Consider the following 1,153,433-nt stretch of genomic DNA (forward strand, 5'->3'; position numbering starts at 1 on the left):
CTGGGGGTGGTGAATATGGGGCCCTCAAAATCTGCCATTCAGGGATGACTTTTGGGAGGAGGTATGAGGTAAGTGGGGCTTGATGGCATATTTGGAAGGCAAGAGGGTGTAACGGGGTGGAGCAGAGGCCTGGAGACACTTAAAATTTCAGCTCTAGATTTTAGGATTCTAGTTACAAGCCCCATTTCCCTCCAAAAGAACCTCTGCAAGTTGAAAAGAATACCAACTTTCTCATTGTCAGTGTTTGCTTCTTGCCTGTGAGTAATCTTTCATCCACTGCCTAACATGCTCTTTTTTTCTATGAGGGAGTTAATAAAAGTTACTCTCTTGATTTTTGCCCACAAGGAAAGACAACCACTGTACTTTTTAATCATACTGGTGGGCTCACTGTCTCCTGAACAGCCTTCTGCTTTTTCACCTTCATACTACTTTGCCTGTCTAGAATGCCTTCTCTCCTATTTTCTACCTATTCAGCCTATGCATTTTCTAAGTCCAGCTCAGATCCTTCCTTTTCTTCCATGATATCTGCTCTAACCACTCCATTCCTCGCTGATCAATACCTCCTTGGAAATCTGTTTTATTTCACAAGGATTATTTGTACCATTCATTTGACCCTTAGCACATATTGGCAGCTTTTTCATAGTTGTCTTATTAAATTATTAATTAACTTTTCATGCCTATGTATTCCTAACCTGCCTATAAGCTCCTTGAAGGCGGGAACTATTTTATTCATCTGTTTCATTCATTTTTGGCTTTCCGACATCATTTAGCATGAGAGTAATGCATAGTGTGTTGAATTTGGAGTGAGGAGCACCTGGATTCATATCTTGCCTCTGATGCTAGCAGTGTGACCATAGGCAGGTCATTTAACCTGTCAATGACCCAAACAGCTCCCTAGGACTAAGTGATAGATAAGTTGCTAATACGCACTGGTGAAGGGACTTTCCACACCAAGAATTCCCCACAGGATAAAATCATATATCCCCATATTACTATCCCTTTCCCTCCCAAAAACCTGTCTCATAGGATTGTCCTAAGGCCCAAATGAATAATGTATGTAAAGTGCTTTGCAAACTTTAAAGAGATATATAAAATATCAATGACTATTGTTAATAGTGGTTACTCAATAAAGATCTGAGTGGTTCACAGTGGCATACAATATCCCATTCTTTTATTCTATCCCTAATCTTCCCTTTTTCATTATATTCCTTTCTAATTCAATTAATTCAGCAAACACTGTTAGGCATCTACTATGTGCAGACCATATAGAGAGAACCATACTTAATGCTAGGAAAAATATAAAGCTTATGGAAGACACAACCTTTGCTGTCATGGAGTTGATGCTTAGCTTGTGCTGTCAAGCATTCTTTGTTTTATGTGTTTGTGGAATGAATGATTTTATATATATTTTTGTGAATATGCTTGTACCTATATACATATAAGTTTATGTGTGTACATATACATACACACATATATCTACTCTGTTAAGTTCTATCGAATGGGCAGGGCTGGCATCATCTCGTTTGTACTGTATTGCATGGAGACATCTCAGTCTGGTGACTGGGCAGCCCTAGCATCTGGTGTTCAGGCCTGGGCATCTGGCCAAAGCTGCCCATAAGAAGTGGCATTTCTGTCTTTTGTTCCCCTTATTGAGTTAATATAACCTTAAATAATAATGGGGTGGGGGAAGGAGAACGGAATCGGAAGCAACCAAGCTGAGAGTCGGTGCAACAATCTTATCCAACTTGGCGTTTCCCCCTTGCTATTTGAGAAGCAATCTTTCCTCTGATGTAAACATTTTTTTTTATTATTATTCCTGCCTGAGCTGTGTGAACTGTTCTTGCTTTGTGCCTTCCTCAATTTCCCTCTGGTCCTTGAATGAAGGCAGAATCAGGCCTGTAACCATGGTAATTCTCTAATGCTCTTCTCTAAACCATAAACATAGAGGGAGTCTCCATTACATTTTCTTCAATGAGAAAATAAAGCTTCTTCTGGCTAGGGTCAGGTTGGGAGGGAAGGAAAGGAATTTTTTTCCCTCTAAAAGTGGTCGAGGACAATCTCGGGTAACAGTAATCATTCAACCAAATTTATGGAATCTTTATTAAGCACCTGCTATGTGCCCAGCTTTGTCCTGGGGAATGTATAAAAGATAAGGGTTAGTAAAGAGTGGTCCCTCACCATTCTGGGGCAGGAAAGGAACCAGCCTGAATATGATCTTGCACATGCCTTGTGTGGAATAGGTACTCAATGAATCTTCAATGAATGAGTCAATGTGTCCTCCACTAAGGTCCTAACTGGAGGCCTCTCTGTAGCACAGAGGTGATCTTAGATTCTTAAAAGTTATGCCAGTAGACCCCAAGTTCTGACTGGTCATGTTGTTGTTCAGTTGTGCCCACATCTTTGTGACCCCATTTAGGGTTTTCTCATTGATGATACTGGAGCAATTTTGCCATTTCCTACTTCAGTTCATTTTACAGATGAGGAAACTGAAGCAAACAGGGTTAAGTGACTTGTTTAGGGTCACACAGCTAGTAAGTGTCTGAGGCTGGGTTTGAACTCATGAAGAGGAATCTTCCTGACTCCAGGCTCTGCTCTCTTTCCACTGTGTCACCGCTGATAAGATGAAAACTTTTGGACCCAGACACAGAAGTGAATTGTATCAGTCAATCAGCAAACATTTATTAAGAAACTACAAGGTGCCAGGCACTGTGTTAGGAGCCAGGAGTACAAAGATCAAACAGGCCTTATTGTCAAGAAACTTATATTCTAACAGGAGAGTCAAAAAGCACACAAAAAAGAATGTTCAGAATTAATATGAATAAGGGAAGGGGAAGCAATTAGCACTTATTAAACATTTACTATGTGCCAGACACTGTTTGGCAAATTACAAATATCTCATTTTATCTCCACATCAAGGTGCTATTATCCCCATTTCACAGGGGAGGAAACTGAGGCAGAGGTTAAAATGACTTGCCCAGGGTGACACAGCTAGTAAGTGTCTGATTTTAATCTGGGTCTTCCTGACTCCAGGTACAGCACTCCATTGTACCACAAGCTAGCTGCCTTATATTTAAGAAATAAATACAAATAGTTCAGTGCAAGGTAGTTTTGAGGACACCAGCAGTTTCAGGATCAAGAAATGCTTCATGCGGAAGGTGGTGCTTGATCCCCTTCTAGAAGGAAGAGAGGGATGCTCAGAGATAGTGCTATGTCTTTTATCTAGGGATGAGCCTGAGTTCACAGATGCCCCTTGCCAGAAGGCTGGCCACCAGCTGGTGGGTTTAATTTTGGCCACAGCAACACATGAAGATCATTTTCAAAAGATGTGGCAGGATTTTCATATTATATGTATGCGCACATATATATATACAATATGTACACAACCATACATATACATACATGTATACATGTTGCATACCAACACAAGTATGTGTGCATATATGTGCATATACATATAATACATGTATGTGTAAATACATACATATGCATACACACACAAAAAGGGCAGTGAGGTAGCTCGGTGGATAGAGCACCAGCCTTGGAGTCAGGTGTACCTGAGTTCAAATTTGTCCTCAGCCTCTTAAATAACTGCGATGAGTCTCCATCACATTAAGCACTTATCCTTGTTTGCCTCAGTTCCTCATCTGTAAAATGAAGTAGAGAAGGAAATGGCAAACTACTTTGTCATTCTCTGCCAAGAAAACCCTAAATGGGGTTTTCATATATCAACAGTAAAAGCATCTTACTATGTGCCAGGCATTGTGCAATTAATATGCACCAATAGATGATGTCACCATGCTAATGAATTCATGGATCCTCTTTGTTTTGGAGTAAGCATAAGAGTAGATGAATGAGTGAAATTAATTGAATAGAGGGTATATATTGGGTGAGCAAGGGGAACTAAAATAAATGGTGTAGGGCCATATTTGGCAAAACCTTGAAGCAAGAATTTTTTTTAATGGACTCTTTATATACCTAGTTTTTCATTGGAAACCAGGAATGGTGAAGAGACAGGATGGAAAGCAGTACCTTTTATGGACTACAGTGATAATTTACAGTAATATGGTATATGTTGCTTGTAAAGCACTTTCTCATGTATTACTTGGCTGACCTTACCTTGTGAAGCAAGGAATATGTGTGTCATTATAGCTATACCCCCCAAAAGTGGCCTTGCACCGTCATTTAAATGCTTATCCCCAGTTATCCTCACTGGCTTATATTAGAGTACTTAGGGGAAATTGTCAAGCTCTCTGTGACTCTCTAAAACCTAGTTACCTCTTTCCCCTTAGCTCCAGGAGGTACAGTGGATAGAGCACCAGATCTGGAGTCAGGAACACCTGAGTGGAAATCTGACCTCAGATACTTACTAGTTTGTGTGATGCTGGGCAAGTCACTCAACTTCTTTGCCTCCGCTTCCTCATCTGCAAAATGGGGATAGAAATAGTGCCAATCTTTCAGGGCTGTTGTGAGGATCAAATGAGAGAAAAATTGTAAAGCACTTAGTATGGTACCTGGCATATAGTAAATGTTATATTGGCTATTACTATTATCTTATAATGCCTGTCTCTATCCCTCTGCCTATATATATATATATATATATATGTATATATTTACATACATACATACTCATATACATACACACACATATATATATACATATATACATATACACATATTCACTGATGGAGTGGGGTTTTGTATGGAAGGGACATTATCTCTTAGCATCAAGAACTGAGATGGAAAGATCAAAATCTAGTAAGGCAAAAGGTCATGCATTCCCTCAAGGAAAGGACCATTATTACTCTGGGATGAAGATGTAGAATAGGACTGAACTGATGCCAGTTTTTTAAGGGTTTGGATATACATCTTGAAAAAAATGAGGAAGGATCTGAAGTGGATGCTTCAGATTATATCAGAGGAGGAATACCATAGGGAGGTTGAGCTGTTGTAAGTCATCCGAAAGACCTTCTCTGAATCCCTTCTAACTCTGCTGAGTTGTTAGTTCATCCAAAAACTGAATGATCTCATATTTCATAAGAAAAGAGAATCAGATGGCCCTCCAAATTAGTGCATTCCACCCCAGGTACTGTCGACTGTCACCATCACCCCGTGAATAACACTGCAGCCTGCAGTTCTGTTTACGTGTGTGAGAATGCAGGGAGTTTGACTTTGATGCCATTTGGAAAATTGGAGTTTTCCATCATTCTGTCATGCAGTTCCTGGGTTTGCTATGTCTATTGAATTACCAGAGGCAGGAGGAATGGAACAGAGGCAGAGTCTGGATTGGGTTTTCTTGCCCATCTGTGGCTTGGGAGCTCTTAGGAGACGTTGTTTTCCTCCATACTCTGACAGGCTTCAGACAACAAGTTGGCCAGAAATGGAGGTTTCTTCCCAGCATGCTTTTTTTTCTAAACCCAAATAATTCTGCTGAGACCTTGTTCTATGAGCCAGTGGAGAAAGCTGAGGGGGAAAAGGTTCAACATACAGTAGAAATCTCAAGAGGAGTAGTCCTCAATGCCTTCACTTACATAGCATATGAGCTAGACTTCACTAGGTGATCTTTAAGGTTCTTCCAATCATAACATTTTAAGATTTGAGAAATTATGGGAATTCTAGGTTGGTACATGAATTTTCACGGAGTTGCAGAATATCATCAATGGAAGAAATGTTAACATTATATCCTGGTAACATCCAACTTGAAAATCAGCTGTCTGTGGAAAGTGAAAGGGACTCAAAGCTACTCATAATTCTTAACTCTTCCTGCAGTCAAAAAAGTACAGTAAAATTTGCCTTAGATCGTGATAATGATCCTGAACTTGGTAGTTCGTTAGGTCAGAGAGGAGAGAGAGTACCTGAACCTGTGCTGAGGGAGAGGTATGGAACAGGTCTTCCAGAGTCATGCTCACCCAGGCAAGATGACTTTTCTGCTTTTATACCCTTCAGTAAATGACCTCCATATAAGATCCTAGAGTTGCAACACATTTTACATCGAAGGTCATTATGGAATAACCAGCCATATTCTAACATATGTGACTAATACACTTCATTCTATATTAAGAATGACTATATTCCCCACAAGATAACAAATACAAAATGACAATAATATGAAACAAAACATGACAATAATGGTAAATCCATTTTATATGTTGCTTTAGGATTTTTAAAAGGTTTTCCTCTCTTCAACTTTGTGAAGTAGGAAGTCTATAAAAAAGATGCAAGCAAAGTTCTATGTGACAGTCTAGGAGTGGGGAAGTTCATTATCCCTTCAGCATAGTCTTCTCCACCTTCCATAGGTCTACCTGTAGCCCTGCACAGGGAGAATCAGTGCCATCATCTCCACCAGACAGCTCAGAAAAAGGGCTCCAGACATTTTAGGAAGATTTTCCAGCACTCCTGACTCCCAGATTGATTTTCTTTTCACTGCACCAAGCCACAAAGGAACAGAGCAATAAGAAACTGATGATATACTTCAATATAAATGGAATATGATCATAAGGTCATGGATCTGGAGTTGGAAAGGACCAGAGGGGATCCTTCTATGAGAAAATTGGGGTCTGGGGACATTGACTCAGCTTTCTGATCCCAGAACTAGTGTTTATTCCCTTATTCATGAAACAGTCTTTTGTGGGGATGATCCTCTGAGCATTGTATGTGTAACTCACAGTTGTGTAGTGACCACACACACTGGGGATAGTGGTCAGGAGATTTATTCTTTTCCCACATGTCACTGACTGTGTGACTGTGAGGAAGTTTTTAACTTCTCTGACTGACATCTTTCTCATCTGTAAAATGATATGATCATTAAGGTCCCTTCCAGCTAAAGAGTTACAAATCTAGTCTTTAAGGATCAATCAATCAACAAGTGTTTGTTAGGTGCTTATATGTGCTGGGCACTGTATCAGATGCTGGTGATACAAATACAACGAATAAAACAATCCCCCCTCCCCACCTCTCTCTCTCTCTCTCTCTCTCAGATAAGTGACTTGCCCAGGGTCACAAAACCACTAAGTGTTTGAGGCTGGATTTGAGCTCAGGTTCATCTGGCTCTAGGGCGAATGCTCTATCCACCGAACCACCTTTCTGCCCCTAATACCTACTGGCAAGGAGTTTACATTCTAATGGGAAAGGAGGACGATAAGCACATATAAGTATAGGCAGAATAAATAAAAAAGGGAATGAAAACAAATACAAAGCAGATAAATGCAGGCAATTGAGGGGATCAGGGGAAGTTTCATGTAAAAGAGGTGCCTGAGGTGCATTTTGAAGGAAGAGAGGGATTTTATGAGGTAGTAAGGAGGAAGTACATTCCAGAAATGGAGGTTAACCAGTGTAGAAGCACAGAGATAGAAGATGGAGTGTTACTGTCTGGGGTACAGAGAGGTCAGTTTGGGTAGACTAAAGAATGTGGCAGAAAGTACAATGAAACTGGAAAAAACACTGGGGTTTGGGAAGCACTTGAAACGTTAAACAGAATTATGCTTGATCTCTGAGGCAACAAGGAGCCACTGGAGTGTTTTTTTTTTTAGGTGGAATAATGACTTGGTCCTTCTAATAATGATAACGACAGCTAACATATAGCACCTACTATGTGTCAGGCACCATGTTAGGTGCTTTATATCTCATTTGATTTTCACAACAACCTTGGGAGGTAAGTACTATTTTTCCCCCCATTTTACAGTTGAAGAAACTGAGACAAACAGATTAAGTGACTTGCCTAAAGTCACGAAGTGTCTGCCAAGGGATTTGTACTTGGGTCTTCCTGACTCCAGGTCCAGAACTTTATCTGTTCCTAGCTGCCTTTGCCAGTATTTTATGAATTCTCAGCCTTATTGGTAGTCTGGAGTGGTGGTAGTGGTGGTGGTGAGTCAGAAAGCAAAGCGGGGGAAAGGCAGGGAAACCCATCATATTGGAAGACTAGTGTTACCTCTGAGTGAGCCAGGATATAAAGCATCTCTTAAGTATGATCATCATCACACTGGGGGATTGAAGTAGGGATATTGCTGCATTCAGGGTGGTTGCTTACATGGTAGTCATATTCATTTGAGGATTTCCATGGAATTCTGTCTTAGGCACCATGGCTCCAGTTCCCTGACACTTCACTTCCAGAGCATCTGGGCAGGAATAGCTTTTTGCGTGCCATCTGTGGGGAGAGCAAGGAGGAGGAGGACCTGTTTAGCATTGTCAAAATGCTTGCTTCTTGTCACCAACTTGTTGAAGAGACAGTGTGGCACAATGGAAAGTGTTCTTGATTGTTGTCTGTACCCCAACTCCTTTACTATTTATGTGACTTTTATAAATCATTTCTCCTCTCTATGGATGTAGAGAGGCTGAGACCTTCTCTGGGTCTCAGTTCTTTTGTTTGTAAAAAAACTAGATGACCCCTAAGGTCTCTGTGAGCTTAAAGTTATGTAAGACTAGTACAATTGTAAAGAGCACAATGGGAAATGGGGGCTTGTTCCAGGGTTGGGGGGTATTCTTTCTCCCTGCAGTGACTGACGTCCCTGAGCCTCAACTCATGCTCTTCTTGCTCACCCGTACCCCATGTTTTCCTTTAAATTTGTCTTTTTAAATGTTATTATTTATTTATTTTAAAATATTATTTTCTTTTTAAATTCTGAGTTTCAAATTCTCTTCTTCCCTCTCCCCCTCTCCCCCACCCACTAAGAAGTCAAGCAATATGATATCAATTTTATGTGTGAAATCATGCAAAACATATTTCTATATTAGCCACATTTTTTTTAAAAGCAAGAATAATAAAGTGAGAAAATTCTACTTTAATTTGCACTTAGAGTTCATCAAGTCTATCTCTCGTGGTGGATAGCATTTCTTTCATCTTGAGACCTTTGGAAATATCTTGGACCATTGTATAGATCAGAGTAGCCAAGCCTTTCAGTTGATCATCATTACAACATTGCTGCTACTGTACATAATGATCTCCTGGTTCTTCTCATTTCACTTTCCCTTAGTTCATACAGGCCTTGCCATGTTTTCTTGAAACCACCCCCCTTGTCATTTCTTATAGTACGATCGTACTCCATTGTGGTCACTGAAAGATGAAATGACTGAGGAAACAAAAGTTTGATCTTCTGAGCACATTGATTCATTAAACAATGCATTGCCAATTGCCTAACAAAACAGGACCAGACTTCCTCAGCTTAGACCTGGACCCCAAATGCAGGGGAAGACAGACTTTTATACATTAAAAACAATGAATCAAATAAGACCAATTAATAAAAAAGAAGCAATACAACATTAGGCAATCTGACTTCTAATTGGATGAAAGATTAGGCACTTTCCAAGTTGCAAGGATTGGAGTGAATAGTGCAATTTCCTGAATTCAGAAAAAGAGGTGTGCCACTCTCCCCAAATGTCTATAAACAATCAAAGGAACATGGAAACAATAATTGATTAATCCGTATGGAACCAGTTTTCATATTACACATATAGGTTGCTTGAGATGTGCAATTGTGAGAAAACTCCTTTGGATTTGACTGGGTTTCTGATCAGCATAACCTAGGTCCTTTGTTAAGGATCTTTAAGCTGCAGGTGGAGGTGGTCCAGCTTCCCAGACATACAGGGCTAATTTCAAACAATGCAACAAAGTTTTCTCTCAGTTTTCATAATTGAATAAAGTTTTCTCATAGTTCCAAAGTTGGAGTAGAGCCATAGATGAATAGAAATGGAGCTGTGCTAGCTTCAGAACTGAGTTACAAAATGGAGTCAGTGCTGTTCAATCTCCACTATAACTACTTGCTATCCTAATCCCCTCAATTCTTTCTATTTCCTCATCACCACCATTCAGAACTTGTTCAGCCATTTCTGATGACCATCCTTTCAATTTCCAATTCTTTGCCATCACAAAGAGCCGATATAAATATTTTTGTACATATAGGTCCTTTTCCTTTGATGTCTTTGGAATACAAACCTTAAAGCTCTATTGCTGGGTCAAAGGGTGTGCATAGTTTTATAGTCCTTTGGGCATAATTCTAAATTGTTTTCCAGAATGGTTGGACCAATTCACTACTCCACCAACCATTCATTGGTGTATTTATTTGCCCTCATCCCCTCTAGCATTTGTCATTTCTGATAGGTATGAGGTGGTACCTCAGAGTTGTTTTCATTTGTATTTATCTAATTAATAGCAATTTCGGGGATTTGTTTCCATATGACTATAGATAGCTTTGATTGTTCTTCTAGAAACTGCCTTCTCATATCCTTTGACCATTTATCAATTGAGGAATGGCTCCTTTTTAGGGATTTGACTCTGTATATTTGAGAAATGAGGTCTTTATCAGAGAAACTTGCTGTAATTTTTTTTTATATTGCTTCATTGTCTATTGTACCTTTTAGCAAAATGTAATTCCCCAGATAATTCCTTTTAATTAGATTTATTTTTGCTTTTGTTTTGTTTGATATCATGATTGCTATCCTTGCCTTTTCCACTTTAGCTGAAGCATAGATTCTGCTCCAGCCCTTTATTTAGAACTCTCTTTCTCTCTGTGTCTTTCCTTTTTAAATCTGTCTCTTGAAAACAATATATTTTTGGATTCTGATTTCTAATCCATTCTGCTTTCTGTTTTTGTTTTATAGGTGAGCTCATTCCATTTACATTTACACTTATGATTGCTTCCTTCCATCTCATTTTCTTCTATTTATTCTTCTATTTTTCTCCTGTTCCTCTTCAAAAATCTATTTTGGTTCAAACTATTGCCTCCCTTAATCTTCCCTCTCTTTTATCACCCCCCCCCCCCATTCACTCTCCTATTTCCCTGTTGGATAAGGTAGGTTTCTATATACAACTGAGTATTAGTGTGTGTATGTGTATACACATATGCATATATATGTATATACATACACACACATATATAATTTATATATTTATATATATATGTATATATATATATATACATATATATATATATACACACATATATATATGAAGTTCAAACATTGCGTTCCACCCCATCATTTTCCTCTTTACTGTAAAAGTTCTTCCTTATATCCTTCTTTTATGGTAAAAAAAAAATGTCTCCCTTTTACCTCTTCTTTTCTATTCTCCCAGTATATCCTTCTTTCTTACCCCTTCATTTCATTGGAGATCACTCCAACATAATTGACTCATACCTATTCCTCTCTGTAAACTCTTTTTAACTGCCCTAATAATGATCATCTTTCCATATAAGAACTTAAACAGTTTAACCTTATTGAGTCCCTTATGATTTCCACGTTTACCTTTTTATATTTCTCTTGAGTCTTGTGTTTGAATGTCAATTTTTTTCTATTCATCTCTGGTCTTTTAATCAGGAATGCTTAAAAGTCCTCTATGTCATTAAATATCCATTCCCCTCCCCCAAAGGCTAAAACTCAGTTTTGCTTGGTAGATTATTCTCAGTTGTAAACCTAGTTCCTTTACCTTCTGGAATATCATATTCCAAGCACTCCATTCTTGTATCTTGGAAGTTGCTAAATGTTGTATGATTTTGATGTTGGCTCCATGATAGTTGAATTATTTCTTTCCGGCTGCTTGCAATATTTTCTCCTTTGCCTAGGAGTCCTGAAATTTGGTTATAATATTCCTGGGAGTTTTCATTTTGGGTTCTCTTTCAGGAGGTTATTGGTAGATTCTTTCAACTTCCATTTTACCCTTTGAATTCAGTATTTCCGGACAGTTTTCCTTGATAATTTCTTGAAAGATGATTTCTTGACTTTTTTATAGTAGCTTTCTCTTAGTCTAATAACTCTTAAATTTTCTCTTCTCAATGTATATTCCAGGACAGTTGTTTTTATGATAAGGTATCTACGTTTTCTTCTATTTTTTCATTTTTTACTTTGTTTTATTGTTTCTTGATGTCTCATGTAGTCTTTAATTTCCACTCATCTAGTTCTAATTATTAAAGAACTATTTTCTTCAGTGAAGTTTTGTATTTTTTTCCCATTCAGCCTCTTCTGCTTTTGAAGAAACTTTATTCAGTGAATTTTTGTGCTTGTTTTTTTGACTATTTGGTCAATTCTGGTTTTTATGCTTTATTTTCTTCAGTATCTTTTGGTCCTCTTTTACCAAGCTTAATTAATTCTCTTTTCACAATTTCCTTGAATCATTGTAATTTCTTTTCCCATTTTTTTTGCTCTACTACTCATTTCTTTCTCTCACTCTTCCAGAAATTTTTGTTGGGCTTGGGTCCAATTAGCATTTTTTTTTTGAGACATTGCTTGTAGCTATTTTCACATCATTTTCTTCTTTGGAGTTTGTATCATAGTGTTCCCTGCCACTGTAGTGGCTTTTTATAGTAAAGTTCTTCTTTTATGTTATTGTTGTTTGTTCATTTCCCCAACCTTTTCCTTGACTGTGAACTTTATATTTAAGTTGGGCTCTGCTCACGTAGGGATGGGGACACACTGTCCAAAGCTTCAGGTTTTTTTGTGCTGTTGTTTTCAGAGCTGATTCTAGGAGTCTGCAAGTTTTTGGTGCTTCAAAGCTGGTATTATCTTGGGTCACTGGTCTCCTTGTCTGTGCTCTGGCTTTTACCCAGAAAGGGCCCTTGCTCACTTATAGCTGGAGGCACTAGCTCTTTTCTTGATCTTGGAACTGTTCTTAGGGCCCCTGCTCCCTTGTGACCAACCACAAGCACTCCTCTCTTTGGAACTGTGATCCACATTCTTATATGGGCAAGAGTTGTCATTAGTGCCAGCTGCACCCAGTGTCAGCAAAGGAGCCACTGTAATCTCTTTCTGGTTAGTTGTGCATTCCACTTACCATCTCTGGGCTGATATCGCTTGAAAATGCTGCTGCCACCCTGTGCATATGCTCCAGATAGGCCTCCACCCTCATGTCACAGATCCTTCTTGCTGACCCTTAAGTTTTCTTAGGGAAAACAAGTCTCATTGTGACCTTTTGTTGGCTCTGCCACACCAAAATTTGATTTGAGGTGTTATTTTAAATTTGTTTAGAGGAGAATTTTGAGAGAGTTCAGCTGGATTGTTGCCTCTGCTCCACCATCTTGTCTCTGCCCACACTTCATGGTCTTCTGCCAGCCCATTCCTGGGCTGCTATGTTTTCTTTCTCATTTCCTCTCCTGTGATTATGCCTGTGTTCACTCAGATTGTCCTCTTTGCCTGAAGTTAAAAGCTACTTAGTTATGCCTCTGCTGGTCAGTGTAGATTAGCTAACCAGTTAACCTGTAACTTTATGAATTATAAGTCATTCCAGATCAGTATATATCCTTTCAACCTTGAATTGAATTCCATGATTATTTCCAGGTATCCATTAGCATACAGGTACAGCCTATCACCCCTTGTCTAAGTCATGCTGTGGCTGGGCCTTGGCTCTCAGGCAATGTCTTGTTTCCCCTACCCCTTTTTTGGGAGCTGGTCAGTCACGGTAAGATAGAGGAACAGAAAGGGAAAGATTTGACAAAAAGGTAAGAATGACTGGTTTTTCCTGAATAATTCATGAGAAGCAGCCACTGAGTAATAAGAGTTCATCCTTCATTATCATCACTTCCCCAAACTCAGAGTCAGGGAAATATACTCTATTCAGATTAGATTGTATTCTTTAAAAAAACCAAACAAACAAATAAAAAAATCTGCTTAGAATTGTCAGAAAATTGAGATGTGTGAACCCAAGGAGAATTTGATATTACCTCCCTAATTCTTATATTGGAAAGAGAGAGAGGCCAAACAGAGCAAGGGGAGAGTGAAGGAAGACGGAAAGACTATGGGACATGGAAGGAAACTGGAAGACATATAGGTAGGAGGGTGAGCAGGGGATTGAGAAGAATGAGAGTTCTCGTTCTTCCCCTTGATCCCTACTCTAATATGGCTGAAATCCCTTCATCAGATAAACTCTTGTGTAAAAGAGATCCAATCATTTGCCTTCAGGTATGAACAAGCTCCAGAGCTCTCAGACTCAGTGTGCAACCTTGGACAAATAAATTCCTTTTTCTGGGACTTGTTTTTCTCTGAAAACTGAGGACGGGTTGAACTAGATGATATTAAAGGAAGCTTCCATCTCCAACATTCTGAGACTCTGTGGATGATTCAGGAACCAACTGAGGAGGAAGACTATCTCCTTTGTCCTTTCTGCATTCAACACTTTTGGCTCTTTTCTTCTTAAATCCTCTCTTCTTCCTTGGTTTTCCTGATTCTGTCTCCTGCTGGTTCTCCCCGTACTTGTCTTTCCTGCTCCATCATGATCTCCTTTACTGGTTCATGTTCTTCTTCCCATTCCGCCATAGTAGTAGCTGATATTTGTACGATGCTTTGAGGTTTGCAAAAACACTTTGTATACGTTATCTAATTGGATCATCACACAATTCTGCAAGATTGGTAGTAGAGAGATAATCATCCCCATTTTACAGATGAGGAACCAGGTTTCAGAAAGTGACTTGTCCAGGATCAGACAGCTTATATGTGTGTGTATGTGTGTGCGTGTGAGTGTGTGTGTAAACAAACAAACAAATAAATAAATATATATTAGAGTCACAATACCTCCCTGTGTCTGTTTCGATTCTCGATCAGAGGTGGGAGAAAGAATGAACTACTGGGAGATCCAAGTAACACCTCTCATAGTGGGATTGAGGGCAGGGAGGAACAAAGCTTGTCTTCCCCTCCTTCTTCCCTCCCAGCCAGAGCAGCTTCTTCCTCTGCAGATACAGAACATGGGTCTCAGTTCCCTGGGATGGGGAGGGTAGTTCAAGACTTCTTCATAGCAGGGTCCCACACAGGGGAATGTCTTTGCCCTTTGTTTCTCCAGCTTGAGGTCTGAGGATTATAGAGATGATGAGTTGGATATGAGAGGAGAGGTTGGGCTGAGGAGTAGGATCTTTAGACTACATGGTCAGCACCCACCGCCCACCTCACTTTTTACTTCTTTGAAGATTATCACTGCTGAGACAGTGGGCTTTTCAAGGAATGAAAAGGCCAGTGGGTAGAGAGAGGACATGGCCAAATAACAAGGCAGAATGAACCTTGAATAGTGGTAGAAGAGGACTTCTCATAGGCAATATGGGGGGAAATGAGAAGCAGGAATTGGGAGGCCTCAGTTCAAATTGGAGATTTGCCACCAAGTACATGTATGATCTTGGTCAAATTGTCTCATGTGTCTGAGTTTTAGTTTTCCTGTGTGTGAAATGAAAGGTCTGATCTAGATGACCTCTAATGGCCTTTATTTTAATTGTCAGAGTAGAATGTTTAGTGACATCCTGGAGTCTGTCTTGCTCCAGGACTGAATTAATTCCTCCACCCCACTCTCTCACTCCATCTACCTTCATTATTCCACATTAAGTGTCTGTCTACCTGATTGCATTATGAACTCTTCAAAAACTTGGACTATGTCTCATTTCCTCTACCCCTCCCTTATCCTCACAAAAATCAATGCCTGGTACCAGGCTCTGTTTATACAATAAATAAATGGCAAATGAATGGTCAGACCTGTTCGCTTTCTCCTTTCCTCCCTTCCTGAGATATGGCTAGCATAGTGCCTGGCATATACTAGAAGCTTAATAAATGTTTATTGTTTGATTAGTAAATAAAAAGAATGAAATGCTCAGGGGTCTTTGTAAGATTGGGGCTTTATAAGCAATGAGAGATTGACCTTATAGCTTTGATACCCCTTTTCCCTTCATTGTAAATGCCCTCCACTCTGTTCTCTGCCTATTCAAATCATGTCAGTCCTTTAGCCTAGTTCAAGATCCATTTCTATGAAGACTTCCTACAACTCAGTTTTCTGTTTTTCCTCTGCATTCTTTATTGTCTATGCCCTCCTTATTGGTGAGCTCTTAAGGGTATGTTCATTTAGTATTACAGTCAAACTCATGGACTTCCCTACCTTAGAGTTTGGGCAGATATTCTCTGCCTACCCTTGTGGTTCTCTTGTAGAAATCTGAGCATTCATAGATATCATCTTCCTGTTTGTATGTATGATGCATTGCTGGGTTTTGTGTGTTCCTCTGTCCCTCATTGGTTGTTGATCTGGAAAATCTGATGACATTGGGTGTCACACTTAGTAGCAGAAGAGGTGGCTTCCAGGTGGTTGTTCAATCTTGGAAATGGCTTTTGAGAAGACAAGATGTGATTACAGTTTGGGGAGCCGAGGTCCTTGCCTACCCGAGACTATTGGAAGGCCCAAGACCCTTCAGGTCCTCACTCCTCATGTTAAGACTGGACTCAACTAGTTGGGCTTGTACCAGGGTCCCTTGGTTGTCTTCACTCTCCTTTTGTATTTCATTTCCTCTAGTCTTGATTTTATGAACAAGGAAAGTTCTGGAAGGCCCACAAATGTTGGTGACAAAGGCAAAATCCACTTGAGTGGCTGTGGTGACAGTAACAATAGTAATGTTAGGTTTGGGGATAATGAGGGAATTGACATCGGCAAGGGGGAACCTCCAGAAAAGAAAATACCAATTGGATCCCACTTGGCTATTTGACAGGACAATGCCACTGTGGGAGCGCTGTGTTCCAACAAGGCTTCCATATTAGATTCTCAAAGGATTATACTACTAGTAATAGGTTACAAGATTATATTCTAGTGATTCTGTGATTTTTTATTGCCTAGTACTCCATTTTGTATATGGGAATAAACTGCCTATTCTCTATTTGATTCATGTTTGTAACTTTTTAACTTTCTCCCTTTGCTGGGGACCTAGACACAGAGCTCATAGTCATTTCTATATGTAATCAGAGGTTCCAAGTCCATTGACATAAGACTCTATTCATTGGTACAGATTACTTCATACTCAGTACCCCACACCTACATGAAGGACAGAGGTGGATATATATATATCCATGTAAACCACATCTAGATAGACACTTGTGGTCGTAATTAATCTACATGAGCAGCACACAAATTTTTTGTGTGAGGATTCATAAAACTTTTCCCTGAGTAGCAAGAGTAGGTTGATGAGTCAATGAGTATGAGAACTGGGAAGCCTACTTCTCTTATTGGGAATTCAGGCAATGCCAGTGCATTTATCTTGCTACATAACCACATGACTGGGTACAGAGTTGAGGTGTAGTTATCCTGAGACCTTCTGAATTCCAGAAGTTATTGCCTCTAGCGTCTAAGGTAGATATGTATCACTTATTTGGTGCTTACACATTGGTAGCTATCTCTTCGTGTTCACATTAACCTGTTTCTGGAGCGAGGCTGAAGTCTAGCTTCTTATGGGTAGGGAAAGGCAAGGTGATAGGGAGGAGTTTTGTGCTAACAGGACCCCAGAGACATTTATTATGTGTAAATAACTTCTAGCTGGGACCCACATGTTCCCAAATGGAATAATGCTCCCAATGTCCTTGTAGTCAGAAGCTATGTGTGATAATTGTGTGTCAAGAAAAACACTGGGCACACTGTGGGGACACAGTGAATAATGGATTGAATGGTCTCACATCTCCCTCTGTCTGTGAATACTTTATTCCAGGGATCTTGGCAGATTGACCTTTCATGGGATACCTTCTTCCTTTTATAGAATTTGTTTTCAATTGTATTAATTTTTCACTCAAGAATTTTCCTAATAGTAAAAAATGGAATCCCTGGGACTCAAACAGGACTTTCACAAATTCTCATACCTTGACAGGTATTTTCTTTCTTTTTTAAAAATACTTTTTTATTTATAAATTTGTTTTACATTCCTTATTTTCCCAAGGAAGGCTTCCTTCTTTCCCTTCCTACAAAGTGAGCTCTTGTAGAGGGAAAAATAGTTGAGCGAAACTAACTCACATATGGAATAAGTCCAACAATGTATGAAATGTTCTATATCTATAGTCACCATCTCTGCAAGGACAAATGTTTTTGATAGACGTTCAAAATAGCCCTCCTCTGCTAGTCTGTCCCCTATCCTGGATGAATCCTGATGCCTTCTGACTCCCTCAGTTTCACTAGACTGAGAATGTCTATTTCTAGGAAAATATGGGATGCTGCTCATCAACATAGTTGTCCAAGAAGCAGAATGGGTTTGGAAAGGTGAAGCTGGATTTCATTAATTTCTTCCCTGCCATTGTTTATAGCTCTGCCTGAAGTTTGGAATGGGGGGGGGGGTGCTTTTGTAGTGTTGTCCTAAAGGCAGAAAGTTAGAGGAAAAGAGTAGCTTAGGGAGAGAGAGTGGTTAGATGGACTTAAGAAGAATGGAGGAGAAGACAAGGAAAGAAGAAAGCACTGGGCGGCTCAAAGCCTTTTTCCAGTCTCTCTATTGCAAAAGTACAAAGATAACCTGCTTCAGCTCAGGCCCGATGATGTTGTAAAGGCCATGGGTTTTAATCTGAATTAGGAAAGAGGAGGTAAAAAATAGTTAGAAATACAATTACTGTTCCTTAAACACTGGTCTTTTGGAGCTCCTCTTTCCCCTATATGTGACCTTCCCTGTAGGCTCTGAATCTTTCTCTCAGAATGCCTCCTTCTCAAGTGGTCAGGGCTCAATCCTGGCCCAGAACGTGATAAAGAGTATGAGACACAAAGAAAATTCTAAGAGGACTCAAAAGAAGGAGACATTCCCTGGGAGGACCAGAAAAGGCTTTGTAGACATCAGCCAGGTTTGATAGAAGTTTTCTCCTAATAATTCCTGATGAGTTCCTTGATTACTCAAAAGGAATCAGCTAATAATTGATGTCAAAAAAACAAATGGATAAAAAAACCTCATGTTTTATAGATTATGCTATGCAGTTTAATGGCTATACCATTGAGTTAGTGTATCAGTATGTATACTTTGAGACAGGCACAGCAACATTCCCCTGATCTACTTAGTGAGGGCAGTAACTGTCAAAAAGGAAATTAGATTCCTTTGGCAAGCTGGCATTAGTGATCACACTTCTATTTTCTAAATATTGTCTGATCACTCCTGAAATAATACATTCTAGAATATTTGCAGGAATTGAAATCAAGCTAAATAGCCTATAGCTTGCAGATTCCACTTTCTTCCCTTTTTTTGAAAATTGGGACATTTGCCCATTTCCAGTGCATGGGAGGACATGTGGAGAGGGCTCCCCAGGCCTGTTTACTGCATTATACTATGCTTCTGTAATAGTCCTTGCAACTAATAACAACCATTAAGCACCTGTGGAGTGCCGACTACGGTGCACAAGTCATGAGGGAGGTATAAAATTTAGCTTAAGTTGCCATCCTCTTGGAGCTTCTACTCCGATGGGGGATACAACAGCAATACAAATAGTTATAAGATGAAAATTGTGCCTCAGTTGCTGTTGGTGGTGGTACTTCATTCTCGAGGAGGACCAGTGACATCATGGGTGATGTCTTGGCTTGTGAGTGAAGTGGATTTATCAGGTAGAAACAAAATAAATTATGTGAGGCCTGATAGGCAGGATTGTTACTGACCCAAAACATCAGAGAAAATTCCCTGGAAGAAAAAGAAGTCTTTCAAAAGAGAGGTAGTAAAAAGGGTGAATAATAAGTGAAGTAGGTGAATTCATTGTTCAGTCATTTCAGTTACATCTGACTCTTTGTGGTTTGGGGGTTTTCTTGGCAAAGATTCCAGGATGGTTTGTCATTTCCTCTCCAATTCATTTTACAGATGAGAAAACTGAGGCTAACAGAGTTAAGTGACTTACCCAGAGATACATGGCTAGTAAGTGTCCGAAGTCAAATTTGAACTCAGGTCTTCCTGACTCCAGGTCTGGTACTCTATCCACTGCATCATCTTGATGTCCTAAATAGGTGAATAAATGACCATATTCAAATGTTTTAGAATATTATTGTGCTGTAAGAAATGAGAAAAGAAATTTCAGAGAAGGCTGGGAGGACTTGGGTGAACTTATACAGACTGAGGCAGGCAGACCCAGAATAACTGATACAATAATGAAAACATTGTAAAGACAAACTCCTTTGGAAGACTTAACTCTGATCAATGTAACAAAGATGGTGGTTGAATGACAATGAACAATCGTCATTTCTGGAGGACTGATGAGAAAGCACGATACCAAGAGAGGTGATAAACTCAAGACGCAGAAGGAGCTGTACAGTTTTGAACAAATTATTTTGCTTGATTATGCATATTTTTTACAGGGCTTTGGATTTTCCTTTTTTTCTATGTGTGTGTTTGTGTTTGCGTATGTATGTGTGGATTGGGAGGGAGAGAAAAAAGGAAGGGAGGGAAGAAACTTATATTAAGTGCCTACTATGTGCCAGGCATAGGGTAATTGCTTTGTACAAATATTATCTTATTTGATCCTCACAACAACCTTTTGAGGTCGTTATTATTATTATTCCTGTTTTATAGTTAAGGAAACTGAGGCAGAAAGAGGCTGAGTGGCTTGCCTAGGGTCACACAGCTAGTAAGTGTCAGACCAAATTTGAGATTAGAGTTTCCTGGCACCAGTCCCAGCGCTCTATCCATTGTACCATCTACATGCCTCGAAAATACTTCTAAATTAAAACAAATTAGAATTAAATATATATTATATATAATAAATATAAACATAAAGATATACATACATGTATATATGTGTATATACATACATATACATGTCCACACACATATATGTGTAGAAGTCAAGAGAAGAAAAGGGAGAGAGATGTCCTTCCAGGCACAGAGGAATGTGAACCAGGGGTTAAGGCATGCAAATGCAGTGTAGAAGAAGTGTGCTCGGAGTGGAAGGGAGCAAAGAGGAGTCTAGATTAACTGGAGTTAAACACTGGGCATGGAGTTTGTATGAAGAGCAGTAGGTCAAATCTTATACCCAAAGTGCTTTCTGGGTAAGAAGTGCTTCCTCCACAGCTGAAATCTCATAGGTAGTGAGTGCCTGTGGTGGTCTAAAGCAGAAGACCTCTTTGAGACAGTGTTGTACAATAGAAAGAACACCAGATTTGAGGTCAAAAGCCCAGGGTTTGTACGCCAGCTATGTTACTTATCAGCTTGTGTGACCTTAGGCAAAGTCTTTCAACTCTTCTGAGACTTCCCAGCTACACAAACCACACACAAGGTTGGTGTAAGGGTATTGACTCAAAAACTATAAATCGTGTATGAATGTAAGCTGTTCTTGTCATATTAGGCAACAGAAAGCCTTCAGTCAAAGGAGTGACCCCTCTCCCCCGTCACCACCAAGGGATCTTACAGAAAAAATATATTCTTTGTTTTGCTTTTTGTTGTTGTTGTCGTCCTATCCAGAGTCAAGGATGACTTTTTCCTACCTGCTTTGGAGTGGGGTTTCAGACAGGCTGTTCCTGAGAAGACCCTAACAGGATGGCACTTCCAGAACTACATAAACCTGGGTCTGTATGTGGGTGAGCAAGACCTTGGGAGGCTTGGCAGAAGGGGAGCCGTGGGTGCAGCCCACAAGACACATGGATACCGATATTGGAAGTGAGGATTCAGCGGGGGAAAGAATGGGCCTTTGGCATGCAGAAATCCCATTGTCAGTCTATGTATCTCAATAATCACTTTAAAGTTGAGTTTATCACAGATTTGGCAGTGTGAATTGGTTTCCAATGTGAGCAGTGCAGCTGTGACTGGTAATGGCAAAAGCTGGGGAAGACAATGAAGGCTCAACAAAACTGAATTGTTGCCGTGACTGCAGATTCTCACAGCCCTGTCAACAATGAACTGGGGAGGTAGCAATGGGAAGGAGCTGTGGATTCTTGGAGAGTACAAATTGGAGTTGAGAGGTCCAGAGAAGGGGAAGCTATTATTCCCACGACCCCAAATGCATCCACATCTGGACCCCAACAGAGCACATAAAGGACAGGGCTACTGGGATGGTGCCTCAGCTAGAGGTTAGAGCAGTCAGCCTCCGAGGGCCGTTTTAGCTCTGAGATGTTTTGACTCTGGGTTCAGGTTGGTCACTTCTCTGACCGATTGGCCACAGAGACAAAATAACTCCCTGCTACCAGTTACACGAGAATGAACAGATGATAAGTTCAAGTACTAGCTCTGCCACTTTCTAGTTCTTTGATGATGGACATGCCATTTAATGGCTCTTATAATTTAGTTTTCTTATCTGTAAAATGGGGTCATTAGGCTTAATGATATGTATAGCCATTTTCTGGATCAGATCCCATGATTCTATGCTCCTTTTCCCCTTATATCTCTATATAACCCCTAGGTCAGGTCTCCATTTGCAGTGTGTAATCCAGCATTGTTATTATTCCAGCTACTAATGGTGTTTATTCATTGAGCCAATGAATGTTGATCAAGCACTTACCACAGGCAATGTCCCAAGCCCTATGCTGAAGAGGATACAAAGATGGAAATATAATACCTGCCCTTATAAGGCTTATCTTTATTTCCTTGGTACATCAGTGTAGAATCTAGAAAGGGTGTTTATTTGTAAGAACTTTGATGATGAGGTCTATGGGCCTCATCAGGGGAAAAGTTCTCTGCTGTGGCCATAATGGTAGATGGGGAGAAATTATTTTTTCCTCCTCAAAGTCGAGATCATTTTCCTTGTCACAGGTCATTTTTATTCTTGGACTTGCCTCTGCCCTTGTGATCCCAGAGGTTTGTCATTGCTTTGAGACCCTGGAGGTACAGTTAGGAAGAATGAATTTGATCTTATTTGCTTCTGTTGCCAATTGTTAGGGTACTGTGGTTAAATATTTCCTAGGTCATAGTGATGCCCATACTTTCACCCAGTCTCTGCCTCAGTCAGTGTAACCTGATGATGGACCTCAGTTGGTTCAGGGGATTGTTTCACTAGAGGTCCTCACACATTCATTCTTCCAAATGTATTGCAAGCAGGTGAGAGGGAGTTCCTTTTATAACCCTCCCATCTTGACAGGTAGTAGGGGTGGTGAGAGAAAGAATAAAGGTCAATGTTTGGATAAAAGCATTTGGGGTTGGTGGGCTAGGGTATCTGCCAGGAGCGCAGATCCTGGTGAGTCTTCTGGACAGTGCAGCCAAAGGCCTCCTATTTGACAAGACCTTTTCCCAGCAAGAGCTCTGTCCCAACAGAGCCCTGTGTTGATGCTGCTGTGCTGGGAGGCTGCGGTGGGGGTGAGGTGGGTACTTTCCTGATCTTCTCTGCTCCCAGTGCAACCCACACACTGACACACTTCTGTTCTGCAAGGGCTGAACAAACAAGATGGGAGTGGGGTGCGGAGGACAGACTTGAATAGCACCTGATCAGCTTGGAAGCTGAGTAAGGACTGTGTTTATTCATTGCATTTACCACTCTGCTAGTTTCCTGAGGGCCCTAATAAATATCCTTTAGCCTCACTAATTGGACTTAAGTGTGGGAGGCTTTTCTAATGTTTGCAAAGCTTTTCAAGAAATATGCTTTATACTTTACTTAAAAATGAAATTCTATTGATGTCTTTTGCTTTTATATTGCTCAAATTTCCCCATTATTTCTCTTCCTCCCCTCCTAGAAAATCATCCCCTATATAAAGAGAATGTTCCTTTAAAATGAAACAGAATTTTAAACATTTAATCAACCAACATACATTACTTAAGTATCTGCTATAGCCTTGTTCTGGGCCCTAGAGGGGAAACTGTATCCCTGTCCTCAAGGAGCCTCTGCTCTACTTAGGGAAATAAGACATTTGCAAATAGTAATAGCTCACATTTATATAGGGTGGTAAGTTTTTTAAAAATCTATTTCATTGTCTCAGTTGATCCTTACAATAACCTTTTGAGACAGGTGTTATTTGTTGTTTTTGTGTCATTTTCAGTTATGTCCAACTCTTTGTGACCCCATTTGGAATTTTCTTGGCAAAGATATCAGAGAGGTTTGCCATTTCCTTCTCCAACTCATTTTACAGATGAGGAAACTGAGGCAAACAGGGTTAAGCAACTTGCCCAGCATCACACAGCAAGTAAGTGTCTGAGGCCAGATTTGAACTCAAGAAGAGTGGCCTTGAACTTTATCTACTGTACCACCCAGGAGCTATTACTGTTGCCATTTTACAAATGAAGAAACTGAGACTCAGAGAAACCAACTGGCTTGCCCTAGGTTCACAAAGGTAGTAAGTGTTGGAGGTGGGATTTGAATCCAAGGGTTCCTGACTCCAAGCCTAGTATTCTGTTCATGATACCATGCTGACTTTCAAAGAAATGACGACATAAATGCATAATCCAAGGCATCAAGTCTACATCAAGGGTCCAATGAAGACTCCAACTTAGGGTGCCATAGGAGTACAGAAGAGGGAAAAATCATTAAGCCTGGGGAAGGCAAAGATTTTGTGGAGTGGCAAGTAGAACCTGAACTAGGCTTTGAAGAATGGGAAAGATTTAGACAGAGGAGAGGGGAGGGCATTTCTCATGCATCCAATTACACAAACTAATGGCAAAGAAAGCGTTGCCAAGGAGAGGTCCTGTTGGACTTGCTTTCATGAATAGGTAGGGATCATTAGTAACTGTCGCAGCCTTGAGCAAACGATAGTGCTGTTAAAGTGATTTTAAAGTACTTGAAAACAGTTGGTTTTCTGAAGTAGGTTCAACTTTCCCCCTATAGTCTGGTTAGTCTCCGTAGCAAGCTTACTGGGCATAGATTGTTGGAATATAAACTTCAGACTCATTTGTGCTCAGGTTCTGAACTAGACCCATCCAGAGCAACGGGTCTTTATCTGATCAAGATGTTTTGTGCCCCTTGGGCTACTAGATCCCCCAGGCACCCACAGATTTACAGCAGGTCACACTGATGGCTCAGCCTGGATGAAAATCAGCCACTGTTTAGGAGGGAAATTATTCATAGCTCATTCCACTTTGCCAGGGCACAAACATGTTTGTGAAAGTAAAATCTGATCTTATTCTTGACTCCATAATGGTCATCTGCTTGGTCCCCTGTAAAGGGTGAGGGTTATGGGAGGTTGTGTGGGAGTCTGGAAGCAAGGCGTCCTGAAGAAGGGTAGAACTTAATAGCATACATATGTAACTGGGGATTCAATAGGGTGTTGCAGAACTGTCTTGCCTGCTTCTGGCTGACCATGTGAGTTACAGCAGCACTTTGGGATGTCAAGCTCCTTGGATGCGCTTGGAGGACCATTCCCTTACTAGTCACTGAGTAGGAATGATGCCTCAGTGGACCTTTAAAGAGGGAGTGACCCCACCCCAGGCTCTCTCTTCTCTTATCTCTTGGGCTATACAGCATGCAATACCTTTCATGCTTCTTACTGGAGGGATGTGAGTCCGTCTGGTGCTCTGTCCCCACTACAGTATCATGGCACCTGCTTCCACATGGCAACTCAAAGTAAAAGGTCTTAAAAAGGCTAACTTAGATCTGGGCTCCCTTTAGACTTTCCCTTTCCCTTCCTGAGAAGGTGACTCAGCATCAGTTTCAAGATGGATATTTCTGAGCTGAGATGCTCCCTTGTAAATTCAAGATGTCCAGAGGTTTTTGGTTCATCAGGTGTAGTTTACTGACAATAGTGGAAGTTTCTACACTAGAGAAAATAATCATTGATAAGAAGAGGAGCCCAAGCTTGCCAAATTCATGGAATTTGAGGAGACTGCAGGGCCAAGATGAAATGTAACAATGCCATCCTTCAAACAAAGTAGTCTTTCAAGAGGCCTTATTTACTAATGAGATTTAAATATCCATCTGACAAGAGAGTTTAACTGCACTTACTAGTTGTTACTGTTTATTTTGCCTTTCTATCAGTGCACACTTGTGAGTGCTTTATGTTTAGCATTTCTTTTGTGTGTAGGAAAGAAACACCTGTCCCATGTCTGATTTACATTGTACACAGTGTTTTTCTGGTTCCTTCCTTTGGGGAGACCCTTTACATGAACCAAAACCTAAGCTTTTAAGTAAATTATCTTCAAGATGCAAATATGGGGAGTGTAATGAGCTGAAGGGTGTATGAAAAGGCACCTAACTTTCTCAATTAGAGGCTAGACTCCAGGATTAAATCCAGTCACCAGTGTGAGAAGGCTCCCTTAATGAAGAGGCACAATAGGGTTCAGTGCTTCAGCCCCTTGGGCCCAGAAGAGGTTACTAATGCTAGACATGTTTGGGTGACAGCATGTTGTCAGCCACCTTTGGCCCTGTCATCTCCCAAGGCTTGATAATAGTTGGCTTTTTCTGCTTGTCTATCTCAGATGTGTTTCAAAGATTTCAAATGTAAGAAATACTGACTGATGCTGGTTAAGTTCTTCTAGGAGAATGCAAGTTTGTATGCACTGATCATATTCTGATTTAAAGTTGTGTACCTGTCTCATTCCTTGCTACTAGATTAGCACTTTTGAACATCGCCCCCCCCACTTCTCAGACCTCACTTTTCTCTTTTATTTTGTTTCATTAGGTCTGTTATTCTTTATGTATTGTATAAATTTACCCTAGGAAGGAGCAGTTTCCAATTTGCATTTTTTAAAAAACATAAGGGAAAACTTTCCCTGGGTAATTGACTAGCTTCTCCCATCCCTCTGCATTACAAGAACTCATCTGCAAGAACATTATTCTGAGAGTATCAAAGGTTCAGGTCTGTACATTAGGGAAATGCTGAGTCAATTTAGGAGCATGGAAAGGGACAAACTGATAGACCCACTCCAGGAATTTAGGAGGTAAATTGGGGGAAAACCCAGTATAGCAGAGTCAGTTTTTCTGATCTGATTTTTTAAGGAAACTGAAACCTGTTCTGGTCAGCTTGGCTAGGTCATTGGACCCTAAATACAAGTTTAATATTTTTGCCTCATTACTTTTGCTTTCCTGTTTGTTTCCCTTGTAGAAGGAATGATTTTTCCTTTCCTCTTGGTGTCTTTGACTATGTAAATGTCCAGCTGAAGCAGTGGCCTAATCATCAATTCTGGTATCTGGGACAAGCAGCCTGAGAGGTCCACTCAAGTCAACTTTTTTGTTTTTTGGCAAGGCAATCAGTTAAGAGATTTGCCCAGGGTCACACAGCTAGTAATTGTCAAGTGTCTGAGGCTCAATTTGAACTCAGATTCTCTTGACTCCAGGGTGAATGTTCTATCCCCTGCTCCACCTAGTTGCCCCTCAAATCAACTTTTTAAGAGAAATTCAATTGCTTGTAGTAGAGAACTTGAACATTAGGGGAAAGGTCCCTGTGTGGGGAGAGACTCTGGGATACCATGAGCTCACTCCTTTGGAGGGAAAAGGGCAGGGTAGAAGGTGGTTCATAGAGGAGAATATCTGGCATATGGCTGCCAGAGAGGGGAACCTTGCTGTCTAAGCAATGCTGTCTTTCCACTTTAACCAACTATTCTTGCTAACTTCTCATTGTTCTAAGCTATTTTTTTTCTTCTACTTGCTGAAGGAGTACATGTGTTATCAGCATCCTTTAAATTTCAATGTCTTCACTCACCATTCCAATTGTCTTCCTCTCCTTTCAGTTCTGATCTCAAGTTCCCCTTGCCCCAGTGAAGACTTCTAGACCACCTTTGGCATGATAATTTCTTCTTCCTTTACTGATCTCCAATAATATTCAGTTCTCATGCTGCTCACTTAGCACTGAACCTCCTCTTCGTGATCATCCTGCTATCAATTTATCTATATACATCTTATCTTTCCCATCAAGAATGCAAGCTTGAGTTCAGTATAATAGAAGGTTAAATGCTAAGATCTTAAATGCCTTTTTAATATTAATGTGTAATGGATAAAATCATACAAGACCATAAGCAATGAGAGGCCACCTCTGCTTTTCATAGACACCCGCAACACAGTAGTTGCTTAGCAAATTGCATTTATCGATAGCAACTTCATTGGATCCACAGGGGGAAAAATGTAGCCTTGTGGGATTAAGAAGTTGTTCTCTCTCTCCTGAGTAACAGTTCTTTTTTTGATAATCCACTACCCAGGACCACACCATTATTAAAGTGCTTACCCTACAGTATCTTTTGAAGATGGTCATGTCTTATGTCTCTCTTGCCCAAGTTCTTGTCACTCAACAATATTGGTTGGCAGAGCATTTGTGTGCCTCAGGCAAGGTTGGAAAATCCCAGAATCGAAGAGTAGGAAAGGACCTCAGAAGCCATCTGGTCTTCTACAATATAACTGGTAATTGGTCACTCAGCCTCTACTTAAAGACTTTTGAAGAGGTAACTCATTACTTCCTTAGGCAACCCAAGAAGCTTTTCTTTCCATTAAGCCTAACTCTGCCTCTCCTTAACTTCCCCCTGCTGGTCCACGTTCTCCCCTCTATGGACAAGTAGAACACATTTAATTCTTCATTTATACAACAGCCTTTCAAATACTTGAAAACAGCTATCCAGTATCCTCTAAATCTTCTAGACTCTGGGCTAAACATGCCTAGTTTCTTTAATTCATCTTCATAAGGTAGGTTACAAGGTGCCTCTTCATTCTGTTGTCCTTGAAACACCATCCGTTTTATTAATATCCTTCCTAAAACATGATGCCCCAAAATGTATACTCCAGATGTGGTTTGACAAAGGCAATTATACTCCCACCCCTGCTCTCTGGGTTACTTTCCTCTAGAGTATTGGAGCATTCACTGTAATGGATACAACTTGAAAAATGACAAAATACAATATACACATACCATGACTTAAGTGGTCTCCAAAGTCTCTTCCAGTTTTTAATCCTATGGTGTGTGTGTGTGTGTGTGTGTGTGTGTGTGCGTGTGTATATGTATATGTGTGTGTGTGTCTTTCCCTGAGTTAGAGGTTTAGACATTGATCCAAAAGAAACAGACCTTACCTTCTATGTTCCTGATGGGACACCACAAGTTTCTATGGTTCTGTGGGTGGTAGGAGGGCATTGTAAGGGTGATCCAAAATAGTGAAGTTTCTGAAGGCGATTGATGAGCACTGGCCTTACACTGGTAGGACTAGACTTATATCTAAGAATGTAGTGCTGAGGCTCCCCTGTCTTTAATGATGAATGAGGAATACCAAGGAAGAGAAGCAGTATCTTTCTTAATCAAGGCCATGAGGTGAGAGAATTAGTTGGAGATAATGACCAAGTGCCAAAGGAACAGGATGAAGAAACGATTCTGACTGGTAGACTTGAGGCAGAGGCAAGAAGTTGAGGACAAATCGGACAAAGACAAGCAGAGGATGACCACTCTAGGAGAGGCTAAAGAAGAAGAAAAGATGGGCCAGGATCATTTACAGAGCCTGAGATGGGCCAAAGAAAGGGGATTGGCTGAGTGTATGAGAGAAATAAATCAGCAACAAAAGTAAGGATTATGGAGGAGAAAAGAGATGAGGAAAAGACTCTGTCCTGAAACCATGGACAGCAACCATGGAAAGCAAGAATGAAATCAGAAAAATGTTGTGAGTAAAGTTAAAGGGAGTTATTTAAAATACTGAAGGCTAAGATTCTAAAAGGTACTTTAGATGTCAGATAAAGGGAGAAAGGAGGTCCACTCCAGCCACTAGAGGCAGGACAGCAGTGCCAGGTAAGGTAAGCAGCTGCTTAGAGTGCAACATTGGAGACAGGCAGGAAGAGAACCGAGGGGGCACACTCAGAACCTCTTTTGGCAAAAGTATGTATTTTATAGATGAGGAAATTGAGTCCCAAAAGGTTAAGTGACTTCCTTAAGTCTACACAGGCAACAACTGGAGCCTACAACCAAGGGTAGGGTTAAGCTGAGCACTGTAGGGATGATGTTCCTTTGGGACACAAGGTCCTGTAAGAGGTTCCCTGATACACACACACACACACACACACACACACACACACACACACACACACACACACACACACACACCCCATTCTGCAACAACTCCCACAAGACTAAGAAAGGGCCTATGAGAATCAATAGCAACAGATCACAATTCATGCTGGTATATATAGTATCAGTCTTATGGCTTCTGGAGGTGAAAATCCATGGGTGTGGGTACAGCTGACTTGAGTAAGAGGTTGTTTACAGCCTGCAGTGTGGAGCTGTCACTGGCTGTCAGCTGAAACTAGCTATCACCTAGCAAGGTCTGGAGCTGCTGACACCTCCTCCCTTGTCGGTCCGCTGTAACACAAGTCTCATCTCTACCACAGTCCTGTTTGACCCAAAGTCTGCCACCCACCTAGCTGATAGTTACATTTTATAAACCATTTTGCTCTGGATAGCCCTAGGGGTAGTTAAAATCATCAGAAAGGAATGAGAGAGAACTGTAACTTGATGATGGCCCCTTTAAGTGGAATTCCCCCCTCCTTCCAACTTATGAGCCATGTAAGTGAAGGCAGAACTTGGTACCTTGAGGAAGTAGTGGCAGAAATTGCTTTTCCTCTCACGGTGTTGTCTGAGCTGCTGAAATCTCTCCCCTCGTTATTGGGAACCCATATAAAAGCTGGTAAAGTTTTATTGCAGGCATATTACAGCTTTACTTTAAAACACTTTTCGCCCCCCTCGACACTTGGCAGCAGCTAGGGATGGATTTAATATGCAGTTTGCAGCTGCCATTCAGGCCGAGGAGGGTGGCCCAGGGGGTAATAACTCTGGAAATCTTCGAATTGTCAGACACTCTCATTTGTACCAGATACTCCCCCATCCTTGAAGCACTTTCCCTTCTCCAGCTGCTTCCCAGCCTTCAGCTTTGCCAGAGCAGGCCTGGCCCTCCCTGGCACTTCCTTTCTGTCCTATATGACATACAGAGATTAGGGGCTATAGGTCAGATACCCAAGACAGGAAGGAGTTTTCCAAAGATCCCATGGTTCTTTTCCAATTAGAGGCAATGGATTCCTTTAGGAGATTTGGTTGAGTGAATGAGAGGGCTAAATGGAAGCCAGATGGAATCACAGACAAGCAAGACAGCTTTGAAAGTTACATGTTGAATGTATGATACACTTAAAAAGAAAAGCAACCTCTACATAAAAGAGATTCACAGTTTCATGTGTATCAAGGCTTTTCCTGGGCTTGCTCCAAAGCCCCATTACATTTGTATAATCTTCTCCTTCTGTTCTCCAATACATGTGGAAATGCTAATTTTATTTGGTGTTTGTTACGTTCAAAATAAAAATAAAATAAAATGAAATTATGTTAAGGAAACCTTCTCTTGCCTCACTTTCCCCCCAATTCAGCTAAGTAGTTGATCTGTAAATTACGGTTTTATAGATTTGCCAGGGGTACCAAGAGGTTACGTGACTTGCTGATGGTACCTGTAGCAGGCAGGATTTAAAACCACATCTTCCTGTCCTCATGGCTGGCCCTCTTGACTGTTATCATGTTGCCTTGTAATTCATAATGGCTGACATTAAAGCAGCCCCTTTCTATGGTTGCTTGCTTTCTATTTGACATCTCATGAGGTCCTCACGATGATTCTTCAAGGTATGTAAAGCCAGTATCATTATTCCATTTCATGGTATTATAAGATTTAGAAATGGAAAGGACCTTCAAGATCATTTAACCCAAATCCCTCATTTATGCATGAGGAAAATGAAGGGAAGTGATTTGCCCAGAGTCACTCACTTAATTGAAGTCGAGCTGGGCTTGGCACCAAGCCTTCTGATTTCAAGGCTATTGCTTTTCCCATAGTTCATGGCCCATGGTGGATGCTTAATAAATACTTGTTAATTGATACCATGCTGCCCCTGTTGATAGTTACTGAAGTGAAGATCAAATATCATCTCCTTGAGAGTTGGGATTATTTCATGCTTTATTTGTATACTTTGTACTTAACAGTACCTGCCACATAGTGTCAGGTACATAGTAGGTGCTTAATAAATGCTTGTTTATTGGTTGAATGAGAAAGATGAGGAGTCTAAGGGCAGAGCATCCTGTCCTTACAGGTCTGCATGGAAGGGATTCGCACAATGGTTTTCCATTTCTTAGAAACTGGGAAGAGCCATCTCATGACTAACCCAAGTTGCTTCTGCTGCCATCTTGTCCAGGACTCCATGGAGACTGAGGACAGGTGACCCCTTAATCATTATGGTGACAATACCTATATGAAGTTACTATTCTGTTGAATGTCCCTTTGTTAGGGATGCTATGGAGAGGAATTCCTCCCCTGTGTAGGAAATTGGACTAAATGAATAAGATTCCTTCTTAATACTGTGTTCTCTGATCTTAGGGATGCAATTCCAATTCTTTAACCTTTCATCACACTTTTAAAAATCCAAATTCTTCCAAATTGCTCCCCCTCCACTCCACCCACATCCCTCACAAGATCTCCACAAATTGCTTGAGCTGCGGGAACACCAGATGAAAACAATCCTCTCATAAAAGCATGACAAGGAAGATCATGAGTGTGGAGTGAGCAATCTTTTCTCAGAATTCTCAGGCTACTCTGTTAAATGTCTTTTATGCACTTGCATTCTAACATGCTTACCTATATATGTGCTTAATCTAATGTAAGCTCTGTGAGGGTGGAGGTAATTGATTTTTTTGCCTTTGAATCCACAAGTGCTTAGTACAATAACTTGTACACAGTAGGCATTTAACAAGTGTTGGCTCTACAGTTGGGAGACCTGAGGTAAAATCTCACTTCTGAAGTTTACTACCTGTGTGACCTTGAATAAGTCATGTAACTTCACTGATGAATGAGCCTTAGTTTCCTCACCTAGGAAAAGAAGGTTGGACTAGATAACCTCTGAGTTCCCTGATTCTATGAAATATTTGCTTAATTGATTAATTAGTTAATTGTGGGATGGAGTATGTCTCCAATGTTTTGTCTGTGCATTCATCCATAGGGTCACAGATTTGAAAGGGATTTCAGAATCCATCTAGTCCAACAAGTTTTCCTTTTCTTTTCCCTCTGTCCATGTAGGGAATCATACCTTTATACTTGGGTGTTCTGTCCAAAGGAATATAAATTTTGATCTCTTATATTTTGCAAAGTATCTTAGAGTTTGAGGATGTTTTTTTCTTTCCTACTTATTTATTCTATCTTTCTTTTTAAACTGGGACAATCTTTTGTCTATGTAATTTCATTTGTGATTTCTTGAAATACAAGAGGCTTTGGTTTACCCCACTGGGATTCAAATGGAGCTCCTTGACCATGCCTTAGACCCAAACCACTCTGGCTCTCATTGATTAGCCAACATTAGGTCCCAGTCCCAGCCTCACTGGATCATTGTTTGGGCTCTGATGGCTCAGAGTGACTGTAAATATCGACAGTTTCTGAAACTCTAAAGGTCTTCCTCTCTCAGACTTATTCTTTTGTGAAGGCAAACTAAGTCATCTTTTGCCTCAATTCTTACTTAGCCTTTAATCACTGAATGGTTGTTGTCTCAGACACACTGAGACCTGGGAAAGACCTTAGCATAAAAAGGCCAAGGTCTTTCAGCATATCCTGGACATCCACAGTTTTTCTGACCTATGTCTTGCCACTGGACTCCAATGACTCTGCAGAATAGAGTGAGGCTGATTACTTTGCACAGCTCTGTCTCTCTTAAATTCAGTTGACTTGTACATCAAGACATCACCCTCCTGATGTCATTGGTCCTCTTCAAGAACAAAGGATGAACAATAGCTGCAGTTCAGTCAGTAAATGGCAAATATCTCCTGAATTCCATCCTGACCAGTGGTTGCCCAGCCTTCACTCAAGATACAAGTGTATCTGGTATAGATGACCACCACTTTGCTGATTTCTAGCTACAATGACCCACAAAGATCCTCTGACCATTTTCAGGACATAGTCAGTTGTTCTCAAGCTTTGCACTCTCTGTGGACAACCCCTTGGTTGCCCACTATTTAAAAAAAAATTAACATCTTTTGATTTTATATCATCTTTATTCTCAAATATGTCCCCTCCCCTGAGAACCATTCCTTATAACAAATAATAAAAAGAGAGTAAAAAGCATTTTAGCAAAATTAATCAACATATCAACTGAATCTCACTGTATATATGATGTTCATAGGCACCCCCTCCTTGTATCAGCAAGGATCCTGGCATACACAGGAGGACCTGCTGCACAGGTTCTTAGATCTTCTTTTCTAAAAGGAAAGCAACTTTGGAGGGCTTAACAATCTACTTTAATCAAGCACATATATCATTCACTTAGTTCAGGAGAAAAAGTCAGCACCTTAAATTCAAGGAAAATACAAACAGAGAAATAAAGACCGATAGACAGGGCATCCAACTGTCTGAAAATAAGCAGTACATACATCACAGATCAACAGACAGATCCAACTATCTGACCATACATACATAGTTACCAGAGAGAGAAACACCAACATCTGGGTTTTCAAAGTTGAGGGGCTCTTTAGCAGCTATCCAGAGTCATATCTGGTCAAACAAGCACTTTCAATGAGTAAGCCTCAAAACAAAACCTCACCTCAGAGTATATATACAATTTTCAGAGTCAGAGGGCATTACAGTGCTTGAGAACCAGTGCTTCATTAGAAATTAACAAAAGGTGTGGGCCTTCCTGCAAAACAAATCAAACTTCTCTTAAGGAGCAGGCTCATTAATGTGTGGGGAAGATCTTTAACTCTCATAATTAACATTAGACCCCTGTAAAGGACCTTCCTAGGATTGTTAAATTTTGATCTTACGAGATGAGATTGGCTCTAAGACCAAAATTCTTTCTTTGGAAAGGAATTCTGAGGTGTTTGGCTCCAGAGTTCCCCTCTAAAGCTGCTTCACTGTCCTTTGCTCAGTCAGCTGTGACATCGGTCTTTCATTTTTTCACCCTCCTGCACATCAAAACTGTATCTTTCTTCCTACGGATGACCTTTAGTCAGTTAACATGGCATGTTCCAATGTGTCTATTTGTGTGGAAAGGATGGGGTAGACATTGGTGTAAATTTGATAATTATTTTGCACTCAATAAAAGCAATTCTACTTTATAAAAGATGGTGGCCAACTCATAAAGTTTTAGTCAATATTTATTCAACACCAGAAATTTAGGGTGTGGGGAATGAAAAGGAAACAGGTAAACAGAAGAGATTTGAAATCAGTAGCAAGAATTTTATCTTAAATCATCACGTTTGAACTGGAACGACCTGTAGAGGTCATCTTGCTATTTTACAGATGAGTAAACTGAAGCTTAGAAGGGATGAGAGAAATAGGCCACACAGCAAACTGAAGGCAGAGTTAGCTCTAGAGTTCTGATATCCTGGAGGTGAGGGAGATCAAACTGATGGTGAACATGTGGAGAACTAAAGCCTTGGACACTGGACTCTGGGAACAGATGGCCATGGAGAAACATGTCATTCAAGGAACTCTGCTCACTCTCCATCTCCCAATTACTCCCTCTCTAAGGACAGAAATGCATTATTGGAGAACTTCCCCTAAATATCATGAGAGTACCCTGGAGTCAGGGTACTTGAATTCAAACCCAGCCTCAGACACTTACTAGCTGTGTGACTTTGGGCAAGTCCCTTAACCCTGATTGTTTAAAATTATATACACATACATATATGTATATGTAGACATACATACATATACGCACATAGATAGATACACCTACACATACATATATGAGTGCATATATATATATATATATATATATATATATATACATGTATCATGTATACCCTGGCCTGGCTAGAAGGTCTTAGTATTGCCACTTAGAGACTACTTTTAACCTGTGGATAGCAGATATTTTGGGCTGGTGTATCCTAGAGCATTTGGATTTCAGAAACCACATGGCATAATGAAAAGACTACTAGAACATGAGTCAAAAGACTCATGGGCTCCACCAGTTACTAGCTGTATAATCCTGAGTAAATTATTTAGCCTCTCTGAGTCTCTGTTTCTTCATCTGGAAAATGGGCATGATAATAATACTGGCACTACAATTTCTTCAGGTTAAGCCATTGCCCTCTTCAAATATTCCCTTTAAAATGTAAACTTACCTGAAAAAGGTAATAAATTCAACATTTTTCAAAGGGAAGAGGATAGTCTGCAAACTATAGACTTGTGGGATTGACTCATATTCCTGGCAAAATTCTAGACAAGTTCTTAGGAAGGCAAACAGGGGCTACAGAAAGCCAGCATGGCTTTATTAACAGGTCATGCCAGACTAATATTTTCTTTGTTCAAAGGATAACTGGGTTGGTAGATCAGGGTGAAGCAAAAGACTTAAGATACATAGGTTTCTTCAAAGTATTTGACAATATCTCTCATGCTATGCTTGTAAACAAGATGGAGAAATATGGGCCACATAACAGTACAAAGAGGTGGATTTGAGAATGGTTAAATGACTGGATCCAAAGTATAGTCATTAATGAGTTGATGTTAACATGGACTGTTCATTTGTTTATTGTTTGTCCTTCATTCTTGAAGAAGACCATGACATCAGGGAGATGATGTCATGACTTGCAAATGAATTGGATTTAAGTGACGGAGGGCTGTGCAAAGTCATCAGTCTCACTCTTTCCTCTGGAATCATCCTAGTCCAATGGCAAGATATAGATCAGGACGACTGGAGATGGCCCCAAATTCAGTGTTTGACCTTGACCTTTTTAAGCTAAGGTCTTTCCCAGGTGTCAGTTTGACTGAAGCAATGCCCATTCAGTAATTAAGGCTAGGTAAGAAATGAGGCAAAGAATGACCTCTTTTACCTAGTTAAAACAAACAAATAAGAAACCAAATTCAATCTGTTAGCATGGAAGATCTGTACTGCAGTACCTTAGGGATCTGTCCTTGTCTCTGTGCTACTTAACCCCTTTATCAATAAATTTGGGTGAAGACACATATTATACTTGTCAAAATTCCTGATATCATGAAACTTGAAGGAATAGCTAACATATTAGATTATAAAGTTCAGATTAGAAAAAAATCTCAAAAGCCTGAAACTATGGGCTAAATCACATAAGATGAGGCGTAAAAAGAACAAGCAAGTTCTACACCTGGGCTTCAAATCTTTACAGATATAGGATGGTGGAGATACAGTTAGATGACAGTTTACTATGGGAAAGATTGGAATATTTTGTAGGACAGCAAGCTCAGTATGAGGTAAGTGTGACATGGAAGTAAAAAAGCTAATGTGATCCTAGGTTACATTAAGATAGGTAATAGTACCCAGGATTAGGGATGTGAAAATTTTGCTATTCTCTACCCTGGTTTAATGTTAATGGGATATAAGATCTTTTCTACCCATTTAATAGGCCTCATATGGAACCCTAGTGCAGAACCAATAAGGTTCTGGGCCACAGGGATTCTCAAACCTTCCAAATTAAGTTCTGGTTTCAAAGTTTCTTGGAACTAAGCCAATAAAGTGCTGAATCTTTGATTAGAAACAGTATATATTGCATTGCTTGGAGGGAAAGGTGTTGGTGGAGATCGAAGCAGGCAGAGAGAGAAAGCTGAGGAGTGAAGAGAGAGGCTGAGGGAAGAACTTGCCTAGGGGAACTGGCTCATGGGGAGGCTTGAAGGAGAGAAATGTGGGCTTTCCCTGGATTGATGATGAGTATTTTACTAAATCTTGCCTTCTGGTATCCTAATAGGGATGTTTCAAATAAATATTTTGATTTTGTATTAGAGGAGGAGAGTTTGCTATATTTTGAGAACCAACCGTGGAGATACACATGGATATTCATAGCAGGTGCTATGGGTATAACATTGGTGTTACATTTGCTGACAGGGATGAGGTCACAAAATATAAAATCTCCATCAGGAAACAGGAAGGCTTTAGGGAAGAAAATTAGTATCCTGGGATGGGAAGATTTACCTTATTCCTCTCTGGTGAGAGAATGGGCTAAAATCACAGGACTCTGTGAAAACTGGGAAACAAGGTTACAGAAGGGAGAACCCAGATACTTAAAATGATGTTTACATGGAATACCAATAGAACCAGGGGCAGAAACGGTAGGGTGCAATGTTAATGCCAATTGAAGATCTCTTCCCATTAATAGGCCTCACATGGAGTCTATTAAGGGAAGCTTGCTTAGGGTAGGTTTGCTTGCTTGAAGGCTTTCATACCTTTTGGTAATTAGACCCTGAAGCACATGAATTGTGATGCCTTCTGGCTCTCTATATATTCTGAGGTTAGCATTTTGCTTTGGGGCTCACTCTTTGGAAGAAGGCTCATGTGATTTGGCCAGATGAGACTCTGGGTAGCCTTTGAGGAGTCTCTTGGCTTTGAAAACCCAGATGTTGGTGCTTCTCTCTGGTAGGTAGGTATGTATTGCTCAGACATTTGGATCCATCCAGTGATCTGTGATGTATGTATTGTTTATGGTCAGGTAGTTGGAAGACCTGTCTGTTGGTCTTTATACTATTTTTTCTGTTTGTATTTTCTTTGAAGTTCAGGGTATTGATTCTTCCCCCTGAACTAAGTGAATGATATATGGGCTTGAGTAAAGTAAGATGGTTGATCCCTTAAAAGTTGCTTTCCTTTAGGAAAAGCAGATCCAAGAACCTGTGCTAGCAGGTCATCCTTGGTATGCTAGGGTACTTGTTGTTATACCTAGTCAAGCCAGAGCTGAATAATTGTATTAATTTCTGGGTGATACATTTTAGGAGATGCAAAATTAAACTAGAGAGGATCCAGAGAAGGGTAAAAGACATTGAGAGAGGTCATTACTTAAATGAACATGTATTAAGCACTTACTATGCCAAGATAGGTGTTGTTAGAGCCCTAGAAAAACACTCTGTTAAAGAGATCTAAGACACAGGAGATGAAATGAATGGAGATGACTTTGGGTGATCAGATTTCAGTTCTGTATAAAGAAGAATTCTAGAAAAATTAGAGATTTATTTAATGAGAAAGAGCTGCCTTTTCTACAAGGTCAAAGGATTTAGATCTAGGATACTCACATTTTATAGCTGAGGAAACAGAAGCCAGAAGAAGGGACAGATGACTTGCTCAGGGTCACACAGATATTAAGTAGCATAACAGAATTCAAATTCAAAAGCTTGGGTTGCTATCCAAGATCCCAGACTAGAACCCTGTAGATCATGTGTCTAGTTCAAACAGCCTGTGGGAGGAACCAAGGTAGCCTTTGGGTGACTTTGTTTGGCTTGCAGGTGAATGCTACAAGTAGAATATAAGCTGTGGACCAAGACTGTCTCCTTTTCTATCCCCAGAACTCAGTGCAGTGCCTGACACATAGTAGTAGGTAATACATTCTTATTGATTGGTTTCAAAGTAGTGAGTTCTCTGTCACTTGAAAGATTCAAGCAGAAGATGGGTAATCATATAGCATGAATATTGTAGGTGCTCAAGTAAAGGTAGGACTAAATTATCTCAGAATTCCCTTCCAAATTTGAGATTCTATATGCCACCCATATGTTAATGAAATACTGGCACTTGACACTGCAGACCCAGCCACAATCTTGGAGTTTTGCTTACAAAATCTCTTTGTCCCTTCATTTATGAAGACCTCCCTATGACTTTTGGTTTCATCTCCCTCTGGAGGAATATGTCTGGAGTTTTTCCTCTTTAATAGCCTACCTGGTCTGCCAGTGCCTTCTCACAGTGGTGGATCATGCTGTCTCTAAACATCCCTCTACCTCATATTCTGTGGATGTGATAAAGTTCAGTGATTAGACATACCTGCTCAGGAAGCAGTTCTGGGGGAAAAGGAAAAGGGGGGGTAATAGAGAAGAATTCTATCCCCACCATAATACAATTCAACAGAGAGGAGAGAGGGACGGAAAGGTATGTGTGTGTGAGAGACAGAGAGAGAGACAAGGAAGGAGACTGAGAGATATAGGAGATAGGGATGGAAGAAGAGAAGAGAAAAAGATAGGGAGAGAGAAGGAGATGGAAAAGGAAAGAGAGAGGTAAGGGGGAGAAAGTGAGAATGATAAAAGAAAATAGGGAGGGGAAAGGAAGAGAGAATGAGAGTCAAAGAAGGAGGAAGGTGGGGAGGGAGAGATAGAGGGAGAGAGGAAAGAGAAGGAAAGAAGGGAGAAGAGAGGGAGAGCCCTGACTCCTCACTTCTCCCTACTGGCCAATATGTTTCTCAGAGCTGCTGTTGGAGAGCTCGAGGCCCTTATGAATGTGGTTAATGTGACCTGTGATTAACTCCAGATTTTCATAGTAACTTTAGCCTTGGAGCTCATCTGGTCTTCTGGTTGGAGCTTCTCTCCAAGGCCCAAACAGTAGGAGTCCCTGGCTGTCAGAGCCTGAAGAGATGGCTAGAAGCCAGTTCAACACTACCCTTTCTGTTATCTTCTTAGAAACAAAATCTTCTACTGGCAAATCAGGTGGCACATCCTGGTTTGTCTCCCAGATCCTTGACTATCTCACTGATTCCAGTCTTCGGCTACTTTAGCTCACCTTCCCTTTTGCAGTACTTCATGCCCCACCCCTTCTTCTGGCTCCTCTCCATCTATCTCTTTGAGCACCCTCCCCCCATTTCCTAACACTTTATTCTGCTCAATATTCAACTGGCTATAAGAAGGAAAGCAAGCTAATTAAATGTAATTCACACTAAAGTGTGAATGGATGATGGCCCCTGCTTAACCTAACTTTCTTGGGGTATTTGCCTTTTGAAAAAGGAGATTTATAATCCAAATGAATGTTTTTTAATTTTATTTGTTTTCAGTGTTCTACAGTCACTTCAATCCAAATGAATCTCAAATTGGAGAGAAAGTAAAGGGAAGAATTTCAGGTGGGTTGAATTAACTATGTAGATCTGTTTGCCGCTTTATGCACTTCCAGCTTCTGAAAGAAGCAAAAGTCATTGTTATGTGAGCCATGAGAGTCAGTGGTCAGAACCTCTCATCTCTGGGGGCAGAGGGGAAGTGACAAAGACAATCCTTTTTGGGTAGCTTCAGCAAGTTTCTAATTATAGTACCCATTTTTAACCGGGGATTTTGGTCTTCCAAGAAGGCTTGATTATGGCATTCATAATTCATGGGCAGTCAGTCCGTGACCGATTCAGTGATTTCTCTGGCCAAGGAGAGAATCTTGATCCTTTAAAAACTGATTTTTCACATTAGAATAGCAAGAGCAATTAGTTTTATTTTTAGCTCTGTTAACCAAGAGCATTAATGAAGCTGAAAGGACTCTCTTCCTTCCTTTCTTTATGGCCCCAAGATGCTTCAAGAAAATTTAGGCTGGATGCTACCACCTCTCAAAGCACTTCTTTTGGGGGCAGACAGACAATATTATCCAACAGCCAAAACACCCTTCTTCTGATAGTGGTGGGTAAATGAAGTTTATAACGTGTCCCCACAAATTCCTCTCTTCTGAGGCCTCCGCTCAATTCTTTATCCTCTCCCTTAGGTGTGGTAATGGTTAATAGTGTCACTGGAGGGGTGGGGGGGGTGCATTTAGGGGAAGGGGTGTATTTGGAGGTATCCGAGTCAGGCACAAAATTCTGTATTTTCATAATTATTGAGTTGAGTCCTGAATGATTTTTAGTGATTCCCATTTCGGATTTTCTTGGCAAAGATACTGAAGTAGTTTGCCATTTCCTTCTCTAATTCATTTTGTAGATGAGGAAACTGATGCAAACAGGGTTAAGTGACTTGCCCAGAATCACACAGCTAGTAAGTGTCTGAGGCCAGATGTTTTTTATAAACTAATTTGTTTACAGTTTTCAATAATCACTTCCATAAGTCTCAAATTTTCCCCCCTCTTTTCCCCCTCCCTTCCCCCTCCCTCCCTGATACAGCGTGCAATCTTATATGGGTTCTACACATGCATTCTTATTAGACACATTTTCACATTAGTCATGTTACATAGAAGAATTAAAAAGAATGGGAGAAACCATGAGAGAAACCAAACCAAACCAAAATATAATTCAAGAGAAAATAGTCTGCTTCATTCTGTGTTCTGATTCCATAGTTCTCTGGATGTGGATGACATTTTGCCTCGAGTCCATTGGGAATATTTTAGGTCCTTGCATTGCTGTGAAGGGTTAAATCTTTCAGAAACAGTTCTCTCACACACACACACTGTGTACAATCTGAGGCCAGATTTGAACTCAGGAAGATGAGTCTTCCTGATTCCAGGCCTGGCACTCTATGCCCTGAACCACCTAGATGCCAGAATTTTCAGAGTCCTAGATAATTGATCGATTATAGTCCTTCATTTTCAAAGAGATCCAAAATGACTTCACCCTGTTAGAGTCAAGTTACAGTGTGTCTGGCTGATCAGACCAATACAAGCTTGGTATGCTCTACTGCAGGTTGGGTACAAATAGTCCATATGAACATTTGTGGTGGAGATGTCTCTAAATTTGCACATCTCATATTTCTTTTGAGTTACTGCAGTTCTGCTTTACTCATAGGACACATATAGGTAATTAAATAATTGGAGAGTTATTCCAGTCCTCTCATTTTATAGTAGAGGAAACGGATGCTCAGACAGAGGAAGTGACTAGTACAAAGTCACACAGCTGCTATGTGTCTATGTTTAAAAGTACTAGCATGAGATTTATCTAGCATTTATGATATGTTTCAAATCTGCATTTGGCTTCTTCTGTTTTCCCTCTGTTCCAGCCAGGTCTTGATTCTTTTAATCATGGGAAATCAGGTGTTAAAGATGACAGGTACCTGAAAGGTCATCTACCTTAACACATATTTGGACAGTAACCTCATCTACAGCATGTTTACCACGTGGTTATCCAACCTCCATCTTACCATGATGATGAACCCATAGTTCCTAAGGAAGTTGAGCTTGTTCCTCTTTCGAATAGTTTAATTTAATTCACTAAGCATTTATCAGGCTCCTACTATGTGCTAGGTACTATACTAAGTGCTAGGGATACAAATAATTCCCTCAAGGAGCTTATAATCTAATGGAGGGTGCCATCAGGGGGTAGGATGTTCAATGGAGTTCAAACCAAGCAAGACTGCTGATGAAAAATGGAAAGTTACCTAGAAAATTCTGATCTTAGCCCTTTAAAAAGGAAGGCTTTGGATAGCAGAGAGGGTAGAGTTGGGGGAGAGAGAGAGAGTTTATTACTCCACCCTCCATCTCTCCAGTCAGAGGAGAGAAGCAACTGAGGGGGCTGAGAAGATATCAAGCATCAAAACTGAGTCAATTAGCATGGTATTGAGGTTTGAGGTGATCAGTTTGCCCTGGGAGAAGGTATGATGTTCCATAGAGCTGAAACCAAGCAAAGCTGATGGAAAATGGAGAATTACCTAGAAAGTTCTGAAATAAACGGTTCTTTTGTTAGGAAAATTTCCTTTAGATTCAGTTGAAATCTGTCACTGCAATTTCTATCTGTGGCTCCTCAGTTCTTCTCTCTAAGGTCAAGTAGAGGAAATCTCATTCCTTATTTTTATAGTATTCCTTCTAGTCATTAAAGATAGCTGTGACATTCACCCCAAGTCTTCTCATTAAACACCCCCAGTTCTTTCAATTAATCTTTATACACTATAATTTCTAATTCTTTCACCTGGTCCTAGTCACCTCTGGAAATACTGCAGCTAGGTACTTGCTAAAATGAGACTCTCAGAACTAGACAATAATCCATATGTCATCCAATGGGGGAATGGGGTGGGCAGAGGAGGGGTCAACTGAGGTAAACAGAAGTTAAGTGACTTGCCCAGGATCATTTAGGTAGGAAGTGTCTGAAATGGGATTTGGTATAGTGTTAACAGTTAACAGTATGACATTGAGTCATAAGACTTGAGATCAAATCTTGGATCTTATATTTAATATCTTTGTGACCTTGGGTCACAACTTCTCTGGGCTTCAGTGTTCTCATTTCTAAAGTGAGGGGCATGGACTAGGTGGTTCCTAAGGCTCCTTCTAACAGTTAGGTGGCCTAGGGGATAGAGTACCAGCCCTAGAGTCTAGAAGATTCATCTTCCTGAGTTCAAATCTGGTCTCAGACACTTACTAGCTGTGTGACCCTGGGCAAGTCACTAAACCCTGTTTGCTTCAGTTTCTTCATCTGTAAAGTAAGTTGGAGAAGTAAATGGCAAACCACTCCAGTGTCTTTGCCAAGAAAACCCCAAATGGGACCACAAAGAGTCAGATACATCTGAACTAACTCAATGATAAAGATTCCTTCCAACGCTAGATGTTTGATTCCATAAAATAAGTACAAGCTGATGATATTCTTCTAGGATTTGGAGTTATGACATTTTTACATGTTCAACATCCACAATAAATGAAAGGGAAACAGATAACTTTAGTCCTCTTTGTGCCATTTGGTGCAAGCTTTGGGATGAGTCACTTAGTCATTGTTTTACCTACATGCAAGGCACTATTCTGGTCACTGGGGACACAAAGACAAAATGGCAAACAGTCCAAGTAGTTTATTGTCTGTTTAGTTTCTTTCTCTGGGTCTCTGTGATCTCATCTGTCAAATAACAGATGTCAAATGAGTAGGAGGAGACAGAAATATAGACATGCAGGCATAGATTGTTAGAGCTGAAAGGAACTTTAGTGATCTAGTTAAACCCCATCTCATCTTATGGAAGAAGAAATTGAGACCCCGCAAGGGGAAGCAACTTGGTCAAGGTCATTCCATCTAGTTGGTGGAAGACTTGAAATTAGAACTCTGGTCTCTTGACCCGCAGCCCAGTGCCCTTTCTATTACTCCCAATATTAGCTGTAAGTTCCCTTCCAACCCTAACATTCAAAGATCCTTTGAAAGGTAGTGCTTCAGGTAGGAAGGACTGTCAGAGACATCTCTGTCTCACTGGCCTTGGGGAATTTGGGGCTGGTGCCTCAGAAATTCAGCATCAGCAGTAGCACTATGTATTTATTCCCTTGGCTTGAGGCACATAATATGATGTACCCTGCCCCCTTATGAACTTCTGATTTAGTTTTATTCAACACAAGAGAAGCAAAAATGAAAAAATAGAGTTAGTGTATAATGGTCAATTTTTAAAAAAGTACAGTGTTTGCTTTTATTTTTTAGATTATCTGGTCATAACCCAGGGACATCAGTCAAATTGGATCCTAGGATTGAGAGCTGGGAGGGACTTTATAGAATACCTTGTCTAATCCTCCAATATTTGGAAGAAGAAAAAATTTGAGGTTTGGGGAGAGGATTTGCTCAAGTGTACCCAGGTCCTAAGTAGCAGAGCCAGGTTCATGGGATCATGGGAATCAGAGCTCTAGAGCTGGGAAGGACCTCAGAGGCTTGGCTTCTTCAATTGACTCATTTTACAGATGATCACACAGGTTCAGGGATGCTAAGTGTCTTGCTCAAAGTCACATGAGTGGTAAGTGTTAGAAGCAGGTTTAAAAGCCAGGACCTCTGACTCAAAATCTAGTCCTTTTCCTATTACCTCACAGTGAATGGTCATCCCACGTTATGGAGGTCAAGTTCCCTGGTTCTAGGGTACTGAGTCCCACATTGCTACCCTCTAAAGCATTCTTTGAATAAGTAATTTGTGTTGCTTTTACCTATTCAGCCTGCTAAGGCAGAACAGACTGTCTGAGAAAAGTATAGCCCTTGGGTTCCATGAAGAGAGATCTTTCTTTCTTACCCTTCCCCCTTCTCTTCTGCTCCTAGTTCCTTTCCCACTCGAATCCCAGTTCACCCCTTGAAATGAGGGATCACTTGCGAGGCTTCCAGGCAGTCCAGGGCCCAAATGATTTCCTGTCATTCCATACGAGGGTGTTTTAAAAATGAGGCCCCCATGGAAAGTGGCTCTCGGATGTTAGATGGGCCTCAGACAAGGGATATGAATCTTGGCAGAGGGTCCTTCGTGAGGAATGAGGGGCTGGCATGGGTTCATCAAACACTCCTCTGCTCTCAGGTAACACATCAATCTCCTTCCTCTAGCCTCTGGGGAGATGCTAATGAGGCATGTGTCTCATACAGCATCCAGTGCTAGTCATAGAAAAGGCCTGGGGGGCACAGAGAAGGTGGGTTAACTGAATTTGAGACAAGTCTTAAAGGAGAAAGGGAGAAGAGTAGAGGGCTCAGACCATGACTCAAGTTCAGTCAGTCATAGATTGTAGCTTACATTATGGTTTCAATCATCTCTAAGATTCCCACTGCAGGAAAAGCCCTGTGAAAGTGCTGACCATTATCTATAAAGGTGTTACTAGAGGCAGCTCAGTGGCCTCATGGATAGAGTTCTGGGCCTGGAGGCAGGAGAACTTTTACTCTTAGACAAATCAATTCACATCTGCCTACCTCAGTTTCCTCTATTGTAAAGTGAAAATAATAATAGCACCTACCTCTTGGGGTCACTGTGGGGATCAAACGAGATAATATTTCTGAAATGCTTAGCAGCATATAATAGGTACTTAATCCTTCCTTCCTTCCTTCCTTCCTTCCTTCCTTCCTTCCTTCCTTCCTTCCTTCCTTCCTTCCTTTTTTTCTTTCTTCCTTCCTTCCTCCTTTCTTTCCTCCTTTCCCTCTCTCTTTCCTTCCATCCCTTCCTTTCTTCTTTCCTTTGGCCACTGCCAATGGGTTTTTCTTTCTCTAGTGAGAATGCGTTATACTGACCTATTCCCACTCTTAAATAATGATAATAATGATGACTTGCATTTATATATCTCTGCAATTTATAATGCCTGTTTCTCACCACAGCCCCATGAGGAAAAGGAGCCAAGTGTTAAAATCCCCTCTTTAAGGATGAGGAAACAGTCTCAGAGTTTTAGGTTAGAATGAGGTACAGTTGGGCCTGGCACCCAGACCTTCTGACTCTTAAGACCAATACTTAGTCTCCTGTGGCCAAGAGCATACACTTACAATTCAATTCACTTCAATCCAATTAAACATTTAACAAGCACCTGCCATGTTCTAGGTGTTGAGACAAAGACAAGAACAAAACAACCCCTATTTTCAAAGACCTTACATTCTAATGGGGCAGAGAGGGGATAAGAGACGAGCTGTACACAGGTTAATACAAAGTAATTAAGATCAACCTGTTGTTGTTTTCAAAGAAGACTGAGATATCATGTGGTGATGTCATGACTTGATCGTGAATTGGATGTAAATGAGGCAGAGTCATCAGCCTCCCTATCTCTTCCAGAGTCATCGAAATTCAGTAGCAAGACAAAAGATGACTGGTGATGGTCTGGGATGCAGTGGATGACCTTGGCATCTTTGATGTCTGACCAAGTTCCAAGTGTTCTTCAGAGCCTGTTTCAGCCACCTTTATGGCCATTGAAACAAATTGTTCTCATCCACCCATTGCACCAGGGGAAGCCTTCACATGTTTGGAGTAGACATCCCTTAATTCACTGATAGGAGACCTATTAATTACCCTCATCCTGGTTTAGCCCATCCGCCAAGATGGTTTACCAGATGACCTCTGTGCAAGCTACAGCTTCTTAGAGCCACAGGTGAGAACTGGGTGAAGGTAGGCACCAAAGGTGGATAAGCAGCCCTGAAAAGGGCTTGGCAGACCCTGATAGCAGAAGTACTAGTCCTCCCTGAATACCCCAAATACCGCAAGATGAACCTAGGGGAATCAAGAAAGAGTACATCTCAAACTGAGCTTTGGAGGGAGCTAGGGATTTCAGGAGGCACATGTGAGGAAGGAAAGCAATTCAAGCATGAGGCACAGCCTATGCAAAAATGTGAGGAAAAGAAATGGAATGCCATGTACAGAGAACAGTGAGTGCATAGTTTGGCTGGAATCTAGAGTGTATAAATGGGAGTAATATATAATGAGCTTGGAAAGATATGTTGGAATCAGGTTTTGGAAGAATTTAAATGCCAAACAGAGGAATTTACACTTTATCTAAGTGGCAAGAGAGACCCACAGAAGGTTCTTGAGTGAAGGAGTGGTGTGATCATTGTGTTTGATGACTATTAATTTGACAGATGTGTAAAACGCATCTGGAGAGGGGAGAGTTTGGATGCAAGGTGATCAGTTAGGAGGCTGGTGAAAGAGCAAAGTTACTGTAATTTGTAAGGTTTTCCTAGTCTAGGTTAGAGATGCTGTCTGGAGGGGGAACATGTTTACCTTCTACAAAATTAACTGTTCCCAAAAGTGATCAAATTCCTGGAACTGGCCTTGTTGACACCAATTTTTAACTTGGGATGAAGCAAGGGGATTTTGGTGAGATGAATTTTATTTGCCTATGACATTGCAGGCATAGGATTTGCGACTTTGGATGTATCCTGTCAAAGAGGGACTAGGTAAAGTTTTATTTGGGGGTTGGACTTTTCTTTAAAAGCAGATAGTCATAGATGGCAGGATGAGACTAGTGTATTTGGGTGCCACAGATAAATACTGAGACAACTATGACATGTTTCTTAGAGCAAGGTATGAGGGACATGATTTATTAGGTTTTTCTCAGGGTTCTGGTGTTGACTAACTGCCATATTGTGCAATAGCAAAGGCACTGTATTAGGAGTTGGAAAACCTGAGTTCTAGTCCTACTCTGCTGATTATATTTTCTTATGTGACTCTGCACAAATTACTTAACCCAGAGGTGTCAAAAACTTAGCCTAAGCAGCCCACAACACACTAGAGTGTACCTGAACCAAATTAAAATTCAATTGGAAAATATTTACAAAATAAATATAAGATAAAACATAAACGGTATTACATTTTAAAATCAAGTCATTTTGTGACCTACAGGGATCCTTAGATATGGATTAGTGCCCCCTCCCATTTCTCTTTGAGTCTGACACCATTGACAAATCTTCCTAACCTCAATTCTCTTATCTACAAAATGAAGAATAAGATGGATAAAAAGGTTGTTTAAGGTTGCTTTCAGATTCTATGAAAAATAATTTTCAGATGTCATGGGGAAAGGTTGTTGGGTGAAAGTGAGAGGTAACTTCTTGCTGACCCCTCAGAACTCATTAATTTATCAGCTAAGGACTGCTGGCCCCATCTACACTTTTGACTGGCTCTCAGAATTTGTGGTATTTGATGGGGTGAGAGTGGAGTACAGTGGTCCAGGGAAACTTCAGCATTGTTCCTCACGCTCTCAGAAGATATTTAAGGAGTCACTGACTAAGAAAAGCACAGGCCCATGTGGGCTGAGAGAGCCATAGAATCTTAGAGCTTGAAAGGACATTACAAAGTTAAGCTAGTTCAAGCTTTTCGTATTATGGACAATAAAAGTGATGTCCATAGTAGCTAAATGAATTGTTTAAGTTCACATGGAGATTTAAGGCCAGAGCTAGGACTAGAACCCAGGGTTCCCAACTCCCAGTCCAAGGCTCACCCAGAAAGGAGGGTTGTTTCATCCAGCTACTCTGAGTCATTAGGAAACAAGCAGGTGGCTGACATTTCCCCAGCCTCATCTGTGTCTCCTGCCTACATGCCAGGCCCTAAATGTCAAAGTGGGCAGTGATGTACAAGCAGAGATAGAGTGGGCAGGGAAAGCCTACTTTTTTTTATTAACTTGATTAAATAAATAAGCTGAGCAGATGTAAGGAGATGGGACATGAGTGACATATTGTATAACAAGACAATTGATTTTATCTACATGGATTGAGGACTTTGTAGTCTAATTGAAAAATATCTCCTTGCTCCATCCCCTCCATGACTCTTGGCACTGATGTTGGTGGCTCTGGTCTCTCCCAAGACTTGGTCCTTGTTGACGGTAAAGGGGCTCAGTGAAATGAGAGATATGGAGAAGCTGTTTGAGGTTCTGCCCCAGTTGTGGATATTGAAATGAAATTTTAATTCCCCCATCCACTTCCCACTCTCCTGTAAGAGACCAGAAACATAGCTCGGTAGGATTATACTACTGTAGGGACCACAATGATGCTGTGTTTAGTTATTATTTCTGCTGACAAGTTAGAAAATCAGGGTTTGAATTAGAATAGGAAGAATGCAGGTTCCTTATTAATTCTGTCTCCCGTATCAGATGGAAGGGCAATGGAAAAATCTAAGCCCTTAGGCATCTTTTAAAGGGGTGGAAGAGGAATATTTTCTTGGACTCTCTCAAATTTCTTCATTCCCTCTTCTCTTCACCTTATTCAAGAAGTCATCAAATGTGATTATATGCTTTGCCATTTATCTTACAATTGGTTTAACTGGTCCAGAAAACAATTCAGAGATGCACTAGAAACGTCACTAAATTATACATACATTTTGACCCAGCAATACCAAATGAATGCCAAAGAAAGAAAGCATGTATACAAAAATATTTATCACAGTATTTTTTTGGCATAGCAAAGAACTAGAAATTAAATATATTCCCATCAACCTGGGAGTAGCTGGACACGTTGTGGTATGTGAATATAATGGAATATCATTGTGCCTTCAGGTTTGAATACTTCAGAGAATCTTGGGAAGATTTGTATGAACTGATAAATAAGCCAAACCAAGGGACTGCAACAATATAAAGAAAAAGATGGAAAGGTATCAGAACATCAGTTTATCAATACAATGACTGACCAGTTGACTTCAGAGGACAGGCAATGAAATATGCCTCCCTTTTCTCAGCAGTGAAGTGGTAAGCTATATGTGTGGTATAGGGTAGATGTTGTCAGATAGAACCAAGAGCTTTTGTTACAAAGGAGTCTTATGCAGGGTGGGGAAATTGTTTTTTCATTAAAAAAGAGAAATATTTTACATGGACTCGAAGAACTTTAGAACTGGAAAGGACCTTAGGTATTGTTCTGCCCCATCTCCCTCTCATTTTTTCTTTCCAATCTTATTTTTAGTAAATTTTAAAATCAACTGCATTTTCAAATATATACTCTTACTCAGTGAGCTATGCCTTGTAACAAAGATTAAAAAGAAAGAGAAAAAAAGTTATTCAGTAAAATCAAGCAACACATCAGCTTGTCTGACAGTCCATAGTCCCCCACCTCTGTAAAATGGAGAGGGACATGCATTTTCTCAATTATTTCCTTGGCCAAGCTTAGTCACTGTAACTACATAGCACAACCTCCCACTATTTTAAAGAACGGGGAATGGAGGTCCAGAAAGGGGGAAACTCAACTAGTGACTGAGCTAGGACTAGAACTCAGGTCTCTTGATTTTCAATGTAATGCTCCTTCTACCTTACTAGTATAAGGGTGTTATTTTTTATATTATTATATATTATATTGAGTAAACCAGTCAGTTACCCCATCCTGCTTAAAATAATTGATAAAATGTTAAGTAACCTTTAACCAGGTGGGAACATATCTAAATTAAATCAAATCAATTAAAGACATTTCACCTTTGTGAAAGGGTCTTAATCAATTTATTTGTCTCTGATGAGCCACTGGAGGATGTAGAATGATGTTGAACAGAATTTACATTAATTGAAAAAAATTTGGTCATGCCCTAGAAGTTGTCTATAAAATACCAAATCAGTATTGTTTGGGAGATTTTGATTCCAGTGAGTAACACCCCTGAGAAGGGCTTGCTTGGGGGAAGAGCAGGAGGGAGATCCTAATAGCCTCAGCTTTGTTAATTTCCCTTTGCTTCTTCCCTTGGCCAGAATATTGTCTTGTGAGCTTCAGAAGTATGGAGAATTTCTCATTGTAGTCCTTAGAACAGGTAAGGGAAGTGGCTGTATTGGGAGCCAAAAACATATTAGATAAAGATTCACAGCTCTATAAAACTTCCTACCACACCTAATTGGAATATCTTCAGGATTCCAGTAAAGGGACTTTCAGGGTCTACATGACCCCTTTACCACACATACTTTCTAGACTTGAGCAGACTTTTCCTTGGATGCTGTGTATACTTGAGGGAGAGCATGCCACAAACTGTTGGGGATATGTTTTGTACCAACTTTGTTTTATTGTATGCATCTAAAACACATTAATGAAAGCCACTTAAGTCTGCCTGATTAAATGATTTGCCAACTAATAATCATGGTGGCAATCACACACAGAGGGGGCTCATGAGCTATAGAACTAGAAAAGGCACCCCCTATCTCCTCAAGGATAACCTTAGAGCTTGGAGAAGATGTACTGGCTCAGCTCTGGGGACCAAGTCTGCCCAGTGGGAGTGGGAGTTGAAATAGTCATCTCAGAGCATTCATAGTACTAGGTCTCTCATCTTGACACATTACAAAAACATACTTGAAACTTAAATCACAACGTTTTGGTTTCTAGACTGTCAATCCTGTGTTACTTCCCTTGCTATCTTTCTCCTTACTCCCTTCACTATAGCCTGGGTGTATGTACATTTCCTTTAGAACTATGAAGACTTTGGAGGCAGCTAGATAGCTCAGTGGATAGAGTGCTTGGCCTGGAGCCTGGAAGACCTGCGTTAAAATTCAGCCAAAGACACGCACTAGCTGTGTGATCCTGGGCAAGTCACTTAGCCTCTGTTTGCCTTAATCCACTGGAGAAGAAAATGGCAAACCACCCTAGTATTCTTGACAAGAAAACCTCATATGGGTCATGAAGAATCTGACACAACTAAAACTACTGAACAACATACAAATCAAGCCTTAAGTATATAGATCAAAATCCAGTGTCCCAGGGGATGACTGGCGTGAAAAAGGAGGCTATAACGAAGGGCTCCCTGAGCTGGTGGATCATTGAGTTTCAGAGAGTTAGAATACCTCATGGGCTTGGGAACCATTAACCTATTTCTTGAAGAGAAAGGGAGACACTACTTATCCTATTAGGTCATAGATAATGCTGACCAAGAGAGAAGGAATCTCTGATTCATGGAGTAAAAAGATCTTTTCTAAGGGAAGGAACACAGGCTTTCAAGAAGCCAGAACTCAACAAATGGGAAGTACATTCACCTCCTCCACATTTAGGAACTACAAATTCTTTAGGAGACAACTGAGTTCTGGAAGGAGGTGGGGGGAGAGGGATAGTTAACTGATACAGTCAAATTATTGAATTACTAATGACATTTATTAGGCTTGGGAGAACTTACTTTTCAGAGCCTTGTAACTGTTGTTTGCAGTTGTGATCTCTATGCCAGTGATAAAATGTTGTATCTCCCCCCATCTTCCCTTGGGCAAACTTGATGCCTAACATCTCTGCAGGACTCAGTTCATTCCTAACCAGCAGCATGTAAGGAGCTGGAGAGGATACTGACGTGAAATACACATATTTCAGAATAGTTATAATGACCTTCTAGCTAAACTGTTGTAGGTATTCTAATTGGCATGTAAATAAACTATCAACAAAATCCCCAAGCAAACAAATCCTAAAACAACTCTCAAACCTTAATGAGTTTATATTTAATCTAGGAAAATAATGTACATATATAGGTATATGCACACTGAATACAAGGTAACAAGGAATGGATAGCAGCTGAGGGTGTCAAGAAAGATCTCATGTTGGAGGTGGCTCTTGAATGGGCTATAAGGAGAATTAGGGGTTATTAGAGTCAGAGGTGAGACAATGGGAAGAACATTCCAGGCATTTTGTATACCTTGCGCAAAGTCAATGATTTGAGATGGAGCATTATGTGTGGAGTCACAGCAAGAAGGTCATGAGTGGGACACAAAGTGTGTGAAGGGGAGTAGTGTATAACAGGTCTGGATAGATTGACTGGAGCTAGGTTGCCAAGAGCTTTAAAGGCCAAACAGAGCAGTATGTAGCTGATGGGAGAGGCATTAGGGTTTTCTGAGCAGGTGACTGACATGGTCATACTAATCTATGGGAACATCATGGGCAGTTACAAGGAGGATGGATTGCCTGCCATGTTATAGATGTATAGATGAATGCGTTTTGATTGATTAGAGACTAATTAGCCTTGATGGAGAGAGTATTTACATAGATGAAATCATAGATCTTTGAAAGTGGATAATAGTAATAGCTTATATGGACATGCTTTACAGTTTTCAATCTGCTTTACATATGTAATAGGAATAATCGGGGGAGCCCTCTTTGGTCTCCTCTGTCTGGAGTACTTCCCACGGAGATTTGCATATTCCCTGACTCTTTCCAGAGATCCCATGATTGAGTCACTTCTGATGATGCATTTGCCCTGGCTTCTGGCTCAAGGGCTTCTACAAATAGAAGTACCTTGTTGTTCCACTGGTCCCAGAGTGGAGGGCAGGTGGGAAGATGCCAAAAAAATAGATTTTCCTTTCTCAGTAGACTTTAAAAGCAAAGCAAATTTCTGCTAGGGCTTTTTCTTTCCATCTGTTGAGTGTGTCAGAACTCTTTGGGCTTCCCTTGGACTTCTATTGAGGGAGAGGAGAGACCCACTCTCCTTCTTCCTCCTTTTCCCAGCAGCTGTACTGACTAGTCACACATAGCAATAAGACCATGTACTTGTCTGGGTGAACCCAAAGCCCTAGGTGCCTCCTCCATTTTGTGTTTTCCTAAGCACAGGTGACCAAACAGTGAACCTGAGTTGGATATCTATAGCCTTGGCTGTTACCTCAGGAGATGGAAAGTTTGGAAGTTCCAGAATCACATGCTGGTTGCCCACTTGGATTTGCTTCCTTAGAGGCATTCTTTCTCAGAAGACATGACCACTACTAAATTACTACAGATGAAAGGCCTAAGAAAGTCCAAGCCATGTCCTGGCTTGCCAGACAATATAAACCTTCAGTGAATTATTCATACGGTGCACGTCTGAGGAGAAAGTGAGGTGCTTACTCTGCAGTTCTACAAAATGTTTCGTATCAATCTCCTGAGAAACTGTAATATATGATGGATATCACACTATATTATGTTTTAAGTATTTGTCACTTCACACTTAGGAGTCTTTTGTGTTTCAAGCATTTCTTTGTAGTGGAAGAAATAAATAGCTGTACTATACCTGAGCTACTTTGTATGCTGAGTATTTTTCTAGACACTTTTCATCCATTTTAGGAAAATCCTAAATATGAGCTATTTGTAAGTTTTGTTTTAGAGACTTTTCCTGGAGCTCTACTCTGGGATAAGGGTACAATGAACACAATAAGCCTCAGTCCCTGGGAATGAACCTGGTCCACTTGAGCCCAGACGTACGTGATGGGAGAGAAGACATTTCTTGCCCCTTGGGCTTTTCATGTGCATGATTATATTTGATCCTCACAGCAACTCTGTCAGATAGGGCAAAAAATATTATCTCCACTTTAAAGAATGGAAAATAGATCTTAGAAATGAAATGATTTGCTCATCGATAAAGCAAGGTCTAGAGCAGTGGTTCTCAAACTTTGTTCTCAGTATCCTTTTATACTATTAAAAATTATTGAGGACCTGTCCAAAGAGTTCTGCCTTATGTGGGTATATTTACAGATATTTACCATATTAGAAATGAAAAATAATTTTGAATTTGTAGACCCTCTGAAAGGGTTTCAGAGACTCCCAGTATTGTCTGGACCACACATTGAGAACCACTGGTCTAGAGGACTAAGCTTCAGGCTAAATTCCCACCAATTATGAAAGTTCTCTTTCTTGCTCTCCCTCCTCCATTGAAATGACTTTGTTTTTACTTTATATACTTTGTGTTTACTTGTGGGTGTGTATTTTGTGTCATGTCCCACGCTTGCCCATACTCCAGCCCCAGGAGAATGTAAGTTCCTTGATGGTAGGGGCCATTCTGGTTTTGCTTTTGTATCCTGAGTGTCTTATTGAGTATGTTTAGTGCTTAATAAATTCTTATTGAATTGAATTCTGAGTACAGGGCACTTTTCATGGTACCACACTAGGCTTTACTTTAGTGAAGTCCACTCTGTTGAGTAACAGACATTTAGGATCAGAACTTTAAGTGTATTATTCTTTACTGAAGCAAAATATTGGCTAAGGGTGGATTTTAATCAGATAATGTGGTGGGTAGTTTTGTCAGCCTGGGATGGAATTCCCTATCCAGGATCTCATTGGCTGGATGGTGAGTACTTTCATGTGGCATCGTTGGAATTTCAGAGTTGGTGGGTACTTGTGAGTCTTTAGCAGGAAAGACATCCAGGCATAATGAGATCCATGCATTTGCCAGTGTCTACAAATGAAGCTTTTCTTTATAGCTGGTCATGAGGTTTAATATATTACCCTTAAATCATTGAACGCTGGACTCCACTGAACAGTGAAAAATGTGTTGAGACTGTCGGGAGCAATTGTGCACACTGATCCAGGGGGAGGGAAGGATGATCTCATAGGTCTTGTTTCATCTCCACAAGTCTATTACTCAGTTTCTCTCCTCCTTCTGAAACCAAAGCTCCCCCCTCCAAGAAATAAAGCTGCTAACTGTTTTTTATATATCTTCTGAGAGCTGTGTGATTTGGAAACCAGCAAGAATGGTTTAAAGTTATTTATTAAGAAAGAGACTGTTCTTGCATGAAATCATCTTATTGGAAAAGTTACCTTATTTTTTTTCAACTGCACTTGGCACCTTCAGTTGTTGTTTAAAGCTAAGGACACAGTAGATATAGATCATGGTCGGCTGGGTGCTGGTGCATCAAGTCATCGTTTCTGTGTATGGGAAGATTTTGTGGAAAAGGCATAATGGCTTCCCTGGACTCTAGCATCTTTCCTTTTTAGAAAATGAATGCCTTTTGTTTTACTACTGAATATATTGTGTGTGTGTGTATGTGTGTATGTGTGTGTGTGTGTGTGTGTGTGTGTGTGTGTGTGTGTGTAATCCTTCCATACTCCCTTATTCAGTGGGTCATAAAGATAAAGATTTTTTTTTTTTAAAACAAGCAGAAATTTCTGTGAAATGAGCACAAACAAGAGAATGCTGTATATACAGTAGCAGGGATGTTGTTTTAAGAACAACTTTGAGTGAATAAGTCATCTGGATTATTATAAATGCCCAAATTAACTACAAAGGACATGAAGGAAGACCCCATCTCCATTCAGAGGAAGAACTGATAAATAGACATGTGTATAGGATGATTTTACATATATATGTATATTTGTGTCTAATGTTAGCCATCTCTAGGGTGGGGGTGGGGTAGGAAGGGAAGAAAAGGGGAAAAAGAAATTTACGTGATAACTTCATTGTATATTTAAAAGAAATAGTAAGTTGTACATAAGAGATTTGCAGTTTCATGTGTAATCACCTTTTTATTATGCTTTGTTATGGAAATGCTTGTTTTATTCCATAAATTAAAAATGAAATAAATGATTTTAAAAAGCCAATCAGCAAACCAACTAACACATGAACTATCCCCAAGAGCTCATTGTAATATTCAATACCTATAGTCCTTCACCTTCTCAATGAAGGGGTGGTGCGTTTTCTTAATTCTTCTTTGGAGCCCAAATTTGGGAATTATAATTAGTGTTCAGTTTCATTTTATTTCTTCTGTTTGTATTGTAGTCATTTTATATATTGTTTTTTCAGGTTCTACTTACTTAACTTTGTATTAGGTCTGAGCAAAATAGATTTAGAACTGGAAAGTACCTCAGAGCTCCCTGAGACCAATCTCCCCTTTGCCCTTATCATTTTACAGCTGACAAACTTGAGGCTTACGTGAAGTGACATGTCCCAGGCTAGTAAGGGTTTCCCTTTATCCCTTACCCCTAGGATTTGAACCCAGATCCTCTGGACTTCTAATTGAAGACTTTTCCCTGTACCATTGGTACCATGCTAGAACATTGGTCTCTAAAGTAAGAGCCAGGACCTCATGGGACCCTAGCTTGATTTCAGAGTTAGCTGCTGGTGAAGTGGAGTCAGAATAACCTGAGTTCAAATCCAGCCTTAGACACTTACTAGTTGTATGACCCTGAGAGAGTAATTTAACTTCTGTTTTCCTCAGTTTCCTCAATAATAATAACACTTTCCTTTCAGGGTTTATTGTGAAGATCAAATGAGATACTAATCATAAAGTGTTTACTTAGCACAGTGCTTGGCACACAGTAGGCACTGTATACATTTTTTCCGCTTCTCTTTCCCTTCTCTTTTCTTGTCTTCCCTTTTCTACTCTTCTCTTCTCTTTTCTTTCCTTTTCCTCCCTCAGATTACCTTTATTTTTCAAAGAACATGACCAAGATGAGAGGTCTAAGTTTTCTCAAATGAAATTATCTTTTACAGAGATCAAGCTTGAGGAAACTGAAATGTTATCAAATACTGTGGATCCTGCCACAAGTATCTTCTCTGAGTGTTCTAGATGTGTTTCCACAGAGTGCAAGCCTATAGTAATGGGGGATGTTTTCACAGAGAGTGTCTCCTGCTATGAGTATCTTTTCTGAGTGTTCTGAGGCTAGATGTGTTTCCACTTCCCTTCCTTTTCAAGGAGTGGAGGCTGGGAAAATTAGTTCTGTCCTGCCTTTCCTAAGATAGACAGTCATGAAGCTTGTTTCTAAAATAATCCTACCTTCCTTTCCCCATTACAGCCTGACATCCCTTTATTCGCTTCCTTCTACCCATGTAGAAACTACCAATATTCTTCCCTCTTTCTTCCCCATTTACAGCAGGAAAGGAAAAACAAAACAAAACAAACATGCTCATGCTGTGCAGGCATGATTTTAAAAAGTGTTTGGAGAACACTGCTCTAGACTAGGATTTTCGTTCTGCCAGAAAATAAAGTGGAAAGTGTTTATACAGTAACCGGTGGAACTAAATGGTGCTTTGGTGAGCAGATGAACTCCACTAGGAGTAATCATGCTACAACTGTGGTGTGTGGAGGCAGCATTGAAGAATTTAAGGAGGAGGCCAGTGACAATTGCCAGCAGAGCTAAGATTGGCTGCAGTCATTGGGTGGAATACAACTTAGCAGTAGATTGATTGAAGGGCCTCCTTAAGGAAACTTTTGGTGTCTAGGGAGAGGTGCTACTTCGTCTTCCCATGGGCACTTTTAGGTGTCATGTTGAACTACATTCACTGGGAAAAGATCCAAAGGACATAGGAGGAGATATGAGATGTGGTGGGCTTGATTATGGAATTTATTCACTTGAAGAGCTATTCAAGAATGAGATGGAAATCTAGATATCATGCAGATTTTATTCTGTAAAGATGATTGAACTAAGACTCTACTCCACAAGTTCTTAGCCTTTTTTTACTTGTGTCAGGGACCCCTTTGGCAGTCTGGTGAAACCTGTGGATCCCTTCTCAGAATACTGGCTTGAAATGCATAAAATAAGATACTTACAAAGGAAAACAAAGTCTAATAAAAAAAGATATACTTTTTTCCCCATCTAGGTTTACAGACTCCTTGATGGCCTACAGATCCCCAACTTAAGCCCTGCCCTACAAATTCTACTAGGGGTATGAGAGTTTTAGAGGTTCTCAAAGAGTAGAAGAATTATTGAATGAATGAATTTTGGGATCATTTTCAGTTTTATTGGAATAAATGTTTAGCTTTCTAAGATGAATACTTTGAACTGTACAATAGTCTTGGATGTCTAGGGTCTTGTGTGTTTTTTTAAAATTAGCCTCAGGATGGTATAGACCTACATGTTTAATTGTGTACCTATTTGGAAGCAGGCATGTATATATACTTTGTGTCTCTCCTGCCTTCAGTCCATTATACTACCCTTTTTATCCCGAGCCTCTCTGGTTTGGATAGCCAGTCATGGTGCTATGTATTTCCAGAGTATGCTGGATACTTCTGAGGTGAGTTATGCTGTTAAGCTGGACATGATAGTTTTCTTTTTATTTTTTTAAAAATATGTGTGTGTATTTCCTTCTGGTAGAAGTAAGAAACCAGGAATGTCTTTGACTAAATAAAGAGCCACAAGCAGCCTTTCTTTATCCTCCCTGCTTCCTTGGCAAATACCAGTGTCTGCCAGTGTCATCTCTGTTTACCTCCTGATGGCTAGGGTTGTATTCTGAAATAACATGACTTCTGTTTGGTGGGACACTGTGAAAGAAACGTGACTGAAAATGTGGTTCTGGCTCTGGGTTCAGCTCTAGTACCAGTCTGGATTTCTGGTGGTGCCACTAGTTCTCTAGTAACTTTGAGTAAACAACTTTACTGTTCTGGGTCTTAGTTTCCCTTGCATATAAAATAGGGATGGGTAATAAGACCTTTTTTACCTGATGATTCACAAGAAGTATTGGGAGGATCAAATGTGATAATGTCTGTGAAACAATTTTCAAAATGTGCCAAGTTCTGAATGACTACAAGGCGTTGTTCACTATTCTTATTCAATTATGGGATGTAGTGAAAAATTAACTTTAGGAGTATTTGATACCATTTATTGGACAGCTAACACTTATGCCAACCACCAGGGGCTTGGAGAGATTTTGTATTACCAGACTCCATCACGTCTGTTTACTGTGGACATTCTCCCGATTTCTACCTTGGAACACTTTGGTCATCTATAAACTGACAAAAAGAGCTGTCCTCTCCTGATTTAGGCAAGGCGAGGCACCTACATCCCTGGTTATTTCAAGGATACGTTGAGATCACATGCTTTGTAAAGCTTAAAGCTCTACATAAACGTTTGTTACTGTTGGTGTTATGGTTATTGAATCATCAGCTTAGTTATAACTTCTTCCATTAGTTTGCGATCCCCCTTAAGGGCAGGGACTGTCTTTTACTTTTTTTGTATTCCTGGCACTTAGCAGGCTGCCTAGCACATAGTAAATGCTTAACAAATATGTATTGACTGACTGACAGTTTCAGGGACTGGATCTCTGAAGTCCTTTTCAGTCCTAGATCTCTAATCCTAATATTCTTCTCTTCATGTAGATCTAACCTATTAGCTGGGAATTACTTTAAATTGATTGGATGATCCCCAAACTCCTTGATTTCAATCAATCAACGGATTTTTAAACATTTATAATATGTGCCAGTCATTGTAATAAGTGCTGGGATACAATAAAAGGCAAAACACAATCCCTGCACTCAAGGAGCTCACAGTCTATTGGGAGAGATGACAACACCCACACCCACACCCCAGCCTTCCCACCCCCCACCCCCCACCCCCCACCCCAGGATGAATAGGAAATAGTTAACAGAGGTAAGACACCAGAGTCAAGAGGGTTGGGAAATTCTTCTTGTAGAAGATGTTGGGACTTAAAGGAAGCCAGGAAAACCAGTAGATGGAAATGAGGAGGGAAAGCATTCCAGGTAGTCACAGAAAATATATGAAGCAAAGAGATGATGTTTTGCTCATGAAATAGCAAGGACATCAATGTCATTGGATAAAAGGGGATGAGGTAGGGAGTAAGGCTTAAGAAGACTGTAAAAATATCCCTTATGAAGGTCTTTGAATATCAAGCAGAGGATTTTGTATTTGATGTTAGAAGCAATAAGAAACCACTGAAGTTGGTGGTGGCATGGACAGACCTGCACTTCAGGAAAATGATTTTAGGGCTGAATGGAGGATGGATTGGAGTGGGGAGAGACTTGAGGCAGGCAGATGCTCTAGCAGTGGTCTAGGGGTAAAGATCTGTAGTCAAAGATAAAGTTGTTTCTTTATGTACTAGAGATTCTCCACACCCCAGTTGGGAGATTGGACAGCTCAATAGATTTCCTCAGGGGAAAGCTTGTGCCCAGCAGGGGATGAAAAGCACAAGGTCAGAGGAAGATTTGGCTCCTCCACTCACCTGAGGAGGCTGAAGATCAGTTCTTGAGGAAAGACCCCTCTCCCTGTGCTTTTCTCCTCAGTTTCTCTCTAGCTTCCCCCCATCTACTTTTTACTGCCTACCTCAAGTATCACCCTCCATTCTACTTATATGAAACTGCACTATTTTCATATCTGCAGGATGCTTGAATTGACTTTAGAAGGACAAAATCCTAAGAGATAGTGGTGGCAAAATAATTATCATTTTTTTTTCTTTCATGGAGAGCATGGGATCATAGGAACAAGACAGTGCAAGAGCTGCAAGCAACTGCAGAATTGATCTATCCCAACACCCTAATTTTTGCAGATGAGTAAATGAGAGCCAGAGAAGTTAGTGATTTGTCTAAAGTAACAAGGTGGCATCTATGGTGGCGTGTTGTAGAAAGAAGAGTGAACTGGAAGTTTCAGAGACTTGGGTTCTAAATCTGACTCTGCCACCAACTTGCTATGTACAACTTGTTTAGTCATTTTCAGTTGTGTCTGCCTCTTCATGATCCCACTTGGGGTTTTCTTGGCAAAGATACTGGAATGGTTTGCCATTTCTTTCTCCAGTTTATTTTACAGATGAGCAAACTGAGGCAGACAGGGTTAAGTGACTTGCCCAGGATCACACAACTAGTAAGGAAAGCTGAATTTGAACTCAGGTCTTCCTGACTCCATGCCTGAGGCTCTATCCACTGCACCATCTAGCTGTCCATACATAGGTTAGGCAAATTTGTATCAGGTAGTGGAAAGATGAGTGACTTAGAAGTCAAAGGACCTGGGTTCAGATCCTGACTTATATTTATTGTTTGTGTAAATTTGGTCAAAATTTTCCCATCTCTGGACCTTGGTTTCCCTAACTGTAGGAGAAGAAACTGGATTAGATGATCTCAAAGGTCCCTTCAATTCCAAATCCTATACTCTGATCACTTCTGAATGTCACTGAATGTAAATCTAGGCAATTTATGAATGATCTCTCAAGTCTCACTGAGCCTTAATATGAGTTAATCATGTCACAATTAAAGACTCTTTTCTAGGACTTGTATCTTGAGTATCTGTTTAACTTTCTAGTTTTTTAAAATATTTTTCTTCCCAATCACATTAAAATGATTTTTAACATTAAAAAAAATTGATTTCTAAATTCTATCCCTCCCTCCCTTCCTCTCCCCCTCCTGCCCAGGAGGTAAGCAATCTGATATAGTAACTTTCTGATTCTAATGCTAAATGCCAAAGGCCTTCTGCCTAGATTAGGTGATCAATTAATCCGACAAAAATGAAACAGCCCTTGGCTTCAAGGAGTTTGTATTCTCCTGGTGGAGAAGACACAGATAAAAAATAATTTATAGGAAACAAGTAGAAGGTCACTGGGATGGGGGAAACACTGGCATCTTGGGGATCATGGTGGGCCTCATGCACAAGGTTCTTCTCATGTTGCTGTCTGAAGGAAGCAAGTGTTTCTAAGAGGCAGAAATGAGGAGAAAGTACATTCCGGGCTGGCTGGGGAGATGGAATGTTGTGTGTGAGGAATGCTAAGAAGGCCAATCTTGCTGGACCACACAGTGCATGCAGGGCGTGAAAGGATGCTTGGATTTCTCAGAAAAGAACTCGTTTCAAAGCATATACTTTAACTGAGCTAAGAGTCCTAATGAAAGTAGAGCCCCTTCCACTTAGGAAGAAAAAGCAAAGAGAAAGTTATGCTTTCTGTTCTGTCTCCATTGAGAAAAGCAGGCCTTCAACTCAGTAAACATTTATTAAATGCCTACTGTATGAAAGCCACTGTAGTAGATCAGGGGAAACAAAAACAACAAAAAAAGAATAGTTTTCAAGGAGTTTCTATTTGGGGGTGGGGTGGGGGCTTTATCAATAGTTGAAATGGATAGTGGTTAAAATCTTCCTGCATTTGTTTGCAGAAGTCAAATGAAAAGGAAGGTGAGCTCTTTGCTGATGAGTCAGCATATTATAGAGGGAGGACCTCTGCATTTGGAGTTTTTTTTTTGTATGTATTCTTTGTAGATAAGTCATTTTTTTCTTCCAAGAGCCTCAGTTTCCTTATTTGTAAAATGAAAAAAAATTATTACCTCCAAGTGTTGTTACATAGGTACAAACCATAAAGCATCCACCAAACCTCTTAAAGACAGAACTGATAGAGACAGAATTAGCTCTTCTAACTGCATTGATAATTTAGCCAAATTACTTCCCTATTCTGGTGTGCAGAATCCACACCTGTAAAATGGCTGAGGTAAACTAAGTAAAAGATCTCTAAGGCTCCTTCCACCTCTAACAGTCTGTCATAGAGTGACGTGTTCTATGTGCATGAGACACAAACCATTTCCAGACTGGCCTTCTTTATTCCTGATCAACTACCATGGCCACAAGGACTGAAGTTCCCAGACAAGCAATTCTCCTTTAGCCACCTGGGCGGCTCAAACTTTGCTGTCTATCTGGAGGGATATTGATTGACATCTGTGCTCCTACCTCAAAGAGTTTTGAGGAAAGTGGCTTGGGGTTTCTTTCAGTTAATGACAACTGTTCATCCAGAGTCCTATTCTCTCCTTCCTTCTCTCCTCTTAATTATTTTTCTTTGGCATTTATTTAATTTTTTAGTTATTATTTAGTCATTTCAGTTGTGTTTGACTCTTTGTGACCCCATTTGGGGTTTTCATGGCAAAGATACTGGAGTAGTTTGCTGTTTCTTTCTCCAGCTTGTTTTGCAGATGAAGAAACTGAGGCAAAGCTATGACTTGCCCAGGGTCACACACAGCTAGTAAATATCTGAGGCTGGATTTGTACTTAGATCTTTCTGACTCTAGGTTTGGCGTTCTAACCACTGGGCTAACCAAGTTGCCCTTTACCTGATTTCCTTATTTCTAACCTCATTTTACACAGAACAGACTCTCAGACTTGAAGGGATCTCAGAGTTCATCTAGTCCAACTGTCTCATTTCATAGATGAAGAAACCAGTCAAGTGACTTGCCCAAGGTCACATAAGATGTGGATGATAGAGACAGGATTTGAACCCAGGGCTTCTCATTTCAAATCCAATGTTCTTTCCAAAGTACCATATTTTTCTTGTGCAATTTTGGAATACAGATGGAGGAAATTCATATGTACAATACACATAATATGTACAACATGAATAACATGTACATATCATAATATGTACTCCCTCAAGTTCTTTATTCCATTCAAATAAGTTCCTACATTTCTCTTAGCCTGTTTCCTCATCTGTAAGATAAAGAGGTTGGATTGGATTATCTGTAAGATACCTTTGACCCTCTATCCTATGAGCTAGACCAGGGATGGGGAACCTGTAACCTGGAGGCCACATGTGGCCCCCTAGGTCCTCAAGTGTGGTCCTTTGCCTGAATCCAAACTTCACAGAACAAAATCTAAATCTATCCTATGATCTCTATGTATCTCTTTATCTCTATCTGTCTATATCTATACTTAGACAGAGATATTCCATAAAGTCAGATAATCCTATATTGTGGTTTCTTAGAGTGGCATTCACTTATACTTTGCCTTTTTCTACTTCCTTTACTTTACCTTTTGCTCTTCTGGCTGTCATTGTTAAGTACTCACTCAGTCTCTTTAAACCTTCCTGGTTAGTCCACAGGAGGCTCTTCATTCCCTCTCTTGCTATTTGGCCAAATGAAAAGGGTAACAGATCCCTTTCCCTGGTGCCTCACTCAGGACCAGCTGTCAGCATGTATTGATTCCAGCATCTATCTGGGAATCAGACCACTGCTCTGCCCCCTTTGCTCCTTTTAGATTACACAGGGTGCCTCTGTTACCCAGCATCCAGAAGGGAGCTAACAGATGGTCTAGCTGCTCTTTTACAACTGAAACCTGAATGAAGTTAAGGTCCTGAATTTGGTTCTGAGCCTCACGTCAAGATGTTGGTCAGCAGAATTGAAGTAGATGTGAGTGACTATAAAAACTTTCGAGCCAAATGATCCTGAAACTTTCCTAAGCAGGTAGGTGAATTAGGACATGGATGGATTGGCTTCCAGGAGAAGTAGGATATAGAAAGATCACTGGATGGGGAATCAGGTACTGTTCCCAGCTTGGTCACTGGCTCAGTGTGAGTTTTGGTTGGATTAGTTGCTTCCTCTCGCTGGGCCTCTGTTTCTCCATCCATTAAATGAGGAGTTAGATTAGATGATCTCTAAGGTGCTTTCCAGCTTTGACATTCTATTACTGTAGTCTTTTGGGAAGTAGTAAGTGCCCCATTGCTTCCATGGGGCCAAATGTCAAAAACAGACTTAAAAGCTGGTGAAAGACCCTGAAAGGGGAGGCTGAATAAGGGAGTAAAAGGTGCTTATACCTTGGGGTTCTCTATTTAAATGCACTCTGACTCTTGGGGACTTTTGACTGAGGGGAGGTAAGAGGAAGGCATAGGAGGATTTTTAAAAGCCAAATTTCTTTTTGGATCCAGTTCTGGGAGGATAGAAGTGAGGAAATCAATTTCAGCGGTTGTAGATTATTTCTACCCCGGGCAAAGCTTCCTGTGTAGGCTAGAATGCCTGGCATTACTTGGTGGCAGCTCAGAGGACCAGCCGGGCTTTATCAGATGCAATCATGATAAGGACCTAGGAAGACTGATTTGCCTCAAAAGCTCTTGGCCTTCTGAGACTACATGGGCTCCCTTCCCAATGTGGGCCTTTTAAATTCCTCATGTATTCTGGCCAGAGTCCTTCTGCAGCTGGGAACAGATTGGTGGTGCTGGCCATGGTGGTGATGGTAGTGGGAGGGGAGAAAAAGATAAGGACAAGGGTTCAGTTTAGGGGCAGAGGCCTCAGGGGAAGGGTGTTCCTTCCTTTTGCTCAGAACCCTGTTTCTAGGAGATTCTGATGACCAGCCTAGGTCTACCTGCCTTCACCTCCATCTCACCATCATAAGGCAGTCACTAGGCATCAGCAGACTCTAGTTATAGTCTCATCAGTGTACTCATCTAATGGCTACTGTTCTAATTGGGGGCTTCCAAAATGTCTGAACGGGGTTTTAAGCCTGTCAAGGTAAAGCAATCATTTTTATGTTTATTCCTTTGTTTCTAAGGCAGATTAGGGATCCCCCTCCAATTTCTCCCAATGCTTGGATGCCCTTAGAGCAGCTATCAGTTAAATAAAAAACAAAAAAACATTTGGTTGATTACAATACAAATATAATTTGACCATTTCCCCGGATTTGTAGGTTGAAGGATTTTTGTCCAATGTTTGTTGTGTTTGTCCTTCATTCTTGAAGAGGACGGTGACATCAGGGAGATGAGGACATGACTTGCAGTTGACTTGGATTTGAGTGAGGGAGGGGTGTGCAAGGTCGCCAACCTCACTTGCTCCTCTGGAGCCATCTGGATCTAGTGGTCTGATATTCATCAGGATGATTGAAGATGGCCCAGGATTGCATGGAGACACCAGCCCTTTTAGGCTAAGGTCTTTTCAGATTCTTATTTTGAGTAAGGCGGTGCCCATTCAGTGAGTCAGAGGCTTTTTAAGAAGTGAGTCATAAAATAAAATAAAAACTCAGTCTGGGAAAGGAAGACCCTTAGGGTTGCTGACCAAAGAGAAACCCTTACTATTTACTATTTACATTTACTCTGTGCTAGGAGGTCAGTGTCCTATTGCTGTCCAATCTCTGAGCTCCAGAGTGAATTGGGTTTAAATAGTAAAATGATGTTTGTACTGATGGGCAAATATATCGATCAACAATCATTTATTAAATGACTCCTACTATGCCTCAGAAATACAAAGACAAAACTGAACACAGTTCCTGCCCTCAATGACCTTAAATTTGAAAGGGAGAGAGAACATGTACACATATAGGTTGGGTATATATTAATATACACTATGCCAGAAGATTTATACAAGACACATACAAAGGTACCCATATATGGCAAGGCACTAGCAGCTGGGAGGACTAGGGAAGTCCTCTGAAGAAAGTGAAGCTTGAATTAATATAATACCTATTATGAATGTGATCTTTTTCCTCCAGATGTATAATGGATACATATGTTCATCAATTTTCTTGTCTAAACTCTGTTGGGACAAAGACTATATTTCTCTCAGTGAGTCCATAATTCCCAGTAAACTGAAGACTTCACAATGGTTTTTGTTTCTTTTAAGAAAGGGAATGTCTTATTTCTTTGTCTTCTCTCAACAGTTCTAAGACCCTTTCAGTGCTTACATTTTACCCATTTCTCCTCAACTCTATTTAAGATAAAAGGTTATACAGTCCACCTGAATAAAACACACGAAAAACATACCCTGACTTATAGCTTAGATTTTTAGTTTCCACAATTTAACTAATACCTTCAGTACTCTCAAAGCCACCATTTTGAGAAACTTAAAATGTGTGGTATAGCCTTGGAATTAGGACCCAAATTTTAATTGTCTCTGACATGTGTGACTCTTGGCAAGTCCTCCACTATTAATATTCATGTTCATAATACTGTCTTGTAAATATCATTGTAATGTTGAAAATGAATAGCAAACATTGTCCATTTTTCAGATGAAGAAACCAAGGTCTAGAGAGGTTAAAAAAATTTGCCCAAGAACACAATTAACTGGGAAAAAAATCTTTGCAGCAACTTTTTTTTCTGTGAAAAGTGTTACTCATGAGATTCAAAAAGAATTGATTCAAGTTTTTAAGAATAAGAACTTTGCCCTATTTGACCAATGGTCAAAGAATATGAAGTGGAATTTCTCAAAAGAAGACATCCACCCTATCAACAGTCAAAAGAAAAATGCCCTGAATCACTTGATAATTAGAGAAATGCAAATTAAAACAACTTTGGGATTCCACATTTGCTAGTCATCAGATTAGAAAGATGACAGAAAAGGGAAGTGACAGATGTTGGAGGGCTACATGAAAAACGGCATCCCACCACAACGGAGGCCTTCATCACTTCCTGTCTGGATTATTACAATAGGCTGATGGTTAGTCTGCCTGCTTCAAATCTCTCCTCACTCCAGTCCATCCTCCATTCAGCTGCCAAAGTGCTGACTTGGCCATGTCACCCTCCTCTCACAGTAAACTTCAGTGGCTCCCTGTCACCTCCAGGATCAATACAAATCAATCGATACAAAATCCTTTATTTCATTCAAAGCTCTCAATAACCTAACCAGGGGTGGGGATTTGTTCTGTGAAGTTTGGATTCAGTCAAAGGGCCGTGCTTGAGGACCTAGAGGGTCACATGTGGCCTCAAGGCCAAATGTTCCCTTCCCCTCACCTTTCCTTTCTTTGACACGGGTTTCCTTGTTGCTTCATGAGTAACACACTCCATCTCTTGGCTTTTTCTCCTCCCTCCTCATCTCTATCTCCTACCTTCCCTAGTTTTTTTTCCCTAAGTCTTAGTTAAAATTCCACCTTCTACCAAAAACCTTTGACAATCTCTCTTAATCCTGGTGTCTTCTTTGTTAATTATTTCCTATTTATTCTGTATGGAGCTTGATTGTACATATTTCTTTGCCAAATTTTTCCCTCATTAGACTGTGAGCAACTTGAGGGCAGGGGTTTTCTGTGCCTTTCTTTGTATCCCCAGCGCTTATCACAGTACCTGGCACATTGTAGGTGCTTATTAAATGTTTATTGACCAACATTAATTTACTGCTGCTAGAACTATTAATTGGACCAATGATTCTGAAAACAATTTGGAACTATAACCCCAAAGTCACTAAAGTGGGCGTACCTTCTGACCTAGTAAAACGTCTCCTAGGTCTGTATCCCAGGGAGATCAAAGAAAGAGGAAAGGGACCTATAGGTACAAAAATACTGTAGCAATTGTTTTTGTAGTGACAAAAAACCTTAAAACTGAGAGGGGGCTCATCAACTGAAGGAATGGTTGAACAAACTGTAATATGTGAATATAAAAGAGTACTATTATGTTCCAGCAAAAGGGATACATTCAGAGCAACTTGGGAAGGACTTGTGTGAACTGATATATAATGCATGAACTGAGAGAACAATTTATGTAATAATAAAATTGTGAAGACAAATAACTTTGAAAGCTTTAATGACTCTGATCAATACAATCACCAGTCATGATTCCAGAGGATTGATGATGAACTTCCTACACACTTACTGGCAGAGAAGTGATGGACTCAAGATGCATAATGAGGACGGTGTGGGAATTTTTTCTGCTTCTGTGATATTTGTTATAAGGGTCTTGTTTTGCCTTTTAAATTGGAGTGGGGCTGGAGGGAGAGAAAATAAATATTTATTAATTGAAAAATGAAGTAAAATTGGAAAAAGAAATTTGCCTAAGGTTACACACTAAGCCAGAACAGATAAAAAGACAATGGAATATAGAGAAAAGACTGTTCTTTAAGTTAGAAAAACGTGGGTTGGAGTCCTGGTTCTGACAAGTACTATATGTCTGACCAGCTTTCAATAAATTGACTTCCTGGTGGCTCAGTTTTCTTATCTGTGTTATGGGTGTAATAATGTTTGTGGTGGGTGTTTCCCAAGATAATTGACTTTCTGTTCCTTCCTCCTTTCTGGCATGGACCCAGCGTTGAATTTTTTTTAGGCTGTAACTATCTTTTAGGGGGAAAGGGTGATTCAGACGGTGATCTTTAGAATGTCAAAGACCTCTCTACTCTATGTCTGTCTTCTCTGTAGCTGTACTTCATAACAAAAATTATCTGACTTTTAATCTAGAAGCAATATAATTACCCTCAGTTCTCTTTTTCCTCTATTATTTTACATTTATGTAAGCTTACATAAGACAAAAGAAATAAATTATCGAAATGGTTATAGCCCCCAGTTAGGAAAATTCTTAACGTTCTTCTCTAATTAAAATTTTATCTATGTCCAGTCAACCCTCACCTCCTATATACTTGAAGCAAAATCAAGATTCCAGAGATGCTTTAATAAGAGAAATCAGTGTGCAGTGAATAGAGCACGAGCCCTGGATTCTGAGTTCAGATCTGGTCTCAGACACCTGACACTAGATGTGTGACCTTGAGCAAGTCACTTAACCCCAATTGCCTCACTTCACCCCTCAAAAAAAAAAAAAAAGTCAGTGAAGTATATTACAATCCCTTTTACTGGACTGGAATGAGGAAGAGAAATTGGGGAACAGGAAGACCTTTTGGAGATTCCCTCAGTCCTTGTAGAGGTGAGTCCTGCTGGTAAATCCAAGTCTGAAATGGCAACAAGGACCTGATGGCTCCATCCAGGGTTGTATGGGAGCCAGCTATACCCTGCTCTCAAGGGTTGATTGTTAAATCTTCAATGTGAGCATTTATAACTCTGACACTGGCATATACTACAAATCAAGGTCTGATTTATTGTTCTGTTGATTGTTTAGACTTAAGAAAGTGATGGAGAAAGTTCAATAAACGTCAAAGTTTCAAATGATTAAAAGTGTATTTTCTTCTGTAGGTTCTGTTAAATATTTACCAGCACGCTCTTGCCTCCATTTCCCCTTTTTTCTGTTGTAGCTTATCTTTCCCTTCAGTTTTTCCTTTTACCTGGTGCTCTTATACTGTGTGTCTGTGTCAGCTCGGCTTGGTAAATCCTAGGTGATCTCCCTTCCTGCTGCTGCTGCTACAAAGCCCATGTGGCTCCCATTTCTTTTCATCTCTTAGTCGACTGTCTAAATCTCTTTCAAAGCTTCAGGGCATAATTCAAGCCTACCGTTTGGCTCAAAAATCACAATAGTCCAAATCCCTCTCAGGTTTGGAAGGAAATGATTTTCCCTCTGAACTACAAATCCCAGGATGCCAGGGAATTCTCAAAGCCCTGTCACTCTTTCAATAGCTACACCGTATTTTTTGAAGAAAGCACAAGAAAACTGTAATGATAGCCAACATTTATAGAATGCTTTAAGGTTTGCAAAGTGCCATCTATATGCGACCTCATTTCATCTTCTCAACTGTCGTTGGGGAAAGTGCTACTATTTTTCCCATTTTATAGATGAAAATAGTGAGGTTGAGGTGTTAAGTGAGAACATCTGAGAAAGATGTCCTATCCACAGGGCACTGGACTTGGAATCAGGAAGTCCTAGGTTCAATTTTCATCTCACACTCTACTAGCTGTGAGAGCCTCTCAGTCTCAATTTCCTCATTTGTGTGGGGATAATCATAGCAGCCACCTCACAGGATTGTTGTGAGGATCAAATGAGATAATCTGTGTAAAGTACTTGGTAAACATTAAAGCCCTGTATGAATGTTAGCTATTATTAGCTCTTATGCAAATTAGCACTATTATTATTAACCATGAGACACAACACAATCTAGGCATTTAGAGAGAGGGAGAGAGAGGTTAAAAGCCTCGTAAATATTTAATTCAATGAAGCTCTTGAATGAAATGGTCCTCAATTAAACTCAACTGAAGTGCCTGCTGTGTGCAGAGCTTCCTGCTAGGCACCAGTGGGATATGTGGTGTAGATAAGGCGTTGGTAAGTTCTGCCCTCATGAAGTTTCTAGTCTGACAGGATTAATTATGATGCACAATAAAGTCCAAGTCTCATAGAAAGGTACAAAAGAAAGTGCTGACATGAAATCCGAGAAAGAAAAAGCTTTACTGGTGGGAAAATCAAGGAAGGAAAGTATTCTTGCAGATGGTCTCCCCTCAGATTTTAAAGGATGAGTCATAATTCAAACAGTCAAAGACAGGGAGGAAGAACATTCTAGGCATAAGGAACAATATAAGTAGGGGTGGGTTGGGAAAGTTTTTGGGGTGCAGAGTCTAACCCAGTTTAGATGAAGTAGTTCTCATCCTTTTTGTCTTCTCAGCATTCTTTTTCTGCAGTATTGGTAATGTGCATATTTTGTCTTTACATATCTGTGTGTCTTCTCCTCACCCGGTAGAATAAAGTTGCTTCTTGAGGGCAGGGATTATTTAACTTTTTGGTTTTTCTATTTCCAACACCCAACACAATTCTTGGAACATAGTAGATGCTTAAATGCTTGTTGAATCCAACTGAATGTACAACATGAGTGGGGAGTGACATGAAATAAGGATGGGAAAAACAAAATGGTAGCGGACAGTGGTAACTGGGTAACTAGGTGGTGCAATATATTAAGTGTTGGGCCTGGGGTCAGGAAGACTCATCTTCCTCAATTCAAATCTGGCCTCAGACACTCAATAGCTGTGTGACCTAGATAAGTCACTTAGCCCTGTTTGCCTCAGTTTTCTCATTTGTAAAATGAGCTAGCGAAGGAAATAGCAAACTACTCCAGAATTTCTGCCAAGAAAAACCCCAAATGGGGTCATGAGGCAAACATGACTGAAAAATTGCTGAGCAATGGACAGTGGAGGTTTTGGATGCCTGGCAAAGGAGCTTGAAATTTACCGAATAGGGAGTCACTGTAGGTTGTTGAGAAGAGCAGTAACGGGACTAGATCTCTATGTAAAAAAAGAAAAAAGATTAGTCTAGCAGCTGTGTGACAGACATTGCAAGGGGGACAGAAAGAAATAAAAAAAGATTAAGTGAATTATCACAACTATAAAAGCAACCATAACTAATTTAGATTGTGCTTTAAGGCTTCCAGTGAGGAATGAAGTGGCACCAGGAAGAGACAAGGATAAAGATGGGAGATTTTTGGGTAGAGGTGTGACATGTCTAGAACACTACGTAAGGCAAATGAACCTAGCAGCAGGAGAGGATTCAATTAGGGAGTTCCCTTGGGAAGACTTGTCCAATAGTCCAGGCTGATAATAATGAGAATAATCCTAGGCTGGCAGTAAGAATGAAGATTGCAGGATGGATTTAAGAAACGAGAAGGAGGTGCAAGTCTTGCTAACAGTGGCAACATAGCTTTTGAATACAGGAGATTGAGGGCTATAGAGAGAAGTAGAAGGAAAGGATCATGAATGCAATCTGATACAAAGGATCACAGACTTAAAATTGGAGGGGACCTTAGAGGTCATTTAGCCCAACCTCTTGATTTTATAGAAAACTGCGGCTCAGAGAGATTAAATAACTTGCTCAAACAGGTAGAAAGAAGCAGAGCCAGAATTTGAACTGGGGTCTTACAACAAGTCCTATGTTCTTTTCACCATGTCAAACTTGAGATGCTTGTGGAACATCCAGGGGATCTGTGAGTAGGTAAAAGTGTGGATCTGAGGCTCAGAGGAGAGGCCAGGATGTCAGAGATGTATTTGGTAGCCATCTGCCTAGAAGGAACAGCTGAAACCCTGGATTAAAGGTGACAGCTGAGGGAGAAGAGGAGAGAGCCAAGGGAAAAACCTTGGGGGATGCCCAACTTGAAGGATCAGAAGGAGGGGGAGAAGCCAGCGAAGGAGACAAATGAGTAGTTAGAGATGTAGGAGAACTAGAAGAGCATGATGCCTCTGAAGCTGAGAGGAGAGAATATCCATTGGGAAGGAAAGATTGATGTTTGGAAGAATGAATTGATGAATGAACGAAGAAATGAATAGAAAAAGTCATCATAAAAGGTAATTAGGAGGCACTGGATGACTTCTGAAAGATCAATCTCAGTAGCATTGTATCAGTGAAAGCCAGATGGAAATAATACATGTAAAGCATTTTGTAAATGCTTTATATTACATACACTATACAAATGTTGTTGTTGTTAGTAGCAGTATTAATAGGGGTTGAAGAGAAATAAGAAGGAAGTGGAGACACTAACTGTAAATAGGGGGTCATTTAAAAATGTTGACAGTGAAAGGGAGGACAGGGATGGGATGGTGAATTAGGACTGGGGTGGGGGGTTGGGTAACAGGGCTTTGCCCCAGCTGCTGAGCTGGTAGGCCCCAAATTTAGAGAGCACTGAAAGCACTGAGATTCCTTTAACTGTAGAAGCAACAAAGCTTTAGTTAGCGAAGATTGTTCTAAATAGACAATCACCAACTAGGATGAGCTCCTCCACCCTCCCAATGCTATGTGATGGACACCCCACCCCCCAACTCCTCAGGGAGAGGTTGAGTTATCCAACACATCCCCAGAGTGCAATCAGACATGCATGCCCCAGGCATGACAATTCCTAGTTACAAATTTGCCGAATAGACAGAAAGCTTTTAAGGGTTAGAGAGACATTACTATGTCTGCAAGGCAGGTGGAGGGAGCCAGGAGAAAGGGAGAGATTGAAAATGTATGAGATGGAAGATGGGATTTCTGGAGTAAGAAGATGAAGGAATAGGATCAAGGGCTTCTTAATAGAGGAATTGGTCTCAGCTCTGGGCAAAGAACTTGTCAAAGATCAGAGGGAAGGACAGAGTATGTCATAATGCTAAAAGTTTTTGATAAATGGAGGAGTGGAGCTGAGAAGATTCTTTCCACATGGCTTTCATTTTTTTCAGTGATGCAGGGAGCTGGGTTATCTGCTTTGTGTGGAGTCAGGGTAGACAGTTAGGGGCTTCATGAAGGGTGAAAAAGTTTATAAGAACAGTTATCATGAGGGATATCAATAAATGTAAAGAATGTAGAAAAATCAAAATGTTGGTGAAATGGGGTTGGAGGTTCATTGTTTCAAGTACCTAGTTTAAGATTGTTTTTCATACAAATTATCCATTCCTGAACCTAGAATTGGCATTGGAAATGGGAGAGAGAACTGAAGGAAGGGAGAGAAGAGGTCTGAGCTGGTCAGACCTCAGACATCCACACCCCGGAAGGGCTTCCTTCTTTGATCCATTTCAGTATCACCCCTGCAGATGGTCCAGGAACAAATGTCCATGTGCCTCCAACAGTTTTGCCTTTTCTACTACTGTTCTACTGCATGGAACAATTCATTTGTCAGGACTTCTCATTCTCAGCCAGCTCTACTTGACCACAAGGGAGCACCAAAGAGTTTTCTGTTACTTTGGTGTTCATTGAACAAACGTGGTCCATGGCTCTAGGGGTGTGTGTGTGTGTGTGTGTGTGTGTGTGTGTGTGTGTGTGTGTGTGTGTGTGTGTGTGTGTGTGTGTGTGTGTAATGAGTACAAGACCACAGCTATGTAGGGACACAGAGTAGAAACAGAGATAGGGATTGTACACCTGAAACCAGACCCTGATTCCCAACCAGAAAACTCCCATAACCTGGGAGAAACTCCATAGTAGCAGAAATGCCTCCTGTATTTGACACACTCTGAGATGGATGGGAGAAATGTTTGGGAAGCCATCTACATGAACATGGAATCATCCACCTAGAACTGGAAGGGACATCAGAGGATATGTAATCTACACACACACCCTTAATTTATATCTGAGTAAAATGAGGCCCAACGAACATAAGTATGGCTTGTCCAAGGTTATGCAGGTGAGATTTGAACTCATGTCCTCTGATTCCATAGTACACTGTCATAAGTCAATCTTAGGTTTCTTTTAAAGAGCTCAAGGTGCTTCATATTCATCTATCTCTGTTCTTCTGATCTTTTAAAGCATTTATTGTTTGTCTTGCTCAGTTTTCTAACTTTAATTATCTATATTATTCAGGCTTGTTCACTAGAAGGAGGGCTGAGTTCAGTCAGGGTCTCAGTCTTAGTCCTTTGAATAAGCTATTTTTCTCCTTCAAGCCTCAGTTTATCTATAAAAAGGCTCAAGGAAGGATTATAGGCTATCAAGCTAGAAGAGACCTTAGAGACCATTTAGTCTGACCCTCTATTTTTGAATAAGAAGACCCTGAGGTTAAAAAGGATTAAGTGACTTGTCCAATGGCATCCAAGCAGTAAATGGCAGACTTGAGATTCACACCCAGGTCCTCTGACACCAGAGCCAGGGTGCTCCCTGGGCAGCCTGTCCACTTTGATGACCTCCATTGCCATTGGAAGCTCTGACCTTCTAGAAGCTTGTGATTTGAAGGTCTCTTCTGAGTCTGTGGCTAAGGTTTTACCACCTTCAAAAGTAAATATAAAACACCTCCTTCTTGCTCTGTGCTACATGTGGGATGCTCTATCAAGGGAACTGAACAGACATGATTTTTTTTTAAAATTAATTAATTTATTTAACTTTTAACATTCATTTTCACAAAATTTTGGGTTCCAAATTTTCTCCCCATTTGTCCCCTCCCCCCACCCCAAAACACCGAGCAGTCTAATTGCCCCTATCACCAATTTGCCCTCTCTTCCATCATCTCTCCCTTCCCTTGCCCCCATTTTCTCTTTTGTCCTGTAGGGCCAGATAACTTTCTATACTCCATTGCCTGTATTTCTTATTTCCTAGTTGTATGCAAGAACAATACTCAACACTTGTTCCTAAAACTTTGAGTTCCAACTTCTCTTCATCCCTCCCTCCCCACCCATTCCCTTTGGAAGGCAAGCAGTTCAATATAGGCCATATCTGTGTAGTTTTGCAAATGACTTCTATAATGGTCATGTTGTGTAAGACTAACTATATTTCCTTCCATCCTATCCTGCCCCGCATTGCTTCTATTCTCTCTTTTGATCCTGTCTCTCCCCAAGGGTGTTGACTTCAAATTGCTCCCTCCTCCCATTGCCCTCCCTTCCATCATCCCCCCCACCCTGCTTATCCCCTTATCCCCCACTTTCCTGTATTGTAAGATAGGTTTTCATACCAAAATGAGTGTGCATTTTACTCCTTCCTTTAGTAGAATGTGATGAGAGTAATCTTCATGTTTTTCTCTCACCTCCCCTCTTTTTCCCTCCACTAAAAAGCCTTTCCTTGCCTCTTTTATGAGAGATAATTTGCCCCATTCCATTTCTCCCTTTCTCCTCCCAATATATTTCTCTCTCACTGCTTGATTTCATTTTTTTAAGATATGATCCCATCCTCTTCAATTCACTCTGTGCACTGTCTCTACGTGTGTGTGCATGTGCATGTGAGTGTGTGTGTGTGTAATCCCACCCAGTACCCAGATACTGAAAAGTTTCAAGAGTTACAAATATTGCCTTTCCATGTAGGAATGTAAACAGTTCAACTTTAGTAAGTCCCTTATGACTTCTCTTTGCTGTTTACCTTTTCATGCTTCTCTTCATTCTTGTGTTTGAATGTCAAATTTTCTTTTCAGCTCTGGTCTTTTCATCAAGAATACTTGAAAGTCTTCTATTTCATTGAAAGACCAATTTTTCCCCTGAAGTATTATACTCAGTTTTGCTGGGTAGGTGATTCTTGGTTTTAATCCTAGCTCCTCTGACTTCTGGAATATCCTATTCCACGCCCTTCGATCCCTTAATGTAGAAGCTGCTGGATCTTGTGTTATCCTGATTGTATTTCCAAAATACTTGAATTGTTTCTTTCTAGCTGCTTTGCAATATTTTCTCCTTGACCTGGGAACTCTGGAATTTGGCCACAATGTTCCTAGGAGTTTCTCTTTTTGGATCTCTTTCAGGCGGTGATCGGTGGATTCCTTGAATACTTATTGTGCCCTCTGGTTCTAGAATCTCAGGGCAGTTTTCCTTGATAATTTCATGAAAGATGATGTCTAGGCTCTTTTTTTGATCATAGCTTTCAGGTAGTCCCATAATTTTTAAATTGTCTCTCCTGTATCTATTTTCCAGGTCAGTTGTTTTTCCAATGAGATATTTCACATATCTTCCATTTTTTCATTCTTTTGGCTTTGTTTTGTGATTTCTTGGTTTCTCATAAAGTCATTAGCCTCCATCTGTTCCATTCTAATTTTGAAAGAACTATTTTCTTCAGTGAGCTTTTGAACCTCCTTTTCCATTTGGCTAATTCTGCTTTTGAAAGCATTCTTCTCCTCATTGGCTTTTTGAACCTCTTTTGTCATTTGAGTTAGCCTATTTTTTAAGGTGTTATTTTCTTCAACATTTTTTTGGGTCTCCTTTAGCAAACTGTTGACCTGCTTTTCATGCTTTTCTTGCATCTCTCTCATTTCTCTTCCCAGTTTTTCCTCCACCTCTCTAACTTGATTTTCAAAATCCTTTTTGAGCTCTTCCATGGCCTGAGCCCACTGAATATTTATTTTGGGTGTTTGGGATACAGAAGCCTTGACTTCTATGTCTTTCCCTGATGGTAAGCCTTGTTCTTTCTCATCAGAAAGTTCACCAAGAAAGTAATCTTCTATGGTCTTATTTTTTTTCCCTTTTCTGGGCCAGTGACTTGACTTCTGAGCTTCCTCTTCACACCCACCTGGCCTCCAGATCCACCCAGTCAGTGCTTGGGGTCTGAGATTCAAATACTGCTTCCCAGCCTCAGGGCTTTGGGCGGGGGCAGGGCTGCTATTCTGTGTGAGATTAAGTTCAGGTGCTCAGGTGGGGGCAGGGCTGCCACAAGGGGCTCAGTTCCCTCAGGAGGTTTATGCAGAGACCTTCAACAATGGATCCTGGCTCCTGCCTGCCTGGGGAGCCCTGGTCCACTCCCACCTCCACTGCTGCCTCCCGAGGGGACCTGAATTATGGGGATACCCCACTCCCCTCTCGGCCACCCAAAAAGACTGTCTCACTGACCTTTGGTGTCTGGGGGTGGAGGGACCTGTGTGGCCACTGGAGATTCTGTCCCTGAAGCCTGCTTGGATCTGCTCCTCCTGGTGCCATGTGGCCAAGGCAGGGCTGGGCTCTGCTCTGGATCTGGTCCGTTGCTCGACGGACCTTTCGTGTCAGTTTTTCGGGTCTCTCTGGAACACAAATCTCCTCTACTCCATTGTTCTATGGCTTCTGCTGCTCCAGAATTTGTTGGGAGTTCTTCTTTAGAGGTAATTTATAGGCTGTGGATTTGGAGCTTGTGTATGTATATCTTTCTACTCCGCCATCTTGGCTCTTCCTCCACAGACATGATTCTTGCATGAATAACTCATCATTCAGCAAATATTTAAGCCCTGGTTGTATGAAAGGCATCATTCTAGGAGCAGTTGGATGTGGAGGGAGTCCAGAGATTTAGAACGTCTTTGCCCATACACTCTAGTTAGGGAAACAAAATGAGACACACAAAATAGTACATAATGATACCTAATAGTGTGTCATAGGGCATGAGGTGAAGGGTCTAGACAATAAGAGAGGGAGAGGAGGAAGAGGTTTTCAGGGACAAGGTTGATCAGGGAAAAGTTTACGGAGAAGGAAGTAATATGATGGGTGACAAAGTCAAGACTCCAAAAGACCTCAGCAGCTGAAATCATGGACCAGATGGAGGACTGAAATGTAATGGGAAAAAATGGAGGATTCTATACTTGGGTTAGTTAAAAAATGTGTAGAATGAGAAAAATATGGTTAACGAGAAGTTTGTTTAAAGATAACTGGGAAGTTTGGGGAAGTGTAAGCTGAAAACGGGTCAAAAGTGTTCTTTTGCAGTCAAAAAAGTGAATATGATCTAAGCCTGAAGGATGGCAATGTAGTATCCAGACAAGAGTGGTAATAGCCTCCACTGTACTATGCCCCAGTCAGATGGCCATCGGGATACTATGTGCCCTTCTCAGCATTACCTTCAAAGAAGAACATGAGAAAGCTGGAAAATCCTCAGAGGAGGAGGAGGAAGAAGAAGGTGAGGGGACTTGAAACCATGCCCCAAGAGAGTGTGGTGTTGTGGGTAGGTGCCTGGTCTTGGAATCAGTGGACCTGGTTTTTATTTTTGGCTTGGTAATTTATTACCCAAGTGACCTTGGGCAAGTCACTTAACAGGTCCTAAGTCACTAAAACTCTTTGAGACTCAGTCTTCTCAACTCTAATATGAAGATAATAATACTTATGCTAACCTCTCAGGGTTGGGAGGGAAAGGTTTTGTAAACTAGAAAACCTGTTTAAAAGTGCTTTTATTATGAGGATTGGTTCAAAGGGCTGCATTGGCTCTGTTTGGCCTGGAGAAGAAAAGATTTAGGCAGGGCCATACTAGCTGCCTGCAAATATTTGAAGGGTTGTCTTTCAGAAGATGGATTAGACTTATTCAACTTGACCCCAAGGGGAGGACAAAAATCAGGTGATAGTTGCTACAGAGAGGGAGATTTCAGCTCAGTAGGAGAATTCCTAATAATTTGAGCTGTCAAAGAGTGGAATGGACAGCCTTAGGAGGTATTGTGTTCCCTAATGTTGGAGGTCTTCAAGTAGAGACAAGATAAAAATAACTCACATTGATACAGCACTTTAAAGTTTACAAAGTGGATGTCCACTTGTATAGAATGCTGGAGAGGGCATTTCTACTTCAGTGAAGGGTTAGATGACCTTTGAGATTCCTTCCAACTCTAGGTTTCCATGAGTCTATGATTCTAGGTGTGCCTTATGCTGGGCTTTGAAGGCTGAATAGGATTTAGAGAAGATATCAAGGGTGAATGGTGGTCAATAAATGTTTGTTGATTGATTGATCTATAATAGGGGAAAACTTTCTACCTAGCACAAAGGAGAACAAGGCATCTAAACTACTGATCTAAGTTGGGGTCATGTAGTGGCTAAAGCCCCTCTGATCTGAGCTTCTAATTTTCCTCTTCAGTGAAAGTTAAAATGTACTAACCATTTGAACTGTCAGCTGTGGCCACCTGAGTGTCACTCCTCAGGAGAAATGGCCTATCACTGCCATCCTGGAGTTGAACTTTTGATTTCTCTGAACAATGAGGCTGTGACTAGACAGCATTGCATGTGACTTGGGGGTTTTAGTGGATTGACTGCAAATTTAATATGAAGCAATGGTGTAACCTGACTGCCAGAGAGTCAGTGTCATCTGCAAGGTACATTCGTAGTAGCATGGTGTCTGGAGTGGGTGAAGGGCTGGGCTGATAGCTCCATGATACTGCCCTACAAGAATTGAAAGCCTTTATTAGCATAGGCTCTGTGTGTGTGTGTGTGTGTGTGTGTGTGTGTGTGTGTGTGTGTGTGAATACAAGTAAAGCCTCCCTCACTTCATCAGAGCATTCTACCTCTCCTTGAGTTCACACCAGTATGAAGTCCCCTGGGCTACTGTTCTCCATCTCTACAGTAACTTCCATGTTATTTCTTCTTTGCTCCTATGGGGAGCACCTATAGCTCCCCTGCTACTGTAAAACTGTCCTCCTGCAGCTTAGAATCCTTTGAACCCTTCCCAACCCATCTCTTAAAGGCCAGGTACAGACTTTGTACAGAGTGAGGAGAGTATATAATGGGAGTAGGGTTCCACTTCTATTCCCCCTTATTGGGAAAACACAAGACTTGAGGGCAAAGATGTTCCCTTTTTTACTTTACAAGAAAAGATCCTGGTAACCTGTATTATCTCATAGGATCGTAAATTTGGAGCTGGAAGGGACCTTAGAGGTCATCCAGTCCAACACTCTATTTTACAGATGAAGAACTGAGATGTAGAGAGGTTGTGGCTTGCTTAAGGTTATTGAGGTAGGAAGTAGGAGAGTCAGAATTAAAGCTGCTTCAATCTGAAGAGTCCTGGGGGAAGGTTTTAGGGTAGGGAGACTGTTACTGTCTTCAAGTAATTGAAAAACTCTAATAGGGAAATAAATTTAGACTTATTCTTGTCTTTGTGAAACTATGGGCAGAGGGATGGAATAGATGCTTCCCAAGGGATCTTCCTGCTCTGACATCCTGGAATTCTATGATTCATTAAGGTGCTAGTGGCAAAGTTGGAAAGTATGTGAAATTCCAGCCATATTCTCATATTCTCCCCAATTCTGAAATCTCTTTTCACTCTGGTTCTCTGCTGCCTGATTCTTGTAGTCTTGATCTTAGTTAGGAGCCAACCAGTTCTTGCTAAACTATTGGTTGATAATGGTAAGAGTCAGGAGAAACATTAGCCTGTGAACCAACAGATCTCTACAGAAGGATTGTGAAATAGCAGTGAGCACAGGACACACATTTGAATTTGGGGCCCCACTCTGTCCTTAATGCAGCTTGGCTTTCTCATTAGGCTCTTCTTAGCGAACTGGGGGCTATGGGAGTATAATTTGGTTGCTTTTGCTGATGAAAATCATAATAAAATTGACTTCAAAAAATTGTACATATCTACCTTTCCAACTCAGTCTCCTATAGCTCCCCTATACGTATCCTGCATTCTGTCTAAACTGTATAATTTCTTATCCCCCAAGTATAGTCCGTGCTTTTCTGCCTGTGCTTTTTTTTCTTATTCATTCTACTCAGAAAGCCCTTCTCCATCTCTGTCTGTCAAAATTATCTCCATCCTTCAAAGCCCAAATTCTGCCTTCTCCATGAAACATCCCTTGATCTCCCCAAACAGAAACAGCCTCTCTCTCTTCTTAACTCCAAGATTATTTTGTTAGTATTTTTCTAATGCCTCTTGTCTCATGGTTTTTATCCTTCCTAATCCCCCACCCCATATTTTAAGCTCTGTGAGGTCAGAGATTGTGACATTCATCTTTCTGTCCTTCATGGGTCCTTGTCCACAGCATGAGCTCAAGAATTATTGAACTGAATTAAACAAAATAACTCTGAAGAACAGGAAAGAAAGATGTCTGAGTTCTTCAAGCAGGCAGTGGGAGGTATTTTCTGACTAAACCCTGGGGATGTGCAAATAACATCTGGGAAAACATCTCTAGGGATGTATTTCCATTTGGGCCTCTTGAAAAAATAAATTACAAAAGAAAAATGCATATGTGGGTGGGGACAAGGACTGTTTCATTTCTAACTTTCTCTAGTGACATATGCCTGATCCATATGTAGGTACTTAATACACATTGATTGATTGATTGGGGGTGGGGAGATGAGAAGGGTCCACTGGTGGTGGTAGTGGTGAGCACAAGCCTATGTTTTTCTGTTTGGAGATAATCTGTCCAGAAGAGGAATGGGACTACATTCCTTGGGTTTTTTTTTTCTTGTGTCTACTGTTATGTGTGCCCTGAGCTCTCTGCCACCTCCCAGTCCTTCTGCCAAGACCTGTTGGTTCATAGGCTAAAGTTGCTTAATGTCTTTGAGATGAAACATAAAACCCAGGTCCCCACTACAGCACATGCCAAGAATGGCCCCTGCAGCCCTCGGTTGCTGTAATAATCAGACTCAATGCTAGCGGCTCTGGTTCTGGCCTGGGTCCAGGTCTGGTAATTGCAATCTGCCTGTCCGAACTCTCCTCCTGGGGACACAGTTGGATGAAGCTGGACTCAGCCTCGTGTTAATACTGTCTTTCAGCCTTATGTTAAATTGGCTGTAGGAGCATTGCTATTGGGAAAAACAGCAGCCAGGCCCTGGGGGTGGGTGGTGAGGAAAGGAGGATTGAGTTTATTCCACAATGTCCAGGAAAGGTGGGCAGCTTCTCTAATACCCTGGGGGACACAAAATGTGATTTCATTGAACAGGTGTTTCTCAGTAGGAAAGCACTAAGAACTTCCCAAGAGAATGGAAAGCTCAGCTTGTCCTCTACAGAAACTCAACCCCCTCCCTCCTTGTTGGTCACCTTGATACATGCCAAATAAAGTATGTCAGCCTCTATCAGGCAGAGCCAGGGAATGCGTGGAAGCAGAGGCATTATGTATCTAAAAGACAGTAGACTGATCTTGAGAGATGATGCCCCAGGGACTGCAAATAGCCACCTTGTAGCCCCTTCCAGCTGTTTCCTGCTACTAGAATAATGCAGGGCCTGGCAGACTGGCATACAATATTTTCTAGAAGAATGTCATCTCTGTTCTTGCTCTAGCAGGCCCATTGTGTCCTCAGAAAAGTAGATAAATATTTAGGGAGGCAGTGAGAAGGAGAGATGAATTGTAGGGAAATCTAAGTATTAGGTAAAAAAGAATGGTATTTTCCTGTGAGCTGTCCTCTGGCTATGTAGCAAGAGCATGATTGGGTCCGGCTTTCCTCATATGCCTCCACCGAAGTGGCATTAGCTTTAAATGAGTTCCTTCTGATAATTCTCATTGGGGGAATGGAACAGGCTTGAAGGAAAATGATCTTTTCACTTTGATTGGGATCCGAGTGGAGGAGGTGAGATCTTGACTGTTACAGGTTCTCTTCTGTCTGAGTTAAAGGGTGACTCTCATTTGCCCATCAAGGAACATGATTCAAAGGGATGTTGGAGGTAAGCAGGTCACAGGTTCTGCTGTGACTTCACTTGTAAGATCCCTGCCCCTGAAAATTGTTTAAACAGTCAAGCAATTAAGATTACTGACAGGTTTTCCTAATTGAATCCAGGCCCTGCATTTCCCATCACTCAGAAATGGAGCCTGGTGGAGTTTTACTTGACTTTGAGCCTAGGGTTTCATGTTCAGATTTCTGGGTTCTAGATGGTGTCTGTCTGCCATGTTTTGTGTGTTTCTCTGCCTTCGTTTCCCCTCCCCAACCCTTGAATCCCCCACAAAGGTGAACATTAAAAATCTCAAAATGTGTTTCCAGTGGGAAGAAAGGCTACTTATCCATGAAAATGATTTTGTTAATGATGACATTGTAAAGTTGTTGAGGATTTTTTAAGTCAATATTTAAATGGTCAGCATGGAAACTAATACCTCTCCCTACCCTACTCCCTTGTCTCTCTCTCTCTCTCTCTCTCTCTCTCTCTCTCTCTCTCTCTCTCTCTCTCTCTGTATGTCAGAGGTTAGGACCAGAGTGTTGCATACTACTTAACATGTGAAATATGATTTGTCTGTCTGGGCGTGTATAAAAAAGTCCCAGTCCTGCTGTTGAGGAGTTTTGAAATGTAAATGTTTGCTAATGCTTTTCAGAAGACTGCTTCAGCTGGGCTCAGGGCTATGTGTAAAGAAATGTTGAAATGCATCATTTGTACAGGGCCAGAAGTCATCGGCTTGCTGATATTAATGCCCTTTAAAAATAATTTGACAGCATGAAATCAGAGCATGACTTGTACAGGGGAATGACTCTCATCAGTTTCCTTAAGGCCCACCAGTTTTTAATTGCTTTTAGATCTTGCAAAAAATGAAAACAAGATGATAGCACTTTAGTCCACCCTCTACTCAGCTATCAAACCAATCTTCTAAAAGCACATGTCTGACCATGTTAACCCCCACCCTGCACTCAATCAATTTACAGGCTCCCTATTACCTCCAGAATCAAATATAAAACTGTTTGGTGTTCAAAGTCCTTCATAATCTAGCACCAACCTATACTTTCACAGTCTACTTATACCTTACTTGCCCCACATACTCTGCAATCCAGAAACACTGATCTCCTTACCCTTCCTCAAGCAAGACCCTCCTTCTCCAGATCCAGTGCATTTTTAATGGTTGTCCCCTATGCCTGGAATTCTCTCCCTCCTCATCTCTGCCTTCTGACTTCCACCTTCTACAAGAAACCTTTCTGGATACTGTACTGTTTAATGCTACTGTCTTCCCTCTCTTGATTATTTCCAATTAATCCAGTATATATCATGTTTCTACAAAGTTGTTTGCATGCTGTCTCTCTCTCCCTCCTCTCCCCATCTCCCACCGTAGACCATTAGCTTCCTGAGAGCAGGGACTGTGTCTTGTATTTCTTTGTGCTCCCAGAACTTAGCACAGTGCCTGACATACAGTAGGAACTTAAAATGCTCCCTGACGATAACAGGAGGCCATACACAAACACGTATACATATGTAACACTTGTATCATCCATATAAGTATTGCACATACATATCTTCTTGTTATAACTGGTTCTATGATCCAGGCAGAGGTAAAAGTGGAGACTTTAGACGTCCTCTAGTGATGGGGTTCCTGTCTTGCAATTTAACTGGTCACACTGGTCGGCTGATAGGTCCCTATTGCAAACAGTCAGCAAGACCACCACTGGGTAAAGGCTGAGTAACAAATAGGTACATGGAGCACCTGGAGTCCAAATGAAAGCTGGAAAGGACTTCGAAAGATCAGTGGGTTGGCTAACCATCCCACTTTGCTTCTAGAACTTAGCTCCCAGAATCTGATTTTAAATATCTCCGTTGGAATTCCATCACCTCCACTAACCTTATCTTTAGCAGTGCTTCCTTTCTAAAGCCGGCTTGACTTGATAATTCAGGATGTTCCGCTCCAGACCAGTAACCACATCATTGAGGATACTGGTGATCTTAAGATCTTTGTTGTATAGTTTTTTGCATATTTTTGCCACCTCTTCTCAATTTCTTTTGCTTCTGTTAAGTTCCTACAATTTTTATCTCATGCCCATTTTTGCTTGAAATGTTCCTTTGACAGCTCTAATTTCTCTTTTTTCAGGGTTGACAACTTTTTATTTTTTATGATTAATTTGTTTTCAGTCTTTAACAATAGCTCTAATCTCTTTTTGAAGAGAGCTCTTGCCTTTCCTATTCTATTATTTTCTTCTATTTCTTTGCATTGCTCATTTAAGAAGACCTTATCTGTCTTTTCTGTTCTCTGGAATTCTGCATTCACTTGGGCATGTCTTCCCCTTTCTCTTTTATCTTTTGCTATCCTTCTTTCCTTGGCTCTTTGTAAAACCTCATTAGGTAGTCATTTTGTTTTCTTGATCTTTTTTTGTTGGATTTTTTTTGTTGTTGCTGCCTCTTGTAAAATATTGTAAACATCTGTCCATAGTTCTTTAGGCACTCTGTCTACCAGATGAAATCCTTGAAATCTATTCATCACTTCTACTTCATATTTATAAAAGATGTTATTTAGGTCATGTCTATATGGTCTGATGATTTTCCCTACTTTCTTTAATTTAAGTCTGAATTTTGTAATAAGAAACTCATGATCTGAGCCATAGTCAGCTCCAGGTCTTTTTTTAACTGCCTATATAGAACTTCTCCACCTTTGGCTGCAAAGTATATAATCAATCTGATTTCAATATTGACCATCTGGTGATGTCCATGTGTAGAGTCACCTTTTGGGTTGTTGAAAAAGAGTGTTCAATATACTAGTGAGTTATTTTGACAAAAATCTATTAGTCTTTGTCCTGCTTCATTTTGTACTCCAAAACTAACCTATTTCCCAATTATCTTTTGATTTCCTACTTTAGTATTACAAACACTTGGTGGTGAATATGTCATCTTTTGGGGGGTACTATTTCTAGAAGATGTTGTGGGTCTTCATAGAACTGATCACCTTTGGTCTCTTTGGCATCATTGTTGGAACATAGATTACTCTGATGTTGAATGGTTTTCCTTGGATTCAAACAGATATCATTCTGTCATTTTTGAGATTACAGCCCAGTACTGCTTCAGCTTTACAATGTTGCTATTATTGTGAATATTTATATACTTAATATTTTATTTTTTCCAATTACATGGAAAAACCATTTTTAACATTAGTTTTTCTAAATTTTTGGTTCCAGATTAATTTCCTCCCTCCCCTGTCCCTTTACTAAGAAGGCAAGTAATTTCATATAGGTCATATGTGTGTAGTCACATAAAACATATTTCCCTATTAGTCATGTTGTGAAACACAGGATCCCCTTTCTCCCCCAAACTCCCCACGCAATAAAGTTTTAGAAAAGTATGCTGTGATCTGCATTCAGACTCCATCACTTCTTTCTTTGGATGTGGATTGTATTTTTCATCATAAGTCCTTTGCAATTGTCTTGGTTCATTGTATTGCTGAGTTATAATAACCATATCTTTCGCAGCTGATCATCCTACGGTATTGCTGTTACTGTGTACAATGTTCTCCCGACCCTGCTCATTTCATTTTGTGTCAGTTCATGTAAGTCTTTCCAGGTTTTTCTGAGAGCATCCTGCTTGTCATTTCTTACAGCACAACAATATTCCATCACAATCACTGTATATATTGTTTTAAAAAGACCCGGTTTTTTGTAGATTACAAGGTGAACATGAGTTAACAGTGTGTTATGGTAGCCAAAAAAGCTTATCTGATTAAGAGAAATGTAGTGTCTAGGCCTAGAGAAGTGCTAATTCTATTGTACTCCAATAATAAGAACTCTGATGGTTGCTAGCATTTATATGTAGCGCTTTAAGGTTTGCAAAATACTTTACATTTTATCTCATTTGATTATCACAACAACCCTGAGAGATGGACGCTGTTATGATCTCCATTTTACAGATGAGAAAACTGAGGCAGACAGCCTTCAGTGACTCGCCCAGGATCACAAGCTAGAAAATCTCAGGCCGGATTTCAGTTCCAGTCTTCCTGCTTCCAGTGCAGTGCTGCCTAACTGCATGCTGTGTTTTAGAAAGGATTTTGAAGGGTTGGAGAGGATGATGAGAAAGATGAAAGGACTTACAGAAATCATGTAATTTGAAGGTCAGTTGAGGGGACCATGAGAACAGAGCTAGGAGTAAGGAATACAAATTGAAAGAAAAATGAAGATTTAGGCTTGAAGTAAGGAAAAATTTAATAATTAGAGGTACTCAAAAGTGGAATGTTGTTACCTCAGGAGGTAGCACATTCCCATTAAGAGACCTCTTCAAGCAAAGCCTGGATGACCCCTTGTTTCTTATATTGAGGCACATTTTGGCCTTTTTGGGTTGAATTGGGGGTCTATCTTCATTTTCTAAATGAGAAAACTGAGGCTCAGTTAAATGCCTTACTCATGACCATACAAGTTATTAAGTGTTAGAAACAAGATTTGAACCCAAAGCCTAGTAGCCCAAAGATTCCTGTTTCCTTCCCAGCTCATGTAATCTTCAACATTAGTGCTATGGCAAACTTCTCACTAAGACTGTTTCTCTAGCCCAGAATACTTTCTTCCCCCCTTCCCTGCCATATCTCATATTTCTATCATACTTGCAACAACCCTGGGGATTGTGTAGCATCAGTTTTATTCCTACTTCCATTATGAAAATGAAGAAACTGTGGCCCAGAGAGTGTAAGTGACTTTCTGAGGGTCACTTAGCTAGTCATGACAGAGTTGGTTCTTGAATCCATGTCTTCTGACACCAATGGTCGAACAACTTGCAATTCAAAACCCTACTCAAGATTCACCTCATCTCTGAATTCTTGCTGACTTTTCTGGCCTTCATGGTCTCTGCCGGTCCTCTGAATTTGGAAAGCACTGTGGTCCAGAGCGCTCCATTTCCCACAATCATTGCTCTTGCACTATTCTCTGATTGTTTCATATGCGACTGGACTTGGTGTCATAACAGGACTGGGCACTTAGTAGGTGCTCACTCAATGTACCTTAGCTGCCCAACTGACATTAAGTGATTGCTTCACAGAAAGAACATTGGACTTTGAGTCAGGCAGCTTGACTTTTAAGTTGTGACTGCTGTTTCTCATACAAGACACTATGTCTCCTGTCTTAATAAATGCCTGAAGATGGGTGGAGCCAAGGCCTTTCCTGATTACAAGGTGTCTGGCCCTGGGCTGGAGAGTACAAGGAAGGTATATAATTGATAGGAAGCTAGGTAGCACAATGGATAGAGCACGGATATAGAACATTTTATAAAATTTTGAGTGCTAAACTTGGCAAATTTCATTGATTATCATGAACAACATTATTTTCATGACAGTAAGAATTCTAAGGAGGAGCTAGGTGACATTGTGGATAGAGTATTAGACCTGGAATCAAGAAGACTCCTCTTTCTGAATTCAAATTCAACTTACTGTGTGGTTCTGGAAAAGTCACTTAACCATGATTTCCTCAGTTCCTCATCTGTAAAATGAGCTGGAGAAGCAAATGGCAAACCAATCCAGTATCTTTGCCAAGAAAACCCCAAATGGGGTCACGAAGAGTCAGACATGCTTGAAATGACTCAACAACAACATAATTGATGGTCTATAGACTATCAATCATTAAATCATGGTAAGCATTATGGCCAGAGACTGACTAAAAAGACCCTGGATGTTTCTTAGAAATAGAATATTTATTTATCAGTCAGTTGTTTGATTTATTCTCATTTCTAAGGCAATAAGGCATAGGAGACAGGAGTCAGGAAGACACGGGTTAAAATCTTGCTTCTAACACTTAGTACCTGGAGTGGTCATGAGCAAGGCATTTAACTGAGCCTCAGTTTCCTCATTTAGAAAATAAGGATAAAAATAATTGTGGAACCTACCTGGGAGGGTTGTTGATGAGGCTTATATGAGAGAATATATGTAAAGTGTTCTATAAATATCAGGTATGGCTTTTGCTTTTTCTCTCCATGTTTGTGAATTTATAAGTTTATTTTATGTTATTTATATATTATATAAATATATATTATTTATACATTATGAATATATAAGTTATTCAGGGATTGTGACACCATATGGCTAGAAAGGACAGAGAGTTACAGATTTTTTATCTAAGTATGAGAACTCCTATCCCATCACTCACCATTGTGAGTGGCTGAGGAAAGCAGTTCAGTTCAATAAGCACCTATGAAGTACATGGGCCAAGTACTATGTCGAGTGCTGGAGTTGTAGAAACAGCCAATCCCTAAGGAACTTCAACTCTTTTGGGAGAAAAATATATACATGTAAGTAAATAGAAAATAATTTGAGGAGAGAGAAAGAATTAACCACTTGATGGGGGAAGGGGTGGAAATTAAGAAAGGTTTCATGTTGGAGGTACCACCTGAGCTGAATCATGGAGGAAGTTAGGGATTCTTTTGAAAAAAAAAGTATTGATATCTTCTTTAATTTCCAAATACATGTCTTTTTTTTCCTACTAAAAAGTCACCCCTTGTAAAATGAATAAAAAAAAGCAATGATTTTATGAGGCAGAGATGAGAACAGAGTCCATTCTGTGCATGGGGTGTGGGGAGGTAGGGCAAGTCTCTGCAAAGGCACACAAGTGGGACATAAGATATCAAGTTTGGAGACTAGTAGTAGTAGACCAATTGGACTAGCATGTAAAGTTCATAAACAGGATTATTACAAAGTGAATCAAGAAAGATGGGAAGGAGTCAAATTGTGCAGTGCTTTTAAATGCCAGGCTGAGGAATCTCTATTTTATCCTACAAGAAATAGGAAGCCACTGAAGTCTTTTGAGCAGAACAATGTCACCTCCCTCCCCCATACACATTAGGCAAATGGGAAGACATATTAGAGAGAGGAGAGACTAGAAGCTCAGGAGACCAATCAGGAAGCCACTGCAAGAGTCCACACTCAAGGTGCTGAAGGACTGAATTAAAGCATCGGCTATGTGAGGAGAAAAAGGAAGTAGATGTACAGATATTGGGGAGGTAGAATCAGCAGGACTTGATAACTATTTGGGTATGGAGTGAGGGAGAGGAAACAATTAAGGATAATTCTGATTCCAAAAACCTAACTGGCTGGAAGCGTTCCCTCAATAAAACCTGGGAAGTTTGGAAAAGGGTGTAGACCCTCACAGGAAGAGTCCTAGCTCATCAAAAGTCAAACCTTTTTTAGCAGAAAGGACCATGAGTTCCATGTTAGGCATGCTTTTGGGATGTCTGGGTAGAGGATGTGGAGCAGGCAGCTGGCAATCCAGGACAGGGACTCAAGAGAGATCTTGCGAGTTGAAGCATGTCTTGGAGGAAGGGGATGATTGACATTGTCCAAAGCTGCAGAGTGACCAAGGAAAATGAGGACTGAGAAGAGACTTTTGGTTTTAAGAGTTAAGAGATTCTTGGCAACATTAAAAAAGAGCAGTTTCAGTTGAGTGGTGGGGCCAGGAGCCAGACTGCAAGGTGGTGAGAGATGAGTGGGTGGTGAGGAAATAGAAGCAACAAATGTCAATGAATCTTTCCAGGAATCTGGCTGTGAAAGGGAAAAGAGACAGAGGACAGTGTCTTGAAGAGATGACAGGGTTAAGTGAAATACTATTTTTTAAAAGTATGTGGGGAAAACCTTGACATATTTTGTAGATGTTGGGGAAAGTGAAGTGTTAGTGCAGGGATGGAGAACCTGCTGCCTTGAGACCACATGTGGCCTTCTAGGTCCTCAGGTGTGGCCTTTTGACTAAATCCAAGTTTTACAGAACAAATCCTTTTATTAAGGGGATTTTTTTCTGTGAAGTCTGGATTCAGTTAAAGGGCTACATTTGAGGACCAAGAGGGCCACATGTAACCTGAATATGAAAGAGAGGGAGAATAAGATCATAGACCTAGAGATGAGGAGAGATTTCATAGGCCATAAGTCCAACCTCTTAATTTTATAAATGAGGTATAGAGAGGTTAACTGACTTCTCTAAGGTCTCATAGGTAGGAGAGAATGTGAGATAATGTAGAGAGGTTTTGAGGTATGGAATGGAGGAGCTGGGGAGAGAGAACTCAAAATTAATTGTAATGCTATGAGGTGTATTTAGGGACATCAGAAAATAAGCAATAGTAGAATTCCTTCCCCTGGGGTGTTGAATTTGTTTTTTTAAAAACAATATTTTGATAACTATATTCCAAAATAATTGGATTCCTTTACAATACTTTGCATTCTCTTTATGCATTTTAAAACCATTGCTTAGAGAAGGAGATAATAGGCTTTACTGGATTGACTTATTAGTGGCCCAACACAAGTTACAACACCTGCAGTAGGTGGGCATGTCAGAAAGGGTTTTCATTGGAAGTGAAACTGGCCTAGGTGCAGAGAGTACTTGAGCCTGCTAGGAGAGCCCGAATTTATGGTGAGCTGTGTATCTCACGATGAATGTGTATCACATTTCATGTCTCAGCATGAGAGCATGGAGTGGGAACAGAGGGGCAGGGGCATGGTGAGGGGGGGATGAAGTTGTGGTATAAGACACTTGCAGTGGATCCTCTGACCTCTCTATGGTCACCAGAATGTGCTTATCTTGCTCAGGGTCTGGACTTCGGTTGGTGTTCCCCTTCTCATGATGAACGTGGTGTATCTGAAGCAGAGATGAGAACAGTAATACCACAAGCTGTAACAGAATGGCTGCCTTGAGATACGTGGCTCAGCTTGACTCTGACTAGTGTGTTGTTGAGTCACTTCAGTTGTGTCCTACTCTTCTTGACCCCATTTGGCATTTTCTTGGCAAAGATACTGGAGTGATTTGCTGTTTCCTTCTCTAGTTCATTTGACAGATGAGGAGACTGAGGCAAGAGCAAAAACAAACATTTATTGAGAACTTATTCAGAGGGGGCAGCTTGGTGGCAGTGGGTGGAATGCCAGGCTTGGAGTCAGGAAGACTCATCTTTCTGAGTTCAAATCTGGCCTCAGACATTTACTCACCCTCAGAAAGTAACTTAACCCTGTTTGCCTCAGTTGTTCATCTGTAACATGAGACGAACACTACAGCCTCATGAAGAACTCTATGCCAGATATTAGGAAAATACAAAATATAGGAGGCATATACTTGCTTTCAAATATATTATAGTATAGTAGGGGAATAAAACATCAGCACAGATTAGATACATTATTATAAAATGAGTACTTTAGAGAATCAGTCTAAGGAGGAAGGCCAAAAGAAATTGAGGACATAAGGAAAGATTTTATGGAGGTAGCATTAATTGATTTAGATTTGAAAGGATATGTAAAAATTTGGCAGGTAGGGAAAGTAAGGCAGGAGATTTCAACCAAGGATAACTGAGTTAGCAAAGACAAAGAGGTATAATATCATATCATGTGTTTTGAGGGCAGAGAGTAGTAGAGTTTGGCTGTCATTTAGAATATGCCACAGGGGTTAACGTAACAACTGGATGGTAGATTGTCTTGAAAACCAAGTAGTAAGGTTCACTTTATAGGTGATAGGGAGCCACTGATGATCTTTGAGCTTAGGAAGAAAGTGGTAAAAAGGGAAGATGGGTAAAAAGGATGAACCTAGTAGAGATATAGAGATGAATTGGAGATGGACTGGAGATGGAAGACCTATACTTAGAAGGAGGTTTCTGCAATAGTGATGGTACAGTAACATTTTACATGCTACTTTGTTTGACAGAGTACCTGTCCATGTGGGTTAAAATTATGGCCAATACTAGGGTGAAAATGAAAATAAAGAGGAGTACAGATCTGAGAAATGTCATTAAGGCAGAATTGCCAGTACTTGGTAACTGACTGGAGTAGTGATGAGTCAAAGATGACACTGAGGTTGTTAGCTTGGGTGACTGGGAAGATGGCAGTGCTCTCGATAGTAATAGAGAAGTTTGCAAGAAATGTGGGTTGAGGAGAAAGATAATAAACTCTGTTTTGGACACATTGATTTTGAAATGCCTATGGGATATCAAGTTCAAAATGGCTGGTAGGCTGTTGGCAAGATGGGATCGGAATTCAGGAGAGAGATGGATATGTAGAGATGGGAGCTGTTTGAATAGAGATCACAACTGACCCCATGGGAGCTGATGAAATCACTGAGAGTGGAATTCACAGCCCAGAGCTTTCGGGTTTCAAACATGGGGGATTGAAAAAGTGAGGGAGGAGCAGGTTTATGGGGAAGGATATTGAGCTAAGTTTTGGACATATGGAGTTTAAAGTGCTGGGGGTATGCCCTTGTAGATATATCCTGTAGGCAGTTGGATATGTGGATCTGGAGTTCAGAAGAGAAGCCTAGTCAGTCAACAAGAATAGATTAGACATCTCCCCTGTACCCAGGACTGAAGATATGAATTTGTGAGTCATATGCATGGAAGGGGTTATTGAAGCTTAGCTTTCTGGAAAAGGGAAAGAGCATAGAGAGAGGAGAATCAAGAACAGATCCTTGTTGAATACGCACATTAAAGGATTAAGAAAAGACAATAAAGGAGGCACAGAAAGAGCAATTAGAGTTGACAATCAGGAGCACTAAATTCCAGAAAAAAGGCAGCAGAAAGTAACCACTGTTAATGAGCCAGAAGCTAAAAGAATCAAGGAGGTTGACAAGACAAACAAAATAGCCCACCAAAAAACCCTAAACAAACAGACAAAACCCTCTAAAACCATTTGCTTGGGGTATTAGGTCACTGGTAAACTTTGTGATAGCTGCTACAGAGGAGTTATGGGCCAGAATTCTGATTTTGAGGAGTTCAGGAGAAAGTGGGTAGTGAGGAAGGGCATTGAATATATACAATTTTTTTCAAGACATTTAGCAGTGAAGAAAAGGAAAAAGGAGAGAAATGGGTAAAATCAGTGGAAGGCGCTATTAGGATTGGTGAGGTGAACAAATTTATAGAAAAAATGGGAATGAGCCAGTCTCAAAGAAGAGGTTGAAGATGAATAAGGGGATGATTATTGGAATAAGGTCCTGAAAAGAGGGCTGGGGAAGGAAAGAGATCAAAAGTAGAGGTGCAGGGAGTGATATAGATGTGTTTTATGAGCAGAGAGAAAGGAGAGGGAGGCTGAGGATAATGAAAAGGAATAGAAGAAGAGAACTAAGGAAGTTCTTCTCAGAAGCAAGTTCCTCTCAGAAGCCTTCTATTCATCAAATGAAGTAGGAGGTCAGATCCTACGCTATGAGCATGGGGAGTATATAGATAAGAGGTGATAAGGTTTGGAAGAGAAATAGAGAAGGAAAAGGAGCTAAAAGGGTAGAGCAGAAAGATTATTGAACTGTCTGAGGTTCAGTTCAGGTTATGTATCATCAATTTGTAATGAATGAAATCAGTAGGATTTTGTGTCTTTTCCCCAGTCTTTCCCTCAGCATCCCTGGAGCAGAAATAGAGAAATCAATTGGTGGGGGTCAGCCCAGGATAAGGATTCACAGATCAGTAAGAGCAGATGGTTAGAGAAAACAAGGCAGTTTATGGCAGTAGCTGATGAAGTATTGAAATGAATTCACTATCAATGCTTGGATTTCAGCTGAGTATGGAGACAATTGAAATTGGAGTGGGGAAAGGGGATTGAGAGAATAGGGATGGGTCAAGGAGCTAAAGTTCCCTGGGGATAAGTAGTGGTTTCTTTTGAGTGAGAGAATGGGAAAGATGGAAGGAAAGGAAGTTATAGTTAAAGAGTAGAGTTTCAAAATTCTCTGCCCTGAAATTAGTACAATTTTAACAATAGTGAATTCAAAATAGCAACTATGTCTGTGTGACTGAAATGGGGTGTGGAGAAGGAGGTCATAGTCATTAAGAAATTGGGTTCAGGTTGCCATTTTGGTTGCTGGTGCTCCTGAGGATGATAAGATCTTGAACTGGGTTGCAAAGTCATTGTGAAAGTTGAGAGACTGAAGTTAATAGATAGCAGAAATAAGTACGTTAAAAGCAAGGACGTTTTCTAACACGGTCATCTCTTTATGACCCATAAAGCTTAACACAGAGCATTGGAAACAACAGGTGAAAAATGTGATCAACAGATGGTTGTTGAATTGAAACTTAAGAGTGAAGCTTTAATGGTGAAATAGGCCATGGGGCAAATCAGTAGGGGAAATATTCTTGAACTGTGAGAGGACGTTCTCAGTGTTCCTCATATTTGCGAAGGTGTTGTATATTCTTCCTTTGTGCAAGGATGGCCTGTTCCTGTGTATTTACATATTGAAAGCTGTTTTGTGTTGCCAAGGAGATCAGGACACTGGAGATAAATGCCCACACTGGTCCCAAGGGACGTTCCTTTCCTCAGTCCCCAGTAGTAGGTGACTCCAAAGTCCCAAACTCCTTAGCAACACCAAGATCACACCACCCATAGATTTTGTATCTACTTAAATGGATGCTTGTTATTTCCCCTGATAGAATATACACTTTTTGAGGGCATCAGTTGTTTCATTTTGCTTTTGCATCCTCAGCATCTGATACAGTTCCTGGAACACACTATTTACTGAAGCAATGCTTGCTGACTGATTGAAGTTCAGTTCTCACCAAATAAATGCGAGCACTTTGGGTTGAACAAGTCTGGGCTCTATTGGGAATAGACCCAGAAGCTGCTCTAGAGAAGATGCTCCCTCTCCTGGCATTACCCACTTTCCCATTCTTGACCATGGGGCCTGCTAGAAGGGATTCATCTGTCTTTGCAATGGTGGGAAGGCACAGACTGGACATCTCCAGGGAATTCCTCTTCCTTTTCTTAGTCCAGAGTGGTGAGGCTTTAGGGAGCCTCTTTAAATACCTGTCATGAATTGAATCATTTACATCAGCAGATGGTGGGGGAGAGAGGCTAATTGGAAACTCCTGTAGGATATAAAACAACAACAAAAAAGAAAACTAAATGATGTCATTATCAGGGGTGTAAAGGAAAGCACCGTCTGTCTCTGGGCAGACCTGGGAACTGTAATGGCTCAGAGAACAGGGCTGCTTCCTGCAACTTCAACAGATGATGAATTCTTCCCATAAAGCAAAAGGAGTAGTTCGTTAGCAACTGCTGCTTGCTTAGATCACCTGCAGAGCAGGGCAGTGTAGGAGGAGAGGAAAGGGCTGGGTACTCATTTTGGATTTTAAATATTTAACAAATGTCTCAGGCATCCTTCTGTCTGTTCTTGGATCTTGGCAGAAGATTCTGTGGAGATTCAAGATTTCTGAGTAGAGAAGTTTTAAATAAGCAACGCCATCATACCTATGTGATAAGGTCCTGGGTGATAGCTATACAGTGCCTTATTGCCAGAATGTCCTACAGCATTCTGATATAGGGTTGAACCACTCTTTTATACAACTGAAACAGGAATCCCCAAAACTTCTTTTCCACTTGCTCTACCCAATCGTGGACCTCTTTGGCAGTCTGGTGAAACCTGTGGACTCCTCAGAATGATGTTTTAAGTATATGAAATAAAGTAAATAGGATTACAAAAGAAGACAGTTAAATTGAAATATAATTATAAAAAATGTAATATAAAACCAAATTCCTGGATCCTGGATTAAGAACCTCTGAGAGTTGGACTAAGGGTCATGAGGATTTCAGTCTAATCTCACCTCAGATATTTAGCCAGGTAAATGTAGGCAATGAATTTCACCTGTTGATGCTGTATATTCTATAAAATGAAGAGTATGGACTCTAGGGTCTGAGGTTCCTTGTAGAACTAAATAAAGAATCCTATAAGAGGGGGGCAGAGCCAAGATGGTAGAGTAGAAAGATGCATATACTCTAGCTCTTCCATCACAATCCATAAAATACCTGTAAAGAAAGACTCTCAACAAATTCTAGAGCAGCAGAAGCCATAGAACAATGGAGTGGAAGAGATTTCCAGCCCAGTGTGACCTGGAAAGCTGATGGGAAAAGCCTGTTGCACAGGATACAGAGTGGAGTCCAGCCCAGCCTTGGCCACACAGCGCTGGGAGGAGGACCAGAGCAGGCTTCAGGGATGGAATCCCTGGCAGCAGCAGCTATGGTTCACAGATCCCTCAACAAACAGGTGCCAAAGGCACCTTCAAAGGTCAGTGAAAGGACTTTTTCACCTCTGTGACAAGGGAGCAGGATCCTCCCCTAGGTCTGCCCCAGGCTGTGGTGGTGGGGGCAGCAGCAGCTGAGCAGGCAGCAGTCGGCATCCATTGTTGGATAAAGCCCCTGGGGGAATTGAGCAGCTGACCTGAATCTCAGCCTCTAGCCTGGTCAGGGGGTACACGCCTCTCCCTTCATTGTGCCACCTTGGAGGAACTGAGATCTTACAGGTCCCCAGAGTATACCCGACTCTTGACAAGGGACCCAAAAGTCAATGCCCAAAAAAGGTAAAAAAATAAGACTATAAAAGGTTACTTTCTCTCCCATACTTTCAGATGGGGAAGAACAATGTTTACTATCAGGGGAAGACATAAAAGTCAAGGCTTCTGCATCCAAGAACTCAAAAATAAATATTCAATGGTCCCAGGCAATGGAAGAGCTCAAAAAGAATTTTGAAAATCAAATAAGTGAGGTGGAAGAAAAATTGGGAAAAGAAATGAGAACAATGCAAGAAAATCATGAGAAGTGAGTCAAAAGCTTGCTAAAGGAGACCCCCAAAAATGGTGAAGAAAATAACACCTTTAAAAATAAGGTAACTCAATTGGCAAATGAGGTCCAAAAAGCCAATGAGGAGAAGAATGCTTTAAAAAGCAGAATTAACCGAATGGAAAAGGAAGTTCAAAAGCTCACTGAAGAAAATAATTCTTTAGAAATTAGAATGGAACAAATGGAAGCTAATGACTGTATGAGAAACCAAGAAATTACCAAACAAAAACCAAAAAAATGAAAAAATGGAAGATAATGTGAAATATCTCATTGGAAAAACAACTGACCTGGAAAATAGATTCAGGAGAGACAATTTAAAAATTATGGGATTACCTGAAAGTCATGATCAAAAAAGGAGTCTAGATATCATCTTGCAGGAAATTATCAAGGAAAACTGCCCTGATATTCTGGAACCAGAGGGCAAAATAAATATTTTTTTTTCAATTTTAAATAGTTTTTATTCCCTAGGACAAGAATTGCATTTCCACTTGTTTACAATACTGATAAAGTACAATGTTGTTCACTTTTCTCCCTTTGCACACATTCAAGTATTCAGAATGCCCAGATTTACACAGTACCTTAAATGTTACTTTTGAACTGCTACTGGCTAGGCTACAAATTTTGGGTCCTTCAATTTTTGGAAAGCTGTGTGCAATGCGCTTTCTTCTGTTGTTTAGTCTACCTCTGCAATAGTGGGTCCAGAAGAAGCACCTCCAGATGGGGCTGCTCCACCCCCTGGGAATCCACCAGGCATGCCTCCTGACATGCTCCCTGCACTCTGGTACAGCTTGGTAATGATGGGGTTGCAGACCTTCTCTAACTCTTTCTGCTGATGCTCAAATTCTTCCTTCTCAGCAGTCTGGTTCTTATCCAACCAGTTGATTATTTCATTACATTTGTCAAGGATTTTCTGTTTGTCTTCATCACCAATTTTGCCTTGCAGTTTTTCATCCTCCGCTGTAGCCTTCATGTTGAAAGCATAAGATTCAAGAGGATTCTTGGAAGACACCTTGTCTCTCTGCTTCTCATCCTCAGCCTTGTATTTCTCAGCCTCCTGGACCATACACTCCATGTCTTCCTTGCTCAGACATCCTTTATCATTGGTGAGGGTGCTCTTGTTCTCCTTGCCTGTGCTCTTATCCACAGCAGAAACACTTAGAATGTTATTTGCATCAATGTCAAATGTTACTTCAGTCTGAGGAACACCTCTGTGTGCTGGGGGGATTCCTGTGAGCTCAAATTTGCCAAGCAGGTTGTTATCCTTTGTCATTGCCTTCTCACCTTCATAAATCTGAGTAAACATACCAAGCTGGTTGTCTAAATAGGTGGTAAATGTTTGTGTCTGCTTGGTGGGGATGGTGGTATTATGTTTGATCAGGACAGTCATAACTCCACCAGCAGTTTCAATTCCAAGGGAAAGAGGAGTGACATCCAACAATAACAAGTCCTGTACATTCTCAGATTTATCTCCAGACAAAATGGCAGCCTGGACAGCTGCACCATAAGCAACAGCCTCATCAGGATTGATACTCTTTTTGAGCTCCTTGCCACTGAAGAAGTCTTGCAGAAGCTTCTGGATTTTGGGAATTTGAGTGGAACCATCTACCAGGATGATGTCATGAATCTGTGATTTACCTAGTTCGGCATCTCTTAAGGCCTTTTACACAGGGTCCAGTGTGCCACAGAAGAGATTAGCATTCAGCTCTTTGAAACGGGCTTGAGTGATTGATGTATAGAAGTCAATACCTTCATGGAGGGAGTCAATCTCAATACTGGCCTGGGTACTGGAAGAGAGGGTGAGTTTTGCATGTTCACAAGTAGGGTGAAGACGGCTAACAGCCCTGTGTTCTCACTGATGTCCTTCTTGGGCTTTTGCTTGAATTTGGCAATGAAATGGTTGAGCGTTTGGTTGTCAAAGTCCTCTCCACCCAAGTGGGTGTCCCCAACTGTGGACTTGACCTCAAAGATACCATCTTTAATGGTAAGAATGTGCAAAATAAATATTGAAAGAATCCATTGATCACCTCCTGAAAGAGATCCAAAAAGAGAAACTCCTAGGAATAATGTAGCCAAATTCCAGAGTTCCCAAGTCAAGGAGAAAATATTACAAGCAGTCAGAAGGAAACAATTTGAGTATTGTGGAAATACAATCAGGATAACACAAGATCTAGCAGCTTCTACATTAAGAGAATGAAGGACTTGGAATATGATATTCCAGAACTAGGATTAAAACCAAGAATCACCTACCCAGCAAAATTGAGTATAATACTTCAGGGGCAAAAATGGTCATTCAGTGAAATAGAGGATTTTCAACCATTCTTGAAAAGACCAGAGCTGAAAAGAAAATTTGACTTTCAAATACAAAAATCAAGAGAAGAATGAAAAGGTAAACAGGAAAGAGAAATCACAAGGGACTTACTAAAGTTGAACTGTTTATATTCCTACATAGAAAGACAATATTTGTAACTCCCGAAACTTTTCTCAGTATCTGTGAACTTCAATCACACATTTCCTCATTTGTATAAGTTTTACTACTTATAAGTTTTACTACTTCTTAAAGGTTGTCATCATTCAAAGTATGTTGTAGTCTGTTTATCCCCTTTATCACGAATGCTTCCATTCCCCTTTGGGTCACTGGTAACACTGATTCCTCAAATGTGGTGTTCCCATATTTACACACACACACACAGAGCACAGGGTGAGTTGAGTAGGAAGGGATGATATCTAAAAAAATAAAATTAAGGGGTAAGAGAGGAATATACTGGGAGGAGAAAGGGAGAAATGGAATGGGGCAAATTATCTCTCATAGAAGATGCAAGAAAAAGCTTTTCCTATGGAGGGGAAAAGGGGGGAGGTGAGAGGTAAAAAGTGAAGCTTACTCTCATCACATTTGGCTCAAGGAAGGAATAACATGAACATTCAATTTGGTATGAAAATCTATCTTAAACTACAGGAAAGTAGGGGAGAAGGGGTATAGCAGGGTCGGGGGGATGATGGAAGGGAAGGCAAATGGGAAGAGGGAGCAATTAGAAGTAAACACTCTTGGGGAAGGACAAGGTCAAAGGAGAGAATAGCAGAAGTGGGGGGGCAGGATTGGATGGAGGGAAATATAGTGAGTCTTATACAACATGATTTATGGAAGTCATTTGCAAAACTACACATATATAGCCTATATTGAATTGTTTGCCTCTCAGTGGGGATGGGCGGGGAGGGGGAAGGAAGAGAAGTTGGAACTCAAAGTTTTAGGAACAAATGTTCAGAATTGTTTTTGCATACAACTGGGAAATAAGAAACACAGGTAATGGGGTGTAGAAATTATCTTGCTTTACAGGACAAGAGAGAAGATGGGGATAAGGAAAGGGAGGGGTGTTAGAAGGGAGGGCTCGTTGTTAGAAGGGTCAGTCAGAATGCACTGCATTTTTGGGGGGAGAGGAGAGATGGGGAGAAAATTTGGACTCAGAATTTTGTGGAAATGAATGTTGAAAACTTAAAGTAAATAAATAAATTTTAAAAAATCCTATGAGAGCTGGGGAACTCCTGGAATGGAGTAGCCCAAGAAATGGGAGGGTAAAGATGAACAGAATCATGCCCTGAAAACAATCATAGATGCATGGAATTGGAAAGAATCTTTCAAGTAATCCAGTTAAATCTAAATCTGAAGCACAAATCGCCTAACAAGTAGACATGTAGTCTTCTCTTGAAGCTCTCTGGTGATGGGGATTCTTGTGGGAGAGTCCATTTCACTTTGAGACAATTTTAATTTTTACAAATCTTTCCTTTACATGGAACTGAAATCTGTCTCTGAAATTCAACTTCATTGCTTCTAGGCCTGGTCTCTGAGGTGAGACAAAATGAGTCTTAATTTTTCTACCACATAACAATCCTTCAAATAAGTGAGGGCAGTTATTCCCTCTCAAGTATTCTATTTTCAAGTGGAACACACCTAGTTCCTCCAACTCTTCCTTATATGACAGAGCTTCCAGTTTGCTTACCAACCTGGTCATTTCCCCCAACCTTGCTTCCGTTGGTCAATATCCTTCTAGAAAGGTGATAGAACTGAACACAATACTCCAAATGTGGTCTGACCAGAGCAGAGAACAATGGGATTATCTCCTATCTCATTCTGCAAATGCAGTCTAAGGTTACAGCATAAACTAATGATAAAGAACTGGCCTGTGGGTCAGGAAGAGGGGGATTCTTGTTCCACCTCTGACATTAATGACTTTCATTTTATCTTCTTTGTTTTGTCATTGTTTAGACCTGCTCTTGCTCTCTTTATATGTGTTCACTTCTCTTGACTTTTATTTTCCTAATACCCATTTTTATGTGCTTTTTGTACTTCCTAATCTGAGGTTCATTATACTTGGCCTAATTATACTGCCCTGTTTCTGTTTTTCGTGTGCACAGCATCTAGCGTAATGTCTGGAATTTTTTGTTGTTGTCTAGTTAGGTCTGACTCTTCGTGACCCAATTTGGAGTTTTCTTGGCAAAGATATTGGGACAGTTTGCCATTTCCTTCTCTGGTTCATTTTATAGATGAGAAAACCAAGGCAAACAGGGCTAAGTGACTTGCCCAGGGTCACACAGCTGGTAAGCATCTGAGGCTAGATTTGAACTCAGAAAGATGAGTTTTCCTGACTCCAGGCCTGGCACTCTATCCACTGTACCTCCTATCTTCCCAGTATACAGTAGGTATTTAGTAAACGTTTATTGAATTGAATTGCTATTCTTGTCCATATTTTTCTATACATCCTCCAGAGAAAATCCACCAAACATTTATTTTAGCTCTTTTTACATCTTATGAGATCCAGTAAAGTATGAGACTTCAGCTGTTTACTGGTTATCCTTCACCAACAGCACATAATCTGTCTATCTCCATTTTCCATCACACATTTCCTCATTTGTATAAGTTTAACTACTTCTTAAGGGTTGTCATCATTCAAAGTATGTTGTAGTCTGTTTTTCCCCCTTATCATGAATGCTTCCATTTCCCTTTGGGTCACTGGTAACACCGATTCCTCAAATGTGGTGTTCCCATATTTATTACTATTCAGTACTGGCAAAATAACTGCCTTTAAAAGATAGGTTTTTGTGTAGAGGAGTAGCTTGAAACAGTTAAAAGTATGGCATAATTTACAATACAATATAGTTCATTCTTTCTCTAATTCAGCCCTGGTCACAATTCATTATTGATCTGTAGTACTTGTCCCAAATGTTTATGGATACGGTGGACTGAGTGTCTAGTGATATTTCAATAGAATTTATAAATTAGTAACTGTTGGAATTCTACTAAATATTAACACCAGGAAGGCCAAAGCTATAGGTTTAAAAATGATCATCTTAGTACTAGATGGTATTCATATATAGGTGTTTGGTTTACAAAGTGCTTAACAAAGCATTATTTCATTTTATCCTCACCACAACCATGAGAGATAGGTGCTAATGTTATCCCAATTTTTCAGATGAGAAAACCGAGGCAGCCAATGGTTAAGACTTGTTCACACAGCTAGTAAAGTAAGTTCACCCTCCTTGTTTTTTTCAGATGAAGAAACTGAGACCCAGAGAGATAGAGTAAGTGACTTGAACAACTGCAGAGGTTGCAGATTTCTTCTCAATCCATTCATAGACACTTTCTTTTAATGAGAAAATAGTAGGTATTTGTTTCAGATGAAATGACCACAGATAACTCTACCCATGTCTCTACTGAAAGATCAAAGGCATGAAATAGACAAAGTTTGTCTTTGATGCCTCTTGGTAAACCTCTTGCCCATCTGACTGTTTCCTTTAAACTCCCAAGTATTTCTCTTGTTTTCTATTCATATGGGGCCTAGATGTCAAGTTTGGAAAAATCTAATAACTCCTCAAACTAATCTCCCTCTTATTTGTTAGCTGATAAGAGGGGAAGAAATTCTCTTTTTCCCAAGAGCCTATAGACCCAAAGGAATGAATCCCTAAAAGTGGGATTCCAGGCAGTATACATGTGACTTCTGATAGGAATGAGTTTTTTTGGAAGGAGGGGAAAGGAGGAGGTATGTTGTTCATTCTACCCCCCAGGCTCTCCTGCTGGAGAAAAGCATTCAGGTTTGCAGCAAAAAGAACTGTGTTAACTGATACTTGTTTTCCCATGCGCTCCAGTCCCTGCTTATGCAAAAACTGGGGGATATTGCTTCTCAGCGGCACATTTTAATTTTTGCAGAAATCAAGGAATTCTTGCTGCATACAGATTACAAAAGTAGCTTAATGGCCCAAACAGCATTACCCATGTCCATAAAAATAACAACGAAAGAGGATTTTGCTGCATTTTTCCTCCTCTCTTTTAGTAAGCAGCAAAGTATCTGGTGATTTAAAATGGAACAGTGACAGGCTTGGTGGTGACAGGCAGTACTAAAAAGGAGACAACTGTGGAGATGAAGGGCTTTTAGGGAAATCAGAGAGAAGACTGGCAGATATGAGAAATAGTCTTTGGAACAGAAATGCCACGTATGAAGATGATCAGAGCATTTGTAAGGGGAGAGCATTGATTCTCTCTCTCCAGCATTGGCTTTCCCCAAATCAGGCAATTTTAGAACAGAATGTTCCCCATTCAATAGATGAGGTCACTATAACTCAGAAAAGGGAAGCCACTTGCCCAAGGTCACACAGTAAATTGTTGACATTTTGATGACTTCATGAGAGACCTAGGATAAGAATTCAGGAAGGGTCTAGAGTGGAGGGCCATTGAATTTGGAGTCAGAGGTTCTATGTTTTTTACTTCAAGTGCATCCTAAGAGCTTAGGCAAATCATTTACCTTCATTATATCTTTTTTTTTTCAAGATGAGAAGTTAAATTAGATCAGAGGTTTTTCTTTTTAAAAAAACATATACTTAAACATATTTCCCAACTACATTGACATTTTTAACATTAATTTTTTTTAAAACAATTAATGTCCAAATTCTCCCCCTCCCTTTTGTTTCCCACTCCTGGAGAAGGAAAGCAACATGATATAGATTATATACATTAAGTCATGTAAAACATATGTCCACATTAGGCATATTACAAAAGATAACACAGAAAAAACAAACAAACAACAACCAAGAAAAATAAAGTGAAAAAAGTACACTTCAATCTGCACAACAATCTCCATGCTCTTTCTGGAGACGGATAGCATTTTTCATCATGAGTTCTTTGGAATTGTCTTGGATCAGAGTTGCGAAGTCTTTCACAGTTTTAGATCAGAAGTTCTTGTGTGTGTGTGTGTGTGTGTGTGTGTGTGTGTGTGTGTGTGTGTGTGTGTGTGTGTGTGTGTGTGTGTGTGTGTCAAAGACCCCTTTGGCAGACTGGTAAAAACTAAATATCTTGAGATGGTGCGGTGGACAGAGTGTTGGACCTAAAGTTGGTAAGATCTGTGTTTCAATTTTACCTCAGACACTTTTAAGTTTTGTGACCCTGGACAGGTCACTCATCCTCTCAACTAAATTTTCTTTAGCTGCAAAAAGAGGATGATAATATATGAGATAACATATGAAGAGTGCTTTGCAAAACTTAAAGTCCTACATAAATTATATTTTTATTTTAAAAATGAATAATTGAAGGAAATGTTAAATGGTAGTTAGCGTTTAGTGAACAAAAAGATGTAATTTTCTCCCATCCAGGTTTAATAGATTCCCTGAAATTTATCCATAGACCATAAGTAAAGAAACCCTGAATTAGATGATCTTCAAGGCCCCTCCTAGCTCTAAATCTTTGACCCTGTATGTCCTGATTCCTAGTCCTATTCTTTATACTATGCCAGTCTTGCTTTCCTTATGCAGTGAGTGCTTCTTTATAGCACATATCTCTTAGTTCATGATACATTAAGCCATGACCTGGAAAGTTTGACTTTGAGTTTATTCTAGCTTAGTTTTTTTACATGCTTTATACAATTCAGACTCTTTGCTTGTCTCCTGGTCTTCTCTTCCCCAACCCCATTACCCTGAAGATGTAAGTTTCTACTAGATGGTAGCCATGGCCATTGGTTTCCACATAATGGCCATACAACCTCCTGGGAATCGACCTCTCAGTACTTCCTCCTGGTGTTGGTCCATGAGCAGCAGTGCCACTTGGTTTGTAGGATATCTGACGTCTTTGTAGCTTGGTATAACCTGTTAGAACTTCTGCTCTCCTACTAGAGTCTTCAGAAACAGAATTGCTGCCAGTCCATGATGAGATATTAGAGTGGTACAGAACTAGATTTCAGAGAAAAGCCAATGTTTCATTGACAGTATGCTCCACTCAGAATGCAACATGGTGGCTGATAACAAATTCACCCCAAACTCCAGATCCACAGTATGAAAGAAAAGTGGTGACTTTCCTTGAGAGAAATGGTTGTATTCAAATCTGATGCTACTTGCTCCTTCCCAGCAACTGAGTTTTAGTTAGCTTGTGTACATGTGTGTTCACATGCATGTATGTGCGTATACATGCAAAATTATCTGGCATTGTTAGAGCAGCAGAGCTATTCTACATTGTGAATTTTCCAAATATTTAAATTCATGCCCATAAGCACCCAAACCGTTAACATAATTCTTTTGGTAGACCTTTTTCTAAAGTGCATTGTATACTCCTTTGCCCTGTGTGTGCGTGCACGTGGCGGGGGGGGGGGGGGGGGGGTGAAGAGAGAGAGAGAGAGAGAGAGAGAGAGAGAGAGAGAGAGAGAGTGAGAGAGAGAGAGAGCTTATCAGGCAGCTGGGTTAAGTTGTATATGCATTTGATGTATCTTTCTACCTAAATCTATGCAGTAGGTTTTATGGGGCCTGTAAATATGAACTGATTTTCTTTTACATATGTGAGTCAGCCTCATTTTCGTCTAAAGTGGACTTTATGAACCTGCACGAATTAGAATAAACACTGAACCCAGCAATCAGTGCTATATTTAGGCAGTAAATAGCTATGCTTTTTGGTATGTGTGCAGAATATTAAAAATATATATTAAATTTGAGCCCTGCTGTTATTTCTGAAGCTGGTTGATCTAGGGATAAGGCTCATGTCATCATCTTGAGCCAGTGGGTACCCCAGGTATCATCCATCTGAAGTAGGGCTTGGTCTGAGAGATTAAGAAGTTCTTTCAGGGAATTATCTAAAACCCTGAAGCCATTATCTTTTAAATCCTTTAAGACCTATCAATATTTTTCTACCTCCAGGAAGTCTTCCCTGCTAACTCCAGCTAACATTAATCTCTCCGTTTCCAAAGGTCCATAATGCTCATTTCTAAGACCACGCAGCTGGTCACTTAATTACATACAGTTTGGCCCTTGGTAATATTCTAACTGCCTTGTCTTGATCTGTTTAATGTATGTGATTCCTATCTTCAACTAGACTTTAAGGTCCTACTAGGATTTCCATTGTAGCTTAAGATCATAGCATTTGAAGGGAATTTAAAGGTCAGTTTGTCTAATCCCATAATTTTTAGGATGAAGAAACTAAGGTCTTGTTTATCATCCACTAAGAGGCAGGACTGACACTCAAATTCAGGTCATTGTTCTCTCTCCTGTAACTCTAAGTAGTTAGAGCCATATATGTGTAAGAACACCCACCAGGATCCTGCTGCAGGAGACTGTGATTGGCCCAATATCACACAGCTAGTTCCAGAGTCAGACCTAGAACTCAAGTCTTCTGACTGCCAGATCAGTGACACTGTCACTCCCTCATATTTCTTTTCTCATCTTAACCTTCTTTATTCATCACAGTGCTAATCAATAGTTGTTGAACTGAACTGGTATGTAATTGCAATAGTAGCCTCTGATTGTGGTTTAGTTATATTTCAGTTGTGTCTGAATTTAGGGTCTTTTTAGCAGAGAGAAGTGGTGTGCCATTGCCTTCTCCAGCTCAATTGACATATAAGGAAGCTGAGGCAAACAGGGTGAAGTGACTTGCCCGAGGTCACACAGCTAGAAAGTGTTTGAGGCCAGATTTGGAATCAGGAAGAGGAGTCTTCCTGATTCCAAGCCCAGGACTCTATCCACTGCACCACCTAGTGCCTACCTAGCTGGAGTTTCTGATGTTTTTCTTCATTTTCCTTTCTCCTCCTATTTTTGCGAAATCTTTCTTCCAATTTTTGATTTGGGTAATTTGATTTTCACCTCTTTAGGAGGCTCATTTTAGTGAGCACAACATCATCCACAGACAGAAGCCCTTGGAGGGCCTCACCCTCTTTTAAAAGAACCTATTATGTTCTAAACTATTTATAGCAGTTCTCTTTGTGATGGTAAAGAACCAAAAATTGTGGCGATGCCTATCAACTGGGGAAAGGCTGAACAAGCTGTGGTATATGATCATGATGGAACACTACTGCGCTATAAGAAGTGATGAGCTCAACGATCTTAGAAAAACATGGCTAGATGTGCATGAAATAACGAAGAGCGAAATGAGGAGAAGGTGGTATACCATAACAGCAATATTGTTTTAAGAATGTCTTTGAGCGACTAAGCTATTTTGACTATTATAAATACCTAAATCGACTACAAAGAACCTATGAAGACAACATCTGCATCCAGAGAAAGAACTGATAAACAGAAATTTGTACATGATGATTTAACATATATGTGTCTATTGGTAGCCATCTTTAGGGTGGGGTGGGGGGGGAGAGGGAAGAAAAAAAGGGAAAAAAGAAAGTTACATGATAACTTTAATACATGTTTAAAAGGAATGGGAAGTTGTACCAATATAGTTGTAGTTTCATGTGCAATCATCCTTTCCTACCTACTCTCCCACCCCTACCCAATCTACTATGTTATGGAAATGCTTATTTTATTTCTTAAGTTTAGAATAAAATATACAATTTTTAAAAAGACCTCATTCCTTTCTGATTTAAACTTTGTATTCTTTGGTAAGTATGTTTCCCAAATGAGGTACCCTATGTACAGTATCTGCAAACCTTAAAGTGATATATAATTACTGATTGCTATTGTCCTTATAATTATGCCTTACTGGCTATTAATCATTAGAAGGTTGCTGAACAAAGCTAGCTCTGGCATTATATTTTTCAAGGAATTTCATGTAATTTTGAGATATACTTGGGAAACACTTTATTGGAGAACAACCCTTATGATGATGTATGTGTGTGTGTGTTCGTCCCAGAGAAATAACGACATGACTTGCACTTGACTTTGTTCTAAGTGAGGGAGGGCTGTGCAGGTCACCAGCCTCACTTCTCTTCCAGAGCCATCTGAATCCAGTGACCAGGTATTCATCAGGATGACTGGAGATGACCCAGGATGAGGCAATTGGGGTTAAGTGACTTGCCCAAAGTCACACAGCTAGTGAGTGTCAAGTGTCTGAGGTGAGATTTGAACTCAGGTCCTCCTGACTCCTGCACTGGTGCTTTAACCACTGCACCACCTCGCTGCCCCTTATGATGAAAAACTTCCTTGGAAGATAATATTTCTTGACCAAATCGAATGTTCTTTAAGAGTTAACAAACAGCAGCGGACTCTGGTGTTCTCTAAATTAAATTCAAATGATGTTAAACTCAAATGGAAATGGATCCCTTTGTGGTATAGATTTACTTAGAAATTGCAAACGTATATTGTCTATGTCGTATTGTATTTTTATTTATTTTGTTAATTCCCAAAACATTATAATCTGATTCAAGCCATACTTGGGAGATTTGCAGGCTGTGTGTTTGTTACCTCTGCTCCATATCACTCAGTGAATCATGTGTTGGTGAGGTATGGTCCACAATCAGCCATAAGTGCTTGTCCTAACTAACCACCCAGGAATAACTAAATGGATAAGGAAGACTTATTGTTCAGACTATCATATGTGTAGTTATGTGGTCAACCTGGAGACTTTATCCACCAGTATATTTAAGGAAGCATTTTGATACTGTGGAATAATCACTGTGTCTGGAATCAGAGAACCTGGCTTAAAATTATGCCCCTGATGCTAGTAATCTATGTAACCCTAAGAAAGTCACATGACTTCTCAACGCCTCAAATTCTTCATATGTAAAGTGAGGAGACTGGTCCAGTTGGCCTCTGAAGTCCTTCCTGTCTCTAAATTTACGATCCTACTTGCTCTGTGTTTCAAATGGTTGTTGAAAATACAAACTGGGTCCACAATAGAACAAGAGGAGAGTAGCTGATATGACCTTCTGGAAATTGCAAAGTTATTGTAATGACCAGTTCTACTCGCTAAGATAAAGGCATATTTTTTGGTAAATAAGTATTTATTGATATCTTTTTTTCATATATCACCAATGTATCTCTGCTCCCTCCTCCTCTCCTTCTCAGAGACCCATTCCATATAATAAGAATAATGAGAGGGGAAAGTAATTTCAGGAAAACTACCCAAGAAATTGAAACAGTCTGGCACATGCAGTATTCCACATCCTTAGGCTCCTCTTCCACTTCTCTTTTTTAAAAAAACTAATTAATTTATTTTTAGTTTTCAACATTCATTTCCATAAATTTTAAATTTTCTGCCCCTACATCCCTCCCACCCCAAGACAGTGTGCAATTTGATGTAAGCTCTACATATACATTTCTATTAAATATGTTTTCACATTAGTTATGTTGCATAGGAGAATTAGAACAAATGGGAGGAACCATGAGAAAAAAAAAACTAAACAAAAAGGAAAATAATCCGCTTTGCTCTCCATTCAGACTTCATAGTTCTTTCTCTAGATGTGGATGACATTTTTCATCATGAGTCCTTTGGAATTGTTTTAGGTCTTTACATTGCTTAGAAGGGCTAAGTCTATCAAAGTCAGTTATCCCATACTAAGGCTGTTACTGTGTACAATGTTCTCCTGGTTCTGCTCACTTCACTCAGAATCAGTTCATATACATCTTTCCAGGTTTTTCTGAAGTTTGCCTGCTCATCATTTCTTACAGCACAATAGTGTTCCATTACATTCATATACCACAACTTGTTCAGCTATTCCTTAATTGATGGATCTCCCCTCAATTTCCAGTTCTTGGCCACCACAGAAAGAGCTGCTGCAAATATTTTTGTACAAGTGGGTCCTTTTCCATTCTTTCTGATCTCTTTGGGATACAGTCCTAGGAGTGGTATTGCTGGGTCTCAAAGGCTGTGAACATTTTTGTAGCCCTTTGGGCATTCCAAATTGCTCTCCAGAATGGTTGGATCAGCTTACAACTCCACCAGCAATGAATTAGTGTTCCAACTTTCCCACATCTTCTCCAACATTTATCATTTTCCTTTTTTGTCATGTTAGCCAATCTGATGTGTGACTTGGTACCTCAAAGTTATTTTGATTTGTATCTCTCTAATTGTAATTTAGAGCATATTTTCATATGACTATAGATAGCTTTTATTTCTTCCTCTGAAAACTGCCTATTCATACATTTCTTTTGACCATTTATCAATTGGGGTCCTCTTCCACTTCTGCAAAGAAGGAGGCTGAGGTATCTTCTCACATCTCTTCTTCAGAGTCAGGCTTGGTTATCATAATTTCATGGCATTGGCTTTGATTATTTTGTATTTTTCTTTTCATTTATGTTATCATTATCATGTCTATCATTTTCTTGTTTCGAGTTACTTCATTTTGTATCGGGTCATATAAGTCTTCCAATGCTGCTCTGTGTTTATCATATTTATTATTCATTATACATAATAAATTTGTTTTTGCCTCTTTGTGACCCCATTTGGGGTTTTTTTGGCAGAGATACTGGAGTGGTTTGCCGTTTCCTGCTCTAGCTCATTTTACAGATGACGAAATTGAGGCAAACTGAGTTAAGTGACTTGCCCAGGATCACACAGCTAGGAAGTATCCAAAGCTGGATTTGAACTCAGGAAGATGAATCTTCCTCACTCAAGATGTGGTACTCTATCCACTGTACCACCTAGCCCCCTACAAAATAACATTTCATTATATTAATGTATCATAACTTTTTTTTATCCATTGATAGGCATCTGATTTGTTTCCATTTCTTTGCTACCAGAGAAAAGCACTGCTATAAATACATAGTATATACGGAACCTTTGTTTTTGTCATTGACCTCCTTGGGATATATTCCTAATAGTGGAAGTTAGTGTAGGTCAAAGGATTTGATCATTTAATTTACTTTGCACAATTCCAAATTGTTTTACCTTTACAATTTAATATGAAGTTGAACATCATTGAGCTGAAGGACCACCACTTTGTAACAGTAAGTACCCAGTATACACAGGAGGGTCAGCTGTACAGGTTCTTAGATCTGCTTTTCTAAAAGGAAAGCAACTTTTGAGGAATCAACAATCTGCTTTAATCACATATGCCAATAGAGAAAATGTAAGCAGAGAAATAAAGACCAACAGACGGGGCTTCTAACTGTCTGACCATAAGCATTACATACATCATAGATCAATAGATAGATCCAACTGTCTGACCATTACCAGAGAGAGAAGCACCAACATCTGGGTTTTCAAAGGCAGGGGGTCACTGCTACCCAGAGTCTCACCTGGCACAGGAACCTGCTTCCAAGCCCCCAAAGCAAAAGCTCACCTCACAGTATATATAAACTTTTCAGAGCCGGAGCGCATGACCTTCATGACCCAGTGCCTCATTAATTAGCAAAATGTGTAGGTGTGCCTACAGAACAAGCTTCCCCTAATCAATCTCCGCTTAATGAGCTCCAGGTGAGGCCTATTAATGGGCAGGGAAGCTTTTTAACTCTAATTAACATTATACACTTGTGATATTATTCTTCTGAGACCCAGCTCTTAACCTTTTTGGGTGTCATGGATCCCTTTGGCAGTTAATTTTTTAAAAAAAAAATTATACATAGAATAAAATACATAGGATTACAAAAGAAACCAATTATATTGAGTTATAATTACATAATTATTTCTTAAAGCTCATGGACCCCAGATTAAGAACCCATGTCCTAAAGTCATTTACCTAGTTTTATATTTCGTAGAAATAATGAATGATTTTATGACTGGAATGGACATTGCCAAAGGAAATGTCAGCAAATATAAGGGAGATTGTTGGTGATTTGAGGAGGGAAAGCAGGCAAACAAACTCTTGTACTTTCTATGGCCGCTGTTGTAAGTCATCTTGTCTGATCAGGCAAGGGCCTTTCTCTCACTGCCTGAAATATTGTAGGAAAGAAAGAAGAACCAGGGGATGGTGTTAATTTGTACACTATTGGAAATGTTCTTTTTTGGTCTGATTTTCAGATCAGAGAACATTATGGAAAGCTTGTTATCTCCCAGGATTTTGAAAGCACCTAGCTCATTGCCAGGGGTGGAGCAACCAAGACCAGCTACTTATAAACACATAGCTCACCAAACTTCTGCGTCTGATTTTCAAAATTGTAGAGATGTTTTCTTTTCATTGTCTTGGGGGGAGCAGGGACTCTCATGTGAATTGGCACTGAAATTTTTTTAAAGGACAGCATAGATGTCCTTTAGACATTTGTCCATAGAGTACAACAGTACTCTAGTAAAAATATAGCAACGTTCAGAGAGAGACATAACCCAGATCAAAAAATTTAGAAGTGGAAGGGATCTTAGGTATGATGTCACTCAAAACCTTCATTTCACAATAAAGGAATTGAGGTAAAAAAAAAGAAGATCATAAAAGATCATCAAAAAGATCATCAAAAGATCATCCAAGATCATACAGGTTGCAAGTAGCTAGAGCTCAAACCCAAGTTCTCCAAACTAGTGTTTTTTCACTATAGCAGAGGTACACAAAAAGCTTTGTGATTTCAGCAATGCAGGGTATTCCAGATAGACTCCCCATCCATCTGGCTTGACATAGTAGTCCATTCATAAGGAGTTACTTGAGATACATAGAGGTTAAATGATTTATCTAGGGTCACACAGTTTGAAATAGTTTCCAAAGCTTATCTCCCTAGAACCTAATGGATTTTTAATGCATTGTGCATCGTAAGAATCACTGAGGAAGTAGGGATGAAACTTGTCTTATTTTCAAGGTCATGGTGCTGGTGGTGGTGATAGTGCAGAATGCCTTTGTGAGATTTAGGAAGGCTTCAGGTAGAGGCTACTGAGAATACCCTCATACCTGCAGTGAGGAGAAAGAGCTTTAGAGCAGAGGGTAAAGCCAGAGAAAGGACTGAGAAAGAGTCAAACCAAGTGGGATTTTCCAATAGGAGTGAAAGATCAATTTAGCTTTTATGGATTACATTTTTGTGGCAGTGGAAGGCAGAGATGAGACTGGTTCTTCACTCCTTAGGGATGAATTTGTGAAACTGGGGTCAAGTACTGAGATGTTTTTAACCCTGCAAATGGTATCCTTCCTGAAAACCATGGCTTCCTAGTGGTGGCAGGGGGCAATGTCTCTGACTTAACCTATGATTCATAGGATTATAGGATCACAAATCAGGAGGGACCTTAGACATTATCCAATCTAACCCTCTTTTCTTATACATGAGAACTCTGAAGGCTTTTAACTCTAACAATAAGTATTTTAAGCTGAAAGGAGGGGGGAGAGGAAAATTACCCACTAAGCTGGACACTATTAAGAAGCTACAATGTAAGGGAAAAAATATGAACAAATCCAAGAATACAACTTCCAGTTATCACTGAGATTTCTTAGGATGGAACCTATATGTGGAAAAATGATTGTGGAAGGGCAAATCTATAAGAAAAAAAAAAGAGAATAGATACAAGGGGGATATATAAGAAGGTATATTTATGTTAGGAAATCTAGGAACTAGAGGAGCAGAGGAGAGCATTTGGGTGAAGATCAATAAAGGATAGAAAGAAGGTATATTGTTATTGGTGTATACTCTAGACTGTCTGGACAGAAGGAAGAATCAAATGAATTCAGGAAAAAAATCATAAGTCTGGAATTATGGGAGACCTCAGTTATTAATCTGCTGGAAGTCTTCCTTACCAAAAAGCTGAGCACCTAGTAATTGTCTTCAAAAGCTAGAAGAATCAAAGCAGATCAAAAGGATCTGGTCCGCTGAACTAATCCTCCCAAGAAAGGAGGAACTGATTGCTGAAGTAGAAATAATAGAAACACTCACTTAAAATGACAGTTCTATCTTAGAATTATTATAGAAAAGAAAGGACCGCTGGAAAGAGTCTGATAGGAAGGAACAGATTTTCAAATGGTAGGTAGGATCCCATGTATTGCAATTTTATAGGGGAATTTAGTCTAACAATGATATGGAAATTCTTAAGAATGAAATTCTGAAGATACAGAGAAACAATTCTAACAAGAAGGGAAAAGTTTGTGCATTGTTGTTTTGTAGACTAATACAGTTACATAGAGAAGTAATTGACCAGCTTAGTTTCTTAAAAGATGAAAATGGGAGTTAAGTGCTATTATTACACTCATTTTACTTTACTGAAGAAACTGAGACTGACAGAGGTTAAGTGATTTGCCCAAAGCTGGAGGACATCACACAGTTAGTAAGAATCTGAGACAGAATGTGAATTTAGACTCAAAATCCCACACTGTATGCACTGAACCATGTAAAGAATACGGTAAGAGTAGATAATGGAAGATCAGTAGAAAAGCATGGTGTGGTTCTATAGGAAAAGCATTATGAGTGCTAAAGCTCAGAATGAGCTGGCACTTGCTAGGAATGCCAAGAATGCCCCAAAAAAAAGAAATGGCTTAGTTATATTGGGGAAGGGAAGAAAGAAAGGGTAGTTTGATGGGGGCAATGACAGCTAATGATGAAGAGGACCCAGAGTTGCTCAACTCTTATTTTGTTTCAGCTTTCCCTGTCAAAGGGAAAAGTCTTCAGGCTGGAAAGAAGAGAGAGAGAAAAAAAATCTAATGGGAATTTGAAACCACAGATAAGTAAGGAGTTAATATGAAAACACTTAATTGATTTTGCTGAATTTATTACCAGGTTCCAATGACCTGGATAACGAAAAAAGAAACAAATGTTATTATTAAGTTACATCACCAATAATAAGCTGAATGATCGTGATGAATGGGTGGGAAAACACATTTGGAATACTGTGTTTTATTCTTCGCACATTTTAGGACATTATTAATGGGGATCTTAGGAGAACAAATTTCAAAGGGTCCAAAGGAAGGACAGTTAAGAGAGAATGATAATATTGTCTACATGTTCAAAAAAGGGAATACAGTAGAAGCCCAGTGAACTTGACTTCAACTCCTGGCAAAATTCATGAATGTGTTATTAAAGGGATGGTTAATGGATGTTTAGAATAGGAAACAGTGATTAAAAAAAACCAGCCTGGCTTCATTGAGAATGGCGTTTATGAGACTAATTTCATTTCCTTCCGTAAGAAATTCTATTTCTTTATAGATCAGAGCAATGTTATGGTTATAGTTCACCTACATTTTAGTTGAAAACTACAGTTGAAAATGATTCTTGGAATGTGGGCTTAAATGATTAATATATACAGACAAGTGGATTTGGAATTGCTTGGATGATCTAGTCCAAAGAATAATTATCAATGCCTTGGGGGTCATCTTGGAAAGTCATCTTTAGTTGTGTGGCCCAAGGGTCAGTGTTTGACCCTGTGCTATTTAAAATAGTTTCAGTGACTCAGACAAAGGGAGAAATGGCATGCTCATCAGATTTACAAATGAGAAAAGCTGCTAGTGACAGATAAGATGCAGTCAAGTCTTTAAAAAATCTCAACACACCAGAGTGTTGACTGAATCTGATAATAGGAAATTTCATAGAAATAAATGTAAATTCTTACAAATTAACAAGCAAAAACTGAATTTCAAAAGTATACAATGGGGAGGCATGGCTAGATAGTAGTTTATCTGAAAAGACGTGGGGGTTTTAGTGGGTTGCAAATTCCATATGTATCCAAAGTATTAAGTACAGCTCAAGAAAGTGAGTGGGATTTCAGACTACATTAGAAAGACATAGTGTTCAGGACAAATGAGCTATTAGTTCTGTTGTACTGGTTATTTTCTAGTTATTCCTCTAGGATCTGAAGCATTAGGTTGGATGTTGACAAAACTGGAGGACATCCATAGGTTCAAATCATATAAAGGTCAGAAGAAGGAAGTGGGAATATTCAGCCTAGAACAAAGAAGACTTGAGGGGCCACGGTGGCTGTCTTCAAGTATCTGAAGGGCTCTCATTTAGAAGAGTTATTAACCTTGCTCTGCTTGGCCTCAGAGGTCAGGGTCAGAAGTAATCAGCAGATGTTAGAGAGGTTTAAGTTTAATATAAGACAGGACTTCCTCCTAATTACAGCTAACTGATAGGCTGCCTGGAGAGGGAAGGTTTCCCCTCACTAATGGGCTTCAAGCAAAGCTGGATGACCACTCACCCAGGACATTATCGAATAAATTCCTGATCAAATTTGGGTTTGGATAGATGAACTTTGGGGCTCCTCCCCATTTGGAGAATCTGTGATCCTGCGAAATTGAGATGGAGAGGGGATAAGTACACATACATCACACATTTCAGCAGAAAAAGTCATTTTAAGGCCAATGTTTGATGCTAAGCATACCTTTCTAAAAAGTCTCAGCTGAGCAGTGACAGACTTACAGATGTTGTCCATACTATTTGATTTTCCTTCCTTTAGGCTCAATTTCTTTCTCAGGGATTATATTTTTCCTTGCTATGTATTCATATTGTCAGCATAAGGCACTCTCAGTATGAGAGAGAAATCACTGTATCAACCTCCCTAAGCAACCACTGACTTAACAGATAAGTCATAGGGAGACGCCTGAAGTGCACAGAGGTTAAGTGACTTCCCCAGGGTCATACAACTAGCAAGTTTCTAGGCAGAATTTAAAACACCAGCTCTTTATGGCTCCAAGTTCAGTCATCTCACTAGTAGGCCAGGCTGCTTCTCAGTCATAACAATCTGCATTGCTATAAGGAAATAAAACTCATCATCAGCTCTGTGGCAGGGATCCGAGCTTTAATACAGTGGCAGGATTGTATTTAACATTGTTCCAAGCTGGTGTAAAGATGAACATAATTCATTTGCTTCTACTTTGATGAGCCCTCCCCCAATTATTGGCAGCTGCCGAAGTCCCTGATGATTTCTGTGTGGGTGATAACGTCTGTCTCCCTCCACTTGCTGACTTATTGTACATTCCTTTCATCCACTCGAAATCTGATTTAAATATGAATCAATGGAACACAAAGCCGCCAGACACTCTAAAGAATTGTAACTTTGTCATATTTTGTCCAATCACAACACTTGTCATATCATTCTCTTCAGCCTAGAGAAGGCCTGTCAGATGAGACCGAGTGACAATGTTTGGGAATATGGCAACATTAATCACATGAAAGTGATTTATTTTTAATCTGGCACATTGCGGCTATCCCCCAGATATTTGTGAATATATATTGAGACCAAACCTTGAAATTCTGATAATTGGTTTCTTGAAAAATGACACATTCCTTTTCCCTTCCCCGCCTCCGACCCTCCTCAGCTATTTGGATAAACATGCAAAGTTTTTTAACACTCTTGGCCCATAAAACTGATAAAATCAAGGAACTGGAAGGAACTTTAGGGATTACCCAGTCAAATACCTTCATTTTACAGGTGAGATGATAGAGGCTTAGAAGGGAGAAATGACTACCCAGGTAGTCAGTGGTAGGAGTGGGCACAGAACTCAGGTGTCTTGTATGCAGACATAGTTTAGGACTCTTTCCACTCCTGCCTCTTCATGGAGAGGAATCACCACCTTGATCTTATTGTAGCCTATGTCACAGAAGTCCAGTTATTCCTACACAGTCAGGAAAGGACTTTTGTTTTTGTCTTTAAATTGTGCAACTTCTCCATATTAAAACTTTTCCTTCATCTACTCATATTTCTGTTCTCTCCTCCTCATTTTCCCTCCTTCAGCGTAAAGGGATCTTCCAGGTTTCTGCTCATGCCTCTTTTTCTTCCAACCAGGTGAACCTATTTTTGGCTCCCTAAGGCCAAACTTGTGTTTTCTGTCTACTGAGAGCATAAGCTCTTCTTTTTCTAGTTTTTTTTTTTTATCCCACCTGTTCCATGAAGACTTACTTCATCTCAGAGGTTCACGTATATTTTGTAAGACCATAAGCACCTGCAATGCTGATATAAACATGCATTATATATGTTGGTCTTGTTTCCTTGAGGTCTGCTCTCATTTCTCTGAGTTTTGCATTGTGTTGCTTCATAGGCACACTCCTTCCTTCTTCCCCCCACTACTGTAGATCTGCAGAGGCAGCTAGGTGGTGCAGTAGATAGAGCACAAGTGCACGAGTCAGGAGGACCTGAGTTCAAATCTCACCTCAGACACTTGACCCTCACTAGCTGTGTGACCTTGGGCAAGTCACTTAATCCCAATTGCCTCATCCTGGGTCATCTCCAGTCATCCTGATGGACTCAGATGGCTCTGGAGGAGAAGTGAGGCTGGTGGCCTGCACAGCCGTCCCTCACTCCAAACAAACTCAAGTGCAAGTCATGTCATTATTTCTCTGATGGCATGGTCTTCTTCGGCAACGAAGGATGAACACACACACGCTGTAGATCTGCATTACTCTTGGTTAGCACTTTGCACATAGTAGGAATACAATAAATATTTGCTGAATAGTTTGTTGCCTCTGTAAGAACCAAAGGTATCATTTTTCTTTATGTGGGTACATATATAGTTGATATTGGTCAGTGATTGTTTCTTACAAAGCCCCATGCGCACAAGTCAAGTCTGTTTTATAAAAGACCCAATGTTCTATATAGTTAGTGAGAAACATAAACAGATTACCTGGGCTCATGCTTCTGTGGATCATTTGTTAAGCACTTATCCCATTCCAATCACTGTACTAGGTGCTTGGGCATACAAAGATAAGCATGAAGTAGCCCTGCCCTTCAGGAGCTTACCAGGGGAGATAACACATACATTAAAAAGTATATCCAAAAACAAATAAAAGGTAAATTGGGGAGGGAGGCACTAATGGCTATGGAGATCAGGAAAGACTTTAGTTAGAAAGTATCCCTGGAATGGTTTTGAAATAAGGGAGTTTAAGAGTCAGAAGTGGGGTTAGGGTGCATTCCAAGGATAGGGACGGATGATGCAGAGGGTGTAGAGTGTCCATGTGAGAAGCATCAATGAGATCAGTTTGGCTGGACTGGGCTGTAGAGTGTAGTGATAACGCATATATGTATATCACAGGACAGAAGTAATAGGGAATATCCCCAGAGACTCCTGGAAGACTTAATTTTGAGTTCTAGCTCTTATCACCATGTGGCTTTGGGTGAGTCATTTCCCTTTTCTGTGTCACACTTTCTGTTTAAAATGAAGATGTGCCCTATGTTATTTGCAAGGTCCCTTTCAGATCTGGTTTGCAATGATTTTATATGTAATCATGAAGTCCCCTCATGGTGCTGAGAAATAAGGATCAATTAAAAGCTCCTAAATATCTAAATTCTGGTTTTGGCTATGCCACTAAGTAACGGTGTGACCTTGGACAAATCACTTTACTTCTATAAAGAAGAAAACTTTTTCTATAAAAAAGCTGATGATGAGTTTTATTTCCCTATATTATAGGGAAATATATATAGATATATATAGATATAGATAGATATATTTCCCTATATTATAGGGAAATATATATAGATATTATATAGATATAGATATAGATAATAATATTCTATATTATATTTTCTATAAAAAAGAAAACTTCTCAGTTTCCCCATCTGTAAAAACTTCTACCCAATGGGTTTGACTTTCTTGTACATTCTAATTGATCGAGTTCCTGAGGATCTTTTTACCTCTTAAAGTTATAAGATTTATATGACATCTTCCATGCCCTACAAAAAACCCTGCAAACTTTTTCTGGGGGGTGGTAGTGGAGAAGACCTTTATTCACATGAATAATTAGAAAGCTGTGCAAGAACAGCAAGCTGTTCAAGACTGAACATAATAAAGTGCTAGATTTTATATATTCATATACACAATACGTACATACACATACACATATATATATATATATAAATACACACACACACACACACACACACACACACACACACACACACACACACATATATATAAAATCAAGTGCCAAAATCAAGTAGTGAAAAAATTAATCATTCTCAGTGGTCATGCAGGGAAGAAATAATTGGTGACTGCAGCTGTCAAAGAAGGCTTCCTGGAGGAGGTGAGGGTTAAAAGGGGTCTTGAAGAATGGGTAGGATTTGGAGAGGCCATAGCAAGGGGAAGAAACAAGGAGGGGGGAGTGAGCAGCACAGTCAGAGGCTGTTGTAAGTCTATGGTTGTCACATGGCTATGAAATCAGGGCAGAGACAAGGAGAGCAAAGAATAAATTCTGCCGCTGTCATTTAATTGCTATAGGACCTTTTGCTGAATAGATCTCTTCATACACACCATTAGTTAAATATGCTGGTTATTGATAGTGCTATTTTTTAAAATTCACCCAAGCTTATCACACGTCACTGGAAATCTGACATTTAGAATTGGCTTTCCTGACCCCCTAAATTTTAATTAAAATAATTATGTTACTAGCAGGAGCTACACTTTTTATTCTCTGCATGCTCATAGAGAGGAGGATAGAGAGGAGTTCAACTCTGGCTTGGCCTCATGCATGTTTTGAGTGTTATCAGCATGGCTCTTTTTCCTAGGTTGGAGACTGCAGCTTAACTCTCTCTGTTCCACACACCCCACTTCATTGATGAATACCCCTGTCCTTGCTGTATTCCTTAGTGATGAGAATGGAGGTACTACCCAAGACTATGGTAAGATACTTAAAAGGGCTTGGGTTTTGTCATTTCAAAGTGTTGTATTCTTCCTGAGCTGATCAGATGCAGGTTCATTTCAAATTGATGCCTTTTCAGAGCAAGACTGAACCAAGTTTTCTCCTGTACTTTCAGACTTAGACTAGATTTTTTTTTAGTTAATTAGCTTCCCTTGTCTTAAACTTGGCTACAGAGGATAATCAGGCTGGACTTCTTTTCTACGGATTAAATACCTAGTCTCAGACTTAGTGAAATTAAGCATAAAATATTAAATTGGGGACCATTTATCAGAATTCAAACTTGCCACCTCTTTTATCAAGTTATTAAGAAGCTTTTATGTTTATGTGTGAGATTTGCCCAGTACCTTAACTACTATGAAAAGACTATTTGTTCTTTGGTTTGCATCTACTGCTAGATGCAAGTAGGATCCTCAGAACACAATTTCAGATACCCATCTATAGACTGTACTGAGTTCAGCTCTCATTAGTGGTTACCAGACTAGTGCAGAAAGATGATGAAAGATGAAAATGGTTCATGCAGGGGGAAAATGGGCATACAGATGCACCAGTGGTGGAGCTGTGAATTTTTCTAACTATTTTGGAAAATAATTTGGAGTGTCATTAAAGTATATATATACCATTTATTCCAGGGATATTTCTACTTAGCATGTATCCCAGAGAGGTCAAAGACAGAGGGGAAAGCCTTCACATATACAAAAATAATTATAGAGGTACATTTTCATAGTTTTAAGGAATTGGAAAGTAGGTAGTCACTTACTGGGGAGTGACGGATTAGCTGTAGTGCAGGGAAATAATAGAATACTATTGAGTCATAAAAATGATGTGTATGACGAATTCAGAGTTGGAAAGGAATGAACACAACAAGGTAAGCAGAATTGAAGGAACAATTTTCATAATGACCAAAGAAAAGTAAAGGAAAACAACACTGAAAGACTTCAGAAGCAGGATCACATTGATAACCAATCAAATCATGACATCGGAAATGTAATGGTGAATCATGTCTCTACTTCTTGGTAGAATGGTGATAGATTGGATGTGTAAAATCAAAGAGCCAGTTTTTCAAAAAAGATCAAAAGATTTGTTTTGCTTATGTAAGATAGCAATCCTTTGTGGCTTTTAAAAGTCAGCCTTGCTGGGAGTAAGATTGCCCAGGCTATCCACATAAGGAAAGATACTCTGGCTGAAATCCAAATCCCTCTCCCACTAATCTTCTCCTCCCATGATGTAGCCTAAGGAGATGATCTTGTATCTTTTCTAACCTTGATTTCCTTTAGGGCAGTGGTATCAAACAGGTCCGGGTGGGCTGCATATTGACTTAGAAAACCACAAATGAAAGTTTTCTATGTTCTACTATCTTTTTGTATGTTTTATTTCCCAATTACTTTTTAATTTTGTTCGGGTTCCACCATGGAGTTTTGCAAACTGCATGTACTCTGAAGTCTTTCCCTCTGGGAGGTAACATTTTGTCTACCTTTTTTTGTTTTAAATATCTGCTATTATAAATAATGTTTATCACGTAAATATTATAAATAAACCAGCCTTTACTGGTTTGTGTTTACTTGTTGAGAAGGCAGCCTGAAGAAGGTAATTAAGAGGGAAAGCAAGCCCAGAGAAGAGACTGACATATCTAGCACTGGTGTTCTGCCAGAAGATAGATGCTAGTGAGGTTGACTTCAATCCCTGTCAAGGTTCTAGAAGGTATTCTTAGAAAGGTGGTTTTTCATTTTTAGAAAAGAAAGAAGCTACCACTTAGAGACAGCAGAGATTCATCAAAAACAGATAATAAACTGGGTATCGTAGCTTGTGCCGATAATCTCTTCTGCTAGGGAAGCAGAGGCTGATCAGCTTGAGTTCTGGAGTTCTGAAATATAGTAGGGACCAAACTGATTAGGTACCCTATACTAAGTCTGGCATCAATATTGTGAGCGCTTGGTACCATGTTAGCTAAGGAGAGATGAAGTGGCCCAGGTCAGAAATGGGAATAGGCAATTGTGGATAGTGGGATCAGGCCAATGTACTTCCAACTTATAGGGAGATCCAGTCTGAAACACACACATACATACACACACACACACACACACACACACACACACACAAAAAAAATAACACTACCACCACCAATAACAATCAGGTAATAAAGAATACTTTATCAATAACTATTTCCTTTTTTTAAAAAAGCAATATTCCTAGGCTGGTGGGGTCAGGGGAATGCCACAGATATAGTTCACCTAGATTTCATTAAATCATTTAACAAAAAATACCATTCTATGATTGTAGACCATTAGACTCTGGGGACATCTGATATGAAAGGCAAAAAGTACCATGGGAGGTGAAGGAGACTGAGAACTGCCTATACTCTTTAATTACTTTTCTATGAGAAAGTACAAACACATTTTGGTTTAATCCAAATCCTACATGCATGTTTTAAGTGTCTACTCTGTGTGAAGGGCAACTAGGTGGCACAAACAATAGAGTACCTGGCCTGGAGTCAGAAAGACTCATCTTCCATAGTTCAAATCCAGCCTTGGATACTTCCTAGCTGTGTGACCCTGGGCAAGTCCCTTAACCCTCTTTGCTTCAGTTTACTCATCTGTAAAATACGCTGGAGAAAGAAATGGCAAACCAATCCAGTATCTTTGCCAAGAAAACCCCAAATGGGGTCACAAAGAGTTGGATATGACTGAACAACAGCACTTCCTTTAACACTAGGGATCATTGTTTGGCATGGTGGTACTAGAACTAGCCTATCAATATTTCTGGAGTAATGTGTTATGAATGGAGTATGAGAAAAATGGAATGAATGTGGATAGATAGTGTTATGGTCAGAGTATGGACAGAGTGCTACCATTGTGGAAAATGTGATGGCAGTGATGTAGAAAGTGAGTGCCATAGCATGACTGAGTCAGTACCAATGGTTTGTAGGCATCTGAAGATAGGGTACCCAGCAGGACTGAGTTTACCCTTAGTTTGTGGGACTTCAGAGAATGTCTAGGTAGGTAATTAGGTAGACAACAGTTATATTCTGTTGTTAACTCGGCTCATGAGTTGTGGCTGTGGGTCCTGCTGTCCTCCCAAACAACATTTGGGGAGCAATGAAGAAAAGACGTGTAACCAGTTCTATATCTGAATGGTACAGTCTGACTCCCTAAATAGTCTCTTTAAAGGAAAAGAGGATATGTGGAGGTATGGGGAGGGATCATGGATCTGAAACTTAGTAACTGACAACGATGAATTTGTGTGAATGGATCTATCTATTTGTGTGAATGGGATAAGACAATGAGTTGTGGCCCAGATGACATTAATGTTATGTGCATCAGAACTGATTTTATTTCAGAGATTTGAGGACAGTTCATTGGAAATGCTCTAGCCAGGAAAGAATAAAATTCTACTAGGGTAGTTATGGATCTTTATCACTCATTTCTGCTTTATTTATGTTCTGCAGAACCATAAGAACTCTCTCATCAAGCTGGTCCAAGTCCTGGGGTAGGACCAAACTTAGTTGTTCTGAGTAGCCTATTGGATTCCCCCAACCAATGCTTTTCTAACAAATAAGGCAACCTCAGCCTTCCTGCTTTAGGCACTTATTCCAGTAACCATTTATCCAGTTTCTCCAGCTGTTTTGAGATATGGAGAAGATATGACCTCAGGTGGTAATTTTTGAAAGCAGGGGAGAAAACTGAAAGTAACACTCTAGAGCTTTGAGCTGTCTTCTGGCCAAGCCCATTACCCATGCCAAGGGTTTCTGTAGGATGCTTTCATTTCCAGTGAAAATATTTTCTCTGAGAAATAAGAATCCACCTGATAGAACCCTAATCAGAAAAAAAAGGAAAAGACAAAAACATCTGTCCTTCACCTTAACCTCATCTCTCTTCATCCTTTTTTTATCTCTTTTCCATTTCATCCTTTCTGTCATGCTGACTCTCCAAAGCTAAAATGAGTCAGTAACTGAGAATTCTAGACAATAGGTAGGCAATGCTCCCCATTTATATTCATTCACTCAATAAACATTGCGTGGCCAGTAGAACAGTCTTTTGCATGTGTATGGGATTTTACAGTTTATACTTTTTCAGTCACTATTTCATTTGTTCCTGAAAACAGCTTAGTATGGGAGGCTAGATAAATATTACTATCCCCACTTTTCAGAGGAAGAAACTGAAGTGAAGTGACTTGCCCAAAGTGATTCCTAGTTGGTTCCAGAATCAGGACTCTGAGCCAGTCTTCTGACTCCAAGGATAGTTAATTTTTTAATTTTTTACTGTACTACCCCATTTCACAGCAAATCATTACTTTGGTCACTAGAAAAAAAAACAAAAACCAAAAATGAGTAAAACATGGTCTTTGCCCTCATAGAGCTTATAATGTAGTAACAGAGATAGAGGACCCCCCTAATATGAAATAAAACACAAGTTTGTAAGAGATATACCAACAAAATACTATGGGAATTCATAGAAAAAAAGATCATATTTGGTTGGTGGTCATGAAAGGTTCCAAAGTGGTGGTATCATTTGATCGGAACCTTGAAGAATATGTAGGATGTCAATAGCAAGAGATGATAAGTAGAGGAAAGCATCCCAGGCAGCTTGGTAAGAGCAGAGGGCAGCTAGGTGGTGTAGAGGATAGAATGTTGGGCCTGGAAGACCTGAGTTAAAATGTGGCCTCAGACACTTCCTAGCTGTGTGACCCTGGGCAAGTCACTTATCCTCTGTTTGCCTCAATTTCTTCATCTGTTGGCAGGGAGGATGTAACAGTAAGGACCCCTGACATACACTGGGAAGGGGGTCGGGAAGGGGGCTGCTATCACAGGTTCTTTGATCTGCTTTTCTAAAAGGAAAGCAACTTTTAAGGGGTCAACAATCACTTCAGTTGAGCCCATGTATCATTCACTTAATTCAGCAGAAAACGTCAGCAGCCTGAACTTCAGAGAAAATACAGAGAAATCAAGATCAACAGACATGGCTTCCAACTGTCTGACATAAGCAATACATACATCATGGATCGACAGACAGAGAAGCACCAACATTTAAGTATTCAAAGCCAGGGGGCTCCTTAGTGGCTGCCCAGAGTCTTCTCTGGCCAAACAAACACTTCCAAAGAGTAAGCCCCAAAGTAAAACCTCACCTCAGAGTATTTATGCACTTTTCAGAGCAAGAGGGCTTCACAACGCTTGAGAACCAGTGCCTCATTAACAAAAGGTGTGGGCCTTCCTACAAATCTCCCCTAATCAAACTCCCCTTAATGGACTGACCCATTAATGAATAGGGAAGATCTTCCCATTAAGAAGCAAAATTATATTAACAATAAGCAAAAAAGCATTATCAATACAGAAGAACAAGAACCTATGATGTTTTGGAGGTGGGATAGCACTGCAGCAAACAGCTTGATTGAATAATAGACCATGTGCATGGAATAGTGTGAGAAATGGCTGGAAAGATAAGCTAAAGTTAAATTATGGAACTGAATGACAGACTGAGTTATTTGAATTATATTCCAAGCAGACTACATGAAAACTCCCAACTTTGTTGATTTTTTCAGAGTACTCTGCCCACTAACAGAGTACCCATAATTGTCTCCATGGGGCTTTGGATGAGCTTCCTAATGATATGCTTCTGCAGGAAGTTAAGAGCTACTGAACATTATTTTGTCCTATGGTCTACCAAGGCTGTGTGTACACTGGGCATGGTGACAGGAGAGGAAGAAACACTACTTCCTGAAGTGATATTATTTGAGGCATGCTGTCATGCCCCAAACCACACTGGGTTATCAGCTGGATGAACTTTAGGGAAATCTCAAGGTTAACAATAGAGCATATCCTGTATGACTTCCCCTACTGATAAAACAGGAATCATATTAATTTGAAAGCTTAGCCTTCTAAGTCACACAGTTACACTCTTTGGAAGTACAATATAGGTATTGCCTACAGACCTAAATCTCCTGACCACTCTGATTCATTCTTCCCATGTAAGTAGTGGAGGCTAGATAGAAGAATTAGCTGTAATCACTATCCTGCCCTTTCACTCATGAGGCAGAAATCTCAGGTCCCTTCCAATTTTCCCATTCTGTGGTTCTGTGATTCATGATAATAGGAACATTTACAATGCCCATTAGGTCCTGCAATAAGAACGGATCCCATTTTTAAAGCTGGAGAGTCAAGGAATCATAGTACTGCTGACCTGAAAGTGACCTCAGAGGTAATCTAGTCCAACCATTTCCCTGAGAAGAAATCATTCTCTACAAGATCCCTAACAAATGACCATCCAGCATTCACTTGAAAACCTCTGGAACTTCCAGTGTCAGGTCATTCTACTCCAGATGACACTAGTAGAATATATCTCTCTCCAATTTCTCTGGTGCTAAGTAAAACCAGTCTAATCTTTCTTTTACAGAATAGCCCAGCAAGAACTTTCGTAAGTTCAGCTAGTATGTCTAGTCTAAGTTTTCTCTTCTGCAGGCTGAGAAAATCCCAATTCCTTTCATTGATCTTTGTGTAACCTGGCTTCAAGTCCCTTCCTAGTTGTCCTATGAAATATAAAGTGTGGAGACCAGTCATAAACCCAGTATTTCAAATGCAATCTGACCAGGGGAGACTATAGTGACACTCTAACATTTCTCATTGTACGCTCTATTCTATCAAAGGCTGCATTAGCCTTGTTGGCTGCCATGTTGTACTGATGGCTGGTATTGAGTTTGCAGTATTCTCAGGCCCTTATATGAAGCATTGTCTAGTCAGCCTATTGTGAGTTGTGAGGGAGGCATTTTGTAAACCTTAAAGCGCCACACAAACGTGAGCTACTGCTTGTTGTGTTTCCTTTGTTTTGAACTTGCATAACTAAGACTTGGAACCATCTTTATTTAACTTCATTTTGTAAGACTTGGTTCATAATTTTAATTTGCTGAGATTTTGGGGGGTCTTGAGTCTACAATGAATGTTGGCTATCCTTCTTAGCTTCCTCTCAACTGAAAATTTGATAAGCATGTAATCTCTGCCTTCATCCAAGTCATTGTTCAACAAATGTTGAACAGAAAAGGGCCAACCATGGTATTCTACTACATACTTCCTTTTCCCTCCCTCTAAATTGGTATCAATCCCAAAATAATCACTTTTGTCCTCATTTGTTTAACAAGTTCTGAATCTTTGTTCATTCGTTCAGTTGTGTACCACTTTGTGACCACTTGGATCATGTTGTCCATGGAGTTTTCTAGACAAAGACACTAGAGGGGTTTGCCATTTCCTTCTACAGTAGAGGACAACAGAAGTTAAGTGACTTGTGTAGGGTCACACAATTAGTAAGTGTCCAAGGTTGGATTTGAGTTCGGATCTTTCTGACTCCAGATCTGGTGCTCTATCCATGGTGCCATTTGGTTGTCTTCTGTTCTGAATCTACCTATTATAATCCAATCCATACCTACCCAGCTTTCCAAAAGATAAGATTAAATACTATGAAATAAAATAATAAAATAATTTAGCAAAATAGCTAAAATCCAGGCATGCTATATATAAGGTGTTTCTCTGAACTGACAACCTAGAAATTTGTCAAAAAAAAATGAGGTTAACCCAAATTGCCCTATCTTTAAGGAAGTCAAGTGCAGGCCTTGCATTAGTCTCCCCTTAATCTCCTGCCCAGGAGCCTAGAAGCCCCACAGTACTGTCACTGAGAGCAGAAAGTATATTTGAGGGCAAGATTTAATGTAGATATCCTCCAAAACAACAGAACTCCTTATTTCATTTCTAATGTTGGATAAAGCATGATGCATTAGGCTACTCTCATATGTTGATAGCCCAGTTCCAGCCATCCACTCTCATTGTTTTATGATATAAACTGCATGCCCATTCTATGTCCTCTTTCTCCCACATCTCTGTTCTAATCAGTCCTACTAATCCTCATTCTTACTTCATCCTAGATCACTCATCTCATAACCAAAGGGTTCCCAGTCTTTGTTGGTCTTTTTACTCCTTGATTTTCAATAAATTTCCTATAATCCCTATTCAATATGAAAAAAAATAAATTTTAACATTTCCCATGAATATACATATAAGAAATAAAATTGATTAATTTTACACTAAGTAAAACTTTATTTGGTGTATCTTTTTACTTTACCCTACTACTTTTGAAATATTTTAATAGGATAATAGGGGTACTTGTCAAATAATCCCTGTACCCCACTGACAAGGTTCTTATTACATACATACATAATATATATGTATATATACATGTGTAACATGTAGCTAGGTGCTGCACTGGGTTTGGAATCAGAAAGACTCATCTTCATGAGTGCAGATACATCCTCAGACACTTACTAGTGGCCCTGGGCAAGTCATTTAACCCTACTTGTCTCAGTTCCTCATCTGTAAAATGAACTGGAGAAGGAAATGGCAAACCACTTTAGTATCTTTGCCAGGAAAACTCAAAATGGGGTCATGAAGACTTGGACACAACTGAGGCGACTGAACAATAACAAATATATGAATATATGTATGTGTATGTATATACATATATACATACATACACATATACATACATACACATATCACACACAAACACACACACCATAGAGGCACATATACCTCATTTTGGGAACTTCTTTTCTAATCCATCCCCAAGATGCATTTTGGATTCTCCACTCTGTTATCAAGAAATTCCCCTACATTCATGATTTTTCACCAACACCCCTTCCACCTTCTTCCTTTAATTGAAACATGACTATTATCTGAGGACATCACAGTCCTGGACTTCCTCTCATTTGGAAGGTATTTCTCCCACCATGATAACTCATAGGATCAGAGATAGAGTCAGATAATATTCCTTTCTCTACCTGCACAACTCCTTGCCTCCTTAACTTTCCTTTTTTGAAATCTATTTACTCTCTACTACCCTCTTCCCATTCTCATTGCTGCCATCTACAGAAGTTCAATTCACCCTTCCAACTTTCCTAATTTAGCATCTTGCTTACAGTTTTTCATTCCCATCCCATTCACTGTCACTGTCATTATCACAGACTAATATTCATTTGGACAATTCCTTTAATAGCCTAACTTCTCAATTGCTCATTTTCTTCAGTTCCCCCCCTCCCTTTATTGGCAGAGCCATATCTTAAACCTTGCTGCCTCTTAGAAATCCTGAACTTGGAAATTCTACTGTCTGATCACAACCTCCTGTTCTTCTACCTTTGACTTAAACTCACACTTAACCTCCTTGTCTCTGACTCATTTTTACTCTTTCATTCAACCTTCTCTGGGCAGCTTTGGTTTGTATCCTTTCACAGCCTTAATCCTGTGCTCTACCATTTTAATTTTTCAATGGTTGTCACTTGCTCCTTGACTTTCTGCTGATCTCAAATTTATAATCCCATCCCTAGATACACCCATTTGGTTTCTTTACTCCAATCTTGGATTGCTAAATATCATCAAAGAAAGTGAAAAATGGACATGGTTTGAGCCACTTCAAGTTTATGTATAACCTGATACGGGCTTGCACTACTGTTTGACAACCCTTCTTCTCTTCTCTGCATCTCATTCTTCAGTGACTTTCCCAGACATTTTCTTCTTCCTCCCTAAAGGTACGTCACCCTTCAGTTTTAGCAGATTGAACTAACCTATTTCCTTGGAAAGACGGAGGCCATTCAAAGAAAGTTCCCTCAATTTCCTTCTGTTCCAGAAAGGTGCTCAATCACATCGTCCACTCTTTCTGCTTTTCCTTTGGTATCCCTTCCCTTAAGGTATCCTTAATCTCTCATTAAGGCTAATCCATCTTCCTGTGTCCTGTAACCTCTTCACTTCAGCCTCCTTCAGGAGTAATCATCCTTTACCTCTCATTCATCTTCAACCTTTCCCTTGTCACTGGCTCCTTTGATTACCAACATACTCTGGTCTCTCCAGATTTTTTCTTAAAGCTATCTTTTGATTGTTGTACTGAAATAAAAAAAGTTGCCTATTTATTGATGTCCCAGTTTTTGCTTATTCTCTCTTTATTGCCCTGTCATCTGATTTCACCTTAACTATTCCACTGAAAATGCCCCCATCAAAGGTTGCCAGTGACATCCAAATCACCAAATCCCTTTGCCTTTGGTCAATTCTAATTCTAGTTGAATTTTCTTCTGCCTATGGCACTGCTGACCATCCCTTCCTGCTGGATTCTCTCTCTTCCTGTGGCTTAACACCCATCACATTCTCCTCCATTTCATCCTAAAAACATTAGCTGTTCCTTCTCTATCAGTTTTGTTCCCTATTCTTGATAACTTAAGGTGTATCTCAGGTCTCTAAATCCCTTGAGATTTCCCCTTTTCTACTTGCAGCCGCAGCCCCACCCCCACCTTTGGATCGTGCAGAATTTGGCTTGCTCAGTCCTTGTCACAGACCTTGAGGTGAGAGGCCTCAGGGGTGGAAGCTGGAGAGTGGGCTCACTAGGACATAGTGGACAAGTCTGGTGCATCTACAAGGGCTTTAGTCCATGAGATTAGAACCTCTCTCCTCCCACCTAACCATGTGAAAATACGTTCTTTTGCACAGAAAGCTCTGGTCTGATCTACTACCCGGCAGTCCCAGATACTTCCAACTCATACCCAAAGAAAGGAGTTCTCTTTTGCAACGGTTTCTCTGCGACCTCCAGAGTCCAAGAATCCTGGTCTCCAGCCAGCCAGGCCCCTTGCCCTGCCTCCAGCTTGCGTTGCAGAGCTGTCGGTACCCAGCAGGGGCGCTAGGGACCTGTGTATGGCAAGTCAGCATTGCTCAGGCGGATCTAGTCTGTCTACACGGGCCGCAAATCTTTTTATAAACTTTTCTTTCTACTTACAGGGAACTCTCAGATTTAAACACAACACACCAGGACATCTTCTAGACTTTCAGTATTCCTCTCCTGTGTTTTTTTCAGACGTCCCTGTCCGCTTACATAACAGTATTTCCTCCCCTCCCCCCTACACCCCTCCAGGGCACCGAAGGCAAGTTTTTATCATAGACGCTGGCAGACTCTGGGATTGTAAACTCCTTCACTCCTTTACTGCCATAGTTCAGTCCAAGAAAGAAGCAACCTCCCCCCTCCCCCCCCCAATTCCAGACAAAATCCTAGAAGGTCATCATGTTGTGATACTATCTCTGGACCTCTTAGAGTTTTGAGCCAAGCAAGGAAGTCAATTTTCTCATTTGTAAAAAAATGGAAATCATAATCTCTGAAGTATCTATCTCATGGAATTGTTGAGGATCAAATGAGAAATATGAAGTTTTTTTTAAAACAAACTTTAAACTCTTATTAAGAGAAATCATGGCCTAGTGGATAGACAACTAGCCTCTGAAGGTACTTGCATTCAAAACCTGGGATGTATACTGGCTGTGTAATCTTGGGCAAGTTACTTAAAACATCCCAGGGCTCCAGACAACTGTCTTAGACTACAAATTACAAAAGAGGGGCGGACCTGCATTAATAGAGGGAGTTTCTTTGTCTGGGAGATCCCTACACCGATGAAATCACAAATTTATGTAAATGCCAGATATTAATATTTTACAGAGTGGAGAACTGAGTCCCAGAAAGGGAGAAGAGCCTAAGGCAATGTAGTGTTAGTGAACAGAACCTAAGATACCTCTCAGCTCAGAATTTTTTCCAACTACGTTCATCAGTTACCCTGTCTTTCCTCCCTTCTAGTTTTGAATTCTATGATTCTAATTCCAGGTTGGAAGTGAATTTAGAGATGGTTTAGGCCAACTTATTTTAATCATGAAACCACACAGGTAAAGGGAATTCTGGGTTAGTATACTTAATCAGAACCTGACTCTTTTGAGTTTCTTTAATACCTCCCTCGCTGTCCAAATCCCCTTCTCACCCAACCCTTCTGTAATCCCAAATATAGTAATTCCCATTTGTCTATCCTTCCCAAAGCTGTTCTCATCTCAGTGGATTGTAGAAATTAACCCAGTTTCAACAGTAAAGGAAACATCTTCTGTCGAAGATGAGTCGGAATGCCTTGTCATTGCTGCTTTTTAGGTGAAGTATCTTACCTAGAATCTCTCACCTTCTCTCCTACATCTCCACTAACCCTAACTCTAGCCAAAGTCCCCAGTCTTCAGGCTCTTCTAGTGCTGAAGAATCCAGTGAAGGGCTACGGCAGCGCTATTACCTTCAAACTCTTTACATGCATTGTAAAAGAACAACGTTAAATGAAGGAAACTCTCCTTTGGAAAGGCAGAGAAAAAGAGGATTACAGACCAGCGCTTTACATTTTCTGGGGAAGAACGGATGGGCCCGGAAAAGGGGAGGCGACTGTGGAGACAGAATGGGGACTTCTCAGAGATCCAAGGGAAGAGTCCAGGATTCCTTGCCAGGCCTTGTGTTGGTCCTTCATTGCCCACGAAGACCATGCCATCAGAGAAAAGATGACATGACTTGCACTTGACTTTGTTTTGAGTGAGGGAGGGCTGTGCAGGTCACCAGCCTCACTTCTCCTCCAGTTTCTGAGGAGGACCAAGAAAAAGTGGAGGGAGGATCCTACTCTTCCCCTTCCTCCTCCTCCCCATAGGTCTCTCTGTCACTCTATCTCTGTCTGAGATTTTTCCGCTCCCTCCCACACACTTTTTTCCCTCCATTTTTCCCAGTGTGGTTAAGAAAAAGGAACCGTGTAAAAATCCTCCGAGAGAGGTTTGTGTCGGCTTGTACAATCTGTCTAGTTGGGGCTCCTGAGGCCGGTGGGGTCTAGGGGGAAGAGTGTGGAGGTACGGAAAGGTCTTCCAGCTCGGACATTCCCCCGCCCCCCCCCACCCCCCAAACTGATTTGTTTAGACTGAGCAGGAACCAAGCTTGTACCGGTTGGGGCCTCTTGCACACAGCCACTGTTCTGCCTTTCCTCTCTCGTTCACCTGTTCCTTCTCCCCACTTCGGTTCACACCACGTGCACACTCATGTACAACCTTCATACACCTTCTCAGATACACACATCCTATACTCACTCGCATACACGAGCATCCATACACCTAAATTTCGTCCTCATCCGCGCTCTCGCGCTCGCGCACACACACCTGCACGCACTCACTCTCACACACACACACACACACACACACGCACACACACACGCATCCTCAGCTTCACTCCCATCCCACCCCTTTACGCCTGAAATCCCCGGGGATGCCTGGGGATGGAGGGCGGCGGACTGGCCGCAAGGCGCCCCTGGGTGAGTGGAATTTCCTGGGTCGATTTCAGCGCTCGGCTCGCGAGCAGCTCCACCCCCTCTAGGCTGCTTCAGTCACTCGTTCAGCTCCTCAAACGGGAATAGTTTCGCTCAAAAACACTTTCCTCCTCCCCTATCAGCATTCCCCCACCCCGCTCACTTCCCACCGCCTGCACCATCCCTCCCCCTCCAGCGCCAAGGGGGGAAATCCCACGGAATAGCACAGGAAGCAACCTGGAACTCTGTCGGGGAGGGAGAGGAGTTGTGTAGCCTGGATTAGGGGAAGGGGAGAGCTGCTGTAGGTGTTCCCCGAGCTCCCTCTACTCCAGACTCCGCTGGGGTGGGCCCTTATTATTCTCCCTGCCCCTCCAGCTGGCCAGGGAGATTTCTGTTCTTTTTTGTCCTTTAAACACCAAGTAGTATTTATTTATTTCTCTCCTTTTTGGAAGAGAGAGAGGAGAGAGAGAGAGAGAGAGAGAGAGAGAGAGAGAGAGAGAGAGAGAGAGAGAGAGAGAGAGAGAGAGAGAGAGAGAGAGAGAGAAGAGAGGGAGAGAGAGAGGAGAGAGGAGAGAGGGAGAGAGAGAGGGAGAGAGAGAGGGAGAGAGAGAGGGAGGGAGAGAGAGAGAGAGAGAGAGAGAGAGAGAGAGAGAGAGAGAGAGAGAGAGAGAGAGAGAGAGAGAGAGAGAGAGAAAGGAAGAGTAGAGAGGAGCGCTGAGGATCTCCAGGCGGCGGGAGACACCCTCCTTCCCCCCGCCTGCCCCCTCCCCCTCCCCTTCCCACTCCCCACACGCGCGCGCACATTTCTCTCCCCCCCTACCCCCCACGCCGGACCCCGCACCTCGGCGCCAACCGACCAGCCAGCCCAGCAGCGGGAGCCGCAGCGGGATGGAGGCGGCAGCCACGGAGCGCCCCGCAGGCTGGCCGGGGGCGCCCATTGCCCGGACTGGGCTCCTGCTCCTCTCTACTTGGGTCCTAGCTGGGGCCGAGATCACTTGGGGCGGCGGCGGCAGCGGCGGCGGTGCCCCCGCCTCACAGCCCCAGCTGCCGCTGTTCTCGCAGCGGGGAGTCTCGGGCCAGTGGCCGGAGCCGGAGGCGGGGAGAGGAGAGGGTCTGGGGCGCTGGCCCCGGGAGGAGATGTCTTATCCCGGTGGTGGCGGTGGCAGCCAGGCGGAGGAAGAAGAGGAAGAGGAGGAGGCGGCTGGGGGTCAGGAGGAGAGAGCGCCCTGGGGCCTCGGTTTTGTGGAGCTCGGGGGGTCTTCTCCAGCTGCGCAAGGAAAGCTTGGGGCTAGGAGGAGTCGCCGGGCGCAGCCCCCAGGCTCCCTGGCCCACTGGGGCAGCCGGGGAAATTCCCCGGCGGACGGATCGCGAGGAAGCCGGCCGCCGGCCAAGGGCTCCCAGGAAGAAGGGAGGGGGCCGAGAGCTCGGGGGGCGGCGGCAGAAGAGCTCAAACTGACCAGCACCTCGTTCGCCCTGACCGGGGACTCGGCGCACAACCAAGCCATGGTGCACTGGTCCGGATACAACAGCAGCGTGAGTACCGTGCCTCCCTGTTCGCCTGTGTACATGGAGTCTGTCCGTCTGCCTGTGTGTTAGTCTGTCCGCTTGTGTGCATGCCTCTCTCTCCACCTGCCCATCTATCCCCCTTTCAGTCTGTCCTTAAGCTTGCTCCGCCGGCGCTTGGGGCCGGCTCCCTCAGTTACGCCGGGACGCTGGCAGAGGGAGAGCAGAGACTTGCTCGCCCCACTTTGGGAGAGGCTAGATTGTCCGGCTCTTTGATCAGTCTCTCCCTTCCCCTTCTCTGCACGCCTAACAGGTTAGCTGAGTTGGAGAGAGGAAGGCGTGTGCGTTTGTTTACCAACGACCCCCAGGATTGAGGGATTGACTGGGTGCGGGGTGGGGGTCTCTGTGAGTGTTTTTGAGCAGGCGGGGCGGTGGCAAGCAAGGTGTGTGCGTGTGTGTGTGTGTGTATGTGTGTGTGCGCGCGCGCGTGCAATTGTGAGATGTGTGTGTTTCCCCGAGTGTGCGGTGTGGATCTGGAGTAGGCATGATTGGACGGACTGACAACGATCGCAGACTTGGCTTTTCCTCATTCCGGAGGGGCAGGGGCGATGGACCTCGTCCCCAGCCTGCCCTTTCTGGGGCTGGCCAGCCCCACTCCGCTCTGGCCTCCAGTGTCAGTTTCAAGAGATCAAGAAGATACATCCTCTGCCCTAGACAAACCCTGGTTAAGGGACAGCCTAGGTGAGATTAGGCAGGAGGCGAGACAGAATAAAAGTTTGAAACACAAAAGGAAAAATGCCTCCATCTCTCCTTCCTCCCTGGAGGGAAAAAAGAAAGGAAGAAAAAAAAAGAGCTGCAAGGAATACCCTTCACCTTTGCTAGTCTTCTCCCCCTTCCCCCTCCACCTCCCCGAATCAGCCGCTGGTACTGAGGCTAGAGAGGAGGATGTCGGGGCCCCTGACCCGCTGGCCCCCTTTCCTTTCCTCGGATAGCTGCGTTTGGCCGGACCCTGTAGCATCAGGAGGTGGCGCCATTGATGTCGCTTCTGAGCCCCCTAGCTCTGGCTCCCCCTCCCCCGCTCACTCCACCTCCAGCCCATCTACACTTCCCTCCCTCCGCGACAGCTGCAGCGTCCAGGCTATGCTAAGACGCTTCTAGTTCAGAGGGCTGGTCCTCCCAGCATTCCTGATTCTTAAAGTCTTGGAGAATCGGGGTTCTCAAATTCTACCAGTGGCCCGTTTCTCCCTTCCTAAGACCACTGGGAACACCACAGACTAAAGTACACCCCTTATCCCAGCCTGACACAACTGTTTCCCCTTCTTTCTGGTTTCGGGTTCGTGTTTGAAAAAAAGATTTTTTGCGAATGATTTGAGATATAAGCTTCTGGCGCTATCGGCTCATTTGTTGGAAACGTATTTTAGGGGGTTGAGAGTGGGGGTGTGAGAGGAGATGTTCTCTCCCTCTCCTTAAAATATTGACTATTCCTTTGTGCCTTCCCTTTAGGAATTTTCTCCTTTTTTTAACCATCATTTATAATTGGGAGTGGATGGGGTTGTATGGGTGACATGAAAGTGAGAGGTTCTGCAGAGTGGTGTTTACCGGAGGGCTGATTTCCTTGTGAGCTGGGTGCTGTTTTTAATGATACGTAAATGACCTGGATCCGGATTTGTGAAATAAGTACAGATTTAAAAGGATGGTGATGAGGCACAAGGTGATCTCAGTCTGGGTTTCCAGTGCAATAGTTTGGTATTTCTTTTTCTAACCAGCCCTGTCAGTCTGCTTTCTCGTGACTATGGCGTTCTCTTGAAGTTCCATGGGGGCTAAATATGTTTCTCCAGTGTTGGAGAGGGGCTGCTGGCTACTTGGTGTCTGCCTGCTAATGAGTGTTACATTGACAGTCAAAGCCAGGCATGGTTCAACAGGAGGGACTACAAATCCAAACTTTCCCCCAGTTTTTATTAGAAGACAATGAAGTGAGTGTGTGTGTGTGTGTGTGTGTATGTGTATGTAATGAAGTGTCCCACTTGTGTAAAAGTCTAACACTTTATCACAATATGAGTGTGGTGTCTTAGGCTATGCAGGGAGTATTCTTTCTAGGGGTCTGTTTCTCTTAATATCTCCATTGGACAAGCAAAGCTACTATACTGTTTTTCATTCCCACCCACCTACCCATTTTTAAAAGCATATATGATTGGTGAGTTGACAAAACCTGGAAGACTGCCATTTGTAGGAAATATTTTCAGAGAAGACTGATTAAATGCCATGCTGCATTCTCTCTCTGCAGACCTGTCTATCCAGCTGTGTAGCTGGTTAGAAACAAGGCAGTCAAGCAGCTCACCTGCATTACCCTGGGAAACCACCCTGGGAAATAGTCCCTTGGGTCCAGTTGTAGACCAAGGGGACTATTCAGTTTTTCATATCAGTGAACAGTTCTGAAGAGCTTTATTCATTAAGTTCTTCTTCAACATATTGGGTCAGGAAAAAAGATAGTAAAGTCATAAGCACATATTGGGGCCCAGGCTTGCCCACCTTTGGGGTCTAGGAGTACTATTTGTGAAGCTTTCAAGTAGGAATGTGGTTCTTTTGGTTCTGATTTTCAGATAGCACAAGTGCATACTTGTAAGAGTCTATGAGAGACTAAGTGGATCTGAGAATAGGAAAACTATTCCCTTGCCTGTGGTAGTTTTCAGGGAAAGAAAGCTGCAAAGGATGATTTGGATTGTTTAACTGGCTCCCAGTCAGGGAAAAAATAGATACTGTAAATAAAAATCATTGTGAGGCTTATGGATTATTATGAGCCCACATGAAACTGTCTTCTTCATCGATATAAAGGGAAAAAGGAAATAGCATAGCTGGAAGATATCTAGCATGAGCTATTTTCAAAAGGATATGGAGAATTCCAGCTCCCATTTCAGTTTTCAAAGAGTTAAACATTTCCTTCTCCAGGAAGGCCACTAGTCCTCTTTTAACCAAATATAGAGATCTTCCTGTTCTTGATGCAAATACCTTCAGCCTCACTGACTTGACTCCTCATCTGTAAGGTGGGAATGTTGGGTTCCATTGTAGAAATATCAGTGTGTCAGTTCTGAGTGGGATTGAAAGAAGGAGAGAGAAAGAGAGAAGTAAAAAAGAATGGAGAGGAGGATCACTGCTGAGGGTCACTGGAGCTAGTTATACTAGAGGGAACCTCAAAGCCCCAGGAGAGGGAGCCTCTGCTTCTACTATCTCAGGTTGGCCTCCTTTTGAGGGGGGGCAGGAGAAAGGAGTCTTTAGCAGAGGAGGAAAGGGGAAGGGTGGCATATAAAGGGGAACGGGCTCCAGCCCTTGATCTTTTTTTTATCCATTATTAATTTACTCTTGTAGAGGGAAGTGGGAGAGAGGGAAGAAGGAGAGATATAGTGGGGAAGGAGGCAAAAGGAGAGGGAGAGAAGAAAGAAGGGGAGGGTAGAAATGAGGAAGGGAAGATAGGGGAAGGGGAGAGAGAGAGAGAGAGAGAGAGAGAGAGAGAGAGAGAGAGAGAGAGAGAGAGAGAGAGAGAGAGAGAGAGAGAGTATGAGATTGAGAATATGTTAATGGGGGACTCAGTTCTGAAGAAGGGATCTGAGGTCCTTTCCACATGCCCCTAGTCTCCTGGACCTGGGATCCCTTTGATGAATTTAGGAGTGTTACACATTTGCCTTGTGGAACATGGACCCTGTCTGTAAAGCTTATATGGAAACAAAATCACATAGCTTTTCTCATTTCTTCCAACTGGCATCTCCTTGCTTAGTGGGTAGGCAAATGATTCTTGAGAATGAGAGGTTATGAAGGCAAGCTTGGCCTTCCTCTTTATTTCTTTTCTTCCTAAAAACATCCCTAGCACCTTGTTCTTCCCTGTCCCTCCCCCATCCCCCCAGCAAACTGGTGAGAATGCCATATTTTCCCATAACCATTGACTCTTTGATGTTCACCTCAGTGTTGGTGAATTTCACATTGCACAGTACTATGCACAGATTTCAATTAAGACACTGACAAATACACCTTGGTAGGAAAAATGAAGAGGATATTGATAATTACACGTGGCTGTCAGGCCTCAGTTCCTCCTGGGAGCAGTCTCTTAGGAGATAGAGGAAATACAGTTTCTCTTAGATAGTCTCCCACACTCAACTAATTCAGCTGGACTGTGCGCTAAAATATTTACTCCTGATGTGCAAAAATAGTGACAAGTTTGATCAGATTAATTGTATTCACTGGGTGAATATTCTAATTGCAACTCCCAAACAGATTTTTCAAATAGCTTTTGGCTGGATTATCCAGCCCTCCTCGCCCCTGTGCACAGTACTGATGTCACAATATCTTAATGCATTTTCCTTCTTGGAGACTTAATAATGAAGCCTGCCTGCCACAGAAACCATTCTTCAGGAGTATGCCAAAAAAATCTGTTTTTAATTAATATTACAAGGGGAACCATTTCAGCTAAGATATCTCTGGGAAATAAAGTGGAATATTGAAACACTAATTGCTTCTGATAGCTGTGTTCCCTCTGGTCAGGCGGGAAGCGAGGGGCACCCCTGGGGTAGGGGAGCTGGCCTAAGACAGTTTGTCCCCAGGGCTGTCAATTTCATCCAATGCATTGGCTTAACTGGAAAACAAGAATAATATTTCCTCCTTGGTTTCTACAGCAATTTTAATGCAAATAGAAGTTGCAAACTACTTTAAGTGGGAGTCCCTGCTAATGGTTGCAGAAATGGAATAGCTGGAATCAGCTTTATTGTTGGCAAAGGAAGGCAATTGGAAAGTGGTCTTTCCAACAATGTTGGGTTAAGTGAAAGCTCAAAGTAGGAAGGAGGGAGAGAAGAAGTTGGAGGGGCTATTTTCTTTGGACTTCAAACATCAGTTAAAATGACCAGAGTTACTCCAGTGCTCATTAATCTGTGAGACCAGTCTTATCCCTTAAAGAACAAGAAAATAAACTAAATAACCTGTGATGGGAAAACCTGAGGTAAGCAGTTTATCCAAGAACCGACAAGGACCAGAAAAGTAAACTGAGTTCCTATCTTACCTGATGATTTTCCACTCATTTGAACTTCTCTTAAATGGTGGATGGACAAGAGACCCCTCAAATAATTTTGATTAGTTCTGGCAAAAGTCTGGTTGGAGGAACATTTGAAATGTATGGCCAATGAGAAATTTTTAGATTATCTCAATTAACATTATTTGTGCTATCCCATTTTATTATGGAAATTGAGAAGTGGCAGCAAATGGGGTTATGTCTTGTGCTTATGGGTTTGAGGGAAGCCTTGTGTATCCTGAGCACTCAATCACAATCTAAGAGTTGAAGGGGATCTTAGAGGTCATGAATGGTAGATTAATATCTTCTCCAGCATTCCTGTGGTTATCTAGTGGCTGACTGAAGATTACCAGTAACAGGGAATTTGCTGCCACTCAAAGCTACTCATTCTGTTGCTGGTCTTTCTCTTTTTGTTGGACAACTCTACTTATTAAAAAGCTCTTCCTTATACTGAGCCAGAACCTGCTTCTTTGAAACTATTATGCAATAGTTCCTATTTCTGATTTCTGGGGCCAAACAATAAATTTAATCCAGGCCATACATGATAGTCCTTTGAGTATATGAAGACTGTGATGATGATAAAAATAGTAATAATAACTTTTACATTTACAGTGTCTCCTGTATGCCTAGTGCTTTACAAATATTACCTCATTTTATCTTCACAATAACCCTGAGGGGTAGGTGCTATGAATATTTCCCTTTTACAGATGAAGAAATTGAGGCAAATGAAAGATAAGTAAGTTGCCCAGAGTCACACAGCCAGTACGGGTGTGAGGCTGGATTTGAACTCAGGTCTTCCTCATTCCAGGGCCAGTGTTCTATCCCCTATGCCACCTAGCTAAATCCAGTGATAATGTTTCCCATAAATCTTCTCTTTTCTAAGATGTACTCTCTCAGTTCCTTCAAACTGCAGAAATCAATCAATCAATAAATCAGTGAACATTGATTAGGCATTTAGTATGTGCCAAGGTCTAAGTTTCAAGGTGCCTCACAACACTGGTCACATGTTGGAGATGATCTAGCTGATTAGTGCCTTTACTAAAATGTTTGTTGAATGCTACATCCTTTATGAAGTCTTAGCACATGACTGAACATAATAGGTCCAGTTAATAAGCATTCTAGGCATGGTGATAAATGCTGGGAAGGTACTTATTAAGTATTTTTTTGATTAAATGAATGAATTCCTTCTTCAATCAGAGCAGAGGTAAACCTATTAGAAAAACTTAATCTTCTGAAATCTAGCCCCTGACATCATCATTAATCTGAAACTGCTTCCTCTAAAGGTACCAGTAATCTCTTAATTGACAAATTTGATGTCCTATTCTCAAATCACATCCTTCTTGAACTTTCTGCCATCTTTGATATTGTTGGCCACCTCCTCTTTCTGGATACACTCGTCTCTAGGTTTTCATGACAGGATTCTCTCTGGCTCTTCCATTTTTATGACTGTTCCTTCTTGGTCTCCCTTTGCTGGCTCTGTATTCATTTCATGCCCACTAACTGTAGGTCTCCCCCAAGGCTCTGTCCTGGCTCCTCTTCTCTTCTTTGTTTTTACTATTTCACTTGGTGATCTCATTAGCTTTCATGGGTTCAGTTAAATTATGTGTATGATTCACATACTGTATCCAGTCCTAGTCTCCCTCCTGAGCTATAGTTCCAAATCAACAACACTTTTTTGGACCTTTTGCACTGTATGTCCTATATACATCTCAAACTCAACCTGTTCCATACAACTCATGTTTCCCCCCACATGCTGCACTCTTTCAAACATCCTTATTACTCTTGAGGGCAGTATTGATTCAATCTCACAACCTTGGAATTATCCTGGATGCCTCTTCACTCTTACTTCCCCTACATCAGAAATATTAAACATGAGGCCCACAACACTCTCTCCCAGAAAAAGTCTGAACCAGATTAAAATACAATTGAGAAGTAATTAACCAAATAAATAAAAATATAATAAATTAGTTAATATTAATATGGAGTTTTCCAAGTCAATATGCAGCCCCCAGGGATCATTACCTGCAGTTTAGTGGGCCCCATTTCTATTAGAATTTGACAGCACTGCCCTACATAGTTAGTTAGTTGCCAAATCTTATATTTCTACTTCATAAGATTACATATCTGTCTTTATATCTATATCAATCTGCTCTCTACTCACACAGCTACCACCCTGATTTAGAATACTTTTACCTCAGCTACTGCAGTAGCCTTCAAACTGGTCTCCTTGCTTCAACTGTCTCCACTTCAGTCCATCCTGTACTTAGCTACCAGAGTGATTTTTTTTCTCACATGCAGGTCTGAATGCATGTAATAAGTAGTATATGTCCCTATCATCCCTAGCATCGTAAATGTCATTAATTTTTTTAATTGCTGTGGTCTCAAATGTTGAGTTCTAGATCTCTCCTACTTTGGGGATCAAATCAATTTGAGGACATTTCATTTGCTTCAGGAGGTCTGTCTTTAGGTGAGATTCTCCCTTTCCTTGGGTTAGAGTTTTGACTAATTCCTTTCCCTTCATCACAGACACCAAAGTTCTCCTGTCCTATGATTGGCATTAATTGAAATTGTAAGAACTGTGATCTCTATAATGACTATCCATAATTCCAAAGGACTGATGATGAAACATACTACCTACCTCCTGACAAAGAGGTGATAGACTTAGGATGCAGAATGAGACATAAATATTTTTGAACGCAGCAAATAAGGGAATTTGTTTTGCTTGACTATGTATGTTATAAGAAATTTGTTTGGATTTTGTCTTTTTTCAGTAGGGTGAAGGTGTAGGAGGGAGAAAAACAGATTTCATTTAATTGAAAACAATTAAAAAATAGGAGTGGACAGTGCTACAGATGTGGTCTCTGTAGTTTTATGTTTCACTTTCTTACAACAGAACTTTTACAGAGTCAAGGCAATCTAGACATGTTTAAAATGTAAAAACAAAATACATCAATAAAAATTTTTAAAAGAGAGAAAAAACAGGTAGTCTATAGCATGATTGGATTATATTCTGCTTAATTCTAGGCATCAATCAACAGGCAGTATGTTTCGAAGAACAGTCCTGGATAAAGACTGGAGAATCTATTTATAGCCCCAGTATGTTGGAGTATGACCAACATGTTCTGTTTAGTGCTTGATTATATATTGTCATATGCTACTTAAAACTGTGAGCAAATTGAGGGTAGGAACTATATAGTATTGGATGCCTCTTTTTTATTTCCCACACTGCTTAACACAAATACGTGGCACATAGCAGTCCCTCAATAATAACTTGTTGAATTGAATTGAATTGAATTGAGTTGTAGGCTTTTAACCATCATAGGTGATTACAGTGGAAGGAGAACGAGTCACGATCCTCAAGGAGATCATAGACAGACTTTTTCTTTCAATAGCAATTTGCGTTTATAACTTTGCATGGCTTCTTTCTCTCCTATAACCCTTTGAGGTGGGTAGTGGAAGTATTTCATACACATATCTTTATTTTACAGATAAAACAACTAAAACCCAGGGTGGCTGAGAGATTTGTTCAGCACCATGTCCACACATATCAATAATCAAAGCAAGGCCCTGACCCCAGGACATGACTCAAAGTGCAGAGCTCTCTCCACTATATTCATTATTGCCACTCCAGGAAAATTGAGACTATACGCCAGGTTTATTATTTTATTTGTCATTTTTCACTGAGACAAGCAGTAGTCCCGCATGGTCTTAAGACAGAGGGAAGGAATGGTAAATCATTGCCATATCATTATCTTTCTCAGTGGTTGGATCTTCAAACAAAATAGAACAGACAGACCTTTACTGAGTTCTTATTGTAAATAAAATCCTGTGGTAGACACTGTGGGGGTATGTAGGAATTTTATAAACCTCAACTCCTGCCCTCTGGGAGCTCAAAACATAGAAAGCTGAACAATAACACAAGGGATGCCATGATGTAGTAGAGGATCAATTGCCAGATTCACTATACATACTGTGTAAATTCTGAGTTCAGTGGAGGAGAGGTTACTGTGTATTGGAATAGCCTGGGAAAGCTTTATAGATGAGTCTGAAGCTGAGCCTTGTAGCCAGAGAGGTTTGTGGGCAGTTGAAAAGACCAGTTTGGCTTGTCAAATCAGAAAACAAATGACCAAAAAGTCACAAGGGTTATGTAACCACTGTTAACTCTACAAATACTGAAGAGCTCACACAGGTTAGTATAGCCACAGTTAACTGAACATTATCAGAGCTCACAGAGGTCATCAAAACCACAGTTCACTCTAGGAAATAAAATAAAATGAAAGCAAACTAAAAAAGATAGGGCCAATAACAGTCATCAGCAAGAAGATTTCTTTATTCCATTGGAGGAGAGAAGCTAGACACATGTATCAGTGCTTCCTCTAGGAGACCGGCTTCAGGGTGGCCAGACCTTAATCATACAGCAATAGCTCTGCCCTGAGCTGTAGCCCTGACCATGATGGCAATAGCCACCATGTGACAAGTTTGACTCATAGCAGGGCTGCTTGACTGGAACGTGGGTCCTTGGACATGTTTGTCCAAGCTAGGAGACCAGCTGGAGCTGGAAATAATTCTGGGATTTTGCAGCAGCAGAGTTCATCTGCTGGGTCAGTGCAAAGGATTGTTGTTATGTCAGGCTCAGGGCACAGCTTACTTGCTGGGCCTTAGCTCTGGAAAACAGGGTGTCTCTTAATAGTAAAAAGAGAGGGGTGATCTTGGCATGGGGATCCTGAAAGGCTGGAGTAGAGAATTCTTTAAGGGATGTATATTGGGAGCTAAAGTTGGTTACTGGTGGCCCTGTTTCCTAAGCTAAAGAGTCTGGTCCTTATCCTTTAAGCAGTAAGGTGAAGACTTTTGAGCAGGGGAGTGATATGATCAGAGAGGTGGTACAGGAAGATTAAGCATTGATTGTGTGTAGAATGGACCAGAACAGATAAAAGTCTAGGGACAGAGAGATCTGTCATAGAGTTACTCAGTGTCAGAGTTGAAAGAAATCTTAGTGATCATCTAGCTCAGCTCCATTTGCAAGTGAGGCAGCCAAAGTCTGGAGAGGTTCTTATGGCCTCCTGCAGGAACAGGATATGTTCATACTTTCTTGAGACTATTTGTCTCTTCTGTTCTTTCTTTCTCTCCCTTTCTTCTTTTGACCTCAGCCAATCTCTACTCTTCTGCATGTCTGCTTCTTCCTCAGAGGGTTGCTCTTCCCAAGGGCATCAACTGCTTTCAAAAAGATGCTACTGAATGCTCCTCAAAGTGCTGGCAAAATGTGAGGTGTAGAAAGGGTATTTCCAAGGTCTTCAAGGGAGGCTGTACTAAGTTCTTAACTCAAATTTCCATATTTTATTCTTTGGACTACCCTGCCTTTCCACTCCTGGGCTTAAATATTGATTTAATAAATAAAAATCTTTTTAACATTGAATCGTGCTCCTTGGTGTTAATGGGGGCCTCATGTGAGTCACCTTGCTTCTTGAAGTAGTGAGTGACTCAAGCCTGGTTGCATCATGAGAGAGTGTTTTGTTCCTTTATTTTGATAAGTGTAGTTTGGGTTTAATTATTTATGGTAATGTCGTTCCTCACATACATAACTAAATGTGCAATATTAAGTTTGGAAAAAAGTAACGAAGTCTGAGTAAAAGTACTCCTTACTAAACTGTTTAGCTGTGATATCTTATTGAGGACTAGGATTGTTCACTCAGGGATGAGATGAAAATTATAGTGCATAGAGTCAGATTAATTGCACCTACTTTGGTAAACCTTGGTCTTCTGCTTCATAAAAATTATCCCAAGGGAAGAACTGAAAAGAAAAGAGAAATGGGAAGATAGGAGACCAAGACCTTAGTGGTGCCAGTTTCTGTAGCTTAGAATAGTTGGCTGATCTCATGGAGTTATAATTTGTGAAGTGAGAGGAACCTTCACATACAAGTCACTGTAAAGAACTGATTAAGAACAGAAACAGGTTAAATGAATATTGGAGATGAAAGGGATTTCAGAAATACTCTCCTTTGATGGAAGAGGAAACTGATGTCCAGAGAATGAAGATGACTTACCCAGGTTTCATGTGTTTTGTCAACGATACAGCTGGGCCTCCTGACTCCCTCCCACTCAAGTGTTAATTTACCATATCCTGTCATCTAGGAGCTTATTTTCATTTGAGCTGGCTTCTCATTCTATCAATCAGGCACCAATTATGTGCTGGGCATTCGTCTGGCCCCTATGGGGAGATGCAGAAGTAGGATAAGACACATTTCTACTGGGTGCATGTAAGTTCACTTCCCTGACTGAGTACTCCTACTTTGCTTTCTAAATTTTTTTTATACCAGGAAGGAAATCAGAGTTGTCCATCTTGCTTTGGATATTCCTCATTGTAACTCATGAGAGAAAGCTTTCTGATGTAGGTGAGAGATTGTTTTTTTTTTTAAACAAAACAAACAGAAATTGGTTTTTAGGCTCCTTTGGCAAGCATAGTATACAGTTGTCAGCAGAAGGCTCTGTAGAGATAATGGGATAGGCCCCGAAGTTCCTATTTTTGGCTTTATTCGTTTTCTCTGAGTTCTCTCTTAATGCTTAAATGTGAAGTAGGGCTGGCATCCAGGACAATCTGCTGAATATATTTAGCTTCCTACTGAAAGGGAGGGTACCTGCCATACTGGCTAATTAGCTTTGCAGTAAGACACAACCCCCTTTCAGCCCAAAGCTCAGGCTTCTCTCCAGTAAGAGGAGAATATGCATGAAGTGGGAAGCCTCAGATCCTTGACACAAACACTAGAGGGAGTGTTGCCCTGGGAAAGGAAGAAAAATAAACAGAAGAAAATAATAATGATAAAAGGAGGATGACACCTGAATTGTTTTCAAAGAGCAGAAGGGGAAACGTTGTGGAAGTTGTGTGTTTTATTATATGTATAAATCTCTACTCATCAAATCCAGAATAAGAGATGATATAATATAGTCTGGACAAACTCTGCCCTGGTCAGACAATTGGAGCATCATTCTGGGTGCCATATTTTTAGGAAGTATAGTGCCAGACTGGAGTGTTTCCATAAGAGAATGATCAGGCTTGTTAAGGGACTATAATTATTACTAGATAAAACTGAGGTGGGGTGGTGGTGTTAGTCTTTAGCCCAGAGAAGAAATTTAGAGGGGACATGAAAACTGTCTTTCAGCTATTTGAATATTATGTGCTGTAGGGCTCTGTTTGGCCCCAGAGGATAAAACTGTGAGCAATGACTAGAAATTGAAAAGTAGCAGACTTAGGCTTCTTTTCATAGAAATCTTTGACTTGCTATCTCAAAATAGAATGGGCCATGCTTTAAAGTGATAGCGGTTCCCCTCCCTCAGTGGAGATTTTTAAGATGGGGACCTGAATAACCATTCCTTGTGAATGTTGCAAGAGGGATTTTTGTCTGCTCTAGGTCAGACTCAATAACCTTTGAGGTCCTTTCCAACTCTGAGATTGTATGATTCTGACTGCATGCCCAGAGTGCTTTTCTCTTCTTCTAAAGCCTCCAAGATAATATCTTCCCAGTGATGCTCAAGTAAGATAATGGAAATAAATGTGCCTTGTAAACTGCAAAGTGAATGTGAGAGAAAGTGAGTGTGTGTGTGTGTGTGTGTGTGTGTATGTAACACACAGTACAAATATATATGTACACATACACACACATACATATATATGTATATATATATATATATACATATATATATATATATATATATATATATATATATATATATATATATATATAAATTGCTGGATTAAGATGAGTATTTTTTATTCCTGCGACAGATACAAATAGATTTCAGAACCTTGGACAGCTTCCTAGCCTTTGCCCTTGATGGTTGGACTGCTCTTTTCCTTTCCTCCCAGAACTGGTCAAAGTCCATTTGGGATAAATAATATTGAGATACTAATCACATAGGGCTGTTTAAACCAGTGGCCCACTTCATTCCATATTAGATAATTCAAATTCCCAAATATTAACATGATCTGGATGGTGTTTTTTTTTTGATTTCCATTGTAGTGTTGGATTTCAATGTCCTTATCTCATCTCATTAAGCTCAGTTCAATGAGGATCTATTTACTGGCAACCTACTAGGTGCCCAGACCTGTGCAACGTTCTTGGATTGGGGGAGGTATGAGATATATTCCCCACTCTCAAGAACCCTATATCCTTTTGGAAAACTTAGAAAGTATGAAACAATGACATCAGTACACAATTATATTTGTTCATCCTTTCCTTTTTAAGGAAAAGGTACTAAGCTAGGCTCTGAAGGAAAAAGCAAAATAAAATTATAGTCTTTGCCCTTAAGAAGCTTATGATCTGATAAAGTGTAATACACATAATAATAGCTAACCTTTATGTAGTGCCTTAAGATTTGCAAAATGCTTTACATGTATTATCTCATTTGATCTTCACAATAGACCCGTGAGATCGGCACTCATCTCCATTTTATAGATAAGAAAACTGAGGCTAAAAGAGGTTAAGTGTTTGCCTAGGCCAGGGATGGGAGTTTTTTCTGTGAAGTTTGGATTCAGTCAAAGGGCCATGCTTGAGGGTCTAGAGGGCCACATGTGGCCTTGAGGCCACAGATTCTTCACCCCTGGCCAGGGGGTCTCAACTAATAAGTGTCCGAGACAGAATTTGAATGTAAGCCTCCTTGACCCCTAATTCAAACCTCTATCCATTAGGTCACCTAGCTGCCAAGGAATATTACATTATTATATATTGTAATAGAGTGTTAAGGTTAATATTTCTAGGTGATAAAAGTGAGTATAATCAGATATGAAATATATGACATGGCCATTAAAATCTTAACAACAATTAAGAAAAGATGTGATAATGATTACTGCAATTATTAGGGAAGGCTTCTTGGAAGAGATGGCTTCCTTTAGGTTCTAGGCAGATAGCTGGAAGTGAATTGTATTTTTCTCTCCTTCCCTAATTCCTTATCTGTATTTGTGCATGTGCTTGGACACACACACACACACACACACACGCATACGCACACACACACACAAGAGCCTTACTCTACCTGAGTCATGGCTGGGATGCTGGCACACCTGATCTTCTGGAAAGAGGGAATGACAAGTTAACTCTTGGCATTACATTCAAAGCAAGGGACCGTATTGATGTGCCAGTTCCACCCCTTCCTCCCTAGCCCCATTCAGGAATGTAGCGACTAGTAGCCTGAGAGCTTGGGCTTGAAAGCAACCACAATCTCTATCTAGAATAAACACTAACATATATGAAATGCTAGCCTGAGGCACATGCAAGGGTGAGAGCACCAGGCCAGGATTCAGAAAACCTCAATCCATCTGGCTTCTACTCTTGACATGCTGCGTAACCTTGGTCAGTTCACTTTGTTCCTCTGGATCTCTTTGTAACATGACACATTTGGACTAGATGATGTCACTCTGTGGTACCTTCTACCTTCAAGATTCAATGATTCTCATCATTTCTGAAGTTCTCTTGCCATCCGCTACTCTTAAAATCCATAGGGTCTTTCCTTGAAGCTAGAAAAGCTAGCCAATCACCTGGGCCCAGTATAGCTAATCTTTCTTTCCAACTCACTCCTACCATCTCTCTGTAGCAGCCTAATCAGGCACTGACTGTGCCCCACTGCTGAGTATATTCCAGGTCCATCCAAAGGGGAACTTTTGAGTCTTAATAGTCAGGATATAAATGTTACAGTTGAACTCAATTTCTGATTGAATGCTTACGATGTAATTTCATTTGAAGGGGGAGAAATACAGGGCTGGGGATTTCAGTGGTCCTGGCTGATTATTTAAAATATATTAGCTCCGATGAAATATTTAGCTTTTAAACAACAAATTTAATATGGTGAATTGCATTTTACTTATTAATGGCAGTTGCAAGGAGATTTGTAGGAGTTGTGCTAAAGTGCACTGTTGTGATATTGCAAAGTATAGTAATTACTGTAATATTTTGTTGAATTATTAATATCTACTATGCCTGCAGGAATAGCAGCCTCTGCAGCAGAATACGTTTTAAAATTGCCTTTTCCCCTCCTGGCTTTGTTTTGTTTTTTAGGCACTTATGAATTTTTTACGGATGGGTGGGAGAAACTGGAGTCAATTACATCAGGCAAAACACCCCACATGACCTGACAGAAAGACCTGGTACCAAAGATGTTCACAAGCCAATCCACCCCCACCCTCAGCCAAGCCTGTTTGCAAAACTGAGAAGATCATGATTTGGGGAAAAGGCCAAAATTGATCTTTTTGAAGCAGCTGGGGCTAGTAGAAAAATATGTCAGTAAGGTGGTGTATGGGTGGTGTATAGGGTTCTGTGGATTTGTATGCAGAGTTGACTTAGTACATAAGAAGAGAAAAGAGTTACCCGCATCCTATGATTTTTGGAACATCAGAAATTGACCCCATAATATTCCACTGATGTCTGAAAACCCATGATAGTCATGTTGGATCCAATCAAATGAAAATTCAACAAACTGTGCAGAGTATCAATGCTAAAGGAAATACATTATACTAGAAAGGGCTCGCCTTACCATTAGAAAACCTGTTTTTTTGGACCCTGATCTATCTGCTTATTAGTTGTATGCCCCCGAGCAGGTCGCAGGAGCACAGAATCTGAGTAGGAAGGGACCTTGGAGGTCATCTAGCTTAACCTGCAACCCTACTATTAACATCCTGAGGGCAGGAAACCAGATTAATTAGCCTCATTTATCCCAATGAATTTAACCAACAAATATTTTATTGTGTATGTTAGGGTATGTGCAAGCTCTGTGGGGGATATAAAGATAAAGAAAATATGGTCTTTATATCAAAGGAACTTTTTGGTTTAGAGTAGATGAGAAAAGGCATGTATACAAATGAGTATAATGAAAAGCAGTATGTTACAGATCAGTGTTATATAAGAGAAATGAAAATAATTGTGAGGGGCATTGCTAGGAAGATGGAGAAGATTCTGTATAGATGAGGTGGACATGATTTGAGAGTACACACGTTGCCCTTTCCAACCTCTTTTTTAAAAGTCTAACAGGCAGTGAATGAATCTTCTTAGTGGTAATGAATTTTTCAGATCTGGGCCAGGTAGGGGGTGATAGTAGGCAGAGAGGAGGAGAAGTCTGTGAAAAGGGGTGCCACTGGGGAAGGATCCAGAAATATTTGACCAATGATTATGCATTAAAAGGCAGAGGTTATTTACTCCTTTTTAAATGATACAGAGAAAATAGAAGTGAGTTGGTTAAGGTCACCTAGCAAACTGCTCTTGGGCAAGACTAGAAGCCATATCTTGGTACCTTTCCCCCAAGACTTGGTCTTCATAAATTTCTGGACGTGACTGTTGTCTGAAAGAATGAGAACACTGGGGTGACCTCATGAAACAATTTGCCAGCTCCCTGCAGCATTTCATTGTTAGCTTACCCATCCTTCTTACCTTTATTGGGGTTTTTCTGTAATTAAAGGAGCCCACCAGAGGAGGCAAAGGGAGAGGCAGTAACATTTCCCAAGAAAGCCAAGAATCCAATTTCTCATATGTTCTTACCACCAAATATCTTTGACAGACACAGGGACATCATTTTCCAAATTGCCTTGATTATGTCACTAGGCAAACTCATAGGAAAGTATAGGAAAGTGGATTCAGTTACTTCCAGACAGTGGGGTTTACTTTTTGCAGTAATAATGACAACCTTCTCTATACTTGTGCAGCTTTGAAAACCTCCAAGCACTTAGAATTATAGAATCCTGGAACTGGTAGGGAACTGAGTTCACTTAGTCCAGCCTTTTTGCAAGCATAGGAGTCCCCTTTAGAGCCTTCCTGACAGAGAATTACTGGTCACTTAGATACTCACATGATAGAAGGGGAAGAAAAGATGATATGGTCTAGGATAAAGTGGTCACCTTACTGGGAAGTGTCCAATTAATTCATTAATCCAATTAGCCCTTTGCTCTCTGAAATGCTTTCTGTTGGTTGCCCAGCAACCAAGATAGACTTTCAATGCATGTGTGCTGCTGGTGAATGGAGCAGTAGCTTTTTCTTCCTATCAGCACTCCCACTCCTTCCCTCCTTTTAAAATGCTTTTTTTTGTTTATTTTCAGATTCACAGTAATGAAGAACGTCATCATTCCCCAGCTTCTCTTCTTACTCATTAAAAAATTTAATTTTCAGATGCTTAGTAATGAACATCCTAATTCCCTCCTTTCCCTTTCTTTAGGTAGGTTTTCTCTAGACCTTCAAGTCTGATCATCTAGCATTCTGTATTACTCTTCTGAATTTATTTTATTAAATTGTTTGCTAGACTACAAGATACCTGAGGGCGGGGACCATAACTTCCCTCCTTTGTATCCTTATCTGTTCTTTTATCTTCTGGACTCTGTGCCTAGCACAGTGCATTATACATTATAGATGATTAAAAAAAATATTTGTTGCATGAAGACAGGATGTACTGGAGGCCTTAGGATGTTTTCAAAGATGGTTTGTACACCAAGTAAAGGATGAGCAGAATACCAGAATGTTTAGGCACAAAGAGATGCATTTAAACATAATAATAAAATTAACCACTTTCTATTGGATGTGGGAAAGATAAGGAAAGAGTATATGGTTTTATACAAAGAAAGAATCTAAGTTGTTTTGGACAAGTTGGGGCTGGCTGCTTTTGGGTGGTGTAGCTTTTAATACTGGTCAATAAGACAGAATCCAATCTCTGTTTACAAAATATCCTTTTTACAAAATAACACCAAACTCCAGTGTGAAGTGAATTTTGTATTTAAAGTGGGATAAGATGCTTTTAAAAAAGCAAGATAGAAAAAATAAATTAACCTGTTTAGGAGAATAGCATAACAACAGTATACCTTCAGAATATAGTGTTCCTCACAAAGGGGAGTTAAAAATACAAGTGAGACAGACTCACTGAGTCATACAATATCAGTGATGAAAAGGACCTGAGAGATTATTTCTCAAGTCAGTAAGCATTTGTTAAGTGCCTACTGTGTGCCAAGTACTAAGTGGTGGGGATACAAAGAGAAGCAAAAAATAGTCTTTACCTTCAAAGAGCTCCCAGTTTAATGGGGAAGACAATGCAAAGCCATGCAAGGAAATATGTATAAACAAAATATATGTATGTATGTCTGCATATAATAAGTTAATATGATATTATAAATTAAATGGAGATAATTAACAAAGGAAAGGCAGTAGCATTAAGGAGGAGAGGGAAAAGGTTCTTGAGGAAGGTGGGATTTTAACTGGGATTTGAAGGAAACCAGGAAAGGCAGGAGATGAAGGGGAGGGGGAATAGAATTCCAAATATGGAGAGCAGTTCAACTCCCTGACAAAATTAAGCCCTGAGAGAACTGACTTGCCTGAAGTCACATAGTGAGTTTTAGGACTAGAACTCAGAGTTTTGGTGACTCCCAAGTCTACTTGTCCTACTAGACCACTTAGATTATTCTAGATATGATGTGAACAGTGTCAATAAATATGAAATTACAAAAAATATATAGTATATGTATTTATGGCTCTATACATGTATTATTGTTATGACAACAAGAGTCATGGGGTTTATCCCAGTTCGCTCAGTTTTACTGTCATAACTCTGGTCCTACGTGATCCATAATTCTGGTCCATAATTGGTCCCTAATCTTGATCCCAGAATGACCTCGGAAGAGAATATGCCTAATCCTGGCCATATATGAACATGTAAACATGACCACAGACACCTCTAATCTTGGCTACACATTATTCCTAACATTGGCTTTAGACTTCCACCTAAACCAAAAATAGAACTTTAACTCTAATCACAGACTATTCTGAATCCAGATGCAGAAAAATCATCAATCCTGCCCTCCTACTTATATTTCCAGCCAACGCTAATTGGGCTAGTTATCTAAAAAATCCAGGTAGTTATCTTAAAAAAGGTGAATACTTGGTCCCAAGAGGAATGTCTGGAAATCTCTACCCTCCCCACAACTCATACCTTTTGTGTAACTGATGGCAGATTACTGGAATTTTATTTGTATATCAAAGAAACATTTTCCATCTCTGCATAGACAAGGAAAGACACATGTCCAATCTGCTCAGTGGAAACTATTTTCCTGTGAAGTTAATTCATACCTAATAGAGATGTTTCAGAGGTGCCTTAGGACTAGTCACTTGTCTGTATTTGGGGAGGGTAGCTTACAGTTTGGTAACTGTGCTTCAAGAAGCTACAGAAGGAGGAGGAAGATGATGGGGACTGTGAGCAGGATGGATCTCTCAGAGCCTCCTGTGGGACACTGGGAATTAATCAGCTTGCTTTGGCTGAAAAGTGCCAGCTCCTTTGGCACAATTCTTTCCGGCTACAAATCACTCCACTGTCTCCAGCCACCTTCAGAAGAGGGAGCATCTCAATTGAGCTGCTGGCGACTGTGCCTCCCTCTCAAGGGAGGCTCTTTCTGATGGCAATGCATCTGTTCCTGCATTTCCAAGGACTTCGGACCAAGGTAGTATTTAATTCTCCAGCTACTGAGCCATCAGGCTATTTGACAGCCTCTACCCCAGTCTCAGAAGGCCTTTCTTTTTCCCTAGGCCTGCTTGTTTCAGAGTAGGCCACCTCCCAAAAAGCCAGCCCCATGGAAGATGAACCCTTCTGGGAAGGGCTTGCAGGTCCATTTCTGTTTCCTCTAAAAAGAAAGCCTTGGGGTGGGGTTTCTTTCCAGGCAGGAAAGTTCTGGTGATGGAAATAGTGCTCCAACTCATGATCTGTTTCTTTGGAGTTATTGGGATGTATTATAAACTTACGAGAGCTCTGGTTATGGTCCTTAAACAATGCATATCTCTTGGGATGTACACACTATCTCACACTATCTATTTGGATCCTCTCAGACTCCAGGGTAGAATTACTATTCCCCTTGCTCCCTGCCCCTTCCTAATGCCCTCTTTTAGGACTAAGCTAACTAGTGTTATTTGGATCCTTTGAGCCTCCTCCTTTCCAAGTACAATCAAATAACCATGAAACTGCCTGGAATTCTTTTTTCCTTCACTTTTTACCCTCAGAATGCTGGTTTTCCATTCCCTAGGACAGGCCTATAGGGAAACTCTCTCCTCACTTTAATCTCTGTTCAGGATGCATCTGGCACCAGATTTCATTCAACCATATCACAATCCCTCCTTTATGACATCACTGCTCATCACCATGGAAACATTTCCAGAGTCACAGAGACTGGATTGTGGCATCATTGAAAGCATCAGGCAGGAGGAGGAGAGAAGAGGAAATGCAGGGTGGGGGAGATGGGGAGCCCAACCCAACAATAAACATGACATGGCAGGGAAAATATTATTTTTCTCTTTGTTATTTATATATTGGAGCTTCTTGCTACAATAAGGCCCTCTAGGGTGTGAGGAAAAGGATGTCTTCAGAGTGGGAACTCCAGCCCTTGGTCAGTTTTGACTACAAGAGTTTGAGATGGATTGGATCAATATCTTTGCTAGTAAAATAAAACTCAAAGGGAGATAGATGTAGGTCATAGAGTAACATTGGCACTGGAAGAGACCGTCAAGACTATTCAGTTCAATTATTTTACAAATGAGGAAACCAAGGCCTAGGGAGTTCAGATGGGTCCTTTAAGATCATACAGTGAGTTAGTAGCAGATCTGGGTCTCCTGGTTCTTTGGTCTCTTCTGCTTCTATGATTCCTGGATTTTCTAATTGTAGCAGATACTAGTGCTAAGGAAATAGGATTCCTGCGGTAGGTATTTGCCTCTGGTGTATAAGAATGTGGGAGGTGAAAGTGCCTAAAGAGAAGAGGTTGGACTTGGCACGTTCCCTCTTCCAAGGCAAGGTGAATTGGGGAGTGGAAAACTTGGAACTTTTTTCTCTAGTATAACTTTTGGGGATCCTCCTAGTCTGGGCCTCACCCCACCAGATACAGTGAATGCTTATGTGTTAATGAATTGGTAGTACTGCTTTCCTTATATAAACTGGTGGATAGCACACTTATAATATTATATTAAAATCTGAATATTTTAATTTTTATTAAAGTTAACAATTTACATGCCTTGTCTCCCTTGTTAGACTCTTAAGCCCTAAAAGCAGGAACTGTGCTTTCTTCATCTATGTTTCACATATCACCCTATATAATAACTCTCTGTAAATGCTTATTGAATTAATTAAATTAATTAATTAAACTTGTTCCTACTCTGTTGGTGGAAAGAGGTCAGAAAGATTGCTGAACTCTTGTCTCCATCACTTACAATCTTTGTGGCCATGGACCAGTTTCTTAAATTTTCTGAGTCTCAATTTCTTTTGTAAAATAATGATTATTGTTGAAAGGGAAAAATTAGATAATTATATAAAAATGGCTTGCAAACTGTGTAAGTTCCACAGAAATATCAGCCATTGTTAAGAACTAATGCTGGATATCTGATTTCCAGGGGTTTGTAATCTATAGATTTAAAGGATCGCCTCCAGATTCCTTTGGAACCCCCCTTCCTGAAACCTCTCTGTTTATAAAACCAAAGAGACTCTTTCCCTTGTAGTTAACGAGAACTTTGCTGACTGGCTTTGAGGAAGATGGCTCGAATGTTTTCTCTGCAGTGTTGGCTATTATCTGTACCTCTTTTGTTTTGCACAGCTATTGCTCAGTTTGGTATTCTCTGCCATGGGGCTAGTATTCGGATTTTTAACACTAATCATAAAGAAAAAAGGCAAGAAAGCAAGAGTCCCTTGTCTGAGAATGTTGGCAGGGAGATTACTTTTCTCCCTGCTACAACTGAAGCAAGTTCAGACTCTTATTCCTGGGGAGGGAGCATCCTCGTATTAGGACAGGGGCAGAGACTGTATAGAGTGGGGGTTGACCCCTCTTTCCCCAGGTGCTAGGATTTACAACTCAGTATAGAGGAAAGAAGATTGAAATAAAAGAAGGAAAGTTAATTTTTTTTGGAAATATGAATGATAATCTATCTTCCAGTATTTTAAAATATTCAGGATGCCTCAACAACATTAACCAGCCTGTCAGAGCTGCTTGTAGAGCTGTTGAGTGTCACTGTTGCATAAGAATATTATATGTGTGTGTGTGTGTGTGTGTGTGTGTGTAGGGGAGGGGTGAGGTGGAAACAGGCAGAGGCCTGGGCGTTTACCTGAGTATGAAGTCAACATTCAAGCTGAGTAAGCATTTTTTTTTTTTTACCACGTGTATTTATTAAGCTAGCCCATGTAGAGGGGACCAAGGTCTATATTTGACTGGCTCAGTGGTTGGAGCAGGTACTTACCCAGGTCCTCAGTCTGATTTCTCCTCCTTCAAAGTTAAGCACAAAAATGATTCTTCCTGGATACTACTGAGATCTTCATTAGAATGTATTATTGTCTATTAGAATATAAGGTCCATGTGGTCAAGCACTGTTTTGATTTTCTATTTGTATCCACGGTACATGGAACATGTGTGTGTTGTTGTTTTTCAGTAGTGTCTGACTCTTTGTGACTCTATCTGGAGTTTTCTTGACAAAGGTACTGGAGTGTTTGGCATTTCCTTCTCTGGCTCATTTTACAGATGAGGAAACTGAGACAAGCAGGGTTAAGTGACTTGTCCAGGGTCACACAGCTAGTAAGTGCCTGAGGCTGGATTTGAACTCAGAAAGACGAGTCTTCCCGACTCCAGACCTGGCATTCTATCTACTACACCACCTTGCTGTCCCTCCATGACACATAGTAAAGTTTACAAATGTTTTTCATTCACTGCTGGTCACTCCAACTGTAAGTGGTCTTTTCTTCTTCTGAATTCGAGAATATTCTCATAAATTGATCTTGTTCTAATTTTTATTAAAGGTATCTGTAGACATTTCTTATCTACCTTATTAGATTATAAGTTCTTAGAAGGCAGGCACTATGCCATATTCATCTTTATATACCACCCAATACCCAACAAGCACAAAGCCTTGCATAGAGAGAGTATTCAGAAAATTCCAGTTCAATTGAACTGAAGTTGTTGAGTCCATTTATTTAGAGGCCTTGTGGTTTAGTGATACGAACATTGTTGTGGTTGTGTGTGTTCATCCGTCGTTTTTGAAGAGGTCCATGACATCAGAAAAATGATGACATGACTTGCACTTGGTTTTGTTTTGAGTGAGGGAGGACTATGCAAGGCCACCAGTCTCACTTTTTCCTCTGGAGTCATCTGGATCCAGTGACCAGATATTCATCAGGATGACTGGAGATGACCCAGGATGCACTGAGAGACCTTGGTTAGGACTCAGAGGATTTGAGTTTAAATCCTGGCTCTGCTTCTGGGATTATGAGCAAATCAGTGAAACTTTATGGGCCTTTGTTTCTGGTATGCAAAATGAGAGAGATAGACTGGATGATCTCTCACAGTTCTGTCATCACTTTATCCTATAGTTATTTTAAAGGCAACTTCAAAATGGTGAGAGGGTGGACTAGATAGTTTCAGAAACCTCTTCCAATTCGAGAATTATGCCTATCCTTGATGTGTAACTGCTGTCTTTGTGTATGAAAGATGTTGCTCAGCACTTTCTAAAACAAGTTAAACAGACTTGACCTTTACTCTTTAGTGGTTTCCAATATAGTATTTCATATACTGATGCAGATAAACGATGGGAATAATTATAAAAATCCTATACACTGAAATAGTATATTCTAGTTACTAAGTACTTTGTATAGGCTTATCATAATTTACCCTTGCCAGAGTTCTTTATAAAAGGCATCTTTATCCTCATGTTGCAAATGAGCAAACTGAGGCCTGGATAGGTTGAGTGACTTGCCCAAAGTCAGTGGTAGAGAAGGGAGTAGAACCCAAGTCTATTGATGGCTAGTGCCTAATGCTCATGGGGACTGAAGCAGGAGGGAACCATGTGAAACATGCTTGGATCAGTTTGAGTCTGTGGCAATTCATATTTTCCTGGTGGCACAGTTGCTAAGCCAGTCTTGTCCTGCTTATCTTATAGTTCTTTCTTGTGTCAACCCGTTTTTTCACTAAACTTATTTTCCTGGCCTAAATTGCATGCCTATAAAGGGACACTGCCAGCGTTCTCATCTTTTGTCCTTCATTTGGGGACACTGTCCTCTCAACACCAGTTTGTGCCCAGTCAGCCAGGACCTGCTTCCCTCTTTTTGCAAAATACTTGCCAAAGAGGCTCCAAGGGAGTGGATCTCTGAGTACCCAGCCTTCTCTTAAGTCACTGAAGCCAGAGAGCCTTCTGCTGACCTTCTTTTAATTGCTAATAATTATTCAGTTTTATGTAGCCTGGAGTGATAAATATTCATAAATGGTATAGTGCATTAATATTAGGTCCTTTAGACCATTGTGTTTTTAATTAAACTGAAATATGGAATTAAAAGCAATAAAAGGAAATGGTAAGGTAAGACCATATACGTGTGTGTATATATGTTAATATTGTTAGTCCTGATACAGTCTGTCCTTGAATATGATACATATTTCTGAAAAGGAAAATAATGTAGGTATACACTACCTATAATCAAAATAACATGGATTATATGGGTTGTGCTCAGATTTTACCCAAGTCAGATATGGGGAAATGAGTATGGCCAGATTTGTTTCAATGTGGCATTCACACACAAATGTATACACACACACATCTTTTTCACTGAAGTCCTACTTCAGAGTCTCATTGTGACTTGGAGGTGAACCTGGGTTCTGAAAGGCTCTGCTAGGAAAGTAGGAACCATAGCATCAAGTCTTAATTGGAGAAGCTTCCAGTAGCAGCCTGATGCCAGACTCTCTTATGTAGAAGTTCAGCCTAGGTTGGAGAAGATCATCATTGGATTGGCTTTGGGGAAATTAACTTTTAAGCCACGGAAGCTCTCCCAGACCATTAACTTTAGTAGAAGGACAGCTTATGCCTCAAATCTCCGAATTTTTTACTTTATATCTGGGTTTCTAAAGGAGAGATCAAATGAGTATATTCAGTTCAATTTAACTTATTTATTGAGTTCTTATTTTTGAGGTTTGCTCTGCCCCAAGGAGATCACAGTCTAGTAGAGGAGGAGATGACATATATGAGTGAATAGACTATAAGCAAGATGTGATGAGAGCCAGAAGAGAGGTTCAATGCAGTGGATATCAGTGGAGGGAGAGATCACGAATCAAGAGACTTCTTTTTGTGTCTCCTAGATAACCTTGAGCAGATGGTGAAACCCATGGACCCCTCCTCGGAATCATGTTTTAAATGCGGAAAATAAGATAGCTCGGCAAGCCATTTATATTGAAATGTAGTTATCAGAATATGTATACATACATATATACATATATACAGACATACAACTAGTTTACAGACCCTAGGTTAAAAACTTATAGATTAGAGGGAGAATCAAATAAGGCTTCACAAAAACAGGGGGCATTTGTGCTGAAAGGGATCTTAGAGATAAGTGAATCTAACTCCTTCATTTTACAGATGAGAAAATAGGCTCAAAGACTTGAAGTAACATGGCCAAAGTTATGTAGTGTAGTATAGCTAGGATTAGAATGAAGGTCTGCTGGTTTCAAGTCTGGTGCTCTTTCCACTACTCTTTGGGGCCTCTCAGTCTGGAAGGATAGCTCAGATAGTTGGATGCAAGGATAAAACAAAGTTTTTAAAAAATTAGAACTATCCAGAAGTGTTATTGGAGGCAGTGGGCTTCCTCTTCTAATTGGTCTTTAGGCAAAGCTTGGATGACCACTTGCTAAGTACGTTGAGGAGAGATTACAAATCCTTTTTACAACACAGATATATGTTGGATTAAATGACCCCTGGGATCCCTTCCAATTCAGATTTGACAGGGGGAGATATAGTTGGGACAGAATTTTCAGTGGAGTAAACAGTCTGAACAAGGGCTCTGAGATGGAAAATGTCCATTGTGGTTGGAGGGTGGCATGCACATGGGAGCAGGGCAAGATGAGAGTGGGAAGGTAGGTAGGGGAAAAGTTGTAATGGGCCTTGTATATCAGGCTAAAGAGTCTGGATGTTACTCTTTAGGCAACAGGGAACCATTGATATGATATAATCAGAGCCATGCTTTAGGAAGATGAATCTGTCAGGAAAGGGGAAGAGATTAGATAGGAAGAAACATTGCAGCCATTCAATTGAGAAGGAATTAGGACTTCGATTACAGTCAGGTAGTTGAAATGCAGTGGAGAGTAGATAAGTTGAAGATAGAGTCTACCATCGTACCTTCACAGTCCCTCCTCTTGGTCCAGTGATGCCAGAAGCATATGTAGTTGAGGCAGCAAAGTCTTTTGTCCTCCCCACCAAAGACCTCATGTCACCAGGTATTTTCTGGGGGCCTGTTACTTCAATGTCTTTCTGGCATTTCTAAAGGGCACTTCTGAACCTCTGTATGTAATGAGCATTGCAAACTGCAGGTGAGCGACTGTTTAGGTTTCTGAAAGGCTCCTGAGAGTGCTCAAGAAGTAGCATCAAGAGGGAGAGAGAGGTGGAGCCTTAAGAAATCCCCGCAGGGCAGCAGTCCCCGGATCAAAGGGGCACAGCTTGGAATCTGTGGTACATTTTGGGGAGGGAGGCTGGGAGAGGGGAGAAAAGGAAAAAACCCAACAAAAACAGTTTTAAAGTCCCCCTGGTGCCTCTGACTGAATCTAAAGCCATGAGCTGTTCTCTCTCTAGAGAAACAGCATTTCCCATGTGGGTGTCGCACCTGCTGTGATTGGTGACTTGTGTTTCTGGTTTTAAAATGAGAGATGTAAGTAATTTATTTGTGGTTCATACTTGGTGAAATACTCCTGGACTGGAGGGACTGGGAGCAGGATTGGTGGTGTCTCTCTCGAAGTAAACAACCCAGTTTCCCTGAGGTGCATAGCCCTTGGTTGGGAAACCACCCAACCAGGATTGAGAACTAAGGTTCTCAGCACCACTTCTGCCCTGTGGAGAACATGAGATTTCTGTTGTTTCTGGTCGTGTCTCAACAACCTCTTCACCCCATCCCGCACTGATTAAAGAATTGGATCCTGAAGCATGCAAAGTTACCTGTAATCATCGATTGGCATTTTAGCTCTAAATCCTTAACCCTATGATTCTAAGCCTACCACAGGAACTGGTCTTTCTGAGACAAGCTCTACCCTGGCCCACATTATCAACCACCCAGTAAGACCAGGGATTGGTAGAGTGTGGGCCAATGGTTTCTACAGCTTCCTGGAAAATCTTGTCTCTGAGATGGCCAAATGATGGATAGTCAAGTTGTGGATGTGCAGAAGGGGAAGGCTATAATACGGTGTGATGGAAAGACCATTGACTTTGGAGCCAGGATATCTAGATTCGAAACTCAGCTCCATTGTTTGTAGCCTTTCTGACCTTGTCCATCTCTGGGCATTGGTCATATTACACATAATAGGAGGTAGTTGGATTCAGTGATCTCTCAGGGCCCTTCTAGCACCAAATCCTTAGCTATAATGACAGAAAGTCTGTAGTGCAATGGGGCGGTTGGATGATCAAGTCTGACGCTGAAATCACAGAGGAGAGAGTCTGTATTATGCCAGTTAGCTGATTTAACGGGCATCATGCCACTTTAGGATTGCAGAATGTCAGTTCTGGAAGAGGGAGGGAGTCCAGCTCAAACCTGTCTTCTAGGTAGGGAAACTGGGACTGAGAGAAGTGAAGTGACTTGACTAAAATCATTCAGCAAGTATTTTTAAAGCACCTACTATGTGTCAGGCATAGACAAAAATAAAATCACCCCAGGCTCCAGGGAGCTTACATTCTGAGACAGTCAGCATTTACATAGTTTGTGACATAGATTGTGTGACTCTGGTCAAGTCACTTAGCTTCTGTTTGCTTCAGTTTCCTTTTTGCTTACAGTTTCCTGTAAAATGGGGATATTAATAGCACCTGACTCCAGGGTTGTTGTGAAGATGAAATGAGATAATATTTGTAAAGTGCTTGGCACTGTGCTTGGCACCTAGTTAGTGCTATATATAAATGGTAGCTATTACTATGTTTTTGATAATTAGTATGTATGTTATATAGGTATGTGTATACATTTGTTGTTGAGTCATTTTTGGTCATATCCAACTCTTTGTGACACCTTTTAGGGTTTTCTTGGCAAAGATGTTGGAGTGGTTTGCCATTTCCTTCTCTAACTCCTTTGGCAGATGAGGAAACTGAGGCAAACAGGGTTAGGTGATTTTCCCAGGGTCACACAGCTAGTAAGTGTCTGAGGTCATATTTGAACTCAGGCAGAGGAGTCTTCCAGACTCTAGGCCCAGCTCTCTATCCACTGTGCCACCTAGCTGCCCTAGGTGTATGTTTATATATTATTTATAACACCATATATTATAAATTACATAAATATGCAACATATACATTTATAACAAATGATGTATATAAAATAGATTGTAGGAGCCAGGACTTGAACCCAAGTTCTTTATCTTCTGACTCTCCTCCCTATACCATGGAGCCATGAGAATGGAGTCTGGTCTGGTGTAGCATATCTACTGGAACTTACAGAAAGACCAGCCACCTCAAGACCTGAAGAAAACTCTGCCTCCTGGTAGCATTCTTCTAGTGTGTGAGATTCCGAACCCTGCCCTCACCATGAGGAGAGAGAGGCAGTAGGGAACATGGCACACCATAGGCCTTTATTTTGATGCTGGCACTGAGTGGTACCATTCAACAGCTCTTCCTGCTCACATCATTGTTTCATTTCCCTTTATTTTCAACACAGATAAGACCCATCTCCTTCTGGAAGCCTTCCTGATTAATAGTCTGCCAGTAATCTCTTTACTTCACTTCCCTTGTTCCCTGCCTAAGTCTCAGAGATGAGACTTGTCATGGATTGGATTGAGAGTCTCCTGAGCTAGAAAGTGGGCCAAGACGGGACTAGTATATTCCTATTCAGAGAGGGGTCAGAGTGTGAAATTGGTCATGCAGAGCTGGAGTTGATTGGATGTTATACAAGAAGACTGGCCACATCAAAAGCAAAAATAAGTGTCAGAATTCTTTTTAAAATACAAATTCACATCTTTTATTTTTATTATTTTATTTTGTTTTTTAATTGATTTACTTTTAGTTTTCAATATTCACTTCCATAACATTTTGAGATGTCATCTTCTTCCTATCTTGTCCAGCAGATTGCCTCTACAACAATCGATCCCTCCCTCTTCTCATTCCTCCCTTTTCTCTTCCTTTTCTCCCTCTTAGAATCTATAGCTTCCTTTGAATCTCATCTGAAATACCACCTCCTAACTGCAATTGATACTGCAATTCTAAAGAGAGTCAATTAGGAAAGAATAAAAAGAATGCCTTTCTTCAGTGAGGACCCAATTGAGATAGCATAAATTTATGTTGGACACAGTTAACACAATTGTATGGCTTTATCTAGCATTTCTAGCAACATTATATTCTAAGGGAATGGCCACCTCCAAATAGTAGGAAACATGACAATACCATATTTCTCTTAATGCACTTGAAAAGTTCATATTTAACTGGATTCCACTGGCCTCTGCCTTGCCAACCCCAAGAGATTATAAATATATATGTACATTTATATGTCAATATATACATATATATTTATACACATATACATACATATATACACACACATGTGTGTATATCCCAAATACTTTTCTGGGAATATTCACCTAGTAAACAATTGAGGTAGTGGTGGTAGGGACAAGTTCCTGAGCTTTCTGGGGAAAGCTAATGAGATTGTAGCCAGAGTGGCAGTGGAGGTACAAAGAAAGAGTCAAATTAAGAGACTTGAATTCAAGCTCTACCATTTTTACTGTTTGAGTTAATATGGACAAGTCAGGAAGTGGGACAGAAAGATCTCCAAAGGTTTTCCAGGTTCAACATTCCATACCTTAATAAAGTTCCATGTATTCTGTCCCTATCCTTAGTGGTTTGGGCCTTTCTATGGTTAGATCATTCACCTTGCCAGAAAGGCAGAAATGACCTATTTGAAAGATAGCATGGGACAGAGGAATTATACTGGGTATATTTGGCCCCAGACAACTGATTCATGAACAACAGGTGGAAATTGCAAAGAGGAAAATGTAGACTTGAGGTCAGGAAATTTTCCTAACAGTTGGAGCCGTTCCAAAGGAGAATAGCCTGCCTCAGGAGATGATGGGTTCCTGCTTCTTGGAAATCTTCAAGGAAAGGCTAGCTAGAACAACTTGTTATATACATTAAAGGGAGGAGATTCCTTTCAGGCATGGTTGGATCAGATAGCCTCTGAGGTGCCTTCTAACTCCACAATTCTTTGATTCTGTGATGTAGCTGAAACAGATTTCTTTTCTTGCCTCCTTACAGTTTTATTCATCCCCTCCACCTCTTCCCCACCAACTTGGTCCTCAGGGAACCAATTCTCAAAATTGAATTGTCTCTTTTCTCCTGGCCTGGCTTTTGCCTCTCATCCATCGTGCCTGGTCTCAGAGAGAAAAATGGGGAACAGTTAGAGAGAGGAGGAAAGGAAAACACAAAGGCAAGAGAGGAAGAGTTAGAGAGAAGGGAGGGAAGGAAAACTTGATAGAATGAAATGAGAACAGCTCGGTCTGTGATACCAAAGAAAATCTATTGAATGGAATTCAGTCTTTTACTTAACCTCCAGGTCTTGGCTTCATAGCTGCTTCTATTGTGAAGGGAACACAAAGGGAGATGGCTCTGTCTCTCTCTGATGAGGCTCAGAGAGCAATTTGAATTTCTCAGAAAAGGTATTTGTGGCTCTTAAGTTCAGGCTTTCTCTGTGTCTCTGTGACTGTGTGTCTCAGTCCAGGGGCACAGACAGGCTGATTTCCCAGCTACAGTCATAAGCAGTGACAATCCAGGAAAAGCAAGTGAGGTGGGAAACCATGGAGGCAAGGTGCTAGCTCCAGCAGACTACAGAGGATCAGATGGTCTTAGCCATTCCCCCCCCCCCTCTGTCCCTTTCCCCTCCTACTCCCCTCTCTATTTCTCTCTCTCTCTGTCTCTCTCTCCTCTTTTTCCTTTCCTCTCCTCTCTGTAAATAGAAGAACCAAATAGCCTGATCATCACGAGTTCTAAGAACGCCCACAGTAGGTAAAATTGGAGAGATGAGAAGCAGAGCACCCCACCCCCCAGCATCCCTGCTTTTAGTGAAGTGTCTGTCAGAGAGTTGTGGGGGCCTTCTGACCAAGACCAAATGGCTGCGTGGTGCTGACCATGTCAAACTGCTCTTTTCTTCTTACAGAGTTAGCTAATTTAGGGCTTGGGTGCCTTAGCCACTATCTTGGCAACTGAGGTGATCAACTGTTTGGGAGGGAATAATAATAAGTTCATGTCAATAACACTTAAAAATGTACAGAACATTTTTCTCAGCCCTGGGAGATGGTATAGTGTTTCTTCTTCCCATTTCACAGATGAGCGAAACAGATCACAGAGAAACTAAGTGACTTGGAGACAGTCATGTAGATAGTAAGTGTCTGGGCTAGAGTTCAGATCCAGGTCTTGTGACTCTAATTCTGCAATTCTCTCCAGTATGCCATTCCGGAAGAATCCCCCCCTTTTTTTCTCCATACTCCTACTCCTTTCTCAGGGTTAACTTGGGCTCTCTGCCTAAGGAAGAAATAATTAACACGGAGATCTTGTCATTTTGTCTTCTGAAGCTCTGGGGGAGGGACATATTTAAAGCACTTAGGTCTTCAGAGCAGCTGGCATCATCAGAGTCCTTTTAAATAAGGAACAAAGGGACCAGTAGGTGATCTCTCCTCCCTCTGGTCCTTTATTTGATACCTCAGAGGGTTTTCTCCCTGCTTCTGCTTTTGCTGCTGGTGTAGCTGATTTGGCTTGAGTTGTTTCTCTATTTTACTCCCACCATTGGCATAGTTTTCTCCTGCAGGAGCTGGGGGATGGCTTGGGAAAGCCATTGCAGGAGGAGAGGAAATCCCTACCTCTGTTATAAAGTGAGCTTCCCAAGAGGGAAGCCAAGGAAAGAAGCTATGTTGGCTTCATAACCTTCCTTGCTCAGAGATAGTGACAACAGAGCTAAGATGAAGAGGGAGAGCCTAGTTTAGGGAAAGTGATCCCATGTAGTAGAGGGTGGTGGTAGTGGTGTCATAAATCACTTTCCTCCTATTATGCCCAATCCTGCCTAACCTACAAAGCTTATAATCTGTGGTATCTCCATCCTTGGCAGTCTAGTATCAGTCATGCTCAATGCCACTCACCTGGCTCTTTGCATAGACTGTCTATTATTATCAGTTATTTAAAAGGGACAGTAGTTTTTGTTTGCCAGTTATTTTTTCATGAGGAAGTTAGTTGGCTAAGTGAATAGAATGCTGGACCTGGAACGAGGGAGACCTGAGTTTGAATCTTGCCTCGAATACTTTCTAGCTATGTGACCTCTGGTTAAATTGTTTAACCACTGTTTGCTTCTTCCTCATCTGTAGTGAGGATTATAATAGCATGTATATCCTAGGTTATTGTGAGGATAAAATTAAATACTATTTATAAAGTTGCAAACCTTCAGGCTCTCTGTAGATGCTAGCAGTTCATCCTCCTCATCATCATATCAACACCTAAACACTTTAAGATTTATAAAGCACTTCACGTATATTATATTCTGTTGCTCTTACAACAACCAACCTTGGGAAATAAATAGGTAGTAGAGATATTTTTCCATAATATAGTTAAGTCAGAAGCTAGGAGAAGTTGGCTTTGCCATGATCACATATCTCTTGCTGGAGGGTTTTAGACGTGTTGATTTTGAGGTGTCTATGGGACTTCCATTTTTAAATGGTATTGTGGGATTGGAGCTCAGGAGAGAGACAAGGGACGGATATTTTGGAGTGGGAGCCATCTATGTAGAGATGATAATTCAACCCATGGAAGGTCATGTGATCATCAAATGAGAGTGTAGAGGAAAAGCGAGGGCCCAGGCCAGAGCTTTGGCTCAGATTAAGAGGTGACAATCCACAGTTAGGGGGTATGATATAGATGGTGAATACAGCAAAGGAGACTGAAATGGAGCATTCAGATATATAGAAGGAGAGCAAAGAGCACTGGAATAAAAACCCATAGAAGAAGGAGAATCTATAAAGAGAGAATGGTCAACAGGGTCTTGAACAGGTTTGAGGAAGAAGAGGGAAGACAAAACAGGTCATTGAGTGCCTGAAGAGAAAGAGGAAAAGCACCATTGAAGGGACAATGGGCACCAAAAGGAGAGACTATGGACATCAACCCTGGCCCTCTCCTGTATGAGGTCCTTGAGAAACTCTTTTGTTAAGTAGCTAGCGAGGTTTTGCAGAGTTCAGCCAATATCAGATTTGTTTGGAACCTTAGCACTGGGAAGGGAGACAGTTGTTTTCTAGGGAAGAGAATGTTGGTTGAAAGAATGGAATGAGTGGAACAGGAGGAGCATAGATTGCCAGGAAGAAGTAGCACTTGATTCCTAGGGCTGGATGTTGTTCACTGAAGCTTTTAGGAATGAACTCTGGACTGAGGGGTCCACAGAATTATAGACAGCTGTCAGGAATTGGCCTGGATGCACGGTGTGGGAGGCAGATTGGAAGTGACTTTATTGGGAGAGGTTATTTTGGTCAACTTCAGGAGGATGCCACCTATTGTCATGGAACCATAGAATTTCAGAGATGGAAGGGTCCTTTATGATCATCTGGTCTGACTCTTTTATTTTATAGAGGTGAAAAATGAAGCCTAGAGAGGCCAGATGCTTTGTCCATGGTCTCTATCATCAGTTAGTAGAATAATGAGCATTAGAAGCAAGTTCTCCTGTTAGTCCAGGGTGTTCCACTTCCATTGCACTTCACTGGTGTGTATGTGTGTGTGTATGTTTGTGTGTGTGTGTGTGCTGGTAGGGCAATGTTCAGTCCTGATATGGAGAGAGTGTGGTTTGGCAAATACAGAAAGTGGTTGGAAATCAGTGCATTCTGTAGCTCCTGCCAGCTGGCCGTGGGTAGAGGGAGGGAAGCAGCATGTATGTGGATACATAGCAGGGCCTAGTTTACACTGGTAAGAAAAATACAGCGGAACGAGCAGTGGAGAGACCCTCTCCCCCTTTATTTCAATTCAGTTCGACAAACTTTTAATAAAAAGAGTATTGACTGTAGATGATGTCACTTCCTCACTACTAAGGCATTTTCTAGTCTGACTTCAACTTTAATTCACTCTCTTTTTCTCCTTTCTCTTTTCTCTTCTTCATATTAACCTTTTTTGGAGAGTTGGAAGGGTTCTTTGGTGTGGGAGGGCTTCTGACACATTGTTCGTTACCTGCTGTATTCACTATATGACTAACAGGTGGTGCCCACAATGTACTGCCTCTGTCTGTCTCTGCATTCTCACACTTGGGAGCCAAGGTAGGTGGTGAGGAGGATGTGGAAATGCCTTTTGGGAGGTGGATCCCCAGAGGGTTCAACCCATGTGCTATGACAAATTACCGAGGTCCTAGAGAGTATGCATTGCCTCTCCTGCTGGTTCTATGTGACAGGAAACTCCTGTCCCCTTAAGAAGAGTCAATAGCAAGAAAAATATGAATGCCTTACTTCCATATAGATGGGGATGAATTTGGAGTAGAGGTATATGAAATAGAAGGAGCAGGAAAACCTCAAGATGTGTTTGGGAATTAGTGAGAAATTCAACGTATGTGGAGCTTAGCTTTCTCAAAAGAAGTAGTAAATAATAGGAGAACAAGGAAGGAAAAGTAGGTTGGAATTTGTTTTCTGCATGGGGTTTGTCATAGTGCCTTGTACACACACTTGAATACTTCAAGGATCCATGGTTCCATCTATTATGTATTCTCTCCATGGATATTGACCAGACACTCCTCCCTTCCCCCACCTCCAATCCCTGATCAACCAGATGGTCTTTATTATTTGCTGTGGCCAGTCATTCAGTAAGCATTTATTAAGTAACTACTAGGTGTCAGGCACTTTGCATGAGTTTGGGGATACAAAATGCAAATGAAATAATCCCTTCTCTCAAGGGGCATATATTCTGTTGGGGGAGACAACATGTAAACTTACAAGTAAATGACAAAAAATACAATGCTGTTTGGGAAGGAGTGAGGGAAAAAACTAGCAGTTTGGCGAGTGAGGTGAAGCCTCATGTAAGATCCTATGATCATAGATGTAGAGTTGAAAGGGACCCTAGAGGTAGTACTTGAAGGAAGCAAGGGACTCTACTGGTTTGGAGATGAGGAGGTTGAACATTACAGGTGTATGGGATACTGTCAGTGTGAAGGCATACAGGTGGGAGATGGGAAATGAGGTGCTGTGTGCGAGGAGCAGCAACAACCTGGCCAGTTTGGCAAGACTTTAGAGTTGAAGAAGAGGCCTGCTGTGTGAGGAGGCAGGAAAGGCAAGTCATGATTAGACCACGAAGGGCTTTGAAATCCAAACAGAAGAGTTTATATTTAATTGTAGGGGAAGGAGGAAGCCATTGGAGTACGTTGAATAGGGGGGTGCACTTAAGGAAAGCCACTTTGGTAGCTGAAGGGGAAATGTAGCCAACCTTCTGGGAATGAACTTCCTTGTACTTAGTCTGGTCCTTAGATGACAAACATACATACTGTCATCATGTCCAGGACCCGTTTTTCCCACTTGATAGGATCTGTTGAAGCCTGTGCTCTCTTGGTATTACCTTAGAAAATCTAGGATCTCCTTTGTGCTAGGATGAGATGAAGATTGCACATAGCAGGAACTTAATAATTACTTGTGATGGAATAAATCAGAATTTACTGAATATTAAACACAATAAAAAACTCAATTTAACCTGTGTCTTTCTCAAGGGTAGGGATTGTGTCCTATCCATTTTGATGTTCACATTTTTCTAGTGCAGGATCTTGGACATAAAAAATGCTGAATGAATAATCCATTAATAAAAATGAAAGGAGCAGTAGTGATGGGGAATGAAAAGAGGACCTTGAGAACATAAGGAGCAATATTATTCTAGGCTTAATTCAGGTAGCTCTTCGTATGAGGACATTTGGTTGTGTAGATCTTAAGATCATAGCCCAGGTACCACCATTCCACCAACATTTTGACAAAGGTAGTTATCTGACAACCAGATATTGATGAGGATAGAACATGTAGGCATTGACATTACCATGCACCAGGTGGTAGCTGAATTGAATTTTAGGCAAAGAAGACTTTTGCAAGCCAAAACTTAGAAGGGATAAAAGCCCTCATAGAATTGCATATGCAGAGGAGATGAATAGCTTACAGATAATAACTCGCTTATTTTGCTTAGAGGTAAATTGTAACAATTTATGCCATCTGTGACTGATTAGCTCAGTGGATTGAAGCGCAGGACTAATGAAGCCAAGGTCATGGGTTTGGTCCATTGTGGTGGGTGGCCAGTCAGCTTATTTTTGTTTCATGACCATTGCCAGCATTTCATTACAAGGGGAACCAAGTGAGAAAGTGCATTACTCAGAGTAGCTCATCCCCATTGCTCGCAATAAAATTGAAAGTCTGTAGAGTAGTTGGTCATCTTTCTTACATATGAGAGATGATGTGTTCAATAGAGTCCTTCAAACAACATCCCCTCTCCCCAACCCCCTGGGTTGTAATTGTTGTGGGAGATTTTCCTCATTGAGAGCTTGTATGCTTCATGACCATGTTTCTGATATTTATTTGTAGAGATGGATTAGATAAGCGATAGATTAAATGACTGTCTTCTTTTTCTAGGTTGGTGACTAGGTGGAGGGGTTTGGCTGACATCCTGTGGGCAGCTACCCAACAACGCTGCTGTCATTCTGACTTGGTAGCAGGAAAAGAAGGGATTCCATGGGAACAAGGCTAGTGAGCATTCATGCCAAGGTGTTATGGCAACCAAGCTAAGGACTTTCACCAGAATTGTGGTCCCCATGGCTAGTTAGATGAAAATACATTGGCATAAACCTATTCAGTAAGAAGAGGTCCCTTTTTCCTATGTTGTAAGGCCCCTTAAGGGCAAGGACTGTGCCTTATATTTGTTTGGATTCCTTGAAGCATGTAGCTCAGCACAGAGCTTAGCATCCATTAGGAGTTCAATAAAATTACTGATAATTGTTAACGAGGTACTCATAGGACCTAGGTTCTGGCTCTAGCATTTATTGTCAGTGTTGGGCCTCAGTTTACATATCTATTGGTTACCCTCAACCACACTTCAAACGAATTGGTAAGTTAGAAGGATGTCTACCCCAAGTACGGGAAGACTTCCCCTGGTGGAATGGGTGGATAAGAATAGCTTGTTCTACCTTCCATGGAGATGACTGAAGCAGGCACTGAGGAGCACTTAGAACTTGACCAGACATTAAAGACACCAAGGTTATGCACTGCATCCCAGCCGTCACCATTTGTCTTGACTTATGTCCTGCCACTGGACTTCAATGACTTGGGAAGAGAGAATGAGACTGACAGCTATCTGGAATTCTGCCTCACTTAAATCCAGTTCACACACAAGTCAAGACATCATCCTTGTGATATCATTTGTCCTCTTCAAAAACAGAATATGAACAACAACTCATCTGTAAAATGAATGTATTGGATTCCATGGCTTCTAAGGTTCCTTCTAGTTCTAAATCTATGATGCTAACAAAGGAGATAAAACATGAACGTATAAGATTGTGTGGACCTTCACAGGAAGCACATAACTCAAAACAATTTAATCAACTAGTTAGAAAGAATTTATAAAGCTCCTACTGTATACCAGAATCTATGCTAGGGATTGGAATAGACAAAAATGAAACAGTTCCTTCCATCAGTGAACTTACATTATCTCAGGAGAGATTATAGCTGTATATCCATATCCATTATCTATACCATCTCTATCTACAGATATATGAAACTGAGACCAAGAATTCTGGGTTCTAGACATGCTTTGGTCAAAACCTTTCAGTTATTTGGATTTCAGTGTTCCCTCAGTAAAATGAGGGATGTTGGTTGGATTGGATAATTTTCAACTAAGATCCCTTCCACCTCTAATATTATATAGTTCTCAGATTCTGTGATCTCCATTTTGAGGATGAGAGTTTTGACTTGGGCCAGAACTGGAGAAATCATTTCAAATGGATAGTGTAGACCAATAAGGGAGTAAAACTACTGTCTGTGCATTGCTTTATGTCTTTCAGAGTTCTTTCACATATATTATATCATGTGATCCTTGAAATAACAGTGTGAGGTAGGGAGGATGGCTCTCATGATCCCCGCTTTGTAGAGGCAGACACTAAAACACACAGTATTTAAGTGACTTGTCCAAGGTCAGTGTCACAGTGGGTCACTGGCAGAATTGGGATCTGGACAGCTACAAAAAAGTAACAAGTAACTAAGTACTATTCGCTTTTGCACACATGGAGGGTGGTGTTGGTGTGCTGCACATGCTCAATTGATTCTTGTTGAATGAGCATGAGGAGAAAGACACAGACTCTAAGAGAGAACAAAAAGTCCAGAATAATTGAATTTTGGGTCTTGAAGAGATCTGGGGAGGTCAGAAAAAGCCATCCCTCTGCCTCTAGGCAGAAGCACCATGCCAGGGAGTTGATAGAGTCTTAGACTCATAGAACTTTGACCAAGAGAGAACATTAGAGATTATTTGCCAATTCCTTCATTTTATAAATTAATACACTTGGGCCCATAGGAATGAAATGACTTACCTTAACCCCTATCAAATCTGTGACAGACATATTCTCAATGATTTTCTTATTAATTGAATCCCTTCTTAGGTACAAATTCTATAATTAGCTTCTTAGCATCCTTGAATCTAATTGCTGGGAAGCAATCTAGAGAGTCTAAGTCGTATCTCAAGCTTCAATCTTCCTTCTCCCCCTACCATGGACGTAGCCTTTTTTGGATGGTCTAAGCTAGGATTTGTGGTCTAGAGAACCTGTCCTCTGCAGACAGCAAAGTGGCCACTCAGGACTTTTAGACTTTTAAGCTTTAAGGTCATTGTGACCAATCAACTAACTTCCTGCTGCTTTTCTGAAAATGTGGCACAGGAAGTATGGTTGCTTTTTCCAAGAGTGCCCAGGTTCAACATAGGTAGTGAGCATCAACCACAGTCGTTCCACCAGTCTCCCTAGACCTCCAGCTTGTGCTGGAGAGAGAGGAAGAACCCTACTGTGGAGATATTGTACTTGTGGGGTGTGGTGAAGATAGGAAAAAGAGGCTATTTCAAAGGTAGTACTCATCCACCCACCTGCAAGAAAGACTCAGAACAACCCATCCTCAAATGCCACCATCCCATTCCTTCTGATTCTTTCCACTAAAGTTAGCTCTGGGAAGGAGAGAATTTTTTCCTCTTCTTCCCCTCCCCTTCTAATCCTCAAACATTCATTCTTCTCTAAACCAATTTATCCTGCATGGTTTCTATCCTTGGTTACTTATTATAGGACATGAAGAAAGCAAATGGACTAGCATAAATAATTATTTTCCAAGCATGCATTTGAAACTGAATACTTGTTTAGTGAGAAATACAGGCTAATCAGAAGAACAGACTCTGTCTGACTAGTGACATCAGATAGATACCTTAGGTATGAGGTAGCTAGGTGGTGGACTGGATTTGGAGTCAGGAAGACCCAGGTTTGAATCCTGCCTCAGATCCTTCTTAGTTCTGTCATTCTGGGAAAGTCATTTAACATTTTTATACCCAAGTTTTCTCATCTGTAAAATGAGTATAATAATTTCGCCTCCATCTCAAGATTATTATGAGGATCAAATGAGATAACATGTATAAAATACTTTGTAAACCTTAAAGCTCTATATAAATTCTAGCTATTATTATTATTAATTATTAGCTAAAGTGATAGTGAAGACTCACCCTCCTCTAGATCTCTTGATTATCAAGTTGGCTATTGGAAACATCTCTTTTTAAAACAAATTGTGGTTACTTTTTTGGGGGTAGTTGTATTTTGGCACCATGTACAAGAAGACCCTTCTTCCTTTCCTGTTTCCTGGATGTTAGTTATATGTAAACGTGTAGAGAGTCTAACTTCTACTCTCCCAGGGGCCGTGATCACCTTCTGGAGAGTGAGGTTGTTTGGTTTCAGTTGGATTCTCCTCATCTAGGGCAAATATCCCATTGTTTGTAATGCTACTACTGCTGGGCTTAATATAAACATTAATGAAAATGACTCTCCAGGGTCCTGTAGGATGCTTGGCGGCTAATAGGAGTAGAGCTATTTGCAGCTAGAATAGGTAGACTCAGCAGGCAATGAACTCCCTGTCATTTGAATTCTTTCAGCTGAGGTTAGATAACCACTTGTTGGGTATTCTGTAGAGAAGATTTCATGCTTCAGATGGGGGTTGGACCAGATGATCTCTTAGGGCCTTTCCACCTCTGAAGACTTGATAATTTTGTGCTTCTAATAGAATAAAGGCCCACTTCTGTGGTCTGTTCTCCTGTACCCTTTATCTATAATTGGATTTTGCCTACATGCTGGTGATTGGATAGCGTGAGAGTCTCCCACTTCATATTCTCAGAGCATGGGCTTTGATCTGTTAATACTTATTGATGATCACAGTTCCATCATCTAGGATTTTAGAAATTTTCAATGGATGTTTTAGCTTTTGCAACATAGGGAGTCTGTTCGGATGGAACAGGTAGCATCTGTCAGTTAGGCACTATATGTCCTGAGCCTCCAACATGTAAATAAGCCTTGAGGAGCGTTATCTATGAATAGTTAATATGAGGATGGAACTACAGCACAATCTTAGACACAGCAGCTGATCTAAAGCCTCATTAATGCATCTAAATGAGGGATTCTGTATAATGATGCCACCCTGCTTACTGCTTTGTGATTTAATGCCATTACAAAGATATCTTAAGAAACACAGCTTCTTCCACCCCACTTTCCTGCTCTCTGTGGCCGAGCACATGGCATTGGCAAGATTCCAGGATGACTTGGTGAGTTTATTTGAGGGTGAGAAGGACTATCCATATGTGGTAGGAAGAAGCCTGCTCTGAATATTAGGAGACCTAGGTTCTAGAATTGTTTCTGGCTGGGGCTATTGTTCTTCATACTGAAAGAGGACCAAAATTACATCATTATGTCAGGATCAAAGCACAAGGTATCCAATTGTGACTGATCAGACCAATACGAGTTTGGAAGGCTCTGCCGCAGGTTAGGTACAAATCGTCCATATGCACATTTGGAGTGGAGATGTCTCTAAATTTGTGCCTCTCATATTTCTTTTGAGCTACTGTAATTCTGCTTTGCACATAGAGCATAGGGCCTTCTTTGATGTGGGCACACCATACTGGGCACTCCTATGCCAGTTTCTCCTATATCTCACAATTGATTCCAAACATCTTCGGAGAAACATTGTGATTGTTCTGACCTCTATGTGAGCATTTGCCTTGTATGGGTTCTTCATAAAAGTCATCTTTTAGGCAAATGTACTTTTGGTATTAGAACAATATGACCAACCCATCAGAGTTGCTTTCACTGCAGGAGAGTTTGAATGCTTGGCAGTTTAGCTCAAGAAAGGTCCTCAGTGTCTGGTACCTTATCTTGTCAATTGATCTTCAGAATTTTCCTAAGACAGTTCAAATGGAGATGATTCATTTTCCTGGCATGGCACTGGTATACTGTCCAACTTTCACAGGCATACAGCAATGAAGTCAGCATAGCAGCTGTGTAGGCCTTGTGTTTATTAGATACCTCTCTTCTCCCACACTTTCCTGTTGGAGCTTCCCGAACACTGAACTAGCTGTGGCAATGCATGCATTGATCTCATCATCTATGCGTACATCCCTGGAAATTACAGTGCTGAGGTAAGTGAATTTGTTCACAGCATTCAGAATTTCTCCATTTGCTATAACTGATGGCTCCACATATGACCGTAGATGATGTCACTTCCTCACCACTAAGGCATTTTTTAGTCTGGCTTCAACTTGAGTTCACTCTCTTTTTTTTTCTTGGCTGGTGGAGAACCTCTGTTTTCTTGGCATTAATTGTCAAGCCAAAATTAGCACAAGTGGCATAGAATTGATCCATACTTGGTTGCATCTCAGCCTCAGAGACTGCATTGAGTACGCAATCATCTTGAAGCAAAAAGTTGCACACCGACTCTCTTTTTCAACTCACTTTAATGTTGACTTGTAGCCTTTTCAAGTTAAATAACTTACCATCAGTGTGGTAACTAACCTTGATGCCATTTTTTGTCCTTGTTGAAGACATCAAACAACATCACTGAAAATATCATACTAAAAAGCATGGGAGCAGGCACATAGTGCTGTTTCAGTCCACTGGTACCTGGGAAAGCATGAGAGCATTGTCCCTTATCTAGAATCCATGTAAATATGCTGTCATGGAAGTGTTATACAATACTGATAAACTTCTCTGTGCAACCGAATTTTGCCATAATGTTCTCCAAACCCTCATTACTGAGAGGGTATCAAAGGCCTTAGTCAGATCAATGAATGTTGTATATAGACCTCTATTCTGCTCCTGGAATTTCTTCTAGAATTGTTGGGCAGCAAACACTATGTTGATCATTCTTTGACCCTTTCTGAAACCACATTGGCTCTCAGGTAGATGACTGTCTTCCAGGTGAAAGATCACCTTGTTAAGCAGGACTCTAGCAAGAATTTTGCTGGCAGTGACTAAGAAAGAGACCCCACCTTGTGGTTGTCATGGGACACCCTATTTCCTTTTCCTTTATAGCAATGGAAAATGGAGGCATTCTTGAACTCCTGGGGGAATAGCTTCTTGCCATATAACCTGGAAGATTTCATTTAACTTTTGTATGAGCAGTGGACCCCCTGCCTTGTAAATCTCAGATGAAATAGAATTAGCACCGGGTACTTTGTCAAGTGAGAGGAGCCTAATGGCATTCAAAACCTTTTCTTAAGTTGGAAGTTTGACTAGGGAGGGATTGATTTCAACCTCAGGTATGCGGTCAGTGGCTTCAACATTGGTTGATAATGATCTGTTGAGAATACTATGGAAGTGTTCAGCCCATCTTTCCAGGATCATGTCCTTATCCCTAATTAGTGTGGCTCCATTATAGCTGAGTAGTTGAGATATACTGTAGGTATTTGGCACATAAATAGCCTTCAGAGCATTACTATCAGCGTAAAATAATTTGATCTGCCTTCTTACTGAGCCAAAAATCCTGCATCTCTTTAAGTTTCACTTATACTTTACTTTTGTTGGAGTTAGATGTAGCCTTCTTAGAGATGAATGAATTATCCTGTTGGTAAACTTTGTGACATTCTCATTTTTCATTTAGTAGCTTTTGAATTTCCCGTAATTTTTGTCAAACCAATCTTGTGTTTGCTAGTGTTCATGTTCAGATGTGGTGCTGTACACCAAATCTCTGAAAGATGCCCACTCTCTTTTTCTCTACTGTTGCCAGCCATGTGTTGGCTCAGCTTTCCCTCCAAATTAGCAACAAACTGTTCACCCAGAAAGAAACACGGTAATCTGTTGATATTCCATCTTCTGGTAGTCACCTTGCCTGGGGGCTGCTGCTTTTGATGAGTGCAAATATTTAGCTTGGAGAGGATAAGTCTGTGATTGGTCTAGCACTCTGTGCCACACATCACCTTTATCATTCTAATATCCTGTCTCTGTCTTCTCTTTATAATGACATAGTCTATTAAATGCCAACGTTTGCTGTGAGAGTACATCCATGAAGTTTTATTGTGTTTAGGTAAGTGGAAGACGGTGCTGGTGATAATGTCATGAGCCACACAAGTTTTTAGAAGTAAGTGATTGTTGCTATTGCTGTGTGTGACTCCTTTCCTCCCAAGAACTCCCTGCTATGTCAGATAATCTGTGCCTACTCTGGCAGTAAAGTCACACAGAATTGTAAGCTTGTCCTCTTTTGGCACATTGATGTTAAAGGTCTCCAGGTCTTCATAACATTTTTCTCTGACTTCACCTGGGTTCATTATGGAGGAAGCATATTTCCTGATGGTGGTGACTTGGCACTTTCCTGCAAGTGGCAGTAGTGTTGTCACAATTCTTTCACTCACTCCTTTGGGGAAGCATACAAGCTTGTTGAGTAGATTAGTTTTGATTCGAAACCTACACCAGCTGTGTGGTACTCCCTCTCACTGTGGCCTCTCTAGAAAAACATGTGTCTAGCTCTGACTTCATTATCAGTTTTATTTCACTCAGATCTGCTATTTGAACATGATACTTGCTGAGTTCTCTTGTATCAAGAGCTGTTTGTCTTTCAGGTCTATTGAATTTATTGTGGTTCATAAGTGTGCACACATTCCTTTTACTAATGGTGAATGGGATGATCTTTGCAAAAATTTTTGTGCTTGGTGTGCAGTGTGTAGTAAGTAGTCCAGGTTTTAGGTTAAGTGATGCAGACAATTTTAGGGCACCATTTTTTAGCTTCTTACTCATACCAAGAGGTGAGCAATGTGGCCCTTAAAAAAGACTGCTCAGACACCCAGGGGCTCCTGAATCCCACTGATGCTTCAGTACAGTGAGAAGATGATCCTACAGCCTAGGCTGCCTCTATGTAGAGTTGTGACTACAAGTCCCTATGTATCTGTGTCTTCTGCTTTTTTGCTTGCTCATCACCACAGGACTTTGATGTAGGTAAAAATGCTAAAATGGTGGGTGATGTCTTTGGACTCATGCATAAATTGGATTTAAGTGAGGCAGGGTTACATGAAGTCATCAGTCTCACTCTCTTTTCCTGAGTCTTCAGAGTTCAGTGGCAAGAGAAAAATCAAGACAACTGGTGATGGCTTGGGATACAGTTCATGATTCTGGTGTCTTTGATGTTTAACCAAGCTCTTAGTGCTTCATAGTATATACTTCTGCTGTATTCATTATATTATTATAAATTATTCATATCCATTTATTCTGCCAGAGAATTCTTGACATGCTTGGGTTAGACACCCCCTGCCCTGATAGGTTTGAGATCCATCAGTTACACTCAACCTGATTTATTCCATCTGCTGTAATGGCTTATTGGGGTTTGGCCACTTTGCATTCTACAGCTTTTTGGAGTCATAGATGAGAGTTGGGTGGCAGATGGACACTAAAGGTGGAAAGGCCTGACCATCCCTCACACCAGAACTACTAGTATTCTGTGAACACTCATATATACCCTTCATTGTGCCACTAACTAGTTATGACGCTGCACTAATCGTTTTTCTTTTACGAACTTCAGTTTCTTCTGTAAAGCAAGAGGGATGAACTAGGTGATCACCAAAGGCCTCTTTGGATGTAATAGTCTGTGACTCTGGGATTTAGTGATGGGAGGTTTGAAGAGGAGTCTCAATTGCCTACCATTTTCATGGATAGATGAATAAAGAGAAGGTAGTGATAGGGAGGGCATTCTAAATTGAATGAAGAGATTGACCATACATACATGAATAGGCCATGTGTATGAAACAGTGAAGAGATTAGACTGAGCGAGAATTCAGATTTATCCACTGTGGTAGATAAGGCAGGGGTGGGAGGTTGGGGCCAGATTGTGGAGGTTTATGAATACCACATTGAGGGGCTTGGACTTTAGGTCCATGTCTGCACTTACCATCGTGAGGAACAGGTGGTCTTTTAGTACCATAAAATAACAGCGAATTTACAAAAATTCTTTCCCCTCCAAACTAACATGGTTTTAAAATGGGGGAGATACATTGAACAGAAAAATACCTGTCAGAGTGATTGCTGGGGGATGTCATAAGGGTTTCATTCTAGATAACACATTCAGAGATACCTACAAATTATCTTTTTTTTCCTCCTAAAAATGTGAGTAGCATTTATCTCAGTGTCTGGTGACAATAAGTACAAACAACACACCTCATTTATCTGTATGCGGCTTGGAATGAATAATTAGTTATTGTAACGTCAATTCAACTTTTTCATAATTTAAAGCACTTAACTATGCGCTCTATGACAGGTAGTCTGTCTTAATGAATGAAGGGATGGTTTTGGGGTGTAGAAGACCTCAGTTTAAAGTCAGCCTCTGGTGGTTATTAACTTTGCTGCCAAGGGCAGGCATATCACCTAGCCTTTTAGATGGCTCTCTAAGATGGTAAAGCAGGCTGCTAAACAGCCTGCAATCAGTGGAGGATGTTTCCATTCACAGATCTGGACCAAAAAAATCCCCAATACATGCAGTGCAGTGTGTTAGGAGCTAGTTCAAAGATAAAAAGTGCACAGTCCCTGCTTTTAGGGCATGGATAGTTTTGTAAGATGGATAAGACAAAAAACATAAGTAGTTACAATACAAGTTATAATATGATAAGTACATAGAAAAGGTTTGGAGTGCCCTGAGAGCTTTGAGGAGGGAAAGATCACTGGGAGACTAGCTGCAGGGACCAGGAAGTATCATTCAAGTTGTATCTTGAAAGAAGAAAATTTTCAATAGGCAGAGATTCTGAGGAGTCTTTTCTAGGAATAGACAGTAGCTTGTGTAAAAGCTTGGAGGAAATCAGGATGATTGGGAAATGGAGAGAAGTAGTTCAGTTTGGCTAGGGTGCAGAGGCCTCAAGGGAAGTGTAAGGACATCAACTTGGAAGGGTGGCTTTCAGTTGATTTGTGGAGGGCCTTGAACGCAGGGCATTTAGGAACCACTGAAGGCTTTTGAACCTATGACTGTGAGTGGTGTGAAGGACTGAAGAGAGGAGAGAGGCTGGGAGAGCCGTTAGAAAGTTATTTCAATAGTCCAGGCAGGAAGTAATGAAGGTTTCAGTTAGAGTGGTTGGAATAGGAGTAGAAAGGAAGAGAACTAGAGAAAGAGCCAGAGCAGAAAGGATAAAATTTTGTAAGTAACACACCTTTGTTTAATTCCTCAAGGATTATGAAGTGCTTAAAATTTTTTTTTTTAAACAAAAGTCCTGTGCAGTAGGCAGGGCAAGTTTTACTATCCTTGATTTATATAGGTATGGAAACTGAGGCACAGCTAAGTTAAGGTTCAAGCCGCTAGTAAATAATAATAATAATGATAATTGACATTTATATTGTGCTTACAATGTGCCAGGCACAGTGCTTTACAATGATTATCTCAGTTGATCCTCACCATTACCCTGGAAGATGTAGGTGCTGTTATTACCTCCATTTTACAGATGAGGAAATTGGGTAAGACAGGGAATATATAACTTGCTAAGCATTATATGCTTAGTAAGTGTTGAAGTGCTCTATCCATTGTGCAACCTAGTTGTAAGTGTCAGAGCTGGGATTAGAATTTAGGTTATAACTGTGTTTAGCATCCTTTCTTCTATACCATGTTGCCCCTTTGAATAATGGGGAAGGGTAAAAAAGATATAATAGCCGAAGAAAACTTAGGTTTAGAGCCTGAGTGGTTAGAAGGATATCATCAACAGAAATTAGGAAGGTTTGGGTTGTTACTTTGGGTGGGGTAGAGTGTGGTATGGAGACAGTTCAGTTTTAGGCGTATGGAGTTCATTGTAAATAAAGGTAACTCTCCTGATTGGTCATGATTAGGGAATGCTATTTCTAATAGAGAGGATGGACATGCATGAAGCTATCTACATTCCTTGTTTGACTCTTCTTGGGACCTGCGGCAGATACATGCATACTCATACAAACGTGTTCACAGTTCACAACCCAGAGCAGAATGTGTTCTGCTTGGACTTTAATATATTTTCTTGTTATTTGCATGGAGATGTAGTGGGTAGTGTTTTTTTTTTTAAATCAGATTTGTAAATGACACAAATTAAAGAGAAGTAACTAACATTTTGGATAATATAATCAGAACAGAAAACATCTTATTAGATTTGTATTATTGAGTTTAATCTAATAAAGCTTAATTTACTAGGGATAATTTGTAAGTTGTACAGTTATTACATTTGTCTTGAAATATTATCTTCACAAATAAAAGACAGGAGAGGAATGGCTAGCCAGCAGTTCTTCTGAAAAAGATCTGGGGGTGGAATGGATTTTAGTGGACTTCAAGGTCAATATCTCGTCATTATAATATGGCAGTGATCTTTTGCTGTATGGAGATATATAGGGTCCAGGATGAGAGAAGTGAAAATCCCACTATACTCTGCACTGATCGGACCAGTTTTTGGAGTATTATAGTTGGTTCTGTCTACCAAGGGCATTTAGAAACTGGAAAGAATTCTTAGGAGGGCAACCAGAATGAGGGCAACCAGAGCCTTGAGCTGATATCCTATTGGGACTAGTTGAAGCCATCAGTGTTTTTTAGCCTGGAGAAGATAAAACTTAATGATGTGATAACAGTTTTCAAGCATTTTTGAAGGGCTGTCTCATGAAGAAGGAGTAAACTTGTTTTGTTGGTCCCTAAGTACATAATTAGCAATAATGGATAAAGGTTGCAGACAGGTAGATTTCTACTCAATATCATGAAAAACTTCTTCATGATTAGAGCCATCCAAAGAGCTGTTATGAATTCTTTCTCATTAGAAGTCATTGGGCAAAGGCTGAATGTCATCTTGTCTACTATATTGTAGAGGACATTATTAAGGTAGATGATCTAATTCAGAATTAGAGGTTCTCTGAAGCTCCCTTATCACACCAAGATGCTGAAGTCATGGGTGGAATCCTTTGTCCTTAATATTGGGCTTTAGCTGGCTAGTCTTCCACCGGAAATTAAAGTCCAGCACTAAGACTATTTCCATAAGGCATAAAATGTCTTAGACTTTACAATGCTTAAAGCTAGAAAGGCCTATACATGTATTATTTCATTTGAAACAACAGTCCTTTTACATAGGCAGGGTTAGTATTGCTTCCAAGATCTCACAATTAGCAAGTGGTAATACTTGGACTTGAACCTGCCTCTACTCTTGCCATTGAGGGACAAAACTTGAGTTAATAACCAATGTTATTATCACATATGTGAATGTGGGCAAGTCACTCTACTTCTATGAACCTCACTTTCCTTATCTGTAAGAGGAAGGAGTTGGATTAGATTTCCTTTAAGGTCCCTTTCCACCCTAAATCTATGATCTCATTCTGTGTCCCACAGTCCTGGTTTGTCTCTTTGAAAATCATGATTCAGTGGAGCCAGAATATTCGTTATCACCACCATTATTCAGCTTTTCACTAGAAATGTTAGCTATAGCACGAAGACAAGAAAAATAAATTGAAGGAATAAAATGATAGGCAGAGAGGAAAGAAAACTAGCGCTCTTTGCAGGTATATGATGAACCCATAGGGAACCCTAGAAGTAACTAGAAAACTAGTTGAAACAATGAACAACTTTAGCAAAGTTGTAGAATATAAAATAAAGCCACACAAATCACCAGCATTTCTATATATTACTAACAAAACCAAGCAGGAAGAGATAGAAAGATAAGTTTCATGTAAAATGCAGACTATACAAAATACTTGTGAATCTACCTGCCAAGACACATCCAGGAATTATATTGAACCCAATTACAAAACACTTTTCACACAAATAAGGACATATCTAAACAAATAGAGAAATATTAGTTACTCATGAGTAGACTGAGCCAAATGTAATAAAAATAACAATTCTACCTAAATTTACTTATTCATTGCCATAGCAATCAGACTACCGAAGAATTATTTTTATAGTGCTAGAAAAAATAATGACAGAATTTATCTAGACCAACAAAAGGTCAAGAATATCAAGGGAATCAATGAAAAAATGTTAAAGAAGGCATCCTAGCAGTACCAGATTTCAAACTATCAAATTATCAAAGCAATGCTCTCTATCTAATTTAGTCATAAATTCTTGGATGAGGGAAGATTTTATGACCAAACAAAAGGTAGAGAGGATCATGGGAGATAAAATGGATAATCTTGACTACAGGAAATTAAAAAGTTTTCACACAAATAAAACCAGTGCAGTCACAATTGGAAGGAAAGTAGGAAACTGGAAAAAATAAGCCTTTTATAGGAAGTTTCTCTGTTGAAGGCTTCATTTCTCTAATATATAAGGAACTGAGCCAAATTTATAGGAATAAGAACCATTCCCCAATTGATAAATGGTCAAAGGATATGAATAGGCAATTTTTCAGAAGAAGAAATCGAAGTTATCAATAGTCTTTTGATAGAATGCTATAAATAATTAATAGAGAAATGCATATTAAAAGTACCACCTTATACCTATCAGATTGGCTAACATTGAAAGGAAAATAACAAATGTCAAAGGGGACACCATTGTCGATGGGGTTGTGGACTGTTTCACCCATTCTAAGGAACAATTTGGAACTATCCCCAAAGGGTTATAAAACTCGTATACCCTTTAACCTAGGAATACCACTATTAAGTCTGTATCCCAAAGAGATAAAATAAAAAAAGAAAAGATCGTGTGTACAAAAATATTTAAATCAACTCTTTTTTTAGGTGGCCAAGAATTGGAAATCGAGAGGGGTGCCCATCTATTAAGGGATGGACAGATTGTGGTATATGATTGTGATGGAGCACTACTGTGATATAGGAAATGATGAGCAGGAAAAACCTGGGGAGACTTATATGAACTGATGCAAAGTGAACTGAGCAGAACCAGGAGAAAATGTCTCCAGTAACAGCAGTAGTGTAAGGAAAATTAATAGATACTCTAATCAACACAATGATCTACAACGATTCCAAAGGATTCGTTATAAAAAAAAAAGTGCTATACACTTCCAGAGGGAGAACTGATGGACTTTTAATATATTGAAGTATTCTTTTAAGACTTTCCTTTCTTTCTTTCTCTCCTTCCCTCCCTTCCTTCTTTCCTTTCTTTCTTCCTTTTTTCTTTCCTTTCCTTCTTTATTCCTTTATCTCTCTCTTCCTTCCTTCCTTCTTTCTTTTCATTTCTTGCAACATGGCTAATATGGAAGTAGGGTTTGCATGACTTCACATGTTTAATGGGTATCATATTGCCTGCCTTCTCAGTGAATGAAGGAGAGGCTGTAGGAAGATGGAGAATTTGAGACTCGAAATAAGAAATTAACATTAAAAAATTAATAAACATCATTTAAAAAAGAGAAAATCGGAACCCAAACTCTTAGCTGGCAAAATAAGCTACCATTTTCAGGACTCAAGAAGATAAAAAACTCACATTCTCTTTGACAGTCTTATTCTCTCTGAAGTGACTAAACACCTAATTTGCAGAGCTTTTATTATCAGGTACAGGTGCTAGATATCCTCAGAAAAAGTCTTTCCAAGATGGTAAGCTAGTGACAACGCATGCTACTGAGGCTAAGAGGTGCAGTGGATATGAAGACCTGAGTTCTAATTTGACCTTAGGTGCTTATGAGTTGTGCAGCCTTGGACAAGTCACTTAATCTTTGCCTCAGTTTTCTCAACTGCAGAATAGGGATAATACTAACACCTACCTCCCAGGATTGTGGCAGATGAGCCAATATTTGTGCTTGGCACAAAACAGGCATTATATAAATGCTTTTTCCCTTCTTTTCCTCTCCCTCTCCCCACTTTTGGTCTCCATTATCTTTTTGTACCAAACCAGTGGGCCATTCTTTTTCATCATATACATATTTACTGTTAAGTTCCATTTCCTTGGTGTCTGGCATGACCTTGGAGGAAAACAGTTTCATCCACATAATAACATTTAGAGTTTTCATATGAATCCCTCTCTAAAACTCTTGGTAAATGTTATTGCATGGTGGTTTGTGACCCCACTGGAATAGGAGAAAAGGGAAGAGGTAGGGTGCAGGCAGCTGGATTTTATTTTCCCCATTTTGCAGCTAAAGAGAGTAAGACTCAGAATTGAGAGAGGGCATGAGCAGAATTAGGGCAGAAACTGAAAAATGACATGGCACCTGGAACCTTCCAATGATTCCCAAGTAATTTTTCTTAACAGTGAGTTTGTAAGCCTTTTCAGATTCCCATGTACAATTGCCATTCACAACCAGCACCTAAAACATACTTGTCTATTGGAGAGTCTATTCAGACTTCGGTGGGCCTTCAGGATAATAGCTGAAAAATCATTTAATGAGATCTTGGCCATTTGACCAGACAGATTGCTTTTTCCATTTATTTGTTGCTCTGCATTCAGCTTACATGTCTCTGATTTTTCTTTAAAAAGCAAGAAAGAGAAAAGGAAGTTTGTTTGCTATAGATTTTCAACCAATTGCTAATCCTAAATGTAGTCATTAAGGCAATGTCTGTCTGGTTTAAGGGTTTGGACAAGAGTGGGTATTACTGACAAGAGACCTCTATGCAGACATCAAGCATTGAAGCAATTAGTTTTGTGAGTTTGTTAGATTATAGAAAAAAATACCACTCCAGCTGTTTCAACATCTTCAGGTTTGTTCGTGCTTCCTTTCTTTGTTCCTGTTGTGGCTCCACACACACTCTCTTGCTTGAGTGCAACTGAAATCTAGAAGGGCTGGGGGTGTTTTGGGCTTTTTTTCCCTCCCCTTCTTTTTGCATCACAGTCTAAGCAGGGGTGGGGAACTGTGGCCTCTAGGCTTCTAGGTCCTCGAGTGCAGCCTTTTGACTGAGTCTAAGGTTTACAGAAAAAATCCTTTTATCAAAATGCTGCACTTGAGGAGCTAGAGGGCCACATGTGGCCTCGAAGCTGCAGGTTCCCCACCCCTGGAAGGGAATATAGCTTTCAGGGGGAAGGCATATGTTTAATAAATATCAAATAACGTGCAGTCCTTTGCAAATCTTGAAGCACTGGAATTATGCTGGCTATTATTACTAATTATCTGAGGAAATGAACTTCTTGTTTGTCCTTTGTTTTAGAAGCGGACCAATGACCTCAGGAAGGTGGTGTCTTGATTTGCAAGTGAGTTGTGAGACAATGCTGTGTAGAGTCAATAGCCTCATCCTCTCCTCTGGAGTCATGGGGTCCAGTGACAGGACATAGGTCAGGATTCCTGGTAATGACCCGGGATGCAATGGGTGACCATGGTCTTTTTAAGCTAAGGTCTTTCCCAGGTCTCAGTTTGTCTGAGGCAACACCCATTTAGTAATTAAAGGCCAGGTAAGAATTGAGGCAAAAAATGTTATAGGTTGCCTTCATAAAAGAATCCATGTAGGAAGGGAAGATTCTCAAAGTTTCTGACCAGAACAGAAACAATTGCTATTTACACTCACTCTGGGCCATCAAAGCCCAAACAATGAACAAGTGAGACTTGGGCTGGGACCTATTATTGGCCATCTAAGGTTCACATGATGGGTCTTCACTGCTCTTTGATAATAGGGCTGTTATGTCGGGATGTTTGCCTGACGGTTATGAAGTCTTGAGGAAGGGGCATGAAGGTGACTGTGTGTGAGCAGGGATATAATGATAATAGCTAGCATTTATAGAATGTGTTAAGTAAGGCTTGCCAAGTACTTTATAGATAACAGTCTCACTTTAATTTTATTCAAAATCCTGGTAAGGGCTATTACTATTCTCACTTTATAGATGAGAAAACTGAGACAGGTTTAGTAACTTTATTTAAACTTTAGTAACTTTAGTTTAGTAACTTGCCCAGGGTCACACAACTGATAAATGTCTGAGGTGGGATTTGAACTCAGGTCTTTCTAATTCCAGGTCCAACTCTATCTGCCCGCTAGGGGTACAGCATTTACCAAGGATTTTTGTGAGAGACACATGCCTTATATATTTTTGTTGTCTGCCAATTAATTGATAGGCATTTATTAAATATGTACTAGGTACTGTACTGGTTACTGGGGATACAAAGACAAAATAATAGTGCTGGCCCTCAAGAAGCTTATATTCCATCCGGGGAATAGCATGCATACATTTAAATATATGTAAAATACATGGAAAGTAAATGTAAGGGGGTAGCCAGGTGGTGCAGTGGATAGAGCACCAGCTCTGGAGTCAGATGGACCTGAATTCAAATCCAGCCTTGGACACTTGATATTTACTAGCGGTGTGACCCTGAGCAAGTCACTTAACCCAGATTGCCTGCCCCTCCCCCCAAAAAAGTAAATGCAAGTTAATTTTAGAATGTAGAGGGAAACACTAGCAACTGGGGCAATCAGGAAACATCTCATGTAAGGAGTTGGTGGTTGAAATGAGCTTTTAAAATATATATATATATATTTAAAATATATAAATAAAAATATGTATTTATTATGTGTTAAAACAATTTTTTAACATTTTTTTTTTTAAGTTTTGAGTTCCAAATTCTTCCCTTCCTCCTTCCTTCCCCTCCCCACTCCCTGAAATGATAAGCAATCAGATATAGGTTATACATATTCAATCATGTAAAACACTGAAATGAGCTTTGAGGGAAACTCAGAATTCTAAGGACTGAGTGCATTCATAGGATGGGATGGGACAGCCTGCATAAAGTCATAATAAAAGGGGATGGAAAGTTCATTTGTGAGGAACAAAAAGAAAGCCTATTTGGTTTGACCCAGAGTTTATGAAGAAGAATAATGTGTAAAGGGACCCAGAGCCTGCGTGTAAAAGGCTTTAAATATTAATTAATTAATTGTAGGAGTTTCTATTTGATTCTATACTCAGTAGGGAGCCATGGGAGTTTATTGAGCAGAGGAGTGACGTGGTCAAACCTCTGCTTTGGGAATATGATTTTGGCAGCAGTGTGGGGGCTAGAATGGACTGGAGGCCGAGAGACCAGTGAGGAGTATATACAGTATTGCAATAATCTAGGTGAGAGGTGATGAGGCCTTGAATGAGGGAAGTGAAAGGGCGTGGATGGAAGAGATGCTGTGGAGGTAGGATCAATATTAGCAAGTGATTGAGTAAGTGGGGTGGAGAGCAGGGGAAGAGGAGAGGATGAATTCCTGATATTTCCAACCTGGGTGATTGGACCCTTAATACAAACAGGGATGTTGAAGGAAAGATGAGTTAAGGAGGAAAATTCATGACTTCTGCTTACTTGAGAGGCATGTTCAAAATGTCTTGTTCAAAAATGTCCACTAGAGAGTTGGTGATGTGGGACTAGCACTCAGGGAAAAAACACCCCAAAACTAGGCTAGGTATTTAGATCTGAGAGGTATCTGTATAGAAATGATGGTAGCCAATAAAGTCACTAGGAGTGGAGAGAGAAAAGAGGGACTGGCACAGAACGTTGGTGCCCCCTCCGGTAGGAGGCAAGGTGTACGGAAGGTGGATTTTAGTGTATGAAAGGTAGATTTGTATTATTCTTTTTTGAGATAGTAGTTCCTGGGTTTATGGCTTGTAAACATCACCATGCTTGCATATTATAATCTTAAGATAATGCAAACATTTGAGTTGAACTTGTAAACATCCACTACACTTGCACTGTACTAAGTCATCATGATATTGCCAGAGTTAATGAAAACTTGTGAGGCTGTTGCTGGCCAATTGCCTTATTTGTCTGTTATCCTATAAATCAAGTGGGCACTTGTCAGTAAGAGAGGAATAGGAATGCACAAGGGAAATGTGCCTAGATGCTTGCCTCATACTGCCCCCATTGAGGTTTAGAGGGGGATGCACAAGCTGGAGTGCTGTGCGTGTCTTGATTGGCCTCCATTGAGGCTTGGGAGGATTTGTTAACGTGTATTAGTCTCAACTGACCCCCATGGAGACTTAGGGGACCTTTAGCAGTTGTAGCTCCTACTATATTCTTGACACCCCTTGTGAGAAGAATGGTTAGGTCATGCTGTAGGAGTTGGTGCTCCCATCAAGAACAATTCCCTTTGAGAAGGATAGAAGAAAGTAAGCTAATTATTTAACCCCTTATTATGACTCCGTTCCTGGCTTCCTGTCTGCCTGAATCAGGAGTGAATCTGCTAGAACACCTGCTAGTGCTAGAAGTCCTCCTGTGCTGTCTCCCACCTGACGGTTGGCGTAGTTGGTGTTATCTGTCTAACACAAGGCATGGATGATGATCTTGTATATGTATCCTTCACTTTCAGTACAGGACCTTGTGCACAGATTAGGTGATCAATGAATCAGCAAATAAGCTAGCATTTGGCTCAAAGCACTGCGCTAGATTCTGGGGGATACAAAAACAAAAATGTTACGGTCCCTGCCCTCAGAAAGCTTAAATACTATGAGGGGAAACTATCTATCTATCTATCTATCTATCTATCTATCTATCTATCTATCTATCTATCTATCTATCTATCTAATCTATCTATCTAATCTATCTATCTATCTATCTGTCTATCTATCTTATTTATCTATCTATCTATCTAATCTATCTCTCTATCTCTCTATCTCTCTCTATCTATCTAATCTATCTATCTAATCTATCTATCTGTCTATCTGTCTATCTCTCTCTCTCTATCTCTCTATCTCTCTATCTATCTAATCTATCTATCTATCTATCTATCTATCTATCTATCTATCTATCTATCTATCTATCTATCTGTCTGTCTATCTGTTTGTCTGTCCGTCCATCCATCCATCCATCCATCCATCCTATCTGTCTGTCTGTCTATCATAAATACATACGCATATATAAATACATATCAAGTATACATAGGATATATGTATATATATAGTGGTTTCGGGGGGCAGAGGGAATAAGCACCTTCATAAATATTACCTCAGGTATCAGTCACCAGATGTATTCTGAATAGGAAAAGCTTTAGTGTCTGCGGGATGGGACGGCGATCAGGGAAGGCTTCACATAGAAAGTGGTGCTTGAGCTGAGTCTTCGGGAACACAAGAGCTCCCAGGAGGCAGCAGTAAGGAGGGAATACGTAACAAATGCTTGGGTGAATGAGTGAGGCCATGTGGCATATTCCAGAGTCCAAAGACTTACTTAGTTTGGATCTTATCTCTTATTTATCCAGTACTTGTGTGACTGCGTCACGTTGGTCCTCAGGGTCTCAGTTCCCTATTCCGTAAAGTGAGCGGGCTGGAGGAGGTGATCTCTAAGGTTCCTTCCAAATCTGGATCCTCAGAAATCGGCAGCCTGTTGAGTGAGCACTCAGTCATTTTTTTCTTTTGTGTTCTTCAAGTTCAGGATTATGCCTGGGTGCCCTGCTCCTTGTAGGGATGAGGAAGAGTGGAACTGAGGCAGCTGAGAGACTGAAAGGTCAGGGCTGGGACCAGTATGCATTAGGAGATACTCACACTTCCCATTTCATCTTTTTCTGTGGTTTGAAGGAATTTTCTTTAAGGATAATGGAAGAATCCTAGTGATGTAAGTGACAATCTCAGTCCCACCCCACTCTTCCTTCTGTCTTTTGGAAACCCATAACTGGCCACACCTAAGAACCTGCTCTTTACGTAGTTGAAGACAGGACTATGCCAGAGCTAACTAGCTAATCTGTTTGGGAGAGCTGATCGTTAAATTTTCAGTTCGACCAATTACTTAAAATCCGGGCTTGATTTATTGTTCGTTGATTGTCTGGAGACTTGAGGAAATGTTGATAACACCGTTTAAACTTAAGAGTGTGCATCCATCCCTTTACCCCCTTGCGGGCTGGTTGTTAAACATTTACCAGCACATTCTTGGATTGCTCTATAAACACTGACTGAGCTCAGTAGGAGTGCAGAAGGCTGAAGAAGTGAAGCTATCACCAAACTGGAGGACTGATGACTATGTTCTTTAGTCATTTTTCAGTTGTGTCTGTCTCTTTGTGACCCTATTTGGGGTTTTTGTAGCAAAGATACTGGAGTGGTTTGCCATTTCCTTCTCCAGCTCATTTTACAGATGAGGAAACTGAGACAAACAGGGTTAAGTGACTTGCCCAGGGTCACATAGCTAGTAAGGGTCTGAGACCAGATTTGTGCTCAAGAAAAGATGAGTCTTCCTGGCTTCAGGCCTGGCACTTTATAAATGCACCACCTAACTGTACTGTGACTATATGCTAATTAATAGTAATAATGATAATGATAAATAACAGTGACGAGCTGACATCTCTCTATATGGTGCTTTACAGGTTTGCAAAATGTCTTCCGTATACTGTTTCTTTTAAGCCTCACGACAACCCTGGTGGGGTTTCCCCACTACACTGATAGAAGTCAAAGGTGATGAAACACCCATGACCCAGGTTTTCTGGGTGCTTTCAAACAAGGAGAACCCCTAACTCTGTGCTGTCTTGAGTATGATGGCGAAGATTACTTGTGGTTTAGCCTATACGTTGGATAGGTTGAACAATTACACTGAGTTTATCTGATTAGGGTTGGGGTTTGTGGGGTTAGAAGGATAGAAAATGAAAACCTATTGTCACAAAGGTATAAAATAGAGGTGCTTCTTCTCAAGTGATCCACTTGTGGAATGAGGGTGATTTTCAGCTAGATCACTCCTCTAGCTTTGGGTCTGGAGAGATTTACCCATAAGGCAGCTAGTGGAGGGTAAAAAATAAGTGTGGGAGGACTCATTCTGAAAATGTTGTCAGCAGCCAGCTGGAGGGGAAAATATATAGGAATTCCACTGATTACGAGGAAATTCTTGGAGGGTGCAATGATGTATCAGGGAATCTAATCTATTACCTATGTCTCTGGGACTTGGGTGGTTTGACAAGCATACTACTTTATTTTTAGCATGCTACTTTAGGATAAAATAATACAAAAGAAGAGAAGAAATCTCCTTTATGTGTGACTTTGGAGTCTGATTGACTTGAACTTGTAGTAGTTGAGACTTTCAGGCATATTGAGAGCAAAACCAAACATCCACCTCCCCAAGTTCATCCAAGCATTTAAAATAATAGGATGATAGGCCCTAGTTATACAGGGTGTCCCAAAAGTCTTAGTAAAGGTTTACGCTTCAATACCTGAAAAGAACTTAAAACTGCCCCTAAGACTTGAGAAATCCTGTATAGCCCTTTGAGGTGTATAGATCACTGTGCCCATGCTATTTCATTTGGTCCTCAGAATAATCTTATAAGGGAAGTGGTGCTGTTATCCCCATTTTCTAGATGAGGAAACTGAAGCTCAGAGAGATTATAGGATAAAGCACATGGCTACTCAACTGGTTAGTATTAGTGGCAGAATTTGAACTTGAGTCTTTCTGACTTCAGATTCAGCACCTTTTCCACATTCTACATTGTTCATATTGAATGGGATATAAAAGAAGTATAAGGCACAGAAAGAGATGATGATTGACCTCATGGAAGCTGATGAAGTCACTCAGAATGTAGAGAGAAGAGAGAGACCAGGACAGAACCTTGGGTGCTCCCACAGAAGGCAGTGCCTCCTGCCTTCTAGGAACTCACAAAGTTAAGTCATAACAATTCATTTTCTCCTTGATGATACTTTGTGGTTCTAGCATTATTGTCCCTATTTGGGGCTCAAGTATTATTGTTTCTATTGTACAGATGATGTTGAGGTTCAGGGAGATGTGACTGGCCCAAGGTCATGTGGCTAGTTAATAGCAGAACCCGGTTTCAGAGTCAGGTTTCCTGACTCCAAATCCAGATCCTTTCTAATTCACCATGATGCTACTTTCCATTTGTGGCAAGTGCCAAAAAAAGTGGTATAGGCAGTGAGTGCTTTTAGGGCTCTGAGAATGGAAGGATTCCTAAGGGATATGGTTGGGGGAGACCCTATTTGAAGAGTTGGGAATGGACTTGGGCATGGAAGAATGTATAGGTTCTGGATCAGTGGAAGGGGAGGAGATGAGAGGAACAGTGTGGGCAAAACTATGAAAACATGAGTACATTCAAGGGCCAGGGAAGACCAGCTACATGAGTTTGATTGACTTCTTGCCATGGAGAAGTGGGAGGTGAAAGAAGGCAACCTGTGTGATAGAGTGTCAGACTAGGAGTCAGGAGACCTGAGTTCTGGTCCTAGTTCATACAATAACTGTTTGAATTTGGGCAAGTAATTTCCCCCTTGGGATTTTTTCTTATCTTGCAAATGTAAGGGGAAGCTAGGTGGTGCAGTGGACAGAGTGCTGGACCTGGAGTCAGGAAGACTCATCTTTCTGAGTTCAAATCTGGCCTCAGACACTCACTAGCTGTGTTACCTTGGGCAAGTCACTTAACCCTGTTTGCCTCAATTTCTCATCTGTAAAATGATCTGGGGAAGGCAATGGCAAACCATTCCAGTGTCTTTCCAAGAAAACTCCACATGAGGTCATGAAGAGCTGGACACAACTAAAAATAACACTGAACAGCAATTACCTGCAAAATGAGCGAATACTGATTGTGAGCATTGTAAGTTTGCAAAGCACTTTACATATTATGTTATATCATTTGATACAGCAATCCTAGAATGTAGGTACTATTATGATTTCTATTTGACAAATGAGGAAACTGAGACTAAGTGTAAAATGACTTGCCGAGGGTCACACAGCTAGTATCTGAGGCAGGAGTCAAACTCATTCTTTCTGACTTCAAGTCCTATTTCTTTATTCACTGTGCCACCTAGCTAAGAGGACCATAGGGCCAGATTATATAGGAAATTGTAGTGAGTCCTTCCCAGTGAGAGGGAAGATAGATCTGAAATCAATGTTTTGTTTTGATTTCCTACCACATATGTCTTTTTGTGTTCTTGATTCTATACCTTGTGCATTGGAATGGAGGAAAGCTCAGGGTCAGAATTGGTCCTGGTAGAATTTTGGAGCTTCTGAGGCTACTAGGAGCTCGTTTATACAATTCCATGTAATTTACAACACAACCTGCTTAGGTATAGTGTCATAGGTTGCTTGGTTTATACCTGTAACCTCAGAGGTCAACTAGTGCAACCCTCAACCCTTTACAAATGAAGAAATTGAGGTTTCCAAGGGAAGTGACTTTTGACTAATGTCAGTAACAAAGCAGTGGAGTCCAAGTCATCTGATTCTAAATTGACTGGTGTTTCCATTGAATGATGTCAGGTTTTTCTTATTCTCTACAATAGTTTACAAGCCTTCCTATTCTCTGAATATATTCTTCAACAATTTTTTCACCATCTTCCTCTCTGAAAGGCTGGTGAAAGACATCCAGTAATAGAAGTAAGATTCCAGCTCTTTGTTCCTGCTCTTTCCCAAACTGTTTCAGCCACTAACTGGAGAGGGACCCTGTGCATGGTCAGGTAGGGTCCCTGACTCATCATATCTCATCAATCTTCAATGATCAGGGGTAGCACCTTTGGCTTGGACAGTAAATCTCTAAAATAACACAAAGGATTGTCTATTTTCTTTAGTTGGCCTGGAATCTGGTCATTGGTTGAGTCATTAGTAGGGACTTGGAAATAGAATCACTTATTGTGTGACTTAGAAGTCATACAATTCAACTTTCTTCTTAGTTCGGGAATATTGTTCACTATACAGTAGCCCTGAGATCCTTGGATTAAATTATTCCCGTGTTCTAGATATGAAGATACTTTTGTTGTAATCTGTTCTCCTCACAGCCTTCTGGGACAAATGATCTTCCTCTACTTCCTGGGATTAGAACCGCTTTTAGGAACGGATCTAATAAACTCATGTCAGTGAGTGATAACAGTTTAAAGTGTTACCTCCTCCAAGGTATTTGTATTTTAACAGGGATTAGACTTAAGTTATAGGATTGAAACTCTTTAACAGTTAAATTTTGAGTGGTGGGGCAGGTGTCTTATGTGGATTAAGAGGGAAGGAATCACATCATGTAGACGGATCCTACTCCGTCTACAAATAAAGCATGTCATCTATCACGGATGGACAGTTAGGTGGGGCAGTGGATAGAGTGCAGGGCCTGAAGTCAGTAAGACTTACTGAGTTCAAATCTAGTGTCAGATGCTTACAACTTATGTGACTGTGGGCAAATTATTTGACCTTGTTTGCCTCAGTTTCCTCATCAATAAAGTGAGCTGGAGAGGAAACAGCAAGCAACTATAATATCTTTGCCAAGAAAACCCTAGATGAGGTCATGAAGAGGTGGACACGACTGAAAAGACTGAACAATAGCAGCCTTTAAGGAGATGAAATCACACCTATCCTATGTAAAATGAGACTTCTGGGAAAAGTAGACTCTCTGCAGTGAACATGGTCCACAATTTTCTGAAGGCCACATGGTCCCAGAAGCTGCAGGTCTACCTTCTAACACAGATGTTGTTTGGCTGATGAATATGGATTTCTCCTTACTCACTCCCGAGACCTTAATCCTCTTATTAATTACCATTTTCTTTCCCTTGGCATTGAATTGTGTAGAATTCTAGGGCCCAGAGCAGATAGAGAGAGGCGTTCTAACAGAGACCTTATTTTTTTAAAATTCTGTGTGTAAAACTACTTAATTAATCTGATTTTTCAGAAGCATATGGAGCTGCAGCTGGAATGGGACATTACATTAAGCACCTTCTTCCTTATGTATACTCTTGTTTTTGCAGATGATTTAACCTTGTCCTAGAAGTTCAGGGAAAAGAATGTGAGGTTATGACTTAAAGGTTAGGGTGCCATTAGTGAGATTACTTAAGGAGAGTGGTGCCACAGAGAGTACTTTTGGCCAGTACTTTGGAGAGAGAATGCGTGGAGGACAATGTTTTTCTTTCGTTATTGAGGATGTAATTTTTATTCATTATTTAGGGCTGCATTTTTAAAATTAGGGTTTACTTTGTTAATCGTAATATATTTTGAGCTGTAAAATTATTTAAGATTTTTGCCTTTCTGCATTTGTTTATTGATTCTTTTTTAAAAAATTATTTATTTTTAGTTTTCAACATTCACTGCCACAAGGTTTTGAGTTCCAAATTTTCTCTTCTCCTCTTCTGACACCCCAAGATGGTGGGCATTCTGATTGCCCCTTCCTCCAATCTGCCCTTCCTTTTATCACCCCCCACTTTCTCTTGATTCCCTTCCCCTTCTATTTTCCTGTAGGGCAAGAGAGATTTCTGTACCCCATTGCCTGTATATATTATTTCCCAGTTGCCTGTAAAAACAATGTTTTTTAAACATTCAAAGAGCTATGCTTTTAAAGTGAGAATATTGAGGTACATATGTCAATATATGGATAGAACTCTAATTTCATCCCCTTAGGGAACTCTAAGTATGGAAACTTTTTTCATCTATATGGATTGTGTATGGTTTGAATTCATCTGTGGATGTGAATGGAGCAAAATGAAGTCTATCTGTTTCTTTAGGCAATAGAAAAGGCACTAAGAAAACTAGTTAAGTGTGTGATCTCAGCTTTCTGTTCCTGCTTTTTCCCAACCTGCATTAGCCACTGCTTCAAATGGAACCCTGTACCTGGTTGGGGAGTGGAACTCAAACATGGAGTCAGACGTTTGTTGTTGTCCTTCAGTTGTTTTAGTCATGTCTGACTCTTTGTGACCCAATTTGGAGTTTTCTTGGCAAAGATAGTGGGGTGGTTTGCCCTTTCCTTCTCCAGCTTGACAGATGAGGAAGCGGCGGCAAACAGAGTTAAGTGACTTGCCCAGGGTCACATAACTAGTAAGTGTCTGAGGCCAGATTTGAATTCAGGTCTTCCTGCCTTCAAGGTCAGCGTTCTATCCACTGTGCCACCTAGCTGCCCTTGGAGACAAAGGAACTGGGTTCACATTTTACCTTTGATACTACCTGTGTGATGTTGTGTGAGTCAAAACCTCTTTGGGTCCCAGTTTCTGTATTTGTAGAATGAGAGTTTAAACTAGTTGGCCTCAGAGATCCTGACCATCTCTAAATCTCTGATCCTATAAATTGGATTTAAGTCCTACTTCACTGCTTACTATATTCATGATTTTACATATATCCCTTACGCTCTCTGGACTTAAGCTTTCTCTCTTGCAAAATGGGAATAATTCTACTCAAATTCACATCAGTTAATCACTTAGTAAACATTTATTAAGGGCATGCTACATGCTAGTTTGTTACCTGCAGCTTAAACAAAATAATGTGTGTGAAATATTTTCTGGCTGTAAAAAATGTCATATAATCATGACTTACTGTTATTAGAAATTAAGCCAAGTTGTATAAGATTCAATCTGGGGTTAAAGAACATAGAATATATAGAGAGAAGCACCTCTCAAGAATTTCCTGTGAAAAATATTCCCCTCTTTAAAAGGAAGATGCTGGCAGACTTAGCTCCAATCTATGTTGCTATTTAGATAATCTTAGAAAATAGAGTAGAGCTGTTAATTGCTTTCTATTCCCCTTCTGTCTGTATCCTGTCTCATCTCTCCTGGTGACCGGAAGTCACTGTTGGTAGTCTGGGTTTGGCTGGTTTTGACTGTCTCCATGCTGCTCGTCAGCTCTTGAACATGATGGAACTTGGTGCACATGAATTGGGTTGCAATGAATGAGTTTCTATTGTATTTATAGCAATGTTGTGCAACTGCTCCTAAGGTATAAATAGAACAATGGGGTGTTGATAAAAGGACTAGCTTTTCTGTAGCCGTGGAAACTCTACAATTATTCCTGGAACTCCACTCATTGTTTATGTGCATGTGCATTTTAATAAACAGGGCTCTTGCTGCTTATTCATGAATTTTCACATGGAAATATATTCCCATTATTATCCTCTTCTCCACAGTCAGGCCTCATCTAGCAAGTTCAGAGCTGAGTAAGTCCATAGAACATTAGTGACAATTAGGTAATAGGTGCCCTGGATAAACCCCCGCAGCAGCTGTGAATGAATACGGACTATTCTAGTGTCACCTGGAACCTGCTGAGAGAACCACATGGTTCCAAGAAGTGACGACAGCTTTGTGAAGAAACTCTGAAACTGACCACTTCACAGATCTCTAGCCAGTTGACTCATACTTCTCTCCAGGCAGAAAACCAGACAGCAAGATAAGCAGTTGTGGCTTCTTGGTCCACGTTAAGTTGTGCCCTGACAAATCAGAGTATGGCCAAAAACCGACTTGAAGAAGTCAGAGAAACACAGAAACGTATGACGTTAGAGTAAGAGGGGGCTTAGTGATCATCTAGCCCAATCCCCTAATTTTTTTAACCATTCTTTTTTTTTTTAAATTGATCATTTATTTTTTACTTTCATTTAAATTTTTTTGAGTCCCACATTCTCTCCCTTTAAGAAGGCAAGACATGTTATATCAATTATATATGTGAAATCATGCAAAATCCACTTCTATATTAGCCAAATTGCAAAAAATAAGAAGAATAAAGTGAAAAATTATATTTTAATCTATACTGAGACTCCATCAGTTCACTCTCTGCAGGTGGATAGTATTTTTCATCATAAGTCTTTTAGAATTGTCATCAATCATTGCTTTGATCAGAATAGTCATATCACCCATGGTTAATCATTGTACAAAACTGCTGTTACTGTATGATGTTCTCTTGGTTTTTCTTACCTCACTCTGCATCAGATCATATAAGTCTTCCCAGGTTTTTCTGAAACCATCCTGCTTGTCATTTCTTATAGCACAGTGGTATTCCATCACAATCACATACCACAACTTGGTCAGCCATTCCGCAGTTGAGGGGCTTCCCCTCTGTTTCTAATTCTTTTCTATCACAAAAAGAGTTGCTGTATATATTTTGTACACATAAATTCTTTTCTGTTTTCTTTGATTTTTGACTTTATCAAACACTTGATTATTTTAATCATTTACCATTGTGTATTACGTACCTATCTATTCCATTGATCCACCATTCTTATTTCTTAGCCGGTACTAGATTGTTTTCATGACCATCATTTTGTAATATACCATTTGAAATCTGGTACTGCTAGACCACCTTCTCATTTTTTTCATTTACTCTCTTGATATTCTTAACCATTAGTTGTTCCAGCTGAATTTTATTAGTATTTTTCTAGCTCTGAAAAGTACATTTTTGGTAGTTTGATTGATAGGGCACTGATATTGGCTTGGCTTACCTATGAGTAATTAATATCTCTCCAATTACTTAGACCCATCTTTATCTGAGTGAAAAGTGTTTTGTAATTGTGTTTATATAGTTCCTGGGTTTGTCGTAGTAAGTTGTATTGTCTATAGCTATTTTAAGTGGAATTTCTCTATGTCTTCTTGCTGGGCTTTGTTGGTAATATACAGAAATACTAACGATTTATGTGGTTTTATTTTATATTCCACAACTTTGCTAAAGTTAATTGCTTCAACTAGTTTTTTTATTTGATTCTCTTTAAGTATGCCACCATGTTACTTGCAAAGCATGATAGTTTTGTCATTGCCTATTTTTATTCCTTCAATTTCTTTTCCTTTTCTTACTGCTATAGCTAACATTTCTAGTATACTATGTAATGATAGTTGTGGTCATGGAAATCCTTGTTTCATCCTGATCTTTTTGGGAAGTCTAGCTTACCTCCATTGCAGATAATGCATGTTGCTGGCTTTAAATAGATATAACTTATGATTTTAAGGAAAACTCCATTTATTCTTATGCTTTGTAGTGTTTTTTTAGTAGGAATAACTTGTATTTTGTCAAAAGATTTTTCTGCATCTATTGAGATAATATAATTTTTGTTGGTTTTGTGATTGATATAGTCAGTTAGGCTGAAGGATATCCTATTATTGAACCACTCCTGTGTTCCTGGTATAAATCCTACCTGGTCATAGAGAATCATCTTTCTGATATGTTGCTATAATCTCCTTGCTAGCATTTTATTTAAAATTTTTACAACAATATTCATTAGGGGAATTGGTTTATAGTTTTCTTTCTCTGTTTCTGATTTTTCTGATTTAATATCAGAGCTATATTTGTGTCACAAAAGAAATTTTGTAGGACTCTTTCTTTGCCTATTTTCCCAAGTAGTTTATATAGTAACGGAATTAATTTTTCTTTAAATGTTTGGTAGAATTCACTTGAAGCTATCTGGTTCTGGGGATTTTTTTCTTAGGGAGCTCATTAATGGCTTGTTTAATTTCTTTTTTCAAGACAGGTTTATTTAAATATTCTATTTAGTCTTCTGCTAATCTGGGTAATTTATAATATTTTTGTAAATATTCTAATATTTTACTTAGATTGCCAGATTTATTGGGATTTTGGGCAAAATAACTCCTAATAATTGCTTTAATTTCATCTTCATTGCTAGTACATGTAACCTTTTCATTTTTGATGCATGTATTTTGGTTTTCTTTCATTTTAAAAATCAAATTAACTAATTGTTTATATATTTAACAAATGGTTTATCTGTTTTATTTTTTAATAAAAACAACTTCAGCTTTTGTTTATTAGTTCAATGATCTTTTTACTTTCAATTTTATTAATCTCTCCTTTGATTTACAGGGTTTCCATTTTGGTGTTTAATTGAGGATTTTTAATTTGTTCTTTTTCTAGTTATTTAAATTACATGCCCTATTCATTGGCCTGCTATTTTTCTGTTTTATTGATGTAAGCATTTAGAGATATAAATTTCATCCTAAGTTCGGCTTTGGCTGTATTCCACAAATTTTGATATGTTATCTCATTCTTGTCATTCTCTACCATGAAATTGCTGATTGTTTCTATGATTTGTTCTTTGACCTACTCATTTTTGTTGTTGTTGTTCAGTTATTTCATTCATGTCTAACTCTTCAGGACCCTATTTGGGGTTTTCTTACAAAGATACTGGAGTGGTGTGTGATTTTCTTTTCCAGCTCATTTTAAAGATGAGAAAGCTGAGGCAAACAGAGTTAAGTGACTTGCTCAGTCACACAGCTAGGAAGTGTCTGAGGCTGGATTTGAACTCAAAAAGAGGAGTCTTCTTGACTCCAGGCCTGATACTCTATCCATCATACCACCTAGCTTCCTACTCCTTCTTTAGGATTACATTATTTAGTTTCCAATTAATTTTTAATCTGTGTTTCAATGGCTGTTTGTTGAATGTAATTTTTATTGCATTATAGTCTGAAAAGGGTGCATTTAATATTTTTCTTTCTGACCAATTATTTGATCCCCTTACTATCTCTGGGTTGAGAGCTTCTGAAAGCTACTGTTAATAGTGTTGCAGCCACCTTCAAGACCTGCTGCTGGTTTTGCCACTTCATGTTCTGTGCCACAGCATTGCCCTCATCTTGGGGTCACAGACCTTTCCTGCCAACTGTCAAAGTTGTCTTGGTCTGGTAACCCTTTTTTTTTTTTTTTTTTGACTGCTGCTCCAGAATTTTATTTGAGGCATTATTTAAAGTTGTTTGGAGGGGAATGTTGGGAGAATTCATCAGAGTTCCTGCTTCTAGTCTGCCATTTTGGTCTCACATTCCAATTCCCTCCCTTTTCATATGAGAAAACTGAGGCCCAGGCCCTAGGACACATTGTGAATTATTGACAAAACTGGCACTGCTTGTATCTTTTTATTACTGCTTGATTTGTCATCAGTTAGGAGTTCCCACCACCAGTCTGATAGCATGTGGAAGCTTGGAAAAAAATCATAATCTTTCTGGGCCTGAGTTACTTCATCTTTAAAATGGGATAGGTAGGATGATGATCTGTGGTCTGATTTTGACTCAGCTAATGAACTCAGCATATGTTCAACCTGCACTGATTCAGCCCTAATCTCTGGGCTCTGTGAGGGAGGGTCTCAGAGCACCGTACTTGTATTATTCAATAGAATGTTGAGCTATCTTTTCAACATTTCCTGGCTATCTGTAGGACTCCTCTCAGTGTTATTTTATGTTGTTTCTTTGCAATTCTTTTGTCTCTTGTCTGCAGTGCAGATCAAAGCTCTGCGTGCAGCAGGTACTTTCACCTTAGAGACTGAATCACTGACAGAGCCAGATGCATCCTACCACTGGGGAGAAGAATGGCTTGGCCACATTTAAAGAGCTAAAGAGATACAGTGTGGGCTTCTCTCTGAGATGTTGATGGGGAAGAGAATAATGGTATTGGAAGATGCATAGTGAGCCCAGGGACCTGCCTGAATTGGTGAGAGAAAGAAGGAAAGACTAGAAAGGCCAGGGCTTGGGACCTCCTTGGGGATTATTTTTGTGGCCATTTTTATTGCCTTACAAGTAGTCTGCTGAGTATTTGGAGCATAGTTTAGAGGCAGAGGTGGCCTGAGAAGTCACAAATTACCCAGTTTTATAGAGGAATAAACTAAGGTTCATTGACTTGTTCAAGATCACAGAAACAATAAGGGACAAAGTCAGGAATCAAACCCAGGTCCTCTGATTCAAAATCCATCACTCTTTCCTCATCCCACTCTTCCCAAGTCTCTTACAACTTTTCTAAGTGAAGAGTGAAAACTCTAAGAGCTGCTTGTTCCCTTCCTTAGATGATATTGATCAATCAACAGGTAGTAAGTCCCAGTCATAAGTGAAACACTGTTTTGCACAGTAGAGGAGCTAAAGAATTATGATCAGATCCATATACTCAGGGAGCTCATAGTCTTCCTGGGGAAAAATTGCAGAGAAAAAATATAATACTACAAGAAAGTAACACAAGATATCATCATCATTCTTTATTGTGAGAAGGGAGTCAGAGATCATCTTGACCTATATATATATATATGCCCATTTTACAGATGGAGTAACTGAGGCTCAGAAAGATTATGATTTTTCCAGACTTCCAGAAGTGATGAGACTGGTGATGGGACTCAGTGCATAGTTCTTTAAACTGCACCATGCTGACTTTGTCACAAGGTGCTGACTAATTATTGTTAGATGAATGGTACAGACAATAAGTACTATAAATTGATGTGATGAAGAGATCAAAGTTGCCTGGAGTAGTCATAGAAGTAGAACTTAAGTTGGACCTTGAAGGGTGGGTAGGAGATGGATAGGCAGAAGTAAGAAACTTACCAATGAAGGAGAAACTGCAGACCACTGATGGACTTATGCCATCAGCTGTGGCATTGCTGTTCCAGGAAACTGAATACAGTCACCATCTCTAACAGTAATCTAGAAATGGAGTCCATAAGTCTTCTATAGTCATTGGTCCTGGAAACAATAGAGTTATAGACCTTGGAGAGTTTTCCTTCCAGGGGAGTGTGTGCATATAGAGGTCTGAACAGTTTGATAGGTAGCCTCAGTATGTCTGATCACATCCACCATATGTATATGGTGAATGTGTATGAATATGTATATATATATGTACATATATATATATTCATCCATTCTGTTTATTTATTTATTTGTTTGCTTATTTTCCAGGCTGAGTCTACCCCAAAGGGAAGAAACATCCTTATAGACAGTAAAATGCAGGGAATTGATGCAAATCTACTCACTGGCTTTTGTCTATAAAGATGAGTTTGAGATTTCCTCATCAAGAGCTGCATCCTTTTTGGATGCATTAGGGGATGAATTCTGTCTGCTGAGAGTGAGACATCAGCTAGATTGTCCTCATTTTGGAGACCTGGGAATCTGGCTATTTAGGCCAGTGCATTAGGTAATGATGGAGGTAGAAGCAGCACTCACACCTTTTTATCATTCTCCCTTGTTTTTTTTTTTTTCATTTAACTAGAAACAGATCTTCGCAGTCACTCCTCCCTCCTTGGTTCTAACTGCTGCTGGCTTTAGATATATCAAACACCTGAAACTGGGCTGTGGGTTGAATTGATTTGCAGACATCTTAATTTCCCTGGTGATAAGCAAATTAATTTTCTTGCAACTCTTTAACATTCTAATTGAAAGTCACTGAGTTTGTTTTACAGATAAAAGGCAGTTGAAGTCTCATCACTCATCAGTCTACAAGCTGGGCTTTGGTATATAAGGAGAAAGACAACTGAACTAGGCTAGATCTGGGTTCAAAACCAGAGGTTCTTAATCTTTTTCTTTTTTGCGTGTCAAGGGCCTCTTTCAAAGTCTGGTGAAGCCCATGGACCAATTCTCACAGTCATGTTTTAAAGTGAGTAAAATAAAAGGCAGAGGATTATAAAGGAAGCCAATTACACTGAAGTACAATTATCAAAATAGTATTTTAAAAAGTTCAAGGACTGAAGGTTAAGAACTTCTGTTTTACTCTGTGTTTTGCTCTAGATTTGTGACTCTGGGTAAAGTACTTTCCCTCTATGAACCACCTATAAAAGGAAGGGTTGGACAGTGCTATCTGTAAGGTTTCATCCAGCTGCCAACATTGTAGTCCTTGACCCTCATTCTGGGCTAGAGGAGGTGTCCACTTTGGGAATATGTGCTCACCCACCTTGCTTAATAACTTGCTTGAGAATAGACTGACTTCTTGATGAATATACCAGCTATAGAAGACTTTTGATTTAGGGGATAATGTTGGGAATGAGGAGGTGGCCTCTGACTTGATCGTTGTTAGTACCCTCACTCCTTGGACACTGAGGTTTTATTTTTGCTTTTCTCCCGTTTTGGCTACACTTGCATGTTTGGCACAGAGTAAGTGAAAGAAACCCAAGCAAAAGGCATGGTGTTAAGTCCTGAGTCAGTAGCAAGGTAAGAAGGAGAATGGACTTCTCTGTAACAAAGTACAGTTGATTATTAAGTAGATTTTTGAAGTCTTCCCTAAACCTTTTGATGGCATTTTCCTGCTTAGAATTCCTGGCTGTTATAACCATGGGGCTGATCTGAGTGAATGAGTGAATGTGTGTATATGTCGAGGGGAGGGGCACAATGCTGATATTTTGCAGTTCTAGGGAAGACAGAAAATTCAAAACCAGCCTGGACATGTGGTATAGTAGAATGAGGACTACACTTTGGGTATGTGTGAGGAAATGGATTTGAATCCTAACTGGGATTTTTGTTTGTTTTCTGTTTTTAACAGCCCAGAGGAGTCTCCACTCCTTTGCTTTTCTTCCTCTTTTTCTTGCGTGGCCAGTCACCCTCCTCCCTTGGGGAGCAGCTAGAAGGATCATAGAATCTCTCTCCATTTACTTGGTTTTTCTTGTGTTTGGGGAATAATACGCGCTTCATTTATTGGTCTATTTCCCCTCCCTTTAGCATTACATTTGGTGATGATGTTTTAGGTCTGAGTTCTTCCCCTACTGTCTTTACTGTAGAGTTTAATTCCAAGAGATGTTGGTTTTCTCTGTTCCCTTCTCTTTGGATTCTTTGAAATAGTCTTTAATTAGTCTATTTAAAGAGTTTCTACCAAGTTGGCCTTAGCTGCCTTCACAAGGCAAATCCTGAGTGAAACTGGATAATTTAGTGGCTAAATGAAAACATTTGCAATGTGTTTCTTTCTATTCCATCCTACCTCCTTCTATCAACACACACACACACACACATACGCACGTGTGTCCCCCCAATACACATGAATGTGTGCCCCCCACATACACACACACATCCACGTGCACACATGTATGCACACACATACTTACACCCTGCCACCCCTACATATAGATGTGCTGGACCTGGAAGCTTCCTTCTGCTTGTGGAGGATTCAGGTGTGTTAGATTGTAGCAGAATTCTTCACTTTTAGAATCAGAGTATTAAAACTAGAAAGGACTTTCGATCATGAAATCCATCCTCTCTTGGGAAATTGAGGCCCAGAGAGAGAAAATAACTCCCTAAAGTCACTGTTGGAGAAAGAACACAACATTTCAAAGGCATAGGAAGTTAATGCTGTTGGGAAATAGGATGTAATTTCCCAGAGACATTTAGTTCAGTTTTTAATGAGTCTTGCTGTGTGCCTAGACTTCTGAGAAATGTAATAGGGATCTATAAGTCTCTAAACCTTTCATTTCAGTGACTGAGTGGCAGAACTGAGATTAAAACCCAGATCTCTTAACTGCTAGTTTGGTGCTCAGTAGTAAATTTTTCTGTGCCTTCTCTGATCTGAACCATCTGATGAGAGTAATGTAATCACTTCCCAGCTTTGGAGATGTGCCCATCATTAAAAGCTAATTACTACTAAGCATGATATCTTGTATTTGGCATTCAAAGAATGAGTCTTCATCCACCCAGCAAAGAACCACAAAAAATTCTAGCATCAATCTGATGGTGCTTTAACCTTGAACTAGAGTCACAGGTCCTGAAAGATCCTCAAGTGGTAATCTTCAGGGAAGAGAGTGCCTTTCTTGTAGGACAGTTCACTGGATTGGACCAAGGGTTTTTTTTTTTTTTAATTGTTATTGTTTTCTCCACTTCTTTCAGGCTTTAGGGTAGCAGAGTTTTCCAGTCAGCTAAAGATGTAAGGTGGTATTTCTGGTGGAAGTGGAAGGGGAAATCAGATAGATATCTTTCTGTTTATATAAGCTTTCTTTCTCCTTATTCCTTTTCCTGACCCAAAACATTGTTTGCTTCATAGTCTTGCCCTAAAAGCTTTTCTCTGTTCAGTGTTTATGAGCTCAGGCCCTTCCATGCTTGGTGTACTCTGGTTGGTTTATTCTTTCTTGTGTGAGACCCTAGATTTCTTATATACCCCATTCATATACAAAGCTCAGGAGCTGCACCATGGTCATGGAACCATTAGCAGGCTCTTAAGAGAAGCCACATGGAATATTGTGTTTTCTGGACTGGCTAGGAGATCAAAAGAAACTAATTTCAACAGTGGATAAAGAGGGCAGGGCAGGAAGTCTGAAGGAACCTAAATTGCAGAGAAGCTCCAGGTTATTGGAATTTGTTACTGAAGAAGAGCTTTGGAGGTGACTCTAAAGAAATTTTTGGAAGGATAATCATAGGCTGACAAATCTGATACCTGAAAAATGCTTCCGTCTCGACAGGTAGAATAGATAGCGTGATCAGGGAGTAAGAAACTTCAGAGTCATAAACTCCTGGAAGAAGACATTGGGCATGGGGATGGCAGCAAAGGCTATAAATTAAATCTGAGATGCCCAGATTTATTACTCAAGGGGGAGGGTTAACTTGATGGGTATGATAGGCTAAAAGGGACTGGTGCAAGCCCAGGAAATGACATAAATCAATAGGCAGGTAGACAGTGAGGTGTTTTTTTTCCTCTTGGCAAAATGTTATCTAGATTTTTGAGGACTCAGGGAATTCTGAATTCCTTGTAAGGAAAAGGCATTTTGCCTGTGATTTTTTCCCTCTTTTCTCATCAATTCAAACCCCCCAATTTCCTTCAAAGTCTGAGATTCACCTTTTCAAAAAAGCCTTTCCTAATCAACCATCTCTGATAATTAATCAATAAACATTTATTAATTGCTTACTGTGGGCCAAGTACTGTGCTAAGTTCTAATACAAATCTTTCCCTTGATTTACTGTTACCTGGCACGTATAGAGATGACACTGTATATGTATCCATATCCTACATCCAGAGCCATAACTATGTAGGGAAACAACTTGACTCTAGAGTACCTACATCCAGAAGGTGTTCCATGTAGAGCCTGAGGTCAGTCCCTGTTGGGTTGGGAGTCTTTTTTTTCTCTCCCAAGCCCAATTACTTTAGGCATTATTAGGCATCCCTCCCCTACTCTGATCAGCCGTCAGCATCCCAACACTTCTCCAGGTGCAACTCCATTTTACTAGGGAGGGCTATCTATCTTCATTGTCTTTCCTTCTCCATAGAATCACAGAATCCCCTGAAGGGACTTTAGAGATCACCTTTCATTTAGAGATAAAGCTTTTCCTTTTACAAATGAAGAAACTGAGGCCCATTCAGCTGAAGGGATTTTCCAAAGAACCAGCTAGCTTATGGCAGAACCAAGCATTGAAACCTAGGTCTTCTGACTTCGGGTCTAGTAATCTTCCCACCTTGCCACATGCCAACTTGAAACCTAGGTTCAAGCTCTGGCTCTGACATTTACTAATTGCACCATCATAGGCAAGTAATTTAATGTCTCTGGGTCTCAGTATACCATCTACAATGATAGGGATGATAATACCTGCAGTGCCCACCTCACAGGGATGTTGGGAGGATCGGATGAAAGAAAGTGCTTAGTCAACAATAAAGTGTTATAAAAACATCAAATGTCAATGACCCAATGAAATATTACCTATAAAGTGTTATCTAAGTGTCGGTGTTTATTTTTATTGTTGTTAACTGGGTGATGATGGACAAGTTTCCTTATCTGGAAAATGGGTACAATCATACTTGTCTACTTCATCAGGGATCTCCGAAGAAAGCACTTCATAAACTTGTGTTACACATGATAATGGATGCTCGTTAAGATTTGCAGGCATGAAGATGGTGGGGGGTGGAGGTGGGGAAGATGAACAGATCTCTACTGGCTTCTGATCATGAGTTGCCCAGGAGGGGAAAAGTCAACTTCTGAAGAATGACTGATTTCTCTTTGTTTAGGAGCATGTTGGAAAGTTAATCAGCCAGATGAGAATTGTGCTTGAAGAGGTCATTAAAATAAACAAGTCTGGCAATTAATGCTGTCAGAAAGCAAATTTACTTTACCCTGTGCATGATTCGTGGTTCAGAATTCTAAGAACCAGCTTTATTATGTCATCAACCTGATCTGAGACAATCACCCCCTTTAGGAAAGCAGAGATGCTGCTTTTGCCAATACTTTAAAATGTACCCTTGTCTACTGATGCTTCTTGACTCCTAATGCCCTTACTCTCCAAAGAGTCTCAGCCTCAACCGAGTGAACCATATCCTGGGCTATAAGAGACAGAATCAACTGAACAGTCTGTGTTCATGGTTATAGAACAGAAAGACATATTGGTCAGTTAGATGAAGGTGATGAGAGAGGAGTTAACAAGAGTTTGATGGAGAAACCAAAGATTAAAGGTCCTGGCATTCTAATGTATAGATTACACCCTCATTGTCATGTTAGTCTTGCAACAGGTAGAATTCACCCTAGGCTAGAGCTCAAGTACCACCTTCTACATGGAATCTTTTCTAATCTACCACCCCTTTCCCCCAAAAAACAGTGTCCCTTCCCTAAACTGCCTTATATTTATATTCTCTCTCTGTTTTTCTGTCTCTCTCCATCTCTCCCTCTGTCTCCCTTTCTTCCTCTCTCTCTTTCTCTCTCCCTTCCCCCACCTCAGTTTACTAACAGAATGTGAACTCATTGAGGATTGGGACTATTTCATTTTTGTCTCTTGATCCTCAGCACTTAGTATAGTGCTTGACACACAGTAGGCACTTAATAAATTCTTATTTAATGATTAATTGAAATCTAATCTGCCTCAGATGAGTTTCTTAGAGGTGCTATCTCTTCTACTTGGAGCTGATCCAGGAGGAACTTGTACATGTAGCCTCAGGGCTTTGATGTTTCATTAGTTTCGAAGCCAGCCAGATCACTGAACCCTAGCTAAAGGTGTCTCACAGCCTGAGCCTGAGACAGCTTAGTGACATGGATTCTGAGATCCCCCGCTCTAACATTCTGTTCCTTCTGTCGTTGCTCCCCTAAGTGTCTGGATCTGACATGTCCTCCCTTCTTTGTCTTTTCTTTTTTTTTGTCTACACATTCCATACAACAAGAATGCATTTCCTGGGCTTAATGACAAAGTGACTTTCCTAAAAAAACAAGTCTGGACCAAGCCATTCCTTGCTATATGAATCCCAGTGATTCCCTATTAATTCTAAGATCTAAATCAGTCAAGTCAATGTGTATTTTTAAGTGATTACTATGTGCCAGATGCTTTGATAAATGCTAGATAAAATAAAAGCTCCTATTTTTGGCACTTTAAAGCTCATCACAACCTGGCTCCAGCCCGTTATTCTGGGTTTATTTTTGGTTTTTACTCTTCACACATTGGCCTTATACAGGAGCCTATTCCTCACATAAGACTTCATATCTTTCATCTCTGTGACTTTGCACAAGCTGTTTACCATGCCTGGAATGCACTCACTCCTCATTTCTACCTAGCTCAACTGTGAGTGACTCTCTTTATTACTTTGTATATACTTCTTATATACTTAGAAGTGTAGGTGTTGTCTCATCAGGAAGAATATAAGCTCTTTGAGGGCTTTGTTTTATATTTCAAATATATCCCCAATATCCATTTGTGCCTAACATATCTAGTAGGTGCTTAATAAGTGCTTGTATATTTGTCAATTAATTAGTATAGAACCTTAAGCTTAGAAATTTGCTCCACTGATTTGCTCCATCAATTGGTCTGCCATCACAATCTTAGGGAGTTGTCTGGGGCACTGAGAAGTTCAGTGATTGCCTCTGATGGTATATGCCAAAGGTAACCAAGCCTCCTAGACTCCAAAGCCAACCCTCTATCTGCCATGCCACAGAGATTTTTAAAGACTTGGACCTAATTTGCAAGGGCAAAGGAAAAAATACAGCCAGATGAAGTAAAGAAAAAGATTCTGTGTCTACTAGCTGTACCTAAACATTTCAGCCTAATTCTTAGCTAAAAATTGCTTTACACTTAATATGTCCCATCTCAATGACATACTTCTAAGTCAGACTATCTAGTCACTATTTGTGATTAGACCCCAGAGGAGAATAGTATCTTCTACCTCAGAACACCCCAGGTTGATTGCAGAATTCTTCCACTTGGATAAGAGATCAAGCCTATTGCCCTATTTATGTTTTAGTCCTAAAACATGATTTCCCTAATATAGAGAATGCTGGGTGAGGAAACGCTCTCTTACTAAAGTAGATCTGGCAATGGTTGGGCAATTTCTTGTCTGAGAGAGCTGCCTGGAACATTCCTAGGTTAAGTAACTGGCCCAGGGTCACATGGCCAGTGAGTGTCAAAGGAGGGACATTAACTCAAGTCCTTCTGACTTCAATGTTGATCTGTCATCCTCTGTCCTATGGTGCTTCATAATTCTGTGCAAATCACTTAGATAGCTAAATTCCACCTGGCCTGCTCAAGAGATGAAGAAGGAAACACAAACACAACTCTCACACTTTTTGATTATCTCAGAAATTAAACCTGTTCAATCCAACACACAGATTATTCCTCAAGTCAATGTAATGCCCCCTTCCTTATATCTTCCAGATGGTTCTTATCATATCTTAGTCTCAAATTTATCCTCTAGAGGCTCCCAGAATTATCTCTGTGAACAGCTCTAATTATGTTGTTTTTCTGAAGAACTTTCAGTGAATCCCCATTGTCTGTTCTCCTTCTGCATTCCCAAAATGGTCAAATCCGGATCAACATTCAAAGCCTTCCATCAGTTGTTGTAATCTATATTTCCAACCTCATATTCCCTTACACAAACCCCCCACTCCCGACAAATCAGGACCAGTTGCTATTTGCCTGAATGCATCTTGTGCCTTTCCATCATTCCTTCTTAGTTCATTCTGTTCCCCTTACTGCAGTGCCATCCCTAATATCACCATTACTGTAATCTTGGCTATATTTTAAGACCCAGATAAAAACACATTCTTTTGTGAAACCTTCCCATATACTCCAGCAGGAGGCAACGCCTTCCACTTCTGACCTCTTGGAGCAGAGGGCACAGATATATTGAACACTGAGTTGATGATAAAACCAAGACTACACCTTAGCTCCACAGTGTTCATTCAGTTTGAGACACTAGCTCTCCCTCTGAGCTGTCTCCCAAATTGCTGCGCATTGAATCCATCAAGGGAGGGGAAAAAACGCTTATTGAATTGCCTTTTGTATTAATATACCATTCAGAGAGGAGGCAGTCATTGTTAAATTTGTGGGCTCATCCAAAAGCATGGACAGTGCACGTGCCCAGCATGGTATTGGGGAAGCATGGTGGACTAGGAGTTGAGACCTCAGTACTAATCCTTTATTTGTTAATCTTTGTCATCTAGGGTGAATTATCTTATTGGCCACCATATGCAAAATATGGGTGATTGAAGTAGATCCTCATTTTCCCATTACCAGTTGGGCAATTAAAAAAATCCTCCTCAAATTTTTTTGGGTCCAGAAATCTTTTATTACCAAAAGTCCAGTTTCTTAAAACTTTTAAGTTAAAAGACAAAAAACGAAACAACAACAAAATCCAAGAACAAGTGACTTTTGCTATTTCAGGCTCCCTTTTTACAGATTCTAGAACTTGAAGGTCCTTAAAGATGATCTAGTCTCCGCCATTTTTGTTTTCATGACGTCTTCCCTGCTTAACATGATGGCTTGTATCAAAGTGAATTAAAAGAGGAAGCTTGCGCCAAGACATAACTAACCTAAAGAACAGCTCCAAGCCCATATTCTCTGACTCCTGACCCAGTGCTTTGCCAGTAAACCATCTGCCACTAACACTTTGTGACTTTGGGCTATTCATAGCCACTTTTAGCCTCAGTTTCCCCATATGTAGAATTGGGTTAGTAATACTTGCACTTATCTACAAGACCAAATCATGAATGAAGAAACTTGTAATCTTAAGACTCAACATTAGTGTGAATTTTTGTTGTTTTATTATAGGCCAGTCAGCTACGACTTGACTATATTTGCAGGGATATCCTTTCAGAAATGGCATTATGTTTTCCAGGGCTGTGTCTGCCTGTTGGCTGTTTTTCCCTTGTGATCGTGCTTAATAAATGGTTCTTGGGAACACCATGGCGACCTTTTCAAAGAGTTTTGTGGGACATGTGCCAGAGGCAGTGACTAAAATTGATGAGTTCTCAGTCCTTTGGATCTTCATTTACTTCTCTGAGTCATGTTCTTTATGGGGAGAGGTACAGGGCCCAAGGACTAAATCATCTCAAGTCCTAGGAGTTATGGCAGAGCTAGAGTTCTTAGTAAGATGCTCCCCATCCCCCTCCTCCCTCTTGCTGCTCAGGATTTCTTCTTGTGGCTGCTAGGTCTCTCCTTCTTCGTTCTCTGCATGGACCCTCTGTTTTTGACATGCTAGTCTCCCATATTGTTACTGTACTCAGACTATGCCAATTAACTCTCTGTGGAGTGGCCACAGGGTCTTGCTCAGTGTGGTTGTCCCCTCCTGGAATGCCGTCCCTCCTTCCCTTCCTGTCCCTTATCCATAGTTTATTGCTTGTTTAAGGCCCAGAAAAGGTTCTGCTTTATCCAGGAAGTCTTCCTTGGCTACTTTAGGTCATTACTGATCATTCCATTCTCTGACCACCTTTAATGCTTCTAGTCAGGACCAAGTGATCTCACCCTTAATTATCCTTTAATTAGATTCAGAGCTTAGGTCAAATGAGATATTATGTTAGGCACTTTGTAATCATAAAACCCTGTATAAATGTGACTTTTTATTGTTAAAGTAGGAGGTTACATTAGAGAACATCTAGCCCTATCCATTTGTGAAGAAATTGAGGTCCAGAAAAGGAAAGTGACTTCTTCAGGTAGCACCATATATGCTAGTCTTGTTTTCCTGACTGAAAATGCACTGTATTTAGCATAAAGTGTGCAGTCATAAACGATCAGTGATTGTTGAATTAATGAATTCTTGCTTCTGATGGACTGGTACCATGTGTTATCCTTTTGATATGGAGATGGGCACAAAGAAGGTACTCAGTACATAATATTACAGAAGTTTTTTTCTTGAATGATCACAAAATATTTAGAGCTTGAAGGGACATTAGAGCTCATCTAATCAAAATCATAATTTTATAGAAAAAGAGAGAGATCCAGCAAGTCCAAGAGACTTGTCCATAGTCATGTAGACAGTAAGTAACCTCGTTAGGATCAAAACCCAGGTATCTGACTCACCAGGCTCCCCCTTTCATCCTTATTCACTAAGATATTTCAACAGGGTCAAAGAAGATAAGAAATGAAAAGGATTTGCTATGGAGGACAATTTAGACCAGGCACATTTACAATGACAGCAAGGTGCAGTCATCTGTGGGAGTTTGATCCTGACAGAACTGTTTGAGAATTTAAGACTCGGCCTGAATCCTAATTTGGAGGCATTCTGGACACACAGAGAGACACACAGGCAAGGCCAAGGCACAGAATGATGGTATTAAGACCCCTTAATGATCCTGGACATGATGTGCTCTAAGGCCAACATTTGTTTTTATAGCCTAACCAAGCCTGGACCCCACTGAACTAGGGGGTTTATAAAGGGAGAAGAGGAACACTTGATAACTACCAGCTATTTCTATTGGCAGTTATGCATTGACATGACCCAGGGTAGTGGAGATCTCTTAGAAAGATGACCTCTAGTTTTCTCAGGTTCTTTGTTTAGCTTTTGTAAACCTCTGAGGCCATTGAGGTTGTCTGGTACAGCCCTTTATCCTGCTCCTGAATGTGTATATTGTAGGGGACAAAGCCCCTCCCCAGTCCTTGGAAAAACCCAACCTTACCATCCAGCTGGGGTGGGAAGTGGTTGTCATAATAATGCTTTGGCATCTGGACAGGGCCTTTCAGCTGTGTCTCTCTGAGTGTGGCTCTCAGCCAGACCCTCCTTGTTTGGTCAGAATACGAGGAGCTGGACACAATAGCTGCTTTCCAGACGGCTTTGGGAAGTGGGAGGTTGTGGGAGGGGGAGCAGGCACAGGGGAGGAGTCCCCCCTACAGGCAAGATTCCTGTCCCTCTTGTCTGCCTAAGCCCACTTCTATGGAAGCAGAGGGGCCCAAGACTCCAAGCACAGACAGTAGAGCCTTACTGTAGCCTGCCTACTGATTACAGAATTCACCATTGATGAGTTTTGTCCCCCTAAGTTGATAGGGCTTTGTTCTCACAAACCAACAGTAAAAGAATCATTCATTCATTCATTCAACAAATGTTTCTTAAGTTGTTACCATAAACCCTTGCACAGTCCTTTATGGCTCAAAATGCTTTCATGTTCCCACATGCCTGTGAAGTGGGAAAGTTATAGGCATTCTTATTCTCATTTTTGCGGATAAAGAAGCTGAGAATCATTCAGATTAGTGGTATCAAACTAAAAAATATGGATGGAAAGGGGCAGCATATTAGAATTTCACAAATTAACATTATGTTGTATTGTATTTCTGTTTTATGAAACATTTTCCAATAACACTTTAATCTAGTTGGGCAACCGCAGTGAGTCTTGTGGGAGGCTCATATTGCTCCTCCGAGGACATTAGACATTTCTGGCTTATGTGTTTTTTTCTGCTTCACACTATCCCAACAGAGCAGGCCTTTTGATTTCTAGGTCTTTTGATTTCCAGATTGGTGCTTAAATGCATCCTAGGGAGTAGATTAATAAAATGTAAACTCCTTGGGACAGCTAGATTAGACAGTGGTTAGAGCTCCAGGGATGAAATCAGGAAGACCTGAATCTGAGTTCAGTCTTAGACGTTTATTAGCTGTGTGAGCCCGGGCAACTCACTTAATCCTGTTTGCCTCAGTTTCCTCATCTGTAAAATGAGCTGGAGGGAGAAATGGCAAACTACTCCAGTATGTTTGCCAAGAAAACCCCTCAATGGGGTCACAAGAGTAGAACAGGAATGAAAATAACTGTACAACAATAAATGACAACAAAAGCTCCATGAGGGCAGGAACTATTTCACGCTTTTCTTTGTATCTCTAGTGCCAGGCATGAAGTTGGTATTTCCTGAACACTTGTTGAATTGAATTGATTATGTTGATGTAAAGATGAGCTATCTCAGGGTTAAAATAGTCCACTGAGCAGGTACCTCAGCTAAGAGATGGGTACCTTATTTCTCATTTGCACTCCATTGTTGAATCTTTGATACTTGAACAAAACCCTCTGGATCTTATGGTAAATTAGAGGGTGAAGTTTACAGACTGGCAATTGCATAAAGACCCTGAGTGTCTGAGCCCACAGCTTCACTGTCTTTAGACAAGTGGAAAGGGCTGTGGGGGAAAGAAAAGATAGATAGTAGTATACTTCCATAACATGTCACCGTCTTGAGCTTACCCTTTATGGGATGGCAGTCCTCATTAACCAAAGCACTGGGCACCACTCTTTCTGTATATATCTTGCTTGTATTTTGACCTCTTGCTTCTCATATCAAACCATGGTTTCCTTTTGAACCTTTGTGCCTGGACTCTCACTTATTGTTGTGTTTCTGGGGTGGCTCTTTGAACTGTTTCTCACTTCTAGATGTTTGGAATCTGCAAGTGTTCTGAGCACCTTTCTTATCTCTTCTGAGCTTTAATGAGTCTCTTCTACCTCAGGCTGAGGCTGAAATCTATAAATCATCTTTGAATTGGTACATACTAGTTCCTTCCCCACCCTACAGAGGTCAGGGTACTGCACAGAGCAGTGTTTGGGTAGGTGGATGTAAATTGGTATAATTTCCCCCTCAGGACTCCCTTTTACATCTCATGCCCCAGTCTTCTCCAGTGTCTGGGCTCCATGCTGAGGAGAGAGTGATAAAGAGTCTTCGAATCAAAGAAATAAAGAGCTGAAAGGCACTCTAGACATGATCTAGTCCAGAGGTGTCAAACTCATGACCTTGGGCCAGCAGGCTTCTCGCAAAACTCCTGAGTGCTGGAACCAGATTAATATGTAATTGGGAGATGTTTAACAAAATCAATAAAATCACAACAAAATAATCTTAACTCTTGGTTTTCTCAGTCAGCATGGAGCCCACAATTATCTGTTTCTATTTTAGTTTGACACCACCAGACCAATTCTGATATTTTTGTAGTTAAGGAAAAAGACCCAGAGAAGGGAAGTAATTTGCCCAAGGTCATGGAATCATAGGATTGTAGAGCTGAAAGGGACTAAAGAGCATCCAGTCCAAAGCCCTCATTTTTTTTGTTTTGGTCAGGAAGGATTAGATGCAGTGTAAGGAGAGATGGGAGAGAGTTGTGATTCAGACCTGAGTTTGAATCTCAACTTCTTTGAGCCTCAGTTTTCTTATCTGAAAAATGGGTATAATACTTGTTTTACCTTTGCCTTAATGGGGTTATTGTGAGGAAAGCATTTTGTAAGCCTTAATGCACTAGAATAGATAAAAATTAGTAACATTTTATAGTTGAGGGAACTTAGAACCCAAGATGGAAGTGAATTTCTCAAGATGATGCAGAGCTAAAATTCAAACTCACATCTAGATTCTTAATTCAGGGCTCTTTGTTCCTTGAGGGTAGGGACTATAATTCATTTTATTTTCCATTCTTATTGCTTAGCCCAGTGCCTGGCACAAAGGACATGATAAAGCCTGAAGGAGACCAGGTTCCCTGACTCCCAGTCCTGGGCAATTTCCATCCACCTCACCATGGTACCACTCTTGCTTAAAGAATTGTAACCTGCTTGTAAGTCTGTATTTCCCCTTTTTTTCATACCTTGTCATCATAGACCAGACTCAGACCTAACTAAAGCAGCAAAGGCTAGGATAAAAATCCCAGTAATTTAAGCTCTGCCCTTGTTCCTCACCCCCGATTATTTTTTTCCTTTTAAAAACAAAACCCATCAACCCATCAAGTCTTTTATTAAAACATTCTTTCTACTAAGTCAAGGAAAGACAAATTTGAAAGCTGGCAAAGAATGCCAGGAAAGTGAAGGGTTCTCAAAAGGGGACTGCCCCCCACAGCTTGTAATTCATGTGAGGGTCCTGGCTGCTCAATGCGGCTGGCAGGGGACTGGGCCTCTCTGGTGGAAGCATTGTAGAACCTTCGAATACCAGTCACTCAGCTTTTTCTGAAAATAGTTTGAAATTTATTTTTTAGGACCCGAGAAGCTCCAGGTGGCTGTTGAGAGCTGACCCCCAGGGGCAATGGGGGTGGAGGGGCTCATCATGAATTGGGCCCTTTTAGTTCTTTGACTCTGTGTGTTTGTTTCAGATCCAGCCCAAGTTTGAGGAATCCCAAGGTCATCATTTTTTTGACAGGAGCCATTCTTTGCCTGGCTCTGGTACAAGGAAACCAGCCCCGGTCATTGTAAATCGCCAGTGGAAAAGACAAGCCCTCACCTCCCTTCCCAGGCAGAGCTTAAAGATTACAGCCATAGGGTCCATAAAAGAAGCCTGTTGCTCCTGTCATTGTCTCCGCTGCTGGAATCCTGACCTCCTTGTAGCTGCTAGAGTAGCATGCCAGCAGCTGAAGTGCAGGAGCGAGGGGGCACAGTGCCTAGGACACTGAGTCCTAGTTCTGTCCCTGATATGACCTCAGGTAGATCATTCAACCCAATCAAAACCTCAATTTCCTTATTCATATTTTGAGTTGATTTAGATTAATGTCTAAAGCCCTTTCCAGCTCCCCAAAGTCTGATCCTGTGGTCCAAAGATCTCTAAAGTCCCCTCCAGCCCCATAGCCTGTGATTCCCTGATGGCAGTCTTTCTAAAGTTCCTTTCAGAGGGATCAAAGGGACCTTAAAGACATCTTGGTGGCACAGGGGCTAGATCTGGGCAAAATCTGAAGTCTAGCTTCAGATTCTTAATAGCTATTTGACCCTGGGCAAGTTACTTACTGCCACAGTTTCCTCTTCTATAAAATGGGGATAACATTAACATCTATTTCTCAGGATTATTGGGAGGATAAAATGATATATTTGTAAATTTCTATGTAAACATTACTATTATTTAGTCATTTTCAGTTGTGTCTGACTCTTCGTGACCCCATTTGGGGTTTTCTTGGCAGATATACTGGCGTGGTTGGCCATTTTCTTCTCCAGCTCATTTTACAGATGAGAAAACTGAGGCAAAGAGGGTTAAGCCCAGAGTAACACAGCTAGGAAGTATCTGAAGCTGCATTGGAACTCAGATCTTTCTGAATTCAGTCCTGGCACTCTGTGTATTATGCCACCTAGTTGTCCCCAAGTTTAAGAGTTCCCAGATTTGAGAGTTCTAGAGAGAGAAGGAGATTTCTTGAGGCAGAAAAGAGATGGAATAGGGAAATAATAGGATAGTCCTCCTTATGTGCTCTAACACTCTTTTCAGCTTCAAATCCTATGTTGCTATGAGTCTAGATTCTCCAAGATTACATCTCACTCTGATAGTCTGTGAAGATTAAAGATTTTTTGAGGGAGGAAGATTAGTACTTCAACGGGGACTTTTGTTTGGAAAAATTGTTGTGCATAACATAGGCTTGGTACAGGCCTGAGGTCCCTTTGATCTCATTTCCTGTTTTCTGCTAAAACAAACAAATAATCCCATCCAGTTCAGTCCCCTCACTTTTATAGATGGTAAAATGCATGGGGCAGATGGTGGAGAGAGAGACAGACAGAGAGAGAGAGAGAGACACAGACAGAGAGACAGAGACTCAGACAGAGACACAGACAGAGACAGAGAGACACACACAAAGAGAGAGAGAGAAACAGACAGATAGACACAGAAACACAGACAGAGATACACAGAAAGAGACAGAGAGACAGACACAGATGTGTGCATGCACACACACACACACACATACACACACAGCCAGCCAGCCAGAAACAGAGACAGAGAGAGACAGACACAGAGACACACACAAAGAGAGAGACAGACAGACACAGAGAGACACACACAAAGAGAGAGACAGAGACAGAGGGACACAGAGAGACACAAAGAGAGACAAGAATGACAGAGAGAGATGCATGCACAACAAAGAGGAGAGTCAGACAGAGACACACACAAGAGGAGACAGAGAGACACACATAAAGAGACAGAGAGACACACAGACACACACACACACAAGGAGAGACAGACACACACACATGCAGACAGACAGAGACATAGAGAGAGGAAGAGGAGCCAAGTTATCCAAGGTCACACAAGGAGTTAATAATAGTTGTACTAGAATCCAAATCCTGATTCCTTTCTCAGAGCTATTTTCAGTACACTGTGCTTCCTCATTTGTTGAAAGAATGGGTATAACCCTCTGTTTAGGTGACTGACTGATTAATGATTCAGGCCTGGCCACGCTGCCCTAACTCATGCCCCACTCATTACCTCTGATCCCGTGGACCAATGGAATTTCCTTTCAGAATGCAGTTCCTTCCCCTCTGAACCTCCCCATCTATCCCTCCCTGCAGGACTTAACAGCCTAGGGTAAACCTAATCTATGTATTTCTATTTCTCCTTTCCCCCTTTGTTTTTGAAGGTGAGTTTTGTTTGTAGTTGGCTCTAACCATTTCTCATTTCATGTGGACTTAACTTTTTTGGACCAGTATCACCAAATAACTTCTGACTTTTGACTGGCCCTTGAAACAGAGACTCAGCCTCAGAGCTGTATGTACACCCTACTTGGCTAAGTCTCTCTGTATCGTTTATTGACTTGTACTGCTACTCACCACAACTGTGTTTAGTTGTTCACGAGCTGTTGTCTGTTCTCAAGAGTCAGCAAAGTGGCAGAGTGAGCAGAATGCTGGACTGGAAGTCAAGAAATCCTACTGTAGACAGTAACTAGCTATGTGACAAGTCAATGAACCTCTCCCTGCCTCGTATTCCTCAAATATAAAATGGGGATAATAATAGCGCCAATTCCACAGGGTTATCATGAAGATCAAATGACGTAATACACATAGAACTCTTTGCAATCTTAAATTGCTTTATCAATATTAGCTAGCAATATAATTTTTGAGCCTCAGTTTCCTCTTTTGCAAAATGGGTGGGGGAGAGTTGAATTAGATGTGTTCTAATGTTCTTTCCTTCTTTGGCATGTACTTTCCATATTGTAATAACACATGCTCTTGTTAGTATTTAGACATATACATTTTTTCCCATTTTGGTGGGAGAGATGAATCAAGGAAACGTCCTGCTTCTCTAGAGGAGGGTCCAAAACGTTCTATAGGTCACCTAGAGAAATGCTTGTTTCTGCAGTGTAAATGATATACGCATCATCCTACTTTCTTTCCATTTTAAGTGGTAAATATGTCTTAGGGCTATATAATGAAACTGTCTTTCATATATCAAGATAATGTTGCTGACCTGTTATTAGGACATGTGCTTTAAGTCCATTTTCCAGTACTAGGAATGGATTTGCACTGAGTCCCTGAATCAATCACTGCTCCCCTCTGTGATCAGTGACACAATTTTGAGATAAGTAGCAAGACTGAGTTCGATTCTTTAAATGTGGGTCAGAGACTACAGGCCCATATGCAAATGTTAGGAAATTTGGACAACTATTTTGGCTTAAGAAACCAGAAAGGCACCATTTTATCCAATGAGTGGGGTGAGGTTAAAGTCTGGGTATCTGAACCAAATGTCAGGGAGGGCTCCTTTGCTCCGCATCAGTTGCTAAATTGGCTGATTTCCATGGCAGCTAGGTGGTGCAGTGGGTAGAGCACCAGTGCAGGAGTCAGGAGGATCTGAGTTCATATCTCACCTCAGACACTTGACACTCACTAGCTGTGTGACCTTGAGCAAGTCACTTAACCCCAGTTGCCTCATCCTGGGTCATCTCCAGTCATCCTGATAAATATCTGGTCACTGGATTCAGATGGCACTGGAGGAGAGGTGAGGCTGCTGACCTGCACAGCCCTCCCTCCCTCAAAACAAAGTCAAGTGCAAGTCACGTCATTATTTCTCTGATGGCATGGTCTTCTGCAATGAAGAACAAACACACACACCCAAGCTGATTTCCATCAGGCAGTGTCACCAATACTCCTTTACGGAAAAGCCTGTTGTTTTGGGGTTGCTTAGGTAATATTATGTCACTGTATTTAAAGATAAAATGGGATCATATGTTCTTCCCAATCATTTTTAATGTCAGGGATGCAGAATTTGGCTGCTGTTGTACACCATATCCTTGAATATGAGGCAAAGACTGGACATTGATCAAAAAGGCTTTGGTTTTCCTGCTATCCTCAATGTGCTTTTCCTCCCTCCACAGGAGGCTGGTTTCTTGGTACATGTTTGAGCCACTCTTCAGGGCTGTGTGTTAACATCAGAAACACGTTCCTTTCATGGGCATTAATCAATGGTAAATTAGAATGGAATTGATATATGCATAAGACATGCACATTAATTCCAAATGTGTTTATTGTAATTAGTGCTATTACAACGATTCCAAAGGAATCAGGGAATGATTAGCTACACTTAGTATTTGTTATGGTTTGTTTAAAAAAGTTAAATGTGAAATTAGATGATGGTTGAGTGATGATATTCTAGTTGTGTGGCGAACATGCCTTCTCACACTCCCTAGACCTTTGCAAGTTAGTGGTTCTAATAACTCAAATCTTTCTTTCTTTCTCTTTCTTATTTTCTTTCTCTCTTTCTTTCTTTCTCTCTTTCTTCCTTTCTCCCTCCCTCCTTCCCTCTCTTCCTCCCTCCCTCCCTCCCTCCTTTCCTCCCTCCCTCCCTTCCTTCCTTCCTTCCTTCCTTCCTTCCTTCCTTCCTTCCTTCCTTCCTTCCTTCCTTCCGTCCGTCTCTCTCCATCCCTCTCCCTATGCTACCTCCTAATGCCCATCTTCAAGGCTGTCAGAGAAAAAAACAAGAAAAAAGAAAGTAGAGAGGAAGAAAAACTAAACTCTTAGATCATAAAAAGGAATTCCTTTAGTGCCTTTAAACATTTATTTGGTCCCTTCTCTATGCAATTCATTGTGCTAGACCCCAGTGCAGAGGAGAGTGTATAATAATAAATATGACAACTTCTAGTCTTAAAAGCACATGTGTTTGTGTGTATGTATATATACAATATTATATATAATAATCTCCAGACCTGTGATTTCACTCACAATGAGGAAGCCTTCATTTGAAGATGGGCAGCTCCTCTATAAATTACAGATTTAGAGAGTTATACAATGAAAAATATAAGTGAATAAGACGAATCAAGGTGATTACAAAATGAGATTGAATGATCTCATCTGACCACTTTGCCCTATCAGAAACATCTTTGTGGCGGAGATCAAGGATGGTAAGGGTGAGAACAGGCAGAGATGGAGCAGGGATACTGATGGATCTGCACTGGAAAATGCCATTGGAATACAAGGAATTATTATTCTATTTCTAGTCTAACTGAAGTTTGTCATGTTACAGATACGTGATGTCACTTGTGATGGGTTCTGGGCGGAAGAGTGTGCTAGCATAAATAAATAATAGCTTGCCTTTTATTTAGTACTTTAAGGTTCACACGATGCTTTATAAATATATCATCTCATTTTATTTTATTTGATAGTCACTTCGAGAGGTAGGTGCTTTCATTATTCCCATTTTGCAGATATGGAAGCTGAGGCAAACAGTGATCAACTGATTTACTCAGTCACAGAGCTAGTAAGTATCTGAGGCTGTATTTGAACTCAGGTCTTCTTGGATTAGCTGCCTTGGAAGGGGTCAAATCCTTAAGCTGTCCTTGAGGTTTCAAAGGAAGGGAGTGGCAGAGTCAGGAATGGAACCCACATCTCCTGATTTCCTTTCCAGTATCTTTGTCTGTACTATACTGCCTCTAGCCTTTTCCCCAATACTCCTCCCCGCACCAGCGCTTCAAAGAGCCTTTGTATTTCCTCTGTCTGGGTGTCACTTCAGATAGATTGTCCCTGAAGACTAGAGAATATAGAAACTGCCCGACATGTAGTCCTCAGTTATCTTTTGTCCTAGAGAAAGCTCTATCTTCTGAAAGATTTGCTTCTTTCTGATTTGTGTGCTGTGGCTCTGAATCTTAGATGAGAAAACTCAATGACAGGTGTCAATGATATGTTTCCCAAGGAGCCCCGGAGAGCTTCATGTGTGGGTTACAGCTACTTGTGACTATTTTCCTAGTCACCTCAATAATCAGCTTTGTAGTTCTGGGTGGCTGTTCATAAGAGCAAAAGACCTTACCACTAGGGTTCAAGGTCAAGTTAGCAATGGGAAACCTGGCCTTGACTTTTAAAAAGACACTGTCACATACTTATTTAATTAGTTCAGCTTGATCTGTTGTTTGTAATCACTTCTTTGGGCCCTTAGGGTCTCATTACTCTTTCTACTAAGGTTTGGCTGTGATTAATTCACACTTTCCCCCTTTTCCTTATTGAGTTTTGGTGCACCCAACTGAATCATCTTCTATGTCTTCCTGGTCTGAGGGGACCATTCTCAGTTCATCTCAGTGAATATTTGAATGTGTGCACACTCTGCTCTTTGCTAGGCACTTTGGGCTGACAAAGCAGCTTACAGTTTATTTGGGTGGACAAGGTGTTCTAAGTTAACAGAGCAAAGTGGTACATGTTAAGTGCCACAGAGGAGGAAAGGTTTTGAGTTTTGTTATTGCTGGGTGTTTGTGTTTTAAAAGCTTTTTAAATTCAGATAGTTTTGAGGTTTATTAACCTTGATTATATGAATTATTATGAATTATCATTGTTGTTGAGTCATTATCCTCTTCAATTTTCCCTTTAAAAAATTTCAGGGGCAGCTGGGTGGCTCAGTGGGTAGAGCATCAGCCCTGGAGTCAGGAGGACCTGAGTTTAAATATGGCCTTACTCTCTAGGTGGACAAATCACTGGTTTGCCTTCCCTTTCCTCTCACCCCCCTAAAATTCAGATATGTCTGTGAATTATTATTCATCATGGAACATTGTGATGTGAATAAGTTCGTTGGGTTGTTTTCTTTATTAGCTGAGAACAAAAACCTGAATGAATATAAGTTTTGATGGAGGGAAAAAAGAAGGATAATTTTGGTGCCTTGGTCATTTCTTGGGGAAATCAGACTGGGGTGGGAATGAATGGTTCCCTGAAGTCGGTTTGTTGGCAAGTAAAAGCCAATTGTTAAATTTTCAAGGGTAAGCATTTGCATCTTGGAAATCAGCAAATGTGACAAATAAGAGCTTGTTTTATTATTTTGCTGACTGTCTAGGCTTAAGGAAGTGATGAAGAAAATGTTAGTAATGAAGATTAAACTTAAAAGTGTGTCTGATGTGCATCCTTCTCCCCTCCCCACACAACTTGGTTTTTAAACATTTACCAGCATGTCACTGGGTGAGGAAATTGCAACCCACTCTGTGAGGGTGGACCTGAAGAGAAGCAATAGACTATATTAGGGGAAACAAGAATAGAAAAGGAATCAGTCTTAGGTCAATTAGCACCATTTTACAGAGGGTGAACTTTACTTTTTTTTTTCTACTATGCTAGATTTTCTGGTAGGTTGGATTAAAGATTCACTTGATTCTCCCTTCTCAGAACACTAGCACTTTGGGATAAGGAGTAGCATCCACTGCTGAGATGAGTTATATTCAGCTACCCTGTGTTCCTAAAAGCAGATTTAATTAATCCCACTGCAATATTTCTGTTTTAAAAATAAAGTACCATAGGAATGATCTGAAGCATCCCACCATGGCCTTCTTACCACTGGGGTTCTAACCATTACTACAAAGTTAAATAGGGAATTTAAATTAATCTTAAGTATATCCATAATGCCAATAGCCCAGTGTCTGTCTCCAGGTATCTGAATAGCCTTGTAAATAATTTGCCTAATGGAATGCTGAGTGTGTGAGAACAGACCATGCTCCTAATTAGTAGAATCTAGGGTTTGGGCTTTTAAAACTTCATTTAACTCCTTCTAGCAATTAGCCACTCAAGTAGAAGCATACCCACTATCTTATTGACTGGTCAACCTCTAATTAGAGATAGCACCTGGACAGAGTGTGCTTGACATGGATTTAGAACAGCCATGGGAAATTGATTGAAATAAGATTTCATTGACTTTTCCCTGAAGAAAAAAGTCTGGGCCATCTTTTAATTTTTAAAATTAGGAGTGAGGAATCTATTTGATGGTTTCAGTCAGTTCTCTCTTTGTAGACAGAGGAAGGTTAAAGGGTGGCTCTTACCAAAGTTTTATACTTAGATGCATAAAAAGGAAAGGGATATGTGCATAATTGCAGGAGGATTTGACTAGTTCATGTCCAATTAAGAAAGACCTTACACCTTGGTTACTATACCACAGAATAGTTTTGGCACAAACTGGGTCCCTAATGAGAAATTCAAGATGTTTGAAATTCAAACATACTTGTGAAGTTCAAATGCATTTTCATTTATTGATGACTGGAATGACTATAAATGAATGATTATGTTAGATTAAGGAATGATTAGCATTAATAAGTAAGATCAACATTCATTCATAAATTTGCTGATTATTCTTTCCTGAGTTCTACCATTTGCTATGGCTTTAACAATAATAATAGTAATAATCCTTTACTTGTATACACAGTGCTTTATGGAAATCTCTGGGCTTTTATTGTATATTATCTTTAATTCTTATTGATTATAGGATTTAGAGTTGACAGGAACTCAGAAGAGTATCCATACCTCTTTTTATAAATAAGGAAACTGAGGTGCAGAGATTTCCCCAAGACCACACAGCAGAGCTGAGATTATCAGCCCCAGTTCCCTGATGCCAATTCTGCTGTACCATGCTGCCATCCCATTTGATTCCCCCACCCACTCCTATGCTCCAACGCAAAAGAAAAATAGTGGTGTATAGGGAAGGGACTATTATATTCATTTTATAGATGAAGAAATGGAAGTTCAGATAAGTGAAGTGATTTGCCTGAGGTCACATGATTACTTGCATCTTTTAAAAGTACAAGAGAAGAGCTCACCAGGCCAAACTTCTGTGAACTTTCATCTATGGGGTATTCAGCCCTCTGGTGTGAGGGCTTCCTGAGGCCTTTTCAGATTTGCTCATCTACCTTTGGTGTCCATCTGTCATCCAGCTCTCTCCTGTAGCTCCAAGAAGCTGTAGCATGTACAGTAGCCATACCCTGGAAAAACTGTCTGTTAAATCAGGTTGAGGGTAACTGTCAGACTTCAAAACTGTTGGTGAGTTAGGGGATTTCTAGCATGTGAAGACTTCCCCTGGTGGAATCAAGTGGATGTCAACAATTTGTTCAGCAGTTATGAAGGTGGCTGAAGCAGGTGCTGAAGCTGGAGCATTTAGAGCTTGATCAGACAGTGAAGATGCCAAGGTCATCCACTGTATCCAGACCATTACCGGTCACCTTGACTTATGTCTTGCTACTGGGCTTTGATGATTAAAAGACAGAGTGATGTTGAGGATTTTGTGCAACTCTGCCTCACTTAAAACCAATTCATGAACAAGTCAAGACATCACCTTCAAGATGTCTTTGGTCCTCTTTGAAAATGAAGGACTGACAACAACCTTAACTCATTCCTCAATGATTAACAAAATCTCCTCAAGGTCATATCTCCCTCCCCACATATCAGTGATTTTGAATCCCTGGCTATTATATTTCAAATCCTGTTATCTTCCCCTGCACCCATTGCTTAGCCCTTTATTCCCATTCCCCTCAACTGTCTAGTTCCCTAATACCCCACTCTAAAGTTGTCTACCCCCTCCACTGTGCTGTCTGGAATGCCAACTCCATAAGCAACAAATTTATTTTTATCTTAAATTGCTTCCTTTCTTATGCTTTTATCTACTTGTTCTCATTGAGATTTGGAAGTTTCTGTGATCACCGTTTTCAATACTGGCAGAACCTTTATTCATTCTCCCACACATTGGTGGGGGATTCAGAATACTCTTTGCTCCACATCACCACTTCCAGGTTTTTCTTCTACCACTTAGTAATCTTTCCTCCTTTGAGGTTCACTCAGTCCATATCTACTACCCCAGTTGAAATCATGATAGGTATTGTCTCCAGACCTCCAGGACATTCCCCTTCTTTCCTCTTTGAGTTCAGCGTTTAGCTCAGTTTCTTCTTCTTTCCTCTTGCTCTCATAATAGGGGATTTCAGCATACAAAATCGATTTTCCCTCATACACCTTAACCTTACAGTTCTTCGGCTTACTTCACTTGACCTATTCTTGCAATGTACTTCAGCCACACACAAGGATGGTCGTACACTTGATCTTACCATCACTCACAAATATACCACTTCCATGTTCATGAACTCTGAAGTTCTGATTACAGTCTGTTGTTTCACTTCTGTTTTGCAAACTGAAACCCTGTTCTTTGTCTACATTGTGACGTCTAGTCTGTCGATCCCTTGATTCTTTTTCAGGCCATGACCTTTCCACTGGTTATTTTCTCTTCTCTTTTCAGTCTTGATCCCTTGGTGAACCAGCTGAACTCTACTCTGTCTACTTCTCTTGAGTCCTTGCCTCCTTAATGTATTGTTGAATTAGCCCTGCAAAACTTTGGCCTTGAATCACTTCTTCCATCCGCTGTCCCTGCTCTTACTCGTGTGCTGCTGAATGAAATGAGAAAATCACAAAACTGTGCTGATTGGGTCTTAAGCTGGGAATGCACAAGTGATCCCATTCTGTCTTGTCTTCAGCAGATTGCCTCTTCTATTATCCCCACTCTCTCATTCATCTTCACTCTATCCTGTCTATTGCCTACTGTGCTGCCTGCAAACATGCTCATGCCAAAATCCCTCACTTGATCCATCCGTCCTCTCTAGCAAGCATGCCACGTTTCTCTCGTCTTTTGTGACTAAACCTTTGAGAAGGCAGACTACAACAGGTGCCTCCACTTCCTTTCCTCTTATTCCTTACAGTCTGGCTTCTGACTTCATCATTCAACCAAAACTTCTCCCTTTCCAAAGATACAATTTTTAAGTTGCCAGGCCTGATGACCTTTTCTCAGTCCTCATTCTCTCTGAAGCCTTTGACCCTGTGAATCACCTTCTTGACATTCTCTTTTCTCTAGGTTTTTGTCACACTTCTCTGTCCTGAGTCTCCTCCTATTTAACTGAACTCCTCATATCCCTATACTGATTTTCATCCTAGTCATGCCCACTCACTATTGGTCCCTCAGGCTCTGTCTTGGTCTTCTGTCCTTCTGTCTCTATTGTATTTCATTTGGTGATCTCATCAGTTCCTGTGGATTCTATGATTATCTTTATGCTGATGATTTTCAAATCTACTTATCCAGTTTTAACCTTTCTCATGATCTCCCTATCTTTAACTGCCTGTTGGATATCTTAAACTCAACATGTCCAAACTGAACTCATTATCCTCTTGCCTTCAGTGTCCTTTCTTCCTCACTTCCTGTTATTACAGAGGAGCAACCTTCTCCCCAGCTTGCAACATAGGTGTCATTTCCAACTCCTCACTCTCACTCCCCCTATCCAATCAGTTGCAAAGGCCTGTTGATTTTACCCTCCTAGCATCTCTAGAATATAGCTCCTTTTCGCCCCTGGCACTGCCACCATCTTGGTGAAGGTGCTCATCACCTCCCACTAGGACTATTAAAATGTCCTGATGGTTGATTATCCTACCACAAGTGTCTCCTTACTCCAGTCATCTTCTACTCAGCTGTCATAGTGATCTTTTTAAACCACAGGTCTCATCATGTTTCTCAGAAACAAACAAACAAACAAAAATCAAAGAAACAAAATCTCCAGTGGTTCTGTATCACCTCCAGGATCAAACATACAATCTCCATTTGGTATTCAAAGCCCTTCATAGCCTGGATCCCCTCCTTTTCCAGTCTTCTTACACCCCACCTTGGACTCTTTGATTCATTGACACTGGCCTCCTTGCTGTTCCATCTTCAGACTCCAGGGATTTTCCCTCTCAGGCCTGAAATGCTCTCCCTCCTCATTTCCACTTTAGGGCTTCCCTGATTTTCCTCCAGTCCCAGCTAAAATTCCACCTTCTACAGGAAGTCTTTCCCATCCCCCTTAATTCTAATGCCTTCCCTCTATTGACGAGTTCCAGTTTATCCTGTTTAGAACTTAGTTATGTGTTGTCGCCCCCATTTAGACTATGTGCTTCTCTGGAGCAGAGACTGTCTTTTGTCTTTCTTTGTATCTCCAGGACAGTGCCTGGCACATAGAAGGAGCTTAATACATGTTTATTGACCGACTGACTAAAAGTATTTTCCCATCCACGGTTTTGTTTTGCAGTTACACTGGTTCCTCGATGTCATGTTATCATTGAAATCCAAATAGTAGATCATAGTCTAGATAATGGTGCTGTAACAAGGTCCTTCCTTCTGATGGTAAGATTCCTTATACGGAGGTCCCAATCTGATCTGCTTACCCCATTGGTTTCTCTAGCCTTGCAATTTCTTTATGTTCTCCTTTCAAACTCTGGTGCTTAGCTAGCATTTAATATAGCAATTAAAAGTTTTCAACGCACTTTACAAATATTATCTCATTTGATCCTCATGATAACCCTGAGTGATAGGTGCTATTATTATCTCAACCTTGTAGATGAGGAAACTGAATCTGACAAAAGTTAATTGACTTACCCAGAGTCACCCAGCTAGGAAATGTCTGAGGTTGGACTAAAACTCAAATCTTCCTGACTCCAGGCCCAATTCTCTATCCAATGTTACCACCTACCTGCCTGCTCTGTATTTCTGTCCTTGCATCATTCCTAAATGGACTTTCCATGATGAAATCCCCAGGATAACCTCTGTTCAGCTTTCTTCCAGATTTCTTTGTCTATAAGGCTCCACCTTTTGCACCAGTGTGTGACACTATATTATCCTATGTTGGGGTCTAAGTGATTTCAGATTAAAAGGTAAGAGAAGAGAACTGGAAAGAAGGTGACTTCTTTCACCTACTGTTTGTTTCTTCTTTGTATACTAGGAATAAATTCTCCTTGAAATTCTCCTCCCAAAACCAAATGCTTCCTATAGGGACAGGAGAAGGGAGATATGAAACTTCACTTTATTGATTCACTGACTGACTGTTCTCATCCAGAGAGTTACAGAAAAAAGAGAAACCTGGTGATAAGCCATGGTTAGTGGCAGTGGGAAGGGATGCAGAAGAATAGTCCCTGGAGCTTGCAGAAAGAGAAAGGAGGTAACTAGAGATGAATCAGAATACTCAGGGAGGAAGGCTCTCCTCCCATCAAGTTTTCCTGATCCTCCTTCCCTATCTGTCCTTCCACCCCAACTACTTTCCCACGTTTCACCCTAGAGTTTTCATCCCTGCCACTCATTCCAAACCTTTGTTATCTATCCCGTGCCTCACAGAGGCATCCAGTGGGTCAGTGAGGAGAGCACTGGGTCTAGAGTCAGGAAGACCTGAATCTAAGTCCAATCTCAGACACTTGTTAGGTATGTGATCCTGGGCAAGTCACTTAACTCTTGACCTGCCCTAGTTTCCTTAACTGTAAAGTTATCACAGCATTGTTGTGAGGATCTATTTGCTAAAGCCCTTAGCACCTTGCCTAACTCATAGTGGAGGCTGAATGAATACTTTCATCCATGCTTCCATTCTGTTCATTCTACATTAAACTCCTAGTGTGTTAAGCACTGGGGAGAGATGCAAATTTTAACCAACATACCTTCTCCAGGTCACAGGAGCCATCAGCTGTGACTTAGAACTAGGGGTATCTCCAACTCCATTATTGAACATTTTGATCCTCCCTTACAAATAGGGGAGGTGTATTTCTGGTATCTCAAGTTGGAGGGGTGAATAAATTTCCCATAGAAATGCTGTGACTCATGAAGGCTGGAGTCTGCTCTACTTTTACTTAATTTTAAACTTTATGGGCATTGTGGATTAAAAAGGTTTTTAAGGACCAATTTGGGAAGCTAACCATCTTGTATAATAGAGTTTCTGTTGGGTTAAAAAAATGTCCAGAGATCCAAACGGCTAACTTATGAACAAACTTTTGGAACATAGAGGGAGTCTGCTCATACTTAAACCTTTTCCTCTTTTTGTTTGGAACTTTCCCTCTCTTGATGTGTAGAGTGGCTGTCTTTGTGATCCCTACAGACAGGGACCGAATCACCCTCCTGTTACAGGCTTCATGATAAGGGCTTCTGAGGTATCCTTTCTTTTTCTATCAAAGTGGAAAAATTGTGTGCCCATCACTATTTATGGCCTATAGTGCCCCAGAGAGAATTGGTCTCATGAAAGAGATGTCACAGCCTGTCCTGAGGCTTAATGGCAGAAGCTGTATTGTGTTTCCTGGCCACTGACCCCTTCCTGATCTCTCTCTCTCTCCCTCTCCCTCTCTCTCTCTCTCTCTCTCTCTCTCTGTCTCTCTATCTCTCTCTCTGTGTCTCTGTCTCTGTCTGTCTGTCTCTCTCTCTCTCTCCCCTCCTCTCCCTCTCTCCCTTCCTTTTTCCCTCCCAGTTTGTCTCCACATCAAATTTTTTTCCTGCTTGCTCTGGGTCTTCCTAGGGAAATGAAAGTTGATTGTAGAAATAATTCCACCATAGGACCCTGCTGGAAGGGCAAGGACCTCAGACCTTGGTTACCATGTCTTGCTACTTTGTTTATTATCTTTGAGAAAAATTTATTTTCTTCATTAGATGAAACATAGAATCAAACCCCTGTCTGGCCAGCTCATTGGCTCTTTTTCTCATTTCTCCCAAGCATTAAAATAACCCACATGGAGGAGGAGGAAAGTGCTGAAGAAGAATCATATTAGATTAGCTGCTGCACAGAAGCATCCAGGCTGACCTCAGCTGACATTTTTGGTGAATGCTTTCCAGGCTAACTACATTTTCATTTAGCTGTGAAGAACAATGAGGTGTATGTGTGGTTGGGAGGAAAGGCAGGGAAAGTAAAGGCTCACTTGGAATTTTTACCAGTGAATAGGGACCTTCTGGCTATAATCACTAGGCTTTTTGTCTACCGGTTTATTCAGACAACAAATATCTCCAAGGTACTCCTATCCATAGGAGGCCTTTCGCCATTCCTTGGTTTATGGTCCCTTTTCTGAAATTATCTCCCATATACTTCATATGTATCTTGCATATGCCTAGTTATTTACATTTTGCTTCCCCCATTAGAATCTAAGTTCCTTGAGGGTAGGAGCTGTTTTTTTTTCCTTTTCCTGTATCCCTGGTGCTTGGCATAGTCAGTTAACCATCAATTTTTGAGCAATTACTATGCATCAGACATTGAGAATACACAGAAAGGCAACAAGATGGTCCCTGCCCTCAAGAAGTTCACATCCTCCTAGGTCCTGGCACATAGTAAGCACTTGGTAGACGTTTTTTGACTTATTAAATTAGTAAGGATTGCTTTAATACTGTGCTAGGTGCTGTGGAACAGTGGGAATAAATGTCCAGAGGATATAATGCTTATGACATATTCAAGGCACAGTGAGATTGGACTAGCTTGAAATAGGGAGTCTATACTGGGTTGAATGGGGAGAAAATGTGGAGGTTCATCTGCCAACCAGGGAGTTAGGTGCCAACTCTGGCTTCCTCTCCTGACTATGTGACTGAAGACCAAATGTGCTGATTTGCCCTTCTCCAGAGTGGGTAGAATGATGGTCTTATGCATCATTCCCAATGTGTCACAGAGACCAGTTGGTGGCTATGACTAGGCCAAGATGCCCTAGAAAAGAAATCCTTTTTGATTTGCAAAGCAATGTCTTTGGGATGGGAGAATCAAAATATCCCAGAGAAAGGAGATATAGACGAAGAGATTATTCTATTACCCCCCTCAAAGGACCTCTGTGATCCTTTGGCTCATAGAATCACAGGTCTAGACCTGTAAAGGAATTTAAAGGGTAGGATTTAGTCCTGTGCCAGTTAACCAACTAGGCTCTCTTCTGAGCTCTTAGCCTCACATCACCTGCTGTCCTTTGGACATCTTAAATTGAATGTCTTGTAGGCATCTCAAACTGAAAATGTCCAAAACAGAACCCCTTGATGAATGAGGAAGCTTTGTCTAGAGTAGAAGAGGGACTCCCAGGTAGGTGGAAGATCATTTTTTTTTGCCAAACTTAACTCTTTTCTAAACTTCTCCATGACTTTAAAAGGTACCACCACCTTTCCAGTCACTGGTTTGCAATCTCAGTGTCATCCTCAACTATTCTCTCTTGATTATTGCATATGTCCAATCAGTTGTTAAATCTTGTTATTCTTTCTCTACAACATCTTTTGTATCAATCTTTATACAGCCACTACTTTAGTTCAGATTCTTGTCACCTCTTGCCCAGACTACTATGAAAATCTAGTAATTTGTCATCCTGCCTCAATACCCTCCCCACCCCAGTCCATCCTCCACAGGCTGCCAAAAAGCCTAGCTCTAAACATGTCACCCTACCCCCCAGTAAATTCCATTGCCCCCTATTGCCTCTAGGATCAAATGCAGTTCCTTGGTTTAGCTTCTAAAGCTCCTCATCACTTGAATACTTATCTTCTCAGTCTTTTAACACATGTCTCCCTTCCACATACTCTTTGGTTCAGCCATGCTGGTCTGTTTGCTGTTCCACATGGTGCTTCATCTCCCAATTCCTTGCTTTTGCAATGGCTTGTTGTCCTCTATGCCTAGAATACTCTCCCTCTTCATAGACATCCTGGCTTCCTTTAAGATTTGGCTCAAGCCCCACCTCCTCCAGGAGACCTTTCCTTTCTGGTCACCCAATCTGTTAATGCCTTCTTCATTCTAAAACTCCCTTTCCTAGGTAGCGTCTTCCTTCATGTTTGATTTATGTGTCTGTTGTCTCCTCTGTTAGAACGGAAACCCCTAAAACTAGGAATTGCTTTTGCTCCTTCTTTGCGTCTCCACTGTTTTGAACAGTGACTGCCCCATAATAATTTCTCGTTGATTAATGTAAACCATTAAACAGCAATAGAGGACAATGTGCAATGAAGAGCTAAATTGTGTTCTAACTGGAAGAGTCCATGGGAGGGAGATTAATGAGGGCAGGACTAATCATGAAAAACTACATGGTCAAGATTGGAATTTGGGGAATTTTTAAAGGGAGGGAGTTTTTAAAAGATAGATAGGAGGAGAACAAACAGAGGGGAGAAAGGTGAACTTTTCAGGCAAGGGGATTGTCAGTGGGGAAGTAAGAGGAGACATAATGCATCGGTGGAAAGAAGAGTAGCCTGGCTGGAATAGAGGGTGCATATGGAGGACCGGTGGGAGATGAGATTTTACAAATAGGGTGGATGCCAGTTCTAAAAGGTCTTGAAAGCCAAGTAGAAGAACTCATATTTGATGGGGTTGGCAACTGGTTGGCATGGAAGGCATGCTGGTAGTCTCAGTGAGGGTGTCAAGTAAAAATGGAAGGAGGTTGACTCACCTAAAATTCTAAGTCTTCTTTCAGGAGGAAATTTGTAACACTGGGCATTTTACCAGACTGTGTGACCGTTCTTTTCATTATGACAGACGTTGACCCTGTTTGCTAGCTCATAGGGTGGTATCCTGGTTGTGGAATTATCAGACACCTGGACAAAATCACTAGGGATCTGACCTTCTAACATCTCCACCTGCTTTCAGGATCTATGGAGATGGCCACTGGCTTCTACAGAAGCCAGGAGTCTCTATCCATGCATACAATTGGCTCCTGTCCTCGGGAGCAGAACCCACTGCTGCCCTGAACATCTGTTGTGGTTAACATAGAATTGAAAGCCCAATCACAGCCCACAAAAGTTTATGTCTTGTTTCTTCAGATAAGCCCAGCAGAGACCACATTTTGCCAAGGGATCTCCTGACCCAAATGGTCTTACCTCCCCTCATAACTCTGTATGTCCCCATCAGAGATGCCTGGGGCAGCAACCCACTTAATTTTATGCAATTAATATCTGACCCTTGGTTTTCTTGGCAAAGAAAAGACATTGGCCTGTTGGCCCTGGTTGGACCTGGGTAGCAATTACCCAGTTATTAAGACTGAGTAATTAGCTCTCATTCCCTGTGCACCTTGAATATCCAAGGCAATCAGATTGTCATTTTGTTTGCAAGGCTCCCAACAGTAACTAAAACTGTTGCCTGTGGCATTTCAGGTGGGTTCAAGAGTGGGTCTGGTCCTCAGTAGGACCAATCTTCATGTTTCATCCCTGAATGAGATACAGACACATTCTTTGTGTGGTGTTTACATGCATGTGTATATGTGTGCACGTGTGTGTGCATGTGTGTGTGTGTGTGTGTGTGTGTGTTGAGATACCTTCATGTTGAACTCTGGAGTTTTATTGTTAGGGGGATAGATTTCTTTCCTGCATTTTCTCAGCTGGATATAATCCTTATACTGGTGCTTTGAAATGCAATTTGGGGTCACAAACTTTCTCTCCCTCTTCCCCCCATTTTCATTCTTTCTCTCTTTTGAGTTCTCATCTCTGAAGAGATTTTTCTTTCTTAACTCTGGCATTAAAGGGGTGGAGTTTTCATTTTCTCTTGGAGAAGTCTCCCTGCACAGGTGAGCATTTGATTCCTTCACTTAGAGTTTTCTCCCAGCCTTGATGCTGATAGTAGTGTGTGAAGTACAAAGGGACACTTAAGATGACAGGTTGTCCTTCTCTTTGACTGTATTTTTGGCTGTGGTTTCTCAGCCCATTTCAGGAAAGCTGGGGCTGAGAGGCGGGAGGATTCTCGGCCCCAGAAATAATTGCTTCTCTGAGCAGATTGTTTGGAAGACTGAATGAGAAGGGATGGATTTGGAATAAGTCCCCAGTAACTTGCAGGCTTCAGTTTGGGCACAAAAGGTCTGAGATCTCTGTTCTGAGGCGAAAATGATTCTGTGGACAACTGTGTGTGTATCTATTTGGAAATCTAATTAGGCGGGCAGTGCATTTGGACCACTCTGAGGTAGTGGTTAGAATATCATTTGATGATAAACCCTTCCAGGAGGCATCAGTCTTTGCCCCAGGCTTGTCCTTGGTTTTCTCTGAACTTCAGTGACGTCACCTGTCAGCTTCTGGTTGCTGTGGCATCAAATGACTTAGAATTGTAGGATTTTAGGACTGTTACAACTGGGAGGCACCTTAGAAATCAAATCTTTCATGTGACATATGAGCAAACTGAGACTCAGAATAAAATATTGACTAAAGCCACATGTTTACTTATTTACCTATCCCAAGGTTTAAGAAACAATATGGCGGAGTGGATAGAGGCAGTAAAGATGTGGTTAGTAAGACCTGGTTTCGAATCTTGTCATTGTTCGATTGTTAAGATGAACAAAGCACTTAATCTCTGAGATTCAGTTCCTTATCTGTAAAATGGGGCTAATAATGCCTGTGACATCTAATTTAAAGGATGGGGCTGGGTATTATTAGGCTCTAGTCAGATAGTATGTGCAAAGCCTCTGGCAGATTTGATAAATACATTAGTTATTATGTTCTGAGGCTTAATTGGTGGGAGCACTCCTTACTCACCCAGACCGAAACACTTTTATGCCTCTGTAGATGGTCTTTGAGAGTTGTTATCTGGGCTACTCCGCAACCATCCTGCCAATGAGCCCCTCCTCAAAGGCTAATACCCACATCTGAAGTCTTTCCAGCTTGGAAAAGCCTGCTAGTTTCCTATCTGCTTATATAGATAATATTGGAAAAAAAGAAGCCTGCTTCCACCTCACCCTGAGGCAACTGTTCTACCTCTTTAGTGGGAAGGGAGGTCACATAGATAAGGGGGAACAAAGATTTATACTATCACTTATTTGTCACATATTACATGAGACCTAATATTATTGACAAACTGACCTGGTGCCAACATTTTAACTCTTTTGAAAAAATAAATTATTACTGGCATCTTTTGTGTTTATATCACCTTGATTTCCTCCCGTATCTCTTCTCCCTCCTAGAGAGCTGTGCCTTATAACAAAGAATATTTTTTTAAAAAGAAAAAAAGAAGAGAAAAAGAAAATCAGCTAAATCAATTTTTAAAAACTCTTTATACTTACTTATCTCAATGAGATTGTGATGCCCTTGAGAGCAGGTCTGATACTTCCGTGTCTCTTACAGTGACTTTCACAGTACCGAGCAAACAGTAGGTACCCAACAAATACATCTTGTCTGGTTTAAGATAAGTTACAATACAAATTCGCAATGCCAAAGGATGTTTTGCTTTACAAAACAATTTACTGCAAGTGCCTTTAAACTGGGAGTTCCTAATGTCAGACTGTTTGCAATGTATTGGATAGTTTTTCTTTACTGGTTTTTTTTCATCTTTTTTTAATCTTTGTTGTGAGGCATGCTGTATGGAGAGGATGGATGATTCACTGGGAAACTTAGGTGATGTAAAAAAAGAGACCAACAAAATTTTATTTTAAAAATTTAAAAAGAACAAAATAAAAAAAATAGATTTGAGGATCTTCTGTGCAGTTAATGCTGGATTAAATTTACAAAGATTTGATTCATCAACAACCATTCAGGAATGCCACTATTGTGTCAAGTATAGGGCACACCTGTAATGCATCACTAGCTTCTGTTCCCCCATTAGTGTAAGTGCAAAGCGTGGTGAATTAATTCAGGTTTTATTCTCCCACCCCTGGAGAAACTGTAACTTCTCCATGCATGGTTGGTGATAGCACATTGTTGTCATCTGTGGGGCTGAGGGAGGGTTGGCATGCTCCTTCCATCATCTTCCAGCCCACTTAGAGTGATGGCATCTGGCAGAGTTAAGCATAGCTCAGGAAGGCACTGACGATGCTCTGTGTCATCTCCGCTGGTGCCCCCTCAGTGAATTTGTGCTTGATTCATACTTCAGGATTTGGCCCCTTTTCAGAAAGCCCATAGCTCCCCCACTATGCTCTCTCTGTTTGTTTGTTTGTTTGTTTTGGGTAAGTTGTGCTCTGTTTCCTCATCTTAACTATAGACATTTTGAAGACAGGGACCCTGTCATGTTCTTAGAATCAGGGAATTTTAAATGTTAGACCTAGAAGGTATGTTAGGGATCATCTAATCCACCAGTTTCTTTATTTTGCAGATAAGGAAACCAAGGCCCAGAAAAAGTCTTACATAAGGCCACACCGCTTATTAGTGGTAGAGGTCAACCTGGAATCCAGGGCTCTTGACTCCTAACTCTTTCTACTATACAAAATCAACTCTCTTTGGTCCTCTGGACAATGATTCTTTCATCTCCATCCCCTCCTTCCTCCCCATGCCTTTTGACTCTGAGTATAGTTTTTGCTACACAGTGGGTGATCGATCAATGATGTTGACTGATGGACTAGAGGGCAGGGATGGACTCTTTTCCCCTTGCTTGGCATGGAGCCCATATAATGATAGCACTTAGGCAGCTTTAATAAATGTGACTGAATGAGGATGAGCAAGGGAGTTTGAGTCAGGGAGTGTGTGTGCGCGTGTGTGTGCGTGTGTGTGTGTGCGTGCAAATGCAGCAACGTCCCCTTTGTGACAGGGGTGTTAGCTCCATGGCCTACCAGGTGTGATTCCTCCTTCTGTCCTCCTGTCATCTGTGAGCAGCAGTTTACGTTGGTTCTGATGTGTGCTCCCTGCGCTCAGCAGTCACCCTTAGAAGTGCTAGCAGAAGTCCTGGGATAGGAGAGAGATGGCAGAGCTGAGCAAAAATGGTGGTTTTACTAAATCCAGAACAAATCAAGTGAGGTTGTTTAATCAAACCAGAGAGAGTGAGATTGAGGTCTGACTGTTGCAGTATTCATGAGTGGAGGCAGGGAGAGAGTGGGGCAGTGTGGAGAGGAGGCACGCATTGTTAATGCATTAGGCCTGTCTTCTAAACATTTACGTCTTAGGCTTGAGCTGCCTTCAGACTGGGTTGGGTGGTAAGAGGAAGGGGTATGTGTGTGTGTGTGTGTGTGTGTGTGTGTGTGTGTCTCTGTGTGTGTGTGTGTGTGTGTGTGTGATATCAGTGGCCCTGGACTCAGATCTTGGTAAGGGTTATTTGGAAGAGGGGCCAGAGCCATCCCTAGGGTACTGAGGACTGGGGCTTTGGCCCTGGGCTGCTGAGGAAACCAGGCAGTCAGAATTCATCTATAACTCAGGGACTTGGTGGGTGAGAGGAGGTTGTGTTGCCAGCTGGCGCTAAGTAAGGATAGGTGTACCCATTTATAATCAGTGAAACCACTTGGTTATCTTCAAGGAAACTGAGGCAAGAGAAAAGTCTGTTAACTGGTACTAGCTGCCCCTCCCTCCTCCCACCTTGTACTTATAGCCCTCCAGCTGCGTGTTGGCTTTTGGTGACCTCCTTTTCTCTTTAAGGCTGCTATTTCTGTTGCTGTTAACTGGGTTTCACCTGCATGGAGATGATAAGAGTGCAGGAATGATGAGGTGGAGGAGGGAGAATGTCCACATGGTGTGTCCTGCCATGGGTGCCAAACTCTGAGAGGATCTCACTTCCAGCAACTTCCAGGGAAGGAGGGGATAGCTGCATTCTCAGCATTTTCAGCATTTGCTGTTTCTTGCCTCATCTTTGTTCCTATGATGAGTGAGAGGCCTTGCCTATGGGCAGTGCCTCTTGTTCTCTGGGTGTTCCATATGTATGTGTTCCTTCTCCTGAGCTAAGTAAATTGTGCTCTTTCTGAGGGCAGAGACCCTGACTTAAGAGCCTCTGTACCAACCATGATACTCAGCATAATGTTGCCAAAGGCACCATAAATTCTTGTGGATCATGTCATTGTTTTTAACCCTGTGAGCGGGTCTGTACTGAGGCAACCATGAAGGTAACACTCCTTGGGAGAGTTCATGGGGTCTGTGTTCTTCATATTGAACAAAGCACTTTGCACACTTTAAAGTGCTATAGAATTATGTATTATTATTATTATTAATCACAATACTAGAAAAGCTATGGAGGGGCTGGAGTCAGATAAGACCTGTTTGATTGAAATCATTACAGCCCATGCATTTTATTCCTCAGGTCTCTATATGTCTGTTAATCTTTGTAGTCACGCTGGTCCTGGACACCTGTGGCTCTCATGATTTTCTTCACTCTTTGGCCTTTCAGAATGCACATAGAAGATAAGATAGATGGAAGGGACCTCAGAAGCGTCTAGATCAACATCCATATTTTACAGATTAGGAAACAGAGACCAAACAGGTGCTGTCAGAGGCAAGATTTGAACTCCCTGTCCCTGAGTCCAGAATGAATGGTTTTTCCATTATTCCTTACAATTGCTGTGGGTGGTTGGGTTTTCAGTTCAGTTTCCTTCAGTATGCTCATCTTTAAAATGAGGGGGTTGCTCTTTAAGGCTCCTTCAAACTCTCCTTTTCTCCCCAGTCTATGAATTGTTCTCCCTTTTTTCAAGATATTTTCCAGGTCTAATAGAACTTGGTTGCTATATCATAATTTGCAAGAAGGTGCTGCCATCTGATATGATTTGTACTCCAGTGGCAAATGAATCTCTTTAAATGTTACCAGTGGAAGGGACCTTAGAAAGCAAATTCAGTACCCGCATTTTACAGAAAATAAAGTTGAGATAAAGAGACCAAATTTATTTGCCTAGATTATACAGTGAGTTATAAGTTCTTTGGTATTGGGTTTTGGGGGAGAGTAGGACAGGGTAGACCAGGTGCCTACTACAATTAGATGTTTAACTAGACCTGAGTGTGGCTGTTACCCTGGGACTGAACCATATTCTGAAGCAGGGCTTCCATATGTATATTCCCTGCCCAAAGCCAGAAGTGATGAGGTCATGTTTAGGAGTCTGAGTTTCTGCTGAATAATCTGAAAGTGGGAAATCAGGAGGTTTCTATAGTTGGTAGAGGTAGAATCAGGAAGATCCCAGCTCCAATACTGCCTAGGTCACTTACTAGCTGTATGACCTTGGACAAGTCACTTAACCTCTGTCTGTCTCAGTTACCTCATTTGTAAATGAGAATGATAATAGCACCTATCTCCCAAGGGTACTGTAAGGATAAATTGAGCTAATATTTATAAAGCTCTTTGCAAAACTTCAAATGCTGTATTAATGCTATTATTATTATTACAGTTATGGAGTTTAGGTTGTATAAAGCAGGTTAATGCCTTTCTCCCATTCTCTGCATCTGAATTTTTGTAAAGTGAATTAATCTTCCTATGTTCAAGATCTTCATTGCTCTCTCTATCTCCTTTGTAAACTCCTTAGCCTGGAATCTCTCAGTTTTTATTACTATCGTGGTGCTCTATGTTCCAGCCATATGGGAGTGCTCATTATCTGTCCTCTGTCCCCACCCTGACACTTACTAGTGTCTGTACATGTATTCATACTTTTCCCTTTCAGACATGGCCTTCTCTTTCTCTCCATCTTCCTGCTTGTTGAATCCCTACGCACCCTGTAAAGCCTAGCTTAAATGTCACCTCTTCTAGGAAGATGGATTACCTGAGATGGTAATGATTTCCCTATTTTAATTCTCACATAACTCTTTGCTTGTACTTTTCTTAGGTATTTATTAATATTTGGGGTAATAATTATTTCCACATGCATCATCAGAGACCATACCTTTTCTGAACCTTCTGTCTCTCTCTTAACTTAGAGGTATGTAGGGTGTGACGCCAATGCAATATTCACAGCTCCTATGGAGGAGGCTATGGATATGCCAGTGCAATTCTGAATCGAAAAATGCAACAGACTCTCCACATGGAAGACAGAACTAAAACATTTATTCAAACACCAGAAAGCCAAATCCATCATAGTAACAAAGAAAGCTATACACAATAAGAACGCAGAGGGCAACACCAGCCCTAAGCCTTCCATCTATTAGGCTTCCCACAAACCAGCTCCCTTAAACAAAATCACAAACAAGATCTCCCACTCATGCTAGTTGCTGCCTGCACCCCCTTTTTCAGCTCTGCCCACTCTGACTCATTTCCTGCTCCACCTTTTCCTGCTTCACCTGTTCAGCAAGCTCCTTCTATCACAAGTTCATGTGACTCAGACTCATGTGACTTAGATTTTCATGTGACTTAAGCAGGTCATATAGGCCTATTATTGAATGGGAAAGATTTTCCCATAATGCAAAAAAAAAATTAAATCGCATTAACAGTACATAGGCCCTTAATAAATGTTTGTCAAATTTAATTGAATCATTTCATACCCATAGTCCATGTTCCAGTCAAACAGGACTATATGTCCGTCCCCCATTCATTTCCTTCACTGTCTTGCCTCTGTACTTTTCATATCACCTATGCCAGACCGTATTCCCTGACCCTGTATTGAATTCCTGTGTATTCTTTTAAGGTCCATCTCGAAAGTCATTCTTTCTATAAAGTTGTCCTATTATTCTCAGTTTGGTAGTGATCTTTCTACTCCTTCTCAGACTTTGTAGAATGCCTCTGTAATATGCTTAGCAAATATTATTTTGTATCATAGTTACTTGAGTGAGTGTTGTAACCTCCCCTAGGCTGTAAACTACTTAAGCTGCGTGATGATTTCAGTTCAAGTGCTGCCTCCAAGACTACTAACTGTGTCCCCCCAACTTTTAGTGTTCTAGGAAAAGCTACCAACCTATATTATTAGAGGGTGTTTCCTCCCCTGAGACTTCCCAACACTGATGAACTCTCAGACCCAGTCCCAATCCCTGTGTACCATAGATGGCATTTATGCAAAGTAGGTGCTTAATATTTGCTGAAGTTGAAGGGAGTAATTGGTCTCTAAAATATCCCAGGGGCCACTAGGCAGTGCAATGTATAAAACTCCTGGAGTCAGAAAGACTTATCTTCTTGAGTATAAATCTGGCCTCAGATACTTCCTAGCTGTGTGACCCTGGGAAAGTCTCTGTCACTTAACCTTATTTGCCTCAGTTTTCTCATCTGTAAAATGAGTTGGTGAAGGAAATGGCAAACTGCTCCAGTATCTTTGCCAAGAAAACCCCAAATGGGGTTATGGAGAGTAGGACACACCTGAAAAGTGACTGAACAATTAACAACAAAATACACAAGAGGAAATTGTTGTTCAGTAAGAAAAAAACATATTCTGGTTTACCAGAATCATCTCTTTTCATCTGCTTCCCAGCTACTAGCTTCAAACCATGCTACTTCTGCTTGGACTATCATCCCCTCCTCTTCCCCACAGGAACTTTGAACTCCACCCCCAGAACCACCCTGGGGTCTGATGGGTCTGAGAAGGTGAAGACTCATCCCTCTCTTCTAGGTCAGTAATTACTGATACATGAGATTTTGTTTTACCTTGGCTCACAACCAGGCCTCCACCTCACTTCTGGGCCACTAGTTTAGCTTTTCCCCTTTCCAACTTCCTTCATGTGCTTATGTTGTCTTCCCATGTTAGAAAGTAAGCTCCTTGAGGGCAAGGACTGTCTTTCCTACTTGTATTTTTATCTCTAGCTTAATATAGTGCTTGGCACGTAGTAAATGCTTGATAAATGCTCTCCTTCTATCCTTCTGTCTGTGTGTCTATCTCAGTCTATCTATCATCTATCTATCTACCATCTACTATCTATCTCTCTATCATCTATCAATCTATCTATCCATCTGTCATCTCTATCGTCTATCAGTTTATCTATCTATCCACTATCTATCATCTCTATCTTACTGTCTATGACCATCAAACAGGATCCACCTATAAGAAAACATCAGACTTACTTCTAGAACTCTTGATGTTGTGTACCCCAGAAAAGCTGACCTAATACTTGAGTATTTATACTGTATTTGATGCCTATTGAGATGCTGCTGCTGAGATATCTGTTATAGAAGAGTCAGAAAAGTCAAGGGAAGATGGCCTTTGCTCCTTTAGTAAGAATTTCCATGTAAGAAATGTCTGCCTAATTGGAGGCACGCTATCCTCATTAATGATCCTGGCTGACATGATGTGGAGGCACCCGTGTGATTCCATGTGAATGTGTACAAGTGTGTAAAAGCTGGGGAGCAGGAGGAGGTGGAGAAAGAGGACAGATGGTGTGGGGGTTTCTTCCCAGAAACACAAATGGAATCCTGAGTAACTTAATAAGGTAGCTTCATCTTTTGACACTGTCTGTGTAGGAGGCTGGTGGCAAGGTTAACTTTTGCCATTTTGTGGCCTGTTGTTCCAATAGCCTGTGCCTCCCCCAGTTTTTGATTTTCTGTGCTATGTTATTCTTCATCCGGGAACCAACTGACCTAAAAATAGGGAGAGGGTAGTCCACTTATGATTAGATTAGTAGTGAACAGCTATTCTTGGTGGGGAAATGTGCTGTGGGTTTGAATCTCTCAGAAGGCAGGCATCAGATAGCAAGGAGGGATTAGTTACAAATCCCTTAGCACAGGGCCGAGCCTATGGTAACGAATGCTTTTTCATTCATTTCATTTCATTCATTTATTGCATTTAAGTGACTGCTACTGGCATGTTATGTAACTTTGGGTGCGTCAATACCAGCTCTCTTGTGTACAACTTCTTCCACTGTAAAAAGAAGGGATTGGATTAAATTTGGGTGAGCATTTATACCTTGGAAATCAGCAAATGCTGTAAATAAAGGCTTGATTTATTTTTTTGTTGATTGTCTAAACTTAAAAAAAGTGATAGAGAAAATTTCAAGGATGTAAATTAAGCTTAAAAGTACATTTTGCACTAATTCTTTTTCAGAGAGTCGCTTTTTGAACATTTACCATATTACCACTGGCACCTTGTCCATGTAAGCTCAGAACTTAGGGTTCCTTGTAATGCCAAGTCTTCTAATTTGGAGAACTCTTGGGATGAGGAATTTGGAGATATAAAGCCTTTGCAAAGCTGAGCCCTTCATTTTCCTCACTGGTAAAATGTCAAGGTTAGGTTAGATGATCTCTAAGCTCTCTTCCAGCTCTATCATTCTGTCTGTGATTTTAAGGCTAGATTTGGTCTAGCTAAGAAGTCGTGTTTCTTTGTTAAATGGGCATATTTCCCAGAAAGACTTCACGGTGTAAGTCACCCTCCTACATGAACTTCTTACTGTTGCTGTCAACCTTGCTATGATACTGCTCTATTACTTTTTGGAATGTTTAATTACAACCCAGAACTATGACTGTTTACATCCCTGTTAACTTCTGATCTGTGCTTACCCATCCCAGAGGACTCTTTGAGCCTAGATTCACTCTATCCTGAGCTGAAGCTTCTCTTTCCCTTCCTTGTGGCTTAGATTTCCAGAGCTTGATTACCCAACCAGTTTCCCCTGCAAGCCCTATGATCACCACTGCCATTACTGTGGCCTCCTTGCCTTTAGCTTTCCACACTGAATTGTAGGAATGTCTTACCCTCCCTGACCTACTTCAGGGAATTATCTTCATGTTATCATCTGCATAAGCATGAACAGCTCTGCTCATTCTGGACAGAGGAAGATCCTAGCTTTCTATTAGGGAGAACTTACAAGTAGAAACTGATCCAATCTGAGCAGTGAAAATGAAATAGTGATCATGGGGGATGGATGTCTAGGCATGAGGTTCTTCATGTGAAACCACCTCATTATTCTTCATAAGGAGATTTTCAGGGCAGATGCATATGGAGAATGCAAGTTTCTTAAGCCCAGTCTAGCTCACTGATTCAAAAAATAATTCATCCAGTTGTTGTTCCTTAGGTACTTATGTGTGTCCTAGTTACTGTGGGAAGTGGGGGGGGGGGATAGTGGCAGTAGAAATATAAAGGGGAAACAGGCCTGGCCTTGGCCCTCAGCAACCTTGTAGTCTAGTTCCAGAGACAAGACATGAAAGATGAAACAGCTAAGGAATATTTAACCAGGTGCATGAGGATAGTAAGAATTATGGACCTGGGTTCTAGTTGTGGTTGTGCTGCGAATGAGCTGGCTGAAATTTCCTTATGAGGAGATGATTGGATTAGATTACATAGGATCAAGGATTTGGAGCTGGAAGGGACCTAACTTCAATTTGTCCCATTTAATAGATGAGGAAAATTTGTCCAAGGTCACACACGTAGTAAATGTCAGAGGCAGGATTCTCCCCCAAGTCCACTGTTCTTTGAGACAGCTCTGGGTTCCTTCCTGCTCTGAAATTCTGTGACTCTGTCTGTGCAACTAGGAAATGCACAATGAAAGAACCAGTAGAGTGGGGCCAGGCGATTCAGTGAAGGTTCATTTGAGTGGTTGAATCTTGAGCAGGGTCTTAAAATAACTGATGGATGTGGATTGGTGGAGAGGAGGGGGAGGTCATTTCTGGGGCCTTTCTAATTGTCATTGTGTGGCAGTTTAGGATGACTGACTCCCTGAGGGGTCATTGGGTACTAACTTAGAGATTCTCGTGTATGGGCCTCTGGGGAGTAGTGGTTTTTTTTTTTTTTTTTTTTTTTTGCTGCTGGACAGCACATTTGGAAAAGCTGTATTGTAGATCTTGGAGAGGCAGGAGGATCCTGTGAGCACGTTCTCTGGCTAGAGGCCATCTGCCCAGCCAAGGTGCTCAGCCTTCAGAAGGCTGTCTGCTCAAAATGGACATAGTCCAGGCTGAGATACCCATATTCCTCCTCCCACCCTGGAAGACATTCCACTGCAATCTGCTTTTTGGAAATCTTTGGCAGATGTTTCTCTTCTCTTCTAGTCCTACCCTGTCTCCCTATCTTTGGCTCACTCTACTACCCAGACTCAACTGCAGTTAAGACTGACCTGCCTGGCCCCACTTCTCACATTACCACAACTTACTCCTAAGCAGGACCACAATTTCTGCCTTCATTGTTTTCTTAATACACCAATTATCCTCATATCCCTTCCCATGACCCTGTTCTACCTGCATTTAAATTCTACCTATCCTTCAAGGCCCAGTTTAGACTCACCTCTTCTAGAAAGCTCCCCTCCACATACAGTGAAAATAGTGATGAATTTGGGTTTCAGGACCTGGGTTAGAATATCAGCTTTGTTACTTGACTACCTGTGGGACCTCAGTCAAATCACTTAAGCTCTCCAAACCTCCTTGTCCCATTTTGAAGACTTGTTCAGTCATTTTCCATCCATGTCCAACTTTTATGATCCCATTTGGGGTTTTCTTGGCAAACATACTGGAGTAGTTTGCCATTTCCTTCTCCAGCTCATTTTACAGGTGAGGGAACTGAAGCAAACAGGGTTAAATGACTTGCCTAGTCATTTACTAGCTAGTAAGTGTCTGAATTCAGATTTGAACTCAGGTCTTTCTGACTCTAGGATGGGCACTCTCTCCATTGTGCTACCTAGCTGCCCAATAAGGTTGGACTGTATGACTTCTAAGATACCTTCTAGTTCCAAAACCTATGATCCTACCCAATTTATAGGGATGAATTTCCCTCATCTGATCTCCTAATGTAATTCAAGGCACTAGCGCCATGATTAGCACTTAATTGCTCTCTAATTGCTTCCTTTATTATAGCTCTGTGCAAGCTTCTTGAACATATAGACCATGCCATTATACTTCTCTATATCAAAACACTGACTAATTTTGCTGGGCACGCAGTTGGCTCTCAGGGAATACTTACTGATGGCAGTTCTCTTGTATCTCTTGGCACATAGTATAAAGTTATATGTACTTACAGCAAGACTCAGATACTACATGATGAGATAAAAAGAGCATTGGGCTGGGAATTAGGACACAGGTTTAAATTCTAATGCTGACTTTTCCTTGCTGTGTGACCTTCAACCAGTCGGTTTCCCTCTTGGCCTCAGTTTCCTCATCTGTAAAACAAAGAGGATAGACTAAATAGATAAAGCATTAGAAGTACTCTGTGTTAGATACTGTACAAGGGGTGAGGAACCTGAGGCCTCAAGGGCACATGTGGCCCTCTAGGTCCTCAAGTGCAGCCCTTTAACCAAATGATTCACTCAAGGGACCTCACTTGAAGATCTCGAGGGCCACATGTGGCCTTGAGGCCTCAGGTGCCTACCCCTGTGCTATACTAAGTACTGGGGATTCAGATACAAGCAAGCACGACAGTACCTGACTTCAAGGAGTTTACTTTCTGATGAGGGGAGATCACACATAAATGGAAGCTAGAAAGCTGGATGTTTATGTAAGTAGGGACAGCTGGGAAATACAATGGAGACTCTGGCCCTGACATGATAAGGCAGAAAACTCTCCTGTCAAAGCTGGAGATCCATGGGGTCCAAGCAGAAGATAGAGAGATGATGAACAGAATGGTTTGGAGTTAGCATGGTTTGGAGTTGGCTAGGAAGATCATCTCTAATGACACTTCCTGATCAAAAGTTATATAATTTGAAGAATGTATTTACTCTGTGAGTGATGGCAGAGGAGCTGGTCCCCTCAGTCATGTTGTTGGAATTTATACCATAATATCCCGTCCAATCTCACAGCTATTTAGGTGTCTAGTATGTGCAAGGCATTAGGGCTACAAAAGCAAAATAAACAGTCCTTACACTAAAGAAAAGTATGCGATGTGTTAATGTTATTCTTCATAGTTTCATTGAGGAAGTAGAGCTGGATGGTGCTGGGCAGCAGCTCTTTCTTTGAGGTCTGGTTCTAGGGCTGCTATGGCCATACTGTGGGGAAGAGGAAAGACTGTACCATCCTTTACAAGACACCTGCTGTATGTTTGTTATTTAAGGCTGATACTTCTGGTGGTGGAGCAAACGAGGCGGCAAATGGCTTTTGCGGGTGATTAAATGTCAAAATGAAGCAACAGCTCCAGTGCCGTGGCCATGATTCCTATTACCTGACGAGAAAGACAGATTTGCCCAAACCTGGTGGAAAAGTGGATGAGTTTTCCTTGCTTTAAACCTGAGAGTCTGAGGTCTTTGAGCAGGATGGCATTTAGATTCCTGAAGTTTGGAACTACAATAGACGAATGTTCTGGTCTTGGTTCGATTAATCTGTAAACATTTTATTATTAACATCTATGTGCCAGGCATAATTAAAGTGTATTTATTAAGTGCCTACTGTATGTCACGCATAAAACAGTGTGATTTAGTGTAAGATCTCCAGATTTGGAATTAGAGAAAAACCATGCTTGCATTTCAGCCCTGTTACTTTTTAAGCTGCAGGACTATGGGTAAGTCATTTCCTTTAACCATAATGTCCTCACCTATGAAGTGGAGATAATATTTGGCCACCTACCCCAGAGATTTATCATGAGAATCAAATGAGATAATGTTTGTAGAATATTTCATAAATTTTAGAGTGCTAAATTTCACAAATTTCATTGATTAGGATGAACATCCTTATTATTTTAATGACAGTAAGAATTCTAAGGAGCAGCTAGGGGGCACAGTGCATAGAAGACTCCTCTTCCAGAGTTCAGACATGGCCCCAGATACTTCCTAGCCATGTGACCCTGGGCAAGTCACTTAACTCTGTTTGCCTCAGTTTCCTCATCTGTAAAATGACCTAGAGAATGGTGAACCACTCTGGTCTCTTAGCCAAGAAAACCTCAAATGGAGTGGCAAAGAGGCAGGCATGCCTGAAATGACTGAACAACAAAGAATTCTAATAATAAAGATAATAATATACCCAGGCTAGTGAAGCTTGGAGACAATAGAATCATAGACCCCATGAGGCCAGAAGGGATATAGAGAGGGCATTTGGATCATTACCTGGTCTCTAGTCAGCGCCATACTTAAAATGTCTCAGATAGCTTCTTATTATTTTTCCTCATTTACTGTATTTCCACTGTGCAATCAGTATCATGCCAGTCACTTTGGAGAGTACCAAAAAAGTTAGACCCACACCCTCTACTAAAAGAATTTGCAGCCTATTTAAGAAGACAGAACATACATGTGTATGAGACTGAAACAGCGATGTAGAAGTGCCTGCATGGGAACATGGCTTATTAAAGTGCTGACAGGATATAAAAGAGTTGTCCGGAGGTTTGGGGGTGTCAGTAGTCAGGGAAAACTTCTAGGAGGATGTGCAATATTTTTCTTCTGTTTCCTTCCAGAAAAAATGTCTACAGGACATTTTCCATTTGTTAATTTTGTTACTTAAGACACCTTAAATTCAATAATTCTTATGTCACCCCCCCACCAATATCCCAGATGGAGCGATATCAGATACTCATCAATGGGAGCAGGCATAAAGATGGCTTTAATGGGTTCCCTGGACTTTCCTCCTGGAAGGAAAGTAGCTCCCCAGTGCTAAATGATTGTTTTAGCTTTTCTTTATCCAGCCTCCAGTTAGCTGGTGGAATGAGATTGCATTTCAAATGGAATTAAGATCCTGTTCTGTGTTTGAACCATTGGCCAAATAATTACATCCAATATGGTTTCCGAAGGTTTCCCCACCTCCTCTCTTGTTTGTTTGTTTTCTTTCTTTAAGGACACAACCTAGTATAAACATTCTGCTGGGTATGTACAGTGGGATGCTGATTCACATATCAACCGGTCCTCCACAGCAGCAAAATAATGATAACCCTTTGTGACTCAGGGATCTGAGAAACTTTTCTGATGAGCCTTCACTAGAAGGTATTAGCTTCCTTTCTCTTTCTTCTTTTTTATTTTTAAGTTTTTGGCTTATTCAGCAGTAGGAAAAAAAAACCCTACAAAGCCTTCCCCTCTGTCTTCATCTCAGATCACATGAAAGAGAGCTGTTTTATAAGATGTCCTTCCGTGCACATGCCCCATTGATGGCCAGCTGAGATGGAGTCAGTAACATTGCTAATGCCCTTGGTTAGGACAACCTCTAGAGGGACCTAAAGAGACATGAGCTTCCTCTAGGTTCTGTTACACCTGGGCAGAAAGGGTAGGAATGACCCAAATTTAAAAAATCTTACATCTAGGAGGAACCCTAAAGGTTCACTAGTACCACTTTCTCATTTTGTGGAGGAGGAAACTAGAGCTGAGGGAGGGCAAGCAACTTCTTTAACGTCACAAAATAAATCCATACTGATGCCAGGATTAGAATCTATGACTCTTGGAGAGACAATATGGTAAAGTAGATGAAGCATTGGACTTGGAGTTAAAGAGACCTGGGTTTGATTCTTGCCTTTGACACTTAACCAGCTGTGTAGTTCAGGGCCATGTGATCTCCCTGGGCTTCACTTTGCCCATCTGTAAGACAAAGAGGCCAGACTCAATGACATCTAGGTCACTTCTAGCTTTAAAAATATAAGCCTATAAGTGATTATCATTATTATTGGCAACTGGGTGGCATAGTAGATAGAGTATCAGGCCTGGCGTCAGGAAGACTCCTCTTTCTGAGTTCAGAGATAGTTCCAGATACCTACTAACTGCATGACCCTGGGCAAGTCACTTAACCCTGTTCAACCCCCTCCACTATGTTTTTCAAGAAAATCCCTAGTAGGGTCATAAAAAGTTGGACAAGACTGAAACCACAGAACAAGAACAACCACAGTTCATGGCCCTTGCTACTTCATCCTAGCGACTTCGTTTAAAACAATGTGGAATATGAGATAGAACAACAGTAGAGATCATATAGAGCAAACAGGCACCTTGTTCAGGCTTTGTCATTTCCTCCATCATGTGTTCGTTGAGAATAAATGACTATTTTCCTCTGCTTTTCCATTTGTAAAATGGGGATAATGACTTAATTTCTCCTTTCCTCTCTTAATTAGAATGATGTGATTGGATGAGATAATGAACCTGTGCCTTCAGTGTAGGGAGAAAGTCACTTGCTGATTAATTCAACAAACAATCGCTTGTTATCATTATCAATGTGTGAGCAACATTTCAGTTGTGGTAAAGGAAGCGATAAACATTTATTAAGCACCCACTGGATGCTGGGCACTGTGCTAAATATGGGACAAACCAGATAGTTCCCCCACCCTTTGAGTGATCCTAATTTAGTATATGGGGAGGGGAAGAGTTGTGATGAGAACAAAATGTAAAAGGAACTGGGCCAACACTGTGTGGATAATCAAAAGAATTTTGGTCCCTGCCCTCAGATAGGAATGATGTATGAAATACCCCGGAAGAATGCATGCAGGGAAGATGTACGGGCAAGCGCAAATTAGTACACATATGATGAATAATCTCGTTTAGAGGGTATTTGAAGGGGTGAGTGCTCAGAGTTAGTTACCTTGGGAAACTATTATTGGAGTCAGTCTGCTAGCCCACTAAACTACCCTACCAGTAGCACCTAAGTATCCCCAAACCAAGAAACACCTTGTTTGCTTTTACATCTATCTGTCTGTCTGTCTGTCTGTCTGTCTATCTATCTATCTATCTATCTATCTATCTATCTATCTATCTATCTATCTATCTATCTATCTGTCTGTCTGTCTGTCTGTCTGTCTGTCTGTCTGTCTGTCTGTCTGCTTATGTATTTATTTACTTAACCATTCATTCATTCATCCATTTATTTGTTTATTTAGAGCTCTTAGACTCCGAAGTGTGTTAATACTGGAAAGGTTATAGAGATCATTCAATCCTGGACTTTTCTATTTACTAGATGTTTGACCTTAGGCAAGTCACTTATCCTTGTAGTGTCTCAGTTTCCTCATTTGTAAAATGATGATATTCCAGGGTGATTTTGAATTACCAACGAGATTATATATGAACATTTCAAAATACATAAATCATCATGATAGTTAACATTTATACAGAGCTTTAAAGTGTACAAACCACTCTAGATATGTTATTATCTAGTTGAATTTCCACATGAGCAAACTGAGATTGAGAGACGTTTAAGTGACTTGCCTAAAGTCTTTCAGTTAGTAAAGAGGAAAGTTAGAAATGAGGTCTCCGTTCTTGACTTTCTGGCAGGGACTCTTGTTAACGCATTGGGCTCCTTTTAAAGCTGTGATCATTCAGTCTGGACTGAGGACCTGGCTTTCTTGGAATCCTTGGCCTCTGCTCCCATCTGGCCCCTAGGAGGACACAGTGGGGGTCTCTACTGGGGAACAAGTGTTGGTTGCTGTACTTGTCCTGGATTGGTCTCTGAAAGATTAAAATCAGAATCAGAGGTTCCTGTCCATCCTCTTTGCCTCTGTTTAGAGAGAATGTTAATGACCCTGCTAGACCTGTCTCAGTGCTGGAAATCTCCCTCTCCTCGCCTCTCCCTCCTTCCCCCCTTCCCTGGTAGAGAGAAGTGTAATTGCTGAGTCACGTTGTTATTAGAAGTATGAATTATTTAAGGAGACATGTGCATCATTAAGGTGTCATTCATCAGAGGGAGGTTTGACGGGTATATTAACCTTATTCACATTGCTATTTTGCTTGTGGGAAGGAGGGAGGGAAAAGAGAAGGGGGAATTGGCTGGGTTGGTAAGAGGAGTGGAAAGGCATCCTGAGAAGGGAGGCAGATAAAAAAAGCAGAGCGTAATTTGCTAGCAGCATATTTTTAGGTTCAGAGACGCTGACTGTGAATTGGAAATGCAGGCGGAGGAGCGCGTCAGAATTTCAGAGGCGTCTGTGAGCATATGTACCAATATTTTCATTATAATAATAAATGTTCTTGAGTGGTGTGACTTCTGGCGGTCACCCTGAAATGAGAAAAGAAAGGAGAAAGGGGTAGAAAGGGAAGAGAATAGTGACTCTTAAGCTTTCTCCCTTCCCTGATTTCTCTGCCCCACCCCCTCAACCCCTTCCTCAGGGAGGAAACTGACATGATTCTTAATGGGAATATTTACAAGTGTTGTCCATCTAGAATCTTTGCTTCTTTCCATTCTCTCCCCACCCCCAGTTGCCTTCAACTCTTCCTAGTTTCTGAATGGATCATTTGGATGGCTTAGGAGACTATACCACTCCATCTATGGAGCTCCAGAGTTGGAGACAAATCAAAGGTGAATCAGTTTGAAACCTTACGACTTGGAAAATGGGGGTGAGATGGGGAAAATGATTTTATGGGACTTTTTATTGGAATGTGATAAAAAACCTTGTACCTATAAGGGAGACTGAGACTAGTCATGGAGGCACCTGTTTCTCAATCAACCAGTTATGTGTCTAGCACTGTGCTAGGTGCATATGGGGTAATTGTCCTAAATGAACTCTTGGTCTAGTTGGGGAAGGGAGCTAACACATACATACTATTGAGAAAAGAATGCAAAGCAAAAAGAGCACTGGCTTGGAATTCAAGGTACCTGAGTTCTACTCCTGACTTTCTCCCACCTCCCCCCACCTCAGTTTCCTCCTCTCAGATTAGCAAGAAAGGCTAAAGAAGTTTAGAATCCCTTCTTGTTCTGGTGTGTTGTAATTCTGTGGATATAAAGATGTGCTCAAATGTACGGTACAGACCAAAAGTACTAAAGTGGATCAGGGAAGGGGAGAAGCTGTTATATAATACATAGGAATATATCTATTATGTATCATAGTTATATAAGATAAATTATAATAATAACAATTATAACTCATATTTCTGGAGCTATTCATACCTCCTGAAGTACTTTCTCATCTGTTGTAGTTTTGGCATTTCCCGTCAATCTTATAAAGATGGCATTTCAGATATTATCATCCACATATTACAGAAGAAGTTGAGGAACATACTTCCTGGGGGACAGGACTTGCATCATCAGTTGCTTCTATGTTGTGTTGCCATATTGGCTCCTGGAGGGGGAAAATCAACAACACCAAAATCAAAACCATGGCAACCAGAAATATAAAATGACTTTATGGATGTGAGAGGTCCCATTTAGAACTGGGTGAAGAGTAGTCATTAATGGCTTGACATCCTGGTGGAAAGACCTTTAGGAGTGTACTTACCCCACGGAAGATTTATCTTTAGTCCTGTGAAGTTATATGTATTTATACATGGGATATCCTAAAAGTTTTAGTGCAGTTTTGAGCTTTAGTAACACATTTTTATGTATATGTATACACATGTGTATATGTATATAATTAATGTGTATAGTTAATATAATTATGATTAATAATTAATGGATGAAAGCATTAGAGGGCGTACCTTTCAAATATGTATATGATACAACATTCTTAATGATGTTGGATGATTCCCAAAATGTAAGATGTTTCATCAAATAAGATGAAATTTGATAGGGACAAAAATGTCAATTTCACAGCATGAGGTGGGGAAGATCCTGTAAAATATAATCTGGAAGTTCTAACAGACTATGAACTTAATCTGGGTCAGTAGTGTACAGTAACTTGGCAGTCAAAAAGCAAATGCTACTTTTGTCTGCATCATCTCCAGAGTGTGGCTGTCAAAGTGTCTAGCATGAGAGAGGTCATATAGACTTTCCGTATTTTTCTCTAGTCACACTCCATCTGGAATGCTGTGATCAGTTCTGGGTACCATATTTTTAGATGAACTTTTACAAACTGGAGAACATTTAGGGGGGACCATGTTTGGTCCCAAAATAGATCATTCCCAAGAGATGTTTGGTACAGAAAAGAGAAAACTTTTCTGGGGGGAATCATGATGGTTATCATTAAGTATTTAAGGGGTTATTACACAGATAGGCATTAGACTTGTAATGAGATTAGAAAGAGCTTGAAGCAATGAATATAAGTCATAGAAAGGTAAGTTCAGGTCTAAAATAAGGAAAAATAACAAATGTTCTAATGATTAGACATATCCAAAAGTGTGATGTATCTGTCTCAGGAGGTAGTGGGCTCCAGACGCTGTTGGGAATTCTTTAAGATAAAGGGTCAAATGAAGGGTCTACAGCTTTCCCTACTGAATCTTGGACCAGACTAAATTGTAATTGGAAATTATTTAACAAAATAAATAAAAATATACTTAAACATAGGTGATACTAATATGTAGTTTTCTAAGTCAATATGCCACCCATGGAGTTATTTACCTAAGGATACTGACCCCCATTTCTATTTGAGTTCGACAACTCTGCTTTAAGAAAAGACTGAATAATCATTTGTTCAGCATGTAGTAGAGAGCATTTATGTTCAATCATAGGTTGGACTAGATGGTTCTTAGGGTCCTTCCTAAGATGCTGAGATGCTGTGATTCTGGAACTGTAGTAACAAATAAAAGCCAAGAAGAGAGTGCCACTTGTTAATCTAAAGTTTTGTTGTTCAGTCATTTTTCAGTCATGTCCCACTCTTTGTGACCCCTTTTGGGGTTTTCTTGGCAAGGAAACTGGAGTGATTTGCCATTTTCCTTCATCAGCTCATTTTGTAGATGAGGAAACTGAGGCAAGCAGGATTAAGTGACTTGCCCAGGGTCACACAGCTAGGAAGTGTCTGAGACTAGATTTAAACTCAGGAAGATGAAATGTTAAAACTGGAAAAAAAAAAACCTTACAAATCATCTCATCCTACCTTTTCATTTGATGGACAATGAGACTGACTCTCTGACATGGCAAGTGACTTACACACAGCTCGTTTAATTCTGAGCTGGAATTAGAAATCATGGCACCAAACTCCAAGTCCAGTGCTTTTCCTATAACTTGACTGTCTCTGGAAACCAGCCTTCAGGAGAGAGCTGGTGGACAGCTCCTAGCCTGGGTCTGACTGAAGGTCCTTGATTGATATTTTACCTTTTCATAGTACTTTCACCACTTAGCTTCACTGCTTGTTCCTCTGCCTGTGCTGAAAAGGATCCATGGCCAAATTAAGTGGAAGATCTTAGGATCTGCTGACCAGTGGCTGCTGCTTTTGCTTTTTATTTTTCTTGCAGAAATGTCCTTTCTCTCTCTCTCTGTCTCTCTCTCTGTCTCTGTCTCTGTCTCTCTCTGTCTGTCTGTCTGTCTGTCTCTCTCTCTCTCTCTCTCTCTCTGTGAGTGTGTGAGAAAGAGACTTCCTTTCAACTCTCTTTAATCTGCTACTGGGTTTGCTTTCTGTTTTTGCATGGATCATTGTATTACCAGCACGAAGGCAGCTTTATTATTTTTAAAACCTAACTTATGATATTTCCTCTGACTGACAGTCACTGTCATATTTCTTTCTGATACTCTGCTGAGCCTAGAGATGTTGACTTGGCTTAAGGACATGCTGCCTTGTCACTGACTGAAGCTCACTCACAGTGTAGCTCTTGCAGCACCTTTTCCATTGGTCTGGCTCCATCCATTGGCCCCAAGGTGCTTTGGAAATTGGATAGAGAGAGACTGGTACCCAGGGCTAGTGGCAGAGGGGGGTCTGATCATCATCCTGAGGGCAACTTCTTAAGTTGATAAAATTATCTAGTCTAACTGTCTCAGAGGAAATTGAGACCCAGAGGGATAGAGGCGAAAAGTTACATAGGAAGTAAGTAGCAAAGCAGGGATTTGAATGTAAATTCTCTGACCTCAAGGCCAATGCTGTTCTGCCAGCTTCTCTCCTCAGAGGTGGGCTAGCATCTGGAAAGCTAGAAAGCTGTGGTTGCTCTTTTTATGAGGTGACTAATTCTTCTAATAGAAACATAGAAGCATGATATTACAGTGTTTGAAGAAGTGCAAGAGATCATGTGATTTAGTTCCTCATTCCCTGTAAGAATCTCTTCCACCTCATCCTTGGCAGGTGACCATCCAGCCTGTATTTGAACACTTTCATTATTGGAGAGCTCATACTGCCTGCCAAGGGAGTCTATCTTATTGCTTGGCAGCTTTTATTGTTGGAAAAATCTCTTTACTGTTCATTTCTATGGTGATGACTTCCGGATCCACCTGTCTGATCCTAGATTCTCCTGACCTCCTATCTTGTGTTAAGATTATCAGCTCCTTGAGATCAGACGCTGTCTTTTGCCTTTTTTTGTATCCCTAGCACTTCACACGGTTCCTGGCACATAGTAGGCAATTAATAAATGCTTACTGACTGATAGACTGCATCACAAATCACCTATTGGGCATTTCCACTTAGATGTTCTATAAATGTTGCAAGCTCAACATATCCAAAACAAAGCTCATTATCTTCATCCATCAGTTACCCATTCCCTTAACTTTCCTTTTTCTGTTGAGAGCACCACCATCCATGCATATTTATAACCCCTTTGCTATCCTTGATTTCTTACTGTTGGTCATCCCACATTTCCAATCTTTTGTCAAACTTGTTTCTACTTCTACAACATCTCTTAATATGTCTCTTTAATTTTTTCACTTACAGGGCTTCCATCCCAGTTCAGGCCTTTATAAACTCACCTACAATGTTGTTATAGTCTGCTATCAAGTCTACCTAAAGTCTTTCTTCTCCAATTCATCCTCTATGCAACTGCCCAAAGGATTTTCCCAAAGCATGAGTCTTACCATATCACTCTTTTTCCTTAGTAGATTTCTGTGGGCTCCCTCATTGTTTCTAGGATCAAATACAAACTTCTCTACTTGACATTTAAAGTTGTGATGACAAGCAAAGTAAGATTTTTTTTTACTATAATCAAGTGCCTCTGATTGAATAATGTGATTAAAGATGATCTTCCCCACTCATTAATAGATCTGGGAAGATTTGTAGGAAGACTCACATTTTTGTTAATGAGACACTGGTTGTCTAGGGTTGTAATGCCTTCTGGCTCTAAAAAATGTTTAAGAACTCTGAGATGAGGTTACTTTGGGGCTTACTGACTGAAAGTGTTTTGTTTGACCAGATGAGACTGTGGGAAGCTGCTAAGCCCCCCCCCCCCCGCCATGTTCCCTCTCCCTTTGAAAACTCAGATGTTGGTATTTCCCTCTCTGGTAGCTATGGTCAGACAGTTGGATCTGTCTGTTGATCTATGATGTAAGTATTGCTTATGTCAGACATTTGGAAACATGTCTGTTGATTTTGATTTCTCTGTATTTTCTCTGAGGTTCAGGGTGCTGACTTTCCCCCCTGAACTAAGTGAATGATATGTGTGCTTGATTAAAGTGAGTATTGACCCCTCAAAAGTTGCCTTTTCTTTTATAAATGAAGATTCAAGAACCTGTGATAGCAGGGTTCCCAGTGTATGTCGGGGTGCTTTGTGTTACAAAAGACCATTCCAACCTGATCCTATCTTATCTTTCCAGTCTTATAGCATGTTATTCCCTTTCATATATACTCCTATCCAACTATACTGACTGTTCTTTCTTTTTCTCCTTGCCTTTAACACTGGATGTGTGTCCTATACTTAGGATGCATTCACTCCTCTCTTCTGTCTCTTAGAATCCCGAGATTCTATCAAGGCTCAGCTCAATTACCTTCTATATGAAGGCTTTCCTGATCTCTCTGGCTGCTAGTTCCTCCTCCTCAAAATTAGCTTATATCTCTTTTGTATCTTTGTACACAATATCTTCCCCAACTAGATCATAAGGACCTTGAGGACAGGGACTATTTCATTTTTGTATCATTGGGGCCTAGCACATAGTAGTCCCTTTATAAATCCTTGTTGATTAGTTGTTGTGGGGGAAAGCATTGTAGGGAGTGGGAGTTAGGAAACCTGAGTTTTAGTTCTTGATGTGTCTGTGCAACTCACTGTATGATCCTAGGGAAATAATTTCACCTTTCTAGGTCTTAGTTTCCTCTGGTGTTAAAATAAAGGAATTAGAACTAGAAAATCTATAACATCTCTTTCAGGTCTTCTAGTCTTTTTCAGTTGTTTTTCAGTTCATGTCAGACTTTTCATGGCCACATTTGAGGTTTTCTTGGCAAAGATCCTGGTGTGGTTTGCCATTTCCTGTTCCAGCCTATTTTTACAGATGAGGAAACTGAGGCAAACAGGGTTAAGTGACTTGTCCAGGGTCACATAGCTAGTAAATGTCTGAGACCAGATTTGAACTCCGGAAGATGAGTCTTCCTGACTCCAGGCCCAGAATTCTATCCACTGTGCTGTCTATGATTCTGTAAAATATGCCTTTCTGTTACTTCTACTAATGAGGACTAATTTCATCTTCTAGAGTCACATAGAATGAGTCTACCCCATTGTCTACTTGATAAGCTTTCATAAAGCCCTGCATCAATTGGGGGGAACTCAGATAAATGCCTCAAATACATCCTTGGGGGTGTTGTCTCTGGGCCAATCTGAGACAAAGCTATCAAGCAGAGGCAGTTTATCTTGGTGGCCTTTGTTTTCCTTGTTCTGTAATCTAGTTTTTAGCTTGAGGTTCATCTTCTGCCATCCTTATCTATAGTTTGCCATCTCCTTCAGATGGCTCTGGAGGAGAAAGTGAGGCAGATGACCTTACACAGCCCTCCCTCACTTAAATCTAATTCATTTGCATGTCATGGCATGCATGACATGCCTGATGTCATGGTCCTCTTCTACAATGAAGGACAAACTACACCCGTGAGTAGCAGTAGGTGCTGCTCCATTGGGGACCCAACTGGAATTAGCCAGTTGGGCAACTTATTGCTCTTTATCTTTCTGTCTCTCTATCTCTCTGTCTTTCTTCCCCTTCCCTCTGTCCATATAGGGTATCATACCCTTATCTGTGGATGCTCTGCTCAAAGAAATGCACATTTTGATCACTGAAACCTCCCTAAAATATCTTGGGGTCATAGGCTAGATTTTTTTCCTTAAGAACCTTGCCTTAAACTTAAATGTCTCTTGGTCAATAATAGGTCCCAGGCCAAATCATGGTCATTGTTTGGGCCCTGATTGGCTCAGAGTGAATGTAAATAGCAATTGTTTCTGTTTTGGCCAGAAACCCTGAGGAGTTTTGGTTATTGTTTTTTGAGTAGGTAATAGGGTCCATTCTCTGCCTAATTTCTTACCTGTCCTAGATCACTAAATGGGTGTTGCCTCAGTCAGATTGAGACCTGTTAAAGACCTTAGCCTAAAAAGACCATCTTCAGTCATCCTTATCTATATCTTACCACTGGACCCAGATGGCTCCAGAGGAGGAAGTGAGACTGGTGACTTTGCACAGCTCTCCCTGACTTAAATCTCATTCACTTTCAGGTCATCGTATCACCTTCCTGATGTCATGGTCCCCTTTGAGAATGAAGGACAAACAACAAAGAGTAACTTTGAGCTTAGTATTTCCCCTCTACACCAGCACCCAAATCTGAGTATCTTTCCTATATTTTCTGTGTAAGTAGCATTGCATAGAATCATCCATTATTGGTTGTGTGCAGCAGAGGTCATTGATATAATAGGGCCTCGACAGAAATTATTTTGGAGTGATTGAATGAAGTGAATTTGCCCCCAAGCACAATGACTGTTCTACCTAAGTTTCTTGGGAATCTCGATTTTAAAGGCAGTGATGGAAGACTCTATTCTCCTTTCCCCCAAGACCCAATCAGAGTACACATAACCAGTGAGTGGCCTTGCTTTCTCCTCTCCCTTCTCCCTTATAGAACTTTACAGTTTCTCACTGATATAGGCAGCTCATTTCCTGAATTTGTAGATTGGATTTTATTTATCTTGAACCTAGGACTTATTTTGCATGCCTATGTGCATATATGTGACTGACAGATCTTGTTATATTTTTGCCTGTTCTGCTGCTAGCCCCAGAGATATTGACTTGGGTGAAGAAATGTATTCAAGAATAAGAGTGCTCCCAGTACTGGGATTCTTAGTCCCCAAGATTTATCTATTTTTATAAAACCAAGCAATGAAGGCCATACACATACCTGCAACCCGCTGCCTCCTCATTGTGTTTCATTTCAATACGAACAGCCATGGATTGGTCCAAATCAACACTTTGATTTTAGGGAGAAACTGAAGAAGGAGTGATAAAATTTCTTCAGTTCCCTTAAACAAGTACTCTATTCCTTTTCATCCATGCCCCCGATGCCATGGGGAGATAAGAGAAGAAAACCCTGTTCTGTGCCCTCAGGAGCTCATGCTCTAGTTGGTAAAGTGAGGCTCACATGAAGCAATGACGATTACTTTATTACTAATATTGGGGACAGATTATAAAGCTACAAGAAGTAAGAGAAGGGAGAAATCATTGTGGGATGAGGCAACACAGACCCATTGACTTGGAGTGACTTATCCCATGTCATATAATAGTAATGATGATGGTGATGATAGCTGTAAGATTTGCAAAGTGCTTGACATTTATTATCTTATTAGATCCTCAGCACAAGTCCGCAAGATGAGTACTATTCTTAACCCTATTTTATTGTGTTTATTTCTTGTTTATTTTTCAGTTCTCTTTTTGCAGTCTATTTAATTTTTTGCATTTATTATTTATGCCTCCCAATGTGCCCCCAATCGGAAACTTTTAAAAATGAAAAAAGTCATAACAAATATTCATAGTCCAACAAAACAAATTCCCACCACGGTCGTGTTCAAAACCCATGTGTAACACTATTTTATAGATGAGGAAACTGAGGCTCTGGAAGATAAAATAGTTTGCTTAGGATGATGCAGGTAGTAAAGGAGGCGGAATTGGAAATCCAGATTTTCCTGACTCCAAGTCTGTCCATTTCCCCAAAGTTAGTGCCAGAGTCAGGAATAGAACCCAGGTCTCTTGATTCTTAATCTAATGTTCTTTTCCAATTATTCCATGGTTATTATGACCTCCTGTAACAGGGGACAGAATTCTATGGTGAAAGCATTCAAAAGAAATAAAAAAATTTGTTTTTCCCTCCCATCACTGGTTTCTTTTCATTCCTGCCCTGCCCCTTTTAAAAACTGGTACTATTAGCTCAGCCCCAAATGCCCTAGAAACTAGGTAAAAAAGGAGCATGTAAAAGTTATGATTTTAAGCAGGTAATGAGATCAGGCTACGAGGATACCATTTCTGGATTTGTTCTAGCCTTGCTCACAATTACAGATTTATATGGTTCCATTTTCTACTTTCATTGCAGCTTTGGTCAGTATCTCTAGCAGAGTGTCTGTCTTATTCCTATAGCCTGACCTGCTTCCTTTCTGGGACTCTTCCTTCCTGCCTGTGCTCCTCCTTCAGAAGGAGAGGGAAATTGCTTTATTTATTTATTTTTTGGGGGTGTGTGTGTATTTGTCCTTTCCACTCACACTGAAACTGTTGTATTTAGACACATCTCCTCTGGTTGGGGTTATTGCAATAAGCTCCTAACTCAGACAATACACTATCTGCTGCCTGTTTTTATAGGGCCCCCTGCGAAGCATGGTTTTTTACATTTTAAAATAAAGTTTTAAAACAATTTTATGTAAATGTAAGCACAATTATTAGCTCATGGTCTGGATGGCTAGAGTTGGCCTTTAACTCTAGGTTGCTGACTCCTTGTCCCAATTCTCTCCCCTCTCTGATCCATCCATCTAATCCAGAGATACGCTGCCTTTGCCCCAGTCCTTGTCTTACAGCTAGAATGGAGAAATGGAGGGGAACCATGGTCAGGGGTCAGAAATGGAGATAATGAAGAAAAAGGAAACTTTTTTGGGGGGGAAATATGGAGAAACGGAGAAACCATTTCTGGAAGGCTTTCATATTTGACAAGCTGAGCAAATTGTGGTTTGAATGTGACTAACCTTAGCTATGTAGAAATGAGAAGTTATCTACAGGAACTGGTGCCCCAGTGTGGAATTTATCATTACTAATGATAAGGAAGAACCAGCACCTGTCAGGCGAGGTGTAGTTTTACCTTCATTTATGCGGATAAATTGAGAACATTATAGTCCACATAAATTGCATTTATACTGTAGCAGTTTGTTATGTGCTCTCTCTTAACGGTACTAACTTTCCCCATAATGACATCATTGTCTTCAACCAACCACGTCTCTATCCTTTCCCCTTGATTTCCTATAATTCTTCAGCTGGGGCTTGCTGGCTTAATGATGGATTGGTATCTTCAAAAACATTTTTTTCTGTGCCCCTTCCTCCAATTTTGAAGCTTTGGTGTACTCCCAGAGATCCAGTACCCAGAATGAGGGAAGATAATCTCACCGTACTCTTCCTTCTTCAGACCATAGGCTGGGTCTTCTGCTGTTCAGTTCTGTATACCGCATTTTACTAGGACATTGATGTGTTCAGTATGGTGACCATATTGGTGAGAGAACATGAAAGCATATCATGGACAGCATGACTTGGAGCACTAAAACTTGTTTAGTCTGACCAAAGGAAGGTATTTACTGAGCATGAAGAGGAAATAGACTTACTCTGTTTTATCCCAGAAAGCAGAAGCAAGGACAGTGGAAGTTACAGAGAGAAATATTTCTGCTAAATTTAAGTTCCTAACAATTAAGCTGTCTGAAAATGGAATGAGCTACATCTGTAGGTAATAAGGTTACCATAGTAAGAGGGGAAGAGACTCAGTGGCCATTTACTGAGGCATAAAGGGAATTTATGTTTCAGATAAGTGTTGGATTAGATAGTTTCTGAATCCTTTTCGAATGTGGGCTTCTAAGATCCTATGAAATTTTTCATGGGATTGGAGCATGTTTGAAGGCTCTACTATGTATGTGTGTTAGTCTTCTTAAGGTCTGAGAAAGGATGATAGGAGTCATTATAATACCTTTAAAGCCCTTCATGAGCCTTTCCAGGCTTCTTACACCTTGCTCTGTACTCTATGATCTGTTGATTGCGAGCCTCCTTCATAGTCCTTATACTTCCTCCTCTCCTCTTGTCTTCCCTCAGGTCTTAGCTCAAGGCCAACTTTCTGCAAGAAATATTTTTTTGGTCCTTCTTGATGTTAATACCTTCTCTCAGAGATTATCTTCACTCTATCCTTCACTCTATCTTGTATATAATTGCATGTTGTCGACTCTCATTATATGGCAAGCCTCTTGAAGGCAGAGGCTGTTTTTATTTTCCTTTGTATCCCCAGAATTTGGTATAGCACCGTCATATATAGCAGGAACTTAATAAATGGTTGATGACTTGGTATGTCCTGTGTTTTTCTTCTTCTAAAATATTTTAACATTCTTGTGGTACAGTTTTTATGAATTCAGTTCAGTTATGCAAACATTAATGTACAATGTGGTAGAACAGTGATTCCACTGCTTTTAGTTTCAAATGCCCTGTCTTCAAATCTGGGTTCTGCCACATACTACCTGTGTGACCATGGTCAAGTTACTTAACATCTCTAAGCCTCAGTTTCCTCATCTGCAAATTGAAAAAGTTGGATTAGATTACTTCTGAGGTCCCTTCCAACTTCCAATCTATGATCTTATGAAAGAAAAAATCAAATAACCTTCACTCTTGAGGAGTTTACAGGCAGGGAAAGAAATGACATGCACACAGATTACATAAATTCAAAATATCTTCAAAGTAACTCCAAGAGTTTGTAATTTATTCTTGAAGCAGTAGGGAGCCACTGCTTGTTGTCCTTCATTCTCGAAGAGGACCAAAATGACATCACTATGCTAGAGCCAAGTTTCAGTGTGTCCAACTATGGCTGATCAGATCAATATGAGCTTGGAATGTTCGTCCACAGGTCAGGCACAAATAGCCCATGTGAACTTTTGGGGTTGATTCTCTGCACTTGCACATCTTGCATTTTTTTGGATCTATTTCAGTTCTGCTTTGCTCATAGAGCACAGACTTCTTGAGCAGAGGTGTGGCATGGTTAAACCTGTGCTTTAGGAATTTCAATTTGGTAGCTATGTGGAGAGTGGATTGGAGAGGAGAAAGACTAGAGGCAAGGATACCAATCAGAAGGATATTATCACAATAGTCTGGGCATGAGGTGCTATACTATTTTCCCTCTATGGTTTTGCTTGGTTTCCACCCCATGGAACATCATGCTTCCTCCAGGATAAAGTGATCACCTGAAATTTTATCATCATGCAGCTTGATTCAGTTTTTGATACTCAGTACCTTCTCTACTCCCTCAGTTACCTCTCCCCTTTGATTGGAGGGTAGAGCAATAGACTCCTCCCAATGGCTTTCTTTTATAGAAGGCTCAGAAATTTGCAGGTAGCTCTCCATTTTTCAGTAGTGGCTCTGCTTGGTTTCTACTCCATAGAACATTATACCCTCCACAAGGTTCTTGCTAGTCCCTACTCTCCTCCTTACTTTCCAGCTTCATTTTAGGTGTCATCTTCTCCCATGTAAGCTCTTTGAGCGCAGGGAATATCTTTCTTATTTGTATCCTCATTGCTTAGCATAATGCCTTGCACATGGTAGGGACTTTGGAAAATTTATTGAATTGAATGAAATTACCTGAGAAGAGGTAACAGATAAAAGACAGATAGATCAGGACAACTGGAGATGGCCCTGGATCCAGTGGCAGCATTATAGGATGAGATAGAGCCAAATCCAGGGAAAGGAAGGTTAAGGAAGGGAAGGGAATGAATGAAGGAAAGAAGGAAGAAAGGAGGCAGAAGCTGCTTTGTTCAATTGAAGCTGGTCAATTGGGTCCCCAGTGTAGTAGCATACTATTCAAATCAGGAAGGTGATGACATGGCTTGCAAATGAATTAGATTTGAGTGAGGGAGGGCTATGCAAATTCACCTGCCTTACTCCTTCCTCCAGTGGAAGTAGAATTGATAAGACTTGGTCACTGATGGGATACAGAGTGTATGTGTTCATCCTTTGTTGCCAAAGAAGACCATGCCATCAGAGAAATAATGACATGACTTACACTTGACTTTGTTTTGAGTGAGCGAAGGCTGTGCAGGTCACTAGCCTCACTTCTCCTCCAGAGCCATCTGAATCCAGTGACCAGATATTCATCAGGATGACTGGCGATGACCCAGGATGAGGTAATTGGGGTTCAGTGACTTGCCCAAGGTCACACAGCTAGTGAGTGGGATACAGGGTAGAGGGGAGGAATAGCACAGAGGACTGGTTTTTGGGTGAAGGATAATGAATTCTATTTATGGCATGTTGAGTTTGGCCTATGGGTCATTCAGATAACCATGTCCAGCAGCAATTTGGTGATATAGAATTGGAACAGTAGAGAGATGGAGACATATAGGGATTTGAAACTCATCTGCATGATACCTATGGGTATCATGAAACTCATCTGCATGATAGTTGAACCTATGGGAAATGATAAGATAAAAAAGGAGACTGGGGAGAGAGAAGTTTCAGAACAAAACCTTAGGCTACCCATTGATAGAAGATAAGACCAAGATGATGATTTAGCAAAGGAGACCAAGAAGACATGGTCAGAGACAGTAAGGGACCCAGGAAGGAACAAGTGTGAGCTGTAGCAGCTGTATGGGAGAGTCAGAACTCTTCAAGCAATAGCAAATGTATAAAATATCATTCTAGTTCTGTGGCTGTGCTCAGCCTTTTAAGAGGGCCTGGGTCAGGATAGTAACCTTTTTTCATGCTTTGGTTAATCCTACCAATAAAAATGGAAACAGTGATCTTAGCATCATTCCTTCTCCAAGAATATCTTTGGTTATAAAGTGCTTTGCCAATTTGTCCTGAAATATAGACATATTAGTATATAGCAGGAGCATTTGGTGAGTTCCTCAATCTGTGTTTATCCAGACCCTCTGCCACACACCTTATCCTTGACTTCATCCTCATTTTTCCTTTCTTCCCATTTCTCTGCTTTTTCTTCTATCACTCCATTTCCCTCCCTCCCTATTTCTTTTCCTTCCCAAGCTAGTAAAGGTAGCAGCAGATAAACACATCAGCTCCCTACATCACATAGGCTCTTTCTTGTCTAGTGCTTTCCTCTTAGTAGGGAAGATCTAACAGTTCCTATCTCTGCTTACTGCTTAAGGACTTTCTCTCCCCCCGAACACCCTCCCCCTGCTGTTTCTTCCTAATTGTTTGGAAAGTCTTTGCTGATCTGATCATAGTCAGCTCCTCCATAATTCTCTTCCATGACTCAGCCTTCTAGGGGTTTCTCTCTCACAACAAGGAAGATAGATACCATACAGGTATAATATAATACATTTTCCTCCCTCATTCTCTTCCCACAAAGCATCAGCATCCAGACTATAGCTGAGCACTTCACAGCACTAAATAATCCAATGTGGCAACTGACAGTATTCCCTATAAATTACAGAAAACAGTGCTGAAGAGACAACGTAAGGAGCATAAATTAGAGCATTTAGTTATTGTTCCAGAACCTTCCGCTGGAGAGGGAGGGAGAAGAACAAGGAGACATAGAGAGGAGAGACTGAGAGAGGAAGAAAAAGGAAAAGAAGGGAGGGAGGGAAGGAGGAAGAGAAGAAATAATGAAGAGAGGGAGGATGAAAGGAATGACAAGAAGGAAGAAATTAGGGAAAAGGGGAAGGGAAAGAAAGGAGAGGGGAAGGGAATGGGAAACAAAAGAAAAATGGAAGAAACTATTTAGTCTTCCAATGAGAATTAAAGGTTTTAAACATAAGGAATCCATCTCTCTGTCTCCATCTGTCTGCCTGCCTGTCTGTCTGTCTCTCTTTTTAACTCTCAGAGATAGAGATGGAGACAGGAAAGCTTCTGAGAGAAGGGGAGATCTAGCCTAAACCTGGAGAGGAAAAAAATTCCTGGTTTATGAGTTCAAATCTCAATGTGAACACAGAATCTTAGAGCTGAAAGACAATAGCAATAATCTAATCTAATTCCTACCCAAGGCATGAATCTCCTCTACAACATTTTCAAGGAGTGGTTCAAGGAGTGATTTTATATTGAACTGAAGAGGATCATGGCATCAGGAAGGTGATGCCGTGACTTGCAAATGAATTAGATTTGTCTGAGGGAGGGCTATGCAGAGTCACTAGCCTCACTCTCCTCTCTGGAGCCATATGGGTCCAGTGGCAAGATATAAATCAGGATGACTGGACGTGGCCCTGGATGCAGTGGGAGCTTTTATAAGCAAAAGTCTTTCCCAGGTCTCAGTTTGACCGAGGCAATGCCATTCAGCGATTAAGGCTAGATAAGAAATAAGACAAAAAATTTCCTCTTTTACCCAGTTAAAAAAAAAATCAATCTGGGAAAGACCTTCAGGATTCTGGCCAAAACAGAAACAATTGCTATTTACTCTGAGTCAACCAGGGTTCAAACAATGACCACTGAGAGGGACTTGGGCTGGTATCTATTGTTGGTCAATCAATGAGAACCAGAGCGAATTGGGTTTAATACATGGTCCTTAAGAAAGAAATCTAGCCCTTAACCCCCAAAATATCATGGGAAGATTCAGTAATCAAAATTTGTATTCCTTTGGGTAGAATAGGTGGAGGTAAGGGTATGATATCCTATGTGGACAGAGGGAGAGGAGGGGAGGAAAGGGCAAAAGGAAGGAAGGAAGGAAAGAAGGAAGAAGGGAGGGAAGGAGGAGTTGTGTTGCCCAACTGGAACTGGCCAGTTGGGACCCCAATAAGGCAGCTACTACCACTCATAGCTTATTGTTTGTCCCTCATTCTCAAAGAGCGCCATGACATCAGGAAGGAGAGGTCATGACTTGCAAATAAATAGAGTTTAAGTGAGGAAGTGCTGTGCAAAGTTTCCAGCCTCACTCTTCTCCCTCAGAACCTTCTGAGTCCAGTGGAAAGATATAGATCAGGACAACTGGATATGGCCCGGGATGCAGTGGCAGCATCACAGGATGAGATGGAGAAAAATCCAGGGAATGGTAGGGAAGGGAAGGAAGGAAGGAAGAAGGGGTGGAGGGGGGAGGAACTGCTTTGCCCAACTGGAACTGGCCACTTGGGTCCTTAGTGGGGCAGAACATGCTACTCACATCAGAAAGGTGATCCCGTGACTTGCAAATGAATTGGATTTAAGTGAGGGAGGGCTGTGCAAAGTCACCAGCCTCGATCTCTCCTCTGGAGCGCTTTGGTCCAGTGGTAAGATATACATCAGGATGACTAGAGATGGCCTCCCCATGCCACATGAGGAGTTGCTGAAGAAAATGGCAACGTTCAGCTGGGAGAAGAGACAATGTAGGACAATATGTTAGCTACCTACAAATATTTCAAGGGCTGTCACATGGAAAAGGGATTATACTTGTTTTTTGTTGTTGATAAGTCATTTTTCAGTTGTGTTTGACTATGACCCGGCATTTGGGGTTTTCCTGGTAGAGAAACTGGAGTGGTTTGCCATTTCCTTCTCCGGTTCGTTTTTACAAATCATGAACTGTGGCAAACTGGGTTGAGTGACTTGCCCAGGATCACACAGCTTGTACACTTGTTCTGTCTCAGTCATAGTCAGGTGCAGTTATAAAGGCCAATTTAAGTCTGTGGATAGGGTCCCACAGAAGATTCTTGAACTGAGAAGTGACATAATCATACTTGTGCTTGAGAGAATTTATTTTGCCTGCTGGATAGGGGATGTTCATGTTGACTACTAAGGTCTGATGACATCAATGGAATCTTGAATGCCTTCAGTGAAGGGAAGCTCACTGCCTTGGGAGACAGTCTGCTACATTCTAAGGCAGTTCTACTAGTGAATATGTTCTTTTTAGATTGAATTGAAATCTGCTTCCTTATATCTTTCACCCATTGTTCCACATTCTGTCCTCTGGGTCCAAGTAGAACAAGTCTAATTTCTCTTCGGTATGAAAACTGTCAAAACTTTAAAGATAAGGATCAGTTCAAAGCTTCCTTCACTTCTAAATCCCATGATTTTTATGATTCTGTGTCCCTACCAAGTCTTTTCTTAGGCTGAAAATCCCCAGATCCTTCAACCAGTCTTCATATGACATGGTTTTTTTGAGTTCCTTATTCTAATCGAAATGACAGAATTGTAGAGCTGGGTAGGAACTTTTGCGATTATTTAGACCATACTTTTTGCTTTTATAGGTGGAAAAACTGAGGTTTACTGAGGAACAAGACTTGACCAGGGTCAAGTTAGTAGTTAATCCTCAAAACCACATCTTATCACTTTTTCTTTGTTCCAGTTTTCATCTAGAAAAGATGAAACCTTCTACGTCTTGATAACTGTCTGGTAAATGAACTATTTTGAGTCCCAGGAGGATTAGGAAAGATAGGAAAAAGACGGGCAGTGTAATCCAATTCTACAATTAGAGATACAACTCAGAGCACACCTTTTATTCATGACAGATTTGGAGGATTTTGTGAAGGGATGGAGATAGAGTAGTCAGAGTTAGTTAAAGGGAGATTTAGGGAATAATCTTGACCAAGACATACATGAAAAGGGGAGGATGTTTGTGGTCAAGTGGAGTTGGGCTGTTCCTAAAGGCAAACTCCTGAGAGCTAAGCTACTAAAGCCAAGGAGTAACATCAGGTGCTTTTCTATTGACCTCCTTTCATTTTATCTCGCCATTGTTTTGCGACTGTCAGATGCACCTGTAGCCAGGTTGGAACCAGTGCCATAGAAATAAGAACTAAAGTCGGATGTTTGAGAAGTCATGAAAAAGTGAATTTCCCTTTCCTTTTTTGTTTTAGTGGTTTTTTATTTTAATTTTTAAATTAAATTAATTTTAGTTAATTTTATTTTTGTTATTGTTGACATTAATAGAGTTATAAAACTTGGAGCCAGAAAGGACTATAACAGATTGCCTCATCTAGCTCCCCTTCTTAAGAATGGGAAGAAATTATTATATTAAAAACATTAAGCAAAATATTTAGTAACACAAGTAAAATTCAACACCCTTTCTTTAACACAGCACAAAAATATTAATCTTTAAGAGATCAGAATTTTATGGAAAGTAATCAAACATATTCATGTTACATATGATGGATTTGTCAAGACTAAATCATACCCCTCCCCCTGCTGCACATAATCAGTAGCTGTCCTTTCGATTCTATATCTACAGTGTCTTTTGTGTCCTTTCCCTTCTGTGTGCTCCCCCTGCCACTACCTTAGTTCAGAACCTTGTTAGCTCTTGTCTGGATTCTTACCCTGCTAATTAATCTTTCTTTTCCTATCTATCCTACATAAAGCTCCCAAGATGATATTCCCAAAGCACGTCTGACTATTTCAAACCCTGCTTAGGAGGCTTCATTGGTCCCCTCTTGCTTCTAGGATCAAATATAAATTCTCTGTTTGATATTTAAGCCCCTTCACAGTCTGACTCCAACCTCTCTTTCCTGACTATTCACACAGTATTCTGTCTAACTCATTCTAAATTCCAGCCAGACTGGCCTATTTCTTGTTTCCCATTTATAACTTTCAATCTCTCGCCTGTGCCTTGCATATATAGGCTGTCCTTCATACCTACAATGCATTTCCTCATCACTTGTGTCTCCTAGAGTCCCTGGCTTCCTGTGAAGCACATTTGCTATAGAAGGTCTCTTCTTCATGTTGTTGATGTTCTCCCTGCTGAAATTCCTGGTATAGTGCTGAATGTTTATGGTGGGTATTTGACAAGTATCTGTGGAACTGAATAGATAGATGGCAGCCCTCTAAACGATTCAGCTGCTATTTAGGAATGTACTGGGGATCCAAGTGCAGCACATCAAAGTCTCTGAATTAGAATCATAGGACTATTCACCTTTTGATCTAAAGAGAACCTTAGGGTCCTTCAAGTACACATTACATCATTTTACCCTATATTGTGGATGAGCAAACTGAATTATAGAGAGGTTAAATATTAAATGATGAGAGGTTAAGTAGTGGATAAAGAATTAAAATCTAAAATGTTCTATTGCCAACTCTTATGTTCTTGTGGTAACCCTGGTATAGGCCTTCATCAACACATGCCTAGGCTATTGTAATACGCTGCTGGTTGGTTTCCTGGACATGTTTCTCCCCACTTGAGGCCATTCTCCATTCAACTGTCAAAAATGATCTTCCCAAAGCACAGATCCGACCATGACACTCTCCTTCTCAATAAACTTTAGTGACTCTCTATCACTTCTAGGATAAAACACAAAAATTTGTGTTTGGCATTGAAAGTCCTTAATAATCTTCACTCAACTTCCAGTTTTCTTACATCTTGTACACTTCCACCTTCAATGCAGTGACCCTGGTCTCCTTGCTATGAAGCAATCACTTTCACAACATAGAAGAACAAATAAAAAGTTTGATGAAACTGGAAATCCACCATGCAAAACAAACTATTCTTTCCAAGTATACAACAGAATTATCATGTAAATTTTTTTGCCTTCCATTTTTTTCTTCCCTCTTCACCCTGCCCTAGAGATTAGTACCATTAGATACCAATATGTAAATATCTGAAAAATCATTCTATGAAAACTTCTATTCATCAATTCTTTAAAAAATGGAACTATGACTTAGTTCTTATAAAATTTCCAATGATTTTAATGATGTCTTTGTAGGATTTGTATGCTAATCATCTTGCTCATATAAAAACCAATGTGTAACCCCTCAATTTTTTTTCTATACAGGTAAGTTGAGGGGTTGCACATTGATTTTTATATGAACAAATCACTCCATCTATCTGCTTTAGGTATTTTCACTAGCTGTCCCCTATGCCTGGAATGTTCTCCTTCCTCATCTCTGCCTCCTGGCTTCTTTCAAGTCCCATTCAAAATCTCATCCTCTACAGGAAACCTTTCTTGATCGAGTCACATGTGACTGAAATGACCGAACAGCAACATAATTCTAGTGCCTTGCCTCTGTTGATTATTTCCAACTTATCCTCTATATAGTTTGTTTGTACATAGTTTTTTTTTTTTTTTACATGTTGTCTCCCCCATTAGATTGTGGGCTTCTTGAAGGCAGGGACGTGCCTTTGTATCCCTAGTACTTAGCAGAAGATCTAGTATATAATAGTTTCTTAATAAATGTTGATTATCTGACTGTGTTGTGTGACTGATGTGTCTGTCTGTAACCAATATTGTGATTTTGGATCAACATTCAAATCATATGCATTATTTAAATCAAGCTCAGCTTTTGAGGTTTACCACAGCATCTTGAGTATGTGATACTTGACAAGACAAATGGTCTGGGCACACCTCTTTGGTGATATCCTTTTCCCCATTGACTGGAGAGGAATGTTCAGGGCCAGCCTTCTAAGTGCTGAGGTTGAATCTTCATTTTCCTCTTCTTTCTCTTCTCATCCATGAGCAGGCAAATACATTTGTTGCCACATCCCTGTTATTCATCCTAAGCTCTCAGGATTCTGCCTTGGGAAAATTGAAGTTCATTCCAAATCAGGTATCCATAAGCTGCCGTGGCCAGAGCAAATAATCATATTTTTCACACCTTTTTCCATAACAGAATCAGTGTTTGAAGTCCTTTGCTGAAACCACAGGGATTACATTTCTGCCTTGGAATGGAATCAGGCTGAAAACACAGAGAGATGCACAAGAGATGGTGAGCCTGGAGGGAGATAAAAATAGGAGTTCCTCTTTGATACCTAGTTGAGTGGAGCAGACTCAAGTTTATTTTAGAAAAAAGCTAAGTTTGGATTTAAAACAAAAAGCCACAGAGAAGCTAACCATCCCTCAGAAGCATTGTAGGGTAGGTAGGGCCTGAAGGAAAGGTGAATGGTAGGCTAGTAGGTCTTGGGGAAATGTGGAGAGAGATATGACTTGGGGTCTTAACACTAACTCTTCTCAGCACAACCTGATCCTTCTTTTCAGCAATATTTGACCTTCTCTTTATGTCATTACTTGCTGCTACTCTGGAAAAGATACTGAGTAACAGTATTTAATTTTATGTTTTATTGCAAATAATATTATTCACAATTCATTTCAATTTGACCTCCTCAAACTATCCTTACCTACACTGATCTAGAAAAGATTTTTAAAAGAATGGTTTTGTGAGAGTTCAGGAAAGGAAATAAGGATTACTAAAAGTAGATCTGACTTTATTTATAATAAATAGCTCATATTTATTACTTCTTCTTTAGATAGGGTAACCAGACTGTTCATTTAGGGGGATGCTGCTGATACATACTTAGATTTTCATATAGCTCTTATCTCATAGGAAACGTGAAGAAATATAGTCTAGATTATGGTATGGTTAGATAGAACCAGAATAGTTGAATCATTAGGCCTAAGAGCAGTGAGATCTATAGTGGAGTGGCCCCTGTTTGTCAAGTGCACATAAGGTGAACCTGGGGAGAGTGATTTAAAGTTTTAGATGCTAGTTTGGATCCAAGAAGATATTGAAAGTCTGTGATGTTAAAATCATTAAAATGTGATGACATTTAACAGGGATTAGTGTTAAAGTTCTACACTAAGGTTCAAAAATTAACTTCAAAAGTGTAAGATAAAGGAATCATTAACAGAACTTGTGACAATGGTCTGGAGATTTTGGTGGACTTCAAGCTCCATGTGAGTTAGTGGCGTGACCTATTATCCAAAGCTGAGTTATAAAAAGGAAAGCATGTATAATGAGGCAGGTAATCAATTGTTATTTTGATCAGACCATATCAAGTATACCGTATTCAGTGATGGGCACCAAATTCACCAGAATGATGTAGAACATGCGGTCTTAAACTTGACTGTAGAAACTGGGAATGTTTTGTCTGAGGGATGGCTTAGAATAGGACATGATGATTGTCTTCAAATATTTGAAAGGCTATAAAACAGAAAAGGGATTAGATTTGTGCTTGGATCCAGAAGACAGATATGGATGAAATGGATGGAAGTTGCAGAAAAGTATATTTAGATTTTATGTTAAAAAAACCCAACAAAACCCAAACATCATCTCCTAACAATTAGAGCTATCCAAATAATCAGAACCAGAAAACTATACTCAATTATGACAACAGTGTAAATGGAAAGAACAACAGTAATTTAAAACTGAATGCTGTGTAATTAGAATGATATCAAACTTGACCCTGAAGAAGAAATATGAGAAAACACCTTATTTGTCAGTTGCAGAGATGGGGAGGGGTCTATGGATGTGCAGCGCTACATATAGGATCAATATTTATTGATGTGATGGTTAATTTTGCTTGTGCCTTCTTCCCTAATTTTTTATTCTTTGTTATTAAGGACTGGGGGTGGTGGCAGTAAGGTATTTGTTGGGAAATGACAGTGACGTGTAGAAACAAACAATATCCAAAAAAGATAATAAACCTGAACTATCTAAAATGTGGAGTAGGGTAGCTCAGGAGGTGATTTAATTCATCTTAGGTCTTCTGGAAGAAGCTCAGTAAGCACTCCCTAGGAGTATCTATTGTAGAAGGGATACTTAGTCATGCATGGTTTAAATTAGATGGATTCTGAAATTTCTTTCTCTTCTGAGATTCTACGATTTTCTCACCTTAGTTTGCTTTGCACTTGATTAGCACCACTTAATCTAGTATAAATGATGATTAGTTCCTTTTTCCTATGTCTTGTCTTCCCACCTAGATTGTGGGCTCTTTGAGAAAAAAGAAAAGCATTTTCTCATTCTTTTGTTTTTAACCATGGCCCTACAATGTGGCTGGACACACAGTAGTCATTCAATAAGTCCTGGTTGGCCATATGATTGCTCTTATTATTCCTTGGAATCATGCTACTCACGAGGCCCATCAATGGCCTGTGGGCCCTTGGTAGTTTGTTATTTCAGGACTCAAAAACAAAATAAAATCAACAGCAGTAGTAAATGCTCTTTTCTCCCTTGTCACATTTCTGGCCAGCCTTCCCTAGAGGAGAAACATGATTTGAAACCCTACTGCTGCCCTCAGTGTGGTAGTGGCCTCAGAATAGGTCAGCACATCCCACCTAGCACATTCTATTATAGCTCTCTGAAGTGGAACATGAATCATTTCCCAGGAAACTTGTTGACCTTCCAGGGGTGATGGACTCAGACATTTTTTGTCACAAAACCAGAATGATCAGGATTGAAGCATCTGCCATCAGTATGAGAAGCCAAGTCTCAGTGAGAGCCAGGGCCTGAAGTGTGATCTCTGTTAGAATGGAGCAATCCTCCTGCAGGCACTCATATGAGGAAAGCTGAAAAGCTCTAGGAGACCTTGTCATTGTTAAAACAGATCCATTCATCATGGTTTTAATGAGAGGGATGGATGGGGAATCAAAGGAGACAATTGGGGAAATCATACAAATCTGCATTTGTTTTTTTTTTTAAATCCCTTCCCCTCAACTAGAATCACCTTCTTATCCAACAAGGGTACTCACCCTGCTCCAGCTGTACATATTGCCTCTGTTCCCAGAAGGGTCTGGATCAGAGAGTAGGATAATTCTGATAAAGAGGAATGGGCTCCACCTTCAAAAAACTGGATAATCCCAAACTCAGAGTGGACCTAAACCTCTAGACTGAAGCCTCATGCTTTCCCAGAGGTCCTAGTAGACAAAAATAACACCTAGACTTCGTGTGTAGGTGAAGCTGCTTCCACTTCCACCAGGAAATGGAGCATCCTCTAATCTTTGATGTAGCAGGAAGAACAGTGGAATCTAATGACATAGATTTTGATATAAGTTGTGCTACTCATTGTCTGTGTAATCTTGGTGAACTCGTGGAGGATGAGGAGGTTGTTGGACTCATGATCTCTAAGTTTATATCTAGCTCTGGATCTGATTATCACAGGAATGACTGAGTTTTTTTAAAATCTAGAGATGCTCACTTGAGAAATGGAGGCATGGGTGATGTAGTGTAAAGGGCACTAGATTTGGAATCAAAGAACCTGAATTCAAATGTTTGTTCTGCTACTTACTACCTGAGTGACCTTTTGGATGTTCTTTTTTCCTTTATCAACCCCAGTGTCCTCTGTAAAATGGAAGGGAGCATCTAAATAGATGATTTCTAAGTTGCCTCCTACCTCTAGAGTTCTCTGTATCATTGAAGATAGAAGCTTCAATGGTAAAATGAACAGACCTTTTCCAAATGATAAACCCCTGTAGTAGTTCTCCTTGGTGCTGCCTGGAACCTGGAGCGAGACTATTTTGCATGACAGATGTGTTTTCCTTCCTGCATGTTCATCAAATCTGTAGCAAACACTCTCTCTTTTCTTTTAGCAGGCTCTACTATACTCTCAGCCACTGGGCCCAGTTTTCTATTATGTGCTATGAGTTTTCCAATTGTTAATCAAACTCACTGTGTCCTTCCTCATGACAGACCATGTGAATTGGAATCAGGCAGCCTGGTTTTGAATTCAGCTCTTCCACTTACTTCCTTGGTAATCTTGCGATAGTTTTATTCCATCTCCCAGCTTTAGTTTCTTCATTTGAAACATGAGGGTTTTGGATCATTTGATCTCTAAAATCTTTTATGATTTTAAAATCCTGTGCCAATTCTCTAACCTTTCCTTGAGTCTTGGTTCTGCAGCTACCTATGTGATCTTGGGCAAATCATGTAACTTCTTTGGACCTCATTTTTTTCATCTATAAAGTGAAAGTGATTGGAGTAGATTGTTTTTAGGTCCTTTTCATCTTTAAATATATGCTCCTATGACCCTTTCTCTTAAGAAAATACTTGGATCTTTGAATGGATTATTGTTTCTTCATGGATCTGTGTGGTAGAATAAATTGTGACTTCTGAAATTTGTTTTCTTGAAAACTTCCAGAAGATATAGTAGACTGGTTTGAGTTGGTCACAGAACTTGGTAGTGGCTCTTCATATCTCAGTTTTAGGATCCACATTAATAAAAAGTCCACTAGCATTTGATTATGGTCTACAATGAAAGCCTTCAATCAATGTGCCTTAGCAAAAGGGGCTGGTAATCATATAGTTAAACCATTACAAAGATAGAGCAGGATTGAACCTTTTAAGCTTAAAGGTGAAAAGGGGGTTATTTTTTTTTTTTTACCGTTTCTCAGTTTTAATAAATTTTTGTGTCCCACTCTGATCCATTCCAGGCTATTTGCTATTCCTGTTGCCACCTTTGTCAATGGGAAGGGAGAGCAGTGTGTTATTAATGCTTTGTGTAATCAGTGACTGATAGCCCTATGCTGTCAGGGGTTGACATTCTGAGTGTTGGATAATTTCATTACCAGCCCATTTCTCCTGTCATTGAAGCCTGGCACTTATGTCTAATGACTCAGGATGATCTGGGATTCCTAGGAATCATCCTGTCATTACAAAGGGCTAAGTATTTATTGGAGGAATCCCAAGCTGCTATTCCTTGAGAATGAAATCGCTTCTTTCTTACCTGCCTCCTTTCCTTCCTGACCCTTCCCCAAACCTAATCTTTCCTGAGGCACAAAGTCAAACAAAAACAGAAAAGGAGTCATCAATAGTAAAGGTAGCACTTCTTTAAAATGAAAGTTTTCGTTACTAATGATAGCAACAGAGTTAAATTTTTGCTAAATAAGAATGAAGAGACTTTTCAAATAAAATTTTATATTGATGGGGCCCTGATGTTCTCAGATGCAAAGTTCAAGATCATAATCCAACCATGCACTTTGATGCTTAAAACAATATGGTACGGTTGAAAGAGCCCTAAGGTTGGAGTTACAGGATCTGAATTCAAATCCTGTTCTCTGTTACTTATTCTCTGATTCCAAGAAAATCATTTACTTTCTCTAGGTTTCAGTTTTCTTATATGGCAAATAAGAAATTTGGCCTAGATGACCTTTCCAACTCTAGATCTATGAACCTAAGTTCTATGCTCCTCTGTTCTTTTAGCCCAGTACTGACCGGGTTGTTTGTTTGGAGAAAGTTGCCTTGAAGACTTGAGACTCTACGTGAAGATGAATATGGGGTTAACTCTTAAAGATGTTGGATTAGATGACCTCTAAAGTCTTTTCCAGTCCTGAGTTTATAAAGGGAGATATTATCCATGTGTGTACTGAGTCACTGGGGAAATGAATTTATTAATTAGCCTACTTTATGGAGAGCCCTGAACCAGAGTGCAAAATCATGTAAGCTTTGGGAGATATACAGAGCTTAAAGGATGCATAGTTCTTTAAGTTCTCAGAAGTCTAGGTGGTGCAGTAGATAAAGAAGTGAAATAGGAGTCAGGAAGACCTAAGTTCAAATGGAGGCATTTACTATCTGTGTGACCCTGGGGAAATCATGTAAGCACTGCCTGCCTCAGTTTCTTCATCTGTAAAATAAGGGTCATAATAATACCTACCTGCTAAGGTTGTTGTGAGGAGTAAATGAGATAATATTTGTAAAATGCTTTGCAGATGTTACAACTTTAAGCTTTAAACCTTGACTTGTCTGGGATCATCCAGTAGTAAGTTGCAGACAAAAGGTCCAATATACATGTTAACTGTTATTATCCCTGCCTTTATGAGCTTCTAATCTATTAACCAGCTTAGGTTTCAGCATTTTGCCTGGATAATTAACATGTGGAAAATTGAGAATTGCTGGTTTTTACTTGTTCGACTAACTGTTCTCTCCATTTCTGCCTGTCAAAATGCTGCCCATCTTTCAAGATGAAATTGAAACGCCAATTTTGCTATGAAACCTTCCTCCTTCACTTTAGAGTGTAATAGTGGATCTCTCACTGGTAGTCCCATAACAACATACCTCTCTCAGAATGTTCTTCACACATTGGTTAATATTGTCACTGTTTGTGTAGTTGGGCAGCTAGGTAGCACAGTAGATCGAGTGCTGGGTCTGGAGTCAGGAAGATTCTTCTTCCTGAGTTCAACTATCTGTGTGATCCTAGGCAGGTCACTTAACCCTGTTTGCCTCAGTTTTCTCATCTGTAAAGTGACATAGAGAAGGAAAGAGCAAACCACTGCAGGATCTTTGCCAAGAAAACCCCAAATGGGGTCATGAAGTGTCCAACGTGACTGAAAAAATGACTGAACAACAACAAAAATTTGTGTACATGCTTCACAGAAGGAGGGTAGGGTATTCACCTCTTCATTTCTCCAACTGCCTTACTGCATCTTGTACCTGGGAGAATGAATGAATTATGAAGCTCAGCCAAAATGAACTATTTTCTACTAAAAGTGTCCAATCAGTGATAATGGGCATGAGACCACAATCTGCTGTTAACATTGTCTGATAGCTGAGAAAAATTTCATCTATAATCTTGGGTTTTGTAGCTGGATTGCAGAAAGAAATGAGGAAAAAAAAACTGGGGTAAGAGTAGGGGGGGCTTGATTGTATTTGAAGAAGGCAGCTTCAGTGTACATTTAGGTTATGTAATGATTTTCACTGCTACCGCAATGGAAGGCAAGGGAAAAGTAGGGATTTTATTTTTTTTTATTTGGAAATGTAACTGCTTTTAAATCAGCTAAGTTTAAGTACTGATGATAATAGAACTTGCCTTGTGTTTTTGAAAGGTCTTTGTTTCTCAGGTATTAATATGGGAACTGTATCTTCTCAGAGCTACTCCCCATTGTCAGTTCATGGGCTTATTCTTCATTTATTCTCTTTCCATTTTATTATATTCTAAGGCATTTACAATATTTTGGTGACTCACTCTTCTTGGTAATTTGATGTAGTGATTAGAATATCTTTTATCTCTCTGTGCTTTGTAGTTGGCTTTAAGCATTGCTGTACTGCCACTGAGTGATGAGCAATTTTGTTCTTACCTATGGTGAATTAGAAAAGTGGAAGGGCTGAATGGTCTTCCTAATGCTGAGGGATGTAGGTGTTGCAGAAAGAGGTTATTATTATTAGGTGATAGGCACAGAAGGTCTATAAATTCTCAAGTTCAGGGCATGTGGTATATTGTAAGAAATGCTGAATTGAGAGTCAGGTAGTTTATCTGAAAAAGGACTGAGGAGTTTAGTGAGCTTGGAATTCAGTATGAGTCAGTAGTATGAGATGGGATCCAAGAAAATCAACATGATTCTGGGTTATTTTGGGAGGCATAACTCTAGAAGAAGTGATAGTGTCACTGTAGAAGAAGTGATAGTGTCACTGTCCCTTTCTCAGATCTTCATGACTCTTAAGTCCTGAGCTCTATTCCCTGTCAGTCTGAAGTACTGTGTTCAGTTTCCCACATGCCACATTTTATGCAGGGACATTTATATAAGTTGGAGAATCTCCAGAGGAAGAAGTCAATCAAGATGGTGAAGGTTCTTAAGCTCATACCACATGAGCCTCTGATAAAGGAACTACAGATAGTTGTTCTAGGGAAGAGAAGACTTGGAGGAGGGAGAATGGGGAGACAACTTTCTAGGTGTGATAATTGTCTCGAATGTTCATAATATATTGAAAAGGGATTCAACTTGTTCTTGAAAGACAGAACTTGGAACAAATTGAGAGACAAATTTTGATTTTATGTAAAGGAAGGCTCCTGACAATGAGAAATATCTTATCAATCAATCACCCAACTAGTATTTATTAAACATCAATTATGTGCTAGTCCTTTGGGATGTAAATGTACTCACAAGGAACTTACATTCTAATGGGGGGTGGCAATAAGTACATATGTAAATATATACAGAATAAATGTGAATTTAGTGGACTGATTGTATCTTGCCCATTATTGGCATTCTTTGAATAAAAGATAGATGATCATTTGTCATACTTCTTGTAAAAGAGACTCTTGATTAGGTATGGACTAGACTTAGACAGACTAGAGAGGAAGGCTAGGTGGTTCAGGGTATAGAGCTCAAGACTTAGAGTCACAAAGATCTGAATTTGAAGCCTATCCCAGATACTTGCTAACACTGTGATCTTTGGGCAAGTTATTTAACCTCTATATTTCCTTATCTGTAAAATGGGGATAATAATAACACCTACATTATCAGGTTATGGTGAGGATCAATGGAATTAGCATATGTAAAGCACAACTTAAATCTTAAATCATATAAATGCTATCTATTATTACCAGAATAGGGCAACTAGGTGGGTGGTACAGTGGATAGAATGCTGGACCTGGAGTAAGGAAGACTCATCTTCCTGAGTTCATATCTAACCTCAGGAATTTATTAGCTGTATGATCCTGGGTAAGTTGCTCAACTCTATTTGCCTCAGTTCCCTCATCTCTAAAATGATTTGGAGAAGGAAAAATGGGAAATCACTCTAGTATCTTTGCCAAGAAAACCCCAAATGGGATCACAAAGAGTTGGACATGACTAAAAATGACTGAACAACCATAACATTATTACCAGAAGATGGTTACCAAGGTCCCATCTGACTCTGACATCCTGTGATTCTGTTTCAAATTCTGCTTCTGTCACTAGGTCTGTGGCATTAGATACCTATCTAACCCTCAGTTTCCTCAATTGTAAAATAAATATACTAATTATTGTGCTGTTTCCCTCATGGTGTTGCTGGGATCATGTGAGGTAATGTGTATGGGACACTTCGGGAAGCTCCACAAGGAAATGAGCTGTTATTACCAACCTACATAAAAATAGAAGGCGACGACAAAGAAGGTAATGAAAACAAAATCTGTGGTTCTTGTGTTGTTGCAGTGTTGTTTTTTGAGGGGTGGGTGGGTGGGTGCCAAGGCAGTACCATTTATTTACTGATATTCTGCAATGCTGTTTCCAGTCCCATTCTTTTCATTTTAATCTCTCGTAGTCTCTAACATCCAATTTCTTTGTTACTTCTAAGACTCTTAGTGATCACTGGAGAAAAGAGAGTTAAGTGGTGCAATGGTTAGAGAACCCACTTGAAATCAGGAAGACCTGAGTTTAAATCCATCCTCTGACACTTATCAGCTTTGTGTCCCTGGGGAAGTCACTTAACTTCTCTTTTCCTCAGTTTCATCTGTAAAATGGAGGTAATAAAAGCACCTACCTCCCAAGGGGGTGATGAGGATCAGGTGGGGTAATAATTTTAAGGCTTAGTACAGTTCCTGGCACATTATCAGTGTTATATAAATTTTAGCTCTCATCATCATCACCCCCCCCCCACTGTCATCATCATCACTATTATTATTTCACTCCAGATTGACCAGCTACAATTTTGATTGAACCCTCAATATTTTTTATTTTCTGCTTTTGTTGCCTCCGTATCACATTCCCCACAGTGACTATTTTAGAATTTTTCTTCTTCTCAGCATCCAATCACTCCTCAAATCCATATTTGCTGCGGATGACTAAGCTTCCTATTTTACATAGAAGATTGAGTCCCTTCTGCCTGAACTCCCTTAATTCTTCTCCTCCATTCTTCATATCTTCTCAGCATCTCCACTCACTCTCTTTTCTTGTCCTCTGGTAACACAGATGACTTTGAATTTCTTTTTGATATGGCTGACGTCTTTTTCCTATGTCACTCTCCAGTTTTCCTTAAGACCTTGCCTCAGCAATGATCTCCCCAACCCGTATACATATATATGTATATATACATGTGTATATGTATATATGTGTGTATATGTGTATATATATATATATATATATGTGTATATACACATAAATAAAATCTCTCCCTTCCCTTTGGCTCCTTTCCACCTGCCTTCCTCTTAGGTCTCCCCAATGCTAAAAAAAAAAATAAAGCATTCTCTTGATCCCTGTAGCCTATTTAACTAACATCAAATCACTTTTTTCCAATTCTTTTAGCAAAAGCCTTTCTTGAAAAAAGATGTTTATATCCCATGGTTTCACTTCCACAGTAATCACTCTCCTCAATCATTTGAAATCTGGCTTCTGCCTCCAACACTCTAGCAAAGTTTTCTAAGATCATTGGCCTTCTAATCTCCAAGTTGATTGGCCTTTAATCAGTTCTCTCCTTGACTTAGTGGACAGTTTCTCTCTTAGCTTCAGAGATAACACATTCTCTTGGTTCTCCCCTTTATCCTCTTCCATTTTATCCTACTTTATCCTCTTTTTCTCTAGACTTTCTCTTGGCAATCTCATTCATTTTTATGGTTTCAACTGTTGCCACTGTGAAGGCAGCTTCCAAATTTATAATCCTAGTCTTGACTTCTTTTCTAACGCCCACATTGCCACCTTTCTATAAGAAATCAATATTTTTTGATATATCTTTATTTGGATTTTTCAATAATACTCAGTACTTATCTCCAACTGACCTGATTTTCTCCCTTAAATCCTATATTTCCTATTGACCTCACATTTAGCATTTAGGGCATCACAATTCCATTGCTTAAAACTTGAATTATCTTTGAGTTTTTTCCTTTACTTTCTATACCATTTTCTTTTTTAAATATTATTTCTTGTTGATTCCATTTCCACATCTCGAGAGGTTCATACCCTACAATAAAACAATTTGAGGTAGCAGTATGGACTGAGGCAACAAGGGAGGATTACAACCAGGCTACTTTGTGCACTGGTCTTTTGGCCGTGGCAAGAGAGGCAAAGGAGGCCCGTGATTGTCTTTCAGAGAAGCTTGGCATAACTTATACCATGAAGCTCTCCATTATTTTTCTAGAGATTTCAGGATGCCTGGGACACAATAACTTTGATACCAGTGTGGATTACTGAGGCAACTGAAGGTCAGAGGTTTTATATGAAGGCAAACCTGATAGACTACTAATGTCACAGACAGGGAAGTGATAGCTATGGTCCTAGAGGATAGAGGTAGAAAACATAAGCATGGATAATGAAGTTTCCAGAAAAGATCAGGAATAGTGGGGGTGGGGAGAAGCTTCTAAAGCAGAGGTAGCCTGCTGCAAGTGAATCTTAGGAGTCCTAAGAGAGACATTTAGGATGCTTCTCTCAAGCATGAATCTCATAAACTACACCTGGATTCAAGTGCTATTTTATGTCAACAGTGAATCAATATCATAGCTCCCTAATAAGTTTTCTCTTTTACTAGACCAAACTAGAGAGCACATTGGGAAAGACTTTAGCAAAAGGCAGTTAAGAGACTTAGAGAATCACGCACTTGTTGATTCTCTAGAGAACTGCTGATGCCATCTGCTGGTCTAGGAGGTAATGTCAAACACTGAGATCAGAAATGCTGCTACTGAGTTGTAGGCTGCTAGAGGCATTTGCTGTGCTGCCTTCTCCACTGTATTGAATCTTATTCCTCCTTCTGCCTTCGTCCTTACTATTGGTGGCACCATCATTCTTTATGGAATGATAATTCCTATGTGGTCTCTTCTCGATGTTCTTTAGCTTAGAGACCAGGGTTATTTCGCCTCTTTTGTGAAACAGACATAAAGATGGACCTATCCATCCTTATTCTCGTCTATCATTTTAACTGCTTCCTGCCTCAGTAAATAATCTCCCACACCTGCCTATTGTTTGCATTGGTTGGGGAGGGCGGATTCCTTAAAACTTTCATCATGTCCCTGGCAACTGTAACATCAGGTTACCTTGTAGCTTCATTACTATTTCAAGGTAAGACCAGAAGATTGATGGAGGTGGCAACCTTTTTCTTGCATTCCTGTGGTTGTACCCAAATCATCGTATTGTCTGTAGGACTAGCATGTAGGAAATGAAAACAAAAAGAACATATTAGTTCTCACTTCAGATCAAGGTTGATTACCAAGGACAGTAGGGGTCACCACAGCTGCATCACAAAGCAGAATTCAGGAATCAGGTTTCAGGACCAATAGATTGGGCCTATAACTAAACTGCCTGCCTTTTGATCTCACTTTTCCTTGGTCATTCCTTGACACTAAGAATTAAGGTCCAGGCAAGAGATATTCATTATTATAGCAGGTATCCAAGTAACTAGACTTGGCATAGGAAAAAGAGGAAAGGGCAGCAAGTGCATTGGGTTTTGGTACAGAATGTTGGGGTATGAATTATCTGTGACCGAGGCTATGCAGACTGATGTTTTAGGATAAAAATCTAGGATTTGGCTGTGGAAAGCTCAGCCCAAGTTTCTCCCTACTGGTCTTTTTAGTTTGAATAGAATGAAAGAGCTTGGATGAGAGCTTCAAAGCCCTAGGGGTAAATTTGATTGTCTTTGTAAAGCATAGTTCTGACTAGTCCTTAACTTAGTGGATATCTTGGGGTTTATGGGCTAGGTTTTTTTCTTAAGGACTTTGCCTAAAGCCCAAATCACTCAGACTTTCATCGATTGGTCAACCATCAATCCTAGGCCAAAACCCAGCTGGTTATTGTTGGGCCTTAATTGGCTTAGATTGAATGGAAATAGCAATTGTTTCTGTTTTGGCCAGAAACCCCAAGGGTTTCCTCCCAGATTGAAAGAGAGAGAGAGAGAGAGAGAGAGAGACAAACAGACACACACACGCAGAGTGTATGTGTGTGTGTGTGTATGTGACTAGATCATGGAGGCCATTCTCTGTCTCATTTCTTAGCTAGGCTTAAATGACTGAATAGGCATTGCCTCAATCAGCTTGAGACCTGGGAAGGACCTTAGCCTAAAAATGCCAAGGTCAACCAATGCTTTCTGGGCCATCTCCAGTCATCCTGATACATATCTTTCCACTGGACCCAGAGGGCTCCTGAGGAGAAAGCGAAACTGGTGACTTTGCACAGCCCTCCCTCACTTTTCATTGCATCACCTTCCTGATGTCCCAGTCCTCTGAGAATGCAGGGCAAACAATAATAACACAGCAACAAAACAACTGCATCTGCTCCCCTACCTCAAGTGGTTCCTAATGACCTCTAGGGAAAAAACAAACAAACAGCCTCCATTTTGGCAATTAAACTCTTCACAATCTATTTTTCCATGTTTATTATATGTTCTTCTCTGTCTCCTTTGCTGGATCTTCTTCCAGATCACACCTTCTAACTATAGATATCCCTCAGGGTTTCTGCACTCTTTTGTCTTCTCCCTCTATGGTATTTCACTTGGAGGGGCAGCTATGTGGTACAATGGATAGAGCACCAGTGCAGGAGTCAGGAGGACCTGAGTTCAAATCTCACCTCAGACACTTGACACTCACTAGCCGTGTGACCTTGGGCAAGTCACTTAACCCCGATTGCCTCATCTTGGGTCATCTCCAGTCATCCTGATGAATATCTGGTCACTGGATTCAGATGGCTCTGGAGGAGAAGTGAGGCTGATGACCTGCACAGCCCTCCCTCACTCAAAACAAAGTCAAGTGCAAGTCATGTCATTATTTCTCTGATGGCATGGTCTTCTTCAGCAACAAAGGATGAACACACATTTCACTTGGAGATCTCATCACTGCCTATGAATTTAATTATGATCTCTATGCTGATGTTATTCAGATCTACCCATCCTGTCCCAGCCTTTCTGCTAACTTCCAAACTCACATTTCCAACTGCTTTTCAGACATCTTGAATTGGAAGTCCAGTAGACATCTTAAACTCAATATGTCCCAAATGGAACTCTTTATCTTTATCCCTAAAATCTCCTCTCCTCCTATCTTTCTCTATTACTATGGAGGGCAGCACCATTCTCCCAGTCCTTAAGGCTTGCAAACTAGGAGCTATCCTGGATTCCTCATTACTTCTCACTCCCATATCAAATCTGTTGCTTAGGCCTGTTGATTTCACCTTTGTAATGTCTCTCCTATACTCCAACTTTTCTCCTCTGACTCTGCCACCATTCTAGTGCAGATCCTTATCACCTCACACCTGGACTATTCCAGTAGCCTGCTGGTGGGTCTACCTGCCTCAAGTCTTTTCCCACTCCAGTTCATCTTCTGTTTAGCTTCTAAAGTGATTTTCCTAAAGCACAAGCCTGACCATGTCACTTCCTCCCCCCACACTCAATATACTCCAGTAGCTCCCTCTTGCCTCCAGGACCAAATACAAAATGCTCTGTTTGGCATTCAAAGCCTTTCATAACTCAGGAACCCCTCCCTTTTACAGTCTCCTTACATGTTATTTTCTGAAACAAAGTCTTTGGTCTAGTGACGCTGGCCTCCAGCACTCCATTTCTCTGTTCCAGGTATTTTCTATGGTTGTCCCCAGTGATTGGAATGCTCTTCCTCTTCTGCTTGGACTACTGACCTCCCTGGCTTTCTCTAAATCCAGCTAAAATCATATCTTCCCAACTTCTCTCAATTCCAGTGTCTTCCCTCTGTTAATTATCTCCTATTTGTCATATACATATATCTATATATCTTGCTTTGTATATTTTTATTTGCATGCTGTCATAGTAAGCTCTTTGAGGGCAGGGACTGTCTTTTGCCTCTTTTTTTTGTATAATCAGCACCTACCACCATACCTAACACATAGTAGGTGCTTAATAAATGTTTATTTATTGATTTCTATATTGCTCTACTGCGTACTTTATCCTCTGTATTACAACCAAAATGGTCTACTTGGCGTTCCCCATACATGACCTCCCATCTCACTCTTTGCCTCTGAATAGGCTTTTCTCTGATGCTGGAATGCACTCCTTCCTCACCTTTGCCTCATTAAAAACCTTCAAGAAATAAATCAAGTTCCAGGTCCTACATGAAACCCTTCTCCCTTCTCCCAGTCACTAGTACTCTGCTCTCTGAAAATTTGTATTTGTTTATTTGCATTTCTGTTATTTTCCCCCAAAAGAATGTCAATCCCTTGAGGGCAGGAATCTTTTTTTATCTTTGTACCCTCAGCACCCCGTACAATATCTGATACATAATGGGTATTTAGTAAATGCTTATTGAATGAATAAATGAATATGTATGGTAGATGTGAGGTATCTGGGATCTGGTATGATTGTGTTGGATCAGAAAGGAGGGAGAGATTTGGAAACATAGGTTGTACCTTCCAGTCTTTGTCCATGCCAGTGTCCTTGACTGCCCTCAGCATACAGACTGTTCTGTGTTTATCTGCAGGAAGAGTACACGAATTGATTCTGACAGAGTAAATTACCTTGCTCTGTGGGCTTTTTCCCTTGACTTTCTGTATTTTCTGTTGTTTGTAGAGGATCAGTCCTCTTAGGGTCAAGAGGGAGGCATTTCACACTCTGGTGCTGGAGAAAGTGTATCGGCATTCCTCCTTTAGGAATTAGTCAGGTCTGGTTTGTATGAGCATTATAGAAGGATGAGTAAGTTTTGGTGATCTCTATAGATATTCTCAGGACAGTGCTTTGCATTATAAATACTTATTAAGCATTTAGCTTGTGCAAGACTCTATACTAGACACCATCAAAAGAAAGAAAAAAACAACTGAACAAGTCCCTGCCTTCAAGGACCTTATTAGGAGGAGATACAATCATATACAGATCAGTACAATTTAAGAGAGCAAACAAGTGTGTAAGAGATTCAGGTACCAAATAGAATAGGAGGGTTGGAGAGTTGGAATTGGCCCACTGCTGAAAAGTTGTGGAGGAAGAGCCTGGATCAAATCTTCAAAGGCTCCCTATTGCCTCCAGGATAAAGTAGAAAATTCTGTAGTTTGATGCTTAAGGATTCCACAATCTGACTCTAAATTCCCTCTCCTACCTTTTTTTCCTCCATACTCCCCTTTACACATTCCACATTCCAGCTAAATCAGATGGTGCCCCAGACTGCCTGACTTTCCAGCAGGTCAATCCTGCCCCGCTTCATTTTGTGACCTATTTACACTGAGTCTGACATCATCTGGCCCTGTCTGGGCCTTGATGTTTTAATTAAATTGTCAAGTGAGGATCCTGGTAAAACTGGAAAACAGATAAATTCTGTTTTTAATATGTTCCTGCCACCCATTCTGGCCTGAATTCGATTTGGCCAATCCTGGAAGCCATGGAGAACTTCAGTGATTGAGAGGGAGTGTGGTGGTATGGACAGCGCATGAGATTTGAAGTCAGGAAGACTTGGATCAAATCTCTCCCTAGACGTTTGCAAGTTGTGTGATTCTGGGGAAGTCACTTAACCTCATTGGACTTTAGTTTCCTCATCTGGAAAAAGAAGAAGTTGGACTCAGTGGCTAAGAAACCCCCCTCTAGTTCTGAATCTGTTCTTGTGATCTCAGGAAAGACACTTAGTCTCTTTGAAGTCCAGTTTCTTTAACTGTAAAATGAGAATTAACCCTGTCTCGCAGGGTTGTTAATATACATGAAACACTATACAAACTTTACAACTCGATACGAATGCAAGCTGCTGTCATGGATCCCAACAACAGGAGAGCCGAGAAGCACTGGTTATTGAGATTGTGAAATGACTCTGTCTCCTGACTTGGGGTATTTTTGTTGATTATTTCTCATTCCCCGAATGCTTTCCCTCTTCTCCTTCTCTATCTCTTGGCTCTCTGCAAGTCTTAGCCAAATTTTCAGGATCTGAAAGAATTTTTCTGGTTCTCTTTAATCTTAGTGCCTTTCCCCTGTGATTATCTCCAATTTATTCTGTATGTATCTTATTTGTACATAATTGTTTCCATGTTATCTCTCCTTTTAGACTGAATTTCATGAGTTCAGGGACTGGTTTATTGGATTATTTTTTGCCTTTCTTGGTATCCTCAGTGCCTGGTACATAGTAGGCTCTTTATAAATGCTTCTTGACTACTTGATTTTGCATTTCTGGTGCCTGGATTATGGATTATATTACCCATTATAATTATGGATATAATATATGTAACATGTATTACATATAATAATATATAATTATGGATTATATTACCCATTTGGAATTATCACCAGACTTCAAGGAAGCATTGCATGTAGAAACCTGAAGAGACCTTAGAAATCATGGTCCAGCCCCCATATTTTCAGATGAGGAATCTGGGACTGGAATGGGAGAATGACTTACCCTAGATCACACGGGAGAGAACAGACTAGAGCTCAGTCCTTCTCCGTCCAAGGCCAGTGCATAGCATTACATGATGCTTCATCTTAAGGATACTTACGAATTCTAGGCATCTTCTCATCTAGTACCCTGGGTCCCATTGGTTTACTTCAATTTTGGCCAAGGCTTTTATTTAATTCTCTCTAGTTTAGAATGCATCCTTAAACATCTCCTTGTAAGCTCTCCTGGGCCTCCTTACTCTTCATCTACTCAATAGAAAGAAGCCTGTACCATTCCTACTTTCTGCCTTGATTGAATTCAAGCAGTAGAATATAGTATAGATTAAAAGGAAAAAAAGAAAAATCAGTCATGGTTTAAATCAGTCTCCACTGGACTAGCGTTTAAGGTTCCTTGAGGAATGGGGGGGGGCAATTCTTCACCAAGAGGGGGGCCTCCATTCCTATCTCTCCCTGATTTTATTGGACATCAGGTCAGCTTTTATAGCTGGACTGTTTGAGTTTGAGGGGCACAGCACAGAAGTTAAAATAATTCTATGACTTGCAATGCTTGCCACTTTCCTGGTTTGTAAGAGACAGATTTATAGCCAATATTCTGTAGAATGTGAGGCATGATGGGGCTGGTCTGATGTGAATGGAGGCTCTATAATTCAACATTGAAAGCTGAGATGAGTGAGGACTATAAGCCTTGTCTTTCTGGCCATAGGGAATGGATTTCTGTGCTACATTCTGTGACCTTTACAGTGTATTTAAATATATGTCATGGTGTTCAAGGCAGCAGACTATATAGCTTAGACTTTCTGTGAAAGAAAGGCAAGGGAAATAAGTTCAATAAAGCCACAGACTGCCTTTATGGAAGACAGGCTTGTCTTTGAACCAGAGTGGAAGAACTTGAGTAAATATTTTCTAAACAGATGCCAATTGTTCTAGCATTCTTGGAGCTAACACTCTGAAAGTATAAGAGTATGTTTCTGTAGATACAGGGTTGGGCCAAATTTTGAGGTTTCTTGGAGAGCATGGGTAGAGTTCTGGAAAAGAGCAGCAGCTTGGGCTGGGAAGGTGTGAACTCTTTTGGATTCTACACAGGGCTTGCTTTGAGACTTTAGGAGAGAGACTTTACCCTGGCTTTCCTCATCCCTACAATAGGGAGGATGCTGACCATCATGACCTTAGTTAATAACTTAACCTCCATGCCCTGACTCCTGTGGGGAGAAGAAGTAGACTTCAGAGCAATTAGACTGAAAAAGAGGTACTAAGTTCTGAGGAATCAGCCCTTGTCTTCCACAGACGTAGAAGACACTAGCTGAGCCCAATATCTTCTCAGAAAATGGAGTGTTCTTGTCATTCAGAAAGGGATAGTAGGTGGTACAGAGGATAGAGTATTGAACTTAGAGTTAGGACGATCTAAGTTCAAATCCAGCCTCCGATGCTTACTGTATGATTCTAGATAAGTCACTTAACCTATATTTGCCTCAGTTTCTCATCTGTAAAATGGGAACATATAGGAGAAGGAAATGGCAAACCACTCCAGTACCTTTGTCAAGAATTCCCCATGGACAAAAAGCCCATGTAGTCACATAGAGTTGGACAAGACTGATAATAACAGTGTGCAAGGCGCTGTGGTAAGCACTTGAGATGCAAAGAAAGGGAAAAAGTACCCACTCCCTACTGTCAAGGAATGCACAGTCTAATGAAGGATAACTTTTCATAGGGGATCAGGATTCACCTTACTGGTCGCTCAGTCTTAATAGTTAGAAAGACTGTCTTAGGGACTGCACTGTTGGGGAAGACCTGTCTTGCCTTAGCATGGGATCATGAGTTTAAAGCATTTAGTTTGACCCCTTCATTTCATAGGTCAGGTCACTGAGGCCAAAAGGGGTTAAATGACATGTCCATGGTCAAACAGTAAGTGGTTAAACTAGGATTTAAACCAGGCTCTCTTCCTCCAAATTCAGCTCTCTTTCCATTCTATCATGATAGCTCTCTCCAAAACTGTGAAAATGGAGAAGTACCTCCTGTCTGAACCGTAAGAATTCCTTGTCATTTTCTCCCCTCCATTCTCTGAACTCAATCTTGGACTCACCTATGACAAACTAGTAGCAATTAGCCAATTCTAAGACTCCCATGAACAGGTAGAATGGGAAGAAGCCCAGACTTTCTATAGCCATGTGAAAATATGCTCCAAGTCACTAATGATTAGAGAAATGGAAATTGAAGCAATTCTGAGGTTCCATCAAATACCTCTCAGATTGGCAGAAATAAGAACAAAAAGAAAATGACAAATGTTGGAAGAGCTGTGAGAAAACAGTCACATTGATGATGCAGTGTCAATAGACTCAGGTATTCTGTAGTGTTAGTAGACTCAACCATTCTGGAAAGCAGAGCACCAAAAGTTACTAAATAATGCATATAGCATTACGTTGCCGGGTCTATACCTCAGAGAAATCAAAGAAAAAGGGAAAGGTCCTAGAGGTACAAAAATATTTATAGTGGCTCTTTTTATAGTGGCAGAAAACTGGTTGTGGGGGGATGACTAAACAAACTGTGATGTATAATAAGTACAATGGAATAGTATTGTACTATAAGTACTGTAAGAAGTAAAAGAAAAGAGATGATTTCAAAGAAAAGTGTAAAGACTTGTTTGAACTGATGCAAAGCAAAGTGATCACTGCCAGAAAACCAATTTATAGGGCAACATCAGTCATATAAAAGTGAACAATTCTGAAAGATTTAAGAACTCTAATCAACTAATGATTTCAGAGTACTAATATAGAAGAATATTGAACATCTCATGACAGAAAGACTAATAAGCAGAATAAAAATATATTTTTGGATGTCACAAATGTGGGAATGTGTTTTGCCTGACTGTACTTGTGTGACAGAGGTTGGATGTTTCTTTTTCTAAGTTAATGAAGGGAGGTGAGAGGGGAAAAAAGTACACTTAATAATTTAAAAATAATAAAAAATTTAAAGTATAGAATAAGACATAATAAAAAAGACACAGAATGAAGAATTATAACAATAAGATTTCAGAGAGGCAAGGGCCATTAAAGATCATTTAGTCAGACTGCCTTATTGAGGCCCTGAGAGGTAGCTAGGCTCTAGAGTGGTTAGAATGCTGAGCCTAGAGTTAAGAAGACCCAAATACAAATCTAGACATAGACACTTACTAGTTGTATGATACCGGGCAAGTCACTTAGCGTTTGTTTGCCTCAGTTTCCTCAATTGTAAAATGGAGGCTAATAATAGCACTTACCCTGCAGGGTTGTTATGAAGATCAAATGAGATAATATTTATAAGATGCTTAACACAGTGCCTATTTATATAGTAGGTGCATTTTCCTTTCCCTCCCCTAAATGGAAGCATAATGTGTCCAACATCATGCAAGGGGTTAGTGGCAAAGTCTGGGTGAGATTCCAGGTCTCCTGAATCTTCATCTAGGTCCCTCTCCACTAGACCATGATGGTATGCCAACTATGAAAGTCACAGCCCCATACTTCTTGGTGTTCAGGAAATGTGACAACATTTCCTGGTATGATGGAAAGAAAATCTGATGGCTTTTTTTGTGTTGGGTTATTTCTGAACATACTAACGACAGAGAAACGAAGCTTCATTTAAGAGGAACCATATGCCACATCTCTGATGTTAAAATTTAGCCACCACTGAATCATCTGGAGATGAAATAAAGGTTACAGAATTTTAAAAAAATAAATAGTGACAAACTCATTTCCCCCCTCATTTCCTTAATTTGGAAACAACTTCCTGGCTCCTGCTAAAAGTTTTTAGTAAGTTCAATCATTCATTCATTCAATAAATAGTTGATCACAAATTCTCCATCCAGGATTGTTATGCATGGTGGACAATTCAAAGAACAAGAATTGTCTCTAACCTCAAGGAGCTCAAAAATTTATTCTGTTTAATTCAAAAGATATGCGTAGGTTGTGTTCTGTGTGTAGGCTGTGTTCTATGTCGAAGATGAATGAAAAGAAAAACAAAAATAGCCATTGATAGAACATTTTAAAGGTATTATCTCATTTCACCTTCACAACTGTGGGAAGTAGGTGTTACCAGGCTCTCTTCATTCAGATTCAACTCTCTTTCCACTCTACCCTGGTAACTCTCTTCAAAACTGCGAAAGTCTTTGTCATAATCTCCCATCTGGCCTCAGACATCAACGCTTGACTTGCCCATACCAAACTAGCATCTTACCAAACAATCAAATGCAATCATCTCTGTAAAGCATTTTGCCAATCTTAAAGCACTATGTAAATGCTAGATTTTCTATTATCATGGCTGTTGTTCCCATTTTACAGATGAGGATAGTGAGATTGAGAGAGTTTAATTGATTTGTTCAGGAATGTACAGTCATTAAATGTCTAAGGTGGGATTTGAATCCAGGTCTTCCTGACCACAAGCCCAATGTTTTATTAGAAATCACCTACCTGCCTAAACATGGCTCCTATGCCTATTGAATTTATAATCTACTATAAGGTTTTTTCACTTTTTTTATATCATAGACCCCTTTTGTATCCTGGTGAAGCCTGCTGAATCCTTCTCAGAATAGTTTTAAATGAACAAAATCAAATACATAGGATGACAAAGGCACATCTTAAGGGGGATAAGGAATGCCAGATAGAGGGTAAAGCTAGTAGAAGAATTGGACTGAAGAGAGTGTGAAGGGAGTAACATAAGCTAAAACTGGAAATGTAAGTGGGAACCAGATTGGAAGCTTTAAATGCTGTGTCAGGAATTTGTAATTTTTTTTTCTAGAGGCAATAGGGAGCCATTGGAGATTTTTGAGTAAGGGAGTGATATGGTCATATCTGTGTGTTGGGAAGATCAGTTTTGCAACTGTGTGGACTGCTTTGAGAGAGGGAGAGGCTGGAAGCAGAGAGGTGATGAGAGCTTGAACTAGACCCAAGGCTACAATGGAGAGGAGGAAGCAGGTATGAGAGATGTGTTGGAGATAAACTTGACAAGATTTGTAGTTTGGTTGATTATATGAACTAAGGGTGTTTGAGGTGCAGGGAACAGGCTGGTGGCCAGTGTAATTTCAGCCATAAAGTTGGTTGTGGATGAAGGCAGTTTCTGGGAGAGGTTGTTATATTTGCCCTTCCTTAACGAAGAAGACCATGCCATCAGAAAAATGATGATATGACTTGCACTTGACTTTGTTTTGAGTAAGGGAGGGCTGTGCAGGTCACCAGCCTCACTTCTCCTCCAGAGCCATCTGAATCCAGTGACTTGTACCATGATGATGGCAGCCTATAAGTGTTAACTTGGGCCTGGGTGAGGTATGGAGGAAGGGTCATTGGCATAGGCTGGTGAAAAATAGCAAGGCACATGTTGGGGGATGATGGGAGTGTCCTCCTTAATGTGGGCACCCTATGACAAAGTCCTGGCTGCCCCATCTTAGTTATGGCTCTGCTTTTGAAGTAGGAATAGGGAAGGGTAGTTGGTAGAAAAGAAACATGAGAGGAGATATAGAGATTCAAAAATTCAAAGTATAATTCAAAATAGGAAGTTGACTATTTTGACTGAAGGCAGTGGGATTGCTATCAGAAAATAGCAAGAGATAAAGGTAGAGAAGTAGGTTGAGTCCGTATTAGGCTAAAGAACTAGGAATTTGTTGAAGGTTAGTAGGAAGCCACTAAGGATTTTTGACCAGGGCCATGGCATGGCTAACATTTTACATTAGAATGTATTTATCAGTGAATTATAGAATGGATTTTTGGGGTATACAGATTGGTTTAGCTAGGTTTATGCATAGCTTTTTCAAGATCTATCTTTTCTGGGTGAGTGTAGAGATGGCTTTTCCTAGAGTAGACCTATCTGGCCTAACTTCTTGAACCTTAGCCCAAAAATTAGGTCATGACTCTCCAAACATCTTTCTGGATGCTTCCCTGACTTTGTGGAATCAGATAAATTGCTTCAGCAAGAGTGCTGGGAGAATGCTGACAGTTTTTATTTTATTTTATTCTTTTGGTGAAAAAATAACTCTCTAAAAACCCTTTTCACTGAAATATCATTCTTCTATCAATTCTATCTATTCTCTCTCGCTTTCTCTCTCTTTGTCTCTCTGTGTATATATCTCTCTCTCATTCTAAAAGTAAAGTAATATTTTCTTTGGAAAGAGGACTCAGAATAGGCCAACAATTTGTGTCTTGTTGTATTTGGCTTTATGTGAGTCCTGTGCTTTGTGCACAGTGGTCTCTCAGCTCCTAATAGTCATGTAGGACACCAATCTATCATTTAACTCTGGACTGAAGAATAGGAGTCATAGTCTGAAGTCCTTTTCTCATGACATAACCTTCCTTGCAACAATGTGGCTTCCAGAGGAGGAGCCAGGATTAATCCCCTCTTCCCTCTTCCACATTTGTAGCCTGATGAGATCTAGTTCCTCCATCAAAGTCTTGAATCAGTGCCTCATTCTGGCATGGGGTTGATGCTGAGTTTTTGAAGGCTTTGTGTAGGGACTTGGCAGTTGACTGTGTATGTCTTTTGATAAAGGATCTAGCCAGTTAAGTTCAGGGAGACTCATCACTAGAAGGTTGACCACCAGGTGGTGATTTTTTTGTGGGGGGCTACAGCAAAGAGTAAAGACCATCCAGTGAGGGGTTGTCTCATTGTGACTCTGCACACATGGAAGGAATACCCCCATTAATAAAATCATAGAAGTTTCAAAGTGTATATGAGACAGCTGGTCAATATTAATATCTAGGGAAATCTTGGAAGGGAATGGGACCAAAGATCCATCTGAAAAGCAGGTATTTGGAAGAGAAGTAGTCTTAAGTACTTTGCTTTGTTCCTTGTTGGAGATTTATGGGCTGATTTTGCACTTTGTCAACTTTCTTAGGACCAGCTGAAAAGTTTTAGCATTGATATTTGCATAGAGAGTTGGAATCCTCTCTGAAACTTATTAGTGTGACTTTTGGTGAGTCACTTTTACCTCTCAAAGTTTCATTTGCCCTGTCTATGAAAGAGGTATCCTAATACTTGTACTAACAGGCTCATGTTGTTGCTGGGAATAAAGAACTTTGTAAGATTTAAAGCAGTAAGTTAATGAGAGTTAACGTTTTTGTTGTTTTTATATTCACATATCTTTCTTTCTTTTTTTAAAAATTTATTTATTTAACTTTTAACATTCATTTTCACAAAATTTTGGGTTCCAAATTTTCTCCCCATTTGTCCCCTCCCCAACCCCAAAACACCGAGCATTCTAATTGCCCCTATCACCAATCTGCCCTCTCTTCTATAATCCCTCCCTTCCCTTGTCCCCATCTTTTCTTTTGTCCTGTAGGGCCAGATAACTTTCTATACTCCATTACCTGTATTTCTTATTTCCTAGTAGCAAGAACAGTACTTGACAGTTGTTCCTAAAACTTTGAGTTCCAACTTCTCTTCATCCCTCCCTCCCTACCCATTCCCTTTGGAAACGCAAGCAATTCAATATAGGCCATATCTGTGTAGTTTTGCAAACGACTTCCATAGTAGTCGTGTTGTGTAAGACTAACTATATTTCCCTCCATCCTATCCTGCCCCCCTTGCTTCTATTCTCTCTTTTGATGCTGTCCCTCCCCAAGAGTGTGGGCTTCAAATTGCTCCCTCCTCCCATTGCCCTCCCTTCCATCATCCCCCCCTGCTTATCCCCTTCTCCCCCACTTTCCTGTTGTAAGATAGGTTTTCATACCAAAGTGAGTGTGCATTTTATTCCTTCCTTTAGTTGAATGTGATGAGTAAACTTCATTTTTCTCTTACCTCCCCTTTTTTCCCCTCCACTAAAAAGTCTTTTGTTTGCCTCTTTTATGAGAGATAATTTGCCCCATTCCATTTCTCCCTTTCTTCTCCCAATATATTTCTCTCTCACCACTTAATTTCATTTTTTAAGATATGATCCCATCTTATTCAATTCACTCTGTGGTGTGTGTGTGTGTGTGTGTGTGTGTGTGTGTGTGTGTGTGTGTGTGTGTGTGTGTAATCCCACCCAGTACCCAGATACTGAAAAGTTTCAAGAGTTACAAATATTTTCTTTCCATGTAGGAATGTTAACAGTTCAACTTTAGTAAGTCCCTTATGATTTCTCTTTGCTGTTTACCTTTTCATGCTTCTCTTCATTCTTCTGTTTGAAAGTCAGATTTTCTTTTCAGCTCTGGTCTTTTCATCAAGAATGCTTGAAAGCCCTCTATTTCACTGAAAGACCATTTTTTGTCCTGAAGTATTATACTCAGTTTTGCTGGGTAGGTGATTCTTGGTTTTAGTCCTAGTTCCTTTGACTTCTGGAATATGATACTCCACGCCCTTCGATCCCTTAATGTAGAAGCTGCTAGATCTTGTGTTATCCTGATTGTATTTCCACAATACTTGAATTGTTTCTTTCTAGCTGCTTTGCAATACTTTCTCCTTGACCAGGAAACTCTGGAATTTGGCCACAATGTTCCTAGGAGTTTCTCTTTTTGGATCTCTTTCAGGTGGTGATCTGTGGATTCCTTGAATATTTATTTTGCCCTCTGGTTCTAGAATGTCAGGGCAGTTTTCCTTGATAATTTCATGAAAGATGATGTCTAGGCTCTTTTTTTGATCATGGCTTTCAGGTAGTCCCATAATTTTTAAATTGTCTCTCCTGTATCTATTTTCCAGGTCAGTTGTTTTTCCAATGAAATATTTCACATTTTCTTCCATTTTTTTCATTCTTTTGGTTTTGTTTTGTGATTTCTTGGTTTCTCATAAAGTCATTAGCCTCCAAATGTTCCATTCTAATTTTGAAAGAACTATTTTCTTCAGTGAGCTTTTGGACCTCCTTTTCCATTTGGCTAATTCTGCTTTTGAAAGCATTCTTCTCCTCATTGGCTTTTTGAACCTCTTTTGCCAATTGAGTTAGCCTATTTTTCAAGGTGTTATTTTCTTCAGCATGTTTTTGGGTCTCCTTTAGCAAGGTGTGGACCTGCTTTTCATGCTTTTCTTGCATCTCTCTTATTTCTCTTCCCAGTTTTTCCTCCACCTCTCTAACTTGATTTTCAAAATCCTTTTTGAGCTCTTCCATGACCTGAGCCTACTGAATATTTATTTTGGATGTTTGGGATACAGAAGCCTTGATTTCTATGTCTTTCCCTGATGGTAAGCATTGTTCTTCCTCCTCTGAAAGGATGGGAGGAGATATCTGTTCACCAAGAAAGTAACCTTGTATGGTCTCATTTTTTTCCCTTTTCTGGGCATTTTCCCAGCCAGTACTTGACTTCTGAGTGTCCTCTCCACACCCACCTCACCTGGCCAGCTGGCGCTTAGAGGCTGAGATTCAAATGCTGCTTCCCAGCCTCAGGGCTTTCAGCTGCTATTCAGTGTGAGATTAAGTTCAAGTGCTCAGGTGGGGGCAGGGCTGTCACATGGGGGCTCGGTTCCCTCAGAGGCTTTATGTGGAGACCTTCAACAATGGATCCGAGCTCCTGCCTGCTTTGGGAGCCCTTGTCTGCTGCCGCCTCCACTGCTGCCTCCCGAGGGTGACTGCATTATGGGGATACCCCGCTCCCCTCTTGGAGAGCCAAAAAGATTCTCTCACTGACCTTTGGTGCCTGTGGGTGGAGGGACCTGTGCTGCCACTGGAGATTCTGTCCCTGAAGCCTGCTCGGATCTGGTCCTCTCGGTGCTGTGCGGCCGAAGCAGGGCTGGGCTCTGCTTCAGGTCCGGTGCGCGATGGACCTTTCGTGTCAGTTTTTCAGGTCTCTCTGGAACAGAAATCTCCTCCACTCCGTTGTTCTGTGGCTTCTGATGCTCCCAAATTTGTTGGGAGTTCTTCTTTAGAGATATTTTATGGGCTGTGGGTTCGGAGCTAGCATATGTGTATCTTTCTACTCTGCCATCTTGGCTCCTCCCCTCACATATCTTTCAATGGGGTTGAGATAGAAGCCATCCTGGGACAAATTACTATTCTGTTTTCCTTTGATATTTAGAGTTCTACAGACAGTTGTGCGGATGAATAATGCAATTGCTCTCTGTAGTTGGATTAAAGTATTAGGATATAGGTCTATCTTCAACATCTGTGGCATAAGGCTCAAAGTAGATAGGAAAACATGGCTAATAGGCTTCTAATTCTGCTCTTGCATTAGTTTATTTTTACTGTGCTATCTCTCCATATTTTGAAAGCTTTTCATTCCAGGTGATGAAGGCTATGAATATTTGACGTTATCTCTATTAAAAAATAAGGATCAGTAACTTTATGACACAGCTTTTTTGCTTTTCAGTAAATGTATTGTTTTCTTTTGTCTATATTAGTGATTTTTTGTTTGTTTTACATGCTTTGTATAAAGTACATAAATAAACATATAAAGAATATAAATATTTAAATATATAATTGGCCTACATTTGGAGGGGATCACTATTGTTCTCATCTTTTGGTAACAGTGACATGACACCTGTGTTAAGAAAGGAGGAATCACGTTTTTGTCTGAAAGTTGATAAAGTACCCTTGCTTTAATCATTCAGCCCTGGCACTTTCCAGGTTTGCTGAGAAACTAGAGTTACTACCCTTGACATAACTGTTCTGTTGTCCATGATACTAATGTTGCTTGTACATGTTTTCTGTTTCTCTAGAAACAGATCCAACTTCTTTTGTCCCGTTGGACTAGCCTAGACTACAAAATTTTCACATCTTCTCTTTCTTTCCTTCTTAAGTCTCTATAGTTAAGATGATGGTGATGATGATGATAATAATGATGATTATTTTCCCTTTGACTACTTCACTGGATCACTCTCCTAATACCTGCATGAGGCAGCCCTCAAACAACTGGATATGGGAAAAACGCCTCTGATTCACTACACCATGGAATGGTTTTGGCCATGAAAAGTAAAAGAGCAAAAGTTACTGTCACACTCCTGTGGCCTGCTGGAACTCATCCTTTGCATGGCAGGGATGTGCCAATGCAACTTGGTCTTGTGTCTTTGGGTCATATCCCTATGAAAGGAAGTTTGTTTTTCTTCAGTCTAGGAACTGTGATCTTCAGTCTTTCTTCGTGAACTCAGTTGAACTCATGATCCATAAGTAAAGTTCCCACTGAGAAGATTCTGACACTGATTGTAGAATGGGGGGTGGGGAATCACTGCTCTTCAGCAAAAATAGTAACTGGGACAACCATATTTTCATGGGCTCATTGAGAGAGAAAGTCTTTATTCTTCATCATTCCTGGGTGGGAATGGTTCTGAAAATCTGAAAGATGTTTCTTCAGGCAGAGAAGTACCCCTCATTGGAAAAGTCTGTTTGGAAGATGGGGGAAAAGGCCTTTTTTATTCTGTGTATAACTTTACAAAAATTCGTGATTCCCCCATCAATCCTTGCTACTCCATAGCAACTTTGGAAATTGTTACCAAGATATCATTTTACTTTCCCAGTGAAAATTGGTATGTCCTCGATCCTCTCTTAATCACGCATACTTTTTTGCCAGAATATCTCCCGTCTGAATAGTCTCCAATAAGCTGGGCACTGCTGTGGGAAGAATAGTATTTTCAGTCTCAAGACATGTAAGGAAAATGAAATCTGCTTTCCTTTTATGTTAGAGATCATGTTCTGAGAGCTTGGACTCTTCCCAGAGTTTAACTCTTTCTTGACTGCTACCTTACCTCAGGTTTCACTTCTCCCCATCATTTAGCACTCTTATGAGAATGCCTCCTAATAGGCAGGAGTGAAGCATCTCAAATCGAAAGCCCCCAGCAATATAAAAGCCTGCAAATTAAGTTGTATTTTTTCACTTGATTCCCCTCCTTACTAACCCACTAACCCAAATATTTCCTTATCCAATTCGTTTGGAACAGAGACTTGGAAATCTTTTGATTTTTTGTCATTCATTGATTCTAAAAATATTTGTTAAGTGCCTACTGCATGTAGGAGCATTGTGCTGAGTACTATGGGAAATCCAAATAAGACAGGTCCCCTGACTTCATGCAGTTGGCAATCCAGTTTAACAGAGGAATTAGATATAAATAGTGCTTATTTCTGGCACGTCTCTTTTTACTATACCAAAGGAGCTGCTGCTACTGTGTGAGTGTGTGTGTGTGTGTGTATGTGTGTAAGTGTGTATGCATGTGTGTGTGTGAGAAAGCAATTAGAGTTAATAGCTCTATACATGTATGCACATAAAGATTCATCATAAAACTAGTCAGTTATTTTGAGTTAGATTGTTTTGTCTTGATTAAGTAATCAACAGCCAGAAGTAAGTGAAATTGTGTTTTAATTGCCATAGGTAAGAGTGCATTCTATATATATTGCATTTTAAAACCAGACTCCAGGCTTAAATATCACTTTTAGTCCTGGAATCTAAAACTGAGAGTTAATGTCTTAAATCAACACACACATACACACACAGTCACACACATGCATATTAAAATTGTGTTCTGAGCCAATCTTGTCATTGGTGGAGTTCATTCTTGGTTTTTCAGACCAGATCAGCAAATGCTCTGTTATTTATTGGCTTAGATATACGGGTGGAGCTGTGGAGGGGTGCACAGTAGTAGACAAGACCAAGAGGGTTCAGTGACTTGTATAGCCAGTATGTGTCAGATACGGGACTTCAATTCTGGGCTTCCTAACTCAGAGGCTAGCTCTCTCTTTCCTGTGGTAGGCTGCCTGTTAATAACAGATGATTACCCATCATTATAGAAGTGCAAACAGAACCTCAATTCATGAATTTACTAATTTTTGAATCTATATGTAGTCTTTAGCCCCTAACCTATCTATTGATATAAACATATAATACATATATAGCACTTAAAAGCAATATCTGTAGATTACAGCAGGGAACATTCGTGAGCCCAGTAGTGATTAATAGCAGCTATGGGGATGAATTTTGTTAGAGGCTGTCTGCTTAGTTCCTCATCTTCCAGAACCATTTATCAGCTTTTGAGGAATATAGTAACATTCAGAGGCTATTTGGCTTCTATTCCCAATTAAGACCATGTGGATGATGGTATAGACCCTTTCTTGATTTGACTTGATGGTCATTTAGCCAATAAGCATTGATTAAGGTACTGAACTGAGCGCTAGAGGCACAAGGAAAGGCAAAGCCAGCCTCTTCCTCCAGGGAGCTTGCCTTTGAACAGGGCAGACAACATGCAGACAAATGGGTATAAGTGACATTTGTACGGAGAGTGCTAGTGCTTGTAGGGCCCTAGAAAGACTTCACTCTGAGTTTCCTTCTCCTCCTTCATGGAAGTAATGAGAATAAACTAGTGAACTATGAACCGTATAAACCCCTGAACATCAGTAGCAGAGGCATGAATGAGCCAGAGTTCCTCATTGCTATTCCAGTCTGTTAGGCTACTAACATTTTGAGGGAATATGTTATTTTGTTAGAGTAAAAATGGTAAACCCCCCAAAATGGAGAAGGAATTAAGCTCATATAAATAACTTCAGGTGGTGCAATGGATAGAGTGCCAGGCCTGGAGTCAGGAAAACTCGTTTTTTGTTTTTTTTTTTTTTTTTTTTTTTAGTGTGGAAATATGTTTAATGTGATCGTGCATATATAGCCTATATCAGATTGCATACCATCTTGGGGAAAGAGGAGGAGGAAGAAAAAAACTTTGGAACTCAAAATCTTATAAAAGTGAATGTTGAAAACTATCTTTACATGTAGTTGGAAAAAAAATACTATTAAGTGGGAAGTGGGAGGTGAAAAGAGAGTGATAACAATGAAACAACATACCAAAATTTGTGGGATGCAGCCAAAGCAGCACTTAGGGGAAAATTTATATCTCTAAATGAAAACTCATTGTCATCCTGAGTTCAAATCTGACCTCAGGAGCTTACTAGCTGTGTGACCCTGGGCAAGTCACTTAATGTTGTTTGCCTTAGTTTCCTTGTTTGTAAAATGAGCTGGAGAAGGAAATGGCAAACCACTTCAGTATCTTTACCAAGAAAATTGCAAATAGGGTCACAAAGAGTCAGACAAGACTGAAGAATGACTGAATGACAAAAAAATAACACCAGCAAGCAATTTATCAAGCACTTTATATGTTCCAGACCCTATGCCAATCTTGGAAGATACAAGGAAATGGACAAAAATTAGTCCCTGCTCTGAAGGAGGCCCTAGTCTAATAGACAGGACAACCGGTAAACAACTCTATCCAAAAAAGCTATAGGCAGAAATATGTACAAGATATATGCATTTATTCAACTAATATTTACTAAACACCTAGTCTTTTCAGGAAAGTGGTTTAGTTCATTCATGCAGGAACTGTGTACTGACCTATTTTTAGGTTTCTGGGCTACACGATGTGGGGGAGTTAAAGAAAAGTTAGGACATCATTCTTGCTCTCATGGAATGTACAGACTAACATGGGAGATATACAACGAAGAAATATGCATATACATGTAAATGTAATATGCAAAGAAAAAATACGAAGAAGACGATGACAGGTGCCACAAAGTTGGCTAGGCTACATCCCCTCTGGTATCTAAGCCCATCTAGGAGTCTACAATTCATAATGGGCCTTGGGGAAAAACATCTAGATCTAGGCTCCAATCACTAGTGTCTGTGAGTAAACATTTATTAAATTCCTCCTATGTGCCAAGCACTGTACTAAGGCTGGGATATAAATACAGAAAAGACAATCCTTGCCCTCAAGAAAATTACAATTTACTGAAGACAACATACTGCAGCTGAAAAAGGTGGGGGAGAAGACCAAGGCTGTGCCCAGACCCATAGTGGGTAGTAAAACCTTATTTAGGCCATGGTAACAGGTGCCATTTGGCAGCTCCGTGGCTCTGTGGCAGCTCTGTTCCCTGTCCCAGATCCTGAGAACAGAACCTGCACCCAGCAGCGGTTCTAGGGGAACAGGGAGGGGAGAGCTCTCATTGGCAGTCTTTGCTCAGAGAATCCATAAGGACACTTGACACTGCTCCTGTGAGGATATTCTCTGACTTCTCATTTCAGTGCCTTTTACATTCACCCACCATTCCAGCAGCTAGGGTGGTCTATTACTCACTTGCTTTTTTCCACGATGCTCATTTGCTTTTCCTTTCCTCCTCACCAGTCCTCCCAAAAGTAGTAACTTCAGCAGGGAGCTAAAACTATGGCCCCTTGGAACTCTCTCTACCTGTGATGGTGGCAGCCTTACTTTCATTCACTCATCCCCACCCCAGGCCCAGCCTTGGAGGAACCAAAGTCCACCTGGTCATTGCAATTAGGTAAAAGACATTGAGTGTCAAAGGAATACAGATTCCAAAAGAAAAATGGCTTGACTTTATTTACACATACCTTTGCAGAGAAAAAGTTTTAATTTAAACCTCTTCCTGTTTATATAAAATATGGTATTCCAGTAGTCCCCCAAACTAGAATTTGGCTGTCTTCTAGAGAAGAAGAGATGCCATGTTGAGAGCTGGGGCTCTTGCCTGCTGGCTGCCTACCCACTGTCAGCCAACAGTGATGTGCTGCTGTCTCTGTGCTATCCTGGCATGTGGCACTGAGTATATGATGCCATCCACCAAACAATACAAGGGGATGGGGATGTTGGGGAATGTTTGTACATGCTGCCCTGCCTGCCACTCATTCTGTGTTAATTAGAGACCCCACTGAAAAATTACAGTGAGTTTTGAATCTTCATTTATGTTGAACAATAACTCCAGCATGAGCAAAGGCCCCAACCTAGGAGCAGCAGGGCTCATTCTCCTGCTTTCAGGTAGATGATGCCCGCTTCCACCTTGGCTCTATGCATGTGTCCACACTAACCTGTTAGAAGGGGCCCTTACCCCCACAGGCAATGTTTTCCAATCCCCTCCATCTCCACCCCCTCACTCTTCCAGTGAAATTTTGTTTCTGGAGGTTGTGACATCCTTGAGTCACCAGAGTTACTGAAATAAGTCCAATTTTCTGAGGCAAAAGCGTCAGCATGGTACAATCTGGCCTCTTGCAAAGGCTGTTAGAGATGATTCAGGTTTGAGTAGGAACATGACTCTTTTAGCTAAATGATAGCGTAAATTGTAACTGGTGAGGGTGGTGGACATATCCATCATCACAGAGTCAGCCTTGACAGATTCGGAGGTTGTTAGAGAGTTTTGAGATCATATAACTCCCCATCCCCCTTCCATTTCACAGAGAAAGAATCTGGGGCCAGGGGGAGGAAGGATTGCACAAGTTATGAGTGACATGGCCAGGACTGAGACCCAGGTTCTTTGACTCCACATTCAATTCTCTTTCCGCTCCACCATTTTACCTCTCCATGTTCAGATATGTCTTGAGGGAGTTCAGTCTTCTGTACAATTAAAAGGTTAAACCAATCCCTAAAGACCTTTCCTGTGTCCTATAGATATTAGCTGTATTGCACGTTGCTTAGACCAGTGGATTTGGAATCAGGAAGACCAGAAGTTATGTGACTCTCGTCAAGTCATTTAACTTCTGTCAGACTCAGTTTCCTCATCTGTAAAATTGGGATATTACCAGAAACTGCATCACAGAATTGTTGTGAGGATCAAATGAGATAACAAATGTAAAAGTGCTTTGAAATCCTTCAAGTGTTATCGATTATGTTATTTTATCATCATCGTCGTCATCATCATCATCATCATCATCGTCATCATCATCATCATCATCATCATCATCATCATCATCATCATCATTTTCAGTTCTGTTCTTGAAAAGCCTTGGTTCCTAGGAAATTGAATTCTAAGAATAGCCGCACTTCAAAGTGTCATAGTTGTTTTTATTCTTGTAATTTCTTATTACTGTCATCATTGTTATTCTCAGTTCAGATCTTGAAAAGTTTAACAGTTCTTAGCTCCTACGAAATGCACCAGCAACGTCTTGAAGTGACGCTATTGTTCTGTTATTACTATCATTATTTTAATTCTCTGTTCTGATTTTGAAAAAGTCTAATGGTCCTTGGCTTCTAGGAAACAACCTGGATTCTCACACCAGATTTCTGTCCTGCAATTGTCGTTTGACTAGATCAGTCAATCAGCAAGTGCCCATTGGGTGCAAAGGAACCGCTGGGAGCTAAATTTTGAGGCGAGATACTAAAGAAACAGAATGAGCAGGCTTTCTTCACCTCTGGGCACTTCTCCTTGTTTTTGCAGCCCACGGTGGGCTCCCTCCACCATCAAAAAGCTATTGGAGACTGCTTTCATTTGAAGGACGCTCCCAGGGTTAGCTCACAATTTCCACTTGAAACTGCTGGGAAGTACTGGTGTCTTAAAAAAAAAGATTACTCCAGTATCCTCCACAATCTAGTGATTAAAGTCCAAATTTTACCTGACATTCAAAGCCCTCCACAGTTTGGACCCAACCTTTCTAGTTCTCTTTCTCTCCTGTTTTCAAACTTCTTGAGTTTGAATTTGCTTCATTGAGTAGGAAGAATGCTTAGCTTGAGGAATAGAACCCTTAAAGAGAGCACAGAAGTTAATTTCAAGTATTTGAAAAGCTGTCACTTAGAAGAGAGATTATTTAGCTCTCAGAATAACTGGAGGGGTCCTGAGAGTTGATAATTGGTATTTGAAAGAGCTGTGTATAGAAGGAGATTATATTTTTCTCTTGGTTGGGATGGTGGTGGTGGTGGCGGCAGAACTAGGGGCACTCAAATTTCAAAGAAGTAAGTTTAGGCTTGAAATAAAGAAAATGAAAATTTTTTTCCCTAACAATCAAAGTTATCTAAAAGTGGAATGAACTGTCTCAAGAAGTAGCAGGTTTTCCCTTACTGGAAATCTTTAAGCAATAATTGAATGACCACCTGGGCAGGTGGTAACAGCTACTAGGTAGTGCATTGAAAAGAATATCCCAAGTTCAAATCTTTACTAGCTGTGTGGTCCTGGATAAGTCACTTAGTTTCTCTCAGTCTTAGTTTTCCTTATCTGTAAAATAGTGATAATAGGTTTTTCAGTCTTTAAAGCACTATAAATACCAGTGATTACTTCTTGTTGTTGATGTTATTATTATTATTGAAGATTCTTCAGATGTGGATTGGAGTAGGTGGTCTCTGAGGTGCTGTCCAACTCTCAATCAATCAGTAAACATTTATTAAGTGTCTCCTGTGTGCCATGTCCTATGCTAAGCATTGGGGATACAAAAAAATGGCAGAAGATAGTCCCTATCCTCAAGAAGCTTACAAGCAAACTCTGAGAGTTTCGTGGTTCTGAAAAACATCTAGGCTTATAGATTTAGCTTTAGATAGGTCTTTAGAGACCAAATGGTCCAACCTCCTCATTTTACAGATGAAGAAACTGAGACCACGAAATGGAAATGGACTTGCCCAGTAGCACATAATGAGCAGCAAAGCCAGGATTTAGACCCAAGTCTTTTGACTCCAAATTCAAAAGTCTTTCCATTCTATGATTCAGTTTTTTTTACTTATAGCCTCTATTAAAAACAGCCTATCCACTTGTTCTCACCCATGCTTTTTTGCTCATGATTTGAACCTCATTTTTCTTCCTCTTATTGGAATCCTACCTATTCTTTGAAGTCTGCTTCAAGCACAACCTCTTCTATGAAACTTTCCCTAAATACCTCAGCCTGAATTGATCTTTCCCTCTTCTGGAGTCCTGTGACACTTCCTGTCCTTACTCTTCATCTGTTACATCATCCACTGCCTTTTCTAGGTATGTTTTATAGGTTCATGTATTGTATTTCCACCTAGTTTATTGGTTTCCCAAGGGCAGAAGAGTGTATTTTCCTTCTCTTATTGCTGTCCCCTATAGTACCTAGCACAGCAGCTGAGCACATCCTTTTTAGGGACTCAGAAGAGATGATTGATGATCTGCCTCTGTCCCTGGTTTGGCTTCTCCTCTGAGCAGAATTTCACCCTATGATTCTAGACTGAGTGGGTCTCCCTGGAGCCTTAGGTGGTGGGAGGTAGTCCTGGATCCTCTTTTCACATACTACCTGCTGCTTTGAGTCACAGCTTCTATTTTGGAAAGAGAAACTGAGCCTGAGTCAGGCTAAATGCTCTGTGTGGTGGGTGGCATGGAGGAGGAGGGTGTGAAGGTTGGAGTGTGACTCAATACCTGGAAAGAACAACTTTTGGTTGAGTAGGGAAGGTGCAGAGAGATTCAGGGTCTGTAGCTCTCATACCCAAAGAGCCAAGTGGTATAAACAGTGAGAAACCTTGGCATGGGGCCTAGGAGACCTGCTTTCTAGTGTATTCTTTGCCTCCTTCCCACTTTGACTTTGGACAAGACTTTTATCCTTCCTCAGTCTTTGTTTTCTCATCTATAAAATGTAAGAGTTAGATCATATGGCCTTGAGAAGTTCTTTCTTAGACATTTTATAATTCTGCAGTAAGAAAAAAGGACTCCTATTTCTTGTGCCCTCTTTGTTCAGTTTTCTGAGTACAGAATTTGACATCCATAATCTAGGGCTGAATTTGTTGCACTGGAATTAGATGCTTTAAACTTAGCATTCCAATGCTGACCAAATGATTAATGCAACTAAGTGGTGCAGGGAATAGAGTGCTGGGCCTGGAGTCAGGAAAATCTGAGTTCAAATCCTACCTCAGATATTTTAACCTCTATCTGCCTCAGTTTCCTCAACTGTAAAATTGGGATAATAATAGCACCTACCTCCCAGGGCTGTTGTAAGGATCAAATGAGATAATATTTGTAAAACACTTAGCACAGTGTCTACCACACAGTAGGTACTATATGAATGCTTGTTATTATTTTTATTCTTACATGAATTAAATGTTTCTTTACCCTTTTCCCTCAGTTTCTTCATCTGTAAAAGTGAGCTCAACAAGGAAATGGCAGACCTCTCTGGTATCTTTGCCAAGAAAACTTCAAATGGGATCATGGAGAGTTTGATATGACTGAAACAACTGAACAACACAGCCACCCTTTCAGTCAGGAAGTAGCTTAAGGCCTCTTGAAGAGGCTGGCAGTTTTGAGCCTCCCAATGGTTTTAGAGTAGATTATGCCTTAGTAGAGACTTAAGTAAAATAGGATGGCTCGGGCTTAACTTAGAGGTAGGAAGTTTAAAAGGTCACTGATGGTGCTTCTCCTCCTCCAAGGAAGAGATCAGGAGCAGAGCCTTGCTGTGGGACAGGGGTGGAGTGTGACTCGGTAGGTAGAGCCACATTGTGGCTGATAGCCATATGGGAGGATGATAGGAATTAGGGAGAGAAAGGGCCAGGAACAGTTAATGAGACCTCAGCTTTGGTTTAGCCTAAGGGTGGAGAGGGAGTTTGCCAGCCCACTTGCCCTTCCCCCGTCAACCGGTCTTGATGCAAGCAGTGGTGACTTTTCAGGGGCTGCCTGGAAGTCACCCCACCCTACCGGTACCCAAAAAGAAGCAGCAACATGTTATTTTCCCTTTGGGTAAGGGACGAGAGAGAGTAAAATGTATCTTAGATCCTGACAGAAGATTGTACTTCCTTGCAAGATGGATTCCATCAAACTTTTCTTTCCTCAAAGTTTTGCTTCCTCTAAAATTTCAAATTTTCCCGAGTTGGATGGGGATTGTGGTATGGGGGTGAGTAAACAGGAGGACTAGGTTGAAAGTATAGAAGTATGGCCTTCTGATAGCTTTTAGCATTTATAAAGTATTAGAAAGTTTACAAAGTACTTTACAATTTTCCTCTCATTTTATTCTTTTTTATTTTTATATTTTATGTTTATTCTTATAACATAATATATTCTTATAACAACTCTTATAGGAATCCTTATAGCAACCCTAGCAAGTAGGTACTATTGTGCCTATGTTATAGATGAAGAAACTGAGGCAGACAGACTTGACTAGGGTCATAAAGGCAGTAAGTATCTGAGACCAGATTGAAACTCAGGTCCAGAACTCTATCCCTTCCTCACTTGGCTGTCACATGAAAGAGGTTTTAGGGCCCCTGAATGCAACAGGAGACAAAGGCTGCTTTGCCTTAGGGAAGGGAAAATGCTTTTCCAGGGCTGAAAGTTCATTAATACAACTCACTGTCAGCCTAGTTTTCTTGGTAAGAAATATCATTAGAGAGGCAGGCTGGGAATGTGGTCTTAGGTAAGGCAAAGCAAGGGAGGGAGATAGTCTGTCAACCTCTTTTGAAGGACAGTTATCTTCCTGGTAGAGCTTTCTTTTAAAGCTTTGCCCTACTAAGCTACCCAAACTTTACCAAGAATCAGAAACTTATTGGTGGCAGTGGGAGCTGAACTTGACACCAGGGCACACGAGGAAGGAACAAGGTCTCCACTTCTCCTTTCAGTTATTTGGCTATGAGACCAAGGACCACTTCTTTGAAAGAGATAATGTTCTCATACCCTAGAGGAAGACTACATTTCAACAATCTGAGTGGGAAAGTATTGAACTAGGCATCAGGAAACTTGGGTTCTTGACCTTGTTCTGACATGACCATAACTCTGACTGTTTCCAACTCTAGAAAATAAGGGGGTTGGACATAGTGATCCCTGAAGTCCCTCCCATTTCCAAGGGTTTGTAAGCCTGAGCTCCATTTGTTTCCATCTCACAACAGCCTCAATTTCACTGAGGTGAATGAGACTTCTTCTGTGACCTTGACAAGTTACTTTCCCTCTGTGGGATCTCAGTTTCCCTGTGTATAAAATAAAGGTATTTGGAAAGATGATCTCTAAGCTGTCTTTCAGATGTAACATGATATTTGAAGATTTTGGGGCACTGTATAGGAGATGGAATGAAAAAGCATTTATGAAATCTTTATAGTGAGCTAAGTCCTAGGTATACACAATATTAAAGCTTGCCCTCAAAGAGCTTACCTTCAATCCAATCCAGGGAGACTGTAATGAGAAAAGGGTGGCAAGGGAGGGATAGAGGGATACACTGCTCTAGAAAATTACCTAGATAGTGAACTGGGCCATTAGAGAATTTATTGACATGCCCCATCCAGGAACAATGGTGGTATTGATTTGATTAGGGTCCACAAGTTGGAGAGTTGGACAACGGGTCAGGAGTGGGAAGGGTATGAACTGACTGAATAGGTTTTAGGAGGGAAGACCAGGGAGTGAAGTAAATCATGGACAAGACTTTCCTGAAACTTTGCTCTCCTTCAGGTAGTCATCTCTGGGTTTTAGTCCTCAAAGAGTTTACAGTATGAATAGGGATAGAAGCATGCATATGAAAGAATTAGAAAGAGTTTTGTCATGGAGGAAAAATAATTTTTAAAAACCTTTTCTTTGCATCCCCACTGCCTCAGTGTCTTGCATATAATATATGCTTGATAAATACTTATAGATTGGATTGGGTGTATTAAAAAGGTTGGGCCAGGTATCTCATTTCCTTTGCATTCTCTGATGATCAGCAGAGAGGGAAGGTGTTGCATTTCAGTTAGGGCGATTATTATTGCTTGTTCTTTGTTCCCTAAGACGACCAAGACCATCAAGAAGGGGATGCCGTGACTTGCAAGTGAATTGGATTTAAGTGAGGAAAGGCTATGCAAAGTCACGAGCCTCATTCTCCTCTGGAGTCATCTGGGCCCAGTGGCAAGACATAGATCAGGATGACTGGAGATGGTCTGGGATGCAGTGGGAGATCTTGGCCTTTTTAAGCTAGGGTCTTTCCCAGGTCTCACTAAGGCAATGCCCATTCAGTGATGAAGGCTAGGTAAGAAATGAGGCAAAGAATGGCCCCTTTTACCTCGTCAAAAAGAAGTCAACCTCAGAGGGGAAGACCATCAAGGTTTCTGGCCAAAACACAATTTCTACTTCCACACACTCTGAGCCATCAAGGCCCAAACAATGACCAAGTGATACTTGGTCTGGGACCTATTGTTGGCCAATCAATGAGGGACAGAGTGATTTCTGTATAAGGCATGGTCCTTAAGAAAGAAATCTAACCCATAAACCTCATGATATCTTGGGAGGTTTCAGGTATTAAAACTTATATTCCTTTGGGCAGAGCACTTGCAAGTATAGGTCAGGGGAAGAATGTTCACAAAGGAGTGAAGGTGGATTGGAAGATTCTTGTTCATGTTTGGGTTACCTTAGCCCTCCCTCTCAGTAAAACAACCATACTGCCCACTTTTTTGGCAGAGGCTTCTCCCGCAGCAGCCAAGTCCCCCTGGGGCATTGAGGTAAACAATAAGTTCAAAGTAAAGTGATTCCTACCAGCTGTTCTCTCTGATGCCAAACTTTAGGCCTCAAGCCCCATAGGCTTGGTCTGGCCTGACCATCTAATTAGAATAGAAAGTCTTTTTTCTGAACTTTTATGAACAGCTCACTCACTCTCTCTGCTGGCTGATTCATGTGCAGAATCCCAGTGAAGAGGAGACTGGACCAAAAGTCACTAAATCTGTAAATCCAAAAATCTCCCCTCTCCATTTGAGGAGAGGTTGTCCTATGGCAGTCTTCCCCTCACCCAATTAATTCTGCTCTGTGTCCAAGACAGGGTCAGACTCAGTGCTCTCTCTTGTTCTCTCTCTCTGTCTCTGGCTCTGTCTCTGTCTCTCTGTCTCTCTTTCTCTCTCTCCTCTTCTCCTCTTCTTCATTTTGTTCCTCCTCTGCACAATGTTCTGAACTGGCTGGGCTTGGGGCCCATTTCTCTATCTACTAGCCTGTCTATTTCATGTCGCGGTGGGAAATAATTCAGTCTAAAGTGGAGACAGATAGCAGGAAGGGTTACCTTTTCCTCTCTTCTCCTGGCAAGCTTACCTCTGCTCAGAGGGAGACCTTTGCTGCAGCCAAGATACGTGCAGCACCTGTTTCGACAGAGATATTTTGCAAGAGATAAATTTCTGGGCACTGCAGCTGTAGAATCTTAACAAAAGAAAGGATGGGGGAGATATGATCAAGTGTAGGCTGGCGAATCAATACAAATAAATTATGTCTTCTTTGTTATTACGTCCTGGGCTACATGATAGAAGGCACTTAAATCACATCACCACCAGCCACTAGGGGTTATATTCATTTGCAATGAGTTATATAGAGACAAAGTTCAGATTCGTTTTATTTTAGGCAACCCAGATAGCTTTCTGGGGAGAATATTCGCTTGGCTGCCAGAGGAATGCTGGGCTCTCGAAAAAGACTGGAAGAGAGTTATTCTTCCTGATATCTGGTGTGGTCTTGATGGCGCACTAAGTCTGCCACCAGCCACGTTAGGGATCTGAGTCATCCGTGGTTTTCTTTTTCTCCTTGAATGTATGAGGATACAGCATAGTTGAGAGAAGTCTTGTCTGGTAGTCAGGACACTTGGGTTTCAGTCCCTTGCTCTGCCACTTACTTGCTGTGTGAATTTTTCTCTGGGCCTCCGTATCACCATCTGTTGGATAAGATGGCCTCTACCATCCCTTGCAGCTTGAAAATGCCATGCTTCTTTGGTTCTGTATTCTGGAGGCATTTCACCCCAGTACTCTGTACATGACAAGAATTAGGAGAGCCTATCAGAAGACGACTTCTCTTCCCTGGATTAAGGCATCTTTTGGGGAGGAAATGTTCTGCTGAGGATTACTAAAAATGTTTCAGTTTATCACTTAAATAGTTGGAAAATACCTATTGATTGCATAAGGAGACAGTCAGTGTGACCTAGGCACATTGTGGTTCGACAGGAGAAAGGATGTCTTAACATTCACAGTTGTCCAGAAAATGGATTGTCTCACAAGGTAGTGAGCTTCCAGGCACTTCAGGCTCAATGAATAAGCTCTGGTTTTGAGTCAGAGGACTTGAATTCAAATCTCTGACTCTGCCACTTATCAATCCAATTCAGGACATACTTATTAAATCTTCTATGCCAAGTCCTATATTAAAGTCTAAGTATACAAAAGCAAAAAAGAAGTAAGCCCTCTCTTCAAGTAGCTAAGAATCTATTGTGGGAAGAGGGGAATACAGAATGTACATGGAGAGCTAAATATAAAATATATACAAATTAATGTCTAGAGGAGGGGCATAATAATATAATATAACATCTACATGGTTGGTTGACAATAAAAAAGGAGTCCTGTAAGGCACAATGGAAGGAGGACAAATAGAGTAGAATAAAGACGTGACAGTAGGGCTATTGTGGAAGGTTATATAAAAGTGGAGAGTGGTGGCCCAGGAAGCGACCTTCAGAGTGTGTAGTCTTAAGACTCAAGAGTCCTGGAATTTTTTTTTTTTTTAGTGAATGCACAGGGCATCGGATTGTCATCCATTTTACCACAGAAATGTTAATGTTAATTTGATTATTAATCCCTGAGCAAGTGATAGAAACAGGAGGAGAGGGGTAGGAGGAGGGAAGAGAGAGTGGTACATTTGCAGTAACATGGCTGATGATAAATCACTGATATTGCCAAAGGGTCAAGAGAGGGGTCAGTAGAGTCCTGGGACTTGGCTTAGTTATAGAAGGCAGAGACATAGTTGAAGTACTCACCCTCTAATGCTTAGGTCTGGTCCCAAAGCTGACTGCAGTGTTGGATAAATGATCTCCCCCAAGGGCGTGCATGAGAGTTTTGTTTTTTTAAGCATTGTTAGAACTTTAATGTTTGCGAAGTTCTTCATAAATATTATCCCATTTTAACCTGAAAATAATCTTGCAAGACAAGTGCTATTATTATTTCCATCTACAGACAAGGAAAATGAGCAGGCAGTTTTGAAGTGACTTGCCCAGGGTCACACAGCTAGTAAGTGTCTGAGGCCAGATTTTACCTGAGGTCTTCCTGACCCCCAGGTCCACTGCTCTGTGCTCTATGGTGCCACCTAGCTGTACCTAGTTTTTGGTATTGTTTTTGAAGACATCAAGGCATATCTTGACTGTGTGTGAACTGGATTTTAGTGTGGCAGAGTTGCACAAAGTGGTTAGCCTTACTATCTCTTCCAAAATCATCAAAGTCAAGTCATCAAGAGACAAAAGTCAAGATGACTGGCATCTTCAATGTCTGACCAAGCCCTAAGGGCTCCATAGTGTCAGCTTTGGCTGCCTTCATGGTTGTGGAACAAATTGTTCCTGTTCACCCATTCTGAGAGGAAGTAAAGGAGTCTTCACGTGCTTGAGGTAGACACCCCCCCACCTCACTGATGAATTGGAGGACTGTCACTTACCCTCAATGTGGTTTAGCCTCTCTGCCAAGATGGTTTACTGGAATGTGTCCTCTGTGCATGTTACAGCTTCTTAGAGCCACAGGTGAGAGCTGGGGAACAGGTAGACATCAAGGGTAGCTGAGGAGCCCTGAAAAGGCTGAAAATACACCCCTTTTAGGACTGTAGTAGTAATGGAATGGAAGAGGTGGTAAGGCAGAGGATGAGCCCTTGGTCTTTAATGGGCAAGGCAGTGCTCAGGGTGTGCCAGAGGCTGGCTGGTTCCAGATGGGTGTCCTTGGGCAAATTGTTTCACTTGTCTGTACTGCTTTCAGTTACCTTATCTGTAAAATAAGAACTTGGACTTAATTTGGACCTACCTCAAAAGCCTCTTCCAACTCCAGGTCTGTGATCTGTGACTTCATGGCAAAGTGGCTGCCAAAAGGAATTCCTGCAGGATTACAGTAGATGGACTCTCAAGAATTTAACTCCTTGTGGGCAGGAATAATTTTTATTTTTATCTTGTTATTCCCAATCATAGTTCCTTGCTCATAGTTTGTACTTGATACATTGAAATGTATCCGATCCCTTCAGTCTGATCATCAGTTTCTTCATCTGTAAAATGAGAAATTTTGGACTGTGATTTAATAGAAATCACTGTGTTGTGTTCTGTGGAATACAAATATAATAGAACTTTTACATGTGCCCAGATAACCTAAGAAGAAGGGTTCCTAGTTGGGGGACTCCCCTGTGCCCAGAGCTGAAAAGGACAAAACCCCCACAAATTCCAAGGCTGATTCTTGGGGCAACAGGAACTAAAAGGGGAAGGAGGTAACCTTTCCTCCTACACAGCTCAGTCTGTGGTGTTCATGTGACCCCTAGAAAGATGAGGTGATAGTCTTAAAGATGTAATCTGTTCTGGCTGCATAACCAATGGGTGGGAAAGCTCCTCTTCCCCCAGATCCATGTGAAAGGAAAATGCAGAATGTTGGTCTCTAATGTCTCTCACATCAGCACCTACATTTTAGGTATGCATGTTTCAAATTCCCATTACATAAGAATGAAAAGATACAGTTGAACTTAAAATCTATTTGAGGAGGCAACTTAGACAGATGAAAAGATAAAGAAGAGTACATGAAAGGTACTTGATTTTGCCAGTAGAGGAGAATTGTCATATGGGAGTTCTCCTCCAGCCCCCATTTTAACCTGGGTATGACATAGTCTCTAAGTTCCAGGGAGTTGTTGGAGGCAAGCAACTATGTGCCCACTATTACACAGTTAGTGTCAGAGGTGGGTTTTGAACTCAAGCCTTTCTGATTCTGAGTCCAGCCCTCTTTTCATCATGCCATATGCTACATGTTAAGTGCCAAATGAATGGCACTTAAGTATTCTGGGAATTGAGAAGAAGAAGAGATAAGTTAAGGTTGAGGGGTGGCTCGGAAGGGTCTTGGAGGGAGTGGGACTTGGGCTAGGCCTTGAAGGATGAGTAGAACTCAGACAGGCAGAGAGGAGAGTAGAAGCCCAGGGCTTCCTCCATATGATGGACACCCAATATTTCAGAGAAATTTTTGCTAGACTCTTATGGAGTGCCAAATCTACTCTATGACTGAAGTAGAAATCAGTGATTTCCTGGATATAGGAGATTTCCATTTTACAAAATGGACTCATCATAACCAACTCTGTCCCTGAAGACTTTGGTTAACCCTAGAACTATAAACTCTTTTGCTGAGAGAGAAAATGGTACCTCTTTGTCTGGAGGCCAGGATGGTAGGGGCAGGGCATTACTCATTTTGACATGACACATTGGAAAACAAATTGGAGCACCTTTCTTGTTATATGGCATGGCTTTGAGAGCCCAGTATTTCTCTCTAGTTCTGGTACTTGATTTGTCCTAGTTGGGGAGAGATCACAGGCTGTCTCAAATATATTTTTGCCTTACAGTGTGTTCTTCTCTGCTCGTCTCTTCCATTCCAGGGTAGCCACTCAATACCTGTTCCCTCCTGTGGCTCCTGTCAGGACCACTTTATTTTGCTGTTTAGGCCTTCAGTAGCTCAGCCAATGGATTAATATCACAGGAGTTTCTCTGGCTGCCAACATAGACCTTGAAGTATGAGTTACATGTAGAGCACTAGCACTGGAAGGAAACTTAGATGTTATCTAGGCCTCTCGTTTTACAGGTGAAGAAACTGAGGCTTTGTTTGATATCATGCAACAGTAGAGTCAAGATATCTTAACTCTGGCTCCGTTGATTGATGTTTCTTCTTTCGTCCCAATCAATATTGTCTGTCTCTTCTTCCCTTTCCCTCCTGTCCTTTCCTTGGAAATTTCTTAAAATTGGAGAGTCTCAAGATGGTCATGCAGTAGGAGCACTATTTGTGTAGTGCTTTAAGGTTTGCCCAGAACTTTACACATATTTCATTTTATCCTCACAACAACCCTGGTAGATCGGCGCTATTACTGTCCCCATCTTAGAGAAATGAGGAAAATGAGGCAGAAGTAAAATATCTTGCCTGATGTAATTTGGCTAGTAAATGCCTGAGGTTGAGTTTGATCTCATATCTTCCTCACTCCAGGCTCAGTGCCCTTCCCACTGTGCTACCTAGAGAGATTTGGTGGTGAGCTTAGAGACCATTCAGTCTAACCCCTACTTGAAACAGAAATCCTATCTGCAAACATCCTAGACAAGTAGTCTTCTAATTTAAAGACTGCCAGTGCCAGGGAACACCCCTATTCTATGTCAGGACACCTCCAGTTGCCATGATTTTTGTCTCACAAATAAACCTCCCTGTAACTTTGCCTGTTTGGTCCCAGTCCTTCTCTTTGAGGCAAAGCAAGATATCTGACTTGAAGACAATGATCATATCTCCACCCTCTAGGTCTTCTAATATTTTTGCTAAACATCCCTAGTTACTTTGGTTGACTCTATCAAGAAATGCCTTCAACTCCTAGCACCATCCTGATATCGCTTCTTTGGCCTTTGGATGTATTTGTGGTTGGTTAGTCATATCAGTTGTGATGCCTTTTGGGAGTTTTCTTGACAAAGATACTGGAGTGGTTTTCATTTCCTTCTCCAGTTCCTTTTGCAGCTGAGGAGAATGAGACAAATTGGGTTAATTGACTTGCTCAGGTTCACACATCTCTAAGTGTCTGAGGCTAAATTTGAACTCGTGTCCTCTTGACTCCAAGGCCAGCTCTCTCAGCTTGACAATGTCCATCCTAAAATGTACCATTCTTTGATCTTACTCACAATGCCAACATACCTTTAAAAATCCCTTTTGCCATCACTGGTGTTTATCACAGGCCCCAGTGCATACTGGGCTTTCGATTTCTTGACATATAAGATCATAGGTTCAGAGTTTGAAGGGATTCAACCCTTTATAGAAGAGGAAGCCAAGGCACAGAGGTGGAGCAACTTTCATGGGGTCCAAAATTAATTGTCTGAGGCAGTATTTGAACTCAAGTCTTCCTGGTTCCAAGTCCAGCACCTCATCCATTGATCCTACCGTGCTGCCTCTCACTATTTTTACAAGGTCATGCCATTTTATTTATACTCAGTTACTTATACTGGTATTCATCCTTAGCTACTTGCCCTTACTCCCATCTCTTCCGTGTGTCCATTTGAAATCTCTGCTCATTGATGAGTTCCCTGTACAGCCACAATCGCTTTACTTACTTTCTTCTTTTTTCAACATTGGAATCATTTGGGTTTGCATCACTGGAACATCGGTCTCGAAACTCCCCAGCATTCCTGTTTGGGGTTGTCAGTTCATGGCATTCTCCCTCTGTTTCCTATCCTATTTCTATTCCAGGAATCTGAAAATAAATACTATTGACTGCGTGTATGTGTGGGTAGTTGGCAGGGTGAGGAGATGGTTGCTTGAAGAAGAGGGAAATCTACCATTTGAAAACCTTAAATATATTCAGGCAAGCTTAATGAACTAAAGTAATTTTCCTTCATAGTAAAATTTTATGGGTACAAAAGGTCATGCTGCTGCTAATGTGCTTGAAGGTTCCTATGTCCTCCTGCAATGGACAGATTTGCAGACTTTTATCATCCTCTCATAGGACAATAGTTTCTTTAGGCTTTCATGTCATCCTCCTGGAGATAAGCAAAGGAGACAGGTTTATATAATGGCCTCAGTATCCCTGGTCTTAATGGATATTATTATTTTGGAAGGATCCCTAGTAACTCAGATACCAGAGGTTTCCTTTTTAAAGGGGTAGAGACCAGGTCTTCTGAATCTTTGGGGTGTAGGTGATCTTGCAAGGAACTCAAACCTTTTGCATTTGGTTGAATGATTTCTATTAAAGGGAGGGGCAAGGATCAATAAGCTTGTATTTCTGTTTGCAGGGATTGTTTTAGACATAGACAAAGGAGACAGAAGCCTTACTCATATGGTTTAAGATAGGGATTCTTAACCTTTTTTTTTTTTTAAATCCCTATACCCTTTGAGTTTCAGTAAACTTTCCTATAAGTTCTGTATTATATGAAAGGAAGTAATGCACATGCTAAATAAAATGGTTACATAATATAGTATAATATAATATGTAAATAGAATATATCATATAATATGTAAATATAAATAAATAAAATGGTTTACCAAACAGTTGCTGTACCTCCTTGATAAGTTTCTTATACCCCCTGAAGATATGTACATTCCAGATTGGGAACTCCTCGTTTAAGGAGTTCAGTAGAACCTTCTTCCCTTCCAAAAAGACTCTGCCAGGTAACTGAAATTCTGTAATTTATGTCAATTTCATTTTGAAATACTGATGTCCCCGGGAAGGGGGATACATTAATTAAGTTATTTGAATGTTAGCATTTAATTCATACAACAAGCATTTATGATATACTTAGTAGTACAAGTCCCCATACTGGGCCTTTTAGCAGACACTAGGTTGTATACAATATTTTTCTCCATTGCAAGGAGTTTATAGTCTAGGAGAGGAGCTAGGACAAGTGCACAAATAGTTATAATACAAAGAAAATGGTGATGAGGGGCACAAAAATGCAATGGGAATTCAGAGGAGGGAGAATTCACTTCTGGATGGGGGTGGGCTAGGAAGGCATCAAGGAAACCTTCATAGAAGAAATGACATTTGGTCCAGGCTTTGAAGGACTGATAAAATTTCAAAAGGCATGGATGGAAGGAAAGAGGGTAGTAGAGAGATGGTAGAGAAGGCATTCAAGGAATAAGGAGCAGGTGAGCAAAGGTACAGAGGGAGAGAGGGAGGGGTAGGGATGGATAGTTAGGGCTTGTCATATGACTGACCTCATCTGATGGGGATGAGAAGATGTTTGAGGAAGAACACAAATGGGAGGGCTTTGGAGTATTACGTCTAGACTTGGAGCAGTGCATCATTCAGAGACAGAATTTTAAACAAACAGTCCTTTTGCTGGGAACTGGTGCTGCCAGGCGGGGAATGACAGCAGGAGTTGGGGGGAGTCAGGGATAGACTTGTGTGACTTTACAATTCTGGGGGGTAGAGGCTGGCCCTGCTTTGCCATTTCTACCATTCCCTGCCACCCTTTCCTAGTCCTTCCTTCCCTCTCTGCAGTCACCATCCTTGGACGGTGGGATAGTAGTGTAGGCGTGAAGTAAGAGACGAAAGGGTAGCTTTGCTGTATTCCTAGTCATACTAAGCCCAGGATTCCCGGTATCTGTCAGGTGCATCTATGGGAGTTTTCTGAGAGAGGCTCACCCTGATTCTAGATCCCTAATACATTGTCAATAAGAGCCTTGCAGTCAGGGGACTCATCTGGCTGGTTTACTCATTTCAGGCTAGACTGGGACTGTTCTTTCTCCCTCCTTCTGTCAGAAATCCCCAGCTCCCAGTGGCCTTTCACAGGTTCAGCCTCTCTGCTCAATAAATGAAGGCCTCCCTGGCAAGGTCTGCCCCTTCTCTGCTTCTGTTTGTTTGCCACACATAGCATGTCTTATGCCTAAAGGTTACATTATCATCTCTTCACAGCTATATTCATTTCCTCGTTCTCTTAGACTCCAGGAGAAGAGACGGCTGCACGATGAATGCTAAGCCCCTTGAGCTTGCTTGCCTGGGCCTTTTCTCTGGGGAACAGAGGGATTTTTTTCTCCCATATTTGCTTTTCCCCTTTACCCTCTTTTCCCTGTCGCAACCCTGTTTCTAAAGGTGAGGGCACTTTTAAGTATGGCCCACCTTTGAAGAATCCAAATTGCATGTAGATGGAAAGATTTGGTATTGACGTAGGGGCACAGAAACCGTTCTTAGCATTGAAGCAGCCTGGTGAATGACAAGGAGCATAGAACTGGGAATCAGGAGATCCCCTCTCCTTGTTTCGGCTTTTCTTGTTTATAGTGTGCCTGACTAGGTGAGTTCTCTTCTCTGGACCTCAGTTTCCTCATCAGAAAAAATGAGACGATTCAATTAGATAATATACAAGATAGGTTTTCCAGCCGATGTTCTGGGAGTCTGTATTCTGTCTTCCACTGTCTCTGGATGGCAGTCGCTCTGGAAAATGATGGCTGATGTTTATCCCAAAATGATATCATTCGATTCTCACAACAATTCTCTTGGTTCTGAGTATTTTCTCTGGCAGTCCCTCTTGCCTGGAATATTCTCCGTCCTTCTCTCTGACTACTGAACTGCTGGACTTCCTGTAAGTCCTATCAAAAACCTCATCTCCTGCAGGAAGCTTTCCCTAATGCCTCTTAATTTCAGTGTTTTCCCTAATTATTAATTAATAATTATTAATAATCCCTCTTAATTATCCCATAGATAGCTTGCTCTGCATATATTTGCTTGTATGTAGTCTCCCCCATTAGATCACAAGATCCTTGAGGGCAGGCTGTATCTTTTGTCTTTTGTTTTTTTTTTGTATCTTCAGCTCTTAGCATAGTGACTGGGACATAGTAGGTGCTTAATAAATGTTTATTGAATTGAAGCAGGGACTTGGGGTTTTATTATCACCCCCATTTTGTTGGTGAAGAAAGTAAGGGTCAAAGAGCCAATGTGGCTTGTGGATGGTTACCTAGTACCTGTTGGAGACAGGATCAAGAAGCCAGGTCTCCTGATGACGGGTCCAGCACATTCCATTACACCACAACGCCTCTTGCACTTCAGGGCATGGGCTTGGTCTCCCTAGGGTGTGTTAGAAAGAGGTCCATATATGTCAGCCTTGACTTCCATCTCACTGAAAGTAAGAGTGAATCTTTGGGTCCTGGCTTGGGACCTAGGACATAGCTCTCTTTTGCAGTGCCCAGCTCAGTGTTGTATACTTAGGAGATACATGGTAATTCCATGGACCAGGTCCCATGTGGTAGACAAGAAAGGTCTGTTGGAAAGGAGATTGGGATCTCAGAGGCTGATTGTGTTATGCAGTACTTATGTTGTGCTCACTGTCTTCCTAGGTGTTCATTGTCTTCCTGGCCCATTCTCTCCTGGTTCCTGGTTGAAGACAGAGTGGGAGAAATGTGATAAGCTATTCATGGGTGACCATGCAGAAGCTTGGCACATCATGCCCCCCTTTCTTTGACCTTGGACAACTCAGGACAACTCCCTCGAAGCTTTTGCTTCATCTATATAAAGGGAACGGTGCTGATGCAAACTGACCCCCTGGGGTACTGGACAGGGAAAGTGGAGAATAAATCTCCTCGCAGAATGTTTTGTTGTCATTTAACTGCCATAAAAATGTTCAATAGAGTGTCTGATTATCTTTCTTTAATCTTAAATGGATACCTAGAATGCAATGTCCCATATCTAGAGCTGAAAATTCATTATTTCAAAAAGAGTTTAATGGGTGAGGTTTAAACGAACTGGAGGAAGTTAAATTGTGTCAGGGGAAGGAGCTGAGAAAAGTGCAATGAGTTGTGCATTAAATTTAGATAAACACAATTATGTGTAACTGGATTATCACACGTGCAGACAGGCGAAGTATATTAGGCACCTGCGTTTTGATTAAAATCGATTCAGGTGCATGGGCTTGGAGACTGGTGTATTCAGATGCACCCAAGCTGCTGCCTAGACACTTAGATAGCGAGGACTGACTCCCAACAAGCAGATGGGTTTGGGAACCCATGAGGGTAAGACAGAGAACTTCCCGTGGAGCTATTGTGCCAAACCTCTCCACCATATTATTTAAGATGATTTACATCTATACCCTAGGCATGTCTTGAGACAGCAGTATGATGCTGAATGGTGGTAAACAGGCAATCAGTCAGCATCTATTAATTACTGTGCTAAGTTCTGGGGATGCAAAAAGAGGCAAAAAACAGTCCCCGCCCTCAAGAAGCCGCACACTCTAATAGGGGAAATAATACTCAAACAAATACACAAAAACATACGTATACACATACATACGCACATATACAAGCTATATACAGGATAAATAGGAAATAATGAACATTATGTAGGAAAGGGTTGGGAAAAGCTCCCTGCAGAAAAGAAGATTTTAGTTGGGACTTAGAGGAAGCGAGGGAAAGCCAGTAGGCACAGCTGAGGAGGGAGAGCATTCCAGGAATGGGTTACAGCCAGAGAAAATGTCTAGAGCTGAGGGATGAAGTGTCTTGTTTGTGGATCAGCCAGCCAGGTGATCTGTGTCACTAGATGGAAGTATACGTGATGAGCGGTTAGGTGTAAGAAAACTGGAAAGGTAGGAGGAGACTAGATTATGAAGGGCTTTGAATACCAAACAGAAGATTCTGTGTTTGATCCTGGAGGCATTAGGGAGCCATTAGTTTATTGAATAGGGAAGTGACATGGTCAAATGTGTACTTTGAGAAAATCACTTAATTGGTTGAATGGAGGATGAATTGAAGTAAAAAGAGACTTGAGGTGGGCAGATCCACCACAGGCTATTGCCAAAGTCTGGAGGACCTGCATCAAGAGCCATGTCAGAGAAGGGGGTTTTTTATGAGAGATGTTGCAGAGATGAAATTAACAGGCATTAGTAACAGGTTGGATATTGGGGGGGGAGGCAGAGAGGAAGAGTGAGAGATGGTAAGGAGTTGAAGATGATTTCTAGATTGCAAGCCTGAAGGACTGGGAGGGTAGTGTTGCCCTCTACAGTAACAGGGAAGGTAGGGGTGGGGGAAGTTTTAAGGAGGAAGATGTTGAGTTCTGTTTCAGACATACTTAGTTTAAATTTGTAGAGAAAATCTGAAAGGTAGTTGGAGATACGATATTGGAAGTCAGCAGAGAGTTTGGGACAGGATAAGTAGATTTGAAAATTATCAGCAAAGAGATGATAATTAAATCTATGGGAGCTGATGAAATCACCAAGTGAAGTAGTACATAGAGGGAAGAGGAGAGCTTCCAGGAGAAGACCCCCGAGGGACCCTTATGGTGGAATGATAAGGTTGGAAGTCTGATTGTAACGATATTAAGAAGAAAGTAAAGGAGAGAAAATGGAGGAACCTACTGTAGACAGAATTTTCAAGAAGTTTAGCTATAAAGAGTAGGCTTAAATATAGAGTGATATTGGGGATGTGAGGATCCGGTGAGGGTTTTTTCAGAATGGGTAGAGATGGGCATGCTTGGTAGGCAGCAGGAAATGAGCCAGCAGACAAGGAAAGATTGAAAATAAGTGATGGAGTGGGGATGATGGAGGGAGAAATCTGTTGGAGGAGATGGGATGGAAAAGGATTGCTTGAGTTGGTACAGGAGTGAAGATGAGTTAGTGATATGATATAGGGAAGAAGGGAGAAGAGAGAGCTTGAAGCAAATGGTATCATTTATTTCTGTAAAATATGAGGCAGGGTTCTCAGTTGAGAAGGTGGGGAGAGGAGAAGCTATGGGAAGCTTGAAGAAGGAGGAAAAGATTTGGAACAGTTGCTGTGGAGAGTGAGATAGTGGGTTAACAGGGCAGATATAGAAGGATGGACTGATAGCAGTAAGGGCCCAGCTGAAGTTGTGTAACATGAATTTGTAGTGGATCCAATCAGAATAGTTGTCTGATTCCTCCCCATACCCCCAGTTTTGTTCAGCAGCATGTGTGTAGGAGCAAAGATGACAATGGGTGGGAGTGATCTAAAGCTGAGGTTTGGCAGGGCACACTGAATGAAATGATAAAGAGGGTAGGAAGAGCCAATAGGTCATGATTGGATAAGGGGATTCTGGGATTTTCTAATGTGGAAGTGGGTGATGGTAATCATGGTATGACCACCTTTGTATGTGCCTGAGGTGTAGTAGAGGAGTAGTGTATGGGAAATGAGTTAGTTGAGGAACAATATCTATCTGTACATACATATATATTTATATGAATATATATATATATAAAATTGAATGTATATAATGACAACAACCTGATTAACCTGGGGATAAAAGTGGACTCTACACCAATGGAATTAGGGAATGCTGGATTAGTGTCTTACTAGTCATTCTGCCACCTGATTAAGGTGGAGAAGGAATTACAGACCTTTGTTATACTCAGCTCGTCACTACTAACATCAAACCCTGTTTGATTAGGGGGGGATTAGGGATGGGTACCCACACATCTCTTTTAGTTAATCAGAGGCATCTAGACTAGAAAGAAAACATTATCTCCAGGTGTCCAGCTTGGAGAAGGGAGGTAGCCCACCTTTATCCCTGACCTTGAAAAAGTACGGATGTAGAGAAATAGGCTGACAATGCCCAGTTAATTCCTGTTGGCATGTATGATTTCAGATGCAAAGCATCACTAGGATTAAAATAAATGCAAGCAGTTACAGGGATGCATTAAATTAATGATTTCTTTTATTTTCCTGCTTGATCCTCTAATACCCCCAACTTTAATGGATAAATGCTAAACCCTTCTCTAGGGAGATCAGAGATGCATTATATATTGTTACACAACCTAAAGGAAGCCTTTCTCTTCTCCTGTATCTTTCCCCTTCCCATTCCCCTCCCCCTGCAGGTGATACTGATTCTGACCAAGCTCTATGACTTCAACCTGGGCAGCGTGACGGAGAGCTCACTTTGGAGGTAAGCCCTTAATGGTTATGAACTTTCTCTGACTTAGCTCTTGTAAATCCCCCTGCTTACCACTTGGACAGTGATCCAGAAACCCTGAATTGGGGGATGGAGTGGGGGGTGGGGGAATGGCAGGACCTGCAACTAGCAGAATGTCAAGAATCTGTGAGTCATATGGTTTTTCCAGGCCTTCCATCTTGAGATGAGACCCAGGCCTTTTCTAGAAGAGAATACAGATGCTGGCAGTGGGTGTAGTCAGGCAACATCACTGAGTGAGCCCACTATGGGTAGAACTCTTGGAGGAGGAGGATGCCATGCAGGAGAACTGGGACTTACATAATCTGTTCTCAAGAAGCTTTAGTTCTGATTGGGAGACACTGTCTTAATCTCAGTATGATTGGAAAAGGAGAAACTCAGGCTCTGCCCTTGGGGAGACCATGATTTGAGAATGGACATGATCAACATTGTCAAGGTTACTCAGATCTGATGGGGACAGACACTGCCCCACCCTTAGGGGGAAGTAAAGGCAAAGCAGCCTTTACTGAAAACGTGTCTTAACTCTGAGGATAAATGGGAGATTAGCTTTCCGTGGGTTGGCTAATAACCCAGGGTAGGTGGATTTTCCACCCCCCACTGGATTCTGAAAGGAGTACTGAGCTCTCTCACCTTGTGCTTTCGTAGACTTTCATTATTTCGGGTAAACAAGGCTGATTTTTCCTCTATTCTAATGTATCGCTAAACCCTATTGTAAATGGATAGGCATTTTCCCAATCTTGCTGCATACTTTCAGTACTTTCATTTATTCATGCATGGGATCACTTTATAAGCATTTATTAATGCTTACTTTTGTGCTTAGGCTTATGGCTCATGTTCAGAAAGGGACAAAGCAAAAAGATAGGCTCCCTGTCCTCGTAGGAGCAGAGAGGTCAGCGAGATGAATGAATGAAAAGAAATGGAGCAAAATTATTTGTAAAGCCCTATGTTAAGTGCTTGGGATACTAATAAAAGAGTAAGACAGTCCCTGCTGTCAGAGTTCACATTCTAATAAGGGAGACAACACCGATGGAAGGTTTTGTTGGCAAATTGGATGGTCTTTCATGGCCCTCAGAGTGCAGTGGCAAAGCAGATATCCATTTGACAGAGCCAGGGACACTAGTGGCAAGAACTTTCCTTTCTGCTCTGGTAGCTGTGGCTATAGCCCTTACAGGAGCAATTACCAGGTTACATCTCCACAGGGATTGCTTCTCAAGATGATGGCTGAGGGCCGTGGGCCAAAAGCATTGTCATTCCCAACAATCCTGGGTCCAAGGTGGGTTGTCTCCATCAGGGTCTAAAAGGGGAGATGCTGGTCAAAGTTTCAGTGTGTGATACATTTCATATTTCTGAAGTAATCATGGAATAGTTTCATCAAACTAGGCTGTAGAAGGATTTCTTATACTGAGTGGGAAATTGGACTAAATATTCTTTTGTAAGATGCCTTCCAACTTCTAGGTCCTTTGGTTTTAAAGAAGCAAGAGCCTGTTGATACAGTGCAGACTAACTATAGGCATAAGTCATTAGTGAGATAAATTATGGAGCACATCTGTGAAAGGGAGCTTTGGAAGGCTTCAGAGAAGAGTCATGACATTCATTCATTTGTTTGTTCATTCAACACAAAGCTGCAAATGTTCAATAATAGACAACACTGTTGACACCTTACCCTTCTTGCATATTCTCCTCTATTTTCTTGGCACTCATCCTACCTATATATAATTGCTTCTTTTATGTTGTTTGCTGACTTCTTGTCTTCTTTCCAACAACTTAAGGTAGATGTATCTGAAATTCTGTCCTTAGCTCCCTTCTCTTCTTTTTCTATATTCTTTTCTTAGACATTCTCATTCATTCCTATAGGTTCAACTGCCAACTCTAGACAAATGCCTCTAACATGTATATCTCTAGACCTGACCTCTCCCAAGCTCCACACTCATATCTTCAACTGCCTGCTGGGCATCTCTACCTGGATGTCCTACTACAGTTCTGAACTCAATAAATCTAAACCTGAACTTATCTTTTCCCCGGCTCAGGTTGTTTCTGCTTTCACTGTTTCTGTTAGTGTCTGTACCTTTCAATTAATCTCCCATGTTTGAAACCTTGGTGATGTATTTGATTTTTCTTTCTCCTTCACTTCTCATATCCAATCAGTTTCCAAAACTTCCAGATTCTAAATCTAGTGTGCAGATGCTATCGAACATATGGATGGGCAAGTAGGTGGTGAAGAGGGCCTGGCTCGAAGTCAGGACCTGAGTTCAGATCTGGCTTCAGATACTTAATAGCTGTGGTAAATTACTTAACCCTGCTTGCCTCAGTTTCCTCTTCTATAAAGTGAAGTGGAAAAGAAAATGCAAAACCCAGTATATTGGTCAAGAAGACCCCAGATGAAGTAACAAAGAGTCAGGTACAATTAAAATGAGCAAACAACAACAAAAAACTTATAGACTCAAAACTTAGAGATTTTAACTTGCATCATTTTCTTTTTACTATTCCTTTATAAAGGCATCCCCTTTGACTTGAATGGATCATTATAATAGCTTCTAATAGACCTTCCCAACTTCATTTTTCTTGATGGATTATAGATGGAATCTTCACATTGCTATCAGACTAACCTGTCTCTTGCATAGATTTGGCCACGTCATTCCTCTGATTAATACCTCCATTGAAAGGTTCCCTATTAGCTACTGAGTAAATGTCAAACTTGGCATTCAGAACTCTTTACAGTCTGATACCACTCTATCTTTCCAATCTTTTTGCATATTGCTCATTTCAATACATACTGATTTGGCCAGACTGGACTATTCTTACAAATATGTATGGACATGCTCCATTCCTTTACTTTTGGGATTCCCTTTACTTGGGATACTCTCCCTGTTCTCCCATCTCTTTGACTTGTTATATTCCTACCCAGAATTCTTTTTAAATCCATTTGTCTGTCTGACTCTCTATCTATCTATTTATAGGTTTTAAAACCTAAGTCCAACTGCTTTAAGATGCCTTCCTTGCTTTCCCTCAGTCATCAGTGACATTGTGTACCTCTGATCACATACTATTTTGTACTTCTCTTATGCTCTGATAATGGATTACTTTATTTTATTGTTACTCATGGATTATAGTATCTCTCCCTTAACTATAAGGTCCATGATAGCAGTGACTGTCTGATCTAAATTTTATCTTCCCTCGAGTCAAGAATACTGCTTGAAGTTGGTGTTAATAAATATACATTGAACTGAAATGAGAAGGTTGGATTAAATGATTTCTAAGGGTTTTTTCCAGGTTCCAAATCATTCTATTTTACAATAAGTGTTTATTGAGCAGTTAGTCTGTGTTTTGTGTTAGATGATCTGGGAAATGAAAAGATAAAGACATAATCTATGCCCTCTAGGCATTTACAATTCAGTTCAATTTAGCTTGGCATAGTCATAGATTTAGAAGCCTCAGATTTATAAGTCACATGTAGTACTGCCCCATCTTATAATAGTAACATTAATAATTTTATAGTGTTTACAGTATGACATATTGGATAGAAAATAGCCTTGGAGCCAGGAAGACTTGGGTTCAAGTCCTCTCTGTAATACAACCTGGCTGTGTGATCCTGGCCAAGTCTTAACCTTTCTATGTCGAGGCACTCACTAAGACTGAGTTGTAGGTAAGATATTGACTCACACTGATAAAAAGGATTTTCTTACCTGGGAGTTCCCTAGACTTTAAAAATCACAGTCCAGTCCCATATTTTTATTCCTTACATTTTCAAAGCATTTTACATCCATTAGCTAAGTGAGATGTAGTAGAAAGAGCATTAGTTTTAGATTTGACTGCCTGGGTTAAAATCCTGGCTTCTCCTAGCTCTGTGACCTTGAAGATGCTACTCCTTAAGGGCTCAGATTCCTTATGTGTAAAATGGAGGTGGGAGAATTGGACAAAATGATCTTCTTGGGTCCATTTTACCTCTAAATCCATGATCTCATGTAATCCTCAGAACAATGCTGTGGGAGTAGATAAGGCAGATGTTCTTCTGTCTATTCTACACATGAAGGAACTAAGATCCTTGGTAGTGAAGTGACTTAATATCCCAGTCTGCAGTGGTTCAGGGACTCAAAAATTCTTATAGAAGAATTAGACCGGGCCACTTACAAAGTAGAATGGAGAAAGGGAGGGATGCATCCAAGGATAGTACTAGGTTTGATGATCTTTAGACCATGGCAGGAAGAGGGAGTGTTTAATAGTGCTTCCCCGTCCTGGTCTCAACATGTCATTATACATGTTCTGGCTAATCCCCCCAGGATTAATCAATGGAACTCCTCATTCCATTGTCACTAGGAATGTGTCTAGAACAGAGATAACCTGTTACAAGAATCATTGGACGCTCCCTCTCCCAAACCAGAGGTTACTTCTTACTTTCACAATGGTCTGAGGTTGCAGGAGGAGTCAATGGCAGAACTGAAACCCAAGCTCAGATTTCCCAAGCCAAGTCTATCATTCTTTCTATTGGCTTTGCATTACATACAGTGCATCTAGTGGTATGCTGGAAATGTTTTAATAACTGACTCTCTGAAAAAGAATACTTGAATGGCATACCTTTAAGTTTAATCTCCATTATTAACATATTCTCCATCACTGTCTTATTTCTAGGCAATGAACAAAATATTAAATCAAGCCCTGATATTCACCGATTTCTGAGGGGTAAATGCTCACACCACAAATATAACAATTGTGTCTCTAAAGCCCCTAAATTTTTGAGATGTGGATATACAGAGTGTGTGCTTATATGCAGCCTTTTTATTATTTAACAGAAAGTCCTTGGTTATTTCATAAGTAATCTTCTTGTAACCTTAAAACCATGGTTATCCAAGAGGTTTGGATGATTCTAGTTGCTCTGTTTCATGCTTGTTTGTGTACAGAGTTGTGGGTGGCCAGGATCTCCTTTCCTAAGTAGAAACAATCACAAAGTGCTATCCATTGCCTATGGTTAATTGTTCATAACCACACTGATGTTCTATTTCTTTGGGAATATCTCAAATCCCATTGGGTTGTACCATGACGGTGTGCCAAGGCATCAGTATCCTTGTTGTTGGTTAACAGGTGAGAGCTTATTTCTTTTTTACTGTTTATTTCCCAGGATATTTAAGTTTCTAAAAATTTTTGCCTTGGACCTTATAAATGGTGCCAGGATAATAAGGCTGTACAGTCTTTTCTGCATAAATAAAATAATGAAAAACCCAGGGATTCCAGAATCTTAGCCACCCCTGGGACCCTAGGAAAGGCTGTTTGTGGTTCTCAGAGGATCTTCCAGGAAATCATGGAAACATGGGAAAACAGTGCCCAGGTTATGTGACATAGGATCAGGGATTACTTAGAGAAGATATCTTCATCATTAGAGAGGAATCTTTTATGAGCCACCTGAAAACCCGAGGTAGTATTCGTCATTAGCCTAGGAAATAATGATCAAGTTTCTGAAATGAAGGTGGATTAGTGGGTAAGAGTACTACGAAGTGTGTTCATCTCGTTGGGAAAAATGTGAATCCACATCCCAGTCTACCTAGTCAAAAATGCCTTCTTAGAGGAAGCAACCCTTCAAAATGATGCAAAGGTCATAGTAATGAAGAGGCATAGCAAACGGAGAGTAGGAAGTTGTTCTAAGTGCGTGAAAATGGCAGGACCAAGGTTTGGAAATAGGGGAGGCCAGGGGATCATATGACAACTGAGTGACAGCTGAGAGCAGTCCAGTTTGAGCAATGCCAATAGTATGGGCACAGGACTTGGAGGATAAGCCAAGGAAAAGAGTCTATATCTACATCCATATCTACATCTATATCTATATCTACATCTACATCTAGATCTATATATGCATACATACAGAGAAACACACGTATATATGTCTATATATACACACATGCATATACGTGTCTGTATATAAGCATAACATATACATACACATAAACATATAAACACATACATCATACATATATGGGGAGGGAGGGAGGGAGGGAGAGAGAGAGAGAGAGAGAGAGAGAGAGAGAGAAGAGAAGAGAAGAGAGAATGAGAGGAGCAGCTCTTCTGCAGAAAGATCTTGGGGTTTTTTTGTGAATTATAAACTCCTTGTGAGTCAACAATACAATCTGGAAGCCCAAAAAAACTTATTTAATCTTAGCTTGCAGTAAGAGAGATAGTGTCTAGGACTAAAGATGTAAAGGTACTATGATACTCGGCTCTAGCTAGATAATATCCAGACCTCTATGTTCAGTCCTGGGTGTAACATTTTAGGAAGGGAATTAAAAAAAAATAAAAACATTGAGAGGTGGGAAGTCTTGATGAAAAGCCTTGAGAATATACCATAAGAGAATCATTTGAAGGGATCTCAGGATGTTTTTCCTGGAAAGAGACTTCAGAGAATACGATAGCTATCATCAAGTGTGTGAAAGTCTAAGATACGGGGGAAAGAGTAGACTTATTCTTAGCCCCAGAAGACAGATTCATGAACAGTAGATAGCAGTTGCAGAGGAAGAGATTTAGTCTGACAATAAGGAAAAGTTTTCTAGTAATTGGAGCTGTTTTTAAGTGGAATGTGTTGTCTTGGCAGTGAGTGAATTCCCTTCCTCTCTAGAAGACTTTTTACTGAAAGATGTTTGGCCAATTGTTGGGCAACGTTTTGGGTTGTAGAAAGGATTATGGTTCAGGTACAGGCGGATTAACTGGCCTCCTTTCTAACTCCTAGGTTCTTGGGAGATCAGTAAGGGCTAGAGTAGTCTAAAAGGTTTCATGGAGGTGGGGCCTCAATTGGTTGCAGTTGCCTGCTGAGTGCTATGGAGACTTTTACAGACCTAGGGACTTACAGTATAAGACCAAAATGTTATATATTTATAGGGCAAATAGACCACAAATAGAAAGGTGAAACCAAGATGCAAATATTTGGCAATCCCACCCTTTCAACAAGCATTTATGATGTGCAAAAAACTGTGCCAGGAACAAGGCTGAGTTAATTATATGGAGAAAAGGCGAGTTTAAAGACAGGATTGTCTTTATGGGTGGGGGGGGCAGGGAATAGGATTCTGTGTCCAAATTGGGACAGAGCAGTTCTGAGGGGGAGTTAATTTGGTGGCCATATTTTTTATTTATTTTTATTATTTTATTTTCAGTGTTCTACAATCACTTCCATGTATCTTTGAATTTTTTTCCCCTCCCTCCCCCTCCTTCCTCCTTACCTCCCACTCCCTCCCTGAGATGACATACAGTCTTATATAAGTTCTACACATACATTCCTATTAAATACATTTTCGCCTTAGTCATGTTGCATAAAAGAATTAAAATGAATGGGAGAAATCATAAAAAAAACCAAAACATAATACAAAAGAAAATGATCTGCTTCATTCTGCGATCAAATTCCATAGTTCTTAGTTCATGCATTTTGCCTTAAGAAACTACTGGGAATTTTTTTAAGTCCTTGAATTGCAATGAAGTACTCAATCTACCAGAGTAATTCCTTGGACACTGTTGTGGTTGCTGTGTACAAAGTTCTCCTGGTTCTGCTTCTTTCACTCAGCATTAGTTCTTATAAGTCTTTCCACACCTCTCTGAGGTCTTCCTATTCATCATTTCTTATAATACAGTAGTGTTCCATTACATTCATGTACCATAATTTATTCAGCCATTCCCCAATTGATGGGCATCCCCTTGATTTCCAGTTTTTTGCTGACCATATGTTGATCCCACAGAAGAAATGAGGTTAGAACAGACCTGAGGAATCAGTGCTTTTGAAATTATCCCTTTCATTAACTAGGAACCTATTAATCAACAGGAAATTTTGGCTGCTTTTGGTGTATAAGGAGCTGTACTTGGCCCTATGGAGAGCACAGAGGTGAAAAGGTGACCTGATCCCTTCCCCTAAGGAGCTTATAGTGTAATTAGGGAGAGGGAACATATGCCCCTGCTCCCCCCAGACAGACTAACATATATGTTAATATAACATACATGTTAGATAACCAGTAGTGCTATGCTCTGTGAGTTAAGTGCCAAGAGAGTGACATGGAGCATAAAGGAGCTCAGAGGCTAAAGAGATCCCTCTGGGCTGAGATGGTGAGGAGAAGCTACTGCTTATTCTTATTATATAGAATTAGGTCAGGGCTTTGATCTTGGTGCACTTTCTCCTTATGTTGGATCATGCCCCCTTCACCATGTAAGTCTTGTTGGTCTTTTGAAGCAAGGTGATATGTTACAGTCTTTAGATGATACTTGGCTTCTCCCTAGAAGTTTCTTAAGTTCTCATCATCTCTCCCAAAATATCTAGGCCTCCACTGTGATCTTATCTTTTCCCTGGATCTCTTGAAGCAAGGAGATATGTTAGGGTTTTCAAATCCTGCTTGGTTTCTTGAGTCCCCATCAATTCCCCCGATTGATTACTTGTCTCCAGATATCCCTGCCTCACACACCTCATCCCCCAGTTTTTGGTGAGGGTGATTTCGATTCACAATTCTTCCCAGAAACAATTCTCTTGTCTTCTCTAAGCCAGCATGTAGAGAGGAGTAGGCAAAATTGCACTCTCCCCTTTCAGGGTCCACAATTTAGGATATTATGCTTAACCAAGGGGAAATTGAGCTTGGTGCTTTTTCTTCAATTTATAATATTACAGGAATGCCTGAGGCAGCAGCTGCCAAGACCAGGTGACATCCTCTAGCCCAGTTAGAATATGATATAATTATTTTCCTCACAGGATTAATAATTCAGAGTACTGTCACTTCCAAATAGACATTCTTCTCTAAAGACTGTTTTAAGCCATAAAATTACACAGGGATGTCCACACTGCTAATATTGTTTTTCCTGACACCTCACAAAGTAACTCTCATAGTAATAGAACATGGAGATTTTTCTCTCTCAGTACAGGAAGAGGACTGACTTGATTATTTATTCATTTATTCACCCCAATCCCAAGTCAAGATGAAGTTTAAGGTCACTCTGCCACAGAAGAATTGGTGCACCCGATTTTGTTACAGAGTCCCTCTCTGTCAGTAATTCTAGAACTGCAAAGCCCCTCTTCTCAAGGTGCTGGAGACTTCCATTCAGAAGTTGGCTTCCATCTGAATATATCTTGTATTTGCCTATTTATATACTTATTGTCTCCCCCAATAGAAGACAAGCTCTGCTTTTCTTTGCATCTCTAATGCCCAGTACATGGTAAACGTTTAATAAATGCTTATTAATTGATTCACTGATTGATTGATAAAAGATCATCAGCCCTTGAACATCCACTTAGATCATCTGGGGTCCACAATAGGTAGCTACTCTGCAAGAGAAAGAACTGACTAAACAGGCATGTGTTGAGATACCATCCCAGGAAAGGACACATGGAACTCACACAATGAAAAAAAGGGGGGGCAGATTACTGAGAACATTCTGATGCGAGTCCTTCAGATCCTATGGTTCTGATAGAGAACCGGAGGGAAAATCAGTCTAAGTTCATTGCCAATACAACATATAATTTGAGTAAGCTGAGGTGATTGGCAGTGTACAGATGATAGGCAACAATGGATAGGGCCAGTTTTTTTTTATTTGTATGGCGCTTGCTCTGAGGAAAATGAGCAGATTCTGCTATACTAAGTTCAGGTGAGAAGTAGAGCTATCAAGTCCCTTCTCTGTGACACTTAGCTTTAACACCTGTGGTAGGATGAATATGATAGCATGCCACTCCTTTGGTGGCTAGATGGTTAGTTAGACGCATGAATAGTCTTGGATCCATTGAGGTATGAGTGTACCTGAGGAATTGGTATACGTATCTACAACACTGTTATGAGACCTTAGATCTCACTTTGTGGATAGGATGGATAAGGGAGTAAGCAAATTAGTCGTTCCTTTTCGTATTTAGAATTTGGTGTCAATGGATTCAAATCCAAGTTCTGCTACTGGGATACTTGTGTGACCTTGAACACCTTAGATTTTAGTTTGTTCATCTATAAAATCCAAGGGTAGATTAAACCAATTGTCTGAGGTCCCTTTCAGCTCTAAATTTGTGATCCTGTGATCCTGATTCTACATAAACTTCACATGTAGACTTTTGTACTTAAAAAGCTGATGGAGTAAGTGACAAGTTCATTTCAGAACATATGGCAACAACCTCAAGGGATTTCTATCCAGGAATTAGTTGCAAATCCAAATCCATATAAAATGGCCCCTCAGACTAAGAAGGTATGATATGACATCATTTTCTCATTCTACCTCCTAGTTATTCAAGTTTTAGCTAAAATCCCACCTCCTACAGAAAAATTCCAATTTGTCTTCTTCTTTTTGTGTGTGTGAGGCAGTCGGGGTTAAGTGACTTGCCCAGTAAGTATCCAGTGTCTGAGACTGGATTTGAACTCAGGTCCTCCTGATTATAAGGCTGTTGCTCTATCCACTGTACCACCTACCAGCCCCTTACCCCATTCTTCTTAATCCCAGTGCCTTCACTCTGTGGATTACTTCCTATTTGTCCTGTATATAGCTGGTCTGTATGTATTTGTTTATTGTCCTTTCTATTAAATTATGAGCTCTTTGAGGGCAAGGATTGCCTTTTGCCTTTCTTTGTATATCCAACAATTACCACAATACCAGGCACATAGTAGGTGCTTAATAAATGCTTATTAACTATTAGCTATTGTAGATACACTATCAGAAAGAAAAGTTAGGTTCAGGAAATGAGTGTGAAGTCAGAAGTTTCAACAGACGTAACAAAAATACTTCCTTGGGTTTAAGGGTCTGGCAAAATGGCAAAGTATGGAGATAAGATGCCAAACTTTAGAAGGTACTACAAAATTCAACATAGGCTATAAATTTACCAGTCCCTTATACTACCCATTATGTAATGAGATTAGCCACTGTTTTAGGTCCTTTTCTAAGTAGATCTTTGAGTACTGAATTTCTGCCTTTAATTTTATGAAGGAAAAATGTTGACAATAGGATTTACTTTGCATAAACTCATTTCCTGCTAAACTAGCCATATTGCACTTGTTTTATAACAACCAATTGTTGATTAACAAACATTGATTTAGGGTCTACTATAAACCAGGCACTGAGAATACACTGAAAAAGATGGAACCATTTCTGCCTTCAAGAAGCTTATATACTATTGAGGCAAACATACATACACATAAGTACATACATTGTATCAGTAAGCACCTCAACATACACAGGGGATCCTGTTTAGATCTTCATTCATAAAAAGAAAAGCAACTTTTGAGGGATTAACAATCACTTTAATCAAGCACAATCCTTTAACCAAACACATGTATCATTCACCTATTTCAGGGGAGTCAGCACCCTGAACTTGAAAGAAAATACAGAAAAAATAAAGATCAGCAGACATGGCTTCCTCTGCCTGAATTCAACAATTGGACCCCAACTGTCTGATCAGAGTTACCAGAGAGGGAAGCACGACGTCTTGGTTCTCAAAGCTGAGGGACTCCTTAGTGACTTTCCAGAGCCCTCATCTGGCCAAACAAATACTTCCGATCAGTAAACCCCAAAGTAATCAACAGTGATGGCTTCCTCTGCCTGACTGTAATTCAACAGATAGGTACAGTTGTCTGACCATAGTTACCAGAGAGGAAAGCACAACATCTGGGTTCTCAAAGCTGGGAGGCTCCTTAACAGCTTCCCAGAGACCTCATCTGGCCAAACAAACACTCATAAAAACTAAGCCCCAAAGTAACATCTCAACTCAAGGGTATTTAGACCTTTTTTTAGAACCAGAATGGTTTTAGAACCATTAATGGGTGGGGAAGATCTTTAATCACATTAACATATACTGTTTCTAGCTAAAGAAACTCTTTGTTTCTGTGCTGTACTCCTAGTAAAGACTCTTGATTAATACAGGCAAGATTCAGTCAGGTACTCCATTATACTAAAACAAAAACAGCAAAAGATCCTAATTTTACTTGCCATTACATACATACAAAATAAACACAGGGTAAAGAGTGGGGAAGCGTTAGCAGTTGGGAATGACAGTAAAGATTCTTCATACTATAGGAGATGATATCTAATTGGAGGAAATTAGGGATCCCAAAAGGTGAAAAGGGAGTGAGTGCATTCTTGACATTTTGGTCAGCTCTGGCAAATGAATGGAGACTGCAAGATGGTGTGTCGTTTGAGCAGAATGGCCAGAAGGCTCGTTTGAGTTGATTGTGAAGTGTGTAAAGGTGAGTATGCATTTTAAGCCTGGAAAAGTAGGTTGGAGCTAGATTCTTGAAAGGCTTTCAACAGCAAAATGGAGGTTACATTTGATCCTAGAGCTTTTGGAACAGGGAAGTGAAATGGTTTGACCTATTCTCTTGGAAGGGATGCGTAGGATACATGTAGTTTTCAGTAATAGATATATCCAGAGTGAACTTAAAACCTGAGCAGATGTCCCCTTCTTTAGTTCTTCTTTTTCTTCTTTGACCTCTCTCTCTTCACCTTTACCAGTTACACCTATTATAGTTGAAGTGTTCTCTCAGAAAGCAAACAGGTCCCAATCCCTAGCCTATTCCAGATCCTCTCCTCACTACCAGCTTTGAAGAGTGCAGGAGTTACTGAAGTCCCCACCACTGTTGGTAAACTTGCAGTTTTTTCTCTAGTTCCTGCCCACTTAACAGTTAACTCCCTTTCTCCTGAGTTGTGTTGGCCTCTACTCTCTCTAAGGTGTGTATATCTCTTGCCTCTGAACCTGTTGTTGGGGACCAGGATGGTTTGTTTGCCTCTCATAATTGTTCTGTCAACGACCTTTTTGGGAGATGCTGGATTTTAGAAAATGGAGACCTTTCTGATTTATTAATTTTTTGTTTGCCAAGCAAGCCCTGATAATAATTGCCAAGACTTCCCAGAAGATATTAGTTTACAGATTCTAATGACACTCATGATTTATGTATGTGTTCCCCTCTACATCTGTCTGCCCCTATTCCTTAGTGGAGTTCTGACTCAATGAAAGCAAATTCACACAAATAAAGCCATAGATTAGAATGTTTTTTTTTTTTTTTGGTTAAAGCGGGGCAGCTAGGCTCCTAATTAAAAGCTTTCCATCCCGTTCTTTAATTTATTCATACGTTGGACCCTGAAAACTGGTATGATACAGTAATATAGACAATGAACAAATCCTGCCTCCAGAACTGTAAAAGTTTGCTGCTGGGTTTTAATCCTAAGGAATGTTTCTCATTTATAAATAGGTCCTGAAGATGTCATTTCAACAAATGCTTATTGAACAGCTCCTGTGTACCCAGCCCCAAGTTCGGCTTTATGGGGGACAAAAAGGGGTACAAGACACATTTGCTGTTCTCAGGTAGCTTACAGATTATTAGGGGACATCAGAGTTCTGCTGTCTGTTATCCCTGATTATAATAGAGAAGAAAATGTGGTTTGTGTCCTTTTGGGGCTTATAGTATAGATGGAGAAGATAAGACTGCAATAAATAAGAAAAGAAAATTAGAAGATCTTCTAGGGTTATCTATAATTAAATACCCAGAGGAAGGGGTCAAACTATAATAATTTAGATAAAAGTGAAATCAGTGCCAGACTTATGCTGTTCTTTTCCCATTTTTAAAATAAATCTTGTCTCAGTTCAGTCTATGTATTCCTTTTAGAGTGGCGTTGTGTCTTATATTTATGCAATCCAAAAACTATTTATTAACTTCCCACTAAATGGAAAGTACTATTCCATACACTAGGGGCATAGAGAAAAAAAAAAAAACTGATTCTTGCCCTTAAAGGGTTTACCTTGGAGTAGGATGGGGTGAGAAACCACTTGTAAATAGAAAAGTTATACATGATAATTTGGGAAATGAAAGAACACTAAAAAGTAGGAGAATATGGAAAGACTTCTTGTAGGGGATAGCTTCCAAAGTGAGGCTAGGTATTTTAAGGTAAAGAAGGTGAGGAAACTAGGTATTTTAAGAGGGAGAGTTTGGGAGGGAAGATAATCTAGGAACAGAGAATGACAACTTGTCCATCTCCTGGATTCAGGAGATAGAATGCTGAAGTTAGGCAATAGCAAGGAGGTTAATGGAGTATCTGGAAAGTGAAGCAAGAGTCAAATTGTGAAGGGTTTCCAGTGCCCTGTTAGAGTATGCATTTTATCCTAGAAGCAGCTGGAGGCTATTTAAAATCCTCAGACAGAGGAGTGAAATGGCCATATATACTTTAAGAAGGTTATTTTGGCAGTTATTTCATGGGTGACCAGGAGAAATGAGATACTGGACATTTGGAGGCCATTTCAATCAATAGTCAGGGTTAGTGGCTGTATGAATGGAAAGAAGGGGACAGGCACAAAGTCAGTCATGAGAACACAATAAACAAGACTTGGCAAGTGATTGGAGATGAGTGGAGGTGGGTGAGAGTAAAGAGAAGAATATGACTTGAAGGTTAATGTAATAGAAATTCAAGATATACTTGCTGATGGACCTCTACGTCCTCCTTCCTCCAATTAATCATATCTAAAGAGACTCTACTTTCTAACTCTTTTAATGCCTTCATGAAGAAATGTTACAGGCCCTATTTAGAATCTTGCTTGTAGGTAGACCAGGAATGCAAATTATTGGATGATGATGATTTCTCAGTCACCTACAGAGGTTGGGCAAGACTAAGAGGTACAGACAATATGAGATTCTCATTAGTCTCTTATTCATTGATTTTTACAAAGTCATTTGACTCAGTGGAACAAAGTGTAATCTTAAAAGCCCTTCCTAGACACTGTTTTTGCATGCTTATGTTAAAATTAGATAAGACCATGACAGATATGACAATGGAGAGGACGTTACTCAATTACATATGGAGCAAACCAGCTTCCCTCTCTGAGCCTCAGTTTCCTTATCTGTATAATGAAGGGATGGGATTAAAAACCTCTAAGGTTTATTCTGGCTTTAAATCTATGATAATGGTCCGTTTGACATCAAATGAGGTCTAAAGCAGGGAAGTATTTGTCTCACCTAAGGTATTTACTGGTGTCATGGAAGACATCCAAACTAGAGAAGATGACATTGTGCTAATTGGATTGAGCCCTAGAATAATACAAAGCCATCACAGGGATATCCACAGCAATGCAAAAGTGATTAGTCTAACCGTTCACAGTGGAAAAATGAAGCTGGATGAAAAATTCAGATTGCCAAACCTTTGACATTCAGCAGGATGGACAGCCTGCTAAGTTACTCCATCGGTATGCACATCTAAAACAGAGGCTGCAGATGGACGGTCAAACTCAGTCCAGAACTGGAGTAAGAATTACATTTAGAAAACTGTACTGAACGTTCGATGATTCCAAACTTCTTGCTGTAAAATCCATTTCCGTAGCATCATGGGTCTTCTGGTTATGTTAAATGACTATAAATCACTTGATACTGTTATCTTGTAAAATATTAAATGACAAATAATCCAAAAAATAATGGAAGCATGGATAGTAGACAGAGGTAAGCCACAGTATATCAACAATGATTACTTGTGTGCCATAAGACATTATCAAGGACTGATACACCCATCACCTAGTGATAATTAGAACTAACAGCTGGGCAACTTGGATGGTATATTGGTTACCCCTAAGGGAACAAGAGGAAGGCAAATCGTGCCTGTCTCCACATCTGTATTTCTTTACACTCGCATGCACCCTGACCTAGTACATGCTTTTGTCAGCTCTCTCTGGGATTCCTATAATAGCCTTTAACTGGGTTCCCTGTCTTAAGCTTCTTCCCTCTCCAATCCATCCTCCATACTGCCTCCAAAGTGATATTCCCAAAGCACATGTATGACTGTGGATGTCACCCACCCCTGCTCAAGAAATTCTAGCTGTTCCTATTACCTGTAGGATCAAATACAAAATCTTCTGTTTGGGATTTAAAGACCTTTATAACTTGGCTCCAACTTACCCTTATAGGCTCATTACATTTTACTTCTTTTCATTTGTTTTATGGTTTAGCCAAAAATGTCCTTTTTACTGTTTCTCACACATGACGTTTCATTTTGTCTCCGTGTCTTTGCCCAAACTGCCCTCCATACTTGGAATACACGTTTTAACCTCCATCTTTTAGAATACCTCACTTCTTTTCTTCAAAGCTCAGCCCAAATCACCTCCTACATGAAACTCTGATTTCTTGTTCCATATAAACTACTTTTTATTTATTTGCTACATCCTCATCAATCTATTAACAGGAACCTACTAAGTATTTACTATGTACTAAGCCTGGGGGATCCAAAGAAAGGCAAAAAATAGTTCCTGGTCTTAGGAACTTACCTTCTAATGGGAGAAACAAACGTAAATGACTGAGTATGTACACGAAAAGTACAGAGTAGATTGAAGGTAACCTGGGTGGTGTATAGGTACTTGAGGGTGTGGGGGGAACTGGGAAAGGAGGCTTCCTACCTTTCCTGCACCAGGCAGCATTTGAGTTGAGACTTGAAAGAAGCTAGGGATTCTAATATGGGTACATGTTGTCTTCCCAATAAAATGTAAATTCCTTGAGGGTAGAGATTATTTCTTTTTTGACTTTTTGTCTCCAGTGTCTAGTATAATTCCTGGTACATATTAGGCCCTTAATAAATACTTGTGATTGATTGTTAATCCACCATATTAAAGGAATCTTCTATAGAGGATTCATGGACAGAGGCAGATGAGATTTGTATAGGACAGTACTTCTCAAAGTTTGGTCTCAGGAATCCTGACACCCTTCCAGGGGGTCAATGAGGTAAAAAAAGCATCATCAGAACAAGTTATTTTAATTTTGAATACAGTAAATATTGATAGATATAAGCCATATAAGCAAAAGCTCTTTTTGTGGGGAGGGATCTTCAGTAATTTTTAAGAGTATAAAGAGATCCTCCGAAACCATGAAATTTGAGAATCAGTGGCCATAGGGTGACAAGGTACGGAATAATTACAATTTGCTTGGCTAATATCATTGGGCCTGGCCAAGTGTCTAGGTTAGGGGACTTTTTTCTCCTGAATCTTATCCTGTGTAGTATATGATCTGGTTATTCAAGGATGTTGAAGGAGGAAGGTTATTTTCCAGTTTTTGCAAATTAATTTGTTATGGATAAAACATCACTATTAATAATAGCAATGTCATAAGTCCAGTTTTTCTCAATGAACACTTGACTTGACCCTTCAGTCATCAATTATGTATTTAATTTAACTGCTCAATGAAGAGGATTCAGAATATCAAAGGGACATTTCAAAAATGCTGGATGATAATCTTGTACAAAATCTCCGGAAAGTAAGGCAAGAAACCTCCTGTCTTGATAACTACCACAGTGCAATTCAATGAATATGGATAAAGTTCTTGGTTTTCTGAGTATACACAGATTAAAAACAAATTAGTCCCTTCCCTCAAAGAACTTACACTCTGCTAGAAAATATAATTCCAGATAAGTTAATTGAAGATAATTTGAGATGAGAGAGAGAGCACTAGCAGGGGGATGATTGGGGCAGCTAGGTGGCACAGTGGCTAGAGTAGTGGGCCTGGAGTCAAGGAGAACTGAGTTCAAATCTGGTTTCACACACTTACTAACTCTGATACCTAGGCAATTCACTTAAACTCTATTTGCCTTACTTTCTTTAACTGTAAAATGGGGATAGTAATATTTACCTCCCAATGCTGTTGTGAGGATCAAATGAAATAGTGATTGTAAAATGTTTAGTGCAGTGCCAGGCACATAGTAACCACTATATAAATGTTAGCTATTATTATTATTAACTGATAATTCAGAGTGGGGCTGTTGGCTAAGCTAACAGCTGAAGGAAGGTAAGATTCTTTGAGGCATGTATGAAAAGGAATACATTCCTGGTATGAGGAATAGCTATGTATGATGTCGCAGGTGTAATTATGACCTAGCAAATTTTGGCAGCCAGTTTGGGAATCATCAAGTTTGGCTAGAATGTCTATTTCATGAAGGGGTGCTATGGGAAAAAGGCTGTGCAGGCAATTTGGAGGCAGAGAGCTTTTAGTGCCAGACTGATGAATTGATATTTACTCCTGGAATGAGCCACTGGTTTTTGAGCAGAGCAGAACCATGGTCAGACCTATATCTTTGAAGGATTATTTTTGAGGATGTTTGAGGATGGAAGTAGGAAAATCAGTGATAAGTATATAGTTCAGGAGAGATGTGAAGAGATTAGTTACCAGGATGGCAGCCGTGAGAGTATAGAAAAAAGATAAAGAAATGTTGTGGAGGTAGAATCAACAAGGTGTGGGAGGAGAGATTAGTCAAGATGTGGCTTTCATTCTCACTTAACTTTTCTAGGTCTTAGTTTTGTTCTCATTTTATTTATATAAGTTTTATTCATTTTGTTTATTTTTTACATCACAAAAATGTTCCTTTTTATCTTCTAGTCTCACAATTTTCTCTCTGGGAATATCCTGTTGTGGTTTTATGCTTCTTTGGGAATCCACAGGATCTTCTATCTTATCAAGCATTGGTTCGGTTTTCTGTGCATTGCAGTATGTATTCTTTAAATATTTGTACTCATTTAGTTGTCTTGATTGCCATTTTTTCTTCTTTACTAATATCCTCCCCTGTTGATTTATCTAGGTTGTGATGGCATTTTAAGTGCATTTTCCCCCTCTTAATATCTTTGGTAATTTTAGTATTTTCCATATATTCCCTTGTCATTCACTTTATGTATCCTTCCCCTTTGATGGTAGATATCCAAAGGCTGTACCTTAAAATTGTCTCTGCCTCCTCCAACTTTAGGGCATTTGATTTTCACCAGCTTCAGTCACCTGTCCTGTAACTTCTGGGGGATAAACTAGCTCCAGTTCAAAATGAGTCCCCTTTACTTCATGTCTGGTGTAACCCTATGTATGTTCTGGTGCCCTACCCTAGTTCCCTCTGTTCTCAGGTTTTCTGACTGAGTGCATGTTTCTGTTTTCCTATACTTCTACCTCATCATATAAGAATGGAGAACTGGGGCTGAGATCTGCTGCTTGATAATGGAGCAAGGGCAGGGGCAGGGTGTGCTGGCAGAGACTACCTCAGCAGCAAAGAAATTGCTGAGTGGATCCCAGAGTACAATTTTTTTTTTTTGTGGGTGGGAGTTGCTGCCGTTTCAGAGCATGGGGGCAATGGGGGAGTGGGTGCTGAGTGAGTACATATCTTTTTCTCTTTTAGCTCCTCAGGTTGTTAACTCATTAAACTTCCTGGTGGGTTTTTTTTTTCTGCAGAGGTAAATGTAATTACTTTTTTCTTGATCATAATTCTCATGTTTGGGAGTTTTAAACATTCATGATATTTGGAGAAAATGCCTAGTTCTTTAACTTATATACACATCAATTTCTTCTCTTTAAAATGTGCTAGATAATCTCAAAATCTATGAATTCAGTGAACAAAGAGGACTTAAGAGTATGTACACAATTAGTCAGCTTTCCAGACTCAACAAATACCATTTTAATGAATATGTTGACTCTTGGTTTAAAAAGCAAGTCATTAAGTTTTGAAATATATTATCCACTTAGGAACAATCTCTAATTTGTAGATGAATGTTAGTTTATGGATATTAGCTGTGGCATGTACCCCCATACACATGTAGTTTAACTGAAATAGAATAAAATGATTAGATTGGGAATGCCATTCTATTTATGGAGGTCTCACTTAAAAAAATAAATGGGAGTGTGTGCATAGAGGACTAAATGCTAGACACAAAGGCAACTTAAGTTACTGAAAAACTGAGCACTAATTTCTTTGGGAAACTGGATCTAGATCACAGACCCAGTGCTCTCCTATGTTTATTGTTAAGAGAAGGACTCTCTTTATGACCTCTTCCTTTCCTTACCATTAGGCAAGGCACCAAGGTGCATAAATCCTGGGTTTTGTCCAGTGGTTGGTAGAATTTAACGCTTTAGCGTGGATTGTGTCTTTTTATATTGGTGTTTTATGTTGTTTGTTCTTCCCTCCAAGTGCAGTGCCATTTTATAACGATCGTAAATAACCCCAACATTTGGAGAAATGGTGTGAAAACCCTCCCCTCCTTTTCCACACTCTGAGCTTGCTCTCATTATCTCTGCAGTAGATTCATTAGCCTTCTAATGAAGTTAATAAGAGAACAGCATCAGACAGTCCCTTCTAAAAATAATATTTACAAATGACTGCATTTCCCCATCCTCTAAGGGAGACCTTAATTTATTTCCTTGCCAGATGTCCCACATGTGTAAAACTATGATAGGTAGTCCTTTGGAATATGGTGTGAAGGCAAAAGACACAAAAAGAAAAGAAAAAGAAAAAAATCAACATATCCTAGAACCCATATATTTCCAGGTTTGTAGAAGAAGGGATTTTTACAGACTCCATTCCTGCTTGTATATAACAACTATAAAGAGTAGGTAGTCAAGCTTTCATAGTTACTTTCTCATCATTTGGTGGCCAATTACTTTATTGGACATCAACTATAAATGTTGTTAGCAAGCTCTCTACTGTGGATTCTCAAGGTTCACTGCCCTAGAAATTATTGGGGGAGCCATAAATTGGTTATCTAAGTCATTCTCTCCTTCATGAGTCTGGGAGGATGCTTTCTAGGGAGCTCACAGAGGCAGTGGATATCTTCTAGTTGCTTTTGGTTAAGACCTGCAGCTTATGTCCACAGCAGATCTAATATTACACTACCTATCTAATAATAGCACAACTTCTGTATCACTCTTAAGTCTGCAAAACATCTTATGTACTTTATCTCATTTGTCCTCCACAATAACTCAATGAGGAAGGGGCTATCATTATTAGCCATTTTACAGGTGAGGAAGCTGGGGTTTAGGGTGTTGTCAGACTTGTCCAGGAGTGATTATTGGACAAATATCTGAGATTGGATTTGTAACTAGGGCTTCCTGACTGCCGGGTTACAACTCTTATCTATTAGTGATATAGTAGAAAATGATGTGGGTTTGGTTAGAAGACGTTCCTCTTTTTTTTAAAAAAAAAATTAATTAATTTTTAGTTTTCGACATTTGCTTTTATAAGATTTTGTGCTCTAAATTTTCCCTCCTCCCTCCACTCCCCTGTTCCCAAGATGGGCATGTAACCTGATTTAGGCTCTACAAGTGTGATGATATTAAACTTATTTCCACATTAGTCATATTGTGAAAGAAGAATCACAACAAAAGGGAAAAGTCATGCGAAAGGAAAAAAAACCCACAAAACAAAGGGAAAATTGTATCCTTCAATCTGCATTTAGACTCCATAGTTCTTTCTCTGGATGTGGATAGCTTTTTTCATCACGAATCTTTTGAAATTATATTAGATCATTGCATTGCTCAGAAGAGCTAAGTCTAAGAAAGCTGGTCGTCATATAATGTTTTTGTTGATATGAACAGTGTTCTGGTTCTGCTCACTTCACTCAGCATCAGTTAATGCAAGTCTTCTTAGGTTTTTCTGAAGTCTGCCTGCTCACCATTTCTTAAGGAATAATAGTATTCCCTTACATAGGAGACTTGCCTCTTTAGCAAATACGATTTTTATGGTTTCCCCTCTTTATTATTAAAAATAACACATTACATTTATAAAGAACTTTATACTTTATAAAATTTCATTCCATGCAGTTTTTCTTTTAATTTTCACAATTCTGAAAGGTAGGTGCAAGATCATGGGATCATAGATTCAGAGTTGGCGGGGACCTTATACATTCAATCCTCTCATTCTACAGGTGAGTTAACAGGCTCAGGTCTCTTGCTCAAGGTCACACAGCTTATAAGTGTTTGAGCCAAGTTTTGAATCTGGTTCTTCCTGACTTCAGGTCTCTTATATTTAGTCTGTAGAGGTGTCTGCTGAAACCAGATTAAAATTTAATTGGAAAATATTTAGCAAAATTAAATATTAAAAATAATTAAATATATAATTTGTATATATACATATAATTCCAACATATATATATATATAATCCTGATATATATATATATGTATATATATATATAATTCCAAAGCAGTATTAATGAAATAAATAAAATAAAATATAGTAGAACATAGATAATGTTAATATGTGTTTTAATAAGTCAATATATAGTGAGAAGGCTTAGTGACCTTTGAGAATCAACCATAATACTCTGCCACATTGTCTCTGAATGACCTCAGTCCTTCAGAGGTCTTTGAATTTTTTTGGTATAGGAATTTTCCTCTACCAACACTTCACAATTTGTCAAAATTTGAGTAGATGGTATTTGAGAGATTCCATGGCAGAAAATGTCATTGATCTACAGTCAACCTAGGGTTGAACTACTCTACACTACTATTCTAAAGTAGGTAGCCTGTTTCTTGAACAACAGACACATTCTTGTCAATTGACTTGTAATTTAGAGCAAGTTTTGTTGTCTTAATTTTCCTGTTTATTCCTCCTACACTCAGTCCCCCCCTCCCTTTTTTTAAAGGGAGACCTGTGATTCATCAGTGTCTAGGGAGTACTTGGTGAGGAATGACTTCTGCCATACAGATCAGCATTGGTTCTGCAACTTTTACTTTTAGAGAATTACTTGGGGAACATTGAGAGGTTAAGTTCCTTGCACAGAATCCTATAGCTGGTAGGGATCAGAGCCAGGTTTTCCTGACTCCTAGACCAAACTCTGTCCACGGAGGTGTTAAACATGGCCCACCACACTCTCTAATGTGGCTGAACTAGATCGAAATGTAATTTGGAAATCTTTAATGAAATAAATAAAAATACAGTAGAACATAGATAATATTACAGTTTAAAATGAAGTCAATGTACTGCCCACAGAGATCCTTCTGAATGTTTCAGTGGCCCCCATTTCCATTAGACTTTAACACCACTGTTCTGCCCCACATTGCCACTCATAGTGGGTGCTCAGTAAGTGATTACTGAATGAATGGAAGTATGAATCTCAGTTTTATGTAAACGGAAACTGTGGTCCACAGAGATCATTATTTCAGTTTATTTTAAGGCATTTAGGCAGAAGTGGATCCAGGACTCACAGTCTAGGGTTCTTCCCACTGCTTCAACAACCTCTTTTTTATCCTTACTGTATACCAACAGTGATAAGTATACCTGCTGTTTTCTTTGAATGAATGAATGAAAAACATTTATTAAGCACTTAGCATGTGCACAGCTCTGTGTTAAGTGCTGGGCATACAGATAGAAAACAGCACACAGTTTGAACTCTCAAGGAATTCATAATTTAACAAGGAAGACAACACATATAAGAAGTTTTAGCAGCAAATCAGATGGAAAGGTCATGTGCACATATGTCATAGGACACAGTGGCAAAGTGGATGATCGCATCTTCAAAGTCACTTTCACTGGTAGACCTATGTCCATTTCTGATGCTGAATCAACTTTTTAGTGTCAAAAACTTTGGTGGTAAAACTTTTTTTGGAGGGGGTCTTTAGCTGCTGATGAGATGGGGTGGGCCTAAAGCCTTTATAGGAAGCATTTGGTAGGTTATTTCCCCACAGGGTGCTTTCTTTTATGGTGTCTGTGGAGGCTGGGCTGGAAGCAAGGTCAATGTTTCATGGGCGTTGCTATTTCCCAGGATCAGGATCCTATCAGAGCATCCTTTAACAACTGATGTAAATAACCAATTCGAGGATTTTTTTTAAGGGAATACTCCCAGGCCCCTGAATAGAGGGATGGAGGAAACTTGGATGTTGGCAACTATACCTCTATATCTTCCCCTTTACTGCTTTCAAACCATCTGGTCGTGGAACTGTCCCTTCTGGGCTGCTGGGCCTGGGTAAACTGCAGGAGCTATTACTCATGCAGCACTCCATAGCTTGACCCTTATCTTTGTAAATGACATTCATAAAGGTTAATAATTGGAATGAGCCCTGGCACTTACTAATTACACGATTACACAATCAGCTCACATCCCAGCAGCACCAGGCTTCCTTACATAAGTCAATTATCGTTATCTTAGGAAGTGCTCTGGCTAGAGAGTCAGGTTAAGTAGGAAGGTGTAAGTTGGGGACAGGCCTCAGTATTGGCCATCTTGGTTTTCTGGGTCCTGAGACTAGGACTGTAGGACCAAGGAACTGGTGTTTACTCAGCTGTTAACTCAATGGACATTAGAGGGATTCTGAGGGCATCTGATGTAGCCTATCAATAACCATAATCTTATTATCTTACATTTGTATTGAACTTCCTGATTTTTTTTGTAGTACCTTTGTACATATCCTTTTGCACCTTTACAAATGGAATGTTGTCCCTATGGAATCTTTGTATATGACAAGGTTAACAGCTCACATTTATTTAGTATTTTAAGATTTACAGGATACTTTCCTCACAACAATGCTGTTTAAAGGGACCATCCCTTGGGAAACTACTTCAAGAAGCCTATTCATTGAATGGGTGTATCTCACTCAAAGTGAGAATGTGATAAGACCTTAACCTAAAAGAACCAGGGTCTCCCATTGCTTCCTGGGCCATCTCCAGTCATCCTGATGAATATCAGGCCACTGGACCCACATGGCTCAGGAGAAGAAAGTGAGGCTGGTGACCTTGCACAGCCCTTCCTCATTCAAATCAAAGTCAACTGCAAGTCATGTCCTTATCTTGATGTCATAGTCCTTTTTGAGAACGAAGGACAAACACAATAACAACAACAGATGAGGAACCTGAGACTTGGAGGTTAAGTGAGGGTTAAGTGAGTTGCCTGTGGTCACACAGCTAGCAAGTATCACAGGCGAGATCCAAACCCAAGTCTCCAGACTCCCAAGTCCGTCACTTTCTACTGAACCAAGTTGCTGCTCTTTCAGTTATTGGTGGGGTATTTTATACATATACACATGTAGCAATATGCATAAAATATACATAGCATATGCATACATATGCACATGATACGTAGATATGTGTATGATAGATCGCATGGCACACTGGCCTTGGAAACAGAAAGACCTGGTTCATGTCTCATCTCTGACACCTCCTAGCTCTATAACCCTGGACAAGTCACTTTATCTTGTTTGCTTCAATTTCCTCATCTGTAAAATGAGCTAGAGAAAAAAATGGCAAACCACTCTGGTGTCTTTGCCAAGAATACCCCGAAATAGAGTCATGAAGATTCAGAAATGATGGAAAACAGCTTCACAACAAACAACAAAATAATACTTCCTTTTTTCAGAAAGTTACTTGTTTCAAGCTTAGGTTAGGACCAACAGATGGGAATTTATTAAAAGCACCTGCCTTTACCTGATATTCACGTAAACTCCGTTTTCATAAACTTTAGTGAATTTCTTTCAAAACCTCACTCTTTTTATTGTGAAGAATCTTAGCTTCATTCTCTCCGTGCTTGGGAGTAAATCTATTTCTTAGGAGGATTGTCAAAGGCTTGATGCATTTACCTTGATATCTGGGAAGACATGCTGCCACTGCTATGGGTCAGGTTTTTTTGCTATGACCCACAACAGGTCATGTGACAGAAGCCCTGGATTTAGAATCAAGAGATCAGATAGAAACCCCCATTTCCTTCATCCAGCTTTTCTTCTCCAGGGTAGATGATCCTCAGTTCCTTCGTCCTAGTTCCATGTTTTCAGTTACTAGCTACATGATTGAATGAAGTTACAGAATCCCCAATTCTCAAAGTTTAAATGGATTATCTAGAGCAGGGTTTTTTAGCCTGGGGTTCATGAACTTAGAGAATTTTTTTTTGATAACTGTGTTTGAATGTGTTTCCTTTTTTATATTAGTTTTCAACATTCACTTTTATAAGATTTTGAATTCCATTTTCTTCCTCCCTCTTTTCCTTCCCCCTCCCCAAGTGTGTTTCCTTTTTAATCCTATATATTTTATTTTGTGCACACTTCTCAAAATGTTTTGAGAAAGCTTCCATCCATTCCATCAGCTTCACTAGGTTGCCAAAGGTATCCATGACACAAAAACACACTGAGAATACCTGATCTAGACTCATCTGTACTTGAATAAGACTCCCCTGTGTAGCGTGCCTGGCAAGTGGTCAGTCTTTAAGATCTTGAGTGAAGGGAATTCTCCTAATAACCTTTCCATTTGTGTAGAGTTCTTCTTGTCAGGAAGCTTCCCTCTACATTTAGCTTAAATCTGAGCCAGAAGATTTGGGTTCAAGCCTTGGTTCTGCCTCTTAGCCACCTTGTGACCTCAGATAAGTCATTTCATTTCTCTGGACCTTATTATCTCACATGTAAAATGAAATCATTACAGTAGGTGATCTTTAGGAGGGTACCTTTGAACTCCAAAAGAGGATCTTCTATCCTCTCTGTAGTCTCTTCTCTTTGATCATGATTCTTCTGCCTTTTTGAGCCAGACAGAATAAATCTAATTCCTTTCTCATAAAATATAACTTAAATTCTCAAAGAACACTGACACATATCCCCTTCAAGGCTTTTCTTTCCATCCATGTTCCTATTCTTTCTCTCATAACATCCAGTTCCTACTTGTGGGTAAGAATTAGGTGTAGAATAAGAAATTCCTCTCATTCATTTCTTTAGTTTTTAAAGTGTAAAATCATCCCTAAAGTGAATCAAGAACATATGAGAGAGAGAAATAGAAAGAGAGAGAGAGAGAGAGAGAGAGAGAGAGAGAGAGAGAGAGAGAGAGAGAGAGAGAAAATCAGTCAATGTGTGGATAACAGAATTTTCCCTTTTCCTGTTCCTATTGTCATATCTCTGTCATGCTTGCAACATAGTGTTGTTAAAATTCCTCAATGACTTACATGTTCATATTAATTCTGTCACTGCTAATCTTCACCAAAATGTTCTCTACCATATTTCCCATCTGGTTCTTAGATTTCCTCACATATTTTCATTCTGTACAATTCAATTTAATAAATCATTTTAAGATACCTACTACCCATGTAATTAACTGGAATGTGCTGGCTACTTTTAGGTGTTTTGAGAATAAGTAGTCCAGTTTAATGGAATTACAGTTGAATAAAACTTCTGAGATGTCCTGGTGAAAGCAACCTGACATAATGAAGAGAACTCTAGATTTGGAGTCAGAAGACTCGAATTCAAAGATTAGCTCTCATACATAATTGTTGGGTGGCCATGGGAAAATAACTTCATTTCTCTGAGTCTTAGTTTCTTCATCTTCAAAACAAGGTAGTTGAGGTCCTCTCCAGCTCTAAATAGTGTGGAGTGTTCCTCAGGTTCAACATAAATTTATTCAGCAGTGTCTGTTTGCAAGGTGCTAGACTGGCAGCTGGGGAGACAAAATTTAATAAGACTTTTTCTTTTTTTTTGCCCCAAGGGTTTACAATCTAGTAGAAAAACCTTGAAAAGGATAGAAATAACCACAATAAAAAAGTAGCACATGAAAATGCAAAGATGAACTTGTATAAAGAAGAAAAATGAGGAGAGACAGAGACATTAGGAAAGGCTTTAAAGGAGAAATTGGCATCACAAGATATCTATTCCAGATGGTGTGACCAGTGGCCCATAGGTAGAGATAAAAAGAAACCTAGACCAAATGCTCATCCATCGTTGTTAAAATCATAGCATTTAAGAAAACATCCTCTTTTTTAACACTTAGCAGTACATTGTTATAAGATTGGTATCAGAGGTCAAGGATATCATCTAATATTCTAGCTTTTCTTGTATCATAGTGGGAAATTCATTATACATTGTTTTTTATGAGCTTAAGCCTTACCTCCTGCAAGTAGCCTTCCCATCCTAGTTGAAATCTCAATGAACTCCCTCCTTTCAATTCCCATGATACTTGTAGTCTCTGCCAAGAAGAGTTAAATCCAATAATCTTGATGAACAGTTGTTTCATATCTATGCATCTTTCATCATCAATCAACCTGTATTCCTTTTAAAGGCAAAAGTCTGTGTTTCTCTTACATTTTTGTTGCCCCCATTGCACTTAGTGCTATTAAGACTGGGCATGTGGAATGTGACTTATACTTGAGACTGACTTTTACAAGGAGGACAGGATTCGACCTCCAGCATAAGTGCGTTCATAATAGCATAAGGCAGTTTGTAATGGGGTCCTGCTCTATTACAGATGCTCCAGATATGTTCAGGCTGTTGTATCTCATCCAGCATTAAATGCCTGGGTGTAGCATGCAATTAACGAAGGTTATGTCAGTTCTGAGGTCTTAGGGTTTCAGGTCTAAATCTCTGGGCAGTGATAGATGATGGAATGTTTGCAGCATTGCTCAGAAGATTATTTGAACAAGATGTTGCTTTTCTCTACAAATCTTGCATAGATTAATCAGGTTATAGGCTTTGGTTTCTAGCATAGGACTGTCAGGACATTTTAAAGGCTTATTATATCCCAAAGATTCTTATATTCTTGGAAACTTCTTTTGGGAAATCATCAGAAATGAGCAGGAGACTGGTGAGCTACCAGCAAACTGCTTCCTAGAGCAGCTTTATTAGGGGAGGGGGGAATGGTAATGTGATGACCAGAAGAAAACTCTGTTGAGTTTTCAGGCAGTGTTAAGGTTTTTTTTTTTTTTTAATATTATCATCTACCTGGAAAACAGAAATTATTGAATCCTGCACTTTGGGGATTTTTACTTAGATTTGGATTAATAGTTGAAGGAGAAAGTAGAAAAAAAAAGAAATCTTCTCCTACGAAGCCCAATTAATGCTGAGTGCTCTCCACAGAAGAAATCCTTTTGGGTGAAAAGACACTTCAGAGAGGCCATTCAGGAACATTACTGTTTCTTCTTTCCCCTTCCTCTCCAACGGAGGCCATTCTGGGTGGACACTGATCCATACCAGATCCTGGTAGTTTAAGTTCAATAGGTGAACAAAATGAGACACTTATTATAATAAAGGAGATTTATTTGGCTACAGCAGAAGGATATTCTGTAAGAATAGGAACTGAGAACACCTCAAGTTGATTCTGCTAAATAAAGCTCCTTTGCTTACATTATCCACCATGATCAGACTAGTCATATCTCTGAAATATCACCTTCCCATACCCTTTTGCACTCAAGTGATGAGAAAATAATGTTAATAACCAGAGCCCCTAATCCCTTAAGCCACCTGAGTCTTGAGGAATGTCTCCAAAGCATTTAAGGGAAAACTAGTCTAACCTGCATTGAGATGTGAGTGTAATTCAGCTTAACATGCATTCAGCCTGGTTCAGTGAAGTGTCCATTGACTCTGAGATGAGAGGACTTGGGTTCGAATCCTGTCTCTTCTGCTTTCTACCTATATGACTTTGGCCAAGGCAGTCAACCTCCCAGGGTCTTAGTTTCCCCCTTTGTAAAATTAAGAGCTTAGATTAGATGTTCTCTGAGGTCACTATCAACTTTATGCCTACAATTCTATGAGAGTCAGAAAGGTACTGACTTATACCTCATAGTTGCCTATATCCCAGTGTAGGTGGGATTGGGATGCTGGGATGGACTGGATTGAGGCATAGCTGTTGGGTCGTGAAGGCAGATTCTCTGCCACCAGTTGAATTCATGTCTTTGAACTTGATTTCCTCTGTATTAATAAGAGAGTAGCAAGCACCAGATCTTTGTTGGCACATTGTATCCCATGTAGGCATTTAAAAAAGGACAAGAAGAAAGTAGAATACAGAAACCAAAACAGACAAGCAGAAAAAAAATCAAATAGATAGAAATCAGAACCAGCTGAGAAAGGCTGATGGCATTAAAAGTTTTGCCACTAGAGGAAGAGCAAGCCTAGTGGGTAGTCATATTCTCCTTAGATGACCCAGGCATTTTCGCACACATCACCTCATTTGATCCTCAAAGCAACTCTATGAAGTAGACAAATGAAGTTATTATTAGTTCCATTTTATAATAACTGCCTTTTATATAGCACATTTAAGTTTTAAAAGTGCTTTAAATAACTTCTCTAATTTGAGTTTCCCAACAACACTGTGTGAGCTAGGAATTATCATTATCATTATCCTTTTACAGAGGAAGAAACAGAAGCTCAGAGGAGTGGATTGGCTCTCCAAAGATCCAACTGTGAGCACAGTTTAAAGGCATGATTCAAAACTAGTTGTTTTTTCAGGTTCAGAATCTCAATATTCTTATCCGCTGCACTGAAGTAAAAGGACTTGTCCAAAATCTTGTGAGTAGTAGCAGAACTCTAACTCAGACTCAGGTTATCTTGCTATGTCTGGTGTCCTTTCCATGGCACTGGAATAGCCTTTCTTCTGACTTAATTACTGGTGTGAAAGATTTTAAAGTGGGTGCTCATGGGCAGATTTTTTTTTAATTTATGGAAGAACAAACAGTAAAATGGGCAATTTAAGTTTAGAGAGAGTTTTTGGTTAGGCATAAGAGCTTTGTGACTAAGAAGAACATACAGGAATGGGTGATATCATCTCTGAATTAAAGCATATCAAAGTCACAACACCTCTTGGGGATGAGAATAATTTGGAATTTTATTTAAGAATTCTGTACATTTACTTGGGGAGGACATAGGAAACCAGAACACCAAACTGATGTAGTGATTCCACTTTTACTTTAGCAAGGGGAAAATCTGACCCATGAAAGAGACTAATAGATTCATTCTTGATCAGTTCCAATGTGTCTATATGTTCTTTGCCAAATCCATTGGGAGCCTTTTAATGTGGGTGCAGAAAGACAGAGGGGTTCATGAGTTTCTCTTGGATTGCATAGAAAAGAAATTAACATCTTTTCTCTAAGGAATCTATCCCATCCTTATTACTGTCTCCTGATCCTCAGTTAAGACTGCATTTGCTGATTCAAAGGTCCGTTTTAGCATGGTGCAATGAGTTACATGAGTAAATCCTGTAATTGCTAAAATTGACCCATCAACGTTAAAGACCTTTTTAAAGTGGATCATTTTCTCTCTCTTACTCTGCCATCAAATGCAGCACTAATGAGAGGTGGTATTCATCTCTTTTTACAATCCTTAGCTTATATTCACTCATTAACACCTAGGCACTTAACTCCATATGCTTCTTAAAAACATATGCCCCCAAACCTTTCCTTACATTTTTTATGTAGATTCTTTTTTTTAATTGTGGAAAGAAATTGGTGGCACCATCCCAAAGCACTCTAGTTCCTCTTTTTCCTGTGGATTCCATTTAGATTTCTAGCCTCCATCAAAAAGGCAGATACAACTGGGGCCCTTGACTGGGAATTGGATCCCATTTGCTGAGTAAATGGACCCAGATGGTAGAGTTATTCCCTACATCATTTAAGTGAGAAAAATGAAACACTCAATTATAGTCAGGCTACCTTTGCAGTATGCTGCCGGCAAAATGGGGCTGGCATAGAAGTGATGTTAAAATTTCATTGTGAAATAATGTGGGCAGTAATAATAATAATAAAATTGATAGGTAAGATTCATATGACCCTCTCCATCAGTTCACAACAGTCTGTGAGGGAGGCCAAGAAACTGAGATTCAGAAATTTAGAGTGAATTGCCAACATAGCTAGTTACTCTAAGGGTCAGGGCTTGAATCTATATCTCCTGACTCTTCTACCTATGAGAATCCTCTGGTGGCTTACTTTCAAGGTTTTCTGACAGTTGAGGTAGGTGCACCTAAAAGAAAAGGGAATAGCCCAGATGATTTTGTTAAGGTTGCATTGTTATTGGCCTTGTGACCCAGAATTATCATGTGCTCACCTTTTAGAATATTCTTGAAGCCCAAGGCTTTTAGAAACAGCACTGCCCAATGAAGAAGCTTTTCTCCAGGATTACAAATGGAACAAGGAAATACCTGAGCCTTTAAACAGGGAAAAATGCACAGGTAGCAAGAGTCCCTAGAACTGCGCTGCTCTGCCATGTTGAATTTTCACCTATCTTTTCCTTATTTTCCCTCCAAAACAAACCAGCCAACCCTCATTGGCCAGCTTAATACCAGCTTGGAAGATGGGGCTTTGTGTGTTGTTATCTATTGTCTATTTGCAGTCTTCTAGTAGTAGGGAGGGTGATGTGCCCATTAGAGGTATGGCAGTGGCAGTAGCCCTCTTAAACTGTAGATTAACTTGCTCTGCCCCCTAGAAGATGATAAGAATGCCAGGACTCTCTACTGCTATGATACATTGCTACGCTTGAAACTTCACTGAGGATGAAGGCATATAACCATCCCTTCTTATGTGCAATAGGAGTATTTTACTGAAAAACATCACATAAATCAGATTTTTATAAAGCAAATTGTACTTTAAGGACAGTAGGGGCATTTGAAATCTAAAGGAAGTCTTAATTTTTTTTCTGATGAGCATAAAATTTTGAGAAGCTTAAGTTTTGTATGTATTATGCAGCATTTACTTAGGGCAAGACCTGTCTGTTTGAAAGGAAACTATTACCATGGTGGTATGTTAATTGCCCGGTTCCATGCATAGATAGGGACCTCTGGCTGTCAGTAAAGAAGAAGGCAATTTGCATGAATAATCATTTTTTTCCTGCATGGAGCAGTTTTCCTTGTATAATCTAAAAAGCCACATTTATTGATATAAAATGGAAAAAAGTAGAAATGCCCAGAAATTTATAGGATAAAACAACTTAGAAAGTGGGGCAGAAGTTATACTTAAGACCTGCATACCAATGTTCTGAGTATAGGTTATAGAAAAATCAGTCTTAATGCCTTATCATAGAAAGCTGAAAATGACTCCATAGGTATCACAAAACTTTGGTCAAATATGCCTCATGACTAGAATGTTTCAGGGGAGGTATATTCTTTATTTAAAACACACAGATGTATAGAAGGGGTAGTGGAATAGCATAATATGTAAAACTGACTTACATTTAAGTAGAAATTGATGAATATTAGGAAGGAAGCGTAATGGAGATGATTTAAGATAAAAAGTAGCATTTTCCAAAAGTCTTAGTATAGTTTTAAGACATTAAAGCTTAAGACTTTTGGGACACTATGCATAACAAGGGGAAATAAGTAATATTGTAGTGGAAAAAGTGTGCTATAACTGATCTCTGGTCAAAGGAAGAGCATAGATAAGATTATAACATGGATCACAAAACTGGCATAGAGATGGATTATCTCTGTGATGGGAGGATTAAAGCTGGCTAGATCACTTTGGTCATCTAAAATACATTTCTACAGTGTTTTGAGTTTTTGTAGGATGACATCTCATTTGATGTTCATCACAATGTTCTGAGATAGATTTTTATTAGCCCCATTTTGAAGATGATGAAACTGAGGTTTAGAAAAACTAAATGACTTTATTGTCACAAAACAAGTTCCTGAAGGGAGAAAGGAATAAGCATGGTATGTTCGTAGGGTATACATGGTAGGGAAAAGTGAAAAGGGGTGGGGTGAGGGGTGTCTGAAGGAAAGTAGAAGGAACAAATTGACTTTCAAAGGTTATTGCTTATCAGGTGATGATGTCTTCACACAAGTACAGGATAATTTTCTACTTTTGAAACTTTATGCCCTGAACACCAAATCCCCTTGTGGGATCTGCACCAGACCTGTGTCTTTTTAGGCCAGGCAGGTGGACCCTTGAAAGCAAACTGCTGGAAAGATAAATGAGGATGAGATGCTACATTTAATTATGCAGGCTTCTGTAATGTGTCTAGAACAGACATTCTTCTTGTGGAGAGTAATTATTCTTAGAGTGCCCATCTGAGGAAGATTATACTTTGGTAATTGGTTTGGAATCCTCTATCCACTTTTATTTTAGTCACCTTGCTCTAATCCTTTCTATCAATGTTTGTGAATTGAATCAGAGGTGCCCACATCTCTAGGGCACAGCTTAAAGTCACTCTCATTTCTATCCTGTCAATGACCCTGTTGAGCTGGGGCCTGGGCTTACCCAGAGATTGTATCACGTTCTTTAGCCTCTCTTTGTCATTTTAGGTTTTATCAGTTTGCATTGAGATCTAAGGGGTGGTTAGTTGGTTTAATGGTTAGATCATGGAGCTAAGGAAGCCAAGATCATAGATTCAAACCCAGTTCAATCCTGTAAGTTTCATTTTGTTCCACAACTAAGGTGGCATCCCGATTATTTAACAGTCAGGAAAGGCTTACTATATATTAGTCTCTGGGCTAGTTCCAGTGGGGGAAAAGCCCCAATCTCTGTCCTCAAGGAGTTTATAACATACATTGTTAGCTTTGAAGTGTGCCAAGTGGAAGAGCATGGCTGGTAAAGTAATTTAAAGTAAATTTTAAATTCTTGTCCTATGGTTGGTGAACTATCGAGGAGGCAGCATGGTCTTATCTACTTTTTAAGGGGTATCAACTACATTCCAATGAGTTTTAGAATGAAACTTTTTGAAGAGCATGTATGTCCTATATGATATATATACAATAAATATATATAAATATTTTATATCTAAATAATGTTGCAAAAGATAATATATACATTATATTATGCATAATTCTATAAATCGATTATATATCTAGTCAATGCCAGGGAGATTTTATACCATTTTCATCTGTACTTGCTTAAAATATATTTATTATTTTATTCAATACAGTGCACATTACCAAATAATTATTTTCTCTAAGAGCCTTTGCTATAAGAAACTATAAGAATTGGGAGGAGGGCCTGCAGAAGCTCCTACAGCCTTTCCCCATAAGCACAACAATCTGGAACTGTGACTTTATCGATGTGGAAAGTTTTCTAGTTTGGAATCTCCACTCGTGGGGTTGTCAGTTGTCTATGGCAGTGGTGTCAAACTCAGTTTGAAATGGGGTTGACTAAAATGATAAGGATACCTGTAGGCTGCATGATGACTTAGAAAATCACACACTAATATTATCTGTGTTTTATTGTACCTATGATTATTTTATTAACTATTTCCCAATTATATTTTAATCTGGTTCAGTCCAGACTCAGGAGTGTTGGGGCTGTGTTTGACACCTCTGGTCTATAGAGTATAGTCACAGAGATTTTCTTGGAGATGGTAATAATTTAAATGTCTTGTCTATGACCAATCAATCAATCAATCTTTGTTTAATTTTCACTACTTACTAGGTCCTATGCTAAATGCAGGCCATACAAAAAGAGGAAAAAGACAGACTCTGCACTCAAGGCATTTACAGCCTAATGAAGGAGATAGCATGCCAACAAATATATACAAAGCAGACTACATACAGGAAATTGAAGGAAAGCCCTAAAATTAAGAGAGGTTGGAAAAGGCTAGTATGTATTGAAGTCAGGACTTGAACCCAGATCTGTCTAACTCCAAGGCTGGCCATCTTTTCACTACTCTTACCAACTTCTCACAAGCACATTAGTACAAAAAGTTTATCATCTTGGAAAGCTTTGAAGAGCTTGGCCCTGAGGAAATGATATATGAGACAAGAGAAAGCAGATGGGATGTGGGATAGGAGAGGATGACAGCTGGGTGCTTTGTAGTGTTGGGACAGGGCAGGGCAAGACCCAGGAGAGGACAGCCTAGTGGGGACTCCTTGTGTTGGAAAGTATGTGGGGAGCATGAGAGCTCTAGGCATGAACTCTTCTTGCCTCAAGGAACTGTCCATAGTACTAACCAGATACTAACCAGAACCAGATGAGCTAATATATAGATGGCTCATTTATTTGGTCAAAAAGGTCAGCTCATATTTACTTCCAGTCCCACATGGCTCATGAACTGCTGGTTGCCCATTCTGACTCTAGTAGAGTGAATATTTGATTTACAATCCTTGTTATGTTGCTAGCTAGCTATGAAGCAATGGGTAAGCTACTTAAAATATCTTCACCCCATTTTTCTCATGGGACTGTTGAAAACTGCTTTCCCAAGCTCTCAGGGACATTGTGTATATTACATTTCATTAAAAGAGTTTGAGAGGAGGAGTAAGACCAAAGACACCTGACCTCAAGGATAAAGACTCAGCAAGACAGCAGAAATAGAGAAATCTCTAAACATGAAAAGAAGAGAGAGAGAATTGAGAGAACTGACCAGGAGGATTATGTATATCATGAAAAAGAGGTTAGAAAAAGAGAAGGAAAAACCATGAAAATGTGAGTTTTGTGTGTGTTTAAGAAATTGCTACACACTTAATTTTGTGTTCATCAAAGTATGGCTATATTGTAAATATTGTGAATATTTAAGAATATAAGATATGCAAGTTTAAGATAAAAGATCTGAGATGTGAAGGTAAATGAGATGTGAGCACTCAAAGTAGAAACACTGCTTCTGCAGTATAGCATGTCTCTTGTTAGTGCCGATATTGTTCCTTTTGCGTAAATTCAGCACAATTTTTCATTATGGTAACTAAGATTCTCAAGCAGCACCGTTATCTAAATCAGCAGGAGTTCACTGATGTCCCCATTGTTTTGCACTTGCTGATCTTTCAACATTCAGTGTTCCTATCAGGTTCTTTCTAAGGCATCCTCTGGACCTTTCCTTCTTCCTCAAATTTTACTGGCAACCAGTTTCTATGCCATCCCCTTAAGGAGCATCATGGAGAAGAGCACTGAAATGGGAATGACTGGGCTCTAGTCTCAGCTCTATTTTTAATTAGCTGTGTGACTTTGAGCAAGTCATTTTCCCTCCCTGTCAGTTTCCCAGTCTATAACATGAGTGTTTTGGATGAGATGGACTTTACAGTGTTTTCCAATTGTAAAAATGCTGTGATTCTACTTCCATACTAGGATCCTTTATTGTTGTTACTATTGTTTAGTCAATGAATCATCATTGACTCTTGTTGATCCCATTTGGGCTTTTCTTGGCAAAGACACTGGAGTGATTTGCTATTTTCTTCTCCAGATAATTTTACAGATGAGGAAACTGGGGAAAACAGGGTTAATTGACTTGCCCAGGGTCACACAATGAGTATCTGAGGCCAGATTCGAACTCAGAAAGATGAGTTCCTGAAACTAGGCCTGGCTTTCTATCCACTGCATCAACTAGCTGCCCACTACAGCACACTGCATATAGAGCTATCAATGAAACAGAGTGAGTGAGCAGCCTGAGGCAGAAGAGTGCCAATTTTTAAAGAATCTGTGGTTGTTTTCAGCTTCTTTTCACAAGTCCTGCCCTCCCATTCCCACCCTCCCCACCCCTTGTCTCTGAGTAACACATGTGTGTGAGCAAATGCTCTCACTCACACCCACTCCCACACACCATTCAAAGCAATATGGATAGAAAAGTTGTTTCATGTAAGGCTCATAGGCCTGACTCCTGGCAGAAAGAAAATTGTATTATGTGATGAAAGCATTGTTATTTGCCATGCGTGAAAGGTTATGGCTGAAAGAGCTGATATTCCATTTGCAAAATGTGATTTATAATCACATCCACTTGTGTATACACACACAACACACACACTTGCGTACACATGCACACACACACACACTCTACTACCACCAACAAATATGTTAAGAAAAGAGCAAAGAGTCGCATTAAAAATTCATGCCCTCTGTGCTGGAGAGAAAGGAAGGCAAATGTGCCAGTCATTTCACTATGAGGGTTCTTGTTTTCATGCTTGCAAGCCTCCAGAAGGATAATAGAATGGTAAATGCCTCAGATGCTTCAGATTGAAGCACAAGGGGACAGCAGGGCTACCTCATATCTCCGACTCTCTAGGTCTTAGACATGGAGTGAAAAGAAAACTCACAAGCCCTAAATCTGTGGCTTCTTACCCTCCCCTTTGTGACTGGTCCTGGGTCCTTCCTACTAATGATCTGCTGTAGGTCATTTTTTTCACTACAAAAAGAAAAAAAAATAAACCAACCCATTGGTTCTTTCTTCTTTCAAAAGGATGCCCTACTTTGAAGTTGAGTTGTGCCCAAACAGCTGGAATGTGTTCTGAGGGCATCAGTCACCACATCTACCATTTTAGCTGAGTAGCTTCCAGAGCAAGCAGTATCCCACCTGTTCTGAGGGAGAGCATGAAAGGTAATTTCCTCCTCCTAGCTCTCAGCGAAGCTATTGTGTTCCTGGATAGGGCCTCAGCCATTCTATTTTGGAGGCAGTTGTCATGTAATCAGCATCCGAAGAAGACCAATCTCTCATTTTTATTATAATTGTGGCATATCTTTAATTTGCTTGGCATAATACACTTAATCCATAATTATAAAATACGCAAGTAGCCCTTGGCTTCATTATGGTCTCTCGGTGCACAGGCAGCTCGGTGTTTTTTATTAATTTAACTTTATACAAGCTAACAGATTGCCATAAAGGAAAACAGAATTTCTCAACCAGTTCAGCTAATAGCTGTGTTTCGGCAAAGGACCCTGTGGTACCCGCTGAACAATAACTACCTCTCCAGCGCTGCTTGCAGTTTTTAATTGAATTTCTATCCCATGGATATCATGTTGGAACTATTCATCTGCTCCACTAAGTCTTCTGATATTAAACAAGTTCTTCCAAGTTATTATTGTAATACAAATACTGCTCGACAGTTGATTTGCATTAAAAATTCAGAGCCATGGTAAGGATAGCGCAGTACAGGGAGCTTCCTCAGAATATGTGCAAGCAAAACCGTGACATTAATACGGATGGAACTCTGGTGGGCTTATCTAGTTTCTTCTTTTCCATGTTTGAATGGGTGTTATTTGTTTATTAATAACAATAATTGGCATTTATATAGCACTTTAAGGCTTGCAAAGTGCTTTACATGTGTTGTTTATTTGATCCTTACAACCACTCTACGAGGTGGGTGTCTCATTTTTACCAACAAGGAAGAAAGTCTGAGAGCACTTAAGTGACTTGTCCAGGGTCACACAGTAAAGTTCTGACTTGGGATCCAAACTCAGGCCCTAAAATCTCCAGGTTCAGCACTCTATCCATTGCACCTAAAGCAAAATGTTGGGATTTTTGCATAGTCCTTGATTTAGTTTGGATAACTGGGTTTACGTACCATTCATAACCCTAGGTGAGATGTAGGCTGTCTGAAGTATTCAAGTTTTCGTTCATATTCTTGTCAGGTTTTTTTTCATTTCTTTTTCTTCTTTTTTAAAGAAATATTTGGCTTTATGAAATACTTACAATTGAAGAACTATTCCTAAAGCTGCAAGATTGTATTTATGTTCCCCATTGCTCCCACAGATCTCACACACTCGTATTTCATCCATACGATCTGGAAAAATTTGTTTAGGGTGAATGTGGCTTTGCTTATCTTCCTAGAATATTAGAACAGGAAGGGAATTTTAAAGATAATAGATATACAGAAGTCTTTTACATAGTGTGAAGAAGGGCTATTCCTTGAGCTTCTGTAATCTGTTGAGGGCAGCATCATAGCAGACAGTAACTAAGCTACTACTGGCCAAATTAGAGGCAGACTATTGAAATGGACCATTTGTCTTACTCACTGGGCCAATGCTTATGTTCTCATGGCTAAGTGGTTATTTATACAATTAAATTAGTTTTCCTAGGTTAGCATAATGGGACAGTCTAAAAAAGAGGACTCGAGAGAAGAATTCATCCTAATCTTTTTCACAAGGACACAATTTATTCAGGGTCAAGTAAGTCAGGGAGGGTTGGAAATATTCTTTAGAAAGGAAATCATCCAGAGACATTAATTTGTTTTTGGCTGCATTTTTATAATATTGAGGTCCTTGCAACTTGCTGAGTAGGAGGGACCAATGTCCTGCTACAGTGTCAGAGCTAGGATTTGCTTGCCCCTCCTCCCTGGACATATTCAGATTCAGATCTGACAAATATGGATGAAAATTACTAGCTCTGGTCTGGTCACCAGCAGGCATTTTTGCTCATCTTTCCAATTTCTGTGGGAAAGTGGTAAAGCTATTCTATATGGCTCAAAGTGTTTATCGGAAATGTTTTAAAGTTGTAAAACTTGCATGCCTGTCTGAGTGACTAAGTGCCATGGTGATGGTCAGCACAGAGCCTTAAAACTAATATAATTATTCATGTTCTTGAAGCTCTGAAAACTGCAGAACTGATCTAGGAAGGTACTTGACTGCCTCAACAGATAAACAGAAAAAGTAAAGTAATTACTGCTGAGTCAACACTTGTGCCCACAAACATAAACTTATAGCCGTTTGAGGATGCTTTGGGAATTTCAAAATTCTTTCTATCTCTTGTTAGTCTCCTTCCACAAGAATGAGGCAAAGTGCCAGTGACCAACAACCCACCATGCAGATAGGATTTTTCTTGTTTTGGCATAGCTATTGTTGCCTCAGCGCATTGTAGACTTTAGTCTGGTCTGGATCTCTAAGAGCAGCCAACAGTCCTAAAGGGATTAGAAATTGTGGGTTATGACACTATCCCTTGGTATCACATTGAGTTTGACGAATCTTTTCAAAAAATTCCTTTTGGTGGGGTTCTTGTTTAATCCTCGAGGTGATACAGTGGATAGAATGCTGAGTTTAGAGTCAGAAAGGGCCAAATTCAAATCCTGCATCAGACACTAGCTGTGTGATGTTGGGCAAGTCACTTAGTCTCTTTCTGCCTCAGTGCCCTCATCTATAAAATGAAAATGTTGAACTTGATGACCTCTAAGGTTTCTTCTAGTTCTCAATCTATGATACTATGATCCTATCCCCTTCACTCCTACTGGTGATTATGATAATCACCAAGGTTGAGAGAATCATTCTCTTCTGGGGAAAAGGGAATAGGGTTATCAGTAGCCATGTGAGTGTAAGTGAAAGGATGGAATGAGGTGGGAAGAAGAAAATTTTGGGGCCAAAGAAGTGCTTTCAGTTCTGGGAAGTCTGCTGCAAATGACAAGGAATTCTGTAGGGTGCCTCCATGAAATTCTAGTTTGTCTGATGCAGCCTGCCTCTTTGAAGAGAGCTTCAGCCCATTATGGAGGCAGCATCTACCTCGCCTTTGCTCTTACCTGATCTGCCCCACTGCTCCCAATCTTGAATCTACAGCTCAGGGGTCTAGAGAAGTAGCATTATTTTTCAGGAGCCAGAGATCTGCTACTTTGTTCTATCATTTGAAGGATATTGTTGAAAGTACTTTTATTTGGCTCTCTCTTTATCCTATCTAGATGTTTGGAACTATGCTTTATAGCTTGTAAAACCCAAAGAAATTGAGTAATTCTGTAGACTTCTTGTCACTTTGTAGAGCCTCATTGCAGCAAGGCAATCCTTTTATATCTCCTTAATTGACTCACTGTCCCACTCACCAGAGCTGCTATTCGAAATCTTTTCATCCCTCCCTTAGCCTCCCATGACATTCCCTTCTACCACCCTTTCAGTTGAGGACCTCACCTCATACTTCACCAAAAAACCTGACCATTTGCCAAGATCTCTCTCTTCTCCCTTCCTCTTCATCTCATTTTATCTCATGCAGATATCTTCCCTTCCTAGATCTTCCTTTACCCTGTCTTAGAAAGAAAAATAACTCTTCTCCTTGCTGAGACAAATCCCTCTACATGCAGCTTTGATCTCCTTCCATCCTGCCTTCTCTAGCAGATTTCCCAATCTGTTATCCCCACTGCCTCACCAATCCCCAATCCCAACCTTTCTGCTAGTGCTTCCTTGCTTCCTACAGACGTGTTGATGCCCATCTTTAAAGAAAACCTTTCCTTGATCCTGTCTTCCTGGCTGGTTACCTAAATTCTCCTTCCCTTTCACATGGCTAAAAGCTATCGATAATTTGCGCCTTTCGTTTAATTCTAAACCCTTTGCAGTCTGACTTCCAAACTCATCATGCAACTGAAACTTCTCTCTCCAAAGTTACCAGTGATCTATTAGTTGCCAAATCTAATGACCTTTTTCAGTCCTCATGCTTCTTGACCTCTCTGCAACCTTTGACAATGTAGCTCACTATCTTCTGGATATTCTCTCCTCTCTTAAGTTTTCACAGCATTATTCTTTCCTGATTTTCCTACTACTTGTCTGACTGCTCCTTCTTATATTCCTTGGCTGATTCTTCTTCTGGGTCATGCTCATTAACTCTGACTTTTCCCCAGAAGTCTGTCCTGTGCTCTCTTCTCTTCTCCCTCTATACTACATCATTTTGTGATCCCATCAACTTATAGATTCAATGATCATCTCTATGGAGATGATTCTCATCTCTTTTTATCCAGCCCCAGTGTTTATCTGTCTTCCCTACTCCTCATCCTTTTGCTCTTCCAGACTTCCCTATTGCTATTGAGGGCACCATCATCTTTTCAGTCACTAGTTTCAGAAACTCGTTGTCATCTTTTGCTTCTCACTTGCACTTATGTGACACAATCAATTTGTTACCAAACCTTGTAATTTTTACCTTGAGGACATCTCTCATGCAGGTCCCCCTTCTCTCCATCACATAACTGCTACCATGAAGCAAACTCATATCGTCTTATACCCAAATCGTTGCACTGGCCCTTTGGTTGATATTTGGTATGCTCTACTCCAGTCTGTCTTTGACTTCTCTGCCAAGGTGATTTTCCTAAAGTGTAAGTCTCACCATGTCAGTTTTCCTGCTCAATAAACTCCAATACCTCAAGGATCATATGGAAAATTCTCTATTTGACTTTTAAAGCCCTTCCAACCTGGCCCCTTCCTATGTTTAATTTTCTCACTCTCTACTGCGTTCCATGAACTCTATAATCTGACTCCACTAGGCTTAATACTTTTCCTTGCACATGACACCATATTTCCTATGTGTTGTTCAGTCATTTGTTTTGTCACTCATGTCCAACTCTTTGTGACCTTATTTGGGGTTTTCTTGGCAAAGATACTGGAGTGGTTTGCCATTTCCTTCTCCAGCTCATTTGATGAGGAGACTGAGGCAAACAGGATTAAGTGACTTGCATGGGGTTCACACAGCTAGTAAATGTCTGAAGTCAGATTTAAACCCAGGAAGTTGAGTCTTCCTGACTCAAAGGCTGGTGTTCTATTCACTGTGCCACCTAGCTGCTGCATCTCCCAACTCTGAATTTTCACTGACTTGCCTCCATACCTGGAATGCTCTCCCTCCTCACCTCCTCTTTCTAACTTCCTTGTGTTCCTTCGCGTCCCACCCGCTCAATGCTAGTACCTTCCACTTCTACTGTGTATATCCTATATCTTGTAATTGTGTACACGTTGTCTTCCCCGATAGAATTTGAGCTCCTTGAAAGCAGGAACTGTATTTTTTTGCCTTTCTTCGTATCTCCAGCTCTTACCACGGTGTCTGGCACATAATAACCACTCAATAAGTGCTTGCTGGAGTCTAGATTGTGGAAGATAAGCTGCTTGAAGCCAGGGACCATTTCATTTTTGTCTTCATGTTCCCAGCATGATGCTTGGAACATAGACTGTTAGGAATATATTTCTAGGAGCATAATGCCAGATGGTGAGCTTAGTTGAGACAATGAGCAATATGTTTTTGGGGATATGATGGGAAAGAAAATGATGATGGACCAGAGGACCAAGCTTCAAATTCTGCCTCTGAAGCTAACTTTGTAACCTTGGACAAGGCTCAAGGGCCTCATTTTCTTTATCTAGTAAATGAGATCATTGGATTAGATAACCCTTGGCCTAGAGATTCCTTCAAGCTCTGGATCTATAATCTTTTCTTGTCCTTCTCAGAAACAATAACATGCCAATGTGCTCTAATGGAAACAGATCTGTCTTCCAGTCTTTGGTCTGCTGTGAACTCACTGTTCTTGCTCAAATCCATTTCCTTCAATCACTCTGTTTCCCCATTTGTAAAATTGGAAATAATGCCCAATAGTCTTCTCCATTTCCCTTCCCTCCAGCAAAGCTGTGAAAGTGAAAAATTAGCACTTTAAGGACCTCCATAATTTGCCCTAGCCAGCCTTTTCAGTTCTTGGAGACGTTACCTGGATCTTTTTTCCTTTGCTCCCCAACTTACTGTGCACATCCTTGTGTATCAAAAGTTTTCACTCCTGCCATTGCCTCTATACCCTGAGATGCCTTCTTCTATTTTTCTGCCTTCCTAAGTCCTCTATATCTCTTCAGGTCAGTATTTTGCTGGAAATAAGAAAGTGGTAAAGGAATATATTAGAATAATGCCTAGAGTAATACTTTGTAATTGGAATATTAACATTTTGATTGAGTTGACAGCACATTTAAATGGAAATATTTAACTGAAAAATGTTACCATCAAAACACACATATGGGATCTGCAAGACTTTCTTAATGAAAGATAATGTTTGTCATAGACTAAAGAACTTCATGATCAGAATTGAGAGCTTAGCAGTACTTATCCTTCAGCTGTGAATTTTTATCTGATGACTCCAGCCCAGAGAGTTATCTTGTTATTTTAAACTTGTGATGATACTAAATTTTTTTTAATTAAAAATCATTGTTTATGGAGGGGAGAAGTAGCTTCCTTCTCTTTTCTGAGGACCTCCTTCCTTTTCAGGAAACTTCTATGATGGAAATCACCATTCAAAAACTGTTTTCCCTATTTCCATGTAGCCTCTCTAATTGGCACCTCCCTTCTCTGTAACATGAGAGGTGAGAGATTAAGCAGATACAGTTGAGCGAGACTTTCATTCCTTTGTACAAAAGCCAACTCTTCTCCATATCTCTGAGCTGCCCTGATGAAAGCAGTAACAATGGACCCAGGAGTCCAGTTGATCAACTGTGAAGGAATGGCAAGAACTTGGTATAATGAAGCAACCAGTTCAGGGATCAACCTTTCACAGGACAGTCATAGTTGCCTTGCTCCTGCTATGACCCGAAGACCATATGTATGCCTTGGGTTCTGGTAACATCTCTGTTTGTTACCCTTCTTTATTCTTTTAGGGAGATGGCAGCTGCTGCCTTGATTTGGGGGTTAGTGCCACCAACTATCTTCAGCTTCTTTTATTGCTTCTTACAGTGTGGTTCTGGTTGTCATCTTTCTACACAAAATTGATATATGTCATTATATCTCCCCTCCACGATATCTATGTTTCTGCCAAAATAGTGTCCTCATTATTTCCTATAGTTGGCACTCTATTTTCTCTCTCCTTGTCTTTGGATGGCCTTACCATGTCTGAAATATTCTCTCTTTCCACGGCTACCTCTTGGAAGCTTCCTTCAAGGTTTAACAGTTCCTGCCTTAGGAATTTCCTGTTCTTCCCCAGGTCTTCACTTGCTTTTCAGAATCATACTGTTTTTACATTGTATACTAATTGTATTTACTTTTAGAATGATATATTTAGGGCTGGAAATTACTTTCGAGACCCTCTATTCCATCCCTGTCAGAATACAGAGGCAAATAAGACCCAAAGATTAAAGTGACTTTCTAAAACCCTACACATAATAAGTAACAGAGATGACTAGATTTGAATCTAGGTTGTCCTCTGTGAGCGCATAGACTTAATGATTTTTTTTATCTCTATTCATGTTTTATCTTCATAATATAATATAAGCTTTCTGAGGATAGAGACTGTTTTGTCTTTATATTGCTATTGTCCATCATAGAGGACATGATAAATGTGTGTTGGATTTTATTCAGTTGGCTATGTTTTCCACTCCATGTACCCATCTTGGGTGTTTTAAGTTAAGCCACATAACCTTATTGTGAACATAAAAAAGTCTATTTCTTTGTATTGAAGGGATTGTCTAATTCTTCTGTGAAGTTCACTTCATATCCCCAATAGTCCTGCATAAAACTCAGTACTTAGTGGTTTTTTGCTACTTACTTAGATTTTATTGATTCAATAAATATTTACTGAGTACTTATTTTGTGCTAAGTCTTATGTTGTGTATGTCTAGTAGGGGAGATTTTATACACACATACATACATAGATATCTCTCTCTCTATATATATATATATACTATATATAGGCAAATACCTGTAATACATATATATACATATTATATGTACATATACAATACAAATATATATATACATATACATATGTATGCAAATAACTGCAGTACAAAATGTTCTAAGTCCATAAGAGTCAGGATTTGAATAATAGGTAAGATTTCAACAGATCAAGAAGAGAGAGTTAATGTAGGCAATCGGAATGATTTAAGTGGCAGCCTTTGGAAAGTACAGGATAAATTTGGCAAATATTTTGTTTGGCTGGAGCATAGGACAGGTGAAGTGGAGTAGAGGAAGATAACACTGGAAGGGCAGATTGAGCCAGGCAGAGAATGGTCCTTTATTCCAGGGTAAGGAATTTAGAATTTATCATGTAAGCACTGGGGACTTATCCAAGGTTCTTTTGTACGATTTGAACAGATTAGTAGAATTGGGAACAGTTCTTTAAGGAACTTGGCAGGTTGGATTAGTCTTAAGGAAGGGAGACCACTTAGAAGAAGCAGTAATGATGTGATTTCAGGTAGATGGGGTGTTTTCTAAGGAATCAAAATAATTCCTATTTATTAAAGCTGTTTGGGTGGAAACTGTGGGCCCTATTGGCCATTCTTCAGAACCAGCCTTAAGCAAAACTGCAAATTTAGAAAAAAAAAATTTCTCCTATTATCAGTCACTTCTTTTTCCTTCATGATAATCCCTTAGGGAGTGGCAAATATCCAAGATAACTAAAGCATAGGGTAGATAAAGCAGACTAAATGAGACTAAGAAAATTACCTGTATACATGCCCAGGTTCCCTCTTTCTGTTGTCTTTCTACTGTATTAACTTTCTCTCTGTAAAATATGTGATTATCCTTTACAACTGATTGGAAGAGAGTTCCGTCTCTTAGTGATATTTGTATTTTAGGGCTTATCTCTCACCAAGAGAAGAATTGATTCTATTAGAAAAATTCCAGGTGTTATCAAGCAGGTGGGAGAGGATTTGGTGACAGGAGCCTTTCTTGGTGTCTCATGAGATTGTACTATGCATAGAGGTACCGCCTGCTTTCTTGTGTTTATAAAATCAGTCCTCCTCCTGGAAAAAGAGATTTAAATGATTGCTGGTGTACATGGCTGGGATATCCCTGAGTTGGAAGTCATCTTGTCCACCAGGCTATTTTCTCTGATTTCATCTCTAAGGTTAGATGAAGATAAACATTAGCATCAACAGTTATTGATGGGGATGCTACTGGATAGAGGTTAGAGGGTAGTTTCTCATTTCAACAGGTGATCCGTTTTGGAGTGGAGATGACAAGGCACAAGCCACAACTGCATTTTGAAGGAGCATGTTTGCCATTTTATGTCCAGGGAAAAAAGAGATTAATATTTTAAAAATTCTTGCAACTCTTCTATGTATCTGACTTGTTAAAATGGATAATCTCTACTGTCTGAGAGATAATGCCTTGGAGTGGAAACCATGATTATTTATTTTCTCTGCTTTCAGCATCATTTATATGGCAAAGTATGAAAAAAGAGTAACGCTTTTCGATAACATCTCCAAACACGTATTTAATGCAGATTTAAAAAGACAGCTGTTATTTTACCAGTCTCCCTTGATCATTGCAAATACATAGAGGTTCAGCGACTGTGTAATAGCTATGCACACATCACAATAGGAAATACAAATGTGGGTGGATGCATATAGATTGTAGTTTAATCTTTAGAAATATTTCTGCTGATCAATTACTGTAGCACCAGGGCATGCAGTTGTCCCTTTTAAATCAAAACGCCCTATTTGTGAACTCCAATTCAGTGCTTTGCTGGGGATAGAGAGAGGTGGTAAAGGAATATATTAGGAATGCAAAAAAGTAATAGTTTGTAATAAGAATATTAACATTTTGATTGAGCTGATGGAGCATTTAAATGGAAATATTCAATTGCAAAGATGGAGGCTCAGAGAGAAGCTAGAATACAAGCATGCAATCTGTGTGATTTTCCTTAATGAAAGATAATGCTTGTAATAGACTAGAACAACTTCATGGTAAGCATTGAAGGACTGGTCATGCTCATTTTTCAGATGTATGCTATAAAGAATAGGAAAGAGAGCACTGACAAATGCAGGTGGAACACTGTCCTATTAAAAATTATGAAGACAGTAGACACATTTATATATATATATATATATATATATATATATATATATATATATATATATATATATATATATATATATATATATATATATATATATATGGTCATTTGAAGGAGGGCAAACAGATCTGGGTCCAAGAATTAGAATTTTATCTGACAACATGTGGTGGTGAAAAGGCAATGGAATAGGGGTCAGGAAAGCTGGGTCCTAATTACAATGATAAAATAACCCTTCTTGTGGTGGGTACGAATTGTCAATATGACTATATTTAAATGTTAGTTATATTGTAAAATAGTAAAAACAGTCTTATGAGATAAGCTGGTAGTTTTTTTTAAATTAATTTTTAAAGCATTTCACAGCTCTGAAAGAGTTCAAGTTCTGGATGTGCTAGTGACTACTTCATTAGGAAGCATTTATTAAACAATACTGTTTGCCAGAGATAAGCTGGTATTTTTTAAAATTAATTTTTAAAGCATTTCTTGGCTCTGTAAGAGTTCAAGTTCTGGATCTGCTAGTGACTAGTTCATTAGGATGCATTTATTAAAACAATGCTGTTTGCCAGGCGTTGCACTAAACATTTAGACTAGAAAGGAAAAATAAACATACGTTTTCTACTTCTTTTTTTAAAATTAATTTATTTGTCTATTTTTAGTTTTCAGTAGACACTTCCACGAGATTTTGAGTTCTAAATTTTCTCCCCCTCTCTCCCGTCCACTCACCCCAACACAGTGTGCATTCTGATGACCACTTCCTCCAATCTGCCCTCCCATCTATCACACCCCTCCCTTCTCTTCTTCCCATCCCCTCTATTTTCTTGTAGGGCAAGATAGATTTCTATACCTCATTGCCTGTATATCTTATTTCCCAGCTGCATGTAAAAACAATTTTTAACATTTGTTTTTTAAAACTTGGAGTTCTAATTACTTTCCCTTCCTCCCTCCCCATCCATCCCCACTGAGAAGACAAGCAATTCAATATAGGTTATACATGGGTAGTAATGCAAAACACTTCCATAACAGTCATATTATGAAAGAGTAATTATATTTCTCTCCATCTTATCCTGCCCCCTCATTTATTCTATTTTCTCTTTTGACCCTATCGCTCCTCAAAAGTGTTTACTTCTACTTACTCCCTCCTCCCATTTTCCCCTCACCCACCCCCACTTTTCCCCTTCCCCCATACTTGCTAGTGTAAGATAGATTTTCATACCAAATTGAGTGTGCATGTTATTCCCTTCTTAAGCCAGATGTGATGAGGGTAAGGTTTACTCTTTCCCTCTCACCTTCCCTCTCTTCCCCTACATTGAAAAAGCTTTCTCTTGTCTATTTTATATGAGATAATCTATTTCTTTCTTTTTCCTCCTGATACATTCCTCTCTACCCTCTTAATTTTATTTTTTTAGATTTCATCTCTACCTATTCAACTCAACCCATATCCTCTGTCTAAACGTATATAATCCCTCCAACTACTCTAATACTGAGAAAAGTCTCAAGAGTTGCAAATATGATCTTTCCGTGTAGGAATGTAAACAGTTCAACTTTAGTAAGTCCATTATGATTTCTCTTTCCTGTTTACCTTTTCATACTTCTCTTGCTTTTTGTGTTTGAAAGTAAAATTTTCTGTTCAACTCTGGTCTTTTCATCAAGAATGCTTGAAAGTCCTCTGTTTCATTTAATGACCATTTTTTCCTGAAGTATTATATTGTTTTGCTAGGTATGTGATTCTTGGTTTTAATCCTAGCTCCTTTGACCTCTGGAATATTATATTCTGAGCCCTTCAATCCCTTAATGCAGAAGCTGCTAGATCTTGTGTTATCCTGATTGCATTTCCACAATACTCGAATTGTTTCTTTCTGACTACTTGCAATATTTTCTCCTTGACCTGGGAACTTTGGAATTTGGCTACAATATTCCTAGGAGTTTTTCTTTTTGGATCTCTTTCAGGAGGTGATTGGTGGATTCTTTCAATATCTATTTTACCCTCTGGTTCTAGAATATCAGGGTAGTTTTCCTAGACAAATTTTTTTTGTTCCTTTAAATTTTATTTCACTTAATCCAATTTAGTAGACAATTAATGTTTTCCATCAAGTTGTGGTGCAGAAACTTTCACAGACCTCACAGTTTTTCATTTAAGTTCTGCCTTTGTAGGAGCCTCAGCAGCAGATGCAGCTGTCTTCTTCATTGCTTGCTTTGCTTTTTTTTTGCTTCCTTGGCAGCCCTGATGGCCTGTTCTCTTTGAGCCTTCCGAACTTCAGATTTCTGGTTCCTCTTGGCCATTATATCAGCAAGAGAAGCCCCAGTGATGGCCCTCTGGAATTTAACAGCCTGGCCTGTTCTTTTCTTTTGAATCTCTTCTGACTGTCCCTTCTTGTGTTTTCTTCTATACAGAACAGTCCAATTGATTTGCCAGGGGTTACTCTTTGAAAGGAATGCAGACTCGCATTTTGCATTCAAAAATTGGAAAACCTTCCCATTCATGTGGGCATAGAGCCTCCCATGACCTGGGTAAATCTTGTACCCATTGAAACTGCACAGCTCAACCTTCGTGGCAGCAAGTGGAAGGAAGATGGTGAAGAGAAAGAGCAATAATTTTCTTGAAAAATGATATCTAGGCTCTTTTTTGATCATGGCTTTCAGGTAGTCCCATAATTTAAAAATTGTCTCTCCTGGATTTATTTTCCAGGTCAGTTGTTTTTCCAGTGAAATATTACACATTGTCTGCTATGTTTTCATTCTTTTGACTTTGTCTTATAATTTTTTGATTTTTTATAAAGTCATTAGTTTCCATCTGCTCCATTCTAATTTTTAAGGAATTATTTTCTTCAGCGAACTTTTCTACCTCCTTTTCCATCTGGGTTATTCTGCTTTTTAGGGCATTCTTCTCCACATTGGCTTTTTGGATCTCTTTTGCCATTTGGGTTAGTCTATTTTATTAAGGTGTTATTTTCTTCAGCATTTTTTTGGGTCTTCTTTAGCAAGCAGTTGACTCGATTTTCATGATTTTCTTGCTTTGCTCTCAATTCTCTTCCCAATTTTAGTTCTACTTCTCTGACTTGATTTTCAAAATCCTTTTTGAGCTCTTCCATGGTCTGAGACCATTTCATATTTTTCTTGGAGGCTTTGGATGTAGGAGCTTTGACTTTGTTGTCTTTCGTTTGCATGTTTTGGTTTTCCTTGTCACCAAAGTAAGATTCTATAGTCTGCTTCCTTTTCTGGTTTTTGCTCAATCCTCCAGCGATTTACTTGACTTTTGAGCTCTTTGACACGGTAGTTCTCTGCTTCCAGTGGAAGTGGGAGGTGTACTGTCGTCTGCTTCAGCTGTCCACAATCTGTGGGCCTAGAGCTCCAGAAACAGTCACTGCTGCTGCGAGTTCCTCTGCACCCTCCCCATTCTGCTGGACCACTCTACTCTCTTATACAGGTCCCACTGGATTTTTCCACTGACCTTTCAATTTGTCCTCAGTGTTTTGGGGTTGTGAAGTCTGGAAATGGCCACTGGTGCCTGATATTCAGTCCCCCCCAAGGTCTATTCAGGTCTCATCTGTGCTTGCATGGCCCACACTGCACTCTGCTCCCAGCATGGCATGATAACACTTCCCAGTGACCTTCTTGTCTTGGGCTGGAAATATAGGTTGTGCAGCTCCAGAATTTGTTTAGAGTCATCTTTTTACAGGTATTTGCCTGGGTTTGCGGGGAGAGGGCTAGCACATCCATGTTGTTACTCTGCCATCTTAGCTCTGTCCATTTTCTCTTTCTTATAGGAACTTACATTGTAATAGGGCAGAAAACATATGCATGATAGTTGCGTATCCTGTGTGGACCTCTGTAGACTTCTCTTGCCATTAGAAAATTTCTAGTCCAGAATTAGGAATATGACCTCAATAATTACATTCTGACCTGGAAATTGAGTGGATCTGGGGACTTGGTTTGATTAAGCCATGGATATTCCTATTTCTCATGGTATGTCCATCATCTTAGCTTGGCCAATGACTAGGGAGTTTGATAAGATATCCCCCCAAATGGGCATATGCTTTGAGACAGAAAGAGAAAGACAGTCTGTACCTGAGTCTGATCAGTAGTAGTTATGCTTAAGGTAGGGTCTAGTGGATCATAATAGTGGCCATAAGTGACCATGTCATCATGATTTAGACTAGATTTAATTGCTAGTCAGCTGCAAGAAGCTGAATTTTACCTAACTGATCAATAAGCATGTACCTACTGTATACTGGCACTGGCCTAAGTGCTGGGGACAAAATTTAAAAAAATTAAATAACCCCTACTTTGAAGAAGTTTACATTTAATGGAGGCATGATGGGTACATAGATAAGTATGTAGAAAATAAATACAAAATAAATTTTAAAAGTAATTAAATAAACGGTAATTTAGGAGGAAGGGCACTAGCTGTCGGAGGGGATCAGAAAAAACTGTGTAGGAGGTGGTGTTTGAGCTGATACTGAAGGAAAGAAATGATTTTGTGAGACAATAGGCACTGAGATGGGATGAAGTATCATGTGTGAGGAAAAGAGATAAAGCCATTTTGACTGACTTTTATCATGTGAGAGGCAGAGTAATATATAGGATGCTAAAAAGATAGATTGGGGCTAGTCTGTAAAATGCTTTAAAAACTTAAAACAAAAAGGAGTTTACATTTTATCTTAGAGGCAATAGGGAACCATTGATCCTTATAGGATGGGTGAGTGACATAAACAGACCTGTGCTTAAGGAAAATAATTTTAGCAGCAGGATTTAAGATTCCCTGACATGAAGAGGAACTTGAGTCTAGGAGAACAATTAGGGAGACCATTGAAGCAATCTCGATGTGAGAGATAAGGAGGGCTTGAACTGAGTAATGGATGTGTGAAACAGATAGGAGTTGGATGTGAAAGATATTGTAGAAGTGGAAATGGCAGCATTTGCAATTGATTGGAAGGATATGTGGTGTGAGGGAGAATGAAGAGTTTAGTGTATTGTTGAGATTGTGAACTTGAGAGACAGAAAGAATGGTGTTGTTTTTGACAGAAACAGGAATGTTTAGAAGAAAGGTGGCGTTGAAGGTCAAATTAAAGAGTTCTGTTTTGTACATTGAATTTGAGATGTATCTGAGATCTCTAGATTGAAATGTCTTGGCTTCATAGAACTGCTCAGGGGAAGAGACAGACTGGACATAAGATCTGTGGATAATCTACGTAGAGAAGTAATTAACTCCATAGGAGCTTATGAGGAGAGGGAAGGAGGGAAAAAGGCAAGAGAAACAGGAACACACAGAGAGACACTGGGAAATACAGAGACAGAGTGGGAGATAGATAGTCACAGAAAGAGACATAGAAAAACACAGAGAACAGAAAAGATGGCTTTGGGACAGTCTTGGGGAACATCCAAAATTTAGGGGCATGATGCTATGGATACAATCAACCTTAACAGGCTAGTGATTTTGTCACAGATTACTGACTTAGAGATTTCTGTTCATAGAACACTTTCCATGACAACACCTATAGAAATTAACTGGGGGAAAGGAAGAAAAAATCTGAAAGGATTCCCTGAGTCTAGGGAAAGAATATTTAGGGCCAGATATAGAAAGATCATCCTTAGCCATGGCTAAGTCAAACAGTGGGAAGGGAGAAAAAGGACTTCTAAATTGTACCAGCTCAACCAAACTATTCAGAGTGAAATTGTATTAGGATGTGTATACCCATGAAATTGATCAACTCTGTCTTTTCACTGGGTTTATTTACTTTCCTACCTAGTAAAGTCTTTCTTGAATAAGTTAACTTTGTTTCAATTGAACCAAGATAAGGAAAAGTTTTTTTGAACCTTTGTCAAGATCAAAAAGGAGATCGAAGTACTCTGTAATGGTTGTAGAATTTGTGACCTGCATTCCTAAGATATATCTTGAATGGACTATCTAAGATCCCTCCCAAATTTATCCGTTGTTGCCCTATGATCTGTCATGCTGAGTATCTTTTAAGGGAGGGGGTGTTAGTAGATTTAACTGTAAATGCTATTCCTTGCCTGTTTGGAGTATTTTGTCACAGTCCCCTCTTTTCACCAACCAGTTTTTCAGCTTTGGAAAAGTCAGTCATTCTTGGCTTTGGATCATGTGCAAAATGGGCACAATAATATATTCTCTGCCTACCTTCCTGGATTATTGTGAGGACTAAATGAGATAGTGTGTAAATACTTTGAAACTGCTTTGGCAAAAGTATTTTAATCCTGTTACTGAAGACCATTAACATAGAAATGAAATCAGCTGTGAGTATGTGCTTACTGAATTGGCATTATGATTTAAAAGATGGCTTATCCATAGGAGGGCTTCATTTCTATCTTGGTTGAAAGGTAGAAGCAGAATTTCAGAATAAGTGGATAAGACCTTAAGACCATTTCATACCTACTCCCCACTCTACTGGCTCATTTTGGCCTAGAATATCTGATTTTTCTAAGATGTTTAGATCTACAGTGAAATGTTCATGTGCCTGATATTTTGAAACTTGACTAATAGTTATGGATTGTTTGTGTAGTTCAGACATACAGTGTTAAAAGAATAGCCATGTTCCTGGTCAGGGTAGCTATAGTCTTTCATGTTGGAGAGGTATCAGGGTCACTTCATGACGCTGGGAATTCTTGCTGGAGTCATCATGGCTTTGTCGTTGCCTGCAGTTTTGCTTCGAAGTGTGAATACCATCCACTATTCACCAAATCATGTTGCCTTTCACTATTACAGCTAAATGGAGCAGTGGATAAAGCATTAGACTTCGGGAAGATCTGAGTTCAAATCTTGCCTCAGACACTTCCTAGCATCTTGGGCAAGTCACTCAACCTCCCTCAGCTTCAGTTTCCTCTTTAGTAAAATGGGGATAATAATAGCATTGAATTCATAGGATCATCGTGGGTATCAAAAAAGGTAACATGAAAAGCACTTTGCTACCCTTAAAGTTCTGTATAAATGATAGCTATTATCATTATAATTACTGCTCTTATTGTTATTGCTGCTGCTTTTAGAGGTGAAGTCTTCTTTCAAGACCAAAGCTAAGGCTGCTGGGTTAATAGCAAAACTCCTTTATCGATACACGGGACAGAAAATTCAGTGACCTTTAGGTAGAAGGGAGTAGAAGATGTGAGAAAGGAGTCCTGAATCTGTACTTCCAACTGATGTGGCATGATTTGGTGAACAAGTGGCACTTTAGGACATAGAATGAACTCAGCAAAGAAGCAAAAGAGGGAAGTCAGTTTGATGTTGAATAAGCTGTTGCTTCTTTCCAATTAATCACACTCTATCTTATCCTACTGGCAGTTGAGAGGCTCCTAGATCCTAATGAGTCCCTTAGTAATGTTAAAAACTAGCATTGTAAGACTTCACTTTCTTGGAGACACATGATTGATCTGGCTATTGGTGAGTATAGACATTGTGACTTCTTACCATATAATGTTGTCATTAGATGAGAAGATTAAGTGCCATGTTGGTATAGCAGACTGTGAAAAGGCTGTGACTAATTCACTCAGAATGTAGGAAAGATTAAAAAAACAACAACCCTCAAATGAAAAAAAGAACAAAACTAAAGGGTTTACCTCATTTATTAGCATCATAAAAGACATAAAAGGCATTCTTGGCCAAGAAAAAGTCTTCTTGTTTTAGGAATATTTATCCCCTATGCCAAATAATATAGCAATATAGCCCAAGCAGCCAGCTGGGGCTTATGACTATGGAATGTGTCACATTTCTTAGTTGAGACATCATGGAATATCTCTTAGGACTCCAAAGGACACCATGAGTTTCTGTTCCAATATTCTTTGAAATGCAGGAGATTCCATGAGAGGGATCTGCATGCCTGGTGCCAGTTAACCTATTTCCCTTAAACTGAGGTAACAGGAGTTCAAATGTTTTAGTAGACATCTTTCCCCATGTTTATACCCCAGATAAGCATATAACCTTAGAATCTTATAACTCAAGATATTAAAGAAAGATTTTCTTGAGACCCAGTTTTTGCCATAGACCACAAATTTTCTAGTGATTGAATCAGCTGAGGACATAGCCCAGTTCCTCCTAGTTCTCCAGAAACATATACCAAATGAGAGAACTCAAAAAGATATACTATTAAACAATATGGAAGGAATATGGAGGAAGAAGACAGTTTTCTTGGGGTAGCCCTAGAAGCCATAGCCAGGAATAGGATACACAATATACAACATTGGGGATGTAAAGGTTTCCATCAGAAACTATACCCATAGAGTTATCCAGTTGGTTGGTTGGTTGTCCTTCGTTAATGACATCACCATGATAAACTCAGGTTTCAGTGTGTCCAACTGTGCCTGATCAGCATTTCAGCTCGAAATGCTCTACCATAGATTAGGCACAGAAAATCTGTGTGAACATTTGGAGTGGATACTCCAAATTTGCACATCCTACATTTACTTTGTGCTGTCTTAATTCTGCTTTGCTCATAGAGCATAGCACCCTTTTCTGATGTGGGCATGCCATGCTGAGCAGTCCTGTGCCAGTGTCTCCCATGTTGCATAGTCAAATCCAAAATTCGTGAGAAAGACGTTGAGAGTGTCCTTGTATCACTTCTTCTGACCACAGTGTGATTTCCTGCCCCATGCAAGTTCTCCATAAAATAGTCTTTTTGGTAAGCGTACATTTTGCATTCGAACAACGTGGCCAGCCCATCAAAGTTGCGCTCTCTGAAGCATAGTCTGAATGCTTGGCAATTCAGCTCAAGCAAAGACTTCAGTGTCTGGTACCTTATCCTGCCAGGTGATCCTCAGAATCTTCCTAAGACAGTTCAAATGGAAGTGATTCAGTTTCCTGGCATGGCACTGGTAGACTGTTCATGTTTCACAGACATATAGCAATGAGGTGAGCACAATGGCTCTGTAGACCTTCAGTTTGGTAGTGAGTCTAATACCTCTTCTCTCCCAAACTTTTCTTCAGTAGTCCAACCCTGGAACATTACGCATATGTATAAGTCTCTCAGTGCTACCACTCTAAAGAAATCTTTCAGCATACTGGAGTAGATGGAGGAACAAATGTAATGAAGGCAACTTTCAAGGGGTAGACAATAAATTTTGGATCTTAAAATGTGTTTGTGTTTCTCCTGAGATAGGTGGAGGTATTGCCATACAGGAACTGTGATTGTGTGTGTGTGTGTATGTATGTATGTATGGGTGTGTATGTGTGTGTGTGTGTGTACAATGCTAAAGTTATAAAGCCTACATGGCTAGGCTTATTTCATGTAGTAGTCTCTAGTAGTACTCCACTACCATTAGTTCAGAACCATGGCCAGCAACCTGGCCAAGCTTGCTTAGACAGACAGTTGGTGTGAGCTACTGAAGTTCCAAGTTTCTTGGACTCATAAGAAGATTGTTATTCCTCCTCAATCATCCAGTCATGTGAAAGTTCATATAGTGAGTATGAAAGTGCATGTTCTCTAGACATTGTTGTAAGGATACAAACCTCAGTGAACACAGGTTTGTCCATAGAAGGTGAATTTAAATCCTGGCTCTGCTATTTATTCCTGAAGTGACATTGGGCAAGTTGCATAAATTCTTTGGACCTTAGTTTCCTCATTTGAAAAAAATCAGATGCTTGACTAGATGATTTCTAAGATCCATGTAAGGGTTAAGTTCTTTGATTCATGAGATAAGTGTAAGATACAGCCTTCCAACTCCATTGTAGTAGAGTGATGAGACAAGATTAACACAGAAAACAATTAGAAGGAAAGATAAGATGTTATATACTTGTGTAAAACTCTGGTTCAAAGAAAGGGCAGATCATAAAGAGACTGTTGGGCAAAGTTCAGTCTGTCGAAACTGGAAACTTTCTTGATTTCCCTTAGCTTACTGCTCTATTAATTCACTAGGTTATAGACTTATGCATCATATCAGTATTGAGTTTCCTGTATTATCTGTTTATTATCCATATCAGCCTTATTCAAATTCAAATTCAGAAAACATTTATTAAACACTTATAGGATGAAAAGAACAATGTGCTAGTGATACAAAGATGAATTGAGAAACAAAGAGCTTACTACATTCTACTGGGGGATATGACATATACATAAATTAATACAGCCTAATATGAAGAAGGAAAACCACAGATATTCAGAGTGTTTTTGTCTAGAATGGCTTCTGGTAGGAAGTGGCACTTGAATCAAGCTAGGGATTCTAAGAAGTGTAGGAAGTAAGGAGAGGGTGCATTTTAAGTAGGAGAGAAACCTATGCAAATAAGGCAATGAAAGATGGCATGTCATATTTAGGCACCAGGCCACAGGCCAATTTAGTGCAATGTGCATAAACGTCAGTGCTAGGAGTTGAGCCCAGAATGGTAGGTTGGATCCATATTGTGGAAGACTTAAATACTAGGTTGAAGATTATGTTTTATCCCAGAGGCAGTAGGGAGATACTAAAGATCTTTGAGCAGGGAAGTGACATTTTCAGCCCTGGGTATTGATTAGGCATTTTTGGAGGACAGATTACAGAGGGAATGGAATGGATTACAAGAGATCATTTAGGCAGCTATTCAGATGGTCTAGGTGAGAAGTGATGAGGATTTGAAAATTAAGGTAGTAGATGACTGAGTGGAGAGAGGAGGATGGATGTAAGACATTTGTAAGCTGGCATAGCAAGGTCTTGGCAACTAATAGGGCAGTGACAAAGAGGAAAGAATCAGAGATGTCTTTGAGATTGTAAATCTGGGTGACTAAAAGGATGATGGTCTCCTCAATAGTACTAGAGACTTTTGGAGGAGAAATGATTTGGGGAAGAAATTTGTGGAATTCTGTTTTGTACATGTTGATTTTGGAATTCAAGTAAGACATCCAGTTGGATATCTGAAAGGCAGTTGGATATTCAGGTTGGAATTCAGAAAGGAGATTAAAGCATAATATATATTTTGATGTAGTTTGCCTAGAGTTGATAATTGAACTCAAGATAGAGTATAAGATCACTGAAAGAGAGAAAACAAAAGCTGTCCCAGGATAGAGCTTTGGGATTGCAGTGTGGGGCAGTCCTAACTGATGAAAGATACATAATGATTTTGCAAAGGAGACTGAAAAAGAATGGCTAGACTGATAATTGAACATGCAACTCAACTGTGTCACAGAATCCATGAGAGTAGATATTAATAAGATATTATATATGTACATATATGCATACATAAGTTTCTTTATAAATTACATGCATGTTCTACTATATTAATAATTTTACATACTAAAGCACAAAACAGAACTTTATATGATGAGATAAAGATGAAATATTTGATTGTAAAGTTAATAACAAGCTCTTAAACTCTTTTGAATAAGGGGGTCATTGGTTTGACGTGCACTTTAGGAGAATCACATTGGAAGCTGTGAGAAGAGTAGATTGAAGAGAGAAGATTTTTGAGGCAGAGCCGGTTAGGAGGCTATTACAATAGTTCAGGAATGATTCTGAGTTAGGTGGTGGCTATATAAGTAAAGACAAAGGAACATCTTCAAGAGATTTTGTGGAAGAAGATAAATTTGGAAGAAGGCTAAAATTTAAATTTAAATCAAAAGTATCAAACTCATAGGCCTGGGATCTCAAGCAGAATGCTGCCTGAATCAGATTAAAATGTAATTGAGAAATATTTGACAAAATAATTAAAGATACAATATTACATAGATAATGTTAATTTGTGGTTTTCTAATTCAGTCATATGAATTCCTCTATGCCTACTTCTCCTGTATGACTTATTCTGTCCTACCCCAAATGAAAAAAACAGTGTTAGAGCCCCCTGAGAGATGCCTACCACAACTAAGATGTGATGAAGAGAGTACGTATGATGGGAGAGGATATTCTCAATGGTACTTGTGCAGCTGCTGTAATTGGTCCTTAACTGATGGTTATGTTACAACTATCCTGAGGGCTTAACTACTATCTCAGAAGGGAGGAGGCTGAGAAATGGCACAACAGAAGGAGGGGACAGGAAGGAGAATCGTTGGGATGAAAGGAGGATGGCTGTGGTTGGAGACGAGCCCCATGATTGTCTCTGATAGATAGGTTGTCATTGGTCTTTTTTGTAACATAGATGGCAGCATAATTTAGAGATTCCCGAATATGTGGAAGAAATGAGTTTTGCATATATATGACCTAAGGTCATAAAGTAATAGAGCTAGAGTTGGAAGTAACTTCATAAGTTATGTAATGCAACTGCTCATTATAAATGTGTAGTGTAAAAATTCAGGCCCATGGAGGTGAGTCAATTTGCCCAAGGTCACGCAGTAGGCTTCTGAGCTACTGTTTTACCATTATACTACATTGAGGAGGATGTGTGTGTGTGTGTGTGTGTGTGTGTGTGTGTGTGTTTCATATGAGTTGGAAGGGGAGAAATACTTAAGACTTGTACAATATTCATTTTCCTTTCAGAAGACCCCAGACTGTGTACTTGTGTGGGTGGATGCTGTAGTCTTAAGTACTCAGCAGGACTTTTAAAGTACATCCTTTTCAAGTGTTTTTCATGTTGCTTTGGAGTAGAAAAAATTGTTAATGCACATTGTCTTTAATAATTTTTTTCTGAGATTTCCTACCTCTTTTCCTCTTTATATAGGGTTCATATATCCATGTGTAGTACCTAAGGCATTCTCTTTTGTATGTGAGCCCCCTGAAGGGGAACTACTCTGGGTTCTAGGTACTCCCTGAAAATCCTAGCATACTAGCCCTTCCTGAGTTGTTTGCATTTACTAGTTAGTTAAAAGGTAACAATGATTCAAAGCAAAGGCATTTAAGGAAATAATATAACAAGAAAAATAGAAGTACAACCTTTTGCCCACGAACCTGGGATATTTGCTCCTCCCCCACACACATAAATATCATCAGCAAGGAAAAGTGGATATGTTTACGAGCACATGCAGAGCTCACATGTAGTGAACATATATTGGTGGCAGTTGTTCTGAAAAGGAGCTGGGGATTTTAGTGGACTACAGGCTTAATATGAGATAATATTGTGAAGTGGCCAAAAAATTCCCCAATAAATTCTAAGGGCATTTTGGGCCACATTGAGGGAGGATAGATGCCAGGAGTAGGGAAGTGATAGCCATCCTGTTCTCTGTCCTTATCAGATCTCAACTTAATTATTATATTCAGTTGGGTGCTACACTATAACCAGGCCCTTTAATCAGCTGGATGGTGTTCAGAGAAGGGCAAACAGCATGGTGAAGAGTGTGAGTCCATGCTATATGAGATTTATCTGAAAGAACTAGGCAGGTTTGTCATGGAGTAGAGAAGACTTGTGTCTTTGAAGGGCTGTCATATAGAAGATTAGAATTGTTCTGTTGGGTCCCAAAAGATAGAAGTAGTAGTAGTAATGGGTCCAAGTTTAAAAGAGGCTAATTTAATTTGGCTTGATGTTAAGAGAAATGTGTTAAGTGTCAGGGGCTGAATTTTAACTCCTATCTTCCTGACTCCAGGCCGAGTACTTTACACACTGTGCCAACTAACTGTACCCAAACCAACCTGTCCAAAATTGTGAGAAATGGTGGGTTTCCTCACTTTAAAAGTCTTCAAGCAGAGACTCAATGACCACTTGTTGAGAATTTGTGATGGGAATTCTTCTTACATGTGGGTTTGATTTATTTCACCATTGAGACACCTGCAAACTCTAAAAGTCTATCATCTGTCATTCTATAAAATACTTTTTTTTGCAGGTAGCAATTTCTCAATATGAAAATAGAACATTTACCTTTAGCTTATCATCATTTCTGCAACTTCTCTTTTATTCTAGAGGTGTTCCATATGTTTAGGCTCCACAGAACAACATTATCAGTTCTGCTAATCTTCTAAGCCCCCGAAGTATTCTGTAGCCAAATTATCAAGACTGATATTATCATGTCTTCACTCTCACTCAAAACTCTTGGAAAGAGGATCAGTGTGTGTGTGTGTGGGGGGGGGGGGCATGGTTCATGATTGTCTAGTGGGAAAAGTTAATAAAGAACAAAGAGTGAAGTTTTTATTCTTTTCTATGACTGATGACTTCATGATATTCAGTGGTAGCTAAGAACAGAGATAAGAAATTAATTTCTTCAATATAAGGAGATCAGCCTTACAGTTTTGAAATCAAGTGATCTTTCCTTTTTCAGGTGTTGATGAGAATTATCTAGGTAGTCTTGTTTTTGAGAGAAAAGAGACTATTTGGGTCACTCTGTCCCCAAGGACAAGCTATAAAAGTTTCTCTATCAGTATTCTCTCTCCAGAGGATACTCTGAACCATAAGCTCCAGGATTGGGACTCAGTATGCTATATTGTGGGTCATATGATCACAGATTTGAAGGAGGAAGAGGGACCTCAAAGGACGCTTAATCCATCTAGCCCCCTTCTTTTTACAGTTGGAGAAACTGAAGCCCAGCGAGGTTAAAAGTGACTTGCCTACGTAAAGTCTTACAGGTCAGAAAGCATCAGGGTTGGAATAGGTGAGACTGTGAGCCAGATACTGAACTTAAAAGGGCAGGCAGGAGCATGATTTGGATGGTAATAGCAAAGATCTAGACAGGATGGCAAAAAACAATTCTAGGGAAGAAAAAATGGTTTCTGAGTGATAATGGTAGAGGGAACATTTGAACCTGGGAACATAGAAGCTGGGAGTGAAAAGTAAGACAACTCTTGTTCTTGGATGTGAGCATCAGGAACTGTGAGAGAAAACCTAGCCAACCTTAGAGAAGATTCCAACAGGTGTGACTTCTTTAGAGAAAGACAGGTTTTGATGAGCACCAGAAATTTGAAAGAATGTGAGGAAAATAAATCTAGAATTCATAGAATTAGCATTGGAAAGTATCTGAGGTCATCTGATTCAAAGAACTCACTTTAGAGATGAAGAAACTGCGATGCAGAGATATGAAGTCACTAAATTAAAATCACGTAAATAGGAAGTATCTTGAAATCAGTTTCTCTGAACTCAAAATCCAGTGATCTTTCCACTAAAGTACAGTAGAGGAAAACCCAGATGTCAAAGGAAACACAAAGAGCAAAGACGGAAAAGATAGGATTGATTTTACTTTGGGAGAAGGAGGGAAAATGAAAGCCTCTGCTTCTGACCTTGGTCACTAATTAGCAGTCAGTGATAGCCTGGGGACTATGCTACCTAGGGCTAGCTCTCCTAGATGTTTCCTTTTGGATCCAGGGCATATGATGTGGTGTGGACTCCCAGCAACGAGGTTTGTGTGTCTGCTGGGAGGGGCACAGTCCATTTCCTTCTGGTTAGGTTGCTGATGAGAGGATCCCAAGGGCTATAAAACTTCCTAATATGTATCCTAATACTAAAAACCTATTGGGCATCAGATTTCCCAATCATAATATTTTACTACTTGGTAAATGTGTCCATATTCATTCTATCCCTTATTATTGGTGGTCATCTGAATCCTGTGACCAGTTGTTCATCAGGATGGCTCTGGAGGAGAAGTGAGGCTGGTGACCTGCACAGCCCTCCCTCACTCAAAACAAAGTCATGTGCAAGTCATATCATCATTTCTCTGATGGCATGGTCTTCTTCAGCAAGGAAGGACAAACACAACAACAACGATATTATCTGTGGTGCGTTTAATGGCTTAGTACAGAAGAAAGAACGGTGACTTTGGGATCCAAGAATCTAGGTTTAAAATGGTGATTTTACTGCTTATTAGTGATGCGATTTGTTGTCACTTTCCAACTCTGATCCATAATTTCCTCCTCTATAAAATAAGTAGGTTGGAGTAGATGTATTCTTTTGCTTTTCTTTGTATCCCCAGAGTTTAGCACAATATTTATCATGTAGTAGATACTCAGTAAATGCTTATTGATTGACGAACTCTTTAGAAAATATCTAAAGTCTCTTCCAACTCTAAATTTTATGATTCTATCATAAGCCATATTTCTCCTGCCATTCTTTGTCTTTCCAGACCAAGGCATTTTGTGTAAAGGTGAAGTTATTGTGGTTTTGTTTCTTGGTCAGAGGGTCTTTTAAAGGTGGACCTGGGCAGAAAAGCACTGTAGAGGTGGGTGTTTCTCCAACAACTAAATTTCCATGAGTGTTGGTTTTCATCTGGTCAGTCAGCTGGGATGTTGCATCAGCTTCCTGGCCCCATTTCCCCAGGTGTGCAGCATTGAGACATCATAGATTTCTTTTACTGAGCATTGTAAAAGCTGCCCTGTTCATACCCACTTTTAAGAGACTCACAAGATTGTAACAGTTAACCTCTTCTAAATGTTTTTACACTGTCTTTTATTCCCCTGACACAGAGAATAAAAACTGAAAACTGCAGGTGGAAATCAAATCCATAAATCCCTAGCTACCACCTGGCACAAAGTGACTTGGCCAAGATTGGAACAAGAAGCTCAGGTAGCCAAATCCTAGACCTATTGAAATTTGCAACAGGAAGTGCAAATTAGATACCTTTTTTCCCCATATGCTACCAATGGTTGAGTTGAATATATGCTAGGTGCCAGTTGAGGAAGTCTTGGTCCTTGCCTCTTTCTAAAATGGCTTTCTTTAATCAGACAAAAGTACCCAGGAATGACATTTAGATACCACTGCCTCTTGTAGCGGTAAACCTGGTGTCTCCTCTTTGCCCTTCCCCACTTTTGGATAAGTTTTGGTTCAGTGTCATTCAGAGAATGCTACAATGTGCAGGGACTTTGGAGATAATTTAGTTCATCTGCTGAGTGGCCTACCCAAGACCGCTCAGATTTGAAAGAAATAATTTGACATAGCAGTAATCTCAAGATTCACACTAGACTTTCTGATCTCAAGTTTAATATTCTTCCCCAATTCACCAAGGAGTCTCTTGTTTATGTGGCTTTTCTGAGGCTCCTTTTTGGATCACTCGCATCAGGTATTTGCCTGGCCATGTGGTTTGTAAGGATCCCAGAGCAGGCCATACTCTGTCACAATTTACAAATTGGTGCTCAGGTCTTCAGGGATGTGAGTTAGTGGCATCTGAAGGCTTTTCTTGGTACTTGTGTCTGATTTGGAACCAAGATGCTTTAAACAATCAGCCTGTCTTGACTTATTGCTTGTTTCTAGTCTGAGCAGCATGTCCAATGCTCTGGCAAGTGTCCTTTAGTTAATTTTTCCTTAGTGAACAGACACATGTATACACACACGTGTGTGTGTGTGTGTGTGTGTGTGTGTGTGTAAAATTATTGTGTCATTCCTCTGAAATACAAATGATATCTTTCATATCAGCATATTAATTGATCAGCATATTATGAAACAGAGACCAGGGACTAAATAGTGGAAGACATTGACCTTTTCACTTATTCTCTGCTCAGACAAACCTCAAATGTATTCTATTCTTTGGTCAATCTTTCATTCTTCTAAGGTTCTCCTTCTTCCACTGTGATAATAGTCTTAGATTTTCTCCTGGGGTGGTGCTGGTGGGGTATGTGACTCTTCTCTGCACCTGTTCCTGCTTCTATTACAGAAATGTATTATAATGATGAAATAATTTCATTTCCCACAATATTTGCTGTCCTCTTGATAAATCATTCTTTTTCATTATCTCATGTCTCATGATCTGCTTCATGGACTCCCTGTCCTCACCATCACCCTCCCTGCTTGACACACTTAAAGTAATTCTTGCTGTTTTTTTAGTTAGATTCCTGAGTATAATCTCTTTTTTCTACTGAAAACCATTGATCTTCTTATTGTTATTTCACATGCAGGCAGCAGGAAAAATAGTTCAGTATTATAGACCCCATGTTTTTTGTTTTGTTTTTTGATATCCCTCAGGAAGCAAAAGAAAAAGGGATATAGCCATGATTTTCTTAGCACTTCTCATTCATATTCAAGCTTCAAACATTTCCTGTTTGCCTACTATGCACTAGGGTTAGTTGGAGTTTCAAAGATGAATAAAGATCTCTTCGTCTAAATGGGGAGATAAGATGGATTAGAAAAAGTCGATGGACAGTGTAAGGCTGTGTGTACATGTATGTAAGAGACAATTCAAGGCATTTGGTCAAATGAGGATTATGAACAGAATATTTGTCCGGGGTGGGTAGACAGGAATAGATATTTCAAGCAGGCAGATACCCTCCCCTGTGCCCCCTCCTCATCTCCTTCTTCCATTCCAGGACTGCTCAGACTCCATGGAGTGGGAAGACAGAGCCACAACCATTGACGTTACTCTTCCTCAATCCCCCTTCCACCAGACTTGGGGATTGTTGTCTCCATGGGGACAACTAAAGGAGAGGAAGCTTCTAGCAGAGTCTCCTTTCTCTTCCCCCTTTCCTCTTTTATTTCCTGATTTCTGCTGTCTGGTACAAAGAGCAACATGGTTGCTCAAATCACTTGGATTAGCAGAGAACCATCAGCTGTAATCCTTCAGGTGAGATGGAGGCTTATTAGGCCTTACCACTGCCTCCATTCCTGAAACATACCATGATGATGAAATAATTTCATTACTTAGCAATGTCCTCTCTCCTTTTGATAAATCACCCCTATTCATTATGTCATATTTCTTTGGACACTAAGTGTTTAAGAAAAGCTTGTTATCTAATGGATTGACTACCATTGCATCCCTAGGTCCTCTATGTGTTGCCATCTTCTCTATAATTATACTATCCAGATGCCTAGACACTGATGTCTGTTTGGCCAATGTGCCCTAAGGATCCCTGGATCTTGTCATTTATCTCTATACTGACTTTTGAGATTTTAGGGACTATTAATTCATCTTTTAGCAGAACCCTCTTATTTGTGTTGTCTCAGTTAAAATGTGAGTTCTTTGAGAAAGAGGACTCATTTATTCTCCTTATATTCCCTAGTATTTAGCTCAATGCTTGTCACATAGTAAATTTTTAATTTATTCATTCGAATTGTTTCCAGAATCAAGATTTGAGAGAGATCATTGGAAGCTGAGGTGGTCAGGTGTCATGAATAAGGTGGGATTTGAGCTTTACTTCTTTCATCCTCAATGTCTTTCCTCTTTACTAACAGCTGGCTTTTTCTTCTTCTCAGTTCTCTTCTTTCTACTGTGCTTTCATCATTCATCTCTTATCTGGATTTTGATAATTCTTTCTCAAAATATTTTCTTTTCTTTCTTTTTGTAGAAAATGATGAAGACTTGGATTTTAAGTCTTCTCAGGCTTGGGAGGAAGAAGATACAGGATCATACCTTTAGAGTTGGAAGGGACTTCATTTTACAGATGAGCAAACTGGGGTTCAGAAAAATTAATAACTTGCTCAGGGTCATACAGGTAGTAAGTATCAGAGGTAGGATTTGAATTTAGTTCTTTGCCTGACTCTGAAATCAGTGCTCTTTTTCTTTTACATATCACTTGAAAAGCAAGGTTACATCCACATACATATACACACATATTCACTGCAGCTTCAATGAACCTGGATCTCATTTGCTGGAAGTTCCAGGCAAAATGTTTACTGAATGAATGAATAATCTACTTCTTGAATGAATAGATGATTGAATGAATGAATGAATGGACTAGTACAGCCAAATGTACGCTACACAAGGAATCACAGAACCTGGCTTTGAATTTAGAACAGGCTACTTGCTAGCTGTATGATTGTGAGCAAATCAACTCAGCCTTTCCAAGACTCAGTTTCCTCATTTGTGCAGTAGGAATAAGAAAACCTTCACTACATATTTCATAAGATGATAAGGAAAACATTTTGTAGAGTACTATATAAACATTGGTTATAATTTAATTTTCTATCCTTCCTTGAAGACTGCAATCTTTCCTTTAACAAAGAACAAAGAGAAAAGCAAGTCCCAAATCAGAAACCTGCCTAATTTACCACCAGAAATCAAGAAGAAAAGAAGAATCAAAGTGACTGGTACAGTGGTTGAGACTACGAAGATGGAGCCTCTGGGGAATCCATGTAATTTTGCAGTTTCTTTCTTGTCTTAGAGTTTTGGTGGTGCTAATGTCCTTCACCCACTCCTTCCCTAGTTTAGTTTTGCTCCAAATACTCTTGAACATGACTTGGGAGAAAAATATGGAAGGTATTTCTATTTGGCCATTTTGTGAGGGCAATTGAATTAAGCAGGCAATTTTCTCTCTCTTTGTCTTTCTGTAAACTTCCCAACCATATGGTATGAGGCCAGTTCCTGGATTATAAATAAGTAATGGAGCTCATAAATCCTATGTGTATATGTTTACCCTGTGGGAAAAATAGTATTCATAGTTCTGTAACTCCAAGGAAAGTTGTTTGAGGAAGAAGAGTATATGTGCATGTGTGTATTTATGTAGGTGCTTTAGATAGTGTGTGTGTGTGTGTGTGTGTGTATACATACTTTTTCCTTCTCTTTAAACAGAGGCTGTCCACTACCTTAGCTTAACGAGTTCTTTGTGTCTGTTATTACTTTTTGAAATGAGCCTGATTCTTTTGCAGGGTTAATTTGCTCTATATGCATTAGTGGCATTAGACAATGTGTTTGTATGTGATGTATCTGAGGCTAGATTGCATGGACCGAATGGGTCCAGGGGCATCTTCTGAAGATAGCAGTTTCCCTCCCTGCTGCAATATACCTCATATCTAAACAATGAAATTGACAGTGTCACCAACTTACTTCCCATTTGCCTGTGGTAGAAGGACAAATAGAATTGTAGAGTAATTCTATTGGCACATCGAGGTTAGGTCCCCTCGAAATAAAACAAAACCCAATACCCTATTAGCCCTTATGGCAATTGCTTTTGCCTAAGGAACTCTAAGCAGTCGCCAAAGAATATTACTGTAGGGGAGGAAGTTACTTGATAGGAGTTGTTGAATTTCTTGGTAGGTATGAATCTTCTCTTGTGGGCAATAATGGTTCTCAGCAAAACTAAGGCAGTGAAGTTTGTTTGTGGGACCTCCCCAATGTCTTCTTCTCCCTCTCACCTTTCTGTTGGATAGGGATTCAAACCTAGGTCTTCTTACTCCCAGAAAAAAAAATCCACTTTCCATTTTATTATACTCGTCACATGCTAGAGGCTTGCCAGATGTGTGTTGTATTAGGACTGTGATGAAAGCCAGGATAATATCTCTAAAACTTCTCTCCCTTTCGGCAAATTGACATTTTAGCGTAGTTTATAGATTCATAGGATTCAGAATTGAAGGGCACCTTATCAGTCATTTTTTGCCAGCACTTTCATACCAATGAGAAAACTGAGACTCAGAGTTTGAGTGACTTGCCAAAGTCTTGGCTATTCTGAACAAGCATTAGGTGGCTCATGGAATGAAATCCATTAAGAAACTTAGCTGTTTCCACTCTGCCACCAGTGAGATGAAGTCTGCTCTTGACTAGCCATTGATTCTGGTTTGGCTAATTTATGTCTCTTCTGTTTCTCCCCAGTGCTTAATGATCACTCTTACTTAGACTAGCATTCCTAGAATGGGAGCTGAGGGATGGTTGGTGGTATTTGTTTTATGATGCATTTCTTACTGAAGGTTGCTGTAATGGTGTAGCAACAGGCTCTTTGTTAAGGGTGGGCCAGGCTCTGTCTTTGCTAGTTTCTAACTCTGTAATGAAGAGGGTAGGGAATGAAGATATGTATTCCTCAGTGTCTCAATTTAATTCACTTCTTAAATAGGAGTGAGAAGTCATGGTCAAACTGGTAAAATAAAGTCTGAATTCCTTAGCCTGCAATTCATATCTCTCCATAGTGCTGTGCAAAACTTATCTTCCTGCTATTTCCAAGAACATTTCACTGTACCCAATCTGATCTATTATCTCACAAACATATCATGACCATTCCCAACCCCATGTCTTTGTTCAAGATCTTTTCCTTTTTATCTATTCCAATATTATTTATCTTTCAAGACCCAGCACAAGAACCAATTCGTTCCCTGAATATACCAGTCTACAAATCCCTTCTTTGACTCCTTGCAATAGTTATACACCACATAATTTGGCACTTAATTATATCTCATTTTCTTTAACACTCTGTTTCATCTATACCACTGATTTACCAACTAGGCTATGACCTCCTTGTAGGAATCTTCTTAAGAGTCTAGCACTGTGTCTTCTAAAAATTAGCCTTTCAGTAAATAATTGCTAAATGATTCATTTCTTTTCCCCTTCTCATTCCACTCAATTCCTGACTACTAGAATTTCTGAACCTTCTTAGGGAGGACCTGTTTCTAGTGGCATATCAGTGTAGAGAGAGCTTATGAATTTCTGGCATTGACACTTCTGGTGTGGAAACTTGAGGTATCATGATACAATGGAATGACCCCCAATTTTAGAGTTAGAAAACATTGGCTTAAATCCCAGCTTCGCCCCTTGTTACCTGTGTGATCTTAGGCAAATCACTTAACTGCCCTAGGCCTCAGTTTCTTCACCTGTAAAATAAAAGAATTGGACTAGACAGTCTCTGAGATACTTTCCAGTTCCATGTCTAGTTCCTGTGATCTCTCTCCACTGGCGTAGCAGTCTAAGTTTGAGAGTCTTCTGAGGGGTGGAGAGTTCTAATGACTTGCTGAAGATTGCACAGCTAGTCACTTTTAGAGGTGGGATTTGAAGCTGTCTTTCTGGCTAGTGTAATGTTCTATTCATGGCGTTTCTTTAATCCTTTGTGATGAACAGAGCACTTTTATCACAGCATCCCTGTGAAATAGGCAGTACAGGTGTTGCTATTTTCATTTTACAGATGAGAAAACTGAGACTCAGTGAGTTTTAAGTATATTGCATATCTTCTCACATGTTAGAATTTATAATACTTAATCAGGAGAATGCAAGTTTCATGAGGATAGGAATTATTTTATTTTTGTCATTGAATCTTTGGTACCTAATAAAGTACTTTGTACATATTGACTCTATGCACACCTGTGCTGGGATATATGAAATTAGAAGTCAGGAACCTTATTTCCTCTTCCCTAAGCACCTAGCACAATTATGTATGCAGCAGGTGATCAATAAGCACAAGGGGGTAACTGTAAGTCATGTAGAATAATAAATTTAGGGTTGGATTATGAACTTGAGTTCAGATCTTCCTCTGACTCCAGCTATGTGACCCTGGGCAAGACACTTGACCTTAATTTCAGTTTCCTTTTCTGTAAAAATGGAGATTTTATAGATTACTTCTGTAAAACTGGTAACAGTACTTACCTCCTAGGTTTGTTGTGGGGATCAAATGAGATTAACATCAGTAAAGCACTTTGCAAACTTGAGAGCACTGTACTTTTCCTGTCTCCTTTGAGTTTCAGTTAAAAATCTCATCTTCTGTAAGAAGCATTTCCTGAATATATTTTGCCTAAGTTCATATGTGTAATGGGAATCATATTTCCTGCCTTCTCAATGGGTGGAGGAGGGGTAGAAGGAGGGAGAAAATTTAGAATTGAAAATAAAAAAAAGAACCTTGCCTAGTCTTCCTCAATATGAGTGCCTTCTCTCTAAGATTGCTGCAGTTTACTCCACATAGTTCTTATTTGAAAATATTTGTTTGTATATTCTCTCCCTAATTAGATTATAAACTCCTTGAAGGCAGAGACAGTTTTTGTTTGTCCATTTATTTGATTTTGCCCTTCTTTGTCTCCTCAGCACTTAGCATAGTGCCTAGAAAATGTTATTGAGTAACTCTAATCTTATGAATATCATCATCATCATCATCAAATCTAATAGCTGAATTATATCTGAGAGACCTAGGGAATATCCCATGTCATATGGAAATGCGCATTATAACACCCCTATTAGATTACTTATCTTTTACTTAAATAACTAGTGTTGGAGATCCTACTCTCTTTCAGGGCCACCTATTGTGTTGTCAAACAATTGGAACTTCTAAGATGTTTTTCTTTATGTTTAGCCAGTTGTTCTTTGTGCAAATTCTAACCACTGGGACCCAACAGAACAAGTCTCCAATTCCGCTTCCAAATGATTGATTTCTTAACAAAGAAATCCAAAATTAAGCATGACAAATATGTAATTTCCCTTTCAAAGATGTCATCTTAATAGATGGACTCATGTCAGTGAGGCTGTGCTTGCCTGGATATACTTTGGCAGGACCCTCTTTGGAAATGACCTTCATTGTTATGAATCTCCCAAGTGCTAGCACATCTTCATCCTTTGAGGGTAGCTAAGTTGGGAATATAGCCAGAAGGAAACTCAGAGACAAATTTGGCCAAACTAGAGGATGTTTTTTTTTCTTTAAAGGAGCTAAAACTGTAACTAAATGAAACTAACGTACTTGAGGAATCTCTCCTCATGGCTCTAAAACCATTCCCTTAAGTTTACAATCCATATCTGTCTTTTAGCCCCACATAGTTCGTGTTGATAGCGTCACTGGCTGTGATTTGGTGCAATTGAAAACCTTATCTTGTTAGTCTAACCCAGCTAATTGAACAGTTCTATATGTGGGCAGGAAATCATCCATCCTGCTTGTAGGCACTAATCAGCTTGGTGCCCTGAAGCCTGTTGATTTGACTTGGAAGTCTGAGATTTGATTACTTTTATTTTTCCAGTTATAAGAAAGATTGGGTGGATAAAGAAAGGGAAACGGTTTTCTGGTGCCAAGTCACCTAGGGTAGACCACATGCACCTCATAGCACACATGTAGGGAATCTCAGTAAATGCTGTCTGATAACTAAACTATCTAAAACAGCAGCTTCCCCAGCAGGACACCTAGGCTCAGCGCTCTGCCTGCTGTTCTGGTATCCCAAAGCTTGTTGGAACTCTAGTTCAGAATGAAACACATTCTTTTCTTCTCTCTCCTCATCCCCCACATCTCCACCAGTTGAAAATCCTCCTTGTCTTTCAGGGTCCAGCTCAAATGTTTCTGCCTCCAGGAAGCTTTAACTCTTGTTTTCTCCCCCCTCAAGTGTAAGTGACCTTTCTCTCCTTCTGTGCTGTCATAGCATTTGCCTCTGATTACCTCTTTTAAAAAAAATTTTTATTTTGAATATTAATTTCAAAAAATTTGATTTTCAATTTCTCTTCCTCCTTTCTTCCCCTTTCCTACTTATGGAGAAGGTAAGCAATATATTAATTATACACGCGAACTCAAGAAACCATATTTCCATATTAGCTATGTTGGGGAAAAAAAGAAAGCAAGAAACAAAAGAAAGTAGAAAAAACTGCTTCTGTCTATACTCAGAGTTCATCATATCTTTCTCTGGAAGCAGATAGAATTTTTCATCATGAGTCCGTTGGAATTGTTTTGGATCATTGTTTTGATCAGAGTCAAATCATTCACAGTTGATCGTCTTTACAATATTGCTGTTACTGTGTCCAGTGTTCTGGTTTTACTCTACTTTGCATTAGTTAATGTCCGTCTTTCCAGGTTTTTCTGAACCCATTCTGCTTGTCATTTCTTATAGCACAGTAGTATTCCATCACAATCATATACCCCAATTTGTTCAGCCATTCCCCAATTGATGGGCATCCATTCAATTTCCAATTCCTTGCTATCACAAAAAGAGCTGTTATAAATATTTTATACAAATAGGTCCCTCCCTTTCCTTTGTTCTCTTTGGGATACAGATCTGGCAGTGCTGATGACTCATCGTTTACTCGTTTCAATCATGTCTGACTCTTTTTGACCCCATTTGGGGTTTTCTTGGTAAGGATACTGGAGTAGTTTGCCATTTCCTTCTCTAACTCATTTTATGAGTGCGGAAACTGAGGCAAACAGGGTTAAGTGCAGGCCTGTGCGACATATGGCCTGTGGGCAGTATGTTGTGCAGGTCTGTATTTACATCCTATACATTTTTTGAAGGTCACAGGTTGTGCAGGCCTGGTTAAGTGACTTGCCTAGAGTCACACAGCTAGCAAATGCCTGAAGTCGTATTTGAACTCAGGAAGATGATTTTTCCTGACCCTAGGCCTGACACTTGATCCACTGTGCCAAGTAGCTGTCCCTTTGTATTGTTTAGTCAAAGGGTACATGCAGTTTTATAGCCCTGTAGGCATAGCTCCAGAATGGTTGGACCACTTCACAACTTCACAAATAGTGCATTAGTATACCTATTTTTCTGCTTCCCCTCCAGTATTTATCATTTTCCTTTTCCGTCATATATGCCAATCTGATAGGTGTGAAGTGGTACCTTAGAACTGTTTTAATTTGCATTTCTTCAGGCAATAATGATTTACAACATTTTTCATATGACTACTGATAGCTGTGAATTTGTCTTCTGAAAATCACCTACTCATATCCTTTGACCATTTATCAACTGGGGATTGACTTTTAACTTTATAAATTTGGCTTAGTTTCATATATATTTCATAATTGATGCCTTTATCAGAGAAACTTGCTGAAAAATTTCCCCCCAATTTTCTGCTTTCCTTCTAATTTTGGCTACACTGGTTTTATTTGTGCAAACCATTTTTGATTTCACATAATCAAAATGATCTGTTTTATTTCCCATCATCCTCATCTCATCGATCATAAATTCTTCTCATATTCCTACATCTGATAGGTAAAATATTCCATACTCCCCTAATTTGTGACATCACTTTTCACATCTAAATCTTGTACCTATTTTGACCTTATCTTGGTATATGTTGTGAAATGTTGATCTATACTTAGTCTTTTCCAAATTCTCTCCAGTTTTCCAAGCATTTTTTGTGAAATGATGAGTTCTTGTTCCAAAAACTAGAATCTTTGGTTTTATCAAAGAATGGATTATTCTGGTCTCTTATTAGTAGCATACCTCTCTTGCCTATTTAGTTATAACTAAATAGTAATTGTTTCTCTTTTACACAGGAACCCTGAGAGTCTTCCTTCCAGTTTGATGTATATATATGTATGTATATATGTATGTATGTATGTATGTATATATACATATATACACACACATATATATATAATTTTTTGATTAAAGGGGCCATCCTTCGAGTATCTTAAAGAAGCCTCTTCTTTGAATGGGTGTATCTCACTCAAAGTGAGAATGTGATAAGACCTTAGCCTGAAAGGGCCAGCATCTCCCATTGCATCCTGGGCAGTCTCCAGTGGTTCTGATGAATATCAGGCCACTGCACCCAGATGGCTCAGGAGAAGAAAGTGAGTTTGGTGACCTTGCACAGCCCTCTCTCACTCAAGTCAAAGGCAACTGCAAGTCATGTCGTCATCTTGATATCATGACCCTCTTTGAGAAAGAAGGACAAATGCAACAACAACAACCTCTCTTGACACTAATCATATTCTTTCTTGTATTGTACCCATTCATATAAGTATCTTATTCTCTTTTCTAGACCATCATAGGTATAGCAGGTCCAATGTCTTAGTTCTCATTGTATTTCCCTTCAGGGCTTGATCCAGGGTCCTACTGATAGTAGGCATTCAATTTCGTGAGTTGAATTGAATTTGTCTGAGTTAGGCAGGAAGACTAGAATGGGAAGGAATCTTTTTACTCATGAATAGAATCCATCTGTTATTTTTTCTTGCATCATTTAGCTCCTTGAGTACAGAGACTGATGTATTTCCCTTCTAGCATGGCGCCTTGCTACAGACTAGTCGCTTAATAAACAATTATTAATTAAAGCCATAGAAGATGGGATATGGTAGGTGTGGGGAGAGGGAAGATAGTTGTACTGAAAAATTCTTTATAAGAAGTGTACCTATTCAGATAACACTCTAAAGGAGTGATAGATTTCAGAGAGAAATGAATCTCTGTGAGCTCATATTGACTTAGAAAACCACAAATTCACCTTAGCTATGTTGCATTGTATTTTTATTTTGTTAACTGTTTCCCAATGACATTTCAAGTTGGTTCCCACTTAGGGGTTTTGGGAACCACTTGACGCTTCTGCAGTAGGGTGTCTTATCTTTGTGGATAGATTTCTATTGTTCAAAATTCATATGATAAAATAGAGTTCTGGACTTGGAGTCAGGAGAAACAAATTCATATCCTGCCTCTGACACTTACTAAATTCTATGACCATAGACAAGTCTCTTAGCCTCTCTGAACTTCTGGGAAATTCTTTAATACTATATGCTTTAGATAAAGAGTATGATCTGATTGTTGTTTAGCTTTTTCATAAATGCTAGTCTTAAGTACTCCACTAGAGGAAAAACTCCAGCAGGGAAAGGATGGGATCAATCTAGCTCTATCTGCCTTGTTGTTTGTAGCAACATAATCAAATTCTGCTTAAAGAGCCTTAAATAATCTAGGGTAGTGATTTTCATTTAAATCAATTAAACCATCATTAAGTATTAATTGAGTACCACCATATCACCCAACCTGTGTTCGGAGAGACTCAGAAAAAAAAAATCAAAAGGCATGGTCACTGGTGTCAATTAACTCAGTCTAGTTGGGAAGATATAAAATGAGCATGTGTCACAATCAGAGAACAATTGTATTATGACTGAGGGAGGGAGTTTCAATACTACAGGTGTCTAGAGAAGACTGAGATCATCAGAAACAAGCCCAGGCAGAGAAGGGAGAGGACAAGGTAGATCATGAGATAGACCTGGAAGGATGAATAGAGAAGTGGGGTAGTGAATTTGAAACAGAAGAAGTAGCATTCGAACTATATTAATCATGAAGGCCTCCCAGGAAACCAATGAGTTGAAAAAATGTCATCCTTAGTAACCAGGAGGCCTCTTGAATGGGAGATGTGATCTTCTAACATAAGAATATTAAAATAGTGCACAAACCTCCTGGGATTAATCTATTGCAGTCATCTTAAAGCTTCCCAGAATTTTTGCAATCCCAGAAACAAGTCATTATCTCTTCTTGGAGAAATTGCATTTGGCATTTGAGACAGCCATAAGAGGTAGTGTGGTGTAGTAAGTAGTAGGATCGCTCAGCGGACAACAGCTCAGAAGATCTGGGTGCGTGGTCTGACTCTGTCACTAACTAGCTGTTTGCTTTTTTTTTGGCCAAGTCATTTCACTTTGTTGGATGCCCGTTGGACCTCTATTAGTTCATATATAGAAGGATGATGCCAATCTTTTCTTGGATTGTTAATGGAAGTGAGGTCATGTCTATGAAAGTTCTCTGTAAGTAGTGGTATAGTAGAGAGTGTTGAACACATGTAATATTAAAGGTGTTCACCATTATTATTCTAAAAGATCTGTGCCCAAAGCTCTGCAATTGAATGATCTTTCTGCTGTAAAATGAGTCTGACTATAGCTGGAGGTGGGGAAGGTACACCTCTCCTGTGTTAAGATCGTTACAAAATGCCTGGAAACTCCTTTTACTGCAATGGAAATAATAATAATAGATTCCATTTCTATAAGGTTTTCTAAGCCAAGAAAAATAACTTTTCAGATCTGGACGTTCGATTTCAATAATGTAGGGAACCTCCAGTTTGGGGATTGCCTGCAGTAGTCTAGATCAGTAACTTGTGTGACACTTTATAATCTTAGAGATTTAACCCAAGTGACTCACCCATGGCCATATAAGCTATGGTCTGTCAGGTGCAGGTCTTCTTGACTCTAAGTGCAGTCTGTTATATTGTATTGCCTCTAATTTTGCTTCTACAGATAAAGAGACTGAGGATCAGAGAGGCAGAGAGACTTCCACATGGTGATGTAACTATTCAGTATTGGAACTGTGATTCAAATTTAGATCTCTCCTGAATTTAATGCTCTTACACTATATCATACTTCCTCTAACTTGCTGAAATCCTGTGCTGGTGGTCTGAAAGAATGAATTCGGCTCCTAATTAATTGGATTCACCTTGCTCATCCTTATAAAGGAAATAGAATTTTTAAAAAATGTCCCTGGGGCTCCTGCTACTGTAATGAAAATCATCACCAGAATTCCAATTGTAGAAGGTTGTTCAAGGGACATGGAAATTACTCATCCATTTGTGAAAATAGCAGATTTCTAGACAAAGTAAGGGAAGGCGAATGGTTTGCAGGATGTTATTTCCCTACTCAAGAAGACTTGGTGGTTCCTTGTTTACTCTTGGATAAAGTACACAGTGCTCCGGCAGGTCCCGAAAATATAGACACTGTGAAAAACTGCCTCAATACCTAAGAAACTTGTTCTAATTGGGATGTGGGTAGTGGGAATAAAATATGTGAATAAAACAGTATATCCATAATAATTTGAAGAGGGAAAAAGAACCAAAGCCAGGTGAGCAGCTAAGAGGCATGGGGGATAGAGTTCTAGGCCTGGAGTCAGGAAGACTCATCTTCCTGAGTTCAAATCTGGTCTCAGACACTTATTGGTTATGCGACCCTGGGCAGTTCACTTAACCATGTTTGCCTCAGTTTCCTCATATGTAAAATGATCTAGAGAAAGAAATGGCAAACCAGTTCAATATTTTTTGCCAAGAAAACCTCAAATGGAGTCATGAAGCATCAGACACAACTAAAACAAATGAACAACAAAAAAATACAAATGTCTCTTTTTTGACATTGAAAACCCTTTAGAATTTGACTCTGGTTTATCTTTCTCGGATGGTGACATATTTCTCACCATTGCTCACCCCATGTTCCAGATAAACTGGCTTACTCCTAGTTTCATGCATACAAAATTCCATCTCCTGTTTTTATAATAACCTCTCCCCTCAGCTCTGCCTCTTAGAATCCACATCTTCATTAGTGGCTCAGGTCAAGTGTCTTTACCTCCAGGAACTCTCCTGACTCCTCTAATTGTTATTCCATCTACTATGTCTACTCCTCCCTACCTCTCTTCAAAAAATTATCCTGCATTTATTTTACATATATTTGGCACCTACCTTATTTACAAACATGGTGTATAGTTGCCCAATAGAAGCAAACTCCCTAAGGACAAAAATTATCTTGTTTTTGGCTCATTGTCCCAGATAAACCTAACATAGTGCCTGGCATGTAGCAGGTACAAGAAATGTTTGTTAAATTGAATTTAGTTAGGTGGAATAGGTTAGCTTTATTTGGGTTTCTTTATGTCTCTTATGTATTAATTTCAGGAGTTACGACTTCTTGGAATTCACAGATGACCAAGGGGTCCACAGATTTCAGGGGGAAGGGGGGCCCATGAACTTGGGTGGGAAAAATTGTCTCTTTATTTTCACTAACCTTTAAATGAAAGTTAACATTTTCTTCACTTACTAAAGTAAGACATAAGACATTATTTTGAGGAGTCTGGGTTTCACTAAACAGTTATTGTTATAGGTAGCACGTTTAAGGAAGGCCATTGGCAAATTGGCATATAGAGAGGATCACGTGGATTGTGAGAGAACCAGAGAGTGATACTTCAAGCAACAGGTAGAAGAGGCAGAAGGTAGATTTAGGCACAATAAGTGGAATGGACAGTCCAAGGGGATCTTCAGACAGGAGACTGGATGACCTCTTGTTGTGTGTGTTATAAAAGACACTTTTCATCAGATATGGGCTTGATGAGATGCATTTTGATGTCCCATCCAACTCAGAAATTCTATGATTCTAAGAAATAACTACCCTCTGTAATGCAACTTTACTGAATATTGTGATTTTGAGAATTAGTTAGCAGCATTAAGTATGATATGCCTGTACACCTTCTTCTTTTATTTTTCTTTCTTCTTGGGAGATTCTATTAAGGTGACCATTCCTCTGGGAGTACCTGCATCTGGCCCATCAGCAGTATTGAGGATATGGCACTGCATATATTTGTTGGACTAAATGTAGTGATGTATGTGTGTGTGTGCGCATGTGCACACACACACACCTTGAACAGAGTAGGTGCTTAACATTCATCAAATAAAATTGAAGCTGTGAAGCATAGAAAATGTTGGACTACATTTGGGGCTAGAATGTATTGACAGCAAATACAGAATCCATCTGTAAATGACTACTATGGTCTCCTGGAAAGAGTTACTTACTCAATTCAGCAAATATTTAAATGCCTACTATGCGCCAAGCACATTACTAGGTACTGTGGGGCATGTAAAGAAGGCTAAGGGGTTCCCATCAAGGGGTCTATAGTTTAGTTAGGGAAACAGACCAACAAATGACATAAAACAGCAGGATGGGAGATGTCACAGGCCTGTGCATGAAAATTTCCAAATGAGAAGCACAAATACTAAGTAAATTCAGAATCTGGAGAGATCACAGTGGGACAGAATAGGCAGGGAAGGCTTCATGGAAGTGGCTGAAGCTAGAAGGGCTGCAGGGTTTCTCTAACATGCCCTGAAAGGATGCTGATTCATTTGGGAGAATCTGGTCCTCCCTGGGAAGTGAGGGTCCAGCTTGGTCACCCACAAAATGACCTGTGTTTATTTCTCTGGAACAATAAACTGACTTGTGCCCTCCCTCCCCCCATCAGAGACCTAATAGACAGTGTGAATCTTTAAAATGATATTGTAAACTTTAACTCCCTTGATACAGCTAACTGCTAAAACTGTCTAAAGCTGCCTAGTTTGGGCCTCATTATTTTTCCCCAGGAAAACTTAGTGAAAAGAGAAAGTGAGCCCGTTTTCCCTAGACTTTAATTTGCAAGTGCTTCCCCCCTGCTGGAAGCTGTCTTTGATTCCAGTCTGCTGCCCCTCTGCCTTCCCGCTAGCACCCAACGGGTGATAGTGACAGGATGGGATTGGTCTGTATGGTTGGTGGTTATACAATCTGAATTTGGTCTGCTGTCTACCAGCAAAATACTGAGGAGATTTCTCATCTGAACTCCCATCCTACTTATTAGCTGTACTCTTTTTGGGGTACTTATTTCACATTGCTTTGGAAAGCTATTCATGCTTCCTATGTCTAGGTCCTGTCTTCCTGATTAAACAGGCCTATGAGGGTAGGGGCCTGGTATTCTTCTTCTTGGATACCTTACAGTGCCCAGAATAGGACAACCTAGAATGGGTTACATATAACGACTTGCCTGATGGTTTTTGCTTCTGTCTTGGTGACCCATTTTATTGGGACTCTTCCTGTAACTGATTGTAGATGCTTTTATTTTCTTATAGGATGATATTTTTTGTTTTGCTTTGAAGTATAGACTAGGAATCAGGAGATGTGGTTTCTAGTCCTTCAGTTGCAAATTGTCCCTTGACTCCATGGGCCAAACCACTTAACATCTCTGCTTTTCCTTTTGCTCCTTTATAAAGTGAAGAAACTGCCCTAGGTCCTAGAGGGTATCCAAAGTCTCTTCTGTTTCTCAAATTAGATTCTCCCCCCTCCTTCCCATAAACCTACTCTGATTCCTCATGTGTCCAATAAACAATGTAACAAACTGGGCTTTCCTAACTATTTGGGGATAAGGTCCTTTTGGAAAATTGTGATTAAATTTGGGAACTTATTCATGTTGTTGTCCTTCCAGTTCCCTGCCCAGGCATTTCTACCAGGTGGGAGCTTTACCCTGCTAGCCTCATGGGCTAACAGAGTAGCTTAGATTATATCCAACTGTATTGCATTCTGCATCTTTGACTAGAAGTTTGGAGCTCCAGAGGTGGCCAGCTAATAACCATATACTCTCCACAACTTTAAACATTCGAAACTTCAGTGATGGTTTTCATTATAGAAGCAGGAGCCTGAGGACATTGAGGAAAATTAATTATCCCATTTCCCCTGTACCTGTTCTTTGTGATGGCAAGTAATGTGACTGATAAATCAGATAATGAGAAAAGGTCATTGACAACATTATACTTCTCTACCTTTGGCGTCATGATGCATTTTGGGAAATCTGCATGTATATGTGTTTTTTTTTCCTTTAGTGCCCAGGGAGGAAGATTGAAGGTAGATCACAAATACGCTGACCTATGGAGATATTTAAATGATGTGCATTTTGTCTGAGATCTGAAAATGGGTACCTGAATGATCATGAGAGATTTGTGCCACTGAAAAATATCACATTCATTTGCTTTTTTTTTTGTCTTTCAAGGTCAAAGAGGGACAAAAATCAAAGGTCATAAAACCTCTTAGGTGTTCTTGTAGTTTAAATGATCAAGACCTTTTTTGTGCTTTGACTGCAAACTCCAGATCCCTTCACTCTCTACTTATTGCAGTTTGCTGTCACATACTGGGCACCATATTGTCTTTGTAACATTATGTTTAAAGAGCTGTGTCTGGTCGCTGGTGCCATCCATTACTCTCTATGCAATTAAATTGTACTCTGCCTTTCATTGGAAGCAATGTGATGCATTGTACCTGAGTCCGTGAATAGAAGACCAGGTTTCTAGCCCATGGAATTGTAAGCTTTGTGACCTTGGACTTCTTAGTTGTCCACTTTAAATTTTAGGTTCCCCATGCAGAAACTAAAACTAGCAACACTTACCCTCCCTACTGCACAAGGTTGTCATGAGTGTCAAATGAGATATTAAATGAGGATCAAGTAAGATGTTGTGAGGTTCAAATGTGAAAAAAAGAGTTTAAAAACTATACAGATGGAGGATTAGTTGTTAAAATATGGTAGTGGACAAAAGGTAAAATTTGACAAATCAGCAGTTGTTTATCCATTTACTTCAGTATATGTCCAGCTCTGTATTGTGTTCTATGATTGGAGAGAAAGAAAGAAAAATGATTTGTACTCCGATAGAACTTATAGTCAGATTGTATCAGGTCTTTATTGAGGGTGTCAAGTTATAGAATAAAAAACTTGCTTGCCTTCAAGGGTCCAGCAGTCTATCTGTGAGGACAAAATCCAACATAGATAGCATAAAAGAGAAGCTACAAGTGAAATAAGAGATGTAAGTAAAGCAGGTAAAAACCGCGAAGTATGGGAAAGCTTCATGGAGGATGCAAGGCATGAGTAGATTCTGAAGAATGGCTAAACCTTGTGAGAAGAGAGAAGATGAAATATAGCGTTGGCAGTGACAGAAGAGAGAATGAATGGAGAATGCGTGGGAGACAATTAAACTTGCTTGGACTGGAAAGTTCATATTAGAGATGAGGAGGAAATAAAGTTGGATAGGTGAAGAGGAAGTAGGTTTTAATAGTTTAATAGTTGGGACTTAATACTCTATTTTATTTAGTCTAGGTTCCATTCAAATTGGACCATCCTTTGTTCTTTGTCATAAAACTTTACCTCTCCCATCTCTCTGCTTTTTTTGCTCATGTCATCTCTCATTCTGAGATTGGACTTCTCTCCCTATACTTCCTCCAGCTACATCTCCCTTCTGCCATCAAGCTCTGTCTTTTGAAACCTTCCTTCTTTCAAGGTGTCCAACTTGACTGAGAGGCAGTGTAACACCACAGATCATGCTAGCCTCGGAGACAGAAGACATGGATTCAGATCCCATCCCAGAAACTCATTATCTGTATGACAGAGACAAATTGTAACTTCTCTGAACTTCAGTTTCCTCATCTGTAAAACTGAGATTACAGCAGTAATACCTGCTTCACAGAATTATGAAAATTATCTTTTCCTGCTCAAGTTTTTAAGAATTATTTAATTTTTAATAATTCGACGAATTATTAATCTGTTTTTTCTTTCACCCAAGTTTCTGCCCCAAATTGAGAACAAAAGAAAACCAACCCCCCCTTTTTTACAAACTTGAATAATCAAGCAGAACAAATTTCTATGTTGGCCATGTCTAAAAACTTAAGTGTTCCATTCTTCACTCTGAGTCCTTCATATCTCTATCAGGATGTGGGTAGCATATTTCAACATTGGTCCTCTGGAATTGTGCTTGGTGATTATGCTGATCAGAGTTCCTTATTCTTTCAAAATTCTTTGTCTTTACCATATTATCGTTATTGTACAAATTACTATCCTGATTCTGTTTACTTCATTCTGCATCAATTAATACAATGAGGTTTCTCTGGGAATTATGGGCACTGCAGTGTCTTTGTATTACGTTTCCATATTTCTCTGAAATAATCCCCTTTATAATTTTTTGCAGCACAATCATATTCATTCATAGTTATATACCACAACTTGTTCAGATATTCCCCAACTGACTGATACCCCTGCAGATTCCCATTCTTTGCTACATCAGGAAAGTTATACTCTTTTTTGTTTTGGTGTATCATTACTCAGTGTTTGTTTTGCATAGGATTCCTTCCTAATCTACTTTGTCTTTAATTTTCCTTCTTAACCTTTCCTATTTCTTTGTTGAATGAAATGTATTTTTGTACTCAACTCTGTGTCTTATTCTCCTTTCCTTTGGCCAATTCAGATGAGAGGGAGCTCCAGTGCAAGCTCTCCCCCATTCCCTCCTCCTTGTTTATATAAATATCTGTTTTGGCATCCTGATTATGTTATATCATTTCCCCTAATTTTTCTTTCTTTTACCTCCTTAGTTAATTGCTCTTCTCCTTTCTTTCTATTCTTTTCTTTAGATCATTAATACACCAAAGAACATCTTCCAAGTTTTGCACAATAAGACTCCCTCTAAAATCCCTGATGCTGATAGGATTCAGATTGGACATGTATCATTTGCCCATATTTAAAAGTTTAGATCATTATGATTGCCTTTTTATATTTGTCAACTTCAGTGAACTTCAAAGTTTCTATCCATCTCTGACATTTTTATCAGAAATGCTTAAAAGTCCTCTATTTCGTTAAAGATTCATTTCATTTCCAGTCTATTGCATTATACTCAGATTTGCTGAGTAAGTTATTCTTGGCTCTAAATTTTTATCCTTCGCTTTCTGGGATATCATCTTCCAATCTCTCTTCTCCCTTAGTGTGGTGGTTGCTAAATCATGTATTGTCCTGACTGTGGCTCCTCAGTAGTTGATTACTTTCTTGCTGGAGACTTTAAGTATTTTTCCTTTGAACTAGAAACTTTGGCTTTTAACTATAATGGTCCTGGGAACGTCATTTTGAGGTTTCTTTTTTAAGGTGATTGATGGATTCTTTCTATTTTAACTTTGCCTTCTAGTTATAAAAAACTGGGCAGTTTTCTTTTAAGATTTTCTTGAAATTATGCCATCTCTTTTATTTTTGGTCATGAAATTCAGGTTGTCCAATAATTCTTAAATATTTTTCTCAATATTTTTTCTAGGTCAGTTGTTTTTCCTCTGAGAAATCTGATATTGTCTATTATTTTTAGCTTTTAACTTTGTTTTAATATTTCTTTTTGTCTCATGCAGTCATTGACTTCTAGGTCCATTCTAACTTTCAGAGAGTTTAATTTTTGGACAAGGTTTTGTACCCTTTGTGCTAAGCTGTTGCTTTTGTTTCCAATTCCTTCATCCATAACTCTCGTTTCTTTTCCAATTTTTTCCTCTATTGTTCTCATTTCATTTATTAAAAAATGTTTTTAGCTCTATTAAAAATTCTTGCTTCATCTCTTCCAGGAATTTGATTTGAACTTGTGCCCAAGCTATGTTTCTATTTGTGGTTTTGCTTGCAAATATTTTGGAGTTCTTTTTTTTCTTTTGGGTTTGTTTCTCAAGCATCCCTATCACCACAAGAGTTTTTTATGTGATTCTTTTTAGCTTGTTCATTCTCCAAGTCTATTTCTTGACTTCAGTTTGATGTTTGAGCTTGGTTCTGTGAACTTCATGTGGGAAGGATTTACTGTTCAAGGAGAATATACTTCAAACAGCCAAAGAGATTCAGTTTAAATATGGTGGTGCCACAGTCAGGATCACACAAAATTTAGTGCCTTCCATGTTAAAGGAGCATGAAGTTTGGAGTATGATATTCTGGAAGACCAAGAAGCTAGGATTACAAACAAAGATAACCTACCCAGAAAAACTGAGTAATCCTTTGGGGGAAAAAAATGGATATTTAATGAAATTGAGGATTTTCAGATAAATATAAAAACATAAACATGAAAGAGTAATCATAAGGGTCTCAATAAAGTTAAATGGTTTAAATTCCCATATAGGAATTCCCGTATATGCATCCCATGATGCATGTAATTCCTAAGAACTTTATCATTTTTGGGGCAGTTAAAAGGAATTTACATATACAGAGGGCATGGATGTGAGTAGTTTCTGTTGGAATGCTCTCCAAGAAAAATCTAGGAATGAGAAAGGGAGAGAAGGGGAGAGTTAAAATGAAAATTTTCTCAAAAGAGTTGTGGAGAGAAGAGCTTTTACAGTGGAAGGCAAAATGGGAGTGCACAATACTTGAACCTCATTTTCATCAGCATTGGTTCAAAGATATATATATATATATATATTATTGAGCATGTATATATACATATATATATATATACATATGTATGTATGTATAGGTATATATACATGCTCAATGGTGTGTAGAAATGTAACTTATCCAGTAGGCAAATAGGAAGGGAAGGAGATAAGAGGAAGGAGAAGGGATGATAAAAAGGAGGGCAGATTAAGGGAGGCAGTGGTTAGAAGCAAAAATGACCTTTTGAGGAGGGACGGAATAAAAAGAAAACAAGAGGAAGAAACAGAAGAAAATGGGATGGAGGAAAATACATAGGATTCATAATTCTAAATGGGAATGGGATGAGCTCACCCGTAAAATGGAAGTAGATAGAAGAATGGATTAGAAACCAGAACCCAGCAATATGTTGCTTATAAGAGACACATTTGAAATAGAAAGATGCACACAGAGTTAAAATAAAGAAGTGGAGCAGAATGTACTATACATCAGAAGATGTACAAAAGGCAAGGGTAGCAATCATGATCTCAGACAAAGCAAAAGCAAAAAAATTGTTGTCAGTTATATCCAACTCTTTGTAACTCCATTTGGGGTTTTCTTGGCAAAGATCCTGGAGTGACTGACTATTTCCTACTCCAGCTCATTTTAAAGATGAAGAAACTGAGGCAAACCAGGTTAAGTGACTTGCCTAGGGTCACACAGCTAGAAAGTGTCTGAGGCCAGATTGAACTCAGGTCTTCCCAACTCCAGACCCAGTTTTCTATTTCCCATACTACCTAGATGCCTCAAAGCAAAAATAGATCTAATTAAAAAAATAATTAGGGAAACCATATTATGCTAAAAGGTACCATAGACAATGAAGTAAAAAATTTCTTGAGCAAATTTCTCTGATAAATGCCTTAGTTCTCAAATATACACTGAGCATAGAACTGAATCAAATTTATAAAAATAAGAGCCCTTACCCAATTGATAAATGGCCAAATGATAGAAACACAAAGTTTTCAAAAGAAAAAAAATAATGCTATCTGTAGTCATATGGGAAAAAATGCTCTAAATCACTATTGATTAGGGAAATGTAAATCAAAACAACTATGAGGTACCACCTCAAATCTATCAGAAATGATAGATGTTAGAGGGGATGAAGGAAAATAAGGACACAGATGAACCACTGGTGAAGTAATGAAGTATTCCAACCATTCTGGAGAACGATTTGGAAGCAGGCCGAAAGGACTATAAAACTCTACATGCTGTTTGATCTAACTAATACCACTACTATGTCTGTACCCTAAAGAAATCAAAGAAAAAGGAAAGCACTTATATGTATAAAAGTTTTTATAGCAGCTCATTTTATGGTGGCGAAGAATTGGAAATTGGGGAATAGCTGAACATGTTGTGGCATGTGATTATGATGGAATATTATTGTATGTATGTGTATTCACATGTATGTAAATGTACATATGTGTGTATACATGCATGTGTGTGCATGCATATATCTGGGGTGGGGAAGAAAAGGGAAAAAGAAAGATGTAATTAGTGTGCAGCAGAGGACAAAAGAAAACTCACAAGGAAACAAAAACAAAGATGAACAGCTCTCAACATAAAGTGCAGTATTTATTATATAGGCTTTCTTGAAATAGAAATTTATTGTTGTATATTTTGAATTCTCTATCTTCTGCCATACACATGGTAATGCTTTTTCTTTCTCTTCTATTATTTTAGTTTTAGGATTTAAGTCTCTTTCTTTTTTTCTTTTCTTATTTTGTATTTAAATTTAAAATAAAATATGAATTAAAAAAAACAACAACAAAAAGAAATGTTGAGGAGGGTAGTTTCAGAAAAACATGGCAAGGCCTGTATGAAATGATGCAAGTGAAGTGAGAAAAACCAGGGCATCAGTGTGCTTGATAACTGGAATGTTGTAATGATGATCGACTGTGACATAGCATGTTTCTATACACATACATGTAATATATATATATATATATATATATATATATATACATGAGTGTATACATATACGTACAATGATTTTTACAGCACAATAGTACTCCATCATAATCACATGCCAGAATTTGTTCGGCCATTTCCAAATTTCTAATTCTTTGCCACCACAAAATCAACTGTGACAACTGTGACATGGCATGATCCAAGACAATTCCAAAGGATTCATGAAAAGGCCGTCCACCTTCACAGAGACAACTGATGAACTCGGAGGGCAGACTGAAGCATAATTGTCTCATTTTATTTCTCTTGATTTTTTTGGAAATATGACTAATACTGAAGTATGTTTTACATGATTTCACGTGTGTAGTTGATAAATTGCTTGCCTTCTCAGCGAGTGGAAAAGGGTTGAGAGGGAGGGAGACAATTTGTAACTCAAAATTTTGAAAATTAAAATACATAAATAGTGAAATAAATATTACAAAATAAAAAAGAAAGAGATACCCTGGCAGATGACAGCAATACGTCAAATTGGAGTAAGCAACATGATTTGAGATTGCACAGTAGGCACTAAATAAATGCTTGATGACAATAAAAAAAGAAGTATCCATGTCACATCTGTCTTTGTATTCTCACCATTAAGCACAGAGCATTAATGTATGGTAGGCATTTACTGAAGAGATTTTGAACTAAGCAGAAAAGCCACTAGGTATTTTCTGGAGGTGAGTGAAGCTGAGGCATTAAGTAGAAAATAGAAACAGGTGAATGTTAATGCAGTGAAAACTGTGCGGAGAAGGTGAAGGGGAAATTGTGACGTTTGAGGCTTCCTAAGGCTTCCTTCCTTGGACAGGAAGGTTAGAGAGAGCCTGAAGGATGGTTGGGGTTGGGGCTACTGCCTGGAGAAGGAGGGCAAAACAGAATTTATGACTGGAAACATCAAAGAGCATTATGACGTTGGCTTTATGCCAGCCATGGACAAAGACCTATACAGAAGGGATTCCACTTAGAGCACAGAGGAGAGGAATTTAGGCTTCAGGGGGAAAGAGAGTGGGTAGTCAGCAGGTTGGCAGAAGTTTTCAACTGTGTTTTGGTCTCTGGGATAAGTTCCAACTGCGTCTAACTCTGAAAACTCTTAACAATGGATGAAAAAAGCAGCATTAACTGTATTGTGGAAGGAAGAGAGAATTGAGATGATATGGTTGTTCTTTTACAGTTTTTCACTTCTTGAGAACACAGCCTGGGAGGAGGGCAACCTACAGGAGGAAGGGAGATAAAAGTGAGACTAGAATTGACTGAGTGAGCAAAACAGTGTATCTGCCCACCTCCAGCTCAGAGGTCTGCCTCCAAAACATCTGGTGGACAGTGGGAAAACTGGCAGGGTGTCCTCCAAAATCCTCTCATCCCTGGCAGGAAAGTCAGATTGGGAACAGGACAGTGGGGGTGGCTGGCAGTAACTGCTCTATGTAGATGTTGCTTTGGTTCAGTGGGTTTGAAGTTTTCCTTTTTTTTTTCTTTTCCTTTTAACATTATTATTCCATATGCTTTCCTGTCACCCATCTCTCCCCTAAGAGCAAACTGTGATCCTCAAGAATGCTTGAGTTGGGGGGCGGAGCCAAGATGGCGTAGTAGAAAGATCCACATACACATAGCTCCGAACCCACAACCCATAGAACAACTACAAAGAAGTAACTCACGGCGAATTCTGCACCCAGAGGCCACAGAACATTGGAGCGAGGGAGATTTCTGTTCCGGAGAGACCTGCAAACCTCTCGTAAAAGGTCCTTCGTGCTGCGGACTGGGCGCCGGGACTGGGAGCTGAGTACAGCCCTGCCGTGGCCGCGGCACCGAGAGGAACAGATCCGAGCGGGCTTCAGGGACGGGATCTCCAGCGGCCGCACAAGTACCTCCACCCACAGGTGACGGGGGTCGGTGAGAGAGTCCCTTTGGTGGGTCGAGGAGGGAGTGGGGTGCCCCCATGGCTCGGGCCCCCTCGGGAGACAGAAGCTGAGGGGCAGCGGCAGACCAGGGCTCCCCAAGCAGGCAGGAGCCTGGATCCATTGTTGAAGGTCTGTGCATAAACTCCCTGAGGGAACTGAGCCTGAGAGGCAGCCCTGCCCTCACCTGAGCATCTGAATTTAATCTCACACTGAATAGCAGCCCTGCCCCCGCCCAAAGCCCTGAGGCTGGAAGCAGCATTTGAATCTCAGACCCCAAACACTGGCTGGGAGGATCAGGAGGTGAGGTGGGTGTGAGGAAAATATTCAGAGGTCAAGTCACTGGCTGGGAAAATGCCCAGAAAAGGGAAAAGAAATAAGACTATAGAAGGTTACTTTCTTGGTGAACAGGCATTTCCTCCCTTTCTTTCTGATGAGGAAGAACAATGCTTACCATCAGGCAAAGACACAGAAATCAAGGCTTCTGTGTCTCAGCCCACTCAATGGGCTCAGGCCATGGAAGAGCTCAAAAAGAATTTTGAAAATCAAGTTAGAGAGGTGGAGGAAAAGCTGAGAAGAGAAATGAAAGACATGAAGTCAAAGCATGAACAGCAAATCAGCTCCCTGCTAAAGGAGACCCAAAAAAATGTTGAAGAAAATAACACCTTGAAAACTAGCCTAACTCAATTGGCAAAAGAGGTTCAAAAAGCCAATGAGGAGAAGAATGCTTTCAAAAGCAGAATTAGCCAAATGGAAAAGGAGATTCAAAAGCTCACTGAAGAAAATAGTTCTTTCAAAATTAGAATGGCACAGATGGAGGCTAAGGACTTTATGAGAAAGCAAGAAATCACAGAACAAAGCCAGAGGAATGGAAAAATGGAAGATAATGTGAAATATCTCATTGGAAAAACAACTGACCTGGAAAATAGATCCAGGAGAGACAATTTAAAAATTATGGGACTACCTGAAAGCCATGATCAAAAGAAGAGCCTAGACATCATCTTTCATGAAATTATCAATGAAAACTGCCCTGAGATTCTAGAGCCAGAGGGCAAAATAAATATTCAAGGAATCCACAGAACACCGCACGAAAGAGATCCAAAAAGAGAACCTCCTAGGAACATTGTGGCCAAATTCCAGAACTCCCAGGTGAAAGGGAAAATATTGCAAGCAGCTAGAAAGAAACAATTCAAGTATTGTGGAAATACAATCAGGATAACACAAGATCTAGCAGCTTCTACATTAAGGGATCGAAGGGCATGGAATAGGATATTCCAGAAGTCAAAGGAACTAGGACTAAAACCAAGAATCACCTACCCAGCAAAACTGAGTATAATACTTCAGGGGAAAAATTGGTCTTTCAATGAAATAGAGGATTTTCAAGCATTCTTGATGAAAAGACCAGAGCTGAAAAGAAAATTTGACTTCCAAACACAAGAATGAAGAGAACCATGAAAAGGTGAACAGCAAAGAGAAGTCATAAGGGACTTACTAAAGTTGAACTGTTTACATTCCTACATGGAAAGACAATATTTGTAACTCTTGAAACATTTCAGTATCTGGGTACTGGGTGGGATTACACACACACACATGCACACACGCACACACACATAGAGACAGAGTGCACAGAGTGAATTGAAGAGGATGGGATCATATCTTAAAAAAAATGAAATCAAGCAGTGAGAGAGAAAGATATTGGGAGGAGAAAGGGAGAATTGAATGGGGCAAATTATCTCTCATAAAAGAGGCAAGCAAAAGACTCATTAGTGGAGGGATAAAGAGGGGAGGTGAGAGAAAAACATGAAGTCTACTCTCATCACATTCCACTAAAGGAAAGAATAAAATGCACACTCATTTTGATAGGAAAACCTATCTCATAATACAGGAGAGTGGGGGACAGGGGCACAAGCAGGGTGGGGGGGAGGATGGAGGGGAGGGCATGGGGAGGAGAATGCAATCCGAGGCCGACACTCATGGGGAGGGAAAGGATCAAAAGAGAATAGAAGTAATGGGGGACAGGATAGGATGGAGGGAAATATAGTTAGTCCTATACAACACAACTATTATGGAAGTCATTTGCAAAACTACACAGATTTGGCCTATATTGAATTGCTTGCCTTCCAAAGGGAAGGGGTGGAGAGGGAGGGAGCTAAAGAAGTTGGAACTCAAAGTGTTAGGATCAACTGTAATGTTCTTACCACTAGGAAATAAGAAATACAGGTAAAGGGGTATAGAAAGCTATCTGGCCCTACAGGACAAAAGAGAAGACAGAGACAAGGGCAGAGAGGGATGATAGAAGAGAGAGCAGATTGGTCAGAGGGGCAATTAGAATGCTTGGCGTTTGGGGGGGGAGGGGAGAAAAGGGGAGAAAATTTGTAACCCAAAATTTTGTGAAAATGAATGTCAAAAGCTAAATAAAAAAAAAATGTCAAGAATGCTTGAGTTGGCTTTAAAATGATAAAAACACAAAGTTTTCAAAAGAAAAAATTAATGCTGTCTGTAGTCATATGAAAAAAATGCTCTAAATCACTATTGATTAGGGAAAGGTAAATCAAAACAACTAAGAGGGACCACCTCAAACCTAGCATCCCGGTAATCATTATTTACTGGTTTTGAGAAAAGGTCTGAGCTTCTAATGGCAGAGAGGTTGGTCATTATAAGTCTTGCAGAGGTCTTCCTACTTTCACTGTTCTTTTGACTTGTGTGACTACAGTCACTATAGTGACCAGTTGAGCTTTCAGAATAGTAGATTTGATTTGATTTATGGGATCACCATTGCTGCTAATTATGTGTGTAATCATGAGCAAGTTATTCATCCTTTTTATTCCTTATTTTTCTTTTCTGTAAAATGAAAGAATTGGATCACGTAGATTTCTCAAGGTTCCCTTCAGATCTAAAGTTCTCACTTCTCCCACACTGTACTTCTTGCCAGACCATTATAATATACTTCTTAGTGTTTTTAATTATCTTTTATACTTATTTGCCTTAACTACCATTCTAATTTATGTCGTTTTTTGGAGGTTAATAGTAATAACTTCCACTGCTATGTTGATTCATAGTGCCCAGCACGGGGTCATACTTTTCCTGAAAAAGTCACCATAGCTTTAACATTGGGCAAGTAATTTTACCACCTCAGTTTTCTTATCCGTAAAACTCTGGGGAGTTGGACTAAGGTTTCCAGGATCAGATACAAAGTGCCCTGTTTGGCCTTCAGAGCCTTTCCTAAACCAGCAATCGTCGCTCCCTCCTTTGCAGTCTTCATGTACTTTACTCCTTGTTCTGTGCTCTTCAGACCACTGACACCGGCTTCCCTGCAATTCCTCAACAAGACACTTCATCGTTTGGCTCTGGACATTTTATCTTGTCCCTATGCTTAGAATTCTTCCTCCGCATCTCTGCCTATTAACTTCTCTGGTTTCCTGTCTTCTACAAGAAGCCTCTGCAACTCTCCCCCCTTCATACGAATGCTTTCTGTCTTTTAGTTATTTCCTATTTTTCCTGTATATAACTTATTTGTATGTATTTATTGCCTTGTTTCCCTTATTAGATTTTAGGCTCTATTTTGCTTCTTTTTTTGTATCCCCAGTATTTTTAGCACAGTGCCTGGCACATAGTAGGTGCTTAATAAATGTTAATTGATTGACTCTCTTGGTTTCAGATTCCTCATCTGTAAAATGGGGATTATAATAGCCACGCAGTATCTGCCCTGTATGACTATTGGGAGGATTAAATGGGATAATGTTTGTAAAGTCTGACATAGATGTCAGGTCTTATTATTATATGTGGAAAATTAGTTCCTAATGCATGACAGCACAATATTAATTATCTGCTGAGTTAATGGCCATCACTGCTTTGCTAATTGCACAATCATGCACCCAAGCATGGAGCAGCAAGTGCTGTTTAGCAGTGGTAACTAAATGACTCTGTTTTCTGAGCCCACTTCTGGGGTAGTTACACTTTCCTGAATGCTCACAACTTGTACCCTAATTAGAGCTTGGAAAAATTACACTTGGAAAACCAAATAAGGAATTCATGTACCTTGGTTTTCTCCTATGGCATTGGGATCACAAACAAGCAAATATCATTCTTATGCCGCCAGTCACTGCCCTAGCTCTGGCAATCTAGCTCCATTATCTCTCACTCCTATCCCTCACCCTGGACAAGTCCCTGGCTAAGGAGCTGGCTGAAGAAAAATGACACCCCCCACCCTTGCCTTTCACAGGGGACTCAGATGACCCACAGTAAGAAGAAGCAAAACAAAGAGAATGTCCAGAGGGATGTGGGCCTTGTTGTCGAGAAAGTAGCTGACTCTCAGCAGACACTTCCAGCACAGGCCCAGGCTGTCCCTGTGACCTTGCTAGTTTCCGGAGGACAGATTAATGCTCAACTTTAAAATTTCCATGTTTAATGAAGCCTGTTTGGAAGTTTGATGGGGGTCACTTCCAATAAGGGGCATATGGGAAGTGTTGGACAACAATTTAGTTAAGTAAAACCTTTTAACTGTTGACGTTAATATGCAGCAGAAGTAATGGCTTAGCGGGATCTCAGAGCCAGAAGGAACCACAGAGGCCTCCCAGCACCATGCAACATGGCTTCCCTCTACACCCTACTAAACAAGTAGCCATCTGGTTTTGAATAAAAGAGGTAGAGTGGTGGGAGAGTGGATAGAGATCAAGACCTGCATTCAGGAAGATCTGAATTCAATTTTACCTCAGACACTTACTAACCCGTGTGACTCTTGGCAAGTTCCTTGGCTTCTGTCTGCCTGGTTTCCTCACTTGTAACATAACAGTACTTAACAAAGTGAGGGTAAAATGAAACATTGGTAAAGCAAATACCGCTAGGTGATGCAGAAGATAGAGTGCTGGGTTTGGAGTCAAGAAGACTCTTCTTTGTGATTTCAAATCTGACCGTAGACACATACTAGCTGTGTAACCCTAGGCAAGTCATGTAAGCCTGTTTGCTTCAGTTTTCCCATCCATAAAATGAACTGGAAAAGGGAATAGCAGACATTCCACACCAAGAAAACCCCAAATGGGGTGATGAAGTCAGACATGACTAAAAACGACTGAACAACAACTGCTTTTCTGCCACTTTTACCCATCATTACTGGTTCTACCTTTTGGGATCAAACAGAGCAAGTCAAATCTCTCTTCTGTGTGTTAGTCTTGAAATATTTGAGGGCAGGTATCATGTATGGTCTCAGTGAGCATGTTGCTATCTGAGGACTAGTCTAGGTAAGTATGGGCAGGATCATTACCAGTCGGTTAGCTCCTACATGTGAAACCTAAAAGAGACCTTTGAGACCATTAGATTCACCCTCTTCATTTTGCAGAAGAGAAACCTAAGGTTCAGAGAGACCAAGTTACATGCCCAAGGTTATATAGCTAGTTCTTGAAAGAGTTGGGATAGAAGGGCACTAAAATAATTACCAGAGGGGAAAAAAACCTCGCTCTAGGATGGGGCCAGAAAGAAGACTATATTTAGTGTCAACATCCTTGTTCCCAATCTGACCCATTCTGCTTATTTTATGTACCATTTTGCTTTTTCACTCTCATTCACAATTAGTGATTGATTATAATTGTTCACTATATAGGATAGCAACTCATGCAAACAGTATCAGAGAACATAGTAACTCCCCCCCCCCCCCACACACACGGCTGAGTAGGGCTATAGCCTGAGAATGAGGTCTTTGACTGATCTCTAGTGGCTTATCATTTGCCCTTTTTTCTGCTCAAAGACTTACTTATCCTGTGCTGATGGGCAATGGCCAGCTGAATGATTTGGGTCCCACATCTAAAGCCCTCATATGTTCTATGTTGGCAGCCCCTGAGCTATCCATTTCCCATTTTTGGAAGTTCTATAGTTATGGAACTTTTCCCCATTAAAGGCATTACTCAATTAAGTGCAACTCTCCCCAGTTTTTCCATCAAGAAGACTACTTGCACATGATGGTTGAAAAATTACAAGGCTGCATCATAAAAGACAAGTTGTCCCTACCCCAAGAATGGCAAAGTTTACAATTCCGCCCTCCAAATGTGTAGGGCTACAACTCTGTTGTGCAGCAGAATAACCGGTATGGGACATTTATGTGTGTCAATTATTTAATTGACTCACTGTCCTTGAGGTCTGTGTCTGTAGTTACTGTAACTCTCCCCGCCGCCCCCAACCCTGGCTTCTTTACTATGCCTATCAATTTACTCATTGTGAAATGGGAAAGGAAAAAATGGCTGACTCTGGCTTTTCTGGTATTATAAGTTGTAAGGAAATCATGGCCCAGTGACAGCTAGCCTTGATGTGTCAGAAAGACCAAGATTCAAGTCCCAATTCTGATGCGTGTTGGCTGTAAGAGGTACCATATTTAAAGTATCCTGGGCAAGTCACTTAACCTTTCACTACCCCAGAGAACCTATAAGCTGTAGACAAGGTGCCTATATGCATTTGTAGAGAAAGATTTTTCATTAAGGGTTCTCTGAACCCATGAAGCTCATATCCAAACTGCACTGTTACCATCTGCCAACAAAGGGAGTTGGAGGGAACTGTCAAGTTGCTCAGCAATTTTGATATGGCATGGAGATATCTTTCTGCATGAATAGGAGCTCATAAGTTTCCTATTAAACAGTACCAGACTCTTTCTGACATTACAGTATCATCATTGTTTATCCCCTACATGGGTCCACATGAGAAAAGACCCAGGCATTCACCATCACTCTGAACAGCCAACATATCACTATTATTATGCAGAGGAGACTCAAGTCCACTCCCACTCTTACACATTACTTGATATTCTCATGATCAGTGCCATATAACTCTATGTCTGATCATCTACTATTCACTCAGAAAAATGAATGAAAATCATTTAGTCTTTCTCTCTGTTATATGAAATACTACTATATAACCACTCTATAATAATACTCAAAAGTAGCTTGCATTAATTTTGCAAATATTCTCTATATATTTATGTAATGGGACACTAGCCAATGTGAGCCCTCGACTCAGGGCATGCACTGTGTACTCTGCTTGTTGCCAACCCATTTGAAGGCAGCTGGGGAGCCTGCTTCCAGAAAGACATGACTAGATTGGCAAAGAATTCTAAACACAATAACTTGAAGCCATGTACGAGCCTAAGACACTTGCTGATTTGGTTCCACAGAATCTGCAGAAGAGACACACAGAGAAAGAAGCAATAGATACATAACTCCTAAGCACAACCCTGATTTCCATTTTGCCTCCCTGGAGACTACTAGAATGGACCTGCTGAGGGGAATTGGGGTTTCTCTTAGTTTGAGCCAAGAGGTTATCTTGCTTCCGGTTGAAGAGCTAATTCATCTGTGTATATTTCCTAGTATATCTTTACCTGTAAACATCTCTAATTTCTGTTTGCTGCTTTGTTTGAATTAATGGATTTGCTTACTATTCACCAATTGTTATGGTCTTTTATTTAACCTGAAGGTGGGAAATACTCTATCATAGATGAAATTGTTTCCTTTTTCTTGGATTTGTGCTGATGACTTGACTGCAAACAGACTCTGGTTTGGACTCCTATTTCTGGACTTTTGGAAGTTCACTTTTCTACCCTTTCAAGGCTCACAAAATCATAACTCTTCTCTAATTCTCTTTGCTTAAGAGTAGACAAAATGGAGCTGAAAGCAACAGCGTGGCCATATACTCATGGGCACAAATAGTAGTGGCTCTGTTTAGAAGAGAAAGGCCAGAGACCTCTTTCCCTACCAGAAGCTTACCACAGTCCTTCCTTTTTCACTCTACCACACCCAGAATAGGAAGAGAAGGTACCTTGTCCAGTTAATGCCTTTGTTTTGACTCAGAAACCAGTTGGGATTTTCTATGTTCTTCAAGTATTAAAGGGGCTAGAAACAATGAGAATAGCTGTACATTCTTTGAAATGGAGATCTATGACAGGTCATCATGGCGTTCAAGAAGTTGACTCTCCTGCCTCTTCTGCATGGGGCAGCAGCAGCCAGAGCTCACTCCACATGTTGTGAGGATGGGGCTGCCATGTACATGCTGCTTCCTGAATTAAGCTGTAGTGTCTGGGAGGGTGAGGACTTTTGCTTTTGTTTTTCTATTCCTGGCACTCAGCATGGTTCCTGGCACATTATAGCTACCTTAAAAATGCAAGTGCTTTACATATATTATTTTTGAACTGTCTGGTTTTTGTTGTTATATCACAAGAACCCACCACAGTGTTTGGCATGTAATATGTGCTTAATAAATGCTTGTTCAATTATTAATTTTGTTGTTTATGACAACACTTTAACTTAGGTAGTATAGTTATACACATTTTAGTCATGGGGAAACTGGTACTCAGGGCAGAGAAGTGACTTTACCATAGATACTTAGTCAGTTGCTATTGGAAGAACTATCTCCCCTGACTCCCTTTCCATGATATTCGTAATACTATCACCCTAAGCTTCTCACTGAAATTTTCATATAAACTGTTAAAAGTAGTTTCTATACAGTACTTCGTCTCCAAAGCTAAAGCATCCCAATGTGATTATATTGTTTTTCAATTATGTCTGACTCTTCATGACACCATTTTGAATTTTCTTAGTAAAGATTCTGGAGTGGTTTGCCATTGTAACCGCCTGATAATTTTTTACAGATGAAGAACTGAGGCAAACAAGGTTAAATGACTTGCCCAAGGTCACAAAGCTAGTTAGTGTCTGAGTTCAGATTTGAACTCAGGAGGATGAGTCTTCCTGAATCCAGATCCAACATTCTATGTATTGTGACACCCAGCTGCCCAGGGTATCTTAGTATCCTAACATTATTATAGGTCCTTTGTGGAAGATTACATACAATGGCAGGAAGATATCTCTGAATATCCTTGGGGTAGGGGAAAAGAGGACAAAATGGGGTGGGGGGAAAGCCAAGATGGTGGAGAGAAGCCTGAAAGCTGCCTTAGCTTTCTCCATTTTCCCTCAGAACCAATATTAAATCAAGACTCTGAAAGAATTCTGGAGTAACAGAATCCATGAAAAGACAGAGGGAAACAATTTTCCAGTCCAAGATAACTTAAAAGGCCTTCAGGAAAGGTCTGGTTCACTTGGATAAAAGGGGAGCATATCTCCGCACAGGTGATGTTTGGGAAAGCCAGCAGGAGGCTCTTAGCCACAGCACAGGTCAGCAACTGAGGCCCCATGGTTCTGGTTCAGCGGACCAGTGGCACAGTAGAACAGCTTTGAGGCTTCTAGCCCCAGAACAGCAGAGAAATTGCCAGGCCCAGAACCCAGGGTACAACAGACCAGTAGGCCAGGCCACTCTAGCATAATGAGCAAGCTGGCAGCCCCAGAGGTCCTGGCACTGAAAGCCAGTGACCCAACTCCTGCTCCCAGTGCAAGAAACTTAGAACAGTGCCCCCATACCCCAGCCAAGTTCAACTTTTAAAAATGATAAAAACAAAAAAAGCTCCCCGGCAACAGAGAAGATAAAAACACAAATTCAGAAGTGGACAACAATGTTAAAATGCCTACATGGAAAGCCTCAAAGGAGAATGTGAATTGGTCTCAAGCCCAAAAAGTGTTCTTGGAAGAGCTCAAAAAGGATTTAATAATAAAGTAAGAGAGTTAGAAGAAAAAATAGAAAAAGAAATGAGGGTTATGCATGAGAAGTGTGAAAAAAATCAACAACTGGGAAAAGGAAGCACAAAAACTGACTAAAGAAAACAACTCCTTAAAAAGTAGAAATGGCTGAGTGGTAAGAAAATCCACTGAAGAAAACAACTCCTTTAAAAGTAGAATTGGCAAAATGGAAAAGGAAGTACAAAATCTAACTGAAGAAAATATGTGTTAAAAAGTTAGAATTGGTCATATGGAAGCTAATGATTATATAAGACATCAAGGATCAGTAAAACAAAATTAAAAAAATGAAAAAATAGAAGAAAATGTAAAATACCTCATTGGAAAAGCAACTGCTCTGAAAGATAGATGTGGGAAAGATAATTTAAGAATTATTGGAGTACTTGAAAGCCATATTAAAAAAAGAGGCTGGACAGCATCTTTCAAGAAATTTTCAAGGAAAATTGCCCTAATATCCTAGAAGAAGAGGGTAAAATCATAATTGAAAGAATCCATTAATCACCTTCTGAAAGAGATCCCCAAATTAAAAATCCAAGGAATAGTGTAGCCAAATTCCAGAACTATCCAGTCAGGGAAAAAATACTGCAAGCACAAGAAAGAAACAATTCAGATGTCAAGGAGTCATAGGATTACACAGTACTTGGCAGCTTCTACATTAAAGGATTAGAAGGCTTAGGATATGGTATTCTGGAAGGCAAAGGAGTTTACAACCAAGAATCAACTACTCAGCAAAACTGAGTACAAACCTTCAGGGAGACAAGATGGATATTCAATAAAATAGGGCACTTTTTTTTAAAAAAATTAATTTATTTTTAGTTTTCAGCATTCATTTCCACAAGATTTTGAGTTCCAAATTTTCTTCCCATCTCTTCCCTCCCTCCACCCCAAGATACTGTGCATTCTGATTACCTCTTCCCCCAATCTGCCCTCCCTTCTGTCACACCCCTCCCTTCCCTTGTTCCAGCCTCTCTCCTTTCTTGTAGGGCAAGACAGATTTCCATATCCCATTACCTGTATTTCTTATTTCCCAGTTGCATGTAAAAACAATTTTTAACATTTGTTTTTAAAACTTTGAGTTCCAACTTCTCTCCCTTCTTCCCTCCCCAGCCATCTGCACTGAGAAGGCAAGCAATTCAGTATAGGTTATACATGTGTAGTTATGCAAAAGACTTCCATAAAAGTCATGTTGTAAAAGACTATGTATATTTCCCTCCATGCTATCCTACCCTCATTTATTCTATACTCTCTTTTGATCTTGTCCCTCCCCCAAAATGTTTACTTCTAATTACTTCCTCCTTCCATTTGCCCTCCCTTCTATCATCCCCCTGCACACCTTACTTATCCCCTTCTCCCCTACTTTTCTGTAGTGTAAGACAGATTTTTATACCAAATTGGGTGTGCATGTTGTTCCCTCCTTAAGTGAAATGTGATGAGAGGAAGCTTCATATTTCCCTCTCATCTTTCTCCTCCCAATATATTCCTCTTTAACCCCTTAATTTTATTTTGTAGATATCATACTTTTTCCTATTCAACTCACCCTGTGCCTTCTGTCTATATGTATATAATCCCTCCAGCTACTCAAATACTGAGAAAAATCTCCAGTTACAAATATCTTTCCATGTAGGAATGTATGCACTTCAACTTTAGTAAGTGCCTCATGATTTCTCTTTCCTGCTTACCTTTTCATGCTTCTCTTGATTCTTGTGTCTGAATGTCAAATTTTCTATTCAGCTTTGGTATTTTCATCAAGAATGCTTGAAAGTCCTCTATTTCATTGAATAAGCATTTTTACCCTGGAGTATTATACTCAGTTTTGCTGGGTAGGTGACTCTTGGTTTTAATCCTAGTTCCTTTGACTCCTGGAATATCATGTTCCAAGCCCTTCATTCCCTTTACGTAGAAGCTGTTATCCTGATTGTATTTCCACAATAATTGAATTGTTTGTTTGTAACTGCTTGCAATGTTTTCTCCTTGACCTGGGAACTCTGGAATTTGGCTACAATATTCCTAGGAGTTTGTCTTTTCAGATCTCTTTCAGGAGGTAATCTGTAGATTCTTTCAATATTTATTTTACCCTCTGGTTCCAGAATATCAGGGCAGTTTTCCTTGATAATTTCGTGAAAGATGATGTCTAGACTCTTTTATTCATCATAACTTTCAGTTAGCTCCATTATTTTTAAATTGTCTCTCCTGGATCTATTTTCCAGGTCACTTGTTTTTCCAGTGAGATATTTCACAGTGCCTGCTATTTTTTCATTCTTCTGGTTTTGTTTTATAATTTCTTGATTTTTCATAAAGTCATTAGCTTCCACCTGCTCCATTCTAATCTTTAAGGAATTATTTTCTTCAGTGAGCTTTTGGATCTCCTTTTCCATCCGGCCAATTCTACCTTTTAGGGCATTCTTCTCCTCATTGGCTTTTTGGATCTCTTTTGCCATTTGCGTTAGTCTATTTTTTAAAGTGTTATTTTCTTTAGCGTTTTTTTTTTTGGTTCTCCTTTAGCAAACAGTTGACTCATTTTTCACAATTTTCTTGCATCACTCTCCTTTCTCTTCCCAATTTTTGTTGTATTTCTTACTTGGTTTTCAGAATCCTTTTTGAGCTCTTCCATGGCCTGAGACCAATTCATATTTTTCCTGGAGGCTTTGGATGGAGGAGCTTTGACTTTGTTTTCTTCTGTTTGCATGCTTTGTTCTTTCTTGTCACCAAAGTAAGATTCTATAGTCTGACTCTTTTCCCCATTTTTGCTCATTTCCCCAACCATTTACTTGACTTTTGAACTCTTTGTCAAGGTAGATCTGTGCTTCCAGTGGGGTGGGGTTATACTGTCAGTCACTCGATCCCCCAACAATCTGTGGGCCTAGAACTCCAGAAACAGTGACCACAGCTGCTCCTGTTGCTGCTCTGGCTGCCTCAGGTTCCTCCACCTCTCCCCCCTCTCACCCTGGGGCTGGGACCGGACCACTCTGCTCTCCTACACTGGTCCCACAGGCTTTTTCCACTGACCTTCCAATTTATTCTCACCGTTTTGGAGTCATGAAGACTGGTAACTATCACAGGTGTGAGAGATTCTTTCCCACTAAGGTCTGTTCAGGTCCCTTTTGTGCACTCATGGCCCACACTGGACTGAGCTCTGCTCCCAGCTTGGTGTGACAGACACTTCCCAGTGACATTTCACTCCTTCATTCTGTGGGTTCTGCTCCAGAATTTGTTTAGAGCCATATTTTACAGGTATTTGACTGGTCTTGGTGGGAGTGCTGTAGAAAATCCATACTGTTACTCTGCCATCTTGACTCTGCCCCCTCACAATAGGGCACTTTCAAGCTTTCTTGATGGAAACCAGAGCTATAAACAAAATTCAGTCTTCAGATATAAGACTCAAGAGAAGCATAAAAAGATAAACAGGAAAGAAACAAAAAAACACATTATGGTAATCAATAAAGTTAAACTTTTTACATCCCCACATCAGAAGATAATGCTTATAACTCTTAAGAACTGTATCTCTATTAGGACAGTTAGAAGGAGTATACTTAGAGGGTGTGGTATAAGTTGACTTTGATGTGATGATAAAAAAATTAAGGGGTAAAAAAGGATTATATTGGAAGAAGAGGAAAGTGGGAGGTAGAATGGGGTAAAATATATGAAGAGACATAAAACACTTATTACAGTAGAGGGAAAGGAAGGGGTGAGCATTGTTTGAATCTTACTCTCGTTGGTTTGGGCTCAGACGGAATAACAAACATGCTCAGCTGGGTAAAGAAATTGATCTTATGCTACAAGAAAGTAAGAGGGGAAGGGGTAAAGAAAATGGGAGAACTGATAGAAGGGAATCCAGATTGAGGGAGGTTGTGTTCAGAAACAAAATACTGGTGAGGAAGGACAAGGTGAAAGAAAAGAGAAAAATATAAATAGGGAAAATACAATGGAGGGAAATACATAGTTATCATAACTGTGAATGTGAATGGGATGAACTCTCCTATAAAGTAGAAATGAATAGCCAAATAGATTAAAAAACAGAGCATTACAATATGTTGTTTACAAGAAGCATGTTTAAAATAAGACAGAAACAGAGTTAAGGTAAAAGGCTGGAGCAGAATATATTATGCTTCAGCTGAAGTAAAAAAAAAAAATAAAGTCGGGGTAGTAATCCTGATCTCAGGCAAAGTAGAAGCAAAAATAGATTTAATTAGAAGAGTCAAGGAAGCTACATCTTACCAAAAGGTACTATAGACAGTGAAATTATATTAGTACTAAATATATATACCAAGAGCTATAGGGTCCAAATTCTTAGAGGAGAAGTTATATGAGTTAAGGAAGAAATAGACAACAAAACTGGACTAATTGGGGACCTCCCTCTGCCCCTTTCAGAACTAAATAAATTTAACCACAAAATAAGCAAGAAAAAAGTTAAGGAGGTAAATAGAATTTTAGAAAAGTTAGCTATGATAGACCTCTAGAGAAAAATAAATGGAGATAGAAGGAAATGTACCTTTTTCTCAGCAGTATGTGGCACCTACACAAAACTGACCCTGTATTAGGGCATAAAAACCTCACAATCAAATACACAAAGACAGAAATATTAAATGCATCCTTTTCAGATCATGATGGAATAAAAATGAGATATAATAAAGAATTCTAAAGATTGAGTGGGTCAACCAATAAATCATAAAAGCAATAATTTCATCTAAGAGAATGACAATAATGAGACAACATACCAAAATTTATGGGATGCAGCCAAAGCTTACATGAATAAAATAGAGTAAGAGCAGATCAATGAGTGAATTGGGTATGCAATTAAAAAACCTAGAAAAAGAACAAATTAAAAATACACAATTAAATACTAGATCAGAAATTCTGAAAATCAAAGGAGAAATTAATAAAATTGAAAGTAAAAAAAATCCTCTTGAACTAATAAACATAAGAGCAAGTTTCATGAAGAAAAACAATAAAATAAATCAACTTTTGGTTAATTTGATTTTAAAAAAAATAAAACCAAGTTAACAGTATCAAAAATAAAAGGGTGAATTCACCACCATTGAAGAAGAAGTTGAAACAAAAATTAGGAGTTAATTTGCCCAATTCTATGCCAGTAAATCCTCCCAGGTTAATAGAAGAGGAAGTAAAGTACCTAAATAACCTGGCAAAACAAAATTTTAAAGATCCCAAGAAATGTCTCTTCCTTCACCTTAGAAATCCAGAAATCTTCCATTTCCTCCCTATCTCAAAAAAGGATCTGAAATTGATTCAGACTGTTTTGTTTTAACTATTTCTGGCTTTATTATACATGACTATATGTACTCTACATTCTAACCAAATGGCTTGTCACTCCTCATGTTCTATATTTCCTCTCCTTTTACAATACCTTTGCATAGGCTGTCCTCTGCACCCCTTTAATCCAGCAATAAGAAATTAGATAGCTTAAGTATTCTTTTTTTGAGAAATCAGTTTGCTAAGCAAGTGGCTCAACTGAGCAGTTCACTAGGCATTGGGGATGATGAGGGCCTGTCAGCGTCCCACTGTCTGTTCTTGGAATCAGCCTAAGAATCGTTGCTGGCAAACATTTTGCTCTGGAAGATCTGGTCATTAGGGGCTTTGGAGTTAGGTTCATTTTGGGTGGTCCAAGGGTGTGTTGGAGACAGCTTAAATCAAAGAACTGATTATTAAATTTTCAGTCTGAGCATTCACACCTTGAGATTCACCAAATCAGGGCTTGATTTATTGTGTTATAGACTGTCTAGACTTAAGAAGTGCTAATTATACACATTACATTTAAAAGTGTGTTCATATGTGTAAAAATAAATTCTGGAGAACTGGTTGCTAAACATTTATCAGCATACCCCTGGGGTTCCTGCCCTGCCAAAGTTTTACTTTTTCATGTAGGGATAGCATTAACCTTAGGAAGAATAAGGCCTAACTTTGTGTATAATTTCAGGGAGCCCTGTGGAAGGCACTACCACCCTGGAAGATGTCCTCTGCTTCAGTTACCTGAAATGTCACTCATCCCTTTAATTGAAGACTTTTATCCCTGTTTAAATATAAACCTACTTAGCAAAGTTAAGATTGTAAGATTTTAAGGTATTTATTATCAGTCATTTGTTTCCTTCACTAGCACAAATTTATTAAAAAATGAATTAAAAAAGAAAACAACTCGGTCCTGTAGTGAAGGAGTTCAGATCCTAGGGGTGAGAGGATTATGTGTATAGAGATATAGAAATGTAAAATATACAAAAAAATTTCCAGGAGGAGGGGCACTAGCATATGAGCGAATCCAGACTGGCTTTTTGCAGGACATGGCACTTGCCCAGAGCCTTTAAAGAAGTGAGCGGTTCTAAAAGTGAGTGGTTGTGAGAGGTAAGCATTCTAGGTACAGAGGACAGCTTATGGAAAAGTATGTTAAAGGAGAGGAAATGTAGAATGCGAGGAGTGACAAATAAGCCATTTGGTTAGAATGTAGAGTACATATAGTCATGTGTAATAAAGCCAGAAATAATTAAAAGAAAACAATTTGAATGACCTTCAGATCCTTTTTTGAGATAGGGAGGAAACAAAAGATTTCTGGATTTCTAAGGTGAAGGAAGAGATATTTCTTGGGGTCTTTAAAATTTTGTTTTGCAGAGGCAATCCCTTTCCCTTGATCAGGGTCTTATTACTGACAACCTCAGCACAGCAGAATTTTTAACACTATCCCTGTATCTTAAAGGTGGTATCCTCCATTGTAGAAGTGAAGATCTGCTGGGGGAATTTATATCTCCCCTATTGGGTTGTAGAAGCAAAGAACTTTCAGTGTGTAGGTGGTAAAGTGTCTGACTGTTCTTTTTACCGACACAGATTCAGAAAGGGCAGAAAAGTAGGTCTCCGAGAAAAGGTAGGGAGCAAAGGGTGGTGAGCTCAGGTAGTGAGCGGATACATTAATATAATTGCACTTCTAAAATTAATGGGGCTTTTAATCTCAGAAGAAAACTTTTAAGCACTCATGTGATTTGGAAACAAAAGTAGAGGTTCAGGAACCTGTTTCCCACTTATGCACAAACCCCATTTTGTAAAACAATCTCCTTTTATCTCTGTTTTTCTCTTTTTCCTCCCGATAGGTCAACAGACTATGGCACCACCTATGAGAAACTGAATGACAAAGTGGGGCTTAAGACTGTCCTGAGTTACCTTTACGTCAATCCTACCAACAAACGGAAGGTAAGCCAAGGCCTCCCCGTGTTAGGCCAGCTGGAAACCAGAGAGCTACCTGGTATCCTCCTTTCTAGCTCAGCTTTCATTCCATCTCTTTTCAGAATGAAAACAGTCTTCAGTTTGGATTAGCAGACTGTAACTACATTTGCCAACCGGGAGAAAATAAACAGTGCCCTGTTTCCCTGTGCTGTAGTTTTTCTTCTGAATCATGGAGGACAAACAGAACCATAGCTATTCCTCTTTATTTCTTTGTCTTTCTTCCTAATGCAACGATCAAGAAACTGGTTATGTTTGTATACAGTCAAGTCTCACTGATTTGGGACAACTGGGAGGAGGTCAGCTTGGACTCGTGAAAAAAATAGATGATGTAATATTTTGGTTAAAAATGCGGTTTAATTATTCCAAATATACACAGTCAAGTCTATTAAGTGCCTGCAATGTGCCAGGTAGCATGTGTAGTTCTAGGAACACAAGACGAGGCAAAAGACGGTCTTTGCACTCAATGAGTGCAAATCTAGACTCAAGGGCTCATAGAAACATTGCTAAGTAGAGATTTTTCATGAATCTACATTAATATTTGGAAAAATAGTGATTTACAGTCTCAGTGATTGAGCCTGTGCTTTTCCTTCTATGAAATATGGCCCTTTGTGTTCTTTAATTGTTTCAGTTGCGTCCAGCTTTCTGCCACCCCATTTGGGGTTTTCTTGGCAAAGATACTAGAGTAGTTTGCCATTTCCATCTCCAGCTGATTTTACAGATGAGGAAACTGAGGCAAACAGGGTTAAGTAACTTGTCCTGGGTCAGACAGCTAGTAAGCTAGATTTGATCTCAGGTCTTCTTGACTCCAAGCTTGGTGCCCTATCTACTGAACCACTGTCCCTTGAAATGTAGTGCACAAGGAACAGCAAACTCTTTCTTTAAAGACTCAGATACCTACAATTTAGACCCTATCTAAATTGACATTACTTCTGAAAAAGAATAATAATGATAAAAATAATAATAACTCATCTTTAATGTAGTATTTTGTGGTTTAATGTCTTACAACAAACCTGTAAAGTAGAAATTTCAAGTGGTAGTATTTTTCTCATTCTGAAGATATGAAAACTGAAGTTCAAGGAGATTACCATTTGCCCACAATCATATACCTAGGAAATTTAGAACTAGGACTTGTACCCAGGTCTTTTAACTCTAAGTGTAATCTTTTTCCCACTATACCATGTATGAGTATTAATCATAGTGTAACTTGGACAATCCCATGGAGCATTCTTTGAGTTGTCTTTCCTGAACTCAACTGACCTCATGTACTGGGTCGGCACTTAGGTACATTGAAAATACTGAATTCTCACCATATCGTGGTTCAGCAGCCAATTTAGGGATCAATTCATCATTTCAAAGTGCTTGCATCTTTCACTGCACAGCCTCCACTTGATCATAAGCAGCCAGAGTTTGCCATCTTCCAAAGGCAGAAATGCTAAACTAGCAAATGAGGTTGGTTGAAATCAGGAAGTACAACTCACATAAGAATAGTTTATGTTGTCCCTAAAACGCTCAAGTTCAAATATGTATCTGTATCAGTCACTTATGGCAAATAGTATTGTAAATCTGATAAGGAAATCTTGCCAGTGCATTTAAGGCTGTTTAGTAACTGGAGTTCTAGTCTCCATCTTTTCTCCTTGTCTCTGTTGCTGGCTTTCTACAGCCAAAGCTTGTATAATTTTGAGGTCCAGGTGTAATGCTATTTCCGGGCTGATGAGGTCCTATTATCTTCAGGTGCCTTGATAGCTATCAACATTATTTTGTCCAGATGGTATCCATTTTATCAGCTGAATACTGGTATCTCCATGGCCAGGGTCATGGTTCAGGATAATAGAAAATCAAACAAAATGAAGTTGAAAACCTTCTCCTCTACTGCAGTGGGTTATTTTTTTTATCTTTCTGATTTTATTTTTGCCACATTAATTTCTAGGATGTTTTAATCATCAGTTATGAAATCCTAGCATTTTATACCTGGAAGGTGGCTTAGATATCATATAGTCCAACTCTGTCATTTTTGCAGAGGAAACTAAGATTTTTTGAGGGAAAGTGACTTGCTTCAGCCCTGCTGTGAATAGTGGTAGAGCTGGTAGTCCCATCAAAGCCTCCTGCCTCTTAGTGCAGTGTTCTTTCCATCATGCCAAGCAAACACAATAAAAGTGTTCTCATATACTTTGGAAGTATGTGAGAACTGTGTACTTTGAGAAGTGCAAAGCTTTGGAGGTTGGAAACATTATGGAAACCTTTAAGTGTGCATTTGTATCAGCCACTGTTTAATTATTTTAAGCAGGTTATGTGCTAAATAATAGACAGAAAAAATGACACACCCAAATATTATTTGTAGGCTTATAAACATTTTCACTATGATTAGAATCATTGGAAGGATAGAACATAAACTCAGATAAGTAGATATAAAGTTCCTTGAGGAAGAGGACATTGACAACAGGGATGTCAGGAAAAGATTTTCACTGGAAGAGCCACCTGATAGTTGGATGTGAGGAGGGGGTGTATTTCAGAATCTTAGGGCATCCTATGTGAACATGCAGACATAGAAGGTAGAAAGCCTAGGATGGGGTACTACCTAGTAGACCACTGGCTAGAATCTAAAGTTCATGAAAGAGGAGAAAGATGTAATATTCATAATTATGAAGATTTTGATAACCTTTGAGAGACCATCTTGTTTTGAGTGATGGGATCAGAAGGCAGATTTTAGAAGCCTGAAAAACTGATGGGAAATGAGGAAGTTACAGCAGCAAGTGTACAAAACTCTTTCTAGGGATTTGACTATTAAAGAGAGAACCATTACAGGATGATATCTCAAGGGGATGATAAGTGTTAAACAATGATCTCTTAAAGGACGTGCAGGGGTGGGAGATGCATGTGACCTTTTATTAAGGGGATCTGTTCTGTGAAGTTTGGATTTAGTCAGAGAGTCACACTTAAGGGCTTACAGGGTCACAGGTTCCCCACCCCTGAAATAGAGAGATGTAGGCATATTTGTTGGCAGAAAGAAAGGAGCCAATAGATAAAATTGATATTGAAGATGAGAGAGAATAGGAGTCATCTAAGGGACAAGTTCCCCATGGCAATAGTGCAAAATGCTTTCCTCAGGACAATTCCCTGGGATTGGTCATCCAAATATTAGGTTTTTGAGTTAAGTGATTCAGCTAAGGTCACACAACAAACAAGTTTTATGACTCCAGTGAGTGAAGAGCATTGTAAGGCACTGAAGAAAATATACAATTTAAACAAATCATGGTCACTGCCCTTGGTGGGACTTATTAGGGAAATATGGCATGTACGCAGATAAGCGTACAATGAAAATTATACATAATAAGTGTATTAGCATGGTTCCAGAGGCAGACTGTGTGTCTTCTGTCCCTGGATCAGCCTTCTAGCATAGAAAGCTTTATTGCCAGTTTGACTGCAGTATGATGAACTTTTAAATAACAGTATCTTTTAAAAGCCATTTATAAATTGTAACTAGGGCAGCTAGGTGGCACTGTGAATAGAGCTCTACACTTGTCATCAGGAAGACCTGTATTCAAATCCAGTCTAGCTATGTGACCCTGGGCAAGTTATTTAACCCTGTTTGCCTCAATTTCCCTATTTGTCAAATAAGTAGGAAAAGAAAATGGCAAACCACTCCAGTATCTTTGCCAAGAAAACCCCAACCAGGGTCACTAAAAGAAGGACATGACTGAAATAACTGAACAACAACAATAAATTATAAAGGGACTTTGTGATCCGAGTCTATGTAAGAAATGTCCACATTGACAGAATCACAGATCCTTGAAGCCTTGAAGTAAGTACATTAAAAATATGTAAAAAAAAAATCTAGAACAAAGTAAAAAGTGTACATCAGAGAACAAAAGAAAACCTGCAAGAAAGCAAAGAAAGGATGGACAGCTCTCAGCACAAGATGTAGTGTTTAATATATAGCTTTCTTGAAATGGAAATTTATTGTTATATATTTTGAGTCCTCTCTAGTGTTCTGCTGTACACATGACATGTTTTTTCTTTTCTTCTTTTATATTTGTTTTAAATTTAAGTTTACAGTGTGTTCCTTTTCTTATTATGTATTTAAGTTTTAATTTAAAAAATACCATGTGAGTTTCAGGGGAGCAAAGTAGAAGGCTAGAATCTAGGTCCCCAGAGTCTGCTTTCATTGTTTTCTGCTATGTCATGAGCGTCTGTAAATATTTCGTCCACTTCCATAATCAGAGATATGGATTCATTAGGTAATTCTGTCTATGTTTGTGGGTAAATTGCATATTTATAGAGTTTGGGTTTTTTTTTTTTGCATGTATGTGTGTATGTGTGTGTCTTCATGAGAGCATATTCTGGAGCAATTTTCAAGTTTATTACATTTATTCTTTAAGTTGTAACTTCTTGATCTTCCTCTTTTCCTTCTCCCTAAACTATTGCAATTGTCTTCTTTATGATGTTAGATCCTTTAACCCAGAAGCTTATGAGGGGAAATGAGGCATGACACGGATCAGAAAAAGGGATAGACTGATGAATGAAAAATTCCATGTAGATGTTAATGCTGTATAACTTGAAGGATACTCACCTAGCCTAGGGGATATCAGCAACTCCCACTTCTCAGAAAGAGCATCTAGCGTATGGTTTTTTGAATGCTCATTTTTTTTTCAGGCATCATGTGCCAACAAACAAAGACTAGTTCTTGTCTCCATCATTCTCCAAGACAATCACGCAAGAAGTAAACTCCCGTTGATGCAGAATATGGGTAGCACAGAATTGTGACAAGCTGATATCAGGGATTTATTTTAAAGAGCAGTGTGTATGGATGTTCATAATGGACCTGTAAGAACCTAAGGTGCCTTTTGAATCATCAAACCAATTCAGAAATATGTTCTGTGAGATTTTAGTGCTAAAGAGTGTTTTATTATATAGTAAACTGGTAATCCAAATATGCCATATGTGGCAACTTGCACTTAATCGGGATATTCACACAATTATCAATTTCAGAGTCGAAAGCACCTTCTTTCAGGCATGAATTTCTTCTATAAATCCCTGACTGCTGGTCATTTAGCCCAAATGGAATGCCATTTTTGACAGGGAGCTCTATGAGGTCTGCCATTCAATTGTTAAAACTCTGCGATTATTCTGTTTGACAAAATTACCCTTTCCTCAACTATTCTGGATAATTGGGATTTTACTTGACATGGAATTTTATCTATCCCCTATTCTCTTCAACTAAAAACTTTGTGGGAGTTATGAAGACAATGATAGGAAAATTTTTCCTTGAATAAATTACAGAATTTCAAATTATTTTCAGAGTAATGATTGAAGATTCTTTTTTGTTCTTTATTTTATCTTTGGAATATCTGTAGTCTTCCCTTTCTGTTATCCAGCTGATATCATTTTAATGTCAGCAAATTATTAGATTTATGGTTGTGTTAACATTTGTTTTTAGACTAATGATTTGTGTGTTGAACAGAAGGCTACTGTATCTTCATAAGGGCTGTAAGACCAACAAATGTGATCCAGGCAAAACAAAAATTGGGCACACATACACATATATATGCAATATGTATTCATATAACACCGTAATATATATACATGTATGTATATATACACACATATGTATGCATATATATGTAAATATACTTAGTCTCAAAATTAAAATTAACGTTAGTTTGGTGCCTTTTCAATGTTCAAAGAACTTCTAATGTGGATTTCTAGTAAACATTTAATTTCAGAAGAGAAAAATCAATATATGTACTTTTTATCTCATTTTCCATTTGTTATTCTAGTCGATGAAATGTGTCCAGTGGGGTTTTTAAGCTCCAGGGCTGAGATTTTACTTCCAGTCCTCCAAATGAAATAATTTCTGGGAAAATAATTTTAACTCCTCCAAAGAAAGTTCCAATTAGGAGGTAGCTGGGCCCCTGCTTTAATGACTCCATTTTTCCCTGGCTGTGTTTGAATGAATCTTGAATTCCTACTTTTTTCCTTTTGTGAGCCACCTTCTACTTATCTTCTTTGTCTAGGTGTTAGCTGGGTTTGAGGCTTTGAAGATGAAAAGTGAGATGACATGCGACTGCCAGATTAGCTGCTGGGTTAACTTTGTGGTGGTGGCTCACCTCCTCTCCACTGAAGAGCTAAATGTTCATATGGATCTTGGAGCTCATTAGTGTGGATTGATCCATCTGCTTGAAGTGGCACATAATGGCCCATCCTTAGCTCTTGCCAGTATTTACTGTCTCTCTACTAGTCTGCATTCTTTCCTTTGTTAGATGACAGATTAGACAAAGAGTCTGATAGGCTTGTGAATTAGCATGGAGAGTTTTTGGCTCAGCTGATAGGGCTGTTTGTTAACCTCCCTTCGATATTTCAGGACAGTTCAGAAATGTTCTGTCCTAATTGCCTGGGCTCGCAAATGACAGCCACCTGCAGGTTTGGAGACAGCTTCATGAACAAGCTGTCTGTGAGTGTAGAAAAGACAGCTGAAGTCTTCATAGGTATAATATGGTGTGTGTGTGTGTGTGTGTGTGTGTGCGCGCGCGCATGTGTGTGCACGCGCTCATGCACGTGCATGCATGAGCGTCATGTGTGCATGTGTGTGCTTGAAGAGGAATGAAAGGATGAGAGGCAATAAGTCACAAATAGTCTTCCTCAGCAAGACCGGTGTATGGACCAGTTGAGATTCTGTCATGATTATATTAGCCTTAACACAGTTACCTGAGGCTTCTTGCTCATTAGTATTTAAAGGATTAGCTGTTTCTTGGAGGAAGAGAAATGAGTTAGATCTATCCATTCCTAATTGATTTACTAGTGAGAAGGATAATTACTTCTAGGCTACCCTGCAGAAGTACAATAGGAATTATCTGTCAGAGTTCTTTGAAGCACAGAAGGGTTCTGTTTGGTTGTTAAATATACATTATACATTTCATTGAATGCTATTTATACCAACAACATTTTTGTGATTCAACAACATAACCATTGGTCACAGTTAAGGTTTGTGACAATGATACTCCCCTCCCAACTTCACTTAAAATAATCTTTTTAAGATATGTTTTTACTGCAGTGGTTAACCCTGAGATGGGAGATAGAAGAGGGCGTTCTTTTGGGGTGAGATGGCAAGTTACATAAGAAAGTTCCAATATTTTGTCTTTAGAAAGAAGTACTAATGTGGGAAGTCTATTTCATAGTTATGTAGAACAGAAAGGGGCCTTGGAAGTAATCTAGATCAGAGCTGTCAGACACATAGATTGCATTAGTGGTGCAACACTCTTGTGTAGCCAAACCAGATTAAAATATAATTCACAAATATTTAACATAATAAATAAAAATAAAATAAAACATAGATCTTGTTAATATATGTTTTTAAGTCAGCATGTTGACTTCATCCTACAGTTGAAGTGATCCTACAGTTTAGAGACCCCTGTTTCTATTTGAGTTTGACAACAACGATCTAGCCCAACCTTCTTGTTTTAATGATAAGTAAGTGTCTCTGATGCAGTGACACATATGTAGTACTAAGTGAGAGACTTGAGATTTGAATTCACATTTTCTGATTCTAAATCCAGACTTCTTCCTCTTATGTATCACATTGTCTCATCTCCTCAGGTTAATAGAACTTACTTATGTAAGACAGTGAAGTTTTTTTTTTTTAAATAGTATCATAAGTTTTTTATTGTTCTTCCTTTTGAAGAGGACCCTTGACATCCTGGGTGATGCCTTGATCTGCACTTGATTTGAATTTAAGTGAGGCATAGTTGTGCAAAGTCACTGGCCTCACTCTCTCTTCTTGAGTCATTGAAGTACAGTGGGGGGACAAAAATCAAGACAACTCATGATAACCCAGGTGACATTGATGCCTCATCAAGCTCTAAGCATTCCATAGTCTCTGCTTCAGTCATCTTCATGGCCATTGGACCCAGTTGTTCTCATTTGCCCATTCTGCCAGGGAAAGTCTTCATGTCCTTGCAGTAGAGATCCCCCTGACTTACTGACAAATTTGAGGTCTGTCAGTTACCTTCAACCTGGTTGAGCTTGTCTGCTGAGATGGTTGGGTTGCTGTGCATACTACAACTTCTTAGAGACATAGGCAAGAGTTGGGTGAAGGTAGACACCAAAGATGAGTGAATAGCCCTAAAAAGGACTCAGTAAGCTCTCATATCAGAAGTGTGAGTCGTTCCTGAATATTCCATATCCTCATACCATAAATAGGTGTAAGGAATTAGCTAAATACCTTGGTAAGAGTAAAAATAGCCTGATAACATTATAAGTACTGGCCATTGAATGAAGGCAAATGTATGAGGATCAGCTACATTTATGGTCTTTATAAGAGAGGCTGACTCAACTCTCAGTCAGTGGAGAAGAGAGCTAGCTATGCAAGAAGAAGCCAGTTTTTGAGGACTCCCTTTTACCTTTCCAAGAGTATAACTAAGGGGAAGATGTAGAGGTAGGGTTTCTTTCCCCTCCCCCACTGACATCTTACATCAGAAAGACATGGCAGTCTAGTGGAGCAGAGTTTAGGTTTGTCCAGTAAAACAGCAGACTGTTAACTTTACAGGTATTGGGAATACCTTCAGCCACAACGATAAAATATGTTATATGTTAACAATAGTAGGGGAGAGCCAAGATGGTAGAGTAGGGTAGGAACTCACTGAGCTCTCCCAAATTCTCTTCCAAACAACTTTAAAGTAATGTCTCAAAATCAATTCTGGAGTAACAAAACCAATAAAAAGATGAGGTGAAACAAATGAGAAGGCTGACAGAAGAGGTCTCTCTCACTGAGGTGAGTGGAGTACTATCCAGTGCAGGTATCCCAGGAAAACCAGAAGCAGGCCATGCCCCAGCAAGCCAGTGCAGGTGTTGGGGGCAACTGAATCATCATCAACTTCTAGAGCTCTCAGCCCACAAATGGTAAGGGGGCCAGATCACTGGTCAGAAATATACAGAGGACACTTTGTTGGGACTAGGTGCTGGACTCTGTGGCATTGCCCAAGGTAGAATTGGCCAAATAGAAAAAGAAGCACAAATTTCATGGAAGAAAACAACTTCTTAAAAAGTAGAATTGCAAACAAAATCAAAAGAATGAAAAAATTAGAAAAAAATATGGAATATCTCAACTGTCTAGAAAATAGATCAAAGAGACATAATTTAAGAATTATTGGGTTACCTGAAAGCCATGATAAAAAAGAGAGAGCATAGAAATCATATTTCAATAAATTTTCAAAGAAAATCCCTTTGATATCCTAGAAGCAGAGGATAAAATGAAAATTTAAACAATCTACTGATGACCTCCTGAAAGAGATCCCAGAATAAAAACTCCCAGGAATATTATAGGAAAATTCCAGAGCTCCCAGTTGACAAGGAGAAAATACTTCAAGCAGCCAGAAAGAAACAATTCAAATATTGTGGAGTTACAGTCAGACTTACATCAGATTTAGCAACTTCTACATTAAAGGATTGGAGGACATATTGATATTACAGAAGGCAACTAAGCTAAGATTACAACCAAGAATCACGTAACCATTGAAACTGAGTATGATCCTTTGGGAGATGGGATGGATATTTGATGAAACAGAAAACTGTTAAGCATTCCTGATTAAAAGACTATAACTGAATAGAAAGTTTGATTTTCAAATACAAGACTCAAAAGAAACATAAGAATATAGACAAGAAAGAGAAAACATAAAGGATTCAGTAAGGTTAAACTGTTTATATTCCTAGATGAGAAAATGATGCTTTTACTCTTAAGACTTTGATAACTATTAGGGCAGTTAGAAGGAATACACATAGACATAGGGTCTCAATTATGAGTTGACTATGGTGTGATGATATGTGAAAAAAACAAAACTAAGGGTTGAGATGCACTAGGAGAAGAGGAAAGAGAGAGGTAGAATGGGGTAAATTATCTCACATAAAAGAAGCGTCTGAAAGAGCAATCATACTGAAGATGGAGAGGTAATAGTGGCAGGCAATGGTTGAATCTTATTCTGGTTGGAATTAGCTCAAAGACGGAATAATATACACACTCAGTTGGGAATAGAAACCTATCATACTCTATAAGGAAGGAGAAATAAGAGAAAGGACTTAATGGGAAGGATGCAGATTGGCTGAGGTGGTAGTCAGATATAAAACACTTGTGAGGAGAGGCAGGGTGAACAATGACAGACAGAAAAGAATAAATGGGAAAAACAGGTTTGAGGGAAATGCATAGGGATCATAACTGTGAATGTGAATGGGATTAACTTGCCAATAAAATGGAAGTGGATAGCAGATTGGATAATAAAACCCAGTCCTATGATATGTTATTTACAAGAAACATATTTGAAGCAGCAGATACACCTAGAGTAAAGGTAAGGTTAAGGGTAAGAATCCATTATGTTTCATCTGCAGCAAAAAAAAAGTAGGGGTAGCAATCATGATCTTAGAGCAAAAGTAGATCTAATTAAAAAGAGATAGGGAAGGAAACTATATCCTGCTAAAAGGTGCCATAGACAATGAAGTAATATCAATACTAAACATATATACATCAAGTGGTATAGCATCCAAATTTTTAAAGGCTTTATTGTTTGTGTGTGTGTGTGTGTGTGTGTGTGTGTGTTTGATTTGTGTTTTCTTTCACAACATGTACTAATATGGAAAAAAATCAGCAATAGACCCTGCTTCTTGTATGACCAAACAACTAGTAACAAAAGAGTTACTTATCAGTTGTGGAATGGTCTTATCAAACCATGGTGCACAAGTATAAACAAATGAATATGAAGAATAAAAAAAACAGGAAATGACATATATGAATTGATGTAATGAATTGATGTAAAGCGAAGTAAATAAATAGGTCCAGGAGAACTGTACGGACAATGACTACAAGAATATAAACTGAAAGAATAAACAATAAAAATTGAAACAGTATTGATAATTAGGACCAAAGATCCTGAAGAAGAAATGAGAGCATTACACTAGATGATCTAGACATTTTCTTCTAGCTCTAAATCTATGATCCTATTATCTCTAGGGTCCCTTTTAAGCCCAGTGTTTTATGATTTAGAAACTGGGTATATAGTCTAGAGCAGTAGTCAACAAATGATGAATTTGGTTCACTTGTTTTTGTCTGAACTAACAATGATTTTTACATCTGTAAATAAAGTTTTATTGCATGTAAAAATGGTAAAAAACATTGTTAGCTCACAGACTGTGGGGAAACCATAGTTTGCTGAAAGTTTGTCAACCTCTGTTCTAGAGGAGTATAAGAGATGGGTCCAGGAGCACCACTACTGAACTGAAAAACTTAGATCAGGGTGAGCCTTTGTTTGAGACTTTCTAAGGTACCTCTCCATAAAGAATATAGATTTGCCTGATCATACCTTTTAAAGACAAACAATACCAAAAAAACCCAACCCATGATGAAGGCTTAGTGCTTGGAGTGACTTGAAGCAAACTAACCAATTAATCTTAGGGCTGTTCTCATTTTGCCTCTTTTTTTATGCCTTCCTCATAGAGAAAGTGTAGCAGGTGGAGGTGAAGATATCTCTCTCTGTTGTATGTCTCCCATTCATTGCAGGGGATGAGATGTGTTCAACCATGAAGATAGAAAGAAGAGTTCCTGATTGCCATTCATTTTCTCTTTTTTCTTATCTTATGTCAAAAAACAAGAGATCTGAGATTCCCAAGCTTTCCTAGCCTGAGAATCTGAGCCAAATGATTTATCTTGGGGACAGCCATGCCCTAGGAAGAAACCAAGAGAGAGCTCCAAACCAGCTAATTCATTTAAGAAGGAGCATATTAACCATGGGCATGTTTGTTTACCTCTCTGAACCTCAGTTTTTTCATCTGGAAATTAGAGTAAAAATACACCTACTGCCTCAAAGTTGTAAGGAAAGTGCTTTGTTAACCTTAAGGCACTTCATATAGGTGCAGTTTAAAAATATTATTATTTAACATTTTAGGAGAATGCCCAAATAAACAGGGCATGGAGCTTGTCATCAAAGCATTTTCAAACTACGGAAGAGATAATATTATTACACATAGTGATAATAAAAGACAAAGCTTGTATCCAATGAGTGGGTACTTGAGGACCAAGCACAAGAGAGGTATGGGGAGGAAGGAGGCAGGATTCTTGATTACAGCATCTAGTTCAGCAAAAAGCAATCCTCTTAGAATGTTGGCAGCTCTCCAAGGAGGCTCAGGGAGAAGGCAAATTGAACTTGTTTGCACTGATATTTTCTTTAAGATTTAAGTAGGACAGCATCTCCATCAGATGGTCTTGATTACTTTAGATTGTGCTAGTTTGCTCTTTAGGACTGAGCAGGATTCTGAGCATTAATCCCCTGTATATTATCTCTCCATGTGGGTGTCCAGCCCTTACCCAAAGATTTCCAGGAAAAAAGAAGTATGTTCATTGCTCCAAGCCTCTTCTTGACTCATGTGTATCCTGGGACTTCTCCCTACCTTCTCATTTTTGCAAGCTTTAGGTATTCCTGCAGTACTTCTATTTAGAGTGATCTCAGGTGAGTTTGTCCCTGGGGACTTTGCTTATATGTATGTGACATACTCATACTGTTTCTGGCTGCCAGAGATCCTCCCTTAATACTAGTTGTGAAGTAAGACTTACAGATATGAAACAATAAGGAAGCAATTTATTCATTCAACAAATATTGACACCTATTTCATAGAAGACTGGATCTATGCTAGGTGCTGAGGGGGGTATAGGGATGAATAAAACATGTCCAAAAGCAATGGGAAACAAGGTTGAATAGGGAAGTTGCTGCCAATTTATGGAGAACCTTGAGAGCCAGGCAGAGCAAGTTAAATTCCATATTGTAGACAATAAGTGGCTATTAGGTGGATGATAGGTTCTTGAAAACGAATATGACATGATAAAAGTAGTGTTTGATAGCAAGGAAATACATAAATATGGAAAACAGAAATGATGGGCAGCAGCTGAGTGGCAGCAGCTGAGAGTGGTTATAGAACATCTGCTGATATTATGTTGGCTTGGGCATGCACCTCATCTGGAATTTAGCAGAGACTAGTTGGCACCATTGCATTTTCTATTCGATTCAACAAACGCTTATTATACATCAATTAAACGCAAAGTGAGAAACTGTCTTGTAGACTGGATAGAAGGTGGACCTTGAAGGTAGGATACCTTGTTGTTCAGTCATTTCAATCACGTCTGACTGTTCATGACTTCATTTGGGGTTTTCTTAGCAAAGATACTAGAGTGGTTTGCCCTTTTATTTTCCAGCTCATTTTACACGTAAGGAAATTGAGGCAAACAAAGTTAAGCCATTTGCCCAGGGTTACACAACTAGTAAGTGTTTAAGGCCAGATTTGAACTGAGGAAGATTAGTCTTCTTGAGTTTGCGGTCACAGTACTCTATCCACAGCACCACCTAGCTGTCCCTGCTGCCTTTGAGACATAATAGCTATACAATCTTGGACAAGTCACTTAATAACAGGACCTTAGGAAACTTTCTAAGACTATAAACTATTAACCAGTGGCTCTGCATGGGTCCCACACCAAGTGTTCCCTATAGTGATGAAATCACAGATCTAGAATGCATTCTCTTAATTATTCTCTCCTCCTACAATGTGAAAGACCCTATGTTAAGCACTCAGAAACCAAATATAAAAATTAAGAAGTCTCTGCTATCAGGAAGCTTACGTTCCGTGGTATGGGTGATGAGTAGGTTCTGCTAGTTGTAGGCATACAGACAACAGGGACCATTCCTAATTCATCTTTATATTCCCCAGGGTCCTGATGACATGACCTTGAACGTAGAAGTTGCTTGTTGTAGATCAGTGATCTCCAACATTTTTGAGATATGCTCATTGTATATACCAACAAAACATTTCTTGTTCCATCATAAGATAATACTTGTGCTATTAGTGTCTGTTGATGGAGAAAATGTGAAACTGGTTATGCATCCCTTGCACTAAATCTTGGGAGGATTGAGTGCTAGGGCAGACTCATGCTAGGCAGAAGAATTCAGGGAACAAGTCAGTGATGGAAGCGGAGATGGTTTGGATGATCTGATGAGGAATGTGTATAAGGAATCAATGATCTAGGGAGACAGGGACAGGTCAGGTAGTTAAATAGTGGTTGAAAGGGGCATATTTTCAAAATTTGAGAATAGGGCATGATTCACTGAATGCTAATTTTTTTAAATGAATGCCCTCTTATAAGTATAAAATGTGATTCTATTGGGACAGGAGTGATTCCTCAAAGTTGGGAATCTTCACATACTAACACTGAATAACAATAAATGTAGAAAGTGGATGTTTTCATGCATTAAATCAAATAACGTCAGCAAACGGTTATTAAGTACCTACTATATGCTAGCTGGGTAGATAGGTGGCACAGTGGATAGAGCGCTGGGCTTGGAGTGAGGAAGACCTGAGTTCAAATCCATCCTTAGATACTTAGTAGCTATGTAACCCTGGGCAAGTCATTTAACCAACCCTGTTTGTTTCAGTTTCCTCATTTCTACAATGAGCTGGGCAAAGGAATGGCAAAGTACTTCAATATCTTTGGCAAGAAAGCCTCAAATTGGGACACAAAGAGTCAGATATTACTGAAGTGACTGAACAACAACAATACTCCAGCCACTTTGCTAAGAGCTGAATGGTAGGACTGGGTGTGATGAGCCGTAGAATCAGTATGGCGATGTAGAAAGAGTAAGAGGACATTGGTTCAAATTCTGATTCTGCCATTTTCTACCTGTGTCAACTTTGACAAGTCATTTCACTTATATTTCAGTAGCCTACAGTTGCAATTTCTTTAGCTGAAATATTAAATTTTGGGGCAGGATGATCTTTAAGGTTTCTTCTATCCCCATCCTATGTCCTAATTCAATCCTTCCATCCTATAGATAGGGTAGCACAGGGCCCCAGAGGTGAAATGCTATACCTGAGGTCACATAGGTAGCATGGCAGAGAATTTGAAGGTAGTTTGTCTGACACAGGCACCCCAGGCAGCCAACCTCTGCTCTATCACTCCTGGGATGGGGATGGGATGAGGATGCCTTTTTCTTTGCCTTCTTCTCTAACTTCTGTTTTCCCTTCCTGTTTGATCAGTGCTGGTGCTGCTTGACAAATCTCTGAGTTGCAGCCAGAATCCAAAATGAATTTGCTGCTGTTGGTCCCAGGGTACCCTCAAGATAGAGCCACCATCCCTGACCCAGGCCTCCATTTGTTCCTGATCCAAGCTTCTTGCCTTTGGCTATCAGGTCAGCATGTAGGCCTCTGAATCAGCCCTCCAGCCATTTAGTAGTCTTGAGGATCCTAGGGAACTCTCTGCTCATTATATAGATGGTCTCAGCATCAGTATCTGCTGTGAACTGACTACTGTCACTCTGACCTTGGACTGGTAATGAGGGGACAGGGTGAGGGAGATGAGCTCCCTGCCAGTAGCAATCTCTCTGCTTGGCTAATCTCACTGAAGATGAAGAAATGCAGCCTGTTTTTTGGGCTGTTGTTGTTAAAAGAAAACTGTTCCTTGAGGGCAGTGAAATCCGTTTAATTTATAACTGTGTGAGGGCAAGAGTGAGAATACATTGCCTTAGTGTACCTTTGTCTATAAGAATATGCTTGCCTGGGGTGCTCTGAAAGCTTACCCTGAAACAGTCTGGCATGGGGAAGTGAGAGTGGTGATGCCTCACTGGGAGGTAAGAAGCTATACAGCCTCATTAGGATAAGAGGCTTAACATCAGCCCTTCTTCCCTCCTTAACATATTTTACTTACATGCTTCTTTCATCCTGTTAACTTCTCGTCCTCACATACCTTCAGAGAGTCCTTATTTTTCTATCTAATGGATCCCAGCCTTCCCTGATGATTTTCAAGGCCCTACACCATCTGACTCCATTCTGTTTATCCATTCACATCTCTTAGGACTCTTTAACATAGACCCTGACTTATAATCACCTTTCTGGATCACCTTCTAACCACCAGGTCCATCACCACCTCTATGTTTCGAATAATAATATTGATAAAATCTATCATTTATATAGTGAGTTTAAAGTTTGCAAGTCATTTTACAAATATCTAATTTTATCCTTATTTACAACCTTGAGAAGTAGCTGCTGTTATTATCCCTATTTTATAGATGAGGAAACGGAGGCAAATAGAAACCAAATCAGAGGTATAACCCATGTAGCTTGCTTATCAAAAACCACATCAAAATATAATTTGTAGATATTTAACAAAATAAGTACAATAAAACATAGATAATATTGATATGTGATTTTCTAAGTCAACATGTGGCCCTCACAGATCCTTTCGTATGTTTTAGAGGCCCCCATTTCTATTTGAATTTGACACCACTGGGCTAAGCTACCTGCCCAGAATCACACAGCTAGTAAATATATCAGGCTAGATTTGAACTCAACGTTTCCTGACTCTGTATCCAGTACTCTACCAACTAGGCCTCCTAGCTGCACCCTTGCTCCTTTAATTTGACTTAATTACACAATTAATTAATCAGCAACCAACATGCAGTTAAATAAGAATTGGGTCCATACTTTCCAGATGCTCGTAACTTGGAGTATGCCGAAGCCAGCTCAGCTAATACTCAAGAATAGATTTTGAAATTTTCAGTGAGAACATTTACATCTGAGAAATCAGCAAATGCTACAAGTTAGTCCTTGATTTATTGTGTTGTGTCCAGATAAAAAATGATGGAGAAAATGTGAAAGACATAGATTAAACTTAGAAATGTATTGTGGGTATGTTTCTGCCCTCCCACAGAGAGATAGTTTTTAAATAATTACCAACACATCCGCTGCTCCCACCCCAAAGGGAGATGTGACAAAAGCACAGGTATCCCATCTGTCTAGTCTATTCAACCCTCATTTTCCAGCTTAAGTCTTCTCTCCTCCAGTCACTTCAGTTCAGCAAATCCTTATGAAGTATATTTTCCATACAAGACCCCAGTGCTAATCATTAGGGCCATAAAGGCAAAAGTGAAATAGCCCTTGCCTGCATCTGAATGGGGAGAGGCAAAAGTAAATAAATACAAAGTTTACACAAAATATGAAGTAGTTTCAGTGGGGAGAGCTCTCACAGCTTTGTGCATATCTGTAAAATGAAGATAATATCTCACAAGATTATCATGAAGCATGTGTTACATAGATGTTACCTCTCATATTATTAATATAATAATAATATTCTCATATTATTGTTAAATTATTAAATTAATATTATCACCTCAACTTTTCTAACCAATTGGATTAGATAAGTCCTTGGGGGGGGGTTCATATATTCGACTCTTGTCATCCTTTTCCCTTCCACCCTGCCTCTTACTCATTGGTCAAGTGCAGAACCCATAGTTGGAGCTAAATGAGTATTTGCTGATTTACTTTTGAAATGAGAACACTTGATGTCTTGTTAGGCCTTTGCTGGCAGAAATGGAGGCTTGTGGGCAGCTTTCTCTCCTAGAGGGCTTGATACCTGGGCTCATTCCCTTCTCATTTCTTAGGCCTTAGACAGAATGAAGGAAACTCCATGTCTTCCCTCTATATGAGGCTGTGTTCCTGCCAAGAAAGAGCTGAATACAAAATCACAGGATCATCAGACTCCAGTAAGGGTCCTTGAGGGGTCATGTAGTCCATTATCCTGCCCTTGAAACACCCCTTCCCTTCTTACTTTTTTCTTAAAGACATTCAGGAAAGAATTTCTTCTACCTCTTCCAGGCTATGGCAAACACACCTAAGTGTTCAGGGAGCTTTTCCTTTATCTAACCTTACTCTCTGGTGCTGCAGTTTGAAGTCCCTTCATTCTTGTTCAATCTGTGGTTCTATCCTTCTTGTTAAGGCCTCCTGTTTAGCACCGATGGCTGTACTCTACTGGCTCTAACAGCAGTATCCTCCCTTTTCCAAACCAGTGCTGGTCATTGGGAATGGAATAGCTGTTAAAGTAGTGACAGAATCTCTCTTGATCATACAGAAAAATGTATTTGAAAAAATCTCCAGCCTAATCTCAACCAGATACTTCATGTCAAAGAAGAACAAATTTTCCTTTTCAGTGTAAATCTGTAATTTTGAGGGGTAGTATTCTGTGTTAGGTTTCTTTGCAAAAACACTATACTAAAAATCCAATTTAAGGGCTTGGCTCAGCATACTTGAACAGTCCCCAAGAAGAGCTGCAAATGGCTAATTTTTTTATTATTCCTTTAAAATGCCTGGATAGTCTTACTGCAAGTCATACGTTTATTTTTAAAAATAAATCCTTTATGCAAACTACAAAAGGTTCTGCAGAGAGAAGTCAGGCTACAGGTTTATATGCTCTGAATTTTCAAATAAAATGTGAAATAAAAAACCTGATAATCATTTTAATGAGCCCCTAAATAAGTTTCTAGCTGCTTTGGTCTTCAGTGCTTTATATGGGCAGAAAAAATTAATATATACGTGTGTGTGTGTGTGTGTGTGTGTGTATCTCCATCTGAGGAAAGCCCTTTGCTAGTAAAGGGTGAATTTCCAAGAATCATGCTGGATTGAACATGGCCTCAGACCTGTTCCTTTTTGAAACACATAGAAAGCAGAGGGAATATTTGAGATCACCTTACCCTCTTTCTTTTCTTCTATTTTCCCTTGGGCCATTTTGGCCCCTGATGAGGTCAGTACTTCCGTGATTCTCAAAGGTTAGTTCTCTGGCTTTGACCCTAAGAATCTAAGAAGTGAAAGACTGAACTTTGAGAACAACTGGAAAACAGTTCAGTCTCAGTTATTTTTTTATTTTCCTTCTATCCTTTTTTTCTTTCTTTTATTCCTCAACTCTAAAGAGAGTCACTGTGGCACTGATGTGATCCTGATGTAAAGCTGTTAATTTATGAGGTATGGAAAATGAGGTAGTTGGGATTTAACAAGGGGGGAATCGTTTCTCTCCATCAGCAGAATAATCAATCAGTAACAAGAAGTTAGCAACTTTGGTTTTAAGAGGTGAGAGAAGATTAAAAACATGGTGGGGAGAGGTGGGCAAACTGCTTCTGGTCAGGGAGAGACTGAGAAGGCCAGCATGACAGGGAGCTCCAATTCCTCAGAACAGAGTAGATTGAGCCTCACTGTGAACAGAGAGATGGAAAGGCCACAGGTCAGCTCTCCTTGCTGAGGTTGACTTCAGAAGATAACACCAGACTTAGAACTAGGAGAACTGGTTCGCTGTCAACAATTCATGGTCATAATGGTCTGAGATTAATCAGCCATACTAGCAATATTGAATGGACAAATGCAAAAACATTTATTAAGTGCTTAGTATGTGAAGTAATGCCTGCCATTGTGCTAATCACTAAGGATTCAAACAGAAAAGCAAGGCATACATGGATCAAAGAGCTCACATTCTAATAAGAGAAGACAAAAGAGAAAGGTTTGAATGGAAAATAGAACCCCATGGTCTTTGGGCACAGCGGCACTGCATATGTAAGTCTGTCTTTTTCATGTTGTTTTCTTTGGTAAAACCATATCTATTTGTGATGTTAAAACTTTGATGGTGGCAAGAGCCTTGTTTCCTAGTTGTATGGTAGCTGTAGCTTCTGAGGAGTCTAAAACAGAGGCAGTTGATAGATTGCATCTTGCTCCCCTGAATGATAGCTGTGGGAACCAGGTGGTAGCAGGGTTGGTGGTCTTGGGAACATGGTTGCTGCACAGAGTTTGGGGCCTATCTGCCTATTGATGGAGCTGGTTGGCAATTGGCATTTATGAGGTTGGAAATGACGGATTCCTTTTCCTTGAGGTTTTCCACTAGTTAGTGGCTATGGGTGTTGGTCTGGAAGCAAGATCAGTGGTCCAGGAAGTACTGAAATTTCTGAGGCCCTTGGACTTTAGGTCCTACGCTATCTCCACCAGAGAAGATGACCAAGGTGGCAACATTTTTTCTACTTGTCTGGCATATACTCTCTCCTGTCTGTCTCCTATGATACCTTTCTACTTCCATTAGGCTTACTTGCCTTCTTTCTCAATGGTAGTTGCTTAGCAGTTGGTGGTAGTGGTTATATAAGGATTGTGGGTCCCTTCTCCAAAGAGTTTACTTCCTTTGACAATGTCTATGAGGGCTAGACCATAGATCATGTGTCAAATAAGTGCAATACAAACTTGGATATGGTCAAAGTAAGAAGCTTATAAAACAGTATGAGGTTAGATGGTGAATATCTAACAGCAGGAGGGATGAGAAAAAACTCTATGAAAGTGATAGGATGATGTTTGAATGTACATCCTATGATGAACAAGCAAGTTATTGGTTGAGACTCCATATCTGGGACCCAGAGAAGGCTAGAACTGTAAGTCATCTAGCTTGAACCTTTTTGCTGAACAAGTAAAAAAATTGAAAGCCAAGTATGGGAAATGGCTTGCCCCAGATCCCATATCAAACTGATGGCACATGCTTGTGAACTAAGATACATCTCTGAAATATATCTCTTCTTTTGCATCTACATACAGTTAGTTCTGAGTAATTAAGTAAAAAAGGATGGACTGGTATTTGGAAAATTGGCTTAGACAAGATCACAGTCCACAAACTTTTGAGCTTAAACTGTATTTAGGGTCAAGATGCTAAGCATGGAAATGAATGATAAAGAAATATTAAGTACCCATGGAAAGCAGGATACAATTCTCCAGTTGGGACTTTGGCTGGGATTCTCCACTGTGAATATTAAATCATTTCATATATAAAGTATTTATTAAGTAATTATTATGTACCAGGCACTGTACTAAGTGCTGCATATGTAAATACAAGCAAAAATAAACACCAAAAAAAAAAAAAAAACCAAACCAGAGTCTTCAAGGAAATTATGGGGAAAACAAATACTTAAAAAGGTAACCATAGGGATGGGGTGGGAGGGAAAAATGCTACTCGAGTAGGGACAGTGGGGAGACAAAGTTCAGAGAATCAGGAGCTGATACAGGTTAGAAGGGAGAGTGGATGACATTAATGCTTTGTCAAATGAATATTATATTACCAGTTGGAGGAGGAGGTAGCAGGAGCAGCGACATCTCTACTATAAGAAGGCTGTAATTTAGAGAGTCAGGAGCTGAGCCTGATAGGAGGAGATAATATTATTTCTAGTTCCACACCCCATTTCTTTTTCTGGAAGAATCCTTGATTCTATCCCTGGCCCTGCTGAGAGAAGTTGGTAGTGTCAAAGAGGATGGAGTAGCAGGAACTACTCAGAAAAACTGCTTAGAATAATGAACTGCTAGCTTCCTAGTCTTAGCTGCCCCTTCTTGATCCCAGATCATACAGCATTAACATTTGATGGCTTAAAGGAGACCAGGCTCACAGACACAAAGGTTGTAAAAAGTTATTTTACTGAGAAGATTCTCTCTGCTTTAATGACTTCTCCTCTCTGCTGTCTGGAGAACCTGTCTGTTGGACTCAAAGCTTGCTGTAAATGGTCAGCAGTGCTACATGGCACTGCCTTCACTTTAGCAATGAGCAAGATCTTTTTAATTTTTTTTTTTGTAACTTCAAGACTTTCAACATATTCTCGCCAGAGACCTTTGGGTCCCTATCTCCAGGACTGCAGGACTGCTAACCAGGGCCTGGATAATCAAGCAGATGAAAGCTTCATTGAGAGTCCTGAACAACAATGACGTAATTGACTTAAATTTTTTTTTCCCTAAAACTCTGCTTTCTTCATAGAATTCTTCCTCCCCATTTTCGGTTCAGTTTAAGAGTCCTTCTTTGTCCTCCATTCATTATGGAATAAAGTATAGACCTCTCAGCCTGACCTTAAGCAGCATCTAATATAGGAATGGGCACACAGTACAGGTTCAGTAAATGCAGCTATTATTAATGTCAATTTTGATTCCTTAGACTTGGAATTAGGAGTGAATAGGGAAGTACTCTGAGTGAGATAGTGAAGTGTAACCATTTTGTAAGTAGTTTACACAGGATCATGGAATCATAGATTTAGTACCAAAAGGGTCTTTTGGCACCATTGAGTTCAACTCTTTATTATAGATATAAGAAAACAGACACAGGAGGTTAAGTGACTTGGCCAGGGTCACAAAGGTATTTAGTGTCTGAGGTAGGATATGGCCTCAGGTCTGCCTGAGCTGAGCAGAAACTTTGTTCACTCAATGCCTCATGTTGGCTTCCAGTCCCATTAGTGTCCCTTTACCCTTGGTGGATTGGTAATTGCTGAGCAGTTACAAGAGGATTTACTACTTCCTGGGGTATCTTCTATGGGATCTAAAGAAACAGATTGAAATAAACCTAATACAAGTTGATCCTTAAGGAGCTCTCAACTAGGTGCAGCTGACATAGTAAAGCATGAATTCTCTCATTAGTTCCCCAGATTTCAACTCCTTTTTACACTTTTCTCTGTCAGGAGTTGGGGCAGTACCACTCTTATAGGGGACCACTGCTTGGCGCCTACTTGTATATTCTTGTGCGTGTATGAGAATGCACACATCTGTGTCATCCTAAACGTTAGAAACCCAAATAGTGTTTACACTGGTCACTTTCCACCCTCCTAATCCTATTGGAATAGTTTTGGTCACTAGAAGACTTTGTTGTTGAATTGCAAATTGTAGTTTCCTGGGATACTTTTTGTGTCCTCAATAAAGATATGAGATATTTAGAATATGTGGCCAGTTAGACATATCTCTATAATGATCAATCAGTGTCCTAATCTCTTTTTCTTTTTTTGGTTTAGACATGTAATTTCTTCTGTATAGAAAACTTCAGATTTTTATACACCCCTTCCCTTTGAAGATTGGCAAGTCATATTTTCTAGTCCTAGAATGTTGCCTGAAACTCCGAGTTGTGACTTAACCGTACATATTAAGCCAGAAGCAAGTCTTGAAACTGGATTTTCCTTATTCCAAAGTCAGTTTTTTATCCACTACTCCATGCTGTTTCTAATCATCATGATTTTCACAATACATAAGAACTTATATTTGTACATTAGTTTACAGTACATTACAGTTATGTTTGCATACTAGTTTCCAGTTTACAAAGGATCTGCATGTATATTACTCATTCAATTATATCAAATCTTTAAGATAGGATGGATATTTAATTCCACAAAAAATCCTCGCACACTGTGGTTGTTGCTGTGCACAAAGTTCTCTTGGTTCTGCTCCTTTCACACAGCATCAGATCATATAAGTCTTTCCAGGCCTCTCTGAAGTCTTCCTGTTCATCATTTCTTATAGCACAATAGTATTCCATTACATTAATATACCATAATTTATTCAGCCATTCCCCAATTGATGGGCATCCCCATGATTTCCAGTTCTTGGTCACCACAAAGAGAGCTGCTATAAATATTTTTGTACATGTGGGACCCTTTCCCATTTTTATAATCTCTTGGGAATACAGTCCTAGCAGCGATATTGCTGGGTCAAAGGGTATGCACATTTTTGTACCCTTTGGGCATAGTTCCAAATTGCTCTCCAGAATGGTTGGATCATCACACAGCTCCACCAACAATGAATTAGTGTTCCAACTCTCCCACATTTTCTAGAACATTTCTTATCTTCCTGTTTTGTCATGTTAGTCAATCTGATAAGTGTGATGTTGTGTCTCAGAGTTGTTTTGATTTGCATCTCTCTAATCAATAGTGATTTAGAGCATTTTTTCATATGACTATAGATATCTTTAATTTCTTCTTCTGAAAAGTGTCTGTTCATATCCTTTGACCATTTATCAACTGGGGAATGACTTGTATTCCTGTACATTTGACTTAGTTCTTTATATATTTTAGAAATGAGACCTTTATCACAAACACTATTTGTAAAAATTCTTTCCCAGTTTTCTGCTTTCCTCCTAATCTTGGTTGCATTGGGTTTGTGCAAAAACTTTTCAGTTTAATGTAATCAAAATTGTCCATTTTGCACTTCATAATATTTTCTATCTCTTGTTTAGTCAAAAATTCTTCTCTTCTCCATAAATCTGACAAATACACTATTCCTTACTCCACTAATTTGTTTATAATATCAATCTTTATATCTAGATCATGTAACCATTTGGACTTTATTCTTGTTTACAATGTCAGGCTTTGATCTATGCCTAGTTTCAGCCACACTCTCATTCAGTTTTCCCAGCAATTTTTGTTGAGCAATGAGTTCTTATCCCAGAAGCTGAGGTCCTTGGGTTCATCAAATAGTAGATTGCTATATTCATTGCCTACTGTGTCTTGAGTACCTAACATATTCCACTTGTCTACCCTTTTGTTTCTTAGCCAGTATCAAGTGGTTTTGATAATTGCTGCCTTATAATACAATTTGAGATCTGGTAGAGAGAGACCACCTTCCTTAGCATTTCCTTTCATTAGTTTCCTTGATATTCTGAACCTTTTGGTCTTCCAGATTAATTTTGATATGATTTTTTCTAGCTCTAGAAAATAATTATCTGATAATTTGATTGGTATGGTACTGAATAAGTAAATTAATTTAGGTAGAATTGTCATTTTTGTTATATTGGCTCAGCCTACCCATGAGCAACTGATGTTTTTCCACTTACTTAGATTTGACTTTATTTCTGTGAAAGGTGTTTTATAATTGTGGTCATATAGTCCCTGGATTTGTTTTGGCAGGTAGACTCCCAAATATGTTATAGTGTCTATCTTAGCTTTAAATGGGATTTCTCTTTCTATCTCTTGCTGTTGGGCTTTGTTAGTAATATATAGAAATGCAGAAGATTTGTGTGGGTTTATTTTATAACCTGCAACTTTGCCAAAGTTGCTTATTATTTCAAGTAGTTTTCTTACATAAATCTCTGGGATTCTCTAAGTATATCATCATATCATCTGCAAAAAGGGATAACTTAGTTTCTTCTTTGCCTATTCTAATTCTTTCAATTTCTTTTTCTTCTCTTGTTGCTATAGCTAACATTTCTAGTACCATGTTGAATAATAGTGGTGATAATGGACATCCTTGTTTCACCCCTGATCTTATTAGAAATGCATCTAGCCTATCTCCATTGCATACAATGTTTGCTGAAGGTTTTAGGTAGATATTGCTTATTATTTTATGGAAAGTTCCATTTATTCCTATGCACTCCAGTGTTTTCAAAAGGAAAGGAATGGGTGTTGTATTTTGTCAAAAGCTTTTTCTGCATCTATTGAGATAATCATGTGGTTTCTGTTTGTTTTGTTGTTGATATGAGCAATAATGTTAATAATTTTCCTAATATTGAACCAGCCCTGCATTCTTGGTATAAATCCTACCTAATCATAATGTATTATTCTCATGATAAGTTGCTGTATTCATTTTGCTAAAATCTTATTTAAAATTTTTGCACCTGGGAGCCAAGATGGCAGAGTAGAAAGACGCACATACACATAGCTCCGAACCCACAACCCACAGAACGGCTAGAGGGGAGTAACTCACAGCGAATTCTGCACCCAGAGGCCACGGAATATTGGAGCGAGGGAGATTTCTGTTCCGGAGAGACCTGCAAACCTCTCGCGGAGGGTCCTTTGCGCTGTGGACTGGGCACCGGGACTGGGAGCTGAATGCAGCCCTGCAGCGGCCGCGACACCGTGAGGAAAAGATCCAAGCGGGCTACGGAGACGGGATCTCCAGCGGCGGCACAAGCTCCCCCACCCACAGGTGACGAGGGTCAGTGAGAGAGTCTCTTTGGCAGGTCGAGAGGGGAGTGGGGTGCCCCCATGGCTCGGGCCCCCCTGGGAGATAGAAGCTGAGAGCCGGCTGCAGACAGGGGCTCCCCAAGAGGGCGGGAGCCTGGATTCATTGTGGAAGGTCTGTGTATAAACACCCCGAGGGAACGGTGCCTGAGAGGCGGCCCTGCCCTGACCTGACCATCTGAACTTAATTCTCACACTGAATAACAGCCCTGGCCCTGCCAAAAGCCCTAAGGCGGGAAGCAGCATTTGAATCTCAGTCCCCAAACGCTGGCTGGGAGGATCAGGAGGTGAGGTGGGTGTGAGGAGAATATTCAGAGGTCAAGCCACTGGCTGGGGAGAATGCCCAGAAAAGGGAAAAGAAATAAGACTATTGAAGGGTACTTTCTTGGAGAGAAGACACTTCCTCCCTTCCTTTCTGATGAGGAAGAACAATGCTTACCATCAGGCAAAGACACAGAAATCAAGGATTCTGTGCCCCAGCCCACCCAATGGGCTCAGGCCATGGAAGAGCTCAAAAAGAATTTTGAAAATCAAGTTAGAGAAGTGGAGGAAAAACTGGGAAGAGAAATGAGAGGGATGAAAGAGAAGCATGAAAAGCAGATCAGCTCCCTGCTAAAGGAGAACCAAAAAAATGTTGAAGAAATTAACACCTTGAAAACTAGCCTAACTCAATTGGCAAAAGAGGTTCAAAAAGCCAATGAGGAGAAGAATGCTTTCAAAAGCAGAATTAGCCAAATGGAAAAGGAGATTCAAAAGCTCACTGAAGAAAAGAGATCTTTCAAAACTGGAATGGTACAGATGGACGCTAAGGACTTTATGAGAAAGACAGATATCACAGAACATAGCGAGAAGATTCGAAAAATGGAAGATAATGTGAAATATCTTATTGGAAAAACAACTGACCTGGAAAATAGAATCAGGAGAGACAATGTAAAAATTCTGGGACTACCTGAAAACCATGATCAAAAGAAGAGCCTAAACATCATCTTCCATGAAATTATCAAGGAAAACTGCCCTGAGATTCTAGAACCAGAGGGCAAAATAAATATTCAAGGAATCCACAGAACACCGCATGAAAGAGATCCAAAAAGAGAAACTCCTAGGAACATTGTGTCCAAATTCCACAATTCCCAGGTGAAAGAGAAAATATTGCAAGCAGCTAGAAAGAAACAATTCAAGTATTGTGGAAATACAATCAGGATAACACAAGATCTAGCACCCTCTACATTAAGGGATCGAAGGGAATGGAATAGGATATTCCAGAAGTCAAAGGAACTAGGATTAAAACCAAGAATCACCTACCCAGCAAAACTGAGTATAATACTTCAGGAGAAAAATTGGTCTTTCAATGAAATAGAGGATTTTCAAATTTTCTTGATGAAAAGACCAGAGCTGGAAAGAAAATTTGACTTTCTAACACAAGAATGAAGAGAACCATGAAAAGGTGAACAGCAAAGAGAAGTCATAAGGGACTTACTAAAGTTGAACTGTTTACATTCCTACATGGAAAGACAATATTTGTAACTCTTGAAACATTTCAGTATCTGGTCACTGGGTGGGAGTACACACACACACACATGCACACATGCACACATACATAGAGACAGAGTGCACAGAGTGATTTGAAGAGGATGGGATCATATCTTAAAAAAAATGAAATCAAGCAGTGAGAGAGAAATATTGGGAGGAGAAAGGGAGAAGTTGAATGGGGCAAACTATCTCTCATAAAAGAGGCAAGCAAAAGACTTATTAGTGGAGGGATAAAGAGGGGAGGCAAGCGAAAAACATGAGGTCTACTCTCATCACATTCCACTAAAGGAAAGAATAAAATGCACACTCATTTTGATAGGAAAACCTATCTCATAATACAGGAGAGTGGGGGACAGGGGCACAAGCAGGGTGGGGGGGAGGATGGAGGGGAGGGCATGGGGAGGAGAATGCAATCCGAGGCCGACACTCATGGGGAGGGAAAGGATCTTAAGAGAATAGAAGCAATGGGGGACAGGATAGGATGGAGGGAAATATAGTTAGTCCCATACAACACAACTAGTATGGAAATCATTTGCAAAACTACACAGATTTGGCCTATATTGAATTGCTTGTCTTCCAAGGGGAAGGGGTGGAGAGGAAAGGAGCTAAAGAAGTTGGAACTCAAAGTGTTAGGATCAAAGGTAATGTTCTTACCACTGGGAAATAAGAAATACAGGTTAAGGGGTTAAGAAAGCTATCTGGCCCTACAGGACAAAAGAGAAGACGGAGACAAGGGCAGAGAGGGATGATAGAAGAGAGGGCATGTTGGTCACAGGGGCAATTAGAATGCTTGGGTTTGGGGGGGGGAGGGGATAAAAGGGGAGAAAATTTGTAACCCAAAATTTTGTGAAAATAAATGTTAAAAGTTAAATAAAATAAAATTTTTGCACCTATATTCATTAGAGAAATTGTTTTATAATTTTCTTTCTCTGTTTTGGCTCTTCCTGGTTGTAGGTATCAAAACCATATTTTTATCATAAAAAGAATTTGGGAGGACTCCTTCTTCCCCAATTTTCACAAGTAGTATATATATAGTATTGAAAATAATTGTTCTTTAAATGTTTGATAGAATTCACTTGTAAATCCATCTGGCTCTGGAGATTTTTTCCTAGGGAGTTCATTGATGGTTTGTTCAATTTCTTTTTCTGAGATGGGGTTATTTAAGTATTCAACTTCTTCTTCTTTTAATCTGGGCAATTTATATTTTTTAAAATCATCATCCATCTCATTTAGATGGTTGAATTTGTGGGCATACAGTTGGGCAAAGTAATTTCTAATTATTGTTTTAATTTCCTCCTCATTGAAGGTGAGTTCACTGTTTTCATTTTTGATGTTGGTAATTTGGTTTTCTTTTTTAATCAAATTGACCAAAGATTTATCAATTTTATTGGTTTTTTCATAAAAGTAACTCTTAGTTTTATTAGCTCAATAGTTTTCTTAATTTCAATTTTATTAATCTCTCCTTTGGTTTTCAGTATTTCTAATTTGGTATTTACTTGGGGATTTTCAGTTTGCTCTTTGTCTAGCTTTTTCAGCTGCATGCCCAAGTCATTGATCTCCTCTTTCTCTGTTTTATTCATGTAGGTATTCAAAGATATAAATCTTTCCCTAAGAACTGCTTTTGCAGTATCCCATAAGATTTGGTAGGTTGTCTCATTATTGTCATTTTCTTGAATGAAGTTGTTGATTGTTTTTATGATTTGTTGTTTAACCCACTCATTCTTTAGGATTAGATTATTTAGTTTACAATTAATTTTTGGTCTATCTTTTCATGGCCTTTTATTACATATAATTTTATTGCATTATGATCTGAGAAGGATGCATTGACTATTTGCCTTTTGACACTTGATTGTGAGGTTTTTATGCCCTAGTTCATGGTCAATTTTTGTATATGTGCCATGTACTGCTGTGAAAAAGGTATATTCCTTTTTGTCCCCATTCAGTTTTCTCTAGAGATCTATCATGTCTACCTTATCAAGAGTTTTATTCACCTCCTTAACTTTTTTATTGTTTATTTTGAGGTTAGATTTATTAAGTTCAGAGAAGGGGAGGTTGAGGTTCCCCACTAGTATAGTTTTGCTGTCTATTTCTTCCTGTAACTCTTCTCTAAGAATTTGGATGCTACACCACTCAGAGCATATATGTTAATTAATGATATTGCTTCATTGTCTCTGGTGCCTTTTAGCAGCATGTAGTTTCTTTCCTTATCTCTTTTGATTAGATCTATTTCTGCTTTTGTTTTGTATGAGATTAGGATTTCTACCCCTGCTTATTTTACATCAGATGAAGCACAATAAATTCTGCTACAAGCTTTTACCTTTACCCTGTGTATCCCCTCATTTCAAATGTGTTTCTTGTAAACAACATATTGTTGGATTATGTTTTTTAATCCCTTCTGCTATCCATCTCCATTTTATGGGAGAGTTCATCCCATTCACATTCATGATTATGATTACCATGTGTGTCTTTCCCTCCATCCTTTTTCCAACCTTTTGTGTTTTTACTTCTCCCTTCCCCTCCACAGTAGTTTTAATTTTTGACCACCACCTCCCACAGTCTTCCCTTCCTTCTTTCAGCCCTCTTCCCTTTTATTCCCCTTTACCATTACTACTTCTTCCCCCTCCTTTTAGCCTCCTCTCCCCTTTCTTTACCCCTTCCCTTCTTACTGCCTATAGAGCTAGTTAGATTTATATACTTAATTATGTTTGTTGTTCGCTCCTTGAACCAAATCAGATGAGAGCACCTCTCAAACAATGCTCATTTCCCTCCCCTATTTCCCTCTACTGTAATATAATTTTCTGTCTCTTACTGTGATGTAATTTACCATTTTTTGCTTCCTCCTTTTCATATCTCCTGTTACAATCCCTTTGCACCCTTAAATCACATTTTTATCATCACATCATTTACTTTATACCTGCTCCCTGTATCTATGTATGTCCCTTTTATATTTCATAATAAATATTCAATTCTCACGATTAACAGGTATCATTTTTCCTTATAGGGATGCAAACAGTTTTCCCATATTGAGTAACCAGTTTTCTTTTTCTTCCCCCCGCCCCTGTTTACCTTTTTATGCCTTTCTTGAGACCTGCATTTGAAGATCAAATTTTCTATTGAGTTCTGGCCTTTTTATCAGGAGGGTCTGGAAATCCCTTATTTCATTGAATTCCATCTCCTTGCCTGAAATATTATGCTCAGTTTTGCTGGGTTGTAGTCTGAGCTCCTTTGCCTTATGGAATATCACATTCCAATTCCTTTGATCTTTTAATGTAGAAGCTGCAAGGTTCTGTGTGATCCTGAGTATAGCTCCTCCATATTTGAATGGTTCATTTCTGGCTGCCTGTAGTATTTTCTCCTTCACTTGATAGTTCTGGAATTTGGCCACGATATTCCTTGGTGTTTTTAGTTTGGGATCCCTTTTGGGAGGTGAATGATGGACTCTTTCAATGACTGTTTTCCTCTCTGCATCTAGCACTTCTGGGCAGTTTTCCTTGATGATTTCTTGGAATATATTGTCCAAGCTCTTTTTATCATCATGGCTTTCTGTTGGCCAATAATTCTTAGATTTTTCTCTCCTGGATCTATTTTCCAGATCAGTTGTTTTTCCAATTAGATATTTTACATTTTCATTCTTTAGATTTTGTTTGACTGATTCTTGATGTCTCATAGTCATTAGCTTCTACTTGCCAAATTGTAATTTTTATCAAATTGTTTTCTTCAGTTAACTTTTACATCCCCCTTTCCATCTGTCCAATTATTCCTTTTAAGAAATTATTTTTTCCAGTTAATTTTTGTACTTTTCCATTTGTCCAATTTTCCTTTTTAAGAAGCTATTCTCTTCATTGAATTCTTTTTTCATCCTTTTTATACTCATTAGCCAGTTTTTCTTCTATTTCTCTAATTTGGCTTCAAAAATCCTTCAGCTCTTCCAAGAGTGCTCTTTGTGCTTGCGACCAATTGACAGTCCCTTCTGAAGTTTTAAATGGGAGTATAATCTCAATGCTGACTTCTTTGTTATTCCTCTTTTGGTTCTTGTCCCCATAAGAAGATTCTATCGTCTTTTCTTTCCTACTTTGCTTCTTACCCATGATGATGAAGTTTTGTATGTTGAAGCCTCTGGTTCTTTCATCTAGAAGCTAAAGAACCTGGTGCTGAGCTGGCTGGTGTGAGAAAGCAGAAGCCAGTTGAAGTCTTTTTTGTTTTCCCAGATTTACCTGGAGCTAGGTTGTTAAGTGTTGGGGAGTGGTGGTCTGGCCACGGGAGGTCTCCTCAGCTGAGCTAGAGTAAAGGCAAGCTCAGGGGTTTGTGATCTTTGCTGCCCTAATTTCTTCCTGTTTCCCCTGGGTGCTGAGGCACTGCTGATCTCCTTCTAGTTAGCTGAGGTAGGGCTATCTGGGACAACTCTGGTCCTGCATTGGTCCCCTTCTGCCATAGCCAGAGGGATCCTCCTTAGTGATTTTCCTGACCTCACGTGTTACAAGACTATTTTCCCCTTCTGCTGATCCCACTGATCCAGCATTTTTTGGGGGAAATATTTTATGGTTTTTTCAGGGTCAACAAGGGGAGGGGGAGAAAGCATTTACCAATCACTCTGCCATTTGGCTCCTAGAAGCTCAAGTAAGTGACTTAGAGACATTTAATCTGTGGGCTGATAGTCTCAGAAGTAGTTGCTGCAGACACCTGAGGCTCCACTGCTCTCACTTGCTCAGTTCTGCTGGACTCTTGTCCTGGGATGATATGCCCAAGATTCCTCGGTGCAGCTGCTGCCTCAGAGTACCTGGGGCTTCTTTCTCAGTGCTGCCATGGCAGGGACACACTGCATTGTGTGCTGTGTGCTTCTCTATCCCCACAGAACAGAACCTTCTTGTCAACCTTCCAGTCTGTCCTAGGCTGCGAATCTGCCACAGTCTGTCTTTTATTGGATTCTACCCCTCCCAAATTTGGTCAGATTCTCTTTTTAGAGGTATCTGAAAGAGTTTGTCTGAGATCTTAGGTGAGTAGTTGCTCTCACTCTGCCATGTTGGCTGTGCCCCCATTGATCCAATATTCTTAAGTTTGAAACCCTGCAATACTAAGAGTGTACTTCTTTCTAAAGATGTGGTGTTTGAAAACTATTTCTGTAGGAGAGATAAATGGGGACTTGAAACAGGAAGGAGAGATTGTAGCTTTTGTGAATGCCTTTATATGAGGTAAATTTATCTGTGCTTATACATGCTTATCTACCAGACTCTGACCCCATCTTTGACTCTCCTGCTATGCATATTCACCTCCTATCATTGCTTCCTACTTCCTGGCACCCATCAACTCAAGAGGTATAGTTCTGCTCCAAATCCCATAAAGATAACCTATGTTGCTGAGTTTGCATTGGATCCAGGCTATTTTCATATTATCAGCAGTAGCCCAAAAATGGTTAAATAAGTTTTTGTCACATTTGAGCCATCACTGGGAGCTTTGACGTGGAAAGTGAGCTCTTAAAACAACCATTGAACTCCAGTCCAGATCTCACTTTGTGATAGAAAGCTGCCCAGGGGCTGGCAGCATGGCTGATTCTGTAGATTAACTTGAAAATAGATGCTTGCAGTCCACTAGCCAGGGTGCTGACTCATTACAGGAAGAGTATTACTTCTTACCACCCCCTTTCTGACCTCTTCCCTTTGTATACAAAATAATAATAAACATTCTCCTTTGGCATTTCCCCATTATCAAAGACAAGTGACTGAAAATATATGCATATTCTTTTCTTTATACTTCAGTGATTTGTAATTTTGTCAAAGTGGGTCTAGTGTCAGTGATATAGAGTATCTTTTTTGGATTAGAGACTTGGATCAAGAATGAATTTCAAAGAGACCATCTAGTCCATCCCCCTTTATCTGTCTGTCTGTCTATCTGTCTGTCTGTCTGTCTATCTATCTATCTATCTATCTATCTATCTATCTATCTATCTATCTATCTATCATCTCTCTGTGTTTCTATTTCTTAGAGCCTTAAGAGTCTAAGTCTAAGTATTAGAGACTTAGAGACTTCCTATATAGCCTAGACTGAAAACAGTGGACACTCAAAATCTCATTTCAACTACAGATTTGCACAGGAAATTTGACCTTATCTTTTTCTGACCTGGCAGCCTGGTGAGTTCTCCCCCGTCACTCACCATATTGGTATCAGGTACTCAATCAACTTTAGGTGAGTGTTCTTCAGCTCATGATCCATCAGCCTCAGCTTCCCCCATAGCATGGATTACAGGTATGAGTCATGATATTCATCTGTACACATCATTTTACAGAAGGGGAAACTTAAGCTCAATGAGGTTAAAAAACTTTCCCAAGGTCAAGCAAATAGTAAATAGCAGATCTGGGGTTTGAAATTTATGTCCTATGATTACAAATAAAGTCCTATTTACTTCACCATAGTATTTCTCAAAGGAATTGCTGTGAAATCAAACACAAACATAGAGTTAGTGATGATAGGCAGTGGGCGTACTCAGTTTATTCACAAAATGTTTACAACTTGGTAGGACCTGCTAAAAGCTTTAAATTGACAAAGCTTCCTAGAAGCCATCTCTCTGCCATGGCAATAAATCTATATTTGACTTTAGGAGAGCATTCTCCTCTTTGTCGTAGGTTTAAATATCGTCTAGGAAAATTAAATGCCTTGTGGCAAAAGAAATTGTTGTAGCCTCTTTGAGAAACCAGCCTATTGTTATTGCTCATGGTAGATGCTCCATACAGAGGGCAATAAAGAGGGAATCTTAAATTCATCCGTGGGAATGAGACAATTGTGGTCCAATTTATCTTTACAGAAGTCAAACACTATATCACAATATGCTTGCTATAGGTGGCATGAACAGTGTAATTTTTTGTTGATGTGGTGTCTGGCTTCAGCTGGAGAAATAGAGAACCTTTTAAAAATGCTTCCATGTATCTCATCTGTCTCTTCTCTCCCTGAGACCTCTAGATGCTTGAATTAGATGTGTTATCAGCATATTCTTCCTAACTCCCACTCCCAACCTTATTGAGGAAATGTGACACTTCTATAAAGTTGATGATTGACAGAAATGTCCCAGCCACACCAAGAAGCACTTTCTGTGGCAGCAAAGAATGGAAAATTAGATAGATGTCCATTGACTGGACAATGACTGAACAAAATTTTAAGTGAATGAAAAATAATATTACTACCTTGTAAGAAGCAACAAGTATGAAGAATCCAGAGACGCATAGTTAGCCTTATATGTGCTAAAGCAGAGTAAATTAAGCATAATTAGGAAAATATATGCAAATATATTTGCTACATTAATGTAAATATGAAAAAATCCCCTATAAAATGAATCCAAATAATGTGCAATTATTAATAATGAAGCTTGATTCCAGACAACAATAAAAAATGCACTTCCCTTCTCTAATTGTAGAGGTGGGAGACTATGGTTTTGGGATATTGTATCTACGGTTATGTATTAATCTATTGGTTAGCTTTGCTGAACTACTTTTTCTAAGAAACTCCTTCTTTCTCTTTAAATCTTTGTTATAAGGGATCACTTCCTGGGAAAGAAATACATATTGAGAAATGAACATTATTTTTAATAAAGCATCAATAAAATTGATACCAATAAAAATCAATAAAGTAAAAATAATAATGAATACCTTTAAAAAAATCTGCTCACTTGTATCTCAGGTCCTCTGCTTAGGGAAGGTGTTATTCTTCCTTCCATCAACAAGCTGCATAGAAAAAGACATTAATTTTGTTAACCATATGTAGACTTTGTCCTCTACTTTGTTTTATTTCTGTGAAATGTTTCTCTTAAATTTAGTCTCAGTTTGGCCATAATAATAGTAAAGCTAATAATTGAAACAATAAGGATAATGTTTAAATGATATTTCAAAGTTGGGAAATCAATCCGTCAACAAGCATTTATCAAGTGCCTATTATTTGTCAGGCACTGAGATCAATTTCGGGGATGCAAATACAAAGGATGAGACAATCCTTGCCCGTAGGGGGCTTAGATTTTAATGAGTAAGATAACAAGTGTGTATGTGCATATGTATATGTGTGTATATATACAAATATATACACACACACACAAAATATGTTTGTGCTCATAGAGGTGTGTATGCTTATGCATATTTGTGCACATATATACATACATATGAAATAAATACAAAAGGCATAAATACAAATAAATACAAAATACTTGAATATGAGAGGTAGTTTACTAAGGAAGGATACTAGCAGTTGGGGAGAAACAAAGCGCTCTACTTACATTATTGCTGCTTTCCTTTTTAAAAACATCACTGTTACTTCTCAGTGCTTCCCCAACCCTCTAGAATCCTGCCTCATAACAAAGAAGCACATTAGCCACATCTGAAAATGTACATACATTATCTAGATCATTTGATCCTCATAATGACCTTGTGAGGTAGGTATTGTAGGTATTATCATCACCATATTACAGTTAGGGAACCAAACTTAGAGAGCTTCGTTGACTTATTCTTGGTAGTAATTACCACTAGCAATTACAAGAGACCGCATTTGAATTCAAGTCTTAAGTCTATCACTTTATCCGCTATACCACACTGTCTCTGTGATTTTTCTGATGTGTTTCTTTTTTCAGAAGAAGAAATCTTATATTCATATCCTGCTTAGGAAAGTAAAATTATAGCATGTCCTTTGTGCCACAATTGTTTGTGTTGACCCATGTGCTTATGGTCATCATTTTCATTCATTCTCTATTTCCCAGGTTTGCTGGTACTCCCCTTTCCTCCCCACTCCCTTACTCCCAAGCTAATCTCTTGACCCATACATATATTACTGAGACCTCAAAGCTGTGCTGTTCAAGTATAGTATCTGTTATGTTTCCCTTTTTAATACTCAAATGGATTTGTGATCTCGTCAGTTCAGATAGTCCCTCCAAAGATGCAGATTGCAACCTATCCATTACTGTCCATGCTGTTCAGCTCTTGTGTATGTCCTCACTGGGCTGGAGGTTTTCATCAATTTCTCTTTGTATCATAAAGATATCATGGAAGCTCTGCAATAATGCAGCCTCATCATGCAAATAGCTCATTATCTTCTCTTCCTAATGTATACTTTCCTGATGACATCTTGTACTCATGTTCTTAAAACGATCATCATTAGTTTTATGTTGCAACTTGCTCACGTTTAATTATGAGCCTAGCCGCTGACCTTAGTGTTATATACATCTTTAATTTTTCAAAGACAATTTTATTCTCTGCCTACAGGAGGTAGCTAGGTTTCACAAGGCATAAACTGATGGTTCTGGAGTCAAGAAGACCTGAATTACACTCCAGCCTTAGTCACTTTTTAGCTGTGTGACCCTGGGCAAGTCACTCCATCAGTATCTTGAACTATAAAATGGAAATAATGCCATCTACCTCCTATGGTTGTTATGAGGATCAAATCCGATAATATTTGTAAAGTCCTCAGTGCAGTGCCCATTACATATTAGGTACCTGATGCTGGTGTTCAGTTGTGTCTGACTCTTTTTGACCCCATGGTCTTGTCCATGAGGTTTTCTTGGCAATGATACTGGAATGGTTTGCCATTTCCTCCTCTGTCTCCTTTTACAGATGAGGAACAGAGAGAAATAAGGGTTAACACAACTACTAAGGGTCTAAGGTCAGATTTGAACTCAGATCTTCCTGATTCTAGGCCCAATGCTCTGCTGTCCCTATAGCAGGTACTTTTCATTGTTGCATTGTTTTCAGTCATGTCTGACTCTTTGTAATCCCATTTGAGATTTTTTGGCCAAAGATATTGGAGTGATTTGCCATTTCTTTCTTCTGCTCATTTTACAGATAAAGAAGCTGAAGCAAACAGTGTTAAGTGACTTGCCCAGGGTTATATAGCTTATAAGTGTCTGAGGCCAGATTTGAACTCACAGAGATGAGTTTTTCTGACTCCAGGCCCAGCATCCTGTGCACTACCTAGCTACCCCTGGTAGATCACTTACCAGATGTGTATTCCCTTCTCTTCCCTTTCTACTGACATACAGCACCATAGATAGAACTTTGGTATAAAGAAGATGGATTTTTATTTCTTTAAACATCATAATATTTAGACATCATCAAAGTGTTCCTGTAACTTTCTTGTTTCTTATTCAGTATAGCAGCATGAGAAGATTGGGGTCACAAAGCGAACATTGCAATTTTTCCAAAACTGTCTAGTCCATTCTCCTGTTCAACTTTGCATCCAACTCATTGTCCCTTTATAGTCTCCATCCCAGGCATGCAGAAATAAGACTCTTCCATTATCACTTCTCAGATGCTAATATTCTCCTTTGGGAGGTTACTCAGGAGGTACCGTAGCTTCTCAAAACCTCAGGACTTGGAGCACTAATGGAATATAGGAGTTTCTAACTGGCCCCAACACTTACTTTTCTTGCTCTCACAAGTGATAGTTTCTCTTAATGACAATACCGATCCTCTGTACTCATACTGACCCATAGACTTCTTGGAATCCACACCTTGAACTTACTCAGGCCACTTATACCAACTTTAGATTATGCCAAGGTGTCTCATATCCTCTGACTCATAGCATGAATCTCTATCTGCTCAGTCTCTCCGGCTGCTGCATTAACCTTGCCCACTTAGACGACAACACTAGATTTCTATCCACACTGCTCTCAATACACTTTTTTTTTTATTGATATCTGTTTATTTTTGCATCACATACATTTCTGTCTACATTTCCCCCATCTCAGCTTCAAAAAAAGGAAGGAGAAATACATACAAATGATAAAATCTATAAAAGCAATCTACAAAAACAATCAACCCATCAAAAATGCCTGATGTCATATGTACTTTGCAGGTCTATGGACTCTTGCCTCTTCAAATGGGAAGGGAAGGCTTCTTCTCTGCCATTTCATTGGAACTCAACCTGCTTATTATAATTTTAAAAATCCCGTTCCTAATGTGTTAAAGCTGTTCTTTCCATTCTTGTTGTAGTTATTAGTTGTTTCAGTCATGTTCAACTCTTTGTGGTCCAATTTGGGGTTTCCTTGGCAAAGATACTGGAATTGTTTACCATTTCCTTCTCCAGCTCATTTTACAGATGAGGAAACTCAGGCAAATAGGGTAAAATGACTTGTGTAGTGTCACACAGCTAGTGAGGGTCTAAGGTCACATTTGAATGCAGGTCTTCCTGACCTCTATCTATTACACCACCTAGCAGACCTTTTTTCTATTTACATCTCTATAACTGCATTGAGGCAGTTTAGTGAGGCAGCTAGATGGCGTAATGCATAAAGCTGTGGACCTATAATCAGGAAAACTTGAGTTCAAGTGGGACCACAGACATTTACAAGCTATGTGATGCTGCAAAAGCCAGTTAACTTCTGTCCATCTTAGTGTCCTCAACTATAAATTTAAACTATAAAAACCTACCTCATAGGGTTGTTGGAGAGATAAAATGAGATGTTTGTAAAGCACATTGTAAGCCTTGAAGTGCTGTATAAATGCTAGCTATTATTATATTTCGTCATTTTGTGTATTTTTTCTTGGCTATGCTGACTTCACTTTTGCATTAACTTATATAAGCCTTTCCATGCTTCCCTATTTATCATGCTCATTGTTTCTTGGAACTCAGTAATATTCCATTACATTTATGTACAACAGTTTGTTTACCCATTCACTGATTAACAAGTATATACTTTCACCCCATTTCTTTGGTATCACAATAATACTACTTTATTTTTCATAGTCTGGATAGACACCTTATTTTTTGTCAATATTTATCAATATACCCTATCAGTAGAGTATTCCATCTATCAGCAGAATCTGTGGGTCAAAGAGTATGGATATTTTAGTTACTCTGTATGCATAATTCTAAACTATTCCATCCCTAAACCCTAGAGGCTGGATCTCATGCTGCCAACTCTTCATGCTATCCACTGTTACTTCATGCTGACTTGGTTTATAACCCTGTACAAAATAAATTCTTTTGCTGCTTCATAAAGGAAATTACAGTAAAGTGGGTTTTCTGGCCATGACAAGTTAAGTTTCCCTAGAGTCTCAGGTTGGCATTTGTCATGTTCTATTTTGTGTCATTGTTATTTGTGTGTTGCTTGTCCTAGATTATCAATTCATCGTGGTCAAAGACCCAGCATAAATTAGTCCCTACACATATTAGGTATTTAAGAAATGTTTGTGAAATTGAAGCGAATTGAATTACATAAATGTTGCTTATTGCCTTTCCATGCCAAGTTAAGGGCATTCTTTGATCATCCACTGTTTCAGATGATGAACTCTTCAGTTCTCCTCCACTGGCATTGATAACTAAAAGTAGACAAAGCCAGATTTGTTTTTCTTCCACGTTTAAAAATCAATAGGTCTCTTCAGTGCACCCTCTCCCCAAAAGACACAGAAAATTGAGAGTTGGCTGTGTTTAAAATTGCTATGTTTGCCTTTGATTTTAAATTGCTATGTTTTCTTCAGATCCTGATATGTGTGTTTGTGGGTCTGCAGGGAGGGATAGGGAGTGGTGGGGGCTCTTGCTTATATACCATAGGGAAAGAGAAATAGTTTTGGAAGTATCTTGAGCGGGGAAGTCAGCCCTTTAGTTTGAATTGGCATTTCAGGGGAATGATAGATGAACTGAATTATTTTTCTCAGTAAGAGAGTGAAAAGAAGGGATTCTCTCAGGGCTTGAAAGTATGTTGCATTAAGAAAAGAAGTTAAATGTGACTACCATCTTATACTTATTGGAAAGTTTTAGGCTTTCTCTTGGAACGCCTTGAAGCATTTCATTCTATTTTCTCAACTCATGCCACTTAATAAATAGAACCTTGAGACAGCAGTCCGACTTAGGCAAGAGATCAAGGCTCTTTGTTCCTTGTTGTTTGCAGAATGGATTCTTACCACAAGTGTATAGCTTTGGGTAAGAAACCTCAATGCAAAAAACCATAAACTTGCAAAACATAAATTAAAGAATATGAATGACTTGATTCATTAATTCACTTAGCAAATATTTACGAAGTGTTTATCCTGTGGAATGCTCTGTGATTTATTTTATTACCATAGGATTTACCCAAGCATGCTGTTTTTTAATTTGCCCTTAATACATGTAAGTGTTTATGTTTGTAGGTAATTAACTGTAAGCACTAGGTGTGGTAAAGTCCAACCAGGACTGTTCCTGAGATCAGAGATCCAAGGCTCAAATTCTGTCTCTGATGTTTCCTACCTTTGTGACCACGGGCAAGTCACCAATCTCCCTGTTCTTTAGTTTCCTTATCTGTAAAATAATGGTTTCTATCATTCCTTTTAACTCTAGGTCTTTGAATTATGTGAAAGGAACAGAGCAACTTAAAACAAAAATAACTATTTGAAGGTGCAGAATGAACCATAGCTTCACTTACATTCAAATGCAATTCAGTTGGTGAAAAGGATATAATGTATAGAAATTCAACTTACATATTTTTTCAGGAACATATTTATTGTATGTTACAGTGTTAAAATGTTGGAGTTTCAGACTGAATTGTGAGTTCCTATCAGTTGAGGATACAGGGCAGGAAACCAGAAATATGAGATGAGTGGTGTAAACTGAGATAGCATTAGGTCAAAGTGAGAAGACTGTCAAAAATAATGGTAGGATGATGTGACTAGCTTGTATTCAAAAGCGGGTAAGCAGTCAAAACCCAAAAAGTACATAGAAGCTGGTGATCAAGGACAAAAAGAAGATTATCAGAACCCAGCAACAGAAGCAGACATCAAATGTTCTAAGGATCAGAAGATCCTGAAAAGGAAATAATGATTATGTTTCCAGGATGAGACCAAGCTAGGGCATCATCCCTTAAAGGCTACTGTATGTCATTGCACCTGGCTAACCCTCATGACTCCAGAACCTCATGGTGCTGAAAAGTATCCCAAACTCTCTTTCACCAAACCTAGGTGTACTTGGTTCTACCTGGATTAGATGTATCTGTCCATCCTTTTTGGCCTTTTTCAAATCTCTTTTAGCACAGAGGCAAATCTGGCTAGTGTTTTTAAAGTTTTCCTATTTGCACTGGAGTTGATGAATTGACTCCTTTTAGATTAGATCTTAGTTTCCCAATCTGTTTATATCTATAGGACTTACACATACGCTCATTTATACCAAATCTTTAAATTGTCTCCCCAAATTGTTACCTTAGCGTACACAACAGCAGCATGCAGTAACTGGAGCTAAGCAAACAGATTGCAACAAGTATAGAATCTGCAAATGTTTCTATTGACGAGCAGAGAGAACTGCTAATTCTGGCTCATTTCCGTTTTGGAAACAAAGGGTAGAACCACTAACTGTTCTATAGTTTATGTTAATTGTGGCAGTGCAATACTGCCAGTAAACAGGCAATATATAGCAACTTTATAATCTAAAAGGTTTAGGGAAAAGGTGCATACATTTTGTGGGGGAATCTTACATAGAGAATAAAGCTAATGTAGGAACAAGGAGGGCATCCCACTTCTGCAAGGGTGTGAGGAAATCATGTTGTGTCTTAGAGGGACGTTTAACTTACTGGTGCCCTGGTTCTTGGTAGGTACTTTAGTCCCAAGGGCTAAGCCTTTTACTCCTCAAGTGCTTGGCATCTGATTGGTTTCGTCTTCATTAAACACACCATTTCCCTTCATGTGAACCTCTGAATCTCTTGCTGGTCACATTCCCAGTGGGGGAATATATGGCTCTGCTGAGTTACCATGGAACTGCCAAGAATTAGAGCAAGAGAAGTGTTTGTCAGTGGGGACTTAAGCATAATTAAGCCTCGCCAAACTCTGAGCCTCGATTTCCTTCTCAGTGTAAGGGATAAGATGATTTCCAAGTTTTTTCTTCTTAGAGGTTATGAGTTTATAATTTCTGTGAAACTGCTGTACCTGAGAATTCGAGCATGGACCAAGTCCCAGTGTGTCTAATACTGGCTGCTGTTGGGAGATTTCAAGTGTTCCTGCCCTCTGGTAGTTTCTAGTGTGATATAGGAAAGTATAAAGCCTCATGACTAGTTGGTTGCCTTCAGAATGATGTTTATTTTGGCTCCTGCCTACCTTTCTAGATTTTTTTTCACATGATGCTTCTTTATACTCTGCCCTTCAGCTAAATGGGCCTGCTTCCTATTCCTCAAACCCTGCATCCCCTCCACACATTTGCATAGGCTGTCCCTCGTGCCCAGAATGTACTCTATCCTCAATTCCAATTTTTAGAATTTCTTTAGTGCTTAACTAAAGTGGATCATGTGTCACTTCTTAGGATTTTTTTATGTTTTCCCTAGTTTTTTGTTCTCTCTCCCTCTTCAAATGACCATGGACATACTCTTCTATTCACATATTCCATACCTGGTCACCTACCTCCAAGTAGAACAGGTACTCAGGCTATATTCACATTGTTAATGTATTCCTAGGACCTGCCACAGTGCTTGGCACATAGTGGGTACTTTTACATGCCTATTGGATCGGCTTGAAGTGAAATCACCCCCTGGATATAAAAACATTCATGCAGTCCTCTGCACGATGAAGGTTTATATGAAAGGTCCCAAGAGGTCTGTACTGCCTCCAGCAAACTGGGAAGGTCCGATTATTAAAAGCTTAGGAAGTACTTTTAGTCTGCTTCATTGCCCAGGGTTTCTAAGGATTTCTGTCTCATTTTTCATTATCCAATAATAAATATCCGAGTGAAAGTCACCTTTAACACTTAAAGATTGCTGGGATTTTATGGGATTATATGGAACTGACTGCCAAGGTATAAAAGCCTTATGGCTGAGGTATTTTTATAATGCACGCTTCATAAACCCTGATAAAGTGAACACCGTGTAGCCGCCATCCTTTACTACGATGGTGTTTAAGTGCTGACTGACAATGTGCAGGAACCTGCTCATTAAGAGAGTCTGTGGTCAAGGCTAATTTTTGAGAAGTAGAGAAGGTTTATGTCAGTGGATGTAGAAAATGGCTTTGGGAAAACGGCATTTGCTCACATTAAAAATGCTGAAAAAAAGCATAGGGATAGGAGATTTTTCCTTAACATAATGGCAATTATCTATTTGAAAATAAAGCCTAACAGTTTATGAAATACAGACATATTAGAGGCATTCCCACTAAAACAGGTATAAAGTAGGGGACTTCCCATTGTTACAAGTGCCCTCTGACATAGCAATAGTAACTGTAGCAGTAAGACGTGGAAAAGGAATTAAAAGGCTAACCATTATGACTGAAAGGATTAAATTGCCTCTATGACATAATTGCATATCTAGATAATTCCAAAGGATAAAAAAATTAATTGTTACAGAATCATAGTTGTAGAGCTAGAAGGGACCTTGGCTGCCTTCTAGCCTAACTCCCTCACTTTAGAGATGAGGGAACAAAGGCCTGGAGTCCTAAAGCAACTTGTTCCCACTTACGTTGGTAGAAAGTAGCCAAGCCTGGATTTGAACTCAAGTTTTCTTATTCCAGATGTGGCAGAATAAAAGAGAAAACAAAAATAAATATTTTAGATCTTTAAATCTAGATTATTAGTAAAAATAAGGAAAAAATGAATAGAGAAATATCATTGATAATAGCAAAACACTCCAGATATCTAAGTATTATCTTAATAAGGCACATATGATCTTTAAAATGATTTTCACAAAAAACTGATAATGGTTCATGTTTATGATCTTCTTTATGATTTACAAAGTACTTTCCTCAAAATAAATGTGAACAATAGGTAGAATAAACTTGTTTATTTCCTATTTGAAAGTGAAAAGTGAGGAAAAGGAGACCCAGACAAGTCAAGAGATTGGTCCATATTCATAAACCTAGTGAGTGTAGGAGCCAGAACACAAACCTGAGCTATTTGATGTCATCTTACATTTGAACCAGTCCTTTGCTGGTAATGATGGGTAAGATGCATGTTACAAGAATAATTCTTTCCTTAGTGTTAAAGCTTCTGGAAGAAAAACAAAGAGATAGTGTTGGTATATAGTAAAGGCTTAATAAATGTTTGTTGACTGATTATCCCAGGAGTAGAAGGCAAACAGGAAATTCTAGCATAGATGAGTAATTGCCTCAGGGCAGTTATTAGGGAATCAAGCAGATAAGGTGATTAGTTAGACAGGGCCAAGAGGCTGTGTTTTAGTTTGAAATACATTCAACCAGAGATTTACAACAGTATCTGAGAGGGAGGCTGTTGAGGGGCAAGGCATGGCATTTCAGGTAGTAAAAATGTAGTGCCAGAACATAGTTGATAGGTCAAGTTTGGCAAGACACATACATGAATGTAATTTGTCATGCTCAAAGATTGCACAGACACATACAAACACAATTTAAACTTGACCGTGTGCTGACTGGCTCTGCTTTCCTAATTCACAGGAATACATGGATGTTGGGATTGCCTTGGAGTGTCCCTGCCATTAACTGCCATGGAATGTATGGTCTCCTTGGCTTTTTCACAACCTGGTCAACTGGAAATCTCTCATTAACCCAATATTTTAGGCTTACAGAATTTAGAGTTGAAAGTAATCTACGACATCATCTAATCTAACTTCCTTATTTTAAAAATAATACCACTGAAGCATAGAAAGATCGTGATTTTCATCGTATCACATGGATAGTATACAGAAGCAAAGCTTAAACACAAGTCTAACCACTCTAAATCAAGTGCTTTTACTGCTATTCCTATAATTCCTAATATTTTTGAGTGTACAGGCCCTTTTGCAACATCAAACAATTGTATAGTCACTTAAGATGATAATATAAGAAGAGGCAGCATGGAACAGTGAATAGAAGGACTTTCCTCTAAACCAGGAAGGCAGGGTTAAAGTGTTATGTCTTGGATATGCTGATGTTGTGAGTCTGGACAATTCACTTAACCTATCAATATTCTAAGCAATTTTCTGAGATGATATGTCGCAGAGTAGGTGCTTTAGTAAAAGGAATATTCTCACCTTGATGGGTTCCCTAGACCAATGAAATCACAGACCAGTCACAATTATTATCCCTAGCATGGTACAATTAAACTATTATTATTTAATAACTGAGAAAATGCATAATGAAAAAAGTTACTAATTTAATAGTGCTTCTAATTAAATTTATTTTCTATTATTGACTCCAGGATCTATCCACATTTGAAATATAGTAATATATGAATGTGCAAGACATTATTCAATCTACAGAATGACAATCCTTGCTCATAGATGAGTTCTGAGACAACATGCGATAACTGGGCAGTCTCTCAGGGATCCACATTCCACAGATGGGGCACAATTGCATTGTACCATGCTGCCATGGAATTTAGGGGCTGGCAGATTTCAGATCTTCCCACTTTCATTGGAGTGTTCACTCCATGGCACCACCCAAAGGTAGAAAGAACCCCCCAAATAGAGAGATAGCCTAGGCACATGGCTTGGTTGAAGCAATATAACAAAATTTTTAATGTTTGCAAAATAAATGTCTGTAGATTTAATGTTACAAGCAAAATATTAATGAACTCTAGAATTGAATATATAATAATAAGATCTATATTAAAAACGCATAAGGAATTACTCTCAAGAGAACCTATGGGAGAAACTTATAAAAGGGTACTTGTTTGGCCAGATCTTAAAATATACTAAAATTTTTTTTTAAATGGAAAAAAAAAACTGGGTGAGTGGAACAGCAAAGAGAATCCTGAACTGAGCCAAAATATAATTGAGATTAACACGAGAAGGCAATAAGGAATGGGCTTATCATTTTAAAATATTCTGGGAAAATTATAAATATAGTGAAAAGAAGTGGAACCAAGATGGTGGAGTAAAGACAGGGATGAACCTGAGTTCTCCCCTACACCCTCCAAATACCTTTAAATAATGACTCTAAACTCTAAGTAATGACACTAAATGAATTATAGAGCCACAGAATGAAACTAATTTCCATCCCAAGAAATTTTGAGGGGTTGGTGGGAAAGGTCTATTGCATCAGGGTGAGAGAGGAGTATAGTTCAGTGCCAGCTGCACTAGCACAGACCAGGCCCCAGCAAAGCAGGAGCAGGCCTCAGTGGGACTGAATCAGTGGCAGCAGTGATGGTTTTTAAACTTTCAGCCCGCAGACATCAAAGACAATTTAGAAGATCATCAGGAAAGGTCTGTTGCACTTGGGTGAGAGTGGTGCACAGTCCAGTGCAGGCCACACCAGCACAGCCTTGGCCCCAGCAAACCAGATGCAGCCTTGGGAGTGACTGCATCAGCAGTGGTAGCTGCTGCTTCTGTGTCCCTCAGCCCACAGGTGGTAAGGGGGTCAAACAACTGGTCAGAAGGAGGTTATAGGAGTCTCTGCTAGCACTGAAGCAGGACTCTGTTTCTTTGTCCATACTCAGATCAGGGTCACAGTACTGGGTGGCAGTCCAAGGGCAGGGGGGAGCACTACCATACCAGACTGTGGGGTCACAGTGGAGTGGGAGACTCTCCTCACAGTTCTAGGACAGAAAAGACAGCTTGTGGTCACTCATAGACCAGTGCATGATAAAGGAGAGCAGTAAACACCTCTCCTTAGATCACACCACTTTTAAAGAACTGAAAACTTACAGGTCCTGAGAAATATCTCTGAAAACAGTGTAGCACAACCCCTTTAGCTTGGGCTGGTGCACTCTCCACACTGGAAGCAGAACTCTACTTGAACAAAGAGTTAAAAGTCAAGTAATAGTCTGGAAAATATGAACAAACAACAGAAAAAATGTTCTGAACATAAAGTTACTATGGTAACAAGGAAGATCAAAATACACACACTCAGAAGAAGACAACAAAGTCAAAGCTCCTACATCCAAAGTCTCCAAGAAAAGTATGAATTGGTCTCAGGCCATGGAAGAGCTGAGAAAGAATTTTGAAAACCAAGTAAGAGAGGTAGAAGAAAAACTGGGAAGAAAAATGAGAGGAAAACAAGAAAATCATGAAAAACTAGCCAACAGCTTGGTAAAGGAGACACCAGAAATTACTGAAGAAGATACTGTCTTAAAAAACAGACTAGGCCAAATGGTAAAAAGAGACAAAAATTCACTGAAGGAACAAATTCCTAAAATTAGAATTGGCCAAGTGCAAAAAGGGATTCAAAAGCTCACTGAAGAAAGTAATTCCTTAAAATTTAGAATTGAGAAATGGAAGCTAATGACTTTATGAGAAATCAGGAAAGAATAAAAAACCAAAAGAGTGAAAAAAATAGAAGACCATGTGAAATATCTCATTGGAAAAATAACTAATCTGGAAAACAGATCCAAGAGAGATATTTTAAAAATTATTAGACTACCTGAAAGCCATGATAAAAAAAAAGAGCTTGGGCATCACCATTCAAGAAATTATCAAGGAAAGCTGCCTTTATAGTCTAGAACCAGAGGTTGAAATAGAAATTGGAAGAATCTACCAATCACCTCCTGAAAGAGGTCCCAAAATGAAAACTCCCAGGAATATTACAACCAAATTCCAGAGATACCAGGTCAATGAGAAAATATTACAAGCAGCCAGAAAGAAACAATTCAAGTATGGTGGAGCAGCTGTCAGGATAACACAAGATTTAGCAGCTTCTACACTAAAGGATTGGAGGGCTTGGAATATGATATATACAACTAAGAATTACCTTCCCAGCAAAACTGAATATAATCCTTCAGAAGGAAAATGGACATTCAATGATATGGAGACTTTCAAGCATTCCTGATGAAAAGATCAGAGCTCAATAGGAAATTTCGAATACAAGACTCAAGAGAAGCATATAATTGTAAACAGAAAAGGGAAATCATAAGGTACTTAATAAGGTTAAACTGTTGACATTCCTACATGGAAGATGATGCTTGTAATTCATAAGAACTTGCTCACTATTAGGGCAGATAGAAGGAGTATATATAGACACTTGGCACAGGTATGAGTTGAATATGAAGGAATGATATGTAAATAGCTAAAATTAAAGGGTGAGAGAAGAATGTACTTGGAGAAAGAGAAAGGGAGTGGTGCAAGGAAGTAAATTATCTCACATGATGCAAGAAAAGCTTTTACAATGGAGGGGAAGAAGGAGGGGTTGAGGGGAAGCAAGTGACCCGTGCTAACATGAGAATTGGCTCAAAAAGGGTATAACATACACACTCAGTTGTGTATATAAATTTATCTTACCCTACGGGAAAGTAGTAGGGAAAGGGGATAAGAGAAAGGGGTGTGATAAAAGGGAGGACAGGTTGGGGGAGGGGATAGTCAGAATCAAAATACTTTTGAGGAGGGACAGGATGAAAAGAGAGAGAAAATAGAATAAATGGGGGGGCATTTGGTGGCGGGAAATATAGTTAGCAATAGTAACTGTGAAAAAAATTTTGAAGTCATTTTGTCTGATAAAGGCCTCATTTCTCAAACATATGGAGAACTGAGTCAAATTTATAAAAATAAGAGCCATTTCCCAACTGATAAATTATCAAAAGATATGATCTGTTTTCAGATGAAGTATTCAAAGCTATCTATAGCCACATGAAAAAAATACTCTAACTCAGAACTGTTTGGAGAAATGCAAATTAAAACAATTCTGAGGGCCTACCTCATACCTATTAGATTGGCTAATGATACAGAAAAGGAAAATGACAATTGTTGGAGAGGATGTAGGAAAAATGGGGCATTAATGTACTGTTGATGGAGTTGTGAACTCATTCAACCATTTGGTGGAGCAATTTGGAACTATACCCCAAGGACCATAAAATCATACTCTTTGATCTAGCAATACCACTACTAAGTGTGTATCCCAAACAAAAAGGAAAAGGATTTATATGTATAAGCAGCTTTTTTATGGGGACAAAAATTGGAAATGGAGGGGATGCCTATCAATTGGCTAAAGAAGTTGTGGTATGTAATTGTGATGCAACATTGTGCTTTGGGAAATGATGAGTGGGATGCTCTTGGAAAAGTGTGGAGAGGCTTTCATGAGCTGATGAAAAGTGAAATGTACTGTGTACAAAGTAACGGTAATATTGTAAAATGATCAGACAACTCTAACTGACTAATGATGAAAAATGCTATCCATACCTATCCCCAACTGATGGTGTCTCAATAGAGATTGAAGCATTTTTTTTTTTTACTTTATTTTTCTTGAGGGTTGTTTTTTTTTTTTTTTTGGTCTGTGCTTTCTTTCACAACATGACTATTTTGGAAATATTTTGCATCACTACAAATATATAACATATCAAATTGTTTATCTTCTCCATGAGAAGGGTCCATTAGGGAGGGAGGAAGGGAGTCTGGAACTCAAAGTTTTAAAAAACAAATGTTAAAAATTGTTTTTACATGTAACCAGAGAAAAATGAAATACTAAATGACATATGGTGAAAATGTGCTTCGATCTGTGTCATATGCTCTATACTTCAATAAATTCCAATTAGAACAATGAATAATCCACTAAAATCACTTCAGGAGTGGAAGATAAAAGAAATACTATAAGTTAAAAATTATTTTTATAAACATAATGGGCATCAGAAAGATGAAGAATTAGATAAACTTTCAAAATAAAGGACAGAATCTTACCCTATGCACCTAGTCTTTTAACAAGAAAAAACCAAGAGTTAAGTTTCATTGAAAAGACAAAAGAAATACTTTTATTCTTTGTTTTTTTCCAGGCCAGCCTGATAGTCTGTTAACTTTGGGTCTGTCTTCTTTCTTTTTGTCTTTATTTTGTTGTAGTTAGTATACACATAACATAGCCACAGTATATACCTTTCTATTTCTTCTGATTTCACACTGATTCACCTCAAAAAAGTCATTACAAATTTTCTTAGGTCTTAATATTTATAGTTTTTCTAGCACCATAATGAGGAATAATATATTTACATCTTATATAGTTCTTTGAGGGATTTCTCTACCTCTTTATTCTCTGTAACAAAGTTGCATAAGTGGCAATAATTTTCTTGGAAGTCTTTTTGCATATACTTGTCATGAACACTGTAATACAAGATGATCATTGTTTCTATTTGCTTTTGGGTATATGATAAAAACCAACAATTTCAGCTGCCTTTTTTGTTTCTTCAAAGAGGACCCGTGTGCCATACTTTCATTTAACTGAAGGTCTCTTCTTTTTCTTACTTCACTTACAATGAGGAGGTCAGAATTTGCATGTTTCATTTCTTTCTACATCTACTCGGTCATTGTACGAGGATCTCACATTTAAAATAACCATAGTGAAATTCACTTATATAGACTCTTTAAAATCTATGATTATTGTCATCATCTGCCTCCTTTCTACCACTCTGCCACCATCACTGCAGAAGTATGAGGGGGGCTGGATGTGACTAAGACTCATTTTTCTTGGATTTTTCATTGTTTCATGATTTACTACAGACAAAAAAGATTTAAGAAGTGACCAGCCTTCTGAGGATGAGCCCCTACATACTAGGCATGGCAATGACAGAATAATATTTTTTAAAATTTAAATTGATTATATTTTTACAGTCAGAAAGTCACTCATCACTCTTATGGGAATAATTTATGAATTAGCTATATTTTTTATAATCAGACACTGATTTGATCAAGCAAACATCAAAATTATCACAAAGCTAGAAAAATTTAAAAATGGGCAAAGATGTATAGTGTGCAGTTAAAACAATTCTATTTCAACCCACCCAGAGCAGTTATGTTATAAAAATGGAATATCAATAGAAGAAAGAACATAGACTCAGAATATAATAATTTCATGTAGAAATTTAACTGGTGTAAATCAATTGTAAATCGATTTCCGTTAAAGGAAATTAAATTCCATAAAAAGAAATTTAAAAAAGCCCTGACTTTTCTTAAAAGGAAGAGAGATATGGCAGTGAAGGGCAGTAAGAGTTTGGAATATAAACTCAGTTATAAAATATTTCAGAGAAAGGAGATGGAATATTATGATCCATATTGTTTCATGTTTTTGTTTGTCCTTTGTTCACAAAGAGGACCATGACATCAGAGCGGTGATGCCATGACATGTAAGTGAATTGGATTTAAGTGAGGGAGGGCTGTGCAAAGTCACTAATTTCATTCTCTCCTCCAGAGCCATTTGGGTCCAGTGGTGAGATATTGATCAAGACAAGTGGAGATGGCCCTGGATGCAGCTGGAGACATTGACCCTTTTAAACTAAGGTCTTTAACAGGTCTCAGTTTGACCAAGGCAATGCCCAATCCGTGATTAAGGATAGGTAAGAAGTGAGGCAGAAAATGGCTTCCTTTACCTAGAATAAAATAAATCTGGATTTTGGGTAAGACCCTCAGTGTTTCTGGCCAAAACAGAAATAATTGCTATTTACATTCACTATGAGCCAGTCAAGGCTCAAACAATGACCACGTGGGACTTTGCTTGAAACCTATTGTTGGCCAATCAATGAAAGCCAGAGTGATTTCGGTTTAAGGCAAGGCCCCTAAGAAATAAAATCTAGCTTGTAAAGCCCAAGATGTCTTGCAAGGTTTCAGTGATCAAAACTTATATTTCTTTGGGTAGAGCACCTGAAGATAAGGATATGATACCCTATGTGTACAGAGGGAAGGGAAAGAAGGGAAGGAAGGAAGGAAGGAAGAAAGGAAAGAAGGAAGGAAGGAAGGAAGGAAGGAAGGAAGGAAGGAAGGAAGGAAGGAAGGAAGGAAGGAAGGAAGGAAGGAAGAGCTGTAGTGCCCTCAGTTAGGTCCCCGGTGGGGCAATGGAAAGTCAAAACAGTATTTGGAAAGCTTAGTGAGAAGCCCAACTAATCAAGGACATACTAAGGTCATTTCAGGATGAAAAATGAAAGAACAGAAAATAGAACAAAAATGGAAAAATTCTTCCAAGAATTTTAAGTAAACTTTTCAACCATAGAAACACCACACTTGGATTCCAACATGAGGAAATAGAAATATCACTCCATCAGTCAATAAGCATTTATCAGCTTTCTCTGAAGAGGACAAAGGTGAGAAAAGCATAATGATTAGGCCAAGTGTACATAGAAGAGATTCATGCTGGAGATAACAGAATTTTGTGTAGAGAATATTTTACAAAGCTTCTGAGTTATTAGTGTGTCTGGGGGGATGGGGAGTTGATATATTAAAGGTATGGAAATATCTCAGACCTTATTAATATTCAAAAAATATAACTTCTGCAGCTACCATGCATTTACTTTCCCTTTATATGATTTTTGTGAGAATAATCTACCTAGCTTTTAAAGATATCCTTGAGGAGGTGTTAGGTGATGAAGGCTTTTTCAAGTGCATGGTAGACTTTATCTTTATTTTCTTACACAATTGATTAAAAGATGTAGAGAATACAAGCTCCCACTGTGCTTGTTGTTTGGTGACTATATAAAAAATTGATTCATTTGAGGAAAATGTCACCTTAAGGGTTATCTCTCAATAAGCTCTCCCCAATTCCATATGTTGAAACTATTTAAGATTCTTTTGATTGTGTGGCATAAAATAAGGAGATGTGCTTGCCAGATGTTCATAACTGCCATAGAGGAGATATGGGGTAGAGGTAAGGAGGGATAGAGAGGTCCTCCAGATGCTCTTATTGTAGGTGATAATTTATTGCTTACATCAAGTCACAATGTGTCACAGAACCTTTTGGAAGACACTTGTATGATCATTCCTAGAAGAAGGAAAACAAGCAGATGGTGAATATCTAAAATATGACATATAAGCTAAAAGGACAAACTAAAGAGTTTGTCCATCAATATGGAAATATTTGGAGTAGAAAGCACAAATGAACATTAAGTTAAGCCAAAAGCTGAATAGGAAGTGAGTTAGAATGTCTTCAGGAAATTGCAAAGATCTTTAAGTGATCCTAGAATTTCCCTAGAAGCAAAAATATACCTCTTTAGTGGCTATATTCTGCTCATGTTTTGGTATGAATTATAACTCACTATAGTTTCTGAAAGACATGAAATGAGTTTAGGTCATAGGACAATAGAGACATGTGGTGGGTTGTGAGCATACTATTGCACCACATAATAAATAAGGAGCTTCAGAGAATTATTGGAGTAAGGTTGTCATGGAAAAAGAGTATGAGCTGATTGTATGTTGAAAATAAGGGATAATCAGGAGACATCCCATGTGCCCCATTGGTACTTTCACAATGTCAGTAAACAGCCAGAAAGGATAGGTAATTACACCCCTTGTAGCAAAATTACATAATGACATGGGTAAAAATCATCCAGGATAATCAGGCATAGATAGCTGTGATCTGAATTACTGGAGGTCATATCTTCATCGATGTGATCACAAAGTCATTTGTGTATTTGAATATACAAAGGAGAAAGAATCTTCTCTCTCAAGCAATGGAAGAAATCTGTCATCAAAATACATTAATATGATGGTATAATGAATTAATATGATGGTATAAAATGTTAAAATGCACAACTCAAGGCAGTATAGTCAAAGGAAAAAGTAGTAGAAAAATGAGTAAATCTATTTTGTAAAAATCTCATTAAATGTAAAAAGTGAATAGGAATTTGTTCTTTAATTTCATTTTTTCAGTCAACAAAAAGCTGATTATTCTCCCTTCCACCTCTCTTTTTCCTGTTTAAGAAACACAGAGCTCCTGTTACAAACATGCATGGTCTAACAAAACAAATTCCCCCATTATCCTTTTTCAAAAACAAAAAATATTGTTTCAACCTGCACTAGAAGTTTTACCTCTGTATAATTAGGTGTGTTTCATCACGAATACTCTGGAGCTGTGATTGGTCATTGCATCGATCAAAGTTCTTAAGTCTTTCAAAGATTTTTGTCTTTACAATATTGTTATCACTGTGACTATAAACTATTGTTCCTGTTCTGCTCTTCTCACTCTGCATCAATTGATACAAGTCTTCCCAAGATTCTCTGAAGCTATCCCCTTTATCCTTTTTACAGCAAAATGGTCTGCTTTCTCATTTACATATCACTACTTGTTCAGACATTCCTTATTCAGTGGACATACCTCAGTTTCCAATTCTTTACCACTACAAAAATAGCTTCCATAAATATTTTTGTAAATCCGTACTTTGTGTTTGGTAACTGCTAAGCCTTTAATCTACCCTCCTCTTCTTCCTCTTCTTTGATCTTCCTCTTCTCCCTTCTGCATTTTCCTAGCTGTTTTCTTGTCAAAGGAAATAAATTTCTGTGCCCAACAGCCTGTATATTTTTACCTCCTTTGACCAGTTCAGTTTAAGAGAGAGGTTCAAACATCAGCTGTTCCCCCATCTCTTCCTCCTTTGTACAGATTTCTACTTTGTACCCTAACTAGGTGAGGTAATTTCTGCCATCTTTCATCTCCCTTCCTCTCCTTCCCTAGTATATTACTTTTCTCTTCCATACACACACACACACACACACACACATATCTATATCTATATCAAGGCCACCAAACCATAACAGAATCGCTCCTAAGCTCTCTGCCTAATTAGACTCCCTTTATGGTCTCAGATGTTAAGCCTCTAAGGGGACAACACATGTATCATCTCCTTATATTAGAATGCAAAGTTTATCCTTTTTCTTTTTTAGTTTTTTATGATTATTTGCTCGTGTTCACCTTTCTTATGTTTCTCTTGATTCCTGTGTTTGCATCACAAAATTTCTATGTAGCTCTAGTCTTTTTATTAGGAATACTTGGAAGTCCTCTATTCCTTTACATTTTCATTTCCCTCTGACCCTCTAAAATTATACTCGACTTTTGCTGGATAAATTATTCCTGATTGTAAGCCTATGCTTTTTGCCTTCTGGAATATCATCTTTCAAACTCTACAATCCTTTATAATCATAGCTTCTAAATCGTGTGCGATCCTGATCATGGCATCTTGGTATTTGAATTCTTTATGGCTACTTTGACCTAGGAAGTCTGGATTTTGGCCATTATGATCTTCGTAATTTTTATTATGGTTTTCCTTTTTTTTCAGGAGGTGAATGGCATACTCTTTCTATCTCTCAACTCCCCCAGCTAAGAGATCTGAGCAGTTTTCTTTTCTGGTTTCTTGAAATTATGTCTAGGATCTTTTTTATGGCATAGTTTTCAGGTAGTTCATTGATTCTTAAATGATCTCTCCTTGGTCTATTTTCCACATCTGCTATTGTTGCTATGAGATAACTTACATCCCTGTTCCCTATTTTTCAGTCTTTTGACTTTTAATACTTCCCTTTGTCTCATGGAGTCGTTACCTTCTATTTATTGCATTCTAGTTATCAGGGAGTTTTCTTGTTTGAAAAACTTTTGTGTTTCTTAAGTTGAGCTGTTAAGTACCTTTCCAGTTCTTTCATCCACACCTCTAATTTCTTTTGCATTTTCTCTAGCATTTTCATTTCATATATAAAACATTTTTAATTAAAAAACTCTTGATTTATCTCTTTCAGGAATTCTAGTTGAACCCATGTCCGAACTGTTTTTTTTTTTAAGCTTTGGTTGTTAATATTTTAGAGTCATTCATTTCTTTTGGGTTTGTGTTTTGACTATGTCACGGTAATCGCTTCTTATGGTGGTTTTTTAAAAATTGTTGTTCACTTGTTTTTTCTGCCTACTTTCTGCCTTATATTTGAGTGGGCTTGGTGCAGTTCAGGAGTTAGTCTTACTGCTGCTTTCTTGGGGCAGTACTGAGTGCTATATTAAGATCTTAGGAGCAGCTTAGCCTCGGGGTTGCAAGCTTTCAGTACTCTTAGAATCATCTGGTCCAGGGGAAAATCAGATTTCTGCCCTCTTCTGAATTCTACAAGTTCCTTACTGGATTTTGGTCAGAGCAACATGCTAGGGGCTTGACTCTAGTTGGACTTCCAATAGCCTGATAGTATAGTTATAGTTAGCCATTATCTGGAAAGCTCTGCCATTTCTGAGGGAAAGAGCTGAATGCTGCCCTTTAGTTAGGTGTTCTTGCCCAGGTTATTTCTCTGTAGCTTATGCCTGAGTTACAGGCTACAACTGAGATCCCACCACTCCTGGGGGTCAGAAACATATAGCTGCTGCCTCCTTCTGAACTTACACTTGTTGGTGCACTGCCCAAGAACCACCACCACTCCTCACCCTAGAGTGCTACCTCTGGATGCAGATCCTCTCCTCGGTTAGTCCTGGATTTATGGTAAACAATAGAGCTTCCAATTGTCACCCTTTCTTGTTCTCTGCACAAGTTTGGTCAGTCTATACTGGATTGGAGATCTGTTCTTACCCTGCTACACAACCTCTCCCTGCACTGAAATACTCCACATGGCTATTACTGGTTAGACTGAGTTTCCATTGTCTGCAAACCTCACTGTATGTTTCCTTAGGCTGATCAGAGTTTGAAAAAAATAACTTACTGTGATTATTTTTTCTTAGATTTTCCACTTAGGACTCAATCTAATGCATTTTCCTAGATTCTCTTGAACAAGTTGTGTGGTTAAATTCATCTTTCTGTTGCTCCTCAGTCTTGCCTCTGCCTATCTGACATAAACATAAGAATGCTCTCTTTTCCCAGTGGAACTTTGTCAAAGTATATAGACAGATTTTTGAGAAACCCATAGATGATTACTAACAGTAATAGAAAATATTAAATAGTTCTAGTACTCAGAAAAATGCAAGTTAAAACAATTTTAAATACTACATTATACATATAAAATTGACAAAAAAATTTAAGACTAGTAAAAATTCAGGGCTATGACAAGAAGGGATGATATCTTGTTGGTACAACTGTAAATTGGTATAATTTTTTAGAGCACTTTGACAATGCACAATGAAAACTGGAAAACCGATCATACCTTTTTGACATAATTAGCACACTACTAGGATTATATCCTCAGGATGTTATTAAAAAGAAATCAGAACCTATCTCTGCAATAACATTTATAGCTACTTTAATTATAGTAGGGGGGAAAAACTTGGAGGCAGCATTTATATCCAAAAATTGTTCAATAACTGAGCAAATTGTGATATATGAATATAATGGAATATTATTGTCACAAATATGATACATATGAAGCATGCAAAAATAAGAGAAGACAATGAGATGACATAGAGAAGATGATATAGAAAAAAGGAATCAGAATTAAAAGATGCCTACTCAGCCAATGGAAAAAATAACCAAAAAATCCTCAAAAGTTACCATGACAGCAAAGTGATCATAAGGACCTGCTAACAAATAAATGGCTATTTATTAAGAGATTATTTTTAAAAATCAAAATATAGTTTGAATTTTATCTGAGATTTTGTTCCTTCATTTTTCTTATTTCTTTCACTGGAACAGTCAAGGGGAACCTGCAGCCTTGAGGCCACATATGACCCTCTAGGTCCTCAAGCGTGACCACATGTGACCCTCTAGGTGCTCAAGTATGACTGAATCAAAGAGCCATACTTGAGGACCCAGAGGGCCACATGTAGCCTCAAAGCTGCAGGTTTCCCACCCTTATCAGCTAGAGAGTCCTCCTCCAATGTCAACTTGTGGCTTGCAGGTGACCTTTAGTTCTCAAAGTCAATGTCAACACGATGAAAGTTTGGGCAGGTCCTAAGAAGTCAAAAGTCGTGAGGTAGTGCTCCAATGAGGTACTATACGTATAGCTAACTCTGGAGAGGCTTATTTAGCAGGATGGACGTTGGGTTGATGCATTTTTTTGTTACCTCTATGCTGAAAGACTCTTTCAAGTCATCAGGAATGTTCTTTATTTCATTACAAGCACCTAAACAGATAAAATCTCACATCTTTGAAGCACTGAAGAACTAATTTTATTTGATTGCAAGTACTGAGGCTGTTATTTGGGTATCATTTCCTCCATTAGCTTATAAACTCCTTGATGGCAGAGGTTATCTTTTGCTTCTTTTTGTATACGCAGCACTTCACATGGTACTTGGCACATAGTAGGCACTTAATCAATGTTTATCGATTGATTGTTACTAATCTTTGAATGAGTTTTTCATTTTCCTATATACACCAGCCTGCTCTTTTTTAAAAACCCCTAACTTCTCCCAGGACAGAGGCTCATCTCTTTTATACTAATAGTCTATTGCTATGAGTCATGGAGCACTACGTGTCTGAAGAACTAAGAATGAGTATCACACAAAGATCAATTGTGAGACGAAGGGTGGGTAAAAGCAGGTTGCAACATACACAATGGCTAAAGGAAGTGGATTAGTCTTTGATCAAATAAAGGAGTTTTGCTGCCATCTGACTACCATATATGTGAAGAATTTACTCAGTCTGATAGAATTGTTGTGCTTTGGTCACTGAATGAAGAGCATTGAGAGAAATGGGGAAATTCCAGGGACTAGATTGCCTGACCTGCAGTTAGTTTTGTGGGAGCAGAGTTGAAAGGAGAGCCAACTGTGGCAGAAGTGAGCCCTTAATTTTCTTGAAACTCTTGGCGATAGTAACATGGGTAAGGAGCATTTCTTCCTTCCTATATGTCCATTTGTGATAGTTTCTTACATCATCAATACAAGGCAACATCCAATGGAGCAAAGTAAATCCAAATATAGAGTTGTTATTGGTGAAAGGAGTTAGAATTTGGGACCTGGGGAAGGCACCTTTATTGCTTAGTTAAGTCCGAGAAAAGAACTGGGGAGGCTCCTATTGATTCCAGGATAAGTATTTTGACTTTATGGCAAAAGATGTAACAGTGCTCTGTACCAGGATTTCAGCTAAAGGTATTACTGACTGGAGTCAAGCAATAAAACATCATCTAGTAAAATCTGTGAAACCAAGGAAATTGGGAACTGGATGAGGACATTAATGTCCTTGCAGCATCAACATGAGAGGAATGAGTTGCTCTCTCTCTCATATGCATTAGCACATGGGTTCCCTACAATGTGCCTTTCTATTTATAAACTTCCTGAATATCCACTCTTCTCATTCATGTACTTTGTGTTTGTGGGAGAGTTTGCCCCAGGTATACAGAGGAGATGTTTGTTACTACTGTTCTAAATATGCCATTTCAATAAATGGCTTTGATTTGAGCTGATTATATTCTCTCGGTCACTAGAGATAAAAATAACTGAATCTGTGAAAATTTTCAAACTGTAGTTTGGGCTCTGTTGACTGCTTGGATCACACTTGGGGATCACACCTACAAGTGTGAATTGAGTGGATAGCCCAGAACAGATTATAGTTAGGCAGCTTTAAAGTAGGATTGAAGCAAAGCTTGCTATAGAGGGAATGTTTGACTGTGGTAAAGGAAGATTGGCTGGTCATAAGGCAAGTGAGGGATCACCAGTATGTAGTCTTCATCTTCCATAGACATCCTTTCAGTACTGAGAAAAATCGAGGCATACCTTCAGTGTGTTGGGAAGACCCCTTGTGTTGAATTTGTTGGAGGAATTTGTTGGTCAAAGTTATTCTGATGGAGCTGGGAAGACTGAGTTCACATCTGCATTTCTAAGAGGAAAATATTCAGAGAGGAAATCATAGAGATATTTGAATTTCTTTTTAGCTTATTTTAACAATTATTTGTAAAAGAATAGAAAGTTGGATGAGGGGTAGAAAATTGAGACAGGATTTGTAGGATTAGCTTCTATATCTTTAGAAAACTTGAGAAGTTTATCAATCAGCTACCATGGATTTTGCCATCTCAGCTTTGACACATTTGCCTGCTGTCCCTGAGAAAAAGGAATGCAAACAGTGTCCCTCTTGTTTGACTGAAAGTTTCTAGACTGAAGGTTCCTAGAGAGCAGAAACTATATGTGTTTTCTATCTCACCAAAGGATTCAGTACTTGTTCCTGCCCTGAACATATAGTACCCATCTCCTGAGTAATGGGATCTCTTGTCACTTACACATTTGTTTGGTCAAATATGCCTTACTTAGCCTCTTCAAATTGTGTATAGGGCACAATTTTATATAAACCACACATTTAGTGATAAGATCTTAGTGGTAAGACCTTTTGCAAATACAAACAGATAACATTATTTATTAAGTACTATCTGTATATAGGAAAGGGTAGCTAGGTGGCCCACTGGATCAAGTGCCTGAAGTCAGGTAGACTTATCTTGCTGAGTTCAATCCAGTCTCAGATACTTACTAGTTGACTCTGGACAAATCACTAATCCCTCTTTGCCTTAGTTTCCTCATCTGTAAAATGAACTGTAGAAGAAAATGACAAATCACTCCAATATCTTTACCAAGAAATACCCCATATAAGCATCCCAAAGAGTCAGATATGACTGACAAATGGCCAAACAACAATAAACAGCAACTATTTTCAGAGTGCTGTGCTATGTTAGTGAGAAATATTAAGTTTTGGATAAAAATGTGATTTATGCCCTTACTGAGTTTATAGTCAACTACGAGAATATGAAGTGTATACAAAGAATTCTAATAGTATTACTACACTTTATTGAAAGCTGCAAACAAATTACGATGCAAGGATTGGGACAGGGAGGGAATTTGTTACTTATTAGTGAATCAAAGAAAGCTTCATCAAGTAGATAAGATTTAAGTTGGGCTTTAAAACGTGTAGTATTTCAACAGAAAGATTAAGAGGGGGTACAGAAGTCTGGAACAGGGTGCTGAAAAGTACATTGGCAAGAAAGAATGAAGCATAAATGGGGATGCTAAGGAGTATAGTTTGGTTTGAGCATAGAGTAGTATTTTGAAGAAAGTAGCATGATGTGTACAATGGCACCGCATTGTGGGGAGCCTTGAAAGAAAGGCTAAAAATTTTGAGTTTGATATATAAGGGAATCATTGAAGGGTTATGAGACAGAATGAAATGATAAAATTTGAGCATAAAGAATATTAGCTTGGTGGTAACATGAAGGATGGATTGGAGGAAGTGTAATGTGGAGTTGGGAACATTGGTTAGGAATTTTCTGGGTAGGTAGTTATAAGAGTTTATACCAAGGAGTAGGAGTGAAGATAATGCAGAGATGGGATTGACAAGTCTTGATAGAGGGATACAGACAGTGAGAGAAGGAAAAGGAATAGGTAAAAAAAATAGATAATAAGTTCATGTTTGAACATGTTGCATTTGAAGTATTTTTAAAATATTCAGTGAGAGGGGCCTATAGATGATTGCATACATAGGTTTGGAACATTGAAAAGGGGCGGGAGATTGTCAGGCATTGGAGATAGAGATGCAGCATTCATCCCTTCCTCCATGGAAGTATGCCTAGCCAAATAAGAGATGATCATTGAAGTGAGAGGAATGGACAAGATTTTTCAAGGGAGAAAATGTAAAGAGAGAAGAGAACAGAGGGTAGAATTCTGTGGGAATATCCATCCTAAGGAATCTTGAGGGAGAAGAGTCAGCAGAGGAGATAGGAAGAATTAGTGGCTAGAGAAGCAGGAGACCATGATACCAGATGACTCAGAAAGCAAAAGAAAAAAAGAGGATATTTAGAAAGAGAAAGTGGTCGGTAGTATTAAAAAGTATAAAAAGGTCAAGATGATGAAGAATGAAAAGAGGGACAGTCTTCTGCATGGCAGAAGGCAGCACAGTGGTGTCACCAATAGAGATACAGAATTGGAGTCAGGAAAATCTTAGTTTGTGTCCTGCCTGAGACATTTGCTGTTTGTGTGACCTTGGAAAAGTCACATAACATTGCTCAGTCCCAGTTTCTCCATTTGTGAAACAGGGTTTGTATTACCTCAGAGGATTGTTATGAGGATCTAATAAGTTAACGTATGTGAAGTGTTTTGTAAACCTTAAAGTGCAGTATAAATGCTAGCTGCGATTTCATAAATATTTATTGAATTCATTTGGAATATCTGAATGCCTACTTTATTTAAGGTAATCTTTGTGGATTATAGTTATCTATGTTGCAATCTTATCTCTCTGGTAGGAGATAAATTTTATGCTGTCAAGAACCATGTCTTGTACTTGTATCTCCTGCAACCCCTATCAAAACACTGTAAAGTTATTGGGGTCTTGGCAAATACTTGTTGAATTTGAATAATGAGAAGTTCAGCTGTCTGTGATCATATGGTGGGAAGGAGGGAAGTATTTCAACACTTTGTTGGATCTTTTATCTCAGTGTTAGGTAAACTCCCTCTATGCTTTCTGATCCTATGCAACTCATTCTTTTCTTTTCATCAGTTTGCCTCAGGAGGTGCACTATGCTAGGGGCCCTCCTCATAGTTGTTCAATGTTGCAAAGATGCCATACAACATAGGATGTCCGTTGGTTATGCAATTATTCAATCAGTAAAAATGTATGAAGAGCTTTTTTTGAATGTCAAACAGAGTATTTTGTATCTGATCCTGGAGGTAATAGGGAGCCACAGGAGTTTATTGAGTAAGGGGGTGACATGGTCAAACTGATGCTTTAGGAAAATCACTTTAGTGGATCAATAGTGGATGAACTGGTATGAGGAGAAACTTGAGGCAGGCAAACTCACCAGCAGGTTATTGCAATAATCCAGGCCTAAGGTAATGAAGGCCTGCCCTAGAATTGTGGTGGTGTCAGAGGACAGAAGGGGTCATAACCAAGAGATGTTGCAAAGGTGAAATCAATAAACCTTGTCAACAGATCGGATATGAACAGGTGAGAGATAGTGAAGAGTACAGGAAGACTCCTAGTTTATGAGTCTGATGGAATAGGAGGATGGTGTTTCCTCCTATAATAGTAAGGAAGGTGGATGGGGAAGTATTTAGGAGGAGGACATTTTGTGTTTAAGATGTCTTCTAGATGTCTAGTTTGAGATATCTGAAAGATAGAGATGTAATGTTGGAGGTCAACAGAGAGTTTGGGGCAGGATAGGATGATTTGAGAATTATGAGCACAGAGATGCTAATTAAATCCCAGGGCTCTGATAAAATCACCAAGTGAAGAATCATAGAGAGAGAAAAGAAGAGGACCCAGGACAGAACCTGAAGGATCCCTGTTAGGTGTGATTTAGAGGAGGATTTAGCAAAGGAGACAGAAGAAGAGAGAGGATCAAGGAGGATAGAGTGATCAGCACTGTGAAAGTCTGAAGAGACATCAAGGAGGATGAGCATTGAGAAAAGGCCATTGTATTTGGCTACTAAGAGATCTCTAATAACTTTGGAGAAAGCTATTTTTGTGGAATGATAGGGTCAGAAGCTGGATTGTAAGGGGTGAAGAAGAGAATGAACTGAGAGAAAGTGAAGAGCCTTGTTGTAGATGGGCTTTTTAAGGGGCTGAGCTACAAAAAGCAACAGAGACACTGAGTGATAGTAAAAATGGAAAAATAAAATGAGGGTTTTTTTAAGAAGGAGGGGAGATATGGGCATGTTCTGGGCATTAGGGAATGAGTCAGGAGACTGTATCCCCTGCTACATGACTAGCCCTCTGCATTTCCAGGTTATATATCTATTTGAAGATGTCATTTTTACCATAACTACAAAAACTTCATTGTTATATTCTACAGTCTAGCCATACTGATTACAATCTTTACCATGAATGAACTTAAACTTCAGTTCTTTGAAGATAGTGGTAGTATACCATGACTTGAAGTGATATTGCTTCATTAGAAGAAAGCTGATGTTAAAATGGTAGGTCTTTGTTTTAGGCAGAAGCTCAAACTTTTTAGAAACATTATTCAGTTTACCAAATTAAATCCAACCTATTTTCCTCCTCTTCTTCAATTGTTGGCCCAGGTCCTTGTCCATATGTGATAAATTTACTACCTAAATTATCCAAAATGTATGTAATAATGAACCAGCTTGAGAGGTTGTCTACCCAATTTAATGTCCACCTGAACAAGAGCCATTCTTCATCCATTTAGTTTTTACATATGGATAGTTAGAACTTTCTGAGTGAGGATGAATCTCATTTAGGAGATTTCGCAGTATCCCAGAACTTCAAATCTGTTATCCAATATCCAATGTCATCTGAAAATAAGAATTTATGGAAGACCTCACTATGGGAACTCCCTCTCCCAATCAGACCCTTTTCTAGACATATTGTATGGCAGTGGTAAATATCTTTGGCAAGTATTCAGTTTCATGCTTTATTCTTTACTTATATAAATAATTAGAGCATCATTGAACAGAAGTTATTGTCATCATTATATCTTTTAAGGGATCTTGTTTGTTGTTAGCATAAGCATGATTTTAAAATATGCATAAAAAGCACCTAGATTGTGAAGGAGGAAATTCCTTCTTTTATGAATATGTAGGCAGGTGACAGATAAACTGTAGACAGATAATGCAAGTCATACCTGCTTCAAGAGGCACCTGCCTTCTACAGTCAATATTTAATAAATACTTGTTGACATATTGATTGGGGAGCAAATGAAATAGGTGATTTCCGCAGGAACAAAATATAATGGGACTACCGGAATGCAATGGGAACCATGGTCACCCTAGAAGGATAAATAGTAAGATTCTGCTAAGAAACCTGAAGTGAAAAGAATGATGAAAATGAAAGGCACATTTTAGATGAATAGGGACAGTGCAATGCAGCAGTGCTAACAGGGCTTGTCCTCCCAATCTCATGCTTTCATTTAACTGTTAAAGCAAAATTCTGTGAACCTAGAAATCCATATCAGGGAACAGGGCTTCATATGGAAATTTGTGGTGAAAGGGAAGAGTTAAGACAATGGCAGTAATAGTTAAAGTATTAAGGTGCTAAGTCCAGTTTTTGAAAGCCATTTGGCACCATTGTAGTAGCAGTGCTGGTGATCTGATCTAGGTCTTTGGTGTTCCCCTTGCCTTAACATCACCATTAGTAAAAGGTAGTCACAGAACTGGGAAGGACCTTAGAGATTAGCTGGTTCAACCTCATCTTTTGAGTATCAGATGTGACTGGCCACTATCATGGAGAAACTGGAATTCAAATCTGGGATCTCTGACTTTAAATCCAGTAAATGCTCATTCCCTTATACTCCACTGACTTTCCATGCTAGGATGAGTCATTGCAGGAGGGAAACTGTGAATTTGGTAGCCTTTCTGACAATTCTTCTTCCCGGAAGACTGGAACTTAGCCTCTTAGCTCTTATTTAATTTTGGAATACATATATCTTTCCAAACTGAATCCCCACCAGAAGAAATGTAGGTACTCTGTAAATATCCATTTAATGAGTGAATGAATGAGGCCTCTCTCTGACCTTGCACATTATTGTTTTTTGCCTCCTCATCTTTGGCAGTGGTTCTGTGGTCAGTGTGACCCTGTCCTCCTCCTACTACAGGGGTATAGTGTTTTCTGATTGAGCTGCTTTCCATCACATGAGTTCCATGCTGTTGACATGGGGTTATTCTCATTCATCTCCTGCCCAACTACTCTGCACAGTCTGTGGGCTGCAAGCTGGGTTGGACTGAAGTCTTTTTGGTAAATTGTCTCAAGTACATTTTCAAGGACTTTCTCTGGTCATTTAATGGGGAGTTAAAGGGAAAGCTTTCTTTAAACTCTCTGGCTGAAAAGAAAAAGAAATCATGAAAGCAAGGTGAAATGTAATTTCCTCTTTATTAAAGGTTGTCATTTAATCTAATATTATAGAAAATGATTAGATCTTAAAAACCTATAAATTATATTTGACAACTCTCTGGTGTGCCTTTGCTGGTCCTTATGGCAATTATAAATGGCAACAGTGGGCCAGGGCAGAGAGGCGCCTCCTGACTGGAGTTTGTTTATTGGCTCTTAATGAAAAGTGATTAATCTAAATCACTATAGGGGTGGATCCATCGCTGGAGTCCTATAATCAGAAGTGGCAGTTTTACCCTTTGACAAATGTGCTGTTATTTCCCTAACATTTGGGGTGGGGGGAGGGGGAGGTGTGTTCATTCTCTCTCTCTCTCTCTCTCTCTCTCTCTCTCTCTCTCTCTCTCACTCACTCTCACTCTCACTCTCACTCTCTCCCCCCTCTCCTTCTCCCTTTTCCTCTCCCTCTTCCTTTCCCTCTCCTTCTCCCCCTCCTCTCTCTTTTTCCTCTTTCTCTCCCTTCCTTCCTTCCTTCCTTCCTTCCTTCCTTCCTTCCTTCCTTCCTTCCTTCCTTCCTTCCTTCCTTCCTTCCTTCCTTCCTTCCTTCTTATTTTAGAGAAAGAGAAAAGGAAACTGTGGGGAAAATACGAAATTGCAGAACCACAGGGACTCCTGTCCCTCAGGTCCCTTCCTTTCCTCTCCTGCCTCTTCCCATCACACCTGTGGTGGCCCAAGGTCCTCAGTAGGTTGTTATCCAAGAAGTTCCCTTCTTTCTTTATTACTGTTATTGTAACTTTCTCTCAACTGCTTGTCTGACCCCATCCTGGCACAGAATGACAGACCATTACTCAGAGAACCCCACCTGGCAAAATTGCTACTTCTCTGTACCCTCCCTCATTGCTTTACAATGAGGAGAGGTAGGGGGAAGAAATAAAGCTTTTCTGTGAAATCTGTAATGGGAGAGAAGAAAAGGAGGGCGCAGGGACAGGAATACCACTGGCAAGGAGCATTTTACAAGAGAAGCTGTCAGCATTTTTTTCCCTCTCAGTTTCCATTTGCTGTCTCCCCCCTCCCCTTTCATCCCTTCTAACTTTTTTTTTAATCTTCTTTCCCTTAACTCCTTCTTGGCTATTTACTGTCTTATTGTCTTGAGTCTTGATGCTCTCACCATGCATGTCCATATGAAGCCCTATTCCCTGCTGGAGACGTCTAAGTTCACAGAATTTTATTTCGATTGTTAACGTCTTTAATATCAAGTCTCATTAACAAGCATTTATTAATAAAAATAGCTAGCATTTATATAATACTTTTTGAGGTTTGTAAAGGGCCATATACGTGATATCTTCTTTGATCCTTACAAAAACCCCTGGGAAGTAGGTACTATTATAATTATCCCCATTTTACAGATGAGGAAACTAAGGCTGAGAGACTACATGACTTGCCTAGGATCACGTAGCCACTAAGTATATGAGGAAGGATTTGAACTCAGGTCTTCTTAATTCCAAATCGAGAACTCTTACTCGTAGCACATATAAGGCCCCATGACAGTCAGTGTGCTAAATGCTGGGATATGAACAAAAGCCAAAATGTTCCTTCTTTTGTGGGGTATATAACTATATATACATACATATATATATAGTTTTATATAGAGAGATATAGTTATATCTATCTATAGCTATCTGTCTATATGTATATTGTGGGGTATCAGCTAATGGGGTATATAACATACAAACAGCTACATACAAACAAGATCTTCAAGGAATTTTGAGTTCCTTCACCCTCTGAACACCCACCAAGGTTCACCATAGCTGTAGTCCAGCTGTAGTAGTTAAACCACAATCCTTACAGTCACCCAGGAGAATGAGACATTTTTTTTCCTTTCTAGTTTAAAGTCGAGAGGAAACTTTAGTAATGACTGTGCCCTCATCTCCCCTGGGTTTCTTCTTTACTCAGGATAAAAATGTCAGAAGAAAGCTGCCTTTGCTCTGTAATTATCTTCAGAGAAGCATTGAAAAATCATATTTAAAGCCAGAAGGAACTTACCTCAGAAAGCATCTGTCTGTATTTCCCTTTTAAGGTATGGGACCTTGAAGCCTATAGAGAAGAAATAACTTAACCAGGTTTATAGAGTGATAATCTGTTAACCAGATCGGTTCTCTTCTTCTACATCATAACTAGAATTGATTTGCATGAGAATCTCTAGAAATGAAACGCTGATTGTAGACAAATAGATAGAGCCTAAATAGAACCTAGATCAGACCTAAACCTTGTGTAACAAGTCAGAATTGACACAGAACAAATGACTATCCATTACCCGCATCAATGGAGGGGGATAAGTGGAGGATTCAGAGTTCCTATCTCTGGATTTTGAGAACGTCATTTAGAGTTCATAGAGTGTCAGAATTATCAGGGTCCTTGGAGATCACACAGTCTCATTTTCTATCTGAACATCTGAGAGTGCTTGAAAATCTCTAGTCAATGTATACTGACATCTTTTTTGTTTTCCAACAATGATATTTTAAAAGAAATCCTGTAGCTATATTCATATATTCATTTGGCAAATACTTAATGGAATACCTACTCTGGATATTATTCTTTGCTCACTATTATGGGGAAATAAGAACTGGGATTTGGTCACTACCCTCAAAGAATTTATGATCTAATTGACTAGGCAGGATACTCTCAAAATTAAATATTCACTCAAGATAACAATATGGGATGTTTCATAAGGCTATATGTATTTGAAATCCAAATGGATGGTGTATAAAGTACCTTAGTAGTTCCAAGGGCAGGGAGCATACAGTAGATTGGAGTGGTCAAAGGAAAGCTTCCTGGAAGAAGAAATTGAACTTGACTTTAAAAGATAGAAAGGTAGACAAGAATGGAGATGCTGCCAGGGTGATAGGAAGAACACAGGGACAGAAGTGGAGAAAGAGTAAGGCATGTTCAGATAAAGGTGAAAGTACAAGCCAGGTGCTGCATAGTGGAAACTAAGCCTGGTAAGATAGCTGGCAGGCAAATGTTGGAAGACCTTCAATTCCAGATGTTACGGAGGTTGAAAGCAGGAAGCTGTTGACCATTCCAAGGAAGAGCAGTGGCATGATCAGAGCCATAATTTAGGAAGTTCTTTCCAGCAAGTGCTATGTAGGATGGACTGGAGGAAGGAGAGACTGGGAGCTCCAGAGACTTGTTTGCATCCTACTGTGAGAGTCTAGGATGTTTTTTGACCCACTGTGCTCTGAAGGGTCCCAGTCTTTAAGTTGCAGAGACTTTTTTCTTGCTTCTCTTCTCTCCCTTCATCTCTTTATACATCCATCTTCCCTGTGATTGACTAAATGCTGATAATGCATCTTTTGGGTACTATTTCTAGTGGTATAACTTGGAATCCTATTACAGCTTCTTGAATCTGACCCAGAATGTGCTTATAAATATTTAACTAGTTTCCTAGGAAAATAAAAAGTATGCTGCCACATTTTTCAGTGTAATCTTCATTAGTAACATTTTCTTCACTTTCTTAAGTCCAGACAATTAACAAAACAATAAATCAAACCCTAATTTTTAGCATTTGTTGATTTTCAAGACGTGAATCCTCACACTAAAAATTTAACAACTCACTCTTGAGAAGTAGTTATAGCTAGCATAGCTGTAGATGTGGAATTTAGATAATAACTTAAAATCCCAGAATCTGGGAAACTCAGAGATTATGTAGTACATTTCCTTCATTTTGTAAATGAGGACATGGTAAGCAAGGACTGGAAAACCAGAATAAATGTTGAGAAAGGAAGATTGTATTTATCTGACTTAAAGTCAGATAGTTCAGGTCACTAGGCTTGGATGAATTACATCATCAGGTTCTGAAAGAATAGACACATTTAATTGCAAGATCTGAGCAAAACAGGACAGGGCTGGGGAAAGGCACATGTCTCATTTTCAAATGAGGGAAGCAGATGTTGTCTGAAAACTATAGATTCAAATTTGAGTCCTGGCCAAATTCTAGAACACATGATTAAAGAGATGGTTTGTAAACACTGAGAATGGGGAAGAACAAATATTCATTCAACTTAGTTTCAGTAAGAACAGGCCATGCCAGGTTTTTCTGTCTTCTTTCTCTTCCTTCCTTCCTTCTTTCCTCATTCTTTCCCTTTTATTCTTTCTTTCTTAGTCTTTCTCATTTTTCCTTTTCTTTCTTCCTCTTTCTTTTTCTACTTTGCTTTCCTTCTTTCTTTCCCTTTCCTTTCCTTTCCTTTCCTTTCCTTTCCTTTCCTTTCCTTTCCTTTCCTTTCCTTTCCTTTCCTTTCCTTTCCTTCCCTTTCCTTTCCTTCCCTTTCCTTCCCCTCCCTTCCCTTCCCCTCCCTTCCCTTCCCTTCCCTTCCCTTCCCTTCCCTTCCCTTCCCTTCCCTTCCCTCCCCTCCCCTCCCCTCCCCTCCCCTCCCCTTCCCTTCCCTTCCCTTCCCTTCCCTCCCCTTCCCCTTCCCTCCCTTCTCTTCCCCTTCCCTCCCCTCTGTTCCTTTCCTTTCCTTTCCTTTCCTTTCCTTTCCTTTCCTTTCCTTTCCTTTCCTTTCCTTTCCTTTCCTTTCCTTTCCTTTCCTTTCCTTTCCTTATCTCCCTTTCCCATCCTTCCTTCTGTCTGACCATCCATCCTTCCTTCCATCCAACAAGATAACCAGATTGAAAGAACATGAGAATCCTGGAAATGTACTGTAATTTTTAAAATGCTTTCCTGAACTTTAAATCTTTCATGATAAAATGAAGAGATAAGGCTTAAATGATAGCATAGGTAAATGGATTAAACACTGGTTGAATATCATAGGTGAGTCCATTTCTACTTAGAAAGAAGTTTCTGGTGGCATGCTCCAAGGATATGTCCTTACCCAGTTAAAATTTGGTGCTGTTAAAATTCTATTTCATTGACTTGGATTAGGGCATGGTCGGTCAGTAAATATTTATTATTTGTCTACTATGTGCCAGGCATTGTGCTAAAAATGCTGGAGATTCAAAAAATGGCAAAAGAAATACTTGTTGTCAAGGAGCTCACAGTCTAACAAGGGAGATAACATGTAAACAACTGTCTACAAACAAGCTATTTACAAAACAAATTGAAAACAATCAACAGAGGAAGAAACTAAAATTAAGGGGGATCAAAGAAGCCTTCCTGTTGAAGGTAGGATTTTAGGGAGGACTTGATAGAAGCCAGAAGGCAGAGATGAGGAGGGGAGAGCTTTCAAACATGGAGGATAGCTAGTCTAGAGATGGAATATCTTGTATGAGGAATAACAGGGAGGCCAGAGTGAGGGATGTATGACGTAAGGAGACTAGAAAAATTATGAAGGAGTTATGAATGGTTTTGAATGCTCAACAGAGGACTTTATATTTGATCTCAGTGGTAATTGTGAGCCACTGTAGTTAATGGAGTGGGGAATAACATGGTCAGGTATGGGTTCAACTAATGCCTTCTTGGGTTTTCTTGAACTCTCAGATGCTGTTATACTATGGAACTGAAGCCTAGGCAGTAAAGAAAGTGATTTCTCGAACCCCATGTTTCCCATTTCCCAGTCCACTAGTCCTTTCATTGTGTCATGCTGCATCCACATAGGCTTTCCCTAAAAGTTAAAGAAATATTTTTGCTCAGCTTTATCCCCTATCCCCTTTAAAATTTCATCTTAGATTTTTTTAATAGTAGCAAATAGTTATTAGGGAATTGGAGATTCCGAGAGACAGTAGAATCATCTATAAAGAAAAAAAGATGAAATTAGGTGCTCTGTGATTTGAGGGTCTATGGAGCACCCTGCTTTCCCCTCTGTTCTAAATCTCTCTTCCACTCAGTGACGGAGATTTGATCTTGAGAGGCTGGGTTGTTTTGATTTTTTGTTGTTATTCTCTCCTTTTTAAAAATGCAAATATTCCTAGTGTTTGTTAAAATTCATACTAAGGTACAGGTGACATGATATGACCTTTCTTATAACTGAGGGACCTTCCCCTGGCAGCAAAAACAAACACACACACACACACACACACACACACACACACACACACACACATACACACACACACACATACACACACACAGGAGTAAGCAAGAAGCCATTTAAATTAAATTTTAGTATTTTGGGGAAGTGCAGAAAATGAACATTTCTTAATGCATCCTCTGAGTCTCCTTTTTCTATGCTATTCAGATATATGGAACCAGTTTGAATGGAATTTCTTTGAAAATGATGCAAAATAAGTCTGTTTTCAAGGACTTCACTCTCTCTCTCTACCTGCTCCTAGGCTTCACCTCTATGTGCCAGTCATCCTCGATCCCTGAACACTCCCTGTACTTTTTTGTCTTTAGGATTGAGAGAAATAATTATAAATAACCAGTGATTTGGGGAGATCCAGAGTCCCCCCCTTTTTCTCTAGTGCTCATTTCAAAATTCAGTCTATTGAAGTACATTACTGATAATAAGATGGAATTAACTCCCCTCAATCTTGGTCAGGCTCCACCCAAAATTAGGTAGGGAAGCCCACTGTGTTTTACTCAGGTTTGAGGGAGGATAAATTATCTGATTAGCTTGCTCCATGCTAAGAGTGGTCTGGATGGTCCTTTGTCCAAGAGTGATATGATGTCCCTCCCTCAGTCCCTCATTGGAGTGAGCCCACTTCTCATTGTAATATTCATTGTCTCATTAATTGTTAAGTAATCAGAGATCTGGCTTCAGATCTTGCCACTAATTTTGATTTGCTGTGTTCTTGTGGGCAATCACAATCAGTCAAACTTTCTGTGACTCAGTTTCCTCATCTGTAAAATGGGAATTATAAAACTCATAGTACCTAACCCATGTGCTTCTATGCCTGTATCAATACCAGTTATTTGACTTTGAGGTTTGTACCCAAAATATTCTGAATAATGAGTATTTTATTGAATATTACTTGTTATATGTCTTATTTCCCATGAAAGATCGTAAGCTTTTGGAGGGGTGGGGCTATATCTTACCCCCAGATCACTCATTATGCTTAGTCTGGGATTTTGCATATGGCAGGTAACCAGAAAATGTTTATTTAATTGAACCTTATTGAAGACTTAGTATTGAAGACTGTGTCATTGTGGACATATGGTGAGGCTCAGCATTGGTTTCCCAAATAGCTATCACATGACTGACCTGCTATATTTAATAAATCTTGGCTTATTCACCAGGTGTCTGGTGTCTATTTTGTGGCTTGGAAATTTACTTCAGTCTAATTTTTTCTCAGAATATTATAAAGAAAGTAAATTATGTTAAGGCTGTCTCTGTTGGCCAGTAGAGTTAGTTCCCCATTGTAGGGGACAGTTGGCTTATGTTTAGCTTGATGTATGGACACAGGAAGGTATGGGTATTCAAACCAAACAATGATATCCTGCTGTAAAGATACATATCAGGAGAAGCTGGGGCAAAGAACTTCACATAATTGACAAAAAAGTCTTCAAACCCCTAGGTCTGAGGAAAGACTCCTCATTTGAAATGAGCAGAATCATGGAATAACCTGGCATTTTACACTCCTTCTGTGTGCATAATGATGCATAATAAAAGTACTACCTCTGGGACCTTGGGCAAGTCATAAGTTTTGTGAACCTGTTTCTTCATCTAGTGAAGGGGCTGGGGCTAGAGTCAGGAAGACCTGAGTTCAGATTTAACTTCAGATTCATACTTGTTGCCTAACCCTGAACAAGCTACTTAACCTCCATCTGCCTCAGTTTTCTCAACTGTAAAATGGGAACAATGATAACACTTAGTCCCCAGAGTTTTTATGCAAATCAAAAAAGATAATTTTGTAAAGCGTTTAGCACAGTACCAGCACAAAGCAGATTTTTAAAGAAATTATTGTTTCTTTTTGTACTTCCTATTAATAATCCCTATGTACCCTTGATGCTAGTGCATGAGTAGTGTCACTTCTCAGAATGAAACAGAGCTCATCTATAAAGTGCTGGACTCTCTTTAAATGTTTGCCCCTTCTGGCTTCTGCTCTCTCTAGGGGAGTCAAGGTAATACATACAGCAGTTGCCAAAGTTATTTTTCTTCTGTACCGCAGAGTAGATGGAACCTTGGATTAATTCATCCTTAATTCTCTCCTTCTCTCTCCCCGACTCAGTTCTAAGCTACTGCCAAATCCCACTATTCTGTCTTCATGACATTTCTCACATCTGTCCCCGTTGGTACCACCCTTGTTCAAGCCCTTGTCTCAGTTGCCTTTATTATTGAAACAAATTTTGTATTGGTTTCCATGTCTTCATCCACTGCTATCTTCATCCAATCCTTCATATAACTGACAAAATAATTTTCCAAAGACATAGGTGTGACAAAAGACTCATTTGAGCATTAGTATTCTTCTGGTGATTTGGTATGACTATGAGTCATTGGATAAATACAGTTTCTAAAGAATTAAAGCAGTGGGTCACTCACAGGGCAGCAGAGAAGATATGAGTCCTATGCTACACATTAAGTGTTATGCAGAAGTGATGTAAAAGATATCTGAGGGAGATGTCTGGTTGGATAATGAGGTGGATTTGCAATGGTATATCTAATGGACAACCAGTATGCTTAATTTGTATGCACATAAAATTGCCCCTGTTTCCAACCCTCTTTAGAGAATTGACTGAAGGACTTGAACAAGAGTCTTGATCATTTGCTCAGTTGATGGACACTTAATGAATACTTGCATGTTCTAAGCACTTTGCTGACACTGGGGATACAAAGTCAGTCAATCAACAAACATTTATTAAATGCCTACTATGTACGAAGCACTGTGCTAAATACCAGAATATAAAGAGTGGCAAAAATATAGTCTGTGTCCTCAAGGAGTTCATATTCTAATGGGAATATTATACAGCATCATGGATGGTAACTTTAGAAGGAAAACATTATCAATGGGAGGCATTTGGAAAGTCTTCCTGCCAAAGGTGGGTTTTGAGGGGAGTCAGGGGAGAAGGTGGAGGTGAGGAAGGAGAGCATCCCAGGCATGAAGGACAGCCAGTACAAAGGCATGGAATTCAAAGACAGTACCATGTTTGAGGAACAAGAGTTAGAAAGGATCATGGAAGAGTGGAAAGAGTAAGGAGAGTGGAAGGGTAGGGAGGGAAGAAGTCACGTAGGACTTTAAAAATCAAACAGAGAAGTCCTAGTTGATACTAACTGATAGGAAAACTAGGAAGCAGGCTAGCAAGATGGTGGGCTTAGGCCAATGACATATCATATTCTATAATAAATTCAAAATGGTTTCCTGATCTGGATATTAAAGATCATTCCACAAGAAAAATTAGAACAGAAACAGATCACATACCTTATATGGCTCCAGGTAGATCTTTTTCTTAACCAAACAAAAGATAAAGGCATTTACAAATGACTGAATAGATCATTTTGATGACAACATCAAAATCCTTCTGCACCAACAAAATTAATTTGTCTCAGATTAGAAGGGAAGAAGTTGAATAAAAAAATCATTGTAACAAATGTGACATATAAGGGTTTGGTATCCAAGACATATAGATAGCTAAGATAAAAGTATGTGTATATGTGTGCGTATACTAAAAGGTATGCCATTCCCTAGTAGTAAAGTAGATAAGTGATCAATGAATATGAACAAACAGTTCTCCCAAACAGAATTGCGAACTATTAACAACCATATGAAATGATTCTACAAATAACTAGCAATAAGAGAACTCAAGTCAAAATAGCCAAAAGTTTTATCCTATGCCTACAGAATTGGTGATGTTAAAAAAGAGTAAGGAGAGTAGGAATATTCAATGTTGAAGGGGAGGTGAAAGGAGGTTTACTAATGCGTTGTTGGTGGAAATGTTCAACCACCCTGGAAAGCAATTTGGAATTAAGCAAAGAAAATAACTCAGAAATTCTGCTATTAGGCATGCACCTCAAGGAGGACATTTGTGAAAAGAATGCCCCCCAATATATTAAAATACTTGTAGCAACACTTTGTGTCAGAAAAGCACTAGCAATTAGATGTCTATCAGCTAGGGAATGACTAAACATGTTTTGATATTTGAATGTAACAATAGCATTGTGCTATAAGAAAAAGTGAATATGATGAATACAGAGAAGTATAAAAAGACTTGGAATGATATAAAAGAACTAAAAGCCAAGAAAACAATATGCACAATAACTATAATAATGGAAATAATCACCACAAAATATTGGAAAATGAATGTTGCAAAATTATCAAGAAAAAGCATAGCCCCAAAGAAGAAATATCAGAAGATACCTCATGAGATGAAATGGGAGATGGAAAGGTGGAAATAACATGACTGACAAGAGGTTTCATATGTGTGGTAAGTGAATATGAAATTGAAGATGATACTAAAGTGGTAAGTCTGAGTGATTGAGAGGGTGATGATACCCTTGACGATAATAACAAAGTTCACAAGAGTGGCTGGATTTAGGGGAACTATATTGAGTTGTTCTGGTCATTGCAAGTTTGAAATGTCTACAGGATACCTAGTTGGAGATGTCTAAGAAATATTTGGAGATGTGAGGTTGAAGCTCAGGAGAGAGAATAGGGGCTATCTATCTATCTATCTATCTATCTATCTATCTATCTATCTATCTATCTATCTATCATCTATCTATCTATCAATTTATCTATCTATCAATCCACACATACATACACATACTGTGTATCTGGAAATCTGTTAAAATTAATTATCTGAAATAAAAGGAAACCGAGGACAAAATTATTGAGCATTTATTATTTAATTTGCAAAGCTAGCATTCGCATATCAGATCAGGTCCTCTGACTCCTCAGAGGTCAGAGACAAGGAGAGGTTTACAGAGAGGATTTTTATAGCAAAAATGAGGAATTAAAAAATTACAGAAACTTGTTTTGAATATCATTAAGTTAGATAAGGCAGGTCATCTGACTAGGTAGCTTCTCCCGGGTTTTCTTACTCTTACCTCAGACATCCTTTACTTATAGATGGTGTCTTTTGTAACCAGAAAGCATATTGGGAAAGAGGAACTTATGGTAATCAGTTAGGAGTCACCCTTAGAAGATTCCATTACTCAATTTAGAATATAACTCAAGAAAAAAAAAAAGGAGCTTATCCCCTAAGCCTGCAAAGAAGAACTTCACCTCTGGCTAACCTTTCTCTAGCTGTCAGGAAGGGTAACTTAACCTTTCTGCTAAAAAGGGGAATTTAGCCTTTGGTCAACCTCCCATTCTGCTAAAAAAGGAAACTTAGCTTTTTAAAGAACTTAGGATCTTATAATTATTTTATTCCTCTAAATTATCTACTACTAAATGATAAAAGTCTAATCAATCTATCTATTCACCAAATCTACAGGTAACCTAGACTTAAGAGGCTATCTGTTAGTCTGACTTGGTTGTTAGGACTAGCTTTTCCTAAAGAAAGAAGTTTAATCCTAAAACCAAACTAAAAATAAATCAAAGTAATCAATAGTAATCAATTTCCTTTTCAAATCATCTTCCTAGATATGATAATTGAACCATTAAACTCATAGGAATTAATGGCATCACCAAGTGAGAGAACATAGAGGAAGAAGAAATGAGGGTTCAGAACAGACCCTTGGAACACAGGATATGAAGGACAAAATAGTTTATGATCTACCCTATTAGAGGAATAATAATAATAACGAGCAATAGTGCTAGCATTTCTATGGCACTTTAAGCTTTGCTAAGTGTTTTAAAATATTTTGTCATTTTATCTCACAACAATCCTGGAAAGTAGGTGCTATTTTTATCCCCATTTTAGAAAGGAATAAGCTGAGGCAGATAGGTTAAGTGATTTGCTTATGATTACACAGTTAGGGGGGTAGAGCCAAGATGGTGGAGTAGAAGGACGCACATATGCTACCTCTGAACCCACTGCCCATAAAATACCTGTAACAAAAAGAACCACGGGCGAATTCTGGAGCAGCAGAAGCCACAGAACAGAGCGGACGAGATTTCTGCTCCAGAGAGCCTGAAAACCTCTCGCAAAAGATCCCTCACTCCCTGGATCCGGAGCAGAGCCCAACCCTGCCTCAGTGGCGCAGCGCTGAAAGGAACAGATCCAACCAGGCTTCAGGGATGGAATCTCCAGCAGCCGCGCAGGTCCCTCCACCCACAGGTGACAAGGGTCAGTGAGAGGGTCTCTTTGGCAGGTCGAGAGGGGAGTGGGGTGCCCCCATGACTTGGGCCCCCTCAGGGGGCAGTGGCGGAGGCGGGAGGAGACCAGGGCTCCCCAAGCAGGCAGGACCCTGGATCCATTGTTGAAGGTCTCTGCATAAACCCCCTGAGGGAACTGAGCCTGTGAGGCGGCCCTGCCCTGACCTGAACACCTGAACTTAATCTCACACTGAACAGCAGCCCTGCCCCAGCCCAAAGCCCTGAGGCTGGGAAGCAGCATTTGAATCTCAGACCCCAAGTGCTGGCTGGGAGAATCTGGAGGCGAGGTGGGGGTGGAGAGGACACTCAGAAGTCAAGTCACTGGCTGGGAAAATGCCCAGAAAAGGGAAAAAAAATAAGACTATAGAAGGTTACTTTCTTGGTGAACAGGCATTTCCTCCCTTCCTTTGTGATGAGGAAGAACAATGCTTACCATCAGGGAAAAACGGAGAAGTCAAGGCTTCTGTATCCCAGCCCACTCAATGGGCTCAGGCCATGGAAGAGCTCAAAAAGGATTTTGAAAATCAAGTTAGAGAGGTGAAGGAAAAGCTGGGAAGAGAATTAAGTGACATGCAAGCAAAGCATGAAAAACAAGTAAACACCCTGCTAAAGGAGGCCCAAAAAAATGCTGAAGAAAATAACACCTTGAACAATAGGCTAACTCAATTGGCAAAAGAGGTTCAAAAAGCCAATGAGGAGAAGAATGCTTTCAAAAGCAGAATTAGCCAAATGGAAAAGGAGATTCAAAAGCTCACTGAAGAAAATAGTTCTTTCAAAATTAGAATGGAACAGATGGAGGCTAATGACTTTATGAGAAACCAAGAAATCACAAAACAAAACCCAAAGAATGACAAAATGGAAGATAATGTGAAATATCTCATTGGAAAAACAACTGACCTGGAAAATAGATACAGGAGAGACAATTTAAAAATTATGGGACTACGTGAAAGCCATGATCAAAGAAAGAGCCTAGACATCATCTTTCATGAAATTATCAAGGAAAACTGCCCTGAGATTCTAGAACCAGAGGGAAAAATAAGTATTCAAGGAATCCACAGATCACCTCCTGAAAGAGATCCAAAAAGAGAAACTCCTAGGAACATTGTGGCCAAATTCCAGAGTTCCCAGGTCAAGGAGAAAATATTGCAAGCAGCTAGAAAGAAACAATTCAAGTATTGTGGAAATACAATCAGGATAACACGAGATCTAGCAGCTTCTACATTAAGGGATCGAAGGGCGTGGAATAGGATATTCCAGAAGTCAAAGGAACTAGGACTAAAACCAAGAATCACCTACCCAGCAAAACTGAGTATAATACTTCAGAGGAAAAATTGGTCTTTCAATGAAATAGAAGACTTTCAAGCATTCTTGATGAAAAGACCAGAGCTGAAACAAAAATTTGACTTTCAAACACAAGAATGAAGAGAAGCATGAAAAAGTAAATAGGAAAGAGAAGTCATAAGGGACTTTACAAAAGTTGAACTGTTTACATTCCTACATGGAAAGACAATATTTGTAACTCTTGAAACTATTCAGTATCTGGGTACTGGGTGGGATTACACACATACACATGCACACGCACGCGCACCCACACATAGAGACAAAGTGCACAGAGTGAATTGAAGAGGATGGGATCATATCTTAAAAAAATGAAATCAAGCAGTGAGAGAGAAATATATTGGGAGGAGAAAGGGAGAAATGGAATGGGGCAAATTATCTCTCATAAAAGAGGCAAGCAAAAGACTTATTAGTGGAGGGATAAAGAGGGGAGGTGAGAGAAAAACATGAAGTTTACTCTCATCACATTCCACTAAAGGAAGGAATAAAATGCACACTCATTTTGGCATGAAAACCTATCTTACAATACAGGAAAGTGGGGGATAAGGGGATAAGCAGGATGGGGGGGTGATGATGGAAGGGAGAGCATGGGGAGGAGGGGGCAATTTGAGGTCAACACTCATGGGGAGGGATAGGATCAAAAGAGAGAACAGAAGTAATGGGGGACAGGATAGGATGGAGGGAAATACAAGTAGTTCTTACACAACACTACTACTATGGAAGTCATTTGCAAAACTACATAGATTTGGCCTATATTGAATTGCTTGCCCTCCAAAGGGAAGGGGTGGGGAGGGAGGAAGAGAAGTTGGAACTCAAAGTTTTAGGAACAACTGTGGAGTACTGTTCTTGCCACTAGGAAATAAGAAATACAGGTAAAGGGGTATAGGATGGAGACAAGGACAGAGAGGGATGATAGAAGAGAGGGCAGATTGGCAGACAGGGGCAATTAGAACACTCAGAGTTTTGGGGTGGGGGGAGGGGACAAAAGGGGAGAAAATTTGGAACCCAAAATTTTGTGAAAATGAATGTTAGAAGTTAAATAAATTTAAAAAAAAGAAAAAAATAAACTTTTAGTAATATATGGGGAAAAAAAAATGATTACACAGCTAATAAGTGTCCTGGATTAGAATTCAGATTCTTCTTGACTCTAAGTGGAGCACTCTATCCACTGTACTGCCTTGTGTTCTACTTTGATGAGATCAAAGACCCATAGAAGTATATAAATAAGGTAGAAGTCTAAACATACCATTACTGAGCTGAAAAATATTCAGTTACTTCTGGTTACCTCTAGGATAAAATTTTTCATAGTCTTTAGCCTGCTACTTAAAGTCCAGTACAAACTGGTTCCCATTTATCTTACCAGTCTTGGGTACTTCATGTCACAGTCAAACTGGATTCCTAGCTCTTCAACATAAGGAAGAAAACTATTTTCCTGTGCTGTACATTTAAATAGTTCATTTCTTAAGCCTGGAATGCATGCCCTCTTCTAGCCTCCACCTTTCTACTTCCTTATCTCTTTTCCAGGTTCAACCAAGGTGCTGTTTCCTCTTCGCAGCTTTTCTTGTTCTCCATAGCCTAGAGTGTTCTCTTCCTCTTGAAATATCCCTAAAGCTATTTTGTCTATTCTCTCCTTTACCCTCATCGTTTCATATCTTACTCTTAATATATTTATCTGTGTACATGATGCACCATGTGTCAGGTGCAGTGCTAAGTGTTGGTGATACAAAGACAAAATAATTGACACCATATAATGCGACCATTAAACTCATGGGACTTGGGTTTTTGATAACTGAAAAGTTTAGAAGCCAGATTCCAAAGGGTTAATAAGTGAGTGAAAGGAGAGAAAGTAGAGGCACTTGATTGTAGACAGTTTTTTTTCCAGGAGTTTGACTGTGAAAGGGAGAGAGGAGATATTGAATGATAGCTCAAGAAGATGTAAAGGTTTACTGAAGGAAGTTTTTTAAGGATGGGGAAGATGGCAACAGGGAAGAAAGCAAGAGATAGAGAAAGACTGAAGATTAGAGAAAGAGAAGAGGTAATTGGGAAGGCATTCTTCTGGAGAAGGTAGAGAGTAAATTGGATTCAAGGGTCCATGTGTAGAATGGTAAGTTTTGGTGAAAAGAAGAACTACCTCATTATCAGAGGCTAGTATAGATGAAAGGAGAGCGTAGAATGTTTTTAAAGGATTTTGAAATAGGAAGAAGAGCTCACACTGAATGCCCTCAATTTTCTCAATAAAGAAAGAGGTAAGATTTTCTTCTGAAAATAGATAGGGACTGTTGAGTAGATAACATGTAGGAGAGTCTCTGTGGGGAGTGGGATAGAAAATCATTGTAGTTGTTCAGTCATTCAGTCATGTCTGATTCTGTGTGACTCAATGGGTTTTATCCGTAGGGTTTTCTTGGCAAATATGTTGGTTTGCCATTTTCTTCTTCAGTATGTCCCCACTTTACAGATGTGGAACTGTGGCAAATAGAGATTAAGTGACTTGCCCAGGGTCACCCAGCTAGTAAATATCTGAAGTTGGATTTTAACTTAGATCTTCCTGACTCCAGAGCCAGTACTCTATCTACTGCATCTACTAGGAATAAAAAAGACTGCACTAAAACAGTATCTCTTACATAGTAGGAACATAATAACTTCATCTAGTTGAATTGTGGTTGAATTCTGTTGACAATGTCAAAAAGAACTTGAAATGAAAAAAACGTACTCTGATAAACTGTATAATGGATTGACTTTATGTTTTATGTGTATTTATATTTAGTGAGTGGAGAGGTGTTAGTTTATTAAACGCATTGTAACTGTCATATCACATAAAACCAGTTTATGATGTAAGTCTTATCTTCTAATTAAAACCAGAAGCATGAAGCTATCTTTATACCTGTATACAATAAACAGTTTAGTTTCAGTGCACTAGGGGAAAAAAAGAGGGTTTAATTGCCCACAGTATAACCCATAAGGAAGTACTAACTACGCTAAGTTCATGCATTTTAAAATACAGTTTCCATCCAGCCCAAGTGTCCCATTCTGCTATTGATTGGATCCTGCTTTAAGATATCCATCCATTCCCCTCAGCCCCTACACTGACTTGGCAATAGTGAATAAATCTTATGAAAGGCTAGGAAAAAGCAGCTGCTCTGCTTGTTCTATAAGGAGGGAAGCATGAATTGTCCCATTCCTCTGTAATTCCACCAAAGGTTTCCCAATTTGAAATTCAGAATCAGCAAATCAGAAATACAAAAGACCAAAGAAAACAAAGGAGACTTTAACTCAGTCTCACCAGTAGATTTTAAAGAATCACATGTGAGTCTAGGGCTTTTGCCAAAAGCCAAAGAAAGTAGAAGGGAAAGAATTCCAGAGATTTTTTTGAAACCATAAAGGGATTAAAAAGGGCAAAGGTCTATAAATCATAAATGTTAAATGATTAATGGGATTGGTACCAAATTGTACTTAGATGTTCATTTCTTTAAATAGCTTGCTCTTTAGTGATTATTTGCGTTCTTGGTTTTAATATAGACCTTGGATAGCATTCCTTGGAGTCATAACTTATGACTGACACTTAATGATGATGTTGCCTATTTGTGGGGGAAGGGTTACCAAGAAGAGACCATATCCATACATGTGTATATGTGTGTACGTATATATGTATATATGTAGTCTCAAGGTGAACTATAACTCGAAAGTTGCAAAATGATGGCACATGCCACGTTTCTGTGTAATTAGGAAGATTTTTTTCTTACCAGAAGCATTTCTTTTGGAAGATAAATATTATGAAAGAATAATAGGGCTAGTCTTCGAGTGATGTAAAAAAAGAAATTTTAAAGATAGTGAGGTAGAGAACAATTGCTACAAGCGAGAAAGCAAGGAGCAAAAGGAAAAGGCTTTCGGTGCATACTTACTAATTGAGGTTGAAGACTTAATCTCCTTTGCATTCAGAGCTAATCCTGAACACCAATTCAGTTCTAGGTATCACTAAAGGAAGAGATCAGGAAAAAGAAAACGATAACACCAGTTGTTCATTTGGAAACTCCACCAACCCCATCTTATTCTAGGATGCCCAAGTATAAATGACTTAACATTTATGGTTTAATTTCTTGAATTTATTCCACTGTCATCTCTACTAATTCCTTCTCTATTTTCTTCCCTTTGTATTTCTCAGATAATGCTTCTCAGCGATCCTGAGATAGAGAGCAGCATTTTGATTAGCTCAGATGAAGGTGCAACCTACCAAAAGTATCGGCTGAACTTTTATATTCAGAGCCTGCTCTTCCATCCTCTGCAAGAAGATTGGATCCTCGCCTATAGCTTGGACCAAAAGGTGAGTGGACATGCTTCTGATATGCTCATTTCCTTAGGATATATATCCAAGGAATTTAAAAAGCAAACAAACATTAATTGAGTAACCCATCACTGAATCCTAGATTTAGAGCTGGAAGGAAATAAAGAGACCATCAAACCCAAACAAACTCTTCACACCCAAAAACACTTAAGTGGGTCATACAACTACTAAGAAGCTAGGGCAGTATTCGAACTAAGGTCTTCCGGATTCTAAGACAAGTGCTTATTCGTTAGGCTGAGCTACCTCATCAAACTAAAGAAACTAAAATATAACTAAACATGAATTTTAAAAATTAACTAAATTTGCACCAAAAATATAAACCTAAAAAGGGAAGATACAAAATATGATTTTTTGGGGGGAAAATCAAGGTATGTCTGGGTAAGCATAGCATGCCCTATATGCATGTCTGTTTTCGTAGGATTTTTGATAAGATTTCATAATGATAAAACATCTGAAGCAAAATTTGCATTTCATCATTTCAATTTGAATAGCTAGTTTTCCATGCTTAGAATCTGCTTTTTATACTCTGACACCTTCTCTCGCCCCTTATTGGTCCACCTTTAGAGTAATATTCTTTTTCATTAGTGATTTTAGAATTTATCAGAGTGTTTTAGCAGCAAAAAAGGAGACCTGAGATGAATTCATTCATCTTTTTTTCCTTCTGATAATTTAATGACCTTCCCACATGTGTTAATGCAGAATCTGCATGCAGCTTCCTGCCAGTATTCTGTCTTTCATAGACCAGTCCTAGAAATGATCTTGATTTAAAACAAACAAACACAAACCTTTTCCTTCCCCCTTCTCTCTTACTTAGATTGACAAAATAGCAGATTTTTTTTGGAGGGGGTAGGGGGAAGAGACACATTTCAATGGATAATTGAGTGTGTGATGTCTGCACCTTAAACAATCACTTCAGTATAACCCTTTCTTTCTCTCAACAAGGAAACTGTATAACAATACCAAATGGTTATTCCTACCCCCTCCCCATGAGTCCTCAAATGACATTTATGGAAGTACAGCTATTGTAAATACAATTCTTTCACAGTGTCAAGTGGATGTTATTAAAAAAAAAAAAGACTGTCAAATGTCAGATAGTTTATAGACTTAGGTTTTTGGTGTAACTGCAAATTTTGAAGTAGGGTTGAAAAATAATATATTATTTTTATGACACTAAATGTTTCAATGCCATTTTTTTCAAGCCAAGCTGGTGATGTTGAATGGACTACACTTGGGTTAGTATGGAAGCAAGTCTAGGTGGGGAAAAGCAGCTGGTGGTTTGTATGCCCCAGAGGTGATAACCTGAACTGAATATGCATAGCATACATCTGGGGATGTGTGCTGTGCCCCTTCACTTCATCCCTTGGTGGAACCCACAATCTGTACCATTGCTGACATATTATATGTAGAGATACGATGCTATCAAAATGCTTCTAGACTTCTTGGCTGCTTTTTGCTTAGTCGAAATATGGGAAAGATGTGTCATAAGCATTGATGGATTTTCTTAATCATTCGACAGATCTTTGGAGAAGCTGCAGTCCTTCGGTGCTCCTTCTTGTTGACAACTTTGCATAAAGTGACTGAGTGACTGAGTGTTCCTTGTGCCCATAAAACTCCCACCTGATGCCCTGCTATTCCTTGCAGAAATAAATAACTACGAAGTCACAAAATGCCCCAGGCCACACATAGAAATCTGCCATAAAGCATTTCTTTCCACTCTTCCCTTGCCCTCCCTGCAAACAGCAAATCTCACAAACCTTTCCATTAAAGAAGGGGTCTCTTCCCTTTCCCTGTTTTGTAGCTTAAGGATTGAGAGTGGTCCCCTCGAGCAGCAGATTAAAATGCAGGTGTCTTCCAGAATTGAGACGCAATCTTGCTGCTTTCAAGTTTGAAATCCTAACGTGCACAAGAGAGGCTGATGCCTTATTTCTATGGAAGAAAATGAGAATGTCTTCTGTTGCAGCATTCTGGTATCTATCTCTGAGAGAAGTCGTTTTTGTGGAGGGCCTGTAGATCCCACCATTTGAGCCACTTTGGTAAGATGCACTTTGAGGATTTCACGAATCCTGGAGCCCACCTGGTTAACTTTTGTGTATCACAAAGAGCCCTAATTGGGCAATATTTTAAAGGGATAGTGTGCACATATTAACCCTCGGTATTTGTCAGGAATCATGAAATGCTTAAATGCATAGTTAAAGAAACAGAAAACTAAGATTACAAGAAAGCCATACCTACTGTTTAAAATATAATATAATTAGAGAAGTGTGATAGTCTGAGGGATTATATTTCTTTGGTGGCAGTGGTACTGGATAGACACTGGATAAAAGCAGGAGAAAATATTCTCTGGGTTAAGGCCTTTTAGGAAGGGATATAGTCTGAGCCATAGAGTAGCTGTCAAATGACCCAGGCCTATATTTTGGATTAGTTACAAGCCACTCTGTGGGTATGGAAGGAAGAAAATCAGGAAGGAAGGAAGGAAGGAAGGAAGGAAGGAAGGAAGGAAGGAAGGAAGGAAGGGAGGGAGGGAGGGAGGGAGGGAGTGCCTGCTATGTGCCAGGATCTGTGCTAAACACTTAGCAAGTATCCCACTTGGGAAATATGTTTATTATCACTGTAAATGTATAACCTATATCAGATTGCTTGCTGTCTTGGGGAAGGGTGAGGGAAGGAAAGGAGGGAAAAAATTTGGAGCTAAAAATCTTATAAAAATGAATATTGAAAACTATCTTTACATGTAATTTGAAAAAATAAAATATTATTTAGTGGGAAAACCCTCAAATATCCCACTTGATCTTTACAACAACCCTAGGAGATAGGTGCTGTTATTGTCCTCACATTACAACTGAAGAGTTTGAGGGAAAGAGAGGTTGCCACTTGCCCAGGATGACATAATTGGTAAGTGTTAGAGGCTCGATTTTAACTCTGGTCTTCTGAACTTTAGGTTTAGTTCAGGATCCACTGGACCACACTAGACTTGGCAATTTCACATCCATACCTTTTGCCTAATGTATTACAATCTTCAACAAGTCAATTCATCTCTCTGGTTCTCGTTTTCTTTCCATGTAAAGTGGCCTAAACTCTTCTTCTTCTTCCATACAGAGGTATATACTTATTGTATTATATGGAATTGGATTTCTATTCCCATTAGGTTGTTTCCCATTATGGCCAAGAACATCTCTGCACTTAGCTGGGAGGCAGGGGGAGTGTTTGACTAACCCAAAGACCCAGTTTTCTCATTAGAAAGATTTCTTACAAGATTTCGAGATTGGTTTTGAAGATTGAAGGTGAACCTTTGGACAGATAAGTGTTGCTGTCATCTCATGCCTGCACGGTATTAGAAAGTGCAGAAATCATCTTTTTAACAAGAAATGTGTTGTGACAAAACAAAAAAAAAAACAAAAGCAAAAATGAATGCAGGATTTAGTCTATGTCCTTTTCCCCTTCCCCCCCCATCCCCTAGTCCTTACTTTATAGATGCATTTCAAGGAAGAGCTATTAAAAATAGCTATTTTTATATGAATGGAGATTTGGAAATCTCCCTGTTATCATCCATCTTCTTGGCAAAGTTAAACTCCAGGTGTAGCTAAAAGTAGAGAGTTGGGGTAAGAAACTTTATAGAATCACAGACTGCTTGTCTACTCAAGCATTTAGTGTCAGAAATATACATATATTCACATGCATATTCATGTATCTTGAAACAAGATAATACAGGACAGGAGAAATGCAGCTGGATAGATATTCATGTGAAAAAGATTTGAAAGTGCTAGTTGAACACGAGCTTAATGTGAGTCAACAGGGATACATAGTAGCCCCCTGCCTCATCCCCCCAAATCCCAAATGTGACTTCAGGTTGCATTACTAGAAGTAAAGGGTATTTAAGTGATATTCTATTTGTACTCTGACGTTGTCAGACTACATCTGGATCACTGTGTTCAGTTATTGTTACCACATTGAGAAAATAGAGTATGACAGATAAGGGTCATTCGGCTGATGAGGAGACTCAAAGCTGGTTTGTAAAAGGGTTTAGTTAGTTAGTGAAGTGACTTTCATCTGTTCAGCCTAGACAAGCATGGAATTAACAAGAGAATGGTCACTTTCTGCAAATATCTGAAGACTTTTTATAGGGAAGAAATATTGGTCCTTTTTTATATTGCTGAAACTGTCATTAACAGTTTCAAATTTCAGGGAAGCAGGTTTGAGTTCAATACAGGAAGAATTTTCTAACAATGAAGTAGTAAAGTAGTAAGCTTGCCATCACATGAGGTGTTCAAGCAGGATACAGATGACCACCTGTCAGGATGCTATTAAAAAATATTCTCACAGTGGGAGGAGGTTGGAACAGATTTAATTTAAGGAATTTTCAAATTCTAGGAGATTATCATTCTGTGATACATTTAGATCCCCAGTTAGTAAAAGCAAACTGGAATGTAAATATGTCCTTCTGCCCAGTTAAATGCAGATGAAGCCTTAACTTCCATTTGGATTGGCTTTTTAAGTCCGCAGATTAGAAGATGTAATTGTACTCTTAGGCTGTAGGATTAGCAGGTGAAGATATTTTTCACTGGAAGCCTTCAGCAATGCTAGGATTAGTGACTTGCTACACTGGGGATAAAGTCATTATAGATTAACTAGCTGTTATTTGCAGCACTGAATTTCATTTGAGCTAAGAAAAAGAGTAGGACAAAAGCTTTCCTCTTTTTTATCTATGAATCCATCCCCACAACATTTTTACTAACATATTCTTCCCCCTTCCCTCCCAACACCATCTATATTTAATTCAGAGAGGACAACCACCACCACACATAGCCCTATTGGCCTATGACATCTTGTAGTGAAAGGATTGTTATCCTATAAGTGCCTAAGGATTATCTGCCTCAACCCTTTTATTCTTAACCACCATGTCAGGGGAAAGGAATTCTGGACAAGAAAGGTGATTGGATGTATACCGAATCATGTCCAGGTACCTAGATAGAATCAGGCACAGATGATCCAGGCTACAGATCAGTATGGTTGGAAAGTATAGCTTCCACACCAGGTTAAGGCTAGTTTGAGAAATCTTAACTACTATACTGGAAATACACAACTTACCCCAGCTATTGTCTGGAGCACTACACATCTATCTGGTGAAAAGGGTGTAAACTCCTAGAATCTCCCAGCTTTGATCATTGTCTTCTTGCAAAGCTGAACCCCATCAATGGGGTTCGTGAGTGACCTCTTAAGTCATACAGTCTGTATATGTCAGAAGCAAGCTCTAAACCCAGAGTTTCTTGATGGTAAAGATATCTCTCTATCTACTATACCACATCTGCCTCTCAGTTCTTTGTGTGATGAAAATAAAATAACGAGTACTTATTCTAAATAAGGCACATAATCACTCCCATAAAGAGATTATCCTGATTTAGGTGTGTAGTGAATAGAGTTCCTGGCCTGAAATTAAGGAGAGTCATCTTCCTGGGTTCAAATCTGACTGAAGACACTTAATAAACATGTGACCCTAGGAAAGTCCATTAATCCTATTTGCCTCAGTTTCCTCATCTATAAAATAATCTAGAGAAGGAGATGGCAAACTACTCCAGTGTCTTTGCCAAGAAAACCACAAAAGGAGTCACGAAGAGTCATCGTCATCAACAACAATAAACACTTTGACATGAGTTCATATGGACTTTCCAACTTCTAGGAGAGAGAGACAGACAGTCTGTAGACATTTGTTGTTGTCGTTTGTCTTTGATTCTCTGTGACATCAGGGAGGTGATGCCATGACTTGCAAATCATTTGGGTTTAAGTGAGGGAGGGCTATGCAAAGTCAGCCTCACTTTCTCCTCCAAAGCCATCTGGGTCCAGTGTCAAGGTTTACATCAGGATGACTAGAGATGGCCCCCAATAGGTATTTGATTGCTCAACAAATGAGTAGCATTTTGTCTACTTCTTCTAACAGAGAAGCTTAGAATCTCCCAGTCTCCCCTACCATTCAATCCTTTGTCCATGAAACAAAGAGGACAGGGGGCCAGTTCACACAACTGCTGCCATGTGACTGTCTGGAAAACAACAGAACAAGAAGGTCAAGAGGAAACCTCTTGAAGCCCTGCTTACCACTTCTGGTCAAATTAGGTTATTTGTCTACAGTTTCATGCCTTCCTACTAGAAAGCAACAATAAACCTATACTTTGCCTCTAAAGATGAGTTATCAGAAATTCTGTCAGTGAAAAATTCTCATGGGAATGAAAGGACAGAAAGTCACTTCCTTTAATCTAGTCCATAATATCCTTCTAGGATGTCATCTCTGGCTGAATGAAAGGGTTTCAAACCAAGTCTGGAATAACAAAGTCACACACTCAGTTGTAGACCCATTTAGGGAACATAGCCATACTGACTAGAACTATTGGGTGTTAGGAGAAGGTTGACTCTTTTATGTGACTGATTAGCTGATGGCTGTTCCATGTGAACTGTGACATCACCAACGATAGTGGGGTTGGATCATCTGATGGTAAGGGAAGCATCTAAACTCATGGTGGTTGGGATTACATCCTGATTCTATTCAATAAGGCCAAATCTGCAGATGATCAATTAGCACAAAGTTGCTAAGACTCATCAGAGATGAAGTCTTATTTTGCTAAACATATTTAATCTCCAAATGATAAAACTTGCTCTTATATGAATAATGATGATGAAAGTGGTGTTGATGATGACAATGATAATAATTGGTATTTTTGTGATACCTTAATGTTTGTGAAATATTACCTTTATAAATATTGAGAGTAAATATTTTCTTTTTTTGTAAATAGAAAGAACAAAAATCCGTGAAATTTAATGGAACATAATCATAATTTTTTAAAGTCATTTTCACTTGTGTCCAATTCTTTATGACCCCATTTGGGTTTTTTTTTTTTTTGTTAAATTTATTTATTTATTTTTAGATTTCGATATTCATTTCCACAAAATTTTGAGTTCCAATTTTTCTCCCCATCTCTCCCCTCCCCAACCCCAAAATACCTTGCATTCTGATTACCCCTTCCCTCAATGTACCCTCCCTTCTATCACACCCCACCCTTCCCTTATCCTCATATTCTCTCTTGTAGGGCAAGATAAATTTCTATACCCCATTACCTGTATTTCTTATTTCCCAGTTATATGCAATAATAATTCTCAACATTCATTTCTAATACTTTGAATTCCAACTTCTCTCCCTCCCTCCCTACCCATCCCAACTGAGAAGGCAAACAATTCAATACAGGCTATATATGTGTCATTTTGCAAAAGACTTCCATAATAGTCATGTTGCGTAAGACTAACTATATTGCCCTCCATCCTACGCTGTCCCCCTCTTTTTTTTCTATTCTCTCATTTGACCTTGTCTCTTCCCAAAAATGTTTATTTCCAGTTCCTCCCTTCTCCCATTTACCCTCCCATCTATCATCCCTCTCACCCCACTTATCCCCTTCTCCCCTACTTTCCCATAGTGTAAGATAGATTTTCATACCAAATTTAGTGAGCATGTTTATTAATTAATTAATTTATCCCTTCTTAAGCCCCATGTGGAGAGTAAGCTGACTCACTTTTCCCCTCTAACCTCCTCCCTTTTCTCCTCCATTGAACAAGATTTTTATTATCTCTTTTATGAGTGATAGCCTGCTGCATTCCATTTCTCCCTTTCTCCTGCCAGTATTTTCCTCTCTCACCCCTTAATTTTATTTTATTTTTTATGGATATCTCTTCTGATTCAACTCAACCTATGCTCTCTGTCTATTTGTGTGTGTGTGTGTGTGTGTGTGTAGGTATGTATATAATCCCTCCACCTACCCAAATACTGAGAAAAGTCTCAAGAGTTACAAACATTATCTGTCCATGTAGGAATGTAAACAGTTCAGCTTTAGAAAGTCCTTTATGATTTCTCTTTTCTGTTTATCTTTTCATGCTTTTCTTGATTTTTACATTTGAAAGTCAAATTTTCTATTCAGTTTTGGTCTTTTCATCATGAATGCTTGAAAGTCTTCTATATCATTGAATGACCATTTCTTCCCTTGAAATATTATAGTCAGTTTTGCTGGGTAAGTGATTCTTGGTTTTAATCCTAGTTCCTTTGATTTCTAGAATATCCTGTTCCAAGCCCTTTGATCTCTTAATGTAGAAGCTGCCAGATCCTGTGTTATCCTGACTGTATTTCCACCATACTCGAATTGTTTCTTTGTAGCTAATTGCAATATTTTCTCCTTGACCTGGGAACTCTGAAATTTGGCCACAATATTCCTAGGAGTTTCTCTTTTTTGAGTCTCTTTCAGGAGGTGATCAGTGGATTCTTTCAATATTTATTTTACCCTCTAGTTCTAGAATATCAGGGCAGTTTTCCTTGATAATTTCACGAAAGATAACGTCTAAGCTCTTTTTTTGATCATGGCTTTCAGGTAGTCCCATAATTTTTAAATTGTCTCTCCTGGATCTATTTTCCAGGTCAATTGATTTTCCGATGAGATATTTCACATTATTTTCTATTTTTTCAATCTTTTGGTTTTCTTTTGTAACTTCTTGGTTTATCTCATAGTCATTAGCTCCCCTGAACTCCACTCTGTCTTTTAAAGAACTATTTTGTTCAGTGAGCTTTTGAACCTTCTTTTCCATTTGGCTAATTCTGCTTTTCAAAGCCTCCTTCTCCTCATTGACTTTTTGGACCTCTTTTTCTAATTGAGTTAGCTTATTTTTAAAGGTTTTATATTCCTCAGCATTTTTTTGGTTCTCCTTTAGCAACCTGCTGACTAGCTTTTCAAGCTCTTCTATGGTCTGGGCCCATTTCATATTTAGTTTGGAGGACTAGAGGCAGAAGCCTTGACTTCCTCTGATACTGTGCCTTGTTCTTCCTCATCTGAAAGCTGCTGATTTTCTTTTCAAGCTCTTCTATTGCCTGAGCCTAGTTTAAATTCCCTTTGGAGGCCCTGGAGGCAGGGGCCTTGACTTCCTCTGACACTATGTCTTGTTCTTCCTCATCTGAAAGGATGGGAGGAGACACCTGTTCACCAAGAAATTAACTTTCTATGGTCTTATTTTTTGTCCCTTTTTTGGATTTCCCCGCCAGTTACTTGACTTCTGAATCCTTTTTCAAGAGGAGGGTCCTAGTGCTAATCCTCCCCCCAGTATTGTGCTGAAAGCTGAGTTTCAGATCAACTGCTCAATTCCCCCAGGGGCTTTGGATGAGGGCAGGGCCACCACTGAGGGCTGAAGTGAAGATCAGCTGCTCAATTCCCCCAGAGGCTTTAAGCTGAGCTGCCTGGACAATGGACCCAGGCTGTTTCCAGGGCCACCATAGCCACCTGCTGCCTGCTGCTGCTGCTGCCGCCACCACCACCTCTGCTGCCACCTGGGGCCAGTGCTGGGGGGACTCCACTCTCCTCTCACCCAGCTAAGAAATCTCTCCCACACTGACCTTTGGCTCTTTCTGTTTTACTTGTGGGTTGAGGGATCTGAGACCCTCCCTGCTGGGAATTCTGCCCCAGAGGTCTGTTCAGGTCCTGTTCCTCCCAGTGCCATGTGGCCAGGGCTAGGCTCTGCTCAACTCAGTGTCCTGTGAGATAGACCTTTCTTGTCAGCCTTCCAGGTTACTTTTGACTGGAAACCTCTTTCACTCTGTTGTTCTGTGGCTTCTGCTGCTCTAGAATTTGTTGAGTCATTTTTTACAGGTATTTTGTGGGCTATGGGGGAAGCACTAGAGTATATGCATCTTTCTACTCTGACATCTTGGCTCTGCCCCCCAGTATTTTCTTTTTTTAACCTCACAACCGCTGTGGGAGATAGATATAATTGTTATCTCCATATTACAGATGACAAAAATGAGGCAGACAGAAAATAAGTTACTCAGAATTGCACGGCTAGTGAATGACTCAGAATGCAAACTCCAGTCTTCCTGATTCCAGGTCCAGCTGTCTGTTCACCACATCTTCTAGGTGCATACCTATTTGCATTCAACAATGCTGTGATAAATAAACAACAAGAGGCATATATTGATCAAGGGCCATTGGCATATATTGAGAACCATGGACAAATGGAAATTGGAAGGGAATATTTTAGGTCATCTGGTTCCCCCAAAAAGAAACCATGGTTGGCCCTTCCTTTGTTCCTTTCCCTGTCCTTTTCTTTCCAGTCTAGGTCTCTCTTGTTAAGGAGGAAAATATAATGAATTTATTCTGCTGTGCTGATGAGTAAACATATTACTTCCTTTAAGAGTATTCACATTTTAAAAAAGAACTTTGTGGATGATAGCTATTAAATAATAGAAGGAGCTTTGAGAGTCAGGAGAAATTTGTTAAAATCACAGCTCTACTTGGGACTTGCTGGGAGACTTTGGGCAAGTCAGTCATTTCACTGTTCCTGGATCAGTTTCCTCATTTATAAATGGACACATACATACTAGATAGTCCCTATGATTCCATAACCCAATGCTTTTCATCTCTAATTGGGGGAATTGTGGACACAGTTGTCCTGGGGTGTAGAGAAAGAACTCAGGGCAGAGGTTTCTTGACTCCTAGTCCAAAACTCTTTAAATTCTGATCTACTAATAGGAAATCACATTCTGAGAGCCCTTTTTTGGAGTCTTTGTCTGCAGTTATCATTAATTAATATCTCCTTTCTGCCCTATAGCCCCATTTGTCAGACAAGCTCATCCAGAATGCTGGCTATTTTTCACTTTGAAAAAGTAGCTGACAGGAATCCTGGACACAGAGTGGACAGGGTAGCTCCCTGGAAAAGATGAGAGACCATGATTGGATTTCACCCCAACTGAGGAAGTGACAGAGGCATGACTATGACTGTTGTGGGCCACATGGGCCGATCTGTATCTCCCATAAAAGGAAAGAAGTAACAGCAGATTGACAGTGGGAAGGCATCAGTTTACTTTAAATTTGCAAAGATCCCACTGGGAGTAAACAGCATTCAGGGCACAAACATCCAAGTCTTCTTAGGAGATCCAGTTTGCACTAGGTATTTCTGGGCTTCTGATTGTATTTTAGCGTTTACTAAACATTTAATGACTTGAGCTCCCATTAATGTAGCTAACTGATTTTTTCCCTCAATTACTTTCATAATGAGACATGGCAGCTGGGAGCAGAGGTATCTTTTTTATGGGACTTTTTCATAACATTTCAAAGCAGAAGATAAAGTGGAATTGGAAAGAATGTTTTCAGCCAGCCAGGCTCCATTAATATTCTAGTGTGTTTATAATAAAATGAAAAACAGTGTTAATAGTAATCACATTTGTACTGTGCTTGTAATTTGCCAAAAAATTTGCATACTGCTTTTCACTTGTGGCATATACATCATCTCATTAGTTCTCCTCCTACTCCTCTGCCTGATCCTTCCCTGTCTCCTTTGGCAAGTCTTATTTTTGTGACCCCCTTAAAGTGTGTCTCCCAAGGTTCCATACTTGTTTCTCTTCATCTCATACTTCCCTGACTTCTTCCTAAACCATCTTCATTTGGACAACTCCTAAACCTAAACTTCCAGTTTTGACCTACCTTCTCCTAGTCCAGATCTACATTTCTTTCTAAGTGTCTAGTGGTTATCTCTTTGGATATTCCACAGGTACAGTAAACTCAGGATTTCCTAATGAACCCTGCAAATTTACTACCTCTTCTTACTTCTCTGTTTTTGTCAATGGTCCACCATTTTCCCTTTCACCCAGGCTTTAGAATATGATATTATCTTTTATTCTTTCTATTAATTCACTTTTGACAGTCACAGGCAGCACCCAAGTGTTCTTCAGACTCTCTGTAAACTGCCATTGCATCTAATAGATCACAAAGTCTTAACTTCAGGTCCATATACTTCAAAATACATAAATAAGTGAACAAACAAATACATACAAATGGAACTGCATTTCAATGTAATTGGTTTCCTTTGCAATCCTATATATGTTATTCTAAGCATTTTAGAACATTTTGAGTGGTCCATAGGTTTCATTGGATTCCCCAAGGTGTCTATGATGCAAAAAGGTTAAGAAACTCTACTATAGATGGATGGTTAAGGATGGAATGTACCAACACTTTTGACTGGAATCCACCATGTATTGAAGTTCACACTACAAATTTTTTTAGTGAGGTAACAGAGGCATATTTGTAAAGAAGTACAACTGACCAAATGATGTTCTTGCAGAAATCCCAGGGGAATTTCCCTGTTGGAACTTTGAAGAGAGCTAATCTTTAAACAGGTACCATAAGAAGGGGGTGGTAGGATACTTATTTAGTTCCTTGCAAGGAGGGAAGAATTAAGAGCAGCAGCAAAGCCAGATGTTTCTGAGGTTCCAATTTTGTCTCCAGGCTTTTCCCCCGTCTCTCTTGCTTTCATTGGTTCTGCTTGGAGGGGCTAGGCAACTGGGGATGCCAAGTGTTTGTCATCATAATAGCTAAGAGTGCTTTGGGAGGCTTGGGGAGACCAGCATCTTGCATATGGTAATGAAGAGAAGTTTAACTTCATTTACAAATCGTGAATATGTATTCCTGCTTCAAATGAAAAGAAAGACTAAAACAGATCTAGTGTTTGCTCAATTTGTTAAAGAGAAGACAATTTGTCAAGATTTTTTTCAAAACTCTAGCGCTATGCAAATGCAGGCAAATCAGACCCCCATGTTAATTCCCCGGCATGATGAATATTTTTATAATCCTAATTAGTACCAGTCATTTAGTCTAGCAATTTCCCCCAATCTAGCCAATTTGAAATTAAAATAGATGCCTTGATTACAAAACTCATTAGCAAAGAAGCACCCTTCTCACTAACCAGTTCATTTCAAATGCACAAACTGAATGGAGTGTGGAGCACTCCTGTCTTCAATAGGCATAAGTGAAGTGAGTCTTAATTGGCAGCATTGTGAAGTATTTGTCCTGCTGGATGCTTCATTGCAGTGTAATATATCACTCATTAAATGTAACAAAAGCAACTTTTTAAATGGTTTAATTAAGCAGGAGTCTCTATACTTGGTAATTTTTATAAAGTCAAATGTCGTAATTGTTTGCATTTGAAGTACTGATGGGTATTAATATCAGAAAGACTATATCTGACTCTGCATTTATCACTCTGATTATGTGAAGGCTGGTGGGTTTAATATGAGAGGGGAAAATTAAATTATGGAATACTGACTCCTAATTTAAAAGAGCCTGGACATGTATTGTTCCAGGGAGACTAGGAATGAACAGTAGAGAAGATCCCTCTGCCAGACCAAGTGATAGGTGGGGAAGAAAGGGGAGAGCTGGATTAGAACATCTGCTTTTCCAGATTTTTTGTTTGTTAGACTGTTTGATTTAAGGTTGAGGAGAGAAAGTGTCACCTAAAAGTGTTCCTTCTTTTCCAAAATGGCAGACTTAAGGTAAGCTTCAGAAACCAATTGGTCTCCCTCAGAAAAGCAGTTGTGGCAGGACTGGTAGGAGGAAAAAGAGAAGATTAATTGGAACTGATCTAGGGGAATAATTCCCCATTTGTGAAATTGAAAGAGCAGAGCAAAGTTCTTGTCTGTGGATCAGAGAGAAAGTATTTTTCCTCTAGTTGATGTGCAGAGCATGGAGCTCAGGACGTATTTTGTGGGGAGGGTATATATAATCTGGGATACAGGGTGGAAACTAGACACACAGTAGGAATTTGATAAGGATGGGAGCCAACTGGCTTCTCCTTTATGAATTGGGTCACATCTATGCCTTTTAAAAAATATTCCCAACCCTTACCACAATGTATGGAATAATAAGTCATTAATAAATGCTTGTTGACTGACTGACTAGATGAATGATTTATGTCATCTTCATTTTCAGCATCATGATGAGTCCATTTCTCTAGGTTCTGTCTAACATATCAGACAATGGGGAAGGAGTTAGAGTTTGGGTCTCAGTTCTCTGTTACTTTAACCATAGGTAAGGACACCTGCCCCATGGCCTACCACTTTCAGAACCTACCCATGAAGTCATTGTTCATTGCTGCCAAATTAACTTTTTACTTCCTCTCTCATAAGCACAGAGATTTAGCTATCTTGTATGCCAACCCATTCCCTTCTACCCCCAGGTCTTTTGCCCTGCTTTGCAAGGTGACAGTTATTAGATATAATAAGTAAATCTGAGAAATCTCCAAACCAAACTTACTATCTTTCCTTATGTGATAGATGATATACTAATGGGAACAATATTAAGAGACTTAGATAAATCAAGGATCTTCACAGTACCTGTCCAGTTCTCGAGTCCATACCCTCTTGTCTCTACAATACGATGCCCTCATTTAAGATCCAGCTGAATTTTCTGACTCCCAGTCTAGCCCAAAATTCAAAGAGGAATGACCAAGAGGGTGAGCATTTGGGAAACTGCCCTATAAAGAGCAGTTAAAGTACCTGGGCATATTTAACATGGAGAAGGAAAGACTTAGAGGGAAGTGACAGATTTTGGCACATAACTGAAGGGATGTCATGCCAAAGAAGTAGCAGATTCATTCTATGTGACTTTAAAGGGCAAAAAAATTAGGAAAATGGGTGGGAATTACTGGGAAGCAAATTTTTCACAATTTAAAAAAGACCTAACAATTTGATTTGAGCTGCAACATGACAAACTTTCTCCCAAGGCAATGAGCTCCCAGTCATTGAAGGTACTCAGACAGAAACTAGTTGTGTCGTTGTCCAGGATGCTATAGAAAAAACTTCTGTATAAGATGAGAGCTTGGACTAGATGAACTCTAAAATTTTCTTCAATTGTAAAATTCTGTGATTCCCTCTTAGCCCTTATTCAAACAGTTTAAATAAACAGCATAAAGATGACAGGGCTTTGTAGTCAAGAGATGGCATTGACTAAATGTGAGACTGGGGACCAATCTCGGAGACTGGGCTTGCTCATTTGTCAAATGGAATAATAGAACTTGTACTTCACAGGGTACAACCTCACAGGGTTGTTGCAAGTTTCAAGTTGTATAAACTTTAATATGCTAAGGTGTTAACAAACTGAGGTCAGAAGTGTAATTATTGTCTGAGTTATAACCTCAGGGTTAGAGTGGTCAATGAAATTCAATTAATTTGTTGAGTACGTACTATATGTAAGGTACTGTGATAGAGGGTGGGAATAAGAAAAATATTCCTGCTCTCAGGGCTTACCTTCTAAAAGGGGGAAGGAGTGTATGTATGCATGTGAATAAATATATAAATAAAATTAAAAGGGAGAGGCCTCTAATATGTGAAAGAAGCATTCAGGAGGCATCACTTGAGCTGAGTTAAACTTCAGAAGAAGGCGAAGATTCTGAAGGATGGAGATGATGAGGATAAAGTCCATTCTAGTAATGAAAATGTTTGTATTTAGACTCTCAGTTTAAGAGAAAACCTATTTATCCAGTTTAGATATAAAACAGAGTTCACAAAGAGGAGTAGAAAGAAATAAGACAGGAAAGGTAGGGGAAGAAACTAGAATGAGGGAGAAGAAAAACCATGATTGATTCCAAATCACCAAACCTAGGTGATTTGGAGAATGGAGTTTGGCAGGGAAAGGGAAGAGAGGTAGAGGACAAAGCTTGAGGGGATGGAAGACTCAAATGAAGGGTTTTTTCTTTTTTTAAGGCTGAGGAGAACTGAGCATGCTTATTAAACAAACAACAAAGAGTCAGTAGATGGGGAAGAACAGTTGCAAGAGATATTGGATAATTAATTGATTGAGAAAGCTCCTGAAAAGTCGAGGGGGTGGACTGAGGGAACAAATAGATGGGCTGGTCTTGACCAGAAGAAGGGAGCTTCTTCTTCAGAGACAGGAGGAATAAAAGAGAGAGGTACCGATAAAGATGTAGAAGAGTTTTAATGTGTGGGGTAGGGCAGTTGAGTAAGTTCAAAATGGATGTTATTGGTTTTCTGAGTAAAATAGAAGATAAGTACATTTGTGGAGTCTAGTGTTGTGGAAGGATTCTCTTGAGAAGAGAAAACAAGGATCAAAACAGTTGTTGAATGGACTAATTGTAAGATATTTGACAAATCACTTAATATCTCTGAGTCTTGGCTTTCTCATTTGCAAATGGGATTACAGTGCTTGTACTAACAACTTCACATGGTTGTTGTAAGAAATGTCAAGGATCAATCAGGGAAGAACGAAAGTTTTGCTATTCAAAGTGCTGTGTCTTTGCAGTAGTAATGACCCAGGTAACATTAATCTATATAACATTAATCTATAGTGGTCCTAATGGTCTGTCTTCCTCCAACATCATTTAACATCTCAGGAGTACAATTGAAGAAGGTAGATGATACTGGGAGAGTTTTGTTGAGCACAAAAAGATATTTTTTATGAGTAAGGAAGCAGAGGGGGATAAATGGAAGGATAAGATATTATGATCAGAGAGGAGAATTTAGAGTAGTCTAACAAAACCACCCAAAGGAATGATATACCTTTCATCTCACTATCCCCCAAACTGTGGCACTTCCATGATTTTGAACTTCAAAATTCAATGGTGTGAAGGTGGCTAAAGCAGGCACTATGGAGAACAGCACTTGGTCAGGCATTGAAGACACGAAGGTTGTCCACTATATCCTGAGTCATCACCAGTCATCTTGACTTTTATCCTGCCACTGAACTTTGATAATTCAGGAAGAGAGAGTGAAGCTGACAATTTTATTGAGGCAATCTGGTCTGATGTGTCAGAGAATGTGAAATAAGGATCCATGAGCGCTGGAGAGAAGAGTAGGCAAGAATGCAATAAGTTTAGGGAGGATTGGATTTTCATCCATGTGAGAATATGGAAAGAATATTTTAAAAACACAGCTTGAGGATGAAGGGGAGTTTATTAACAATTGAAAAGAGATTTCACAGAAAGCAATGGAAAGGGATGACAAAAGGGGAAAGGGACAAGAGGAGGGGTCTTAATCTGGGCTCCAAACCATCTATGCATAGATTTCAGGAGATCTATGAATTGGAATGGGGGGGAAAATTACATCTTTTCACTAACCTTTGGTTTTGATTCTATGTGTTCTATTTTATAAATTTAAAAACATTATTATAAGAAAGAAGTCATAGGCTTCACTCAACTGTCAACCATGACAAATAACATGGGCTACTGAGCTGGATAGGTACAAAATTATGGTGAAATATTTTGTTCCCTCCTCCCACTCATGATATGGTGACTCTTAATCACTCAACTAGAGGAATAAGCTATAGGAATGAGGAAGTGCCAGTTGTTTGGGCACTCAACCTTCTTGGATCCTCTGATGATAGAAACTGTTGGTATAGATGTTCCTTCTTCCAACACTAATCAAAAAGCGTTTACTGAGTCCTTACTGGGTACCATGCACTACATTTATGTGCTGGGAATACAAAGAAATATTGAAAATAGTCCATGCTCTTATGGAATATACATTCTAATGGGGTGCAATATGTATATAAATTTGCACATTACATACAGAATAGACATATAAGGTAACTTTAGAGATTAAAGCAATAAACCTGGAGGGCCTGTACTCTCTGCCTCAAAAGGTGGCATTTAAGCTACATCTTGAAGTAAACCATGGATTATAAAAGACAGAGGTGAATAGAAATGACATTCCAGGCATGGTAACAGCTTGGATTAAATCACCAAGGTGGGAGATGGAGCTTTGTGTGTAAGGAGCAGGATAAAGGCCAGTATCACTGGACCATAGAGTACTTAGAAGGGAATAATGTGTAAGAATATACAAATGGAGATTAGTCAGGTAGTGAAGAGCCTTGAATTCCAAAGCATTTATATTTGATCTTAGAGGTAATAAGGAGTTTATTGAATGTAAATGGTTAGACCTACATGTTGGGAAAATCACTTTGGCAGCTGAATGGAGGATTGATTGAAATGTGTAGAGTAATATGGCAGGGAGATAATTACTAAGAATTCACAAAGTAGGACTGGGACCTCAGGAACTTAATTGGAGTTTTACATGGTACCAGTTTGGTAGTTACAACCCAAAGTGACTGAGGGTGAGATATCTCACACTGGACCATGACTTCAACTAATCAGGCTTGTTGTTAAAGTCTTTGTCTCTTTCAGTACTCTTTTGGGATAACTGAGTTTCATATTGAAATATATACTACTTGATTTTGCCTTTTATCTATAAAAATGAACTCTTTATTAATAAAACATTGTCTTGACATTAACTATTCACAAATTATCATGAGGGGTATTTGAAAGATCCCTAGGGATTAGGAGATGTGGGTTCTAATCCACACTGTCACTCATAATATGCCCTCAGGTAAAGAGTGTCTTGCAATTTGTTGACTTTGTTCATCTTTCATTTTCAAAAAGGACCAATGACATCACGGGTGATGTCTTGACTTGCTTGTAAATTGGATTTAAGTGAGGCACAGTTGCCTCACTTAAATTGTCAACTTGCTCTCTGTTCCTGAGTCATCAAAGTCCAGTGGCAGGATAAAAGTTAAGATGACTAGTGATGACTCAGGATAAAGTGGACGACCTTGGTGTCTTCAATGCCTGACCAAGCTCTAAATTCTCCATAGTGCCTGCTTTAGCCACCTTTGTACCATTGGAATAAACTGTTGTCATTTGCCCATTCTGCCTGGGAAAGTCTAGCACATAATAGATACCTAATAAGTACTTGTTGACTGATTGCTTTCAGAACCTGATTTTCCTCTTCTGTAAATCCTCCATCTCTAATAATTCATGAAGTCCTTTCCAGTTCTAATATGTTGAGATTCTATGACTCTGTGCTGGTTGAAATGACAACGGGAAACAATTCCTCTAATTCTGGTGCCTTCTTTCCCCTCAGGTACTATACTGACCCCTTTGCTCCATTTCATAAGGTGGCAGCATCTGTGTCAATAAGTTATTGAAGCAAAGCTTTCTAGCATGGAGTATTTTTAATTTAAGTGGTTTGGTAGAGATCTGCTGGGGGCTCATAATCTGAGGGTTTCTTAACAGGCAGCTGGGGAGTGAACACAGGGTAAAAAAAAGGCATATTAACTTTTCCTTCTTCAAATAGCGCTGAACTAATATTGGGTTTGAACATTTTCATAATTAAGGAGCTGACAGCAGACTAAGTAATCTCTTCTGTCTCTATCTAAGACACAGATAGTCCTTTGGACTTTTTAGCTGCAGTGCCCTAAGAAAGTCTCCTAGAAGGATGAGAAAAACCAGAGGAAAAGGGAGAATTTCCTAAAGCTGACTTGACATTCTCTAGGATTCTGAGATGCATGAACTCTTAAAGTGGGGAGGGACCATCTGATAGCAACTGCCACAATATTTCCTTTCCACCTGTGTCAAGCATCTCAGAATTTTAACCTTTCTTCACTCCTGTCCCAGAGGAAATAGAGTCCATAATCCTTACTAATACCAAACCTTTTAGTCTTCATCCTTGATCTCTTTCCCCTTCCTGATACCAGAAGACTCCAATAAGCATTCTTCTTTTCTCACACATTTTCAATCAACCTCCCCTCCACTGGTTCTTCCCATGTGACTACAAATATGCTTATGTGTCACCCAACCAAAAAAGTTTTCTCAGCACCTCATCCCTTCTATCCCATATGATGATGCCCCATTTCATATGTCCTTTTTTGTAATCTTTTTAAAAAAGTTTGTCTTGTCTATACCAATGATTCTGCTTCCTTATTACATACAATACCCTAAATCTCTTACAATCTGTTTCAGTTTCTAGTACCAAACTGAGTATACAATTGACTATACAATTTCTTAGCCATGTGACCTTGGGAATGTCATGAAAACTTTGAGTTGGAAGAAGGCTGTCCAATTCAGGCTATCCTTGAAGATTTATATACTCTATAATATAGTGAACATGTGGTCATGCAGCCTTTGTTGAAAGACTTCTAATGAAGAGAAACCTGCTGCTTTCTAAGACATCCTTTTTTGGAAAGCTCTAATTGTTTTTACCTTCTCGTTTCAGAGGCTTTCATCCACCTCTGCAACTTCCGCCTCCAACTCTTAGTTCTGTACTTCTAGAGGGAAACAAGTTCAGTCCCTCTTTTATATGAACACTCTTATTGCTATCATGTCTCCCTTATATCATCTTTTACTCCAAACTAAATATCCTCATTTCCTTCAATAACACCAAATATGTCAAGAGAGAGGTAAGTGGGGGTGGTAGAACATGTATTTATATCATGTCAGCTATGTGCCAGACACTGTGCTAAGTGCTTTAAAAATACCTCATTTAATCCTCCCAACAATCCTGAGAGGTAGACTCTATTTTTATTATCTTCATTTTACAGTTGGAAACACTGAGGCAAACAGATCATTCAGCTAATAAGCATTGGGAAAGATTTGAATTCAGGTTTTCTTGGCTCCAGCCCTCCTACTCTATCTATCTCCTGTACCTCCTACCTGGCAAGAACTTGAGGCTCTCCATCATACTGATTGCCCTCCTTTGGACGCTCTCTGGCTTGTCAGTGGTCTTAAAATGGGATTTCCATATCCGGATATAATTCTCCAAATATTGTCTAGCTGGAAATGAGACTGTCATCTCCCTAATCCCTAATCCTGGATTCCATGCTTTTCAATGGGGTTCTTATGGACCTCAGTTTATCTTTACATGACATTATATAGCAGATTGCCTGATAAAAAATCTGGAAGCACAATAAACATTCTCTAATGTCCTTTACAGCCTAATATTCTATAATAACAGTGAACCTGCAGGTCATATCACAAAAGTCATGTCATGATAACCAAATCTGATTGTGATTTTAGTCCTCACTTCTTTGACCTCTGTGTAGCTTTCGACACTATTGACCACTTCTTTCCAGATACACATTTTTCCCTTGGCTTCTGAAATACTGTGCTTTCCTAGTTGACAGTGTTTGCATTTCTGCCACTGCTGGATGACTGCTATCTTTGCTTCAAATGTAGGCAAATTTCCCTCCTCAAACAGTAGGTGAAGGGATTTGGGAAATGCCTTTGTACACTCCAGGTTGTTAAGAGCAATGAAGCATTCCTAAAGAAAACAGAAATGAAGATTTATTGGAGGAAAAGGGTTCTAAGGAGAATGAGAATGAGGAGAGATTTGACTCTTGTCAGGAGATTGGAGAATGGAGAAGTGTTAGCTGAAGAACCAAGGTAAAGAGGTTAGTGGTGTACTTAGAGTTTAAAAGAAGATTTAAGGCTCTTCTTGAAGGGAGGGGGGAGATGGGTGTTCCAAGGAGATAGCAGCTTTGTGTCCTCTGAAGACTGATGCATTTTGATCTTGATAATGTTTGATATATCTTGATACCGATATTGATAAAGATTGATATATCTTGATATCCTAAAGAAGCTAGCAGATGAAAAATCAACCTCTATGAATCAGAAGAAAAAATAAAATGTTGGAGGAAGGCGAAGTTTGGTGCCTACTTGTTCAAGGGTACTAAGGCAATTCCTTGTGATTCTACTAGCAATAGAGAGTTCTATAATCTTCCGAGACATATATCTACGATATAACAGAGAATCTTCCAAGTCTCATTTAAATGTATGACAACTACCCACTTTGATGATTCATATGGATACAAATGATATTGTTACAGGAAACAGCAAAAGTATTGCCAGTGATTACAAAGTCTTGGGCAAGGATCTGAAGATCATAAGAACATATATTGTTTTCCTCACTGTTGCCTCTCTAAGATAAGGGATACAGGAGAGAAAAATTAATTTGGGAAGTGAAATTTGGACTTCTGGATCAGTGATGTGGGAAATGTAGATGGCATACCTATCAAATACGCTGATGACACCAAGCTGGGAGAGAGATCTAACACAGGATGACAGAGACAAGATTCCAAAAAGATGCTGACAAGCCAAAGTATTGGGCATATTTTAATAAGATGACATCCAGAAGGAATAAATATAGAGTCTTACAGTTGGGTACAAAAAATCTTCTTCAAAATACATGGGAAAAGAAGGCATGGCTAGGTAGCAGTTTGAAGAAGTTTGAGTGGACTGCAAGCAAGTTCAGTAAGAATCTACAGTGTAATGCAGAAGACAAAAATCTAATACAAGCTTGCGCTGCATTGAGGAAAGCATAGTTTCCAGGTATAAGGAGGTGATACTATGTATTTTGTCCTTGTCAGACATCATCAGGAATATTGTGTTCTGTTGTATCACCACTGTTTGATCAGTTAAGAGAATTGTGATCAGAGCAACCTGGATACTGACTGACCATTAATCCATGACATAAAATAATCAATTCAAGGAACTTTGGGTGGTTAGCCTTGAAAAGAGAAGACTTTAGGGGACATGATAGAGGTCCTCTTATATGTAAGGATCAGTCTTGTGGAGAAGGCATTAGAAATATTTTGTTTAGCCCTAGGTTTCAAAGCCAGCAGCAATGACTGGCAGCAACAAAGAGCCAAATTTAAGCTTAATGTCAGGAGAAAACAAAAACTTGCTTCTATTTAGAGCTATTCAGAAGTGGAATGGGTTGCCTTGGTAAGTGGTAGGTCTGTCCCATCCTTAGAGGTCTTTAAGATGAGCCTGGATAACAGCTTTTTATGTGTATTGTAATAGAGATTCCTTTGGACCAGGTACCTTTGAACCAGGCAAATGAAGTCCCTTTCATCTCTCGAACTCTGTGATTCTGTGATACTGCACATATTCCCTAACTTTTCTAATAGCTTCTTCTCTCTTCACTCTTTTCCACTCCTTTAAATTGAGCATATACTAAGGTTTTATACTGTACTTTCTTCTCTTTTCTCTCTCTTCTCTTTCCCTAGACAGGTTCATTCAATCTCACAGGTTTTTTTACGTATTACCTTTATGCAGATGATTCCCATATTTCCCATATTCCCATATTTCTTCTATACACAAACACCTTCACCTGCATGTAGTACATTCCTACTGAGTTTTCCTAAAACTTCCTCATGTTCTCCATATTCCAAACAGAAATTATTATTCCCCCTGCCACCAACCCAAGGTTTCCCATTGAGTGCTCTTTTTTGGTGCTATTAACTCAGTCCCATGCTTTGAAATATTAGTGTTATCTTTGACTCTTTCCCCTCCTCATATAGAATTAGTTACCAAATACTGTTGATTCTGCAATCTTTCATATGTCTTTTGCTTTCTCCCCCCATTGTAGTGATGTTAATATGTTCTTATTATCACTCACCAATGCCATCATCGTATCTTAACAGATTTTCCTGTCTCTGTTCCCTTTCCACTTTGATAACTCTTCTGGCCTTCATACCACACTATGTATAAATACATGGAAATGTCAAAATTGACTTTATAGTTTCATAGCCAAGCACTGATAGTAAGGTGGTGACACCAGTAATGGATATGGGCAAGTTGGAAGGAGGGGATTATTTTGATGGGGTGAAAAGAGATGACGAATTTAATTATATTAAGTTTGAGGTAGGATGGCCCTATCCCAGATTTTTGAAGGCTTTGAGTATAGATTCAATCAACAAACATTTAATGAGTATCTACAATGAATGCGCACTCTGCCCTACGTCTATAGATCCAGGCTACTAATACTCTTTTTTTCCTTAGGAAAATATACATATTACAGATTTTCCTCTAAATTCTCAGTCACTGTCTTTAACCCTGACTCATTTTCTTCTGCATATAATTGGTCTGCTAAATGCTTGTGGTGAGATGGGATCAGGGAGAAGTCTCAGGGAGAGAGCGTTGGAAAGCAATTCTTTTTCTTTTCTTTAAAGAATCTCACAAATAGAAGGGTGACACACTGTCTTGTGGGTAATGGGCAGAAGAGAAGGCCCTGTAGAATCAGAGAGAAACCGCTCAGTATAGCTTTTGGGACAAGCTATGCGTGACAGTGGATAATAGAGTGCCTAGCCTCGAGTCTGAGTTCAAATTCTGGCCTCAGCCACTTTCTAACTGTGTGACCCTGAGAAAGTCCCTTAACCCTGTTTGCCTCAGTTTCCTCATCTGTAAAATGAACTGGAGAAGGAAATGGCAAACCACTCTGGTATCACTGACAAGAAAACCCCAGAAGGAGTCATGGAAAGTCAGATACAACTGAAAAAGACTGGAAAATAGGTATTATGATAATTAGTAACTTCACCTAGAGAAAAAATTATAATATTCAAAGAATTTTTGAGTTAGGGAAGATCTTAGAGATCATCTATTCAAGGCTTCTTAATGTTTTCTGTGTCATGGACTCTTTTAATAGTCTGGTGTAGCCTTTGGGCTGCTTTTCAGAATCATATTTTTACATGCATAAAACAATATACACTATTACAAAGGGAGCCAGTTCTATTCAAATATGGTTTTCAAAATGTTTTTTCAAAACTTATTCAGTGACCCCAGGCTAAGAATTCATTATTTTGTCCAGCACCTTCATTTTGCACTTAAGGAAAGAGTTTTAGGGAGGTTAAGGACCTTACTCCTAAGGTTACCTGGTGAGATAATGGCACATCTCCTGGCTTTTGGTCAGCATTACTTTCACACATTTGGGTTCTATTATAGTCTTTACTGTTATCTTCTTGTGTGACCTATGGCAAATCATCCAACTGCTCTGTGACTTACTTTTCTCATCTGTAAATGAGGTCTATCAGCTTCCTCTTAAACTAAAAATGACATAATAGATAGAAAGAACTTTAAAACCATTAATGATACTATAAAAGTACATGTTGCCCCTACCTTAGGAACATCTGATATACAAAGGGCCACTAGGGAGAAGGATCTGGGTTAAGAGGGATTTAGAGGGCACCTATGGATGAAAATGTAGCTTAAAGTGTACTTACCAGAAAAAAAAATAATTTCTTTCAATGCCATTTTACTTCTGCTTAGCCATATTTCAAGAAATGACTGGGGAAGTGTAGTGTGCTTTTTTTTTGGACTTTTAAGCTATGAACATTTTAAACAGGCAAAGAGTAGATGTAGGAAAAGTGCCACTAGGAGCCTAGTGGGGTCAAGGGAAGAGTCTCTGCCTGGACTTTATCTAGGAGTGAGACTTTCTCCCTACAGTAACATGGCTGTTGCATTGACTGATGACCACTTTGTTTAACTGTAACTCTGTGCCAGCTAATCTGTAGAACTGTGCCATCTCTTCTAAGTAACATTCCCAGGAGGTGCTTGGGCTGAGCTGATGACTTATTTTCATGTTGCTTGGGCCATTGCTTCATTATTCCAGAAGCTGTTACTTTTCTGCTGTTTCTTTTGTAAAATACTAACCCCTTTGAGATCTCCAGGAGAATTTCCTCTTAAATAAAGTCTCCTGCCCAAATCTTCTTGACTCTCTTGGCCCAGTCAACACCTGGTTAATCAACCTTAAGATCCAAAAGGCCAGAGGCCTGGGAGAAAGCAGGCAATCCCAGTAATAGTAATGTTAATAAGATGATGTATCATAGAAAAGCACTTCCTAACAGGGAATCATCAACCCTCAATTAATAAAGAGTTTAAAAATCTTGCTGGTCTATCTATGCTCATTAAGTCACTTGCCAACCGCCTTCTGCATTTGCAATTCATCAGGGCTCCTGTTCTCTAATTACAAAGTTGAAACTGGCAATATCCGGATTCTCTCATCTATTTCTGTCTATCATTGAAACACACTCAAAGGGGAAAGTTAAAGCCCTACATGAACTATGACATTTTTAGCATTTTAATTTGCTAGTTATACCTGCCTGTGTTTTTCTGGGTCATATTTTCTTGTTCTGGTTTAACTCCAGGAAGGTGGGTGGGCAAAGAAATAGCAGGAAAAGAAAGTAAGAAAGAACATCCTCATTACTTCTTTCATTAAGTGTCTTTTTAATGCAGTAAGACTTGCTCTGGGATTCCTCTTGCATATTTCTAGGAGTAATGTTTTTGCAGTTTCTCTCTGGTGCCATGTAGTTTGGAATATTTTTAATTTTAATACATTCATTCTCTAGTTCATAGAAGACAAGCTTAATAGAGGTAACAGATTATCTTCTTTTTGGTTATGAACTCTTGGAAGCAGGATTAGGCCATGAATTCAACAAATATTTACCATGCATATACTGTGCACAAGGTTTCACACTGGGTATTGTGAGGGATAAGAGAATTAAGGCTCAGTCCTTTCCCTCAAGCAGCTTATAGCCCAATGAAGACAACACTTAATTCGCCTCTCTTGCTCATGTTCTGTAAAGTTTATTTTGCATTATAATTATTTGTGAATGTGTCTCAGATGTGGAGCGTCAAGTCCATGAAGGCAGAAACCTGTTTTGTTTGTTTGTTTCTTATATCTGCTTTATCAGGGACCCTTGAAAGATGGTGGTATTAGAGAAACATTTTGTGAGAAATGGATATTTCTTATATTTAATAATAAATTATTGTGTTGGGACCAAGGATTTTCTTCTTTTCTACTTCCTCATCCAGAAACCAACCAATGTGGGAAATCTCTCTTAGAAATTTACCCAGGCCAGGATCTAATCAGACAATAAAAATGTTTGGGCTAATGGGGGTATTTCTACTCATTGTGTTTGCTCAGATAGGTCTGGGGAAAGGTTGATTCTCCCTATTATCAAGACATGTGATATGGAAATTGATTTCTCTTTGACTAAGATTTGAGTGACATCAGTGTCCCAAGACCTTTGTTTTAATGTAGCCCACATCTTCCATTGTATTAGCCAATCCAAGTTGATTGTCATCCTCCAGGAACACCAGCTCTTCAAAGGGCATATAAACTGTGACCCCACTGCCATTAGGGGTCTTTGGTCTAAAAGAGATAAATTATTAACCTTTTATTAACAACCTGCTAGCTTTATTAGTAAAATTATTAAATTATCCAAAAACTATGTCTCTCATGCCTTTTTAATCATCACAACTGGATTGATATGGACTAGAATGAATTGAATTCCATCTACTACAATAAGTGATGTGTCCTAAAAGGGATATAGAACAAACAATTCCCCTTTCCTCCTTCCCCCTGTCCACCACCACCAACAACAACAATAAAATTCACCTCTATCACTTCACAGAGAGTAGGGATTACCCTAATTCTGAGAGATAAGAATTTGTAGAATGGGTGGAATTGAAGTTAAGCTTTGAAGAAAGAAGAGAATTTCATCAAGTGAGAGATAGACCTCCAGAGTGTTCTAGGGCTGAGATCCAGAATCCAGTAATTCTGAGTTAGAAGGGACCTCAGTGATTAAGCAGCCCAATCCCCATTCAGGAGGAATCCCTTCTGAACCATGCTTGACCAGCAGCATGGTGTGGGAAGCATGGACTGTATTTGAGGGCAGGGAAATAGTTTCTGTTAGGGAATACTGGGGAAAAAATAGGAAGTTAAATTAGGCAGAAATGTACAATATGTTTCAGCAGATGTCTTTTCAAATCTAAGGAAGTGACCTGAGACACGATTTAGTCAAACTCATACCTAAATAAGAAGCCTTTTTTTTTTTTTTTACATGACCACTAAGTTGGCCATCCAGTCTTTGCTTGAAGACTTATAGTGAGGCAGCTGGGTGACACAATGGATAGTGAGCTGGATTTGTAATCAGGAAGACTTGACTTCAAATTCTGCCTTAGGTTCTATTAGCTGTGTGATGCTTAACCTCTCAGACTCATTTTTCTCATCTGTAAAGTGGGGGTGATAATAGCACCTATCTCCCAGGGTTTCTGTGAGGATAAAAATGAGGTAATGTTTGTAAAGTGCTTTGCAAGTCTTAAGGAATTATATAAATGCAATCTGCTATCATCATCATCATCATCATCATCATCATCATCATCATCGTCATCATCATCATCATCATCTCCCAAAGCAGCACGATTCACTAATAAACAACTCTAAGTTTTAGGAAAGTTTTCCTTCCACCACCCCTCTTTCACTGCCATCCATCAATCCTAATTCTGCCACATGACACCACTGAATCACATCAAACTTGATTTTTTTTCAGATAATTGCTAACATAGCCATACCTTCCCCATCTTGTAATGTGAAATTGATTGTTGCCAGCAAAGTGTAAGATTTTTCATTAAAAGCAGTACTTCAAAGATCTTTGATTTCATTAGTGTGAGAATTCCCAGTAATGATGATGACGATGATGAAGTCGGATATTGTTAAGGTGATTTAAAGTTTGTAAAATGTGTTCCACACATTCTGTCATTGGAAACCTGTAAAGGAAATATTACAAGCAGTATTTTCTCCATTTTACGGATGCTGCTGCTGAAGCTCAGAGAATTTAATTCACTTGCAAACAATCTCAGAATTAATAGGTATCAGAGGTGGACTTTGAACCTGGGTCTTCCTGCCTTTAATTCAGCAGCCTATTCTCAAAGCCATACCGCCTTTCATACTGATGTGCCTATGGTGGCACAACCAGTGTACCCAGAACTTCTTGACTCCAACTCCAATGTTTTATTCACCAAGTCATGAGACTTACTGTTAAGTAGATTGGCCTATTGTCAAAATTCAGTTGTAGTGAGTGCATCAGCAAATATCTGCCAGTTCTTTGGGTATCCTGAAATGTGGTTCACTTGGACTGGATATCTTGAACTCATTAAAGGGCACCTATGTGTCCTCTTATTATCTCCTTACTTATGCTGGTTTCTCTGTATACTTTCTAGATGCATGACATCACTAACAGTTATTTTTGGTCTGTCCTTTCCAATCCAGAGATTAGTCTCCTTTGACAGTGAATACAGATAAGTTCTTCGCTCTGGCATGCTTTAATTATCACCTCATTCACTTTAAGCTATCTCCTTCCCCAAAATGAGAGACATTTGTGTACTTCCATAAGTAATCAAAGAAATATTTTTGAAGGTGGCATATGAGTAGGGAAGGTCAGCTAGATGGATCAGTAGATAGAGTGCTGAGTCTGGAATCAGGAAAGTGGATAACATTTTTTATCATGGGTCCTTTGGAATTGTCTTGGATCACCATGTTGATCAGAGTAGCCAAGTATTTCACAATTGATCAATGTTATGATATTGCTATTACTGTGAACAGGGTTCTCCTGGTCTGGTCACTTCACTTTTCCTCAGTTCATATAAATCACTCTAGGTAGAAACGGCCTCTCTTAATGCATTCTAATGACACATTATGGGCAGGCAGATGGCACAGTGAATAGAGTGCTGGCTGTGAAATCAGGAAGACTCATCTTCTTGATCAAATCTGGTTTCAGACACTCATTAGCTATGTGACACTGGACAAGTAATTTAGCCCTGTTTGCCTCAGTTTCCTCATCTGTAAAATGAGCTGGAGAAGGAAATGACAAAGTACTCCAGTATCTTTGCCAAGAAAACTTCAAATGGGGTCACAAAGAGTTGGATACCACTGACAAATGATTGAATGGGAATTGGGACTGGGAGGTGGTTTTCTGTGAATGGTGATAGGAGTGGAGGGAGATACTCCAAGTATAGGGAGTAAATAGCATGAGCAAAGTCACATGGGAAAATTCAGAGTGCATGTTTTGGGGGCAGTGTTCAATCTAGTCTGTCTGGAGTATAGAGTTTATGAGGGAGTTGAGCAGTGGGAGGAATAGCTGAAAACTTATGTTGGATTTCCATTGCTTAGGGTTTTTAAAGTTGTTTTAGAGCTTATTCAGTAAGCAGTTAGGGAGCCATTGAAGTTTTCTGATGGGTGCAGTGATAGGAACAGATCTGTGCGTTACAAAGATTAATTTGATGGTAGCATGGAGGATGAGCTGTATTGTACCCATTTTTCCTAGTCGCCAGGAAATCTTCCCACAGACAGCAAGACAGAAAGGCAATGTAGTACTTCCATTTTTAAAAGGAAGTTTTTGGAGCATTGATATCAGTATCATAGGCTAGGGCAGAGAAGGAAAAAAAGGGCTTTCATTTGGTCATAGAATAAAAGTTAGAATGCTTTGCAAATGACATTTCTTGCCCCCTCCCTCCTTTCCTCCTGAGGTTAAACCAAGAGTAGAAAGAACCTACTTCCCTGAATTTAGACCATTCTTTAGCAAATTAGGTCAGGTGGTCACTCTGCCTCTTACCTGAGTTGATGATAAATGAAGCTTAATTTATATGGCACATTTGCAAGTCATGTATAAATATTAGTTTATGCAATTGGCTAATCACTTAATGCCAGATAAATGTGCACAGGCAAGATGTTTAATATGTTTATATAAACTCTGCAAACCACTGGGTCATTAATTGTACTCACCAGGCTCAGTAAGCAGTGCAAGGGTGTGGAAACTGTCAGCCAGGTATGGAAACAGGTTCCCCCGCACTTTTCATCCTGATGGAGCTAGGATTTATGTAGTGGGCTCCCTCCCACGCACCATGGAACTAGAATTTGAAAATGTTTATGCATGTGGTGCCTTCCTGGAGTTGGGATACTCAGGAAACATTATCTCTGTCCTCCAAGGTACCGAGCGTCACAGTGACACTCCATTTTTCATCGAGTCAGAGCAGAAGGCAGAAACCTCGGGTAGTTTACACCTGGATGTCAAATCTTCTTTTTTCATTTGCTTAAGTTTTACCTCAGGAGGTCTAGTCCAACTTTGTAGTAGTTATGAGAAATTACTCAGGCGTGAAAATAATTCTCTGGGTTTTTGTTCAATTGGTTTTTATGGGACTGTGGACAGCTATAAAATAAAAGTATGGCCCAGTTCAGCAGTCTTCCCAATGATCCAAATCTGGTAGAGGCTGTCAGGAAAGGAGGAACTGTCAGAATGAATGAGCAGATGAGGGAAGATGGGGGTGTGAGGTAGGAAGCTTCTTTAAAAGTATGTTTGTGGGGGGTGTTAAGAGACAGAGACAGATACAGAGAAAGATAGAAATAGAAAGAGAGGAAGAAATGGAAAGACATCAGATATGGAGAGGAGAAAGGTTGATACAGAGAGTAACAAACAGAAACAGAAATATATTTGCTTGTAAGAGTGAATGAAGAAAATCAAAAGAGACATAGAAAAGTGAGATTTGACTTTTAACAAAAATCTTTTTTTCCCCTTCTCAGTTATTCAATTCCTCATGTCAAATACAAGGTATCCCAAAAGTCTTAGTGCACTTTTAAACCTTTTGGAATACCTAGTACTGGATGGATATGTTTAGAATTTATATCCTGAAGGAAAGAGACAGATGGAAATGTAGCTCTATTCATTTGAAGGGAGACTTTTTCAAGGGAAGCATTGAACTGGGGAGTCCTGAACCTATTTATAGTCAGATGGGAGGAACTAGTAGAAAGAGAGTTTGAAAATATATGAGAAAGAGGGGTTGTTCTTTGATGGGGCAAAGTTCTATGTAGAATGCAAAGAGGGATAGGATTGAAGGCAGCAGATAGAGTTGGTGGGGAACGTGCAGCCTTAAGGTGGCCTAATAGGTCCTTGGGTATGGCCTTTTGACTGTGTCCAAGTTTTACAGAAGAAATCCTCTTAAGGGGATTTGTTCTGTGAAGTTTGAATTCAGTCAAAGGGCCACACTTGAGGACCTCGAGGGCTACATGTGGTCTCACGGTCACAGGTTCTCCACCTCTGACTAAGCAAATAAAGATATTGCATCTGAGATGGGAGGGAAGGAAATAACTAGGGGTGATAAAGAGATAGGGGTGGAAATGTGGGGAAAATCTTTGTCTCTTTCTCCTGTATTGTTTCAAGTCTACCTTTTAATATAGTAATCCCTCTTAACTTTTCCAGAAGCTACAAATCAGTGAGGTGGAAAAAGAACAGAATAATATGACTCTAGCTTTACCAGTTACAGAAGTAACCCTATGATATTGAGTCAGTCAGTCAGTCGATCAGCAAGCATTTAAGTGTTTACTATATAACAGGCACTGTGATAAATGCTGGGGATGCAAAGAGTGACAAAATAGGTCCTGTACTCGAGGAACTCACAAGATAATTGGGGAGACAAACAAGGAAATAACATAAGTAGATATAGGATTTGTAAGGAAAGGATGGAAGGTTATAGGAGATTGCAAATGATTGGAAGGAAAACTAGAGAGCATAGGAATAAATGGAACCTTCCTTAAAATAATAAGAAGTTATCTACCTAAAACCACCAACAAGCATTATATGTAATGGGGATAAGCTAAATGCATTTCCAGTAAGATTGGGAGTGAAACAAAGATGTCCATCATCACCACCATTATTCAGTATGGTACTAGAACTCTTAGCTTTAGCAGTAAGAGAAGAAAACGAAATTGAAGGAATTAGAATAGGCAAAGAAGAAACTAAATTATCACTCTTTGAAAGTGGTATGATGATATACTTAGGGAATCCTAGGGAATCAAGTTAAAAACTACTGGAAATAATAAACAACTAGCAAAGTTGCAGGATACAAAATAAATCCACACAAATAATCTGTATTTCTATATATTACTAACAAAACACAACAGCAAGAGATAGAAAGAGAAATCCCATTGAAAGTTACTATAGACCCTATAAAATATTTGGGAGTCTACCTGCCAAAACAAACCCAGGGACTATATGAACACAATTACAAAACAATTTTCTCACGAAGTCAGATCTAAAAATATTTGGAAAAACATCACTTGCTTATGGGTAGGCTGAGCTAATATAATAAAAATGACAAGACACAGTAGTCAATGACTGTAGAAATCTACTGTTTGATAAACCCAAGGACCCCAGCTTCTGGGATAAGAACTCACTGTTTGACAAAAACTACTGAGAAAACTGGAAAATAACATCGTGGAAACTGGGCATAGACCAATGACTGGCACCATATACCAGAATAAAGTCCAAGTAGGTTCACAATCTAGGTACAAAGGCTGTTACTATAAGCAAATTAGCAGAGCAAGGGATAGTTTATTTGTCAGATTTGTGGAAAGTGGAGGAATTTCTGACTAAACAACAGATAGGGAACATTATGAAAGGCAAAATGGACACCTTTGATTACATTAAATTGAAAAGTTTTTGCACAAGCAAAGCCAATGCAACCAAGATTAGGAGGGAAGCAGAAAATTGGGAAAGAATTTTCTGTGATAAAGGTCTCATTTCTGAAATATATAGAGAACTAAATTAAATTTACAAGAATACAAGTCATTCCCCAGTTGAAAAATGATCAAAGGATATGAACAGGCAGTTTTCAGAGGAAGAAATTAAAGCTATCTACAGTCATATGAAAAAATGATCTAAATCACTATTGATTAGAGAGATGCAAATCAAAACAGCTTTGACTTACCACATCACACCTATCAGATTGGCTACCATGACAAAAGAGGAAAATGATAAATATTGAAGAAGATGTTGGGGAGTTGGAACACTATTTCATTATTGGTGGATCTGTGAGCTGATCTAAGCATTCTGGAGAGCAATTTGGAACTATGCCCAAAGGGCCATAAAAATGTTCATACCTTTTGACCCAGCAATACTGATTCTAGGGCCGTATCCCAAAGAGATCATAAAAATGGGAAAAAGACCCACATATACAAAAATATTTAAAGCAGCTCTTTTTGTAGTGGCCAAGAACTGGAAATTGAGGGGATGCCCATCATTTGAGGAATGGCTGACCAAAATGTGGTGTGAATGCAATGGAATACTATTGTGCTATAAGAAATGATGAACAGGAGAACTTCAGACAAACCTGGAAAGACTTATATGAATTGATACTGAGTGAAATGAGCAGAACTAGGAGAACATTATACACAGTAACAGCCGTAATGTGTGAGGACTGTTTCTGATAGATTGACATTCACAGCAACATAAGGACCTAAAACATTTCCAAAGGATTCATGATGCAAAATGCCATCCACAGCCAGAGGAAGAACTCTGGAATCAGAATGCAGAATGAAGGATACTATTTTCTCTTTTGTTATGTTTTGTTTTGTTTTTCTCATGGTTTCTCATTCATTTTAATTCTTCTATGCAACATGACTAATGTGAAAATGTGTTTAATAGAAATGTATGTGTAGAACCCATATAAAATTGCATGCTGCGTTGGGGAGGAAGGAGGAGAAAATTTGGAACTTACGGAAGTGATTGTTGAAAAGTGAAATCAAATAAGTTAATAAATCTGGAAAAAAATAAAAGATCAGAAGGTGATAGCAGCTATTGGGATCAAAAAGAGACTCCTGCAGAAAGTGGCATAGAGAGACTAACTATTTGGCTGTTTGAGCTGATTTCCTCATTCATGAAATGAGGGAAAGGAATATTCATTTATATAGCACTTACTGTATGCCAGGCACTGTACTAAGTGCTTTTAACAAATATCTCATTTGCTCCTCACAAAAGTTTCCAAACAAGATTCATTTCCCAGGACTTTATCTTTGGTGGTATTTGCTTCAACTTATGAGGGCAAGAAGGCAAATTATTACATGGGAATATACAAAATTATATTTTAGAATTAGAAGGGCCCTTAAAAGTAAGCTAATCCAACCTCCTCATCTTACAAATGATGAAATTGAAGCCCAGAGAAACTAGAATAAATTGTTCAGAGTCAGACAGGATTAAAAAGTGGAGCCATACTAATTAAGGCATGTTTCCTGTTTCCTGCTCTGGGAATTCTCTTAGTGTAATACCCTTCATCCCCCAATTCAAAGTGAACTATAGATGGTTAGGCATTGCAATCAGTCAGTGAGTGTTTACTGGGCATCTACTATCCAAAACGATGGGATTCATAAATGATGCAGAAAAGTATAAAAGTATAAAAAGTATAAAAGCGTGGTTTTTGCCTTTATGGAGTTTATAGTCTAACTGCAGAGACATGATCCATACAAAGATAACGAACAGCAATTACATATATTGTCTTACTTGGTTCTCACAACAGTCCTATCAGACAAGTACTTCAGTATTATTATCCCCATTACACAGATGTGGAAACTAAGGCGAGAAAGTCTAAGGATAAGTCCATGGTCACACAATTAGTACATAACAGAGAGTTGAATGTGTTCCTCCTGACTCCACGTCCCAGAGTCTTTATAAATTTCTGTCTCACCTATGAGACTGTATGTGGCATGTGGCAAAGGGCAGGTCCAGGTTTTCAGTATTACAGGAATTCAGAGAAAGAGAAGATCACTTGTCACCAGCTGCTGTACTTGCTTCTTACTCCACCATCATCATTATCATGCCCAAGCTGAGTACACTCTGATGCCCTGGCCCGTCTTTCCAGTCCCTTTTCTGTATTGTCTTCCTCCATCAGACTGTAAACTCCTTCAAAGTAGGGACTGTCTTTCTTTTTCTTATTTGTATCCTCACTATAATAGTGAGTGACATAGTAGGCACTTAATAAATGTTTATTTGTAGTATATAAATGTATGTTTCTAATATATCTTATCTTTATATGATATCCCTGGGACTGGCAATTTAGGAGTAAGACTTTATCTATAAGGTAAAACTTTGAGTATGGATCACAGGATGGATAAAATTTAGATAGGGGAAAGTGATTGGAAGGGGAAATCCCAGCAATTTAATAAATTTAAATTGGTTACTTTGATGGGCAGGAATTTCCCTAGGGGAACCTCTTTCCTCTTCCTTTTCCCTAGATCACAGAATACAGCCTTTGATTCTTGACTTTGAAGGCTCTAAACCCCACTTCCCAGGGTTTTTCGATGATATTTGTCTGCCCTGCTTTGGTGGCTGGGGTTGCTATTTTCAGCTGTGATATCTTATGGGAAAAAGCTTGGTGTGAGTCATTTATGATGACAGGACTTTCAGAAAAAGAAACGGTATCGTTTGTAGTGAGTGTCAGAGAGAGGCTTGACTAAAGGCAGTTTGCTGAAGACAGTGGTGAGATGTGATGTAGCTCTGTTTGGGGTCCTTTTATCAAATTTTGATTGAGAATGGAAATGGGGAACACAGAAATGGATGGATGAAAGGAAAACAGTTTTGTTTGGCAAGTTTTAAATTGGTAGAAGAGGAAAATCATTGTTAAAAGATTGGGACAAGGAAATATATAAATGGATCAGTTAATCAGATACTCACTGAGCACCTCCTGTGTGTCCACAGTCTTCCGTATTGTGCCATGTGAAGTAAAAAGAAATAAAAATGCAGAATTATGTAGGCACACTTCTAGCCAACATAAGTAAGAAAGCGTTTATGACTTTCTTCTGAACAGTGGCGTTGGTGAGAGGATTTAATTTGGCTTCAGATGAAAAGAAAGCTTATGCTGATTCTCAACTTACAGAGGATCAGAATATCACTATTTCAGTGTAGAGTATAGATGTGAAGAGGTCATTTAGCATTGGAACCAGAAGAAAAGCGTACAAATCCCACCTTTGATACTGCCTTGTGATCTTGACCTAGTCACTTGACATTTTGTGGTCCATCTGTAAAGTGAGAATGTTGGACTAGAATAACCCTGAATTAAAATCCCTTCGAATTCTAAATCTATGATCTTCGTGGTACCATTTATCCGACTATGTTCAAGCATTCTGATGAAGCCCCTTTACAAAAAGATAGAAACTTTTCTGCTTTCCAGGTCAATTGCGCTTTTCAGATGACTATGGAGAATGTGGTCTAGTGAAAGAGGCGAATGGGGTCTGTCTGCCTTTGATTTGGAAAGAAACATCTTTGCAGACAGTAACTACGCATGTCTAGGGAGAACTGGTCCTTCCATAGCCCATCCTGAACAATTTCCTCCTCAGCAAGCCTCCCAAGATTGGAGAACTGTAGCTTTAAGTATTTTTCTAGCGAATGTGCAAGTTCCCAGTGCATTGCTGCAGCCACTCTTGTGTTCAATAAACATGAGGAATTGTACTATAATAGCAACCAATGCACACAGACACACACTTTAATTAAAGGAATACATCATGCAATAAAGTACATTTAAATGAAAAATCTTTCCATTAGAAATATGGTTTCTATTTTTTTCCCTCCCATTGCTGAACTTTTCTGATGTTTAAACACTTCTGAGGGAGCAGGAGAGGGCAGTCCAGGGTCAGGACAAGAGCGTGCTGAGGAGATATGGAACGGCAAGTCTGGCTTTGAACCAGGGTCAGCGTTAGCAGAGCTTCGCATGCTGACAGGCAGAGATCTTTGACCCCAAATGCCCAAGAGAGTCAATGGCATTGATGAATAAAATTGATGTGTGGGATGAGTTTTTTTTTTTTTTTTGCATAGCACGTTATTTTTTCCCTTAATTTTCAATTAACAAGAGTTATTTTTCTCTTCTCTCTCAATTTAAAAGTTAAAAAAACTCATTTTAAGACATATGTAGAATTAAGCAAAATAATTTCTTACAATGTCCATGTCCAACACAACTTGGAAGCATTTTGTTGTTTTAAAGTCTACATTTCATTGATTTTTTTTTATATAACCTACATTTCCTATTATACGCCTCCTCTCTACCCCCTTCTAGAAAACCTCTAATAATAAAAAATAAAAATGTGGCAGAAAAAGATGATGTTTTTTAAAGCTTCAGACAGGGGTGGGGATCAGATTCTGTGGCAGGGTGAAAGGAATTTAGATGCTAGAGTATTTACACAGACAATTCTTGATTCCCTCTGACTTGTTGACTTTACCTCCCCTCTCCCCAAAAAAAGCCAGGAAACAAAACTCTTCCTTCATATGCTGCTTTTTGTTCTTTGTTCTGTTGTGAGAGCTTGTGATGATAAGTCTCCACTTAGTGACTGCTGGTGGAGTTGGCTCCTTGGAAAGCCAACTGACTTTCATTCTGGAGGGATATACATGGTCACCTTTTCAAGTTTTAGTAGGGGAATGGATTGCTCTATTGATCCTTGGGTCTCCAACATGAATCGAGTCTAGAAACACTCCGAAATCTTATCTCTAGAAGGTGAACAAGTTCTTAAAACAATTGAAAGAGTGAAAAAAGTAATGTCTAAATCTTAAAAATCCCCAACGTTTTTGCATCTATAAAGTTTCCAGTTCTTGAAGATGACAGGGCCTGTGACCATAGCTTATTTGAAGGCTGGTCTGGTCCCCACACTTTGAAAAGAACTTCCAGAAAATAACCTGGAGGAAATCCAGAGAAAATATGCATAAGTCACTAAAGAGAAGAGCAATAGGTTAATGAAGCTTTAACCCTGAATTTGGTGGCTGCTGAAGAATTCTGAAAAGAAATCTGAAGAGGTGACAATGACTGTATTTGAATTTTGTGAAGGTGATTTCTGAGAACTTGTTTTCTATTTCCACAGAGGACCAGTCAGAAAGGAATGATTTTCAATTGGCCTCTAAGGTCCCTTCCAATTTCATTTAAGACCCCTTCCAAGGGCTTCTAAGGTAACTTCTTGCTCTAAATCTGTGATCCCCTATTTCTAAATGGCAAGTTAGACATGAAGAAGAACTTTCTGAATATTCATTGATTGGATGACCTGAGGAAGGTTATTAAGCCTCTGTTCCTGGAGATCTTCAAGAAATCATTGAACGACAATTCAAGGATTGCATGATCTAGACCATGGGCCCCTGACCTTTCAGAAATGATAGGGATGGCCTATTAATCACCTAAAACCTCATGGTCAATCAGGGTAGGGGGATGATGAAAGGCAAATTTAGAAGACTGTGTCCTGAAAGTATGGTATGCATAGGAAAAATAGGAAGAAGAGAGAATTTCTGGTAGTTCTCCCCTCTTCTTCTCTCCCCTCCCCTCTGTCCTCTTCATCCCCAGTTAGAAATACCCAGCAGCCTTTGCAGAAGCCTGTTCCCTATGGCCTTTGGATGTATGAATGATGGGAGCCCTGAGCCTGAAGGTATTTCAAGATGACATTTTACCTACTTTGCCTCTGTTTTAGGCATTCACCTGGAGGAGGGAGAGGGAGAGAGTGCTCAGTTATACTTTCAGCCCTGATTCTCTTGAGAAGTTAACCTGCTAAACTCCTGTTAAATCTCAAGATGTCCATAGCAATCAGAATAATGTTCTTCACATTTTGGACATGATACATGTGTGTGGATTTAAATATGAAGGCTGTGATGTTTTCTTTCCTACTCACCATGGAGATGGGCAACAATGCCCTAGAGCAGGGGTGGGAAATCTGCGACCTCACGGTCACATGTGACCCTCTGGGTCCTCAGGTGAGACCCTTTGACTGAATCTAAACTTCACAGAGCACACCTCCTTAGCACAGGGATTTGTTCAGTAAAACTTGGACTCAAGTCAAAAGGCTGAACCCAAAGACCTAGAAGGCCACATGAGGCCTTGAAGTCACAGGTTCCCCACCCCTGCCAACGAGTCTCTCTTTTTTAGTCTAAAAAGTGGATCCTGAGAGAAGATAGACCCAAGAATCACTGCTATCCTTCTGCCTCCCTTCCTCCTTTGTTCTGTCAAAGGTTGTCTCATATCTCTTCACTGCCTCTGTGGGGGATGGATGGCCTGCCCAAAGCTCACAAAATAAATTTTATGCCTAACTGCAGCAGGAAAATAACATGTTTTCTAAATGACTGGTGCAATATTATGAATCTTAAGGAAATATCCTCTGGGGAATAAATGTATTTAAAGTAATTGGACTTTATGGAATAAGGAGGACACAAAGCTCGTTCGGTGGCAACAAGTTAAAGAGTGACTTGGATGGACTGGGAGAAGGTCCAATCTATCTCACTTAAGGAATGAATCCCACTTGTTCTCCTATCAGTGCTAATACTTTTTTCTGCCACTTGGGGTAATTAGCAAGGTTATTTGTTGTTCTAAAGGAGGGGTTTCTCTCAAGGGAGCCATCTGCTTCTTTTGCTTGGCTCTGTCTTGAAGTGGTTTCAGTGACTGGGTTTGTTCAGGAGTACGGATATTTTGTTTTCTTCCTAAAGGAGAGAATTTCAGACTGAGGAAGGCTTCAGAGAGGACCCTGTCTTCCACAGGCAGGTGATGAACTTTTCCTGAGTCTCAGGACAGTGGGCAGGCTCTCAAAGAAGCCAAGAAACATTCAGAAAGACAATTTTCAAAATCAAGATAATACCCACTGGCCAGTTCAGGGGACACTCAAACATAACAACATTGCTGGTGGAACTGTCAATTAGTACAATCATTCAGGAAAACAATTTGTAATTATGCAAATAAAGTGAATAAAATTCCCATACCTTTGGATCCAGAGGTTCCATTGCTAGACATATACACCATGGGGGTCATGAACAACAAGGGATATTGGCTTTCTATGCTGATGTTGTTTGGATAATTAAGAATTTAGAATGTTAGAACTGGAATAGGGCTTTGAAATCATTTAGTTGAAACACATATTGACTGAGAGTCTACTATGTATGTGCATGGTGCAGAATCCGCCCAGGTGTTCATCTGGCCCAGGATCTTCTTAGGTTAATATTCTGGGGATGAGGTGTCTTAACATGAAGACTGTGAAGTTGTTTTTTTTTTGAAACTACACTTCAAAATAAATATTTTTTTTATAATACTATGTACTTTATTTTGTGACTTTAAACGTATTATTGTGATAAGGTATCCATAGGTTTCACCAGACTGCCAAAGGGGTCGATGATAAAAAACTGCTGCCACAAAAAGTACTACTATAGATATTTTGAGGTAAATGGAACATTTCTTTTTTTTCATGATGTATATATTTATTTGTGCATTTATTCTTGGTGCATATATCTTGCAATGGATCAAAGGATAGAGAAATTTTACCTGCTTTTTTTGTGTTAATACAAGCTGTTTTCTAGAATATTTGTACTAATTGACAACTCCACTAACAATGCACCGGTCTTTCTACAACACCTCCAATATTGATCATTTCCATTTTTTCTGACTTTCATCTCTTATAGATCTAACTCAATACCTGCTTCTTTCTTAAAGCTTTTCAGATTATTCCAGTTCACACTTGTATTTCCTTCTCTGAATACGTCCAGCCCCTAGAGTCTGTACCAATCACAATTTATAATTATAAATTGTCCAGCATTGCTTTCTAATTATTTTACATATGCTAGTCATTACTCACCAATGTAATTCAATTCAATAAATATTTATTATGTGCAAGTCACTTTCCCAAGTACTGGAGAAACATTGAGGAAAATGAAAAAAAAAAACAGTTCTCCTCAGGGAACTTACATCTTACTTGTTGATAAATGCAAGATAATTTGAGGATAGTAGATGTGATGAGTGAAGATAATGTCTGCCTCCTTTTTCCCATGGACTTAAGGAACCTAGTTCTGGCCTATCCAGGGACCCAGAGGAATGTTTCTGTCCTCTTTGGAAGATGAGCAGTGGCTATGACTGTGCCCATTATACTTCCTCATTCACCTAGCATGGTATCACATGCTGGGTTTTGTTTTATATATAATAGAGGTCCTTGTTACCATAGAAACTCTCCCTCTTCCCCTGTATTGCACCTTGGCTATGGTTCAGACTGGCATGATATTCTCCTGTTTGCTTTCTGTGGATGCCGACTTCAAGTTACCCAAACACAGGGCCTCAAGGATTTTTAGAAATCGGGGAATTTAGAAATCTGCCTTGATGAAACAGAATGTGCCTGCATTCTTCACTAGTGTAGTCCTAGCTATATTTCTGTGATAAAACCACTCTGGAGCTTTCTTTTGAAGCCACATCATAACAGGAGTATATTTATACTTATTAGCCAATTAGAAGTCCAAAGTATGGCATTTTGATCATTTATCTACTAGAATAATATAACATATTACAATACAATGTAAAATACCTATTGCATATCCTGGGTACATAGCACTATTGACACAAAATTTAAAGAAGATATGATGTCTCTTCTCAAGTTGCTTCTCAGGGGATAGCGTGCTGGGTCCAGAGTTAGGAAGATGTGAGTTCTAATCTGGCTCCTGGCATTTCATTCATTCATTCATTCATTCATTCATTCATTCATTCATTCAATAAACAGTTATTGAGTGCTAACTATGTGCCACGCACTGTACTAGGCACTTACTAGCTACGTGTCCTTGGGCAAGTCATTTAACCTCACTTTGCCTTTGTTTCCTCAACTATATAATGGGAATCATATCAATGGATACTTTACCTTCTTGGGTTGTTGCGAGAAGAAAATGAGATATTTGTAAGAAAAACCAAACAAACAAAAAACTTAGCACAGTGCCTGGCACAGAGTAGGTACTTAATTAATATTTATTCCCTTCCATTAGTTTGGGGTCGCAGAATCATAGGTTTGGAACTGAAGGGGCCATTGAAGCTGACCCCTCCAGCCCCCTGCCAATTAATACATGAGAAAACTGAAGCAAAGAGTGGTTATCTGCCTTGGCCTGGGTCTCATAGCTGATAATGATCTGAAGCAGGATTTGAATTCAGGGCTTCCTCTCTCAGAGTCTGCACAGCAACAGCAGCAGCAGCAATAGCTTTTGCTTCCCCCACCCCCTCAGGCATTTCTCTAGTTATTTAAGTTTTGCAAAGTGTGTCACACGCATCGTCTCATTTAATCTTCTAAGAGCAAGTGAATAACTTTTTTTTTTAAGGTTAGGGATATGGTTCTTATTTTTCAGTTAAAGAAAATGAATCTCAGGTTAGTTAAGTGACTTACTTGTAGTCACAAAGAGGATTAAATTCAACCCACCTCCCAGTATTCTCACCTTGTCAATAGATAAGGGAAACATGATGTACATTATCCATTTACATAACTAAATGTTAGTTAAGGTCTGAAGGGGAAAGTTACTACTGACAGGAGTCAAAGAGGAAGAGGGAGGAAGGGAAGAGGGAGAGGGATGTGGTGATGGTGGCAGTGGGGGAGTCAGGGTAAGCCTCCTGTAGGAGGTGACACATGAGTTGAGCTTTAAAATATAAGGGAAAATGGAATAGGTAAAGACAGGTTGAAGGTGGGAGATGAGGGGACTTTTAAAGTATAGGGAACATATTGTGAGCAAAAGTATGGAGGGTGGAGACCAGAATAGAGAACTAATTCATTAAGATGAGAGACTGAGTACATTAACAGAGGAAAGTATCTTAAGAATCTTAAAGCACCATGTAAATGAGTTATAATAAAAAATAGTATAATCAGTATTATCTATGGCAGTCATATAACATGTTCTCTTCCCTAATGTAACTCGTAATTTCTAGTGGCTCACATTTTTCTAGGTGATAAAGTCCAAGCACATTTTCTTAACATAAGACCTTACATGATTTGGATCCAACCTATTTGACCAATTGTATTTCCCACTAAGTCCACAGTTTCATAGGATTTATAGCAGGCAAGGATCTTACTTTTGTCTCTGCATTCTAGAACTCAAATCAAAGCCACAAACTTTCTATCCAGCACAAAGGGTCTGTTTTCTAACCTTGTAACATCTCTGGTGCTTTCCTTAACTCTGTATCTTCTCTTGGGTTATTCTCCCCACCTGTCATACACCCTGTTCCCCCTTCCCCCCCAAACCTCTACTACTACAGGGGGTAGTAGAGAGAGTGTAAATTCTGCCTTGTGCACCCACTAACTGTACAACCCTGAATAAGTGGTTTAATCTCAGTTTCCTTATCTATAGATGGGGGGTGTAAAGCACTTTGCAGATGTAAAGTGATGTATAAATGTTCGTTTTCATTTTTGTTATTTTTATTATTTTTGAGGATCAAATTAAAATCTCAGTTATCCATTTATGCCTTCTCTGTTTCCCCAAGCCCATAGATCGATCGATCTCTCTCTCTCTCCCCCCCTTCTCCCTCTCTCTTTCCCCACCCCCTCATGTCTTTTCGTCTCTCTGTCTCCTGTTGCTGTCTCTGTCTTCCTCTCCATATCTGTATTTCTTCCCCCTTGTCTCTCTCTTCTCTATCTTTTTGTGTCTCTCTGCCTCCTTTCCCTATCTCACTCTGTCTCTGTCTTCTCTATCTTTTTGTGTCTAGTCTCACTGTCTCCCCTCGCCTTTCCCCTCCTCTGTCTCTTTCTGTTTGTCTCTCTCTCCTCTTCCTCCTCCCTCCCTTCCTCCCTCTCCCTTTTCTGTGAACTGACACAACATGGGGGTATTCTTCATACCTCTTATTGGACATTTATCCCTCATGGCTGTGCATTTTACTTATTTGTGCATATGTCTACCTCTGCCTGTTATTCATGTGCTCTTAGAATCCTCTTAGAATGCCCTCTTCTACTTCAAAGCCCAACTCAAGCACTACCTTTAACAACCAGCTTTTCCTGATCCTCCACTCTTCCACTTGTCCCTCCAATAGCCTTGTATTTATTTTCTATATATTTTGCATATACTTATACAAGAAATGCATCTGCTATCTCCTCCAACTGAACGTAAGCTCCTTGGGGTTAAGGACTGCTTCATTTGTATATCTGCATCCCTGCTATTCAGCATATTGCTTGATACACAATAGGTGCCCAGTAAATGGTTATTGGTTAATTGCATGATTATTTTTCTGAAGAGCAGAAACTGTGTCTTTCTCATCTTTGTATTTTCCTGGCTATCCCAGTGACCTGAATCTACTAGATATCCATTAAATCCTTATTCTCCCAAGTATCTACCCATTGGCAGTATTCTAAATAAACCTACCCAAAGGCAGATAGATCCTAAGCGAAAGCCCTGAGACTAGCAAAGACTTCCCAGCATGCGGCTCATCCAGTGAAAGTATCTGGAAGCAGCTAGGGCACACGGTTTCTACAAATCCTCATGTTGGGTGAAGAGCTATTTTGGAATCCCTGCCTGCCTCCCAATAAAGAGCAAAAAGTGAAATGAAAGAAGGGAGATAAACGGGTCCATTTGTTTTCATTTCCATTCCTAGTTTTTGCCCCCTCCCCTTTTATAACTGTGTGTAAACACGGGCTGTAAATAGAAGCACATATGTAGATAGGTTTTCTCCCCAATTTCCTGTCTCCTGCTGGCTGCTGTTATAGGAAGTGCTTGGCTCAAAACAGTGGATTCCTCCATGCAGCCTGCCAGAGAAAAGAAGACTGATGTTTTCTAATGTTTGTTCAAGGGAGATGACCTATATTGGAGGGGGGGATGACCTTTCCAAGTTAGGAAAACAGAGGATGGCACCCACACTTCCTCCTCTGGCTCTGATGAGGGCCTGGCTTCTGCCAGTGTCAGCTTATGCTTCAGGTTTTATGCAGAAAGCTGGCTGACTTGTACAGTGCCATCTTGGCAATTGTGAGTTTGCAGCATTTAAGTTGTTGCCAGTAGCAAGAGAGATTGTAGTGGAAACTGCATCTCCATAAATTATGTCACAGGAGAGGAGAGGTGCCGAGCTGTGAGCTTAGTTGGAGTTTTGTCATGGGCCTAGATATGGAACATGTAGGGAATCAGGCCAGGGCTCCCTTTTGGAGAATTATGTGGTGAAGAAGAAAGAAGAAGAGGGAGGGGAGATGAAAGCTGAGCATTACATCCTTCCCCCCCCCCCCAAAAAAAAAATCATGTCCCAGCCATCCAGAGAGAGAAGGGAAGGCTATGGGCCAACTTTCCTTCAGGCAGAGGTTCTCAAAGCAGAAAATCCTAATAGAGAGGTCTCTGGCAAGTGCCCTTTTTATTTAGGGTTCAGCCTTTCTCCACTCTCAAAATAAGAAAACAACCTGGTCTACTTTTCTCCATTCATATGGACCCCATTCTAGTGGAGTATCCCATTACTTCTTCACGGAAGATCTGTGAGGGCCTTGTGACATTTAAAAAGGGTTTTAGAGTCATAATTTCTGGGTAATATAATCATTTTATTAATAATGCCAGCATTTCAATAAAAGGATGACCATTTGGCCATCTGTCTCTTAGATCAAAGACAGTCATGCTGATGGGCTCATAGCTTGTGTACTCTTTTGGAAGAGATATGTTCCTAAGGGTGGCAATCAACTCTTAATTGGTTAACAGTTATTGAGAAGTGGATTTTACGAAGAGAAATGAGTTCACTCCAAAGAGGGGCTGAGGGAGAAGTCGTGTTACTCTTGATAGAGACTATCCCTATCCCCAGATCACCCCAGTCTTGGGCAATCTAGACAAAGACTCTATATTCCCCACCCAAGCCAGAGCTTGTTGAGTGGAGTAGCAACTCAGAATGAGGAGTGCTAATCCTACCATACATCAGCACTGTCCTTGAGAGACTAGACAAGGAAATAGAAAAAAAAAAAAAGCTTGAGTCTCCCCAGTTTTAATAATTGACTATTAATATGAGAGGGAAATAATCATTTCTCTCAGGTTCCTTATTTGACTCCCTACTTACAGTGCCTGTACCCTCCAATTCATCCTCTACACAGCCACCAAATTAATCGTCCTAAAGCACAGCTCTTACTATGAACCTCCCTGCTCAAAAAACCTTCAGTGGCTTCATTGCCCATAGAATAAAACAGCACATCTTAGGTTGGCATTTAAGGCTTTCCATAATTTGGCTGCCTTCAACCATTGCAGTTCTATTTCATTCTGCTCTTCTTTACATACTTTATTTTTAGCTAAACTCTACAACTAGCCAGCATCCTAACTTCCTCCTCTTGTGTCTCTCCCCTATGCCTTTATAATCATCTCTGAAATGCACTCCCTTCTCATCACCACATTTCCAAATCCTTTGCTTCTCTCAAAGCTCAACTCTGATACCATCTCCTCTGTGAAGCCTTCCCCTCAGTTGTCAGTATTCTCCCCCTTCTCAGTTTTCTTTATACCATATATATCTCTGTTCCTTAAAGTGTCCTCTCGATGGAATCCACTTTTCCATTAGGCTATGAGCTTCTTGAAAGTAAGGACTGGTTTTGGTTTTGTTTCATTTGATTTTACCTTTTATATATGCCTCCAGCTCTTAGCACTGTGCCTACCACTCATTGGGTGCTTAACAAATACTTGTTTGCTGACTGACTTGAGATCCCCAAATCAGGAAACCGACATTATCATCAGTTTCCTCCTACTACTAATGGTATGACTTTGGCCAAGTCCTTTCTTGCTGTGCTTTGTGTTTCTTCATCCATAAAAGAATTAGATAATTTCCAAATTCCTTCCAGCAACGACTTGCCACAATTCTATAAGTATTCATCCATCACTGGTACCATCAGTCCACCCACACTGAAGAAATTACACATGCAGACAATCTCAGGAAGGAATCAGGTTTTCATTTTCAGCCACTTGATATCAAACAGGAAAGTTTATTCCATTATCTATCTATCTTTCATTTAGTTTCTAAATTAGATTGTGACATCATGATAAGTTTAGTTTGTATTCAATTATTTTTGCATGAAAAAGCCCCCAGAGTGTGTGTATCAGGAGATAATGAAAGGGATAAAAAACCTCCATGCCCTCTGTTGATGGCGTAAAGCAGTCCCAAGGTCTGTGAATAAATGCATTCAGAGTTGGAGCATTTATTGTGTGACTTCATGTAGAAAAGGCATTAAATGTGTCCCCCATGATCACAGAGGGCCAAGTGTGTAGAAGCGACAGAAAGGCTTTAATGTTTAATAATTAGAGTTGTACAAAGATGGAAGGAAGCCCCTTGATTAGTTAGGAATTCCCCTTTACTAGAGGTATTTCTGTGAAGAATCCATGACTGACTACTTGTCAGGGCTGCTGTAGGGGAGATATGGGTCCTGTTAGGGACTAGACTAGTTTCTTTTACATGGCATAGTTTAAAAGAAAGACAATAGAAGGGCATGCTGCATATGGACTCAGGAAGTCCTAGGTTCAAATCCTGCCTCAGGCACGTACTAGCTATGTGATCACATAAAATTAAATCACTAAAGCAATTAAATTCAAGAAGAATCATTATTAATTATTCTCTCTGTGCCACATCAAAAGGTCTGGGTGCCTTTTCCCTCCTCCCTGGGTGCCCCTTTCCCGTCCACCCTCTCTAGTTTCCCTTTATGCATCATCTTCATTTAGTAGAATGCAAGCACTTTGAGGATAGGAATTGTCTTGTGTGCTTGAATTTGCATCATACATACTCAGTACAATGTCCGGCACATAGTCTGGCTTGTTCAATATTCAGTCTGTCTGCTAGGGACAGACCCTACCTCTGATACTTTCTAGCTCTTTTACTAGGACCTAGCTAAATCTTATTCTTATCATCTTTAAATTGGAGGCAATAACACACTAATCATACATTACCTATTTAACATGGTTGTTGGAAGAAAATGGCTTTGTAAGTTTTAAAATGTCCTCTAAATAATAAAAGAAAGGACTGCAGTGTAGTGGATAGAGAACCAAGTAAGTCTGGAAGAGTGAGGCAAGTCTCTTCCCTGACCCATGTATGTGATGCTGGGCAAGGCACCTAACTTCAGAGGGCCCCACAGCTCTTAACCGCCTGTCATCATTGGTAGAAAATGCCTCCTCATCAGGAATTTCCTAAACCATACACTCATAGGTCCTGATTCCCTTCCAAAGGGGAATATTAATATTGGTTCCATAAATATGTGCTTTTATGGTAGTGAACAATTTGTAATCATTTTCCAAATTTTAATCCAGCCTGACTTCTTCCTTTAAATTTAATTAATATTTGGTAAATCAATTAAAAACACATTTATTAAATGCCTACTTTGTGCTAGGCACTGGGGATACAAAGATGAAACTGACCCTAGCCTCTAGCAACTTAAGATTGGTGGAAGGGTGAGCACTCATATACAGATTAAAAAAATAAGATTAATTTGAAGAGGTAGAGAATATTAATCTGAGGGGCGTATTAGTGTAGATTTCTTGGAGGAAGTGATAGTTCAGCTGAGTGTTGAAAGGACATAAGAATTCTGAGAAGCAAAGGAGGAGGAAGGAGTACATTCCAGGTACAAGAGATGGCTTGACCAGTTTGGGGGATGGGAGATGCTATGAAATATATAGGCAACAGATAGTAATATGTTTTGGCTACTGTAGATTGGGCCCACGTTGTTGTCCTAGGTAATGTTTATTCTAATTAAACGGATGAACTGTTTTACTGTATTTAATAAGGAGAGCATTAGTATATTCTTCAACTACTTTGTAATTAAGACTGTGATATAAAATTTATAATGTATGTTATATTAAATGTATAATGCCATTGAAGTCCTTTCCCCTTTATTGTTTTCTTTCTTTTTTTTTGATATTCACAACACCCCTGGGAGATAGGTGGAGATGCTAAAGTCTGTTTTACAGATAAGAAAACTGATGTTTCTTTCATAAGATGGTGTCAGAGCTGGAACTAGACTGTCTCAACCTCTAGTCCACTATTTTCTTGCCATTTTTTTTCCAGACAGTATAGTGGGTAGAGTACTGGACTTAAGAGTCATAAATAAAGACTTGAGTTCAAATCCTGTCTCAGACACCTACTTCTTGTGCAGCTCTGTATAAACCACTCAATTCCCTCATCTGAGAAGTAGAATAAAAGTAACCCTAACCTCCCAGGGTTGTAATAAGTATAACTATGTCAATATAATTATTTCTCTCTCTGTATATGTCACATAAGGTTATGAACACATGTGTATATATAAATATAGACATGTATACATATATACATAGATATATATATACATACACATGTATATGTGTGTGTATATATATCTATATCTACGTATTGATTTACAAGCCTTTCAATTATATAATGTTTTCATGAGGCCTATCCTCCTTAGGGTGAATGACAAACACCATTATAAAACTTTACTTTCCCTCACTGCTATTAAGAAAGTCTTTGAAGATGAATGAGGCAATGTGACTTTGAATGCTTTGGATAAATGATCCTATTACACAAGAGTTTGGAATTTGTATGTGTCTTATGGACCCCTTTGGCAATCTGGTGAAGGCTATCGACCAGAATAATGCTTTTAAATAATTGAAAGTGATGTTAAAGGTCGGTGAGAGGTTAGTGAAAATAAAGATGTCATATTTACTCCCGCCCAAATTTACAGAACCCCTTAAATCTATCGATTGAAGTGTGTGGGCCTTGTGTTAAGAATCTCTACTGTTGAAAGAAAAAGGTGGTATTGTCTCCTTCTTGTCTCAACAAGAGATGGTTGAATAAAATGAAAGTTTCTTGAAGACAGGGACTGTTTTATTTTTGTCTTTGTATTATCATCATCTATCACATTGTCTTTCAAAGGGTATTCAAAACATGCTTGTTGATTAATTGATAGGGTTGAATGGGTGCTTTGGGCAACTGTTGCTTTAAGGTAGGCTTTAACTCTCTAATCCAAGGCAGCATAGGAATCTGGAAAGAGCTCAGGAGTTGAAGTCAGAGATATTGGTCTCCAATCTCACTTTTGCTACTTACAGTACTTCCTGTGTGGCCATTGAAAAGTCACTTAGCTGATCAAGGCCTCAGTTTCCTCATCTGTAAAATGAAGAGCTTGGACTTAGTAGCCCCTGAGGTTCCTTCCATGTCTTCATCCATGATCCTGTGAGTTTAGCCCTTTGTGCTCAAGGGTCTTTGGGTTACACAAAGGTACAAATTTTATAAACTCAGTGATCTTTAGACTATGGAACTAGAAGGGATTTTTTTGATCATCTCAACCAATCCATTCATTTTATAGTTGAAGAGACTGACACCTAGAGAGGGAGAGTGAATTGCCAGAGATTGATCACCTAGAACTGGCAGACTTGGTGTTCAAATGATTGTTACCTGATGCCAAGTCCAAGGCTCCACCATCATTTGTTGTTGTTTGCTATTTTCAGTCATGTCCAGCTCTTTATGACCCCATTTAGATTTTCTTGGCTGAGATAGTGGAGTGGTTTGTCATTTCCTTCTCCAGCTAATTTTACAGATGAGGAAACTGAGGCAAATAAGATTAAATGACTTGTCCAGGGTCACACAGCTAGTAAGTCTCAGAAGCTGGATTTGAACTTCGGAAGATGAGTCTTCCTGACTCCAGGTCTAGCACTCTATCCATTGTGCCACCTTGCTGCATCCCCTACCATTCATTGACCTCCCCCCAAAAAATTCCTTTTCAGAACCAAAAGAGAATAGCATTGGGTCTTTCAGTCAGTGGACTGGCTTGACAGTCTGTGATGATCCCCTCTTTAGTTAATGCATAAAGTGGTTATTTTTGTATTAAGAGAGGGAAGCCTAATTATGTGAGTAATAAATGAATTTTACTTCCTTTGAGTACTATCCAGCTGTTCCTGCACATTTTTTTTTTGCTGAGGTTGTACTTCCTGATATTTAATTGTACTCTAGGGTTGGCAGCTGGACAAGGAAAGTTCTGGATGGACTCAGTCTGCTTCTCTGAACTGTCAAATCCAAGGCTTCTTTGGCTGGCACAGAAGTCGGTTCCCCAGTGCTTACACAAGTGATTAAAAAAAAGTTCTCTGATGAGGTTAAAGTTACTCTTCTTTCTATGGATTCCTAGTTTTATGACTTCATTAAGATGTCAACCATCTGAAGCACTTTTGATAGCATCTGGTTGGAGTTGTGGAGATGGCCTACATGAAATAGATAAAAGATGCAAGAGCTCCATCTCTTGGCTCGGGACATTTTCTTTGGCTGTCTCTCATGTTTGAAATGCTCTCCCTCTTCTGTTCCACCTACTGACCTCCTTGACTTCCTCTAAGTCCCGCTTTAATCCCTTCTTTTATTGGATACTTTCTGTAACTTCTCTTAATTCTATTGCCTTCCCTCTCTTAATTATTTCCTTGTCCTGTACACTTTGTACATTTTGTTTGCATGTTATCTCCCCAATTAGATTGAAAGCTCCTCGGGGACAGGGATTGTCTTTTGCCATTTTTTTTTCTATCTCTAGCACTTAGCACAGTGCCTGGCACATAGGCATTTATGTTTATTGATTGATTCATTTATAAAGTTTTAGGGGATCATAGAGATTATCGAGTTCAATGTTTCTAATGCTGTGTTCCAAAGAACCATCATGTTCCGTATAATCTCTGTGAGAAAGCTTTGGTATTATCAGTATTTTTCCTCTAAAATATGGAATGGCAATTCAATATATTTTTTTAAAATATTGAATAACAATTTAGTATTCCTCTAAAATAGTGAATAGGTGGGGTGCTTTGAGCACCCATAGAATAGGCTTTAATTCAGTATGTCTCTAAACCATTGAATGTTTGGATGAAGTCAAGTGGTCTACCAGGGAGACCACTGGATTCCAAACGACAGAACCTTCATATGAATCTTGCTTCTGCTGCTCTTATTTCCTTTCAGTAGGTCATAGGTCCTTTATCTCTAAAAGCTACAATATGAATTTAGGGAAATATTGCTATAACCTAAGACATGATGAAGAAGAGAAAGTTGGAGAAACCTTGAAAGAATTCCATTGATTGTTGCAGAGGGCATGGAACAGATCTGAGGTACCCTATACAGTGGACACAATGGTGTAAAGTATAGATGTCCCACTCACACTAGCCTTTTGCAGCCCACAAAACTCTTGAGCATACCTAGAACCAGATTAAAATGGAATTGGGAAATGTTTAACAAAGTAAATAAAAAATGCAATGTAGTAAAGACAATATTTATTTCAGGTTTTCTAAGTCAATATATGGCAGGAGAGATCTGTTGCTGAGTTCCACTCCACTGATTTAAAGAAAAAGGGTACTGAAAGCATCAGAATTCATATGGATATTGACCAGTTGTGCTTCCAGAGGAATGATGACAAAATAGATTTCTCTCTTTACTGTAGAGAGATGGTGGGCTATGGATACAGAATACTGTTATACTGTTGGGTAGAGTTTATATATTGTTGTGTTTTCATGCTTTCTTTTTTTAGAATTGAGGATTCATTCTAAAGGGAAGGATTATTAGGAATTGACAGTAATGTGAAAAAAAATCCCCAGTGCATCAGTCAAATGTAAAAAAAAATACAATTAGTGTTTTCAATGAGTTGTTCTTTTAGGACTCTTCTAAATCTCAAATCCTTTAAACTAAAATCCTTCTTATACATAGCCATTTTTTTTTTGTTAAAACAGGTTTAATCCCTCCATTTTTATTTTAATTTTCCTTTTTTCTACCCCTACTTTAACAAAGGGATAGTCTACAACTCCTGTTACCCAAGACTGGCATTTATTGACTACAGCTAAGTATTTTAAGCTTCCAAATGATCCCTGGCTAGCATCATTTGGAAAATGCTAAACGAGGCTAACCCATTTATTTTAAAGATGAAAAAACCCCTGATATGTAATATAATAAAGTAAGCTTTCAAAAGTCACACAGTAAAGTTGCTTTAACATCAGTGAGAAAGATGAAGATCCAGGTCCCTGACTTAGCACTAATTAGTCTTTTAAAACTAGGTGAGTATCATGTACCAACCCTGACTTAGGCCAAAGTTGAAGGCACTTTCAATTCTAATACTACCTCCTTTCTGAGACTATGTCCTAGGGGTTTGCAGAATTCTAGTTCAAGGTAATGTTCATATCTGCATGTTAGTACATTCATAAAATGGATCCTAGGACTAGGGCTGTTCAAGGACACTTACCTCAATTCACTCTTAAATTTTTTAAGGAGGTGTAATCATTTCCATGATTAAATATAGATCAGGGCATACCTTTTCAAGTGAATTCCTTAGTAAGAGAGGGAATGTGGAGAAGCTCCATTTTCCTCTCAGGCAGCAACAGTTTTTTTTGTTCTTGTTGTTTTGATGAGTTAATCTTAGAAGAAAAAAATCTAGGTTTTCTCCTTCTCATTTAAAATTATCATGAGGCCCTTGGTGGGGGGCAAGGTGAAGAGGGATGTAGGATCTCAGAAAGGAGAAGGGGACACAGGGAGAGGAAAGCAGGATTGTAAAAATCAGAGAAATTCCACATCAGGAAATTAATAGGAGATAGGACTTGAGGGAAAAGGGAAGGGAAGTAGGTGTGACCAGCAAGACCACTTCCAGCTATGTGATTCTAATAGGTGCTAAGGAAGTAAAGTGGAAGGTAGGTCTGGGAATACCTGCTTTTGTGTTTTCTGTCCTCTTTAATATGAGATGCTCCTAAAAATTATGTAATAAGTAAATAAATTTAGATTGAAAAGGAAAATGTGCAAGAGACAATGTGGAGCCAGAAGAATGAATTTGGGTAAACCACGCAATTTGAATTATATTTTGTGAATTCTTCATTTCTCAATCACTTTGGAGAAGACCTATTCAAAAATAAAACAAAACAATCCTTTTAAGGGTTTAAATAAGTTCCAAAAATGATTTAGAAATACAAATGCCTGCAGAATTAAAATCCTGAAATGCTCTAATACTACGTGTAAATGAGCTATTCTTTTTATAGAATTTTATTTGCAGGGTTCATTTTTCTTCTTTTTTTTTTTCAAATAGCTGGCCAACAAGGCCTTTTAGTGTGCCTCCCATGTACATAGTACTGCCTTGGGCTACCGTATCAGAGAGACAGAAACACTGTAGTAGATATTCCCCTGCCCTCAAGTGATTTCCAGTGTACCTGGGGTGATAAGATATATATCTATGACATAATTAGAACAAAAATCTTCAATGATTGGTTCAACAGTGTTTGTGATAGGAGAATAGGTAGTGATTACTAGGGATCAGAATGATTAGCAAAAAATTTTATTGAAGATATGGGATTTGACCTGTGTCTTCAAGTTGGCATGATTTGGATATGTGCAGAGGAGGAGAAAAGGCATTCCAGACAGCAGAGCTCCAGAACAAAGACAGGAAAGTTGGATGGAGCCAACATATAGATAATATTAATAAAGTACCTTGTTTATAGAAATCATGAAATAAATATCATCCTAATTATTGTTTTTGTCAATAATGTTTTGTGCTATACAACTTTTTGGAATCATTTGTCATTGTTGTTTTGTCCTTCCTTCTGAAAGACCATGATGTCAGGAAGGTGATGTTACATAGCTTGCAAGTGAATTGGATTTAAGTGAAAGAAGGCAGTACAAAGTCACCAGTCTCACTCTCATCCCCAGAGCCATCTGGGTCCTGTGGTAAGATATGGTCAGGATGAGTGGAGATGGCCGCAGATGCACTGGGAGACCTTGACCTTTTTAAGCTAAGGTCTTTCCCATGTCTCGTTTTGACTGAGGCAACACCCATTCAGTGATTTAGGTATACTCCATACCCTTGAGAAACTTACAGTCACTCTTCATATACTCACTGATCCAGTAGTACTGATCTTTTCGCTCTTTGCATTTTACAACTTTGGGAATTCTCCCTGACTCTTTCCTATACCTGGAATTCTTTTCCTCTTCATCTCAATGCTTCCTTTGAGTGCCAACTAAAGCCCCACTCCCCTACACCACGAAGTCTTTCCTGAGTCCCCTTAATTCTAGTGCCTTAACTCTGTTGATTATCTCTTGTTTAATATGTATATAGCTTGTTTCTACATAGTTGTTTGCATTTTGTCTTCCTCTTTAGATTGTGAACTTTTCGAAGTCAGGACTCTCTTCTGCCTGTTTTTGTATCTCCAGAACCTAGCACAAAATCGTCACTTAAGAAATATTTGATTCTCAATCAATCAGTCAATCAACGTTGAGTGCCTACTATGTTCCAGGCACTGTTCTAAGAGCTGGGGATACAAAAACAGGCAAGAGACAGTCTTGGCCCTTGAGGAGTTCATAAGCTAATAGAGAAGACAGCATGCAAACAAATATGTATGAAGCAAATTATACACAGGAAAAATAGGGAATCATTAGTAGCGGAAAGGCATTAGAATTAAGAAGGGTTGGGGAAAGTTTCCTGTAGCAGGTAAGATTTTAGTGAAGATCTAAAGAAAGCCAGGGAGGTCAGTAGTAAGAGCAAAAGGAGAGCATTCCAGCCATGAGGGATTTCAGAGAAAATGCCTGGAGCTAAAAGATGGAGGAAGTGGCTTGTTTATGGAACAGCCAGGGGGCCAGTGTCATTGGATCAAACAAAGATTCAATTTCTTTCAGGGAGTAATGTATAAGAAGACTGGAAAGATAGGAGGGGACTAGGCTATAAAGGGCTTTGAATGTCAAACAAGGCAATTTGTATTTGATTCTGGAGGTTATACGAAGCCACAGTAGTTTGTTGAGTGGGAAAGGGTGAGACATGATCAGAACTGAGATTTAGGAAAATCACTTTAGTGGCTGAATGGAGGATGGATTGGAATAGGGATAGACTTGAGGTAGGTCCACCCACCAGTAGGTTATTGCAGTAAACCAGTCCTGAGGTGTTGAGGGCTTCTACTCAGCTGTCGGTGTCAGAGGAGAGAAGAGGGCATATTCAAGTTGCAAAGGTGAGATCAACAGGCAACAGACTGGATATGGGCAGGGGAGAGATAGTGGCAAGTTCAAGATGCCTCCTAGGTTGTAAGACTGGGAAACTAGGAGGAGAATGTTGAGGGTTTAGGGGAAAATATAGTGAGTTTGGTTTTGGACTTAATGGAGCTTAAGATGTCTACTGCCCATCCAGTTCAAGATGTGTTTGGGGCAGGATAAGTAGAACATTAGCATAACATAGAGATGGTAATTAAATCCGTGGGAGCTGATGAGTTCACCAAGTGAAGAGATAGGCAGAAAAAGAGATCTAAAGGGGCCAAAGGGAATAATTGTCAATAGCTACAAGATTCCTTTCCCTTGAAGTCTTCTCTAAATAACATTGTCTTTTCTCTTCTCTTCTCCCTTCCAAAACATGAGTCTAAGGTCATCATGTCCCATGTTCACAAATGTCTAAAACAGATAGTTGGCTGTACTTGTTTTGAAGATTTTTGATTTGAAGATTCAAAATGGACCTTTCAGACTTCCAAAATAAATATCATGGGTAGGCGAACACTCCTGATCCTCCTCACACATGTGTTTCTGGCAGTATGCATCAGGATCCCCTGTATCACTGCTAGTATGCCTTCACAGCAGACATGGGTAGGAGAATAGGCATGAATGTGCCACAGACTGCCTATGTAATCATAAACAACAGGGAGAAACCCAGCTGCATTGCAATGCAGGCAGGAAGGAGGGAACAGGGCAATAGGTCCCCCTGCCCACTCTGCAGTCACCGGGGATGGGCAGGACAGTGAAGGATGGGGATGAGCACTGTAGAAGTAAAGCTGTAAGTGCTTTTCTTACCACCTCTCTCTGGGAGGCCAATTATAGGACAGCCCCTAAAGGAACCAGCTCCTCAGGAACTTGGGGCTGGGGAGCTTGTGCATAAAACAGGCCCTTCCCACTGGCATGTCTATGGTGTTATTTGGCAGTGTGACAGCTATCTGCTACTTGACTTTAGGGCCCTTCTGCATGAATTTCCTCTTTTTTCCTATGCCTATATTCTTGTGCTCACAATTCCTGTCATTTTTGACAGCTCCATGAAGTATGTAATATAAGCATTATCTACATTTTAAACAGATTGGGAAACTAAGGCTCTGAGAGGCATAGGCATCCATAATCACATAACTCATGAGAAAACTCAGCACCTTCCTGATCAGAGTGTGACTTCCCTTCCTTTATCTCTCCCCTCCTCCTCTTCTTCTTCTCCCCCTCCTCCTCCTTCTTCTCCTTCTCCTCTTTCTTCTTCTTCTTCTTCTTCTTCTTCTTCTTCTTCTTCTTCTTCTTCCTTTCTCTGTCTCTCTCTGTCTCTGTCTGTCTCTCTCTCAAATGCATTGTGTGATTTTGCTAGCCTCTTCCATGCACCTCTTCTCCTATCTCTGTCACTTTGCCCTGGTTCTCCTCTATGCCTGGAATGCACTCCTACTCAAATTCTGCCTCTAAGAATCTCTTGTTTCCTCCCAAACTCTGCTCAAGTGATACCTTAAATATAAAAACTTTTCTAATCCTCCTAGGGGCTAATGTCTGCCACACAACCAATTCCCCTTGTATTAATTTTGTTTCTGTCTTGTATATGATTAATTATGTGTATACTGCCACATTATCTCCCCCAACAAAATGTAACTGGCTTAAGGGTAGAGGTTATTACATTTTTGTCTTTATATTCCCAGTGTTTAGCTCAATGCCTGGCATATAGTAGATACTTAATAAATTCTTGCTTATAGGTATGCACATGCCTGTGTCCTGTGGAGGGTAGAAGCTATTTGACCAAAAGTGTGTTTGGTATTTGTTTGTAGGCAAAGGGAAGGCCTTGGGGACCAAATTCAATTTGAACTTGAACAGGCATTTATAGTTTCTCCTACCAAAGCGGAAGGTGTTGTGTGCTGAGAGAGACACAAAGATTTACCTGAACCTGGTCTTTGCCCTCACAGAGCTCAAAAAATCACAGGGGGCTACATTATATTCACAAATAAGACTCCTACAAAGTAATGTTTGCTAAGGACATCAGAGGCACAAACCAAATGCTCCACAAGAGTCAAGGAGCAGGATTATTCTAGACAGAATCGATCAAGGAAAGCTTCTTTTAGGAGGTAACGTTTGAACTGGGGCTTAAAGGATTGGTAGACTTTCAGTAGGTATTAAGATCAGGGTGGGGGTTGATCTTGAAATGACGATTATAATCTCAGGTGAAGTCAGGTATGAAAAATATTGCTCACCTCAAGTTAATAATAACCTACATATATATAGGGCTTTATGGTGTGCAAAGCACTTTTTACATAACAGCCCTATGAGGTAGGTACTGCAAGCATTATCCCTCTTTTAACATGTGGGGAAACTAAGGCTCTGAGGATTTAAATGATTTGTTCATCCATGATCACATAGCTAAAGAGAAGCTGCATTAGGATTTGAATGTGGGTCTCCTGACTCCAGGTCCAGTAGCCACACGGCCCCTCAGTTACTGGGTTTTCTTATTTTTTTGAGGCTTTCACTGAGTCGGCTATACATGGGAGGGGCTTAAAGCAAATTAGAGTGGTTGGTTTTCCCTGGTGGGATCTATAAATTAGAGTGGGAATTATCAGAAAATGACTATGGATCAGCCTAGAACAAGGGACTTAATTGATGGGACACAGATGCAGGGTCAGAAAGCCCAGGGCCAAAGACCAGGCCCGGAAGAATCTACCTCTCCAGGTTGTTCATCTACCATGGGGTGGATTTGAGTTATTTACCATTCCAGCTGATTTTACATCCATGGAACTCAGAAGGTCTAGCTGTAACTCAGTATTCTTTCAAATGTGGACCAGATCTGTAGATACCAGAAGTTGTAGGAAGATGTGATTAGGAAATTAATAACTAAATCAATGAGGAAAAAGCATGTGTACTCCCTCATTTTCCAGCCATTCTGATGATTCATTTCGGGGAGTGTTATGTGTGTTGTTTCTAAGTGAGTGTCTATTAGGAGATGTGAGATTCAGGCATGCAGTAGATTTGAAAGAGATGAGTGGACTGGCACTGTACTTTGTTCTTCTGTCCAGGAGAGTTGTACCTTCCTGGGCATCATCCAGAGAGATAATTATGTGTATAGACTCCCTGTCTATACACAGCTGGGGAAATGAGCTGTGTTCTCAGTTCCCAGCCTGAGTCACACATCTAAGTAAGCACAATTTCTTTGACTGATGCATTGTAATGTTTTGATCAGGATCTATAAATGATTGATATAAAAGCCTCCTGAGCAAATGGATTGGCTGTCCAAGGTATGATATTCATGGTTTCTGTGATGTGCCGTGTGAAAAATTGGGGTCTTACACTCCCCATGTTGCCCTGTTCAACTTCAGTTTCCCCTGTCATAAAACCTGGACATTCATACTTTGGCCTTTAACTCATTTAACAAGTACTTACAGAGCACTGGGCTAAGTGCTCCAGGGTTATCAAGATATATAATCCTGCCCTCAAGGATCTTAGAGCCTAGTAGTGTAGGCAAGGCTAGTATTCATGAAGAATTTAATAACAATATATACACAATGCTTTTTTAATGACCCGCCAGCTTCTTGAAGCTACAGACTTGCTTTTCTGGTGATGCAAATCATGAATTATCCCATTTTCTCAAGAATGAAGTTACAAGTTACCCAAAGGACAAAGGAGAGGCACATGGGGGGAAAGGGTATAAATGAGCCATAGCCTATTGTCAACAGAGAATTATTGACTGGGAGAACTAAAAGATCAATCATCAGATTCACCAGCTGGATATGGAGGTGGTCATGCCATTCAGGAGGGCATGAGATAATCAGTGGATCACCCATATATTCCATTGATACAATTAAGTTGAAATGGTTAGAGGAAGTCTGCCCATCTCCAGCATGGGCCTTTTGTGCGGGTTATAGACAGCAGCACACAGGATGTGAAAAAGACGACCAATAGCTTGTATTTCCACAGCTCTTTAAGGTTTGCCAAGCCTTTTCCATGTGTTTGGGCACCTCAAAACCACACTGTGAAGTAGTTGTTGCTACTGTTCTTCTCTTACAGCTGAGGAAACTGAGATGGAGAGACACTACAAGATTTAGATCATTGGAAGGAATGCCTGATAGGATCCATTGAAGTGTCATTGTGAGCTTATCAAGTGTAAGATACATAGGAGAGTCCACAAATTGCAATAAACCCAAGTCGGATAGAGCCAGTGAAATCAGCTTCAGATAGACAGCCAGATTTGGTGTCACCTCCACCCAGGTCGTGAGTATGACTTGGGGACCCCACAGCGCTGGCCAGTCTATTGAAGTAAAAACGATTGAGGAAAAAAAGTCAAAGCAAATCATGCTGTTCCTCTCTATATCTGCTTTATCTATGATGTGTATGGGCATCATTCCATATATTTACCTCTGTTTCATGTTTCATCCTTCCCGCTCATCCCTCAAAACTCTCAGCTTGTGTGAAAACAGTCCCCACCCCAATAAATAGCAAGGTTACTACAGTGTATTTTATGTCATCTCTGCTTCCTCCTCTCTTCTCCACCCCTCTTTTTAAATCACAATTTTTAATGAACAAACTTTTAGTTGCTCTCTCTATCCCCCACTGCAGCAGCAAAGCAACTGCAGCCACGCACTTCCAGCAGATAATACGTAGTCATGTAAAACAAATTCCCACTTCGGCCAAGTCCAAAACTTTGTGTCTCGTTTTGCACACTTCTTTGTCAGGAGGTGAGCATTCTTTTTATCGTGGGTCCTCTGCAATCATAGTTAATCCTTGTATGGATCACCATTCTTAAATCTTTCAAGGTTCTTTTTTTTTAAACATTGTTGTTATGTATAAATTGTTGTCCTGGTTCTACTCACTTCATCATTTCTCACAACATTATTTCATAACTGTCTTTCCAGATTTCTCCAGGGATGGAGTCCTGGTTATCTAGGATTAAGAAGGACTGACTTGATAAAAGAAGGAGAAAGCAGCTTTGGAAAAGGGATTTTAATTAAAAAGAATGATAGCTACTGCTGAGAAATAAAAGGAGGTTAGAAGAAAGTGAAGAATTATTCCTCTCTTTATCAAGCCAGTCCTCCCTCATTCTAGGTAAGCAGGAATCAATCTCTGCTATGTTGTGACATTCTCTGCCAAGGAAAGTAATGAAAGAGCAGGTTACACAAATTCTCTTAAGTCACTAAGTGTATTGTTGAACTTTACATCCTTGAATCTGAGCTGGTTCTTGCTCAGGTGTACCTGGCTCATCACCCCAGCCCTCAAGCCAGTTTAACTCCTTGGCCTCCATCATAGTGAATCATATGTGCACTAAGTGTTACTGTCTTAGAGTGGATAAAGCGTTCACTAAGGTTGAGTGGTCAATGAAGGCTTTATAAAAGATGGAGGATTGAGCTGGGTCTTGAAGTATGGATAAGATGGAGAGCTGTAGGAAGGACATTCTTCAAGTGGAGCTGAGGTGCAAATAGAAATGATATGAAATGCTGTAGAGAGTGGAGGCGGTACCAAGAGGGTTAGGGCAATAATGGAAAACTTTATAGCATAGGATAAGGAGTTTGATCTTGTAATTTTTAGTAGGGCTGGGATTGGAGGCTTGGTGGGGGGGAGGGGGAAGAAGGCAAAGTTCATTGCAGAAATGCTTTGGAGGCTTCATTAATGCATGCTGATGTTTAGAAGATGAACACCAACCTATGATTTATGTTTTTTATTTAGGTTTTTGGAATGAATAGGCAAATGTATGCCAAAAGCACGTCTATGGACCTGGTTATATAAGACAACAGAAAGAGCTTTCCTCTTTCAGGCTCTGTTTACAGATAGAGAACACTTGAGTTTGTTTTTTTTTTTTTAACTTCTTAGGGCTGCTGGTTACAATTCTCCAGGGACTTTGAATAGTCCTGCTGGTCTGAAAACACCAGGACACTCAACTCTATCCTGTTTTTCCATTTACTTACAAGAGAGGTGGTGTAATGTAAAAGACCTAAATACAAATCCTTACTCTGACCATGAAAAAATCACTGAACCTTTCATCCACAATTTCCTGATCTATAAAGCATGGGGGAATGAATGAATAAATTATTTATTAAGTGTATTCTAGGTACAAAACACTGTGCTGAGTTCTAGAGATGTAAATTGAAAAGTTAGGTGATCCCTGATCTCAAGGAGCTCACCTTCTAATGGGGGATATAATACATATGGAAGATTTGAGCTGCAAGTCAGAAAGGTCCTGTGGGTATTAGGATGCATCAACAAAGCAGATGGAAATGCATCTTCTTTAAGTCATTTCCATAAAATCATATCAGTCCATGGTATTAAAGTATTTCAAATTGCTATGGATGTTGGTGGCAAGAACATTCTTTTCTCCTGGGTCTTCAGTAGCTGTGGCTCTATCATCTGCAGAAGCAGTGACCAGGCTGCATCTCCCCAGGGATTGCTGCTCAAAGTAATGGCTGAGGGCACTGAGCTGGAAGCATTGGCTCTTGGGTTCAAGGTCCTGAGTTGTCTCTATCAGGGTCTGAGGAGAAATGATTGTCAAAGTACTTGTTTGCCTTGCATGGCATGTGCTGTCTCCTGTCCAGGGAGCTTTGTTGCCTCAGTTAGGGTGGCTTATCTGCCTGTGAGTGGGAGTGTGTGGTCAGTGGGTAGGGATGGCTGGTCCCCTCTGCACAAAAATTGCTTTCCTGGATGATGGCTGTGGGGGAAGGCTGGAAATAGCATTGGTGATCTTGAGAAGGGATGGGGGCAGTGCTCCTGTACTTATTTGCCTATTAGTGACAGTTGGTCAACAATTATATCTGGTGGATGAGGAAGGGGGGAGCCCTCTCAACAATGATTTCTTTCCTCCATTATGACTTTAAGGTCTCTGCTGAAAGCAGGTCTAATGGCTGATAGTACTTAACTCACAGGGTCGTTTCGAGAGTCAAGTAGTATCTTTGAATAACTTTGTAGACCTTAAATACTAAGTAAGTGTTATTGTTATTATGATTATTATGGGACCTAGGATCTGTCCCTTGAATTTTTAGACTTCAGTTTCTCCCTATACAGCATGACAGGGTTGTATTCTCTCATATGGCCTTGTCTCAAATATCTTCATTATCTTCAGCCTCTCTGTAGCCTTTGGCTTTGTTGATCACTGTCTCATTGATTACCCTTTCTCTCTAGATTTATGGGGCACCCCATCTCCTGGTTCTCCTGCCACTTATCTAACTGCTTCTTTTCAGTCTCCTTTGCTGGATCTTCATCCAGATCATGCCTTCTAACTATAGGTGTCCCACAAGATTCTGTCCTGGGCCCTCTTCTCTTTTCTTTCTCTAATAATTCACTTGCTGATCTCATCAACTTCCATGGATTTAATTACCATCTTTTTGCTGATCATTCTCAAACCTACCTACCTATCCTGCCCCAACTTCTCTACCTACCTCCAATTTTGCATCTCCAACTGCTTTTCAGACATCTCAACCTGGACATCCAGTAGATATCTTAACTTCAACATGTCTAAAACTGAACTGATTATCTTTCTCCCTAAATCCTCCCTCATCCTAACTTCCTTATTACTATCTAGGGAAACAACATTTTCTTAGTCCTTCAGTATTGCAACCTAGATGTCATCATTCACTCTAGTATCTCTCACCCCTCCACACCCTCCAATCCCATCCCATATCCAATGTGTTGTCATGGCCTACCCATTGCACCTTTGTAACATCTCTTGAATGAGTCCCCTTCTCTTCTTCGATACTCCCACTACTCTGGTATAGGTCCCCATCACTTCATGCTTGAATTACTATAATCTCCTGCTAGTGGGTCTGCCTACCTTAGGTATTTCCTCATTCTAATCTGTCCTCATTCAGTCGCTAAAGTGATTTTCCTAAAGCACAGGTCCTATCATATCATGCGCTTACTCAATGAACTCCAGTAGTTCTCTGTCTTCTCCAGAATTAAATACAAAATGCTCTGTTTGTCATTCAAAGCTCTGCATAACCTTTCATTGTTGTTGTTCCGTAATTTCCAACTCTTTGTGACCCCATGTGGGATTTTTTTGGGAAAGATGCTAGAGTAGTCCAGCTCATTTTACATATGAGGAAACTGAGGTAACAGGGTTAAGTGACTTGCCCAGGGTTTCACCGCTAAGAGGTATCTGAGGGTGGATTTGAACTGAGGTCTTCCTGACTTCACACTGGGCACTCCATCTACTTTGCCGTCTAGCTGCCCTTAACCCCCTTCTATCTTTCCAGCTTTCTTATGCCTTACTCCCTACCACATACTCTTCAGTCCACTGATGTTGTCTCTTTGCCATCTCTTGGCTCTGGGCATTATTTCTTTCTGTCCCCAAGATGTCCCTCCTCATCTCTGCCTGCTGCCTTCCCTACTTTCCTTTTAAGTCTCAACTAAAATCCCATCTTCTATGGGAAGCTTTTTGTAACCCCTTTTAATTCTAGCTCCTTTGTTCTCTTATTTCCTATTTTTCCCATCTATAGCTTGTTTGTACATTTGCTTGTTGCCTCTCCCATTAGATTGTGAGCACTTTGAGGGCAGAGACTGGATTTTGACTCTTTGTATCTTCAGCACTTAGGACAGGGCCTGGCACAAAGTAGGTGCTTAATTATTTTTTCTTGACTGGCTGATTATATGGTCAGATAGTTGTTATATGTGATGATATAACCTGAAACATTTGACCTTGGAAAAACTAATCAGTTGAAAGATACTGAGATATTGCTCATCCTAGAAGAAAATAGTGATAGACCTCAGTAGTTTGCTTTGACTCTATAGACTATGTAACTATGTAACACCCCCTGCCCCAAGCCTTCCAGATAAATTTACTCTTTCTGTTTATCCTAATCCTAGCCCTAGTCAGGCTCTAGGCAAGGAATTCAATTTAATCTCTTGCCAGCAGTCAAGCATAGGATCTGATATAAAAAGGTGAATGAAGGTAGTGGAAATCCAAAAGCAGATAGTCTCTGGGTTTTTCTTGCTAGGTGTATTTTCTCTGAGAGTGATGAGAGTGCAGAAAAAAGAATGAAAGAGGAAATATATCTTTTCAGGGAATCAAGTATCGCCACATCTTTTGTGAACATAGATAAGTTACAGATATCTCCTTTGAAAGGAAAGGCAGAAAAACCAGTAGAGGCAGATGCCAAAGAGGCAGAAATGAGCATAGCATCCTTGGGGGTTGTGGCTGTCATTGTCTCTCTCTCTCTCTCCTTTGCTCTAGCATCCCTGACAAATGAGGAGACGATTAGATCAAGGATTCATTTGTACAGACATTGATGCTCTGGCTAGTGTAGTTGGGATCTGAGCAGATAGAATGATATAAATCAATAAGGTAGAGAGAAATCAGATGCATGTTCCTTAAGGAGAGTGATTGGGAAACATGAATTCATCAAGGTCATCCAAGTTAAATGCTTAGATCAGGGGTGGGGAACCTGCAAACTTGAGGCCACATGTGGCCTTCTATGTCCTTGAGTGTGGCCTTTTTACTGAGTCAAAGTTTTATAGAACAAATCCTTTTAGTAAGGAGATTTGTACTGTGAAGTTTGGATCCAGTCCAAATATGGGACATGTCTAATCAGTCCCACATGGTACTTTAAATACTTAAAGGCAGTTATTATGTCTTTAGAAAGTCTCCCCCAGGCTAAATATGCCTGATTTCTTTAATTGTCATATCACATGATATTGAGGCCTTTCAATGTCCTCATCACTTTCCTTTGGACACTTTCCACCTGATCAATATCCTTCCTAAAATTGGTGTCAATCACAAAATGTAGTGCTTCAGAAAATTTCTTTGAGTAAAATAGAGAACACTAAAACCCTTTCTCTTTAGGATGCTTAAATTTATTTTATTTATTTTAATATTCATCTTATTAACATTTATTATTATTATTAATTTGTTTATTTATTTTAAAATTCATTTTAAAAATTTAAATTTAAAAATTTTGAGTTCCAAATTTTCTGCTGTTTCCACTGAGAAAGCAAGTAATGTTATCAATTGCATATGTGAAGTCATGCAAAACATATTTCCATAGTATCCATGCTGCCAAAGAAATCAAAACAAGAAAAAGTAAGAAACATAAAGACAGTGAAAAAAGAATGCTTCAATCTGCAGTCAGAATTCATCATTTTTCTCTTTCTCTCTGGAGATAGATAGCATTTTTCATCAAAGGTCCTTTGGAATTGTCTTGGATCACTGTCTTGATCTGAGTAGCTAAGTCTTTCATAGTTGGTCATTGTTACTATATTGCAATTACTGTGAACAGCAGTCTCCTGGTTCTGCTCAGTTCACTTTTCCTGAGTTCATATAAGTCTAAAGGTAAAAACCACCTCTCTTAATACATCCTAGCATCACATTAGTTTTTATTTGCCATAATTTCCATTTGACTCATATTGAGTTTGCATTACATTGAAGGTTCCAGTTCCCCCCGCCCCCAGAAACTATTATCTAACCATATATTCCTCATCTCATTGTTGTGAGCTGATTTATTTTTTAACTCAAATATATGATTTTACATGGATTTTTATTGAATTTCATCTTATTAGATTCTGTTCAACATTCTAACTCGTCATGATTTTGGATCCTGGCTATGCAATGAAAGATGCTAGATAGCTTATCTACCTACCGCCATTTACAGGAAGAAGTAACTGTGGTCTAGCATAGTGATGGAAGGTTTCTAGAGGTGGAATTTAAACTAGGTCTTCAAGAATAGATAGAGTTTGGATCTATTGACTATTACTAAGTAAGCCAAGATGAAATCAATGTTTACTTAAAATGACAAACTTTGCTAGAGGGACTCCTATTAAAGAGTACATCTGTAGGCATCAATGGACAATTGGCAATCCACTCTCTTGGCTCAAAGACTGATGTAGTGTACTGGAAGTAGCACCATTCTTGGTGATAGAAAAGCTGGGTTTTTACCCTAATTTTGAGACTTACTGGCTGTGTGACAGTAGGAAATATGATCTTAGAAATATGATGCCACCTAACTTCACATAAATTCAGCTTCCCCCTCTGTAAAATGGGAATAATGGTACTTGCACTGCTTCTCTCATAGGATTTTTGTTGAGACAGTTGTTTGCAATGATTGAAACTATAGATTGATGTTAAATGATCATCAGTTAACAGATGCTTTTCACATGCCTACTATGTGCAAGGTCATATGGTAGATATCTAGTCTTAAATTTGGTTTATCTAGATCTTCTGGGAATGGTGGTAATTCTAGGTGAAATCTATTTTTTAAGCAGTACCTTGATGTTCTACCACATATATTTCCACAACAATGCAACCAGTTTCTTGTGACCCCTTGATACTCATTGTCTCTTTATCCCCCACCCCACTTTGTGTTTTGCAGCTCTATAGCTCCATGGATTTTGGGAGAAGATGGCAACTGATGCATGAGCACATTACACCCAACAGGTTTTACTGGTAAGTTCTTAGTCTCATTGATAGTCATTCATTAACTTAAATATTTATTTACCGCCTATTCTATGTGAAGGACTGTTCTTGTGCTTGGGGTAGGGTAACACAAACATAAGGAAGCTAGTATTTACAACCTATATGAATTGCTCACATATATACATAGATAGCCTCAATGCTATTGGTTTTGTGCTACCACTCCCTGTTAGCATGCCTTTAGGTCACTATTAATTTTCTTACTTTAAAAAAAAAAAGATCTCAGAAGAGTTCTTAGGAATAACGATTTCCGATTAGAAGGGACCTTATAGGTAGGTCATTAAGTCCAATTGTTTTATTTTTCCAAGGTCAAATAGGTAAAGTGACTTGCCTCAGATCAGATTAGTTTTAAGTGGCCAAGATGTGATTATGGTCCAAGTTTTTTGACTATAAATCCAGTGTTCTTTCCACCATTCTGTTTGGCTCATTCTGATTGCTAGCTACATTAATAGGTAACAAGAAGCAGTAACTTCATAGATCACTGGAGTCTAGTGAGGGTGGGAAGGCATGGAGGATGATAAGAGTTCATGCTATACTGTGGTCTCTAGTAGGATTATGTTGCAATGGAAAGAACATTAGACTGGATTTAAAATCAAAAGAGTTGGATTCTAGTCCCAACTCTGTGATTAGTTAACTTGAAACTTGGGTAATTGTTTCATCTTTCTGGGCCTCAGTTTTCTCTTTTGTAAAATGAGAAGGCTTCACAAGATAATCCCTTCCAGCTATAATACTTCATCCTCTTTTGTATGCTGTGTTGTGCCTTTCATTCAAGAGATAGTTAATGGTTGATGACCAAATGGGTTTGTGTATCCCTGATAAAGTCAACCAGAGATGCTTTCCTATGGCGAAGAGTAGTTCCACAGCCTGCCTTCTTCAATCACAAATTATTTTTTGTGTTGAACCATAATAGATTGTCTCAGCCGTTGAGATTATTTGAAATGAAGAATTAATGACCGATGAGTTTTTCCTGTATCCCTATGCTCAGTTTGGGACGGGAAGCAGGGAGAATAATGGCTAACAAACTACATTCCCTTCCTTTTCCCAAAGTTGGAGTATTTCTAGGCTTTGTGAGCCAAAGCCACTTTTTCTCCCATTTGGGAAAAGTAGGAGTCTTTAACAAGCTGTGAGGAAAAGGAAATACTCTTTGTATGATCTGTCAACCTTTGGAGTTTGGTCTAAAAAGAGACGATGAAATTAGGTCAACCCACAGAGTTTGGTCTAAGAAGGGACTGATGAGATTAGGTGAACCTCCAGAATTTTCTCTAAAAAGAGACAAATGAAATTAAGTTAATGTGTGCTGTTAATTCCCTTTTCAGCAAGCAAAAACATAAATATGGAAGTCAGAATAAGCTGCCTCAAAGAAGGGCCAGTTGAAGGGGACTTTTATCCACAGAGTAAGGAAGTGTCCCTTCCTTTTTACCCCCTGACTCAGGACGCCTGTGTCAGCTAAAATGATGGTTCTCATAAGGCAAAGAAGTACTGATTTCAGTGTCTCTATCCTTTTGTTAGCCAAGAAAAATGCCATAACAGGATAGTGTCCATAAAATAACAAGGTAAGGGAAATGCCAGTTAATCAAGATAGTGTACACTTCAAGGTGCCTGGTCCTTATCAGTCATAATAGAAGAATGATCCTGGTCAGCTTTATCTAGCCTTGAAGTTACTGACACAGAGAGGGGCATTTTGGGTTCACTGAGAAAGCATGCAAAGCATTATAGTATGTTAACTCAGAGTAGGCCAGGATTTTTTGGCCTTTTCAGGTGATAGGGAGACTCAAGCCGGTTTATAGATTCTACAATGCTCTGTCTATGTGGCTTTCATCAGCTGTCCACCTGAAATAGGCCAATTTCTTCAAGGTCTGATGCTCAGGGCTTCTAAATGAAAACTATCTCTTATTCAAACTATTAAGAAATTGAGGTAGCCAGCCATCCGGGGGAGCTAAGTAGATGAAGAAAAGCAGTACAGTAGACTGAATAAGCTTTGTCATCAATTCTGAAAGAAATTAAATTAAATGGACTGGGGAACTTCATTTTCCCTTTTTTGATAAAAAGAGAGGGAAAAAAAGTGTTCTGACCCCGGGGTTTTATCCCCTTCCTTTATAAAGAGAAAAGAATAAATTCCCAAGCCCTGCCTGTTCCTGTTAATTATACCCCAGGTCCCCTTACTCTGCACTTTCTTCTTACCTGCCCCCATGGGAGAAAATAAAAGTTAGTGTCTATGATCACTTGCCAAGTAATGGCTGAAAGCTTTGGTTTGCAATTACTGCTCATCCTTTTCTGATGCATAATTGCCTCAATTATTTCTTTTTTTTGTCATAGGAGGCATGAAGCAACAACTCATTTCATAAAGCATGTTTATTGATGACTAAAACCAAATGTACCTCAGTTCCCTATTTCCAATATGGTTGGATAGGCAACAGTGGGAGTAAGATGGAATAGGATATGGGGATGCTTGAAATTTTGAAGGGGTACAGCAGTGGGCAAAAAGAGGAGGCATCTATTTATCTATCTCTATACATGTATCCTACTTATGAAGACCAGCTTTGGAAGATATGTGTCTTCTTCCTCTGAGAAACATGAGGGGGGGATGATGGCTGAGGGCTGGGAAAGTATCTGACAATAATAATAATATTAATGATAATGATGATAATAATACCTTACATCTGTACAGCCCTTTCTACTTTCCACAGCCCTTTTGCATCCATTATCTCATTTCATCCTCATAGCCACCCTGTGAGTAAGGTAGGGCAGATATTATTATCCCCCATTATCCCTCTGAGTATGAAAACTTATCTGAACCTGCCATTTCTCCCTGCCCCCAAATTCCAGATGTGCTACCTGAGCTAAGTCTAAACTTGTAGGAAACTTTTTCAATGGACTGTCTTAGTCACCAAGTCCTATCCTAAGAAGAGAAAGTCTTTGGTCAGCTGTGCATATCAAATACCTGTGCTCACAAATCTTGTGAGCATCCATTTCCTTTCCTTTCCTTAGGTAAATCCCAGTTCTTATCTGTTATTATCAGACTATTCACCATAACTACCTAGCAAACGTTATTTGTCATCCTCCTTCCCTTCTGTTTTCACTTGCTGTACATGGTATAGAGAATAGACAGAAATGAAATTAGTTCCCAAATGCTTTCCTTCTATTTTCCACCTTCCCTCTGTGGCAAATTCTGTTCCACAACATTCTATCCTTTGGTATCCATCTAGTAAATGTTATACAATTTTCAACCCTGCCTTTCAGATAGGTTTCATAGTCCAATAGGCCCTAGAGTGGAGAGATTTTTTTTAAAAAAATATTTATTTATTTTTTGGTTTTCAACATTTACTTCCATAAGATTTTGAGTTTCAAATTTTCTCCCCATCTCTGCTCTTCCCCTACCCCAATGTAATTTGATATAGACTCTACATATATATTCATATTGAACTTATTTTCACATTAGTCATGTTGTAAGGAAGAATTAGAACTAATGGGAGAAACCATGAGAAAGAAGAAACAAACAAAAAAAGGAGAGAGGGAGGGAGGGAGGGAGGGAGAGAGAGAGAGAGAGAGAGAGAGAGAGAGAGAGAGAGAGAGGGAAGGAGGGAGGGGGAGGGAGAGACAGTGAGTGAGCAAATAATATGCTTCAATCTGCATTCAGACTCCATAGTTCTTTTTCTGCATGTGGATAGCATTTTCTATCATGAGACCTTTGGATCCTTGTACTGCTAAGAAAAGACAGGTGTATCAAAGTCAGTCATCGTACATTGTAGTTGTATGTTGTAGTTGTTACTGTGTACAGTGTTCTCCTGGTTCTGCTCACTTCATTCAGCATCAGTTCATTCAAGTCTTTCCAGGTTTTCCTGAAGTCCACCTGCTCATCATTTCTCATAGCACAATAGTATTCCATTACAGTCATATACCACAACTTATTCAGCCATTCCCCAACTGATGGACATCCCCCTCAATTTCCAATTCTTTGCCATCACAAGAAGAGCTGCTATAAATATTTTGTTACACATGGGCCCCTTTCCCATTTGTATGATTTCTTTGAGATACAGACCTAGAAGTGATATTGCTGGGTCAAAGGGTATACACATTTTTATAGCCCTTTGGATAGAGTTTCAAATTGCTCTCCAGAATGGTTGGATCAGTTCACAACTTCCCCCAAAATGCTTTAGTGTTCCAATTTTCCCACATCTTCTCTGGCATTTATAATTTTCTTGTTATGTCATGTTAGCCAACCTCAGAGTTGTTTTGATTTGCATTTCTCTAATCAATTTTGATCTAGAACATTTTTATATGGATATAGATAGGTTTAATTTCTTCATCTGAAAACTGCCTCTTCATATCCTTTGACCACTTATCAATTGGGGAATGATGGAAAGATTTTTTTTTGTCTTCTCTTTGGGGATCCTTATTTTTGGTCATAGATTTTCCTCTATAGCCTCTCTCCACTTCTAGAGGTTGCCCTTGTTGGAAGGATTGAGGAATATTGTGAGAGTCCTACTCTGATTCCCTACCTCACTCCCACAAATCTTTTTTTTTTCACAAATCTTTTCCTTCCTCAGATCTTTCCTTCTTGCCAAATCTTGTCATTCCTACTTTCACAGCATCTCTCAGAGTTGACCCCTATTCTCCTCTCACATATTTACCACCTGAGTTCAGGTTTGTATGACATCCTCAAGCCCCCTGCACGTTCTACTCACCTTTATTTCTCTCAGCCAAAGGTCTTCCTTTTTACTTTACTGAAAAGAAGGCCATTTGATGTGAGTGCTCTCTCTCTCATTCCCTTCAAAACTCTTGGGCATCATCTCCCACTCTCCTCCTTTCCCCTAGTCTCTGACAGTCCTTCTCTTTGACAGGCCAATATTTCTATATGTACACTGAGTCTCATCCTCTCCCATCTTTTACTGCAAATTGCAAGCCTTTGACTCAAATCTTTAACCTCTCTTTATCAGCTAGTTCTTTCCCATTGCTTTCAAATATGCCCATCTCTTCCATTCTTAAAAAACAAAAACAAAAAACTTCTCTAGATCCTACCATCCCCGCAAAATATTTCTGTGTATCTCTCCTCCCTATTTCAGCCAAACTCCTCAAACGTTATATAGAATATAAACATTCACTTCCTCTTCTCTCACTCAATCCTCAAACCTCTCCAAGCTGCCTCCTGACTTCATCCCTTCATTAAAACTGCTCTCTCCGGTGATCTCTTGATTGCCCAATGTGATGGTCTTTTCCCAGTCTTATTCTTCCTTGACCTTGCATTTGATGCAATTGACCCTTTTATTAAGGGGATTTGTTCTGTGACATTTGGATTCAAAGGGCAATAATTGAGGACCTAGAAAACTACAGGTAGCCTCAAGGCTACAGGTTCCCCACCTCTGGACCAGCCTCTCCTCCTGAATACTGTCTTGTCTCTATGTTTTCATGATGTCACTGTCTCCTGATTTGCCTCCTACTTTTAAGACCTTTGCTCTCTCATCATCCAAATCATTCCCCCATAACTGCAGCTGCTTCTGAAAAGATTCTGTTATAGGCCCTTCACTTTTCGACTTCCATATCCTCTTTCTTAATAAACTCACCAGATCTTTAGGGTTTAACAATTATCTCTATGTGGATGACTCCCAGTTCCATATATCCAGTCTAGTACTCTACCATGAGCTTTGGTTCCACATTACCAAATGCCTATTGGACATTTCAGACTGGATGTCCTTGGAATATATTCAACATGCCTAAAACTGAACTCATTTTTTTTCTGCCTCAACCCTCTCCTCTTCCAGATATTTCTGTTTGTCAGAGCTACCACCATCTTTTCAATTTCTGGGTTAGTATACTCAGCATTATGTCACATACCTCACATCTACTTAGTTGCCAAATCTTGCTGTTTTGATTGTCGCATGACTTAATTCTTAATTGATTTTCCTGTCTTTTGTCTTACCACTTCTGTTCAACTTACACATTGATGAGAAAGTATTTTCTTTAAGCACTTTTCTTTAAGACTGACAACCTTATTCAGTCAACTCCAGTTGCTTCCTATTGCCTTTGGGATAAAACATTAACACCTTTATTTGGTTTTTAAAGACATATATAACTTGTTCTCAATCTATCTTTCTTTCCTCATTAGATATGACCTCTCTACCAGCCTCCACACACTCAAACCCACACCAACCTTTACCCATATAGATATTTTACAGCTAATTGCAAACTCTTTGATTCAAATCTTCAGACTCTCCTTATCAACTAGTTTTTTCCCTATTCCTTTCAAATATGTCCAAGTCTCCCCCATCTTTAAAGAAATCAGCCTATATTGAGGTTCCATATTAAATTGCACTTCTATACACATATATATACACACATATGTATATGATAGTAACATATAAGTATCTTATTAACTTTGTATTTACATATACACAAGAATATATATACATATGTGTGCATATATATACATAAGTGTGTATATATATACAGCCACATATGTGTGTATGTGTATATACATACATACGTGTGTGTTCAATGTGACCCTTCAGTTTCCTTTTATGTATTGTCTTGCCTCATTATAATGTAAGCTTCTTGAGGCAAGGATCTCTCTTTTTTAGTTCTCTTTGTATCCCTGGTGTATAGAGTGTCAAATAGTAAGCCCTTGAAATAAATGTTGACAACTTCAGATGGGGGAAATATTATAGAAATTATGAGGAGGCAGATTTCAGCATGGCAGAGAGACAATATGGTGACATTAAAAAATAAAAAGTTGCGAGCATCAGAATGGGCTGTCCCACTAAATAGAGAACCCCCTCCCATAACTAAAAATTTCACTTTCATTAATTTCAATGACTTACAAATTCAGAGTTGGAAGGGACCTCAAAAGCCATGTTATTTAACCACATAATTTTATGGATGAGGAAAATATAGCCAAGGGAGATAAAGTGAGGCTGCTTGGCCACTTGTCAGGAATGCTTTAGAGAGGATTGCTCCTCTAGGAAAGAGATTGGAAGAAATGAGATCTGATATCTCATCTGACTTTGAGTTTCTGACCTGACCTGTATTCTCACAGCGGATGATAACTGCCAACTAGGCACCAGAAAGAGACCAAAGATGGTATATGTCAAAGAGTAATAAGTGGGTAGCACAGTTTTGGGAGAAGGTAAATCCCAGAATAGGTGACTTTTATGGTGACAGGCATGGTTAGTTGTGACATGTGGTAGAGGGACATGTAGAATTTGGACTTGTTTGGGGAGGAAAATATAGTCATCCTATATTAGTTATGTATATGCTATGACCTGGGTTTGAGCACTTATTGCCTCTTAGTGGTTGCTACTTCCCTTTCTAAATGATAACATATAAAGCAATTGATTTTTTAGGGGAGGAGGGTATACATAGTTAAATTGGATGGATCATATACTCTAGTCTTATGTTTGTTTAATCAGCCTCTGAGAGCTCTTCCTACTTTGCCATCTGTTATTTAACCTCACTGAGTCTCACTTTCCTCATTGGCAAAAGGGAGATAATAATTTGTACTGCTTCCTCCAAAGGGCTGTTGTGAGAAGTCCACTTTTTAAGTTTTAAGACTCCATATAAATGGCAGATACCATCACCACCATCATCATCTTCATTGTCATAACCATTCAAGGCTCATCACTGCCACTAAATAGCTTTATTCCCTGCAGCCAGCCCCTAAATTTCTCTAGTCTCTTTAGGTTAGCTTGGTGAATAGAGTGCTAGACTAGAAGTCAGTGAGGACTGAGTTCAAATCCAGCATCATACACTTACTAGATGCGTGACCCTGGTGTCTCTCCACCTCAGTTTCTTCACCTGTCAAATAGGGATAATAATGGAACATACCTCCTAGAGTTGTTATAAAGGCCAAATGAGATACAATTTGCAAAGCACTTTGCAAATTCCAAAGTGTCATATAAATGCTAGCTATTATTAGAGGCTTCATTTTTTTGCTATTTCTATAATAAAGGGGATAGACCAGATGGTCTCTAAAAACCATTCTTGGGTCAGCATTCTAGAAATTTAACAAACAAGATGTCCCTCGTTTCTCTTTCTCCTGCAAGGCATCATTCTTATCTTTTAGTTCTGGTGCATAGGTATTTGAGTATCTGCAATCCTGGAAATCAGCCAGAACCAGTCAGCTCTTCTCTTTTCTCCTTTCTCCTCTTGATCTTCCTTGAATGATGTTGAATGCAGTGTCTTTTAAAACGGCTGTAAACATGTAGTGTGGTGCACGGGGAGCTATGTTTGCTGTGGAAGACTCCAAGTCAGGATCCCTTTACTAATTCTTGTCTCCAGCTATGATCACACCTGTGTTGTGATGTAGTGAAGGCTGTGCTTAGGAAATAGCTTCCTTTTATTCATCCAGGGTTATCTTCTGGATCCCTGGAGATGACAGAATTTCTTAATAAGTATATGTACAATCATCCATAGAGAGTATTAACATATTATGAGAGAGACAGAGAGAGAGAGAGACAGAGAGACAGAGAGACAGAGAGAAAGAGAGACAGAGAGGGAGGGAGGGAGAGAGAGAGAGAGAGACAGAGAGACAGAGAGAAAGAGAGACAGAGAGGGAGGGAGGGAGGGAGGGAGGGAGAGAGAGAGAGAGAGAGAGAGAGAGAGAGAGAGAGAGAGAGAGAGAGAGAGAGAGAGAGAGAGAGACTGGCTTGAGATTGCTTCCTGGAAAATCAAGATCTTTTCAAATACAGTTAACAGTACTGGCTGAATTTTCCAAAGCTGCCTCCAAATTTGCATTTACAATTTTGCAAACACAGTCATTTGCGATCTCAAGTAATGGAATTTAGGCATTGACCTGATATGTGGGAACAGCTTGAGAGACCCTTTGAAAAGCAGGGTGCATCACAAATAATATTTAATTTCACTTTCCTTTACATTTTTAAAGTGGTGCAGCAATTTAAAAATACATTATATTCAAAGTAATACATGTGAGGTCAAGAGGGGAGGTTTGGAACTTGCAAGCAGAAATGGGCTCTCTATCTCTTGTGGCATGGATTTCTGGTGCAGCAAGCCCGTTGACATCCTTGCTTTGGAAGAAACGTCTTCATGCTTTGAGCAAAGCACACTGTCCAGAGGCTAAATCAGGGAATTGGCATCTGGTTTAGAGAATGAAGAAGAGCTGGGCACAAATAAAAATTACACTTGGGCAATGTGAAATGGGGAGGACAACATAGATTTGCTGGAACAACTCAGGCACAGCCCCACTCAGGAAAACATGAGAAATATTTGACTGATATTAATTGACTTTGAACTGAAAGGGAAATTAGAAACATTGAAATCCACTCCTTCCTTTTACAGTGGTGGAGACTGAGGCTGGGAAAAGTCGTATGAATTGTACAGAGTACAATTGTACCAGGAGATGTCTGAGTCGGGATTCAAATTCAGGTCTCCCTGACTCTAAGTCTACCACTAGCTTCACTGTGCCACTTAGACTTGGATTCCTAAGAAATGGATATATATTTCAGGGATGAAACAGGAACATGGAAAGAGAGACACAGATATTTCCAGTGTCACTTTGGGTCATAGAGGGAGTCAAGGGAGCATCTGTCTCCCAAGGTACAAGTTGAGATTTCTTTTCTGTCTGAGCATTCAGGTATTAGATCAGTCATGGCATTTGAAGCCTTATTGCATAGATGATTATGACAGGAAAATGAGAAATCTTTATTCTGCTTAAAGGCAGTGAGATTTCAATGATAATAAACTCTTCAAGATGGCAAATTAGATTGTTCTCACACAGGGAGAGATTTAAACTACTTTATCATAGCGTGAGGTCTGAGGTTAGAACCCCTCCCCCCCACCCCAGAATATAATATAACTTGTGTAGTTTTGTAGTATTTCTGGAGAGGGGACTTCTTATTCAGCGCTTGCATGTTAGATGGAAAGAATGAGGTGAGGAGGGGTCAGGAGGGAAAATAAACAGAATCTTGTTGGTATTGGTCTCATCTTTCTTTGTATCTTTCCTTAGAACCATGGAGAAGGGTCTATGAAGGTAGATGGCTGAGTTAGGGAGAGGGAGAGAGAGATTTGGGTGCTAAATAAAGTACATTGAAGTGTACTTTAGGGAGGCATTGTGGACCATAGGAAAGATCCTGAATTTAGGGTCAAACGACCTATTCTAAAATTCTGGCTGTGGCCCCTATTGACTTTAGTTAAAGCTTGGATTCCTTTCTCCAAAATTTAGTTTCTTCATCTGTAAAATGAGGGGTTGGACTAGATGATGTCTAAGGTCATTTGGCCCTGGAAGGCAAGGTCTAGATCTATGACCCTATGATATAACAATGATCCTTGAGGCCTATAAAATTTCCATATCTGTAAAAGGCTGGATTCCTTCCAAAAGAGATTCAAATCTTCTTGGAACATCCAGATACTTGAGCTTCAAGAAAAAAAAAAGAAGTAGACATGTCTTAAATCACAGGATTGTATCTCTAGAAATGGAAGGTCATTTCAGTCTAACTCCCTCATTTTACAGATGAGCAAACTGAGGCCCAGAGATTAAGAGCTGGCTGAACATCACACAGATTATTAAATATCAGGGGTGGGATTTGCAAACCTTGGTTCTCCATCTTTCCATTTTTTTGCAATTCCTCTCCTAATGTTCACATTCATAGTATAGGCAGAAATGCAGCAACCCAGGATTTCTTGCCAGTGTCTGAATTAATTGGTTCGTGCAGATACTGTCCTGAGGACATATGTTTGTTGGGAAACCAAGTGTCTCATTTCCAGTGGAAATAAAAAGAAACCTGGCTTTTCCTAGATGCCTTAAGAGTGAGATCCCCATGGTTTGCAGCCTGGGGAGTAAGCTTTGACAGGGAGAATGAACTGGAAGAAATAGATACTGTTATTATCTTTGTTGTAAAAAGTCAGTCTGGACCCCTTTGAAGGGAAACCATCCAATAGTGTCAAGGTAGGAATGTTTCAACTCCATATTTGCTAATTAGTGATTCGTTCTAAACCTTCCCCCTTCTGGTTGGGCATTCTTTACCTAACAATGTATATTTTTCATTTCAAAATAGAGAATTTCCTTAGATAGTTTCCCTTTCTTTTCTGCTCTGGCAACCTAGTGCTTTTGAAAGATAACGAGTGTGTGTGTGTGTGTGTGTGTGTGTGTGTGTGATAGACACGGACTGCAGAGACAGGAAAGTGATCAAAGAGCGAAATCAACAGAGAGAAGACAGGAGGAGTGCATGTGTGTATGTATGTGAGTGTATATATATGTATGTATGTATGTATGTACATGTCTAGCAAAGGGCTTCTGCTTTCCTCTGATATCAGCTGTTTATAGTCAGATAAACAAACGCCAATTCGATGGATCATCTGTACTTCTCCCCAGCCCTCTCATCAGGATTCTGTTTGCAGGACTAGACCTTCTTGCCCATTTTCAAGGTCAATCCATGGAGAATTAGATTGGATCATGTATTTATTATGGTTATTGTGTAAATGTTTTGCCTGGTTCTGTCTATTTTATTCTGGATCAAGTAATTTAACTTTTCCCAAATTTCTCTGATTTCTTCATATTCTTCATTTCTTACAAGTACATTAATACTCATCCATCATATTCTTATCTCACATAGTGCTCAACAATTCTCCAATTCATAGGGTCTTTCTTTGTTTCTAGTTCTTTGCTATAGCAAAAAGTACTGGTCTATTTTTTGTACATGATGGATCCTTTCCCTCCATCTTTGTCCTCTTTGGGATATATGTCTAGTTATGGTATTACTGGATCAAAGGGTATGCTCAGTTAAGTGACTTCCGAGGGATAGTTCCAGATTGTTTTGTGAAACAGAACAATTTAAAGTTCTACAAACAGTATATTAGTGTGCCTAAGTTGTGATAACCTCCAACACTTGCCATTTTCCCCGTTTTCGCGTCTTATCTTTGCCAAATTTGATAGGTATGAGATAAAACTTAAATTTTAAATTCACATTTCTTCCATTATTAATTATTTGAGCATTCTTTCATATGATTTATCATAGCTTCTGTTTCTTCTTTTGAAAGGTGCCTTTTAATATTCTTAAAAAATATATCTATTTAGGAATGGCTCTTATTTTTACATATTTGTATTAATGAACTATGTATCTTAGTTATCAGACTTTAATCAAAGAATGTTGTTGTTTAGCTTTTCTCTGCATTTAATGGCATCTTTTCTAATTCTAGCTACTTTGATTTTGATTGTACCAAAGCTTTTCAGTTGTATGAATCAAAAACCTCCATTATTTCTTTTATGATAACTTTTGTCCCATATTTAGTTAAGAATTATTTCCCTTGCCATATTTGTGAAAACTGTCTCTTTCCGTTCTCCTGTCTTTATGGTGTGATCTTTTAACTTTACATGCCTTAGTTTTTTCATCTGTAAAATAAAGTGTTTGGACCCAATATCCTCTAAGACCCCTTCCATCTTAAAATTGATGATTTTATGAACCTATGAATTATGAATTATCCAAATGTATTCATTTGGAGCTTATCAGGGCATATGGTATAAAATATTGACTGAAAACCAGTTTCCTCTAGACTACTTTCCAGGTTTATCTGTTGCATTTTTCAAAGGTTCCTGGTCATCTTAAAGAAGAATTTTCTCACATTTAGAGCTATTAAAAAGTCCTTGTCAATAGCTGATCCTTAGTCACTGGAAGGATTCATGTACAGTCTGTATTACCCCTTGAGATTCTTGGGGGGAGGGGGTTACTGCCCAAGATTGACCTCTGAGGTGCCTTGCAATGCTAAGATTCCACTGTTCATTTTAGTAAAGACCACAGGCAAGATTAGCTCTGTATTTAAGTATAATATAACCTCCTACATGTTATGTTGTAAAGTGTAATATAAAGATACACCCCTACAATTAGAAGGGAAAAATTACCCCACCAATCTGAAATAGCTTGGAAATCTCAAGAAGAGAAACCAATTTGACTAATTGCTTTGGGAGAGAGAATTGCTACCTCTAGTTGGATGCCCCTGAGAGGGCTACCACATCAATGCAGGGGCTTTCTCTATCATAGAGTAGATAAGTTTATACAATCATTTCCAAAACAGATGCTTTCTTTAACAAGAAAAAAAGAACTTTGGTGACAGAGAAGTTCAAGTTTTTGATCATATGACCTAATGGAGGAGGCTAGGTCATTCCTTGGAACATGTTGAGGATAGCATCCAGAGAACTAAAAGGTCCTTGTCTAGGACTAGGAATTTAAAAGATGACTGAGAATGACTTTGAAGTTATGCCTGGCCCTGATCTGACTTTATATCTCAGTACTGATAGCAAAGCCTGATGGGATTTATCTCTAGGGAAGCCTATTCTGGATACCATGTGGAGGCCAGGGACTACACTGCCTGATTATTCCCTTACAGTGACTTGCCCAGCAGGAGATGTAGTTCAGCACTTTCAGGTAATAGTGATAATGGTCTCTTAATCTAATTTAGGTTCTCATCACTTCTCAGTTGGACTGTTATAATAGCCTTCTAATTAAGTGGCCTGACTGCTTTCATTCCCTCCTCTAACGCATCCTTCTTTTATTCACCTGCAAATGTAACTTTCCAAAGGCTAAGGCCTCCCACCCTATCCCCCTCCTACTCAAAAACCTTCAGTGGCTTTCTATTGTCTTTAAGATTAAATACAGATTTTTTTTTTTAACTCAACACAATTTGACTATAGTCTACGTTTCCAGCCTTGTTGCATGTTATTTCCCTTCAAACATTTTTATGTTCCAACCAAACTGACCTGGTCAGTTTCCTCACCTGGACTATGATATTTCTCCTCTCCATGAATGCAATTCAACTATGCAACTTTACCTTTCATCTGGATGGTGCAGGTACTGGTGTCAAAATGAAATAGAAATGGATCCCTGCCAGCTTCATGTTGACTTAGAAAATGACTTAGAAAATCACATTTTCTAATGTGTCTTTCATTTTCATGTATTTTGTTAAACATTTCCCAGTTACATTTTCATCAGGTTCTTGCCCCACTTGGGAGTTTTTGCAATTTTTGCAGCAGTTTTTTCCTTCTTTCCTTCCTTCCATCTTTCTCTATTTCTTTCTCTCTGTGAATTTGACACATCAGGAATGAATACAATGCTAGCCTTGGAGTCAGAAAGACCAGAGCTTGAATCCTGTCCCAGACACTTATCATCCATGTGATCCTGGGCAAATCACTTAACCTTTCTCAGTGGGGAAACTAAGGCCCAGAGAAGGGAGGGTATCTTTTCTCAAGGTGATATAGAAGATTAGCTACAACATGGACCTGAACCCAACTCCTTACAGATAATCCAGTGGTGTCAAACTCAAATAGAAACAGGGGCCTCTAATCCATACATAAAAATCCCTTTAGGCATCATATTGATTTGATTTTAAAATGTGATATTATCTATCTTTTATTGTATTTTTACTTATTTTGTTAAATGTCAGTCAGTTACATTTTGATCTGGTTGGGGTAGGGCTAGGAAATGGGGTCACCTATTTAGCAACTCTGCTGTAGTAGATGAGTGTTGGACTTTGGAACCAGGAAATTCAAATCCAGACTCAGACACTTAGCTGTGTGACCCTACACAGGTTACTTAACCTGTCATCTCTGAAATGGGGATAAAAGTAGCACCTACTTCACAGGGTGATTGTAGGGATCAAAGGAGATATGTATGTGTAAAGCATATTGCCTGTTTTAAAGATATATGTTCATGTTCACTATTCTTCTTCAAATTATTATTTAATATTTAATATTATTTAATATTTGATATTTAAATCTTTCACCTTTGAGGATTAGTTCATTTGCCATTTCCTCCTCCTCCACCTTAGTTTTCCTGATCCCTCTAACTAAAAGTTTGCTCTTCCTCCTTAATTTTTTAAAAGCACTTTATCTAGATCTTTCCTCTGCCCCTATCCCTCCGTATCATCTATTATACTTATCTGCACACATCAATTAAACAATAGACATTTATTAAGGGCTTACTATGGACCAGGCATTGTGCTAAGCATTAGAGATACAAAGAAAGATAAAAACCGGCTCCTTGGTTCCTGTCCTCAAGTAACCTACACTCTAATGGAGGATATAGCAGGCAGCAGACTGTGTCCATACAAGATAATCACGAAGTATAATTTAAGCTTCTTTAAGGGAACTTTTCATTTCCAGTGCCATAAGCATTGTCAGCTCTTCACTTTTGTTGAATGGAATGGAAATAATCTCAGAAAATCTAACCTGGTAATTGAGATATAGGCTAATTCCATCCATGGGTAATTGCTGGTTTGGGAAATGGGGGTGGGGGGAGCGGGAATAAAGAGAAGTTGGGAAGCAACTGGGGAAACTCACTGTTGTAGGCTATTAATCACTAATTGCAGAATGACTTTATTATACAGCAGTCATAAAATATCACTTGAGGTTTTACAGCCAATTCTTGCTTTAAGAAAACAATTCCTTGTGTCAAAATGACTATTAAATTAAGTAATTCCACGTTAAATGTTCTATGGAGTTAGGGTAATTTATGGAGCTCTGTAATGAGGAAGAATCATTTCCTTCTGGATGCTCCCCAGAATACACCTATGGACTCAGAATCAGCCAGTGTGACCTTGGGGTGGGGGGGATGAGAGGAGAACAACTGGTTTCTCTGGGCGTCTATGGGATCATAATTATATTCTCCATTAAGACTGTCCTATTACTTATCTCATGTATTTGCTTCCTTTGTTCTTTTCTTTCTTTCATTCTTTTCCTTCCCTCCTTCCTTCCTTCCTTCCTTCCTTCCTTCCTTCCTTCCTTCCTTCCTTCCTTCCTTTTTTCCTTTCTTTCTCTTTCCCTTCCTTCCTTCTCTCTTTCTTTGTCTTTCTTTTTTCCTTCTTTCTTTCTTTTTTCTTTGTTTCCTTCTTTCTTTCTTTTTTTGTTTCCTTCTTTCTTTTTTCTTTGTTTCCTTCTTTCTTTCTTTTCTTCTTTCTTTGTTTCTTCCTTCCTTCCTTCCTTCCTTTTTTCCTTTCTTTCTCTTTCCCTTCCTTCCTTCTCTCTTTCTTTGTCTTTCTTTTTTCCTTCTTTCTTTCTTTTTTCTTTGTTTCCTTTCTTTCTTTTTTTGTTTCCTTCTTTCTTTTTTCTTTGTTTCCTTCTTTCTTTCTTTTCTTCTTTCTTTGTTCCTTCCTTCCTTCCTTCCTTCCTTCCTTCCTTCCTTCCTTCCTTCCTTTCTTTCTATCTTTCTTTCTGTCTTTCTTTCTTTCTTTCTTTCTTTCTTTCTTTCTTTCTTTCTTTCTTTCTTTCTTTCTTTCTTTCTTTCTTTCTTCCCTCTCTTTCTTTCCCTTCCTTCCCACTCTATCTTTCTTTCTTTATTTTCTCTCTCTTTTTATCTTCCTTTTCTCACTCTCCATACCTCCCTTCTACTCTGTCTCTCTCTTGCCCTTCCTTCCTTCCTTTCTTGGGTTCTTTCTTTTTTATCTTTCCTTCCTTCTAACCTCCCTGCTTGTTTTCCTTCATTCATCTGCCTCTTTTCCTTCATTCTGTTCAATCCTTATTTCCTTTCTCCCCACTCCCTCCTTATCCCTCTTCTCCCTCAATTTAATATAGGGTGTGCTTTTGCTTTTCAAAGATTGCTTTTTCATCATGGGGAGTGCTGCTTGGTTCCAGAGAGGTCTAAAGATATGTTGCTTTGATTCAACAACTTAAGTCCTTTAATAATTACTCACATTTACAGAGGGCCTTAAAATTTACGGAGTACTTTCCTCACAATGAAGTAAGTAGTACAGGTATTATTAGACTTACTTTCCAGAAGAAAATAAGGCCCAGAAATGTTAAATAACTGAGCCAGCATTGTACAGCTAGTTAGTCTTGGACCTGGAATTTAAACCCAATTCTGTCATTCTTCCATGTCTAGGACTTGTTCTGCAACACCCCACTGCCCTCAATCAATTAAAAAACAAATACAGTTTGACCACTGACTATGTTCAGTGAGTACTAATGAGGGTGTTAAGGAATTATAAGACTAAGTGCCTAGAAAATAGTTGGTGCCTGATTAATGCTTGTTGACCTGACCTCTTTTTTTTTTTTTTTTTTTTTTTAGTATTATTTCTCACAAGGAAATATCTAAGTTTTAAGTAGTATAAAAATAGTACCAGAAAATTAAACCTGGGACAGACAGTGATCATAGGACATCAGAGTTTAGAACATGGTGACCTTCCTCCAAGTGCCATAAGCATTTGCTCCCAGATTCAGTTCTCCTTGGGTCACATACCATTATCTCACTGGAAAACCTCCTCTTTCTCTTAGATCCTGCATGGCATTCACAAGTCTCTCAGGGTTTCAGATTCATAGTTAAACAACAGTTTAAATATATTTTGAAGAGGGTGGTAGATTTAAGGGAATACATCAAAAATAGACGCTCCTATAGCACCCCAGTAAACCAGTTCATCTTCTCCAAACCCTCCCCAGGATGAAAGGTTGTGAATCCAATCCCTCCCCATTTGCTGAATGAGTTCATTACCCCGGAAAAGTTGAGAGGTGAAGGAGTGGGGAATCTTGCAAAACTTTATTCCTCCCAGGGCAGAAAGAGAAGGTGTTAATAAATAATGTCACACTGAACATAATTCAGTGGCATGATTGTAGAAGTCCATTAGAAAGTGGTCACTAGTCATACCAGGCATGATCACAGTTCCTCTGACTATGGATAACTATCAGCTTACATGTGGGCCTTTTCACTTGACTTGGTCAGCTGTAGGAATGCTGGTCCCCTGAGTGGCATATGTTATAATTGTTCATATTAACCAGACAGAAACTAATAGCTTTGTCTGCCATCCCTGAGGATGAATGGGATTGATTACTGCCTACAGAGAACTGGGCCAAGAGAAGGGGATGATGCACAGAGAAGCACCTGTCCTAGTCCATTTCTCCCTGTTGCTTCCACCCTTGTATAGATGAGGAGATGGTGCCATCCATAGTCAAACCACCGAAGGTTATGATGGTACCAAAGCTAATCAGAAAGTGGAATCTGAAAACTTGTACCTTGTAAGAAAACTTGCTCTTTCTCTTAATAATGGTGTGACTTTGTATAAGTCACTCTCCCTATCTGGACCAGTTTTTTAATCTGTAAAAGTTCTTTCCAGTGGGTATGGTGTAAATGAGTCATCAACTGGAATTGACATAGTCTTTATTATGGGAGAGATCTTTGGATTAAAGAATCTCAGGATCTGAAGAGATCTCTTCAAATGTGGTGAATACATGTGAAGAGTTTTGTTTCACAAACTTTGAGGTACTATATGGGTGAGATACTATATAGATAATGTTGTCATTATCTCTTCTATAGCATCCATGATAGGTGGTCCCCCAGCTTTTGCTTTAAAATTTCCAGTGAGCAAAAACCTACTGCCTCTCATGGTTACTCAGTCCATTTTGTGATTGCCCTGTTAGGAAGGGATTCCTGCCCTACCCACATCCCTACTCTCACATGGAATTCAAACCTCTGTGGTTTCTTCCCACAGATACCCTAGATCACATTGTCAAAGATAGATATCCCAACTTTCTTCAGTCTAGGCCTCCCCAGGGCCTCCAGGTGATGTTAGCAGGGCCCCATCTCCAGTGGTCTCATAGGCCCTTCTCTGCGCTTGCTTTAGCTTGTCAATATCCTCCTAAAAATATGGAGTCTTTTACTGGATGGACATAGTGTGCCAGGTGTGGTCTTGACCAGAACAGAATTCAGTCTTTTGGGGGGTTGTGCTTCTATTAATGCAATCTAAGGTTGCATGACCTTTTGAGGTCAAATGAAATAGTGTACATAAGTGCTATACAAATGATAACTATTGTTATTGTTGCTGTCATAATTATTGTTTTTGTTATCACTATTGTTATTGATAAGATGTCACTCTATTGATACTTACTGAATTTTCAGTTTGTTCAGACTCCTGGTTTTATGCACACAAAATGATTATCTAGTCATCTCTCCCCCATCCTATACTTGTGAAGTTGAATTTTTTAACCCAAATGTAGGACTTTCAAATTTTAAATTTCATCTCACTCACTTCAGACCAGCTCTTTTAGCCTACTGAGATCTTTTTAGATCTTGACTCTTTCATCTAACGTCAATTATCCCTTCAAGTCTTGGAAATTTCATAAGCATATAATCTATACCTCTATCCAAACCATAGATAAAGTATGTTGACTTTCCCACTGGAGATCTGTAGCCAAGTTGATATTGATGTTGATCTCAAGGATATTTTGTAGAACCAAACATTTCTAGAGCAAAATCATGCCCCCAAATACCTTAGTTTGAGTCCTTTGGAGGATTTGTCACTTATGGTGCATCCAATCTCTTCTGAAAAAACTCTAATGTTCTTGGCAATAGTGGCAATCACAAGCACTTCTTGCATTTAAAGTATTATAGTTTTAGCATAGCATCATAGGATCGTGGATTTTAGTTGAAAAGGAGCTCAGAGGTCATTCAGACCAACCCTCTCATTTTATAGCTAAGGACACTGAGGCTCAAAGAGGTTAAATTGACTTGATTACAGCTAGAAATTGTCTGAGGCTCAATTTGAACTTGGGTCTCCCTGACTTCAGGGCCAGTGCTCTGGGCATTGAGTCACCAGCTGCTAACTCTTTGTGACCCCATTTGGGGTTTTTTTTGGCAAAGATACTGGAATGGCTTACCATTTCCTTCTCCAGCTCATTTTACAGATGAGAAACTGAGGCAAACAGTGTGAAATGACTTGCCCAGGATCACACAGGTAGTGGATGTCTAATGTCGGATTTGAAATCAGGAAGATGAGCCTTCCAGACTCCAGACCTAGCACTCTCTCCACTCCACTATCTAGCTGCCCTCTTAAAAAAAACTAACCAGTGGCAGTTTAAGTCTTTGAATTGAGAAGCCAGGCCACTCACAAAGACATTTGTGCCCTTTCATTCCCATATTGCAGACATACCTGAAATGAAAACAGTTTAAAATTTGAAAAGTCACTGCTGCTCAAGCTGAATCAGGGAACTTGCTTAAAGACTTTCAATTTCCTGGGAATGGGGAGAGCCAGATGGATCCTGTTGCTTCCATCTCATTGGTGTGGAGAAGCCTTAGGGGAAATGTTGAGCACTCCAGAAAATTGGGTCTGTGTATTTATTATGATCAATTCCCATTCATAGGATGAGCTATGGAACAGTCTATGGCTTATATCAAGAGAGTAGCATACACCTAAGCAGTGCAGATGGGGATGAAGACACTTCAGCCCCTACTTCCAGGCCCTCACAGACTTTGCTAGTATGCACAGTCTTACGCATCGCATTCCCTGCCACTTGTTAGGTGGGTGCTTGGATAGTGGGACCTCCTTGGAGAATATCCAGGAGGGAATTTGGAGAGGTAGGGCTCAGAAGGCAGGGAAAAGTTTGTACTCAAAGTGTGGGCCTGGAGGCAGAGGACAAAAGATGAAATTTGGTTCCACTACCAATGTCCATATCATCTCTTTAGGCTATTTATTGAACCTCTATGGATCTCAATGTCCCCCTGTCTATAAAATGAACAGGTTGACTGGGGTGACTTCCAAGGCTCTTTCTAGCTCTAAAGAGCTCTTTTGACTGAGAGTTGAGGAAGGATAGATTATATAGCAGAACTAACCCTGCATTTGGAATCACGGTATTGGGATTGAATCCCACCTTGGCCACTTGTTATCTATGTGACCTGAAGTAAGTTGTTTCATATGTATATGTATGTATACATAAGTATATGCATATCAGAAGGCCAAGCAGTGGTGTGGTCAGATAACTGCTCAGCTGTGAGGTATTGCTGTTGATGGGATTTAGCCAGACTAGAAAGTCAATTGCTGATCAGAGCATTTGAATCTGGAGGAATTTGCTGAAGGACAGATACGGACTGAGTCTATGACTTCATTCATATAGTGATTTTCCAGAAGAAGAAACTCAACCAGCGCAGGTCAGCTCCTTCTCTGCACTCTATAGTGCAGAGCCCAGAGAAATTAAGTGACATGCCCAAGATGGCACAGTAGCTAGAGTGTCAGGCCTGAAGTCAGGAAGACCTGAATTCAAATATAGTGTCAGATACTTACTAGCTGTGTGACTCTAGGAACGTCACTTAACTGCTGTCTGCCTCAGTTTCCTCTGTTGTAGAAATGAGAGTAATATTAATTCCTACTTCACAGGGTTATTGTGAGGATTAATGAGATAATATTTGTAAAGAACTTAGCACAATGCCCAGCAACACAGTGTAATGTTCAATCACAAATACTTAATTATTAAGCATAGTAAAGCTTATTTTTTGCCAAGGTTACATAGCTGGTATGTTTCAGAGACAAGAACTTGAACCCAGGTCTTAGTTCCAAGGTTAGCTTTCAATCCAGTAAACCTCATTCTTGTTATTTAGTTGTTTCTGACTCTCTGTGATCCCATTTGGGATTTTCTATATTTTTTTTATTAGAAATTTAATCAAATTAATTAAAATTTAATATACAACACAAACATAGGAATAACATAAAATATAAACTTACATTTCATTTAGTAAGATTTTTGTGACCCATTACGGTAAGGATTTCTTTTCTTCTTGTGTCTCCTTAATTTACCTCATATGTTCCAATAGCTCATGGGAGTAATCTTGAAACTCAATCAATATGCTCTTATAGACTTTTGAAATTCATAGTGTAGTCATTTGCTGAAGGACACCTCACCTTACTTCACGAAGACTTTGAAGGACAGATAAATGGTGATCACCTTAACTTTTGGGGGAGATTGGAGTCCATGATTTTTCTCGGTCAGTTGTAGAAAAGAACATGCTCCAGAACACTTCTTTGAGAAACTCACCACAACCCTTTGATTGCCGTACTCTGACCCTTGGTCATTATGTGCTATGTTATTAAAAAAGCAGAGAAGATGGGACACCTAAGGAAGAATCTGAGACAGTGAGTGGATAGCAGACCATGGGCCAGATCAAGGGTGGGGAATCTGCAGTCCTGAGGCCACACATGACTCCCTGACTGAATCCAAACTTCATAGAGCCAGTCCCCTTAGTAAAAGGATTTGTTCTGTAAAACCCAGACCCAGTCAAAAGGCTACACACAAGGACCCAGAAGGCCACATGCGGCCTTAAAGCCACAGGTTCCCCAGCCCTGGGCCAGTTTCATTATCTAGTACCCATTTGGGATTTTTTTGGCAAAGATACTGGAGTGGTTTGCCATTTCCTTCTCTGGTTCATTTTATGGATGAAATACCGAGGCAAACAGGGTTAAGTGACTTGTTCAGGGTCATAGAGCTAGTAAGTGTCTAAAGCTGGATTTGAACTCAGAAGGATGTTTTCCTGAGTCCAAGTCCAGTGCTCTATCTGATGTGCCACTTCGCTGCCGTATATATTTCCCCTTCCCACCGTGCATCCCTTGTAATAATGACAACAAAAATACCTGAGGGAATAGTGGGAGGGGGAATGCCCTTCTGTAAAACCAAATTTCACATCGATCTAGTATGGCAGTTTATGAAATGTCACATACTCAAAATCCATCTCTTAAGAGAAGAAAATGAAGTACATCTTATCTCCTCTTTCAAGCTAAATTTTGTCTTTATATTTCATTGTTTTGGGATTTATTGTTGTGTTCTTTCCATTTATGCTTCATGGTCATGGTGTATATTATTTTTCTGGTTTTTGCTTACTACACAGTACATCAGTTAATAGAAACCTGAATTCTTCTTTCCTTGTTGAAATGTAGAAATATTTCATTAAATTCAGATGCTACAATTGTTTTATCTAATCCCCAATCAGAGGTCATCTACTTTATTTCCCGATGTTTTCTGCCACCAAAAAATGCTGTTATGTTGAAATAATTTTCTCTTTGACCTTCTTGGAATACACAAAAAGCTATAGACATTTTAGTCATTGTCTTAGCCTAATTTCAAGTTTCTATCTAGAATGGTCAGACCAACTCAGTCTCACCACTAGTAGGTTAGTATGGTTATCCTGCCATAGCCCCTTCAACATTAATTTGTCAATTTGCTGTATACTCAGTGAAACTTCCAAGTTGTTTCAGTTTGCCTTTTTCGAATTATTAATGATTTGAGCCACTCAATGGTTGTTAATAAATTTTAATTCATATATATATATATACATATATTTCATTAAATATTTTTCGATTACATTTAAAAATGTTAACATTCATTTTTAAAAATTTTGTCTTCCAAATTCCCTCCTTCTCCCTTGAGAAGGGAAACCATATTTTTATTATATGTGTGAAATCATGCAAAACATTTTTCTATATTAGCCATGTTGCAAAAGAAAACACTCAAAAATACCCCAAGAGAAATAAAGTTTAAAAAAATATGCTTCAACCCACACTCAAACTTCATCATTTCTCTCTCTGAATATAGACAGCATATTCCGTCATGGGTCCTTTGGAATTGAGCATGATCTATTCTTGATAAAGGGTTTGTTTGCTTTCTTTTCTAGATGTTTATTAATTATTGCTTTAATCTGTTCTAGATTCTCTCCCCTCCTTTCCCCCTCCCTACCACAAATCAAAGTCCAACTCACTAGTATCTAGTTTGCAGACATTCTCCATTTTTTTCTTTTTCTTGAACATTTTCTTCTGCAATCCTGTGGTGCTTCTCTCATTTTCCATTATTTTTAAAAGATCACTAATAGTGTCTCCACAAAAACATTCACTAATTATTTCAGTTTCCAGGGATTGTAGTTCATCGGGGCCTGGTGTCTTGAACTCATCAAGAACACATGCATGTTCTTTTACTAACTCCCAACATGTCTTGGATATTAACCTCCTATTATCTATTTTTTGACCTATTTTTTCCATTCCCACACTATTTCTCCTTGGCAGAGAGAACAGGCAAAAACGGGAGAGGGGGGTAATAGCTCTGCTTTCTCTCTGTCATTGGTTATCATAATCTTATCCTCCTAAGCAGTTGTCCTATTACTTCTCTGACTATGTTCTATTTCTCAATATAGCTAAAAATAACACCCTTTGTGTTGTCTTTAACCTTCCTTTTCAGCAGCAGCTTATTCTGAGTATTAGCTCTCCTGGCACAATTCTTATGAATCTATGCCATGCTTTTTGTATTTAGCTTCCTTTACTTGCCCTTATTACTGTTTTCTGTGTATAATTAAAAAAAATGTGCATAAGTACCCTCATCCATAGCAGTCTCTTTTGGACAGAGTACAATCCTTGAGACCTCCTGGTTTGATTCCTCTGTCAAATTTTGTTCCATGGGATCTTACCTATAATTTCTCTAAACTCTTGGAAGTCTGCCCTTCTCAAATCTTGGGTACATGTCAGGATTTACTCTACTTTCCTCTACTTCTCTGTCACAAATACTAAGACAGATTAAATAACTTAATTCTTTCAATAGATTGATGAATTAAAATGACAGGCCCAGATGAACTGTATCTTTGGAAACTGAAAGGTCTGATAGATGTGATCCTTGAGCCACTATTCCATTCCTGCATTTCCTCTCATGAGCATATCTTCCCAATATATGATGCATCTCTACTCTGCCCTCTCTCTTTACCCCTCTGGCTGTCCAACATATTTTGGAAAATACTTATTTTCCCTGATCCATATTCTAGTCATGGATGCCATCCTTCCACACTTCAGTGATAGCAGTGAGATTAAACCTGCCTTCTTGGGTTCATATCTCCAGTTCACCTTGCTTGTCCTGGACAAATAGTATCCTATCACATAGGGTACAGCTTTTTAATCTATATCTTATGTATTTGGGTATAAAGATGATATGAGTTTTATTGCTGGCTTCTCTCTAAGATTTTGTTTCCTGTGAATTTCTTCTGTTTCCATTGCTATTCTCCCTAGGTTGTAACTTATTCTCAATCTATAGTATATAAAACATCTGGTCAGTTTTATCCCTCTTCCCTTCCTTTACAATGGAGACCTTTTTTAATTATATTTGCAAGGCCCTGGGCAAATACACTATTATCTGTGGTCCAGGTGTCCTATAACTCTTTGAAGTATCTTACCCAATTCATTTCTCAGATTTCTCTTTCTCCTCCCAAGCTCTTGAGTTAGATAAGTAGCAGTGACAAAATCTCTAATGATACCTGTAAGGTCTTCATTTTGTTGCCAAAGTCTACATAGTCTTTGGCAATGTTTTCTGGATTCCACCTAGCCGAATAATTTGTGCCTATGTGAATCACAAGAAGTAGGTGATATAATTATCCAGTTGTCTCCCACCACATCATTCTCTGAACTCTTCATATTTATCATCCCATACAATACAATAATATCTATGACATTTATATATCAGCTTGTCTATGCATTCCCTAATCTCTAGGTGAAGATTTCATTCCTAGTTTTTTGTTATTACAAATAATTCCACCATGAATGTTTTGGTACATTATGGTTCGTATGTTGTTGTCAATAACCTCACTGTGATATAAATCCAGTTGGATTGTTTGGCCAAGGGACATAAATTTTATAGTAATGTTTCTCACAGATTTTCAACTTGTTTTTCGGAATGGTAAGAACATATCTCTAGTTCACCAGCTGTGAATTAGCTTGGCTGTTTTCCTACAGACCTTCTAACATTCATGCTATCCATATTTTTTTTCTTTCTTTCTTCAGATTTCCCTTTTTTTCCATTTGTGGAGATTTTTCATTGTGAAAGGGTACTACTGCTTGTTGAGTCACTCTAGAACATTAAAATAACCCTCAAAGATTTGTAGAACAATTTGGCAGCTCACAGCCAAAGCCCCAGTTCAAGTGATAGCTTGCCTTCAGTGGATACCTGTGAGAAGTTTCTAGATAGAATTACAACTTTCAGATCTCCTTCTTCCTTTGTCTTCTGTCTTCTCAAACTGATCAGACCTCAGGTAATATTTACATGCATCCTTGTCTTTTTGCTTCCTCAGCATCTTTTATACAAAATCTAGCTTGTCGATGTCACTTTTAAAAGTTGATCTGCAGAATTCGACCTGATGTGTTAGGTTGGAATGTTCAAGACAGAGTATAAGGGGACTCTCCCTTCTCTTGTTCTGGGCACAGTCTTTTATTAATGCTACCAGTGACCATATTATCTTTTTTGGCTATCACATCACACCTGCAAACTCCCAGTGAGTTTGTAGTCCATTCATCACCCTCAGACCAAGCATAAACTCCTCTGTTTGATAATAAAAATGTATCATAGTCTGGTCTTTTCCTACCTCTCCAGTTTTCCTACACATGACTCTGCTCCATATACTATGCAATTTGGCACTAATGACCTGCTTGTTACACATACACACAAATGCATGTGCACACTGCACATGGACACACCACTCCAACGCCTTTGTAGTGGCTGCCCCCCACACCCTCTTCTCTGTGTCTTATATCTGGAATTCTCTTCTTCTTCACCTCTGACTCTTATTTCCTTCAAAACTCAGCTCAATATTTGCTTCTGGAGGAAAAAAAATAATGGCATTTGAATTCAGACTGAAACTTCCTTCCTTTTTTCTTTCCTTCCTTCCTTCCTTCCTTCCTTCCTTCCTTCCTTCCTTCCTTCCTTCCTTCCTTCCTTCCTTCCTTCCTTTCTTTCTTCCTTCCTTGTTTTCTTCCATAAAATGACTAATATGGAAATATTTTATAAGATTGCATATATATAACCCATATCAAATTGCTTATTGTCCCAGGGAGGAAGGAGGGAAGGAATGGAGGGAGGGATAGAATTTAGAATTCAAAACTTTAAAAGAAGAACAAATGTTAAAAATTATTTTTAAGGGTAATTGGGGAAAAATGAAATATCACTAACGCCCCCCCCAACACCTCAGCTCAAGTGCTTTTTAATCCATGAAAACTTTTTGCTTTCTATCCCCAAACTATCTTATATTCATTTTGCATATATTTGCATATATTCTGCATGTACTTACATATGTACATGTTTTCCCCCTTCCCCCACCCTATTAGAATAAAGTTCCAGCAGGGTATATACAGCCTGTTTCACTTCTGTCTCTGCATCTGTAGTGCTTCTTTACCACAGCATCTGGTGCAGAATAGATCCTTAACAAATACTTATTGATTAATCGATAAATGCAAATTAGATTATATTTCAAAAATGTTTTCTAATCTAGTATTTGTAATTCTAAACCCAAGTGTAGAAACAACAGCACCAATAAAGGATTTTGTATGTTTTAAAAAAACACTTAGATCTCAGGTTTACATCTTTCCCTTGTAAATTCCCTCTTATAAACTTTAGTCCACTATTACAGATCTTTTTGGATCCCACTTCTATTACCAAGTGAATTAACTATCCTCATCTTTTTGTCTGCCAAAATTTGAGTGCATGCCATCTGTACCTTCATCCAAGTTATTGCCAAGAATTTTGAAAAATGAGACTAAGAATAGAGCTCTGTGGTATGCCACTAGAGACTTCCTCCCGATTAACACCAATTCCTTAATCCAACCATGCAGTTTAAGAAACATTTGTTTAGCACTGACAATATGCAGCACATTAAATTAGGTACTTATGCAAATATTTAAAAATAGGATTTTATATTCTATTAGAGGAGGGGGGAAGTGCACATTCCTTTTGTAGGACAATTCTTATTCCAGACATATCATGTTTGCTAATTCTGGCCAGAATCAAGAGACTGTTATTATACATCTTGGTATCTCCCACTACACTTCAGAGAGGGCTGGGCACATAGGTTATGGTCACTGAATTCCTTGCTGATTAAGTGTCAGATTCTTATTTACCTGGGCTACTGCCTTTTACCTGGTCACATTGCTGGTATGTTTCAGTCTAGTCTCCAGAGAAAAGAGGAAAGAAATTGTGTTACTTTTGAAAGATTCTCTCTCACAGGTTCTTCCTAAATCCATTGTTCTAATGAATTTCTCCTCCTCACTCACACAACAGTAGCCATGTTGAGCTCAGCCAAGGCCTCACCTTATATCTTTTCCTTAAGCATGTAAACTTAAGAGCCAATTAATCCTTAGTGAGTCAGATATTATCTCAAGGTAATTCACTATTATTCATTTCAGCAGGTGAGGGGAGACTTTGAAAAGCCATCCCTCTGTTAATTAATACACAGTATTGTGCTGCACCAATTGGCAGAATGATCATTATTAATTTGGGCCTGAGTAGTCAGTTTACATCTTCCACAGAGTGCCCTTGCCTATCCTCTCCCTGCAAGTTCTCCTCCCATCACTTCCTTCCCCCAACCCTGTTTTCCAGGGGGATTTGATAACTAAGATATCAAGCCAGAGCTTTGAAGGCATTCTGCGTCCTGCTTAGCATTTATGTAAAACCTGGGTCACTCAGCCACCATATATCAGACATGTCACATTCCTCTTTTCCCAAATGACAGGAGCAAGGAGACTGGAGCTCCTTGCTCTGTCTAGCCTCCTTCTCTTTCTGATTAGCAAAAGCAGACTCTTAACATTTTCCTGCTGTGTGGTAGGTACTGTTGCTGAGGTGGTGTCTCCCTCAGTTCTGCTGTGGACCTCAGTGGTGATTTGGTTTTCTGACTTGAGCGATGCATAGGATACCAAATATGACATATGACCTAAATAAAGAGGGATATTCAAGATCACTTCTGTGATTTTACAGATGTGTAAATCAGGGCTCAAAAAAGCTCAATGTCATGCACTGACTGAGTGGTCAAGGAAGTATGACAACCCACATCCTTTGTATTCTAAATCTGTATTCTTTTCACTGTCCTTACATAGTATGATGTGAGTTTATGTAGACACAATCAATTCCCCTGACTCTTTTGAGATTCAGTAGAGAAGGATGGGGTGCTGGTATTCACAGCAAACAACAGGACTCACCCTGGGTGATTAAACAGGATACGATCTTTGGCAAAAACCGACAAGATGTTTCCATGTTTGTTAAACAAGAACCATTTGTTTAGCTCAGGAGCATCTGTTGAATAAAAGAGATATCTGATGTGCAGTTTGCTCATTGGAAATTAACAAACCCTGTAAAAATGGTAATTTGTCAGCAGTTATATGAGGCAGAATTCATTCTCTGTGAGAGAACAAATTGAAACTTCCTTCCCTGGTCTTCCGGAATACCCTTGAGCCAACTGTGCAGAATGAGTTTAGTATAATTCCTTGGTCATTAAAGAGAGCACGCATGAGATGACTGGAGGAAGTGAGAAAGGAAGTGTCCTGTCAGGCAAATTGCAGGTTCTTGGAGGAAGTAGCCTGGACCCAATATATCTGCATAACTTCTGTCATCAGGGAATGCTTCCTTTGAATGAGGGGAAGAAGGTCAGCTGGCTGGTAGATTGGTAAACTGTTTTCATGCATAATTGTAAAAGCCTAATCAGCCAGGCAAGAGCAGAGCACTAGCTAAGGAGTCATAGAAACTGGGTTCAAATCCCATGTTTGATGCTGCCTTGGGCGAATACTGAACTTTCCTAGATTTCAGTGACCTCATTTATGAAAATGAGGGAGTTAGACTGGGGTTCTCTAAGTTCCTTTTCCAGTTCTAAACCTTGATCCTATAATTCCATGTCTAATCTCCCTCTCCTTCACCCACTTGTTTTTTTTTTTTTTTTTTTTTTTTAGTTTTGGAGTAAGTAGCAGTAAGCATAGTATAGGCTACAGCTGATGCCATCAGATTTAGTCAACATTGGCCAAGAGAAAATTGGGAGATTATTAATCTTTCCTTGACCGATTTCTGTCCAAATCTTTTCCTTGGAACATGACAATGTCATTGTCTGATACAGCTCTTTATGTCTTTTATTGATCGTCAAATACTCACAGTATTCTGAATGGATCTTTAGAATGGTATAATAAATTGGAAGGACAGATGATTTTCCAAGGGGTAAGGTCTGTGTGGTACAAGACTCCCCAGCTCCTTCATAATTCTAGGAGACTGAAAGGTGAAGGTTGGGGACACAAAGGATGTACATGTCAGCAGATTCATATTTAAGTAACATGCCAAGAGGAGTGTTGATTGGCTTAAAGTTGATCCTTTTTTCTGCTAAATTGCAATTTATATTCCTTATTTAGGATTACTTTTGGAGGAGGTAAAGGAGTTGTTTGCTGTGGAGTGTGGGAGTTGGGGTAAATAAGTAGGTCTCTCTTGGCTGTGGTTACAAGCAAAGAGAGTTAGCAGACTGTGGACACTTAGCAACTTGCTGTCTCATCTCTATCCGTTTGTATAGCTTGCAATTGCTCTTAACGTACTTTCTGAATCAAAGAAATTAAAAAAAAAAGGCCTATTAAATGATCCAGCCCCATCCCTGGCTGATTCGGAACTGCTCCCTAGAGAGGACTCCTGAGTGTCTGGTCCAGTTTAATTTGAATAGTCCCAGGGTACCACTACTTCCTTTGAGAATCCCTGCTATGGGCTAATAAATGTCCATTTGAATGATTTCTTGATATTCTGGTCAGGAGGGATCAGTGCCTTATTTGTTCTCAGGGATACCAAATAAGCCAGCTATACCAGTCCTATAGGGCAGTAGATGTGATTGGTCAATGACTATATTACAAAACCGGTTTATGTGATCTGTCCATTTATGTGGAAATCACAAAACTGTGCAATATATTGTAGAGTAGAGTGGTGGAAGATTCATTGTTGAGAGAGTAGGGAGTCAGAAGAACTAAGTTCTAATCCTGGTCTGGAGTTCAGTGTGTAACTGTGGGCTAGTCCCTTTAACTCTATGGAGTTCATCCTAATAAAAATAAAAAAAATCCTTTTATCAGCTGATCCAAGATCCCTTCTATCATAACTCTTAACATTATGCGGATCTGTGAAAGTGATATAAATGGATACCAGGAATGGATGGAAAAGATATGGGAAGATACTGAGATGGAATGGCACATTTTTCCCAAACCTGATGATGACAAGAACATTTATATAGAATTTATGATATGCCAAGTGCTTTAGATATGTTTTCTCATTTGATTCTCATAACAATCCTGGGAAGTAGGTGCTGTTCTTATCTTTATTTTACAGATGAGGAAACTAAAGGCAAACAGAGGTGAAGTGACTTGCCAGGGTCACACAAATGGTATCTAAGGCCTTATTTGAACTCAGGTCGTCCAGATTCCAGGCCTATCTGCTGTGCCACCTAGGGAAGGAGCAGGTGCAGAAGGACAGATACTCATTTTGTGGTCTAACTTTGCTCTCTCTGTCATTTGTACTTGGGACTTTGGTTTGGGGAACATGATGTGCCCCGTGGCATATAAAATGATAGCTCATGTATCAGAATATATCCTAGAATATTCAGTGTATATGGGGCCCCTGTTAAAATGCATCCATCTTTCCAAAAGGCAGGAACATTTTGCCAAAGATATTTTCACTAGGTTAGGCCAGTATGTGAAGTAAACTTGAAGATAGATTTTGTAGCACAGAGACTTCCCAACAGTGTGTTCACAGGTGCTGAGTCTGCAGAATGTGTGTCCTTCTATACAGCTAGCTGTATGATAAAACCTGGGAGAAGAGCATTTTATTAATGATGTCACTGTACTAATTGGCAACATCCATTCACTTGATTAGAATGACCAGAGACAGCACAACGTTTTCCCTTCTGCACATTTTCAACCTATAAATGCACCTTGCTCCTTTTCCTTTTTTTCTCTCCAGAATTTTTATAAAGGATGCTTTTGAGCGTCCTCTTTCTGTGACCTTTATATTCTCAAAGTAACTCGTTGTATGAGTCCTTAGCCTGTACCACAACATCTAACAGTTTATGGCATCCTCATTTGGAGTCAGAGAATTGTAGGATTACAGAACCGCAGAATTTTTAAGACTGGAAGAAACTTTAGAGATCAGCTAAGAAACATGGGAAAAGAGACAAAGTTCAGAGGGAGAAAGTGACTCACTGAAGGTCATGTCCCATTCTTTCTTGCAGAATTATTTGATCCTGAGCTCCAGAGGACCTCAGAGGTCATCTTGTCCAAATGCCTTCCATTTGTGTATGAGGAGAATGCAAACCAGGGAAGCTAAGTGATTCTTATCAAAGGTCACATAAATAGTAAGCAGTAGGGGCAGAATTTGAACCAGAATTCTCTGACTCCAGAGGCAGTGTTCTCTCCAAAGCACCAGGGTTGAGAAGGCATTGGTATGGTCTAAGCAAACTTTAAAAATTGATGCTCTCTCCTTTCCCTCTGCTGAGCTGCTTCTACTCATCCTCTCCTCTACCTCAGTTTTGTTTGATAAATTGTACCTGTTATGTAGATACTCTGAGTCTGATGAATGTGAACTAATGTGGGGACAGGGAGTGCATGGGGAGTCTAGATCTCTGTTTATCTTGCTGCGGAGAGAACCCCTTTTCTGGAAACTACTTGCAGGAATGCAGACTAGCAATTTGACCCTAATTTATCTTGGATACTTCCCTGGGTCATAGAAAAATTAAGTGACATCTCCTTGGTCATATAGTCGTTATATAACATAGGCAAGGCTTGAATTCAAGTCTTCCTCACTCCAAGGTTGGTTGTGTATTCATGATTCCATACTGGTCCTTTCCTTCCTTCCCAATTGACTACTTACAAAATAATGTTTCTTGGTTGGGCATGGAGAATAGACTTTTAAATGTTTTTGTTTTTAACAAAATTCACATTTACAAAAAGGCACATAAAAGGTACTCCTCACTGTGTTCCCTCTGTGTTGCACCCTTGCCATCCGCCTACCTTTCCTCCTTTGATCCAAGCTCTGCTGTCTTGTTTGGTGCTCTGAGTTTGTTTTGTTTCCAGAGGAAGTACCTTGATGGCCAAGGTCATGGCTTCCACATCTTTATATTCTCTACCTTGATTAGCACAGTAGGTGCTCAATCAATTTGTTAATTGACTTGATTTGAGATTCTCTTATTTTGTTGTCCCTAGTAACTCTTATTTGTCAACCACATCTCCACTTAGATCCCAACTATATATGTATATATGTATATGTGTGTGTGTATATGTGTGTGTGTATATATATATGTATATATATGCATATATATATACATATATATATACATATATATATATATTTGAAATCTGAGTATCTGGAAGCATAGATGACTGTGGAATGATTAGGGGGTTGGTAGGGTAGAATCTGTCTCACAGTGAACACTGGGATTGATTTGAGAATGTATCTATCTCTTGCTTTCCATTTTCCTGGGGACAAAGGTAGTATATTTTGAAACTTTCCTTGGTGCCTCACCAGATTTTGACCAGACCCTTCAAAGGGGAAGGGTAATCTCTGATTAGGGATTTGCTTTTCTTCTCTTTGTTGAGATCCATGTTAAATAGAAAAATAGATATTTGTGCAGGTGTGGGCATAAAAGATATTTGGGAAATGATGAAGAAATTCAATGCAGTCTTGTCAATCTTAGAGAAATTCTTATGTCAAACTGTGCTTTGTTGGGTTCACCTCTAATTTGAAAATCACAAAATTAACCAAAATCCTAAATAAGTTACAACAGGTTTTTGTAAAAGGTCATCCAAATTTGAATGAACATGTTTCTGAAGGAATTGAATAAATGAATTGTTAGAGACAGTACAATTAGACCAATGTTGGTTTAAACCAATTAGAGAAGAAACATTTATAGAAAATAATATAAATGTGTGTTGCATACATGTGTATGTGTATGTATTGTTTAAATATATTAATTTCTTAGAACAAATTCTTCAGATAATGGACATAGTTATGCAATGGCTTGTCATTGCTTAAAATATGCAATCAAATTTATTTAGTCATTAAAGGAGGGCATTGAAAGCCCCCCAAACCAACTTTTAAAAATTTATTCATCAGGCTAAAAGAGAAAGAGCAATGAACTGAGTCAGGGACCTGAGTTTTAATTATGCCTCAGACTTTACCAACTTCTTGATAAATGGGCAAATCATTTAACTGAATTCCCTTATTTGTGAAATGTGGATTATATTATCTGTAGTAACTACTACAGGTAGTTGATGAGTATTAAAGGAGATCATTGGTCAATGTAAAGAACTTTTTAACCCTAAAGTGATATACAAGATGTTCCAAAAGTTTTAGTGTAGCTTTAGGTTTAAAACATCTCTCTGAAGCCCGACAACAAAAATGGGACAAATACAACAATAATAAAAGCTGCCATTTATACAGTGTCCTGAAAATCTTAATGTAGTTCTAATTTGGGTGACTCTGTGGCACAGTGGAGAGAGCACTGGGCTTTAGAATCAGGAAGACTCATCTTCCTGAATTCAAACTTGACCCCAGACACTTCCTAGCTGTATGATCTTGGGCAAGTCACTTAAACCTGTTTGCCTCAGTTTCTTCATCTGTAAAATGAGCTGGAGAAAGACATGGAAAACCATTCCAGTATCTTTGCCAAGAAAACCCCAAATGGGGTCATGAAGAGTGGGACATGACTGAAACTACTGAACTGCAACAGCAAAATTACCATAATTTTAGTTTAAAACTGTACTAAGGTTTTTATGACACTGTGTATAAATGCAGTTATTTTATTATTTTTATCATTGGTGGTGGCGATCCCATCTTTGTTGTTATTGGGATTCAGAGAGAAGTATTCTGGAGCCTATTGCTCTCCTGCCATCATTCTTTTCTGTTTGATATTCTACAGGCATTATGTGGGTAAAATAAATTTTTGATACTATAACACAAGCATTATGGGGCAGGTTCATCTCCCCTAGGTACACAGAAAACATTCTCAGTGTAGCTCTAGTTATAGACAGTATGAAAGGGGTAGTAGGTCCCTCATCCAGCACCTACTGCATTTCAATCTCCTTGATCAAGTCTCTGTATTGTAAAACAGTCACCACCACCACCATCATCACCATCATCACCATCATCATCATCATCATCATCATCATCACCATCATCATCATCATCATCACCATCATCACCATCACTCTTCTCCTTCTCCTGGTCCTCTTCCTTCTTCCTCCCCTGACCCTCCTCTGACACTCTCACCACCATGGCACAGGCCCTTAGCTCCCCAGTCCCAGACTATTGCAACAAGCTGCTAGTTGGCCCCTCTTCCCTTAGTCTCTCCCCACTCCAGTCCATCCTCCATTCTACTGTCAAAGTGATCATCCTAAAGTGCAAGTCTGACCATATGACTCTCCCTCCAATCCCAATTCAGCAAACTTCTGTTGTTCTCTTATTATCTACAGAATCAACTACAAAATCTTCTCTGGGGTTTTTAATGCCTGCCTTCATAACCTTCCTAGCCAATCTTCTTCCATTTTACCCCTCATTCATGCACTCAGTTATCCAGTGACAGTGGCCTCCTTTCTGTTCTTCAAAGAATACATTCCATTAGACATTCCATATTCATCCAGATAAGAATCTGAGTACTTTACTTGCTTTCTTTCCCCCATGCCTGGAATGTTCTCGCTCCTCATCTCTGGTTCCTGGATTTTCTGGCTTCTTTCAAATCTCAGTTAAAATCCTGCTTTCAGCAAGACACTTTTGCCTGTCTTCCTTAATTTGGGTACTTTGAGATGACTTTCAGTTTATCCTGCATGTATCTTTTTGCATATTGTCTCCCACGTTAATCCTTGAGAGCAAGGACAGGTTTCCCATTCCCCAGGTCTCCTTTCCCCTTTCTTTGTATCCTCAGTGCTTGGCACATAGTAGGTGCTTGATAAATAATAGCTGACTGAGTGCATGACTTCAGTGAAGTGGTGGCAGCTGATTAATATTAGATACTTAAGAAGACATAGTTAGTTGGATGGAATTAACATACCGGAAGCTCTCTAGCCTTTATAAAGCAACAGATAGCAAGTCCCTATACTATGAATACAAATTGAAAGTAGCCTAGAGAAACTAACAAATAAACTATTTTAGAGCTGTTAATATTTGTAAAAAGCACTTAGATAGTGACTGGTACATAGGTACTATATCAACGTTTATTCTTTTGCCCCTCTCTGGTTAGTGTCACCAGTGGATATAACCATTGCCCACAGCCACCCAGATATGACTTTTATCCACTGAAAATTTTAAAACATGGTAGTAGATGTTGCCATATTGAATATGCATAATTGTCAAACTTCTTGGAATGAAAGGCTTTCAAAATACATTCTTCCTAGTGGAAAAGTTAAAATCATGTGAGAATTTGCTTATTTGCTATTGAAATTGTCCTGAAGGTTACTATTATTACATGATTCTTCCATTAAAGTCCTATTCCAATCTCACCCTGGTGTGGCGGTACCTTGGGTTCATTAAGGCTGTGCCACCACAACTCTGACAGATATCTGCCAGCTGATAAGGTGTTGAGTATAGGGTCGGGGGATCAGTCTAGCTCGATTTGGAAAGGGTCTTCCTCAGGTTGACTACAGACAGAGGGATGATATTTTTTGTTCCCTGTCACTCTCAGAGATCACTTACAGACAGAAGATTTGACCTTTGCATTGTGGAAGGAGTACCTACACGCTGAAATTATGCGTTAATTGACATATTCTCACTCTCAACCTCTAGCCTGATGTCACTGACAGGGCAAGAGGCCTGGGGTTGTCTGGTAACTGAGTAAACATGGGTTTAGAAGATTCTAGCATGGAAGATGCCAGATACATCGGAAATCAAGGGCACCAGGAGAAACTGGCCTACTTAGAAGAGAAGCAGCCTGACACATAGGTGTGTTGTCTCTGGAGTCAGGGGACCTGAGTTCATACGCTTCTTTGGACACTTGCTTTCGTTATTACCTTGGGCCAATCAATCACTTTTTCTAAATGGACTGAGATGCTCAGGTTATGAATAATTATTACTTCTAATAAAACAGTCTTGACCCAAATTAGGTTCTTCTAAAAATTTATTGTTATTATAGCTTTTGTTTTTACATTGCCTATATTTTCCCCTGTATCCTTCCTCCTCCCAGGAGGTCATTTCTAATAACAAAGATTTTTTTAAATGATGAAAATAGAAAGATTTACAAAATCCATCCAACCGAATCAAGATATTGACTATATTTAATGTTAGATGTGACATTCTGTACCTGTGTTGAACCTTTATCCCACTTCCCCAAAGGAGTTTGGGGGAGAGTGAAGGTCACTTCTTTTTCTTTTCTTAATTAAATTATTTCACTTGTTTTCAGTGTTTGACAATCTGAAGGTCACTTCTGATAGCTTTTCTTTGGGGCCAAGTTTGCTCTTTATACTTTCTCAATATTATCTTTGATTGTTTTATGGTTCGTGTTTCCTTGGCCCCCAAACCCCATTTTACATTGCTGTTTGTTTTACATCACGTGATATTTTCCTGGCTCTGCTTACTTCACTTTGCATCAGCTCACATACCTCTTCACTCTTCTCCGTATTAATCATTAGCATCATTCTTACAATGTAGTAATATTCTATTACATTAATCATGCTTCCAAATGATGGACATCTATTTTGTTTCTAGTTCTTGCTGCTATAAAAAAAAGTGTGGCTATAAATGTTTTGGTTTCTATGGGACCTTTCTTTAAGTCATTAATCTCTTTGGAATATACGCCTTGCAAGTGGAACCTTTGGGTCAACCACTATGGACATTTTAACCACTTTCTTTTCACAATTCCAAATTGTTTTCCTGAAAGACTGTACGGATTCACAGCTCCACTGGTAATATATTAGTGTGACTGTCTTTCCACAACCCCTCCAGCATAAATTATTCCTGCCTTTTTGTTACCTCTGCCAATTTTCTGGCCATGAGATGAAATCTTAGGGTTATTTTAATGGACATTTCTTTTTTCTTTCATGTGGTTAATAGTATATAGTTCTTTATTTGGGAAATATTTTTTCATATCCCTGAAGTAAGCTACTTTGTCTCGTTCCTGAGATTATAGCTCAGTAGTCACCATCAGGAAGGTACATATAAGGAAGATGAGAGCACCCTCTCATTCCTTCTGGTAGAGTCCAGAGACGTCAGAGAGCTGACTGCGCTAAAAGGGATAGCACAAGCTTCACAAAGGAATTGGTTCACTGAGGTGGGTCCTAGAAGGGGGAAGAGAATGTACGTTTATATAATATCTACTATGTGCCAGGCATTGTGCTAAGGGCTTCACAGATATCTCTTTTGATCCTCACAATAACCTTGTGAAGTAGATGTTAGTATTATCTCCATGTTACAGTAGAAGAAATTGAGGCAAACAGAAGTTAAGTGACTTGCCCAGAGTCATACAGCTAGTAAGTGTCTGAGGCTGGATTCGTACTCAGGTCTTCCTGACTTCAAGTTTAGCATTCTATCCACTGCTCCACCTAGCTGCCAGGAAGATGAATTTATCACGCGCAATCCCTGAAATGTAGATTCAACAAATATTTATCATTATGGGTATGTGGTAACAGAGTCCCTGTGTAAAATGTGTCATGAGACCCCTCAGAATTTAGTAAAAAATACCTTGTCCCAGGCTTGCAGACAGACTCTAATTAGGAGAGAATGAAGGTGTATTCGTGAGAAAAAAACAAAACATGCTTTTCCTAATATCATCCTATTCACCTCCACCACTACTTACTTGCCTATCTGGCAATGACCGGATCCTTTTCTGATGCTTCACTCTCTTGGCTAGGAAGCTGATGGGGCTCTGGTATGAGGGAAATGGGCCTAGACATCAACCTGCATTTTCATGGAGAATGCTCATCTGCCAGGACATAAGTAGTACCATCCTTGTCATTGCCAGGATATGGAGAGAACAGGCTGCCCAGGGTGCAGGAGATTTCAAATTGAATTTGTTAACTCAGAGTCTGATTGCCCCAGTTCCTGTGGGAACTAGGAAGCGATTTCTTTTCTAGGAGTCTCTACCTTATGGGCTGCAGCTAACTGTTGGTCAGTAAACATTTATTAAATGCCTGTATGTGCGAGGTACTGTGCTAAGCACTAGGGATACAAAAAGAGGCAAAAGACAGTCCTTGCCCTCAGTGTGCTCAAAATCTAATGATGAGAACTTCTCATTCATCAAAAAGCTGAAAGAGATTTTTTTTTTACTTTTGGCCACCAGCAGGCTCCTAACATGAGACAAAATGAAGAGTTGGAAACATAGAAATCTATATAAATTCAATGAAATAAAGTTTCTATACAGTGTTCCCAGTCTGTCAATTAGTTAGTCAAGTATTTAATTTTGTGAAACCTGGACAGTCTACCAGCACCATGCAAGGAAACTGAATCGCTTCTATTTGAATTGTCTTAGGAAGATTCTGAGGACCACCTGGTAGGATAAGGTACTGGACACTGGAGTGCTTTCTTGAACCAAATTGCCAAGCATTCAAATTCTGCTCCAAAAAAGGCAACTCTGATGGACTGACTCCATTGTTTGAATGCTGGTGGTCAGAAGAAGTGATACAAGGACACTCTCAAGGTCTCTGTGAAGAACTTGGGAATTGATTCTGTGACATGGGAGATGCTGGCACAGGACCTCCCAGTATGGAGTGCCTGCATTAAAGAAGGCACTTTGCCCTGTCAGCAAAGCAGAATTGAAGTAGCTCAAAAGAAAAGGGAGATGTGCAAATTTAGAGAATCCACCCCAGATGTTCCCATGGACTTTCTGTGCCTGATTTATGGTAGAGCATTATGAGCTCATCTTGGTCTGATCAACCACAACGAGACACTCTGTAATTTGACTCTAACATAGTGAGGTCATTTTGGTCCTCTTCATGAATGAAAGACAAGTAAATTGTATACTTGTTGCATGCTTGAGACTAGAAGGAATAGAATTTATACCTGGAAGGACTAAACTCTGTGAAATCACAAAGTGCAATTTTTTCATCCATAAGACAAAAAAAAAATTGAATAGTTTTTTTATTTCAAAGTAAAATTATAATAAAATTATTCTATCAATTGATGTACCTGATCCTTCTAGTGCCAAAACTGTAATAATCACTGTATGGTTGTTTATGAGAAAGAAAACATGTTTCTTACTCTCCATGAAGTCCAGTTGGGGTGATAAGATTTATTGAGGAATCAATTGAAAGACTGCATAAGACAGAATGTAATGAAGTATTGAACTGTAGGGATGCTACATAGTGTTGGAGAATTTCACAGGATGCAGGAGTGGGGAAGAACAGGGGGTTTTGGAGGAGGTAAAGAAGACATCTTGCTGGAAACAGGCCTAGTGAGGGGGTCTCAGAGAATGAGTAGGTGTTGAATAAGCAGAAAGGAGAGCATGTGTGCTGATAGCGATATTCATGGTGGACTCCTCAATGTTGCCTTCTGTTACATATTAGCTCTCAGTTGGCAGGGCTTGCGTCTTCCTTTCTTGATGGCTTATAGTGTTCCATGTCAATGTGAATGTTTCATAAACTGGGTTCTGATACTAAAGACATTCTTTAGGCCTTGGGAGAGTGTAGAAAATGGTGGGGAATGATTTTCAGGTGAACTGAATTTTAGGATAATCTCCTGTGCTACCCATCAGAGTCTTCATTGGTGAAACAATGGGTGGTATCTTGTCACAAACAACTGGTGTCCTCAGGTTATTTCCAGTCAGATCTCCTCCTAGAAAGCCTTCTCCAATGTCTGCACTACAGGTTTTGTTCCTCTCAATTTTTACAACACTCAGTGTGCCTCAGATTTTCTCACACTTAACATCCCTCTTTCTGTTACCATACCTTGAATCTTCATGATGTCCTTGTGTGGTTTTTCAGTTGTTTCTTTTGGGTAATTTGGTTATCTCAACTAGATTTTAAAATATTTGATATTGATGGTTTGAGAAAGTAGACAGCTTGTCTCTTCCAACTCAATGCTGGCCAGATGATTCTTCATCCATATCATACTGTCTTTGTCATTGCCCTCTAATACCAAATCTAGTTCTTCCAGTTTCTCTAAACTAGTACAATGTACCTAGTCAACCAGTTTTGTTTTGGTTGCTGTTTAGTCGTTTTTCAGTCAGGTTCCACTCTTCATGACCCCATTTTGGTTTTTCTTGACAAAGACACTAGAGTGGTTTGCCCTTTCCTTGCTTTCTCTGGCTTATTTTACAGATGAGAAAACTGAGACAAACAGGGTTAAGTGGCTTGCCTGGAGTCTCACAGTTAGTAAGTATCTGAGGCCAGATTTAAACTCAGGAAGATGAGCAGATCAGGGGCCCTGTACATTGGGTCACCTAGCCAACCAGATTGTCTCTAATATTAGGGAAGAAGTGATACTAAGGACAATGCTCCTTAAGTATTCAGTTCCCTCATGTGTGTTCTGGGGCTGGGAATCTAACCCCAGTTCTGCCACTAAATCACTGTGTGGCTTTGGACTCTTACCTTAACCCCTTGGAGCCCCACCGTATGATGGCAATAATGATACCTCTACAGGATATATGTAATTTAGTGATAGATGAGCACTTGACAGGATGTTTCAGGAGGGATTTTTATTTCAAGTGAGGATTGAACTGTACCTCTAAGGTCCCTTTGTACTCTAATATTTTATTCTTTTATGATTCTGATACCTGCCCTACTTTAGGAGCAAATGAGATAATAGATATAAAAGTTCTTTGTAAAGTAAAAAGTACCATATAGGTAATATAATGGTCATCATTATTACATATCTACAGGAAAGGAGGTTTTTTTAAACATGTGGATTTTGTAGATAACAGAAGTTGATCTAAAAAAAGGTTAATGTTAATTGTCCAAATGAATAATTTTTTTCACAGAAATCTCACCCTTCTTAAGAAGAGAGAACTGAATAAAACTAGTTCTTGATGACTCAGTGTCATCCATCTAAATGTTCCATGAGTGTTTATCCTGTGCTGAATAAAATTATGCCCTCAGGGCTTATTACACTTCACTGCCTTGTTTGCCCAGGAAGCAAAAAACAGCAGCAGTAGCAGCAATAGTACTAGATGATTTGCAAAGTGCTTTCCAAATATTATCTCATTTTATCCTCACAGCAACCCTGGAAGGTAGATGTTATTATTATACCCCTTTTAAACTGAGACTGACAAAGGTTAAGTGACTTGACTAAGGTCACACAGCATGAGGCTCAGATCTTTCTGACCTGGGCTCCAGGGCACTAGCCACTGAACTACCTAAATGGCCCCAGTCTGCTATGCTTTTTCAATTCGTGTGTGTTTTTGTAAATCAGTTTTCTGCATCTTTCCACCTGATGTCAGCCTGTCAGCTGAGCTGTATCTTTTCCCCTCTATCAGTATTCATGCTTTTAGCAATTCCCCTTGAAATTTGCTTCTTCAAATATAAGTTGTGCTAGGAAAACAGATAATCGACTATGTTAGATTTATTTCAGCAACAAGAGTAAACAGAATTGAAAGGAGGGATTGGGGTCTTCCCCATGAATAAAATGCATCAGTTTCAGTGCATGGACTTTTGCAAAAAACTGTGGCATATTGTTAGTTTCTGACTTTTTCTTCATGATTCCAAAAAAATGTTCCAGATAGTTAAGGTTGCCAGCTAAATGACCCCTAGCTAAGGGTGATTACCATGATGATTATTCTGGTGGCATATGAGGGGCATTTATATGATGATTTTACAGGTTACAATCATTTTCTCATTCAATCATTACAACATCCCTAGAGAGAGATACCTACGTATTTTAATTTTCAGAATCTCATGATCTCTGACACTTGGGATCTTCAAATCTCTGACGTTTGACATGTCCTTGGAAAGAGGAGAAACGCTCAGAAAATGTCTTTGAGAAAACAGCTGATACTGACCTTGTTGCATAGATACAGCCTGATCAGATTCTTTTGATAGTCTCTGGGCACCAGACTTTGAGCAGCTCAGCATCATAGCCATGTACACAGAACTCTTCCAGGAAACACATGCACGTAGTACAACTGTGGAATTATCTAGCCTTGAAACTCTACTATAATAAGTTTCTGCATTTCTCTCATCTTACTCTATGAATTTCTGCAAAATCAGAATCAAAAGGGCTGGTCTATGAACTGTTAGTTCTCACCACATTCATTTCCTTAATACCTACTTCAGCATGGAAAGAGTATGATGGGACCCTTCCCCTCCCTCCTGACACAAGCAATATTTTTATTCCCTGTAGCTTGACCACAATGCCTTCCTTCTAGTGTTAACACTTAACCTCCCATTTTACAGATAAGAAAACTGAGTCCCAGAGCCTTGTCCATATTACACAGAGCACTGTGGTTAGATTTTAGAATTCACCCTAGGTCTTTTGACTCTAAACCTAGTGCTCTTTTTAACTATATTATAGCAGCAACACAAAGAAGGTTTCAGAGGACTCTATCACATCTTGCTCCTTCACTACAGAGCAGTCAGTCTTGTAGGACCTCAGAGCTTAGTGACTGTGTATCTCTGCTATATGGTGTATTTGACCAAATCTTCCTGAAAGGAGAGGATTGTGTGCTCTAGACTTGGCCTGTTTCTTGCCACATTCTCACTACTACTCTTTTTCTTCCCCAGGTCAGTCACAGGCTTGGATAAAGAGCCTGACCTTGTACACATGGAGGCGAGGACGACTGACGGATGTGAGTGCTACGGAAGCAAGGTTGATACACAGCCGTGCTGAGCTAGGGCCAGGGGGAACCAGCCATTGCTTTCTAATTTACATTTTAATGGACTGGGAAGATGTAGGATGCAGAGCTCCATTACTGACATCTCCCCTTATCTTTGACCTCTTGGGTAGGAGGGAAGAAGAAGGAGGGGAAGAGGCTTCTTCCGTCCTTTGAGAAGCCCCATGGAAATAGACCAACCTGGACCAATCTCTAAATATTTCCTTGGCCTTTAGAGTAAGAATTTTGATGTGATGATATTCACAGTTTCCTCCACCATAATTTCATGCTGCCTTTGGTATAATTCTAAAAGAAATGTATACCAACACACAGTGTTTATTTTTAAGTGGTTTGCATTTATATGAAAGCGTGCTTTGCTTTAGGAAAATGTGCTGTGCAAAAATGCCAATTTTCTATACCAAGAAGTAATTGGATAATTATTTGAATTACCACATAGTAAGCATTTAAAAAATGCTTGTTGACTGACAGGACTCACTGCCAAGGCTCCTTTAAATGGTATTTTCCTTGAAGATAGACACCCAGCATTTACTAAATACAATGTGATAGACACCAAGGACAAAATAGAAGTAAACCAGTAAGGGGAGCCCAGTAGATATCACCGATCTCTTTCTCTTTTATTTATTTTCCTGTATATGTGGAAGATTCCTCAGAGGGGAAAGAGAAGACTTGAAGATGATAATGAGGCTTTAGTATATTGTGGTACCTTAAATAGAAACAAGAGAAATGGGGGATTAAGGGACGGAAGACAAGTCTTCCTAACTCCAGGCCTGGTGCTCTAACTATTGCACCAACTAGCTGCCCTGAGAGATACTTAAGCTATATGTCTAGGTAAATATATTTATACAGACATGTCTCTATGTTTATCTATGTTTATATTTATATGTATATATAGATATATGTAGATATATCAGTATCTATCTGTCTATCTCTACATATACATATAGAAAGAGAGACAGAGAGAGATAGAAAGAGAGATCTGATTGTCACATGCATAAACATGACTAATGAAAAGTCAACGAACTCAACAAAGGAGAAAATACACAGAAGAAATGAGTCCAAGGCCAAAGATTTGAGGAACACAAGGACTTAGGTTACTGTCTGTAAAATGAGTATAAAAGTCGCACCTACCTGCCAGGGATGTTGTGGGGATCAAACGACATAATATTTGTAAAACACTTTGAAAACCATTAGGTGCTATATAAATAATAGCTTTAATCATTATTATTGTTCCTTAGACAAGTGGCAAAGGACAAGAGGATGGGAAGAGATGTAGAACTGTTTTGCAGCATAGCATATGAGAAAGGAGGGATTTCATGAGAGATGGCCTCAACTTTCACAAGAAAGTTGATGACATCATCCTTTGTGAAAGAGGAGAGTGGATTGAGTTGGGAGGAGAAAGACTTAAAACAGTTGCTGTGGGGGATAGGATAGAGAATCAATCAGGGATTTTTTAATTTTTAATTTTTTTTAAAGGATTGTTATGTAGCAGATAACCTAGGTGAGAATGGATAACATGGACTTTTAGTGTAGCCCCAAATCTGAAGTCCATATTTACAGACTGGGACTTGACTGTCACAACTCAGGGTTCCAGGAGTGAGATTTCTAATTCTGTTACTTACAAATCCCTACTGGTGTGCTTTCTATTAATAATCAGTCAGTAGCCTCATTTAGCTTTTACCAGAGGCATTTACTAAATGGCATAGGAAGAAGAGTTATCACAAACATTTTTTCCTGTATCCCAGAAACATAAACTCTCAAAAATACACACAGGGAAGGGATGATTGACAATTCCTGGAGCTTTATGGCCTAAAATTCCTTTCTCTTGAATCCATAGCCAGTAGTTCTAGTTGCTTCCTAACTTGCCAACTCTTTACTTTTCCATATCTGTCTTTCTTTTTATATCTGTGTTCCTTCTATTCCAGACTGGATGTGTTATCTATCGTTGCAGTCTCTCTGATCCCATTTAGATATATTGCCAGCTACTGTCTAGTAGCCAGCTACTAACTCTCTGATGACTTGGCCAGTGGAAGGAGGAAATGGTTAAGGAAGAAAAAGAGGAAAAAATAAACTTTCCTTACCCCTAAGAGGTACCTAGGTCTTGGTTTCAACCCTAAGTCTGGAATTTTCTGTACTGAAATCCTCTGCGTCTGGACTGATCTACCACTTGATTGACGGACTCACAACTAACTTGCTATTTTTATATATAGGCCAAAAGGTGTAACTTGTTCTCAACCAATTATAAGAGAGTTCCTGTATGGTATCATTTGCATTCATCCAATTATTAGAGCCTTATAATCTTCACAAATTAATTAAAAACTTGTTCACACCTTATAATGGGGTTGTAGGAAAATTCTTTAATACTTGGTTTAAACTATTGATTGATTCAGTTGTGATGTCTGGACCTTCTGTGTTTGTATTAATTGAGGTGGGATTGGAGCTATCACCCCTTTGGACTTCCTCTGATAGCATTCTGTGGTTCACAAGTGGGAGAAAAAAAAGCAGATAATTGGGGAAAAAGGGGAAGAGCATGACTCTGGATTGTAGTTTGGCAAAATGTAAATTTCAGAAAGACAAGGAAGTAAGATTTTAAGGATGAGTGTCAGCATGTAGTTGGGAGTCAAAATTACAAAGTGAGAAAAGTGAAACTAGAGCAGACGACGGACTGGGCGAATTGGAAGAAATGTAAGAATTGGAGGCTATAATGAAGATGAAGAAAGAAAGGAGGAGGAGGAGAATTAAGAGGAAAAAGAGCGGGAGACACAGAGAGACAGAGAGAGAAACACACACAGAGAGAAAATGAGAGGGAAGAAGAAACAGAGACACAGAAAAAACAGATAGAGGACATAATAACAGGAGATGATGGGAACATCAGAGGTCAAGATCACAGGAATAGAATAGTTTGGGGTGATAGCAGTGAAGTCTAAGTTATCATTGGCAATTGAGGTAGAATGTTGGGGGAGTTGAGGATGCTAATGAAATGAGAGACCTGGATGGTCAGATTTACATCACTGTGAATACTGAAATAACTAGGCAAGGGTTGGAATAGATAAGACTGATCTAAATAATGAACCCTTGAGAAAGAAGGGAAAATGACCCAGAGGCTGGGCAAATGACAGCAATGAAGATGTGAACCATGTTATAGAGAATGATGATGTTAGCCTGAAAGGACCATAGGTTGCTACATGAAGCTGCAGAAGGAGAGTCTAGAAGTAATGATGGGAAATAAAGAGTAGACGACCTCCTCTTGTATGGGTATGTTGAAAAGGAGACCTCCAATTCCAAATGACTTTTGCCATGGGGCAACAGGTATTCCACTTTTCTTAGGGGAAGGTGATCCCTACATTCCTCATTATCTGCTGTAGAAGACCAAGAATGTAGCCCATAACTACCTAAAAATGTGTATAAGCATATCCTACTTAGCATTATTAATTGGTTCCATGAAAATACAGTATTAAAGAAAATTATGTCTCTCAGCACATAGTACCTATGTACTGTGTATCCATGTAATTTGCAAGATACATTCCAGAATGACCAATATCCAGACTATAAACACTTGAAATTATATATTTCAGAGGGCCAGGACTATTGGATCTTTGTAAAGCAATTCCCTTTCCTCTCCTTCCTTTCTCTCTCCTATAAATTCCCCTTGTCTCAGAAGCTCTTAGGGTGAAGAGGAGTAGCCAAACCACTTACACTGTTCTTGGAGGTCCTGAGGCATCAAGGGGCTAAAGGGACATGAAGCTATCTTAAAATCCTGGTGCTCTGGTTTAGCTTTCATGCTTTGAGCAGTGGGGGTGGGGGTGGGGGTGGGGAGAGCTTGTGATCTGCCAGCATGTCTCTAAAGTGCCGCAAGTAACCTTTCTCTCATTGGCTTGAATTTTGAAGGTTCCCAATTGAGCTCCTCTCCCTAAGTCAGAGGCCAGAGATGATCTTTGTCTCTAGAGATCAAATCCTGTTACAGCAGTGTTTTGCTTTATTATGATTAGGGCAAGTTTTAGTGCATTAGGTAAATTAAATTCATAAGTTATTAAAGGCAGGGGAAGGAAGAAAATTACACACACACACACACATGCACACACACACATGCACACATGCACACACATCGCCACCTCACTAGGTACCATGGACAGTAGTATCTCCAATGTAGGAAGAAGTCATAGAAATTCATGAGACAAAATTCCAGACAAGAACCAGCAGTAAAATTCATAACCTCGGAAGTTTATACAAAAATTCACAGAGTTTGGGAAAAATGCAAGGTGAGGTAGGCTTAAAACAAGGAGGTGTATTTGATTTCGAAGATGTCACCAGGTAATGGTGATGGTAATATGCTCCTTGAAGGGTATACCTTATACAAAAACAGTAGGATAGGGAAAAACGTAGGTGGAGTAGCACTGTAATAACTATATAAATTCACATAAGAAAATCCAGTAACTAAAGGAGATAAAAACTAGTGGTCAGCATGTGGGTGAAGTTTGATAGAGGCAGACTTAGAAGTGATATTACCTTTGAAGTATACAACAGAGAAAGAAGAAATAGATTAGGAATTTAGAAAATGTCACAAACTTGGCATAGCAATATGATGTCATGAGGGGAGATCAGTTATCTGGTCACCTCTTAGAACTTTCTTTCTGATCAAAGCAATGCTCAAACATGCCCACACCCTCCCGTGGAAATTTACAATCTAATATTAATAATGATTTTTAGGAAAATAGCCTAATGGAGTTGTGAGATTTTTTTTTTTTTTGTCAAAGTGATCTTATTTGGGGAAGCTTGTACATGTAATCCAGGAACATATTTTTAATATTAAATAAAGTATACTACTAGTGGTTTCCTCCTCCAAAGTAAAGACAGTAAACAAATCAAAGATATAGGCCTGCAGGCAGAATTACCCAGCTCCTCTGTTATCTTGAAATAGGCATTTTACCAACTATCTATACATGATCTTTTCCCATAGAATTCCACTATTTAAACACTACTACAGATGATCCTGGTTTGCACCATCAGTAGCAGCTCCTGCCTTAGGAGGCCTTGGTAACTTCTCTATTACGGTTGAAGGACGAGTACATCCCTATCACTCAGGCTCATAAACTAGATGTAACCCTCCAGTCCTTAGTCTTTTGTCTCCTCTTACCAAAGTAGTTGCCAAGTCCTGTTGATTTTACCTTCTAACATCTCTCCTGTATGTCCCCTTCTCTCCTCTGACCATGCCACCACCTTGGTACCAATCATACCAGGACAATTGTACTAATTTGTATACCTGCCTCGAATCTTTCCTCACTCTCTTGTCATTCACTTAGTGGTAAAACTGATTTTCCTAAAGTATAGGTCTGACCATATCACTCACCTAGTCAGCAAATTCCAGTGGCTCTTGATGATCTCCAGGAGCAGTTATAAAATCATCTGCTTGGCATTAAAAGTCTTTCATCATCTTCCTCACTTCTGCTTTTCTTATTTTTTTATAGCTTATTTCCCTCTTATATACTCTTCAATCCAGTGACATTGGCCTCCATACTATTCCTTACACAAGATATCCTATCTCCCAACTGCATGCATTTTCATTGGCTGTCCCTAATCCCTGGAATTCTCACCTGCCTCCTATACTTCCTGGTTTCCCTGGTTTCAAGGCCTAGATAAAATTCTGACCTTCTATATGATATTTTTCCCAATCTACCTTAATGCTATGACCTTTCCCCTGATATTATCTCCAGTTTCTCTTGTTTGTATACAGTTGTTTGCATGCAGTCTCCAACTTTAGACTGTGGACTCCTTTAGAATAGGGATTGTCCCAGATCTTAGCCCAGTGTCCAGCACATAATAGACACTTGATTAATGTTTCTTGTCTGATTCATTGTGTGACACATGAATTGATGGTGATGTGTTCGTAGAAGCTGAATTGTGGAATCGGCATCATACAGTTAGAGAGTTAGGCTAACTGACCTACTCCATGCAAGAAGCTTCTAACAGGCTGTATCATCCCTTTGCTTCTGAACACTTCAAGTGATAGAGCTCCCTCCGCAACCAGGCAGGCTGCTTCGTTAGTGTTAGAAAGTTCATTTTTATATTGAGTTGAAATCTACCATCCTCTGGCTTCTAATGATTCTTGTTCTGCTTTCTGGAGTCATGTAGGATGCCTCTTCTGTGCCTACATGAAAGCCCCAAAATATGAAATGATGACCCTGCCCCCCCCCCCCACTTTCTTCTCCAGGCTAAATATCTCTAGCTTTTGAAACATTTTGTGTGTCGCAAGAATTCATTCAGTAATAAACGTTTATTGAATGACAGACTATTTATTGGATAAATTAATATGGCATGGTTTTGAGACTAGCAAAATCATTTTTCCCCTTTCCTCTATATTTATTTTTCTAATATAACTTAGAAAATGTAACACTCAGAATTGGAATTATATGTGGAATATATCCAGAGTTCAGTTACTTTCTTGCCTGCTTCAATTTGGACACATTAAGGATAGATCAAGGACCTGTGATTTCATTGATATAAGCAAAAAAATGACATTTTAAAAAAATAACTGCATCATTATGTTGGCCAAAATAGAGCTTACAGCCCCTGTGACTTTAAGGAGCTATTTTAATGGAGGTAACTTCTTTCTCTCTGATCACCCTTCTAATTGCCTCATCCTATACTTTTAAAAAAGTTATTATTCATCTCATTAGATATTTCCCAATTACATGTAAAATTTTTGAATAATCTTTTTTTAAATTTTGAATTCCAAATTCTTTACCTCCTGCCCCTCCCTCTTTCTTGAGAAGGCAAACATTTTGATTTCAATTATATATGTTGTTATGCCAGACATAGTTCCATATTAGCCATGTTGCAAAAGAAAATACAAACAAAATAAGGCAATAAAAATAAAGAAAGTAAAAAAAAAATAATATCCTTCAATCTGCATTCAGAGTTCATTAGTTCCCTCTCTGGAGGTGGAAAGTGTTTTTCATCATGAGTCCTTTGGAATTTTCTTGGATCATTATCTTCAACAGCGTAGCTAAGTCTTTCACAGTTGATCATTCTTAATAATGTTGCTATAACTACCTACCACAGTCTCCTGATTCTGCTTGCTTCACTTTTCATCAGTTCATGGAATTCTTCCCATGTTTCCCCATTGTTTCATTAATAGCATTCTGGACAATCTTCTTATCATTGCGTTTGGTTCTTGTGCTTATGTTGACCTGTACAATCCCATCTTTTGCCAGCTCCAAAGTCAGTGCTGTTGAGTCATTTCAGTTGTGTCTGACTCTCCGTGATCCCATTTGGGTTTTCTTGGCAAAAAATACTAGAAGGTTTTGCCATTTCCTTTTCCACCTCATTTTACAGATGAGAACCTGAGGCAAATAGGGTTAATTGATTTGTCCAGGGTCAGACACCTAGTAAGTGTCTGAGGCCAGATTTGAACAACACTCCATGCACCACAAAATTCAATACTGAGAAAAAGTGTTAAATACTTCCATTATTGTGGGGCCTGCTGATCCTTTAGAGAATGACAACTGCTTTTAAGAGAACCTGAAAAATTCCTGTTTGAATGCATGGAGAATCTTTTTTCTGAGCATTAAGATGCCCTAGAGCCTCTTGGATCACATGGTAATACTGTGTATTCATGCAATATATTATAATTTTAAAGCAGTGGACTGCAAATTCATTGGGATTCCAGAGTTTGTGATGATCTAAATATCCAACAACTGGTCAAACAGGATTATTCCTGTTCTTATATGTTATTTGGTTCAGTAATTCTCTGAAACAGTTTTTAGCCAACACAGCAGGGTTTTCCTCTTTGTCACCTCCAGAAAGAGATGAAGGAGAATCTGTTGGACTGTAAATATTCTTTATTTTTGGATGTTAAATAACAAAGATGGAAATTTTGTCCATATGCTTGGTTCCCATATAGTCGGCCACAGCTCATCATTAGCTATTTTGCAAACCGTACCCTGAATTCTTTGGATCCCAGCTATGTGGATTTCTGCCTGTATTTCTGGATCATCATGACAGGAATAACACATGGCACTGAATTGAGAAATGAAAAAGTCAGAACGTCTGTAATAAGAGGGTGTGTCTTTTTCAATATTTGCAAATTTGTCCAAAGAATGAGTTCCAAGAACTTGTAGCTTTGATTCTCCTGACTCTGGCAGCTTTGCTACCATATTGCAGAAAGCTTTGTACAAATGGCTCAGTGCTTTGAGAGTGGCAAGCCATTAGCAACTGGTTCAACACCTCTATAGCAATGAAAACACACCCAGACCAGTGTCAGACAACATCTCAGCTCAATCTGTGAGCCAAGGAAGAACCAATTTGATTGAGTTTCTCTCGGGCAGATACGACATGAACTGTCAATTTTTCCATATCAACAAGACCATCTTTTGAATGTGTTATTCAACAGATGTTTGTGACAAAGGCATAAAGCAGCATATTTGTGCAGGCCTATCAGCCCCAGGATGTGCTCACCTCCTAGGTACTCAGCAAGGACCAGTGACCCAAAGGCTGCAGGATATCATGATGATGGACTAGGAAGCTGCAAGGAGCCTGGGTGAAGCCAAGGCCTCAGAAAGAGGGTGGGTAATGGGGGGAAGGGGCAGCACAGTGCTGCCAGGGTCTTTCTCTGAGTGAGACTAGAACTGTTCTTGTCAATGCCAGTTCCTGCTCCTCCTCATCTTGTACCTGTGCCATTGATTTTTTGAACCTGAATTCAAACTTTTACTTTTCTGTCCTATTTAAATTTTATTACCTATTCTGTATAGGCTAAAAATGTGTTCCAACCACCCATACCCATAGTTTCAGACTTGCAGATAATGCATATATTAACAAGATTCTGGGGAAATGGAATGGGTCTCATAACTGTAGAGGCATCCTAACCTTCTCGTACATCAAAACCTCATTAACTAGAGATTGGTTTATTCAGAGTTTCCTGCTATGTAACTTGATGATGGAAATCTGTGCTTTCCCCAAATGATACCTGTTGTGCTTTTATAATGGTAGCAGGCGATGTGAACCTGTTTGCTTTTGGTTTATTATTTGAGAACATAGGATTTACTGTATTAAAACAGACTTCCATTATATTGCACTAAGCCCCTACTCTCGTTCAGCTATACTCCTGTGAGTGGTTCAGCCTCAGTCTCTAGACTAGAGCAAGGGAAGTCTTTGTTTGTTTGTTTGTTTGTTTTTTTGTATTCAATCCTGAACAAATTGGCTTATTGCTAAGGAATGAGCCTGAAGAGTGGAATATTTGTGTTATTTCCTTCTATTGCCTCCTATAACTCAGGCCTTTGGCCTCAGATCAAGGGGGGTGGGGAGGTTTCCTTCCCATTAGTAATGATCATAATGGTAACAAAATTGAAAAGAATAATAATAGTTTTTGTATAGTACCTACTATGCATCAGGTATGGTGCTAAACACTTTGCAAATAATATCTCATTTCTCTTTTTAGTGGTTCTGCTTCCCAGTGCTGGTCATCATGCTTTTATTGAAATGGTTTATTAGGAGCCCCTTCCCCCATTTCTGACTTCTCTCCACTTGTGGCACAGGGCTTGACTAACCTGGCAGCCAGATGGGTTAGAAAGGCAGAGCTAGGGAGACATAAAGGAGGAGAGGGGAAGGTGTCACCTCCTGAGCCTTTAGAGACAAGGAGCCACCAATTTCTTGGGGATGAGGAATGAGCTGAGGATAGAACTGGAGGCGTGATCATTTCTACCTTATTGGGGGATGCCTTAACTGTCCTTGACCACAAGTTTGAACTGGTACAGCCATGCCCTTATATAGTTGCTTTTTGAGGCTGGGGGCAGAGGAAATGAGTTTGGGGAACTTTTGTGTAAACAAATGACAGTCAATTAGGCATCAAGAGATCCACATTCTAGTTTTTATTCTACTGTGTAACCTTGGTTAAGTCACCAGCTCTCTCTGGGTCCCAGTTTCCCAGTCTCTAAAAAGAAAGGTTAAACTAGATTATTTTTGACTTTTCACAGAGAAAGCTTTCTTTTCCTTCATGATGCTTTCCAGATCTGAGGGTAAAAGCCACTTTGCTTTCATAGCTGCTGATTGATAGCTTCAAATGTGGTTCCTGATTCCCTCCACTTTCCACATGTCTTATTAGGTCTTGTTATTATGTCTCTTTCTGAACATCCAAGTACATCCTATTTCCAGAACCTCAGACTGGAAAATGTATAACCACGCCCAAGGGAACTAGCTGAAACTTCAGTCTAGATTTCCATCCTTGCATAACTTCCATGAGATGAATGCAGGGAAGAGATGTGTCTATTGGGGAAGAATGGGTAGTGGGGTAAAGAGAGTAATGTGAATTCTCTCATAGTAATCTATACACTGAGGAGACCACATAACCTAGGCAAAGGAGCTACTTTATCCTTCTTTTAATAGGAAGTGATTTGAACATTCACGGAAGTATTCATTTATCTTGAAAACACTTATTTAGCACTTTAGTATATACAGAGTGCCATAGAAGGCCAGTAGACACTGGCCTGATTTTTTACAAAGTACCCACCCTCAAAGAGTTTATAATCTAACAAATTCTCTGAAACATGTATATACAAATCTGGTATATAATGAGTGAACAATTAGAGTACAGACTGCTGTAAGGTCACTGAGGGAGAGAGTACTGGTGATATCATAGAGGAACAGTCCCAATGAGGATTAGGTGACTGAGACTGTCCCATGGCATTGATATTTCAGCAGGGTAAATGTCTTCCTGGTAGTAACCCCTATGAATTTTCTTTTGATGCTCTATTGGTCAGGATCTCTAGACCCCAGGTTCAATCACTACGCTCCCCCTCTCCTAGAGTCACTTCCTTCCTTACCACTAGCCCAATCCCTGCAGGTATGGCAACTAGATTCTTTAGAAAATGAGACTTTGTGGTTATAGTGTCCTTTGCACTTCTGCCACCACCCACCCTGGCACACAGATTCCTAATTATGGCTCTGTATAGGGAAATCAGACAGGGCCCTTGCTCTCAAGGACTTTACAATTTAGTTGAAGGGACAGAAATTATAACTAGTCAACCCCAAATAAGTAACTGATAAAATATATGAAAACTAGAATAAAGGAGGGATTTTGCAATTGAATCAATGAGAAATGTCTTGGATTCTACCCATTTCTGCTTTTTATTAAAATTTGGTCTCTCTGTGTGGGGAGCAGTCAATTGAAAACTGATTTCTTTCATTCTTGTGTTCCTGATCAAATGGGATATCTGCTCTGCCCCTATTCTCATCTGTCAAATCTGCCACTCATATCATCTAATTAATCTAAATCATTGGTTAGCCTGTGCTTTTAGCAGGGTCCATGGGATAGAATATATAAAAGGGAATAATATGAAATCAGGTTCGAAGAATAGGTTGGATCTTGACTATGGAGGACCCTGAATGTGTGTTGGAAAAATTTCTCTCTCAGTACTCTGTCTAGGCAACTCATTAAGGCTATAAATAACAGAGAAAGTGCAGCTTCTATCCTTCTATCTCTAATGGAAAACTTCATAAGAAAAGTTCAAGTAGCATAATATATGAGGTCATAGGTTGGGGAGACCTTATATTTCGCTTTGTATTCTTTAAAAGTTTCATATTTATGACGACCCAGATAATTTTCTGGAGGGCAAGGAATGTGTTTCATGTGTCTTTTGATCACATACATCTTATAGGCAACATTAGAGCTATCTGAAAACAAAAAGGTTTAGTTCTGGAGTTTCGTGGGGTGTGCTTCATTGGAGGGTTTCAAGCAAAGACCTCTGGAGGACCATTTATTGGATATATCACAAGAAGAGTTCTTATCCTGTTAGGGGTTGGACACGAGGGTCTCTGAGTTGAGTTGGTAAAAAAATATCTGGGGGAAATCCCTTTCTGAATAAATGAACAAATGGAGTGTTTGAATTATGGAGAAAGTAAAATTCCTTCGTTTCTAGCCTTTTTTATAAATATCTACTATGTGCAAGCCATGCCATTTCCACCTTGCTTCCAGGCCTTGCTATTGACTTTCCCACTGACCCATAGTCTAGTACTTTCATTAAACATTAGGTACCAAGGAGCTTATTATCTCCTTCATGGGTTTTTCAAAATATAAGGTTTGAGACTTCAAAAACGTTAGCTCAGAATAAAAGTCACAATTCCTTTCATTTGTAAGTGGTGTTTGCATTAGTCAATTTAATTAGGTGATCCTTTTAGATTGGGCCTTTCATTTCATACTGGGCGGTGGGGAGTAGCTCATGAGCCAAGAAGTAGAGCTGGAGTGGAACAATCTTCCATTGCAATTGGACAGGGGTTAGGTAAATTTTGGCTTTGTTTGGGAGCTCCAAATATACGTAATTGTGTTCTTAAAATGCTCAAATAAGAGACCAAAAAGTAAATAGGCAAGGGAAACAATGTACCTTTTTTCCAGCGATAAGCAGGTGTCCTTCAATGAGAAGGTTTGATTACTAGTGTAAGCTCTTGTGATGACATACTTCCCAGTAGGGAAAAAGCCAGTTGTCATGTCAACGTGAGGTTTATTTGTATGTATTTGCTATAGCTTTTCCTTTTTTCCAAGGAGCAAATTATATAGGCTGTGTGGGTCTGCGAATATTCCCAGGGGATAGATGGAACTTGTCCCAGATGTATCTAAGCATCTTGGACCCTTCTGCTTTTCTACCCTGAGAGTAGGAGGTTATGGAGCACATTCAGATAAACCAGTGGTTTTCAGCATAAGTCTTCTTTCAGGCCAGGCAAAAAAGTGCATATTGAGATTTGTTACCCTGGGTGTCATGGCTGCTTGTTTGGGATTTGGGGAATCAGGTTTATTTTGTCCCCTCAGTGTTATACTTTCTAAACATCTATGATATGAAGCCATCTAATGTCATTTCTATATACAGTTCCGTATTATCATCTATTTTTGTGTTGTATCGCACTGGGTACATATTTTTATCACCCCTCTCCAACTATAAACTCAATGAGGGCAAGGGATTGTCTATTTTTAATTTTTTTCTTTTCTCACCATTTTTTCCCAATCACAACCTTTCATACAACAGACCCTTTGCAAATGTTATAGAATGAATATTATATAATCATTTGAACTATAGCTTTGAACTGAACTGATCAGTCATGATCTACTCCATGGCTGCATGAATGACTGATGGATTGACCTGAAAACCGTTGTGGTGATTCTGTTGGTTTTTTTTTTTTTTTTTGGATATATGGGTCTGAGAATATTCCCAGGGGATATGCAACAGCATTCCCAAATGTTGGGCTGCACTGATGCTTTGTCTCCATAGGACTTTCTTTACTATGCCGCCCCCAGTAGGGTATGCTCATTCTTCTTCCTCTTTTCAGCTCTCCTTTATGTGATGCTTTACACTTTTAGAATGCAAACTTCTTGAGGACAGCTTATGTTTGTCTCCCCAGCACTTAGCACAGTGCCTGGCACATAGTAAATTCTTAACAATGCTTGTCAACTTTACTTGACTTGCTGTCATAGGAAACATTTGGCATTTTCTTATATCCATCTACTCCTTTCTTGCTATCTTCTGAGATAGCTTCATTTCATTTCAAGAGACATTTATCAAATACCTACTGCATACTCAGAACTGAGTTAAGCTCTTGGGAAGATACAAAGTGTAGAAAAAATACATTCTTGCTCTTATGAGGTCCAGTAACTAATACAAAACACACACAAATAGTGACACAACATCACACAATAAGTACATTCCGGAATAAAGTGCTATGTGAAGTAAAAGTGGGAAAGCAATCATTTTCACTTAAGATCAGTTTTGGCTTCATGGGGAGGTGACATTTGAATTGAGTTTTAAGTGGCTGGTATTGCACAAATGCAAAGTATTATAATTTAAGTAACAGAGTTGTGAGGGAACAAAGAATCGTGTTTGGAAAGATAAGGATAGTTTGGAGTATAGAGTGCATGGAGTGGTGTTTAATGTAAATTAGGATAAGAAAGAGTCCCCAGAGATACAGTGGGGAAGGTCTTGAGTGCCAGGCAAATGAGTTTGAACATTATTGAGAGGGAAATTTGCAGTAGTCTAGATGGATCTTATTGAGGGCTCCTATTAGAGTGGTAACAGTGGGAATAGAGAGGACAGTGTGTATTGGAAAGATTTAGAGACTTGGTAAATGATTGCATGTAAGAGATGAAGTTGCACAGGTCAACAAAAGTACTAAAATATATGGAACTGAAACTGAATAAATAATGGTGCTAGTGACATCAATGGTGAAGGCAGATTGAGTTAAAAAAAAAAAAGACCTAGTACAAAGAAATTCAGCCTGAACAAGGTAATATTGAGATATTGGGCAGACATCTGAATAAGGATGTCCAATAGGCAGCTAGAAATATGAATCTGTAACTCAGAAGAAAAGAATCAGACTGGAGACAAAGATTTGTGAGTCATTTCTATAGAGATGGTAGTTAAGAATGAATGAGAATGATATAGAAAAGTAAAGAAAATTAAAGATTGATTTTTGGAAAAACAATTTAACAGGTCAGGAAGATGATGAATAGTCACTGTGGGAAACAGAGAAGCATTTGAGAAGTCTGGCAACTATAAGGCGATGATATCTCTTATGCCCAAGAAAGGAGACAGTATCTAGTAGGAAGAGATGGTCAGCAGTATCAGAAGCTACAGAATTCAAGTGAAATGTGGATTAAAAAATATACATTGAATTTGACGATTAAGAGACTACTGTTGAAGTTTTCAGAGGAAGAAATTAAAGCTATCTATAGTCATATGAAAAAATGCTCTAAAACCCTATTGATTAGAGAGATGCAAATCAAAACAGTTCTGCGGCAGCATATCACACCTATCCCATTGGTTAACATGACAAAACAGAAAGATGATAAATGTTGGAGAAGATGTGGGAGAGTTGAGTCATTGTTGGTGGAGCTGTAAGCCGATCCAACCATTCTGGAGAGTAATTTGGAACTTTGCCCAAAGGGCTATAAAGTGTGCATACCCTTTGACCCAGCAATACCGCTTCTAGGACTGTATACCAAAGAGATCATAAAAAATGGGAAAAGGACCCACATGTACAAAAATATTTAAAGCAGCTCTTTTTGTAGTGTCCAAGAACTAGAAATCGAGGGGATGCCCATCAATTGGGGAATGGCTGAAGAAGCTGTGGTATATGAATGTAATGGAATACTATTGTGCTATAAGAAATGACAAACAGGTGGACTTCAGAAAAACCTGGGAAGATTTGTATGAACTGATGTGGAGTGAAGTGAGCAGAACCAGGAGAACTTTGTACACAGTAACAGCCAAGTGTATGATGACTGATTTTGATAGACTTAGCCCTTCTCAGCAGTGCAAGGACCTAAAATAATTCCAAAAGGCTCATGATGCAAAATGCCATGGTGGAGTTGGAATGCAGAGTGAAGCAAACCATTTTATTTTTTGTTGTTTTTTCTTTCTTTTTCATGATTTCTCCCATTCATTTTAATTCTTCTATGCGACATGACTAATATAAAAATGTGTTTAATAGGAATGTAAGTGTAGAGCCTATATTGGATTGCATGCCGTCTTGAGGAGGGAAGGGGGAGGGAGGAGGAGAAAATTTAAAACTTATGGAAGAGAATGTTGAAAACTAAAAACAAATAAATAAATTGAAAAAAAGATATTGCTGTTTGAGAAGACAGGTTGAGATAATGCTCTGGGAAAGCATTATCAGTAGAGTTTGGGTTGTCAGGGAATGGTTATAGATACCTTTTTTCAAGAATCTAATTGGTGTCACTGCCCCGGTGAGTTGTTATATCCAAAATGGTACCCCTGGATTGGACAAGTATGTGGAGACTATGTACCTCTATAAGTAATTGTTGGAGAATGATCTGAAGATGAGTCCCAGACACAATATAGGAATGTCATTGCCTGAAAATACTGTACCAAAATCTTTATATGATCACAGTGGCAGTTTTAATTGTCTCCCTTATAGCATAAAAAACACTGAATCAAATCTAAACCATTGAACAGAATCAGGAACTTCTTTACAAAGGAGCATTTTGTGACTTGATGTGGTCAGATCTGGGAGATATAAAATACTTAGGCAATAGGTCCACAGGGAACAGGTTGACTTTTTGGAGGGAAAGTCACAAAGGAGTTTATTCATTTCAGCAACTTAAAACTCATTTGCAGAGCATGTCAACTGGTTCATGAAGGGTATGAATTTACATTTGATGAAAAGTTGGTGACAGTATGGTCAGCTCCCAATTATTGCTACCCTTGTATAAATATAACCTGAATTGTGGTATTCAAAGATGTAAATTCCAGAAAACCAAAATTATTCTGGACAGTTTCAGATTTGGAACATGTAATTGCTTTTAAAATGACCATGCCATGTTTTCTTTGAGGCCTTCATTCATTCTACTGATCCATTTTCCTACCCTCCCCCAAATTCCTTGTATTTATCTCTTTGTAAATATAATTTTCTGTTGAGTCATTTGCTGCTAAAATGCTGCCTCTTGTCTCCTTTTTCCCTTTTTTATTTTAAATGATCTAAATTTATTGTATATTATGGCATCTATAGTAATGCTTCTCTATTGATTTCCTCACCCTCCCATTCCCATCTTGGACTTATTTGCAAAGATTTTGAGAAATGCCTTAACATCCCTGCTGCTGTATGTAGTTCTTGCTTATTACCAGTTTTTTGGAAAGCAGGACATTTTTCCTTTTTTTTTTTTTTTAAAGCAAATTGAAAAGAACAGACCACACTGAAATATTCCCCTCATCTTGTTCAGCATTTTTTAAAACATTTGATAAATTTTAAGAAATTTAATCAGTAAAATTATTATTCAGTGGGTACAATGGATTGTAAATGCCTTTGTGTTGTGTAAACCTATCCCTGCGGTAAATATTGCCCTTGGGTTGGATGATATTTTAAGTGACTATAAAATAAATCTGTCAAAAGGGGAAAAAAGAATGTAACTGGTGTGAGAAATATGCGTGCTATCTTTGCAGGGAGGCACCAGTCCATCAATTGGCACGTCTTTATTGAGTGCTTTCTATATCCCCAGCCTTGTGGTATGATCTGTGGGGATGAGAAAAGGAAGGGACTTTGCACTGCATAAGCTTATTATAGAAGTACTTATTTAATAACAGTAATCCTATACTTATATACTTCTACAAGTACTTATTTAATAATAATCCTATAATTATATTTTAATTAACATGATATGAAATATATTTTAACAATGCTATACTTATATAAGTAAATATTTAAATGTGTAAATACTTATGTAATTGCATAAGCATAGGATGAACAGCTGGGTGGTGCAGTAGATAGAGTACTGGGCCTGTAGTTAGGAAGATTTCCCTTCCTGAATTCAAATCCTACCTCAGACACTAGATGTGTCATCCTGAGCAAGTCATTTAACCCTGTTTGTCTCAGTTTCCTCATCTGTAAAATGAGCTAGGGAAGAAAATGACTGACTACTTCGGTATCTTTGCCAAGACAACCCCAACGAAGTTGGAGATGATTGAAAAATGACTCAAAGGATATGGGATAAACAGAACCAAAATATTGATATGATAATGGTGAATTGGTGGAATGCAGTGGTATTCTTGAAAAGTTAGAATTACAGAATGCTAGAGTTGAGATAGATCTTAGAGGTCATTCTAGCCAATCCACTTATTTGGCAAGGTGGAAACAGAGACCCAGAGAAGTAAAGTAATGATGACAGAATGCAATTAAGTGTTAACGTTTGGTACTCATGCCAAATGTTGCTGGGGATGGAAAGAGATTGCTTAAGATGAAGAGAAAGAAGAGGTGGCTTCACTTTTTCCTCTTTGGCATCAACATTTAGTCCACTTGCTAAGATTTGAGGAATAACCTGCCTCCCAACTGCTGCTTGAGTTATTGTGTTCTGTTACTGTACAGGACAGATAGCTTCTTTTTAAGGGACCATTTCATCAGCTCAGTGGTTGAATTTATGAGACTGCATGCAACTGAGCTGTGAAAACAAATGGGAGCCAGTTGTAGTGAAAAGAGCATGGTACCAGGAGGCCAGACACATAGTAAGAAGGGTGGTTTTGTGTCATGATAAAGTTTTAGAATCTTCTAATTTGCTTATAATGTTACTCTTTATGTCAAAATCATTTCTCCATTTTGACCTTTCCTTGGTATACAGTGTGAGATATTGGTCTGTGCCTAGTGTCTGCCGAACTATTTCCAGTTTTCCAAGCAATTTTTGTCAGATAGTGAATTCTTTCCCCCAAACTTGGATCTTTCAGTTTATCAAACGCTAAATTACTATGATCCTTTATTATTATGTATAGTGTACTTAGGGCAGCTAGGTGGCATGGTGTATAGAGTGGTGGACCCAGATTCAGGAAGACTCAAAAGAACTTTCTGAGTTCAAATCTAGCCTCAGATATTTACTAGCTTTGTGACCCTGATTAAGTCCCTTAAAATTTACTTCAGTTTCCTCATCTGTAAAAATGACTGAAGAAGGAAATGAAAAACCACTCTTATTATCTTTGCCCTGAAAGCCTCAAATGGGGTCATAAAGAGTTAGACATGATTGAAACAACTGAATAATAACATTTGTGTACCTAACTAGTCCACTGACCCACCACTCCATTTCTTAGCCAGTACCAGATTTTTTTTTTTTATAATTACTGCTTTTTAATATAGTTTGAAAGCTGAAGCTGCTAGGCTACCTTCCTTGACATTTTTTTAATTCCCTTGGTATTTCTGGATATTCCAGATAAATTTTGTTACTATTTTTTTCTAGCTCTAGAAAGTTATTCTTTGGTAGTTTGATGGGTATGGCACTAGATAAGTAAATTAATAAGTAGAATTGTCATTTTTATTATTTTGGCTTGGCCTACCCATGAGCAATTAATATTTTCTTAATTCTTTACACCTGTCTTTATTTGTATGAAAACTGTTTCATATTTGTATTCATACAATCCCTGAGTTTGTCTTGGCAGGTAGACTTCAAATACTTATTTTGTCTGCGATTATTTTAAATGGAATTTCTCCATCTCTTCCTGCTTGGTTTTGTTGGCAGTATATAGAAAAGGTGATATTTTATGTGCGTTTATTTTATATCCTGTAACTTTGCTGAAGTTAATTGTTTCAAGTAGTTTTTTTAAAAAATTGATTCTCTAGGATTCTGTAAGTGTACCATCCTAACATCTGTAAAGAGTGATAGCTTTGTTTCCTCTTTTCCTATTTTTATTCTTTCAATATCTTTTTCCGGTCTTATTGTTATAGCTACATACCTAGTATAATATTGAATAATTGTGATGATGATGATAATAGATATCCTTCCTTCACTCCTAACCTTACTGAGAAGCATTCAAGTTTATCCCTATTACACATCATGCTTGCTCTTGGTTTTAGAAGGACAATATTTATCATTTTTAGGTGACTTGGTGGATAGAGCACTAGGTCTGGAGTCAGAGAGACCCATATTCAGATCCAATCTCAGTCACTTCTTAAGTGTGTTACCCTGGGCAAATTACTTAACCTCTGACTGCCTGACAAAAGGAGCTACTGGAGAAGGAAATAGCAAACCAATCCAGTATCTTTGCCAAGAAAACCTTAAGGATGGCTGGTTCATGGGATCATGAAGAGTCACACGCAACTGATCAACTGAAAAATGACAACATTTGGCATTTTTAAGAAAGGTTCCATTGATTCCTAAGCTTTCTGGAGTTTCTAATAGGAATAAGTGTTGTATTTTGTCAAAAGGCTATTTCTGAGTCTATTTGTATAATCATACATCTTTGTTGTTATTTATACTGACTGTCAATTACGCTGATAGTTTTCTAATGTTGAACCAGCTCTGCCTTCCTGGTATAAATTCCACTTGGTCATAGTGTATGATTTTTATGATATATTGCTGTAATCTCCATTTTAGGATTTTGTTTAAAATTTTTACATGAATATTCATTAAAGAAATTAGTCCATAGTTTTCTTTCTCTGTTTTTGCTCTCTCTAGTATAGGTCTGAAAACCATATTTGTGTCATGAAAGGAATTTAGTAGGACTCTTTAACTTTTAGATTTTTTTTTTCAAATAGTTTATATAGTATCAGGATTAATTGTTCCTTAAATGCTTGCTAGAATTCACTTGTAAATCCATCTGGTCCTGGAATTTTTTTTTTTTAGTGGAGCTCATTGATGGCTTGTTTAATTTCTTTTTCTGAGATTAGGTTATTTAAGTATTTGATTTCCTCTTCTATTAATCTGGGCAGTTTGTATTTATGTAAATATTTATCCATTTCACTTATATTGTTAGTTCTATTGACGTATAACTGGGCAAAATAACTCCTAATATTTGCTTTAATTTCATCTTCATTGGTGGTGCATTCACTCTTTTCATTTTTGATACAAGTAATTTCATTGATCTGTTCTTTCTCCTTGTCTCTCCCTCTCTCTCCTTCTCTCTGTACACAAACACACATATACACATGTATATGCGTTTATATATGTATATATAAATATAATGTGTATATATGTATATGTGTGTTTGCATGTTTGTGTGCAAACACATTTATAGATATAAAATTTCCCATTAGTACTGTTTTGGCTACATCACCCAAATTTTTGAATATTGTCTCACCATTATCATGCTCTTTAACAAAATTATTGATTTTTTCCATGATTTGTTCTTTGATCCAGTCACTCTTTAGGATTAGATTATTGATTTTCTAGTTAGCTGCTAATCTATACTTCCATAACCCTTTATTAAATGTATTTTTTTTTATTTTGGTCTGACAAGGGTGCTTTTACTAGTTCTGCTTTCCTGCATTTGGTTGTGACATTTTTATATCCTAATTCATGGTCAGTTTTTTTTTTTTGAGGTACCACATATAGCTGAGGAAAAAGTATACTCTTTTCTATTCCCATTCAGTTTTCTCCAGAGGTTTATCATATACAATTTTTTCTAAAATTTGAGTTATCTCCTTCACTTCTTTATTGTTTATTTTATGGTTAGATTTATCTAGCTCCTCTGAGAGGAAAGTTGAGGTCTCACACTGGTAGAGTTTTCCTGCCTATTTCTTCTCATAATTTATTTAATTTTTCCTTTAAGAATATGGATACTATGTTATTTAGTGCATATATATTTACTTTTGCTATTCCTTAATTCCTTTTAGCAAAATGTAATTTTCTTGCTTATCCCTTATAATTAGGCCTTTTTTTTTTTTTTGGTTTTTTCTTTGTCTGAGATGATGATAGCTAACTGTGCATTTTTTTTTTGCCTCAACTGAAGCATAATTCATTCTGCTCCAACCCCTTATTTTAACCGTGTGTGTGTGTGTGTGTGTGTGTGTGTGTGTGTGTGTGTGTGTAAAATGATCATGTTCTTTACCCATTTTCCACCCTATTTCTTGATTTGAAACTTTATGTTAAAGTTGGGCTTTGTTCCTGGCATGAGGCAGAGGGAAGGGCTCAGTCCCAAACATCAGGCATTTTTGCACTAGTTTTCAGAGCTAGTTCTGGGGTTTTAGAAGTTTTCAGTGCTTCCAAGGTGGTGTGAGGTGGGGAGAAGTGTGGTTACTGTTCTCTTGGTCTGCATTCTGTTCCTTACCCTGGAATTACCCCAGATCCCTTGGGAATATAATCAATACTTGCTTCTCAGTGTTCCTCTTCCCTTGGGACTGGAAATGATACTGATCTATAGGGTCTTTGATCCTTTGTGGCACAAAGTGGTACTGCCCTTAGAGCTTCTACTCGCTTTTGGCCAAAAGTGCTCCTCTCTGCCCTTGAACCATGGCTCAGAAGTGGATATAGGCAATGGAGTTGCCAAAAAGCATCTCATCTTGTGCCTAGTGCCAGAACAAGGGTACCCTATAACCTCTTTCTGACAAGTTGCCAGGTCTGTTTACCATCTCTGGCTTCAGATCTCTGCTTCTGTCACTACCACCTAATCCCGCAACTGATGTTTCATCTACATGGACTCTGGATCAGGCTCCTCCTCCACATCACTCTGTCTGACTGCATGTGTTATTTTTGGCTTGAAGCATGTCTCATTCTGACCTTTGATTGTCTCTGCCACTCCAGAGTTTGATTTGAAGCATTATTTTAAAGTTCTTTAGAGGATATTAAGAGAACTCAACTGAATTCTTCTCTATTTTACCACCTTGGCTCCATCCTTGGAAGAGATATAATTGTCTTTTCTTTAAGTGTATTTGCTGCTCAGATTAGGGGTAGAAAGTCAGTGGGACCAACAGAATATCTTGAACCTAGGGGGCAGTGAGCATTCTGATTCCAAATTTGGGGTACCTTAAGGTGCTATATTCTAAAACTCCCTAAGTCTGGTTATCCTCATTCCCCTCATAGCGCTTGTGAGTACCAGCCACCTCTCAATATTTAATATTTTGCCCCTAAGAGATCCAGCCTTTGGTATAAACCTACTAAGTGCTCCTGCTGATTTTACTCTAACTTGCTCTGCGGATTTGAATTGACACATGCCTTGAAAAAGACAAAGGGTCCATGCCATAGTTGAAGAGGTACTGGAGAATGGAGGGGGGAGGAGGAGTCCATTCCTAAAAACAGAACCAGATAAGCATATTATCTAAGTGAGGTTCAAATTACATCAGGAAATGGCCCCAATTGACTCTTGTGTCATTTTTTAAAAATTAGGTTGGTTCCATTATTTGTTAAAAACCATGATTAGCAACAATTCTGAATCAATACCATTTTTCAGTCTTTTCTCTTGGAAAATGTGGAGTCTCTCATATCTGGGTCCCTTTGAATGTTATTTTCAGGAGAAAATATAAAATTTAAAATAATTCAATGTCTTTGATGCATATGAGTTTTAGTTTAAAATGCTATTACCTCGATTTATTCAAGGATAGTAACACAGTCTGGAGGTTTTTATGGATTACAAAGTCAATGTGAACCATTGGGGCAACATTGTAGCCAGAAATGATAGTGAATGAATGAAGGAAAAGAATATTTATTAAGCACTTATTTTATGCCAGACACTGTGCTGTGTTAGAATTATAAATAGAAAAGTTCAAGAGCTCATGTAATAATGAAGTTTAAATTGTGATATGCAGAAAGAACCCTTGAGGCGTAGTGGTGGTCAGAGAAGGGAGGTTGGACTGGAGAGCCACAGAGATGTTGGGATCCACAGCGATCTGTAGTAAAATTGATTGGCATACTGTTTCCAAAAAAAAAAAAAAGAATGATACTGTTGATTTCATTACTGTGCCTAAAGGGAGAGACAGAAAATGTATATGGAAGGGTTGGGGGAAGGTTTTTAACCCATGGAACCAAGACGGATGGCAAAGGTTGTATAGCTTGTATGGAAATTTCAAATATAGTCTTATAAAATTGGCTAGGTGAGTTTGCCCTTATGGACTCACAAATCAAGACATCTCAGGTAGGGGTTAAATTAGATCTCCTTAGAGTTCCTTTTCAGCTCTTAAGGGTTTACAGTATGATAATATCATTGGAGCTGATTATTTTCTCCTAGGTGCTATATTGTAATTTGAGTAATATCCACTGGTTGAGCACTGATGCTTGATTATTGTGACATAGGTCAAATGATTAGGATTTTTTTTCAGATGTGGAAAATGAGAGAAGCAGGTATCCAACACACATTTGATTTGTTATGCATTTAAGTTGAAAAAGTTTTTTTTTTTTATTACAATAGTACAATCTACAGGCCATTCTCTCGTTTCTAAATATAAATTGCATTACATATAAGCCAGGGGATATTTAAAGAAATATTAACTCCTAGGTAAAAAGAGGCACTAAAAATCTTTGGTAAAAATATAGGTAAAATCTTTGTCACTAAATTCTGTTGGCACACAGATTCTGGATTTATTCACAGCTTCCCACAAGCCCTTTACCATCTGATCCAGTCTCTTCAGACCACTTACTAAGTGTATTCAGATGCCTTCTTAATGTCATACCCTTAACTCTGAACATGTCCTCTTCTAACCACCTCCATGTCAAGGAGAAACTGCTTTTGATTTCTCCCAGTAAAGACTGTATTTGGCTTATTCTGGGCTTTTGTGCCCCTTCAGTTCTCTCTGCCTCATTACTAGTAAAAAATGACTTCTCAAAATGGAACAATGGATTTCTAATTCATTCATTTAGTATCCCTATCCTCCCTGCTTTTTCTGGATGAGTAGCATTAACCTTGAATGGATTTGTTTGCTAACCTCTGGGCTTTAGAATTTTACAGCCTTCTACTTACACCAGTCACATTTTGCGGATTCCCCCCTCTCACCCCCTCCTCATCCTACCCTCTTTCTTCTCAGCACTTGAAACCCATTCAGTGTAATAGAAGAGGACTGTGATATTGTCATTCGCTTTTCACCCCAATCTTTACCTTGGTTTATGATAGAAGTTTGATGGAAACTGCTGAATAAAGTCATTTGTCTTTCTACTTTGTTTTCATCTATCTATATTTAGTAACAATGCCCTTCTCCAACTTCCCATTTCAGACGCCCACTATCTCACCTGCCGTATCCAGGAGTGCTCAGAAACCACCAAGAGTGGGCCCTTTGCACGCTCCATTGACATTAGTTCATTGGTGGTCCAGGATGAATATGTTTTCATTCAGGTGAGTACATGGCATTTCATTAGTGATACATAGAGGGGGAGGTGCCTACTATATGGAATTCCCTGGTAAAGCTCCTTTCATGGTTATGGAGACAAAGAGTTTGAATGGGGGAATGAATACATATCAGCATCTTTCTCTAGAGATCAGGAAAAGCCCACTTATAAAGGAAGAGAACACTAATTATCTATGATAGTGGTGGAAGCACACAGAGGATTTATATTATTCTGAGGAACTGTTTGCATTCTTGGGGTTGGAATGCCATTTTGTTTTATTGTAAATAGCTTTAAAAAAGTAGATTATGGACTGGAGTTTTGGAATTTAAGGATATTCTGTGAATAGCCTCATGATGATGCGGTCAAACCATTAAAAAATGTGACTAAAAGTTGTTTATCCTACTACAAGAAAGGCCCTGTGGTAGGTACTGAGTGGTATACAGACAACTATGAGAACACAGTTCCTGAGTCTAAAGAGTTTAGTCTATCTCTGCTAGCAAGAATAGCAAATGTGAAAAGAAGATAATATGGAATGGAGGCCTGGCCATTTCAGTTAAGGGTTAACCACATCGCTGAGTATACACAAAAATTTCTTTCTGGAAATATACTAGAATGTGAAGACTTCCCCTCTATCCTCCTTCTACTCATAATACATTATGAATACCTTTGTTCAAAATTATCTACTTCTAAAAAAAGAAACCCAAAACAAAAAAGACTTTTTTTTTTCTGGCATCAATGTGGTCAACTAGTGCTTTGAGGCATAGGGAAAGAAGTGACCCTTTTGGCTTCTTATTTAATTAGAAATGGTATGAAGTTTTGGCTATAGTACTATTTATTTTCATTTTGGAGGGATTTTAGACACCATTTAGTCCAGGGGTGGGGAACTTGTAGCTTCCAGGCCACATGTGACCCCACCCCTTATTCTAGTCCAATGCTTTAATTTTACAGTTAAGGAAACTGAGTTCAAAGGACATCATATATCTTTTCTTAGGTCATACAGGTAGTAGGTAGCATCATGGCCTACACAGGAATTACTGTGTATCGTATATTGTACTATTTGATAGATTCCTAACTTATTAGCCTGTGATTTAAGGCCGTTAGCCATTGGCCATTGACTTTTTGATGTTCATCTCTCATGTTGATGATAGAGGAACATGGTGGCTAAATCCTTTGGGATGCTCCAATAGTCAGTCAAGGAATCCTCCATTCCCCATATGGTTAGCAGGCAGGCTACGAGCATTTGCTACATTTCTACTATGCTGAAGTGCTGGAAATAACAAATACAAGCAAGAAGAAAGATGGACCTTGACAATGTCTATACACAGCCCACAATTTCAAGGCACTTTCCTTGTGTATCATCACAGCTCTCCAGGAAATCAGGATACCAACCTTTCCTATGGAGAGACATCATACAAATTACTCTGTTTATATGATACATACTGTTAACTTTTTATGTTTATAATTCTTGCTTGCTGAGCTTTACATTCAGAAATGGTATCTGATCCTTTTTTGTACCCACTCAGCACAGGGCTTTTCACAAAACATGCACTTGTCGATTGATTTATATGGTTACTATTCACTTGAACTTGGGAAATGACTACTCAGTTGGTAGAGTGAGATCTTATGTAGACAAAACAAACCAACAAAACAGAACAAAAACAGTTAAATCCGTCCTGGAGAAGGTATAATATATGCTGTGTTAATTAGAGAAAATTCTTTTAATCCCTGATTCTCAGGAAATTCTTTCTAGGTCTTGTTTGATGATAGTTAACCATCCATCCATCCATTTAACAGATATTTTTTAAACACTAATTGCATACAAGGCCCTGTACTGGACATTTCACAATGAAAAAATAAAAGCCATGGTGAAAAGAACATTTTGCTACCCATCTAGAGGAAAGGTCCATGGTTAAGAGAATAATAAGGCATTTGCACAGAGATATAAAAGACTGATAGCAAATGCTTTCCTGAAAACAAGAGCATACTGGGTATCTGAGTCTGTATGAGTGTGGCAGTTGTATGGTTGGGAAGAATATCTCTGAAGAGGGAGTTCAGAGGTCCCCAAACCAACACTGCTAACTTCACTATTTTCCCTAGGATTCATTTAGCCTTTGGCTGAGTCTGACATTGAAATGAGAAGGACTGTCTAGTCTTTGTGGTATACAAAGCTGCTGCAGGGCTGTCTGCCCCATATCTAAAGCACAGCTGGATTCAGGCAATTCAATGAGAGTAGTAGATCAGTTCTTTGACCTTGTCTAGACTCTTATAGCCCAGTTATTGTTGCGAGGAAAGTGTTTTGTAAATCTTAAAGTGCCATATGAATATGAGTTGTTATTATTGCTACTGTTAATATGATTATCCTCATTTTAACCTGTAGTAATGACATAGACACAGCCCATGTGGGCATAGCGTCAGTAGGAGAAAGACCTGGAATAGTGAAACTCTGGAGGCTGGTGGTGAATTCAGCAGTCTCCATGTACCTCTAAATATTTTATCAAAGTCCCTTTGTAGTCTGATTTAAAAGTTACCTTTTAGTTTCTACAAGTACATACAGAGACATATCACATCACTTTAGAATTGGAAGAAACCTCAGCACGCATCTAATGCAAGTCATACCTGGACAGAAAGAGTAGAAGCTGATAAGTGGTCCTCCTGACTTTAACGCATCCTTCCAGTGAAGGGAGCCCATCACCTCCAGAGGCACTCCTCTCCCTTTCTGGATAGCTCTAATTGTTAAACAACTTTTTCCTCTTACCAGAATTAAACAAATCTTACCAAAGTCATTACTAGCAATATTTTTACCTGAAGCAAGTGGCAGGTGAAGCAGAATGTGGAACGTGTGGGAAGTGAGACTTCAGGCTGTTGTAAAGGAAGTATACCTTGGGTTCCTCTGAGGTTTCTAGACTCCTCTTTTGGTGGAGGAAAGGGTGTCTGGACCTGGAATTTAATTACTATAGGGAGCTTCTAATATGAAAATTCACTCTACCCTATGCAGATCAACCACCACAGTCTAAAGTTTATACCTTTAGACCATTGCCTGGAGCACTGACTGTGGAGAGCAAAAGGGAAGGGAAAGGGAAAAGAGAAGGGAAGTGGATATATGATGATATATTGTATATATGAATATCCATATAAATATAAATATATAGCATTATGGCACTATTCTAGGAACTTTTTTTACAGATATTATCTCCTGTAATCTTCACAACAACCCTGTACTGTTATTAGCTCCATATTGCAATTAAAGAACTGAGGCAGAGATTAAATGACTTGCCCCAGTTCGCACAGCTACTTAGTGTTTGAGTCCAGATCTGAGGCCAGGTCTTCCTGACTCCAGCTCCAGTGCTCTTCCATAGTGTGCTACCAGATGATGAGGTGAACTGTCCAAGGACACCTAACTGGGGTGTGTAGAGGGGCAACACTTGAACCTTGATCCTCCTAATGCCAAGGTAGAGCCTCTGTTATTGCAACATGCTGCCTCTTTGGCTGATTTAAAAAGGTTCCATAAGATCAATATTTTTCATTAGTTCAGTGAGGGCACAGAGTGATCAGGTAACAAATATTCTTCATTTCACTTCATTCGTTCCTTCATTCAAAGAGTTTTAGCAACCTGCAATTGAGAGAGAATCCACTGGGATGGCAGGATTTGGCAGCTGATCCTCTCCTCTCCAATGGGATAACACCTATGAAATGCTTTATAACCTTAAAGTGTTATGTAAATATTAGTGATGAGGAGGATGAAGGTAGAAAGAGGAGGATGTGGAAAAGAGGGATGGGATTTGGTAAATGGAACCAAATTGTAAGGGATTTTAATTGTCGCTACCTTCTTTAAGGCAGTGGGAAGCTGCTGAAGCATCCTGGGCAGGTGACCAGCACTGTTACTTTTTATATTTGGAGAACTAAATCTGTGACTCCAGTGTAATGTGGAAGTCCCATAGAGGCAACTCCTTCCCACTCTACAACTCATTGTTATACAGTTGGCTGGGTTACTGAGAGGTTAAAGGTCATAAGTGTCAGAAATAGAACTTAAACCTAGGTTTTCTCTGAGTTGAGCTTTCAATCCACAAAGCCACACTGTTGGGGAAGATAGAATTTGCTAAGTCTGTGGAGGATAGTCTGGAGAGGGGAAAGACTAGAGGCTGAGATCCTTTGTATTATCATCCGTGAGCTTATAAAAATGTGCACGTATTTGGGCTTCTGGAAGCTCTTTGCAGTAATCACAGGGTAACACCTCCATTTAATTTTATGATGTTCTTCCATCCTAAAATCAGTTTTATCTGTCATGATGAGTAAGGTGTCATTGTATTACCCTGCAATTCTGGGGATCACCTGTTTTGAACTGATATCCTTACACATTCATGAGTTTGATAATGGCCAGTAACCACATAGCTATTACCTTCGCAATGCTGACTCCCTCAGAATGAGGGTCACTGCCTATACGGAGACCCTTGCCAGGGCCAGGCTCTTGTAGATCTTCCCTTGGCCCTCTCAGTTGCATCTGCAGCCTGGCCTCCCATTGGCAGAGGCAGAGCATGGCCTTACAGTGGTTCCTTGCCTTCCTTTTGTTGTCTGGATCAGTCTGACCACAGTCTCACACCTGCTGCCTCAGCTCCAGGAAGAGAAAAAATCGTGCTATAGGTATAGAGTTGATCAGGGACACAAAGGCATCAGTGGACAAGCTGACAGGAGAGGAAGCCATGCCAGCTGTTCGATTCAAAATAAGGAGATTGTAGCACAGCTTCAGGAGGCAGGAATGGACAGTGGTTAGGAGTGGAAAGTGTTGAAAATGCTGGTGGATTAAGCCAGTGATAGTGAGAGGGTACAAACCCTCCTAGGAAAGTATTTTCAGCACCCTCTTAATTGCTACTCTGGCAAAAGTTTCCCCACTGCTGCCTCCATTCTAATTATATTTTTTCTAGACCATTTTCAATTTATTAATATCCTTCCTAAAATGTGTTCCCCATAGGTGAAGACAAGTCTTTAGATGTGGTTAGTCCAGGATGGAGCAGCTGGGTAGCATAGCACATAAGATGCTGGACTTGGAGTCAGGAAGACCTAAGTTCAAATGCAGCCTTAGTTATTTACTAGCTGTGTAACTTTAGATGTGTTGCTTAGGCTTTGTTTACCTCAGTTTCCTCAACTGTTAATTGTAAAGGATAAAATTAGGTATTTGTAAAGTGCTTTGTATACCTTAAAGTGATTCTAGCTATCACCACCACCACCATCATCCTCATCACCACCATCATCACCATCTTACTCCTCTTTCTCCTCCTCCTCCTTCTTTCTGGAATCCATGCTTCTTTGAGTGAATACCATGTTCACATTGACTGTTTTGGTTACTGTATGGCAGTCTTGACTCACTAATCTTGTAGTACACTAAAACTCTCAGATCTTCTCAAACAATTGCTATTTAACTATATGTTCCTTTTCTTATACTTGTGAAGTGTATTTTTTAAAAACCCAACTGAAAGACTTTACATTTATCCTTATTAAATGTCATCTTTTTCAACTCAGTGTTCTAGTTGATCAGTATGTTTTGGAATTCAGACTCTGGTTCAATGGCTTATCTGTTCCTTCCAACTTTGTGACACTGAGTATGGTTATCACATATTAAAATTCACTTAGGTCTTTGTGCAAAAAAGGCCCAAGAATAGCTCCCAAGCACATGTAAATATCAGTAACCTATAGTGTGGGACTGTCTCCAAAGAAACAAGCACCAAAACCAATCTCAGTACTTGATTATCAAACTTTATCCACTGTTGTACTTTTAGATATTTGTATAAATCTACAATATAAAACATTATACCTTATTCAATTTTTTAAAAATTATAAATATAGCTGCTCTGTGTATAAATATATTTTAGTATTATTTTATCAAGATTTTAAAATATGTGTGTATTTATTGTCCAAACCTGTAACTTAGTTGGGGTATCTTCTTCCACTGAATAATGGCAGCTAATTTTAGCTAATTTAGAGTTTTTGTTAGTTGCCTGAGTTTTGAAAGGTTAGGAGACTTGCTCAGGGTCTTCTATCTTTCATATCTAGAAATGTTCTGAAACCATCAAGAGCAGGTCCTTGCCCACCCCATGAACATCAGTTCACTGATTGTCCAGAACAAGTATGTCTTCATTTAGGTAAGCCTGTGGCATTTGGTCATGTAGGGAAGGGGTAGAACAAGAGTTAGTATGTGTCAGAGGAAGGACCCCAACCTAGGAGTTTTTTGACTCCAAGGCTCCCTAATATCACAATCCCCATCCCACCTTTTTTTCCTATAACTTCACTTTGATAATCATGCATTTTGGGAGAATAACAAAAGGCCATGTTCATATTCCTACTGCTGCTTAATAAATACTGAACTGAGTTATGTTGAGTTGAATTCCATGTACGGTTTTGGGGCATTTGAGAGGTTAATTGTCTTTCAAGTCTCTTGAGAGTCTTTTGAGCATTTCTTTTCTTCTAGAACCAAAATGTTTGGAAAGCAAATTTGAGATCCTATGTTAGGTATGACTGATGGATGAGGGATGTGGAGATGCCCCAATGGCGTGACTGCTATCTTCCTTTAAATTGTTATCTACTGGAAATAAAACACCCAGAGGCACAAATTAATAGAGTCTAATTATTCAAAGTAAAATTGTTTGGCAATATTTTAACTGAGGTTAATTTAGACTTGATGGGAGAAATTTTGAATGTTAAATAAATACTAATTTCATCATTAGCAGCACATTTACAGTACAAGGGTTTTAGCAGGAATAGAAGTTACAGTGGCAGTTTTTAAAAGCTCAATAAAGGCATTTCAAGCAGATATTCCTGAAGTGCTTTCAGAGCATCAAGTGAAAGCTCTCTGAACTGCCAGCATTAATGGAGATTATCTTTAAAATAGTGATAAATGCAACTTTATTAAACAGGATGAGTATTATGTAATCACTTCTCGGTAAATGGAAAATCATTGAAACATTTTTTTCCCCTGGAAAGCCAGTTGTTAAACATTTTGCAGGCAAACCTTTGTCTAGGTTTCTATAGTGCACTTTGACTCAGTGTAAGCCTCCCACTTGCCCAAGAGGGGGATGAGATGCTTATTTAGCTCCCTCTTTGAGCCACTGATATCCTTCTGTTCACATTCACTATCTATAATATATATGTATACATATATATCTCTATAATATATATACATATATATATATATATATATGCATAATAACCTTTAAAAGTCTCCTTGGAATATCTGGGGAACTTCTCTGTATGGCAGAGATATCATAATATGTCTTGCTTATTTTTATTTATTTTTTAAAATTTTGAACTTAAACACTAGTTAGTGTTTATAGCTAGAATTTTATGTGGTAATTTAAAGTTTATAAAGTAACGTACATGTTATCTCATTTAATTTTCACAACAACCCTGGAAGGAGCTGTTATTATCCTTATTTTACACATGAGAAAACTGAGGCTTAGAGAGGTTAAGTAACCTGCCCAGGGTCACACAACTAAGAAAGTATCCAAGGCAGGATTTGAGCTCAGGTCCAACGTAAAAGAGCATTTTCATATACGCAGCAGAACACAAAAAGAGGGTTGTATTGAAAACCACAAATTTCCATTTCATACCTCTTGCCTTTTAAAAAAAGAGTGCCATATTTTACTTTCAAAACCATTCTGTTTGTGGTTCCTAATGAACTTCATTCTCTTCTATGCTTTAAAAAATATTTCAATGTTCCTTCTTTTTTTTGGCATCTTTATTGCTAACTCTCCTTCCCCTAAAGGCTTCCTACCCCACTAAAACAAAGCAAAAGGAAACAAAAAGACACTTTTAATTAATAAGCACTGTCAAACAAAATCAATATATGCTTTTGCCATTTCCAAAAATGTGTGTCCCTTTCTGTAGTTTGAGATTGTCACCTTTGTGTTAGGAGGTAGGTAACATGCTTCGTAAGGATTCTGGCAAAATGATTAGTCATTTCATTGATGGGAGTTGTAGTGTTCAAAGTTGTTTTATTTACAATGCTGTTGTCGTTGTATAATTTGTTCTCTTGTTCCTGCTCATTTCACTCTGCTTCAGTTTCATACCACCCAAGATTTTCTGAAATAATCACTTTCTCATTTCTTACAGTGCATATTATCATGATTTGTCTAAAGCTTTGCCTTCTACAGGAAGCTTATTCTGATACTCCTTAATTCTAAGGCCATCCCTCTGTTGATTATCTCCAGTTTAGCCTATATATAGCATGTTTGTACATAGTTATTTTCATGTATCTCCTCCATTAGACTATGAGCTTCTTGAAACCAGTCTTTTTGCCTTTGTATGCCTAGAGTTTGGAAAAATGCCTGGCAGATAGTGATCACTTAATGTTTATAAACTGACTAACTGAAAACTCTCAATTGTTGGGCACATCTTGAGATTTTAGGTTTTTTCTTTTCTTTTTTCCTTTTATCTTTCCTTCAGGAATAGGAAATTTGTTTCTCTTGCAAGTAATTCCTTCCCGCAGTCAGCATTCTCCCTTCTTTTCCCCTTGAGTTTGATGCATTTCTATACCAAACTCTCTTTCCCTCTTCCCCCCACCCTGTATAGTCCTTATTTATCCATTTCAAACAGTGAAGTTCATCTCATGCCTGTTCCTTCCTTCATGTTTGTATTACTCTTCTTAAACATTCCAATTATGAGAAATGGCAAATTTTTCTGCCTTTTTTCTTTTTCCTACTAGTGTATTTCTTTTTCCTGCCCTCTTTCCCTTAAAAACCTCAAGACAGTATCAGTCTGTCCTAGGTCTTCTTTTTTTTGACTTTATCAATACCTTTTGAAAACTTTGCATATTGGGTTTGTTTTGTGGATAATAAAAGGAAAATTAGCCCCACAGTCTATTATCACCACCACCATCATAATGATGATGCTCCTACAGTGGTTACTAAGATTGTAGAGCTGTTTTCAAGGTAAAACATCTACCAGGTGGGTAGAATTGCTCAACAATGTTGTGAAAATGAAAGAGAATCTATCAGAGAGAGTTTCAAGGTCAATAAAGAAGGAAAAGTAGAAAAAGGAGAAGATTGGCTTGATTCTTCCATCAGCTCTGTGTGATGGTAAAGGGGACAAGGAAAAGGGAATAAGAATTTATTAAGTGCCAGGCACTGTGCAAAGTGATTTACAAATGATATTTCATTTGTTAATTTGATAAAAAGGTGATAAAAGGTTTATCCCATAAAACTCAGTATTGCTTTCTCCCTTAGGGCACCTTGATTGCTCATTAGTCAACCTTTTGTCCTGTAGCCTTTTCTAAGCTGCCAAAGTCCAAAAAAAGCTCATCACCCCTACTTCCTCTCTTCCCACTCTCTTCCGTTTTCTACAATCTGGCTTCTGACAACATCACTCAACTGATGCCAACAAGGATGTCTTAATTGCCAAATTTAGTCATCTTTTCTAGAATCTCACCCTTCCTTACTTCTTTGCATCATTTGACACTGATACACTTATCTCTGGGGTGTCATGACAGAACTGCCTCCTGGTTCTCTTAATACCTATCTGACCACTGCTTCTCAGTCTTTGCTGAATCATCAACCATATTGTGTCCCCAGCTGTGGAGATTTTATGGACAGAGAAGACAGGGTACACCAAGAATATTTAACTTAGAGCAAGGTGTTTATGTTGAAATGAAGGAAGAAAGGATAACTTCTTTGTAATAACCTTGGAAAAGGCAACGTTGCGTAATGGATAGAAAGTTAGCCTTGCTCACAGTCATGCTAGCAGTATATCTATCCCAGGGCAAGTCACTTAACCTCTCATTGCCCTAGGCAAATCTATAAAAGATGGATCAGTTGATTGTCTGCTTTAGTGAAGGGAGTTTTCCTACACAATGAAATAACAGGATTTGATCAACAATAAAACAAACAAAAGAATCTTAAAGCATAAGAAAGTCAATTTGAAGCAAGATGATAATAGAGTTCTTTATCAGGACTAAGTTCAAACCAGAGAAAATAGGCTTATATAGAAGAATTCAAGGATTGAAGGTAGGTAAGAGAGAGAGTACTTTCTAATTCTAGAGACTATTAAACTATGAGATGAATTTCCCAGGAACAGAGCAGACTTGTTTTCTATGTGACTTCATCAGAATAATTCAAACCATCTTTGGTCTTGGCTGACTACATCCTTGCCTAGGGGCAATTAAATTTTGTACTTTTAAGGTCTCCTCCTAATCTACAGAAATCATCTCTTCCTCTGCAGATTTCAGACTAGTTGTCAATAAATTTTCTCTACCTCTCCTTCCTTTGTACTAAGAGTATAAAGTCTAAAGCAGATTGGTCCTGAAATGGGGCTATTTTGTACAGATTCACAGATGAGAATAATCACCTCTTTCTCAGACCCTTGTTTGCATTTGGAGAGCTCCAGACTGGCAAAGCAAAGCTGATGTTTCCAGGAAGGTTTCCAGGTGGCTGCAGAGGTGGGCAGATGTTTTCCAGTGGGTTAGTTAAAGTGATTGCAGAAAGCCTTAATCACTAGTCTTTTCCACAATCCAGTATGCTCCTTCATATATGTTTCAAATCCACTTTAGATCAGGAACTTTCTGCTTCACTAACCAAAGGAGGGCTTGAATTAGCATTATTCCACTATCTCTAAGAATAGAAGCCAGAACTCCTGTCCGTTGGATTCATTTAGAAGTGCTGTTCAGGTAATTGCTTCCTGGGATCCAAATGACTGGTAATGTCTGGTTAGACATCATTCCTGCCTAGGTCTCTGCTCCTAGAGACCCTCCCCAATCCCACAACTTCTGCTGTCCTTCTTTGTAAGCCAGCTTACTGAATATGTTTCAGTGAGGACTGCAATGTCTTTGGGCTCATTCCCTAAATCAAGGGAGTTTACAAGTCATGACCAGGCTAAGCATCCCCATTCACCTGCCACATTCTAGCAAGTCCTTGAAACTGCCTGGAAGAAGACAATGTCTTCTTTTCTGGGCCTTCTGTTATTACAGATAATCATGCTGTTGTAAAAGGAGAGGTTCTGATAAGACAGAATGTCCCAGCTTTCTGCTGATAACTAGAAAATTAAGTTTCTTTGTTACTATATTGGTTTGCATATAACTTCTATTTTTAGTGTTTCAGGATATCTATAAATGCTCCCTACCTTAAATCCGGTGATTTAGCTAATAGGATAAACAAAAATTTCCTCATTTGTAGAAAGAGCTTTTAGAAACCTCTGATCACAGGAAGCCAGAATGGATGCTCTCCTAGACTACCAAGGGCATTGTGATCAGTTACTTAACAAGAATTTATTTAGTTAGTGCTTACTGTATGTGTGCAGGGTAAGCAAGACTTCAAGGAGTTCACAGTGTGGTTGGTTGGTAAGATTACAGACATCAAAGACTGACCGGAATGCTTCAGTATTTAATGCTGGCTGTGAGTGCTGCAGGTGTTCAAAGGAAAGGGAGATAAGTGAAGGCTTCATGGGGGTACATAAGACTTGAGTTGGGCCTTGAAGAAATAAGAAGTTATCCTGAAAAGTAACAACTGTGAATGAAAGAAGGAAGGAATGAATTCTCTTGAGAGGCTGACTGGTCCTCAGGACTAGCTAGCATAAAGGACGAAGCCGTTGGTAGTAGGAGATAGATTCTTGAAATTGAGATCCTATAAAATTATAGAACCATTATGAGCTTGATTTTATTTGATTTACATATAGGGAAACAGTGGCCCAGAGAAGGGGCACGACTTGTCCCCAGTCACACAGATAATAAATAACATTGTTCAGATTTGAATCCACTTCTAGTGACTATAAATACAGCACTCTTGCCAATGTGCTATGCTACAGACTATTTGACTGTAAAGAGGAGGCATTTAGGAAGCGTGGTGATAGACTGAAAGTTCCTCTGATTGTGTGGTCTTTGGCAAGTTATTTAAAATCCCTAGGCCTCGCTCCTGAACTGAAAAATGAAGGGGATGAATTAGAATGTCCCCTTCATTTCCTTTCAGCTCTAGAGCTAGAGCTCTAGAGCTATGATCATTTGAGGACACCTTTTGACCTCCTGAGAGGTGCTGGTAGAACTCCCAGAATCATTGAGAAGGGATGTGGAATACATCCAGATTTTGCTTCCTGGGCAAAATACTGTGAGATCATGACTGCCAAAGATACCATGTTCACTTTTTTTCTTTTCCCTCTCCAAACTGAGAGTCAAAAGGTCTTAATAGAAATCAATCCATGCAATTTATTTTTAACTTCTTCCTCCTTAACTGGGATTGATTTTTACCTTTGTAATCAATGGCACTAAGAATAGTTTCATGAGACCATGTAGCTGTTCAAGTACTTGGGTATGCTCTGCACAATGGCAATAAAACATTAGAACTGATTATGAAACAAATAGAATGGGGATGTTCAAAAGGATGGGCCTAATTATACCCATTTTCTTGGTGAAGAAGCTTAAGGTGTTAGAGCAGCAGCTTTTTTTGGTAAAGGAAGATAGCTCAAGAGTAGTAAAGTATTCTAGAAAGGCTGCCAGTCTTTGAAGAGGTAAAATCCAAAGTCCTCAAGAAAGCTGATTCTGATCTATTGTGTGAATAGGAATTTCTAGTCCAGCCTTCTTCCCTCCCTCCTTTTTCTCTCTCTTTCCCTCCCACTCTCCTTTTCTCCTGGTACAATTTTATCTTTACTACTCCAACTGCTTATCGAATTTGGAACTGGAAGCTACACATCTGTTGCTAAAAATTGATTGACATTTTTCCTCTTCCCTCTGCCCTGTGCTTCTTGGGCTTTTAAACTTAACCTTTATTTTATCCTTCGCACTCTTTGTTTTCATCTAATCCAGTATGTGTATGGCAGGAGTGAAAATTTCACCAGAAAAGGCCCCCTCTTGTTGCCCCATCCCCCTGAAGAGGGCAGGATCTCTTATCTTTTTAGCAGATTTTTTTTTCCCAAGAAAGGCAGAACTTGTAATAACATTCAGTGATCATCCCACAGAAGGCATTTGGAATGGTGTACAATACCCAAGGCTATCTGTTCAGTTCTCTAGAATCAACTTCTGTATTTTTACTGCCTGTCTTTAAATTCTCAGATACCCTGAGAGATTATTTTTTCCAGATTGAGATAAAAGAAACTCAAATTCCGGGAAGACTATTGTTTTTATTATTTCGTTGTAATATATAATTACTCCCCAGGTGTTTGGGGGTGGGGAGAGTAGGGAAGAAGAAGGATGATTCTCCTAAACACCAAAAAACATAACTGCATAATTCTTGGTAGAATATGAAAATTTGTAATTCCATTTACAAACCCCTATTGTTATTCAGTCATTCAGTCGTGTCAGACTCTGCCATCCTACGGACCACAGCACACCAATACCATCCATGGAGTTTTCTTGGCAAAGATACTGAAGTAGTTTGCCATTTCCTTCTCTAATGGATTAAGGCAAACAGAAGCTTAGTGACTTGCCTAGAGTCACACAGCTCAGGACTGGAGTTCAAGTCTTCCTGATTCCAGGCCCACTACTCTATCCACTGAGTCACTTTGCTAAATTTTCTATAAGAGAATTCCATCTACCTAATTTTGCCTATCAAATGGACAGTGCCTATTATTCATTAAAAATTGTTGTATGCCTCCCTGGGGGGCACTGGTATATATAACTGCAAAAATAGTCAAAATATTTTGGAATGGGGTTACTAACAGGCCTATTTTACAGATAAGGTAAAGTGAGTTACATAAAAAAACCAAAACACTTTTTGTTGGTAGATGGAGTGGTACTGGAACTCAGAGCCTTTAATTTTTCTGGCCTTTAGTTATTCATTGTCTTCTTTCATTAAGCATTTATATCAACTAGGGGAATACTTCTTTAGAAATATAAATTTAAAAATTAAGACATGGAAAATGTGACAGCATAAATCAGGTATAATATTATTATAGGAAAGAGGTTATTAAAAAGGTTATTCATACTGAGCTGTGAAGTTTAATGTGTCTATATGACATCAGTAGATTTTGTTACTTAATTATCCTTGTCTTGTACTGTTTGCTATGGTTTCTTGTGTTTGTCCTGACACCCCCTCCCCAGATTATGAGTACTTGGTAGCAGGGACACCTGTCTCAGACTCTTCCACATTGCCCTACACAGGCCTGAGGAAGAAATCGTGACAATACACATAAAGTGCACACAGGTCTATTAAGCATGGCAACTATATGAGTTAAGTAGCACCAATAGTACCATTTTTGGTGTATAGAGGAAGAAACTGAGGCCCAGAATTTGGCAGGGCCAAAGTTCCATCAAGCTCGAATGCCAACTCAAGTTTTCCAATGCTAAATAGAATGATCTTTCCATTATACTTATTGCTCTAGAGGCACTCACTGAATACTTAATTATTTAATAGATAAAACATGACAGAAATAGAATAAGTATTAATAATGTTGTAGCTTTACTACTTACTGCACAGACAATAAGAAGTCACTTAACCATGAAGACTTCAGTTTCCTCATCTGTAAAATGGGCAGTGGAGTAGGTGAGTTGTGTTAGATGTGCCTTCCAGCTCTTAACCAATATAAAACTGCAAAAAGTTCAAGGAATGAGTTTCAGTGCAGAAACACTCTTCAGTCCTGACTCTAGAATTGAAATTTAGAGGCAAACTCTATTATGTAGCCCATGTTTTCATTCCAGAAGCAGGTTTTGATTTTTTGTATAGTTAGGGTTATTTACTCAAAGGTATTTTTTTTGGGGGGGGGGAGTTATTTTATTTTGGTTTTAACTTTTCTTCTGGGAAATAATGGGTCCATTTATTAAAAAGAAGTGCAGTAATTGATAACTTCTTCCCTGTGATGTGACAGGCAAAATCACTTGGTAGAGGTAGAAGACAGTGGGCAGGATCGGAAATCCCAAGAGTTTTTTAGTAACGAGAGTCCTAGATGAATACCTGAAGAACCTACATCCTTGATAGTTTGTTTTTTTCTCTCCTCCCTGTAGATCCTCCTCCTTCGACATACCATTTCCACTTGTCAGCATGTGACCGATCCTTCCAAATCTACCCCAAATGCCACCTCTTCTGTGAAGCCTTCTCAGATCTCAAAAACTTGCTGTGTTTACTTCTCTAGAACCACACATCAAGTCAAATCAAGTCAGCAAGCATTTGTTAAAGTACCTACTATTTGCCAGGCAGTGTGCCAAGCCCTAACAATAGAAGGGAAGGCAAATAAAGAGACAAAGAAAAACAAAACAAAACAGTATAAAACAAACAAAAGTTCTAAAATGATCCGTTTCCAAACAGTTCGCAGTGTAACGGGGGAGACAGACAGTGTTCAAACAACTATGCATAAACATGACACCTACGGGATAAATTGCAAATCATCTCAGAAGGAAGGCACTAAAATTGAGGACTGAGTAAAACTTCTTTCAGAAAGTAGTGTTTTAGCTGAGACTTGAAAAAAAGCCAGGGAAGCCAGGAGGAGGCAGAGATAAAGAGAAGGAGCCTGGGGATTATCCCATAAAAATGCCTGGGGTCAGACTATTATGTTTGAAGCATGGCAATGAGGCCACTGTCACTAGACCAGCATTTGCATGTTTAAGGTATGAGAAGACTGGAAAGGTAGAATAGGGGGCTGTATTATGAAGGATTTTGAATGCCAAAAAGAGGATTTTAGATTTTATTTTGGATGTGATAGGAAGCCACTGAATTTATTGAGCAAGAGAGTGACATGGTCAGGCTTGTACTTTAGGAAAATCATTCTGATAGCTGAGTGGAGTATGGTCTGGAGGAAGATTTATGGCAGGAGACCAACCAGCAGCAAACTATTGCAGTAGTACATGTGTGAGGTGATGATAGCCTGTACTAAGATGGTGGCAACGTCAGAAGAGAGAAGGGGATATGTGACAATGATGTTAGAAGGTAGAATTGATTAGATTTGGAGGAATGAGAGATAGTGTGGAGTTGAGTTTGTAAATATGGGTGAGTGGAAGGATGGAGATAGATGCCCTGAACAGTAGTAAGGAAATTTGGAAGAAGGGAAGGTTTTAGGGAGAAGACAATGAGTTCAGTTTTGTATTTAATGAATTTAACAGGTCTCTAAGACATTCAGTTCAAGATTTCTAATATGCAGTTGGAGATTAGAGACTAGAAGTTAGGTATAGATAAAAAAGATCTGATAATTATCTGTAGAATGATGATGTAATTGGATCCATGTTAGCTGATGAAAATTTTAAAAAAATTTTTTTATTTTCTCTCAATGAAATAATATAGAGAGAGATGAGAAGAGGCCCTAGGACAGATTATTGGGAGACACCAGCAGTTAGTGGGAGAACCTGGATGAAGGTCCAGGAAAGGTAACCGAAGGAAAGGACAGAGAGGTAGGAGGAGAACCAAAAGAGAACAGCGTCACAAAAATCTAGAGAGAAGAGGATATCAAGGAGAAGTTGTCATTGTCAAGGGTTGCCTTGAGATCAAGAAGGATCACTAGTCCTAGAGAGCACACTGGTCACATTCTGCCTTATATGACAGTTGTTTGTGATCCTACCTTATTCCTCCTCATGAATGTATGTTCCCTAAGGAATATCTCTTATTAATCTTTATGTCTTTTACAGTACCTTGCACTGGGTCCTGCATATATATATATATATATATATGGGTGGTGATTTGATGTTTCTTAAATTGAATTTTTAGCGGTCCAACTAAGAAGGATAAAATGAATGTGGTGATTGAGATCTGTCAGAAAAATGGATTTGGAACTTTCACAGGTATTGATGATTTTCTTAGTTTAATCGCAAACTTTAGAAAGTGTTGTCCTGGAGAAGAATGGATAGGGAATCTCCAGGGATTCCTTTGTGAAGACCAGATTCTGCCAGTGCAAATTGTCGTGAATTCCCAGAAGTTCACATTTCTCTGTGTCCATCTGAAGTTTCAGATTCCAATGCTCTTGTTTCTTTGGGAAATCAGCGATTTTATTTGCCCTGCCTATTCTGGGTTTTTGCAAGTGTCTTAAAATATCAATGAAATTAATTTTTCCCTAGAGTTTTTGGGGAAGCTGTTGTTCAACTCAGCTCTGGTCACTCTTGGTCTTTTTTTTGCAGGCATACTTCTTTTTTTCTCCTACCTTCTCATTATTCTCTTTGTCCTCCTGCCCCATGGTCTGCACATAACTGCAATGCAAATGGCATGCTATGGAGAGCTGGGGCATTTAATTTAGGCACATCACTATTGCTGGCTATATTTGGACTTTTGAAAGTATTAGGGCTATGTCACAAACACATTAACACAGTATCTGGTATATAGAAGACAATAAATCGTTATGGACTTAACTAATAATATATTTGTGTTTCAGAACTTGTAAAGCATTTTCCTATCCATGGCCCCATTTGATTCCCATCATATTTTTGCCAGGTAGGCTGATGGGAGGATGGAATCTTGAGAGGTCATCAGCTCCAATCCCCTCATTGTATAGATGAAGAGATGAGCCCTAGAAAAGTGAAGTGAGCTTCCAGAGTTACAGAGCTCGTTTGTGTGTGTGGCAGTCAGTTTTCAAATCCAGGTCTTCCTAACTTCAAATTCAAAATCCTCTTGATTATACCATACTACTTCTCTTTATTATCCTCCATTTACAAATAAGGTTAATCAGCCCAAGGAAGCAAAATGACTTATCCCTGGTCAGATGGCTAGTTTTTGTTGCTGTTTGGTTTAGTTTTTTGTTAGTTTGTTTGTTTTTTTTAATTAGCAGAGCTAGGACTGAAAATATTTTTCACTTTGAGGTCATGCTCTTTCAGTCATACTATGCTTCATCATGGGTGCAAAGAAAAAACAAACAAAGATTTTGAGGTCAAAAGACCTGGGTTCAAATCCTGTTTTCACTATTTACTACCTGTATGATCTTGGGTCAGTCACTTAACTTTTCTGGTACTCTTTTTTTATCTGTAAAAGAAGGAAAGGGACTCAATAACTTCTGAGGGCTTTTCTGGTTCTAAATCTATTATGCTATGATCCACTATCAGACCAGTGTTTCCACCAGGCAGTTGTTAAAGTCTACAGGTATCCTCAGGGCAGACATGAGTGTGGGTAGAGATAATCTTTGCTAAGACAATATGTGTGTGTGTTTTTCCTCAGTGACAGATGAATCCAATATCTCTATAACTTCTCAATCCTATAGTGGAGTAACTTAGAGGTTGATGGACTAGAACAAAATAAAATATTTTATAAGCAATATCTGTTACACTAGAGGCTCAGATAAATATCCAACAATACAGAGATTGTTTTTTTCAAAGACATGGGAAGATAAGATTATACATTATATCAATGTCACATAGCTTACATGACATCAAACGAGCTTGAGTCCATTTATCAAATGCATTTTAAATCACTCACAGTCCAGATGGAAATAATACTCTTTGATAAGATGTGATGCAATAAGATCTTTTGAGGCATCCAATATTATATCTTAGCCAAGAAAAGGAGACAATGATCAAAGTTATCATTGGCTGTTCCAAGGGCTAACCTTGGTGGCAACTTCATTCTGGTGGTAATTTACCATTGTACTTGGGACCTGTTTACAATTCTTAGACCACTGTGACCTGGTCCGGCTGACTGGGACACTAGCTCATTGTCCTTTAAAAGAGAAATGAGATATAGAAGAAATTGTGTAGGTGGGGGAAAAGTGGAGGGAGGGAGCAACCTAAGGCCTTCAGAATTCATTCTAAATAATATGAATAGAATTAATGAACAAAGAAATTGGAAAAATTACTTGTGTAACATAATAGCATTGCCGTTCCCTTCCATTTTGATGAAAGAGGAAAAACAATACAGAGATTGTGTGAGAAGTCACTTCTACATACCGGCAAAAAAGGTCATTTCATTCTGCTTGGAGAAATTATTCACAATCCACTGGACACAACCATCCACTTGGAACAGCTCCTATAAGGCTTTAGACTCTTTTTCCTATGAAACAGAGACAGATCATGTGTGAAATGAGTCTTTCCTCATTCCATTTCCTCATGGACAAGTATCCATTTCACCAGCTGCCCAATATCATCTTCTCAGGAATGTAGCCTTGAGTATCGGGCCTTGAAGACAGAAATATACCTCCCCTTGGAATAGGGTGATAAAGTGGGAGCCAGGGATTGTCTTATCTGGGAATCGTGAAGTTAGCAGGAATAGATTCTATTTTCCCAAAATGGAGAAACAACAAAGCTTGAGATTGAGAAGTTGGAAAGGTAACACTATAGAATTCCCAGATTTAGTTTGAAACTCATCTTGACTCAAGAAAAACTCAAAAGTTAGAGTTAGCCCTTTAGTTTTCAAACCTTGCCTTATTACCCTAGTTGGTGATGGTCTCTTTCCATCCTCAAATATTCCAAATCGCTTTGCCCTAGCCTGCTTCATATGTATGATAGTTAAGTTAGTTAAGACATATTATGTCTTCTCACCAGAATATGAGCTCCTTGTGGTCAAAAATTATTTTTTTCTGTCTGTCTCCCTAATGCATAGTTCAGAACTGTGCATCTATGGTAGATGTTTAATGAGTGCATGGTACACTAGATGTAATTTGTTATTTTCTCTAAAGGATGGTTCTGGTGGGCTCAGTTTCCAAATTACAGCTTGGGATGTTTATATCCTCAAATGAAATGACTCCACAACCTTAAATTCTGCTTTGGGGAAGTGATTCTTCCAGTTCTCTATAAACAACTCTAGGACAGAATAAGAAGGAGAGGGGGTAAAGAATGTGTCAGGTTGTATTTGGAAACAGCAAGAAAGGAAAGTAGTCATAAGAGATAGATGTGTTTGATGACGAATACATTTGTCCAAAGGAATCATTTTCACTGGCCAGGAGCCCAATTAAACCTGTAAAATGGAAGTCCAGAACATCAGATTAACGAGCCAGTCATTAGCAAAGGAAAAGACCCAGCTAATTCTGTGTTGAGCATGACGGATGAGCCTAGAGCAAATAATTGGATGACATTCATCAAACATGAAATAAAAGGTGTCACTGCAAGGAAAAGTGGTAATAATCTTTGGGATTTACAGTGGCAGTAAGTTTGCTTCTAGGGAAAGGAAAAGTTCATCAAAATAGATTAGCAGTCTCTAAACTTTATTCCTTCCTAATGCAGTTGCCAGATATGCACAATAATACCAAAGATGCAGTAAATGCTTTGGCATACTTTTGTATTCATGGTTAATTTCAAGAGAAAAATGCTGTGACTGCCATAGGAGAACCAGTGGGGTGCTAGTCAGAGCTTGGTAACAATAGAAGCTCCTTGAATTCTTATGCTTTCATTTTCCAGCCTCTTGTCCTCATATTCAGTGAACCAAGCACCGTTCTCTCCTGTTTCAGGATATATTATTGACACTGTTTTCCTTAGAAGCCAGGAGGAGGCTTAGTGAATTCACATGTAATAATGGTGGAAGCTGATAAGGATTATTAACTCTTCAGTGCCCCCTGGGATTCACCCAACTCACTGTCACTGGTGGAGTCTCCAGAAGGAAGCTGGACTACTCCTTTCCTCATTGTTTGAGAGGCAACCCTGAGGGGATGGTTTTCTAGTTCTGTTTCTCATGGTAAGAAGTACTGAGCCCTTTCTGATAGGGATATTAAACTTCTTTCACAGAGATATTAAACTTTCTATCTTCCTGGCAGGCACAATGGACAGGAGCCAGTTTCAGGCATAGTGTGGAAATCTGGCCTCTTTCCAGGAATAAGAGGGAGATTTGATGGGGGCCAGAGCTAGTGTTTAAATGCAATCAGCCTTTTGGCTATCGTTGTTCTGCTATTTCCCATGAATGTGACATATTATCTTCTCCTGTGAATATTAATTTCCCTCTGAGTCAGGACAATAGACTGCCGAGTGGCCATCTGCAAGGCTGGACCACATTCCTGGGGCTCTGCAGCAAATGAAGAGAGAGAGGCTCCATCCTTAGAGTAGGTCTCTTCTCCCTTTTTCTTAAGAATTCATCTTTTCATTTGGAAAGAAAGATGACAAGTGTCTTGGGAATCTTTTGAGGACCTTATCTTAATTTAGTTCATAGCAATGGACAGTTCCATTGTCTTATTTTTATGTCTTATTTCATCTTTTTTTTTTTTTTGTAGTTTGTAAATAACTTGGATTTCTTCCTTTGTTACTCTATCTTCAAATCTTGTTCCAGTAAATAAATTGCAATTTCCTTGGATCAAGGCAGGTGGGTAGGAAATTTAACAATTATGTCAAAGGGGACTCGATCAAAATTTCTGGAGAGTGGTAGGACTGCTATTCTATGGTCATATATACCTGTGAGAGAAAGAATTTGGAGTATTTAATGTGGATTTAGTAATTGTGGCATGAAAGACGGTCTGGGGGACATTTCAATTCTTTGCCCTCAGGGAGTTGGTTCAGATCCATGGATAAATACTTTTCCAATTCCCTCCACATTTTCCCCCTCTGGGGTGACCCCCGAAAAAAATGAGCTTTTATTTTAGGTGGGAGAAATAATGACTTAGGAAATGAGTGTATTCTGTAGGTAGAAGAATTATCAGCCCGCATTTAAATGAAAACCAACTTGACCTTGGACACAACCCTCTAGGATTATAAAGCTCAAATATCACAGACATCTCCCAAGACTTGTCAAAGTCGTATGAAATCACACTACCAATCAACCAATATTTATTGAGCAATTTATTTTCGTCTTTGCCTTGAGATGGGTTTACTGGGGGAGAGAGAAATGTAAGAGATGTGGTCCTTGGTCTCCCAGAGCTGCTTGTAGAAATGGGAAAATAGGAGTTACACATGAAAGTATTAATTAACAATACAAGGCCATTTTTGTTAAGTGCCAATTGAAGGCACATAAGCATTAGAAAAACCCAAAGGAGCAAAAGAAGCAAAGCTGATGTTGGAGCATCCCAGCATCTGTCCTCTCCTTCCCCTGAACTCCTAAGGACATGCTCTCTGTACTGCTTACTGGAGCTTAGTATATATTCAGAACCTTAACTAGGGCAGGACAGCAGACAAGGATTTTACTCAAGGTGCTTATTTCCAGAGGCTATTTCTCTGGAGAGGGCATGCTTCTCCTTGAGGAGAGGGGAGTTGGGAGAAAACTGCCCCCACATCTCTTTTACTGGCCTTCAGTTGCATCCTCATACCCTCGTCTAGTTTATGTCTAGTATCCCCAGGGTCCTATCATATTTATATCCCTATCAAAAAGCCTCCCTTCCTTTACAATGATCTCTATTGGGAAGAAGCCAGATATACTGGGGAAAAGATCACTTCTGTTCCCAATGAGACTTCACCTTCATTTGGGCTTTCCTCTGTCCATCCCTCTCTAAATTGTTTTTACCATGAGTGAAAAAAAATAATGTTTAACAACCCCTCTGGGTTTCCTCTCCCAAACCACACTGATGCAGGGCAGGTAGTAGCCAGAAAGTTATGGGGGCAACCTTGTTGGCTGTTATCCTCCTCATATGTGAGCCTCCGATGTTCATCCCCTTAACAATCAGCCAGTCAATTCAGTTACCTTTTTGGAAAAGGTATTTACAGAAATGTCATAATACGAACAATAATTACAAAATATTGCCCTATAAACCTGGGAAGTCCTCTCTCACAAATATACGTAGAGTCCATGAAGGAAAGAATGGGCATAAACTTTCAGTACAGTGGTGGGGACACACATGTGTAGGGAGTACACATGTCTAAAGCAACTCACAACTCCAGTACCATGGAACTTCAATGTCCTTTCTCTAGAGGTTTCTCATGAAGCTCACTTCAGGGTGTGGCATCAGTGATGGATAAGTTTTTTCCACAGCTCCTCAGCTAAACTGGCTCTTTCTAGTACACAATGTCTCAGCTCAACAGATAAATCCTCAGTTCTTCACTGGGAGAAATATCAAGTTGCTTGACCACTGGGCTACTGTTACAAAGCAAGCCAAGCAGACTACTTGGTCACTGGCTTTCCATAGGTCATGATGTATCTGCTGGCTGGATCAATCTGCTATACTCCCTGGACTGGCTCCCTTATGGGCAGCTGCAGTCTTCACCACCACTATGTGTTACTGCACTCTCTTCAGCTTGGAGGTCTACAATTCTCCCTTCAGCAGGATTGCTAATGGGCTCTTTCAGCAAGGACTGTGACTCCAACTAAGAGTGGCAAAGACCTCTCCTCTTTGATTTGTTCAGATATTGGGTTCTGAAGTTTGTCACCTCCAGCCAGTAGGTAGGAGAGGGCCACCCTCCTATCTGACAATTCTTGGTTCAGAGCAAGTCCTTATCGTAAAGAACTCAGCTTTTACTTATGGTGATCAACAATTACTTTTCTCACTTTGCTGTTGGGTTCTTATGTGGATGAATGACAGGGAATTCAAATTCAACAGACATTTATTAAATATCTGCCATACTTAGTACTTGTTGATGATATAAGATAAATAATACGTATTCTCTCTTTTGAGGCACTCAAAGATTTTTAAGGGAGATAATAAACATCCTCAAATAAGAGCAGTACAAACTATGGCCTAATAAGGGAGCATATCTCATAAATTTTTGTATGTCCCACCATGTGGGCCACATAGAAGAAGTTCAATAAAGATGAGACTGATCGATGGGTCGATACCATAGATGGAATAATGATTCTCCTTTAGCACTGTTGGATATCTTCCCATAATTGAGCAGACAATTTCATCACGCAACTGCCTTTTTATTTTTTGTAAATAATTGCTTATGCTTTCATCTGAAAATAGCAAATAGACTCATTTTGCACAAATCAGAGTAATTTAAGTTCAGAGTAATTAGTACCCTCAGAGAGTCTGCTTGGAATTGCCAGAACATATAAATAATATCATTTACAAGGATTTGCTTCTTCTAACGACAGTGTGACCCCTCAATCAAAAGGGTAACACACATTTCAAAGACCAAAGAATGAGAGGGAGTGTATGTAGGCCAGTGTGCAGATGTCCTTCCTCTGAATGTCTTGATGATGTACTCAAAGAGCCAACAAAACCTATTTCCCAAAATGAAGTCACAATTCTACACCTGGTTGATTGTGAGGAGTTACAACCCTCCATAGCTGTGAGAGGTTTCAAGGACCAAGGACAGAGGAGAAAAAAGAGCATCTTTGCCAAGAGCATCTTAAGCTGCCTCTTAACTTCCAGGTCCCATTTTACATATGTGTAAAAGGAAGGAATTAGACTAGATGGTTTCTAAGTTCCCTTACAGCTCTTTTCTTCTGTGAAAAGATGTCTTGAATTGACAAGAGAGAGAAAGCAGAGCAGCTCAGTTCTGAGTGTGCTTGTTTTTGCTGGAAGTGACCCAATAATTAGAGGGAGATGATACCCAAGATAAGAAACAAAATAGTAAGTGCATAGTTATCCTGGCTCAGATAAACTATATTTTCTGTTACTGAAAGAACTGACCAATGTGATTACAGAGCATCTGCCAATAATATTTGAAAGACTTTGGATTGTGGAAGAGAGATTACAGATTGGAGAGGGACAACTGACCCTAATTTCTAAAAGAGGAATAGAACAGAGTCTTCAAACTGTAGCTGAGTGAGTTTTACTTCCATTCCTATCTATAATGGATCATTAAAGAGAAGGAAGGTAAGGAAAGGAAGGTAGGTATAGTAACGGAAGCAGTGAGTAATAAAGAACCGGTGTGGATTCATCAAGAATGAGCCAACCTAGGTTAATCTCATGTCCTTTGTTGACTGGATTACGAAACTAGTAGATGAAGGAAGTTCTCTGGATATAGTTTACCTAGATATTAGCAAAGCATCTGATAAAGTATATCACACCCTTCTTGTGGAATAGATGAGGAGCTGTGGGTGAAGTGAGGCTATAATTAGGCTGATCTGAGAACTCGTTGGAGGGTCAGATTTGAAGAGATGTTAGAGGCTCAATGTCAATATGACAGAAGAACTCCTAGGGATGCCCTGGGGCTTTGTGCTTAGAACTGGGTTATTTCACATTTTTATCAATGAGTTAGATGGGACATAGATGGCATACTTGTCAAATGTACAGCTGATACAAAGCTAGTAAGGGTGGCTAACACACCAGACAAAAGAATCAAGATCAAAAAAGATCTTGCCAGGCTTAGGGCATTGAACTGAATCTAACAAGGTAAAATTAAATAGAAATAAATGTGGAGTCAGTGCAAAAATTAAAGTTTTTAAATATAATATGGGGAAGGTTTGGCTGGATTGCAATTTGTCTTGAAAAAGATCTGAGGATTTTAGCGGACTGCAAGCTCAATATGCATCAAAAGTATGATATGATAGCCAAAATTATCTAATGTCATCTCGGGCTGTGTTAAGAAAGCAAAACTTCTAGGACCAGGAAGGTCAGAGTCACACCATGCTATGCTCTAGTAAGTTATCATTTACATTTATCTCTTCCACATCATAGGGGCTACGTGTGACACCCCCATGATCTGGAAAATTCACATAAAAGTTTTGACTCTCCCTTTGTAGCAGTAAAGAAGTCTAAATTATTATGATATTAAAGGACAAAATGTATTGATATCATACAATACTGTACATATATATTAATGCATTTCTGAGTTTCTAAACTTTTTTTCTGTGCCATCTACTGCCCTTTGCATGTCTTTCATGGCTTCTACAAAACTCCTCCAACATTCCCATTTCATTTCTTATGTCAATCTGAGATATATTGAAACTTTGAGAGGGGAAGTTGTGATGTGGAAGGGTAACTAACTGTAGAACATTGGGTTCAGTTCTCGTTATTAGGTTCAGAGAAAAAGTATTGATAAGCTAGAGGGTGTTCAAAGTGATTAATTAGGATAGCTGAGGGACCTTCATACTCTGTCATATATGAGCTAGTGTAAGGAATTGGGGATGTTTAGCCCCAAGAAGACAGGACTGGCAGAGAAGGGGAAGGAGAATGATAATTGTCTTCAAATATTTGAAGAGATGTGATGTGTAGGAGAGAAAAGATCTGTTCTTGTCACAGAACAAATCTGTCCATCCAAGAACAATGGGTGGAAGGTCCAAAGGGGCAAATTTAATCTTGACCTCAGGAAAACATTCCTAAGAATTAGAACTGTCCAAAAGTGGGATGGGCCATGTAGTCAGATCCCTCTCCTTGGAGGTCTTCTTACAGAGACCAGATGACTATTTGTTGGATATATTATTCTACTGGAGGTTCCATGTATTCATGGTTTAGACTAGATGGTCTTTTCCTGTTCTCAGATTTTGTGATTCTGGATATATTTTATCTGTACTTGCAGATGGATGTGTTCTTTCCCCCAGTGGAATTCTCTGAGTTCTCTGAAGGCAGCGATCATTTCATTTCTATTTTTGTATTCTTTCACACCTAGCATGGTGCCCAAGAAGCAGTAAGCACTTAATATTCGATACTTGATTGAATATCTTATCTTGCTTTCTCCTCTAGGTGACTTCAGGTGGAAGAGCCAGCTACTATGTGTCCTACAGAAGAGAGCCCTTTGCCCAGATCAAACTGCCTAAGTATTCCCTGCCAAAAGTGAGTTGCCTCTTTGTCTTAAAAAACAAAACAAAACAGTTTCTATGAGGCTGTCTTTTTAAGCTGTTGGAAATTTTGTCCCATGGTGATAATCTAAGGCAGAATTTATTTTGGTTGCCTGACTTCTATGTTTTGGTCCTTTGTTTTCACGTTTCAGAATCCACATGCAGTCAGAGATCTTTAATTTTCCTTGATGGCCCCTTGGTGACACAAATACTAACTGTTTAGATTTACCTGCAGAGGTAGCTCATCTTTGTGGGAAATATACCGTCTTTGAAGTCATCACTCGAGGCCCCTACTTCAACATTGAATATGAACATTATGGAATTTGCTTAACCTTTCTAGGCCTTAATTTTCCAACATAAAGATTGGATATTCTGGGGATGGAGGCATTAGATTGTCTATGTGAAATTGCTCTGAGCTCTTGAAAGGAAAGTCATTGAATTTGAATTTAAAAAATCTTTTAACAATCAGTTTTCATGCATTCAGTCTGTGGCTAATCTACAGCCTCTTTCCCAATCCATGCTTAGTCTCAGACAGCCAGAGTTGGTGTTTAGCTGGGATGTCACATAATCAGGCAAAAAGCTAGGAGTACATGTGTTTAAGTTTGTGGAGATGGGCTTCAGTTTCTCTGGCTGTATTTCAAAGTTGTAGTAAATGTGTTTTGGATTATACTTTCCTTTGTCAATGTGGACAGTTGAAATTTGACTGTATTGTCAATATTGGAATACTAATATTCTATCACATTTTTGTCCTTTTGGGGGAGTTTAATTGTAGATCTTTCCAGTCTCTCCTTCCAGAATTATAAAACTGTAGAATTAGAAGGGATCTCAGCTGATCCTAGTCCAGTTCTCACTACAACATGCCCAACAACTGGTTTATCCAGCTTGAAAACTTCCAATGAGGGGAACCCTTAACTTCCTGAGGCATCCCATCCCACTTTGAGACAGATCTACTTATCAGAATGTTTTGCTTACCACGAGCCCAAATGTATCTCTTTGAAACTACCACTCCTTACTCCCAGTTCTGTTTTCTTGGGCCAAGTGGAATGAGTCTAATCCTTTTCCCAAGCAAAAGCCTTTCAAGTATTTGCAAAATCATATCTGCTCTATCTTTTCTATGAGGCTAATCATATGACATATATATCATACTTCATATAACATGGGTTAAAAATCCCTTTACCATTCTGGTTGCCTCCCTCTGCACACTCTTTAGTTTATCTATGTCCTGTGGAACCCATAACTAAGAATGAGTTTTAGATGGGATCTGACCAGATGGATTACAGAGAGAGTAACTTTCTTACTCCTGGCAGCTGGATCTCTCTTAATGCAAGCTCAAGTTTGCCAGCCACCATATTTTATTATTGACTCAGTGAGTTTGTAGCTCACTGATCTTTCTTCAGAGTGCTGCCTAACCATGCCTTCTCCATCTTGTTTGTATGAAGTAAAAATTTTAAACTGAAGTATAAGACTACCTATATTCCTGTTAAATTTTATCTCATTAGATTCAGTCCATTCTTCCAGCCTATCAAAATCTTTTTGGAACTGGTAGTTGTTATTCAGTTGTGTCCAACTCTTTGTGACTCCATGGATCATAGCATAACTTCCCCTTTTACTAGCCACTATTTCTTGAGGTCTGTCCAAGTTCATTTTCATTGTTTCATGACATATCCATTCGTTTCATCCTCTGCTGTCCCCTTTTCCTTTTGCCTTCAATCTTTCCCAACATCAGGGTCTTTTCCATTGAGTCCTGTCTTGTCTTTATGTGGTAGAAATATTAGCTTCAGTTTCATTATTTGACCTGCCAGTGAAAAGACTGAATTAATTTCTTTAAGTATTGACTGATTTGATCTCCTTCCTGTCCAAAGGCCTTTCAAAAGCCTTCTCTGGAACCACAATTCAAAAGTATCAATCCTGCAGAGCTCGTCTTTCCTTGTAGTCCAACTTTCAAACATAACATTGCTACTTGAAGAACCATAGCTATGATTATACAGACTTTGTCAGCAAGGTGATATCTCTGCTTTTTAGGATGCTCTCCAGATTTGCTATGGCTTTCCTTCCAAGGAACCTGACTGTCATACATTGTATTAGATGTCCCTCCCAACTTTGTTGTCTTTAGTTTGATGCAAATGTCATCTATGCTTTTGTCCAAGTCATTGATAAAATGTTAATGATCACAAGACCAAGCAAAGACCCCTGGGGCATGTCACTAGAGAATTCCTGCCAAACTGATAGTAGGGCACTCTTTGAGTCTGGCCACTGGACTAGTTTTGAATCCATTTAATTTGACTATCATCTAGTCTACATCTCTCCCTTTTTTTAAATAGAAGAATTTCATAACGTCATTTATCTAATGTTTTGCAAAAATCTAGGCCAACTATACAAGTTTAGTAACCCTGTCAAAAATGGAAACAACATTAGTCCAGCATGACCTATTCTTGATGGAGCCACGATGAGTCTTTGTGTTCACTGCTTCCTTTTCTAGATGTTCATTTAACATACTTACAGTTTCCCAATAAACCTTAGTAGCTAGGAAGAGAGTAAGAGTAATACTATACCTTAGAGTAAGGTATAGTATTATGGAAAAGGCACTTGACCAAGTGTCTAGAATCTTGGTTTCTAGTCCCAGCTCATTTTGTAACCTTAACCTTTCTCTTCCAGAATTAGGGGTTGGACCAGATGAACTCCATCTCTATAATAAGCACAAACTGCATTTAATCTCATTACCTATGGAATATTAAAGTCTGAGGTAGTCTCTGGACACACCTGAAACCAACCTAGGGCTGGTTAAGTGTGTGAGTCACAAATTGGAAAATGGGAATAATGTAGTAGATGGAGACCTAAGCTTACTAGAATTGAACATCCTGGGTTCCTGCTTCTGCCAGTGATGTTTGGGACCTTAGGCAAGTTATTCCTCCTGTCTGGGCTTTGATATTGCCATTTGTAGGAATGAGAGAGCTGAACTAAATGATTTTCAAGATACTTTGAAACTCCAAAATTTTACAATCTTATTAATCAAGGGAAAAATTCATTAGGATCCTAGATTTATGATTGAAAAGAATCTTTAGATTATTAAGTCTAAGCCCTTTATTCTACAAATGAGGAAATTGGGACAAAGAAAGGTTAAGTGACCTGTCCAGAATCCTACAGCTAAATTCAGTCTTCTTGATTTCAAGTCTAGTTTATTATCTATTTATCACAAGAACCAAAAATGTCCTTTATAGTAGAAATAAGGAGAAACAAAGAGAAGGTTTTCACCAGAACATGAGGATCTCCGTATATTTTCCTGGGGGAAATGAGCCTACTATGTTTCTCTAAACTAAGACATTGTGCTAATATGGTATCTATTGGAGGGGAGGGGATTTGAAATTTGATTTTAATCTTATTTGTTTACTTAAAATAGAGAACAAATTCATTCCTATGTGGACCTGAGCTCTAGGTTGAGGTGAGGGGAATGGTAGGGAGAAAGAAGATGCAAGTGAGGTTCCAAAATTGATCACAGTATTGGGCCAGTCCATTAAGGAACAGCAACCCTGTGGCAATTTATTTTCTAGCAGCACTGTCTGCTAGATCCATTTTCAGAGCTACATCAAAAGCTGCCTCTCATTAACATGATGGCTACTGGGAAAATCACCATCTGCTTATTGATCCCCTTTATTAGCCTGTGTTATCAGAGGCAATCATCACCAGGACAGGTAGCTTGTCGGCTGGCTCATTCTGTTGCTTAGAAAAGGATATGACTTTGCATCAGATTGTCATTGTAAGGGCCCAGTATGATCTTTCTTCTTTACTTTTATTTTTTATAGAAAGACAACACAACATAAAAGCATCACTGTTTGACTACACTTAAAATCCTTTCCCATATGCCTAAAACGGTAAATTTAATTATTGGGACTGAGAAAAGGCAGTGAACCCAAGGGTCTAGAGAAATGCTTCTAGACTTGACTCTGATATAAATTTACTACATGGCCTTGGGCAGGTCACCTCACATCCCTGGGCCTCATTTTCCTTCTGCATGAACTGAGAGCATTGAATCAGTTGATGCCTAAGGTCCCTTCTAGCTTTAATTTGCTTTGATTCCATGATTCTGTGATCTCAACTGAATCTGCCTTCTGGGGGAGGGGGTGGTGTTTGAGCTTTGGGGTGTCTTTGTACTGACTTGAAATGAACATCACAACACTAACTAAAAACTACTGGTACCCTAGAGGGAAGCATCAGTAATGGGCTGAATTCAATGAAGGATGCAGGCAGACACCAGCCCAGGGCGCTGTTTGCTCATTCTACCCAGCAATGGCCAAAAAAACCATATGCCTGAGGGAAGAATAGGAAACCTACACAAGGAAAGATCGTACCCAGGAACGCAACAACAGTAACTTGAATCAATACATCACCTTTCTTTCAAGTAGTTCAAATAAAGCTCATGTCTCAGCTTGGCCTAGAGCATGGCCTAGGTCTCAACATGACCTGAGGCCTTCATCAGATTTTCCTGTGTCTGTTATTGAACACAAAGGGAAAAACCAAGTTCTTCCCTGGGAATTTTTATTTCATTTTTTCCAGTTAATTTCCAGGGTTTTTTTTCTTCTAAAAATAAACTGAATATTTTTATGCAACATAGATGTAGTTTTTAAATAATCATGCCAAATGGCAGGAAGAGTTAAGGAATGTTGTACTCATAGAATTCCATGAAATATACAAAACGTCCCAATATTTTGGGTTGTACATAATAAAGGAATACCTTAAATACATTTTCAAAATACTGTTGTAACCAAGATGATGTATCTTATGAGGTCATAGGAATGTAATTTAGGGAAAAAAAATTCCACAGAACTACCCATTGTCTTAAAAATCACTGAGCAAGAAAAAAACAATATTTACCTTAATAAACTGATTTTTATACTGTGGTGTTTCAAAAGTTTGAGGAACATAGGTTCTGGCAATTAATTTATTATTAATGCCTGCAAGTTTATTAATAAAAGGAGATCAGAGGTCTTCTCGAACGCCAAAGATTCCTCATGATTGTCAGCTCACAGTTTATATGCTTTCAGAAGAGTAGGTGTTCCTGAGGGTGGCAATCAACTCTGATTGGTTAACAATTAATGAGAAAATGAATATTAAGATGAGAGGCTGCTGGGCTATATTCCAGTGAGGTTCTTGAGGGTATGCACCTTGGATCACCCAAATCAATTTCCATATCACCTGTCAGACAAAAGGGAGGATTCACATTTTCCCAGACCTGTCTGAGCAAAACACAGTAGCCTAAACTTAGAATTTCTTTTACTCTCTTTGATTAGCTCTCAGCCATCCTGGCTGGGTAAGTCTTTGGGAAAGATTTCTTAACCTGGTTAATTTCTGTATGAGGAAGTAGAAGAAGGGAAAAATCAATAATTAGTTATTACAATGAGAGAGAAATAATCCTTTCCTTCATTGCACAATTCTATACAATATCTTTTCTTAAATCAACCCAACAGTAAAAGTTGACTCTCTCTTTTTTTTGTAAACAATTGAATGGTAAACCTAGATAATTTTTCTCCTCTCAGATTTTACCTGGGAGTAGCCTTTTTTTTTAAAAGTGGGCAGGTTTGACACTTTTATGCTAACGTCACCGATATTATTATTTCTTGTGATCTCAAGAAGATACATATTCCTTACAATAGATACTTCAAGGACTGAAGCTCCTGCTAAGCCAGACTCAGATTTCTCCAGCTTATTTTACACATTAATTTGAGTAGCAATTTCATTCATGTGGGTCTCCAAAACCATTACCCTTATTACCATTTCTGCCAGAATATTGAAGATCTTATCTACATGGAAAATTAAATCCAGTTCATAGACATTTTCAAAACACTTGTCTAGAGTCTCCATGAATACTTGTATTAGGTCTAAAATGCCAGGTTCACTTTGTGAAGAATCCACAAGGAAGACAAAATAGAATGTGACATATAATGCCTTTAAATCAGTTTTCTGTCAGAGCCACCTATTAGCAAGCCTCCTTCTAGGAAGTTACACATATTTTGATCTCATTTAGACACCAAGGTTTTTCTGATGATTTGTTGCTATGTATCTTCATATACTAGATGGCACAGAGTGCTGGGCCTAGAGTCATGAAGACTTCTTTTCCCAATTTCAAATCTGGCTTCAGATACTTGTTAGCTGTGTGACCCTGGACAAGTCACTTCACCCTGCCTCAGTTTCCCCATCTGTAAAAATGAGCTGGAGAAGGCAAATCATTCCAGTATCTATGCCAAGAAAACCTCAACTGGGGTCATGAAGAGTTGAACATGATTGTAAATGACTGAACACAATCTTCACTATAGGGTTGGTAAAACTTGGAGAGTTGGAGTTTCTCTTGGTTATTGAAGATGAAGATCATAGCTTTGATCATGGTAGAGCCCCAGGCAAGGGGAGGGCTTAGGAAGAGAAAAGGTGTGCCAGATTGGTGGTGACTCCTGGGAGGCTAGCACTGGAGCCAGACCACCATTGTTCTTCTGTTTGGGTGGGCTCCAGGAGAGGGAGGGGAGGGACTCTGGAAATTTTTAAATCATACAAGCAAAGAATGGAAATCTAGTCTGTTATCAGTTGCTCTTCTTTTTAAACAAAGAAAAGATCCAAGACATTGGGAGATTATTATTTTTTTCTTTTTTAAAGAAATACGCATTTATTCAAAACTTAGTTTGTCTTCTGAGCTAGTTATGTACCATCAAGGCCCTCTTAGACATCTGAAACTGAATGTCTTATAGACATCTCAATTACAGCATGTCTAGGACAGGACTGAAGTTGCAGAATGAGGCACTTCTTAAAATATGATCAATGTAAGAATTTATTTTGCCTGATTATAGATATTTATGATAGATTTATGATTCCTTCCTTCCTTCCTTCCTTCCTTCCTTCGTTCCTTCCTTCCTTCCTTGTTTCCTTTTTCTTTTTTAAGAAGGGAAATATAGGAAGGAGAGAAAAAGATTCTTGTCAATTGAAAATAGTAAAAGAAAAGAGATATCAATACAATTTTGTCTACATACGTCAATTTTCTTTTTTTTAAATTTACTTGTATATTTTAGGTTTCAACAGACACTTCCACAAGATTTTGAGTTATATATTTTCTTCCCATCTCTCCCCTCTGCCCACCCAAAGAAATCCTGTGTTCTGATTACCCCTTCCCCCAATCTGCCCTCCCTTCTATCACACCCCTCCCTTTTCTTATGCCTATCCCTTCTATTTTCATGTAGAATAGGATAGATATCTATATCCCATTGCCTGTATATCTTATTTCTCAGTTGCATGTAAAAACAATTTTTAACATTCGTTTTTAAACTTTTAAAAGTTTTAAAAACTTTAAAAACTTTGAGTTTCAACTACTCTCCCTTCTTCCTTCCCCACCCATCCCCAAGCATTTCAATATAGGTTGTTATACATGTATAGTTATGCAAAACACTTCAATAACAGTCATATCATGAAAGACTATATTTCCTCCATCCTATCCTGCCCCCCCATTTATTCTATTCTCTTTTGACCCTATCCCTCCTCAAAAGTATTTACTTCAAATTACCTCCTCCTCCCATTTGCCCTCCCTTCTATTATTCCCTGAAACCCCCTAACCTAGTTAGTCCCCTTCCCCCCTACTTCCCTGTAGTGTAAGATAGATTTTCATACCAAACTGAGTGTGTATATTATTCCCTCTTTAAGCCAAAAGCAATGAGAGTAAGGTTCACTCTTTCCCTCTCACCTCCTCCCTCTTCCCTTCCATTGATAAAGCCTTTTCTTGCCTCTTTTATGTAAGATAATTTGTCCCATTCTATTTCTCCTTTTTTGCTCCCAATATATTCATCCCTTACCCCTTAATTTTATTTTTTAGACATCATCCTTGCCTATTCAACTCACCCTGTGTCCACTGTATATATGTATGTAATCCCTCCAACTACCCTAATATTGAGAAAAGTCTCAAGAGTTACAAATACTTTCCATGTAGAAATGTAAACAGTTCAACTTTAGTAAGTCCCTTATGATTTCTTTTTCCTGTTTACCTTTCCATGCTTCTCTTGATTCTTGTGTTTGAAAGTCAAATTTTCTATTCAACTCTGGTCTTTTCAACAAGAATGCTCGAAAGTCCTCTATTTCACTGGATGATCTTTTTTCCCTTGAAGTATTATACTCATTTTTGCTGAGTAGGTGATTCTTGGTTTTAATTCTACCTCCTTTGATCTCTGGAATATCATATTCCAAGCCCTGCAGTCCCTTAATGTGGAAGCTGCTAGGTCTTGAGTTATCTTGATTGTATTTCCACAATATTTGAATAGTTTCTTTCTTCTTACAATATTTTCTCCTTGACATGGGAGATCTGGAATTTCGCTATAATATTCCTAGGAGTTTTTCTTTTGGGATCTCTTTCAGGAGGTGATCAGTAGATTCTTTCAATATCTATTTTACCCTCTGGCTCTACAATATCAGGGCAGTTTTCCTTGATAATTTCTTGAAAGATGATGTCTAGGAATTTTTTTAAAGATCATGGCTTTCAAGTAGTCCCATAATTTTTAAATTGTCTCTTCTGGATCTATTTTCCAGGTCAGTTGTTTTTCCAAAGAGATATTTCACATTGTCTGTTACTTTTTCGTTCCTTTGATTTTCTTTTATAATTTCTTGATTTTTCATAAAGTCATTAGCTTTCATCTGCTCCATTCTAATCTTTAAGGAATTATTTTCTTCAGTGAGCTTTTGCACCTCCTTTCCCATCTGGTCAGTTCTGCTTTTTAGGGCATTCCTCTCCTCATTGGCTTTCTGGATCTCTTTTATCATTTGAGTTAGTCTATTTTTTAAAGTGTCATTTTCTTCAGAATTTTTTGGGTTTCTTTTAGCAAGCAGTTGACTCATTTTTCATGATTTGGTTGCATCACTCTCATTTTTCTTCCCAATTTTTGCTGTACTTCTCTTACTTGGTTTTCAAAATCTTTTTTGAGCTCATCCATGGCCTGAGACCAATTCATATTTTTCTTGGAGGCTTTGAATGGAGGAGCTTTGACTTTATTGTCTTCCTCTGTTTATATACTTTGGTCTTCTTTGTCACCAAAATAAGATTCTATAGTCTGATTATTTTTCTGGCTTTTGAGCATTTCCCCAGTTATTTACTTGACTTTTGAGCTCTTTGTGAAGGTAGCTCTCTGCTTCCAGTGAGGGTGGGGGGTGTACTATCAGCCACTTGATCCCCCCAGAATCTGTGGGCCTAGAGCTTTGGAAACAGTCACTTCCACTGCTCCTATCCCTGCTGCTGCTGCCACAGGCTCCTCCACCCTCTCCACTGCTTGGGGCTGGGGACCGACCCCTCTACTATCTCACACACGTCCCACAGGTTTCCACTGACCTTCTAATTTGTCCTCTGTTTTGGCGTCTTGAAGTTTGGAAACCACCACAGGTGCTCAAGATTCAGTCCCCCCCAAGGCCTGCTCAGGTCCCATCTGTGCCAGCATGGCCCATACTGAACTGTGCTCTGCTCCTAGTGCAGTGCTATAGACACTTCCTGGTGACCTTCCAGGTTCTCTTGGTCTAGAGATTTACTTCACTCCATCATTCTGTGGGATCTGCATCTCCAGAATTTGTTCAGAGTCATTTTTTTACAGGTATTTGGCTCGGTTTGGGGGGAAAGTGCTAGCAAGTCCATGCTGTTACTCCATCTTGGCTCTGCCCCACTCCATGTATTTCATAGTTTCCTTTGCAATCCTATGGACTTTACTTTTACTCGAAATATAATTCTGAGATGGTGCCCAATACCAGACTGTCAAAAGGATCCATGACATAATAAAATTTAAGAACCCTTGGACAGTTCATGATAATAATGTATCACAAACATGAATGTTGTTTAACATAACATAATTAATTTCTAGACCAGAAGTTAAGAGTATGGTGAAGGGATCCCATGTCCATTGAGTCTTTTGTTTAAAAACAGCAGTAGCAGCAGCAGCAACTGACAACCACCAGCACCACCAATGTTAGGTAGGGTATTCATTACTTGCTGGTAAGACCTTGAAATTCACAAAAGAAGAAATTATTTTCAACTTTTAATTTAATAGAACCATTATGTCATGTCTCAACATTAAAAATGTTGAGTTAACGGGTCCAAATTTATATTTTAAACCAGTATTTTTCCACGTGGTATGTCTGTTCACCCCAAAATGAATTTCTCCATGGAAATTCTCAAAGCTAATAGATAATTTCTCAAAGATGAGGAGCCAATCTTATGATTTAGAGATAGATTGAATCAACTTATGAGATCTGCCCTTTTCTGAATCTAACTAGACAAGCCTCAGCCAAGGCTACCTTCTCTTACTGTTAAGGTATTGTATCTGATATTGTATCTTTGAAATAATTATTGATTGACTCCCCTTTCTGTCTTCCTCACCTGTCCATTGAATTCACTCATATCTTTGGCCCTTGGATTCCTTGGATTCATGGCATTAGAAAGGGTTGGGAGAGATGTTGGAATAGGGCAAACAGGCTTTCTTAGATTCTCTTAGCCCATGAAACTAGTCCAAATTCATGTAGCACTATTAATTCAGTTCATATCTATCATTGTAGAAGACCATCCCCAAAATTTGTTTCCTCCTCTTTTTGTCTGTCTGAAATAACTTAACTCATTCATTTTTATGACAATGCTATATGGGAAAACCCAGGCATTTGTATTGTATTTTGAACAAAGTACGTGGATTTTTTTTCTATTTCTTCCTTTTTTGTTTTGTTTTGTATTGTTTTGTTTCTGTTCTCCCCCTTCTATTGGGTCCTAGGGTGTTCACTGCACAACAAAGCAATTGCATCCCACGTTCTTTTTGCAAGCAGCATCGTTGGAATTGCCGTGCACTTTTTAGAAAACCTGGACTTTTGAAAAATGTCTTAGATGGGAGAGAAAATGAGGATTCTGTCAAGTTGAATATGAAAGTTCAAGTATACCAAGTGAGACTTCTCTAGAAATCTTTTCAAAATATTTTTTTTCTTGAATTAAGTTGAACTAAGTTGATTTCTAATACATTAATCATAAGAAACACCTGTTCACTAACCTGTCATATCTCAAATACCTATTTCTGAATAATTCAATGCAGTCTTCATCTTTTCCCTACCCCTAATCCCAGTCTTTCTTATTTTCTTATCTCCTTTTTTTCTACTGAGGGCACTGTCATCCTTCCAATCACCCACGTTCATGACCTTTGAGTCATCCTTTCTCATTCTTCATATCAATCCAGTTGCCAAATCTTGTAGATTCTACTTACATGATACTTCTCACGTCCCCATGTCTACATTCATATAGTTACCTTCTGTATTCAGGGTCTCATCTCTTCTTGACTGCACTATAGCGATATTTTCCTGATTGGTCTCCCTGCCTCTCCTTTCTATTCCATCATCTACACCAGGATGATATTCTAAAAGAACAAGAATGAATGAATGAATGGATGGATGGATGAAAAAGTTCCTACTCTCAAGGAACTTACATTCTAATGAGGAAAACAATACATATATAGGTTTTGAGCTGTCAGATGGAAAGTTAGGATACTGCAGCAAATCAAAAGGTAATGCTTCTTTAATGTCATTTCCACTGATAAAATAACATGAGTTTTTGATGTTTAGCCATTTTATAGTGCCAAATACTTGGATTGCAAGAACTTTTTTTTTTATAGGTTTTCAGGAGCTGTGGCTGTAGCACCTTTACAAGCAATTATCAGTCTGCATTTCCACAGACTGATGCCAGTCCTCGGGCTCTTGGGCTTATCTGCCAGTTAGTGGCAATTCATCAATAGTGTTGATTGTAGTGACAAAGGTGGGCCCCTTCTTTATATGATTTTTCACCTCAGTGATGGCTACAGGACCGAGGGTGGAAGCCAGTCAGTGGTCTAGGGAAGCTCTGTTATTTTCAAGTTTAGGGTCCTGGGATATCTAGTCAAATAGTAGAGTGACGTTGAAGAAGTGAAGCCACACACCTAACTCAGTAGAGGTCAAGCCTGAGTAACCTAGTAGAGTGATGCCATTTGCAAAGATTCTGTGTCCAGTGAGGAGCAGCTCAAGGACCTCACAAGAAGATATCAGGAGTTCTCTAGCTCCAGTAATAAGTTTCCACTCCAGATATATTTCCCTTCCCAAAGCTATCTTTGTATTAGTGGTAACATTAACATTTGGGTATAAAAAAGGGATATGTATGAATCCTGCAAAGCCCTGGAAAATGACAACCACCAAAGCCCCTGTCACCCATCCTGTAGTCATTAAGAAAGGGAAAGGAATCATGGCATTCATAATTTATATTCTCACTCTAACACGAAATTGTTTAACAGCACCTATAACTCATTCTCTTTATGAACTGTTTCCTAAGACAGGGTAATTACCTGGAGTCCTGGTGGGCAGGAGAATGGATATGGAGAACTACAGAGTAACAGGTCTTCCATTTTCTTTCAACAGGACATGCATATCATCAGCACAGATGAGAACCAGGTGTTTGCAGCAGTTCAAGAGTGGAACCAAAATGATACGTATAATCTCTACATCTCTGACACACGTGGTGTCTACTTTACCTTGGCCCTGGAGAACGTCAAGAGTAGTCGGGGCCTAGAGGGCAATATCATCATTGACCTATATGAGGTATGTGGCTGAGGTTATTCTTTGGAATCATCTGTCCTCTCTAGGAAACACCATTGCAAAGGATGTTGTAGTCATTGCCTGGCTCTTTATCACTCACAGGGTATCTTTTAATGTCATTGAATAGACTTGTCTGCCTGAAACAGGAGGTAGGGACTGGTCCCAATTATCTCATAGAGTAAAGAAGTAGAAGGAACTGTAGAAATCATTTCATCAGTTTCATTATTTGATAGGAAAGTGGAGCCAAAAGAAATGTAAAAGACTTGCCCAAGGTCTCAGAGATAGTAAATAGTAGAGGTAAGATTTGAACTCATACTCTCTGATGATAAATTCAGTGCCCTAGCCTATCCATACAGTATGACTGGTGAAGGTCCTTTAGGATTCTCCACTGGGACTTGGGTAGTAATACTGTGCATGTGTCTGACATCCTCAAGGTAACCTTGCTTGTAGAGATGGGGACCATGTTGGCTGCTTCATACCTGAAATTGACAGGATCATGGCTTAATTTGGTACAATTCTATCCTAGGGTTGGATGGATGGGAATGGAATGAGAGACAGTTCATAAAGAGAGATGAAAAATGGAGAATGGAGAAAATGAAAAGTAGATCCATTAATTTCCCTTTTCCCTCTCTAAAAATCACCAAGCATTATATTGTAATGTACAACTGAAAGGTAATGGCCTGATTGAGAAAAGCCAAGCTCCTGGGATGGGATGATTGCTCTGTAGTGCCATAATGTTTATGAAGAAGTTTGCTGGGGTTTGCAGAGGATAGTTCTAACTGACATTCTCCCACAGTTCTTTAAGTTGTCCACAATAAGAGACAATAATGTTCAAGTTGTTATGTTTCTTAGTTATTTGGCCTAGCTTGGCTTGGATTGTTATGGTAATGATTTTTGGGTACTAGAGCCTATCACATCCTCTTCTTTTTTTTTTTTTTTTTTTTTTTTAACCTGGCTCTGATAAGGGACATAAATAAGAAGGTTACCTTTGGAACATTTTTTTTGCCTTTAGAATTTTGAAAAGAAAAAAGGGTAAAAAAATCCCCAAATGATTTTTAATCCCAGAAATTCAATTTTATTCAGCTGAATCAATACAGGACAACAAACACTGAACTCTAATTATGTTCAGGAGCCTTGTACTTGGCTTGGTAAAACATACTGAAGATGACAAAGGCAGTGTCACTCTCACTATCCTAATAGGGAGGAGGAGACATCTAACTGTGTAATTATCTACAATGAAAGTAAAAATATCCTTAACTGCAACAGGTAGAGCACAAATAACAAAGATAATCATAATATCTGATATTTACAGGCAGTTTTAAGGTTTGGAAAGCACTTTGCATTCTTTCACTTGATACTTACAAAGGATCTGTGAGGCTTGGATGACTGGTCATTTACTCCCACTTAACAAATGAAGTGAGACAGCATCTGTGACTTGCTCATGGTCACATACTTACTAAGTGTTAGAGGCAGGATACAAACTCAATTCTCTTCTGATTGAAAGTCCAATTTTTTTCCTCCTTTACACTTTTATCTTCAAAGAAGCAAACAAACATAATGTCATTTCTTCAGTGAGAAGGTTGGGAGAAGAGCAATAGATCAGGGAAGGCTTCATGGCGGAACTTGAGAAATACATCTTTTTGACTGTTCCAACAAGCTAAGTAGGCTTGCTGCTCTGAACCATTCACCTTTCAGTGAAGGGAAGTAAGAGGATTCTTGGGCATTTAGAATGGAGATCCATTGCTCTGAAGTAGGGCATGAATCAAAATAATGTATGAGGCAAGAGGTACACTTTTTCCCCCTTCCTTACTAATATATACTTTCTGTCTTCAGGAGAAAAGTTTATGGTGTCTGTGCAACTACAAAGTGTGGGCAAATACTGAGCTTGCCCAAGATTCTGGCAGCGCCTGCTTGATGCAGTGTTGGTGTAGGAAAGTCTCATTTTTAATTCAATTTAGTGATTGACTCTTAAGAATCTGCTATGTGCCCAGCACTTTGGAAGAAGATAAAAAATGTATAGCCTAATTGGAGATAATAATAATAGTAATTCAAATTTATACTGTACCCTCAGATTTGCAAAGTATATGAAACTAATAAAGCTTGTACATATCAGCTCATTTGATTTTCAGAACAACCCTGTAAGACAGGTGCTGTTATTTCTCCCCTTTAACAAATGAAGAAACCAAGGCTTTGAGAGTGACTTGCTCAGGGTCACCCAGCTTTAAGTTTCTAGAAGCAGTGTCTGATCCCAGGGCTTCCTGAATCCATTTCTAGGCACAAGAAGCAGATGATTTGTGTAGATGGTGCAGAAATTTGGACAACTAATGGTCATGATGGAATACTTGAAGGAAGATATGGGGATTGAGTGGGTCTTGAAGAATGAAGAAGCTTTAGACAAGCAGAAATTAGGATAGAAATATTCTAGAGAGGAGATGAGAAATACAAAGAGTTTAAAAACTCAACTGAAAGAACAGATTTAGAAATGGAGAGGCTACCTTTAGAGGACAGTGAGGATACAACTCCAGGCAGAACCAGGATATAAAGCTGAAAAGTTAGGTTTGAGCTGGAGAGTAAACTAGGCAGAAGCATTTGGACCTTGGCCATGAGGAACCATTGGAAGTTTTTGAACAAGTGGTACTTATTTGCCTTGGGGCAGCTAGGTGGTGCAGTGGCTAGAGCACCAGTGCAGGAGTTAGGAGGACCTGAGTTCAAATCTCACCTCAGACACTTGACACTCACTAGCTGTGTGGCCTTGGGCAAGTCATGTAACCCACTTGCCTCATCCTGGATCATCTCCAGTCATCCTGATGAATATCTGGTCACTGGATTCAGATAACTCTGGAGGAGAAGTGAAGCTGGTGACCTGCACAGCCCTCCCTCACTCGAAACAAAGTCAAGTGCAAGTCATGTCATTATTTCTCTGATGATATGGTCTTCTTCGGCAACAAAGGACGAACACACTTATTTGCCTAATACCAGAACTTTCTATGACTTGAGAGGAAGGCCTCTTTCCTTGTTGTTAAGCCAATTTTCAGTCATGTCTGACTCTTCATGACCCTCTTTGGGGTTGTCTTGGCAAAGATACTAAGTGCTTTGCCATTTTCTGCTCCAGCCCTTTTTACAGATGAGTAACTGAGGCAAGCAGGATTAAGTGACTTGCCCAGGATCACACAACTAGTAAATGTCTGAGGCTGGATTTGAACACATGAGAATGAGTCTTCCTGACTGCAGGCCCAGTGCCCTATCCACTGTACCACTTAGCTGCTCCTTCTTTTAGTTTATTTAACCCTAAATAGCTCCATGACGGTGGCCTCAGGGCCTAGGATTGTGTACTATCCAACAATGTAGGGTAGGGAAAAATGCTCTCTGGGTCCTTAGTTTGGGGCACATTATGTCTATGGATGATATACTTCAAGACATGCAGTGGTCTTTTCCCTTTAAAGAACTCAGACGAGATCTTCATTTTAGAATCCTCTTGAGGCACAGTAAGCTAGACATCTCTTGTAACTTTCCATAGATGTTGAGGTCAGTGAAGTAATGTCAATCATATGGAGACTTAGACTGACATATGATAAGGTGCTAAAATTAATATGTTAATCCATCTTCCATGTGAATTATTGGAGACTCATTTCAAAGCAGACATTGTTAACACTATCTGGTTAGCATCACAAGGTAGATAGGGGCTAGGGTTAGAGAGGGTCTTTTGAGGAATTTATTAAGACAGCTTTTGGTACTGAGTGAAATTGCCTGCCAAATTGGTCAACCTCATCAAACTCTATAGATAGCCAGCTCAGTGGCACAGTGGATACAGAGCTGGACATGGAGTCAGGAAGACATGGGTTCAAATCAGTTTTAGACACTTTACTAGCTGGATGACCCTGAGCACAATCATGTCATCTGTTTACCTCAGTTTCTTAAACTGCAAAATGATTAAAATAACATCAAGCTACCTTGCAGGGTTGTTGTGATGACCAAATAAGATAATAATTGTAAAAACTCTCAGGAGAGTGCTTGGCACTTAGTAGGTGTTACATAACACTTACTCCTTTCCCTTCTCCCTTCCCAACAAGTGTCTAGGAGGACAAGTAAGCCAGACTCTATTATGTTGTCTGCCTGATGTTCTAGTTCTTTCTTGATGAGAGAGAAAATGTCCCTCTTGTCTCTGCATGGAAGCAAGTTATTTTTTCTCCCTGTAATTAAATAATCAGAAGAGATAAGAAGATTTCAACGCCATATAATTCATCTTGTCTTTGAGGTGTCAGAAGTCCATTTGATGCTGGATGGGACTGATTTAAGTAGTTAAAGTTGTCAATTATAAATTCGTGCCATCATGAAGGCAGGAGAAGAGCTCTTTTAGTTCATCAGTGTCCATCCTTCCCCAACTCAGTACTTGAGATTTGAGAATGTTCCTAATGCAGCATGAGAAGGTGACCAAGTGAGGCAGTGCTTTCATTCTTGGTAGCTCTTTCTAAAATCCTGGTGATTTTCAAACAAAGAACTCCGGCATTTTCTCCAATGGCTAAGATGTATAGCCACTGTTCATCTTACTCCAATTGTGCAAAGTGATGCAAAGGTGACACTGGGATCTCAAAGGCTAAGCTAATAGATTTTAAGCCCTGGTCAGACCTACCAAGCTGAAAAATCTTCAAGCCCAGTTGCAATTACTATTTGTCCCTTGTCTGAGGACCAGGATAGCTAAATTTGGAGAGAGATTAATTAAGGTACCGGACATAAGTCTCAAATCTCACAGTGAGATACTAATATATATATATATATATACATATACATACATACATATATATACATATACATACACATACATACATATATATGTATATATATATAATATACATATATATATATCCTAGATATTATTCCTAGATGCTAGAACATGTACCTCAACATGGGGTCTTTTCTCAGGCATTACTCATTGGAAGATATAATTTTCAAAGATACAGGCCATGCTGTTTAGAGGAATGCATTGGAGAGCTGGTCTGACTCATGTGCTTCACAGATAACTTGGATAAGTACACCATGTGAGTCATGGTGTTCAATATCTACTGCATGGCATAAAGGAAAGAGCATAGGATTTGGAGTCGGAGGGTCCTGGGTCTGATTTTGTTATTTCATACTCTGTTATTTAATGAATGATGTGGAGCAAGTTATTTAAGTCTCTGGTCTTCGTAGGATCCTAGCTTTAAAGCCTGAAAGGATTTCAGAGTTCATCTAGTTCAATCCTCACTTTACAGATGAAGAAACCAAGCCCCAGGAAGGTAAAGTAATATTGCCCGAGGTTATACAGGCAGTCTAGTGGCCAATCCATTATTTGAACTCAGATTCTCTTAACTCTCTATCTAGGATTTCACCGTGGCATGCTGTCTCAGTTTTCTCATCTTCAAAATGGCTGGGCAGGGCTGGAGCAGATTAAATTTATTTGATTTAGTTAGGCAATGGTAATACCCTTACATTGTCCCCCTTTTCTTTCATGTCACTTCTCTCTAATGTCTTTTTGCCCTTGAATCTCTTTGATGAAATACACCTGTCCTCCTTTCTCCCCACATTCTCTAACCCTGGTTAAAAGCCAGATGGGCAGCTGCTAACAAGTTTCAGCCAGGACTCACTATGTGAAAATGACTATTCTATCCCTTTCACCTATTCCTCATCAGAGGCTATGCTAGAGGAAGCATCCCCAGGGTACACAATAATAATTGAATTTCTCTGCTGGACCCAGACCTCTTTGTCCTGGGAGGTAAGGGTCAGATGCTTGTGCCACCTGGAAATGGTGGCCTCAAGCAAGTAGCCAGCTGTCAGATACAATGCCCAAGAGGACAAAGTTTCCAAGAGGAGCGGATGATTGTATCAAAGCGCCATGTTCTCTTTGGCAGCATCCCCGATCTTCTGCCCTGTCCCTGGAGGTATTGACTTTCAGTAGCAGACATATTTGTTCATTATAACAAAGCAAAAAGGGCACTAATTTCTGGAGTTAGAGAACCTGAGGTTTAAATCCCACCTGTGAAGCTTTACTAATTATCTGACATTGAACAAATGACTTGACCTTCCCATGTCACAGTTTTCTCATTTGTAGAATTTTGGCATTGGGGCTATATGTCCTCTAAAATTCTTTCTAATTCTTGATCTATGATCTTGGCTTTCCAAAGCTGTTTACTAAGGGGAAAGAGTTGCATTTAATTCAAGTTTATCTCTAAAACACTTCTTTCCACTATCTCAGTATCTGTCTCCATAGAAAAAAGTCAGTGGGATTGTTGATCCATATCTTCTATGCTTCTCAGAGAATGGATGTCTGGTATAGAAATTTCCCCTACCAGTCAACTGTTCCATTTCAATAAAGGAAGTTTAGGGCTTCTAGAAAATTCTAAGCAATTTCCTGAGATTGCAAAGGTTACATTAAAGTTGGAAATAAAGAACAAATTGATTAACAGAAAACAAAAACCAGAGATATACATGTGGTGATAAATCATGGTGATATATAGCTTTAAGATTGATGGGATGAGATAGAGTCATTGAAATTACAAAGCTATTATGAAAAATAAGATATAATTTTACCTGGTTATATGAAATGATTATTCACATCTCTGGAATGAGAAAGAAGCAAGAGTGGCTTAAGCCCATGGTAATTTTGCAGTGTCCTGACATCTCAGGAATGGGACCATTTGATTTGGGGAACAGAGATGGTGAATGGGGAATTCATTTATCTACAGTGTACCAGTCATCTGGTTTCAGAAAAGATATGAGGGGCTTGACAAACCATACAGCAACTCAGGCCAAGAGCAATATCAGGGAATTATGGGCTGGAATATTCTTCCCTGGCTGGTAGAGGGAGGAAGGAAAACTGGCATCCTTTTCTGCCACAATTAAAGGCATGAAAAACTAAGGGGCCTTTTTGACCCGATGGTCTGTGCCAACTAACAAGAATATTCCTTTTCCTGAAGTTATTGGGAATTGACTCACCAGGGTGGGTAACTGGTAGAAAAGACTTTTCCCAACAATGCTGCCTTCCCTCTGTGTCTTCTCCAGGCACCTCTCTCCCTTCTCATCCTTACCGTTTTTTCCCTCCTAAGACATTTAATTAATTAAATTGTTGGCCATTTTCCAACCGTTCCAAATTGGGTCTTTTCCAGATAAACTCCATCTTCTCCTTGATGTTTTTTTGCTAATCTTTTATCTAGATTGGCAGCTTCTTCCCTGGGCCAGTGAAATTTCTGTTAAAAAAAGCCTTTTCTTCATTAACTAAATGAATACGATGTGATTTCGGAATCTGAAGAGCACTTTCTTCTTCCACCCAAGCAACTCCTTTCATAGCTACCCTGGAACCTGGGCCTCTACCATGCTTGAGAAATGAGGGGTTGGCTTGATTCCAGTTCTCCCTTCTGTGTGTGCTTTCCTTCTGAGCTTAGTTTCCAGCTATTTTGTATATAACTTATATGTACACAGTTATTTACATTTGACTGTACCATTAGAAAGAGAACTCCTTGAGGACCCTGATTTTGTGTATTTTTATATCACTGTGCTTAGCATAGTGCCTGGTACTTAGCTGTCAGATTGGTCTTCCTAAAGCATAGGTCTGCCTCCACACCCAATTCAATAAACTTTAGTAGCAAATAGACCACTAAAAATAATTTTTCCTCTCCCCTACCTGAAAGTGAGGATCACAGAGATAAAATCACTTGCTATAATAGATAATTGCTAATTTTTTTTGGGGGGGGGAAGGGAGCAGAATTGAGACTCTTGATTTCCCCATCATGTTTTCTGTGTTTGAAAAATATGTACAAATTTTGTGAATAACTAGCGTGAATAAGCAGATCAACATGGTCTGACATATGGATCTTGGTTCTGAAATACCTCCTGTGTTGCCATTTTAGTGTCTGACATTCTCCATTAAGGATTCCTTCCTTTCTGTTTTGAGGTTTCCCTATCTCCAGTAGCCACCTTATCAGCCAACAGTTATTTCAGAGAAGAGATGACCCCTTAAACCTTTAGCAGTCAACACCTTAGCTGAAATTAGCTGACAGTCACCTGAGCAAGTCCTTATAGGAACTAGGGCAGACAGAGGGTAATAGAGAGGCTCTGAAAAGGGAGGGTGCTCCCTTTTTGTGGAGACAAGCTCTACTGTCCTTTGAGTTTTTGCTGAGGGCTTCCTCTCTATAAATATACCCCTTGATGTCTTTTTCCTTTTTTCTTCCTTCAAATACCTTCATGTAACTGGGCAGTGTGGTCCTCTTGAAGGAGAGAGAAATTAGGAAGCAGAATATCTGGATTCTTGGCCTCCTTGTTACTCTTTTAGTGTCCTTGAGCAAGTTACTCCTTTCTGGGCCTCAGTTTATCCATTTGTAAAATGAAAGGATTGAACTAGATGATGTGTATTGTCTCTTCCCACTCTAAAATGAATAAAGCTTATGTTGAATGCTTTTGTAACTTTTTCACGAAGTTCTGGCTGCTAGCTCTTTTCTCCAATTGTATTTTTTCTTCTTTCTCTCTCTACTTATCCTAGGTAGCAGGCATCAAAGGGATATTCCTGGCCAACAAAAAAGTGGATGACCAAGTGAAGACTTACATTACTTACAACAAAGGCAGGGATTGGCGTCTGCTGCAGGCTCCAGAAACTGATCTGAGAGGGAACCCTGTCAACTGCTTGTTGGTCAGTCTTACGGTACTTAGTGGGGGTTTTTTCTGAAGTCCACCAGGCAGGTTGATTAGTGCCAAGGGCTACTGCTTATGGAGACATCTGTTGGTAAAGACTGCCCATATATTCAGTCAGTTTTGTTCAGAGAACTCCTATGACTTCTTTGGTAACCACAGCTTTCATCCTTATGTAGCACAAAAGCCAGGATGGGCAGCCCCTAACTCTCATTGATTTATGTGTATCTATCAGTCAGCAAAGAATCATTCAGTTCATACTGAGAAACTGAGTCTCTGCCTGCTACATGCTGGTCCTCATACTTGGTGCTAAGTGGGATTCAAGAATGAATAAAATGCATCTCCTTCCTTCAAGGACCTTACATTCTAATAAGGGAGGTGACACAGATAACTGTACTACAAACAGTATGATCAGTGCCAGAAAAGGTACATAGTCCTAAGGGAAAGGATCACTTCCATTGGGGGGTGGAATAGGAAGACCTCCTGGAAAAGGTAGCACCTAATTTGTGCTTTGAAGGAGGGGAATAATTTAGATAGGAAGTAGGGGGAGTCTCTTAATTTTGGGTGAATGACTTGAGGAAGGATGAGCAGGCAACAATTTACATGATGTATTTATGGAGCTGGGGTGGGTTGAGTTAACTTGGCTGGTTAAGGCAGAGAGTGACTGTTACCAGTGCATAGGGAAGATTTTGAATGATAACAGAATGGCCATCTATATGCAAGGCATATACAAAGGTAGGAAGATGTAAGCAGTAGCCTTTTTTTAATGCATGCTCTTTCAGGGAGCTGCTATTCCCCTAACCTTACCCATCAAGTGGTGGTTTCTATACATAATGCTGTTCTCATTTTCCTTTCCTTCTGCAGCCCTTTTGTTCCTTACATCTCCATCTGCAGCTCTCTGAAAACCCATACTCATCTGGCCGAATCTCCAGCAAGGACACAGCCCCTGGACTGGTGGTAGCCACAGGTAAGGATAATGCTACTTCTTCCAGTTCATGGATCATTTCCTTGAAACGGTGATAGCAGTGACCATCATGGTGATGATGACAGTTATAAATTATAATCATAGCTCACTTGTATCTAAAGAGATTCAAATTTATAAGTATTTTTCCATCCCTCTTCTCATGGAATCTTCAGAACCACATGGTGTGTAGGTAATGCTGTAAAATTGTCCTCTTACAGATGACAAAATGAGTGATGAGAGGGGTAGAATGACTTGCCCAAAGTCACACAGCAAGTTAGTGAAAAAGGAAGACTCAAACCCAGATCTTCTCATTCCTAGGCCAGTGTTTTTCTGTTTTTCCTCATTTCTTCTCAGTACATGTAATTGAGGGTCCTCAGAAACATATAAGCAATGGAATAAGCAATTGTAATAGCCAAATCAGTTATTGTATGATAACAGAATCATGGGTTGAGACCTAGGAAGGACCTCAAAGGCCATCAAAACTAATGCCTTCAAATGACAGATTAGGAAACTGAGGCCCAGATAGGTTAAGTGATTTGCCTGAGGTCACAAAAGTTGCAAGTGACAGAACTGAACCTAGGGCTTCTGACTCCAAATCCAGCACTCTCTCCCTTGTCCCACACTCTAGATACTCATCCTCATCAGGGTTTAGCAATAGTTTATCTACTACTGAAGACAAAGACTAAAACTGTATTTATATAGGGGTTCCCTCTTTAATAAATCCCAACATAGGAAAACCTCAACTTGTAAGGCATATAAATTAGAAATGATTACTTATCTTATAAAAAGAATTCTTATCAGGATTCTTTATTTTAACTAACAAGTTCCATTCAACTCTTAGTTTACAAATGATTTGCAATTTGATGGACAATCTGGGAAGAAGAGATAAAGAAATTTTAGATTCAACTGAAAATCACAGTTACAAATTATTTTGTATACATTATCATTTGATACTCACAACAAGGCTATTTTACAGATTTTAAAAAAAAAATTAGTTTCAGAGTGGTAAGGGCATTGTCAAAGCAGAAATGTGAACCTAATTGTTTTGACTCCAAGTCAAGTACTCTTTCTGCTAAATGTTATCGGTAGGTTTCACCTTTCTTGGAGGTCACTGGAGTGTCTTTGGGCCACAATGAAGTAATAGGAGCTAGGCTAGCATGGATAGCATGTCTGAATGTTAGGAACTGGACTTCCTTGGGAAACGAAAATATTTCCTTTGGATGAACACCTCCAAATCTCATCCCAATGTTTTTAAATTTCTTTGTTTTTTATTCTTTACTTTGTAAGGTCACTATACACCTCTAGCTTACTGTCAAAAGTGCATAGAGGCTAGACTTAGGAATTTGGTGGTACAGAGTATCCCAGAAGGATGAATGAGGAAACTCCCTTTACCAATGAAGGTCAGCATATTCTCTGCAATTTAAAGTTATAGAGATGTGTTTGGAAGGCCCTCAGGGGTTAAATGACTTTTCAAGAGTCATGTAGGATACCTCATATGTAAATTGAAGGAGTCTGACTAGATGATGTTTGAGATTTCTTGCAGATCTAACACTCCCAGCCATCCCTACCACTTGCTGACCAACTGCCACTTGTGGGGCAAGTAGGCTAGCCTAGCAGGGTTTTCAGAACACTTCACTCCTTTGGAACACATTAATCCTTTGATTAATGGAACATAGGGGAGAAAGCCTAGATCCTTGTGTCTAGGAGCCAGGAGTGCCCCATAGACCATCAACCCTGCTCCCAGCCTGAGCCCTCAGTTGACATTGAGGGGAGCCATCACGATAGAGATCACTCTCCTTCCTTGCTACCACCACTACCAACTGCCTCTGACTAGCAGGTCTATCCAGGAGCCCCAGGAATGGTAGCATCTCCTGGACCACAGAAGCTGCTTCCAGTCTAGCCCCTGTGACCATCATCTAAGGAATTAACCTCCATGGAGGTGGGGATTGGCGACCCTCTCTTTAGGTGCTAGACTCACAGCTGCCAAAAACATAGAAAAGAAACTACTATTCATAAAAGTCATTGACTTTATCCATGAAAATATCATTTATAAAAGGCATTGCCGTCTGTTTGGCTTCTGCACTTGATTGGCCCTGAAATATTTATATCCGACTTGCCCATGAAACCTTCTGTATGTATTGTCTCTTCCATTAGAATATGATCTTCTTGAGATTGGGAATGGTGTTACTTTTCTGTTTGTATGCCTAGTGCATAATATAGTGCTTTGCACTTAATAAATACTTTTTCCTTCCTTCCTTCTTCCCCCCCTTTCCTTTCTTCCTTCCTTCCTTCTTCCATTCATTCACACACTATTCACTCAAAATAGTGTATTGATAATCAAGGTCCTAGAATTAGTTCCTAGACTGGATACTAATGAATTCTGTAACCTTAGGTGGTTGACCTAATGTTAAATTTCTGCTACTTCCTACGTGTGTGACATTGAGCAAATTATATAAACCTCTCTCTGCCTCAGTTTCTTCATCTGTAAAATGAGGGAGTTGGACTAGACCTCACAACTTCTGTCCACTCTGTAGGACAATAGTTGACCTCATTTTCCCCAGGCAAGCTCTCTTAAGTTTCAGAGAAGACATTGATCTGCCTGGGTAGAATAGTCTTTCCTGAAATACAATGATGAAAGCACAGGTTTGTTAAAAAAAAAAATTACAACCTAAATCTCTATAAATCTCTATTTTCACCAAAGAGATAGTCAATATTTATCATGTACCAAAATAGGTATTTATTGGTGCCCCTGAGCCTGGAGACCTTAACAAAGTTCAGCAGTGAAAACCTGAAAGGACACCCTTCGCATCCTGCCTCAAAATCATTCTCACAAAGCTCTTCAAAACTGTGTGTGTGTGTGTATGTGTGTGTGTATATATATATATATATATGTATGTATGTATATGTATATATATGCATATATATGAACTCAATGTTTCACCTATGATTTCTAAAATAACTTCAAATTCAGTTTTTGCTTAAAGAAAACCAATCATACCCTTTCATGAATATGCACTGTACATAGCTCAGAATATCAGCATATCAAAGTTATTTTTTTCTTCCCTGTATTTTGGGTTTAGGATTAATGGAATTGATGATATGCCACAGGGAGTCTGGGAAGAATACATTGTTTGCATTCAAAAAATGTTTTGCAAATGCTGGATTAAAAGCCAGAGTTGGAATCATTGGAGTTTGTCTCCGAACCTACTCCTGACTTCTTCCCCAGCAGATACTGTCAGGGCTTCCTTGTGGCAAAGTTGTAGTGTTGTTAGCAAAGTCTCTGCTTGTCTGGACCTCCCTTTTTGCATTTTTTTATCTCTTCAACAAGGCTCCCTCCCCATTCTTCCTCCTCCTCCTCCTCCTCCTCCTCCTCCTCCTCCTCCTCCTCCTCCTCCTCCTCCTCCTCCTACTACTACACACACACACACACACACACACACACACACACACACACACACACACATACACATTCTCTCTCTCTGTCTGTCTCTCTCTTTCTGTGTCTCTGTCTCTGTCTCTGTCTCTCTTTTTAAGGCTCACTGGTCTCCTAATCTTTTCACCTTTACTTCATAACCAATTCTATAGGCTCTTCTATGTCAGGGGTTTACACTTGAGCATGAATTTCAGGTCCTTCCTATATGCCATCTCCTAGGGAAATCTACACCATCTGTCTTCTCTATTAATAATGGAAGGAAAGGCTGTGTCTCCCTGGAAATAGAATGTCAGGCAGCAGCAAAAAAAACCAAACTGGAGAGCCTATAGTATCACACTCCCTAAGTAACTAGCAACTCTGTCTCCACCTAAGTTTGCCTCAGGCTTTTGGTTATATGAAACTAAGCATCCCCATTCCAGAAGGGACATTGATATCTCAGTTCTGGAAAAGATAACTAAGCCCCAACCCCAAACAATGTGATTTAGAGCAGGAATGTTAAAATTGTCACTGTGGGTAATGAAACTTCATTAGTGTTCCGATTAACCTTTAAAAGGTAGTCTCTCTTTTCCTCTCTCTTACTCCACAATACATAACCTATAGGGAACAGAGGCATCTGCTTTGCTTAACTAATCTATCTAGGTATTTTGACTGATTCTTACCACCTCTGCAACTTTACCTGTGTAGAAAATGGATCCAAAATAGCCTTTTTCTGAGCCATGCAAGATATTTCTGGCAGAGGGGGCCAAAGGGACATTTCATGAGGTAAGGCAAGGTATCAGAGCATTTAGAGAAATTGATGGAGACACTTCCATTTCTTCTCTTGTGGTGGAATGAGATCTGGATTTAGAAGAAGAGGATATAGATTAGAATGCCAGCTTTGTGTATGTGATCTAGGGGATGTGTCTAAAGCTCCCTGGGTCTCAGTTTCCTCATTTATAAAATAAGGGAGTTATTTCTTCTTAGCTCTAACATTTTAAGATAATCATATTTTATCAACTGCAAGGAATAAGATAAACTGACTGCTGCTCAGACCCCTTTTAATTCAGAGCAAAGCTTTACCAATGAGCTGATTTCTGTGATGGTAAACATCCAACCCAGCAGAGACATATGAAGGGTAAGGTAAAAGCAGTTCCCCAGTGCCCACCCAAACACTCATGAAGATTAGTTCACATTTCTTACAACATGACTTCCTGACAAGCAATGCAAGTATTATCCCCATTTTTAAATGGGGAAAATGAAACCCACAAAGACAAATGCTTTGCTCATCCTACATATAGCAGGTGTTTTAGGCCATATTGGCATCGAGTTTTCTGAATCCCAACTCAGTGTTTTTATCACTACACTAAGACACACTGAACTGGGAGTCAACATATAACCCAAAAGGCAGCTTTGGTGGAGTAGAAAGAAAGTGGATTGGGAGTTAGGATGTGGATTTGAATTCCTTCTCTGTTATTTATTTTCTGCACATCTTTAGGCAAATCACTCTTAGCTTCCATACCTGTAAAACAAAGGAGTTGTACTCAATGACCTTTGAGGTTCAGTTTCCTCAGGAAGCAAGGTCTCATCTTATGTGCCAGACATCTGCCATTTGGGGAGACAGTGGGGTTTAGTGAGCAGAACCCTGTCTTTGGAGTCAGAGGACTTTGGTTCACATCCCATTTCTGACATTACCTGCAGGACTTTGGAGAAGTTGTTGAACTTCCCTCTACTTCAATTTCATCACTGATCTTATTACTAGATACTCTCCAAGGCTCCATCAACTTGAGCTCTAGTGTTGGCTCTGCTATTAATTCTCTATGCAAGTCATTTCTGCTCCAAAGAATTACTAGTTGAGTGACCCAACTCTCCTTACAGAAGCTTGGTGGTGCAGTGGAAAGAGTGCTGTACTTGGAATAAGGAAGACCAGAGTTCAAATCCTACTCCGACACTTAGCTTTGAAACTTTGAACAAGTCGTTCAATATCTTTCAAGCTTAGTTTCTTCCTGCGTAAAATGGAACTAATATAACACTTAAAAAGATATAATACATACAAAGCACTTTGTATACCTTAAAGAATGGTATAAATGCTATTACTGTCATTACTATTATTGTTAATATTTCCATCCTCAAGTCTTGATTTCCTTACTTGGTGAGTAGAGATGAGAAAATTTTCAATTCTTGTCAGTAAAGCAACATATAAGCAATGTTGGCTGTTCTTCATGGATAGTTGGGTCGGCATTAATAAGCATATATGCAAAATGAAGGCTCCCTCTTAGCTCAGCTCCGTAATTCCATGGGAAGACAGCTTTCCCAAAAAGATCAGCAGCTTCTCCTTTTTATGGTGATGCCTTCTCCAATCCCCAGTGAGGGTAATGGGATCGTTTACTCTAGATACCCACTCTTTGGAGCTGTTCACCAAACCTCTCTCAAATCTCTTCCCAGCTCTACTGCTATACAGAGCCTGGGGTTTATTTTTGGAAGCTTGTGTGTCAAAATAAGTTGGCTAGTTGTGCACTTTCTAATGCTGATAGGGGTTTGACAGGCAGTAGAAGGGCTTTAATTTCTCATTTTGGAGCATTAAATGTCAGGAACACAATTAACATTTTCATTATTGCCTTTTTATTGTACTCTTATTTAGGTTACAGATTTGTAGGAGCTAACATTCCTTTCCTGCTATTTTAAAGAAAAATTTCAGCCACTGCAATGCATTTTCACGTGCGTGTATGTATTTTTTTTCTTTTTTTCCACACAGAAACATCCCCCTTCTACCCCACCCCCACACAAAACACATACACCTATACTCATTGACTTCAGTTCAATGGTGGATTTGTTCTGAGGAACTGGTATAATTTCATTCATTCAGCAAACATTCATTTATCACTATGCTGAAAAAGATACAGGTTATGGTTAAAGATGACCCCATATATATTATAATATTTTATTCTCACAACAGTGCTGTGAGTGAAAAAAAAGAGGACTATCTGTTTTACAAAGGAAAAGGCTAAATCACTTGACCAAGGTAAACCCAGGTCTTGTAGCTTCACTTCTGGAGCTCTCCATGCTGCCTATCAAAATTGAACTGCACAGAGTACATCCCCACTGGGAGGGATGGGGTGGTGGTGGAGAACACAAACCTCCCAGAAGCCAAGATGTTGGAAGGCAATGGAGTCTATGAAAGGTTATGAGGAATGAGGGGGATATTTTCAGTTTTCTTTCAGACTAATGCCCCAAGCAGCTTCTGATTGGGTGATCCAATAACCTACCATAGATGACTGTTCTCAGTCCTAGGTGCTGTATAAGGAACAAAAATAAATCAAAGTTTTTATGGAGCTTTCAAGAGTTAGTATACATATGCTGAGACTTAAGGAAAATGAAAGTTATTGGTATGATCACACTGCTTCAAAATCTAATGTAACTTAAGACACTAAGAGAATAAAATAGAAACTCTAACTTTATTGTGCCCCAGTTGGGACACATCTGGATCATTATGTTAAGCTCTGAATGCCACATTTTAAAAATAAATTAATAATCTGAATATTATCCAGGAAATGAAAAATAGGACACTGAAGAAACTCAAAATTGTGTCATACAAGGAACAAATGAAGCAAATGCCTGTTGAATTAAAGGGACTACAGATATTCAAGAGACAGTGTGGTGCACATGATAGAGAACTGACCTTGGAGTCAGGAAGACCAGTCCTGCCTCTCACATTGTATACTGGCTCTGTGACCCTGGGCAAGTCAGTTTACTTCTTAGTGTCCTAGATAACACTCCAAGATTGTTAGTGGTAAAGAATGTCATGAAATGTGATGGCAGAGGGAATGATTGCTGAGGCTCCCTACATTTAAAATTACAGATCTGTTTAAAAAAAATTTAAAAAGATTCTTAGTTTAAAGAAGAGAAAGAGGAGAGGCCAGCAATAAGGAAAGAGGCAAAGGAATCTCAAGGAAACGAACAAGGAGATTGATACTGTGTGGTTCTAAAACAAGATAGAATTAGGGCCAGTGGGTTGGAGTGAAAAAGCATAAAGTTCTAGTACAATAAAGAGTTTGTAATGTTCCTTTTTTCTTAATAGCTTTTTTTCAATTACATGTAAAGATCGTTTTCAACATTCATTTTTATAAAAATTTGAGTTACAAATGTTTTTCTCTCTCCTTCCCTTCCTTTTCCCCTCCCCAAGACAGAAACCAATCAGTTATAGGTTATACATATGCAACCGTTTAAACATATTTCCACATTAGTCATGTTGTGAAAGAAGAATCAAACAGAATGGAAGGGAAAAGAAAGAATAGAAAGAGAAAAGAAAGAAAAAAGAAAAATGAGAAAGAAAAAAACAACAAAAAACTTAAAAGTAGTATGCTTCAATCTGCATTCAGGCTCCATAGATTTTTTCTCTGGTTAGCATTTTATATCACAAGTCTTTTGGAATTGTGTTGGATCATTGTATTGCTGAGAAGAGCTAAGTCCTTCACGGTGGAATGTTGCGGTTGCTGTGTATAGTGTTCTCCTGGTCCTCCTCACTTCATTCAGCATCAGTTCATATAAGTATCTCCAGGTTTTTCTGAAATCCACCTCCTCATCATTTTTTATAACATAATAATATTCTGTTATATTCATTTAGCACAACTTGTTTAGCCATTCCCCGTTGAGGGGCATCCCTTCAATTTCCAATTATTTGCCACCACAAAAAGAAGAGCCAATAATTTTCAAACAATTTGTAGTAGTACATACATGCTTACTGGCTAAGGAAAATGAGTCTTTGGTGGGATAGGGCACCTTTAAAAATGAATGTACCTTAAGGCACTCAGAAAGAAGTATAGCCACCTATTTTATTCTGTTTTTGTTGGAGATCCCCAAGTTGTCCTGGGGGTTTTGCTTTGCCTTCCTATAGGGGGATGAATTGCTTCATTAAATCATGCAGTCCCTGTTGTAAGATATAGGTTAATAGAGGCTGGATGGCTACTGATTAGGGAGAAGATGCTTACACAGGGCCTATTACTGGCCAGTCTAAAAAATTTAAGATTCTGCAATTCCATGATCCAAAAGAACTAAGGATGTACAAGATCTCTACTGCTTGGAAACTCCAAGTCTTGGAGTAAAGTGACATTTTCTTGATTTTTTTTTTATTAGAGCTCATTTTTTTCCCCCACATTGGGTTTCTTTTCCTGCCATGTACTGTGGGTCTGAGATAGAAAAATAAAAACCAAACAAAAGCTGCTCAGTAAATGGCTTGCTACAAACCAATTTATTCTCAAAGTTGCCTCATGCTTCTCAAATGATTTGCTTCTATTTCAGGCAATGTTGGCACAGAACTCTCATACACAGAAGTTGGCATGTTTGTCTCTTCTGATGGGGGAAACACCTGGAGACAGGTAACTTGGGGAAGGGCAGAGGGAGGCATATCTGTATCTGTCTGCTTGCCTAGAGGTACTCAAACTGCTTAGGAATCTTAAGTGAGGACTACTCAGTACCCAAATGTTGGCTCCTTTGGGTCAGTTCAGCATAAAAACCAACAAACTGATTGTAGGGGTCAGTGTGCTGTATGTGGCTGGAAGTATGTCAGAAGACTTGGGTTCTACTCCTGGATCTGTCCTATACAGCTCTGGAGTCTTAGAGGGGTCACTTAACCTCAGCTTCAATTTCTTCCTCTGTGATATCTAAACTCCCTTTTCAGATTTACTTTTCTTAATTCTATAGCTATCCTGGTATGTATAAACACAGCTTTAGAGTGATTTTAGACCAGTTGAATAATTTGCCTGAAGAGCCATGAATTATACATAGATAAGTGTGTTTTCACTGATTGGTGATATAAGACAATAGCCAAGGAATTCACTTTTTAGATCAGTTCATATTTGGGGACAGGGGTATAAAGCACTGTCAACAGGCTTTTGATGAACACATGGTACATACAAAGCCCTGTTCTAGGTGCTATAGGGAATGCAGAGATGTGATCTTTGTCTTTAAGAAGTGAATCACGTTATGGTGAGGATGGGGAAATAGGACACAAGTAGCAGAACATAGGAGGCAATGCAAGACAGAGAACAGCTAAGTTCCGCATAGAGGAAATTGTCCAACCTGCTCTTGTCTGAACATAATAATCATCAGTGTAAATTAGATAGAAGAAAGGGATGCTGACTGGCAGAATAAAACTTGCAGAAATCTCCAAACTATATTGTATAAAAAGCTCTATTGTATAGGTTGAATCTTCACATGCTTGAAGTAACCTAAAGTCAAACAGTCTTCTGAGTGAATTTGTTGACTGAATCATTCTAATTCTCCTCACCCTTCTCCTCTCCTCCCCCCACCTGATTTTTTTTCAGATTTTTGATGAAGAGTATAACATTTGGTTCTTGGACTGGGGAGGAGCTCTTGTGGCCATGAAACACACATCTATGCCCATCAGGCATTTGTGGTAAGGGCAGATCAGTATCCCAATGGAGATGGTTCTCTAATAGAGTTGGATTGGGCTGTTCAATCAATTTCATTTAATACACATGGTCAGAGGTGGATTCTGGGGCGTCACTTCACATATGTCCCTCCACTCCCTGCAAAGTAGATGCCCAATACCTGAAAAATTCTACCATATACATATTCATGTTGAATAGTGCCTTTTTCATTTAATAAGCTTTTGGCATGCCAGAGTCTGAGGAGTAATGGAACACAATGGAGTCTTCATAGATGTTAATGAGGCCAGCAGGCACTTGAAATCAAGTGGCCAAAAAGCGAAGTGAAGCATAGTCAGAAAATACTGAGAGAAGTAGACGGTGTTATGAGTCTAGTCATAGACAAAGTCCAGAGTCCAAGAGGTCAGGCATCAAGGATTGAGACCTCAGGTCAGGAGACCGGAGCACAGAAGTTCAGCAGCCCAGGTCAGAGAATCTGAGCTGCAAGTCATGTCAAATCAACAAATATTTATTAAACAACCTACTAGGTGCCAGACACTGTGCTAAGCATGAGAAGTATAAGGATAGGCTTGCTTTCAAGGAGCTCACAGTCTAATGAAGTAGACAAAATACTCATAATTATGTATAAGCAAAGTATACACAGCACCAGTTGGAGGTAATCATCAGAAGGAAGGCAGGAGCCAATCATCTTCTGAGAGGGACAACTTATGTATGTGTAGAATATATGTAATATATAGTAGTGTATACATATGTACATTATGTGTATATGGTTGTATACACGTGTATAATATACACATATATGTATACATATACATGTCTATATAAATATACATACATACATGTGTGTATACACATACAGATATAATTTTATATTCCCCTAAGGACACCCTTAGTGGTGTCCCATTACTTTTGGTATATTGTCTCATTGCTGACATTTTTACTCATGAAATGTTCTATTGTTATTTTTTTTACACTTGAGGAAACTGAGGTGAACAAGGGTTAAGTGACTTGCCTAGAGTCACACACCTGATGAGTATCGGAGGCTGCATTTGAACTCAGGTCTTCCTGACTTCAGGACCAGCTCTATCTATTATGCCACCTAGTTAATGCAATTTAATTGTTATTTAATGTTTTGTTTGTGACTTGTATAAGGGCATACATGGGACGTTTGCAAAATATTCAGATGTACCAGTCTGGGTAGGACAGTCAATTCACTGGATTATAGAACCAGGATTTTATGAGATCTTGATAGGCTAGGCTAGGCCATTTGGTTTTATTTAATAAGATGAAATAGAATGATAGTAAATATGCACTTATTCTTGGGTTCAAAAAATTGACTTTAAAAGACAAATATGGGGAAGCATAGATAGTTAGCAGTTTGTCTGAAAAAAAGTTTTATGGTTTTCAATGGACTACATGCTCAATATGAGTTAACAGTGTATCCAAAGAAGCTGATATGATTTTAGGTTGCAATAAGAAGGGCATAACCAGAACCATAACTAGGAAATTTTGCAGCCGTGGAAAATCTCCAGGACAAGTGATGTGAAGAGGCCTCATTTGAATTGAGAATGGAGGAAGAGAACAGGTGTGGAGTAGGAAGAGAGGAATTCATCCAACTGGCACGATACCTTCCTATTTTAACCGATTATTGTTAATAATCATGTGGAGTCCTGTTGTTTCAATGTTGCGTAAGGATTGTTCCATGAATGCCTTCTAAATTTATACCTAAATTTGGGTATAACATCCAGAAATAAGAATGTGAAAGTCTTCTACTCTATTCTTGTCAGACCACATCTGGTGTATTCTACAACATTCATAAAGTGGAGAGTGCTGAGAGGACAGCAACCAGATTGGGGAAGGGCCTTAAAACATGACATATAAGTATCAGTTGAAGGAACAGAGGTGTTTGGCATTGGGAAGAGAAAACTTTAGGGAATGGGTAGAGATTGCAGAGATGCAAATTTGAGCTTGATATAAAAAACAATTACTAACAATTAGAACGATCCAAAATTGGAGTGATGACTCCAATTTTGTGATGACCATGGTAGAAGTCATCAAGTGTCAACTGGAAGACCATTTATCAAGTCTTCAGAGAAGACCATTGTTTTCCAGATGTGGGTTGATCTAGATGGTCACTTTCCCACATGCCCTAAAAACACCAAGTTAGGTATGTAGCAGGCAAAGGGTAGGGTCAGTTAGGGAAACCTTCTTGAGAAAGGTGAGCCTTGAGGCAGATCTTGAAGGACATCTCAAATGCCAGTTTGTGGCACAGACAGGCCAAGAGACATTCCAGTCTTTTAAGGGTTCTGTATTAAATAGCAACAATAATAAGATTCCGTAAAGGTTTTTGGCTAGAACTATCTCAGGGAGACACTGTATTCCAGAAGGAAAGGAAGAAGGAAGGCAAAGAGGCTCAGGATCCTAAGACCTCATGAGGGTCTTCAACATATTTGCTCAGCCACCTTGGGAATCAATTAGCCCCCCAGCTTTGCCATCTGTAAAGTGGGATAATCATTAGCAGCAGCAGCTGACTTCACAGAAAGGGTGTGAAGGGAAAATTAATGAGAGAGGTGCTTAAAATCCCTTGAGCCTTGAGTAATAAAGGTGCCAGATCCATTCAAGGGTGAGCTGTCAGTTATAACCTGTTCAATTTGACAATTAAAAATCCCTGACCTTTAGGGAATGGAAAACCCCTAGAAACTAAGATTAGCTGAATATGGAGATGATGGAACAGGAAAACTCCTTTAAAGAATATCTTTCAATTTCACTTGCTCTGTATTTGATGTTATTAGTGAATACAAGGGAAGCGTATGACTCTTGTTGCCCTCTGGAATCTTTCACTTGATGAAGATATGAAATAGGTTCACCCCGTATAAGACAGTATGTGGGTACCCCATGACTGCTTTCTTCAGTTCCCAGCACTCCTGCCTGTGATGATCAGGGAAGGCTGCATAGTTTAGGGAACCCTGGAAGGAGGGGAAGGTTTCCATAGGCACAGATGGGTGGATGGGATTTTCTGGGCAGAAAGAACAGCATGAGTGAAGGAGCAGAGACTCTTTTCTTTCTCTAGTCCATTCTCCTTAGAGGTGTCAAGACAGAAAGATCAGCATAGATTATGTTGTTTCCCTGCTCAAAACTTCGGTCACTTTCTGTTGCCTCTAGAATAATAAATAATATTTATTCACAAATTGTATTGATTTATTTATATTTGATATATGCATATTTTTCTATATTTATACATTTTATGTTTACATTATAAACTTGTTTATATATTTTATAAAATATTCTATTTAATTTATAAAATTTATTTTACAATTATAAATATAAATTAATAATAAATATAAATTGATGTCTCTAGGGCATGTGGGAAATAAATAATAAGTATAAATATAAAATTACAAAAATAAAATCAATATTTTATTTAATTTATAAATATTTATTAAAATTTTGAAATTAATAATGTTACTATATAATTTATTATTATTATTACATAGTACTTCAGGGTTTACAAAGTGCTTTACCTATATTATCTCATTTGCTGTTCACAACAAAAGAGCAAGTACCTACTTGCTCTGTGAAATAAGTGCTGTTATTATCCTCATTTTACAGGTGAGTGATCTGAGACTAAGAAAAGTGAAGTGATTTACCAAGAGTCACAGAGCTAGAAAGTGTCAGCAGTAGGGTTTGAACTCAGATTTTTCTAAGTCAAAGTCCAGCACCTTATTTGTCACACCACCTAAATGACATGAAAATTTCTCAGCTTACCTTCTAGCACCCTTTACAATGTGACTCCAGTCTATTTTTCTAGGTTTCTTCTTTCACAATATCTACATTCCATCTAAAATGACCTACTTTCTGATTCCCTAAAACCAGGGTTCCACTTCCTTCCTTCGTCTACACCCCTTTTTCACTTCTCCCTCTTGCACTCCTTAGCCCCTTTCAAGGCTCAGATCAACTATCCTTTCCCATGAGAAGCATTTCTAGATCCCCTTAGTTGCTAGATCTGGTTCTCTCCTCCTCATGCATAGACTTACTTGATCACATATTATATCCCCACCAAGTTTCTTGAAGGCACAGACTGTATTTCATTTTTGTATTATATTTCCAGTGCATAATATGGTACAGATAGAAGGCATGAAGCCCATAGTAATTGATTTGGATTAGATTGGATGGGGCACATACGTCTTTAGAGGATGATGAGCATCCTGCATATCAAGAAGCAGCAGGAGTTAAGGGTAGATATTCAGGCTTCTAGATTTCCAAATGACCAATTTTCAGAGGACCTTGTATACTGTAAAGGCTAAGGAATTTGATCTTTAGCGTGTAAAATATAAGAAGGCATCAGAGATTTTTGAGCAGAGAAATGAAGGCAGTGTGGTTTGGTGGTAAGAGCACCAACTCAACATTCAAAGGACCTGAGTGTAGATCATAGTTCTAAGCCTTACAGTCATTGTGAGAGTTGGGCAAGTCATAATTTTCCCATGATTCAGTTTCCCCATCTGTACAGTGAGAATATTAGACTGGATGACTTCCGAAACCACTTCTAATTTGAAATCTGTGATCTTATGACATAATCAGAATGGTTTTCTGGATTGTCTTAGAAAACTTTCACGTTACCAAATAAGTAAACAAATTAAAATATTGCTTTGGATGCTTTCTTCCTTAATTATTAATCAATCTGGAAGGATGTTTATGGGAAACTCTTGGTGTGTGTGTGTGTGTGTGTGTGAGTTGGTGGTGGTGGGGAGGACACCTGTACTACTTACACTAAGCTCACCTTGTTATTTAGAAGACCCCCTCAGTTTTGTATAATTTCCAAAGAAGATAATTCAGTAATGGATTGGACTGAATTGAGTCTGGAGTTAAGCTGTAAAACTTCCCCCAAACCTTAAGTTTGTTTTACTTCCCTGTGTAGAAAAAGTATAAATCTCTTTATGTGCTGCTGCTGCTGAAGCTGACTTGTGCCTTCTACAGTTGTGTGCGGGGTCCTGTTCATTCACTTCTTGGTATTAGGGTCTCCTAATAAGGACTTGAACTTATGTAGGATAGGAATGGAAACAGAGCAGAAAAATCAGACATTTAGGACTGGGATGGAAATAGCTCCCACTTCGGATACCTTAGGGCAGACCCGGAAAGTGGGGGGCAGAGAGAGATGGAAGACATGTGCTATAAACTTAACGTTACCTTCACACACACCTGCCTCGTCTCTCTGTTGGGAGGGAGAGCACAAGTCTGCTTGGTTGATTTTGTGTCTTTTAAACAGAAAGGTCAATGAGTTAAGAAAAATGAAGGTGTCTTCTCAGGGGAAAGTGTGAAAATAAGTTTTATATTACTCTGTTGAGTAAACAGCACATTAAGTGGAGGACTTTTGGAGTGGTGTTATCTGTTGGGAATCTGTGTGGTACAGTGAAAAGAAGAATTAGCTTAGAGCTGTGGGATATAAATTCACATCCCAGTTTTTCTGCATACAACCTATGTAACCTTGGGTAAATCACTTCATCTCTTTGGGTCTCACTTTCCTCATAAGTAAACTGGAAGGAGTGGTCTAGATGACCTCTAAGGTCTCTTCCAACTCTAGATCTAACATCCCAGGTGATGTTGCTTTTTAGGGGGAAAAAATGCTGCGTGCCTGAGCATTTCTGCATTAACTATCATGGTTTATATCCACAGCCCTACCCATTCGCAAAGTAAAGCCCTTCCAGGTGAATGGCTAGATGGAATTTGAATCATCATGTGGCCCTTCAAAGCCATAAGGTCTATTAGCTTGAATTTGAACTGCCCTAATAGAAACTAGTCCTTCTGGTTTTCAAAATCATAAAAACGGTATTTTCAGAACCTCTAACATAGGATATCTTAACCTAAGTTCTTTGAACTCTTGAAGTGTCCTTGCTCATAGGATTTATGATTTTGTTTGTAGCTCGTCAGAAATAATTTGACATTTGAATTGTTATGCTGTTCTCTTTCAAAATGTGTTGATATGATAATTGGCCCTATGTTCTCCAAACTTGGGGAGGAACCCTACACGACTATTCACACATAGGCATGCCTCTCTTTTCATGTACACATTTTTCTATGTAGTAATTACAAAATTAACAGCTGACTGTCAGAAAATATGTGAAGCAGAATAAAATTAACAAATTAACTTTCTACATATCTGTACCTCAATTCCAGAGCCTATATAATGCCTTTAAGTCTTGCTATAAATTATAATGACAAATCATTCCATTAAAATTTTAGTTAATTTTACCTACGTAGTATGAAATATGTTCTTAGACTTATGGAATGCAAACACAGTGTCTTCTGATGGAGTTAATGACTCTAGGTAATTTGATTATTTGTTATGTAAAGAGAGATTAATTAATTTGCTCATTGTTCCTCCTTGCTGTGGCTACTAATTTTTTTTTGGTAGTGTTATCTGTATGTGTGAGTTTAGGAGAAAGAAGTACCACCCTTTCTTCCAGCTCTGCACACACATTTGAATTGTAGCAGTTCTCAGATTTAGATAAAACTAAGTTGCCTTCAGAAGAAAATAGCAGTTTATAATTGAAAAGCTGGAGAAGCTTGAGCTAGACTAATAAGGTGCACTCTTCCCTACAAATCAAAAGCATAGGTATATAAATAAATAAATGGATGAATGAATTCACACACACACACACATATATATACACATGTATGTATATATGTATGTTTATTCATAAATATATACGCATACACACATATGTATAGATACACACATACATGCATATATATGTATGTGTATGTATGTGTGTCTGTATGCATATATATGTATACACACCCATACGTACATGAAACCAAAATGGTAGACCCACAATTCAGCCTATTTGTGAACATCTGAATTTAGATAAATAGATATTGGAACCTAAGTGCTGTTGCAGGCAAGAGAGCTTCCATCAAGTTTTACCTTTGTATTTTAAAAGCATTACTGTGAAAAATGCAATATAGCCCCACAGAGCGCAGCTGCTCGTTGATGAAGAATGACTGCAGACAGTGTTCCTAATCAACAAGAGGATGGGGAGGGCTGTTTGTTTAGCAATGATGAGCTGTCAGAGTCTTCTTTCAATGAATTCTCCTGGAGGTGGAGATGCAAATATCTCCCGACCCTTCATGTGCCTGTGTTGATCCAAAAATGGCCATAAGCGCTGGGACTTTGATAGAGGTGGCATTAGTATAGAAATAATGATGCCCAGAAATGCCTACTGCTGAGGTCTGGACTTATATAGGAAAATTCCAAATATCTCAACACTTCAAGAGAAAACCTGGGTGACAGATTTCACCCATTGTCCCAAACCAGGATAATTTGATGAATGTAGCTCTTTCTCTAGTGGCAATATGAGGTAGCATTTTCTTCAGTGTTTTGAAGAGTTGTTTTAAGTGTTTTTTCATTGTTTGTTTTGCTTTGGTAAACAGTGTAATAACGTGGAACCACAGAATCTTACAACAGGATGGGTTCTTAGAAATCATTTAGTCCAACTTCCTACCTGGTTCAAGAATACTTTCTGTGACATCTCTGGAAAAATGGCCGACTTTTTTTTTTTAATATTTCAAGTAATAGAGAGCTTACTACTGACTCAAACTGACTGGTCTGATTTTAAGAACAATCTTTGTACTGAAGTTTGCATGCTTATGAACTCTGCCTATTTGCTCTAGTTCTGCATTCAACTATTAGAAGACAAAAATCCCCTACCATCCTCAGGGCTAAAGCTTACCAGCTCATTCTGTCTTTCTTCATAGTCTGTGGTTTTCCCCTTCTAAATTGCTCTTTATTTTGTGAACACTCCCTTGAAAGGTTTCATCCAGAATTGAACATAAAATTGTAGAATCTTGGGCTAGAAAGAATCTTCTACACCCTCAGGTCGATGACCACCTAAACTATTCAAGATATAGTTTTCTGTTGACGTATTTGAAGATTTTAAAGGGTGAACACATTACAGCCTCTTTCAATTACCCATTCTAAGTTCACTTCATCTTTAGTCTTTCATCCTGACAGTCATACCCATCATTATGTTCAATTAGAGCCTCTTTTGCTTCAAATAAAATCCATTTCCTCTTAGTTGGTCTTCCACAGATAGTAAGAACAACTCCTTAGCATCCTCATCTTATACTTAAAGACCTTAATCAGTTCATTCCGTAGCATACTCTTTCCCAGGACAAATGGCCCAAATTCAAATAATTCTTTCTAGTAGGACCTGTTTTTCTTCTCTTTCATTATCATTGTCAGTTTTCCATATCCCTTAAAAGTAGACCTGCTTCTTTAATTCAGACTATAATAGGAGAATAACCTGTTTAATTGGTACACCATACTCTCTGTAGCCTTTCCCAATACCACAGTGGTTTAATCTTTTCACAATAGCACCATTTCTGACTTATTGTTGGCTTGTAGTTGAGCATGACCCTAATCCCTCTTTTGGTTTACATTAATGGCTAATCCATTTTCCTCTATCCTGTATTTGTATGCTTGGTAGTTTTATTATTTTTTTTATGAGTATGTGGACCACCTTACTGGATTTCATCCTGATCTCATTGACCGACTGTCTTGCCAATCCAGGGAGGTCATCTTAAACTTTATTTCTGTCTTATAGAGTATTGACAAATTCCTCTCATGTAGTTCTGCTTATAGATCTGATGAACATATTCTCAGTTTCTTCATTTAGGTTAACAAAAATATTGAATAGAGCAGCTTCTAAAATGGATGCTAGTGTGTATACCATTCAATATATCTCTTTGGCTTGAAAATGGAGAATTGATAAATATTGCTCATCAGAATTTTAATATAATAGGTCTTACAGAACCTGTACTCATCAGTGCCAAATCATAATGACTTAGGAACTTAGATTATTCTTGTTCACTTGTTTATCAGTTGCCTCAGACTCTTTGTGGTGCCATTTGGGGTTTTCTTGTTAAAGATAATGGAATGGTTTGCCTTCTAAAGCTCATTTTACAAATGAGGTAACCAGGGTCACATAGTGTCTGAGGCTAAGTTTGCACTCTGGAAGAGAAGTCTTCCTGACTCCAGGCCTCCCACTCTATCCTTTGTGCTACCTAGCTGCCCTAGGCACTTAGAAGTGGGAACTTCATTTTCTAGTGAGCTTTTTCCCCAGAGATTTCCTTCAAGGATGAGTTTATTTTAGAAGTTTCTTCCATCAGAGATCAAGTGCTGCTTCCTCAACAAGGTCTGATGGATTTGTAAATGTGCTCTCTAAATGTGAAACCTAAATATTGACCTGAGGAAGGACCGAGAATAAGTCTTTGGAGAAAGGAAAATATGTTTCTGAGGTAGTTTCTTTCTAGGAGAGTGTAAAACCACTTTGCCCTCAAAAATGCAGCATTTCTGACTTGGAAGGTGAAGGGACTAATGCTACCTTATACTTTATGATCCTTATGGATATAGGTGACTAGCTGTTGACTATGGCATTCATTGAAACAACAATCTCTTCCATTTATCTTTTTTTAATGACCATTCAAAGAGTTGCAATGAAGTACTATTTATGGAAGGAAAGACAGCATCCTACAAGGCTGAGACCTTATTGTTCATTTCTGAAATGAGAAATACATTTGCCCAGAAAAGGAATTGAATTTCCTCTGTCTTTCTCAGTTAGCTGGGATTACTTTCCAGCCCTCACAGTACAGGTACTGATTATGGAAAGGGCTGAAATGACCAATTCTTTAGAAATCAAGACAGAAACAGATAATTTAGGAACAAATAAACTTTTATGGAAGGCTATTTGCCCTCCATTTTCAGACATAGTCCTCAGCATGCTCAGAGCACAGGAAGGCTCTCTGGCTACTGTAGAAGAATGAATAACTCAGTGTTGTTTTTATATGATTTCAGCAAAAGGAATAAGGGGGAAAGGTAGATCTTGATTTAAAACAAAGACAAAGGGAAGTGAATAGTTCGAGCACTTAGAAAAAAATTTTGAGATGGGAGACTCCCATGTGTAGGACACCAATGATGTGATGAACTGAGTTTGGGGAAATACATTTGGAGCTTGAGAAAGGTCCTCTGGAAAGGTCTGGTAATTGCTGTGGTTAAATGGAGCTGGATGTAGACATCTTTGAATAAGAAAAGGAACCTAGGAAGAAGGGCTGTTTAAACTTAGAAGTGACTAGTCTCTCCCCTTTTTCCTGAGACACATTTCTTATTCTCCAAAGTATGACAAAGAAGTCGTGGTCCTGGGCCAACTGTGTGTGCCACTGTATGTGTGGGTGGCAACCTTAACACTCATTCTGAACAAATAGAAAATTACTTTTTTTAAGGTTTTTTCTGGAAGACACATACCCCTTTCCCATAGGGTACATTCTGCACTACTCAATTTATCTATGTCAGAAACATTTATCTCTCAGAGGGCTGGATTGATTCTAGTGTAAACTGCACCTCTGGTTCCAGTCTGGGTGCTTGGGACGTGATGCTTTGTCCACCAGTTACCTTCTCTGGTTTGGCATTTGAATTTTAATATGTTTCGGTGCTTTTACCGATCAGATGTAGTCCTTACCTCAGCCAGGAAGTACATTTTTGATCAAATCTCACAATAATATGGGGAGATAGAAAAGATTAATGCCTGCTGATAATCCACACTGCCAGAGCACAGAATGTAGAAAGGAATTTAATAATCTGTGAAATGATGACAGAACCACATGGCTTGATTTTCAGTTGTTTCCTCCATGTGTTTGTTTCCAACCCAGGGTGAGTTTCGATGAGGGGAGCTCCTGGGACAAGTATGGTTTTACTTCGGCTCCACTCTTCGTGGATGGGTCTCTGGTGGATCCAGGTGTGGAGACACAGATAATGACGTGAGTACCGTTGGTGGTGCAGTAGAAACCCAGAAAATCCGAGTTGTAACCCCACTCTGCTCACTGACTTGCTCTGTGACCTTAGGTCACAACATTTTTTCAGACCTCAATTCCCCATCTATAAAATGGGGGAATAATTAAATGGGAATTTTAACAGATGTTATGTTTGCCTCAAGGATCTGTAGTGAGAGCCAAAGGAAAGCATCTTGAGAAAATTAATGAGGGAATTAAATGTCAGGCCTTGTGGTAAACTCGCAGCTCATTCCAGTTCAAGAAAATATGAAACTTAAAGAACTGAATTAATTTTTTCTTATTGTTATGAGAAATACATGACAGAAGCAAGGTGAAATCAAGGATTTTTAAAAAGTTCTTTCCATACTATATATCACAAGTTCTATTGAGTCAGTCCAACCTCCTATTCTTCTATATTTCTACCTGATAAAAATCATACAATAATAAATTTAAAGCTGAAACAAATGTCAGAGACCATTGAATATGACTTTCTCATTTTCCAGATGGGGAATCAGGCTGAGAGAAATTAAATGACTTACCCAGAGTCTGAAGCAGGATTTGAACTCAGAGCTTCTTGAGACTAAGCCAAGTAGTCTGCTCTGTAAAATACTGAGGTGTTATCTGGTTTTTCAGAGATTCAGTTATTTTTAATGAAATTCAGTATAATTTAGGGAGGTTCATTGGATTCAGAGGATCCCTGTTGAATCCTTTTTGTGACCTGCTGCCTGTGTAGCCTTGGGGAAGTAATTTAAACTCTCTGAGTCTTGGTTTCCTCATCTATAAAATACAGAGGCTGGGGAGGAGAGTTGTTCTAGATGACCCCTAATGTTCCTTCCAGCTTTACCTTTATGACTTGGTATTAAATATTTTGCTGTGTGTTTAAATTCTTTAAAAGTTGTTGGAGGAAAAATGCGTGTGCTTCAGTTGATAGCTTTTAGGTAACCAGACTATATAATTAATCAGGTGGGATGACAAGTGTCTGTGGCATCATGAAGAAGGAAGACTCTGTCTCTCTGTTCCTCTGTCTCCCTGTCTCTCTCTGTGTATACACACACACACACACACACACACACACACACACACACACACACACAAAAGACTTGCAGTTTTGAGCTTTTGGGTTTCAGATACAAAAGCTTAAAAGTGCACTAAGACTTTGGGGACACACCATATCATCTTCTAATGACTAATGTGTATTGAGAAGAGAAAAAAGACAAAACAAGAGGTAACTAGAATTTAATTTCTTCAGATAATCTTCCTTCAGATAGCAATTAAGGGCAACTGCATTAGGGTATTGGTTGAATTCAGCTAATTTTGAATAAATTTGAACAATTAGGACTTGAAGTGTTGAAGAAATCAAGATTGAAAGGATAGGATGGGTTGCTATAACATACCTGTCTTAGGAAACCCCATAAAAAGACATGTGATTTATCATGTGTGTGTTCATCCTTTGTTGCTGAAGAAGACCATGCCATCAGAGAAATGATGACATGACTTGCACTTGACTTTGTTTTGAGTGAGGGAGGGCTGTGCAGGTCACCAGCCTCACTTCTCCTCCAGAGCCATCTGAATTCAGTGACCAGATATTCATCAGAATGGCTGGAGATGACCTAGGATGAGGCAGTTGGGGTTAAGTGACTTGCCCAAGGTCACACAGCTAGTGAGTGTCAAGTGTCTGAGGTGAGATTTGAACTCAGGTTCTCCTGAGTCCTGCACTGGTGCTCTATCCACTGCACCACCTAGCTGCCCCTGTGATTTATCATAGCATTTAAGAGAAAGAATTAGTAAAGATAACTGAAAACTGAGGGCATCAGTTTTAGCCAGCACAGAGGGTAGATGACCTTAAGAGAGTGTACCATGTTTATGCTTCTTCTACTGCCAATCAAAAATTACTTGCATGTGGAGTGCAGAGTTTGGCTCTTTTTTTCCTACAAGGACAGGGTGGAAGATTTGGAAGAAACTTTGCTGTTCTCAAGCTTATTGCTGTGAAGTATCATTGGAAAGGATGGAAGATGTGCTTTGAGTTAAATAGGAAAAAAAACTCAGAAAGGAATCCTAACCTATTTCAGGAGGTTGACAAGTGAAAGAACTTGCCAAAAAGACAGAATGAAAAAACAATGGAACCACTGGAACTAGGGAACGGTTTTAAGATGCTTTGGAGAGAGGGTGGATCTAGACCCTCTGAGGAATTTTCATCTTCTTATATCCCTTCCATGTAATAATAATAATGAAGATCCTTCCAGAAGGGAAGATACCTAACAAGCGCTCTTCACAGGAAGAAGCAATGAGTCACAGGGGTTTGGCAGCTCCATGCTGAGGGCCAGTTCTGTGTAAAATTGAAATGTAATGAAGAGCCTCACAAGACTTGTTAAACCTTAAAACCAAGGTGGATGTCAGTAGGGAGCATCTTTAGGTATTATAAATTCCTAGCTAAGAAACTGAAAACCTTAGCAGGCACAGAATGGGTTTTCAGAACTGCTCCTGTTTGAAAGCAGATTTAAAAGAGAAATTTAGCAAAAGAAAGTAAATAGCTGATTGAGAAGATAGTATTAGGAAATGGGAATTGAATTTTTTGGAGAAGGCTTAAGATACTGGAATAACAGGCTCTAGTCAAGGGATGAAGTGCATCAAAATACAATGTTAACAAGTTCCAGGAACAGAGATATGATGTAGGGCAGATGAGCTGCCTTTGGTATCAGAGGACCTGGGTTTAAATCTCAGGTATGTTACTTAATACTTGTATGTCCTTGGGCAGTTCATTTTACCTCTTTGGGCTTCAGTCCCTTCATCTGTAAAATAAGGACATTCAATAGGATTACTTTTAGCTACAAATTCAATGGATGTTTTTCTTATACTAAAGACACATTGAAGAAAGACTTTGTATTGATAATGGAATTGGGACAGAGAGAGAGAGAGAGCGCCAGAGCGAGAGAGAGAGCGAGAGAGAGAGCGAGAGAGAGAGAGAGAGAGAGAGAGAGAGAGAGAGAGAGAGAGAGAGAGAAAAGCAAAACTGCCCACATACATTTTTTGCAAAACCCAGTAGCACTGGATTATATTTGATGTATGACGTATATGGATTATATATGAAAGAAAAGCAGAGAAAATGCCCAGTAATTCCCAAGAAATGTTATCCACAGAGAGGAAAAATAATAATACTCATTCATTCAAATAAATCCAGTGAAGATGAATAGTAAAGGGAACTAAATATCTTATTGAAAGGAGGTCAATTTGACTTTTAGGTATAATTGAGACTTGATTCTACTTGACTCATGGGTAAAGCATGGCAATGTAACCTTATACCTTATTCACCAAGAAACAGATAAGGTAGAGTGGACGGTGGGTTCTGCCATATTCTTATCTGAGGAAATCTTTGAATGAGAGGGAGGAGAAACATCATGGGAAACATTTGACTTGGAATCAAGAAAGGAAGAAACATGGCAGTATTGTGGTTGCTGTATACTGAAGACAGCCTAACCAGAAGCAGGGGGAGCATGATGAGATCCACAAATAGTTTACAGATCCCACATGGCGGGCTTGTTATGGAAGAGGAATTAGACTAGTCACATGAGCTTGAGTTTGGTCTTGACAAAAAATAGATCATTTAATAAATTGTCGACTTGCCTTAGTGATAATCTTATTTTTCAAAAGATAGTGGAGGCAGTGAAAGAAACTATTCCTATGAAACAATTCCACATTCCTAAAGTGGATAAGAGGGAAATTTTATAGAGTGTGCATTATGTAATTATTTTAAAATAACAGAAAGAGAAAAACCAGGCAAGATATGATTCACACACTAGATTTCAGGAAAATAGATTTAAATGTTCAGAGAAAGGAGAGGTAAGTTCTTGTAGCCTAAGCTTCTGTAAAGGATTTAGCCTCCAAACAGGATGTTCTTGAGCATCAGATTCTTGCAATAAAAATCAAAGCAATTCCTATGAGGAAGAAAAGGGGAGTCAGTCTAAAGAGACCAATATAATCTTTTCTACTCAACAATTATTGAATTCTTAATCTGCTAGGTACTGGGAATGTAAAGAAACAAGAAGTATTGTCATTGCTTTCAAGAATACACTTTAAGTTTAATGACTGAATGTCCTGTTTGTGAATGTGACACAAAGTAAAATCTCAAAGGATGGTCAGCCAAAGTGCTGTAATGAGTTTAGGCAGAGGAGGCCTGCTAGAAGAGGTAACATCTAAATTAGGCTTTGATGGAAGTGAAATATGGAAACAAATGGAGGTCTTCATAAGTGAAGATATGGAGACAGGGTAGGGGCAGAATAAGAACAAGGGGAAAAGAATAGTCCAGTTTGACTGGGAATATTAAATGTATTCAGTGGAATGGTACGGGGTCAGAATAAAGGGTTAAGTTGGAGCCAAACTGGCAGAAATGGAATGTCAGGGTTGGTCATTTCAGTATTGTCTATGGCAATGGGGAGTCAGTGAGGCTTTATGAGTAAATGACATGATCATAGCAGTGTAGTAAGATTACCCAGGCAGTGGTATGTAGGCCAGAGAGTGAATCAGAAGATTCCAGCTCCTTAAAAGCAGCATTGACTTATTAGTTCCCCCACAGATCTGCCCAGTCCAGAATCATTGCCTTGTCAGAGGAGGTTATGTACTTTACATGTCTCTTTGTCTCATCCTAACTTGAGAGACTGCTTTTAATATTCAGGCCAGAGTGAAGTTGTTTGAGGTCAGCATTACCCAGGTTTTATGCCACTTCCTAGCAGATCAGGATTATGCTGATCTGAGCCTCCCTCCCATCTCACAGAACCAATTTGGCATGCATCGCTATGTATTCAGCTTTATCTGAGCTGATTTTATGTTTCTCCTGGGCATCCCTTTGAACAATACCATAGATACACTAATCCTTGCATGACCTGGAATTCCCTGGCAAGTTTCAGGCAATAGTTTAAGTTCTGTGTTAGTCTAATCTCAAACGTTAATCATTCCTTTTCAGCTTCAGATACGGTGCAGTAGGCAGGGTGGCAATGAGAGGTCATATTGTGGTTCAAACCATTTACCCAAGGGATGAGTTAACATGCCTGTTTACCTTTTTCTCCCACTGAGATTTGTAATAAGCTTGGTGCACAGCTCTTAGGTTTCTTCCACCTTAGTCTGAAACTTATTTTAATGCTATTAAGTGGAACAGAGCCCATGATATCATTATGAGGGAGCCTGGGAAGGCAAAGGTAGTTTGAACTCTGTGTGTTCTCTCTGCACTCGCATGTATTATTTGCTGGCATTATTTTGGAAAACTTAACAGTGTTTTCACTGAGATGGACAGATGCCCCATCCTAGTCACCCTAGAGGGTCTTCCTAGAATAAGGGTACAGACGTACCATTAGTGAATGTTGTACATCACAAAGAGCTGTTGGCCCAGCCCCATCCATCACAGCTACAATGAGGTCTGGGTCCAGCATTGAGAGTCCTTGGTGATGCTTTCTGTCGCAGCTCCAGAGCTCCTACAGGATTGGAAGCTGTGTTAATCCAGAGAACTGAATAATGGTTCCCAAAATCAACAGGAAGGAGAAACTGAAGGTCCAGAGGGCCAATGAGTACAACAGACCAATAAGAGAACACTACATGTCGTTGGGGCAACTCCTTTTTCAAAGGGGTAGTGATGGGTATGAGCAAAGTTGGCCCTCAGTAACATAGTGGAAGAGTAGAATACGCACAAATGTTTTTCTTTTTCCTTTTACCTCCTCTTCCTCCCTCCACATAGAAACTTTGGAAGGGAATTAAATGATCTGCTTAACTTATTTATACTAAAGGATTGATGGCTTGTATAATCCCTTTAGAGAGAGATTCATTTACCAGAGGAGGCTTAGTGAATAAATGAACTTTGGACCCAGTTGCTTGGTCAGGAGGGGTACTTTGATTGGAAACCATATTCACCATATAATAGGTAACATACAATAAGTGCTGGCTTTATTAAGATCTTAGCATTTACTATGGGCCAGGCATTGTGCTAGGCACCATACAAATATGATCTCATTTGATCCTTACAACCACCCTGTTTAGGCTAGAGAAGAAAGTAATGGAGTCATGGTGGGGGAATTGGGCATGGTGGCATTATTCAGATATTGGAAAGAACATTATTGTCTTGAAGGAAAACAGATTAGGCTTTTTCTGTTTGGACCCACAGGACAAAATGAAGAAGCAAAGTAGGGGCTTGATATAAGGAAATCCTTCCAACCAATTAGAGCTATTCCAAGTAGAATATGTTTCCTTTAAACACCTCCCCCCCCCCCCCCCATACACACATATTAAAAGCTTAACCAATATGAATATTCAGATATTTAAAAAAATCATCTCCCTGGACTGGGAATCAGAAAGATAATTAACCGTTTGGCTCTGGACAACTAACTTAACCTCTCTCTGACTCAGTTTCTTCATCTATCTATCTATCTATCTATCTATCTATCTATCTATCTATCTATATCATGGGAATAATAATAGCACCTGTCTAACAAGGTTTTGTTGTGAGGATCAAATGAGATTAACATATGTAAAACATTTTGCTGAACTTAAAGCCCAGTTTTAAAGCTTAAAATATTCTTATAATTAATAATATTAATAACAAGCTGTATATTTCTATTATGTGCCATTTAGTTTTTTTAATAATTTTAAATTTATCCCATTAATAATAGTACTGCTTTATTCATCTGTGTCCATATATTAATTTATTTCTTCTATCTCCACATTTTAGAAGAAACACTCATAGTCTGTGAAGCAAAGCCTGGATGCTTTATCCAGTATGTTCTAGTGGGGAGTCTCCATTAGATATGGGTGGGACTAGAAGGCCCTTGACATCTCTTTCGGTTCATAGCTTATAACTTGGATCACCGTTGTTACTGTGATTCGCAGTAAAAGGCCAGAGCTGGGGATATGGGGAGCAGGAGGTAGGTTATGGGTAAGGCTTTTTTTTTCCCCTGAGAAATCTATTGAAGAAAATGGGATTGTAATTGGAAATTCTTCCAGATGATATTGACTGCTTCCCCTATCTTAAATAAAAATTCCCCGAATTCCTACTATTTGCAGAGAGCACATGTCTCCATGGCATCCATACAGCTTCATCTTCTGACACTCCAGCAGGAGGAGGGGGCCAGCATTTGAGGGAATGGGGAAACAGTCCCTGCTTCAGAGGCATGATATTTGCTTACTCATCTTGCTATTTTTGCTGCCTTCCCTTCAAATGTTATTATCTCAACGTTTCAGTGAACTTGGCATGGAATATCCAGTGTTCCCCAATTTCCCCTTGCCTATTTCTAATTCATGAGGAGATGCATAGATTCAGATTGCTTTCAGTGCTGAGGTAAGGGGTTGCAGATTAACAGCCTGGAGGGTCGTTTATTCAGTAGTTTGGTTGAATGGACAGGTATTATTGGCTCACTTCATTATGTCCCTAAGGACTATTTGTCTCTTCCATGGGCATTTTAAAGATATCCAAGATTCACTCAACTCTTAACTTCAGCCCAGAGGTGGCCCTGAATCAGACTGGAGGGCAATGCAGATGCAGCCTGTATGATATTAGGAGTTTAAAGAAAGGAGATGCATTGATTATAATAGCCAATATTTACTTATCTCTTACAGTTTTGCAAAATGCTTTTAAACTGTCCCCTTTAATCTTTACAGAAATCCACATGCGGCATGATTATCCCCATTTCACAAGTTATGAAATTGTGCGTGAGAGCTTAGATAACTTGCACATGTCACATACCTAATAAATGTCTGAGGCAAAATTCAAGCTCAAGACTTCCTTTCTCCAAGTCCCATGCTCTGTCCATTGTAACCCCCAGCTGCTTGATTAGGGAATTGACCAATCAAGAATTTTTAAAGTTCCTACAACGTACTAGACTGGGACAGCTAGGTAGCACAATGAATAAAGTGCCAAACCTGAGGTCTCCAAGATCTGAGTTCAAATCTGGTCTCAGACAGTTATTAGCTGTATGACCCTGAACAGATCACTTAATTCTCTTTGCCTCAGTTCCTCCTCTATAAAATGAAGTGGAGAAGGAAATGGCAAACCACTCCAATATCTTTGCCAAGAAAATCCCCGAATGGAATCATGAAGAGTCAGAAGCTACTATAATGACTGAATATATATATATATATATATATATATATATACATACACCAGACATGGTGCTAAGTACAGCAGAATACTGCCCTCAAAGAGCTGCCAGTCTAATGGATGAGACAGTGTTTATGTTTATAGATATAAGACACATTCTTGGTGGGAGAGAGATTAGTATGTGGACAGCCAAGAAGGACCACCAGAAAAGATGCAAAAGGTGATTCCAGCAGGCAGAGGTGAGGAAAGAGTATGTTCAAGACATGGAAGATAGCCAGTGATGTAGAGATATGTAGCATCATGTGTGAAGAACACAGTAAGTATTAGTATAACTAGACTATAGAGAGAATTGAAAAGAGTAACATAGAAGTATAATATAAGATATAATAAATATAATATGTAAGTAGACTGAAAAAGGAAGAAGAGACCAAGTTGTGAAGAACTTAAATACTAAACGTGGGAGATGATATTTAATAATAGAAATGGGAGCCACTGGAATTTATTGAATGGGGGAGGGAGGTAACATAGATCCTCACTTTAAGAAAATCACCTTATTGGCTGTGTGAAGAATGGATTTGAGCAAGAGAGAGACTTGAGGGAGGGAAAACAATTAGCAGGCAATAGTCTCAGAATAGTGATGACCTAGGTGACAGTTGATAAGGACCTACAAGAGGGTGAGGGTATGACAAGATTTGACATGAATTGGATATGTGGAATGTGTGAGATAAGTCAAGAAGGCAGAGAGGTCATAGACTTAAGTAATTGGATGATGGTGATTTTCAGTGGTTGTTGTTCTGTTTGTCCTTCCTTTTCCTAGAGGATTGTATCTCCCAGGCAATATTCATAGCCCTGAAGGCAACTATGAATATGCCCACATAGTTCTGAACTGCAGAGTATAACAGACTCTCCATATAGAAGGCAGAAGAAAAACATTTATTCAGACACCAGAAAGCCAAATCTGTCATGCTAACTAAGAAGTCAATACACATTAGCACTACTGGGGACAAAACCATTCCCAAGCCTTACCCCATTCCTTCCCCTGGGAAACTTCCCACAAGCAAACACTCATGAGCTGGGCTGTCTGCTTGCCTGTGTCCTCTTTCTTCTCTACCATAACTGCTTTCATTCACTTCCTCCCAGTTATGCTTCACCCTTCCTGTTCCACCTGCTCAGCAAGCTCCTCCCACAGATATGACTTAGGCTTTCATGTGATTTAAGCAGGTCACAAGGGCCTATTAATGAATGGGAAAGATCTCCCCATTTAAATTGCCATTACAAGGACCATGACATCAGGGAAATGATGATGTGACTTGCAGTTCACTTTGAGTTGACTAAGTGAAGCCTGTGCAAAGTCACCAGCCTCACTTTCTCCTCCAGGGCCATCTAGGTCTAGTGGCCAGATATTAATCAGGATGACTGGAGATGGCCCAGGATGCAATGGCAGACCTTGGCCTTTTAGGCTAAGGCCTGTTCAGGTTCTCACTTTGAGTGAGGTATATTTAGTGAATAGGCCTCTTAAAGAAGTGAGTCTAGGAATGGCCCCTTTAATTAAAAAAAAAAAAAAGAAACAGCTCTAAACAGGAAGATTAAAAAGAGGGAATGGTTGACTGGGAAATGAATGAGTTCTCTTTTGATCATGTTAAGCTTAAAGTATCTATGGCTGGTCAAGTTCCATAAATCTTATGGGCAATTGTGATGTCTGCAGTTCAAGAGATTTTGGAAGAGAGATGAGGGCTGGATATATAGAATAGGGAGTCATCCCTATGATGCCAATAACTGAACCCATGGGTGCAAATGAAGTCACCAAATGAGATGATGCAGAAAGAAAAGAAGACTAGACCATAGCTTTGGGCTATATATTCTCAGTGGGTGTGGCATGTGTGACAGTGGAGTAAAGCAGACTGAAGAGTGGTCAGGAGAGGGGGCGGGGCGGGAGAGAGAGGGAGAGAGAGAGAGACAGAGAGAAAGAGAGAGTAATCTTTCAGTGAAGATGAAATGAAGAATAGATTTAGGAAGAGAGTAAGGCAAGAGGAAGATGGAATGATAGATTATGATCAGATAAAGAAAGTTCAGGGTTCTTAATTATAGAAGCAGAGACAAACTTGCCTTACTGTTTCTCACTGAGGACTCTATGCCTTTCCATTGACTTTCCTCCATGCCTAGAAGGCCTCCTCTTTTCATTTCTTCCTATTAGAAGCACTAATTTAATTCAAGGTCAGCTCAAACTCTCTCTTCTCCTAAAGCCTTTCCTCATTTCCCCAGTTTCGTGCTTTCTTCATCAAATTATCTTTTATCTTTTTTTCAATGTATCTCTATGGAATACACTTAAATAGCACTTAACATAGTACCTGGCACATAGTAGATATTTGATAAATGGATAATGACTGACTAGGAGCTATTATTTCAGGTGTGGAGAAAAGATTAAGCCAAAGAACAGGCATAAAGTACATATGGCATATGTTAGGGAGTTGAGGACTAGGTATTAAAGAAGGAGAAAGTGAATATTGGGAAATACCCTTGCTAATTTGGTTAAGGGAAAATGAATACTGATATTTCTAATTTATCTAATCCCCTACTCATTTACTGCCTTGTGGAACCCTGGCTTTCTTAAGCAGGACAAATAACCAAGATGGCAGAGTCATCATGGTCATTTTTATACTTAGAACAAGTAGCATAGAAGGCAAATGAGAGATGATATGATTAGTGCCATCTAACAGTGGCCAGGCTAAGAAAACGTTTACCTAGGGTTCACCCACTGAGAGAGAAGATGACATCTGGTGGCTTCCTCTTTCACTAACTCTGCTTGCTCATTAGGTGCTAAACTTAGTTGCTTCTATCTGCTGAGAGATGTCTAGTCAGGGCCCTCTAAACTTTTGTTAACCTGAGGTGAAGTCCTACTCACCTCGTTTTAGTTATGGTTCCCAGAGGAAATAAGATCCAGTAGAGAGATATTTTACCTAAGAATTCTACAATCCTCAAAATGAGTGAGGAGTGTTGGGAAGTAAAAGCTTTCTTTTTCATAGGAGGTTTTGGCAACTTTCTTAGTAGGCTTTTAAAAATATCCCATTCACACAACAGGCCTCAATCTGGAGTTTAAATATATTGTTTAGCCAGTAGCCATAGCCTGTAAAGTAGTTTGAAATAAACCAAGGAAGGACTGTATTGATCTGTTTTTCAATACCCTGTTGTTTGCTGGAAGAATCTGATTTTCCTTAGCCCAAAGTAAGCCATTCAAATAATCAGCGATGTTAGGAGAGTTAGTGAGCTCTTCTGCATTTCCCCATGGAGGAGCTGTCCAATCTGACTATGGTTAGCTGACCCTAGGAGCTAGCCATGGAATGAGCCCATCATTGTGCTTCGTACATTCTAGACAAACTATTTAACCTCTCTGAATCTCAGTCTCCTTATCAGTAAAAATAAGCTAATTATTTCTGTGGTAACTAACTGATACAGTTGATATAAGGCTCAAATGAGACTTATGAGCATGTAAGCTCTCTTGAAGACCTTAAAGTGCTACATAAATACTAGTTCTTCTTATTTGGCAGTGATATTGGCAATAGCTACAGACAGTTAGGTGTCACAGTGGATAGAGTGCTGGACCTGGAGTCAGATAGACTCATCTTCATGAGTTCAAATCCAGGTTCACACATTTACTAGCTGTGTGATCGTGGGAAAGTCACTGAACCTTGTTTGCCTCAGTTTCTTCCTCTCTAAAATGAGCCAGAGAAGGAAATGGCAAACCACTCCAGGATCTTGGCCAAAAAAATTCCAAATGGGGTCACAGTGGATCAGGAACAACTGAACAACAGTAGGCAACTGCTAGGCTGGCAGTTCTGGAGAAAGAAAGAATACATTTAGATCCCAGATCCAATCCGGGTGCTAGGACCATGGACATTCCAAGGATCACTGTGAACAGTTCAGCTTTGGGCAAACAGCAGTACACATTTGGTTTGTTTCCTTTGCTACTGCTGTCCAGATGTTAGGGTCAACGATTCATAGATTTAGAGCTAGAAGGGACTAGAAGGGACCTTAGAAATCAGAACAATCCCCTGTCTGAAAAATAAAAAATCACAAAACTGAGGAGCAAAGAAATTAAGTGACATTATTTATCATAGTGCCTGGAACTAGAAGGTGCTCAATAAATGCTTGTTGGATTGAGTGATTGTCCAAGGGCATACATAAAGAAAGCCAAGATTCAAACCCAGATCCTGTTAGTATTTTAATGACCAAGCCTTTTTCCGTAACCCTCTCATTCTTGTCCCTCACCAAAGATTCAATTCACTTTAACATGTATCCACTGTGCAAAGCATCATATCAGCTACAGTAAGGAAATAGAAAAATTCCTCAGGGATTGTCCCTCTCTTTATTGAATTTAAGGCCCACATATAAATAACTACAGTACAAAGTATAAACCATAATTATATGAACTTCGCACAAAGTAGGCCTGCAGGGTTATAGAAACATGAGTATAAGAAATGCCTTGGACACCTTGTTTTCCTTCCTGCTCTCTCTAGCCTATCCGTTGTTCAATAGCCTACTTAAACTCTACCTCTTTTACCAACCTCTGCCTCATTGATTTTTTTCTTCCCTTGAGCTCTTGAAGCACTTAGGTGATAGCCCGCAATTTAATACTTAATTATATACTGTCCTCTACTGTTCTTTCACTATTTCATTTGTCCTAAACTAAGCTTATTATCTCTCCCCTTCAATCTGTACCTCCTTTTGACTTCACTATTTTTGTCCATGGCAAGTCTCCCAGGGTTCAGAACATTGGCATTATCTGGGATTCTTCCCTCTGCCATGACCTTCATATCCAAGCTTTCAGTAATTCCTTCTCATTGCATGTTTGCAACATCCTCCACATCTGCCCCCTCTTCTCTACTTCCATTGCCACTGCCTGGTGGAAGTCCTAATTACCCTCTGCCTAGAGCATTACAGTGGCCTCCTTACAGGTCTCCCCCTCAAATCCATCCTTTATATTGCTGCTGCAATAATTGTTCTAGTGGGCAGATTTGGTCACACCATTTTTCTGCTCAAACATCTTCAGCAGCTCCTTACTACCGAAGTTCCAACTCCTTGGTCTGGCATTCAAAGCTTTTCACTGTCTGTCGCTATCCTACCTTTCCATTCTCTTCCATGCATACTAACTAAATTGGGTCACTCACTGCTTGCCCTCTGCATCAACCCTTCTCCCTCTCACCCTCCCCTCTCTGAACAGGCATTATATTCTCCGTTCCCTTTGCTTTAATTTACAGTACTCTCCTTTATTTGTGGAATACTTTTCCATTCTTTCAACCCCAACTCAAATGTCATCTTTTCCCTGAAGTACTTTCTAACACTGTTCCTCCATAGTTGGAAATGAGCTTTTCCCTTGGGCCTCAAAATGCCCCAATTCACTTTGGGATATGGAATTATTTTAATTGGCAATGTATTATTGCAGCCACTGCAGTATTCTAGGCTTTAATAGGATAAAACTTTACTCAGACTCTTGAAGCAGCCTGGATGTGGTGGGGTCCTGCCCACCTCCACAATGTAAGTTGAATGATGGCCAGTAGGTTCTACCTGTTACCAAGACTTTGCTTCTTCCTCGTGATGTAGCATGTTGTATGTATTGCATAAACAGTAGCCTCTTAATTAAATGTTTGAAGGATGGATGAGAGGGAGTGTAGGCTTCCTAACTAGATTAGCAGTTTCTAGAGGAAAGGGGCCAGGCTTTTTTTTTTTCTTTCTTTTTCTATATATTCTCACAGGCACATTAGACGATCATTAAATCCTAGCTGGATGATTAGTCAGGAATTGAGAAATATAACACCTTAGGAGACCGAGAAAAGAAAAGAAAGAGACACACTTGTTATGTGCTTCAAAAAGGGAAGAAAATGTTGTAGGGGCAGCTAGGTGGCACAGTGGATAGAGCACCCAGCCTGGAGTCAGAAGGACCCGAGTTCAAATCCAGTCTTAGACACTTAACACTTTCTAGCTGTGTGACCCTGGCAAGTCACTTAACTCAGATTGCTTCACACACACACACACACACACACACACACACACACACACACACACACACACACACACACACACAAATGTCCTGAGTTATAATTTTGCTTCTTCATGAATGTTTTTCTTCATCTTTTTTCATCACTGAACTGAAACAATTCTCTCCAAAATTACAGTAAACTTTTAATGACCCTTCCCATAACCTTTCTCAGTTCTGTTCCTTCTTGACAAGTCTACTGAATTTGACACTTGGGATGACCTTTTCCTCCTGGAGGCTCCCTCTTTGAGTTTTTGTACAATTACTCTCTGGTGATTCTCTTTTTACCTTTCTAACCTCTGCAGTGAAGGTTCAACATCCATATGCTCCTTAATTGGGGGTGTTTTGTAAGGCTCTGTACAAGCCCCACCCCACTCTTCTTTCTAGACTCTTGTGGTGATCTCATTAACTTCTATTAGTTTAGTAGATACAATGGAGAGTGCTCTGGACCTGGAGTCAGAAAGACCTAAGTGCATTTTCAATCTCTGGTACTCATTTAGTTGTGTGTCCAACTCACTTACCCTCTGTCTGCCTCAGTTCCCTCATCTATAAAAAAGGTGATAGGTGCACCTATCTTCCAGGATTGATTGGAGGATATTATTTGTAAAATGTTTTGCAAATCTTAAAGTGCTATATAAATTCTAATTAGTATTATTAATTATAATCTCTATACCGGTGACTCTCAAATCATTATGTCCAGCCCCATTCTCTCTACTGAGCTTCTATCCCAAATTATGAGTTGTCTACTAGATATTTCAAAATGGATTTTCCAGGGGCATCTCAAATTCATCATGACCAAAAGAGAATTCATTATCTGGTCTTTCGAAACCCACCTTTCTTCCAAACTTCTCTGTCTTTGACAGATCAAAGATGCCACCATCTTCTAGTTTCCCAGATCCATCACGTTGACTTTTTTCATAAGTCCTCACTCTGCTTCACTACACAGGTCAGATCAGCTGCCACATCTTGCTGTTTCAATCTCTGCATCATCTTTGCCTCCAGTCCCTTCTCTCTACTGACAAAGGTGCCACCTTAATTGAGGCCCTCCTTGCCTCTCCTTTAGATTACTACAGTGGCCTCCTAATTGGTCTCCTTGTCTTAAACCTTTTCCCTTGCTCCTGCTAAAGTAAGGGCAGATCTGACCAAGTCACAGTGCTGTTTAATAAACTCCAGTGACTCTCTATCGTATTGCATCTAAAATCCAATATAAACTTCTCCATTTTGCTTTTAAATCTTTTCACAACCTAGCCCCAACCTACCTTTTCAGCTCATTGTACATTACCCCCCTCTCACATTCTTTGATTTTGCCAAATTGGCCTTTTCTCTGTTCCTTTCTGTGGCAGCTAGCTGGTAGAGCATAGCTCTGGAGGAGAAAGTGAGGCTGGTGATTTTGCACAGCCTCTCTGCATTAAATCCGGTTTGCTTGCACATCATGGCATCACCTCCCTGATATCCTGGTCCTCTTCAAGAATGAAGGACAAGCAGCAGTACCAACAGCTGGGAGGGCAGTGGATCAAGCTGGCGGTCAAGGAGTTCAAATCTAGCCTCATACACAGTAGCTGTGTGACTGGGCAAATCACTTAACCTCTCCTTGTTTCTATTTCCTCAGCTATAAATTAGGGACAGTACTGGCTTCTACCTCAAAGAGCTTCCTTATCACAGTGCCTGGTCCATAGTAAGCGCTACATAAATGCTTACTCCCTTTCCCCGTGCTAACACATCTCCATCTCCCATCTCTCTGCCTTTGCCTAGAATTCACTCGCACCTCTGCCTCCTAGAACCACCTTTTTGTCTTCCCTCATGCAACACCTTCTACATGAAGCCTTTCCTCATCCTTCAGATGGTAGTTCCCTCCTTCTCACACTACCTTTACTGTATTATTTTGTATTTATTCCTGTTCTCTTTATCTTTAGTCTATATACTTATCTACATCCTTATTATTTCCTCCCTTAGGAGATAAGCTCTTGCGCGTAGGAATTGTTTCATTCATTGTATTTGTGGGCACAGTGCCTGGCCCATAGTAGGCACTTAATACTTATCGATTGGTCATTTGTTCTACCCTTACCTTCTAACCATCCACCTTGTTAAATCCCTATTGTGCTCCCCTCCCCCTCCTCTATCTTCCCATTCCCCTCTAGCTACTGATTGCTCTGAGTCAGCCTTTCCCTGAACAGCAAGGCACTTTCTTTGATCCCATTACAGGATGTGAATTTTTTTAAAACTTCCAAACCTATTAAAATATTTTATTTGCTTTGGAGGTAATGGGAAAGAGAGAGAATCTAAGGTATTTGTATAGAGAGAGCTATTTCCCTTAAACTTGTACAAATGTCATTTTCTCCTTTCTGCCTTTTCCTTTCTCTCCTCTCTGATTCTTTCTTCTTCTTTTCCTTCCCCATCTTTTCCTTTTTTTTTCTTCTTTTTTAGTTTCCTCCTTTAACCTCTGTCATTATGCACCTTCTCGCTATATAGTATAAGTAATGCTGACCCTTTTTTCAGGATTCCTTACTTCTCATCCCCTGCCTGTTTCGATTAAAGTCTGGTTGAGTGTCTCACTTTCTCTCAATCCAATTCCCCCTGTAGCCACTGACCTCCTTTAACACTAATCCCATCTACACCCTAATGGGAAAACAATCAGGCTGAACTGCTGCATACTCTGTTGTCTTCAGGGCCAGCACATGTCCTTAATTCCTGAAGACTGTTTCAACTTGTAGTTGCCAAAATGCCAACTGCTCTTTGAGATCATATCAGTCCTCAATGTGTCCTCTCAGAAACTATCTATCTGTCCATCCATCCATCTATCTATCTATCTATCTATCTATCTATCTATCTATCTATCTATCTATCTGTCTATCTTCTATCTATCTATCTATCTATCTCCATCTGTCAATCTGTCAATCTATCTATTGGGGCAGCTAGGTGGTACAGTGGATAGAGCACCAGTGCAGGAGTCAGGAGGACCTGAGTTCAAATTTTACCTCAGACACTTGATACTCACTAGATACACACTCACTAGTGTGACCTTGGGCAAGTCACTTAACCCCAATTGCCTCATCCTAGGTCATCTCCAGTCATCCTGATGAATATCTGGTCACTGGATTCAGATGGCTCTGGAGGAGAAGTGAGGCTGGTGACCTGCACAGCCCTCTCTCCCTCAAAACAGAGTCAAGTGCAACTCATGTCATTATTTCTCTGATGGCATGGTCTTCTTCAGCAAGGAAGGATGAACACATACAGTCCATCCACCTATCTATTACTTTCTGAAGAATTCCATCCCTTGAAAGTTCACCATTTTACAAAGGAAGCACTATCACACCTCAGCCTCAGGAGTACAAGCTTGTTCCACATTAAAGTCCCTTTCCTTAGAGCAGGTTAGCAAGTACACTTGTCACAAATACACATGGGGCCTCATTATGCAAATTTGCTGTGAGCCTTCATAGGCAGTAATAGCTTTTCCCCTACACCAACCAAAGAGGACGATAATATTGAATTACGGGTCCCAGAATGCTGCCTGAGTTTAAGTAGCTCAAGGAACAAGACAGAGACTCCTGGATTGCAATGGAAATTGCTTTTATAGTTATATCTGAGTGACAAGTATAGGTCCATCTTAAAGTGGATGTCAAATCTAACATTCTATCAATCAACAAAAATTTATTGATCACTTACTATGTACTAGGCACTTTGCTAAGTTATGGGATAAATTGATGATGAGTTAGTGTCTGTCCTCAAGTAGCTTACTTGGGGAAGGCAACATGTCAATATCTACATCTGTAGAAAATATGTACAAAATGACTACAAGGTAGGTATTTGGTAGGGGGGCACACAGAAGAGCACTCAACAAATAATTTCCTATTACAAATTTACCATATACAATGCAATGTGCTAGATGCTGTGCGAAATACCATGGTGAATAAAATATGTCACTCTCCATGGGATTTATAGTCTAGTAAAAGGTATAGGACATATTCATTGATATAAATAGGAACATTAGTACTATGAGATGAGATCACTTTTTGCTAGAGGTATCAAGTAAGTTTTATGTAAGAGGCTAGACCTCTTTGAGGTCCCTTCTGGGAGATAGCATCTGTGCCTTGAAGTTTGGACTGAATGTCAGTGATTGGTGAAGGTAGAGCAAAGGAATGTGAAATTTAGACAAAAAGAAAATCTTAGCTATCTTGCCATCATAATCCTTGGTGCTATCCAATTTCCCTCCCCCTCAATCAGGGAGTATTAAATCCTCATCAATAAACAGCATTCTGGAGCCTAATCCAAGAGAGGGCGAAAAACCCCACAAGTAAAATTTAAACTGAGAGAATTACTAGAGAGCAGGATATGATGGAATGATGCTCTAAATAATTCTTTACAAGGTCATCTGGTCAATTTATGCTGCGTTGGTAAGTTATTGTGTATTTTAAAAATTAATGAAAGATTTAATTATGGCAGGGTTGCCAGTGACCTTTTCTGAAATGACTTCATCATAAATCTGTAGGCGTTTCAGAACTGTTTTCTAGGTTTCTAATAATTTGCTCTCAAATTAATGACATCCAGCCAGCGAAAGAAGTCAAGGCTGGGTAAAAAGATTGGGCTGGGATTTGTGGTTTCCTAGCAATGGCTAATTCTGTGTTCTGGATGGAGGTGGCAAAGAAAATGCCATGTGACTCACTGGCATGATCAGCAGGTTTAACTGTTTACTTAGAAGAATGAAAACTAAATCTGGTGTGTCAATAGGGAAAAATTAGCCTGTGGTGACCCAGTGTGGGCACGCTTCTTCTGGCCTGCTTATCCAGATGCTCCTGGGAAGTAAAAAGAAAGTACTCCATGCTAATTTTTCTTTTTCTTCCATGGACCTTGCAGTGATTCTTTCCCATTAACAAACAGAGGTTGTGATGATCATGACTTGCAACCCAGTGTTAAGCTGTGCAGTCCTGGATATCTCTGATTTCCATCTGCCTTGGGGATTCTGTAAAAGTGACACTCATTTTGGCAGAAGGAGTTAGCTGGAGTAAAGCTGTGTCTGTTACATCGGTGTAAATGAGCTCAATCTGTCTCTCCAGGTCAGCTTGGTATAATTGAAGGGGCACTGGCCTGGGAGTCAGGAGACCTGGGCTGAAATCCTTCTTCTGGTGCTTGCTAACCTGACAGCCTAAAGAAAGTCACTTAGCCTTCCTTGAACCAGGTGGCTACATCACTAAAAAATATCATAAAATCAGAGATTTGGAAATAGAAAGGATCTCAAAGCCCATGTAGCCTAGCCTACCTTCCCATTTTGCATAGTAGAAAACTGAAGCCCAGAGTCCTAATACGACTTGAATGACTACTTTCCTCACAGAGTTACAGTGGATAAAATAATTTTGTGAAATGTAAAGTGCTTTAGAAATGTGACTTCTTTTTGTATGTGTTGGGGGTAAAGAATGGGGAAGAAAAGGGCTATGGTAGCTATAAGTAAGTGGATAATTCCAGGATACTACATAGATCGAGGATCATAGAGTCACAGATAATTGCAGTTTTAAGACACCTTAATGATTATCTGGTCTAATTCTCTCATTTTATAGATAAAGCACCTGAGGTCACACAGCTAGTTAATGGCAGATCTGAGACAGAAACCAGGTGTTCTCTCTCACAGGACTCTTTCTATGACACCAGGCTGTCTTCCATTCAGAAGTCAGTCAGCCAATCAGTTAAAAAGCATTTATTAAGTTCTTACCAAGTGCCAGGAATGATACGAAGGATAAAAAAAACAAAACAAAACAAAACCAAAAAAACAGCCAACAGCCTCCATCCTTAAGGGGTTCACATTCTTGGAAGAAACAGCATGCAAATATATGTGTGGATGGATGGATGGATAGATAGATAGATAGATAGATAGATAGATAGATAGATAGATAGATAGATAGATAGATAGATAGATAGATAGATAGATAGATAGATAGATAGATTAGATGGATGGATGGATGCATGGATGGATGGATGGATGGATGGATGGATGGATGGATGGATAGATAGATAGATAGATAGATAGATAGATAGATAGATAGATAGATAGATAGATGGATGGATGGTATATAGATGGATATATATATATATAATATTATATATATATATATTTATAAGCTATATACAGGTTAGATGGAAGATAGTTTTAGAGGGAAGGTACTAGCAATAAGGGAAGATAAAGAGTGGAAATGGGATGTTCAGGAAGAGGCCACTTATAGAAGGTGGGAATTTGAAAGTGACAGCACAGATCCCATTTCTCAGGATTTCATGGAATAACTAGACATGCCCTGAATGCTTGCATTGGGATGATCTTAGGAAGGCAACAAGGGAAACCTGGAAAATGATCCCTGACTGGAGCTTCCTCTGGTTTTCATTTCCTGTTGCTTTCTGCCATGGCTTGCAATGTTCTGTTCTACATCCTTCCAGACTGGCCTCAGTTTCATCATCTGTAAAATGGAAGCAATAGTAGTTGTACTAGTTACCTCTTTTAGTTATTAAGATGATCAGTCAGCCAAGGGAGAAGGGGGTGAGTAGGAAGGGAATAAGCTCTTATTTCCTTTATACTCCTCCAGTCCCAGTGTCACTGTCACCAACTGCCTCAAAAAAAAAAAATTACACACTGAATCAGTTGAAATACTGTATTTAAAGTCATTTGTAGTCTATCTATTGTTTTATAAAATAATTTGTGATCTATCTATTGTACTATCTAATGTTAGCCATTATGATTTCTGTCACCTCCTGCCCCACCCTAATGACCAATATCTCCTAGGTGATAGGTCAGAATGTGGATAGAGTGCTAGACCTGGGATCAGGAAGACCTGAGTTCACATCCATCCTCAGACACTTAACTAACTGCATGTTCCTGGTCAAGTCACCTAACCTCTATCTGCCTCAGTTTGCTCCACTATAAAATGGAATGTAGTAGCACCTACCTCCCAGCATTATTGTGAGGATCAGATAAGATAATATTCATAAAAAGGGCATAGCACAGTACCAGGCACATAGTAATTATGATATAAATACTTGCTTAGCATAGTGCCAGGCACATAGTAATTGCTCCATATCCACTTGTTTCTTTGCTTCAACTCAAATTCTGCCTCCTTCTGGAGGCCTTTCCCAGTTCTCCCAGTGGCTAGAGCTGTTCCCAGTGGAGATTTTGTCTCATCTACTTAGCATATATTTTGAACGGGCATAGTTATTGATTTGTTGTGTCTTTCATCATAATGTGACCCTAAGGACTGCTTGAGGTCAGGGGCTGTTTTGACTTTTCATCGATATTTCCAGTGCTCTGCACAACTTCTGGCATATACTAAGTGCCTAAAAAGTGCTTTTTGATTCATTGATAAAAGACTTGGCACACCATAGGTGATTAATTAATACTTGGTGACTGACTAGGTTTTTGATTCTTGATATATATATATATATTAACAATTAACAAACATTTAGGAAAGTGAATCCATGTTAATAATAACAAAAAGTAATGCATTCCAAAGCCAAACTTCGATGGTTGGGGATTATCCGTGGTTTGGGATGACATAAACTCCTTTCCCCCTCCCCCATGTTGATAAAGGAGATGTCACAGTAGATTCAGCCCTGAGTCTGAAGTCAGAAAGACCTGAGTCCAAACCCAGCCTCAAATACTTACCAGCAGTGTGACCCTGGGCAAGTCACTTGAACCTCTGTTCACCTTAGTTTCTCCAACTATAAAATGGGGATACTAATTGCACTCACTTCACAGAGTTGTTAAAAGGATCAAATGAGTTATTTGTAAAGTGCTTAGCACAGTATCTGACACATAGCAGACATTTAGTAAATGCTCATTCCCTTCTCCTTCCCTAATTATCCATGAATGACTAACAGTACTTCCTCAGGGTTAGGTATACAACTAGGCAGGACTATGCAGTTGAGGTTCTTGAGGTTAGAGTAGAAGATTTCTAACTAGGTTTTCCCTGGCAATTCCCACTCTTCATCATCCTCCTAAAATTATTTTGCATATATATATATATATACATATATACATATATTTGGTGTTTCTATCTGTTGTATAAGACTGTAAGATTTGGGCCTCCACTTGACTAGCACTATGAATAGAATTTAAATCATGGGAGGAGGAAGGTTTAGGAAGAAAGATGATGACTTGGGACCTGTTGAGTTTGAAGTGTTGGTATGGCTCCACATCCATGCGGAAGTATCCATTAGGCAATGGGAAAGGTCCATCTGGATATTGGGAGAGAAACCAGGGGATGGAAATAAAGCTCAGAATTTGAGCTGGATATATACTAAATACTTTACTGGCAAGAAAGATTGTTAAATACTAGAATGGATTATTGAGTGAGAATGTAGAATTTTCTTGCCATAAGGCCTTAGAAAAACAATCTGATGTTTATGGGATGCATTTAGTGCAGTACTGACCAAAGATAGTAGTCAAGAATGACTCTGAAGTCCCTCCTATCTAGGTGACACTGTAATCTGTGGCCATTTAACTTATTCAATTAGGGGAGGATATTTGTGGTGAAGGTTACTCTTTTGAATATCACATGAGTGTGCACTTTGCCATTTGACATGGCTGACATGACACCTATCTATTCACCGTAGTCATGAGTAGTTCTGATGGGAGAGTGTACAGATGGCTTCATGTAGTCCATCCATACTGTAGGAAGCACAATTCAATTCCCATTTCCTAGGACAATCATTTGATGAATATATCTAGTGTATTGGAAAATATACTAGAGTCAGAGAGGTTCAGATCCTGCTACACTTATTACCTGTGTTACCTTGGGCAAATCCTTTAAACTCCTTGGACCTCAGTTTTCTCATCCGTTAAGTGAATAAGGTAGATTAATTGGCTTCAGAAGGTCCCCTTCAGCTCTATATCTATGATCTCATGACTGCAGAAATCCATGAGGGATGACATGTAAAGGTACAATTTGGAGACCATGCCCAGCTCCTATTAGAACTTGAACCTGGGAAAAACAAGACTTGCAGGACCTCCATGACTCTGTGGCCAACCCTTGGAGCCACAGAGAGATTCCCTTTATTGCTGTTGTCTTTAAAGGAAGAGATGACATCATCCAAGAGAACCATATTCAAGATGCTTAAAAGGCAAAACAAAGCACACCATTCCCCTTTCCCCCATCCCCACCTCCCCACCCCACTTCCTCCACAATGCAAACTCATACTTTGCTACTTCATGGGAGAGTCAGGTGACCCAAAGCCCATTCTCTTTTGAAGAAGAAAACATTTTTACAGATCCTACTGCTCTAATTACATTTAGTGTAGTATTGTTTCCATCTAAATTATAGCAATTATATACCAAGATCTCCTTTGAAATCATTTAATTAAGGAGTAGCTAACACTGTGCATTTGGAATACTAATGGAGCCCTTTCTTTCTCTGAAAGTTGGATTTTATTTTCCCCCAAGTGAACACCCTCCCCCCGCTGTGGCACACGGTACTCTGGGATATGACTCAGGAAAGATGCTATATTTGATGTCTCAAGAAGTCTAGGATAGACAGATAGGTAGCTTGTGGTAGTTCTGGCTCTGCTAAAGTTGACACAGACTGGAGAAGTCAGTGACTTTTCCTGGTACAACTTCTGTCATATTGACTTGCCAGGGGGACATGTGACTCAATTCCTCTGAACTGGCTACAAATGGGGTTGAACAAGGTGATACTCCCAGCCTCCCACAGCACTGAGTCAATATTAGATTAATCAATCAGGCCTTAAGTATTTGCTTAGTATGTCCTATGTATAAGGTCATAAGCTAAGCTGCAAAGGATGAAAAAGAATATGAGTATCCCTGACTCAAAGAATTTGTAGTCTGGTAAGAGAGATGAATCATTAGCATGTTAAAACTTAAGGATAACAGGAAGTAGATGGTTATAAATGTAGCAATATCTCAGTTTACTAAAATGAAATTTAATAGGGTTAAACACAAAGTTATAACTGGGTTAACACATTGACAACACAAGTTTAAGATACAGAAAAAAGCATGGTTGGGTAGCTATTGATTTGAAAAAAGATCTGGGGGTTCTAGTGGATGGCAGGCTAGATGTGAGCTATTGGTGAGATACAGCAGCCAGAAAAGTTAATGCAGTCTTGGGCTACATTAAGAGAGATGTCAATTTCAGGAATAAAGAATCCTTTTTGTTCTCTGCCCTGCCCAGGCCATATTTGAAATACTGTGTTCATTTCTGACTGTCTCATTTTAGAATATACCCAAATTAACTAGAAAGGACATAAGAAGAAAGATGCTATCTGTATCCAGAGAAAGAACTAATAAATCTGTATAAAATAACTTTTTACACATATAAACCTATTTATGTGTAATAGTAGCCATCCCTAGGACAGGGATGGGGAGAGAAGAGGGAAGAAAAAAAAGAAATTTATATAATTTTCTGATATATTTTAAAGGAATGGCAAATTGTCCACAATAGATTTGCTGTTTCATGTGCAGTCATCTTTTTTTATTATACTCTGTTATGGAAATGCTTGTTTTATTCCATAAATTAAAATAAATAAAAAGAGACATTGATAAGCTTGAAAGTCTCTACAATAACCAAAATAATGAAGGACCCCACATCCATGCCATATGAGGAGCAACTCAAAAAACCAGAGAGGTTTAGTCTGGTTAAGAAGAGATTGTTGTCCTCAAGGATTTAAAGGACTAGCACATGAAAGAGGGGGGAAATTTGTTTTCTGGTGACACCCCCTCCCTCTACTCCCCAGCCCAGGGCCATCTCAGGAACAATGGGCGAAAGCTGCAAAAAAAATAAATTTGGTCTTGATGTCAGGAAGAACTTCTGTCACAATCAGAACTAACCAACAGTGGATTGGGCTACCTTGGAAAGCACTGTATTCTACCTCATTGGAGGTCTTCATGCAAAGACCAAATAGTCACATAGAGTTTGCTACAGAAGAGATTATTTTTCAAGTATAAGTTGGACCAGATGATAAATGAGGTTCCTTTTAGCTCTGAAACTTTGTGATTTTGGGATACCATAAGAGTCATTTGCAAATGATAACATGCGAGGGTACCAAAGAAGCAGAATATATGGCAAGTACTCTGAACTTTCAGAGGAAGGTGTGACCACCGTGAGTCAGAGTGTTCAGGAAAGTCGTGCAGCCAGAGTGGGACTTGAGGTAGACCTATTAGAATCAATGAATTAATGAGAATGTCTTTCAAGCTACCTGTGGCCAAGCAGGTAGAATTTACATGGATTGTCTTTTATATCGTGTTCAGGGAAAATATTACATCTGCAGAGGAAATGGTAATATTTGTAGCCATGAAGTCAAGTCAGGAAGCCTTTCCTGAGTACTTACTGTATGCCAGGTATTATACTAAGCTCTGAGAAAAAGTCTGTCTGCAAAGAGTTTACATAGTAATGAGAAAAGACAACAGAAACATAAAATAAAGTAGGAAAAGAGGTAGTAAGGATGATGCAGAAAGTCCAGAGAGTTAAAGGAAATCCTAGAGAGGAATATAAGTAGGGAAAAATGAGCAGATGTCAAAAATGACCCTTGATTCCTCTTCCTGCCCTAGTCTTTGATTATCTAGTCATATCCCACCGTTGCCAAAGCACTCTACAAGTCCCATGGAAGAAGGCCATAGGAAGAGAAAATACAATGCTTTTTCTTGAATAGTTTATAATTAACTGGTTTTAACCTGCTGAATTCTTAAGATGCAGCAGGTCCTGGACATGAGTTAGATAGTGCCTCCGTATAGGGGGCCAAGGGAGGGGTGCTTATTGAGTAAGGAATGCTATCATTGGTGTAGGAGATGGAAGGAATGATGACAAAAATGCTTATTACAATAATATAATAGAATTTATATAGCATCTGAAAGTTTGCAAAATGCATTATACATATTATCTGGCAAAGTTAGGTGGCACAGTGTGTAGGAGAGCTGCCTTTGTCCTCAGGAAGATCTGAGTTCAAGCTCCTCCTTAGATACTTAATAGCTGTGTGACCATAGACAAGTCACTTAACCTCTCTCAGCCTCAGTTTCCTGATCTATAAAATTAAGATAATAACAGCACCTGTCCCACAGGGGTGTTGTGAGCCGAAAATGAGATAACGTATGTCCAGTGCTTTGCAATCCTTGGAGTGCTGTAGAAATGGTACAATTATTAACATTCTTGATATTATTTCATTTGCTGAAGGAAACAAAAGGGGGGCAATGAGTAGTAAAATATGCTTAGGAATATAGGTGACTATGGATATGATCCTACTCATAGTAATGTAGCATTTTTTCTAACAGACTCTACATAGAAACTTTTTTTCTTTCAAATCTCTTTTGATTTTTCCCTTTGGTTTTAATGCATTCATTATCTATCTACCTATGTGCATGGCCCTGGGTTGAGCCTTATAAGGGACACAAAGGAATATAAGACAGAGGCAACCCTTCCCCTCAGAGGGTTTATAGATTTGATGGAGAGATGGAGAGATAAAATATAAATGCCTGATAAGTGAGCTAACAGTGGAAAACATTGCCGGCCAAAGGAATGGTCAAAGCAGGAGTGTTTATGCGTAGGGACTCAGAAGAGTCACTATGGGTTGAGTTAGGCTCAGGATCCTTGATGGTCCTCTGAGGTCAGAGTGCTCAACTCCTCCATTATACAGATGAGAGAATCGAAATGGAGGGAGCTGACGTAACTTTGCAAAGGTCATTCAATTAATAAGTGTCTGAAGTCGGATCCAAACCCAAGTCTTCCTTACTCCAAGTCCAACACTCTACACCGTGCTACCTCATGCAAGAGTAGAAGGCTTCATGTAGGGGGTAGGACTTGTGTTGGGCCTTCAACGATAGGTGGGGTTTGGGGGGGGGGGGTGGTGTTGGGATTGCCTTTATGAAAAGTTGTTGTTGTTCTGTAGTTTCTGTTGTGTCTGACTCTTTGTGACTCCATTTGGGGTTTTCTTGGCACATTTTAGAGATTAGAAAACTGAGGTTAAGTGACTTACCCAGGGTTACACAGCTAATGTCTGAGGCTGGTACTCCTTCCACTGTGATATCTAGCTATGTGTTTATGTGTGTGTGCGCCTTAGTTGGATAGACAATAGCTGTGTGATCCTGATTGAATGTATTTACACACACATATAATGAATACCTGTGCATATATGTGTGTATATATGTCATTTGTTATATGGGCGTATACACACATACATATGTATACTATACATATATACATATATACATATACATACATATATGCACACAGGGTCACACAGTTCATATACGCATATATCAAGATTACACAACCTAACATAATAGGTATCTATGTAGCAGGGTTACAAAGGTTTTAGATATATTTATTTATCTGTCTGTGCACACACAGATGTGTGTATACATACACATACATATATAGTTAAATACATGTAATCTATATACACACACTTACATACTTACTAGCTGTATGACTCTGATATATTTGTCTATCTTTAGATACTTACTAGCCATTTAATCCTGATGTATGTGGGTATATATACATATATATATGTGTATGTATTTATGTATACATATATCATATACACACATTTATTTATTTTGTTTGTGTGTGTATTACCTTATAGAACCATGAAATACAAGAACCAGAAAGAACCTCATATGTCGTCTAGTCTAATCCCTTTATTTTACAATCTAGGAGACTGAGGTTTAGAGAGGAGGAACTGACTATTCTTAAGGAGGAGGAGAATTGCAAGCAGACAAAGGAATGTCTGGTTAGTTTTCCCAAACAGCACTTACTTTACTCTCCTCTGTCATTAAGGAAGATAATGGAATGTCCTGATGCCTTTTATTTTTTCCCTTGTCCAATTCTAGAGAATTGAGGCTCGGTGGCTAAAGAGTCATTTTTTATTACTGGAAAATAATTGGTAGTCAGAAATTAGTGCTACTTATTTTATTTCAAACAGGCTTCCCTGCAGTGAGGCTTGTTCTTGCAGCTGATCTGCATTGTTTCTCTGGATAGCTGGTCCTGTTTATGAATTAATGACTATTTGGTTGTTCTCTTCCTGTAATTTGGAACCAAGTCATTTCCTCCGGATTGTTGATGTTGGCAGAATACACTGGAGCTGTCTTTGGTCTTCCAAAGTAGCCTCTTTGGTCACCAGATTCTAGTAGTATCATAGAACTGGTCATAGAGGGAATCTTGTCCAACCTCCTTGTTTTGGAGGTAAAGAAACTGAGGCTTAGGAAAGTCATCTGTTCATGGTCCCAGAGGGCGCAAAGAACCAGAACTTGAACCCAGATCCTCTAAAGTGAGAAGTCTCAACATTATACTCACTGTTTGCATTTTGTTTCCTTTAGCTTCCTGCTTCTCATTTATTTGAAAACTTTTGTGGAAAAGGAAGAATAACTAACTCCAACTTTAATTCTCTTTCCTCTTTTACTTCTTGTTCTTCCCCTCCTCCTCCTCCTTTTTCTCTTCTCTCTCTTCTTCCCTCTCCCACATTCCCTTTTTTTTGTCTTCTTCCTTTATTCTCCTCCCCATCCCTGCTCCTCTTTTCCTCTCTTTTCTCTCCTCCCCTCTCCTCTTCCCCCTTCTACACCATGCACTCACCTTTGATAGACCTTAATCAGGAGAGCAAATAACAAAATTTAAATGAACAAAATCCCAGAACTAGAAAGCTGGCTCCCAGTTTGAGAGGCTGAATTTAGATCCATATGAAAGGAGGGGTTATGGGTTCTTTATTCCAGCTGGAGTACACAGTTGAGCCTGGGCCTTCACAGATATGGGGCCAGTGAACACCTCTGGCCACAGAGTGGGAGTAGATTAGAGTTCCGATCTCGCTGATTGGAGCAACTCACTGGCTAAAGCCCAGGCTGGATGATCCCATGTTGTTTAAGGCTTTAGAAAGAAAATCCCATGATAAGAGCTTGAACAGGACCTTGCAGTCAAATATATAAGCAGTACTGTCGGCAGTTGCACCTATGAGATAAGAAATATTTTGTTTATGCTACTGCAATTTATAAAATGAGAAATCCTCTAGGAGTGCCCTTTTAAAGTAATCTAATCTAGAAACCATAGGAATATAGTTAAAAGGGCAACTAAAAACAGACTACATTTTAGTGTTTAAGAAGTCAGAATCAATGCTTAACTAATTCAACAAATTTTTGTCGTAGGGTATGTGTGTATAATACATAGATAGATAGATAGATGATAGATAGATACATGTATCTCATTCATAGCATTCTTACCAAATTTACAGATGACACAAGGCTGGAAGGACAGATGATACACTGAATAAGAGAGTTCAGATCCAACGAAATCTAGCCCAAATTTAATAAGATGAAAATTCAGTAGGGATAGACGTTAGGCCTTATACCTGGCCTAAAACAACAACAGCAGCGGCAACAAACTTCTTCTCAAGTTCAAGGTATAGAAGGGGGATGGTCAGACACAATTTGTCTGATAAAGATGCTGGGGGTTGACTGAAAGGTCCACATCACAGGAGAATGTGATAACCAAAAAAAATAAAATCTATATCTACATTAAGAGAGGTACAGGAATAATGGGAGTGATAGTCCCTCTGAACTCAGCCCTCATCAGACCCATGAGAGCGCTGTGTTTCATTCTTGACACAACAGTTTAAAAAGGCTATTGAGAAGTTGAAGAATATGCAGAGGAAGACAACTGGGATGATGGCGGTGGTGTGCTGGTAAATATTTAACAACCAGCTTTCTGGGGGGGAATATTTACATGACACACTTTTATGTTGAATTTGCATTATTAATATTTTCTACCTCACTTTCTATAATCTAGACAATCAGCAAAACCAGAAACCATACCCTGGTTTGTAGGGATTGCTAACTTTTTAGGTACAAATGCTCACTTTGAATATATAACAATTGATTGTCCCAAATCACTGGAGCTACCTCCAGCACACCCTAGAGGAGCCATGAGTGCCAATCATAAGAGGGGCAGTTGGAGGAACTGGGGATGTTCATCCTAGAGAAGAGTCAGAGAGAATGGGATAGTATTTGAAGGGCTGTCATGTGAGGGAGGGATTTGACTTGTTCTGTTTGGCTCCAGAGGGCAGAAGCAGGAGCAAGGGGTGGCTTCATATCAGGAAAAAAAAAAAGAATCTTAATGAGAGCTTTTTAAAAGTGCCTTGGGAGGTGGTGGCTTCCTGCTCATTGAGGATCTTCATGCAGAAGCCAGATGAACACTTCAATGCTTTATGGCGGAGATTCCTTCAGGGTATGAATTGTCATCTACTGTTTGGGCTCTGAGATCTGTTCTCGCCTCTATGATTCAGTGCTAGAGATAGTGAGTGAGCTGTAGGAGTTCAGTAAGGTAGCTAGGTTTTGCAGTGGATAGACCACTGAGCCTGGAATCAGGAAGACTTGAATTCAAACCCAGCCTTAGATACTTACTCACTGTGTGACCCTGGGCAAATCTGTCAAACCCAATTGTCCTCACTTTCCTCATCTGTAAAATGGGGATAATAAGAGCACCTGACTCCCAGGGCTGTTGTTAGGGTCAAATGAATTAATAATCATAAAGCCCTCACCACAGTGCCTGGAACATAAGTTCTACACAAATGTTGTTATTATTATTATCATTTATTGATACTATAGTCAGTGAAGGCTTCCTGGAGATGGTAGGATTAAGGGTAGGACTCTCCAGCACTTCCTGTGTAGCCGAGGATACAAATAGAAGTATGACAGCCCCTGCTTTGAAGGAGCTAATGGGGTGAAGATAAAAAGTAGAAGTCCCACACTCTGCTTTGGATGCATATTCTGAAATCACACTGTAGGTTAGGTGAGGGTGATGTAAGAGGGTTAATAATAATCAGGCTGGGAGCTTAAAGGGGAGCTGGAATATATGTAGTGGCATGTTGTGTAGATGGCTGGGATGTCATGTATGGGCCTGCTTCTAGGCAAGGTAAGGCAAAAGGAAACTTGCGAATTCAGGGGTTGTATCTAAGGTTGTGGTAGACCAAGAGTTTTGGTGAGAAGGTAAAGAGATGGGCAGCAAGAAGAATAATCAGAAATATCTTGATTAATGTCCTATCCCTGATACATAAAGGCTGTGTGGTCACAGGTAAATAACTTAATCCCTCTGAGTCCACTCTGGCGGGTTTTGTGATATGGATATGAATTTGGATTTTATCCATTTGATGATGGAGAACTAAAGTTTTTGAGCAAGACAATACTTTAGAAAGATTAACCAGAATAGTGCGCTCTCTCTCTCTCTCTCTCTCTCTCTTTCTCTCTTTCTCTTTCTCCCTCTCTCTCCCTCTCTCCCTCTCTCCCTCTCTCCCTCTCTCCTATCTTTCATTTTTGAATGTGGGGTGGCATGGTCAGGCCTATGCCTTAGGAACATCACTTTATCAACTGTGTAAAAGATAGATGAGAGTTGGGAGAGACTAGAAACAGGGAGATCAACCAGCAGGCTTTTGCAATACTCAAGGCATGAGGTGATGAGAACTTGCATCAGGGTGGTGGCAGTAACAAAAATGAGAAGGTGGTATATGAGTCATGTTATCAAAGCAAAATCAATAGACCCCAGAAACCAACTGGATATGGATAAGCCATAGGTTGAGAATGAAGAGCCAAAATGAAGCCTATGGTTTGAGTCTAGGCACCTAGAAGGATGGTAGTATCCTCAACAGAAATAGAAAAGTTAGGAAGAGGGTAGGGTTTGAGGGGAAAGATAATGAGTTCAGTTTGGTACATGTTGAGCTGAAGATGTCTCTGAGACATTCGATTCAAGATATTCAAAATGTAGGCAGTTTGAGATAAGAGACTGGATAAAGTTTAGGGCTAGATAAATAGATTTGTGGATTATTACCTCAGAGATGACAATTGAATTCATGATTCTCTTGTGAAATGTTGTAGAGAGGAAAGGGACCAGGGCAGATAGGAGATGACCTGGATGAAAATCCAGCAAAAGAGAATGCAAAGGAGTGGTCACACAAGTAGGAAGAGATCTAGGAGAGTATGGTATCTTAAAAACTTAGACAGAAGAGAGTATTAAGGAAAGGAGAGTCACCAACAATGCCAAAGGTTACAGAAAGGTCCAGGAATTGGTAGAAGGCATTTGCACACTAGAAAATCTCCAAACAAATAAAATCAAGGATCCAGATCTGAGTTTCTCTACTTTAATGTAGTTTGGATTCTCAAAATATACATATTTCTTGAACAGCAGAAACAAATCTCTTAAATTACTAATCGTCTTCTGTATCACCAAGACAATTCCATAACCCAGGCAGAAAAGACACCCATGTGGTGATGTGAGGAAGAGATGGATATTATCCTAGTCACAGAAAGGCAGGGTCTCCGATTGGATTGAGCTCCAGTAATGTAATGATTACTCACCCATTTAAATCACTCTGATAGATCTTTTGTATTATGATTCCATAATGTGTAACCAGGGCAGAGTTTAGAAAATCTGTGAATTTTTTCCTACTTTTCTAGAAAGGATCGATCATTCATATTTATCGAACCCTGCAAATGCGAGCCTTTGGAAAGGTCAATATTGATCACTGTAGTCACTGAGGTTGTGTGGCTCTTTACTGTCCATACATATGAGCCCCCTGTCTGAGACTGCTGTTGTTTTTGGTGGGATAAGAGGTGATACAGAAGGGGTCATGTCCCTGAGCTTCAAACCAAGCAGAATGAAACTAAGAAAAATGCTAGTAGAGATATAGCTTTGTCCAAAGAACTCAGTGATTGCTATGATAGTCTTTCCCAACCCTTCCTAATTCTAGTGCCTTCCCTCTGTTAATTATTTCCTATTTATTCTGTATATAATTAGTTTGTATATAGTATATATATACATATGTGTGTATATCTGTGTATATACATACATATGTACATATACACGTGCATATACATATTTGCATACATATACATACATATATACATACACATATATGTGTGTGTATCTATATCTATATCTGTCTACCTACCTATACATTTGTTTGCCTGTCATCTCCCCCATTAGATTGTGAGTTTCTTGAGGGCAGGGGTGATTTTTGCCTTTCTTTGTATCCCCAGGGCTTGGCACATAGTGAGCACTTAATAAATACTTATTCCCCGACTGACTGACATACTGAAAGGAAGGAACTTTTGGTGTAATGGTCATGGCTTGCAATGATTTTCAACAACATTATTTTTGTCCAATCTTTCCATTGCCTTGGTGACTCTTGACCTGTCTCTCCTCCATCAAACCCATAGAGTTTTTGGCCACTTCAGCCTCCGTTCCGAGTGGCAACTGGTGAAAGTGGACTACAAATCCATCTTCAGTCGAAGGTGCAACAAGGATGACTTCCAGACCTGGCACTTGCTTAATCAGGTAGGCCAAGCTGTCACTTGTTTCTCAATTCACCACATGCCTAACACTGCTTTAGCAGAAAGTCTTCCTGTGGGACCCTCCACCTAGGACAAAGAGAAGAGAAATTATGAGAACTACTTAGCTTCCCCAGAAGGAATTTATAGCTAGATGTCATTCTCAGATACCAAGGTTTTAACTCTTTCTGAGGAAAGCCTGTTTCCTTTGGCATTTCAGTGATTTTGAAGGAATTTCAGTGGCCTACTGGGAGACTGGGTTGAATCACAGGTTAAAGGAAGGATGTTAGGGCCATCGATTTAGAAGTCAAGGACAGTAGAGGCCAGGTAGCCCAATCCTCTCATTTTTACAGATGAGGAAATTGTGACCCAGACATGTTAAGTGATTTCCTCAAGATTTCATGAGTAGTAAGTAGAAAAATTGGAATTTGAGCCCAGATAGATCTTCTGACTCCAAAATCTCATGCTCTTTCTACAAAGTTGTAATAACCTGAATCACATAAAACAATTTCACTTAAAAGTGATATTATCTCTGTGTAGTATAATAGTTATTGTTTAGTCATTTTCAGTTGTATCCAACTCTTTGTGACCTCATTTGGAGTTTTCTTGGCAAAGATGCTGGAGTGGTTTCCCACTTCTTTCTCTAGTTCATTTTATAGATGAAAGAATGGAGGCAAACAGGATTTAGTGACTTGCTCAGGTTCACCTAGCTAGTAAGTGTCTGATGCCAGATTTGAACTCAAGAAGATGAGTCTTCCTGACTCCAGGTCCAGCTCTCCATCCACTGCTCCACTTATCTGTCCTTAGTGCAACAGTCACTCAGTAATTAGAGAAGAAGTAACTGAATTACCAAAATGGGAGTCCAAAAGTAAGAGCCCAATAAAGTTGTTGGAGACCTGTGTTGTGGGTGGGAAATGATCTGTATTAACTCTGCACTTTGTAGAGTGCAGGAAAGGCATTCCAATGGTTCAGCCTTTTGGCGGCAGCTGGGTGGCCAGTCTGACCGTGTTATTCCTTCTCCTCAGTAGGAGGACTTTCATTAGCTTTATTCTCACACCAAATGTAATTTGAGGATGGTGGGCCTGAGGTTTTGGCAGCTTGAGTCTGATATAGGGCAACCTTCAAATGATAGGATACTAGGAACAATATTGGCTGAGAAGTCATCCTTCCCCCCATCCCTACCCTGCCCCTTTCTCTATGGCTTCTTTTTTTATAGGGAGAACCTTGTGTCATGGGGGAAAGAAAAATATTCAAGAAACGCAAGCCAGGAGCACAGTGTGCATTAGGACGTGATTACTCTGGAACTGTGGTCTCTGAGCCCTGCATCTGTGCAGACTGGGACTTTGAATGGTGAGTCTTTTTGGTGTGCTGTTCTATTGACTTACAGATAGGGCCTTCTATCCCTGGGGTTGAAGCAGGACAAGGACAAGAAGCCGGTTATGTGCCAGTCAGACTGCCAGCTTCAGTCCCAAATTGCTCAGCACACTGGGGGCAGAAGTCAGGGGAGCAAGGCATTTTCAGAGCAGATAATTTCACCTGCCCAAGGGGTAGGAGGAAAATGATGGGGCAGTCCTGCCCCTGCTTTAGAAAAAGTGTAACAGAAGTTGAAACTAGAACCTGAAAGTCCTTCCGTGGCCCCAGAGCACAGAGGATAAATATGCATGGCAACCATTAACACATCAATTGAACAACTGAAGAACTCTGAGAGTGTTGGTTCAGTTATTGACTGGGTCTTTTCTACAAAAACATGAATGAATGAATGAATGAATGAATGAATGAATGAATGAATGAATGAATGAAGTAAAAAGCAATTTTTAAGTTCTTACTATATACTGAGCATTGGGGAAATAGTCCCTGCCCTTAAGATGCTCACATTTTAATAGGTCAGTGATGGCTAAAGAGAGGTATTTTGGTTTGGAAAGACTGTGGATAGTGAGTAGGGCCACAAGTTTAGATTAGCATACTCTTTCCAAGAGCAATTGTAGTATTGCTTTGAATTCGAATGAATGGAATGAAAAGAATTTCAGTACTTATGTGTAAACCGTGATTCCAGCTTTGGAGGGAGATGGGGGGAAGGGCAGGTGGTGAGAAGATGGCCAGGGCATAAAGTGAGGAATGGCTGAGGCTGCTCAGAATTATTGGACCATGGCCATCACATCTCTGGCCTTCCTTCAGGAAACTCAGGTAGGATAGCTGCTAGCTGGCAATGAGAAGATGATCTGAGACCGTGGGCTGAGGAAGCTCTGGAGGTACATCTGCACCAAGATCAGAGCCACCTGAAATAGTTTTAGTCACGAATTACTAAAAATATGGGAAGGGCTTTTCTACTATATGTGGATGCAGGACAAACTTCTCTTGCAGAAAATACAGTTTCCCAGCTCATCCATATTTTTTTCAGAACACAAAAATCCAGCATCCATTTGTTCAGACTTTTTGGCAAACCATGAACCATCAGTGAATTGGAGTAGACAAATTGCACCTGGATAAGTTCTACATACTAATAATGCACCTGCTTCTGAACCAGTCCTTCGAGATATTAAAAAGAAATGAATGGGTGGAAAGTTAGGTTGAACTACTTCTGGATATCCTAATGAAAGAAATTTTGTGCCCAGACAGTCAGGCACCTTGTGGAGTAATGTCCCACTTTGTTGGCAAATATGTGGAAGAACAGACTGAAGTAGGAGCTTACAGCAGACCCAAACCTGAAGTTTATTTTTCCATTCTGCAAAACTGCAGCTGGGGCAAAGGATTCTACTTTGCTGTATGATATACTCAGAGGTATCTTTGAATCAACTGTGGAACAAGCTCCTTTTACCATTGAAGAATAAGAGAATTAAATGCCTACCAAGAGGACAGTGAACTGTTAGCAGCTGAATCAGATGATAAAACATCCATAAGATTCCTTAGGAAGCAAACGAAGGTAAGGATTCTTTTTTTTAAGAGAAGATAAACCGAAGTGGAAAAGCAGAATGATGACCAGGAACACATTGGATTTGTCCTTCAGTTTAACTGTAAAGAAATCACTGATAGACTATTTGGAGTGGCCAGCAGGCCAAGCACTCCTTCTTTGAATGGGGACCATCTCTACAAACTGATTAGAAAGTTCCGAGCCTTGCTGAAGGCATACTCTTTCAAGATGGCCTTCCTTGGCATAACAAATTGAACAGAAACAGGCTTCAGCAAGAGAAGATTTCTTGGCCAAAATTGAAATTTCGAAAAGAGAAAAGAAAAAAAGATGAAAAACAGAATATGGAGACAGCTGTGATTTTTGAGAAAGATAGGTCAAGAATGACGAAGAGAAATGAGATGAATAAAGGGAAGCCTAAGAGAATGGATTCTTCTTTTCCTTATGAGATAGACTGTCTGATACAACTATTCCCTTACATTCTCAAAACAACAGCTTAAGGAGAGGATATAAAAGGGAAAAAAAGTCAAGGACCAAAAACCATAGAAGCAACAGATGGCTTCCAGGGGCCAGATAAAAATGATGACACGGAGACCCAAAAGAGTGAAAAAAACAAGGATTGACAGACCTTGAAGTGATGCCAGCCATCAGCAAAAACAGGGAAAAGACATGCTTGTAAGAATATAGAGACCAAGGAACAACACATGAAAAACTTGTACACCACACTTCAGAAGACTTGTACAGAAACTCCTGCTGTGAAAGGATTGACAGCACATCCTATTATTTCCCCAAAGCCAAAAAATAATGACATAGGAACCCCTAAATTGATCACAAAGTAAAGGAAGCAAGTTGTTAATGGAAGCAAGCACATTGCTCCCTAGGTAGTCTCAAAGTTTTCTTTAGAAATGGTTAATCTGAGAGAGTTATAGTCAAGTAGAACCAGTGACCTAGAGGTAGTGTCAGGATATAGATGCCACTAGAATGATAAAAAAGACATAAGTGGGCTAGTAGAAATACCTTTGTTCTTCCCCAGCAAGATAAAGCCAAGTTATCCAAGAGGAAAGTGGCAAAGAGTACAGGAAATCCAACAGATTGTGCTTTTCCCCCTCCAGAAAGGCCAAACGGGAGTGCCAGCAGAACAGGTTTCTTAAAGAGGAAAAATAAACAAATTTTGTGGTCTCTAAGACCAAGGATGCTTTTCAGACCCCTAGGTAGAAGAGTGAAAACAACACAAGGAAAGATTTTTAATGCTTTATAAATGGTAGGACTGGTTTTCTTGGTGATCTGTGAGGATTCCAACTTCCAAAAAAGAGTACATAGAAGAAATATTTTCTATCACAAGGTAAATAAGTATTCCAGAATGTCATTAGCAAGGGATCATATTAAGAATATAGTTATTTTTTCAGCAATAAAAACTAAGTGGCACAAGAGAAAAAAAGAAAGAAATATTGGGCCATGTGATTCACTAACCATTTAGGATAATAGGACCCCATTCTTTCATTCTTAAACAAATTCCCTTCCATATATAGATTACTCAGAATTAGTTGTGGGAGGAGTACAAACTCTCCCCGTAGTGCTATGAACTAGAGTAAGTTCTTTTGACCCCAACTTGGAGGCTTTTTTTTAATCCCCAATGCCAATCGGATTTTGTATCAGAATTTTATTTGGCTGGTTTATGGAGCATATCTCAATTAGTTTAGAGCAGAGGTGTGGAATTCACAGCCAAGTGGTGGGTTAGAATCCCAAGTGCAGTCCAAACTAGATTCAAATGTGATAGGGGAATGTTTAACAAAATAATATACATAACAAAATAAATGAAAATACAATAGCATAGATAATGTTAATTTGTGGTTTTCTAAATCATTGTGCAGTCAGCATTTCTATTTGAGTGTGACACCACAGGTTTAGAAGGTGCCCTGAGGGCATCAGTCACTCACTTATAAAAACGTATTGAGTTGAGGATTGTCAGATTTGATCCATCTCTGAAATTTTTAATCCTGAGTTGGGTTAGAGAAAGAAAAACCACTCCCTTCCCCAACCAACTTCATTTAGAGGAGTTAGCCCACCCTGCTTACAGGACTCAACCTACAGTGGGGGCCCAGACTTTGAAGGTAGTTCTTACTAAATATTTCATTTGGTAAATGATTGCTTCCTGGGTCACCATGTTAATGGATTCTTCCATTTTCTGTCCCCTACATTCTGGATGCCCATCGCTTCAAGAACTTGTCTTCAGTCAGACTCATTGCATTTTTAAGATGGAATGGAATTTAAATTATGATAGTGGGACCCTTTTTCATGGTTATTCAGACAGGCACTTCAGAGCCAAAGGATGGTTTCATATTTGGGGTTAGTAATTTTCAGTTATTAAACAAAAGTACAGCAATATATTTCTAGGAATGTGGGTGCCATGCAGATGTGAAAAGTATCCATCATGTGGCATCCACCTGACTGTGAAATATAGATTTTCAATAGAATTCAATTCAATTATTTAATTCAATTTGGTTCAATTAATGCCTAGTTTATGCAAGGCACAGTGCTAGACATTGGGGATACAGCAACAAAAATGATGTATTCCCTTCTTGCTGAAGAGATAAAACAGATAGATAAAGAAGTAAATTCAATAATTTCAGGAAGGAGGAGAGAGCATGAGCTGCAAAGATCAGGGAAGGGTATGACCAGAAGGAGTCTCCCAAATTCATGCTTGAGGGAAGTGAAGAATTCTAAGCATTGGAGGTAAGGAGAGAGTGCATTCCAGGCACAAGGGACAGTGTATAGCAAAGATACAAAAATTAGAGATGACATTGTGCAAGTAGAGAACAAACTGTAGAGCAGACAGAATAAATAGTACCTGAAGGTTAATAATGGGAAATGAGTGAGTCCAGCAAGTTAGATAGAAACCAACTTATGGAATGCTTTAAATGCCACATTTGCATTTTATTCTAGAAGCAAATGGGTGGAATCGAATATTCTTCAGTAGACCTGTGTTTTGAAAAGATTAATGTTTCCTCTGTGTAGAAGATTAGGGGAGAAGATGGGAGAGAATAAAAGTAAAGAGTCTAAGATGTTATAATCCAGCTGAGAGATACCGAGAGGTTAAAGAAGGAATATAGCTGTGAGAAGAGCAAAGAGGACAGATGCAAGATATGTTGTGGGGGTAGCATCAGACTTGGCAAATGATTTACATATAAGGCAAGAATAATTCCTAATCATTCTCTTCAGGAAAGAGGAATTTTGGAGGAGAAATGGACTTGAGGAAAAGTTGAATAAAATCTGGCCAAACTGTTGACTTTGAGCTGATGATGATCTCCAGAGGGAGATGTTGCACAGGCCACAGGCAGAGTGGGCCTGGAGTTAAGGAGACAGATAAGGGAGTCATCTGCATAGAGATAATAATCAAACCGATGGTAGGTAATGAAATCACCAAGACAGGGCAAGTAGAAAGAAAAGTGAAATGAACTAAGGATAGAACCTTTGGGAAAACTGCTTAATGGGCAAGCTAGGAGTGATGATCTAACATAGGAGTCTGAATAGGAATGGTCAAATGCTAATGGGGAGAATCAAGTGAGGGCAGTGGCAGTCAAGGAAGAGAGAATATTTAGCAAAAAAGAATCATTCAGTCAACCAATAATCCTTCATTAAGTATTGATTATGTGATAGGCGCTGTCTAGGCACTGGGGATTCAGATGCTAAAAGAATTAGTCAATAAAAGTGAGATAATTCCCTTTCTCAAGAAATTTACATTTTCAGGGGATATCTATTAATTGGGGGATGGTTCAACAAGTTGTGCCATATTAATGTAACAGAATAATATTGTCCTGTAAGAAATGAAGAGCAGGCAAACTTCAGAAAAACCTTGAAAGCAAAAAAGACCTTCATGGACTGATGCTGAATGAAGTGAGCAGAACCAGGAAAACATTGTACACAGTAATAGCAACATTGTGTGATGACCAGCTTTGATGTACTTAGCTGTTCTCATCAATGGGCTGATGATCAATCAAAGATGATTCCAAAAGACTCCTGATGGAAAATCACATTTTCTCACATCCAGAGAAAGAACTATGGATTCTGGATGAAGATCAAAGCTTATTATTTTTCCTTTTTTTGTTTCTTGTGATTTTCCCCTTTGGTTCCAATTCTTCTTTACAACATGAGAAATGTAGAAATATATGTAATATGATTGTACATGTATGACCTATATCAGATTTCACAGCATCTTGGGAAGGGGAGAGGGAAAGGAAGGGGAGAAAATTTGTGAATGCTGAAAATGAAAAATAAATATATTTTAAAAAAGAAATTTACATTTTTCTGGATGTGTCAAAAGGAGTGAGAAAAGGCCATTGGTTTTTAACAATTAAGGGATTAATGTGAACTTTGGAGAAAGCAGTTTCATTTTGGTCATGTGGGTCAGAACTCAGGTTGCAAAGGATTGAGAGGTGAACAGGAGGAGAAGAAATGGAGGCAACAAGAATAAATTACTATTTCTAGAACTATGACTCAGAAAAGGAGAACATAGGACAGTAGCTTGAGTGGATAGCACAGTCAAATGAAGACCTTTTTAAGGAGACCTGGACAATTGTATAGACTTCTATGAAGGATTGATAGATACTTGGAGATTGAAAAAGGGGAGAGATGATGAGGGAAAAGGATATGACACATATAATTCTAATGCTTTGTGACTTGGAGGTTCTATTCAAGGTTTCTATATGGAATATAACATTTGTTTTCTTTATGTCTCTGCAAGGTGTATTGAGACCTTGTTCAACAAAGCTAGGGAACTTAACATCTCTATGAGATTATAAGTCTTAATACATGTCTGTTCTCTACCCCAGTGATTTAAGGTGGAGCAGGTCTCTTGTTGCCTTCTTGTTGCTCTCCTGCACCAAAAGTCAACATTCTTTTCTTTTTTTTATTTTTAATTATTTTTTCATTTAAATTTATTTAAGTTTTCAACATTCATTTCCACAAAATTTTGGGTTCCAAATTTTCTCCCCATTTGTCCCCTCCCCCCACCCCAAAACGTTGAGCATTCTAATTGCCCCTATCACTAATCTGTCCTCCCTTCTAATATTCCTCCCTTCCCTTCTCCCCATCTTCTCTTTTGTCCTGTAGGGCAAGATAGCTTTCTGTACCCCATTACCTGTATTTCTTATTTCCTAGTTGCAAGAACAATACTCAACAGTTGTTCCTAAAACTTTGAGTTCCAACTTCTCTTCCTCCCTCCCTCCCCACCCATTCCCTTTGGGAAGGCAAGCAATTCAATATAGGCCATATTCTGTGAAGTTTTGCAAATGACTTCCTTAATAGTCGTGTTGTGTAAGACTAACTATATTTCCCTCCATCCTATCCTGCCCCCTATTTCTTCTATTCTCTCTTTTGATCCCATCCCTCCCCAAGAGTGTTGACTTCTAATTGCTCCCTCCTCCTATTGCCCTCCCTTCCATCATCCCTGCCACCCTTCTTATCCCCTTCTCCCCCACTTTCCTATATTGTAAGATAGGTTTTCATACCAAAATGAGTGTGCCTTTTATTCCTTCCTTTAGTCAAATGGGATGAGAGTAAGCTTCATGTTTTTTATCTCACCTCCCCCCTTTCTCCCTCCACTGAAAAGTCTTTTTACTTGCCTCTTTTATGAGAGATAATTTGCCCCATTCCATTTCTCCCTTTTTCCTCCCAATATATTTCTCTCACTGCTTAATTTCATTTTATAAAGATATGATCCCATCCTATTCAATTCACCCTGTGCTCTCTGTCTCTTTGTCTCTGTGGGTGTATGTGTGTGTGCGTGTGTGTGTGTGTGTGTGTGTGTGTGTGTGTGTGTGTGTGTGTGTGTGTAATACCTCTTTCTAGCTGCTTGCAATATTTTCTCCTTGACTAGGGAACTCTGGAATTTGGCCACAATGTTCCTAGGAGTTTCTCTTTTTGGATCTCTTTCAGGAGGTGATTGGTGGATTCTTTCAATATTTATTTGCTGCCTGGTTCTAGAATATCAGGGCAGTTTTTCTTGATAATTTCTTGAAAGATGATGTCTAGGCTCTTTCTTCGATCATGGCTTTCAGGAAGTCCCATAATTTTTAAATTGTCTCTCCTGGATCTATTTTCCAGGTCAGTTGTTTTTCCAATGAGATATTTCACATTATCTTCCATTTTTTCATTCTTTTGGTTTTGTTTTGTGATTTCTTGGTTTCTCATGAAGTCATTAGCCTCCATCTGTTCCATTCTAATTTTGAAAGAACTATTTTCTCCAGTGAGCTTTTGAACCTCCTTTTCCATTTGACTAATTCTGCTTTTTAAAGCATTCTTCTCCTCATTGGCTTTTTGAACCTCTTTTGCCAATTGAGTTAGCCTATTTTTAAAGGTGTTATTTTCTTCAGCATTTTTTGGGTCTCTTTTAGCAAGGTGTTGACCTGCTTTTCATGCTTGTCTTGCATCTCTTTCATTTCTTTTCCCAACTTTTCCTCCACCTCTCTTACTTGATTTTCAAAATCCTTTTTGAGCTCTTCCATGGCCTGAGCCCATGGTATATTTATCTTGGATGTTTGGGATACTGAAGCCTTGACTTTTAAGTCTTTCCCTGATGATAGACAATGTTCTTCCTCATCTGAAAGGATGGGAGAAGATATCTGTTCACCAGGAAAGTAATCTTCTATAGTCTTATTTTTTTCCCCCTTTTTTGGGCATTTTCCCAACCAGTTACTTGACTTTTGGGTTCTTTGCCAAGAGTAGAGTATAATCTGGGAATCTGTAAGATCTCAGTTCCTCCAAGGTGTCACAATCAAGCTTGTACACTGGTCTCGGAGCAAGAAGGGATTTTTGTGCCCAGAATCTTAGCAGTTTCCTCTCCATAGCCACCTGGCCTCCAGTTCCACCAGCTCCCTCAGGGCCTCTACACAGGGCTGAGGTAATATTCAGCTCCTCAGTGCCCCCAGAGGTTTTTATGATCCAACAATTGATGTGGGCTGCTGTAGGGGCTGTGGGAACTGCTGCTGCCTGCCCAATGTGACCTCTGCAGCCAGCCACTGTCTGAGATCAGAGCTGTGGGAAGGCCAACTGAAAAAATCCCGGTCACTGACCTTTGGCACCTGTGGGTTGAGGGATCTGGGAACTGCTGCTAATGGGACTAGGGATTCTGGGACTGGAGATTCCGCCCCCAAGGGCTATTCGTGAGCAGTGCCAGACATTTCCCATGGGCCTTTCAGGTCACTCTGGGCTGGAAATCTCCTCCACTCTGTTGTTCTCCACTTCTGCTGCTCCAAAGTTTGTTGACAGTCCCCCTTTACAGGTATTTTATGGGCTGTGTGGGGAGAGCCTGCATTTGTGTGTCTTTCTACTCCACCATCTTGGCTCTGCCCCCCCAACACTATTTTCTACACTCCACAGAGTGACCATAAAGTAATGGGACTGACTTTTTAACACACCAGAATTTGTAGATCTGGATGAGTACAGTCCATCAAAGAGTAACCTGGGGCAGCTGTTTACTGAAGCTACCATGGCTAGAAACATTTCCAAATATATTCCTTGGCAATTGGCATTTTATTTAGCAGGTTTATGTAGCACATCCCAATTAGTTGGATTCTTTCCTCAGGAAGGAAGTATGAGCTTATGACATGAAAAGAATACTGGAGCTTTGTGCAGGGACAGTAGCATAGTCAATGAGGTTCATTTGAGGCATGCTTATTCCTAATTTGAAAGAGCATTGGGGGGAGCATCCAAAGGAGAACAGAACTGGCATCCCTAGATCTGCCATTATTTCACAGTAGTACCATGGACAGAACACCTCCTCTCTTTAGGTCTCAGTTTCCTCATGAATAAACTGAGGTGGGGATGGATTACCAAGGATAGGGAACCTGTAGCCTGGAGGACCCATGTGGCCCTCTAGGTGCTCAAGTGCAGCCCTTTGAGTGAATCCAAACTTCACAGAACAAATCCCCTTAATAAAAGAATATGTTCTGTAAAACGTATACTCAGTCAAACAGAAGGACCTATAAGGCCTCAAGACAGCAGGTTCCCATCCCTGGTTTAGACTATTTCTAGGGTCTTTTCCAACTCTAGCATTGTGTGACCCGAGAGTCATATAAGAAAATGAGTATTATTATTTTCTAGGCATATCTTGTTTTGATCCCATGTGATGTTAGACAGCTTGATCCTTCACCTTATTCACCAGAAGTGACTATAAATGACTTTTAGCTATTTCAAAAAAATCAAACACATCCTCAAAGGATGTCACCACTGAACAAATTCAAAAGAGCATGCACAAGTTCAGAACATCTCTGCTAAGGACAGGTTACTAGAAATATTTTATTCAATGACAGCCTCATTAGAATAAGTGTTTATCATCCTACCCCTCTCCAAGGGGACCAGTTTAGAGGGCTAGTACTCTTTTATCTAGACACATTCTATCTGTTTGTTTAAATTAACATACACACACACATTAAAAAATCACTTCATTTCTCTGGGTTTTAGATTAGCCTTCTGTAAAATGTAAGGGTCCTACTAGATGATCCCTATCCTCCCTTCTAATTCTAAATCATTCTGGATTCTAAATTTCAAGGAATAGTCAGATGGGATGGGGAGAATCCCATGGGGAGACTCATATTAGAAGAGGCAGCGCCATTCAGAAATAACATATAATAGAAATGATCAGAGAATAAACGTGAGTAGTGTTTAACAAAATAGTTTTTTTTTTAAAAATACCATAAAGAATTTTCAGACATGGAAGATCAAATAATAATAGTCCCCTATGGACCCCTTCTCCTCTAGTCTTTAAGAGGTATCACTTGAAGGAATTGGGGATGTTTACTCTATAGAAAAGTTGACTGTGGGGGAATATGATCGTGATCCTAAAATGTCTCACATGGAAGACAGATTCAACATATCCTGTTTGTCTCTAAGGGGCAGACATAGGGCTAATGGATAGATGTTATTTTGGCTCTATATAAGAAGTCTCTGGCAGTGGAATAGGCTGGCTCATGAAGTAATGAGTTCTGCATCTCTAGAGGTGTTAAAGGAGAAGGTGCATAGCAAGCTATAGAGTTTTTAAAGAGAGCGTTCTTGTTCGGGCAGAGTTTGGATTGAGTGATGGATCTCTGAGCCGTTCCTTGAAACATGTTATACCAGGTCCCAACACAAGGGGATCATTAACCGCTACCTCTGAGACACCTAGCTCAGAGCAATTGTGTTGAATTAGGCATTCCAGGAAGAAAAAAGCAGCATGGTTTAGTTCAGATGTTCTAGCGCCGTTTTGTGCCATGAGCAGTCTGCTGAAGCTTGCGGATGCCTTTTCTGAGAATTATTTTCAAACGCATAAAATTAAATACATAAGGAAATTACAAAGGAAACCAATTATATCAAAATACAGTGTTATATATGCACATATGTCCACAAGGATGCTGTGTGTATGTATATATATATATATATATATATACACGCACATATGCACACAATATGCCAAATATAGACATATATGCACATATGCGTATGTTTGTAGATATGAGTATATTGTGTATATTATATATATGCATATATAGATATGCACACAAATATTAAATTATATATACATACAAATTCAAGAACCCAATGTTAAGAATCTCTGGTTTAGTGAAAGCAATACTATTTTAGCCAATTAGTAACCCTCCTGACAGCGCAGTTGAGGAAGATGATGAATAAATAATAGAATAACCAGCTGTGTTGAGATAGATTCTAGATCTGCTTTCTTGACAGAAAGTAAAAAGAGACCTGAGCCCTCTCCTCTAGAAACATGCAGCCTTCCAGGGTGTTCTGTGATGTAAGGCCAGTTCAGTGATTCTTGCTGTAGGTTTGTGATGTACAAGCCCTTTCCCCTCTCGGGGCCTCTTTCTTTACCTGTAAAGGGAAGGGCTTAGATCAAGGGTCTCTTCAGCTCTGCCATCCTTTGTTTCTCTGCCTCTATAGAAATTTAGTTATTTTTCTGATGCAAAGACTTCCAGCCAAATGGCACTGTCAGTGTTAAGTCTTAGAGACAGAAGCAAAGGGGAAAAATGTCCTAGTTTAGTGGGGTCAGACAAGAGAGATTTAAATATCCATAGTTTAGCATGACAGTTAGGAGGTACAATCTGAATTGAGAAGAGATTTTTTGGGGCCTCCCCCCACAACTTCTTTAAATATGTAGGCTTTATAGATGCTCAGAAATGCTTGGTAAGGGAATGATCTGGTCTCTCACTTCTTTCCTAGGCCTTTCAGAGTGAGTGTCAGAAACCAGTAACACTTTTGCATAAATATTGAAGTTTCCACTTAATAGCATCATAAATCCCTCTATTTCAAGGTCATTGTGAAGAACCTCTTTTCAGCAAGCCTCTAGCATGTCTCTGGCCTAAGGAAGAGAAGTATGGGGAGGGGGAGAGTGAAGCCTCTTCCAGACACAAGTTTGATAGAGACATATGGGCAATTGGCCAAGGAAGGGAGTACCTTGGGCTTGCTCTGACTCCAATGAGAGTCCTCAGGCCGAGCCTAGGCAGCCACATAGAGTGCAGCATGTAGTCCTTTTCACAATACTGTCTGACTCATCAGGACCTCTGCCTAATTTGGTGTCAAGTCCACCCTGGGACCTCATATATGCCTAAAGGAGAGGAGAAAGAATCAGCAAGGGTTATGTTTGAAAGTCCTCCATTTGAATTCTACTTGAGAAGTCACTTAACCTTGCTTTAGATTCAGTTTCCTCATTTCTTAAATGGGGATAATAATGACACCTTCACAGGGATGTTATGAGATTCAAATGGCATAAAATATGTAAAGTGCTATGTAAACCTTAAACTGCTCTATACATGTTAGCTATTAGTCTTTTAATTATCATTACTATCTTGGTCAAGAGGTTACATCCTTATCCATTCTTTCCCAGGTAGCCCAGTAAGGAGGCCTCTGAAATCCAATGAACCATCATATCCATGTCATTTTGTAAATGCCCTTGGATGGAGGGATTTACATAAGCAAATGATCAAACAATGAATATTTTCTGATCCCCTCTATGTATCCATCCTTGTACTTAGTACCTGGCTCCTGCCCTCAAGGAACTGGGCATATAACTGAGGAGATGAGAGGCACATATATACAGATAATAAAATAATGAAAAATATAAGAAAGTATGAGTAACTAAGTATCAAATTGGGTAAATCATTCTATAAACCACACATGAGTTTAGAGGAGAAAGGGATGTATAAGGGCTGGGAAACCAGAGAAAGTCTCATGGAGGAGGTAGGACTTTAACTGTGCCTTGAAGGATAAATTTTGGAAGGGAGAAGGTAGAGCATGTCTGGCACAAGAAACACTGAGCAGAGATCCAGAGGCAGGAATGAGCATGGAACTGGCCCAGGGATGAAGAGTGTAAAGAAATAAAATTAGATGTGTATTTGGGAGGGAGATTATGGAGGTTCTTGAAAGAAAACTTAAATACACCAGCCAAATACACCAGTCTCTTCCCTCTAGAAACTTACAATTTAAAAGCACCCTTTGCTCTACACAGTTAGAGTTTTTACAGAAAGAGGATTTGTTGCAGAGGGAAGAGGAGGAGGAGCAAGGGTTTTGTTTTTGTTTTGGGTCTGCCATAAACAATGTCTGGTGTGACTGGAAGCTTGGAGAAAATTACCTTCTTTTCAACATTTATGACCTTAACCCAGGACTGTACTGGAATTGGACAAAGAAGAACCTGCAGAGCTCCATTGTGATTTTTTCAAATGTTTGTACAACTTCTTGAAGTGGTAAAAATCACAGTTAGTCAGTCAACAAACACCTGTTATGTGCCTATTGTTTGCCAGGCACTGTGCCTGGGTATACAAAGAAAGGCAAAAGGCAGTCAGTGCTTTCAAGATGCTTACCATCTAATACAGGAAACAACATGAAATAACTATGTTACAAATGAGCTATAGACAAAAATTTGAAGAAAATCAACAGAGGGAAGGCCAGGCCCTAAGCATGAGGGGATCAGGAAAGGCTGAGTGTGGAAGGTGGGCTTTGAAGGAATCAGGAGACAGAGATGAGGAGGGATAGCTTTTCAGGAGTGGGGAACAGCCAGTGAAAATTGGCCATGTTACTTTGGCACTCTCCATTTTTCCCCTATTTTCTAGCTATGCATAGGCCAAAGGCTAGATACCAATCTTAGCTTCCATAGTCCTGTCTTGGTTCAGTTCAGGATTGGGACTGATGCTGTTAGGAGCCTGCTAAAAATGCTAAGTGTTGTGAATAAAGCATTGGACTTGTCGTCAGAAAGACCTAAGTTCAAGTCTTGCCTCAGACCAAGGGTGGGGAACCTGTGACCTCAAGGGCACATGTGACTCTCTAGGACCTCACGTGTGGCCCTTTGACTTCCATCCTAGAGGTCCTAGAGGGCCCCATGTGGCCTCGAGGCCACAAGTTCCCCACCCTTGTCTCGGACAGTTGCTAGCTGTGTCATCCTAGACAAATCACTTAACCTCTCTTGGCTTTAGTTTCCCCATCTATTAAAATGAGGAGGAAAATAACACCTACCCCACAGGGTTTTTGTGAGGGTTCAATGAAATAACACATGCAAAGCACTTTGCAGAACTGAAAGTATGATGTAAAGGCTGTTATCTCTCGAACATTATCCCAAGGGCCTGGGAGAGCCCTCCTCCCCACTCCTCCCCATGCATTGAGGATTGGACAGTAGCCATAGCTTAGTGGGCCCCTGGGATCCAGAGCCCAAAAACTATCATTGCCTTCCACAATTCCTCCATTAGCTTTGTGACTCAAGACTTTCTTCTTAGATGAGATGCTTCCAGGGCTTAGGAAGATGAAGGCAAGGTTTATTCATGGAGGGCCATCATGGTGTTTCTATCTTCCAGGGTTTAGGAATCTGACAGCTGAGAGAAATGCAGCCAAATTGTTTCCTGGCTGAATTTCTTGGTATGTTTGCAGCATCAGCGGGACACATAACTGAAGAGTTCGAAGCAACTCCTCTTCTGGATTTTTCCTCCTCGATCCTCATGATTGACTTTGCCTGAAAAGCACCTTTCCCCTGGAAGCAACTGGCCCTGATTTTCCTCCTAAATCATGCAAATCCCTGGGCTGTGGAGGGAAGTTGGGCAGCTCCATGAGATTTTAATATACATTTAGCTGCAGTTAATGAAGAAGCCCACAGCTTGGGGGCCCCCAGTGATGTTTTCCTTAATGTTATTAAATATTAATGAGACATTTTTCCCCTCTTTGGGGCAAAACACTGGGCCTCATGCACATTTTTAATTACTGAGTTACTAACAGGTATATTTTACTGCACAGAGCCAAAGTGCTGAAGATGAGCATTTCACAGTAAGATAGAGAACATTAAGAAATCTCTCCTCTTCTTAAGGCAGCTTGCAATGGTAGCCACCCTCCAAAGAATACTAATCGCACTCAAGGTCAGCAGAAACTCAGCCCAGGGTTCTTCAATAAATCAACCTGTGGAACTTTCTAGGTGCCTGCCACACCAAATTCCTGATATTTCCACAGTTAAATCTAAGAGTAACGATTCCAAGCATGGGCAAGCTCATGATTCGTGATGTTCTAGTATTCATTCTACAGTAACGAGGTGGAATGAAAAACCTCTAAGAGAAAGTGAGAAAAGTTGGTGAAAGATTTCTTCAGTTTTTCCCCCAACTCAGAACACCAGCCCCTACCTACTGCACAAATGTAATTCCCACATTGCTTTCAAGACCCAGATAAATTCCTTACCTCTCCATGCTGCCATTCAGAACTTTTCCATGTCACATTGATTTCCTCTGTCTCTCGAGCATGACTATATATTTTCTGAACCATATATCCTCAAGGTTGAGTACATTCTATTTTACATTTCTCTAAAAAGAGTATAAGCTTTCCAAGGGCTGAGATTTTATCTCCTACTTTCTTGTATGCACGACTGTAGCTAGGATACTGCTGGGCACATAGTGGGTATTAGATAAATGCTTATTTGCCTCCCTTTCCCATTGTAACCCCTCCCCTCCAATCCCTGATTTTTTGAAGAAATGAATGATCATATTTCTGTTCATTGAAATTCAAAGGACAAACAAGAGCATCAGTCAACAAAATCTCAAGGGTAGATACCCAATGCAGGATCCCTGTGAAAAGACATGAAGGGAATGAAAACCTGAAGGACAAGGATGGATCTACAGAACATATAGGTCAATATTACACAAGTCATGAAAAAGCACCTCTGAGGGTCTGGTTCAGGGAACTCATGCACAGCAAACACTCAAGCCTAAAGGACTGGCTCTAAAAACCTCCTATAAGAATTTTTCCTGGGAGCTGCAGGTCATTTCTATTGAATATTCATATATAGAACTTGATATACTTATAGACCTGGCTTATCAGGATGTGTGGAGTCTTCAGGCTGGATGGATCCTATACAGACTTTCATTTTTTTTTATTATTTCTTATTGCTGTACAAGATAGTTCCCCCCATTCTCAAATAAAACCACCTGCCCAAGTTCTGTACCCTGAAAACAGTTAAACAAAGCTATGTAATTATGTCATTGTGGCTGGTAGTACATCACTTTGCACTTTTATAGTTTAACATTAACAAAAGGAAGACAAGTAAGTATAAGATAAAATAAATTAGCTGATTAATGGATAGATAGAAAGAAAATAGATGGATAGATAGGTAGATAGATGGATAAAAGGAGAATATCAGAGAGCCATAGAGGATAGCCCTTGTCTTAGAGTAGGGAAGAGTCATGATTCCTGTTAAGAAATCAATCACAACCACTTGTTTCACCATTAATCTTGATTGGAACCCTCTCATCTCCTTCCTCCACTCTCATGAAGACTTAACTTGTACGCTTTTAAGGCACTTACCACATTTTCTCCGTATTACAGTTATGTGTGTCCATGTCTGATCTCTCATACTTGAGGAGTGACGTCTCATTCATCTTTCTGATTCCCTCAGCAACAACTGGCATAGGGCCTTGACTGTTTACTAAATGGATGAGTGGGTGAATGAATGAGCAGTTAAACGAGTGGAAGAGTGAATGAATCTTGACAAGAGTGGAAGAGGGTAGAATGGACAGGGTTGGGAGGTTACTCTCTTGGGAGAACAGTATTTCCCCATAAACACTCTGGGATGCTGTTTTACTGCCAAGAATACAGATGATGAAGTAAGTGGCTAGGTTCCTCTGGGTATTCAGTGAACCCTTCTGGATTCTGCTTGCAATTATTGTCTATACTAGCCAAAGAATAAATCAACAGTGGGAATGGGTTGGGAAATGTGAGCTCCCTCTTCTCCTTGTGTTCCTCCTTATGATCCTTCCATTTTCTTCACCTGGCCTACAAAAATGTGAGGAACTATAGCCATTTGGAAGCTTTGTGATTCTCAGGCATGGACTCTGAGCTTTTGATGGGTATCCCTACTTACACACCTGTTGGGTTCAGATGGGGAAAAGAGTAGATGCCCACAGTAATCCTCATTATCTTAACATCTCTTCTCCATCTTACTATGGCAAAAGCTTTTTCTCATGTATTTCAGGCAGTTGGAAACTTTGGTGCTTAAAAGTGAGAAAGAAGAAGGAGGGGCCTGTCATTAACAGGGGCATTTTACATGATTATGTCTCCATACACGTGTGCATATGGTATGTGACTATAAAATGACACATTCTTAAACAAAGACTAGAGCTTAGGGAAGGCCGTTCTTGAGAGACTGTGTCCATATTCCAGTGATGGGAATTCTTCTTTAGAAACAGCCTTGCTGAATGAGGCATAGAAGAAAAAATCCATCTCATTGCCATGTCCTGGGTAAAAGTTGCAACCCACAGACGTACCTTATTCCTGACACTTAGCTCTAACGGAACTTTAGATGGGGGGAAGGAGGGGGTGAAAATTTAAGACTTATGGAAGTGATTGTTGGAAACTAAAATCAAATAAATTGACTAAAAAAAAACTTTAGCTGTTTCCAGCAATAATGATTTGTTATCCTGATAATATTCAACAGAACGTGTTACTAACTCTGTGTCTCTTTACATGTATGTGCTACATGTATTTATGGTATTTATGTATCTGTATATATCTCCATGCACATGTACATACATAGCTACACACCTACATGTCTGAAATATGAGGGATAGGAAATGCCTTGGCAGTTTTCTAGCCCAACCCTTGCTTTTTACATTTGAAGAAACTGAAGTCCCTTCTGAGAGTTAAATGACTGGTCCAAGGTAACACAGGTAAGTGAAAGCAGTAGTACTTAAATCTAGGTCCTCCGGCTCTAAAGCCAGTGTTCCTTTCACTTGCCACCATATATGTGCATGCAGACCCTACCAGAAACATGAGGCTGTATTTGAGAATGTATGTTCATGTTTCAGATAAGGATTATAGCAGGTTGCTTTGAAGGTCCTGTCTAACTCTATATGATTAAATATATAAATGCATATATATGCACATGTATATGTACATATGTATAGTTCTATGAAAACATGGATGATAAATTTTATTCATGAGTATATTTCTTTAATAACAGTTTAAAGAATATATATCATATACATACATAATGATAATAATAACATTGATATGGTACTTACCATATTCTAGGCACTGTGCTAAACACTTTACAATTATTATCTCATATAAGCTTCAGAGCAACCCTAGGGACTTAGATGCTGTTATTATCCCCATTTTACAGACAATGACACTGAGGCAAGAAGAGGTTAAGTGACTTGCCCAGGGTCACATGGCTAGTAAGTGTCTCAGGTCCAATTTGAATTGAGGTCTTCCTGATTCCAGAGCTGGAGTCCTATCCAGTGTACCACTGATGTGTATGTGTATATATACACATGTGTATAGACATCCACATCCTCATCCCATTATGAAACATTTGCTTCTTCCTCCTGCAGTGATTATGGCTATGAGAGACACGGAGATAATCAGTGCATCCCTGCTTTCTGGTACAACCCGTCTTCTCCATCAAAGGACTGTAGCCTTGGTCAGAGCTACCTCAACAGTACTGGGTAAGTGTAGGGGCCACTCACTTCTCGCTCTCTTGTGGGCTTTTGCCTAAGTATCAACAGAAAGGTAAGATGCAGTTGTAATAAGAGGAGCAGAGTTGTAGAGATCTCTTCTTTAAAGTTCTTTAAGAGCAGCAGAGACCCAGGCAGCCAGGATGTTTACAGTAGTGCTGTGCTAGCCACAAGGGTTGGAGGAGATAAGTTTGGGGACGTCTTTTCATGCAGGTGATGAAACTGAACAGCATTCTGGGTTGGATGACTTTGTGACATTTTTCCTTATGTGGTGGGGTTGATGCCATCAAGCCAAGCTGTTTTAACTTTCCCTGGCAAAGAACATCGATTGGCTCATTTCTGGAGCACTAGGCAAAGAAAATGGTCATAAGGGACATGCAGATATTACTACGTTCTGGAGTGACGGGATGTCCTAAAATTCTAGCTAAGAAGGTCTTGGAAATATAACCTTTGGATGCTTTCTGTATTCCTCAATTTACATTTGTGTTTGTGTATCTGTGTGTGTATGTACGTGTGTATGTGTGTATTTGTAGTGTCTCCTCATTTGCATCTTCCTTTTTGTTCTTCCTCTAATGTTTCTATCAGGAGCTTAAACAATTCCCTTGGAGATTTATGCTCTCTGCCCCAGTTTTACTCCTCGATGACCTACAGCAGACCTGCCAAACAGTAAATTTAGCTGAATATTTTCCAATGCCAACTTCCTTCTTTAACAAACTCTCTGTGATTTCCAAACAAATCACTTGTCTTTCTGTGCCTCTAAGTTGCACAGCATGAATCCCTGGATTCAAACCAGGGATCAGAAAGCTTTGGTTTATAGACTTGTGTTTTCACTGACAGAGAAATGTTGAGGGTGGGTAGGTCACTTGTTAACCTTTGATACAGTTTATGGGGTTGAGAAAGGGTGGTCCAAGGAGCTAACCTCAGAAGCAGTGGTTACTAAATGGACAACTTTCTCACAAAATAATGCTTTACATAGTATCTTGGGGTCTTTGTTAGAGAAAGACCCAGTTATAAATTCCAGTCACACTTCTAGGTTGGCACTATTTTAAGCTATCTTAATTTAGGCATAAGTTGACCTTATAGGATTCAAAACCAGAAGGACCTTAAAGATCATCGAGTTCACATCCCCTCCTATTTTTCTGGATAAGGAAAGTGAAGTACAGAGTGGGGAAATGATATGTCAAAAATTAGACAACCTGATATGACCAATCCTGTCTCACAATGCTTCATGATAACCAAATCCTTTCATCACAAAATTTTACTCTGGTGCCACTTTGCAATCATGCAAAACACTGAAATTATGTTTATTTTTACAGTTTTTATAAAATATCACCACCACCATAAAAATGTATCATCAGACTTGTCTATAATAAAAACAGTTTTTAAAGCTTTTATGTTCTAAATTTTAGCTACATTGGGATCTGTCTATTTATGATGTTATTTCAGTGAATCTCAGTGTTCTCTATAACATTTTGTTACTGTGTGTGTGTGTGTGTGTATGTGTACACATGTGCAAGCCTGAGACATTCCTCAATGTTTTAAAGACCCTAAAGATTTCCAACCAAATACTTCAGGGAGGAGTCCTTCTTGTTACAGAAGGATTTATCACAGAATGACTATAAAGAGCAGGTACCATCCTCTACCCAATTTGCACTTGAACATTGGCTTATAATTATTAACTCCATAACAGATAATTTGGGTTTAGATGAGGGAGGTCTAGCTGAGGCAGAAATGTTTAATGTTCAATAATCATTTAACTATTCTTCCTAAATGAATGTAAGAGAGTTGTAGAAAATCAGTAGAATGGGCTTTCGTGTATGAAAGCTTGATTTAAATAAGGGGGGAAGTGTAGTGTGTCCAAATGCTTTGTAATGCGAGGCATGCCTGCTCATGGAAAAAAGCTTTGTTCCTTTCTGTTCTTTCTGGCCTCGTTATCTCAGATTCTAGTTACAGACTGTATCATTAGAAGCCTTATGCTAAGTGTTGGTGAGCTAGTAAGCCATGCTGAAGGACAGACAGGAAGTCCCAGAATGCATTCCATTCTTTGCCTCCCTTGATCCTCTGGATGCCCTTTGAGTGATGACCATTGGAATGGTTATGACAGAATAATTAGCCCTGGCATGCAAGGGAAGAACCTGGGTCTCTTTTAAGTGAACGTTGTCCTAGATTGAGATTACTATATTCTTACCTTACGGAGAGCCACATGCTGGGGGCCAGTATCAATAATTCATGTCAGGCTATTCAGAAAAGCCAATGAACATACTTACTTTGTACAATAGAGGGTCTTTTTGAACTGCAGCATGGCATTCTAATGCGTTCGAAGTTACAGAAAGCACTGTATTAGTAGTATTAGAATAAAGTTGAACTTTCAATCAATAAACATATTTTTAAGTGCTGACTGTTCTGTGCTGAGTGCTGGGGAGCAAAAGAAAATCCCTGTCCTCTTGGAGTTTATATGCTAATAAAGGAGATGACTCAGACACAAATGAGAACTTAAAAGACATATGGAGTAGAAGGAAGGGAACCTTAGAAGAAAGGAGGAAAGGTTCTAACTAACATCTGGGGGTGAAGATAACTTGGAAGGACCAACCACACAATATTCTATTTGAGAAAGAGGCAGTGTAGTGTGGCAGAGAATATCAGCATCTCTCTCGACTATTCCCAACTCTACCTCTGGTGTCCTAATCAAGGATGGGGAACCTGCGGCCTTGAGGCCACATGTGGCTTTTTGACAACCTTTTGACTAAGTCCAAGTTTTACAGAACAGATTCTTTTATTGAGGGGATTTGGAACTTTAGATTCAGTCAAAGGACCACACTTGAGGACCTAGAGGGCCACATGTGGTCTGGAGGCTGCAGGTTCCCCAACCCTGTATGATGTAGGTAAAGAATTTCTCCTCTGAAACAAGGAGGTTCGACTAGGTGTTCTGTAAGGTCCAGTCAGGTACTGTGATTTTATTTCTGCAATGGTGGTCAGGAAATAGGATCTGACCTGCTCTCGTGAGGTCCTTGATGATGGGGGTTGGACTAGATGACTTCTCACAGTCCTCTGTAACTGAGATTCCTTTGCTTGAAGATCGATCCACAGCAGTGGCATTGAACAGCAGCCTCCTGTTTGGACTTCTCTTTAAAGTCTGTCATTCCCACCATGAGGAAAATGAAATATTGAGGGTGCCATAAAGTGCTGTAAAACAACCTGATGGCTCCAAAGTGAGAACTGTTAGGTGACCAAAGGGCCCCACAGGGGCGAAAGAATGCTTTCTGTAATCAGAAGCAGAAGCAGGCGCACTAACTGGACTGTGGGAAGGAGCAGGAGGAGGCCCCAAGAGAGGGAAGGTAGCTTTCTCTCACCCCAAGGACCCAGCATGATCACATCAGCAGCCTCTTTCTATGTTCCATGTGATTCACGTATTGATTTTCCTTTCTCGGTTCAGCAACATGAACCACAGATCGCCAGGTAGAACCAATCAATAACAATGTATACAGAGCTGCTTTTCCCTAGGATGAAGGATGGAAACTCCTTGTTGTTTGTTTAGTTTTATAAGGAAAGCTTGGCCTCAGCTGCTATGAGAAGTCTCTTTTCTTTAAACACACAGACACACACGCACACATAAACACGTAAATGTGAACCAAAAAACAAAACCATAATGTCAATACCTCCAGGTACCGGAGAATTGTGTCTAACAACTGCACAGATGGACTAAGGGAGAAGTACACAGCTAAATCCCAGCAGTGCCCAGGCAAGGCTCCAAGGGGGCTCCACGTGGTGACTGTGGACGGGCGGCTAGTGGCTGAGCAAGGGCACAACGCCACCTTTGTCATCCTCATGGAGGAGGTAGGTTCCAAACTTTGATGTGGAAACTGAGACACATGGAGGCAGCATTTCATTCTTCCTGGGTGAGAATGACATGAATCTTATTAGATGTTGGGTGCCTGCAAGAAAAGCGAAGCTTAAGGGACATAGCTAGAACTTTTGAGAGCAGACAGAGTGGAAAGAATGGCATGGTGTAGGTACTGGCAGTGGAAATAGAATCTGATTTGGTATCAGTTCAGTGACATCAGATTATTTCATGAGGGATAGGAATCTAAATGTTCCCCTCCCTAGAATTCCCTTCTGGGGACTGTTCTGTATATAGATTTTTTTCTCACCATCAGATTATATATGCTACATGAAAGAAACATAAGCTTTCCTTTGTGTTACTCTGAGCTCACATTTTTCTTTCCCTCACTCCAAACTCCTCCCTCTCTTAAAAAATCCCTGAATGGATTGTCAGATTCTGAAATACCCCTACCTTGTATTCTGTGAGGTTTCAAAAATGGGGTTGGGAAAGTTATGTTCCTAAAAATTCCTTTTTAAAGATCATATAAAGGTTTTGTTTTTATTTTTCCTTTAGCAATTAGAGATTTCATTTTCATGTTTCCCACACTGGTCAGTGAAGCCAGAATGACCGTAGTCACTTTTGGACAGGGGTGGGAGGGATAGGCTCATTGACTATATGAACAACAGTTATCATGATGATGATGGTGATGACGACAATAAGACAACTTCCATTCTATAGCACTTTACAATTCATAAGCATTTTCTTTCCAGTAATCCTGTGAAATTTGTAATTCATTTTCATTATCCCCATTTCCCTGATGAGAAAACAGAATCAGCAAGATAGTTGCCAAAGATAGAATATGAACCCAAGTCTTTAGTCCCCACATCCTGTGTACTTTCCATTCCATACTATTTTGTCTTTCCAGCTACCAATTTATTTATTCCATGGTCATGGAAAATATAAATGCCATTTGCTCTTGTGGGGCTGCACGTGGGATTTTTGATTTACAAAGTCCTAAAAATTTACATGCAAATTGCTCTGTGCTTTGGGGTTCTTAGGAAGTGACCAAACTGAATTTTCTTTCTCCAAAGACAGAGTGCTTTGGGAATTTTTAAAAGCAGACTCAACATGGACTGGGCTTGTGAGGTGTATTATCTGAGACTGGCCAATTGGCATCTATCTCCCTGTCCAGGTACTTGATTGAAAGAGTTAGGGGCTTTGGAAGAGGTCAACATCACATTTTCGTTTGGGGAGTTTTAAGGGCCAGAGCTATGACAGGTGACTCCTGAATGACTTGGTAGAGCCCTGATCTTATCCATTTGAAAGACTGCCAGTTCATTTTCACCTTAATTTATTTTCATAAACCCATAGATAGTTGGCATTGTGTGGGGGCTGGGATGCATCTATCAGTATTTCATACATAGCCAAGGCGCTGCTGGGAAGGAGGCAGAACAGAGTCTGGGACTCACAGTCATTCTCTAGGAAAAATGATTGCTGCCAATGGCCCATTGGGGATAAATTTATTTTCCTCTTTTGCTCCACCTCTTTTCATAAAGAATATAAATGGAGTATGCAGCATTGGCAATGAGGAGTGAGAGAGAAAGACTTTTTGACTTTAGGTTCTCTCCCTCAGTTCATTTGATAACTGATATCTTTGCAGTTTAAAACACTGGAATTTATAGACTCACAAGGGAGCAAAGTGGCATTGTCCTGAGGAAGTTTGGTGGACGGTGTGCTACACTTGGAGTTAGGAGAGACCCTGGTTCAGATCTTGATTCTGACACTTACAAACTGTGTGATTCTCAGCAAGTCACCTCACCTTTGAGTCTCAGTTTCCCCATCTGTTAAGTGGGAAGGCCTGTACCATAGATCTCACAGCTGTATTGTGAAAATCAAATGAGATGTCTGTAAAGTGCTTTGTAAACCTTGTAACTATAAGCTATTGTCCATCTGTCTGACTGAGAAAGGACTGAAGGATCTGGAACAGAGATCTAACCCATATTTGTAACCAATGAATGCCCATAACTCCTGCGAGCGTTGGGTTCAGATTCTTCTTTTGCTTCTTACCACCTCACTACTTAGAGCAAGTCTTCAAGACCTTCTTGAGCTTTAGTTTCCTCATCTTTAACATGAGGGTCATCAACTAGTTGAACTCTGAGGTGCCCTCCATCTCTAACAAGGATAAGCCTGAAGGAAATTCTTGAAAAAGCCACAGTTTACCCTCATGCAGCCTCTAGGTTGAGTACTTGGTAGCAGGGTCCCAACAGAAGCTATGCTATAGGGAAGGGAAGGTAAAGGGTTGTCATGGGCATTGTGGAATCTCGTGGAGCTTAAGGAAATTGAACTGTCAGCTGAGATTTGAATTCCTGGCTCCTTCTCTACCATTATCCCCACCACCCTGAGCAATCTCCCCCTGCCCTTTCTGCTCATCTCTGCTTTTCCACCCATGAGCATGAATCTGACGTAGGTAAGTAATTCCTGAGGAGGTCCCTTCTCTGTGAGACTCAGTTACTTTATCTTTAAAATGGGAATAATAATAGCCATACCACCTAGCTTACAGGAGAGTTACTTTGTAAGATTGAAGTGCTATAAAAAGTCATTCATCCATTCAGTCAGGCCTTCAACTGGTTGATAATAATGAGAGGTAGTATGCTGTAAGTGGGAAAGAATCCTAGACATGGAGTTTCAAATCCTGGCTCTGACCTTTACTAGTGTGACCACTGATACATCACTTAACCCCTCAAAGCCTGGGTTTCCTCATCTGTAAAAAATGGGGATGATAATACCTATGCCACCTAGTGTCATCAGCAAAAGAAGATATGCTTGAGTCCTAAGTACGCATCCTGGTTAGAACAGATCATCTCCTAGGGTGAGAATGGGAGATAAAGATGGAAGAAGCTCGAGGCCAGATGTTGAAGCATCTTTGCAATGCTTATTGATACTCCCAGTTCCTTCCAATTTAGGGAGGACTTGCTTTCTGCCTCATAACCTGGAATGAGCCCATTCTCATTTTCTGGCTTCATGAATACCCATATATACTTTGTGTCATTGGGGAAAGAAAGCCTCCAACCCTGGTGTCAGGTTTAGCCCCGACATCCTTTGCATGGGCCTGATGCAGGAGAATGCTAATAGGCATCCTGAGGATCATGACTTTGGAGTTCCCTAGTGTTCTAAGAGCAGTCCAAGGTAGCTACTGAGGGATGATGGAGTAAGGAGTTGTTTTCTGTGTACCCACCTTGTCCAATTTAAGCTAGAGGAGGAAGGATAAAGAATAAGTAACACCTAAATCATTTCATCAGCCCAGGCAATGTTCTCTCCTGCAGGGCGATCTCCAGAGGACAAACATCCAGCTAGACTTTGGAGATGGGATTGCTGTGTCATACGCCAACTTCAGCCCCATTGAGGATGGCATTAAGCATGTGTACAAGAGTGCAGGGATCTTCCAGGTGACGGCCTATGCGGAGAACCACTTGGGCTCGGACACTGCTGTCCTCTTCCTACATGTGGTTTGTAAGTAGGTGAACAAATACAGACCCCTCAGAGCTTACCCAACTCCTCTGCTACATCCCTTGCCCAGAGTTCAAAGCTGGGGGTGGGGGGGAGGATGGGACTGAGCTTTGCAGCTTACAGGTAAGGTATAGATTTGGCTGAATACTAGTCCTCTGGTGGATAGTAAATCATGTCTGAACTTCACAAATATCAGGCTTCTGTGTTGATCCTTACTTCCCACTTCCTTGATATTGTGTTAAAATTAGAAATTAGTGTTATTACAGTAACACAGTGATTCTCCAGAACCCTTTGGAGAAGGTCATTTAGGAAGTCAACTTTTTTCCCCTGATTTCTGAGGGTTTATTCATATGTAACTTTCTTTGGAAAATTTAAGCATTGGCCTGGAAATGATTCAAAAACATATCTCACCCTTCCCTGCACTGTTATATTGAGAATACTGGATGGAATTTAACCTTTTCTTGGTGACTCCAGGGGCATCATTAGACTATTGATTTCTGCTTTTCAATGATGCCCGCAGAGACTGATGCTGGATATGGGAAGACTGTTTACCCCTGCAATAAATGGCTTCAGACTTACATGCTTTTCTTTTCTTTTCTTTCCTTTCTTTTCTTTTCTTTCTCTCTCCATATGTGTATATGCACATGCATATATATATATTTGTGTGTATATATACACACATATATGAGAGGCAACATGCTATAAGCAGAAACAATACCGGCTATGGAGTTGGGAAGGTCCTGGATTTAAATTCTGACTCTGATCTTTATTAGCCATGTGACTATTGTCAGGTGCCTCAGTTTCCTCATCTGAACAAAAGTGGGAATGATCATACTTGTACTAGGTGGTGCAATGGATAGAGGGCTGGGATATGCAAATGTATTTGTAGGTAGATACACAAACATACATGGATGTGTATGTATGTATGTATTGTATAGATCTATATGTCTTATAGAGGCATATTTTATAGATATCTGTAATTATATATTTGTATATATATACATATATATATATATATATCTCCACACACATATGCATGCATATATATGGTTTCCCAAAAGCCTTAATAGAGTTTTAAGCTTTAATAAATTCAGAAGTATATGTGAAAAATTTGCACAAAATCATTTGAAAATTTAATTACTTAAATTCTTTTTATATGAATATAGCTTTGTGAATTTTGAATAATACATTTTTTAATTTAAAATTTTAACATTATGCATTGTGTGTCTCGGGCCAATGAATTGGTAGAGAGGAGTTCCTCTTGCTTGGGCTCTTCGGTCATGTGCTGTCTTCATTAGGCTTATTCTTATGAGTTCACATCAGAACTGTGTATATGCGTTAAACTCATTCTTTGGATGATTCTAAGACTAAGATTATGGATGCAGTCCATTCAGTTGCTGAACAGCAAGCTGATAACAAGGTTTCACAATTGACTAGAGCATCGTATAACACGGAATAGTGGTTACGTTGAATTTGACTAAGAAATATGTCAGTACTTTAAAATTTTAATAATTAACCCACCCAAATACTTTGTAAGTTTGCAGCATTTATACTTCTGAAGTTATTAAAGCTTAAAACTGCACTAAGATTTTTGGTAAATCATACATATATATGTATATACACACACACATGTTTACGTATGTATGTATGTATATACTGTTGCTCCAGTTTCAGTCATACCTGCATCAGTCTACCTTCAGAGGCACCCTTTCAGCTTTTTCTTTCTCCTTATATATTTTCTTCTTGTTTCTAAATCCTTATAGGGGAAGATATTCACAAAATGCCTTGTTAGAACTATAGGTAAAATAAGCATCAATGATCTCTGAATGAGGGCTATAGAGAAAAGTTGATAAGGGAATATAACTTTTATTATATAGACATTATGGTATCCATTTTGCCTATTCACCAACCTTTTAAGCTTTCTCCTTGACTTTAAGTTGGGCCCCAGAGAAAGGAGTTCTCTGAAGAGTAGAATATCAGAGGCCAGCTTGTTAACTGAATTTGATTGGTTTGCTTCGGAGTATTTCTGCCTTTTCTAAACTCTTTTGGCTCTAAAGCCAAATTCTGCCCCAGGATTCAGGAATACCTTTTCTGATCAGGAGTACCTTTTCTGATGACGGGGAGATGTGAGGCCACAAATTAATCCAGACTTTGAGAAATTAGCTAAAATTTCATGATGCTTACTTCACGTCTTAATGACATGGAGGTTTTTTAAAAGACATGTTTCCCAGTGATGTCCTCTGCCCTTCTCCCCTTCCACATGCATCTGCTACACTCATACATGGCCCCACACGCTCTCTTAAACACTCATTTTTTTAAAAAAGTCAGACCAATTTTCTGGCCTTAATGACTGCAGACAATATGAAGCCAAGCAAACCATTATTTCTGTGAGAGTAGGAGAAAGGCTTTAAAAGAGAACTTCTTAGTTTTTAAAAAGCCATAATTCATAAAATTAAAAGCTTAACTCTTATAGGCAAATTTCTTTCAGGACAAAAGTCCTATTGAAGCAAATGCCACAGAAACTTGTAAATTCCTTTTAAAGTAGTGGGCTATTTCTTTTCCACTAGAGGCAGCGAGATATATGGCAAAGAGCATTTGAGATAGTGTCAAGGGGAACCTGTGTTCATGTCTTGTCTTCCTACCTTACTAGTTGTGTGAACCTGGGCAAGTCACTTAATCTCTCTGAACCTCAGTTTCTACATCTGTGAAGTGGTAGCAATAATAATATCTTTTCTACCTACTTTATAAGGTCATTGTGAGACCAAATGAAACAAAGTATCTAAATAATAATCATAAATCTTAAAACACTATATAAAATTTCAGATATTTTTTTTAATTGAATCTTGCTTGAGATAAGGAATCGACTGAGTCCAGAAAGCTTCATTTTGTTGTGTACAAGTTTACAATACGTGTGGAGGTATTGTTGGTGGTGGCCAGTCATTTTCATTTTTATCCCACCCTTCATGACCCCATTTGGGGTTGTTTTTGTCAGTGAGTAGTTTGCCATTTTCTTCTCCAACTTATTTTACGGATGAGGAAGCTGAGGCAAACAGGACTAAGTGATTTTCTCAGGGTTCCACAGCTAGTGAGTGTCTAAGGCCAGATATGAACTCAGGTCTTCTTGACTCCTGGCCTGACACTCTGTCCACTGCCCCGTAGCTACCTACATGTACACACGTATACGTATATTTATATACACTATATATACTATACATATATGAAATATAGAGTATAGAGAGAGAGGATATATATCCAGGAGTGGGGGACCTGTGGCCCTCTAGGTCCTTAAGTGTGACCCTTTTATTATTTATATCCTTTTATTTATATTCTATAATTTACATTATTTCCTATATATATTTTATTTACGTCCTCTTATTTATATATTATTTTATTAGTTATATCCTTTTATCAAGGGGATCTGTTCTGTGAAGTTTGGATTCAGTCAGAGGGCTGCACTTGAGAACCTAGAAGGCCATATGTGGCCTGAAGGCCACAGGTTCCTTACCCCTGGACAATATTACACACACACACACACACACACACACACACACACACACACACACACGCACGCACACACACATGCACGCACGCACACACATGCCCACACACAGGCAGACAGACACACTTTTCCTACCCCTCAATATCCTTCCATTGGCACACACGCTTCCTTTGGGTGTGGTCTTTACTTGTGGCAAGACTGGTCTGAAGTTTCTTGGTGGTGATAGTCATTCAGAAGTGAAGCTGGTTTATGCTGCAGGTTATGTGCAAGAAGGAGGAAATGTTCTTTGAAAATTTTATCATGCTCATAATTCCCTCAAAATCAATCGTGGCTGCTTTTAACAGCCAGTTATTAGAGCGATAACTGCTCTTGGCCTCACCTTGGGCCATTAGCTAACAAAAGGAGCTGTTAGCTGCCCATCATAACCAATTTCTCATGGATTATTGGATTTTATCAGAGGGATTACTATTTGATGGTGAGAGTTTTTAGGAGCTTGTCATTTTCATTTTCACCTGCACTCCTCTTTGCTCCTTTCCTTTTTGCATACTTCATAGCTTATCTCCAGCTTTGAGGCAAACCTGCATTCTTCCCTAGGCTGAAAGCATCCTTGTCTCTTTCCTGTTATTTGAGATTTTTCACCTACATTACTCGTACCCTTTATCCATGAGAATGAGTCATGCTGATCAATACTGGTCCATTCCACTGAGGTCAATGGCTTTTGCCCTTGATGTGAATTTAGGGAAATCCCTGTTAGTCCTGTTGAACTAACCTGCCCAGACCAACCAGGACAAAGTTGGACAAACCTAATAAAGGTTGAGCAGAGTGTCTAAGATGGCAAAATTAATGAAAATTTCCAGAGTCTCAGGCCATACCTATTTAACTCTATTCGCATAAAAATGCCAAGAAGATTCAAATTATCTTCTGAGTCCTCAAAAAAAAAACCCAAAATAGCTGCTTCATTGCTTTCCGAGGAAGTTCTTCCCCATCTCAATCAGCAATAATGATACTAATAGTGTCACTATGAGGAAGAAAGTACACACTGTTGATATAACCCCATTTTCAAGATGGAAAAACTGAGGTCCAGAGATATTAAGCAGTTTGTCCAAGCTATTGTGGGTGAGTCTAGGACAAGAAGCTAAGAATCCTGGTTTCTAAACCAGTATTTTCTCTGAAGCAAGTTGCTTGAGAAATGACTATGAATATAAACAATGAAGATTATAAGGTTTGAAAAACTTTGGGTCCCTCCCAATACATGCCCCCTAATCCAAGAGATGAGAATATGGTCCTTACTTTCAAGATGAAAGATAAGGTCCCTCTGCAACAGAACAGCTGCCACACGGGCAGGTATGTTAACCAACTCTGGGATATGTGCACTAGAAAGGCATCATCATGGGAACTCTCCCTCACCCCCTTCCTCAGCCCATTTCAGTCAAATCAAACTCTGTAACTGCAAAACCTTGGAGAATCTACCTAATACATCCTGAACAGAAGCATTAAGCATTTTAATTTAATTCAGCATAAAAATAAAACAAGATTGGGGAACATTCACCCAACTAAATGTAAAGCTGAACCATTTGCATTTTCCCACCTGCATCTTCCGGTCCTCTTTTTATTTCCCAAATGCTCTAAATTAAAACTCTCCATTGGTATGCGTTAGATGTGTTCCTGGCATTCTGATTACCTGCTGACTTAAACAGCTCACACCTGCTTTATGAGTGCAGTAAGGGATAGTTGGTTACTCCCCTAGCGGGTGACTTAATCCAAGCTTGGGAATTCTGTTTGTGTTTCTGTTCCCAGTTGAGAGCTCCCTCTGTCTCCTAACAAAGCCCCACCCACAAATGTGGGCACTGCAGAGATCAGTGGACAAGGGGCCAGTGGAGGAAGGATGGTAATGACTTGGAGGAGGAGGATAATGAGAAAACCCTGCCTCCCATACAATGCATTGACCCAAATCGCAATGCCCACAAATCACTGGAGAAAAAAGAAATGGCTACTTCTCCCTTTGTTTATTGGTTTGCATGTCTAGCAAGCTCACTTTGCCCTTGAACTTAAAGTTTCAGTGACTATTTGTGGATAAGCTAGAATATATAGGTGATCCCCCAAGAAGGTTTTGTTTAGAGTCCATGAGACCTTAGGGATTATTTCAAGCCAAAATAATATAAACAAATACATGAATAAAATTGTCAAATTATTTCCCACTGAATCAGAGTTCTCTCATCCAAATTTCCTCTTCTTAATGGGAGTGCACTTTCTGTCTGAGCATGTTTGGGATGATGGCTGTTTTGTTGATAAACCTTGAGAATAGGGGAGCAGAGAGGATGATGTTGAATAGAAAGAAGAGAAGCTTTTAAATTGTTTCCTCCTGTTCTTCTAGGTCCTGTGGAACATGTCCATCTCAGTGTTCCTTTTGTAGCCATCAGGAATAAAGAGGTCAACGTCACTGCAGTTGTATGGCCCAGCCAGCTGGGGACCCTCACCTATTTCTGGTGGTTTGGCAACAGCACTAAGGTTTGAGCATGTTTTAAGGGTCTCTGATATCAGCTTATGTTGAGGGGATGGGTTTAGGACCTTCTCATTAATTAACACGGGGATGGAAACAACAGTGACTGTGACTTAACAAACTTGAGCTATTTTCTTCTCTCTTCATGAAATTGTCATTGTGTTTTCCTAGCTTACTTTTAGTGTAATGGGACCCTGGCCCTTGTGATGATTATTTTACAATTTGCATCCTAAAAAACACCACACACATGCATAAATAAGAACCATGTACTTAAAAAGATGGTGGAGTATACAATGAAAGATGGCACAGTGTAATAAAAAAAACGCCGGATTAGGAGACTGAGGGCTCCTCTGATTTCTCTTCCTTGCCTCTGTCCCAGAGTTGTAGAGTAGAAATAGCCATAGTTAGAGTCCGAAGATGTGGGTTTGGATCTCAGCTTTGCCGTTTGCTTTCTGGGTGACCTTGGAAAATTCAAATCTCTGGGCCTCAAGTTCCTTATCTGTAAAATGAAATGGCTGGATTCAGTGATCATTAAGGTCTCTTCCAGATCTAAAGCTTAGGTTCCAATGAGGTTAATAGTTATATGGCCTTGGGTAAGTACACTAACCTCTCTGGGCCACAGTTCCACATCTGTAAAATGAAGAAGTTGGATTACTTTTCAGATGTGAAGGTTAAGTATTATTGGTGTTGACAAGGTAAAATTTAGCTATGGAAGTGATTTTTCTGATTGCCCCCAGGTTAGCCACCAGAATTGTGCTTTCCAGTCTTTCTGGAAGCCTAAGATAAGGGGTAGAAAACTAAGAAGGAGTGTCTCCTGTCCTGTCCTGTCCTCTGTTTTCCCCTCCCCTTCTATCCCCTCTCCTTTTCTGAACTTTATTTTTTGAGCACTGGGGAGCCACTGAAAGGTTCTGAGTGGGAGAGTGACATACTTGCATGGCCTGATTATTCAGGAACATCTGCTTACACTTAGTTCTTAGGTGATATGCAATAGCCAAATATCTGTGTACTTTAAAATGAACACAGAGTATGTTGTATGTTATGCTGGTTTAGTTAACTACAAAGATTTCACTTGCAGCTCATTATTCCCATTATTCAAGTGAAAATCTTCTAAGTAAACAAACTCACTAATTCTTCAGTTGGTTGCCTGAGCTCACTAGATGACTTGTTACCTGTCTCACACAAGGAGTTCTCAGAAGGGGATAGATGGGGCACACTCATGGTGGACTGCAAACCAGGTGTTATTTTAAAGGACGTGATTGCAGCTCTGCCCTCCTGTCTGTCTGGAAGTCAGATTCAAAGGAGTCCGTTACTTGTACATTGGATTTGGAGTCTTCTGAAAGGCCAATTTGCTGGAATTAAAAGAGGTCCAGCTTAATAAATGTGTCTGCTTGTCTAATAGATCTGAGCAAATGAACCTTAAAAGACTTGATTTAATTTAAAATGTGGCTCCAGACATCAGAGGCTGGTTGAAAACTCAAGGAGCCAGTTGAGAGTTCCAGCTTCCTGATGATAGTGAAACCAGCCATGATGCTATAACAGCTGATGAAAAACAAATGTGGTTTAGAAAAACAAAATTAGCTGCCTCCATTTCCTTAGCCTGTGAAGCTTATGGCCTGTGGCCCAAAGGCCATTGTAAGTACCCTGCCCAATCTTGTTAGATGTAGCCTGGTGCTGAGCTGAACTGACTGATCCGCTGGGAGAGTTCCATCTGAATTTCTACATCCCCTCCTTAGGTCCCTGAATTTCTCAGGATAGTGTGAGTTCATAGGGATTCTGTCTGGGCAGAACTTGTCCACTCCCAAAAGAAATCAGTTTTGAATTTTAGCCCTGATGTCAGCAATGATGTAGCTTTTGAAGTGGCATGAAAAATGGTTAATAGTAAATGTAAGAGTAGAAAAGTTTAGTGATAATGTAGAAAGAATGCCAAAAGACTGGGTTTTGAATTTAAGTCTCTGCTATTTGTAACCTATGTGATCTTAAGCAAACCAATCCCAGAATCCCATAGATAGAAGGGATCTTCTATAAATGTTTACTGACTAACTCTCTTTGCTTGAAGATTCCAATGAGGGAGAGCATCTACTAGCGCCTGAGTCAATCTGTTCTGCTTTTGCTTAATTCAAATAATAGGAATTTTTTCAGAGGCGACAAGAGAAGTGGATAGTGAGTGTGGGACTTGCACTCCAGAAGCCCTAGGTTCAAATCCTGCCTCAGACAATAGCTATGTGATCACGGCCAAGTGTCTTAGCTACAGATCTTCATCTGTAAAATGAGGAGATTGGACTAGAGGGGTTCTAAGAGAGCTTCTAACTCTCCATCTATGATCTTTTATTCCTTAATTCAACATGAAATTTCCTCCTTTGCAATTTGGTCCCACTTTTATTCTCTGGCACAAAGTAGAACAAATCTATTCCTTCTTCCACGAGAAAGCCCTTTAAATGCTAGAACCTAAATCTGTTTCATTCTTTCATTTTGTGGTTTCTCTTGCTCTAGAATTGGTTTAGAGTCATTTTTTACAGGTATTTTAAGGGCTTTGTGGAGGAGAGCTCAAGCAGGTACATACTTCTACTCTACTCTCTTGGCTCCACTCCCCCCCATCAAGAGCTTTTTGAATTCATACTCTGCCAACCCATATATTAGCTGCCCCTCCCTGCTTTGTATTGACTATAAATTTGATAAACAGTCCAACTACTGTTTTAAGTTAAAGTTTTTTTGTTGTTTTGTTTTAATGTTAAGTAGCATAGGGCCAAGAATGGATCCCTGTAGGCTCTCCATTGGAGACCTCTTCCAAAACATCTATTTATCCTGTGCTCTATCTCATATTTCTCCCTCTTTTCCCCAAGGATAGCATATGTTTTGTTAGATGCCAGATATAGGTCAACCATATATGTCTACAGCATTCCCTTGATTTTCTACTCTAGTAACCTCATCAGAAAAAGTAAATGCGTTGAAACTGGCATGACCTGTGCTTGTTGCAACCTTGCTGGTTCTTTTGAGATCAACTTCTTTTTCTCAATTTTCCTTCTCTTTAGTAATAGAGCTCTGCTAGTAAATTCTAGAACTTTCTTGGCCATCATAGTCAAGCCACCTAGTTAATAGTTTGCAAGCTCCCTGCTCTTCCTTTCTTTGAAATTTTATATACATGATCACATTGGATTCTTCCAATCCTGTGAGAGAAGTTCTATAGCATAGCATTGTGGGATGGTATGCTGGACCTTGGTTAGAAAAGCTGCTTTGGTCTGCTTTGATAATCATCACTTCAGCTCTCAAACTCTCTGTGTCTCAGTTACCTCATATTTAAAATGGGGATAAAAATATCAGAGGTCCTGCTTTATGAAGTTGCTTTAAGGCTCAAATGAGATAATAATGTGTATAAAGTGCTTAAAAATTTTAGAGCACCATAGATATGCTACTTATTATTTGTATTATGGCCTCTGAGGTCCCTTTCCACTCTGAAATTTTCTGCTTCTCAGATGAGAAATAGAGAGTCAGTAAGCAGGAAAATCGAGAAGGAATCATTTTCCCTCCAAAGCAGCTAGAAAGCTGGTCTGTCGGGGTCCTGACTAAAGGAGCTGCAGTAGGTATCTCAAGATGGTCCTTACGCTCTCATTTTAGACTTCAGTGATCCCGTACTAGAAGAACCTTGATCTTCGTGAAGAACACCTTATTCTATTGTGATTCCCTTATTGGAGAATCAGAGATAGGGGACAGTGTAGAAAAGCTACCCTTGTCCTTATCACACCAATGGCCAGGAAATCCTTCTCTCTGTTTCTGGATAGTTAAGATTCCAGAAGGAATAATACTCATTTGATAATGGCTTACATTTATATTTTAAATAGTATATTATGGCTGCAAATGATTTTACTATTAACTCATTTGCTTCTTATCCCAACCTGACATAAGGCAAGTATCATTATCTCCATTTTTTAGATGAGGAAATTAAGGCTCAAAAGGGTTAAATGACTCCCGATTCCATAGAACTTAATAGTTTTAACACGATTAATTGATGGAGGGAGGATGTAAACTCAAGTCTCCTGAGTCTGTCAGTTCTTCTAGGCAGCTACGTGCTATGGTAGATAGAGTGGTAGTCTTAGAGTCAGGAACACTTTAATTTAAATCTCGTGTCACACTTACCAGCTCTGTGACCCTGGGTAAGTCACTTAACCTCTGCTTGCTTCAATTTTCCCACCTAAAAATGAGGCTAATAGTAGCACCTTCCGCAGAGGGTGATTGTGAAGATAAAATGGATTATTTTTTAGAAGTACTTCACAAACATTCAAGTGCTATTTCAATGTTATTATTAATACCATCATTAGTACTCCTACACTATGCTGCTTCAATCACAGCTGCTAAGAAGTTGTACCAATTAAATTTATTTCGTCTCACTAATTAGGAATTAAGGCTCCGTGGGGGCATGAGAGAGGCAGGTGAATAAGATGCTGATTAAAGTATTCTTGAGTTAACCAGAGGAAGAATCCAGTGACTTCCAGGAACTGGGAATGAGTGGGGTGTGTTTTTTTTCCTTTGATGTCTTCCAGCCCCTGATCACCTTGAACAGCAGCATTTCCTTCATGTTCACCTCTGAGGGACTGAACACCATAACAGTCCAGGTGGCAGCTGGCAATGCCCTCATCCAGGACTCCAAAGATATCGCAGTGCATGGTAAAGTCAAAGCTACTGCTGTGTCTCCTGTTGGTCCCCAACCATTCAGCACAAGTTACACTTCCCCACCTCCCCCAGCAGGCAGAAGACGCCTTTGTAGAGTGTGTAAAAGGTCAAACCCCAGCTCTTTTCCTCCTCTGAGTGAACTGGGACAAAGAGTGGGGACAGGGCACCAAGAGCTGTTCAGCTCTTGCCCCATGGTATGGACCTTATGCTGTCAGCAAATGGTCTTCCCCATGACTGTAGTTACAACAAATGAGTTCATGAGTAGGGACTACACACTGCAAAGCATTCTGAGTCAGGAAAATGCCAGATTAAGAATAATGGTAAGAAGATAGTAAATTCAATAAGTTGCTAGTATGCATTGACAGAGAGAGGTCTCTGTCAGGGTCACTTTTCCAAAGGAAAAAGAAAGTAGCTGTCGACATTATCAAGTTAGGAATCCTTTGTCCTGCAATAGTACTGTTCCTAAATACCTGTGCATGTTTGACCACATGTGTGTTAGTCACTGGCTCCATGTGGCTCCATGTGGCTATCCAGTCTTCTTGGTCCAGCCACCCAGGTGACGCTTATTAATCCAGTTTTTCAGCATCCATGACATTTAGTTGGAGGACATACAAAAGAACAAGAAGAAGTGAGAAAGGATGATGGAGTAGTAAAGTTGTTCCTACCTGTCCCCATTATTTAAGGCTTCTTATAAAGTTTGTTATGGTATCAGCCTTTGCAGCAAGAATATTGGTCTTCTGGGATTTCACACAGAATGTCTATTCTCAGAATTTGTGTATTTCAGAAAATGGATATTTTACAGTGAGTACATGTTTATAGTCCAGAATTAACAGGGCTGGTTTATGGAGCTGGAATAGACCTGTTTCCAATAACCAAAATTCTGTTACTTCCTGGTGTGCAAACTTCAATGTAGCATAATCACTGTTCTTACTTACTTATCCCACCCTTCTCTCTCTCTCTCTCTCTCTCTCTCTCTCTCTCTCTCTCTCTCTCTCTCTCTCTCTCTCTCTCTCGTCTCTCTCCCCTCTCTCCCTCTGTGTCTGTTTCTCTTTCTGTCTCTCTTTCTGAAGAGTATTTCCAGTCACAGTTACTGTCATTCTCACCCAATCTGGATTACCACAATCCTGACATCCCTGAGTGGAGACAAGATATTGGCAAAGTCATCAAGCGGGCTCTGGTCAAAGTAGGTTGACTTTCCTTCTACCAAGCTATTGAAGGTAGGGTACAGGAGGGATAAAAGAAAAGGTATAAAGTTAGAAGGATCTTCCAGGAAGAATCACCAAAGTAGGGGGAGCTAATAAAAGTATTAAAAGTGGTTTTATATTTCTCCTTTCCTGCCACTTGGGTATTGGTTGAGGACAACATTGGAAGTGTTTAATTGGGGGTAGGGGAGTGTGATGAAGGCTTAAGGAACTGGGGTTGAGGATGTATTTAAATATTTAAAAGGCTGTCATATCAAAGAGGAACTGGACTTGTTCTTGGCTAAAAAACACATAAACAGAAAATGGAAATAGAATCAGAGGAGAAAATTTTTTACCTCATCACAAGGGGAAAAAAGTGTCAAATAATTATAACTATATACAAATAGGCTGCCTCAGAGAGTAGTGAGCTTTCCGTCACTGGAGGTATCTAAGCAGCTGGATGACAACTGGTTGGGTATGAGTGAAGGGCTAGATGACTTGAGATTTCTTCCAACTCTAAAATTCCATGATTCTATCAATTCATTCAGTTTCCTATAGTGAAACAAAGGTTATTCTTCAGTAGAATGATCATATTTCATGGCATCCTCACTGAGAGAGGATTCACAAATGCTGAAAGTGTGATTGTTTAATCTACTTGGATATCATCTAAAATGAAGAGCTTGGCATGGTACCTGATGCTATGGCCTATGAAGGTTAAATTCCATTTCATTTCCTTGTTGGAAATGACTGTCTTCCTACATCACACAGACTGGTAGAGGAAAAGCTTGCTGTCTATAGAGAAAAAAATTGTCCGCTACAGATGTTGGCACCATAAAGCAAAACCTCATTTTCCTCGTTTTGGTTATGGCTCTGTGACTCTGTGCCCTGCTCTTTTCTGGTGAGTGCATCTTCAATGATCCAGAAGTTAAAGAGGGTTAACCATGACCACTCCATCTCAATCCATTTTGACAGTTTTTTTATATATTAAATATCTATACAAATATGTTATTAAATATCTACTCTGTGCAGAACACTATTATCAATGCTAGGAGAAAAATGAAAAGTTGTGAGAAAACTGAGTGGAGCCTGCCCTCATTGAGCTTAGGATATGACCCATGCACAACTGCATACTACTGTCATATTTGTCACACCATCTTTGCAGGTCACCAGTGTCCCAGAGGACCAGATTCTAGTGGCAGTGTTTCCTGGTCTTCCTACCTCAGCTGAACTCTTTATCCTGCCCCACAAAAACATGACTGAGAGAAGGAAAGGCAACGAAGCTGACCTGGAGCAAGTGAGTGAGAGAAAGCACCAAGACTGGGAGATGGGGGAGCAGGACATCCTTAATCTCATTCTCCTACTCTCTACATATCCCATGCCTACACCCCTTTATCAGAAAACAGCTCCATTTCTACACTCTGTACCTAAGGGAAATAAGTTGTCTGTCATCCATAAAGCTCTTTCTTCTCCAACACTGATTTGTTAGGGCTTCAGACTCCAGCCACCACCAAAATATTGTTTGGACACCTCATCTTGGTTTCAAGGTATTCTTGGATTCTTGAAGACTATGTCAGCAGAAAGCCATCCCTGGTAGGTCCTATGAAGGCCAAAAGGCTTCAGGCATGAGGACCATGACTGTATTTCAGTCATCTTGGGAATGGGACATACAATATGATTCACCATCATGTATTCAAAAGAATTATTCATTTTAGATCTACAGCAATTCTCAAGATGTCATAGGAGGAAGAGTCATCCCAATGGTATTATAGATCCTTGGTTCCAGAGCAGGGGTTATTAACCATTTTTATAAGGCATAGACCCATTGGCAGTCTGGGGAGTCAATGGATCTCTTCTCAGAATTCTGTTTTTAAATGAATGAAATACATAGGATTATTTTTTAAAAAATCAATTATATTGAGGCACAGTTATAAAAATATATTTTTAAAAATAAGTTCATATCTTCATAGCTAGGCATACCTATGATCTCTGGTACCAGGGAGGCTAGGTAGAGCACTTGAGCTTGGAAATCCTGAGATACAATGGGGCTAAAGTCAATCACATAGTTGTCTGCACTAAATCTGACATCATGGTGGAGAGAATGGGGGGCTACCTGGCTGTCTAAAGAGAGATGAGCTGAGACAGGTCAGAATCAGAGCAGGGGAAAGATTCTGTGCCCATGAGAAGTGGGATTGGGCCTGTGAGTAACTGCTATGATTCCAGCCTGGGCAAGGCAGGGAGATCTTGTCTCCCACTAAATAACCAACTAACTAAGTGACTAAATAATGAAAGGGTGAACAAATGAATAAACAAATGACTTACCTGAGAAGATATTTCAAAAAACATACCAAATTTACAGACCCCAGGTAGAGAACTCTAAAGCGTTCTGTGTCTAGTCCCAAGTAAGAGTCCCTTGGACAAATTGGTTTCTCAGCTGGCTCTTGGTAACTCAGATAGTTAAACACATCTCAGATCACAACCAGCCCTCCTAATGTGAGTATTTGGCATCTCTGCTCAGCCTTAACTAGGGCTATTTTCCACTATATTGAAAACAGTTGGCAGGAGAAGGCAGGTGGTGGTGATACAAAGGACAGTCTAACTGCCAGGGATAGTTCTGGCACACAAGCTGGCAGAAGAAAAGCTCGTTGTCTGTAGAAAGAAAAAATACCCCCTCCAGATGTTGGCACCAGAGAGCAAAACCTCATTTTTCTTGTTCTGGTTATGGCTCTCTGACTTTGTGCCCTGCTGTTTTCTACCCCCCAAAGTCTTGTCCAAAAAGTTGGAGAGGAGAAAGCGTTTGAGTTTTTCTCTGTATGCAGGGAAAGTTTATTTCTTATCTCCTAACTCTGAGACCCTGAAAAATTTAAGCTCCTCTTCTGTGGAGAAAATGAATTGCTTTTAGATATGACTCCCTGGGGAGAGACAGATTGCCTTATCTTGTCTTGGCTAAGGAAAATGCTTTTACCCAAGGTTGTCCGAAGGGATTATGATTTACCGATGTCTTCAGGTGGGTAGAGGAGCACTAGAAGCTGCAGGAAACATACTGAGTCCAGCATTTCCTAGCCTTTATCCTCCTGAGCATCAGTTCTCTGTATGTCAGGGAGATCTGGCAACTGAAGATTACCTTCAGTATGGCAGAGGGGGATGGTCATGGTGAGTTAAGGGGGTTGCAGGGGAAATGTGGCTGGAACAAGGGGGAAGTGTTCCTTAGCTTCCTCTAGTCTGTGACAAGGGCTTGATCCATACTATAGGTGGCCTTCTGACCCAAAGGATGGTTGGATTGTCCTACGTGCTCTCACCACTTGCTCAGCCCCTCCAACCTTCCTTAGAGTAATGACTTCCTGATAGTTCAGTAGAGTCATGTGGCCTTGGAATCTGGAAGATCTGAGCCCAAATCCTACCTTAGATACCTACTTTGTGCCCCTGGTCAAGTCGCTTCACCACTCTGAGCCTCAGTTTCCTCATCTGTAATATAGGGAATATAATAACACCTACCTCATAGGATTATTGAGATGAAATAATATATCTAAAATATTAAATTATATATGCATTAATATATGTAGGAAATTAAATAATATGAAAATGAAATAATATACATAAAATTTTTTGCAGACTCTAAAACACTATGAAAATCAGGGATTCTTAAGCTGAAATCTATGGCTTGTTTTATAAAACTGTTTTGATAACAATTAGTTATTTATGTAATAGCATAATATTAATTTATTTCATAACTGTATTTCAATGTGATTGGTTTCCTTTGTAAGCCTATTTATTTAATTTTGTTCTTTTACAAGCATTATTCTGAGATGGGGTCTGTGGGCTTCATCAGACTGCTAAATGAGATCTGTGACACAAAACATAGTTATGAACCCATGATAATGATGTTAGCTATTATTATTATTGTTGTTGTTAGAAAGAGTAATAGATTTGGACTCAAATCTTGGTTCTGCTGCTTACTCCCTGTGTGTAGCAGCAAGCACCCTGGCGCACCCAGGATGACCTGCCAGCACAGGTTTTTGGATCTGCTTTTCTTAAAGGAAAGCAACTTTTAAGGGGTCAACCATCTTACTTTAATCAAACACAGGTATCATTCACTTAGTTCAGGGGAAAAGTCAGTACTCTGAACTTCAGAGAAAATACAAAGAGAAATTACAAACAGAGACAATAGCATAAAAGACCAACAGACAGGGCTTCTAATTGTCGGACATAAGCAATACATACATCACAGATTAACAGACAGATCCAACTGTCTGACTATTACATATATACATAGTTACCAGAGAGACAGAAACACCAACATCTGGGTTTTCAAAGTGGGTCAAAGTGGGGGAGGGGGGGTTCCTTAATGGCTACCCAGAGTCTCATCTGGCCATATCACAGGAACATTAGTCCAATGAGTGAGCCCTGAAGCAAAATGATAATCTCAGAATCTATATCTATATTTATCTATATCTATATCTATCTATTTATATCTATTTCTGTCTATCTATATCTGTATGTATATATGTATCTATATGGCCAGAAGGCATCACAACCCACCTGCTTCAGTGCCTAATCACCAAAAGATGTGAAAACCTTCCCTAAACAAGCTTCCCCTAATGGGCTCCAGTTGAGGCCTGTTAATGGGTGGAGATCTTTGACTACTGTTAACATTAAGCTGTGTTCCCTTGAGCAAATAACCTCTGGACCTCAGCTTTCTCAAGTGTAAAATGAGGGGATTAGACTAGATGATCCCTAGGACCAACTTTAGGACTTCCACTGATTCTATCTACATATCCCTCTGGCAGGCCCCAGTCCCGCAACAGAGAAAGCTCTGAGAAGCCTTCCTTGAGTGGAAGGATTGTGCATTGGAGTTGGCCAGAAATAAATCAGGTTTCTCAATGAGTACATCACTTTTCCCAGACCTCTTTATTCTGAAATAGCAAGTGACATGTGTGAACTATATTTGGAAGCTACAATATCCAACCATTTAGATAAATAGGTAATTATGGTGATGAATAGCAGCTGTGATATTAAGGCGAGTAAGGCAAGATAAGAGTTGGAAACAACAGCCTGAGTCTGCTAAAGCTTTCATGCTGGAATTATGGAGTGATTAAATCAACTTTCCACATGCTTAGGCCTGCTGGAGAAAATGAAGTAGGAAACATTATTCCTCAGTTTTTGGTGGCAGGCCCTTGCTTTTTTCTGCTCCACTCCCTATTGTTTATCAACTTTTCATCAGTCAATGACTGGGATGGGGGTGGTGTTGGGGAGAGGAGGACAGCTGGAAGGTGCTTTTTTTCCAGAACTTTTCAGGAAGTTTCCTCCTGTGTACTGTATCGACTTGGTGCAGTTAGATGAACTGGTGATAGTTTGATGGACACTGGTTGCTAGGTTGGAGCAGTGAATAGCCAAGAGAGTTCAAGAGTTGGAGTCAGGAAAACCTGAATTTTAATTCCACCTCAGACACTCTGTGTGACACTGCTCATATTCCTTAAGCTTGCTCAGCCTCAGTTTTCCCATCTGTAAAATAAAGGAAGTGACTGTGGTGACCTCTAAGGTCTCCTCCAGCTCTAAGCCTATAACCCTATGACCTATAGTGAAGCTGTTTGTTGAAACATCACAGATAGGCTCAGTGAACTGCTTGGCTTCCTGTTATTCCCCAAGACTTTGATCACACCAACAGTAGACCCAAACTCTCATTCAACATGGTTATAGAAACCAGGTGGCAAGTACCATTGTAGGCTAGAAAAGGTACTAATCAGGAATTGAGACCTGAGTTCAAGTCCTGAGCCTAACTCATTGTATATTCTGGGTTACACTTCTTGATCTTGATTATATCCTGATATAAGGGATTAAGTAAGAAAATCTACAGAAAAGCACTTTCTTTGGATTATGATACAAAATTATAACACCAAGAATCACATATTTATCAAAACTTTTCCTGAACTTTTTTATAATAACCAGAGAAGATTTTTCCTAATCTTTGACCTTCTCTCTCTTTTCTTTGAATCTTCGCCATCCTAGTGAAAGAGAAAAGCTATTGCTTCCCCATTTACCTTTCTGTCCTTTTATTTTGCAGATTGCAGAACTCCTGTTCAATGCTCTAAATCAGAACTTGGTTCAGTTTGAGCTAAAGCCAGGGGTCCAAGTCATAGTCTATGTCACTCAGTTGACATTAGGTGAGTACTCACAGGGGAGAGGAGGTAGTGCAGGGGGCTGTGATCCTTAGAAGGAAAAGACAATGAAAGCCTTTCTTCTAAGGTTCTATAAAAGATGCCTTTTAAAAGCTACTTTGTTTTTAGTGGCCTGATAAAAATCCTAACCATGTGTGAATAATAAATAACATGATAGAAAATACTGGATCATAAGTTAAGTGGACAGATTGCTGTGTATTTGGGGGTAAATAGCATTGCTTACTGGGCTTCCATTTTCTTGCTTGTAAATTGAGACTTTGGTGAATTGATGTTTAAGGTCTCTTCCAGATTCTATAACATATTCTATAACTATCAGGTAGGAGGTTGTACTAAAACTCAGTTGTAAGCAATGGAGAATGTAGATGACACTTGATAGTAGTGAGAAGGGGGTCCCTCCCACTATATGCTTGTTCCTGACTGGGGTGGTCAGCTTTGAGAGTTTATGCTCCTTAAATCATTTCAGGGAATGGAATGCCCCCTATAACCCAAATATGGAGGCTTCCTAAGCACCAGACCAGCTGTGCTTATGAGGATTCAATAGAGAAACAGAGTGAACTATTTCATTATTATTTCTCCTTGAATGCCCTAAGTTGCTGTACACAATAGTCATCCCAGAGCACTTTGAGTAGACAGAGAACATTCTAGCCTTCCTCCCACTTTCCTCAGCTGGGCAGAGATAACCTAAAGAACAGTGAGTTTACTCAAACAGAGTTTGTTATGATCCTTTATCTGAGAAATAGTGGCCCATGGCTTTCTCTCTGATGGAGGCTATGAGCTCAGAACAAAATGCGGCTTGTGTGCATGAATTCCCTTTGCTCAGACAGCAGGTGAGGCAAGGAGAGACAGCAGATACCACCCAGTTAAGGAAAGTACCAGACTGACTGGCTTCCTTTCTCAGGGCAGGGCTGGCACTGTTTCCATTTCCCCTTTCTCCCGTCACCAGATAAGAACGTTTTTCGGAGAACTTGCTAATTTTTTTTATTCCTTTCAGCTCCACTTGTGGACTCCAGCACAGGGCACAGCAGCTCAGCAATGCTGATGCTTTTGTCTGTGGTATTCGTGGGTTTGGCTGTCTTCTTGATCTACAAGTTTAAAAGGTAAGTGCCAGCCACTTTCAGTTTTTACCCTGGTAACTGGGAATGGAGGTCAGGGGAGGAGAGTCCTCATGTTTCTTGTACATAGACCCTACCTCCCCTCTCAGCCCAGTTCAGTCAAATGAACTAAAACCTCATTTGGTAGTTGTTCACAATGTGTTAGAGTGGATGGCAGTCCCAGCTGGACTTTCCTATAATCTGTTTTTCTATGTTATTCACTGAACTTCAGCCTTTTGTATTAGTCTAACTTTGTTCAATTATAAGCTCCTTGAGGTTAGGATTTCCTGTTTGATTTATCTTTGCACATAGTGGGCACTTAATAAATTATTACTTGTTGAAAACATGGATAGAAAATAGATGAATGGAAGGATGAATACGTGAATAGATGAGTGGTGGGTTATCGAATGGATGGATAAACTGGGTAAATGATTAGTGGGCTGAGTCCTCTCTTTCCTCCAAATGAGGTATAAAGAAGCAAAAGGAAAAATCTGAAAAAATTTAGTCTCATTTCTTTTTATTTTTATGATATTCCAGTTCATCTCTGCAACCACACATCCTTCCAGCTGGGGATTCTCACTCCTCAGAATGGCCCCGACTCCCTACCCCTCTGATACCAGACTGACCCAGGAGGCTCTAGCAGGAAATAGCTTTTCACGCCTTCAATGATGTTTTTAAAGAAAAAAAAAAACCTTGCTTCACAAATTTAACTGAGCAATAACTCCGTTAACATTCACGTGCTAAAAATACCTACCCTCCATCTCTCAGTTTTTCCTAATCAATTTCCTTTTAAAAACTTAAAGAGGAAAAAATCCCCAACCCTGCATGTGTTCAGGAACAACTTCTGAAAGCAATGGGAGTGGTGTCATAAAAGGATACTTCAGGACATGAAATTATAATCAATATTTCTATTCCATTAGTCCTCAACTGTAAGTCCCTCTATTAGCAAAAGAAGGATATGTTCCACTGACTAGCCCCTTTGGCAGAAACTTCATAACCAGAGGCAGAAATAAAATAAGCAGCATAGGACATCTAAGGTGAGAGATAGGAGTGGGGGACAGGGAGGAGGCTACAGAATAAAAGATCGTTAAATAATAATGTCACAAGTGCTACCAAGCAGTGCAAGGAGACAGAGGAGGTTCTATGTAGGTTGGATCCAGAAAACTGTAGGACACGGGGCCTAAGGGACTCGAACCTTCACTGGAATCCCTGCTGCTGCCCCCTTCTGCATTCAGAAGTCTTAGAATGCCTTTCAGGGCTTTATGTGCTTCCCCTCCCCTCAGATCTGGCCACCTAGGTGCTGGGGCCTGACATGCTTTTAACAAAGCACCAACGCTTTCTTTCCACAGTGAAGGCAAAATGCCCAGTTGAACGTCAGCTTATTAGTTAAATCAATCAACATATATAAATGAAAATTTATCAGATCTTTGTTTGATTTGATGGGAGAAAGGGGAAAGGATTGGGGAAAGGGAGAGTGAGTAGTTTACTGACGCAGGAAGTAGAACCTAGGGAAAAAAGAAAAGAAAAAAAAACTTAAAGACTTTGTTTAGGGCTAGGACAAAGAAAATCAGTACCTGGATGTACCTTTGTTATGTCACACAGTATTGTTGAGTCCTGTGATTTGTAATGATTCTCTTTTGAAAAAAAATTCTCCACTTCTTTTCCTTCTTGGTTTTCCTTTGAACAGTACTGACTTCCTTAAAATGAGCTCCATGAATTGAGTTAGCACTATGTGGGTAAATTCTTTTCTCAATACCACTTCAGGAGCAATTCTGTCCCTTTGGGGGTGCCAAACAATCCACAGTTCACTACGGGGCGACGTGAGAACTACAGTGTCGATGCAATATACTCAGACTCTTGCTTCACAAAGTAACCAGCAACCTGCACACTTTTTCTTGAATATCAATGATTTCTGGAATTACTCCCCACACCAGCCGAAGCTTAAGGCCTACTTCCCACCCGTGGATGCCTCCTTTCTTTTCTCTCTTCCTGCCAGGTCAGCTGCATCTGTAAATTTTTCGGTTCCATTAGGCACAAAGAATCACAGTCGCTGTGAGTGCCTGACTGGTGGACACAGTCTTTGCTTCTGTATCTTCTGGGGAAATGGAGCTTTCCAGAACATTGACTTGGTTGTGCTTTCAAAAATCAAACCTTTCTCTTTGCAGCTCCCTGATCACTGCCCCCAAGGGTTGACCAACAGGAGGAGAAGGTTTGAGTCACATTGCCAGCCCTAACTACACTTTAAGTAAATGTAAGACTGCTGTACCCCATCTGGTGTGTGGATGTTATCCACATCCAATAACACGGCTGTTATTTTCTGCTATCTCAAGAAATAATAATATAAAACAAAGCTCAAGAGTGATCTTTCCTGAGAGCTTGCTCACTCTCCCAGAGAACTGGACTCATCCTACTAAGACATCCTATTTCTTGGGAAAATGTTTAAAGCGGTTAAAATACTTTGAGGCTATACCAGCATGGCCTTGCCTTTGTAATCTTACCTCCACAGTCTACTTCGCTGTGGAGTGCCGTCTCTGAAACATCTCTGGAGGTCTCTAGACACGTTATGTGTGAGACACAAATAAAAATAATGTTTGTTAGCTGAAAATTAATGAGAAGAGCAGCAGGCTCTGTCTCAGGAGGCCAAAGTTCCAGTTCTGTCTGCCATTCAGTAGTTGGTTAACTTAAGGCAAGTCTTCTAATCTTTCTGCAAAATGAGCTAATATTTTTTCTTCCAGCATCCCAAGACCATTGAAAAAAATGAAAACAAAATGCTGAAGCACTCTATCCAAGCTAGTGGCACAACGCAGATACAAAAATAGAATTTTCTGTCCTCGTATCATTGGGCAAACTGGGAAATAGCTAAAGAAAAATCTAGTTAAAACACCTTCACATCTTTGTATTGATTCACATGATAAGAAAAGGATTTCATCTGCCCCAGAGTATAATTAATGGTAGGGGGAGCCACTATTTTAAATATAGTGATCCTAGAGTAGATTAACAATATGTACTTTTGTGATTAAACAGAACCCCCATCCTAAAATGAAGCTTTTCTTATTTATGTAAGGAGAAAGCAGCCTGAGCTTGCATGAATTTTTAATTCTGTGCATTTAGAGAGTTTGCCTCTTGCAGCCTCTCACACTGTCTCCTCATTAGGGCCCTCGAAGCCTGAATCTCTTGAGCAGGGATAGGTCAGTCCATCAGCAAAGATAGATCTGTAAAAGATATATCTACACATGACAGACTTACCTTCAGCCCAAAGGAGAGAGTGATAGAGTGTATTTGGTTTATTAAAACATTTTTATTCAGTTGTTTCCTAAGACAGCTTCAGTAAAAGGTTAATATAAAACTATGGATTTGATTTCAAGGGAGGGCACAGTTGTTTTTCAGTCATGTCTGACTCTCGGTGACTCCATTTGGAGTTTTCTTGAAGATATCAAGGTGGTTTACTGTTTCCTTCCCCAGCTCATTTTATAGGGGAGGAACTAAACGGTTAAGTGACTTGCCCAGGGTCACATAACTTGTAAGTGTCTGAGGCCAAATTTGAAGTCACAAAGTTGAGTCTTCCTGACTCCAGGCCTGGCACTCTATCTACTTAACCACCAAGGACATAGTTTCCATCTTAACTAGTGCATTCCTCTGCACAACAGATCTTTACTTATTTTGGAGGAATTTACCTTTGCTTTGGAAGTCAAAAGACTTACCAGGGTCTAAGACAGGATCTGCACTAATAAGTTGTATGATGTTGGGCAAGACTATTCCTTTTCCTGGGCCACAATTTGCTTGTCTATAAAATGCAAGGGCAAGAGACCTAGGTTAGGTCTCTGACCTCCCCTCCTCTTCTGATTCAGCTGTGTTTGGTTCCATCCTAAAAAGCCAATGTGATGCCATTATCTCAAACACCATGAACTCTTTTCTATTAACTTTAGTAATCACAGACCATGAGGATAGGAGATAGGGGATCTGCAGTGGAATTTAAAGGCTTGTCTATACAGCTGGTGATTGGTTTGGGGTGCTACTGATGGTGCCCTGGGAAGAATGGTGAACGTGCAATCTGGGTTTAAACTATGCTACAAACTCCCCATGTAATCTTGATAGCCACTCTGTTTCCCTCATCTGCAAAATGAGAAGTTTACATTCAGAGCTAATCTTCAGCTGGTCTCTTTCCAGCTTTGCTATTTTACTAACTGTATAAAGCTCTTCTTTGTCTGCCCAGCTTTCTCTCCGATGAAAAAGAATTCCATGTTTTGATTTGCCTAATATGTCACTAACCTGTCCTGCTAAGAGATATTGTTTCTCTTTCACGTCACCACAGGAAAATTCCCTGGATTAACATCTATGCCCAAGTTCAACATGACAAGGAGCAGGAGATGATTGGGTCAGTAAGCCAAAGTGAAAATGCTCCCAAAATCACCCTCAGTGACTTCACAGAGCCCGAGGAGCTGCTGGACAAGGAACTAAACACGCGGGTCGTAGGTAAGTGTACTCTATGTCTTGCCCTTCCTGGACACCTAAAACTTTAAATCAAGTTGTCTCCTATGGCAGAGGGCTCCCAGGCTGTTTCTGATCCATAGCACTTTCCAGTGTGGCCAGAATCAGATTAAAATGTCATTGGGAAACATTTAACGAAATAAATAAAAATGCAGTAAAACAGATAACATTACATTTTAAAGCTAAGTCAATATGCATTCTGCAGAGACCCTTGTATATGGGTTAGTGCCCTTCCATTTCTATTTGAGTTTGACAGTCCTGTCCTATGGGCTAGCCAGCCCAAAGAAGCCTCATTTTCCCCGTATAAAGACTAGAAAGCAATAGCCAAGGTTATTCAGATGTTTCAGTCACATCCATTTCTCTATGACTCCACTTGGGGTTTTCTCGGCAGAGATACTGGAGTGATTTGCCATTTCATTCCCTAGTTCATCTTACAAATGAAGGACTGAGGCAAACAGGGTGAAGTGACTGGCCCAGGGTCATACAGCTAGTAAAGTATCTGAGGACAGATTTGAGCTCAGATCTTCCTGACTTCAGACTCAGTGTTCTACCTGAAAAGGCCTTAGCCTAAAAGGGCCAGGGGCTCCCATTACATCCTGGGCCATCTCCAGCTGTCCTGATAAATATTTGGCCACTGTACCCAGATGGCTCTGGAGGAGAAGTGAGGCTGGTGACCTTGCACAGCCTTGCCTCCCTCAAGTTGAAGTCAATTTCAAGTCCTGTCATCATCTTCCTGATGTCATGGTCCTCTTCAAGAATGAAAGACAAACACAACAACCTCAGTGATAATATATGATAATAATAATGGCTGAATTAGATGGCCTTTGACATCCCATCCAGTCCTTGATCTTTGATCCTGTGAGTCTATAATCACATAAATTGAGCACGGAAAAGTGGGACAAGGTGGTCTTCTTGCTAATTGTAGGACATTTGCCTCTTTTAAGTGTAGGCTGGATTCCCTTTCCATTATTATAGCAACTTCCACATAAATGGTTTCCAAATGTCTTGTGAGAGAATGAAGACCCCTTCTTGGGAAAGACATAAAGACCTTAAATTTTTGAGTTACTCTCTGGGGATTCCAAATGACATAAACAAATCTTGCTCGTGTTAGATTCCAAGGTGAAATCATTTCATGGAGAGATCTTGAGAAGAAAGTGGTTAGGATTGTCTCACAAAGAGGAGCTGTTGCAGTAGGGTGAGGAGGCTGGGGACTGGGGGGAAGGAAGCAGAACTGGTTCTCCCCATGCCTCCTTGCTCACAGTTATTGCTAAAGTCTGTAGTTCGTAACCATCCATGTCAGGCAGAGATAAGAAGTGTTGCTGTTGACCACCTGTCTGAGAATCTCTATTTATGTGTCTTATCACCCCTACAGGTGGTGTTGCCACCATCGCCAACAGTGGAAGCACAAAGGAAATCCCCAACTGCACTAGTGTTTAATGTGAAGAAGCCCCTTGGTCTACAACCTTTCTGATTTTTTTTTTATTCTTGATAATTACTATTCTTATTATTATGGGGGAAGGGGAAGAAAACTACCCCTTTTTTAATCCTCTGCTACCCCAGAGTCCTCTTCACAAACAGAGGACATTGGAGGAAGGCCTTCTTAACCAATTTAATTGTCCCAAGAATCAATAACTATGTTCCTGTCATGGTGGAAAGCTCTCCTCCTGCTGTTTCTGTGCCACCTTCTGCCAGTGGCAGCTCAAAAGCAGGACTTTCTTTGCCCTCTTGGGCTCTACCTTGTTTTGGTTGTCGTCGTTGTTGGTTTTTTACACACACAAACTCACCAACCACACAGACACAAACTCATGATTAGTCTGCTTCTGCTGGAGCCCCAGTGGGAGAGGAAGTAGCTCCCAGAAGCAGGCGGCATCGTTTTGGGAGGCCCTGCCTAGTGCATGTCAACCCTGAAGAGACCAACAGGAAGAAGATGGCATAGTGGAGATGATGATAATGTAAATAGCTTTTTATTTCCTGGGAAATAATTTAATGTTTAGTAAAAAAAGAAAAAGAAAAAAGGAAGAAACTCGGTGTGCGTGCACACACACACACACACATTTAAAATGGACAAATCTACCAGAAGCCTGTTTGGCCAAGACCAGTTGTCTGTCACTTTTAACTCTTTCATTTCTATGTCCACAACATAGCTGCTTCCTATTCTGTATATAAAAAAGGGGAATTCTTTTAGACAGAAAAGATTAGAATGAAGTGACATCTCAATACATGGAGTTCTCTGTGTTCCCCAGATGGCATAGCATGGCTTTCAAGATATGCTCAACAAGAGCACTGTTACCTGACATGAAGTTTTCCCTCCCCAAAGCTCTGCTTTATCAGGCTAAAAAGACAGTATTGTTTAATAGGAAATCAGCCTGATTATGAAGTATATTAGGAAATTATGATTCTAATTCATTCTGCCTATGAGGGCACACTGAATTTATTCTCTTAGCTCAAGAAGGTATTCTGGGCGCCTAGGCTCTTGGTGACTCCTTGCTGAACTCAGCTGAATAATAAAAGATGGAAGTGGTTAGTAGATTGGTAGCATGGGTCTGGCCCATGTACATTTTTATAGGCCAAATAGCAATCTAGTGGTCTGATGATCTTAGTCAACTCTGCAACGCTGTGATATATCATTGTCAGGAGTATGCACCCTCCTTGAAGTCAAGTGTCTGCCTTTAGTTCCCTGTAGATAATTCTAGTCTTGGGGGTGGGGGGTGAGCTTGATAATCATTCTCATTTTCCCTGCTTCACATATTTGCCCATCCTCATTCCATTACCTTTGGGTTGTTCTAACCCACACTCTAAACAGTTATTTTTTCAGGGGAGACAAGATGGAAACATTTATTTAAAAAAAGATATATTCATAGGATAGTCCTCATAGGAAGTAAAAAGGAAAATGACTTTTATGGGATTTTCTTTTCACATTCCACCCTCTATGAAAAAATGCCATTGGCTGATTATAGCATCATATAGCATCCATCCCTACATTTCTTTGAAAAGATTAGGAGTGTTTATAAGCACCTCACTTTTTTGTTTCAAGGGTTAATTGGGGCAGACAATTGCAGTACTTGTATTAAACACTGGAATACAAATGCATGAGTCATATCTATATATACAGTATATGTATATATACTGTTCTCGGTTTTATTGTTCCATTTGAATATTTCTACTGTAAAAAAAAGGCAGTGGTTTTGAAATTGTTGAAAATAAATGTATTTTTGTACATCAAAGCTATATCTTGGGGCTGAGAATTTTTCTAAAAGTTTGATTATTGTCTTTTGTTTTTAACATCAACGGTCCTTTCTGGATGTACCACAACTTCACAATTAGTGTTCCTTTGTAGCAAAGAAAACCAGTTAGGCAAGATCAACCAATACAATGACTACATCTGACACTACATGCAACATTCCATAGTTCTTTTCCCCCACTGCTTTGGCAGAAGGGCTATGGGACAAAATGGACCCTATCTTTTCTCCCAGGGCTGCATTGCTTATTAAAATTAGACACCCCAAGTTGTTTTATTAGTCTTTTCATGTACATGGCCTCTTGCCTTCTCAAGTTTCCCTGAATTCCTCATATTTGGCATTTCTTAAGATAATAAAATTCAGTGACCTTCATATATCACAATTTATTCAGACATTCTCTAATCAATAGGCACCTACTTTGTTTCTAGTTATTTGCTACCCAAAAATGTCTCAGTCCTTATTTTGTGACATTTGGGTGATCACTAGCCAGTATGCCTATGTTTCCTCTCATATGAATGGCATATTCAGCTAACTTTCCCATCCCAAGCTATTCTCTTTCCTCTTACTACTGCTGCTTATACTTCAATGGTAGACTTAACTCATTCACTGGGGATGCCCCTCAACATGATCTGACTTCCCTTTCCAAAAATAATTCTGTGAAAATAAGTTGATATTTGGCACATTCTTATTTTAAGAGGACTAGGAGAAACCATGTCCACATCTTTGAAAAGCCATATTTTATTCCATATGGAATAAAAATAATTAACATTGGATCTTTAAGGTTTGCCAAGTACCCCTCCATATATTATTTCGTGTGATCTTCACCACATCCTTGTGAAATAGGACCTGTTATTGTGCCCATTTTGCACATGAGAAATAGAAGCTAAGCAAGATTAGGTGACTTTCCCAGAGTCACGCATCTAGTGAGTATTTGGCAACAGAATTCAAACTGTGGTATTCCTAATTCCATGTGTCTCCAAATAGCTAAATAGTATGAACCCCATTCGTCTTGGCTGCAGAGGGCAGATGGAAGAGCTATGTGTGCAAGTGTGACAGAGTCAGATGTAGTCTCATACAATGGAAAATAATTAGAGTTGTTCAGAAGTAGGAAAGGTTGCCTCAGGAGGTAGCAGGTTTCTCAATCCATGACCATTTATTAAACACCAGTGTCAGGCACTAGGGATAAAAGTACAAAAAAATGAAACAATCTCTACCCTAAAAGTGCTTATATTTTAATGGGAATTAATCAAGTGTATACAGTATTATAAAGTGAATAGTTAGCAGGTCTTTTTTTTTTTTTGGGTGTGGGGGGTGCTAAATCAGGGAGATAAATCAAAAAAGTTGTTATTCCAAAGGTAAGTGTTTCTACTGTGTCTTGAGGGGTCTCTGAGGCAGAGAGGAGACAGGAGAACAGGCAGGGGGTATAACAGTGTAATGGGGGATAACAATGACATAGTTCCCCTTATTAGAAGCATTCATGGGAAGTCTGGAGGACAGCTTAGGGGCTATATTGTAGGGGGAATTCTTGGTCAGATGTGGTTTGGACTAAATGCACTCTAAATTCCCTTCTAACTTTCAAGATTTTGTGATTTTCTGAGGATGACCTACTCTTTGAATGTTTTAAATGCAGATAATTGACAAGAAGTATGTGCCATAGTGGCATTGAGTCTTGGGAAGATCTGGCTTCTGATCCCACCTGTAACTCATACTGGCTGTGATCTGGTTGCTTAAACAACTTCTGTCCTAGGCAACTCTCCAGAGCAGTAAATTGCCAAGTAGATGCTAATCTGTGGAGTCCCCTATACCAATGAATTTATGGGTCCGATGTTACGGGCTTGAGATATTTCAGCATACTGAGTCCAAATTCCATGTATGCCTGTTTTTGTTAGAGAAAATAAGCAAAAAACGATTTCAGGATAACACTATGCTGGCCCCTTTCATGGCAGAGCTGGTCTTCATTTCTTGCGATTCCTTCCACTGGTGAATATTCTTCAATATTGGTACCCAGCCCCTGAGTCCTGGGATCAGGTGCACTTTAAAACCAGGGGGCACCGAGAAGTAGAGGGAGCATGTCAGATTGGAACCAATGATGTAGTGAGTAGTTATTAGCAAACCTTCAACAGCAGCCTTGAAAGACAGTCAGTATCAAAACAAAGGGAATTGTTCCCATTGCTGGAGTGGAGTGGATTTTCTATAACTTACCTTAAAACAAAACTTTGTGGGTATATGGACATTACGTGAAGCACAAGGTAAATCTTATAACAGTTTTCCAGGGAGTGAGGGTAAATTTGCTGTATCACTTGAAAAAGATAGAACCAGACCAAAGGTGTACAATTGGAACTGAAGGCTTCAAAAATTCAAACTTTAAAAATTTATGATTTTTCACTTAGTTGATACCAAAATACCAGAAAGTATGTCATTTTAAAAAATAAATTTTACTAATATTATTTAAAACTTCACCTATGTATTCTTTACTGTTTGAGAGCCATCCCTCACAAAAAGGATTCAAATAATATTGAGGCAAAAAATAAAGTTAAGCAAAAAAAATAGCCATGATATCAAAAAAAGAAGAGTTCTGATATTATATAAAATATTCCATACCTGTATCCCACCCTTACACCCCCACACCTCCACCTCTCTAAAGAAGGGGAATGAGATGCTTTCCCACGTCTCTTCTCTGAGGCCAAACTTGGTAAGTGTGATTTCATAGCACAAGGCTTTGATTGCTTTGTTGTTTTTATTGGCATTGTTGGAGTCACGGTGTACATTGTTTTCCTAGTTCTCTACTTCATTTTGCATCAGTTCACATCAGTCTGTATTCATTATAGTCATTTCTTAAAGCACAGAAGTATTCCATTACATTTATGTGTAATTCTTATGGAATTGGCTGGCTGGCATCTGATCCTTTTTTCTTCCTTCACCTTACTGACAGCTGAATCCTTCCTGAACCTTCTCTGTCTTGTCCTTCATGGGTGGAACTTTGGGGTTGACTTTTTGCTAGTTATGCCCGTTCCTCCTTCCCCTTTTTCTTTCTGGAGAGATTCATAGTTAGTTATAATTAGTTTTATTATTTAGCCTATTAGGTAATAAAATGGTTCTGGGGTTGGTGGATAGCTTGAGCTCAGGAGTAACGAGCTACAGTGGGAGAAGTCAAAGAGTTGCCAGAATTAATCCAGTATCAATATGGTGAACCCCAAGGAGAGGAGATACCAGGTTACCTAAGAAGGGAAAAACCAGCGTAGATTAGAAATGGAGCAAAGCAATCTTTCTAAGCCAGTTAGTACTGAGATCTGGCACTTGAGTAGCTACTGTACTTCCAGATGGGGCAAGATAAGAAGATGCAATCTCAAAAAACCCCAAACAAATCAAAAATATTTGTCCTGTCTCCATCTAAGGGTGGTTATGAGGCTCAAATGGAAATAAAAATATTTTGAAAATTCTAAAATCCTAGAATGTTAGATCTGGAAGGTATTTTAGGGGCTGTTGAGTTCAACTCCCTCATTTTATAAATGTGGAAAATGAGACATAGAGCACTGAGCACTTAAATGAATTTCCCAGGGACAGATAACACAATTAGTATGGTATGATGCAGGAGAATTTAGTCTGTGAGGTAGGATTTGAATCCAGGTCTTCCTGACTCCAAGTCCAGGGCCCTCATTATACTATACTTCCTCTTAAATAAATGAGGCAAAGAAAGGTGAAGTGATTGTCCCAAAGGTTACACAGTTAAGTGTTTGAAGAAGGTTTTGAACTCAGGTCTTTTGAATGCCCACAGCTCTGTCTTGTATATCACCTAGCTAATTTAGTTCTGCTTTTTCATTTCACAGATCAGGAAGCTCAAGCCAGAGAAGACTAAGTTAGTGGAAGGACTGATTAAAATAATTATTAAACATGACCTGGGTTACCTTGGGAGGTGATTAGTCCCCCCACACCTGTCACTATAAATCTTTAAGCAAAGATTGGATGGATATCTATGTTGTAATAAAGTACGATTCATTGACATCCCCTTTTGATTCTGACAGTATGATTCTATATTCCACAAGGCAAAATAGCACATTTGGAGTCAGAAAGACCTGTGTTCAAATCTATATTCTTACTAGTCATGTGACCTTGGGCAAATCATTTAGCCTCCATGGACCTCAGTTTCCACATCTATAAAATGAGAGGCTTAGATTCCACATTATCTAAAGTTCTCTCTGGCTCTAAGTCTATGATCCCATTTTTAGGTTTTTAAAGGTAAGTGCAGATCCTGAAAATGTCTGTCAATACTAGATATTAAGGTTTTCCTTGGCATCCTTTGGCCACCTGTCAAGACATGGGCGATAAATAAAATAATAAATAAATAAATGAAACTTTTCAGGTAGTATACAAGAGCCCAACTGAATCATCCATGGGATAACTCTTCACTGAATGCCATCCCATTTGCCCTTCCCTTACCCATCCCAGTGGATGTTAATCATACCTGAGTGGCAGCTGCCAAGTCCTGGCCCTGTCATACAGTTGCATGTCTTCCACCTTTGGAAGGGAAGCTAGGGAGAAACAGAACAATCCAAAGAGAAAAATCCTTCATCCCGACACATCCAATCAGAACTAGGAAACAGAGAACCAGAGAAATGTAGGGCCTTGTAATAGGTAGTACCTAAGTAGTAAAGCACAGACCCAAACTTGTCTTCTGATTCCAAATCCAGAAATATTACCATTGTGGGTTGAAGATCTGGGAATCTTTTCTGATTTTATTTCTGAGAACTTGGGACCTATCCCAGTATGGTTTTTGCCCTTATCCCAAATCTTAAACATCTTTTTACCTGTCTCAGGATTAGGAAGGGAATGGGATGGAATCTGTGGAAAGCTATAGTGACCTGAGGATTCATAAAATGTAGACTCTCAGAGCAAACTGGAAGAGGCCTTTAGAGGTATGAGGGCATCTCATTTAACCTTCTCATTTTACAGATGGGACATCATGTCCCAGAGAGTTCTGCCTTATTGGTAGATGTATTTTCTACACTGAGTTCTTTATGTAAATGAAATCACAAGTCAGCACCTTTGTTTACTTCATCCCCTTCCTCAAACACCACAGCAAAGTATTACTATAAATCAAACCCCTTGCCTATGAAAAGTTGGAGAGCATGAGTCCCTGGTCCCACAAGTGGGTAGCAGACCTAAGACCTCTGTGGAAGAGTCTTGTCGCCCCACAGTCTTTCCTAGGAGTAAGATGAACTCACCCTTCAAAGGAGAAAGCACTGATGGGGGAGAGGGAAACTTCTTGGGATAAAATGAACTAGTCCCTAGGAAAGGGCATTAATCCAAAGGGTAGGACTTGGATTCTAATCATACCTCAGTCATTTCCTTCCTTTAATTTTTTCAGTTAAAGTGATCTCTAAGGTGCTTTCCAGGTCTACAGTTCCCTGTTTGTGTACTTATACTTTCTATCCGACCTAGACTCTTCAGAAACTGTTTCTTTTCTTTTTATTGCTTTTTTAATATCAGTCTGATTTAATTTTGCATGGGCCAGGTAAAAATGATGAACAGTGACCATTTTTTATCAGGGTCTGAGGAAAGGCTCAATACCTTGTAAAAAGTAAGGCTGATCACAGAGTTAACCAGCTTCTATAACAAGTTTATCCAATATGGGCTTCCCCTACGGCAAGCCATGCTGAAACTTTGAGAAAAATCATATTCTGTCCGGTTCCTCAGTCCTCAGGTTTCTTGCACTTTGAGATGAGTGTCTACAAACACAGATATTTTTTATTCCTTTCATGATAACCTCTTTGGTGACCTTTGCAGATGTGCAGAGCCCTCTAAGCTCTGTCTCAGAATCAACAATTGAAAAAATATACAAATCCCATGCAGGTAAATACTAGGGTACTAAGGTTTCAAGGTTTTCTGGGCTCCAGGTCAAGGCAAATATAAGACAGTGACTGAAACTGTAATATCATTAGTATAGGAAATCCTGGATGACTAGACTCCCTCTCCCAAAGTTGACAACTTCTGTTTAATTTACAGTTTTAGAATTGCCTGAAAAACTTAAAAGTTAAATAACTGGTCTAGGGTCTAACAGTAGGTAGGATATGAATCTAGGTCTTCCAGGGTCATAGGTTGGTTCTGGACAGTGCCTCTCTCTGAACTCCAGACCACAGGATAGGGATGGTGCCAAGGAAAAAAGTTATTTCAGGTCAGTTCTGTCAAATACAGACCTCAGAAGATACCAAGTGGAACAGAAGAAAATGTATTATGATAGACATACATGCCTTCTGTCAATTCAGTCCCAGTTTATAAATTCCACATGGCAATGGAAAGAACTTTGGACAAGTTGTCAAAGACCAGGATTTCAATTCTCTCCTATTGAACAGAATGAATCTATGATTCTATACATATCTCTTTAAACTCTCAAGTCTCAGTTTCCTGATCCATATAATGGAGCAACTATTGTACTATGTAACTCACTGGGTATTTGTAAGGACCAAATGAGATATGAGCTAGAACATGCATTCTAATCATGAAGTACTAAAGGGAACTCTAACTTTATTTTCCTCTGTCACATTCTATGTGACCATGGGAAAGTAAGTCAACTAAACATTTGGTGCCCTGGGTAACCTTCTAAGACTCTAAGTTACAGACAAATTGGTGATCTTTTGCAGTGGAAGAAATTTCCACACTGGAGGTTTCTAATATTAATGAAATTCAAAGGCAACATAGTGTACTATGTAAAGGGGTATTCTGAAGTCAGGAAATAACATGGTACCAGGGAAAGAATTCTGGATTTGGGGTCAAGAAAGCTGAGATCAAATTCTAGTTGTTCCTTGTTAGGAGTGTGACCTATTATCACATCCTGTGGAATGAGTGCTGAGCTTAGAGTCAGGAAGATAGGATATTAAATCCTGCCTCAGACATATACCAGCTATATAATATTGGACAAGTCACTTAATTCTGTGCCTCAGTTTCCTTGCCTGTAAAATGAGGGTGCTAGACTTAATGACCTTGAAGTCCTCTTCTAGCCCTAGAGCTATTTTCCTGTCAATGAGTTCCTACCCTGCCACTGGCTATGTGACTGTGGACAAGTAAACCAGATAATTGCACCATGCCCCAGATAGCCATCTATGAGATGAGTGGCTAATCTACATTAATAGAGAGAGGGAATTTCCACAATGGGGATTTCTTACATCAATAAAATTACAGATCTAAACTCTGATCCCTCCCCCTACCACTAAGAAAAAAAGTTATTACTATGAATCAAAGTCCTTGAGCCTTCAATCTTATACTTGCCAATAAAAGCTACAGAGCATTTGAGTGTTTGGAAAGTTTGCTTCTTTAGCCTCCTAGCACAACACCTACTCTGACCAGATGGACAAGTGACTAATTTCCAGAATTTGATTAATTGCACCCTGTGGGACTTAGTGGGCTGTAGGTGACATATCTGTTCATTTGTTGTCTTAGACTGGAATTTAATTTCCTGACTGATCCAGCTTCTCCTTGGAACCACTTTGATGCCCTTTCCACCAAGCGCCACCTCACTCCCTTGCTGTTAGCTTACCAATAATTGGTTCTTATTCCTTCTCCACCCATGAGGTGAGGACACCTACTCTAACAAGGTGGAGACAGAGGGGGAGGGGGCATGACTACCATAACAATAGGAACAGATTTTTTTTTTTCTGTCACTAATCTGTCTTTCAGCCTTTGCAGGTACACTCACCTGGGAAGCACATAATTGTCTCTATAAACAGTGCACCTGGTCCTTGCAATTCTCCAACGATATGCTCATGCTGTCCTTCTCAAATCTTACGCTTCGGTTAGAAAACTGCTCGGCTTCTCCTACCGACAGCTGGAACCTTTGGAGAATTGGGGTTTTTTTTGGGGGGGGGGGAGGCTAGAAAGTGAGAAAGAGAGGTTATAGAAATACAGTTAATCTTTGTCAATTACACAGATCCACTTGACACATCCCTATTTCAATCCATCAACTTGAGATTTTCTAAGTGTGGGGGAAAATGCAGACACTCCCCCAACATCTAATCTATTTATAATGGTAACAAGGCAACTCCAGGCAGTGTGCGCTCATCATGAGCTAATCATCCTTCGTTATGCCTTGTGCCTTCTAATTAGCTGCATGTTGGTTGCCTACTGATCAAGCTCTCCCCTCATCCAGACAACAGGAGTGAGGGGAGAGGCAGGTGGGAGGAGAGGGGGGCTCTGAAAATGCTTCCTTCTCAGGTTGTCTGTTCCATTCTGTTCTAACAGGATGGACTCCCTTTCCCCTACATCCTTTAAATAAGTCATAGGAACAAATAATTTCAAAGAGTAGGGGACTATTATGATGATCTAATTCTACACTTCCTTTTACCTGTTGGGAAACTGAGTCCCCAAGATAGTAAGTCACTTGTTCAAGGTCACTTAGAAAGGTAATGGGAAGTATCCCCTTTCAGAGACAGTGGAGTAATTTACCTGGTGGGTAATAAAGACTAGGTAGGAAAAAGCACTAGATTGTTCAGGACATTAGGCTTCTAGATGTGATTTGGCTACTGTGTGACCTTACTAAGTCATATTCTTTCTCTGAGCCTTAATTTCTTCTTTATGTAAATAAAGGCTTGAATTTGGAAATATATTCCAAAAGTTATTTGGCTGAGCTCACCTTTTGACTCAGCAGTATCACCGCTTAGCATATAATCCAGAGACAAAAAGGAAAAAAAATGAACCAAAATATTCATTGAATTTTTTTATTGTAGTAAAAGACTGAAAACCAAGAGGTTGTCCATTAATTGGAGAACTAGTGAACAAAATTGTGCAAAGAGGTGTTATTGCCTTGTAAAAATGATAAAGGAGAAACTTGGGAAGACGTAGTACAAAGTGGAGTGAGCAGAGCCAATGACCACAGCATTTTAAAGACAAACAGTGATTCTAGAAGATGCATCTTGACACATGCTTCCCACCTTACAGAGAGGTGAGGGACTCAGGGTGCAAAAAGAGATGGACATTTTCAGACATGGCCAATGTGTCCATATTCTTGATTTAACTATTTTTTTACAAGGGAAAGTTGTTGAGGGGTGGGATGGAGTGAGAATTGGAAAAGAAGATGAGAGAAATGATAGTGATGTCCTCGAAAAAAGAGGAAAAAACGTCAATGAAGTAGTTAAAAGAATATGTAGATCATAGGAGGTTCAGAGGGACACAAAGGCTATCAGGGTGACTTTGAAACTATAATATTGATTTTAGTATATATTTTTAAAATAGCAACAAAGTTGTGGGAACTAGGCTTCGATGCAAACCTCTTTTTCTGTTCTTTGCAAATAGAAATTCTCATACAGTTGATGTTTGGCAAATTCCAAATAACCAAAAAAATGATATAAATTTAAGTTAAATTAAGAACTTAGATGTATTGATACACACTATCCCCTTACAGTCTAAAGTTCTATCATTCCACATATAGGTCTTTCAGATATATCTTTTCTTCCCACTGAAGAGTTGGGGAAATCCAAAGTTAGCAGATACCTGGAACTATACACAAATGCCCATAAATAACGTTGTCTTTGAAGCAGCTCAAATAGTATTCCTTACCACCCTGTTGCCCCTTCACATTCCATTTCAAACATGTTTTATGCATTCCCTTCTGTCTTCTCCCCCTTGAAATCTCTTTCATTTGAAATACATTTCTGGTGCCACCTCATACATGAGTCTTTTCTAATTCTGCCCACCTCCCAAACCCATTGTTAAAGCTTTTTCTCAAAATTAATTTTCAGTATTGTGAATATGCTTTGCATATACCTATCTGTGTTCATTTTGTGTACAGTAAAATGGATGCTTTGAAGGCAAACACTGTTTAACTTTGCATCCTTATCCCTTGCATTTTTTTTTTTTTGAAGTAAATATATATGAGTTGATCAGTGTAAAGAACTTTCATGGAATAAACTCTCTGCCAAGATAAGTGCATACTCTTTAATTTATAGTCTAAAGTATTGACTGGAATTGTCAGAGGTCAAGTGAGTTGCTCAGGTTTACATTCCAACTATATGTCAGCATCAGTTCTTGAGCTTGGGTCTTCTTAACTCCCAGGCTAACTCTCCATCTGTTAGACCACACTAACTCCACATCAAATTTATATGTAGTAGAAATATAGTAAATATTTGCTTTAGGGCCTCCTTGCTCTGAAGAAGCTTACCACCCTTGTGGCCTATCCCTCTGAGGAATCTAACTCAGCAAAGACCCCCATGCCCCTACTACTCTCCCTTCCCTATCACCCAGGGATGAGTTCCTCCTAGAGACTCCATTTTGGGGAGGGGCCCAGGTTGGCAACCATCCCTGCCAACTGAATCCCTCATTTCTTTATATTTCTTTAGATGGTTCATTGTCCTCTCGGCCCTATATCTGATTTCCTCGGAAACTTCATCCTCTAAGTTCCCACTTTTCAGCTCCCTTTTTTGCTTTGTCTTCCTCCATTAGCATATAACTAGAATGCTTCTTGAGGGCAGGGACTATCTTCCTGCTTGTTAAGATTTAGCAGTTAGCACAAGGCCTGGGTCATGGTAAGGGCTTTAGAAATGCTTGTGTCCTTCCTTCTTACAGGAGGCAGATTATATGAAAGAACTTTTCTGGTCATAGAACGGGCTACCTAATGAAATAACAAACTTGTTAATATTTGGAGTTATTCCTACAAAGCTTGAGAAACTACTCATTGGAGTTGTATCTGTGCTTCATGTAGAATCTGAATTAGATACGAATGAAGGTACTCTACAGCACTGAGATTCTAACTGTGATGGGAGGAGAAACAGTGATCATAGATGGAGAGGGTCAGGGAAGGAATGGAGAAAATGACAGGGAGAGGCGTAGCAACAGCAAGTTTGGGGGAGATACACTGGACTTGTCCAATATTGTTCATATTATAGCCACTTCCTTTTTATCCCAGAACAAGAGGGCCTTTGCTTAGAAAAGAAAGTAGAAGGAATGAAATGAGAGTCCAATGATAGGATTTCCAAGGTCCTCTTTCTTTCTGAATCCTCAAACAGACCCAACAACCACTGGCCTTTCTCCTATTCACAATCGAAATAAAAAGAAACAAAAAAGAAACAAAAAACAACTAAAAATAAGTTTCTACAATGAAATCCCACACGTGATGTTTACACCTGTTCTTTTGTTGCATCTCAATGAAGAAGAACAATACCAGCCCTTTGACAATGGTGGAATTAGGGCCCAGATCGTGCTAGAAAATAGGAACTAGGCCTGTAATGTGGCTCCCTGCTCTGTTCTCTGATTAATGCCTAGCTGCTAACTGCAGCCATTCCTGCCAACTGAATCCCTTATGTCTTTATAACAAATCAGAGACCAACCAAGGTCTTCTCTGACAGCCTGTCATTAACTTGGCAATTATGGTTATTATCAACTATGTGCCAATTTCTCAACATCTTTTAAGATATTTAACTTATGAAGAGCTGAGTGTATTTTTTCCCCTCTCTGTGTCTCTTTCTTTCCTGTCTGGAAAGTGTAACCCTCAATTGATTCCTTTTCTCCAAATTGTTTTCTTTAGAAAAGAAGGCTTTGATAGGGATGAAAATAAACAGAATTTGGAATTCTCTTGTGTGTGTGTGTGTGTGTGTGTGTGTGTGTGTGTGTGTGTTTACTTTTTTGACAGGGGGGAAAGAAATCTTTGTACATTATTCCTCATTCTCCAGGTTATTCATCAAAAGTTTCATTTTTCACGAAAGTCTTTTCCTTATCTTAAAGCTACTGACACAAAAAATACATCATGGAGTTAAAAAGATTGAATTACATTTTGCTGGCTACCACAAAGATTCATGGAGTTTCAAAGGCCCAGTCAGTCCCTCCGTGTATGGAGTTGCAGAATTTTACGATTTCTTTCTTTCCCAGAGAACAAACGCTAACAGGGTTTGTCTCTTCATTGTGATACGGAGATGATTGAAAATATGCTCTGTATTGCTTGATAAAAGACCTTTGCTGAGGAGGAGAGCAGCTTTGTCATTGAGGACATTACCCACAGGGGCTCCAGAGACCTGCCTGTACACTGGAACTCCTGCTGGTCTGTTTTTTAATGGGATGTTTTCGAGCAATCAGACTGCCTGCTGGGCATCGGGGCTGAGTTGCCAATGTGGTATCACTGGCCCCATGAGTCCAATAATGGAGTGGAGTCTCAAGGTCAATTAGAATGAGAACCCGAGTGAAGTGGAAAGACTGCTGGCCCTTGAGGGACTAGTGAGAGGCGATGCTGTTTAGTGCGTGGGTCACTGAACTTGAAGACAGAAAGATCTCTGGTCACATACTGCTATTAGACACTTAGGAGCTGTGTGGTCATAGGCAAGTCATTTAACTTGTCTGGTCCTCTGTCTCCCTGTCTATAAAATAAGAGGTTGAGTTTCCAAAGATTTTGCTACATGTGATAGTACTATGATAGATAGTAGATGTGCTACTATGATCATAAGAACCTTTGAGGAGATGAGAGTTCAGCGGTCCCAGTCCTAGAACTAGTTTGCTATGTGATTTTGATTTGGGAGACTTACTGTCTTAGGGCCTCATTCTGTAAAATGTGGAGACTGGTCTAGGTCAGAGGTAGCAAACTTTCCTGAGTGCCCAACCAGATTAAAATGTAATTGGAAAATGTTTAATGAAATAAATGAAAATACAACGTAACACAGACAATGTTAATTTGTGGTTTTCTAAGTCAACATGCAGCCTTAGGGATCTATTTCTATTTGAGTTTGATACTGCTGCTCTAGGTCATGATGGTACAGTGGAAAGGGCACTGTATTTGGATTCAGAAGCACCTGGGTTCCAATCCTACCCCTGTTACTTACAAACTGTTTAGGCAAATCAGTTAACCTCCCTGGGCTTCATTTTCATTATCTGTAAGATGAAGACTAGATGGACTCTGAGGTCCCTTGAAGCTTCAATGAAGATGTTAGAAGGGACAATGGCCAGCCCCGAAGAATGAATTCACCTGCATATCTGGAGGTAAGAGGGGGCAAATCATATAAGACTGTGACCCTATCTACCCTGGCTTGCACAAATGATTTTTTGGGTTCTGTTTAATAGTTCCAGGTTAGCTGGAAGGGAGAGACATGCTCATTTGTATAATATTTACATGCATTTGCATGTCAAGTTCAAGAGAAGCAGAACTCCAGGGATTTGAAGTAATGTGAAATAAAAAGTATTCCTGAGACTCACGGCAGCTGCAATCAGACCTAATCATTCAGGTGTGGTATAGCTGGAACGATAACAAGGGGAGAAGATGCTCACTGAGAATGGGCACCTAGGTTGAAGGGAATGTGGAAGGTGATGGAAAGAGTTTAGACACTTATCACCTGAAGGAGTGTGGCCAAATCACAGCCTCTCTGGGCTTCCTCATCTATAATATAGGGCTCTAAACCAGTGAAATGCTGATTGGGGGTGGGGAATCAAGAAAAAGTCTAGAGAGAAGCCTTTTTTCTTTAACATCTCCCACCTATTTTTCTAGGTTTGTTTTTTTCCCTTCTCTCCAGAATGTACCTTTTGATTGGTCTTGTACCAGGTTCATGCTTGATGTCACATTATAATCTTTCCCCAAGTAGATTTCTATCCATGTCTATTATTTTCAATATTTAACTAAGCTCCCAGTGCCTCTATGAGGTCTTCCCTGATTCTCTAGTTCTCAGTGATCTTCCTCTGTAGGCCTATATCACATACAGTCTGTACTGTCCAATAGACACTAATCACACACACACACTCACACACACACACTATTGGAGAGGTAACACAAGAGACACTGACAATGCCATGTGTCAGGCAGGAGACACAGGAGATTTGAGGTTCTGGTCCCTAACAAGTTCATTCTTGACCTGGGCAGCCAGAAGGACCACATCGGAGACCTAGTAAGGGGTTAACTAATTGCTTTATTCTAGCTTTCTCGAAGGGGTTGCTGATAATGGGAACACCAACTCCTGCAGCATCCCCTAATTACTTTTCTTACAGGGGCAGGCAAGAATGAGAGTTGCACACTTAGTGTCTCGATGGGCACCGATCGCAGCATGCATAGCACTCCAGCTTGTGCATTCCTCTTGTGGGGTCACCCCCATAATGATCAGTACTCGCTTGATTTGTAGAGAAGCACACAAAAAAGTCAATTTGCCAGCAATAGCCTCACAAGTTTACATTAACTTTAGTGATATCTAGGTGACTTAGCATGGCACATACCCAGTGGGTGTTTACAATTAAACTCAAATGTTTTCATTATCTTAATATTATAATATGATGCACAATCATGGTGAGATTTTTTGCAAGCCATGAGTCTGAGAACTAGTAGATTGTTATGGCCATGGATCCTGAGAACTAGTATCTATGATCTTTGGAACTACTATCTAAAAAGGAATAATAAAATCTACTTTACATACACTAAAATGCACTTCACACACACACTAGCACATACATAAATTATAAAAATTGTCACATGCACATGACCAAGGCAGTGTATTTTAGTGGCTAGAGGGCTAAATTTGAATTCAGAAAGATTCCGGTTCAAATCTTGCCTCAACCACCTATTAGCTCTATGATACAGGATAAATCACTAGTTTAACTGTTCAGTTACTTCACACTTTCATCTTTAACATGAAGGGATTAAGCTTAATGATGTCCAACTTGCCTTTCAGGCCTAAATCTATGATTCTATGTGTCATGGTTCCTCAGCTGAACCACAGTTTCCCTAAGAGTGGGATTGGATGTGGCATGTCTTTGAATCACCCTGAAGTGTAAGAGTTCAAGGTTTATTTACATACTTATATGGAGGAAGGAAATGGGCAATTATTAAGTATGTAATATGTGTCAAGTCTTATAAAGATTGTCTCATTTGGTTCTTGCACCTACCTTGGGAGATGAGTGCTATTATTATTTTAATTTTACAGTTGAAGAAACTGAGACAAACAGAGGATAAGTGACTTAGAGAGGGTCACACATCTAGTAAGAACTCAGTTCTTGCTGACTCCAGGTCCAGTGCTCTAACCACTGGGCCACCCAGAGCTGCCTGTACTTAGATACGACTTTATTGATATTTCTAATACATTGCACCCAATTTCTGGATGACTTTGACCCATGATGGTCCCCCATACATGGTTTGAACATCCTCCTCTTTTCTGTCCTTTATAATGTTTAGTATCCTTCAAGGGTCAGCTTGTGTCACCCTCTACATGAGGCATTTCCCAGTCTTCACAGCTATTGGTGTCTTCCCCTCAAAGTCACTTTGTACTGCATACTGTGTCCACCAGATAGACAATAAACTCCTTGAGTGGAAGCACTGTTTTCACTTTCAGGCTGTAGCGTAGTGCTTGGCACATAGGAGGCCCCTAATGAATACTTGTTGATTGATTGTTGATTGACATACTCAATAAGGAAAGAAATAATTCTCCAACATAGAATCCTATGATTTCCCTTCTCTTGTAATTCTGGTCCCCTACTTTCCCAATGGGTCACCAAGTAGAGCCATTGTCTGAGACTGACTTTTAGGCATGATAAATGGAGAATAGTCATCTAAGATTGTCTGGATGTACAATACAGTCTAGAACAGGCAAGGAAAGCTTTCTCAAATGCTTGCCCTGAAACACCTCTTGCTCAGTCACCAGCAGTCCCTGCTGTGAACAAAGCTTACCAGTTAGGGCACAGACACATCCCATCCAAGTAAAGCCCCAACCAGAAGCCTGGGCTTTGCAGAGAAGCCTAAACCACACTACAACAGAACAGAGCAGCTGATATCTTCCTCAACAGCTGGTGCTGCCACTTTCATTTTCCTTCTGCTCCTACCCTTTCTTTCCTCTGGCTCCCAAGCCCAGGACTATTCTCATCCTAGCAAGTTATTGTTTATCTGAAACATCTGGTGCGTGAATGGAAGGCCTGCTTGTTTCTTCTCTCTCTAGTCAGTGAAGTGCATTCTTTAGAAGGCTGCCCTTCCTCCCTCCCAAGGAATACCATGCTGCTTCATTATTTAACTGTACTTTTCCATCACAACACAAATTGTTGTGTGAGTATGGTTTTTTTTGCATGATTTTTTTTGGGGGGGGATGGAGGAAGATATAATCCACCAGGAGCAACTTGTGAGAATTTTATGCTAATTAAAGGTTTTCAGCATCTTTGTTTGCTCAGGAAAATGCTGCCATCTTTCCTTGTTCAATTACCACTAATTAAGTAGGACCTGTGCACAATCCCCAGTAACAATTATTGTAAGTGCTATGGCTTTTGGGGGTTTAATAAGTCTGAAAAATACACATTTTCCTGTTTCATATATTCCAGGCCTTTATGGGCAATATTATAAACCCAGGAACATTAAGCAAAAGACAAATTCACAAAAGTATTTCCAGTTAAATTCTGACTCTTTTAGGACAATATTGTCCTTATCTGCTTTCCTTTTCAAATGTCATGGCTAATAAGAGGCTGTGTTCACAGTAGGAAAGAACAATTAGTGAAATTTTAAGTTTTTTCTTGTGCTTATATTTCCATTCCCAAAGGTAATTGATGTGTATGTATGTATGTTTTCACAGAGTCCCCTACTTTACAGGGGCCCTCAGTAAAATGAAACTGAATTTGTGTTTCATACCAGGAAAAATAAATCAAACCACATTAGCACTTAGCTCTGAGAAGATCAGGTGCAATTGTGGGACCTCAAATACAATGAAACTAAATAATCTATAGACTAATTTGAAGAAACAGCAATTCTGGACTCATTAGAACAAAATTTTAACCCATCAAAGCAATCACTCCAAATTCATGATTGACCTACGTGAGCTTCTGTTGTGTTCTAAATTTCTCAGAAGTTTTTGGCATTAACTCATTCTACAGATTTCCATCGGAACCACCTTTGGCAAGTGAGTGCCCTGACAGTTTGGTGGGGATCCTTCCCTCCCCACCCACTTCTCATCATTGTTTTAATTAAACAATTATAGACTTAAAATTGGAAGGATCCTTAGAACTCATCCAATTCAACCTTCTCAATTTATACTGGAGGAAAGTGAGGATCCAGGAGTTAAACAACTAACCTAATTTATATATATGTATATATATATATATATATATATATATATATATATATATATATATATATATATATATATATATATATACATATATATGTGTATATATGTGTGTGTGTGTGTGTGTGTGTGTGTGTGTGTAGTATATAGGAGATGTGAGATTTGAACTACATCTTTTGACTCCTGAACCAATGTCTTTCTATTTCTTAAGGCCACATTTCCCTGCCTACTCTTCTACCTTTCCATCTTATACTCATAAAGCTTCCCATATTAGATTAGACTCATTACACAGTAGCCTCTTTCTCTTTTTCTCTCTCTATTGCTTTTTGGAAGATTCATCTTTTGGGTATCATCATAATTGAACTGATACTTGTACATTATTCACTCTTCTTTCCGTTCTTCTAGAGAACTTTCAATGGTAAAAGGAGATAGATATTTGTATTTCCCAATACCTCGTCCCTGTGACTAGCTGCAAAGAAAGCCAGTTTACTTCTGAGATCATTTCTTCCTCAGTTAAATGGGAACAGTAAAGTTGGCCCAGTTTTTCTCAGTGGATTTTTTTCACTGTGATTTCCTCAGTGTAGGGAACTCCTTGTGAGGAATCTTCCTTTCCTATTGAAGGTATCTGTTCTTGAATTTAGAATCTTAGAGGGTTTCCAAGGGCATTGAGATGTGCTTAGATTCACACAGCTAGTGTTTGTCAAAGACAGGACCTGAACCTGCATTTTCCTAACTCCAAGCTCTGCTTAGAGAGTCAGTATTCCATAGTAATTCTCAACCTAGGAATTCTGGGAAGGTAAAATTAGATTGTGAATGTAAACATTTGATTTATATCATCCAGCATTTAGCACAGTGCCTTGGCACATAGTAGGCACTTAATGTTTCTTGAATGCAGGCACAGTTCAGAGTTATTATGACATGAGAGCCTGTGAGTTTAGATGGGTATTCTTTTGGAACAAGTGCTGAATTGGGGGTCAGGAGACCTTAGTGTTTCCTCTCAAGTGGGCTTATAACTTTCTTTGTGACTTTTTCAAATTCAGCTTTCTATGCCTTGGTTGTCCCATCTTGGAAAATTGATGAGATGATGCAAAGGGAATCTTTTTTTCTTTGGGGGATGGGTCACATGAAGGAAAGGTCATGAGGACAAAATGAGACCATGGATACTCCGTTAGCTAAAAATGCTCCCCAAAGGACAGAAACTATCTTTTCTTCTTCCTTTGACAGGAGATTAAGGAAGCCACCTCCCTTCCCCAAATTGGCACCATCTGTGCCTTTAGGAAGATGAAGTTCCATGGTCCTCAGTCCTGGGGTTGGCCATGGTCCAGGTCAGGGCCATGGCCTTCTGGCTGGATGACTCAGAAGTAAGCCAGGCTGCCCTGCCATAGGGGGCAGTGCCCATGTCTTGGAGGACTGGAATCTCTCCAGCACTGGCAGCTCCTAATTTTCTGCCAACTACCAGATGCTCTATTGACAGCCCTTGAGAAGAGCTGCCAGCATTGCTAGGGAAACACACTGGAGAGAAAGGCAGGGATCTCTGAGCAGGCTCTCTCTGGCTCTGACACAAGAAAGCTGTGGGAGCAATGTTCCTTCTACCCTAAACATGATTAAGTTGTCTCACTCCTTGATCCCACTGACACTCACTGACTCCTGTTTTGAAAGTTCCTTGTGTTTTCCAGTCTAACTTTCAAGTCTAGGGCCCATCAGGAGTTAGGACCACAGCTTTCTAAAGGGCTCAGTCCAGGACATGGAAAATCTGCCTGACTTTATGGGCCTGGATGACAGGCAAGTAATTACAGATCAATGACTTATGACAGCTTGGGAGAAAGGCGGCTTGTCACAGCAAAACAATTAAAGCCCTTGGGAAATCACTGCCCTCTAAAGAGATTTGGGGAAAGGGGAGCTCTGTCATAGATATGATGTTGAGAAGGTGGGCCTGCCCCTTTTCCCTCCCACTCACCCACCCACACTAAACATTCAGAGATGGAATCCAAATGATTACAGAACATTCGATCAGAATTCTCAGAGTTCACAATTTTCAAAAGCAAGGAGAACAGGAAGGATTTGGACTCTGTACAGGGAATTTGATTCCCCATAGAGGTAATTGCTAATCTCCCAAACCTCTAATGCTACATACTAGCTCCAACTCTCTCAGTGGTAGTAGAGCCAAAGTCTTAGTCAAATGGGGATAAATCCATGGAGCCAAAACCCTCATGTGGCTGTTCAGAGTTCCATATACAGCCCTTTAATTAATCGTAAGAAATTCATTTAAAATTGTGATGCTGTGATTAAAGGTAATAGTATGTCCCTTGAAAGACATAAAATAAAATTGCAATGTACAAATTATGTCTATAAATGGCAAAGCTATCCTTGCGATTATCTGTCTTCAAACCTTGGTGTTTTCTTTAACTTTTCTTTCTCTCACCTATCAGATCGAATTTCTTTGATTCCTCTTTAGTAATATCTCATGTATATCCCTTCCTGCCTTTTCTGTTCACATTGCCACTACCATTGCAGAGTCCCCCATTACTACTCACCTGAAGTATTGCCTCCTTATAAGCCTTCCTGCTTGCAGTCTCTTCCTCCTTCACACTTATGTCAGATTAATTTTTCCTATGCACAGGTTTGATTGTATTATTTGTGTACTCCTGACTCTCTATTGAATAAAATTCATCTCCCTTAGACTGGTATTCAGAGACCTCTAGGTGGCCTTAGAGGCTTCTAGGCAGCACAATATATAAGAACTGTGGACATGGAGTCAGAATAGATCTGAATTCAAATCTTGCCCCTTATACTAGTTGTGTGATCTTGTACAATGTTAATTAGATCTTCCCTGCCCCTTAGTAGATCTCAAGTATCTTTTGTTAATTTTTTAATGAGGCACTAGTTCTCAAGAGTTGTAATGTCCTCTGGTTCTGAAAGGTGTATAAATACTCTGAGGTGACATTTTACTATGGGACTTACTCAATGGAAGTGATTGTTTGGCCAGATAAGACTCTGGGCAACCGCTAAGGAGCCCCCTTGGCTTTGAATACCTAAATGCTGGTGCTTCTCTCTCTGGTAACTATATACATGTGGTCAGACAGTTGGATCTGTCTGTTGATTTGTAACATAGACAGTCTTCTTACTGTCAAGCAATTGGAAGCTCTGTCTGCTGATCTTTATTTCTCTGTATTTTCTCTGAAGTTCAGGGTGCTGACTTTTTCCCCTGAACTAAGTGAATGATATATGTGCTTGATTAAAGTGACTGTTGACCCCTCAAAAGTAGCTTTCCTTTTAGAAAAGCAGAACCTGTACAGCAGGCCCTGCTGTGTGTGTTGGGGTAGTTGCTGGTATACCTTGGCTTATCACTTTCAGCCTCAGTTTCCCCTTCTATAAAATGGGGACGTATAAATAGAACCCTACTCTGCAGGGATGTTGTGAATGAGATAAGATATGTATAATGCTTTGTAAACCTTAAAGCAATATGTAAATCCTAGGTATTGTTATTGTTGGTATAGTTGGAATAGTATTGATTTTTTAGAAGAGTGAGAGGGCTTGGGTTCAAATCATGCCAACGTCACTTATAACCAGAGTGACCTTGGGAAACTCACTTAACCTATGTAGATCTCAGTTTCTTCATCTGTAAAATGAAGGAATTGGACTGAATGACCTCAAAAGTCCCTTCCAGTGAGAGAGATAGACCAAGAGGCAGTGAGACAGAGTGAATTTGTTAAGCATTTTCTAAGTGTGGGACGGAGTATAAAGATAAGCCAATTAGACAGTCTTTGCCCTCAAGGAACTTCTATTGTAATGGGGCAGGACAACATATCTGGGGTGGTGTTGCTGGAAATTGGGGGAAGGGAGAACAATAAAATGCATTGGGGAAGGAGGTGGAGTCTAGAAAGAATCCAGGCATGAGCAGGGTAAAGCATAGCTGAGGTCCTTCCTAAAATTGTGGTCCCAAGGAAGGAGTCAGCAATGAGGAGAGGAGGGCCCCAGACCAGAAATTTTCTTACTGTGGGAAGGGGGTGCCATGTGGGCTAAAGGTTTGTGACAATGCTCAATCTGTGATCCTGTCATTTTCTCCTCTCTACCTTTCTAGTCTTATTTTGCAGCATTCTTTTCTTTGTACTTTATTGTCTATATTGGACTAACACCCATTTCCTGTGAATTACCCATGTTTTCCTATTTTGAAACCTAAACTCACAGGGAATGGTGTGTGTCTATTTCTGTATCTGCAATGACCCATCTTCTCCTTGATGCCCACTATCTATATCCATTGAACTTCTAGTCCCAGGATACTGTTGACACTAATTTGTTTTCTGAGATCATCACTTAACCTTTTCGTTCCATACCATTCTTAGTTTTAAGTTGAGAAAAAAACCTCTTTTTTTTCTACCTTGTATAATCTCTGCCATCCTTCAAGTCCCAGCCCAAATGTTTACTCATTATCAAGCTTTCCCTAATTCCTAATTCTCCCATCCCTAAATGATCATGCCTTCTTAAGACCTATTATAACACAGTTTATTTGTACTTCTTGTGTGCAAACATCATGAAGTATTTTGTATAACAGTTATTTGTTTATGTTTTGCCATTTTATTAGAATCCTAAACCACTCATACAACCTGTGAAGAGGCTTACCAAAAAGAAAAATGTGATGGTAGTCAACATCAAAAGATCATTAATGAAGAAGATAGATGCCCTCTACCCAGGTGTTTTTGTTTACCAGTTTGCACATATATCCCAGGGTGTTTCAGGAGCATCTTCTACTTTCTAACACAGCCATTGCTACCTCCAGCATGAGCTGGAGATATCGGTACCTGCAACTATTTGTGTACCTAGATGACTTCACTGTTTTTGGATGCTAGAATGTGCTAGCATAGTGCTAGAATCTGCACATAGTAAGAACTCCATAAATGTGTCCTGGATTTAATTGAAAATTAAAATATATAGTGTTCTGGGGCATCTAGGCAGTGCAGTGGATAGAGAACTGGCACTGGAGTCAAGAGAACCTCAGACCTTTATTATCTGTGTGAACCTGGGCAAGTCACTTAATTGATTGCCTGCAAAAAATATATATATATATATATATATATATACACACACACATATATTTCTATGTATATGCAAATATATTTATGTATTTCTATGTATATATGTATATATACCATATATAATATATATTCTATGTATATATGTATTTCTATGTATATGTATATTTTAATGTGTTATGTATAGAAATATATTTATGTATATCTATATATAGAAATATATTTATGTATACATATTTTCTACATATAGAAATATAGCATTTTAAACCACAAACTAGAGATACTATCATTCTCGCAGGAACGTATTAAAATTAGAAAGAGTGGAGTCAGGATGAACTTTGAGGGTTGAACTTGGTATTTCTAGACAGTGAGGTCTGATTCCATCTCTGCAACACACAACTTATGTGTTCATGGACAATTCAGTTAGTATCACTGATCTTCAGTCTCTCCCTCTCTTTAGTGACAGGGTTTAACAAAGATGAACTATAGTCTCATTTTTCTCTACGTTGTGCTCCTTTACCCACTGGAAGTACTGTCCACCCCTTTGACCTCTCTTTCTGATTATATGATTCCTCTAAGAACCTCCATTTGAAGGAGGTTCAGCTATATCTTCCTTCATTTCCAGTCTGTACTCCTGACTCTTTTGGATTTCCTCTGTGATCCCCATGAGATTTTGTACTTTATTCTCTCTCCGTTACTTTTCTGATTCCTTTCATAGGTTATCTTCCCCCATTAGACGAAAACTCCTTAAGAACAAGGATGTTGATGATCCTTTGTCAGTTGTAGCCTGGCAGACCCTAAATTGGTCTTTCTTTACCTGCAAAATAGGAATTTTACAGTGAGCTGCAGTACTAGAAAGCCTGAATTTAGAGAGCCTTTTCATGCCCTTTACTTTTCTTCACTTCTCTAACAAATGTGTTATTTATAAGCCCATGACTCAGAATTGATAACCAAACATTTTGTAAATACAGAAGAAGGTGTGTATAAAAGCACCCTCATTTAAAACGTTTGAAAACAGAAATGTCCATGCTGAGTAATACTTGGAATAGTAATGACAATGTGTACCAAGGCAAGGTCTAGATGACACAATGAAAAACAGAATTGCCTAGGATTTGGGGGCCCAGTTCCCCATCAGTGTCTGGTTCCTGCTGATCCTCAGTAAAGGGCCCTAGCACACTTAATTCTCCTTCCAAGACCGGTTTCTGCCTAACGCCTTCCTAGAATGAACTGCAGTCTTTGACGATGCCAAGCAAATATGATGGATCACTTGAACAGCTTCCACCAACTCTGTATCTGCAAAGAGAAAACAGAACTCTGAGTAAAAGCCAAATTTACATCGTGCTTCTTAATTACCCCATTAAAGCTTGCATGGGATCATGAAGAACTCGTTCTGTTGATGGCAGCAGTCGTCCCTTGAGTAAGAGAAACTGGGGCAGCATTTGAGGAATCTAATCTGAGAAAGGAAGGAGGTGGTTGTTTCCTAGCCCCACTCTCTGTCTCCTGATTATAAGCTTCTGCTGTTAAATCGAAGGTTTGAGATTGACAGTATTTCTCAAAAATGTAATATAGCTAATGGAAATGCAGGAAAGCCTTGAATGGGATTGTAATAAGGGCCTGGGGAATTTCCTGCAAATTCCATTGGAAAGCACAAGGTTTTTCTATTGTTTCTATTGTTGGATACCAGGGAAAATGACCACTCTACCCTCTACTTTGACTCTTCAGAACTGCAGTACGGGAATAACTAATTCTGCATTGCTTATTGTGTCTGGGGACATCAAAGCAAGGAGATAGTACCCCAGAGAAGTCAGATGAAGAATGGAGTTTTTAAGGACAAGTCTTGACATTGACTAATCCATCAATAAATCAAGTAATTATTAAACTCCAGAGAAGGAATTAGACATTGATGTGCCTTTGGCTAGGTTTGGAATTGCGTTCCCTATGTGTTATTGTCCATGGGAAACTTTGGGTCTTAACTACAGCACATGTGACTAAATTTATTGCAGAATAAATATTTTTGTGTGTGTGCCATAGAGATCCAAAATCGAAGGTTTCCTTCAATCTACTTTTTATTCATTTTGTATGGATTGGTTTTTCTGGGCAGCTAGGTGGCACAGTGGATGGAGTGCCAAGCCTGGAGTCAGAAAGACTCATCTTCCTGAGTTCAAATCTGCCCTCAGCCACTTATGAGCTGTGTGATTCTGGACCTCCGTTTCTTTACCTGTAAAATGATCTAGAGAAGGAAATGGCAAACAACTATCTTTGTCAAGAAAACCCCAAGGTCACAAAGAGTCAGACATGACAGAGCAAGCACAACTCTGGTTTCTATATATTGTCCTCCATTAGAATGTAGGCTCCTATGTTTGTTTTTTCTGTATATCTTCCATGCTCCACAAAGTGCCTGGCAGATAGAAACTGCTTAACAAATTTTTGTTAATTGAATTTGCCAGATATTGCCAGGAACTAATGATACTAATAACAAAAGCAAAATGTTTACCCTTCTCAAAGACCTTTCATTTTACTCAAATTGAGAGGTTTAGAAGAATGCAGCATATATGTTTGAAGTCAGTGAATCTGGCTTCAAATTCTGTCTCTGTGTGATTTTGGACAAGTGGTATCACCTGCCTGGGATGATTTTTCTCTTTAAAACGATGGAGGTTGGTTGGACCTCCATTTACTTCAAAGGTGTTTTCCTTCCTCTCAATAATTCTGTGAAACAGGTAATTCAAGATCATTATCCCTATTTTAGGATAAGCACAAATGAGTATACTCAGGCTGAGATATTAAGAAACTTACCCATGATCACATAGCTTGTAAGTATCAGAGCAGGGAATCTGCTTCCTTTTTTAAAATTCCTATCATAAAGTAGGAATTATGTCAGAATTTGGATAGAATGATAAAAATAAAGGTCATTCAGACTATGATCTTGGGGACTTAATAACATAGGACTTTGTTTTATCATGAGGAGGCCAGCTCATGAATGCACCTCGGTGTAAGGTGTAGTAGCTGGTTTATTAGCAGTGAACTTCTTTAGAAGTGATAAGTAGCTGTAGTATTGTGTTTAATTGTTAGTTGTCTTAATGATGGGCTTTTTAATGAGCAGTTGATGCTTGCCTTATTAAATCTAAAGCATATCTCTTAGCACAATGGGCATATTAAATCTACATTTTGCTTGATTGGGAGGGCAGGTACAGATCTTTTTAATAACAATTAATAACGAAAATCCTTCTTCGTTAGAGCAGCATTTACCCAAGGACTTTGGAAGGTGTCTGCACTTCAATTAATTAAGATTCCCAGCACCCCTTTGAGGAAGAAAAGGGATAACAAGGAATCATTTTACCCAGGACTGAAATGGAGTTGCTTCTTAGGTTGAACATAACAGCTGTTTAGCAGCTGTAAGGGGAACGCTGAGCTATCATTTAGGGCAGGGTGGTAAGGAGGAGCGCATATCTGTCTGAAATTGAAAAGGAAATATAAGCAGACAGAGTGCAATTACTTCAACTGGAACCCAGCCAGGCAGCCCTGGCAGGCTTTTTGGGTGGGAGAGCTTCCCCTCTGAAGATTTCACAGGTTAACAGGTACAATGATTGTAAAGTATATGTAATAACTAGAGGTGGAGGATTCCAAACATCCTCCCTTTGCAGCCTTACATATTCCCTGATCAAAAGTCGTTCAGCGAGATGTGATGACTCTGTTAAGTGTACTGAGGGACCAGGATGAGTGTCAACCTGGATGAATGTAGGGGTAGCTAGGTGGTTCTAAAGGTTAGAACACTGGGCTTGGAATCAGGAAAATTTATCTTCATGAGAACAAATCTGGTCTCAGACACTTAATAGCTGTGTGACCTTGGGCAAGTCACTTAACTCTGTTTCCCTCAGTTTCTTCATCTGTAAAATAAGCTGGAGAAGGACTGGCAAACCATTCCAATATCTTTGCCAAGAAAACCCCAAATGGGATCACAGAGAGTTGGACATGACTGAAATGACTCAACAATAGCAATGTAAATGAATATTATATGGAAATTATAGACCTTCAAATGTACTCCTCTCAATTTAGGCAAAGTAGATGCTTACCTTTCTGCTGGCAGAGAGGCAGTGTGGCACAGTGGATAGAGAGCTGGCCTTCAGGCCCGGATGACCTTTCTTTTGCTGCTTCTATGATCCTCATCAATTCATAATGATTGTTGATAAAATGTTCAAAGAGATGGAACTACAGGGATGGGGGAGATATAGAAGGTAGGAGACATGCCTGTCTTAGTCCTTCCATTGAAGATAAGCTGTTGCAGCCTGTCTTTTACTCCCATCAGACCACATTGAGTGTTTTGTGGTCAGTTCTGGGAGTCAAAGGTGATGCACTTCTACATGCTGAAGAGCATCCATAAGAGGCTGCCTTGAATCATTGAGAATCGAATGAAGGGGTGTTTATCCTAGAGAAGACAAGACATAGGGAAGGAAGATGTGGTAATTATGTTCAAATATTTGAGGGGGTGTCATGGAAAAAGGTTTAGAATCCCTCTGTTTAACCACAAAGGACAGAATTAAGAACAGTGGATGGAAGATACAGAGGCAAATTTGAACTTGATAACAGCTGTAGTTGGTCCAAAGTGGAGTAGGCTGCTTCAGTGGAGGGTAGCTTCCATATCCTGGGAAGTCTCTTTATGCAGAAGATACATGGTCATTGGCCATATACCCAAAAGGAGTCTATTCAGGTACTGATGGAACTAGACAACTGTTAACGTCCTTTTTACCTCTAATATGGAATGTATGGGATGTTCAGGGAAGACTAACTCCTCTGGTTCTACCTATCTCTTGTGTCCTCCTATCACCCACCTCTCAACTGTGACTCCAAGATGCAATGGCATGCACAGTGGCTCCACTCCAGTAAACTGTCTGAGCAGATGAGCTAAACCAGAGTGAAGGTAGACTACAGACCTCAAATCCATTGGTGAGTTAGGGGGATGCCTATCCCAAGCATGTGAAGACTTCCCTGGCAGAATGGGTAGATGAGAGCAATTTGTTCCAATGGGCATGGAGGTGGCAGGAGAAGGTGTTGTGAAATGCTTAGAGCTTGGTCAGACATTGAAGATGTCAAAGTCATCTACTACATCTTGGACCACTGCCAGTCATCTAGCCTTTTGTCTTGCCTCTGGACTTTGATGACTCTGGAAGAGGGAGTGAGGTTGATGACTGGGTAACTCTGACTCACTTAAATCAAATTTGCATGCAAGTGGCGACATTACCCATCATATCATTAATCTTCTTTGAAAATGAAGGATGAACTACATCCTCTGATATACTGTGATTTTGAGACAAGCCAAATAACTACATGGACCCATGGCAAAGAATCCTTAAAAGTGGTTTTCTAGCAGCCAATCTTCTGGCAATACTTTGATGTTTCCTCCTCTCTGATACTCAGTTTCCTCTTCTGTAAAAGTAGCTGCATCTTAATTTCTCAATGACTCTCATTGCATAAATATCAACAGTAAAAATTCTATTCACTTGAGTCCTACTAACTTAAATATACCATAATCCAACCATGATCCATGATTCTCACTGAATTAAAAACTAGAAAGAATGTCTTCCTTGTATGTACTCTTCCTCAGGGTCTTATTTTTAACCAAAATCCTGAAAAGCAATAACTTTTTTGAAGACACTAAGAATTCCTTCACCAAGCTGTGTCCAGTAATTAATTCCTTTATGCTAAAGGACATTCATGTTTGGGATGCATCATCAGATAATGTGGGTCTCTTGTGAGCTGTAATTTTTTTCTCATAGACTAATCTCATTTAGTTCAATAGTTCCCATTTATGACTCTGTTTATAGTACACACTGTACTTGAGAGTAATAAAACTGTATTTTGTTTTATAAGTTTCTATAATTCGTATCTAGACTAGAATGTACTGTTAGACAGACAGTCTCTAAATTGGAGGCTGCCAGGTAGAGTGGATACGGTACTGGTGCTAGAGTCAAGGGGACTAGCGTTCAAATTCTGCTCCACAAATTTACTACTTTGTGACCATGGGCAAGTCACTTAACTTCTACAGTCTCCCCAATTGTAAAATGAAGTTGAGCTTGATGGTTAAACTTTAAAGTCCCTTCCAGTTCAAAATCCATGATCCTATAACTTTGTCCATCTGTCCATAGATATTAGACAGAAAATTCAAATGGACAATAGGCCAATTGCAAATTAAATAAAAGTAGGCAGGATCATCTTTGGGAAACTAGACAGTTCTTTGAAAGGTCACAAACTTCTTCCTAAAAAAAGTCTCAGTTTTTTATGACTGTAAAACATTCTTCCTGAATCTAAACTGGCACTCTCTCAATTATCGCAAATTGGTAAAGTTGTACTGCATGTGCCATTGCTAAAATGACATTAAACAAAGTGGCATGATAATTCTTATTTTGGGAGAGGTGGGAAGTAGGGAGGGAATGGGCCTAGGATTTCATTGATATGGGGTACTTTCAGTGAGGAAATTCCCTCTGCCAATGCAAATCAGGGTGAAGGAAAGAAAGAAAAATGCCATTATTAAACAGATCTGCAACTTATGGTCTCAGTGATTTGTCACTAAGTCACATAGTCAGTTCAGGTCTAGTGTAGGACTTGAAATCAGTTCTTTCTGACCCAAGCCTGTATCTCTATTGTCTATGCACGTCATGCTAAAGATCCTTAGTGTTCTAGCATCTCACATTTGGAAGGTATCTTAGAAACTCCTAGTCTAACCTCTTCCCCAAAATAAAAATCCTTCTACCTATGTTCTGTATGTGGCCCACAACAGTATCTGTGGCCTGAATCGGATTAAAACTCAATTGGGAATATTTAACAAAATACACAAGAATCAATAAAACATAGATAATATTGATAATTAGTTTTCGAAATCAATATGTGACCTGCAAGAATCCTTATGTATAGTTTAGTGGACTTGTTTCTATAGCTGAATATCATCCATTCTCTAACTGAATGTCATTCAGTCTTAGCTTCAAAACTATTTGGAAACTCTTCTTTTTGAGGCAATCCATTGCAATTTAGTGTAGTCACCAAAGAATGGCAAATTCTTCCGTACATTAAGTTTGAAGTACGCTTCTGTAACTTCTGCCAGCTGGATCTAACTCTGCGCTCTGGAACAATATAGAAGAAGCTTCATCCATTTTTCCATGTGAAAGCTCTTCAAACATTTTGAACATCTACATTATAGATCATATTCCCCTTATTCATCTTTTCTTATTCAAGCTAAACACCTCTAGCCCCCTCAGCCATTCCTTAAATAATAGGGATTTCTCACCTTTCCCTTTCCCTTTCCCTTTTACTCTTCCTTGGACACATTCTAGTTTCTCAATACTCTTCTCAAAGTGTAGTATCACAGATAGAATGAGGTAAGCCCTTATGATGAAATGTAGAATTTAGTTAGACAGGATTATCTATTATTACCTGACGCATGAATTAGCTCTATGATACTCACTTAAGTAATTATCCAAGACCAAAGATATCCCATGACGGGAAACTTCATACTTCAGAAAACAGCCCATTCCTTAGTTGGGCAAACTTGTTAGAAAGTGTTTTTTCCCCTTATAATAGCATACTTTCACGCGACTTGCCTACATTGAGTTGAAATGTACCTCTGCAACTTTTTGTTTATTCCTCTTGGTTCTGGCTTTAAAGTCAAAAAGACCGGAGTTCAACTTCCCGCCTCCAACCCACACTAGCTGGTTAACTCTAGACAAGAAACAACCCCTCAGCTCTCTTGGCTTGTACATTGTAGGGAACATCTAAATGGCACTGGAAAATTCATTACTGAGAGTTTCCTAACCTGTGGAAATAACAGACCTCAGGTCTATGGAGGGAAAACAAAACAAAACAAAAAACATAAACACAAACAAAGGAAACATTGTACAATGCCCCCTATTTTATTCAAAGACCAACTAAGAACAAACAAGTCCCTGTCCTCAGAATGCTTATATACTACAGGATCTGGTGTTTTACAGATACTCTGATGGAAGATTTTAAAAGCTTTTGCAAAGACAAATAGTAATGCAGTGTTTGAGTAACCTTTACATAGAACAGATCTCAGTTTAAAAGTACCTGCTCTCTGTCTTGAGCCAATGATTTAATGTATGTGGTAGGATACATTCAGGAATCCTTTTATTCATGCCCTCCTTTCCAGGCAAGGTCAAACTGAGTGAGCAGTGTTTGCTCTTTTCCTAGACAGGCTACCTGCCTTTGGTTTATAATGAAAAGAAAATCTTTAAGGATTAATGGGAAGCCTACAGGTTGCCTTGAACAGCAGGGCCACCATGCCAATAGTATAAACTGCACTGATACAGTGCCTCCTTGCCCAAGCTTGACATATTTTATCTCTTGTAGATTTCACATGTTTCTCACCCTTACTTTCCCCCAAGGGTTTGGTGAAGGAATCATAGAAACCTAGAGTTGGAAGAGACCTTGGCCATTGGCTGGTACAACCCCCACCCCCTTTTCAGGAGATGAGAAAAATGAGGCCCTTTTGTTCACTTATGCATTCACCATTTGTTTGTTGAATGCCTACTCCATTCAAGAGCTGGTGCTAGGTATTGTTGGAGATAAAAAGATGAGTAAGACACAGTCCGGAACACTTAAGAAACTTAAGCACTAGAAGAAGAGATAAGGCATGAATACAAATAAATGTAATGGGAAGAGATCACTTCGGAGGAGTGAAACTACTTCTTTTAAAATGACACAACAAATTAATGGCAGAAGCAGGGCTGGAACCCCAGCCGCTAAACATCCAGATTAGTGTTCATTTGGATACATCAAGCTCATTGTTAATTCATGCCGACATGCATTCCAATCACACTGTGTTCATCTAGGGAAACTGCCTCCCTCCCCCCCCCCCCCCCCAACTAATAGTGTCTCTAGGAGTATCAGGAAAAAATGCAATAACTATTGCCAATCTCAGGTTAATGATGATGGTGGTGGTGGTGTTGATAGATATAGCATTTATAAAGAGCTTTTACAAAGTGCTTTATCTATGTAATTTCATATGTCATTGTTCCCTTCCCCCCCTCCCATGAGCTCAGCTCCTAGAAGGAAATGGGTTAATGTCCTCACAAACCCTCCCTAGGAACTGAAAGTTGTCAGTCTGTCCTTCTCTAGCTCAGAAGGATCGGCTACATGCGCTTTCTGGCTCTTACCCCAATGCGATGCATGGCATTATTAAGAAAAATTTACTCTTCAATTTCCTGTAGCAATTTCAGATTCCCAAGGTTACTGCAGCTCCTTACTTTATAGCAACAAGTACACACTGCTCCCTAAGGTCGTAAAGGATTTGAAAATATTCTCTCCTGAACCTTTGGATGTCTGATGCCCCCAGATTACATTAACATAAATTCAGTTTTCCTAAAATCAAGATAGTTGAGGGGTGGACACAGGGAGGGGAAGTAGAGAAGCCAGGGAGGCAGATGTGGAAACAAATGTTTTTGTCAAAGCCTTCCCTAGTGCTTAATATATGGAGAAGAGTGCTTAGAAAAGATGAGTCACAACAGTAGGTTTAATCTTGCAGAGAGATGTTTGATGTTGACAAGGGGTAAATTTTCCCCTTCCTCTAGGTTCCAAGCATAGTCTCATCCCTCTGTCAACTCAGCAAGTGGCCAAGATCCCTAAGTTTCGAACCAGAAAACCTTAGTCTCTGGACCCCTTTCCTGCTGCTCTTTGTGTGACCATCTACAAGTCATTTAACATTTCAAAGACTCAATTTCCTCACTTGTAAATGAGGAGGTTAGATTAGATGGCATCTAACGTCCCTTCTTGGCTTTAAGTCCTAAAATCACTTTTCCCTGGATGAATAAAGAATTAACGACAAATGATTGACAATGAACTCAAGGGGGAAAATCTCATTAAGCCTTTACTATGTGACAAGTCCTATGCTGAGTACTGAGGATACTAATTCAAATGTAAGATAGCCCTGCCTTCAGGGAGATTACTGGAATAGGGAGAAAACACATACAGAAGAGTGGCCAGGAAGGGATATTTTGGTTTGGAAAGTTGTAAGCTTTGATGAATAAACCCCTAAAGAGGTAGATTGGCATATGTTTTCATAAACAATGAGACATGAGATTAAACAATGAGATTATGGCTATTAAATTGTAAAGGAAAGGGGGTAAAGGGAGAGGGTGGACATGCAGATAGGGATAGCTGATGAGACTGGAAAGCACCTGTACTGGTACTGGTTTGCTTTTCACAGTGAGGCTACATCAAATAGTGGTGGACACCTCTGACACTCACTTTGAATGTAACAAGCTCACAGGAAAGGTAGCAAGAGAAGAGATTTCCCTTTCATGCTCATTGGTATGAAAATGCAACAGAAGTTTGAAAACCTGCAGGTGTAGCATCCCCAACGGCCATGATTCAGAAGAGTTACTCCATGGGAATCTCTCCTTGTGTCTTTGGGTAGCTCTATTTCTGTGTTTTCCCATGTTCTCCTATCAGCGTTCTACACTCTTTTTTTCCTTCTGTTCAATCTCCATTTTTTCATGTTACAAACTCCACTCCACTTTGATTAAATATAGAACTGTGTGTTCTATTTGATGATATAATTAACACAATATCTACAGGCAGGAGCAATGGAAGAACCTCATTATCTATAAGGCATCTTTTCACCATTTTTTTCTTGTTCAAATCACCTCTCTTCCATAACATTGGCTTTGGCAATAATTTTTGTTTCGATATTTCCATAAAGGATGTTTTGCATAGACATTTTCATTAAGCCCCAAGATACTATGGGATCTTTTCAATGAGATCCATGAAAAATTCAAAAGAAGTTTACACAACAATCCATACAGAAAAAAATAAAACTTAAATGGATGAAACTACTTATTGTGTAGACTGTGACATGTAGCTTAATGGATAGGATATCCATGCATATATTTGGGACAGGATCAACAGATAGTTCTTCATGGGTCTTGAAGGGGGTGGGATGAAATTGCATTTCATACCAGCGGAAGACACAGGATGCCCATCTGTATCCCTCACTCTTCTCATAAGACTGGACTATTTCATATATCTATTACATAAGATAAGATTCAGAGATAAAGATAGGGGATGGACCTGCCATTTCATCGGAATGAGGAGTTCCCAGGTGACAGAAATTCCTGTACCAATGCAGGTCAGCACCTTCTAATCTTAGAAGGTTACCTAGAGCACTGAGAAAGAAGTTAATTTGTCCTTGATCACATAGCCAGTAGGTGTCAAAGGCAGTGCTTGACCTCATGTTTTCCTAGCTTCAATACCAGCTGTCTATACACTACATCACGTTAACTCTCACATGTTAAGGTCTCTTCAAAACTTAAACTACTACACTGATGTAAGCTGTGATATTATTCCTTGATGATATATTTTCTTTCTGTCTCTCCTGAAGCATGGATCCTCATTGCAAAAAAGCATACCTCCAAGAAAATAGAGAATAGGAAAAAGGGACAGTCATTCAATGAGAGTGTGGGATGACAGACGGACAATCTGAATGGTCTACCAGTGGGCATGAAATATGATAGAACTGGAGGAAGGACTCCAGTACATTGGATGGATCCTCAGTGGAGGATCTATGAAAAATCACTGGAAACCTGGTGTGGTGGCACATACAATCCATGCTTCTTAGGAGGCTGAAGCTAGTAGATTATTTGAATTTGGGAATTTTGAGCTTCAATATGGTTAATGCTAGTTGGGTGTCCACACTAATTACTGCACTGATAGGGTGAAGCCACTGAGAATGAATGAATCAGGTTGCCTGAGGAGGGTCAAACTAGCCTAGGTCAGAGATAGAAGAAGGTCAAAGTGTAAACTTCTGGGCCTGTCACTAGTGGGATCAAGAATGGCTGCCAACTCTAGTCATTCTATTCTATTTATTTATTTAAGCACTTATTAAGCTTCTCTCTCCCTCAGAGAAATTATCAATTTAGTAAGCATGAAACTAACTTTCAGGGAGCTCAAAGTCTTGTGGGTCAAATGCAAAGGAAAGTCTTTGAGGGAGAAGTTTATAGCTTAACTGGGGAAGTTAACTCACACTTACTTCAATTGAATTGAGAACTCACACATACTCAATTCCACAACCTTGGGAAGAAGGTGTCATTATTATCCTCATTTTACAAATGAGGAAACTGAGACAAAAAAGTTAAGTGACTTGTTCAGGGTCACAGAGCTAGTAAATGTTTGAGGTTGGATTTAAACTCAAGTCTTCCTGACTCCAAGTCTGTAGCTCCTTCTGTTAGTTAGCTGCCTCAGTCTACCTCATAAAAAGCACTAGAGATGCTCTTAAGGAGCTTATATTTTACTGAAAGTATGTAAAATGCATATAGATAAATAAATCCAAAATAAATACATATTTGAGAAAATAAACTTCAGGAGGGAGGGGACATTAACTAATTGTGTCTATATGTGGGAGAATCTTCTTATATAGGAAATCTGTTTTGCAGTAAATTAGGGATTCACATGAATTCACATGAAAGAATTAGGCAGCTACTGCAACATGTCAAATATACATACACATACACACACATACATAAACATACATACACACTCACATATATGTGTGTATATGTATGTGTACGTAAATGTATATATGTATATGTACATTGTATATATGCATGCATATATATGTATATACATATACATACATATACATATGTATCTGTATATGCATATGCATATTCATATGAGAAGATAGCACAATATAGTAGGCAGGGTCTAGGATATGATGCTGAAAGAGCTGAAAGTGAATTCTATATTAATAGCTTACTATTTTTGTGCTTTTGTATAATTCATCTAACCTTCCTAAGCCTCATTATTGTCAGCTGTAAAATGAAAATAATAATCACTAACCTGCTGAACTCTTATGATTTTCATGAGACTCAAATGAGATGTGTATATGAATATGTGCTTGGAAAGCTGTAAAATAGTATACTTACTTCTTTAAAAACCCTTCTGGGATTACTTAGCCAACTCCAATTCACAGTGGAGGACTGGATTTCCAGAAGGTGTCTTTACTCCAAATAAGGTTTCTAGGGATAACATTGAAGGTCTAGTACTACAGCTCCCAAGCCCCTACCAGCATGTTCCTCATTAACAATTAAACAGTAGATTTCATTCACTTTTATAAAAGGGATTTATTATGAATGTATATCAAGAACTTACTAAAAACTTACAATAATAAATATTCCCCCCCACCCAAACCAGGGCTACATTCTCTCCTTGTATTTACAACTTTCTTTGGAAGAGAAAGGTCATATTTTAAGTATAAAGGTATGCATGTAGAAGACTTACGTGGCAAGGAGGGTATCTCCTTCTCCTTTTGCTTAAAAGCCCTTTTTCTCTTTGTGATATTCTTACGGTTTTTACTGAACGAGGTAGCATCAATTGTGGGCAAGTTGCTTTGCTGCCAAGCTTGGCTGCTTCCAGTTGGAGCCTGTAATCTCCACTGAATGGGCAGCTCAATTGGGCTTGCTCCTTAAAGGACATATTCTCCGGCTGAACTATGAAGTCCGCTTCTAGGATAGGTCAACCAGGTCACTTGGCTGTTGTAATGACTCCTCTCTAGTCTCTGCTTGCACCCTGCAATATCTCCAGACCTTGTAGTGCTCCCAAGGTCACTGGCTGAGCATGTTCACCTCAACATTTTTGCTTGATCACCTTCCAACCCAGGCTCCAGTGGACTTGTACTCCTGTGTCTAATCACTGGTGGGATCTGATGGGTTCTCTGGGTCTCCTAAACTCACAAGGTTTTTATCTAGATGTGCCTTCTTAAAGTACTCATTCACTTAATAAAAGAAAAGAATAATGAGGAAGAGATAGAATTGGTTATATGCTCAGAGAGTAGCTGCCCTTGCTCCTACAGCTTGAAACAAATTGCCTTCTTGTAGTCTCAAAGGAAAGAGAGGCTTTTTCATATGCACTCTCAGTTGTGGCGCAGCAACTCCTGAGTCCTCAGTTCTTTTGGCTCCATAGCCAATCAGAAGAATTTTGGTTATTATAAAGTATAAAATCCTAAGTTACTATGGTTGGAAACACCCCCTCCCCAAATTTCTGTATGATTACTTGAACTGATTGATAAGAGGCTGGGAATATTTGCCTATGTTTCAAAGACTGGCCCTCTATAGGCCTGAAATATGCTTTGCATCAGCAAGACTGACCTGAATGTAGTGCCTATTTCCTGAGTTAGACTTCCCTGTGGTTTCCAGCATCCCATTAGCTACAGAGTCAATTCTCTAAAGAAGACTGTGATCCAAGAAGGAGGGTTGGAGACATTCTCAAACCCATCATGCAGAACCAAAAGACTCCTTTGGAGCTTAGCATGTAAGCAGTCATTTCAAATACATGGAAATTCAGGCAGAACTCTTAACTAGTAATTTCTGAGCTGGGGCAAGGTTGAGGATAGGCACATAGAGCCAGATTTATGGGCAGGTTCAGATGGGGCTTGGTATCCTGGGACATTATCTTACAGTGGTTGGGGGATTGGGGCTCAAAGAAGGAAGCTTCTTGAATTGGGCTGTGGTAGCTGGCACTATGGATAGTGCCACTCTCACTGCTGCTGCTGACAATGCCAAAGAAGTGGGAAAGTTAGGGGAGGAAAGTCGAGGCTGCCATGATGATATAATGGTTCACTGTGGGGAAGGGAGGAAGTACCTCTACGAGAAGAGTGCCCTAGATTCTTAGTTAAGGCTCAGAGCCCTTGGTCTAGAATAATGCTGTTGGTGCCCTTTAAATTTTCTTCCCTGAGACAAAACTCCTCTTTATGGCTTTGAATCCAGGGCAATCAATCAATAAACATTTATTAAGTACCTACTAAGTGCCAGGATCTATGCTAGGAATACAAAAGAGGCAAAAGACAGTCTGTGTTCACATTGTAATGGACAGAAGTAAAAACTATTGGCATTAGCTACCAGAAGCCTCTTTAGTGACCCAGGGTTTCTGCAGTCAAGGCTTGGCAATATGTGTTTCCTGCAAGGTAAGCTCTTTGGCATCATTTGACAGGTCAGATTGTAGGTGCTGGGAACCTCGAAGAACACATACTTCCAGCCAGGTTCACTGGGTGATACACATTGCGGTTTAAATGTAACACGCTGGCCTTGCTCCATGCTGACCAAACCTGACTCTGAAACAGAACCAGAAAAAGACAAAACAACCAGCAATTGGGAAAGGTGCCTTCACTCATTAGAAACCTGTTGGCAAAGAATACTTAAAATAGGGTGGGGAGAACCCTTACTGTGTTGTTTCCTCCACATCAACTCCACCCACAGATGCTTTCCTGAGTTAAATAAAAGACATGAGGCATGTGTTTAGGCTTTTGCCTGATGGCTAATTGGCTTCCTTTTGATTTGAAAATGTATTTTTAAACAGTAATCTACTTTTGCCCTGGGGAATTCTGATAAACACATTTTAATAAATCAAAAAAGAGCTACAAGGATATAAACAAAAAAAAAAAAAAAAAGAGGAGGCAGTCTAGAAGGTGCAACGCCAGAAGGAGTAGAGGTTATACTTATTAGACCTTCAGCACAGAATTCTATACAGGAGTGATCAGTGCTTCGGGTACCAAACTAACAAAGTCATCTACCAGTGCCCAGGAGGCCACTGAATGTCAGGTACAAGGCAACTCAATACTTGCTCCTAGATGGGAGATGACAATCCAGGGCGAGCTGGTAAAGGATTAGGTTATAAACCATGAGGGAAGGGATCATGTCTTGTTAATTTCTTTTTATCTCTTTTAGTCCCTAGCATAGCAACCAACACCCAAAACATACTCAAAAAGATCATAGAATTAGAGCTAGAAGAGACTGTTGTCTTACCCAACTCCATCATTTTAGAGATGAAGACAATTCGACCTAGAAGAGTTGAGCTACATTCTCAAGGCTATGTAGTAAATTCTCATTGGATAAATGGATGAGGTACATGGGGTGGGAGTAGAAAAATTGTTCCTCAAATAACACAAGTCTAATTTCATGTTATTTATTTTCTTTCCTACAACCAAATTAGTTGTTCCCAGAATTCATCATCCCAACTCTTGCCTCATTGCCTTTGTATAGGCTGTCCCTCCCCCTTCTGATGCTCTGCCCCCTGTATCTCTTCCCTCTGGCCCTTATCTCTCCTAAGAGAAGAAAGAGGTGGTGCAGTGGATAGAGCACCAGTGCAGGAGTCAGGAGGACCTGAGTTCAAATCTCACCTCAGACACTTGACACTCACCAGCTGTGTGAACCTTGGACAAGTCACTTAACCCCAATTGCCTCATCCTGGGTCATCTCCAGTCATCCTGATAAATATCTGGTCATTGGATTCAGATGGCTCTGGAGGAAAAGTGAGGCTGGTGACCCGCACACAGCCCTCCCTCACTCAAAACAAAGTGAAGTGCAAGTCATGTCATCATTTCTCTGATGGCATGGTCTTCTTCAGCAACGAAGGACAAACATATCTCTCCTAAGTAAGAGAAAGGGTGGGAATAAGGAATATAGTACCTACTATGTGCTAGACCCTGTGTTAAGCTCTTTTTGTAAGTATTATCTTATTTGATCAAATCATTTGCCACTTTTTAATAGCAACATCCTTGATTTCCCTCCTCCTCAGTTTTTAGGGTTCTCTATTTAATTAGTCTTGCACTTATTTATCCATATGCATATTGTATTCCTTGATGGAATGTAAACTATTTAAAGGAAGGAATTGCATTGTTTTTGTCATTGTATTCCCAGTGTCTAGCACAGTGCCTGGCTGTCACATGTTAGGTATTTAAAAAATGATGGCTGTTGATTGGACTCATTGATAAATTGGATCAAATATCATTTGGGAAAAAAAAATTATCTTCTTCCTCTTTCTCTTCTCTTGCCTTCTTCTCCTCTCAGTTCCACTCTTTCTACTTACCTTCTCACTTCTGCTCCTATTTCTGCTCCTACTTCCTTGGTCAGGAGTTTTTCATCTGGATTCTGTAAACTTGTCTTTTAAAATTTTTGATTACTGTATTTCAATCTAGTTGTTTTTTTTTGTAATCCTATGTATTTTACGTATTTAAAAACGTCATTCTGAGAAGGGGTCCCTTGGCTTCACTAGAGTTATCAAGGGATGCATGGCACAAAATTAGTTACAATGTCCTGACATAAGTTACACTGAACTGATGTGGTTGCCTAGAGTGTCAAGATGAAATGCTTGGATCTTGGAGACAGCTAGAAGGGAAGATAGATATGGTTCCACCAAACAAACAAACGAAAAAAGCAGAGCCTTGTATAGATAATCAAGGAGGCAAAGCATTCCCCATGCATCCTCCCACCCATGTTCCCAAGCCTGATCTCTGGTGATTTGTCTTCTTTTTCATAGGATCTTTTAGATGTTACCCAGAAGATACTTTTCAGATCATTCTAGTCTATGTCCTTTATTGTGAAGATGAAACACAGAGATGTCAAGTCACTCACACAGGGTCAAAATAATGAACAAAACCAAGATTAGAACCTAGGTTCTGATTCCAAATCTAGGTCACACTAGCTACAACTGCCTCTCAAAACTGACCTGGAATCTGATTTCAGCTGCAGAAAAAGTAGGGATGGAATGTTGAGAGTAAGGAACCTAAGTATCAGCTCAAACCCACATGACCAAGGGGACAATCCTGCTCATATTTAGTAAGGCTCCCCTATGATCTGGTCACAGATGTCAATGTGATACTTTCATTTATCCAGTGCAATGTTTTGTGGGCTCTAGTTGCTTGTTTTTAAATTCATAAAATCCAAAGCAGGGTCTTACAAAGGAAATCAATTAACTACAAAAAGACAAGGTCACAAATCCCAGTTTAAGAACCCATGTCCTAGGGAAAGATCCATTCCTGGAGTAGAGAAAAAGAAATGAGAGTAGGAATAGCAGAATTGAGAGGAAAAGAGAACAAGGGGGAGGAGAAAGAGAAAAAAAAATAAGAGAAAGAGAGAACGACAGAGTTTTTTTGTCAAATGTCCTTCGAGACAATTCAACCTACAACCTTCATATCCTTCAGGGACCCCCTCGGCTGTACACTCCTTTATGAAACCTTCCTTGATAAGCCCAGCCCACAGTGATCTCTCCTGAGCTCAATTCCTCTCATGATATGATGTACTCCTTCTGTGCATTTTAGGAATTAATCCTGTGATTTCATTGGCATAAGGGCTCCCAGGCATGGAAATGCTCTCTACCAATGTAAATTGCCTGAATGTCTATGATCAAGATCACATTGCCAATAAGAGTCAGAGGAGGAGCTTGAGCCCAAGACTTTCTGGCTCTGTGGACAGCTCTTTATTCACTAAACTAGTCTGCCTCTCTTACTCAGCTTGTTATCTTCTGAATCTGAATCTTAGTTATTTTTATCCATACTTTTTCTCTCCCACTACCTTAAAAGCTCCCTCAGGGCAATGACTCAGCCTCCTTCAATGCCATGCTTTGGAATTGACAGACAATAGGTGCCTGATAAGTCCTTGTTTGCTCACTCCATACCTACCCTTAACTTCCCTAGGCTGATCAAACTGAAAGATGTTTCTCCAAACCCTCCCCAGTTCATTAAAAACCTGAGCCAAACCTCTGTATCTGCATGTGGAACCAACAACACCATGAAACATTAATGATCCAAATGTATCAGCCAATCTGACACTAAGTACAATAACACTGTGTCTGGAGATCCTAGCCTGCCCTGTTTGTCAACAAAGAAAATATTCACTTCAAATTTTGTTGACGGCACAAACAAAACACTCAGTAATAGCCAGTAAGAGAAAATGCTCCTCAAAACAATGACAGAGTAGCCACTGTGCATGTTTAGCTATGAAGGGAGAAAGGAATGCTTTAGACAGAAGGGTACTGTGGATTTCAAGTCATTTAACCAGGATTCTAATCTTGATTCTGCCACTTGTGTTTGAGCTTCCTTCTTGAAGAGGACCAACTTTGGGCAAATCACTTAATCTCACTGAGTCTCAGTTTTTATCAATAAAATGTGACATTCATTTTAGATGATCCCTTTGATTCCTATGAAATTATATGGAAATGCAAAATGGAGAATCATTGAATAACCGCACTAAAATAAATGAGGAATTCAAAGTCATCTGCATTTCTCAGTCTGACAAAACACATTTATTTAGCACTGGCCATCTGAGTCAGGTGTGGTGCCAAGCCAGACACACGAAGACAGGTAAAAACAGGGTGTTTGCCCTCAAGGATCTCACATTCTAATGGAGAGACCACACTTAAACAACTGTATACATATGAGAGTAAAACATAATACATACAAAGCAATCTCAGAAGAAAGACGTTAGAAGTTGGGAGGATAAGGAAAAAATTCCTACAGAGAAAGTGAATTGAGTTGAAGGAATCAGGAGGCAGTGGTGAGGAGGGAGAACTTTGCAGGTATGGATATAAACCAGTGAAAAGGCAATTAGGAAATGGAGTATTGTAAATGTTATGGGAGAAATATGACCTTCTCTGAGTTCATGTGGTAGGTAATAGATGCAAAACTATGCTTTCCACAATGCAGAACTTATAGAGGTAAAAAAAACTGTAGGTTTAATTGTTTTGCACAATTACTTCTTATAGGCAAAATTACATTAGATTAATGGAGAAATAATGATTTTGCATATTACAACCTTGTATATTCCTCTTAGACCATATAAGTTAAAGAAAACGTAAGTCCATAATCTCAATATTTCCTTCAATGTCATAAAAACTGAACAAACTTAACAGAGCATAATCTTATACATCCCCTAAAGAAACAAACCTCATCAAACTAATTCCACAGGTAAAAGAAGTCAAGTTATAGATCAAAACTACATTTATCAGGTTCATGAGTAGGCTGATTAAAGGGGAATATTTAAATGTCACCAAGGAATCAAGGACTGTTGAGATTCTTCCTTTGACTTCTTATTTAAGGAATGTTTAAGGCTTTAAGTAAAATTTCACATCCCATGGGACAGGTTTTATCCACTCAACAATCTCTCAAGTAGGAGAAACATTATAATTTCATGAATCAAATTTGGGTCAGGTGAGGTTAATATTAACAGAAAATAGGCTCTCAGTTAATCAAAAGTTACAGGAGGAATTAAAGGAAATAAAAAATAAAAAATTCCCATTGTATGTGCAAGAAATACTGAGAAGACCAGTGTTATTGAACTGGAAGAGAGTTAAGTATAAAAAGACAGAAAAGGTAAGTAGAAGCCACATAGCGCAAGGTCTTACATGTCAAATAGATCATTTATATTTGTTTCTGAAGGCATATGAGGGAGCCACTGGAGTTTATCAAATAAAGCGTGTGGCATAGTCAGACTTGCACTTTATGAAAGTTGTATTGGCAGCTGAGTAGAGAGAGGATTGAGGAGAGGAGAGATAAGGCAGGGAGACTAAATAGAAAACTGTTTTTTAATTTAATATTTTATTTTCTCCTAATTACATGTAAAAACATTTTTAATTACTCATTTTAAAATTTTAAATAGCAAAGTCTTTCCCTCCCTTCCTCCCTGTCCCCTTCTTATGGAAAAGGGAAACAATTTGATAAGTCATGCAAAACATACTTTCATAATAGTCATTTCGTGAAAGGAAACAAAGACAAAAACAAACCCAAGAAAAATAAAGAAAAAACAATGGTTCTGTCTTCATTCAGACTCCAACAATTCTTTCTCTGGAGATGTGGAATACTTTTCATGATAAGTCCTTTAGGACTGTCTTGGATTGTATTTCTGAGAATAGCTAAGCCATTCATAGTTGACCATTGTATAACATTGCTATTACTGTATGCAAGGTTATCTTGGTTCTGCTCATCTCACTTTTCATCCTTTCAGCTCATGCAAGTCTTTCCAGATTTTTCTAAGAACATTTTGCTCATCATTTCTTATAGCACAATAGTATTCCATTATGATCATATACAACTTATTCAACCATTTACAAATTGATGGACATATCCTAAATTTCCAATTTTTTGCCACCACTAAAAGAGCTGCTATGATTTCTTTAACATATATGTCTTTTTGGAGGCAGAGCCAAGATGGCAGAGTAGGTAGACACACATATGCTAGCCCCGAACCCACCACCCATAAAATATCTGTAAAAAAGAACTTCCAACAAATTCTGGAGCAGCAGAAGCCACAGAACAACAGAGTGGATGATATTTCTGTTCCAGAGAGCCTGAAAACCTCTTGCAAAACGTCCTGCGCTGCGGATCTGGAGCCCAGCCCAGCCCTGCGTTTGCCGCGCGGTGCTGAGAGGAGCGGATCTGAGCAGACTTCAGGGACAGAATATCCAGAGGCCAAGCGGGTCCCTCCACCCACAGGTGACAAGGGTGGGTGAGAGAGTCTCTTTGGCAGGTCGAGAGGGGAGTGGGGTGCCCCCATAACTCAGGCCCCATCGGGAGGCAGCAGCGGAGGCAGGAACGGACAGGGGCTCCCCAAGCAGGCAGGAGCCTGGATCCATTGTTGAAGGTCTCTGCATAAATCCCCTGAGGAAACTGAGCCCCAATGAGGCAGCCCTGCCCCGACCTGAGCACCTGAACTTAATCTCACACTGACTAGCAGCCCCGCCCCCACCCAAAGCCCTGAGGCTGGAAAGCAGCATTTAAATCTCAGACCCCAAGTGCTGGCTGGGCAGATCTGAAGGCCAAGTGGGTGTGAAGAGAATATTCAGAAGTCAAGTCAATAGCTGGGAAAATGCCCAGAAAAGGGAAAAAAAATAAGACTATAGAAAGATACTTTCTTATGGTGAACAGGTATTTCCTCCCTTCCTTTCTGATGAGTAAGAACAATGCTTACCATCAGGGAAAGACACAGAAGTCAAGGCTTCTGTATCCCAGCCCACTCAATGGGCTCAGGCCATGGAAGAGCTCAAAAAGGATTTTGAAAATCAAGTTAGAGAGGTGGAGGAAAAACTGGGAAGACAAATGAGAGACATGCAAGCAAAGCATGAAAAACAATTAAACACCCTGCTAAAGGGGACCCAAAAAAATGCTGAAGAAAATAACACCTTGAAAAATAGGCTAACTCAATTGGCAAAAGAGGTTCAAAAAGCCAATGAGGAGAATGCTTTCAAAAGTAGAATTAGCCAAATGGAAAAGGAGATTCAAAAGCTCACTGAAGAAAATAGTTCTTTCAAAATTAGAATGGAACAGATGGAGGCTAATGACTTTATGAGAAACCAAGAAATCACAAAACAAAACCCAAAGAATGACAAAATGGAAGATAATGTGAAATATCTCATTGGAAATACGTATATGTCTTTCCCTTTTTTTTTTATCTCTTTTGGATACAGACTTAGTAGTGGTGTTTTTGGCTCAAAGGGTATGCACAGTTTTATAGCTCTTTGAGCACAGTTCTAAATTGTTGTGCTGAATGTTGAATTAGTATATAATTTTACCACCTATGCGTTAGTGTCTCAATTTCCCCACATACCCTCCAACATTTATCATTTCCTCTTTATGTCATATTACCCAATCTGGTAAGTGTGGAGTGGTAGCTCAGGGTTGTTTAAATTTACATTTATCTAATCAATAATGATTTAGTGCATTTATTCATATAGATACCTTTGATTACTTCATCTGAAAGCTTCCTATTCATATCTTTGGCCATTTATCAATTGAGGAATAGCTCTTAGTTTTATAAATTTAACTCAGCTCTCTATACATCTGAAAAATAATGTCTTTATCAGAGAAAATTGTTGTAACATTTTTCTACAGTTATAATTACTATGTATTTCCCTCTCTTATTTCACCATTTGTCCTATTTTCTCTCCTTTCATTCTGTCCATCCTCAAGTGTTTTGCTTCTGACTTCTATCCCCTGCCCCCATTCTATTATCTTTTCCCCTACTTACTTTCGTGTAGGGTAAGATAGATTTCTATACCCAACTGAGCATGTATTCTATTCCCTCCTTGAGAGTAAGGTTTGAGTGCCCCAACCCACCTCCCTTATCTTCTCCTCCACTGCAGAAGTTCTTTCATGCCTCTTTTATATAAGATAATTTAACCCATTCTAACTCTCCCATTCCCCTTCTCCTAGTATATTTCTCTTTCTCACCCTTTAATTTTATTTTTTTAGATAATCATTACATCATATTCATCTCTCACCTGAGCCCTTTGTCTATGTAGACTCCTTCTAACTACCCTAATAATGAGAAAGATTTTAGGAGTTACAAGTATCCTCTTCCCATGTATGAATGCAAGCAATTTAGCCTTATTGAATCCTTTGTGATTTTTTCTTCTTGTTTACCTTTTATATTTCTTCTGAGCTTTGCATTTGAAAGCAAAAATTTCTATTCCACTCTGATATTTTTAAGTTCTCTTTTTCATTAAAAATCCATTTTTGCCCATGAAAGATTATACTCAGCTTTTCTGGGTAGGTGATTCTTGGTTGTAATTCTACCTGTTTTGCCCTCCAGATATTCTAAGTCCCTAGATCCTTTAACGTAGAAGCAGCTAAATCCTGTGTTATCCTTTCTAGGTCAGTTGTTTTATCCAATGAGATATTTCACATTTTCTTCTTTGGTTTTTGTTTTGTTGTTTCCTGATGTCTCACAAAATCATTAGCTTTCACTTGCCCAATTCTAATTTTGGGGGAATTATTTTTTTCTGTGAATTTTTGTGCCTTCTTTTCCATTTGGGCAATTCTACTTTTAAGGCATTCTTCTCTTAAAAAGAAGAACAACAACACTTTGGGGGGGGTTTCTTTATTTTATTTTTTAATTTGTGACATAAAACAAGCATTTCCATAACATAGTAGGATAATAAAAAGACAATTACACATGAAACTGAAGACCTATTATGTTCAACTTGCTATTCCCTTTCAATACATAATTAATTTATCATATAAATTTCTTTTTTCTTCTCTTCCCCCTGCCCTAGTGATGTTTACCATTAGACAGAAATGTGTATTATGTACGTATCTATATTATATATATATTTATATATGTGTATTAAAATCATTATATATATATATATATATTTGTATTTATCAATTGTTTCTTGCAATGTGGAAAAGGTCTTCCTTCAACATGTCCTTTGTAGTTACTTTGAGTTTTTGTAATAGTCAAAATGACTTAGTTGCTCAAAGTTGTCTTAAAATAATATTGCTGTTTCTGAATCTTCTTGATTTTGATCATTTTAGTCTTCATTATTAGTGCAAGGCAAGTCTTCTCTTCATTGAATTTTTGTGCCTCTTACCATTTGGATTACTGTTTTGAAGGTGTTTTTTTCTTCAGTATTTTTGTGTGTACCTCCTTTACCAAGCTGTTGACTTTTAAAAAATGATTTTCTTGCATCGCTCTCATTTCTCTTCCCAATTTTTCCTTTGCCTCACTTATTTGATTTTTAAAATCCTTTCTGAGGTCTTGCATGGCCTGAGACCAATTCATATTCTTCTTAGAGGCTTTGGATATAGCAGTTTTGACTTTATTGTTCTTTTGACTTTGCAATTTTATTTTCCCTGTTACCGTAGTAACTTTCTATCATCAAAATTTTTTTTCTATTTCCTCATTTTCCATCCTATTTCTTGACTTTTAACTCTATGACAAAATGGGACTCTGCTTCTAGGGTATAAGGGTCACTGCCCCACACTTCCACACTTCAGATCCCACACTTCAGGTTTTTTTCCACATCTATTTTCATAGATAATTTTGAGAACCTGTAAATTTTCACTTCTTCAAGGTGATATGATCTAGGGAGAGGTGTGTTTATTACTCTTCTGGACTGTGCCCTGGTCTGTGAGCAATCACAAGCCTTTTTTTCTGCCCTGTAAGTGTAACCAGGGTTCCTGCTCCCCTGCAGTCCTGAGGTCTCCTGTACTAGTACTCCTCCTCACCCTGGGACTAAAACCCAGAACTGTGACCCAGATCCAAGTGTAGGCTATGCCACAGAGTCTTGCCCCTGGTGCCAGCAAAGGGACCCTTGTAATCTCCTTCTGACCAGTTATCCCTCCCTTTACTGTCTGTGAGCTGAGAAGTCTGCAAGACACCAACCCCTTCATCACCCCAAGGCCTGCTTCTGGTTTGGAGAGGAAATTTAAGAGACATAAGTCCCTGCCTTTTCTCTGCCCTCTTAGTTCTATCCATCTCAGTAGAAAACTCTGGAAATAGTCTAATTCTAAGGTGATAGAAGCCAGCACTAGGGTGGTAGCTGTGTGAATGGAAAGAAGAGGATATATAGGAGAGTTGTAGAGATGATACAATAGGATGTATTATGAAGAGTGAGCAGTAGGAAGGATTCTAGGAAACTGTTTGGTGGTCAACCAAGATGAGAGAGAGGATGCTAGTGTCTTCAGTAATAATGGGGAAGTTTGTAAATGGGGGAGATTTGGAGGGAAAAAATATAAGTTTCTTTTTTGGACATATTGAATATGAAATGTCTACAGGACATCTAATTCAAGATGTCTGAGAGGCAGATGTTGATATGAGACTAGTTCAGGAGAGAAGTTAGAGCTGGGATATACACATACATTCATTTATGTATATATTTATGTATACATGCATATATTTACATATGTATAAATATATGTACATATACCAATATGTATGTGCATGTATGTCTGGGAATCATCTGCACAGAGATGATAATTGAAACTACGGGAACTAATGAGATCATCAAGTGAAACAGTATAGAGGAAGAAGAGATGGGGACCTAGGACAGAGACTTGGGGGTATCCAAGGCTAGGGTGCAAAACATAAACGGAAAACCAGTCAAAGATACTGAGGAATGGTCAGACAGGTAGGAAGCAAACCAGGAGAGACATGTGTCATAGAAACCTAGAGAGGAGACCATATCCAGGAGATTAATTAACAATTACCACATTAACAGTGTCAAAAACTGCAGAGAAGTCAAGGATAATTTAGAGTGCTAAATAGATCAGAACAATCTTCATCACTGGAGACAATAATAAAATGAGGAAAATATATCTCAGGACTAGGGATTGGTAGATCTGGGTTCTAGGCTTTGGTGATTTAATTTCTTCTATCTGGTCTTCAGTCTTTATCAGTAAAAATGAGGATCCTGGACTGTATAATCATTACAGACCCTTATAACTTTATGATTCAAAGATGGAGATGGTTGGATCAATGAATAACTTAATTTACTCAATTCAGGATCCCCTGTCATCTTGCCATTCTCCATATTGAAGGGGAATTTACTTCAGTGTTTATGTGTCTGATTGTCACCCTTTGGCTCAGTCTTCCAGGCGGTCAAGGAGTTTTTAATTCCATTAGCCTCCATACAATGAAGAATTATCATATAAGGAACTGCAGGTGACAAAAGGAAACTACAGAAATGAAAGCTCATGGCACAAGAAATAGATTTAAGACCAGTCAAATTGTGTCTGGGCTTTTTTCATGAACTTTCAAATTTGTGATGAGATTTCTCTCTCCATTGTTTTGTTTTCAGAGACAATCTATTTGCCAAGGAGCAAAGCTTTTATTCAGTTTTTAAACTTTAATGTTGGTTAAAAAGTAATACTGCATCTTCATGACATGGATTATGGTAGTAAATGTTTAAAGTGTCATAAATCCACCATGCAGGGGATTCCAGGATCAATGAAGATGGATAGTAATGTTGAGATGTAAACGTTTTCCCTCCTAATATAAGACAATCCTTTATTCAAATCCATCTCTCTTTTGTTATAGTCCATGCCACCCCATTTCTTTGCCTAAAATATATTTTTATTTTCTCTCCTTCTCATCTACCTTTGTGAAATTATTCTTCCCAAAACAACAGCCTAAATCATATTGCATTTTGCTCAAAAATCTCACACTGTTTCTGACTGCTTATAAAATAATGGCCAAACACCATGCCTGAAATTCAGAACATTCCAGAATCTGCCTTCGACTTATCTTCCTTGACTTTTCTCCTGTGATTCCCCCATCTCACAGTCTATACTCTAGCTAAACTGGACACATCATTCTCTGCATGTATCCTCATCCTTCTTACCTTGATATCTTTGCCTACCTTATTTTCCCTGTCTCAAATGTTCTTCCCAACTCTCCCCAATTCCAGCTGCTCCTTCCCTACCACAGATATAGTCAGAAATTATCAAAGTATCCTTTGCACAGAAAATTATCCATACATTTCTTTCTTTTCCTATATACTGATCATATTCTGCTATACATTATAATTAAGCATATGCCATTTCCTCAGAGACTGTAAATTCCATTTAATTTAATTTATAGGTATTAAGTATTCATTAAGTATTATTAAGTATTCATTACATGCTAGGCACTGTCCTAGGTTCTGGGGATAAAACACAGAAATAAAACAAACCTGGCACTTGAGGATTTCACATTGTCTTGAGAACAAATAACATTGATACAGATAAGTAAAGTAAAAATAAATAAAGAAACAAATTCATACAAAATAATTTTGGGGTGGTAGTTGTGGTGCTAAAATTTGGAGAAATTAAGAAATTTCTCTGTTGGTCATGGCATTTGAGTCTTGTAGGGATCTATGGCTTTCAAAAGAGGAACAGAAAAAGGGGAGGAGACTGCAAATATACAGCAATGCCCTTTGTAAGAGAGGAAACACAGTATAGTAGGTAAGGAGCCAGCTTTGTAATCAAGGAGGATGAGATTCAAGTCATGCCTCTGATACATACTAGGGACAATTCAGTTTTATTTTCATTTTTTTCTTTTAAAATACTCATCCTTTTCTTTCTATTTTTCTCATTCCAAAATACTATCTTTAAAAATATGAGGATCTAGGGCTTCCAAAAAACAAAGGTGAGGAAGGAGTGTATCCTAGGTAGGGAAATACCTAGTTTAAAGACATGATGATGGGATATAGAAGACCATATGTAGAGAGCATCAATAGGACATAGAAATGGATGGAACATAGAATGAATAAGAGGAAATAATGTATAATCAACCCAGAAAGATAGGTTGGATTTAGATCATGAAAGATTTTCAGTGCCAAACTAAGTTTACATTTTAAGCTAAAGGCAATTAAGAAGGCACTGAAATTTCTTTAGAAGGGGAGTGACATGGTCAAACCTGTAATGACCTTTTGGGAGCGATGTTTTCCAAGAGGACAAGAAGTATATATCACAGGATTTTGCATTTAAGAATTAATAAATTTTCATTGAATTAATCCTGTATGTATCTATATATTAGCTTATGTGAAATGTTTGTTAAATTACTTATAGCCTCATACAAAGCTCACAGTTTCAGTGTGGAGAGAAGACTAATACATTGGAACAAAGGTAGAAATTATCAGAATGAATTTATAAGTGAAAGAAGGTTTCAGAATGAGTCACTGCATATTCCCCAAAACACTGACTTTAAGATTGATGATTTAATGTGTTCAAATCATGGCCCAGAATGGCCAGTTTTCCTCATCATTAATTATCACTTGTACCACTGCTTGTTCATTTTGCATAAGGGAACATATGTATAAATATTCTTCCTAGGGCTGTGCTTTCCTCCCATCCCGATACCCCCTGATCCCTGAATTGCAAATCGCTACTGTCCTCTTATGTTTTTCTTTTTATTCTTGTATATATTTCAATGTGTTTGTGTATCTACAGGAATTCTTCAAAAAGTCTTTTTTTTTTTTTGAGCACCTGCAATGGGCCCCTACCAGTCCTGGTCACAGCAGGGTATATCCAAGAAGAAAACACAGTTGTTTTAAAAAATTAATGCTAGCTTACACACAATGCTTGCCTAATTACCCCTGGTCTTGTTCAAAGCTTATGCTTTCACTGGGGAGAGAAGACCAACATGTTGAAACACAGATAGAAACTATCAGAACACACTCTAAGACAGGATATAATTCAGTACTGAGCAGAACTGTATAGATTATAGTGGCTGTGGGAGATGATTGAGGGCTAGGCTAGACTAGCCTCAAAAAAAGCTTCCTGGAAGAGAGGGGCCTGAAAGAATGGATGATGTTTGGTATGTGGAACAATAGGAAATGTATGGTATTTCAGAAAAGGGAAAGAATATTAGGCAAAATTGAAGGATATTGAATATGGCATCATAGGAAAAGGAATCAATAGCTGTCCTTTTGCAGGTAAAAGATGCATTGTAGGGGCAGCTAGGTGGGGAAGGGAATAGAACACAGGCCCTGAAGTTAGGAGGATCTGAGTTCAAATTTGACCTCAGACATTTGACGCTTACTAGTTATGTGACCTTGGGCAAGTCACTGAACCCTTATTGCCTCGACTCCCCCTGCTAAAAAAATATGAAAGATTCATTGTCAAGATTTCTTCATTGTGGTACTCCCATATCCTAGACAGATATCACCATTCCATAATAGAAAGAGTCTTGGCTTTGGAATTAGAAGATGTGGATTCAATTCCCACTTCTGACACTTACCAGCTGCATTACCCTAGCCAGGTCACTAAATCTCATTGGGGCTTAATTTCCTCATCTATCAAATGAGAATTTTAGAGTAGATGGCCTCTAATATCCCCTCCAGGTCTAGATTTGTGGAACATCACATAACTGCTCATTCAGTGGAACTCTTGTCCATGTTCTCCATGGATCTACCCACCCTGCAAGAGACCTTCTTGTCTGTATGGCATCAATGCCATATACACTTTTATAGGTTTTTTAAAGGACATTAGTGACCTTAAGGTTAGTGGTTTAAATAGAGGCTCCTGGTGGATATACTGGGGAAATGATCTTTTTCTTGTTCATGCCTACTAGACAATCATGGAATTGATGAGCACCTACTATGTATCTCTTTTAGTGCAGGATATTGGGGTTTTTTTTGCTCCACTTAATAGTATTTAATTTAATTTATTTTTTTTAAGTTGAAGCATATTTTTTAACTTTATTTTTCTTGAGTTTTTTCTTTCTTCCTTCCTTCCTTCCTTCCTTCCTTCCTTCCTTCCTTCCTTCCTTTCTTTCTTTCTTTCTTTCTTTCTTTCTTTCTTTCTTTCTTTCTTTCTTTCTTTCTTTCTTTCTTTCTTTCTTTTTTCTTTCTTTCATTCTTTCTTCCTTCCTTCCTTCCTTCCTTCCTTCCTTCCTTCCTTCCTTCCTTCCTTCCTTCCTTCCTTCCTTCCTTCCTTCCTTTCTTTCTTTCTTTCTTTCTTTCTTTCTTTCTTTCTTTCTTTTTTTCTTTCTTTCTTTCTTTCTTTCTTTCTTTCTTTCTTTCTTTCTTTCTTTCTTTCTTTCTTTCTTTCTTTCTTTCTTTCTTCCTTTCTTTTTATTTTCAGCATTCATTTCCACAAGATTTTGAGTTCCAAATTTTCTCCCTATCTCTCCCCTCTCCCCAAGACACCATGCATTCTGATTACCCCTTCCCCCAATCTGCTCTCCCTTCTATCACACTCCTCCCTTCCATTATCTCCATCTTCTCTCTTTTTTTGTAGGGCAAGATAGATTTCTATACCCCATTAACTGTATTTCTTATTTCCCAGTTGCATGCAAAAACAATTCTCAACATTCATTCCTAAAACTTTGAGTTCCAACTTCTCTCCCTTCCTCCCTCCTATCCCCACTGAGAAGGTAAGCAATTCAATATAGGCCATACATGTGTAGTCATGCAAAAGACTTCCATAAATGTCATGTTGTAAAAGATTAACTATATTTCCCTCCATTCTATCCTATCTCCCATTTATTCTATTCTTTCTTTTGACCTTGTCCATCACCAAAAGTGTTTATTTCTAATTACTCCCTCCTCTCATTTGCCCTCAATTCTATCATCCTCCCCACACCTCACTTCTTCCCATCTCCCCTACTTTCCTGTAGTATAAGATAGATTTTCATACCAAATTGAGTGTGCATGTTATTCCCTCTTTAAAAAATGCAATGAGAGTAAGCTTCACTTTTTCCCACTCACCTCCTCTCCTTTTCCCCTCCATAGAAAAAGCTTTTTCTTGCCTCTTTTATGAAAGATAATTTGCCCCATTCCATTTCTCCCTTTCTCTTCCCAATATATACCTCTCTCACCCTTTAATTTTAGTTTTTTAGATATCATCCTTTCCTATTCAACTTACTCTATGCCCTCTGTCTATATATATATATGTATGTATGTATATAATCCCTCCAACTACCCAAATCTGAGAAAAGTCTCAAGAGTTACAAATATTATCTTTCCATGGAGGAATGTAAACAGTTCAACTTTAGTAAGTCTCTTATGATTTCTCTTTGCTGTTTACCTTTTTATGCTTCTCTTGATTTGAAATTTGAAAGTCAAATTTCTATTCAGTTCTGGTCTTTTCATCAAGAATGCTTGAAAGTCCTCTATTTCATTGAATGACCATTTTCCCACCTGAAGTATTGTACTCAGTTTTTCTGGGTAGGTGATTCTTGCTTTTAATCCTAGTTTCTTTGACTTATGGAATTTCAAATTCCAAGTCCATTGATCCCTTAATGTAGAAGATGCTAGATCTTGGGTTATTCTGATTGTATTTCCGCAATACTCAAATTGTTTCTTTCTGGCTGCTTGCAAAATTTTCTCCTTGACCTAGGAACTCTGAAATTTATCTACAATATTCTTAGGAGTTTTCCCTTTGGGATCTCTTTTAGGAGGTGATCAGTGGATTCTTTCAATATTTATTTTACCCTCTGGTTCCAGAATATCAGGGCAGTTTTCCTTGATAATTTCATGAAAGATAATATCTAGGTTCTTTTTTTGATCATGGCTTTCAAGTAGTCCCAAAATTTTTAAATTGTCTCTCCTGAATCTATTTTCCAGGTCAGTTGTTTATCCAATGAGATATTTCACATTGTCTTTTAATTTTTTCATTCTTTTGGCTTTGTTTTATAATTTCTTGGTTTCTCAAAAAGTCATTAGCTTCCATCTGCTCTATTTGAAGAACTATTTTCTTCAGTGAGCTTTTGAACCTCCTTTTCCATTTGGCTAATTCTGTTTTTCAAAGCATTCTTCTCCTCATTGGCTCTTTTGACCTCTTTTTCTATTTGAGTTAGTCTATTTTTAAAGGTGTTATTTTCCTCAGCATTTTTTGGGGTCTCCTGTAACAAGTTATTGACTCGCTTTTCATGATTTTCTTGCATTGCTCTCATTTCTCTTCCCAATTTTTCCTCCACCTCTCTTTCTTGATTTTCAAAATGCTCTTTGAACTCTTCCATGGCTTGAGACCATTGTATATTTTTTTGGAGGTTTTGGATGAAGAAGTCTTGACTTTTATGTCTTCCTCTGATGGTATGCATGGTTCCTCCTCATGTGAAAGGATGGAAGAAAGTATCTGTTCACCAAGAAAGTAACCTTCTATAGTCTTACTTTTCCCCCTTTTTTTGAGCATATTCCCAGCCAGTTACTTGATTTTTGAGTCCTTTGTCAAGTGGAGAGTATACTCTGGGTACCTATAAGTTCTCAGTTCCTCCAAGGTGACACAATCAAGGGAGAGCAGTTTACTCCTCTCCTGGCCTATGCTTTGGTCTAGGAGCAACCATAAACACTCCTCTGCCCAGGAGGTGTGAGCAGAACTCCCCATCCAGAACTTCCACCAGTTCTACCAGCCAATGTTCCTCCTCACCCCAGGACAGCCACTCAGGACTGAGACCCACATTGCTGATCAATTCCCCCAGGGTCTTTAGGCTGAGGGTTCCAAAAATGGATGCTGCTGCCACCTGGGGCCAGTTCTAGGGTAGAACCCTGGTCCCTTCTCACCCAAGTGAAAGAGCTTTCTAACTGACCTTTGAAGCTGTCTTTGGTGTTTGTGGGTTGAGATATCTGGGAACTGCAGCTGCGGCCTGTGATTCTATGCCCTGAATCCTGCTCTGGTCCTATCCATGTTGCACCACAAAGGGCAAGTCTGGGCTGTACTCTTTGGGCTGCACTCTGCTCTGAGACCATTATGATAGACCTTTCCTGTCAGCCTTCCAGGCTGTCTTTGGCTGGAAATCTCTTTCACTCTGTTGTTTTGTGACTTCTGCTGCTCTACTATTTGTTTAGAGTCATTTTTTACAGATATTTGATGAGCTATGGGAGGAGAGCTTCAGCAGGTCCATCTTTCTACTTCATCATCTTGGCTCCACCCCTATAGTATTTTATTTTTTTCCAATTTTGTATAAGGAAAGTTTTCAATATCACTTTTATAAGATTTTGAGTTCCAAATTTTTCTGTCCCTCTCTCACCTTTGCCCCACCCAAGACAGCAATCTCTTTGATATACTTGTACATGTACAATCATATTAAACATATTTCCACATTAGTTATGTTGTGAAAGAAGAATAAGAACAAAAGGGAAAAACCCCAAGAAAGAAAAAATGGAAAAAAGTATACCTCAATGTGCATTTGGATTTCACAGTTCTTTCTCCGGATGTGGGTAGCATTTTTAATCATGAATCATTCTGGAATTGTCTTAGGTCATTGTATTGCTGAGAAGAGTTAAATTTATCAAAGCTGATCATTGTACATTGTTGCTGTTAATTTGTACAATGTGTTTTCCTGGTTTTTGCTTACTTCACTCAGCATCAGATCATGTAAGTCTTTCCAAAAATTTTTTCTGAAATCTGCCAGCTCATCATTTCTTATAGCACAATTGTATTCCATTACAGCAATATACCACAACTTGTTCAGCTATTCCTCAGTTGATGGACATCCCCTCAATTTCTAATTCTTTGCCACCACAAAAAGGGCTACTATAGATATTTTTGTAGGGGGCTGAGCCAAGATGGTGGAGTAGAAAGATGCATATACTAGCACTTCCCCCACAGCTTGCAAAATACCTGTAAAAATGACTCTCAACAAAGTCTAGAGCAGCAGAAGCCACAGAGCAACAGAACAAAAAAGGTTTCCAGTCAAAGGTAACTGAGAAGGCTGGCAGGAAAGGTCTATCTCACAGGATGCTGAGCAGAGCAGAGCAGAGCCCTGGCCATGAGGGACTGTAAGGAACAGGACCTGAATAGAACTCCAGGAAGAGTTCTTAGCAGGGAAAGTCCCAGATACTTCAACCCACAAGTGACAAAGAAAGCTCCAAAGGTCAGTGGGGGAGGGCTTTCCCAGCTGGGTGAGAGGGAACAGTGTTTCACCAGCAATAGCCCCAGGCAATGGCAGAGGCCACAGAAGCAGACTGTAGGCAGTTACAGAGGCTGGGAAGCAACTTGGATCCATTGTTTAGGCAGCTCAGCTTAAAGCCTCTAGTGGTAGGGAGCAGCTGATCTAAACCTCAGCCCTGAGTGACAGCCCTGCTCCCACCCAAAGCCCATGGAAATTGAGGAGCTGAGTCTAATGTCTTGACAAAGGATTCAGAAGTCAAGTAACTGGCTGGGAAAATGCCCAAAAAGGGAAAAAAAGTAAAACCATAGAAGGTTACTTTCTTGGTGAACAGGCATCTCCTCCAATCCTTTCAGATGAGAAAGAACAATGTTTTCTCTCACAGGAAGTTAAGACCCCTGCCTCCAGGGCCTCCAAACTGAACTTAAATTGAGCTCAGGCAATAGAAGAGCTTGAAAAGTAAGTTACCAGCTTGCTAAAGGAGAACCAAAAAATGCTGAGGAAAATAACATCTTTAAAAAGAGACTAACTCAATTTGGAAAAGAGGTCCAAAAAACCAATGAGGAGAAGGAGGCATTAAAAACAAGAATTAGCCAAATGGAGAAGAAGGTCCAAAAGCTCACTGAACAAAATAGTTCTCTGAAAGAGAGAATTGAGTTCAGGGAAATGAATGACTATGAGCTAAACTAAGCAGTTAGAAAACAAAATCAAAAGTTTTATAAAATAGAGGATAATGTGAGACATCTCATTGGAAAAACAGCTCACTTGGAAAATAGAACCAGGAGAGACAATTTAAAAATTATGAGACTGCCTAAAAGTCATCATCAAAAAAAGAGCCTAGGCATTATCTTCCATGAAATTATTGAGGAAACTGTCCTGATATTCTAGAACCAGAGGGCAAAATAAATATTGAAACAATCCACCGATCACCTCCTGAAGGGGACCCAAAAAGAGAAACTCCTAAGATTATTGTGGCTAAATTTCAGAGTTCCAAGGTCAAGGAGAAAATGCTGCAAGCAGCTAGAAAGAAACAATTTGAGTATTGTGGAAATACAATCAGGATAACACTGGATCTGGCAGCTTCAACATTAAGGGATTGAAGGGTTTGGAATAGGATATTCCAGAAGTCAAAGGAACTGAGATTAAAACCAAGAATCACCTACCCATCAAAGCTGAGTATATTGCTTCAAGGGAATAAATGGTCATTCAATGATATAGAGGGCTTTCAAGCATTCATGTTGAAAAGAACAGAACTATATAGAAAATTTGACTTTCAAACACAAGAATCAAGAGAAGCTTGAAAAGGTAAACAGGAAAGAGAAATCATAAAAGACTTTCTAAACCTGAACTTTTCACATTCCTACATGGAAAGAAAATATTTATAACTCTTTAGACTTTTCTCAGTATTTGGGTAGTAGAGGGATTGTACATACACACACACACACACATACACACATATAGACAGAGTACAGGCTGTGTTGAATCAGAAGAGATGATATCCACAAAAAAATATAAAATAAAAATTAAAGGATGAGGGAGGAAAATACTGGTAGGAGAAAGGGAGAAATGAAATGGGGCACGCTATAACTAATAAAAGAGATAAAGAAAAATCTTGTTGAAGGGAGGAGAAAAGGGAGAAGGGGAGAGGGGAAAAGTGAAGCTACTCTCTCCACATATGACTTAAGGAGGGAATAACATGCTCACTAAATTTGGTATGAAAATCTATCTTGTACTACAGGAAAGCAGAGGAGGAAGTGCCAAGTGGGGTGAGGGGAATGATAGAAGGGAGGTCAAATGGGAGAAAGGAGTGACTAGAAATAAACACTAGGGAAGGGACAAGGTCAAATGAGGGAATAAAAAAAATAAGGGGGGATAGAGTAGGATAGAGGGCAATATAGTTAGTATTACACAACGTGATTATTATGGAAGTCTTTTGCCAAACGACACATATATAGCCTGTATTGAATTGCTTGCCTTCTCAGTGGGGATGGGTAGGGAGGGAGGGAGGGAAAGAAGGTGGAATTCAAAGTATTAGAAATGAATGTTGAGAATTATTATTGCATATAACCAGGAAATAAGAAGCACAGGTAATGGGGTATGGAAATTTATGTTCCCCTACAAGAAAAGAGAGAAGAAAGGGATAAAGGAAGGGTGGGGTGTGATAGAAGGAAGGACTCATTGAGGGAAAGGGTAATAAGAATGCATGGTGTTAGGGGATGGGGGGAGGGGAGTGATGGGGAGAAAAATTAGACATGTTACAAAGTGATGTAAAAGCAATTAGTATTAAAAGGATTGAATTAATTATTGAGACTAAATCAGAGACATCTTTAGTTTGGGGAAATAAATTTTAGTCTAAATCTCCTAGAGGCAGATAACTTTGCATAAAACTTGGCATTGATGGAAAAGTTAAGGTTTTTAATGGTAAATTTGATTTTATGATTGTTATTTAAGCAGGAACTAGAACAGGTATAGAAAGGCACGTAAGCCACTTAAGACTTGCCTTAAAAGATGTTCCTTAGCCAAAGGGAAATTATAGTCATATCTGAAACCTGATTATTGGAACTTGCATTTTAAGATGCTATGGGACTATTAAGTGACTGTTCTTCTGAGTCTAACTCCAGATATGGATAGCAAGAAAGGCTGTCTGAGCCTCCAATCCATGATGCCAGTAAGCCTGCGAGATGCTGGTATGAACTGCAAAAGGTGATCTCATGGGAAGGGTGGGAGAGTGGCTGTTCAGCCTGGGCTGAGGTAGGATTCTCCTGACTCAATTTCCCCACTGATACCTGGCAGACTTTATGCCTGACTAAATGCAAATTGACAATCTACTCCTGCCTGGAATTGATATGAATTTGGGGAGATATTATTTCCCTGCAATGTCCTTACTCTTGATGGCAATTTCCTATAGTCAGAAGGTTTGTAAGCTTAATACCAGATCTATTAAATTATAAATTGTTGGTAGGGGAATATCTGAGGTCAAGTCTAAAATTAAGCTATTAGGCTTAGGACTTTAGACCAACAATAATAAGTTAGGGTCCTTTAATTCTTAGTAATAGTGTGGAGACAATGAGGTCAAGGGCTTATGAAGTTAGCATGCATAGTTATTATTTGTGTCTCAGTTGGTTAATGTTAGAAAGAATCCATCTGTGGTCTATATTGTAAATGTTTTAAAAGAAATATCATCTGACCAAAAGTTGGAATTGTGTTATGTGATATGAACTGTGTTAAAAATGAAAAAAAAAATTAAAAATATATTTTTCTACATGTGGGGCTTTTTCCTTTTTAACAAACTTTCCAGGATACAGTCAGTGCTGGGATTTGCAGAGAACACATAAAAGTAAACTACATTGTCCTGCCCTCAAGAAACATGAAGTCTAACTGAGAAGATGTCATATTGGCATAAACAAAAATCAAAAATGGTCCTTAAAGTAGAGGCAACCAGTTGATGCCATGGATAGGATACCACTTCTGTAATCAGTAAGACCTGAGTTCAAATTTGGCCACAGATCCTTACTAGCTATGTGATTTTGGGCAGATCACTTTAAAAAAAACCCTCTATTTGCTTCATTTTTTCCAACTGTTAAATGGGAATAAGAAAAGCACCTAGCTCCCAGGGTTTTTGTGAGGTATTTGTTAACAGTTCCTAACATACTCCCATACAATAAATATAAAATGAATCTGCGTAATCTCACACAACAAACACTGTATGAATGCTTATTCCCTCCCTAGCCCTCTATTCATATATTGAATTCTTGAATGAAAATAAACAGTAGTTCCTCAAGACAGTTCAAAACAGATCTATCTGTAGTCGTTCAACATCTTTTAAGTGCTCATCTCTGTCCAATAATGCTATAATATCAGATTCTGAAGGATTGGTAGGTGAATTAAGGAGATAACTTTCATGGGGGGGATTATTAAAGAAAAAAAAGAGAATACCATCATGAGGCATACATTATTTGTTATACTATAGGAGATAAGAAGCACTGGAGCAGTCATGGAGGAGGTAGGGTTTGAGTGAGGCCTTGAAGAATGAGCAGGATTTAGACAGGCAGAATGGAGGAAGAATGACACTCCACTCTGAGGAAACTAAATCAGCAAAGATGCCTTGTGATAACTTGAAGTGAGAATCCCTTTTATCCCACATCTTACCCTTTTGAGGCCTCGCTTGATAATGAAGGTAATAGTATCCATTCATTTGAATGTAATTTTATACTACTCCTTTTTTGTTTTCTTAATTGACTTTGCTATAAATACTATAGTTTATTAAATGATAACGCACTAAAATGAATGAAGGGGAAAAGATTAGGAATCAATTGGTACAGTGCAAAGAAGTACAAGTTTGGAGTTAAAGGCTCCTGGCTTACATCACCACTTACTATACCTAGATGTCCTTAGACAGCCCACAAAGTCTCCAGGTTTTAAAAATCTCCAGGTCTTAGTTTCTTCATCTGTAAAATGAAGGGGTTGAGCTGGATCACAGGATTATAGATTTAGAGGTGGAAGAAACTTTACATCATCTAGTCCAACTCCATCTCATTATTATCAAGGAAAGTCAGGCCAAGAGATAGGAGATAATAAGCAGAAGAAGCAGAATTTGAATCCAGATTCTTTGATTTCAAATCCAACATGGATTTTTTTCCCCTTCTGGCTCTGAATCTAAAATTTTATGATCCTATGAGATAGGAATGAGCTTAGCTGTTCCAGGCACAGGGAAGAGAATGGCCTAGAAGGAGCAGTGGAAAGAAGGGGAGCAGGTCCCCCAGCCCTGAAATAGGCCTTCCCTTCAAATTTAATATGTAGAGCTCCATCCTAAAACCAAACAAATTGCTCTCTGCTAGAGCCAAAGCTACCTTCAAATATGTAAAAGTATCACGTGGGGCACCCTGCCCTTCTGCAAGGGAATGATTAAGTATATAATTAAAAATTGATGCAATTTTCTCTGATGCAACAGTATTTTGCTATTACTCCTCTAGTGGCATATAAATGTGTGCAGACGTGGAGAAAGGTTCAGGCTTCTGGTTTCTGTGCCCTCTGTTCGCCTTCAACTTCATCATGAAGGAAAATAATAAGGGTAATATACTTTTCTATGTTTGTAAGCCATGGCCCAGGGTTCCCGTAAGACCTTTGGGCTCCCATGGACTGGTTGCATTCTGGGCACCTGACCCCATAAGGGTTATTATCTCTCTTTGGCTTGCCATCTTGAGTTGTTCTGAAAAGAATCAAAATAGAATCATGGTATAGGTCATACCTACCTCTAAATAAGAGTAGCTGGGCCCTCAACTTCCTCTCAGACACTTGATATACTAAACATCTATCAGGTAGTGGACAATCTTTACTTCACCCCCAGAGAAAATGCAGAGGACTCACAGGGGTCCATGAACAAGCACAGAAACCTAAAAAGCATCAGACTGTCCCTAATGGCAAACCTGCTTTTGGAACTGCTGAACAGATATTACCCTTCCATTCAGATTTGTACTTTCTGAGTAAATCATGAAAAAGATTAGATTGGTCACATCTATGTTTCCTGACTCCTTCTACCCCTACGCAGCCTCAGTAAAGTACTTTTTCTGCAGGGAAATCTTCTCTTGGTTATCCTTTTCTTCCTCCAAGAAATAAAAGGTTATGTAGAAAATCTTTTAAAAGTCTAGAACTCAGAAACTACTAAAGGGTATTAATCTATAGCCTTCCTCTCCTCATGCTGGTCCCCCTTCCCAGTGGCAACTGTAGTTTATTTAGTTAGGAATAATGTCCTTGAACGATGACAATAGAAGAAGACCAATTCTCAAACACCAGTGGTGGTGGTGGTGGTAAATTGGGGATCCTATGGAGAGTGGACTTCATGTCCTGGTAAAAATTGACCTAATTTTCAATGTAGAGCTGAGCTTATGGCTAAACATCTAGGAGTTAGATTATAAAATGACCAATGACCCTGCTTTCATGCTAGCCCTGACCCCATGGGAGGCCACAGAATAGTTAGCCTTCTATCTTTTTCTTCTATCTTTTGTCTTTTTTTTCTACATGGCTACCAATAACCTCCCTAAGTTGCTTCTTCTCAAAAAACTCTAGTTCCTCCTGACTTCCTCTAGGACAGAAGACACACTTGTTAGCCTTATCACTAGAGTTCTCCACATTTTGCTTTTTAACTTAGCATTCTGGACTTATTTTATAAGAAGTAAAATTTCATAATAATATTCATCTTTGTATAATATACTTGACAAACTGGGCTCCCACTCAGCATTTGGTTTCTTGCCTCTATGAATTTATAGGATATTCCCTGTTCCTTGAAGGTATATTCCTTTCTTATCTCTGCCTTTCAGATTTCTCATCTTCCTTCAAGACTCAGCTCCCTTTCAGCTTCCTCTGTGGCCTTCCCTGATCTCTCCAAACTATTGAGTTTCCTCTGCCCTCAAATAAACCTTCTTTAAATTATCTAGGATTTATTTATCTTTCAGTATGCTATATTCCTAAAATATAGCCCCTTGAGACATGGGTTTTTCATTTTTTTTCCCCTTCTAACTCTGGTCTCTAACACATATTAGATCCATAATAAATGTTGTTGATTGTGTTATGTAAAGAAGTTGTAATTTTATTCTTCCAGAATGAATAGGCCCGTGTAAAAAGCAGGCCTGGTCTTTGGAGTATATGGCAGAGGTGAGAATGGGGAAATGTATCATAATGCCAGGAGCTGCGGGTATCTGGAAAATAGCAAATTCCAGGTCATGGCAGTTACCCGACTCAGCAAACCAGATGGAGCTTTGAGCTGGGCTTCAGATATTAAAGGACTGGAGATAATAAGATCATAGAACAATAGACCATAACTAGTCCAAACTGTCATTTTTACAGATGAGGAAATTGAGCCCTAGAGAAAGTGATTTGCCCAAGTTCACACATTTTGTAAGTGACAGAGGTGAGATATGAGCCCAGGACTTCTCTCTTAAAATATAATGTAAAAAAGGTTCAGATGGTACCTAAGTGTGGTATAAGGAAATGTGGAGCTTGAAAGAATATGGTAAAGCAAGCCAGTTTTTATTTTTTTCAAGGGAGATGGACAGTGAGGTAAAAGAATGGATACAGGTCCACTGGGGTCTCAGAAGGAAAGAGAAACTCACTTCCCCTTCGCCTCACTAGTAAATTCTGGTGGGTTTTTATCTGGGCCTTTCAGGAACAGACATTGAGGGAAAGAAGGGGAAAGGACTTGGGGAGTGGTGCTGGTTCATGCTAGTGGGGAAAGAGGGAAGATTACTGGAGAAATGAAAACTTATTGCTATCCAAACTCTCCTGGTGGGAAAAGGGGCCTTAATTGCTGGTCTTACTAGGATCACTCCTCTTCCCTATCAGGGTTTTTTATTTTTTTTTTAAACTCTTCTGGGGTTTCTTTGTTTTCTACTATATTCTTTACAACCTCTGACTCCTAATTTGAAAGACACCCAGGGCCCAGGCCCTTTTCTTCTTGAGATGATGTAGGGCAGGGTTAAGGAACCTGCCACCTCAAAGCCACATGTGGCCCTCTAGGTCTCAAGTGCAGCCCTTTGACTGAATCCAGATCATATCCCCTTAATGAAAGGATTTGTTCTGTAAAACTTAGACTCAGTCAAAAGACTACACCCAAGGACCTGGAAGACCACATGTGGCCTGGAGGCTGCAACTTCCCCACCTTTGGTCTAGGGAGTGACCCTGTTCTCTAGGAAGTAAAGAATTTTGATATAGGGATCACTGGGTCTTTCTGAATTTCAAGGGCATCTTTTCAGGTGAAGGAAATCTGCCTCAATATTTTACAGACCTGGATCATATTTATATAGCATTTCCTTCAACTTATTATTTCCATCTTATAGATGAGGAAAATTCCTTTGCTCACTGTCATAGTGCTAGTAAATATAGGAATCAGAATTTGAACGTGTCTCTTGATTCCAAATCCATTGCCCTCTGTATTATACTACCACAATAGATTTTTCAGGGGAAAAAAGGCAAAATAAATGACATCCCCTTCCTCCTTATAGAAGGAACTACTTACTCATATATCACTTTCATAATGGGTGCTAACACATCACTGTGGTCCCAAACATGGGACCTGTTCCATCAAGGTTCGATGGAGCTGTATGTGATATGGTAGAACCAGGGATCGATCCAACCCACAAGGCACTCTTTGACCAAGCCTCAGATGAAGGCACCTAGGTGGAATAGTGGGTAGAGAGCTGTACTTGGGGGGATCATTAAGACCTGAGTTCAAATCCTTCCTTAGACACTTATTAGGTGTGTAATTGGACAAGTGAGGGTTGGTATCTTCAGAATGTTTTCAGGCATGATGATTTTCTTTGCAGGTAGGCTTTGATTTATGCAATACATTTGTTCCTAGGACCTTGAAATCTGCAAATCAAATGTTGGTACCTCCAATTCTATTTTAGATGCCCTAGGGGAACTATATAAAATGAACTATCCCTTTATAAAACAAGACTCTCCCATTAATGTGTCTATTTCTTTTAATTCTAAATTTTCACATCTCTGGTTTTCATAACAGAAGATACACTTTGATCTTTTTCTCTGTAGACCAATAGTCTGGCTAACAGAGAGGGTCCATGGACCAAGAAGGCAAGGAGGAGGTTGTAAAACACCCAACTTTTATTCACAGGTTATATTAATAAATGAACAGTGACTGACCACTGACTTGGTGGGGATTTTGTAGAGTGAGAGAATGGGCTTAGCAAAGCCCAGGTGGAATTTGAGGCCTTCCTGACTTGAGAATACCTAAGGCTAAAAGGGGCTATAAAAATGACATGGGAATCGTTAGCTCAGTGGATGGATGGAAAGTGGGTCAAGGGGGCATGGGTGATTACTGGCAGAATAGCAATGATCAGCAGACTTTATCGTTTTATGTATAGGCTATAGTGTAAGTGCTTATCAGTCATTCATAAAAGCTCCCGGTCTATAGGATATAGTCAATTAGGAGTTCAAAGTAAAATACGGATAAATAGGTTACACATTTGTACCTAGGCTCATGTTAGAGAAACAACATGAATGTCACTATCTCCATGGAGCCTCTTGAGGGTACTGTGGGAGAGGTGTCATAGATATTATTATCTCTGTTTAATAGATAAAGGCCTTGAGGTTTAGAGTATTTAAGTGACTTTGTCAGGGTCACACTAAGTCACACTAAGTATCAGAGGAAAGGACTGAGCTCAGTCCTTCCCAACTTCTGGTCCAGATCTCTCTCAATTGCCATTGTCTCTACTAAAGTTCTAAGCAGCTGAGAGATTGAATAGTGTATTGACTACAGTAGAGGCCACAGCATCAGCATGTCTTGGAGCATAAGCCTGTCTCTGATCCCTACAATGGGTTTGAGACTGCCCAAGTCACTTTTAATCTCTCAGCACTGATATTTAATGTTGGAGAGCAGCTGGCAATCTGCATTGGTGGAGGGAGTTTCCTTGCTAAGAAACTCCCTGTACAGGCTAAATAATAGTTCTGAACTTAAAAAAAAAGAAAGAGAAAAGAAAAATCCCTAGTATTCCCGGGTCTGACTAGTCCAGTAGATGAACTATACCCCTCCCCCCAGTTTTGTGGTGGTGGGGCTGCTGGCTAACACCAAAAGAGTTATAGCAAAGGAAGAGTAGTGGCATCTGCTCTAATTCCTACCTGAAGAATGAATGACTTACCTAGGCGCTAAACCCTGAGGGAAACATTTGCTTATTAGCGAGAAGGACAAGGCCTCCAGGGAAATCTCTACCCTCAGAGAAGCGAGTAATTGCTGCCAACAGGGTTATGACTTACCTAGGGGGTTTAGGCCTGAAAGAACAATTCTTCTAAATAGATTTAAATCATTTTGTTTATCTTATCTGAGCCACACAACAACTCTTTGGGCTAAGTATCCCATGTATTATCACCCCCATTTTACAGATGAGGTTTAAGAGGTTAAGTGACTTGTTCATAGGAGAATGCCACTCCCAGCATTTAACCACTAAGCACTCCAGGGAAGAGATAGACCAGATGCCTATTTCCCTCTCCTTCTCCCAAAGCACATCGCTCATGATCAAGTGAACAATATATAAATATATGCATGCAAGGGACTGTTATGAATTTTATCATGCCATTAAATCATACACTTCTTACTTGTATCCCAAAGGAGTGGGTGAAGATGAGGAGGAGAGAGTATAATGAAAAAATAAGCAAAGGCAATATTTTCCTGTTTTCCCTTTTGGTTTCTGTGTCCACCAGCAGCTGAAGTGACAGAAGACCAGTCAGCCCTTTTATTAGTTCTTCATTTGGGGGAGAAAGAATAAATGCAATTAAATCGTCAATATCCGCTCCCAGAAAGTTTGGCCTTTCCACTCCTTCTCTCTCTGTGCTGCCTCCCTCCACGGGCATTGATTGGGAATTGTTAACCTTTATCTCTCTCTTGTTTACGCTGCCCTATTAGGGCCAAACATCAATATAGAGCTTTTAGGAAGGACAGAGGCAACCAATAAAGAGACAGTGAGAAAAGGTCAGGGATTTTCAAGAGGAGCTTTGCTTCTCTCCTACAGGTCTGGGAGTAAACATCGTGGCTAAGGGAATTATGTTAGGCTTCTGTGCAAGGGGGAAGGTGGCCTGCTCACAGGAGGTGTCAGATGATAGGCTGGTCCAGGAAGCAACAACTGGTAGAAAACAACTTTCCTGGAGACTGAGGCAAGAGCTAGCTAACAGTTTTAACCTGAGTTCCCCAAACTTATTTTTGTTTTAAATATTTTGATAACTGTATTATTATTATATTATATTAATTATATCATATCATATCACATCATATTACATTACATTATATTAATTACATTACTGTTATGTTATATTTTAACTCTATTATTATAACTGTGTATTTTAACTCTGTTATCATAACTGTGTATAATCAATATCCCTTGTGATCCTATGAATTTTACTTTATGCATTTAAAAACTATTTTTTCTGAGTAGGGGTCCATAGGCTTCACCAGATTGCCAAAGGGGTCCATGACAAAGAAGAGATTAAAAACCTAAAGCATTTGGGTGTACCTGGAATACAGTAGGCATTAATAAACGCTTATTTCTCCTATCTTAGCCACTGAACAGGTGCAGTGTATTATAGCAAAAGAACAGTGAATCCTGTCTTCTTGCTTTTGGCCAAGCAGTTTTCCATTCCTGGGAAGCATTCCTCTTCACCTCCCCTTTTTCAAATCTCTAATATTCTTTATATGCTCAATTCAAATGTCACCTCCTCTATGAAACCTTTCCTGACCCCAGCCCTCAGCTTCTAGGGCTTACTTCTGCCAATTCCTTTGTATTTATTCCGTATATATTTATAGATGTCTGTGTTGTTTGTGACCATAGAATGTAAACTCCTTGAGAGCTTTACTTTTTGTCTTTGTCTTTCTAGAATCTGGCACATAGTAGTTCCTTTTTTGATTGATTTGAACTGATTGAACTAGCAGGAGACCTAAGTTCTAGTTCCATTAGATTATGAGCTTCTTGAGGGTAACCCAAAGAGTTGAGTTGTGATTTCCTTGCTATGGAGGACACCCAATGTAGAAACTACCTTCACCAATGTAGATCACTTCTGTAACTTTCAGTCTGAGAGAATTGTCTGGGGTCTCTTGAGACCTAGTTATTTGCTCATGGTCACCCCAGTAGGTGCTTTACACACATTTATTGATTGATTTCTACTGTCTACTGTGTGATCATAAGAAGGTCCTAATCTGTCTGATTCTCAGTTTCCTCTTTTGTAAAATGGGATAATTGTGTGACCACTCTACCAATTTATAGTGGCATTATGAAAAACCAGTGAGATAATGGATAGAAGGATAATTTGTAAACTGAAAAGCATTATTATAGGGGATGATAACAGTGATAGTAACCAGATTTTCTTTGTTTCTCTTGATATTTGAAAACAAGTCAACTCTGATTTTTAAAAAAGGTAATAATAACTGGCATTTATATAATGTTTTAGAATTTCAAAGGACCTTAAATGTGTTATCTAATCTTTGCAACAACTTTATAAGATAGGCACTTTTATTATGTCCATTTTCCAGATGAGGAAACTGAGGCAGAGATATAAAGCAATTTTGCCAGGGTCACACAGCTAGTAAAATGGCAGGTTTTGAAGCTAGAAGGATAGATATATACCAACCCCCACCACCACCACCACCAAGAGGTGGTTGATTTCACAGCACTGGGAACTGGAAAGGACCTTAGGGATCACCCAGTCCATGGATTGTTAACTTTGTTAGTACGTGGTATGATCCTCTTTAGCAGTCTGGTGAAGCCTTTGGGGTATCTTTAAGATAATTGGGAAAGGTAGGTGTTAGAAGCTGGGGGTGAAGGGCAAATCAAGAAAGGCTTCATGTAGTAGATAACATTTGAATTGAGGGTGTGAGAAATATTAGGGATTTGAAGAGTGAGATTTGAGGAGTGCATCCCAGGAATGGAGAACAGTCTGCCCAAAGGCAGAATACATAAAATAAAATATAGAGGATTAGAAAGGAAACCAGTTACATTGAAATAATTTTCAATATGTTAAAATAAAGTCATAGGCATAGCTTAGGAAATCTTACTCAACAACTTCATTCTGCAGATGGGGCAAGTAAAGGCATAAAAAGTCACTTGCCAAAGGTCACATAAGTAGGCTGCAGAGACAAGATTTAAATGTACATCCTCAAACTCCAAACATGATACTTGCCACCGTATGTCACATTTTCTCTATTTTGGGCTAAGGCTGACCGATTAATGAGGGTACTACCAAAAAGGCATGTGATCCTTGAGAGCATTGTAGATTCTTAGAGTTGGAAAGGAACTCAGAGACAATCAGTCCACACCCGCCATTTTACAGAGAAGAACCTGACACCCAAAGGGGAGAAATGATAAGGTTACACTTGCATTCGTGGCAGATAGGAGGTCAAAAGCTAGATTTCTGATTCCCCTTTCAATAGTCTTTCTATGGCACTACATTTCTTTACTCAGAATTTTCAAAAAACAATAAACCTATTATTTTGGAGGATAATGTATAGTGTAAACTCCATGAGGATAGGGACTCTATGATCTTTATATTACTGTCCCTGGAGCCCAATATAGTGCCTTGAACGTAGTAGGCACTTTGCTTCTTGATTCATTGATTGATACCCAATGGGAGACAGAATAATATTTTGAAAAAGACAATGAACTTTGAGTCAAGAGATCTAGTTTCTGATAGTGACATCATGAACAAATTACTTACCCATCTGTAAAACAGGTATGATAAACCAACCCTAGGTAAACACTATAAGGTAAAGCATTTGCCTGGCACAGTGGAAAGACCATGGGACCAGGGAGACTTGGGGCCAAAGGATCACAGGATCAGATGTGGAATGAAAAGAGACCTTTATGTTAGTGAATCATTATATAGAACATTATAATTTTGGTCTTACCTCTGGCCTTTGTGACTTTGAATAAGCTATCTCACTTCTCTGTCTCAGTCTTTTCCCCTGTAAAAACAAAGGAGTTACCTGTGATGATCTCTGAAGTTCCTTTGAAATGTAAACTTCTTCTTTAATTTTCTGGTTCTGATGCAATATGCTCCGATACAGAAGGATAGACAGGATGACCTCTGGGTATTCCTTCCAGGTGACAAGTCCCTGAAATGTCCTTTTTCATTTTAAGTGAAGATTTTCTTGGAATAGCCATGAAAGAAAGCAGAGCTGGAACCAATGAGATACATATGACCTGAGGTCATAGGTAGCAAACTCACCTAATTCATGAGAGGGAGGGAGGGAGAGAGGGAAAGAGAGAGAGAGAAAGAGAGAGAGAGAGAGAGAGAGAGAGAGAGAGAGAGAGAGAGAGAGAGAGAGAGAGAGAGAGAAGAGAGAGAGAGAGAGAGAGAGAGAGAGAGAGAGAGAGAGAGAGAGAGAGAGAGAGAAGAAGAAGAAGAAGAAGAGGAGGAGGAGGAGGAGGAGGAGAAAATGATGTTTTTGGGTGATCAAAGTAACTGGGACAAGAAGTAAGTCTTCTCACTGTGTCAGGACACAACCTTCACACCAGCTGGATACAGGAAGACTTTCTGGGGGAACCTCCAATATGCACATGCAATTTATACCTAAGTCTCAGAGCCAAGAGCAGCCTAGAGATGAATGTGCAGCCCGGCACTCTACTGTATTGGAAAAGATTCAGCAAAGACTGGGTTCCTTTCCCAAAATCATTTGGAATTGTTCAGAGGATGAAGAGAAAGACTTCTCTCCTGGGTTAGGGGGATGGAACCAAATGAAACCAAAACCTCTAAAAACAAAGCTATATAACCAGGCCAACTCAGCTTGCATCACACCTTCTGGATCAGATGTTCTATAGAGGCTTGAGTCCAATCAGATGGCAGCCTTGGTCATCTGTCAGCAATTTCTCCCTCAGCCAAATGCCACAGGACAGGGGTTCACTCAGCCAATGGCCTTTGGCTGATTGGCTCATGCTAAGTCTAGGAAAGAGTACATGGATTATCTTTTCCTGTGCTAGCATTCAGGATCTAACAGGTCTATATTACACATATAGTCTAGACATGTCTAAAATGCTACCAATCAGTGATTCTATTATATGTGTGTATTTACCCAAACACTACACTTTTTCAAGGTGACAAGAAGAGTTGAGCTGCGATTTCATTGATATAGAGGACTCCCAGTGTGGAAACTACCTTCACCAATGCAGACCACTTCTGTAGCTTTCAGTCTTGTCTGGGGTTTTCAAGAACTAGTTATTTGCTCATGGTCACCCCAGGAAGTCTTTCTGTTTCCTAAAGCTGGCCCCTTCATCTGTGATATCACCCTGCCTCTCAAACAGTATACTTAACATCACAGAACCTTTGGTACTAGTAGAGATTTTAGCAATATCCATTTTGCATGATTCAGGTCAGGAATTTGGAGACCCGAGAGGGAAAGGGATATGATAAGTGTCATGTAGCCAGTTAATAGGAACTGGGGCTAGAATTCAGGTCCTCTTTCTCTCAATCTTTTGTTCTTTCCTCTTTACCATTGAAATTTCATATGGATCAAAGAAAGGTATATTTCACAGAAATATCATGTTCTTTCTAAGGCACCAATGTAGGAAAGAGTAAGAATAAGCTAAAAGGTGATGTAGGAGGCTAGAGAGTAAGGTCTGAAGCTTTATCATTGTCAATCAGTCATTCAACACACATTTATGAAGCACCTACTATATGCCAGATAGGTGGCTCAGTGGATAGAGCATTAGGCCTGGAGTCAGGAAGACTTAAATTTAAATTCAGCCTCCGATATTCACTAACTCTGTGACCTTGGGCAAGTCACTTAACTTCTTTTTAAGGCAGCTAGGTGGTGAAGTGTATAGAGTTCTGGGCCTTGAGTCAGGAAGATGCATCTTCCTGAGTTCAAATCTAGCTTCAGACACTTAGTAGCTGTGTGACTTTGGGCAAATCACTTCACCCTGTTTGCTTCAGTCTCTGCACATATAAAATGAGCTAGAGAAGAAAATGGCAGACCACTACAGTATTTTTGCCAAGAAAACACTCAAATGGGGTCACCAAGGATTGGACACAACTGAAAAACTACTAAACAACACTTTCCAGACACTGTGCCAAACACAAGGGATACAAAAAGAGGCAAAAGACAGTCCCTGTCCTCAAGATGTTTGTGATCTTCTCAAGGAGCTTAGCAGAAGACATATAGGATGCTGGTTAGTGGGGACAAAAGGATGAAGTGAGGGTTTTTTGAGAATGGAGGAGACATGGGCATGCTGGTAGGCAGTAGGGAAGGAGCCTATTGACAGGGAGAAGATGAAGATAAGGGGGTGAATGGGAGAGAGTCTCTCTTGGATAAGACCTGATTGTAGGTGGGGCCAGCTTGGTGTGAGATTAAGGTAAAAATTAAGGAACAATACCTCAGAAAGTCCCTTCAGAGCACCTTACAGATCATCTGATCCAACCCTGACCATCATTTTATTTTATTTTTCATCATTTACTTTTACAAGATTTTGAGTTCCAAACTTTTTTCTACCATCTTTCTTTCTGTTCCCCTCTCCCCAAGATGGCAAGCAATCTGATATAGGTTATACATGTACAATCATATTAAACATATTTCCACGTTGTGAAAGAGGAATCCAAAGAAAAGGGGAAACCAAGAGAGAAAAAACAAAACAAAAGGTGAAAATAATTTGTATTCGATCTGCATTCACACTCCATATTTCTTTCTCTGGATGTAGATAGTATTTTCCATCATGAATCTTCTGGAATTGTCTTAGGTCATTTTATTACTAAGAAAAGCCAAGTCTATAAAAGTTACTGTGTGCAATGTTCTCCTGGTTCTGCTCACTTCACTTAGCATCCAAACCTCTGATTTTAAAGATAAGGAAACTGAGGTCTAGATTGAGGAATTGGATTGAACAACATTAAACAGATAGGAAATAGTGGTTAGGATTTGAATTTGTGTCTTTGGACTCCAAGTCCCAGGTTCCTTCCATTCTAGTAGAGTGGTGATTACACATTTCTTCCATCCTAAGGGCAATAATGAAGGAAAACCTGTTGGAAAGGACAGCCATCTCCCAGTGCCCCTTACACAAGACACATCATTACTGCATTTTAAAAGAATGTTAGAGGAACAGGGACCCTCTGATGCTTGAATGATCCTCTCTCTGGAAAGAAGACTGTTATTTTCATTCCAACACAAAGCTGCTTGCCTGATCAGAGCAAGTCCCCTGTCAGAATATTTTTGACAACTTGAAAAGATTAAAGAAACAGCCATGTTAATGTCCTTGTAGAAAACAAAGGTAAGAGTAACATGCGCTCCCCATCTCTTCCTCACTGTCTTCTTATGGGAATTAATGAATGGACCGTTGAGCACTCACTCTTTGGAAAAACTGGTCTTGACTGCTATGAGAAATTTTTAAAAGAAGAAAAATATTCAGTCATAGCTTTGAAAGCTTGTGAGGTAGTGGCAGGATCCGAAACTGGGACAAAAAGACCTGAGTTCAAATCCTGCTTCAGATACTGGCTATGATTCTGGGCAAGTCACAAATTGCTCACAGCCTCAGTTTCCTCATCTGTAAAATAGGAACAATAATTGTACCTCACTCACAGTCTTCTTGAGTGGAGAAAATGAGGTAATATGTGTGAAGTGCTTTTGAAACCTTAAAGCACAACAAAAATGTTTATTATTATCACTAGCTACATGACGTTGAGCAAGTTATTTCATTTCTGAGTCTCAGTTTCCTTTCCTGTAAAGTAACCTAAAACTTGCACTCACTTTTAGTTCACAGGGGTTGATGTGATTATCAGATAGTGAAAAAAATATATGACTTCTAAATCATAAAAGTGATTTATTTAGGCAACTTAGTTTGTACAGTGGATAGGACAGACCTGGATTCAGGAAGACCAGAGTTCAAATTCCATCTCAGACCTTTACCAGCTATATGATCCTGAGTAAGTCATTAACATCTATGAGTCTCAGATTCCTCATCTGTAAAATGGGGATGATAATAGGACCTAACTCACAAGGTTGTTGAGATGATCAAGTGAGTTAACACAGGTAAAATGCTTCACAAACTTTTAAGTGTCATGTAAATGTTAGAAATTGTTATTATGAAGTGCTACAATAATACAATTGCTATGCAAATTTATGATATAATCGCACATAAGTGTTAAGAAAAATGTTAGAGATTATTAATAAATGCTATATAAAATTGACCATTACCATCATCATCAAGTTCAATCTCCCTGCAAATGCAGGAACCTTCTGCACTTCAGCCCTGCTAATTACCCACTTTTTTGTTCAAACTCTTTTAGGACTGGGGAACTCATTACCTTATATGAATTCCATTCCACTGTAAGACTGCTATAGAGGTTAGAAAGCGCTTCCCTATATGAAGTGAAAATCTTCTTTCTAGTAAATGAAACTTTCATGTTCAGTCCTTTCCATGCCAGCTCAACCAATGGCTCAATGTCTGAATCATGAAAATTCCAATTAAAGAGCTTTTACTGTACTTATGGGACAGATCAAACTTTTTTGGGGGGGAGGTACTGGGGATGTAGCAATTTCTTTTTTTTTTTTTCCTGCCAAGAGTGAACTCTCAGGAGGATAAAGAATATGAAATTGCTCTAAGAGGATTTGTGAGCTTAAAGGTGAAAAATTCCTGACCTCTCTACTGTCTGGGCACTGGGTAGACCTATCTTTCAAATGCCCTTCCTTGATGAATAGGGGAGGAGTAGGATCATTAGAGGAGGTCCCAGTTACACAGGCTGTTGATCGCTGCTGTGGAATTATGTGGCTCCCTGGATGTTTTTAGCAATATGTTTTGTACCCAAAGTCAGCACTTGGTGAAGGGTGCAATTTTATAAATCAAAAATAAACAAACGCTTCATCCAAGTGGCTGAGAGAAAGGAATTCAAGTTCACCATAGGTCAAGAGAAAATACAAAATGCTTCAGGCTGCTGGATTCCTAAGAGCTACTGGCTTGCCTCTCATCTATTATAGTCATAAATGTATTTTTTAAAAATAAAAACTGTTTTGGGAGTGTGAGAGAATCCCAGTTACAGGTCCATCTTGACTATTCTTTTATTATGCTCACAGTATCTTAAACAGTGAAGAAGGAAGGAACGAAGAAAGAAAAAAAGAAGGAAGGAAGGGAGAGAGGGAGGAAGGGAGGGTGGAAGGGAGGGGGGAAAGAAGGGAAGGAGGAAGTAAGAAAATGAAAGAGTCATGGGGTCTATCTTAGTACCTGTTTCTGTATAAGATAAAGTCACTAGAATGGTTAGTCTGAATAAATAGAAGTTTTATATCAAATGAGACCTACACTCTGGAAAAGTAATCATAGGGTATGACAGAGGACCTCAATGGAATTATGTGAGAAAACTTTCTTTGTACCTGTCAATCAGGTATTCTTGGTCTCTGAGACAAGTTACTGGCCTTGCTCTTAGCACTCTGTTTCTATCAATAGGAGCTGAGACTGCAGGATTTAGATTCAAAAGAAACACACATACACACACACCCACACCCACACCCACACACACATACACAAACTTGCATCTGTTTTCACTTGGGAAGCAAAAAGGCTGGCTAGGTTTTGTACTTTGATTTCCATTTTAAAATAGAAGCCTGAAGATCCATATCCAGTATATAATGAAATTCAAATACACAATTACCTCTGGAAAAGAAATGAACAGTCACTTGACCATACACAAGCAGAGCAAATAAACTTTTCGATGCGGATGGTGTTAGTGGTGGGGGAACAGTGAACCAGGACCTCTACCCCCTTTTTTTCAGAAGAAGGTCAAAGGACAAGTATTTTGGAAAGAGAAAGAAACTGGAATTCGGCCAATTGGGAAAAAAAGCGTAAAGGGAAATAAATGTCAGATTGGTCTTTGAAAGCCAGATTGCTCTGGCTTAGTCACTCAACTTGCATTAAGTGCCCACTGTGTGTCAGGGAAAATGTTAACTTCTAGGGGAATACACACACACACACAAAAAGAAAAGCAAAAAAATTCAAAGAAGGAAGAGGTTCTTGGTGCTGGGCCAATTTGTAAAAATCATGAATATAAATCTTCCATTAAAATCTTCCTCTAGTACCTCACCATGCTAGTTAGGTGACCTGGGACCTCAACAGTGTACAAAATGTGGAAGGTTCACTGGATTAGAAAGTAAAGTTGTTGAAGACAGTCACCATTCTTACTTTTTCTTCGTATCCTCAGAGTTTAGCACAATGCTTGGCACAAGCTAGGGGTTTAATAAATGCTGGCTGATTTTTGATTGATTAAATCAAGGTAGAAAACTTTTAATTAAATTAGTACTTTCTCTGTACTTGCTATCTGGTCCCTGACTCATGTCTCTGACTGTTTGTAACCCCATGGACCATAATGTTTTCTTGGCAAAGATACTAGAACTGTTTGCCATCTCCTTCTTCAGTGGATTAAGCCAAACAGAGGTTAAGTCACTTGTCAAGGGTCACACAGCTAGAGAGTGTTTGAGGCTAAGATTTGAACTCAGGGCTTCTTGATATCAGGCCCATCACTCTATCCACTGAGCCATTTAACTGTCTACACAAGCTAGCTATCTGGTACTTAACCTATACCAATGTGGTATTCCCACAGCATAAATTCTTTGGAGTTGGGTTTTTTTTTTTTATCTATGCAATAATGATCATTATATTTTCTATTATAATTTAACTCTTTAATTTCTATTATAGTTTTCTGCATCCATCCTATCTTTTTCACTATGATCTAAGCTCCTTGGGGGTGGGTACCATGTCATATTCCTTTCTATACAGGGCCAGTACGTTGTAGGTACTCAATGTCTGCTGAATTGAATCAAATAATAAACCGAATAAATCTCTAGAGGGAGCTATCTTCCTGGAAACAGGAAGATTTGGGTTCAAATATGGCCTCAGGCATTCACTATGTGACCCTGGGAAAGTCACTTAACCTCTGTTTCCCTCAGTTTCCTAAACTGTAAAATGGGAATCATAATAGCACCTCCTTTCCAGGGTTATTGTGAGAATAAAATGATATAGAATTTGTAACATGCTTAGCATAGAGCCTGGTTATATAGTAGGCATGTAATAAATGCTTGTTTCCTTCCTCCCTTCCTCCCTTCCTCCCTTCCTTCCTTCCTTCCTTCCTTCCTTCCTTCCTTCCTTCCTTCCTTCCTTCCTTCTTTCCATCCTCTCTCCCTCAACAGCCAAGTTAAAGACTTAATTAGAAAGCATAAAGCATGAAGATAAGCACTGAATTGGGAGTGAGGAGACCTGGGTTCTTGTCCTGGATCTGTTGATAATTTGCTATGTGACTTTGGACAAGTCATTACTTCACCCTGAGCCTACACTTCCCCATTCTGTAAAATGAGAGGTTGAACTAGAAGATCCCTAAGGTCTCTTCACAATCTAATGTTCTTCAATGCTGTGTTTACTCAAACCCTTTGCAGCAGGCAGCCTGCACTCCCTCAGCATTATCAATATGGACTTTGAAATCACCCACCGCTAATAGTCCAAATTAACAGCCTCGGGGTGACTTTGGAGCAATTGAGAAGGAAAATCTATAACTTCACTAAAGACACCCGTGGCTGCTCAAGGAGGGAGGTCTGTATTAATTAACAGCTGTGAAAGCTGTAAAAACTGGTACATTAAAGAGAAAGAGACATTTAAAATTAGCCAAACGAGAACCCTGTGAGACTCTCTCCATTAGGAAATGTGAGAAACCACCAGATGAGAGGGTGAGGCTGCCACTGAGGATCTGCAGCTATTCTGCCTTGGATGGACTTCAGGTCTGCCTGGGAACCACCATCCTGCGTCAGAACCATGATTCTGGGGGGCTGATGTTGCCAACAGCTGACTCAAGGGCCAGATTGTATGTCTTCTTTTGGTCCTAAAGGTCGGATCATCTTGACCCTAGGTTGGGGTGTCCGTAGAATTAGAAGATGAGTCACATTCTTTGGCCAAGCCATTCATTTACATTGACCACCTTCACATCATTGTGGACGACTGCCTTTAATAACCATTTAAACTTGTCTTTCTTTAAAGTGACAGTGGTTGTGATTGAACCAGAACCTTTATGACTAGTGGAACAATGATAGACCGAGAATGATAAATGAATAAAACAATGCCAGAAATACTCAAATGCAATAATCTCTGCATTTTTGGCCAGTCCTCTGCCTGTCTTCTTCCTCCTCTATTTCCTCTTTTTCATCTTCTTTCTTTCCCCTTTCCTCCTCCCTTGCCAACCCCTTCCTCCTTTTCTTTTTCCTGCCTGTTCTTCCTCCTTTTCTTCTGCCTCATCTTCTCCCTCCTCCTCTCTTCTTTTTAAAATCTTCTCCCCCTCCTTTTCCTTACCCCTCCCTAAGACAGTATGCAATCTTATATAGACAATACATGTATAATTATGTTTTAAACATATTTCCACATTAGTCATGAAGTAAAAGAATAATCAGAACAAAAGGGAAAAACCGTGAGGGGGAAAGAAAGGAAAAAATCGTATGCATCAATCTGCATTCAGACTCCCTAGTTCTTTCTCTGGATGTGGATAGCATTTTCCGTCATGATTCTTTTGAAATTGCCTTAGATCATTGCATTACTCAGAAGAGCTAAGTCTATCAAAGTTGGTCATTATGCAATGTTACTTTTACTGCGTAGGGTGTTTCCTGGTTCTTCTCACTTCACTCAGCATTAGTTCAGGCAAATCTTTTTCTGGTTTTTCTAAAGTTCACCTGCTCATTATTTCTTATAGTACGATAGTATTCCATTACATTCATACACCATGGACTTGTTCATCCATTCTCCAATTGATGGGCATCTGCTCAATTTCCAGTTCTTGGCCATCACAAAAAAAGAAGTGCTATAAATATTTTTGTACATGTGGGTCCTCTTCCTATTTGTATGATCTGTTTGGGATATAGACCTAGTAGTAATATTGCTTGATTAGCGGGCATGCACAGTTTAATAACCCTTTGGGTGTAACCAACAATGCTTTAGTGTTCCAATTTTCCCACATCTCCAACATTTATCATTTTCCAGTTTTGTCATGTTAACCAGTCTGATAGGTGTGATCTGGTACTTCAATTTAGAGCATTTATTCATATGACTATAGATAGTTTTCATTTCTTCAGCTGAAAACAGCCTGTACCTTTGACCATTTATCAATGGGGGAATGACATATTCTTACAAATTTCACTCAGTTTTCTATGTATTTTGAAAATGAGGTTTTTAGCAGAGACACTGGCCATAAAATCTTTTCCCCAGCTTTCGGTCTCCCTTCTAATCTTGTTTTCATTGACCTCATTTGTGCAAAACTTTTCAGTTTAATGTAATAAAAATTATCCATTTTGCATTTCATAATGTTCTCTATCTCTTGTTTGGTCATAAATTCCTTTGTTCATCATAAATCTGAAAGGTAAACTTTTTCCTTGCTTTCCCGGTTTGCTTATACTATCAGCCTTTATGTTCAAATCATGTACCCATTTTGACTTTATCTTGGTATATAGTATAAGATGTTTGTCTCTGCCCAGTTTCTTTCATACTGTTTTCCAGTTTTCCAAGCAGCTTTTGTCAGATAGTGAGTTCTTATCCCAGAAGCTGGGTACTTTGAGTTTATCAAAAAGCAGATTACTATAGTCATTGGCTATTGTGTCTCATGTACTTAGTCTACTTCACGGATCCACCATTCTATTTCTCAGCCAATACCAAATAGTTTTGATGACTGTTACTTAATAATACAGTTTTAGATCTGATATGGCCAGATCACTTTCCCTTACATTTCTTTTCATTAATTCCCTTGATATCCTGGACCTTTTGTTTTTTTTTTTCCTAGATGAAGGTTGATATTATTTTTTCTACTTCTATAAAACAATCTTTTGTTAGTTTGCTTGGTATGGCACTAAATAAGTAAATTAATTTAGGGTAGAATTGTCATTTTTATTATATTACCTTTGTCTACCTATGAGCAACTAGTGTTTTTCCCATTATTTATATCTGATTTTATTTGTGTCACAAGTGTTTTCTAATTTTTTTCATATGGTTCCTGGTTTTGTCTTGGCAGCTAGACTCCCAAATATTTTATATTATCTACAGGCACTTTAAATGAAATTTCCCTTTCTCTCTCTTGTTATTGGGCTTTGTTAGTAATATGTAGAAATGTCAATGATTTATGTGGGTTTATTTTATATCCTGCAACTTTGCTAAAGTTGTTACTTACTTCAAGTAGTTTTTTACTTGATGCTCTAGAATTCTCTAAGTAGACTATCATATCATCTCCAAAGAGTGATAGCTTTGTTCCTTCATTGTCCATTCTAATTCCTTCAATTTCTTTTTCTTATTTTATTGAAAAAGCTAACATTGTGGCAATAATGGCCACCTTTGTTTTACCCCCAATCTTACTGGAAATGCCTCTAGCTTATCCCCATTTCATATAATGCTTGCTAATGGTTTTTGATACATCTACTTATCATTTTAAAGAAAACTTCATTGATACCTGTGTTAATTAGTGTTTTTTTAAAGGAATGGGTGTTATATTTTGTTAAAAAGCTTTTTCTGCATATATTGACATAATCATATGATTTCTGTTAATTTTGTTATTGATATGATCAATTATACTGATAGTTTCCCTAATATTTAATTAGTCCTGAATTCCAGGTATAAATCCTACCTGGTTATAATATACTTTCCTCATGATAAGTTACTGTAATCTCTTTGCTAATATTTTATTTAAAATTTTTACATCTATATTCATTAGAGAAATTGGTTTGCAATTTTCTTCCTCTGATTTGACTCTTCCCGGTTTGGGTGTCAAAACCATATTTGTATCATAAAAAGAATTTGGTAGTACTCCTTCTTTGCATATTTTCCCAAAAGTTTATATAGTATTGGAATTAATTGTTCTTTAAATGTTTGGAAAATTGTCCTTGTAAATCCATGAAGCCTTGGAGATTTTTTCTTAGAATTTTATTGATGGCTTGTTCAATTTTTTTTTTCTGAAATCCTTTTCTTCTCTTCTTCCTCCTTCCTCATTCTTTTCTTTTCATATTCATTCTGCTCTTCTCTGTCCTCTCTTTCTCTTCCCTCTTCTTTCTCTGTTCATTTTTCTTCTTGTGCTGAGTCAATATCCAGAATTTCATACCTGGCTCCTGATTTAGGCTAAACCTTTATTTTATGATGATGGGACTACACTGATGAGACTATGGTAGACTTATGGAAGAAACCTCTCTCTTGCTCCTCACAGCACTGGCTGTAAAACCAATTCATTTCTGCATTTGAGGAATACACATGATGTGCTCAGAGAACATATTTTACAATGATTTATGGACATTCCAATGAAAAATACGTGGAGTATACATATGCTAGCTGTGATACTACCACCTTGGGTCCCATTTGTCTTTATTCAGAGACATGTCACAGCCTTGGTGACCAGCTGGCCAGCTCTGTAAGGACAACAGATTGGTCCTACCTTTATTATTACATTTTATTGCATCAGAGGGGTACATTTCTCATACTTTGTGAATGTACCAATTAAACTAAGAAAACCCCTTGTATTCAAAATTATACAAATCAAAAGCAAACCAGTGAAAATACATATTTCACTTACTACAATCCTTTTGATGCTTTGTGATTACATCAATGACTCCATCAATCTTTGAGTTTTCTTTTAGTAGCTGTGTCTTTCTCCTTTCAGGGCAACTAGGTGGTGCGGTGGATAGAGCACCAGTGTAAGAGTCAGGAGGACCTGAGTTCAAATCTCACCTCAGACACTTGACACTCACTAGCTGTGTGACCTTGGGCAAGTCACTTAACCCCAATTGCCTCATCCTCGGTCATCTCCAGTCATCCTGATGAATGTCTGGTCACTGGATTCAGATGGCTCTGGAGGAGAAGTGAGGCTGGTGACCTGCACAGCCCTCACTCAAAACAAAGTGAAGTGCAAGTCATGTCATTATTTCTCTGATGGCATGGTCTTCTTTGGCAACGAAGGATGAACACACTTTCTCCTTTCTCTAAGGGAACAGGCCATGTCTCACCAACCTGTGGCAGTATATTTACTAGGCTTTTTTGACTGATGACTCCACTTCATAAGTCATTTTGTCTCTTTTCTTCTGGTATTGTTTATAAATCAGCAACACTCTTCTTACATCCCTAAGGTTGACCACTTCATGGAGGATCAGTACCAACCCCAAAGTTCTACTCTCCAAGCTCTTTCTATCAGAATCCAGGCCAGTTACAGCAAAGCATAGATTATCCCAGGACATTTTCCTGGATAATGGAAGCTACAGTCTACTTAGCTTGCTACAAAGCTCTATATGTGAGAGAAGGATCTCTCAGGTAGACATTGGTCTATGAAGTCCAGGAGCAGTGCTCAGAATAGACAACTTCTCATGGTTTTTAACTTCCCTCAAATAGTATTCCAAACTCATTTTTCAATTTACAGCCAAATAAAATCAATGGAGGTATCTCTAAGCACTTGAGGTTTGAGTGTCATCATGAAGAGTAGTCAGAGGAGGGCAAACAGGGGCCAAGGAAGGCTTGGGAAGTAATACTACTATGCTCTGGCTCTTCCAAATAATCTAAATAAGTATGATCAGAAATGAAATTCTGATATTATCTTCTGTTTGCTGCCTTGCACCCCAAACTGAAGACAGCTATCTCCAGACTGAGGCTCAGTGTTCTTCTGTCCCTATGAGAGCTGGAGATGGAGGTGGAATAGAGTTTTGAGATTTCATTCAATAACTATGTCTTAAGCATTTAATGTGTGCAAGGCACTATGCTAAGTAGCAGGGATACAGAAAGGAGTCATTGGCTTCAAGGAACTAACAATCTAACATGGGGGAACTACAGACAAATGAATATGTAACAATAAACTATATTAATATTATATTAATTATGTTATATGTGTCTTGAGATTCCAAGACGTGTCCTGTTGGAAATGTTAGGAGTTTGTTTGCTTATACATGGTATGGTTGGCATAATGACTGATATCCTAAACCCATGGTGGGAGTTGTAAAAACAATTTTGAACACCTTAAGAACTCTTACCAATATGATTAGCAACTCTGATTCCTAAAGACTAGTGATAAATGTTACCTACTTCCTTACAGAGAGGTGACAGACTAGGTAACATATAAGATGAGGCATTTTTGGACATAGTCAGAATGGGAATTTGTTTTGTTCGACTAAGCACATTTGTAACAAGGATCCTCCCACACACATACCCTGGAGAAAATAGAAACAAAATGTTTTGAAAATTGAAAATGTGTTGAAAAAATTGAAATTTTGAATTTGAAAAATTGAAATTGAAAATTGAACAAATGAAATTTAATTAAAATTAACTTGTAGAAAAGAACATGTTAAGAACTTTATTTCATGCTTAGTGATTCTCAGGAATATTTGAAATTATTGAATGGCACCCACCTATCTTTTAACTATTTGGAATTCATAGAGAGGGAGGGGGATATAATAACTTCTCTTTCCTTTCCTAGTTTCAGTCCGAAAAATAGGAATAAAGAAATGATGGCACCCATTGTTTCACTTCAACCAGATTAAAGGAGCAACTTTCATTTATGAAGAGAAAAAGGCCTCTTTGATTCAAAACTATTTCTCAATGAATTATTTCAGTAGATTGAAAAGATAGTTTCATGACCATGAACAGAGCAAGACCCACTTTACTCAAAACCAACTCTTTCTTTAGCTAAATGAGCAACATTGATATTTAGATGTGACAGTGCTAATGAAATGTCTAAGATATACAATGCTGCCTCCATCACTGCAAAAAGTGCAGGACTGAGTTGGCTTAGATCTTGGCAACAAGAAAGATGATCAAGAGGACTTGCAAAAGTCAGTCAGTGAGTCATTCAATAATTATGTCAAGCACTCAATATGTGCAAGGCACTATGCTAAGTAGTAGGGATACAGAAAGAGGGAAGATAGTCATTGGCTTCAAGGAGCTAACAATCTAAAGTGGGGGACAACAGACAGATGAATATGTAACAACAAATTATGTGTAATTAATTATGTTATATTAATATAATTAATATGATATAATTAAAATAATGAAGGCACTAGAATTAGGAGGATTTGGGAAAGAATTCTGTAGAAGATGAGATTTTAGTTGGGATTTAGAGGAAACCAGAAAGTTCAGTACTCAGAATGGAGGAAGGAGAATATTCCAGGCATGGAAGACTGCCAGAGAAAATGCCCAAAGAGAAGAGGAGAAGTATCTTGTTTATGGAATAGCAAGGAGGCCAGTGTCACTGGGTCAAAGTACATAAAGGGGAATAAAGTGTTAAGAAGACTGGAAAGATAGGAAGTAACTTGGTTATGATAGACTTGGAATGCCAAAACTTGAATAGTAGTGATGGATTGGACTTTCAGACACACATCTTTGAAGGACCTCTCCTCTTGACTTTTCTCTCCTTCCTATTGAACTGAGTCTGACAGTGGGCATTCTAAGTCCTTTTTTGCCTACATGGTCAAGACATGATAAGAACTTTTTGGCCCTTTCTGTCTTGTTCTCTTCTCAGTAAGAAACACTGTGGCTTTTTACCTTTGTGAGCAGCAAAGGATAGCAGATTTGTCAGCTTGCATAGGAGTAATCATCAATCTGCTAATCTCCTCTTCTCTCTTTTTCTCTCTCTGCTAGGAGTGTGAATACCCCTAGCATATCCTCTGTCTGGGTAGACCTAGCTGGGCCCAGGAGGCACATCCATTGCATTTCAGAAATAATTGCGTTCTTATATTTTTAGGATCATTGTTAAGATTTCCAGTCTCATTGTATAGGAGTCATTGTGATATGTATGTTTGTACTAAGCCAGTAATTTCCCCCGGTAGTCCATGTGCTTGGGGGCCCCCATTAAATGCCTTACTTTCTCTCTCCCAAGTAAAATTGTATTGTTTATTTGGAGGAGGCAGGAATTTTACTCCCAGGTGCTCTATTGGCCACTGCCAACAAGGATCCCTAGGTAAAAAGAATACCGGCCCTTAACAGATGTGGGATGTAGGAAGCTTGTTAAGAGTGACTATTAGGGCCTAGCGAGATTGATTTGCTTGTAAAACAGGGAAATCACCATTTTGGTACAATGAATTTGGCATCTATTTGGGGAACCTCTTTGTGAGCAACAATTCAGATTCGTGCCCAACTCCTAATTAATACGAATGCTGTGCTTATTGCTTGATTACCAGAGGTTATCATTGGACCAAGGATGCCCTCCAATGTGTCACTTGGTTATTGTTCCCCATGTACTTTCAAATTTCTCCTTGTTCTTGCCAGCCCCATTTCTTCCTTGGAAATTCAAGATGCCTCTCTTTCTCTTACCTCTTCTGCAATCAATTGTCCCCTTCCTCTTCCATCAGATTCCATCGCTGTTTTCCCTCAGCTGAAAACACATTTCTGTGTGTTCTGTCCCCTTCCATCTCCAGACTATGTTTTTCTCTAGGTATTTCTCAGTCCTGTAGCTTTTTATTTATTCAGCCTGCAGTCTCTTACATCACTATTTCTGCAATTTTCCCCATCAACAAACTCACATTATTTAAAAGTCTAAAGGGCTTGGTGATATAACTTGCTGGAGCATCTGCACAGGAGAAAATAGCTTTTGAAATCCAGAATGAGATGATGACCTGTTGAACTAACCTCGTCACAAAAACACAATTGTGTTTCTTGTTGGTGTCTGCTGTTGCTCCTAATACCGTTGGATGAGCTTCCATTCTGTGGGCCCAGAAGGAGCTCAGTGTGATGCATTCAAAAGGCCAGTCCTGGGAGCATTGTGAGATGGTGCCTAGTTTATTTGTCTTTGTCTTCTCCCTAACATGATTATGTTTCTTTTTCACCTCTTACTTGATCATTGCCTATAATAAAGTGACTCATTATTTTCACCCATAAATACAGATATGATGGTTTTATCCTGTGGCTATGAATGGTACTTTAAAATCAAGAATCAAAATGATAAACCCGCATAGTCATTTACTATAATTACAGCAATGAAATATCGCTAGGAATTAGTCTTGGCAGTAACAAATGGATTCTACATCTCCACTGGAGTCAGTTAGGTGGAAGGTACAAAGGAATATGGGAAATTAGATAGTGTTGTAGGCACCAGCTCAGGTCAGGGGACAGTGCTGGAGCCAGACTTTGTGCAAATGTACCTGGGGAAAAGGGGCCCCGGTTCTTTCCCAACAGCCTGCCAAGCATAAGAGACTTGTCACAGCCTAATTAAAGCGCATGGTTGAGATGAGAGCAAAGAGGTAAGAAAAATGAGGGCAGAAAAAAAAAAAAAAACTAATGAAGGTCTGAATCTCATTTGAAACTTTGTCTTTACCAATAAATCTGACGTGTCAGATGTGCCCCATTCAGGACAAAACCTTCTAGCAGGGAACATTCTGGCCTTCGAGGGCAAAAAGCTATTTAGAAGTCTCTGTAATATTGACTCTCACTAAGTGGCTAAAGACAAAATAAAACCCATAAGAAGGGAAAAAAAAAAAACCTCACGCAAACACAAGCAGCTTAAAGTTTAATTAAAATTCAAGTCTATAAAGAATACTGAACTAACAATCTGTTACATTTGTAATAGGTGTTATGCTTTCTCAAAGTTTTCACATACATTACTTCATTTAGCCTCAAAATAATCCTACTGAGTAGAAGCATAGGGAAGTTAGAGCAAAAAGAGACCTTCGAAATCATTTAATCTAATGAGTTTATGTTACAACGGAGGATGCAGAGGTCCAGTGACTGGCTCAAGAACAAAGAAGATGTTGGTGGTAGGGATTATCTGTATTTATTAGGGATGGGCACTGGGGCACCAAAAGATGAAATGAAGTGGGGAAGCTGAGCCTAGAATTCGAGCCCAGTCTGTGGAATCCCAGGTCACTGGATCATGTTATCTTAAATAAAGAACTCATAGGAAATAGTGTTGAATCTCACCATAATCATTCCCAGTCTCTCATTTGGCATCACTTGGGCTTTAACTTCCATCATCTCTTATAGAAGTGAAAGGTCTACATCACTGATGAAGCCTTGTGCCCTAGAGAGGAATCTATAATCTTCCAGGACCAATTACATAAAATACTCCAAGAGATAACATCGTTCTCACTGGTGAGACAAACATCCAGAAAAGATAATGTATAAATGGATCAATGTTCCACACAAATTGGTACCATGCAGGTGAATCTCTCTGTCTCTGTGGGTCTCTTGTTTCTGTCTCTCTGTCTCTGTCTCTCTGTGCCTCTGTCTTTCTGTTTCTCTCTGTCTCTGTCTGTCTGTCTGTCTGTCTCTCTCTCTCTCTCTCACACACACGCACACACACACACACAATTCAGAAGTAGCATGGCTTAGTGGATGGAGTAATTATCTTGGGGTCAAGATGACCTAGTTTCAAGTCCTGCTTGGTACCTGCTAACTCTGTAGGCTTGGGCAAGTCACTTTACCCAAGTGATCCAGCCAATTGTCTAAGATCAAGCTATGGATTAGTTGTTGATGAGGAACAAGGAGAATTTTCACATTGGGAGCATGACATAGCATATTTTCCCCTCCCCTAATCAAAAAAAAAAAAAAAAGAAAGTGAATCCAGATCAGTGTTTCACAAAACTGGATTGAATTTTTCTCTTGCCTTTCCTCCTGCTTACCTTCCTCTCTCACCCACAACATCCCCTTCTCCAACTACACACCTAAAATGGAAAAAGGAGGAGAGATGAGACTTTATCTAACTCTTCCCACTCTAGCTCCCTTGCTTTCCTGGAAACTGATGAACATATTCCTCTAATTTAAGCCTGATGACAATTTGAGTGCAAAGTCATTACCTGCCTTTATCAAGTGCTCTGCTTTACAGGATGATTTACAGAATGCCATCCAGCTGCAAAGATTCTCCAGCTCTCCCTCCCAATTTCCCCTTTGTAGCCTGCTTTCCTTTTTAACCTCAATTTCCCTTTGGGGAATTCAGCATTGAGGCTTTGGTTCCTAAGAGCTTGATTAGTTAACTATTTTTGTGCCTCTGATTTTCTCCCAGTCATAAAGATTTTAGAGGCAAGAGGGATATTAAAGATGAGCTAGCCCAACCCCTGCATTTTACCGCAGAGGAAACAGGCCCCAAGAGATGAAATGATTTGCCCAAATTTATCCAAGTGACAAAGCAAGCTTTGAAACCTGAGTGGCAAGTCCATGATTTAAATTAAATCTTTTGTTCCTTCTCCATCTTCAATCATATGACCTTTCTATCATACCAGGATGTAGGTCACCCTCAAAACCTGAGAGTCATCTTTAACTCTTCTCTCTTCTTCCATTCAGTATCCAATATTACTAAGTCCTGTCAATCCTCCCGTCATGTCTCTTCCATCTGTTTCACTATTTCTGTTCTCACTGATGCAACATCAGGCACTTTCTATCTCTGGATGGCACTCTACTTCAAGTCTCCAATTCATTCTCTGTAGGTTACCAAATTAAGCATCTTTTATATGGAGCCTAGGTGTGCTAGAGGATAGCCTGGGCATGACATAGACACCCTCCCCCCCCCCCCCACTCTTTATGAACTGTGACACAGATCCAATTTGCTCATATACTGGTAGATTGAGGGTTACCAGAGCTGTGTGTCCCACGTGGCTACACATTGCTACAACTCATCCTTAGCATCCTAGAGACAACCCTGATGTATGAGATATCATTTTAGCTCCTGAGCTCCTAATGGTGCAATTTCTATTTATACAAAATTAGTCACTATGATACAATTGATTCTTTAGGCAAAAGGAGGAATAATTATAACATTTGTTCATTAAAAGATAAAAGCAAGGTTAAATATAACATTCCACCCTTCTACCTGGGTCATACTCTTCTACCAATGTTTACAATGTCTGCAGGGGTAAGAATGAGGGGGTATGGCACCCAGTTACAGAAAGCTAACAATGAGGCTTGACCTTTCCTATATTTCCCTAGTGGCTTTTCTACTGAGTGAGAAAACCTATGTACCCAGGTAACTCATGACTCCAGACTTCAAGACGGGATGTTGGTCATCTCTTTGAAAAAGAATGTCACCTGTTTTGTTTTGTTTTGGTTTTTCTCATGGTTTTTCCCATTCATTTGATTTCTTCTACACAATATGACTAATGTGAAAATGTGTTTAATAAGAAGGTATATGTAGAACCCATATAAAATTGCATGCTCTCCATGGGAAGGGAGGGAGGAGGGAGGGGGAGAAAAATTTAAAACTTATGGAAGTGATTACTGAAAACTGAAAACAAATTAATTATGAACAAAAAAATGTCACCTGTTTATCTTCTGAGTATCTTAATTCTCTTGTTGGACAAAGCTTTTTATCTACTACTCTTACACTGTTGAAGTGCTTTTTAGGTCTTTTACTAAAGCGACACATCTGCTGAAATGGCCATCCTGAGGTTGAGGCTTGTGATTTCTAAGTTGGCTCCCTTAGCTGGGTGCTGAACCAATGTTAAGCTGTTTCCAAGAAAAGAAGCTCCCTTAAGCCAGAGAGCTATTCTGAAGTCACTCACAAGTTTCTCACAGACAGAGAGGGCAGCAGAGGGCAACACCATTGAGCTAATGCCAGGTTTCTCCAGTCTTATTCTATAGATGGCATGAAAGGGCACTAACCATCCCTTCCAGCAGCTGCAGGAGGAGGATTTGGCACAATCAACTCCCGAGCATCTGCAGGTACTGTCTGTCCTCAAGTCACCATTCAGGCACTAGGTGGTGCCAGGGAGTAACAAGCCCAGTTAACTCCATGCAGAAGGTAAATGTAGCTTCTACTGCTGAACTCCCAGCCAGGGCAGAGCCTGAGTCAGCCCCAAACATCTGTTTTTATCTTTTGATTCTCCTCTGTCCCGCTTCTTAGGAGCAGCAGGGGAAGTCTCAGGAGTCAGATTCTCCCTTCAGGCAGTTGCTACATCTAGTCATCGTTCTATTCTGTGGCTTCTCATCCTTGCAAACATGACATCGAGTTCTCTCTGGCATCTAATGCCTAAAAGCAGAACCTTCTCATGAGTAGTGACCCATCTCTAACTCAGGTTGATAAATTCAAAATCCACAATCCTATCAGGTACAACACAAACAATATGCAGTTTTCCCATAGTCCCCAAACAACTCTTTGATCGTTTCTTAGCTATATCCTTCCAAACCCTGAAAACATCTATATCTAAATCAGTTTATAGATAACAATGTACTGCAGCCATTCCCAAATTCAGTCAATGCTTGTGCCTTTGATCTGCTTTCAAACAGACCTTTTCTTATTTCCCTCTCTGTACTTTTGTTCATGCTATTTTCCAATCTGGAATACTATCTCCATTTCTGTATAGAAAAGCCTAGCTAACTTACAAAGACAAGCTAAAATCTCCCCCAAGGGGGAGAAGAAAGATGTTTTTATTTCAGATCCTCAGAACTATCTCAAGTTGCTTTTCTCACATAGATGTCCCTTTTCTGCTCCTTTCATCAAATAAAATGCCCATATGTCAAAGGGTTAGTATCTTCCATAGGCATTTCTCTGATTAGAATATTCTCTTGCTCAAAGATCTCCACCGAATACAAAATAAAATTCAACCTCTAGAGCCTGACATTAAACATCCATATTTTGTTCCCAGCCTTATTTCACACTCTTTCTCTTTGTGAACCATTAATTTTGACTAATCTGAGCCTAGTTACTCTCTCCCGCCTTGGTACTCCGTTTATGCTACTTCCCTCAGTGGTGATTAACTGTTCCTCCCTATTTGCTCCTACAGAACTCCTTCCTATTTATAGTCCAGTGCAAATGCTACCTTATCCATGAAGTCTTTCTTGATTCCATCAGATGTAATTGACTTCTCCCTCTTCCCAATCCCAATGTAACTTATCCATATCACTCAAAATGCTTATCACATACTGCCTTGTACAGTAGGTAACTGTATGCCTTTCTAATCTTTCCTATTTGACTCTGCACTAATGTAGTAGTACAGAAACTGCATCTCATATTTCTTCACATCCCCTGCAGGACATGCCCTAAACATAGTAAATGCTTAATACATTTTAATAAATACTTTAATGTTTTGCATACTGTGCTGGGATATACCAATTTGACTAAATAAGAGTAATTGAATCATTGGTATTAATCCACATAAAAGGCAGTACTGGTTTATGTGGTCTATTAAAAAAAAGGTATTATGGGTCAAGTTTCTTGCTGTGTAACCCTGAAATCCTCCCACCTAATGACTTCATACTGAACCATATAATTTAGGGGTTGACAGCCTAAGAAGAAATGGTTTTAGTGCCCGAAACTGAAATAAAAGAATAAAATACACTAGTTCAGAATATGCCTTCTCTTGGGGAATATCTCTGAATTTTACATGCCTCAGCCAAAGAATAACACCACAAGCTGGTAGGTATTAATGAAGACAAATGAGTAGTTGTCATATGAATTTCACTCATTGTAACAGGAGAGGGGATGGTGGTGGAATAGTTAGAATTTGCAAAAATCACCTACCAACTTCCTTTATTCAACTACTTTTTCTTCCCACTCATAAATGTGTTTTGGTCAGGGCTCAGCTCCAAGCTCCTAGCCCTCTCTTCCCTTCCTTTTTTTTTGTAGCAACTTTTTAATTTCTTCAGTGTTGTTCTCTATGCAGATGACTCTCAAATCTAGTTGTGACTTTAACCAAATTATACTGTTTTATCTCCAAATGACCACTGGACAATTCTGCTCAAAATATTTCTATTTTTTCAAACTCAACATTTCCAAACCAGTGATATCTGTCCATATCAGCTCTCCTTTCTAATTAATCTATGTCTGTCAACATTAGTCCTAATCCCCAAACCTCTGAGTCATCTTTGGTTTCTTTACTTCCTAATTCCCTAAGTACTTTAGACTTTGAACTTTGAAATCTTTCTCCTGTGTTCTATCCCATCAACCCATTCTCAGGTTCTTATTATCTCAAAGCTGATAGAATATTATTGTCTCCTAGGATTTTCTTCATTTCACTCTTCTCCATTCCATCTTGCCCAATTACTCCAGTTTAATATTTCTAAAACAATGTTTTTATTATGTCACTCCCATACTCAAAATAACCCTAAGGCTTCCCATTAACTTCAAGATAAAGCTTAACTTTATTTGTTAAGTACTTTTTTGAATATATACTATAGGTAAATCATTGTATGTTGTGGGGCATAACAAAGCACATAAAACATACATGCTATCCTCCCAAAGACTATAGTCTAGTGTGGGAAATACATGAAATATTAAGATAAATGAATATAATGCAAAATGGAATTCAAGTGTCATGAGAGGTAAGAATATAGTATTGTGGGGGCTCTCAGGAGGAACATATTACCTGTAATTGGTAAAATCAAGGAAGACTTCACAAAGGAAACTTTAAAATGGGCCTTTAAAACTTAGATTGAAATTTAACTGGGAAAGATTGGACATTCCAATCAAAGGGTGGAGCATAAAGAAAGGTTCAGAAACAATCATATGTTTCGTATGTTTCAGAGCCTAAGGACTAAGAGACTAATCCGATTTGTCTGTAATAAAAGGTTTGTGAAAGAGAAGAGAGGACAATGAGGTCAGAAAAGGGACTTAAGGCAGATTATGGAAGACTTTGGATATCAGGTAAAGGAACGTGGCCTTACCTGAGCTAGGAATGGGGAGCTGTTGAAACTAAAATTCCCTAGACTGGCTTTTGCCCTATGTCATCTTGTTATTGTTGAGTCATGTCATCGGTGTCCAACTCTTTGTGGCCCAATTTGGGGTTTTCTTGGCAAAGACACTGGAGTGGTTTTCCTTTTCCTTCTCCAGGTCATTTTACAGATGAGAAAACTGAGGCAAACGGAGTGAAGTGATTTGCCCAGGGTTACACAGCTAGTATGTCTGAGTCCAGATTTGAACTCATGAAGATGAGCCTGCCTAACTCTAGGTCCCACACTCTATCACTGAACCACCTAGCTGTCCCTATGTTATTTATCCCCATCCTATTCAACATCATCCCCTGATAATTCCCCCAATACTCTTCTGTTCTAGATAAGAAAATCTCTCTTCTTTCCATATCCCCCAGTTCTTGCCCTCCATGATTTTCTTCCTCTGTCTGCTACTTTTATCATACTATTTTCAAATCTATAACAATTTCCCCACATCTTTATCCATTGTAGATGGATATCCAAGTACTATCTATCTTTTAAAACTCACTTTAAATCTTCTCTACTCCATGATACCTTCTCAGATGATTTTGGTGTGTATTACCCATCTCTTGGATTCCACACAATGTTTTATATGATTTGCGTTTTTAATAACTGCTTGTTGCATTGAATTGTTAAAAAAATCATTTTACTGTTGTTTCTGAGTTATTTAATTTAGAGGTCTTACTAGGCCTGACTTAATAAATAGGTAAGAACAATTGACTTTGAAGTATTTCCATTAATTGCTTCTTGTCTAGTGGCTTAGAGAAACAATATGGTACAGTGGAATGAACACTGAATTCAAAGTCATGAGACTTAGATTTTAGACTCAGGAGTGCAGCTGACTAGCTGGGTGATCTTGTACAAGTTGCTCATTATTTTCAGTGCCTCATTTTCCTCATATGCAAAATGTGTAAGTAGGGAAAATAATTTCCAAAGTTCTTTCTAGTTCTAGCATTCTCTGACTTTTCCAATCTATTAAAAGTATTACTTAAAGAAATTCTCAATATAGAATTTTTATTCTATTAATTGGCTTGTGGAAATAGCAAGGTTTACTGAATAGATTGCCAGGATTTGTGTCAGAAAGAACTTGTTCAAATCTTGCTTTTGACTTAATAGTTGTTATCATGTACAAGTCACTTGACCTTTATGAGTCTCAGACAAATCTCTAGGACATATAGATGATCATAGATTGTAGAGCTGAACAAGCAGGGGACATAACACATTCTCCATGTCTTTGTGATAATTTGCTTCACTCAAGATCTTGCATGAATTAGCTCAGATTTGCAATTACTGACATCTAAATCACTGAAACTTCACTAACATGATACTTTGACAAACAAAATTGTGAACAATATTAAAAAATATGTAAATATTCACCCATTTATATGATTTTCCACTCTGACTTGGTAATGGAGTAGGAAAAAAGGTCCCAGTCCTCCACAATAAAAGGTGGTTGCCTTAAAACCTTTGAGCACATTTGAGTAGTTCAAACAGCCTTGAACTGAAGCTACTCTGGCCACGTATGTGACATTCCACAGTCTGGCTGCACCTAGTGTTTCATTTCTGCACTGCCAGTCAAGCTATTGCTGTCAGTACTTTAGAATTAAAGTTGTGTCAGATAGATTCTTAACAATGCTTTCAAATCTGATCATGACAAGAGGTTCTAAATCATTGTTGCCAACGTGTGGATCCTGCTGACTTTTGCCACAATCTCCAAGAAGATTTATGGAGGGCTCCTTTAAAGCTATAACCAAGGAATTCACTTAGGGACCAATGGCATGTTAATAGGCAGATGTGAAAAAAAGTCCATCTACTGGGAAGATCTATGAAAAACTTCATTTGAGCTTCTATAAAAACCAAACATCTCAGGGAACCTCGCAAATGACTCTGATTTCCCAGTCTAAGCCAGAGCCAGTGCCTTGACAATGAAAACTGTCAGGATCAACAATGTAGAGTTGAAAGTACGTTCATTATTTATTTATTTTTGTTTGGAATTCATGTTTTATTATAACAGAAGTCAAAAATATGTCATTAGTTAAAAAATATAGATGTAGATCTATGGTACAAGTAACCATGTTCATATTCCATGTCTGATAAACCTGAAAACATAAATGGGAATGTAGTTGGAAGGGTATTTCAAGGTCATAAATTTCAATCTCTTCATTTTGCAGATGAAGAATGGTGTCTGAAAGAAGATTTGAACACAGGTCTTCTCAACTCCAAGAGCAAGACTTTAGCTACTACGGTAAATTGTCTATTCAGTACAATTCAATGTTATAAACATTTTTCAAATGCAAGACAATACATTTCCAAGGATACAAAGGCAAACATGAAAAACAATCTCTACCTTCAGAAAACTTACATTCTACAGGGGGTGAGGAGTGGGGATAAGACTTGGAAATCAATCAATAAATCAGAGATAGTTTGAGGACAGATAGAACATTAATACTACAAAAGTCAGATAACACTTGAATTTGAGTCTTGGAAGAAGTTGGAAATGTTAAGAGGCAGAAGTGAGGAGGGGTTGCGTTCCAAACACTGGGGGACACCGTGCATGAAGGTATGGAGGCAGAAGTGATGCTGCTAAGGAATAGCGGGCATGTCAAAAAGGATATCCTCCATTTGCTAAGAAAAAAAAGACCAAATTACAGGTGTGTCCCTTATGTATGAAATCATAGAATGTAATGAAATAAATTATTTTCTTTTTGTAAAAATAAACTAGTTTATTCCTTTTACAAAGGAATTTGTCAAAAGCTATCTTGTAGTATCAGCTGGGTAGTGCAGGGAATTGAATTCTGGGCTTAGAGTCAGGAAGACTGAGGTTCAGATCCTGTCTCTGATGCTAGCTGTATAACCCTGAGCAAGTCATCTTTATCTCTCTGTGTCTGGTCTTCATCTGTAAAATTAGGAGTTGGAATCAATTGCCTTTCAGTTCCCTTCTAGCTCTTAATCTTTTTTCAAAATTTATCTTTAATAGTATTTCATTTTTTTTCCAATTATGTGTAAAGACAATATTTAATATTTATTTTTAAATTGAGTTTCAAATTTTTCTCCTTCCCTCCTTTTTCTCTATAATGGTAAGCAATTTGATATAGGTTCTCTCTCTCTCTCTCTCTCTCTCTGTATATATATATGTGTGTGTGTATGTATATATGTATATACACATGTGTATATATATATATATACAATAATGTAAAACATATTAATCATATTGTGAAAGAAGAAATACATACAAGCACACAAAATAAAGAAAGTGAAAATAATATGCTTTGATCTGCATTCAGAGTCCATCCATTCTTTCTCTGGATGTAGACAGTATTTTCCATCATGAGTCCTTTGGCATTGTCTTGGACCATTGTATTGCTGAGAGGAGTATAGCTCTCAGTCTATAATCCTATTATATAAATTATTGGATTTACAAAAATTCAGTTGGCACCCGAAGGTTTAAGATCACCTATGTGTGACATACTCCTGTTTCCTAGGGTTTGACTGTTATGGAAGGAGATTTGAAACTATGTTCTCTATCTTGCCATCCCTACCAACCATCATGTAATAATCTCTTAATTGAGGGTAAGGGTTGTAGAAAGGTAGTGAAACATTTCTAGCCAGCCTTTTCCAGGAATTGTGGCAGTTTACCCAGAGATGCCTGAGGAGAAAAGCTATTCGTCATGGTAGTGCAGAGACTCATGACCTTCCCCTTTCTTTCCACAGATATACTATGACTCTTTCATGCATTGGTAATGATCTCTAGGTCTGATTAGGAAGATGGAATGCTCACCATTGCCCTGTGTTAAATTCTTATGAGACATGGAATTACTTTGTTTAGTTGAGATCTGTGATTTTTGTCCATTTAGTCAACTTCCTAGTGTGTAAACTCTTTCCCCTGCTTTGTTTGAGCAAGCCACTCACAATTTATAGTTCAGGGTTGTTGCCTAAGACATTGAGAAGTTACATGACTTGTTTATTGTCAAGCAGTTAGTAAATGCCCAGGTCAGGGCTTCAAACTAGCCCTTTTTGATTCTAAGTTCTGTCTTCTACCTGCTGCCTCTATACAAATTTGGCTACTGATAACACATTAATTGACTGACAAATATCAATGGAGTACCTACAATATTCCTAGCACTGTGACAACAGGGTAGCAGTAGTATAAGCAGGTCCACATCCTCACAGGATGTGCTGGAGTCACCTCCAAGCCAGTTGTTAACTTTTCACATCTTAAAAATGGGCAAATGCTACAAATTAAGGTTTGAGTTATTGTCTAGCCTTCAAGTGATGGAGTAAATGAAAAAAATTGGATTTAAACATATTATGCTATATTTAAATATTTTAATTTATTTCTGTAGCAATTGCTAGCTTGCCACTGATCTTTGAGGTGTTCTCCGTTTTGTTAGAGTGTCAAGACACACAAAGTTATAGTCATGATACAAGGCAGTCTATAAGAAGTGACAGATGAGAAGAGTTCAGAGAAAAGAAGAGATCATCCAGGAATTATAGATTGCAGTTGGCAGAGCACAGTGGAATGAGTGCAGAATTTGTCTTCAGATATGCTGGGTTTGAATACCATTTCTGACACTTTCTAGCTATGTGACCTTGGAAAAGTCACATCACTCCTTTGGGTTTATTTCATCATCTATAAAATGAGAGGGGTTTACTAGATGATTTCCTTGCTAAACCTATGATCTAAGAAGATAGGGAGGCTTCTTGGAGAAGATGGCAACTTAAGAACAGATGGTATATAAATTTGCAAAGAGGGAGCAAAAGGCCCTCTAAATAGATAGTAGGTGGATCAGTGGATAGACTAAATTCATCTTCCTGAGTTCAAATTGGGCTTCACACTAGTTCTATGACCCTGGGCAAGTCACCTAATCCTGTTTGTCTCAGTTTTCTCATCTATAAAATGAGCTGGAGGAGGAGATGGCCAAGAAAACCCTGACTGGGCTCATGAAGAGATGGCCTGAAACAACTAAGCAAAAACAACAGCACAGGATAGTAAAAAAGGAAATAGGTGAAAAGTCAGAAGATTGGGTTCGTTTTACTGGCTTTGCCACTAACTAGCTGTGTGATAGTGTATAAGTCATTTTATCTCTCTGAGATCTGCTTATTCTATTTACCAAATGAAGATGTTGGATTAAATGACCTTTAAGGACAAGTTCTCCTCTAAATGTTTGCCAGCTACTCCCTGTGAGACATTGGATAAATCACCTAACCTTTCTTGGATTCAATTTCCTCATCTATAAAATGAGGAGGTTGGACCAGATTGCCTATACAGTCAGTTCTAGCCCTAAATCTGTGCTCTCTGACTATAGAGCAGAGAAGAATTTAGAACAATTGTTTTGTTGTCCTAGTTTGCTGGTAAGTGAAACTCAACCATTCTAGACAGACAGTTGCATGTTTTTGCTTAAATATACACTGACCTATAGGTATTATTAACCAGCTAAGTGTTAGAGTTCTCTATATTCTGCCTCTCCTTCCCCTGTCACCTCTACAAACTGTGCTGTATTCTAGGGAAAACACACACACTCACATGGATTTGTTAATAATTATCTGGTATATATAACCAGGATATAACCATTGGCTAATGTCACAGTAATTTCTCCCAACCAAGTACAGTGTGTTCTTAAGTCATCTGTTTTAGCAGTAAATTGCTTTGCATCTCAGGGCTCTGTGGAAACCCCTTATATGGCTATAGCACAGTACTAGCTTAGTGAACTGACTACATTTTGGGGTCTGTTAATGTTTTTCACTTTTAATATGAAATTGCCACACAAACCTCAAAGGGAAGAAGTTGGGATACTAAGGCTGCTGGCAATGCTGGATTTTGACAGTGGTATGCTAGATAAGGAAGACACCATGAGAAATCCCCATCCCTTTAACAAACATTCACCCTTTCTGTAATCTACCATTGTACCTCTGGACTCCTCTAATATGAATAGTACTCTTTATACAAGTGAATTCTGAAAGCAGCTTCATTAATACACAGAATGAATATTGGTATTTAGCCAGGACCATTTCCTCGGTCTCTCTTATCAACATGTAATAATCCATCATGGAAGTCAATTTCTTTCCCAGGCATTTTTCAGTATGGGAAGATTTCTTCCAGAAACCAGAGCTAATCTCTCACCTCTCCTTTATCATCATCACTCCCTCCCCTTTTCCCTCCCTTTGGTAACATTATATGCTTATACACAAACACACCCTTCCAAACAAGGCCCTCTGGATTCATCCAAACAATGCTTGTGTTGTATTTGACAATCAGCAGGGCCTCTTTAGAAAGCAAGAATGAACATTTCTGACTTATTATAAGGTACTTGTAATAAGGGGAAAATAAAGCATTGTTTAGAAATGGAGAGGAAAGGGGTGGGGAAGGATTGAAAGGGGAGGGAAGGAAAAAGAAATGGAGCAAAAGAAAGAGATATAGAGACATTAAAGGGGACAAATTGAAAGACAAAAAAACTTGAACTTAAAACGGCTTTAACTAGGGAAGGAAAGACACTCCTTGCTTCCATATGATTGGGCTCCTTTCACTCTTGAGTAAACTGTCATGTTAAAAAAATTCTTGAAAAAACTCAAAACGAATCCTCAAATTTCTGGAGCTAGAGAGAAATTATTCTAAATATACAGACAAGAGGTAAGAATGCAAAACTTATTAGTTAGTTGTCCTAGGCCTTTCTGGTCTAATGGAAATGCCACAAAAATATAACGAGGTGTGCTGAACTGGAGGAGGGCAAAGATTTAACAAATTAAATAGCTGAACTAAGGTAGGCAGGAGGCAAAGAAATAGCACGTCAGATTAGAAAACCAAAAGGAGCAAATGAGATTCAATTGGACAAACATTTATGAGAAACCTACTACGTGCAAGGCATGGAGGATACAAAGACCAAAAATACTCAAAACAAACAATAATAAAAAAAGACCCTACCTGAAAGCTTTCATTCTACTGGGAGAAATTACCCCCCCCCACATACATACACACATACACATACCCATACACACATACACATACCCATACACACATACACACACACACATATACACACATACACCAACACACACATACACACATACACACATATACACATACACCCACATACATACATGTACATACACATACATGCATGTACACACATATTTGTTGGTATATGTGATTAAAGAAGATTGTTGACTCTTCAAAACTTGCTCTCCTTTTAGAAAAGCAGATCTAAGAACCTGTGCTAGCAGGTCATCTTGAATACCTCAGGGTGCTTGCTGCTACACTTGACATAATCTGCAGGATCTGCAAAGTAAAAAGAAAGCATGGGGACTGGAGTTATTGTCCATTGTTTCCCAGTAGTGGTGGCTATGTTTCTTTGGAGCCCCACGAGCAGCGGCATGAGGGTAAATAGGAGAGTAGCAGTGATAAGAGAAGTTTCCTTGGTGCCCAGAACACAACCCCTGGGAGATAAGCCCTCCTTCTCCCTCCCTACCCTACTACCACTCCAGAGGAGACAGACTGGAGCAGTGGCCAGGAGTAAAACAAGCCTATGGGAGGTGAGGATGGCCAGAGCCAGGGCTTGAGTGGTTCAGGACAGTGCTGGAGGGGTGAATGCCGGAGATTGTATTGTATGCAGAGCTGTGGAGCAAGAGTGGAGAGCTGCTTGCATGCAGACCCAGACAGGAATCAGAGCTGTTGACCCCTGCAAGAGGAAGAACCCCCAGAGCCCAGAATTCAGCTCCAGGGCAAGATAAAAACTTTGTGGCAGGGCAGGAGTGCTGAGTGTGCTTTTTTGCTCTGTTCTTCTGGGATGGTTTGGGATCCAGGGGACTGGAGTTGCCTTGGTGAGAGGAGGGAAGTGCCATGCACCCCCAAGGGCCTCACTCTCTTGACTTTGTTGCCCAGTGACCCCTCAAGACTTGGAAGCAGGTGCTGGAGCAGTGTTAAGACTGGGACTTGGCTCATTAGAGTCTGCACCTGAGAGTGCCAGGAGGAAGCCTGCAAGGGCAGTGTAGGGAGAAGAACAGCCCCCTCCCCAAGAAGGACTTTATTTGGAAATTTTTTTTGGATTGAGGAAGGAGGAGCCAGTTGCTCACTCCCCCAAAAATAACCCCCAGAGAAGGATGTTATGTTACATATATACCTTTATGTTTGTTTAAGGCCATGTGGACGTTGTAATGAGTTGTTATGGTATGTATTTTGTAAAGGTGAAGTTCTTGATGTGTTTATTTTGTGGGAATTATGCTGTACTTATTTAAGAAATATTAATGTCTATTCAGATTCAAGCTGCCTATGTAATAGACATGAAAGATCTTGTGTAATGTTAATGAGATTTATGTTAATGAGACTTAAAGATCTTTCCACCCATTAATGGGCCTCAAGTGGAGCCCCATTAAGTGAAGCTTGATTAGGGGAGGCTTATTTTGTAGGAAGGCCCACACCTTTTTGTTAATTTCTAATGAGGCACTGGGTCACAAGGGTCATGATACCCTCCAGCTCTGAAGACTATATGTATACTCTGAAGTGAGGTTTTGCTTTGGTGATTATTCTTTGGAAGAAAGTTCATGTGCCAGATGAGATTCTGGGTAGCTGTTAAGGAACCCCCCAGCTTTAAAAGCCCAGGTGTTGGTGCTTCTCTGTTTGGTAACTATGTATGTATGTAATGGCCAGGCAGCTGGATCTATCTAATGATCTATAATGTATGTATTGCTTATGGTCAGACAATTAGAAGCCTTGTCTGTTGGTCTTTATTTCACTGCTTATATTTTCTCTGTTGGTATATATGATTAAAGAAGATTGTTGACCTTTCAAAAGTTGCTTTCCCTTTAGAAAAGCAGATCCAACAACCTGTACAGCAGACCCTCCTACTAGGTGCTACAGTCATGGAGTCCTATTCTATTCTAAAAATAAAGAGACACTGAAGTTTCTTGAGCAAAGGAGTGATATAGTCAGACCTGTTCTTTAGAAATATCAGTTTCCCAACTGTCTGTAAGATGGATTGGCAAAGGGAGAAGATGGATGTAGGGAGCCCAATTGGAGAGTCCTGTAATGGCATAGATGAGAAGTGATAAGAACTCTGTGTGAGTGAAGAGATATCACAGACATACAACCAGGGAAACTTACAGAAAGTGAAAGTGGTGAAACAGAAAACAAGAATATTTTCTATTACATAAGGAACAAAAAAAAAGAGTTTTTTTGAAAAAGTCAACTTTTTGGTTTTTTGCAATTTCCACCATCACAGAAGGAATGGGAGAGTTATTCTGGGAGTAGAGAAGACTCATAAAAAGGGTTGGGACACTGAGAAACCAAATGAAGCAAGAAAACATCTAGAAGTGATTGTTGAAACAGACTAAATTTATGGAAACAGTCCAACTCTAGTGACTTGCTTTCTTGAACAGCAAAAGAATTGCCACTGTTAATGATACTATAAGGTACGGTTTGGTATAATGATCTATAACTGGAAAAAATAATGAATGAAGGATATCTATCATCCAATCTATAGAGCTAGTCTAATCTATACTATGTATAACAAATGTATAAATTGAGTCCAGAATTAAGTAAGAGAATGATAGAGGACTTGTCTGCCTTCAGGAAATTGAACAATGATGATCTGCTTCCAACTTTTCCCAGAAACAAGGGCTGACCTTTTTAATACCACAGTTCTACCAATGTTGTAACATGGTTGTGAGACATGAAACACAATATTATTTGAAGAGCTGAAAATGACTACTACATAGAAGGAAATGGAGAGGATTGTGCCAGATGTGAGGAGGCAGCAATATGTAACAAATAAGGATCTTTGAAGAAGACCTGGAGTAAATCAGGTCATTGGGGAAATGAATGATCAAGGAGTAGGGGTAGATCATGTATTTAGGAGAAAGGACAACCAAAAGTTGGTTAACCCGAGTGTTCCACTGGAAGGAAGGAGAAAAAACCCCAGCATGTATTTAGCACCTAATATGTAGCAAACAATGTTCTATGAGTTCAAAAAAGGTTATCTAATTTGATTGGCATTGTAAAAATAAGAGAAAGCAAGCAAGGCACCCAACTTGTTGGTTGGGCTTACTTTTTGCAAACTTATGGAAGGACATGTTCTAGAACTGCACAAAGTAGGCAAGGATGGCTTATTATCTGAGTTGATGGGGGAACTTCCAATTTGGTGAGATTATGGTTTTATTTGAATACTTTGAATAGGGTTCATAGCTTTTATTTAATGACTTGTTTAACTGAAGGACTGAAAAAGGTTGGATAGAGGCAAGTAGACTAACATTGAGGGCTCAGCAAGATCTGGTAACCTGTGTAAGGGAGAGCAACATCAAGTGCTGAATGATTGCCAAGGATTGTAGGAGAAGAAAAGCTTTTTGCTAGTTTACTGCGGGGAGAGTCTAATCCACTGAGTTCGGTTCGGGTATTGGGGATATATATATGAACTGATGCTGAGTGAAGTGAACAGAACCAGGAGAACGTTATATATAGTAACAGCCACAGTGTGCAAGGACTGATGTTGATAGACTTGATCCTTCTCAGCAATGCAAGGGCTTAAAACATTTTCAAAGGACTCATGGTGCAAAATGCCACCCACATCCAGAGAAAGAACTATGGATTCAGAACACAGAATGAAGCAGACTATTTTCTTTTTTGTTATGTTTGGTTGAGTTTTGTTTTGTTTTACTCATGGCTTTTCCTATTTGTTATAAATGTGGCATGCACCATGACTGGCGGTAAATGTATTTAATAGAAGTGTATGTGTAGAGCTCATATAGTATTGCATGCCATCTTGGGGAGGGAGGAGGATAAAATTGAAAACTTATGGAAGTGAATGTTGAAAACTGAAAAAGAATAATAAATTTGAAAAAAAAAAAGGGATAGAACTTGAATTGGACCTTGAAGGGAGCTAAGGATATTTATTGACAGTATGTTATCATTCTATCACTTCCTTAATGATATATTTGTTTGGAAACTGTTGTCTAAATTGAGGGTATTCAATGCATGCTACCTATTACTCTGTTCCACTCTATACCTCAAAACCCGTATAGATCTTCAGTGATTCTCTCCTTCTTTACTTCTGTTCCCCAGAAAAGGGTTGACAAAGTCTACCTTTCTGTTGTTTTCTTGGTCCTATCTCTTCCTGTCTTGAGAACCTGGACCTAAGGATTATTCCTTCCTTACCTCTCATAGTCAACATTTCTTCATTTAAGTTGTGCTTTCCTCATTGACTGCAAACATAGTGAGGTATGCCCCATTCTACAAAAAATTATCACTTGACCCAGACATTCCCTCAGTCTACTCTCAACCTATATTTCTTTCTCCTTTTCATTGTCAGATTCCTAGAAGGAATCATTTATATTTGATATTTCTACTGCCTTACCATTCACTCAGTTAACAGTGCTGACATTCTGGCTTCCCATCCCATCACCATTCTGAAATTGGTCTCTCTAAGGTGACCAATAAACTCTTGGAAATAAATTTTATTAACATGTTTTGTTTTCAATATCATCACAATTTCTCCTAACACTCCCACCCCCTCTCAAAGAATCATTTTATATAACAAATAATGTTTTGAAAAAAAAAAGGAAGAGAAAAAATTTAGAATAATCAATATATCAAAAACATGAAAATAAATGCAACATATCATATATATGAATCTCTCCCCTTGGCAAATAAGTGAGTTCTGGATGTCTTTTCATTTCTCTTCTTGGGGGTCATGTTTAATCCTTTCAAAAAACCTCTTAAGGTTTAAATCTGATGACCTTTTGTCAGCCTTTCTCCTCCTTGATGGCTCTGCAGTTTTGGGTATTGTTTACCAGGTCACCTTGAATATTTTTTCCTCTCATGGCTATTATGAAACTAGTTTTTCCTTGTTGTTCTAACTACCTGACTGCTCCTTCTCTTTCTGCTCCATTGGATCATTATCTATCTCCTGTTCCCTGTGTGCTTTCCTGGGGTTATTCACTAGGGCTCTTTCCTGGATCTTCTCCATCTTTGGCACTTATTTCAGTTTCCATGGTTTCAAGTACTACCTCTACACAGATAATACTTAAATGTGGCTTGTGAATTCTATTGCTAATCAAAAATGCTGTGCTTCCTAAAGGTATGTTAGATATGACATGTCAAAAATAAAATTGATCTTCCCCTTAAACCTGCTCTTCCATCAAATACTACTCTTTCAGGGTCACTGAAGTATTTTTTTAAAAAATGTATAGAAGAGAAAAGAAAGTTCAGAAGGGAATTCAGACCAGTAGGATAGCTTTGAAAGTGACATGTTGACTTTATTATATAAATTGGACTTCCTGTTTCTACTCTCTTTTCAATTTAGTTTCTATCGTATTAGTGTCCCTTCTCCAAAACTGTCACTCCTTCTTTTGTCTGTGCATTTGGGCAAATCCTTCTACCATGCTTGTAGTTCATTCCCTCTACTTCTCAGAATCAGTCTTTTTTCTTTCCTTTCTTTTTTGAAGTTTTTTTAAAATCATATTTAACAATATTTTATTTTTTCCAAGTACATGTAAACATAATTTTCAAAATTCACTTTTATAAGATTTTGAGTTCCAAATTTTTTCTGTCTTACCCCACCTCAACTGCCCCCTTCCCAAAAAGGTATGAAATCTGATATACGTTATACATGTACAATCATATTAAATATATTTCCACATTAATCATGTTGTGAAAGAAGAATCAGAACAAAAGGGAAAAATCATGAGAAAGAAAGGAAAATAGAAATAATATGCTTTGATCTGCATTCAGACTTCATAGGGGATAGCATTTCTCATCATGAATCTTTTGGAATTATCTTAGATTCTTGCATTGCTAAGAAGAGATAAGTCTATCAAAGTTGGTCATCATACAATGTTTGTTATTGTGTACAGTGTTCTCCTGGCTCTGCAATTCACTTAACATCACTTCATGTAAGTCTTTCCAGGTTTTTCTGAAATCTAGCTGTTCATCATTTCTTGTAGCACAATAGTATTCCATTACATTCATATACTGCAACTTGTTCAGCAACTCCCCAATTGATGGTCATCCTCTCAGTCTCCAATTCTTTGGCACCTCTAAAAGAGCTACAAATATTTTTGTACATGTGAGTTCTTTTCCCCCTTTTAAAGAACTTTTTGGGATACAGACCTACTAGTAATATTGTTGGATCAAAGGTATGCACAGTTTTATAACCTTTTGGGCATAGTTCCAAATTGTTGTCCAGATGGTTGGATCAATTCACAACTCCACCAACAATACTTTAGTGTTCCAATTTCCCTATATCTTCTCAAACATTTATCCTTTTCCTTTTTTTGTCATATTAGCCAATCTGATGGGTGTTGGGTAGTAACCAGTCTTTTAACAAGGTGCAACTCAGGTGCCACATCTTCTGGGAAGCTTTCTCTGACTTCTATGGTTATTAGTGTACTACTCACCTCAGTTTTCCTTGTACTATCCTTATTTGTGTGCATTTGTTATCCCCCAGTAAAATGTAAGATTTTTAAGGGTAGATTTTATTTTGTTTTTATCTTCTTACCCCCACCCATCCCTTTGAAACCAGCAGAGTGCCTAAGAACACTTAAAATAGAGTTAGTGAATTGAATTGAGGCTGAGTCCTTTTCATTTACATGCCAGAATAGCTCCCTATATCTCCTAAGTTACTCATGTTTGTGAGAATGAAGAATAAAAAAGTTCTTATGATATGTGTAGCTAGTGTATATCTGATTAAGAAGCCACAGGATCAATGTCCCTACAAATTCCATGGAATTTACAATCTCACTTCCAGTGATCATCATCCTTCAGTGTTAAAGGATTCATGCCTCATTTATCAGAGAATCATAAAATCCTAGGGTTGGAAAAGACCTACTATCACCTAGTTCAACCCCTTCTTGAAGAATGAATCTCCACATGAATGCTCCATCAACAAGGAATTTACTGCTTCACCAGGCAGCACATTACATTTCTGGATGATTCTAAATGTTAGAAAACTGTGTCATGCTGTGCAAAAATTTGCATCCCTGTAATTTCCATCCACTGATCCTAGTTCTGGCCTCCAGGGACAAAATGAATAAGCTTATTCTATTTTCCACATGACAAACATTCAGATATTTGAAAGAACTCTCTTTGTTCCCTCCCTGATATCACTCCTTAAAAATCATATCCATCCCCAGTTCTTTAAATGGATCCAATATTGCATGGTGTTGAGTCACGATATCTTCCTGGTCACTTTCTTCTGGACCTCCTCCAACTCGTAATTATCTCTTTTGAAATATGGTTTTTAGAATTAAGTGCAAGGTTCCAAATGTGGTCTGACCACAACGAAAATGACTTCCTTTATTCCAAATAATATAATTCTATTAATGCAGCCTGAGATCTCATTAACTTTATTTTGACTGCCACATCATACTATGTTCTCATATTAACTTTTCAATAAACTGAAATCTCTGTGTATGTATGTCCAGCCACGAATCTCTTCTAGCCTATATTTGCATACTTTTTTCATTATAGCTATGGAATTTGCATGTGCCGTTATTAACTTCTGTTTTGTTTGAGTTTTTTAATCCAATTTTGTTATCCAGTTTCTTAACTATTCTTCCCATCTTTGAATGATGTTGAAAACTGATGGTCCATTGAGGTCCTTATATATCATTAATAAAAATGTTGATAGATCATGGCTCAAAGTAATCACATGGCATAATACTCAGTACTACCCTTCAGGCTGATATGAATAATTTTCAAACCAATTATGTTATGGGGTAGAAATATGCTAGAACAGGACAAGTAATGAATTTGTAGTCCAAAGCCTGGGGTTCAAATCCTAGCTCTGCCATTTATTATTACCTGTTTGACCTTGGGCAAGTCACAATCTCTCTGGTAATTGGTTTGTCCAACTATAAAATGAGAGGTAGACTAGATGACCTTGAGGTCATCTATCCTACATTTCTGTCCCTTCATCTATGATTCTAATAGTTATACATCCTCCTAAAAGTGATAATATAGAATCCATTGAGAGGTTTGGTTAGGTCCTATCTAAAGAAGGTTAATTACTAAACCTCTAGTTTGCTAATGGAATCTCATTAGAATAAGTTAGTCTTCTGATACAGTCATGTAGGGCAGCCTTCTGGAGAGAGATATAAAGAAAGGAGACCATCAGAATCCCTCTGATGGAAGCAGAAAGGGTCTGCGACAGTTTCAGTTTTAACCCTTGGGAGAGGCAAGGAAGGGAAGTGTGGAAATGAGGCCTTATTAATCACATTTAGGATTATTTCCCATACTTACATAAAGAATCACATGAAAAAAACAGGACCAAGGCATAGACTTCAATATTCCCACACATAACTGCAGAAAAATTATATTAACATTTTATTCTCACTTTCTCATTTGTTAACATGAAGGGGTTGGATTATATGAGATGTAAGGCCCCCTTTAATTCTATCCTTCTTTGAGTACATGGAACAGATCATAGGATTATCAATTTAGAATTGGTAAAGACCTTATGGGACACTCAGTCCAAACCATAATATTACAGATAAGGAAATAGTACCATAGAGGTTGCCCAAGGCCCACCGTAAGTGTTAGCAGCACCTTTGGAACTCATGTCCTATGACACCAAATACATTGATTTTTTTTCACTACCTTTAAAATGTGACAGAAAAACTAAGATCCTATCATAACTTTTTTGACTTTCAAAGAATAATGCATAGTTACAGAAGATCTCATTGGTCTTCCTTTCCTTCCTTCCTTCCTTCCTTCCTTCCTTCCTTCCTTCCTTCCTTCCTTCCTTCCTTCCTTCCTTCCTTTCTCTCTCTCTCTCTCTCTCTCTCTCTCTCTCTCTTTCTCTCTTTCTTCAACATTCTAAATATCTACATTACAAATGGAAGGCAAAGGTCACACTTTTCTGTCTTTTACTCTGCAGTGATATATATATATACATATATGTGTAGTTTTACCTCATAGCTATTTAGAAGGGCATACTCTTGAACTGGGCATTGTGATAGTTACTCATATGAGAATCAACAACATCCAGAGGTGGCATTTTGACTCTATCACCCTTTGAGGTTTCCCTTTAACTTGTCTGGGCATTCCTTGACACTGAATTGAGGATGTATGATACAGTGGAATGAGCTCTGCATTTGGAGTTGTATGACTTGGTTTCAAATTTTGGCTCTGTTACTTCCTATCCGTGTGACCTCAGGAAATTTACTTAACTTTCATAATTCTCAGTTTCCTCCTAAGTAAGCTGAAGGGGTTGAACTAGATGATTACTAAGTCCCATTAAACTTTACATCTATGATCCTATGATCTTTCTAGGTTTCTCTTTTCCATAACCTTGGAGTATATGGGCTGTATTTACATTGATATTCTCCCATAACCTTGTTGTATGACCTTGGTCAATATAAGCTGTATGAAAGTTGCTGTTCTCCCATAGACTAATGTAAGTGACTATTTTCCCATAACCCTACTGTTTGACATTGGGCTGTATGGGCTGTATCTAGGCTGCTATTCTCCCATAACCTTTCTGTATGACTGAGTTCCCTCCTGTGAACAATGAATTTAGATGGTCTATATTGGTCGGGTCTCTTCCAACTCTAATGTTCTATGAATCCAGGAGGGCATTCATTTATTTTTCCCTGACATGTAGCCCAAATGATGTAGCAGATTCAGTCATCCAGATGGCTAAACTATCTTGACCACATAACATATGATTAAATTGCTTGCTGAATATTTCACACTGACTTCCTAAATGGCTAGTCTGGTATCAGTTACATGCCTCTAAAATGGGTATGACAACATTTTTCATTATCACTAAGATTTGTATCTGCTGCATATGATTCTATGAGGACCCCTTAGCACAGTCTCTTCTGCATCTTTTGTGGAACAGCTAATGAGTCCTTAGGTTGAGATGCTTTCATGATACAGACGAGCAAACATACAAAGGCATCTCAGAGGAATAAGTAGGACACCTTCAAACTATTCTCCTGAAAGAAGTGCTCCAATAAGTAGAAAGTGGCCTTGCTATTACCTAGTCTCACTGAACTCTTAATATTGCAGTCTCAAGGTCTTCCCTGACTGGTACAGAGTGGAATGGGTTTTGGAAATGCAATTTACATTAACTGCCTTTTACCTATCTATAGATGACAAACTCTTAGCTGAGAGACTGCATCCAGTACAATGTTTCATATGCTACTTGACTGGCTGGGGTTAAGGTTCTCTAGTAAGGAAAGTGTTTTTATTACTAGAACTGAATTCCAGTTCATTTTCATAAAGATAGCTTACATAGATGCAGTTAGAAAGAGGTCTGGGGCCCTTCTGTTTTGAGCAACAAGACATTTTGACAGAGTCCACAGGGTGTCTGCAGATGCACCGTACTGAACTGTAGCTGAGGAAACTGTAAGCTAGCTTATGGATTGCTAGACTCTGCTTTGGGGTAGTTCTGGGGTATAATCATTGCAATGGCAGTGAGATGCTCATGCTTACAGCCAGCGAGAGTGAAAGACCCGGTGTTATTGGTTTTCCTTTGATTTTTTTTTAACCCAATGTCATTTTCTAGTCAGTAAATAAACCATTCCCCATATATTATTACTCTTCTCTTGGATTCTTTATGGAAATTTTTAATCTGACTTCATATTCTCTTCTCTGCCTGAACACATTAGAGTCTACCAGGGTCACTTTGGTGGACCAATTTATTTATGGAATCAAATTAAATTCAAGAAATGCATATGAAACATTATGTTTAGGGCACTGTATTGGCCACTGAAGGTATAATGAAGAAAAATATCATAGTTCTTTATTTAAAAGATTATGACATATTAGACAGGATGATTCAGGGCCAAAGGTGTTTAGAGCAATGAAGTGGTATAGAAAAGAAATGATAAGAAAAATGAGGAGGGAAAGGAATGATCATTTTAGATTGGAGTGGGGAGTTAGGGAAGACATTCAAAAAGGAATTAGTAGCTGGGGGCATCTGGATGGCTCAGTGGAGAGAATGTCAAGTCTAAAGGCAGCAAGGGTCATCATCCTGAGGTCAAATCTGCCTTCAGGCACTTGCTAGCTGCATGACTCTGAGCAAGTCACTCTACCCTGTTTGCCTCAGTTTCCTCATTCATAAAATGAGCTAGAGAAGGAAATAGCAAGGGATGTCAGTATCTTTGCCACAATCCCCAAATGGGATTGTGAAGAATCAGATATGACTGAAATAACTGAACAGCTAGAAGCTGATCTGGACCTTTAAGGAGGAATAAGAGTTCAACAGACAGAAGCACAGGAAGATTGCCAGGAAGTAGCCCAGTTTAGTTGCATGAAGGCGAGTAGGGTGAAATAAGTCAATCTACCTTTCCAAGGCTGGATGAGATGGGTGGAGTCTGGGGTTTAAAAAGAGATTATCAGAAATATTGGAAAAGTTTCCATAGGGATTGTGAGAAGTCAATCAGAGAATGATAAATGAATGTCCATGAAAATCTGAGGGCCCATATGAAGTTAGAGCATGTGAATTTGTAGTGTGCCTAGAAGATAGCCTTTTGTGGTTTCTCCCAGCCATGGTTGGTAGTTTAGAAACAGGAAGTTAAGAAAGTAGGTTTGGATAAACCAGGATTGAGAATTAGAGAAGACAACAATAAATTCATAATATCACTAACATTCATATTGTGTTTTAAAGGTTATAAAATGATTTACATACATTATGAGCTTCCCAACAGAAACTGAAGTTTGAGAGAGGTTAAGTGATTTGCTCTGGGGACAGACAGCTTGTTGGTTGGTGGTTGTCCTTTGTTCTTGAAGAGGACCAAAATGACATCACCATGATAAAGTGAAGTTTCAGTGTGTCCAGCTGTGACTGATCAGACCAATACAAGCTTGGAATGCTCTACCACAGATTGGGCACAGAAAGTCTGTGTGAACATTTGGGATAGATACTCCAAATTTGTGCATCCTACATTTACGTTGTGCTGTATTAATTCTGCTTTGCTCCTAGAGCACAGCACCCTTTCTGATGTGGGCATGCCATGCTAAGCAGTCTTGTGCCAGTGTCTCCCAGGTTGCATAGTCAAATCCAAAGTTCTTGAGAGAGACCTTGAGAATGTCCTTGTATCGCTTCTTCTGACCACCATGTGATTGCCCGCCCCATGCGAGTTCTCCATAAAATAGTCTTTTTGGCATGCACATATATTGCATTCAAACAATGCGGCCAGCCCATCAGAGTTGTGCTCTCCGAAGTATAGTTTGAATGCTTGGCAATTGAACTCAAGCAAAGACTTCAGTGTGTGGCACCTTATCCTGCCAGGTGATCCTCAGAATCTTCCTAAGACAGTTCAAATAGAAGTGATTCAGTTTCTTGGCATGGCACTGGTAGACTGTGTATGTTTCACAGGCATACGACAATGAGACCAACACAATAGCTCTGTAGATCTTCAGTTTGGTAGTCAGTCTAACACTTCTTTTCTCCATCATCAAAGGATGATTAAACTAGGTTCTTCTTTATTCCAAGTCTAGCAAAATGCAACTTAGATGCATTATGGAAATAGTTAACTATAAGGTCAGCACTAGAAAGTAAAGCCAGAATAGAAGTGATGGTCTACAAGCAAAGGTGTCAAACATATGGCCTATAATACTCTTGAGAATGACTGAACCAGATTAAAAAGTCATGGGGAAATATTGAACAAAATAAATAAAAATAAAATATGTCATATAAAATATTAATTTGTGGTTTTCCATAGGGATCTTTATATATGATTGAGTGACATCCATTTCTATTTGAGTTTAATACTACTGGTCTGGAGGAACAGGGAGATCAAGGGGTTGGAGTGCATGATTGAGAGTGGGCTAACAGGTGGATCACTAGCAGATCTAGGAAGTACATATTATCGTATTAGTCTGCTAGAAAATGGGCCATCCCCCAAGTTTCATCAGCTGTCAAGTCTGTCACACTTCCAAGTCTATTAGGGACTAGGCTTTTGGAATATTTAGGCTTTTATCATAGAAGAAGAAGAGAGATGAACTTCCTCAATGTTACACAATTTCTACTAGAGAAAAAAACTATCATAAAATAATAATGATAATAAGGACAATAAGTTAACATGCAGATTTGCATGGCATTTATATTATATCATGTTATATCATATTATTTATATTATATGCATTATATATACATATATGTTATATGTGTATATAATTTCATAGGGGAACTATTCCATAGTGAACATATTAAATATATCAAAAGTCATCCCTGTATAACAAAAAGAGAATCCATATAAATAATATTCAACATGCAAGATACATGATTATTAATATTTATCTAAGTTCAACTTGGGGTATCTAGACATTAAGCTACATGGATCTCCCAACTCCTAGCATAGAAATAGAGAAAAGAGAAAATAAGAAAAAAAATGATCTTCTGGTTAGCTTTCTATCTACTCTCCCTGCAGAGTCATTGGAGTTTCTCTTAGACTCCCTTACTACTCCATTCTTCAGCAAGCAAAGTCTGCCCATAGAACAGAAAGGAAGTTCCCTTCTCAACAAAGACACTTGATACACATCCAGAGGACTGCTGCTGTCAAGATAACCAGAAGATTTGGTACATGGGGGATAGGAGTATGATTGGGTGTGGGTAAGAGAACTCATTTTGACAAACATGTATTCATTATTGTGACCTAATACTAGAAAATGAAGATGTAAAGACAAAAACAAAATGGTTCTTCAAAGAGCTTACATTTCACTGGGGGAATACAGCATGCATGCATATGAGTAACAACACAAAGTAATTTCAAGAGAAAGACAATGTGAACAGATGGGAGGAGAGAGTGGTGGGGGATAAGGAAAGATCACATATATAGGAGGTGGTCCCTAAGCTGTGTCTTGCTAGAAGACAGAGATTCTAAACTAAGATTCAGAGCTGAGAGTGGAAGGCATTGACATCATGGGTTATGGTTTATTCAGATGCATTGAGTCTGAAGACAAAATAGCATGTGCAGGAAACTATGGAGGGCATAAGATCAGAGACTGAAAATTAGAAGGTCCCTTAGAAGTTAAAGTTGAATCCCTTCATTGTATATATGAGTAAACTGAAGCATAAGGAGGTTTAGCAAACATTTCCAGGTCATGGTGTAGTGGATAACATATTGAATTTGGAGTCAAGAAAACCTGGGTTCAAATCTTACCTCAGGTATTTTTAGGTGTGTTACCATGGGTAAGTCAGTGAACCTCTTTAAACCTTAGTTTCCTGAACTATAAAATGAGGATATTGGATTCAATGGCATCTAAGGTAATTTCTAATTCTAAATAGAGGATGTAAAGCATCTAAAGTGAGATTCTACTCAGTTTTTCCTCACTCCTAGTACAATGCCTCAGCTACTACAGCCTAAGCAAACATGGAGGAGATGGGAAAAAACATGGAGTCTTCATGAGACAGCATCAGTCTTGTAGTAAAATATATGTGGCAGTAAGGGGAGATTAGTTGAACAGATAGAAGAGAATTGAGAGCCTTGAATGAAGGGCTGAGAAATCTAGACTTTATACTTTAAGATACCATGGGTTTTTGATTGGGGGAGGGGGGTTTGAGTGCTGAAAATTCTGTTTCACACAGATTAATTTACTAGCAATGGTCTAGAAACTGACCTTTTGGCTGTTCCACAAACAAGATGCTCCATTTCTTGGGTCTGGGTGTTTTCTCTGACTATCCCCCATGCCTGAAATGCTCTGCTCCTCAACTCTGCCTATTGACCTCTTTACTTTCTTTAAGCCCCAATTAAAAATTCATCATTTACAAGAATCTTTTCCTAATCCCTCTTCATTCTAGTGTCTTTGAAATAGGAGCCAAGATGGCAGAACAGGAGTAGCAACACAGTCAAATTCTTCCAAAATTCCCCTCCAAACAACCTTAAATAACACCTCAAACAGAATTCTGGAATGGAAGAGTCAACAAATAACAAGGTGAGATATTCTTCCAGCCCAAGACAATCGAGGAAACCAGTAGGAGAGATCTTTGATATTGGGGCGAGGGCTAGCCCTGAGCACACAGTCTGGAAATACCAGAAGTAAGCCTTGGAGGTGGCTGCTAGTACAGCAGCACCAGTTTCGGGAGTTCTCAGCCCAGAGAGTTGAGGGTTTTGGACAAATGGTCAGAAAAGTTTATAGGAAACCTTGAGCTGATACTGAGCACAGGACCCTGTTGCATTGTCCAGGTGCAGTTCTGGGTCACAGTTCCAGGGCAGAGAGGAGCACCTGTGGTTGCTTACAAGATTTTTTTTTCCAATTTCAGCTTGATTTATTGGACAAGACATACACTTTTCTTTACAATGTTTCAATAACCCTAGCTCCCTTCACCAAATAGAGGAATTTAATCTTACAGAATTAGGACAAAACAGAAAACTATAAGAAATACCAATTCTTCCCATGAGCCAAAGGGGCAGTAGGACTGAAAAAGAGAGACAACATTCTCTGTTTTCTATAAAACTTTTGGCCTCATTTTATGGGGCAACAGGAGGGAAATGGGTGAAGGGAAACAGGGAAGCAATACTTTGTTTTATCAGAGGGAAGATGGATCATGGTCACTCAGCTTAGAGAAGCCAGACTCTAGACCCAATTCTATCCATCTTCTCTCCACCCCACTGTTCGACTTAGTGGGCTGTCCCCTTTGCTGTTAGCAAATACAAAACCAGGTCCAGTGCATAACAACAAGAGTAACAGCATAGTCATAGTTCCAAGGCTGCACACCACACTGGCATTTGTGGCTGCAAGGCAGCAAGGGCCGTGGTCCCAGTTTTAGGACCCTGAAGAATGTTAGTATTTGTGGCTACAGGAGAACAGGGGACTTATATCTATATAACTATATCTATCCATACATAATATTTATAGCACCACTCTTTTTGTGGTGGTGAAGAACTGGAAATTGAGGGGGTGCCCACCAATTGGGGAATGGCTAAACAAATTGTAGTATATAATTGTGATGGAATATATTGTGAATAAGAAATTATGAGGAGGATGGTTTTAGAAAAACCTGAGAAAACATATTTACTGATGCAAAGTGAAGTGGGCAGAACCAAGGGAACATTGTACAAAGTAACAACAATATCAAAGGCTGATCAACTTAACTACTCTGGTGAGGCAATGATCCAGGACAATTCCCAAGGACCCTTGATAAGAATTGCTATCCACCTCTAGATAGAGAGAACTGATGAACTCTGAGCACAGACTGAAACATACTTTTTTTTTTACTTTATTTTTGTCTGTGTTTTCTTTTGCAACATGGCTGATATGGAAATTTGTTTTGCACGACTTCAAATGTATAATTGGTATCAGATTGTTTGCCTTTTCAAGGGGTCACAGAGGGGAGAGAGGCATGGAATTTGTAACTCAAAATTTTAAAAAATGATTGTTAAAAAATTTTATAAGTATTTGGGAAATTTTTAATGAAATAAATAAACTACACACATATAATTCTAGTTCATTTTCTGTTAATTATTTTTAATTCATGCTATATATATGCAGGTATATGTATAAATTCCCCTCCGGTATAATATATACATATATAATATAACATATAACATATCCATGTATATTAATTAGCTTTGTATATATTTGCTTTCACATTTTCCAATCTAATTTCCCCTTACTGCCTCTCCTTGAAGGCGGAGACTTTTTTTTGCCTCTTTTTGCATCCTTAGAACTTAGCACAGTGCCTGGCACATTGTCGGTGTTTAATAAATGTTAGTTGGTTAATTTAAAAGAAGCTACCATAATTACTGTGGCATATCCACACCCTCATGAGTATATGACTCTGTGTGTGTGTGTGTGTGTGTGTGTGTGTGTGTTGGAGGCCTGTGAAGTAAAAATTGGAAATAAGAGATTAAGTGACCACTATATACCAAGCATTCTGTTAAGTGTTGCATAAATCTTATCCCATTCAATCCGATCCTCACAACAGGTCTAGGAGGAAGATAACTATTATTATCCCCATTTTACAAGTTGAGGAAACTGAAACAGAGATAGAATGAATGGCTTACCCAGAACCCCACACCTAGTAAGTGTTTGATTTTAGATTACTGTGTAGGTTTTCCTGATTCTAGGACCAGTGTTCCATTCACTGAGCTACCTCACTGCCTCAACTGGATAAGAAGATATTTTTAACAAGAACTTTATTTTTTAAAATAATTTTTAAAATTATGAACTTGAATGTCATCAACAAAAATGAAAATTTCCCTGTGTGATAGAAAAATTGGATATAATACCTTGAATCTACCGCTTATAGCTTGCTTTTTAAAGTATATCTCTAATTTTACATGATAGTACCAACGTTACTCTTCTGAATTCTGCACTGTCTTCCATACATGTTTAACTGTTTGATATACATTCTTTTTTTTTAGTCTTTATTTTTGCATCATTATCAAACCCTTTTCTTCCCCTTCTAATACTTTCCTCATTGTAATGAAAGTTTTCCTCATTGTAATAAGATAGAAGTATAGTCTAAACAAAGTAAATATCATATTAAATGCCTCATTTGGTGAGAAGTTTCTTGTAAATTCATCTGATTGATTCTCCTACCTTTATCAAGGATTATAATTGAGATATTCCTGATAATAATCTCAGTGATACGTAGGGAACATTACAGGTTAAATACCTCCCTGTGCCTGGGAAGTCCCTCTAAAGGTGTTTTCTCTCCAAAGTACTAGAGAGTTGATCCCAATTCAGGCTCAGAAAGGGGCTTATCTTCTTTCCAAAGCAGAACCTTCCCAGACTTGTACGTCCTCTGAAATATAAGGTCATTTGCAGTTGTCATGCCATTTCAGGTAGAAATAAACTTCAAGTTGGTCTGGTCAAGTTCACCAAGTCTCAAATCCCCAAAGGTTTTCATTCGCTTGGAACATGACACTCATGGTTGATCGAATTTTCCACTTTCCTTCCCTCACCTTGTGACTTGCTGCCTGTCAGCCCTGATATGCATTAACGATGGCATCCACTCATATGCCGCTTGTCATATTTGAGCCAACATGCGACACTTGATGGTTATGGCTAGCTAGGAAAAGGGTTGACTCTTGTGCACGCCAGTTAATTGATGTCATATCACATCATTGAGAGATCTAGTGATGGATATGAATCAGAACACCAAAAAAAAGGGGGGGAGGGGACCCATGATTGTTCCAGATCCTGCCACTCCCTCAACAGGATTTACCTATTATCTGAAAACAGTAAGGATTTTACAAACCCTCACCCTACCTTGGCTCCTACACAACCCAAACCAACTGTGTTTCACATCTCCTTAATCTTCAGGTCTGACTGAATCTAAAGGCTACAACAACTGAGATCAGATAATTATTTCAGATGGCAAGAGATTCCTCTTTCTGGGACTCCGGGCAGTCTGACTTAAGGGAAAATGAGTGAAGTGAAGAACTTCAGAGAGGAAGAAGGTTAATTGTACAGGGGAAACAATTCTGCTCTCACCTATTCTTCTTTAGCTAATGGGCTCTGAGTACTGTGACCCTTAAGCACTGAAACTTCTTAAGTATTAAACTTTGAAGTAAAGAGTCAGAAGATTAACTGGAATATCAACTGCTGCAATTCAGAGATTCATAGAGCCTGGGAAGATTCCCATTTAGAACACCTGTAAGTCCTTGGGACTTATTCATGAAAATGAACATATTAAATTTACAGCATCAAACGGTTGGAGCTGGAAGGGACTAGTCCAACTGCTTCATTTTACAAATGAGAAAATTGAGGCCCAGAGAGGTTAAGTGATTTGTTTAAAGTCATATTAAAACTATATAAATTAGACTTAGAAGTATAGTGAACCAATACTCGCTGGCAAGCAGCATATATGGAATTTGAACCTAGAGCTTCTGGTTTTAAATTCAGTGACTTTGCTGCTATTCTATTTGTTTTGTTTTATTTTCACTGATATTTTCTGTTTTTAAAATCACTCAAATTTCTCAATATATTGTTCCTTTCTTTCTTTCCTGGAGAGCGGATTTGTTGTTTAGTTATTTCGGTTATGTCCTATTCTTCATGACCCCATTTGGGGTTTTCTTGGCAAAGGTGCTGAAGTGGTTTGCCATTTTCTTCTCCAGGTCATTTTACAGATGAGGAAACTGAGGTAAACAGGGTTAAGTGACTAGCGAGGCCAGAATTGAAGTCTTCCTGATGCCAGTCCTGTCCACTGCACCACCTAGAAATATTATGTCATTTTAAAAGTAGCTACTTCATGTAACACACTGTGCTATGTACTGGGGGAAAGAAGGAAGGAAAGAATGCAGGAAAGAAGGAAAGAAGGAAAGAAAGAAGGAAGGAAGGAAAGAGGGAAGGAAGAAAAAATACTCTCTTGCCTTCATATAACTTATATTCTTGTGGGAAAACAACGGTAACTAGAAACAAATGAGCCAATTAAAATCTCAGGTCAAACTTCTGGACTGTTTATACTAGGGTCATAAATTGTTCAGGCTAAATGAGATCAGCTTTGCACTAGGGTAGGACTGACAGGGCACACATTTAGCCTTTCTTCTTGCCTATGCTTAGTGTTATTAATAACATACTGCAGGCATCTGGTCCTCCTTTATTGCTGCCTGCCACCCCACTATAACTGACAGTAGCGTAGTCTCCATGGGTCCACATATTTTGGCTAGAAATGACTTTCCTACTTGGGATTGTCTGCAGTGTTTTCACATGTTCTTCAAGGAACAAAAAATAGTTGAACCTCTTTTTTTGTGTGTGATGGGATCTGCCTAGATGTAGGAATACAAGTCATTAGGTGGTCTAATGGGACAAAGTGCCCACAAGGGCTCCACCCACAGGAAGAAATACTTCAGTCACTTCCTAGGCAGTCAATATAAACTTTCATTCTAATTTCGATGTCAACATTCAACTTGCCTGTATAGCCTGTAGTAGGACAGCTGCCAATTTTTAAAGCCTGCTTAATTAATTTCGACAGAGATTTGCAAAAAAGGAAAATGAAAAAGAATTAAGCCAAGTGCTTAACTTTCATTCAAAGCGATTACCTGATTCCTTTTCATGAGCAGCTTTAAGCTTTGCAGAAGCATTGGGGGCTTTTTGCTGAGATATGTCTTAATAACGGGATTATTTTCATGTACTTTCAGAAGCTGCTGTTCTTCCTCAGAAAGCCTTGGAAAGTTTACAGGAGGAGATTGTCTGAACGACTTACTGGGCTTTGAGTGATGTGTTTCCCAAAGATACAAAAGCCCATTCTGAAGCTGCGCCTGCCTGAGCTCTCAGAAGTTAGCACGTTGTGTAAGGTCAGCAGCAGAAGAAATGGAGAGTAGCAGTTAGTGACCATGGTGAGGGGATAGTGAGTCAACAAACATCTAGCTTTGGTTGACTGATAGAATATTGGAAATTCAGGGTTCTGATGTCTTCAGGGCCATACATACAGAAGGAACCAAACATAACTTGTCCAATCTGATGACTACTACTACCGACTTTGATGACTCACTTGAGAGTATATGATGTTGCCAGAAGGAATTAAGGAAAAATTGTTAAAGACTTTGGAGCAAAAAGCTGAAGACCTTAGGGAAACAGGTAGTATTTTGTGCTATGCTGTGTTATGCTATCAGTTGAATACATAGACTTTGGAGGAGAAAAATGATTTGGGAAGTCAAATGGTTGTGTTATCTGAGAATGGGTTTACATTTATATAATATAGACTAAAATATGAGTGATACCTCTTGGCAAGGGGGGAATTTTACCTAACAAGGATTGGTAAGAATTTGTATTTCTATAGTCTTGAAAATCTAATCAAAGGGTATTTAAAGGTATTTAAATAAAAAGGCATTTACAAGAAAAAAAAAAAAAGATGGGGAAGTTTACCTATGTTTGCGTGTCTACACAAAGCTAGATACCCTAGAATGTAAGCTCTATTGGAGTTCTTCCTCAATGCTTTTTGTTCCCAGTCAAAGTGACTGGGGAAGCAGGACCTACAAGCTAGAAGAGTCATCTAAAATCTCAGGTCAAACTTCTGGACTGTGTTGATCCTTGTTACATGAAATGTTTAGTTGTGAGATGGCTTTGAACACCAGATTCAGGATGCTTGCTTGATGGGATTGTGTTCCTCTCTTCTCAAAAATCTTCAATGGTTTCATACCATTATAAGGTTCTTAGTCTTGTATCTGTGATTTTTAAAAATCTCTCAATAACTATATTTTAGTATGTATGCTTTCCTTTGTCATCAAATGTACTTTGTGAATTTAAAAGCATTATTCTGAGAAAGGATTCACATAGACTTCATTAGACTGGCAAAGGAATTTATGACACACACAAAAAACAAAAAGACTAAGGGTCACTGATATAGATGATGATGAACATGATAAATAGATTAAAAGACAGAGAGCACTGGAAAGAAACGTGTAAGTCATATAAATCAACCTTCTCATTTTATAGATGGGAAAATTGAGGCACAGAGAGACTGCCAGTGGTCATACAGCAATTAAATAGGGTAGAATGCAAATACAGGTCCTCCGACTCCAAAACCAGGATTTTCTCTTGTATAAAAGCTCCTTATGATCTAGTTCATAGCTGCTGTTCCATTCTTATTTCATAGTATTCTCTGCCGTGCAATTTCTCATTCTAGTCAAACTGCCCTGCCAGCTGTTCTGGAAACAAAGTGTTCCATCTCCGGCTTCTTACCTTTCCTTCAGTGGTTTCCAACATCTCAATGAACTACTTCCTTACCTCTGCCTAATAGATTTTCTAGATTCTTTCAAAACATGGCTCAGGCACAGCCTCCTACTTAACAGACTTTGTTAATCCCTCTGGTCATTAACAAATTATTATTTATAATTATTTGTAGCATTTTGTATATGCTTTGTAAGTTCTTGCATAGCTGCTGTACCTTTCAGTAGAATGAAGTACTTGTGAGATACCTCCTTGAGGATTCTTTCATTTTTGTCTTTTTTTTCTCAGAAACTAGGACAGTAGTAGCACAGAGCAGGTACTTAATATTTGCTTAATTGGATTGAATTGCAAATGAAGAAAGATCTCATCTACATTCTATATACAGTGACTATACAGTTCCATGATACCTGGGTCAGGACATCAGGAATCTGTGACAGTGATGGAGCATTCTATAAATCTGTCCTTTTCCTCTGGTCTACTTCTAGGTATGTTTCACCTTAAATAACACTTTCTCCAGACTCACTAGCCTATTTTTTTCCTCAGTGTTATGAAATGGTTCTAAATTTTAAGTCCAAATGCCACACAACTAGGCTTCATTTATTTATTATATAAATAAGGGGAACTTCCTTGACCTAAAATAAAACTTTTTAAAAAGAAAGAAAAAGCAAAAGAGATCATTAAAGGGCTCTTATATTTGAAACAGCTACTAATATATAGATTTTTAATTTCCTCATTTGATGCCATAATCCTGTCAGGAGGATAGATTTTACTGATGAGGGAGTGGAGATTTGGAAAAGCTAAATGACTTGTATAGAAAGTCATCTTTCATGACTCTAAGTCCAAAACTTTTTCCATAACATATGTTGTTGTTGTTGAGTTGTTTTACTCATGTCTGACTTTTTGTGACCCCATTTGGGATTTCCTTGGTGAAAATATGGGAGTGATTTGCCATTTCCTTCTCTAGCTTATTTTACAGATGAGTAAACTGAGGCAAGCAGGGTCACACAAAAAATTACAAAGCTAATGCAATTATAATCTACCATATTAACTAAAAAAAATCCTAATCAGACCACAACTGGAATATTATGTTTGGTTATGAGCAATGAGGAACAGGAAGCTATCTGTTAGGATGATTGGGATATAGTAGACAATTCCAATATAAAGACTGGTTTTAGGAAATGAAGACATTTCAGAGTGGAGAAGAAGAGATTTTGAAAGTCATTAAACCTGTCCTAAATATCTGAAGGGCTGAAATGTGGAAGAGAGATCTTTGGCCTTAGAGGACACAGGACAATCTATAAAAGAAGTAGAAAGACAAGATTTAAATTTCATTATGGGGGGAAAACACATTGCAAAGTGGAATGAGCTCTGTTAGTAGATAGCTGGTTTCTCCTCACTAGGGAAGACTTTAAGTAGAGACTAAATGTCCACTTGTCAGGTACTCACTACAGGGAACATCTATTTAATTACAGATTAGACAAGATGCCTGAGGAAATACCTTCCAAGTCTGTGATTCAGAGCTTTTGTAAAATTTACTAGGAGCTACCTGATTAAATTTATGAGCTTATATGGAATTAAGGCTCTGTTTTGAATTTTGGGGGCTTCTCCCTATGTTGAATGTGGACAGGCCTGTTGATAACTCCTTGGTAGCACTAGAGACATCTCCTTATAAAGTTTTAGTGCTTAGGCCTGAATGAGTTTACTTGTAAGGTTTTTTTTTGGGGATGTGCTTTGAATACATGTATCTGCGGAGCATATAGACACTCTGGAGATGAGTTTCATTGATTAGGAATGTATTGGCTGTATTGGACTCTTATAGGATAGACTATTGTGAGAAGAAATCCTTTCTACTCTACCTTTAGAAGAACTGGCAGGCCCTTTTCATTCATTTATTTGCTTATCTATTCTTTCATTTTCTTGTTTATTCATTCATTTGCTTGTTTTTTGGAGAGATCTTGGGAGTGCAGCAGACCTAAGATTGAACCTAGACTTTGTTACTCTAGGAGTCACTTTGCTAATGGTATATAAGTGCTTCATTTTCTCTCACCTATGAGGCATGAAACCCCAAATGTCTAGTCTCAGTGTTTGAAAGGCAATGGCATAAATTCCAAACTATAAGGCACCCATGGTGAAATCATACGGTCCAAGTTATGGGAGTTCCTGAACTTCAGTTTTCTAAAGGTACACAAGAGCCCTTGGAATCAGCCTTTAAGGGAGGAGAAGAAGGAGTTCCTGAGCAGTAACAAGTTTGTGAACCCCACCCTCATGGGTAGAAGACAGGGAATTGTTGGACATGGGAATTGTTGGAAATTCAGTTTTCTAGCAGAAGGAGGGAGATTTTTTTAAAAATAGTATCAAAGTTGAGGGTTACCTCTTTGGCAAACCCATGCTCAAGAGTGCTGGAAGGAATACTCAACAAACATATATGAAGCACCTAATTATGTTCCAGTAAGTCACTGTGAGATGCTTCCTGCCCTCAAGGAGCTTACAATTTAATGGGGAAAATAATATATAAAAGGAAGCTGAGAATAGTGAGTAGTTGCTAGAGGGTACCTCATACAGGGGCATGATATTTGTGGAGAGACAGATGGTAAATAAAGCTAGAAAAGTCTGAACCTTCTATAAAGGGAGGCCTTGGGAGGAATTTATAGCTCTACCTTCCAGCCTTCTAACAAGAGAGGAGTGCAGCTAAGGGTACTGAGGAAGTGTTAAGTGTCAAACTGAACTGATCTCCAAGACGATGGAATTCCAACCTTCCTTTGAGACAAAGAAAATCTTTTGGCAATGATAACGTATTGGCGAAAACACAATTACTCATGTCCAAAAGGAAGGGAAACAAAGCGACTAAAATCACAATACATGAGGGAAAGAAACAGGATTTTCCCCTCTGCTGGTACTGTTGCTTTGATAATTAGTTTGCTAATTCGTTTTCAATCATTTATGATTCTTCATGACCCAATTTGGGGTATTCTTGGCAAAGACACTGGATTAGTATGCCATTTCTTTCTCTAGTTCATTTTACAGATGAAGGAATTGAGGTAAACAGGGTTAAGTGACTTGCCTAGGGTCATATAGCTGGTAAGGATCTGAGGTTAGATTTGAACTCAGATCTTGACTCCAGGCCTGGCCCTCTATCCATTGTGCCAGGTAGCTGTGCCCCCTTAGCCTCCAAGATTTAGCTCAGTTAATATAAGTCCAGAGACTGAGAGTCTGAGTCAGGGCTTACCTAAGCACCTACAGCATGCAAAACACTGTGCTAGATCCTAGGAGAAACATAAAGCTGAGACTGGAGAAAGGCTTTACCCTTATGTGGCTTACATTTTAACAAATGAAAGACTAGTATAGGGAATTAGAGAATCAGGGGAAATGTGTTTCTTAATTCAAAAATATTCTAAGTACTTGGTGTATACAGGACACTAAATAGGTACTCTGAAGAGATGCAGAGATGTACAAGACCAACCACTTTCTTCAGATAAAAGCTAGAAATTATTTGAAAATGTGTTTAACTAGTTGGAGAAATAGAAAAATAAAACAAACCATTGCTTGAATTAACTTGTGGATAATTTTATGAAAGTCAGATAACAAGAGGGTTGGGGAGAATTAGGGAGAGAATTAGAAACAAGAAGCCTCCCTGTAAACAACTGAGGATAGGTTCAGGAAGATCTCATATAAATGGAAGAAAGAAGCTGATAGAATAAACAGGGCAAACTGAGAGCAGAAGTGCTGAGGGTATGCAGAGTCAAGGAGACGGAAATTGAAGTTGAATAGGGTCAGGTACAGATATCCTGCATACAAAAAAAAGGTTAGCTGAAGGGCCAGTCAATAGTTCAATTTGGAGGAAAAATATAAGAACCATGCATCATAGATTGCGTTTTGGTCATTTATCTCTTCAGTTCCATTTCAGGAGCATAACTAATTTTGTGGTTACATTTTCAGAACCTCCATGGAAGTGCTTCCTGACAGATAAATATATCTGTGGCTGTACTTTAGGTCAAAGAACAAAATGATGAAACCCTCTAGGAAAGAACTTAAAAGTAGCAGTGAGGTTAACCAGGTCCCCATTTTTCATGTTGAGTGAAATGCCATAAACAGATAGAGTGCAGACATTATCTTCAGCATCTAACTTTGGCTCCAGTGCCCTTTGTTACTGCGAACATCAGAAGGAAGGTCAGAATTGAGGAGGAAAAAGGATGTCATCAGACTTGGGGACCATGTCTGCTGTCTGGACTCTTAATAGAAATGCTGGGAATTGAAGCAGTTTCCAGACTCTGTCTACATTGATGCTTCATGTGCAAAAGGAGATAAGAAATTACTCCACTTTTTTTTAAAATAAGGATAATATGTCAGAGGTGGAAAGGACCACAGAGGTCATCTAGTTCAACCTTTCCTTCAGGAGAAAATTCCCTACTCTATCATTTCCCCTCATTTTCCATAACTCTGTTTTTACCTGATCTCATATAATATTATCCAGAAATTAATTCAAGAAATGGTTTGTTTTATTTTTATCCCTTCTGATAGTTAAACACATTTACAATAATTTGTAGCTTCTCAGTGACCATTTAGGGTCACTTGGCTTCACTTGCCAGCATCTAGTGATGAGGAACTAACTCTTCCATATGGTCCTTCTCACTATTGGGCAGCTCTGAGGAATTTTGCTTGAAATCAAGTCAAAATAGGCCCTTGAAACTTTGAGAAATGTTTGTTTGTTTTTCCCTCTGGTATCTATCAAATAAACCTGACTCTCCTTCAGGATAGCCCTCCAAAATGAGAGTCTTAAAGTACATATCAGGACAGCTAGGTGGTGCAGTGGATAGATTATTGACCTTGGATATAAGAAGACGAGATCAAATGCGGCCTCAGACACTTACTAGGAGTGTGACCCTGGGCAAGTTACTTAACACTGTTTGACCCAGTTTTCCCCTCTATAAAATGAGCTAGAGAAAGAAATGGCAAACTACTTCAGTATTTTTGCCAAGAAAACCCAAAATGAAGTTACAGAGTCCAACATGACTGAAATGACTCAATGACAACAAGGTACATATTCTTTGTTGTGTCATGATGACTTACTTGTTATTCTGCATACGAGATACTCTGTCTTTGGTATCTCCGCCTTCACATTGCTTGTCCCCCATGCTTAGAATGTATTCCTTTTTCCCCTCCTCCTTTGGTAATTCCTAATTGCATTTAGGAATCAACACAAATATCAAATTTCTGTAGGAAGCCTTTCCTGATTCTCCCAGTCACAATGCCTTCCCTCCACAAACAACCTTGTATTTATTTATATACACACACACACACACACTCATACACATACATACATACATATACATATATACATAACCGTATATATATCAAATGGTTTTCGAGCTTTCTCAGTGCTTCTCTTTTTAGAGAGTGGGGAAGCTATTGGGGTCATTATACTTTGTTGTTGTTTAGTCTTTCAGCTGTGCCCAACTCTTTGCAACCACATTTGGGGTTTTCTAGGCAAACGTCCTGGCATGGTTTTCCGTTTCTTACTCTAGCTCATTTTACTTATGAAGAAATTGAGGCAAATAGGGTTACATGACTTGTCCACGGTCATGCAACTAATATCTGAGGTCATATTCAAACTCTGGAAGACAAATATTCATGCTTCCAGACCTAGCACTTTATCCCATCATGCCACCTAGCTGCCCTTTCATTAACTTTACTAGATCTTTATATGTCATGCTTTCAAGCCCTTTCTCCATCAAAAGAGCATAGATTTAGAGCAGAGATTCACAGTACCTTGATGGTCATTTAATGTAACTCGACCCCATTTTACAGTGTGAAAATTGAGACCTAGAAAGAAGTGACTTCACCAAGATCACACAGAAAGTCAAAGACAGAATTTGTATTTGAATCCAGATCCTTTGTTTTCCTATCTTTTCCTCTGTCCCTACATTACACTGTTTTACATCCTTGTTATCCTTCTTTGGATGGTAGGATGACCTGCATTCATATTCTACTTTAGACAGTTACTCATTATATGTTCCTGGAGAAGTGATATAATGTCTTTTAATCCCAGTTTCTTCATTTGTTAAATGTAGAAAATAGTTTTTATTTCATAGGGCTACATGGGGATTTAATGAGATTTAGATAGCTAGCTAAAGATTATCTATCTATCTTTGTAGATGAGGATATGAAGATATATAGACACACATATCTATATATAAATATTTATATAGGTAGTACATATATCTATATATAGCTATAAATATTTATATATATTTACATAAACTTTGCAAACTTTAAAAGCTTTGTGAATAGGAACTCTGTTTGATAGGGTGTATGTATGAGGCACCTTATCGTTTAAATTTTACCATAGAGTCTGGACTACACTGATCTCTTTTTTCTGAACTTTTATTGTACTTAATGGTGTCACTGTTTACACTAAATTTCTTTCTTGATTGTTTCATGTGTATAAGTCGTTTTATTCTTCCAAAGGTCAATGATTCTGGCTCTTTCTGTATCTCTCTCCATCCCCGCAGAATAGGGATTGTGGATTTGAGTGCATACCCTGGGTAAGTAATTATACCATGTGCAGACCTTGTTATAGTGCTATTTATGTTGAGAAGAATGCAGTAATTAAGTGGATCTGTATTGAATCTCATCCCAGGAGGTTTCAGAAGTGACTTCTGAGATTATCTAGTACAAACTCCGCATTAACCCTAATTTCCAAATTCCGAAGAGAAGAATCCATCATCCTTTAACATACGGGGGTGTTGTGTGTAAAGCATCCTCTATCAGGTTGTTTGTAAAGCAGTGTGATAACAAAACATTGGGTTGACAGAGTGCTTTTCTTCCATAAGATTGCAACTCTACAAATTGTCTCTAATATCCTTTAATTTGTTTGGAAGTTTTATCATTGGGTGAGTTTATATTTCCTTCCCTCTCCATGAAACCAAGTGTGGGAATTGTTGCTGATCCCTATCTTAAAAGATGGAAAGACACTAGATCAGACTGAAACTGGATTAAATATGAACATTTCTGAGCATCCCTAGAAGCAAAACTCTTTGGCTCTAGAGCATAGTTTATCAGTATGCAACTAACTGCCTGCTAGAGATTTCCTTGGGATCAATCTCAGTAGAAGAGAGGATTATTAATGGATGCTGTCCCTTGGTTCTACCTAAAACTCCAATTATTAACTGTAAGGCATTGGTTGGGTATGGTTATACATGTTTAGTTTTGGTTAATGGATTTGTTCTCCATGAAAGTCATGTTTCAGTTCTCCTCACCATATTGCACAAGGGACGCCGGGTTTTGGAAGACTACGCCTGTAGAGCACAGACCACATAACGGACACTAGCAACCTAGAAAGGGTTGCAGTAATGCCTGGACATATATTATTATGTGGGGGAGTCCAAGGCTCAGCTTTACTTGAATCATGGAGACTCATTACAGGGTGATGGAATTTTTGGTCACACTGACACTTAAAGACTTTTTCTCTATTAAGCAAGAAAGCACTCTGTGCCAAGCACTGTGCTAAGCACTTTGCAAATACCATTTCATTTGATCTTCACAAAAGCCCCACGAAGTGGGGGTTATTACTATTCTTAATTTACCATTGAGAAAACTAAGACCAAATTAAGTAACTTGCCCAGGGTTACATAACTAGTAAGTATCTCAGGCCAGGTTTTAATTCAATTCCTGATTCTAGGTCCATCACTTCATACACTGCACACTTAGCTTAAAAGTAGAACAATTACAATCTATAATGGTGGAAGGACCAGACACCCTTTGGAAGCCACAGATTCTTGAAGTAGTCAATATGAAGCAATGGACTTTTTGTAAAATTATGCATATCATTTTGTAACCAGAGAATGTTCTCACTGAAGGGAATCTTTGGAATCATCTAGTTTAAACCTCTTCATTTTATAACATCAGAAACCGAGTTCCAGAAACTATAAATCATCTAGCCAGGGCTGTGCAGCTGGTTAGTGGTATAGCTAGGAATAAAAAGAACCTCAGTCTTCTGATTGCCAATTCAAGGATCTTCCCATTGCATCTTTGCTCAGTGTTTCCAATATTGCCTCAAATATTAATTAATTATAATTATGAAGACTAAATCATTCATTTACTCATTCATTTATTAAAAATTCTTAGTGATGCTAGATGCTAATGGGAAGGAAGACAAAGAAGAAGTATCTCTATCCTCAGAAAGTTTATAGTTCAATGGGGAACGTAATATGTAAACAATTGCCTATAGTACATGGCAGAACAGAATAAATGTCATAAAAGAGAAACACAAAGGAAAACTAGTTTGTTTATATATGTTTTTGCTACATGTTTTTTACCCTCTGACAGTCATAGATTCACTTTAATATAACTCAATTCAGCAACAACAAAAATTATCAATTAAATACCTTCTATGTTCAGAGCACTGAGCAAGTCACTGAGAGAAATATAAAGTTTAGATGTATCAGGAGTCCTGCCTACAGGAATCTTCCAGTTTAACAGAAGGACAATATTCCAATATTTGCTTCAGACTTCATTTTTGTTTGTTCATAAACACTTTATCAAGGGTTATGATGGTCAATGATATGAAGATTTTGCTGAAAATTTACCCAAAATGCACTGAACTGTCCCTCCTAAACCAGGTTCACTCAATGATTATTCTTGGGTTCATGGTCTGAAGAATCCAAATAACCCAAAAACCAAATACCCCAAGCTTGTGGGTTGTGTGAATGGCTTATGAAGAATACAGAGATGTTCTTGTTACTGTGCAGAAGAGTCCTGTTCACTTTATCCTCAGATATTTCTTTTCCTGAAATAGTATTTCAATCCAGGGAAGTTGGTAGCTATTGGTTTACCCTTCAAAAGTTCCATTTTCAGGTGTTGTGGCCTGCATAAATAATTACAAGAAATGCTTTAATAATTCATTTGAATCTGTTTAGCATATAATCATGCCATTAAACCTAAATTAAATGTCTTACCCAAGATCCTAATGTAGGTTATTACTCCCCAAAATTTAGAATTCCCTCCCAATTAAAAACTCTTTCATGCAATAATTCTAATAATAATTGTACTAACCCACTTACAATTCTCTCTCATCATCCTGAACATGTCTCTCATCTTGGCGTGGAAGGAAATCTTTGTGTTGGCAGAATATTAGTGAAGCATGTGGTAGTTAAACACTAATTAATTCATGTTGGTCTCTTCACAATCTAATGGAACAAAAATTAAGCCTGAACTTTTTTCAGTGGTTTCATACTTTGCAAATGAGACATCTAATGGAGATTTTGTAGAGGGCATGTCAACTCCTCAAATCCTACCGCTCTGTAATTTCTTTAAGCTTTCAAAGTAGGAAAGACATGACAGTCGTACAGACAATGAAAATGACAATGCTTATATAAATCTAAAATAAAAAGTAAGGTATCTTGCAACAGAAGAATTTTTTTCCTATTGATAAGTCTCTCTGAAGATTCTTAGAAGTGGACCAAAGTTTCCTTGAAAAGACAAAAACTTGCATATGTGTATTTTTTCCTTTTAAAAAGAGACACTTGGACAGAAATGAAAACAACGAGACATTAAAGTATTATGGCCTTGAGAATTTTAAAAAGTCCAGTCTTTATTATAAAGCAAATAGAAAATAGGGACCATTATCTAAGTAGTTCGGGTAGATACTTGACTTTCCTCTGATGACAGAAAATTGTGGAAACAACTCTTTAATTAACCAATGTCCTAGTAGAAGTATTGAGAAATTTCCCTGGATTTTCCATTTGTTTTTATCTAGGGAAACCCTGGATTCAATTTGGTTATGTCAAAACAAATGGAAACTTTAGATTTTAGAAATCAACTTACTGATTATGATCTAATGCCATACATAGCCTTTTGTCTCCTTGACTCAGGACTCTCCCACCAATCCAGCAATCGCCCTATGATGAATTTTTCTGTGGCAATTCTTTGTTTGCATTGCTTATTTGTTCAAAAACCTTCCACAGTTTCCTACTATCTGTGAATTAAAAAAAATTAAAAAAAAGTTTTTCACACCTTGATTCTAGCTTATTTTTTCATCTTTATCTTCCCTAGATGTATCCTCTATTTCAGCCAAGATAAACTACAACTTACCATTTTCAGATCATGTTTATGATGTCCTCTCCATCATACACTTCCCAAGTGGAATATGGTTCCCTACACCTCCTTTTCCTTCACCTGCTGAAATATTACTTAGTCTATGAAACCCAGGACAATACCACTTCCTCCATGATGCTTTCTTGAATTCCTTGTCTAGGAATGGCTTTTTCTCTACCCTGAACTATTATAGCACTGGATCCTTACTCAGTCTAACAGAGATTATAGTGTGGAGAAAGAATTAACAATAGAAATTCCATCTCTCAAGACACTAAACATACACTTGTCACCAGAGTGGTACAAATCTCTAACTCTGTAATCCGAGCTATTAGGAGGCTGAGGTTTCTTTGTAAGTCCTTAGAGATGAGTGGCTACCAGGATGCCCAAGGAGGGGACAACTAGGCCTGGGTTAGAAACAACAGGTCAAAATTACTTTGCCTGTCAGAGTGAAACCTGGTCTGTGAGTAGCCTCTGTCCTTCCAGTTTAGTTGTGAAAGGAAGACTCAGTCTTCAAAATATAATAAAAATAAATAAAATTTTGCTTGTTATAGATGCTTAATTGGAATTTAAATTCTCCTAGGATGCTAGTGAGTTTTTCCTTTGTATTGTGGTTATTTCTATTCTCTGTTAGATTGTAAGCTTCCAGAGAGCTTTTTTCTGTCTTCTTCAGGCTTTAGTCTAGGACCTTGCACATGGTAGGTTCTCAGTGACTATTTGTCAGATGAATGAAGAACAGCCCCAGGCTCTGTGATCTGTAATCACGTCACCCAGTTGCCCATCTTCACATCCCAACCAAACCATACTGTATGCTCCAGTTACTGGTGAGGAGCCGCCCCAGTTTTCCTGAGCAAATGTGTCAAACAGGTTGTGTTTCAAGCCTGTATCTAATTTGAGAAATATGCCTGCTTCACTGTCACACAGGAGGTGCCCTCCACTGGAGAAAATGTGAGCACCACACCCAAGGGAAACTGCTTATGCTAACAGAAGTACTGAAACTGGGGATTAGAGATGTCTTATTCTTAGAACTTTTTTGGGGGTGGGAAACTTGCATTATTTTTTTTAGCAATGTTGCTTTTAATCTCCCAAACTTAGCAAAGACATTCTAGAAGAGAGGAGGAACCAGAAATAGTAATTTCACCTCTCAGGTGACTTAAGCACCTACCTAAGGAATTCACAGCATGAGGCAACCCAGAGCTAACAATAGCACCTTTTAGTCAGGGTGTTTTTAATTTTTTTCTTGAAGCACTCTCACATCTATTATGCAATTTTCCTTCCCCCTCATGACATGTGCCCATGCAGACAGGGAATGTATCATTATTCCCACTTGATTGCTAATGATAATAACTTTTGTTTAAATAGTTTTGTATATCTGTCACATGTATGATCTCATTTGATCCTAATAACCCTTTGAGACTATAAGATCAGAACTATAGAGCTGGAAAAAATCTCAGGATTGCTCTCATTTTACATATGAGGAAACTGAGGCCCAGGAACATTAAATGATTTGCTTACAGGAGTGGTAGGATTTGAACCCAGGGACTCTGACTACAGAGATTTTTCACTGTACCATACTTCATGAAAGTATCGGTAATCCATTTTTTTTCAGATGAGGCAATTGAGATTCTAAGGAACAAAGACATTTGTCTAAGCCTACACAATTAGTTAGTGGAAGGACTGTAATCACAAATGACTTCTAAGACTTTCCTTAGATCTTTCCCAAGATTATCTGAATAGAGTGGGGAGAACCGATTGGATTTTTTTCTCCCTTTCATTGTTCCCAGTTTACTCCTAATTACTTTGTACTTTTTGTCCCCATACAAATACCAGCTCTTTGGTAAAGGACTTGCATATGTATATCCAGTGAGAAAGAGGAGTAACTTTTTTCCCCTATCAGAGACAAGTGTTTATATTCTCAAGTTTGCAACAGAATCTTTCCTCCACTTTGAGCAGACTCAGAATAACCCAACTTATTTTGTTAAATAAACCCCAGCATTTTTACAATCTTTGAATGACAAATTCTTGCCCCAACATTTTTTATCAAGGTGTTCTGTCTTTCCTGGGAAATAATCCTGACCTGGCCTTGCTTTTCATCACTCCTTTAAGCATGTAAACTCTTTTTCTAAATGGATTAAGACATTGGAGAAATTGATCTAACTCAGATTCTACCAGTCCCAAAGGCATTTTTCTTTTCCTTTAATGATAGTAAAGATTGTGATAACTCCTGAGACAGATGGTCCTCTGCTTATAGAACTTCTAATTAAGAGAATGATCCAGCTATAAATCCACAGTTCCCCAGTCCCCAAGCCAGGCACTTTGGGGGGACAAGAGAAGAAGAATTGGAATGTCATTTTAAATTCCCCAAGGAGCTCACAGCCTACTTGAGATAGACAAGGCTTAGATATATAAAACACAAGATAGCATGTTATCAAGGGCCTTAACTGTTTTATGAACTCAAAGTTGTAAAGCTTTCGAAGAAAAGAGAGGGCTGAGGAGTGAACTCATCAAGGAAGGCCTCTTCATCACCTCATCTTCCATGCTTTTATGTTATTTATTTAGTCATTAATCAAGCAATCCAGTTATTTAAAATGTGTGTTACATAGTTGCATATTTGTGTTACTCACATACATACACACATATAAATGCATGCATGCATCCAACCTTATACATACATACATGCATATATATATGTGTGTGTATACATATACATATGTATATATACATATATATATATATATATATATACATATATATATATATATATATATATATATATATATGTATATATATATATATATATATATATATATATGTACACACATACATTTCCTCTCCCCCCATCTAGACTGTGAAAGTAAGAAGGGAAGGGCTATATCTTACCATTTTTTTCTGTGCTTCCTCCAGTACCTTGCCCAGTGTTCTGTATATAACAGATGCTTAAACCCTGAATTGAATTAGAGGATCTAGTCATCATGTACCTCATTTGACCCCCTCATTCGAAAGGATATAATGAAAGAACATCATGCTAAAGAGGGAATAGATTTGTTTTGTTTGTCCCCAAATGACAGAATTAGGAGAAATAGGTAGATATTGCAAAGGAGCAAATTTAAGCTTCATATCAAGAAAAAATATTCTAATGATTAGAGCAATTCAGAAATGGAAGGTGATTCCACAAGAAATAATGGGTTTCCCATCATTGCAGGTCTTCAAGCAGAGGCTGGAGTGTGTGTTATTGACAGGATGTTTTTTTCAGGGATGGGTTGAACTCTATGCCTTGTAAGATCCTTTCCACTATAGAGCTCTAAGATTCTGCTTCTGTGATGTCCCAGATGAGGAAGCCATTACAGAGCCTTGGTATTTCAGAGATGGAAGGCACCTTAACCCCTATACTTTAATCCATGCCTGAAAAGGAATCATCCTTACAATTGATGTGACCAGTGGTTAACTAGCCTCTGCCTGAAGGTTTCCAGGGGAGTGGAATCTGGGATATCTTAGAACCTGCTCATTGGCCCTGGCAAGTTCCAATTTTTAAATTTTCAGTGAGCACTTACATTCCAGAAATTGGCAAATATATCAAATTAGAGCTGGATTTGTTAATTTTTTGATTGTCTGGATTTAAAGGAAGTGATAGGGGAAATGGTAATACTAGAGATTAAATCTAAAATTATAATCAGGTATATATCTTCCTCAGAGAATCAGTTGTTGAATACTTATCAGCACACCACTAGGTAGAACCATATCTTATGAGATAACAAACCCCCCTTTTTGAGAATTACAGTTTTCCTGAAGCTTTTCCTGACATCAAACCTACATTTGCCTTTACAACATCCACTCATTGCTGCTAACTTTGTCTTCTGGGGCCAAAGAAGAATCTATTTCTTCTTTCACAAAACAGCCTTTGAAATACTTGAGAATAGCTATAATCCCATCATCCACTCCCTCTTACCCATATCCTCTGCCTAAACTCTAGTTCCTCCAAATGGTCTTCACATGGCATAAGCTCATAATATTTTACCTTTCTGGTTGTCTTAATCTAGGTATTCACCTTATTTCTCATTAGTTTAGGAAGATTTTTGGTCTTATCTTTTTTAATATAATTTGTTTATTTTCAGTTTTAAGCATTCACTTCCTCAAGATTTTGAATTCCAAATTTTCTCTCCATCTCTCCCCTCCCTCACCCCAAGACAGCATACACCCAACCTTCACTTTTCCCAATCTGCCCTCCCTTCTATCACCCCCCTTCTCCCTTCTGCCTCCCTTCTATTTTCCTATAGGGCAAGATAGATTTCTGTCCCCCACTGCCTATAAAACTTATTTCCCAGTTGCATGCAAAAACAATTTTTGACATTAATTTTTAATGCTCTAAGTTCCATATTCTCCCCCCCTCTCTCCACCTACCCTCACTGAGAAAGCAAGCAATTCTATTTAGGTTATACGTGTGTAGCCATGCAAAACACTTCCTAACAGTCATGTTGAGAAAGACTAACCACATTTCTCTTTATCTTATCCTGCCCTCCATTTATTCCATTCTCTCTCTTGACCTGTCCCTCCATAATAGTGTTTGTTTCTGATTACCTCTTCCCCCAATCTTCTGAGCCTTCTATTATCCTCGCTCTCCTATCCCCTTCCCCCCACCTTCCTGCAGGGTAAGATAGATTTCCATGCCTAAGTGAATGTATGGTATTCCCTCCTTAAGCCAAATCTGACAATATTATTCCCTCTTACTTCCCTCTTACTTCCCCCTTCTTCCCTTCCCTTTTAAAAGCTTTTTCTTGCCTCTTTTATGTGAGATGATTTATTGCATTCTACTCTCCCTTTGTCTTTCTCTCAGTACATTCCTCTTAAAACTTACTTATATTTTTTAGGTATCCTCCTTTCATATTCATCTCACCCTGTAACTTCTGTCTCTTTCTCTCTCTCTAGAGAGAGACACAAATATATATGTGTGTGTATGTGTATCTACATATGCACACATACATATATACACACACATACATATATGGACATATACCTATATAGAAAATGTACATATATATAGACACATGCATTTATATATTTGCATATATATGTACATATGTACATATAAATATGTGTATATATGTATGTGTTTGTATGGTATGTACATGTATATATGCCCTCTAACCACCCTAATGTAGGAAAAGGTCTCATGAGTTACAAATATCTTCTTTCCACGTAGGAATGTAATCAGTTCAACTTTAATGAGTCCCTTATGGCTTCATTTACCTTTTCATGTTTCTCTTGATTCTTGTATTTGAAAGTCAAATTTTCTGTTCAGCTCTTTTCAACAAGAATGTTTGGAAGTCCTCTATTTCATTGAAATTCCATTTTTTCCCTGAAGTATTTTATTCAATTTTGCTGGGGAGGTCAAAATCAATTCTTGATTAAAACCAAGAATCACCTACTCAGCATGTATTTCATGTCCAGATCCCTTAGGGTAGAGAACCTGCTAAATCCTGTCTTATCTGATTGTGTTTTCACAACACTTGAATTGTTACTTTCTGATTGCTTGTAATATTTTTTCCTTGACTTGGGACCTCTAGAATTTGGCACAGTATTCCTAGACATTTTCCTTTTGGGATCTCTTTCAGGAGATGACCAGTGAATTCTGTCCATTTCTATTTTGCTCTTTGGTTCTAGAATATCACAACAGTTTTCTTTGATAATTTCTTGAGAGATGATATCTAGGCTATTTTTTATTATGATTTTAAGGTAGACCAATAATTTTTAAATTACCTCTCCTGAATCTATTTTCCAGGTCAGTTGTTTTTGCAATGAGATATTTCACCTTACTTCTATTTTTTTTCTTTCTTTCGGTTTTGTTTTATGATTTCTTGATTTCTCATAAAGCCCTTAGCTTCCATTTGTTCTATTTGGATTTTGAGGGAATTATCTCCTTCAGTGGGCTTTTGGACCTCCTTTACCATTTGGCCAATTCTCCTTTTTAAGGCATTCCTCTCCTCATTGTCTTGTTGCATCTCTTTTGCCATTTGAGTTAGTCTATTTTTAGAGGTGTTATTTTCTTCAGCATGGTTTGAGGTTTCCTTTAACAAGCTGTTGACATATTTTTCATGATTTTCTTGCATCACTCTAATTTCTCTTCCTAATTTTTCCTCTACTTCTCTTACTTGACTGTCAAGATCCTTTCTGAGCTCTTCATGGCCTGAGACCATTTCATATTTTTCTTGGAGGCTTTGGATGCAAAAGCCTTGACCATGCTGTCTTTCTCTAGCTGTATGCTTTGATCTTCCTTGTTGTAAGAAAATACCTTTTCACCAAGAAAATAACTTTCTATAGTCATATTTTTCCCCTTTTTGTTCATTTTTCCAGCCAATTACTTGACTTTTCATCTTTTTGTTAAGTGGAGGGTGTACTGCCCCAATTTTCTGGTGTTTTGTGCATCTGTTTTCAGATGTATCTGTAGCACCCTATAAATTCTCAGCTCCTCCAAAGTGGAATGATCAAAGGAGAAGTGTTACTCCTCTCTTGGCCTGTGCTCTGGTTTGTGAGCAACCACAAGCACTCTTTTCTGCCCTGGAACTGTGAGTAGGATTCCCTCACTACAGCCACCACCAGTTCTGTCATGTCAGTGCACCTATTTTCCCCAGGACCACCACCGAGGACTATGATTGAGATCAGCAGCTTAATTCCCCCACCATGTATAGGATGAGAGCTCCAGAAGCAGCACCAGCTGCCACCACACTGAGGCTAGGGCTAGGACTGGACCATGTTTCTCTCTCACCCTGGTGAGAGGGTTTTCCCACTGACTCTAGAAGCTGTCTTTGGTGTTTGTGGATTGAGGAGTCTGGAAATTCCTACAGCTGCTAGTGATTCAGTACCCTAAGGCCTGCTCTAGTCCTGTCTGTAACTGTGTGGCCCACACTGGGCTGTGCTCCTCTCCAAGTCTGGTGCAATAGACCCTTTTTGTTGGCCTTCCAGATTGTCTTGGGCTGGAAATCTGTTTCACTTTGTCATTTTGTAGCTTCTGCTGCTCTAACATTTGTTTAGAGTAATTTTTTATAGGTATTTTGATGGGTTTAGATAGAAAGCTCAGGCAGGTCTCTGCTTCTACTCTACCATCATGGCTGCCCCCACCCCCTGCTTCTAACTGTTAAGTTTAGTTTTGTTGTTGTTGTTTAGTTGTGTCTAACTCTTCCCTTTGCAAATGTACTGGAGTGATTTGCCATTTCCTTCTCCAGCTCATTTTACATATGAAGAAACTGAGGCAAACAATGTTAAGTAACTTGTCCAGAGTCATATGACTTGTAAGTGCCTGAGCCTGGATTTGAACTCAAGTCTTCCTCACTCCAAGCCTGGTGCTGTATGTACTATTCCACATAGCTACTTCATTGCCCTAAGTTTAGTTTATGCAATCCTAAATGAAACCCAAAGATATTAAATGACTTCCCAAAGGCATATAATGACAAAACTGGGTCTCCTGAGTGATAGCACCTATAGAATTTTATTTGTCTTCCATAGTAACTCTTGTAGATAGGTCACTAGTACATTTTTATTAAATTTTTACTGGAATTCCAACTCTGACCTCCAGAGTCCGGGTTAATTGTTGTTTTTGCCAAACCATGAAGTTAGTATTTAGACAAAATGGAAACTTCACAGTTTAAAAAGAAATACAAATGGTTCAAATGGTGACATCCATGGAATCTTCAAAGTGTAATATTTTACTCCACCCTAGTGTTCCCAAGAAAAGCTTTTCAGCATCTGAAAACAGTTTTTCCTTGGGTTCAGGATAAGGGGAGGGAGACTACTTTATCTCTACCCAACAAAATAAATGCAGAGCAATTCCTAAAGCAGGTATATCTACCCTGTGAACAATGGGAGTGTATCCAAATCAGCCACTGGCCTAAGAATAGGGCCTGGGAAATGGGAATATGGATCTTGTAATAAATAATGCAGCACTTAGAAGAATCTCAGTTTGATACATCAAGTTGTACATGCAACTCAATTCAACTCAATCAACATTAATTAATCACCTACTTTGTGTATGGCACTATGCTTGGCTGGGAATATCAAGTCAACAATGAAATTCAACTTCCAGAATTTTCCATTGCACTGGGAAAAGAAAACTCATAAGTTACTAGGTCATTTGAGGACAAATAAGGATGGTTACCAACAACTAAGGAGGGAAATTAAGAGTATTTGGCTAATGGGGGATGAGAGAGAGAGAATGTGATGGCATTAGGTAGAATGACCACTGAGAAAACGGCCTTTGGATTTTGGTTCTGAGAAGGTTAGTAATCTTTGTGGAGACTGGTTTCAGAATATGGAAGGTTCTGAATGTCAGTCTTAGAAGAGCAGATTATTTTATGTGGATGGAGAAGAATTTAAGTTTATTCTTTTATTTCGGTGGGTGGAGATGATTTGATATCTCAAGGAGAGAAAGGGCAAGAAGGGAAGAAAGCATGTTTGACATGGAGTGAGAAGACTAGGTGTGGGGAAACCTACAGACTTGAGGATTCAGTCAAAAGGCTGCACTTGAGGAGCTAGAAAGGCACATGTGGCCTTGAGATCTCAGGTTCCCCACCTTGGAGGAGACCATTATCAATATTGTCCAGTATCTCTCAGTATCACAAACAATACAACTCCCTCAACCTAGATTTAGTTTCTTTCTCTTTAGATGCTTTACTCTGGTTCTTGATTTTATTCAACTGTTTTCTCTGTGCCTGTTATATTCCATTTGTTTTCTGAAGATAAGTGAATGGGTGTTATTACTATTAAGGTAATGACTTAATTGTCCTTGAAAATGTTTCCTTTTTATCCATGAGCTTCTAATTTACCCTTTCAATATTAGGACAAAAGAATCATTTTTGTCTAAATGATGGTCCAACAAGGTATTTCTCTAGACAAATATCTACCAAAAATATTCTCTAACCTATCTGATTAAACATATTTTCTTGTGGAAATATCATCATCTGATATTCACAGGCCTGATAAAAAGAAACCAGTGTTTCCTTGTAACAAAATCCTTAAGAAAGGGATCTAAAGGAGAGACTTTTAAGCAAAAGGATTATGGTCATTGCATGGTTTAAACACAGTCAGGTTGCCTGTCCCCATCTCTAACTGCACTGGGCCTTCCTTGTGACAGTCCTGACTAGCATTGCTCTCATTTCAGCTTTTATCATTTGAGCCTGACACTGCCTTGGGGAGTGAGTTATTGCCTGTAGGCATGTGCAGATTTGCCTGGAGATGATTCAGACAGCTTGTATATCCCTGGATCAGGGAAACTCTGATTCTATAATACTATAAAAAAAAGTACTGTTCCTCCTTTCTCAACCAGTTTGACTGAGAAGATACTCCTTGTGGTGATTCAGAAAACCACTCTGCTTTTCTAGGCCCAGCCTCTCTTATAATAGGTTGTGTCTGCTCTAGACATACTCTGTTCTGCCTGAAAGTCCTATCCTTCTTGGGGCAGCTAGGTGGTGCAGTGGATAGATTACTAGTGCAGGAGTCAGGAAGATCTGAGTTCAAATCTCACCTCAGACACTTGACACTCACTAGCTGTGTGACCTTGGACAAGTCTCTTAACCCCAACTGCCTCATCCTGGGTCATCTCCAGTCATCCTGATGAGTATCTGGTCACTGGATCCAGATGGCTCTGGAGGAGCAGTGAGGCTGGTGACCTGCACAGCCCTCCCTCCCTCAGAACAAAGTCAAGTGCCAGTCATGTCATCATTTCTCCGATGGCGTGGTCTTCGACAATGAAGGACGAGCACCCACACACCTATCCTTCCTCTTCAGATCCGCTCTTGTTGGTGCTTCCCATGATGGAGACTTCTATCTCCCATGATTACTACTCTTTATATTGTACTTTAAGGTTTCTGAAGCATGGCACAGATATGATCTCATCTGATCCTCACAACAGCCTTCTATGCAGCTTTACTAATTGTCACTTCCTTTGCCTGTGACGTCAGAAGCTGGAAACCAATAAAACTTCATTTTTTCATTAAAACTAGTATCTGAGTATGAATTCGAACTCTGGCCTTTTTAAATCCTGGTCTAGTATCCGGGATTTCAGTAAGACATTTGCAAAAGTCTTTTATGCTGTCTTGGAGGACACTGGAGAGATGCAATCTAGAAGGTAATGTAGTGAAATAGATTTAGCATTGATTGAATACCTAGACCCCAAAATAGTGATTAATAGATCAATGTTAATTTGTATGTTAATACTTTTAAGGGTGTAAATAAACAGTAATTAATGAATTTTTAATGTATATGTGCTTATATCTTCCATCTTCAATAGTCTTCAATGATCTTCAATCATTAATCCACTCACTGAGATATATATATATATATATATATATATATATAGATAGATAGATAGATAGAGAGAGAGAGAGAGAGAGAGAGATAGATAGAGAGAGAGAGAGAGAGAGAGAGAGAGAGAGAGAGAGAGATTGATTCATAGTAATGTATACATTGACTTGTAGTAATGGTGACCACCACATTTTTTAACATTCTTTTTGTCACTTAATTCTAAATGCAATAGAGATATTCACTGTTGTTATTATTGTCGCTACACAGGTGTAGTCAATCTGCATATTTTCCTTCTTCCGTTTTCTTTATTCCACTTCACATCATGTACATTTTCATCTCTATTTTCTTAATATTCATTATTTATTAGTTCTGAAGTTATTCTATTACATTTTATATGATAATTTGTTTAGCTATTCCATAGTTGTTGGACAGTTAGGTTACCTACCATGTTGTTGTTTAAAGTAAAATTGTTTATTCAAAGACAAACATGTGGATATGCTACCAGGGGAACTGAATCATATACATATCAATATTTTGGTAATAAATGAAACGAGAAGACACAAAGATGTTGCCTCTAAATGAAAATATGAGTCATAGGCAAGCTCATATTTCACAGAGATGGAAAATAAGGGGACTGGAAGAAATAGTTTCATTTTCTTTTCAAAGGAAACAAGAAACCTGACTTCATGGAACAGTAGACTATAGTCTACTGTGGTGTTTACAATGAATGCCAGCATATAGGGAGGGCAGAAACTTTCTTATGGCAGAGAAATAGGATAAAAGTTGCCAATCCCTCTAATTTTTGTTTCCAAGGTGAGATTCCTAGAAAGGTATTTTCTAACCTCAAGTGAGATAGGAGGCTGGAGACAACGAAGGACCACAAAGCAGAAGGAAAAGTTTAAAAAGACAGACATGATGCATAAATTGGAATCATAAAAATCTAAGCTAGCTGATACAACTATGAACTAAAATATCTAACAGGCTTTTCTCTCTTCTACAGAAAGGAGACCGGTTATAAATGACTAAAGACAAAATATGTCAGCAGAGAACTGAAGAAATCATAAAGAGAGAATGTAGCCAGAGAGGACAAGTAGAGGATTGCAATGAAAGAGATCAGTCTGACAATAGAGCCCAGAGATTTAAGCTTAGTGACTTCCACTTGACCAGCAGTGGACATCAGTGACTCAGTAGGATTCAGCAAGTGTCAGCATTAGATGGGGAGAAGAGTTTCAACTTCAACTATAGAAAGGTAGATTGCTATGATTATGCATGTTGGGAAAGATTAAAGGCAAAAGAACAAGGACATGACAGAGAATGGAGATGGAGAGATAGTATCATGGAAGCAGTGATCATGAGCTTAGACAGATTTCAGGAGATAATGGAGTATAGAAGGGTCTGGCACGTTATGGTCCATGGGATCATGAAGATTCAATAACAGCAGACAACTGTGAAGTTCATCATTTCCCTTTCTAACATGTTAGCTCTAGATGGTCCTTGATATGGTTAGAGTGCAGTGAGACTATCACCTCCCTAATCCTAGATACTATGGTGCTCATGACCTCAACTCTTATGGCTCCCATATCACATTGTTGAACTCAAAGTCCACTAAAATGCTAGGCCTCTTTTAGCTGTATTAGCTATAGTACATGACTACTGTTTAGCCATGTTTAGCCTTCCTAATTCTATATTTGAGAAGTTCACTTTTGAATCCAAGCATATGCCTTATGCACAAATTTTATCTTTGTGCTTTTCTGATTCAGCAAAGTCTTCTAACCTGTCAAGATATTTTGGAACCCTGACTCTCATCTAGTATTTTAGCCACCTTTTCTAGCTTTGGTCAGCTGCCTTTCTGCATATCTGTGTCAATATGCTTCTCTTTGTTTCATTAATAAAATGGTAAAAAGCTTAAGGCCAAACTTTATTCTCTTTGGCATTATACTGGAGAACATCACTATTGATGTGCAATGATGAATTAACACTCTTTGGGTCCAGTCTTATATATATATTATATAATGTGATCTTCATAACTACCTTGGGAGGTAAAAGTTATTATTTTCCCATTTTTACAATAGAGGAAATTGAGGGAGCAGAAGTTTAAGTAACTTGCCCCAGGATCAATTAGATTTGAACTTGTGTGGTCTTAAATGCTGGCTCTGTACGCCATTCAGATATATACAACCTAGAATCTATCCAATCTTACTATTTTCCAACCCAAATATCTCCATTTTTTCAAGTAGTATAACATGAACTACTTTGTTGAAAATACATTGTTGAATGTTTCAATAAAATCTAAGTAAATTCCATCTACAGTGTTCTGCTTATAAATTTGGAAATCCCTTAAAAATAAACAATGTTATTCAGGCATGACTTGTTTATTTTATTGTTGAAGAAATCTTCATTCTTTGATATAAGCACTTCCTTGTTTTAGATGCTTATTAACTATTCTTTTTATAATACATTCTAGAATTTTATCAGGAATCAAAATCAAGTGAGTTTAGATTTGATTGGAAGAAATTCTAATTAAAAGGAAGGAAAGTGATAACAAGACTGTATATAAATATAGGAAGTATTACTCAAGGTGTTAATGTAAGCTGTTGACTTTGAAAAATGTGAAATTTGAAAAAAAATGATTTTGGATTCTAGGAACATATTTTAGAGTGAGAAAATTCACCACTGTGAGGCAGAAAATCTACCAAAATATCTTCATTCAGTAATTTTTTAATTTGTTTGTTAAATAGAAATACACATTAGTACAGGGAAACACTAATTTAGAGAATAAGCATTACTGAATTGGTGGAAGATGACAGACAGTATAACTGTATAAAAAGAATTAAAAGCATTTGGTGGTGGTGATGTATGGGGTTGTATGGAGTGTTCAGGAAGAAGTAGCTCCTATTATGTGAGGGCTTACTGAGCCCTTTTCAGGGCTGCTCATTCACCTTTGGAGTCTACCTTCACCCAACTCTTATCTCTGGCTCCAAGAAGCTGTAGCATGTGCGTGGCCATATCCAAGTGAACTGTTTTGATAGACAGGGTAAACCAGGTTGAGGATAATCAACAGGTCTCAGACCAAACATGGGAAGACTTTTCCTGGTGGAATAGACAAATGAGAATAATTTATTCCAGTGGTTTTGAAGGTGGCTGAAGTAGGCACTATGAAATGCTTAGAGCTTGGTTAGACATTGAAAATGCCAAAGTAATCAACCCACTGCATCCTGGGCCACTGCCAGTCATCTTGACTTCTGTCTTGACAGTGCACTTCAATGACTCAGGAAGAGAGAGTGAAGTGGATGATTATGCAACTCTGCTGCACTTAAATCCAATTCACATGCAAGTCAAGACATCACTTGTAATGACAATCAGTCCTCTTTTAAAACAAAGAACAAACAACAACAAACAACAAAGCCTCTGTTGGGGAAATGGACCTAAAGATTACTTTTCCTGAAGCACATTTAAAGTACATTATTCCAAGTACATCTATAGATGAAACTGGAAAGAAGTCATTAAAGACATGAAAAGAAACAGATCTTCCATTGCATATATAATAGTCTGTTCTCAGTAATAATAGCATAGCAATGGCATTTGGACATGACTACCTCAAGACCTCTGTTTTTCTTTCTGAATTGATCAAACAATTGGAATATTTATTAGATATATCATGTCAAAATTTAAGTTACAATGGCATTTATGTTTAACACATTGTTAAGAGTGATTGAGTCCTGGGGACTGGAACAAACTCATGAAAAAAGAAACTAGTACTGGAGATAATGCAATTTTAAAGACACATAAAATTCAATTTTCAAAAAATGGCAAAAAAAAAAAACCCAAAACTAAAAGGAAGAGCTTAATTACTTAAAAAGTCACCAAGAATGTAGCAGTAACTATTGATCTATTGATGAATATGTCTAATTTATCAGCTCTATAAAATCTATATGAAAATAGTCTGAGAATATCTTAAATAAAAATCAAGGACATTGGGCAGGGGAGGTATTTGTAGTTAGAGAAGTTGGGTTCAACTTACTATATGTGTCTCCTTGATGGAATCTCTTAAGCTTCTTGGGTCTCACTTTTATTATCTATAAAGTTAGGGCAGAGATAAGATGGAATAACAGCACAGACTTTCTAGAGTACTCCCCCCAAGCCAACCCAAATACCTGTAAAACAATTACTCAAAACAAATTCCATAGCTACAGAACCCACAGCATGATGGATTCCAACCCAAACTCCAACCCAAACAACGTGGAAGGTCACTGGAAAGTCTATCTCACCAAGGTGGAAGCAGAGTGCAGTGCAGTGTGGCTACACACACAGGACCTGAGTAGGTCTGGGGGGTGGGTGGAGAGACTGAATCTCTTGCACTTGTGGCAGTTTCCTAACTTTATCACTCCAAATTACAGAATACAAATTGGAAGGTCAGTGGAAAAACCTGTGGGACCTGTGTGAGAGAGTAGAGTGGTCTGGCCCCAACCCCATGGCAACAAAGCAGGGAGGGGGCAGAGGAACCTGCAACTGCCACACCAGCAGCAGGGGGAGCTGCAGCCACTGTTTCTGGAGCTCTCAGCTAACAGATTGTGGGGGGATTGAGCTGGTGACAATACACCCCCCACCTCCACTGGAAGCAGAGAACTACCTTGACAAAGAGCTCAAAAGTCAAGTAAATGGCTAGGGAAATGAGCAAAAACCAGAAAAAGGATCAGACTATAGAATCTTACTTTGTTGACAAGGAAGACCAAAACATGCAAATAGAAGACAACCAAGTCAAAGCTATTCCATGCAGAGCCTGCAAAAAAAAAAATGAATTTGATAGGGTTCAGACTCTGGGAACCTCCCTGAACTCCCCTAGAATCTCTCCATCTGGACTTTCATACTCAGATTTGCAGACTGGTTCCCCTTGAATCTTGCCACTTAAGCTGGCCTTTCATACTCAAATTTGTAGCCAGGTCCTCCTGAATATTCTCACTAAATCTGGCCTTTCATATTCATATTGCCTTTGGCCTAGCCTGGCCTTCCATTGTCTGTTACCTCTGGACTGCCCCTCCTGCTTCCCACTCAAACCTTCCATTGTCTGATATCTCCTGATTGCCTCCAGCTGTTTCCAACTCTTGAGCAGTCACCCCAGTCCCACTGAGGTCCTCCTTGGACTTCTCCTCAAGACTGTCCTTAAACCCTTCCTCTAAACCCCATCACCCTAGACTACCAGATTACCTCCAGATCCCTCCTACAGTCATTTCTGTATTTAACTTCCATCTTGCCTCCATGAAGGCACTCAGATTTAATCCATCTCAGACTCTGTCTAGCTGAGATTCTATCTGGCCTGCTTGAAAATACAAGTATTACAAATGCTTAGGTTCCTTAAGAATCAACCCAATATGGTGAATCTTTAATAAACTTTGCTTTTCATTGATTTTAAGAAGGATTGAGTCAAATTCATTGGAGCAGGATCTGGCGTGTCAGTATTTTGGGGTCTCCAGCACCCCTCAAACCTCAATAAATTGTCCTCAGGTCATGGAAGAGCCCAAAAATTATTTTGAAAATTAAGTAAGAGAAATAGAGCAAAAATTGGGAAGAGAAATGAGAGTGATACAAGAAAATCATGAAAAATGAGTCAACTCCTTGCTAAAGGAGACACAGAGAATGCTGATGAAAGTAACAGTTTAAAAAATAGACTAACCCAAATGGCAAAGGAGATCCAAAAAATCAAAAAGGACAAGAATGCCCTAAAAAGCTGGATTCTAATGTGGATTTCTTAAACATGACAACTGGCCAAAGTCCCAATTTTGATTTTGTAGAGTGATAAGTGTATAAAGCTTAAGAATGGTCATCTAAAATGGTATTAAGGTCAGTTTTGTAGGAGAGTGGACATCTGGATTTCTACAAGAAGGTAAAGAATGTGAAGAGATGCTGTGCTGAAGATGGCCTGAAGGAGCATCTAGATCAGAAAACTGTATCAGATGATGTCCCTCCCCAGATGAGATGGAACCTCTGAATGGATAATTCATTGATCTACCTTTGTATCTTAAATCTCTGTATCTGTACTTATAACATGGGGATAGTCCCCTTGTAATTTGTTAATGTATTGATTAACATTGCTTTCTATCTATATTCATATAAAAGAGGATAGATGAAGGGAAGAATGTATAGGGGAAAGAATGTGAGGATTGTATTTAATTTTAGAGATTGCCCATGTTTTTGTCCAAATTTGGTCTTATCCTTTAAAAACATGAAGGAGAAGAAGGAGTGGTATGAAAGTATGAAAAGTGAAGGAGATCCATTAACAGATAATCTGTATTAGTAGTGGTGTGAAAAGTCTTCAGATAATAGAGAAGAGGAGGGATTGAATGAGATGAGAAGATTGTGAAGACTTTTCATAATAAAAATATGGGGAATATTGAACTTTCTAAATAAAATTTCTCTTCCATAAGACCTCTGTCTTTGGATACCTGAGTTTCAGGTATCCAGGGCTTGTGGACCGTCAATTGGTCCCCCACCCCCACCCCCACCCCCACCCTGCCCTTACCAGCTACCAGCTTTCTTTGTGAAAGTGCTGTGGGCTATAGCCAAAACTTGGAAGTTACTCAAATCTCCCCTTTATTTGTTGTACTGTTACCACATCAACACTACCAGCTCCTGCTTCTCCCCCTTCCCTCTTTTCTAAAGCCACATCAGCAGTTAAGTCAGATATTAGATGAGGTAATTGTGTTGGGATAGGTGAAGATTTCCCGGGGTTTGCCTAGTTTTTCGCACTTAGATTGTGAGCCTGCCTCCCAACCAATGGAAAGGTGGGATAGTGGGGAGGTGGGATTCACTGTGTTAGGGTATAAAAATTGTGCTTTAATTTCTCTAAGTTGCTTCCCTCCACCAGGTTCCCCAACCTGGTGGAAGGACGTCCTTTTCTTGAGAATTGTAATAAATCCTTTTATTTCTGTTCTTATTGAGAAGCCTCTTTATTTATTTAAGATTTTGAGTAAGGGTCTTTTTATCCCACACAGCCAGATGGAAAAAAGAGGTCCAAAATCTCAGTGAAGAAAACAATTCTTTAAAAATTAGAATCGAGTAAATGGAAGCTAATGACTTTATGAAAAATTGAGAAATTATAAAACAAAACCAAAGAAATGAAAAAATAGCAGACAATGTGAAATATTTCATTGGAAAAACAACTGAACTGGTGTAATGGCAAGTAAAGTAGGATCTTTTGCTGTTTTTGTTTTAGTCTAATCAAGAAGTAGAATGCCTCTATTTGAATGTGACTGAGGAAGATTTTTCCTACCCATTGTCAAGCCTGGAAAGATTTGTAAGAAGGTCCATGCCTTTTGTTAATGAGGCACTGGTTCTCAAGGGATGTGATGCCCTCTGGCTCTAAAAGGCATATAAAGAGTCTGAGGGTGAGGTTTTACTTTGAGACTTAGTTTTGGTAAGAAGGTTTGAGTGCCAGATGAGGACTCTGGGAAGCTGCTAAGGATCTCCTCAGCTTTGAGAAACCAGATGTCATGCTTTCTTCTCTGGTAATTATGGTCAGACAGCTGTACCTGTCTGTTGAATTATGGTTAGGCAGAGGAAGCCATGCCTATTAACTTTTAATTTCTCTGTATTTTCTTTGAGGTTCAGAGTGTTGAATCCCTTGAACTAGGTGGATGATACATGTGCTTCATTAAAGGATTGATACATGTGCTTGATTAAAGTGAGTTAATCTCTCAAAAGTTGCCTTTCCTTTTATGAATGTGGATCTAAGAACTTGTGATCACAGACCCCTCTGTGTATGTTGGGGTGCTTATTGGAGAGACAATTTAAAAATTATGGGACTACCTGAAAGCCATGATCAAAAATAGAGCCTAGACATCATCTTTCAAGAAATTATCAAGGAAAACTGCCCTGAGATTCTAGAACCAGAGGGTCTAAATATAAATATAAATATTGAAAGATTCCACTGATCACCTCCTGAAAGAGATCCAAAAAGAAAAACTCCTAGGAATAATGTAGCCAAATTCCAGAGTTCCCAAGTCAAGGAGAAAATACTGCAAGCAGCCAGAAAGAAACAATTTGAGTATTGTGGAAATACAATCAGGTTTACACAAGGTCTAGAAGCTTCTACATTAAGGGGTCAATGGGCTTGGAATATGATATTCCAGAAGTCAAAGGAGCTAGGATTAAAACCAAGAATCACTTACCCAGCAAAACTGAGGGGAAAAACAGTCATTCAGTGAAACAGAGGACTTTCAAGCATTCTTGATGAAAAGACCAGAGCTGAATAGAAAATTTGACTTTCAAACACAAGAATCAAGAGAAGCATGAAAAGGTAAACAGGAAAGAGAAATCATAAGGGACTTACTAAAGTTGAACTGTTTGCATTCCTACATGCAAAGATAATATTTATAACTCTTGAGACTTTTTTCAGTATTGAGGTAGTTACAGGGCCTATATACAAATAGACAGAGGGTACAGGTTGAGTTGAATAGGAAGGGACGATATCTAAAAAAATAAAATTAAGGGGTGAGAGAGGAATATATTGGGAGGAGAAAGGTAGAAATAGAATGTGGTCAATTTTCTCTCACATAAAAGAGGCAAGAACAAGCTTTTTCAATGGAGGGGAAGAGCGGGGAGGTGAGATGGAAAAAATGAACCTTATCACATCACATTTGGCTTAAGGAGGGAATAATATGTACACTCGCTTTATTGTGAAAAATCTATCTTATACTACAGGAAAGTAGAAGAGAAGGGGATAAGTGAAATGTGGGGGGATGATAGAAGGGAGGGCAAATGGAAGGAGAGGGTAATTAGAAGTAAACACTTTTGAGAAGGGATAGGGTCAAAAGAGAGAATAGAATAAATAGGGGCCAGGACAGGATGGAGGAAAATATAGTTAGTCTTGCACAACATGACTTTTATGGAAGTGGTTTGTATAACTGAACATGTGTAACATATATTGAATTGCTTGCCTTTTCAGTGGGGATGGTTGGGGAGGGAGAAAAGGATAGAAGTTGAAACTGAAAGTTTAAAAAAAAATGTGAAAAATTGTTTTTATATACAACTGGGAAATAAGATATACAGACAGTGAGGTATAGAAATCTATCTTGTCCTACAAGAAAATAGAGGACATAGTGATAAGGGAAGGGAGGGTTGTGATAGAAAGGAGGGCATATTGGGGGAAGGGGTAATCAGAATGCATCCTGTCTAGTGGTAGGTAGAGGGGAGAGATGAGGAGAAAATTTGGAATTCAAAATCTTGTGGAAATGAAAGTTGAAAACCAAATATAAATAAATAGAAATTAAACAAAAAAGTTACTGGTTTGGACTAGATGATGTTTGGAATCTCTTTTTCCTCTAAGAATATGACTTTTTGAAAATAGAAGAAAAAAGGCAATATTTTTCAAATTTTTATAGTAGATAATCTCTTTATGGTTATATAATTGAGGAAAGTATAGAGAAAAAATGACTCAATAGAGCAACATTTTTGTCTTAATGTCTTTCCTCAAATAAAGATTCTTGTGCACATATGTTATTAAAGGAAATACTATAGCAGATGTAAAAATGGAGATAGCTTTATTTGATGATCTACTCAGTATCAGTATGAAGCAATGTTTCAGTCAGGGAAAGGGTATTTTCCACGCAGGTATAGAGATTGTCCATGAGTAGCTATTTGACTCAGTGGATAGAGTGTCATGCCTTAAGTCTGGAAGACTCACTTTTTTGAGTTCAAATATGACTCCAGACACTTACTAGTTATGTGACTCTCAGCAAGTCACTTAAACCTTTTTGCCTCAGTTTCTCATCTGTAAAATGAACTGGAGAAGAAAATGGCAAAGAAAATGCCAAGAAAACTTTAGTTGGGGTCACAAAGAGTCAGATATGACTGAGCAACAACAACATGGGTATTGTCCATCACAGATAGCAAACAATCCTCTAAAGAGTCACTATCAATGAATATATCCATACATGTTCCTACTTGACAAATTCCCACATTAGCCATTTCAGAAAATGCATGTCTCCTTGAACATTTTAACTTAATCTCTTCTCTATTAAGAAGTGAGAAGCAAATTTCACTTTCATTCTTTTGGACTTGTGGTTTTTCATGGTGTTGGTCAGATTTTTAAAGTTTTTGAAAGTTATTTTTCTCCATAATGCCATTTTCACTGTATAAATCATTTTCCCTTCACTCTGCACTAGTTCATAAAGATCTTCTCAGTTTCCTCTGAAATTTTCCATTTCATCATTTCCTATGGGACAATAATATTTCATTATATTTATATACTACAATTTATTTATCCATTCCCCAATAGGAGGGCATCATCTTAGTTTCCATTTTTGGGCTACCAAGAAAAGAGCTGTTATAAATATTTTTGTATATATAGATCCTTTCCCTATTTCTTTTAGTTCTTTGGTGCATAGATCATAGGAAATATCTTCAGTAAGATCTATGGCCACTTGAAAGACATAGGCTTAATCATCTTTACAAGAAAAACAAAGTTAAAGATGCATGTGACCTAGACTATGACATTCAATTGGAGTTGTTCCTTTGAGTGTATCAACTGAGACCTTCCTTCAGTCCATATACTTTGTTAGGTCTCATAGATAGAAATGGACCTGGGCCCATAATTGAATAAGAAAAAGGAATTAGATTAGATCATATTCGGGAAAATGTGAAGACTTTCTAATGATCACAAACTTCTCACTGCAATAGTGAATAACCCATTGTTAACATTGATATTAACCTGTTAATGCTTTATAGCAATGAATCATGGAAAACTAGGTGATCTCAAAAGAATCCAAATTGACATCTGAGGATTGATTTAAGGAACTGGGAATGTAAAGCCTGGAGAATAGAAGACTTGGCAGGGCGTGACAGCTTTCTTCAATGATCTGAAGATTTGTCGCATAGAAAAAGGAATTAACCTTTCTCTTCTTGGTCCCAGATGCCCAAATGAGGAGTAATGGCTCACAGAGATGCAGATTTAGCCTTGATAGAGAAAAATTTTTCTAACTCTGGGAGCTATCCAAAATCCAAACAGGCTGCTTTGATTGCCCATCACTGGGAGTCTTTCATCAGAGCTAAGCTGATCATTTGTTGAGAATACTGCAGAAGGATTTGCTCTACTAGGGGACTGGTCATAATAGCTGGCCTCTAAGAGCCTTCCCCCCCACACCCACTTCTGCTTCCATGTAATGGGACTGGTTATTTTAACAGACAAGAAGTGATGGGAGTAGTTGTTATTTTGAAATCAGTTGTCTTTGTGTAGTCACATCTTTGACTGGATAGAGCAAAGGTTGAAGTAAATATCAATTTTGAGGAAGAAGTAAAGACAAGAAGACACTTCCTCCAATGACAGAAGCTCCAGCCTGATATGTTTAAGCAGGATTTTTGACCCTTGAATAAATAAGAAATGGACAAAAGTAATGACACAAAGTCTTAGGGAAAAAATATCTGAACTGTTTTTACTCAACCACAAGCCTATATTCATTGTGTCATCAAAATTGCATGAGGCTTGTATTTGCTTAGATTAGCATGCAAGCAGGCTGGCAGAGAGGGTCACGAGAGGTCTCTTTTGCAAATACTGTCTGTTTTCTCTGCCAAGAATTGTTAAAGAGTGTGATGCACACCAAAACTATTAAAGGTCAGTGATCTTTTCACCTCTGGATCTTTTTTGGCAATGGAAAATGTAGCAGTTCGGAGGCTGAACTCTGCTTAAGAAAAACTTTTAGGAGGAATGGAAGAAAGAGAGGGAAAGTGAGAGAGAGAAGAAGAGGAAAGGAAGAAGGGAAGGGGAAAAGAGGCAAAGTGAGAGGAGAGGAAAAAAGGAAAGAGAATCAGTTCCAAATAAGTAGAACAGAAGTTCTTAATCTGGTACTCATGAACCTTTAAAAATAATCTTATAATTAGAGATCAATAAAATATTTCCATTGCAATTCCATAGATTTTAAATTGCATTGCATGCATTTAAAAGCATTATCATGATAAAAGGTTCCACAGGTTTCCCTGGACTACTTACCAGTGGGGTCTCTGACATAGAAAAGGTTAAGGAAACAAAAACAAAACTGAGCTAGAAGATGTTTAGGTCAGTTATTATTATGGTATCACTAAGAATATATCAACAGTCTTTGAAAGGCAAAGTGGTATAGTGGTTATATTTCTGTATATGAAGTCAGGAAGTCAACAAACATTTAATTAGCACTTGATAATTAAAGTCAAAGAAAGTCAAGAGATAGTTGCTGCTTACAAGGATCTTAACAATATAAAGGAAGAGATAATGTACCAACAACCATGTACAAACAAGATGTAAAAAGAGTAAATAAGAAATTGTATTTGTCCTTAGTTTTTGGAAAAGGCATGACATCAGAGAAATGATGACATGACTTGCACTTGACTTTGTTTTGAATGAGGGACGGCTGTGCAGGTCACCAGCCTCACTTCTCCTGAGCCATCTGGATCCAGTGACCAGATATTCATCAGGATGACTGGAGATGGCTCAGAATGCAATGGGAGACCTTGGATTCCCTCCTTTCTTTCCTTCCTTCCTCCTTTCCTCCCTTCCTTCTTTCCTTCCTTCCTTCTCATTCCCAAAACCTTAAACCTAGTGCACTCTGAAGCCCGAAGGTTGGCCAACAAAAGGTCCCTGCCCAAACTCTACTTAATGGCTGGCTTAGAGTGATTATCAATAGAAAAGGTTTCCTTTCCCTCCCAGTTTGATTTAGTTATTTTTTTTTCTTTTGTTCATTAAAAGGGCCATTCCCTGACTATATCTTAAAGAGTCCTATTCACTCAAAGGGCTGTACCTCTCTGGAAGTTGAGTACATTAAATAAGAGATAATAACAAAATAAAAGCAGTAACATTAAAGTGAACTGGGTGAGACTTTTTGTAAAAGGTAGAATTCCAGCATTCAAATTCTGTCTGTGACACTGCCTAGCTGTATGATTGAGCAAATTACACATCTCTGAGCTCAAGGCAAGTCTTTAAGACTATGAGAATAGGAATAAAAATGTTTGTCCAACTTAATTAGAGATAAATTTCAGCAAACTAGTCACTAGATATGCAGAGCATGGCATAACAGCTCTGGGGCTAATTCTAGTTTTTGTTTGGTTATTTTTATTACCAATTTTTCATCAACAAACATAAGCAATGGGATATGTAAAGAAGAAAAGTAGATTATAAAACTGTGGATTTCTGTTACATAGAATTTATTTGTAAAACTTGAATATTAAATTTCACAAAGTAACCAAGAAGCTTCTAAATCTACTTTACAAAATTCTTCCAGTCTATCTATCTCCAGATTCATTATAGAGGAATGAAAGAATACTAAAAAAAAAAAAAAAAAAAAAAACTTGCCCCCCAAAAGCCCCAATTTGTAGAAAGGAACCTATGTATGCTGACTTCCAGCTTTCAGTTTTTTTCTAGTACAGCAGATTGACTAGGTCCTTCAAGAAGATCCCGAGGACAAGAGATGAACCGTAGCACAGTCCCATGGAAACTGGTATGTTCTCTGTTTAGGGGGAAGCTTTTATGGAGTTAAACATGGTTTATTCCAGGGCTAATTGTTTTGCAACCCTGACCTGATTTGCACCACTCTTTCTGTGGTTTGAGCCTCTGTTGCCTGTTCTTTCCTCTGGGGAGGAGAAGATGAGCTGGATATTGTCCTGTTTGTAGCAGCTCAGAGAATTTATGCCAAGGAAATTTAGGCACCAGGGTGACCATTAAAGCTAGAATAAGGAAATTGGGTCAGGGGTAGAAAACAAGGGCTCTGGATATGCAACCTGGGGGCTGAGATGGATCATCACTGCAAGGGGGGTTAATTCATGGGCTTTGGTGTTTAGGGTAGCAGTCAAGTTGCCTGCCATATTTTTTTTCTGTTAATTTTTATGCACAACTCTCAATATTTGATACTGGTAGGACCTAGATCTAGCTGACAAACCATATATATACATATATGATTGTGTGTGTGTGTATATATGCATACACACATATATACACATATATGTATATTGCATATGTATATACACATGTGTATGTATATCTATGTATCTATGTAGATATCAATATATATGTTTTACAAATATGAGCTTATATTATACTCACAACAACCCTGGAAGGAAGTGCTGTTATGATCCCTATTTTATAGTTCTGGATACTGAAGCAGACAAGTTAAGTGACTTACTCAGGGTCACTCTGGCACTAAGTATCTGAGGCTGGATTTGAACTCTGGGCTTCATGATTCCAGATTCAGCATTTCATCCATTGTAACAGCTAGCTCAAAGACTCACTGTTTAACTCCTGTTTTATAAAGGTCCTGAGAGAAGAGAGGTGACATTGCGTAGTAAATATTATGGCAAATCTGAAGTTAAGAAGGCCTGGGTTCAGTCTTACCACATGCTAGGTGACTTACTCTGAACAAGTCACTTAACTTTGCTGAACTTAAGGCAAACCATTAAGATCACAAATGCTAGCCATAGGTTTCTACAATTAGTAGTTGTGATTTATGAGTATCATTTTTTCTAGGTGACTTTACTTGAGATGGGCAGCTAGGTGGCACAGTGGATAGAGCACTGGGCCTGGGGTCAGGAAGACTCATCTTTGTAAGTTCAAATCTGGCTTTTGATGTTTCCTCGCTATATGATCCTGGGCAATTCCCTTTACTCTGCTTGCCTCAATTTCCTCATCTGTTAAATGAGCTAGAGAAGGAAATGACAAATGATTCCAGTATTTTGCCAAGGAAACCCCAAATGGGATTGCAAAGAGTCACATAAGACTGAAAAACTGAACAACATGTTTGAGATAAATTCTAGAACATCTGCGATGATAGCATTTTCTTAACTCTCTTGAACGGCTGACTTTGCTGAGATAGTTCACTTGGTGAGAACAGGTGGAAATGAAAGAAAACTACAGAGATCTTATTACTTGAAATTGCTGAAAAGAAAGATTATGTCACCTTCATGAACAATCTAACAAATCCATGTTGAAAGACATAAAAAGGATGGTATTGAGGTGATAATGGCTCATTACAAATGAACATCACTTCTGGTCAGTCATTCTGACCAGACATTGTGATAACACCAAGTAGTCTCTTCTCTGACTTCAGTTTTCTAAAAAGAAAAGTGTATCATAGTATACAGTATGGAACACAGCCTAAAATCAAGGGAGGAATCTGGCCTGAGAGGAATCAGTATTAATACCAATAAATGAGTGGAAGGATAAGTGTGTAGGCGATTTTTGAGTCATTTCGGTCATGTCCAACTCTTTATGACACTGTTTGGGGTGTTCTTGGCAAAGATACTGGAGTGGTTTGCTCTTTCTTTCTCTAGTTCATACTACAGATGAGGAAACTGAGGCAGAGTTAAATGAATTGCCCAGAGTCACACAAGTAGGAAGTGTCAGAAGCTGGATTTGAACTCACAAAGGTGAGTTTTTCTGACTTCAGGTCCATAGAAAAAACTACATTCAAATCATAGGTTTAGGGCTAGAATGACCCTGTTCAGTCCTTCAGTAAGTCTGAGGATGGATTTGAACTCATGTCTTCCTGACTTGGGGTCCAGAGCTCTAGCCACTGAGCCATCTCTGTTCCCAATATAGTTGGAATGAGATTTAGAGCTCAGGCCATCAAATTCACCCTTTCCCAGAGATTAAATGACTTGGCCAAAATCACCATCCTTTTTCTTGAAGGATATTACTATTTCCTTTATTAAAAATGAGGACGCTAGACTTATTTCCAATGTTGTTTCAAGTAGTGAAGACTATGAAAAGTCTAGCTCTAACTTACATTTTCAGAAATGAATTTATCCGCTTTGCCTAGAGTTCACCTATCTCCTGATACTGCTTTTTCTATTGCTACCACCACCATCCTCCCAATTCCCTAGGCTCTCTGCTCACTCCCTTTAGCCAGATACTGAATTACCCGACAAGTCCCTATTGCTTCTATCACTGTAGCATCCCTGGGCACTCCTTTCCACTTTCGCTGTCACCACTTTTGTAGAAGCCCATATTGCCTCTGACACAGAAAACTGTAATAGCTTCCTAGATGGTTTTCCTGCCAGCCATCTCTACTCACTGCTGTATTTGCCACTACTGGCAAAGTAATGCACTTGGCTCATATCATCACTCTCAGGTTCAAAAGCCTTCAGCAACTCCACATTCACTAAGTATGCTATCTTCATCATGGCATTAGAGACTGTTCACAATGTGGTGGCTCTTACCTACCTTTCTAGCCTTCTGTCTCATTATTCCCCTTTAAGGACTTCTGGACATCTCTCTGCTTGTCAGTCTTGCTCTGTTGTATCCCACTTCTGGATCTTTGCATGTGCCAACTCCCCTGCCTGGAATAGACTTGTTTTCATCCCAAATTATTGAAATACTTCATCTTCTGTAAACTCAGCTAAGCTGTTAACAACCTCTGTCCATCCATCCATCCACCAATTAAACACCCATTCAATTAAAGTTTTGTGAGGGTCTTCTAGGTACCATGTGTTCTGGAAAGTGCTGGGACAGAACTTTCCTGTTCCAAGAGCTTGTATTCTATCAAGGCAAAAAATATACAAATTCTCATGTGTGTAGGTGAATCCAAAACATAACCAAAACACAGAACAGATAATTCAGGGGTGGTGGTGGTGGTGGTGGATGGTGGCAGAGGCAGAGCAGCCAGAGAGATGAAGAAAACTCTTATTTCAGATGCATATTTTGAGAGAGGTTCTGAAGGAAATTAGCGATTCCCTATAGCAAACCTGAAAGAAGAGTTCATTAAGCATCATGAGAACAGGAAATACTTAATTTTTGTTTTGTATCTAAAGTACCCACTACAATGCCTGTAACATTTTTCTTAGTTTGTTTTCTTGTTCTGGACCTTTGATTTAATAGGTAGGAGTAAATTCTAGAGGAGGAAACCCACTTTGCCAATACATACCAGCAATTACTCTGTAACTTATAATCTTAGACAACTGCTTACAACACTAAAAGGTTAAGTGACTTGCCCATGCTGTGGGGGGAAGGACTTGATTCTCAACCCCACTGCCTCACTTTCACATCATCACTGTTTACTACACACTTATTGATTGATTTACTGATTCTAGGCATGGGGATAGAAGATTTGATCTTTTCTGTAGCAGAGGAAACAAATGCTGCTTCTTGAGAACCTTTTCATCAAAAATTTCAGGTAAGCCTGTTTACCTGTATCATTCAGATGTTTTTGTTAGTGTTTCCAAACTTCAAAATCAGAATCATTTATTTATATTTGTTTTTATATGATTCTCCTGATCATCACTCATTAGTGATCATAAATAAGGTAATTCCCCATTCCCTGCTCACAAGAGCTAAGTAGGTACCTTAATGTAAGTTGAAGGGAATTCTGTCCTAACTCGTGGATTGTGCAAGGATGTGCAAAGGTATAGGGATGAAAAGGGCATGTTGTGTGTGAAGAATGGAAAGACCAATTTCATGGGCTGTATATAGATAGAGTGAGTGAAGAGAACAGACATAGGGTTAGAGACTGGACCTGTGATTTCATCACAATGTTCTTCTTGTTATTATTGTTCAGTCGAGTCTGATTCTTTGCAACCCCATTTGGGGTTTCCTTGGCAAAGATGGTGGAGTGGCTTTGCATTTTCTTCTATAGCTAATTTTATAGCTGAGGAAACTGAAGCACACAGGGTTAAGTGATTTGCCCAGGGTCACACAGAGGGGAAGTGTCTAAGGTCACATTTGAACTCCGATTTTGCTGACCTCAGGTCTGCTACTCTATCCGCTGCACCACCTGATTGCCTCATTCATCACTACAGGGGGCTTCCATTAAGAAAACTCCTAATACGCACAATGTATAATAAGCCTAGAAAGGTATTTTGGATAGAAGTTGTTAAGGGCTTTAAATATCAAACAGAGGCTTTTCTAGAGATCCTCCTAGAGATAATAGAGAGACGTTATAATTACTGAGTTGTGGAAAGATATGGGTAGACTATTTGAAATCTAAGCTGAGATTAGCAATTAGTGATGCCAGGAGAACTGTGCACATCAACAGGACCAGTGTCAGACACAGGTTTAGACCTTGGAGCCCATGTTTTCATGACTCCAAAGGCCACCACTCTATTCGCTTTCTCTTCTTTATGTGTTTCTGCATCTTATATATAGTAGGGGCATAGGATAGGGGTAGGGACTAGACATGGAATTTCCCTGAATAAGGAAGTCCCATGTGAAAGAACTTCCTTTATCAATTCAGCTTGATCAGCACCATCTTTAAAAGTTATGGTCTGAGAGTATTTCCTGGAACACTGAGAGCTTAAGGGCCTTGCCCAGGGTCCCATTGCCAGCATATGCAAACACACAAGGATGTATGTATGCATGTGTGTAGACATGCATGCATGTATAATATACATACATACCTATACATATGCCTATATATATCTATATTAGAAGCTGGACTGGGACCCAATTTATTTAGCTTAAGTTTGAGCATTTTTATCCAGTATTCCATGCACAAAGGAATTTTTAAAGAGATTTCTATAAATATCTTTTTATTCACCTAGAGTTTTCCCTTTTACTTTCTCCTTTATAACAAAGATTTTGTTAAAGAAAGTAGAAAAAAGAGAAAAAAATTAGCAAAACACACACACCTATATGGTTCATATATGTATATTTCTCTGTGTGTATACACATATGTGCACATATGTGCACATGTATGTATACACATATGACACTGGATGCAATGTTCTATACCTGTACAACACCCCCAGCTTCCATCTTGTACAAGCAAGTTTTTGATGAACAAAAACAACCATAACAACAGAAAAAGAAGCAAATAGCCCCAACAACACCCAGGCAAAAGCCTCTGAATTCAGAGTAATCCTTGGCTACGTGCCAAGTTTTATAAAAATAATTCTGTGCCATATGAGTGGTATTATGGTACCTAATGGGTCACAGTTAGAGTCTTCCCCTCCCCCACCCCCACCGTGGTTCCTTGATTGGCTTCCTGTGTCCTTCCCAGATGCCGTGTGATTGTTATGGACTCTTCTCTTGGGTCAGAAGAACAGCATTTAACTTCATTGAAATGTACTGGAAATAAGACAGGAAAAAAAAATCTCTTTAAATGAAGCTGGTTTGAACCAGCCCTCTCCAAGGATCCTTGCCATTTGGAAATCTGTTTTATCTCCCTGTCTCTCTGTTTGTATTATTTATAATGCTTCCTTCTTATATCTTTATTCCAAAACTCTTTATATGCTTTAAAAATACTCATTAAAGTCCCTAGACTCCTGGGCAGTTAGCTACTCTGACATACACTCCACCTAAGGCAATCTGAAGGTCCCTGAGATGACTTGAGTGAGAGTAACACAGCTCACAGTAGCAAAATGAGAGTAGGATAAGGCTGGGGGATTTGAGGGGGAGGTTGCAGGACAAGCTGCTCTCATTGTGGAAGAACTTCCCATTTGCTGATTCTGATCAGTAAGAGAAACAACAATCGAGTCACCAGCAGCTATCTGAAAGCAATTTGAAAATGTGAAAGCAATCTTTTCCAAACTCAGTTACTCATATTTATTTTAATAAATATTAGTGAGTGTGTGAATGAGGAAAAGCCCTATCTAGTACTAAGTCAATGTTACTTCTATTGAATACACTGAATTTATGTATTCTTGTGATCCACTCTCAGTGGTGGCTGCTTTACAGAAATGGGTAGTGTGAAATGTGCATTTGTTACTTAGAGCTGGTAGAATAGGGCCAAGAAGCCCTTACATGCTCATCCATGCACCTGTAAATCATCATTATCTATGCACATAGTCCATTTCAGAGGGTAATGGCTTCCACATGTAGCCTGCATACTGAAAATGCCGTGGCCCAAGGTAGGTACTGTGGATAATACCATTGACAGAAATCTAGCAATCTGAATCTTCCATAGCCTGACCTTTGTTCCCTAAGTCTGCCTAAAATAACTGGAACAAATGTTCCCTCACAGAAATTTTGCTGGGATTAAAAAAAAATGACTTCTCAGATGGGAAATAGCTTTTAGTTATTTAAAGACTTCCTCCTTTTCTTCAATAACAGATTATTACTGTCAGGGTGACCTGGTGAGCTTACAATGACTCTCCCAACTTTCCAGCATTCAAAAACCATAGGGTTGTTTTTTTTGAAAAACATATGAGCAAAATGCTGTCCTTCCATAAATCCCTTCAAGTGACCCCCCCCCACCCCCCCTCACTCAAGGCCTTCTCTCCCTAATCGCCTCAAAGATAGGGCTCATATATGGGCATCTAACTTTCTTTTGGCTGTTGTCAACATTTATGGAGGCTCCTGGGATCTGTGATTTTTCCAAAAACAATTTCGATAACTGTATTTTAACATATTTGGTTTGCTTTGTGATCCTATGGAGTTTATTTTTGTGCATTTAAAAACATTACTCTGAGAAGAGGTTCATAGGTGGCAAAGGGGTATGTGACACAAAAAAAGAATCCTTAAACCTAGTGGTTTATGGATGGGTGTTATTAAACAACTCAGGATCTAAGAGCCTCTTACTTTAACTAATTATTCTGAAGAACTATATGTTGCAAGTTTCTATCTACTTAATTCTAGTGCCCTAGGGAAAATCCCCAGTTTCTAACCTGTATATATACTTGTATACATACATACATGCATATATATACACACACATACAGACACATACATATGTACATATATGCACACATACATATGTATATGTATATGTGTGTACACACATATGTATACATATGCATATACATATGTGTATGTATATATATATGTTTTACTATAAACTTAAGAAATAAAACAACCATTTTTATAATAAAGTAGAATAGAAAAAAATTGTGGTACATGAAACTGCAAATCTATTAGGTACAATTTACTATTCCTTTTAAATATGGAATAAAGTTATCATTTAACTTTCCTTTTTTTCCATCTTTCTTCTCTTTCTGACCCACCCTAGATATAGCTACGATTAGATGCAAATAGGTATATATGTAAAACCATTCTATACATACTTCTATTTATCACTTCTTTCTCTGAATGCAGATAGCATCCTTCTTCATATCCCCTTTGTAGTTAATCTGGATATTATAATAGTCAAAGTGACTTAGTCACTCAAAGTTGTTCATAAAACAGTATTATTATTACTGTATACAGCTCTGCTTTTGATAATTATCTCTGACCTCCTAAAGTCCATTTGCACAAACTTAAGTACTTACTGATTTTTCTGGACCTAACCTCATGTCTGCTTTACCTACTTATGCTAGGTGGTAGATCCCAATTACATAGATTTCTTTTTCTGGATTTCCTTTTCTCATTTCTGCTTCCATTACATTGATGTGCACATTTTCCTCTAATTGCTTTGTTCAAAATGTGAAGAATATGACATCTCACTGAAAGAAATAGGGATTACAAGTCTCTCTCCCTCCCTCCTCTATCAACATTTTGCTCATACGTTCTTCAAAAAAACCAACCCTTAGGTTTTTGAACACCAGAAAATTGGGAGAGAGAGTCATTGTAAACTCAAACAGGTCACTCTGACAATATCAACCTGTTATTGAAGAAAAGTAGGAAGTCTTTAAATGACTAAGCACTATGTCTCAACTGAGAAGTATTTTTTTAATCCCAGCAAAATTTCTGAGCAGGTACATTTGTTCCAGTTATCTTAGAAAGGTTTAGGGGACAGAGGTCAGGCTATAGAAAAGTCAGATTGCTAGAAACTTCAGTGATTTGCCATTTCCTTTTCCTGCTCTTTTTACAGATAAGGAAACTGAGGCAAACAAGGCTACATGACTTGCCCAGAGTCACACAGCTAGTAAATATCTGAGACTGGATTTGATTTCAGATCTTCCTGACTCTAGACCTAGTGTTCTATCCTCTAAACTACCTAACTGCCCCTAAATGAAAATCTATAGATGATGTATATTCACCGCAAAACCAAACTAAACCAAACCAAACCAAAAAATGCACCACTACAAACTGAATCCAGGAAGTAGACTTAGAACCAGAAGATTCTAATTTTAGTCTGAGTACGTCAACTGACTCACTGTGTGAATTTGGCCAAACCACTTAAATTCTCTAGCCCTCAGTTTCATAATATTTAGAAGAAAAGTGCTAGACTTATATTTTCTAAGATCTAGTTTTAAAAGTCAATGATTCTAGTGTCAACTAAACTTATATCTAAGGCCTAGAACAAGGTTGGGGAGCCTGTGGCCTCAAAGCCATATGTGCCCACTCTAGGTCCTCAACCCTTTGACTGAATCCAAACTCCACAAACAAATCCCCTTAATAAAAGGATTTGTTCTATAAAACTCAGACTCAATCACAAGTCCACACCCGAGCTCCTAGAAGGTCACATGTGGCCTCAAGGCTGCAAGTTCTCCACCCCTGGCCTACAACAGTGTTTTCCAATTGTTTACCACCAGGAAAACCTCAACCAGCTTCACATCATTCTCTCCTCTCTGCAGAGCTCCTCCATAATCTCCTTATCCAAAGCACAACAATAAAATATGTAGAATCACGAGGGAACCTAATTATATTGAAACAAAGTTATCAAAATATATATTAAAAAGCTCACAGAACCCAGATTAAGAACTCATGTTAGAATCATTTATGCTTCCTCCTGTTCAAAGACATCTTGCTAGGTTTTAGTGATCAAAATTTACATTTTATTGCAAATAAGGCTATTATGACAAATTATCTATTACTATCTATGACAAATTAGACTATGACAAATAAAATTCCATTTCTATCATTAACAGACCTTTATATTTGTTGTGCTAAAAGTGTTTTGGTCCCCCACCCCACCCTACCAACTATTATAGTGAGCAAATGTGAAAGTAACTGCTATAAGACAATAAGAAATAAGAACTAAGAATATAAAAGAGAAACAGAGAACAGTCACTAAAATGATATCCTAAGCTAATTAAGACCACATCTTTAGAGCATGAACTTAATTAGGGGAAGCCAACTAGGTCCTCAAAAATGGACATTAGACATGTGTAGTAAAACCAGAAAACCAGATTTGCTACATGAGGCAACTCTGAGGTAGGACAGATAAGATCTAATCCTTCCCTCCCATTAGAACCCTGTAAAATGAGTGCACGTACTCTAGGAGGTGATGGAGCAAAGATGGTGTAGTAGAGGCAAGAACTCACCTGAACTCTCCCAAATTCCCTTCCAGATGACTTTAAAATCATTCCTCAAAATGAATTCTAGAGCAATAGAGCCAGCAGAAGACAGGTGTGAAACAATTTTCTAGCTCATCGCTACTTAGGAGGCTGGCAGGAAAGGTCTGTCTCACTTGGGTGGTTATTGGAGCACAATACATCACAGGCAGCATGGGTAGTGTCTTAGAGGTGGCTACAATATGGCAGCAGCAGCTTCAGGAAGTCTCAGCCCCAGAGACGGTGAAGGGCTCCAACAAACTGATCACAGATTACACGGGACCCTTTGCTGGCAGTGGGTTCAGAATCCTGTCTCTTTGCCCTGATGCAGTTCTGGGTTGCAGTTTGAGGTCTAAGAGGATCATCTGCAGGGGAACAGAGGCTCTGGCCACAGTTCCAGGGCAGAGAAGAGTGCTTGTGGTCACTCACAAGGGAACAGGGAACTTGGTCTCAGTTCCTCAGAAAGGAATATTACCACTTGTGCAGCTGTAGGAAAACAGAAGTCTGTGTTCCAGGACCAAAAGTAGAGGTAACACTTGTGACCTCAAGTGTTAAAGAGACCTATTCACAGTCTCAGAGCCAATATAAGCAATAGCATCCGTGGCTGCTAGGGAATAGGAACCATCTGAATAAAGACTCGAGCATAGGCCAGGAGGGCAGTGACCATACTTCTCCTTGGGTCATATCACCTTGGAAGCGCCAAACACTTACAGATACCTGGAACTACCTCTGAAAATAGCAACATGAAAAACCTGAACCTGGGGACAATGCTCCCTCCACCCCAGGAGCAAAGCTCAACTTTGACATAAGGTTAGAAGTCAAGAAATGGACTGGAAAAATGAGCAAACCATAAAAACGGAGCCTCCAAACCCTACTTCTCAAGCACTCCAGTTGTGGGTCAGTGTTGCCTAAATGTTTCCAACTTCAATCCACTGTTGAGTAAATGACCCTATGTGCCTGTCTCACTCAGTCCCATTTCTTGTGTCATCTGCCTCTATATTTCCTGTGCCATATTAGATGTGATTGAAGCATTATCCCCTGCTTGCTGCTAACAGGATCTTTCCTGGTGAGTATCCAAAGAACTAGGCTTGTTTGCCCTTACCCAACCAGGACCCATTTACATTCCTCCATTAGGCATAAACCAGACACCCAAGCTAACACTAGGTTGTAAGCAGCTATACCTACTTTGGGAAATTGTGGTATTAAGAATCCATTTGTAGAAAGCAAGAATTGATGACTGAATCCTGTGCCTTTCTTGGTAGTGACCTCCCCTCATGGGTAGCTTAACAGAATACATATGTACTTACATGCACAACAGCTTTCCTCACTTCTCCATTGTGTTTAAAATCATCCTTGTTATGCTCACTGAAAACCGGAAATGGGGAGCAAAGAAAACCAGTTTTCTATTGTACAGTAAAGTGTAATGATCCATCTGCTTAAAAATAGTCTGCTCATATAAGGTGGAGGGGATGTATCAAGGGAAGAGAGGATATTGTAACTCCTTGAATGCTGAACCTGGAGAAAATCTCAAAGATCACGGTACAGCTCCCTCATATTATAGATGAGGAAACTGAAATCCGCCCCAAAAAGAAATAATAAGAAATAATCTATACCTCCTCTGCAGCTACAGAAAAGAATTTTATTGTCATGAGTGTGAAACCACAAATGTATTTGGTAGGAATGTTTTAATAAACAAGGTGAAAATTTGCCTATTTTCACTACCAAAGTCAGTGGGTCGCTGGTCTGTGATAGCTCACATTTATGCAGTGTTTTAAAATTTACAGAACACTTTCCCAAAAATAGTCCTCCGTAGTAGGTGGCCTGTTATTATTGTCATTTTATAGACGAGGAAACTGAGATTTGGAAAGTAAAGTGTATTCCCCAAGGCCACACAACTGGGATTAGGTGCCAAATTCAGTGATAATTCTACCATGACACTGCCTAATGAACACCATAAGGAGAGTTTGTAGATGACTACAAAAATCCATAAAATTTTCATGCATCTTCACATTTACCCATATACTTTTCAAAGAATTGAGCTTCAGCCTTGACATCATATGTACTCATTATAGTTCTGATAAATAATTTGGATCATCCTTTTATTTCTTAAAGGCTGACACTAGAACTGGATATATATTAAATTATTTATTGTGTATATGTTTATTGTATAAATACAATATATTATATTCATGCATAATATATTTACACATAAATATATTTAAATCTGCAGAAACATAATTATATACAATTTTACATGTGTATCTATGTGCATACACACATGTTACATGTGCATATATTATATGTATATACACAATTACACCACATGTATATATACACACCTATATATGTATGCATGCATTAATGTGTACATATGTGTATCACTGGAAGATGAAATTTCTCTATATTAGGGGAATAATCAACAAACATTGCCTTGAAATACCCAATAATAAGGGCTTATGGTCAGCTTTTTAATTTTTAATAGGAAATGCATTCTGGTTTTGCATCATGTACAAAGATCCCATCTTTTTATTTTTTTTTTGTTCTTGTTGTTGTTGGTTGTAAGAGAATTCTAGAGTTGTAAAGGATATAAGATATCCTATTGACATTTATACTGGCCAAATGTCCATTGATTCCTTCCACGGTACCTTCATTTACCTCCCTGCTTTCTACTACCTATGACTATTCAATCTTTTTTCTCTCACTGAGCAATAACAATAAAGATGATCATTATAGAAAACTCTACTTGGTCCCTTTTCTATTTTTCATTAATAATATTCTCTGTGTGTATAGACAATTCTCATAAAGATTTTTATAGAAATAAGAAATTAGGTATATGTAAAATGATGCCAATATACAAAGACAAAAAAACTTTTTAAATTGCAAGTTGCTACCTGGAGAAGAATGAAGAAAAAATTCATGAGAAGTAGTTGATGATTTCTATTTATACTTTTAAAAGCATTCTCTGTTAGCTTTCCCATTTCTTTGAGCTCTTTCTCCTTGGAGATAACAAAATTTGGTGACCTAGTACTTTTAAAACTATATCCCTGCAAATGTTGGTTTCTAGCGCATGTGTTTTATTAGTTCTGTCAGTTCATTCTGAATTTATCCTCTTAGATGCTTTTTTCACTGCTCCACCCAGAACATGGGGTAATGAGGTGATGGTACTGATACTATCAATGGTAACAGATCACTATTATAACACTGGTGGAACAGTTCTATTAAATCTTTCTGTTGTCCTTTAAATTTTATGGGTTAAAGTATTAGTAATCAATCATATTTATGCCTTAGAGGATCAAAAGTTCTTTCATTAAAGTAATTTTATGGAGTTTGAGTAAATTTTTTTTTAAATGAGGAAATTGAATCTTGGCATCATGGATGAAATAACTAGGCCAATGTCATGTAGCTATTAAATATTGGAGCTGGGCCGTTTTAAACTCATATCTCTTCACCCAAATACAGTTCTTTTCGCTAACCAAATGCCCACACTAGCCTGAAGTACTCCCTCTTGCATGTGATATAGATATCTGCAGAAGACCAGAACAGCAGATGTAAAGGTCAATTCAAATAGATTACAACTCTCATTAGACTATAGGCAGGCAGACCGAGGCTTATTTTCTGACTAACTCAATATAGTTTATGTTTTATCCTCCAGTTTGCTTCTTTTAATTAAAATCTGTTTCTGCAGTGTTGAGTTTGGGTAAATAAAATGTTTCTTAGTATGAAAAGGAGGCTTTTTTTAGAAAATGCTTACTTCATTTAAAAACAACCTACAATTATAAGTGGTAGCTTTCCACAAAAAAAATCCTTGAATATTCTTTGAAAACACTTTTCCCTCCTCAAATCACAATACAAGTCTCTGAACACAATGTCCAAGCTCTTTAGATTGGGTTATAGGTAAAGGCCTTTCCTTGTGCCTGAAGGAAAGGGTCATATGAAGGCAGATACTGCTTTATGTTTTAATACCATGAATCAAAGTTTACAAGTTTATCTGGGCTTTGAAAGACTTATCCTCACAGGAATACCCTTGAATATGATCCAATAGATAGTAGTGGCTAACAAAATACTTGAAGTCACTATACAGCCTCTGGAACTCAGTTACCTCATCTGTGGAATGGAAAAGGGAGTTGAACTAAGTGATCCCTAATCTAATGTTGTGTCTTGAAGTATGAAATGTTTTTCACTCTGTCTTTCAATGAGTATCTATGTGCTAAGGCACACCCAGGTAGAAAGCATGGGAGAGTGGGAGGCCATCTGAATTAGGATGCTTGAGTTCTAATTATGCCCTTACCTATTTTTGTGACCTTGTGAAAACCACCTTCTCCCTGGGTCTCAGTCTCTTCATCTGTAAAATGAGGTCTCTTGACTACCCCATAAGGTGGTAATCAACCAGCATAATACATGCACTGCAGCCTGTTGAAAATTACAAAGATCTGCTGCATGTAAAAAAAATATTTATAGCAGCTCTCTTTGAACTAGAAATCGAAGGAATTCCTATCAATAGGGAAATGACTGAACAAGTTGTGATATATGAATGTAAGGGAATACTATTGTGCTATAAGAAATGATGAGCAGGAGGACTTCAGAAGGGCCTGGAAGGACTTACATGAACTGATGCTGAGTGAAATGAGCAGAACCAGGAGAACATTGTACATAGTAACAGCCACAGTGTGCAACGACTGCTTCTTGTAGAATTAACCCTTCATAGCAATGAAAGAACCTAAAACATTCCCAAGGGACTCTTGAGGCAAAATGCCATCCACATCCAGAAAAAGAATTATGAAATAGGAATGCAGAATGATGCAGTCTATTTTCTCTTGTATTATGTTTTGTTTTGTTTCCATTTTTCTCATGATTTCTCCCATTAATTTTAATTCTTCTCTGCAACATGACTAATGTGAAAATGTGGCTAATAAGAATGTATGTGTAGAACCCATATAAGATTGCATGCCATCTCAGGGATGGAGAGGGAGAAAATTTAAGACTTATAGAAGTGATTGTAGAAAACTGAAAACAAATAAATTAATTAAAAAAATAAAATTACAAAGATCCATACAACTAGAAAGGATAACATAAAATAGTGAATATTCTCATACTAAGTTTGGGAACAGGAAACCTGCGTACAAATCCCCGCTTTGTTACTTACTTCCCATGCCATCTTGGATACATCAATTAATTCCTCTGGGCCTCAATTTTCTCACTAGGCTAGATGATCTCTAGTATTTCTTATAGTTCTAGATTCTATGCATTTTGGATTATAGACTCAGATATATAACTGAGAGGGACCTCAGCATTCAGTTCTCTTTTAGATCCCACATTTTGTCATTGTGGAGGCTGAGGCTCAGAAAAGATATGGGTCTTGCTCAAGAGTCCATATGCAGAGGTTGCAAGTAGCAGAACCTAGATTTGAATCTAGCTTCCCTTTCTCTACAATCATCACTCTTTATATTGTGTCATAACTGTCCCTAAGCTTAGTTGGTAAATTTTTTTTTGGTTCAAAAAAGATTTTTATGGTAGCACCTCAGCTACTAGTCCCAAGGATAGCAGCAGCTGCTGGTTCAGCTGTACTCCCAAATACTTTTAGGGATATAGAACATCATTCTGGGTCAGAAAGTAGAATGAGACATTAATGCCATTAATTTGATGGCTATACAGATGGAAAGAGGGAACAGATCATTCCATCTACCCAGGAATCCTTTCACATGTTCAGTAAGCAAGTTCAGAGCCTTGGACTTCCATTTTATTTTGCTTACTTTGTTCTTGTGATTCTGGGAGTAGTGACATTTTTTGGAGGAGAAGTAGTGAATTCCAAGCCTCTCTGTGTTTTACTTATTTCTTCAGACTGAAAGATGCTTCCTGGTTAGAGAAACCCATTCACAAAATGAAATTCCAGGAAGTATGGGGTCTAGAGGCCAGAAGGTGATCAACATGCTCAGGGTTGGGAGGATCTGTCTCTTTTTTTTCCTCCCATCAGGATGCAATCATTCAACCATCGGTCATTTTACTGGTTTAAGACATTTAAAAAATAACAAAACAACATTGCAAGTCCCCATCCTGGGACACATAATGAAGGGGCTCAATGGCAGTCACAAACATACCTCTCTGACATTCTTTTTCTAAAACCTGAGCCAGCTGGGCCTTGAGAGAAATGGACCCATTAGGTTTGATTAAGTCTGGAAAGATGCCTGGTAGTGGCAAGGTTTTGGAGTGGTGTACGGGCTGGGAGAAGAAGGAAAGAAGCAAAATAAACAAAAGTAGATGAAGGAAGTTGTGTTGAAGTCACTATAGATGAACTGTGTCCTTTACCAGTTTGTTTCAGGCCATTCACTAGGTGGAATCTCATTTGCTTTCCCACTGTGATTCCATGTCTCATTTAGTACTTTGGGATCATGAAAGTCCAATAAGACCACAGTGATTGAGCCTATCCACCATATACTTCTGGCCAGGCTTTAGCTGGACTCCACCCCTTTGCTTACCAAGATAGAAGCATCCCCCAGGAGACTGTCAGATATTGTAGAAAGGGAAGATTCCTGCCTACAGAAGGAATCAAAAGTTCTGGTTTTGTGGAAAGAGAAACATTTCTAAAGTCCTTAACAACGTAAGAAAAAACTAGTTGGAAAAGCATCAGAACTCTGATGCATTCAAATTTTATGTGAGAAAATTGATAGTGCTGTAATATACTTCCTGGCTTTTAGTAGACAGGTCCGAGTACAGGACAAGGTATGGATTGTCAGACAGGGGCAATGTGGTGCTTTGTTTTGCTTAACTGTACTATGCTATTGTAAGGGATGTTTTCTGTTGGGGGAAGGACATGGAAGGAAATCATGGGGAAGAATATATAAATACATATAAATATATGCATATGTTCAATGTAAAGAAAAAATGCACTTTTTTTGTTATAGAAAGAAAAATAGACTAGAATTCAGAAGATATGAGTTCAAGTTGTGACTCTGTCTTTTAGAAGCAGTATATCCCTGGACAAATCATTTCTCTCAGAACCTCAGTTCCTTCTTCAAGTCAAGTCAATGAGCATTTATTAACTGCCTACTGTGTGCCAGGCACAGTAAAATGAAAATATTATTTTTAAGATTTCTGATTTTACATATATTTAGCTTCTGTTTTGTCATTGGATGACTATATTGTCTTGGCCAACTCACTTCAACCTTTCAAAGCCTCTGCTTTGAAGTGTGTAAAGTGGGGATGATAATAATATCTACCTCACAGGGTTGATGTGAGATGAAATGAGGCTATGGATGGGTGATGGGAAGGAGCTTGAACAGTTAAAAACACTATCTAAATGCAAGAAAATGTTGTTAGCATTTTAAGAATTTCTTGCCACCATCTCTATCTTGGTTATCTCTCTTTTGGCATTCTGAGAAACAGAAATAATTCATCAAGATTTGCACTGCTACAAAACACTCGATGAAAACAGGAGTGGAAGTTTCTAAAGCAAGGCAGATTTCATTAGGCTGCTTAATAAGAGTATTTATAGCCAAATTGTTTCCCAATTGACTTTGCAATTCTTATTTGTGATTCATAATTCTTGGTGAATAATTGCAATTACCACCCGCTTAATGAGACAATGATTCTTTCTTCTTCCTTTTTAATTTTTTTCCCTGTGAAACATGTGTGTCTGAGTCATAGAATGATAGATTCTTAGAGCTGGAAGGGACCTAAGAGAGTTCATTCAATATGCAACAAATGTTTAGTTCAACCCTTACTGGAAGCATGAATCTCACCGACACCCCCCTGAAGTGATTCTGTACTCTCTTTTGAACACCTCTAGTGATCAGGAACTCACTACTTCTTATGACAGATCATCCCATTAAAGTACTACCTTATTTGTTAGGAAGTTATTCCTTAATTTGATTAAACTGAAATCTGTCATTCTGGAATTTCTACCTAATTGGTTCATTTGGAGGCACACAGTATGTCCAACTTCTCTTCCATGTCATAACACTTCACACCTTCTAGAGATAATGATCCTAGCACTCTTAAATCTGTGCTTTGCTGGTAGGCTAAACACCCCTACTTTCTTCTGTTGATCCCCTACATTATGACATGGTCTTGAGACTCTTAACTGAAATGGTTGCCCTCCTTTGGAAATAATAATAATAATAATATTAAGTAGAACAAAAACAAGAAAAAGTTGCAGTTTTTCAATATACCTTCTAAGATGTAATATCTAGAACTACAAATAATGCTTGAGATATGATCTGATCATCGTAGAATGTACTGAAAGTATTGTCTTCCTTGTTTTAGATACCATGTTTATCTCAATGTTATCTATACTCTCCTTATGGACCTAAAAACCTTAAGAAGTGACAAAATAAAAATACTTCACATATATGAAGCTGTGGTTAGATTGATATCTACCCAATTTACCCTGCTCTCCTCCCCACTTGAAATATAGATTAAGCCAGTTCTTTCCCAGATGGGCAAGGAAGCAATTGTAGGAATCTGAGTGGCCTAGCCTTATTGCTGTTGATATGGTAACCTGATGGCCTCAAACCATGTTGACGTGACTTCCTGTTTAGTTAAGGGCATAAAAGGCTCACACAGGTGAGGTTCAAGTCCTTCAGACTTGGACTATGTCTCAAGTTGCCACATTCTGCTTTGCTGACCAGACCAATTTTTCAGTATGGAAAAATTGACCGTCGTCTCATCTACTGGAGTGGAGTGGAGTAGTGTATCCTTATTAAATACCCTTTCTTTGGTATAACTAAACAAATCTTCTTTTGTTAACTGTTGTGTGACCTCAAAGTGTCTTGTTTCATTCCAATATTGGACTCAAACTACCAAGGACCCAGGCTACCACAACATCCCTTTAAGGCTTATAAAATACTTATACTTGTATCACAACAATCCTTCTGAGGTAGAAAATTCAAATACTACAATCAATGTTTTATCAATGGATAAAGAAGGTTAAGAAAATTGAACTGATTGACATGACTATACTATTTAATTCAACTCAATACACATTATATTTCTACTATGTGAAAGACCCTGTGCTAGGGGGGTATAGCTGGTAAGCAGAGGAGCCCTGATTCCAGGAGATTTTACTTTCCATTTAGCCTTGATATAGAAAATAAAATCTTTCAGCAGAGTTGTTAACACCACTCAGAAATGATGGAAACCTTTTACATGTGACTAAACACCTTGGATGTCTTATATTTGCATAATGCTTTCTACTTGTCAGAGCACTTTAACATTTCTAAGCTCATCTGATTCTCACGACAACCCAGGAGAAAGGGAGACAGGAAGAGGTGAGATTATTGTCTCTATTTTCCAGTTCAAACTCTCATGATACTCATAGCCTGATGGATGACTGTATCATCATAGGAATAGTTGCTCTCATAAGCATAGCATGTGACACCTAAAAGCACTGTCATAGACATAATTTCATTTGGTCTTCAAAAAAAAAAAACCCACAGAAAACAAAAATAACAACCCTGTGAACTACACAGTCAGGGAAGGGATAATTATCTTTCTTTTACAAATGTGAAAACCAGTTCAGAAAGTTAGCTTGACTTTTTTTTTAAATTATATATTTTTTCAATTAAGAAATATTTATTTTTTCTTTCTACCTCCTTACACTGGAAAAAAAATTTAAATAAAAGCAAAACCTCTTACATAAATATGCACAGTAATTAAAACAAATTCCCTCATTATTTATGCACAAAAATGTATATCTTATTCTTCATATTGAGTCAAGCCACTTCTCTGTTAGAAGGTAAATTTTGGATTTCTACAGTTCTTTGGAATCGTGGCTGGTTACTACATTGATTAGCATTTTTCAGAGTTGTTTTTGCTGTGATTTTGACATTGTCTTCTTGGTTCTGCTTAGTTCATTCTGCATCAATTCATATAAGTTTTCTCAGGTAACATGACTTTCCCAAGGTCAAATATCTAGTAAGTCACAAAGGCAAGATATGAATGTTGGTTTCCTAACTCCAAATCTAATAGCGTTTCCACAATCCATTCTTTCTTCTTGAACTAACAGCATTCATATCAACTCCTTATTTGTATTGATTCATAGCTCACCTCTTCAGTCTTTGGATTATTCATCACATTGGGCCAAGAGGAAGCAATGGGAGGGTATGAATGACTTCTCTGACATCCATCTCAAAATTTCCAGATGAACTTCTAAACTCTTTAATTTCAGCCATCATCTAATGTTCCTATTAACCACTCTTTATTCAACATTTTTTTTCTTTGTGAATTGTTATTTTTTTGCTGCAATGAGTCCTTTAGGTTTAGACCCACTTGGAGAAGAAAGACTTCCTTTTATTTGTTCTAAACTTGTTTCTTTTTAACATCTTTTATTCAGTGGGACTAAACTCAGCTTTAAAGGATATAACACAATCAAAATCTGTTTCTTCAAAGGACTAAGAATCCAGCAGGGGAGCAAGGTCAAATGATAATATGATCTTATATTTGAAGTTATCCCTATTTTATAAATAAGGAAATGGAGACTCAGAAATGTGACAAATCATGTTACTGGAATACCTAGCAGTACTGAAAAACAAGAAATGATTTAGATGTTAAGAAAAGAGAAAGTGCTTTAGACACTAAAAAAGTAATTATTCATTTTCCAAACTTCTACCAAATATTTCTTATGTGAAAAGCCATAAGAACTTAGACATGGTGGCTGCCCTTAAGGAGTTTATGGTCTAGTGGTCATCAGTCTTTCTTAATTAAATTGCATTAGAGGATAAAGAGGGAATGGAAGGAAAGACAGGAAGACAAAAATAGAAAACTGGTCTTTAAAAAGGCTCCATAGTCTCCATGGTAAATTTCATAATTGTGAAACTAATTGAGTCATTTATACATATATACATGTTTAAAGAAAATTCAAGGGAGCAAAATAATTTGAAAGCCAAAATATCCATCTGTGTTTGTCTTCAGTAAATTAATTATTATAAAGTGAATTATACATAACAAATGCCACATGGATACTAAATCACAATAATAAAAAATATAGATGGCAGTCACAAAATTAGGTATTTTAGAACACTCAAAGTCCCATGTGTTAGTCATTTCTCAGGCACAACTGCTTTCCCTACGTAGAAAATCTAGTAAGGCCCAGCAGCTGTACATAGTTGAAGCTTGATTGGAAAAACAAGGAAGCTAGAATTAGCAGCATGTACCAGTACTTGAAAACACACCTGTGTGCTCACCATTTTGAGCATGACGAGAGTTATGCCTTTGTTCATACTTAGATTGGTCTGGATTGGGGATGGGGAACCTGAGGCCTCAAGACCACATGTAGCCCTCTAGGTCTTCAGGAGCTTCCCTTTGACTGAATCCAAACTTCACAGAACAAGTCCCCTTAATAAAAGGATTTGTTCTGTAAAACTTGAACTCAATCAAAAGACTGCACTCAATGACCTATGTGGCCTGGAGGCCACAGGTTCCCCACTCCTGGTCTGAATATTTGTGTGCTTTGAACTCTACCTGATTTTCATTCTGTTTGTTCCTCATTGCTACTCAATTCTTATCAATGTTGTCATATGGCGAACTACTCTTTGGGTGCTTAGAAATACTTCCTAACTTGGGGCTCTTTTCCCCATATATTTTAGGCTAGTTGCTTCCAAAACAATTTCTTCTACTTAGTACAACTCACTTTTTTTCTGGCTCCTCATAAAATGATATTTTACTGATAAGTATATTATATAAAGTTTTTGACCGATCCCTGGCTAGTTCTGTCCCTGATCCCACTACCAGGCGGGATGAATAGAAATAGCACAGGAAACAATTAGGAAAAGAAGTAAAAAAATTGGATGGGGTAGTTAACACAGTGTAAGATGGATTCTGTATCCAAAAATGTCTCTCAGCATATTAGATTATTGGACTGAATCTAAGAAGATGCATTCAATAAGGATAAATGGAACTACAGCAATAAAACAATAGTAACATGGTAACAAAATAATTTCACTTTAAAAGCAAAGATGCTGAAGGTTGGGTAGTATTGTGCTTGAAAAAGATCTCAGGATTTAAATGGAAGTACAACATTAGTTAACAATTATGATATGGTGGTCAAAAAGGTTAGTATGATACTATGATGAATTAAACCATAGGAAGATAGTCGTACTCTGCTCTGCGGGGTCTGACCAAATCTGGAGCATTGTGTTTCATTCACATTTATTATCACATTTTAGGAACAGAATTGGTGAGTTAGATAGGCTCCAGAGGAGTACGTCTGTGATGCTGAAGGGTCTTATGATTGTACCATGCTACTATCAGCTGAAAGAAATGAGGATACATAGCTAGGAAGATGGAAGATTTAGGCAACACATCAGTCAATAAAACAAGGAGGCAGGAGGTGGCTCAGTGGATAAAAAACTGGGCCTGCAGTCAAGAAGACCTCAGTTCAAATCCAGATCCAGACACTTACTAGCTGTGTGACCTTGAGTAGGTCACTTAACCCCTGTTTGCTGTAATTCAGTGGCGAGATGACAAAACACTCCAGTATCTTGTTCTAGAAAAATGTCATGGACAGCATTGGTGTGCTGTAGTCCATGGAGTCATTAAGGTATTAGACCAGGTACTATGCTAAGTGAAGAGGATTCTTTCAAATAAAAGCTAAAACAGTCCCTACCTTCAAGGAGCTCAAAATCTAATGGGGAATAGTTATGTGGAAAAGGGTATTAGAAAGAAGTCCTTGAAAGAACAACTAGAAGCAATGAACAGAAGTTACAAAAGAGCACATGTAGGCAGTTTGTAAGGAAATTCTTCTGAACAATTCAAGCATTCTGGATGCAGAATGGATCCTAGCAGGAATTGGATTCCTGCTCTTTGAAGGTCTTCAATGAGTTTCAAGGATCGAGAATCCATTGGGCATACTTGTTCAGCTTGGAATGGTTCTAGATCAGTGGTCTGTAAACTACTCCTGGGAGCAAATCTCTCCCATTTTCTGCATTTGCACAGACCCAGCTAAGAAATGATCTTACATCTGAGCTGTAGTTTGCTGACCCCTGTTCTATAGAGTCTCTGAGGTACCTTCCAACCCTGAGATACTATGACCAAAGGAGAATGACTAGGACTTTCCAGGATTCTTTCTTAACTCAGTAGCAACAACCAGAAACTTTGTTACTAAAGACTAAGGATACTAAGTTTCTTGGGACTAAGGATACTAAGTAATTTCTGTGCCCCATGGGGTCTAAATGAAATTCTGGGAGCTCAGGAGGGCAATATTTCCTCATCATGCATAAATGGAGTCTGTAGCTAATCACATTTGTCACACTTGTACCTGTGGGTAATTCCACTGTAATTGCAGAACTGTACTTGCTAATGGTGCTGTTAATCATGGAGAAAGGAGAGCAGAATTTACCCCAAGGGTCAGAAGTGGTATTAATTGATAAATCCTATTTTAAAATGCAAATGCTCTTCAGAACATATGAATCCCCTCACCCTGGTAAGAATGAGAGCATCAGATCCTTTTCTTCCTATAGCACCTTGGAGAAAGCAGGTTCTCAGCAGATTTTTTTTAAAACTGATCAGTCGATTGATTGGGGCACCATAGAACTACTAGATGTTTGAGACGAAAGGTTGCATGGATATAGGAATAAGGCTTTGCTTGCTTCACAGTTTTTCTCAGTACTGGTCCTATTATTAAAAGAGGCAAGTGTAGAGGAAGCTTCAGAGCAGCCTCATTTCATTGTACATGTTCACCCATGGGAACCATCAGAGAGAAAGGAAACAAACAGATCATTAGTAAAATTTAAATTATTGACACTTGTTTTCCTTGAGATTATATTAGGCCTTTTGAGGCTCAAATAAAAAAAAATGTACATAAAACATTTTAAAGTTTTGAACATAATATAAAGTTTATTATTACTATCATTCAATATCATTACTATCATTATTATAATGACTACTATTACGATTAATATTATCACATCATAGTAAGTATTATAACTATCACTATTAATAGTCTTACTATTATTGTTTGTCTAGATCTATGATTTCATTGCTGTAGGAACTACCTAATATGGAAATTCTCTCTGTCTATGTAGATCAGTAATTTTAAAGAGTTTCCTCCAACACAGAGGGGTTAAGTGACTTATAGGCATATGCAGCCAATATGTAACATAGAAAAACCATGAATCCATATTGTCCTTAGTACAGGCTGACTGTCTAACCACTAAAGCACCCAGTCTAGCACTATCATCACCAACAAGGTCATCATTTCTGCAAATGATGGCTGAGTCTTTGAGAAAGGACTGAAGTCATTGAGATTCACTGAATGTCAGAGCCAGAAGGAATTAAAGAGACCACCTTGACTTGCAATTAGGAAAATACATCCAGAAAAGTGAAGTGATTTGCCTACAGTCTTACCATGAGTTAGTAGTGGGAGAGTCAAGACGAGAACACATACCTCATCATGACCATACCAAAGCCTTTCCCCCTTCATTAGTAGAAACAAATTAACACAGAGTCATTTAGTGTAGGGACTTATTGCCTTAAGTACAGAAAGAGGATATTTATAACAAGCATGGTCAAGAAATGTTTAAACCGTGCCTGTTAGGAAAGTGTATAGTGCTATTTATTTTTAGAAAGACCTCTTGATTTTGTTAAACATGTTGTCATTTCAAATACCTAAAAATTTCACTTGAATACGCTCATTCCTCTGGGACACCAGATGAATATACCACTGTAATTTCATTGAGATTAACTTAATAGAATCACATACTCATTTTATTGGTTTCTAAGTATTCCAAAAATGGTCTTGAGTTTTCTGTATTGGGCCAAAGCATTTTGTATTTCATCGATTATTTTTTGTAATCTGGGAACTTTAGTGTCCTTCCATGGAACAACTTTCAAGTAACATGTCATAATAATGACTTCACCTCAGTATGACCCAATCCTTTTCGACCTCCCCCTCTCCTTAGCTTTCATCCACAAATATCATTATTCAAGATCCAAGTTGTTCTTGCACAATAAAATTGAAACTATATGCTTCAGTTAAAAGGGTGTGAGATTTGGAGTAAAAGGACTTGGGATATCCATCAATTGGGGAATGGCTACCTATCACCACTGTGAATATCACATTGGCACTATAGGAGAGGGGAGGGAGGAAGAGAAAATTTAAAACTTATCGAAGTGAATGTTGAGAATTGAAAACAAATAAATTAATGAATTTGGGAAAAAAGACCTGGATTCAAATTCTGGCTCTACTATTTACCACCTATATGATTTTGGGTTAGTCTTACCTCTCTGTTCTTCATTTTTTTCATTTGTAAAATGATAGAGTTTCACTAAGGTTACCTAGAAGATCCCTTCTATCTCTGAATTCCTGATCCTGGCAAGGCTGGATGAAACATTCACTTTATAGATGAGTACTGAGGCCTAAGAAAGTGATTTGCCCCAGTGGTCACATAAATACTACTCAGCAGCGTAGGAATTTTAACCTAGATATGACACAGCTGGAGTTGGTTTAGTGGTTAGAATGGTGGATTTGATGTCTGGAAGACTTGAGTTAGAATCTTGTCCAAATACTGAAGAGTCATCTATAAAAGGCAGATAATAATAGCACTTACTTTATGAAGTTATTTGGTCTGATCAAATGAGATTAACACATAAATATTATAACACTATATAATGCTGTTATTATTATTATTATTTCCCAAAGCAGGGCTCATTTCAGTGACTCTTTCTGGAAAAGACCTTTTAATCACATGCAATAGAGAGCTCAGTCCAGAACTTAGGTGAATGATTTTCCACCTACAATTATGAATATTTTGCTTTCCATAGTCAAATTAATTGTCAACTAGTGTTATGCCACAGAGAAATGGGTATAGGGTTGTGGGGACCTCAAGAAGAGATTCAGCTCCTTTGAAAAAGCAGAAGAGAAGCTCTCAAGGAGACAAGCTCTCCTGCATGCAAATCTTAGTTTCTTTCTCCAGTCATAAGCTCAGCTTCTCTTTGCTAATCAGAATGGAAAAAAAATAAGAAAGAGATTAAGAGGTCGAAGAGGTGTAAAATCCTTTCTTGAGCAAGTAGGGAGACAGAAGGAGAAAAAAAAATTACGAAGCTGTTAGCTAATTGTGTTCCAATTTCATTCTGATGTGATATTCACAATGGTAGTGAAGGAAAGAGTAGGCTATTCATTGAATGTGTTAATTTCATTGAACACTTTGGGCATGTCTCTATTTCACAGCCCCTGCAGTGTGCCCTGATCTCAGCTCCAGATGGGGAGGTTGATGAGACAATAAACTTCCAGCTGCTTACCTTTAGCCAACGTAAGACAGTCATGACTTCTGGGCAGTTATGAGCAAGTATAGTACCTATGGAATCCTGGGATAATGTGAGGTTGTGGGGCTAGGAAAAAAAGGCCAACGGCCTCTTGTAAATATGTACATATACATATACATGTATATACACACATAATATACATAATTAAACATATGTGTATATACATATGTATATATACATATGTATACATACATACATATATATACATATGTGTGTGTGTATATATATGTGTGTGTGTGTGTGTGTGTGTGTGTGTGTGTGTGTGTGTGTGTGAAAAGCCCATATAAGATTGTATGCTGTCTTGGGGAGGGAGGAGGGAGGAAGTGAAGAAAAGTTGGAACTTATGGAAATGATTGTTGAAAACTGAAAATAATAAATTAATAAATTTTGAAAAAAACAAACTTTCTTTTGTGTCTTGCCTCTTCTTTTAGAGTATAAACTCCTTGAAGGTAGGGTTTGTCTTTCCTTTTTTAAAAAATTTATAAAAGTGCTCAGCACAGTGTCTGACACATAGTAGACTCTTAATAAATGTTTATTCATATTATTGCATTATAAATAAGGAATATGGAGGGCCAGATATACAAGTAACCTTTGTTGCCATGGAGATACTGATGTCCCTTGCTGATGCCATCATACTGCTCTTGGCGTTCCTCTATGTGCATTTGCACTTAGCTACTTTATTCTCCTTTCCACTGGATATAACCTTTCTCTTCTGTGTATTTTGATGAGATGCCACTTCTTTCATCTTCAGTCTGCTGGTTATCAGTGCTCTCTGAGGCCACTTGTAGGTCTTTGACTTTGGCATAGTTTACTTTTCTCTTCTCTTCTCTTCTCTTCTCTTCTCTTCTCTTCTCTTCTCTTCTCTTCTCTTCTCTTCTCTTCTCTTCTCTTCTCTTCTCTTTCCTTCCTTCCTTCCTTCCTTCCTTCCTTCCTTCCTTCCTTCCTTCCTTCCTTCCTTCCTTCCTTCCTTCCTTCTTTCTTTCTTTCTTTCTTTCTTTCTTTCTTTCTTTCTTTCTTTCTTTCTTTCTTTCTTTCTTTCTTTCTTTCTTTCTTTCTTTCTTTTTGCTATTATTGTTCTTTGATGCCACTAGCTTGTTTTTAAACATGATATAATTTCTTCTCCCTGGGGGAGAGGCCTTCAAGCTGTTTATTTTGTAGCCCCAGAATAATCATTAGCTCTTTTGTGATATAGACCCCAGCCAGCTGCAACCAGACCGTTAGCTAGAATTTACTTTAAAACAAAATCTCAAAGGTACTGTAGTAAAGGAATTTATTTTATCCTCCACAATGTCCTTGGTTCACAAGAAAGTTAACTTGGAAATGAGACTTAGAAGGTCCAGGTAGGATTGGTAGGACTGAGACTCTTTGCCTTTATTCTCAGTAGCTTCCAGAGTTACTACACTATATACATATTACTTAAGTGTAAATGTCTTGTCAAACTTCAATTCTGGAATAAATGGCTTTGTTGCCTGGGAAAAATTACCTTCCTCATGGTCCTGAAACTACTAAACTCTGTCAGCCATCCCTACACGTAAGGCCATCCCTCTTTACAGACATGACATAGTTATAGAGAGTAAAATGAAATAAAGTATATACAATGATTGGTAAACTTTAAAGGACAACACAAATATCAGATATCATCATCAATTATTCAATTATTATCCCATCTAAATGCTTATTTTCTTTAAAATATTGATTAACATGTGTCACTTGCCAAAATAGCTCTAAACAAAAGTAGCTTAAGATAATTTTATTTTAGCTATTTTAATACAGAGTCAGATATGAGTCAGACCAATAGTCTCTGAGGAAATTTCCAATTCTAAAGTTCTGTACTCCTGTGGTGGGTCCAATTTTGTAAAAACAAACAAACAAACAAACAAACAAACAAACAAACAAACAAAACCCCAGCAAAACCAATGAGTGTAAAATCATGTTGATCTTTCCTTCAATTTAATCACCCCTAATGGCTAAAGCCAGGCTAACATGACTACAGGACCATAACTAAGATACAACTATCCCCTGTGGACAGAACACTCTCACTGCAGACAAAGTACCTTAAAGGAAGGAAGTTGCCTCAAGGGTCGTACACAAATTTACTTATCCAAATTCAAGTCCCATTTTCTTCCCAAATCTGAGATGAACAAAACTTGATTTTTGTAGTATAATTTGCGCTATAATTTACCTAATTGCCCTATAATTTAACACTAAAGACACAGCTGAATCTTCTCTGATCTGATGATAAATACTGAGGAAGCTAAAAGGTGATCAAATAGTTTTTTAGCTGTAGAAGCAACAAACAAAACAGACCTCATGAAATGGCCCTCCGTCCTGCTTGGTTGATTTCAATTCCTCAGTGATGGTGGCAGAGAAGCAGGAAATGGGATAGAAGATGATCAGAATCATACATTGGGGCCATCTACAAATGTGAACTTACATTTTTTTTTAAAATTTACTACATACAAGAAGATAAATGACTCAAGGATCTTTTTCAGAATCAGGTGAAAGGAATTGTTGTTAGAACATCTGAAGCAGATGAGGAATGGCATTCCATGGGCTGCTTCATCATCATATTTTGCAGGGCTTTCAGTAGTTGTAAGCCAAAAGACTACCTTGAAGATAATTGTAATTTTTATCTAGCATTGATTATAGAGGATTGAGAAGTAGGGTTCTACTAAAAAAAAACTTGATAAAAATCTGTAGAACTAAATCAATATAGTGATATCGATCATCTTTAATGCAAAAGTGGGCATAAGGGAAACAGTAAGAACTGTTTTGAAAAAAACTGTGTGGTTTGCAAACAAGATACAAAAGAGGTCAAAGGCTTATGGAGAACTTGGAAACCCTAGGCTTCTACAACATGAATATTTCTTCCAGTAAGAATATATTACTAATGAAATGTTATTTTTTATAATATTAATACTAAAGAAGATGGATAGACTGCTAGAACGGGAGTCATAAAGATGTTTACCACCAAGATAAACTTGGACAAGTCACTTGACCTATGCAGATACTTCAGCCAACTCATTTGGACATATCTAGTAAGTTATAGGTGTACTTTTATCTTACCGCCATCTTTTAGAATCCATTGTTTCTTCAGAACTCAGATCAAACATCACCTTCTACATGTAGCCTTCTTTGAATATCTCCCCAAGCTGCTTCTACTTTGTCCTCAGATTGCCTTGTGTTTATTTTGTATATATATTCAAAGGCAGGAAGGGAGGAAAGAAGGAAGGAAAGAAAGAAGGAAGGAAGGAAGAAAAGATGGAAGGAAGGAAAAATTTAAAAAATATATATATATATTTATTAATAATAATGTAACACAGCCAGGCACTGTGCTAAAATAAGATGGTAATCGCATCTGATTCTCACAACAATCCTGAGAGGTAGGTGCTATTATCATCCCCATTTTACAGTTGAGGAAATTTAGGCAGACAGAGGTTAAGTATTTGCCCAGCGTCACACAGCAAGTATACGAGGCCAAATTGGAATTAAGGTCTTCTTGACTCCAGACTCAGTGCTCTATCCACTGTGCCACCTAGCTGCCTCTAAATACACACACACATACACACACACACACACACATACATACATACACACATACATATTCTATCCACATTTATCTCTCTGTCTCTGTCTGTCTCCCTCCTTCCCTCCCCCCTCCTCTCTCTCTGTCTCTCTCTCTGTTTCTCTGTTCTCTCTTTCTGCCCCTCTTTCTCTTTCCCCTAGATAGAATGTGAGCTCCTCAGTAGCAGAGATTGTTTCATTTTCATCTGTCACCAACACCTAGCAAATGTCTACTATATAGTAAGAATTTATTAACTAAACAAGTGTTTTGGCTTGTTGATTCACTGACGTATTGATTAATACTGGGACTTCCCACACAAGAAGTTACTAATGTTGAAAAAAAATCAAAGATCCTTCTCATATTATGTAATTGTATTAATATAATAAGAAGCAAATATCAACTGTAATTATTAAACAAGACTTTTAGGTTAACCAAAATGCTTAGCAGTATAAAAGTCTATTCAAAGAAGGAATCTCTAATTGATGAGATTCTCCAAATACTTCAATTTGCAGAAAATGATGTACTATCTGAACCCAAATGATAACACTACAAAGTCTCCATGCAGAAATCCATAGCAATGTGAAAGTGTACTATGTAAGTTACACTGGAAAAACAAAGTGGAAGAAAAATGCCTATTTCTTAGACTAGGAGAAGAAAAAGAACAGGCAGAACCACCACCACCATCACCACCACCAACCACCAGCACCACCAGCACCATCACCAACCACCATCACCAGCACCACCACCAACCACCAGCACCATCATCACCACCACCACCATCACCAACCACCAGCACCATCATCACCACCACCACCACCACCACCATCACCACCACCACCACCACCACCACCACCACCACCACCACCACCACCATCACCACCACCACCACCATCACTACCACCACCACCATCACCACCACAAATCACCACCACCACCCACTACCACCACTGCCACCACCACCATCACCACCACCATCACCACCACCACCACAGCAACAACAACAGCTGTAAGAACAAGAAAAAGAAAAAGAGTAAGAACAAGACTAACATCAGTTCATTAAGTTGTTGGGCAGTCACTGCAGAAGGTTGATGATCTATGCTCTGAATTATGTAGTAAGAGGAATTTGGACAAGGTGGCATTTGAGATTTTATATAGTACTTCTCTTTACTTCTAAGTGCCACCAAAACCTCTCTTTTAAATACCACAAGTCTCATAGTATTCTACATAACATTGAACGCTTGATCTTAGAAGAATTAAACTGATAATAGAAGGACTCATTGTCATAGAACCAGAGGTTTATTTTTGAAAGTCACTAAGTTCAATTCCATCATTTTATTGTGTACATAAAACTGAATGTTGTATGTCTTCAGCCATGGCTTGCAGACAAAGAAATGGCCACTGAGGCCAGGTTTCCCCAGAGAAAGAGGAGGCCAGTCATATGGCAAGAATTGGAGGTGATAGATTGTTGATCTATGACCCACATAGATAAACATGAGATCAGTTAGAAAAGGAAGGGTTCCAGCATTAGAAAATGGTGGAAGATTTGTAAGAAAATATAGACTAAGACAATACAGGATGAATAGAAGTAGGGGAACTATGATTTATATTGTTAAGGAAGAATTCATGTCAGTGAGACCCTATATACTTCAAAATATCCAATTATATCTACATATTTATATGTCTATGTATTTATACATCTATAATAATAATAGCTAACATTTATACAGCATTTTATGTTTAGAAAATTGCATTTCCTTATAAATGGAGCAGGCTTTATGCAGGCCATTACAACATGAAGGGATGATATAGCACCCCATGTATGTAACATAATACACTTCCCATACATGAGGTACTACTGTCTCAATATGAAATTATTTCCCTTCTATTGATTTTCATGAGTTTCTCTTCAGCCCAAGCAGTAAAGGAGAGAACAATGATGTTTTTCTCTTTGTTTTGGACAATTTTTGGAAGCACAACTGGCTTCCCATCCAATTTTTTTTAAAGGGGTGGGGAAGAGAAGGGTGTAATTATTGCCTTGGAAAACAATGATTCAAAGTTAAGGCATTTATAGAAACAGGAGATAATTGCGATTTAAGAGGTGGGAGGTTTTTTTGTTTTTGTGTTTTGTTTTTTTTTTGCAATGTAAGCATGAAATAATTGAAATGCTTGGCTCTAAGTCTTGGCTCCTCCTGTTATTCCGAGACAAATTATCAAAGCAGATTCACAGCACAGGGTTACACGTTTCCATTTGAGTTAATGGTACTTACAGGCAAATTTGATATTTCATTGCTAGTCAATTGTCAGATGTTGTTGAAGTTGAGGCTGCTTCTGACAATGATATCAATGGTGAAGTTATTTGTTCTGTAATTAGATACAGGTGGGAAAAGTATGGCAGTGAGAAATGGAGTCCTACTGTGCCCAAGTTCTAGGCAGAAGCTCAGAATTTGCATCAAAAGCTCTATAAACATCATATACTGCTTTAGGAAAATAGAGAGAAATCATGTGTACGTGTAACCTCAGGTCTGAGAGATGGAGTGCTGAGCTTTTAGGAGGCTGGTCCCCATAAGGGAAATGCTGACTTTTCTGGGTGTGAAGTCATCTTTCCAACCTGCATGCAGGTCAGTGCCTTAGCCTAAGGTTTCAGCATCTCAGAGCCTTGACTGAAATCACTTAGAATCAAGCAGAAGGAGGGGGATAAATTCCAGAGAACAAGTTTGTTCTTTGCCTTTAAGGCCTAGAAGTGACTATAAAATGTCTACGTATATCATTGAGTAATTTTCATTTGGTATCCCCTACTAGAGAGAAACTTTTTGAGGTCTCAAGCATCTTTGAATTTTCAAGAGGCTGAGCACAGTTGGTGCTCAATGGGGATTTATTGAATGGATTAGATATCTAGAACTGGAAGGTATCTCAGGGATCATTTAATCTACAGGGAAATTAAGTGACTTACCCAAGGTCACACAGGCAGTGGTAGAGACCAGTATTAGTTGCAAGATTGTTTCCACAAAATGAAACTTTCCTAAAGTTTAAATTCATAGAATATTAGACACAGAGTTGGATGAAACCTGGATCAGACATTTATTTGCAAAATGATCTTGGCAAATTCTTTATCTTCCCTGGGCCACAGTGTCCTCACCATGATGCATTATTATACTACATACTTTACAGAGTTGTTGAGAGAATATAATTTTTAAGTGCTTTTATAGTTGAGAAAACTGTGGCAGACAAGGGTTAAGCGACTTGCCCAGGGCTACACAGCTAGTGACCGAGACTCAGCATCAGAAGCCACATCTTTCAGAGCAAATTCTCCTTCCCCTGGTGTTTCACAAAGTACATTGTCAGAAAGTGCTTTGGTTTTTAAATGGGTGACCTAAATTCATAACTTCAAATTGAACATCTTTCTTACCACTCACACCCTTGAGTTCCATATTCCATATCATTTGTGGGGAAAACTCAGTGGATATCTAATTGTTGTTATTAAATGTTTTTGAGTGAATGAATGAATGAATGAATGAATGAATGAATGAATGAATGAAGGTAGGTCTAACTGCAGAATGAGCTTTTCCTTGTGGTTCCTATATCCTGACACCTTGCTTCTCTCTCTCTCTCTCTCTCTCTCTCTCTCACACACACACACACACACACACACACACCCACGCACCCATGCATGTGTACACAACTTCGTTAAGCTCTCCTCATTCTCCTGTGGTTCTGCCTCCCCCTCTTAATAGTTTTAGGGTCTGGACCTGCATTTTTTCAGGGTAGGGAAGGTTTCTGATATGTGATATTCTTTCTACGGATTCAGGCCAGCCAAGACTTTGTAGCTTATTAAAGACTTGTGAGCTGCCACAGAGCACCAGGAGGTTATGTCACTTGCCCATAATCCCACAGAGGGTGGCAGGAACAGATGTTGATCTTAAGTCTTCCTGGTTCTCTGTCCACCATGGCACATTGCCTTCTACTCATAGGACAGGCCTTCTTACATAAAACCAATTAAGAGTTTCCTTCTTACATACCACAGACCTTACAAAGTGCTAAATTACTAGCTACTGTACAGTGCCAGGTCTAATCATATCTATGCTCAAAAAGTGATAGCTTTACAGTTCAAAATTATACTTCATTGAATCATATAATAGATTGCGGACCTTCCAGAACTGGTATAATAGAAAGGAGCATTAGACTGGGAATGAGGGTTCGGTTCAATTAAATTCAGTTCAGCACACAATGGTCGAGAGAACATTGTCTTTTGCATCAGAAGACCTGAGCTCAAATCCTGGCTTTGCCTTTTACTACCTGCTTGATCCTGAGTAAATGACTTCATCTTGTTAGGCTTTCATTTTCTTATCTGTAAAATAAAGGGGTTGACCTAGACAGCTTCCAATTCCCTTCTAGCTTTAATCTATGATTCTATTAATTCAAATGATCAAACTCATATTAATGGTTCTACAAGCAGTATTCTTCTAGGTGGTAGGGATATAAAGACCAAACAAAATATGGTCTCAACCTCAAGTTGCTTACAATCCCCTCCTGGGGGTTGTAACCTCTAAGATCCCTTCTAACTCTGGAGCTATGATCATCAGAGAGGAAGGTTCATAGGATTATAATCCCTCTTTTATGATTACCTGAATCTGATACCCATGCTGTACCACGAGGCAATCTTGGTCAAGTCACAACTTATTACTTCTTGCAATGAGCCTCAGTTTCCTCCTCTGAAACAAAGGGGTTAGAACATATAATCTTCTAGGGTTGCTTTTGGCTCTCAGATCTCTAATCCAAAGGACACACAATGCAATGAGGAGGCAGGCAGAATAGTGGGGGGTCAGAATTTCAACATCTGTGTTGGCACACAGTTTTAGGAGGGGAAAGTGCAGAGAGAGGAAAAGAATGGAACCACTGACCTTATCAGCTTTGTTCTCTGGCATTCCTCCAGGGAGTTTTATATTGCAGGCTTCAGATTCACAATGCATTCACCAGCTGAAGGGGAAGGAATGCCAAAGTCCAGTATCTAGTTTCCTGAATAAGGTCTGGTTCTGGACCAATAATGCGTTTAAGTTTTGCCACCGCTGGGAGTGCCCTCCTCCCTTAATCTGAGAAAAAGTCCATGAATCCAGGACTGGGATCTTTAGAGGCAAATGTTCTCTGTTCCCCAAGAGTTAAAGACTCCCTTGCTTTGGGTTCATGCTGCCCACATGATAGACATTCTCCAAACCTGCAGAACTCAATATCAGAAGTGTAACAAACACCAGCCCACCAAAGTGGTGCGCTGAAAGAAGGACAAAGGACAAAGACTCTCCACCTATTCAGGGGAGAAAGACTCCATTAGCAGAAACAGACGGGATATGGTGGTCAAGCAAAGCCCATTTTCAAGGAAGGAAGGAAGAGAGGGAGGGAAGAAAGGAGGGAGAAAGGAAATAGAAGGAAGAAGGAAAGAAGGGAGAGGAAAGGACAAAGGAAGAAAAAAAAGAAGACCTCAGTACCAAAAGATTGTACTAAGGATTGAATGTATTAGGCCCAACTGCTGGTCTAAAGGATGTTAGCTATTAAAGCACTTGATGGAAGCATTTTGAACTGGGAGAAGACAAGTAGAGAAAGGACAAAGCAATGCAACTATAAGCTACAGCTCTTTTTGTCTCCATGATAAAAACAAAAATGTTGCAACTAAAAAAAAAAAAAAGATCAAACACAAACAAAAAATGGTTAGAGAGCATGGGGATCTTTGGTCCTGGATCAGGAAAGCATTGGGTCTTGGAGAACTCTCCCCACAGTTCCTATTCTCAGAGGAGGAAGAGACTTTCCCCCATTCCTCTGAGATCTCAATTTCACATTAAGTATCATAGGAGCCAGCGATGCAGCGTTTGCATCTGAAAGCTAAAGAAAAAAAAGAAAAAGTTAAAGCACCATTACCATACAATTTCCACTAAATAATACATGTGCTAGGGAGTCTATTTGCAACTTACATCAGAAATTCTGCTGGCTTTGTTTTCACGGAGATCTATGTACGCAACCCTTGGACACTTTGGCACAGGCCTTGTTTTTTGTCTCTAAAATAGTCATGATGGCTGCATACCCATTTCTGAAACACTTTCCACTGTTGGCATTCAGGAACAGTGAGATAAGAAGTAGCCAGCAGTCACTTGTGTCAATGAGGCTTACCAAAATGACAAATCCAGCCACAAACAAAACTGTAGGGAGGGGAGAGAAAGTGGAAAAGAGAGAGAGAGAGAGAGAGAGAGAGAGAGAGAGAGAGAGAGAGAGAGAGAAAAGGACAATAGTTTGGAGACCCATTTTCAGGTTCATTGAGTCTCTGGATTGGAGGTAAACTCTAAGTGATAGTAGAGATGTAGGGCAAGGTATCTTAAAAGAATTTGGCCCACACCCTTTTGCTCAGAACATACCAGGGGTGGAAATGGAGGAGGCCTGGAGTATTGTTAGTTAGCATGAAAGAAGGGTGGAAGCAGGGCTGAGAGTGATAATATAGGATTATTGTTTTCTTTAGTGAGGTCATGTATATAGATGGACAAGGCAGGTGTCTATGTGATTTGAAAGGGAAACAGCTCGTTGTTGGGGCTAATGAGGAAATTTGTTGTAGTGAATAGAATGGGAGACTGGAATTCAGGATTCCTGAGATCATCTCCTGCCACCAGCCCCATCCTATCAGTCCAGGCATTGACTACTTAGAGTCCTGATTTCTTTACCTGTTATTGAGATGATATAAATGAAGATGTGGAAGTAAAGCGATATGCAAATCCTGCCTGTCCCCCAAAATAGCTGCCTCCCAGCAATCCTGCCACCTTTCGGTTTTCTTACAGATCATCACCCCTGCACTAGCCACTTTCTCCCTCTGTCTCTTATCTTGACCAGTTGGTGAACAAGTCCAACTCTACACTGTCCTCTTCTCTTGAGTCCCTAGCCCCTTTATCATTTTGTTGATTGTGTTCTGCCAAGCCTCATCCTTAGAGCACTCCCACCATTTTGTGCGTTCACTCCTACATACATGCTTTTGAAAGAAACTGAAGAAAAATCACACAACTTTTCTGACGGGTTTGTTGAGAATTTGTTATGTGACCTCAACTAGGCCCTCACTCTGCTAGGCAATCTTTCTATAGCTCCCTTATTAACTGATATCCCACTCTCCATGGTGACTTTACATTCCTCCTCAAACTGTCATGGCATGTGATAGCAAAGACCCCAGCATACACAGGAGAGCCTGCTGTACAGATTCTTAGATCTGCTTTTCTAAAAGGAAAGCAAATTTTGAGGGGTCAACAATCACTTTAATCAAACCCATATATCATTCACTTATATCAGAGGAAAAAGGCAGCACCCTGAACTTCAAAGAACATACAAATAGAGAAACAAAGATCAACCAACAAATAGGGCATCCAACTGTCTGACCATAAGCAATAAATGTATCACAGATCAACAGACAGATCCAACTGTCTGACCATACATACATAGTTACCAGAGAGAGACGTACCAACATCTGGATTTTCAAAGTCAGGGGACTCCTTAGTGGCTGCCCAGAGTCTCATCTGGCCATACAAACACTTTCAATGAGTAAGTCCCAAAGCGAAACCTCACCTTAGAGTATTTATACACTTTCCTGAGTCAGAAGGCATCACAATCCTAGAGAACCAGTGTGGGCCTCCCCTAAGCAAGTTTCCCTTAATGGGCAGGCCCTTTAATGGGTGGGGAAGATCTTTAACTCTCATTAGCATTACACTGCTCCTCCTTCCTACTCCCCCCAGGGCTGAGAATCTTACCTCAGATTTTAGTTAGATGCTTTTTGTCACTATCTCCCACTTCACCTTCATCTCTTATAAAAAGGTAATCTTACTCTTGCCAAGGCAAATATCTCTACCTGTACATGTGATGCTATTTTATCCCATGTCCTCAAGCAGATCATCTTTTCTATAGTCTCTACTCACTTAGCTTCAGTTTCTCTCTGTATATTGGTAGCTTCTCTACTGCCTACAAAACAACCTTATTTCTCTACCATCCTCAAAGAACCCTCATTCAATCCTTGAATCCCCACTATTGTCCTATACTCCTACTCAGTCAATTTGTCAAAAAGGCTAGATTATCATGCCTTGCCTTAGAGATTTGGTACAGTTGGGGGTTGGTATACTTTGGGATCATCTCCAATATAGTAAACACACACACACACACACACACACACACACACACACACACACACACACCCCACACATAGATTCTTAGAGCCAGAAGGAACTTTGAGATAACTTGAGGTGTCCCAAAAGTCTTAGTACAGTTTTGAGATTTAATAACAAAAAGTAGACAGGAATTTTGGGATACTCAGTCTTTGGGGAAACTGATAGCCAGAAACTTGTCTATGATAACTAATGAATGGTAGAGTCAGGACAGGAACTTATTCCTCATAATTCCTAGTTAGCCCTATACTTTTTCTACTATAATGAATCTGAGGGTAATAGGTCTCTTTATGGTCAAGGATGAAGGATAGAGGGGTAGATGCTCAAGATAAAGTTAAATTACATTCCATGTAGACATAAAGAAGTGTTGCCTATCTAGAGGCTGAGAGAGGGAAGAGAAAAGCAAATGGGTTGAGGCATTGGAATAAGGGTCATTCTTTAAATATAGTATGCCACTTCATTGGTTAATTCAGGCTTAGTTTTCTCCTGAGCTCTTCAGATAACCCAGAAACATTCTATGGTTTATCATTACCTTAGAACTAAAATTCAGATTCCTTAATCTGACATTTAATCTTTCCCTAACCTTTATCATAATCTTATTTCCTTTTAGTCTCTAGCACAAATCCTTAGCTCTATCCTTCAGTCCTTCTCCTAGTCATTCTCTTCCCTTCTCCTCTTATCCACCTCAGACTTCCATTTTTCTCTCTGTTATTTTGCTCATGTGATGTTTTTGCTGGGAATTATCTCCTATCCCAGTCTGTCCATCCTATTCCAGCCTTAGACACTTACTAGCTATGTGACTCTAGGAAAATCACTTAATCTTTAATAGTTTCTTCAAGTATAAAATGGGAAAAATAATAGTATCCAACATCTGAGGTTGTTTTGAATATCAAATGAAATAATATTTATAAAACAGCACGTATTGGCATATAGTAAGTACTCAAATACTTGTTTCCTTCCTATTCCTTCTTCTTAACTACCTCAGTTCATAGAGATGTTTTTCTCTTCCCAATGAACTTATTAAGAATTTCTTGTTCCAGTCACTATGCACTTAGGATACCTTATCTTTTTGTAAACTGTCTTCTATATGCCTATATCTTGTCTCACCAACTAGACAACGAGCTCTGAAAGAAGAATCTCATATAGCTCTCTCTTTATACACAATGTTTTGTATATAAAATATGTTCAGTAAAGACTTATTGAGTGAGTGAAGCCCCAGATATAAGGTTGACTTCTCCCATCATGGACCGTACTATTCCATAGCAAGCAGTCCCTAACTTTTAGCACAACTTTATATTAAGCTATTCAAATTCCATCTCTTCCAAGAAGCCTTTCTGAATTATAAGAGAGAAAGAGGAAAAGGAACAAATAGGAAAATGCCAAGATAAGTATCTTTATGTACTGTAATTTCCCAGCTATGGAATGTTAGGAGAGGGTACAAAGAAACAGCATGTGGAGAGAGGCTAAAATTGGAATCTTGGAGTTTTGGGTTCAAGTAATCCGTCTGACACATATAGTGTGACCATGGAGAAGTAGTTTACTGGCTCCATGCACCAAGTAACTCCAAGGCTATGAGCTACCAAGAAGTTGCAGATCTGCATTGGTAAAGGGAATTTTCATACTGGGAGATTTCTAATCTGACTAAAACAAAACAAAAATTAAAACAACAACAAAAACAACATAGGATAGCTTTTATAGTCTTTATGGTAGCTCTTTTGGTAGAGCTCTTATGGTAGCTCTAGTATCTGTTACTATATCCTAAGTGTTCAGGAACTAAAAGTATGATATAGGAGAAAGAGTCCTGGATTTGGAGTAAGAAGGCCTAAGTTTAATTTCTGACTCTTCTACTCACTACCGTATGACCTTGTTGGAGTAACTTTGTCAGGACTTGGGTTTCCAATTCCATACAGTGAAGGAGTCAATTATATGACCCTAAGATTGATTCCATCCCTAAATTCACTGAACTAATGGTGAGAATTTTCAGATATGCAGAGAAATGTATGTATTCTGGGAAGGCCACAATCTCCCTTCGGTATGGTAAACAAGAGTTTCAATATAGCATTTTTAAAACCTGTCCCCAAACTGTGAGAATGCCCGTAATGCAAAGCCCATTCATTCTCTCTTAAATAGTTTTTATGTGCATTGATTGGCCATTATAGCTTTTGTTCTAGCTCAGAATACTCCAAACCTCCAATATCCTGTTGAGTACCACTCTGGGTCTTATGAATGCTTTTAAACAACGATTCAGAGGCAATGAGACATTGCTGTCAAAGAAGAACTAAAAGTTCCCCTTACCTCAGAGACCTTCAGAGTAAAGTGCCTCTGTGCCCTGGGAATGGACACCAATAATCTGTGCTAAAAGTCATTTTCCACTGCTGAAAGACAAAGAGTAATCATTTCAGGAAATCAGGTGACCCAAGTCTGGTTTCTGTCTATAGGAGCAGCAGTCTAGCAGCAAGCTAGTTCTCCCATGGCTGGACAAAGTGCAGCATGAAGGTATTTCTCAACCATAGAAGAGAAAAACCTGTAAAGTCAGTGTGTGAAAGATTTCTGCTGGAAGCAAGGGAGGGATATTTTAAGGGAGAGACTTCCAAACTTTTATGGAAAAGGAACTCCTTTTGATGCCAGTGCATCCTCTTCCAAGTCACTGTTAATAAAGGTAATGATGGGAGAAGGTAGAGAGAAGCTTTGGGGCTATTGTCAAAACTAGTGTGTACTTGAGACTGAGTACAGTTAACTCAGGACACAAAACATGTCGCCACCATATTTATGGGGTTTTAAAAAGAGCACCAGCTATTGAGTTGGGAACACAGGCTGTGCTACTAACTGGGATTTGGGGACTGTGAACCATTTGAATGTGACTAAGAATCAATAAGGCTTCTCTTGCCCCTAACATTGAGTCAATTTGGGAGAACAGAAAGGGCACAGGAATTGGAAGAGAAAGACTTGAGTTCAAACATTCACTTGCGTGAATTTGAGCAAGCCACTTTGCTCAACCTTAATTTCCCTTCTTGCAAATTGATAATAATAATATACCACCCATCTTAGATATCTATTTCTGATGCTGAACCACTTGACAATGCTGAGAACTTTGTTTTCTCTTCCAGATGCTTATTACTTGTGGCTTTTGAGAAGACAGGAACACATGCGGAAGCAGCTGTCTGCCACTATGCAAGGATTATTTTCCTGGGTGATGACTCCAGACCCCTGGGTTGTGATATCACTTTCAGGGCTCCATGGCTTACATGTCCTTTCTACAAAAGTAGGCAGTATAATGTAAAATAGGGAAGCGGCATGGTGCAATGGATAGAGAACTAGCCCTGAAGGTAGAAAAATTTAGAACAAGTCCTGTCTTTGACATCTATTGTCTATGTGCCCATGAGTAAGTTATTTAACCTCACTAAGACTCTAAGTGGCAGAGAAGGCATCAACCTGGATTGGCAAAAAGAATGTCCTTACCTGGGAGTTACCTATACAAATGAAACCTTTGGCCCAGACCCTAGCCCTGTCTCTAGTAGGAAAAATGACAGTCTTCTACTGCTCTTTGTTTCTGATACAAGTAGCCTAATAACTGAGAATAGTGGATAGGGTGGGGGAGGATTTCATAATACAATAAACATTTTTTGTAGACTGGCAAGTTTCAAGAAAATAGATATAAAATTACATTTGAGTCTGCCAGGTAAATCTCTGTAGAAAAATATAGCTTGACAAGGGAATACTGTAGATTGATATATGAACATACTCACATATTTTGATTTTGAAAAAGAAATAACAGGCAAACTGTTGCTTTATTCCATCTTGAGTCTGGAAGATTCCTGAATGGTGTTAGTTAATCATTCAGATGATGTGAGAGTCATTTTAACTGCGTACATGGTCAGTGTCATGAAGTCGGGAAGCTTCTAGACCAAAGATCTTTGATTTCATGGGTCACATCATCTATGACATAGTCTTAGAGAGATGCTTTAGACCTAGAGAGGTCTGCCCATGGTCACACAGTTAGTATGTGACTGAGGCAGGGTTTGAGTCTTCTTGATTCTGAGTTGAGTATTCACACAGTCAGTCGATAAACATATGTTAAACACCTATTATGTGTTAGACACTGTGCTAAGTGCTGTGGCTACAAAGCAAGACAAAAGACTGTCCCTTCTCTCAGAGGGCTCAATCGCATTCTAATGGGACAAACAATATGAAAACTGCTATGTACAAACAAGCTTTCTCTCTCTCTCTCTGTATACGCGCACACACACACACACACACACACATACACACACATATATAAATGTATGCATAGGTGTATATATATTTGTATATACATTTGTATATATATGTATATGTATGTATGTGGGGTGTGGGTATGTATACATATATATGATAAATTTGGAATAATTTTTGAGAGCTGCAATACAATTTGTCATCTACTCTCCTTATAAAAGTCATAGGAGATAGGGAGTATAAGTGCTATTATTTTCATTAATGACTTCTCCACAGTCATAACACTAGTAAGAAATGGGCCAAAACTCAATCAAGGGCCTTCTGATTCCAAAAGTGTGACAGGGCTGCTCTCTTTCTTTCCCCACTTTTCTTTTAAATTAATTCCTATTAGCAGTAAAAACTTCAATGTCTCCTTATTGCCTCTAAAAGAAAATATCAAATCCTGAGGGTGGCATTTAAGATCCTCTGCCACCTACCACCTTTGTTTTGTAGTTTTATTCATTGTCTATTCCATTCAAACTGATACATAACAATCAATGTCCTCTCTCTGAGACTTGGCACAGCAGGATCTATACTCCTGGAATGTATCCCTCCTTTACTCCACATCCTGGAATGCCTAGTTTTCTTTAAGACCAAGCTCAAATGCTAGTTCTTATGTAAGGATTTTCTCAACTGCCCCCCAGTTTTAACATTTCCTCCCACTTGAAATTACTTTGCAAATTATTGCTTTGCATATTTGTGTTTTTATTATAAGTAAATAAAATATTTGTCTGTATACAGGTTGTATGCCCTTGGGAGAATATAACTGCTTGAGGGCAAGGCTTTGTATTCCTATTGAGGACCATCTTCTATCATTCTGATCAATATCTTACCACTGGACCAAGAGGGGTATGGAGGAGAGAGTAAGGTTGGTGACTTTGCACAGCCCTCTCTCACTTCAATCCAATTCACTTGCAAGTCATGGCATCACTTTCCTCACATCATGGTTCTCTTCAAGCAGGAAGCACAAGCAATAACAAATATTCCTAGTGCCTACCATAATAATTCGCATATACTGGCAGTTAATAAAAGTTTCAGTTGAATTGAAAAGGGTGACTCCTTCCAAATGGCAATGCTAACATTTTCACCTGAAATAAGTTCACTATTACAAGAGGTGGTAGCTCTTTTATAATTATGACCAATTATACGTGATGTACAAAATAGCATGCTGAGGCATGGTCACCATGCCCTCAAGCCTTAATGTTGATTGGCCAATTTAGGGAGAGCAGAAACTGCTAGATTGCTGAAGGGGTTATCTCTCCAATCACTCTGTTGTCTTCTCTCATTTGATGTCTGTCTATTATTTACGCCCGCAATTTCCCTTAACATTGGTGGTTTCAGAGAAAACCAGAGTAAAAGAAATAATAGTCTTCTGTTACTAGCCAAATGAGGGTTACAAAGAGGAAAGTACTCTTATGAAATGCCAGAGGGTGTTTGTCCTAAGGGTCTATTATAGTTCTGTGTATCATTATCTTTAAATGAACACCCAGAAGACCAGGAAGTCATAGGATAATAAATGGTATAGCAGCCTTGCCCAGTATCTTTCTGTGATGAAAAGATGTTGAGTAGAGATGTTATGCTATGGAATGCTCTGAAACAGGGTTAATAAGCAAAAACAAGTCTCAGAGTATTAGGGGAGAAAAGTACAATAGCCAAAAGTGAATCATTTGGTCCTTTTCAATCCTCCCCACCATTTGCTTTTGTTTGATTTTTTCCATCCTCTAAGTTTATATATAAAAAAAAAAAAAACATACTTGCCTGGCATATGGAGTGCTTAATGCCTGCAGTGTTTCCTTAAGACCTGGTGGGAGGACTGGGCCCTGGTAGGGGCCTGGCTATCAAGACCGAAGCTTGTGGGTTGACAGAGGCAGGCACAATGCTGCCTCCCTGCAAGACAACTTCTTCTAGCCTCAGCTTCAAAGCTATTTCCTCCAACAGAGAAAACTCTCCCAGCATGATCATGCTGGAAGCAGCTTTGCTTGTTAATTCAGAAAGTTGAAATAAACTCATGCCTATGTCCGTTAAGACTTATTTAAGCAAAATGCAGCTTGGCAGTCAGGATGCTGTGTACAAGATTTCTTAGCCATCAGGAGGCAAGTAGCTAGGTCACTGAGTCCAGTAAACTGGCTTCAATTTTCAGCTCTCCCAGTAACTTTGAGATAACAGGAAATAAGTTGCTTAGCCTTTCTGAGTCTATTTTCCCACCTGCTCATGTGCTAGATGATTTGTAGACCACTGGAATAGACTCTACTGCTCCAAAATAGTTCCACCATTTGTCCATTGCTGAAGCCTGAAATTTCAACATTATAGATTTATTCCTTTGGGTACAAACTTAGTTCTTTGGTGAAATGCAAGTACCCCTGAGGATATGTTGTATAGTTTGTGATTCCCATTCTTATAAGTATTTTTTCATGTCCTTTGACTACTCAACTATTGGCAAATGAACTTTAGTCTTTTACATTTCTGTTAACTTCCCCCAAAATCTTGTCTCTCAGACCCTTACCAGAGATACTTAATGAAAGATTTTTTCCCCTGATCCATTGCTTCTTTTCTTAATCTGGCTGCACTAATTTTATTCATGCAAAATCTTTTTTGATTTTCATACATGTTCCCTGATCTTGGAGAGTTAAGGCTTGTTTCTAGTGATCATATTCCCATTCATAACATCAGGGACCAACAGAATTCCAGAGCTTTGCAAGACTTTTAAAAAAATTATTTTATTTGTTTTCAGTTTTCTACAGTCACATCCATATATCTTAGATTTTTTTCTCCCTCCCTCCCCCTCCACCCACTTCCTTCCCTACTCCCTCCCCAGGATGGCATACAGTCTTACATAGGTTCTATACATATATTCTTATTAAATACATTTTCCCCTTAGTCATGTTGCACAGAAGAATGAAAATAAATGGGAGAAACCATAAAACAAAAGAAAATATAGCACAAGAGAAAATAGTCTGCTTCATTCTTCAATCCAATTCCACAGTTCTTTCTCTGGATGTGTAAGGCATTTTGCCTTAAGAGTCTGGGAATTTTTTAGGTCCTTTCAATGCTGTGAATGACTAAGTTTACCAGAAAAATTCCTCATACACTGTGGTCATTACTATATACAAAGTTCTCCTGGTTCTGCTCCTTTCACTCAGCATCAGTTTATATAAGTCCTTCCAGGCCTCTCTGAAGTCTTCCTGTTCATAATTTCTTATAGCACAATAGTATTCTATTAAATTCATATACCACAACTTGTTCAATCATTTTACAATTGATGGGCATCCCCTTAATTTCTAGTTCTTGGCCACCACAAAGAAAGCTGCTATAAATATTTTTGTACATGTGGGATCCTTTCCCATTTTTATGATCTCTTTGGGATACAGTCCTAGAAGTGATATTGTTGGGTCAAAGGGTGTGCATATTTTTATAACTTTTTGGACATAGTTCCAAATCGCTGGATTAGTTGGAATTAGCTCACAGCTCCACCAACAATGAATTAGTGTTTCAACTCTTCCACATTTTCTCCTAAATTTGTTATCTTCCTGTTTTGTCATGTTAGCCAATCTGATAGCTGTAATGAGGTACCTCAGAGTTGTTTTGGTTTGCATCTCTCTAATCAATAGTAATTTAGAGCATTTTTTCATATGACTCTAGATAACTTTAGTTTCTTCCTCTGAAAATTGCCTATTCATATCCTTTGACCATTTATCAATTGGGGAATGGCTTATATCCTTGTACATATGACTCAGTTCTCTATGTATTTTAGAAATGAGGTCTTTACCACAGACACTAGTTGCAAAAATTCTTTCCCAGTTTTCTGCTTCCTTCCTAGTCTTGGTTGCATTGAGTTTGTGCAAAAACTTTTAAATTCAGTGCAATCAAAATTATCCATTTTGCACTTCATAATGTTCTGTGTCCCTTATTTGGTCAAAAATTTCTTCATTCTCCATAAATATGACAAATACACTATTCATTGCTTCCCTAATTTTTTTGTAATGTCAGTCTTTATACCTAGATCATGTATCCATTTGGACTTTATTCTTGTGTACGGTGTCAGACGTTGGTCTATGCCCAGTTTCTGCCACACTGTTATCCAGTTTTTCCAGCAATTTTTGTCAAACAGTGAGTTCTTATCCCAGAGGCTGAGATCCTTGGGTTTATCAAACAGTAGATTTCTATGCTCAGTTCCACTGGTATACCCCTCTAATTCTTAGCCAGTACCAAGTGATTTTGATGATTGTTGCTTTATAATACAATTTGAGATCTGGTAGGGCAAGGCCACCTTCCTTAGCATTTCTTTTCATTAGTTCCCTTGATATTCTGGACCTTTTGTTCTTCCAGATGAATTTTGATATTATTTTTTTCAGGCATTAGAAAATAATTATCAGGCAGTTTGATTGTTGTGGCTCTAAATAAGTAAATTAATTTAGGTAGAATTGCCATTTTTATTATATTATCTCAGCCTACCCATGAGCAACTGATGTTTTTCTACTTACTTTATTTGTGTGAATAATTGTGTTTATATAGTCCCTGGCTTTGTTTTGGCAGGTAGATTCCCAGATATTTTATAGTGTCCACCATAGCTTTAAATGGGATTTCTCTTTCTATCTATATTACTTTGTTAGTAATATATAGAAATGCAGATGATTTATATGAGATTATTTTGTAACCTGCAACTTTGCCAAAGTTGTTTATAATTTCAAGTAATATTTTACTTGATTCTCTGGGATTCTCTAAGTATAACATCATATCATCTGCAAAGAGAGATAACTTAGTTTATTCTTTGCCTATTCTAATTCCTTCAATTTCTCTTTCTTCTCTTATTGCTCAAGCTAACATTTCTAGTACTATATTAAAATAAAATTGGTGATAATGGACATCCTTGTTTCACTGCTGATCTTTTTGGAAATTCATGTATCTTATTCCCATTGTATATAATGCTTGCTGATGGTTTTAGGTAGATACTGCTTATTATTTTATGGAAAGTCCCATTTATTCCTATGCTCTCCAGTGTTTTCAATAGGAATAGATGTTGTCTTTTGTCAAAAGTTTTTTCTGCATCTATTGAGATAATCATTGGTTTCTGTTAGTTTTGTTGTTGATATGATCAATAATGCTGATAGTTTTCCTAATATTGAATCAGCCCTGCATTCCTGGTATAAATCTTACCTGATCATAATGTATTATTCTTGTGATAAGTTACTGTATTCTTTTTGCTAATATTTGATTTAAAATTTTTGTATCTATATTCATTAGAGAAATTGGTCTATAATTTTCTTTCTCTGTTTTGGCTCTTCCTGGTTTAGGTATCAGAGCCATATTTGTACCATGAAAAGAATTTGGTAGGATGCTTTCTTTACTAGTTTCCCCAAATAGTCTATATAGTATTGGAATTAAGTGTTCTTTAAATGCTCGATAGAATTCACTTGTAAATCCATCTGGAACTTTAGAATTTTTCCTAGGGAGTTCATTAATGGCTTGTTATATTTCTTTTTCTGATATGGGGCTATTTAAGTATTCAATTTCCTCTTCTGTTAATTTGGGCAATTTATATTTTTTAAATATTCATCCACCTCATTTATATTGTCAAATTTATGAGCACATAGTTGGGCAAAGTAATTTCTAATTATTGCTTCAATTTCTTCCTCCTTGGAGGTGATATTGGTAATTTGGTCCTCTCCAAGATCTTAAAGCAGGAAATTTTAATATGAGTTCCATGAACTTAAAAAAAAAAGGTTAACTTTTTCAAAATGATTGATTTTTCTCTGTAACCATATGCATTTTGCTATTAATGCAAACATATTTTGAGATGGGTTATGCAGGCTTCACCAGATTGTCAAAGAGATCTATATCATTAGAATTAGAACTGGATTTTAGAAAAAGCATAGGGCAAGCTTGAAGTTGGAAAGGTCCTTGTTTTAGAATTCTTATCAAGATAAAACGTTGGTTCTAAGACCTGAGTATCTTTGGTCCATGACTAAGTCACTTTTCATTGTACTGGGTTTAAGAAATCAATCAATCAACAGCAAACACTTTAGAGAGTGAGGGAATTGGAATTTAGGGGGATCAGGATAGTCCTTGTTTAGAGGATAATAGTTAAGCTAAGTCACAAAAGATATAAGGAACTATCTGAACTGGAGGCGAGGACAAAGTGTATTCTAGGCATGGGGAAAAGCCAATTCAAAGGCATAGAAATGAGGAATGGAGGGGAAAAAGGAAGAAAGTCTGTTGGGCTGGGTCATAGAGTGCCACTAATGGAGTTTGTATAGTATATGGAAGTTATTAGCCACTAAATAGCATTTTAAAACATTATAGTGGGGCGGATCCAAGATGGCTGCGTAGAAAGACACACATACGCTAGCTCTGAACCCACAGCCCATAAAATATCTGTAAAAAAGAACTCCCAACAAATTCTGGAGCAGCAGAAGCCATAGAACAATGGAGTGGATGAGATTTCTGTTCCAGAGAGCCCTGAAAACCTCTCACAAAAGGTCCTTCAAGCTTTGGACCTGGAGCTGAGCCCAGCCCTGCCTTGGCCGTGTGGCGCCGAGGGGAGCAGATCTGAGCAGGCTTCAGGGATGGAATCTCTAGCGGCCACGCAGGTCCCTCCACCCATGGGCCCCAAAGGTTGGTGAGAGGGTCTTCTTGGGTTGCCAGGAGGGGAGTGGGGTCCCCCCATAACTCAGGCCACCTCGGGAGGCAGCAGCAGAGGTGGCAGCAGACTGGGGCTCCCCAAGCAGGCAGGGGCCCAGATCCATTGTGGAAGGTCTCTGCATAAACCCCCTGAGGGAACTGAGCCCTGTGTGGTGGCCCTGACCCCACCTGAGCACTTGAACTTAATCTCACACTGAATAGCAGCCCTGCCCCTGCCGAAGCCCTGAGACTGGGAAACAGCATTTGAATCTCAGACCCCAAGCACTGGCTGGGCAGATCTGGAGGCCAAGTGGGTGTGAAGAGAATATTCAGAAGTCAAGTCACTGGCAGGGAAAATGCCCAGAAAAGGGGAAAAAATAAGACTATAGAAGGTTACTTTCTTGGTGAACAGGTATTTCCTCCCTTCCTTTCTAATGAGGAAGAACAATGCTTACCATCAGGGAAAGACACAGAAGTCAAGGCTTCTGTATCCCAGCCCACTCAATGGTCTCAGGCCATGGAAGAGCTCAAAAAGGATTTTGAAAATCAAGTTAGAGAGGTGAAGGAAAAACTGGGAAGAGAAATGAGAGACATGCAGGTAAAGCATGAACAGCAGGTCAGCACCCTGCTAAAGGAGACCCAAAAAAATGCTGAAGAAAATAACACCTTGAAAAATAGGCTAACTCAATTGGCAAAAGAGGTTCAAAAAGCCAATGAGGAGAAGAATGCTTTCAAAAGCAGAATTAGCCAAATGGAAAAGAAGGTTCAAAAGCTCACTGAAGAAAATAGTTCTTTCAAAATCAGAATTGAACAGATGGAGGCTAATGACTTTATGAGAAACCAAGAAATCACAAAACAAAACCAAAAGAATGAAAACATTATAGCTTTGTGATTTTAGCTGAAGGGCTAATTATCACTTCACAATATTTTGGAAAGGTAGGTTGCTGCTAGATTTTAAAGGACTTTAAAGACCAAAGAGGAATTTACCTTTGGGCCAAAAGTCATGGTCAAAACTGTGCCTAAGGAAAATCACCTTTGACTGCTTTATGGAGTATGAATTGGAGGGGAGAAAGACTTGTGGTGAGGAGAAAAATTAGAAAGTCATTGTAATAATTCAAGCAATAAGTGATGATGACCTAACCTAGGTTGTTGTGACTATGAGAGTAGAAAGAAGGGGTCAGAGGAAAGACATGTTATAAAGGTAGAAACATCAAGATAGAATATATGAATGGATATGGGCACCAAAGGAGAAAAAAAGAATTAAGGATGACTCTGAGGTTGTGTATAGATAATACATTTTTGCTCATTGTTAATATAATTTTGCTTCTTAATGGAAATATTTTCCCCACCCATTAATGGGCTTGGGGAGATTTGTGGGAAAGTCCTCGCCTTTTGTTAATGAGGCACTGGTTCTCAAGGGTTGTGATGCCCTTTGGATTTGAAAGATGTATAAGCATTCTGAAGTGAGGTTTTACTTTGGGGCTTACTCTTTGGAAGTGTTTGTTTGGCCAGATGAAACTCTGGGCAGCTGCTAAGGAGCTCTCTCTAATCCCTCCAACCCTGTGCTTCTCTCTCTGATAACTATGTATGTGTGTAATGATCAGACAGTTGGATCTGTCTGTTAATTTATGATGTATATATTGCTTATGTCAGACAGTTGGAAGCCATGTCTGTTGATTTAGATTTTCTCTGAAGTTCAGGGTGCTGACTTTTTTCCTCTGAACTAAGTGAATGGTGCATGTGCTTGATTAAAGTGATTGTTGACCCTTTGAAAGTTTTATTTCCTTTTAGAAAAACAGATCAAAGAACCTGTGATAGCAGGCCCTCCTCACTTGCCTTTACAGGTTGCAAAGCAGGATGACTGGTAGTATGATCCTTGTACCCTCTAAAAAAATAGGGCAGTTTGGAAGAGAGTTTGAGGCAGATAATGAGACAAAAATGAAGCAATTCCTAACTTCAAGGCTTTTACTGTTTTACTTAGGGAAATATCTCAAGGAAGAAGGTGGAAGATTGAGAAGAGACAGCCTTCAGGGATGCTACCAAGCTAATCATCACATTTACTGAAGTTCGGGGGCATCACTCAGAATGTGAGAATGGAGCATGGATATAAGAAGCAGCAGTGGTATTTAACTGAGGGTGTGAGTTCTATCCAAGTGAGGGAGGCGTGTCTGCTGGGAGCTGAGCTCCAGAGGTAATTACAGCTGCAGCTGAAACCACAAAACCGGCATGTTCTTAACTGCTATTTGGTGGCTAATCACTTCCAAATAACAAATGAATAGAACAGTAAATGTTAGCAGGATAATTTTCTATTAATCAAGAATAATGAGTAAGTAGACTAATTCCCTCTTCAAACATCCCTAATTTGAATGCGGTTGCATGTTGCTGCTTCAGATTGATTACATGGTGATTTAGAGGGAGGGAAATGGGAGTAAGGCTCCGAATAAAAGGAAAGATATGATTATTTCCTCCTCCATCTAGGCAGAATATCCATCTTTCCCTTGTGAGACCTTATGCCATGTGAACAATACTTATCCAAAACCGATCTCCATACTGGGGAGATCCTTCCCAAATATGCTGTTGGGAGAATTCAAATATCCATTAAAAAGAGATAAAAATACCCTGAATGTTGACTGAAGAGTGAATAAATGGCAAGGAATTGAAAACAAAGACTCCCGTAGAACCAGAGTCACTTTGGTCATCTTGGCCCTATTTTTAGCAAACATAACGCTTGTAGGGAAAAATCCAGCCATGAGGAGTACTTGATTCCATGCAAACGACAAGTATTTACTGAATGGTTGTTATAAACTTGACTATATCTAAAGATGTGTAAAACAGACAATAGAATCATTATATGTGGTTTAAGAAATTCAGAGACTAGGCAGGAGGTGTGGTAGGATGAGAGCAAATCTCATGAATAGAAAACGCAAATAAATAGTGTATAGCAGTGTATTGATAATGCCTTTTTGCTTATTGTTAATGTAATTTTGCTTCTTAATAAGATGTTTCTTATCCATTAATAGATCCATGTGACTCACTTAAGTCACATGAAAGCTTGAGTCACATGAATCACGTGGAACAAGAAGGGGTGGAGCAGAAAAGGTGGAGCAGGAAGAGATGGAGCTAGAGCAGAGCTGAGGGGAATTTAGAGAGTAATCAGAGCTGGGAAAGACATCTTGCTAGTGTGAGTGAGCTTTTTGTGATTTGTTTAAAGGAATTGGTTTGTGGGAAGTCTAACAGAGGAAAGGTTTGGGGATGGTATTGACCTTTGCATTACTATTGTGTATAGATTTTTTTTGTTATTGTGATAGATTTAGTTTTTTGGTGTTGGGATTTGGCTTTCTGGTATCTGAATAAATGTTTTGATTCTGCCTTCCCTGTGGAGAATCCACTGTATTTCACGATTCAGAATTGCACAGGCATATTCATGGCCACCATACATGCTATGAGTATTACATTGGTGCTACAAATGGTGATGAGAATGGGACTGTTACATATCAGAGATCTATTTGGAGATAGAAAGACAGAAAAGACAGAGGAAGAACTGGATATCCCAGGATGGGAGGATTTACCATATTCTTCCCTAGCAAGACAATGGCCTAAAAGCACAGGGCTCTATGAAAACTTGGAACTGAGGCTACAGAAGAGAGAACCCAGAGATTTAGAAAAATGTTTTTAAGGAATACCAATAGAACAGGGGGAAGAACTGGCAGGGTATGTAGGAGAAGCTTGGCCTTGTTAACAAGTTATTGCCTTATGTGTAAAAACAGAGGAAGCTCAGATGTAGAGGGAGTTGCATGGTTTGCATGAGAAGCTTTTCATCTTGCAGCATTGAAATTTTCTTTTAGAAGAACAAGGCATAAAGTCTCAGGTGGTAGAAAAAAAAAGCTGTTGTTAGTTTAGCTCACAAAAAGAAGCAAAAAAATAACAAGAGGAAGGATGTGTGGGGAGCCTCTCAGGCAGAAGCACAATCAGAAATCAAGGGGGCCACATGTGTTTGTGGAGGTAATTGAGCATTTTACTCAACAGGAGGTCACAGATATTTTGAGTTGGTTCACCTAAAGAATGGGAGAATTGGTATCTTGGTTGGTGAGAATCAGTGGAAAAGAGAAGAGCAAATAGTCAGTGGATTCAAAGTCAGAATAGATTGACAAGGAAAGATTTGTTTACTGCTCTATTGAGAACAGGGGTAGATTTTGGAATAATAAATGGCATTCTAACTAATGAATTATATAGAATATATAGAGAAAAGGGTCTTGATATTTGACTGAGCAGGGAGATAAGAACTGCCCCTCCCTACATATCCTTCTGAAACTTTGCATCCAAGTTCATCTCACCTGCAGGGAGAATGGGAAATTGGCTGAGCCCCAGCCCAGATTAAAGAAAATATTTGTTGTTGTTGTGTTTGTCTTTCATTCTCAAAGAGGACCATGACATCAAGATTATGCCATGACTTGCACTTGACTTTGATCTGAGTGAGGGAGGGCTGTGCAAGATCATCAGCCTCAAGCCAGAATGAATAATGCTATGATAGTGGCTTCATGGACTCAAGAAGCATGGCTGACCATATACCCTGCTTCTTGCTATTTTCTTTTTTTTGGCTTTACGTCTGTTCATCTTGTTTATCGGATTTGTTTTCTGCAAGCTTAATACCCTCTACCTGTAGATGCCTGATCATTTAAGCTGGATGCCAGCCCCTGTCCATGACTGTGATGTGTCACCCCTAGACCTGGTATTGACTAAGCTCCAGATGCCAGTTAAAGAATTACCCCTTGAATGGGACCTCTTGGGGCAGAGAAAACTCTACTTCCAATCTCAGCTATGGAAGAAGAGACCCCTTACTCCATGATTTTGGGACCCATTCATTAGAGGGGGGAACAATGGGGTGCTTGTGTATAAGCCCCAGCCTAAGATAGTGTTTTATATGCTTATTTTCTATTATCTCTGTTAAAGTTCTATTGATACTAGTTACCCCATTGATCTATGTAATGGATTATAAATATCTTGGGGCCAAATATAAAGATAATTTAATTGAGAAGATTTTCCCCATTCATTAATAGGCCCATGTGACCTGTCTGGGTCACATGGAAGTCTGACTCACGTGGTGTCTGTGGTGGGAGGAGTTTGCTGAACAGATGGAGCAGGAAGGGGTGGAACAGGAAATGAGTCAGAGCTGTCAGTGCCGGGAAGGAGAAAGCAGACAGCAACTAGTGTGAGTGGGAGAGCCTTTCTTTTATTTAAAGGAGATGGTTTGTGGGTAGCCTAATAGAGGGAAGGCTTGGTGATCTTACTGCCCCTTGCATTGTTCTTGTGTATAGATTTCTTTGTTGCTATGATGCATTTCATTTTCTGGTGTTGGCTTTCAACTTTCTGGTGTTTGAGTAAATGTTTTGGTTCTGTCTTTCATTTTGAGAATCTATTGTATTTTGTGATTCAGAACTGTATGGGCATATTCGTAGCTTCCCACAGGTGCTGTGAATATCATATTGGGCTGAATGAATTCTTTTTTTTTTTTTTTTATTAAACTTTTAATTTTGGGTTAAAAATTTTCTCCCCTTTTTTCCCCCTCCCCCCCCAGACCCAAGTTTTCTAATTGCCCCTGTGACCTATCTGCTCTCTCCTCTATCCTCCCTCCCTGCCCTTGTCTCCATCTTCTCTTTTGTCCTGTAGGGCCGGATAGCTTTCTTGACCCCTTAACCTGTGTTTCTTGTTACCCAGTGGTAAGAACATTACATTTGGTCCTAACACTTTGAGTTCCAACTTCTTTAGCTCACTCCCTCTCTACCCCTTCCCCTTGGAAGACAGGCAGTTCAATATAGGCCATATCTGTTTAGTTTTGCAAATGATTTCCATACTAGTTGTGTTGTATAAGACTAACTATATTTCCCTCCATCCTGTCCTGTCCCCCATTACTTCTATTTTCTTATGGTCCTTTCCCTCCCCTTGAGTGTTGACCTCGTATTGCATTCTCCTCCCCATGCCCTCTCCTCTATTCTCCCCCCCATCCTGCTTGTGCCTCTGTCCCCCACTCTCCTGTGTTATGAGATAGGTTTTCCTATCAGAATGAGTGTGCATTATATTTTTTCCTTTAGTGGGATGTGATGAGAGTAGATATCATGTTTTTCTCTTGCCTCCCCTCTTTATCCCACCACTAATAAGTCTTTTGCTTGCCTCTTTTATGAGAGATAATTTGCCCCATATAACTTCTCCCTTTCTCCTCCCAATATTTCTCTCTCACTGCTTGATTTCATTTTTTTTTTTTTAGTATATGATCCCATCCTCTTCAATTCACTCTGTGCACTCTGTCTCTATGTATGTGTGCGTGTGTGCATGTGTGTGTGTGTGTACTCCCACCCAGTGCTCAGATACTGAAATGTTTCAAGAGTTATAAATATTGTCTTTCCATGTAGGAATGTAAACAGTTCAACTTTAGTAAGTCCCTTATGATTTCTCTCCGCTGTTTGCCTTCCTATGGTTCTCTTCATTCTTGTGTTAGAAAGTCAAATTTTCTTTCCAGCTCTGGTCTTTTCATCAGGAAAATTTGAAAGTCTTCTATTTCATTGAAAGACCATTTTTTCTCCTGAAGTATTATACTCAGTTTTGCTGGGTAGGTAATTCTTGGCTTCAGTCCTAGTTCCTTTGACCTCCGGAATATCCTATTCCATTCCCTTCTATCCCTCAATGTAGAAGGTGCCAGATCCTGTACTATCCTGATTGTATTTCCACAATACTTGAATTGTTTCTTTCTAGCTGCTTGCAATATCTTCTCCTTCACCTGGGAACTCTGGAATTTGGCCACAATGCTCCTAGGAGTTTCTCTTTTTGGATCTCTTTCATGCGGTGTTCTGCGGATTCCTTGAATATTTATTTTGCCTTCTGGTTCTAGAATCTCAGGGCAGTTTTCCTTGATAATTTCGTGGAGGATGATGTCTATGCTCTTCTTTTGATCATGGTTTTCAGGTAGACCCAGAATTTTTACATTGTCTCTCCTGATTCTATTTTCCAGGTCAGTTGCTTTTCCAATAAGATATTTCACATTATCTTCCATTTTTCGAATCTGTGTGGTATGTTCTGAGATATCTGTCTTTCTCGAAAAGTCCAAAGCTTCCATCTGTACCATTCCAGATTTGAGAGATCTATTTTCTTCAGTAAGCTTTTGAATCTCCTTTTCCATTTGGTTAATTCTGCTTTTGAAAGCATTCTTCTCCTCATTGGCCCCTTGCACCTCCCTTGCCAGCTGAGTTAGGCTAGTTCTCAAGGTGCCAATTTCTTCAAGATTTTTTTGGTTCTCCTATAGCAGGGAGCTGATCTGTTTTTCATGCTTCTCCCTTATCCCTCTCATTTCCCTTCCCAGTCTTTCCTCCACCTCTCTAACTTGATTTTCAAAATTCCTCTTGAGCTCTTCCATGGCCCGAGCCCATTGGGGCACAGAGTCCTCGATTTCTGTGTCTTTGCCTGATGGCAAGCCTTGTTCCTCCCCATCAGAAAGGAAGGGAGGAAGTGATTTTTCTCCGATAAAGTACCCTTCAATAGTTTTATTTCTTTTCCCTTTTCTTGGCATTGTCTCCCCTTAGTGGCCTGACCTCTGAATGTTCTCCTCACATCCACCTCTCCTCCTGGTCCTCCCAGCCAGCGTTTGGGGACTGAGATTCAAATCCTGCTTCCCGCCTTAGGATTTTTGGCGGGGGCAGGGCTGTTATTCAGTGTTAAATTAGGCTCAGGTGCTGAGGTCAGGGGCAGGGCCGCCTCTCTGGCTCAATTCCCTCAGGGGGTTTATACACAGACCTTCCACAATGGATCCAGGCTCCTGCTCGTTTGGGGAGCCCCCGTCCGCAGACGCCTCTCAGCCCCCACCTCCCGGGGGGGCCCGAGCTATGGGGGCACCACGCTCCCCTCTCAACTCGCCAAAGAGACTCTCTCACCCACCCCCGTCAGTCACCTGTTGGTTGGGGGCCCATGCAGCTGCTGAAGATCCCGCCTCCGGATCCCTCTCAGAACTTTGTCTCTCAGAGCCGCGGCCACTCTCGCCGCCGCAGGTCCGGGCTGGGCACTGTGTCTCCAGCACGACGGACCTTTTGCGAGAGGTTTGCAGGTCCCTCTGTGGGTGGGGGGACCCGTGTGGCCACTGGATCTCTTTCCCATGGTGTCGCTGCCACGGTAGGGCTGCTTTCCTCTTCCCGCCCCGGCGCCCAGTCCCCGGCGCGGAGGTCCCCCCGCGAGAGGTTTGCAGGTCTCTCCGGAACAGAAATCTCCCTCGCTCCAATATTCCGTGGTCTCTGGGTGCAGAATTCGCCCTGGGTTAGTCCCCTCTGCCGTTCTGTAGTTTGTGAGGTCGGAGCTATGTGTATGTGCGTCTTTCTACTTCGCCATCCTGGCTCCGCCCCCGGCTGAATGAATTCTTAATGTATTTTTGCTTAATTTGAAGATCTTTCTCACCCATTAATAGGCCCATGTGACTTGCTTAAATCACATGGAGGCTGAACGGGTGGAACAGGAAGGATGGAACAGAGCTGGGAGGAAGTTGGTGAGAGCAGTTAGTGTGGAGGATAGAGAGGACACTAGAAAGACACCTAGTCTTCTGAGTATTTCCTTGAGGAAAGACATTTCTCTAAACCAATAGTGATCTAGAACATTTTTTATATGACTGTAGATAGCTTTGATTTCTTCATCTGAAAACTGCCTGTTCATACCCTTTGACCATTATCAATTGGCAAGTCACTCATATTCTTATAAATCTGGTTTAAGCCTCTATATATTTCAGAAGTAAGGTCTTTATTAGAGATACTTTATGTATATTTTTTTGCTCAGTTTCCTCATTCCCTACTGTTATGGGCTACAGTGGTTTTGTTTGTTCTATTAAAAATGTAATATAATCAAAATTATTCTTTTTACATCCTGTAATGCTCTCTCTTTTTTGGTCATAAATTTTCTCATATCCATAAATCTGACAGGTAAGATGTTCTATTCTCCCCTAATTTGCTTATGATATAATTCTTTATGTCTAACTTATGTATCCATTTTGACCTTTTATCAGTATGCAGTGTGAGGTGTTGATCTATACTTGTTGTCATTGTTCAATTGAACAGACTTTGAGAGATAGTGGAGGATAGAGACAGTGGAGGATGCTATGGTCCATGGAGTCACAAAGACTGAACGGTTGAACAATAACAATAGCAAAATCTTAGACAAAAAACAGCAACAAACTTAGCATAGTTCTTAGCACAAAGTACTTAATAAATGATTATTGACTGGTTTCTTGACAAATCTATGGCTTCATCCAAGTCACATACAACAATGTCAAGTACAATAGGGCCAAGGATAGATTGCTGGGGGATTCCAACTCCTTCCAAACAGATATCAACTTGGCTAGTTGTTGGATCCGATGGGCTAGTCTTTGGGTCTAGTCATCCAACTCATTTTGAGTTCAACTAATTATACAAAGATATAACCCATATATCTACATTGTTTTTTCTTCAAGTAAAACATATATGACTTTAATAAATTATTTGCTGAAATCTAGATAAACTGTGTCTATGGTAATCCCTAATCTACCAATTAAGTAATCCTGCCAAGAAAGATAATAAGATTTATCTATTCTTGAGGAAGTTCTTATGGTTCTTAATGATCACTCCCTTTTCTATACATTCAATAATCATCAATTCAATAATATGCTCTAGAATTTTTCAAAGAATGACAGTTAGGCTCAGTAGTTTGTAAACTTTATTTGCTTACTCCCCTGCCATTGGAATATTTGATCTTCTCCAGTTCTTTAGTGCCTCTCTTGTTTTCCATTTTATTTCAAGTATAACTGACAGTGGCTCAGCAATCATCTCTTGTTTCTTTTAGTACCCAGTGTTGTAGTTAATTTGGCCTGGTAACCATGAACTCATGAAAGGCAGCTAAGGAATCTCAATAGCTTTTTACTTATCCTGGGTTTCAGTTATCTATTATCTATCATGTTTTGTGCTTTTCAGTCCCAAAATCATATTCTTTGGCAAAGAAAACAATGAATTAAAAATTGAAGAGATATAATTCCTCTCTGCTCTCCAGTATCATTTTACTATCTACCTTGAGTAGTACTTCAGGTCAAAAACATTTAAATATTTACTATTTGTAAGATACTGAGCTAAGCACTGGGGATACAAAGAAAGCTAAAAATAACCATTTTCCTCTGGAGCTCACAGAAGAAGGAGGAAGACCACATGGATTATTGTTTAATTATGTACAAATAAGATATATAGAGAGCAAATTACAGTTTATTGACAGAATGTCAACACTAACTTTAAGGGGGATCCCAAAGTTATTTGTAGAAGGTATTATTTTGACTGGAATTTTAAGGGAGCCAGGAAAGACAGGAGATGGAGAAGAGGAGGGAAAGCATTCTAGGCATGGGGGACAGCCAGTGAAAATGCTCAAACCTGTTTACAAATTAAAGGGTAGGCTTATCACCAAGGCCTGCCAAAATTTTACTAGCTGTTTTGATTTTGGCAGAGGAGATGTTTCAGCAGATGTCTGGAAAGCTTGAATCCCACTTACTGTTGGTTTGTACCTCTGTGCCAGATTTTTCATGTACTTCTCAAACTTGTTACCTATGTCCTCCTTCTGTCCAGAAGGTATGAAGGGCACCTCCAAAACGATATCACTTCCATTTTTCTTTCCATTGATTTTCATACAGTTGATCTTCATCATCATCTCCTCTTGCCTCTTCTCTCTAACCCCCTTCCTCGAATTCTTCAGGTAAGTATAACTACCCAGTGTTCACTGGTCCTTCAGTCTTATGTTCCTTTTTGCAGTATTATGTTCCTATACAATGAAAACATACTCATCCAGGGTCATAGTTCAATCACAGGTGCCATTGTGACGACTATGAGGCCTTCCTTGTGTTGGGATCTCTGGTCACCTTTCTTGTTACCCATACTTTTTCAATTTTTCCATCAACAGCAGGATTTTGTTGCTGGCTTCTTTCTTGTTTCTGGACTCCTGTGAATTGCTGAGCCTTTCAGGACTATTCTGTCTGTGTTATACTACCATGTCATATCTATTTTGAAACTTCCATAGAGAAATCTTTCTGAAGAATGATTGGGATTTGTGTTGATAGAGAGGAAAAAAGAAGGTACTACAGGGAGGGAAAAGAGCATAAATAAAGGCAGTTTTCCAAAGATGAAGTTGCTTAGATGTAGCCTCTCTCATTTTATTGGCAGGAAACTAGTGATTAAGCCTGAAAAAATTCTACAGATTCAAAATATTAATGAATTACTGTGATCATAAGACACATTTCTAGGTATTTTTTTTTTATCATATTGCATTAAGTTAACTTTATCTTGTTTGTACTTAGCCAAGAAGGAAGCACAATTGGGTCATGTCCACTAACTTCTATGAGTTAAAATGGGAGAGAAGGCAATTAGATCTGAGGAGGGTTATAGCTGGTTTGTTATGTTGTTGTCATTTAAAGATTTCCACAACAAAAAGACAAGATAAAGAAATTAAGTACATAAGTGAAATCAAAGAGGAGGCAAAACTATCCCCATTTGCTGATGAGATTTTGATTTATTTAGAAAAGTTCAACAGATTGGCAAAGAAACTGAAAAAATTAATAGCTTGAGCAAAATAGTAAGGTATAAAATCAACACACCGAATCAAAAACAAATAATTGAAAGGGAAGTACTATTCCAAACAATTGACTCAAGATGTGGAATAAGATAGATTTTTGGATATGCCAAATGTCATATTCAAAGGAATTTATTTTGCTTGACTAGACATATTTTCTCAAGATTTTGTTTTTTCTTGTAATAGGATGAAGAAGGGAAAATAAGTACTTGTTAATTGAATAAAATGTAAAATAAAGTTATATAATCTTTTAAAAAAAACTCCAACATGCACAAGCTATCTGGGAGTAAATCTACCAAGATAATCCTAATACTTATATAGATACAATTACAAAATACTTCTTAAAGAAAAAAAGAAATCTTAAATAAGTATAGGGGTATTGATTTCTCATAATTGGGATGTATTAAGATAATGAAAATGATGATAATGCCCAAATTAATACACAGATTTGTTATACAAATCTAAGTGCCAAAGGAATATTCTAAAGAGGTAGGCAAAATAATAGCAGAATTCATTGGGAGGAATAAAAGTATTAAATTTCAAGGCAAGTCATGGAAAAGAAAAGCACTAATAAATGGGGGTGGAAGGAATATCACTTTATACTGTAAACCAATAAATATCATAACATTGGTATTGGTTAAATCATAGAAAAGTAGATCAGTAGAACAGACTAGATAAGGAAAGATCAGAAACAATTGAACTCAATGACTCGGTGATTAGTAAATCCAAAGAAATGATGTAGAATCTAGAAAGCTGCCTGGCAGAAATTAGGTTTAGGCTAATTATTATATACCATATACTACAATAAGCTAAAAATATGTATCTGACTTGACACAGCATAAGGATATTAGAAGGGAGCCAGATCCTTTCATAGCTGTGGTTAGAGGGTGAGTTCTTAACCAAGTCACGAGTTCTTTTGAATTGTGGTTAGTCATTGTGCTGATCATAGCTCCTAAGTCTTTCAGGGTTATGTTTATAATATTGTTATTAATATGGAAATTTTTCTCCTGGTCCTGTTCACTTTACTTTGCATTCACACAAATCTTCCCAGGTTTTTCTGAAATGATCCCGTTCATTATTTCTATAGCATAAAAATATTTCTTTACATCCATACTCCATCACTTGTTCAACCATTCCTCAACTGATGAATTCCTCTCCATTTCCAATTCTTTGCAACCACAAAAAGAAATGCTATAAATATTTTGGTATAGATGGACCCTTTTCCTCTTTCTTTTATCTTTTGGTAGAGCTTTACTAGTGGTATCATTGGGTCAAAGGGCATGTACAGTTCAGTAGCTTTTTGGGCATAGTTCCAAATTACTTTTTAAAATCAGTGGACTAGTTCACAGCTGCACCAACAGTGTGTACCAGTGTACCTATTTTCCCACATCCCCTCCAGCAATTGTCATTTTCCTTTGGGTCATGATAGTCAAGCTGATGACTATCTGCTGTGGTCCCTCAGTTGTTTTAATTGGCATTTCTCTAATTATTAGTAATTTAGAGAATTTTTTCATGTCTTTTGAAAACTTTGATTTCTTCCTTTTAAAACTGCCTATTTATATCATTTGACTATCAATTGAGGAATGATGCTTATTTTGTAAATTTGACTCAATTCTCTAGATAGATGAGAAATTTAACCTTTATCAGAGAAATTTGCTGCAAAGATTTTTCTCAGCATTTCTTCTGATTTCAGCTGCTTTGGTTTTGTTGGTTCAAATACTTTTTTACATTTTATGTATCCAGTATCATCTGTTTTACTTCCAGTGGCTTCTTTATCTTTTGTTTGGTCATTAACTCTTCCCCTAGTCATAGATCTGACAGGTTATTTCTTTCATGACTCTCTACTTGCATATGATATCAGATCTCTTTTCTATGTGGCTCTAACCTAGCTTCTGAGACATACTTTATGTTGCTCCTCCTCCCACACTTTTAATGTAAGCAACACTGGTCTACTTGAAGTTTCCCACACATAATGACATTCACTTTTGAACCTCTGTATATGCTGTCCACTTTGCCTATACTTTTGTTACCTCTTCTCCCACATCTTTGGATCATTCTGTCAAGGCTCAGCTTAGATGCCCTTTCCTGTTGTGTCTTTTCCCCATACTTTTGAGTCATTTGTATTGCTGTTCATTCATTTCAGTTGTGTTCAACTCTTCATGACTCCATTTGGGGTTTTCTTTGCAGAGATACTGGAGTGGTTTGCCATTTCCTTCTCCTGCTCATTTTACAGGTGAGGAACTGAGTTAAACAGTGAAGTGACTTGTCAAGAGTCACACATCTTATAAGTATCTGAGGCTAGATTTGAACTTAGGAAGATGAGTCTTCCAGATTCCAAGCCCAGAGCTCTATCCACTGTACCACCTATTATCACTTAATTATTTTGTATTTATTTTGAATATATTTTTATTTGACCTTTCTGAGTATGTGTTTCCACCCAATAGAATATAAATCTCTGAGATGCCATAAGGACTATTTCATTTGTATCTAGTACAGTACCTTGGTCAGATCTACAAACGTTGTATACAGACCTCTGTTCTGCTCCTGGCATTTTTCCTGGAGTTGTCAGGCAGCAAACACTATATGAACTGTTCCTTGGCCCTTTCTGAAGTCATACTGACTCTCAGGCAGATGACCATCTTCCAAGTGAAGGATCAGCTTTTTAAGGAGGACTCTAGCAAGAATCTTGCCAGCAATGACTAAGAGAGAGACGCCCCTGTGATTGTTGCAGGATAATCTATTCCCTTTACCTTTATAGACATAGACAATGGAGGCATCCTTGAACTCCTGGGTAATAGCCTCCTCTTGCCTATAACCTGGAGTATTTCAGTCAGATTTTGCATGAGCAATTTTTGACACTGTTTTTGACACTGTTAGTCATGAGGGATTATGGAAAATTAAGTCAAAATTTGGTTGCCCAGAGAAGTTCATCATTATTGTCCATCAATTTCATGATGGCATGTTTGCCCAGGTTCTGGATGGTGGACAATGCTCTCGTACCTTCCCAGTCACCAATGGAGTAAAACAGAGCTGTGTGCTTGCTGCCATGTTTTTTAGCATGATGTTTTCAGCCATGTTGTCAAATGCTTTCAGTGAGGATGAACATCAAGGCCAACTACTGTACTGATGGTAAGTTCTTCAATTTGAAAAGGCTACAAGCCAAGACCAAAGAGGAGGGAGTGTTGGTGCATGGTTTTCTGTTTGCAGATGATTGTGCACTCAATGTAGCCTCTGAAGATGAGATGTAGCAAAGAATGGATCAATTCTCTGCTGCCTGTGCTAATTTTGGCCTAATAATCAACACCAAGAAAACACAGGTGCTCCATCATCCACCACCACACCATTCATACATGGAAATATCAGTTAAAACAAATGGAGAAGTTGTGAATGGTGTGGATAAGTTCACTTACCTTGGTAGTATGCTTTCCAGGGATGTACACATTGACAATGAGGTTGACATGCACATTGCCAGCGCTAGCTCAGTGTTTGGGAGGCTCCAAAGAAAATTTTGGGAGAGAAGAGGTATTAGAATGACTACCAAACTGAAGGTCTACAGAGTCGTTGAGGTGACCTCATAGTTATACGCCTGTGAAACATGGACAGTCTATCAGCACCATGCCAGGAAATTGAATCACTTCCATTTGAACTGTCTTAGGAAGATTCTGAACATCACGTGGCAGGATAAGGTACCAGATACTGAGGTTCTTGCTTGAACTAAACTGTCAAGTATTCAAACTATCCTTCAGAGAGCACAACTCCAGTGGGCTAGCCATGTTGTTTGAATGCAAAATGTACACTTGCCAAAAAGACTATTTTATGGAGAACTTGCATGGGGCAGGCAGTCACATGGTGGTCAGAAGTGATACAAGCACACTCTCAAAGGTCTCTCTCAAGAACTTTGGATTTGATTGTTGGACATGGGAGACACTGGCACAGGACCCCTCGGAATGGCGTGCCCACATCAGAAAGGGTGCTGTGCTCTATGAACAGAGCAGAATCAAGACATCACAAGGCAAACACAGGATGCACAAATTTGGAGTATCCACCCCAAATGTTTACACGGACTATCTGTGATCTGTGGTAGAGCACTCAGAGCTTGTATTGGTCTGATCAGCCACAGTTGTACACACTGAAATTTCACTTTATCATAGGCATGTTATTTTGGTCCTCTCCAAGAATGAAAGACAACAACCAACCAGTATAGAATCAGCCACATAGTTGGAACTGATTTCAGCATTTGCTTACAGAAATATTGAATATTCACTTTGCACATACTAGATTTAATTTTCTGTATACTTGTACTACTCGACAAAATGAATGCTTCGGGAGAGCAGAAAGTATTTATTTTTGGCCACGTTACATTGCAAAGTGGCACACACGTAAGAAATGCTTCATAAACACTTGTTGAGTTGATACAAATATTTAAATGAATTTTACTTGAGTCCTTGGTCTTTGACCTCCTAACCTACTGTAACTGCAAAGCAAGTGAGTTTGAAGGCACACAAGGAGCTAATTCACTTCTTGGCTCTCTTTCCGAGGACATACAGGAAAACCTGAGTAAACCTTTGCTGAGGAGAGACCTGCCTGTCAACCCCAATCAATAAAATAAAATTCAAAGTTCTAAAGAGCATGTTAAAGACAGTGGAGCTCTGGATGGTAATGATGAGCATTCTCTCAAAGGTCAACAGAGGCCGTATCTCAGAATGTATTTGGTGATGGGAATTTCAGTCTTTTCTCCTCCAAATGCCTTTAATTGACATATGGAATGTGATACACAAATTGTAGCCATATATGATGTTTTGCAAAAGATAGTAAGAGCATGTAAGATACAATCACCTAAGCATAAAGCCAAGTCTTTAAGTGACAACTTCTATACTGGGATTTAAATGCAAAGAAAATGCCGTTATGCTCTCATCCCTTGTACCCAGATCCATAACCTCTGTAAGAGTGAAGTGATGGAAATTTTACCCTGAGGTACCAACATTTAGAGGATACTGTAACACTTGTACTTCTACAGTACAGAAATACCTGTGTTTATCTCTTATTTATCAAGAACAATTAGTTAAAATAGTTATCTACCAGATGGTATGTTTCTTCTGTGGCCATGGCTGAACCTCTGGGAGCTTCCATGTGGTCTTTTTCTGCCTTGATCCTTTGAACACTTCTCCTTAATTAAAGGAAAAAAACTTGCTAGTGACATTTTTTATGCCATCTACCAGGTTATTTCTGAGTGAAGCCATTAAACTTCTCTCTGACACAGAAAGGGTATAATTTGATTCTACTATGAAATAGCATAAGTAGACTGTTGGAATTCACCCTCTCAGATACATATGCTCTCACATACACACATACTCACACACATATTCATGAGTTAGGTGTAGCCAAGTGCTATGAGTAGATACTAAAGGAATCATTATAGAATGGGAATTAACCCCTGCAGTCTTCTAGTTCAGTGGTTCTCAAAGCATGTTGCCCAGATTCCTGGTACACCCTGAGACCCTATCAATGGGTCTGTAATATCAAGCTATGTTCATAATTATAATAATAAGACATATTTCCTAGTAGATACTCCTCAATTTTTCAAATATATATCTTTGGTCAGATTTTTTTTTCATATACTGTACTTCAGCCAAAATGAATTATTGCAATAATTTGAATGCAGAAGCATATGAGGATGAAATTCCAGTTGTCTTCTATTAAGCTAGACATTAACGACTTGCCCCCAAGATGTAAAACAATGATACTCTTTTCATTAATTTTTTTGTTTTATAAAATTTAGTTATTTTAAATGTTAAAATATAATGAATTTTTATTTAAATGAATTAATAAATATTTTAATTTCTAAATGGTAAATATTGATAGAAATTAATATATATTAAAGCTTTTGGGGGTTTTCAAGAATTTTTAAGAATGTTAAGTGCTCCTGAGATTAAAAAAAAGTTTGAGAACCAGTGATCTAGTGTAACCTTCCACCACACACTATCCTGTGGGACTCATTATTCCACTGAGTAGGTCACTTCAAATGTGGACAGTTTAAAAAAGGGGTGATGGTGAAAATAGTTTTGAAGAGGAAACTATCTGCAGGTGATCTGGGCACACTTTTTGCGTGCCTGAGTAAGATAATGCCCTTTTGCTGTGCCAATCAGGATAGTGTGATTATCATAAAATCAGTAGGAAAGGTGAAGGTCCACACAAGGAAGTCAAGCTGGGTACCACTTGTCTCTCCAATCAGTTTTCTTCCTTATGGTAAAAGTTCAGTTACAATGGGAGAGTGAGAATTTCTAAGCCTCCTAATAAATTTTTCTCATGAAAGTAACAACGCTCTATTGAACACAGGCACTGAGACAGCATACTGTATTATTATTATTTTGCATCAGGAACAGCCCAGGCTAATTTTAGTGACCTATTTTCTGTGTTTTCATCCTTCATCTATGTACTTGGCCTTGCAAATAGAGTAGTTTGAATAAACATCATAGCCATATTGATGGTTATTCTTGCTAAGTGCATCTCTCAGAGATGCATTATCAGGCATTCAGCATTAACCATAAAGGATGTGCCCATTCATCCTTGTTAACTAGGAAAACAGAGTGAAGTTGTGCTCAGTCCCCACCCTACTGCTGAGATGAGCCTTCATCTAATTCTGAGATAAGTCACAGAGAAGAGATCTTAATTTTTGACTATAAATTTATGGAGGGAGGTGGGAAGAGAATGGGATTAGGGGAGCAGTTAGGTGGCACAGTAAATTGAATGCACAGTTTGGAGTCAGGAAGATCCAAGTTCAAACAGGGCCTCAGACACTTATTAGCTGTGTGACCCTGGAGAAATCACTAAACCCTGTTTACCTCAGTTTCTTCACCTGTAAAATGAGCTGGAGAAGAAAATACTAAAGCCACAAAAACCCCACATGGGGTCACAAAGAGTCAGACTTCACTGAAACAACAATGAAGAAGGGAGAGTTCCATCCTCTGAAGGGATGGAGTACAAGAATTATATTTTGCCAGAATTCTCCATCTAAGAGGAATAACTCTGTTAGATACAAGTTGACCAGATAGTTTAGGGAAAAAGAAAAGACAATTGAAGAGAAAGGGAGCAGGAAAATAGGAGAGGAAGGGAAGAAGAGAAAAAGAACATATGACAGGGAATTGAAACCAACAGAACCCCATTAGTTGTCTGTAGTGCCCTTCAGTGGCCCCAACATCATGAACTGCTGACTCCTGATTTAAGGTAGCATCTCTTCTCATTACATCTTTTCAACATAGAGAGATTCTGAAATGATGGATGTACATGTAGCTGGTATGTCAGCATTGTGATTGACCTCAATTATGGGCTATAATCCATTAAGTAGTGGAATGTATTATTAGGATAGCAGAAGCACGCAAAAAAATTCTGGAAGCACAAATAGAAGCAGAACAGTTGTCTGGATTCCTGATTTCTGAAGGCTAGAGGTAAATCTTGCTGAGGATATAGGGGATAGGATAACACCCCTGCTCACTATTATCCTCCAGAGCCCGGGGTACAGCTATTGCTGGTACAGGTCCCTTATTGTTCAGTTCTAAAGCTTGCAACTAATCATTTCTGAATAGAAGGGAAAATTCAATTCTTTCCAATGATAATGCATTGTAGGTAAAATTGAATATAGCTCCGACTTTCAAAGAAAAGCTGTCAATAAATTCATGTACACTGGAAGTAAAACATTTCTCATAGCTGTTACAGAGTTTTTTTTTAAACAAGCAGCATTTGATTTCTGTAATGATGCTAATTCTAATGCATTTCATTCCCTAACTCCCTCTATGATTACCCATCCTGGGAAATAATCACTAGGCTTGTAGCTTGGGATTAGATTTCTCATTAGGACATTAATACATGTTGTGAAAGGGGATACTCTAAAGCTCTTCTCTCCAGGTAACCTGCTCAGCTTCCTTTAGAGTCTCACAATTCATCAGTCATATTTTGTTGCTCCTACCTTTCAGGATCTGTGGTACTAATTCAGTCAGATTTGGCATTTGGAGAGTTGGTTGGAGACCTAGCATGTCTCATTAGCAATTTTCCATTCAGATATATTTTTGAGAAGCAGTCATTTACCATTGCAGTGGCATATTTCCATTTCTGCAATCCATTACACTTGCTATAAAGTGGCAGGAATTTAGGTCAACTAATGGCTCCCCACTTCTCCCTCTTCCTGCCCTTTTCTTGTTTGAATCACTGTAGGTTATATTGTGGTTTAGAGACTCTAAGCATGAGTAGCTTAGTTTATTGATGTATTTTTTTCACAATAGGTGAATAATAAATGCTTTGTATGGGGAGAGAGGAAGGATTCCACAATGATATCCCCAGTCTTTTGTTTGAATAAGTTCCTTCAGAGCTAAAAACAAAACAAAACAAAACATTCTTTTCAGTCTGTCTCGCTACAACTAAGTTCATCAAAACAAAGTCCATCCCATACAAAGATCACTGGATTTAGAGTCAGCACATGTGATTTCAAATCTCTACTCCATCACATCGTGCCAATCTGACCTTATTAAATTGCTTAACCTCTCTGGGCCTCAGTTTCCTCATTTGTTAAAATAATGCAGTTGGTGAAATTTAGAAAGGGAAGTTGTGGTAACAAAAACTTGCATGAATTATTCAAGAACAGGTAATGGCAGACTGACCTAATTTCCTTTTTTGAACAATATTATTAAACTAATAGATGAAGGGAATGTTTTGTACATAGTTTAGGTAGATTTTAGTAAAGATTTCGACAAAAGTGAAACACTCTTTTTGGGCTACTTCCTCCATTCCTATTAGCATTGGAAACTAGGGATAAATTCTAGAGATACCTCTGTGGATAAGTGGAAAATCTAGAACATCTGCTCATGAGCCCCTATCCAGTGTGCTTCCCAATGATTATCAACCAGACAATTTTTGGAAAGCATATTTGCAAAAGTGGTATGGTAAGAAAATGCCCTCAGTAGTAGTTTGGGAAACAGACTCCTACAAATCCCCATAGAGTTCATGGGGAAAGTGGGCTCAAGCTTAGAAAGCATATGTAGTATATGGGTAACTCATAGTTTCTGCTTTCTGAAGTCCTTTTCTCCCTTCCTGGAGAACTTATTAAATTCCTTCTTAATCACTTGATAAATATGGAGAGAAATTAACTAGATGATAATAAAATTAGATGGACTTAACATTTCTTCTATGGTCAGCCTCAAAGAGTGGTTATTAATAGTTTATTTTCAATATAGCAAGAAGTGTCCTGTGGAATAGCCCAGAGATCTATGTTTGATCCTTTGGACTACTATTTTTGTTGATAATGTAGCATTAAGATGAATGGTATAGCCATTAAATATACAGGTGACACAAAACTGGGAGTGGGAGGGCAATAGCTAGTGAACTGGATAATAGAACTCATATCCATGAGGACCTTGACAGTTCAGAGTCCATCTTGTTAAATTAAATCCAGTAAGATGGGACTCGATAGATAAATGTAAAGTCTTATATCTGGGTTCAAAAAATCAACCTTACAAATATAGGTTTGGAGAGGAATGGATAGACAATAATGCTCACTGAAAAGTGTCTGGGATTTCAGTTAATTAGAAATTCAAGATGAATTAGCAGTTTGATTTGTCAGAAAAAAAATCTAGTGAAATCTTGGGCTGCATTAAGAAGGGTATGGCTTTCAGGAATAGAGAGGTGAGAGTACTATTGTACGATGTCCTCATAATACTTGATCTGGTTATTCCTCACTGATTATTTCTGGATTCCACAGTCTAAGAAGGACATGGAAATATTGGAGAGCGTCCAGAAGACAGCAACCAGGATAGTGAAGAACTTTTCTCTATGATACACGGGGATCAGTTGAAATAACTGGTAATATTTAGCCTGGAAAAAAGCAGACTCTAGGTGGAAATGACGACTGACTTCATGCATTTGAAGGTAACATAGAGGAAGGATTGGGCAAGTTCTGTTTTGCCCCAGAGGGCAGAACCAGGAATAAGGGGTGAAGGTTGAAAAGAAGCAATCTTAGATGTGATCCCACAGGGAAACAAACAAATGAATAAAGAGAAATTTCCCAACAATTAATATTGTCCAGAAATGGAAGGAAGTGCACATGGGAGTAATAGGTAGTCTTCAAACAGAAACTGGATGACTGCTGATCAGGTATGTGAAACTGGGGATTCCTTTCATGCGTGGTTTGGACTCAGTGTCTCCTGAGGTACCTTCTAACTCTCAAATTATAGGATTAAATCATTTAACTATAAATCTGAGATACAGTAGAGAGAAAGTCAAGCAGGAGTCAGGAAGATTTAGTTCAAAACTGGCTTCAGATTCAGCTGTGTGACCCTAGACAAGTCACTTGATCTTTGCTTGCCTGTTTTCTCCTCTGTAAAACGGGGATAATCATAGTACCTCCTTCCCAGGGTTGTTGTCAGGATGAGATAATAATTGTAAAGCATTTAGCACAGGGCCTGGCACATAGTAAGCCTTATATAAATATTAGTTATTATTATTTCTTGATCCTATCATCTCTCCCTAGTTTTTTAACTCTACCCTATCACTCTGGAAAACAAGAGTACTTGTGCTCTCTGTCTATAGATTTATGTGTACAATCCCTCCACCTACCCAAATACTGAGAACAGTCTCAAGAGTTACATATACTATCTTTCCATGTAGGAATGTAAACAGTTCAGCTTTAGAAAGTCTTTATGATTTCTCTTTCCTGTTTATCTTTTCATGCTTCTCTTGATTCTTGTGTTTGAAAGTCAAATTTTCTATGCATTTCTGGTTTTTACATCATGAATGCTTGAAAGTCCTCCATATCATTGAACGATCATTTTTTCCCTTGAAGTATTATATTCAATTTTGTTGGACTCTGCTGGTGTTGACAGATCACACTACCTGTTAGCCCAACCTTAAGTGAAACAATGGAGCAATTCCCTCTCCCACCTCCATCAGCCCTGCAAATCAATGTTTTAAAGAAATGAGGACACTCTAATCTAGTGGGGAAAAGTGTATTTTGCAGTCATCTCAGCAAAGTTCTCATAGGCTCCAGTTCATCTTGAAAGGTTTAATCAAACAGATCATAATAATTTTGAGGCTATTTCATTTATACAATCCTGACAATGTGGAACTCCTAAGAAATCTCAATCTAATTCATAAAGGATCGTTTTGAGAATTTCCTTCTGGTAAGTTCACAGATATTCACAAATATGCACATACATGCACACACATACTCACACTTTAAACTGAAGGAAAAATAGCAAACCTTATATTACTGCTTTCCTCACTCATTCATTTTATTCTAATGGATTTTTGTCAACATAACCTGAGTTCAGTGTATGTTGTTGCTATGTTCCATTTATACTTAGGAGAATTTAGACCACATAACATTGAAACTATCCAATTCTTAGAATGAATAATACAGTATCACAGAAACTTAAAGCATTCCTTGGATTCCTCCCCTCCCTCTCCTTTTCTGGAACATCAGTGAGAGATTTTGTCCACTAAGAGTGTAACTGTCTGTCTAGAATTTGGAGGAAGCATCCTATTCATGTATGTTGTGAATCTAAAGTACTTTGTGTATCTGTGTTTTCCCCTGTAGTGCAATGTAATCCTTACATGATTAGGAAGAGGTGTGGGGAGGGATGCCAGTTCAAAGAAATAATAATGTTAATGAAACCAATGACTGGGGAGAAATTTCTATAGAATGTTAATCAATAGAAATAATGTCAGCAAATGGTGGTATAAGGATCCTGCTTATGGAGGCAGCCTCTGATGGGCCTGGTATTTGAAACTGTGGCTGTGGACAGGTTTGCTACAGTCATGTTCCATTCAAATCAGATTTTCTTTGTTCTTGCTACAGGCCCCCAAGCTTCAATTGAGTTACCTACAGCTTTCTGATTTATAATTTCCATTTTAAGGAAGTTCAGAAACATCCAGCACTTTTTCTGAATACTTGAGGGAATGGAAATGCTGAGGATGAAGGTGTGTATTTGATTTTTCTCTGTCTGCAATGAGGGCTGGGGTTTGATCAATTTCTTTCATTTGACTTCCTTCCTCTCTGTCACAATTCACCCTTCCTATTTTATTTGTCCAATGTCTAATTAAGACTCAACTATTTCAAGAAGAGTCCTTTGGTTCTCTCTACTTATTTTTGATCATTCCATCAAAACCTAAAATATTTTGAGTCTCATTCATTCATATTTCTTTCACTTATACTCTTACCTCTTTCTCGTTTCTGTTTGTTTTGTATCCTTCTGTTTAAATTGTTAGTTTCCCAAAGGCATGATCTTCCTCTAATTTTATAACCATATCTCTCTACTCCCTCAACACCATGGAAATATACAGTGGAAGCACAACTAAGAATATGAACTATTGACCCTTGATGTGTCTCTATCAGTGTTCTGATATCCCAGGTCTGAGGATACTGCATGTCTTAATTGACTATCCAATAGGTCCAGTGGCTGTTGACATTATTGTTTTTTTCATTGGTTTTTATTTCTTCCCAACTGAATGTCAAAGAGAATAAAAGAACACTAATAATATTTCACATTTATCATTTTAAGACTTATGAGATGCTTTCCTCTTAACAATCCTGTGAGGTAGGTATGATTATAATACAATTATAAGGTATTATTAGTATTATAGGTGGTATATAGTATAACAATATAAAATAAAAATAAAAATTCATGAAGAATTTTACATAGTTTATTCAATTTGATCTTCACAGTAACCCTGTTTGGTGGATGCTGACACTACCAATTCCCTCCTTTGAAAGATGTGGAAATGAATTGGGGAAAGATAAATACCTTTCCCAAAGACACACAGCTTACAAAGACTAAAGCCTGCACTCAAAGTCAGATCTCCTGAAGTGTATGTTCAGTTTTCTTTCCATCCCAGACATAGAAGGGAGGTCATGTAGTCCAATTTCTTCATTTTCCAAATGAAGAATCTTTGGCTCTGACAGAGACAGTGATTTATCCAATATCACACAGTTAATTAGTGCAAACTCAGGACAAAACTCAAGATACCAATTCACAGTTACATGTTCTTTCCACTCCTCACTAGGTTTAGTATATAAAATTGTCTGTATAACTCAGAATAAGACCTAGTGTGGTCTAGGAGAAAGGAGTTCTAGAGTTTGGGGACTTGGGTTAAAACTCTACTTTAGAAACTGACTACTCATGTAGCCTTGGTCAGATCATTTCACATCTTTGGGTCTCAGTTTCTTTATTTATAGGATGATGGGTTTGAATTAGATAGTGTCTGATTTCCCTCCCAGTTCTGAATCTATAATTGTAGATTTATAGCTCTTATGTATGTGTACACTGTTCAGCGTCGTCACTTATATCGAACTAATTCTCTAGGAACAATGGGGAGGGGGCATAAATATCTTCAGGTGCCTCTTGAGACTATATGCAAATACATCAGATCAGATCTTCCATCTCTCTCTCTGTGTGTCTCTGTCTCTGCCTCTGTCTCTCTTTCCCTCTCTCTCTTCCTCTCCCCTCCCCAATCTAGAGTTTGGTTAGCTAATTCTAGGTAATAGCATGCCAAGAAGGTGAGGAGTGGTTTTCAGAGACTGGTTCATCTTGATACTCCCCCAACTTTTCACTCATTCCCTTTAAGCAGTTTTCCATTTGTCTCTGAGCTGATACTGAGCCAGAAGCAAAGCTAGATAATTAGACTCAAGCAGTGGGTTTCATCCAAACCAGTCTTGACACCATCTCTGCCAACTCCAATTCCAAATCCCTGCTTTCATTCTCTGGTCCAATGGGCTAAATTTAAGGTATGTCTAACAAAGTCATTGCTAAAAAAGAGAGCAGTAAGACAATGATTTAAATAAGACATAAGAGATAAATTACTTTTGAGTAGAAAAGAAAAATAAAGACTTCTTTAAACTCACACATTTTTTTTTTCTGGTGAAGAAACAAACCAGTTTTATAATGTTCATATATAAAGGGTCTCAGTATCATCATTACAGCCAACTCCCAGTGTGAGCAATCCCTCCAACAACAAGATCTCAAGGTCAAAATCCTAGGGCGATGCTTCAGGAAGGAGATTAAGTTAGTTGCCTGGAGTTGCATGACTTTCAATCCAGGAGCATTCATCAAACACCTATAACACACTGATGCCTAAAGTGAGAGAGTATCTGATGTCAAAGAATGTGCATTTTGCTAAAAGGGATATAAAATATTTACATAAAAGTAAATACGGATGAAAAAAGAATACATGATAATTCATTTGTGAATGGGTACTAACAATTAGAAAAATCAGGAAGGGTCTCTTGAATGTGGCCTTCTTTCTGAACCTTGAAGGAACAATCTGGGGGTTCCAAGAGGCAAAGGTAAAGGAGAGAGTACATTCTAGGCACAGGCTTGTATAAAAGCATGGAGATGAGAGACAGAGAATAACATATGGGGAGAAGCAAATCAAAGAGCTTGCCTGGAGCACAAGTATTCTGTAAGTGAGTAACATGTAATAAGCTTAGAAAGATAGGGTAGAGACAAAATAGGAAGGGTTTTCAGTGCCAGGAAGGATGGAAACAAGAATTTATGAGGCCCCCACTATGTTAGGAGTTTTACAAGTATTATTTTACATGAGGACAATAACCTGTGAGGTAGGGGCTATTATTATCCCTGTCATATACTTGAAAAAATTGAGGCAGGCAGAGGTTAAATGATTTTCTCAAGGTTGTAGCTCAAAAGTCCTGGAGGTCAGGTTTGAATTCAGGTCTTCCTGATTCTAGGCCAGTGTCCCCTAGATGCTATGGCTCCACCTACCTGTCAAATGGAAGAGTTTGTATTTTACCCTAAAGGAAATAGGGCAGTCATTTGCCATTTATCAAAATACTGTGGCGATTCCTTTTGGGTCGGATTAGATGGTTATACAGGTCCATTCCAATCTTCCAATTCTGCAGTTCTATGATTTACTGATATGGGAAACTGCTGGAGTTTCTTGAATAGGGAAGCAATGTGGTCAGACCTGTACTACAGAAATATTGATTTGGGAACTTTAAGAGGCAAGATTTGATGAAGTATACTTATCATTGAGCCTACCCCACATTGATTCCAATCAACTGTCTGGATGAATCCAAAGTGTATGGTCTTTATCTTTCTAGTTCAGGCACCCTTTTCAAACAATTCATAATGCCACCAAAAGTTGTGCGACTACTAGCAAGTGATGAGCAAGAGCCTCACTATCATTTGCATCACGTAATAGGAGTTTGGGGTCCTTGAAAAATTAGATTAGTTCCTTTTGACAGTCTAGTGCAGGTGTCAAACTCAAATAGAAAGGAACAGGAGGGGGACACTAAACAAGGATGCTAGCAGGAAGCACATTGACTTAGAAAATCACATATTAACATTATCTTTGTCTAATGGTATTTTTATTCATTTTGTAAACTATTTGTCAATTACATTTTAAGCTGGTTGGAAGGCATGCTAGAGTGTTGAGGGCCCAATGCCACATGTCCCATTCTGTCATATTTGATACTTCATGCTCTACGGTATTCCTGCCCAATAACAGAGAAGTGGAATGAATGATCTTTCCTTTCCCCTTCTTGCTGTGAATCTTCAGAATTCTTATTCTCACAAGCTTCAATTCAATGGGATTCAATAGCCATTTATTGACTAAAAATAATACATAGAATTATAATATAAATATGTTTGATAATGATAACATAATAACTGGAAGAAGTTCAAGAAAGGAAGAAATTCCTGTCTGCTGAACTCCTTAGCCTTAGGAAAGGCTTCGCTGATAGTGTCGTGCAATTGTAAACAAAAATAACATATATACATAGAGCCTTAAAGTTTCTGAAGTTATACAGATAATCTCTCTTAATCTTTTCAATAACCATATGAGTTAGCTGTTACTCTGATCTCTATTTTGCAGATGAAGAAACTGGGGCTTAGAGAGGTTCAGTGAATATCCCAGGAATTCAGAATGGTTAATTGTCAAAAGCAGGATTTAAACCCAAGTATTCCTGAATGGAGCCCTAGGCTAATAGTCAGAAGCACCTCAGTTAAAAAATCTAGCCTCAGGTACATTTTAGCTGTCTGTGAGTAACTTAATTTCTCTTTCCTCAGTTTACTGAACTATAAAATGGGGATGGATAAAAATAGAACCCACTTCCAGGGTTATCGAGAGGATCAAAGGAGATAATATTTGTAAAGCACTTAGCACAATGTCTGTCACATAACAGGCCCTTTGATAAATGTATGTTTCCTTCCTTCCTTTCAAATGCTATATATAATACACCCTGAAAAGTACCAGCGGTTTGCAAAAAAACAACCTCCCCCCCAAAAAAAACCCCAACAAAAAACAATATATGGTAGCTACCTTCCAGAAACTCACAGTCCAGTTGGTGTGGTGACACAGATGTGTATGTACATACACACATACATATAATATATGTATTATATATATGCACATATTTACATATAAATGACACACACACATATATCTAGTATATATGTATATGCATCTATATGTAAGATATAATATTTGCAAAGGAGCAAATGATTGGGACAGTTAATAAGAATTCTTAAGTTTGGAAGAGGGAATGATTGAGTTTGGTTAATGAATCAGGGGGTGCTTCCCAGATCAGGTAAGATTTGAACTAAATTAAGACTAGATAGCATTTCAATAATTCAACGAGATAGTGTTCCATTTGGGAAGGGAAGGGGCACAAATACAGAAAGCAGGAATGCAAAAGGAGCATTCATCATTCATTTAGCAAACATTTACTGATTTCTCACTGCAAAAGACTGGAAAAACCATCAAAATTACACAGTAGCCTAAGTGACGACTGAGAAGATTCTTAACACCAGGTGGCTATGGGACCTTAGAAATCTGAGGATCTGAAAGAAATTGCTGGGAAGCCTGTATGTGGGAAGAATTTGCTTCAGACAGTTGCAAGGATTTGTCTTAGCTTATTAAGATGAGAAAAATAGAAAGAAAAAAAACAGAACTTTCCAGGAAGATAGGACTTGTTTGTGATAATTCTGTTTAAGATTAACTCAAATCTAGTGAGCAAGGGATAACTATTTTTACTTTTGAAAATTATCTGAATAACTGAGGATGAGGAAAAGAAAGTCATTTGGGGTGTAATGGAAAGAATCATGAGATGTGACTCCTCATTCTAATTCCCAGAACCTCAGTTTCCCCATCTGTCAAACAGAGATAAAAGGACAAAGTGCCTGCCTTGTCTCTCTCAGAGGGCTGCTGTGAGGATTAGGGGAGTTAATAGATGTGAACACATTTTGCAAAGTGAAAGACACTACACAAAACCAGAGACTATTGCTGTTTCCTTGCGTGAATTTAACTTAATAGCAACTTCTCCAGAAGTCACTTGGGCTTCCTCGAGGAATAGAATTCCCCTCAGCATGGAGTCCAATACCCCATAGCTTTTCAGTAATGAGATTCTACCTGCTTTTCAACTTCATTTCTCTGTGGGGGCTATGCTTATACTTCCTACAAGCTGCATTGCTGAAGTCTCTAGGGAGTGTGAGACAAAAACCTCAGCTATCTGTCAACATATATTCATATGGGACTTTACTGTTCCCAAAGTGCTTTCTCTCACATTATCCCACTCAGGTCTTTTGAACAATCATGTTCAGACAGGTAGAACAGGGATTTTTATTACTATTTTACAGCTGAGGAAACTGAGACTGAGATAAGTGATCTGCCCAAGGCTGTGTAGCCAGGAAGCAACAGAACTGGGCTGAAAATCCAGGACTTCTGTTTTCCAGGTCAGTATAATTTCTATTATACCACTTTGTATTATGGCTGGCAGACACTCCATCTGGACATTGTATTGCGGAATACATAATACAATATTCTTTAGAAATCATAGCATTTCAGATTTAGAGCTGGATTTAGCACTTTGGGGATTATTTTGTCTAATTCTCCTTCTGCATCTCCATTTTTAACAGACAAGGAAACTGAGGCCGGAGAAGTTAAATAATCTGTCCAAGGCTACACAGGTAATGAATAGCAGAGCCAAGAGTCAAAACCAACATCCTCTGATTCCACAACTGATGCTCTGTCTAATCCTTCAAGCTAATTCCTATGATGGTTAGCATGGGCTTATCATAGCAAAATTCCACTTCCCCCTCTATGGACTTGGCATTGTCCAATAGGAGGTCATCTTCTTAAAGAAAATGGTTCCATGTGATGTCTTCTCATTTGATACTTAAAAACAAAAGACTTGGGCACAATTCTCTGACTTTCAAACAAAAACCCAGAAATTTAAAGCATTTAAGACCTTTACAATTATGACTATGGCTGGCCTCTGAGGGCAGCTAGGTGGTGCAGTGGATAGAGCACCAGTGAAGGAGTCAGGAGGACCTAAGTTCAAATCTTACCTCAGACACTTGACACTCACTAGCTGTGTGACCTTGGGCAAGTCACTTAACCCAATTGCCTCATCCTAGGTCATCTCCAGTCATCCTCATGAATATCTGGTCACTGGATTCAGATGGCTCTGGAGGAGAAGTGAGGCTGGTGACCTGCACAGTCCTCCCTCACTCAAAACAAAGTCAAGTGCAAGTCATGTCATTATTTCTCTGATGGCATGGTCTTTGGCAATGAAAGATGAACACACACAGCTGCCCTCTACCATGTTCAGGCATCTCTTCTATTATTCTTTCATAGAACGTCCTCCACTCAGTCAGGTAAGGATTCCCCCAGACCTCTTCAGCAGACCATGCTCATTTCTCTCTCCATGCTTTGCTTGCACCAGTACCACCACTTTTAGTGTCTCTCTCTCCTCTCCCACCCCCGTTGCTCTACTTTATCCAGATACATTGTTCAAGGTCTTGATGAAGTCCTACCTCCTCCATGAAGCATTCTCAGATCTCGAGAACCCCAAAGACCTATTCAATTCATTCCATCCATGCTGTCAGGTTAATATTTCTAAAGCACAGCTCTGACCATGTTGCTTCCTCATTACAGCAAATTAAAAAAATAAAAACACTTCTTAAATGCTTACTATATTTGAAGCAGTTTGTTCAGTAATAGGGACATAAGTAGAAAGGCAAGATATTCCCAATCTTATTGAAAGTTCTCCTAACAGGAGCAGACAATGCATAGATAGGAGCTATCAGCTGCATCAGATAGAAAGACCCTGTAGTCCATATGGTACAGTAGCAATGCCTTCCCTCTGACTGTACCTTCCATTTATATTATATACAGGGGTCCCAGGAACCTCAGTGCACTTTTAGGCGCTGAAGCTGTTAGACTTGGGGATGGCCTGAGTCATTTGTAATGACAAGAATATAAGCTCCTGGAGGGCCAGGACTAGGTGTCTGCCTTTCTTGGGATCCCAGTCATTTAGCACATTGCCTGTACATATTAAGTCCTTCATAAATACTGTTGATTAACTGACTTAAGCATCGTTGGCTGGGGAGCAGGGAGCTACTAGAGAAACAGCACAAGATTCTGAAGTCTTTTAATTCATATGTTTTCTTGCTGAATGAGACCCATATTCATTAGCTTGACACTCAAGGCCTTCTAGAACCTGATTTCAAGTTTGCTTTTCAGACTTCTCTCACTCATCTCTCCTTAGTATATCCTATCATGAAGCCAAACCTGACAAATTGCCTTCCTCTGAATGTGAATTATAAGTTTGAGTGCTTGGGCCTGGAGTCAGGAAGATTCATCTTCCTGAGTTCAAATCTGGCCTCAGGTACTTTCATACTTAATGTGTGGCATCAGGCAAGTCACTTAACTCTGTCTGCCTCAGTTTTCTCATCTGTAAAATAGCAGGAAAAAGAAATAGCTAACCGTTCCATTATCTTTGCCAAGAAAACCCCAGATGGGGTCATGAAGAGTCAGACTTGATTGAAAATGACTGAAAAACAAAAATCTCTATGTTGCACCTTATAGTATGTTTATGCTACAAATGCCCTCTCATTGATAGCCATCCATCAAGATCCTTCCCAGATTAAAAGATTCAATTCTAATGTCATCTTCTCTGTGAAGTCTTCACTGATCCCTCCAAAGAGAAATAGTCCCCTTTCCTCAGAGCTCTCGTAGAACTGTGATTTCATACCCTTTGGTACAAATCATATAATTCTTTGTATAATACACACACACACACGCACACATATACACATACATACACACATACATGTATACATATATACACACATAGAAATGTGTACATATGAAAATATACATACATATACATCTACACATATGCACAAACATATACATATATGCATATACACACATATGAATATATACATTCATATACATGCATATGTATACATACACACATATATACTTTCTCTCCTGCTAGATTATAATACCCTTGTATATAAGGGCTGTGTCTTCAATATTCATACTCTATGCTTCTCTTGGCCCCTGTCACTAGTACTTATACATAAGATAAGGGGAGAGAGATAGGGTAGGGGAATGGACTGGTGATTTCTTTGGTACAGGGAAGTCTCAGGTAAGGAAACTTTCTATCAATGCAGGTTGGTGCCTTCTCTGCCACTTAAGAGTCTTGGAGAATTGACTAGAGCACTAGGAAATTAAGTGACTCATACAAGGTCATGCAGACATTATGTGTGAGAAGTAGAACATGAGCCCAGGTCTTTCTGGCTTCCAGACCAGCATTCTAGCCACTATTCCTCCCATTTAAAAAAAAAAAGGGTCCTTATTAAATGTTTCCTGAATGAACCCTTTTTATATTTTCCTCAGCATGTAACAGTCCAGGGTACATCATAGAGATTCAACAAATGCATCTTGAAGGGGGAAAAAAAGGTCGTATTTACCCTCCCCCTGATTATGGCAGCCTGAAAGCAAGGAGGAATTTTGTTTGACCAGCCTTAAGATCAGGGAAGCTAGGTGGCCCTTTGGATAGAGTTCTAGGCCCAAAGTCAGGAGGACTCATCTTCCTGAGTTCAAATCTGGTCTCACATATTTCTTAGCTGGGTGATCCTGGGCAAGTTGCTTAATCCTGTTTGCATCAGTTTCCTCCTCTGTAAAGTGAGCTGGAGAAGGAAATGACAAACCACTCCAGTATCTTTGCCAAGAAAACCCCAGATGGGGTCACAAAGAGTTGGACACAGCTGAAACTACTGAACCACAAAAACCTTATGATCTATCTCTGAAGAAAAAAAAATCATGCGCAAAATTATTTTGGGACAATGTTATCCTGAGATGTCTATTTGGATAGTAGAGGTGTCCAAACTGAGTTTCCCCAGCAGAGGCTTAAAGCAAAAATTGCTATGAGGAGGTCCACCCTGCCTTCTGCATCTCCCTTATGTATCTCCTCCTACTACATCTCCTCCTTCTTTGCTTTGTTGTTTGGCATTTGCATAACAACAGATGTGCTGTAAATTGACATGAGGCAAGGGGCTGAACAGACCCAGAGGTGAGACATCTGGTCAAACAGCTGCAATGAATCAGGGCAACCCAGGTAACCTGGGCAACTTTGCATTTCCCCTCAGCAGGACTAAGAGTCTGACCAATATCTTTGGTCAACACGCCATCCAGACAGATAGGAATATGTATTCATAGGCAGACGACAAGGAGGAGGAAGCAGGTAAGGCAGGAGGACTGGCATTGTGCCAGCCAGGAAACTTGAAATGAGTCCGTTCTTTTAAAAGGCAATGTTTTCCAATCACCTGTGCACCACCTATTAATCAAGCACTAACTGGCAATTTTCTCCACAAGTTTCATCACAGTAGAGTGAGCCCTTTAAATAAATGCCTAACTGTGCTCAGGAGAATGACATAAGGATTAATTAGTTAATGTTAGCAAAGCTTTTGCAAGATCAATGGATGAAAGGCGACTCTCAACGTGTATTACTAACAGTGGGATGAGGTCACACTCTAAAAAACCCTGTAAAAAACACCATTTTCAAAGTAGGGTAATCATTTTGTACTCATTTCACTTTTTATTGAGATTTTTAAACAGGTATCATGTCATGTAATTTGTGCGGGAATGAATATCTGAGGAAAACAAGGAGAGAAGCCCTAAATTTCCTAATCTAATTTATCCCTTTGCAACTGATCTGGGTTCCTGGGAGGTTTTTAGAGGATTATGAGGATAGCATCATAGATTTCAAGCTAGGCAGACTCTTAGAGCTCATCTAAACTATCCCTTTCGTTTTATAAATCAGGACACTGAGACCCAAGAGATTAAATAACTTATCCAAAGTTACACAGGTGGTAACACCAGAAAGAGTATCCGAATTCATGTCTTCTTATTCCAAAGACAGAGTTCCTTGCTAAGGGGTTCTTGCATCTGTCTGATTCTAAATAGTTTCATTTTTCCAACACAAAGAGTTGTAGCTAAAAAATCTGCAAGCAGCACTATTCATTATAATAACCCTCCACTTCTGGCTCATCCCATGCTTGATACACCCCAATTCCATCAGCTCCATGTCCCTCCTTCCTCCTTCCCAACTCTCCTTTTTCTTGTCTTCTATTAGAATGAAAACTTCTTGAGGTGAGGGACCACCTTTTTTTGTTTTTGTATCCCCAGCATTGCATCTACAGCATGTGACATAAATGCTCAATAAGTAACCTACTTATCTAAATCTATTTAGCCAGCAAGCTAGTAGCAAAACTTCAGCAACTGAGACAAAAAGGAATGGAAGGGGTTGGTATGATTGGAGACCATCCCTCAAGAAAATGGCCTTGTGTAGGAGGAAGAACACAAGTCCTAGAGCTATAGATATGAACTCAAATCCCAGCTCTATTTACTAGCTCAATGAAATCGGATGAGTCATTTCATCTTTCTGTATCTCAGTTTCCTTCTTTGTAAAAGGGAAGAAATACTCTTCAAGATTTAAACCTTCTGGGTCCATTTTTATAGCTACTAGAAAAAGCCTAATGAAGAAGCAGAGAAAGACTTTAAGAGCTCCCTCTTTATCACAATAGAGAAGAATAAGGTAGTCTATAATCCCTATCATTTATGCCCCGCCCCATTTTATATGGTTACGTGAGTCTTACCCATCCCTCAAAACCTCTCTCAAATTCCATCACCTCCTTCAAGTCTTCTCTGTCTAATCCAATCTGATGTAAATTTGCCCTCCTCTGATCTGCTACGCATTTTTTTTTTGCCTGTGCCCCTTGTTTGTACTATAACTAGGTACATTTTAATTTGTATTCTAGGGTACAAGAGGTATTTGGGAAGGATGTTGTTAGCCCTTTTCAGGGCTGCTCACCCAGCTTTGATGTCTGCCTTTCACTTAACTCTCACCTATGTATAGTGGCCATACCCCGGGAAAACCCTCTGGGCAGATGGATTAAACCAGACTAAGTCTTCATATCCAACAATGAGTTAAAAGGGACTTCCCCTGCTGAGGTTATTAACTGCATCCTGGGCCATCAGCAGTCATCTTGACTTTTATCTTGCCACTAGACTTTGTTGACTCTGGAAGAGACAGTGAGGCTGATGGCATTGTGCAACTTTGCCTCACTTCAATCCAATTCATGATTGTGTCAAGACATGATCCCACAATGTCATTGCTCCTCTTCAACACAAAGGATAAGCAATGGAGTATTCTTACCTTCTCAACAACATTGAGATCTCTTTTGGAACAGAGGACATACATAGCTCATACACCTTTTGTATCCCTGACAGCAGCTCACATAGTGCTATGAGTACAGTAGACACTCAAGTAGTTATTAGTGAATATTTTAACATAATTGTGTATTTATAAAGTGCCAGAAAATAGAGTTTTCTTTAAGTAGTTTTAAGAATCTCCCAATAGTTATCTGTATACCCTGTTCATTGTAAAATTGTTTTACTGTTCTTCCCCTTCCTCCTTAGATTTGATTAAATATCTAATTATCTAATTATACTAATTATATAACATGTAAATATAATGGACAGATTTGTAGTTAGAGGAATTGCATTAAAATCCAACCCTGCTACTCACTACCTATGGGTCCTTGGGAAGGTTATTTAACTTGTCTGGGTCCTGGTTTCCTCGTCTGTAGAATGTAGGTATTTGACTGCAAAATTCCTTCAAGTTCTAAATGCTATTGATTTAAGGCCCTGAGGGTGAGACAAAGATTATCTTTTTGCCTTGAGGAAGAGAAGCTTATAGTATGGGAAATAAGATGAACACAGATAGCCATAATACAAAAGAGAGCAAAGTATGTGCATGGGGATATAGGAATGGTAAAAATAATAGTCCACATTTTTTTGGGAGAAGCACCATGAAGTACAGTAAGCTAGCCTCAAAGCCAGGAAGAGCTGTTTTCAAGTCCTGCCTCTGATGTATACTAGTTTTGTGACCCTGAGTACTTTAGGAAACTTTTTTGGAGGCAATTGAGGTTAAATGACTTGCCCAGGATCCCACAGTTTTTAAGTGTCTGAAGATGGATTTGAACTCAGGTCCTCCTGACTTCAGGGCTGGTGCTCTATCCATGATGCCACTTAGCTGCCCCAGGGAAATTTTAAGATGCTATAGGTTCTGAAGATGATGACTTCCATTGGTAGAGGGAATTCCTTCATTCAGTAAGTTCCATGTATCAATGGCATCAAACATCCAGGCCCTATGCCCCATTCCTTATGCAATATCTAAAGTTTTGCAAAGTGCCTTGCACACGTTGTCCTACTTCATCTTTGTAATGCTTCTGCCAGGTGAGTGTTCTCATTTTACAGTTAAAGAGAGAGAGGTTTACCCTGGATCACAACGCTAATGTCTGAGTCTGGATTTGAACCAAGGTCTCTTTGACCTCGAGTCATAAAAGTCATTGTTTGAGATTTAAAGGGATCTTAGATGTGATCTAGTACCAGGCAGCCAGGTGGCATGGTGAATATAGAGATGGATCTGGAGGCTGAATGAATAGAGATCAGCTTCAGCTTCAAATACTTAATAGCTGTGTGACCTTGGACAAGTCACAATCAGTGTATTCCTCATCTATAAAATGGGGATAATAATAGCACCTAACTCCTAGGGTTGTTGTAAAGATAAAATAATATAATATGTGTAAAGTGCTTTGTAAACTTTAAAACACTTTATAAATTCTGGGTGTTATTATAATTATTTCCACTTCCCTCATTTTTAGGATGAGATAACTAGGGTTTAGAGAGATTAAATCACTTGTCCAAGGCCACACAAGTATTAAGTGGAAGAGCTGGGGAATGAACCCAGGTCCTTTGACTTTATGCCCATTTATACTTTCCTCTGGAGCCACTGTCCAGAGTGCCATAAAAATAAACTTCAAATCAACCTTCTGTTTGAATTGTCACTAATTCCAATTTTAAGTGTGGTCTTGTCTGAATTAATGAGGCTTTACCATAATAGCTAAGCCATGTTCATGGTGGTTGAACATGAGGTGGCTATGCTGGTATATGTAGTATTATGGTGACTGGTTGGTCAGGCAAGTTGTGCCTACAAGACACAGGGCATGCTTTCTGAGACCTTCTGCTCTAAGGGATATACTATTGTATAATGGAGGAAGAGTAGCCTTTCCCTTTGATGTCATTTCCTAAGCCATTCACCTGACTGAGCTCCCTCCTGAGGAAGTTTTGGGTACTAATTAGATTATATCCATTGTGTATAAAGTAATATCATAATTGATGATAGGCCATCTAGAAGCTCTTTTGCTATTATGAGATCATTTAAACACAAGCATCTCTATAGTCCTGAAGTCATAAATAACTTGTAGCCAAATAGCTTTGACATTCAGGCTCTGAACCTCCTAACGTGGTGTAATTTGACACAGCCCTAATAGTCTGAAGTGGAGCCTGCTTTTCATGATGGACTCTCTGATAATGGTGAATTACTTAGCTAGTTAACTGAACTAGAGCAGGATCATGGTATTTGAAATCTAAATGTCATACAATTAAAAAAAAATAACTGCTCTACAGAAAAGTCAGTGATTATTTTTAAAGTATAAGTTGTGTGTGTGTGTGTGTGTGTGTGTGCTAAAAAAAGCAAACAACATATGTACACACGGCCAACAAATATATTTCCGAAATAATCATCAACACTATAAATTGATTTGAAAAACACAAATCTCTCGTCAATTGCATTCTCATAGCTTTAGGTTTTATTCCTAGTGGTCATTTCTTCCAGAAAGGCAAAAAGTTCTACATTCAAAGCCCAGATACTTTTCAAATGCTGTCTTCCCAAAGACTTAGATCGTCGCTTTCATGAGACACCATGGATAGTATTTAGTCTCTTGGGATTTTCACCCAGGTCTGATATTAACCCTAAGGAGATATTCTGAGGATCCCTTGTCATCCCATACCTACCCAGAAGATGGGAACTGAGCTGAAAAGCAGAGATGAAACTATCAAATACTACCACAATTTGCCATTTCCAATTTGGAAGTATTAAATTCAGAAAAATTTAAAGTTATGTTATTGTGTATTTTCACATCACATTTATTTATGAATATATCCCTACCCATACTTTCCTGTGGATACCATCCCCCATAAAATACATATGTACATACACACACACATACACACACACACACACACACACACACACACACACACACACACACACATATATATATATATATATATACATAGGAAAGAGGAAAAAAATCAGGTCAGCAAAACTATCCAATATAATCACCAGGTCTCACAGTTATTTTTCTTTACTCATAGTTCCTTATGTTTGCAAGGAAGTTAAAGTGGAGTATTTTTTCATTTCTTCTTTGGGAACAAGTTCGGGTATTATGAGACTTCACTTAGTGTTTTTGGTTTTGCTGTTACTTTTTTCCTGCTTAGATTGCTTTAGTCATTGTGTATATTGTTTTTCTAGTTTTAATGAATTTAATCTGAATCAGTTCACATAAGTGGGAAATATTAATTTCAGAGCCTTTTTTAGTACATATTGAGAATTCATTAATGTCTGAGAATATGTTGTGAGGGCATGTAGCAAGCCTCATCCATATTATAAAGTGTTATAGGAATTACTCACAGGACAGTTTAGGCACCTTTTGCAAAAGAGTCTCCTAAGGTTGGATGATTCCATTGATCCAATTGGTAAACCTTAACCTGATTCACCAGGCATTCATCTGCAGGTCAAGATTCAGTCCCAGGCTGTATAAGAACATTCTCCCTTCCAATACTAGCTAATTCACAAGTCCTCAGATGCATAGAAGGCTATATGCTAAAAAAAAAATGGAGCTCATTTGAAAGCAAATAAGAAAGCCAACTTGTTATGAGCCTCCAAGGCATTTTGTGAAATTCTCACTTGGCAATAACATGGGCGATAGACTGCATGTGTCCTAAATGTAAGAACAAACAGCCATGAATGAGATGTTGAGGATTCAAAGCCAGGTCCATTTGCTCAAAAGCAGAAATAGGACATAATTTCAATTGGTGAGATGCCAAATTAAATGTTAGAGAGACTAACAAAATATTATCTGCACAGAAAACATTATTAGAAATTAAGCGAAGGGATAAACATTCCCTCTCCAGGGAATGTTTATGGCAATTATTGGAAACATTAGACAACTTGTCATATTTTAACAAACCCTGGCATTGTATGATATTGAACAATACAAGAAAAGGCAGTTGGGGAGCTCTGCTCTGGGACCTGGGTAATGCTAGGCCTCATTGCTAATGAAGGCCAAGTGTATAATGGAAAAACATGGAGGTGGCACTCAGGTGGCCAAAATGAATGAACATGAATGAGCAGACCCTATGGAGCCAGAACCTCTAAATTGAGGCAGGTGATACTGTCTGCTAATTGAAGATTAGACTCTCAAAGAGCCTCCCAGGGATCTTGGGAATGTATAACTGGCAGGGACTCTCAAATAGCCCTTTTAAAGAAAAAATAACATCTTCCTCAAACACACTCAGAATTAATATGGGACTCAGTGCAATCCTGAGTTACCTCCCTCACCCTTCCATTCTTAAATTTGAAAGCATATGCTGTATGTTTTATCTATTTTATTACCCCCTTGCCTAAGAGCATCCAGGGTTTGATGTATCAGAGGAAAGTTATGTGCATTGAGGAGTGTTCTTCCCTGCAGAGCAATATCATTCCATAAAGAAAATGCTTTCCCATTCATTTGAATGGTACCTCAAGTTCCACCTTCCTGTTTCTGCCTGGGACCTGCGTCCATCTGACTGGTGAAAAGGCTTTCCCACTCAGGATATCTGGGACAGAGGAAGGGAGTGCCCATCCCCCAGGATAGCATGTTCCTAAACTGCTATGGCACTTTTCATTCCCAATGAACATCAGGCTGAAGGCAGCATCTGGCCACACACACACACAACCAGCCTGAAAATAACTCTGTTGTCTCCTAAGGGACCTGAGTGACAGCATGATGGCCCTGTGCTGCAAGGCCAGGCTCATTAGACATGTTTACAAAATGCAACTCACAGTTGGCCTCACTTCTCATTTCTTCACTCAACAAAGGCTACCACCACCACACACAAACACACACACACACACATACACACAGAAACAGGAGGATACTGTCCCCATTCTCAGTACAAGAGAAATCATCTCAACTGGACTGGTTTTTAGCATCATATTAAAATAATGAATTTTATTAAAGAGCAATCACCTTTAATTTTGATGAAGTAGAGAGTGAAGTCAGTTGAGTTTGAGATTTTTTTTTTCAGAAAAGCAATTTTATTACTTTAAAGAACACATATTTAACCCCAAGTAGCTTAATAAAGTATTGTTAGGTAGGGGCCCTTATAATGAACAGATTCAGAATGATTTCTAATTAGTATGTGAATGACACAAATAGATGCTTCTAAAGTGCTTGAACACTTTATTTTTTAAAATCAGTTAAACACTTCTCCTGTGATCTCATGTATGCCTTCCATTTGCTTAACAAAACCCTGCTTCATAAAGAGAAGACAGATAAAAATTCAGGCTAACTCCTTTTGGTATTAGCTCAGATTTTGAATAGTGAAGTCAAAATTTAAGGAGTTTTGTTGAATGGATAAAAGGGCTCTGATACACACAAAGGTATTTTTTATGGATATGAGCATTTGTGTATATAGTGCAGTGCATAGAGTGCTAGACCTGGAGTTGGGAAGACTCATCTTCCTGAGTTCATACCGGCCTGACCCTGGGCAAATTACTTAACCCTATTTACCTCAGTTTCCTCAATGCTAAAAAAGGGTGGAGAAGAAAATGGCAAGCCACTCCAGTATCTTTGCCAAGAAAACCCCAAATGGTGTCACCAAGAGTCAGATACAACAAAAAATGATCGAATAACAAGAACACAATTTGCTCAAGATTTTTCATCTGAAAGATATCAAGAAATCACTTTCCACTGAAACCCTGGATTCTGATCCCAGGGAACATTTGCCTTATCTTGCCTGCAATGAGGTTTCCATTTCTCTTCCTAGCTAAATTCAAACTATCTTGCAGGGAATGCTCTTCTGTTTCACTTTAGGTATTATATTTCTCTCCTACAGTATCTCTTACAGTATCTGAGGGAAAGGATTGTCTTGCTTGCTTGTATGTGTATTTCTATCACTTAACATAGTACCTGGAATAATATCTGATAAATGTTTCTTGCCATATCTATTTATCTATCCATTTATCTGTTTGCCTATTACTGAACTTTCCTGTCATTCAGTTTGCTTATTTTCATCTGTAAAAAAAAAAGAGGATTGAACCAGATTACTAATTAAATCTAATTCTAGTTACACTTGGAAAGGACCTTAGAGTCCAATGTACCAATTTTATGGATGAGAAACTAGAGGTTAGAGATATAGAGAACAAAAAGACTTTTGAGATCTTTGAGTCTAACATCTTCATTTTAGAGATAAAGAAACTGAAACCCAGGGAGAATGAGACCTGGGTCACACTTGACTGTCAGAGTCTGAACTTGAACTCTGGTCCTCTGAATCATAATCCAAGGCTCTTTCCTATAGTGCTGAATTAGCATGCTCTATCCAATCCTGAGTCATACTGCTTCACAAATGAAATAACCCATTACATCAGACCCATAGTCTTCCCAGCCCATGTAAATTTTCTTAGACAATGCCATTAAGGAATGGTTTATGAGAGGGCAGGGTTATACTCAATGGTCATGAGAAAGGAATGTGTTTAGAACTAGTCACCAATGATGTCATTCCAATTTGTCACAAGCTATTTGTGAAAGGAAAACTTCAATGCCATCTTGTGTTTGGTTAAAAAAAATTAAAATGAGGAATGAAAGACTAAATACAATCTTTTCTCATGTTAAGAACATATGACTGCAGAGCAGAATTGTTTCCACTGAATGTTATTAGTCAACAAATCAATCAATCAACAAGAATTTATTAATTTATTAATCACTTACAACTACTACCCCAACTGTCTTCCAAGTCACAATTATGCTATGGGAGGGGCTGCTGCTGCTGCTGGTCTTGCTATCACCACCACCACCACATGTACAAATTCATAGAAGATCTACTCCAATATGTCATCATGGTTTAGGGATGAAGATGGGTTCACATTCTAGCAAGCTAGATAGGTTAAGTAACAGGCTTTACCAGCTCTCAATGAGCAGACAAAAGAATTATATCTAGAAAAATGATAAATGAGTGATGAAGATTTTGGCCCAAGGCATCCATGATACAGATATGGACATAGGTGTGTATGTACATGTTTGTGTGCATATAAATATATAATATATAATACATATCTGGAATGTATATATGTATATGTATATGTATATCTATCTCTCTCTATATAAAATACACTTTGCTTTTCAGTATTTTAGTCGTGTCCAACTTTTTGGGACTCCATTTGGGGGTTTTCTTAGCAAAGATACTAGAGTGGTTTGCTATTTCTTCCTCTAACTCATTTTACAAATGAGGAAACTGAGGCAAACAGGGTTTAGGGACTTGCCCTTGGTAACCAGCTAATAAGTATCTGGGTCCAGATTTGAACTCAGGAAGATGAATCTTCCCAAATCCAGGCCCAGAACTCTATCTACTGCACCACTTAGTTGCCCATATAATACACATATATGTGTATATATATATATATATATACACACACATATATGTATATATTTTTGTTTTCAAAGACTGTGACATATATTTACATACATACACATAGACATACACACACATATATACACACACATATTTGTTTAATATTCATTGTTTTGTATATACACATGTATATATATACACACATATCTATAGGCAGAGAGACATGCATATGTAAAGCCTGGAATAGATAAATATATACATATGTACACACATATGTGTACACTATGGTACATCTATGTATGCCATGTATATATCAGCCTCAGTCCTTTTACTTCTTTGGTGAATAGGAAGTATAGGGTCAAAAGAATCACATAGTTCTTAGGGAATCTTCAAAATTTAATGTATCTGATGGTGTTCTTAGAGTGTGATATTTGTCCAGTGATTAAATTGACCCCTACTGGCTAATCTAAATAACATCTATGGTGACATTCTTATAATGAAACCAGAAAACATAAAGAAGATCTAGTTAAGGATTCTCTTCACTGAGCCCTGAAGAGGATAATTACCTAGAAAAATTCTATGAAGACATTGCCAAGCTTGTCCTAATTAAGATGCTCAGTGATGTTAGTGGAAGGGGGTCCAGGGGAGAAGCGTGAAAATGATATTATTGGAAAACAGAATTGAGGATGTAGAAGTGAAAAAACCAAACTCAACTTACAGACTACTCAAAAGCTCTCAACCTAGACTTCTGGAATATTTTCTTCAAGAAAAAGATTTATAAGGCATGGAGATACGGTGATCTATAAACAACACCACAAGAAATAGTATGTCTTGACATAAAGGAAATAATTGATTGATTACTCATATAGCAGTCATTTTTGAATTTCTTTTCTGTGTTTCACCAGATAGCTGTCTAGTCAAAAGTGATATCAAATTAGAAAAGGTGTAAAAAAAAGAGACATTAACTGTGGTTATAGAGAACAGAGAAGGATAAAGGAAGGGAGTAAACATTTATATATTGCCTGTTTTGTACCAGATGTGAAGTACTTCACAAATACCATTTCATTTAATCCTCAAAACAGTCCTGTAATGGTATTATTATCCTCATTTGGCAGTTGGGGAAACCGAGACAGACAGAAATGAAGTTACTTGCCCAGGGTCACACAACTGGTAAGTGCCTGAGGTTTGGGTCTTCCTGCCTCTAGGCCCATCGCTTTAGCCACTGTGCCACCAGCTGATTCAAACTGTCACTCTAACTACACCTCTCTAAACAACTTCTCAATTCCAATGAATGAGATACTGACAAAATACTCATGAGATATTCATTGTAACTTTCATTTTCATGTTTTTTTTCTCAGAGAGTTTAATTGACCAAAATTAACTGATACAAATGGAAAAACAAAATTAAGGAGAAAAGCTGGGCAGGGAAATTGGGACTTTGTTTCTTAATGTTGGCCTTTAGAGGGCACAGGCACAACTGTAGCTCGTTAGGCCTAAAGTCAAAAAGACCTAAGTTCAAAATTAGCCACAGTTACTAGCTGTGTGACCTTGGGAAAGTCATTTCACCTGTGTCTGCCTTAGTTTCCTCATAGCATCTACTTTCCAGGGTTACTGTGAGAATCAAATAAGAAAACATTTGTAAAGGGTTTAGCACAGTGCCTAGAAAATGGCAGATATTTAATACATTTTTTTTCCTTCCTTCCTTCCTTCCTTCCTTCCTTCCTTCCTTCCTTCCTTCCTTCCTTCCTTCCTTCCTTCCTTCCTTCCTTCCTTCCTTCCTTCCTTCCTTCCTCCAAAAGGCACAAACCATTAACTGATCATGTAGGTAAGGCTACCTTAGATACAGTATTTTATGATTTGTTAAACTTTACATGTGTTATATCACTCGATCCTCACAACAACCCTGGGAGATGGATGCTATTATCATACTCATGTTACAGATGAGAAAATTGAGAATGAGTCAGGTTAAGTGACTTGCCCAGGGTCACACAGCTAGTAAGTATCTGAAGGAGAATTTGAATTCAGATTTTCCTTGCTTCAAGTCTAACATTCTAGCCACTGCATCATCTATCTAGGGCATAAACTTCCTCCGCACAGCCATTCTTCTCAAGTGAGTTACCTGTAAATTATATTGAAAAATAATCTAAGATTGTATGATAAAGGAAACCATGAAAATAACTTTATTAAACAATTAACTATCATAAAACAGAGAAACCTGTTCCTGTTCCCATTTCTGTGCCGAATCTGAATAGAAGAGAGTCTATTTTCATGTGAGGTATCTTGAATGGTTCCTGTTCACTCATTGCTATTGTACAAACTGTCAAACTACAGAGCCTCCTCAATGAAATACATAGTCATTCTAAGGTAGCATCTACACTGACAAAACAAATGATTGAAATACTTATAGTTTCCCGGATTATAACCTGCAACTGTATAGGCAACCCATGGTGCTAGTCAATGAGCAGGAAATAAAACGCAGCATCTGGATATTGGATGTGTGTCCAAGATAACCAGAAAACCTGTGTTTGAATAAATATCTCACACTTACTAGCTGTCTGATCTTGAACAAAGCACTTAATCTCCATGGGCATCAGTTTCCTCAACTGTCAAATGAGTGAGTTGGATTTGATGACTGCTAAGGTCCTCTTTAGCTTAATTTATGATTAGATATAGGTATAGACGTAGATAGATCCAGATATATAGAGATTATATATGTGTGTATCTATATAGCTATTATTTGTGTGTGTGAGCAAGAACAAGAGACAGAAACAGAGAGATATACAGACCGAATTACCAACACCTAAGGAAGTCACAACTTCTCAGTGCCCCAGGCCTCGTGAGGAAAATAAGATGGGCAAACTTGATTTGTTATTGTTCAGTTGTTTCAGTTGTGTCCAAGTCTTTACTGACCCCATTTGGGGTTTTCTTGGCAAAGATGCTGGAGTGTTTGCCTTTTCCTTCTTCATTTCATTTTACAGATGAGAAAACTGAGGCAGAGTTAAGTGATTTGCCCAGGGTTACACATCTGTGTGTCTGAGGCCAGATTTGAACTCAAGTCTTCCTGACTGCAGTCCCAGCACTCTATCCACTGGGTCGCTCTACTTTGCTTAGGACAGTGTTAAATGTTTTCAATGATCGCGGTTCCTCCATGTTATAAAATACTTCTTCTTGGCTCCGAGGGTTGATGATTTCATTGTTGCATGTGCTAATTCTACTGACACAAATAAAGCATTTCCCTAGTAAATGGTCTGTGAGTTGCTATGGCCTAAAAATTCATTGCTGGTGATTAGTAACTGTGGACTTATATAACATAATGGATGGAGAGCAGCCTTCTGAGTCATGATGACCTGGATATAAGTTTCATCTCCAACTAATACTGTCTGTGTGACCCTAGGTCAGTGTTCCTATCCCCATTCCCCTCTCTTCCCCCAGGAAACTCTTTAAGACGAACGAATACAGAGAAAATGCTAAAATTCTTTCCTGCTGTCCTGGTCCTCTTTTAGAATTTAGGACAAATAACACTAACACCTTCTGAGGGAGATATTGCCATTATGCCATTTTAAAAAATGTGAAAACTGGAAGTGAAAGAAGTCAAGGGACTTGCTTGGTCAGCTAGGTAGTTCAGTGGATAGAACGAGTCAAGAAGCCCTCCATTCAAATCCGACCTTAGGCCCTTATTAGCTGTGTGACCCTGGGCAAATCACTTAACTGTTTGCCTCAGTTTTCTCATTTCTAAAAATATGCTGGAGAAGGAAATGTCAAACCATTCCAGCACCTTTTCCAAGAAAACCCCAAATGGAGTCTTGAAGAGTCAGATACAATTGAAATAACTGAATGAGGCACTGGCTCAAGAGTCACACAGCTAATATGTGTTTGTGGAATGATTTGGACATAGATTTTGTCAATTCAGAGTACATTACTCTGTCCACTTTGGTGCCTTAACTCATATTCTCATAACAACTCTTAGGCAGACAATCCAAGAACTATCAGCTTCACTTGATATGTGAAAAAAATGAGGCTTCAAGAAATAATATGATGTACTTAAGTTTTGTGTGTCTAGCAGCTCAATCCATCGATATTCTATTGCATCGTACTTCCTGTGAAATTACTATTCAATGTATGCTTGTCCATTATTGACAAAGCTTGATGAAAGTGCTTGATATAGATGGAAAAGCACAGGAGTTGGAGCGCCCCAGAATTGCTCCTTACTACCTGTGGCTCACATCTCTCACTATCTCGTATGAAGAGAAAGGACTGGATGATCTCTAAGATCCCTTCCAGGTCTAAATGTCTGATGCTAAGATGACTCATCAGGACCTATTCTCAGCAAGGAAGAGAAGTTAGCCAATAGTGCATTTAGTACCTTCTGCTTCCTTATCAGAGTCTGTCCATGTGGTATCAAGTTTCATCCCTGGACACCTCACATACTGTATTCTTGCTCTTGGATCACTGTTCCCTGCTAAAGTATCCATTAATAACTAAAGTGTAATACTTTCAAAGGGCATTTTTATTTTAAAAGAGGTTCAAAGATGAAAAAAACAGTCTTCAGACTCAAAAGAATGAGCTTCTGTTGATTGAAACCAATAGTATGTTTGATATTTTGCAATAGAGATGCTAACCTGATGTGACCTCAGTTTGTACCACAGAGATCATCAAATGTGAAAGATCATAGAATGGTGAATCTGTCAGAGAACTTAATGATTAGAAAATGCAACCTCACCCTTCACTCTATTTTATATAAGAGGAAATTGAGGCATGAAGAATACTTCCTTTAATTATTATGCCAGCCCTGTGCAGTATCCATCATAAATCAATAATTCACAGTTAGTTTATTTACTGACAGAGAAGAGGTTGATATCAGGAGATAAGTAATCTTAGGAGGAAGGGAAATGGAAAAGATTTCCTCTCCATGATGCCTTTCCTCCCCAACCTCTCATCAGTGGAAGAGGCTACAAGAGGTATCCATAATACATCAGGTACTTAGGAGTACCAGATAAAGGTTTGGGGCTAGTGGAATTAAACCAGTGGTGAGAAGTTAAAATGTAGGCTTTGTGTGATAGAATTACGAGTTCATTCTCTTACCCGCTGTTCTATGTAGTATTTTGTTCTTTGTCCTTCTTTTTTGAAGGGACCAATGACATCACAGTGTGATGTTTTGACTAGCTCATGAATTGGATTTAAGTAAAGCAAATTTGCCCAGTCATCTGCTTCACTGTGTCTTCTAGAGTCATCAAAGTCCAATGGCTAGACAAAAGTCAAGATGACTGACTGATGTAGTGGATGACCTTGGCATCTTTGATATCTGACCAAGTTCTAAGCTCTTCACAGCACCCACTACAGCTGTCTTTATGATTGTTGTAACAAATTGTTCTCACCTGTCCATTTTGCCAGAAGAAGTCTTCATATGCTTGGGGGAAGAAATTCCTCTAATTGACTAATGGGTTTGAGGACTATCAGTTACGCTCAGCCTGGTTTAGCCCATCTATCTGAGGTGGTTTCACATAGGTGTGGTTGTTGTGTATACTATAGCTTCTTGGAGCCACAGGTGAGAGTTGGGTACCAGGTGAATGATAAAGATGGATGAGCAGCCCTGAAAAGGGCTCAGCAAGCCCTCACAACAGAGGTACTGGTCCTTTTGAACAACTCATGAACCTCTCCATGCAGCATATGCCAGTATATCATAGACTATAACGAAAGTCTGCAAGATTGGGTTTTGTACAATATAGAACACCTGAGTCATGGGCCTGTAAACTTCTGTTTTGGAGTGAGATTATTATTGAAGACAGGCTGAGGGTGTGGAGACAAGGTAGCCTAAATAATGGGATGTTGGAATAGTTATGCCAACAATACCATAGAGGTAGTTATTCTTGCTACTTAGGATGTGTTGTAGAGGTGTAAGGCAGTGTTTAGCCTACAGAATCCCCAGTGTTTGGTAGGTTTAGACTTAAGTCTTTAGAGCAACAAGATTTGAATAACCTGTGTAGTTGTGGTTGACTTCTTCCCCAACATTACCTGCTTTGCAAGTCCAACCTCTTATTTAATAGTATTGTTTATTGGAGGGGAAGATGAAGTAGAAAAATACTCAATTTAGCCTTTCTGAGGGTAGTTCCTTTAGTGTTTCAGGCGTATTTTCGTTGAAGTTTGCCTTTGAAACACATTTGCACATTAAGAAAAAGCTATTAGTAATTTATCTTAAATATTCTTTTTCCTTTTAAAAGGAGTTCCAAATCCTCTTCCTCCCTTTCACTTCTACCCCACCCACTGAGAAGGTGAGCAATATATCAATTACACATGTGAAATCATGTAAAACTTATTTCCATATTAGCCATATTACAAAAGAAAGTAAAAAAAATAGGGTGAGAATATTATACACCTACTTGCCCTCAGAATTCATAAGTTTTCTCTCTGGAGGTGGATAGAATTTTTTCTTCATGAGTCCTTTGGAATTGTTTTGAATTATTGTATTGATCAGTGTAGCCAAGTCTTTCCCTCTTGAACATTACTGCATTGCTGTTACTGCACATAGTGATGTAGTTATTCTCACTTCACTTTACATTAATTCATATATGTCTTGCCATGTCTTTTTTCCTTTCTGAAATCAGTCGTTCTCATCATTTCTTATAGCATAACAGTATTCCATCACAATCACATGTTCAGTCAATCCCCAACTGATGAGCATCCCTTTAATTTCTTTTTTTTTTTTATTAAACTTTTAACATTTCTTTTCACACAATTTTGGGTTACAAATTTTCTCCCCTTTTTTCCCCCTCTTCCCCCCAGACCCAAGTTTTCTAATTGCCCCTGTGACCTATCTGCTCTCTCCTCTATCCTCCCTCCCTGCCCTTGTCTCCATCTTCTCTTTTGTCCTGTAGGGCCGGATAGCTTTCTTGACCCCTTAACCTGTGTTTCTTGTTACCCAGTGGTAAGAACATTACATTTGGTCCTAACACTTTGAGTTCCAACTTCTTTAGCTCCCTCCCTCTCTACCCCTTCCCCTTGGAAGACAGGCAGTTCAATATAGGCCATGTCTGTTTAGTTTTGCAAATGATTTCCATACTAGTTGTGTTGTATAAGACTAACTATATTTCCCTCCATCCTGTCCTGTCCCCCATTACTTCTATTTTCTTATGGTCCTTTCCCTCCCCATGAGTGTCGACCTCGTATTGCATTCTCCTCCCCATGCCCTCCCCTCTATCCTCCCCCCCATCCTGCTTGTGCCCCTGTCCCCCACTCTCCTGTATTATGAGATAGGTTTTCCTATCAGAATGAGTGTGCATTATATTCTTTCCTTTAGTGGAATGTGATGAGAGTAGATCTCATGTTTTTCTCTTGCCTCCCCTCTTTATCCCACCACTAATAAGTCTTTTGCTTGCCTCTTTTATGAGAGATAATTTGCCCCATATAACTTCTCCCTTTCTCCTCCCAATATTTCTCTCTCACTGCTTGATTTCATTTTTTTTTTTTAGTATATGATCCCATCCTCTTCAATTCACTCTGTGCACTCTGTCTCTATGTACGTGTGCGTGTGTGCATGTGTGTGTGTGTGTGTACTCCCACCCAGTGCTCAGATACTGAAATGTTTCAAGAGTTATAAATATTGTCTTTCCATGTAGGAATGTAAACAGTTCAACTTTAGTAAGTCCCTTATGATTTCTCTTTGCTGTTCGCCTTTTTATGGTTCTCTTCATTCTTGTGTTAGAAAGTCAAATTTTCTTTCCAGCTCTGGTCTTTTCATCAGGAAAATTTGAAAGTCTTCTATTTCATTGAAAGACCATTTTTTCTCCTGAAGTATTATACTCAGTTTTGCTGGGTAGGTGATTCTTGGCTTCAGTCCTAGTTCCTTTGACTTCTGGAATATCCTATTCCATTCCCTTCTATCCCTCAATGTAGAAGGTGCCAGATCCTGTACTATCCTGATTGTATTTCCACAATACTTGAATTGTTTCTTTCTAGCTGCTTGAAATATTTTCTCTTTCACCTGGGAATTCTGGAATTTGGCCACAATGCTCCTAGGAGTTTCTCTTTTTGGATCTCTTTCATGCGGTGTTCTGCGGATTTCTTGAATATTTATTTTGCCTTCTGGTTCTAGAATCTCAGGGCAGTTTTCCTTGATAATTTTGTGGAGGATGATGTCTAGGCTCTTCTTTCGATCATGGTTTTCAGGTAGTCCCAGAATTTTTACATTGTCTCTCCTGATTCTATTTTCCAGGTCAGTTGTTTTTCCAATAAGATATTTCACATTATCTTCCATTTTTCGAATCTGCGCGGTATGTTCTGAGATATCTGTCTTTCTCGAAAAGTCCAAAGCTTCCATCTGTACCATTCCAGATTTGAGAGATCTATTTTCTTCAGTAAGCTTTTGAATCTCCTTTTCCATTTGATTAATTCTGCTTCTGAAAGCATTCTTCTCCTCATTGGCCCCTTGTACCTCCCTTGCCAGCTGAGTTAGGCTAGTTCTCAAGGTGCCAATTTCTTCAAGATTTTTTTGGTTCTCCTTTAGCAGGGAGCTGATCTGTTTTTCATGCTTCTCCCTTATCCCTCTCATTTCTCTTCCCAGTCTTTCCTCCATCTCTCTAACTTGATTTTCAAAATTCCTCTTGAGCTCTTCCATGGCCCAAGCCCATTGGGTGGGCTGGGACACAGAATCCTTGATTTCTGCGTCTTTGCCTGATGGCAAGCATTGTTCCTCCCCATCAGAAAGGAAGGGAGGAAGTTTTTTTTCTCCGATAAAATACCCTTCAATAGTTTTCTTTTCCCTTTTCTTGGCATTGTCTCCACCTAGTGGCCTGACCTCTGAATGTTCTCCTCACACCCACCTCGCCTCCTGGTCCTCCCAGCCAGCGTTTGGGGACTGAGATTCAAATGCTGCTTCCCGCCTTAGGATTTTTGGCGGGGGCAGGGCTGCTATTCAGTGTGAGAATTAAGTTCAGGTGCTGAGGTCAGGGGCAGGGCCGCCTCTCTGGCTCAATTCCCTCAGGAGGTTTATGCACAGACCTTCCACAATGGATCCAGGCTCCCGTCCGTTTGGGGAGCCCCCGTCCGCAGCCGCCTCTCAGCCCCCACCTCCCAGGGGGGCCAGAGCTATGGGGGCACCTCGCTCCCCTCTCAACCCACCAAAGAGACTCTCTCACCTACCCCTGTCAGTCACCTGTTGGTGGGGGGCCCGTGCAGCTGCTGAAGATCCCGCCTCCGGATCCCTCTCAGAACTGTGTCTCTCGGAGCCGCGGCCGCTGTCGCCGCCGCAGGTCCGGGCTGGGCACCGTGTCTGCAGTGCGACGGACCTTTTGGAAGAGGTTTGCAGGTCACTCTGTGGGTGGGGGGACCCGCGAGGCCGCTGGAGATTCCGTCCCGTAGCCCTCTTGGATTTTTTTCTCACGGTGTCGCTGCCATGGTAGGGCTGCTCTCTTCTCCCCGCCCCAGCGCCCAGTCCCCCGCGCGAAGGACCCCCGCGAGAGGTTTGCAGGTCTCTCCAGAACAGAAATCTCCCTCGCTCCAATATTCCGTGGTCTCTGGGTGCAGAATTCGCCCTGGGTTAGTCCCCTCTGCCGTTCTGTGGTTTGTGGGTTCAGAGCTATGTGTATGTGTGTCTTTCTACTTCGCCATCTTGGCTCCGCCCCCGCATCCCTTTAATTTCCAATTCTTTGCCGCCATAAAAAGAGCTGTTATAAATATTTTTGTACATATAGGTCCCTCTCCTTTTTCTCTGATCTCTTTGGAATCTAGACCTTGTAGTAGTATTGTTGATCCAAAGGGTATGCACAGTTTTATAACCCTTTGGTTATATTTCCAAATTATTCTCTAGAATGATTGGAAAAACTCCACCAATAATTTATTTGTGTACCTATTTTCCCTCATGCCCTCCAGCATTTGCCACATCTGATAGATGTGAAGTAGTATCTCAGAGTTGTTACAGTTTGAATATGTAATCAATGGTGATTTAGAGCATTTTTTCATATGACTATAGACATCTGATTTCTTTTGAAAACTGTGTGTTTCTATGCTTTGACTATCAATTTGAGAATAGAATTTTTTTTATTAATTTGACTCAGTCTTCTATATATTTGAGAAATGAAGCCTTTATTAGAGAAATTAAAAAAAAAACTAATTTACTTGAATTTTTATGGTAGCTTTTAGTATAACTTAGTTTTTCTATTTATTTTTGTTTTGATGGAGTGCTGTGATTGAAGTCAGAAAGACTCATGTTCATGAGTTCAAACATGGCTTCAGACACTTACTAATTGTGTGACCCTGGGCAAGTCATTTAACCTTGTTTGCCTCAGTTTCCTTATTTGTAATATGAGCTGGGAAAGGAAATGGTAAACCACTACAATATCTTTACCAAGAAAACCCCAGTGTGGTCATAAAGATTTGGACATGACTAAACAACATTTAAAATTTTTTTTTGTCTGTTATCATGATTGCTACTAATGATGTTTTATTTTTTTATTTCAGCTGAAGCATGTTAAAATTCTCCTCCAGTCCTTTACTTTAACTTGGTATGTGTCTTTTTGTTTCATGTATGTCTCTTGTACACAGTGTATTGTTGGATTCTGATTTTTGATCCATTCTGGTATCTACTTCTGTTTTATGGGTGAGTTCATCCCATTCACACTCAGTTATTATCACTGTATATTTCCATCCATCCTATTATCTTTGATTTATTCTCTCTCTACCCTTCCCCCCCTCCTTCTCTTTGCCCCTCTCCTCTTGCCCTCCTCAAAAGTCTATTTTTTTTCTGACCACTGCCTCCGTTCATCTGTCCTCCTTTTTGTCATCCCTCTTACTCATGTCTCATCCCATTCGCTTCCTATTTCCCTATTAGATAAGATAGGTTTCTATACCCAACTGAGTGTATATGTTTTCCTTCTTTGAAACAATTCAGAGAATAAGGTCTAAGCATTTCCCTTTCATTTTCCCTTCCACTATACCATCTCTTCCTTGTGAGCCTCCCCTTTATAAAAATAGATCTCCACTACATAATCAACTCACACGCATGCTCTCTGTTTATATAGACTCCTTCTAACTGCCTTAATAAAGTTCTTGGGAGTTATGTATATCATCTTCACAAATAAGAATGCAAACAGTTTATTGAATCCCTTATGATTACTCTTTCATGATTATCTTTTTATGCTTCTCTTGAGTCTTCTGTTTGAATGGCAAATTTTCTATTCAGTTCTCGTCTTTTCATCAGTAATGTTTGAATGTTCTCTACTTCATTAAATTTCCAGTTTTTCAGTTTTGCAAGGTAGAGTTATTTTGGTTATATTTTGTGATATTTGTGATATTTTCTGCTTGACTTGGGAGCTGTTGAATTTGACTACAATATTACTGGGTTTTCATTTTAGGATCTCTTTCTGGAGGTGATCAATGGATTCTTTCAATTTCTTTTTTACCTTTTCCATCTAAGGTATTGGGGTAGTTTTCCCACATAATTTCTTGAAACCCGATGTCTATGCTATTCCTTTGATTGTATCTTTCAGGTAATGTCATCATTGTTAAATAGTCTCTTCTCAATCCATTTTCCAGGTAAGTCAATTTTCTGATGAGATATTTCACATTTTCTTCTATTTTTTCCACTCTTTTGACTTTGTTTTATTGTTTCCTGATGTCTTATAGTATCATTACCTTCCACTTACCCAATTCTAATTTTAAGAAATCATTTTCTTCACTGAGCTTTTGTATCCCCTTTTCAATTAGGCCAATTATGTTTTTTAAGGATTTCTTTCCTTCAGTGAATTTTTGTATCTCCTTTTCTATTTAGACTATTTAGCTTTTTAAGGAGTTCTTTTCTTTAGTGAATTTTTAAGCTTCTTTTATCATTAGATCAATTCTATTTTAAAGGTATTATTTTCTTCAGTATTTTTTGTGCCTCCTTTACCAAGCTTTTAATTCTCTTTTCATAATTTTCTTGTATCACTCTCATTTCTTTTCCAAATTTTTCTTCTACTACTCTTATTTATTTCTTTAACTCTTCCAGAAATTCTTTTTGGGTTTTTGTCTGATTAGCAGTTTTCTTTGAGGATTTACTTTTAGCCATTTCCACAATATTGTCTTCTGAGTTTATGTCTTGGTCTTCCATGCTACTGTAGTAACTTTTTTCTTTTAATTTTATTTTTCATTTTTAACACAGTTTATAACAGATAAAACAATTCAAACTTTTGGTCAGGTGATACATCTTTTTAAAGCATTTACAGTATGGAACACAAAAGAATTTTTTTTTAAACATTAACCAACTGAGACACAAATAATATTTATGTTTGCTAACTTCACAAGCTCTTGACCTAATTGTCTCCACACTATTACTAAGAATTAAGGGACCCTAATGTATTGTTTTTGGTCTAAAGTCCTGAGCCTAATAGTTTAATTTTAGACTTGACCTCGGATGTTCCTCTACCAATAATCTATAATTTAACAGATCTGGTATTAAGCTTACAAACCTTTTGACTATAGAAAATTGCCACCAAGAGTAGGGACATTTCAGGGAAACAATATCTCCCCAAATTCATGTCAATTCCAGGCAGGAGTAGATCATCAATTTGCATTTAGTCAGGCTTAAAGTCTGCCAGGTGTCAGTGGGGAAATTGAGTCAGGAGAATCCTTCCTCAGCCCAGGCTGAACAGCTGCTCTCCCACCCTTCCCATGAGATCACCTTTTGCAGTTCATACTAGCATCTCACAGGCTTAGTGGCATCATAGATTGGAGGCTCAGACCATCTTTCTTTCTGTCCATATCTGGAGTTAGACACAGAAGAACAGTCACTTAATAGTCCCATAGCTTCTAAAAATAGCAAGTTCCAATAACCAGGTTTCAGATATGATTATAATTTTACACTGGCTAAGGAACATCTTTTGAGGCAAGTCTTAAGTGGTTTACTTGCCTTTCTATACGTGTTCTAGTTCCTGATTAAATACCAATCATAAAATCAAATTTATCATTAAAACCTTAACTTTTCCATCACTGCCAAATTTTACCTGAGGTTACCTTCCTCTAGGAAATTTAGACTAAAATTCTTTTCCCCAAACTAATGATGTCATTGATTTAGTCTCAGTAATTAATTCAGTCTATTGTTTTGATACTAATTGCTTTTGCCTCACTTTGCAACATGTCCAATTTTTCTCCCCATCCCTCTCCTCCCCCTGCTTCCTAAAACCTTGCATTCTGATTACTCCTTCCCTCAATGTACCCTCCTTTCTATCACATCTCACTCTTCCCTTATCCCCATCTTCTCTTTTTTCTTGTAGGGCAAAATAAATTTCTATACCCCATTCCTTGTATTTCTTATTTCCCAGTTATATGCAATAAAAATTCTCAACATTCATTTCTAATACTTTGAATTCCAACTTCTCCCCCTCCTTGCTCCCTCCCCCACCCCACTGAGAAGGCAAGCAATTCAATACAGACTTAATATGTGTCGTTTTGCAAAAGACTTCCATAATAATCATGTTGTGTAATACTAACTTTATTGCCCTCTGTCCTACTCTATCCCCTCTTATTTCCCCCCCTCAATTGACCTTCTCCCTTCTCAAAAGTGTTTATTTCTAGTGACTCCCTTCTCCCATTTGCCTACCCTTCTATCATTCCCCTCACCCCACTTGTCACCTCCTCCCCTACTTTTCTATAGTGTAAGATAGATTTTCATATCAAATTTAGTGAGTATGTTATTCCATCCTTCAGCCATATGTGGAGAGAGTAGCTTCACTTTTTCTCTCTCCCCTTCTCCCTTTTCTCCTCCATTGAACAAGATTTTTTTTATCTCTTTTATGAGTTATAGCTTGCCCCATTCCATTTCTCCCTTTCTCCTCCTGGTATTTTCCTCCCTCACCCCTTAATTTTTATCTTATTTTATTTATTTATTTATTTTTTTTGCATGCAGATAGCTTCTCTTCTGATTCAACACATGCTGTACTATCTGTTTATGTATGTGTGTGTGTATGTAAGTATGTACAATCTCTCCATCTACCCAAATACTGAGAAAAATTCAAGAGTTATATCTTTCCATGTAGTAATGTAAACAGTTCAGCTTTAGAAAGCCTTTTGTGATTTTTCTTTTCTGTTTACCTTTTCATGCTTCTCTTGATTCTTGTATTGTAAAGTCAAATTTTCTATACAGATCTGGTCTTTTCCTCAATATGAATGATTGAAAGTCCTCTATATCATTGAATGGCTATTTATTCCCTTGAAGTATTATATTCAGATTTGCTGGGTAGGTGATTCTTGGTTTCAGTCCCAGTTCCTTTGCCCTTTGGAATATTCCATTCCAAGCCCTTTGATCCCTTAATGTTGAAGCTGCCAGATCCTGGGTTACCCAGATTGTATTTCCACAATACTCAAATTGTTTCTTTTTAGCTAATTGCAATATTTTCTCCTTGACCTGGGAACTCTGAAATTTGGCCACAATATTCCTAGGAGTTTCTCTTTTGGAGTGTTAGGAGGTGATCATTGGATTCTTTCAATATTTATTTTACACTCTAGTTCTAGAATATTAGGGTAGTTTTCCTTGATAATTTCATGGAAAATAACGTCTAAGGCTCTTTTCTTGATCATGGTTTTCAGGTAGTCCCACAATTTTTATGTTGTTTCTCCTGGATCTATTTTCCAGGTCTGTTGTTTTTCCAGTGAAATGTTTCACATTGTCTTCTATTTTTTCAGACTTTTGGTTTTGTTTTCTAACTGCTTGGTTTATCTCATAGTCATTCATTTCTCTGAACTCAATCCTCTCTTTCAACGAATTATTTTGTTCAGTGAGCTTTTGTACCTTCTCCTCCATTTGGTTAATTCTGCTTTTTAAAGCTTTCTTCTCCTCATTGGCTTTTTGGACCTCTTTTTCCAACTGAGTTATCCTCTTTTAAAGCTGTTATTTCCCTCAACATTTTTTGGTTCTCCTTTAGAAAGCTGCTAACTTGTTTTTCAAGCTCTTCTATTGTCTGAGCCCAGTTTAAATTCCCTTTGGATGCCCTGGATGCAGGGGCCTTGCTGTCCTCTGACAGTATGCCTTGTTCTTCCTCTTCTGAAAGGATGGAGGGAGACTCCTGTTCCCCAAGAAAGTAACCTTCTGTGGTCTTATTTTTTTCCCTTTATTGGGCATTTTGCCAGCCGGTTACTTGACTTCTGAGTTTCCTCTCCACAACCACCTTGCCTCCAGTTCCAACAAGCCAGCACTGGGGGCTCAGATTCAGATGAGCTGCTCCAGTCCCTCAGGGGCTTTAGGAGGAGGTAGGGCTGCTATTCAGTGTGAGATTAAGATCAGCTGCTCAAGTGGGGGCAGGGCCACCACACAGGGCTCAGTTCCCTCAAGGGCTTTAAGATGAGACCTTCAACTATGGATGGGGGCTACTGCCTGCCTTGAGAGTTCCTGTCTGCTGCTGACTCCACTGCTGCCACCTGCATTATGGGGACACCCTGCTCCCTTCTCGGCCAGTCAAAAAAACCCTCTCACTGACCTTTAGCTCCTGTGGGTTGAGGGATCTGCGCTGCCACTGGAGATTCTGTCCCTGAAGCCTGCTTGGTTCTGCCCCTCCCAGTGCCTTGTGGTCAGCGCTGGTTTTGGCTTTCTTCCATGTCTGGGGGGACAGACCTTCCCTGTTGGTCTTTCAGGTCACTTTGGGCTAGAAATCTCCTCCACTTCATTGTTCTGTGGTTTCTTCTGCTCTAGAATTTGTTGAGAGTTTTTCTTTACAGGTATTTTATGGGCTGTGGGGTAAGAGCTAGTACATGTGCATCTTTCTACTCAGCCATCTTGGCTCAGCCTTCCTGTAGTAACTTTTTATGGGCAGGTTCTTTTTTGCTGTTTGCTCATTTTACTAGCCTATTTATTGACCTTGAACTTTATTTTAAAGTTGGGCTCTGCTCACCAGAGGGTAAGAAGTCTCAAGCTTCAGCCTTTTTTTATGTGCTTCTGTTTTTCTGAGATATTTCTGAAAGTATGCATGTTTTCAGTTAGAGTAATCCTTTGAGATGTGTGATCACTGCTCTCTTAGTTTTTTCTCTGGTTTTGTTCCTTTCCCTCTATAGCCACAAGCATTATCACTAGTTCTCTTGGCCCTGAAACTGTGAACAGGTTCCCTGCTCCCTTGTGACTGACTACCATTGCTCCTCTCTATTGTGGAACTATGACCCAGAATTTCTTATGAGCAACTGTTGCCAAATCAGTTCCACCTGCTCCCAGTGTCAGCAAAGGGTCCTCTGTAATCTCTTTGCTACCAGTTGTATGACCCTTATTACTGTCTCTGGGATGAGAGCTCCTTGCAACCATTTCCAAAACCCACCACTGCTGTGACTACCACCATATTCTGGTCTGGACCTGCACCCTCATGTTATAGACCTCTTGGATACTTCCTAAGTTTTCTCATCCTAGAAAACATATTTCATTCTGACCTTTTGTTGGCTCTGCTGCTTCAAAATTGTTCTGAGGAGTTATTTTAAAGTTGTTCAGAAGGGAATGTTGGGAGAGTTCAGCCGGGTTGCTGCCTATCCTCTGCCATCTTGGATCTGTAGACATTTGTATCTTTTCAATAGAGGTACAATGTAAGTGATTTGCAAGGTCAAAGGGGCTATTCTCCACTAGGCAATAATGGAGAAATATAGTCTATTGTTAAGGGATAGCAATGCTATGAAAGTGAGTTTAGGGCGGTGTTCAATTCAATTCAGTAAGCATTCATTAAATACATAGTACTAATAATAGCCAATAATGGCTAACATTTATATAGTGCTTTGGGGCTTATGGAATGCTTTGCATATATTATCTAATTTGTAAAGCATGGTGCTAGGCATTGGGAATACAAAGACAAAATGAAAAATAGCTTTATTCTGAAAGATGCTGCATGCTGAATTTTTTGTGTTAAGCATTTGGCAGGATTCCAGATCTCTACAACAGAACATGAATACATTTTGTTAATTGAGAACATTTTGAGCCTGGAACATGGTAGTCTTGATAGATATCTTTACTGAGGGGCTGAACAATATACTTTAAGATCACATAGCCCTGATGATCTGACTGGTTTGATAGAAAGGTTTGTCTCCTGGAATGATAGACTAAGATATTAGAAGACTAATGAGCATTGCCCCCAGACTAGTGAGAAAGTTTCAAGGACTTGTATTTAAGTTCAGAGCCCATGCATCTGAGAGTCACCTAACCTATACAGGTATCCAGGACTAGATAGAGTACAGACTGCTGTTTTGGTATGCAATCGAGGATCTTATGGAGCAACTATATTGATCTTTCTGGGAAGAAGACAGGAAAGGATTTCCTATGGATAAGAATTATAGGGTGGAGGAAAACTATTAGCACTTGGGTTGGGGGAGGAGGGTCTTACATTTACAAGGTGTGTGTCTGGACATAATCATGTTTTGTGTGTGTGTGTGTGTGTGTGTGTGTGTGTGTGTGTGTGTGTGTGAGAGAGAGAGAGAGAGAGAGAGAGAGAGAGAGAGAGAGAGACAGAGAGAGACAGAGAGAGACAGAGAGAGACAGAGAGACAGAGAGAGAGAGGCAGAGAGACAGAGAGAGAGAGGCAGAGAGACAGAGAGAGATTGCGGGGGGGGGGGAAGAATTCCAGTCACACATCCAAGAAAAGAAGAAAAGTAAAAGTTATACTTATTTTTAAAGTCTACTGACTGAATTGAGACATCCTGTCTCAATTGCTAATCCTTTTTGATGCATCCCTCTCTTCCTCTTGCAATCATATGGCAGATCAAGTAGTTGCTGAATTACCACAAATCTTCAGGACTGAATATGTATCCCCAGAATTAGCCTGAGGGAGCCCAGTTCATGTCCATGCTTTCACAGTTTAGTGTTTTCTACCCTCATCACAACCATTTCTTTTGAAAATGTATATGTCTTATACTTGTATGAAGGTATATGAGGAAGGATCTAGGAAGGAGAATTCTGCACAAAGATGGAAATAGGAATGGTATCACTCAAATTCTATAGGTGAGACACTTTGGAAAGCATTATGCAGTAGATGGCTGAGTAAAAGTAGGGACCTGGTATAACTCTTCCCCCAAGTCGTTCAAAAAAAAACTGTAAAAAATGACTAAACAAATTCTAGAACAGCAGAAACCACAAAATGACAGACCAAAGCAAATTTCCAGAACAAGATGATTGGGAAGGTCGATGGAAAGTTGATTGCACCAGTCTGGGAGTACAGCACACTTTGGCATGGGCCACTGCAGTGCACACTGAGTGGGAGCAGGCTTTAGGTGACTGAATCACTGGTGGGTGCTGTGGATTTCAGACTTCTCAACCCACATACACTAAAGACAACTTCAAAGGTCAGTGGGAAGTGTCTCTCATTTGGCTGAGAAGGGAGCCTACTCAGGCACCAGCCACAGCCCCAGTCCCAGCCTGAGTTCTGGCTCCTGCCCCAACCCCAGGATTGAAGCAAAGGGTGTTTCTAGAGACCTCTATTTAACAAAGCTCAAAAGTCAAGCAATGGGCTAGGAAAATGAGCAAACAGGGAAAAAGAAAAAGATTACTGATTTTTGCTTTCTTGGTGAAGAAGTACTTCTTATGTCATTGGTGATGATGGAGATCAAAACAGCCAGAAGAAGACAACAAAGCCAAAGTTCCTTCACTCAAAGCCTCTAAGAAAAATATGAATTGGTATCAGGCCATGGAAGAGCTCAAAAAAGAATTTTGAATATCAAGTAAGAGAAATAGAGGGAAAATTGGGAAGAGAAAAGAGAGTGATGCAAGAAAATCATGAAAAGCAAACCAACATCTTGCTAAAGGAACCCCCACCCCAAACAAGGTGAAGAAAATGACACCTTTAAAATTAGCTAATCCAGATGGCAAGACAATTCCAAAAAGCTAGTGAGGAGAAGAATGTCTTAAAAAGCAGAATGAGTCAAATGGAAAATGAGGTCCAAAAGCTCACTGAAGAAAATAATTCTTAAAAAATTAGAAAGAAGCTAATGACTTTATGAGAAATCAAGAAATTATAAAAGAAAACCAACAGAATGAAAAAACAGAAGACAATGTGAAGTATCTCATTAGAAAAACAACTGACCTAGAAAATGAATCCAGGAGAGATAATTTAAAAATTATTGGACTACCTGAAAGCCACGATAAAAAAAAAAGAGCCTAGACATCATCTTTCAAGAAATTATCAAAGAAAACTGCCTTGATATTGTAGAACTAGAGGGTAAAATAGAAATGGAAAGAATCCATCAATCACCTCCTGAAAGAGATCCCAAAAGGAAAACTCCTAGGAATATTGTAGCCAGATTCCAGAGTTCCCAGGTCATTACAAGCAGCCAGAAAGAAACAATTCAAGTATTGTGAAAACACAATCAGGATAACACAGGACTTAGTAGTTTCTACATTAAGGGATCAGATGACTTAGAATATGAGATTCCAGAGGTCAAAGAAGGTAGGATTTAAACCAAGAATCACCTATACAGCAAAACTGAGTATAATACTTCAGGGGAAAAATGGGACTTTAATGAAATGGAGGACTTCCAAGCATTCTTGATGAAAAGACCAGAGCTGAATAGAAAATTCACTTTCAAATACAAAAATCAAGAGAAGCATGAAAAGGCAAACAAGAAAAAGAAACTGTAAGGAACTTATTAAAGTTGAAGTGTTTACATTCCTACATGGAAAGATGATATTTGTTGCTCATGAGACCTTTCTCAGTATTAGCATCACTGGAGGGAATATATACACCTATATGTATGTATGTATATATATGTATGTATACACACACACACACACACACACACACACACACATATATATATATATATATATATATATATATATATATATATATATATATATACATACATAGAGAGAGAGAGACAGGGCACAGAGTGAGCAGAATATGCAGGAATGATTCTAAAAAAGAAAATTAAGAGTTGAAAAGAATGTACTAGGAGAAAGAGTAAAAGAGAGGTAGAATGGAGTAAATTATCTTACATAAAAGAGGCAAGAGAGAACATTTACAATGGAGGAGAAGAAAGGGAAGGTGAAAGGGAATAAGTGACCCTTCCTTTCATCAGATTTGGCTTCAGGAGGCAGTAATACACACATTCTATTGGATATGGAAATTTATCTTACTCTACAGGAAATCAGGGAGGAAGGGGATAAAAGAGGGGGGGATAATAGAAGGGATGGGAGATTGGAGGAAGTAGTAATTGGGAACAAAAACTTTGGTAGAGGGACAGGTCACGGGAGAAAATTGAATAAATGGAGGGTAGAACAGGATAGAAGGAAATACAGTTAGTCTTTCACAACATTGTTGCTATGGAGGTGTTTTACATAACCCTATATGTATAACCTTTACCGAATTTCTTGTTTTGTTATTGAGGATGGGTGGCAAGGGGGGAAAGGAGCTCTTTCTGAGGGTTGTGCCTAGGTTTTAAATCACTTTGAACAAAGTTAATTAATATAACACATTTACATATGTAGTACTATCCAATACATCCTCGCCCACATTGGAGTATGGTTAGCTGACTTTCCAGGAAAGTCATGGAAGCTCTAATTTGGCTTTTATTGGGGCCATTTCAGAACATTTTCAGAAAAATGGGTCCACCCTAAGCTTTCCTAGAAAAGCAGTTGATTACACTCTGGTGCATATGTTGGGGGTGGGGGAAGAAATAAAATAGTCTTGTATATTTTCACTTAGGTCTATCAGCATGATGTAAATAATTGGCAAGGTGGAAGGGCTATACTCAAGTAGGCATTACTCTTGTCAGGAATAACGAAAATGGAAGATAATGAAGGAATGGCTCATGTTTTTCCTTTTAAATCTACAAGTGGTCAACTTCTTGTATCAGTGGCCAATCTTCTTTGATGTAGTCACCTTCAATGATCATAGAGACCAAAACGTTGCTGGGTTATCATAAAATCCTTCAGCTCTGAGTCATGTGTCTCCTGAAAGTGGCCAGAGGTTACCCCGTTATTGTACAATGTTTCTCTCTCCTTCCTTCTCTCCTCCTCCAGTCCTCTTTCCCCTCTTCCTCCCTTCCATCCTTCCTTCCTTCCATGCAAATATAGATATTAAAACTTCAATAATTCAAAGAACTATAATTTCATAGGTACTTTTGCCACTGAAACAGAACACAACTCTTCCATACTTTAGCAGACAGTATCCACGAGTTTCTGTGGCCAAAAATAATCATCACCTGGTGACCAATACTTAGTGTCTCCTCGATTAAGTAGGCTAGTTTTCATAAAATGGCTATATGATCTGTCACTGGGCTTGCATGTAGATTCTCTTCAACTTGTAAGACTCAGCCAGAGCATGTGCTCCAGCTGGCATAGCCTTTAATGTCCCATGATTACCTCTTTACCATGACTAGTTTTTTCAATAGGACTTTAATGGAATTATGTGCCTGTGTACATGTGCATAACACATTAACACCCGCATTTGCATGGTGACAGTTTCTCTTCTGTCTGAGCCTGTGATATTCAGCCTGGTCATTGTTGGTGGAAATTGTCATCCAAGAAAACCTACCAAAATCCCTTGGAAGCTGCCAACCTCCCTTCATGGAATTTTCAACAAAGCAGAATGGAAAGATGAAATAGCTGCAGCTGAGCTAGATGGTCATACCCAGAGAAATAAATTTCCTATCAGAATTCATACAATGGCCTCTAATTTTTATCCTCAGTTTAAGAAGATAACCTTCATTCCCTATTACCCTATTAATTTCAGGACCATATATAAAATCTTCTCTTTGGCCTTTAAAGCCCTTCACAACCTAGCACATTCTCATCCCTTTAGTCTTTTTACTCCCTTTCACATACTCTCTGATCCAGCTGCAATGACCTTGAGGTACTTCACACCCCACACTTTATCTGCTGGATTCTAGTTCTTTTCCTTGATTGCCTCCTCTCCATGCCATCCCCTTCCTCCTTACTTTTACTTCCTAGTTTATCTGGCTTCAAGATTCAACATAAATCCTACCTTGTACATATCTTGCTTGTTTAAAATTGTTTATATGCTGTTTTCCCCCTTAAAAGGTAAGTTCCTTGAAGGCCTTTATTTATAACCCTAACACTTGGCACACGGGCTGTCATGTAGTAAGCCTTTAATAAATGCTCATTAACTGAGTTACTGAAGATGGATGCTTTGTGAGGTAAAGGTCATGACTCAGAGCTCAGCAGTGTAGCCATTTACATGATTATGAACTAAACTAGAAATTAGTTCCCTGGGAAAATTCAATCAACCAACTGAGCAAGGGTTTACAGAATACCTTCCTGCTCCCACTCCCCTAGTCCTGTATAAGACATATAGTCCCAAGCTTTAAAGAAACTGCAAAAGAAACATGGTATCATGTGGAATCTCAGACACTAGGTCTGACCTAGAGTATCATTCATATGAAGCATCCTAGGGTATGTTTTGTTCTCTACCATCTTAGAACTTGAGGACTTTCTGAGCTAGAGATAGATCTCTAGTTCCAAATCACTGATTCACATTCTCCCTGCACCCCCAAACCCTTACAAAAATTTGGGTATTTGGAGATAGAATGTTCACATAAGCCTATATAATCATAGGAACCTGGCAGATAAAGGCTTCAACCAAGAACTACTTCACTATCAATCAATCTATAAATATTATATATATATATATATATAGATCATGTGCCACACAGCCTTTAAGACATCAGGAATACTTAAACAAAAATGAACTAGTCGCTTCATTGAAAGACTTCACTGTCTATTGGACAAGATAAAGACAATGTGTGTGTGTGTGTGTGTGTGTGTGTGTGTGTATTACATATATAAATGCATGCACAAAATAAATATAAAGGAATTTGGTGATAAGGCATTAGCAGATGTGAGATCAGAAAAGGCTTTAGGTAGAAGATGGTACTTGATCTGAGCTTTGAAGGAAAGTAGAGATTTGAAGAGGCAGAATAAGAAGGGAGTACATTCCAGGCATGGGGGGCACAAAGGCTTGAGGGTAAGAGATAGAGTGTGCCACATGAGGAACGAAACGAAAGCCAGTTTAGCCAGATCATAGAATGAGTGGGAAAAGAAATGTATTATATGGCTGCAAAAACAGGCTGGAAGTAGGTTGTGAAGGGTTTAAAATGTAAATAGAAGAAATTCTATTTGACTGGAGAGGTAATAGAGAGCCACTGGAGATTATTGAGCAGGGGTGTAAGATGATCAGACACATTCTTTAAGAACAGCACTTCAACTGAGTAATAACAACAAAGCATCCAATTCCATTCTTTGTCATATTGGTCTATCAGCCCCTAAGTCCATCTCTTTTAGTACTCAAATAGTTTGTTTCTTGTCTCATAATTTCCTCTCCAGTTCTACTCTCATATTTGGTAACTTAAATATTCATGTTATTATCACCCCAGAGTCTAGTTTTCTAGTTTGTTACCTCTTTGATTCTCATGAACTTCATCTTTGTGACTTCAGTGATACATTGACAAAGATATTTTTTAGATTTCATCATTACCCACAACAGTGCCACTTCCCTGATCATCTACTCTACATTCCTTTTGTCATATTAAAATCCCTTATCTTTCCATCTTTTACACTCCTTCACGTTACTTAAACTTATTTGTTCATCTTTACCACATATTTCTAATGTGATTTTTGTATTCCATTCTTCCTGCTCTGATCTAATTTTCCTTGCTTGACTGAATTGACACCATAATTAACAAATTTAAAAATTTATTAGTTTACATCCTTGTATCTCTTGCTCCCATCATTCCACCCCAATTCAGATACTTATCCCAAAATATGTCCTTTATCTACCTTTTCTGCTTTTATTTGGGCTGCCATCTGGGGTTGTAGGAAATTCACATTACTTTATTGCCTAAATCCAACAAAAATCAGTGCTATCTAATCTCAACCTAGCCTTCATTGCTGCATATAATAGTTTCTATTCTTCCTCAAATGACTTTTAACCTCATTCCCCTCAGCAATATTTTCAACCTTCTCTCTCTCTCCTTGCTCCCAATTCCTTCCTTAGTACCCTGCTATCAGAAAATGTCCTGAACTACTTTATTTAGAAAATGGAGAATATGCAACTTGAGCCCATTCTTTTCAAATCAAAACTCCCCTCTACATTTAGACATCTTCAACTTTGTTCCTGTCTGTGAGGAAGAGCTGACACTATCTTTACCAAAGCCAACCGCTCTTATATCATTAATCCTGTTCCTCTCCTGTCTCCTCCAGGAATTTATCCCATTTATCATTCACCTTCTCTCATTTTCAGTTTCTCTCTTTTCTCACCGACTATCAATACTCTACTATGAGGAAACTGTAAGGCCCTTTCCCGAGCTCTCTCCTGTTTGATTTTTATTCTTTCACTAGATGACATAACCAACTCTTATTGCAGTAATTTAGTTTTCTAACACTATATTAAATGGTGATAATGAATATATTTGATCTCGCTCTGTGTTATTGGAAAGGTCTCTGGTTTATTCCCATTATATGTAATACTGGCTATTGCTTTTAGATAGATATTAATTGTATTAAAGACAGAACCATTTATTGCTATGATTATTCGAGTTTTTTTAAAACAAGAATGGATGTCACATCTTGTCAGAAGTTTTTTCTTCATCTAATTGTATAATCACATGATTTTGTTTTTCTTATTTTTACACAATAATGAAATCTATTATTTCCATGGTTTCTATAACATTAAACAAACCTTGAATTCTTGGTATAAATTCAACCTAATAACAGTTCATAATCTTTGTGATATGTTGTAGTAGTGTCCTTCATAGTATTTTACTTAAAGATATTGTTTGCATTAATATTCATCAAGAATATTTGTCTATAGTTTTCTTTCTCTGTTTTGACTCTTTCTGGTTTAGCAATGAAGAACATAATAATGAGGGCCTCTTCTTTTCCTATCTTTTTACCATATAGCTTATGTAATACTAGAATTAATTTCTTGCAATGTTTGGTAAAATTCACTTGCAAATCTATTTGGTCTTTTAATTTTTTTTCCTTTGGAAGTTAATTTGTGCCTTGTTAAGTTTGTTTTTCTGAGATTGTTTCCTAAAATCTCTATTTCTTATTGTTAACATGAGCATTTTGTAGTTTTGCAAATATCAAGTTATTTCATTTTGAATGGCACCTTGGCTGGCATATACTTTGACAAAATAATTTCTAATGAATTTGTTTATTTCATACTGATTTGTTGAGTGAATTTATTTTACCCATTAATATTAATTGGATATTTTAATTTTAATTACCCTATTCAATTAATTTTTAATTATTTCCTCATAGGCTCTTTATTGAATGTTACTTTTATTACCCTGTTGTTAGTAAATATATATGTTTAACATTTGTGCTTTTCTGCCTTTTTTTGAGATTGGATCTCTCTATCTCACCTGGACTTGATGCGTAGCAGTTATGGGTAGGTCCCTTTCCAATTCTGATCATTATAGAATGTTTGATCTGCTCTGTTTTTCCAATCTGGGCCCATTTGTTCTAGATAGGCAGTTTGGTGGATCTTTTCTCTGAGGAGTTCACTATATGGATACTGGGCTTAGCATAGATCCCCTGTTGACCACTGAGAAAACTTTAGCCCAAGTAATTTATCATTTTGGCATTCGCATGACAGAAATTATAGGCATGTTTTTCCACACTGGCCCCTGAATTTTTTTAGAAATTTTTATACCCTAATATCTAGTCATTTTAGAAAGGTATCATTCACAGCTGAGAATATGAATATTCTTTTGTATTTCCATTTGATAATCTCTAGAGATGCATCATGTCTAATTTTAAAATTAAATTATATTCAAATCATTAAGTTCTTTCTTATTGGGGGTGAGTGGGTTAGATTTGTCTAGATTTGAAAGGGATACATTGACATCACTCACAATTGTAGTTTTGTTGTCTCTTTCTGTAACTCACTAACTTTTCCTTTAAGAATCTAGATACCATTATGCTTAATACTGATATTAACTCATTGTCTATTGTACCTTTCTGCATACGGTAATTTCACTGTTTATTTTTAATCAATTCTGTTTTCATTATTGTCTTATCTGAGTTCATGATTTCTACTTTTGCCTTTTCTACTTTAGTTGAAGCATAATAGACTCCTCCAAATCTTTATTTTAACTGTGTGTTAATCTTTGTTTCAAGTTGGTTTCTTGTAGGCAATGAGTTGTTGGACTCTGCTTTTTCATCAATTCTGGTTTCCTCTTCCACTTTATAGGAGCCTTAATTTCATTCACATACACAATTCTGATATTTTTTTACATGTTTTCCTCCCTCCTATTCTCTTAAACTTCTTCTTCTTTTTGTTTTCTGCCCATTCTTTACAAAGCAAAAGAGGGTAATGAGGTAAAAGTAAGCCTACCCCAGTGTTCTGGAACTAATGCAATCTGTTTTTACTTCCATTACCCTCTTCTCTTATATCACCCAAAAAGAGCTTTCATTTTCTTTCTTTCCCTTTAAAACCTCTTTATGATCAGAGTTTGCTTTGGTTTAGGTTTTGTGCATTACCCCTCTTTTATTCCCCCTCCTCTCCAATTTCCCTATTGAGGGAAATAGATTTCTTCACCAAAATGTATTTTTTCATTGTGTGTAGTCTTTCTTCCTTTGAACTAATTCAGACATAAGTGAGATTCAAGTGCTGCATACTCACTGCCTGCCACCTTCATGATTGTAATGGTCTTTTTTTTTCTTTCTATCTTTCTATTGTTATGTGAGATAATTTCCCCCCACTCTTCCTCTCTGCCTTTTCTCCTGCCACCAATATATTCTTTTCCCCTTCTATTTTCTTTCTTATTTTGGAATCATCAAAATACAATAAAATTGCTCCCAGATGTTTTCTGTCTTATTTGACTCTCACAATGATCCCAGATGATATTATGGTTCTGAGTCAACATAAATCACGTCCTTATTAGAATGTAAATACTTCATTTTTATTTAGTCGTTCATGATTTTTTGCTTGTATTTATTTATTTTTTCCTTGCTCTTGGTATTATATTCCACATTTTCTAATCATTGCTAGCCTTTTCACCAGAAATTCTTGGAAGTCCTCTCTGTCATTAAAGGGGAATGTTTCTCCTAAAGAATTATATTTAGTTTGCCTGGCCAAATTATTCTCGGTTGTAAGTCTATTTTTTAATACAATATTTTAAGGACTCAGCCCCTTTAGAGAAGTGGCTGCTAAATGTTGTATGATGCTAACTATGGGTCCTTGGTACTTGATCCTCTCTGTCTTTCTTGGATGTTTAAAGGATTATTTATTTGGCCTAGAAGTTCTGAATTTGGGCTATGATTTTTTTTTTTTGGCAATTGGGGTTAAGTGACTTGCTCAGGGTCACACAGCTACTGAGTATCTGTGTCTGGGTTTGAACTCAAGTCATCCTGAATCCAGGACCAGTACTCTCTCCACTGTGCCACCCAACTGCCCTAGGCTATGATGTTCATGAAAGTCTTAGTTTTGAGATTTCTTTCAGGATGTGAACAGGGGAATCTTTCTGTTTTCACTTTGTTCTCTGGTTCTAAGAAATCTGGACAATTTTCTGTCATGATCTTCTGAAAATTCATGGTCATGATTTTCATGTAATATAATGATTCTTACATTATCTCTCTATGATTTATTTTTCAGGTCAGTTGTATTGGCTATGTGATCCCTTAGATTTTCCTTTATTTTTTCAATCTTTTGACTTTGTTTTAATCTTTCTTATTATCTTATGGAACCCTTAATTTAACCCTAATTTCATGTGTTAAGTAATTTTAAACTCTTTTGAAACAACAACAATTTTTTTTGCTTCATCCCCCTTTTCCCACCCAGGAATTATAGATGAACTTGTCCCTTGGTGATATTTTTTTTAAAGACTTAACTTGTGGATGATTTGATGTCATTCTCTTTTTCCAAGTATTTGTCTTGACTGCATACCTTACTTTGGGTACTCTGTGCACCTCTGAAAAGAATGTCTGGTCTATGTTTGTCCTTTTTGGTATTTTCTTTGTTTCTGTTGCTACTTTATTTGACCTTTAAGCTTTCAGTATTTCTAAGGCTGTTTGATTTACAGCAAAGTCTCATTACTGTCCTAGTTTGAGTTTTGCAAGTTTTTGATATGGGTTTGAGTCTGAGAAAGATGACTATGGACTTGCCCCTGGTTGAATCTCTAGTAGGCTGCTGCTGGACCAGATAGCTATTAGGCAGCTAGAAGGCTTTGTAGAAAGCTGTATGACAGCAATGGAGGATTTCCTTTTATCTGTACTCCTTACCCTGACTATTCTGTTTCAGGCTTCAGATTGGATTGAGGGCTAGATCTGAAATAGATTCTGCTCCTGGGATTAGACATGCATAACTGTTACTTGTTTATATTCTTACTCTTTGTCCAGTATATAGCTTCAGGTTCATACCAACTCCTTACTCTTGTATGCTACTCCAAAACTCAGTCTACTTTCTCATTCCACATTGTATCCATGACTCAATTTTGATGTTTGAGTAAGAGCTATCAGTCAGTATCTGTTCCTGCTCCCTAGTTTCTGAATTTAGACCTGTGAATTCAAACCGTGTTCTTGACCTAGTACACTGTTAAAGGTTTTATTTTATTCCTTGTGCTGGTCTTCTCCATGTGGAGGACTTCTGGTTACAATTTATTTCATGTCTACAGACCTATTTTTCTCTATGCTCATTTAGGCTAAAAAAATGACTGTGATTATTTTTCCTTGAATTTTCCTAGTCAGGATTCACTTTACTTAATTTTCTAGGTCTTTTTAGAATGATTGTATGGTATATCTGGGCTGCACTGCTGTGTCTTACCTCACCATCTTGTATGGTCTTCTTTAGGAAGTAATTAACTCAATTTCAACATGTAAAAAATAAAATTATAATTTCTCTTCTCCCAGACATCCTATTTATATTAAGAAATCAAGTACTCACTAGTAAAACAAAACAAAACAACAGAAAAAAAATCTCTTCTGGGAAAAAAGCAGCCTCACAGAAATTAGCTGTAGACCAACATCTTACACTGAATACTGAAATGAGTTCCAAGGGCGTACATGATTTAGATATAAAGTTGACATCACAAACATATCAGAAAAGCAAGAAAGAAATTTCCTTTCATATTTATGGATAGGAGAATAGTTCACGACCAAGGAAAAGATAGAAAGGATGAAAGATAAAATGCACAATTATGAATATAAACAATTCGAAGGTTTTTTTTGCCCATCCAAAAGTAGTTAAAAATTGTAAGGGATATGGGCAAATAAAAAAAATCTTTATAGCAAATATCTGTGATGAAGTTTCATTCCCAAGATTGATAACCGATTCAAATTTATAAGGCTTAGAACATTCCCCAGTGGAGCAGTGGTCAAAGGATAAGAACAGGCCATTTTCAAGGAAAGAAATCCAAATTAACAATAGCCATGTGAAAAAATGCTCCCAAGCAGTAATAATTAGAGAAATAGGAATCAAAGGAAGGTTCCACTTCTTACTTATCAGATTGGAAAAAAAATGACAAATGTTGGAGTGAATTCAGGAAAATAGGCTTTTTAATGCACTCTTGGTAGAGCTGTAAATTTGTCTAGTTAGTCTAGAAAATACTTTGGAGCTATGCCTCCCAAATCACTAAACTGTCCATACATTTTTGCCCAGCAATGACATTACAAGGCCTATACCAAAAACAAAAAAATCAAAGAAATAGGAGAAAGGACTCAAATATACAAAAATGTTTATATAATTTTTTTTTCTAATTAACTCAAATCTTGAAACCAAGGGCATGCCCACCTATTGGGGATGCAATGGAATATGATTGTCCTATAAGAAAAGACAAAACAGACAGTTTCAGAGCATACTGGGAATACTTATATGACTGGATTCAGAGGAAAGTGAGAAGTAGGAGAAAAATTCATATGACAACAACATTTAAGGGAAAATAACCTTAAAAAGCTTTAGAACTTTGATGAATGCAATCTGATTCCATACCATTGAAGATGAAGCACACTATTCCCCTCCAGACTGATGGGAGTTTTGAAATGCAGGATAAGACATTAATTTTCAGATATGGCCAATATAGGAATTTGCTTTCCTTGACTATTCCTTTTTTTGTTGTTTTCTATTCCTTTTTTTGTTGTAGTTGTTATTATTGTAGGTATTTTTGTTACTGGTCAATGGGGTACGGGTGAAATTTAGGAGGGGATAAATAAATGCTTACAAAAAAGACAGATGAGATTGAGATGATATTATTTCAGATATTATTGATAAATATGAAATCATACAAGTTGACACAAACTTGATGAATAAGTCTGAATGCCTGTTTCTAGGGCATTCTGGTCCCAGAGATTTAGTATATGATAAAACTTGTTCATATCAGGATCTCAACAAATATTTGTTGAATTAAATTGCACTGCTTTGAAGCTTATAAGTCAAGTTTTGGACAAATAAATGGAAATTATTCTTTACACAATAAGAAGTAAATTTATGGATTGATTAATCCAATAGGGGGAACACAATGAAAAAAGAAGCCATTCACAAAATAGATAAATAAATCAAAGGATCCAAGGGATCCATCATCCTTTATGATGAGCATAAAGGGAAGTGAAGATGTTTAGGATATATCTTTAAGTTAGTTGTTAACATAATAGGGGAAAATCATTCCCTTCCATAAGATATCTCTTAAGGTCACTGTCAGAAATAGGCTCTTGCTGACATTTTCTACCTTAATTAAAAAATATTTGATGACAATGATGATGATGACAATGACATAATTTCATATTTGGAAGGGACATCAGAGATCCTTTAGTCCAAACCACGTTAGAGCTAGACTTCTCTCTCCAATATCTTTGATAACTTGGGATCCATTCTCTGATTGCAGACCTTTAGTACTGCAAAACTCACTTTCTATTGGAAGTGTCCCATTCTATGTTGGGGAAAATGCTGATTTCTGCAGTAAAAATGGCATGCTACTGAGCAGGGAAAAAGTTTCAGTGGACTAAGAATGGAATTTTTCAGCAGATGCTTCACTGATCTGTTTTAAATAAAAACCTTGATGGACTATTCTAAATGGAGAACTACAAGATTATGAGTGAGAAGGATGCCTAGACGAACTGTTGTGAGAGATGTCTATGAAGAGAGAGGTAGGGTCATGAAAGGAAAATCAGTTGCTTGCTAAGATTAGAAGTGTTTCCTGTTACACACTCATATGTTAGTACTACAAAGCTGGCATGATCTATTTAATTCCTGTTTTCTCAGCTCCAGCAGTGACTCCCTCAGGAGGAAGTTTTGATGGCTAAGAAATATACATGACAAACTGATCATTAGCTGTAGTCATTCTTCACATAGCAGGCATCCTAGGAAGGAGATATCCTATTCCCTTAGCTGTATTCTGAAGGGAGTATCATAACCAATTTTATTTTTAGACCTGAATTTCTTATTGTTTCTTATTGTTGCTATGGATCCAACACTACATCAAGCTCTGATGAACAAAGGTCATAGCTTATATTTGGCTGACATGTGAGGGGCTCATTAAAGATATCTGAAGATTGGCAAAAGGTTATTCATTATTTCCCTTTCCTGACTTCTGCCTATTCTTCCACAGACACTTGAAAAATCATTCTAGGGTCAGTTTCCCCACTGTTACACTTAGCCTCATGGTCATAGTCCCTTCAGGTTCCAAGAGATGGAGAAAAGAACAAGGGGACAATTTCCCTTCAACCAAAAAGTCACTCTGTGTGTATGCATGTATATCCTCACATGGGTACATGTATGTGAATCTGTTCATAATAAAGTCTTGTCACAGAACCTATAAGCGAGTTAGTCACAGAACCTATAAGTGAGCCATCCCTAGGATACAATGAATCATTATAATCACTCTGTATTCATGTCTGAAGGACTGCCTTACAGGTATGGTCATTGACTCCTGGAGTCAATTCATAGGGGAGGAAGAGATCACTTCCTACAGGTGCTAAACAAGCAAAACAAAAAGAGATATAAACCATAAAATAAGGCTTTCTCCCCCAAAACAAAATGAAACAAACAAAAAGCAAGCAATCAACCAAGGAAAAAACCAAAACCAAAATCCTGATGATCACATACATGTAAGTAGCTTATTAATCACCTTTACCCCTCATTATTACATTAGCAAAATGAACAAGATCACTCTGGTCCTGCCCATTTTGGATATTTTGGATGACTTTGTTTCTCTTCCAGGGCTGAGGTTTTTATTTTAATCTAAATTCACCTCAAAATAAGTTTGAAGCAAATAAAAACTGTTTTTCTTTAGGGCATTTAGAATATGAAATTATATATTTTTCTACTTATTCCATGATTCTATTTTCATTTTACACATTTTACTCAAGACTCCAGAGTTTTGAATCTGATAAAATTCTCTTGGCTTCTGAATTCATTCCTAAAATGTCAGTACTTGGAACATGTACTATTTTAGCCACTTATTCAGGTTGAAAACAGGTTAGACATATTTCAAAGAGATGAAGAAAAGAAAAGCTAAAGGACTTAGAATCACAATTACATTTTGAAGATTAAAGTATGACATTTTGCTGTTAGATTGAGTCCATACACACACATATACACATATATGTATTTATAGATAGATATATATGTATACATATGCATACACATTTGTATAATATAGATATGGAGGGATAGGATAGATAAGTGGAAGACAAGCAGAAAACCAGAATAAGAGAGAAAACTGGCACAAAACATGGGAAATAAGCTGAGTTTAAAGATCAGAGTGGATTTTCATGGTAATTTCAGAAGTATTTTCTGTGATTCTAAAATGCTTGCTGCTTGCTGAAAACCTCTGTGCTTCCCCTTTCCCTTAATCTTTAGCACTAGTGCCATTGATTTTACATGACTGAGAATCATTGACTCATCTCAGAAAAATCAAAATTGCAGGTGACCAAAAGGGTATTGGAATAACACAGAGTAAGGCATATATTACCAAAGGAAATTCTTTTGCAAAAAGTGATGTGAAAGGCTGATATCATTAAGGGCAAATATGACTGGAAAAGAGCCTTGACCTGTACAGGGTCTAGGATGAGAAGCAGCAGACACTAACTAAATGCTGTCATAGTGGTGGCTTTGAGATCTTAAAAGAACCAGAAGGAGTTCTTGTGGATGCTTTATTAAAGAATTATGGAAGGGAAATTCTTGTTTCAAGATGACCAATTAAAAATTAGGACAATAGTAAGCTTATTATATTGTCTGAAAAAGAGTGAAAAATGTTCCAAAGGAAATAAAAAACAGCAACAATCAAAAGGGAAAAATGAAAATCATTTTCAGCTAAGGTAAGCAACAGCAAAATACTGCACTATGAAGCCTGTATTCCACCCATCCTCATTCTATTTTATGCCCCTGGCTTAGGTCAGTAGCTAGAAGTGTTAATGAACAACATAATGCTTTGTAATAAAATGATACTTAATATATAGCAGATTACTGCTTCTGTCATCCTTACTCTCTCATTATTCTTCAATCTCTCTTTGTTCAGTTATTGATTTCCTACAAATGTGTCCATGTCTCCACTATCTTCAAAATCCCCTCACTTGATCAATCTATATCCACTAGCTAATGTCTCATAAATTTCCTCCCCTTTCATGGACAAACTACTTGAGGGGACTTTCTATAGTCAATGCCTCCACTTCTTTCCTCACTCTCTTCTTAACATCCTGCAGAATAGTTTCTGACCTAATCATTCAACTGAAATTGCTTCTTCCATTTGAAAAATATAATGGCCTTTATTTGGTTCCTAACATTTTGACCTTGATTCAGCATTCTAAATTATCTTCTTCTTAATATTTTCTTTTCTCTAGATTTTTGTGACATGACTCTTTTTTTTCCTTCTTATCAAACTCTAATGAATTTGAATCTCTTCATACTTAGCATGGTCCACCTATACAATCTTTTTACATCTTACTTTCCAACATGTATGCTTTGATCTAGTGACACTGGCTTCGTGATGGTTCCACAAACAAGACATTCCATCTCTCAGCTCCTGCCATTTTCTCTTGCTATCCCCAATGCCTTCCCAATCTTTTTTGCTGACTCTTCATCTGGTTAACCCTCACTCAGAGTGGTTGTTCTTCAAGTCTCTGTTGTGGGTCCTATCTCTTTACCTACTATAATAGTTTGCTTGGTGTTTCCATCAACTTTCATGGATTCAACTATTCTTTCTTTTCAGATGATCCCTAAACCTCCCTCCTCCCTTTCAGTCTCCCCCATTAATAGCCTTTTGGACTTCTGTATATCCTATAGACAAAAATGTCCAAAACTTCACTTACTTTCTTTCCTTGAAACGTTCCCTTCTTTTTTTTCATGTTTTTGGCAAAGGATTCCTTTGTGCTCCCAGTAACTCAGGCTCACAATCTAAGTGTCAACTTTGCCTCCTCATTCTTTTTCAGTCCTCATATTCAATCTGTTACCAAGTCCTGTTAATTCTACCTTAGTGATATTTCTCCTCTCACATTAGGATAGTGTGTGTGTTCATCCTTCTTTGCCAAAGAAGACCATGCCATCAGAGAAATAATGACATGACTTGCACTTGACTTTGTTTTGAGTGAGGGAGGGCTATGCAGGTCACCAGCCTCACTTCTCCTCCAGAGCCATCTGAATCCAGTGACCAGATATTCATGAGGATGACTGTAGATGATCCAGGATGAGGCAATTGGGGTTAAGTGACTTGCCCAAGGTCATGTAGTTAGTGAGTGTCAAGTGTCTGAGGTGAAATTTGAACTCAGGTCCTCCTGACTCCTACCCTGGTGCTCTATCCATTGCACCACCTAGCTGCCCCTCTTCTCACATTACCATCCAGTTGAAGACCTTCATTTCAAACCTGGAATACTGCAATGGCCTTCTGATTGGTGTCCCTGACAAGCCTATCAGCACTCTATACTGTCCATCCTCCCAGCTATCTTCTTTACGTGGACTTCTAATCACATCATCACTATACTCAATGATACAAGGATACCTGAGGCTCCTAATAACCTACAGAATCAAATATGAATCTCTTTATTCAGTGTTCAAAGCTCTTTTGGACCTGTAACCCAATCTTTTTCATTTTCTTATATCTTACTTGCTCCTTTCATCACCCATCCTCGACCCCCATTATTTACTATCTAATATAGTACTACTAACCTCCTTGTTGGTCCTCACACTTGACCTTCTATATCCAAACTCTGGGGGTTATTACTGACTTTCCCCTATTTCTGAGATGCTCACACTCCCCATTTCTGCCTCTCATTCTTCATGACTTCTTTCAAATCCCAAGTAAAACCCCACTTTTTATAAACAGATTTTCCTAATCTCCCATCATTCTAGTTGTTTATGTTTTTGTTGATTATTGTTAATTTATCTTTTGTATATTTCCTTTACATGTTGTTTCCCCTATTAGACTATGAGTTCTTTGACAACAGGGATTCTTACCTTTCTTTCTATGGTCAGTGTTTAGCACAGTGTCTGGCATATAGAATGTAGTTAATAAATGCTTATTGACCTACTGAGTGTCATTATAAGATTCCCCAGATAAAACTTCAGAAGAGAGTTATTGCTATATATTTTTTGATTTTATTGCTCAGTTATTTTTAAGTCATGTCTGGCTCTTTGCAACATCATATAGGGTTTTCTTGGCAAAGATACTGGAGTGATTTGCTATTTCCTTTTCCATTTCATTTTATCGATGAGGAAAGTGAAGCAAACAGAGTTAAATGACTTGTCCAGGGTCACACAGTTAGTATCTCAGGCTGAATTTGAATTCAGGAAAATGAGTCTGCACTATCCAGCTGCCTTATGCTGTAATAATGGTGGAGTAGGGTGGGGGGAATTCAGCATGATCATGAGGATACTAAAAGTGATAGAAAGATTTAACAAAAGACTTTTAAAAAGGTAATTAATAGACAACACTGATTAGAGGCTGGGAGAGTCTAGAATAACAATGAGCATCTTGAAAAAAATGGTATGAAAAAAGTTCAGAAATTCAGGGAGATAAAAGGAAACACTGACACAAAGTTAAAACAACAATAACTGTCTCTCACTTTAAACAATTGTTCTGAAAAACAGGGCACTGAGAAATAGTCTAAGGGTCACTGGCTCCAGAAAAGCATTGCAAGGAAATAAAACCAAAAAATGTTGTTCAGAAGTATTTCAACCTGAAGACAATGGACCAATCCACAGGTCATTTTGACAGAAAAGCTTCAAATAAAGCCCCCCTAAAAAGTGATAGAAATCAAGAGCTCTGTTTCCTATTCAAAAAATATTTTATTATCAAGAGGATAGGAAGATTCAGGTCACATATCATGTCATTCCCATCATTAACTGTGAGAAAAGAAAGAAAAATTGGAATATGATATTTTGAAAGGTCAAAAAAATGGGTTGTCAACTAAGACTAACACACTGCAAAGTTGGACATTAAATTAAAATTAAATTAAAGTAAAAAAGGAACGTACTTTTAACATAGTTACTGTTCAGAATTCAGAGTTAGCCAAAGAATATGAAAAGTAATCACAACTGGTATAAGAAACTTAAGAAAATTAAGCAAAGTTGAAAAACTTGAGAGGGTTAAATGGTGACAGTGTCAACATACTGAAAGGGGGAGAAAAAGACATCTCTAGAAATGAATGAGGAAATTCAGAGAGTTAAGCTTATGAACTGAATACTCAAAATTGGGATGAGGGAAGAAATACCCTAAAGGGAAAGGAAGGAAAAAAAGAAGAAACTTATCATTTCTTCTAAGTAGGTCACTACAGGAAAGTGTTATTCAAACTATAAGTTGCACTGTCTCTTTAAGATCCTTAAAGTGGTTGATAATGAAAAGAAAAGAAAAAAAACATTTTCTTGTAAAGGAAGGGATTTGTATTGATTGTCAAATGATGTGGAGTATTGCTGTGGTTATAAAGGACATTTTGATTTTTAATATGAGTGGGGAAAGAACTTTATTTCAACATAGACTGCTGAAATATGTGTATAAAGAAATAGCTTTCAAATAGAATTTTGGACAGTTGTGAAGAAAAAATTATCTGTGTTGACAATTTGAGGACTCGGAATACTTTGTTAGTTGTGGAGGGATACCATACTTGCATTACAACAGTTTAATGCAATAGAGGTAGGAAAAGATCTTTTGTTTAGTTAAAAAGTAGAGAGATGCGAGTGTGAAGAAACATTATTCTTTTTTTTCACTTTTGTTCCCAGAAATTTTTTCTTTTCTTTTTTAATTTATTTTATTTATTTTCAGTGTTCTACAATTACTACCATATATATAACCTAGATTTTCCTTTTCCCTCCCTCCCTGTCCTTCCTGCTACCTCCTCCCTCCCTTCCCGAGACAACATAAAATTTTATATAGATTCTACACATACATTCCTATTAAATACATTTTCACCATACTCATGCTGCATAAAAGAATTAAAATGAATGGAAGAAATCATGTAACAAACCAAAATGTAAAACAAAAGAAAATGATCTGCTACATACTGTGACTAAATTTCACAGTTCTTTCTCTGGATGTGGAAGGGACTTTGCCTTAAAAGACCACTGGAAATTTTTTAAGTCCTTGCATTGCAATGAAGTTCTAAGTCTACCAAAAATATTCCCAGCACACTGTAGTTGCTGCTGTGTCCAAAATTCTCCTGGTTCTGCTCCTTTCACTCAGCATCAGACCATATAAATCTTTCCAGGCCTCTCTGAAGTCTTCCTGTCCATCATTTCTTATAGCACAATAGTATTTCATTACATTCATATGCCATAACTTATTCAGCCATTCTCCAATTGATGGGCATCCCCTTGATTTCCACTTTTTGGTCACCATAAATATTTTGTGCATGTGGACCCTTTCCCATTTTTATGATCTCTTGGGGATACAGTCCTGAAAGCAGTATTGTTGGGTCAAAGGGTATGCACGTTTTTGTATCCCTTTGGGTATAGTTCCAAATTGCTCTAGAGAATGGTTGGATCAGCTCACAGTTCCACCAAAAATGAATTAGTGTTCCAACTCTCCCACATCTTCTCCAACGTTTATCATCTTTCTGTTTTGTCATGTTAGCCAATCTGATAGGTGTGATGTGGTATCTCAGAGTTGTTTGCATCTCTCTAATCAATAGTGATTTAGAGCATTTTTTCATATGACTATAAATATCTTTAATTCCTTCCTCTGAAAACTGCCTGTTTATATTCTTTGACCAATTATCAGTTGTGAAATGACTTGTATTTTTGTACATTTGACTCAGTTCTCTATATATTTTAGAAATGAAATCTTTATCACAGACACTAGCTGCAAAAATTCTTTCCCAGTTTTCCATTTCCCTCCTAATCTTGGTTGCATTGGATTTAGTTGTGCAAAAACTTTTCACTTTAATGTAATCAAAATTATCCATTTTGCACTTCATAATGCTTCCTATCTCTTCTTTAGTAAAAAATTCTTCCCTTTTCCAGAAATGTGATAAATACACTATTCCTTGCTCCACTAATTTGTTTATAGAATCCATCTTTATACCTAGATCATGTACCCATTTGGACTTCATTCTTGTGTACAGTGTCAGGCATTGGTCTATGCCTAGTTTCTGCCACACTATTATTCAGTTTTCCCAGCAATTTTGTTCAATAGTGAGTTGTTATCCCAGAAGCTGGGGTCCTTGGGTTTATCAAACAGTAGATTGCTATACTCATTGCCTACTGTATCTTGAGTACCTAGCTTTTGAGTACCTAGCATATTCCACTTGTCTACCCTTCTGTTTCTTAGCCAATAACATGTGGTTTTGATAATTGCTTCTTTATAATACAATTTGAGATCTGGTAGAGCTAGGCCACCTTCCCTAGCATTTCTTTTCATTAGTCCCCTTGATATTCTGGACCTTTTGTTCTTCCAGATGAATTTTGATATTATTTTTTCCAGCTCTAGAAAATACTTATCTGATAGTTCAATAGGTATGGCACTAAATAAATAAATTAATTTAGGTAGAATTGTCATTTTTATTATATTAGCATGGCCTACCCATGAGCAACTGATGTTTTTCCACTTACTTAGATCTGACTTTATTTGTGTGAAAAGTGTCTTGTAATTGTGTTCATATAGTCTCTGGATTTGTTTTGGCAGGTAGACTCCAAAATATTTTATAGCATCTACCCTAGCTTTAAATGGGATTTCTCTTTCTGTCTGTTGCTGTTGGGCTGAAGAAACATTATTTCAGGGGCACAGTATGTCTTCTTGGAAACTTAAGAGGCGGTATTATAGTGGTTGTTTAATCATTTTTCCATTATGTTCCATGCTCCATTATGATCTCATCTGGGGTTTTCTTGTCAAAGATACTGGAGTGGTTTGCCATTTCCTTCTCCAGCTCATTTTTACAGATAAGGAAATTGAGGCAAACAGCATAAAGTGACTTGCTCTGGGTCACAAGTTGGTAAGTGTCTAAAACTGGATTTGAACTCACAAAAGTTAGTCTTCCTAATTCCAGGCCTGGTGTTCTATCTACTGTATCACCAAGCTGCCCCAGGTATATGGGCATTTTATTTTTTATTTTTTTATTATTTTTTAATGTTTAACAATCACTGCCATACAATTGAGATTTTATTCCCCCCACACCTACCCCCCCGCTACCCCCCTCCCTCCCCACAACTGCATACAATTCTGTATAGGTTCTATATATACTTTCCTACTGAGTACATTTTCAGTATAGTCATGTTATGTAGTCGGACTAAAATAAATGGAAGAAATCATATAACAAATCAAAACATGATACACAAAAACATACACATACACAAACATGATCTGCTACATTCTGCAAATGACTTCCATATTTCTTTCTCTGAGTGTGGAAGGCATTTTGCCTTAGAGAACCACCATTGGGATTTTTTTTTTTTTAAAGAAGTTCTTGCGTTATTATGAAATTCCAAGTCTACCAGAAAAAACTCTCGCACACTGTGGTCGTTGCTGTGCACAAAGTTCTCCTGGTTCTGCTCCTTTCACTCAGCATCAGGCCATATAAGTCCTTCCAGGCCTCTCTGAAGTCTTCTTGTTCATCATTTCTTATGGCACAATAGTACTCCATTACATTCATATAGTATATGGGCATTTTTGCTAATTTTCATATAAACATTTTATGTATAGAATGAAAAGAAGAAAAACCTTAAAATTATGTGAACATTTGGAGACAGAGATGTGATCTGAAAATGATTATTAATTTGTGAGGAGAAATTTGGGGAACTGCTACTTACTAAACAAAAGGTGAGTCACTGAATCAGAAGATTCTCATTTAAGCAACTGGACACAGTAAGAGAAGCACAGAAGAAGAAAAGGAAGCATCACGTAAAATAGAAACCAGGAAAGAGGAATCTGAGAATTGTGGAAGATACACCTAGTTGGGTAGAAAATGTTCCTTTGTAACTAATGTAGTTAGAGGCATCTTGCTAAAGAAAGTTTCAGCTGAGTGATTCCTGATTGGTTGGAGAAAATTAAGTGGGTTGACCTAGAACTCTAGTGAGAGCTAATACCCTACAGTTTGAGAAAGATAAAGTTTTCCATGGCTCTTTGCTTGTTTCTCTCATTTGAGAAGGATAAAAAAGAAGGGATTTACAGCTAATATGGTTTGCTAATTAACCAGAACTGTTTTGTTGTGAACCTCATTCTTATTGGACAAATCACAATCTCAATAAATCTGACTGGTCAGATCTGTATAGTCTGCAGAGAACCAGTTTGATGAACTTGGAATTTGTCTGGTTTGAAGAGTATTGCTATTCACCTCAAGAACTAACAATTTCTAAATTCCCTTTAAAAGTGATGATTAATTGAAAGAACTTACAAAGGCTATGTGCAAATACAGAGAAGATGATTTCCTCAGATGTAGAGAAGGAAGTAAAGTCAAGTAGTGAGCAGAGAATCAGTTTCTTGTTGTGTAGATATTTCTGAATGAACCAGAAACATTGAAGACTGCATTCTATAGTCATATTTCCCTAAGCACATGAGTTTTTCTCCCTTGTCTTTTTCCACAATGAATTCCTCATGTGCCCTCTTTTCATCACAGCTACTGAGTGCCTTGGTGGGAAGAGAATGACTTGAAGTCATATGCATATATTTTATTATTTGGATGTTTCATTTAATATATTGTAAGTATATTATTATTATTTTTATCTTTATAACAGTCATGTTTAAGATCTAAAAGTGTTATTATTGTGAAGAATTAAATGTATAGATAAGAAACACATTGAATGGAGGCTCAATAACCAGAGTGATAAGTAGAGGATGTGTATCTCTCCTAAATAGGGCTATACCTATGGCACCAAGAGAGTTGGAAGATGATTGTATAGTGATGTTCTGTCTCTGGGAATTTAGATTTTCTAATATAAAATAAGGCTGAAGGATCAAGTCAAAATCTCATGAAAAATAGGGTATTTAATACTTATGTATATTAGATAGAAATCTCATCAGATGAGACCATTATTACTATTGCAAAATGTGGGAGAATGTTGTGCAAAGATTTAGGAAATTTTCTCTTATCTGTAGTGACCAAGGAAAAGTTTATTTTAAAATAGAATTTGTATACATTTATTGTATTTGTATTCTGTCTTATTTTAGCAAAAAATATAGCAATTTACAAAAGTGGTTGGAATGGGAAAGGGATGGGTAGGAAAATATTTAAAAGGGTAGGCAGAGTTAGGGATAGGATATCCTTAAGTAGAAGGGGAAGATGATATTTATTTTAATAACATTAGATGGTATAAAATTAATAATCATAACAATAAATATGAATGAGATCAACTGATCCATAAAAGACAGGTGAGTGTCAGAATAGATTAGAAAGTATGACCCATAATAATAAAATAATATTATTTATTAGGAAAAAATTCAGTTAGTGTGAGGATTGGGAGGAGATGGTTAAACCTTAAGAAATCTTATTAATATTAAAAATAGGATTAAAATTGATATGAATATTAGGAAGCATAATATTTAAAAGAGACCACAATTTGTCCAGCAGAACTTGGTGAGAGAGAATTGCAGGGGCCGCAGCAGTTGTAGTAGCTATTCCTGGGGCTATCAGAGAGTAAACTAAATGTTTGAAAGTCACCTACTTGAACTTCTGGGAGCCAAGATGGTGGAATAAACTTTAAGTGTTCTCACCTTCCCTTGTTAACCTTGAAAAACCCAGAGAATATTACCCCAGGAAAAATCCTGGAATAGGGGAGCCAGCAAAAGGGGTATAGCAGTCTTTTAGCTCAGGAGGCTCGAGAGACCACCAGGAAGCAAACCCCACTTGATTGGATCAGCAGAAGATCCTGAACTTATGTGGGGTGGAGCCAGTAAGTACCAACACCAAGACCCCAGGTATGCCTTGCCACATTCACAGGAATTGGGTAGGAGAGGAGGAGACCTCCTGTGGCTAGAATAGCCCTCTCCCAGACCTCATGCCTTGAGTTTAAGTGTAATCCCAGGGAAACTCAGACTTCCCCTGACCTCAACCTTGGTGTGAACCAGTCAGCTCAGCACCTGGTAAGGTGCAGAATTATATATCTTCAAGTTGAAAAAACCATAGACCATAGTACTCAAAGCCAGTGAACAGGACCCTAGCTCCCAGAACAAGAAATGTGTGACAGACCCACTATGCCCCAGAAGCAGAGATCCACTTTAAAAGCCAGGGAAAAAGCATTCACCATGAGCAAGAAACAAATTAGAAAAGCAAAGACCATAGAATCTTATTACATGAACAGGGAAGAACAAAATGTGAATTCAGAAGAGGACAGCATTGACTCTGTACCCACATCTGAAATCTTAAAATGGAATATGAATGGGTCTCAAGCCCAAAGAGCCTTTTTGCAAGAGCTCGAGAAAGAATTTTAAAAGCCACATTAGAGAGGTAGAAGAAAAATTGACCAATGATTTTAAAAATACAATCAACTCCTTAAAAAAATAAAATTGGTCAAATGGAAAAGGAGATATAAAACCTAACTGGAGAAAATAGCTCTTTAAAAAAGGAGGTGCAAAAGCAAATTGAAGGAAACAATTCATTAAAAACTAGAATTGGGCAAATAGAACTTAATGACTCTAAGAAGCATCAAGAATCAGTCAAACAAAATCTAAAAATTGAAAAATAGAAGAAAACATAAAACGTTACACTGGAAAAGCAACTGACCTGTAAAATGGATACAGGAGAGAAAATCTAAGAATTATTGGTCTACTGGAAAAGCATGATAAAAAAAGAGCCTTGAGAGTATATTCTAAGAAATCATCAAGGAAATCTTCCCTGAGATCCTAGGTCCAAAGGGCAAAATAGTCATCGAAAGAATGCACTGATCATCTCCTGAGAGGGATGCCAAATTGAAAACACCAAGGAATATTGTTGTCAAATTCCAGAATTATCAGGTCAAGGAGAAAATATTGCAAGCAGCTAGAAAGAAACAACTCAAATATTGAGGAACTATAGTCAGGATCACGTAGGACCTTGTAGCTTCCACAATAAAAGATCACAAGGATTGGGATATGACATTCCATAAGACAAAGGATCTTGGACTACAATCAAGGGTCAATTACACAGCAAAATTGAGTATAACCTTTCAGGCAAGGAAATGGACATTCAGTGAAAAAAGGGATTTTCAGATCTTCCTGATGAAAAGGCCAGAGCTCAGTAGAAATTTTGGTCTTCAAATATAAGATGCAACAGTGGCATAAAAAGGTAAACAGGAGGAAAAACAGGAAAAAACCTTATTATTCAATAAGGCAAACTGTTTATATCCCTACATGGAAGGATGATAGCTGTTAATCTTGAGAATCATATACTTATTACAACATTTAAAAAGGATATACATAGAAGAGGGTGTGGGTATAAATTAACTGATGTGATAATAAAAAAGACCTAATTAAGGGACATGAGGAGGCAGAAAAGGATAAATTACATCACATGAAGAGGCACAAAATCATATTGCAGTAGAAGGAAAGAAGGGAGGGAGATGAGCATTGTTTGAGATTTATTCTCATCGAATTCAGTTCAAGGAGGGAACAACATATTCAGTTAAGTATAGAAATCTAACTTGCCCTATAGACTGTAGGAAGGGAAAGGGAAAAGAAAAGAGAGGGGAAGTTAAAAGAGAAGGAAGAAGTAGAAAGGGTAAAGGGGAATAAAAGGTAAGGGGGCTGATGGAAGGGAGGCAGTGGTCAAAAATAAAACTCTATTGTGAAGGGAAAAGGAGAAGGGAGAAATAAAAGCATAAATGGGGGAAAGTAGGATAGAGAGAAAGACACAAATATTAATTATAACTTGCAGTGTGAATGGGATGAACTTTCCCATAAAATGGAGGTGGATAACAGAATGGAATAAAAACCATAATCTTACAATATGTTGCTTACAAGAAACACATTTGAAAGAGGGGGATATGCACAGTATAAGGATAAAAGACTGGAGCAGAATATATTATGCTTCAGCTGAAGTATAAAAAAAAAAACCAAACAAAACAGAGGTAGCAAGCCTAATCTCAAACAAAGTAAAAGCAAAAATAGACCTAATCAAAAGAGATAAGGAAGGAAACTATATCCTGCTAAAAGGCACCATAGACAATGAAGTAATATCATTACTTAACATATATGCACCAAGTGGTAAACCAGCCAAATTCTTAGAGGAGAAGATAAGCAAATTACAGGAAGAAATAGAGAGCAAAACTATACTAGTGGGGGACCTTAATCTCCCCCTTTCTGAATTTAATAATCTAACCTCAAAATAAATGAGAAAGATTTTAAGGAGATGAATAGGATTTTGGAAAAGATAGATATGATAGATCTCTGGAGAAAACTGAAAGGGGATAGAAAGGAATATACTTTTTTTCTCAGTTGCACATAGGATATACATAAAAATTGACCATGCACTAGGGCACAAAACCTCACAATACAGTACAGGAAGGCAGAAATAGTCAATGCCTCCTCGTCAGATTATGATGCAATAAAAATTGTATGTAAAAAAGGGCCATAGAAAGATAGACCAAAAATCAATTGGAAACTAAATAATCTAATCCTAAAAAATGAGTTGGTCAAACAACAAATCATAGAAATAATCAAAAACTTCATTCAAGATAATGACAATAATGAGAAAAGCCTACCAAAACTTATGAGACACAGCACAAGCAGTTGTTTGTGGAAGTTTTATATTTCTGAATGCTGACATGAATAAAACAAAGAAATATGAGATTGATGAATTGGGCATGCAACTGAAAAAGCTAGAAAAAGAACAAATTGAAATCCCCAATTAAATAGCAAATTAGAAATACTGAAAAACAATAAAATTGAAATTAAGAAAACTATTGAACTAATAAATAAAACTAAGAGCTGATTTTATGAAAAAAACAATAAAATTGATAAACTTTGGTCAATTTGATTTTAAAAAGGAAGAAAAGCAAATTACCATTATCAAAAATGAAAAGGATGAATTCACCTTCAATGAAGAGGAAATTAAAACAATAATTAGAAATTATTTTGCCCAACTGTATACCAATAAATTTGACAATCTTAATGAAATGGATGATTATTTACAAAAATATAAATTGCCTAGATTGATAGAAGAGCAAGTAAAATGCTTAACCCCATCTCAGAAAAAGGAATAGAACAAGCCATCAATGAACTCTTTAGGAAAAAAATCTCCAGAGTCAGATGGATTTACAAGCCAATTCTATCACACATTTAAAGAAAAGTTAATTCTAATATTATAGAGACCATTTGGGAAAATTTGCCAAGAAGTAGTCCTACCAAATTCTTTTTGTGATACAACTATGATGTTGACACCTAAACCAGGAAGAGCCAAAAACAGAGAAAGAAAATTGTAGACTAATTTCCCTAATTAATACACATGCAAACATTTAAAATAAGATATTAGCAAAAAGACTACAGCAAATTATCTGAAGAATAATACATTTTGATCTAATAGGATTTACAATGGTTATGTAGGGCTGGTTCAATATTAGGAAAACTATCAGCATAATTGATCATATCAACAACAAAAGCTAACAGAAACCATATGACTATCTCAATACATGCAGAGAAAAGCTTTTGAAAAAATACAATACCCATTCCTACCGAAAACACTGGAGAGCATAGGAGTAAATGGAACCTTCCTTAAAATAATAAGTAGCATCTGCCTAAAACCATCAGCAAGCATTATGTGTAATGGAGATAAGCTAGATGCATTTTCAGTAAGACAGGGGATGAAACAAGGATGTCTATTATCACCATTGTTATTCAATATAGTACTAGAAAAGCTTGCTTTAGGGATAAGAGAAGAAAAAGAAACTGAAAGAACTAGAATAGGCAAAGAAGTAAATAAGTTATCACTCTTTGTAGACTACATGATGATATACTTAGAAAATCCAAGAGAATCAAGTAACAAAACCACTTGAAGTAATAAACAACTTTAGCAAAGTTTCAGGATACAAAATAAAGCCACATAAATCATACACATTTCTTCCTATTTCCCTGTTGAGGTAAGTGGCACCACAGATAGAGTACTTCCTGACCGGAGTCAGGAAGACCTGACCTTAAATCTGGTTTCAGATAAATCCTAGTTGTATGACACTGAGCAAGTAATTTAACTACTGCTTGCCTCAGTTACCCTTTCTGTAATATGAGGATAATAGTAGCATCTACATCCTAAGGCTTGTGAGGGTCAAATGAAATAATATTTTAAATCATTTAGCACAATGCCTGTCACATAGTAAGTGCTATAATAAATTTTAGCTGTTGTTGTTAATTATTTTTCTATCTGCTCTGTGTGTGTGTGTGAAGTCGCTCCACCTCTGATCAATTTAAATGAGACTGAAGTTCAAGCATCAGCTATTCCCTTTATCTTTTCCTTCTTGTTTGTGTAGACTTTTTGTACACTTCCATTATATGGCATAATTTCCTCTTACCTTCCTCTCTCTTTTAGCTCTCAGTGTATTTTTTCTTCCTTCCTTTTTCAATTCTTCATTTAAATCATTTTGACATAATATAACCTCTTTAAGGATTCTATCTAATTAGACTACTTTTATGAACTTTATGATGTTAAACATCAGAATAGACACATTATTATCTTCCCATATTAGAATCTAAAAAGTTTGTCCTTATTTAGACTAGCAACTGCTGATTTATGTTTACCTTTTTGTGTTTCTCTTGACTCCTACATTTGTAATTGAAAGTTTCCACATTATTTTGTCCTTTTCATGAAGAATGTTTAGAAGTTTCCTACTTCATTAAATATCCATTTTTATGTCTATATCTTTTGCCAACTGGAACACTATATTCCTAGCTCTCCACACCTTTACTGTGGTGGCTGTTGAATCATATGTAGTTCTAATTCTGACTTCTCAGCATTTGAATTTTTCTTTTCCTTTTGGTTGCTTGCTTTCTTTGTCCTGAATACTGGATTTTAGTTCCATAATGTTCCTGGAAGTTTTTATTTTGGTGTTTTGGGATGTAACCTGGGGGTTCTTTCTATTTCTATTTTGTCTTCTAGTTCTAAGAGATCTGGGAATTTTTCTTTTATAATTTATTGAGATATGTTGGCCAGATATTTTTTGGTTGCATCTTTCAGGTAGTTTAATGATTTTTAAATGATCTTGTTCTACTTTTGCTATTCATTTTCTTTCATTTTTCTAGTCTTTGAACAACATTTTAGTATATCTTGTTGCCTTATGGAAACATTAATTTCTATTTGTTTCATTATAATTTGCATGGAGTTTCTCTTGCTTGGACAAAGTTTTGTATCTTTTGTGTCAAATTTTTAATTCCTTTTTCAATTCTCTCTTCCCTAGGTCTCTTCTCATTTCTATTGTTTTTCTTCCAGCATCAATTTCATTTTAAAGCACATTTTAACTTAAAGAAAAGAGAGGACTCTGGGAAGATGGTGGGTTAGTCAGAAAATTCCAAGCTCTCCAGATTTCCTCCACAAATAAGACAAAATAGCACTTTGGGGCAAACATAGAATGGTAAAAATAAGCAAGAATTGAGGCAGAAGAATGGTCCTCCTGGGAAAACCAGAGAAGATCCAAAGATAAATCCAGGAGATTTGGTTCCTGTGAAGTCTAAACACCTCCAGGCTAGTTCTGCTGAAACAGTAAGCAAGGAGCTCTGGGGCTAGCTGGGTTGGGAGGTAGCCTTGGCTCCGGCGACAAAATTTTTAGTCCTTGGTATATGTGAGGAGTTGGGTGAATGAGCGAGGAAGAATGAAGGAACTTCTGCTCATAAGGGAGGCCAGACTTAGCAGTGCTGTTAAGACTCAGCCTTGGGTGGAAAGGAAGCAACACATACCCAGTGAATGCAAAAGTAAAGGGGCAGGGATGCTACTACTGGCTGTGGGTACTTCCAGGAGGAAAGGATAAAAGCCCAACCATAGAAAGTTACTGTGGGAATAGAAAAGATTGGTGTTCATCTTCAGAGGAGGATATTGAAGCAAAAAAAAAAAAAGCCTCTTTCACTACAAAGAGTAGCATCAAATAGTCACCTGCCAAAAAAGTCAAAGAAGAACTTAAAACTATACTATTTATAGTAATTATAAAATACATAAAACATTTGGGTTTTAATTTACTAAGATATATATATATGATTTATATAAGTACTACTATAAAACAGTAGTAAAAATAAATGAAAACAAACAAGTGAATAGGCAATGTTGTTTATGGTTGGTTCATGCCAATATAATGATAATTCTCTGGTAGTAGCAAGGGAGGGCAGACAGAACCCAGGCTAGACCTCACCCCTATTCTCATGATCTTTGTTATATTTTTCTATACCTATTATTATTTTTTGATTTTCATCTTTTTAATTCAATTAAATAATTCAAAAAAAACCCATTTATTTCACACCTGAAGTTTATTTATTGTGCTAAATGCTGTGGACATAAAGGAATAAATGGTACAGTCCCTACTCATGATGAGATTACATTTAGGAAAATTAATATTGTGCTGTATTATTTAATAAACAATATTTCTCATTAATCAATCCTTTTTCTCACTTTTGTCAGATCCAGCTTCTGAAGGGCATGATTCAATAAGGGGATCACTCCCAGACCCCAAGGTATTTGCTTATTAACCAACTTGGTTTGAACCCCTCCCAGGTGAGACCCCTGTTTCTTCTTACCCCATAAGCATAGAAGCCAGCTTGAGCTAGGCCCTCCTTAGGGAATGTGTCCTTTCCTTGCTTTCTAATTAAAGTTAGGGGTGACCTGATTTATAAGGGGGAGACCAAATCATAAAGAACTTGATTGATATGGCTTATGTTTTTCCTAACCAAGATTGCTGAAGGCAGCTAGAGGTCTCATAAAGCAAATAGCATTGCTTGAAGTGTCAGAGAGGGTATAATTAGCTACATCTGAAGGCCAACCTACTTTCCCTAGCTTCAGATTAGTCCTTTCAAGTTAGGATCAATTCTGGGGTGGGGCATGATGAAGGGAGAATCTGAGAATTTTTAAGCCACCTCATTAAAATGTCTACCAATTGAAACTACCTTGCCTTTGCCAGGGGATGTTCAAATGATGTAATTTCAATCCTGACTATATCATCAATAGTCAATCAGAAAAACACATGTCTATGCTGCTCAAGATTTTGATTTGGCATCTTGCTAATTAAAAGACCCTGTCAGACCTTGCTCAGGATTTTTGGTCATCAAGATTGATCTGTTGGTCACTTCTAGCATGATAAATTGATCATGTTCTAAGCTTAATCTCTCAGAAGTTCAGTTGAGACACTTATTTTTTATTATCATGTCATATGTTCCTGTTAATAAATGGTATCTGGTATGGAATATTCTTCCAATTTACCCCTTTCTTAAATTTCACTTGTAACAACATTTCACTTGAGTGATATATCTTGTACAGAGATAAAGGTAAATAAGACAGGAAGCAATTTTACAGTGAGAAGGGTGGAGAAACTACAGCAATCAAGGAAGTGTTTGTATAGGACATAGTACATGAACTGAGCTTGGAAGGAAACAAGGCATCAAAAGAGATAGAAATAAGTGGGCAAAGCCTATGTAAAAGGATAGAGGCAGGAAACAGAATGTCACGTACAAGGTATAGCAAGTAGGTGAGTTTTTGGCAGAAGCACAGAGTGTGTGAAAGGGAGTAATATGAACTAAATCAGTAATAGTTTGCTACAGCAATATTCCAAAATATCAAAATGGGAAGTTTGCATTTTCTGCTAGAAGCAAGATAATTACCTAAGTTCATTAAGCAAAGGGATGGCCTTGTCAGAACTGTACTTCAGAAAGATTATTTTGCCAACTATGTGGAAAATGAGTTGGGTAAAAGAGAGACTAAAAGTAAGAAGAACAATTAAGTGGTTATTGTATTAATTCAGGTGAGAGGCGATGAGAGCATGAACTGGTATAATGGTTGCCTAAATGGAGAGAAGGGGACTAAGGTAAGAAATGTGGTGGCAGAATTCACAAAACTCTTTGTAAATGAAGGAAAATAAAGTACAGAGGACAACTCCAAGGCTGTGGACCTGGGGGACTAGAAACACAGATAAAGTCTTTAGACTCCTTATTTTTCTAAATTCACTTTCAAAAATCTACATTTGATACCCCAAGTGTACTAAGTGCGAAAATTTCAAACACTTTCTTGGGTCATTAGATGGATGACTCTACTTAGAGTCAGGAAGATTAGAGTTCAGATTCTGCTACAGATGCTTACTAGTTATGTGACCCCAGGCAAATCATTGAATATTTCATAATCTTAGTTTCATCATCTTTAAAATGAGTAGGTTGGACTTAATGAAATCTAAGATCTTTTCCAGATCTAAAAACATGATTAAATTTACTTAGAAAGGCTGAGTAACAGATAGTGGTCCAATCTGAATTAAATTACCCAAGTGAGAAGTTGTAGTACAGCAGAAAGTAATGAAATGTATCGCAATTGTGAATTTTAGTCATGAATGGGCCATTAATTTATTGGGTGACCTTGAATGAGTTATTTTCATTTTTGCCTTTTGCTTGTAAATATGTAAAATAAGGGGAAACCCATTGGACTTAAACCCATTGGACTAGATGTTCTCTAATCACTTCCAATTCCAATGAATGTTCCTATGTTCCTTGTAAGGACTAAGAACATCTATATTTATTGCTTCATGTATATTAAGTGAGAAACAATTAAGCAAGTAGTATTGAATTAAATGTTTCTTGAGTCGAGTTGAATCAATGGATATTTATTAAAACAAATTCTAAAATGTTAGGATTTTATATTTCTTAGACTTCCTAAACAATGAATCATGACTTGATATGGTCTCCTGTTCTGAAACCCATTCCATGTGCTCAGAGACTCCTATCCATTCAGAAAGACATCTACACATTTTTCCTTATTTTGTTCCAAGGACCCACCAACCATGTCGGCTTGCTTGGTTCTAAATTGATTAGTTTTAATTTTTCTTCAAATTGTAATCACATTTAAAAATTTAGAGTGTTTCCCTCATAACTACCCTATGAATTAAGTTCTAATTTCAGCAACCTTATTTTATGGATTAGGGAATGGGGGATTGGAGGACTTAATTGACTTGTCCACAGAAACTAGGGTTACATGACTCCAGATCTAGAGTGCTATACACTATTAATTTCAGGTTTTCTCTATAATAAAATCATTGAACATAAAGACAAGACCATCCAAGGTGAAGTTTGCCAGAAACACTCGAAGATGGCTTCCCATTTAGATACAATTGTATTGCAAAGGCCTCTCAGCTCAGAAAAGCATGGCCTTAAGTTAGAGAAGGGCATACTGAAAAGAGATTTAAGGGAATGCAATTCCTTCGGAGAGCATTTCGATGATGAAACATCTGCCAAGGGAGGTTATTGAGGCAGCATCTCTGGAAATATTAAAAAAGAGATTAGCAGAGGCACATTGGAGAGTTGAATAGGAGCAAGCCTGCATGTACTGCCAGGAGTCAGTTTTCATGATGTCCTTTTAGCCTTTATTTTTATGAGTCTCTGATTACTTTGGAAAGAAAGTGCTGCAATAAATCCAGTGTCATCTACTTGCCCATGAAAATGTGGCATCCCTCACCAGTTGTCCACATAAATCATTAGCATGAAGGGTCTTGAATGAGATGGGGGGCACTTATGTTCCATTAAATAAGTATGTCTTTCAAAACTTCTGTTGGGGAGAGGGTGGGGAAAGGGTGGAGAGAGAGAGAGAAGGAGAGAGAGAGAGAGAGAGAGAGAGAGAGAGAGAGAGAGAGAGAGAGAGAGAGAGAGAGAGAGAGAGAGAGAAGGAGAGAGAGGGAGAGAGAGAGAGAGAGGGGGAGGGAGGGAGGGACTGGGTTAGTGAATAGATGTTCTTCTTTCTTTGTCAAGGTTCATGGAAGATGAACAGATATGAAAGATAAAAGGTCTTTTACTTCCAAAGGCTCAAGGGGTTTCCACTTCAGTCTTGTAGAGAGCTTTCTTCAGAGAGAATTAGGCCTTGATTGATTCAAGGGAGCCATTATGGTATGGTGGACAAAAAGCATGTATGAGAATCAGGAAACCTGGGTTCTGGTACCAACTGTGCCACTAACTTAGCTTTATTACTTTGAAGAAATTATTTTTCCTCTTTGTCTCTCATTTTCTCCATCTGTAAAGTTACGGTGCTGTTTTCTAGCCTATCAATTTCTCAGAGGCACTGTGAAACTCAGATGAAATGGATGTAAGAGCACTTTTAGAAATGCTCTAACAGAGTAATCTTAGTAGGATAAAGTAGCATAAAGATCTTAACATCTTTTTTAAATTTTATTTCTTATTCTGAACTTAATAAATAAAAGAAGCATTTCCACATCATAGTAGAATACAAAAAAAGATGTTTGTACATGACACTGCAAATCTATTATGGAGAAATTGCTATTCCTTTTAAATATATAACAAAATTATCATGTAGGTTTCTTTTCCCTCTTTTTTTCTTCTCTCATCCTCCATCTCAGAGATGACTACCATTAGACCCAAATATGTGTAGGTATAGATAAAGATATGGATATATATATATATATATATATACACACACGCACGCACACACATATATATAGTGAGAGAGAGAGAGAGAGAGAGAGAGAGAGAGAGAGAGAGAGAGAGAGAGAGAGAGAGAGAGAGAGAGGTGTGTAAAACCATTCCATATGTATTTCTATTCACCAATTCTTTCTCTGGATGTAGATAACATCTTCCTTGATATGTACTTTTGTAGTTAATGTGGGTATTTATAATAGTCAAAATGACTTAGTCACTCAAAGTTATTCTTAAAACAATATTGTTGTAACTGTATACCTTTTCTTGATTCTGCTCATTGTGTTCTTCATTATTTCAAGCGTCTATCCATGTTTTTATAAGATCATCAAGTTCATCATGTCTTATAGTACAATAGTATTTCAGCACAATCACATATCATAACTTGTTCAGCCATTTCCCAATTGATGGGTATGCCTGCAATTTCCAGTTCTTTGCCACCAAAGAGAGTTGCTATAAATATTTTAGAACATATAAGTTCTTTTCCTTTTCCCCTAATCATCTTGGGAAACAGATAGCAGTGGTATTGTTGGGTCAAAGGGTATAGGTAGTTTAATAGTAACTCTTTGGGAATAATTCCAAATTGTTCTCCAAATGGTTGAATCGGTTTTATAGTTCTACCAACAATGAATCAGTGTTCCTGTTTTTCCATATCCCCTCTAACATTTGTCACTTTCCCCTTCAATCATTTAGTGAATCACTATAAAATGATATCTCAAGTTTATTTTAATTTGTATTTCTCTAATCAATGATGATTTAGAGCATTTTTATATGATTATAAATTGTTTTGATTTCTCCATTGCTTTTTCATATCATTTGACCAGTTGATATTTGACCAATTGATATTGGAGAATGAATTGTATTCTTATAGATTTGACTAAGTTCTTTATATATTTGAGAGATGAGACCTTTATCTAACAATCTATCTAATCATAATCTTGGATACCATTATTTTATTTTATTTATTTTTATTTGTTTTCAGTGTTCTATAATCACTTCCATATATCTTAGATCTTTTCCCCTCTCTCCCCCTCTTTCCTCCCTCCCTCCCTACTCACTTCCTGAGATGGCATGCAATTTTTTATAGGTTCTACACATACATTCCTATTAAATACATTTTCATCTTAGTCATTTTTCATAGAAGAATTAAATGAATGGGAGAAATCATAAAACCAAAAAACATAATACAAAAGAAAATGATCTACTTCATTCTGGGAGCAAATTCCATTCTTTCTCTGGTGTGGAAGGCATTTTGCCTTAAGAGATCATTGAGAATTTTTTAAGTCCTTGCATTGCAATGAAGCACTAAATCTACCAGAAAAAATTCCACATACACTGCGGTTGTTGCTGTGTACAAAGTTCTCCTTGTTCTGCTCCTTTCACTCAACATCAGTTCATATAAATCTTTCCAGGCCTCTCTGAAGTCTTCCTGTTCATCATTTCTTATAGAAAAATAGTATTCTATTACATTCATATACCACAATTTATTCAGCCATTCCCCAATTGATGGACATCCCCTCAATTTCCAGTTCTTGGCCACCACAAAGAGAGATGATAAAAAATAATTTTGTACATGTGGGACTCTTTCCCATTTTTATGATCTCTTGGGGTACAGTCCTAGAAGCAGCATTGCTGGGTCAAAGGGTATGCACATTCTTGCAGCCCTTTGGGAATAGTTCCAAATTGTTCTCCAGAATGGTTGGATCAGCTCACAGCTCTACCAACAATGAATTAGTATTCCAACTCTCCCAATCTTCTTCAACATTTATCATCTTTCTGTTTTGTCATGTTAGCAAATCTGGTAGGTGTGATGTGGTATCTCAGAATTGTTTTGATTTGCATCTCTCTAATCAATAGTGATCTAGAGTATTTTTACACGACTATAGATAACTTTAATTTCTTCTTCTGAAAACTGCCTGTTCCTATCTTTTGACCATTTATCAGTTGAAGAATGACTTGTATTCTTGTACATTTGACTCAGTTCTCTATGTATTTTAGAAATGAGGCCTTTATCACAGATATTAGTTGCAAAAATTCTTTCCCAGATTTCTGTTTCCCTCCTAACTACAAATATTTTTTGTACAAAACGTTTTTAATTTAACATAAAATAATATTGTAACACAGTTGTAATAGTCTAAGTCAGAGAGAGGATGGCCAATATGGATAAGCCCAAATCTATTTCAGTTTCACCCAAAGTCTCATCTAAGACATTACTTTTTTATAGTTCCACTTGAGGTGGTTCAACTGTGGCTAAGAATAGTTATCCTGGGATGTCCATCAATTGGGGAATGGCTGAACAAGTTGTCGCATATGAATGTAATTGTATAGTATTGTGCTATCAGAAATGACAAACAGGCAGACTTCAGAAAAGCCTAGACAGACTTATATGAACTGATGCTGAGTGAAGTGAGCATTATACACAGTAATAGCCACAGCATATGAGGACTGTATCTTAGCTGTCCTCAGCAATGCAAGGATTGAAAACATTTGCAAAGGACTCATGATGCAAAATTCCATCCACATCCAGAAAAAGAAACATAGAGTTGGAATACAGAGTGAAGCAGACTATTTTCTCTTTGTTATGTTTTGTTTTGTTTTTCTCATGGTTTCTCCCATTCGTTTGAATTCTTCTATGCAACATGACTAATGTGAAAATTTGTTTAATAAGAATGTATGTGTAGAGCCTATATAAGACTGCATACTATCTTGGTGAGGGAGAGGGGAGGGAGGGAAAATTTTAAACTTATGGACATAAGTTGAAAACTGAAAACAAATATATTAATAAATTTGAAAATGGAAGTGTAGTCATCCTATGGTCAATAGATGTTGCTTCTTTAGTTACTTAAAAGCTAAAACTGAAGATTCAAGATGATAAATTTCTAAAAATATGTTTGCAGAAAAAATTTTTGATTCAATGATTATAATTATTATCATGTTTTACCTGCCTTTTTGTTTACTCTACAATTCTTTGGAATGGCCAAGTCTCAGAGACCTTACGTAAAGTAAATACCATAGATATACAAACATTAGATTTTCTGGTTGAAAGTTTTAGCTTTATTCCTTGCACCCTTGTTTGCCCTCATTGCTATAGCATCATTGATCTAAGATAAGTGCCCATAACTTTTGTGGTTCAGTAGAAGCAGTGTTGGGTTTGGAATTAAAGGTTTGGGGCTCAGATACTAACTCCTGCTACTTACCTGTGTGACTTATCTCTTTAACTTTAAATCATTTAAATTTTCTCTTTGTGTTTCACCTTCTGCATATGTAAAATGTGAGGGTTGGACTTGGTGATCCTTTAGGTCTCATTTATCTCTGAACCTCTGACCTTATAACTTAGAAAGAGTTTTTCAATACATAGTCTTACGAGTCTCACAATTGCTCCCAAAAATGAGTGAGTTGGGGCTGAGTTTTTATCCTCTGCTGAAGAAAGTGGGGCCCAGGAATGAAGACTGATATGTTCAGCATGGAATAACTAATATGTTATGAGATGAAGACTAGCTATCAGATGAAAACAGAATTGTTGAATTATGAGCTAGTTCCTAAACTTCACTCTTCAGTAATTCTTTGGCTACTTGAAAGCTTCATGGAATCTGCAGTCTTTCTGACTAATCCAAATTCCCCAGTAGGTTTCTGAACAGCTTTGTATATTAGTGGCTTATGTTGCCAACATCCCAGCCCCCTCCCTCTCAATGCACACAAATATAAACACAGTGAATTTTCACACAAGTCAACCCTTGAATTGATTAAGATTATAGCTTATGTCTAAGTCCAATCACTTGTATGAACAAATTTGTCATTCTGAACAGTTAGTGTACAGCTACAATACCAGGTCACTGAGACCTCTGAAGACATGGGGAGGAATACAATAACTTTCAGAAGCTCCTTATTCACCTGTAGAAATGCCTGGGGACTCCAACCATTTGAGAGTGTGGTGCCATTATTGGCTGCCAACAGTTTATTTTAGAGTTGTCCAGAGGGAGGTCAGTATTAAAATGTCTCACTGATAGCATACACACATGAGAGATTCTATCAGTTGGTGAAGAGAGCAGTTCTAAAACATAATAGGAACACTGGTTTCTCTCCCACTACCTCTAAAACTCCTGTATATAATTCTAAGCATTTCAACCCTTCAGGGGGAAGGAACTTTTTTTTCTTTCGTAAACATTCTGATTCACTATTGGACCACAGTAAGAGTCATTTCTACTGGCCTTACTGTTTATACCATTCAATTCATTTTTTAAAAATTGGCCCAAGTGGCTTCCTGAGAAGTGATGGTCAGAACCACTAGGAGTCTTTGGCATTCGTTTAACATTGGATGGCAATGCAGAGAAGGCAAACACAGGCAAAAGCCTAAAACTTGTAGTTACAGTTGACTCCTAATAAATTATATCATGAAAGGGATATAGGTCAAACATAAAAAGGAGTGACATATACATGTTTGTGTGTGTGTGTGTGTGTGTGTGTGTGTGTGTGTGTGTGTGTGTGTGTGAGAGAGAGAGAGAGAGAGAGAGAGAGAGAGAGAGAGAGAGAGAGAGAGAGAGAGAGAGAGAGAGATTTAAAGCCTTAAAGCTTACACAGGAATAGAGAGAGTAAATAATCTGTTGATAGGTAAGATATGACATTTCCCTTTTGAACCTGCTTCCTAATTAAGTAAGTTAAGACTTCAACTGCAAGTCTTTTCTTCATCTAGTTAAGTCTTCTGTGAAGGTTCGTAAGCTGAAGAACTGAAAGAACACTAGCTCTGCAATCAAAACCCCTGGACTCAAATTCTGCCTCTGATATTAATTATTTGTGAGACCTTGATCAAGTCTCTTCACATGCCTCAGCCTCGGTTGGTCAAATAAGAGGGTTGGTCTAGATAATCTATGATATCAATTCCAGCTATATGACTGAATCTCTGTAACTATAATTATGATGACATGAACAGAAAGAAAGATGAAGAAAAGCATGCACCAAAAGGACAATATTATGGTTATTTGACAGTCCTTCTAAATACGGAAAGCAAAGTTGACTGTCAATTTCATACTAGCTGATGGCTTTTCTTTCATTAGGTTTGATGATATATGGAGATATTTTATCTGGGTGGCAAAGGGAGGGAGAGAATTTGGAACTACAATAAAAAATAATTAATGTTGAAAAAATATGTAAACATAATTTTTAAAATGAGGTTAAACAGAAAAAAAAGATGAAATTAGATCTACAAAGTAACATCTATAAATGTTGGTTTGGTTGTTGAACTTTGTTCTCAAAGAGGACCAAAGTGACATCACTGTGTTAGAGTCAAGTTATAATGTGTATAACTGTGGCTGATCAGAGCAATATAAACTTGGAATGTTCTACCACAGGTTGGGCACAAATGGTCCATGTGAACATTTTGGTTGGATGCTCAAAATTTTTGCATCTCATTTTTCTTTCGATCTACTTCATTTTTTCTTTGCTCACAGAGCACAGCACCATCTCTGATAAAGGCACACCATGCTGGGTATCCTATGCCAATGTCTCCCATGTCACACAATCAATTCCAAAATTCTTTTTTTTTAAAAATATAATTTATTTATTTTTCAGTTCTTAACATTCACTTCCTCAAGAATTTGAATTCAAAATTTTTTCCCCATCTCTCCCCACCCCCCACTCCAGGACAACATACACCCCATCCATTCCTTCCTCCAATTTGTCCTCCCTTCTATTATCCATCCTTCTTCCAACCCCCTTCTCCACTATTTTCTTGTAAGGCAAAATAGATTTCTATACTCCATTGTCTGTATAGTTTAATTTCCAGTTGCATGCTAAAACAATTTTTAACATTACTCTTACAGCTTTGAGTTCCACATTCTCTCCCTCCCTCCCTCATTATAAAACAAGCAATTCAATATAGGTCATACATGTGTAACAATACAAAGCACTTCCATAATAGTTATGTCTTAAAAGACTAACTACATTTCCCTGCCCTTCATTTATTCCATTCTCTCCCTTGACCTGTCCTCCCACAACAGTATTTGCTTCTGATTATCCCTTTCCCCAATTTGCTGTCCTTTCTATTATCTTCCCTTTTCTATCCCTTTTCCCCTTTCCATCCTGCAGGGTAAAAATAGATTTCTGTATCCAATTGTGTATGTGTTATTCTCCCCTTAAGCCAAATTCCATGAGAATAAGGTTCACTTATTTCCTTTCATCTTCCCCCTCTTCCCCTCCATTGTAGAAGTTCTTTCTTCCCTCTTGTATGTGAGATGGTTTGCTATATTCTACATCTCCCTCTCTCTTACTCTTAGTACATTCCATTCAACAGTAAATTTTATTGATTAAGTTTTTAGGAATTCTCCCTTCATATTCACCTCACTCTGTGCCCTCTGTCTATGTGTATACACACACACATATACATATACATGTATATATATATATACATACACATATATACACACATGTACATATACATACTTACACAAATATAGTAAACACATATATACATACCCATACACACCTATATATCTCTATCTATATCTAGATAGATAGATAGATAGATGGATAGATGGATAGATAGATAGATAGATAGATAGATAGATAGATAGATATTCCCACTAACTATCCCAAAACTGACAAAGGGCTCATGAGTTATAAATAACACCTTTCTGTGTTGGAATGTAAACAGTTCAACATTAGTGAGTTTCTTAAGGCTTCTATTTCCTGTTTACCATATTATGTTTCTCTTGATTCTGGTGTTTGAAAGTCAAATTTTCTATTCAGCTCTGGTCTTTTCAGCAAGAATGCTTGGAAGTCCTCTAATTCATTGAAGTTCCATTTTTCCCCTAAAGTATTATACTCAGTTTTGCTGGGTAGATGATTCTTTGTTTTCAACCTAGTTCTTTTGACTTCTGGGATATCATATTCCAAGCCCTTTGATCCCTTAGTGTAGAAGCTGTTAAATCCTGTGCTATCCTGGTTGTATTTCCACAATGCTTCAATTGTTTCTTTTTGGCTGCTTGTAATATTTTCTTCTTGACCTGGGACCTCTGGAATTTGGCTACAATATTCCTGGGAGTTTTCCTTTTTGGACCTCTTTCAGGAGGTGATTGATGAATTTGTTCCATTTCTATTTTACCTTCTGGTGCTAGAATATGAGGACAGTTTTCCTTAATAATTTTTTGGAAGATGATGTCTAGGCTCTTTTTTTGATCATGGTTTTCAGGTAGACTGATAATTTTTAGATTATCTCTCCTGGATCTATTTTCCAGGTCAGTTGCTTTTCCAATGAGATTGTCTTCTGTTTTTTCACTGTTTTTGTTTTGTTTTATAATTTCTTGGTTTCTCATAAAGTCGTTAGCTTCCATCTGCTCCATTTTAATTTTTAAAGAACTATTTTCTTCAGTGAATTTTTGAACCTTCTTTTCCTTTCAACTAATTTTGCTTTTTAAAGCATTGTTCTCCTCATTGACTTTTTGAACCTCTTTTGCCATTTGAGTTAGTCTATTTTTAAAGGTGTTATTTTCTTCATCATTTTTTTGGGTTTCCTTTAGCAAGCTGTTGACTTGTTTTTCATGATTTTCTTGTATTGTTCTCCTTGCTCTTCCCAATTTTTCCTTCACCTCTCTTACTTGATTTTCAAAATCCTTTTTGAGCTCTTCCATGGCCTGAGACCATTGCATATTTTTTTTAGAGGTTTTAGTTGTAGAAGCTTTCACTTTTATGTCTTCCTGTGATGGTATGCTTTGTTCTTCCTCATTTGAAAGGTTGGAAGAAAATACCTTTTCACTAAGAAGATAACCTTATATAGTTTCATTTTTTCTCCCTTTTTTGGGCATTTTCCCAGCTAATTACTTAACTTTTGAGTTCTTTGTCAAGTGGACAGTATGCTTTAGGGACCTGTAAGTTCTCATTTCCTCCAAGGTGGCACAATCAAGGGAGCAGAGTTTACTCCTCTCCTGGCTTGCGATCTGGTCTGGGAGCAACCACAAGCACTCTTCTGCCCAGGATCTGTGAGCAGGATTCCATCTCTAGAGATTCTAGCAGCTCTACCATGCTAGTGCTCCTCTTCACTCATGTCTGAGACCCAGATCAGCTACTATATTCCTCTAGGGTCTTTAGTCCAAAGGCTCCAAAAACAGATGTTGCAGCCTTGACTGCTGCTGCCCTGGGGCCAGGGCTGGAATGAGACCTCACTCCCTTGTCACCCAGGTGAAAGAGCTTTTTCTCTGACCTTTGAATCTGTCTTTGGAGTTTATAGGTAGAAGAATCTGGGAACCACAACTGCTACCCATGATTCCACACATTGAAGCCTGCTCCATTCCTGTCCTTGCCACATGGCCTAAGCTAGGCTGTGCTCACCTTTGAGCCTGGTGAGATAGAACTTTCTTGTCAGCTTTCCAGTCTGTCTTAGGCTGTTAATCTCTCTCACTCTGTTGTTTCGTGGCTTCTGCTACTCTAGAATTTGTTTAGAATCATTTTTTAATATGTATTTTATGGGATATGGGGGCAGAGGTAGAGCAGGTCTGTCTTTCTATTCTGCCATCTTGTCTCTGCCCCCCGCCCCCATTTCAAAATTCTTAAGAGAGACCTTGAGAATGTCCTTGTATCACTTCTTCTGACCACCATATGAATGCTTGCCCTCTGTGAGTTCTCCATAAAATAGTCTTTTTGGCAAGTGTATGATTTACATTGGAACAAAGTGTCCAGCCCATCAGAGTTGCACTCTGAAGCAGAGTTTGAAAGTTTGACAGTTTAGTTCGAGAAAGGATTTCAGTATCTAGTGTCTTATGCTGTCATGTGATATTCAAAATCTTCCTAAGACAGTTCAAATGTAAGTGATTCAGTTTTCTGGCATAATGCTGATACACTGTCCAGGTTTCACAGTCATACAAGAATGAGGTCAGCACAACGGCTCTGTAGACCTTCAATTTGGTAGTCAGTTTAATACCTCTTCTCTCCAATATTTTCATTCAGAACTTCCCAAACACTGAGCTAGTTTTGGCAATGGGTGGGTCAACTTCATTATCAATGTGTGCTGAGTTCTCTTGCAACAAGCGCTGTTCATCTTTCAGTTCTACTGGATTTTGTGTTTTCTATAAATTTGTACTGAAGTTGTGTGGTGATGTACTGATAGTGAGTGGAATCATCTTTACAGAAATTTTTGTCTTTTTTTGTGTGTGTTTCAACCACAGGATGGGATCTCTGCCTGCAGCAGTAATTGGGTCAAGGTTGGGTAAGAAGACAATTTTTAGGAACCTTCCTCATACCAGTAGCTTAGCAGTACAATCCTCAAAAGGCTGCTCAGACACCCAAGGGGGCTGCCAAATCCCCCTGCTACTTCCAATGAGAAGACAACCCTATGGCCTGGGTCACCTGTGTTCAGGGTTGCAACTACAGCTCCCAGTGTATCCATACCTGCTGCTTCTTCACTTGCCTGTCACCACAAGACTTTGAGATAGGTAAAAATGGTAAAACGGTATGGGTGATGTTTTTTGATTCATGTGTAAGTTGGACTTAAGTGAGGCAAAGTTATATGAAGTCATCAGCCTAATTCTTCCAGAATTATCACAGTCTAGTGGCAGGACAAAGTCAAGATGACTGGTGATGGCTGGAGATCCAGTAGATGATCTTGACATCTTCAATGTCTAACTAAGCTCTAACCCCTCCATAGCACCTGATTAATTGGTCTTCATTATGGTTGGAACAATTTGTCCTCAACCATCCTTTCCACCAGTGGAAGTCTTTACCATGCTTGGAGTATACACTTCTCTAATTTACAGATGGATTTGAGACTCCTCAGTTACCCTCAGCCTTAGTCCTTTTGTCAAAATTGCTTACCAGGGTATAACCACCATGCATGCTATTGGTTTTTGGTGACTCAGGTGAGAATTAGGTGGATCAGGTGGACACTAAAGGTGGAAAGCAGCCCACAAAATGGTTTGGTACATAAACATATAGAGAGGAGAGAGAACAAGAACTTTGCAATGCAGAAAATTTAACTCTATGAAGGACCAAGAGAATATAAAGTAGGGATATAATCCATATAATATATAGGATATAACCAGATAATACAGTTCAAAATTGACTGGAAGGGAAGAGAAATTATGAGGATATAGAAAAGGGAAACCTCTGGAAAAGGGCACAGTAAAAAAAATGTTAAAAATAAGAAGTAGCAGGGGATTGGGTGGCTAACCTAATCGGTTAGGAAAAGAAAAAGGGCAAAACAGGAGGGGGAGAGACATGATTTTTTTTGGAGCAGAAATATGGTTTCTTCAATGCAATAAAATTTAGAAAACATGTTTCAAAGGAAAGAAATTAATGGCTCAAATAAATTCAAAGAACTTGAGATAAACATGACTATTTTGAGGATGATGCTTAAGGCAAGAGTATAGGAACAGAACATTAAAGCAGTCTAAGTAAAATTAGTGAAGAGACAATGTACTGACTTAAAAGAGAAAATGAACAATAAAAAAGCAATGGAGGAATTAAATGGACAAAAACATAAGCTTACTAATCATAATTTTGGCATTGGATTAAACAATAAAACAAAAGAGAGTATGAGTGATTAAGAAAACAAAACTCAATAATCCTTTGTAAAATTATTTTATACGTAGATGAAGATAAATATAGATTTGAAACATCTAAAAAGTAAAAATAAAAACAAAAGTGGCAAACTAAAAGTGAGAGCTTAGAATTTTTTTTAACAGTGGACAAGGTTGATACAAAAAAGTAAGATTTTTAATCATGCTATTAAATAAAGCAAAGCTTTAAAAATCATAATATCAAATAGACAAAAAGAGAAACTATATTATGCTTAAACAAGTCACAAAGAAGCAATATAAATACTACATACACACATATGAACCGGCTTAATGTCTAAATTAATAAAAGTTAATTGAATTACAAAGTTATTAACACAATATTATTAACACAATAATTATAAGAAACGTTAATGTTCTTTCTGTGCTAATCAAATCTAAAAGAAAGAGGAAAATACAAAAAAAGAAGATATAGAACTGAATAATCCTGGGGAGAGTAAGAGCTGAAAAGTACAGAACTGAAAAAAATATTTTCTCACTTTGCTGTTTTTGAGATCTCTATTGCACATTCTGTTAATCTGTGTATTTTTGTGAAGATCCTTCTATTCTATAACCAGCCAAATCATATATATGTATGTATGTGTATACATACACACACACACACACACACACACACACACACACTACATCACTATGAATGGACAGAAAAACAACAAAAACTGAACTGTCATTTTAATGACTAAACTTATCCCTGAAAATGAGATGAAGAAATGCACCTCCCTTTCTTTTTGGCAGAGTTGTAAGTTTTGTGATTGTTGAACTTTGTACAAGTTCTCAGATTCAGTTGATGGGTCAGTTAATTTTTCTGACCTTTTTCACTTTAGTTTTTAAAAGATGTTATAGAGAATAGCTCTCTTTGTAAGTATCAGGAAAAATATATTTGGAAATGGCAGTGATACAAAAATAAAAGATCACAATTAAAAAAACAACAACAAAGAATAACACACTAAAGTCATTGCCCAGAAAAATGTTTATCTTTCAATGAGTTTTACTAATATTCCCTATGAAGAAAAACTTCTTTTCCTTAGTTCTGTTATAACTACAGAATAATGATAGGTCATTTTACTCTAGAACAGGACAATGGATACTTAAAACCTGACACATCCAAAATTATGAAGGCTTCTTGGCTCTTGGTTTAACTATCCCCCTTTTCCTTTCAGCAATCCAAATGATTATGGACTGAGATGATTTTGTGGAAGTAAATCCTACTGAAGAAGATCTCTCAACTAAACCTGACTGTAGTGTAAAGATTTGGAGCCATGTAAACCTTCTCTCTTGCCTCCCATGTTCTGGTAAATATTTAACATTTAACATTAACGAAGAAAAATGAAACCACAAAACCCCACAAAACATGCATATATCACATACTTTCACAATTTCAAGTTTAATCTACATCAGTGGTATTTCCCATTTTCTTAAGTCTGATCAACAAAACAATAAATTTAGCCCTGATTTGTTGTAGTTCTTGTCAATTTCTGAGGTATAAATGATCAAAATAAAAATTTAACAATTAACTATTCCTGTTTGAACTAATTCTAGCACATCCTCATCCATAGCTCTTAGTTGGCTATTTCCTCTAAGGTGGACTTGAAATTCTCTCCTATGACACTCAACATCTTCCTCCCACAAATCTGCCCTCTAGATATCTCTCCAGTCCTAGCTCTTATGCACCTACAAAAGTCCTTCAATTCATCACTCATTATCCTTATAATTTGATAAATCAAAGTACCCCTTGCTAGCCACTACTCTTTTATATGTGATGTCTCTTCCTATTAGAAGTAAGCTACTTGAAGGTAGAACTGTCTTTACTTTTTTAATTGTATTCTCAGAATATAACATGGCATTTACATAGCAAACACTCAAACGCTTATTCATTCATTCATACACATTAAGTCATTGCTTATGTATGTATCATACATATGGTTTTATTTCCTCCTACTCTCCTTATGTACTACCCAACTTTTTAGCTCAGTTTCAGTGGGATGGCAACTCTTTAAAAGCAGGGATTTCTTTTTAATTTTACCATTGCATTCTTAGCACCAAGCATATGGGATCATAGATGTGGAGATAGAATGGACCTCATAGGCCATTCAATTTTTCATTTGTCCAGATGAGGAAACTGAAACCCAGAGAAGTTAAGCCCAGTGTCACACAGGTTGTAAATTACAGTGATAGAATTTGATCCTAGTTCTACTTTCTAGTTTCTTCCTTCCTTCCTTCCTTCCTTCCTTCCTTCCTTCCTTCCTTCCTTCCTTCCTTCCTTCCTTCCTTCCTTCCTTCCTTCCTTTCCTTCCTTCCTTTCCTTCCTTCCTTCCTTCCTTCCTTCCTTCCTTCCTTCCTTCCTTCCTTCCTTCCTTCCTTCCTTCCTTCCTTCCTTCCTTCCTTTCCTTCCTTCCTTTCCTTCCTTCCTTCCTTCCTTCCTTCCTTCCTTCCTTCCTTCCTTCCTTCCTTCCTTCCTTCCTTCCTTCCTTCCTTCCTTCCTTCCTTCCTTCCTCCCTCCCTCCCTCCCTCCCTCCCTCCCTCCCTCCCTTCCTTCCTTCCTTCCTTCCTTCCTTCCTTCCTTCCTTCCTTCCTTCCTTCCTTCCTTCCTACCTTCCTTCCTTCCTTCCTTTCATTGGGGTTAAGTAACTTGTCCAGGGTCATACAACCAGTGTCTGAGGGTGGAACTGGGACACCTAGCTGCCCCTTAGGTCCTCTAATTTCAAAGACAATGCTCCTTCACCTGTACCACATTGCCTTGCATATAAGAGAAGTTTAATAAATGATAATTGAATTGAATTCCTCTTCTGTGCAGCTTATCCCTTAATAACTGTCCTGTCCTTTGAACTCTTTTAGAACTTACTAATATTGCTTATCACATAGCCTTCATATATTTAAAAATATTGCATACATATCCTGTCTCACCATCCAGATTTCAAGCTTCTAGAGATCAGAGACTGATCTTTTATTCCCCTTTACATGCCCAGTATTTGAACATGGTAGGTCCTCCAGCACTGCATACATCTTAATGATGAGTAAGATTCACTTTTTCACTTAAACACTTTATGCTTATATGACTCAATGCTTTTTTTTCATTTGGGGGATTTCCACAAGGAAAACATTCTTGGTACATTTCCAAGAAACTCTGACCATAATTCGACATGTGTCAGACAAGAGAAAGAATGTTTTTCTCTAAGCTCAAGAGATTTTTTATATAAGCTGTAGGCCCTAAGCAGATGCCACGTTTACTCCCAAATTACAATCCTAATACAACTTGATTTGTTTTAGTATTACCAGAGGATAGAAATACTCCTGACAACTTTGAGGAATTAAATAACCACAGACAATGGATTATGCTTAGTATTACAGGGTACTAGCTAGTGAATTTGCTAAGGCATTTGGATCACACGGCCATAAAGCAGAGACAAAGAAAAAGAAAAAGGATATATTTTAAGATGAGATAATATGAATGCAAATATTCCTTTAACCATCTCTAAAAGCTGATTTTGTTTTTGCGTCTCTCCTAAAAATGTAAAATATCATATCTACTTCAAAATAAATTTCTCTAATTTGAGGCAGCTTTGCAGAAGGAGTAACTTGGTTATCTCTGCTCTCTATTCCATGCATTACAGAGAGCGTGTGCTACCATGGTTAGAGAACTGACTATGAAGTCAGGAAGACCTGAATTCAAGTCTAATCCCTGATACCTCTGAGCAAGTCAATTCATCAGTAGATATCTAGGCAACTCAGTAAGATGGTAGGTGGCAGAGGTGACAGCCCCACTTCATTTGGGTGAATGTGTCTACTCACTCTTTGCTAGTGATTTAGTTACTGAGATGAGAAATATTTAGAATTTTCCAAGAAGTGTGCTACCCTCCTCAAAATCAAACTGTATGAAAAGGTCCTATTGAGTAAGAAAAAACATTTCCAAAACATTTTAGATAAACTTACAGAAAACAGATGATGCAGTTAACTAAAAAGAGAAATTGAATATATATATATATATATATATATGTATGTATAAAACATGTGATATTATCCTAGAAATTAGGTCTTTGAAAATAAGGGAACTAAACTTATCCAAACTCAGAAATACCTAGACTTGAAACTTAAAAAAAAATAAAAGTTAGAAATTTTACTTTCACTGAGTCAAAAATTATTCAAGATTCAATCTTGACTAATCAAGTCAAAATTATTTGATTAATAGCCACTGTTGTTAAAATGAATACAACTTTTGCACTCATTTTTATTTTATTTTGTCCTCAACTCATGCAAAACAAAATTTTTAAAGATTTTTTAATAGTTCCATATATTCTTTACTGCCCTCTTTCCCTTCTCCTCTCCTTGAGAAGGCAAACAATGTGATATGGATTACACATGTACAATTATGCAAAACATGTCCATATTAGCCATGTTGAAAAATAAAACACAAACTCCTCCAAAAAAACAAATGAACAAAAAACCTAAGAGTAATAAAGAAAGCTTAAAAAAAAGGCTGCTCCTATCTACACCCAGACTCCAATTGGTCTTTCTCTGAAAGTGAGTAGAATTTTCATCTGAAATGCTTTAAAGTTTTCTTGGATCATCGCATTTCCAAGAATGGCTAAGTCGTTTGTAGTTGATCATCACACAGTATTGATGTTACTGTGTACAATATTCTACTGGTTTTGTTAATTTCATTTTGTATTAGTTCATATAAGTCTTAACACATTTTTCAGAAAGTATCCTGCTTGTTATTTCTTATAGCACAATAGTATTTCATCACAATCACATACCACAAATTGTTCAATCATTTCTCAATTGATGAGTATCTGCTCATGTCTAATTCTTTGCTACTGCAAAAAGAGCTGCTATAAATATTTTTGTACATATGGGCCTCTTTCCTTTGTCTTTTATCTCTTTGGTGCACAGCTCTAATAATGGTATTATTGAGTCAAAAGGTATGTATAGTTTTATAGCCTTTTGGACACAGTTGCAAAATGTTCTTGAGAATGGTTAGATCAGTTCAAAACTCTAACAACAATGTATGAGTATCCCAACTTTTCCACATTCCCTCAAAAATTTGTTGTTTTCAGTGTGGAGCCAAGATGGCGGAGTAGAAAGACACACATACACATAGCTATGAACCCACAGCCCATAGAACATCTGTAAAAAAGAACTCCCAGCAAATTCTGGAGCAGCAGAGGCCACAGAACAGTGGAGCAGAGGAGATTTCTGTTCCAGAGAGCCCTGAAAACCTCTCACAGAAGGTCCATCGGGCTGCAGACACCTAGCCAAGCTCAGCCCTGCCGTGGCCACGGGCACCGAGAGGATCAGATCCGAGTGGGCTTCGGGGACGGAATCTCCAGCAGCCACGTGGGTCCCTCCACCCACAGGTGACAAGGGTCTGTGAGAGGGTCTCTTTGGCAGGTAGAGAGGGGAGTGGGGTGCCCTCATAACTCAGGTCCCCTCAGGAGGCAACAGCAGAGGCAGGAGCAGACCAGGGCTCCCCAAGCAGGCAGGAGCCCTGATCCATTGTTGAAGGTCTCTGCATAAACCCCCTGAGGGAACTGAGCCCAAGAGGTGGCCCTGCCCCCACCTGAGCACTTGAATGTAATCTCACACTGAATAGCAGCCCCGCCCCCGCCCAAAGCCCTGAGGCTGGGAAGCAGCATTTGAATCTCAGACCCCAAGCACTGGCTGGGAGGATCTGGAGGCAAAGTGGGTGTGAAGAGAATATTCAGAAGTCAAGTCACTGGCAGGGAAAATGCCCAGAAAAGGGAAAAGAAATAAGACTATAGAAGGTTACTTTCTTGGTGAACAGGCATTTCCTCCCTTCCTTTCTGATGAAGAAGAACAATGCTTACCATCAGGGAAAGACACAGAAGTCAAGGCTTCTGTATCCCAGCCCACTCAATGGTCTCAGGCCATGGAAGAGCTCAAATAGGATTTTGAAAATCAAGTTAGGGAGGTGGAGGAAAAGCTGGGAAGAGAAATGAGAGACATGCAGGTAAAGCATGAACAGCAGGTCAGCACCCTGCTAAAGGAGACCCAAAAAAATGCTGAAGAAAAAAATTTGTTGTTTTCCTTTTCTGTCATATTAGCTGATTTGATAGGTATGAGGTGGTACCCTAAAATTGTTATAATTTGCATTTCTCTAATCAATAAGACTTTAGAGCATTTTTTTACATATGACTATAAATAGCTTTGGTTTCTTCTTCTGAAAACTGCTTGTTCATATCCTTTGACCATTTATCAATTGGTGGAATGACTCATATTCTTATAGATTTGACACAGTTCTGTATATATTTGAGAAAACGAACCCTTTATGAGAGAATTATTTTGTTCTTATTTTGGAATACAGTGTGAGATATTGGTTTGTACCTAGTTTCTGCCAAACTGCTTTCCAGTTTTCCCAGCAATTTTTGTCAAATAGTGATTCCTTGTCTCAAAATTTTAGATCTCTGGACTTATCAAACACTAGATACTGTTGTCATTTACTTCTGTGTATTGTGTACTTAATCTATTCCGTTGATCCACCACTCTGTTTCCTAGGCAGTACCGGATTGTTTTGATGATTACTACTTTGTAATTCAGTTTGAGATCTGGTACTGCTAAGCCACCTTCTTTCACGTTAAAAAAATGATTTCCTTGATATTCTTGATATTTTTGTTTTTCAGATGAATTTCTTATTTCTTTTTCTAGCTCTGTTAATTTTTTTGATAATTTATTTGGTATGACACTGAAAAAGTACATTAATATACATAGAATTTTCCTTTTTATTATATTGGTTCAGCTGATATATGAGCAATTCATATTTCTCCAATTCTTCATATTTGATTTCATTTTTATGAAGTGTTTTGTAATTATATTCTTCAATATCACTTTAAAAAATAGACTTTCATGTAGGTAGGACCTACCTGCCAATTTACAAGATAAATTAAAATTGAGCTCATTCCCTGGTCAGATAGGATTAGAGTAAATAATTTCTTCCATACCCAAGTACTCAGTGTTTTTTCTCAGGTTTTTGCTAATTTGTGTTTTGTAATTTCTTTTTTATTCCTATAAGGCCTTTTTCAAACCTTCTTTGTTCAATGCCTAGCCTATTTGTTAACTTCAATATCCTTTGCTATATGCCAAAATTGAAGTAGAACTGAAGTTGTTGTTTATTAGGACTGAATTATTAAGACATTGTAATGTCATTTCCAAATGAATGGAATTCAAGTAATGGTGGAGGTAAAGAATTAAACCAGTGTTACAGCAACACCCCTCAGTTCTGTCTTCTGTAACTAACTAAATGATTGGAAGGGTCTCCCAGAAGACCAGCACTTCTCCACTTGTCCCCGCCTCTGCTGCCCCCAGTCAGAAGTACACAGAGCTTGTCAATGCATCCTTGTCATTACTGACCTACTCACACTCAGGAATGAGGATCATGGGAGGCAGCATGAAAATGTTTACACCAGTATCAAAGTTTACTTGAGCATCACCTGCTAACAAGGACACCTATCTCTGGTTTTCACCTTCTGAGGTTAAGGGTCACACTTGAGTAGACCTCTGAGCCCTGTCCAAACTTTTCTGCTTTAGCTGACTCCCTAGTCTTAGCTTAACAACTGCTTGAACTTTAACAAATTTCTGGTCCACCCAGTCTTGTGGAGACTTTTTAAAAATTACTTATCTGATCCTGTAAAACTGTCAAAATCTTTCTGGCTAGTCAAATTCTGGATCTAGGCCACCCTGGTCACCCTTGCCTTTTTGTCACTCATACACTAGTGTGAAAGTTATTTTCTTCTTTCAGGTTTTGCCTATTATGTTTGGATGATAATAGTGCCTATCTCACAAGGTTTTTGTAAAGATTAAATAAGATAATCCATGTAAAGAATTTTGCAGACCGTAAAGTTGCATGAATAAATATTAGTTATTAATATTACTATTAAATGTAATTATTAAAGTAATAATGGCTAATCAACTGCCACTAAAAGTCAGATAGGCACAGGAGCCCTGGAAATGGAGGCATCTCTTAGATTACTGTTCCTTCTTCTACTCCTGCCCTCACAACTGTCATCAGGGGAAACAACTAGTGTGGAGAACCCATCACCAACAATTGCCAATCAACTTCCACACATATCGCAGACAAACCAGCCTAGGTACAGTCAGGAAACACCCTGAGGGAGAGACAGGGGTCAGCATATGCCAGTTAAATCAGGCAACACCTCTTTCCCTCAGATTCTGAAGGAGACTTCTCTGGACCCTGAACCAAAAGACTTGAGAATAGCAACTTCCACCTGAGTACCCTTGGAGATCATCATGGGAAGCAATCCCTGTGGAGAGATGCAGCCTAGAACCTACTTCTTTAGATGCTACAGTTAAAGCTACTGAAGACCCAGAGAAGAAAGTTATCACTAAAGTCTTTGACACTATCGATTGCTTCTATTGTAGAAACTAATTTCCTTTTGTCAGTGGAAATGAAATTAAAGCTTAGCATGTGGCATCCAGTACTTAGGACAGCGCCTGGTACATAGTAGGTACTAAATAAATGTTTGTTGACTGATTGACTAAGGAAGAGGTATGGATATCTCTTTTGATACTGTACACTAAACATCAGGAGCTTTTTCCAGCTGATCTGCAGCTGAAATTTTCCCCTGTGTGTCATCTCCTCTTTAGAATGTGAACTCCTTGAGATCAGGGGCTGTCTTTCTTTTATATTGGTAAACCTAGTGCTTAGGGTAGAGATTTGTACACAGTAAACACTGAATAAATGCTTTATTCATTCATTATTAGACTATCAAAATAAGGTGACTTCACAGACTATATTTTACTGAATGAAAACTGTATTGATCATAGCCGGGTAGACCTAAGAATAGACTGAATCTTTCTTTGTCTAATCCAAAGTCTATGAATAAAATTTTTTTTGGTTATTGTTTTTCCTTTTTTTAAACAAATATCTTTGCGTCAAATCAAGTTTCATTAACGAATATGTGAGGATGAAAAATATATGAACATATCAAGATAAAAGTAATAGTTGGAAATTCTTATAGTATATAAAATAGATAGCATTAAGTAAGGGCATAATATATAGCAACTGTAATCAAATGTATTTACTGCTGATAATTTTAATTAAGGAAGTTGTTAATGGAGTTGTGTATATTCAGGAAGGATTTCATGACTTTATTTTTAGAAGCACACACATTCAAATTTACAAGTCATATGAATTAAATGAATCCACTGATCTACATGTAATTGAGAGCCGTCCTTCCAGTACTGGGGGATAATTTTAATTGCAAATGTTATTAAACTGTCCTTGTGAATTTATATGTGTGAATAAAGTTCTCTTTACTGTATGGTTGTTTACTTGTACCATGCGCTGAGCAGACCTTAAATGCCATCAAAAATTAAAGAAAATTCATTTCACTTTCATTCACTCTTAGAAATGTTTATTTTGAATTAACCCCCAATATCTACAAATGGTTTCTTTTTACCCAGACCTCACCAATAGCCTTCTATGTATAGAATCATTGAACAAGAAAATTTGCAAGTGGATAGGTAGGGAAGCAGTTAGTCATTCAATAAGTATTTATAAACTGCCTAGTAAGTGTCTAGCAATATGCTAAGCCTTACAGATATGAAGAAAGGCAAAAGACAGCCCTTGGTAACAAGGAGCTGACAATCTAATGGAATCCCATGATTTAATCTTCTTATTTTATAGAACAGGAGACTAAATTCTAGAGACTTTGAATGGCCTGCCCAAGATCATGCACAAATAAAATGACTCAGAGGCTAACTACTCTCTCTCCCTCCCTCTCTCCCCCTACTCTCCATCCTCCCCCTCCCCTAACTTGACTGGGTAATATAAATAAACTGAGAGGTTTGAGTTTGTTTATTTTCAAAGTCAGACAAATAAAAACAGGTTGTGTGGGTTAACATAGTCATCAGTTAATAAATGTCATTTCACCACGGCTCTTTCCACAATTATAACCACATTGTTGTCCAGTGCAAATTCAGTTGGGAAGGGGAAGGCACTGACAGTTCAAATCTCCAGCAAGTGTGGTCACAGCAGGAATCTAAACCATATACTCTTTAAATCAAATGTTGGAAAAAGAACAATAGGTAATCATAGGACTGTATCTAAAATCCTCAGGTAGTGAGAAAGAAGCCTATGCATCAAACTTTCTAAGGAATAAATCACAGATAGGCAAATAAATAGATAGATGGATAGATGTACATGAATCGACTATAGTTATGGATCATAATTTTAATTTGAAAAGTAGTTAGTAGAACTGTGCATACAGCAGATAAAGGATGCCTCCAAAGTCTTAGTGCAACGTAAAGTGATTAAAGACTCCATAAAGATTTTTGGGACATCCTGACTATGCTTATAGTAATCATCATCTATGTAACTAAGCTCTTCAGATCTCTTTGAACATTTTTGCTTTCCATCTTTCTTTCTATCTTTCTTTCTCTTTCTTTCTTTCTTTCCTTCTTTCTTTCTTTCTTTCCTTCCTTCCTTCCTCTTTATCTCTCTTTTTCTTTCTCTCTCTCTCTTTCTCTCCCTCCCTCCCTCCTTTCCTTCCTTCCTTCCTTCCTTCCTTCCTTCCTTCCTTCCTTCCTTCCTTCCTTCCTTCCTTCCTTCCTTCCTTCCTTCCTTCCTTCCTTCCTTCCTTCCTTCCTTCCTGTCTTGGAGGATTAATTAGGCTGTTTTGTGGCAATATCTTTTTTGGGGGGCTATTTTTTTAATTTTCAATTGTACTTGGCTTAGCATTTCTTTGCTGCTGATCCTCTTTCATTGTGGAGTAGAATGATTCTTGAAATGCTAGATTTAATAGGGAAACATAATAAAATATTATTTTATAAAAGAAATGCTAGGTTTTCCGAAGTGCAATATCTTTAAATGTCACTGAAGTGTACCCCTTAAGAATTACAATTTTTTTCACATTTCCTTGGCATAATATTCATCCTTAAAACACACACAAAAGATAGCAATGAAACACGTGTCACCAAATGTGGCACTCAAATGACAGAGATCTAACTAAATGTGGGAAAAGCAACTTAATCTAGATTTATCTGGTAAAGGTCAGACATTCTTAGTCAACCTACCATCAGCAGACTCACACATACATGACAATCAATGCTACAAAATAATGTGATATTGAAATGATTGCTTGTCCTGAGGAATCCATACATGATTGTAGTTTTTGCCATGTAGGTTCATATGTAACTTCAGGTCTCTCATTCTTGCAAGACTGCAAGGAGGAAGTAAACCCCCTTGGGTGTCAGTCATCTATATGGGTCAGTCACATATACATATATACACATACACACATATATTTGTATGTGTGTAACTGAATATCTATATCTGTCTATCTTTCATTCTATTATCTATCTGAAACAAGGGAAAATCAGAGGAGAGCCTATATATTAAACTGCTACCCATACAATGGATATGGTAATAGAATGAAAAAAAAACCTTCCAGAATATTGAATAGTGCTCCCTCCCCTCACATTGTCATGGTAGATTTATGGAATGATACATCAGCAGCTAAGTAGAACAGTGATTAGAATGCTAGACTTGAAGTTAGGAGGACCTGGGTTTCAATTCTGTCTCAAATATGATACAATCCTGGGAAAAAATAATTTGACCACTCAGCCTCAACTGCCTTATATGCAAAATGGGATAACAATAGTACCTAACTCAAAGAGTTATTGAGACAACAAGAGATAACATTTATAAAGTGATTTACAAATGTCAAAGCACTACAAATGTTACAAATATGATTATTACACGGACAATAATTGCACATAATGGACTGATATGACTGTGTTTTGATCTGAATTGTTGGAAGTAGTATCCACATTAATGAAATCAGAGATTGATTGAAGTATTGGACCTTTTCTTACTTTAATAAACTCTTTTGGATACAGTCCTATTAGTGAAATCTCCAGGTCAAAAGCATATGAACCAATTAGTAACATTTTTTTTTGTATAAGTGTATTGATAATGCATTTTTTGTTTTAGTATAATCAAGTACCTCTGGTTGGATAATGTGATTAAAAAATTAATGGACCTGGGAAGATCTATAGGAAAGCCTACACCTTTTCATAATGAGACACTGATTCTCAAGGGTTGTGATGCTCTCTGACTCTAATAAGTGTATAAATGCTCTGAGGATAAGGTTTTACTTTGGGGCTTAGTTCTTGGAAGAAGGTTTGTGTGCGAGATGAGACTCTGGGAAGCTGCTAAGCAGCCCCCAGCTTTGAAAATTCAGATGTTGGTGCTTCCCTCTCTGGTAACTGTGTATCTATGATCAGGAAATTTCATCTGTCTGTTGATTTGTGATGTATGCATTGCTTCCTGTCAGCACTGTCTGTTGATTTAGATTTCTCTATTTTCCCTGAAGTTCAAGGTGCTGATATTTTCCCCTGAACTAAGTGAATGACACCTGTGCTTGATGAAAGTGATAGTTGATCCCTCAAGTTGCTTTTCTTTTAGAAAAGCAGATCAAAGAACCTGTGATAGCAGAACCCCGTGTATGCCAGGGTGCTTACTGTTACAATAATTCAAATAGTATTCTAAAATGGTGAAACCAATTTAAAGTGCTACAAATACTCAATAGTGTTCTTGTCTTCCCATAGGTCTTCCAATGAGGAGTTTTTCCTTTGTCATTCATCTTTACTCACCTTTGATAACTTAGTGGATTGCTTTAATGGAAATTTTTCTCTGATTTACTGTATTGTGCACATTTTAAGGTGGTCATTCATCGTTTGCATTTCTTCCTTTGAATGCTGCTTGTTAGTTTCTTTTGACTACTTGTCTTTTGAAGACTGGCTATAGATTTTAAGTATCTTTTAGATTTTGAGTATCATAAGATTACTAGCAATATTTAATACAAAGTTTTCTTCTTTTCTCTTTTAGATTTTGAGTATCATAAGATTACTAGCAATATTTAATACAAAGTTTTCTTCTTTTCTCTAGTCCGCTTAATTTCTTTGGGTTATAAATAATTTTTATTTGTGTACAAGTTTTAACATTTTCTATAATTGATATTTTAATTTACAATATATTTCCCTATATAATTTCCTACCATCAATAGTATAAATGATAAAATTTTCAATTATCCTCTATTTTTACAAAGAAACTTCTAACGTTTATTTTACTGTCTGATTAAAAGATGGGGGCTTCTCTGAGTCTATTTTGTCCATCCATTTCATGTTATTGCTAAGGAAAACAGGGCCCAAAAGGATGAAGTAACAGGGTCATATCTCTTTAGCTCAAAAGTACACCAGATTCAACTAGTTCAATTTCTTTATTTTACAGTCCGGGAACTGTGACCCATGTTGACCAAGTGACTTGTCCAAGATTATGTTGGCAGTAAATGGAAGATACAGGATTTAAAGTCAAATTCTATGACTCCAAATTCAATTCTCTTTCTATTACATGGCACTGGTTCCATTTGGGATTCTTCGTACAATATTTTATAAGGTACTGGTCTAACCCTATTTTCAAACCAGACTGCTTTCTAGATTTTTTTTTCAGTAGTTCTTGCTGAATAACATGTCCCTTTCCTGGTACCTTGTATACTTGGATTTTTCAAATATCTGTCTTCTATATATATTTATTTCTAGGCCTTTTTATTTCATCTCTTTCACTAACTTACCTATTTTTTAAATCCAATATCAGTTTCTATAATTACTATTTTGTAATATAATTTGAGATCTGGTAATGCCAAGCTCTTTACCTTGCTACTTTTTGCATTATATTTCTGGACATTCTTGACTTTTTATTTTTCCAAATTAATTTTGTTACTCTGTCTAATTTTTAAAAATATTCCTTTGACATTTTGATAGGTTCAATACTAAATCTGTAGAAAAGTTTAAGTAGTTTTCCAATGTGTACTGTATTAATACCTCCTACTCATGAACCTAGACTATCTCTCAAATTATTTGTAACTTTTTTTATTTCCATAAAAATTGTTTTATAGTAAATTTATATCACTGAATACATATTAGCTTACCAAGACATACGATTACATTTACCTAAGCCTTGTGTGTGTCTTGGTATGGAAATTCCCAGATTTTTAATGTATTTTGTTGTTATCTTAAATGGAAATTCTCTTCCAGCCATTTTCTCCGGGATTTAGGTAGTAACATACAGAGAAGTTGATTAATTTTATGGATTTATTTTATATACTGCTATTTACTAAACCAATTGATTGTCTCAATTATTTTTTCCCCTATAGGCCTTCCAAGGTTTTAAAAGCAGATCATTATATCACTTGTAAATAGAGATAAGTTGTGTCCTTATTATCTGTGCTTAATTCTCTAATTTATTTTTTCTCACCTGATCATTATAACTTCCATTTCTAGCACTAGGTTAAGAAAATAGAGTAAACAATAAACATTCTTGTTTTATCCTTGATCTTATTGGGGAACACTTCAGGATGTCTCTGGTATCTAAAAGCCTATCTCTTGCTTTCAAAAAGATGCTTATCGTATGAAATAAAATTTCTTTCATTTTTCTGATTTTTTAGTGTTTTTTAAACAAAAATGAGTGCTGCTTGTTGTCCAATGAATTTTCTCTACCTTTTGGCAATCGTGACATTTACTTGAGATCTGAGATCTACAATGTACTATCTATATCACCTTGCACCAGCTACAACTCATTGGACTTTAACTTCATCTTTAAAATGAGAAGGATGAACTAGATGACTTCTGAGAAGGAAGACAGAGAAAGGGAATAAGTATTTATTAAATGTTTACTATGTGTCAGCTGTGCTAAGCACTTTACAAATACCGTTTTATTTGAAGTATCATCCAATATGAAATTTATGATCCTATGGACACATTGTCATCTCCAGCAATTTTATTAATTTTTAAAATATTACTTTTGTGCTTGTGATTTTCTCTTTTTTATTGTACAATTCACTTTTTGAGTTCTGTATTTCTATTTTCTTTTATTCCCCCATGATGTCAATTGCTTTAAATTCTTCCAGCTTCTGTGGTAAACTATCAGTTCTCCTTTTGAGTTTTACAATAGTAGCTTTAATTTTGATCCTGCCTCTTTAGTGTTTCCATTGGTTTCTTCCCCCCCCCTACCCCCCCCCCCCCCCCCCAAAGAACTGAGCATTCTTGTGGTCATTCTATCCCATTTTCTGGGTTTTTGGTTATAAGCATTATGGAATTATTTTCTTCTGGAGATTTTCTTTCCTGGTATTTTTATCTCATATTCTGTCTTCATTATAATTACATCATTTGGGGGTACTTGTTTCTTCAGTATCTCTGCTGCTTCTTTTTCACCAATGCCCTTCCCTTCCATCTTGTTGTACTTGCTTTTATTTGATTTGGTATGTGTTTGCTCTTTTAAGATGATAAGCTTGTCTACAACATCTCAATCTGCTTTCTTGTTGGAAATCCCTCTAAGCATCTTTGAAAAATTAGAACATCTCAGAGTTGAGTCATATGAATTAAAAGAAACCTAAAAGATCATACATTTCAACTTCTTTCTCGGTGTTGAAATCACCTCTACAGTAGTCTATTGTAAAGTGATTATTCATATTTCCACCCCTGTGTGTTGACAGAACCCAGAGTCCCATTTTCAACACTGTTTCTCTTCTTCCCTCCCTCTCCTCATCCTTACTTCCCTTCCCCTCCCATTTTTCTTCCCTCTCCCTTTCCCTCTTCAATGGGTTCATATGCCCTTTCTAAGCACTTAACTCCAAAATCTATATACTTAGCTCTAAACTTTCTCCTGTATTCCAGTCATGCATCTCTAATTGTCTGATAAACATCTCTACTGGGAAGATCTATAAGCATCATGAATTCATCCTTCTTCTTATCTTGCCTATTTCTTTAGAGGATCCAACCATCCTAATTACACTAGGAACTAAGGAGTTAGTTATCCTTAACTCTTTACTCTGATATCTTACCCTGAAGATTCATTCACATTCCATCTTGTCACAAAATCTCTCATAGTTGTAACCTCTCTACCCACAATACAACTACTCCAATTGAGGCCTTCAGCATCTCTTGCCTGTACCATTGTAAAAAACTCCTAATTGGTCTCTCTGCATCCAATTTTTACTCTCTCAAATTTGTCTCTCACACAGAAGACAAAGTAACTTTCCTAAAACATGGGTCTGATCACATCATAGCCCTGCTCAAGAAGTAAGTGACTCTCACTTGCCCCCAGGTAAGTTTGACATTTAATTCCTCAGTTTGGCATTTAATATTCTTCAAAATCTGACTCCAAATTATACCTTTTTTTAGAACAAATGATACATCTTTATTTATGTGTCATTCTAAGATGATTACATGACGTCCCTGCCCCCCCCCCCCAATTTCATGTTCTAGCCAAACTGACTTTCTTGTTGCTCCCTGTATAAGGGTGGGCTATCCAACGTTCCATTTCCTTCTCCCATACCTTTGCAGACAGAGGCTGTGCCCTATGCCTGGAATGCTCTTTCATCACCCCTAATCTTGGAACTTTCAATTCCTTTTGGAGTTCAGCTTAGATGCCTACTGCTACCACAGACATTTACTGAATCTCCTACATTAGTGCTTCCCTTGAAATCACATAGTATGCAATGTTGGTATATGTGAGTATATATGTGTGTGTTTGCATATACATATACACACATACATATATAAATATAGATGTGTTCTCTCTCCCCCTCTCTCTCTGTCTCTCTCTTTCTCTCTCTCTGTCCCTGTCTCTCTCTCTCTCTCTCTCTCTCTCTCTCTCTCTCTCTCTCTGTCCCTGTCTCTCTCTTTCTCTTTCCCTCTCTCTCTTTCTCTCTCTACATGTCTTTCTTCTCTCTACCCCATCTTGTAGAAGATAAGGAAGGGCATTGAGGACTGCTTAATATTTTTTTTTTTGTCTTTGCATTCCCATTGCATTCCTAGCACAAAGTCAAGCACGTAGTAGGCGCTTAATGAAGTGTGCTGATTTGAATCTTCTCTAATTGATGACTTTTGTTGATCAGGAGTTTACTGATTCATAAATCAGCTTAGCCTATTGTTGGGAAATTCTAATTATTAGAAAGCTCTTAATAATATTGAGTCTAAATTTGCTTCACCATAACCTCCACTTACTAGTTTTACTTTTGCCCAGTGAAGCCATACAAATTATATTCCCTTCCCTATAGGACAGTGTGTTACATAACTGAATATATTTTTTCAGTATGGCTCAAAAGAGGAAAGATATGGGAAGATATTTCCACACTACATTTTTGCAGATATAGGAGGCTCACATGTTGCATATTTTCACATTTTTGGACCTATTGAACAGGTATACCCTTTTCATCACCCTCTTCTTTCTTGTTTTTTTCATCTTAAAATGTGCCATTTGTTATATGGGATGACTGATTAGGAGGGGAAAGGGAAGAGAAGGGGAACAAGGGAAGAGAAGGGTAACAAGAAATGCATCAGCAAAAAATTAAACAAACAAAAGATCAGTATAGCTACCAAAAAAGAAGATAACTATCCATGTAGTCTTTAATACTTTTCTTCTTCAGACTAAAATTCATTCAACCCAACCATTACCCCTATAATATAATTTCAAGACTCTTAACTAAAAATTAGAAAATGAGATTACCAGTATTGTAGTAGAAGGAGTAGGAGGAGAGCACTTAAGGATTTTTTTTTTTTTTTTTACAGACTAAGTCACCTCTTTCTTATCCTCTTCTTGCCAAGATGGAAAGGTTTGTCAAAATTTTCTGGCCCTCTAATCTAATCATTCCTCATATCTCCATGAAGCCTTAGATGAAACCTCTGCTTGATCATTTCATAAAAGTTGAGTTTCAGAGGATATCTGTTTTCTTTTTTAAAAAAGTATAATTTATTTATTTTCAGTTATCAACATTCACTTCCATAAGATTTTGAATTTCAGATTTTCTCCCCATCTCTTCCCTTCCCCCACCCCAGGACAGTATTCACCCCAACCACCCCATTCCCCAATCTGCCCTCCCTTCTTTCACCCCTCCCTTCTCCCATCCCTCTCCTCTCTATTTTCCTGTAGGGCAAGATAGATTTTTATTCCCCGTTGCCTATACAACTTATTTCCCAGCTGCATACAAAAACAATTTTCAACATTCATTTTTAAAGCTTTGAATTCCACATTTTCTCCCTTCCACCCTCCCTACCCACCCTCACTGAGAAAGCAAGCGACTCAATATGGGTCATACATGTGTACTCATGGGAAACACTTCCATAATAGTCATGTTGCAAAAGACTAACCAAGTTTCTCTCTATCTTGTCCTGCCCTCCATTTATTCCATTCTCTCCTCTGACCTATCCCCCCCAATAATGTTTGCTTCTGGTTATCCCTTCCTCCAATCTGTTGTCTTTTCTATTATCTTCCCTCCCCTGTCCCTTTTCCCCCCTGTCTTCCTGCAGGGTAAGATAGATTTCCATAAACAACTGAATGTGTTATTCCCTCCTAAAAAGAAATCCAATGAGAGTAAGATTCATTCTTTCCCTCTCACCTCCCTGCTCTTCCATTCTATTATAAAAGCTCTTTCTTGCCTCTTTTATGTGAGATGCTTTACTACGTTGTACCTTTCCCTTTCTCTTTCTCCCATTACATTCCTCTCAACACTTAATTTTATTCCTTAGGTATCTTCCCTTTGTATTCAGCTCCCCTGTGCCTTCTGTCTATATCTATCTATATCTATATCTATATCTATCCATATACATACATACACATATACACACATACATACCTATGTGTATATATTACATATAAACATACCTACATACATATAAAATATATATCCACATCCACATCCAGATATACATACATATATGTATACATATGTGTGCATATATGTGTTCATATACATACATACACTCATGCAAATATGTATGTATATATATGGAGAGAGAGAAAGATCTCATGAGTTACAAATATCATCTTTCCATGTCAAAATGTAAACAGTTCAAATTTAATGAGTACCTTATGGCTTGTCTTTCTGGTTTACCTTTTCATGCTTCTCTTGTTTCTTGCATTTGAAAGTCAGATTTTCTACTCAGCTCTAGTCTTTTCAACAAGAATGCTTGGGGGTCCTCTATTTCATTGAAATTCCATTTTTCCCTGAAGTATTTTAACCAGTTTTCCTGGATAGGTTGTTCTTGTTTTAATCCTCTCTCCTTTGACCTCTGGAATATTATATTCAAAGCTTTCTGATCCCTTAGTGTAGAAGCTGCTAAATCTTGTGCTATCCTCATTGTGTCTCCACAACACTTGAATTATTTCTTTCTGGCTGTTTGTAATATTTGACCTGGGATCTCTGGAATTTGGCTGTGATATTCCTAGGAGTTTTTCTTTGGGGATCTCTTTCAGCAGGTGATCAGTGGATTCTTTCAATTTCTATTTTACCCCCTTCCTGTGGAATATAAAGATAGTTTTCCTTGACAATTTCTTGAAAGAAGATGTCTAGGCTCTTTTTTTTTCATCATAGCTTTAAATTATCGCTCCTGGATCTATTTTCTAGGTCAGATATTTTTCCAATGAGATATTTTACATTGCCTTCTATTTCTTCATTCTTTTGGTTTTGTTTTACAATATCTTTATTTCTTATAAAATCATTAGCTTCCATTTTTCTCCATTCTAATTTTGAAGGAATTATTTTCTTCAGTGGGCTTTTGGACCTCCTTTTCCATTTGAACAATTCTATTTTTTAAGGTATTCTCCTCATTGACTTTTTGAACCTTTTTTGCCATTTGGTTTACTCTATTTTTAAATGTGTTATTTTCTTCAGTATTTTGGGGGCACTATTGGCTCATTTTTCATGATTTTCTTGCATCGCTTCGCAATTTTTCCTCTACTTCACTTATTTGATTTTCAAAATCTTTTTAAGGCTCTTTCATAACCTGGGACCATTTCATATTTTTCTTGGAGGCTTTGGATGCAGGAGCCTTGACCTTTCTATCTTCCTCTGGTTGTATGCTTTGATCTTCCTTGTTAAAAGAAAATACCTTTTCACCAGGAAAGTAACCTTCTATAGTCTTATTTTTTCCCCCATTTGGTCATTTTCCTAGCCAATTACTTGACCTCTGACCTCCTTGTTAAGTGGAAGGTGCACTGCCCCAAGTTGCAGGTGCTTTGTGCAGCTGCTTTCAGAGAACTCTCCAGGGACCTGCAAATTCTTGGTTTTTTCAAAGTGGTATGATGAAAGGAAAGGTTTTTACTTCTCTTTTGGCCTGCACTCTGGTCTGTGAACAACCACAAGCACTCTTTTCTGCCCCATATCTGTGAGTAGGATTCCTTCTTCACAGTTGCCACCAGCTCTGCTATGCTAGTGTTCCTCCTCACTCCAAGACCACCATCTAGGACTCAACTCAGATCAGAGCTCAATTTCCTCACTTTCTGTAGAGTAAGGGCTCCAGAAGCAGTCAGTAGCTGCAGCAGTGGATGATGTCTCCCTGGGACTGGGGCTGCAACTAAGGACAGACCATGTTCCTCTCTCACCCAGGTGAGAGAGCTTCCCCACTGACCTTTGAAGCTGTCTTTGGTGTTTGTGAGCTGAAAAGTCTGGAAATAATAGCACAGTGATTCAGCACCCTGAAGCCTGCTCCAGTTTGGTCTGTGCCAGCATGGCCCCTGCTAGACTGTGCTAGGCTCAGAGCCAGATGCAATAGACCTCTCCTGTCAGTCTTCCAGATTGTCTTGGGATGGAAATCTGTTTCACTCTGTCATTTTTGTGGTTTCTGCTTTTCTAGAATTTGTTCAGAGTCACTTTTTATAGATATTTTGAGAGGTTGAAGTGGAAAGCTTTGGCAGATCGGTGCTTCTACTCTGCCATCTTGGCTTTGCCCCCAGGATATCTATTATCCCAGGAAACTCTGCCAACCTTTAATAACTTGACTTTAAACTTGCCTCTGAAGCTCATTACCAGTGTGACCTTGGGCAAGTCATTCAATCTTCTCTGGGCCTCTATTTCCTCATATATCCCTGCAAAAAGAAGAGGCTGGACAAGATGGCTTCTGATGTCTCTTCTAGCTCTTAATCCATGATCCTATGAATGAGTCTTGTAAGCATGTGGCTTTTTGTTTTATTTTGTTTTAGATATAATGCACCCCTCCACCACCTAGTCTGCCTTTACAAACATTCCTCCAAAAACTATAGCCTCAAAATGAATTGATCAATGGAAAAATCACATCTTTCAAATTTGATTTCAATCCCTTTGTTTTCCAATTCCTTGTTGGGTAATTTAAAATACTTAGAAAAATCAAATAATAGCAAAACATCCATATTCTTTCTTGAGAGTTTGTGGTGTGTGGTCTTCATCTCTCAAAAGTCCTCAAAATGTATCTTTTCCTTAAACTCCCATTATAACTAAGATCATGAAAGACTTTTCTTCCCTCTTTATTTTACATAATGCTGGCATCCTTGCATTTCCAAGAAATGATACCCATGAACTTTCTCTCTAGGGAAGTCATCACAAATATATTTTCCAGAGATACAGTGGCATATACTTTTAAACATGTTTCTCCTTTCCTTCTCTCCATCTCCTCACCCCCTACTGCCTTAAAATATCTTAATAGTAATCCATTTTTATGGTAGTTGGAAGCAGTATCCATCTGCTCCTTGCTGAAAAAAATATTGCCTATGTGCTCTACTTGGATGTTTCTTGTATAGCATCAATGAACTACCATTTTTCTTTTAACATGTTGCGTACTAAAGATCAATGGACCTTTGGATCAATGGGAAGATTATCAAAATTTTGAGAAGGGTAGCTATAATGGGAACATAATGTAACCACAGAGGTGAAATGATCTGCAGAATAAAGCAACCTTTTGAATTGGTTTGAAGATCATGTGTAAGTTCCCTCAAAATTAAGTCACTTCTCATACTCATGAGAAAAGGAAAGGATAGAATTTACTCTATATTCTTTTCCATTCTATTATATGTTTGGGAAAAGCTAAAGAACTCCATTGGGATTCTTGGTTTGGTGATGTTGAACATCTAGCAAGAACGCAAGTTAAATGGAAGGAAATGACCTTTCAAAATACATGCGTACACGCAGAGATTGTGAAGCTTTCCTTGGCCTGTGGTAAAGTTAAGTTCCAAATAAATAATTCATATGCAAAAAGAATATAGCATCCCTGTCTCTCTAGAAAACAAAAGAATATATTTACTAGTGTGTGTGCTTTGAACATGGAAGAGTTTTTTTGGTTTCAGGAAGACCTGGTGTAAGATGATAAAGGAGAACAATTCAAACCTCCAGGAAGCTTTCCTTTTTGGATTCTGAGTTCTGAAAAATGTGGAACATCCACTTCTTTTCATTTCATTCTGTTACAATTGATTGTATAATGGCCTCACTGTCCATTCAGACCCTGCTGTATTCAGGAGTTCCTTCAGACAGGGTGACATTAGGATAGATGCATAAGAGCCCAAGAACATAATTTTCTAAGTACATCTAACTCTAGAGAGGGTCACTGGGAACTTCACAGAACACCAGGCTCTTTTTGGCTGCAGAGAACTATAGCATCTTTATTGTAATTCCAAATCACAAGCCATTTGAAAGTAATATGATTGATACTTACAAATGCTAGATTAGCAAAGTAATACTCTGAGATTACAAACCAGTGCAATTGAGTTATTTTTTAAAATCTGTGTTTTTTGTGCCTTGCAAATGTTTAACCTTTGGCATCTGAGTGTGAGGAGGGTATAAGAGGTGTGTGGGGGAGGATAGGGATATAAAACACACACATACAATATTAATAACAACTAGAAGCAACATTGTATAGTCAGTGGATAAGGAACTGGTCTCAAAGATATGGGATCAAGAGTCCTGCCAAGAATACATATTGGCTGTGTGAACTTAGAAAGTCTTTAGCTTCTTACTGCTTTAAACAACTCTGTAGGATTTTAAATCTTGATGAAAGTACTGATCTGCACTGGTAGAAATCTACTACTACAACTACTACTACTGCTACTACTACCACTACTCCTCCTGCTACTACTCCTGCTGCTGCTGCTGCCGCCACCATTGCTGCTGCTATTACTACTACTACTGCTACTGCTACTGCTACTACTACTACTACTTGTCTACTACATAGCTAGCATTTATATAGCACCTACTATGTTTAAAGCACTGGGCTAAGTGTTTTACAAATATATTAGTTAATCTTCAAAACATTTCTGTAGGTATTACAGGAGGTAGGTAGGAGGTAGGTATTATTATCATTTCATTTTACAGTGGAGGAAACTGAGGCAAGTAGAGGTTAAAGTGACTTGAAGGTCACTAAGCTAGCAAGTATCTCAGGACAGATTTGAACTTGTCTTTCTGACTTCATACCCAGAACTCTGTCTACTGAGCCACCTATCTGCCTGTGAAAATTTATTCATCTGGGAATTCCCTGTGCCAATGAAATCCAAGTTGTGGTTCCTATTCCTGTCTGATAACTACACAATCACTCCTAGGAAGACTGTAAGAGAGTTACAAAGTGCTATATGAGGTCAAAGGAGGGGAAACAATCATTTCCAACTGGGACAATCGGGGAAGTCTTCATAGAAGAGGTAAAATTTAAGTTGATCTTTAAAGAATGAATAGGATAAATATGAGAACATGATGTCATAAGAAATTCAAGGAGCAGAGAGTAACAGAGAGGACTGGAATGGTCAACAGCATCCAAAGTGCTAAGAAAAAGATACTTGAAAGTCTTTGGGTTGAACAGCTTTGATACACAAGCCATACAGATCTGTAGTTCACTAAATTTTCATTGAAACTCATTTCTTCCCTAAATTTAGGAAAAATGGAGGAAACAAAATGGCTACAGTTGGACAACCAACACCCCAGGTTCCTTGATGTAAATAATTTTTTTCTGACAAAAATCTCACCTACTGCTTACTCAAAGATTTGTCCGATAAAAAGCAAAAATTAAAACATTTTTATCATTGTGGTGTAGTTCAGACTTAGGCCATTATGATAGAATGTACAGTGTGGCTACTCGAAAGCCCAGCTGTTGACTTCCAAATGCTTAATTTATTCATGAACAACCTCCCACCTTGCTTCTCCTTTTTCAGATTGAACCTGTAATTTTAATGACACTTGGGACTCCCAAACCAAAGAAACAAACAGGGCACTAAGAGTGAAGAGATGGTTATTACATTAATAACTACTCCATTAATGAGGGGGAATTCCCATCCATTTCTGAGCCTCATTTTACTCATCTCTCAAAAAAAGGGATTGGACTAGATGATATGTAAAGATCCTTCCAATTCTAAATCCTATGATCTTAGGATTGAATTCTTGGATCCATAATATGAGATCCTTGCATTCATGTATTTAACAGTCAAGATAGCCTTTACTAGTAGACATGAAATGATTAGAGTTCAATTGATTTTTAGTTTGACTTGCACAGAATCCCAAGGGGTCCAATAAATACCCTAGGAAACTCAACGCCTCAAAATAGAACTTGTTCTCTTTTCTCCAAAACTATTCCTTCTTCCTAACATCTTTATTATTGTGGTGTACACCACCATCATCCCAGTCATCTATGTTCAAAGTCATGGTGTCATCCTGAACTTTTCACTCTTATCTCATTCTATATACTCAATCTGTTGTCAAATCTTGTAATTTCTAACATTGCAATATCTCTTGTCTATGTCCCTCATTCTCTACTCACATAACTAAATTACTAGTTCAGGTTATGATCACCTCTCTCCTGGAATATTACAATAGCCTTCTAACTGGTTTCCTTGCTCCAAATCTCTCCCCACTCTATCCTTTATTCAGATGACAAAGTGATCATTCTAAAGACAAGGTCTGAGTATATCTTTCTCTGACCTTACGTAAACTCCACTGATTTCCTCTGGATTAAATATAAAGCCCTTCTGGCATTCAAAGACTTTATAACCTGGTTACTTCCTACTTTTCCAGTATTTTGACACCTTTCTCTTTTCCATGCCTAGAATGCTCTCCCTTTTCATCTCTAGTTCTGAGTTTCTCTCACTTCCTTCAAGATTTAGGTTGAATCCCATTTATTACAGCAGACTTTTCCCAGTAGTCCAAGGTGCTAATGCCCTCTCTATGTTTGTTCTTATTTTCTATCTTTCTATGTCTATATGTGTTGTATTCCTGTTATGCTGTAAGCTAATGAGAGAAGGGACTGGGTTTTCACTTATCTTTACATCCACAATTTTAATTGAGTGTCTAGCTCAGAATAAGTGCTTAACAAATACTTGTTGACTGATAGTTGACTGATTTCAGTTTAGAAACTTGGCATTATCTTTTAGTCTTTCACTCTCCTTTAGCCCATACATCTAATTAAATTCTGCAATGTTGAATTCCACTTCTCTTGAACCTTATCCCTTCTCTCTGTTTACATAGCTTTTACTTTACTTCTGGTCATCATCACCTTTTGCTTAGGTTATCAAAATGACCTCCTTATTGGTCTTTGGATCCCAGTCTTCCATACTAGAGTCTATCCATTTTCAAAGGAATTTTTTTTAAAATGCAGATCTGATCATATTACTCCCCTCCTCATTAATTCTATTGATTCTATAACAAAATATAAACTTCTCTTTTCAGCTTTCAAAGATCTGGTCCCAACCTCTCTTTCTAGCCTCAGTATACATTACTCTCCATTTCACACTTTACTCTTCAGTCAAACTCTCCTTTCTGTTCCTCACACAGTACACCCTATGCCCCATCCCCATATTTTTGCATTGGCCATCCATCCCCTATGCACTCCTTTCTCACTTCTACATGCTAAAAACATTTTTTGTCTTCAAGACACAGCTCAAGTATCATCCTGTACATGAACTCTTTCTTAATTCCCTCAAATTGTCCCAATGGCCATCATAGAAATAATGACAGTTAACATTTATAAGGGTTTGCAAACTGCTTAACATACACTGTCTCATTTAATCCTCCCCCAAACTCCGTGAGGTGCATGCTATTATTATGACATTTAAAGATGAGGAAACTGAGACTTAGAATCTGAGTTAGAGTTTGAAATCCATACTTCCTGTTTGCAAGTTCCTTGTTCTATCACTAAACCACCTAAATGGGTCACCTTCACCTAACTTACTAGTTCTTCCCTTCTCCCAGGGATTGGGTAGCTAGGAGTAGTGAGCTGCACTGTGGAGATACAGGATGGACTCTGGAGAGTAGGCTGCTTCCCTATAGAAAACTCTCTATATACCACCATATTCGGTGCTATATGCATACAGAGAAATACAAAGCATGGTCTTTCCTTTTTGACAAAGGCAGCATAGTTTTGAAACAAGCTTTAAAACCTGATGGTGAATGGGGGAAAAATACATACATACATACATACATACATACATACATACATACACACACACACATATGCATGTATATATTTATATATGTGTATATTTATTTATATATATGTTTTTATACACACATACATATATATGTATACACACATATGCACACACATGTTGTGAGTGTTTTGCATGAAAGGCATCAGTGATGCCATGCAGGTGAAGGCCTGCCCAGAAGCAGGATACCAAGACCTTTCCATGTTCCATGCTCCAGGTGGCTTTACTCTGCTCTTTGCTCTGGTGGCAGCCTCTCCAGCAACAGTCTTACATTCCTTCCCTGAAGTTGTTTGCTTTCTTGGCATCAAAATTCTGTATTTCAGTTAGCTTTAAATGACAGTGCAGTTTCTTAGGGTATTGCGCCCCTTGCCAGCTGACAATGGTGGGGAAGTTAGTTAAGCTGGTGAATCTCTAGTTAACAACAAACACAGTCAAGAAGTCGATAATAGCTACAATGCCATAAAAAACGTTCGAATGATCCTGTTGCCATCTGTCTTTATTTTGCTAACCCACTCCATCAGGATCCCCTGGAAAGCAATGCATGAGAAGGCAATAGAAAAAAGGAAAATCACACTGCCACAATTTGCAAATGGGCATTTCTATTTTTATGATCTAATGAGAAACCGCTGCCCCCTACCCTCATAATCTTTTGGCAATGCAGAGCAGAGCCATGGCAGGGACCAACTTCCAAACTTATTTATTTTTTGTTGGGCCCAATCAGATTTATTTTACAGAATATTTTAAAAGGATGCCAAAAATAACATGTTATTTACAGCATGGGTCTGGTAGCAGAGTATGCTACATCAATTAATATGGAATGGAGGGGGGTGAGGGGAGAAGCAGAGGTTCATTTACATAAAACCACAAGAAATTGCAAATTAATCCACACTTGTGGGGAGATGGAAATCAATCCCTCTGGAAGGATCTAGCTTCTGATTGAGTAGTGTCTGTGTATACAGGCAGAAAAGAGAAGACAGATTCACCAGCTATTGATCTCAAAGTCATTATCACCCATGTTCAGTGGTAACAAAACAGCTTTCTGTTTCCATTAAACATTTGTTTGCATTAACAAGGCAACTCAGCACACAAGGCACAGTGATGGACTCCTTTGGAATCTCCTTTCAGATATGTGGATGACTTTCACAGCTATGCTTTCAAAAGATATTTCCCCTTTTGGTATTTATAAACATGTGCTGAGACTGAAACACATGGCTACATTAGACCATACCTCTAGGAAAGTAGATGTCATATTAGCTATCATGGTTAATGGAACATGGTGATTTGGCCTCCTCTTGCAAAGGAGTTTAGTTTACAAGTCCTTGGGACTTTGAATATTTTGCAAATATTGTCTTATTTGATGGTATCAATAGCCCTGAGAAGAAGGTATTGGTATTATCTCCATTTTACAGCTGAAGAAATTGAGGCAAACAGCAGCTAAGTCACTTACCCAGGGGTACACAGCTAGTAACTGTCTGAAGCCACATTGGAACTTGGGGATTTCTGACTTCAGGCCCAGCATTCTGCCCATTGTTCACTGATTTCCCCAGGACTTAGTAGTTTGAGGTGATCAACTACTCTGCTGACTGTTTTATGTAACCATACCTACCAAGCATTTGCCATGTGTATACCACCAAGCTGGGTGCCATATGAATTAACAAAAGTAGAAAATACAGCCCTTGCCTGTGGGGAAAGGCAGTGCATATTAACGAGAGAGGAATGATTTGGAGTGAGAGGTTTTGGCCCTTCTTTTTTACTACTTATGGAACCTGAGTCAATCACTCAACATCTCTGAATATGTTTCTTCATTTATATAACAAGACAGTTGAACTCAATGATTTCTAAGGCAGCTTCTAGTTCAAATATATGATCCTATGGGTTTCTCAAGGAGTTTGCAGTTGAGTTGAGGAAACAAATCACACTGACATGAAAAGATAACAGAAAAATACTACTTCATGTGGAAAAAGATTATAGTGTTTTGGGGTTTGTTTTGTTTTGATTGACCACAACCTCAAAAGACGAAAATATGGCATCACAACATGTTAGTAGAGCCATTATTTTATCTGCACAGGTACTTGTCCTACCTGCCACCAAGGTCCATCGTCTCTGCTCCTGGTCTTCTTACCCTGTGTATTTTTTTCCTTTCTCCTAACAAGCTTCATCCTAATGACATTCATTGCATTCCTTATTGTTGTTCTTTGGGTGAATGAAAACAATTTGTTCCCAAGTCCATGAAGGCAGCTGAAGCAGGTACTGTGGAATGGAATAGAGTTCAGTCAGACGTTGAAGATGCCAAGGTCATCCATTGCATCCAAGGCCATTGCCAGTCATTCTGACTTTTGCCTTGCTCAGGATTTCGATGACTAGAAGAAAAGAGTAAGAGTGATGCCTTTATTGTGATTCTGCGTCACTTAAATCCAATTCACTCACAAATTAAGATATCACCGAATATGTCACTGGTCTTCATAGAAAATAAAAGATGCACAATTCTAGTACTCCCTCCTCCTGTTTAAGCATTCTTATTTTTTTTTTCCTGACGGTATGCTTCTAATTCTGCTCCTACTAAATCAATCAACAAGTATGACTCAGTATCTGTGATTGGCCACATACTATGTGAGGTGCTGGGGATACAAATATTTAAAAATCGAAGTAATCCATATTCTCAAGGAGCTCATATTCTTGCAAGGAAAGCGACATGTATACATGTGTTTGTGTGTATACATACATAAGCATACACATGCATTTGTGGACGCATATATTTACACCCAAACATACTGCAAAAGTGCAAAATAAGTATAACCCATCTTGCGTTTTCTATTCCCCTTTGGCATCTTTTCTCCTTCCCTACTGGCCACCCCTGTGTAGCAGTGTCACTCTTCAGGAACAACTCTCTCCTTTTTGTGCCCCCTGCATAATTCATCATTAATTGATTAGTTAACTAAATAAAACCCAAACCATTCCATGTCCTGGCTGACAGTCTGGAGATGCAGACTGTGATAGTGGCTTGAAAAGTGCTAGCCTGAGGTGAATGAGAAATGCTCTTAATGTCTTCTGCAATGCTGCAATGGAATTTTATCCTTCAGAGAGTATAAGCATGATGGATGCGTTTTAGTTTTCATGTTTCTGGGTTTGTTAATATATTTATGAATATTTTGTGCTATAAGCTTTTTCTGGCATGGAAGAAATAAACAGCTGTCCAATAGGCAATCTCCATACTGTGCCTGAAGACAGCTTGGTGGTACAGTGGTTAGAGTACTCAACTTGGAATCAGGAAGACCTGTATTTTAACCCCTGTCCCATGTACTGATGAGTGGTGTAACTCTCAGCAGATATTTTAAATTTTCTCAGGTTCCTCCCTTGCAAAATAGGAAAATGATAGCTTTTACCTCCCAGGATTGTTTTAAGAGCCAAAAGACATAACATATGTAAAGTGCTTTGAAAATCTTAAAGTGCTGCACAAGTGTCTATGGTGATGATGATGATGATGATGATGATGATGATGATGATGATGATGATGATGATGATGATGGTGATGGTGATGGTGATGATGGTGATGGTGATGATGGTGATGGTGATGGTGATTATGTTGAAAGTATCTATTTTTGGGAGAGACCCTAGTTATGAGTCATACTGAAATTTTGTTTTAATGATGGCCCCAGAATAACTCTAGGGTGAGGGTAATGATCAAGAGAAGCAGAAAATTTGATCTCTCTCCTTTGGTCTTGTCTACCTCAGAAGAGACCATTTCCATATCATTCCAGAATGCAAGCCCTTTGTATGGGTGAGGGCCACTGGACTATGCATCATAAAACAAACAAACATCGAGCAACAATTTTTTTGCAAGGTTGATATATCAAGTTGCTCCCTACAGAAAACTCGTGTCAAGTCATGTGTGGCCTAGGGAGGATTATATCTGCTTTGTTTCTGGGCATTATAATTACCTGACAGTTTTGTGAATGAACTGTGTGCCTTAATCATAAGAGCCACCCAACAAGTAGGCAAACAAATTCAATTGATCTGTGCCTCTACTTAATGTCTGAGCTTTATTCCACTGAGGGCTCAGCTGCTCCAGTTTCCTGCTAACAAGCCTTAACCAAACTGTTTTCTTCTGTAATACTTAGAGGAGCAAAGTCTCAGTTATATTTAGAGCTGAGAGTTTATGGAAATCTGTGCAAATGCATAGGGCCATGGGCGGGGGACATAGGAAGAAGACAGTCTTTCTTAATAAGCAGGTCCTTTCCCTTCTCTCAGATCTCACTGCTCAATTTGTCATTAGGCCAATTCTCTGAGTTACACAACCATGGACATAGTCTTCCCTTCTGTCAGTACTGTATTGAAGACATCTTATGGTCAGGAGAGCCGATTGTTAAATTTTTAGCGTGAGCCTTTACAGCTCATAGATCAGCAAATGCTACAAACCAAGGTGTGCTGGCTTGCTTCATTTTTGTTGTTGTTGTTGATTATCTGTACTTAAGAAAGTGATGGAGAAAATAGTGCAGCTTAAGTGGAAAAGCATGTTAGGCATGCATGTCCTCCCCAAAGAACCAGGTGTTCAACATTTGTCAGCACATCCCTGTCTTTGCCTTGTTAGATGGATAGCTCAGGCAGGCTGGATAGAAAATAAAAAAATAAGTGATGATTTGGAAACATTCATTTTTTAATTTTATTTATCTATTTATTAATCTATTCAACAAACATTTATTAAGCCCCTATTTTATGCTTGGCCTTATGCTAGAATCTAGCATAAGCAGTTTTGCTTTTATCTTTGAATTGCTAGCATCAACACAAAGATAAAAGCAAAACAATCCCTGCACCAGGGTATGCTGGGGAATATTTAACACCCAGGTCCTCCAAAAATGTCATGATACATTTTTAATGTTTCACATTGTGGACTCCCCACTTTTGAAAAGGAGAGGAGGTGTTTTCTCATCTCTCTTCTTTAGGACCAAACTTAGTCTTCACAATTTTGCAATATTCACTTTTAATTGTTTATGGTTGCTTTCCTTTCTGTTATACAGTGTAGTAGTCATTGTGCATATTTTTTTTTTAGTGCTACTTACCATATTTTGCATAAATTCATGTAGTCTTTACATGCTTCTCTGTATTGATCATATTCTTCATTGACACTTTTATTTTCTTTCTTTTTCAATCTATCAGTACATCCTCCCTCATATGGTAACTGTTCCTTCACACCCCACCAAAAAGCCCTGGTCTTTTTTTGTAACAAAAAATTATCAGGCAAAAGAAATCCACATATTAGTTGTATCTGCAAATATGTCTCATTCTGTACTTCTACCATCACCTTTCTATCAAGAGATAGGAAGCATAATTCATCTTTACTCTGGAGCTGTGAATAGTTGATCATAGTTCTTCATTCTTTCACAGTTGTGTTTTCCTACAATGTTGTAATCATTGAATAAATTATTTTACTGGCTCTGCTCACTGTGCTTTGTATACATTTACAAGAGTTCTCTTAGGTTCCTCTGAATCCACTATTTTCATTATCTCTTATGGCTTTATAATATTCTATGTCACTCATCTATCCCAATTTGTTCAGCCATTTCTGAATTGATAAACACAGACTATTTCTTGTTCTTTGGTACATTAGGTGTTGCTATAAATATATTTGTACCTATGTATTGACAAGGGAATTTGAAGATCTTTCCTTCCCCTTAACAGGCCCATGTGACCTGCTCTGAGTTGTGGCCCATTATACAGCTTGAGTCACATGAAGCCCATGGTGGGAAGAGCTTGCTGAAGAGGTGGAGCAAAAAGAGAGAAAGGCAGAGCTGGGAGAGAGTGAGGCAGAGTTGAGACAGCTAGCAGGAGTGAGAGAGGGTGTAATTTTGCCTAGGGAAGCTTGTTTGTGGGGAGGCCTAACGGAGGGAAGGCTTGGGGATGGTGGTGCTCCTTTTATTGTTACCATGCATACAATCTTCATCATTATCATGGTGGAATTGGATTTCTGGTACCTGAATAAATATTTTGGTTTCATCTTTGAGGAAAAGCGTTTATATTTTGCAAATTTACCCTGGAAATACACATGCATATCCATAGCAGCTGCCATGAGTATTGCATTGGCATTAACAACCTATTGGTCTTTTCCTTCTTTCTTTGGTTTCATAGGGTCTATATGCCAAGTAACAATATAGCTGGGATGAAGGATAAATAGAGTATAATGCCTTTTTGATCATAAATAGAAGTTGCTTTATGGATACTTGTTATACAGTGCCACAAACTACAAATTAATGTGGCTCCCCACCTGCCATAATCCCTCCAACAAGTGTGACTGCTTTTTTTCTTTTGTCATCTTTTCCAATATGATAGACATGAAATGGAACTCCAGAGCTGTTAGTTCTCTTTTTAGTTAGTGATTTGGAGTACGTTTTTTCTTTTATTTATTTTCAGCGTTCTACAATCACTACCATGTAACTTAGATTTTTTTTCCCTCCTGACTTCCCCCTTCCCTCTCAGAGATGGCATACACTTTTACATAGGTTCTACACATACATTCCTATTAAATACATTTTCACCATAATCATATTGTATAGAAGAATTTAAATGAATAGGAGAAATCATATAACAAACCAAAATGCAATACAAAAGAAAATGATCTGCTACATTTTGTGATTGAATTCCATAGTCCTTTCTCTGGATGTGGAAGGCATTTTGCCTTAAAAGACCACTGGGAATTTTTTAATTCCTTGCATTGCAATGAAGTTCTAAGTCTACCAGAAAAAATCCTCACACACCATGGTTGTTGCTGCGTACAAAGTTCTCCTGGTTCTGCTCCTTTCACTCAGCATCAGATCATATAAGTCTTTCCAGGCCTCTCTGAAGTCTTCCTATTCATCATTTCTTATAGTGCAGTAGTATTACATTACATTAATATACCGTAAGTTATTCAGGCATTCCCCAATTGATGGGCATCCCCTTGATTTCCAGTTTTTGGCCACCACAAAGAGTGCCCTTTGGGCACAGTTCCAGATTGCTTTCCAGAATGGTTGGATCAGCTCACAGCTCCACCAGCAGTGAATTAGTGTTCCAACTCTTCCCACATCTTCTCCAACATTTATCATCTTCCTGTTTTGTCATGTTAGCCAATCTGATAGGTGTTTTGTGGTATCTCAGAGTTGTTTTGATTTGCATCTCTCTAATCAAGAGTGATTTAGAGTCAGATGAATTCTTTCTTTTTGTGTTTCCCCAGATTAGCCCTGGAGCTAGTTTATTAAGTGTGAGGGAGGGGTGGTCTGGTCACAGGAAATCTCCTCAGCTGAGGTGGAGCAAAGGCAAGCTCAAGGGTTGATGATCCTGGCTGCCCTATTGTCTTCTAGTTTCCCTGGAGTGCTTAGGTACCACTGGGGTCCTGATTTTGGTGGTTGCGAGGTTCCATCCCCTTGGAGCTCTAGATCTCCTGCTTTGC

At 39.0% G+C, this 1,153,433-nt stretch overlaps 1 protein-coding gene, 1 long non-coding RNA gene and 5 pseudogenes across 3 annotated transcripts; 2 read left to right on the forward strand and 5 right to left on the reverse strand.

The window, feature by feature from the left end:
• Positions 1 to 98,878: 98,878 nt before the first annotated feature.
• LOC140510322 (heat shock cognate 71 kDa protein pseudogene) lies at positions 98,879 to 134,785 on the reverse strand (annotated as a pseudogene).
• A 172-nt stretch (positions 134,786 to 134,957) lies between these two features.
• Positions 134,958 to 811,031, forward strand: SORCS3 (sortilin related VPS10 domain containing receptor 3). 2 transcript variants are annotated; one of them, XM_072621715.1, is made up of 27 exons: positions 134,958 to 136,527; positions 330,456 to 330,523; positions 436,408 to 436,507; positions 519,440 to 519,598; positions 586,573 to 586,646; positions 629,793 to 629,857; positions 654,287 to 654,405; positions 680,682 to 680,771; positions 693,194 to 693,373; positions 701,880 to 702,026; positions 702,890 to 702,992; positions 711,697 to 711,773; positions 712,722 to 712,813; positions 723,507 to 723,614; positions 756,903 to 757,020; positions 758,230 to 758,363; positions 776,757 to 776,870; positions 780,542 to 780,713; positions 784,023 to 784,209; positions 790,080 to 790,213; positions 794,741 to 794,864; positions 795,941 to 796,053; positions 797,214 to 797,345; positions 802,110 to 802,209; positions 803,216 to 803,321; positions 807,628 to 807,788; positions 809,176 to 811,031. In XM_072621715.1, exons 1-27 carry the CDS (start codon positions 135,883 to 135,885, stop codon positions 809,238 to 809,240), a joined length of 3,687 nt encoding a protein of 1,228 aa, XP_072477816.1. In that variant the 5' UTR covers positions 134,958 to 135,882; the 3' UTR covers positions 809,241 to 811,031. The 2 variants fall into 2 exon arrangements, with proteins under 2 accessions (XP_072477816.1, XP_072477825.1); XM_072621724.1 differs by lacking the exons at positions 134,958 to 136,527; positions 330,456 to 330,523 and adding an exon at positions 337,899 to 348,960.
• On the reverse strand, positions 380,134 to 423,058 carry LOC140529163 (large ribosomal subunit protein eL24-like; annotated as a pseudogene).
• Positions 637,333 to 638,263, reverse strand: LOC140529172 (protein EFR3 homolog A pseudogene; annotated as a pseudogene).
• On the reverse strand, positions 686,285 to 687,152 carry LOC140529179 (AP-3 complex subunit sigma-1 pseudogene; annotated as a pseudogene).
• On the forward strand, positions 758,453 to 765,707 carry LOC140529185 (ribosomal RNA processing protein 1 homolog A pseudogene; annotated as a pseudogene).
• LOC140512566 (uncharacterized) lies at positions 790,455 to 798,543 on the reverse strand. Its single transcript, XR_011969828.1, has 4 exons — positions 798,371 to 798,543; positions 796,408 to 796,603; positions 795,341 to 796,078; positions 790,455 to 790,704 (listed from the first exon to the last, which is right to left on the reverse strand). It is a non-coding gene; the product is annotated as an uncharacterized lncRNA (long non-coding RNA).
• Positions 811,032 to 1,153,433: the final 342,402 nt, after the last annotated feature.

Source organism: Notamacropus eugenii, chromosome 1 (assembly GCF_028372415.1).
Source record: "Notamacropus eugenii isolate mMacEug1 chromosome 1, mMacEug1.pri_v2, whole genome shotgun sequence".
NCBI lineage: Eukaryota > Metazoa > Chordata > Mammalia > Diprotodontia > Macropodidae > Notamacropus > Notamacropus eugenii.

What these genes read in the sequence shown, in the direction of transcription:
- SORCS3 (XM_072621715.1), top strand. Translation starts at nt 135,883, where the DNA reads ATGGAGGCGGCAGCCACGGAGCGCCCCGCAGGCTGGCCGGGGGCGCCC. An exon ending in CCTATAGCTTGGACCAAAAG is followed by an intron (nt 519,599 to 586,572) that starts GTGAGTGGACAT and finishes TGTGTTTTGCAG; the next exon opens with CTCTATAGCTCCATGGATTT. An exon ending in ACTAAACACGCGGGTCGTAG is followed by an intron (nt 807,789 to 809,175) that starts GTAAGTGTACTC and finishes TCACCCCTACAG; the next exon opens with GTGGTGTTGCCACCATCGCC.